The sequence below is a fragment of the Sus scrofa genome, chromosome 3, assembly GCF_054392235.1.
Source record: "Sus scrofa isolate SSC_HxYL_T2T_F1_AM1 chromosome 3, Sscrofa_HxYL_maternal_Yorkshire_Landrace_v2.0, whole genome shotgun sequence".
In the NCBI taxonomy this organism is placed as follows: Eukaryota; Metazoa; Chordata; class Mammalia; order Artiodactyla; family Suidae; genus Sus; species Sus scrofa.
In genome coordinates this window covers 35,823,019-36,955,507 of record NC_139385.1, presented here as the reverse complement: position 1 = coordinate 36,955,507, position 1,132,489 = coordinate 35,823,019, and the positions used below count along the sequence as shown (strand labels likewise).

The window sequence follows — 1,132,489 nt, the reverse complement described above, 5'->3', positions numbered from 1 at the left end:
TCTTATTAGCTGCAGACACTGACAATGGTCATTCTGATGCATTTCCATCCAGTATTTTTCCTATGCCTGTCTGTTAATATAATTGAGAGTTTACCAAATAGTTTTTTTTTTTAAAGAAGCTTGATCAAGATATAACTGACACACAATAAACTGCTCATATTTAATGTGTATAATTTCAAATGTTTTGACAGGTGTATAGGCTCATGAAACCACCACCACAAATCAGATAATAAACAGATCCATCACTGCTAAGTCAATTTTTTAAATGGAGTTATTAGTTAGGAATAATTTCAGATGTATAGGAAAGTTACTAAGAGTATAGCAAGTTCCGGCATAGCCTAGACCCAGTTCCCCCTAATATTAATATCCTACATACTGTAACCAAGCAGGGCCCTGTTGGGCTCCTGGGCACAAAAGTCTTTCTGTGTCTCCCATTGCTTGTTCTCAGGAAATGGGCCTCATTCCAGCCCCATGACCTTCTCTGAGTTCCAAGGGGCAGGTGCAGACAGTTGCCTGATGAGGGAGGGGAGGGGATGCAGAGACCAGGGAGGAACCCTCCAGAAACAACAGTAGAGCCTCGGGGCAGGATCCTGGTTCCTTCTCAAGGGACCCACATAATGACACAAGCATCTTATACCCCAAGAGCAAAATTAGACTCCTTATGCTTCTTTTAGAAATGAACACTTTAACACTGAACAGCTTAGAGCCCTTCCTTGTCCTTCTCCCTGGTTTAACGGCACCCTAAACATAATCACCTGTAAACTAAGTATGAGGCACTTTGAACATAAGTGCCTGTGGGTTAAAGATTATTAGCACATGAGGTTTTTTCAGGAACTTTCCTAGTTCGGTCTAATCTCTAGTCCATATGCCCTGTTATTCTAGGCAAGAACCCAGAAGATCACCATGAGGCTCATACCGAAATCTCCTGACTCCAGCTTTGAAGCCTAAGATCCCCCCAAAGAAAGAAGACTGCTTGTTTGCGCCAATCTGATTCCTATCCGAAAACCTGTTTTTCTCCTTTTAATTACAAAACGCCTCACAATTCTTTCCAATGGGGGCTGGAGGCGGGCGCACAGTCTTTGAGGCATGAGCCTGCTGCGAGCCTCCTTTGTCTGCTTTACCCAAAACCCTGTTCTCTGTGTTTCAATTCAGCACCCACCGGCAGACAGAGACCAACCTCCGGCAATGATACGGTGATGTATTTATTAAAACCAATCATTCATTATTGGTACTTTGCTGTTAACTCGACGCTTGTTTGAATTTCACCAGTTTTCCCACCAACATCTTTTTCCCCTTCTAGGAGCCAAGTCAGGATACCAAAGGGCATGTAGTCGAATGCCGTTTGATACCTTATCTTTTATTACTTAGCATTTGATGGTAAAACATCTCTTCAGAAAGTTGCTTTAAAGGACGGCCTCATATTTCTTGACATCAATTTACTGTAGTGTGCTTGACTTTCCAAGTTATGCTATTATGAATAATGTCATGAAAAAGCTTTGTACCCAAATCTTTGCTCACATCTCAACTGCTTCCTGGGGATATTTCCCCTGCCCCCCACCCCGCTTTATTGAAACATAATTGACACATTAACATGATTTCTCTTGAAATCCAACTCGTTGGTCAAGGTCCTTTGATACATACTTGCTTTTAACGCTCTCAAGAATGCTGTAAGATTCGGCAAGCATCGTAATCCTTGTTTCAGTGGAGAATCACCAATGGAAGCTAAAATTAAAGAGTGAAGTGTGATGAGAAACGGGATTGTCACCTTGTCTCAAAATAACTCTCCACAGATCCCTGGTTGATTACCAAGGAAGGAGTAGCCACTTACCGGTGGAGAAAACTGTCAGACACCACCTGAACTGAATGATCAAAATTGATCAGAATGAGACCAAACCACACCAAGAGCCTTCTCATCTGATGTGCAAAGAAAACCACAAGATCAGGGTTCGTTCGGGTAATGCCAAAGATGTCTTACCTGAAACTAATAAAGAGCAAACGTCTGGCAGACCCAAATCAAGGAACAGTCTACACAATAACTGGCTTGCACTCTGCAAAAATGTCAAGGTCATGAAAAGCAAATAAAGGCTGAGGGACATTCTAGAGGAAAGGAGACTGAAGAGACATGACCACCAAATGCAATATATAATCCTGGACTGGATCCTGAATGAGAAAATATAATTTAAAAACAATTTTATGTAAAAGCTATTACTGGGAAAATTGATCCATGGATTAGATAATAGTACCACATCAATGTTCATTTCCTGACTTTGATCAATAGTTTTTATGGCAGAAGGGGCATGGACTTCCATCTATAAGATATTCCAGAAAGACCCACTATTAGACTCTTTTTTAAGTTCTGAGAGGCATATGACGATGCTTTGGAATTCAAGCAACAGAAGAGCCTTATTATCTCACCAAGATGATGGTAAGATGCTTCCATCATGTCTTGGAGTTTTCAACTTACATAAAAATGGCATAATTGTAACCGAAACTCCCATACGCCTCTCATCCAGGGACTTTATTCAAGTCGTGATGATTGCTCAAATGATGCTCTTTGGGGCAGGCGCATCCAGTTCAGGATCAGGTGTTATAACCAAGCTTCACGCCTCTCTAGTCTCCTTCAATCTGGGCTGAATTCGGAAGGAAGGAGTGGAGGGAGGGCGGAAGGGTGGATATAGATTTTTAGAGCATCCTTTTTTTTTTCCTGAACATCCCAGTTTCTGAGTTGGAAAATTTGGAAAACACAGCAAAACTCTGAGAAGAAACCAACCTCAGACTCGCTCTGTAACCAAGCAGGACCCTATGGAGCCTCCCTGGGCCCTTCCCCCACATCCTCTGCGTTCACTCCTCTCTGAAGTACCTAGTTAATAGGATCTATGCACGTTTCCTGAGTTGTTTTACAAAGGCTAAAACCACCACCAAAAGGAAGAAATTAACTGCTTAACTCTGAGCACACAGCCCCCAGACCTACTGGCGCCTAAGGATTGATCCAGTGAACCTGCCCCCTGCCCTCACCAACAACCAATCAGAGAATTGTGCACAAGTTCCTGACATACCACCACCCCCAACCTTGGCTTTTTTTTTTTTTTTCCATTTTTAAAAATTTTATTGAAGAAGAGTTGATTGACAAGATTGTAATCATTTCTGCTGCACAACAAAGGGATTCAGTGATACATGTACACCCATCCATTCTCTTGCAGATTCTTTTCTCACTTGGCTTTTAAAAGCCTTTACAGGGAGTTCCCGTCGTGGCGCAGTGGTTAACGAATCCGACTAGGAACCATGAGGTTGCGGGTTCGGTCCCTGCCCTTGCTCAGTGGGTTAAGGATCCGGCGGTGCCGTGAGCTGTGGTGTAGGTTGCAGACGCGGCTCGGATCCCGCGTTGCTGTGGCTCTGGCGTAGGCCGGTGGCTACAGCTCTGATTCGACCCCTAGCCTGGGAACCTCCATATGCCGAGGGAGTGGCCCAAGAAATGGCAAAAAGACCAAAAAAAAAAAAAAAAAAAAACATTAAAAGCCTTTACAATGTGGGGTTCTGGGAGGTCGGGGTGTTTGGGGGGCACGAGCCACCTGTGCATGGCCCTGCAAAAAACCTTCCTCTGCTCCAAAATCTCACATTTTGGTTTGGCCTCCCTGTGCGTTGGGCAGGTGGACTTGCACTAACAATGTGGGGAGCCAGCCTAGGAGTCTGTGCCCCTGGCGGGTCGAACCCAGCCGGGGGTGGGGTGGGGGCAGCCCCTTCCCTGATCCCTCGGCAGCCACCAGAGCCCATTTCACTCTGGAGATCTTGGGAGGGACTGTCCTTGACAGGTGCTGGCCACCCATAGTATAAGGCTGTTTGGAGCTGAGAAACGTCCACAGCTCGTTCCACATTCAGTGGTGGGGGTTAGGTTGCTCCCACTTGAACAGGCTGATTCCCTTGCGGGAATGGAGCCGCTTTGGGCCTGTTCTCTTCTGAGAGCTGGGACAATCCGGCAGCTTCCTCCACTTGGGAATGGAAGTGGAATTTCATTTTATTTTATTTTGTCTCTTTAGGGCCAGACCTGTGGCATATGGAAGTTCCTAGGCTAGGGGTGGAATCAGAGCCACAGCCACTGGCCCACACCACAGCCACAGCAAGCCGGCTCCTTAACCCACTGAGCGAGGCCAGGGCTCGAACCTGCATCCTCATGGATACTATGTCAGGTTCTCAACCTGCTGAACCACAACAGGAATTCGTGGAAGTGGAATTTTAGCCTACGCCTGAAACCAAGCAGGGCCCTGTGGGATCCTGGACACACAAGGCTTTCTGTGTCCCCCATTTCTTGTTTTTAGGGAATAAACTTCAGCCTCCAAGAACTTCCCCGAGTTCCTCCGAAAGTACAGGTTCAAACTTCCCCGAGTTCCTCCGAAAGTACAGTTGTTAATCAGGGAAGGGAGGGGATACAGAGACCAGAGAGGAGCTGTCAAGGAACTATAGCGCAGCCTTGGGGCGGGATCCTGGTCACTCCTCAAGGAATATACATAAAAATATCTTTGTTCTTCTGCAGAACTAAACCCCCCAACAAACGGATGCTGTTAATGCAGTCTTTATTCCTGAAAGACCTCCAGTCCACCGAAGTCCAGCTTTGAAAACAATGCAAGCTGGCCTCTATCCTGATCCTTATCTGTGGCCCTATTTTTCCCTCCCCAAACTTTAAACCCCCCCCATCTCTCCTATGGGGCACAGAGTCTTTGAGGCATTAGCCTGCTGCGATCCTCCTTTGCCTGGCAAAGCAATAAAGCTATATTTTCTCCTTTGCCCAAAACTGTCTCCACGTTTGTATTCGGCACCAGTGATCAGGGGCCAAGTTCTGGCAACACACTTCTTCTGATCTTCCATCTGTAGCTTATTTGCTGTTTGTGTTTCTGCGTGTATCATTTGGGGGTGAGCCACTCATGGCCCATTCTCTTTCGGCAGCCAGGCCTCTCTGGAGGCCTCTGCTGGGAATGGAAGTGGAATTTCCAGGATACACCTCCTCTGGTCCTTGGTTTGTATGTGTGTTGGTACTTGTGCTAAGGCTGGAGTAGGCGCAGGTGGGTGTGGAAGTCCCTTTGAGGGCCAATAGATAGAGAGGGAAACCTGGGGGACTTTGGGAGACCACTGTCTGTCAAGAGGGCCATCAGAATGAGGCAGGCTTGCAAGACTGGTGGAGGCGTAAGAATTGCCTCAGGTCATTGGGGTTGGGAGGTGGGGGGTGGGGTGCATTCAGATTCAGACCAAGGGCAGGAGTTTGAGGACCAACATTCTGCTGATTTGAATAAGCACCTTGACCGGGTACCAAGGAGGAGCCACTACTGGAAGAATGAGGAAAAAGCGGTCTTTTCCCATCCTCACCCCTCTGGGATGATGCAGCTATAGCCCCTCTCATCCTAGGGCAGAGCCTCCTTGCCTGCCTGCTTGCCTCGCTCTCGTGCATCCTATCTGGATAAATCTATTTCTCTCTGGCTGAATTCTTTCTGTGCAGAGGCACAAAGAACCTGAACCTCAGTACGTCCAGACACCGGGGGGGGGGGGGGGAGTGATTCTAATTTAAAACTGTGGGTGTGTAGGAGAAAATGTCCCAATAAAAAGGTAGAAAGGAGAGACCCCGGCCATGATGACTAAGCGAAGTCCAGCCAACGGCCCCAACCACCCCTTCCCCACGCATCTGCTTCTGTCAATTTGTTTCCGCATCCACTACCTTGCCTAACGTCACTCCGGTCCAACGAGCCAAGCTTGGACCTGGAAGACGTAGCCCATAAAAGCTTTGCGAAACCCTTCTTCTGGGCTCGGACTCTGGAGAGCGATCTCCTCTGAGCCCGCCAGTGTCATAAACCTGAGTTTTCCACCTCGCCGAGTGCTCGCTTGGCTTTTCGCCGGGTGAAAGAGCTGATCCACTGCAGCCACAGAGCAGCTGGAGCTGGTACACTACAGCCACACGGCTGTCGCCAGAGCTGATACGCTGCAGCGCAGGGCTGCTGGGTAGCTGCCGTAACAGGTTCAAGTCCCAGTCTGGGTGTAGACTGGGTGCAGGCCATCAGTGCTGTCAGTTTGACTTGTGTGGTTCAGTTGAATCGTTGTTGGCCACGGGGCTTGTGTGTGACAACACCAGGTATCCTTCCTGTTTGCGGCTGGATTTCCGCCTTTGGCTGAGCGTTGGTTGGGATTTTCCCTCTGTGATGGATGGGAATCTCGATTTTTGGTTCCAGGGAGCTGTCATCCCGGGTGTTGCATTGCATTTGTTTGCTTGATGTTTGATAACATCTGCCGTGAATAATTAAGTGAGGGCAATCAGAGCTCTGTTCCCTCTTACAGCTTCCCCCAGGGTGTGTTTTGCAAAACTGGGAGGTCTTTACTATGCTCCTAGAAAGAGAGGAAAAATTTTCTATATTCTTTAAGACTCTGGAGAAAATTGGTTAAGATGAAACTCTTTTGAAATTCCAAAATTGGTTCTTTTCGCATAGGCAGAGAAAGCTGACCTCATGAAATGCTTTTCTTTTTTTTCTTTTTTCTTTTTTTTCAGAATTCTGGAAGTTCCCATTATGGCACAGCGGAAACGAATCCGACTAGGAACCAAGAGATTTTGGGTTTGATACCCGGCCTCGCTCAGTGTGTAAAGGATCCAGCTTTGCCATGAGCTGCAGTGTAGGTTGCAGACGCGGCTTGGATCCTGCGTGGCTGTGGCTGTGGTGCAGGCCAATAGCTGTAGCTCTGATTCAACCCCGAGCCTGGGAACCACCATATGCTGAGAGTACAGCCCTAAAAAGCAAAATAAATACATATTAATAAATATAAATAAATTAAAAAAGAAATGACCCCGTTCTCAAAAAAAAAAAAAAAAAAGAGAATTCTGACCCTGAGAAGAAAAAGAAGAAAGAGAAAGAAAAAGTCCTAGGAAAAAGCTTGGCTTTAACTAAGTAAATTTAACTTCAACTGTTATTTTTGGTTTTGCATTTGCCAGGTGAATTGCCACGATATGCCTGGTCATGATTCACCATCTCTCCATTTGCATGTTGTTTGTTATTAAAAAGATCCTTGTTTGAAAGCATTGAGGACATTGTTGGATTTCACCCTTTTGTTTTTGCTCTGCAGGAATTAGATTTTGTTCTTTGTATGTTTGCTTGTGACATGTGCAGCCCTAAAAAGCAAAAAAGAAGAAGAAAACTAAAATATATTAAACCATCAGGACTAATTCCTATCCATTCCAGCACAGATTTGGTCAGTGATTCAGCGACACCAAAGATCCAATTCTTGCTGTATTTGCCTCTTCCTTTTTTAGGGCTGCAAGAATTGGCATATGGAGGTTCCCAGGCAAGGGGTTGAATCTGAGCTACAACTGCAGGCCTACACCACAGCCACAGCAATGTAGGATCCTTAACCCACGGAGCGAGGCCAGGGATGGAACCTGCATCCTCATGGTTGCTAGTCGCACTCATTGCTGCTGTGCCCCATTGGGAACTCCATTGTCTCCGCCTTCCTCAGCATTCCAGTTGTGTCCTCAGATTTGTTCCCTCAGGACCTCAGGAGAGCAACACTGGCACCACTCCGCATACAACAAGGACCAGATTCAGGAACGTATGAACCATTTGTCGCCTTCACCTATATCAGATTAAAACACTGCCAATGAGATTAGGAGCTACACCAGGATTGCCCTGACCTAATTCTCATTCACTCACTGGGGCCAAGGAGGACAGATAAAAATCGTGGGCCTAAGAACTGAACAGTATTGGAAGTAGGAGGGGAACTGCCTGAGATGTTACTGGCTTTGGGTCTGTGTTTTTTTACCGGATGTGGGGAAATCTTTCTCCTTGGACTGGTTGTAACTTGTAGGGGTTTGACGGATTATGCCTTTGTGGGCAGAGTTGAAGCGTTTGTCCTTTCTCTCTATCCAACCCTTCCAGAGATCAGAAACACTTTGTTTTTGTGTTCTTTGGGTTTTTTTGTTTTGTTTTGTTTGTTTTGTTTTTGTCTTTTTGCCTTTTCTAGGGCCGTTTCCACGGCATGTGGAGGTTCCCAGGTTAGGGGTCTAATGGGAGCTGTAGCCTACACCACAGCCACAGCAACTCGGGATCCAAGCCACATCTGCGACCTATACCACAGCTCATGGCAACACTGGATCCTTAACCCACTGAGCAAGGCCAGGGATCGAACCTGCAACCTCATGGTTCCTAGTTGGATTCGTTAACCACTGCGCCACGACGGGAACTCCGAAACAGTTTTCCAACAGCTTTTTCAGATCAATTGGAAAGGCCACTTTTTTTTTCTTTCTTTCTTTCTTTCTTTTTTTTTTTTTTTTGCCTTTTTGCCTTTTTGCCTTTTTGCCTTTTCTAAAGCCGTTTCCGCAGCATATGGAAGTTCCTAGGCCAGGGATTTAATCAGAGCTGTAGCCACTGGCCTATGCCAGAGACACAGCAACACGGGATCTGAGCCACGTCTGCAACCTACACCACAGCTCATGGCAACACCAGATCCTTAACCCATTGAACAAGGCCTGGGATCGAACCCGAAACCTCATGGTTCCTAATTGGATTCATTAACCACTGAGCCACAACGGGAACTCCAAGGCTACCTTCTAATAGGTACAAAAACCTCAAGGTATTTTGTGGACCTCAAAAAGGGAGGAATTCACCCAAACCTGTGAAGTGAAGTCTGACAGTTCCTTGGCATTGTTTTCCCGGCCCTGAGAGCCCTTTGAAAATTTCAATCAGAGACTCCATATGAAAACAAGAAAAATTCCAACACAACTAATTTAAAAAAGCCAACATGATCCATTAACCAGACTCATTTCAAAAGCAAACTAATCTTAATTTGGCTGTATTTGATTTTAAAATGAGGCTGTTTTAAGAGAGAGGCTATGTTTCAATGGATATCAAATTGTGATTCTGTTAATTGAGGTCTGCATTTACTGTCTCAAGGCTCATCTCAAACCAAAAAAAAAAAAAAAGCACTTTTTGTGGTGTAGGCTGGCGGCAACAGCTCCAATTTGACCCCTAGCCTGGGAACCTCCATATATCGTGGGAGCGGCCCTAGAAAAGGCAAAAAGACAAAAAGACCAAAAAAAAAAAAAAAAAAAAAAGCTCACCTCCTAGATAGTTCCTTCATTATATCTGGAGAAGGGTGACTCATCTTACTCATTTAATCTTGTTCAATAGAACAGCATGGGAATCTAGTGTGGTTATGACACAATTAATAGGTAGGAACCAAAAGCCTACAAACTGGACAACAACAGGGCTAAGAGATTTCATCAGGCTCAAATAATTGTCGATAAAGAAGGAAAGGGAATTGTGCTATTTACTAAAGATTCTGTGGAGAAAGGGGAACCCTTCTTTGCTGTTGGTGGGAATGCAAACTGGTATAACCACTATGGAAAACATTATGGAGATTCCTCAGAAAACTAAATATAGAACTACCATAGCATCCAGAGGTCCCACTCCTGGGCATTTATCCAGACAAAACTACAAAAAGATAACATGTGCCCTATGTTCATTGCAGCACAGCCACATTGGATCCAAGCTGCAGTGGCCACCTAAACCACAGCTTGTGACAATGCCGGATCCTTAACCCAGTGAGTGAGACCAGGGAGTGAACCTGCATCCTCATCGCGACAACATTGGATCCTTAACCTGTTGAGTCACAAGGGGAACTCAATGTGTGTTTTAAAAATTAGAGATAATAGCATTTGCATATCTGTGTGTGCATAAGACATTTCCAGAAGGACAGATAAGAGATTGTTAAAATAACCATGGCTTAGAAGGAGGTGGCCTCAGAGGTCTGATGTGAAAAACAGCTGCATTTTGTTGTATATCTTCTTGTGTTGTTTGACAATTTTACCACACGGATATATTATCTGCTTAATTAAAAAAAAAAAAAAACTACAGGAGTTCCCATTGTGGCGCAGTGGTTAACGAATCCGATTAGGAACCATGAGGTTGCAGGTTTGGTCCCTGCCCTTGCTCAGTGGGTTAACGATCCAGCGTTGCCGTGAGCTGTGGTGTAGGTTGCAGACGCGGCTCGGATCCTGCGTTGCTGTGGCTCTGGCGTAGGCTGGCAACCACAGTTCTGATTAGACCCCTAGCCTGGGAACCTCCATATGCCGCGGGAGCGGCCCAAGAAAAGGCAAAAAAAAAACCCAAAAAACTACAGGGTGTTTCCTGGTGGCTCAGTGGGTTAAAGATGCAACATTGTCACTGTAGCAACTTGGGTCACTGATATGGTGCAGGTTCAATCCCTGGCCCCAGAACTTCTGCCTGCCACAGGTACAGCCAAAAAAAACACCCAAAACCAAAACCCTCAAAACAACAAAACTACTGGGAACTATATTCAATATCTTATAATAACTTATAATGGAAAATAACCTGAAAAAAATATATATATATTTGTATGTATGTATAACTGAATCACTTTGCTATACATCTGAAAATCAACTATACCTCAATAAAGAAATAGAAATGATTAATACTTTCCAAAAAATACTATAATAAATGAGCGAATGAATATAATGAAGCCTTAGCTGGGGTGGGAAGGCAGCAACCTGGAGTGAGAGCAGGTGCTGGTCCCAGCATGGAATTCCCAGGTGATCCTAATGGGTCTTGACACCTCCTCTAATTAAAGCGGGTGAGCAAGGGGCATCTGCTGGGTCTCGATGCATCTGTCACCAGCCCCACTGCAGGAGGAGGTCTGCATGCTGAGCATGAAGAACGCAGAGACCCTGCCCTGCTAGCTTAGAAAGTCAGGTCCAATCCAGAAGTTTCCAGATCATCTCCCAGATCTTTTGGCTTCTTCCCACTGCCTCTGTGCAGCCTAATTGTCCTTTCAAACTGTCGACTCTTCCTCCTGGGTTTATGAAGTAGCTCCTGTGCCTGGAAGCCCACCACCTGGCCATTCTAATGTGATTATAGGTGTCAGCGCAGAGGGCAGAAACAGCGGAGTTCAAGGCCTGCTTCTACCATTTACTGTGTGACCTTGGGAAAAAGAACCAACTTTTCTGAGCCTTCCTCTCATTTGTAAGACAGTATTAATACTCACCTATATTAAGGGGCTGTAAGAATTAAATGAGATAATCCATAAGAAGAACTCACCAAATATCAGCTCTTTATTTCATTAATGAACATTTATCAAGCAACCTAGCCTGTGCCAAATCCTCTGCTGGGAACTGGGGATAAAAATTTTTTTTAGAAGTTCCCGTCATGTCACGGTGGAAACTAATCCGACTAGGAACCATGAGGTTGCTGGTTCGATCCCTGGCCTTGCTCAGTGGGTTAAGAATCCGGCGTGGCCATGAGCTGTGGTGTAGGTTGCAGATGTGGCTCGGATCCCAAGTTGCTGTGGCTGTGGTATAGACTGGCAGCTGTAGTTTTGAGTAGACCCCTAGCCTGGGAACCTCCATGTGCCACAGGTGCAGCCTTGAAAAAAAGCAAAAAAAAAAAAAATTTTTTTTTAAAGGTGCAGTGGCCTCTACCCTTAAGTCACTCACAGTTTAACAGGAACAGGGTCATACATAATACATAATATATTTTTTCCTTTCTCATCCACACCCACAGCATATGAACGTCGACCTGCAGCTGTGACCTAAGCTATAGCCGCAGCAATGCCAGATCCTTAACGCCCTGTGCTGAGCCAGGGGATTGAACTGCACTGCCACAGAGACAATGCTGGATCCTTAATCTACTGCACCACACTGGGAACTCCTATATAATACTCAGTCATTTTCTTCAAAATGCTTCCATATTTCTTATATTCATAATGAATAATAGGTAGCTATGATTATTCACATTTTATATATGAGGAAATGATGAGAGCAGTGGGCTGGGCTGAAAAGGAGGCTTCTGGGAAAAACAGCCCTGTATTTCTCCTCTACTCCCTCACTGCCACCATACTTCGCTGCTGACCCCAGACGTGTGGGGTTTTCACCCATCAAGCAATTCCCTGTAACACTGGCGAGGTACCCTACAATCCACTTCTGATACTACTCAGAGTTAGTGCAGACCCCACAGACTAAAGGCCCCATCCCACGGGACTGCCCCCCCCACCGCCCCCACTTCACGAGATTAGGTCTTTAAGTTACCCGCCACGACTGTCCAACTTGGCTGCGAGTGGGAGGTTCCCATGACTCCTTCCTTGGGTTCCATCATTTGCTGGAACAGTTCACAGAACTCAAGAAATGGGTGAGAGGCGGCATCAGAGAAACAGCCCATCTGCAGGCTGAGAGATCCCGGCACGGTGGAGGGGGATACATGAGACCCTGTGATCCCCTCAAAGCCTCCTCTCTCCCTGGACCAAAGTCTGGGTCATGGGCTTTTCTGAACAGGAGAATTGCTGAGAGCCCTGGCTTGGCAGTCAGTCACTCCAGCAGACTTGGTTTCCACCTGGCCAATCCTCTAATTCTCTCCTGAAAAAGTGGTGCCACAGTTTTGGGCTACAAGTAACAGAATGCCAGGTTAAAATCTCCTCCCAGACAAGGACATTGATTCGGTCCTTGAGTGTGCAGCCTGGGGGAGGGTGTTTCAAAGTTGCTTCATTCCGCCCTTGATGGATTCTGGGACTGTTTCTCTCCACTTTGGTTTGATCTTCCTCCGAGGTTTGCACAAACGCCACAACCTCAGGATGCCCACAAGTGGGCCAGGAGGGAGGAATTCCTGGTAACACATCCTTCTCCTAACCAGGTTGGAAAGTCTTTCCCCAGAGCCCCAGCAGAATGCCCCCGACATCTCACTGGCCAGAACTGCGTCACCTGCCCTGTGTCTGGTTTTTTTTACTGTGAATTTCTTTGCCTCAAGCATCTTTGCCACAAACGTTTTTGCCACATAACTAATTGGCCAGAAGGCAATTTTGCCGTGAAAGCCAAAACAACTGGTTGACAATGTGTTTTGACAGGTTGGTTTTCAACGGGTTGAAATTTGTTAGCACATCTTCCAGTCGGTGACGTTATTGATGGCTTTCCCAGCTGACAGATGACGAGGATTTGCCCAAGAGTTGGTTTCTTATTTTGAAACACACTACATCAGAGGACAAGGAGACTGAGGGCCTTAAAGGCACAGTGCAGAACCCACATGTCCCATAGGACTTTGGAATGTCTATCTGTGGCTGTGCGACAATGTGCCAAGAATACAGTGTAGGAGGTTTCGGTGATGTGTTACAAAGCTGCTACAAATATGCATCCTAGGGTTCAGATACGTCTCCGTGAAGGAAGACATTTTAGCAGAAAAGTGCCATGCTGAGCAAGGAAACAAATCAACAAGCATGTACATACCTACACACAGGAGTTGCACTGCAGCTCAGAGAGTTAAAGACCTGACATAGTCTCTGTGATGGTACGGGTTCAATCCCTGACCTTGCTCAGTGGGTTAAGGATCTGGCATTGCCACAGACTGTGGCATAGGTTGCAGATGCAGCTCTGATTCCACCCCTAGTGTGGGAATATCCATATACTGTGCGGCTATAAAAAGAGAAAAAAAAATATATATACAATATTACAAACAAAAGACTCGGAAAGACAAGTGCTTTGGTATAACCCATAACATAAAATCAATTATTTGCACAGTATTGTCATGAATCTACACTTATTTTAAAAACATTCAAATATGTTGTAATTCACAATACCTTTTTAATTTTGTTAATCATTTCTCATGTTTCATTATGTCCTCTTTAATGTCTCTCTTTTATTTTTCATTCTTTATCCTTTATGGCAAAATTACCTTATTATTCACTGAAAATGTTCACAGAAAAATGGTTCGAAACAAAGTTGTCTATGGGAAAGATGCTTAGAGCAAAAGTACCCAGAACCCATATGTCCATGCCTGGACCAATCACTGGGTGCTGCCAGCCTCACTGAATGCCAGTGTCCCCACAGTGGCTCCTTTTGGTTCCTCGGATGACATGGTTCTCTCCTGCCATAGGATCTTAATACATAACAGTCCCTATGTCTGGAGTGGTCTCTCTGTTAGTACCAATGCACCTTTCATATCTCGGTTAAGTTTTTCAAGGAATTCACTGAACCTTTCTGTACCTCACTTTCCTGCTTTGTAAAATGCCTTTTTTTTTTTTTTTTGCTTCTTAGGGCCGCACCCACGGCATATGGAGGTTCCCAGGCTAGGGGTTGAATCAGAGCTACAGCTGCTGGCCTACACCACAGCCACAGCAACGTGGGATCCAAGCTGCATCTTCGACCTACACAACAGCTCATGGCAATGCCGGATCCCTAAGTCACCAAGCAAGGGGCCAGGGATGGAACCTGCGTCCTCATGATTACTAGTTCGGTTTGTTACCACTAAGCCACACAGGAACTCCTGTATTCGTATTATTTACTGATTATTTATCTTCCGCAGCTCTGGGGGGAGGCTGTGCTCAGCTGGGCGGCTCTTCAGCTGACCTCACTTGGTCTTGTGGGGTTGCTGTCGGATGGTGGCTACAGCAGTTGTGACAAACTGGCTTCATGCATGTCTCTGGTGTCCGGGAGGGGACAGCTGGTGGCGGGGGGGGGCTGGCACTTTTCTCTTTTCATGAGATCTTTTCATCTGACTTGAGCTTCTTTGCATGATGGCTGGATCCCCACAAGCACAAAAATACCAGGTTTTCTGGAGGCTTGGCTTCAAAACTGGCATGCTGTTACTTCTGTCATATTTCATGTGGTTAAAAAGAGCCACGGGACCACCCCCACCAGGAGTAAATGTCTGGCATGGGTGTGAGAGGAGCGGTGATGGCGAGAGTGCCTCTTATTAAGCTGTTGCTAGACTGGATTTTCTCACAGGGTCTTTCTAGCTCTGACAGTCCAGAATCATACATTCTTCCCTAAACCTTCAGGAGGACTCAGGACCCACTTGATGATCTAACCCAGGACATAGAGGAAATACTGTCTCCGGTTTCTGTGTGCTTTTTTTTTTTTTTTTCTCCCTTTTCCTTCTATGGCTGCACGCACAGCATATGGAAGGTCCTGGGCCAGGGATCGAATCCAAGCCACAGCTGTGAGCTACACCACAGCTGCGGCAACGACGGATCCTTAACCCAAGGCACTGGGCCAGGAATCGAAAGGGTGCCTCCACAGAGATGAGCCGGATCATTAACCCACTGCGCCACAGCAGTGCGCTTTTCAAACCTTACACCATCTGCTTCTTTCCTGACATATGTAGGCTCTTGAGTACAGGGATTAACTTTAAAGTATCTACCTGTGTCTACATGCGTCTGTCCCCAAACTAATGATCTCAGGCTTGTGAGATGTGAGTCACCTTCTCTTTCTCTCCAGAAAGACACTGAACAGCCACCCCTTTAGAGGCAGGGGGTCATTACTAATGGGAAAGGGAAGCGCCCCTTCTGTTACATGTGTGGATAAAAGTGGGGTGCTGGAAATAGCCTTTGAGCCTGTGACCGCAGGGGTGGGACGGGCTGTCAGAGGCGCTGGCTGTCTTGCAGAGGAAGCCACAGGTTCTGCTGTGGGGCAGGGAGGCAGGGCACGGAGCAGTACCCTCCCCGGTGGGTCAGGAAGGCTGACAGCTCTCCCCCAGCCCCCACCCCGCGTCCCTGCCGGGAACAGAGGGATGGGTCAGGGGGCTGACCCTGGCTGCCCTTTCTGACAGCTTCATAATTACACCATTTATTTGTCAAATTACCGGCAACCTTTCCATCTTCTCACTGGGGAGCTTGTGTGTTTTAGACATGGCTTTTGTCTTAGCCTGATGGTCTAATCACCATTTTCTTTTCTTCTCTGCTCTTCTTTATCCCTTAGAACCACAACCCTGGATTCTCAAGGCCAGTTTGGCTTCTCTTTCCTTCTGCTTCTTCCTATTACTCTATTACCTTGAATAAGCCCCATCACTTTTCTGATGCCAGTTTTTCATGAGAGAAAATGATTTTTTTTTTGTATTTTTAGGGACACACCCATGGTATAGAGAGGTTCCCAGGCTAGGGGTCTAATCAGAGCTACAGCTGCTGGCCACATCCACAGCCACAGCAACACCAGATCTGAGCCACACCTGCGACCTACACCACAGCTCATGGCAACGCTGGATCCTTTACCCACTGAGCAAGGCCAGGGATGGAACCTGCAACCTCATGGTTCCTATCAGATTCATTTCTGTTGTGCCACCATGGGAACTCCAAAAATGAAATATTTGATTGGACCATAAGAATGGGTGACATTGAGAAGTGGGACCCTGGTCCCTGCATCCCCAGTGGCACCCCATGGGCATTTAAGCTCCCCCTGCCCCCACCCCCACCAATCTAGTCTCCACCTGAGCCAGAGTGAGTTTTTCAAATTGTGCACTGGACCATTTTACCCTCCCCACCGTCCTCACACCTTCCAAGACCAACCTCCCTAACGTGTTCTCCAAGACCCCCACGTGGTCCAGCGTCTGCCCACCTCTCACCCTATTGCACGTCGCTTCCTCTTTGTCTTCCAGCTGTTCCATCCTTTCAGCTCCTCAAGCACGCCATCCTCCTTCTGGTCCCAGGACATTTGACAGATTGGTTCTCTAGCCTAGAACAGGGGTTCTCAAATCTGGCTGCACATTAGAATCACTTTGGTAATTAAAAAAAAAAAATCCTGATGCCCAGACTTTACCCCAGGCCTTTTAGAGTCTTTGGAGGTAGAGTCTAGGCATCAGTATTTTTTTAAATCTCCCCCAATGACTTCAATGAGCAGCCAACGTGGAGAACCAATGGTCTGGTTTGCCTTCCTCCATCTCTGTCACTCCTCCTCTCCTGCCATCCCAGAGGCCACATCAAAGTGCCATCCCTGATCCCCGCCCTGGTCTGAGTGCCACCTTTGGTCATTTCTTTCGCAGAAACTTGGTCTGTGCTTTCAGAGCACATACCTGAATTTGCAGCTGTATGTTCATGAGTGTGGTGTTCGGTCTTCCTCCCCTGCTGTGGTGGCCAACCTCCAGGATGGCGCCCTGTGCCCTCCACTTCCTCATATTCATACCCCGCGTGACCTCTTTCCACACTGTACCTGGATTGGTCTCTGTGACCAACAGCATATGGCAGAAGGGATGACAGGCCACAATCACAATTAGGTTTTAAAAGACTAAGCCTTCTGATGTACACATGGCCAAGAAGCACATGAAAAGATACTCAATGTTGCTAATTATTAAAGAAAAGCAAATCTAAACAACAGTGAGGTATCACCCCACACCACTCAGAATGGCCATCATCAAAAAGCCTATAATCAGCAGACACTAGAAAGGGTGCAGAGAAAAGGGAACCCTCCTTACACTGTTGGTGGGAATGTACATTGGTACAACCACCATGGAAAACCGTACGGAGGTTCCTCAAAACACTAAAAATACAACTACCATATGATCCAGCAATCCCACCCCTGGGCATCTATCCAGAGAAAACCATAATTCAAAAAGATACATGCACCCCAATGTTCGCTGCAGCACTATTTGTAACAGCCAACACACGGAAGCAACCTAAATATCCATGGACAGATGAATGCATATGAAAGATGTGGTACATACAGGCAATGGAATATTATTCAGCCACAAAAAAGAACAAAACAATGCCATCTGCAGCAACATGGATGGACCTAGAAGTCAATCAGAAAAAGACACACACCACATGATATCACTTATGTGTGGAATCAAAAAAAAAAAGATATAAATGAACTTATTTACAAAACAGAAAGAGAATCACAGATTTTGAAAACAAAATTTTGGTTGCCAAAGGGGAAGGGGAGAGGATGGATTGATGGCTTGAGACTGGCAAATGCACACTTTTGTACATGGAATGGATGATCAACGGGGACCTGCTGTACAGGGAACTCTACACATACGGGGATGGATATGTGTATACGTATAACTGAATCTCTTTACTGTACAGCAGAAATCAACACAACATTGTAAATCAACTATACTTTAAGAAATTTTCTTTTTCGTATTTTTAGGGCCACACCTGCATCACATGGAGCTTCCCAGGCCAGGGGTTGAATCGGAGCTGCAGCTGCCGGCTTACACCATAGCCACAGCAACACAGGATCCAAGCCACATCTTCAACCTACACCACAGCTCACAGCAATGCCACATCTTCAACCTACACCACAGCTCCCCTAGCCCACTGAGCGAGGCTGGGGATGGAACCCGCGGCCTCTTGGATGCTAGTCAGATTTGTTTCTGCTGAGCCATGATAGGAACTCCTACACTTCAATACAATTTTAACAAATCAAGAAAATAAATTTACTCCAATGTAGAAGTCAAAAATTAGTTTAAAAATAAAGACTAAGCCTTCAGTCTTGGGGACTCTCTTTCTCTTGGGTTACTTATTTTGGGGGAAGCCAGCCATGGTGTCACAAGGACACTGCAGGCAGCCTATGGATAGACTCGCGTGTTAAGAACATGGGCTTCTGACCAACAGCCAGCAGAGGGGAGACCTGCCGAGAACCACGTGAGAGCATGAATGAGGGATCTGCAGCTTGCAGATCATTGCATCCCAGCCCCAGCTTGACAACCACCTCATAACAGACAGAACCACCCAGCTGAGTGGCTCCTCTATCCCCAGGCTTCAGAAAATGGAAGATACTAAATGTTTATTTCTTTGGACTGTTAAGTTTGGGGTGATTTGTTACACAGCAGTAAGTCACTTTTGGTCAGACATATAAGCCAGAGGACCTCATGGAGCCCATGTCCCTTGTCCACTGCTGTATCCCTGCACCTGGAAGAGGGCCTGGCGAGTTGCAGATGCTCAATAAATATTTGTAGAACTAATTGAGAGTCACGAATGTGCATCTAGGAGGCACTGGCTCACTCCCCCGAAAAATATAGTCCTGACTTTCTGGTATCTTTTCTATGAGTCGGCTCCTGATAGGTCAGGGTGTATCACTCCCTTGCCATGCCCGTAATCCCCTTGGGCTCTAGCTTAAGCTGCAGAAGTAAAATGCGGAAGAGAATGGGAGTTGAGATCGACATGTGAAGTGGTATAATCATCAGGAAAGTTGTTGGCTTTTTTTTTTTTTTTTTTTTTTTTGGTCTTTTTAGGGCCACATCTTTGGCATATGGAAGTTCCTAGGCTCAGGGTTAAATTGGCGCTGTGGCTGCCAGCCTACGCCACAGCTCACAGTAATGCCACAGCTCAGTGCCAGATCTGCGCTGCGTCTGCAACCTACACCATAGCTCACAGCAACACTGGATCCTTAACCCACTGAGGGAGGCCAGGGATCAAACCGGCATCCTCACGGATACTAGTCAGTTACCTCTGAGTCACATCGGAACTCCTGTTGGCTCATTTAAATGAATAATGAGGCACTGGCTGGCTTCAAGCATGGCTGGATCCAGGGGTTCACTTTAGTTCTTACCTCTTCTTTTTAGTTCTCTCCCCTCCTTCCCCATGTCTCTGCTCTAGTTTTCCATGACGCTTCATCCCAGGTAGGTTTTCCCCTTGGTGGCATCCCCAGAAGAAAGACAGCCTTTCTTTCAATGTTTATAGCATTAATCCTGGGATTATACCTCCTTGGTATAAGCTTGTGGGTCACATGGCCCTCTCCGGCACCAGAATGTGGCACTCTGATATATCACAGGCACTTCTGTTCCTACCGTGGCAAAGCCTGGGAATGGCACCAACCCCACCAAAACAACTAATGTGTGGGGGGGGGAGCCCCCAAAGTAAAATCAGGAGCAATGGATGCAGCAGAGGCATAAAGCAAGCCATGTCAGTGCTATGCGGGTGGCTCAGATGGTCACTAAGTCACTCTGGATGAAGGTTAGATCTGTTATGGACAATGAGCTCCCAAAGCCTCCCATAAAAGAGGGACAGGTTGCCAGGAGCTGGGCAGATGATGTCAGTGAGAATGAGCCATGAGGTGCAGCCCCAGCACTGAGCTGGGGGCCAAGAATTTGGGGAATGGAGACACAAATTCGTGAAAGGCAGTGCAGGGGGCAGGGGGGGCATGGTTTGGAACTCGCATTGACTGGAAGCACAAAGGCCTCACTGATGGTAATGGCTTTGCTTGGAATTGGGGCAGAGGCCGGGGGTGGGGGGGAACAGCTTACACTCAGAAGGAGCCACAGGCAAAGCCAGGCTCCGGCCTGGTCAGCCGGAGTCAGACGGGGCAGGGGCCGTCAGAGCTCAGAGAAAATACAGGGGGGCTTGAGGACTGACTCACATTCAAGGGTCAAGAAGGCAATGTAAAACTTGGAATAAAGCTTGGAATGCACCTCCTTGACCTTCTGATGGCACTCGGCAGATTTCCTGGGTCTGAAAGAGGCAGGACGAGCAGACAGCACTGTTTCCAGACAGTAATTAACTTTGTTGAAAGTCTTTACCTCATCAAAGCTCCACGGAACCCAGCCACTGAGGAATCCAAATGAGTCCCCTGCTCTTTTTCCTTTTTAAACAAAAGCACATTGTGACATTTATCACTATCAATTAATTTTTGTATCTGTAGGTATTGAATGGTTTTTCTTTTTGCAGGGTTCAATTTCATGACAATAAATGGTACCCCGGGGTCCCATGACTGCATTGGTGTTTCGATTTGAATTTCCCATGCTTGGCAAAATGCATCCCACAGCAAACAATCGCCTTTAGGGCCCTCGAAGGACCCAACCCGAGCCAAGATTGGCGAGGTGTCCCAGACGGAAAAGCAGAGATGAATTCCTGATTTCCAGTTCTCCAGGATCTGGTGTTAGCACCCTCAGAAAAACCCATCACCCACAGAGAGGGTGTTCCAATTATCAGCCTTGCTGGGGAGATGTTGCTGAACTGTCTATACAACATCAAAAAGCGTTTTTTCTGAAATGATAATTAGAGCATCTCCACGGGAAAGCTAGTTCATGGACATTCTCTATGACATTGCTCCATGCACACAAACAAGCCAGACGGACCCGGGACCAGGAGGGCAGAGGTCACCACTCATTAGACATGACATCAGCATTTATACTCCCCCAGCCTATTATGTCAGGCGAAGTAAATAAAGCCGATAAAACTTTCCATCTGTGCTGGGAGCTACAGCGTCTCTGTAGGTGAGTAGGGATGGCCCAGAACCCCCTCTGCTGGAGATCTTTGGGGAAATGTGGGACTTCGTTGCTAGAATTCATTGGTGAAAGAAAAAAATACTTAACTGGATTGAATAATTAAATGGATACACTTGGTTCCACGTGTCAGAGGAAACATCATTTTAGGATGGAAAGTATTTGCTTTCTGGGCTGTGACTCCAGGACACTCCTCCCTGCGTAGCTGAAGGGGATATGGGCATTGTTCCACCCTTTTTCCGGCAGGAGGCTGGAGGCTTGCACCCCTGCCAGCCCCCAGAGGACCACTGGGAAGCTTGGTTCAGTGTTGGGGTCATGGGTTCCAGAACCCCATTGCTGGGTTCTGGTTCCCAGCTCTGCCACTTTTGAGCTGTGTGGTCTTGGGCAAGTTCCTTAACGTCTCTGTGGCTCCATTTCCTTATCTGTAAAATGGAGCTAATAAAAGCACTTACCTTCACAGAGTTGTTTTCAGCATGCAGTAAGTTCATACATAGGAATCGATCAGAAGTGTGATGGGCTGTTTAGCTGACTGCCCCCTGCTTTGGCTTCCTGTCTCTGACTGACTAGAGGGCAGTTTCCTTCTTCTTTTTTGAGGCTGAATTATAAACACGTGGCTGCTGCTCTGCTAACCATTGCACCTGCCTCCCCACTTTCCTGCTCCCCCGCCACGCCCATTCTTACCGCCTTTTTTGTAATGATCACCGAGGATGTTATCCTAGGAATTCAGGAATATAAATCTATGTTTAAGGAGCCAATCTAGGAGTCTCAACACAAGGGGGTGGGGACACTGTGGGCCCTTTGTGACCTGGCTCTGCGCTGGGGCAGGGGTGAGGGAACAAACGTGCCAAGTTCGAAGATGATTAGGGACATTATTATCTATTGCATGCATATTCTGCGTCTAAATGCTAGTGCATTAAAATAAACTCATTTTGGAATTCCCGTCGTGGCTCAGCAGAAATGAATCTGACTAGTATCCATGAGGATGTAGGTTCGATCCCTGGCCTCACTCAGTGGGTCAAGGATCCGGTGCTGCAGTGAACTGTGATAAAGTTTGCGGATGTGGCTTGTATCTGGCATTGCTGTGGTGTAGGCTGGCAGCTGTAGCTCCGATGTGACTCCTAGCCCGGGAACCTCCATATCCTGCAGGGGCGGCCCCCAAAAAGACCAATTAAAAAAAAAAGATCATTTAAACTTTATGGGGAAGGTACTATATTGTACCCATTTTAGAGAGAAAGAAACTGAGTCCCACAAACAGGATCTTACCTGCCCAAGGCCACAGAAGTACTGAATGGTTGGCAGAGCCAGGACTTAAACCCCAGTGGGCTTTAAGTTTTTCTCTCAGGCCTAGAAAGACATAGCAGAGGCAGGAACATGGGTTGGGAGGGCGCAGCAATAGTTCAAGGACCTTGATGGAAGCCGTGGCTCTGAGGATGCTGAGTGCCTACGGTGTGCCTGGTTAAGAGCGCGACACGTACCGTTTCACTTAATCCTCAGCCAGATACCATTATTATGCTCGTTCTACAGAAGAGGACCTGACGGTTTGCAGAGGCTAAAAATACCGCAAATCAGGCAACCATTAATGGCCCAAATGGGATTTGGGTTCAACCTACCTTAGGACCTCCCCAATCATTGTGCTGAGGATCTTGGGGGTGCCTTGGGGTGTTAGGAGTCAGGAGAGACTGGAAAGGGGGCAGAAGCGGAGGGAGAAGCCAGGTTTCTGACTTAAGGCAAATGGTGGTGGTGGTGGGGGTGTTGGCACTTGTCAAGACAGGGAATGACATTGTTCCTTTAGGTTTTATCTAAAGAAAAAAAGCCAATTTGTATATATTTGTGTGTGTGTGTGTGTGTCTGGTGTGTGTGTGTAGTCACTAATGTCTACAACAATAATGGAAACAAAACCCACTGAAGGAAAAAGAAAATTGTCAAAACATTTTCTGGAGGAGGCTAGAAGTCATTTATTATTCCAAGGAAAAAACCCATCCATTCTGTTTATATATAAATATACCTAAGAGCTCTCCAATGGCATAAGACAGTACTTTATGAAGTTATAAAAAAAATCAATAATACCTGTCAAGTACTATCTCTTGCATGTGCAACCCAAAGCTGCTAAGGTTATCTGAACAAGCAATCCCCGATGTCTATTAAAGGGAGCTTTTAATAGAACTTGCCTTGACAATTTATTCCCAAATCTTTTTCCCCTTAGCTCAATATAATATTGTTACTTAATTTCATGACTGCACAAAGCTGTTTTAGGCACTGTGCTTGGGGAATAAGTATTAAGAGTTCAAGTGAATGCAAATGATGTTTTTGCTACCCTTTCTCAAAAGATTTCACATTAGAAGACAGACTATAACATTAAACTGTATTTTGTATATCCAGATTCTGCGGTTATACAGACCTCAGGATCTTTTGCAGGTACATAAGGTAAATGGTTCTAGTGTTATTATTCAGGCTTAAAATTAATGTGGGTCTCAAAACCCTCTATCAGGGATTGACAATCTTGCAATGCGGAAAATCAAGATATTATGAAATGCTGTTTGTAGGTTCCATGAAGTTTAATTTATCCCCCTGTTCTCCAATCTGAGGGGAAACATGACTGAAGATTTAAGATAAACTTATTTATTCTCAAAAGCAGATGCAGTTAGATGATCAGCTCCCCACCCCCGTCCACTTTTATTTACATGTTTATTATAGTTGATTTACACTGTTCTGTCAGTTTCTGCTGTACAGCAAAGTGACTCAGTCATAGATATATACACACACACACAAATATGTACATTCTTTTGCTCATATTATCTTCCATCATGTTCTATCACAAGTGATTGGATATAGCTTCCTGTGCTGTACAGCAAGACCTCATTGCTTATCCATCCTAAATGTAACAGTTTGCATCTACTAACCCCAAACTCCCAGCCTATCCCACTCCCTTCCCCTCGGCAACCACAAGTCTGTTCTCCATGACTGACTCTTGACAGTTCAATTATTATTATTATTATTATTATTTTCTTTTTGGCTGCCACGAGACATATGGAGTTCTCAGGCCAGGGATCAGATCGGGGCTGTAGCTGCAACCTAAGCCACAGCTGCGGCAACACCAGATCCTCAACCCACTGTGCCGGCCGGGGATGGAACCTGCGTCCCAGTGCTCCCAAGACACCACCAATCCGGCTGAGCCACATTGGGAACTCTTTGACAGTCCACTTTTAGATCACTTTTTTAAAATTCATTTTTTAATTTTTTATTAGTTGATTTACAATGTTTTGTCAATTTCTGCTGTACAGCCAAGTGACCCAGTTATACATTTACCATTTACATACATGCTTTTTCCACATTATCCTCCATCATGTTCCACCACAAGTGACTAGACATAGCTCCCTGTGCTCTACTGCAGGATCTCATTGCTTATCCATTCCAAATGCAACAGCTTGTATCTACTAACCCCAGACTCCCAGTCCATCCATCCCACTCCCTCTCCCTCCCCCTCGGCAACCACAAGTCTGTTCTTCACATCCATGAACACGTTTCTTTTCTGTAGACAGGTTCACTTACGCCCAGGAGTGGGATTGTTGGGTCATATGGCAGTTCTATACTTATTTTTCCGAGGTACCTCCATACGGTTTTCCATAGTGGTTGTACCCATTTACATTCCCACCAACCGTGTAGGAGGGTTCCCTCTTCTCCACACCCTCTCCAGCATGTGTTATTTGCTGGCTTGTTATTGATGGCCATTCTGACCAGTGTGAGATGGTACCTCAGAGTGGTTTTGAACTGCACTTCTCTAATAATCAGTGATGTTGAGCACTTTTTCATGTGCTTGTTGGGCATCCATATGTCTTCTCTGGAGAAATGTCTATTCAGGTCCTCTGTCCATTTTTCAATTGGATTGTTTTTTTTTTGCTGTTGAGTTGTATGACTTGTTTGTATATTTTGAAGATTAAGCCCTTGTCACTGCATCATTTGAAACTATTTTCTCTCATTCCATAAAGTGTCTTTTTGTTTTTGTTTTTTTATGGTTTCCTTTGCTGCGCAAAAGCTTTTAAATTTGATTATGTGTCACTGGATTATTTTTGTTTTTATTTCTACTGCTTTGGGAGGCTGACCTAAGAAAACATTTGTACAACTAATGTCAGAAAATGTTTTGCCTATGCTCTCTTCTAGGAGTTTTATGGTGTTTTGTCTTATATTTAAGTCTTTAAGGCATTTGAGTTTATTTTTGTGCATGGTGTGAGGGTGTGTTTTGGTTTCATTGATTTACATGCAGCTGTCAAGTTTTCCCAGCACCACTTCTTGAAGAGACTGTCTTTTTCCCATTTTATATTCTTGCCTCCTTTGTGGAAGATTAATTGACTGTAGATGTCTGAGTTTGTTTCTGGATTCTCTATTCTGTTCCATTGGTCTGTATGTCTGTTTTTGTACCAGTACCAAAGTGTTTTGATGACTATAGCTTTGTAATATTGTCTGAAGTCTGAGAGAGCTATGCCTCCTGCTTGGTTTTTGTTTCAGGACTGCTTTGGCAATTCTGGATTTTTTATGATTTCCATATAAATTTTTGGATTGTTTATTCTAGTTTTGTGAAAAATGTCATGGGTAATTTGATAGGTATCACATTATGAAGCCACCATCACCCTAATACCAAAACCAGACAAAGATACTACCAAAAAAGAAAATTATAGGCCAGTATCTTTGATGAATATAGACACGAAAATTCTCAACAAAACTTTAGCCAATTGCTTCTGACAACATATAAAAAAGATCATACACCATGACCAAGTGGGATTCATCCTAAGTTCACAAGGATGGTTCAACATACGCTAAAAAAAAAAAAAAAAAAAAATCAATGTCATACACCACATTAACAAAAGAAAAGCCCAAAACCTTATGATCATCTCGATAGATGCAGAAAAAGCATTTGACAAAATCCAACATCCATTCAAGCTAAAAAGTCTTACCAAAGGGGGTATAGAGGGAACATACCTTAACATAATAAAAACTATTTATGACAAACCCACAGTCAATTTAATACTTAACGGATAGAAGCCAAAGGCCTTCCTGCTAAAATCTGGAACAAGACAAGGATGCCCACTCTCACCAATTTTATTCACCATAGTGTTGGAAGTCCTAGGCACAGCAATCAGACAAACAAAAGAAATACAAGGTAAAATTGTACTGGAAAAGAAGAGCTAAAATTGTCACTCTGTGCAGATGACATGACACTATATACAAAAAACCCTAAGAACACCACACAAAAACTACTCAAACTGATCAATGAATTCAGCAAAGTAGCGGGATACAAGATTAATAGTCAGGAATCGGTGGCACTTCTATATATTAACAAAGGAATATAAAAATACCTTTTAAATTCATACCCCAAAAAATGAAGTACCTAGGAATAAACCTGACCAAGGAGGTGAAAGACCTATATGCTGAGAACTAGAAAACATTAATCAAGGAAATGAAAGAGAATTCAAAGACTTGGAAAGATAGTCCATGCTCCTGGATTGGAAGAATTAATATCATTAAAATGACCATACTTCCCGAAGTATATATAGATAACTTTAAATAACCTTCCTCCTTTAGCATCCCCCCCCTTCCCTGCCCCTCAAGTAAAATGATTAATCGGAACAGGGAGCTTTAAAGGGCACTCCTTGCCCTGAGAGAGCTGCAGGTTTCCCACCCCTCAGGGTGAAAACTATGAACCGGAAGGAAGAGATGTCTGATGACCCACTTGCTGTTGTGTCCAGAGTTGGGTTCTTTTTTTTTTTGTCTTTCTGCTATTTCTTTGGGCTGCTCCCGTGGCATATGGAGGTTCCCAGGCTAGGGGTCTAATTGGAGCTGTAGCCACTGGCCTATGCCAGAGCCACAGCAACGAGGGATCCGAGCCGCGTCTGCAACCTATACCACAGCTCACAGCAACGCTGGATCCCTAACCCACTGCGCAAGGGCAGGGACTGAACCCGCAACCTCATGGTTCCTAGTCGGATTCGTTAACCACTGCGCCACGACGGGAACTCCCAGAGTTGGGTTCTGCAGTCCGCCTGTTGTTTCCCTTCAGTTTTTCAATCTTCTCCAGCGAAAATTCTGTCTGGCACGACCTATTCCTTGGACAGGCTTTGCTACCTTGAACCGCCTGGCAGAGAAGGGGCTTCAGAGCCGTCCTTAGCTTTGCAAACCCTGGGATGAAGTTCCAGTGCCTCCCGCTAAGATGAGGTGCTGAATATCGGACTGTGGCCAAAAACAGGTATAGAAAACGTGGAAAATGTTTTCCAGGGAAGAGGAGAGTGTTAGGAAGCATAGGCTCAACAGCTGGACTGCTTGTAACTCAGTCCTTCCTTCCCCACTGATGAGCTGTGTGACCTTGGCCAAGTGGCCCTACCTCTCTGAGCCAAAGGACTTGAAACAGTACTTAGCACATAACGAACATTCCAAACCACAGCACTTATGATCATGGTTTGTTATATTGTTTATCACACTGTAAGACACTTTTTAAAAAATATATCTTTTTTGGAGTACTCCTCGTGGTGCAGTGCATTAAAGGCTCTGGCATTGTCACTGCAGTGGCTCGGGTTGCTGCCATGGTGGGAGTTTGATCCCTGGCCCAGGAACTTCCACATACTGCAAAAGAAACCATAAGCCAATGCATTGGTAACTATTGATTATCAGGATGATATACACTCATTTCCAAACCCTTTTCTGAACCTACCACTGCTGGGGAATACAGCTGTTTGGCTGCTTTAAAAATGGTGAGAATTTCATGATTCTCTATTAACATATTCTGGCTGAGTTCTGAATTAATTATCTTACTAGGTTTCTGGTGCCGCGGTCTATTTTTAATTTTATTATTTTATTTAATTTTTTGCTTTTTTTTTTTTTTAAGGGCTGCACCTGCGGCACATGGAGGTTCCCAGGCTAGGGGTCCAATCGGAGGTGCAGCTGCCGGCCTAGGCCAGAGCCACAGCATCGCAGGATCTGAGCCTTGTCTGTGACCTACACCACAGCTCATGGCAACACCGGATCCTTAACCCACTGAGCAAGGTCAGGGATTGAACCCGCAACCTCATGGTTCCTAGTCGGATTCATTTCCGCTGAGCCCCGACGGGAACTCCAACGGCTGCATCTATGATCCTGGTTGTTGCTCCTGATGTCCTCGTCTGAAGGCCTCAGAGGCTTAGCTCACTGGTTATGCCTCTTACTGAATTTCTCCTCTTCACCTTTCATATCCATACCTGCTATAAAGAAAAGCAACTATGAAGCATGAATGCAGCCAACCTCTACAACGAGAGCATTCTCATTTTGAAAATTTTCAATTTTCTTGCCACATAACAATGAGCTATGGTGTGTCACCAATCCACAGTATAATTAACTTCTTGTCTTTGGGTCCTTATGAATTTACATATCCAATTATCTTTCTATTTAATTTCTCATGGTTTTGCTACATTGACTAAAACTTTTAAATAAGAAAATCTTTTGAATGTAATGGACTTTGCAGTGCACTCGTAACCAGTTTTTTTTTTGTTTCTTTGTTCATTTTTTTAGGATGACTGAATGCTACTGCATAATGCTGTGAAGTTTCCCTGGCAGGGTGGAGAGCACCCAGATTCCTTGTCCACCAGGATGACTGCTGAAAAGAGACAACGTGGATGAAATTACGCAGAAGCCAGGAGCTGTGGAGAAGCAGCAGCAACAGAGGTGACACAGAGGCAGGGCTGATTCATACTCATGCACACTCCTTGGTCCAGGGGATACTGCACTGGTGCATTTAATCAAGTCAGTGCCAATGCAGATAACCTGGCCCAAAGCACTGTTTTTGCCCCATAGGAATTTTTGTTTGTTTGCTTTTTAAATTTTTTTTTTTATTAAAGCATAGTTGACTTACAATGGTGTGTCAATTTCTGCTGTACAGCAAAGTGACTCAGTCATACATTTGTATACATTCTTTTTCTCATATTATTTTTCATCACGTTCTACTCCAAGGGACTGGATATAATGCCCCATGCTGTACAGCAGGACCTCACTGCTTATCCCTTCTAAAGGTCATAGTTTGCATCTTCCGCCTGGCTTCTTGAGAACTCTGCGGATCTATTCTAAATGTAATCGTTTGTATCTTCTGCTTGGCTTCTTGAGAACTCTGCAGATCTATTCTAAATGTAATCGTTTGTATCTTCTGCTTGGCTTCTTGAGAACTCTGCAGATCTATTCTAAATGTAATCGTTTGTATCTTCTGCCTGGCTTCTTGAGAACTCTGTAGCCATTCCCATGCTTTCTTTCAGAGCAAACGGAACTAAGAGCCTCATCAACGGAGCATCACTGTGATCACGCGGGAACATCCACGTGCAGACAGAGCCTCTGCACATCAGATGCGAGTGTGAATGAGCTCAGACACACGGCCTGTGGCTGCAGAGGTCAACCTTCAGGGCTTCGATTCTAATCTCTGGGATGAGGTTTTGAAATATGGACAATGTATGTGCACAGGTGACTTTTCTCACCGTCAAGAAGGTGAACTCAAGCTTTGACCTGTATCATCTGCGTCATCAGCAGTAACAGAAGACTTTGACAGCAAATGCTGGCTACTTAGCTCCTTGTTAAGATGAGTCTCTGGCTCTAGGAATGGGACACAATTAATTTTGTTAGGAAGGAAAGGAGATAACCTCCCACTTTGGGAGTTGTGGCCACAACTTACTATATAATCAGATGCAGTTTGCTCAAGGAATCCTCATCAGAGATGGCTCTTGTATAGCAAGTCGTGCTGGAAGCTGACATGGAGAGGTTTGCCACATGGGACCAGAAAACCATCTAATTCAGAGCAGATGTGAGAAACACTTCATTAGGAGAACATGTCCAATCACCCATGCAGAGACAGTCTACTAATATCATTTATTCTTTCCGGCCATGCCGCTTTTTAAAAGGGAGGGTAGTTTTGTTTCGAGTATCATTTAGGACAGGTCCCAGCCCTCTGATTTAAGCCAAAGGACATCAATTCACAAATTTTCCTGGTACACTTTATTTCAATAAGGGGTTGTGTGCAGCTGCTGTATCTGAAATGAACAGCAGAAGGGAAACGTGAGCAAGTCATAATCGGCAATCACTTCTCCTTCATCAAATCCAGCAGATCGTCATCTATTCCCTTCTCACTCAGCTCATCTAAACTGTAGTATCGGTGGACGATGTTCTCAGCAGTGACCACCACGACGCGGAGCCCGTGGCTATCTCTGCCCAGTTGGCATCCGATGGCTGATGACACCACCATGTCGAGGTTCTGGTAAGTGCCCCCAGCATTCCTATGGTAGTGGCCTGAGAACACGGCTTTGACCCCTGCAGGGAAGGGAGAAGAACATTAGGGTGTCAAGATTTCCATTTAGGTCACTTGGGGCTCCCAGGGTTTCTTCAGGGAACAACAGCCTGTTATTATAGAAAATGCATATTATTCAGTATGTAACAAATAAGGCAGCCTATGTGACATCCAAAATCCTTTCAAGGATAACTCATGATGCTTGATTAACCTGTTTGTCATAACTGGTACAGGGAACAAGGAGAAAGAGGATGATAAGGTGAATGACTTTGAGAGAGATGAAGGAAATATTTTGAAGCCAATATAAACCATTATAGGAGGGAGCTCCCTGGTGGTCTATGGGTTAGGATTCGGCACTTTTCACTGCTGTGGCCTGGGTTCAATCCCTGGTCTGGATACTAAGATCCCACATCAAGCCACAGTATGCTGTGGCCAAAACAAAACAAAAACAACCAAAAAACCAAAAACAACAACAACAATCATAGCAGAGAGGGCGTACGTCTACGAAAAATGCTTATGGAGTTCTAATCAAGATAGCACAGCATGTTCAACATTTAATGCATCCCCCTCTCTGTAAACTTAGACATGATGGATAAGATACAAACAAGAAAACCAAACGACAGAAGTAGCTACAAAACCAAAGTCAAGAGCTCTACCGACAAGAAACAAAAAACAAAACAAAAAAGCAGGAATGCAGAGTAATGAGTGGGGTTACAATGTTCCTGGAGTTCAGCTCTTATAACTGAGACTGAAAGCACTTTCTCTGAGACGAGGAAATAAAGCCCAGCTCCTGGGTTGAAACAGGAGTGGCGCTGAGACCTGCATTTATGGGAGGAGCTTGAAAGAAACTACTGTTGCCCGCTGCCCTGGAGCAGGGTGGTGGGCTGGGGTGGTTAACAAGCACCTCAGGGGAAAAAAAAAACAAAAAAACCAAACCTGATTTGTAATGTTTATAGTCCATGGCATGAACACTCTCAGGGTGGCTGATTTCAAATGACCAGTGCAATGTCACTGAAGCAGAAGTGGAAGCACCCCGACATGCAGTGTTTCCACCACACAGATACGAGAGCTGTATGCAACCACAGAGCAAGGGCGAGAGTGATACGGAGCAAGATAATGAGAAACTGCTAAGGGCTGAGTATGAGTCTTTGTTACTGTTGCTTCTGAATATAATTTATTTAATGGTGAGTTTGTATAACTAAACTGTAATAATGTCTCTTTATCAACATAATTCCTTAATGCTTCATCATTGGTTTTCATGTGCTGGTAGGATCTGTCTCCTGGGTGAAGGCATATAGCCACCCATGGGTCTAGGAAGGAAGGATGCACACAGGCTCAAGTCTAAAACCTGTAACAGGAGTTCCCGTCATGGTGCAGCAGAAATGAATCTGACTAGGAACGATGAGGTTGTGGGTTCAATCCCTGGCCTCGCTCAGTGGGTTAAGGATCTGGCGTTTCCATGAGCTATGGTGTAGGTCACAGATGCAGCTTGGATCTGGCATTGTTGTGGCTCTAGCATAGGCCAGCAGCAACAGCTCCGATTAGACCGCTAGCCTGAGAACCTCCGTATGCCATGAGTGTGGCCCTAAAAAAAAAAAAAAAAGACAATAAATAAATAAAACCTGTAACATCTTTTCCCAGGATGACTATGGGGCCAGGACTCTAAAGCACTATTATAAGGCCTGGCCCCAGATGGGGGCCATCTGGAAGTGACCAAAACCTCTAGACAGGGAGAAGTGCATCAAGAGAGAAAGTAAGGGAGGAGTTCCTATGGATACTCAGCAGCTTAAGAATCTGACTAGTATCCGTGTGAATGCGGGTTTGATCCCTGGCTTCACTCAGTGAGTTAAAGATCCAGCATTGCTGTGAGTTGTGGTGTAGGCTGCAGATACGGCTAGGATCCTGCATTGCCGTGACTCTCATGGAGGCTGGCAGCTGTAGCTCCAACTAGAGTCCTAGCCTGGGAATTTCCATGTGCCGCAGGTGTGGCCCTAAAAAGAAAAAGAAGAAAAAAAGAAAGAAAAAAGTGAGGGAAAAATGAAATTCAAAAAAATAACCTCTTATTCATTTTAAACCTGAAATAAAAAATTCTACCACTTGTGAAAACCTCATGCTAATAAGTAAGACAGTCTACAAACTCAGTAACATGAATTCACTTCAGGTGAAATCAGCGATATAAAACTGTATGAAAAATTTTTAAAATAAATGTTGAGGATATCAAGTATCCCCAATAAAGAACTAATATCCATAAAAAAGAATAAAACATTATGAAACAAAACAGGCATGAATGAAACAACAATAGTTGGTAATGAAAATTTAGAAATGGTGGACATAGAAGATGTAACAACAGTTAAAGTTTCAAAACAAACAAAAACCAAGCAGGAGGCATAACTCTCCCAGACTTCAAGAAATACTACAAAGCCACAGTCATCAAAACAGTGTGGTACTGGGATCAAAACAGACAGACAGACAAATGGAACAGAATAGAGAATCCGGAAATAAACCCTGACACCTATGGTCAATTAATCTTTGACAAGGGAGGCAAGAACATAAAATAGGAAAAAGAAAGTCTATTCAGCAAACATTGCTGGGAAACCTGGATAGCCGCATGCAAAGCAATGAAACTAGAACACACCCTCATACCATGCACAAAAATAAACTCCAAATGGCTGAAAGACTTAAATATACGACAGGACACCATCAAACTCCTAGAAGAAAACATAGGCAAAACACTCTCTGACATCAGCATCATGAATATTTTCTCAGGTCAGTCTCCCAAAGCAACAGAAATTAGAGCAAAAATAAACCCATGGGACCTCATCAAACTGAAAAGCTTTTGCACAGCAAAGGAAACCAAAAAGAAAACAAAAAGACAACTTTCAGAATGGAAGAAAATAGTTTCAAATGATGCAACCGACAAGGGCTTCATCTCTAGAATATATAAACAACTTACACAACCCAACAGCAAAAAAACCAATCAATCAATGGAAAAATGGGCAAAAGACCTGAATAGACATTTCTCCAAAGAAGATATACAGATGGACAGCAAACACATGAAAAAATGCTCAACATGGCTGATCATAAGAGAGATGCAAATCAAAACTACCATGAGATACCACCTCACACCAGTCAGAATGGCCATCATTCATAAATCCACAAATAACAAGTGCTGGAGGGGCTGTGGAGAAAAGGGAACCCTCCTGCACTGTTGGTGGGAATGTCAACTGGTACAGCCACTATGGAGAACAGTTTGGAGATACCTTAGAAATCTATACATAGAACTTCCACATGACCCAGCAATCCCACTCTTGGGCATCTATCCGGACAAAACTCTACTTAAAAGAGACACATGCACCTGCATGTTCTTTGCAGCACTATTCACAATAGCCAGGACACGGAAACAACCCCAATGTCCATCGACAGATGATTGGATTCGGAAGGTGTGGTATATATACACAATGGAATACTACTCAGCCATAAAAAAGAATGACATAATGCCATTTGCAGCAACATGGATGGAACTAGAGAATCTCATCCTGAGTGAAATGAGCCAGAAAGACAAAGACAAATACCATATGATATCACTTACAACTGGAATCTAATATCCAGCACAAATGAACATCTTCTCAGAAAAGAAAATCATGGACTTGGAGAAAAGACTTGTGGCTGCCTGATGGGAGGGGGAGAGAGTGGGAGGGATTGGGAGCTTGGGCTTATCAGACACAACTGAGAATAGATTTACAAGGAGATCCTGCTGAGTAGCATTGAGAACTTTGTCTAGATACTCATGTTGCAACAGAACAAAGGGTGGAGAAAAAAAAATGTAAATGTAATGTATACATGTAAGGATAACTTGATCCCCTTGCTGTACAGTGGGAAAAAAAAAGTTTCAAAACAAAATTCTCAATAAATAGAATAAACCCTCAACTAGACACTCATCAGACAGGGAGTTCATAGAAATAAAAGGTAGAATTGAGATGCTGAATCAGAAAACATCACAGAGACCCAGACATAATTATGCAAAACGAATAAGCATTTCAAAGAACCCAAAGAATGGGTTAAGAGATATCAATGGATGCTTAGGAGGAGACAGAAGAGGAGAAAGGAGGCAATAATAGTAAGAATAACTTGAAGAAATAATAGCTGGGAATTTTCCAAAAAAGAGGAACATATGGGTTTTCAAATGAAAAGTACTAAGTAAATAAATAAAAGTCCACTCATAATGCCATATATCATGGTAAAATTATGGAGCATCGAAAAGAAAAATCTCGAAAAGATATCATGGCAAAAATATGAAGGAATGACAGTTAGACAGGTAGCAAGCATGTCAGCAATAAAAGAATCAAAGGCAATATCTTCAAAATGCTGAGGGCGAGTAACTATGAACCTTAAATTTTATCTTTTATTTTTTTTTAGGGCTGCACCCATGGCATATGGAAGTCCCCAGGCTAGGAGTCAAATTGGAGCTTCAGCTGCTGGCCTACTCCATAGCTGCAGCATTGTAAGATCTGAGCTGCATCTGTGACCTACACCACAGCAATGCTGGATCCTTAACCCACTGAGTGAGGTGAGGGATCAAACTTGTTTCCTAATCCTCATGGATACTAGTTGGGTTTGTTACCACTAAACTACAACAAGAACTCTGAACCTTAAATTTTTGTTGTTGTTGTTTGTTTGATTTTCAGGGCTGTATCCATGGCATATGGAGGTTTCCAGGCTAGGGCTCTAATCAGAGCTATAGCTGCCGGCCACAGCCACAGTCACAGCAATGCCAGATCCAAGCCATGTGTGTGACCTACACCACAACTCACGGTAATGCCAGATCCTTAACCCACTGAGCAAGGCCAGGAATCAAACCCGCAACCTCATGGTTCCTAGTCAGATTTGTTTCTGCTGAGCCACAACAGGAATTACTGAACCTTAAATTTTATACTTAGCTAAACTATCATTCAAGTTTCAGGGTGAAAATAATAGATTTCTGGGCGAATAAAGACTAGGAGTTTACCACTTCTAAAAACATTATACTAAACATTATGCTAATAAGTTTAAAAAGATGCAAAATGCCACATATTATATGACTCCATTTATAAGAAATGTCCAGAATGGGCAGATCCATAGGGAAAGGAAGTATGTTAGTGGTTGCTGGAGGAGGAGTAGAAAGAAGGAGTGGGGAGTGACTGCTAGTGAGCACAGGATTCTTGGTGGAATGGTAAAAATGGTCTGGATATAGACAGTGGCAATGGTTGCACAACATTGTGAATGTATGAAGACCACTGAATTTTGGAGTAAATTGTATGGAATGTTAATTTTTTTAATGTAACCCCCCCCCCAAAAAAAAACCTGTATGGAAAAGGGAGGAGGCTAGAATGATCCATGTGGTAATGGATTAGATGTGGAGACATCAGGTTGAACTCGTGTTCAGCCTAACACTGAAACCCTCCTGACATCTGAAAACATTTACAGATGTATGTACACAGGCTAGTAGACAGACACATGCTTCCTAGCTCTGCCAGGTGTTCCTAAGAGCTTGGACACACATGAGCAGTGAGCACACCCAGCATCCACATCTTGGTTTCTAATTCTATTCTCCAACAAAAGGAACTACAGATCCTTGGAGAAATGGCTACTGTAACACTGAGGGCAGGAGACGTATTTTTTAAAAATCCATGGTTCCAGAATTCCCATCGTGGCTCAGTGGTTAATGAATCCGACTAGGAACCATGAGGTTGCGGGTTTGATCCCTGGTCTTGCTCAGTGGGTTAAGGATCTGGCGTTGCCATGAGCTGTGGTGTACATCATAGACGTGGCTCGGATCCTGCATTGCTGTGGCTCTGGCATAGGCCGGTGGCTATAGCTCCGATTAGACCCCTAGCCTGGGAACTTCCATATGCCACGGGAGTGGCTCTAGAAAAGGCAAAAAGACCAAAAAAAAAAAAAAATTCCATGGTTCCTTACTAATACAAATAAATGACTGAATAAATACATAAATGTGGGGGAAAGAGAAAAACACCCCATACAGAGTAACAAATAATTTATGGAGCTATGCCTCCTTCAAGGAGGTGGAGTGTAATTCCTCATCCCTTAGGTATGGGCTGTGCACGGTGACTTCCTTCCAAAGAGTAAACTATAAAGAGGGGTTTAAAAAAAAAAAAACTTTACCATGGAGAAACAGTGATGACAGGTTGATATGACTGTGATTCAAATGGCACTGGAGAGTTCCCTTGTGGCTCAGTGGGTTAAGGACCCCATGCTGTCACTGCTGTGGCTCTGTTACTGTAGTGGTGCAAGTTCAATCCTTGACCTGGGAATTTTTGGATGCTGTGGACACAGGACCCTACCATCCCCCAGCAAAAGACCCAACTGACCTGTGTGGTCTTCTTTCAAGCCCACAATTCCTTCATGAGAAAAACATAAGACAGATCCCAAGAGATAGTCTATAAAATACCGGACCAGTACTTCTCAAAACTGTCAATGTCATCGAAAACATGGCAAGTCTGAAAATGGTCAAAACCAAGAGGGGTCTTAGGAGATAGGGTAACTACATGTAATACGGTATACTGGATGAGAACCTGGAGCAGAAAAAGGACATTAGGTAAAAAGTAAGAGAATCTAATTACGGACTTTAGTTAATAAAAATGTATCAGCATTGCTTCATTAATTGGGAAGCTGGGTACCAGGCATAGGGAATTCTCTGTATTATCTTATTATTTTTTTTTTGTCTTTTTAGGGCATATGGAGGTTCCCAGGTTAGGCACTGAATTGGAGCTGTAGTTGCTGGCCTACACCACAGCGACAGCAATGATGGATACAAGGTGCAACTGTGACCTACAGCTTAGCTCACAGAAATGCCAGATCCTTAACCCACTGAGCAAGGCTAGGGATCAAACCTGCGCCCTCATGGATGCTAGTCAGATTGGTTTCCGCTGAGCCACAATGGGAACTCCTGTATTATCTTTAATTTTTTTTTTTTTTCTTTTTAGGGCCGCACCTGTGGCATATGGAGTCAAGTTGGAGCTACAGCTGTCAGCCTACACCACAGTCACAGCAACGCTGGATCCGAGCCTCGTCTGCAACCTACACCACAGCTCATGGCAACACTGGATCCCGAACCACTGAGTGGGGCCAAGGGTTCAAAGCCGCATCCTCATGAATACTATTTGGATTCGTTTCTGTGGCACCACAACAGGACCTCCTATCTTTGTAATTTTTATGTAAATCTAAAATTGTTCTGAAATTTAAGCCTTTCCCAAAAAATGCGGATAATTTCCAAAAGAACTGAAATGTAATATATAGATTTCAATCAGCAAAGAGGGGGAAAAAAATCACAACTACAACAAATTCTCAATGTTTCTAACACCAAATGCTGGTGCAGAGGAACTGGATGGCTCCTATGGTGCTGATGGGAATGTAAAGTCAGATGGCATTTCGGGAAAAAGTCTGGCAGTTGCTTACACAACTGATCATGCGCTTACCAGAGGACCTAGGAATGGAACTCTTGGATATGTATCCAGAGGAATGAAAATTTATATTCACTCTAAACTCTGTATGCAGAGTTCACAGCAGCTTTGTTTTGTGACTGCCAGAAACTGGACACAACCTTAACATCCTTCAGTGGGTGAATGACTAAACTCTGATATATCCGCACCATGGAATACTACTCACCAATAATAAGGCATCAATTAGTGATTCACGCAACATGCAATGCCTTGAATGGCTAACAGGGACATTATGCTAGTTTAAAAAAAAAAGCCAACTCAGAGGGTTCCACACTCTATGATTCCCTTGACATAACATTCTTCTGTTTTTTTGGTTTTTTTTTTTGCTTTTTTTAATGGCTGTACCCGCAGCATATGGAAGTTCCCAGGCTAGGGGTCAAATCAGAGCTACAGCTGCCAGTCTATACCACAGCCACAGAAATGTGGGATCCGAGCCTTGTCTGTGACCTACACCACAGCTCAAGGACAGGGATCGAACCTGCAACCTCATGGTTCCTAATCAGATTCACTAACCACTGAGCCACGACGGGCACTCCTCCCATAACATTCTGAAGTGACAAAATTAGAGACAGGGTTGCTAGCAGATAGGGACAGGCACGGGGGGGGGGGGGGGGGGCTCGGACTGGGTGTGGCCACAGAGGGCAGCAGGAGGGATCCCCATGGTGGAGGAACTGTTCTGCATTTGACAATGATTCCAAAAGCTGTGGAAGAAATATGCTCCAAGTGTTTACAGCAGTAGGGTTCCAGGAGACTTTGAACAGAGTTCTGGAGCTACAGCCACTCTCATGTGGCAGGACCTGAGACCCACCTGTGGGCAGATGTGGCTGTCAGCCAGCTGAGGTGCACAGGTAGGGGTGGGAAGGAAGTGACCCGGGCCTCCCTACCTCAAACAGCCAAGGGTGGGGAGAAACAGCTATTTCCATTTCCTGTTGCGAGGATGCAAACACACAACTCATTTCAGAGGGTAATCAGGTGTTACTAGGTTCTTGCATTTTACTGTGTGTTGACCCAACACCAACATTTTCATATAAACTTATCCTTCAGAAACACCCAGAGAAGAGTCTGCAGACGTAGGTGTGTTGTGTCTGTGGGCATAAATATACAGTGTTCACTGAGGCATGATCTGCAATGTTCATTTACAGGAGACTGGATAGATCAGAGTACACGTATTTTTATAAGAGAGAGGTTTTCATGTATTGCCATTGAAAGGCACCAAATATGAAGTATGAACAGCAAGATGTCAAAACAGTGTTGTGTGATCCTGTTTTTGTAAAATAAAGATAAACAATGTCTGAATAAAGATGGTGTGTGTGTTTGTGTTTTTATCCTTAACTGAATAGGAGAGAAACAGACACGAACTAGACACCGGTGATTTCAGGGCCTTGGTGGTGGAGGGGGGATTATGGGGAAGGGGGGGGAGGGCATTGGCTTTCTCTGTCCTGCCAGCCTACACCACAGCCACAGTAACTAAGGATCCCAGCTGCATCTGCGACCTACACCACTGCTCATGCCAACGCTGGATCCTTAACCCACTGAGGGGGGCCAGGGATTGAACCTGCGTCCTCATGGATAATGGTCGGGTTTGTTACTGCTGAGCCACAACGGGAACTCCTTTATGTTTTTATTACTGTCATGTCTGCAGTGATAATGAGTTGATTTCGTGATTATAAACATCAAGGTGACATGGACCAGGAAAGCATGACAGGAGGGACAAAGGCTGCCACACCAAGGTGTAAAGCTGCAGCTGCAACCACTGGGTTGGGTGTCTTGCTGTAAATTGGCGGGGGCGGGGGGGGGGCACGGAAATGACTGCTTCCTCCACCACCTTCCAGGTTTCACAGCCCTGTGGCCCGTGCCGTCGGAGGCCCAAACGGGAGCATGTTAGACCCACCTCGGGGAGCTTCTAACAGCCAGTCGGAAAGCATTTAGTATTATTTTATTATTTTGTTGCATGCTAAATTATGTTTATGAGATTTGGCTCTTTACGGCTAATTCATAGCTGCAAACTGTACTCTTCTGGAAGGAATGCTGGGCAATTTTGAAAGTTGCTCGCATTAGCCGTAATTAGCTGTAAAACCGCATTTACGTTTAAATTTCACGCCATATAATGTATATTCTCTTGAAACTTGACCATCCTGTAGAATGGTGCATAGTATCTCTGAAGATATTATCAGCACTTTGCCCCAATGTATTCTCTTCTCAACCGTGGCAACTTCCTAGAGTTTTTCTCGTAAATTAAAACGTACTTTTGCAAAATAAAAACAAATAAAATAAAAAAATAAATTTCACCCCATATTTACTGATATTAGCAGAGACGGGCACTGAAGGGGACCCTTCAAGTGACTGGCAGACCTTTCAGAGCAGGTCTTGGTGGCACAGCGGGGCTTCTTGGCAAATCAGCGTGTCCCATCCATTTCTGGTTCTGAGCCCCCTAGGGCTCAGTGTTTATTGCTAATGTCCAAAGTCACAGGGAATGTGACTGAATGAGGATTTTTAAATGAGCAAAGATCCCTAGAGAGGACTAGAAATAAGTGTGAAAGAAAGAGGCTATCGGGGAGCAGAGATGCTGTGTTCAGAACCTTGCTGCTTCTGGTAAGAGAGATCCCTGCTCCCTCCTCATTGCAATGAGTCCCAAGCAGGAAACCACATAATGACCACGTGATGATGGTCACGCAGGAGGCTACAGTCTGTCTCCAAGTGGGGACATATGAATGACTGTCCATTCTCCTGGGTTCTGTGCAGAGTTCAAGGCTCTGGGATATTCCTGGTTGGCCTTGGAACCACAGCCAGAAGCCTGGTATTTGATAGTGGGAATCTGAATCTATTTCCCATCTCCTAGGAAGTCCAGGAGTTCTGGACCCTGACAATGTCTCCTGGTCTTGTCCCAGGTAAGGGCAAACCCTAAGGCAGGGTGGGTCCCACGGTGGCTCGGAAGGAGGTCAGTGGCAGGACACTAGGGTCTCTTCATTCATCATCTCACTCAATCCTCCTGTCGGCCTTTGTCCAAGGGACATGCCCATTTCACAGATGAAAAAACTGAGGTGCAGAGAAGTTAAGAAACTAAGGCACCAAAAAAAACAAACAACCCCATCAAAAAATGGGCAGAAGATCTAAAGAGACAATTCTCCGAAGAAGACATACAAATGGCCAAAAAACACATGAAAAGATGTTCAACATCACTCAGTATTAGAGAAATGCAAATCAAAACCACTCTGAGGTACCACCTTACACCAGCCAGAATGGCCAGCATCCAAAAGCCTACAAACAGTAAATGCTGGAGAGGGTGTGGAGAAAAAAGGAACCCTATTACACTGTTGGTGGGATTGTAAATTGGTGCAACCACTGTGGAAAACTGTATGGCGATTCCTCAGAAAACTTAAAACAGAACTACCATTTGATCCAGCAATCCCACTCCTGGGCATCTATCCAGAGAAAACCATGACTCGAAAAGACACATGTACTCCAATGTTCATTGCAGCACTATTTGCAATAGCCAAGACATGGAAACAACCTAAATATCCATCAACAGAGGAGTGGATCAAGAAGATGTGGTACATATACATAATGGAATATTACTCAGCCCTTAAAAGGAACGAAATACTGGCATTTTTAGCAACATGGTTGGACGTAGAAATTATCATGCTAAGTGAAGTTAGTCAATGAGACACCAACATCAAATGTTATCACTGACATGTGCAATCTAAAAAAAAGGACACAATGAACTTCTCTGGGCAGAATAGATACTGACTCACAGACTGAAAAATTTATGGTTTCCAAATGAGATGGGCTGGAGGGTGGGGGGATGCGCTGGGGGTTTGGGATGGAAAAGCTATAAAATTGGGTTGTGATGATCACTGTACAACTATAAATGTAATAAAATTCATTGAGTGATAAAAAAAATAAAAAAGAAAGAAACTAAGGCAAAGTCACTCAGAAAACAGGGTGGCCCAGATGAGAACTCAGGCACTTGGAGGTCAGGGCCCAAGCTTGCAGGCTCGGGTTCTGTCCCTCGGGACCTTGGGCAGGTCACTGACCTTTGTACATCTCAACTTTCTCACCTGTATGACAGGTAATAACACCTGTCTCTCAGGTGGCAGAACGGTTTGCAGGAGAGGGCGGATGCCGGCAACATGCACCCAGGAAACAAGAGGTGTTCATCCCCCACCCCACCCCCGCTGCAGGGGACCCTTCCAGGGCAAGGCCAGCGGCTCTCTGCTGAGGGTGACACAGACGTGGCCAGCTGCTCCTACGACGTGTGGGCCCTTGTCTGAGTTACAATCCTGCCACAAGGACTGGCAAGAAATTTACCCGTCTCGGCTTTCTATTAGCTTTTGATGGGGACCCATTGATTCACAACTCAATGGAGGTAAGGGATGTATTAATAAATCATGGTTGCCTGACGGGGGATTGATTTTAGCAGTGTTTTCCAGAGTTGTGCAGGGTTTCCATTCGGGCTGCTCATCAGTCATCTGTGGCTGACATGCCTCTATGGGTCCTTAATTGAGTATTACATATAGATTGTTTCTGCATTATGAACTGCTGTAAGGAAACGACAAGCATCTTCTTAAATTACCACCAGAAAAAGAATTCCCAGCAAAGACGGCCCCTGCATCAACACAGGAAGTCAGTCTCCCATGGCATTAGCTTCCTATTTATTCCTCCATGATATCAAGTCATTAAGACGCTATAAAAGCTATTTTTAAGCTGTCCTGATTCAAATTCATTTCAAATCATCAGAGCACAGGAATGCAATCTCCATATAATTTAATATTCTAATATCAGAGACGCGCCTCAAATCAGCCAGAAACTGGGAGGTGCCCTGGTACAATTTTGGTATTAAATACTGGCTTCCTTAATGCCTTGGTGTTCCTTAGGCTTGGAAAGTGTAAACAGATTCTAATTGGACAGTTTTGACTTTTATCCCCTTGAATATACATTTATGAACATGCTTTGTGTCTTTGCCAGTGGTAAGACTGAAAACTGTGTCACAAATCATTAATCACTCTCAGTTTATTCTGCCTCAGTGCTGAGGAAAAAATGAGACTTGTAAAAAAAAAAAAAAAAAAAAAGGAGAAAAAAAAAAAGGAAGGTTGTGCTGTGAACATACAGAAGGCAGGTGTAAACAATCCTTCCTGCAGGTAAGGAATTTCCAGCAGGCCGCCAAGATGCAGACCTGGAGACCACAGTCCCTGCCAGTGGCCCCGGAGGGCTATGAGGCCAAGGGGAAAAGCCCATGCTTCCTAGGGCTGGGCGCTCAGCTGGTGATCCAGTGTCGGGCTGAAGGCCCACCTGACTCATTCAGAACGACATTCTTCATTATCAAGTTACGGCTTTGAGCTGCCCATGTGGGAGTTCCAGATTCCAGTATAATTGCTTTCAGGATTTCACTGGCAGGGATCTTTCCAGATGCCTAAGTGCCCATGGCCCAGGGCTGCCAGGGAACGTGGGGAAAGGAAACGGCTCTCGGACGAGGGAGGATGCCATTTCTTCAGCCAATTTGAAGCAATAAAGATTTGCAGAGCTCCCTCTTGATGCCAGGTGTTGGTGGAGCCCCCTGCGGCACCAGACTCACCATGCCTAGCAATCGAGAGCTGAAAGTCTACAGCTGGGTAGTCCTGTAAAGCACCTTCCTAATAAAATGCAGAAGGTGAAAATAACACGCTTTTGCAGTGTTTTCATTTGCTGAACTCTCGGTCTGAGCAGTGCGCTTTGCCTGTGCATCATCTCAGTTAAGCCTCGTAAGGACCCCCGTGAGGAAGCTATCATTCCCTTTTACAGATGATGGGGGAGGCACAGAGGCCAAGTGCCTCGCCGAGGGGCACACAGCTAGGACATGTACCTAGATCAGACTGACTCAGAAGCAGATGCTCTTCTGTCTACCACCCTAGAGGTATGAAGTGCCATGGACCATGGATGGCGCTGGAGCTCCGGAAGAAGGCTTCCTGGAAGGGATGGCTTTGACCAAACACACCTTCGACATCTAGTTCTTTGCCGGTGCCTGACCTGGGACTTGAAAGAGGGGTATGGTTATGGTGGTGAAAATAATAAGCATTATTAATGAGTTCTCACTATCTGCCAGACGCGCTTCTGAGCCCTTTCCATGTTTTGAAATCACCGAATCCTCATGATTTCCCTATTGAAAAAAAAAAAAAAAAAGTGCAGGTATGACCCTGGCTTTGCAGATGGGAAAACTGAGATAGAGAGAGACATTAGGGAGTTTGCCGAGCTCGGGCCCTGCTCAGTGGTTTTAAGGACAACACTTGGCAAGTGGAGCTTAAGGGCACGTCAGGGAGGGGTGACCACGAGCACATCGGGAGAAGCTGGAGCTAAACAACAACAGAAACTTCTGCAGACAGGCCCCCTCCAGGCACCGGATTTCCTCTCCAGGCTCTGGAATCCTCTCCAGACATCCAACATGGAAGAACTCACTTCCCTGGGCAGCACCGGGAGCTCCAGATTCTGGCTTAGCTGGAGGGCCCGGCAGCTGCAGCCTGAGGCTGGACCGAGTCTGGCTGAAATGGAAATAAATGGTCTCCTGACAGGAGCCAGTTGGGCCGGGGGCTGGCTTTCTCTCGGGGTGCTCAAAGCGTCCCCTCCCTTCCGGTTTCAGCCTTTCACTGACCCAAACCCTCCCATCCCCAAACTCCCATTAACTTTCCTTTTTTTGAGTATTGCTAGTTTATTGCACCAAATTACTCCCTTGTTATCTTTCTCATATTCAGAGACATCTCAATTATAGGAGGCATGGCTTTCTTTCTATACACTATTTAAAAATTTTTAGTAAAATATAGTTGATTTACAATGTTCCTTCAATTCCTGTTGTACAGCAAAGTGACCTGGTCATACATATACGTACAGTCTTTTTTCTTCCATTCCCATTAACATTTCATGGATATTTTCATGGACCTTCTTTTGAGGATCACCTGCAACTTAATTGACCTGAGGTCTGCAAACCTTTCCACGTAGGGCTAGACAGTAAATATTGTAAGCTATTCAGCTGCCATTGCAACTACTCAACTGCCTTCCTCTGTGACACAGAAGCAGCTACACCAAGTGTGTCAACACCTGGGCATGGCTGTGATCCAATAAAACTTTGGTTACAAAAATGAGAGGAGGGCAACTCCCAGCAATGAGGGAAAAGCATACCATCTAAAAAAGTACATTTGAGCAGTTCCCATCGTGGCTCGGCAGAAATGAAACTGACTAGTATCCATGAGGACGCAGGTTCGATCCCTGCCCTTGCTCAGTGGGTTAAGGATCCAGCGTCTGTGGTGTAGGTCACAGACGTGGCTCAGATCCCACGTTGCTGTGGCTGTGGTGTCGGCCAGCAGCTGTAGCTCTGATTAGACCCCTAGCCTGGGAACCTCCATATGCCTTAGGTGCGGCCCTAAAAAGACCAAAAAAAAAAAAAAAAAAAAAAAAAAAACATTTGAGTGATCGAAAGTCAGTCATGGTTTCTTGATCCTTCAAAAATTGGAAGCTTCTGTGCTTCTCACAAATACAGTGAGCAACAAAGGACAAAGTAAACTGTAGTTAGTTTGTAAAACTATGGATGCCATTCTGAGCAGGGGAGACAGGCATAGTTGCCCAACAAAGAATGCTGCCTTAAAGAACACAAAATCGGGGTGTTCCCATCATGGCACAGTGGTCACAAATCCAACCAGGAACCATGATGTTATGGGTTCGATCCCTGGCCTTGCTCAGTGGGTTAAGGATCTGGCGTTGCTGTGAGCTGTGGTGTAGGTTGCAGATGCAGCTCAGATCTGGTGTTGCTGTGGCGTAGGCCAGCAGCTAAAAGCTCTGATTAGACCCCTAGCCTGGGAACCTCCATATGCCGCAGGTGTGGCCCTAGAAAAGACAAAAAAAAAAAAAAAAAAAGTAAAACATAAGAGTTCCTGCTGTGGCACAGTGGGTTGATAATCTGGCCTATCTCTGTGGTGCTTCTGGTTTGGGCAGTGGGTTAGGATCTGGCATTGCCGCAGCTCCCTTTCCCTGGGAAACGTCCCTATGCCACAGGTGCAACTGAAAAAAGGGAAAAAATAACAGGTGAAATTAATTTTAGTTATATATTTTAACTCAGTGTGCCTGAAACACTACAATTTCAACACCTACATACAAAATATTACTATTTTATATTACTATTTTGGTAATAAGTTCTTGAAAATTCAGTGTGGGTTTTGTTTTGTCTTTTTGGGCCACACCCACGGCATATGGAAGTTCCCAGGCTAGGGGTCAAGTCAGAGCTACAGCTGCTGGCCTACAACACATCCAAAGTATGCCAGATTTGAGCCACATCTGCCATCTGCGACCTACACCACAGCTCACAGCAATGGTGGATCCTTAACCTGCTGAGCGAGGCCAGGGATCAAACCCAAGTCCTCATGGATACTACTCGGGTTACTGCTGAGCAACAATGGAACCTCACTCAGTGTGTATTTTATACATAGAGCCCACCTGGATCCGAACTGGCCACATGTGGCTAGTGGCCACTTGTATTGAACAGTGCAGATCTGGGGTGGAGCAGAAGTGGAAATCAAATTCCAGCCCTGATATTTCTTGACAGAATGGACTTAGTTTCATCACCTATAAAATGAGGATAATAACAGCTCCCTTGCAAAGCTGCTGTTGTGAGAAACTGCTCAACTGTGCCTGGCAAAGGAGGCACCAAATGAACAAAAGCCATTATCATACTAGTTAATTCAAGCAAGGACTGTTTCATTAGCAGAAGTTCTTTTTTTTTTTTTTGTCTTTTTGCTATTTCTTGGGCCACCCCTGCAGCATGTGGAGGTTCCCAGGCTAGGGGTCGAATGGGAGCCATAGCCACCGGCCTACACCAGAGCCACAGCAACGCGGGATCCGAGCCGCGTCTGCGACCTACACCACAGCTCACTGCAACGCTGGATCGTTAACCCACTGAGCAAGGGCGGGGACCGAACCCACAACCTCATGGTTCCTAGTCAGATTCGTTAACCACTGCGCCACAATGGGAACTCCCAGAAGTTCTTAATTATTAACACCATGCCAAATACAAGGCACGTTTGCAGAGTAAAAATGTTAACTACACCACATATACAAATACATTTTAAAAAAAAATGCTGGCTCCAGGGTGATCAGCTTCCAAATTTTGCAAGGAAGTGGAACCACTGGGTCAAAGCACACTCCCGCTGTGCGTACAGCTTAAGGTGTAGCTGAAGAACCATAAACTGCAATGGTTTTAACACGTGTGCACTCCTGGAAACACCACCACCCAGAACAAGGTCACGGACCCATCCATCACTCGCCGTTTCCTTTGTGGTCCTCTGCCATCCCTCCCCCCATTTCCACCCCAAGAAACCACTGACTTGCTTTTCTGCTCCTAGAGATTAATCTGGATTTTATATAAATAGAATCACACAACGTCCATTTTTTTTTTCCTGGGGGGGGTGAAGGTTTCTGGTTTCTTTCATCCAGCATAGTTTTGAAAGACTTTTGGAAAGATTTCAGGGAAGAATCAAGAACGCGTAATTTTAAAAGACTTGTCCATGGGTCAATCGTTCCTGTTATCATTGCTGAGAAACATTCCACGGTACAGATATGCCATAATGTGTGTATCCGCTCCTCTGCTGATGGACACTAGAGCTGCTTCCAGAACTGCCTCCACACTTGATGAGAACGGATGGACCATATGCGTTTGGGTCTATTTCTGAACTCTCTTTTCTGTTCTACGGATCTATTTGTTTATCTCTTAAAAACAAATACCAGTCCGGGAGTTCCCGTCATGGCTCAGTGGTTAACGAATCCGACTAGGAACCATGAGGTTGTGGGTTCGATCCCTGCCCTTGCTCAGTGGGTTAAGGATCCGGTGCTGCCCTGAGCTGTGGTGTAGGTTGCAGATGCGGCTCGGATCCATTGTTGCTGTGGCTCTGGCGTAGGCCGGTGGCTACAGCTCCGATTCGACCCCCCAGCCTGGGAACCTCCGTATGCTGCAGGAGTGGCCCAAGAAATTGCAAAAAGACAAAAAAACAAAACAAAACAAAAAACAAATACCAGTCCGGATCACTGTAGGCTTACAATTAGTCTTAAAAGCAGGTTGGAACAGTCTTTTAATTTTGTTCCTTTGAAAAGGAAAAGTGTTTTGCTCTTACAGGTACTTTGCATCTCCACAGAAATTTTATAATCGGCTTGTGGTTTCCTAGCCAAAATATAACCGCAGTTGTTTTGATTGGTATCATGCCGAGTCTGTAGTTCAGTTTGGGGAAATGCCATATTAACAAGTCTTCCAATCCAGGAATGTGGTCTACCTTTCCATTCACCTAGGTATTAATTACTCTCTGTAATGTTTTGTAATTTTTAGGTAGAAGTCTTAGATATCCCTTGTTCTTCCTTGGCATTTTATGGGTTTGGGTGCTATTCTAAATTGTTGTTTTTACAGTGTCACTTGACAATTATTTGCAGCTGGTATTTAAGAATTAACTTTTTTCTACTAGTCCTATATCTGGAGATTTTGTTAAATTCATTTTTTAGGTCTAGTGACTATTCTGTAGATTCCTGTGATTTTCTTTTATTTTTTTAATTTTATTTTTTGTCTTTTTGTCTTTTCTAGGGCCGTACCTGGGGCATACAGAGGCACCAAGCTAGGGGTCCAATTGGGGCTATAGCCACTGGCCTAGGCCACAGCCACAGCAACACGGGATCCAAGCCACGTCTGCAACATACACCACAGCTCTTGGCAATGCTGGATCCTTAACCCAGTGAGGCCAGGGATTGAACCCACAACCTCATGGTTCCTAGTTGGATTTGCTAACTACTGAGCCACGATGGGAACTCCAGATTCCTGTGATTTTCTAAGTAAACAATCATATCATCTGCAAACAGGGACAGCTTCACTCTTCTTTTGAGCCTTTATGCTTTTTCTTGCTTTTTATAATGGCTGGAACTTCCAATTAGATGTGAAACAGACATCCTGATTTCAGGGGAATCATTTAGTCTTTCACAGTCCCACAGTTTAGGCTTTTGATATGACTGCTAAATGATCCTTCAGAAAATGAACCAATTTAAATTCCCACCAAGGGTGTGACAGTTCGGTCACTGAAATTTCTTTCCCTGCTGGTCTTTCAAGGAGGAGGCTTGTAGGGACTGAAAGGGAATGGCCCAGGACAATGTCTAATATGTTTCTGTTTATCTAGAACTTCTGTATCACTGCTGTTGTTCTCTTACTATGCTGGATAATCCCTTTCATTTCACTTTTTTTTTAAGGGCTGCACATGCAGCAGATGAAAGTTCCCAGGCCAGGGGTTGAAACAGCTGCAGCTGCCAGCCTACACCACAGCTCACAGCAACATCAGAGCCTTAACCCACTAATCAGGGCCAGAGACCGAACCTGTGTCCTCATGAATACTAGTCAGGTTCGTTACTGCTGAGCCACAAAGGGAACTCCCCTTTCATTTCACTTTTTTTTTTTTTTTTTTTTTTTGTCCTTCTGCCTTTTCTAGGGCCACTTCCGTGGCCTATGGAGGTTCCCAGGTTAGGGGTCGAATCGGAGCTGTAGCCGCCAGCCTACACCAGAGCCATAGCAACGCCAGATTCGAGGCGTGTCTGCGACCTACAACACAGCTCACGGCAACGCCGGATCCTTAACCCACTGAGCAAGGCCGGGGATCGAACCCGCAATCTCATGGTTCCTAGTCGGATTGGTTAAAAACTGAGCACGATGGGAACGCCCTCATTTCACTCTTAAGGAGCCTTTCACACCATTTCCTCTGTTGGACTTTGATGGTGTCCCCGCTGGGCCCCTTTACAGGCTGGTGGGTCCATCCTCCAGGTGCAGGGCAGCTCGGCTGCTAATAGCTCACAGCTGTCCTTCTCTGGAGACCTCAATGACTGAACTGAAGCCACAGCGCTCAGGAGGGTAACTGGGTAGCAGGGGGCAGGGGCATCGGCCATGACCCAAGGGCCCCATGGGGCAAAAGGTCAGCCCCCCAAACCATACATCATATGATTCCATTTATATGCAATGTCCACAGCAGGCACATCTACAGAGACAGAAAGTAGGTTTCTAGGGCAGGGAGGGAGGGAGGGGGTGGGTAGGAAGTTGGGGGGGATGGCTGAAGGAAGCATTTATAGGGCTGTGAAAATGTTCTAAAAGTGACTGTGTCATAGATGCACAACTCTGTGAATATACTAAAACCTTGGAATCATACATTTTAAATGAGTGAATTGTATCCTAATGGTATGGTATGTCAATAAAGTTGTTATGAAAAAAAAAAAGGAAAAAAGGGAATAACCGTCAGGATAGTAAAAGCTCTCATTCGTTGAAGATTTAGCCTCATCCATGAATTGATCTGAACTCTTCAACATTCTCAAAACGTAGCATTGTATATGGGGGGGCAAGTTCCGAGCCCCCTGCCTTAAGGTGGGACCACTTCTGTGGAGCCGTTCGTGCTCTGGGGCACCCGCTGGATCAGGGGGAAGCCCGACTCCAGCTAAGCACACACCCTTCTCAGCTGTCACCTGCCTGCCCAGTCTGTCCTTCCCTCCCCGCTCCCTCAGACGTCCTGCAACCCTCTCACAGGCTCTGCTTCCAGAGACCCTGACCTAAGATGGTCCCTTTGGGTGGCTTCTCTGTCGCCTGTATTTTTGAGCCACAGGGATGCTCACCAGCCACCTGACACCTCCCACAGCCCCGTCCACTTTAAAAACAACAAAGACGTTCTGTTAGAGCCTCAGCTTGCTCTTTTCAGGGGTTTTAAATTTTCCATTCCATTATTTATCTCTGCTTTTCTGCCTTCAAAAGCAAGGCATGCCTTAGGAGAACCGCTGAGTAAACGATCGTAACACACGCAGCTGGTAAACAAACAAACAAAAAAATGGAGGGCCATCTCCATGACCCGATAGGGGATGACTGCAAAGAAAAATGTGAATAATGTGCAGAAAAGCATAATAATAACCATGTGCAAAGGAGCCTACCTTTTGTGTAAAGAAAGGAAAACACTACGATGCGTGCAATTTACTCTCAAATAGATCGGAACAACTGTATCTGCAATATCTCTTGCAAATAATAAGAGAGTAAGGCAACTGGGGAAAAATGCCAGATACATCTGGGTAAAGGGAACACAGGGTTCTTTTGACTTGCAGCTCTTTCATAAGCTTGAAGACATTTCTGAATAAAAATTTGTTTTTTTTGTTTTCTAAAAAACAATGCATGTTGCTAAAAATAAAATCAAATACTGTAAAAATACAAGGCATTTTGTTTTAAAGGAGGAGAGAAATGTCTTGAAATCTCTTTTCCATTTTAGGAGTTCAGCGTGTACTGTTCAGATAATTTAAATGTCTATAGTAATATATCAGATGTTAGATACAGGTCTATAGAAACACAGGTACACAAATACATGTGATTTCACAAAAAATGGGATATCTACGGATTTACAGCTTGCTTTTATTCCCTCAACAATCTATCTTTTAATTGTCCCCCTCAGGACGTGCAGCTCGATCTCAGAGCTACCTGAAAACTATTTGCCGTGTGTGAAATCTAGGCAGTCAGATGATCATTCTACGCTTTAAGCTGTGAGTCTGGTGCCTCCAGAGGCTTCCAGCCCTCCAGCGACTGCCCAGGTACTTGGGGACACTCAGTGTAGCTCCTCAGAGAGCCTTGGGGGGCCCAGGGGCCGCCACCCACCGGAGAGGAAGGCACCACCATGCCCAGCCCCCACAGCCAGCTCTCAGGGGACGGCCTGTCTGGGCCTGTTTGCTGCAGGGTCATCAGCACGGGAAGGACTCCCTCAGCTTGGAAAACTCCCAAGCCAGGCAGCCCTGCCTCTGTGACTCCGACCGGGTGGGGTTGGGGAAAGGCATTATCTGCTACAATAATTGGACCCCGATCTTCTGAAGGGAACCCCAAGGCTGGCGAAGACTTCACTACCAGGAGAAGCGGTGGGCTGGGCCACCGCTGGAAACCTGGGGATCGTGCCTCCCTTTTGTGGATGTGGCACAAGGGGCAGACACCTGGTCCCCTCGGGCATCTGCTCAGATATGCGGTCCGCGAGCCGCGAGGCATCTGGCTTGTCTTGAGGATTCACAGCCTCCTCTCTGGACTCTCTCTCTCTGTTTTGCTTGGGGAGGAAGTAATGGCCCAATTATTGAAATGACCTTCACCCAAGGTCAAGAGATTTCTTTTCTCTATAGAGGATGAGCTAGAGTTGGGCAAGGAGATTTCTCTAGTTTGAAATTTCCCAGCCAGTTTTGTCCCCTAAAAAAATAGCCTTGTAGGCGTTCCCTGTGGCACAGCAGGTTCCGGATCTGGCTTTATCACAGCTGTGGCTCTGGTTGAAGCTGTGGCACAGGTTCGATCCCTGGCCTAGGAACATGCTGCAGGTGTGCCCCCCACCCCCCACAAAGCCGTAAATGCCACTTTTGCTTCCCCTAAATAATCACCAACAAAAATGATATTCCTCCCTTCCCAAGGCTCCTCCTGGCTGAATATACAAGAAGGTGGGAGGAAGGGGCATGAAACTACCATTCCCAGGGGCAGAGAAGGGGCTGGGGCGCTGTGCTCAATCTGAATGGAAGTGGAATTTCAAAGAAGAGTGGGTGGAGACAGGTGCACCACACCCTCACCTGGAGGCAGTGGAGACCCAGCTCCTGTCTGGAACATCACCTCCCCCTCCACCCACTGCACCCCACTCTAGCCGTCACCCCGCCTTTGGAGCACATGTGTGCACAGTCCTGGGTCCAGAGCGGAGCTGCTGGGAGTCGATTCTTCTCCTGTCTGAAGCCCCCAAGGATGACTGCAGGGCAGCACTGCTTCCCCACCTGGACCTGAGGATCAAGTATGCCCCCACAGTTCCCTGGTGGCCTAGTGGTTAAATGATCTGGTGTTGTCACTGCTATGGCTCAGGTTTGATCCCTGGCCTAGGAACTACGGCCAAAAAATATATATATATAAAACGCTCCTACAACCTTCAGATTCACTTCCCTTGATTTTTTTTCTACATGGGAGGTATGTTCAACTTTTCAGTTTAATTTTCCTTTCTTTCTTTTTTTTTTTTTTTTTTTTAATGGCCGCACCTGCAGCACATGGGAGTTCCCAGGCCAGGGACTGATTCAGAGCCAAGCTGGATCCTTTAACCCACTGTGCTGGGCCAGGGATTAGACCTGCACCTCTGTAGTGACTCGAGCCGCTGCAGTTGGATTCTTAACTCCCTGCGCCACAGCAGGAACGCCTAATTTTTCCCTTTCCTGGTGACATGGAAAATTAAAACCTGTGTGGAATATGCAAGAAGATGGCTGTATTTTATTAATACTCATATTTGGTTGCCAGAAAAGTCGCGGCAGCTTGGGGTACAGGATCAGGGGATGAAGGCTTGAATCTCAGCCTGCAACCGCCAGGCTGTGTGAGTGTGGCATGTCCACCAACCTCTCTGAGCCTCAGTTTTCTCCTTTTGGAAGGTAGGACTAACATCAACCACCCCCAGGTTCAGAGCCCTGCCCAAGGTCACCCGGCAGGAAGCTGCACGTGACGTTCTCAGGCGATGTTCAATAATTATACCTTCCTCTCATGCTTCTCTAAGTATCTGATCAGAAGATCTTTTTTCCATTTGCACAAATTACATCTTTTTCGCTATTCATAATTTCCTCTTTATTTTTAAAAGAAGACACCAGGCTTGCGTGTGAGATGGAGCGTGGGGCACACATGAAGGTTCCAATCCAGAGTGAACAATTTTCTAGATTTCCATCACCCGGTTTCCATGGCCTATCTTAAACACAGCTGTCAGGACAAGAGGCTCATTAAAAAGGCTGTTTTGACTGACGGCATGCTCATGTATCGAATTGGAAATCCGTCCGAAAATACTCAGGGAGGTAGACAGAGGTGGCGGCAAGCCACGGAAGGGAGATGTTATGGGGTGCTGCAGTTGAAATGTACTGGGGAAGAAGTGCTCTGGCTCTGACCGGGTGGGTCCGGAAGGGGAGCACTGTGGCCGTGGGAACGTAAGGACCTTGGAAAGGCAGGTTTCTGGTTTAGTGACTGGGGAAAGAAAGAGTCCCATCAGGCAGAGATGCACCTGCTCATGAGCGTGCTTTTCCACGAGCCCTTTAGATGGCAGTTTTCCTGGGCTGTCCACGCCCTTCTCTGCTCCCCAGATGACCACAGCCTGTGAGGACCTCAGCCACCCCACCTGCTGATGATCCCCGAGTCATTTCCCAGCCCAGACTTAGTTCTCCTGCTGTGCAGAGGACCCTTCTTCCTGATGTCTCTGCAAGTACTGCCAACCCGCTCCTTCCAGCCCCAGTGCCTGCTCCTCCACGTGCGCCTCCCTGGGCCAGCACACAGCCACCTGCTTCAGGGATGCAGGCCATGCATCCCATTCATTTCTCCATCTAAACCACAGCCCTTTCTTCTCTTTATTCTCAGGGTGGTCTTTGCGGCCACCTGGTCTGCTCGCCTTTCGGCCCCTAGATGTGTCAGGATGACATTCAGGCTGTCAAAGCTTACACAAGCAAAGGGTAAGCTGTCCATCCCATATAAAGAAAGGAGGCGGAGCAGTCAGGGCAGGTGCAGCTGTTCAAGGATTTTGTTAAGAATCCAGGCTCCTTCGGTCCTGTTCTACCATCCTCAGCTTGTGGCTTGTCCTCAAGACTGCAAGACGGCTGCAGGGCTTCCAGGCATTAGGTCCAAGTTCCAAGCACAAGGAAGAGGGAAGGGCCAATGAAAAGCTTTCCAGGAAGCCCCACTTGCTAAATCCCAGGCCTGGAACATGTGGCCACACTAGGTGTAAGGGGGTGTGGAGAGGAGTGTTTCCAGCCTGTCATACGTATGTCCTGAACAAAATCAGGAAAGGGAGAAAAAGAAAAATGTACCCTGGACAGACTGGGCAAGGGCATCTTTCTAGAATGCAAACCCTGATTGCGTCATTTCATGTAAAACCTTCCATGCTTCTCCATCACCTTGGGGCTGGATCTGGCTCCTGTTCCTGGTCATCCAACACCTGAGCCCCAGTCTAGTCACCGAGCAGCTCCGGTGCAGAGCCCGACACGTGCCCGGCTGCTTTAAGGCTCTGGCCTCAGCCCACACTGCAGGGAAAATCTCCCTGGTCAAGCTGGACTGAGTTGATTCTCCTTCCTCCTGCTCCTGGCACATCTCTCAACTTCTGTCCTGCAATTTCTTACTTCTACCCTCGGGTCCCCTACTGGCCCATGAGGACAGTGAACCAAGTCTATTTAACTAAATATCCACCCCTGGAATGAATATAGCAGAGCTGCTGCTTTATAAATCATCTGGAGGATGGATAGTCAGGCAGTGAATGCATATGTGAATTTGTGGCAACTCAGAAGCCGTATTTTAGTGGGTGTGCTGGAGGAGAAACAAATCTCCCCTCTGCCAATACTGTCTAAGGAGGAACGGAGTGCCCGTGTTTTCTGATATTACGAAAAGAATTGCCATGTTCCTGATAAAAGGAGGCCTGATCTTATTACTAACAAGAGAGTGGAACGAGCACTGACTTTGGGTCTCATCTGTCACTTAAACGCCACAGGATAAGCTACGTCACCTCCCTGAACAGCCTCGATTTTAAAAGGGGGAGGGCAATAGCTCCCTTGTGGAGCTGTGCATTGCAGAGATGATGTGTTTAGTCCCCAAAGAGGGCTCACTAAGTTGCATTGGGGACGCGATACTTTTCAGTCCTGTTTTTGAAGTCAAGTGTGAACATGGGTTCTTTCTTCCTGGCCATGGGAAATACTGCTGGTTGCCTCCCCATATCTGGGCCCGTCTCTTTGCTAAAGGGATCCTGCTTTTGCTCGGCACGTAATGGGCTGCATGCCTGGAGCCAGCAATGATGCAGTTCTCTTCCCATGGCCACCCACGCGGCTGGGAGAGGGTCTATGGCCCAGGTTTGGGTACAGAGCTGCGGGGAGATGGCTGCTTGGGGTCCCAGGGAAGGTTTTGACTCCTTGCCAGTATCCCTTTTGCTGCCTTTTGGGATCATTAGGTCTGAACACAATGCCCAGAGCCACAGCAGCCACCTGAGATGGTCCAAACTAAAGAAAGGACCACATGGGGCAGGGGAGCAGCAGAATCAGAGCAAGATCCTGGTCCCCAGCTTAGCCTGAGAGCCGAACACCCCCCCTTCCCCACCCCCTGCCAGCCTTCTACAGGAGATAATAAGTTTCCTTATTCTCTGAGCTGGGCCAGTTGGAGTTTCCTGTTAAATACAGCCAAAAGGAAGGGACACTACCCTATCCTCTTTTTTTTTTTTTTGCTTTTTAGGGCTGCATCTGCGGCTTATGAAGGTTCCCACGCTAGGGGGTCCAATTGGAGTTGCAGCTGTCAGCCTATGCCACAACCACAGCAACACTGGATCTGAGCTGTGTCTGCGACCTACACAGCAGCTCACGACAACACCGGATCCTTAAGCCACTGAGCGAGGCCAGGGATCAAACCTGCGACCTCATGGATATTAGTTGGGTTTGTTACCGCTGAGCCACAACAGGAACTCCCTACCCCATTCTTTTTAGCACAGTAACTCTTCTGCGGTGACCGGTAACCTGCGTTTCAATTCGACATAAGTTGGCCTTTGGAAGCTCTTACAAGACACTGCAAGAGGTAGCAGGGCATTCCCGGGATGGGGTGGTCAGTGGGACTCCCGCAGATCTTGTGTGGTCAGCAATGTCTGACATCCTTTTGACGGCTTGGGAAACTGCTTTCTCCGGCATCAAGCATTCAAAGGACTGAAGCGCTAGCCTAAGGCTGTGCCTGGCACAGAGGGGAGGGTGGTGCAGGGAGCTGGGTAACCTTAAGCCAGGTCTGTAGACAACTCGAGGCAGTTTGGAAGTGAGAAACAAACAACACACACCAGAGGCAGAGGGTGCTATTAGCAGATGCAAACTGAGAACAAAGAAAGAAAATCTCCTCCACCCCTAGATTCTTCCGTCTCTCACTTGTGGGTAGAAGAGATTAGGTGTGGAAAATGCTAAGTGGCATAATCTTCTGAAAGTAATTGATGGCTCTGTAACCAGTAGCCTTAAATACAGGTGTCCATGGAGACTGAGCTTAAGTACCTGGATCAGGGGCTGGGAAACCACAGCTTTTAAGGTATGTGAACTAAGCATGCGTCTTACATTTTTTAAACAGCTACATTTAGGTTTATGGAAGCATCTATGTACTGTCTTCAATTTTGCCTCTTGTCCCAGAAAGCCTAGACTATTTATGACCTGGCCCTTTACAGAAACAATCTGCCACCATCAGACAACTACAGATGTGATACATTCATTTGAGTAATTAAAAAAAAAAAAAAAAAAACTGCCAACCCCTGACCTCGACTTCCTTCTAGGGACTTTTCTTCTTATTCCTTTTTCATTTTTTTGAGAATCTTAGAAGATTCAGATGGGTTAAAAAAAAAAATACGTGTATATAAAACATTTATATTTTTATCACTCACACATAATATTAACATCTTATAAGATCTCCTTTCACAGTTTTTAAGAAAGAAAAAATTATATAATTTTTATACCTTTTTGGCCTACATCCCCTTTGACCGCCTCCTGCTGTCCCAAAATCACTTGGCGTCACTTCTAAGGAATGGGCACCTCTGGCCAGAGGGTCAGAGGCCTCAACAAAGTTAAGAACTTTGATCAGAAGACAGGAAATATGTGCAGCACAGGGAACTATATCCAATCCCTTGTGATGTAACATGATGGAAGATGAGAAAAAAATGTTTACTTATATGGATGACTGGGTCACTCTGCCACACAGCAGACACTGGCACCACACTGTAAATCAACTCTAATAATAATAAAAAAAGAAGACAGGGACACTGGATCAATCACACAGGAAGATTTCTTTCCCTTTCCCATGAAAGCAGTCTTTGCCATGATAAGTGGGCTCAGCACAGAGGAGGCAAACCCCAATCTACTGGATTAATTGAATGGGTACCCGTCTGATGGAGAGAATTGCATGAAGCCATAGTCATGAAGTAAAGGCAACTCACCTTCTACCGGAAACCACGCCCCCATCGAACAGGTAACAAGCAAAGTACTTATCTATCTTCAAATGTGATTTAAGGACGGAGGAATTCAAATATTAAAAACAAATCTAGGCATTCCCGCTGTGGCACAACGGGATCTGCGATGTCTCTGCAGTGCTGGGATGCAGGTTTGATCCCCGGCCCGGCACAGTGGGTTAAAGGATCCAGTGTTGCTAAAGCTGTGGCCGTGTAAGTTGCAGGCCCGGAAACTCCATATGCCATGGGGTGGCAAAAAAAAAAAAAAAAAGAAAGAAAGAAAGAAAAAACAAATCTATGTGTCAGGAAGTCTCTGCTCCAAAACTCCCACATCGGCTGTAATTCAAAACTTGACTCCAGGCCAGGCCCGGCCTTGCCCACACCAATTTCAGGCATTTGCTTCATAAATAAAACCACGTAAGCATTTTTATTTTAAGATTTGGGCCTGTCTGTGCATAAAGAACCTCATAACAGTAGTATTTATCACAAAGAAAGAGCAGGAAGAGTTAAGTGTGTAATAATGGCAAAAGAGTGCAAGGAACATGGTGTGTCCACGTGGCAGAAAACATCTGCGGTCTGGGGAACGTTTTTATTTTTTTTTATTTTTATTTTTTTGTCTTTTTGCTATTTTTGGCGTGGCATATGGAGGTTCCCAGGCTAGGGGTTGAATCGGAGCTGCAGCCACCAGCCTACACCAGAGCCACAGCAACGCGGGATCCGAGCCTCGTCTACAACCTACACCACAGCTCACGGCAATGCCGGATGGTTAACCCACTGAACAAGGGCAGGGATCGAACCCACAACCTCATGGTTCCCAGTCAGATTCGTTAACCACTGCGCCACAACGGGAACTCCTGGGGAACATTTTTAATGCCATGAGATAATGCTTTGTTATCGCATCACCTTATGCTTCTAAAACTCTACGGTACCATCTGAGCTATGTGCAAAGAGAATAACAAGAAAACATTAATGAATGAATTACTTATAAACTCAGCCCCCTACTAAAAACCCCTCCCTCTGGCCTGTGCAACCAGGCAGACACACCTTTAAATCACAAATCAGGCGAAAGACACAGGACTTTGTGTAAAGCTGAAGAAAGTCACACCAAGGAACTGCCTGAATCATGGGGCAGTCATCAACAAACAAGGCTCTGGCAGAATAAACACACACACACATACACACAGAAGAGAAATAATCAGATTACTGACAGATTCAGAAAAAGATCCTTGAGAAAACTGATGAAATCTGCAAATACTTTTTTCTCTTACAATAATGACCCTCAATTATGCTGCTGCCAATGTCAAATGCAGGATGCTGTCAAACAACTCTTTTAGAAAATTTAAGCCAAGAAAACCCAAGTCAATACTTGGTTCTTTCTTCACCTTAAGAGTTGGTGCATATGTACAGCAACAACCAATGTTTAATCAAATTCAAATTGAAATAAACTGATTGCCATAATGTGATCCTTTGCTCAAGATAATGTCTCAAACCAACCTTTTTTTAATCACTATTTTCTACCAGCTGTAGTCACTTTTTTTTTCTTTTTTTTTTTTTTCCAGGCTGCAGGTGTGGTATATGGAAGTTCTCAGGCTAGGGGCAGAATCAGAGCTACAGCTGCTGGCCTACACCACAGCCACAGCAACACTGGATCTGAGCCATATCTATAACCTACACCACAGCTCAATGGCAATGCTAGATCCTTAACCCACTGAGCAAGGCCAGGGATCAAATCCGAATCTCATGGATACTAGTCAGGTTTGTTTCTACTGAGCCACGATGGGAACTCCCAGTCCCCATTTTTTCAGTGAGTTTTTTCTGGTGCCCTAATCCTCAGCTCAAAGCTCACCTGGACTTGTATGCCTGAGGTGGGGGGAGCAGAGTCTGCAGGGGTGGTACAGGTTCCTCGCTGTTCCAAGAGGCATCTTTATCTGCAGCAGGCACAGTCCACCCACTGAAGATGAAAGGAAAGGCTGAGGGGCTTACCCTGAAAAAAAAGACTGCTGCTTGCTGAGGCCGGAGGGAACTCCAGACCCTGAGTAGACTCCCTGGGCCCTCACCCAGCAGGACCCCCACCCAGCAGGGCCCCTTCTGACAGGGCTGGCTGGACCGGCTCCTCCCCCAGGGGCAGCCCTGAGGAAACGCAAGTGCAGCGCGGAGCAGGAGGTGACCCGGTGGCAACTGCCCCAACACACAAAGGTCCAGCCCCTCTTATTCTGCCCAACTCGCGTGATTAAGGGGCCAGGGCCAGAGCCTTGGGACTGGAGCCCAGTTCAGCTTCTTCCTCGTTACGTGAGGCTGAGTAAGCTGCCGCATCTCTCTGAGCCTCAGTTTCCTCGTCTGTACACGCAGAAGAGCACCTACAGTATAGTAGTCAACATGTGGGAATTATTTCATGTGAAAGTGATATTAATGGTGTTTCAAATGGCTTCTGCGGTAAAACTGGTATTTGGGGATGCTGGTTACCCTGTGGTCTTTAGCACCCACTGGTGGCATAGGGTGGGGCCATCTGGGGGACATGGGACCCGGGTGTGACAATAGAGGGGTAGCAGAAAGAACAGGGTCTGGAAAGCCTTGAGTTCCTACACTCCAGCCACTCAGCAATGGGTGAGAGGTGCGAACTTGTGCAAAGGAGAAGCTTTGCTCCTCATACATCAATTTCTCTGACACTGAGTCCCTTAAAAACATTTGCCTGAAAATAATGAACACGATGACAGCACGCTGGATAATACTAATAGTGCTATCATTATTGAGCACTTCCCAGGAACCTGATGCTGTGCCAAGGTACTGGGTTATCTTATCCGATCTCCACAAAAACCTGAGCTATTATATCCCCACTTCCCAGCTCTGTGACCTGAACAAGTGATTCCGCCTCCAGGTCTTTGCTTGTCGGGAAAAGGGTGAGCACGCCGATACCTTGAGGGCTGTTGGGGAGGCTCTCATGACAATCATGGGAGCAAGGAAGAACTGAACATGAGCCATGGCTCTAAGAAACTTGTTCATCTTCTGCCTTTTTCAGGAGAAAACCTGCTTTTAGCTGCCTTCGGTGGCATCATGGAGGAATAGAGGTTAAGCCCTTGGAGGGAGACAGACCACAGGGCCCCACCCAGGCAGGTGGTCCAGCAGGAGGCTCGTGGCTCAGGCAGCAGGACACCTGCCCTGGACTCAGCCCCTCCCCTCTGGGCAGCATTGCAGCAGGGACCCCTCACTTGGATTTCCCAAGGTGCTTAGGGGAGTGCCTTGTGCAAAGGAGACACTTAGGAGTTCTTTTCCTTCCTCCTGTGTGTCTATAATTTAAATCTGAAATGGACTCAGGTTCCTTACTGCTGTCAGCATGGGTTCTTCACTGTTTACTGCTGATACGATCACCGTTACCCAGGCTGTGATGATGGGGGACATTGGGGGCTTTACCCAAATAGGCACTGCTCTTTTACTTCCAAATGAATCACCAATATACAAACATTTCTGTTCTGTAAAATTATACAACAAAACAAAAGCAATTTCCAGCTCATTTTATGTAGCAATATTCTAAATATTCATCTATAGTGTTAGTCACAGTGGGAATAAATGCCTTTTTTGTTTTTTTTCTTTTCAGGGCCACACTGGTGGCATAGGGAAGTTCCTGGGCTAGGGATCAAATCGGAGCTGCAGCTGCCGGCCTACACCACAGTCAAAGAACTCGGGATCTGAGCCACGTCTGCCACCTATGCTGCACCTTGCAGTTACACTGGATTCTTAACTCACTGAGCGAGGCCAGGGATCAAACCTGCATCCTCACCAATATCATATTGGGTTCTCAACCCCCTGAGCCACAACGGGAACTCTGATAAGTACCTTTTAAATGAAAGCAAGTTCAGTAAATTGAAAACAAAAACAAAACTCAAACTAGTATAGGAGATAAGTATTTAGCTAAGCAAGAGATTTTTCAATTTTACAAAGGAATCCCACTGCTCATTTGAAAATGACATTGCTATTTAAAAAACATGACCTAAAAAGAAAAGACAGACATTTTGACTTCATAAACTTAAACAGACACTGCTGTTTCCAATGCACTTGTGGCTCCTTTTTGAAACGTCGCAATGGGATTTTTCAACGAGATTTGGAATTTTTTGTTGGAGGGAGGTATTACAGCACTCTGTTTTGTGAGTTCCCATCCTGGGCGCCCAACACAGTCCCCGTGCTCTTTCTTGAATGGATAAATGCTGACTTAACTTTGGGAACCAGCCGCACACATTTACACATGCCAGATTCTCAATTTATAAATATTTACCATCAGGACTTGATTTTAACTTTAATTAGCCCAACTGTTAAGGATACCTCCAAAGTGAGCAGTGTAATCCATCACTTCACACCAGATGTAGCTTCCGCAGTTGGTCTTTTATCTTGGTTTGTAGTGAATGAAACACAGACATCAGATGACTAAAGCATGATGTTTTATGGTGAATTGATAAAACATAAAACAGATCAAACCTTGAAGATGAATTAAAGACAATACGTACATTAAAGAGGGTAAAGTTTCCTCCAGCTGATAGGCCCCCAGAAACCCTGCATACTACAGATGCTTTAAAAAAGCCCAGGAAGACAGTTTTTGCATGTGTGCATTTTAAACAGAGGGCTTCATCGGACGAGATTTGCTGTGGACCCATTTGCTGGATTCAGAAAAATCTGACTATGGAGTTCCTGTTGTGGCGCAGTGGTTAACAAATCTGACTAGGAACCATGAGGTTGCAGGTTTGATCCCTGGCCTTGCTCGGTGGGTTAAGGATCCGGCGTTGCCGTGAGCTGTGGTGTGGGTTGCAGACTCGGCTCGGATCCCTTGCTGCTGTGGCTCCGGCGTAGGTTGGTGGCTACAGCTCTGATTAGACCCCTAGCCTGGAAACTTCCATATGCCATTGGAAGCAGCCCTAGAAAAGGCAAAAAGACAAAAAAAAAAAAAAAATCTGACTATGAAATTATGCATTCCAAGGCTAACACATTAATGCATGAGGTGGGTGCTTTCCAAAAACAAATGCAGAATCAAATTGTCTCACTAAATTCCACAGGCATTTTCCATCTAGTCTAGTGCTTCCCAACTTTTTAAATTAATATCCCCTTTTGATAAAACTGAAAAGACCCTGAATTCCTCATTCACCCTGAAGCTTTTCAGACTCCATGAGACACAGCCTACCTTCCTGCAGAGCCCACAGGCCAAGAGTTTTGTTTTGTTTTGTTTTGTTTTTTTGTCTACACTTCCTGTAGTTTGTAAATGAACTGAAAGAATTGGAGTTCCCTTGTGGCTCAGAGGTAATGAACCATAGTATCCATGAGGACATGGGTTCAATCCCTAGCCTTCCTCAGTGGGTTGAGGATCCGGCGCTACTGTGAGCTGTGCTGTAAGGTCACAGATGCCGCTTGGATCTGGAGTGGCTGTGGTGCAGGCCAGCAGCTGTAGCTCCCATTCAACCCTTAGCCCTAGAAACTTCCGTATGCTGTTGGATGTGGCCCTAAAAAGATAAATAAAAAAAAAAAAAAAGAATTGAAAAGAATTGCTAATTGCTCCTTTTTCAGTATATAAAGTTACATTAGCAAACTGCAAGCAGGTTCCCAAACTCCACGTGCCCCTCCCTGCCTTACACCCTCACAGACACTGCCCCCTCCTGCCAGCACCCAGGGGTGGGGAGTTTGGCTCTAAGGGAAGGAGGAAGCCCGGTTAAGCTCACTTGCCTCTGTGGGCTCACACCGTGGTCCAGGGTCAGATAACAACAAACCACCCTTTGTCAGGCACAGGCCCCGTCCCAGGCCCTGGTGCTAAGCTCCCTCCCTTCACAGGTGTCTCACACCAACCCTATGAAGTGGAGACCCCCACTTGACAAATGAGTGAACTAAGGCAGAAAGACATCCAGCAGATTATGTGAGGCCACGGTGCTGGGGAGGGGCACCAAAGGAACTGAATCCAGGTCTGTCTGAAGCCAAAGCCTGTCCACTGACCTGAGATGTTCTATGACCTGCCCTGCCCTGCCCTCGTGAACATGTCCCCCCAGGTACCGCATCACAAGCTCTGCTTCGCCTGCAAACCACCTGTGCTATTTGTCACTTACCACTTCTCTTTCACTTTTTGTTTTTTTCTTTTTAGGGCCACACCTGAGGCATATGGAAGTTTCCAGGCTAAGGGCTGAATCGGAGCTGCAGCTGTTGGCCTCCCCGACGGCTCACAGCAATGCAGGATTCAAGCCACACCCGCGACCTATGCTGCAGCTTGTGGCAATGCCGGATCCTTAACCCACTGAGCCAGGACAGGGATCGAACCTGCTTCCTCACAGATACCATGCCGGATTCTTAACTCGCTGAGCCACAACGGGAATGCCCCACTTTTCCTTCACTTGATGAACTAGTTATAGTTTTTTTCTAACACACATTAAACACCCACACATTTGATTTTAAGTGCCCCCCGGAACCCTCCCACCCTCACACCATGTCGTGGGCCTCCTGCGAGATGAGCCTCAGCCAGGCGTGCCCTCCACTGAGGAACCTGGGGTTCCTTCCAGGCAGAGTCGTGACAGTGGGGTCACCAGAGGCATGCTGGAGTTAGGCAAGGTCTTAGGGGAGAGAAAGCACATCACGCTGTATCAGGGACATTTCTTTTTGGTCTTTTTGCTATTTCTTTGGGCCGCTTCTGCGGCATATGGAGGTTCCCAGGCTAGGGGTTGAATCGGAGCTGTAGCCACTGGCCTACGCCAGAGCCACAGCAACGCGGGATCCGAGCCACGTCTGCAACCTACACCACAGCTCACGGCAACACCAGATCGTTAATCCACTGAGCAAGGGCAGGGACCGAACCCGCAACCTCATGGTTCCTAGTCGGATTCGTTAACCACTGCGCCACGACGGGAACTCCGGGGACATTTCTTGAAGCCAAGGAAGGGAAAACTATGGCCTGCAGGTACACTGCCTGTATTGTATAAAGTTTTTCTGAAACACAGTCGTGCCCAGTTTAGCATCTGTTTTCATGCTACGGAGACCAACGCAAACAGAATGTTTACTGTCCCACCCACTGCAGGGAAGGTTTGCGAACCCCTCTTGAGGCGGTGCATCCTCCAGAGGGGTCGGCAAGCCCATCCAAAAGTCAGCTGCTAAATACAAACCCAGAGGTATGAAGGATACTGCCTGTGATGCTGCTAAGCAGATGTGAATCAAGTTAATTCAATTCCACAGTCATTTACTGAGGGGCTACTATGTGAGAGTCCTGGCTAGGGGCTGGGCTTACAGGGGTGAACATAGCTGGGACTCCACTTCTGGGAAGAAACAGGTAATTTTACCACAAATCAGAATTCAATGTCAGAGGAGGAGTGGATACCTCATCTTCCCTGTTAAGCAGACCTTGGAAACCAGGCTCTTTTGTTCTTTAAAACTTTGAAACTCGGAGTTCCCATCGTGGCGCAGTGGTTAATGAATCTGACTAGGAACCATGAGGTTGTGGGTTCGGTCCCTGGCCTTGCTCAGTGGGTTAACGATCCGGCATTGCTGTGAGCTGTGGTGTAGGTTGCAGATGCAGCTCGGATCCCGCGTTGCTGTGGCTCTGGCGTAGGCCGGTGGCTAGAGCTCCGATTGGACCCCTAGCCTGGGAACCTCCACATGCCTTGGGAGCAGCCCAAGAAATGGCAAAAAGACAAAACAAACAAACAAAAAAAACACTTTGAAACTCTAAACCTATAAGGCTACCGGGGCTAACATCTCTTGCACACCTTTTTTTTTTTTTTTTTTTTTTTTAAGCATAAACACAGATGAAACTATAACTCTGTGAAATTACTCATTAGCTTTTACAGGAAAGATCAACTTATTGGAATTTTTCATAATTGCCAAACTCGCTCTGGGCTTTCGACTACACAGTTCTAATCTCTACGTTGAAGATGGAAAAAAGAAAAGCTATCGGGACATCAAGGGAAACAGGGTCAGTTAAAGAGCCAGACTTTTGAGTTTTAAAATTGAGCTTTTAAATTGGAATCGTATTAACTGGGTCACGTATTAACCTGCTGCTGAAAAAGGCATGAGGGACAGAGACAATGGCCAGGTTCGACCAACATTTCATTACCTACTGTCTTTGCAACTCCAACGGGGTATCAGGTGAATTAGGGAGAAAACCAATTTCTACCTCCCGTGGATGTGATGAAATTGATTATCCTCGGGCAGAGCCAAAGAAGATGGAAAATAACCGTGCCGCTTCGGATCTGTGCATCTGTCCCATCCCGATAACTGTTTATTTGTACTGGCTATTGACAGCGTTTCTGTATCCTACAAAGGAGGTAGGCTTTTTTTTTTTTTTTTTTTAAATTGAGCCTCAAAAGTAGACACCGAATGCCTCCGTTTCTAAGGAAACCTGAGCTCGCTGAAGCTGGAGGCTTTGCCTCACAGAATGCATCCCCACACACGGTGGCCCGTTGTATGGTAACATCCCTCCTCCTCCTTTACCTCATCCCATTTAACAAATTAATGCAACAATGTGAGATGATTGTTGACGCTCGTTATTAAATCATTTATTCATCCCACACAATGATTCAGAATTATTCATTCAGCTCGCTGGGAGGAAGCGGGGTGTTACCTCTACGGCGGCTTGAGGAGGGATGTGCTCTTTAAAAGGATATTTTATAACAACACAATTATCATAATTAAAAGCTACCCTGATATCCTGATGAGCTTTTGACATATTTCTGAGTACTGGCATTTTAGCACAAGGAGATAAATGAGACTGAAATAGTATTAGGGAATAATATTGCTGTGGGGGGGAAAAAAAAAGCTGGAGGCAGTATTAAATACCATCTGTCATCATTACCCCCAATTTGATCATGGTCTTTAAGTTAATGACTTTAACGAAATGTCACTTGAACTTCTGGCTTTCCCAAATGAGTTCAAGAATCACGTGGCTATGACCTGAGCAATCTCCAGCATCCCTGAGTTGTGGGGGCCTGCGTTCCCCCTGAGAGCCCACCTCCCTGTGCTTCCAAACCTAGCAGGTCACGTAGGCTCCTGTGACCACGTCTGACCCCCATCTTTTCCCAACGCTGCCCATGGTTTGTTCGGAGTTTGAAAGGTATTAAACAAAGGGCATCGGTTTGGTGAGCCACTCAAAGTGACAGGAGGCTGCAGGAAGGGCACCGCTCTCATTGCTTCTATCTGCTCAGCAGGGCTAGGTGAAGAGCCCAAGGCCAGCGGCCAAGAAGAGCAGGCCCACTCACAGGTGAGGTGGTGTCTGGTGGGGACAGTGGGGGCCATGTGGGGAGAGAGCAATCGGCTGCTGCGGGAACCTGGAAAGCTGGCATGTGATCAGAGAGAAGCAGCCTCACCCAAAACGGAAGGACCAGGAGGTCACGTGATGTGTGCCCGACACTCGGGACGCACCACGGAGCAGGGCCGCTAATTAGAGGAACGGAGCAGGGCCGCTAATTAGAGGAACGAGCTAGGCCGGTCAGCCACCCAGGGAGGGAGGGAGCAAGAGTCAGAGGGTCAATCCTTCACTCATTCCACAAACGCGGAGGAAGTGTTTATCATGAGCAAAGGCCTGAGCGAGGCCTCCCCTGTGCTCTGGGGGCTCAGAGTCTAGGGGGACTTTGGACAAGTCAACACTTACAAATGCTGGGATGGGGGGAGGGAAGCTGAGGAAGAAAGTGGGTGGCAGGGGGGCTGCGGGCACCTCATAGGTAAAGATGAGAGGCCACACTGGCCAGTGAAGAGGCAGAGACAATGGTGAAGGGTAACGAGCCGGCCTTACCTAGGGTAGAGGGGGCCTCAGAAGGGTGGATGCTGTGAGGCTTCATGCCCTCTGGCTATAGGTGGAGAACGGACCAGAAAGGAGCAAGAGGGGGAACCAACTGAGAGCTGCTATGACCCAGATGAAAGGGGAGGGTGACCCAAAGAAGTGGACAGGCTAAGGGGATAGGAAAGAGGCAGCATTAAAGGGACATGAAACATCCATCTTCCTGGGCAATGAGGAGATGAGACAAATGCCATTAAGAGCTGATAAGATTATTTACAGTTGCCAAGAAGGAAGCAACCCATCAACAGACAGCTGGACACACACAGTGGAGTATTACTCAGCCATAAAAAAGAACAAAATAATGCCATTTGTAGTAACATGAATGGACCTAGGGAATATTATGCTCAGTGAAATAAGACAGAGAAAGACATATAATATATGGTATCACTTATATGTGGCATCTAGAAAATTACACAAATGAATGGATATGCCAAATAGGAATAGACTCATAGACACAGAAAACAAATTTGTAGTTACCAAATGGGAGATAGAAGTGGGGAAGGATGGATTAGGGGTACTGGGATTAACAGATACAAACCACTATATATAGAATAGATAAGCAACAAGGATATACTATAAAGCACAGGGGATTACACTCAATATAATATAATGGAGTATAATCCGCAGAAATATTGAATCACTATGCCATACACCTGAAACAAACACAAGACTATAATTCCACAATACTTCAATTAAAAAAAAAAAAAAAAGGAGCAAAAAGAAAACTCGGGGCTAGGTGCCCTGCTCTGTCTCAGGCTCAGCAACCTCCTATTGTAATTCGGCCTCCATTCCAGGTGGCTCTGCCTCCGGGAAAAGACTGCACTGCTGGGGTTTAGGAGAGGGTTTCAATCTTGCTCTAAATTAATCAAATGACATTCTGGTGGCAGATATCGGTATCTGTGAGCTGGGTCCATAGGAGCCCAAGTCCAGGACACAGCCCAGCCCCAAGCGTGCCAACAATTTCTTCCTGAGCTCATGAGGCTGCAGGCTTAAGAGGGGATGTGGCTGGTGCCACCCAGATGGAATGCCACCTTCTGGGGTTCCTGATGGGTGGGTAGGCATCCCCTGTCCCACCCCACCCCCACCAGAGTCCCTCTTAGAGTTGAGGGCTCTCTCTTTATAAATGTCCCCAGGTCTCAATATTCAGGGGTGCTCATGGCAGCACGCACTCCATCCTACAACAGGAAGCCCAGAACCACCCGCCACTCCACGACGTGGTTGACAAGAACAGAGAACAAAGAGCAGCCACGGGGACGGCATGTGCACCATTTAACATCTGCTATGAAAGGAATCATTTCAGGGGCATTAAATGTTCTCTCCGGCATTATTCTCTGTTACAAAATAGTCTCTGCGGTGGTGCTGATGCCATCTTGACTCTTCATTTCCCTGTCATCCAAAACGGGTTTTCTGCATCAACTCAAGCCTGGCATATGATTTCAAAGGCCTTAATAGAAGTTTTCCAACTTCATCTCCATGGAACAGTTGGAAAATGTCTCCAATTATGCAAGCTCTTTGTAAAATGCCTCCAAAATACAGAAGGGCTTATTGTACTTCTCACAAGTAAATGTGAACACATTTAATGCTCAAGATGAAAAGAGTGTCAGGATTTTTTTTTTTTTTTTTTTTTTTTTAATGAATGCTTGCTACTTACTGGGTCAGGCCACCTCCTTCTCCCTGGCCCTAACACAGAATATATTTAAATTTTTGAAGAGTTTGATGAAGGACACTCTGGAAAGATCTTGAAAGGAGGCATTGGGACCAAGACCAGACACAGGATTTGTCAAAACTGGAATCCTGCCAAGTCGCGAGGGATGGAGGCAATCAGCTCAGAACACACATTTCTCCTGAGAGGGAGGCAACAGGTGCCAGGAGGAGAAATAAGGCAGGTGGCAGGTATTGCACATGACACCATCGAGAGTGGAGATCTCTACAAAGGGAGTGTCTTCTTTGTGTGTGTGTGCATGTGCAAATACGTGCGTGTGCATGTGTCACATGCATAATCAGCTTAAAATTCACAGCAGGGTAAGATCAAACGACATAGACCTCACCTCCTGATTCTGGAGGAGAACTCACTAAAGGAATACTGAGGAGGCTCCAGCACCTGCCCATGACAGCCACCCGCCAGGATTTCTCAGGTTACGTCCCAAACTGGTAGAAGTTTGGCTCTTAAGTATCACCTGCCCTTGGGCAAATTCCTGCTTCCCAGAGGTGAGAAAAGATATCCCTGGCATCTTCCTCCACCTGGGGCGCAAATAGCCACACTCAGACCCTGCCCCGCTCCCCCACAACCTCCTGGGTGCAGGGTCTCATCCTCAGTGGTGAGCAGCTACAACTTCAGGGCTCAGCTAGGGCCTGTTCTAACGCTTTCCAGGCTACTGCTCACTGGATCCCCAGAGAAGATGCTCGAATCCTTCCCACGAGCATCCTCTGTGTATTCCTCCCTTAGATGAGGACTCTCAGGCCACACAGCCAGGGAGTGGCAGAGCTGGGACTGGAACCCAGTTCCGCCCGAAGTCCCATCCTCGTTCCCCTTTGCTAGGCTGCAGAGGGGCAGGGGAAGGATCTGGCCACCTCTTCTCCAGAACCACCCTTCCACCTAGACACCTGGGGGTCCAGGCGCTACCTGCTCTGGCGAACTTGTCTGCCATCTCCTTCCGCACGGACGTGGTGAGGTTGAAGTAGTCGTCCTCCTCATCGATGCTCTGCAGGAAGAGCGGGATGTGCTGGAAGACGATGGCGTGCCGGCACGCGCGCCGGCGGGCGACGCTCAGCTGCTGGTCCAGCCACTGGTCCTGGGCCTGCTTCAGGGCGGGGCACCTGGAGGCGTCGAACAGGAACTGGGAGTTGAGCACGAGGAACAGGACGCCCCCCACCCAGAAGCTGAAATAGTCGTCCCCCCACGTCTGCTGGAACTCCGCGATGGTCTCGGGGGTGGGGATGTTGCCCACGTCGTGGTTGCCGCTGACGAAGACCAGCGGGATCTCGCCATCCACCGCCTTGAGCACGCGCTGCAGGTCCTTCGTCTGCTCCTTCCGCCAGGGTGTTCCTGGAAGAGTGAGAGTCATGTCCCTAAAATGACCGAGTCTGTTTATGCCCTCGTTAGCATCAAATAACACAGAATAACCTACAAATCCACTCAACATTGGAAACGGCAGAAAGTAGTCCTGCGTGAAAAGCAAATCAGGAGTTCCCCTTGGGACTCAGTGGGTTAAGAACACGTTGTTTTCTCCGTGGGGATGCAGGTTCAATCCCTGGCCTCACCCAGTGGGTGAAGGATCCCAGGTTGCTGTAGCTGTGGTGTAGGCTGGCAGCTGCAGCTCCGATTTAACCCTGGTCTGGGAACTTCCATATGCTGCAGCAGTGGCTGAAAAAGGAGGGGCGAGGGAGTTCCCGTAGTGGCGCAGTGGTTAACGAATCCGACTAGGAACCATGAGGTTGCGGGTTCGGTCCCTGCCCTTGCTCAGTGGGTTAACGATCCCGCGTTGCCGTGAGCTGTGATGTAGGTTGCAGACGCGGCTCGGATCCCGCGTTGCTGTGGCTCTGGCGTAGGCCGGTGGCTACAGCTCCGATTCAACCCCTAGCCTGGGAACCTCCATATGCCGTGGGAGCGGCCCAAGAAATAGCAACAATAACAACAACAACAACAACAACAACAACAAAGACAAAAAAAAAAAAAGACAAAAAAAAAAAAAAAAAGGAGGGGCGGGAAGAAAACAAATCAAGTGGGGTGGGAACCTCTCTCCCCCTTCCTGCGGAAATTCCGTGTGGAAGCAGCCATCTGACACAGTGCTTTGGATTGAATGATGGTGGAGGCTCATTCCGACTGAATATTAGTGAAGCTGAATTTCCTTCAGTTGAAAAACTTACGGTTTCCAAATGAGACAGGTTGGGGGGTGCGGGGATGTACTGAGGGTTTGGGATGGACATGCTGTAAAATTTGGTTGTAATGATTGTGGTACACCTATAAATGTAATAAAATTCATTAAGTAATAAAAAAACAGAAAGCTTTAAAAAAAAAAAGTCCTTTCATAATTGGCATTTCTTACAGTTGTGCTACTTGAGTTCTTTCCCTATTTTTGTCATAGGCTTAAAAGATGTGAATGCATTTTTATCCATTGATGTGAACTGGGCAGGAAGAGTGGGAAAAAATAAAAATACAAAAATAGCTCTGGAAATAGAACCTCTTTTGTGGTTTTGAGCTTTGTGATAAAAGTTAAAAAAAAAAAAGAAAAGAAAATGAGTATAAATAGCTGTGACTTTCCTGCCCTGTGTCAAGAGGTCATCAAGGGCACCCCTGAGGTGTGTCGACCGAGCTCTGAATGCTAGTCTCTGATGACAGCTATATAAGTGATTCTTAGCATACACATGACCCTGGAGACTATGTGACCACCTTTACCAGAAAACGTCTTAGAATCTGAGCGGCTACATCCACTGGGCACGAGCATCCTGCCAAACCCTGCCGATATGGGCAAGAGGCATGTTATGCCCCACTGACAGCATGTAAGTGTGCAGGGCCCAGTGTCTGCGTGGGAAGCACACTGCCCCCTGCACTCAACGTCCGTATGGAGATGATCACTCGGACAAAGAGCTGTGAACCATATGGGTTCCCTTCTCCTTCAGGTTCCTGGCCTCCATTTGTAATTTGGATACTTCCTGGAATAATGTATTAAAACTTTAATAAATGAGTTTTGAAATGATTAATTCTTTTTTTTGGGGGGGTGCTAATTTACTCAACAAACATTTACAGAGGACCGGCTATGGATAAGGTATTGATTTCTTTACTGGGGTGAACTGTGAGCCAGAGAGACTCAAATCCTTCCTTTCAAAGTGGTGAGTCAGATAATTTGTCAAGTAAATGACAGAAGCACACCCATCTGTATCAGATGTTATTAACATGGTTGAGAAAGGCAAAGCAGGGGAAGGATGTAATTCCTGTTAGCTTGGAGGAACACGCTGCAATCCCGCAAAGACAGCCTTAGAAAAATGACGAAGGAGTGCAGCCCAACTTGGCAGGGGGTGATAAAAACGCTCCTGAAAAATCCTGCCAGAAGCAGATGAAAAATATACCCAGCATTCCATCTTCGTCACGAATTAAAAGGACAGGGGGAAAGTCTTCACGAAGCAGTTATAGCTAAGAAAGGAGACCATCAAGCAGAAATCGAGGAATTTGGTCTCCATGGGCAGATGTGAAAGAGGAACTGAATCCCTACAACTCAGGAGAAGGTGAAAAAGACAAAGCCGTGTCAGAAATTACAACCCCAAGGAGACAGCAGTAGTGAGATTTCCTTTACAGCCAAGTATATGCCTGTGTTTCCAAACGTCCCGTGTGAGCATAGAAAGAACCTGTATTCTCTCACTTGTGGATGCAGAGTCCCTCATATTTCCACTCCACTCAGACTTGTTCAAGGGATGATCCAAGGCTCCTACATCCTTATTCTTTGCTTTTGGCCTATTGATCTGTATCAGTTTCTGAGACTGGGTCAGGTGTCACTGTAATTATGGATCGATCCACGTCTCCCTGGCATTCGGCCAAGCGTGGGGCTCCCTTACTCTCTTAGCTATGTTATTAGACAGATAAGAGTTCAGAAGTCCCATATCTCACGGAAATGTTTTTATATTTAATGCTAACAAGATACATACATAAAATGAAAAGAAAGAAGTAGGTCTATGCGGATGTTCTGGAAAAGTCTATGCATTACATTAAAAAGCTAAGACAAGGAGGAATAAAAATCACACATAAATTTTTAAAAGGCTCACACATGCTCGTGTATTATGGAGAGAGCGTCTTGAAAAATACAAAGGAAAAAGTTAACTCTGGTTAAATCTGGGAAACAGAAGTGGGGAGTGAAGGAGACTTTCACATTTGGTTAAAACCCTTTATACTACATTTTAAAGATTCCTTCTTTCCTTTCTTACTCATATTTTCCAAGCTTATGTATCATTTTCACTTAGAAAACGAATTTTTTTTTATGGCCACACCCACGGCATATGGACATTCCCAGGCTAGGGGTTGAATCAGAACTATAGCTGCCAGCCTACACCATAGCCATAGCCTTCATTTGGGATCCAAGCCACATCTGTGACCTACGCTGCGGCTTGTGGAGATGCCAGACCCTTAACCCAATGAATGGGACCAAAGATCGAACCAGCATCCTCATGGATATTAGTTGGGTTCTTAATCTGCTGAGCTACAATGTGAACTCCAAGAATTAAATTTTTACAAAAGGGAATTAATTTTTTTAAAGCTTGTGTATTATTTTCATTAAAAAAAAAAAAAAGAAAGAAAAAAGAAAAAAATCCTTAGCTCCAGGATCCTAAGGTCTAGAGAAGGTTCAGGGGATCCTGATCCCTTGGGTGGGTGCTGGGGAAAGGCTGGCTGACCCACAGGAGGAGCTCAGGTGAGAGGAGAAGCAGGTCCTGCCTGGCACTGGGGAGCAGGAAGCCTCCCCTCAGGGGTGCTGGGGATTTGGCTACAGCCCCCATCTGCCTCCTCACTGGTCCTGGTTTGAAGAGGCCATTAATCTAATGTTGCTTCCTGAGCAGACCTTGGACTGTGGGCATTTGTACCGACTCACGCATTCCCCTCTAAGACCCTACTGGTCAGTTCTTTTCCCATGTGAAGAGGTTGCCAGTGAGGACGGATCCTTTATGGCCCTGAACATGATAAACCATCTCAAAGGGACTCCACGAGCCAAGGCTGATTCATCACTACTTTCCTTAGCCAGTTTTCTAAAAGACCCCATGGATGTCTTCTTTCCTTCCATTCATGTTGACTTGGGGGTGGGGGGAGGTTTCTGAGAGGCACTGTTCTAAGAACTGTATGTGTACTAGCTCAGTTGACGACCAGTGGGGAACTTGAACTTGGTGCTCCAGCTCAGAGAGCTGCCTCTCATTACAGTGTCCTGGTCACAGTGTATTATAAAGTCCTGATCCACAGGACGAGGGCTTTATAATACACTGGGGTGAAGAGTGTCTTCCACTGTTTTGCCAAAGATTCATCACAATGCTTCACATACTGACTGAGGCAGACACAAAACGGTTCAAGGAGCTAATGACCATGCACTGAAAAGTGAAAAATGGGCACTTCAAAAGAAAGACTTATTCAGGAATTCCCATCATGGCTCAACGGTTAACGAATCTTGACTAGGAACCATGAGGTTGCGGGTTCGATCCCTGGCCTTGCTCAGTGGGTTAGGGATCTGGCATTGCCGTGAGCTGTGGTGTAGGCTAAAGACACTGCTTGGATCCCACATTGCTGTGGCTCTGGTGTAGGCTGGCAGCTACAGCTGCAATTAGACCCCTAGCCTGGGAACCTCCATATGCCGCAGGAGCGGCCCCAAGAAATGGCAAAAAGGCAAAAAAAAGAAAGACTTATTCAGAAGTTGGAAAGGAGACCTTGTCTACAAAGCAATCTATAGTGAGGAGCTGAGAATTATACATAATAACAGGATGTTTGAGAGTTCCCATTGTAGCTCAGCAGGTTAAGAACCCAACTAGTATCCATGAGGATGCGGGTTCAATCCCTGGCCTCTCTCAGTGGGTTAAGGTTCTAGTGTTGCTGTGAACTGTGATTGTAGGTTGCAGATACTGCTCAGATCCCGTGTTGCTGTGGCTGTGGTGTAGTCTGATGTGATCCCTAGCCTGGGAACTTGCATATGCCATAGGTGTGGCCCTAAACAAACAAAAAAAGCAAAAAGAAAAATAATAGGATTTTCCCCCCCAACTTTAGAGGATGCTGATGTTGGGGAAATCACAAATATTTCCCCAGTAACCTGTTAAAAAACATGATGTCTTGGGATTGGTAGATGTTCAAACTATTACATTTAGAATGGTTAAACAATGAGTCCTACTGCACAGAAGAGGGAATATATCCAGTCTCTTGGGACAGAACATGATGGAAGATAATATGAGAAAAAGAATGTGTATATATATACACACACACACATATGTATGGCTGGGTCACTTTGCTGTACAGAAGAAATTGTCACAACATTATAAACAGACTATACTTGAATAATAATTTAAAAAATGAAGTCCATCTTCCCTGGATCCCCTTAATCAAAGATAAACCTCTCTTGTGCAGCTTTCCCAGAACTTTCTATACCATCTTGGAGGCAAGATGTGGATGTGAGTTCTGTTACACCTGGGTTTGTACCTTGGCTCTTACCCCTTATAAGCTGTGTGGCTTGAGCAAGTCACTTGCATCCTCTGAGCTTTGGTCGCAAGGTGTGTGAAGGGGGAATAATTCCCCACCCCTCAGAATAAGGCAGCTGTAAGGAGTCACACCAAGATGATTTCCAGAGTTTTGTACAAACAGGTATGCAAAATGTGAATTGTTTTCCCTCCACCCCACACCGAAATACATCAATCCCTCCCTCTTTATCAGTGACCCAACCATGTACACAGAGCAATCAATATATGACTTTTGAAGGAACAAAAGCATTCTCCAGGGATATAAATAATTTTTAGGTGAGAGTTTCAAAGTGAAGGAGTACATTCGAGATGATAAGGAGTCAAGTTTAACAAAAACATTTGTATCATGTTCAACACACTCATTTGTGTATATCAGAATTTCCTTAGGGTCAGAATATCAGGAACCCTTTAGAATCAACAAGCTGATAGCATATCTCAGCACAGCTTCCTTAAAAAGTCTAATATTGTAGCAAAGCTCAAAGCCAAACCTCACTAGCACCAGGAGCAGAAAAAAAATGGAAACCTGGCCAAGGATACAGAGCTCCCATGAGTTTATTATTAAGCAAGGCTCTGTGCTTCACAGAAAAGATAGGGAGGCGAGCAGGAAATTAAGACCTGGCTACATTAAAAAAAAAAAAATGCAAGAAATGACTCAGAAGAGAAGGAAAAGGATTATTTTGGAAAGATCTTCAAACTGGATGAGAGGCATCTGCTGAGAAGTGGGTGCCGAGAGACCAAGGACCCCAAGGTCAGCACACACCTACCTGCTCATGCTGAGGACAACTCTGGATGGGACTGGTGGGGCAGGTTGGAAAGCTATGTATTTTTTTTTTCGTTTTAATGCAATGAATTACAATTAAACCAGTAGGTAAATAACACTGTAAAGATAGTAACAACATACTTATTTATACCGTTCACTGACCTCAAACTTTTAACATGATGTGGAACCATGAAATGCGTAACTGATTACTGTCAATATTCATTAAGGCAGAGATTATCATTTTATTGTTTTCAGAACAGCCTTAAAATACACTGGTAAAACCTCTTAGCAAACGTGGAAGAGAAATAAACATCCTTCACTTGATAAAAGACATCAACAAAAAACCTGTAGCTAATACAGACTTAATGGTGAAAGACTGAATGCTTTCCCCCTATGATTAGGAACAAAGCAAGAATGTCTGCTCTCACCACTTCTATTCAACATTACACTGGAAGTGCTAGCCCATGTAATAATGCAAGAAAAAAAGAAATGAAAGGATAGAGATTAGAAAGAAGAAATAAAACCTCCTATTCTCAGAAGACATGACTGTCTCCATGGAAAACTCCAAAACATCTACAAAGAAAAAGAACTCCTAGAACTAATAAGGGGAATTAGCTTGGTTATTGGATGAAAGGTCAATATATTAAAATCAACCATACTTCCATATACTGACAATGAAGAACAGGAGGTATAAATAGAAGGATCTGAGAGATATTTAGGAGGTAGAAAGAAGAAATATTTTTTTTTGGTATTGATTACAAGAATAAGAAAGACTTAAAAATAATTCCCAGACATCTGAATAATTGGATAGTTAGTCATGGCATTTACTGACATTTAAAAGACTGGGGAAGAAACAGATTACAGATAAAACCCAAGAGTTCCTTTTCAACATAAAGCTTGGTGTACTGGTACAGATAACATAAGAAAAAATAGACAAATGGACTTCATGATGATAAAAACTTGTATGCAACAAAAGACATTATCAGCAGAGTAAAAAGGCAATCTACAGAATGGGATAAAATACTTCTAAATCATTTATCAGATAAGGCATTGATATCCAGAATATATTGATAACTTCTAAAACTCAACAACAAACAACCTGACACAAGTGTACACAAAGGACTGAAGTGACTCTTCTCCAAAGAGGATAAAATAAGGATTGATAAACCCATGAAAAGATGCTCAACATTGCTAGTCACTAGGGAAATGGGAAATCAACTCACACCCATTAAGATGGCTACAATAAAAACAAACAAAAAACAGAAAATAACAGGTGTTGGTGAGAATGTAGAGAAACTGCAAATCTTGTTCATTGTTATTAGAAATATAAAGTGTACAGCTGCTAGGGAAAACAGTATGGTGGTTCCTCAAGAAATTAAAAATAGAATTACTATACAATCCAGCAATTCCACTTCTGGGTATATGCCCAAAATAACTGAAAGCAGAGTGTTAAAGAGGTTTCTGTGCAGCATTATTCACAATAGCTAAAATGTGGAAACCCAAGTGTCCATCTACTCTTGCACATGAGTATCCAGTTGTACCAGCACCGTTTGTTGGAAAGACTATCCTCTCCCCCAGTGAATTATATTGGCAACCTTGTCTGAAATCAACTGACCCTAATTTGAGGGCTTATGTCTGGAGTCTCAAGTCTATTCCATTGATCTATAGATCTATCTTTATGCCAGTGTCATGCTGTTTTGATTACTGTAGCTTTCTACTAAGTTTTAAATTAGGAAGTGTGAGTCTTCTGATATTTTTCTTCTTTTACAAGGCCATTCTGGCTATTCTTGGTCCCCTGAGTTTCCACGAGAATTTCAGGATCAGCCTGTGAGATCAAGGTCTACCACTTGAGAAATGTGGAGCTTTAAGGAGGGCTTGTGTTTGCATTTCTGTCACTGCAGACACACCCACAGCCCTGCTGGATGTTCTGGGATGGAATCGCAGGTTGGCCCATGCCTGAGATCGAAGGTGATGTGTGCTTCTGAAAATAATGCCCCAACCTTCCATGCACCTGCCCTACACAGGTGAGGAAGGCAGGGAGGGAGTGAGGTGCTGGCATGTTCTGAAAAGGGTGCACATGAGGAGGACTGTGTCCTCAAGCAGATCCATCTGCCAAAGGCAGGCAGGATGGCTTAGAGGGAGGTGAATGGAGAAAGAGGGGCTGACAGTGAGGTGATTTTATGTTTCTCAGCAAGAGATAATAAAGGCTGGAACAGGGCTGTGATACCAGCAGTGGGGAGAAAGACCACTGAAATACCTATTGTAAGTTCCACTGTATTTGAATAAGAAAACAGAGAGGAGAAAAACATGTAATTGTTCTGCCAATATCTGAACTTGGTGCTGCTGGCCAAGGTCTTCCATAAGTTATCTTTCCCTCCAAAGTGATCCTCTATCTGATATTTGTCATCATCATCATCTTCTTCTTTTTTTTTTTTTTTTCCTCCTCTTCTGGATAAATGCCCAGGAGTGGGATTGCTGGATCATATGGCAACTCTATTTGTAGTTTTTTAAGGACCCTATATACTGTTCTCCATAGTCATTGCACCTATTTACATTCCCACCAACGATGGAGGAGAGTTCCCTTTTCTCCATGTTCTCTCCAGCATTTATCATTTGTAAACTTTTTTCCCCTTTAAATGGCTGTATCTCTGGCATACGGAAATTCTACGGTCAGGGATTGAGTCTGAGCCAGAGCTGTGACCTATGCCACAGCTTGTGGCAATGCTGGATCCTTTAACTAGCTGTGCTGGCCTGGGAATTGAACCTGTGCCTCCAAAGCAACCTGAGGAGTCATATGCTTAACCCACTGTGCCATGGTGGGAACCTCTAGTTTTTGTCCTCTTTAGAGCCAATCTTAGTGCTACTGTAAGGTTTGTACATACATAATGATAAGACTTTCAATTTAATGAAATGCTACTGGACACTTGGTACATGCAAGACATGGCTGAAGCCTGATGCTATGAAAAGACAATGCCATGTCCAGACACAGAGAAGCTCCAGGGGCGCAGATTCACCTCTGGCACTCGCCTGTCCCCTTGGAAGAAGGCATGAGAACAATTCATTTCTGTTTGCAGCTCCTGGGATGTCAGATGCATGAAAAGGTCTTATTCAGAATGAGTGCCTCTTTTTACTTTAAGATTCCATTTTATAATCTGAACTTTGGCGCTGGCAGCTATGCCCCTCAATCTTTGGTTTCATTTGGGATTTTAAATACACAACCTAATGAAAAGTTAATAGGCGATTCACAGTTGAACTCCAAACACGGTCACTGCTCTTACAAAGCCAGGGGCAAAAAATCTAAAAAGCCCCAGTCATCGTAGGGATAGAAGAAGAGAACTTATTTGTCTTCAGCTAGGCGTCTGTGCAGGGCACACCTGCTGTCCTACTGTGTACCAGATCATGGCCACACCAGAATAAGGAGGAGGTCATCTTTATTCTCCTGGAGATCAAGTCTGAAGGGGGCCTAACATGGAAACAGACAATGGCCATGCAGTATCGTGTTAAGTTGTCAAGCTATGTGTTGGGAGCACTGGGCCCTGCAGAAGCACAGAGTAGGGGACACTGATTAGTTGAGAGGTATTCAAGAGCATCCCCAGAGGAAGCAACATTCCAACCAAATATCAAAAGGCTTAGGAAGAATTAGTGCCTACTGAGGGCATTGGTGGGGGGAGGGTGCAGTGCTTTCCTAGGCAAAAGAATAACGGGGTGAAGGCAGAGAGGTCAGAAAGAGAGCCTGGTGCCTTTTTGGAAGTCAGGAAGTGAAGACTGAACAAGCCAGAGTAGTAAAGAAAGCTTAGATTTTTTAAAGTGCCTACTATGTGCTCAGCACTGAGCTGAGTGCTTTACACAGATGCTCTTAGGAGAACCCCACAGGGTAGAATTAATGGTATAAACGAGGAAGTGGAGGCACAGGTGAGGAGGCCATTCAAGGGCACAGAGTTCATAGGTGGCATAGCTGGATAGTAAGCCAGGCAGGAGTGCCTGAGAAAATACAGGGTGCCCAGTCACATGTGAATTTCACACGGATGATTTTTTCAGTGTACAACTATGTCCCATGCAGTAGTTGTATTCTGTATTTTTACTTGCTAAATCTGGCAGCCCCAAACTTAGGTCCCACTTGGGTTAACCCAGCCTGACTCCAGTGCTCGTGTTCTGGGCTCAGAGTGGAGGAGGGTGTGTACACGGCCTCTGGGGCAGTGCCAAGAGCGGATACAGAGGAATACTGTCAGGGAAGGGAGAGGGAGTTAGCCCCATGCATTTCTCTGTTGAGATGCAGGGCTCTGATGGAAGGTCCAATCCCTTAAATAATTAGCTCAACCACGTTTTTCTCAGTGTGTTATCCATCCAACTGGCAACAATCAAAAAGTGTTAGTAATACAATTTGTGGTAAGGGCATGGGAAATAGGACCTCTCTTACAGTGCTGGCTGCAGTGTAAATGATTTTCTTTATTCAAATTTGAAAATCCACATACATTTTGACCCCAACATTTGAACACCTGGTATTTCCCAACAATATGTGCCAAAAAAAAAAAAAAAGATGGAGAGAGACACAAACAGAATTTTCACTGTGGCTTGTTTGTAAGAACAGAGCAAGACTGGGAATAAGAGGAAGAGATGGCAAAATTTAAGGAGGCGCTCACTCTCGTGTTTGTGCAAGTGCTGGACCTGCATTTGCACAACTCTGAGAGCAAGTGCCTCCTTAAATTCTGTTTCCTAGGAACAGAAAATTTGAACCCCCAGACCTCCAGCATATCATCATTGACAACCTAAGGGAACACAGATAGGAGACTGGGGAAATAAAATATACAGTCTATCCATACAATGAACTACCACGCAGACAAAAAAAAATGAGGTAGGGTGCCTACAATATGGGAATAAAACAAGATCAAGATATTGTGCATAATTTGCTACCCTTTTTATGTAAAAAAAAAAAAGAGAACTATATACACATATGTGTATATGCTACCTCTGGAAAGATGTCCTAAAAACTGGTACTAAGTGTTGCCTCTAGAGAGGGACAGTAGATTAGTAGGATTTTATACATTTTCTTTCTTTCTGTTTTTTTTTTTTTTGTCTTTTTCTAGGGCCGCATCTGCAGCATATGAAGGTTCCTAGGCTAGGAGTCCAATCAGAGCTGCAGCCACCGGCCTGCACCACAGCCACAGCAATGCCAGATCCGAGCTATGTCTGAGACCTACACCACAGCTCACAGCAACGCCGGATCCTTAACCCACTGAGCAAGGCCAGGGATCAAACCCACAACCTCATGGTTCTTAGTTGGATTCATTAACCACTGCGCCACAACGGGAACTCCGCCCCGCCCCTTTTTTCTGCTTTTTAGGGCGGAACCTGCAGCATATGTAAGTTCCCAGGCTAGGGGTCAAATCACATCTATAGCTGCCAGCCTAAGCTACAGCCACAGCAACTCAAGATCGGAGCCACATCTGTGATCTACGCCACAGCTCATGGCACTTAACCCACTGAGCAAGGCTAGGGATCAGACCTGTACCCTCTTGAGTACTAGTTGGATTCATTTTTGCTGCACGACGACAGGAACTCCAAGAATATTTTACATATTCTTTTTTTTTTTTGGTCTTTTTGCCATTTCTTGGGCCGCTCCCGCGGCATATGGAGGTTCCCAGGCTAGGGGTCGAATCGGAGGAGCCGTAGCCACTGGCCTACGCCAGAGCCACAGCAACTCGGGATCCGAGCCGTGTCTGCAACCTATACCACAGCTCACGGCAACGCCGGATCCTTAACCCACTGAGCAAAGCCAGGGACCGAACCTGAAACCTCATGGTTCCTAGTCGGATTCGTTAACCACTGCGCCACGATGGGAACTCCTATACATTCTTTTGTAACTTTTTTGTTTGTTTGGTCTTTTTAGGGCCATATCTGAAGCATATGGAAGCTCCCAGGCCAGGGGTCAAATCGGAGTTGTAGCTGCCAGCCTAAACCATAGCCACAGCAACGCCAGATCTGAGCTGTGTCTGCAACCTACACAACAGCTCACAGCAACACTGGATCCTTCACCCACTGAGTAAGGCCAGGGTTCAAATCCGCGTCCTCATGGATACCAGTCGGGTTCTTAACTCGATGAGCCACAAAAGGAACTTCCCATTCTTTTATAACTTTTGAATACTGGTCCAAATAAGTAGATTCTCTATTCAAAATATAAAATTATGAAAGTAAACCCTAAGTGCAAATACACTTAGAAATATATCTGGAAAAGATACACAAGAAATTGACAAGTGGAGTTTCCTCATGGCACAGCAGTTTAAGGATCTGGCGTTGTCACTGCTGTGCCTCTGCTTATAGCAGTGGTGCAGGTTTGATCCCTGGCCTAGGAACGTTCACATGCCACAGGTATGGCCAAAAAATAGAAATTAAAAAAGAAACTGACAGTGGTCTCTGAGAGCAAAACTGACATCTGGGGGGAGGGGAACAACCGATTTACCGCTGTTTACCCACAAACAGCATTTGCCTTTTTTTCCCTATATGCACATATTACCTTAAAATGTAAACACATAATTAACTGCACGTATGTTAGTTACACATACATTACACTGCATGTGTGCACACACACGTTATGTTTCTAATCAGAATGTCATCAGAACAGAACAAAGCTGGATGACCTTATAGAGATGCTGCACAAGCCCAGAGCAGAGCCCAGATGTCTTCGCACAGCTCATCATCTTCAGGGCACCTGCTGTAAGTGTGCTAAGTACCTGGCATCATTCTTCTCCCCAGGGATGGCTCCCCACAGACAGAGACAGATCAGAGCAATGTGGGACCATGCTTTTTTCATCTGTGGCTCTGTCCATGGTGGAGGAGGAAACCCCTGCCCTAAAACACAAGAATGCCTGATTTGCTTCCATATTCTTAGCTGTCCCTGAAATGGGACACCTGTTTGTGGCTTGGCTTCAGCGGCTAGCAAGCCTTTCTCAAAGAGGTGTCCTGTGTCCATATGCTCAGGGCTCTCTCCCACGGATCTGTGTTTCAGGTAAAGAAACTTCCTCTTTGCTGAGCCTTTGACCTCTACTTGTGTTTACAATTTTTTTTTTTTTTTTTTTTTTTGGCAGGGGGCGCACCTGCAGCAAATGGAAGTTCCCAGGCTAAGGGCTGAATAGGAGCTGTAGCTGCCGTCCCACCCCACAGCTACAGCAACGCCAAATCCGGGCTGCATCTGTGACCTATACCACAGCTCACGGCAGTGCCATATCCTTAACCCACTGAGCGAGGCCAGGGATCGAACCTGTGTCCTCATGGATACTAGTCAGGTTCATTACTGCTGAGCCACAATTGGAACTCTGTGTTTTCAGTTTTATACAAGTCTGTCAAAGCTTAGTTTACAGATCTACATGATTAAACAAAATTCTATGTTGTTATTAGGTCAAAAATCCCATGCCTGGTTCCTTTAATCCCACAGTTAAACCCTTCGGGGTGTGGCAGATTAAAAGTAAACTTCAGACTGTACCTACAGGATGGCCAGGCATGGGATAGTGCCCTAACATTTCAGAAGCAGTGGTAAAACTTGTAGAAGGACGGGAAGAAGTCTTGGCCTTGAAATGTCTTAGGATTTTAATGCACTACAATTTATTGTTTACTGAGAACCCAGGTGGTTACTTCATTTCCAAGAACACAGGGGTCCCCGCGATTGCCATTTCCCCCTGGACTAGGGCTCCATCTCCTGACGGGAAAATCACCACTAAGCATCACTTAAACTCTATCTCAACCCGACATGCAGGCAGATACTGCAGAAATGTTTGGGCTGACCTGCCAAGTACAAGACAGAACGATAAGACACGTTTGTTTTCCCCTTTGGGGGAAAAGGAAAATAGAAGCTGCTGCAAAGAGACGAGGAGCAAGAAACGAACATCGAACCCCGTGTGTGTCTGCTTCCCTTGAACCACGCAGCCCAGCCAGCGACACACACGAACGCAAAATCCCACGGCAGGGTCCTGATAAGAACCATCCACCTCTGACGCCTTCCAAACCCTTTCTCTCCTCTGTGGAGCTGGTCTGAATAAGAGACCGCAAAACAACCTCAACAGAGTTTATGAATCTATTTACTCTAAGTTTTTCTTTTTTTTTTTTTTCAACGAGAGTGAGCAAACCAATGTTCTCTGTGGCAAAGCAACAAGAAAGGATGTTGCTTAGGTAATGAAACTCAGACCTCTAGTCCCCAGTCCCCGTCACGCAAGAACTCAAAGGAAGAGATGATGCAGCTACACCCAACCACTGCCAGGAAAACTCAAATTAAATCGCGCAACAGCCGCAGTCGGTAGGGAAAGTCAGGTGACACAGCGGGCTCTTCATTCAAGGGGATCTAGAGAGGACTTCCTGGTTCAATACCAGGTAGCAGCAGAAAGAACAAAATCAATGTGGCCCTTGACGAGGCCCCTTCTGAGCAGTTTCTTGCAAAGCAAATGATTTCTCCAGTGGAGGCCGGTGCAGTGGAGGGGAAGGATTTCCTGCCCAACGACCTCTGCTGCGCTCTGTCAAATCCTTCCTCACCTGCCTGCCTGCCCCAGCTCCTAGGGGCTCCCTTCCACCTGGGACAACACAGACCCTGGCTCCCTCCACCCCCGTGGCCCTCCCAGGCTGGGCTATGCAGCGACGAGCGGTCTCCAGCAGTGTTTTCTCTGCACAGGGAAGATGCCTGGTGATATGTATGGATTTGATCTGACTTGGGACCAGCTGAGCATAGAAATGAATAGGAAGATACCAGCTCATGCACTGAAGGCCCCTCTCTCGTCCCTCCTCTTCCTAATTTCGGCAGCAGGTTATCAGCTGAGCAGCCTCAGAACTGTTCTTCCTCAATCCAGGCTTTCAGACAAGAACAGAAGCCCAGCAGCTTTTCTATCTGGCTCCAAACCAACCTCTACACACGTTCCTCCGTCTTCTGGAGTCCCTTTTCCTAATAGAGCTGTGGCCAATTTTCAGGCAGCTCAAGGCATAGCATGGCTTCCTGCAACCTGGGAAGCTGTAAAAGGTGCTAGCAGTGTTCCGGTTGTGGTGCAGTGAGATTGAATCTGACTAGTATTCATGAGGATGTGGGTATGATCCCTGGCCTCACTCAGTGGGTCAAGGATCTGGTATTGCCGTGAGCTGCAATGTTGGTCTCAGGTGTGGCTTGAATCCCAAGTTGCTGTGGCTGAGGTGAGGGTTGGCAGCTGCAGCTCTGCTTGGACCCCTAGCCTGGGAACTTCCATATAGCACAGATGCAGCCCCAAAAAGCAAGCCAAAAAAAAAAAAAAAAAAAAAAAAAAAAAGGTACTAGCATCTGGCCCTTAGGGATTGAACTATTTCCCTCTCAAACCTGTATATTGACTCCTAACCCCCTGCGACGGTACACGGTAACGGTACACACATGCAGGCCCTTTTCCAGGAGAGCTGACCCTCTGTCCTCTACTTAAACACCTCCTGAGCCATCCTTCCTGCATCACAGAACCGGCAAGGCCATGCCACTCCTCACCTGCCTACAGGGTGAGTTTTTTTCAGCCAGGCCACCAGCCTGTCAAATGGCTCACCTCTCCCAGCCCCCACTATACAAAGTTTCACAGAACTTGGTCTCATCTTCTGAGACTTTATCCCACTGGACCCTCACATCATCCTTCTGATGGTGCAGTGGACGGCCTTGTGGCATCTTACCCAAGAGCCATCTTCTGAAAACCTTGCTCAATTCAAAACATGCCTATTTCTGGACCGCTCTTGAAACTGAATGGTACGGCTCACCAGCCCACGTGTCCCTGCCACTTTGCAAAGGCATGAAGAGTTGAACATCTACTCATCAATAGCATCACCAGCCCTAAAATGACAGGATTCTTGATAAAGGTTTCATCTGAAGGGATTTGCGTTACTTCAAAGCTAAAGCATAAAGAGAGGCTTTTTTTTTTTTGTAATCACACTATTTTGGATTCACATAGCAACAATCTCATTGTTCTGTGACCACTGTTTACAAATGAGCAAATGAAGCCTCACTGCAGTCACAGGGGGAGGGGCTGAGCTGCACGGATGGAGCCCAGGGCTCGGCCATGGAGGACTAGACTGGGTACCGGCTCATCGGTGGGGTTCACTGGTGGGCAATGGGGGAGTGGGGAGACCTGGTGTTCTAAATCTCACTCTGTGACCCACAAGCTGTGCTGTTTTGGCAATGGTCAATCATAAACATGGCCCTCACTGTCATTAGGGAGGGTTTCTATCTGCCAGGGCACCAAGGAAAGCACTTGACACATGATATTTTATCATGACAACAGTCCTGTCACATGACACTGCTTCTTACTTAACTGTGTGCCGCCCTCATATCTTTGGGTATAAAGTAGCCATAGGAAACTGGGTGTACCTATTTTTTTTTTAATTTTTTAACTCATAGTTGATTTATACTATTGCGTCAATTTCTGCTGTATAGCCAAGTGACCCAGTCATAAATATACACATTCTTTTTCTCATATTATCTTCTATCATGTCCTGTCCCAAGACACTGGGTATAGCTTCCTGGGCTGTACAGAAGGAGCTCATTGCTTATCATTCTAAATGTAATAGTTCTTGTCTATGGCCATGCCACCCTGAATGTGCCCAAGCTCGTCTAAATGGAACAGTTCTTGATACAGGGAAAAGATGAAAGCCGTGACCCAAGGGTGCATGCAGCTAGGTGCCCAGGACAGCGTGAGGAATGGGAAGAGTGCATCCTTGTGCCGTGAAGCTCAGCGTGTGCACAGGGCTGTGCCAGAGCTGTCAGGAGGTCAGTCACTTCCTCCATTCGATGCTGAGGACCATTCTCGTAGCATCTGTTAAGGAAGCATCGATTCAGTTAACGATAAAGAACAAAGAGCCCTCACGGGCTTTTGAAAATAAATGACTTGACTCCTGGGTTTACGAAGTATGGTTAGTCTATCAAAATGCATGTTGAATATCAGGGAATTCTAGACATTCTTGAAATATATCCAGTTTGGTCATTTCAGACAGGCTCTCCAGGGAGTGGTAATGGGGACGAGAGAGAGCGCGGCAAACCCTTTGACCAAATCGTCAACTCTGCCAAAGGGAGGTGACTGGAATTACAGGGGAGATTCTGAATATCAAAGCCTATTTTGTAAGCATTCCATTCTGGTGGAAATGCCAATTCTACCCATGAAGATGAGGCTCTATAGTTTCTGAATTCATCATAATTCTGCACTTGTGGGCACTATAATATCGATTTACTAACTTGCAAAGTCTGTAAATTTATTCCCCTTGTAGCATTCAGCTGTATTGAAAGAAAAGGGAAAGGCACTAGAACTTAAAACTTTTTTAACCTCTTAGAGTCGTCTTCATTCTAAAAAAAAAAAGTATTGTAATTGACAGAACACTGTAAACCAACCACGTTGGAAAAAAAATCATTTACAAATTTAAAAAGATGTATTGGGCACAAAAGTTCATTCACGAACCGGCTGTTTGGAATGTGACCAGGGTGTGTTGCAGAAGTAACAATGTAATTGGTGATTAGATCACAGGCCAGCTCACAAAAGCCTTTTTTTTCCTTCCATCACGACGCAGATGAATGTACTAATTCAACTACATAAGAGTTACAATCAAGCTTTTCTCCCCAGTCACACTGTTCACTTTCCAGCAGGACACTGAAGATTTCTGTTTACTGTTGCCAGATTTCGTGACTTTGCTTCCTTTCAGAAATTCTCTCACCAGCTAGCAGAGGAACCTAACCACTGTTTATAGCCACAGGTAACAAGGATCATAAGGAAATTTAATACACCAAAGGAGAGAAATGTATTTTGTAAAGTAGTAAGTATACTAAATGCACCTGATTAGAGGATCAGAAAAGGTAGAATTATGTGGTCAGTTATACTGAGAAATATTATTTGTTACATTAATAGAAGTAAACTATATGAAATTAGTGGTCTGGGGATAACACATCTCTGATAGATGAAGAAGCAGGGAAGACAGAGATGAAGAAGAGTATTCAAGAGTATTCTTGAGACTCCAAAGAGTCAAGGTCACAGTTCTGAGTTTGACCAAGTAAAGCCTATAACTCTCCTGGTTAATCAGAAACTGTGTCTGTGTGAAGAAATAACAAACACATTATCAGCTATCATTCATGGAACTCTTACTGGCATGACTGCATCCTGGCAAGCCTGTTACTACACTGCAACATGCTACCTGTCTGGTTGGCCAGCTGACTGGGTCCCCTCCTCATGCTAAGCCTATTCTAATGAGTAAAACCACATCAGATGCAGTGATACAACCAGGGGAGGAGAGACAAGGTCTCCCCAGTTCTGTGATGCAGGCAAGATGGATGGATAAAGAGGAGTTTAAGTCAAGGACAAAGGGTTCGCTCTCTGGAGGAAGAGCCTGGCTGGCAAATGGATGCGGACATCCAGAATATAGGAGCTTGGGAGCATCTCGGGCACCGAGGGTGTCTTTCATCCTCTCTGCCACAGGGTCACCAACACTGTGAGCAAAGATGTCTCGGGCTCCTCGCTGCCATCTTTCCCTAACTGTCGCCAACTCTATACAGGAAGAAGGCCACAGAGGAGTCAGTGGGAGTCAACATACACCACTGGTTCTTTGGGGAAACACAATCTGACTCCTAATTCATGGATCTAGGAGTTTCACTGTGCCTTCTGGTCCTGGAGCACAAACCAAAATGATGAAGATGTTCCAGGAGTGATGGGAACACCTGGGACAAATGCTTGGGATGCTACAAGGTCAAATGCTGGGATATTACAGGTTAAATGCTGGGATGCTACAAAGTTGGATGTTGGGGTTGGACAAAGTTAAATGCTTGGAATGCTACAAGGTTACATGCTGGGATGCTACAAGGTTGAATTTTGGGATGCGACAAGGTTGAATGTGGGGCTATTACAAGGCTGAATATGGGGCTATTACAAGGCTGAATGTTGGGATGCTATATGGTTAAATGCTGGGATGCTACAAGGTTAAATGTTGGGATATTATAAAGTATGGTATTCAAATTTGCCTAGACCTAGACGTTATTTGATCAGCTTAAAAATCCTAAATAGTATACTCAGGGTTTTGCAAATTGAAGGAAAAAAATAACGGAATTAATCTGAACAAACTATACCTTCTGTCTGTGTTGTTAATTAACCATTATATCTGATAAAGACATAGAACCAAAATTATCTTATCACTGTGTTGGCAATGCAGAACAAAGAAAACAATGTTTGGAGTAACTTGTGAAAGGCTGAGAGCCATAAAACTTTGTTTTTATAAAACCATTAAGCAGAAATGACTCAGAAAACACAGGGATAATTATGTTTGGTGAGACCGAGAGAGCTAAAAGCCATCTTAAAATCTTAACAGAAGCTTCCGGTTAAAGATGGACTAAAAACACACACTTAGCTCTGTTCCTTCCACAAACGCAACTGCAGAGACAGTAAATTCCCCAGGACAAAGATAACAGGGGAGGAGAAAAGAGCCACAGATATTTGGAAACCAGAAAGCAGATGGACAAGTGGCAATGGGCTTAACCAATTTAGAAAGTTAAATATTCAGCCAGCAGTGGGAAAAGTCAAGAAGCAAGTGGCTTGGTACAACCACTTTGGAAAACTCTTTGGTGGTATTTATCAGAGTTAAACCTACATCTTCCCAATGGCCCAGCAAATCCACTCCCAGGAATACACTCAAAGAAATGAATGTACAGGTCTATTAAATGACATGAACAAGAATGTACCTAGCAGCTTTATAGTAGTCCCCAAAGAGAAATGACTCAGACAGCCATCAACAGTGGAATGAGTAAATAAGCTATGATATAATCCCTAGATGGATACTACGCAGCAACAACAAATGGATGCTATGTGCAAAAATATGGATGAATCTCAGACATTATGTACAGTAGAAGCCAAAAGAGTACACACTGTACTGTACAGTTCCATTTTTATGAAATTCAAGAATAGGAAAAAATGGGAGTTTCCACTGTGGCTCAGTGGTAATGAACCTGACGAGTATCCATGAGGACACAGATTCGATCCCTGGCCCCGATCAGTGGATTAAGGGTCCATCGTTGCTGTGAGCTGCAGTCAGTTGCAGATAAGGCTCAAATCCCGTGTTGCTGTGGCTGTGGGGCAGGCCGGCAGCTGCAGCTCCGATTGGACCCCTAGCCTGGGAACTATTATGTGCCACACATGCAGTCCTAAAAAGCAAAAAAAAAAAAAAAAAAAAACCCACAGAGTAGGCATAATCAACTGGTACTGAGAAAGGTTATTGATAGAAAAGAGACAGGAGGGAGGCTTCTGACCTGTGGCAAATGTTCTCCATTTCTATTTGCATGACAGTTAAGGGTGGATATACATTTTCAAACTCTTCACTTTATGTATTTACTTGGCCACACTAAGGGCATGCAGAAGTTCCTGGGCCAGGGATCAAACTGGTGCCACAGCAGTGACAAGCCTGGATCCTTAACCCACTGTGTCACCAGGGAACTCCTGAAGCTCTTCCCTTTAGATGAACTGCATTTCACTTTATTTATATTATCTCTAATTTTTTTTAAAAAAAGTAAAGAAAATGAATGAAGGGAAAAAATTTTGCTTTGTATTACAGATACCAGGAATTTGTGGTTCACAGGTATCCTTGGAAATGGGAATGAAACAGCAAAACAAAGAACGATGGCTTGAAATTCCCTAAAACTGGACTGCTGTCCTTCACACCTGGGCAGATGGAGACTTTAGTTTTTGTAAAGAGTAACCAGGGGGATTCAGAGAGCCAGCAGGTACTGTTGGGGGTGGAGGCACCAGAGTGAGGACAGAAAGACTAATAAGAAGCAAAGTTTCACCCTGACTTTGTGAACCCAGCTTTCTTCCTCCCTTTGCCCTCAGAAGGGAGGGGCCAGGTGGAGCTTCCAGCAGGAGGTGGGAAGAGTCCACTCCGGAGCATCGAAAGTCAAAAAGAAGAGACCTAAAGGCACTGGTACTGGGGATGGGAAGCTTCACTGTGGTGACCATGGAACCCAAGACCTCCCACAAAAAGGGTCCAATCAGCCTTCTTTCTTTCTTTTTTTTAGGGCTGCCCTCACAGCATATGGAAGCACCCAGGCAAGGGGTCAAATTAGAGCAGCATCTGTGACCTACACCACAGCTCATGGCAACACCAGATCCTTGACCCACTGAGCAAGGCCAGGGGTCAAACTTGCATCCTCATGGATACTAGATGGGTTTGCTACTGCTGAGCCACCACAGGAACTCCCGCCAATTAGCTTTCTAGGGCTGCTTGGTTTTGTGTGTGTGCTGGACTCTTCATTGGCGGCAGGCAGCCAGATCAAAGGACACCTGAGCAAAGCGTGCCCATGAAAGACACAGCAAAGAGAATCAGAACAGGAGGAAACAGACTATTTGGAGAAAAAAATAAAAACTACTGTTAATATGCTCAGAGAGGGAAAAGAAGATATTGCTGCTCTTAAACAATGGTGGGATGCTATTTTTAAAAGGAGGGATAACCAAAAAACTCTTGGAAAGAAAAGCTGTGGTAGCAGAAATGAAAATCTCAGTAGTAGGCTTAAAAGATAAAGTTGAGGAAAGGTCTCAGAACATAGAATAAGCAAGGAAATAGGAAAAAAAGGAAATAATATTTGAGCGCCAAAAGAGGAAGTGCAACATCTGAAGCATTCAAGTATTGGAGAGCACAGAAAAAAGTCACAGAAGGAAAATCATCAATGAAATAATTCAAGGAGATTTTAGAACCAAAGGCATGACCTTAAGCAGATGAAGCAGATTCACGCAAGGTACATCACGGCATTTTTTAAGAACGCTAGATACAAAAAGAAGCTTTTACATGTTGCCATTTCCATATAAAGGATCAAGAAGCAGAATGGAATCAAACCCCTTGCTATCCACACTGAACGAGCAAAGGCAGAGAAGCGAAGCTTTCAAAATTCTGAAAGACAACTCCTTACCCAACATTCTATACCCAAACTACCCATGAAGTTCGAGGGTAGACTGAAGATATTTTCAGACATACATTCTTCTCTAGAAGCTACAAGACGATATTGATATTGATTGATATTGAACCATCTATAAAGGATCCAACATGATAGAGGGGTAATCAGACCCCAGAACAGGGAAGGAAATCCTGGGGTGACAGGTATTAGGCTTATTATTTTTTTCTTCTTTTAGGGCCATACCTGCAGCTTAGAGAAGTTCCCAGGCTAGTGGTGGAAATGGCGCTGCAGCTGCAGCTGCAGGCCACAGCAATGCGGGATCCAAGCTGCATTGGACACCTACACCACAGCTTGTGTGGCAACGCTGGATCCTTAAACTACTGAGTGAGGCCAGGGATTGAATCCACATGCTCATGGATACTAATCGGGTTCTTAACCTGCTGAGCCACAATGGGAACTCCAGACTTAGAGAGTAATCACTCAGGAAATAGAGAACTCTAGGAAGAATTTCTTCAAGAAGAGGACACTGATAAAACGTCTAATATTCTTTAACACATATACTTTCCAAAGGTATATGCACTTGAACCTTTTGCAGAAGAGACTGAGATTGAACTAGTACACTTTTGAAAATTAAGAAGCTTTATTTCAAAAACACAAACAAAAGCAGTTCCCTTGTGGTGGAGCAGGTTAAGGATCCAATTTGTCATTACAGCATCCTGGGTCGATGCTGTGGTGTGGGTTTGATCCCTGGCCCAGGAACTTCCACATGCCTCAGGAGCAGCCAAACAAACAAATAAATAAAAAACAGAACAAAACAAAAGAACCCCCACAAAACCAAAAGGTAAAAACAATATTTGCAAGAGAAATAATCACAGCATACTTCAATGCTCAATGGGGAGCAGTATTTAAAATACTGTTTGTATAGATGAACTATTAGAATTACTGAATACCAGTATAACCAAAATTAAGATTTAATGAAGATGCAAATTCAATAGATAAGAAGAAGAAGATCTGGAAACAGTAGTATAGGCTTGTTATTTAGAACCATGGAAGGGCTTATGAACAAAATTTGCTAAAATCATGGTGGTGGTGGCCTCTGGGAAGTAACCTATGGGCAGGGGCTGAGTCGTGACCTGCTGCTTCTCATAACATTCTGTGTAGAATCTGGCTCATTAATCTGTGTCCATGTATAACATGGACAAAGATGAAAAACTAAATCAAAAAAGCAAAACTTGGGAGCTCCCGTCATAGCACAGTGGTTAACGAATCCGACTAGAAACCATGAGGTTGCAGGTTCGATCCCTGGCCTTGCTCAGTGGGATAAAGGATCCGGTGTTGCCATGAACTGTGGTGTAGGTTTCAGACGTGGCTTGGATCTTGCGTTGCTGTGCCTGTGGTATAGGCCAGTGGCTACAGCTCTGATTCGACCCCTAGCCTGGGAACCTCCACATGCTGAGGGAGTGGCCCAAGAAATGGCAAAAAGACAAAAAAAAAGCAAAACTTTTTGGGAACTCCCTGGTGGTTTAGTGGCTAGGACTTGGTACTGTCACAGCTGTGGCCTGGGTTTGATCCTTGTCTGGTCTGGGAACTAAAGTCCCACATCAAGCCACTGCATGCCAAGGCAAAAAAAAAAAAAAAAAAAAAAAAAACAGGCAGTGAAACTTTTGATCAGAACTCTGTTTTCTATAAAGTACCAAGTCCACAACCTATGTAAACCACTACAAAATAATTTATTCTTTTTTTGGTCTTTTTAGGGGTGCACCTATGACATATGGAAATTCCCAGGCTAGGGGTCAATTTGGAGCTGTAGGCACCAGCCTACACCACAGCCACAGCAACACAGGATCTGAGCTGTTTAATTTTTAGAATTAAACAAAAAGTCACTTTCCCATCCCCGAAGGTATTTACACGCCTGGCTCCAGAAGGCAGTTCGTTCCCCCAGAGGGTCTGCTGGGTTCCCACAGCCCCTCATCAGAGCAGAAGAGGAAAGTGGTGGAATCCGGAAACAGGGTCACGAGTCGCGGTGCGCACCCACGGAGTCCACCGGGCCAGCGAGCCTCCGTGCCAGCAGAGACCAGCCAGGGCCAGAGCTTGAAGGACTGCTCTGTCTTCCCCTGTGCTCCACGCCTCTCCCTCACCTGGCACTAGACTTCAGAGATGAGTCAAATGCAGGACAGGAAATGGGGTGAACCCTGTCGACAGGAGCCCTGACTGAAGGGTCAGCTGGAGAAACTTAAGCCACTGCTGTCAAAGTACACAGATGCCCGAGAGACCCCTGTCTGTGAGCCTGAAAATCTGCCCTTCGGACCCACTCCACAGAACAATAATTATTTTTCCCTTTTCATCTCTTGGGGAACCCAACGGGATGAGCAGCCTGTGACTATGAAGCAATTTGCACCAAGATCCCGGCGTCCCTTCCCCAAAGATCAATTATACATAGTGTCACAATATGTATAACTGGGAGTTCCTGTTGAGGCCCAGAGGAAACGAACCAACTAGCATCCAGAAGGATAAGAGGTGGATCCCTGGCCCTGCTCAGTGTGTTAAGGATCCAGTGTTGCCATGAGCTGTGGTGTAGGTTGCAGATGCAGCTCAGATCCCTCATTGCTGTGGCTGTGGTGCAGGCTGGCAGCTGTAGCTCTGATTCCACCCCTAGCCTGGGAATTTCCACATGCCTCGGCTGCAGCCCGAAAAAGAAAAAAACAAAAAAACCACCGTATGTATAATTGAACCGCCTGCTTTACAGAATTGTCAGGAAGATGAAGTGAGTTTATCTTTGCAAAACACTGAGAAAATGCCTGGCCCACGGCAAGCTGTAACAAATGTTAGTTACATAAACAAGACAGAACGAGGGGAGAGAATGCGGTGTGTCGGGGGTGCTGTGAGAAGTCCGAGAGAGGTGCTCAGGTGCTGATGAAGTGTTTCTCTAAGAGATCAAAAGGGGCCCGTCCCCTCTGTGCCCCAGAGAGGAGAGAAAGTGGTTTCTGGACCAAACCAAATGGTGGAAGAGAGGAAAGTCTGGACATGCTTCGGGGCCAGGGGAGGGGTAAGTACTTCAGACCACCCCCCATCTTGGAAACTAGAGCTCCCAGGCCCCTGGAGCTTGACTGAGCTCACCCCCCAGACTTGTGGGTTCTGACGGGGTTGCAGTGAGCTGGACGTGGGGGGTGCAGGTGCGGTCCCTACATCTAGGGCAGCTTCGATCTTCAGAGAACCATCTCCCTGGGCAGTGCGAATCCCAATACTGCTCAGTGCTGTCCACAGGGAAGGAGAGGTTTAAATATCTTTGGGTCTGGCTCTGGTCTAGAACATCCAGCTACTATGGAAAAAGGAAAGGAAATCCCCAGAGAGAAGATACAAAGAGAAGGAGGAGGGACCTAGGCTTAGTCATCGAATCTAAAATCTAATCCGCTTGACAAATGTTTACCAAACAAATACTCTGGACCCAGCACTAGGCTAGGTACAAAGAACACAGAGGAAGACGGAACAAAGAAAAAGTCTGGCCCTCTTGGAGCTGACATACTAGTGGACAGAGACAGACCACAAGGACAGTACATAAGTAAAATACACAGGCTGTTAGATGGTACTAAGTTGTTACGGAGAAAAATAAAGTAGGGTCGGTGTTAAGGAGGGCTGGTGGGGATGAGAACTGCAATTCTAAAATTGGAGACGGGAGTTCCTACTGCAGTTCAGCAGGGTAAGAACCCAACATACTGTCTGTGAGGAGGCAGGTTTGACCCCCGGCCCCGCCCAGTGGGTTAAGGATTCGGCATTGCCAGGAGCTGTGGTGTAGGCTGGCGGCTGCAGCTCTGATTTGACCTCTAGCCTGGGAACCTCCATATGCCGGCAGGTGGGGCCCTTGAAAAGGCAAAACGACAAAAATAATAATAATAATAATAATAATACAATAAAATCAGAGACGATCTCAATGAATAGGTGACATGTAAGACAACAAGTACCTGGAGGAGGAGCAGGAGCTCAGGCACAGGGAGGAGGGAGAGGAGAGAGACGGAGCAGCTTCCAGGAAGTGAGAACAGTATGTGAGAACAGAATGTCAAAGGGACGCAGCCCGCTGAGGAAGCAGAGAGCAACTGGCATGGCTGGAGGCCTGAGCACTTGGACGAGAGTGACAGGAGATGCAGCAGGCAGGACCAGGTCGGGCAGAGCCCTGCAGGCCACCACAGGGACCTGTATGGACTCCAAGAGCACCGGGAAGCCTCTGAAGGGTCATGTTTAGGACTGAGGGTTCAAACAACCTCTCTGGCTACAATGATTTTACCGCCCACACCTTTTCTAAAGCATAAGTTAGGAGTTCCCGTCGTGGCGCAGTGGTTAACGAATCCGACTAGGAACCATGAGGTTGCGGGTTCGGTCCCTGCCCTTGCTCAGTGGGTTAACGATCCGGCGTTGGTTGCCGTGAGCTGTGGTGTAGGTTGCAGACTCGGCTTGGATCCCGCATTGCTGTGGCTCTGGCGGAGGCCGGTGGCTACAGCTCCGATTCAACCCCTAGCCTGGGAACCTCCATATGCCGAGGGAGCAGCCCAAAGAAATAGCAAAAAGACAAAAAAATAAATAAATAAATAAATAAATAAATAAAAATTAAAAAATAAAAAATAAAGCATAAGTTAGCAGATGGCCAAAGTATACCCACGCCTTCCCAAAGAATCCATGAACCATGTGAGGATGCAGAGGCCAGAGGAGCCACCTGAGCCTTGAGAAGAAAAGGGACACGGGGAATGGGCAGCAATGGGGCTCGAGGCCACCAGAGGGTGGCCAGATGTGGAACAGAGGAAGGGAAGGGCTGGAGAGAACACACATGTGAGTAATCCCCTCTCTGTCTTCTTGGGATTCATCCTCCCGGTATCAGGGGACATCTGGCTGCAAGACTAAAGGATCTGATTGTTTTCTAAAATATAAAAATGGCCAGCATCTTGCTCTACCAAGGAAAAGTCATCATGGTGATAAGGATGCCTGACGCTCCTCCGTGATAAACTGTTAGCATGGCATTTGATGCAGCTGAGGGCCTGCTGACAGGTGTGTCAGGATGTGGGTTATTCTTTCTTTAGAAAAGGTTGTCTATTCAAGGCTCACACCATCACATCCATGAGATAACCCAAACATCCAACATTAAAGAAGGGTGGTTTCTTTCTTTTTTTTTTTTTTGGAGGTGGGGCAGAGGGGGTTCCCTAAGCCATGGATATGGAACGGCACCCTTACATTATAAATATTTTTCTATAAAAAGCCAGGTGTGGAGCTAAAGGCAGGAATAAAGGCATGCACAATTCAGAAGCTATGCTCACTTTGGGTATGGACAGCCTCAGACCACCCTATGCTCACCATTGAGCCATCCTCTGCAGCAACCACGCCTGCAAACCCACAATCCTGTCCACACCATGAGTGAGGAATGTACGGCTGGTTGGTGGTCGCAAGAAGACTAGCCTCTTGGAAAAGCCCAGGTGTGCCCACACCACAAGCCTCGCTGGAGCCAAGCAGGAGGGGTCTTGAAGTTCTTGTCAATGCTTGGTTAGGAACAGGCCCAGGAACTGGCCCCAAGGCACCCGGCCGCTCTAAGACTGGCAGGCCTTCTGTTAATGAACACGCCCGTTATCTGCAGAGAAATCATCAGGCTGAAGTCTCTATAAGGTAGCAATTATTTCTGTGTTGGGAATAACCACTTGCAAACTTACATGTTAGGCTATTTGATGACCGGCTCCTACAGACACAGAGAAAACAAGAGGTCATAGGCAAGAGCTCGCAACTGGAAGAAAAAGACAAGGCACCAGTTCTTAATTCTTCATAACACAGAGTTGGGATATGCTCTGCAGATGTGTTGCTAAAAAATCACTCAAGTGACACACTCAGAGTAGGAGGAAACTGTCTTTTGAAGGAAATATATGAATTAAAAAAAAATAAAAATCTAGGGGGAGGAAGTGGGGAGTGGAATGGACTGGGAGTGTGGGGTTAGGAGATGCAAACTACTTAGAATGGATAAGCACAGAGGTCCCACTTTACAGCACAGAGAACAATATCCAGTCTCCTGGAATAGAACATGATGGAAAATAATATAAGAAATGGAATGTGTATATATATGTATGACTGGGTCACTTTGCTGTACAGCAGAAATTGGCACAACATTGTCAATACACTGTACTTCAATTAAAAATATGTAAAAATTTCTCATCTGGCAGATTCTTGTATTTGTAGCATCTATCATATCACAGAGTAGAATTTGTAGCATCTATCATATCACAGAGGACTCTTTCAGTCCTTGAGCTGCAAAACCAAAACCAAACATAACCAAAAATATTTTCTCCCTAGTAACTTTAGTGAAGTCAGCCCCGGCCATGGGAATTATAGTAATCCCCACCCAAACACGAGTTGCAGTTACTCAGAATTCGAGTAGCTGACAGCTGGGTACTCTGCACCCTTGAGGGCCCTGGTCCAGGTGTTTGTGAGTCACTCTACTGGGAGGCAATGTGAACGCAAAGGCTGGGAAGAGGAAGGGAGGGGTGAGGATGCTCAGGCAGAAGATGCACTGTCCACCACTGTGATCTGGATAAACATGGACTTGAGGTCAGCGTTCCGGTGCCTGCTGGGCAGGACGAAATCAAGACACAGACAATGGGCCAGGGAGATAGGAAGCAATCACGGGGAACCGTAAAATGAGGAAGACACCAAACATTTAGAAAGAGAACAAACGCTGCTAGAGTAAAGGGGAGATCGGCAAAGAGGCATACACTTAGGGATACGCCACCCAAGAACACAATCATCAAATCTTTTTTGCGTTTTAGGGCCACACTCGTGGCATAAGGAAGTTCCCAGGCTAGGGGTCCAATTGGAGCTGCAGCTGCCAGCCTACACCACAGCCACAGCAACGCTGGATCCAAGCTGCTCCTGTGACCTACACCCACAGCTCACAGCAAGGCCGGATCCCCAACTCACTGAGCGAGGCCAGGGATCGAACCTGCATCCTCATGGATGCTAGTCGGATTCGTTTCTGCTGCACCACAATGGGAACTCCCACATTAATCAAATCTTAAAAGAAGAGGGAGATCCTGGCATATATCTATCAAAAAATGTTTTGGGAGTTCCTGCTGTGGCTCAGTAGGTTAAGGACCAAACGCTGTCTCTGTGAGGATGTGGGTTCGATCCTTGGCCTCGCTCAGTGGGTTAAGGATCTGGCATTACCTCAAACTACAGCACAGGTCACCCATGTGGCTTGGATCTGGTTTTGCTGTGGCTGTGGCACAGGCTGGCAGTTGTAGCTCCGATTCCACCCCTGGCTCGGAAACTTCCGTATACTCTGCAGGTGCGCCATAAAAAAACAAGAAAAAAAAAAGAAAATGTTTCTATCTTTAAGTATATAAAATAATATTTAAAATGTTTTTGGAGTTCCCTGGTGGCTCAGCACATTTAAGCTATGGCTTGGGTTGCTGCTGTGGTGCAGGTTCAACCCCATGGCCTCGGCAAAAAAAAAAAAAAAAAACAAAGAAAAAGGAAAAAATTTTTGCTTAAGGTGCTCTATCATTGTTTTATTTCAGTGAGCATTTAAACATTATGGAGGATGGTGTGTTCTTAAAGAAGGGACATTATGCAGCCGTTCACAATGATGCTTGTAACAAGGAGGCTTGTTTATGTGACATGAAAAATCACAGAGCACAAAATTGCAAATAACATGTGAGATCAACTATGCAAAAATAATTTCAGAAAGATGAGGAAGGACGTATGCCAAAAAATGTTAATAGCTATTGCCTCTGGGTGGTATAGAATTATGAGTGATTTTTCTCATTCATCGTCTTCGCAAATTTCCTTCAGTTGAGCATCTATTACTTTAATAATCACAAAAACCACATGCGTTAAAAAACGTTGCAGGAATGAAATGTCTCAAAATATTTTAGTTCACAAATACAGAAGTGTAGGCTGTGGACATCAATACAGACAATGATCAGGTTTCACTGGTTCTGAAATAAGAATGCTGGAATTTTCAGGAATAATAAAGGGCAAGGTGCCTTATGTGCTTAGAAAAAGATTATGCAAATTATTTAGTCTTAAGAGTATCGACCAACCATGGGGTAAATGCTCATTAACTAACCTGCCATCCAAGGCCTTGTACTAAAAACTAATGTCACCTCACTAGACCCCAAATATAAAAACCAACCCAAACCACAGTTGCAATGTTATTAGCAAACCATTTTTTCCAAAACATTTTTAATGTAGAAGCTAAGCTCTGTCAGGCTAATAATCACCATGTCCTGGTAGAAAAAAATCAAATGCAGAGGTTTTCACAAAATCAGTAGTAATCATTCTGGAAGGTGAGACCTGGAGGTGGGGGAGCGGAGGTGGGGGAGGTGAGGGTGAGGGGTTGGTTCTGCTCCTTACAGAGCTGCATAACCTTAGGCACATCATTTCTTCTTACCAAGATTCCATTTCTTTTTTTTTTCGAGCCGCACTTATGGTATATAGAAGTTCCCAGACCAGGGGTCAAATCCAGAGCTACAGCTGCTGGCCTGCACCACACCCACAGCAAAGCGGGATCCAAGCCACGTCTGAGACCTACACCACAGCTCATGGCAACGCCAGATCTCTGACCCACTGAGCAAGGCCCACTGCAAGCTCATGGATACTAGTTGGATTGGTTTCTACTGAGCCCCAGTGTGAACTCCCCCCAGATTCCCCATTTCTAATTGTAAAGTAAGTATAACAACATCTACGTTACAAGAAACTGTCATGAGAATAAGAAAAATGTTATCTGTTAAGTGACTAATGCCTGGCTCACATGAACAAGTGGATGAATGAATGAACAAATAACCAAAGCAGGTGGTTTTTTTTCCTATCCATCTTAATACCAAAGTACTTATTCTGGTAAATACTAGGGTAACAGGGGTGGGACAGACCACTCCTGGTTGGGCTAGCCTAAGTCCCATTTCTTTCCCTTTTACTCCCCTGCTCACTTCCAGGAGAGAGGCTAAAAAGCCTACACAATGGTTTCCAGACTCCTTTCCTGCTAGAAGTGGCCAAGTGACAAAGTGATATAAGCAGAAATTGGCTGGAGGGATTCTGGGAAACTTTCACTTGCTTTCCTGCTTTCTTTCTTCCTTCCATTTTTTTTCTTTTTTGCTTTTTAGGGCCACATATGGAAGTTCCCAGGCTAGGTAGGGGTGGAATAGCAGCTGCACCTGCCGGCTACTCCGCAGCCACAGTAACACCAGATCCAAGCTGCATCTGCGACCTATGCTGCAGCTTGTGGCAACACTGGATTCTTAACCCACTGAGCGAGGCCAGGGATAAAACCCTTGTCCTCATGAATACCAGCCGGCTTCGTTTCTACTGAGCCACAATGGGAATGCCAACTTTTGCTTTCTAAATGAAAAGGTCAGGTGTCAATGGTACCTTCCTTCTTCTCTATCTTTCCCTTTTTTTTGTCTTTTTGCCATTTCTTGGGCTGCCCCAACAGCATATGGAAGTTCCCAGGCTAGGGGTTGAATTGAAGCTGTAGCCACTGGACTACGCCAGAGCCACAGCAACACGGGATCCGAACCCATGTCTGCAACCTATACCAGAGCTCACAGCAACGCTGGATCCTTAACCCACTGAGCAAGGCCAGGGATCGAACCCACAACCTCATGGTTCCTAGTTGGATTTGTTAACCACTGAGCCACGATGGGAACTCTCCTTCCTTCTCTTAAATGTGGAGGAGGTGGTTGGGCTACAGCAGCCATATTGCAACCATGAGGAGGGTAACAAGAAAATGGCAGAGATACTGCTCCTGACAGTATTAAGCAACTTAATCATTGTCAGGAGCTGCCAACACTTAGATTTGTTAACTGTGTAAGAAAAATAAGCCCTGCTGTATTTAAGCTATGTTTTCCCCCCTTTTTAACCTGCAGTGGAAGCATTCTAAAGAACACAAATCATGAGTATAATGAGGTCTGGTGCTGCCCTCATGGAGCATATTCTCTACTGAGGATAAGGACCAAAAAAAAAAAGGCTCACAAATAAATGTACAATTAGAATGTACAGTCAGCCCTCCAAATCCACAGGTTCTGTATCTGTGGATTCAATCAACTGCAGATGGAAAATAGGTGGGAAAAAAAATTCTAGAATGTTCCAAAAATCAAAACTTGACTTAGCAGTTATTTACATAGCTTTTACATTATATTTACAACTATTTTCCTAGCATTTACATCATATTAGGTATTATCAGTAATCTAGAGATGACCCACATGGAGGACATTTGCAGGTTACACACAAATATGAAGCCATTTTACATAAGGAACTTGAGAACCCACAGATTTTAGCATAGGGAGTGTGTAGTGGGGAGGGTTCCTGGAACTAATCCCCTGTGGATAACGAGGGATGCCTATATTATCAGGGTTTGAAAAACGGGGTGCTTGGAATGTTCTCCTTCATAGAGGAGGAGGGCCTTTGAACCAGCTGAGGAGGTCAGGAGCAGCTTCCCTGACCGGGTCATGAGGACGCTGAGGAGAGTGGAGGTAAAGGAGAGAATCCTCAGGGGAGTGAATAGCAGGTGCCTGTGGCAGGAAGGCGGGTACAAAGGATGAGGATCTTAAAACGAACTGTGGGCTGGTGCACAGAGAGCACGGGGATATACAGTCCAAGACCAGACTATGGAGGGGGGGCAGGGTCAGACTGCTTTGAACCTTGAATTTTTCAGTATTTAGTGTTTGAGTTTTTTGGGGTTTTTTTTTGGGGGGGTTGGTATTTTTTTGTATTTTGTTTCCCCCTAAGAGCAAGGAAGCTATGTAAGTGAGCCTGGCAAAGGACTGATGCAGATTTGACTCTGCAGTTACATGCCATCTTCTGTGGGTGTGCTGTGCTGTATGAGAGGACAGAGACGGAGACTACATCTCTGTGGCCAACTACCACCTGTGTGCCCAGTATCCATCATCCTTTCTCTCTTGCCAGCAGAAACCCAATTTTGTTGAGGGCAACTATGTGCTGTGCCCAGCTGAAGAGCCCTGACGGGTCCACACCAAGAGGAATAATCCTCTTCCGGTTTTCCCAGACTCCCTGGGTCTGTGAATGGCCACATGACCCAGATCTGGCTGATGGGACCTCAGCAGGTCTCCTGAGCACTGGGAGTCAGAGTGAGGGTAGAGGAGGGTGCAAAGGGCATAGTCCTCAGGAAGCATTTGCTTTCCTGATAAAGGAGGACCATATGTGGAGAATACACCCACCTCGAGACCACAAGGCAACAAGCAGGACGACGAGAGCCACAATGGTGCTTCAAGCTAGAAATATTCTGGGGCCCTAAGGATTTGTTTAGGATGCTATTAACTGCAGCCAAACACTTTCCTTAGTGATGTACCGACTTTCAGCTAAGGGGTCACGCTTATTCAACATGCTTGGGAAGTAATTCGCTTACTAGCGCTCAGGAGCCAGCACTGCACTCGGGTAACATTCCCATTTCTAAACCCAGAAAACTGCCTGACACAGCAATCCAACGAGATCCAATTATGACAAAACACAACAATGAATTCAGGTCAACGAGCTGGGTGATAATTATAATACAGGGGGCAGGACAGCAAAGTAAAGCATCAGAAAGAGCTATTCTGCCTCCCAACTGGTGCCCGAGATGCTCTGAATGGTGTTTCTATCAGACGTTTAAAAATCGGACAGAAAAAATAAATGCTCCTTGGGATGCTGTTCTGCAGACTGAGTGATTTGAGACAGACCTGTTTATAGGGAGCTGCAGAGAATCACATGCGAACAGAGAGGGCAGTCGCTCCGGGTGATTAAAGGGACCTCCGCTCACCGTGGCTGTGAGTTGAGGCATGAAGTTCAATTCAGAGCAGTCTCTGAAATGGGTGTAATTATTCACATCCCCTCATTAGGGGAAGAAATTCATTGGACACTACTGATCTGTGCATAAAGCCACTGGGGAGAATCACAATCAAAAAGCAGGTTGGGCGTGTGAATTTCTATGAGACAAAACACTCTGAATGGACAAACAAGACATCTCTTAGAATAATTTTTTCCCCCCAGGGCCGCAATCGCAGTGTAGGAAGTCCCCAGGCTAGGGGTCGAATCAGAGGTGCAGCCATCAGCCTACACCACAGCCACAGCAACGAGGGATTTGAGCTGTATCTGCGACCTACACTGCAGCTTGCAGCCAACACTGGACCCTTAATCGACGGAATGGGGCTAGGGATCTAACCCGCATCCCCATGGAAACTAGTCATGTTTGTTATTGCTAAGCCACAATGGGAACTCCTGGCATCTCTTTGGATTTTATAAGACAGTTCATTTAACTGTGCTGCAACTTACTAGTATATAATGCCTATCACTGTATGGGTGCTTACATCTTATTGATGGTCAAGGTTGACAGAACTTAAAACATGACAAGATAGAGACATTCTTATAGACACATGAAGAGAGCAATACATAGAAATGACCATAATACTTGTAGAAAATACATTTTAAATAACTGTGGACCTGTCTTTCAAAATATTTTCATAAAACCGCTTACCTAGTAATGAACTCCTACCTGAAGAAACAGTCTATCAATAAAAGCAACTGTGTGGATGAGCTTGCTCGGCTGGAAATCACAGAGGGACAGATCTAAGTTGGGCTGCTAAACAAGCACCACAGATGGGGTGGCTCATAAACAGAAATTTGGAGGTCTCTGGTGACCTAGCAGTTAAGGATTTGGCGTTGTCACTGCTGTGGTGTGCGTTCGATTCCTGGCCTGGGAACTTCTGCATTGCTGAAGGTGTGGCCAAAAGAGTTTTTTTTTTTTTTTCCTTCAAAAGAACTAACTAAATAAACAAACAACAGACATCTCTCTTGGTTCTGGAAGCCATCATGGTCGGGTTCCAGGCTACCAAATCCTGGCAACATCCTCACGTGGCAGAAAGAGAAATAAGAGCTCTCTGAGGTCTTTCAGAGGAAGGCCGATCCCAGTCATGAAGGGTCCACACCAGTGACCTAATCACCCTCCAAAGGCCCATCTCCTAACACCATTACAAGGTGGGGGGAGGCTAGGATTTCAACATCGGGGTTTGAGGGGGAGGCAAACATTCAGTCCGTAGTAGGACACAAAGGCAGAAATGTGAAGCATGTTAAATAAGAACAGTTTTAAATTCTATGTCGAGATCAGGAAGGTAGAAAATTCCTAATTTAGGGATATTGAAGGAACTATACATGTTGAGACAATTTTATTTTATTTTATTTATTTTTGTCTTTTTAGGGCTGTACTCGTGGCGTATGGAGGTTCCCAGGCTAGGGGCTGAATTGGAGCTATAGCTGCCGGCCTACACCACAGCCACAGCAATGCCAGATCCGAGCCACATCTGCGACCTACACTGCAGCTCACAGAAACACCGAATCCTTAACCCACTGAGCGAGGCCAGTGATCGAACCTGTGTCCTCATGGATACTAGTCAGATTTGTTTTCGCTGAGCTATGATGGGAACTCCTAGAGATGATTTTTTAAAGTATGATTGCTAACTTTAAGTAGACATGGGAAAATTTATTCCAGTAATTGCAAAAATGTAAAACAGGCCCACCTGAAAGAATTACAGCTAAATATTTAGACTTGCTCCAAACCACCCCAGCACTTTATCCTTTCTTATAGTATTATCGTTTATTGAGGGACACAGCATATGCAAAAGGCATTGTCTAAAAGGCCAGAAAGGGAGGGGGGCTTAGATGAAGAAACTGATGATTACGAATAGTTCAGAACAACATCTACCTCTCAGGATCATGTTAACATCAGCAGGGAAAGGACAGTTCTGATTTGGACCCCTCGCCTGGGAACCTCCATATGCCGCAGATGTGGCCCTAAAAAAAAGCAATAAATAAATACATAAATAATAAAGAAAGAAAAAGAAAAAACAGGCTGAGATGAACAGGCTATCCAGAAGGAGGAAATCCATGTGGTCAGGACACAGGGGAAAAGATGCTTAAGCTCTACAGTAATTACAAAAAAGGAAATTAAAACCACAATGAGGACGCACTGCTGTTTCCAGCCCAAGAGGAGGAGTGCATGTTGGACTGACCCTCCTGCCTGGAACGACTGAAACACTGGAAAAACTGTATGAACGGATGGCCCTCGAGACGGTGAACTGGGCCATGGCCGTCAGGGACCATAAGAGACAGGGCCGGGAACAATTCCTAATCCCACCAGTCAGAGAGGAAAACCTTATAATGCTTGGGCAGTTGGGTAGAAGCCTCGAAGAGGTTTGCTTTAGCAGTGGGGAAAAATGTGTCCCAAACGAGACTCTGCTCTGGTCCTGCAGAACACATTTAAAAGCGAGACTGAAAGGATTACCTGTTTCTAAATGACTGCGTCCTGGAAGGCCTCAAAAAATATTTATAGGGAGATAAAAATACCTAGCATCCCACCCAGGTAAAATTCACTGTGTCTGCAATCCAACTAAAAATTACCAGAATTGCCAAGAAGTAGGAAAACAAGGGAGTTCCCGTGGTGGCGCAGTGGTTAACAAATCCGACTAGGAACCACGAGATTGCGGGTTTGATCCCTGGCCTCGCTCAGCGGATTAAGGATCCTTCGTTGCCCTGAGCTGTACTGTAGGTCACAGATGCGGCTTGGATCCTGTGTTGCTGTGGCTATGGTGTAGGATGGAGGCTACAGCTCCAATTCGACCCCTAGCCTGGGAACCTTCATATGCTGTGGATGTGGCCCTAAAAAGACAAAAAAAAAAAAAAAAAAAAAAAAAAAAAGAAGAAGAAGAAGTAGGAAAACAACACCCATCACGAGGAAAAACATAAGTCAATTAAGTGATTAATGGAACTGAAGAGAATAAATACAGTAGCAAAAAACAGAAAACATCTTACATGTCCAGAATAACGGATAATGGTAAATGATGGTACAGTCATATAATGGGATACTCAACAACTGTAAAAAATAAATGAACTAGAATGATTCATATGAATGTGGACGACAGAAAGCAAGTCGTGGAAGAACATATACAGGATACACCACTATTTACAGGAAGTTTAAAAACACGCAAAATAAGCCTATATATTTCTGAGGGGTATATACATATAGAATAAAAATATAAAGAAACAAAATTTTTAAAAAACCTCAACTTAGGGAGTTCCTATTGTGGCTCAGTGGTTAACAAATCTGACTAGGAACCATGAGGTTGCGGGTTCGATCCCTGGCCTTGCTCAGTGGGTTAAGGATCTGGCGTTGCCACGAGTTGTGGTATAACGTCACAGACGTAGCTCGGATCCCGAGTTGCTGTGGCTGTGGTGTAGGGTGGTGGCCACAGCTCCGATTAGACCTCTAGCCTGGGAACCTCCATATGCCAAGGGAGTGGCCCTGGAAATGGCAATAAATAAATAAATAAATAAAATAAAAAATAAAAACCTCAACTTAGGATAGCATTTACCTCTTAAGGAGAAGGTGCCAGCTGCCTAATAGGCCTGTTCTTCCTAGCACAACCCTCATTTTGATGGCAGCAAAAACAGTCTCTTCTAATAATCATATTTTCTAATACAATTCTGATCTCTGGGATGGGCCTTCCTGAAAAACTCTTTTGCCATTGGTGTTTCCTCCTGCATGGATCTCAGATGTGATGGCTGTGGCTCTAGCAGCCATTCTGTAAGCATAAAAACAAGGGTCACACCGTAAAGATGAAAGAGCACCAAGCTAGAACAGCCTGGGTCCCTGGAATGCCTACCTCCAAATTTCTCATTACCTGAGAGGAAAATATATTTGCCACTGTTATTTGGATTTTCTGTCACATGCCCTTAATCCCTAACTGAAACTGGGACACGGGGCAGCTTCAATAGTGTCGTTAATATTTTATTTCGTTAAGCTGGCTGGTAGAAAAGATACATGTGTATACATTATACTAATCTTTAGACTATTTTTGGTGTTCTTTATGCTTTTTAGTTTTTCAGGTTTTTTTTTTTTTAATGCTGAAACACTTAAAACTCTTAGCCCAATACTTAATCCTCAGTTAGATTTTGAAGACTCAATGATAAAATATATGAGAAATACTTACAGTTGGCAACTCAATAAATAAACTGAATTGGAAATAGAAAGAAAGCTTCCTAGCGTCACCAAGCTGGAAGACAGGAGTGCTAAACACAAACCCGGTTTGGTCTGACCTCCAGCTCCAGGCATGTCCCAATACACCCCTGAATTAATGAGTAGATAAACACGCTTTGCCTTGAAGATAAAAGTTTCTCGTAATAAACGAGCTCTGGTTTATAAAATCAAACACAACAGGAATAGAGCAGAGGTTAAAGCGCTATTTTAAAATGAAAAGGCTCGTTCTTTCTTTAAGAAAATCTATTAAAAGAACATCACAGGCTGTAACTGGGTTTTGGTGAAAAACATCCTTTGGATCTTAAAAAGCCTCCTTGATGTTAGTTTATAACATTCATTTGCACCTGAATAGCTGTTTGGGTTTTAATGAGTTGCCACGCTGGATACGAAACTCGCCTGTTATCCATTACGCTACCACACAAATAGGGAAGCTCTGTTTAATCCTGACAGCTCCCTCTTAATTCTCCCTAACTGCCTTCTGTTCCAGCACAGTTGTCTTCAGATTGGTGGGGATAAATCAATTTGTGTCAGTTTGAGTAGATCAAATGTATTAAACTCTGAAAATTGGATACTTGGGGGCTATTCCGGCATGTAAACAAATGAATAAACAGAGAGAGACTGTAGGTAAGGGTATGAAAAATTATCTGCTTATTTTATTCTGCCTGAGTGGCAATACCAACTCCAAACTCTCTCACCTTTCAGATTTATAAGCTGAAGATCGACAGCAAAATGAGGTTTTCTGAGCAAATTCAACCTAGTCTGAACTATGAGAAAGTCAGTACGGTGTGAATTTATCTTTAATTTAAAAAAAAATTATCCCATTGGAGTTCCCATTGTGGATCAGTGGAAACGAATCTGACTAGCATCCATGAGGACGCAGGTTCAACCCCTGGCCTCGCTCAGGGGGTTAAGGGTCTGGTGTTGCTGTGGCCGTGGTGTAGGCTGCTGGCTGATTTGAACCCCTAGCCTGGGAACCTCCATGTGCTGAGAGTGTGGCCCCAAAAGGACCAAAAAAATAAATAAATAAAAGGAGTTCCCGTCGTGGCGCAGTGGTTAACGAATCCGACTAGGAACCAAGAGGTTGCAGATTCGGTCCCTGCCCTTGCTCAGTGGGTTAACGATCCAGCATTGCCGTGAGCTGTGGTGTAGGTTGCAGATGAGGCTCAGATCCCGCATTGCTGTGGCTCTGGCGTAGGCCAGTAGCTACAGCTCCAATTGGACCCCTAGCCTGGGAACCTCCATATGCCGTGGGAGCAGCCCAAAGAAATAGCAAAAAGACCAAAAAAAAAAACAAAAAACAAAAAAAAAAACCCATTACTTTATCAACCACCAAAAATATTCCTCTGAAAAACTACTCAATTTCTTAACATGATGTAATGGACTGAATGTTTGTGTCTCCCACCAAATTCCTGTGCAGAAACCCTAATCTTCAATGTGAGGAACTGAGGGGGGGGGAGGTAATGCAATCAGAAGGGTGGAAGTCTCATTAATGGGATCAATGCCTTTATAAGAGCAGAAACAAGAGATCGTACTTTCTGTTCTCCACCGTGTGGGATACAATGAGAAGGTGGCTGTCTGCAAACCAGGAGGAGGAGGTTTCTCATCAGACCCCAGATCAGAAAAATGCAGAAGTAGCACCTGCACAGCAATAGCAGGAAAGATCTTCCATGAAGCTCTACCTCCCAACTCCCCAGAGCAACTTGCTTCCTTCTGCTTTCTTTCAGATGTCTGTTTTTCAGCTTTTCCTTCAATCTTGTGAACTTTTTTTTTTTTTTTTTGCTTTTTAGGGCCATATCTATGGCATGTGGAGGTTCCCAGGCTGGGGGTTGAATCGGAGCTATAGCTGCCAGCCTACACCACAGCCACATTCAGATCTGAGCCGTGTCCGCGACTATACCACAGCTCATGGCAACGCCAGATCCTTAACCCACTGAGCAAGGCCAGGGATCGAACCTGCAACCTCATGGTTCCTATTTGGATTCATTAACCACTGAGCCACGACGGGGAACTCCCTGATAAGTGAAATTTTAAACATTGTTGAATACCTCTGCCCTGGTCTCTTAAACAAAGAGAGGCGAGTCCCATGCCAGTCTCATCCTATTCACCTAGACCTGATCAGGCCAATGTGGCCCAGGGTAGGCAGGCGGCCTAGAGGCCACCCAACAGCACCTGCTGCTTCCATTTACAGAAACATGGCTTCACCCTTATGGTATACGCTGCATCTAGAATACAGGGACAGGCCAGATTGGGTTTTGTAGGTTTAGCTCCAAAAGGACGGCCAGAGCTGGCTGTCATCAAATTCGAGTCAGGAAGACTCGTCCCCGCCCCCAGCCCTGGTGTGGGGAAAATGGAGTAACTCAGGCTCCTTCCGCCTACAGTGCCTCGTTGGTCCGACGAGGAAGGATGCAGCAGCTATTACATGATAGTGACCCATGTGCATGCACAGGAGAGAAAGAGGACAGCCACCCCTTACGTAACGTTTTGGCAAATTGCCGGCTTTGTTCTATATCATCATAAAAGGTAGGCGGGACTTTCTGAATCCAATAAAGGAATGTCTGACCTACCCACGGCGCCTCGGCTGTTCTTCAGGTTGCCCAAATCCATATGGAACCTGCCTGGTCTCGAGAGACTGCAGAACACCTGGCCTGTCTTGGGGGCAGCTGATAAAGGAGTCACCTTAAGATGCTGTAACTCCAGGAGTCCAGACTCTGAGATACTGAGCAGGGCTTGGCCCAGCATCTCGTCCCCAGCAGGTGGTGCTGGGCAAGTCGTCTGACCTGACAGGTGGCTCTTCTGGAAAAAGGGATAAACGGAAGCCTTTCATCCTAAGACCTTGCTGGCTCTGCACTACACTTTAGAGGAACCAGCTCTTCCCACCTTGCAGCGAGTTGACCTAATGATGAGGAAGGAACCAGGGGAGACTACGATTACTTAAGAAATATCTGGTATTGCTGTGGCATTGGAGCTCTGATTGGACCCCTAGCCTGGGAACTTCCATATGCCTCGGGTATGGCCCTAAAAAGACAAACAACAACAAAACAAAACAAAATAAAACCAAAAACAGGGCTCTCTCTCAGAGTTCCCTTGTGGCTCAGCAGGTTAAGGATCTGGTGTTGTCACTGCTATGGCTTTGGTTACTGCAGGGCATGGGTTTGATCCCTGGCCCAAGGAACTTCCACACGCTGTGGTGCAGCCAAAAAAGCAAACAAACAAGCAAATAAAACCCCAAAACCATGAGAACAAGCTTTCAGCTATTTGAGATGGCAAACTCAAAGTCTGCCTGAAGGAAGGGAGATGGCCCCCTCCTCACGCCCTCCCTTCTACTTAGGGCCCTGGGGCTCTAATTCCCACCCTAAAAATACCCTCTCTTTTATTTATACCCTTTCTGGGGGTTGGGGGATACAAAAAATACAGTAAATTTGATCTCTTGGACCACTAGGGATATTATTTAGTGATGGAGTAAAAAGACTCAAATGTACTAGTTGTACCATCTATTAGGACAAAGGCCTCATTTCTACTTTCCATTAACATTTGGTTCAATAATCTATTTCTAAGAATTTACCTCACAGAATAATAACAAAATGTAAAAGCAGGTAAAGAAAATGTGGTCTATCCATACGATGGCGTATTGTTCAGACATAAAAGAGAATGAAGTACTGACCCCTGCAAAATACAGATGAACCCTGCTAACATCATGCTCAACAAAAGAAGCCAGTCACAGAGGATCACATATGAAACGATTCCATTTACACCAAATGTCCAGAACAAGCAAATCCGCAAAGACACAAAGTAGCTTGGTGGTTGCCTAGGACACAGGATGAGGACCAGAGTGGAGGGAGATGGAGAAGGGCCTAGAAGTCAGAACGAAAAGAGGCTTCTTTGGGGGGTTGAGGAAATGTTCTAAAATGGATGGTGATTGGAGTTCCCGTCGTGGCGCAGCAGAAACAAATCAGACTAGGAACCATGAGGTTGCAGGTTCGATCCCTGGCCTCGCTCAGTAGGTTGCAGACACAGCTTGGATCCAGTGCTGCTATAGCTGTGGTGGAGGCTGGCAGCTGTAGCTCTGACTAGACCCCTAGCCTGGGAACCTCATATGGCGAGGGTGCAGCCCTAAAAAAAAAAAACAAAAAACAAACAAACAAAAAAACAACAAAAAACCTAAAATGGATGGTGATGCTGTTTGCACATCTTTCACTATATGAAAAGTCACAGCACTGTACATTTTAAATGGGTAAATTACAATGATATGGGAATGAGAGCTCAATAAAGCTTTTATTTTAAAAAAAGCACGTGGAAGTAACTGTATTTATTCGATGGTATTTAATGCCAGACTGTGCTCTGAGCACTTTAAGTTTTATGAGAAGCCCACCACGTAGGACCATTATTAGCTGCATTTTACAGATAAGAAACTCAGCTCCACGGAGATAAGGTAAATGGTCCAAGGTTACCTGGCTCATAAACAGGGCATCCGGGATCTGAATTTGAGCAATCCGACTTCGCAGCCGTTGTCCTTAACAACTGTACTTGCACACAGAGGCGCAGGCTCAGGCTGGGCCCCCGAGGAACTGGTCACCACAGAACACAGGCCACTATGTAAACACCCCCCCACCCCCACCCCCGGCGGGACAATCCAAACACACGCCCAGGTCTCAGCCATTGAAAAGAGGGATGCAGCTCTGTACATCCTGCTCTGGAAAGACAAGAGAAATGATGCAAATAAGAGCTGTCTTTTTTCCTTTCACTTGTTCTTTTTATAAAACGCTCTACATGCAAGTAGATAATTTTCTAGCATTTTCCATGAAAAATTAATAATCATGGGTTTCTCTGAGGAGAAGTAGGGCAGTGGGGGCAGGAACATTGACTTTTTAAAAATTTCCCCTCTTTTGGCTGCCCCGTGGCATACAGAGTTCCCAGGCCAGGGATCAGATCTGAGCTGCAGTTGCAACCTATGCCACAGCTGTGACAACGCTGGATCCTTAACCCACTGTGCCAGACCAGGGGTTGAACCCGTGTTCCAGCACTGTGGAGATGCCGAGCCTGTTTCACCACAGTGAGAACTCTGACTTAGTCTTTTTAATGCCTTTTGGAAGTGTTTGATGTGATGTTTTGTACCAGCAGTGTGGCAGGGGCGACCCAATACTACTCCAGTTTCAAGACAGCCTTCTCTGACCCACCCAGTCAGGCTGGACCCTGCATCGGCTCACAGCGCCAGGCACCACGCCTGGCAGCACTCAGGCGGCCACCTTATTTCAGTTGTATGGCTTTTCCCTTCCCTCCTCGCTCCCTGGCAGTAAGCGTGCTGAGGACAGGGCTGGGCTTGATTCTTGCTAAGTCGGCCCTCCACACATAGTTGCTATTATTAATCAGACAAGCACATGAGAAAATGAATTGAGGTTGAATGATCTGATCTGAACCGCCCGAAGTCAAGGGCACAAGCAGTGAACAGGAGGACACTCGGCTGGAAGACACTAGGATTAGGGACACGTGGCCCCAGCGGCCTTGAGTGGAACTTAAGAAAAGGATTTACTCCTTCAATTAAAAACATTTACTTTCATCTCGTCCCAGAGAATTTATGGAGCCATAATCCTTTCCATCTCAAATCCTTTCCATTATCTTTTCCTAATTAATTGAGGTATGTAAATTCATTGATCTAAATCTTTGCAAGCATAAACATTAGTCACGTGGTGATTTAGCACCACAGGGCTAGCAGATCAAGTTTAATCAGGTTCTACTGGTTTTTAAATTATACATGATATTACACAAGATGCATTTAATTTTGCACCTAACAGCTACAACTCATTACACTGGTTCCCAGACATTTATAGCCAATCTCTGCTGAATCTGTACTATGAACCAACTTAGGAGATAATTAATCAAATAAACTGGCATAATAGGAGCCTTTGGTGGGATATAAAATATACTTTACGGTGCTTCTGAAAAAAAACAAAAAGAGATTAAGGAAAATGTATTATCCAAGTGAAATTTCTAAAGTTGCTACCTTACAGATCAATACAGAATCTCTTCACAAGAATATTTATGGATTATGACAGCAGTATTTCACCCAAATAATACATAAAGAAAAAGAGCAGTAAATTTTGTGTACAACACAAATAATATAGCTTGAAAAGAACCTACCATGGTTTTCAAATAAACTGGGAACTGGAAAGAGCAATACAGAATCCCAAACATGCGGGTGAGTTTCTAATGTCTGCAGGTTACCAAATAGGTGTCCGCAGCAGCTGTGGCACTGAAATCTGCTCTCTTTTCCAACCTCTCATTATGGTTTTTCATTTCATGATATGATCATTTGACCAATTACCTGGTAATTGAACGCCTTTGGGATCATGCTTTTTAGTATTTCATTTAGTTGCAGATAATAGGCCCATTAAAGAGGTGAAATGCCTCAATTTCAGAAAATGAGTAGGGCAAAAACAATAAAAGGAAAGATGTATGTATTCCCATAAGCTAAGCATGAGCTAGAAATACACTGGTTGTGTCTACACTGTGTCAGTTCACCAGGGACCCTGCACGCTTCTGTGGCGTTCGTCTACCACTTCCAGGAAACCCCCGGGATGGCCAGAGGGGGCAGGTGGGGTCTGAAGTTGTTCTCGGAGGGCTGGCCTGGTATCTCCAAGCAGACCTTCTGAGCAGACTGCCAGGGGTTCTCTGCCTAATGGCTTCAACAGTCCCACTCTGCTATAAGAGAGAGAATCGGAGCTCCAACATGAGAGAGAGGCAGTCAGACCCGGGACCAGGGATGGAAATCCCAAGACGACAGCTGTTAGGCTCAGAGAGGAACCACCAGGAAAGAGAGGGCTCTAGGAGAAATTTCTTCAGGAAGCTGACACTGAGAGAGTGCCTAATATGTTTAAATGCATTGACAGGAAATGAATGCACTTCTGCCTCTGGAAGAAGAGTCTGAAGTTGAACTAGTACATTAAAAAAATGAGGAGGGAGTTCTTGCTGTGGCTCAGCTGGTCAAGAACCTGACTAGTATCTATGAGGTTGTGGGTTTGATCCTTGGCCTTGTTCAGCGGGTTAAGGATCCAGCATTGCCAGCTGCAGCTCCAAATCAACCCCTAGTCTGGGAACTTCCATATGCCATGGGTACGGCCCTTAAAATTAAAAAAAAAAAAAAAATGAAGATAAAGTGTCCATAGATGGGAATTGACAACAAGAGTACTTAGATCATAAATGCCTTTTGTCCCCTGGTTCCTTATCCTCCTACTGAGCCACAGAACCCGCGAGGAAGGGGCTGTGCAGATCTTCTCCCCACCCCACTCCCTGAAGCATCTGTGCAAATCACTGGATTCGGCCCAGGCAGATGGGGATCATGGGCCAGATGAAGCCTATTCTTGGACCCTATACCCAGGTTAAGCATCCTACCTCCAGGTGTCCTGTTGGACATCATTCGACTCAGTGCTGTAGAAGGGAACCTCAAAAGTTTCTTTTCAATCTAAGGTTTTTCTTTTTTCCTTCCTTCCTTCTTTTTTTGTCTTTTTAGGGCCGCACCTGCGACATATGGAGGTTCCCAGGCTAGGGGTCTAATTGGAGCTACAGCTGCTGGCCTATACCACAGCCACAGCAACGCTAGATTCGGGCCACATCTGTGACCTACACCACAGCTGGAGTCAACACCAGATCCTTAACCCACTGAGCGAGGCCAGAGATAGAACCTGCTTCCTCATGGGTGTTAGATTCATTTCCGCTGAGCCACGATGGGAACTCCTCAATCTAAGATTTTCTAAGAAGTGCTGTTCCCCTTAGATGGCTGTGACTTTATTTCCTGGACAACACTCTCCTTTCTCTCTGGCCAACCCTCCACCTTACCAACCACAACAGCCCTCGAGACCTGCCTCTTTGTTTCTATTGCTCGCCCTCTGGTCCTAACTTCCCATATGGACTTATATTTCCTTTGGTCCTGATTGGTTATTTCTTCTATTTTCCCATTGTCCGTTTCTGTCCATCTTAAGCCGTCTCAAATGCTTCCCTGGAACAAACAAATGAGACAAGGCGCTCTCAACTGTCAGTTTTTGAGCCAAACACTGGACAGCAGGGAGAAACAGTTTGGGAAAGAAAAATTTTTTTTCTTCCCTTAATTAAAAGGTGATTGTTAACTAGCTCCTGTTTGTTATTGAGCTCATTTCTTTTTCAGGGAATAATCAAATGTCCACCCTTCCCCAGCTACAAGTAAGAAGCCTTTTTAGCCTTTAATTAAAGGAAGAGTTGCTGCCATTGAGTGTGTACTTTGGTCAATTATATTGTCCACACACTGACTAAATAAAGAGACAGTTCCAACCAGTCAAACAAGAATATGTTCACATGTGCGCACACAGAGCAGGGCTCTTAAACTGGAGTCCCTGGGGATCTGTGAACCTAGATGGGAAAAAACTATATTTTTGCTGACTTCTGATACTTAGCATTTCCTTCTACTATGACGTTAGGCAGAAAACCACAAAGTTATTCATGCTCCTGTGACTTTGTCACCACCAAGAAACCACGGGGCTTTTTCATACCCAGTTAGCACTGTTGCCAAAACCTGCAACAGTATTGCTCAAGCTGAGCTCTGCTTTGAAACTGTGGTAGTTATGAGCCTTGCTGTAGACTGTGTTATATAACAGATTCACAAGAGAGGTATGTATTTTACTCTATCATATTTTAAAATATTTTGATAACTCCACTTCAATATAAATGGTTTTCTGTGAAATCCTAAGCAGTTTATTTAATGCATTTGAAAACATTCTGCTGAGAGGTGGTCTGAAGGCTTCACCAAGCTGCCAAAGGGGTTGGGGCACAGGACCAGCTGAGATGTCCTGACCATGGACAGCACTGAGCACAGTCCCTCGGCCATGAGGCCATGGTGGTGGATGCTGGTGGATGCTGGTGGGGGGGGGAGAGGATGACCTCTGCCCCCAGCAACGCTGCTTCAGATGGCACGCATCATCAGAAACAACTTTGCAAGCAATGCTCTGAGTGTGCTCATTAGCAACTTTAGGTAGATTAGTTCAAACCACTTTCCATCAGCCCCGGCAAAAGGGAGGTGCTGCTGCTGATTGTCTGGATGCCTCGGCAGTGCTTATAATGCTGTGAAGGAGCTGGGGAGCCCTGGGCTGGCTGATTGCTCTCGGCCACCACTTCTCTGCATCCAGCCTGCACACAACCTACAAGAACAGCCAAGGTCCGCAGGCCGGTCCACTCCAGGGCCTGGTGACATTTCACCCGAGGAGCGATCACTTTGTTGCATCCATGGAACCCCCCCACCTCCATGTTTCTGTAGGTGAAGCTGTGTGGTAAAGTGTCTTTAAATTGTCACATTTCTTGGAGCCTGGAACAGGCACTGAAAAATAACAACTCAAGACTATACCAAGGAATTGAACATGAGTTTACTGAGCTTCTTTTAAAAACAATAGGAACAAATTCTGCTGTAATAGGGACCAAAGGGTTTCCATTCAACGAATCTTCCAAGTCCCTAGGGCGTGGTGGGCAGTGCAGGTGCCTGTCTGTGTACCACAGGGGCTGAGATGCTGTTGCACGGAAGAGGTGATACCAGTGTGGCCAGTCCCCAAGAGAGGTCCTCCTGGAAACTACAGAGTGAAGCGCCTAGTATTCACTCTGGGCCAGCACTAGAGCAGGTCCCCAATGGTCAACCCGCCTGACTTCAAGCCCAGAGAAAAGCTGACCTCGTACACAAGGAGCAGCTCTGGTGGCAGCACTGTTCGGGTCATCGTTCCCAGTGATGGCCAGGAGAGAGGACAGAGCAATTAGGAGACTTCAACCCCCAGAAAGTAATGCAGTTACCAAAAGCCTGACATCAGCCTCTATGCTGCAGCACAAAAGGATTCTCCAGATAGATTCGAGGGGGGAAAAGCAAGGCACAGAACGATGTACACAGAATGATGACATTTCTATAAGACCAGGCTGCTTATAAACACACGCCCTTCTAACTATGGTGACCCGCAGGGAAGGACCTGGGTAGAGGTGACACAGTTTATTCCAGATACAGATTTTAAAGATGTACAAAGAGAAGGTGTTCACCTATTACCTGTATAATTTTTGAAAAATCTAATAGTAAAATGGATCCATAGCTACCAAGTTTGAATCCTACAAAAGAAGCGAATGACAAAAAACAAATAATTTCATGTTTCCATGGGTCCACAGTTGTCCTTTCTAGGTCAAGCACGGATTTCTGTCTGTTTTAATCACTGACGTGGCACAAGCATCTGAAACCACGCCTGGCACAAAGTAAGCACCCAGAGAGATGTGTTAAATAACTGACTTGGTTGCTCACCTAATCCAGAAATTTGTACTGGGTGCCTACCCTGCGCCAGCTACTTGCTAAGGGCCATGGGAAACATACAGTGATTTATTTGACCTGCATTCAATCCTACTACAGACACACATACTCGCTGCCCTTGAGGAACTCAGTACTAAGCCCGGAGAAGGTGAACTGAACAAAGATTGCAGGAGGGAGATAAAGTCCCCCCCCCCCACACACACACAATACCAACAGCCTTAATCTCGGCTTTGGTTTTCAAAATTATGCCTCTGAGGCTTTGCTTATCATAGTCCCTCTTGTACCAGAATTACATTTCTCTTCCATGTTTGTGTCCGTCCAGCTGGGGGAAAATGAATACCACCAGCCTTCCTGGATTATGTGAATCACAGAAGGACAAATGGCTTGTTCTTCGCCTGAAGTCCAGCACACCAAAGTGTCTTGCTTTATTCCCCACTTCTACCCATTCATCACAGAATGAGAAATCTCCAGGCAGGGAAGGAGTCTTGTCAGTCATGGCCACAGCTCCTCTTAGGTGGACCTTGACCCTGTCCTTCACATCTAATTTAAGGTGAGGGGCTATCAAGCCAGATGAAATAGAACTTTTCAGGTCTCACTTGGGTCCTGTGGGAAACCGCACTTCCACATATCAGCAGGTCTTCACGGTCCCCCAGTGTCTCCATTCCTGAGCGCGTCCCCGCGGGTCCCTTTACACTTCAGCCTTGGGCAGTCATGTCTGCAGAAGCCCAGTCCTGCTCTACCTGGAATTCAGCCTTTTCCACCTAAGTGGATTATTGGGCACTATCTATAGCCAACAGCACCTTTGGCCACATACCCTCTCTTTCAATTTCTGAATTCAATTCCATTCTCATATTCAGTCACCTTGGTCCCAATGGGAATGGGCCCCAAAATTCAAATATAAGATGCCTGGGAACATATGAACTTTAAAATCAAAATGTGGTTACTGTGATACAGTGGGTGAGCAGAAGTGAACTCAGGGAAATGACAGTAAATGGGGGGGGGGGAAGAACCTTCTACTTCAGGTGATGAAAAGTTTCTTCATGTATAGATTGCAAGGTATCAATACGGCAGATCCAACATGTTTTTATTCAAAATGCTTTGGGCCAGATCTGGTTGAAAGTCTGGAGTTTTTCAAACTTTAAAATAGCAATACTGGACAGAGGGTGCCTATTAAACTATGCCTCGAGCTGGGTCTCGGGCAGCAGCCCACCCCGGAAGACAGTAATGTTTCACCAGCACAACGTGTGAATGTTCTCACTAAGTAGGATAAAGAGAGGCTACAAATAGCCTCATGTCAGTTCAGGTAAGTGTGGCTGCTGTAAACTGAAGTCTGGCACTTGCCATCAGCCTCTTCAGAGTAAAATGTGAGCCACTGCAGCTGCCGATGCCGACCCGCAGCATCCCCTGAGTGGAGCTCAGGGTGGAGACCACGCGAGAGGCGCCCTGTGCTCTGGGAAAGCTGGAAGAACAGGTCTTCAGACAATTAGCTATTTTTAGGAGAAGATTCTATGAGCCTAAGATTCTATGAGATTTCTTGCATCTCCTCATAGCTAGAAAAACACTAAGATCCTTCACGATGACTCATGTCTGTGACCAGTAGTAACCTTCACGTGACCAGTTGACCAGCAGCAGCTTCTATAAAATGTGCACATTGCTGCAGGCACCTCCCCCTTCACCTTCAGGACTTAGATCTTGATATTTCCCCCTTTCCTCTTTGGGGCAGTAAATCAGAGCTATCTGAAATACTGCCTCTTGGGCTGTGATTCAGAGCTATCTAAAATACTGCCTCCTGGGCTGTGGTTCAGGGGACAATACAAAAGACATCACAGGTCATCTGTGAGAACAGCCAGTCCCACGGGTGGGCCAATAAGCCTGGCCCGAGGGAACTCCAGAAAGAAACAAAGACTGGCCCACAGTGGAGGTGTGTCTCAAAGGAGTGATTCTTCTCACAGAAACTGGTTTTCTGTAAATCTTTTTCTGTAAATCTGGTTATCTGTAAACCTTTTGTTCCTACTACCTTCCCTGTGTTCCAAAACCTCACCTATCCTGGCTTCCCCCACGGCCTGCTTGGGGCGGTTTCTCAGGGCTACCTGAGATGCTGTTTCCTGGGCTTCGTCCTCATTTCACCCAAAATGAAATTTAACTTTCAACTTTTCAGGCTGTGCATGTTTTTAGTGGACACAGCCAACTGAGTTAGTTTCAACCTTAAACGAAAGATGCTTAGTGTGGAACCCTCGCTGAACTTTGGAATGGCAGACAAGGGATGAAGCACAGGGGCACAACCCAAATCAAAGACACAGCGCTAAAGGAATCCACACTCACGGGTGTGGTTGTTTTCCTGAACATTTTGGTCAGGTTCCATCTGGGAAGCCCTGCACAGCAGAGGTCACTCCGCTCTAGTTATTCCAACTGGAGTTCAAAAAGGAAAACGAAACCCACACACTTAAAGCACTTCCCCTTGAAGAGGTAAGCTGACCAGGGGTAAGTCTAGGTAATTACTGCTCTCTCTCTCTTTTTTTTTTTTTTTTTTTTTTTTTTTTTGGTCTTTTTAGGGCCGCACCCATGGCATATGGAGGTTCCCAGGCTAGGGGTCGAATCGGAGCTGCAGCTGCCAGCCTACACCACAGCCACAGCAATGCGGGATCTGAGCTGTGTCTACAACCTACACCACAGCTCATGGCAACGCCAGATCCTTAGCCCACTGAGCAAGGCCAGGGATCGAACCTGCGTCCTCATGGATACTAGTCAGGTTCGTTAACGATGGAGCCATGACGGAAACTCCCAATCAATGGTCTCTTGCCCAACACTCTTATCTTGAAGAGCTGAAGGGAATTTTCACAAATCACTTGTGTATACACAAAACTTGTGTAGCACATGATACACTGAAAAGAAAAACCCCGAGGGCACTATGTTTCAGCCTGGTAAGTGCTTTTCAGACATGACTGTCCATTAAGAGTCACCTGGGGGGATTTTGTTAAAACTCTGACTCTGCCTCATTAGGTCTGAGCGGGACAGAAAAGACTACATTTCAAACAAGCTCCTGGCTGCTGCTCTGAGTCTCATGTGACAAGGCTGCAGTAGAAGTGCGTACAAGTGCCTAGACGGACAGACTTGAGTGAGGTCCTGACTCCGAGGCAGAATAATAACTCAGGTAGTCAGTGTAGGAGCACGGGCTTTGCTGCAGTCTTTGATGTGGCTACTGGTTAACATTTGGGGCTTAAGGGCTCCAGGGAGGAACAACCCCACAGACCTTGTTTACTGCCTTGTTTACTACAGGGGGTATACCCACGTCCAGAAGGACTTTAATCTCTAACCCCTGAGACTCAATTTACGGGAAGAGAAGGGCAAAGAAACCATGAGACTTACGGGACATTTCCACCCCTAAGACCCCTATTGGACAAGGACTGATATAGATAACTGGGCAAGGCCAGTGGGAAAAAAACACATCTTCCTGGACCCCATGTTGGTACCCCCATCTTTAAGGGATAAAAACCCCTATAGGACAATAGAGTGGGGGACTCTTCTTCTCCTTCCCAGCTGTCCTGGGAGCTATTTGCTTTCCTGTAATAAAAACTTTGCTTGTTGGGAGTTCCCATGGTTAACGAATCTGACTAGGAACCATGAGGTTGAGGGTTCGATCCCTGGCCTTGCTCAGTGGGTTGGGGATCCGGTGTTGCCGTGAGCTGTGGTGTAGGTCGCAGACACGGCTCAGATCCTGTGTTGCTGAGGCTCTGGTGTCGGCCGGCGGCTATAGCTCCGATTGGACCCCTAGCCTGGGAACCTCCATATGCTGCGGGAAGCAGCCCTGGAAAAGGCAAAAAAAAGAAAAGAAAAAAAAAAAAAAAAAAAAAAAAGACTTTACTTGCTTGTTGCCTGCATGTTCTTGAAGTTCATTCTTTGGCTCCATGAACAAGAACCTGGATTCTGGTAACGTCTTTCTGGCATCAACTCTACCACTTACAGACTGAGGGACCCTGGGAAAAGTACTTAACTGCACTGAGCCAGTTTCCACCATCGGTCACAACAGAAAGAACAATGACACCTTTGTAGGACCTTAATGAGTGAGTAAGCATAGCTCCAGACAGATAACATACCCTGAATTCATCCTATGCCAATCTGTGGTTGGCTGAAAAGTGGTCCCCCAAAGCTGTCCACAACCTCATCCCTGGAATCTATGAATATGTTACTTTATATGGCAAATGTGATCGAGGTAAAGAACTGAGGTGAAGAGACCACCCTGGGCTACCTGAGTGGGCCAGTGTGATCCCAAGGATGTTATAAGAGGGAAACAAGAGGGCATGAGTAACAGAATATGAGAGAATGAATCAAAGGTCAGTGAGGAGAGAAGATGCTACATTGCTGGCTTTGAAGTTGTAGGAAGGGGCCTTGACCCAAGAAACGTGGGCAACCTCTAGAAGCGGGGACCTCCAGAAGGAGTATGGCCTAGTTTACGCATCCGTCCTCCAGAACTGTAAAAGAATAAATTTGTGGGGTTTTTTTCCTTTCTTTTTTTTTTTTTTTTTGTCTTTTTAGGGCCCCACCCGTGGCACATGGAGGTTCCCAGGCTAGGGATCTAATTGGAGCTATGGCTGCCGGCCTACACCACAGCCACAGCAACATGGGATCCCTAACCCACTGAGCGAGGCCAGGGATCAAACCCACAACCTCATGGTTCCTAGTTAAATTCGTTTCCACTGTGCCAAGATGGGAACTCCTAAATTTGTGTTTTTTTAAGCCACTAAGTTTACATAATTTTTTTAATAGCTGCCATAGGAAACTAATACACCATCAATTGAAATAATGCTATCTACAATGGAATACTACTCAGCCATAAAAAAGAATGAAATAAGGCCATCTGCAGCAACACAGATGGACTTTGAAATTACTATACTAAGTGAAGTCAGGCAGAGAAAGACAAATATCATACGATATCACTTATATGTTGAATCCTATAAACAAAAGATACAAGCAGAAATAGAATCAGACACTGAAAAGAAACCTATGGTTACCAAAGAGGAAAGGGAGAGGGAGGGATAAATTAGGAGTTTGGGATTAACATACACACACTACTATATATAAAATAGACAGATAAGCTACTGTATAGCACAAGGAATGTTATTCGATCTTTTGTAATAACCTATAAGGGAAAAGAATCTAAAAAAAATGAGTGTACACGTGTACGCACATATTATATATACACATATATGTGTGTATATATATTCATTATATACACACATAACTGTTGTGTATGTATATATTCATCATATACATACATAAATATATGTGTATGTATACACATAACTGAATCAATTTGCTGTACACCTGAAACCAACACAACATTGTAAATCAACTATACTTCAATTAACAATTAATTAAGAATGCTAATGCAGGCTTGCCTCACGTTACACACAACAGAGGACTTCCTGAGGCTGAACTGACAGAAACAACATCATGTAACAGTTGCCCACATGGAGGTCAGTAAACAAAGAACCCTTCAAGGAGACTTTGCATCAAGGGAAGAATTGTCCCACTTTGCCCGTTTTGTGCGGTTACAGCCCTTGTGACCAAACAGGGTGAGACGCAAGCAAATAACAAACTGTGGCAAAGGCTGAAGCTCCTGCACTGCCCTCTACCTGTATCACCACATTCCTATCCTCGGCCTCTCACATCATCCATGAAACCTCACGAGGCTGCTGGGGACAGCACCCGTGGGTCGATGACAGAAGCAAGCAACCCTGGGCTTAAGGGTGAAGGACTGAAAAGCAATGGTCTCAATATCTGTGCAAGTCTTCATCTGCTACGTATCATAGAGAAGCTTGATGGAAGACGAAAATACCAAGACAACCCAAAAGACGCCTGCGGAATGCAAACATATGTTTCAAAACTAAACAGGCTTGGCGCTGCATTTCTTAGGCCTTTTCCTGCAGGCCTTGGCGCTAACGGCGCTGCTTAAACATCCTCGCTTGGGCATGTCCCTCACCAGACTCGAAGCTCCATGGAAGGACTGGGCTCTTGTTTCCATTGTATCCACAGCATCGAGGGCTCCAAACAGCGCTTAGTTTGTACACAATAGGTGTTTGTAGATGAACGAAGATTATGATAGATACTTACATTGCAAAAGCACATTATGACTGTCATTAGAAAAGGCACTATTTATGAAGCTCTTTGTATTCGATTGGAACCTGGAACTGCTTGGCCCATATTATTTATGGTAGACTTAAAAGTATGCTCTCTGATTTCGTTTGCCTATTAATATATGCATTTGATAATTAACAATGCGCTAAGAAGTCAAAGCAAATAATTACTTTTCTAGTATCTGCCCCTGCGTATGAACTAAATGAGGGGGAAGCCACTAATTGCATATTAAAAAATGCAATTAAATGCAAAAAAAAATGGTAACTCATTTCAAAAATATTCCGTTTAAATCTCAGACCATGATATTCAAAACAGTTACAGTCCTTTCCCTGGCTCAGTTACAACGCCACAAAGCAGACCAGATCTTCAGAACAGAGAGGAATTTCGCTCAGGTCACAATGAATATAAAACAAGTATTCAAAATCTGCCAGTTCATGTTTTCAAGGTCTTCTGACCAACTGGTAGGGTTGATCCTAAAAACTCTATCTTTTAATTTACTTACGTTCAGTACACGTTTATTTAAGAAGCAATATAATCACAAGGAATGCTTTTTATTTTAAAAACCTTATTTTGAAATATGACTGAATACATTAACATAATTCAGAACAAGTCAGTAAACATCTACAAGAACATGTTATGTAATTATAGTGAGTCTCATAATATTCTATTTTCAAAGGGGGGAAAAAAACCACTGGACAGAAAAGCAGTAAATTTGGAATCTGCTTCAAGTGTCCAGTAAAAGCAGACATTTGCTCACTGTGTGGTCCAGAGGGAGGGCGCTGGCTGATGCTATGGTGCCTTTGGGGCCAAAGGACTCCAAAGAAACCAGCTAACTGCAAACCAGACCGCTTGGAAGTAGCGTTAATCTGTTACATCAACTAAGGCATTACCTTGGTTTACCCTATCAACCAAAACTCAGGAGCCCTGCTGTGACTCCTGATGCCTTTAGAAACTAGGGTACTACGTGGTCCCTTTAGCGCTGCACAATCTTAGCACTTGGGAGCCCTCTGCCAAGAATCGCCAAGGACAGCCAAGGTCACAGGCAGCTAAGATTTTGCCTCTCCACAAAATCAAACTCAGCACCATCCTGGGACTGTGTTTCTCTACCAAGCTGCTGAGATGCTCACCACCTGCACAGAGGGAGAGCACATCTGCCCTGTATTGCGTCACCCCAGACTGTGGAGGCTTCACATTCTCACCGCATCAAGGGGCTCCTGGCTCAGAAACTGAGGCTCTAAGAAGGTAAGGGAGCTGGCCAAGTGCACCCAGTGCATCCGTGGTGGTTGTGGAGCTGGCATCGCAGCCACCTGGGCCCTAGCTCCTGTCCACTGCTTTGTTTTCCCTCGTCCCCATGCTGCCACCTTGGAACAGGTCCAAGAGCAGGACAGCCTGCTTCTCCAGGGATGACATCACAGAGTTCTACCCAGGGGGAGTCAATGACGTGAGCATGTCCGCCTTTGCGACTCTGTGTAAAACATGAGTAGATGGAGAACGAGGCAAAGTCTGGGGGGTTCTGCCTCTTGGTCACTGCCTGGACTTCAGGGAGAGCAATTCTGGGCAGCCCCTTCCCCATCCTCACACATTCACTCTGGGAGCATCCTCGAGAGAGAGGCTACCCACCAAGCGAGCCCTTGTAGAAGGAATGAGTGTAGCCAGGCTTCCTGCAGGGTGCCTCGGCTTCTAAAGTCATCAGAAATCACAGCAGGACTAAAGAGTCTTGGTTTACAAGGTAACATTACCCAAAACTAAACATCCACAGCAATGCAGTGTTTTCTGCAATGGCCTTTGGGTCATCTCGGTTCCACTCAGCAGAAACCAGGACACAGGCAGAGTGGCCCTGGGCATCGGCTCTGCCTCCCTGATGGACATGGGTGGTTTCCACTTGCTCATACCTGCTCACTGGGCTTTATCCTTGTCTGGGAGAGAAGAATATCATTGTAGGAAAGGGAGGGAAAAAAAAGAAGTGAGTTCTAGAAGGCATCTGTTATTTTTATATTCCCATTACCTCACCTTTCTTTAGGGGAACCATTCTGTTCTTCTGACCACTCGGCTGCAATGGAACTGACCCCACACTCTAGCTTCATGGGACGTGTGAGCAGGAAGGATATTGGTCTGGAACTTTGACTGGGACACCAAGAATAAGGCATTTCTTTCTGTTGTAGTTTCAATAAGAAGGACATAAACCTAGAGCTCCCAGGAGTCACTACCTAGAGAGAGCCTGCATGAGCATGAATTCAACTCAGAGGAAAGCCAGGCTGAGCAATGAAGAGATCAAGTACTAATAACAACCTCTGAATACCTGGATCCAGCCATACCTAAAGCCCAGATCTGCCCCTGGACTTTACAGTCTCATAAGGTAAATGCAAACTTTTGAAAAAAAAAAAAAAATCATTAATCCAGCTCACAACAGACTATCAGTGGAAACTGAAAAGGCACTAACAAATACAGGAGAAATCAAAGTATGATAAGAAGGGAAATGAAAGATTACATTTATGGATCTGAAAGCAGTTCAAGTTTGTCCCCGGGAAATGAAGAAAGGTGACACACAGGGACCTGTTCCATTTTTCATAGTAAGCTCAGATCATCAGAACTGTAGCTCTGCCTAATTACTGCGATTAATCTTGCCAAACTCTAAATGTAAAGCGAGTGTGGACTGTCTGATGTTTGAAACTACAACAGCAGTGAAGAGAAGGGGTAAGCCATTATAGAATAGAGATGTCTTTTAAAAGAAATCTTTTTTTTCTTTTTTCCCCATGGGGGCAGAGAAGAAGAAGAGGTTCACAGAGACAACCCGAGTCTTACCTGGCATGGCGTGGATGAGGTCCCCACACAGAACAAAGAATTTGGGTTTGGGGTTCAGCTTGTTGATGGCCTGCACGGCTTGCTCAGTGAGGCGGATCTCCTGTCCCCACTCATCACCACCATTGTCACAGTCCCCGGTGGACCAGGCCTTCATCAGTCCAAACTGTGGATCTGCACCTTGGATGAAGTAGAATGGGCCCTTCCATTCCCTTTCCTTTTCTTAAAAAAAAAAAAAGAGAGAGAGAGAGAGAGCATGAGGGAGAATATTCTAACATCTGTCAAGGAAAGCATCCAGGTTAGTGGATACAATATTTTTCTTAAATTAAGTAGGTCATTTTAATAAGCTGCTGTTCAAACATACCATTTTCCTGTCATAGTCTAGAGGATTTTGATTTGTACTAATTATGCCTGGGACCTGGTGATTCCCCAAAGCCAGGCGAAACCACGTGGGCCGTAACAGCCGCGCAACCAAGCTGTTTGTTTAAAAGCTGGATGGCCGAGATGGAGCGCAGAGGCACCCCGGCCAGCCGTACATAGGATATTAATGTTCAATAGTTTTTTAATTAGAATTAAAAAAAAAAACCCAAATTGAAAGCTGCCAGAAGTATTATGTTTAAATGACGAGGTGAAGTGCTTTCAAATCTTTTACGCCAGGCTTAATGGCACGATTTGCACTGTTTCAGGGGATGTGACAAAATTTTAATTATAAAACTTGGAGCTCGGAAGCTCCGGTTATCTGGTGGGAAAGACAGTGCCAGAAATGAAATCTTAGTCAACGTGGGAAACAAACAAACAGAAAATGATGCTAACATCTCCAAAGCAGTACGATGTGGGCGCAGGTGAGGTGTGAGGCTGCAGGACGGGGTTAGGGGGATGTGACTGTTTATATTCTTGGAAAGCACTTAGGTCACCGGAACATGAATTATCCAGCTGCCCTTCCTAGTGGTTCTGCTGGCCCCAAGTGTCACAGGCCACGGATCTCCACCCCAACCTGTCAAAAGAACTGCAAACAGAGCTGCTATGGCCGAGCTGGAATGCCCATCAGTGGGCATGGAGGCCCACTGACTTTCAATCTTCTTTTGGGCCACAGAATCCTTTCTTCAGACAAAACCCTATGAAGCCGATCCATGTTGAAAACCAGGAGCCTCCTTTGTCCGAGTGGGCTCTGGGGACTCGCCCACCAGCCCCCGGAGTTTATCCTCAGCCTACAGAGGTGACATGACTTGCCTCACGGCAGCCCACAATCAACTTCGGGGGCAAGACTACCCCACAACCTTGAGACTGCTTTTTTTCTTTTTAACAAATGAATGTATTCTGAGGGTGAGCTGAATAAATGGCATGTCCTTTGGAAGTCATCAAGATCTTAGAATTTCCAAAAAGTTCCTTGGAATCATTTCATGTCTCTGTGTTTGAGTCATTCATTTTTTTAGTATTTACTGAGAGTCTGCTGTCTGCCAGGCCCTCTGTGAGGTGCTGATGACACACAGGTACCAAAGCAGGTAGGCCAAGACAGGTGAGGTCCCTGCTCTCCTGGGCTTGGTTCTCATGCGGGTCAGCAAACAAAGAAATGCACAGAGAACAGCCCAGAGGGTGCTAAAGACTCTACAGAGGATTAAGAGGGAAGCCACAGCTAATTCAAATCGGATGCACAGGGAAGGCCTCTCTGAGGCGGTGTCATTGAAGCTGAGATCTATAAGCTTTTAAAATTCCATGGCCACCCTCCATGCCTATCTTAGAGTCGATCTCAGGCTTTAGGCCTCCTTCCTTAGTTCCTTTTCCAGAACTTCAGACATGCATGTAAACAAATAAACCTACCTGTACCTACTTTCCAGACTAATTGTACAGGGGAGTGAATCCACCAGTTCCTGACCTACAGCTCAGAATGCCAGCTGTTCCGTCAAATCACAACTGACCTGAAGGGATCTGAATAAGGACTGCACTAAACCCTGTAGTGGGCATCTCACTGTCAAGGAGGTTCCCAAGCTAGGGGCTGAATTGGAGCTACAGCTGCTTCAATCGTCCAGCACCACAGCAGATTCAGCTCGTCTTCACTGAGCCCTTACTGTGTGGCAGAAAGACTCCAAGGTGCCCCCAAAAGTCCCTGGGTCGTGACATTCATATCCTTGTGCAATCCCCTCCCCTTGAGTGTGGGCTAGACCTGGTGACATGCGTCTGCTAAGCGGAACACAGGGACAGGATGTGGCTTCAGAGACTGGCTAGACCAAGATGTGTGTTCCTCAGTGGATGAATGGATAAAGAAAATGTGGTGTACACATACCATGGAATACTATTCGGCCTAAAAAAAAGGAAATCCCACCATTTGGGACAATCTGGATGGGATGGGGAAGCTAAGTGGAATAGGCCGGTCACAGAAAGATAAATACTGCATGATTTTCATTTATACATGGAATCCCAAAGAGTCCAATGCACAGAGGCAGAGAGCAGAATGGTGGTTTCCAGGGCACTGGGGCGGTGATGATCAAAGAGTACCAAGTGTGGAGTTCCCGGCATGGCTCAGTGGTTAAGGAACCTGACTAGGATCCATAAGCATGCAGGTTCGATCCCTGGCCTCAGTCAGTGGATTAAGGATCCTGTGTTGCCATGAGCTGTGGTGTAGGTCACAGGCGAGGCTCAGATCCCAAGTTGCTGTGGCTGTAGTACAGGCCAGCGGCTGCAGCTCCGATTCAACCCCTAGCCTGGGAACCTCCATAGGCCCTGATGAGCAGCCCTCTGGAGGGGAGGCCAGCGTGACAAGGAACTGAGGGAAGCCTCCGGCCAACAGCCTGTGAAGAGCAGAGGCCTTCCAGGCAGCAACCTGACAGGTACCAAACCCTGCCAACAAGCACGTGAGTGAACATGGAAGAGGGTCCTCCCTGGGCGAGCTTTCTGATGAGACCACATCCCAGATGAGATCTTGATGGAACCCTGGTGAGACCTTGCAGCAGGACTCAGCTAGGCTGCGCCCAGAATCCTGATGGAAACTTAGAAGTAATGCCAGTGAGTTGTCTCAAGTGGCCAAGCTTCCAGGTAATTTGTGATGCGGTACTAGATATGCAGGGATCAGGCGTTAAAGATAAAGGGTCAGGAAGGAGTCAGCAAAACTTCTTCAAGAGCTCAAGGTTGGTGTCACGAAAAAAAACTGAGATTCTGATTTGTGTTTTAAAGTTAATTGTTGGCACCATTTATTTATTTTACCCAAAGAATAACCTCTGTGCACTTCTGAAAGCTTTCAGCTATGTTTCTGTTTCTGAGGCAGTTTGCAGAGCTGTTTAAATGGGATAAATTCATCAGGGAGATGACTGTCACCCCAAGGTTGGCGCATAAATCAATCTGCTACAACAAACAGAATTTATAAATAGTTTCCTATAGCGAATGTTCTAATGAACACAGTTTCCTACGTCCAACGCTCGTCATCTAGAAAAGTCAATCGTCTTTGGAGGTATTAAAATAAATCTTTCATTATTACTCCTTTATTTAGTAAATTTTAGAAAGAATCTCAATCTTATGACCATAAAGCACCAAATAAACAGATTTGACCTAAAATGAGTGACAGCTCATACGTCATTATCCATCTACCTTACCTATCTGATAAAAGCAATTGGATGACTCAGGGTTCTGCATTCTCAGAAGCAGCGGGATCCTCTTAAAGTTCTTGCTACAGAAGTTTGCAGTCTTTGGTCTCATCCTAATTTTATTTATTTATTTATTTATTTGTCTTCTTGCTATTTCTTTGGGCCGCTCCCGCGGCATATGAAGATTCCCAGGCTAGGGGTCGAATCGGAGCTGTAGCCCCCAGCCTACGCCAGAGCCACAGCAACGTAGGATCTGAGCCTCGTCTGCAACCTACACCACAGCTCACGGCAACGCCAGATCGTTAACCCACTGAGCAAGGGCAGGGATGGAACCTGCAACCCCATGGTTCCTAGTCGGATTCGTTAACCACTGCGCCACGACGGGAACTCCCATCTTAATTTTAATCAAGGCTGAATTCAAGATATTTGAGGCTTGCAAGGCTTAGTACTAGATGGAAGAATCTTCTGTAAACACGTACTTCGCCACCCCTCAGAATGGCAGATTTTTATATTAGGAAAGTGAATTCTTTTTTTTTTTTTTGCTTTTTAGGGCTGCACCCGAGGCATATGGAGGTTCCCGGGCTAGAGGTCTAATTGAAGCTACAGCTGCTGGCCTACACCACAGCCACAACAACACAGGATTCAAGCCTCCACCTACACCACAGCTCATGGCAACTCCGGATCCTTAACCCACTGAGCAAGGCCAGGGATCAAACCTGCATCCTCATGGATGCTAGTAAGATTCGTTAACCACTGAGCCACGAGGGAAACTCCAGGAAAGTGAATTTTTATAAAGATTTGCACTAAGTTATTTCACCAAAGCCCAGAGTTACCCCCAGGGTAGGGCACAGGTATTAGCTGACCAACATCTACAAAAGCCTGGGAGAGTATGCGATGCCACCCTTTCCGGGAAGAGCCAGGTCTGCCCCCAGCACAGACCAACTTCCCTCTTTAGACACCCTGAAAGCCAAGTTCCAGCAGCCCGAACCACGGAAGTCTGGAAATACACAATCAGGGCGCTTTAAAAAAACACTTAGGGATCCAGTGATTTTTGTTTGTTGGGCTGCTTTGGTTTTAATTTCCATAGTCAAAGAACCTGGTGAGACAGGCTGGTAAACTCCTGACAACGCAAACGAGGAAGCCTAAGAAGCTGAAGTCCCTGGAAACAGCAGCTGAGGAAGAAGGTGAAGATGATGACAGTGTGGCAATGACACGGGCTGCAGACAGCCACGGAGTGGGGGTAGGGGGCAGGGCTGAGCCCCCACCTCAGCCCTCAAGGTGCAGCCCATGAGCGAGCAACAACGCCATCACCTGGGAACTTGCTGCACCAGCAGAGCCTCAAGCCCACCCCAGGCCTCCTAAGGCAGAGTCTGCACCTGAACCAATCCCCAGGTGATTTTATGCAAATCCAAGCTTGAGAAGCACTGGCTTGCAACTAATCAAGGAGCTGCTTAGACGTGTTTTATAATAGCAACAGTTTCCCTAAACTGAAATAATGTCTGGGGGAGGGGGTGGTTTATTGTTAGTGGTTGTGGTTGTTTTGCAAATTTTCGTATTCATTCTAATGCCCTGCCTGGGTCTAAATCAGGTGATTTGGTCCTAAACATTTCTTGGTATTACCCATTACTATCTAATCATGTCCCTTTAAATTGCCTTCCCAAACCAATTGAACATTCTTGGTAAAACTTCGAAGATTCAAAGTAAGAACTTAATCAGGAAATACATGACTAATTAGTGAGTTCTAACACTGCAGATTTTGACATGATATCACGGCATATGAGAGCACCCATTAGCAAGTGTGTGTGTGCAGCATACACAAAAGTGTGTTCTCAGGAGTTCCCATCGTGGCACAGTTCCCATCGTGGCACAGCCATTAACGAATCTGACTAGGAACCATGAGATTGCAGGTTCAATCCCTGGCCCTGCTCAGTGGGTTAAGGATCCAGTGTTGCCATGAGCTGTGGTGTAGGTTGCAGACGCAGCTCGGATCCCGAGTTGCTGTGGCTGTGGTGTAGGCCGGTGGCTACAGCTCCGATTACACCCCTAGCCTGGGAACCTCCATATGCCGAGGGAGTGGGCCTAGAAAAGGCAAAAAGACTAAAAAAAAAAGGTGTGTTTTCAAATGAACAAGAGAGGCATTCTTTTGTCCAAGTTCGATACAAGAATGCAGTCAGGGACTCTAATTGGCAACTGTGATAAAGCTAAGGTCAAATTCTGAGATAAACTAAGCACTTTAGAATGAATGAATTAAAGAATAAAATGAGTTGATTAAGAAATATTTCTAATCCTGATGGTCCCAAAAAAAGATTGTAATCTTTTGAAACATTTGACCCAAACCTCTGGATAATGGTTCTTTGTGTTAAGACACAGTAAAGCACACATTCATTTAACTAAAAACACCTCAATCTGCTAGGCGTAAGACTGTCTACAGTGAATTCAAATTTTTCAATGTTAATTTTTTTTGATTTGGTCTTTTACAGGGCCGTTTCCGAGACATATGGAGGTTCCCAGGCTAGAGGTCTAATCAGAGCTGTGGCAGCCAGCCTACCCTACAGCCACAGCAACTTGGGATCCGAGCCACATCTGCGACCTACACCATAGCTGACAGCAATGCCCGATCCTTAACCCACTGAGAGAGGCCAGGGATCAAACCTGTAACCTCATGGTTTCTAGTCGGGTTTGTTAACCACTGAGCCACGATGGAAACTCTTCGATGTTAACTTTTTGTCTTTGTCCTTTTTTTTTTTTAAGGGCCATGCTTGCGGCATATGGAAATTCCCAGGCTAGGGGTCAAATCAGAGCTGCAGCTGCCGGCTACACCACTGCCAAAGCAGCGCAGGATCTGAGCGCATCTGTGACCTACACCACAGCTCATGGCAATGCTGGATCCTTAAGCCACTGAGTGAGGCCAGGGATCAAACTCATGTCCTCATAGACGCTAGTTGGATTTGTTACTGCTAAGCCACTATGGGAATTCCCAATGTTAATTTTTTAAACAAATTCAGAAATAGTGTATTAGCTATCTACCTATGTAACAAATTACCAGGAATGCGGGACCCCAAAACAAGACACACAGTTCATCTCACAGTTTCTGTAGTTCGAGAATCCCCGCACTGCTAAGCTGGTTAAGCTGGTAGTCTCACTCAGCATCTCACAAACTGCAATCCAATCCAAGTGTCCGCCAAGGCTGGGGTCTCATCTAAAGACACAGGTCAGGCAGCACATGCTTCCCAGCTCACCATGGTGGTTGTGGGCTGGGGACTGAGGGCACCTGTTCTTGCAGGCTGTCAATCAGAGGCCACGGGCAGTGCCTTGCCACATGGGCCTCTCCAATGCGGCAGTTCCTAACACGGAAATTTGTTCATCAAAGCCAGCAGGAGAGAGGGTTTGCTAGCAAACAAGTGATGATCTTATGTAAGCACGATGATGGAACTGACCGCTCCTCACTTTTAACACGTTCAATTCATTATAATCCAGTTGCTGGGCCAGCCCATGCTCAAAAGCAGGGGCTCACACAGGGATCACCAGGAGGCAGGGACTGTCTGCCACAGATGATAATACTCACTAACATGCTTCATTAACTCATCTCAGGGAACCACAAGTTTACACCTGACCCTCCCGGACCGAGCTGAGTGAACTCATTTATTGCAGCCCATCTTATGAAGGCTGAAGCCTTGCCTCGTAAGAGCCCACCTCTTGTCCCTAGAGACCTGTCTGAGGGAGTCACCTTAACCAACCCTCTTTTAACCAATGCAGGTATACTGATGATCCCGGAAAGATGATACCGGAATCCGAGTTCTTGTTCACAGTAGTCGAAGAATGAACTCCATGAACACACAGGCAGCAAGCAAGTCTTTATTTAAGAAAAGCAGGAGTTCCCATCGTGGGGCAGCGGAAACGAATCTGACTAGGAACCATGAGGTTGTGGGTTTGATCCCTGGCCTCGCTCAGTGGGTTGAGGATCTGGCATCGTGTGGTGTAAGTTGCAGATGCGGCTTGGATCCTGTGTTGCTGTGGTTCTGGCATAGGCCGGCAGCAACAGCTCCAATTAGACCCCTAGCCTGGGAACCTCCATATGCTGCGGGGAAGCGGCCCTAGAAAAGGCAAAAAGACCAAAAAAAAAAAAAAAAATTATGCACCGAGCCCTGATTTTAGTGCAGGTGACTGCACAGGTGGGATCATAGAGGAGGTACATCCAGCTAGGAGCGCCGAGGTCTGTTCAAATGACCAGCCAGGGAAAAAAAAAAAAAACAAGCTCCAAGCTACCGAAATAAACTGCCCTAATTTGGTATGTTACCGTCAACTACATCAAATTTTAAAATTAATTTTTAAATACATTTTAAAGGAAAAATTGGCCTCAGGAAGAAGTCTGATTCATCTGTCATAGTCAGAGTAACAAGATTTGGCCACTTGCAATGTTCAGCTAATGGATAGAGACTGCCACAGAAACAGTCCTTCAAAACTGAGGGATAAAAAGGACAGTGGATTTGGGGTGGAATTACGCCAGGGTCAAGTAAGCCCTGGGAGTCTCCTTGAAGCGTCACTGGGTACGAAGCAACCGGATACAAAGAGTCTCTAAAACCTTTAAAAATTCACACAATTCCTTCCCGTTAATCCTTCCTGTGAGATTCTGTTTATGTGCCAATATCCGGCCTGAAAGACAGATACTCAAACTGCAATCGCTCTTTACAGCGTGCACTTTCAATATCACGATCCAAACATTTTCTTGGATTTGTCTCTGCCAATATATTTCCTCTCACTCATTGTTGTTATATCTTTTGGGATATCTGTCAATTCTTAATGAAAGGTGACTTTTCAATATGTACCAAGAATTAGAAAGTTCATTGATCCTTTCATTACTACCAGCTAATCAATGACCAACTGTTATAAATTCATCCCCAAAAGCCAGTGAATCACGCCTTCCATCGCCCAACCCAGAAAAGGCCTACAGGAGCCAGCCATGCCACTAATTAATACCTACTCCTCGAATCATTTATAGTCTCATGATGGGCGAAACCTCTTCCTTTAGAGGCAACCTCAAATAAGGTGGGAGGGGATACAATGATAAATAGCTTTCCTAATTAAATTTTCGTAAATAAAAGTCTCATTTTCTCAATCTGGTTTGACTTTTGGAAGACAGAGGTAATATCACAGGATACTGGGTTAGGAAGTCTGATGGCGGGTAGTCTGATTCAAGAGGTTCCTGTCATTATGATGCCAGATTTATAGAATAATAATTATATAATTAAAATAATAGTAAATTATAAAATAATTTATAGAAATACATCCTATTTAAAAATTCAAAGTTTTGACTCCTGTTAACGTCTCTCCCTCAAAGTGATAGAGGAGTTGGGACCTCAGAGGCCCTGTTTCTCCACTGGACTAGAAAGTTACAGAATTAACTTGGCATCATCACTCACACCTGAACACTTGGGTCAGGTGTTCATCAGTGCCCCCCTGGGGCATCACGACAGCTCCACGCAGCACTCCTGCTCCAGTTCACCCCGGACCATCACCGCCACCATGACTCTCCCTGAAGCACTTACTCTGGTCATCAAGCCCCCTAGCTAAAGGGCCACTGACTTCTCTCCATGAGGCAAGGCCCACGTTTGCTCTCCCTTTCCGTGCATCCCTTGGTCCCCAGCAAGCGGGAGGCATTCAGGAAACATTTGGAGAGGGGCTACATGAAGACGTCCACGGGTCCATGCTCATTCCAGCACTTGGCGCTAGAATGTGGCCCGAAACCTTCCCAGCTGTACTGACTACTGTTCCCACGAGACCAGGAGGGTCTAAGCTGGGCATGATTTTCATCCCCACAGCTGGGCATGATGTCTGGAGGTCCTATTTCTGGATGTCACAGTGGGAGAGGCATGGTACTTCTGGCACCCAGGGGAGAGAGGCCAGAGACGGTGCTAAAGATCCCATATTAGATATGGCAGCCGCACACAAAGAAGGATCCAGTCCATGTCAAGGCCAAGTTGAGGAACCCTGCACAAGACACACCATAGGATCCTTCCAAATAGACCTCAAACAACCCCCATGCTTTCCCACCTCTGCTCCAGAAGAGGCTCTCCATGCCACCAACCTGCTGAGATTCTATCCCTCCCTTCCAGGCCAGCTCGACTGTCACCTCCCCAACAATCTCTCTCCCTCCGCTGTCATTTGATGCGCCTCTGCCTCCTTCCCTCCTTCTCAAGTGTGTTTTTTTAAATTTATTCATTTATTTATTTATTTATTTTTATGACTCAAATGAATTTATCACATCTGTAGCTGTACAATGATCATCACAATCCAATTTCAGAGGATCTTCATCCCACAACCCAAGCACATCCCCCCACCCTCAAGTATGTTCTGAGGACAGGCACCCTGTTGTCACCAGACAGTTGACAGGGGGCAAGGCCACAGGTCCCATTCCTTAAGACCTTCCAGAATGGTGGTGAGAAGGGCAATGGACAGGTCAATAGCTAAGCTCATTACACACCTGCTCCTTGGTCCCACAGACGTAGTACAGAGAGGGAGACCACAGACGGAGCAACAGGTGGATGGGAGAGCAGTGAGGCAACACTGAGATGAGGTCTGAGGACGAGAAAGAGCCAGGCATGGGGGGGTGGGAGAGGGGCCTGTGGGGACACACCCCAAGCAGAGGGCACAGCAAGGGCCAGACCCTGAGACGAGGGACAAATATGAATACAGGGCAGGAACAAACACATCATACCTAGACACGGGTTTGGGGAAAGGCTTCAAGCCCTTGGACCACTTTGAGCCTCCGTTTCCCAAAGCCCTAACTTGGTCCTGGTACAGTGCAAAGCCTGAGGCTCAGATGCCAGGCTCAAACCCCATTTCCACCCTTTACCAACTTAGCTTTTTTGTTTTATGTTTTTAAAATATTAGATTTTTTTTTTTTTTTTTTTTAGGGCCGCACTCACAGCAAATGGAGGTTTCCAGGCTAGGGGTCTAAGTGGAGCTACAGCTGCCAGCCTACGCCACAGTCACAGCCACACCAGATCCGAGCCACGTCTGCGACCTACACCACAGCTCACGGCAATGCCGGATCCTTAACCCACTGAGTGAGGCTAGAGATCAAACCCGCAACCTCATGCTTCCTAGTTGGATTTGTTTCTGCCACACCAGGACAGGAACTCCATTTAAAAAAAAAAAAAAAAAGAGAGAGAGAGAATTTTTTTTCTTTACCAACTTTGTGACATAATGCAAGTTCCTTAACCTCTCTGGACCTCGGTGTCCTTATCTGCAAAGTGAAGAATAACCTCACCCACCTCAAAAGGGCTGTTGTGAAGAATCACTGAGTTAATACATGTAAAGCATTTGGACTTGGCACACAGGAAGCAGTCAAGTGTGAGCTCCTATAGCCGTGACTGTTTCTCACGGTTAATTCCTGCCCTGTCTTAGACAGAGCTTTCAAAATCTTAATCAGTTCTTTGTTTCCCATAGCACATAATGGGCCTCACAAAACATGTGATGTATGTGGATGTGTGTACACAACACACACTTAGATGCTTTGGGCTTAACGTCTTCTCCTTCACATCAAGTGGATATTGCTTTGGTTATCAAATGGCAAAGATGGGTACCTTTACAGCTGCCTGGAGGCTTTCTGGCTAAAGAGCAAATGCCAACGAAATGCAATTTTTGCAGTTTCTCGCAGTAGCCATCTGCACAGTGAATCACAATCTAAATGTCTTTAGCAATACCTCTCATTTTCTCTGGGGACGAATCTTATTTTTAGTGGCTTAAACCCCCCCCTCAAAACACAACAGTAGCAAAACAATCTTCACCATTTGGGGACTCTTTCTGGTTTAACAATCCAAATGTTCCAACGGATAAGGCTGCCAGAACTTAATGCAGCAGAGCTAACGGCGTCTTTCATTAGAGGCTGCCTAGAGCTGGTGGGGGGGAGGACAGGGGGTGGCAGCTGTGGGGTTTTTTTTGGGGGGGTGAAAACGTTCTAAAATTGACTGTGGTGATGTGGTACATCTCTGTGAATAGACTAAAAGCCACTGAACTGTTCCCATTAAAAGGGTGAATCACGTGGTACGAGAAACTCTTTAAAAAAAAAGTGTCTTTCAGGACTCTTTCCTCCCCCAAAATAATTAAGTGGGACAGCAAAATCCTCAGAGTCTCCAAATTACATTTCTAAGTACAAAGTGAATTTACCCAACCTCTCTTCTTGGCCTACACACATCCATAAGGTAGCTTCTGAGACACACAAAAGCTTCTGAGTCACAGCTTGGCTGCCACACTTGCCATTTGGGGATGAAGGACCTGCCAGCATCTTTATCTGCAACCCTTCAGAGATGGAAGGAGGCAGATGGGCCAGGACTACTTGGCCAAGCAGGCGCTCAGCATCGCTGGCTTTGGCCGATGCAGTTCTAGACAATGTCTGCAGCGGGGTGGGGAGGCATTTTCCAAACCTCTCTCACTTTTCTTTCTTTTTTTTTCTTTCTTGTCTTTTTAGGGCTACACCTTCAGCATATGGAGGTTCCCAGGCTAGGGGGTCTAATCGGAGCTGTAGCCACTGGCCTACACCATAGCCACAGCAATGTGGGATCTGAGCTGCATCTGCAACCTACACCACAGCTCGCGGCAAAGCTGGATCCTTAACCCACTGAGCGAGGCCCGGTATCAAACCCACATCCTCACAGATGCTAGTCGGGTTTGCTAACCACTGAGCCACAGGGAGAACTCCCACCTCTCTCACTTTTCAAAAGCAGAACTCCATGTGGGGTCTGTGGGATCTGTTTGCTGATTTGTTTTTGGCCACCCCTGAGGCATGCAGAAGTTCCCAGGCCAGGGATGGAACCTGCGCAGCTGTAATCAGAGCTACAGCAGTGTCAACACCAGACCCTTAACCCACTGCACCACCAGGGAACTTCAGGTTTGAGCATTTTGGGTGGGTTTGCTATGACCTTTCTGTGCCCTTCCCTGTGTTCCGCCACTAAGAGACCAGGTGGCTGCTGGCCCAGGTGGTGCTTCAGGGAGAAATGGAAGAAGGTGCTCCCTCTAGGCAAAGGCAGCACTGCAGGCACAGGCTGAGCAAACAGGCCCCGGAGGCAAAAAAAAAAAGGGGAACCTTTCCTGAGGCAGATGCACAACACTCCAGGAGGGCACCTGCCTAGGAACAAGCACTGGCCCCAACAGATGCCAACAGTAACACACCAACTGCACAGCCACAGGGTGGTTTGCCAGGGCCGTGCTGATTGGTTCAATATCTGGGTTTCTGTTGGTTTTGTCCAGCAAAAACATGGTGGTTAGGCAGATACACACACATGATCAGGGGGTGTTGTATTCATTTTTCACTCATTTATTCACATAACACAAGACCACTAAAGGTCTGCTGCCACCAGACACAGCCCTAGGCCCCAGGGTTCCTGCCCCCTAGGAACTTATCATCTACAGGCAGGAAAAGACATCAAAGTCACAGGAATAAAGCCACAACTCTAAGGTGTAAAGAGTATCATAAAAGAAAAGATCGGGTGAAGGCCAATGGCAGGGACCTCATTTAGATGGGAAATCAGCACCTTTTAAACCACGGCCTGGAGAAAGAGGAAGGGGCGGAGAGCAGAGGAGGGGGCAGAGAAAAGCCACAGCGAGGGCTGACAGACCCAGTTTTTGTTTCAAGGAAGTGATTCTAGATGCTGTCCGGGAAATGGACTGGAGGGACAAGAGGGGACGCAGAGGCTGTTGGGATTGTCCGGGTGAGAGGCGGGGGTGGCCTGGGAAGCAGAGGTGGACAAAACCAAGGTGTGCCCTGGGGGTGACTGGACAGGACCGTGGAGGCTGGGATACGGGGAGGAGGGGGAGGTCATGAAAGACTTCCAGGCTGCTGGTGAGGAGACGAACTGGGGGCGGGGGGGGTGCCTGGGGAGAAGATGAGGTGCTCTGTCTGATTCCAGTGTGTTCTGGGTGCAAGGACAGAGGGCCAGGAGCCAAGACCTGAGTTCTCCTCTGAACCCTCTACTAGTTTGGGACCTAAAATCACCAAAGTGTCACAGTGTCCTCACGGAGATGACAGCAACACACCCACCATCCTGGCTAACCCTTAGACAGATCCAGCCAGCACTCTGCCTCTGTCTTAGAAATGAGGACCTCCAGAGTTACCCCTGTGGTTCAGCGGGATGAGAACTCGTCATAGTGTCTTTGAGGATGTGGATTCACTCCCTGGCCTGCGATAGGTTGCAGATGTGGCTTGGATCTGGCGTTGCTGTGGCTGTGATGGAGGCTGGCAGCTGCAGCTCCAGTTCAACCCTTAGCCTGGAAACTGCCATATGTGGCAGGTGTGGCTGTAAAAAGAAAAAAAAATAAATAAATAAAGGGAAAAAAAAAAAAGAAAAAAGAAATAAGGACCTGCAGTATTAGGTAAACAAGGATTTTTCACCTTTTGGTTTAAACGAGGCTACATGGGGAGTCTGGATATTCTTTCATTCAATACATATTTCCTGGGTGTCAGGCCCCACATCAGACTTGGTCTTGAGAGTGGCTGGCAGCAGTTCCAGGGCTCCTGGAGTCCTTGGGTCACTGCCCCTTCCTTGTCTGGCAAAATTAAAAATCACACACTACCCAAATATAAAAATCTGTCATTCTTCTCTGTGAAGACAACATTCTCTTAACAGCTGTCCACTGGACCAACAAGCAGGGTCATCAATACTCCCCACGCCCTGTATGGAGGTACGGACCTCGGCCCGGGGGGCAAGCTGATGGCCCTCCCGGGCTCTATACAGAGGTACCTACGCCCCTACCCCTCAAGGAGGGCCCATGGGGACATTCCCAGATCTATTCATGCTACCCCTCCCCCATTTTTTATTTTATTTTATTTTATTTTTTTGCTTTTTAGGGCCACCCCTGAAGCATATGGAGATTCCCAGGCTAGGGGTCGAATGGGAGCTGCAGCTGCCAGCCCACACCACAGCCACAGCAATGCCAGATCCAAGCTGTGTCTGTAACCTACAGCACAGCTCATGGCAACGATGGATCTTTAACCTTCTGAGTCAGGCCAGGGATCAAACTAGTATCCTCATGGATACTAGTCAGATTTGTTTCTGCTGAGCCATGACAGGAACTCCTGTAATTTTCAAATAATCCCTCTCTTTAATTTTTTTCTCTTCATTGACCAACTATCAGGCTTCTACTATAATAAAAAAAAAATTTTCTAATTAGACTCCACCCACACCATACAGAAAAATTTACTCAGTATGGACCCAGACCTAAATGGAAGAGCTTAAATACTCTTTAAAGGAAAAGCTTCACAATTTTGGTTTAGGTAAAGATTTCCTAGATATGGCATCAGAAGTATAAGTAATAAAAGAAAAAGTTGATAATTGGAACTTTGGAATTAAAATCTTTGGTGTTGCAAATTATACAATCAAGAAAGTGAAAAGACAATCCACTGAATGTGCAAGTCATATATTTGACAAGAGACTTGTATCCAGATTGTACAAAGAACTCTTACAACTCAGTAATAGAAAGAGAAAAAACCTTATTAAAAACAAGACAAATGGAGTTCCTGTAGTGGCACAGCAAAATCGAATCTGACTAGCATCCATGAGGACGCAGGTTCAATCCCCAGCCTCGCTCAGTGGGTTAAGGATCCGGTGTTGCCACGAGCTGTGGCATAGGTCGCAAATGCAGCATAGCATTGCTATGGCTGTGGTGTAGGCCAGCAGCTACGGCTCCAATTTGACCCTGAGCCTGGGAACCTCCATATGCCACAGGGGCAGCCCTAAAAAGCCAAAAAAATAAAATAAAATAAAAAATAAAAAGTAAAAAAAATAAAAACAAGGCAAAGGATCTGAACAGACATTTCTTCAAGGATTCTTCAAACAGCCAATAAGCACATGAAAAGATGTTCAACATTATGAGGCATTAGGAAAATGCAAGTCAAAACCACGATGAGGTTCGACTTCACACCCATCTGCTTGGTTACAGTCAAAGATGGACAATAACGAATGTGGGTGAGGACACGGAGAAATGGGAACCCCTGTGTACTGCGGCTAGGAATGTAAATGGTGCAGCTGCTTTGGAGAACAGTTTGGCGGGTCCTCAAAATGTAAGACCCAGTTATGTGCCTAACCTAGCAGCTCCAACCCTAGGTATCTACCCAAGAGAAACGACACGTACGTCCAACAAAGACCTCTATGTGGATGTTCATAAGAGCTTTATTCACGAGAGCCAGTGTCCAAATGGGGGAGCGTCTGCCAAGGTCCAAAAAGGGTCCAAATGTCCACCAACGGGTGAATGGATAAACAGTGTGGTTGGGTGCACACCGGAACGCCGTTCAGTAAAAAAGGAACAAAGCACCGACACATGCTGCCACGTGGGTGAATCTTCAGAAGATTATGCTGAGGGAAAGAAGCTAGTCACAAGAGACCACAGATTACACGATTCCATTTATATGAAGTGCACAGGAAAGGCAAGGCTACCGACGTAAATCAGTAGCTGACTGTGCTGGGATTAGAAACATTAAAGTGACTGCAAATGGGCACAGAGTTTCCTTTTTGCGGGGGAGACTGAGATATTCGGAAATTCGGATGGTGCACCACTCTGCAGACTGCTTAAAAACCAAGGAAACTTAACATGAATGAATGTTATGGTAGCTCAATAAAGCTATTTTACTTTATTCTTATTTATTTATTTATTTAGTCTTTTCTAGGGCCCCACCCATGGCACATGGAGGCTTCCAGGCCAGGGGTCCAATCAGAGCTGCAGCTGCTGGTCCACGCCACAGCCACAGTCATGCCAGATCCAAGTCACGTCCGAGACCCACACCACAGCTCACGGCAACGCTGGATCCTTAACCCACTGAGTGAGGCCAGGGACGGAACTCACAACCCCATGGCTCCCAGTCGGATTCGTTAACCACGGCGCCATGACGGGAACTCCCTCAATAAAGCTATTTTTTTAAAAAAAGAATGAAAAAAAAGGCATTCAAAACTTAAAGTTCATTTGTCTCTTGGGCATGTTATAATAATGGGAAATTTTTGCACACTAATTTTTATGGATGATGATAATGAGGAGGGGATAAGTAATCGAAATTACGATTTTAGTCACAGGAACTCTTCTCAAATGGGTAACTGTCTAGCCCACATAATTCAAAAATTCACTTCCTTTCTTCATTGATTATTTTTGTTAGAACTAAGGTTGATACGTTAGTATTTTTTTAAAAGATTTATTTCACTTTTATCTTTGGCCACACTCATAGCATGTGGAAGTTCCCAGGCCAAGGACTGAACCTGTGCCATAGCAGTGACAATGCCAAATCCTTAACCACTAGGCCTCCAGGGAACTCTGATATGTTAGAATTTTTTACACCACAATATTTTCAACCCTGTTTAGACCTGAACCAACATTTCTAGGTCTGCTGTTTCTAGCAAAGTTCTTAGGTAAGACCTGGAAGGGATGGAGCAAGTTATTTCTCAGAGATTTCATCTATTCTTGGTTTCCAGACGGGACCAAGCAATACTCAGGAGCAGTGAATACAGTTGGCTCCTCTGAAACAGCTGCAGAAGTTTAAAATGTCCAGGGAAATCATCCTTTTACGTAAAACCACCGAAGAGCCATGTCTCAAAGGGGGAAACTACTCCAGTGGCAAAAGGAACTGGAAAAACTGATTAGGACCTGAAAATAATTAAATATAGGTAATTCTGAAAACACAGTTTACCTTGCTATTCCTCCCTTTGAGAATTTCTTCAAAACAGACGTCCTAAACTTTTCAGAGAGACAATCACTTGCTGGGAGAAAGTAGTCTTAATTAGGATACGTGTCAAGGAAATATAATTATCAATTTGCCTAATTAAAATGAATATTTGAACATGCCTGAGGATTGTGAACCTTCTCAGGTGAAACATGTACAATTCACTTCCTATAAACATCTGTGGCAGAGCCTAGCAGATTGTGTTAACATGGAATGGATGACTGAAGCCAGGCTTCGCATTCAACGCTCTTCGAAGAAGTGCATGGAATACGGTTACTTGACAATTGCCAGGGAGGCAATGGCCTTAAAGAGCTTGCTGTGGACAATGTCTGGTCCCTCCAAAATTCTTACGGTGAAACCTCACCCCACTCTGATGATATTTGGAGGTAGGATCCTTGGGAGGTTAAGTCAGTCCTGAGGGCTTAGTACTGGGACTACTGCCCTTATAAAAGAGCCCCTACAGCACTCACTTTGCTTTCTCCACGTGAGGACATAAAAAAAGACAGTCATCTATGAACCAGAAAAAAGACAGTCATCTATGAACCACCAGAGAGCAAATCTGCAGGTTCCTTGACCTTGGCCTGCCAGCCTCCAGAACTGGGAGCAGCAAATGTCTGTTGTTTATCAGGCATTCAGCCTATGGTGTGTGCCTATGGCAGCCCAAGCTGGCTAAGGCGGGGCTCTTTCATTTACTCGACAAGCTTCACTTGAGAAACAAATGGTTTCATTTTGGAGGGGGCTTCCGGTAGTGAGTGTGAGGGTTATCGGGGCTGTGATTTTAAGCACAGTTGCTTTAGTTCACACTCCTTGACAGGCAGCGTGTATTTTGGCAAGAGACAGAAAAGCCCAGTTCCTTTCCTTTCTCTTCCGATCCCGCCCTCGGGGCAGCTCTTACCAGCTCACCAGCTGGAGGCTTTACCTGCCCACAGAGCGGGGACTGGCAATGTGCCCTTCAAGAGCACTGCTCAAAGTCACCAGCAATGCTAATGGAGGACTGGGATCCAGGGAAAAGTCAGAGACAGCGGTAGAGGCAGTCTGGGGGTAGACAAGGTGCTCAACATCCAAAGAAGTGAGCCCACAAGACTAGGGGGTTCTCTTGGGGGTGGGGGTGGGGGGGCATGCCTGCAGCACACAGAAGTTCCCAGGCCAGGAATCAAACCTGCACCACAGCTGCGACCAGAACCCCAGCAGTGACAAAGCCAGATCCTTAACCCACGGCACCACTGGGAAACTCCAAGACGGGGGATTCTAAACCTAATCCTCCACGGCCAGGCTTCTAAAAACCCTGCACTAGATGACCCCCACTGAGCATGGCCACTGGGGAGGAGAGGACCAGGTGCAGGCCCCACATCTAGAGAAGAACAGGGTCGTTTCCCCTCGCCCAGTCTCACCAGTTTGCCTTCTAAGTCTCTCTGCATCACCACTATTCTTTGCCAGGTGAGTGCCTCTCTTGTGCTCTGGTCCCAAGGCAACCCTAGGGCAGTTCCAACGGGCTAGGAAGCTTCACACCTCAGTACCCCAATCTCCAGCGGAAGCCCCCACCTCTACCACATGTACCTCCAGCTCCCAGAAAATCTATAGATTCAAAGTTACAATGTGTGCCTTGCAAATGTTGCTTCCAGACCAGTGGCTGAGCTCCAGCTGCCAATCAGACTGCACTGCAAGTTCCTTGCAGGCAGAAACTCTGCTGTTATGCTGCAGCCAGACCATCCTTTCCAAAATGGAAATTGGATCGCCTGTCCCTGTGTCCTCACATATGCAGCTGAAAACTCTTAGTGCCTTTAGGTAAAGACAAAACTCCTCCGTGACCCCCTTCCCCACTCTCTGGCCTCATCCCACAACACCCTGATTCATACATATCCAGGGTCCCTTTCACCCCTCACCTTTCCCCTGCCTGTCCACCAAGCCAGACCCCCACATTGCTCTGTCTCCACTCCACCATGGCCCTCCCCCTTCACACCCGGGTACCTCCTACTCAGCCTTCAGCAATCAGGTGACGGCCCCCTTCCTCAGAGAAGCACCTCCTGCAGGTTCTTAGTAAAATCCCCCTCACCTCCTGACCAGGGGCATTCCTCCCTTCCCTGACTTTTGCCACAGCTGTGGTTTATGCCGGTTTGTGAACACTGACTGGCAGGTTAAGGCCGTGCTCTCCAAGGAGGTGCGGGCCAGAGCTGAGGAATCAGAGCTGGTTTCCACTGGTCACTGCACGCCAGCATCTACTCAATGCCTGGGACAAGGACGCCGCCAAGTACATTTGATGAGTGGGCAAGTGGATCAACCAACAGACAGAGGGACAGATGAAATGATGGACACATGATGGACAGACTGGTGAACTGATGGACAGAAAAACAGAAGGAGAGAGAGATGGTCAAAGAGGCCATTTGTTTCCCGGGCCAACCCCTCTTCCAAGCCCTCAATCCCATCTTTTCCCCTCTCTTCGGATATTGCTCTCCCAATAATTATTCTGCCTTTTGCATTTTTCAACCCCAGACCCAGTGCAAACCAATCACATGAGCTTGGGCAAGTTGCCTAGCCTTTCTCAGATTCCTCCCCCAACTATAAAAAGATAAGACTATCATGAAGACTACATGAGCTAATTCCCATACAGCATAGAGTACAGTGCCTGGCATGCCAAAAACCCCGGCTAAATGTTAGGTGCTCCTGTTGATTGTGTCATCATTATTACTACTGCAAACCCTCCAGCACCGCTCCTCCATCAAGCTGCTATTAATCCTCTGTCTACCCTGCACCACCAAACGGCTCCAAACAGAACCCTACCTTTGCTGATTTCACATTCTCTCTACCACTCCTCAGACCTCCAACATTCCAGGCCTGAGGCTCCTGCTAAACTCTACTGAAACTGTCCTCCCGTGGGTGACATAAAATCAAACCCACCACCCTCTACTGAGCTAACAGGCACCTACATGTCTGCAGCGTCTGACCTTATGGACCACCTGCCAGTAGCCTCCTCCCCAACCATGGTATCAAGGCCAGCTCCTGGTTTTCTCTTTCAAAATTTCTGGTTGTTTACTGCTCTGAGACCTTCAGGGTCTTTTCTTCCTTCCTACCCCCTAAACGTTGGCAGATTCTAAGATTTCACACACACACACACACACACACACACACACACACGCCCTCCATGACTACACACTTTCCTCCTTAGCAATGCCACTGACTCCTGCAGCAACGCTGGCTACCACCCTCTCTGTGGGTGGCATCCACACCTCCATCTCCAGCTGCGTGCGGGACCCTACACGCTGCCTCAGATTTTCTGACAGCATTTCAAAGCCACCACTGCCCAGATCAATCCCATCAAACCTAGCCCTACTCCTTACTCCCTGATTTCACTTAACAGTCTCCCCATCACCCAGGACCAATACTTAAAACTCCAATTCCCACTGCAGTGCCCTACAGAGCCCACCAGTTGCCAAGAATTATTTTTTGTGCCACAGCCCTGTGCCTAGATAATGAGCCTCTGAGGGTGTGCAGCTTGCCCTCCCCTCTCTTTTTCCAACCCCCCCCCCCCGCCAGATGCTCGAGAATACAGTAGGAACACAATCATCAATACTTCCTGAACTGAAAAGAGCTAGTGCAGAGTAACGAGGTACTTTCTTCTTTCCCTGCCAGTGGGAGTCTAGGTTGGTACAAGCACTCTGGGAGGCAGTTTGAAAGACCACACCTAAACCCAGAGCTCTGCTCTCCTGGGCACATGCCCTGGAGAAATGTACCCATGTACCCAGAAGGAGATATGTAAAAGAATGTTCACAACAGCCTTGTCACCAGGAGTGAAAAACAGAAATAATATGATGGATCCTGGCCATCATATCAGGGTCCCAGCAGGAAATAGCTGGCATACTCAAATTAGGAGAATTAAAAAAGTTTAAAAGAGGATTATTTGGGATGAATTGAGTGCCAAGAAACTGTCAAAGGACAGTTTAGTAGTCCAACACTGAAAAGCACGACGACAGGAGTTCCCTTGCAGTGCAGCGGGATAAGGAACCGGCGTTGTCCCTGCTGGAGCGTGCGTCCATGCTGTGGGCGCAGGTTGGATCCCTGGCCCAGGGAACTTCCACATGCTGCAGGTGTCGCCAAAAAAAAAGAAAAGAAAAGCAGAATTATGTCTGAAAGGAAGAAGAAAGGGGTTCCGAATCTGAAAAGAGAGTTTCAGCAGAAAGCCTATCTTGAAATGAGCAGGGAATTTCAGGTAAGGAACACAGTCAGCCTGAGGCAACCCCCCAGGAAATAAACCAGGGGAATAAACAGCCTGACTTTTGCTTCCCGCCCCCTCTGATCTCCAGTCAGGACTCCCCATTGGCTGAACCCAACAGGAAGCCAGGGAGCAAGGAGCCCACAGATGAAGCCCACAGAGGCGGGCCTCCTGGAGCATGGTGGGGGAGGGAGAGAGTGCTTTGGGAGAGGAAAAGGGAAGATCTTCAGAATACCCAGTAACGGAATCTATCATCAAGTATAGGCTTATACCATGGAATACTGCCCAGCAGGAAAATGAGCAAACTAGAGCTACTTATCTCAATATGGATAAATCTCAAAAACCTCACATTACAACGAAACTGCGCCAGACACTGTGGGCCCTCCAGAACACAAAAGCCTTTTCAAGTTCCCTATTTCTTTTTCTTTCCTTTCTTTCTTTTTTTTTTTTAAGGCTGCACCCGCTAGCCACAGCCACAGCAATGTGGGATGTGAGCTGCATCTGCGACCTACACCATAGCTCAAGGCAACACCAGATCCTTAACCCACTGAGCAAGGCCAGGGATAGAACCTGCGCCCTCATGGACACTAGTCAGGTTTGTTCCTGCTGAGCCATGACAGGAACTCCGAAGTTGCCTATTTCTTGTTCCAAGAAAAAGGTTTTAGTCTCCTAGACCTTCCTGGAGTCCCAAAGAGTAGATTCAAGGAGTTACTAATTAGGGAAGTGAGGAATGTAGAAACAAAGGAAAAGCAGTCAAGAAACAATAAGTCAGAGACAAAACAGAGTCCTGATTCTTCCTCAAGGGATATACACAACAATCTGATACGGTGTGATTATTGCAGGAAAGAAGGCCCTCACTCAGGTGGAGAATGGTAACTACATGCTGAGACCCCAGACAGATCAGAGCCTGAAGGCTGAGGACGGAGATTCCTGGAACACCAGCCTGTCACCTCAGGAGCAACGAAACAGAAGTCATGCACCCTGCAGCTGTCACCGTAAATGCTGCCCTTAAAAACCCTTCCCTGAAAACCACTGGGAGCTGGGGTCTTTCAAGAATGAGTTAACATTCTCCAAGCCTGGGGCATGAAATGAAACTTTCTCTGCTCCACACTCTGATATTTCCATTTGTTTGGCCTCAGTGTACGTTGGGCACACAAACTTGGGTTCGACAATAGGGTGAAAAGGGCCTATTAAAATATTTGGGGAATGCGCACACAGACTGTACTTTCTAAAACTACCTCAGCTAGATTTCTAGCCCGACGTGCTCTTCCAAAACCTTGCTGCCCCCCACCCCCCAACACACACCAACAGCTGGAAAGAAAGAAAAGAAAAAGGCTTTAGGACACAGAATTATAAGAGACACCTACTTTAGTAAAGACAGCCAGGGAAAATCTGAGAAAGTGACTGAACTTTAAATAAGGTGTTAAGGATGAGAAAGAGCCAGGCCCAGCAGTCCAGCTATTAGCTAGTCCAGCAGAGACTAGCTGGCCCTTAAGGATATAAAGACTTTGGCCCCTTCAAATGGAGTTCAAGAAAACCAGTGAGGCAGGAGAACTGGGCAAGGGGAAGAGCAGAGAGCATACAGCAAAAAAGGTGAGTACAAGCTAGATCACACAGGGCAGCTGGGGTGACTTCCTTGGGGTCACAAAAACTGGAGACTCTGACTCCATGCTGGGAGGACCAAGGAACCAGGAACAAGCCTCGCTCTTGACTTACAGCTCTAGGGCTAACATTAACATTCACTTAGCACCTAGCACTGGGTCACAGAAACCCTTTCCACCTGCTAACTCTCCCCTATGAGTTAAGTATTAACAAACCCACTTTTACAGTGAGGTGGGTTATCTAAATCCAAAGTGCAAGCACTTAACTCCAACACGACTTTTGACTGCCTCCCCTCGCTTCCATTCTGACGGGCATTGCTCACATTCTGGTGGATAACTCATATTACAGTGAGGAACCACGATCATGGAACACAAACTACATCATGGCCAAAGACCATAATAAAAATAACCGCATCTAACCGTCCACCCAGCGCTTATCCAGTGCCACACATAACCTCGCAGTTATTACACCCGTTTTACAGATGAAGAAACTGAGGCCAAGACGCGCTGAACAAATGTGTCCAAGGCAGGGCTTGGAAACCAAGTCTAACTGCAAAGCTCACGCTATTAACTATGCTCTGCAGCTTCATTCTATTTTCTCTCAGGGAACTTCGGTCAAGGCCAGCGAGGCTCCGAGACCCCTACCCCTCGCCCAGGCACTCCTCCCAACAGCGCTCCTGAAAGCCCAACTTGCCCACGGTGCGGCCGCTATTGCGGTCCCCGGCCCCAGGGTGCACTCTCCGCTGGGGTCCGGCTGGAGGTGCGTATCCCCACCGAACGTTCCCCGGCTGAAGGTTCCGCAGCCCCGAAACCATTCCCTCCCAGGGCGAAGGGCGGGCAGTACCTGAGGAAAACGCGTCCAGAGTTCTGCCACGGGCTCTATGGAAAACATCCCCCGCCTCCTCAGCGGACATGGCGAGCGAGTTTCTGGCCTTGACTGAGTGCACTGCGTGGGAGGGAGCAACGTAACGCCTCACACTTCAACCGCCGGGTGGGGCCTGCCCGGCTGGGGGCTGCGCCCTCTGCTCGGGGGCGGGGCAGGGCCGGCGGGCGCGCAGGGCTCGGTCACTCGGGGCTCCACTAGTGCTGCCTGGGCGGGGCGGAAGCGTGAGCGGCCCCTCTGGGATAGACTGGGGCTCCTGGCAAGTAGAGACTTCTTGCTTGGGGCTTGTTGCAGAGTGAGGGCCTTTGGACTCAGGCTTAGGGGGCAGTCCTTCCCTAAAGGTAGGGTTTCCAGGTTTAACAAATAAGAATACAGGATGCCCGTAAACTGAGGTTTCAGTTAAGCCACGAATGGTAAGTATGTCCTATGCAATTTGGGAGCTGCTTGTGCTAAAATTTTTGTTGTTTATCTGAAATAATTTAACTGGGGACCTTATGTTACTTGGGAATCCTGCCTTAGAGTCATAAAGACCCTGAAAGACCCCAGAAGGTTCCCCAAGCCACCAGTTGTGATCGCTGACACTGAATTCCCAGGCATCTTCACCTTTCCAGTCGTCAGCATCTTCACTGCATTAGAAACCAAACCCCCCTAAAACTTAGTTCCGTTATGGAGTTTACAATAAATTTATGCAAAACGTTATTCTCTTTCTTGTCCTGCCCCTGTTCCCCTCAAGACTGAGGGGTATCAAAAGGGATTAAAACCAAGCAAGCCTTTGTAGGGCCTTCCTGGGTGCAAAAACCCTGCCATGACTCCCATTTCTTGTTTGTTAAAAAAAAAAAAAAAAAAAAGAAGAAGAAGAAGAAGAAAAAAAGAAAAGAAAGAAAAAAGGCTCTAGCCTCCTAGGCGTTCCCTGAATTCCAAAGAGCAAGCTCAAGAAGTTAATGATTAGGACAACAGAGCCTTGGGTTCCTCCAGAAGGGATGTAGATAACAATCCGATGCATATCAAAACCCCCACCCAGGTGGAGGGTGGTAACCACAAGTCAGAAATTATCACAACATTGTAAATATGTCAGTTAAAAAAAAAATGTTTTGGGGAGTTCCCGTCGTGGCACAGCAGAAACAAATCTGACTAGAAACCATGAGGTTGCCAGTTCGATCCCTGGCCTCGATCAGTGGGTTAAGGATCCAGCATTGCTGCGAGCTGTGGTGTAAGGTCGCAGATGCAACTTGGATCTGGTGTTGCTGTGGCTCTGGCATAGGCTGGCGGAAACAGCTCAGATTAGACCCCTAGCCTGGGAACCTCCATATGCTGTGGGTACAGCCCTAAAAAAGACCAAAAAAAGACAAAAATTTTAAAAAAATGTATTGGAACTTCCCTTTGTGGCTCACCATTAACAAACCTGATTAGTATCCATGGGGATGTAGCCTTGCTCAGTGGATTAAAGGATCTGGCATTACCATGAGCTGTAATGTAGGTCACAGACGAGGCTTGGATCCCGTGTTGCTATGGCTGAGGCATAGGCCAGCAGGTGCAGCTCTGATTTGAAACCCCTTGCCAGGGCAGTGGTTAACGAATCCGACTAGGAACCATGAGGTTGCGGGTTCGGTCCCTGCCCTTGCTCAGTGGGTTAATAATCCGGTGTTGCCGTGAGCTGTGGTGTAGGTTGCAGACGTGGCTCGGATCCCGCGTTGCTGTGGCTCTGGCGTAGGCTGGCAGCTACAGCTCTGATTGGACCCCTAGCCTGGGAACCTCCATATGCCACTGGAGGGGCCCAAGAAATGGCAAAAAGACAAAAAAAAAAAAAAAAGAAAAAAAGAAACCCCTTGCCAGGGAACTTCCACATGCCACAGGGTCAGCCCTAAAAAGAAAAAAAAAAAAAAAAGAAAAAAAGAAAAAAAAATTTTAAATCCTTGCCTGGGAGTTCCCTGGTGGCTCAGTGGGTTAAGGATCTGATGTTGTTACGGCTGGGCTCTGGTTACTGCTGCAGGGTAGGTTGGATCCCTAGCTTGGGAAATTCCACATGCCACAGGTAAAGCTGAAAAAAAAAATCCTTGTTTTCCCTTGCTTGTAACATGTTGTTGTCATCATTGCTCAGTAAGCATCAGGCATTGATCTAAGCACTTTACAGGAAGCACATTTAATCTGCATGATAGCCCTAGGAGATAGTACTATTATTAGCTGCACTTATCAGAAAGGAGAACTGATGCCCAGGTGAAATGGTATGCGCAAGGTGACACATTCTGGAAAGTAGTGACCAGCCACCCAAACTAGGAAATGTTCAGCAAAAAGCCATTGAACCGAACTACTAAGCCAGCATTTATCAAACTTAGAAATACAAATTCCAGGGTGGACCGAAATCTCTAGAAGAAAGGTCCGTTTCTTACTTCACCAGGAGTTCTTATGATCTGCCATGTTTGGGAAATTCTCTTAACTAGCTGCCTACATCTAAAGCATTGTTTAGGTGGCTAAAATGACCAGGACAACTGTCCTCTAATCTTAGACAAAAGGCAATAAACCAAAGCAATTAAGAATAAGAATGCTCCCACGCACCTACAGCCAACTAATCTATGACAAAGGAGGTGCTGGGAAAACTGGACGGCCACATGGAAAAGAATGAAATTAGAACACTTCCTAGCACCATACACAAGAATAAACTCAAAATGGATTAAAGACCTAGATATAAGACCAGACACTGTAAAACTCTTAGAGCAAAACATTGGCCAAACACTCTCTGACATAAACCACAGCAACATCTTCTCAGATCCACCTCTTAGAATAACAACAGTAAAAACAAAAATAAACAAATGGGACCTAATCATACTTAAAAGTTTCTGCACAACAAAGGAAACCCTAAACAAAACCAAAAGACAACCCATAGAATGGGAGAAAATCTTTGCAAATGAATTGACTGATAAGGGATTAATCTCCAAAATTTATAAACACCTTCTGCAGCTCCATACCCAAAAAACAAACAACCCCATCAACAAATGGGCAGATCTAAACAGACAATTTTCCAAGGAAGACATATAGATGGCCAAAAAACACATGAAAAGATGTTCAACATCACTCATTATTAGAGAAGTGCAAATCAAAACCTCTCTGAGGTACCACCTTACACCAGCCAGAATGGCCATCATCAAAAAATCTACAAACAATAAGTGCTGGAGAGGGTGTGGAGAAAAAGGAACCCTAGTACACTGTTGGTGGGAATGTAAATTGGTGCAACCACTTTGGAAAACAGTATGGAGATTCCTCAGAAAACTAAAAACAGAACTACCATTTGATCTAGCAATCCAACTCCTGGGCATCTATCCAGAGAAAACCACGACTCAAAAAGACACATGTACTCCAATGTTCATTGCAGCACTATATACAATAGCCAAGACATGGAAACAACCTAAATGCCCATCGACAGAGGAGTGGATCAAGAAGATGTGGCACATATACACAGTGGAATATTACTCTGCCATTAAAAGGAAAGAAATACTGGCATTTGCAGCAACATAGATGGACGTAGAAATTACCGTGCTAAGTGAAGTCAGTCAGACAATGAGACACCAACATCAAATGCTTTCACTGACATGTGGAATCTGAAAAAGGACACAATGAACTTCTTTGCAGAACAGATACTGACTCACAGACTTTGGAAAACTTATGGTCTCCAAAGGAGACAGTTCAGGGGGTAAGGGGATGTGCTGGGGTGTATAAAATTGGATTGTGATGATCATTGTACAACTATAAATGTAATAAATTCATTGAGTAATTAAAAAATAGGGGAAAAAAAACAAGAATGCCAGAGCTCCTGCTGTGAAACAACAGGATCAGTGGCATCTCTGGAACACTGGGATGTGAGTTCGATCCCCGGCCCAGCACAGTGGGTTAAGGATCTGGTGGCAGGTCACAACATCAGTTCAGATCTGATTCCTGGCCCAGGAACTCCATATGCTGTGGGACGCCCCCAACCCCACCCCCACAAAAAAAGAATAAGAATGCCCAGAAGTTACCACTTGCTGGTTGTATGATTGTGAAAATTATTTTCTCCACATTGCAGTTTTCCCACCTGTCAAATGAGAACAATTGTAGTATCTTGGTCATAGAGTTGCTGGGATGTTTAAATGAATTAGTGCATCAAAGGGTTTAAAAAGCAAATGGTAAGTATTCAATGAGTATTGGCCATTATTAATTGCTACATTCCAATTTACTACATATGGCCTAGTTCAGAGAAAATTCTCAGGAAATGGTTAAGGAAGGAATGCATAAATGAGAATCAAAGTTCTAATGGTAGCGTCAAGGCGCTGCAAGATCTAGCCCTTGCCCACTTCCCACCGACTAACTTCGAAGCCACAGTCCTCTTTCAGTTCCTTAAACATGCCAATGAATTTCCCTCTTTGCATGTGTGGTTCTTTTGGTTTGCAATGCATCTGCTCATTTGAATCCCAAGGCTTCTGCTTACATCACACTTCCAAGCAGAGGCCTTACCCTCCACACCTGCACAGTCTCGAGATCTAAACTAGATCTGCCACCTGCAGCCAAATAAGCCCTGTGTGCAGTGGCTGTGAACGGCAGCCTCCTAGGTAGTGTCTGCAGCCTGTACCCAGTACAGGTTGCCTTAGGGACCGTGGAGACAGCCCTCTCCAGTGGACATTCATGACTGGCATGCTGTGCCCAATCTAGGCTCCAGACAGGTATGCCTGGTGCCTTCGGGAAGCCCCAGGGCACAGGGGTCAGGGTCCACACTGGCCACGTCATAATGTCCATCTGCACCAAACTGCAGAACAAGGAGCATGTGATTGAAGCCTTACACAGGGTCAAGTTCAAGATCCCTGGCCACCAGAAGATCCACATCTTTTTTTTTTAACTCAATGAATTTTATTATATTGATAGTTATACAACTCAGTTTTAAAAGATTTCCATCCCAAACCCACAGACCATCCTACCCCTCAACCTGTCTCCTTTAATAACCATAAGTTCTTCAAAGTCTGTCGGTTTCTGTTCTGCAAAGAAGTTCTTTGTATCCTCTTTTTATTTTTATTTATTTATTTATTTGCTTTGTTTTGCTTTTTAGGACCACACTGGTAGCATATGGAGGTTCCCAGGCTAGGGGTCGAATCAGAGCTGTAGCTGCCAGCCTACGCCAGAGCCACAGCAACGCAGGATCCGAGCCGCGTCTTTGACCTACACCACAGCTCACCGCAATGCAAGATCCTTAACCCACTGAGCAAGGCCAGGGTTCGAACCTGCATCCTCATGGCTGCTAGTCAGATTTGTTAACTGCTGAGCCACCACAGGAACTCCTGTATCCTCTTTTTAGATTCCACATATAAGTGACAGCATGACAGCACATGATATCTGCGTCTCATTGTCTGACTAACTTCACTCAGCATGACAATCTCTAGATCCATCCATGCTGCTGCAAATGCCATCATTTCATTCCTTTTTATGACTGGGTAATATTCCACTGTGTATATGCACCACGTCTTCTTTATCCACTCCTCTGTCAATGGACATTTAGGTTGCTTCCATGTCTTGGCTATTGCACATAGCGCTGCAAAGAACACTGGAGTACATGCATCTTTTCAAGTCATGGTTTTCTCTGGAGATATGCCCAAGAGTGGGATTGCTAGATCAAATGGTAGTTCTATTTTTAGTTCTTGAAGGAATCTCCATACTGTTTTTCATAGTGGTTGCACCAATTAACATTCCCACAAACAGCATAAGAGAGTTCCCTTTTCTCAACACCCTCTCCAGCATTTATTGTTTGTAGACTTTTTTTTCCCTTGCTTTTTAGGGCCACACTCACAGTACATGGAAATTCCCAGGCTAGGGGTCAAATTGGAGCAAGAGCTGCCAGCCTACACCACAGCCACAGCAGCACAGGATCTGAGCCACATTTGCGACCTACACCATAGCCCATGGCAACACCAGATTCCTGACTCACTGACCGAGGCCAAGGACTGAACCCAAGTCCTAATGGGTACTAGTCGGATTCATTTCGGCTACACCACAGCGGGAACTCCTATAGACTTTTTGATGCTGGCCATTCTGGCTGGTGTAAGGTGGTACCTAATAGTGGTTTTGATTTGCATTTCTCTAATAATGAGTGATGTTGAACATCTTTTCATGTATTTTTGGCCATCTGTATGAAGATGCACATTTTAAGAAAGTGGGATTTACTAAGTTGAATGCAGATGAATTTGAAAACACAGTAGCAGAAAAGTGGCTCCTCCCAGACGGCTGTGGGGTTAAACACATCCCTAATCAGGGCCCCCTAGATAAATGGTGGGCCCTGCACTCAAGAGAGCCTTGGTGGTGTCCCCTCCTTCCTTACTCATGCCCACATAAATCCTACTTTCCTGTCAAGCAAACAAAAAAATAATAGAATAAAATAAAATAAAATAAACCAAAAATAATAAAATGATAAAATAAAATAAAATAAACCACGTCTCCCTCATTCTATGATATTATTCATATTGTTGCTGGAATACACTTCATCTGATCTTTCTCTAGTCAGAATTCTCCTCTTTCAAGATTCTGTTCAAGTGTCACCTCTTACATCGGCCAGGTCTCATTTCATTGCAAATAACTAAAAATCATTTCCAGTTGGTTTGATCAAAAAAGGAATTCATTTGGCATGCAAAAATTTAAAACTCTGGATGAATGGCCAAGACGGCAGAGTAGGAAGACCCTGAGCTCGCCTCCTCCTGCACGGACACCTAAGTTATAACTGTTTACAGAGCAACTATTTACAAGACCAGAAGATTTGAAGAAAAACATCTTCTACAACTAAAGATATAAAGAAGAAGCAGGGAGTTCCCATCATGGCTCAGCGGTAACAAACTCGACTAGTGTCCATGAGGACGAGGGTTCGATCCCTGGCCTCACTCAGTGGGATAAGGATCCAGTGTTGCTGTGAGCTATGGTGTAGGTCACAGACGCAGCTCTGATTTGACTCCTAGCCTGGGGACTCCCATATGCCTCGGGTGGGGCCTTAAAATAAAATAAAAGTAAAGAAGGAACAGCAATGAGATGGGGAGGAGGGGCAGAGATGTGACATGGTGCAGACCTTCCACCCTTGGGAAGGCAACCTACCAGTGGGGGGATAACTATAATTGCAGAGATTTCCCCAAGGAGTGAGGGGTCTCAGCCCCACAACAGGCTCCCCAGTCTGGGGGCCCTTCCCTAGGAAAAAGAGCATCTGGCTTTAAAGGTCATGCCTGGGAACCTCCATATGCCGTGGGAGCAGCCCTAGAAAAGGCAAAAAGACAAAAAATAAAGAAAGAAATAAAGGCTAGTGGGGTTTTGCATACAGGAAATCTAGACGGCTGTAGGAAATGGAGACTCTGCTCTTAGCGGGTGCACACAAAATCTCACACGCTCTGAGTCCCAGCCCAGACAGTAATTTGGAAGGAGATCCACTTGCTGATCTTAGAGAGCCTCCCAGACAGGCAGGAGGCAAAGGGGACACCCCCTGGGGACACAGATACTGGTGACAGCCAGTTTGGGGAGCTCATTCTACCGTAAGGACAGTGGTGTTGGCTAGAGCCATTTTAGAATCCTCCTGACTCCTAGCCTATTAGTGACAGGGACTGACCTGCCCATCAGTGGGCCAGCATTAGTCCCAGAACACCATGGGCCCCACAACCAAGCTGGGACCCCGCCACTTCCACTGGCAGGCTAACACTACCCCTGGACCCTCCAGACCACACAGCCAGCACCCCTGGACCTGGCCTCTCTCACTGCCAAGCTGGCACCAGCCCCAGGACTCTCTGGGCTGTGCAGCTGGTCATGCCAGAGCTCAGTCCTGCCCACTAGTAGGCTGGCAGCCTCCACACAAGGCAGGGCCAGGGCCCAGCCCTGCCTATCAGCATCCCCACAGTAGCTGGCCCTGCCATAACAGAAGGGCCTATACAGCCCATATAGAAGACAGCCATAGATCATATACTGGTGACCAGAGGGGAGGGTGATGCTGGGCCCCTCAGGAGGTCTTTGACATAAAGCCACGTCTCCAAGACTGGGAAATGTAACCAACTTACCTAATACATAGAAACAACAACAGAGAATCATGCAAAATGAGACAATAGAGAAATATGTTCCAAATGAAGGAACAAGATAAAGCCACAGAAAAAGAACTAAGCAAAGTGAAGATAAGCAATATACCCAGGAAAGAGTTCAAGGTAAGGCTCATACAGATGCTCAATGAACCTAAGAGATGACTGGATGGGGAGTTCCTGTTGTGGTGCAGAGGAAAAGAATCCAACTAGGAACCATGAAGTTGCAGTTTCGATCCCTGGCCTCACTGAGTGGGTTAAGGATCTGGTGTTTCCATTAGCTGTGGTGCAGGTCGCAGACACAGCTTGGATCCTGCGTCGCTGTGGCTGTGGTGTAGGCCAGCAACTGTAGCTCTGATTTGACCCCTAGCCTGGGAACCTCCATATGCCACAGGTGTGTCCCTAAAAAGAAAAAAAAAAAAAACCCACCTCTCAACAGAGTATAAAGGGGACATACCTCAATGTAATATGAAAAGCCCACGGCCGACATCATACTCAACAGTGAAAAGCTGAAAGTATTTCCTCTAAGATCAGTAACAAGACAAGGATGACCCCTCTCACCACTTTTATTCAACATAGTATTGGAAGTCCTAGCCACAGCAACCAGACAAGAAAAAGAAATAAACAGAATCCAAATAGGAAAGAAAGCAGTAAAACTGTCAATTTGTGCAGATGATATGGTACTGCATATAGAAAATCCTACAGATAACACTATAAAACTCTTAGAACTAATAAATAGATTCAGTTATGCTGGATACAAAATTAATATACAGAAGTCTGTTATGTTTCTATACAGTAACAACAAACCAGCAGGAAGAAAAATTAAGAAAAGAATCCTACTTGCAATGGCATCAAAAAGAATAAAACCCCTCAGAATAAATCTAAAAAATGAAGCAGAAAACCCATACTTAGGAAGCTATAAGACATTGATGAAAGAAATATACCATGCTTATGGATTGGAAGAATTAATATTGTTAATATGATCATACTGCCAAAGACAATCTACAGATTTAATGCAATCCCTATCAAAATAACAATGGCATTTTTCACCTCTACAACAAATGATTCTAAAATTTCCATGGAAACACAAAAAAACCCTATATAGCCAAAACAACACTGAGAAAGAAGAACAAAGCTGGCAATATCACTCTCCCTAATTTCAAACTGTACTACAAAGCTATAGTAATCAAAACAGCATGGTACTGGCACAGAAACAGACATACAGCTGTGCAGAATAGAATACAGAGTCTAGAAATAAACCCATGCAATGTGGTCAATTAATCTACGACAAAGGAGGCAAGAATATGCAATGTGGAAAAGAATAGTCTCTCCAATAAATGGCTTTGGGAAAACTGGACAGCTAAATGCAAAAGAATCAAACTGGCTACTTTATCACATCATGCACAAAAATAAACTCAAAATGTATTAAAGACTTTTCAAGACGTTACAGAAATTTCTGAAATGTTCCAGGTATTTCTATGCTTTCCAACATTAAGGTTAAAGCACATCCTTGAGACCTTTTAGACATCGCTGCAACTCTCTTAAGTGAGTTATACAGCTTAGACACTTTTGTTTTCATTATTAGAAATAAAATATTATTCATGTTATCATATATAATTAATCTTTTGAGTGTCTACAAGACATTTCAAACACATTCTCTCCTTTTATCCTCTAAGCAAAATGAAGATCCATCTCATGTTAAAAACAAGATCATAGAGTCTCACGGAAGCTAAGTAACTTGTCTGGAGTCAGTCTATCATTTACCAAAAGTGGTAAAGCCAGGGTTCCTCTTTCACCCTCTCTGTGCCTCTTGTGGTTAATTTCCATACTGGGGACACTTTAGAGCTATATAAAGCCTCCTTGTTGGCTACCATTCGATTGTAAGAGTTTCTTCTTTTTTGGAGGGGGGTCTTTTTGCCTTTTCTGGGGCTGCTCCCACAGCATATGGAGGTCCCCAGGCTAGGGGTCTAATCAGAGCTGTAGCCACTGGCCCACACCAGAGGCACAGCAACGTGGGATTCGAGCCGCGTCTGCAACCCACACCACAGCTCAGGGCAACGCTGGATCCCTAACCCACTGAGCAAGGCCAGGGAATGAACCCACGACCTCATGGTTCCTAGTCGGATTTGTTAACCACTGAGCCCTGACAGGAATTCCGGGGAACTCCTCGATTTTAAGAGTTTCTTAAGCCTTAACTTTGAAAATTTGTGTCCTAAGGAGGTACTCATTTAGGGGGTAAGTCAGTCACATGACCTGAATTTAAATTTGCTTTTTTTTTTTGTCTTTTTGTCTCTTTAGGACTTCACCAGAGGCATATGGAGGTTCCCAGGCTAGGGGTCAAATCAGAGCGGCAGCTGCCGACCTACGCGACAGACACAGCAACGCCAGATCCGAGCCGCATCTGTGACCTACACCACAGCTCACAGCAATGCCAGATCCTTAACCTGCTGATAAAGGCCAGGGATGAAACCCACAACCCCATGGTTCCTAGTCGGTTTCGTTTCCTCTGTGCCACGACGGGAACTCCTAAATTTGCTTACTCTACTTACTAGCTCACATTCACCTACAGAGGCTTTGCAGATTCAGGAATATGGATTATTTGAAGTGTGTATCTCAGTTCTCATTGTGGAACAGCAGAAATGAAACTGACTAGTATCCATGAGGATGTGGGTTTGATCCTTCAGTGGGTTGGGGATCCGGCATTGCTATGAGCTGTGGTGTAGGTCGCAGATGCGGCTTGGATCCCACGTTGCTGTGGCTGGAGTGCAGGCCAGCAGCTGTAGCTCTGATTCAAAACCCTAGTCTGAGAACTTCCATTTGCCATGGTTGCGGGCTCAAAAACAAAGAAAGTGTGTATCATTACACCTACCACTGCTCAATGAATTATTTATTTTCATCATCGTTATTATTTCAGATGAGCAGCTGAAGACCTCCTGGCAGGACAGCACACGTGGGCTTCTTGTATACCAGGGCAGGGCTTCCTGGCATTCAGAATCTGGAATGGAGAACTGGAATTCATAAACCATCCCTAGAAAAAGGAACCCTCCTCCAAAGTTGGTGGGAATGTACATGGGTGTAGCCTCTATGAAAAAACAGTATTGAGGTTCCTTAAAAAACTCAAAATAGAGTTACCATTTAAACCAGCAATCCCACTCCAGGGCATGTATGTGGAAAAAATGAAAAATTTCAAAAAGATACATGTATCCGTATGTTCACAGCAGCACTATTTGCAACAGCCAAGACAAGGAAGCAACCTAAATGTCCATTGACAGATGACTGGATAGAGAAGACATCGTATGTAGGTACACACACACACACACACACACACACACACACACACACACACACAATGGAATATTACTCAGCCATAAAAAGAATGAAAGAATGCCATTTGCAGCAACATGGATGAACCTCTAGATTATCATACTGAGTGAAGTAAGTCAGACTGAGAAAGACAGATATACGATAACACTTATATGTGGAATCTAAAATTTGATACGAATGAACTAATTTACAAAATAGAAACAGACACACAGATTCAGAAAACCAACTGATGGGGAAAGGGGGTAGGGGAGAGATATATTAGGAATTTGGGATTAGCAGATACACACTATTACATATAAAAGAGATAAACAATAAGGGTCTACTACAATGTCAGGGAACTACACTCAATATCTTGTAATAACCTATAATGGAAATGAATTCGAAAAAGAATATATATATATAATATATGCGTATTATATACATATACTTTGTATATCACTTTGAATCACTTTGCTGTATACCAGAAACTAACACAGGAGTTCTCTTGTGGCATAGTAGGTTTAGGATTTGGTGTTAGGGAGTTCCCGTCGTGGCGCAGTGGTTAAGGAATCCGACTGGGAACCATGAGGTTGCGGGTTCGATCCCTGCCCTTGCTCAGTGGGTTAATGATCCGGCGTTGCCGTGAGCTGTGGTGTAGGTCACAGACAAGGCTCGGATCAGGCGTTGCTGTGGCTCTGGTGTAGGCTGGCAGCTACAGCTCTGATTGGATCCCTAGCCTGGGAACCTCCATATGCCACTGGAGGGGCCCAAGAAATGGCAAAAAGACAAAAAAAAAAAAAAAAAAAAAAAACCAAAACATTCCCTAATAAAGTCTCACGCTGGCAGTGTTTTCATTTATCCTTCAGTTTGACCTGACCAATCTGCAAGTTGTTACCTACAAGTGGCTACTTAAAATTAAGTGACAGTTTCTCAGTCACACTAAGCACATTTCAAGGGCTCAATAACAACACCTGGGTAGGGTGACCAAAAAAACAATACAGGACACTCAGTTCAATTTGCATTTCAGATGAAGCATGTCCCCACATCCTTAGATGAGAAAACTCATCTATTGTTTATCTAAAATAAAATGTAACGGGGTATTCACATTTTCACTGTGGGGGATGAAAAAAAAGGCTTGGGCTCTAGAGGAAATAGACCTGGGAGGCATCTCAACCCCACTGCTTACCAGCCATACGGCCTCAAACAAGTCCCCTGGTCTCCTTGAGCCACAGTGTCCCCATCTGTTTTGAAAACAGAGAACTTCACAGAGTTTTAGAAAGAATTACATGAGAAACAGTACGAAGAACACCTTGACTTGCTCTCAGAAATGGTACCTGTTAGGACTGTCATTATAATTAGCGTTAATAATCAATGCAGTTGGCCAGGATGTCCTTCAGAGGAGGAGGCATCAGAATTTACTTTTATAGGGAGTTCTTGAAGTGGCTCAGTGGTTAACGAATCCGACTAGTATCCATGAGGACTCGAGTTCGATCCCAGGCCTTGCTCAGTGGGTTAAGGACCCGGCATTGCCCCGTGAGCTGTAGTGCAGGTTGCAGATGCAGCTCGGATCTGGCATTGCAGTGGCTGTGGCATAGGCCGGCAGCTACAGCTTTTATTCGACCCCTTGCCTGGGAACCTCCATATGCAGCGGGTGCAGTCCTAAATAGACAAAAAACAGAATAATAATAATAATTTACTCCTCTATTTTGTGCTAAAAGTTTCACCCCTTCCTGGTGGCCCAATTGTCTTTGATTAGCAAAGTCAACGGAAGGAAAGGGAGGAGGGTCTTTAGCTCCCCCTAGAGGTGAGTGTGGGTAGCGGAGGGAAGAAATACATCTGTGAGAAGGATGGGAAGAGAGATGGGTTAGGTGGGACCAGTTTAGGAAGAATATTGAATGCTAGGCAGAGGAGTTATTTTAGAACAGACGGTCTATAGTTCTGGTTGGAAGGAACTAGACATAAAGAGGACAGCTGAAACCTGGACAGGCTAGGGCTAAGTTTCTGGCAGTGAGATTGGAAAAGAAAAAATGACAGATGGACATGCTATGAAACAGGGAGCCCAGTGATAGGACAGATGCAGGGATTCTAAGACAAAAAGAAATGGCTTGGGTCTCTAGCCTGAGATAACATAAGAAAAAAATGAACCTGCTCTCAGAAACAGCATGGCTGGAAGGGGAGCCAGTTTGATGAAGAAAAAAAAAATGGATGAGTTTGTTTTTGAACAAGCGAAATTTGAAGGAGTTTTGAGTGAGGAAATATAGATTCTGGTGATGGTTGAGCCACATGTTAACAATGACTCCAATGGTTAATGACTGGGGGCTCTAGTCACCTGATCTTTAAAAATTGAGGGCACTGCTTTCGACCAGAGTGGGCAAACTGGTGGCAGATGTGGTCTGTTTATTCTATACAGGGTTTTCCCTTTGAATTAGCTGCCAACATTTCAAAATGGGGAGTGTTTACACAAAAGCCCAGATTTCTGCCTCTAGCAGTTGGCTAACACTGTGTCAGCTGTCCCCTTTAGACTGGCTGTGGATATATTCCCTAGCTTCTCTCAAGCTTCCATGCCCTCTTGTCTTCTTGACAATGAAGTCAAGTATCAGTTGCCAGTTGTCACTTATACCTGGTCTGCTTTGCACACTGAAGTTACCTTCCTGGACCTTCAGAGGCGTGGAGTTTGAGATCCCTGGATTGGACACTCTCTAAGGTCCCTTTTACAGTTCCATAAAGTCTAAATTGTATCTCTATATCCAGTTGGAAAATACAAGCCTAACGGCAAGTCAGAGTTAGGGGTACAGATTTAGGAAGTACATGAGAGGTTATAGTTAAGCCCTTGAACTAGCCCAAGGGTACAGATTATTATTATTATTATTATTATTATTTTTGTCTTTTTCCCATTTCTTGGGCCGCTCCCGGGGCATATGGAGGTTCCCAGGCTAGGGGTGGAATCGGAGCTGCAGCCGCCGGCCTACACCACAGCCACAGCAATGCAGGATCCGAGCCACATCTTCGACCCACATCACAGCTCACAGCAACGCCGGATCGTTAACCCACTGAGCAAGGGCAGGGATCGAACCTGCAACCTCATGGTTCCTAGTTGGATTTGTTAACCACTGCACCACGACGGGAACTCCCTATAAATTATTTTTTTAAAAGGGTATAAAAATCAAAAAATCTGAAATAGAAAAAGGAGAGGAGAGGAGAGAACAAGGGAAGAGGGATTCATGCATGGTTAAGCATGGTCGAGATTCAGGACCAGAGGAAGATGAAAGGTAATGAAGATGACAGAAAAAAGAGTCTAGATGGATAGGAACAGGGCAAGGTGATGGAGACAAAAGAAGTCTCTAGAAGTAGATGTCAGAGAGATTTCAGAGTATTTGGGGACAATGCAAAACTATAGCAATGGCTGACATATCAAGCAAGCATCTGTGTATGTTCATTTTATCCTTGCAGCAACCCAAGGAAGTGGGTACTGTCATTTTTCCTACCTCACAAATAAGGGAACTGAGGTTCTGAAAGTGTAAATAACTGGCCCAAAGTCATTGAGAATGAGGCATGTACCATTGATTCTTGGGAATCTAGAACCAGCTTGTCCATCGAGGCTATGTGTTGTGTGAGAAAGTCATGCCTGGAGCATGACAAAGGAAACATCAACAGAAATTGCAGCGAGCCTTTCAAAGAAATAGATTTGGGAGTTCCCATCGTGGTGCAGTGGTTAATGAATCGACTAGGAACCATGAGGTTGCGGGTTCGGTCCCTGCCCTTGCTCAGTGGGTTAACGATCCGGCGTTGCTGTGAGCTGTGATGTGGGTCGAAGATGTGGCTCGGATCCTGCATTGCTGTGGCTGTGGTGTAGGCTGGTGGCTACACCTCCGATTCCACCCCTAGCCTGGGAACCTCCATATGCCGCAGGAGCGGCCCAAGAAATGGCAAAAAAAAAAAAAAGAAATAGATTTGTTGACCCTGAGAAATAAAATATCACCTTCCATGTACATAAACAAAAGATGTCACAGTCATCAAAGACTGCAGTCGCCTCCAAGGGTGAGCCCAGATTGAATGTGGGAAGGAAACAAAGAATAGCTGCCATCTAGCAGCCATGAGACAGCCACCACTCCCAACGATGAGCGCCGAGGAAGCTCAGGCTGTGAAAACACAGGCTACAGGCCCTGGATAACTGAGAGGCCTCCCAAAGGAATGATTTCAGGGAGCCCAGACCTTGCATCTTCCGAAGTATAGAAAAGCACTAAATTCCTTCACTTCAGATATCTGGTTTTCATTTATTAACAGTAATCTTTTGGAGTTCCAGTTGTAGCTCAGTGGGTTAAGAACCTGACACAGTGTCTGTGAGGATATGGGTTCGAACCCTGCCCTCACTCAGTGGGTTAAGGATCTGGCGTTGCTACAAGCTGTGGTGCAGGTCACAGATGTGGCATTGCTGTGGCTGTGGCGTAGGCTGGCAGCTGCAGCTCTGACTCAATCCCCAGCCTGAAAACTTCCATATGCTGTAAGTGCGGCCCTAAAAAAGAAAACCAAAAAATCAAAAAAACCCACCAATAATCTTTCGTTCCTGTGACCTACTCTTTGTTGGAAAACTCCTATACATCCTAGCTCCCCCCTTGCCTCCTCTGAGCAGTTTTCTCAGGGTTCCTTGAGATGCTGCCTCCCAGGCTTAAGTCGTCAGTTTTGTCCACCAAATAAAACTCTCAACTTTTAGGTTGTGCATAGGTTTTTTAGCTGACAATACTCACAGCAATTATTATAACAGCAGGTACTATGTATGGGGGCCTATTGTGTGCTCCCTAGGTTACATACACTATCTTCATATACTAGGCATTTTTAAAATTTAATTTTATTTATTTAATTTTTTTATTTTTGTCTTTTTGCCTTTTCTAGGGCCGCTCCCACGGCATATGGAGGTTCCCAGGCTAGGGGTCTAATTGGAGCTGTAGCTGCCAGCCTACGCCAGAGCCACAGCAACGTGGGATCCAAGCCGCGTCTGTGACCTACACCACAGCTCAGGGCAATGCTGGATCCTTAACCCACTGAGCGAGGCCAGGGATCGAACCCCAACCTCATCGTTCCTAGTCAGATTCATTAACAACTGAGCCACGACGGGAACTCCAGGCATGTTTTATAGAGTAGAGACAGAGTCAGAATCGGACTTGACAAGACCATTCAGAGGAGGCAAGTGTAGCTCCGTGTCTCTGACTAGAGAGGTTTTTGCACTTTACTAGTGTTTTCTTAAACTTCAGGCATTTGGGAACAGTCTCCACAATTTTTGTCATATTGGTATTCTTTCTGGACTATTTACTCATTAAATATACATTTAAAAATCAAGTCACTTTTTAAAAAAGATTTTTATTTTTTTCTATTAAAGTTGATTTACAATGTTGTCGATTGCTGCTATACAGCAATGTGACCCAGTCATATGTATATGTATATACGTTCTTTTTCCTCACATTATTCTCCATCATGTTCCATCATAAGTGACTAGATATAGTTCCCTGTGCTACACAGCAGGATTGCATTGCTTACCCACTCTCATTCCCAGGCCAGGGATCGAACCCCCACCTCAGCAGCAACTCCAGCTGCCACAGAGACAATACCGATACTTAACCCACTGCACCGTAGTGAGAACACCTATCTTTTTTTTTTTTTTTTTTGCTTTTGGGGCCGCACTTGTGGCACATGGAGGTTCCCAGCCTAGGGGTGGAATCCGCCAGCCTATGCCAGAGCCACATCCACGAGGGATCCGAGCTGTGTCGGTGACCTACACCACAGGTCACAGCAATGCCAGATCCTTAACCCACTGAGCGAGGCCAGGGATTGAATCCATGACCTCGTGGTTCCTAGTCGGGTTCATTTCTGCTGCACCATGACGGGAATTCAGAGAACACCTCATCTTGAATTCAAAAGTAATATTATAGTCACCACTGAAAATGACAGTCTTATCAACTCTTACAGTAGAAAGTAACTGCAAAAACAAATATAGTGAAAATATTATTGGAATCCAGGAAGACATATTGTTTGCTGAAAGTTCTGAGCCTTTAGCGGGTTCACCATCTGGGGTTGTCTCTGCAATGGCGTGGGTTCAATCCCTGGCCAGGAGACCTTATGCACGTCGTGGGTGTAGCCAGAAAAATTTTTGAAAAAAAAAAAAAAAAAAGTTCTGAGCCTGAAGTCTGCTCTGGGGTAAAGGGAGGGAAATGAGTGCTAGAAAAGTACTGAAGGCATGCTGGTAGCAACTGAGACTTTCCCCTTGATGTCATCAGAGTGACGGGGAGAGAACAGTGAGAGGGAAAAACATTCTATGTGATCTGACGTAGTTTGATGTTGGGGTATGTGTCACCTGAATTAGGCTATGCATCTGCGGGAATGAATAATGGCCTTCCAAACATGCCTGTGTCCCAATCCCCAGAACCAGTGAATGTGTCACCTTACAGGGTTACTGAGACTTGGCAGACATAAACAAGGCAGAAGGATCTTAAAACGGCGAGATTATCTAGACCATCAGGTTGGGTCCAAGGTCATCTCGAGGGAGCTTATCAAGTGGAAATAGAGAAAGAGAACGGGATGTGACCATGGAAGGAGAGAGAGAGGGACTGTGACTACAGAAGCCGAGGTCAGAGACCCAGGGAGAGCACAGAAGATGCTACGCTCTGGAGATGGTGGGGACAGTAGGTGACTTCCCGAGTTATAAAAGGCAAGGACACAGATTCTCCCCTAGAGCTTCCAGAAGGAATGTGACTCTGCTGACACCTTGATGTTAGCAAAGGGGAACCTCTTTTGGACTTCAGAGTTCCAGAACTGCAACATCATCAATTTGTATGAAGCCATTAAGTGTGGGATACTTTGTTGCCACAGCAGTTGGAAACTAAAACGGTTGCTCATTTCAGGAAGTGCTGGGACAGTGAACTGCCTCCTGCATGAGAGGAAGGGGTCCTGGCATCTCTTCCCACCTGATCCTTTTCCTTTTTTCCCACTAATCCCACTAACACCTGTCACGTAGACAATAAATCTACCTACGCCTGATGGCGTTTTATGAAAGGCTTTGGGTGGGACTGTCAACAGAACTGACCACAAACCAGTCACTCGGCCTGGGTTCAGCATTGCTGCTGGCCCCTGTGCCCAGCACCGTGCTGGACACCCTACAGTGCAGTTGTTAAGACTCTAGCAACTCATGCAAAACAGCCAGGAGCACAACACAGCAGGATGACATGTAGTCTCGCACTTCTTGACAGGGGCTATAAAGTTCAAAAACAGGAGAGCAGAGATTCATCCTCCTATTTTGTCCCTTAATACTTTTTTTTTTTTTTTTTTGACATTTCTTGGGCCACTCCCCCGGCATATGGAGGTTCCCAGGCTAGGGGTCCAATCGGAGCTGTAGCCGCAGGCCACGGCCACAGCCACAGCAACAGGGATCCGAGCCATGTCTGTGACCTACAACAACAGCTCACAGCAACGCCAGATCCTTAACCCACTGAGCAAGGCCAGGGATCACAACCTCATGGTTCCTAGTCGGATTCCTTAACCACTGAGCCATGACGGGAACTCCATTGTCCCTTAATACTTAATTAGAGGAGCTGCTCTTTGTTTCTTTTATTTATTTTCTCTTTCTTTTCTCTCCCCCACCCCACCTCCTTCCTTCCTTCCTATCTTTTTAGGGATGCAGGTGCAGCATATGGAAGTTCCCAGGCTACAGGTTCGAACCAGAGCTGCAGCTGCCAGCTTACACCACAGCCACAGCAAAGCAGGATCTGAGCCATGTCTGAGACCTACACCACAGCCACAGCAACTTGGGATCCAAGCTGCACCTGTGACCTATGTCGCAGTCTGTGGCAATGCCAGATCCTTAAGCTACTGATTGGAGTCAGGGATGGAACCTGCATCCTCATGGACACTAGTCAGGTTCTTAACCTGTTGAGCCACAACGGGAACTTCTTCTTTTCCTTTTTTATGACTGCACCTGTGGCATACGGAAGCTCTCAGGCCAGGGACTGAATCCAAGCCACAGCTGCAGCCATGCCCAGCTTTAACCCACTGAACTGAGCTGGGAATCGAACCTGTACCTCCCCAGCAACCCAAGTGCTGCAGTCAGATCCTTTATCCACTGCACCACAGTGGTAACTAGAGGAGTCACCCTTTGTAAACACTATTTCCTGGGGAGCTCAAATCTATGTCAAAATTCCATAAAGCTAGAGCTCGCTCAAGAAGTGTAGCAGTCAGCCTTCCCCGGCAGCCTAGCAGTTAAAGGATCCAGCTTTGTCATTGCTCTGGCTCAAGTTGATGCTCTGGTGTGAGTTCGACTCCTGGCCTGGGAACTTCCACATGCCATGGGTGTGACCAAAAAGAAAAAAAACAGAATTGTAAAAGCGTAAGACCTGAAGTCATAGCCCCTCCTTCTTTATAATTGAAAATAATGCCAAAATAAGGATGAGAAAGCCCAAAAAACTTCTTGACTTTTTCCCCACCATTAGCACTTAGATGCTTATATTTTTGAAACAGGATATATCAAACCCTTTCCCGTTTTCTCTCTTTTTATGACTCTTCTTTGCTGGTGTTCTATTCATGTGTTTTGTCTGCCACCAGGGTAGTGTGGTATTGCAAGAAATGTTAATGGTAGCATGTGTGAAATTTAAGGGACTTTTTCCATTTTCTGAGAAAGACCAATTACCTTATAAAGTTATAGTCTTTATACAATGTTAAATCAGTTAAGAGAAAATGATAGGGTTTTTTTTGGTAATTTCATTCTTCCCAGACATTACCACAGTGGTGTATATAGTACATCATAGCCTTGTAATACCTACAGAATGTGTGTGTGTGTGTGTGTGTGTGTGTGTGTGTGTGTGTGTGTGAGTATGCATAAAATTCCTTTGTTCCACCAGTCCATTTGGGTTCTGGACTTGTTTCAAATTCTCTTCTTTTCAGTACAGCCATACGAAGTTGCTGTTTTCATAGGTCAGAAATGGTCAAATATCAGCACTTTTGTATAGTTCAACCTCATATTGATAAGCAATAGCACAATGAAAAGCTTAACCGCATTGGTGTACTTTTCTGATACCGTTTTCAAGATAAGTTCCTAGGAATCCGGGAATTGGGTCAGTAGGCTAAGGAGTGTCAGCTGTGGAATGTTGCTGTGCTTTCCTCCCAGCACGCCCTCTATTCTCACCGGGCTTGTGTGCAAGTTCTCAGCAGCCCACCACACCTGACCTCTAAACACGAAGCCCTGGGTAGAACAGTTCGCTCTTATCATGTGTTCCCTGCTCTTTCTTTTAGATTGTTCTCTGGACCTTCTGTTTGCAGTTGCCTCCTTTGAGGTCATCTTCCCTTTGGCATGTAGATACACAGTTGACTCCCTTGATCTTTATTGAACAAGAACCAGGAAATAAAAACCTGAACTGTGCCTCCTCTCATGTCAACCATAACAGAATTCCCTGAAATGTCATTTCTTTTAAACACTGGCTTATATGGTTCGATCTCCTGTATTCTGTATTTATTAACTTCTGAGATGGGTGTGCACTGTGAATGCAGAATGCTATCAAGAAAATAAAAGTAAAGGCTGTATACATGTATGGGTAACTGGCTCACCTTGCTGTACGGTAGAAAATTGACAGAACACTGTAAACCAGTGTTTTTATGATGGAAAAAATAAAAATCATTATAAAAAACAAAAAAATGTTTTAATATTAAAAAAAAGAAAAGGAAATTTTAAAGTAAGCTAACAATTAGTACAGCCGCTGCAGATAATAGTACGGAGGTTCCTTAAAAGACTAAAAATAGAGTTACCATATATGATCCAATAATCCCACTCCTGGGCATATATCTGGAAATAATAATTCAAAAAGATACATGCACCCCAGTGTGCATGATGGCACAATAGCTAAGACGTGGACACAACCTAAATGTCCACCCATAGATGAATGGACAAAGATCTCACACACACACACACACAGACACACACACACACACACAGTTGAATATTACTCAGCCATAAAAAAGAATGAAATAATGCCATTTACAGCAACATGGATGGACCCAGAGAGTATCACGCTAAGTGAAGAAATCCAGACAGAGAAAGTTAAATATCATGGGATATCGCTTACATGTGGAATCTTAAAAAATGATACAGATGAAACGTATGTACAAAACAGAAATAGACTACGGTTACCAAAGGTGAAAAGGGGGGAGGGATAAAAAAGGAGATTGGGATTAACACGTGCATAATACTATATATAAAACAGATAACCAACAAGGACCTACTGTATAGCACAGGGAACTATACTCGATACTTTATAATAAGCTATAAAGGAAAAGAATCTGAAATAGAAGAGATATAGACAGATACAGATATAGAGAGAAGTGTGTATATATATACCCCAAACCAACACAACATTGTAAAGCAACTATACTTGAATTTTTTTTTTTTTTTTTTTTTTTTGTCTTTTCAAGGCCCCACTCATGGCATATGGAGATTCCCAGGCTAGGGGTCCAATCAGAGCTACAGCCACCAGCCTATGCCACAGCCACAGCAATGTGGGATCCAAGCCACCAGGGATCGAACCCGTGACCTCATGGTTCCTAGTCTGATTCGTTTCCACTGTGCCAAGCTTGCTTTCACTGTTGGTTGAGGGCAGGATTTAGTTCCTCAAGGGTGGTTGGTCTGAGAGCCTCAGTTCCCTGACGGCTGTTGGAGGCTGCCCTCAGTTCCTTGGCGCATGCCTTTTCTAATGTGGCGGCTTTTGCTCATCAATGTCAGTGAGGGAGAGAATCTTCTTGCAAGACAGAACTCACCTATGACATGGCCTCAGCCCATAAGCAGCATCCCATTGCTTTTGCCATGTTCTCCTGTAACCCTGTGGGGCTTCTGGTCACAAAAGCCTTTCTGTGTCCCCCATTTCTTGTTTTTAGGAAATGGGCCTCCTTCAGCCTCCATGACCTCCCCTGAGTTCCCAGGGACAGGTTCAGACAGTTGCGGATGAGGGAGGAGAGGGGATGTAGAGACCAGGGAGGAACAGTCCAGAAACAACAGTACAGCCTTGGGGCAGGATCCTCATTCCCCCTCAAGGGATGCACATAATGAGATAGGCATCTCATACACCTAAGAGCAAAGTGAGATTCCTTATGCTTCTTTTAGAAATGAACACTTTAACACTGAATAGGTTGGAGCCCTTCCTTGTGCTTCTCCCTTGCTGGACTGCACCCTAAACACACAATCACCTGTGAGCTGAAGCTGAGGCACCCTGAGCACACCTGCCTGTGGGTTAAAGATTATTAGCATATGTTTCTCAGGAACTTTCCTAGTGTGTGCCAATCTCTGATCAACATGCTCTGTTTGCAAGAACTGCTATTCTAGGTAATAACCCCAAAGAACACCATCACGATCATGCCAAGATCCCCTGATGCCAGCTTCCATGACTAAGATGCCCTGAAAAAAAAAAAAAAAAGAATGCATGTCTGCCTCAAGCCTGATTCTTATCTGAAATCCTGTTTCTCTCCTTTTAGACTATAAAACCCCCTGCAGCTCTTCCCCAAAGTGGGGCACAGTCTTTTTAAGGTATTAGCCTGCTGTGGCCTCCTTTGCCTGGCAAAGCAATGAAAGCTATTTTTTCCTCCTTCACCTCAAACTCTGTATTTCGATTCGGCACCAGTGGACATAGGCTGAGTTTTGGCAATGCGACTGGTCAGAAGCAAGACACCAAGAAAGAGTTATACACTCAAAGGGAGGGTTGTATGGGGGCACAGGTACCAGGAAATGAGACTCCTGGGAGAACGTTATGGTTTCTACCTGCCACAACAGTTAAAGAGCAGAACTGGGATTTGTAGGCAGTCATTTCGGACTCGGAAGCTCCCCCCAGTGCACTGAGATGCTACTCGCCTTCCCAGGCAAATTACCCGGATGACATCTCAGAAAGATTAATCTGGTTATTCTAATATCGACTCTAGTATTTTTCCAAGTGGACTATCCTTTTAAATTTAACCTCCCAACTGGGAAGCTGCAAGATCCATCCAGGGTGGGTAAATTAGTGAGCTCCACAGGTTTTACTTAGGAGTAATGCTAGGAAGTAAAACTTATGACCATATGGCTTCCAATGCTAAATCCTGACCCCCAGATATTAGATTTAGCCTCTGCATATGATTTTTTAGAGCATCTGACCAATTTGCCTAAGGGTAAATACACATTGGACTGATGATTAGATTCAAAGCCGATAAAGCAGTTTCCCTGGGAGAAAGAATTTATATTATTCATCCAATCTTTTTTCCCTCCCGTTTGGTGTCTTGAGTCTGTAACTAAATCCAGAATTGAATTGACTAGCCTGAATAAACATCTTCAGACTTAGCCATACATCTGTGTGTAATCTGGTTTGGGGAAGAACAGGAGAAATGGTTCATGGGGCCATCTTTGTGGGCAGAGAAATATCTTCATTTATTGAAATGTTCTTAGCAACAGAGGCTGTTTTCTTTTTTGCCCTCAAATCTTCAAAGTAGAAACAGGCAAAATGATGATAAGAAATCTAAAAAATTGTAGATGTGTTTTAATTTCTTTAGGGTGCGATTAGGTTGTAAGGATACCTCATTGCATTTGCTCAAATAAAGTCAGAGTCTAAGGAGTTCCCGTCGTGGCGCAGTGTTTAGCAAATCCGACTAGGAACCATGAGGTTGCGGGTTTGATCGTTGCCCTTACTCAGTGGTTTAATATCTGGCGTTGCCGTGAGCTCTGGCGTAGGTTGCAGACGCGGATCGGATCGGATCCCGTGTTGCTGTGGCCCTGGTGTAGGCTGGCAGCTACAGCTCTGATTAGACCCCTAGCCTGGGAACCTCCATATGCCGCATGCAGGAGCGGCCCAAGAAATGGCAAAAAAGACCGAAAAAAAAAAAAAAAAAGTCAGAGTCTCCTTTTTTAAAAAAATTAAGGAGAAATGTGGATAAATATGTATTCCCCCCCCCCCAAAAAAAACCCTAACTTATAGAATAGCAGGTAAATACTATCATATTCGACTGCTTTGGGATTGCTTTGGCATTTCAACTGCATTTCCCTTGCATGACGATTTTTCTTTGGCTGTTTTCACATTAGTCAACTCTGCAGGCATTCAGAACTTAGCCAGCTCAATTCCTCTGGGAAGCAACGACAACAACAATAACATTTATTTTAAAATTTTAGGGGAGTTTCCAACATGGCTCAGTGGTTAAGGAATCCGATTAAGAACCATGAGGTTGTGGGTTCGATCCCTGGCCTTGCTCAGTGGGTTAGGGATCTGGTGTTGCGATGAGCTGTGGTGTAGGTCGCAGACACAGCTTGGATCCCATGTTGCTGTGGCTCTGGCGTAGGCTGGTGGCTACAGCTCCAATTCGCCCCCTAGTCTGGGAACCTCCATATGCCGTGGGTGTGGCCCCCCAAACTACAAAAAGACCAAAAATAAATAAATAAATAAATACATAATAAAAATTTTATCCATCACTTAGAGTGTTTCAAAGTCTGCTCATTTCCCATGCATTATTTTATTCTCTGTTCACAATAACCCTAAAAAGTGGGCACTTATCTCAATCTTACAGATGATGGAAAGTGGCTTTGGGCTCAGAGACCTAAAACACTGTGTCCAGCCTCGTGGAGCAGGATTTGAGATCACGCTCTTTGTTGGTTTGTTGTGTTTTTATTTTTATTTTACGTTCATTTTTTTATTGAAGTATAGTTGGTTTCAGAATCCATGCCTTTATTTTATTGTATTTTTTTAATTTTATAGCTGCACTGTCAGCATATGAACATTCCTGGGGCAGGGACTGAATCCAAGCCATAGCTGAGAGCTACATCACAACTGTGGCAATGCTGGATCTTTAACCCCCTGTGCTGGGCCAGGGATCAAAACCACACCTCAGCAGTGACCTGAGCCACTGCAGTCACGTTCTTAACCCACTGTGTCACAGCGGGAGCTCGAACCATGCTCTCTTGACGATGCTGTCCTGTCACTTCAGTGTTTGGCCACAGGCAATGAGCGAATGAGTACATGAATGACCGGTGAGCTGAATTACAACAGACTTTACCTCTAAGTTAGGTGCAAATCACATTTTCTCCCACCCTCCCTTGGCAGCAAGTGCGATATAATAAATCCACAGGCTGAAGACAAAGAACATCAACTGTGAAGGCACACAGACCTTGATTCCAATGCAGGCTGGCAGCGTTTTAGCTCTGTGACCTGGGCCAAGTTAGACAACCGAGCTAAGCCTTGGTTTGCTCCTATTAAAAAAGCTGGAATAATGAGCACATCCACTTCTTATGGTTAATATGCAGCTTCTATGAGAGTGTCCAGGTAAAGGGTTTAGCATGATGCCCGATGCCATGGATAAAGGTGGCAGTTAACACTGTCATAACATGGAGTTATGGAGAGCTGGACTTGGGTTCTGGGTCTCTCCCAGACTGACTCTGTGACTGCAAACAAGGTACTTAACCTCTCTGTGAAATGGGCATTGTAGCATCTCCTTTGTCAAGAGGGATTTTTTTTAAAGGTTGTATGGCAGTGGTTCTCCAGGATCATCAAGCAAACATCTGGCAATGTCTGGAGACATTTTGGTTGTCACAACTGAGAAGGGGTGCTACTAGCAGCTGACATCCTATAAATACAGAGGATAGCCTCCCCCCCCAAAGAATTACCTGGCCTCAAGTATCAACAGGTCTAAAGCTGAGAGCTCTTGAAGTGTGGGCATTTTAGAAAGAGCCAGGGCTCTCTATGCTAATTATTATTTCCTGCCTTTTTTTTTTTTTTTTTCGTCTTTTTAGGGCCACACCCACGGCATATAGAGATTCCCAGGCTAGTGGTCAAGTTGGAGCTGTAGCTGCCAGCCTACAACACGGCTCACAGCAACACAGGATCCTTAACCCACTGAATGAGGCCAGGGATCAAACCTGCATCCTCATGGATACTAGTCAGATTCCTTTCTGCTGAGCCATGACAGGAACTCCTTTCCTGCCTCTGTGAGTGCCTATTTCAATCAATGTGTTATTTCTTTTGGGAGGCGGTGGGCTTCACCCATGGCAAGTAGAAGTTCCCAGGCCAGGGACTGAACCTGTGCTGTATCAGTGACCCAAGCCACTGCAGTGACAACATGGGATCCTTAACCTGCTGTACCATAAGAGATCTCCTTGGTGTATTAATTTTGAAAGCTGTTTCCAGCGTTAAAATTTTCTGATTCAACATAATGTAAAACTTATCAACAACTACACATATGAGACAAGCAGGATCTGAACGTTGTTTCTGAGTGTTCTCATTAAGACCACTGGAAAACACTCATCTATTTTGGCAAAATAGAAAATTTTGTTTTTGTTGTTATTTGAAGTTTTATATAAATTGTACTTTTCAACACCAGTGGAAATCATAAAAGCTTATAAAAGCTACTTTTCCCCTATTTTATATTAAAAGAACAACCCTAGAGAGGCACTATTTGTGCTGTAATCCCATCTCTATTTCTAGGGTTTTCATAAAACTCAAGGCTTTTTGAGACAAGAAATGTCCACTTATTACTGATTTTTTTTCTGAAGAGTTATAGCTATGGGCATATTTGTCCACTTATGTTTTAAGAGTTAAAGTTGACATATCAGGTCATCTTTTCCCTGGAGATGAGCCTTTTTTTAGATTATATTTTTTCTTTGTATAAGAGAAACACTTAATCATTGTGGAAAACTTGCAGAGTCAAAGAAATATTAAGGAGAAGAAAACGGGCATAATCTTATCGCCCAAATATACTCAAATAAAGTACTATTAATATTTTGGCATATTTCTTCCTAGTGTTCTTTCTCTAAGTATTTCTTTATGCAATCAAAATGATACTATATAAAGATGTTTTATCTTACCTTTCCTGCTTAAGATCACAGCATAAAATTTTCTCCATGTTATAAAAATACTTTCTAAACATTTCTAGAGCTGTAGAATATTTCATTATATTAATGACACTTTAAAAATGTATACTCACTTCTAAAAATATTTCATTACAGAATAAATTAGTTGCAAAATAGCAAGAAATACAGAAGCATATAAAATAAAAACCAAAAGTTAACCCCTACTCCTCCTCAAAATCTCTTTCTTCAGTTGTAACTTTTCTTTTTCTTTTTTTGGCTTTTTAGGGGCCACACCTGCATCATATGGAGGTTCCCAGGCTAGGGGTCAAATAGGAGCTGTACTACCGGCATATGCCACAGCCACAGCAGTGCTAGATCCAAGCTGCATCTGCGACCTACACCACAGCTCACAGCAAGACTGGATCCCCAACCCACCAAGCACTGAGCGAGGCTAGGGATCGAACCTGCAACCTCATGGTTCCTAGTTGGATTCGTCTCCCCATCTTATCCTTACTAATGGAGTAGTACATGTGCATGTTCAGTCAATTTGTGTATTTGTGTATTTATACATACACACACATACACAACTTGTCTGGAGTGTACAGTCTTTTGTAGCTTGAGTTTTTCCTTTTTGCTAAGAAATATATTTGTTATTCAAAAGTTGTTGACTGAGCATCCACTCTGTCTTGGTACTTTTCTAGATACTGATGCTCGATCAGAATGGATAAAGATGATGTGGTATGTATATACAATGGAATACAAGTCAGCCATAAAAAGGATGACATTATGCCATTCGCTGCAGAGATGATCATACTAAGTGAAGTAAGTTAAAGATATATATCATACAATAGTGCTTACATGTGGAATCTAAAAAGTGATACAAATGAACTTAGCTATAAAACAGAAAGAGACCCACAGACATAGAAAACAAACTCACGGTTACCAAAGGGGAAAGGAGAGGGGAGAGAAAAATTAGGAATTTGGGGCTAACATATATACCATATAGACACTACTATATATAAAATAGATAAACAACAAGGACCTACGGTGTCGCACAAGGAACCATATTCAATATCTTGTAGTAATCTATAATGGAAAAGAATCCAAAAAAGAATATATATGTGTATGTATAGATACATACATGTATGTATCTATACACACACACACACACACATATACATATATATGTTAAAAGCCTAAGTTCAATGGAATATATTTAGATGAATATATTTTTCCATGTTTATACATGTGTATTGACCTTCTTCTTCTTCTTTTTTTTTTTTTTTTTTTTTTTTTTTGTCTTTTAGGGCCCACCCACGGCATATGGAGATGCCCAGGTTAGGGGTCTAGTTGGAGCCATGGCCTACACCACAGCCACAGCAACGCCGGATCTGAGCACATCTGCGGCCTACACCACAGCTCACTGAGCGAGGCGGGGGATTGAACCCACATCCTCATGGATACTAGTCGGATTTGTTTCTGCTGTGCCACGAAGGGAACTCCTTGACCTTATTATTCTTAATAGCTGCCTAGTACTCTATCATATGGATGGACCACAATTTATTTAACCACACTTCTATTTATGGATATTTATGTTATCCCAATGTGTCTCTTGAAACACAAGGCTAGAGTTATCGACACACATATTTTGAGCCCTGTGTATCACAGATGTACTTGTGGATACATCCTAGTTTACTTAATCAGACACATGAGCCAATGTGTGTTCTACATTTGGGCACATTTTCCAATAATTGGATACAGGAACCATTTCTTTTTTTTTTTTTTTTTGCTATTATCCATGCAGTGGTTTTAGTTTGCATCTATTTGTTTGAAACTTTGGGGGTAAGTGGGGGTTATTTTTTTAAGATAGAGACTCCAACATGGTATCATTGGATCAAAGGGTTCAGGCATTTATTTTCAAGGCTGTTGGCACATGTTGGCCTGATTCTCTTTTATAGCCTCCTATTTCAGCAGGAATCGTCCTGGTGCCTATGTTTGTTTTACACACAAGGAATGAGGGGATCTGAACAGTCTACCATCAACTATTCTTCTTCAAGGTTATCTGAGGAACCAAGAAAAATCAATCCAGGCATGAAAAAGCTCTGTTAATACTGATAGACTACATTTTCTAGCAGTTATCATTTTGCTTTATTTTCTTTAGTTTTATTTTCTAGGAATCGATGTTATTTCTTTGTTTTTAAACAAAGTTGTTACCAGGGACATTTTGCACACGACTTCGCATCTGAATTGGCCTGAGTCCCGTCGGGCACGCCTACTTGTTTCCCCTGCTGAGTTAGTTCTCTTTCTTATTCTCGGAGACGATGGTGCATGTCTTCTCCCCTCAGCTTCCCACCACCACACCTATCACCTCCCTGCGTCTGGACCACTTTCCCCTTTCCCCCTCTCCAATGATGGTGATGGGACAGACTGTGATAGCCATGAAAGAGACCGCTTACCTTGTGCATTGCATCCTCTTGCCCCTTACCTGCTCAGCAGCTAGTCGCCCTCCCTCCTGTTACTCTGTCATTCATTTCAGCATGCAGTGGTGGAGAGATTTTCGTTGTAGCAGAAGTTAAGCCACAAATATGCCTGGTTTTCCTTTCTGGAAAAGGAATTAAAAAAAAAAAAAAGATGCAAAAGAACTACATCTTGTTAGGGTTTCTAACTGAATCAGAACTCCTCTGAAGTGATTGGAGGCTGCTGTTGTCCTATCCTGGAGAGTTTACCTGTAGGATAAACCAGCTGCTGCCTGCATTGCAGGATGCCCCACACAAGCTGTGAATTTTCTTCTCAGGTTCACCTGCAGCATGCTAAAATTCCCAGGGTAGAGGTTGAATTCATGCCACAGCTATAACCAGAGCTACAGCAGGACAATGCTGGGTCCTTAACCTACTGCACCACCAGGGAACTCCAAGCTGTGATTTTTTTTTTTTTTTGGTTTTTTTTAGGGTCGCACCCATGCCATATGGAGGTTCCCAGGCTAGGGGTCCAATTGGAGCTGTAGCCGCCAGCCTATACCACAGCTCATGGCAACGCCGGATCCTTAACCTGCTGAGTGAGGCCAGGGATCGAAACTGCAACCTCATTGTTCCTAGTCAGATTCGTTAACCACTGAGCCATGACGGGAAGTCCATAAGCTGTGAATTTTTAACTGCACATGGCTACTCTATTTCCAGTCCCCAGAGTTGTTGATGTCCCCAGCTAGCATGCAATCTACAGCAAACAGGAAAAATGAAATCCTATCATCTCCCTCTCCACACAGTATTGTAATAAGCTTCCTCAGTTAAGTGAATAAATATGCAGAACACCAGGTTAGAATAGGACAGGCAGCGGGAATGTTTCTCCTTTGGGACAGTCATTCACTTGGTCTACAAACATTTATTGCATGTCTACGTTGTTCCAGGCATTGCTTTGAGGACTTGGGATACACGCGTGAATAAAACCAAGACATTTGTCCTCATGGAGCTTATGTTCTGGCAGGGGGATTCAGACAATGCGTACAACAGGAAGGTGATGCAGTGTGAGAGAAGAGGATGTTCTGGAAAAAAAGGCAAAGTAGAACAAGGCAAAGGGGACCGAGCAGCCACAGCAGGGGAGAAGGGGCATTGTATTAAAAAATAGGGTGGTCATATGATATCACTTATAACTGGAATCTAATATCCAGCACAAATGAACATGTCCACAGAAAAGAAAATCATGGACTTGGAGAAGAGACTTGTGGCTGCCCGACGGGAGAGGGAGGGCGTGGGAGGGATCGGGAGCTTGGGCTTATCAGACACAACTTAGAATAGATTTACAAGGAGATCCTGCTGAGTAGCATTGAGAACTATGTCTAGATACTCATATTGCAACAGAACAGAAGGTGGGGGAGAAAAAGTATACATGTAAGAATAACTTGATCCCCATGCTGTACAGCAGGAAAAAAAAAAATAGGGTGGTCAGTGTAGCCCTCTGTCAAGAGAGTAAAATTTCAGCAAAGATCTGGAGGAGGCAAGAGAGTCAGCCAAGGACGGAGAGAGCGTCTCGGGAGAGAGAATAGCTGGAACAAAGGCTCCGAGGAGGTGGAAGGGAGTGCCAAGGGTGTGGAGGAGCAGCAAGGAGACCAGCACTCTTGGGGCCGATGAACAGGTGGGGAGCAGTAGGAGAAGCAGCCAGAAGGTGATGGGAACTCATCCCTTACAGCGCTTTCATGCCATTGGGAGAGGTTTCTTTTTTTTCTTTTTATGGCGACACCTGTGGCATATGGAGGTTCCCAGGCTAGGCATCAAATAGAGCTGCAGCTGCCAGCCTACGCCACCGCCATGGCAACACCAGATCCAAGCTGCATCTGTGACCTACACTGCAGCTTGAGGTAACACCCGATCCTTAACCCACTGAGCAGGGCCAGGGATCTCACCCACATCCGCATGGAGACAACGTTAGGCCCTTAACCCACTGAGCCACAGTGGGAACTCCTGAGCTACAGTTTTTGAGTGAAAGTGGGAGCCACTGCAAAATTTGCAGCAGAGGCATAACATGATCTAACATCCATGTTTAAGGGATCATTGTGTCTTCTGTGTTGAGAATTGACTAGAGGGAAGGAGAAAAGCTAGAAAGCCTGTTGAGAGGCAGGTGCTGTGATCCAGGTAAGAGTTAATGGTGTCTCAGAACAGGATGCTAAAGGTGGAGGCAGAGAACTACTATTAACTATGTGACTCTCGTTAATCATGTATTTTGTACAGTCGTGTGTATGTGTTGTCCCCACACTCCCAATTCCTCTCTCCCCCCAGAGGTTTCACCTCTGGTAACCATAAGACTGGTTTTGAAATCTCTGAGTTTGGTTCTGTTTCTGTGGGGGGTTTTTTTGGGCGGGGAGAACTATTATTTTCTACCATCTACAGTCATTATTATTATTATTATTATTTTTGTCTTTGGTCTTTTTAGGGCCACATCTGCAGCATATGGAGGTTCCCAGGCTGGGGGTCTAATCTGAGTTGTAGCGGCCCGCCACAGCCCTAAAAAGCCCCCATGTGTATCTATATATATATGTACAACTGACTGACTTTGCTGTACATCTGAAACTAATACAATATTGTAAATTAGCTCTACTTCAATAAAATTAAAAAAATTTTTTTTTCTGTCTTTTTGCCTTTTCTAGGGCCGGTCCTGAGGCACATGATGGTTCTCAGGCTAGGGGTCGAATAGGGCTGTAGCCGCCAGCCTACACCAGAGCCACAGCAAGGCAGGATCTGAACCATGTCTGCAACCTACACCACAGCTCACAGCAATGCCGGATCCTTTACCCACTGAGCAAGGCCAGGGATCGAACCCGCAACTTCATGGTTCCTAGTTGGATTCGCTAACCACTGAGCCACGATGGGAACTCCTAAAATTAAAATTTTTAGAAAAGCATTCTAACCACCTTTGGGGGGGCTTGCTGTTGGTCAGTACTTTCATATATCTCTCATCAGTAATAATGTTGAGAATGCCGAACACAAGAACTTCCTGACCCTGCAATACCTTCTGATTCATCAGGGAAATAAAATCAAGTGAGGAGGACTGTGTGCTTTAGTTTCTGTTGGACACCTCAGGACTTCCTCACAGCATGCGTGGTGGCGCCAGGAGTATTTCAGGCCCGGGTCCCTTCCTTTGCCAGTTCTGTCTGTACAGAGAAGGGAACATGGAGTGAATGAAACAGCTTTAGAAGCAAACAGCCCGTGCTAGCTTCTCAGTGCTGGAGCTTTTCTGCCGGGAAGAGCAAATAACATTTTCTGAATCCCCGAATCCTCACCGAAATGGGAATACCACCTATCTTAGAGGGATGCTGCAGAAAATGCTCTACCCCATCCTTTATTTTTATTTAATTATTTACTTGGGCTGCACCTGTGGCTTATGGATGTTCCCAGGCCAGGCATCGAATTGGAGCTGCAGCTGCTGCCTAGGCCATAGCCACGGCACTGACACCAGATCCAAGCCGCATCTGCCATCTATGTCATAGCTTGTGGCAATGCTGGATCCTTAACCCACTGAGCGAGACCAGGGATCGAACCCTCATCCTCATAGAGACAAATTCGGGTCCTTAACCTGCAGAGCCACAATGGGAACCCTTGCACTCGATCCTTTATAATGATTGTTTTTGTGATTTCTACCTTGCCCATAAGGTGGGTGCCCAATAAACCTTTTTATTGCCTCTACTCCTCTTCCCGCCACCCACACAATGCCTAGCATGTAGTGTTCAATAAAAACTGATGATGGATGGAGTTCCCATCGCGGCTCAGCATAAATGAATCTGACTAGTATCCATGAGGACACGGGTTCAAGGCTTGGCCTTGCTCTGTGGGTCAGGGATCCAGTGTTGTGGTGAGCTGTGGTGTAGGTTGCCGATGTGGCTCGGATCTGGCATTGCTGTGGCTGTGGTGTAGGTCTGCGGCTACAACTCTGATTTGACCCCTAGCCTGGGAACCTCCATATGCCGAGGGTGTGGTTCTAAAAAGACAAAAAATATATATATATTGATGATGCATGACGCAGAGGACACCCCCCTCGGAGGGGTCCTCATTCTCCCTTATTTCTCTTTTTTTTTTTTTTTTTTTTTTTTTGGTCTTTTTGCCATTTCTTGGGCCACTGCTGTGGCATATGGAGGTTCCCAGGCTAGGGGCTCATTGGAGCTGTAGCTGCTGGCCTACGCCAGAGCCACAGCAACGTCAGATCCAAGACGCGTCGGCAACCTACACCAGAGCTCATGGCAATGCCAGGTCCTTAACCCACTGAGCAAGGCCGGGGATCAAACCCACAACCTCATGGTTCCTAGTCGAATTCATTAACCACTGAGCCACGATGGGAACTCCCTTTATTTCTCTTGCTATCTGATTCCATGCCACAATGTGGCCTGACATCACACACTTATCTGTCTCCTCTCTGTCTCACCCGTGAAATGTCAGCTGCAAGAAGCTCGGAAATTGCATTTATCCAATCCCTATATCTCTACTGCCTAGGATTGTGTCTGGTGCATTGTTGGGGTTCCACACAAGTTTATGGAATCAATTAGGACATGAATGAATGATAGTGGTCAACAAACCAACTCTATCATTTCTGATCCCAAGTGAAATTTCAAGGACCATCAACCGAATCACCTTGAAAAATCTTCTGCCCAGACGTGCCATTATTTCCGGCAGTAAGGTTTTACAAATTAATTGATTTTTCTGACTCACTTCGTGTGGGTTTAAGCCATTTATCTGAAAGTGCCGTGATATATTCTTTGAATGACTCTAACAATAAGAGACATGGAAGCTGAGATAATGAGTTAACATTTAGGCCGTCGCTATTAGCCCCTTGCTTTTACTGCCTCTCAGTATCGCCTCGGCAGTGCCACCTTCAAGGCACGTTTGGTTCTTCTGGGGACAGATTCGAGGAGTTTTCTCCCCATGTCCCTCCGGGCTCGTTTGAGAAAACTGCAGGCCAGTCCTTTGGTGACGTCACCTCCTCTCAGATCAGGAGCCTTTGTCGGAGGCCAGCAGGCCTTCCTGAAGAAGCCTGCTGGCTCGCCCTAGCCCTGGTGTGCTACCCACCCCTGCGGCAGCAATATTTAATAACACCAGGAATGCAAAGCCCAGCTGGTGAGTCACTGTGGTGAGTGACCAGCCAAACTGAAATCTCCTTTAACAAAAAGGCCTTGAAACACAGGAATAAAAAACCCCACTCCTTTAATTTCCAGTTTTAATGGGGAGGCTATGCATGTCCAGGGACAATGCCTGCGTTTTCTTCTTCCTGTTGGATGTCCTAAAACATTTCTGAATCTGAGTTAGGTTTGGAGCTCCTCCTTCACCTGATGTTCTGCAAACTTCAAGCAAGTACACACCCGTCTTCTCTCTCTTTCTTTGTCCTGTCTGCACATGGCCTGCATGGTTATTTACTTGCTAGTTTTCTTTACTGTAACTTACTTTCTGTTACTTAGACATCTCTGTTTTGTTTTTTTCTTTTCTTTTTCTTTTTCTTTTTTTGGCTGCACCCATGGCATGCAGAAGTTCCTGGGCCAGGGATCTAACCTGAGCCACAGCAGTGACCCAAGCAACAACAGTGAAAACGCTGGATCCTTAACCCACTGAGCCACCAGAGAACTCCAAGTTGTATTTTTTGTTTCTTTTTAGGCATATGGAAGTTCCCAGGCTAGGGGTCAAATTGGAGCTGCAGCTGCCAGCCTACACTACAGCCACAGCCCCTTGAGATCCAAGCAACATCTGTGACCTATGCTGAAGCTGGAGGAAACGTCAGATCCTTAACCCATTGAGCAACACCAGGGATTGAACCCACATCCTCACAGTTACTAGTTAGGTTCATAACCTGCTGAACCGCAATAGGAACTCCAAAGCTGTATATTTTTAAAAGGAATACTGTCCCCTTATAGGGCCTGATCACTCCAAATCAACAAGTGTACTACTAGTGGTATTTGTCCCCTTGTAGGCAAAAATTGGTTTATCATTTTCTGGAGGTAAAAATTTAAGAAGAAAATGCATTTGTCAGACTTTGAAACCCTCAAGTATGTAAGAAGTAAGCTAACGTTGTGATCAGAAGCTTGAGCTCGGGGTCCCACCGGAACGTGGGTGTATCTTGGAGTGCCCATTGTGACTTAGTGGTAATGAACCTGACTAGTATCCATGGGGCAAAGGTTTGATCCCTGATCCCACTCAGTGGGTTAAGGATCTGGCATTGTGGCCATAAGCTTTGGTTGCAGATGCGGCTCTGATCCCGCGTTGCTGTGGCTGTGATATAGGCCGGCAGCTGCAGCTCTGATTCAATCCCTAGCCTGGGAACTTCCATATGCCATGGGTGCAGCCCTTAAAAAAAAAAAAAAAAAAAAAGGACCAGGGTGACTCTCACATCCACTCTTCCAGTAGAGAAACCTCAGGCCATACCTTAGCCTCTCAGAGCCTATTTTTCTTTGGTTAAAAATGAGGATAAACATGTGGTACTTTTATCAAAGGATTTCTAAGGGAAATGTATGAAATAATTCAGACCAAGCACTTAGGATACTGCAGAGCACTTAATAAATGTTCAATAATTATTTGTCTTATCCTGTCTTCTTTCTCTTATTCTCCTCCTTACCACCACCAGCATCAGTGTCATCACGACACAGCAAGAGGAGCCAGGATTTGGAAAATACTGACTTCACCTCATTTCACAATTAAGAAAACCAAGAGTCAGTGAGAGTAGTTGATTTGGTCTAAGTGAAAGAGTGAAAGAGTGAAAGTAGTATCATACCTGGAATTATAACTCTCTGCTATTTTGTCTTAAGAACAACAAAATAAAAAACATGGAACCATAGAATTTTAACTATCAGGGCCTCAGAGCTCATCTAGTCTAACTCCTTCCAGAGGAAACTAAGGCTCAAAGTGAAGAGATTTCCAAAAGTCACAAAGTCAGCTCCAGTGTTTTTCCTACACACACAAAACATATACCCAAATTACCCAGCAATCAAGGAAAATAATAGATGATGCTGCCCCTAGTGGCTGAGCTCTGCAACACAAACCATTATAGCACAGATAACACAGTAGAGATATACACACATATGTGTGTGTATTTCTGTGTGCTCTCTTCTTTTTCTTTTTTAAAAAATTGTATTGGTGCATGGGAGATCCTTTTGTGGCTTAGCAGGTTAGAAACCCAATACTGTTTTCTATGAGGATGAGGGGTTAAGGATCCAGCATTGCTGCAAGTTGCAGTGTAGGAAGCTGCAGCGTAGGTCAGAGATGCAGCTCGGATCCGGCGTTGCCTGTGGCTGTGGCATAGGCTTCAGCTGCAGCCAATTCAACCCCTAGCCTGGGAACTTCCATATGCCGTATGCGTGGCCATAAAAAGAAAAACAAATGTATTGAAGTATAGTTTATTTACAATGTTGTTAGTTTCAGGTGTCCAGTGTAGTGAATCAGTTATACGTATATATATCAATTATTTTTCCAATTCTTTTCTCATATAGGTGAAGATATTTTTAAAGGTAGCTTTCTTTTTTTTTTTTTTGCCTTTTCTGGGGCCGCTCCTGCAGCATATGGTATGGAGATTCCCAGGCTAGGGGTCTAATCGGAGCCGTAGCCACTGGCCTACGCCAGAGCCACAGCAACGCAGGATCCGAGCCATGTCTGCAACCTACACCACAGCTCACGGCAACGCCAGATCCTTAAACCACTGAGCAAGGCCAGGGATCAAACCCGCAACCTCATGGTTCCTAGTCGGATTCGTTAACCACTGAGCCACGACGGGAACTCCTAAAGGTAGCTTTCTTAACAAAAATAATAAGCCATGACCACACACCAGATTAGAGGGAAAGTAAGGTTAATTCCTTAGTATATTAGATTTAAATTTATGATTACTCAAACTTTGCTATGGAACATTAATCATTGGTGCCAAAATATTTCTTTTGGCTGATTTTATATCTTTTTCCCCCTGGGTTAGTACAATATTATTTCACATCCAGAGCTAATAATTTCCTATTATATATTAACACATAGTAAAATGTACTTAAATCAACAAAAATTAATGTTTTATTCTCAACAAAATCTACTTTAAAATCACTTTCAATACACATAATATATGTAATGCAGAATTAGAATATATTTTATATACCTACATGGCTTATAGGCCAACAAAAGAAAAATTGGTTTTTTAAAAAATGTGTCTCCTTATTTATAAAACAGAAACAAACTCACGGATCTCAAAACCAATCTTACGGTTGCCATAGGTGAAACCATCCGGGAGGAGGGAAGAATTGGGAGGGTAGGAGTAATATACACATACCACTGAATAAAATAAATGATTAATGAGAACAGTGTGTATAGCACAAGAAAATCCTCTCAACAGTTTGTAATAACCTATATGGGAAAAGAGGATGGATATATGTGTTTGTATAACTGATTCACTTTGCTGTACCCCTGAAACGAATACACCATTGTAAGTCAACTCTACTCTGATAAAATTTAATTTTTAAAAATGTGTCTCAAGGAGAAATCTTTTTTTTTTTCTTTCAAATCATCTTGTCTTTTAACTTCCTAACCCATGTGTATATGCATTCCAGAAGAAAAAAAAAACCTGGCAAACAAGGAACTTAACCCACCCAACCCCACTCAGATAAGCAGTTAATCCAGACATACAAACATGTGGCCTATTTTTTGAGGACTGCAGGAATTCAACGGGTCTGAGGAATGGCTTTTCTGGAAAGATCAGAAAGTACTCATTGCCCCAGGCTCCTTGACTACACACAGGGTTAACCAAGACTAGCTGGTCATCACTTGGCAAACAGCTTCAGAAATGAGCACAGCCGTCACTCAGGTTCCAACCTCTCAGAAACAGAATGATGATGCCATTAGGTCAAAGGGGGGAAAAGAACCAGTTCGTATTGACGCTACCTCGAGCATCTTTCTCTAAGACTAAGAAGGTGAAAGGAATCCAAGATTTTTGTGCTGGACAATACTTCATCTTTTGACACCCTAACAAACTGTACATGTGTGAAAGATGCCAAACCCATTTTAAAAATGGGGAGGCTGCAGCTCAAAGAGGCTCACCTGTCATTGGTGGTATGCTATCAACTAGTATTTGCGGAGGATTCGCTTTTGGGGGGGGGAGCAATACAATTTGTTCATGTGTATTCTTTCCTTTCCTCTTCAAAATCTGTGTGACATCATCTGTATTTCCCAGGGGAGGAAATGGAGACTAGAAAATATTCAAACTTTTACAGTCTTAAGGGAGCAATAGATAAGATTCCATGGAAAAAACTGAGAAGCAGGAGATGGGGTTAGAAACATGGAAATCAAAATACCACGTGGATACCCAGAGGCTGAGTGGATGCAAGTCCCCTCCCCACGTCACATAGCCAAGGTCACACAGCTTGTAAGCAGAGGAGATGGAATTTGAACTTTGATCTGCGTGGCTCCAAAGCTGAGGCTCTTCTCTGCGCTCTGCCCTGTCCTTATGTCTTATGTGCCTCTGCCATGTCTTTTCAGGATATGCTTCAGAGACATCGTGAAAAGACATGTTTCATCCATACAACTCTTGGCTACCTACAGGGGATTCTAACTACTCTCATCAACTGGTTAGCTCAGGGTGAATGAATACTTGAATTCTTTTAAAAATAATCCTTGGAAATGAAATATCTATTGAAAAATAGATATTGCCTGACTTCGCAAATATGATAAGGATTTTTATTTACTTATTTATTTTTTTACCATTTGAAGGTTGATAGCTTTTAATCAGGATGTAATGAAGTGAGAAATATGACTAATTGTACAGGGTCCGAATAAAAGGATCGCGATCACAGGGATGGCTATGGTGAGGAAATATTTCCACCAGGAGGAAGAGGAGGTCAACCAGTTTCAGAGGGCAGTTACAAAAGCAGGAGCTGGACTGGCCATCCCATGACTCTGCTGCTGGAGGTCACCTGAGTGCAGATGTATTGGATCAGAGCCTGGAAGAGCCCCCAAAAGATGATACCGGAATCTGTGTTCTTGTTCACGGCAGTCAAAGAATGAACTCCTCAAACACACAGGCAGCAAGCAAGCAAAGTCTTTATTAAAGAAAAGCAGAGAGCTCCCAGGGCTGCTGGGAATCGGGGGTGGAGGGGTGGAGAAGAGCCCCCAATCAGGATTTTTAATCGCAAGTAACAGGAGCACAACTCCAAAAAGTCTCAACTAGAGGATGTATTAATTAAAAGGACATTTGAAAAAAAAAAAGCAAAGGTCCTCAAATGGGAGAAAGCAGAGATGCTTCTGAGCTTCCATTTGCGGGTGACAAAAAAGAAGGCTCTTCCAGAAAGACTGGCTTCTCTGGTAGCAAAAGATATATCAGTGTTCTATTGCAGCTGTAACAAATGACCATGAACTTAAGGGCCTCATACCACACTAATTTATTATCTAATAGTTCTGGAGGTCAGAAGTCTAACACAGGTCTCACTGGGCTGAAATCAAGATGTTAACATGGCTGCGTTCCTTTCGGGAAGCTCTGGAGGTGGGGAATCTATCTTCCTGCCTTTCCCAGTTTCTTGGCTCATCCATCCCTCCATCTTCAAAGCCAAGCAAAGCCGTACCTCTCCTTGAATGTTCTTCTGTTTCTCACATCTCCCTCTAACTTTCTTCTTCTGCTTCCCTCTTCCATTCTTTCTTTTTTTTTTTTCCTTTAAGCTGAGCCTGTGGCATGCGGAAGTTTCTGGGCCAGGGGTTGAGCCTGTGCCACAGCAGTGACCTGAGCCACAGCAGTGACAATGCTAGGTCCTTAACCTGCTGAGCTGCCAGGGAACTCCCTCTCTTCCATTCCTTTCTTCTGATCTTCATTTGTTTAATAATGATTTTTATTTTTTCCATTATAGTTGGTTTACAGTGTTCTGTTAATTTCTACTGTACAGAAAAGTGACCCAGTCACACCCATATATATATATATATGTATATATATATATATATATATACACACACATTCATTTTCTCACATTATCCTTCATCATGTTCCATCACTAGTGACTAGATAATACTTCCCTATGCTATACAGCAGGATCTCATTGCTTATCCACTCCAAATGCAATAGTTTGCATCTATTAACCCCAGACTCCCCTCCCCTTCCCCCTCTCCATAGGCAACCACAAGTCTTATTTTTTGCTTTTTAGAGCCACACTCACAGCATATGGAAATCCAAGGCTAGGGGTCACATCAGACCTGCAGCTGCCAGCCTACACCACAGCCACAGCAACACAGGATCTGAGCCACATCTGTGACCTACACTGAAGCTCATGGCAATGCCAGAGCCTTAACCCACTGAGCGAGTCCAGGGATCTAACTTTCAACCTCACGGATACTAGGCAGGTTTGTTACTGCAGAGCCACCACGGGAACTCCCTCTCTTCCATTCTAAAGCACCCTTATGATTCCACAGACCCCGATCCCTGTTATCCAGGATAATCTCCCTAGTTTAAGGTTGGCTGATTAGCAACCTTAATTCCATCTGAAACTTTAATTCCCCCTTGCCATATACGGTAATATACTGTAATATGGGTTCTGAGGCTTGGGCATGGACATCTTTGAGGGCAGTCATTAGTCTGCCTACTATAAAAGGGTGTACGTCCGGATTTACCAATCAGGAGTTCGGAACACACTGGGGGAGGGGTAAACTTCCAAAAGGAAACGGGGGTGCTGGAAGAGGGGGAATACTTATCAGGGGCCCAAAGTGACAAAAGTCCTTGACCGATGGGGAGAGCAGTCATTTCAGAAGGTGGAAGGGCTGCTGAGTGAACACACCCACAGCATCTACTGCAGAGCAGAATCACAGTGAAATGTCTCTTGGATGATTCATGCTCTCTCAGTGTCTCAAGACCAGTCTTATGACTACCGCCAACCGGACAGAGTGCTCAACAGGAAATACAAGTGAAGGTGGTTGGTGCTGGCTGATAAAATACCCTGAATTAAAAAAAGAATTCCTTGGGTTTTTTTTTTTTTCTTGCTGTTTGTCCTTGTCTTATAAAAGTGGAATGTGCAGAATTCATAAAAATGATTATGTGAGGGCACCAAGGCCTTGAAATTTTATTCTGCTATGTTTAAGACAATAAAACATCTTAAAAATAAACGGTAGTAAGACTTTTTTTTTTTCCCTCAATTTAAGTTGTAAAGTTATTCTTATCTTTATTCACTCTAACTTGGTGGATTTTCATGGCCAGATAAAAGACTTTGTTTAAATTCTGGGCTGCTGTGCAATCCCCCATCTCACTCCATTGCCAATAAGTAACTATGATTTGTAGTTTGGTATGTGTATTCTTCTTAATCTTTTCTATGGAACTGTATATAGAAAGCTGCTGTAAAGAATGTTAGACTGGGGGTTCCCATTTTTAGGTGTGACCCTAAAAAAAGGCGAAAAAGTTTGACTAGAGTTTATGTAAAAGTGCTCTTTAGAAAATACTGTAGGTCAGAGCAGATATCTCTTGTTCTTTGATTTTTTCTTTTCTTTCTTTCTTTCTTTCTTTCTTTCTTTCTTTCTTTCTTTTTTTTTTTTTTTTTTTTTTGATTTTTAGGGCTGTACCCACAGCATATGGAGGTTCCCAGGCTAGGGGTTGAATTGGAGCTATAGTCCCTGGCCTAGGTCACAGACACAGAGACATCAGATCCAAGCCGTGTCTGTGACCTACACCACAGCTCACAGCAACACTGGATTCTTAACCCACTGAGCGAGGCCAGGGATTGTACCTGAAACCTCATGGTTCCTAGTTGGGTTCATTTCCACTGCGCCACGACGGGAACTCGGTGAAATCGAGGCATCTGTTGAGCTGCATCTTAATCTGAAGGTTTGACTAGGGCAAGTTCCACTTTGCAGCCCCGTGGGTCATTGGCAGAATTCATGTTCTCGTTAAGGACTGAGGGTCCCGCTGTTTTACTTCTCAGCTTTTAGAGGCTGATTTCAGATTCTTGCCATGTGGTCCCTTCTTTGACAACCAAGAATCTCCTTGAGATTGAATCTTTTTCATTCTTTGCATCTTCTTGACTTCCCTTCCTATGACCAGCCAGAGAAAACTCTCCTACTTTTTAAAGGCTTGTGTGATTAGATTAGTACAATTAGGATTATCTCTCTTTTTTTTTTGGCTTTAGTTTATTTTTAAAAATTTTATTGGAGTGTAGTTGACTTGCAATGTTGTATTAGTTTCAGGTGTACAGCAAAGTGAATCATACACACACACACACACACACACACACACACACACACACACACACTTCTGTTCTTTTTCAGATTTTTTTCCCATATAGGCTACCAAAGTATACTGAGTAGATGTCCACGTGCTGTACAGTAGGTCCTTGTTACTTGTTGATTCTGTATATAGCAGTAAATATGCCAATTCCAACCTCCCAACTTTTCCCTTCCCACCAATGTTTCCCCTTTGGTGACCTTTAATTTGGTTTGGAAATCTTTGAGTCTGTTCCTGTTTTGTGAATAAATTCTTTTGCAACATTTTAAAATTAGATTCCACATTTTGTGATCTCACATGATGTTTGTCTTTCTCTGTTGGACTTACTTCACTGAATATAATCTCTAGGTCCATCCATGTTGCTGCAAATGGTATTCTTTCATTCTATTTTTATGGCTGAGTAATAGTCCATTGTATAAATATACCACATTTTCTTTATCCATTCCTCTGTTGTTGGACATTTAGGTTGCTTCCATGGCTTGGCTGTTGTAAATAGTGTTGCAATGAACATTGGGGTGCATATATTTTTTCAAATTGTGGATTTCTCTGGATATATGCACAGGAGTGGGCTTGCTGGATCATATGGTATTTCTATATTTACTTTTTAAGGAATCTCCGTACTGTTCTCCACAGTGGTTGCACCAATTTACATTCCCACCAACAAGTGTAGGAGGGTTCCCTTTTCTCCATACCCTCTTTAGCATTTAATGTTTGTATACTCTTTGATGATAGCCCTTCTGACTGGTGTGAAGTGATGCGTAATAGTTTTGATTTACATTTTTCTTTCTTTTCTTTTCTTTTTTTTTTTTTTTGTCTTTTTGTCCTTTGTTGTTGTTGTTGTTGCTATTTCTTGGGCCGCTCCCGCGGCATATGGAGGTTCCCAAAAATATGGAACGCTTCACGAATTTGCGTGTCATCCTTGCGCAGGGGCCATGCTAATCTTCTCTGTATCATTCCAATTTTAGTATATGTGCTGCCGAAGCGAGCACTACATTTTTCTAATAATTAGTGATGTTGAGCATTTTTTTCAGATGTTTATTGGCTATCTGTATATCTTCTTTGGAGAAATATCTCTGTGCTTTTCTGATCATTTTTTGATTGGTTTTTTTTTTGACATAAAGCTATATGAGATTTTTGTATATTTTGGTGAAGTTATAGGATATGAAATTAATATACAGAAATTTCTTGCATTCCTATATGCTAACAACAAAAGATTAAAAAAGGAATTTAAGGAAACAATCCCATCTACCATTGCATCAAAGAGAATAAAATACTTATGAATAAACATACCTAAAGAGGCAAAAGACTTGTACTCTGAAAACTATAAGACACTGAAGAAGGAAGACGACACAAACAGATGGGAAGAAATACCATGCTCTTGGATTGGAGGAATCAACATTATCAAAATGACTCTACTACCCAAAGCAATCTATAGATTCAGTGCAGTCCTTATCAAATTGCCAATGGCATTTTTCACAGAACTAGAACAAAAAATTTTACAATTTTTATCGAAACACAAAAGACTCCGAGTAGCCAAAGTACTCTTGAGAAAGAAAAACAGACTGGAAAAATCAGGCTCCCTGACTTCAGACTGACCTGTAAAGCTACAGTTATCAAAATAGCATGGTACCAGCACAAAAAAAAGAAATATAGACCAGTGGAACAGGATAGAAAGCCCAGAAATAACCCCAGGCACCTACGGTCAATTAATCTATGACAAAGAAGGCAAGAATATACAATGGAGCAAAGACAGTCTCTTCAATAAGTGGTGCCAGGAAAACTGGAAAGCTACATGTAAAAGAAAAAAGTTAGAACATTCTTTTACACCATGCACAAAAATAAACTCAAAATGGAGTAAAGACCTAAATGTAAGGCCAGATACTATAAAACTCTTAGAAGATACAGGCAGAACACTCTTTGGCATCAATCACAGGAATATCTTTTTGGATGCACTTCCCAATGAGTAATGAAAATAAAATCAAAAAAAGCTTTTGCACAGCAAAGGAAACCAAAGAAAGAAAGAAAGAAAGAAAGAAAGAAAGAAAGAAAGAAAGAAAGAAAGAAAGAAAGAAAGAAAGAAAGAAAGGAAGGAAGGAAGGAAGGAAGGAAGGAAGGAAGGAAGGAAGGAAGGAAGGAAGGAAACACAATCCACAGAATGGGAGAAAATCTTTGCAAATGAAGAGACCGACAAGGGATTATTCTCTTTATTTAGAGTCAACAGTGCCATGTACCATAACCTAATCATGGGGATAAAATCCATCATCTTTATAGCTGTGGGGATTATGCAGAGCAATTTACACCAAGGGGGCAGAAAAATCTTGGGATCCATATTAAGATTCTGTTGAACACAAGGGGAGAAAGTAAGAATGAGGACAAGTGAGTGAGAAAGTATTTGTCGGTCTATTGCTGTCTGGGGAAGAGTCAATACGCCTATCTCTTTTTAAATGACTCCAATTCATTCCTGAAAACTCTGCTGCTAAGTGAAAAGCCAAAAATGGAGAAAATTTTTTTCCATTACTTTTAATGGGAATTTTTTTGAGCAGGGGGGCTCTTTTTCAGGGCCGCACCAGAGGCATATGGAGGTTCCCAGGCTAGGGGTCGAATCGGAGCTACAGCTGGCCTACACCACAGCCACAGCCACACCAAATTCGAGCTGACTCTGCAAACTACACCACAGCTCACGGCAACGCTGGATCCTCAACCCACTGAGTGAGACGAACCTGTGTCCTCCCGGACACCAGTCAGATTTGCTTCCACTGAGCCACGAGGAAAATCATGATGCATTCCATCACAATCCAAAATATCCTCACAATTTTCAAAGATAGAAAAATGTATCAATTGAACAGTAGAAACAAGTTTATATAAGTAACTATTTAAACATGGAGAGTCAATATATAAGATATAAGGCAAAAACGTTTTATGGAACTTGCCAAAGAGGAAGGTAAGACAGTTGAGAAGGAAATATGCACGGAAATCATTCTTTGAATGGTGCGTTTTTCTTTCTGCATCATTTTCTTCAGTAATTTCTGAACCATGTGGGAGTTGATGGGTTGGTTATCTTGTATTCGAACTGTACAAAAGAAATAACAGTGGCGCTCAGAGAAACACCTTCAGGACAAAAAAAGACTAAACATGAGAGAGCTCATGGAAAGAGCACGTGTGTAAAGCACACTGAAGGACAGTGGAAGACACTGCCTTTGTCTCTCTCTTTCTTGGTGTACACACACAGAGAAAGAAAGTCTTTTGGGTTTATCCAAACATGGCTTGCAATTCAAATTTGTTCCACTTGATATTGTCTGACTTGAAACTGCTGTACTAGGTAAACTGGAAAGTGTGTCTTTGCCTGAAACCATAATGTCAAACTATCACTTCTTACAGCATGTTTATTTCACGTGGTTTGGGGCAAAGGCATTGGTAATTTTTTTTTTTTAAGAGTGGTTGTCCAAAAAGTAGCATAGCTTTTCAAGAGCCATTAGGACAAAAATTGATTGAATGGCTCTGATGTGATGGAGTAATCGGATCTAGTCCAAGGGTATCTAGGTAAAGGACATTCTGAAATACATAGGTCCATAGGTGGTTCCTATTTGCTAGCTGTCATTGAAAAATAACTCTTCTTTTTCATAGTTACATTGAAAATTAACAAGTCAAGTATCATAAAGAGAAACATAAGATTAAATCAAGTCAAAATGATCCATTTGGAGGTCATAACTAATTAGGAATTGCTGGAAGGACCATGCTTCAGAAATGAATGTAGAGCTTAAAGTAGACAGTTATTGGCTTTTATAAATCTTTTAATTTAATATTGTAAAAAGGAAATTTCAAAGTTAAATGTTAATTTCATATTTCAGGGTGCTGTTTCCTATGGACAAAACCATGATAATGAAAATACAATTTTAAAAAGTCAGCACAAAAGCAATAATAATGGAATTCTGTATCTTCCTTTAAAACATTTTAGTAGGAACTGTCCACTTAACGTTACCGTATTATTACCCCTATTTCCAACTGCTAGGTAGGGTACTTTTTTAGAATTTTCAATGAGGTAGAAAAGCTGTAAACCTCAGCATTTCTCTTGCTATTTTTCCAAGTTAGCCTTTAAAAATTCTCAGAAGTTTATGTTTACCTAAAACAGACAAAAGAATATTTTTAGTAAAGTCCCTTGACTTTCTCAAAAGGAGAGAATACAGTTTTAAGGAGGTACTATATAAATATCATACATTTAAAATAATGTTTACAAAAGCCATTTTGTGTGTGCCCTCAATACATTTATAATCCCAAACTATTTACTTTGCTTCAATTCTGATCTTTCTTAATAGGTTTATTAAGAACTAGCTCAAACACTGTACTTATGGAGGAGCAGGTAAAGCACTTTCTCCTGACCTCTCTTCCCCACATTCCATCTTAGTTTATTGCTTTGAGGATGAATGCTGAGCAAAGCAAAAGGGAAGTCAATATTTGATTTTGGTGAGCACTGAATCTCAATGTTTACTGAAAGCAGGGATCAACACCAATTGTTCAAGGAAGATTTCCATTTGCATTCCTTTTGAATAAGCTATGTACTTGCGGGTATTTCCTTTTTTTGATCTGATTTCTCCAAGAGTTTTTGAGGTGAAATTGTTACTGATAGTAATTTTAGGATTTCTTCCCTGAGAGATGACAGATTTGAAGGCATAGCATTATAGTAATATGATAGGGTTAAGTTCAGCGACAATAAAACCCTAATGATAGTGACTTGAACATGAGAACAATGTATTTATTTTTCATGTAAATGAAGCCTCAAAGCAGGCAGTCTGAGGCTGGCATGGCAGGTCCATACTTCTTAGGGACTCATGCTCCTTTTAAACTGTACACATGAATTTTACCTCATTGCCCAAGATGGCTGCTGATGCTCCAGCCCACAGGAAGAAGAAAGGGAGGAAGAAGAGGCAAAATGTATGTGCTAGCTAGCTCTCAGAAAGGTTTTCTAGAAGCCACTGTACAGATTACATCCTCTCACACCTAGGATTTAGTTACATGGCCATACCTAATCCCGAGGAGGCTGAGATGGATAATCTTTGTTCTTGATGGCAATATAAAATGTGCCTAGGGGAGTTCCTGTCGTGGCGCAGTGGTTAACGAATCCCACTAGGAACCACGAGGTTGCGGGTTCGATCCCTGCCCTTGCTCAGTGGGTTAACGATCTGGCGTTGCCGTGAGCTGTGGTGTAGGTTGCAGACGAGGCTCAGATCCCGCGTTGCTGTGGCTCTGGCGTAGGCCGGCGGCTATAGCTCCGATTGGACCCCTAGCCTGGGAACCTCCATGTGCCGCGGGAGCGGCCCGAGAAATAGCAAAAAAAAAAAAAAAAAAAGACAAAAAAAAAAAAGTGCCTAGGTAAAAATTTGGGATTTAATTACCATGACAAAAAGGGGCAATGGGGTCTTGGTCTCTGCCACTGACAAAGAACATAGTCTTTGAAGTCAGACACATCTGGATTCAAATTCAGCACTTCCTAATTAGGTGACCTGGTGAAAGTGACACGATTAAGTCTCCGTTTTAATAGAAGGATGATACCATCTAGTTCTTATGGTTATTATGGCCTTCCTTCCTGACTTCCATGAAGTATGTCTATAAAATAATAGAAATCTGGATCCTGACATGTGCACCTTACACAGTCGGTTCCAGAACATTCAAACACCTTTGGAAAAAACTCTTTAAAAACTTCCTTCAAAGTCACATAAATCTCATTAAATTAGAATCCAATGCTTAACAGAGTGGTTTTTTTTAAATAATAAACGTGAACTGAAAGAATAAATACAGTTGAAGAATTCCCCCATGTACTCTATTATCCAATTGTGTAATATATACTGATGGAATTAAGACAATTAAAGAAAAAAAAAACTACTCAGATTCTTCAGTTCGATAAATAATTCTGAGCAAAATTATGCAAGCTCTGGGTTAGCCCTCCTTGACTTCATCCTTATTGTGAAGAGAGGGACTTTTTTTTTTTTTTTTTTTAAGGGCCACACCTGCAGTACATGGAGGTTCCCAGGCTAGGGGTCTAATCAGAGCTGTAGCCGCCGGCCTACACCACAGCCACAGCAACACCAGATCCAAGCTGCATTTGTGACCTATACCACAGCTCACGGCAACGCTAGATCCTTAACCCACTGAGTGGGGCCAGGGATTGAACCTGCATCTTTATGGATAATAGATTCGTTTCTGCTGAGCTACGACAGGAACTCCTCATTTCTTTTTCATTTTTTTCCTTTTTTATTTTTTATTTTTGCCACAACCGTGGCATGTGGAAGTTCCTGGGCCAGGAATCAAACCTGCACTGCAGTTGTGGCCTGCATCACAGCTGTAGTAGTGCCAGATCCTCAACCCACTGTGCCACACAGGAACTTTCAAGAGGGACTTTTTTAAAATTAATTTTTATTACAAAAATCAGAGTTTAGAAACAGAACCAATAGGAGATACATAGATCAACATAGATATCTCTCCATATATAGATATATGAATCTTATCTCTATCTATATCATCTAATCTATTTCTATGTCTGTATCTGTGACTGTATCTAATCTGTGTCTATATGTATCTGTGCATCTATATCTGGAATGAGATTTATGATAAGAAATTAGCTCTTGCAATTTTAGAGGCTGAGAGTTCCCACGATCTGTCGACTGCAAGCTGGAGACCCAGGAGGGCCGATGGTTTAGTTTAAATGGCTGAGAGCTAGAGAGTCGGTGGCATAGATTCCTTTCTGATTCTGAAGGCCTGAGAACCAAGCCCTGAGGACAGGCGTCGATGGACGTCCCAGCTCAATCTCTCAGGCAGAGAGCAAGTCCCCTCCCCCCTGCGTTTTGGATCTTCGACAGATTGTATGATGTCCACTCATGTCCACTTCACTCAGGCCCTCAAGTTCAGTGTTTTTTTTCCTTGGGGGAGTATTATTATTATTATTATCTTTTTTGCTTTTTAGGGCTGCACCCACAGCATTAGAAAGTTCCCAGACTAAGGGTCGAATTGGAGCTACAGCTGCCAGCCTACGCCACAGTCACAGTTGCAGCTTGTGGCAATGCCAGATCCTTAACCCACTAAGCGAGGCCAGGGATTGAACCTACATCCTCATGGATATTAGTCAGGTTCTTAACTTGCTGAGCCACAGTGGGAACTCCAAGTTCAGTGTTAACTTCCTCCGGAAACACCCTTACAGACACACCCAGAAATAATGTTTAACCATATCTCTGGATACCCTGTGTCCCAGTCAAGTTGACACATAACATTAACCATCACATGAAGTAATAACAACAAAATAAAATCAGTTGCAAAAAATCTGGAGTATAGAAATGTTTAAAACATGGAGTTTCCTGGTGGTTTAGCAAGTTAAGGACCTAGGGTTTTCACTGCTGTGGCTTGGGTCACTGCTGAGGCACAGGTTTGATGCCTGGCCTGGGAACGTCCTTCATGCCATGGGCAAGGCCAAAAAATAAATAAAATAAAATAAAATAAAATATCAAAGCCCACCATTGTCTTCATTCTTTAGCTTCATTCTCCAAATATAATTGCTGTTAATAATGTTGGCTTTTTCTTTCCTGACATTTTTTACTACATATTCAAATATATAAATATAGTGATAATAACAACCATACTATTCTGCAACTTTTTTTCCTTAACAATACAACATCTTGGACAGTGACCTACATCTGTGTATAAAGGCTGACCCCATTCTTTTTAACTGCTGCATACTACTCCATTGTATGGATTTTTCCATAAATTTATTTATTGTTTTGTTTTTTGTCTTTTTAAGGCTGCACCCACGGCATATGGAAGTTCCCAGGCTAGGGGTCCAATTGGAGCTGAAGCTGCCGGCCTATACCACAGCCACAGCAACACAGGATCTGAGTCGCACCTACAGCACAGCTCGTGGCAACGCTGGATCCTTAACACACTGAGCGAGGCCATGGATCAAACCTGCATCCTCATAGATGCTAGTCAGGTTCGTTAACTGCTGAGCCACAAAGGAACTCCCATAAATTTCTTAAGTAGTGCTTGAATATAGATGTTTAGCCTATGTCTGTTTTTTCTCTAGGACAAACAATGTTGCCAGGAATATTTTGTACAGATGTTTTTGCTTGCATCTGTGGGTAAAATTCCTAGAAGTGAGATCATTTGCACTTGGCAATGAAACATAGAATGACAAAATGTCAGGAGAAGACATTTAGACATCTTTTGTTTACCCTTATCTGATTGGTGTCTGGGCTGAAAAGAAATTTCCTGTTGGGCAGAGATGGAAATTCCTTCATATTTCTAATGCCTGCATCTCTTCCCACCTCTTTCCCGCAGCAGCCCAGTGGGTTAACCAATTAGTGAACACTAGCAATCATGTCAGCAAGAGAAAAACAAGCCTGTCCATGTGTCCCTAAAATACTAATAGCTTTTCTATATATAAATATTTATATGTTTTTTATGTGTATTACATCTATAATTCCAAAAGATACATGCACCCCAATATTCACTGCAGCACTATTTACAACAACCAAGACATGGAAGCAACCTAAATGTCCATTAACAGATGAATGGATACACACACACACACACACACATACACACACACACACACACACACACGCAATGGAATACTACTCAGCTGTAAAAAAGAATGAAATAATGTCATTCTCAGCAACACGGATGGACCTAGAGATTGACATACTCAGTGAAGTAAACCAGACAGACAAAGACAAATATCATATGATATCACTTATACATGGAATCTAAGAAAATGTCACAAACTCATTTATAAAATTGTAATAGATCTATAGACATAGAAAACAAACTTATGGTTACCAAAGAATAGTGGAGGGATAAATTAGGAGTTTGGGACTGTCAGATACACACTACAAAATGTAAACTAGGTAACCAACAAGGACCTACTGTATAGCACAGGGAACTATACTCAAAATCTCATAATAATCTATAAGGGAAAAGAATATGAAAAAGTATATATATATACACTCCACATGAGAATCCTCCACATGAGAATCACTTTGCTGTACACTTGAAACTAACACAACATTGTTAACCACCTATACGTCAATGGAAAAAAAAAAAAAAACTGTTGGTGTTTTTTTTTCTTTTTATGGCTGCACCTGTGACATATAGAAGTTCCCATGCTAGGGGTTGAATTGGAGCTGCAGCTGCCAGCTTATGCCACAGCTGCAGCAATGCGGGATCTGAATGCGCCATGCCTACAGCCTACACCACAGCTCAGGGCAACGCTGGATCTGTAACCCACTGCGCAAGGCCAGGGATGGAACCCACATCCTCACGGATACTAGCCAGGTTTGTAACCTGCTGAGCCACAATGGGAACTCCCGAAACACAGCATTTTTGAAAACAGAGATGATACTTCAATCGGACTGTTTTCTTCAGGTCAGGAGTCAGCAAACTACAACCTGTGGAACAGAGTTCAACTACCACTTCTTTTTATACAGTCCATGAGTTAAGAACTTTTTTACATTTTTAAGTAGTAGGGGAAAAAAGACAAATAACAGGAGTTCCCATTGTGGCTCAGCAGTAATGAACCCAACTAGTCTCCGTGAGGATACAGGTTGGATCCCTGGCCTCGCTCAGTGGGTTGAGGATCTGGCATTGCTATGGTTGTGCTGTAGGCCAGCACCTGCAGCTCCAATTCGATCCCCAGCCTGGGAAATTCCATATACCTCGGTGCAGCCCTAAAAAAAAAAAAAAAAAAAAAAAAAAAAAAAAAAAAAAAAAAGACAAAGATGATATATAAAAACGACATGAAATTCAAAGCTTTATAAGAAAGCTTTGTTGGAACACAATCCTAAACATTTGTTCACGTGTTGTCTGTGGGGCTTTCATGGGACAAAGACCGAGTTCAGTGGCTGCAATAGAAAATCTGTGGCCCAGGAGTTCCCGTCGTGGCGCAGTGGTTAATGAATCCGACTAGGAACCATAAGGTTGCGGGTTCGGTCCCTGCACTTGCTCAGTGGGTTAACGATCCGGCGTTGCCGTGAGCTGTGGTGTAGGTTGCAGACGTGGCTCGGATCAGACGTTGCTGTGGCTCTGGCATAGGCCGGAGACTACAGCTCCGATTGGACCCCTAGCCTGGGAACCTCCATATGCCGCGGGAGCGGCCCAAGAAATGGCAAAAAGACAAAAAAAAAAAAAAGAAAAAAAGAAAATCTGTGGCCCAAAAAAGCTGAAAATATTTACTATCTGGCTTTTTACAGAAAGCATTTCCCAACGGTTCTTGGTCTGCAGTGTTCTTTTTTTCTTTCGTATCTGCCTCGTTTTTTTCCCCTCCAAACTTTTCTCTATAATTCTGTTTTCTTTTTTTTTTTCCTCTGCACTTCTCCAGAGATGATACTGCAAATTAGCAAAGCCCATTTTAAGAGGGAATTGTACTTTCCTACTTGCCAAATTTCTCAAGGTAAAATATATTTTAGGGAAAATAAAGAATAATAGTTTTGACTTTGGTCTAAAATTAATTTTGGTCACAATATTAACATAATGGTAATGAAATTCAGAATGAAGCGAATGTTTTTAATGAGCAAAATAATATAGCACTGAATCCTTCCAGTTTTGCTTTTCTCTTGAGAGACTGATTAAATTTTAAGATAGCAATGAGAGGCACTGCCACCCCTTCATATCTGGGGTCTGCCGAAACAAAGAAATCATTAACTCTTTCTAAACCAGGACTGGTCAGAGGTTGAGGATGTCTAAAAACTCTACTTCTCAACTCAAGGATGCTGTCTGCTAATTGTATGTAAGGTAACAGGGTACAGCTGAGCATCAAAGAAGGAAATGTGAGGAGGAATTCTGGTGGTCCCTTTCCAGGTGAGCTGCCATGTTGAGAGGCCTGACTGCGGCAGTGAGATGGGGCCATGGTTGATGGTTGGCTAATGGAGCCAGAGCTTGGAAATGAGAATTAAACTATCAAATAGATGGTTCAAAGTGTGCTCCCAGACCTGCAGCACCAGCTTCTCCTGGGACTCACTATGAATGCAAGTCATCAGGCCCCTGTCCCAGACCGAGTCAGAAACTCTGAAGGTGAGCCCTAGCTTTCTGTGTTAAGGGGCCTCCTGGTGATTGTGATGCTTGCTCAAATGTGAAGAACAGTTGCATCCAATCCAGGCGTGATGGTTCAGAATGGCGGCAGCTCTCAAAAGACTGCATCTCCTACACTGTTGGTGGGAATGTAAACTGGTGCAGCCACTATAGAGAACAGTATGGCGTTGCCTTACAAAGCTAAACATACAGTTACCACATGATCCTGCAATTTCACTCCTGGGCATATATTCACATGAAACGCTAATTTGAAAAGATACCTGCACTTCAATAGTCACTGCAGCACTATTTACAATAGCCAAGATATGGAAGCAACCTAAATGTCCACCCAGACAGGATTGGATCAAGAAGATGTGATACATACACACAACGGAATACTACTCAGCCATAAAAAGAATGAAACAATGCCATTTGCAGCAACATAGAAGTTATCATACTAAGTGAAATAAGCCTGATAGAAAAAGACAAATATCATGATATTGCTTACATATGGCATCTAAAAAAAATGATATGAGTGAAGTTATTGCAAAACAGAAATAGACTCACAGACATAGACAACAAACATATGGTTACCAGAGGAGAAGGGAGGGATAAATTAGGAGTTTGGGATTAACAGATTCATACTACTATATATAAAACGAGTAACCAACAAAGACTTACTGTATAGCACAGGGAACAATACTCAATGTTTTGTAATCACCCATTATGGAAAAAAAGTCTGAAAAATTATGCGTGTGTGTATGTTTATCACTGAATCACTGTGTTGCACACCTAAACTAACACAACACGTAAATTAACTATACTTCAATATAAAAAGAGAGAGAGGAGTTCCCGTCATGGCGCAGGGGTTAACAAACCCAACAAGTATCCATGAGGATGCAGGTTCAATCCCTGGCCTCGCTCAGTGGGTTAAGGATCTGGTGTTGCCGTGAGCTGTGGTATAGGTTGCAGATGCGGCTCAGATCCCCCACTGCTGTGGCTGTGGTGTAGGCCAGCGGTGACAGATCTGATTCAATCCCTAGCCTGGGAACCTCCTATGCTGCAGGTGCAGCCCTAAAAAGACAAAAATAACAATAATAAGTAAATCAATAAATAAAATAAAAACAGAGAGAGAGAGAGAGAGACTGCATCTCTCCCAGGGCTGTTAAGTGCAACGTTTTCTGACTGTTGGTTGGTTATTTTTGCTAATGACACAGGAACTTTTTATCTAGAGCTCACCATGTCTCAGGTATTTGAGTGCATTGAAATAATCAGAGCTCACGCTTACTGAGTGTGTCACAAGTTCCGAACACTGGTCCAAATGCTTTCCTCTACCCTCTCACTCGATTTTTGAAAAACAATCTAATGAAGTAGGTGTTGTCATTGCCTCCAGGATACAGATGAGAAAACCGAGGTGCAGCGTTCTGCCCTTGGCGAGAGGTCATAAAAGATAGAGGTCTCCTCCAAGAGGAGACCCAGCATGTGAGCCAGGGGATCTGACTCCAGATCCCTCACGGGTGACCACCACGCATTGTCATCAGTGTTCTGAGATGCATTAATGAACTCATTTAATCCTCTTCATGATCCTTAGAATGTGAAAAACATTAAACAAATTTTATTTATTTATTTTTTGCTTTTTAGGGCTGCACCTGCGGCATATGGAGGTTCCCTGGCTAGGGGTCCAATCGGAGCTACAGCTGTCGGCCTACACCACAGTCACAGCAATGCAGGATCTGAGCCGTGTCTGCAACCTACACCACAGCTCATGGCAATGCCAGATCTTTAGCCCACTGAGCGAGGCCAGGGATCGAACCCTCCTCCTTGTGGATACTAGGTCATTACGGCTGAGCCATGATGGGAACTCCCCAGATACTTTTCCATTACAGGTTATTACAAGATATTGACTCTAGTTCCTTGTGCTATACAGTAGGTCCTTGTCATTGGACCAATTTTACAGGGGAGGAGTCAGAGGTTCTGAGAGGTCAACTAACTTTCCTCAAATCGAACAGCTCATTAAAGGTTCGGCCAGAAGTAGAACCTACCTGTCTTCTTCTGAGCATGCTCTGTCCTCACACCTGACATCACACTGGCACCCAGCAGGTCACCGACACTGCGTGCCGCCAGCTGCTGATTCAGAGGCCATGTCCCAACCCTGCTTGGGGGCATCCTGACCTGCTCTTTAGGTAGCACAAGGAACATGTCCTACATTGACTCCCAGACTGAGCACCACCAGAAAGAACATTCCCAGGAGACTTCTTGAAGCCTCGGGAAATCAGCAAAGGCAAGTCCTGGTTCAAGCATGACTCATTTGAACAGGTTTTGTTAGTAAACAAATCGGGTGTGTGGGGGGGAAGACATCAATCAGAGTATGTGGTTAAATCATCAGAAAGATGCAGACAGTCCTTGCGCCTGGAGGAAAATCAGCACGTTCCATTAACACTAATTAAGAAACCAGATGCAACTAGAGACTCTCATACTAAGTGAAGTAAGTCAGAAAGAGAAAGATAAATACCATATGATATCACTTATATGTGGACTCTACAATATGGCACAAATGAACCTATCTACAGAACAGAAACGGACGCAGAGACATAGAGAACAGGCCTGCGGTTGCCAAGGGGGAGGAGGATGGAGTGGGATAGGCTGGGAGTTTGGGGAGAGCGGATGCAAACTATTCCATTTAGAATGAGTAAGCAATGAGGTCCTGCTGTATAGCACAGGGAACTATATCCAGTCTGTTGTGATAGAAGATGATGGGGGATAATGTGAGAAAAAGAACGTGTATATATGTATGACGGGGTCACTTTGCTGTACAGCAAAAATTGACAGAACATTGTAAATCAACCATACTTTAATTTTTAAAAAAATTTAAAGTTTAAAGAAGCAGTTAAAACAAGAAAGAAAGGAAGGAAGAAACAGACTAGCCTTCCAGGCTAAATGAGACATTCAGGACCAGGGTAGTGGTGTAGGAAGTCTGGCTGCTTAGGAGTTGGAGCAATCTGGCCACTTTAGGCTTATCAGGCTCATATCCTGACCACCTGTGTGAGCTGGAGGTCATGAATCAGTCTTCAAAGTTCCCTGGGGGCTATTGTGAAGGCTGGTAATTGACACCAGCAGGACCCTGTGGGCTCTTCCTGGGTACAAGTTCTATGTCCTCAGTTTCTTATTTGTGGGAAACAGGCTTCCTTCAGCCTCCTGGACATTTCCTGGGTTCCAAAGGGCAGATTCGAACAGGTGTCAGTCAGGGAAGGGGGGGAATGTAGAGACGGGGAGGAGAAGTCAAGAAACAACAGTGCAGCAACGGGGCGGGGCCCTGGTTCCTCGGGAAGTAATATCCATAATGGTACCTTGGAGCTCTTCTGCAGAACTAAGGCCCCCTCCCAGGTAGAAGATGGTAACTTTAGGCTGAGCCCAAGATTCCTGGAGCACTGCCCTCTTATCACCAGCAACCATCAGAAGGAAGTCATCCACCCTACAGCCCTCACCCCACATGTTGCCTACAAAAACTTCTCTCGGGAAACCACTGGGGGGTTTGGGTTTTTGGAGCATGAGCCACCCATTCTCCTTGCTTGGCCCTGCAATAAACATTTCTCTGCTCCAAACTCAGGGTTTTTTGTTTGTTTGGGTTTTTTTTTTGGGGGGGGGGTTGTTGCTTTTTAGGGCCACACCTATGGTATATGGAAGTTCCCAGGCTAGGAGTATTTGAATTGGAGCTACAGCTGCCAGCCTACACCACAATCACATCAAGGCCAGATCCAAGATGCAGCTGTGACCTACACCACAGCTCACAGCAACGCTGGATCCTTAACCCACTGAGTAAGGCCAGAGATCAAAGCTTCATCCTCATGGATATTAGCCAGGTTCTTAAGCGGCTGAGCCACAACAGCAGCTCTCCAAACTCCAGTGTTTTGGTTTATTTGGCCTCACTGAGCATTGGGCACATGAACTTGCATTTCAGTAACACTACCGAATGAGCAGCTTCTCTGATTCTAATCCCAGGGAACCCATTCTGTCTGCTCTTCTGACCCTCTCCTGTTCTAATGTGCTGCACTGGTTTCAAAGGCAGGCCTTTTGCCAGCTTGTCCTTCCACTGGGATACCCTTCTCATGGGGATATGACAAAAATTGATAAGTCCCACGATGGCGGAAGGTTCAACTTCCAGTGGACCTTGAGCTTCATTATGCGCTCATTGTAATGTATTAGCATATGTTAAGTGACATGCCCACAGGCACCATGACAGTTTCAAGGCCAACTATAAATGGGCAAAAAGTGGGCAGTGGCCCAATTCCTGGAAATTCCACCCCTTCCTTGAAATACTTGGAATAATCCTCCCACTCACAGGCTATGAAATTATCCAGCTCATAAAAACTCACCACCCCATATTACAAGCCACTCTCTCACCTTCTGAGATGGCCCACAGTGTGTCTCTTTCAATAAATCTACTTCTTACCTATCACTTTGACTCTTGCTGAATTCCTTCTGTGCTGAGATACAAAGAACCTGCCCTTCAGTCCTGAGACCAGGTGTGGGATTTTAATTAAAAACATAGAGGGTTCAGGAGTTCCCGCTGTGGCTCAGCGGGTTAAGAACCTGACATCATGTCTGTGAGGATGCAGGTTTAATCCCTGGCCTCCCTATGTGGGTTAAGGATCTGGCATTGCTGCAAGCTGCAGCGTAGGTCACAGGTGTGGCCCAGATTTGGCGTTGCTGTGGCTGTGGTGCAGGGTGTCAGCTGCAGCTCCAATTTGACCCCTGGGCTGGGAACTTCCATAGGCCACAAATGTGGCCTCAAAAAGAAAAAGAAAACAAAATGACAACAACAAAAAATTAGTACATTCAAGCCCCAATATGGATTTTGGCCAGGTCCGAGTCCTGGCCCTTGGTTTGAGTCCCAATCTGAGTCTTGGCTGGGCTAGAGTCCCAGCATATGGGTTCAAGTCCCAACTTGAGTTATATGGTTTCAATAACATTCAAGTTTTGGCTCAAGACATCCTTAGAGAAGCATTTTCTACTCGCTCTAATACTGCTCTTTCTTGCGGCCTCCACTCCAGGTCAAAACACATCAGCCACTGTATTCTCTTGCCTCTGAAATCATTTCACGTACTCATTGGTTTACTTTGCCTCTGTCTTCCTGCTCCAGACCGCAGCATCCTGAAAGCAGGCCCTCCCCAGCAGGCTCACCACAGCGTCTCCAGCATCTGCAATGTGCCTGGTACATAGTAAGTAAAAGCGTCTTAGCCAGGAGCCTCCCTAGGAGGTAAAATTCCAGATTCCTCACATTTCCTCATCCCCTCTATCAGAAACCTGATCTGTAATCTGATCCTGGGTTGGCACTAGGCATTATTCGCAGTGCGACCAGGGATTCTGCATAGCCCCGCTGTCCCCCTGGGGAAGAAGGAAAGGCAGGAAGAGCCCGGGTTACCGGTTGAGGAGCTGCCTTGCTCCAGGCTTGCCTGAAACCACAGCCTGAGCTCACCTTTCCAGCCCATAGGGCTTTTTTTGTTTCTGATGGTGATCATTTGAATGAGGCACTTTTCACTGCACATTCCAACAGACAAGGGCTTCTCGGCAGGGGACCCATTAACACTGGCCTAAATGGAGTCACCTGGAGGGAGGGACGCCCCAGGGACCGCTCAGAAAGCTTTCGTGGCACTGCAGTCTCCCCCTTAACTGCTGCTTCCCCAGGCAATTAAATGGGCAGCGATCAGATTGCCCCTTTAGATCTCCAGCCTCAGAGGCTGCTGATGAAGGTTGGTCCTCACTGCCTGCAAATCAACCATCACCCTACCAGGCTCCCTTCCACCTGCCCCTTCTTCCTTCCCTTCTTCTCTCCCTTCCTCCTTCCCTTCCTTCTTTCCTTCCCTCCATCCTTTCTTCCTTCATCTAAGAGAGTTACAAAGATCTGTGAACTCTCCAGCGCTCCACCTCTTATCCCTCTGGCTATTGGTTCTACCCACTCCATCCCTTTCTCCTCCTATCTCGCCTGCCTCTAAAATCTGAAATATCTAGGTGACCTACTTTCGCTTTATAAGTGGGGGCCGTGGAACTGTGGGCCAGATGAGAAGTGGGCAGAGGCGTCCAGCTGGCTAGAACTGTGGGGCGCCACAGGTTATCCAGCTGGGCTGGTGGCGGCTGTTGGCAGGTACAGATTTTCAAAGCTTGGCAACTTAGGCAGTGTTCACGCACCTGGAGTTCATGACCTGGAGCGTTTCAGGGTAGCTCTCTTGGTAGCAAACTGAACAGAGGCTGGGATTTTTATAGCCAGAGTGCTACACTGGACCCAGCATTTACTGAGTGTTGCCACCACCGTGCTAAGCAATGTGACCCAATTAACAATAATCCTGAACACCTTTTTTTTTTTTTTTTTTGGTCTTTTTGTCTTTTTCTGCGGGGGGAGGGAGTGCACCCACAGCATATGGAGTTTCCCAGGCCAGGGGTCCAATCCGAGCTATGGCCACTGGCCTACATCACAGCCACAACACCAGATCACTAACCCACTAAGTGAGGCCAGGGATCAAAGCCACATCCTCATAGATGCTAGTCAGGCTCACTAACTGCTGAGCCACAATGGAGCTCCGCGAACACCTTTAAGGCAAGGGCTTTGCCCACACCATCTGGTCTGAATCCTCCCCAAAGCTGTGAGATGGGAATGATTTGCGCCCACTTTTTCAAATGAGGAAACTGAGGTATAGAGACGTTAAGCTGTACTTTTTGTCGAGTAACCACAACTCTGTGAGATGAGAATTCGAATTTCCATTTTATTCATGAAAACCCTGAGTCTCAGGGGTACCAATCACATAGCCAGTAAGTGGGAAATATAGCGCTTATCAGCAATCCCATGGCATGCTATGCTGAACTGCAGTGCTCAAATAAATTGCTACCATTTGCAAAATTTTAAAGCTCAGTTGCTAGGAGACATTTGCTCATTCAGTGAGTCTTTCCGGCACACCAGTTACATATTCGACACAGTGGTGGTGACAGAGAGTTCACACCTGGCCTCTCAAGTCTCCTTTCTCTTTAGCCATATCCCAGTGAAACTAGACCAAGTGCCAGCCTAGACTTCAGGAGGCCTTGCAACTTCCTTCTTGGAATTTGATGAGTTCCATGGGAACAGACCTGGGCTCTGCAGCCAAGGCAGGCGAGACATCTGGCCCAGTCACACATGTCATCTTAGTGGGAAGCCAGCCAGCCAATCCCCAGAAGCAGAGCTGTGTGGCTGACCAGCAGCTGACCACAGATGCACAAGTGAGCACAGCCCAGACCAGAAGAACCGCCCTGCTGAGCCCAGCCCAAATTGCCAACCCACATAGTCATGAGCTGACTCAGTGCTTCTCACAGTGTATCCTCAGCCCAGCAGCATCAGCATCAGCAGGGAAGCCGTTAAAACGCACATGTTCAGGATCACCTTAGCACTACTGAATCATAAACTCCAGGAGTGTTCCAAGTGACCTTTTTAAGCAAGTCACCTGGATGATTGTGACACATGCTAAAGTTTAAGAACCACTAAACATCTGGTGTTATTTTAGGCCACTGAGTTTTGGGGTGATTTGCTACCCAGCAGATGCTAACTAATACAGGTGTGGACGAGTAATTCACCAATGCCCTTGAGATGCCTAAAGTTCATTAAGAGAGACAACATATTCTTAAACCTAAAAGTCTGTAATGCATAAGGCCAGATATTAAGATGATAAACCACCATCAGACTGCATAACAGTAATGACAGTGTTCTCATTGTGGTTCAGTGGGTTAAGAGCCTGGCTGGTATCCATGAGGATGCGGATTTGGTCCCTGGCCTCGCTCAGTGGGTTAAAGATTGAGCATTGCCGCAAGCTGTGGTATAGGTCACAGATGTGGCTCACATCCAGTGTTGCCGTGGCTGTGGTACAGGCCGGCAGCTGCACCTCTGACTCGACCCCTAACCCAGGAACTTCCATATGCTGCAGATGAGGCCCTAGAAAGGAAAAAGAAAATATTAATGAAAACCAATTTAAATAAGTACTTACTATGTATCCAGCTGTGATGTACTTTGTATTCATTATTTCAGTTAGTCCTCCTAGGAAATCTTTGAGGTTGGTGATCTTTTGGGAGGGGGGCACATGTGTGGCAGGTGGAATTTCCCAGACTAGGGGTCAAATCAGAGCTACAGCTGCTGACCTACCACACAGCCACAGCAATGCCAGACCTGAGCCATGCCTACGACCTACACCACGGCTTACGGCAACACCAGATCCCCGACCCACTAAGCGAGGCCAGGGATTGAACCCACATCCTCATGGATACTAGTCGAGTTTGTTAATGCTGAGCCACAACGTGAACTCTGAGGTTGGTGCTCTTTTTATGTCCATTTAATAGATGTAGAAACTGAGGTCTAAAGAAGATAAGAGCTTTGCCTGAGGTCACTTAACCCGCCAAGATTCTGACGGACTCTGAAGCCCATGCCCTTGTGTGTGGTGGGACCTGACTACTAAGTGTGGTCCAGAAAGTGTGCTGTGCACCTCCAGAGGGAGAGCCTTGCCATCCCGCAGTGAGGTCGGGAGAGGTTTTATGGCAGAGGGAGTCCCTGGGTTGACCTTCAAGGCCAGGCAGGATTTGGACACATGGCAGCGGAAGAGAAAGTGAATTTCAGAGGGAGGAAACAACTTGAGCAAAGGTGAGGGGACAAGCAAGCCTAAGGAAGAGCAAGTAGCTGTACTGACAGAAGAGTGTTCCTGGGCAGGCCTGCAGCACAATTTTAAATTCAGAGCATCACAAAGATCCAGCATTAATAATCTTGTTGGACACGAGGTGTGGAAAGGTTATTTGAAATATTAAATTATTAAACTCAGCATTAACAGTATGCCTCCTGGATTTTGGGGAGTGTGGTCTCTGAATTGATTTTCCTCTGCCGTTTGACCAGAAATAGTTTGAAGATGTTAGGCTTGAAAGGGTAGGGGAAATATTTTGTTGTTTTAGTTTAATCTCTAGCTTGAATTTTTTTTACTTATTTTTTTTCCCCTCAAAACATGTGGAATGGGTAAGAGCCTTCTCTTTCTGCTCTTCTCTCTTTATACATCAGTAATCAAAAGAGGGGAGTTCCCATTGTTGGCTCAGCAGGTTAAGAACCCGACATAGTGTCTGTGAGGATGTGGGTTCGATCCCTGGTCTTGCTCAGTGGGTTAAGGATACAGCTTTGTGGCAAGTTGTGGCACAGGTCACAGACGAAGCTTGGATCTGGTGTTGCTGTGGTTGTGGTGTTCAACCCCTAGCCTGGAAATGTCCATATGCTGCTGGTACAACTGTAAAAAGAAAAAATATATATCAAAAGGGGGACTACTTAGGTAGCATCCAAGAATGGTAGATGTGCTTGGAAGTCTGCCATGTTAAGGTGCTGCCTCTGCTCCCAAGGAACTTAGCAATTTAGCTGGACACTAATCTACCTGGCACAAACTAAAGACCATTAACAATGAGAGAAGAGAAAAACCCATGTAGGCTGGCAAAACCAGGAAGAATTTCAGGGAGAAGTTAGTACCTGCAGGGGAGAATAACATGTCAGTTTCCCACTGAGATAGAATATGTGAGGACAGGTCATCCTCCTACCAACTAGGAAAAACACTTATCCAATTTAGAAAACCAGAGAGCTGACCCTTTGCCTAAAAATTTCTTGGAAACTTTTCCATCTGAAATAGCAAATGTGTTTCACATGTTGGGTCAGTTCTGCTTGGAGCACTCTCTTGCAAAGGATTTTGAGTCTCCGCCACTCTCAGCGGAAATGAGTACTGGAATCGATTAGTGATGTCTGCCACTGGTATGGAAGGAGCAAGGAAGAATATCCTACACATACCTCTCTTCTACATTTTTCTCTGCAAACTATAATAAAATTTTTGCTTTCTTATTTCCAACTAGCTGAAATCTTTAGCTGGACTGGAGGCCTTCCTTTTTTAGGACAGAGGCACATAAGAGAAAGTGTACCACAATTTGAAAGAGAAATAGAATCTTCCAGTACATTTCTGTTCCTCTAGTTACATTTCAAACAGATACCCTGCACTTTATGTATACAATTATAAGTTGATCCCTTTATATTCTGAAAGAGGGCTCTGAGGTACCAAAAAATCCCGAATGATAGAAAGGTAAACTATACATCTATGTCAACGCCCAGCCGTGTTCTCTTGAAAATACTTGTTCTTGGCTGAAAGTCTATTTGTATTCAGAAGGAAAACACTCGTTTAAGGACATAGTTACTTACCAGAGTGGTATTAGGTGGTTCTAAAGTGTTTGATTCTAATTAACTTGATAGCAACTCTAGGTGTAGGAGGATAGAAATCAGGAAGAGAAGTGGGTCACAGGAATAAGATTTTTTTCTTGATTAGATAACAACTATAGCAAAGAGGTAATGGAGGGGAGGTTAACAGGGCTGCCACACTACATAACTCTAGGATGGGCCACTTGTTAACACAGTCATTTGCAACATAGTCAATGGGACTCCCGAGCCTTGTGCTATGCAAGCATTCTTCCACTTAAGCCAAGTTCAAGTTTACATGCCAAGCTCAAGTTCACATGCCAATTTCATTTCAGCTCAATGAATATTTGTTGGGCCCTTATCAAGTGTATTAGGGTTCTTCATAGAAACAGAAACTGACTCCTTAGTAGGGAGGCTGAGAAGGGGGGACCCAAGAAAGCTGGTGATTTCATTCTAGGCTACGTTTGAAGGCCTGAGAAACAGGAGCAACAATGGCGTAAGTCCTGATCCAAGGGCAGGGGAAGACCAAGGTCTTGGCTCGAGGAGTCAGGCAGAGAGAGGGTGAATTCTCCCTCCTTCACCTTTCTGATCTATTAGCATCCTCAACAGATGGAATGAGGTCCACCACACTGGGAAGGGCTATATGATTTTCTCAGTCTATGGCGTTGAATGCTCAGTTCATGCAGAAACATTTGCAGAGACATACCCAGAAATAATGTGTAGCCAAATATCTGGGCATCCCATAATCCAGCCAAGGTGACACATACTATTAACTATCACACTAAGTGTCTGGCATCCTGCTTAATGCTAAGTATACAAAGATAAGTAATAAAGGGACCCACATCTCAGGATGCTCTCAGCTCTAATAAGAGATTCAGAAGAGTTGCTTTCATTCAACCTCAAACACAGATGCAGAATTAGATTCTCTAGAGATTTTTAAATTAAAATTTGGTGAGGACATCCCCTAGGGAATGCTGTGCTCAACATTCATTTTCTGGAATGTTCATAGCATGGTTCAAGATAGCCCAAAAAGTGGAAACAGCCTAAATATGCCTCATCAGTAGGCAGGATATAGACATTGTATATTCATGTCATACTACATCATCATATGGAAATAGTGGATGAAATTTTTACATGAATATAGTGTATTCATAGGATGCCATACGGCAGTGAAAATAAATAGAGTATATGAAACTCTGAGGATGAATCTAGAGAACATAATACTGAGCAAAAGCAGCAAGATACCAAAGAATACATACAGGGTGATTCCATTCATACCAGTCTTAAAAATAGGCAACATGAAACTATTATTTTTAAGGGATGTACCCATAGGCTGTAAAACTACAAAGGAAGGCAGGAAAGGCTTATCTCAAAATCCTGGAGGGGAGAGTTGGTTCCCAAACCATCCTTCTATACAGAGGGCAAGGAGAGACAGAAGAAAGAGGCTGACCTTCCAGACTGGTAGGTGGCAGGTGTCATGAGGAAAGGAAGGGACATTTGAGGCTTGTCCTCAGGGCCACAAAACAGGTAGATTTCCACACGTGTACCCTCCAGAATCTTAATCCTTTATCCAGAGGCCATAATGATGTTCCGTCACATATCCCATCCAGATGGTCTCATCAACACCTTACTCTCTCAAGGCTACATCCTCGGAAGGGCTCCTGGTATGGGAACGGTGGGTGGAACATACGTTCCAAGGACATGAGGGTGGGGAGACTTTGACTGCCTAGGTCTAGTTCAGGGGTCAACTCATGAACTCCTCCAGCAGGGAGGCAGGTGTCATGATGGGGAAACAAACTTGGTGGCTCCTAGGGTGCTGGGAATGTTCTATTTTTTTTTTTTTTTTTTTTTTTTAAGGCCACATCCACCGCATATGGAGGTTCCCAGGCTAGGAATTGCATCGGAGCTACAGCAGCTGGCCTACACCACAGCAACATCAGATCTGAGCCATGTCTGTGACAGCTCACAGCAACGCCAGATCCTTAATGCACTGAGCAAGGCCAGGGATCGAACCTGTGTCCTCACAGACACTAGTCAGATTTGTTTCTGCTGAGCCACGATGGGAACTCTGGATATTCTATTCTTGACCTTGGTGGTGGTCATATCAATAGTTGCTTAGTGTTTATTTTAGTTACATATTTAGTATTTTCATGGTTTTTGCTCTTTTAAGAACATATTCCCTAATAAAAAGGTGGAAAAAGTAAGAAAAAACATTTTGATCACCTTAAATGAAATAAAGTAGTAATAGGTTAAAAGTTTAGGAAAGGAAATTCAGCAATATACCAAGGCATTTTTTGCCATTTTATTGAGAGAAAATTGACACACATCACTGTGTAAATTAAGGTATACAGCATGATGGTTTGATTTATAGGCCGAAGTGTTGCTAAAAAATTTGTATCACATTTGTTTATAATCAGTGATTTATTTTGCTGTCACACTTCCTTCCTCAAGAAGGTTTTAAGGAGTTGCTATTGTAGCACAACAGAAATGAATCAGACTAGTATCCATGAGGATGTGGGTTCAATCCCTGGCTTCGCTCAGTGGGTCAGGGATCCAGCATTGCCATGAACTGTGCTGTAGGTCGCAGACGAGGCTCAGAGCCCTCATTGCTGTGGCTGTGATGTAGGCTATAGCCCTGATTGACCCCTAGCCTGGGAACTTTCATATGCCTCAAGAGTGGCCCTAAAAAAAGCAAAAATAAAAATAAAAAAGAGAAGGTTTTAAAACACACACACACAATTACACACATACAAAACAAAGCCAAAAACACACAACACACACATACACAGGGAGGGCGGGATAAATCAGGGGTTTGGGATTAGAAGATGTAAACTACTATATATAGAGTAAACAACCAGGTCCTACTGTTGAGCACAGGAAACTATATTCCCATGTACTCTATCTGAATTGCTGTGCTATATACCAGAAACTAACACCACACTGTAACTTAACTGTACTCATATTTTAAAAACTAAATTATATTAACACACACAGACACACACCCCAAAGAGAACTGTGAGCTCCAAAATGTGACTTAAGTCTAGGTGTATGGCAATCTCAGCTATTTAAACTATGCAAAGGAATCTAGACACCACAGGGGGAGGGGAAAGCAGCTCCGTGAATTCCAAGGCTTGGTGCCTAAAAATGTCTCAACGATTGGTCCTGCAAGTTCAGACTTCTACAGTGACGGCAGATTCAGGGCTGAAAGGAAACTGTGCTTATGTCTGCACAGTTATGGGAGAGGGTGGAAAATCCTTCCCATTTGGAAACCATTGCTCCGGAATAGCATCGTTCAACAGAAATGTAATGGGGGCCACGTGTGCGATTTTAAGCTTTCTCGTAGTTACACTAAAAAAGTAAAAAGAAACAAGTGAGATTACTTTTAATAACAGAGTTTACTTGACCCAATAATATCCAAAATATTTTTTTTGGTCTTTTATTTTTTTTGCTATTTCTTTGGGCCGCTCCCGCAGCATATGGAGGTTCCCAGGCTAGGGGTCGAATCGGAGCTGTAGCCACCAGCCTACGCCAGACCCACAGCAACGCGGGATCCGAGCCGCATCTGCAACCTACACCACAGCTCATGGCAATGCCAGATCCTTAACCCACTGAGCAAGGCCAGGGACCAAACCCTCAACCTCATGGTTCCTAGTCGGATTCGTTAACCACTGCGCCACGACGGGAACTCCAATATCCAAAATATTATCATTCAAATATATAATATGAAAGACTGACATACCTTACACCTCTTTTTTTTTTTTTTTTCTTTTTTTCTTTTTAGGGCTGCACCTATGGCATATGGAAATTCCCAGGCTAGGGGTCGAATTGGAGCTGCAACTGCCAGCCTCCACCACAGCCACAGCAGTGCCAGATCCTTAATCCACTGAGCGAGGCCAGGGATCAAACCCACCTCCTCATGGATACGAGCTGGGTTCTTAACCTGCTGAGCCACAATGGGAACACCCCTTTTATTTTTTTCTTAATACCAAGTCTTGGAAATCCTGTATTTTACACTCACACTACATCTCAATTTGGACTAGCTACTTTTCAAGTTCTCAATGGCCCAGGTGGCTTGTGGCTGCCATGTTGGATAGTATACTTCTAGAACATATAAGTGCCATGAGGGTGCTTTTTACATTGCTAAGCTAAATCTTTAGTGCCATGCATAACCCATAGGAGATCCTAAATAGCTATTTTAAAATAAATGACTAAATAAATATCCAATTCTATTTGTAAGGGAGAAGCAGGGCATTCTTATCTAGATTAGGGCACTTTAAAAGCCATAGTAAGGGCCAAGCCAAAGCAAGTCGGAGTAATAATCCCATCCAGTGAGGGTTTAAATCTTGCACAAGATGAAAACTCATAAAACTACCAATAAGGAGGCCAGTTGGCTGTTAGAAGGATGACGTTTGTGGGTGGAGTATGCACACACACACACACAGATTTCCTACTATCCCTCACACTTCCCCACAAGATACTGATGTGTCCTCTTTTATGCATCCTGCCCCATCATAAACCTCCTGGAAATGTGGTTTAAATATCCAAAACATCGTTGTCTTTCACTGCTTTTTTTTTCTTTTTTTTGGGGGGGGGCATCCCAAGGCATATGAAGTTTCCAGGCCAGGGATCAGATCTGAGCCATAGTCGCAACCTAAGCTGCAGCTGTGGCAATGCTGGTTCCTTAACCCACTGCGCCAGGCCGGGGATGGAACCCACGTTCCAGTACTTCCAAGATGCTGCCAATCCCATTGACCCACAGTGGGGACTCCTGTTGCAACACTTTTTTTTTTTTTTTTTTTTGTCTTTTTGCCATTTCTTGGGCTGCTCCTGTGGCATATGGAGGCTCCCGGCTAGGGGTTGAATCGGAGCTGTAGCTGCCAGCCTACGCCACAGCCAGAGCAACGCAGGATCTGAGTCGCATCTGTGACCTACACCACAGCTCATGTCAACACCAGATCGTTAACCCACTGAGCAAGGCCAGGGATCAAACCCGCAACCTCATGGTTCCTAGTCGGATTTGTTAACCACTGCGCCACTACGGGAACTCCCTGCAACACTTTTAATGCCTCAGACACTGTGTTAAGAACTACAGATTTCCTCCAGCTGTCTCATCTAAAAAATATTAGCTTGCTGTACCTGCATTTGAGATTAAATTTTTTTAATTGGCTAACACCATGATCTCCTGTGTATGTGCAGGCAGTTAAGTGTGTTATTAAAATGAGATGGTATTTTGCTCATTATGCATGACATGCTGATGCAAGCAAACTGACAACAAAAAGACACAACCAGGACCTTCTCTCAGCAACTTTTCCAACATCTCCCAATGTCTTAATGTACTTTTCAAATTAGACTCCCAAGTCCTTTTGGGTCTTGCTTTGATTTTTTTTTTTCCTCCAGGAATAAGGGCACTATGATTCTGGGCAAGCCAGTTGCAGAAGATGACAGTGGATTTACTTCATAGGCTTTTCTTTTTCTGCCCTCCTTGGCCTGGATATAAACAAGTACATACAAATGGACTAGATTTTTTCTCTTGGTCCAAGAAAAAGATTCTCCTCCGTTGACAAGTACCAAGGGAGAAATATAACAGCACAAACTGAAGTACAATATTTTTGCATCAAGAAATCATCTGTATTACATTGGATTTTCCCTTTTCAACTGTCTTCCAGGCGGCCCCTATTCCTTTTAGCACATCTGCGTGGTAGATGTTACACTAACCTGTTGTCTCCTTGGAGGATAAGCAGACAAGTATTTTTTCTGAGGCTGCTTCTAATGCCAACTTTTTTGCTATCTGTTAAGTGGTGACAGTCCAGGCTTGCATTCTCTGGCTAATACGGTTTACAGAAAATTAACCCCCAGCTGAACTAAAGAACTCTCCAGTGAGGGCATCAGTGCTTTTGAGATTTTTCTGAGTCATTTTATGGTAAATGCATCCCCGAGGTTTACCACAACCACCCTTGTTCATGACAGGAGGGAAAAGTCTACTGCCTTAAAACCAGATACTCACATAGACATGTTCACAAGTTTAGCTATATTAGCACTGGAAAACCAAAGAGACGTATGTGGCATTCCGTCACTATTGGTGAGAGACACTTTCCTGCAGATCCGTGACAACAGCCAGACTCTGACCCCCAAATGTGGGTGATCAGTAGAAGCATTTGGAGAGCTTTTAAAGAACATAGATTCTGGTGCTAGTGAACATGGGATCTGGGTGGGCCAACAATCCTGTCCACTTCTGGCAACAGGACACTGATTTATTGGGGGGAACTCATATGCCTTAGGTGGAGTCAACACTGACATTTCTACCGCAGGAATGGACATATGACTCAGGCTTCACCTATCAGAGTACTATCCTTGGAGTTCCCGTCACAGCTCAGTGGTTAATGAAGCCAACTAGCATGCATGAGGACGCAGGTTCAATTCCTGGCTTTGCTCAGTGGGTTAAGGATCTGGTGTTGCCGTGAGCTGTGGTGTAGGTTGCAGATATGGTTCAGATCCCATGTTGCTGTGGCTGTGGCCTAGGCCAGTGGCTACATCTTTGATTTGACCCCTAGCCTGGGAACATCCATATGTCTCAGGTGCAGCCCTAAAAAGACAAAGAAAAAAAAAAGAGAGAGAGAGCATTATATCCTTCTGGCTATTGATTGGTTAAGAGATGGGCACATGACCCAAGATAGACCAATCAGATAGCTCCCAGAGACTTTTGCTGAAACCACCAGAAAACAGATAATCTCTTGTCTTTGAGGATCATTAGCATAAAGTCAAGGTAAGATAGGGCAGCTGGTGGCTATAATTTTATCACATGGGGAACAAAAGAATGAAGCCAAATGAGAAGATAAGGGAGCCAGGAGATAGAGGAAAGAGATAATCTTGAAGGCAACTTTTGAGTCTTTGGATCTAGCCAGGCCTAAACCTAGCCTTGGACTTTTCAGTTTTTTTCTTTAGCTTTAGTTTCACTTGAGTTCTTGTCTTTTTTTTTTTTTTTTTTCTTTTTAGAGCCAAATCTGTGGCATATGGAAGTTCCCATGTGAGGGGTTGAATTGGAGCTGCAGCTGCTGGTAATGCCATTTCTGAGCTGTGTCTATGACCTATACCAAAGTTCTGGCAATGCCAGATCCTTAACCCACTGAGCTGGGCCAGGGATTGAACCAGAGTTCTCATGGTTCATGATCTCTGAGCCATGATGGGAACTCCCCATCATTTTCAAACAAAGTATACTTATTAATACATTTGTACTCTCATGATCACTCTACCTTGCGGGGGGGGGGGTCACTGAATCGGAGATGGTGATTTCTAAACTTTAGATTGCATGCAATTCAGACAGAGGGCTTTACAAAATGCTGATTTCTGGGTATTTCCTGGAGATTCTGATTCAAAAGGATGGAGCCCCAGAAATCTGCTTTTGGGAAGCACCCCAGGTGATGTTATATGGGACCACACTTTGGGAATCACAGAACTAGAATATCCTTAAGGGCTACAGCTTCAGAATATAGGAAGGTTCAACTATAATAATACTAAAAAAAAATAACAAGAAGAATGTAGGAAGGTGACTAATTGGGTGCTTACCCTGAGCTGTAACTTTGGACCAGGTTCTGCACGTAGCCTCATTTAATCCCCAGAACAGCTTAATGATGTCCCCAACAGAGAGGTAAGATCTCGCTTCTTAGATCTGCAAAATGATTTTGGATTCAAGTAGAATAGCAGTTCTATAGTTTATACGAAAACAGAGAGATGTAAGAAATAACTCACAAAGTTTTTATCGATGTTCCAGATGCTGGTAATTCCAAGGACACACATAATTAGGAGAATTTAGTGGATTTCTTCAATGAAATCTACTCATCTTATACATGTGGGCAAGAGAAGATAATACATCTTTCAATAGACAGAATCATTAGCAGGTTAGATTCAAAGTAGCAAATCCAAGAGCTGAAGCTGTGAGAAACTGTCATTTTATCAGCCATGATTTGAATCACCCGTTTTTTTTTTTTTGTCTCTTTGCTAATTCTTTGGGCCGCTCCCGCGGCATATGGAAGTTCCCAGGCTAGGGGTCAAATTGGAGCTGTAGCCGCCGGCCTACGCCAGAGCCACAGCAATGCAGGATCCAAGCCGCGTCTGCAACCTACACTACAGCTCACGGCAATGCCGGATCATTAACCCACTGAGCAAGGGCAGGGACAGAGCCCGCAACCTCATGGTTCCTAGTCGGATTCATTAACCACTGCACCACGACGGGAACTCCTGAATCATCCTATTTTGAGAAAACTTGGAACTGGATCTTTCTGAAGCTGGTCTTGTTTGTTTGTTTAGGGCCACACCTGTGCCATATGGAAGTCCCCAGGCTGGGGGTCCAACTGGGCTTCAGCTGCCAGCCTACGCCACAGCCACAGCCACATGGGATCCAAGCTGAGTCTGCAACCTGCACCGCAACTTGTGGCAATGCCAGATCCTTAACCCACTGAGCAGGGCCAGGGATTGAACCTGCATCCTCGTGGATACTAGTTCGGTTCATTACCGCTGACCCAGTCCTAAAGCTGGTCTTGGCATTTTGGGTTTTTGTGTTTTTGATTTCTGGCTTTGAGTTTAAACTTCTAAAAATGATCTTCTGAGACTGATTTCTACAGAGGAAGGCTTGGAGATGAGAATTCACATGTTGCTGATTTATTCAGGAAGCACTTCCCCCAGGGAAGGGCAAGAAGCCAGGCAAAAGTGTGACTGTCGGCAAAGTTCCGCAGAGGGTAACTCTAGCCTGACCCTGCAGGGGGCTCAGGAGTGTAAGGTATACCTCAGAGTCTGTTCTGACCCAAGGTGCGAGCTAGAATTTCACGCTCCCGCACTTGAAAGTCTTTGACCAAAGGCGCCTCCGAGGGAGGGAACCTCTGAGTACTTCTGGTTTGGAACATCCAAGCAAGTCTGCTCCAGTAGCTCGAGACAGTTTTCTTCCTCTAAAGACCTCCTTGTGCGGGCAACAGAAGCAAAAGCACATCAGGGCAGGCAAGGGTCAGAACAATCCAAGGCGACTTCGGTGGGGCACCAACTGTGTCTGGTCCAGTGACACTGATTCTGCTGCTGACTTGACAATTCTAGGAATGTTTATGCACATTATGAATTCACCAATGACAACTAGTGGATGACAGACATTGGTTTTATAACACAGCCCTGATCTAATTTAAGCACGTGAGATGAGGAAATATCCTTCAGGTTGCCATCTTTTTTTTTTTTTTTTTTTTTTTGTCTTTTTGCCTTTTCTAGGGCTGCTCCTGTGGCATATGGAGGTTCCCAGGCTAGGGGTCTAATCGGAGCCATAGCCACTGGCCTACACCACAGCCACAGCAATGCAGGATCCGAACCGCGTCTGCGACCTACACCACAGCTCACGGCAACGCCGGGTCCCCAACCCACTGGGCAAGGCCAGGGACTGAACCCGAAACCCCATGGTTCCTAGTCCGATTCGCTAAACACTGCACCACAAGGGGAACTCCCAGGTTGCCATCTTTAAAACATGCCCAGCTTTAAATATTTCTGTGCCCCAAATGTGCATTAAAAAAAAAAAAAAAGACTTTCTTTTTTTCAAAAACGTTGTTCCACTCAATAAAGTAGCAATCTATGTTGGAGAACACACATAGTTTCCAGGGGACTCAGGAAATGTATAGATTTATTAAAGTTACAAAAGTAAGGCATGCCATAAGAAATCAAGTAAGAAATGAAAAAATTAAATGGAAATGTTTCCCTCTTATGTGGTACTGCCTATAGGTAACCAAATTCTAGTGGTCTTGTGCTATTTATTTATTCTTCTATTTATTTAGTCAGTCTCCAATTGATGGACATTTAGGTTGTTTCCATTTTTATTTTTTTCACTAATACAATGTTGCAACAAATTTTGTTGTCAATAGTCTTGTATAGGGGGATACAATTATCTTGTGCACAAAGATAGACTCCTTAAAGGAGAAGTGCTGATCAAAAAGATACATGCACCCCAATGTTCACAGCAGCACTATTTATAACAGCCAAGACATGGAAGCAACCTAAATATCCATCAACAGATGAATGGATAAAGACAATGTGGTACCCATATATAATGGAATATTACTCAGCCATAAAAAGGACAAAATAATGTCATTTGCAACTTGGATGGACCCAGAAATTGTCATAACTAAGTGAAGTAAGTCAGACAGAGAAAGACAAACACAATATGATATCACTTATATGTGAAATTTAAAAATTGATGCAAATGAACTTATTTACAAACAGAAACAGACTCATAGTCATAAAAAACGACTATGATTACCAGAGGGGAGAGAAGAGGAGAGGGATAAATACAGAATTTAGGATTTAAAAATATACTCTACTATATATAAAATAGATAACATAAGGACCTATTGTATAGCACAGGGAACTATATTTAATATCTTGTAATAACCTATAATGGAAAAGAATCTGGAAAAGAATATATATAGACACACACATATATAGAGACGTGTGTGTGTATTAGAATCACTTTGCTATACACATGAAACACTGTAAATCAACTATATTTCAATAAAAAATTTAAAAAGAATTATTGATACTAAGATTCATAAGTATTTTAAAAGATGGAGTCAAATGATCATGACCACCACCCCCAATGCACACCCTGCAAATGGTGGTGCTATTGTATTCTCTCACCAACAGGGACTGAGTGCCCATTTCCCCAGTTATTTTACTTTTAATGAAAAAAAAGTTGTCCATATAGATCATCATATTTGTCAAATTGGCCCTGTATATAAAACAGCACTCACCTACCAATCCTCAGCCCTGTCAGTATAATGTCTTAGTTTTAACCACGTTTATATGGGACTGAGTGTGTATCCACTGCTTATTAGATGTTCTGGGGGAGGGATACCACACATTTGTGTAGAAAAAGCAACCATCACTGAGATTAGAGGACTGATCATCTTTCTTCTTCGATTTCAGTTTCTCAGATTGCAAGGGCTCCTCTCAGCACTTGGAGACTTGCCAGATGTGTTACTTTTTTTTTTTAAGAATACTTACTGGGGAGTTCCCTTGTGGCTCAGCAGGTTAAGGATCTAGCATTGACACTGCTGTGGCTCAGGCCACTGTTATGGACATAGGTTCAATCCCTGGCATTGGAAATTTTGCAGCTGAAGGTACAGGCAAAAAAACAAACAAACAAACAAACAAAAACCCCAAACCAAATCAAAAGAATCTTATCGGCCTGAATAATTCAAAACCCTCAAAACCCTGGGCTGGGATTTTGGTGAACACACGTGTGGTTCACTCTCATATTTTCCTTTACCCGGCTGCTCAGCCTTGCACTTCTTTCTACCATGTAGTCCCACGAACCGTCAGTGTTCCTTGGTTCCATACCTTTATTTGAAGTGTTTTCTCTGCCCAGAAGATCCTTTCCCTGGAACATCCTATTCTTTCTTCAAGGCCCATTTTCAGGGTCACCTCCTCTATGAAGTTTTCCTTGATTTCTTTCTCCCATGTAAACCTCCTCTTTCAGATGACCTGCTATTGGAATGACTTTGCCGTGTAGCTGGTCTCTCTCCATCTCTATACGAGCTTCCTGATGGGAAGGACATTGCCCTATTCATTTTTCAGTTCTCCTATATTTCCTTCTTTAATATGTTTGTGCTGAACTAAATTGGACCACAGAACACAGTACTGTGAATTTTGACAACACTTAACTTTAAAAAGTTCTATCAGGAAAAAAAATGATTCATATGTTTTGGAAAAAACATTACCTATATTAGGTTTCTCCTGGATGAAAGAAATGAAAATATGTTTAAAGGAGCTTAGGTGTAAGTGGGTTTTTACAGAAAGATAAAAATCCCACAAAATTAAAAAAAAACAACAACTGGAAATCTAGTTCTCAAAAGGAAAGGAGCTAGGGTGATACCAGGGGCCTAGAGCAATAAGAGTTTATGGACCTTTGGTCTAATGATTATTTTGTTTTCTTTCAACTGATATTTATTGAGCACCTACTGTGTGCCAGAATGGTGGCAGACACTAGGCATGTAGCAGTGAACAAGACAATCACAATCTCTGCCCTCATGCAACTATTGATCTGGTTCCTGAACATAAATATAAGGTGCCTCTTCATCTTCGTCCTCCCCCGATCTATGGTTTTTTGGGTTTTTTTGGTGGTGGTGGGTTGCCAAGACTGCAGCATGCATAAGTTTTGGACCAGAGATCCAACCCAAGCCATAGCAGTGACAACACCAGATCCTTAACCCACTGAGCCACCAGGGAACGCCTATGTTTTCAGTCCAACTTCTAGAGACGGAATCTAATTGGCTTTGGGGCAGCATGATAATTGATTGGATCCTTCTGGCTCAGCCATCTGGGGCTGTCTGACCAGGCTATAAGGGTGGGAGAGCAGAGATTTTCTCTGCAGAGGGTCAAGGGCTGGTCAGGCACTCACATGTGCCTCCTGTAAAAAATCAGCCTATTCCACCTGATTTGCAAAAAATATTATTTATGATTTATCTTCTACCCTTTAAGGCTCCAGATTCCAAAGATGACTCTCATAAAGAAAAAGCCATTTCATATGGTGATGGTTAGCATCCTGGGTGGCTGTGGGAAGCCAGCACAATTACAGCTTTAATTTGAAAGTTCTGCCTGAGCAATTAGCTCTGTGGGTGAATTTCTGGCATTGGGGCCTTAGAGAGCATCACATTTTGCTGACCTATTTTCCAGATGAAAAAATCAAGGCCCAAAGAAGGGAAACGGTTTGGTCAAGGTCAGGGGTCTCTCGTCATAGAGGCGATGGGACTGGAACTCAGGTGGTTGCTTTTGCTGAGCTGCTTGATGCTCTTTCTTTTCTTTCCTTTTCATCTACCCTCATCCATTCCTCCTTCTCTTTCTCTTTCCTTTTAAATGCATTTTAATTGACTACTTTTCTTTTTTTGTTTTTTATTTAGTTGTGGCCTCAGCATATGGAAGTTCCCAGACCAGGAATAGAATCCCAGCCACAGCTGCAATCTCCACAACAGCTCTGGCAATGCTGGATCCTTAACCCGCTGTGCCACAGTGGGAACTCCTGGCTTTTCTTGAATAAATTAAGTATATAGACAATTAAAACAACAGTACACAACAGTATTTGGAGGAAAGTAATTCTCCCTCTCCTCTAGTTCCTATCCTTAGAGGCCACCACGGTTTCCAGTATATCTTTCCAAAAATAGTCCATATATTCTAACAATAATTGTCTTGCCTTTTTTTTTTTTAAAGTGTATCTTGAAGATATGTGTGTGTGTGTGTGTGTGTGTGTGTTCCACAGCCTGGGGATCAGTAAGGCCTACCTGTACAAGCAGAAGCAGGAAAGCAGAGTCAGAAGAGATTAGGAGAATTACAAATCCCTACTGATCATGGGGTGGGTGGAGGTGGGGGTTAATGCTGGATTTTCCATTTTATGGAAATGGTATTTGAACTATTTTACTCAAATTATCAAGGGCACAGTGGCCCTGGTAAGCAATAGGATTTGGAGGGGTGCTCACAAAGGGGTGCTTCTGGATTTCCCAGACGACCTGTTTCCTCTCTGTCCTGAATAGGTGGCCAGGCTGGTTAAAGCCTCTGAAGATCTTCCTCCCTCCCTCCCTCCCTCCTTTCCTACCCTTAGCTTCAGAGTTGGTATGTTGATGGAGGGGATGTCCCTTTTGCCCTTGGTCAAAGACAAAAGGGACTTCCTTCCTTCCTCCCCCCCTCCCTTTCTTCTTTCCTCCCTCGACCTTCAGAGTTGGTACCGTGGATGCTGATGGAGGGGATGTCCTTTTTGCCCTTGGTCAACCGTTGGAGCCCAGGCATTTCTTCATCATCAAGTCCCATTGAGTCCACCTATGTGTTGCATTAGTCCTCTGCCATCACCCTGGATTATTGCCTTTCTACTTTCCTCTTGGAAAAAAGCAAGTGACTGCCTTCTACCCCAACACTGATTCCCCTGGTCTGTCTCTTGGTCAGGTCACACCTGCTTTAAGGTCACTCCAGGAGTTCCCGTTGTGGCTCAGTGGTTAATGAATCCGACTAGGAACCATGAGGTTGCGGGTTCGATCCCTGGCCTTGCTCAGTCAGTTAAGGATCCAGCATTGCCATGAGCTGTGGTGTAGGTTGCAGATGCGGCTGTGGCTCTGGTGTAGGCTGGCAGCTACAGCTCTGATTAGACCCATAGCCAGGGAGCCTCCAAATGCTGCGGGAGCGGCCCTAGAAAAGGCAAAAAGATTAAAAAAAAAAAAAAAAAAAAAAAGCTACTCCAGTGCCCTCAGGTTGAAATCCAACCCTCCCACCAAATCCTGTTAGATCCGGCCCTTGGCTGCTTCTCAGTCTTAACCTCCATCGCTCCCTGCCTTTTTGCCTCACTCACTAATGAGTGATCCTTATCTGGAACTCAGTGTTGGCATGATTGCTTGCTTTTGTTTCCTCTTACTGTTGTAACAAATTAGCACAAACTTAGTATCTTAACATAGGAAAAATGTATTCTACATCTCTGGAGGCCAGAAGTCCAAACAGTCTTAATGAGCTCAAATCAAGGTGTCAGCAGGACTGGTTCCTTCTGGAAGCTCTGGGGACATTCTTTGCCTTTTCAGCTTCAAGTGTCCTTTCTCAGCTTCCCAGGCTTGTGGCCTCTTCCTCCCTCTTCAAAGAGCATCACTCCAATCTCTCTTCCATCATCACCGTTCCTCTTCCTCTTCTGTATTCAAATCTTCCTCTGCCTCCCATTTGTAAGAACACTTGTGATTACTTTTAGGGCTCCCTTGAATAATCCAGGGTAATTTCTCCAGCTCAAGATCCTTACTTTAATTACACCCATAAAGTCTCTTTTGGTAAGGTATTGGATTTCAGGGTCCAGGGCTTAGGGCTTGGGTATCTTTGGGGGCCATTTTTCAGCCCACCAGCCTATCTTCTTGAATTCCAGGACACCGTAAATGTGTGCAACGCTTTCCTGGTTCCCATAGGATGCTACACTTTTCTAACCACAACATCTATTACACGCATCACAATCACATGTGGAGGCAAGGATGGGTTATCTGCTCACTGATTCTTTCTTCTTCTGAGCATCCAGGAAGACTACACTTCCCAGCCTCCTCTGTGAGTAAACTGGGACCATGTGATGGAGTTCAGCTAAGGGAATAGGGTGGGAATGATTTATGTACCCTCCAGGCCTAGCCATAAATGGTCTCACTCAATCCTTCTGCTCTTTCATCCACAGACATGGCTCCCCATGGTACCTCCATGGTTAGAAGTGAATGATTTCAGGATGGCAGTTATATGATGGGGGGGGGGACTTGGATTCCTGTGTCATCCTTAACTGTGTTAAGCCCTGAGATCTTGGGTTTGTGTATTAAAACAGATGACCTGTCCTGACTAATATGTTTTCTTCTTTTTGTTTTAAATGACTTTTTTATTTTTTAGTTTTATTAGACTATAGTTGACTTATGATGTGTTAGTTTCAGGTGTACAGTAACGTGAATCAATTATGCATATAAATATATCCATTCTTTTTTTCCCATATTGAGTAGATTTTTCTGAGTTTTTTTTGTTTTTTGATTTTTGTTTTTTAAATTAAAGGGCTAGCAGCTCCCATCGTGGCTCAGTGGTTAACAAACCCAGCTAGCATTCATGAGGATGCGGGTTTGATCCCTGGCCTTGATCAGTGGGTTAAGGATCCTCCACTGCCATGAGCTGTAGGTTGCAGACATGGCTTGGATCTCGCATTGCGATGGCTGTGTCATAGGCTGGTAGCTACAGTTCCAATTCGACCCCCAGCCTGGGAACCTCCGTATGCCTTGAGTGCAGCCCTAAGGAGACAAAAGACCAAAAAAAAAAAAAAAAAAAAAAAAAGTAAAGGGCTAGTATCTTATCTATCATGGTATCTTCCTAAAATATAGCAGTATTTGTAGCTATCTCTGTCTTTTTTTCTGGCATATGGAGTTCCCAGGCCAGGGATCAAACCTGTGTCCCAGCCCTCCAGAGACACCACTGATCCCATAGCGCCCCAGCAGGAACACCTTTTGTTTCTTTTCTTTACCAAACTATAGGCTCTATCTTATTTCCTCTTGTATCCCTCTGTCCCTGGCTTGGCACAAAATGAACATTCAATAATGACTGTTTAAGTGCACGAAAGGCAGTCTGACTCAGGATGAGGACATAGGGGTTGGGTGAAAAGAGGGGGAGTGTATTTGTCACTATGAGAAAAGATGAAGGTAGGGGCAGAAGTTGTGACAATGGGGATGAGAGGAGAGGAAGGACCTGATATTTATTTAGGAGGGTGACTGACAGGACATGGGAGTTGAAACAAAGGATGGTATCAAAGACCTTCCCGTTTACTGGCTTGGATACATGGCTGGACACTGATGCACTGAACTCTCAAATATCCAAGGGTTGTTCTGAATATGTAGGTGAAAACAAAGCCCTCTGTGACTGTTGCTTCTTTGACTGCAGCCCGATTCAGGTATATGAGTTTCTCCTTGAACACCGTTGGCTGGGCAGGCTTGGTGATGTGGAGATTTTTATGCTACTCTGGTTCGTAGTAATGGGATTTGAGTGGTGTGGTAGGTTGATGCTATCGACTGAATGTGTGTGTCCCTAACACATTCATATGTGGGGATCCTAATGCCCAATGTGAAGCATTAGAAGGTGGGGACTGTGGGAGGTGCTTAGGTCTGAGCATGGAGCCTTCATAATGGGATCGTGGTTTTTATAAAAGAGACTCCACAGAGATCTCCCATCCTCTTCACCGTGTGAGAATACAAGGAAAAGGTGCTGGCTTTGAACCAGGAAGAGGGCTTCCACCAAAATGCAACCACGATCCTGTTTTGATCTTAAGACTCCCCAGCCTCTTGATTGTGAGAATTAACTTCTGTTACAAACAAACCATGCAGTCTACAGTATTTTGTCATAACAGCCCAAACAGACCAAGGCAGATGATATATATATATATATATATATATATATTTTTTTTTTTTTTAAAGGCTGCAGTCATTCGCACATCCTTGTATGCATGTCCCTTTTCAAAGTGATTTTTTTTGCTGCCTTTCCATTCAAGAGGAGAAGTTGAAAATCAACTATAATAAAACAAAATTCAGATTAAAAGAGGAGTTGATTTCTTTACCCCTTGAATATGAACGGGCTTCATGGCTTGCTCTGCACCAATAGAAAGTGTCAGAAGTGATGGTGTGATTGCTCTGACCTGGGTCTCAGTAGGGCTTTTGTGCTTTCTCTCAATTTCTAGGAAGCCTCCCAGGCACCATGTGAAATATCCCAGGCTAGCCTGATGGCATATGAGAAATAGCTGTCTCAGCTGAAGGCTGCCCCAGACCAACTAGCATCCTGGTGACCAGGCAGATAACAGCAAACGCATGAGTGAGCCCAGCTGAAACCAGAGGAACCACCCCATTGAGGCCAATCTAAGCTGCCAATTCACAGAACTGCTAGTTAAATAAATAGGTATTATTTTAAGCCACTAAGTTTGGGGATGATTTGTCACATATTAAAAACTAACCGATATAACCTGTGTTTACAGACATTTGTCTGAGCAGAGAGACACAGGTATGGGGAGTAAACCACTGTTGGGTTTTCATCTAGTCTCAGGTGATTCCTGGGGGATACACCTATTTATTTTAACCAGTATAGCTAGCTGGAAAATGCATGACCCCAAAACCTATTTTGGTTTCACAGTACTGTTGGAGGGATTTAAATTATTCAGATAATTGCTTCAACCTGCCACTTTCCTTGTGGACAGAAGCTACTATGATGTTCTAAATTAGGTGTTCCAGACGCTGGGATTTCATCTATAGTAAAATGACCAAAAATTGGGAAGGATAGGTTTGCCAATTTTTTCCCTGGTAAGAAACTTTTTTTTTTTTTTTTTTTTGCCTTTTTCTTTTTAGGGCCATACCCACGGCATATAGAGGTTCCCAGGCTGGGGGTCGATTCAGAGCTGTAGCCACCAGCCTACACCAACACCAAATCCAAGACTCATCTGTGACCTATACCACAGCCCATGGCAACGCAGGATCCTTAACCCACTGAGCAAGGCCGGGGATTGAACCTGCAACCTCATGGTTCCTAGTCAGATTTGTTTCTGCTGTGCCACAGCGGGAACTCTAAGAAACATTTTGAAGATCTCTCTCTCTCTTTTACACACACATGATAAATAGGAGGCTAAGATCAAGTAACTTCAACATTAGAAAGTAAAGTGTAGGAGTTCCCGTCGTGGCGCAGTGGTTAACGAATCCGACTAGGAACCATGAGGTTGCGGGTTCGGTCCCTGCCCTTGCTCAGTGGGTTAACGATCCGGCGTTGCCGTGAGCTGTGGTGTAGGTTGCAGACGCGGCTCGGATCCCGCGTTGCTGTGGCTCTGGTGTAGGCCGGTGGCTACAGCTCCGATTCGACCCCTAGCCTGGGAACCTCCATATGCCGCGGGAGCGGCCCAAGAAATAGCAACAACAACAACAAAACAACAACAAAAAAGACAAAAGACAAAAAAAAAAAAAAAAAAAAAGTAAAGTGTAATAAAAACAGAATATACAACAATTAAAAAAGGCGCTTTTGAGAGTTCCAGGGCTAGCTCAGTGGTTAATGACGTGACTAGTATACATGAGGACTTGAGGATGCGGGTTCGATCCCTGGCCTTGCTCAGTGGGTTAAGTGATCCAGCATTTCCGTGAGCTGTGGTATAGGTTGCAGACACAGCTTGGCTCCTGCATTGCTGTGGCTGAGGCTGGCAGCTGCAGCTCCGATTTGACCCCTAGCCCGGGAACTTCCATATGCCACAGGTGTGGCCCTAAAAGGACAAAAAGACCAAAAAAAAAAAAAAAAAAAAGAGGTGCTTTTTGAATACTTATTTCATCAGGCTTACTTTTTTTCAATTTGGCCCAGTGAAAATCCTCAACACATATTGGTATTATTCTGCAGATTAGCTTTTCTTTTTTTTTTTTTTTTCTTTTTTTGTCTTTTTAGGGCCGCACCGTGGCACATGAAGGTTCCCTGGCTAGCGGTCTAACCCGAGGCACAGCTGCCGGCCTACACCACAGCCCCGCAGGATCCAAGCGGCGTCTGCGACCTACACCACTGGACCCTTAACCCACTGATCAAGGCCAGGGATCGAACCTGCAACCTCATGGTTCCTAGTTGGATTTGTTTCCGCTGCGCCAAGATGGGAACTCCTGTGGATTAGCTTTTGACATCTACTTTTAAAGAAAGTCTACCGAAGTTCTTCCTGCCTTTTTTTTTTTTTTTTTTTTTTTTTGGTTTTTAGGTCCGCACCCTCGGCATATGGAAGTTCCCAGGCTAGGGGTCAAATAGGAGCTACAGTTGCCGGCCTACACCACCGTCACAGCAATGTGAGATCTGAGCCTCTACACCGCAGCTCGCTCCTTACCCCACTGAGCAAGGCCAGGGATCAAACCTGCACCCTCATAGATACTATTCAGGTTGTAATCTGCTGAACAACAATGGCAACTCCCCGTGCTGTGTTAATCTGAATGCTTCCATACATTTATTTAATTTAAGACTGCTCAAATGTTACCACTTCTGGCTAAGTCCTCTTTTCCTGTGTTGGCAGAGCTAAACATCATCCTCTGAGTTTCATCCTCCTCTAGGTTTCCATAAGCTTGACCTCTATTTCTGCCGGAGTTACATCACCTATACACAGGACCGGCTAGATAACTGGTGAGACGCCTTGTTCAAAAATCATTTAGAATTTCAAGAAGGCAGCTGTAGAGCATTAAACCAAGCACGGGACTCCTGAGCATGGGGCCCTGCCAGACGGCACTGATTGCATTGCCCAGGAAGCCTGCCCTGCCTCTATATTCTTTCTCACCTTGGAGACTCGGAGGTCCTGGACAGAAAGAATCTTGTCTCAGTCGCCGTCTCCCCGGTATTCGACACATTGTAGGCGCCTCAGGTTTATTGTAATAATAGTGCCGTGGTTTCACTGCTAAGTGTGAAAGTGAATAAAGAAAACCTCGTTTAAAATGCAGCCTGGAGGTCAGAAGCGGGAACTCTTGGGCACTTCTATTCCATTTCAATTATAGACCCGCAACAGGAAGAAACTTACCTCGCATTCTTAGCTGGAGGGTGTCTCTACAATTTCAGGAGGAGGGTGATTTCTCCCCACCCAGCAACAACTCCAGCCAATGGGAACTGTCCAAACTCAGCCAATGGGAAGCCAGCACTACCCCGAAATCTCGCGATCTTTTAAGCGGACTTTGGTTCAAAGCGTCCACGCCTTGAGTTCCTCGTGTTTTTCTAAGGTAACACTTTTTTTGTTGTTTGCTGGGCTTACCTAGAGTTTTTGCTTGTCCCAAATTGCGATTCTGTGATATTCCTAATTAAACCCAATTTGCTGGTAAAATAACTGACTGTTTCACTACTAAGGTCAACGTAAGTTTCATTCACTGGGTGGATCACTCTATACAAGGTGTGGAGTGGCTGTAACATGCCTGGGGAGAGGTTTTTTTTTTTTCTTTTTTTTTTCCTTTTTTTTTTTTTAAGGGCTGCACCTGCGGCATATGGAAGTTCCCAGGCTAGGGGTCAAATCAGAGGTCCAGCTGCCAGCCTTCACCACAGCCACAGCAACACCGGGTTCGAACCATGTCTGCGACGTAAACTGAAGCTCCTGGCATTGCCAGAATCCTTAACCCACTGAGCAGAGGCCAGGGATAGAACCTGTGTCCTCGTGGATACCAGTCGAGTTCCCTGCTGAGCCACGTGGGGGATCTCTGAGAGGCACCCTTCTTATCCTCTTCTTATAGATGAGGAAACTGAGGCTTAGGTTAAATTACTTAAATGACTTATTTGAGGTCCTAAACCTCATTTGAGAAACAGCCAGGATTTAAACCTAGGCAAGATTCTGGTTCTCCATCAATTTTGCCCCCAGGGGATATTTTGTTAACAGATTTGGGTTGTCAGAACTGGGAGGTGCTGCTGGCATCTAGTGGGTAGAGACCAGAGATGCTGCTAAATAGCCTACAGTGCACAGGACAGTCCCTCAGAACAGAGAATTAAATAACCGCTCCAAAAAGTCAGCAGTGCTGAAGTTGGCAAACCCTGTTCTGGTGCCAAAGCCCAAGTTTCCTAATCTTTGGTTTTCAGTACCAGCCACTATATATTCTTTCCTTTATGTGTATTTCATTAATAAATACAATAACATTGGAGTTCCCAGTGTGGTACAAAGGGATTGGTTGCATCGCTGAAGCGCCAGGATGCAAGTTCAGTCTCCTCCGCCCAGCACAGTGGGTTAAAGGATCTGGCATTGCACTTGTGACTTGGATCTGATCCCTGGCCTAGGAACTCCATATTCTGTGGGATGGCCAAAAAAAGAAAAAAATATATATATTATAATGTATTTACTATTTTTCTTATGTACTTAAAAAGAATTAATTGCACTTTAAACATTTAAGCCATGTGTTTGACGTGTCGTCTTTTTTTAAATGATATATATTGAAGTAAATATAAAACTATTCAAAATTTTTTTGTTGGGATACTGCCCAAAATTATCTCACACATTACCTCCAGTCTGGGAGAACCTTACTGTAGACCCGCTTCACCTCTTTTATAAGGCTTCTCATCTTTTCAGAACAAAAGAATAGAATATATCAAGTGGGTGTGTTCCTTGAAACTGGCAAGGTGCTAGTAGCTACATTTTGGTTTCTGCTGGGGAAGGTCATGGAGAGGATGTGAACACTGGTTGACCTGAGCCCTAGAGCTGGGGAATCAGAAGCTCCTCACTCCCTCTTCTGCCCTTGAAATGTACATTTCACCTACCTTTTCCCCCTAGAAGCTATTCCAAGGATGCAAAAGCCTAAATAAACTGTTCAGATTCTGGCAGATGGGTGCAGAGATCTACTCCTCTTTAGCCACCCAAGATAAACTCATCTGTAAGTTCCACTGCTTATGGATCCAGCCAACCTGGAGGGGCTGCTTCTTTCATCTCTCTCCTGAGATGGGCCAGTTTCAAATTCCACCTGGAAAGCTCCCTGAGGTTATAAACCAACAGCTGTTTCAACTCTTTTTTTTTTTTTTTTCCCCCCTCAAGGCTAACAGTTGCTTAGAAACCATTTCGAAACCCTAAAGGCCACCTGATGAAGACAATTAACAAACAACTCCTTAGAGTGAGGGCCACAGCACAAATAGTCTAATTTGTGAGCTGCTTCTGGACGTTGGTTGCAAGTCCTGGTAAGAGAACATCCTTTGTTATATCGCTGCCTTCCCTGATTGTTGGGAAGTACAATTGCGTTCCCTTTGCTGCGTGCGCTGCAGTGTGACATAATTAAGGCTAGAGCAAATGAGATTCTTCTTTAGATATTAAAAGCCCCTGTGTTGTAAATAATAATGTCATCATCTCTTTCATAGAAAGCATTTTCATTAAGAGCTACATTTTAATTTCAACATATTTGCATGAATTCATTTGAGTAGTGGTTGGGGGTGGCATTTGATGATGATTTTCATCTTCCGTGAACTTGCCATGTGTTTTAATTAGGAAGTTTATAAATGTTCTACCCCTCACCCCCCAAAAACCCTAAAAGAAATACCTTCTCAATCACGTGTTCTTAATGGGGGCGTGTCCCCAGTAATCACACATCTCATGAGAAGCAGTGACTCTATTTACTGACTTTTTTTAACCCAGAAAGAAAATCCACTTCTTTCCTTTAAGGGGTCAAATGAACCAAGGATGATTCTTCTCTCTTCTAAGTTATTTTTCAAATTCTTGGGAAATAGGCTCGGGCAGTGTTCCAAGGGGCAGTGACCACCACAGCAGGGGCAGGAAGGGAATTTGGTTTGGGCAAAGCTTACGAGGCTTCAGGTTTGGAATCTGGCAAATAAGCCAACACAGAGTGGATTAGGTTTGCTTCTTTCCAAAGCAAGATCCCTGCACTCTCCTTGTCACAAACAGGGGGCAGTCTCTGTTAATTAAAGCCGGGAACAGCAGCCAGAGCCTGTCTCCTCTGCAGACCGGACTCAAATGTCCTGGTGACAGGCAATATTTTACAGGGATTGGAGGCAGATTCTGAAATGGGCTTTTCTGTCGTGATTTTGGTCTCTTTTTGCTAAGATTTTTTCTTTTTTGAAAATCAAATATTAGAAGTGCTTTCAAACCTCCAACTCTTGCAGAAGGGAAGGTGTCTGTGACCTCATCCTTCTATTGGGTCATTGCCCTCCACTCTCAGCCCTCATGCTTTGCTGGGATGTGTCACGTGGGCTGCAGTGGGGTAGGATGGCACCCCCTCCCCCCATTAGGAGTCTGGCAGTCTGCGTCCAGCCCTGCATTTCCCATTTGCCGGTCATGTGACCTTGGACAAGGCCCTTTACCTCTCTGAGCCTCAGCTTCCTGGTGTAGCCCTCCCTAGTTTTGAATTAGCCTGTGAAAATAAGCACCCAAACCCTCTGCACCTCTGTGTCAGCCCTAAGTGTCCCTTTCCTCTCTTAGTTTAAGACAGGGCCTTGCATAGAAGATCTTAATTAGTTCATTAAAAATAGCCCTTGCATATTTTTTGAATGCTTCTCGTATCCACATTGTTCTAGGTGCCAGGGACTCCGCAAGATTCAAGATTCTTTCTGCCATAGAGTTTACATTTTCAATGTGGGATGACAAAAAACAAATACATAATATCATGGCAGGTGGATGGACAGCCTGGACGCCTATTTTAGGCAGGCACTACCTGCAGTGGTTAGAACACAGGCTCCTGGGTCAAATTTCTTGGGTCTCGAGCCAACGGCAGCACTTCCTTGGGCACCTAGTTTAATTGCTTTGGGCCTCGGTCTCTCCCGCTGTTGTGTGGGCTTGGTAAGATTACCTAAGTGGTCGAGTTAAATGAGATCAGTCACTTAGTGGCTCAGCAAATATTACCAGCTTGTCTGCTAGATGCTCAGCACCTCTCTGAGCATCCGTGAAGAGGTGATTTTAGAGCAAGCAGGCTCAATGGCTATATTACAAGCACTGAATGAAGGTCAGCTGTGGTCACCTCTCACACACCAATGCTTGTATTTGTAGACTCACACAGTGGTGAGTGTGGGTGGACAGACAGACCACACTGTCCTGTTTGGGGGATCCCATTATGATGAATCTGATGAGTTTAGACTACACAACCTCACACCTCATTCTGGTGGGTTTGGACTTAATACAGCCTAGAAGTCAGTGGGTCTTCCAGGGTTAGTACACCCCTGGATACACTCTGTCAATGTTGCCTTAGTGTGTTTTTGTTGGAATAGGGTCCTTCTCTCAAGTCTCTGGGGGGGACACTAAAGCAACCATTTCTTAAAAGAGAAGCCACAGTTAGTCCAACTCCTTCTCACTCTGAGAAAACGTGAAGAGTCCCAATAAAACTTCCCATTATTTCTCCACTAAGGGAACTCCCCCCGCCCCCCAGTGTGTCATTTCAGATGTGACCCAACCTCTTGGTTCTTTGAAAATGCCCCCAGAAGCCCTCGGTTGCAGCCAAATGGAGAGGAGGGTGGTGGAAACATCATTTCCTTGCAGATCGCCCAGCCAACTGCAAAGTGTATACTTAGTTAATGCAATTAAAAAAACAAAACGCAGGGGCGTGTGGGGATCTAAATTTGGTGTAGCAGCTTTGGTACAAATCCTGTTTTGGGGGCTACTGGAGTCAAATTCAAAGCGAGGAGAGGAAGAAGTGGGAGAAATGGGAGCGAGCGGACGGATGGCTGGAATCGGCTGGTTTGAAAGAGGGCAGATTTGGAAATGCTGACGGCAGAGGATGGGAGGCTTCCCGAAGAAGCAAGGCCGGGGGCTCAGCGGCTCCGGGTGAGCATATCCCGGGGTGGGGGGTGGAGGGTGTTGGTGGGCACAAGGGCCAGCCGGTTCCTGAGACCGAGGTACGCGAGCTCCAGGTACCGGCGGGCGGCTGAGGCTGGGCGCCTAGGCCTTGCGCTGCACCAGATCTAGGAGCTCAGAGGCGGCGCCGCGGGCGGTGTGCCCTCCTGTGGAGCGCAGGGAAGGTGGCGACGGCAAAGAGTGACAAAGTGGCAGGTCAGGGGGCCTGCGAGAAGTCCCAAAGAATGACGTTCTGGGACAGGCCAGTGCCTCGGGCTTGGTCACTGCCTCTCCTTACCCCTGCATTTCTTTGACTTTAGTTCAGGCCGAGCCCCTCTCCAGGGTGCTTAACCCGGGCCCAGGCGCTTGCCACCCTGCCTTCTCAGCTCAACCTTGGTCCTCGCCTGGGCCCGGGAAGTTGAGCCAGCCGGGTGGCGCCTCTGGCAGGAGGGCACAGCTGGGGAAGGACAAGGCAGCCCCGCGCACCTGGGAGGGGCGATGCTGATCCGGCTGCACCCGAGTCTGTCTTGGAGTGGAAGCTACTTAGTCTGTCCCTAAACCTTTCGAGTCACCCTTACCCTGATGAGCCGACTCGAGCCGCAGCTCCTGCGCACGCACCCCGGGAAAAAGCCGCGGGCGGAGCCGCCTCTGCGCCCTGAACAGGTCTGAGCCACTGCTCCCGCCCAGAGAGGGCGCGGGAGGTCCCGCCGCCGTCCTCCACCTGCCGGGAAATCCGAGCTGTGCCTTCAGCCTCGGCGGCTGCGAGAGCTCGCTCCCCTCCACCCGCCAGCCCCGCTCAGCTTTGCACGCCCCCCAACTGGCTCCCGCCCGCCCGCCGGCCCGAGGCACCTCTCCTGCGCCCCCGCCCCCCTCGAGCTCGCGCCCGCCCCCTCCTCCCCCCTCCGCTCCCCCCGCGCCTCCTCTGCCCGCCCTCCTCCCCCTCCCCCTTCCCTCCTGCCCTCCCTTCATTCCACAAGTGTCGCTTCGCTCTCTCCGGCGCACTTGGCGAGCTGGAGAGGTGAGAGGGATCCTGTGAGCGGGCGCGGGGCGGCGAGTCCGGAGCCGCCCGCTGAGGGGAGGCGCGGAAGGAACGACTCGCCCTTGCTCTCCGGCCCCCGCCTCCCCCTGTAGCCAGCCGGACCTGCACCCCGTGCTTGCCCCCGCTCCTCCTCCCCCCGCCCGGCCCGGCGCGCTCCTCCCCGGCCGGCCCCTCGGCGCGCGGCGCGCTGGAGGCGAACGCGGGCTGAGCCGAGCGCAGTGGCCGCCGACCACCGAGCGCCCCGCGCCGCTCCCTGCATGTGCGGCCCGCGGCGGCTCGCAGCCCCCGGCAGCAGCCTCGGCAGCTTCGGCCGCGCCTCGAGAGGCGGCTGCAGCGGCTCCAGCAGCGGCCAAGTGGCCGAACCCGGGCTGGGAGACACGATGCGCCGCGTCCTCCGGCTGCTCCTCGGCTGCTTCCTCACCGAGCTGTGCGCCCGCGTGTGCCGGGCGCAGGAGCGAGCGGGGCACGGGCAGCTGGCGCAGCTGGGCGGCGTGGTGGTGCTGGCGGGGGGCAACCGCTCCGGGGCCGCCTCGGGAGAGGTCGGCGAGGGCGTGGGGGTCTCGGACGCGCCCCCGACCCGGGCGCCCACGCCGGACTTCTGCCGGGGCTACTTCGATGTCATGGGCCAGTGGGACCCGCCGTTCAACTGCAGCTCGGGCGACTTCATCTTCTGCTGCGGGACTTGTGGCTTCCGGTTCTGCTGCACGTTTAAGAAGCGGCGACTGAACCAGAGCACCTGCACCAACTACGACACTCCGCTCTGGCTCAACACTGGCAAGCCCCCCGCGCGCAAGGACGACCCCTTGCATGACCCTACCAAGGACAAGACCAATCTGATCGTTTACATCATCTGCGGGGTGGTGGCCGTCATGGTGCTCGTGGGCATCTTCACCAAGCTGGGGCTGGAGAAGGCGCACCGGCCCCAAAGGGAGCACATGTCCAGGTGGGCTGCCTCCCCCTCTCCCGCCTCCCCCCTTCGGGCGCCGTTCCCCTTCCACCTTCCGGGAGGCAATGGCGCTCCCCACCCCACCCTGGCCTCTCCGCAAGGGGATGTCTCCCGGGCAGCCAACTTGGGCTGAAAGCGCGGAGAGGGGGCGCTGGGCTCAGCACAGGTGTGGATAAGAGCGTGTGTGTGTGTGTGTGTGTGTGTGTGTGTGTGTGTTGTGGGGGTTGTCTCCAACCCCTTCGCCCTCTTGCCGCCCTCTCCCGCCGAGGATTGAAGCCGGCTTGAGACACAGACTGGGAGCCCCTGGCTCCGAAGTCTTAGGTTTTGGGCAGAGGGTCCAGCCTTCGGACTGCAGATACTAGCTCCTAGGTAAACAGAGGCCAGCAAGCCCGAAAGGGAAGGGGGGCGTGTGTGAGACCGCGCGCGCGTGTGTGCGGGAAGGAGGGAGGGAGGCAAGCAAGGAGTGTGTGCCGCCTGCAACTCATACGACTCGCGAAAATGTGGCGAGGGAGGTGGAGAGTGCGGGAGGGCGAGAACAAAAGCTTTGCTTGGAGCGGCCGCCTCGCTTTCCCCGAGCGCAATTCCCCTGGAATTGGGACCTTGCTGGTCCCCTCCCTCCCTTAACCCCCACGTCTCTCTCTCCCGTTGCCACCTCTTCTTGCCCGGGGCAGCTGCGTGCTGCGCCCAGTGCCCGGGCTAGCGCGGCCTTCCAGGTCTGGAGCCCCCCTCCCCGCGCGCCTTTACCCCCCAGCCGCCCTGATTCGTCAACTTTCCCTTTTGCCTTATTCATTATGCAAGTCCCAGCACGAGCAAGTCGCAGCAGATGGGAAAAGGCATTTGGGAATTAATGGAGCTATTTGCCTTTTTCTTTTTTTCCCCCAAGTGTCTAAATCGATTCATACAACCTAGTAACTTTGGAGGCGGAGGATGCGGTGGCGAGGACGCAGCCTCCGGCTGGGCAGAGGCCAGGGGTTGGTATGAGGTCCGGGCGGGGTTGAAGAGTGGCAGGCGGCTTGCGAACAGCTGGATGACTGGGGTGCAGGGTTTATTCTCTTTCAGAATATGGGCTACAGAGTCGCCATGTGTCGCCCCTACACATACACACACACATACCCGGCCTGTGCGCGCGCGTGTGTCTGCACGCGCTCCGTGTGCCTGCCTAAAAAATCTCAACAAAGAGACCCACCAAAAATAGGAGAAGGAACATCACCACCTCACTAGTAATTACTTTCTATTTATACGCAGAGTATCCGATGATTTTTCCCCCCCTAGACGGGAGGGATTTGGGGGACGAGGTGAGGAACTTCCTCTCGGCCTGGGTCCGCAGGGAGGTGTGGTTGGAGGGTGAGGTCTGGAAACCGCAGAAGTAAGCTCCCAGGGGATTCAAGAAAGCTCAAAAAGAGTAAAGCGCAGGCCCCGCCCACCTCCTGCAACCCCAGGGTGCCTGGTTGCCTACCCCACCTGCGCGGTGGTTTCACTCCCTTCTCCCACACCCGGCGCAGCCCTTGCCAGGGGTCTGTGTTAAGGTGAGAATGAGATATGGAAGCAAGCCTGCGGCGGCAGCGACTGTTCCTTGGTAGGGAGATTCACCCGGGGATGGGTAGGCTGTCTTGCAGATTTCGGTGAATTCCTCTGCTCAAATCTCCTTTGAGCCCTTTGCAACCCGGGGCTTAGAGGATCCCTTTTTGTTTTGGGGTGGGAAAGTGTGGAGGGGAGCAAACCTTTGGGCATCCATGGGAGAAAGTGTTGCGGTCTTCAGGCTGGCGGGGACTCCATTTCCTGGTCTTGCCCCCTTACAGCTCCGCTTACTCCAGCCCAGCAGGCTGCAGCCACATTCTTCTGCAGGTACCAGGAAAGGTCAGGAAAGGAATCTAGGGGTACCCAGTTCTGGGGAAATAGAGACTCAACACATTGTATACATTTCGGGAGTTCCAGAATGCAGCGGAAGTACATACTCCTGAAAGGATGATTGATTTTTACTGGCAACTCCCAAGCTATGGTTTTCAACCTTGGCTGATGTTTAGGGTCACCTGGAATGCTTTTTCACAAATTCTGTTGCCAGGGGCTGCACCCTAGATGGTTCAAATCAGAATTTCTAGGGTGGAGCCTCAGCAGCCATACTTTTGTAAAGCTCTCCAGGCTTTACAGTGTTCAGCCAATCACTGTCCAGGGAAAGGAAGTAACATTTGCTGAGCAAGTTCTGGGTGCCAGGCACTATACTAAGGGTGTGTGTGTGTGTGTGTGTGTGTGCACGCACACGTGTGTGTAAACATTGTCTCATTTACTTTGTACAGCTATGAGGCAGGTGCTATTTTAATTCTCACACAGGAGCAAATCATCGCTGAGGTTGGGTGGCTAGCTCAAGGTCACACAGAAAATTTTGCAATCCTTGGTCCCCTGGTTTCAGCTGTGTCTGGGGCAGACATTTTCAGCTTGAGCGAGTGGCAGAATTTGGGGAGCTTCTTAAAATGCACATCATCGAGTTTGGTCCAGAGAGATTCTGCATCCATCCATCTGGGCCTTAGAAATCATCATTCAACCACCTCCCTGAATGGTTCATGTGAGGTGGTCCACACTTGGAGAAACACTGGTCCAGATATGGGAATCTTTTACTGGGTTGAGAATGGATGAATTCATCCAGTGTGACTCTTAGTTACTTTGTGTTGTTAGTTACCCCCTGTGTGTGTAGCCTTTATATGTATTTCTGTGGTCCTAAGGGCTGCCTCAGTACTTGCTGAGTGCATTCTGCTTTGCTGATGCAGTTAATCATCTCAAGTCTTAGCCACAACAATGGTCTCATTTACTTTTGCCCGCACTGGGCCCTGGGATGCTTGGGTGAGACCAGCACACCAAGCTTGGCATCAGAGAGGCTAGAGTGTGGTTTCCAGGTGAGATTAACCTGCTGGCCAGAGCTTGAGCATTCTAGGGTCACTGGGATGGGGAGTTTATTCTTATCAAAGTACCTCCTCCTCAAAGACTTGCAACATGTGCTGCTCTCACATCACACACTGACCGCTCCTGGTCACCAGCGTGCTTGTGTTTGGTGATGTCAGTTTCCAAGTTCAGAGTCCTGGGCACATTGCCTGCTTCCTTCTGAGCCGATTAGGGCTAAAAAGGGGGAAAGATAGCAATGAAGCATACTCAGGCCTCACCTGGGAAGTTAGGAGAACTATACAGATGCTCATTCAGCATCTGTAACAGCAGCCACATTCTATCACCATTTATCAGAGAAGAGGTGATTGAAAAAGGTGGCTGGCTTTAGGTACCAAACCATGCAGACACATTTTCTTTGGTCTACAAGGTATTTCTTTTCTTTTCTTTTCTTTTTTCTTTTTTTTTTTTTTTTTGTCTTTTTTGTCTTTTTGCCCTTTATTGGGCCGCTCTCGCGGCATATGGAGGTTCCCAGGCTAGGGGTCTAATCGGAGCTGTAGCCACCGGCCTACACCAGAGCCACAGCAACGCAGGATCCGAGCCGCATCTGCGACCTACACCACAGCTCACGGCAATGCCGGATCATTAACCCACTGAGCAAGGGCAAGGACCGAACCCACAACCTCATGGTTCCTAGTCAGATTCGTTAACCACTGCGCTACGATGGGAACTCCAACAAGGTATCTCTATTTATGTATTTTTTTTTTTTTTTTGTCTTCTTTTTTTTAGGGCTGCATCTGTGCCATAGGGAGGTTCCCAGGTGAGGGGTCAAATCTGAGCTGTAGCTGCTGGTCTATGCCACAGCCACAGCAATGCCAGATCCGAGCCGTGTCTGTGACCTACGCCACAGCTCAGGGCAATACTGGATCCTTAACTCACTGGGTAAGGCCAGGGATTGAACCTGCGTCCTCATGGATACTAGTCAGATTCATTTCCTGTGCCACAGTGGGAACTCCTATTTATGTATTCTTATTTTGAAGTTTTCCCTCAGTGTTTTATTGTGACACATTTTAAATATACAAAACACTTGAAAGAAGAATAAACATAAACTCCATTTTATATATCATTTATCTAGGGCAGGTTTTCTTCCCTTTGGCACCCTTTTTTATTTTTATTTTTTATTTTTTTTGCTTTTTTTGGCCACCCCATGGCTTATGGAGTTCCCGGGTCAGAGATTGAATCCAAGCCAGAGCTGTGATCTGTGCCACAGCTGTGGCAACACCAGATCCTTAACCCTCTGTGCGGGGCCAGTGATTAAACCCACATCCCTGCTGCTGCAGAGACACCATCGACCCTGTTGTGCCAGAGTGAGAACTCCCTGACTGGGATTCTTGACACTGGGGGCTGGAGGATAATTTGCTGTGGGGGGCTATCTTATGCATTGCAGGAAGTCTGGCTGCATCCCTGGACTCTACTCTCTAGGTACCAGTAACATCTTCCCCACGGTGGGGACAGTAAAAAGTGTCCTCAGACATTGACAGGAGTCATCCAGGGGAAGAATCACCTGCGGTTGGGAACTACGACTTTAGATAAAAAATTATTAGTATTTTATCATGCTTGCTTTATGGCTCGCTCTCTCTCTCTGAATGGCCTTCCTTCTTCCCTTCCTTTTCCCCCTCCTCTCTCTTTCCCTCCTTTCCTCCCTTGTTTTCCTTTGTTTTTTGGCTGCAGCATTTGAAAATAAGTTGCAGACATGACACTCCATCCTTAAATCCTTCAGCGTGGATCTCCTAAGAACAAGGACATTCTCCCACATAATACAATTCCAGTATCATACCCAAGAAAAAGAACAAAAATTCCATATCATCATCAAATAGCCCATTATATTACTGTTTTCCCCAGGCGTGTACCAGAAATGGCTTTTCAAGCTTGGTTTTTCAAACCAGGATCCAGGCAAGGCTCACTGTGTTTGGCTGTGAAATCTCTTTAGTCTCTAGTGTTTTAAGACCAACTTAGAACCAAATGCCAACCACTAAAAACTGGGAGGTTGACGCAGAAATCCAGATTTCTGATTTCTCTTGAGACATTGATAGGTCTGGTAATCCTGGGCCTGCATTTAAAAATGGGAGCTGTGTGGAGGTGTGCACGTGTATGCCTTAGTCACTTTGTTATGCAGCAGGAATGATCGCAGTCTTGTAAATCAACTGTGCTTTAGTGAAACCTAAAAAGATGAATGGCAGCTGTTGGTTGCTACTGAGTGGGGATGGTTCTCTTTTGGACCCTCTCAGGTTCATCCCAGGTGCCATTCTCTCCCCCCACCCCTGGCCCCAGCCCATCTCTTAGTTATGTTGCCTGCAGTCCCCAGAGGGGCCACCAGGCAGATCTTAGCAGAAATGGACTCAAGTCTGATGGCTCCAGATGCAGTCTCAGTGCAGCCACTTAATAGCTGTGTGATTTGGGGCAGGTTTCTTCACCTCTCTGAGTCTCAGGTTCTTGTCTGTAAAATGGGATGATGACGGTCCCTATGTCATACATAGGCTTGTGTTGGGATTCGGGGGGAAAGTTCTTAGCACAGGCCCTGCCCTATGGTCACTGCTCAATGACTATCACCCTTTACCGTCATCCTTATTGTTGGAAATTTCTACTCGTTATCTCCTGAAGGGGATGATGGTGTGGTCTGAAACTCTGTGTATAGCCCTTGCTCTCCTATGTCTGTTTAGCTGTGTGACATTGGCCAAGTCTCGTACCTCTCTGGGCTTGCATTTAATCTTAGAAGAGGGGACGGCAGGTTCAGAAGAGGCGAGGTGACAGTGGACGATTACCCTAGATGCATTTCCAGTGTTAGCCTAGATGATGTTGAAGAATACTTGCTGGTTTGGTTATTTTACATAAACTTCTGTGTAAATTCTCCTGACTTTTCGTGCCCCTCCCAAGGAGGTCAGCCTTAAGATAGGCACAGATTGCTCTCCAAGAGCATGTGTAAGCCCCTGGCCACTGGAGTTGAACTTCAGGTCCAGACATTCTGTGGCCTTAGCCCTGGTGCCTGACCGCTAGGCTGCACTGCCTTGGAGCAAAACCATGCAGGACTGGAATCTCTGCAGCATCAGGGCCAGTTCAAGGAGCCGCTGTCAGATCAAGACTAAGAATGTTTTCTGCATCTGCCCCTGGCAGGGCCAGCCCTCTTGGCGGAGGCATTGGTGAGAAATGACCTTGGGGGCAGGGATGCATGTTTGAAGCTCTCTGCACTTGAAGTCAGTAGGGAACATATGTCATTATTTTGCCCACCTTCAACAGAATCACAAATCCAAGTGGCAAATTACATAGCACAATGGCCTGTGTGTTTTTCAAACATGCTTCATAGGAGCTGAAGCCTCTTGCGAAGAAATGGCATCAAGTGATAAATGTTCTTCCTTCCTTAGCCTTTTCTCTCTTGTTCCAATCTCCCTTTTACTTCCCCTTTTTCTTACCCATTGGTGGTTATCCTGTGGCTTCCACCAGCTCCCCAGGCTGGAGAAACCCATGAATGCATATATTATTGGCCATGGAAAAGTCTCTAAATGACTTTTCCTTGCAGAACATGTTTGCTTCATTTCGGGCACCAAGTGCTTGCATTTAAAAAATCAACTTCATTGGGGTCTAATTTACACAAGAAAATGCACACACATTTATGTGTACAGTTTGATGAGCTTGGGTGAATGTCTACACCTGTGTAAACCACTGCACCAGAAAGTTATTGCATGTCTATTGCCCTTAGATCCTTGAAAAATAAATGATGTTTCTGGTGCAAAAGGCAATTCTCAGGAATCCTATTCCATTGTTTGAAAGTCAGAATGTAGTTTAGACCTTGGAACCCCTAGAGACTTTGGAGTAAGATGCTGGACCTCTGAGCTCTGTTTGGAAATGTTGGGGTCTTTTATTTGCTCACTGTAATTGGGAAGAAAAGGGATGCAGCCTTTTCTTTTAGTTCCTCAAATATGCCAAGCTCATTGCTGCCTTAGAGTTGTGTTGGCTTTGCCTCAGCTTCTCTGACTGGCTCCTCCTCAACATTCAGGTCTCAGTTCAATGTCACCTTCTCTGAGAAGCTGTCCCTGACCAGCCAGCCTTACTTATCAGTGCCCCCCTGTCCCCTCCAGCCCATCACTCAATGTTATTTGCTTCATTTCACATTAGAGTCTGAAACGAACTTACTAATGGACTGGTTTACTAGTTTATTATCTGTCTCCATCCATTCTCTTTCACAGTAAGGCCTGCAAGGATGCTAACAGCTCCCCCACCCCGCCCTGGTATAACCTGATTGCCTAGGACAGTACTTGGCCCATAGGAATTCTTCTGATTTCTGATATCCTGGTTTACTTGACATAAGAACATATCTCCTTGTTCAGTCCTTTGTTTGCCCATTCGTATATTCATTCAATAGGTATTTATTGATTACCTACAATATATCTAGCACTGGGCTGAGAGCTATGAGAGGGCAGTGGATAGAGCAGGCACAGAGCTGACAGCCAGATGGCAGGGGGAAGGTGGCACACAAATAAATCATGTGAAGTGATACCAAGTTGCACCTTATGAAATTGCCAATATTCCATCATCTTCAACCTCAAAAATGGCAAATTTTTTTTGTGTCTTTTTAGGGCCACACCTGCAACATATGGAGGTTCCTAGGCTAGGGGGATAGGGGTCGAATCAGAGCTTAAGCTGCCGGCCTACGCCACGGCCACAGCAACACCACATTGGAGACGAGTCTGTGAGCTACACTGCAGCTTGCGGCAGTGCGGGATCCTTAAACCACTGAGTGGGGCCAGGGATTGAACCCACATCCTCATGGATACTAGGTGGGTTTTTTACTGCTGAGCCACAGCGGGAACTCCAAATATGGCAATGTTTCACATAATGATTGGAACTGGATTAAAGGATATCAAGAAAAAGTGTAGTTTCTTCAATATGGTGCCTATATTAGGGTTCTCCAGAGAAGGAGAACCTATAGGAGATCTATCTATCCATCTATCTATTGATTTATTGTGCAGAATTTCCTCTTTCTAATAGAGGCTAGGAGGTCCAAAATCTGCAGAGTCAATGTCCCAGTTTGAGTCTGAAACCTGGTAGGTTGCTATAGAACTGGGATGTGCTGACATCCCTGTTTGAGGGCCATCGGGCAGAAAAATTCTTTCTTACTTGGGGCGATGTTCAGCCTTTTGTTCTATTCATGCCTTCAACTTGTTGGATGAAGCCCACCCATATTTATGTGGGGCATTCTGCTTTCCTGAGTCTGTCAACCTCTAAGTGTTAATCTTATCCAAAAATGCCCTCTCTGGTACATTCAGAATAATGTTGGACCAAATCTTTGGGTACCTTGTGGCACCCAGTCAAGCTGACACAAAATTTACTGTCACAGAACCTTTAGGATCTTGGTCTTCAGAGTGTGGCCTGTGGACCAGCAGCCGAGAGGGAGCTGGTCATTTTGGGAGCTTGAGTAGAATCTCAGGCCCTGCCCTGAATCAGAATCTGTATCTAAACAAGATGGCCTAGGTAATCTGAACGCACATTTAACTTTGAGAAGCACCAAACTATGTGCCACACATAAACACCAATTCCTTGGGTATATATTTGGCTTGTAGCACATAGCTTGTCCTTTCCATTATCTAATTCACTAATTTTTAAAAACATGTCCCTCTTTAAAAAAGATTTATTGGCGTATAGTTGACTTACAATGTTGTATTCGTTTCAGGTGTGCAGCAAAGTGAATCCGTTATAAATATATATATGTATATATATATATATATATCTCCATCCTTTTTTTGGTCATATAGGTTGTTACAGAATATTGAGTAGATTTCCCTGTGCTATGCAGTAGGTCCTTGTTTGTTATCTATTTTAGGTGCAGTAGTGTGTATGTGTTAAGTCCATCCTTATAACTTGTCCCTCCCCCCACTCCCTACCATGGTTTCCCCTTTGGTAACCATAAGCTTGATTTCAAAGTCTGTGAATTTGTTTCTGTTTTATAAATAAGTTCTTTCGTATCATTTTTATTAGATTCCACGTATAAAAACATGTCCCTATTTGTAACATGTGTTGTAGTATGCACTCCAATGCATGCATGTTTGTTTTACTCCTAAGTATATGCACACACTAGCAAACAGTTATGAGGTACACTACAAAGGCTACATAAGAACGGAAATTTGAAACTGAGCTGAAGGTGAAATAAATATTTACATTTTGTTGCTAACGGTGATGACTTCATGCAATCATTTGCTCACATCTTAGAGCCTAACATGTAGTAAGGATGAAACTCAGCATTCATAAATAAATCCATAGTTTGAATATTCTTCACAAGAGCTTTGATTATATTCGGGTGACTTCATTTTGATCCAAATGGATCATCATTAAAAATTTTATTATTATGATTATTTTGGTCTTTTTAGGGCCACACCCATGGCATATGGAGGTTCCCAGGCTAGGGGTCGAATTAGAGATACAGCTGCTGACCTACACCACAGGCAGATCTGAGCCGTGTCTGCGACCTATGCCACAGGTCACAGCAACGCTGGATCCTTAACCCACTGAGCAAGGCCGGGGATCAAACCTGTATCTTCATGGATACAAGTCAGATTTGTTTACGCTGAGCCACAATGGGAACTTCAAAAAAAATTATTTTTATTAAAGTATAGTTGATTTATAGTGTTGTGTCAGTTTCTGCTGTACAGCATAGTGACCCAGTCGTACATATATATGCATTCTTTTTCTCATATTATCTTCCATCATGGGCTATCCCAAGAGACTGGATAGAGTTCCCTGCGCTATACGGTAGAACCTCATTGCTTCTCCATTTTAAATGTAGCAGTTTGTATCCACCAACCCCAAACTCCCAGTCCATCCCATTCTCTCCACCCCCTTGGCTTAACCTTGTGAGAAACTGTTGAAGAGGCGAGTCCAGTCTGTCATTTTCCTGTGCTTGTTTCATCAGTGTTGTCTCCAGGCTGTGGTTTTGTTATGGGGAACATTTTAAAGCCAGATATCCACATAGTCATGTTTAGCTTAGTGAAGTAGGTACCTTGCCTGCAGATCCCCTTTAGGGGTGCACAAACTGCAGTACAGATGATGGGCCAGAATGATGGTACCACTGTCAGCCACCCTTTGTGGTCCAGGATTCCCGATTCTCACCATCTGACCAGAGTATTCCAAGTGCACCAGCATGGATTCACATATTAAATTCCTTTTCATTTTTAATAGCTAAAGACATTACACAGAAGTTCTCATATTTCCTTCCCCCATGCAAAATTATCGTAGGCAGTCCCTGAGTGCGTGAACCACATCTTGAAGACTCCTTGTCCAAGATATAGAGGCTCAAAGAATCCCCTTCTCCTCCACCTGCTCTGGGGAGGGCTAGGTGGGGAAAAAGTACCCTTGGCTTTTGGGTGAATTCGGTGAATTTTGGCACTCAGAAGCAGCTCAGGGAATCTGCTGATGGCAGTGCTGACCAAGTTCATGGACAACCATTCTGATCACTTCCTCTGCTGTCCTCTTGCAAGTCTGAATATCTTGAAAATTTGGGGAGACTCCTAAGAGAATCTGGTGAAAGCTATGGCTTCTTGTTCAAGAAGAATGCAGAAAAAATTTCCATTCAGTTCCAGAAGGATTCGAAGATCCCCTGAAGCGCATATAAAGAACCTGTTCAGAAGAGGGAAAAAAGCATATATATATGTGTGTGTGTGTGTGTGTATATATATATATATATATATATTTATTTATTTATTCATTAATTTTTTTTGTCTTTTCTAGGGCCGCACCTGTGGCATATGGAGGTTCCCAGGCTGGGGTCGAATCAGAGCTGTAGCCACCGGCCTATGCCACAGCCACAGCAACGCGGGCTCCCAGCCACGTCTGCACCTACATCACAGCTCATGGCACCGCTGGATCCTTAACCCACTGAGCAAGGCCAGGGATTGAACCCTCAACCTAACCGTTCCTAGTCGGATTCGTTAACCGCTGAACCACGAGGGGAACTCCAAGGGATATTTGTTTTTAAGGCATCTGCCCATTGTTTAAAACACTTGGAGTTTCAGGCCCTCCTTTCTGCACAGAGTAGAAAGGAGCCTGAACTCTTATTTCAGAGACATTCAGGATTGTATTTCACTCTCTCCACTGATTACCTGGGTTAGCCTGGGCAGTTTTTCAGCCTGGAAAATGGGTTCCACACCTTGTAATGCTCTCCTTGTTTGCCATAGTCCATGTCCCTCAGACACTGGAACTGTTTCCTGCCTCATGGCCTTTGCACTTCCTTCCCTCTCTGCATGGAATATTCCTTCCCCATTTTCTTTTTCTTTTTCTTTTTCCCCCCTGTTTTGGCTGTCCTGAAGCATAGGGAGTTCCCCAGGCCAGGGGTCAGATCTGAGCCGCAGCTGCAACCTACCCCAATGCCAGATCCTTTAACCCACTGTGCTGGCCGGGGATCAAACCTGTATCCTGGTGCTGCAGAGACACTGCTGATCCCATTGTGCCACAGCAGGAACTCCTGGAATATTCTTTCATCCTCTTTATGTGACCAGCTCCATCTCATGGTTCAGGGCTCCACTCAAATGTCACCTCCTCAGGAAGGCTTTTCCTGATCACCTCGTCTCTCTGTTTATTTAGAATTTTTTTTTTTAAATTGTACAATTTAGTGGTTTTTTAGTATATTCAGAAATTTGAGCAACCATCACCACTGTGTAGTTCTAGAACATTTTCATCATCCTAAAAGTAACCCCCTCACTCATTCGCAGCCACTTCCCATTTCCCCCTCCCATGCTCCCAGCTCCTGGCAACCCATGACTACTTTCCGTCTCTGAGGATCTTTGTATTCTGAACATTTTATGTACATGGAATCATGTAGGATATGGCTTTGTGTGTGTGGCTTCTTTCACTGCACATCATGTTTCCAGGTTTCATTCATGTTGTAGGAGGGATCACAACTTCATTCCTTTTTGTGGCTGAATAATGTTCTATTCCCTGCAACATTTATTTTTATTTTATTTTTTTTAAATTTCCCCAATACATTCTTTTTTTTTTCCTTCTGTACAGCATGGTGACCAAGTTACACATACATGTATACATTTTTTTTTCTCACATTATCATGCTCCATCATAAGTGACCAGACATAGTTCCCAGTGCTACCCAGCAGGATCTCACCTTTTTTTTTTTTTTTGTCTTTTTAGGGCTACACCTGTGGCATATGGAAGTTCCCAGGCTAGGGGTCCAGTCAGAGCTGCAGCTGCCGGCCTACACCTGTGGCATATGGAAGTTCCCAGGCTAGGGGTCCAGTCAGAGCTGCAGCTGCCGGCCTACACCACAGCCACACCAATGCTAGATCCAGGCTGCATTTGTGACCTGCACTGCAGCTTGCAGCAACCCAGGGTCCTTAACCCACTGAATGAGGCCAGGGATTGAACCTGTATCCTCACAGACACTAGTCAGGTTCTTCACCTGCTGAGCCACAACAGGAACTCCTCATATAAGACATTTCATTGATCAGCTCATCAGTCGATTTGGGTTGTTTACACTCCCCGTGAACACATTTTGTTTATCAGCTCCTCAGTTGATTTGGGTTGTTTGCACTTTTTGGCTACTGTGAATACTGCTGCTATGTACCCGTTTGTCTTGATCATGTCATACTTTATTTTTGCAGCCCTTGTTTATTTAACACATATTTTAAATTTTTATTATTTATTTAATGCATATTTTAAAAATCCTCTGTCCTAGACCATAAGTTCCATGAAGGCAGTAACCTTGTCCATCTTGTCCTCTTCTGTACCCTTGGCTAGGGCCTGGCACCTAGTAAGCAGTAAATATTTGTTAAATGAATGAATGGGAGCTCTGATTCTTTTGTCTCTTAGCAGACTCAGTCTTTCCCCTAATTCATGTGGAATCTTTCTGTGTTGACCTGTGTCTCACATCTGTCTCTTCTTTTTTTTTTTAATTACTCAATGAATATTATTATGTTTATAGTTGTACAACAATCATCACAACCACATTTTATAGCATTTCCATCCCAAACCCTCAGTGCATCCCCCCACCCCCAAACCAGCTTCATTTGAAAACCATAAGTTTTTCAAAGTCTTTGAGTAAGTATCTGTTCTGCAAAGAAGTTCATTGTGTCCTGTTTTTAGATTCCACATGTAAGTGATAGCATTTGATGTTGATGTCTCATTGTCTGACTGACTTCACTTAGCATGGTAATTCTAGGTCCATCCATGTTGCTGCAAATGCCATTATTTCTTTCCTTTTAATGGCTGAGTAATATTCCATTGTGTATATGTACCATATCTTCTTTATACACTCCTCTGTCAATGGACATTTAGGTTGTTTCCACATCTTGGCTATTGTAAATACATCTGTCCCTTGTCATTACCTGTGTTTCTTGGCTATTTGCCCCATCCTCCTGTGAGCAACCATTCCCCCCAAGCTCAGGGCCTTTATTTCCTTAACACAGACTCACAGACTGCCTGTGAAAATGCAGAAGCTGGGCCCCACTCCTGGAGTTCCTGAGTCAGCAGGTCAGGTCGGGGTGGATCTGAAAATCTGCACTTTCACGAATTCCCGTGTGATGCTGCTGCAGCTGGTTGGCTGACGCCTGTTTGAGAATCATTACTGTAGTGGGGTAAATCTCAGCAGGCAGACTGGGTCCGCTGGTACATGGGGGCCTCACCTTCCTTCTCTGCCTCCCTTGATGTGGGCTTGGAGGGTTCCCATTAGTTGAGAACATCTGGATATACCCTAAAACATGGCAGGATCCCTTGTAGGTATGTGCCCTGGAGAATCTCTCCCTGGTCCAAGAGGAGGCCTGGATGAGGGTGTTTAGTGTAGTGTTGTTCATAGAAGCAGGCTGCTGGTGACCATCTAGGTGTCCCTAGTCAGGGATATAGATATGCTGGGCTGATCTGCTGGATCGCCATGGATGCTTCAGCAGGCATCCATTCTGATTGCGTAGTTCCTCCACCCCATGAAACAGCTGGATGCTTCAGCTGCCATCCTTTCTGATTGGACACTTCCTCTGCTGTACTAGTTGTTTCATATTGAGACAGTTATCTCTGCAGGTAAGTGAAATATAGGGGAATAATAAGCAGCAGTTGCAAGTGAGTGAAAGATACACATATATACAGCAATAGCTACCATGTTATACAGTTGACTCTTGAACAGCATGGATTTGAACTGCGTGGGTCCATTTATACACTTTTTTTTTTCAACAGTAAATTCTGCAGGAATTCCTGGTGGTTCATCTGGTTAAGGATCCTGCGTTGTCACTGATGTGGCATGGGTTGAATCCCCTGGCCTGGGAACTTTCACATGCCAAGGGCACAGACAAAAAACAAACAAACAAACAAACAAAAAAAACCCAAAAACATTAAATTCTGAAATATTATGTGATTTGTGGCTGATGGTCTCTGTGGATGTGGGATATGAAAGGACTGTGAATAAGGAAGAACTGAATATAAGGAGGGCTGATTATGAATCACAGGCACATTTTTGACTGTGCCCCTAACCCCTGCATTATTCAAGGTCCAGTGTATCTCTATTAAGAATATTTAGACCTCTAAAGAAACACATGGAGGTAGACAAAGAGGAAAAACAATGGCTTGGTGATAACCGACCTTAGGTGCATATCTGTTTGATAGTTATCTCTGCTCTGTTTTATGTGCGAACACCAAGCTTCTTTCCTAAGCTGATATTTGATTGTGAAGGTCACTTTTATAAGTTGAGTTGTGCTCCCTCCCAAAAGATATGTTGAAGTCCTAACTAGCCCCCTTCCCTGGAATGTGGCCTTATTTGGAAAAAAGAGGGTTGCAGATGTAGTTAGTTAAGATAACGTCATAATGGATGGGCCCCTAATCCAATATGTCTGGTGTCCTTATAAGAAGATATTCTGTGAAGACAGACACACAGAGAGAATGCTCTGGGGAGACGGAGGCAAAGACTGGAGCAAAGCAGCTGCAAACCAATGCAGACCAAAGATTTCCAGCCCAAGCTAGAAAGAGGCAAGAAAGGATTCCCCTATAGGCTTCTGAGGCAGCTTGGCCCAGCTAACACCTTGATTTTGGACTTGTAGCTTCTAGAGCCATGATTCAATACATTTCTGTTGTTTTCAGTCACCTAGTTTGTGGTCCTTTGTTATAACAACTCTCAGAAACTAATACAGTCACTTAAACATCCCTAGCTTTTTTCCTTATTTGTGAAAGAGTGATAGGAGTATTGACCCTTGGGTAAATGTCAAGGGGATTAAATACGGTGATAAAAAGAAAAGGGCCTGAAACACATCTGATCCCCCAGGTTCTATGCTTTCCCTCCATCCCCCTGCTGATTAAGAGGGACCCCAGCATGGCATGTGACGGTTCACACCAAATCTCCACAGCTGCAGGAAACCCAGTGCAGTGTGAAGGGCTGTGACTAGAGACTCTGGTTCAAATCCCTGTGCTACCAGTTACTGGCTATGTGACCTTGAGCAGATTAATTCACCTCTCTGAGCCTTTGTTTACTCATCTGCAAAGAAGGTATTGTAACCCACATAAGGTGTTAATATGCTGCTTGTTGAATTAAGGCATATAATGTGACTGGTGCTATAGCATCTCGCTTATGGTAGGTACTCAATAAATGGGTCATTGCTGGACATGATGTGTTGATACCTAGGGTTAGTTATAAAGGGAGACTAAACTTGTGGGGGTGCAGGCACGTTACATATATTAATCACTTAATCCTCTCAACCACTCTATCAGGTGTTATCCGATAGTTACCACTGCTATTACACAGCCATCGTGAGAAGCACATAGACTCTTTTTCATGAGGTCCTTATGTAATCTCTATTTGTCTTGATCTTATTTGCCTACTTATGTCTTTTTCTTCCCTCCAGCTCTAAGTAGAATGGCAGCTCCATGAAGGAAAGGCATCTTGTCTTTTGTTTATAAGCCCAGTGCTCAGAGCAAGCAGGTGCCAGTTATTGTTTTGAATGAGTAGATTTAAATTCTCTCTTCTTTCAGGGCCCTTGCGGATGTCATGAGGCCCCAGGGCCACTGCAACCCTGATCACATGGAGAGAGACCTCAACATCGTGGTCCACGTCCAGCATTATGAGAACATGGATACCAGAACCCCCATAAACAATCTCCGTGAGTACAGCTGTGCAATCCGTTTCCAGTCCCATGTGGTGGCCCATGTGGTGCTTCCACCTCCAGATTTCATGATGTGTGTTTTAGGCCATCAAGAGCTTCTCTTTGGTGACTAAGAAGTTTTCGTTTATCTCTCTTGGTTCAAACCATGTGTGGCATCATCAGATTTCACCTGGTTTGATGCTCTGTTAAAGAGTGATCTGCTTGGTTGCTTTCTCATGGTTGGTTCTTTTATTAACTAATAGCCTATTGGGGTGGTTCATCTTGGTTGATCTATTAACTAATGGTCCTCATGGTTGGTTCATCATGGTTGGGTACTTAGTTAACCAATGGATTACTTGGTTGATTCATCTTAGATGCTAAGTCTGCTGGCTAACCCAATTTGCTGGTTCATCCTGACTGGATGATCTCTTAACCAATGGTTCATTCATTTATCTGTCTGCCTCGTGAGTTAGATCAGTTGTGACTTTTAGGTTTCATGCTGCTTTCAGTTAACAGATACTGGTTCAGAAGAATTAGATTTATGTTTCATAAAGCTAGAGTTTCATAGCTATAGCCCACAAACTCTGTGTGTGTGCATGGACACGTGTGTGTATGCATATGTGTGTGTGGGGTGTCCAGTTATGTTAGTTTGGGGTGTGCATGTGTGATTCAACAGCATCAAATTGTTCCATTGTTCTTCCAGGAAGAAAAAAAGCTGCATTCTCTATTGTGTTTCAATAGGTATTCTTTAGCTGATAGAGCATACATGGGAACCTCAATATGGTCCCCCCAAGTTTCTTTCTTTTCAAAGGTCTGTATACATACATACATTACGGAGGTGATAACACTAATAGGAGTGGGGAAAAACAAGATTGTTTCATTTTTGACAGTACTGTACTACCATGGTTATTCCTAGCAATTATGTTTTCAAGTAACCCCCACATTAAAGTAATGTGGAGGGCTTGGTTTAAAAGAACAAAAGCCAGACACTTCAAAGGATGCATTCAGTTGTGGCTGGAGGTTCTTAAAAACAGAAACAGTTCTGGCATTGCACATTTTCTAGTCTGGGTCGCCTTTGCTAAAGTTCCACCAGAAGTTGCATTGGTGTTTTATTTGCCGAATCATAGTCTTGGACTGTTTGGTTGAAATGTTCATGCTCAACAGTTAGAGGAATAAACCTGTGGGATCTGACTTGGGTAATGCAAATTCTCTGATTCTGCATGGTGATCATTGTTCACGGCCTTGGAATGTTTCAGTATGTTTGCAAAGTCATTGTGTACATGGTTTGAAAATAGGTTTGAAATGAGTAAAATGTCTTAGGTTTCATTATATTAAATAATTTGATATTATTTATGGATTGGATCATAAGATGATAGGAGAAATTGTCATATTTTAAAGCAAAATACACCAGCTGTTGCAAGTTTTATGACTAAATCTCACAGCCCCAAAAGATATGATAAATTGCGCTCTGATGTGGCAATTGCTATACCCAGTTCTGGCTTTGATGGAAATGAGCACGTTCTCTTTCAGAATGCACTGGGAAATAAGTTGAACCTAGGTATAAGTGGGTTCCAAACCTCGTAAGCAAGTGATTGTGACCATGGAGTAGAGAAAGCTGAAATGGTGTTGAGTCCCTGACTGTAAAAGGCAGCTGTTAAAAGTTTCTTATTTGAAGTTTTAATCATTAGGATGATTTTGAATCAGCACTCAGATGAATCACAGACTCATTGAAGTCACCCAAGACTCACTGTTCCATCAAGTAAGAGGGCAGACGACATTGAAGAATCTTGCTTTAGTAGGGATTTTTTTTCCAAGTTGTATTGAAAATAAATTACTGTTCAGAGATAGGTGTCTAGGCACTGAGTGGTTCAGAAATCTCTTGGGACAGGATAACTTGGTTTATTTATGATTCTTGCTTTTAGTTTATATTTGTGCTTCAGTAATCCATACTTTATACCAAGAAAAAATGTGTCTTGTGATATTCTACTGGATGGAATTACACCAGGGCATTCCTGGTAAGCTACAGGGGAGAATTTCAGATGTAACATTACAAAGAATGCATTTTCATAAGAATTACCATAGTTTTTTTTTTCTTTATTTTGTTTGGCTGCACCCTTGGCATGTGGAAGTTCCTGGGCCAGGGGTCAAATCCTTGCCACAGGTGCAACCTGCACCACAGCTGTGGCATCACTGATCCTTAACCCACTGCTCCACAATGGAACATTCAGAATTACCATAGATGTTAATTTAATATACTCTGGCTAGATTGGTCCAATACCCATTTATTTGTGTTTTTGGGAATATCTAGAAAAGAAGCATATAGCTTTTCCACAGATTTATATTAATATGTTTAATTTATGTAACAAATTAATTTAGTAGTTCATAATGATAATATTTCCTTGTAATGATTTGTTTGTCTTTTTATTGATTTATAGGAGCTATTTATATATTGAAGACACATGGGGAAATTTTCTTGTTCAGAAGAAAAAATGATTTGGGGAGTTTACTGAGAAGATAGGACTAAATGACCAATATTTATCAGTTATTAAGGGTTCAAGAAGCCAGGCAGTTACCAGGCCCCGCTGTGGCCATTAGAGAACTAGGAGAGAAGGAATACAGTCTGATAAAAGTAGGACCAGCTTTTGATGCCAGAATTAGAATGCATGCATTGAATATAAAACCTTTTTCTGGACATTAGGGAGCTACAAAGACTCACCACTATAAAAATGGAAAGACGTATCTCTTTGTGATACAGTAAGAAGGGGCACATCTTGCCATTTTTAGGATGTTTTTCTTCACTAAACATTCAAGTTACCAGATTTGACTGGAAATTCTATAGTCCCAACTTAAATGCTATTTTCATCTCTGTTCAATGACCTGCTTGACTTTGCTTTAAGAGAATCATCATCTCCATCTACTTATCTCTCCTCCTCTTTCCTTTATGCTTTGTTCAAATGCTGAGAGAATCAACAGTCTAGAAATCTGGATATTTGGATGGAGGAGAGCAGATAAAGGCTAGGGTGAAGGCAGATAGGGAGGAGAAAGCTTCAAGAGGGGAAAATTTTGTCCCCCTTTCATCAGTCTCCTGTGGTTGAATTTGCCTGTGATATGCTGGAGTTGCCTTTCCATCTGAAGATGGATTTTTTCTGCAGCAGATGCCGTTCACGGTCTTTCCAGGCATTCAGTGATATTGCCTAAAAATATTTAGTCTGATAATCAAAGCGCTTCGACCTCTTTGATTAACAGGATGTAGATTTGGATGAGATAGTGATTTTCTGCAAATGCTCCTTGGCTTCTGTGTAATTACAGTTTGCTTTTGAAGGCACATTTTGTCTTCAAGTGCTGCGAACATACTCTGTCTACCTGACCCCAGACTCCCTGCTTGCCAACGATACCTCCATTACGTTTGGAAGTCCAGGGTAAACATAGGCTGCCTTTAGTATTACGAATGGGGGATGCTGGGGGTTTGGGATTGGCATATACCCACGGAGGTATATGGAATGATTGGCTAACAGGGACCTGCTGTGTAGCACAGAGAGCTCTACCCAATATTCTGTGATAATCTGTGTGGGAAAAGAATCTGAAAAAGAATGGATGTGGGTACATATATGACCGGGTTGCTTTGTTGTACAGCAGAAAGTCATAGCCTTGTAAATTAACTATACTTCAATAAATACATACATAAATAAATAGTCTAGAAAAGGTTAAAAAAACAACAACAACAAAGAACGGGGGATCTGACTGAGGGGCTGTGGAGAGAGGATACAACCTGAATCAACATTTCTCATCTTGTCTGTGTTAAAAGTGCACTTTTTTTTTGAAATACAATTTTAATTGAGAAATAATTTTATATTTATAGAGAAGTGGCAAAGATAGCACACAGAGTTCTCACCCACTTTCCCCTCATGTTAACATCTTCCATGACTATGGTACACCTGTCCACACTAAGACATCAACATAAATATGTTATTTTTAGCTAAGCTGTAGATATTCTTGGAATTTTCACTAGTTTCTTCACCAGTGTCCCTTTTGCTGCTCCAGGATCCAATCCTACAACATTATAGTTAGTACAGCCAACTTGATAGTAGAATTTTGGTTGGGTAGTATTGTTTAATGATGTGGCAAAGGCTGGAAACAACCCTAAACTAAGTCAGTCAGCAGCAATTACAAAGCCTTTATTGCCGCCTTATAAAAAGTGTCTCCCGGAGTTCCCATTGTGACTCACTGGAAATGAACCCAACTAGTATTCATGAGGATGCGGGCTTGATCCCTGGTCTAGCTCAGTGGGTTAAGGATCCGCTATTGCCACAAACTACATCGCAGTTACATCGAAGATGCAGCTAGGATCCTGAGTTGCTGTGGCTGTGGTATAGGATGATAGCTGCAGCTTTGATTCATCCCCTAGCCTGGGAACTTCCATATGCTGCAGGTGCAGCCCTAAAGAGAAAAACGAAGTATCTCCCAGTGCTTAGGAAAACATTCACGCTAAATTATTCACCTGGTCAGTGTTGGAATGGAACCAGTTGCTGTCCTGATGATGCTTTCAACATACTCATGGGACAAAGTACCCTCACGTTCCATACAAACATGCAACCCCCCTTTTGAAGTAGGGTTGATGTTACATGATTTATTTCACGGCATAAAACAAGCAAGTGAGATCTCAGCCCAAACTTAGAAGAAATGCCGACTCAAAGCTTCAGGACACAGGATCCATCAGAGAGACCAGATCCTTATTCCAGCCTCACCCCACCCTTAACCCCCCAAGACCATTCCTAAGTGGATTTACAAGGAGTCAGATGAAAAGCAAATCCATGATTTAGTGTCTGAAGAGGCTGTACAGCTCATATCTAGGGCTAAGTAGATTTTCATTCATTCATCCATATTTGCCAAGGCACCCAGATGTCCCATGCTGGAAGGGATATTCCAAATACTTTTTTTTCTTTGTCTTTTTACCATTTCTAGGGCCTCTCCCTCGGCATATGGAAGTTCCCTGGCTAGGGGTCTGATCGGAGTTACAGCCACCGGCCTACACCAGAGCCACAGCAACATGGGATCCGAGCCACATCTGCAACCTACACCACAGCTCACGGCAATGCTGGATCCTTAACCCACTGAGCAATGCCAGGGATCGAACCCACAACCTCATGGTTCCTAGTCGGATTCGTTAACCACTGAGCCATGATGGGAACTCCTCCAAATACTTTTTAAAAATTGAAGGAAATTACCAACAAGGACCTACTGTATAGCACAGGCAACAATACTCAATATGTTGTAATAATCTATAAGGGAAAACAATCTGAAAAAGAATGTGTGTGTATAACTGAATCACTCTGCTGTATACTTGAAACTGATACAACATTGTAAATTAATGATACTCCAATCAAAGAAATAAATAGGGAGTTCCTGTTGTGGTGCAGGGGAAACGAATCTGACTAGGAACCATGAGGTTGCAGGTTTGATCGCTGGCCTCACTCAGTGGGTTACGGATCTGGCATTGCCGTGAGCTGTGGTGTCGGCCAGTGGCTACAGTTCTGATTCGACCCCTAGCCTGGGAACCTCCATATGCCGCAGGTGCAGCCTAAAAAGACAAAACAACAACAACAACAACAAAAAACCAACCAAGAGATGTATCTGTCAATGAGCAAAAAAAATAAAAAAAATAAATAAAATAAATTAAAAAAAAATAAATAGGTTGAAAAATTGGGAATTTTCTAAGAAGGACAAGCAAAAAGGAAAATATAAATATAAGAGAGATATGTAAGATCATGGCATAGTAACAGTAACCTGAACAGACAGCATTTTAAAACTCACCACATTGAATCCTTAAGACCTTATTGGGTTCGTACTATTATTTTTACCATCCTAAGGACAGATAAGGCAAAGTCAGAGAGGTTAAGTGACTTGTCTGAAGTTCATACAGCTCCGAAGTGGTGGAGCTAGCATTTAAATGGCCAGGCAGACCCTGAGGTCTGTGTTTTTAAGCATCACGTGACACTACCTCTTCTTCTGGTATAGATGTTTGCTGGATGGGGAGAAAGGATGTGTTAAGTTGAACCAAAAAGCCAGTTGGCACTATGGAGTTTTTTGTTTTTTGTTTTTTTGGTAAGATTTTAATTTCTCCTATTATAGTTGATTTACAATGTTCTGTCAATTTCTGCTGTACAGCAAAGTGACCCAGTCATACATATATATGTATCTGCATCACTAATTATTAGAGAAATGGAAATCTACCTCACAGTGGTCAGAATGGCCATCATTAATGAGTCAATAAATAACAACTGCTGCAGAGAACCCTCCTTCTCTGTTGTGTATATATATGTATATACCTTCTTTTTCTCACGTTATCTTCCATCATGTTCCATCACAAGTGGCTAGATACAGTTCCCTGTGCTGTGTAGCAGGATTTCATTGCGTATCCTCTGCAAATGCAATAGTTTGCATCTACGAACCCCAAACTCCCCGTCCATCCCATTCCCTCTCCCTCCCTGTTGGCAACCACAAGTTTGTTCTCCCTGTCCCCATGAGTTTGTTTCTTTTCTGTAGGTAGGTCCACTTGTGCTGTTTATTAGATTCCAGATATAAGTGATATCATATGGTATTTGTCTTTCTCTTTTTGACTTACTTCACTTAGTATGAGGGCCTATAGTTCCATCCATGTTGCTGCAAATGGCATTTTTTTTTTTATGGCTGAGTAGTTTTCCGTCATGTATATATACCACATCTTCTTAATCCATTCATCTGTCAGTGGACATTTAGGTTGTTTCCATGTCTTGGCTATTGTGAATAGTGTTGCAGTGAACATGTGGGTGCATGTGTCTTTTTCAAGGAACGTTTTGTCTGGATATATGCCCAAGAGTGGGATTGCTGGGTCATATGATAGTTTTATACTTAGTTTTCTGAGGGACCTCCATCTGTTTTCCATAGTGGTTGTACCAGTTTACATTCCCACCAACAGTGAAGGAGGGTACCTTTTTCTCCATACCCTCTCCAGCACTTGTTATTTCTTGATTTGTTAATGATGGCCATTCTTACTGTATAAGGTGCTACCTCATTGTAGTTTTGATTTGCATTTCTGTAATAATTAGTGATGTTGACATTTTTTCCTGTGCCTCTTGGCTGTCTGTATATCTTCTTTGGAAGGTGTCAGGATGGCCGAGTGGTCTAAGGCACCAGAGCTGTTTCTAAAACACACTTCAGTGTACCATCTTGTGATGAGTCCTCTCTTAAAGGGATAATAACTAATATTTTTTGAGCTCTTGCTAGGCTTTGTGTTAAGTGCTTTGACTGTATTAGCTTATTTTATATGTAAAACACCTCTCAAATAGCCAAGCTCATTCCTGCCTCAGGGCCTTTGCACATGCTGTGCTCTCTGACTACAGCACACTGCTCCCAGACCTCTTCCATCTCACCTCTTACCCCTATTACCACCTTCTTAGAGAGGACTTCCTTGTCTAGCTTTGGCCTCCAAGTCACCCACTGTTAGCGTTTTCCCATTATTCTCTCCATAACTTTTGTGTTCTCTGAAGTTGTCCTGATCATTGTTTAATTTATGCCTCTTTCACTACAGTGTAATGCCATGAGAGCAAGTGCTTTGCATTGTCACAGCTGTATTCCCCATGGCAGGAATGGGGCTGGCTCATAGCAGCAACTCCATAAATTTTTGTCCAATAAATGAAAAAGCCTATGGAAGAGGTATCATTCCTCTTTTGTGAAGTAGAAAACTGAGATTCACGGAAATTAAAGAACTCATTTAACACGACGACTGAGGTTTTTTTTTTTTAAATTATCAGGAAAATATAAAATCGTCGGGGATGGTAGATGAAACAAAGCGGGGAAACTATTGTGATTGCAGCTGGGTGACCACATACATGGGGATTCATTATTCTTTTTTCTCTCTCTTTGTGTATATTTGAAAATATCAGGAGTTTCTGTTGTGGCACAGAGGAAACAAATCTGACTAGTATCCATGAGGATTCGGGTTTGATCCCTGGTCTCTCTTAGTGGATCGGGGATCCGACATTGCCGTGAGCTGTGGTGTAGATCACAGACGTGGCTTGGATTACATGTGGCTGTGTCTGTGTCTGGCAGCTGCAGCTCCAATGTTTTGACCCCTCTCCTGGGAACTTCCATATGCTGGGGGTGTGGCCCTAAAAAGCAAGGAAAAAAAAAAAAAAAAAGCTTGTCCACAATATCATGGCTAATGAACAGAAGAGCCAGAATTCAGACCCGGCTTTGTCTGACTCCATTGTCTGAACTTTAATGGATGCACTTGGGTTATCTTCTGGTGAACATCCAGGCTCAGGAAGGGTGAGAATCAGGACACCCCACGGACCTCAGGAGGTCGAGTGGGAAAAACATCACTACCATTTCTATCTTTAGTGCGCTCAATCATTGTGGTTTTTTTTTTGTTGTTGTTGTTGTTGTTGTTCTTTTAGGGCTGCACCTGCAGCATATGGAAGTTCCCAGGCTCGGGGTCAAATCAGAGCTACAGTTGCAGTCTACAGCACAGCCATGTTAACGCTGGATCCAAGCCACATCTGTGACTATGCCCGCAGATTTCAGCAATGCTGGATCCTTAACCGACCAAGCGAGGCCAGGGATTGAACCTGCATCCTCATAGAGACAATGTTGGGTCCTTAACTTGCTGAACAACCTTGAGAACTTTGAGGCTGCTGTTTTAAGCTTCCTTGGGGCAGGGGCAGGGATTGATTACATTTTTTTTCACTCTCCCCTGTACCTCCAGTGCCTAGAAATTCCAGTGTTCCATGTGTGTTTGTTGGATGATTGAATACTTGCATGCATGAATGAGTTCTTAGCACAGGTTCCATAAGAAGTTGGGGGAACCCATGAGAAGGGCCCTTGGGATTTTGAGTTTTGAGGGAATGTGACTAATTCCAACTCATATGATGCTTTAACTCTCCTAGAAGCGATAGTTGTCAACACTCTTGTTCCTGAAGCCTAAACCTCCTTTTCCATACTTGGACAGGCTAGTTGTTCCATCTGAAGATCTATAACTGTAATGGTTTTGGCACACAGGTCAGTAAATTATAGAGTTGATAATAGTTAGAGAGGGGATATATACCGGAGCAGCTTAAAAGCATTGTTAGGATCAGTGCTGTAGCCTGAGTTGACTTTGTGTGGTTTTAGATCGAGAGCTCTGGTTTTCCCTTGAAGTATTCAGTGTTATAGATGAGGTCTTGATAGGTGGCTTGTGCTCATTAAATCTCAGACGCATGGCTTTGAGCGTGTGGGTGATATGGGCTTGGGAGGTTGGACATGGCTGGATTGGGTGTCTGCTCTGTTACCTCTTAGTAGTGTGGTCTTGGAAAAATTACTTTAATTCTCTAAACTATAGTTTTCTATTCTATGAAAAGAATGAAATATTATCTATCTCATCAGATTGTTGTGGCAATTACATACATTAACGCGTATAAAGGACTTAGTGTGCATGGTAGCCTACATGTGGTTGTTACTATGATTATTTTGTGGATTGAGTGAGTGTTAGTGCTATGGTGATCTGTGCAGAGGGAACAATGATGCACATGGGCATGAATTCCTTGTGCAGTTGTCTTCTCAGTGAAAGTGTTTTCACTCTGTGTGCCTGTTGATAACCTCATTTGTATGTGTACACGTGTGCATGTGTTTGTTACGACTCATGTTTTTGGTGCAAATAAGAACTGAAAAAAACGTTAATTCCTTCCCAAGTAAATAGCTCGGATGGAGCAGCTGTCCCATTCTTGGCCATTTGTTCCTGTCTTCTGTTTTTCTTCGATTCCCATTAAAACACATGAGCTTTTGTTCTGTTAGGAGTGTTGATTTTAATGTTTTATTTACACTGACAGACCAGGCTGGTAGGAATCTGTCTGACCTCAAACATGTCTTGTATTTCCACCTAGAAAATGAGATATTGTGTGTGTGTGTGTGTGTGTGTGTGCACGCGCGCGCGCACACACACACGCACAGGCATGCACAAGCAAGAGAAACAGAGACCTTAAAAGAAAAAAAAAATCACCACTTTCTGTAAGTTATCTCCGGGGCTCGTTTCAAAAATTGCTGCTAATGCTGGGCACATGGCATTGCCTAATTGGATCTACACTGCCTTTCTAAAGTGCTTCCAACCAGCTGTAGGACTATTTGTAAAGAAAGCCTAAGTGCTTATCACAATGTCTGGTTTAGTTTAAAAGATGCCAAGTTCTGCTCCTTGCAAGCTAGGGAAAGCCAATCCAGTTCTTTTGTGAGAGCATTTCTATTTATACATCAGGATTAAAAGATGTGATATGCCTACTATGTGATTGATGCTTAGTGTGGACAAAAAAGAGGAATAAATAAAACAAAGTAACATTGGTTCTGCACATACCACATGCATGCACTTTTCTTCTCACAGCAATCCATGAAATAATTGAAATAGGTACTGCAGAAGTTCCCGTTGTGGCTCAGTGGTTAACAAACCTGGCTAGTATCCATGAGGACATGGCCTTGCTCAGTGGATTAAGGATCTGGAGTTGCCATGAGCTGTGGTGTAGGTTGCAAACACTGCTTGGATCCCATGTTGCTGTGGCTGTGGCTGTGGTGTAGGCCGGCAGCTACAGCTCTGATTTGACCCCTAGCCTGGGAACCTCCATGTGCCATGGGTGCGACCCTAAAGAGACAAAAAGATAAAAGAAAAAAAAAGGTGCTGCACCCACAATGGTACAGAGAGTTTAAGTAACCTGCCTGTGGCCACAGACATATTTGGTAAGGAGTTCAGATCCTAGCCATGGACTCTACTCGTAACTTTCCTCATGCCTTTCTCAAGGACTTGCACTGGGTGATGTACCAGACTGTGTCTTATCTTCTTCTTCCCTTTATTTATTGCTTTCACAAGAATCACTGTATTAGGAGTTCCCGTCATGGCTCAGTGGAAATGAATCTGACTAGTAGCCATGAAGATGTAAGTTCGATCCCTGGCCTTGCTCCAATTTGACTCCTAGCCTGGGAACCTCCATATGCCATGGGTGCGGCCCTAAAAAGACAAAAAAAAAAACGAATCACTGTATTAGAGGACACTCATCTCTGAGATAGGACCCCACTGGATAAAGCCATCGTTTCTAGCCTAGAAGACTCAGATATGAGCCAATCATTTGCTTTCTTGTCATTAATATGTCCACTTCATCAGTCAACATTGAACTGATATTTAGTAAAATTCTGCTATGGGTCTGCTAATGCGCTAGGAAAATTGGAGGTAGGAGGACGAATGAGACAAAAATAGGAAATATCCTCTTGGAGCATATGGTACAGTCAAGGGGATGGAATCGTAAACAGGTCATTGCAAAACAGCACAATAGGAATAAGTGCAGGATGCTATGGGAGCATCATGGGGGCCCCCTCAAATCACCTGAGGCTGATGGGGAGGGAATCGAGATTAGGACAGACTTTCCTGAGAAATAGGTATTTTGTCCTGAGAGAGAAATACTCCACAACAGCTTTCTAAGAATCAGAGTGAAAGAACATTTTTTGGTGCTGACTTTTCTTTCCTTTGATTGAGGGAAGAACTATCAGTCCTAGAATATAGATATAGATTGCTCTTGCAGGTCTGATTAGTTTTATACAAATTATATAAAGTGAGAAGAGGATTTTGTTTGTTTAGGGTCACACTTCTTTTGGTAGGAAAATTAAAATGCCGCATCTGACACAGGAGGACCAAGACTTCAGGATCAACTTTCAGGGGTTGAATACAGATTCTTTTCAGAACACTTTCAGTTCAAGTCAGCTGGCTGGCTGCTCTCTGAGATTAGCATTGAATATTTTCTTCTTTTAAAAATAACAGCCAATACAAAACTAAGCAACATAGTTTAATACCATAATACATAAATTAAAATAATTTATAATAAGGCTTTAGGAAACTGCCTGAAAAATCCCAATAAGAATTCTCAGTAAAGTTAATTACAAGCTGAAAAGGAAACCCCATCACATTAGTCTGAGAATGCAGTTAATGAAACTAAGTATAATCATAATCTGAATATTTCATTAAATGGAAACTTATACTCATTAATTTAGGTATTAGGCCTGGAGTTGTGTGCCTGCATGAAGACTGCCACATTGCAACAGGAGCGTGGATTTTACACATTGAAATCCAGTCCTTCATCCAGGGACACGGGCTTCTTCCCTGAGGTCTGTCCATGGTGCTGAAACACACCCTGGACGTAGTTATTCAAACAACCCCGCAAGAAAAGTCTATCCCATAGAATTTCAGAGCTGGAGGGAACTTGAGGAATCATTTTGCCATTGGTTTACCACATTTTTGGCTTCAAAAGGGACTGAAGATTTTTTAAAAAGTAGAAGAACTGGGGGACCAGCATCAGGTGCTAACTTTCAATTCTGCCAAGAAAGGAAATTATCTAAAAAGTAAGTACGAAGTACTATCAGCATCATTTCATAAATGATATGGGCATTTTAACACCAAACATGTAGGTAAGAAATAGATCCCAAAATAAGAGACAATTCCTAAGTCAAGTGAAAGTAGCCTCATGTAAAACACATTCCATTGTCCTTATATTTTCTCTTTATTGCTCTCTCTCTCTCTCTCTCTTTTTTTGTCTCTAATCAGTTGAAAATGAGAACATGGATGTGCATTTTGGGGAATTACTGATAAACGAATCCAATTTATTTATGACTGGATGAGTAGTTATTGAGTACTGACTAAGTGCTAGGCACTGGGGCTTGGTGCTAGGGATACAGAGATCAAGTGTGTGTGTGTGCATGTGCGTGTGTGCGCGCGCGCACGGGAACATGCACATATAGAATATGTACGTAGGTAAATGCATATACATATATGAGTATATATCACTTCATAGAGCTTAGAGTCAGTTCATGCTCTGTGTTTTACAAATAATTAAACTGAAGTCCAGGGAAATGTGTGGGTTTTATTAAAGTTACACGACCATGAAACTTGTTAGGTTAATACTGTGTAAAAAAAATTGAATATTTAGGACACAATTACTGATCACAAATACATGTTTCCGGAGTTCCTGTCATGGCGCAGTGGTTAACAAATCTGACTAGGAACCATGAGGTTGTGGATTCGATCCCTGGCCTTGTTCCATGAGTTAAGGATCTGGCATTGCCGTGAGCTGAGGTGTAGGTCGCAGTCGTGGTTCGGATCCCATGTTGCTGTGGCTCTGGCACAGGCCAGTGGCTACAGCTCCGATTTGACCCCTAGCCTGGGAACCTCCATATGCCGTGGGAGCTGCTCAAGAAAAGGCAAAAAGACAAAAAAACAAAAAAACCTCCATGTTTCCTCGGCAGCTCTCTGAAATGGACTTAAGGATGTGAAAAGAAGGGATAGATTTCATAGCTATTGATGCAGGCCCTCTTTAGTTTGATGTCTTACCTGTTATCCAAAAGAAGCCCTTTGAAGTATTCAGGTATTCTTGACATTTTAACAAAATATTGAATTGCTTAGAGCCCATACATTGGAAGTTGTGCAAAGGCAGCGTGTGATTTTTTAAAATGTGCCTTATTGGATAGTAACAGGTAATGGAGAAAACACCTCATTCTTAAGAGGTATTGTTTAAAAATACATAGCGCATACAGTCAAAGCCGAAGAAAATCATCAATAAAACAATTTTTGATAGTAGCTGACAAGGACATTGTATAGGCATGTTGTTTTTTTTTTAAAGAGAGAACTTGCAAGTTTAATATGTTAAGAATTATATCAGTGAGGACAAGAAAGTACACTCTGAGACATAGAATATTGTTTATATCTAAGGAAAATACAAATGAGGTAGTTTCCTCAAATCAAAAGACTAGAAAGATAATTCAAGTTAATTTCGAATCCTGTTCTTCTGTCATTGAAATGTAATTGACCCACAGCATCATGTTTGTTCCAGGTATACAACATATACACCTGGTGATTTGACATCCCCACATAGCACAAAATGATTTCCATATATTACAAAATGCTCACTGTGGAAATATATTTAAAAAATTTTTTTTTCTCATGAACATTTTTGTTCTGTTAGTAACCTTAGAGGTGTCCAGGTTCAGATCCTGGTATGGTTCTTTAAAACTGTGTTCATTATGATTTTATTTTCATGAGCATCATATATATGTAAAGTTTCACATAATATGGTACTGGAAATCTTGCTTCTGTCATTAATAATGGCCTCTTTATAGATAAAAAACAATCTTGTCATATAATTATTAATTCTTTGTAAACTAGGGTGTTTCATTTTATTTTAACACAAACTAGGTCTGTCACTTTTGTTGCTGTTGTTGTTGAACTATTGGAGAGAAAAACCACTTACTGCCAGGGTTGCTGGGTGCATAGGATTCATTCCTGTAACTGTTTGAAGCCACCTTCTCACCACAAGGGGTGAACCTGCCGTGTAATTAAACCACTGAGAAGAAAGGCAGAATAAAGAAGGGGAGAGAGTGAGTTTTGAATTGTTTGAGTTCCTGGATCCTGCCATATCTGAAGCCATTAGATTTTCAGAAATGTAAGAGAATGAACTTTTTTCCAGTTTAATCAGTTTGTGTTTCTATCACCTGCAATGGAAAGAATGCTGATTTCTATAAGCAAAATCTACCATTTATAGGTTCCCCACAGTTTTCAATACTCAGTGTATGTTATCTAATTAGAAAAATCACTTGGGACTATAGCTTACTTAGCTGGGAATACTCAGATCTCTCTAGAACAGTGCTAACTGTTGTGATTTTATCCAAGCAGCCTTGAGCTCTTTGAAGTCTGAGATCGTGTTCTTTTCGATGTTATCTCTATTCCCTGAACACACAGTAGGCAGCTCATAAATGCTTGGTGAATAAACTAATGAAGCCTTGCAGTGACCAGTCTAAGCCAGTACCGCTAGTTAAATGGCAGAGCAAGGACTAGAACCCCAGTCTCCAAACTCCGGGTCTAGTGCTCTTGCATTTGGCTTTGGACACCTGGGGCCACAGTGACCTTTGGGTGTTCCCCTGATCTTCATTACATCATTTCCTGCTTCACACTTTCCAGTTGAGCTCTCCATTGCCCATTTCTACTGCAAATAATAATAACAATTAGACTCCTCACTTGTGTACAAGATCCCACTTAACCTGGCCCAAGCACTTTCTCACTCCATCACAGCGAGTTCTCTTTTTTCTTATTTAAATCGCTTTCACCAGAGCTAGGGACTTTCCTTTTGCTTTTCCCTCTGCCTGAAATATTCTTCTGTCCATGTATGGCAGTGCAGGCTCCTTCCCATCCTTTAGATCTTGGCTAAACTGTTATTCCTTCAAGGAAGCCTTTCTAGTAGAAAGTAGCCCATCCTACATACAAAATCCCATCACCATCCCTCTCTATTAGGTCACTATATTCTTTTCATATCATTTTTCTTTTCTTACATCTCTACCTAAACATCATCTTGTTTACTTGATTCTTTTGTATCTTCCCCATCCAAAGGTCAGCTCCATGAGACCAGGGACCTTGTCTGCCTTGTTTCCAACTGTATTCCCAGTGGCTAGCACTGTGCCTGGCGTTCTCTCCCTATATAATAGGTACTCAGCAAAATCTTGCTGAGTGAATGCTGTCAAAATATAACACTGGGCACATTTTCTCAAGTAATTGCTACTCTTGTCAGTTCATTGGGGTTTTATTTCTTATGGACTAAACCTTCAGTGTCATTATCAAAGTTTAGCAAATGCCAAGCTACATGCCAAGAGAAATTACATACATTTATAAAATCATGAATACATATTCCAGCATTACTTGGAAATTATGAAATGTCACACAAAGGCAGTGTTTTCAAAGTCCTGGCCACTGAGTTGATCATAATTGATTTTTTTCAATAGCATTTCCCACCATTTCGTTCCTTTTGGATTTTCTGTATCTTAAATCATCTTATCATGTCCCTTCCCATGTTGGCTTAATTTCATTAGCATGAAAGCAAACTAAGGAGGGAATTGGGCATGTTTAATATTTATAAAATGGCTATGTTGTGTTGATTTGAACAATTAAAAAAAACGTAGCTCTGGTGATGCAAAGTAACCTTAATAATTGCCTGCTTAAGATTATAATATTGATTTTAAAGTATTTCCAAGCAGACTATTAAATCCCCAACAGCTACACTCCACATTTAATTATTTAAAAGGAAGTCTTAAGACCCATAGAGAGGAGGTGATGGGTATCAAATAAAAAAAAATACAACACAGCAGATCCATGGATTCATTTCATATTCTATAACCAGGCAGTCTTCCAATGGCAAGCTGTAAGCCCCAGCAAATCTATGGTTAAAATCAAGTACTTACCCTTCAACTCAGAATCCCAAAATGCCCCAAATATGCTACTGGATTTTTTTTTTTTTTTTGTCTGCGCCCATGGCATGCAGAAATTCGTGGGCCAGGGATTGAACTTGTGCCATAGCGGTGACAATGCCATATCTTAACCTGCTGTGCCACCAGGGAACTCCTGCCACTGGAACTTATAATCCTCATCCCTGGAGCAAAAGCAGGTCAAGCTAAGAAAAGCACTCAAGGACAAAAGATGCTGTCTCTGGATTTTTCATCATAAATGACCTGAGCACCCTTTGTCTCCCAGGATACTGTTTAGTCAAAGTATGAGAAAGATGGGATATGTCATGGTGGGTTAGAGGGCACAGAAGGAGGACATTTTTCTTGGTTCCCTTGGCCTGGTTTTCCATTTTTGTGGTTGCTTCAGCAGGTTACTCTTCATGCCAGCCCATTTTATAAAGCATCACTGTATGTGAAACATTCTATGAGGCTTATGTGGGGTAAAAGAATACCAATAGTTAGCATTTACTGGCTACCTGCTGTGTGCCAGGTGTTTCCAATATATCATCTCATTTAATTTTCTTAATGAGCCCACATTGTGGGTAGAGTCATCTATATCTGACAGAGTAAATGGGCACAGACTATCCATCCATGCATTCAGATGCAGTGTGGTCTGATTCCAAAGCCTGGGCTCTTTAGAAACCCGGAGTAGGCACAGAGGTCTCCTTTTGGGTGTTGTCACTGAAGACTGGAACTGGCTGCCTGAAGTAGAGTGTTGAAAGGGATTTTGAGGCTAGATTCAAGCTCAGTGGGCATAAGTGCTGTGATCGATAGTGCTGTGATTGACTAGTCATGTCTGCTGCGAGAGATGGCTAGGAGGGTAGTGTTTGCCAGATATTTATACTCCTATTTCTGCTACATATTTGATATAAGACTTTGTTTAATGAATAAGTGAATCCATGAGTGCACAGTTTGAGGTTTGTTCTCCAAGGTTCTCTAAGCTATTTACATGTATCAAGTCATACCACCATAAAACTACATAACAGGATTGTATTCCTTTGTTTCCTAGGGAATGATAACTCAGAGCTGAATTTGAATAGTATATCTTTGATTAAAAAAATCATAGTTGATGTAACAAAGGCCATTCTTACAAATCTGCTGTTGAAAATGGGGCATATTATGTTGTTCCATATCCTGTCTATAGAGAATGACGTCTGTATCACACAGTTATTCAACAAAACTTTTTCTTGTCTTATTTAGTTATATACACTGTTCTCATGGAGCAAAAAACAGCCAGGTCTCTGACCTCTGGAGTATACATTTGAGTGGGGGTAAGACTGTTCTCTAACCTAATAATTAAAAAAGGTGTAAGAGTTATTACTTGTGATAAATATGGGAGGAAACAAGGGAGGTGATGAGATCAAGGGTAACAAGGATAACATCCCTGAGGAAATGACAATTCGTGTGAGACACAAGGATGAAGGAGAAGGAACCATTCAAGTGAAGAGTAGGGGAAAGCAAAGGCAGAAAAAACAGAATGTGCAAAGGTCCTGAGGCAGGGAATTACTTTATCTATGGAAACAAAGGAAGCCCCATGGGGCTAGAGTCTGGTGAGGGAGGGGAAAATGTAATATATATAAATGTGGAGAAATGCTCTTCAGAAATGAGAACAAAGTGAGATACTAATTAAAGAAATGCCACATTCCATTGAGCTTTGCCTTAGTGTGCTTCACAGATACTGTTTTATTTTTGTTTTTTTGTGGGGTTTTTTTGTTTGTTTTTCGCAAATTGAAGGTTTGTGGCAATCCTGCATCAAACAAGTCTATTGGTGCCATTTTTCCAATAGCATTCGTGTCTCTCTGTCACATTTGGTAATTTCACAATATTTCAAATCCTTCACTGGCAAAAGATCAGGTTCCCTGAAGGCTCAGATGATGGTTAGCATTTTTAAGCAATAAAGCCATTTTTAAATTAGGGTATATACTTTTTTTTTAGACATAATGCTGTTGCACACTCAGCATGTGACAGGTTAGTGTAAACATAATTTTTATATGAACTGGAAAAATGAAAAATTTGTGTGACTTGTTTATTGCAATGTTCGCTTTATTGTAGCGGTCTGGAACTGAGCCTGCAGTATCTCTGAGGTGTGCCTGTATAGATTGTAGCTACAATTTTTGAGCACCTATTATGTGCGAGGCACTGAGTTAGGTACTTTACATCTCTTATGTTGTGTCCTAGTGATTGATCTATCCCTCTAATTGGGCTGCTTCCTAATGGGTATTCCACTGAACACTAGTCCCTTGGGATGTTTTGCAAAATTACTGCTTCTTGGCCAAATAAATTTGGGAATAGCTACCTGCTTTCTACACCTCTTGGAGATTTTCAGTGCATGTTATTAACACATTAAAGACTGAAAATAAAAATAATAAAGCCATTTACAGTTGTGTTCATTAAAATGTTTTTCAAACTTTACATCTATTAAACATCTTTTTTGCATTGCAATTATTGATATAGAGAGGAAACAATATTTTGGAAAGCTAACTTTGAAGAGTATTTCTGGATTAATGTTTACTTGGCCTTACTCTATCCCCTTCTATGGTGGTAAACTCATTATGTCCCAAGGCAATTCATTTTGCCTTCAGGCAGGCAAATTGGCACATTGATAGGGAGTGTGCCTTATGGCCAATCCAAAGTTATCAGCCAAGCCCTCTGGAACAGTCTAACAGAGGAAGTGGAGGCCAAAGCTACTAACACTTCCCTTTTCTCCCCTCTGTGCATGCTAGTTTCTGTCATCCTTCAAGGCTCAAGGTAAATAGTCCATATCAGGGTGTTTTGGTTACAAGTAACAGAAATCAGTGGTGTGTGACTTAAGCAAAAAGGGAGCTCTTTTGAAGAATATGAGATGGTTCATACAACTGAAGGTACATTTGAAGAACAAAGCTTGGCATAGTAAAAACCAGGGCAGCGCTAACCAGGGCTGGTGGCCAGAGCTAATATGTGGTCTTATCAAAGCTCCCCTGCAGATATCAATCATTGTAACCATTTTTCTTTCTTTGTGCCCACTCCACTTAAATATAAGGTCCTGGCTAGGGTCTGGCTGGCCCACATTGAGTCTCATGCTTGACTTTGGCGAAGCGGGGGTGGGTACCTCCATTGGCAGCAGTCTCACCAAGCTTGCATGTAGTAACGAAGGTGAACAGCTCCAAAATGAAACTGAGGGAATGGACGCTCAGTATTCAAAGAGAGAAACAAAGCCATGGTCAAACAAATCCCATCTTCTGCCTGATTTCTCTTCTGCTTTTTTTTTTTTTTCTTTCTTTGTCGGCTGCATCTGTGGCTCATGGAAGTTCTGGGGCCAGAGATTAAATGGCTGCAGCAACGCTGGATCCTTAACCTGCTGTGCCAGGCTGGGGATTGAACAGGTGCTTCTGCAAAGACAGGCTGGATCATTAACCCGCTGTGCCGCAGTGAGAACTCTCTGATCTCTTGTCTGGATTTATACATGTCCTGAGATCTGTCCAAGTCCCTTCCATACTGCTCAGTTCTAACAACATTCGGATGCTTCTTGGCCATCTTTCCAGCACTGTTTTCCTTGCCCGTGGCTTGGCTCTTGTCGGATGTGTTTGCCCTGTGTTTCTAACTAGGCGTAATAATGAGACATGTGTATTGTCTCCAGCACAAGTTGGCATTAGCGATCATGGGGAGATCTTTCATGGGTAAGGACATCAAGCGATTAGCAAGGTGGTTATGAGATGTGGCGTGGGTAGAGGGATGTGGTTGGTAAGGAAGGAGATGTGGGTAGAAAAATGGGCATATGGAGGAACACGTTCACAGATGGCTTTTAAGGTAGGTGGAAAGGAAGTAGCTTGCTGGGGCAGAGGAGCTGCCACTGAAAGTCAGGAGTGATGAAATTGACCAGTGAATGGAAGGCCTCCAGGTCCAGGTCAAGAGATTCATTTATTTATTTATTTTTTAATGGCCACCCTCACAGCCTATGGAAGTTCCTTGGCCGGGAATTGAATCCAAGCCATGCACCTTCGGTCATGCTGGATCCTTTAACCTACTGAGCTGGACCGGGGATTGAACCCAAACTTCCTCTGCTACCTAAGCTGCAGCCGTCAGATTATTTTTCTTTCTTTCTTTCTTTTTTTTGGCTTTTTAGGGCTGCACCTGGGACACATAGAAATTCCAAGGCCAGGGGTCAAACCAGAGCTGCAGCTGCTGGCCTACACCACAGCCACAGCAACGTGAGATTCCAGCCACATCTGCGACCTACACCACAGTTCCCGATAACGCCAGATCCTTAATCCACTGAGTGGGGCCAGGGATCAAACCTGCATCCTCATGGGCACTAGTCAGATTCTTAACCCACTGAGCCACAGTTGGGAACTCCTGCAGTTGGATTCTTAACCCGCTGTGCCACAACGGGAAGTCTGCAGGTCAAGGAACGTAGACCTGAGCCTTTGGGAGTTTTGTGGGGATGATGGATGAGAAAGTGCTTTAAGACAATGTTGGGGAGCTCCCTAGCCATCTCAGACACAGCTGCCACTACCTTAACCATGAAGTTTTTGTTCTAGCCCTTCACCAAAGCTTTTTGAGGGTTGCTAGGAAACTGGGGAAGCTTGAACAGTTGGGATCTGATTATAATCGTTCTCTAAGTTTCCATGGTTGGAGGAAGCGCCAGGTCAGTCTATTGCCATGTTTTGTTACCTTGCTGTGAAGGGGAGTGAAGCAGAAGCACCTTTAAGATATATGAATTCTATCCCGTGATCTCGGGTCAGGGGTGCCAAGAAGCGAGTGGGAGACAGGGCGGGGGGGAGGCGGGGAGAGCAGCATAAATAACGTGAGTATTTCTGCTCGCCCTTCCACACAATGAGCATATGCTCAGAGTGAGATGGGAGACATGCGTCTGCTTTTGCCGCAGACAGACTCACTTCCCACGAGCTTCTCCTGAGTGTGATTCTAGCATTTAAAGATATGCATTTTTCACATAACTTGGCCCCTAAACACAAGCTAGTTCCTTCATCTGGTGCTCAACCAGAGAAACAGCTCTTGTGGGCACTTTGGGCTGAACATGATTTTAGCTGCTCCCCTTGGCCTTGGATTCCTGTACAAGACAGGACTCCAATGAATAGTTTTGTGAAATTGCTGCTTGGTGCCCCCCTATAATCCCACAGAACTGGGTTCGCCTACTTGCCCGCCCCTTGGCATAGTGTGGACTGGCTGGAGGGTGGCAGGGCTTATTTATTTGTCCCTCTACTCCAACGATGTCTCCTCTGAGATCGCTGTTATAACTGGGAGCAGAGAAATACCACCAGGTACCCTTATATAAATAGCTGGTCCTCCCACAAACCACACAGCCCTGCCTCCTGGGTTGCACAAGCCCACCACTGCCCTAGCATCACATGTTTGTGGGAGTTTTAGGGTTTGACTCTGAGGTAGGAGGGGGAGCTGGGGAGTTCCCAGCAGGACAGCTTACCCAGGCCTCTGGGCAGTGTCTCTTGATGTTTTATTAGAGTAATTTTTTCTTCCACTGTTTTTGAGAAGTAATTGGCGTACAATTCCGTGTGAGTTTGTGTACAGTGTAATGATGGGACTTGCATGCATCATGAGATGGTTATGACAATAAGTACACTGAACAGCCTTCATCTCATGTAGATCTAAAACTAAAGAAAAAATATTTTTCCTTCAATGCGAACTCTTCGGATTTACTCCCTTAACAACTTCCATGTATAACAGATAGTGTTGATTCTGTTTATTATGTTGTACGTTACATTTCCAGTCCTTATTCTCTTGTAATTGGGAGTTTGTACCTTTTAACTGCCTTCATCTAATTCCCCTCCACCCCTGCCTCTGGTAACCACAAGTCTGATCTCTTTTCCTATGACTTTTTAAAAAAATATTTTTAGGGCCACACCTGTGGCATATGGACATTCCCAGGCTAGGTGTTGAATCAGAGTTGCAGCTCCTGGCTAACACCACAGCCACAGCAATGCAGGCTCTGAGGCGTATCTTCTACCTATACTACAGCTTGTGGCAACACCAGATCCTTAATCCACTGAGCAAGGCCAGGGATCGAACCCTCTTCCTCATGGATACTAGTTGGGTTCGTTACTTCTGAGCCACAGTGGGAACTCGGACTTTGTTTTTGAAGTGTAATTGACCTACAACACTCTGTTGGTTCCTGCGACACAGTGTCATGATGCGATATGTCCTTGCATTTCCAAATGACCCCCGTGATATGTCTGGTTTGGATCTGTCACCGTGCAAAGGTATTCCATAGTTATTGAGTATATTTCCTACACTGTACACGTCATACCCATGACTCATTCATTTTGCAACTGGGATTTTGTGCTTCTTATCTCCCTCACCTATTATTGGCTTTTTTATTGTTGTTGTCATTCTGTCTTCTTCCTTTATTAGAGGGTTTCTCAACCTTGACACTTTGGACGTCTTGGGCCAGAGAATTCTCTGTTGCCATGGTGGTCCTGTGCATTGCAGAATGTTTAGCAGCATCCTTGGCCTCTACCTACTAGATGCGAGTGGCCCCTCCCTCCAGTTGTCACAACCCAAAATGTCTCCAGATACTGTCAGATGGCTCCTGGGGGCAAAATCTTCCTGGCTGAAAATCATTGCTCTATGGAGTTCCTGTCGTGGCACAGTGGAAATGAATCTGACTAGGAACTGTGAGGTTTCGGGTTTGATCCCTGGCCTTAATCAGTGGGTTAAGGATCCGCCGTTGCTGTGTGCCATGGTGTAGGTCGCAGAGGCTTGGATCTGGAATTGCTGTGGCTGTGGCGTAGGCCAGCAGCTGCAGCTCCGATTAGACCCCCAGTCTGGGAACCTCTGTATGCCGGAGATGAGGCCCTAAAAAAAAAAAAAGAAAAGAAAATCACTGCTCTATTAGAATGTGGTTTCTAAGAGAAGAGAGACCTTATATAACTTGGTCCCTGTTCAATCCCTCTGCCTTGCACATTGACTGGAACCTAGTAGATGCTCAATAAATCTTTTTTTTTTTTTTTTAATATGTCTTTCTTGACTAAATGAACTGGCCCACTTTGAACTTATTTCTAAGTACTCCTGGCTTCCAAGGAGCCACATTTCTTCTTGTTAGGAGAACTATTAATATCAAATTACCCATGACATTTTTCACAGAACTAGAACAAACAATCCAAACATTTATATGGAACCACAAAAGACCCAGAATCACCAAAGCAATCCTGAGAAACAAAAACCAAGCAGGAGGCATAACTCTCCCAGACTTCAAGAAATACTACAAAGCCACAGTCATCAAAACAGTGTGGTACTGGTATCAAAACAGACAGACCAATGGAACAGAATAGAGAACCCAGAAATAAACCCTGACACCTATGGTCAATTAATCTTTGACAAGGGAGGCAAGAACATAAAATGGGAAAAAGAAAGTCTATTCAGCAAGCATTGCTGGGAAACCTGGATAGCCGCATGCAAAGCAATGAACCTAGAACACACCCTCACAAAAATAAACTCCAAATGGCTGAAAGACTTAAATATACGACAGGACACCATCAAACTCCTAGAAGAAAACATAGACAAAACACTCTCTGACATCAGCATCATGAATATTTTCTCAGGTCAGTCTCTCAAAGCAATAGAAGTTAGAGCAAAAATAAACCCATGGGACCTCATCAAACTGAAAAGCTTTTGCACAGCAAAGGAAACCAAAAAGAAAACAAAAAGACAACTTTCAGAATGGAAGAAAACAGTTTCAAATGATGCAACTGACAAGGGCTTAATCTCTAGAATATATAAACAACTTATACAATCCAACAGCAAAAAAGCCAATCAATCAATGGAAAAATGGGCAAAAGACCTGAATAGACATTTCTCCAAAGAAGATATACAGATGGACAGCAAACACATGAAAAAATGCTCAACATGGCTGATTATAAGAGAAATGCAAATCAAAACTACCATGAAATACCACCTCACACCAGTCAGAATGGCCATCATTAATAAATCCACAAATGACAAGTGCTGGAGGGGCTGTGGAGAAAAGGGAACCCTCCTGCACTGTTGGTGGGAATGTAAACTGGTACAGCCACTATGGAGAACAGTTTGGAGATACCTTAGAAATCTATGCATAGAACTTCCACATGACCCAGCAATCCCACTCTTGGGCATCTATCCGGACAAAGCTCTACTTAAAAGAGACACATGCACCCGCATGTTCATTGTGGCACTATTCACAATAGCCAGGACATGGAAACAACCCAAATGTCCATCGACAGATGATTGGATTCGCAAGGTGTGGTATATATACACAATGGAATACTACTCAGCCATAAAAAAGAATGACATCATGCCATTTGCAGCACCATGGATGGAACTAGAGACTCTCATCCTGAGTGAAAAGAGCCAGAAAGACAAAGACAAATGCCATATGATATCACTTATAACTGGAATCTAATATCCAGCACAAATGAACATCTCCTTAGAAAAGAAAATCATGGACTTGGAGAAAAGACTTGTGACTGCCTGATGGGAGGGGGAGGGAGTGGGAGGGATTGGGAGCTTGGGCTTATCAGACACAACTTAGAATAGATTTACAAGGAGATCCTGCTGAGTAGCATTGAGAACTTTGTCTAGATACTCATGCTGCAACAGAACAAAGGGTGGGGAAAAAATGTAAATGTAATGTATACATGTAAGGATAACTTGATCCCCTTGCTGTACAGTGGGAAAAAAAAAAAAAGAAGTACTAAATAAATAAATAAATAAATCGTTTGTGTAGAGTCTTACCTTCTTTCAGGTACAGGACGAGCATGCAAGAAATGTTCTCTCCTGGCATTACTATTATCATGGTTATTTCCTTCCCAGAATAGTGCTCAGCCCAAAACCAGGTGCTTATTTTGCCCTAAAAAGCGTTGCTGTTTCTTGAAGTGCAGGGACCGACTGGACCGAAATAGCTGGAGAGGGAGAGAGCAGAACAGACCCAGAGCATGCCTTTGAAGGACTTTTAGGGTGCTTCTCTCTGACCTCGCTGTGGGCTTTTCTTAGAGTCAGATCTCTAGCGAGAAAGCAGCTGGGGAACTGCAACCTTTTCTTGTGCAGGAATAGGAAGTACTCGCCCTCCCCCCTTCAGTATGGGTGTTTGTAAAGGTGTGGGAGCGTCCCCAGAGTCAAGGTGCCTGGGGAGCCGCTTTGGCTCGACTTCCCGCAGAAGCTGACCCTGAGACAATATTTGAGGGCAAGTTATGTTTTGGGGAGGTGATTCCAGATAAGGCTGTCCGGTGGGTGTAAGCAAGATAGCAGAGCCAGTAAAGGGTGTATTTTCAGACTAGTTACCACCTGGGAAGCTGGGAGACCAAGTATGTTTTCCAGCTGGAGCAAAAGTTATCAGACAGGGAGTCTGATAACTTGCAACTGGCAGCGCTGGATGTAGAGGTGAATGCCAGAAAGACGTTTAGTGGACACGGCAGTGATGCCAAACCTCCCACAGCACCCAAGGCGGGCCCTCACAAGGAAGAATTATTCCACCCCGAATGCCAATAGATACCCCTTGGAGAGACACAAATAATAAGATTGGATATTTTGTTTTCTCTTTTGGATTTCTAGACTGGAGAACACTTTTTGCTTCATTTTATTTTTATTTTTTTATTTTTAGGGCCGCATTCGGCACATATGGACATTCCCAGGCCAGGGGTTGAATCAGAGCTACAGCTGTCAGCCTACACCACAACCACAGCAACACAGGATCCAAGCTGCATCTGAGACCTACACCACAGCTCATGGCAATGCCAGATCCTTAACCCACTGAGCGAGGCCAGGGATTGAACCCACACCCTCATGGATCCTAGTTGGGTTCGTTAACCACTGAGCCACGAAGGGAACTCCCTGTTTTATTTATTAAAAACAATAACTGTTACTTATTTCCTAGTTATAAATGGAATTGATGCTCCTTGTAGAAAATGTGGAAAGTGCAAGAAAAAAATCCATGAAAAATACAATTTAGTGTATTTCCTTTTTATTTTGCCTATAGGCAAAGTCATGATTAGAAAAACTGAATTGAAACTCAAGAGAGTCCTGGCTTAGAATCAGACTTCACCCCTTACTAGCTATGTGACCATGAACAAGTGAGTTAACCTTTCTGAGCTTTAGTTTCCCCAACGGAAAAGTGAGAAGAAAAATAAATTCTAGGGTTGTTTTGAGAATTAAATGAGATAACGTCTGTTGAGTAAGCAGTCATCAAATGTGGTATATGCAAATTCATCTCCTTTAAAAAATGAGAATAAATATATATATATATATTTTTCTTTTTACAGCTGCACCTGCAGCATATGGAAGTTCCTGGGCTAGGGGTTGAATTGGAGCTGCAGCTGCCAGCCTATACCACAGCCACAGCAATGCCAGATTTGAGCTGCGTCTTCAACCACAGCTCACAGCAATGCTGGGTCTTTAACCCACTGAGCGGGGCCAGGGATTGAATCTACATCCTCTTGGACATGATGTCAGGTTTTTAACCCTCTGAGCCACAATGGATGGGAACTTCCCCATCTGACTTTCAAAGCTAAAGTATTTACTCTTCCCAGCATCCAGCCCAGGAGTTTGAGAGAAGAGAGAGGAATCCAGGGTGGCCCCAGAATGGAGGTCACTTTTCTCTGGACTTGGGTTAATGGCAAAGAATCCTTCAAGGATCAGCAGGTTAATGTGGGTACAGGGCAGAGCAGTTACACGCAGCAAAAGATGGAAGACCATGTACCATGGGAGCATAATATGGTACCGAAGCTTCTCTCCAAGGACCACATGGATATCTGGGACAGTAGCTTGTTTAAGGGAAGAATTCCATGTAAGGCTCATTTTCAGGGAAGATTTGCATTTAGAAACCCTTCATCAGAGGAGTGCTTGGTCTAGGGTGTGCTAAACGCAATGCATTCAGACATAATCATCTGGAGCAGCTCTAAACAAGTCTGGTCAGTTAAGATAAAGACGTAGAGCACGCACTTTGCCTTTGTAGGAACAGCCAAAGGAGAAAAGGGTATCTTGGTCCTTAATACTGGTGAACGCTTAATGGGAATTCATTCAGCACCGGCAGACATCACGTGCTCGCTCACAGGGACAAGGGGACAGCAGCGCTTGAAACTCCTGGACTATTTTTGTCAAAGGAGAATTCAGTTTTAAATATTCGATGCCTTTAGGATAACTCATCTATCACTGGGCCAATTTAAGTCTCATTAATCACAGACAGGAAAAGGGGAAAGAACTCCCGGCCCCTTGAAGCTATTAGTGTACAGCTGTGATATGGAGGCTGAGAAATGGAACTCAAGTGGCATAATTACGCAGATATGGGAATGAGAGAGATCCCTCTGCATAGAGACTATTCTTTGATGCAAAAATTGCCAATCATGGGTTCTGCTGCAGAGCAGGGGCAACCTGAATTGAGAGGATCTGGAAGATCATGATGGAGCTCTGGCGGTTATATTTGAGGACGCACAGAGGAGGGTGACGACTGGACCATGGCTTTTGGGGGCCAGGCAACCTTCATTGATGGAGCTTCCTTCTACTGAAAGCCTACTGTGTGCCAGACAATGTACTAAGCACGTTAAACACAAACCCTCATGTAACACTCACCACAACCCTATGAGACATATGTCATTGTCCTCCATTTACAGATGTGAAAATTGAGGTTTCTCAATGTTAACTCTTTGGCCCAAGATCATAAAACTTAAGACTGGTAGAGCCAAGATTTGAACCCGTTTGATTTTTTCGAAACCAAACCAAACTCTTTACTATGCTATGTTGCACTGAGGGCAAACCAAACCTCATCAGAAATGGAGCCCTTTCTCATCTTGGAAAAACTGGGAAATACAGAATGGGAGGAAGTGTTACTGAACCTTACTGGGGTCCCTTTGCCCAGCGTGCGGCAAAGCCAGTCAGCTGACACCAGGTGGTGGTGAAGGAGGAAGATGTTGATTGTAGATTCAGGTCTTTCGAGCACTGATCACCAAACAAGAAGCATAAGCTGTTAGTGCTCCAAAGACTCAAACTCCTCGATAGCTTTTAGGGAAGTATTTTTATTTTTTATTTTTTTGTCTCTTTGCCTTTTCTAGGGCTGCTCCCTCGGCATATGGAGGTTCCCAGGCTAGGGGTCTAATCAGAGCTGTAGCCGCCAGCCTACACCACAGCCACAGCAACACGGGATCCTTAACCCACTGAGCGAGGCCAAGGATCGAACCCACAACCTCATGGTTCCTAGTCAGATTTGTTTCTGCTGCGTCACAATGGGAATTCCAGGAAAGTATTTTTAAAGGCAACATTAGGGATGATAGTTACAGGGTACGTGATCAGCTCATGGACTTATTTTTCTGATTGGTTGGTGCTAAGGTAGCAGGTGATCTTTGGGGGGGTGTTAATTATCAATCTGGTTCTATCCAGTCTGGGGTGTTCTTAACTAGTAGGGCCCTGGTTTTTGAAAAATAGCTCAAGGACATGAGTTAGCCTGTTATCTCCATCCTTTGAGGAGGAACTTGGGGTCCTGTGACTCTTTTTATGGCTGACTTATTGTGTAAGTTATCCATACTGTTTTGGCTTGACTATTTTCTTTTTGAGTCTGTATTTCTACTTCTGCAATCATTAACTGCTTGAATCTGCTCTGGAACTTGGGGAAGGCCTAGGAGACTAAGCCTTTTTTTTTTTTCCCCCCACAAACAAGAAGTGGGGGACACAGACGGGTCTGTTATGGGGGAGCCCCCACAGGGTCCTATCCTATTAACAACCATTAATAAACGTAAATAGTCATTTCTTCTTTTTTTCCCCTCTTTTTGGCTGTACTCTCGGAATGTAGATGTTCCTGGGCCAGGGACTGAGCCCATGCCACAGCAGTGACCCAAGCCACTGCAGTGACAATGCTGGATCCTTAACCCACTGAGCTATAAGAGAATTCCAAACAACCGTTGATTCTAATGGCCCAGAGTAAGTTATTATTAATGTTGTGGTGTATATCCTTTAAGGCTTTAAAAAAATGTTCATGTTTTTTCAAACCTGTGTATTCACATGGTGCCTTTTTGTTTTTGTTTTTTGTGGTTGCACACATGGCATGTGGAAGTTTCCTGGCCAGGGATCGAACCTGTGCTTCAGGTGTGACCTGCGCCACACCTACAGCAATGCCTGATCCTTAACCTGCTGCACCACAAGGGAACTGCTGGGTTTTTTGTTTTATTTTTCCAAATCACACATTATACTGTAAGCATTTAGGTTTTTTTTTTTTTTTTTAAGAACTTTCTGGAATTTTTTTTTTTTTAATTGTTATTTCCCCAACACATCCCCTCCCCGCCCCCTCTGGACAGCATGGGGACCCAGTTACACACACATTTTTTTTTTAACTCAATGAATTTTATTACATGTAAATGTTTAAATGTTATTGCCTACTTTTGAAAGTATAATTTTTTGTAACTCCATAATACATTGTTGTATGGCTGCGTAGACATATCTATGTAAGTTTCTTTATCTTGGAAGCATGGCTAATGTTTCCCACCTCATAGCTTTGTGGTGAGATGAGATGACTGTTAAGTGTCTGACATGTGATAGATACAGAGTCAATAGTTGTATTCTTCTCTCCCTGCATTTGGACAAAGTTTCTAGACTCAGCCTGAGATGGGGATTCTTGTCCGGGTCACGTTTTGTGGGGTTGCTCTCAGGAAGGATCTGGAAGGGAGTGATGGTGGCAGGAGGGGGCTGGAGAGTGAGCAAGGTAAGAGCAGGGTCTGCTCTGGAGCCTGGATGTAGCCTGACCCACGGGGAGCTCGGGAGCGTGACTGGCAGTGCTGAGCTGTCCTGCCTTGGGGCTGTAGGGTTGGCCTTTTTGGTCTCCTTGTTAGCAGGTCGTTGGCTGTTTCATTGTGTAGGAAAAACCTACTCTTCCTCCCGCATTACAACCATATTCACACCATCTCTCACACCAGATGTGTGGTGGTTATTTAAGATCGAAGAAATTAACTATGGGGTTTCTTTATTTAATTTCACGTCGTCTTCCAAGTCAGAGGCCATGTGACTACAGGTTTATAGCTGAGTTCAAATTTGGCAGAACAGCAACCACAACATAGCTGATTTTCCCATGATGTGTTGGGTACAGGCACCAGGGGCCTAGCGTACGGTAACTTCTTCAGTCCTCACATTGATCCTATCGGGGGTTGGCACTCGTACTTCTGACCTGATGGGTTGTAAATCAGGCTTCCTGTGACCTGCTCCTTGTGTTGGACAATTGGAATGGCTTAGGGAACTCAGGGAAACACTTCCTTATATTTACTAATTTATTATAAAAAGACATGATGAGATGCAGGCGAACATCCAGATGGAAGAGACACACAGCGCAAAGTGTTCAGGAAGGGATATGGAACTTTCCAGGTCCTCCACATATTCAGTGATCTGGACCCCATACCACTGGAATTTTAGAAATTTTATTTTACTTTATTTTTAGTCTTTTTTTTTTTTTTTTTTTTTTTTTCTTTTTAGGGCCACACCCACAGCACATGGAAGTTCCCAGGCTAGGGGTCGAATTGGAGCTGTAGCTTCTGGCCTACACCACAGCCACAGCCACATGGTATCTGAGCCTCATCTGTGACCTACACCACAGCTCATGGCAACACTGGATCCTTAACCCACTGGGCTGGGCAAGGCCAGGGTTTGAACCTGCATCCTCATGGATAGTAGGTTCATTACCGCTGAGCCCTGATGGGAACTCCCCCCATTGGGATTTTTATGGAGGCTTCATCACATAAGCATGATGGATCATTAAGTCAGTTATCAGCTGTTTCTCCCTTCCTGAAGGATAGGGAATGGGTCTGACATTTCCAAGCTTCTAATCATTGCTTGGTCTTTGCAGTGATCAGCCCCCATCCAAGAGCCATCAAGTCTTGTCTCATTAGAACAAAAGACATTCTTCTCACCCAAAAAATTCCAAAGGATTTAGGAACTCTGTGTCAGGACCTGGGGTTGAAAACCAAATAGTTGAATAAAAGATGTGTCTAGTGCTCTTATCACTTGGAAATTACAAGAGTTTCAGAGGCCCTATGCTAGGATGCAGGGGCTGAGACCAATATGTATATTTTGTATTACTTCACAGGTGTAGAATCTCTGGGTAAAACCTCTCCTAGTCAAGCACAGGAGACTCTCTTGAATAGTCTTTTCCAATATGGTAGCCGCTTGTCACTACCATATGTGTCACTTGAAATGTGGCTAGTCTTAACCGTGATATGTTGTACGTACAAAATACATGTCAGATTTTGGAGATTTAGTATGAAGAAATAGATGTCTGTACCAGTAATAATTGTAAAATAGCTCACATAGTCAAATGATAACATTTTGAATAAATAAAATATACTGTTAAAAGTAATTTTACTTGTTTTTTATTTTTTTAAAAATCTTTTTAGGGCCACACCTGCAGCATACGGAGGTTCCCAGGTGAGGGGTCAAATCTGAGCTGTAGCCCCTGGCCTACACCACAGCCATAGCAATGCAGGATTCCAGCCGTGTTTGCGACCTACACCACAGCTCATGGCAATGCTGGATTCTTAATTCAGGCCAGGGATCAAACCTGCATCCTCATGGATGCTAGTCAGATTCACTTCTGCTGAGCCACAATGGGAACTCCTAATTTATTTTTTTAATGTGGCTGCTTGAAAATTTGAAATTATGTGTCTCACATATTTCTTACAAATTTTTAATGTATTTATATTTATTTATTTAAATTTATTGAAGTGCAGTTGCTTCACAATGTCATGTAAATTTCTGCTGTACAGCAGAGTGGTCCAGTTACATATATGCACAGTCTTTTTAATATTCTTTTCCTTTATGGTTAATCACAGGATCTTGAATATTGTTCCCTGTACTATACGGTGGGGCCTTGTTTTTGATTCGTTCTATAGATAATAGTTTGCATCTGCTTCACATTATATTTCTATTGGATGATTTGCTCTAGAGTCGGGGTTGGCAAATTTGTTTTCTGAGAAAGGTCAAAGAGTAAATATTTTATATGATTGATTGATTTTCTTTTTAGGGCCCCACCTGCGGCATGGGAAGTTCCCAGTCTAGGGATTGAATTGGAGCTGAAGCTGTCGGCGTACACCACAGCCACAGCAACACAGGATCTGGGCTGCATCTGTGATCTACACCACAGCTCATGGCAATGCCAGATCCTTAACCCATTGAGCAAGGCCAGGGATCTCAAATCTGCGTCCTCATGGATGCTAGTCAAATTTGTTAACCGCCGAGCCACAACGGGAACTCCAAAGAGTAAATATTTCAGACTTTGTGGGCCATCCAGTCTCCTGCGCAACTACTCAACTCTGCAGTTGAAGGGGAGGCAGCCATAGACAAAACCTAAATGATGAGAGGGCATGGCTGTGTCCCAGTAAAACATTATTGAGAAAAACAAGTGGTGGGCTGGACTTGGTCCCTAGGCTGTAGTTTTCTAATGGCTGGTCTAGAGAAGGAAGGCAGCTGTGAGCTGTTAGTAGCCAGGGCTTACATCAGCTGGGGAAGGTGGAGGGGGGTACCAGTTTGGTCAAATATGTCCTCTTTACTCTTATTTTTCCTCCTGGTTAGGAAATAATTCTTTTTCCAAGTTATTTACTCAAAGCTTTACTACTGACCTCTAGATAGTTTGTCTCCTGAAACTTTATTTCGGGGAGCTTGGACTGTGAAGTTCAAAACGGAGAAATATGCAGAAAGAAGGAAAACAAGATCAAACATTTATTTCCTTCTCAGAATTGGCAGAGAGGAACATATGCATGTCAATATGGCATTTGAAGATGCAACTTGGTATTCTGAAGGTCTGTGCAACTGGTCTACCCTGGAAGGTGGAAGCAGTGCCATCTTGGGAATTTAAGTGATTTAAAAAAAAAAAAAATGACATATCCCCCCCACCCCAGCTTTTTCCAACACAAACATAAACATGAAATTTTCCAATTGAGACCAATTAACATGGAATGCCTTAGGCCAGGAAATAAGTAATACAGTATTCTGGGGAAATGACAGCTCTGCAATTCATGCTTTCCCAAGGTGGAATTACTTAGTTAAAATGATCCTGTGGCCTCCAGAGAACTTTCTGTGACCTGTTTAGGCTAGACTCAAATGTCTCCACTGGCTCCATGTATTCCCTCTGGCCGCCCCATGGTCCTGCCCCTCCTGGTTAAGTGCTGAGAGTCTTCCAAAGACTCCGTCAGCTGGTTTGCAGTAGATTCTCGCCCAATTTTTTTTACCTGTTGATGCACTGGGGTGGTCTCCCCAATTTTCAGTCTCCTCCAATCAGAATCTTGTTCCTTCAGGGCAGAATTGACGTCTTCCTCTTTTCTGTCCTCTTTTCCTTTGATGAATATTTATTGAGAATTTACTATGCACTGAGTCTGTTTAGGCACCATGTATTGTCAGGCTTAGTATGCTGGTGGAAAGACTAATAATCAGTTTGTAAATAAGTGAATAATGCAATGTCACCAAGTGATAAGGGCAGTGAAAAAAAAAGGGCAAAAGAATAAAGAGTGGCGGTGTGTAGGGACTCTCAGATAGGGTAGGCAGGAGAGGTCTTTTTGAGAAGGTGGCTCTTGAAGGAAGGTCTAAAAATTAGAATAAAAACAGCCAGTGCTTATGTGGTGCCTACTCTGTGCTAGACACTGGAGTGCATCTCACATATCAGCTGATTAATTCTCAGGACAGTGCTGTGGGGTAGAACTAGGATGAAACCCACTTGGTAGATGAGAACCTGATATATAAAAAGATGAAGTCATTGGCCCAAGGATGCCAAGTTCATCAGTGCTGAGATGGGGGTTTGAATCCAGGCTCTGGACTCCAAGTGGCTTTTAACCATTAGGAGACATTGCTTTATTGCATATTTGATTCATTGATGATTCTAATCTCTCACTCATAGAGGACCTGATGTGGGCCAGGTAGATATAAATAAGACCTATTCCTCTCTTCCAGCCTCAGGGTAGAGACAGCCTTGGGGCTCAGGCAGGCTGAGAACTGTTACCGAAGTGATGAGTCTGTGATCTTGTCTCAGGCTGGGATAGTGGAGGAATGGTCACGGAGGACCGTTGAGAAGAAGTGACAAGATGAATTGAGACTTGAAGGATGGGTTTGCAGGAAGGTAACATTGGACTGGCAGTGTGGAAAGTGGGAAAACAGGAGTTGGGAAGGGCATGGCTGGCAGAGGGAACAGCCTGTGCAAAGGCATATAGAGTCAAGCCATGCTTAGTCCTTATGGAGTTCCCATAGAGTTCACACAGGCACATAACAGCTCCACGGACAGAGTTCACATGGCTTAAGGAACTTGGGTTTTATCCTGAGGGCAATGGGGAGCCGTGGAATGATTCTAAGGGGTAATGTGGATGGATTTGTATAGTTAGAAGATGGTGTGTGCATGCAGTGGTTTGACGGGGGACGTGCCACTCATTTGGTTCTTTTTTTTTTTTTTTGTCTTTTTGCTATTTCTTTGGGCCGCTCCCATGGCATATGGAGGTTCCCAGGCTAGGGGTCTAATCGGAGCTGTAGCCGCCGGCCTACGCCAGAGCCACAGCAACGCAGGATCCGAGCCGCGTCTGCAACCTACACCACAGCTCACGGCAACGCCGGATTGTTAACCCACTGAGCAAGGGCAGGGACCAAACCCGAAACCTCGTGGTTCCTAGTCGGATCCGTTAACCACTGCGCCACGATGGGAACTCCTTCATTTCGTTCTTTTTGATATCTTCCCAACAGCCTAGTAGAAATAGAACTTTCTCCTTAATCCTTATTTATGGTAATGAATAGTAATAGTATTAATAATAATTCTAGCTAAATCTTATTGGATACATGCTAGGGGCTAAGTAGATTCTATGCTGAGTACTTTACATTTTTTATCTTATTCTTTTTTTTTTTTTTTTTTTTTTTTTTTTTGTCTTTCTGCCTTTTCTGGGGCCGCTCCCACGGCATGTGGAGGTTCCCAGGCTAGGGGTCTAATTGGAGCTGTAGCCACCGGCCTACACCACAGCCACAGCAATGCGGGATCTGAGCCGCATCTGCAAACTACACCACAGCTCACAGCAACGCTGGATCCTTAACCCACTGAGCAATGCCACGGATTGAACCCGCAACCTCATGGTTCCTAGTTGGATTTGTTAACCACTGCGCCACGATGGGAACTCATATCTTATTTAATTCTTAAAAAACCCTCTGTGGAATAGCTATCACGATTGTTTCTATTTTACAGAGGAAGGGTCCTCGAGGGTAAATGGCATGTCTCAAATGACACAGCCATTCGCTGGTGAAACAGGGATTACAGCCCAGGGATTATAATTCCAGAGGCCGCAGAATAAAGCATGATGCTTTCGTGACTTATCTTGTCAGGTGCACTTTTCTTATTTCTGTACCTGGAGGGAGGGAATAAATGAAGGCACATATTGAGCATCTGCTATGTACCAGGTACAGGTGGTCAGCTCCTCTCATATTGTTGATGCTGTTTCCTTGCAATAGTCTGACAAAGTGCATCTCTCTCTCTCCTTTTTTTTTTTTTTTTTGGTCTTTTTAGGGCTGCACCTGCACATATGGAAGTTCCCAGGTAAGGGGTCAAATCAGAGCCCCAGCAGCTGGCCTACACCACAGCCACACTAGATTTGAGCCGAGTCTGTGACCTACACCACGGCTCATGGCAATGCCAGATCCTTAACCCACTGAGTGTGGCCAGGGATTGAACCCAAATCCTCATGGATACTAGTTGGGTTCATTACCAGTGAGCCAAAATGGGAACCCCCAGTGCATCTCCTTGTAATAGGTGAGAAAACTGAAGCTAGGAGATGTGGGTTGCTGGGTTTTTTCCTTGCTTAATGCTTCCCCTGGTTTCTCCCTAAAGGCTTTGTAAGCTGCCTTCTTGGCTTTCTGCATCCTGACCTACTCCTTTCTGTGGGATCTCCCACACTCTCCCTGACAAGCAGTGCAGCCGATGGCCATATTAGGATTGGTTCACTTAGTGGTCACTGCTTCCTGGTTTCCTTGCCAGGTGACCCCTTCCGTCAGCAGCCTTCTCTCCAGGCCATTGCTCTTCACCTCTAAGTATAACCAGCGCCTCCGGACTTTGGGCTGATGTGTGTGTCTGAGGGTCTGTTCCCACTGGGGTGCATGGAGGAAGGGTTGCATTCCCAGAGACGAACTCCCATATCCCAAGACCCCGATTTCCCTTTTCCTCATGATGGTGTGACTGATTTATCATAGACATGCGGAAAAGGTACAGCTGTGTATATTGCTTTTTGCTCCTAAAGTAATACGTATCCATCACTAAACATTTAGAATGTTTCAATAAACAAAGAGAAAGAATCCAAAGAAACCTTTAGTCTTATCACCTAGTGATAAGCACTGCTAACATTTTGGAGCATATTCGTCTTGTCTGTTTCTCCCTTTCTTCTTCATGTTGCAAAATGAAATCACACTGTATGTTCTGTTTTGTAATTGGTCGTTTCCCTTTCACAACTTAACAGAGGCACCTTGACATTCTTCACCAGTGATGGTTTCTCAGCCTCTTTTTCAGCAGCTTCTGAATTCCTTTTGCAAGCACTGTTATTGGAAATGAAATTTATTAGACAGACTGTCTTAATCAGCTTGGACTGCTATAATGAAAACCACAGACTGAGTGACTTAAACAGCAGATAAGTATTTCTCACAGTTCTGGAGCCGGGGAAGTCCAAAATCTAGGTGTAAGTCTGTTTGGCTCCTGATGGAGCTGGCTTCTCGGTTTGGAGATGGCCACCTTCGTGTTGTGTCCTCACATGGCAGGGAGAGAGAGGATGTGTTGTCTCTTCCTCTTTATATAAACATGAGGTCTCCGCCCCTCATTACTTTATCTAAACCAAATCCACTCCCAAAGCCCTCCTCCTCATATTATCACATTAGGGGTTAGGGCTTCAACATATGCATTTGGGAGGAGAGGCTTGGATATAAGCATTCTGTCCATAACATAAATAAAAGCAGAGCTTCTCTGATTGAAGCAGAAATAGAGCAACCAAAATTCTGCCCGGTTGCCTTGTTTTGCTGCTCAAATTGGCTCCTGAATCAACTCTGTGGATCTTCCAATGCCCCAAGGAGCATAGTTTGAAAAAAAAAAAATCCTCACCTGATATTATTTTATTTTTATTTTTAAAAGTTTTAAAAAATGTGTGCCTTTTTCGGGCCACACCCACAGCATATGGAGGTTTCCAGGCAAGGGGTCGAATTGGAGCTGTAGCCACCGGCCTACACCACAGCCACAGCAACGCCAGATCCAAGCCATGTCTGTGACCTACACCTCAGCTCATGGCAACGCCGGATCCTTAACCTTCGTCCTCATGGGTACTAGTCTGATTTGTTTCTGCTGAGCCATGATGGGAACTCCTCATCTGACATTATTTTAAATGGTTGTGTGGTGTTTCGTTGAACGGATGCATTCAGTTCTCAGGTCCCTGCTGTTGGACTTCTAGAGGTTGCTCTCCATTTTTCACCATATGAGCAGATTGTAATGGGTGTTTTTGTACTCCCATCCTGGCGTGTACCCACAATCATTTCCCTCAGGTAGTCTTAGAAGTAAAAATGTCCTTTGATGGCTGGCTTGTGGAAATTTCCCTCTGAAGCCCACATCTCTGTTTGGCAGGCCATACATGTGGGTCTTGGTTGAGTGTGTATGTACTGGATACAATATGTCTTCATAACAGACGGCTGGTGTTGGCCTGCTGAGTCACGCTCCGTTGTCAGGACAGCAGCAGACTTTCTCCTGTGTCTGAGCAGGCGAGACTGTTGCTGAGGATGCTATCTTAAATTTGCAACAGCGTTTCACAGTTTTCAAAGCCCTTCTCATCTGTTGTCCTGCAGTCACTCTGTTGTCCTACAGTCCCTGAGGTCAATGGAGAAGAGATAAACATATGTTTAAAAAATGTAAGGTTCATAGAGGTCAAGTGACTTTCCTAAGATTATGCACCTAGTAAATGGTGGCACTCTGTATTAGTCAGCTATTACTGCAATAATGCTGCATGACAAAAAAGCTCTCTTCCCTTGAAAAAAATCTCGGGACCTTACATCAGTAGTTATTTTTTCATCTTCCTGTGACAGTTGGGTCTGAGTGTTGGCTATGATTTGGCTGCTCGTGCTTGAGCTGGTGTAACTGGGCCTATGGGACAAAGGTGATAGTGACAATAGAGGAAGGGATAGTGACAATAAAAGGATAGTGACAGCAGAGGAAGGAATGCCATAGAGGAAGACACGGCCATGACCTTAAAGGCCACAGTGAGGGGCTTGAATCTTATATTTACTGCAGCAGGAAGCTATTGAAGGATTTTACGTAGGAGACTAATGTGATCTGATTTATGTTTTAAAAGATTATTTGGACTTGTTTGTTCTAGTCAGATTTTCCAGGCTGGGTTTGTAATAGATTCTCTATAAATTATGCATTGTTTTAACGATGAACCTGGTTCCCAGAGAAAGCAATGGAATGTAAGACCTGAGGAATGGGGTACAGTCGCATTCTGTGCAAGGAGCTGGTAAGCCGGTTGGCTTCTCTGGGCAAGATCCACTCATTAGTTTGTTCATTTATTCATTCATTCCACTAATTCAGAGAACACTTACTGGCCTTATCCTCTGGGGTGTCCACACCAGCAGAGAAAAGGCCGTGACTTTGCCAACTCTCTAGCGAACTTGGAGGAAATTGTGGCCTTGTCTTCTCCAGCATCCTTCTTTTCTTCTGAGGAGGAAAATCTCAGGGCAGCTGGTGATGAAGAAGGGCTTGGACTCTTGAAAAACAGGGTCCTTTCTTTGGGGGTTCAATAACCAGGATAGAGGGAGACAGTCATTGTTAGGGCGGAAACCTCTCTTGTTTATCACTCATTCAACATCTTGTGTGGGAGAAGAAACATCTCGTGTGGCAGAAGCCATCGGAGGAGGGGCAATGGAGTGATTGCTCAAGATGACCCAGCAAGTTAGCCCTCAGCCCCCCATGTCCCCAGACCTCGGGCTGCTGCTCCTGGGGCTCTGTTTCAGGCTGCTCCCCGCCCCCAGTGAATGCTCACCTTTAAGCCAGCCCTTCCAACACTCTAAGTCTGGGGGAAGAAAATAACGAAGTTTCTTTCAAACAAAGCTTGCTTTTCTGATTCAGAACCAACCCGGAATGATAGTTTACATTTAAAGGGAAATGTTAAAGTGCAGAGATTCCCTTCAGGAATAGACTTGAGGATTCCTAATTAGACGGCACTTGGGACTCCATGTGTATGAATCTTTGAAGAAATGCCTTATAAATAGGTCAAAACAGGCCTCACAGTCCTCCTGTGTTTATTTGCCTGGTGTGCTCATTTGGCTTCTGTAGCCTTGAACTCTAGTTACATTTTCTTGTGTAAATGAATCATCATCAGCTAGACTGCAGGCAGTTTTTTTTTTTTTTCTTCTTCTTTTCCCATTTATCATTCCCTTTCCCTCCCTCACCCTGTCTAGCATAGTGCCAGGTACAGGGAGCCTAATACATTCATTTCCTCCTCCTCCCCCTCCATCCCCCACCTCCCCTCCCCTCCTCCCAACCTCCTTCTTCCATCTTTCCCTCCCTTGCTCTCCCTGTTTCTTCCTTCTCTTTCATCCTAAGCCGTCAGAACCCCTGCTTTTTCCCTCCCTCCCTCCCTCTTTCTTCCCTCCTCTCTTTTTCATCACTCTCCTCCCTTCCTTCCACAAACATTTCTACTGTAAAGTGCTTTACAGGCATTTGGGGACACAGCGATGAATAAGGGGAATAAGTTTCCTCTCTTAAGGAGCTTTGAGTCTACTGAAAAGTGCAATCACTCATAAAATTGCCTTTGTACCACGTGTAGGAATGAACGGACACAGGAGAGCATGCTCTAGGGGCATTTGGTAGGAGACACTTTGCTGAGGAATTGTTGCTTGAGCTGAGACCTGGAGGATGAATAGCAGAGGACAGCCAAAGGAAGGGAGAGACTGGAACAGCAATCCGCTGTTGGGAACTGCATGGCTCTGGGAAAGCCTTGAGGAGAGGAGCGGCCTGGGTCTTTAGAGGAAGTTGTCAGGAGACCTGCGTGGGGGTGGGGGGGGGTGTGGAGAGGTAAGCATGCTGGTCAGGCAAGACCTTAGGGGCCATGGGGGAGGTTTTGGTGCTTTTCTTGAGAGTGATAGAAATCCATGGAAGAGGTTTAGCTGAAGAAAAATGCAGCTGGAATTCATTTCTGGAAGGTCACTTTAGGCCAGAGGAATAGGAGGCTCCGTGGATGGGAGTGGAGGAAGTCAACTGTGGAGTGCCCCCGACAATGGCTTGCTCTGTATCCTGATAAGAAGGTCCCCAGAATGACTTGTGAAATGGCAAAAACCAAGGTGCAGAACATTGTTGGAAAGAGAGAGTGATAGAACCATGCATTTGGATTTACATGTATTAGATTAAGGAAACGCTAGAAAGATGGAGAAAAAAAGTACCCCAAGTGGCTGTATATTTATCATGTGGTGGGGGGGGCAAGACGGACAGAAACAGGAGTGGGAGCTGCAGACTTCCCCAAATGTACCTTTTTAAAAAAATCTTATTTTATTGAAGTATAGTTGAGTTATAGTGGTGTTCTGGTGTACAGCAAAGTGTACACATACATATATATTCTTTTTCATATTCTTTTTCATTATGGTTTATTATGGGATAGTGAGTGTCATACCCTGTGCACTACAGTAGGTCCTTGTTGTTTATCTCTTTTATATGCAGTAGTGTGTATTTGTTAATCCCAAACTCCTAATTTATCCCTTCCCCATCCTCTTTTCCCTTCAGAAACCATAATTTTGTTTTCTATGTCTGTGAATCTGTTTCTGTTTTTTAAATAAGTTAATTTGTGTTGTGTTTTTGCTTCCAGATGTAAGTGATATCATGTGGTGTTTGTCTTTGCCTGTCTGACTTACTTCACTTAGTGTGGTATCTCTAGGTCCATCCATGTTGCTGCAAATGGCATTCTTTTTATGGCTGCGTAGTATTCCATTCTGTGTGTGTGTGTGTGTGTGTGTGTGTGTGTATACACATATATATATATAGATGATAGATAGATAGATGTGCCATGTCTTTATCCATTCATCTATGAATGGACATTTAAGTTGCTTTCATGTCTTGGCTATTGTAAATAGTGCTGCTGTGAACATTGGGGTGCATGTATCTTTCCTAATGAGAGTGTTTGCCTTTTGCAGATAGATGCCCAGGAGTGGGATTGCTGAATTATATGGTAGCTGAACACAGGGGTGTGTGTATCTTTTTGAATTATAGTTTTGCCTGGGTATATACCCAGGAGTGGGGTTGTTGGATCATATGGCAACTCTATTTTTAGTTTTTTGAGGAAACTCCATACTGTTTTCCATAGTGGCTGCACCAATTTACATTCCTGCTGACAGTGTAGGAGGGTTCCCTTTTCTCCACACCCTCTCCAGCATTTGGTATTTGTAGTATGTGTGCCTTTTTATACTGCTATGACTTTTGAGCCACGTGTTTGGCTTCTTACTGAAAAACTGAGTAAAAGTGAGCTGAACTTGGCTCTAACAGCAGTGGTTGTGTGTTCAGGGCTGGGGCGAGGGGAATGGGATGGAAGCTGTTGATTGATTCCTGATGGGAAATTTTCAATAAACTTTCATTCTCCTTTCAGAAGGTTTTCTTTTCTGTATCTGATATTTAATTATCTTTTGCCTAAATAGCCCTTTGATCTTATACTTCCTCCTCTAACCGGACTCTCATAGTAGGAATTTATCAACCTTGCAGCTTTAATGGTTGTTGAAGAGTTGCCCCAGCTGGAGGGTAATGTCGTCTAACTTGTATTGAGCACAGTTCAACATTCCAGACACAGAATGTTTGACGTGCGTTGTTGCCTTTAATGTTCACAACCACCTCTCACCACCATTTTGTGGACGTGCAAACCGAGGCATGGAAAGGTGAGGTGGCTTGTTCAAGATCACCCTTCAAGGTCACCCTTTGGAGGGTAAGCCTGTGGGTCACTAATTCATTTGCTGGCTGTTGGCAGGGTGCCTGCTATGCGCCAGCCACTGGGTTAGGTGCTAGAAATATCCTGATGACTAAGGGATGGGTTTTGCTCTCAGATCACACTCCCTCAAAGGCCTGACAGAACTTCCGCACGTAACCATTATATAGTGTGACAGAGGCTGTAAGCTGGTATGTGCAAGGCCTGAAGAAATGGAGATAGGGAATCAAGGAAGGCTTCCAGGAAGAGGAGATGCTTTAGTTGTACATAACTCCTGTGTTTGACAAGCAGGTGGAGGCTGGAGGGTGTTTTGAGGAGAGCGCACAGCCTGTGCAAAGGCCTGGAGGCAGGAGGCAGCGCACCATGAGGGTGGAGATGTTCGAGCTGTGGAACCACCGGGGTGGGGGAACCGGGGAGGTAAGTGGGGCCTTGATGCTGTGTGCGGGCTTCTTGCCATTTTCTTCCAGCCAGTCCACGTTTAAAAATTTTTGGGTCACACCCATGGCATGGAGACATTCCCAGGCCAGGGATCGAACCCTCACCACAGCAGTGACCTACCTGAGCCACAGTAGTGGCAATGCTGGATCCTTAACCGACTGAGCCACCAGGGAACTCTGGCCAACTCACTTCTTCTTCTTCTTCTTTTTTTTTTTGTCTTTTTGTCCTTTTAGGTCCGCACCTGTGGTACATGGAGGTTCCCAGGCCAGGGGTCCAGTCGGAGCTGTAGCCACCAGCCTGTGCCAGAGCCACAGCAATATCAGATCTGAGCTGCATATGTGACCTACCCCACAGCTCACAGCAACCCTGGATCCTCAACCTGCTAAGCGAGGCCAGGGATTGAACCCACAACCCAACCTGCAACCCCGTGGTTCCTAGCCAGATTTGCTTCCGCTGCACCATGACGGGAATTCCCCAACTCACTTCTGATGTGTGCCTTTCCCTGCTATCAGTGTGTCCCTTTGTCTTTATGATATGTTTGTTATCAGCTCCCAAAATTCATTCAGCTGAGCAGTTGCTTTGTGTCAGCCTTGGAGCTGGGGGTTCGGTGGTAAAAATGGTGTGGTGTCATGGGTGAATCAGGCCCAGAAATGGACCCGTTGAAATCCAGTGGACGTCGGATAAGTGGCATTGTACTAGGAAGCCCAGAAAGAGGGCATATAAATAGAGACAGGAGGTGGTCAGGGAGGGCTTCCTGGAGGAGGTGGCCCTTGAGTTATGTTTTGGTGGATGAGGAGGAGTTGGTTGGGGGGGGCATGGAGATGAGCTGGTGTGGCCTCAGAGTAGAGGGGACCTCAGGCACAAAGGCCCAGAGGTATGATGCGATTAAGTGTGTATGTGGGGCCAGCGGAATGACCAGAAGCAAAACTGAAGCATCATGGAGGCCCTGGGAACCAAGCTCAAAAGGCCCAGTCGGGGACTTTCTAGGTAAAGAGAGAGGAGGAAGGTGGAGAAAGAAGGGGCAGAATGGTGATATCCTCATATTCCAAATTGCTAATAACATCAGAGCAACCTGTAAATCAGTCTGGAGCACATGGCACTAGAACTTTCCCCCAGGGATCAGCAAGTGCACTGAACAAGTCAGGTTTTCGCCAAGCCCTGCATGTGGAGCCACTGTCAGGTGTGATCACAGGGACCTGCCGGAGCTGGCCTTTCGCTGCGGGAGAGTTCGTTATATCTTCCAGCGTGGCTGAGACCGAGAACTGTGGCCAGCACCTCAGGCCTGGTAAGAGTAATTAAAATGGGATCAGTGGCTCCTGTGGTGACGTTGACATCAGTGCTCCCAGCGTGGAGGCCTCTGGCCATGGCTGGACTGGCTTTCTGAGGACTGGTCCCCTGCCTGCCTTGCCAGGCTAACCCGACCAGACAGGAAGGAAGCGCCCTCTATTTCCCAGCCATCATGTGTCAGTGCTGGTACCCATGACCTTGGATTCTCAAGACGACAGTTCGAAGAGGCAGAAAGGGGAGACTGAGGCCCGGAGAGGTTCAAGGACATGCCTGTGCACAGTGGGAGCCAGAGTCAGGATGCAGCCGCAGATCCTGGAGCCATGAGGTTCAGGGGTTCCTGACCTCCCTCACTGTTACATTTCAGTCCCCCACTTGTGAAAATGATGCCTGCCCCGTTCACATTCTGGCACTATGACTGAATGTGTTTGTCCTCCCTGATGTTGAAGCCCTCACCCTGGTGTGATGGTATTAGGAAGTGGCGCCTTGGGGGAGGTGGTTAGGTTTCGATGAGGTCATGAGCATGGTGCCCCCATGGTGGGATTAGCACCCTTATAAGAAGAGACACCAGAACTCTCTCTGCCACGTGAGGTCACAGCAAGGAGGTGGCCATCTGAGAGCCAGGAAGCCCTCGTGGTGAACTGAACCACCTGGCACCTTGACCTTGGACTCCCAGCCTCCAGAACTGTGTCTGTTGTTTAAGCTCCTCAGTCTGTGGTATTTTGCTATGGCAGCTTGAGCTGAGACAACGTGCCTCCTTCTCCCTGCCTTAAAGCACCTTGATTTCCATTTGGAGAATTATGTTTCCCTCACCAGCTGCATCTTGTTGGGACTGACTGACAGTGGTTGTGTGACCCCACTGGGCCAATCAGAATTCTTCTCCCCAGGCCTGGGCTCTGCATGGATTCTTGCAGTCCAGCATCTGGGGTGCTTGGGCAGACAGGGAGGGAGCGTGGCTCCTGTCGTCTGATCCCAATCTACTTCCAAACCTGGCATTCAGCCTTCCTGTCCACTCTGTGAGCTACTAGGGGTCTAACCTATCCCCTCCCTTTCTGTTTAAGTTCCCCACCAGCATTTCTGTTGCTGGTAACCGGAGGTGCCTGAGGACAGTGGTTGGTTCTGGGCCTTTTCGGTACCATTTGTTTTTGTTTCTTTTCTTTTTTTTTTAAGCCTAATTCTTTTTTTTTCTCCTCTTTTTTTTTTTGGCTGCTCTTGTGATATATGGCAGTTCCCAGGCTGGTGATTGATTCCGAGCTACAGCTGAGACCTGTACCACTGTGGCAGCAATGTTGGATCTTTGAGTCACTGCACCAGGCCAAGGATTGAACCGGTGCCTTAGCAGTGACCCAAGTCACTGCAGAGATAATGCCAGATCCTTAACGCACTGTGCCACAGCAGGAACTCCTTGTTTTATTTTTTAAACAGTTTTATTGGTATATAATTTACATACCATAAAATTACACTTAGCTTTGGTATATTCACAGAGTTGTGTATACATCACCACTCTCACATGTTAAGACCTTTTCGTCACTTCAGAGACACTGAGGAGTTCCCTGGTGGCCTAGTGATTAAGGACTTGGCATTGTCAGTGTTGTGGCTGGGGTTACTGCTGTGGCCCACATTTGATTCCTGGCCTGGGAGCTTCCGCAGGCCATGGGCATGGCCAAAATAGAAAAAGAAACTCTTAGGCATGAGCAATCATTCCCCCCTTTCTACCTCCCCTCAGCCAATTACTAGTTCACTTTCTGTCCTATGGATTTGCTTACTGTGGACATTTCATATTAAAAAAATCACACAGTATGTCACAAAAATCACAGACCTTTGGGTCTGGTTTCTTAAACTTTTTTAAAATTAAAGTATAGTTGATTTACAACGTCGTGCCAATTTCTTCTGTACAGCAAGCGACCCAGTCCCTTTCTCATATTATCTTTCTTCATGTTCTATCCTGAGAGATTGGATATATACAGTTCCCTGTGCTACACAGTAGGACCTCATTGCCTATCCATTCTAAATGTAATAGTTTGCATCGACCAACCCCAAACTCCCCATCCATCCCACTCCCTCCCCCTTGGCAACCACAAGTCTGTTCTCTATGTCTATGAGTTTGTTTCTGTTTTGTTGGCTTCTTAAACTTACTGTGGTTTCAAGGCTCATCCACGTTGTAGCATGTATCAGTACTTCATTTTTAAAAACTGTGGTTAACGAAAACACAGAACCTGAAATCTACCCTCTTAACACCTTTTTAGGTGCACAGGACATGGTGTTGAGCCACAGGCGCCACGGTGTAGAGCAGATGGCCAGGCCTTTTTCTCCTTCCATGACAGAAACATCGCACTGTGCACTAAGTACCATTTGTTTTTAATTATCGGCTGCAAGTGTGACATGAGAAAATGTGTGCATGTGATGAGCAAGACGAGTGGGAAAGGTGAGGGATGTGGAGGACGTCCCTGCAGGATGCAGGATTGGGGGAGGAGGGGGACAGAAGCAAAGCAGCAGTCTGGACGCACGATCTGGGCGAGGGTCAAAGGTACATGCAACATGACCTCGGCCTTCTGGGACTCATGGTGCAGCAGGAGAGATGTTGACAGTGGTGTAAATAACCAGATCAGGGTGCATGTAATAAGAGCATGAAGAAAACTGGATGGGTGGCAGGGATTCCGAGGAGAGATTGTTTAGTGTGTGGGATAATTGAGAATAATAACAGTAGCAATGATGGGTAGCATTTATTGAACCCGTGGTATGTGCCAAGGTGCCTTTCTTAATGTTTATGTCATTTAACCTTTGTAATAACCCTAGGAGATCAGGAAGCAGCTACTATTATTTCTTCTGCTTTCCACATGGGGAGACTGAGGCACAAAGAGGTTTATGTAAGTGGCCCAAGGCTGTAGGGCTGCAAAATTTTCGGGTGGCATTTACAGCCTTTGCTTTCTGGCTCCCAGCCCCTGGTTCACAAGGTATCACAGGGTGGAGAGTTTGGAGTTGCCTTGTGAAAGGCAGGCTGAGAAAATCTGGCCCAGAGTCAGATAATACTCACCTCAGGCAGAAGGCATTAAAACAAGCTTCTTTAACATGTTCTGGATGTTTAGCTGAGAGCAAATCATTCATGTAATCCCTCCCTCTCGTCCTCACCGAGGGGGCTCCAGAGTCCTTCAAGTCACAGCCTCATAATTAACTAAATGAAAAGCTCCCTGCAAACAAGGGAACGTCAAAGGGCTGCTTCTTGCAGACTCACAACACTGACAAATCACAGTTTTCATTAGAACACATTCCTGCTGAAGTTGGGCCAGATCCCAGGTCTGCCCTGGGTATGTCAAGAATCACTCCATTTCCAGATCTGGTCTGAGATGCTGAGTTTGAAAAGAATTTGGAGCAGAGATACAGACAGAGCTGATTTTGAGGGAAGCGAGAATGTGTTTTTTTGACCTCAGGCCCAGGATCTAGGTGCCCAGCAGGAACTTAATAAATGTCTGTTGCCTGAACAAATGAAAAAATTTCAAAGGTAATTCATTCTATGGAGAACCATAGGTATGATATGAACCAAAGGGATGATGGCGTATCATTCAAGATCTTAGGGTTTTCTGCTTTTTTATGGAACAGAAATTCAAACTGACTTAAGTAATAGAATTTATTGGCTATGTGACTAAAATGTCCCAAGGTATACTGGCCTTCAGGAAGGATTTGATCCAGCAATGCTAGTATCACAGAATTATTGTTTTTATTGTGAAAGCCTGGCCCCTGGGAAGTCCAAGACAGGATGTGTTGTTTATACTGCACCTCTGAGTCTGATAATTGTGGTTTAGTCAAGGGTAATATTTTTTATCAATACGATCTGGCCTGAGATGGAAAGAATTCACCATATTGCCAAACTTTTGTGAAGTACAGAGGAGCAGATCAATAGAATTCAAGAACATGACAGAAAATGGAGGTGATTCCTAGTTGTGTTAACCTCAGAAAAGTTGCTTAAATCTCTCAAAGCCTTGTTTCCCTGGAATAAACATGAATAGTTATTTCTGCCCTGTTTAGTGCTTGAGGCTGTCAAAAGGCTCAATGAGAAAATATCCATTAGAATTCTGCACAAGTGAACAACTATAATTGGTGATCATGGAAGTTAACAGGTTATTGATAATGGTGATGGCAATTTCTTCTAGTAGGTGCTTAGGCTGATTCATTCACATGTATATTCCTATATCTATATCATCGATATCTGCACTCGTACACACAGCCTTTAGGAAAGGTTTGATCCAGAAATGCTACCAAATTTTTGTTTTTATCTTGAAAGTGCAGCCCCTCCCTAGGAAATTTCAGAGGTGATGCTCTTAAACTATAGCCCAGTTTGAAGTCTGTTTGACATGTATGTGTGCATATATATATTTGAGATATAATTTACAGGTTCTTGAGATAAAATTTCATGTTTTTAAGGTATACAATTTGGTGGTTGTCAGTAAATTCACAAAATTGTGAAAATTCACAGACTATTTTCACACCTCAAAAAGAAACCCCATACTCATTAGCAATCACTCCCATTATTCCTCACCCCAGCCACAGGCAGACAGTAATTTCCTTTCTCTCCTTTATTGAGCACCTACTGTGTGCAGGGCGCTCTACTAGGTGCTAGAGATAATGATAATAAGAAAACTCTCCTAACTGATTTGGAATCAGATGAACAAACCCTAAATTACTCAGGAAAAAAATAAATGGGACTGGCTGACTGTCATTGTCACAGAGCGGGTGATTGCTTTTGCAGAAAGGGGCAGTGTAGAGTGGAGAAGAGTTTACCTTCTCTGACACAGCCTGGCAGCCCTGTGGTCTTGGCCTCACTGAGCCTCAGTTTTTTCTCTCTAAAATGCTATCCATCTCTGGGGAATTCCCTGATGGTCTAGCGTTCAGGATTCAGTGCTTCCCTGCTGTGGCCTGGGTTTAGTCCCTGGTCTGGGAATTGAGATCCCACATCAAGCAGCAGCACGCTGCAGGAAAGAAAAAAAAAAAAAAAGGCCACCCACTTCTAAGGGTGGTTCTGAGGGTAAAATGAGATGATGTATTTCAAGGGCGCAGTCTGATGTCTGACATCTAGCACATAGGAAGTGGTAACTGCGAGAGATCCCGTGGTGGCTCAGCAGAAATAAATCTAACTAATATCCATGAGAATGCAGGTTTGGTCCCTGGCCTCGCTCAGTGGGTTAAGGATCTGGCATTGCAGTGGCTGTGGTATAGGCCAGGGGCTACAGCTCAGGTTCGACTCCTAGCCTGTGAAGCTCCATATACCAAGGACGTGGCCCGAAAAAGAAAACAGCAAAAAAATGGTAACAATATTATGCTTGAAATGGATGATGGAAAGAAATGGTATTTATGGAAAAAATTGTAGTGAAGGCAGATGAGCACTTATCTCTGGGATTCAAGGATGGGGAAAACTTTCCTACCAACCACTCCATTGAAACTGGGGTCTGACTTTGGCACTACTACCACCTTGGGCTTGATAATCCTCTCTTGTGGGGGCTTCTTGTCTATCACAGGATGTTTAGCAGCATCTCTGGCTCTATCTGCTGGATTCTATTAGCCTTTTCCAAGTTGTAACAACCAAAATTGCCTCCAAACGTTGCCAAATGTCCCCTGGAGGACAAAATAGCTCCTATTTGGGCATCATTGATCAAAACTAAATACTCAAATGTCCTCTGAAGAATGCTTTGCTTTCCTGCATCTATGATTCTGCTCACCTTGAGAACTTCCACTTCCCCAGCCCCATGATATCAAAATTCCACCTGGCCTTCAAGGCCAAGCTCCAATGCTACTTCCTTTCTGTCTTCCCTGTTGAAAGAGCTTCCTCCATCTCAAATCCCTAAAGCACTTTATCTTCTACATCTTGTATGATAACAAGTGCCAGCTATGTACCAGGTCTGTGCTTTACAACGCTCATAGTAATTTCATAAGGACATCATCATTACTCTCATGTACAGATTAGGGAGCCAAGGCTCAGAAAAACTCTGTTACTCATTCATGGTCACAGAGCTGGAGAGTGGCAGGTCCAGGACCTCTGTGCACCACAGAGTTTCTGCTGCTTCTCCCACTCCACCCAGTCTCTGGGACAACCCCTTTCTCCTTTGCACTGGAGCGATCTGTGTACATAGTTCCTTTGAAGATTGTGAATCCTCTGTCTCCTTCCTTTCCAGCAGAGTGCCTGATGCGTGGTAAGAGCTGAGAAATATTTGTTGAATGAATAAATGAAAAGAAGTCTTAGAGGAAGCTTCCAAGCACGGTTACTGAGCCTTTGAACTTGGAAAAGACTCAGACCTATCCAGGATGGTTAAATATTTGCCTTCTGGAAGGAAGGCTGTGGTCCAGATTCTCTCTTGAATTTTTGCCTGATTCTAGTCATTCAGAAGAAGTTTTCCAAGCCAGTCCTGTGTGCCAGGACTTGTGATCATCTCTGGCAATCTAGAAATGAAGGAGACATGGTCTTCTTGGTAGAAATATTTTTCAAGATGGGTTTGGAAACTTCTTGCAAAGTGGAGGATGTTTACAGCCTCTGAACTAGCAGTTCCTCTTCTGGGTAGAAATCCTAAAGTAACTGTTGGTCATGGGCACAGAAAGTCCTGCAAAGAATAGTTATTGTGGTGGTGTTGGTAATAGTGAAAAAATTGAAAACAACCAAATTCAGTGGTTCCCCAATAAGCCTGCATGTTAGAATCACCTGGAGAGCTTGTAAAACTTCAGGCTACCTCCCACATCAAGTCAGACACAGTATTTAGGTCTGAGACACAGCTGTCACTCTGTTTTGAAATTCTTAGATAATTCCAATATGCAGACTTGTTTGAGAACCACTGATCTAAACGACCATGATCAGCAGAATGCATAAATCAATTATGGCATACTTATAAAACAGATGACCTTGCTGTAATGGTAACAAATGAACTATCCTGAAAGACACGTGTAAGAATGTTTATAGCAGCAACACTATTTACAACAGACCAGACATGGAAGCCGCCTAAATGTCTACTGATGGAGGAATGGGTAAAGAAGAGGTGTATATATACAATGGACTGTTACTCAGCCATAAAAAGGAATGAAATAATGCCATTTGCAGCAACATGGATGAACCTAGAGATTATCATACGATGAAATGCACATCACATAAGACAGTTATGGATCGACCGAAGAATCCATTTTGGAGGTGCAGTGGGAATTTGGAGAGAAGGGGAACCAGAAGCTCTCCCTCAAAGACCCCCACCTGAGACCTGGGCAGTAAGACGAGCTCTGCCAGGCTCCCCTTTGGCCCAGCCTTCAAAGCTACTCATTTTCCCAGCCTAAATGGCACGAGCAAACCCTTGGTGCAGACAATTAAAGGATGGCACCTTCTGACCTTGTTCACTCCCACATCCCGAGTTTGTGCAGGAAGGTCTATGCGAACCCCTCAGCTTGCCTGCTTTGCAAGGCTGTCTAGTACATCCTGAAGCCTTTGTCAGGAACCGGGAAGCTCAGATCACTGATGAGGAAGGAGGTGATAGGGGAGACAGAGGCGGTGCCCGGCGGTGTCAGAGAGGCAGGCTGAAACCCGCTCGTCTCTTGGCTGGCTGCCCGGTCTTGAATGGGAAAAAGGTCTTCCCATGAAGCATGAGTCAGCCTCTGAAGCTTGGGGAGGAGGTAGGGGGTGGGGGGAATTGTGGCCTAATTTGGTGCATAACTGGGGAGGCAGGCATCTTCCCTGTGCTCTGGGGATGCTGTAGTTTAAAAAATTCATGCATCTCCTTACTCACCCTGTGCTGTTTTGTGGATCATCTCTGTTTAGGAGGACAAGCCCTAAGAGCTGTGCACTGTACCCGATTATTTTTATGATTGCCATTATTATTAATGCCATCATCGTTGTTCTTGGGGTGGTTCTGTGAAGCAATTCATCAAAGCCGCCAAAGTGAAGAAAATCCTGTGAAAATGGAGAAAGCCGGTATTTGGCAGAATTTCCTAGCTCCTCTTTCAGCTCAGTGTTCAGCTCAATTTTAGTGGTACCCATGGGGTTATTCGCATTGGCTCTCTCTTTACAGGATTGCCCCCTAGATCCCAGCCTGCCTTTGCATTATTTTTAGCCTATTAATTCTACATAATTTTCTCTTGCACTCTATGCTAGCACCTTCTAGACACCAGGGATGTGCTTGTAAATAAATCAGGCAAAAATCCTCACTCTCCTGTAGTTTATATTATAGTGTGTGTGTGTGAGAGAGAGAGAGAGAAGGAGGGAGGGAGAGAGAGAGAGAGAGAGAGAGAGAGAGAGAGAGAGAGGGAGGGAGAGAAAGAGAGGGAGAGAGAGGAAGGGAAGGAGAGGGAGAGAGAGACGGAGAGAAAGAGAGGGAGAGGGAGGGAGGAGAGGAGAGGTTATGGGAGAAACAAATGAACATGAACATTTACAATAGTCATGAGTACTAATATTAAAATCATAGGGGCATATATTAGCTAGGGTGGTCATGGAGGGCTCTCTAGAAAGGAAATAATCTGAAATAGGACCTGAAATATAGGAAGAAACAGTAGGACAGAGTAGAAGCTTCCAGACAAAGAGAGCCATAGGTGCAAAGGTCCTGAGGTAGGACGAAGTTTGACAAAAAGTCTAAAACCAAACAACAGCCCAGTGTCATTGGATGTGAGCAAGAACAGGGGTGATGCATGATGGGATTAGAGCTATTAGAAGGAGTGAAGTTGTATAGACTCTTTTAGACCCCAGAAAGCCTTTCTTCTCAGCTCTGTCCAGTAGAACTCTCCGTGATGATGGAAATGTCCCGTAACTGCTCTGTTCACTATGGCAGCCACTAACCACAGGTGACTCTTGGGCAGTTGACTTGTGGCCTGTGCAACTGAGGTGCGGAATCCTTAATTTTAGCTAATTTTAATTCTCACTCAAAGTTAAATTGGAATAGCTGTGTGTAGCTATTGGTTACCACATTGGTGATCCAAGAACCAGTGATTTTGCTCACTCGCATGGTATGCTTGGGTAATACTTTTCTGGAAGTGGATTTTTAGGGTAAGAGTAGAGGCAGGGGTGCATTTCAGAAACTGTTACATTCCATTCACTTTCTCTAGGAGCCTGGTAGCTGAGTCCAGTATTCAGAGAAAGCTTTCTTTTTGTCCTTCTTTTCCTTTTCAAATGCCATCAGCCTTTCTGGAATAGTATGGGATCAACCCCAAGGTGATTCTTTTGGAAAATAGAAAGTCACAGGGAGTGTGCATTGTGTTTTGACGGACAGCTCAGTTCTGGTGGAAGAGATTCTTGACTCCCATAAAGATATGGTTTACCGACCAAGCTAGTTAACCATTGGGAGCTCACTGAGCAAGTGGAACATCTAGATTTCAGAGCAGAGGGTTTTCAGGCCACTGGGCAAGATAAGACTCTTTCACCCTATCCCTTTTTTTCTCCTCTGTAGACAAAATGCCCTTAATAAAATCTGCAACCGTTAATGATAGTTGCCTTCTTTTAAAAAAATACATATGAGCCACACAACTTATGTATATATAACACTGAATTTTCATAATCACTCTACCTGTTAACTATTGGTCCTTAAGAAATCTTTCAAAAATCTTGTATTAAGGAGTTCCCGTAATGGCTCAGTGGTTAACGAACCCTACTAGTATTCCTGAGGACGCAGGTTCAATCCCTGGCCTTGCAAAGTGGGTTAGGGATCTGGCGTTGCTGAGGCTGTGGTGTAGGCCAGCAGTTACAGCTCTGATTCTACCCTTAGTCTGGGAACCTCCATATGCCATAGGTGCGGCCCTAAAAAGACAAAAAGACGAAAAAATTTTTTTCATATTAAGACACATGAAGGAAAGGATGCCATCATTGGTTTGGGTATAGTGGAAGGAACGGTGGATTTGGATTCCAGAGGCCTGTGTTCTAGTGCAAGTTTTGCCACCATTTGGCCACATGGCCATGAGAATAGCTCTTCTTGTGTCCAGATATTATTTGGGTGGGATTAATGGGTTATTTTCTAAACTCCCTTCTGGATTCTGTAGCCTAGGGCATAAAAATATGTTTGCTTTCTCTATATGCGTAAGTGGAATCAAGGTTATGTATTGAGAGTGGTGCTCAGTGAGGGATGATGACATAGAGGGGGGGGTCTCCAGCACTGGCCTGGCTTGGTCTGGATTACTGGATGGCAAGCAACAGAAGCCAATGCTGGCTCAAATACAAGGCTTCAGAAAGACAGGAACCAGAGTGTTCCAGGGTATCAAGGCAATGGCAACGAAGACGTATCTAGATCGAGTCCTCGTGTTCACATGCTCATGATTCAGATTCCTGGGAGGAAGCGTGTTTGGACAAACTTGGCACTCTCCTTAGCCAGGAGAGGGCAGGACATGCTTCTTTTTCTTTTTCTTTTTTTTTTTTTTTTCGTTTTTGGCCACCCCTCAGCATATGGAGTTCCCGGGCCAGGGATCAGATCCAAGCCACAGTAATTCGGGATCCTTAACCCGCTCTGCCAGGCTGGTGCTTGAACCTGCATCCTGGCACTGCAGAGATGCCATTGGTCCTGTTGTGCCATAGCAGGAATTCCTGGGATATCTTTATTGACAATTTTGCCAAAATGGTAATCCTTGGAGTTCCTGCTGTGGTGCAATGAGATCAGTGGCATCTGCAGCACTAGGATGCAAGTTTGGTCCCCAGACCAGCAGGGTGGCAACTGCAGCTCAGATCTGATCCCTGGCCCAGAACTCCATATACTGCAGGATGGCAAAAAAAAAAAAAAAAAGGTATCCAACGTGCGAGAAGATAGTTTCCTAAAGGAGCTTACCAAAAGATGGGGGTAGGGGAACCAGGCAGACGAAAATAATGACCAAGATTCCCTAAAAACACAGACTCTATTTTTGAAAGTTAAGCATGTAGTCTAACTGCCATGTATACATAGACTACGTGTGCTAACCAGTGATATCTAAATCTAAGTGACATCTCTTTTCATCAGAAGCCTCAGTTCCCTGGCATTTTTAGATTACTCTGTGAAAATTATTGTAAATCTGAAATTACCTCTATCTGTATCTTTATCTCTGTCTCTACCTCTGTCTCTGTCTCTACATCTACATTTATATCGTCAGTATCTGTATGTATCTCTCTGTATTTATATACACTTCTGGGGCTTTTGCTAAGTCAGCTAAGACTAAAACTCTTGGACATTGATAACCTACATGCACAATACTCCCACCCATCCATCCATCCATCCAGCAAATATCTGTTTAGCACTATTGTGGCCAAGCACTGTGTGAACACAAAGTTGCATAAGGTACATTCCCTGCTCTTGGGGAACTTTTGGTTAAGTGTGGGTTGTGGTTGGGGGATGGGTAGGGAAACAGACGAACTAACAAATGAATTTCCAGTTACTGTGGTCAAAGCCAGTATAATCACATGAGCCAAGTGTTGTGTGGGGTGCAGAGATTAGAGCTCTTAGCTCTATGAGAATAGTTGGAGTTTGTGGGAGTTGGGTGTTAAAGAATTATTAAAAAAATATTTAGGTAGTGCCTGGGGAAGGGCATTCAGGCAGTGGTAACTGAGGGACCCAGGCATGGCATTATGAATAGGCCAGGTCTAATCAGGAATTGGTGAGATTGGAGTTCCTAGGATTGGTGGCATCTCTGCAGCACCAGAATGCAGGTTCCATCCCTGGCCTGGCACATTGGGCTAAGGGATCCAGGTTGCTGCAGCTGCAGCATAGGTAACAACTGCATTTCAGATCTGATCCCTGGCCTAGGAACTCCATATGCCTCAGGGTAGCCAACAAGTAAATAAAATAAAATAAAATAAAATAAAATAAAATAAAATAAAATAAAATAAAATAAAATAAGGAACTGGTGATTTTAAGATAGAATTTGTGGTGAGGGGACTGGCAGGGGTTGGATGATGACCTGATACTTGACAAGACTCTTGGCTACCCTGAGGGACTTGAAGTCCTACCCAGCGGGCCTGCCTTATAAGGAGGGACAATGACTCCATTTATTTGAGCAGCATTTTTGGCCATGAACATTAAACCGATAAAAAATTCTAGTTAAACTTTAATTCACCAGAAAATCTGATGACCCAGAGCATCCTGACTATTCAGAGTTTTTCTGTGATTCTCAGTTAGTTTCACTTGTCAACGTGTACGAACCAGTCATGGGTGGCCTTCAAATCATGAGTTGCCTTCCCTGCTGATTACTCTAGGAAAGGAAACAATTTTTGAAGAGTGTGGCCCTTCGGATTTTCTTCTGTCCTTTTGTGGTCCTGGCCACGTGTGCGTCATCTCTTGGCTTGAAAGCTTTGGGATTCAGCATCCCCTGCTGAATAATTCTTATTCTGCTCCCGTCTCAACTGAATCACAGAGATTTGGAAGGATGCTTACTTCTTTCAAAATTCGGTCAGCCCGTATGCTTGAACCAGAGATCTTTTCCCTCTTCTTAGAATCTCTCTGAGTCATTGCAGGTGACACATAGGTGTGGCTGTGGCTTTCCATTGCAAAGTGCCTTTCAGGGGTTAAAGAACAAGTTGTTTCCAGGCAAATGGGTTTTACAGTGGGAGGCAGTAAAAACCTTGTGGCTGAGAGTCAGACTCCCCTGATTCCAGACTTGGCTTTGCCTAGAAAATCACTGCAGGCAGAGAAAATGAAATAGGATGGTAGAAATAGATGAATTAGGGACTTCAGAAGAGAATGGCTGAAGGTAAGACAGTGACGGCTTTTGGGAAGATTCGCACTTAAAATGAATCAAGAAACCATCTGGAGTTGCAGGGTTTCTCTGGAGGAGGAGTATGTCGTGAGCATGAGCGAGTGATATGGGGTCAGAGGGAGTCAGGTAAGTAGAGAGCAAATGGAACATACTTTGGGGGATCAGGGCTGTGGTAGGATGGCTGTGCATTAGTTACCACAGTCAGAGTTATGCTGCAGTAACAAATAACCCCTAGATCTCAGGCATTTAAAACTAAAAGGTTTATTACTCATGCTACAAGTTATTGGAGGTCGGCTGTACTCCAGGCTGTACCTACTCAGGAACCCAGATTATCTGGGTCTCCATGGTCTAGAATGTTAACAGTATTCAAGACAGGGTGATGAGAATGTGTCAAGTCATGCAGCGGCTCTTAAAGGTTTCTGCTCATTGGCAAAAACAAGTGACATGTTAACCCTAACTTGGCGGGGGGGTGGGGTGGGGTGTAAAGTCCTATTCTACCTGGAAGAGGGAGAATGGGAAATATCAGTGGACAGAGGGAATGACAACAAACTGTGTTATAACACTGGTTTAGAGTCATTCAGATTTGTGTCCTTATATGATATGAGTTTTGTGCTGAGGTTACATGATAATTATGATTACAGTTGCAAATCATGTTGCCCACAGTACATGCTAGGCACTGGTTAATGATATACATGCATTAGAAATTGAGTCTTCACCACTTACTTTGTATGGTAGGTCTTTGAAAATCATGCCCATTTAATGTATGAAGAAACCGAGGTCCCAAAAGACTAGTCTAAATTTGCCTGAGGCTATAGGTCTAGTAAATTTTAGATTCATGACTTGAACCCAGGTTCCTCTTTTTTAACAAAGTTTTGTTGAATTATAGTTCATTTACAAGGTTGTGATAATTTCTGCTACACAACAAAGTGATTCAGTTATACATGTACACATACCCATTTTTTTTAAAGATTCTTTTCCCATATAGGTTATCACAAAATATTGGGTAGCATTCCTGTGTCATATAGCAGGTCTGTGTTGACCGTCTATTCCATATACAATAGCGTGCATGCTAACCCCAAACCCCTAATCCACCCCCACAACCTGTCCCCTTTGGTGACCATATGTTTGTTTCTGAAGTCTGTGAGTCTGTTTCTGTTTTGTAAATAAGTTCATTTGTGTCATTTTTTACATATAAATGATATCATATAATATTTATCTTTATCTGACTTCACTTAGTATGGTAATCTCTTGGTCCATCCATGTTGTTGCAAATGGCATTATTTCATTCTTTTTTATGGCTGAGTAGTATTCCATAGTGTATATATACCACATCTTCTTTATTCACTCATCTGTTGATGGACATTTAGGTTGCTTCCATGTCTTGGCTATTTGTGGCTAGTGCTGCCATGAACACTGGGGTGCATGTATCTTTTGGAATTAAAGTTTTTGTCTTTTCCAGATATATGCCCAGGAGTGAGATTGCTGGATTGTATGGTAATTCTATTTTCGATTTTTTTTTTTGAGGAACTTCCGTACTGTTTTCCATAGTGGTTGCACCAATTTACATTCCCACCAACAGTGTAGGAGAGTTCCCTTTTCTCCACACCCTGTCTAGCATTTACTGTTTGTAGACTTTTTGATGATGGCCATTCTGACTGGTGAGGTGATACCTCATTGTAGTTTTGATTTGCATTCTCTAATTTGATTTGAAAAGTTGAGAATCTTTTCATGTGTATTTTGGCCATCTTTCTGTCTTCTTTGAGAAAGGTCTATTTAGATCTTCTGCCCATTTTTTTATTTTTTATTTTTTTTTGTACTGAGCTTGTATAATTCTTTATATTGACTTTGTATATTTTGCGTATTAATCTCTTGTTGATTATAAACCTAGGTTCCCCTTGCATCAAATCTCCAGCTCTATCTTTCCATTTGAAAGGGGGACAGACCCTTATAGGAACATGGTAGCTCCTGGTGTGTGTGTGTGTGTTTGTAAGATGTTTCTACTGGACTGTAAACTCCAGGAAGGCAGGAATTTTCCTATCTTGTTCGCCACTGTATCCCACATGCTTGGAAGAATTCTTTTATTTTTTGCTTTTTAGGGCCACACTTGTGGCATATGGAGTTTCCCAGGCTGGGGGTCGAATTGGAGCTGCAGCTGCCGGTCTACACCACAGCCACAGCAACGTGGGATCCAAGCTGTGTTTGTGACCTATACCACAGCTTAGGGCAACGCCGGATCCTTAACCCACTGAATGAGGCCAGGGATTGAACCTGTGTCCTCATGGATACTAGTCACCTCTGATCCATGATGGGAACTCCTGGAAGAATTCTTAGTAGATGTTCAACACATGTATGATGAATGCTTGAGAAGGGGGAGACCGTGGTGGATAATCCTAGGGCAGGCATAGGACCCATGAGTGAAGGATACGGCCCCTGTTCTTGGGCAGCTCTTGATGGAGGGAAGCATGTGGTGCCATGGAGAACAGAGTCCAACTTGAGGGAATCAAGGAAGGCTCCTTGGGAACTGACACCTGGGCAAAGTTGTGGAGAATGAGAGGGAGTTGTTCGCGTTACGTAAACATGGCTGGAGGGTCAGGAGGAGCCTTGCAGAGGGTCTAGGCGGTGTGGAGATGGAGAAGAGAGAGAGGGAAAAAAGAGTGCTTGGAAATGGGCAGGGGACACAGCGAGAGGACTCTATTCTCTGGAAAATAAATGGAAGCCTGAATTTGACCCTCATCTGGCTCCTGCCTTCATTAATTGAAATGGCACCACCTGCTTGATATAGGATAACTGAACTCCTCACTGTTTCTTCTGGAAAGAAACAGGAACGACTTCCTTCCCCCCCATGGGGAAGAATTTTTGTAAGTGCAGCTCTATTTCATTCAATTATGATTGCCGATTTATATCGAGAAAGAAGAGCACTGTGTAACCCAAGGAGTCACTTTTGATTGTAACTGACATCTGAGTATTATTCGAAGGGCTCAGAATTTAATTATGCTCCACATATATGGTAAGTAATTAGAAATGTTAGGCAATGAGTGTGTTTCCAAACCCCAGACCAAATGCCACTGACGCAAATTGCCACCTCCATAAAACTCCCATAAAGAACAATTAAGCATAAGAGTTTTTGTTTTCAGAGTAATCTGTTTAATAATTCAAATGACGTTATAAACAGCCCCAAAGGAGTGTTGCTACCTTGGGGGGTGGTGTTTGAGATCACTGCAGAACATTTAGTTTCTGTGTTTAAGGAGGTGAGACATTTTCTTGTACATTTGTGTGTTTGTTTTTTTTCCACTGCATCGTGACAGGAACTACCAAAACCATCTCCTGGAGGGAAAAAAAAATAGGTGGATGGGTGACTGAAGAGATAAAAGAATAAATGTATATGAAATAAAATATCCTCAAGTATTAATTGTAGAATCTAAGTGTGAGTAAATATGTAGGTGTAGGTATTCACCATTCAGTTCTTTCAAATGTTTTGTATATTTGACAAAAAATAAATTAAAAAAAAAGAACAAAGACTCTGTGTCTCACTGTTTCATTCCCTCAACATTTTATTATGTTTTATTAACTTTCTATTACGTAATAAAATGTTGAGGGAATGAAACAGTGAGACACACTGTCTTTGTTTTTTTAAAATTTTTTTTGTCAAAATACAGCTGATTTACAATTTTGTGTTAGTTTCAGGTATATAGTACAGTGATTCAGTTATAGATATAATTGAATATGTATATAACTGAATATATATATAACTATATATGTATATATATCTTTTTAAAAAATAATCTCTTTCATTATATGTTATTACAAAATGTTGAGTAGGGTGTCTTTGAATTATGGGATGGTTCGTGATCTATTTTGGGATCCCAGAACTTGGCCATCAACCTTGATTCCTCTGCCTTCTCAATCTCCTTATCTAATCAGTCACCAAGTCCTGTGGAGTCTACATTGCATTGAATCTTCAGATTCTACCCTCTCCTTACTTGTTCCCATGACTTCTGCCCCCATCAAATCTTGCCTGGGTTATATGCTCATCCCCTCTTCACTGGTCTTTATCTGATTCCTTTCTGCTCCATCCTTCCTGCTCCTGTCAAAGTGCTCTATTTGTTCATTAAGCATCCTTTGAGTATCTGCCATCTGCAAGATACTGTGTTGGGTGATGGGACCTTAGGTACACAAAACTGGATGGATGATAATCCTTAGTTTATAACATACTCCCATCATTCCACGCAGGATTTGCTTTTGTTTAGCTAATTATGGTTAATAGCTATAGTTAATTACTTTTAATAATGGAATGAACACCTCTGAATTCACGCCCTAAACCAAATCTTGACTGTTGGCGATAATGTGCGTCTAACCATATGGTTCTCCTATGGTCCCAGCTTCCTGCCTCCTACCTTCCTCTGTCCAAGTCAGCCACCATTCTGAGTCCTGCCTCATCATGTGCTTGCTTTCCTTTTGATATGTTTATTGCTTTTCTTTATATTTCTAATTGTTTGTAATTTTGTCTTGGTTGCTTTTAATCTTGTAAAATGTGTATCACACGCTATTTAATTCTTTTGGATTTCCATTTTTTTCCTCTACTTACTGAGATTCTCCATAAGGTTATGGGTTGTTCTAGTTCATTTGTTTTAATTTATTTCAGTCTGTTTCACTTTTGAATTTTTAAGCCTTGCTTCCTTTTCAAAAATGTACATCTGTATCTCCCCTCTAATAAGATGGGAACTTAACCTACTTTTCTACCCTTGGTCTCTTTCCTCTCTCCACTGCATCTACTACTTTGACATGATCTGGGCTAAAGCTTCTCAGTTTTAATGGGCATGTAGATCACTTGGGGAATCTTATTAAAATGCAGAGTCTGGTTCAGTAGGTTGTGGGTAGGTCTTCAGTTCCTGCGTTTTTAACAAGTCTAGATGATGCCCTTGCTGCTGATCCAGGGACCACAATTTAAGTCAGATCTAGAGACTTTTAATTCTCTGTTTTTCTGAATATAATTTCTCTTTTTATTTGATCATCATTACTTTTTTACAGACAGCGTCAAGGTATTTGATCATCCACATCTATATACTTGGTACCATCTCCTGGATACATCTTTCCTCTTATTTAGGACATTCATCCAGAATTGAGTTCAATATGGGGCATTGCATGGCAAATCTTTGAGGTCTTCAATGCCTGAAAATATTTCTATTATACCTTCCTATTTGAATGATGGCTTACGGATGTATAACATGTTGAGTTCTAGAACTTTTTTCATTTAATTCCTTGAAAATATTACTTCATGTATTCTTGCATTCAGTATTTCTGATGTTGATTGATTCTTTGTTTTTAAAAAAGTGTGATCTTCTCTTTCTCCTTGGGAGCTTTTAGAATTTCCTCTTTGCTTTTGATACTTTCTTAACTTCTACTATAATGTGTCTAGATGTGGGTTTTTCCTAATTTCTCCTCTTGGGAACATTATAGAACTTTTTAAAAAATTCTGAGAAATTTGTATCTAAAATTACCTCAAATGTTTATTTCTCTCTCTTTTTTAGAATCTTATTTTGATGTTTGTGATTCTCTAATATTCTCCATGTCACTTGGTTTAAAATTTTTTTTTCATCTCCTTGAAAAACTAAAAATAGAGTTATCATATGATTCAGCAATCCCACTCCTGATCATATATCCAGAAAAGATGAAAACTGTAATTCTAAAAGATACATGCACTCCAGTGTTCATTGCAGTGCTATTTACAATAGCCAAGACATGAAAGCAGTGTATATGTCCATTGACAGAAGACTGGATAAGGAAGATATGGTACATACATAACAATGGAATACTAGTTAGCTATAAAAAAGAATGAAATAATGCAATTTGTAGCAAAATGAATGGACCAAGAGATTATCATACTAAGTAAAGTAAGTCAAAGACAAATATCATATGATATCACTTATATGTGGAGTCTAAAAAATGATACAGATAAACTTATTAACAAAACAGAAATAGACTCACAAACATAGAAAACAAGTGTAGAGTTACCAAAGGGGAAAGGGGAGGGGAGGGATAAATTAGGAATTTGGGATGAACAGATACATGCTACTATATATAAAATAGATAAACAGTAAGGACCTATTGTATGGTCAGGGCACTATACTCAATATGTTGTAATAGCCTGTAATGGAAATGAATCTCAAAAAGAAAGCTATCTATCTATCTATCTATCTATCTATCTATCTATCTATCTATTATCTATGTAATCTCTGAATCACTTTGTGATACATCTGAACTAACACAACATTGTAAATCAACTATACCTCAATAATTTTTTGTCTCTTCCTCTTCCCTCCTGAAGATTTCCTCAGTCTTGTCTTCCAGTTGATTAATTCATTATTCAGTTGTATTCATTCTGCCTCCATCCATTGTGTTCTTTATTTCAACCATTACATTTTTTGTGTCTGATATTTCAGATTGATTTTTTAAAAAATATTTTCTCCTTGTTTTGATTTATAGTATTAATGTTATCTTTGATCTCTTTAGTCTATTTAATAAAAGGCTAATTTTATATTCAAAGTCCATCTGTTCTGATATTTTTAATTGGGATTTTTATGGGAATCTGAAGCCCAATGTGTGGTCTTCCTTTTGAGATGGTTGTAATCCTCAAATGTCTTGTTACCTTGGGTTGTGAGCTCATTTTACCCTGGAGACACTGGGCAGTTACTCTGACGGGCAATGTGTATGGACAAAGGCCAGAGCCTCAGAGGGTAGGGAGTAGATGAGCCCAGAGAGAAGCAGCCCTCAATCACTGCTCACCATTCAGAACGGCTTTTTGGGCATCACTTTTTGCCCCCAGGGAAGCTTCTCCTAATGTACTTTTCCCTACTCACACCTGCTACCACTTTGGGGGTATGAAGGGGAGAAGTCTTCACCTCTCTGGGAGAGAGCAAGTTCCTTGAGTTCATTTAGTCTCCTCTTCTCAGCACCTCATAACCACACAGCTTTTACCTTGCCCCAGTTTTATCCCTGACAGCATCTGGACTGGAAGTCCTAGTTGGGCTGTGGTGGCAGGCACTCTATGCGTCTAAGAAATGGCAGGGAACATCAAGGGCCAAACTCCTGTAACCCTCATTCCAGTCTATCCTCCTATAGCCATGCTGGGCAGCTTCTGCCTTGGATCCAAGTCGTCCACACCCATCCAAATCAGACCCCTGCCACTCCAGGAGCTCCTTACAGGTCCTCTGCCTTTCCCTTTGGTTCCTCCAAGGTGGATCATGGGGAAAGGAACCAGCAGTTGCGCTAACTCTGTATGCTGGTTAGAAATGAAATCAGCAATTTGATTTTCAGTCTGCAGTGTCTTTGCTATGAAATGAATTATGTCCCTGCCTTCTGCAAAGTCATGTTAAAATCCTAACCCCTAGAAATTTACAACATGACTATATTTGGAGATAGGGTCCTTAAAGAGCTCATTGTGTTAAAATAAAGCCACATGGGCTCTAATCCAGTATGACTGGTGTCCTTCTAAGAAGAGAAGATTAGGACACTGTCACACAGAGGGAAGACAGAGGGAGAGGATAACCATCAACAAACCAAGGAGCCTGACCTCAGAAGAAACCAGCTCTGCTGAAACCTTGATCGTGGACTTCCAGCATCCAGAATTGTAAGAAAGAAAAGAACTCTGCCGTTTAAGCCACCTAGTCTGTGATGCTTTGTTGTGGAAGTCCTGACAAATCAATACAGTCTTTCACTAAGGGAACTCTGCACAGACCACACTCCTCCTTCACACCTTTCAAAGCTTCCTGTCACCTTCCGATCTCTGCAAATGCTTGTTGAGTGATTACAGCATGCCAGGCACTGTTCCAACTTCTGTACCTGTATCAACACATTCTCACAGTGCTCCTAGCAGATATGTTATTATCATCATCTCCATTTTATGAATGGGAAAACCGAGGGACAGAGAGGTCAAGGAACTTTCTCAGAGTTACACAGCCAGTGTGACCTGGGGCCAACTTCAGACCTGCCTCGAGACCTCACAGCTTTATGTCTAGACGTGGTTGTTCAGTATGGCAGCCACTAGCCACATGTGGCCATTCACATTTAAAGTAATTAAAATTAAACAAAATAAAGAAGTGAGTTCCTCAGTTGCATTAGCCATATGCCAAGTGTGCAATCAGTGGCTGCCATGTTGGTCACTGTGGATGTAGTGACCATCATCATGAAAAGTTCTGTTGGACACTAGATGGTATTGCCTCTTGAGATAATGATTATGTTCCTTTTCTTAGCACAGAAAGTCAGTCATGGACTGGCCCTTGTCTACCTTTTAAACTTCATTTTCTGGTACTCCTTCACTCTCTCTACCTTCCCATTGTATCCAGGTCCCCAGAGCTTTCAGCAAGACTTTCATCACAATTATTCATCCATTCAGACTGGGCTCATGTGCTGCCATCTTCAGGACCTCTTCCCTGATTTGCAGGGCCAGACCAGGTGGTCATTGTCTGCAAGATGGCAGAGCTCCTTTGTTTTCCCGACCATAGCACCTCTTCTGCTGGATGGCACTGGTTTAGTTGTGTGTCTCTTCTAGACATTGTGAGCCTCCTAAGGGCAGTTATGATAACTTCTTAACCTTGGAAGCTCTGGTACCTAGTAGTACCTAGGAAGCAAGAGAACCTTACTCCAGAACTGTTGCAGGAATAAATGTGAGTATTATAAGTACTTGCCGTAAGCACTTTCCCTACACACACACATGCCCGCTTCATAGTGAAGTTGCTGCCCTCCCACTAGCTGCCTGATGATATTTTGCCCATCCTTCGATAATGGGGTTGGTGATATATATATATATTTTAAATCAGACTCTTTTCTTTGAGAATTTGAACCAGAAGACACAGACACTTTCCTCAGGTGGTTTGGGGTACCACTGAATGTAATTATTGATATGGGTGGACTCAAGTCTCCCATCCTGGTATTTTTCCCTGGGTGCCAGAACCAAATTTGGGGTGGACATTTTGCCATTTCACAAGCTTGTTGAAACGGGAAGAACCAGCCTGCCGAGAGAAGCATTCAGAATAAGGTAGAGCCAGAGAGAAAATGCCAAGACAGAGCTCACTTGGTTGGTGGTAGACAGAGGGCAGTTGTTTGGAGGACAGGGTGTGAATTCTTGTTCTGCCTCTTTCCAGCTGTGCAACCTTGGGGAATTCTTTACCCTCTTGGAGCTTCAGTTTCCCCCATCCGAAAAATGGGGATGCTCGTGTCTCAGAGAGTTTCTGTGTGCCTGCAAATTGAGCTAAGGCAGGCAAGACAGTCAGCACAGTGCCTGACAGAGAGCAGGACCTCAGTCAACATTATTTTTATTTATTATTTATTTTCAGCTTTGGCCACCCCGCAGCGTACAGAGTTCCCGAGCCAGGGATCAGATCCAAGCCACCTTTGCACCCTATGCCGCAGCTGTGGCAATATTGGATCCTGGACCCACTGTGCTGGGCTAGGGTTTGAACTTGCGTCCCAGCACTCCAGAGATGCCGCCAGTCCCATTGAGCCTCCGTGGGAAGTTCCAGTCAACATTATTTTTTCATGTGGTGTCAGAGAGGAGAGAGTGGTTTTGGTTTTGAATTCCCTGGTGTATTCATCCTTTTGAGCTTTGTCTTCTTCCCCTGATTCTTCAAATTAATGTCTCCTTCATCTCAAGCTAGTTTGAGTGGGTTTCTGTTTCTTATAACCAAATGGTACATGATGAGGATAATGAGTGCCTGTTGGCTTTTGGCATCCGTTCCTGTTCATGACTCCCATATTGGCACCCATTCCACTCTGCTTGTTGGCATTTTTAAATTTAAATACTTGGTATTTAACATTGATTTTGAAGCTCAAGTTCATCCCAGACGCCCGTATGAGACCTGATTCATGTAAGCCCAGCTTTTCCAGTCTGGGGCCCTTGGCCTCCCTCCCAACTTTCCCTTGTCACTCCTTGGCCAACACACTGATCCCCGTCTCTTTAAGCTTCTTCAGTATCAGAGCCTCCAGCGTCAGGGAAATGAGCAGAGCTACTGAGCAGCAGAAAGAAATGAAAGGCCCATTCAATATCTGCCATGGTAAAAATGGAAGCCCCTGTAATGTATTCAATCATCTCCCTTGTAGAAGAGTTCATATTAAATTCAGTGGCTTTTTATTTTGCCCCCAAATACGAGCTCAATTTGCTCAAGTTCTGTGAACAGTCAGATTTTCTTTTATTTACTGGTGTCTGTATGAATAAACCCAGGACAAGTTACTTGATTGTGTCCCTTTCTCTATAGAGATGGCAAATGGGATGCTTGCCTTAGGTTAGAGCCACACTCAGGTAATCAGCCCTTGAAAATGGTCTTCATGATAATCTTTAGATTATCAGGAAGGGAAACTTTTCCTCCAGGCAGTAGGGAAGTTTGTTCTTGGGGTGTAAAGACCAAGGGTCGGGGAAAGCACTCCTGGGCTTGGCTAAGAATGATGGAGGCCACGTGGTGTCCAGCTCCCCTCGCTTTCCATGGTCTGCTCCTGAGCCTCTCTTCGAAGGACTCCCTCGGGCTATTGGAGCCACCCTACCCGGGAGGTGACATACCCTGGGTGCCTAAGTGGCACAGGCATACGAAAGCCCACTTCTCTTTCTTCAAGTTGGAACCAACTGTGAAACCTGGGAATTCCTGTCACGGCCTGGTGGGATAAGAACCTGACTAGCATCGGTGAGGATGCGGGTTTGATCCCTGGGTTCACTCAGTGGGTTAAGGATCTGGCATTGCCCCAAGCTGTCGTGTAGGTCACAGATGCAGCTTGGGTCTGGCGTTGCTGTGGCTGTGGTGTAGGCTGGCAGCTCTGTAGCTCTGATTTGACCTCTAGCCTGGGAATTTCCATATGCAGTGGGTGAGGCTGTAAAAAAAAGGAGGAGACTGATGTACACTCCAGAGCTCCAGATGGAACTGGGCTGAGGCTGGGATGTTCCCTGAAATCATCTGTTCCCCCCTTCTTGCCCTTCCCTGACCTTCCCCTACTTACTCCCTTACCACTTTCTCTGCAAGCCCTTCCTGTGTGATGTGTTGCATTACCTGAGCTGCACATGAATCTTCATCTCAGGGTCTGCGTCTGGGTCATGTTTGCATCCGAAGGAGGTGGTGTTGAGTAGGGATGGGGGTTGGAAAGAGCAGAAGCTCTGGAGTCCTGCAGGCTTGACACTAATTGGAATTTCTCTGTTACCATTTATTTGTGGTTTGAACACCTGTAGAAGATTCTTCAACTCTCTGAGCCTCACTTTACTCATCTGTAAAGTGGGAAAGAACATGACCCACTTTGAGAAGTTGTTGGGAGGTTGGTCATATCATCTGCGGGGTCCCCTGTTGTATTACTTTAGCTCTTGTTAATATTTGGGATTGAAGTGGATGAGACTGGAGGCCAGGTGTTCATTCATAGGCAGATTACCTAATAAGAGAATTCTTGAGCATCTGAGCAGGTACCCCAGGCATTGTAGCCGTCATTTGCAGTCCTTCCTTTCTTGTCCAAGAGTTTGGGCTGACGTTTAGCTGGTGTTATGGTCCATGCTGGCACTCCAGGCAAATCCACCAAATCTTATTTTTTTATTTTTTATTTTTTTGTCATTTTCATGGTGTGCAGCCTTCAACTTTCCTGTGCTTTTACTTCCAGGCAGTCCCAGAGGCTCATGTTCAGAGGACTTCCTGGGCAGCTACTAGAGCTGCTTTGCTTTGCTCTGTAACCTGCTCCCAGGACAGCCCTTAACTCTTGACTTCTGGGTGCATGCATGTGAAAGCTGAACTCTCTTGCCTTAGATCAGGCTGACTGTGGGGCTGCTTTATACTCCAGACTCTCCCGTGGGATCAGGTTGAGATCACCCTCTGTGGGGCTTTGGTTCCCGTCCATGTCCTAGGCTTCTCCCCTTCTTGTTCTGCTTCGTTGGCTTTCTTACTGTTTTGTTTGTTTGTTTTTGTTTTTGTTTTCCCCGAGGAAGAGCTTCTTAATAAATCACTCACGTACAGTTCCCATCTCAGAGTTTAGCTTCTGTCTGGCTGGTATGGACCAGTGTGCCATGATGGGTATTAAAATACTGAAATACTTCTGTGCTAGTTGAGAAACAGCCACTGCCCTGATGCCACCCCAGCCCTTCCTTTGTATCCTCTAAACCTTCCCAAGATTTTTAAAAGAAAAGGGTAATAGGAGTTCACATCATGGCTCAGTGGAAATGAATCCGACTAATATGCATGAGAATGCAGGTTCGATCATTGGCCTCTCTCAGTAGGTTAAGGATCCTGGTCGTCTTGAGCTGGGGTGTAGGTCACAGACATGGCTTAGATAGTGCGTTGCTGTTGCTGTAGCCCGCAGCTATAGCCCCAATTCGCCCCTAGCCTGAGAACTTCCATATGCTGCCGCTGTGGCCCTGAAAGAAAAAAAAAAAAAAAAAAAAAAAAAAAAGAAAAAGGATAACAGCAGGGAACTTACAGAACCTTCTTCAAAGCTATGATCACTGTCCATTCTGATTGGTTAGTAGGTGCACTGCTGTCAGGGTTGTTAAATCTTATGTGTGTCATTCTGTTAAGTAGGTGTGCATTGGGTTACTCGGAAGTGTGTGTGTGTGTGTGTGTGTGTGTGTGTATGAATCTGTAATTGAGAATGGCAAGCAGACTGGCCAAAATTTATACTTTTGTGGTGACATTGCTCCCACAATGACTCCCTTGTCTAACAAAAAGCTCAAGCATTTCTGTCTGCCCCAGTGCCCAGACTCTGCCAGGGAAAGGGAAGAATTGGCTTCTGTTGGAAATCAGCATGAGACCAAGAGTCCATTCAGTCTGAGGATCACCCAGTGTGACTGAGGGGGCTGCCAGGCAAGCAGGTGTTCAGGTGGAAGAGTCACTGAAGAGACACCTGTCACCTGTTTGCTCTGTCATGTGAGGCAGGAGAGCGTGTGCCCAGGTGTCTGGTCCCTGTTCATCCCCAGACAATCCTGCCTTGCCCAGGGTTATCTCCTCATCACCCTTTCCTCTTCCTGTTAGGTGTTTTCATTCTCCTTTCGTCCTTCCTTCCTTACCTCCCTCCTCATTTTCTGGCTTCCCCCCACCCCATCTCTCCCACTCTTTGATGTATGTGTGGCAGGGGAGATGGAGAGAGTGGAATATTGCTTTTAGAAGTTATTTGGAATCTTTCCATTTAGGAAATGGGAATTATTCTACAGCCACAAGTCTTTTGTGGTTTGTGGGGAGGAGGTTAAAACAATAAAAGTCTACCTCTTGATTCCTGAGAAAATTTTCACTAGATCTGTGTAGTGATACTGAGGGGGAGTTCAGGTATGGTTTGATCATGGCCCCTGAGGTCCACCCAGTCTGGATATTGGAAGGGATGGGCTGAATCCAGGTGGGAGGATCTTACCTTTCTGAAAGTCAGAGAATCAGACTTTCTTTCCAGGATCTATACATCTAAGTCACCCAGATGTTCATAGTGGTAACTGTTAACATTATTTTTTTATTTGAAATTTTAGCAGACTACAGCCAGCATTTATTAAACCCTGAGATATTCACAGTGGTAACAGCTAACATTTATTTATTTATTTATTCGAAAATTTAATGGACCATAGCTAACATTTATTAAACCCTGGGTGCCAGGCACAGTTCTAAGAGCTTCTTCTTATTTGGTCCTGCCATAATCCTATGAGGAAGAAGCACCACTGTTATTATGCCCATTTTATAGGTGAAAATACTGAGGCTTGAAGAGGTAAAGGAACTCATCCAGGTTCAAATGGCTCTAAGATCTGGAGAAAACCAGGTAGCGTGGCCCCAGGGCCTGATGTCACTTCCTCTTCTCACTACCTGAACAAAGTGTGCCTGTGTCATCCGTGTCTGGCTTCTCTACTGGAATCCGAGCAACCTGAGGCCAGGGAACTGTTTCATTTTTTTCTTTTTTGTGTATATCTTTTTCATTCAGCATGTTTTGAGATTCATTCATGACAGTATAAGTATCAATAGTTCATTCCTTTTTCATTCCTGAGTAGTTTTGCCTTATGTGAATATTTCAGAATTTATTGATCCATTTTCTTGCTGGTGGACACTTGAATTGTGTTTTGCCCTTTTGTCATTTTGAATATATTTTTTAATTGAAGTATAGCTGATTTACAAATGTTGTGCCAGTTTCTGCGATACAGCAAAGTGACCCAGTTGTGTGTGTGTGTGTGTGTGTATGTGTCGTGTCCCTTTCTTATATTATCTATCACAAAAAACTGGACATAGTTCCCTGTGCTACACAGTAGGCCATCACAGTAGCCCCATTGCCTACCCAGGACCCAGCACAGATGGATCACTGCTGAAGGGAAGAGTGAAGTGCAGTCAGAAGCGTTGTGATAAACCCTGGAACCCCTGAGAAGTCTTGATGGGCTGGAGAGATGTTGCTGTTCCTCCTTAGCACATCTGCCCACTGATCTACCCCGTGTTCAAAATTTCAAAGGGAGAATTCCACTTTGAGGGAGGTTCCAGTTCTATGTTTGGAGTAACTTTTTTTTTTATGGCTACACCCGCAGCATATTGAAGTTCCCAGGCTAGGGAATGAATCTGAGCAGCGGCTGCGACCTACACTGTAGCTGCAGCAGTGCCAGGTCCTTTAACCCAGTGCGTAGGGCCAGGAATCAAACCCCGGCTTCTGCAGTGACTTGAGCTGCTGCAGCTGGATTCTTAACCCGCTGTGCCACAGTGGGAACTCCTGGAGTAACTTTTAAAAAAGCAGTGAGATATGCCACTTTATCAAGTACTTGCTGCCTGGTTCCATGCTAAGCCTGTCACACAGGATAGAGAGCACCATCCACTCGTATAGCTGCAGAAAGGAAGGCTTAGATCCAGGAAGTAAGCAACTTGCTCAGAGTTACAGTAGCTAGTATGTGGTGGTCCCGGTAGTCATCTCTAGGTGGTTGGTTTCCAGGTTTCTTATTCTTCTAAACTAAGCTAGTCTGCTTATCTAAATACATCAGTGGTCAGAGACTCCAAGAGGAACAGAAACTTGCAGGGCAAGGCATCAAGCTCTTGAAGCCAGGTCTCCGTATTCTTTTAGTCTGTCCCAACCGTGGTACCTACAGTTCTCTTAGGCTCTCCTCCAGTAACTCGGGACTCCTGGCTCTCCAGGCTCCAGTCAGAATGGACCATGACATGCAGAGGAACAAGTCCAGATCCAATCCTAACACTACTTTGTAAGACCCTTGACTGGTTGTCTCAACTGCTAGGCAGTTAAACTCTTCACGGCTCTTGACACTTTAGTACCCTTGACATGAAGCTGTCTCTTCATCCTGTCCAATTCAAATAATATGTCCCCCGGCCGTCTCCTCTGCCAGGTGGATTCTTCATCCCTGTTTTCATTCCACTGCTAACAGATTTCCGTTCAATGTCAGGTCCCCAACCATCAGCGATTGCTCATCCTCAAACAGTGTCTCTCCCCAGAGAAATTAGACAAACTCCTTCTGGCTTGGTGTTGTGTGTTTGTTTTCTTTTGCAGAAAAAGATTTTAATTAAAAAGATAGTACTTGTTAATGAGAGCTCATCTGTAACTGGATACTTGCAAGACTCACCAGGCACCTTGTGTAGCACTTTATATGCATTAACTTGTTTATTCTTTACCACTTTTTGCAGTAGCTACACAGTTGACTAGATGAAGTCACAGAGACTTGAAGGTTAAGAGTTAGTAAGAGCAATTAATAGCTAGACAGCGGCAGGGCTGGGATTTCAAGCCAGGTTATTCAGACTAGAAACCCGTTCTCTGAGCTTATGGAGCCAATAGATGTTTTGAAAAGGAAATAAACATTGCTTTTTCATCCTCTTACCTAAAGATAATTATAGTGGGCATTTGCTTTATTTCTATTCAGTCTGTTTTTCTAAGGAAAACACGACTAATTAAATGATTAGTAGCTAATTAATAGCTAATTAAGTTCTTTTCTTCTTGGCTTTTTTTCATATACCGTTTTAGTATGATTAGGTTTCCATGTCACTAAATACTCCTGGAAAGCAACATTTTAAGTGAATCCATAATATTCCCTTGTCTGAACAGACCATAACTCAATTGACCATTTTGTTATACTTGGGACATTTAGGTGATTTAAAAAGTTTTTATTCTTACATCAGTGGTTCTCAAAGGGGATTTTGCTACTGCAGGAAACACATGGCCATGTATGAAGATGATTTTTTAAAAATTTATTTTATCGAGGTATAATATAGTTGATGTACAGTGTTGTGTTAATTTCTGCTGTACAGTAAAGTATATATTCTTTTTCATATTCGTTTCCATTACGGTTTATCACAGGGTACTGAATCTAGTTCTCTGCAGTATGACCTTGTTATTTATCCCTTCTATATATACAGTAGTTTGCATCTTCTAATCCCAAACTCCCAGTCCATCCCTCCCTCCTCTGTCTTGGAGACAATTTTGATTGTCACAACTATGGGTCAGTGGGTTTGCTCTTGACCTTTAGTGCATAGAGTTCAGGGATGCTGCCAAACATCCTGCATTGCACAGGACAGCCCTTCCAGCAGAGAATTCAGTGTCCAACCCCAATGTCAACAGCACTGTGGTTGAGAAACCCTGATCTTACAAATACCATCTTGATAGACAGCCTTGTCCATTAAGCCAAATATATTTGACAGTCAGATCTATGGTTTTCCACAGTTGATTCCCAGAAGGGGAATCACTGAGTCAAAGATTAGAATCTCTTTAAAGGATCCTGAAACACAGCATCAAATTGCTTTCCAGCAATGCAGAAATATCATTCTTCTAACACTGGTACCCTATTAAACCCCACTCTAGCTAGCATGGAAAATTATTATGCTATAACCCTTTGGTAATTTGAAACCAAAAAAAGCACTCTCTTGTTGTTTTAATTTGCATTTGCTGTGATTATTACGGAGTTGAGTACCTTTTCATATGCTTATTAGTTGTTTGTATTTCTTCTCCGGTGAATTATCAGCTCATGTCCTTAGCCCACTTTTCTACTGAAGTTCTAGGAGTTTTCTTAATTGATTGGTGGGAAAGTTTTCCTTTTCAAACCTTTTTTGGATTTCAAAGGCAACTCAGAACACACATTTTGGACTCATTATGCAGAACTTATTAAATGTTATTTGGGAAGAGCTGTCTAGTAGGGTGATTATGGGATTTTCGGAGACGTTCCCATCTGTGTCAGATATAGAGACGTCATTGGAAGTTGAGACTATTCTTTGAAGATGAAGACACGGCTCCCGGCTCAAAACTAACGTCCTCTGTGACTGAAGGGAAGGAGATGAAAGGACCTGAAGTTTGGGGTGTGAATTGGAAACAGAGAACCAGGGAGTTCAAGCATGTTCTCAAACTGACAGAGTCCTCGTCTCTGGCTCAGGAAGAACGTTCCTGTAATTGCTGAATAATTACTTAATTAACGTCACTCTGTTCATTGCTCTGGCAGAGTGGGTTGGATGAGGGGAAGATAAACCTTGCCCATCTCTTCAGAGCAATGCAGAACAGTACAATTTTGAGAGTTACCGGGAATCTTAGCTATTATCCAAGCCCAGGTGTCCAAAAGCACCCACCTTGTATCAGCTGGAAGCCTAAGATTAAGGTGGCTATTAATGGACCCATTTCCTTTTGGAAATTTTTATGTCGGTTTTAATACATTAGAAAAAAAATAGCTTATCAGTCCCATAAGTTCATGGGTATTATTGCATAGGAATGGAGTAGCGTAGATATTATGTACCAAAAAAAGTCATCTAGAACAATGCTTCAGTACCTAGAGGATTGTCTGGCATGGGGTAGGTGCTCGGTGAGTATTTGTTGATGAAAAGGATATAAATACGATGTATTAAGTAAGTAATATTATGAGTGGTATGAAGATGCTTTCGATCCCGGCTTTTCTGTCTCAGAGACTAGTCCTCTTTTAGTCCCAATACAAGGTCGCTTCCAACAATTTTGCCATGGAATTCCCTGCTTCATTCTTGTAACTGTAGTATCTACAGGTGTCACTGAGTCCTTGGCTTGGGAAAACTGACAGGTGGTGGCTTGCATTTTGCAAAGGGGTAGTAACTGCTCACGATGCGCTTCAAAGGTCTGACTTCCTTCCCACACCTCTAGGAGGCAGGGATGAGCCTTATCACCCCATTTCGCAGCTGGGAAAACAGAGGCACAGAAAGATGACACCCCACTTCTAGTGTAGTCTTTTTTTTTTTAAATTACAGTTGATTTACAATGTTGTGTCAGTTTCTGCTGTACAGCATAGTGACCCAGTCACACATGTATGTACATTCTTTTTCTCACACGATCTTCCACCATCTAGTGTAGTCTTGTCTCTCCAATCCTTTTGGCCCTGATGCACATGTGGCCTGTGATGTACTCTTTGTCTCCATCTTGGATGCTTGAGAAATTCATCTTTTTTTTTTTTTTTGCTATTTCTTCGGCCACTTCCACGGCATATGGAGGTTCCCAGGCTAGGGGTTGAATCGGAGCTGTAGCTGCCAGCCTACACCAGAGCCACAGCAACGTGGGATCCGAGCCGCGTCTGCGACCTACACCACAGCTCACGGCAACGCCAGATCGTTAACCCACTGAGCAAGGGCAGGGATCGAACCCACACCTCATGGTTCCTAGTCGGATTCGTTAACCACTGAGCCATGACGGGAACTCCAGAAATTCATCTTTTCTCTCTCCTTCCCTAAAAGAGATTACTCATTTCATGTTGGAGGTTGCGGGAGGGGGGAAGGGAGCAGCTCAGTGCCACTGTGAGCCCCCATCGTGCCTACTTTCAGGTAGATTTTCTGCAGGCGGGAGGAATTGATCTTCTCCTGTCTTCGAGGCCAACTTAGATGGCAAAGTACGTGAGATTGCCACGCAGGGTCTTGTATTTCCTCCAGAGGAAGCAACGTGGCACAACCATTAATTGTGTGGACTCCAGAGCTAGACACAAGCAGATTGATGTCTGGGCTCTCAGTTTTCCTAACACTGAGTTTTGGCCCATTACCTTTCTGAGCTTCGTTTTCCTCGGATTAATATGCCTACATCAGGCATGAGGAGGAAATGAAACAATATAGAAAGGTCCTAGGTGCTCAGAAGGAGATCATTTGGTATTGATTCAACAACCAATCATCAGATGTCTACTATGTACACTGAGTCCAGCCCTGGTGACTTGGTGGCGGGCAAGGTAGATACAGCACCTGCCCTTGTGGAGGTTACCCTGCAGCAGAGAGGCAGAATCAAGCTGCTAATTGCCCATTTATAATTTCAATTTGTAATGAATATAAGTGACTTAAGAAGTTATATGGAGTCCATTTAGACCAGGCCATCCCTTGCCTTTCTGAGCGAGGGTACGATAACAAGCTGAGATCTGCAAGGTGAAAAGGAGGAAGCCCAGGTAGTGAGGAGAATGGGAAGGCCATTCCAGGTGGAGAGAATGGCATCGAGAATGGGATCCAGGTAGAGAGAGTGGCTGGGGGGACAGGAAAGAGGGTGGTGTGTTAAGGGAACTTGAAGGCAGGCCAGTGTGGCTGCAGCATGAGTGAGGGTGGAAAGTAGAGGCAATGAAGCTATATACCTGATGGGGGTCCAGGTACTGCAGGCTCCGTATCCCTGGGATAGAGAGATAATCAGAAGGCAGCTTTTGAAGGGCTTTCGAGGACGGGACACAGAATTTGGATTTTTTTTCCTGAGTGCATTGGAAGCCACTGGGGAGCCCAACACGAGCTGATCAACCCTGAATACAAATCATGCTGGCTTCTTTGTGGAGAAGAGATTGGAGGAGCCATGGGAAGGCAGGGGAATAGTTGGGAGGCTTAGTGGACATCCAGCCGAGAGAGGATGTTGACTCAGACCAGGGTGGGAGCCGTGGTGATGGAGAGAAGTGGGTGAATCTGGGATATATTTTGAACGTGACGGAGGACTGTATCAAAGCTCTGCAAATACTCACCTTCTGCTCTACCCTAGGAAGAGTGTACTTCCCCACTCCGCTGATTCTGGGCTTGGCCACGTGACATGTTTTGACAAATGGAATATGGGCAGAACCAATAGAGGACCATTTGAGAAGAGGCTTTAGGAGGATGTGGATGTGTCTACCAGCCTCTTGTGTTCCTGTCATTAGCCATGAGAAGGGCAAGCCCCAGATCAGTCATGGCGGTGGTTCTCCGCCACCCTGGTTCTGCGGTGAGGAGACATGTGGTGTAGACCTGAGCTTGACCTGCATCTTGAGAATAAGCTCAGCAGAGTTAGGCGGAGCCCTTGCTGACTCCCTGTGGCTTCTACCACGAAGATTTTGGAGTTCTTTGTGACTGCAGCAAAACTTGACCCTTTCAGAGATAGAACTGGTAATCAGTGGATCATGGTTGGTGATAATACGAGGTCATGGGGTGAGAAAAATAATGGTGTCAAGGATGATTCCTATATTTCTGGCATAAGCAGCTGGGATGAATAGAGGTACCTTTTATACAGAAGATCAAGAGGAATGTATGTCTGTGTATGACTGGGTCACTTTGCTGTACAGAAGAAATTGATACAACATTGTAAATCAACTATAGTTTTAAAAAAGAAAAAAAAAGGAGATCAAAAGTTCAGTTTTGGAGTTTCTGTTGTGGCTTTTAGCAGGTCGAGGACCCGATGTTGTCTCTGTGAGGATCTGGGTTTGATCCCTGGCCTGACGCAGTGGGTAAGGGTCCAGCATTGCTACAAGCTGTGGTGTGTGTCACAGATTTGGCTCTGATCTGTGTTGCCATGGCTGTGGTGTAGGCTGCAGCTGCATTTCCAATTTGATCTCTGGCCCGGGATCTTCCATCTGCCGCAGGTATGGCTGTAAAAGGAAAAAAAAAAAAGCGTTCAGTTTTGTTATTGCGGATTTGAGATACTTCTGAGGTGCCCATGTAGAGATATCAAGTCTATATAGATGGTCTTATGTATCTTGGGATACATATCTCACAAGACAGTTCTGGGATAAAGACAGACTTTTTTTTTTTTTAAACTGATGTGTCAACAATATTCAAAGCTACAAGAGTGGGTAAGATCTTCTGATCTTTTGTGCCATTGTTTCTTAAACAGTGGTGTGTCTGAATCTTTTGATGATGCTTGCTGAAAAAGTAGGTGCCTTGGCCGCACACATGGAAATTCTGACTCCGTAGACCTCAGGTAGGACCCAGGAATTTGAATTTTTAAGAAACTCCCCAGATGAATCTCTGAGGTTCATGGACCTCACTTGAGAAACACTGACCTGAAGAGGGATGTCTCAACCTCAAACAAGAGTGTCTTGTGAATGTCTGTCTGGACTTCAGCCCAACAAACATGATGGTTTGGTTTGGTTTCTGAATTTATCCCTGCTTTCTGCTGCTCCTTCATTTGGCTTCTACCCTCCTATCATTAGAGTTCTAAGCCTCAGAAGATTTCTCAACAGGATTGTATGGAAGAAGGGTTTGAAAGGAAGATGCCTGCATTTATTTCTCTGCATTTGTTTAGAAAATTCTGCCTTGAGATGCTCTAATGAGTATTTTAATCAAGCAATTCTATCTTGTTTTTCCATTAATTTTTAAAAATTCAAAAAAATTTTCCTTTCCTTTCCTTTAGCCACACCTGCAGCCTATGGAAGTTCCCAGGCTAGGGGTCAAATTGGAGCTGCAACTGCTGGCCTCCACCACAGCCACAGCAATGCTGGATCCAAGCCATATCTGCGACCTGTGCTATAGCTTGCGGCAATGCCAGATCTCTAACCTCCTGAGCAAGGCCAAGGATTGAACCCCACCTCCTCATGGGTTCTAGTCAGGTTCTTAACCCACTTAGCCACAATGGGAACTCCTTATTTATTCATTTAAATGATGCTTATACTGAGCTGCTTGAGGTTGGGATCTGGGTACCACAGTTCTGTAATCTCTGCCTTCACAATGGCAGCCACTCAGGTGCAATACTGGATAAGGGACGGATGGATATGCAGGAAGCAGTACGATAGCTCTTCCTGTGCTTCTGGAGTTGGGGTTTCTGCCTCTCTGGTAATGCCGATTACGTAATTCCTTGGAAAGTGCAAGGAGGTGTAACTAAAGTCTCCCGACTCTCAGAAGGCAGACAGCTCCAATTCCTGGATCTATCCAGGACATAGGGAGGAGGGTGATGCATACATGCCTTTTTTAATTTGTTGCCAAGAACTCAGCTACTTTTTGATAAAAGTCATAAACCAAAAGCTGCAAATTGGTGACCCAGAAAGCAGATTTGTCTTGGAGATACATTTGATTTGGGCTACATAATTCTTTTAAGGCAAATTTAAATCCCAGCATTTTAAAACTGGGAGGCATCATAGGAAATCCAGATTTTTGGCTTCTCTTGAGAAAAATTCAGATTTGGCAGGGCTGTGCTGGTTTTCCCCCATAGCAACAATCAGCTGGAGGTTAGTAGCAGCTCTCCTTACCTTTAACAGGGCTGTGTTCACCAGTTTGCTACAAGCCCTACCACGATCTCTTGAGCTTGGTGCCTTGCCTAAGTGCTAGTTACCATTTATCTCCTTTTCCAGCCCTATTTGACTTGCTTTTGTTACCAGCGTGACCCCTAGGGCTGCAGCATTGCACACCTCTAAGTGACACCATTCACATCATAGTCTAGAGTTGTTCAGTGCTCAGCTGTGCAACTGAACTCAGCAACCTGGTTAGCTGACTTGGATCAGTGGTTCTCAAACTTAGATCCATGATCTCTAAGGATCTTTGGATGTATCTCAGGGATCTTATAGGATGGAAGAGGGAGCCCTGAGGGTGTAGCTGATTTCCACTGTAGATAGAAAACTGCCTTCTGGTCTATTATTTTGGAATGCTGAATAATATTTTGGTTTTGAAAAAAAAATGTTAAGAAAATTGGAAAAATGACTGCCAAAATTAGTTTTATGTAAGTCACCCAGTGCCGAGTCTTCTGGGATAAAACCACTCAGTGTGTGTAATTGGCGTCTGCAGCCCCCAACTGCTGAATGCTTAGCCTTGAATTTTTTTTTTTAATCAGTAGCATTTACACGCACTGAACTGCACATAGCTTAAGTGGACAATTCAATGAGTTTTGACAGATGCATAGATTCATGTCACCCCCTCCTCTATCAAGATGAAAAACCTTTTCATCACCCCCCAGATTCCTTTATGCCCCTTCTCAGCCGGCCCCACTCATGCCCTGTTCTGATTTCTTTCACCATAAAGTAGCTTCACATGCTTCTGAGTAATATATAAATGGAACTGTAGCCTGTGCAGTCCTTGGTGTTTGCTTCTTTTCCTCCCCGTCTACCTGGGCGATCCCACGGGCCCACTGACTCAAGGTCAGGAGGCGTTTCTATTACTCCCTGGATCTCTTCCCCTTTCCTGAGACTCACTAGGGTAAATGCATTTACCTGAGCCTTTGGTTCGGAGTCTTTGTTTTCTTCCCTTTTTATTAGAGTCTCGTTGATTTATAGGGGTATGTCAATTTCTGCTACACAGCATAGTGACCCAGTCATACATATACATAGATTTTTTCCCCCATACACTCTTCCATCATGTTCTATCCCAAAAGAGTCTTGACATCACAAAAATCTCCTTTCGTTGCTTATCCATTCCAAAGGCATCCCATAGATTTTGAGTGGTTGTGTCTTCATTTTCATTTGTCTTGAAGTATTTTTTTAATTTCCTTCTTGATTTCCTCATTGACCTTTTTTTTTATTTATTTATTTATTTATTTATTTTTTTTATTTTAGTAGCATGTTTAGTTTCCACGTAGTAAATTTTTTCTCATTTCTTTTCCTGTGGTTGATTTCTAGTTTCATGCCATAGTGGTCAGAGAAGATACTTGAAATGATTTCTGTACTCTTAAATTTGCCGAGGTTAGTTTTGTGCCCCAGTATGTGATCAATCCTTGAGAGTGTTCCATGTGCACTTGAGAAGAATGTATATTCTGATTTTTTGGATGTAACTGTATCTAGTCACTTATGATGGAGCATGATAATGTGAGAAAAAAGAATCTATACGTGTATGTGTAACTGGGTCACCATGCTGTACAGTAGAAAATTGACAGAACACTGTAAACCAGCTATAATGAGAAAAATAAAAATCATCATATATATATATATATATGTACGCACACACACACATACATACATATATATAAACAAAGAATCTCCTCTCGAAGATTTAAACCTGCAGTGCCCCAAACTAATCCATAGTAGAAAAAAATCAGAGCAGTGACTGATTCTGGGGAGTAGAGGTATGGATTGACTGAGGAAGTGTATGATGGACTTTCTGAGGCGATGTTCTGTGCCTCAGTACAGATCGAGGTTACATGGGTATACGTAACATAATGTTGAACCCATAAAATGGTCTACTTCAGATTTGTGTGTTACATTCTACATCGATTTTATCTCCAAAGAGAAAAATATCAACAGATATCGAACTTTAGTTAATGACGTGACAGTCATGCAGAAGTATTTAGTGGAGAATGTGCTGCTGTCTGCAATTTACTTTGAAATGCAAAAAGAAAATGAGTATGAATTGATGGGTGGAAAGATGGATAAATATGTGATAAAGCAAGAATAGTAAAATGTTAAATGTATAAGTTAGGTTGTGGGTATGAGTAAAAATCCTTTGACTCTTCTGTGTGCTTGAAAGTGTTCATAGTAAAAATGTTGGGAAAAGCACCAATGCCTGGGACCCTCTCCCAGAGAAATAGATTAAAAGGGATGGATTAGCAATGGGATCCTGCTGTGCAGCACTGGGAACTCTTGTCTAGTCAATTATGATGGAACATGTAATGTGAGAAAAAAAGTGTATGCATGTATGTGTAACTGGGTCACCACGCTATACAGTAGAAAAAATATATGTACAAATAAATGATAAAAAAATAATTTTGGGGGAATTCCCGTCGTGGCGCAGTGGTTAACGAATCCGACTGGGAACCATGAGGTTGCGGGTTCGGTCCCTGCCCTTGCTCAGTGGGTTAATGATCCGGCGTTGCCGTGAGCTGTGGTGTAGGTTGCAGACGTGGCTTGGATCCCGCGTTGCTGCGGCTCTGGCGTAGGCCGGTGGCTACAGCTCCGATTCAACCCCTAGCCTGGGAGCCTCCATATGCCGCGGGAGTGGCCCAAGAAATAGCAACAACAACAATAACAAAAAAAAAAAAAAAAAGACAAAAAAAATTTTTTTTTTTTTTTTTGCTTTTTAGTGCCTCAATCTCAGCACATAGAAGTTCCTAGGCTAGGGGTCGAATCGGAGCTGCAGCTCTAGGCCTGTACCACAGCCACAGCATTGTAGGATCCAAGCCATTTTTGTGACCTACACTACAGCTCATGGCAACGCCAGATCCTTAACCCACTGAGCAAGGCCAGGGATCAAACCTGCAACCTCATGGATACTGGTTAGATTTGTTACTCCTGAGCCGCAATGGGAACTCCCCAGATAGATTTGATTGGTCTGGAATGGGGCCTGGCTATCCGTGCTTTATAAAGCTCCCTGTGGTGAAAAACACTGACCTGACTTAGAATAATAGCATTTGGGTTTTATAAAGTGCTTATTATATGCCAGGACCTTCATCAACAAGATCTCACTTAATCCCCTGCCACAGCTCTGAGTGATCAGAGAGGAGTCACATGTTCGTTGTCATGTGGCTACTAATCGGAAGAGCTGGGTTTGGAAACACTGAGCTCTGCATCCCTGAACCGTGACCTTTTATGAATCCCCTTAACATGTGCCATGTTTGATAACAGGCCTGTAGAAATACGCTGCTTCTCCCTGCAATCATCCCAAGAGTTAGTCCTGACCATTTTTCTTGTGCAAAAGCAGAGGCCACAAGGGGTTAAGTCACTTAACAGTCATTCGTTCATGTGCTAAAGATCTAGGTCACCATGCTGTACAGTAGAAACAAAAATAGTGTATTCAGGAAATAAAAAAATAAAAGAAAAACTTAAAAAAAAATCTAAATTCCAGGCACTGCCCTAGGAGCTGGCAATGCCCTGGGGGAGAGTCAGGGGTCCTTGTCTTCATTGGGCTTACGTTCTAGTAGGAGTAAGCTCAAAAATGCCTTCTCAACTAAGCAGTGAATAACAATCATGATATATGCGGAGAAATAGAACTGGAAGGAGTGCATCTAAGAAGGACATTAGATTGAGCCTTGGGGCTGAGGAGGCCATCAAAGAAATCCCTAAAAGAATAGCATTGGGCTGAAGTCTGAAGCGTTGGTATTGTCAAGGGTGGAACAGCATGTGTACAAACCTCCAAGTGGACGAGCTTTCAGGAGCCAGAAGGCCAGTGCGGCTGAAGCAGAGTGAGAGATGGGAGGGGCGTGGTGCAGAAGGAGATCAGAGCAGTAGGCAGTGGCCAGATCATGCAGGGTCTTATAAAGTCTTTAAAGACCTGGGACTTTAGCCCCACGTCACCAGGGAACCGTGGCAGGGCTTCAAACATGGGAAGAATGCGACCCATTTTGCTCCAAGTTACGTAAGTTCGAAAATGGCCAAATCCAGATTTAGACCTCAGATCTCTCTGCCCTCAAAGCCTTTGTCTCCCTGAGCTTGATGGATTCTGAACTTTTCAAATGCTGGTATATTTCCAAGAATTACTTGTTTTGGCCATGTGCAAAAACCCAACCTGCTCAGATGGCAAGAAAACTTCTTTCTGTTAGAAGGCAGAGGGCATCAAAGCAATCTGCAAATACTACTAACAACAGCAAATAGTAACCAGAAGTGACAACATCCGTAATATTCTGTGTGGCAAGACTAACGGATGTTGGATAAACCATGTGCTGCTGGGTATGTGTTCTTTTTTTTTTTTTTAAATTGTAGTATAGTTGATTTACAATGTTGTGTTAGTTTCATGTGTAAAGCAAAGCGATTCAGTTGCACATATGTATGTGTGTATGTGTACATATTTGCACACCCATATATATATCTATACCTTTTCAGATTCTTTTTCATTATAGGTTATTATAAGATATTGATTATAGTTCCCTGTGTTATACAATAGGTCCCTGTTGGTTATCTATTTTATATACAGTATATGTATATATTAATCCCCAGTTCCTAATTTATCCCTCCCCCCTTTCCCCTTTCATAACTAGAAGTTTGCTTTCTCTAGCTGTGAATCTATCTCTGTTCTGTAAGTAAGTTCTTTGGTATTATTTTTTTAGATTCCACATGTAAGTGATATCGTATGATATTTGTCTTTCTCTACTTTATTTCACTTAGTATGATAATCTCTAGGTCCACTCATGTTGCTGCAAGTGGTATTATTTTATTTCTTTTTACGTCTGAGTAATTTTCCATTCTACATGTATGTGAGTCTCTTAAGCTCACCTCAAAGGAGCTATAGGAGAAAGCTTAGCTTTTGACAGATCCAGAAGTGTCCCCAGTGACCAACTTGTCCATTTAAAATGGAACTACATCTTGTCCATTTTAAAGATGTTATACCATCAAGGCTCAACAAGGAGCCCATGGTCATTCAAGAACCAGAGCCAGACCTGTGTGTTAAATACCGCCAGAGTCAGGGCCAGAGGCATGGTGTGGTGAGGCCAGAAAGCTGGGCAGGACTAGTTCATGCTCTCTTTTTGATTTAAGGTAAGAATTATATTTTTATTCTAATCACTCCCCAGGAAGCCACTGGAAGGAATTAAGCAGCAGGGCTGACCTCAGCCAGATTTATATTTTACTAAGAGATGCTCTAGATGCTTCGTCTAGAGTGGACTGGTGCTGTCGTGCAGGCAGGAGATGATGGTGATTGGGCCTAGGGTGGGATGGGGGACATGTTGAAAAGGGGATAGATTCAAAAAATAAATGGGCGATACAATCAACTGAACCTGGTGATGGTTTAGTTTAGATGACGGGAGACAGAGGCCTCCTGGATGCCTCCTGGATTTCTGGGTTGGTCATTTGAGATCAGTGGAGGTACCATTTCTGAGCTGAAGGTGACTGAATGGTTCAGGGAGTTGGTGGGGGGAAGAGTGGCTCACTCAGTTGATTTGAAGCACTGGTAAATTTGGGACCTTTGGGAGACAGCCAGACAAAGTTGCCAAGTCAGCCCCTGAATAGATGAGTCTGGAGATCAGAAGAGAAATCAGTGCTGGATATTTGTTTTTGTGTTTGTTTGTTTATTTTTAGGGCTGCACCTGTGGCATATGGAGGTTCCCAGGCTAGGGGTCAAATTAGAGCTGCACCTGCTGGCCTACACCACAGCCACAGCAACACCAATCTGAGCTGTATCTGCAACCTACCCTGCAGCTTAGGTTAATGCCAGATCCTTATCCCACTGAGCGAGGTCAGGGATCCAATCTGCACCCTCACGCATACTATGTTGGGTTTGTAAGCTGCTGAGACACAACGGGAACTCCAGTGCTGGATGTTTAAATTTAGGAGTTTTGGAAGGTTTCAGGACAGATGAGATCAGCTGTTAAGAAGTGTACAGGGAGAAGAAGATGGAGTGAGGGTGAAGGCCAGCCAGTATTTATGAGGCACCTACCGTGTGTCATCCTGCTTCTCCAAGCACCATGTGGATGGGTCCCCATTTTGCCAGTGAGCAAAACGAGGCTCAGAGAAGTTCAGTCATTTGTCCAAAGGCACACAGCTAGCGAGTGGTGGCAGAGGTGGCATTTAACTCCAAATCTTTGCTTCTGGGAGAAAAATCTCCCATGAGGGTCTTGGGATTGACTCTCACTGGATGAATCTGAATGTTTTCTCATCCCTACTTCCATCACTCAGGACAGTGGGACCTTCTAATTGGCCAGGCCTGGGACAAGTGCCAGTCCCTGAAATTGGGCACTGGTGTCGGTCCCACTGCCCACCTGGTTGGTGAGTGGGAGAGGGGAGGAGCTGTGACCAGAGAAAGGAGAGTGGATACTGGTGGGGACAAGAAGCAGGTGCTCTTTGCAAACAGACATGTTGCCTTTTAGGCACCAGTGTCCCAGGGACTGCTGTCCATTTGGAAAAGCATTGTCGCCACATGGCCTCTCTTGGGTGACCTCAGCTTGTGAGCAGGGAAGGTCTGAAGCAGTAGGAGGCTCTTATTGCAGAGAGTCGAGCACAGAATGTTGGAGTCCTTTTCACTTGCAAAGTCACCCACAAAGGCATATGTCTCTCTGCAGCTCAGGCTACAGATGGGCAGTGAAGACACACACACACACACACACACACACACACACACACTCTCTCTCTCTCTCTCTCTCTCTCTCTCTCTCTCTCTCTCTCCAAGAGACTGATTTCAGACGAGCTTTTATTAGCTAGCATATCATCTGTGCAAAGAAGAGACTCACATTTGAGGATTTGCATCATTTGAAGGAAAGCAAAAAATAAGCTGCCAGACTCTTCCCTGCCTCCCCAAAGGAAGGGGCCAGAGTGACCTCAGCAATCTAGGTGGGTGTGTTTTCTCTGAACACCTGTCCCTTGGCTTGTTTCCTAAACCTGGGATGGGAGAGGTCAAACCCCAAGCCATCAGCAGTGAAATGGGGGAGGAGCGGGGTCCCCTCCCCTGCCACTATATCAACACACCAGTCAGCCCTTGACACTCGGTCAATATTTATTGAGCCCTTTCTTGGTCTCTCCAACTTGTGGCAGAGGGCAAAGAGGATGCCAGTGAAGCATGACTCAGAGCTCTGTCCTCAAGGACTTTGCAAGTCACTTGGGGACTTGATTCATTCATGTCTTCATTCATTTGTTCTTTCATTCATTCATCTGACATTTTTATCTGTCTTGTTTATTATTGCATTGCCAGTACCTTGCATGCTGCCTGGCTCACAATAGGTATCGAGTAAATATCTGTTGGGCGCACAAGTGAGGGAAGACATGAGGAAATGAAGTGTGTTAGACCTTGGGAACCTGTTCCCTACTCACTGGGGGACATAGGCATCCATCACCAAATCGAATGTGCTCTCTGCTCCAGCCTCCTCAGTTACATCTCATGTCTGACCCCATGGACCACTCACTGATCTTTGAAACTCACCCCTCCCTTGGTATCATGCTCGCCTTTCTCCTCTGCCTCCCTCCCACCTCTCAGACCATACAGCTCAGGCTACTCTTTTCCCGCCTGTTTCTAACTATAGGCATCTTCAGCAGTCTTTTCACCATGATCCATATTTTCTGCACACCCGCTGCCTCAGGGCTAGTTCAATGCTGATCAGCCCCAACCCCCAAACAGATATTCTCCTTCATTCTCTCAACAGGTATTTTCAGGGTACTATCTATGTGCATATTGAGGGTCTATTCTAGATGTTAGAGATAATACAGGGATAATACAGATAACACAGATAATAATACGGACCAAGTCCTTGCCCTCAAAGAATGTCTGTCTCCCATGCTCACCTCTCAGGTAGCCGCATGTATACATGACATTCTATTGGACGCCCCCAAAGACATTCATCATCTCTTCCATCAGACCAGCCCCTCCTCCTCTTTTAGGGATCTCAGCAGATGGTTCTTTCCACCACCTGGTTCCTCAAACCAGAGAATAGAGACTCTAGACGCCACCCTCCTTCCACACCCCCATACCCAATAGGTTCCCAGTCTTGTAGTTCCCACATCTCCTGTAGCGGCGTTCTCTTCTCTGTCCTCCTAGCACAGGGGCGCTTTATCTCATGCCTGTATGTATTGCAGTGGCCACCATGTTGCTCTCTCTGCCCTACTGTTTTCTTGCGTCCTTTCATTTTATCTCCCTAATGCAGTTACAGGGATGGACGATCCCAATAATCTCGCATTGCTCCATTACTTAAAAATTGGGGGGGCTTCCCTGGACCTAGGAAGAGAACCCAAGCTTTAAAACATGGCCTTCCAGGCCCATTGTGACCTGTCCCCACTCGGTACACTTTCCCAGCCTGAGCTCTTGCTTGACCTAGGCAGACTTACTCTCAGTTGCTTGATTGCGACCCCACAACCCTTCTCCTTCTTCTCTGCAGCTATTTCCCACCCCTCCTCCCCCCGCATAGCCTGGCCTCTCCCTCCCTCAGACTCCACTTGTGCTCTGTCATCCAGCTTGCCTCTACAATTGTCATTGCACATGTGTGTTTGCATGACTCTCTTTAAACATTTTTTATTATAGTTGATTTACAGTGTTGTGCCAGTTTCTGCTATGCAGCAGCATGACCCAGGCATATATATGCATTCTCTTTCTCATCCTGTCTTCCATCATGTTCTATCCCTACTGTGCTATACAGTAGGACCTCATTGCTTATCCATTCTAAAGGTAATAAAGTGAGGTAAGTCAGAAAGAGAAAGATAAATACCATATGATATCCCTTATATATGGAATCTAAAATATGGCACAAATGAACCTAGCTACAAAACAGAAACAGACTCACAGACATAGAGAACAGACTTGTGGTTGCCAAGTGGGAGGGGGAGGGAGTGGGATGCATGGGGAGCTTGGGGTCGGTAGATGTAGGACTCTCTTTTAAATCCCACAATGGAAGGAGCAGTGTCTTAGTATTGCTAGGGCCCGGCACTTGTAGGTGACTGTAACAGGTGTCATTGCTGCCCTGCTCTTACTCCTTCAGCTTTCACCTTTCCCATACCAGCTGCAGGTGTCTACTTGCAAGCACATGTGACTCTGCCCAAGGGCTTTCTCTGCTGGAGCATGCCTAGAATGTGAACAGAGCAGGATGGAAGTGTCAGGAAGTTAACATTTTAGGGCACATCAGTGGGTAAATTATAATGAAAATGTCTGTTTTTTAAATAGGATGGGCATTGGTGGATTCGTAGCCCAGCATCCTCAGTCCTTGCGTGCAACAAGTATGAGATAATTTTTACATGCTCTCCCAGAGGTCCCCGTGGTGCTCCAGTGGTGTCAGTGGACACACCCTCAACACACCCTCCCCTTATATCCTGTCCCCACTCCTCTCCTGGGACTTCCTGGGATTGTTGTCTCAAATAAACGGTTTCACCCACATCATTTTTTTTTTTTTTACAAACTTTATTGAAGTTGATTTAAAGGTCATGATCATTTCTGCTGCACAACAAAGTGATTCAGTTCTCAGTGTACACACATCCATCCACTTTCAGATTCTTTCCCCACACAGATGATTATAGAATAGTGGGTAGAGTTCTTTGGGCTACACAGCACGCTCAAATCTTTTTTTTTTTTGGTCAGCTCACCTTTTATTTTTTTATTTTTATTTTTTTAATGTTATTTCCCCAATACAGTTTTTTTCCTACTGTACAGCGTGGTGACCCAGTTATACATACATGTACACATTCTATTTTCGCACATTATCAGGCTCCATCATAAGGGACTAGACAGAGTTCCCAGTGCTACACAGCAGGATCGCATTGCTCATCTGTTCCAAAGGGAATAGTTTGCGTCTATTAACCCCAAGCTCCCAGTCCATGCCACTCCCTTCCCCTCCCCCTTGGCAACCACAAGTCTGTTCTCCATGTCCGTGATTTTCTTTTCTGTGGAAAGGTTCATTTGTGCCATACATTAGATCCCAGATATAAGTGATATCATATGGTATTTGTCTTTCTCTTTCTGACGTACTTCATTCAGTATGAGAGTCTTTAGTCAAATCTTTATCTCAATGTCTGCCTCTGCCCAACTAAGATAGTGCCTTAAAGAAAAGTTTGATGACTGGCTAAACGAATGTAATATAATGACTACAAAATATCCATAAAACAGTAAGTGAGCAACACAAGACCATTTTTAACTACCAATCAGCAGTTTTAAAGCCCTTGTAAATTGGAGAAGAACCCCGATGAGGACGGGGAATATTAAAAGTTAACAGTTAACGGGCGTTGAGTGGGCATTGACTGTGTCTCAGGCTCTGTTCTAAGGGGGTGTGTCTCTGTGTATGTTTTTTTTTTTTTCCTCATTTCAACATCGCAACAACTCATGGTCTTGCTGTTATAATAATCTCACTTGATGAATGTGGAAATAAGCTAGAGGGCAGAAAGGTTAAGCTCCAACTTCCCAGCTGTGGATGGAGGCGCTGGAAACTGGCTCCAGACAGTCTGGTTTTGAGCTGGATTCTGGACTTCTCTGCCTAGTAGAGGGTGTGAGACTTGCTCTGCATCTCACGTGGCTAGAAAGGGTTGGGGAGGACATTGCAGGAAGTGTCAGCAGGGGCAAAGTCAAGATAAGAGATCCAAGGCCAGGGAGTTCCCATTGTGGCATAGCGGAAAAGAATCTGACTGGTATCCATGAGGATTCATGTTCAATCCCTGGCCTCTCTCAATGGGTTAAGGATTTGGTATTGCTGTGAGCTGTGGTGTAGGTCACAGACATGGCTTGGATCTGGCATGGCTGTGGCTGTGGTATAGGCCAGCATCTGTAGCTCCGATTTGACCCCTAGCCTGGGAACTTCCATATGCCTTGGGGGCAGCCCTAAAAAGCAAAAAAAAAAAGTGAGGCCTTGCTCTGGGTCATATGTCAGGATGGGGGTGGGGGTCTTTATTTGCAGGAAGGTCTGTGTTCTGCAACAATCTCATTTCCTTTGTCCCTTCTCTCTGTCCTGCATATTATTTTCAGCACCAGGAGATATGGGGAAGGCTGAAGGGCCAAAAGCTGGAATCAGAAACCTCTGAAGAATCTGTCTACAGATGCTGCTGCAGCAGATTCTTTTCTGTAGCTTTACTTATTTTAGTCAGTTTGCAAGAGTCTCAAGTGCACACTAGAACTCAGATTCAAAATCACAGGATCCTGGGGCTTCATAGTCAGGGTTGCAAATTCAAGTGCCTGCAAGGGCCAGGCAGCCAAGATGAAGGCCCTGCTGTGAGATGGTAAATGGCAGCACCTGTGTCTTGCCTGGAGGAGGCCGGCAACACCCCGGTGCAGCCCGTCATTGCTTAGTGGGCGTGGAGGCTCAGCATGGCTGTTTTTTCCCTCCTATTAAAAAAAGAAGCCAGAAGTCTGTTTTTTTTAAAAAAAAGTATTAATGTTATGTTTTGCGCCTTTTTAAAAAATTATTGGAGTGTAGCTGATTACAATGTTGTGTTCATTTCTGCTGTATAGCAAAGTGACTCAGATCATCTATCTATGTATATCTATATATCTATTCTTTGTGTATTCTTTTCCATTATCACAGGATAGTGACTATAGTTCCCTAGCTATACAATAGGACCTTCTTGTTTTTCCTTTCTTTATATACTAGTTTGCATTGGATAATCCCAAACTCCCAATCCATCCTACTCCAAGCCAGTACCTCCCCTCAATTTTCAAAAGGTGAACATCCCACATTTTAAATATTGGCAATAAATTCAATTTTATTTTTTTGTCTTTTTGTCTCTTTAGGGCCACACCCACGGCATATGGAGGTTCCCAGGCTAGGGGTCCAATCGCAGCTGCAGCTGCCAGCCTGCGCCACAGCCACAGCAACACGGGATCCAAGTCTCATCTGTGACCTACACCACAGCTCACAGCAACGCTGGATCCTTACCCCACTGAGCAAGGCCAGGGATTGAACCCGCAACCCCATGGTTCCTAGTTGGATTCGTTTCCGCCGCGCCATGGCAGGAACTCCAATAAATTCAATTTTAAAAAAATACTTTCTAGGCTGACATTGAGGGGCTCAAACAAAAGGTATTAGTGGCTCAGATCTGGCTTATAAACCCCCATGTTAATCACTCACTTGGCTGTACAGCAGAAATTGACAGAACATTGTAAATCAACTATTATAAAAAATTAAAAAAATAACCCCCCATGTTAAGACCCTCTACTTGAGACAACAGAATACTGTGCTTAGCTCAAAATATTCCATTTTCAATAAATAATGAGAAGCAAAGAGGTTCTTAGTGTCAGAATCATCAGTGTTATAGATTCTTAAAATTATTTCTTAGATACTTGGCACGTTATTAGAATAACAGACATAGAATTTTAGCTGAAATCTTAGGTATGTAAAATCACATAACCAGAAAACCACAATTATCAGCATTATAGGTTTTTTTGAGTCTGGATTTCTATTCGTTAAGCTCTGAAATCTCATAATCAAGCATTTTTAAACCAGATACCTTCTACAGCAAGTATCTGGCCTTTAAGAGCTGGTTGAATGAATATATTCTGCTTGGATGAACTGCAGTCCCCTTCCCCTGATATTCTTGTTCATTTCTTCCAGAAGTATTTTTATTGAGCATCTAATTTAAAAAAGGGACTCTGCGGAGTTCTCTTGTGGTGCAGAAGGTTAAGGATCTGGTGTTGTCACTTCAGCAGCTCTGGTCACTGCTGTGTTGCAGGTTCTATCCCTGGTCCTGGAACTTACATATGCTGTGGGTGCAGCCAAAAAAAAAAAAAAAAAGGACATCAGCAAACCAGAGAGACATAGTGCCCACTGTAATGCAACTTATGTTCTTAGGCAGGTGGGCAAGCAGAAAACATATGCAAAAGATAATTTTAGACAGTGATCATTTCTACGGAGAAACAAAACAATAATATTATAGAAAACGACGTGGTGGGATGATCAGGGTGGCCTGCTTCTCCTTTGAGAAGAGACCCAAATGATGAGGTGGAGTCAGCCATGGAAGATGTGTGGGCAGGGAGTGCCAGGGGGAACAGCAAGTGCAAAGACCCTGGGGTGGGGACCAGCTTGTGTGATTGAGGTGTTGGAAGAATGCTGGTGTGGCCAAAGCCTAGGAAGTGGGAGGGGGAACAAGGTGGGGGAGATGAGGCCAGACTTCTAGGCAGGAGTGCACTCTCTTTTCATTTCGTGAGAAACAGCCAGTGCATCCATGTTTAACCTGCTGCCCACTACACATTGTACATAAGTGCTTACTAAGTGTTTTGGCCACAGAAACCAGGTCACAAGAGAATGCGGTGAGGGTTAGCATCGTTGTCAGCCAGTTTCATACAAGGGTCCATAGTTGCATTTCCTCAGTGCTTTGGTGAGCATCCTTTTCTGTACTTAAATCATCTGCCCATCACCACTGCCTTGCGACATTCCCTCTTCTCTGGTGCTGCAGTGCTGGGGTCCTGCATCTCCATCAGTGACGGCCAGACGGGAGGAGAGACAACTTTCAGAAGTGTGTGTGAGAGCTGTCACAGCCTCTGTGCTTGCCATCTCCATGGCACCCAGGCAAGGGGACAATCTAATTAGGCTATTTTCAGCATCCCGGAGGGAGGGGGAGTAGAGGGAGACAGGGAGAAGGGGGCCAGCCTTTCCCGCTGCCTGTCTCTCTCTTTTCGTTCCCTCTCTGAAGCTATTATCGATTAAGCAGTCAGGGGCCACGGAGGCAGGACCTTTCCACGCTCCGTGCTGGGATCAGAGGAGGCTTTATGGCAACGAGGTGGGTCTTGCCAACCAGATCAGGGACACCAGCATTGGCAGGCTTCCAAGCGCCTGGTGTTAATGAGCTCTGAAGCCTACAGCTTTGACCAGAAACACAGCCCCTGCAGGCTGTTTGTCCTGTGCCAGGGCTGGCTGCCACCGGCTTCCTCTGGAATGATGGGCCTGGAGACAAGAATGCTGGCAGCCTTTTATTTCTTAGCCTGGGGCCTTCAAGGCTTTTGCCTGTGATAGTCAGAGTCTTGCAAGGAAGCTGGGCTTTCATCTGCCTGGAACACACAGCCAGTGGCTTCTGGAAGTGACTCAGGGGCCATGGACTCTGTGGATACACACTTGAGTATGTTCCAAGGTGGCTAGGGGGTCACACCCAGTTTGCTCGCCCCATGCCCCAGCTTCCAGCCCTTAGAGGTTCCAGCCTTCCTGCGTTTATTCACCAGATATCCTGCCATGAACTTGTAAGAAGGCTGGGTCTAAAGGGCCATCTTCTTTAATGCACATGACATTGCTTTTCACATCTCTCCATTTGCCCCACCTTTTCCCAAAGCTTGCTGGATCTGGATGTCAGTGGGGTCAAATCAGCTTAGAAAATAATAGATACCTTTTTAAGCTCTTACTAGACCTAGAATCTGTGCCAGGCGAGCCACCTGCATCATCTTATTTCAATTTCATATGACTCAATGAAGTGGGTATTTTTATTATCCCCATTTCATAGACAAGGAACCAAGGCACCAGGCAGTTAAAGGGACACGCCCAAGCTAACACAGCTGGTGTCAGATTTGAGATTAACCTCTAAGTTTGCCTGACTCCAGAGCCTACCTCCCCAGATAACAGATTTAAATGGGATTCTCAGCTTTAGGCTTCAGAGGAGTTTAATAGGCTAATCGCAGTTGCGAATCTCAAGGTAGGGGCAGTTCTGACAATCCTTCAACCCTTCCCTTTTTATTTTCTGGGCACACTTGTTAACATCTTCTGACAGCAGTTTGGGAATGGCTGCTAGGAGGTAATTAAACAGTGCAAGTGATAATGTCCTTAATTAATCCAATTCAGGCTCTTTCATTTGTGCTTATTTCCTTACACTGGCAATAGCTCCACCAGGAGGGCTTTCGAAATCACATCCCGGGTTATTCCTTCTGACTCCAGAAAGAGCATGAGCACCAAAAGGGGCATTTTCAGAGAGCATCTCATCTTGCACCAGTCTGTGATGTGATGCTGTCTGTCACGGCACAGGGCTGGTGTGGTTTTTGAACCAGACTTAAGACTGCTTTGCACCAATCTGAGATGTGATGCTGTCTGTCCCAACACAGGGCTGGCATGGTTTTTGAATCAGAGTTAAAACTGTGAAACACACAAACACACACACACACACACACTCACACTCCCTGAGGAATCAGACCTCACCATGGGACTTTGTTCTTTTGTTTAAAATCTTACAGAGTCACAGGACTTCAAAGACATCCTTCTGATATCTTTCCATTGCTGTATTCCTTTTCACCCAGTATTTACCTATTTGAAGTGTGAAGATGCCTTGAAGGTGAGGCTCTGCTTGGTGCTTCTGTCCTTCAGTGTCTAGTAGAGGGTGGGACATGCAGAAGCACTCAACAGATGCCTGGTGGGTGGGTCTTCCACATTCATCAGCCTTGCTATCATCATCATAATCATTGTCACCATCATCACAACCATCAGCATCACCACCATCACCATCATCATCACCATCATCACCATCACCACCATCACCATCATCACCATCACCACCACCATCATCATCACCATCACCACCATCATCACCATCGCCATCATCATCACCATCACCACCATCACCATCATCATCACCATCACCACCACCATCATCATCACCACCATCACCATCATCACCATCACCACCATCATCACCATCGCCATCACCACCATCACCACCACCATCACCACCATCACCATCATCATCATCACCATCACCACCATCATCACCATCACCATCATCATCACCATCACCACCACCATCACCACCATCACCATCATCATCACCTTCATCATCACCACCATCACCATCATCACCATCACCACCATCATCATCACCATCACCACCATCATCACCATCGCCATCATCACCATCGCCATCATCACCATCATCATCATCATCACCCCCATCACCATCATCACCATCACCACCATCATCATCACCATCACCACCATCATCACCATCACCATCACCTTCATCATCACCACCATCATCATCACCATCACCATCATCATCACCATTGTCAACATCATCATCATTGCCATCATCATCAAAGCTGCCATTTTTGGTTGTCTTCCATGTGTAGACACTAGGCTCTATGCTCTTCAGCCAGGAGTTGGCACACTACAGCCTGTGAGCCAAATTCAGCTGACTGCCTGTATTTTGTAAATAAATTACTATCAGAACATAGTCGTGCCTGTTGAGGTATGTATTATCCGTGGCTGCTTTTGTGCTGCAGTGGCAGAGAGTTGAGTGGCTGGAATGGAGACTACAGGACACTGAAAAGCCTGAAATAGTTACCATCTGGCCCTGTACAGTAAAAGCTGGCCAACCTCCTACTTTCAACACATAGGCAATGTCTTTTAATTCTCTTAACAGACTTGAAAGGCAATGTTCCCACTTCACAGCAGAGAAAATCGAGGTTCAGGGAGGTTAGTCCATTTTCCCAACTTATAAGCGGTAGATGCAGAGTTCAGAGTCAGGTCTGAATCTCCAAAGGCAGTGCTCTTTACTCTGCTTTATGCTCCCCATTCCTCAATCCTGCAGAAAATTGAGAAGAGATTGCATTTTTTTCAACTTGATTTTTGAACCAAGCCTTCTGAGCATCTAGGGTTCATTCTCTTTGGGGCTGAGAGGACCCTGCCAGCCTAAAATCACTTGAGAAGGCAGGCAGGATGCCTGGGTAGTTCGTAGCTGGAGGGGACTGTTACTCTCAGTGTAGACACAGATTCCCTCCTGGAGATCAAAGGTGTCTGGAGCAGCTGATTCATCAACACCTTTGAAGTCTGGTGCCAATTTCACAAAGACAAATTAATTTCTTTAGCTTCTTAGCCTCTGATGGTTTTACCCCTCCTAGTGCTTTCAGCTGGAGAGTCTTCTCGGTCTTTCTCCACACCACGGATTCCTAAAATTGTCTATATCTTTGGTGGCTTAGATGCTGGCGGTGGGGTGGGGGGATGGGGAGTAAAATTGAATTCACAAACATAAGTCCTTGTGGTTGGCAGTGTAATGGGTGGTGATGAGGGCAGAGAATATTCTTGTCTCTGGAAGGAAGACGTAGGAAGCTAGTCTCCCAGTTGTTGGTGGAGTTTCCATCACATAGACACGTTTGTTTTGGGCACATCCTACAAGGCCAGTAACCAAATCCAAATTCAGATCATTCTCTTTATTGGTTGATTGACAGAGGGGACCTATGATGATCTTTACCATGAAAGTATCACAAAAGCATCATGTGTTAAAGGAAGGGGTTTTATAGGAAATCATGAAGGGACTTGACTTCAAAACCATCCTGGAAATCCAGAAACATGCTGATTTGGTACTTTCTATTTTTTCTTTTTGCCATTTTTTGGGCTGCTCCAGCGGCATATGGTGGTTCCCAGGCTAGAGGTCGAATCAGAGCTGTAGCCACCAGCCTACGCCAGAGCCACAGCAACGCGGGATCCGAGCCGCGTCTGCAACCGACACCACAGCTCACAGCAACACCAGATTGTTAACCCACTGAGCAAGGCCAGGGATCGAACCCGCAGCCTCATGGTTCTTAGTCGGATTCGTTAACCACTGCGCCACGACGGGAACTCCGACTTGGTACTTTTTAGACACTTCTGGAACATTTGAAAACATAGTCCCCAAGAAAGGCAGTTTTGACCTAGTGAGTGTTCTGTAGTATTAGGAATTTTTTAAAGTTTTATCGAAGTATGATTTCAAATGATGTGGTAATTTCTGCTCTACAGCAAAGTGATCAAGTTAAACACACATCCTTTCTTTTTCAGATTCTTTTCCCATATTAATTATTATAGAATATTGGGTGGAGTTCCCTGTGCCATGCAGTAGTTTTGCTTTGGCCAGTCATTCCGTATACCACAGTATGCATATGCCAATCCCAAACCCACAGTCCATTCCTCCTCCCACCTGTCCCCTTTGGGAATCATAAGTTTATTTTCAAAAACTATGAATCTGTTTCTGCTCTGCAAATAAATTCATTCTTATGCTTTTTTTTAGATTCCACATTTAAGTGATGTCATATGATATTTGTCTTTGACTTACTTCACTTCGTATGATAATCTCTAGGTCTGCTGATGTTGCTGCAAATGGCATTGTTACATTATTACATTTTGAGTTGATGAGCAGCAGTCTGTGAATGTTTATGTATGTGTTTAGGGTCTGTGGCCATGCCCATGGCGTATAGAGTTTTTCAGGCTAGGGATCCAACCTGCCCCAAGCAGTGACCTGAGCCATAGCAGTGACAATACTGGATCCTTAACCCACCGTGCCACCAGAGAGCTCCAAGGTCATATGATTTTAATGTGCTTAAGTATCACGTGGTGAGCTTATGGGAATGCAGATTCCCAGGCCTAGCTTTCAGAGCACCTGATCCAGTAGATGTGGGTTTTCTGTATTTTCCAGAGTCTCTGAAGATTTTGATGCAGAATGTCCAGGAACTTAGCTTTGGAAAGTTTTGTCCTACAGGACAAAGTCCAAACTCCTTAGAATGTGTCTTGGTCTGCTCAGGCAACCATAACAAAATGCCATAGACTCAGTAGCTTAAACAGCAGAAATATATTTTCTCACAGTTTTGGAGGCTGCAAAGGCCGAGACAAAGGTTCCAGCTGATTTAGTTTTTGATGAGGGCTCTCTTCCTGGCTTGTAGATTGTGACTTCACAAGACGTCCTTGCATGGCTTTTCCTAGGTATGTATGCATGAAGAGAGATGGAGACAGAGGGAGAGAGAGACAGAGACAGAGAGAAACCGAGACAGAGAGGACACTCTTTGGTGAATCTTCTTTTAAGGACACTAATCCTATCGGGTCAGGGCCCCAACCTTAAGACCTGAGTTAACTGAATTCTTTTAAAGGCCACATCTCCAATCACAGTCACATTGGGTTTTTAGGGCTTCAAAATGTGAGGTTTTTTTTTTTTTTTTTTCGAGTGGGGTGGGCACAAACATTCAGCCCATATCAGTATGGCATACAGGACTGGTACACAATATGGCACAAAACAATATGCTTTTGCATATTCTTTGAATATCCAGTATCCCTTCCTTTTTGTCTTTTATAGTCCAAATGTACCAAACTACAGTAGACTCTTGATACTTTATTTTTTTATTTTGATTTTTTGATTTTTAGGGCCACACTCATGGCATATGGAAGTTTCCAGACTAGGGGTCAAATCAGAGCTACAGCTGCTGGCCTACCCCACAGCCACAGCAACGCAGGATCCAAGTGGCATCTTCAACTTACACCTCAGCTCACAGCAATGCCTGATCCTTAACCCACTGAGTGAGGCCAGGGGTTCAACCCACATACTCATGGATACTAGTCAGGTTTGAAACCACAGAGCCATGATGAGCACTCTGACCTTTGATATTTTAGAGGGATAAGTTCCCAGACCTTGGCGGTTCTACTTTTTAGACATGCAGCATGAGTTTGATGCTTTCTCACTCACCTGCCTTTGAATGAATTATATGCAAGGACATAAGTCTTTATTCTTATCTGCAAACACCTAATATCTCCCCAGTACTGGGATTCTTGGGTGATTGCCACTGGGGCAAGGTCAGAAAACCTAACTTGAGATTTCTATTTCTGGTTCTCTTGACTCTGGAAGGGCTGGGCATGCCAGGCTGAGCTTGCTCATTCAACCTCATGGACAAAGATGGTGGTGTGTTTCTACCCTTCCTACAAGCCTCCCATGTGCCAGATTCTCCTGCAGAGAAGGAAAAAAATCATCTAGGAGTGAATTTGCCTCTCTCTCTGCTCCCCAGGGGTATTTTGCAGTGCCTGTAGTCATTCTTTTTCATTTTTATTTTATTTTTTGCTTTGTAGGGCTGCAGGTGCAGCACATGGAAGTTCCCAGGTTAGGGGTCGAATCGGAGCTGCAGCTGCCAGCCTACACTATAGCCACAACAATGCCAGATCTGAGCTGTGTCTGTGATCTATACCACAGCTCATGGCCACGGTGGATCCTTAACTCACTGAGCAAGTCCAGGGATCAAACTGGCAACCTCAGGGATACTAGTCAGGTTCATTACTGCTGAGCCACAAGGGGAACTCCTGCAGTCATTCTTGATCATCGCCACTGTGGAGAGGGGGTGGTTCTTGCTCTCTAGTGAGTATAAAGGCCAGGGATGCTGCCCACTATCCTAGAATACACAGGACCCCTCCTTTCCATGCACACATCATGAAAAATTATCCAGTCCAAACAGTAGTGATGACAATGAGAAATTGTCTTCTAGTGATCCTGCCAGGGGCATGTGTACCAAACAGTCTTCTAAGGATGAGGGCAGGAAGTGGAAAATAGGGGAGCTTGGCTTCTGATATTTCAGGCTTACTTACCGTGCCCACTAGTAAAATGTGGCTCAATCCACGTATTTAAATCCTAACATTCACATGAGCCGCTCCTCCTCTTAGGGGAAGTAGGAAGCCTGGGAGCTGGGATGAGGAGGAAGAAGATGGAGACTGCGTGACTGACCTTTCTTTTCTCTAAGAGTTGAGGTGGAAATGTTGGGCAAGAAGATGCATTAGGGTCATGTGATTTTTATTTATTGATTTTTTTTTTTTGGCCTTTTTTTAGAACCACACCTGTGGCATAAGGAAGTTCCCAGGCTAGGGGTCTAATTAGAGCTGCAGCTGCCAGCCTACACCACAGCCACAGCAACATAGGATCCGAGTCACATCTGCGACCTACACCACAGCTCATGGCAATGCCAGATCCTTAAGCCACTGAGTGAGGCCAGGGATTGAACCCATGTCCTTGTGGATATTTGCTGGGTTTGTAACCCACTGTGCAACGTTGGGAACTCCGGAGTCATGTGATTGTTTTTGATAACAAATTACTGCACACTGCATGGCTTTCAAGCACAACAAAATTATTTTCTTACATTTTTGGAGTCCAGAAGTCTGAAATCAGGGTGTTAGTAGGGCCAGGCTCTCACTAAAGTCTGTAAAGAGAACGCTTCCTTGCCTTCCTGACTCCACGTGTTCCTTAGCCTGTGGCTGCCTAACTTTAACCTCTGCCTCTGCTTCACACAGCCTTCTTCCCCCTGTGTCTGTATGTTTCAAATCTCCCTCTGCATTTCTCTTATCAGGACACCTGTTCTTAGATTTAGGGGCCGCCAGGGTAATTCAGCATGATCTCAATTAATCCTTAATTTGATTATATCTACCAAGACTCTCTTTCTGAATTAAGTCACCTTAGGAGTTCCTGTCGTGGCTCAGTGGTAAGGAACCTGAATAGTATCCATGAGGATGCAGGTTTGATCCCTGGCCTCGCTCAGTGGGTTAAGGATTGGGTGTTGCTGTGAGCTGAGGTGTAGGCTGCAGACGTGATTCAGATCCTGTGTAGCTGTGGCTGCGGCTGGCAGCTATAGCTTTGATTTGACCCCTAGCCTGGGCACTTCCATATGCCATGGGTACAGCCCTAAAAAAAGACAAAGAGAAATTAGGTCACGTTCACCAGTTGGGATGCTATCCACCCCAATTCAGAATGGGGTGAAACATGATGCTAGGAGGGATAAAAGAATATGATGAAATATGATTTACCCCCCTAAAATTCAGGGAAAGGAGAGAGTAACAGTAATACATACAGCATCTGCTAGATGCCAGGAACTGGACGAAAACTCTCCATTTTTTCATAACCATTGATCCTTGCCAACAATTGGTGGTTGGGTATTTCCATTTAAAAGATAGAAACAGAAGTTCAAGGAACTCAAGCACATATAGAAATTGAACCCAGCTCTGCTGATTTTAGAGCTTGTGCTCTTTCTAGGATGAAGAAGGAATTTGCATGGCTGCTTACTAGCAGCTGTAGGGACAGGCCAAGTCCAGAACATCTATTTTGCAACAGAGATGCTGCCATTGCTCATCCTGGGCCTCCCCCAGCCTGGCATTCACCTGCTTGCCTTTGGCAGCCAGAACTCAGGTGCTGGACAGCCCAATTGGCGGGGTACAGAGGCAGATTTTTGGCTGGTTCAGAGGCAACCCCCTTTTTGGCACCCTTGGCCACTTGGCACTGCAGAGGATCCAGTCTCACAGATAAATATTAAAGGGTTTGGATTCCCTACTCCCACCAGTGCTGGCATTGGAGCATACCAGGCAGGCTTTTCCGAGAGAGGCAGTGTAGGATGGTAGAAGAAGGTTGGAACAAGACACGCCCCAGTTCATATCCCATCTTGGCCACTTATGGGTTGTGTGACCTAGGTGAGTTCTTTCAGCTCTCTGAACCTCAGCATCCTCAGCATCCTTAGCATCGTGAACTATAAACTGGAGGGTGATAGCATCCATTTTTGCAGAACATGCACATAAAGCATCTTGAATGATGCCTGCCACACTCAAGACCCCTTGAGTTGGGTGAATCTCCTGGTTCCTGTGCTACTTACCTATGCCTGGTTAGCATCTGTCTGTAGGGTGAGGTTTCTGCTTGCCTGGAAGTGCCAGCGGTGGAGCTGGCATCTCATTGCTGGGCACCTTCTGTCAAATGCAAATGCATTGAGCAAAACCACTAATGAAAGGGGGCAGGAGTTCCCGTCGTGGCGCAGTGGTTAACGAATCTGACTAGGAACCATGAGGTTGCGGGTTCGGTCCCTGCCCTTGCTCAGTGGGTTAATGATCCGGCGTTGCCGTGACCTGTGGTGTAGGTTGCAGACGCGGCTCAGATCCTGCGTTGCTGTGGCTCTGGCGTAGGCCGGTGGCTACAGCTCCGATTCGACCCCTAGCCTGGGAACCTCCATATGCCGTGGGAGAGGCCCAAAGAAATAGAAAAAAGACAAAAAAAAAAAAAAAAAAAAGAAAAAAAGAAAGGGGGCAGATCTTGGAGAAGAGATGTCTGGGTGGAAGACTGTGGGATCCCATGGGACTTGGTCTGGAAGGCTTTTACCAAATACCTGCTAGGAGCCAGGCCTTGTGGTGGTGCCTTAATACCTTCTCTCATTTGTACTCATAGCCACCTTGTTGCTGTTTTTGTTTTATGAAAGTTTAGGTGATTTACAATGTTGCATTAATTTCTGCTGTACAGCATAGTGATACAGCTGTCCATATATGTAGTATACATATACATGTATATATGTGTGTGTGTGTGTGTGTGTACGCAGACACATAACACATACACACATTATTTTTTACATCCATTTCCATTATGGCTTATCACAAGATATTGAATATAGTTCCCTGTGCTATAGAATAGGGCCTTGTTGTTTATCCATTCTGTATGTAATAGTTTGCATCTGCTAATTCCAAACTCCCAGTTTCCCTGTGGCTCAGCAGGTTAAGGATCTGGTGTTGTCACTGCTGTGGCTCGGGTTTGATCCCTGGCCCGGGAACTTTTGAATGCTATGGACGTGGCAAAAAAGAAAAAATAAATAAAAGAGTAATGTCTGAATGTTGATCATTCATTATATAAAAGCACTTATACCCGTGCTAGCTGCACAAACATCTTTCCCAAACATCAACCTTAATATTAAAAAAAAAAAAGATGTAGGATCCCCCTTGGCAATCACAAATCTGTTTTCTATGTCTGAGTCTGTTTCTGTTTCATAAATATGTTCATTTGTGTCATTTTAGATGCCACATATAAGTCATAGTCACCTTGGGATTGATTACATCGTTCTAAGAGGATTCTTTAAAACTCAGCACAATGCCGTCTCCTCTTGGAATTTTCTCTGAACTTCTGGGCATATGTGATGCCTTCTTTCTCTGAGTTTCTAGCACACCATATACTTCAGTTATCATAATACTTATGATATTAGATTGTGGCCGTCTATTCTATATAGACAAGTTTAAAGGCAAAGGCTAAGTATTCTTTTTCTCTGTCTTCTTAAACCAGTGGTTTTCAACATTTGGTCCCCAGACCAGCAGTATCAGCATTGCTTGGAAACTTGTTAGAAATGCAGATTTTCAAGACCAACTCTAAACCCATTAAATCAGAGATTTGGGGCATGGGCCAAGACAGTCTGTTTTAGCAAGGTCTCCATGCGACCCTCATGCATGCTCAACTTGGAAAACCACTGCCCTGGACCACTGGTCCTCAAGTTTGGTGAGGCACTAGAAGTTCTAGGGAGCTTTAGACAATAGCGATGCCTTGGTTTCACTTCCAGAGATTCGGACTTGTTTGGGGGTATACCCTGGGCATTGGGATCCTTTAAAGTCTCCAGAGGATTCTGCTGTTCAGCCAGGGTGAGAACCGCCAACATGGAGCATCACTCCTAATGGGCGCTCAACGTGCATTTGTTCAGTAGTAGAACGTGGTGCTTCAGGGTCTGCTTTGGAGTGAGCCATAGATGACACCTTGATGTTCTTCCTAATTGTGGGCCACTTCTTTTTTTCAATATATTAAAAAATGTGGAGTTCCCGTCGTGGCTCAGTGGCTAATGAATCCGACTAGGAACCATGAGGTTGCGGGTTCGATCCCTGGCCTTGCTCAGTGGGTTAAGGATCCGGCGTTGCCGTGAGCTGTGGCGTAAGTTGCAGGTGTGGCTCGGATCTGGCGTTGTTGTGGTTCTGGCGTAGGCTGGTGGCTATAGCTCCATTTAGACCCCTAGCCTGGGAACCTCCACATGCCACAGATGTGGCCCTAGAAAAAGACAAAAAAAAAAAAAACAAAAAACAAAGTTTGGAATTCCCATTGTGGCTCAGCAGGTTATGAACTCAGCTAGTATCCACGAAGATGCGGGTTCGCTCCCTGGCCTTGCTCAGTGAGTTGAGATCTGGCATTGCTGTGGCTGTGGTGTACGGTGGCAACCGCACCTCCCATTTGACCACTAGCCTAGGAACTTCTGTACTGCAGATGCAGCCCTAAAAAGCAAAAAAAAAGTGGGAAGAATACTTAATATGAAATCTACCTTCTTATCAAAACTTTACAATTATTATTACAGTGTTTTAAACTACATGCATTAGTTGTCTTGAACAACTGAAACTTTATACTCTTTGGATAGCAACTCCCCATTTTCCCCTCCCCTCAGGCCGTGGGACCCACCGTTCTAATTTCTGCTTCCATGAATTTCACCGCTTTAGATTCCTTGTATAAGTGGGATCATGCAGTGTTTGTCCTTCTGTAACTGGCTTATTTCACCTAGCGTAATGTCCTCCAGCTTTATCCATGTTGTTGCACATGGCAGAACTTCTTTTCTTTCTTTCTTTTTAATACCAGGTCCTATTGTATAGCACAGGGAATAGAATAATATTCTGTTGTATGTCTATATGACATTTTCTTTATCTTTCACCTGTCAATGAATATTTAGATTGTTTTCCTATCTTGGTTACTGTGAATAATGATGCCATGAACACAGGAGGGGAAATATCTTTTTGAGATCCTGATTTCAACTCTTTCAGGTATTTACTTAGAAGTGGGGTTGCTGGATCCCATAGTAGCTTTATGTTTAGTTTTTTGAGAAAACTATGCTGTTTTTCACAGTGATTGCCCCATTTTACACTCACTGTGGGTCAGTTCTTAACCTCTGTAAGCTGCATTGTCCATATCTGTTAATAGGAATAGCAATGGGAATCTTCTTATAAGATTGTTTGGGGGATTACCTTTATAATGCATCTAAAGCACTTACTACAATGAAAAACTTCCAGTTAGCTATGGGAGATTAGTATTATCTCCATTTTATAGGAGAAGAATGTGAAGCTCAGAGACTTTGACTAAAGAAAGAGGAAATCAATGCCCCTCCTGGATAAAAGTCAAAGCTTCAGGTTCTATGGTTCAAAATCATTACCTCTGCCTCAAGGTACCATAACTTCCTGGAGTTATGTTCTCTAGAAGAGATTTGAAGAGACTCTCCACCCCCATATAAACTACTGCACCCAAGTCTTTGGGGCCATAGCTCATGACTGAACAGCAAAATATTTAGGGATCCCTAAGATTTCTGTTCGCAGTATTGAGTTGTACTATTGGTTATCATGTGCTGGGTGAAGAGTCCCCAGGTTTCCTTGGAAACTGGCCAACATTTATGGGTATTATTACCTGGAAGAAAGACTCTGTCAGTATTCCTTCAGTTATACATAGCAATAAAACCCATCTCACACTTTCTTAAAGAATTAATGTTTTAATTGGGTCATGTAACCAAAAGTCCAGGAACCCAACTAGAAAAACATGCTCAAAAGACCTTGTTAAAAGTCTACCTTTTGCTTCTTATAAAGTGAAGTATAAAGTTCAGCATACACTTAGCATGCTACTGAGAAATTCCATGCCTATGTATTTGCCCAAGGGAATTGAAAATCACACAAAGAGCTATGCGCTAATATTCATAGAAGCTTTATTCATAATATCCCAACCTGGAAACAACTCAAATGTCCATCAACCGGAGACTTAATAAACTGTGGAATATCCACACAATGGAGTAGTTCTCAACAATAAAAAGAATGAATACCGATACACACAAAAACAAGGTTGAATCTCAAAAGCATTATGAGTGAAAGAAGCCAGGCACATCTGTATGATTCTGTTTATATGAGATTCTAAAAAGGAAAACCTATGGTGACAGAGTAGACAAGTGGTTGCCTGGAGTTGGGTGGAGTAACTGACTACAAACAAACTAAGGTGATGACAATATTCCATCTCTTGATTGTCATGGAGGTTACCTGACCGACCACATGCATGTGTCAAAATGTATCAAAATGTACACTTAACATGGGAGCATGTTATTTTATGTAAATGATACCTCAATAAGTTTTATTTAAAAATCTGCCCCCCTCCCCTGGCTCTGTTTACCTGGATGTGGCTTCATTTGCAGGCAAGCTGTCCTCATGCTGTAGCAAAGCCAGTTCTCAGCAATCTGTGCTCCTCCATTCAGCAGCCTCAGGGGAAAGAAAGCTTCTTCTCACAGCACAGGTGTAACGTAGATTGTCATTGGACTAATTGGACTGGATGTGTTCTTCCTCGAACCAATCACTATCTGGAGATGGTAGTGGAATTCTCTGGTTGGTCAGATCTGGGTCATTTGCTAGAGCCAGGGGGTGGAGTCATTGCTTCAAAACTTAAGAGTGTGAGTACAGGGGGAGTCCCTTTCCAAAGGAAAGCAGAGGTGCTGTTACTAGAAGATGGAAAAATGGATGTCAGTGTCACAGAGATCTTTACATAGACCTTCCCTAGATAAAACCTTCCTGGGTAGGTACCCATCTGTCTCTTAGATCCCTCATCCTCCAGAATGAGACAGATCCACCTGTCTCGTTGCTTTTGTGATTTCTGTGGGCACGAGGTGGTAGAAAGGCAAAGGCATTGAAGTGTGTTTAAATCTCAGCTCTGCTGCTTGTTGGCTTCTTGATCCTTAGCAGTTTATTTAATTATAATCTATCTGTGACAGTGCCATGAGGATTCAGTGAGATAATTCATAGGAAGAGTTTATGCAGTGCTTGACACACAGTAAGCACTTCATCAATATCATCTATTATTACTCATTTTTTAAGGGCCGCATTTGAGGCATAGGGAAATTCCCAGCCTAGGGGTCAAATCAGAGCTGCAGCTGCCAGCCTACACCACAGCCACAGCAACTCTGGATCAGAGCTGCATATGTGGCCCACACTGCAGCTTTTGGCAATGCCAGATCCTTAACCCACTGGATAAGGCCAAGGATTGAAACCGCATCCTCAGGATACTGTGTTGGATTCATAATGCAGTAAGCCACAGTGGGAACTCCTTAATATTTCAAATGACTTTAAAAAACTGAGTAGTAGCAGGTGTACTGCTGCCCTGCCCATAAGTCCTTGGTACTTATACTCCCATAAACAGTGACATCCCTCTGTGGGAACCTCTGCTTGCTCTGTGTGAGGGCTTTCTCTGGCATGCTCTCCCACATATAGGAGGTGGCCTAGAAGTGTTGGGGAGTTGATGCCTCTGGGAATAGCTCTCAGCCGGTGATGGATTCCCCAGTTTTCTCATCTCTTGGATGAGATAACCTCAAGGTGAGTTCTACAGCATCTCCCACAGGCCTCCCTCTCCCCCAACCTCATCTTGGGATTGAGCCTTAGTTGCTCCCTGCCATTTAACACTGGATTGACTTATGTCCCTTCCCTGTCTAACTTCTCTGCTCTTTCCTACCTGCTAAATAGACTATCTGCATTCACACTTTATTTCAGAGCCTGCTTCTGAGGTTGGCCAACCTGAGATCCATGCCCCAGGAGTGAGTTGAAACCTCACATTTTTCTGCCCTTGGCTAGAGTCACACAACATTGTGTCATGTCGTAGCACAGGGTTGTTATCTCCTGCAGGCCGGAGACGTTGATGGGCAGCTCTTTAAGGCTTTGATGAATAAAATAGGGTAGAAAAGAATTAATTATTCCTTAATAAATGCAGTTTGTCAGGTAGGCAAACCCTATAAAAACATTATAGGAGAGGAATGCCATGGGGGCGGGGGTGTGAATCCTGAGTCACTGACCGGGGAGTTCTCAGTAAATATGGGTTGAGTGATTGATTAGCCTGGCTCCCAGCATAGGGCCGTTACTCAGTGTCGGAATAATAGGCCGTGGGTTTCTGTGCAGCCAAGTGACTTTGTGAAAGTACACACGCAACTTTGGGACGTTGAGCGCATACCTCCTGGCCATTCCTGTAGCTCTGCCGTGTTGACAAAGGGGCCAGGGTGAGTAAACAGTGGCTCAACCAGGTGGGCACCATGGTGAAAATGGGTCTTATTCCAGATGTATTGGAAATGACTTTGTGGGGGATCCACAATCCCTCTCCTTCCACTCTTCCTGTATGACCTTGGTGAGTCCTCTGCTCTCGTGGCTCCTGTTGCCTCCTCTGTCAGATGGAGTGGTTTGGATGAAGAGACCCCGGTTATACATGCTTCATGAGCTGTCTGAGGCTACTGCTTCTCCATGACGTGGGTGGGTAGCAAAGGGACACTGGCCCATTTTACAGATGGAATAACTGAGGTTGAGTGAGCCACATGATACCGTCACTACCTAAGGTGCCAGGTTTTTAAAATTTCAGTACCGGAGCTTATAACTCCTGAGATGTGATGAGAAGACAGTCAAGGGTAGGGTAACTTAGGCACGTAGCCTGGGAAACACTGGTGTTGAGATGGAGCATGCCAGTGTGGAAAGCATGGGAGCACCAGAGTCTGACAGACGTGGCTGTGAATCTATGCTCGGCCACTCCCCGGGTCTCTGAACCTCAGGGTCTTCATTTTTAAAATGAGAGAAATAATACCTCTGCTGTAGGCTTCAGGTTAGACTCCTATGAGATAGTTAGTTCTGCTACAACACCTGTCCCGGAAATAATTTGTTCCAATGCGATTGATATATTAGGAAGCCATTTGAACATAATGTGAATTTCACATTTGCTTATGTACAATTTCATCGGTGAGAAACAATAGGTGAATGAAGGAAATTGCACTCAGCTGAAATGAGCCATGTAAGACTCCAAAAGTGCACACAGGCACACTCCTCAGGCATCTACGAGATACCTCGATTATGAGCCATCCCCAACCATGTCTGATGTTAAAACTTCCCTTCTGATTTCAGGCAACTGCTATCAGTTCTACCACCTCACAAGTCACGAGCTGCAGTTTTTCCAACCCCCCACCTTCACAAGCCAAACTTCAGGTCTTTCCCAAGGTAAAGTGTCATATTTTATTGCAGGATGTATGTATTTAAAAACCATCTAGGAGTTCCCGTCGTGGCGCAGTGGTTAATGAATCCGACTAGGAACCATGAGGTTGCGGGTTTGGTCCCTGCCCTTGCTCAGTGGGTTAAGGATCCGGCGTTGCCGTGAGCTGTGGTATAGGTTGCAGACATGGCTCGGATCCTGCGTTGCTGTGGTTCTGGCGTAGGCTGGCGGCTACAGCTCCGATTGGACCCCTAGCCTGGGAACCTCCATATGCCGCCCAAGTGGCCCAAGAGTGGCCCAAGAAATAGCAAAAAGACAAAAAAATAAAAAAATAAAAACCATCTAACATGTCCTGCTGTGGTGCAGTGGTTAAAGAGTCCGACTGCAATGACTCAGGTCACTGAGGAGGGGCAGGTTCGATCCGTGGCCTGGCACAGGGAGTGAAAGGATTCAGTGTTGCCACAGCTGTGGCATAGGTCACAGTTGCAGCTCAGATTCATTCCCTAGCCTGAAAACTTCCATATGGTGCAAGTATGGGCATAAAACATTAAAAAAAAAAAAAAAAAGCCCAAACAAACAGAAACCCACTTAAAATGTGTAAAACTGAGCTACCATTTTCCTCAGTTCTCTGTGCGGTTTTTTTTTTTTTTTTAATGTGTCACTGAAGAAGTTTTTGAGTATTGTGTTCAACCTCGTTTTGCCATAAATTTTGTGGTTTCAATTGTACATTTTGCCAGGTGCAGTGAATTTTAGGGATGCATGTACTCTATTACAGCAGAACAGACTGTATAATAGGTCACGTGCCTGGCACAGTGCATAGTACAGAGTAAACACTAGAGTGCTCTTATCTCACTTTTCATCCTCATGATAAAGAGAAGAAAGAGCTGAATCGTGACTCTTGATAGTTAGAGAAATGACTTGAGCTTCATTGGTTGAAAAGAGGGAATTTTTAGAATTCTGTAGGGATCTCGCATGGACAGCCATGAAATTTGGCATCACAGAAGTCATAGCCATGACCTTTGAGTTGTAAGAAACAGAAAACCCAACTCATACTTGTTGAGACAAAAAAAAAAAAAGTTTATTGGCTTGTAACTAAAAGTTTCCCTAAAGGCTTACTTCAGTCATAGCTCGATCAAGGAACTCAAGCCCTGCTATGTCACTGGGACTTTGTTTTCATCTCTCAGCCCTGCCTTCTTCTGTGTTGGTTCTCTTTCCAAACAGCCTTTATCCTAGTCCTGGAAAGATGGTGGCCAGCAATTCCTGGCTCACATCATACAGCTTCAAGTGTAGGGGAAAAGAGGGCTTCTTTCTTCTTGTCTCATCTGCCTAAATCTGACATTTATTGGCTCTAATTGGGTCATATTCCCATCCCTGAAATTATAATGTGATGCTCTTATTGCCAGTCTTGGGGGTCATACCCTCTCCTGGAATTAGGGAATAGTCAGCACTTACGCAGATGGACCTGGATGGAGAGAGGGAAGAGGATGATTCCCCACAAGGAATTCAAAGTTCCTAAAAAGTAATGGAGTTCCCCTTGTGGCTCATCAGGTTACAAACTCAACTAGTACCCATGAGGATGTGAGTTTGGTCCTTGGCCTCATTCAGTGGGTTAAGGATCTGGTGTTGCTGCGAGCTGTGGTGTAGGTTGCAGATACCACTCTCATCTGGCGTGGCTGTGGCTGTGGTGTAGGCTGGCAGCTGCAGCTCTGATTCGACCCCTAGCCTGGGAACTTCCATATGCAACAGGTGTGGTCCTAAAAAGAAAAAAGAAAAAAAGGGACTTCATTGTATTAGTAGCTGAATAAGAAAGAGTGAATGTTGGACAGGCAAAAACAACAAAGTTCCACTATGGGAAGTTACCCAAACCAGGGATTTTAAAGCCTTTTAGATTTTCTTTGCTACTCTATGTTTTACTGTCTTTTTTTCCTGAAACCTTTCTTTCTCTGCTTTTTTGATTGACATGATTTTCATAATGGGCAGAACCTGCCAACCCCATACAACTCACACCATTACAGAGCCAGTCACCAGGAGTAAATATCTCCATTCAAAACTCTAAAGGAAGGTTCTGACCCAGCTTGGATCAAAGGCTCACTTGCATTCAAGTGACTTGATGCAGACATGGGAGTGTTGATACGTTTTGTTGTATAAATAGAAGGCTAGGAACCCACTGGTTTGTCTCTAGATAGGGAGACCAACAATAATGGCCACTGTGAGTTGGTCAGACTACCTAATAGGTGTCTATAACGAGGCATGTCTTCTCGAATTGCTCCAGTGTGCCTCCACCACCTTAGGATTCAAAAGATGGTCTAGCTTATGGTTGGTAAAGTGATGGTGGCTTGTTAAATACCTCTACCTGGGAGTTCCTGTTGTGGCTCAGCAGTAACGAACCCAACTAGTGTCCATGAGGATGCAAGTTCGTTCCCTGGCCCCACTCAGTGGCTTGAGGACCCAGCATTGCTGTGAGCTGTGGTGTAGATCTCAGACATGGCTTGGATCTGGCATTGCTGTGGTTGTGGCATAGGTTGGCAGCTGCAGCTCCCATTCGACCCTTAGTCTAGGAACTTCCATATGCCATAAGTGAGGCCCTAAAAAAACCAAACCAAACCAAACCAACAAAAAACCTCTATCTGAAGCCAGAGTCCTCACCTCCCCCAAGCAGAGAATCAGTCAGCTTGGTGTCTTGGAATCTAGCCCAGTTAGCAGGATGGAGGGGAACACGGAGGAATGGAGTTGGTGGGGGGTAGAGACAGTGAGTACCGTCAGCATCTCCTCACGAATGACCTAACTTCTCAGCTTCTGTTTCACCTCCTGGTCCTGCCAGACTTGCTAATGAACAGTGACACTGACTCACATCTAACAGAAGTCAGGTCATTGGGTTGTTCTTTTTTCTCGAGTGAGGGAAACTGGATCATAGTTCTTTAGCCTCAGTCCAGAATTAGTGAGACATGAGGGCAAGATGTTATTTAAGCTTATCTTTTTGGTCCACTTGGAGATGGCCTTGTGCGGCAGATTGTCATCACAGCCCCAGTTCTTCAGCCTCCTTGTATGCACACTCTTTTCCGTGTGACATTACAGTTTCTACCACCAAAGAGGTGGAGCTATTTTCCCACCTCTTGAATTTGGATTGGCCGGTGATTTGCTTTGACCAATAGAGTATGATAGAAGTGGCTCTGTACCAGTTCTGAGCCTAGAGTGGAAAAGTCCTTGTGTGTTTCTGCCTGCTCTGTTGTACCTCCTCCATTGCCTGGAGAATGTGCCCAGACGAGCCTGCTGGAGGAGGAGAGACATGTGAACCAGAGCTGGGACACCTAGTAGCCCCATCTGAGCTGGTCATCGATTAGTTAACAGTCAGCCAGTTCCAGATATGTGAACGAGCTAAGCTGAGATAGAAAGGGATGGCTAGATGATCTTAGCCAGGTTACTGGTCATAGACTTGGGAGCTAAGTATATATATTTGGAAAATAATCTACAGTATTTGGGGGGATGGGTTTTTTTTTTTTAAAGCGAAGTACACTTGATGTACAGTATTATATAAGTTAACAAGAATACAATATAGTGCTTCACTCAAGGGATGATTTTTAAAGCAGCATTACTGTGGCAACCTATAACTGATATGTTTAAGAGAAGTCTGTTAGCTTTGTATCTTGAGCATCTGCTGTGCAACAGACACCTTATGTATATTGACTTCAGTCTTCCCAACACTTTTATGTAGGTTGTGTTCTGAAGATAATCAAGATGAGAATCACAGAGGCTAAGGGGCTTACCTGGGGCCCAATGCTAACAAAGGGTTGGTTTGAGATAACAGGATAGATACTTCCTAGCTACCTCTCTGTGGTGCATCCACACTCAGAATCCAGTGTTAGCAATAGCTGTTAGATCAAAGAGCTCAATAATTCAGACGTGAAGGGGAACATTCTTGGGGACTGTGTTATCCTGAGGTTGATTATGTCTTCCTGTGCATCTCACTTATAATAATTTCTATGGTAAATATCTTGGATTTGTTGATAGTATTAAAATCATATTGAAAAGGGCAAACAAAGATTTGAACAATTTACCAAAGAAGATATACATACGAATGCTTGATACGTACACGAAGAGATGCTTACCATCATGAGTTATCAGGAAAATGTAAATTAAAACCATAATAAGATAGAGACCACCCATTAGAATGGCTAAATTAGAAAGAGTGACAATATCAAGTGGTGGTGAAAAAGCGGAGCAACTAGTAGAGCAAAACATTCTGCGTATAAAATGGTACAACAGAAAAGAGTTTGACAGTTTTAAAATAAAGTATATGCTTACAATATAACACATCAATTTTACTCCTCAGTATTTATACAAGATTCATATAAATATGACCATTCAAAGACTTTTAGATTAATATTTGTAGCAGTTTTATTCAAAATAGCTGTAGGAGTTCCCTGGTGGCCTAGCAGGTTAAAGATTTGGTGCTGTCAGTGCTCTGGCTCGGGTTTGATCCCTAGCCTGGAAACTTCTGCATGCTGCAAGTGCTGCCAAAACAAAAACAAAAGCAAAATAGCTCTATCCTGGAAACCACCCAAAAGTCCATAAATAAAGTACCCATGGGATGTTATGTAACAATAAAAAATGAATAAACTACTGATATATGCATTAATATGGATGAATTCCAAAGAAATTATGCTGAGAGAAAAAAAGAGACATAAATGAGTACGTACTATATACTTTTTATACTTTTTTATATGAATTCTAGGATCAATCTGTAGTGACTGAAGGCAAATAAATTTTTTTTCTGTGGTCAAAAGGTTTATTAAGATAGAATCCAAGAGGACTTTTTTTAAAAAGTAATGATTTTTATCTTTTCCATTATAGCTGGTTTATAGTGTTCTGTCAATTCTCTACTGTATAGTAAGGTGACCCAGTTACACATACATGTATACATTCTTTTTTCTCACATTATCATGCTCCATCATAAGTGACTAGATATAGTTCCCAGTGCTATACAGCAGGATTTCATTGTTTATCCACTCCAAAGTTTGCATCTATTAATCCCAAATTCCCCATCCATCCCACTCCCCTCCTCCTTGGCAACCTCAGGTCTGTTCTCCATGTCCATGATTTTCTTTTCTGTGGAAAGGTTCATTTGTGCTGTATATTAGACTCCAGATATAAGTGATATCATATGGTATTTGTCTTTTTCTTTCTAACTTACTTCACTTAGTATGAGAGTCTCTAGTTCCATCCATATTGCTGCAAATGGCATTATTTTGTTTTTTTATGGCTGAGTAGTATTCCATTGTGTATATATACCACATCTTCTTAATCCAATCGTCTGTTGATGGACATTTAGATTGTTTCCATGTCCAAGGAGACTCTTGAGGATGATGGAAATGTTGTGTATCTTCGTAGTTAAACTGGTAAACACGTTTGTCATAAGCCATCAAAATGTACAAGTAAGATGGGTGCTTAATTGTATGTAAATTATAACCCATTTAATTGATTTTTAAAAGGACTTAAAAGTGTGTCTTCTGAAAGTCATATGGTTAGTAATTCCAGGGAGATAGTGGATAGTGTGGTGCAATCAGCTTTCCAGAACTAGAAGAAAAAAAGCCCCAAGCTGACAAGGACCATGGACAGCATCTCAGGATTAAATGTTAAAATGCAGATAAAGCAGTTAGCCCACAGCCTAGCAACAGAGTAACCATTCACTTAAAAAGCAACTCAAAAATCCCTTTAATGAATGCCTACTCTCTTCCAGGTATCATGTTAGACCCTATTTATATGCATTATTTCATTTTATTCTCACCAACCACTGTTATTATTCTCACTTTGCCGTTGAGAAATCAAATGTTTTCCTCCATGCAATTTTATAAGGAAAAGGAAAGCAGAGAACAATGAAACACACACACACACACACACACACACACACACACACACACACACACACACACACTGAACTTCAATATGTTGGTTTCAGGTCCTGAAATGGGAAAGGACATTTTTGCCTCTCTTGTGTCACCATGTTCTGCTTTTAGGATGTCTGAAGGCAGAACCGTCATCAGGCAAGCAGGTGTATCTGCCAAAGTGTGCAGGAACCACAGGTACATTTTCCAAAGCCTCTGGCAGATTGTTTTTTACATACAAAATTACTTGTCAGGCAGACTTTTTCCCCCTTAGTTCTCATAAGGTAGAAGCAACAGTGTTACATAACAGGCATCAGCAGTGTTGGTTTTGCAAGCATCTGACCAAGACTGGGGGGTGGGCAGCAGCAAAGGAGGATGCATATTATAGCTAAGAGAACCTTGGAAGCTGAGGTTCTGGGAAGAATGCTAGTAAGTTAATGCGGTAGAGACGAACTTTTCTCATAGGAGATTGGACAAAGAATCAAGCTGGGAGCTCAAATACCAGGGTCCTTGCCTGCCGACATCTCCCCCCAGCTATGTCGTTGTTGCCCATGATTCCAGGGCCCCATCTCTTGTCTGAACTCCAGAAGTGACCTCCTCACTGGTCTTCTCACTCCCAGCCTTTTCCCCATATTGACCCTAGATCTTTTTAGACACATATATCTGTTTCTTTCAGAGACTTCTCTCAATTGTCTTAAACATTCCCCCCAAACTGAACTTCCTCATGTAGAGGCCTGCATAAGCATCAAGTGACATTTGAAATCTGGACCCTGCCTAGGTCACTGGACTCTTTCTTTGCTCAGGTGCCCCTCCTCCTCCTCCTACCAAACTGTATGTGGGTCCCCGAATGCATCGTGCATTGCTGTGTTTTGCCTCTACCTGAGGGCCTTTTCCTGCCTCACCTGTCTAACTCCCAAATGTCCTCCAGGTAAGAATGCAGCTGTCAGCCTTCCTAAGAGTCTTCCTTCTTCTACCCCCATTTATACTTGCAGCTGGATCAGAAACTCCTTCTCTGTGCTCCTAAACTATCCTTATTCCAACCCCTACCAAAGCTTCGACATGCTAATACTCTGGTGTGTTTAATCATTTGTAATTTGCCTTCTTTTCTTCATCTCTGTCCCTTTCTTCCATTTCCTTCAGAGGAACCAGGATGTTGTACTGAAGTCCACAAGGTCCTGCACCGGGAAGCCCCTGCCGCCACTCTAGCTTTATCTTGTTGTCTTCTCATTCTTGGTGACTCTTCCGCCTACCCTGGCTTTTTTTCAGGGCCTCCAAAGTATCCATACTCCTTCTTGCCACAGGACCTTTGTGCTTCCTACTGAGTTGTCCATTTCGTTGTTCTTTCTAATACATTCTTCAGAATTCAGCTCAGTCATTTTTCCTGGAACACCCCCTCTGAGCTTTAATATCACCTAACATGTTTCTTTAAACACATGTACTAACAGTGTGAAGTCATGCATTTGCAGATGAGATCATTTGTTAATTCCCTCCCGGATTAGCCTATAAGCTTTACGGAGTCAGAGATCGCATGTCATGTCTACTTTACCCACCATTGAATTATTAGTGTCTGGCATACAGTAGAGGCACAATAAATGTTTATTGGCTCTCTTTCTCTCTCATTTCCTTGTTTAATACGAAACAATTCATAATATCCATCAAAATGTTGGAAATGATATACAGTGATTTCTAAGTTTCTACTTGGAACTTAGAATCACCCTATTCTTCAGATGAGGAGCTTTAAGGCTCAGAGAGGCTAAGGGGCTTGCACAAGGTCATACACTATTCAGGAACCACCACCTTCAGTTCTTTCCACGCTTCCACCTCCAGCTTCCTTATCCAGGAAAATATATGCTGGGCCAATGTGTCAATGCCCTGGGTTTGTTTATTTCTATAACTCTTGGAGAGATTGTGAGACTAAGTAGGATGGCATCATATTCAGAGCCCAGAGAAAGCTACAGTATAATCCAGGCCCTTATTGCATTACCCTTTGGAAGATGAATCAGAACTGCCAAGCATTAACCTAAGTCAGTGAGCAATGTGGCGTTAACTAGTGTGAGGTTCATTTTTCCTCCCCAAATGAGGAGCAGTTGGCATACAGGGAAATGCACACACCTGTTCTTTGGCAGTGACCACAAGAACAAAAAGCTCCATCAAAAGAAGAGAGATTGGAAAGAACATGGGGACTCTGGAGCCACACAGACTTGGTTTCTGATCCTGACCCTGAGCATTTCCAGCTGTGTGACCTGGATCTCAGTTTCCTTATCTGAAAAATGGGGATGAGAAGCTATTCTTCGTCATCCCTTGTTGGTTGTTGGTCTGCTTACTTCCTTTCCAAAGTTCTGTCAATTCCACCTGCCTGAGGTGTCCTGACTCTCTCTGCTTCTCAGTACCTTCTTGGTCCAAGTCATCTCCCTGCTGGTGGACTGCCATAGCCTCCTACCCCGATTTACCATTCCATTCTGGCTCCTGTTACAGTCCATGTGCCATACAGCAGTCAGAATTGTCCTTCAAAACCGTGTCAGATCACACGGTCAAGTCCTCACTGTGCTTGTTCTGATCTCTGCCTTTTTTTCTTGCTCATCTACCTCTACCTTTGCTACCTGGTTCCAATCGTACTGGCCTCCTTTCTCTTCCGCAAACACCTGACGCTTGTCCCCACCCCAGGGCCTTTGCACTTGTCCTTACCCCTGCTGCCTGGTGTGCTCTTCTCTCTAATGTTTGCTTGGCCACCTTCTTGTCATTCTGATTCCAAGTCAAATGCCTTTTCTACAAATGATCTTCTTTTCTAAGAAGTTTCTTGCCCTGCTAGTCTCTTTCTTTTGCATATCCCTATTTAAGTGTTTTTTTTTAATAACATTGATCGCATTCCAAATGATCTCATTTATTTGCATGTTTTCATGTTTATGGCCTGACTCCCTCATTAGAATACAAACTTCAAGAGAGAGGAATCTGGCCTATTTTTCCCCCTACTCTATCACCAGTGTCTTACACAGTGTCTGATGCATAAAACATCCCAGTAGAATTTTTGAAATAAAAGTATGGACAAGTCAATCAGTAAAGAAAAGCTTCTTTTCCTTCTTCCCATCATGCTAAGGTTTGAGGACTCTTAGGTAGATTTTTTTGGTGCAAGTGAATAATAAATATGTGAATTTTTAAAGATTCATAAGCAAACTTTATATTAAGGTGCCCTACTGAGCTTCACAAGTCATTTTTTTTTTTCTAGAATAAGTCTGACCTTTCTGGCAAGTATGAGATCCTGGACTTAAACTCACTGACCCCTGATCTTCAGAGGCAAGTAATGGGGACCTGTTGCAGATCCATCCATCCATCCTTCCATCCGCCTGTCCATCCATCCCTCCATCCAATAAATGCCGTGTTATCAAGGGCAGACTCTATGCAAACATTGGGCTAGGTACCTAGGATGGAGCAATGAGCAAACTCACATCTTTTCTTCCCAGCAGCTCACAGCTGTGTGTGCTGTCTTGATGATGGTACTTTATCTGAGCTGTGTAGTCTACAGGAGCAGTGACTGCCCCCCCCCCCCCAAATAAGTTCCCTCTCCTCATCATTTCCTTCCTCCCTGGCCAAATAGAACCTGCTTATTTGGCCAACCTGTTCTGTTTGCTTTTCTCTGTCCCACACCTGATCTCCCTTTGTACCTTGGGTTCCAATTCTCCATCATGGCTGATCCAGTTTTAAGACCCTGAACTTGGCCCATCCCTGGCTTTCTGCTCTGCTGTTATCAGGCTTTACAACCTGCTGGGTTCCTCACCAGCCAGCGCCAGGCCTTGTCTGTTCTTTGGCTGTTCTAGTCCCTGTTGGAGCCAGGCAGCCCCAGGTATAGCTTCTGTGCTTCACACTCACCCTGGCCATCCATCCTGCAGCTCGGGCTTGCAAACCAGGGGCTTTATGCAACTCTACTCTGACTTGTGTTGTGTTTTGAAATCCTGATGAAGAATTTAAGGAGGGCTCTGATCAAGTTTCAAAATCACTGATGAGATCAAATGAAGGCACAAGCCAGTTTCTCATACTGGCACAATGTCAAAGCAGTGCCCAGACTCGCTCTTCTCACATTTTAGAGTGTATGAGTCTGGTTGAGGAAGCTTGATAAAATACCAGTTGCTGGGCTTCGGCTCCACAGATTTCAATTTGTTATGTGTTTGTTGGGACTCAGGAACCTGCAATTTGAACACACTCCCCGGGAATTCTGATGTAGGTCTGGGGTAATATCAAGAATATTTAGCACCATCCGCTCTCCAAGATGTTAGAGCTCTTTCTCAACCCTTCCCCACATACCTGGCTTGAACATTTGGTTTCTCGATTGGGAGAAGGTCTAGGGGACTCTGAGAGAGGGATTGTGGCATCTGGATTATCAGGTGGCTATTTAAGATTCTCAGGGCAGTGGCTTTTACTCACACATGTGGAAGTGTTTCTGTATTTTGATAATTGATACGACCACCAGCCTCTTCCATGAGATGCAGGGTAGAAGGCTTACAGGACACAGTTGGAACACAAGCCATAAGGAAAACCAGGACCAGTTCTCACATATACCTCATCCTATAACCATTTTCATATTGACTAGCATCTGGAAGGGGCTACCTGCTACTCAATATTCTTTTCCTTTTTTTTAAGGACACACCTGCAACATATGGAAGTTCCCAGGCTAGGGGTTGAAAAGAAGCTGCGCTGCTGACCTACACCACAGCCACAGCAGCGCCAGATCCAAGCTGCCTTTATGACTTGTATCATAGCTCACAGCAATGCTGGGTCCTTAAGCAACTGAGCAAAGCCAGGGATTGAACCTGCATCCTCATGGATACTAGTTGGGTTCCTAATCTCCTGAGCCATTACTTTACTGGGAAGAGACAGACTCTGACAAAGTTTTAACACCATGCTTGTGACTGCTTTCTGCTCATTGACAGAATTTGTTCTGTTGAGGGCTGGTATATAGGATTAGTGAAATGGCAGATTTGCTTTGACTGTAATTAATGGGAAATACAGTAGCAATTTATAGGACAAAGTATAGCTGAGTCCAGCTCCCAAGCCTAGACACTCTTTGTCAACATCTGACCAGGCTCTGAATGAATGCCTTAGTTTTCCTCATCAAAGTTTTCCCAAGACAAGGTCATTTGACTACCACTGAGCTGGACACTCAGTTTTTTGATGAGGGGAATCAAGAGTGGCCCCTTTTGAACAGTTCTATGGCCCTGTCATGTCTAGAATGTTTGTGGGTGCTGAAACAGGATTTTATTTTTAAAAAAAGCGGAAGGAAATGACTGCCTTATTTAGGATAAGTTACTCTTACCCTAAACAAGGTCTAGTTGTGTCATCTTGTTTTATTTCCTTTATAGCTGTTGTTGTGGTCTAAAATAATCGTATTTGCTTACTTATTTGCAGTCTGTCTCTTCCCAGTAAAGTTGTGTCAGAGCAGTGCCCTTCTCCTTGTCCACCACTGTATCACGAGTGCCTAGAAGCATCCCTGGCACAGGGCTGATGTTCAGAGAATACTTATGGAATAAACTAACCCAAGGGGGTATGTTGGTTAAGGTAATATTAACTTCCAGAACATGTGAACCCCAGACTGTCAGGAGCTTAATAAGACAGAAATTTACTTTGTATTCAAATGAAGTCCAATTATGTGTTCCTGGATGGCCTTTGGGAATTGGAGGTAGGAAGGGATGCTCTGCTCCATGCAGTTACTCAGGGACCCAGGATGAAGGAGGAAGTTCTAATTTTATCCTGTGGCTTTCGGTGTTGGCCTGGGCATCATTATCTAGACATTAGGGGGTGGGGGTGGTGTAGGCGGAAGAATGGAAGATGCCTTGGGAGGATTTAATGGGCTTGACCTGGAAGTGGGTCCATCAGGTGCATCCATGTTCTGTTGGCCATATCTCAGTCACATGGGCACATCTAAAATAGCCTGTTGTCTACCTGTGCACCCAGGAGGAAGGAGAAATGGGCTTGTAAACAGCTACCCACTCCTTATCATGGGGGCTTTTGTGGTTGTTCTATGACTCCTGAATTGGACTTTAAGATACCTCTGTTTCTCTGAGCACCCAAAATTACCGTCTCCCTTTTCGCAGAGGGAAGTTGAAACTCCTTAGCCTTCCATAGGCTGAACTCACCGTCTCAAAGCCTCACATTCCTTCTTGAATGGCTGCTCCATGGTTCAGAACCATGCACATTCTCCTTCATGGCTTTTACTGTTCTCTCTGCCAAGAAAGCCTTATTAGCTTAGGCTTATTCAAATTTTACTGATTGATCCTTCGCAGCCCAGTCCTGAATCTCTCTCCTTCAGGAAGGCTCCTTGGCATCCTTCTCAGCAGGACCCAGCTCTTTCCCTCTGAGATCCAGGAGCACATGGCTTGCTTCTGTGCTTCCTTTCATTGTCTCTTCCTCCATCCTTCTTGTTTACCTGGCTTGTTTCCTCCTAGACTAGAAAATATTTCTTTTTCTTTTTCTTTTTTTGTATCATGCTCCAGGACTTAGCCTGGCCAAAGCAATATGTGTTTATGGTCCCCACACTAGAGGAAAGGGCCCTATTGAAATTTTGCTTGGAAACTGGCCCTCGGGATTTTGTAGATTCCACCCGTGATCTGTTGCACGAGTTGCAATCTGAAGATCCCTTTGCGGGCAGGGGTCCTGGAGGAAGTCTAATTTAGTTGCCCGTTGTCTGACAGGCAGTAGTCAAATCCACATGGCACTTGTGGATATCTCTGCAGCAGGAAGAACTGGGATCCAGAAAGACGTGGGTGGAAATCCCAGCCCTGCTGTTGACTGGCTGGCTGACCTCGGGCAAGTTACTGAACCTCTCTGAACCTTGGTTTGGTTTTCTCATGCATAAAATAATTACTTTAACAAAGCAGACATTTACTGAGTGTCTATTTTTTTTTTTTTGGCTGTGCCCATGGCATGCAGAAATTCCTAGGCCAGGGATTGAACCCATGCTGCAGCAGTGACAACACTAGGTCCTTACCTGCTGAGCCAGACGGGAACTCCCCCAAGTGTCTATTAGGTGCTGGTGCTGAAGTAGGCGTATGGAGTGAATAGAAAGGATCTAGACTCAGGGACTAGGGGCAGGGGAACAGCGACTATAATAGAGGTCTGTGGTTTCAGTGCAGTTACAGACTTCAAAGGAAGGTGTCCTCAGGAAGCTATGGGGCTGAGGCCAGAAGGTAACCAAGAAACGGCAGAGGAGGGGCTTACAAAAGGATTCAAGACAGAGGTAACAGTGTGTATATAGGCAGGTCTGGAGGTGAGCAGGGTCTTTGGCATGTTGGTGAGGGGATTAAATGAACCTCAGCAACTTTCCAGCATGTGGTGAATGACCCACTGGTGATTCTCAGGCTGATTCTATGGTAGCAGCCTTGTTACCACTTAAAACCTTTTAAAAATCATATTCTCCCCACTTTTTGCATGTTTAATTTTTCCCACCATAAAGAGTCAGATGAAGGGTTCCCGTTGTGGCTCAGTGGTTAACGAATCCAACTAGAAACCGTGAGGTTGCGGGTTCAATCCCTGGCCTTGCTCAGTAGATTAAGGATCCTGCATTGCTGTGATCTGTGGTGTAGGTCGCAGACTCAGCTTGGATCCCGAGTTGCTGTGGCTCTGGCATAGGCCAGCGGCTATAGCTCCGATGAGACCCCTAGCCTGGGAGCCTCCATATACCATGGGAGCGGCCCAAGAAATGGCAAAAAGACCAAAAAAAAAAAAAAAAAGAGTCAGATGAAAATGAGTATTTACGGAGTTCCCATTGGGGCTCAATGGGTTAAGGACCTGACATAGTTTCCATGAGGATGCAAGTTCGATTCCCAGCCGTGCTCAGTGGGTTAAGGATCCTGCATTGCCGCAAGCTGTGGCGTAGGTCTTGGATGTGGCTCGGATCTGGTGTTGCTATGGCTGTGGTGTACACTTCAGCTGCAGCTTGGACTTGTCCCCAAGCCCAGTAACTTCCATATGCTGCATGTGCAGCCCTATGAAGAAAAAAAAAATGCTTACATTGATACTTAGACTCTCTATTTTAAAAGCCTTATGAGTATTCCACAGGGCACACCAGATGGCAGTTAAGTGCATAGATTCGAATGCCTGCTCTGTGGATTCTAACTCTGGGACCTCATACCAGTTCCCTGTGTCTCAGTTTCCTGATCTGTGAGATGGAGGTACTAATACTACCCACCTCATACGGTTGTTACAGAGGTTCAACATGTCTGTTGTTATTAGTGGGGGGGGGGATGTAAATTCTTACAGGGGTACTTAGGTCAAAATTGTGGGTCAATATAAGAAGAAGGTAATAGCCAGCTTGGGTTGGGTACTTACTGGGTGCTGTTCTAAGTATCTTCATGTATTATTTCACTGAATGCTCAGTCGGGGAGGGGAGTTTTTAATCCATTTTACAGGGCAAACAGATAAAGAGTTTGCCCAGGGATGGGGTTCATGGCAGAGCAAAGATTTTAAAGAAGATCCTATACTGCTCACTATTACACAATACTGTCTTTTTTTTTTTTTTTTGCTTTTCAGGGCCGCACCCACGGCATACGGAAGTTCCCAGGCTAAAGGTTGAACTGGAGCTACAGCTGCCAACCATAGCCACAGCCACAGCAACAGCAACAGTAATGCAGGATCCAAGCTGCATCTGCAAACTACCCACAGCAATGCCAGATCCTTAACCCACTGAGCGAGGCTAGGGATTGAACCCAAATCCTCATGGATCCTAGTCTGAGCCACAAAGGGAATTCTCTATTTTTTTTTCTTTCTTTTTTTTCTTTTTTAGGACTGCATCTGCAGCATATGGAGGTTCCCTGGCTAGAGGGCAAATCAGAGCTGAAGCTGCTGGCCTATACCACAGTCATGGCAGCTCAGGATCTGAGCCACATCTGTAACCTACACCATAGCTTGCAACAATGCCGGATCCTTAACCCACTGAGCGAGGCCAGGAATTGAACCAGCATCCTCATGGATACTAGTAGGGTTTGTAATACACTAAGCCACAACAGGAACTCCCTGTCTCGGTTTAAGTGGTTTAGGTGGTCCGTGGATATGACATGAGTAATGAAAGGCTGTTTGCTCACTTGTTCACTCAAGAAATATTTATTGAGCATCTACTATGTGCCCAGCACCATTGAAAATGCTGAGGTTACAATGGTGAGCAGTAAATCTCCTGCAGGGCTTTGGTCTCCAGATGATAAATCAGTAAACAAAGACATAGACTAGCTAACTTCAGACACAGATAACTCCTTGAAGAAAATAAAGCCAGATAATGGGATAGAGAGTGACTGGGGGAACTTCTGCACAGCTGCCCCCATGGGAGAGGTCACGTGGTGCCTGGAAAGGAAGGGTTTTGTCGTTTCCCAGCTGGGGCTTGTCTTCCTTGATAAGCCAGCCCACGTCACCGTTATGAATCCAATACAAATCTCAGGACGGTCAGGCCTGTTAAGTCCGACCTTCCGATGAGCATGCAGAGCACAGATTTATTCTCTGTCAATGTTTGTTTAAATTCGTAACTCTCTCACAGTGGAATTGAGGTGGCAAGCTCCAAATAACCATCAAAACCCATTAATTTTCTTCGAGTGCAATAGCATATTAATCAGACGTCAGCAAGAAGCTATGGTCTGGAGGTGATGCTGATGCAAGACAGATATCGACTGTCACCCCACCCCTTTCCTGGGAGCAGGCAAGCGTTCCTCTGTGGCTGCGTGTTGTGCAGAGCCTCCTGGTAGCCGCATGAATGGAGAAGCACAGTGTGTTTGACCTAGAGGAGATCTTACTGAGGGAGGCTGTGTTTTCTGAACCTAAATCCAGCTCCTATTGGGCTAACAAAGGATTTTTAAAAATTTTATGGAAATACAGTTGATTTACAATGTTGTGTTAGTTGCAGGTGTAAGTGATTCACACACACACATGCACACACACACACACACACACACACCCCGTATGTATTAGATTCTTTTCCATTATAGGTTATTACAAACTATTGACGACAGTTCCCTGTGCTATACAGTAAGTCCTTGTTGATTTGACAGAGGATTTTTGAGCTGCTTCTAACTGTGAGAGGCATTCTGGATAGGGGATCCAGATTCCTAGAGAGTAGACTTTCCAGATGGTTTAGGAGCTGTGTGACACAGACTGCTTCTTGGGCCTGCCCTGGTGGGGGCGGACCCAGGATGCATTCTTGCTTTGATTTCATCATCAGTCCTCTTTCCTCATCTTGCAGAAAAGAGCTTAGAGAAGGTGTGAATAACCCCCTAATCACATAGCAAGTTACCGAGAGAACCAGTATTCCCTACAAAGCAGCCAGGGCTCGCTTCATGGGACTCTGGGGTTAATAGATGCAAACTCTTGCCTTTGGAATGGATAAGCAATGCGATCCTGCTCTATAGCCCTTGCAACTATGTCTAGTCACTTATGATGGTGCATGATAGAGGATAATATGAGAAAAAGTATGTGTATATTTCATACATACTGGGTCTCTTTACTGTACTGTAGAGAACTGACAGAACACTGTAAACCAGCTATAATGGAAAAATTAAAAATCATTTAAATAAAAGGGAACTTAACTGAGCCTCCCCCTCCCTGAAGCCCTCCATGGCTCCCCATTGCTCTAATAATAAGCAAAGTTAAACTCCTTACTGTAGCCCACAGTGCCTAGCATGATGTGACCCTGGTCTGTTTTGACGTCTCATTTCCCTCCTCCCTCACACTTTGCGGTCCAGCCGTCATGAACTTCTTTCAGTTCCTTTAACAGTTTAGTCTTTCTTCTACCTCTGAGTCTTTGATAGCATCATTTCCTCTGCCTAAAACACACGCCTTGACTTCACCTAGCTGGCTCCCACTCATCCTTCATGTTTAGATAACAGCAGCATTTCTTCCAGGATGTGTTCCTAGAACTTATAGGGTAGAGTAACCACTCCTGTTCCGTGTTCTCATTATACCCTTTATATACCCTTTACGCCCCCACACACTGTGTCCGGAAAAAACATGATAAACAGCGTTAATGTTGGAAGATGATGGCGAGTGTGCAGTTCTCTTTCCAGCAGGCCTGGTTGGGTATTTTCTCATAAACTGAGGAAGGCTACAGGTTTAATCCATGAGGCGCTCCCCCAACTCCCAGCTCTTCATACTTACTTTGATTCAGTGCCTCTGGAACCGATGTTTTGACACTGACTCTGGCAATTTTCTCAGAGTTTTCATCAGTCCTTCTCTGTCCCTTCTGCCCATCATGGGAGGAAGGGAACCAGCTCATTCATTCCCTGCCACGGGCCAGCAAGCTGCCTGTCCCTCCATCAATCAGACCATCAGTCCGTGGCACCTCATCCGTCATGGGGACAATCAGAAAAACTTCTTGGAGCCTGTGGGGATAGGACCTGGGCCTCCAGCTGTGGCTTCCAGTGCTGGGACATATCTAGCCCATTTGTGGCAGATGTGCATTTTTTGTTTTCAAGAAAATTGCTTTGGAAACAGAAGTTTGACGTCTATCTGCTTGCCCAGGGAGTGACAATTAGCTTTGTGATAGTGGCTTTCTGGGGGGTGTTTATGGCATAATGGAAAAGAAGAAATGCAAAAAAAGAAAAAGAGAATAAATACAGAAGGGAGTTGCTGTTGTGGCTCAGCGGGTTAAGAACTGACCTAGCGTCCCTGAGGATGTGCATTCGATCCCTGTCCTTGCTCGGTGGGTTAAGATCCGGCATTGCTGCAAGCTGCGGTGTCAGTCGCAGATGTGGCTGTGGCTGTGGTGTAGGCCAGCGGCTTCGGCTCCTATTGGACCCCTAGTTCCATATGCCACAGGTGTAGCCCTATAAAGAAAAAAAAGAATAAATGCAGAAGCATCCCGATTGGGCCATCTGGAAAAAGTGACAAGAAATAAATCTAATCAAGTTCCTCCTGAGTGTCAGAATCTATGCTGCATTCTTTGTCCCCTTTATTTCACTTGAGGCTCACACAACCCCATGGGTTTAATCTTACTACTCATATTTAACAATAAAGTTGCTAAGGCCTACTGAGCAATTTCTATGTCCCAGACCTTGTATCGAGTGCTTAAAATGTGTCCCCTTGATGGATCATCACCTCCCTAAGGCAGAAGTGACTAACGTTCCTCTGTGTAGAGGGACTCAGGAACTCAGAGAAGCTGAAAAATGTGCATGAGTTCACACCATCAGGAAGTAGGATTCCAGTTCTGTCCAGCAGCTACCAAGGTGCATGTTATTTTCAGTGTCCAGCACTGAACCTTGCTGATAGCTGAGTTTATCACCGAAATGTGTGAGGCTTTCTGAAGGCTATCATTCCAGGCATAATCCCCCAAACCAGGAATTTCTTGAGGTGGATTCCGAAGGCTCAGCTTTGAGATAGCATGTCTCTACCATCTGCATGCAAAAGAACTCCTTTTTTTAAAATTTGTTTTCCCCATGCAAACACTGTTGTTTTGATAAATGGCATATCTCAAACAAAGTAGGATGATAAAGTAATGAGCAATTTCTTTGATTTTTTTTTCACTTTGTGTAACTCAAAATCAGATGGGATCCTCAGGACTCTGATCTGCATGATAAGGAGAGCAAGCATTTATGTAACCCAAAGTAAATCCAGGCATCTCCAGAGTGTGCAATTTCTGATAAGCTTTTTGAGCCATTGAACATGGCTTTTGGGCCTAAGACCATCTTTTTTTTTTTTCTTTTTCTTTTTAGGGCTGCACTCTTAGCATATGAAGGTTCCCAGGCTCGGGGTGAAATAGGAGCTACAGCTGCTGGCCTGTACCACAGCCACAGCAACTTGGGATCTGAGCCTCATCTGCGACCTACACCACAGCTCATGGCAACGCTGGATCCCTAACCCACTGAGCGAGGCCAGGGGTTGAACCTACAGCCTCATGGTTCCTAGTCAGATTAGTTTCCACTGTGCCATGACAGGAACTTCAAGAGCATCTTTTAAAATGTACTTTATGGGTCTAGGAGTCTAGAAAGGAAGCCCTGTTGTAAGATGGGCTTTGGATTTTAAGAGAACTTGCACTGGATTGAGGTCATGAGATTGGTCAAATATGTGTGGGTTTCATTGAGTAGAACAGTCAGACATGAATTAATTATTCAATTAAATACATTCACTCATTCATTTAATATTTTACTTCCCCTTTTATTGATTGATTGATTGATTCTGTCATTCAGTTCATTAAATCCTTTAGTCATTCAACAAGCATTTCTGGTCTAGTGTGTGAGGGTGCTGGAATCTTCAAAAGGAAAAGTAACCTTAAAGGAAATGTGCTTTTTGTCCTGGGCTCAGCAGGCACTCTCCAGGAATTATGGGCAAATCCAAAGCTTTGAGCAGCCATTCTAATTTCCAGTTAGGAGTGTGTGTGTGTGTGTGTGTGTGTGTGTGTGTGTGTGCGCGCGCGTGCGCGCGCGCGCGCACACGCACGCATGCATGTGTGTTGAGTTTGCAGGCTTACTTGGTATTTTACCAGGTCGCAGAAGTGTTTCATTGCTCAGAGGAAGAAACTAATGTTGATAAGTGGTCCCAGACTGCTCTGGGCTGGAAGATAAGTGGCCCTGGGCCCTGGGATGGCCCTGCTTCTTACTAATTGTGTTGTTTCTGGCAAGTTGAAGAACAACTTAAGTCTTATTTTCCTCATCTGTGGAAGAGGCTGGTTGACCAGATGACCTAGGACTGCTTGGTGTGCAGACAGCTCACAGTAGGTAATTGCTTCCTTTGCTTCTCTTGCTCCAGGTTTGAAATGAGGATTCATAGAGAAATGACCTAGTTCGGCTTTGCTCTTTACACACTGAGGAGGGAAATGTGTCCCCCGTGTCCCCCCACTGGATCGTTGATCGTGGTGAGGGTGCAGCAGACAGTGGAATGCGCTGCATGTGTTGGAACTAAAACAAGAACAGCTCTTGACAGCGTGAATTTCTTCTCTATCCAGAGCTTAAATCTTCCCTGTCAAGAGGGGGAAATTAGACAAAAGAAAGATTCTGAAAGGATAATGAGTCCTCTTTTCTTCCTGCTGCTTTCCTCCTGGGACAGCACAGTCAAAATGTCCTGGCTTCACCCTCCTAGCCCCCAACTCAGTTTATGCTGACAGGTAATGCTCACCTTGTGAAATACTCACATAGGAGAGGTGGTGACATGGGGGCAGGTCTGCCCTCGTTGTGGCTTCGTGCAGCATCCATATCCCCACTTGTGACTTTTTTTTTTCTTTGATATGTATTTTCTCATTTGTCCCTAGATGTGTACTCAGGGACAGAGGTTAGGCGTCTTCTTTTCTAAAGGAGAAACACCCTCTAGGAATGGACCCCAAGGAGATCAGCATGGAGATGTCAAGCTAAAGGTCCAGGCAAGTGGAGGCTCGATCAACGAAATATTAGGACCCTGTATCACGATGTGGTAGAATAGTTGTGGTTTTCTTTGTCTTTTGTCATTTTTTAGGGTTCCACCTGGGGTATATAGAGGTTCCCAGGCTAGGGTTTGAATCGGAGCTGTAACTACTTGCCTACGCCACAGCCGCAGCAACACGGGATCCAAGCCGCATCTGCAATCTACACCGCAGCTCACAGCAACACCGGATCCTTAACCCACTGAGCAAGGCCAGGGATCGAACATGCATCCTCATGGATACTAGTCAGGTTCATTAGTAACCACTGCACCACAATGGGAACTCCTAGAATAATTGTTAACATGGAAAGATGTCCAGGATGTGTTGGAAAGTTTTTAACAAGCGTGGTTGCAAAACTGTATGAATGATATGATCCTACCTATGAAATTAACTTGGGTATAGATATATTGATATGTAAAATGTAATTTAATTTTTGGTGGAGATGTTATGGATACACTTTATTTTTTTTTAAATATTTGTTCCTAGTTTTATAATTTTCTCTGGTGAATGTCTATTACGTTTGTAATAAAAAGTACAGTAAATATTATCATAGGACATAAATGGAGAAACTTGAACAGGGGGGCATCATCCTTCTTTCATCCCTTGACAAATTAGTAACAGATGAGGGTTAAGTCTTTCTGCGTCCGTGCCCAAGCTCTTTTCATGTGACATCCTCTCTCCTAAAGATTCATCAAGAAGGATCCACCAGGAAAATCCCCAGCATCTTGCTGTGTCTCTCCCATGAGTAAATCCCTGGAAGCAGTATGATTCAGTGTTCTCCGGGGTTCTGCTTTGCCACTCCTTAGCTGTGTGATGTGGGTCTCAGTCTTGTCATCTGAAAAATGGGGTGAATAATGACTCCTATTTCAGAGGGTGTTCGTAAGGATTCAGTGAGGTGGTGCTTCTAAATAATTTTTTAACACAGGGTATGTATCGAATACTCTGTATTAGCTGCTGCAGGGTGCCCAGCACACTCCAGTTGGACTTCAGAAAACATGCTCGCTGTCTGTGCCGTTAGTTCTTACTACCCATCTTCTTATCTGCTTGTGATTTTTTTCAATCTCTTCCCTTTTTCCTCCTCCCCTCTCCCCCTCCTTCTTCTCACCTTCCCCTCCTCCTCCTCCCCGCTCCCCCTTCCCCCTTCTGCTGACTCTTCCTCGTCATTTCCACTGGCAGGAGCATCAGCTGCGCTAAGGCAGCATAGTTGAAACAGACAAGTGAGCAAATAAAAGAGAACCTTAGACACTAGTCCCCATTTCCGGAAGAAGGACCTTTTTACCTTGCAGCTCTTTGCGCCCCTCCAACATGTCCCCATGTAGTTTTTGTGTTTTTAAATCATCTTTAGACTTGTAAGACTTCTCATTGTTAGCCTTAAATCTTTGAGGAAGGACCAATCAAGTCTCAATTACCCACAGATGCTAGAAATCCCCAGTCATTAAAAAATAATAGTAACGATAAACCAAGAAAAGAAAAGAAGGAACAGGCAATATTGTATAAAACTCCAAGTTAGAACCCAGTCTTCTAAGGGCTTGATGCTTTCATTCATGATTTAGAGATTTCTCCCCCTTTCTAAGTATACTTCTGGACTGTGGAAATGAAATAGTTTTTCTGTAATAACTCTTGATGAATGTGTCACCCCAGATGTTTGGCTCTAAGGATGATTAAAGGTTATGTGTGAGGGAGGGAAGAAATAAGGCCGGGGAGACCTTTGGTTGGGCTTTGTCTTCTGAGAATTTTGCAAACAGTCATTATTAAGAGAGTTTCCTCCACCCTGGTTGTGAAGGAATAAATCAACCAACTCTCATAAATACCTGAGCCTGCCGATTGCATGGAAATAATCAAGTCTTCCACCCAATCTCTGGCAAATACACAACTGGCTGACAGGCACTGTCTAAAAACCCTGTTCAGAGGAGTCCGCCCAACCAAGAAATCCATAGGGCTCCAAGGTGCTGGAGAATTGTTTCTGTTTTCCTGGATGAAGTTAAACTTCTTTTAACCATATGTTGTTCTTTTCCAGTGGCAGCCAAACTTCAGACACACTAATGGAAAAACATTTTTTTTTTTTTTTAAAGATGTTACCCGGGCTGAGTCCTGTGCTACTAAGCATGTATTAGGTCTTCCAAGCTACCTTCAGTGGGAACATGGTTATTTTTGTTTAAGGTTGGGGAAACCGAGGCTCAGAGGATTTAAATGAGTTGCTCAAGTTGACAACACTGTTAAAAATTGAGAAATCCCTTAAGATTCTCTTCTCTCTCTACTCCCTGCATCCAGTCCTTCCTCCTCCAAGGGCTGGCATCTCACCTCTGGCTGATCACATCCTTTCATCTCCTCTGCTTCCACCCTGGTCCCAGGCTCCACTGCTTGTTGCTTGAGCTACAACCAGAGTCTCCCTGCTCCCATCCTAGTCTCTTACAACCCATTGTCCACATAGGGGTCCAGGCGTTTGTTTTATTTTATTGATTCATTTTTTTATTTTTAATTTTTTTGGTCATACCCGTGGCATGCAGAAGTTCCCCAGGGCAGGGACTGAACCTGCCCCATACTACAGCAGTGACCCGAGCCACAGCAGTGAGAGTGATAGATCCTCAACCCACTGAGCCACCAGGGAGCTCCAAGTGTTCATTTTAAAAAGGTCAGTTGGGGAGTTCCCATTGTGGCTCAGAGGAAATGAACCTGACTAGTATCCATGAGGATGCGGGTTCGATCCCTGGCCTCTCTCAGTGTGTTTGGGATCCAGCGTTACAGCGAGCTGTGGTGTAGTTGCCTTGAGCTGTAGTGTAGGTCGCAGACACAGTTTGGATCTGGCGTTGCTGTGGCTGTGGCATAGAGACATCTGGCCTCGTCACCCACATCACTCTCTCACTCTTTCCCATCAGCTACTTTATCTTCTTTAAAGTCCATCAGCCCCAGATATTATTTTGCTTACCTAGAGGTTTGCTTAATTTGATGTTTCTTTTATGAGACTATAACTTCCACAAGGACAGAAGCTATAACTGCAGGTTCCTCCCCCATAAAACCATGCCTGGCACATAGTCCAACAGACATTTGATGACTGAATAAATGATGCCATTTTGGGGTTTGGAAAACATGGTCACTCTATATGCCATCAGCTCTTAAAATCCTTTATGCTCACCTACTTTTTTTTTTTTTTTCTTTTTAGGTCTGTACCGGCAGCATATAGAGGTTCCCAGGCTAGGGGTTGAATCAGAGCTACAGATGCTGGCCTACACCACAGCCACAGCAATGCCAGATCTGAGCTGCATCTGTGACCTACACTACAGTTCAAGGCAATGAAAGTTCCTTAACCCACTGAGCGAGGCTTGGGATTGAACCTGCATCCTCATGGATACTAGTTTGGCTCATTGCTGCTGAGCCACAATGGGAACTTCCTCACCTACTTTTATGTATTTTAATTTTCTAGGGGCTTAGGCGTGTTGGCAGCCTGGCATTAAACAAGGCATCTCCGTACCCAGTAATATTACTCAGCGCAAAATTTGCTCAAGATCCTGTCTCATGAGGCTTTCCCTGGTTGCTCTGGCACAGGACGTGGGATGAGCAGCCGTGCTGGTTTGCTTAGGACTAGGGGCTTTCCTGGCATACAGGGCTTCGGGTGTTAAAACCAGCAGGGCTGGCCACGCTAATGAGAGCAGAGCGCCTAACTGGACAGCCCATCCTTTAGCCATGGCTTTGTCTTTCTCCCTCACCTTGACCACTAATCAAGGGAAGTAGAAATACTGTAGATACTATAGAGTCAGGCTTTGGGTGTAAATCCTGGCCTTGGGCAAACCGTCTAAGGAGACGCAATTGTATCACATGTAAAAGCAGGGAGAGTAACGATTTTTACCTTACAGGATGGGTGTGGGGACCACGTAAGAACCCCTGTGTGGAGCCCACTATGGACTCAGGGAAGGTTACTGGCCCTCAATGAATGTTACTCCCTTACCCTTCCATCTTTCTGTGTAAAACTCAAGTTTCCTGAGCAGCAAATGATGACTGTTCTATTTTAAACTCCCCGATATTTCTGGGAACCAAGGAGCCTTGTAAGTCATTTGACTACACACACAACCATGGAAATTCTTATTGGCGAATCAAGGAGAATGCCTTTAACTTTCCATCATAACCTCCTTTTAAAAATAGCTGACAAATTTGACTTATTTTTTAGGGCAAGAGTAGGATTGTGTTAAGGGGGTTTGTGAAACTCCCCGGGAGATGGTTTTTAAAAAGGCAGCTGATGAGTTGCCTCGTATGGGGGAGGGTTGAGACTTGCCTCGAGAGAGATGCTTCGATTAGATAGGAAACATCCTGGGCCACCTCCCTCTGACCTCCTAGCTGCACCTGCAGCCCCATCTTGACCTATGTCCCCCTCTCTCTCTGCCTTCCCATTCTGCAGACCTCCTTTCAATACTTGGAAATTTCCATAATCCCTCCTGCCACAGGGCCTTTGCATATGCTGCTCCCGCTGTCTGGGTCATTATTCTCTCTAGTCTAACCTGAGTTAGCTGTTTATTCAAATAGTTCTTGGTTAGGAAGTCTTCCCTAACATCTCCAAATCAAATCTCTTTACCTTTTCCTCTCAGAGGGTCCCAGTGATCACAGATGCAAGTTTCACATTTGTGTGAACCATTGTTAAATTAAGAGTCCTCCTCCCAATCTGGCCATCTTCATCATCACCATAGCTCACTCTTTTAGAATCCGTTCTCTCTGCCAGACGCTGTTCTAAGCCTGGTATTCAGGCATCCGCCCAGCAACCTCATGCAGCAGGTATGATCTTGAAGCCCATTTTATAGGTGAGGACACTAAGCCATGTAGAAGGGAAGTGATTTACTTACCATCACGCTGCAAGTAAATAGAATTGGGATTAGACCTCGGGCACCCTTGTGCTCGAATCTGTGCTTATAAGCCCTGTGCTGTTCTGCTTCTTTGAAGCTCAGTGGAAACAATGACCACGTGGATTTTTGCTGATTTTTGCAGTTCCCTATTTCTCTGGATCTAGCACAGGACCTAACACACAGTAGGCTCTATCTAAGTATCGAGGGGTTGAATGAACGAATGGCTTTCTCTGTGATTCTGTGCCCTGTGGCTTCTGCTTCCTTAGTCTGGCTGGCGGTGACAGGAAGGTCCCTTGACTCCCAGCTTGCCTCTCAGTTTCATGGGACTTTGTTGGACCCATTGAAGAGTAAGGCGGCACTGCATTCCGAGGTACAATAGCTGAGCAGATTGTAAATGCACCCTCCATGTCCACCCACCTTCTTCCTTCATGGAAGGAACTCTGGAGGCCATGCACCACTCAGAGAGACACTGAAATACATTTTTGGGCAGGAGAGAAGTCACTAGAATACCTGAGGGTGCAGCCAAGTTGACGTTCTACTTTTTCTTTTTCTTTTTCTTTTTGCAGTTGCACCTGTGGCATGTGGAAATTCCCAGGCTAGGGGTCAAATTGGAGCTGCAGCCACTTTGAGCTACAGCCCCAGCAATGCCAGATTCGAGCTGCATCTGTGACCTGTGCTGCAGCTTGCAGCAATGCTGGCTCCTTAACCCACTGAGCGAGACCAGGGATTGATCCTCATGGACACTCTGTCAGATTCTTAACCCACTAAGCCACAGCAGGAACTCCCTGTTCTGCTCTTCATTACTCAGCCAAGGTGTTTTTGAGAAAAACCTTTCCTTTGGGCTCAGCTGAGAGGGGCCACAAAAAACTGCAACTGTCCTTTGTGATAACCCAAAGCCCTCGCTGAGTGGAGGCCTCTGGGGCTGCCACTGAGACTTGCAGGCTCTTGCTGATGACACAACATGATGTTTTCACGATGCTTGGGACACAGATGTCTTTATTGGGTTGCAGATCTGGCTCCCTCGGGAGATCACAGCTCTAGTAGCCTAGAAGGAGGGCACGGGCTTGGCATGGACTCCTCAGGGCACAGTTCAGGGTCAGCCCCATAGCAGAAGCTCAGGAAATACTAGCCACGTGGATGTGTGAGACCTAGAGGTCATATGCTTAAATGGGCTGAACTCTGGGATTCTTAATAACAGGGTGGCAGAGGAGCTGGGAAATCCTGTGTGCATCGCTTAGCACTAAATGGCAGGAAGTGCGCTGGGGATGCTCACTTTGTTCAAACAAGCGTTGGCAGGAGAAGGAGAGAAGTGCATTTTCCAGGATGGAGGCAAACCATTCTTCGTGTGCAGAAGGGTGCAATCACTTAATAGAGACCTGGACACAAGGACATAAAAGCCCACTGTCTAAATCCACTTCTCTTGGCCAGTGGGATCTGTGTTGGTCCGCTTATGTTGGAATCACCTATAGACGTCAAGGTCAGGCATGTTAAATCTGGAGAGGAATTCATACAACAGATAAGACTAGATCAAAATCAACTATGGGATGGCAGAATTGAATGGGTGACAAATGCATGGCTCTGCAAGCAGGTGGCCTGAGTTCATTGCCAAGGTCTGCTCCTGAAGGAGCTCTGTGGTCTTCACTAAGTTACCACACCTTTCTATGCCTGAGTTTAGCCTCTATGAAACGTGTCTCCTGCCTCATGGTGTTCTGGCTGCAGATCTAATGAATCAGGATACACGGTGTGCTTGGAAGACTGCGAAGCACAGCATGGGTGCTGCAGAGACATTAACTTATTTGGTGGGAAAGGGGTGGTAGAATGAATGAAACAAAGGGCTGGTTAACCCTGCAGTATTATCAGGAAGAAGTGGGAGAAAGTCGATTAGAGGAGGTTTGGGAGGTGGTGAGTCTGGAAGGTTAGTAAGTTTGGGTTGAAGATAGGCTCTGTGATAGGTTAGCTATGGGGCTAGCAAAGGGGAGTAGGGATTTTGGGGGGGGGGGGTGCGGGAAACAAGTTGGAAAGGAAAACACCAGCCTGAAGTCCAAGCAATTGGCCTTGGTGTCCTGGACCTGCCAGCAGAGGGAGCTACTGAGGGTGAGTCTCTGCTGCTTGTCCTGGCTGGGGGCATGCACTCAGCTAGGCTTGCAGAGGGTGAACCCACTGATTACCTGGGAGGCTTGTTAAAAACGCCAACTTTGGGGCCTCACCACAGACCCAAGAATCAGAGTTTGGGGAGTAAGGGCCCAGGAGTCTGCATTGTGAATACACTCCCAAGGGGATTTGGTACCTGACGTGGTTTATGAACCTATTCTAACAGGTGAGTGCACCTCAACATCTATGACTGTTTCTACATGTAAATGTGCAGGTCGAGCCCCTTGGAGATTCTGATTCAGTAGGGCTGGGCTGTGGAAGGGTGCATGCATGTGAATTATGAAAAAAATTGCTTTTCCAATGATTGGGTGAATACTGATTTGACTTGCTTATTGCCTGGTTAACGATACCAGAAAGCTTGTTAAAATGCAGGTCCCCAAGCCTGGTCCTAGAGTGACTGAATTTGTCTCTTAACATCCTCAAAGTTTGGGACATGTGCTCCTGCTATGTGCTTGTTGCTCAGGGGCTCCCTGGTGGTCACAGCAAAGGGAACTCATGCTGATAAACACCTGCTATGTTCAGCCTCAAGCCTTGAGACACTTTATGCTCCTTTTACTTATTCTCACAACTATCATAATGGGTAGTCATTATCTTCCCCACTGTACAGATGAGCAAAGTTGAGACCTAGGGAGGAAACTGTGATGTTGGGAGTGGCGAAGCCAAGAATAAAAGGCTAGAGCTGCCAAGATCCTTTTCCTAGCTTTCGCTCCAAGCCCACTGCAGCTGCAGGGATAAGCTCGTAGGGATGGGTCACTGACAGCTTTTCACATGCTTAAGACTGCCTGCTGTACACCATGCGGGCTCTGTGCCATTGGCCTGCGTTGGCCTGTGTGTGTGTGTGTGCACACGCATGTGTGTATGAGGGAGGTGTCTCCTGCTGTAGGGATCTAGGTCACACCAATACACACTACAACTATTATCAACGAACCAAGCAGCCCACTGAAGGACAATACACAACCCTAGACCATGTGGCCAAACTGTGTGATGGCTGTGTGCTTGGAAAGGGACATTTGGGAAGGGGTTTCCACATATATTTTTCTTATTAACCAATAAAACATTCTTATGAGGTTATCTAATGAGTTGAATTGTGTCCCCCCCACCTCAATTCATATCTCGAGGTCCTAGGACCTCAGAATGTGACCTTATTTGGAGATGGGGTCTTTACAGAGGCAAGCGAGTTACAGTGAGGCCATATGGGTGGGCCTTGATCCACTAGGACCCACATCCTTATAAAAAGGGGACATTCAAATATGGAGATGTGCAGAGGGGAGATGAGAAGAGACATGGGGAGGAGGCAGCCATCTCTCGGGGGAGAGGCCTGGAACGCATTCTTCCCCCTAGGCCCTCTGAAGGGACTGGCCCTGCCGACACCTGGATCGGGTGAGGGAGTGAACTTAAGGCCCCCAGTCTCTGGTACGTGCGTGGTTAGAGCCGCCTCAGCACACTCACGTGGGGAGTGATGATGATGCTCGGCCCCGTTTACAGGTGCGGTACCTGGGATTCAGAAAGATCATCCTCCCTGTAAAACCATGCAGATGTCTCACCCGGCCTTCCCCTGCCAGGTGCTGCTGGTCAGGGCTGTGATGACATGGACCACACTGTCCCTAGAGAGCACGTCTGCCTTTGGAAGGAGCAGACCCAGGCAGAGTCCCCCCCTCTGCGTCTTGGTAACCAGAGGTACAGGACAGGTGTTGTTGTTGTTTTGTTTGTTTTATTTTGTTTTTTGCTTTTTAGGGCCGTACCCGCAGCATAGGGAGATTGCCAAGCTAGGGGTTGAATTGGAGCTACAGTTGCTGACCTACGCCACAGCCACAGCAACACGGGATCCGAGCCGCATCTGCGACCTTCGCCACAGCTGAGGGCAACGCCGGATCCTTAAGCCACTGAACCCCCAGGGATTGAACCCCCACTCCCATGGAAACTAGTCGGGTTTATAACCCACTGAGCCACAATGGGAACTCCAGGTATTGTTATTTTTTAAAATTTTATTGAAGTATAGTTTATTTACAGTGTTGTCTTAATTTATGCTGTACACCAAAGTGATTCAGTTATACATGTACGTATGTATACATTCTTTTCGTATTCATTTTCATTATGGTTTACCATCAGATATTAAATACTGTTCCCTGTGATCTGCAGTAGGACCTGGTTGGTTATGCATCCTACAGGCAATAGTGTGCATCTGGAAGTTCCCATCATGGCTCAGTGGTAACGAACCCACTAGTATCCATGAGTATGCAGGTTTGATCATGGCTTTGCTTGGTGGGGTAAGGATCCAGTGTCGCTGTGAGCTGTGGTGTAGGTCTCAGATGCAGCTCAGAACTGGTGTTGCTGTGGCTGTGGTGGAAGCTGGCAGCTGCAGCTCCAATTCACCCCCTAGCCAGGGAACTTCCATATGCCGCAGGTGCAGCCCTAAAATTAAAAAAAATTTTTTTTTTCATCTGCAAGTTCCAAACTCCCAGCACATCCCTCCCCATCCATCCCACTCCCCCTTGTCTGTCCTCTATGTCTGTGAGTCTGCTTCTGTTTCATAGATAAGTTCATTTGTGTCATATTTTATCTTATTTTACCTTTATTTTGGTCTTTTTAGGACCGCATCCATGGCATATGGAAGTTCCCTGGCTAGGGGTCAAATTGGAGCTGTAGCTCCTGGCCTACGCCACAGCCACAGCAACACTGGATCTTTAACCCACTGAGCAAGGCCAGGGATCAAACCCATGTCCTCATGGACAATAGTTGGGTTCATTACTGCTGAGCCATTATGGGAAGTCCCAGTGTGTCATATTTTAGATTCCACATACAAGTGATATCATTATCGTATTTGTCTCTCTTTCTTTCTTCACTTAGTACGAGCATCTTTAGTTCCCCCTATGTTGCTGCAAATGGCATTATTTCATTCTTTTTCATGGCCATGTAGTATTCTATTGTATATACATACCACATCTTTATCCATTCATCCCAAGACAGGTTTTGTTTTTTTTAAACCTCTGTCTGGGCCTCAGTTTTCTTCTCTGAGAAGTGGGGAGAGTAGAACTGATCATAGAGGGTAATGATGAGGATTGAAATAATGCCTGGAAATAGTCTAGGGTAGCAATGGGCATGACAGGCTCCCCACCCTTGGTAGCTTCTGCTGCTCTTACTTGGAATCAGCAGGTGTCCTCATCCAGGCAAGATGCATGGGGATGGGGGCCTTTTGTTCCCAACATTCCCTCCTCCATAGGGACCAATGGAACTGGCATATAGGAAAAGCAGGGCTTGGCTACTCCCCTGCACTTAGAACCTCATCCCTTTAAACATAGTAAACAGCAAAGATGCTTTTTCAGGCCCTCCACACGGGGCCTGATACGGCTACAAGCAAGTCATACTAGATTAGGCTTCCGAAGCCTCTGCATATGCTCTGTGCTGAAGCCAGAGATATAAATATGCCTCACACACAGCGTTAAAAGAATCATTCTGCAGCCTACACAGATGTCAAAATAATAACAGGATGATGCTAGGCAAGGAAATATTTTTGATGACTATTCCCCCATCTAGAGTTATATAATACTTTTCGGTGGGTTGTTATTGTTGTTAAGGGAAGTAATCTGAAGGTTGTTAGAGTTCGAAGGTCTCAGCCTGTTCGATACCGGCAAAGCCTTTGAACTTGGCAGATTTATGCGCTGCCTGGGTTAAAGGGAACGTGAGTATGATGTCACTTTGGAGGATGCTTTGGGGACTGGCGAGAGGCTGCTGGACTGGGGGGTGCCCAATAGTTACATCAGCTCAGCTCATTTATTGAGCACTTACTGTGTGCTGGGTGTTGTGCTGGATGCTCTGGATGGAGACAGGGTGGAGGGGGGAGCGGGTGCAGCTGCCCTCTGGAGTTTGCAACCCATGGGGGAGAGGCAGCCTCCAACCAAGTAAACACGCATATAATGAAACTGTTGCAGGTTGCGATTCCTGCTGCAAAGGAAACAATCAGGAGACAGAGAGAGTGAAACAGGAGGTGATGGAAAGGCTTCTGAAAAGGAAGCATTGAAGCCAAGACCCAAAGGACGGAAAAGGTGGAGCCATGGAATAGTGGGGGAAGGAAGCTTTTGAACAGGCAGAAGGACCCCTGCATGGTCCTTCAGGTTGGAAAGAGCTCCATGTGCCTGAGGAAGGAAGAGAAGGAAAATGGGGCTGGGTTTGGGGACAGGGTAGGAGGAAAGGAAGGCAGGTAAATGCCCAGTTAAGTGATTATTTTTATTATCTGATTATTTTTGTTACCCCAAGTCTGTTGTAGCTAGGGTTGCCAAATAAAAAACAGTATGCCCAGACAAATTTGAATTTCATATAAGCAACGGATAATTTTTAGTGTTAAGTATGTCCCAAATCTTGCATGTAACTTATACTAAAAAAAAAAAAAATTATCCTTTGTTTGTCTGGAATTCACATTTAACTGGGCATCTTGGATTTTCATTTGCTAAATCTGGCAGCCCTTGCTGGAGTGATCCACTCACAGCATGCACACTGGGAAGATGGCAGAATGTTCGGATAAATTTTTTGGGCAAAGATGGTGGTTTCCAAAGACGGACATTCTATGGTGCAGAGCAAGGACTATACAGTGAGGTACAATGGACCCTGCTGTGTGATCCAGAGCAGGTTGCTTAACCTCTCTGTGTCTCATCTGCCACAGCTAAAAAAGAGAGATTCTAATTTGTCTTAAGTACCTCAACAGGTTTTATAGATGCTTCATTTGCAGAATGTTTGCTAAATTTTAACACAATAGTTTTTTTTTAAATAAATTTTTATAAGAGTAGAGTTGATTTACAGTACTGTGTCAATTTCTGCTGTACAGCACAGTGACCCAGTTATATGTGTGTATATATATTTTTTCTTTTTCCCAGACTATCTCCCATCACGCTCTATCCCAAGAGATTGGATATAGTTCCCTGTGCTGTAGAGTAGGACCACATTGCTTATCCATTCTAAATGTAATAGTTTTAAAAATAAAAATTAATCCCCAAAATCCATGATGAAAAAGTGTCAAAATTTAAAACCAAGACAGAATCGGTAACTAGGCTGTGCCAAGCCAAATTAGAGCCCATGGCCAACAGAATAATAATCAATAATACCCTCCTATTTATCTTGATGACTCATTTTTTTTCTCTTTTGGTGCCCACCCCTTCTATTTTGCACCCAAGCGAGGGGCTCATTCCCTTTTACCTTTGTCCTGGTTCCCGGTGGAGAGACTACAGTATCTGGAGCAAGACACATGTGCCAGTGAGGGCTTCTAGACCCATAGCTTATTAGCTGAGTGACTCTGTCTTCTGGTGCCTTAGTTTCCCTGTCTATAAAATGGGTTTAATAAAAGCACATTGCTGTTCCTGTCATGGCTCAGTAGTTAACAACCCTGACTAGTAGCCATGAGTTCGATCTCTGGCTTCACTCAGTGCATTAAGGATCCAGCATTGCCATGAGCTGTGGTTTAGGTTGCAGACATTGCTCAGATCCTGTGTGGCTGTGGCTGTGGCTGTGGCTGGCAGCTACAGCTCCAATTTGACCCCTAGCCTGGGGACCTCTGTATGCCACGTAGGTGCAGCCCTAAAAAGACAAAAGACCGAAACAAACAAACAAACAAACAACAACAAAAAAACACATTGCTCAAGATTGGTTGTGACCCTATTTGGGAAAAAATAATCCATGTCAAGTACTTAGGATCGTTCCTGGCCTTTACGAAGTGTTCGAAACATTATCACCAGGTGTATATTTGAACCTCAGTTCCACATGAGCTAATGTGAACTTCTACCTCAGTGATGTCGTGTGGAGCAGCAATGAGCTAATTAAGCAGAGTGTCTGAGTGCCGGATCCTTAGGCATCCTCTCCTGTCTTCACACCAGGAAAGTGGGTTATCTTTATATATTGGGCCGTTTTATTTCTATCTCGCCGCTTTCCAGCAAGGACCAGCGACGGCTTCCAATCAAGGACACAGAGGCCGTAGAGGCTAAAACAGAGACATAGACAGTGGGAACCCCGAAGCTGAGGTCAGTGGAAACTTGCCAATCAGAGATTGGGCATGCTGACCATGACTGGGAAAAATCGGGCCCAGGGTGTGCTGGCACCCACAAAATGCAGGTTTCCCTGGCACCCCTATTTGGGCAGCCCCCACCCATTTCTGGGCTTGGCTTGGCCCCCATTGCTGACCCCTACCTCCACCCCAGCTCCATCCAGTGCTTCTGAGACTTCCTGGCTGAGGCAGGCTCTGTGCCACTCTCCAGCATCTCTCCATTTGTGGATCCCTGTTTTGGCCTCTGCCTTTTATTTCCTGTGTTTTAACCTTGCACCCTCCCTTCCGCTGCTGAGAGCTGAGGTCAAAGAGGTGTAATGGTGGGTTCTCATCCTTCATTCCCTCAGCATCTCTGGTCAAGCACCTACTATGTCCTGGGCACTTCTGCAGATGCTGGGGATTCAGCAGTAACAGAGATAGGTCTTAGGGAGCTTACTTTTTTTGCTTTCCCATGGTGGCAGAGGGCAAGAAACAAGAGAACAAATGAATGAGCCGTGATGGGGAGGAAACCAACATGGGCCAGGGGAGCAGTGCGGTGGCGGTGCTGAGGGGCGGGGCAGCTGAGGCCTGAGGGACCGCTTCTTACATCCCTCCTTGAGCCCTGTATCTTCGTCTCTGTGATGGGGATAAGCCCACACTCTCAGGAAGATGGTGAGAAAGAGACACTGCACAGGACTTAGTCCCCTTCCCTTAATGCGGCCAGTCTGGCTTTAGATAAAAGATTTTGCCTTTTTCTCCTATGGGTTTCTGAGACCATGGACATTGTCAAACAAGGATGCCAGTCACGTCTGTGCCCCGCTCCTTTACCAGTTTTTTCTGGTTCTCTGCATTCTTGACAATGAGCACACTTTATTGGTGCTGGTCTTCTCTCCCTCTTTCTCTCTCCCTCCCTCTCCCTTCCTCAGCCTCTCTCTTTTTCTTCCCTTTTTCTTCCTCTTTTTCTCAAATCCATCCCCTCACCACCATGCCATTTTGGCTCCATTTAGGATACCAGCTCATCTTTAGGGTCAGGACTGGAGGTGCATAATAGCAAGAAGAGGACAGAATTCAAGGTCAAAGCCATGCCCAGGGCACCACCAATGGAAAGTAGGACTGTTCATAGGGAAAAGACACATTTATTCAGCCACCTGATGGAAACATGATAACTTTAGGCATCCAGGTGGCCTTTTACCTGTTTCTAGCTCTTGGGTGAGATTTTTCTCTCTTTTTAAATGCTTTTAATGTTCTTTACTTACTTTAACCATTCTGTTGCTATGGAAGGGTTCAAAGGCTTGCCATGTTTTCCACACTGGGGCTCTTCTGTAGAAATAGAGAAGGGAAAATAAGTTTCAGAACCAATGTGTAAGTCCTTTGAATTCTGCAAGAAAGGCAGAAGCAATGACTGTTGTCTGGAGCTCCTAGAATCTCTGCTTGTCAGATGACTTGGCAGGCCTTTCATCAGTCCAAACTAGACCTTGACAATGCACCGACTGCCACCACTCAATCTGCGTGGGGGCCTGGGCCTTGGGTACCTGTGGTGCATGAACTGTCTTTTGTGCCAGGGTCTGTTGATCATTTATCCTAGTAGCCTGCCCCAGTGAGAGGGTGGGGACGTGTGAAGGACCCAGGTTTAAGTCCCACTCATGCAATTTGCTATCCAAAGGGCCATCTCTGATTTATCTACTCAAAGCATTCCCTTCAGTTAGCCTCCATCTCTCTCTGACGGAGACACAAGGAGTGCTGATCATGATACACTATTTCCCCATCTCCAAGGGACAGGGTAGGATCACTCTTCTCCAACTACTTTCAGTTAGGAATACCTCTGTGACCTGCTTTAGCCAATGAAATGTGAGTAGAAGTGACACGAGTCACTTCTCAGGGGAGGCTTTAAGAGCCAGCACATGATTTTCCATGTCCTCTTCCCCTTGCTATGGAGATGGAACACACTGAGGTGAAGCCATCAGCTTGGGTCCCTGAGGGACCATAGTAAACACCTACCTGTATCTCACATGTAGTATGACTGAGAGATGGGCAGCCATGGAGACTTAGGGGATATTTGTCATTGCAGCACAACCTAACAGATCCTGACTCTTACAGTATCATCTTTAAATATTTTCTCTGTTAAAATAGCAGTTATCACTATCATCATGCTTATTTATTTTTTGCATATTTATTTATCTTTTGCCTCTTTTCTGTAGACTATAAATTCCATGAGAATCATTGTGTTGTTGGCGTTTGTTGGTGTTCAATGAAGTCACTCCAGTATCTTGAGGTGTGCTTAGTGCTCAATTAACATATATACTGGATGAATTGATTAATAGTTTTGAGAAATAGAGACACAGACATGGAAAACAAACGTATGGTGACCAAAGGGGAAGGTGGGGAGGGATAAATTAGAAGGAGGGATTAATATATACACACTGCTATATATAAAATAGATAACCAACAAGGACTTACTATAAGCACAGGGACCTGTATTCAATATTTTTTAATAACCTATAATGGAAAAGGATCTTAAAAAGAGTATGTATCTCTATATATGATATAGATGTATACATATAGATATCTGAATCACTGTCCTGTATACCTGAAACGAACATGACATTGTAAATCAACTATACTTCAATAAAGTTTTTTTTTTAAAGACAGAGATTTGACTTACAAAAAAAGAAAACAATAATTTGGTTAATGTGGGCAGGTCATTTCACTTTGATAACCTCACTTTCCTCATCTGTGAAATGGGCATATTAACCATTCCTGCCTAATAGGTTTGTTTTGAGAATTAAAGATTAATGAAGGTCAAACACCTTGCAGCATGCCTGGCACATAGTAGGTGTGCAATAAACATGCTCTTGTTTTTGTAATGATTGTTACTCTAGTGAACCCAAATCAGAGCCTCTATGGTCAGTTACCTATAGCAGATATGTTTACACTGCTCCTCAGACCTATCAGAGGTTCTGCAGGAAAGGAAGAGGCATCTTTATACTGGAATCCAGGGTCCTTACGAAGCCTCTAGAAGGCTTGCTCTGAGGGTCTGCTTTTGGATCACAGGCTAGACATGGAATCTGGGGAAAGTAACTCTTCTGTGTTGGACTGGAGCGCCATCAAGGTCCCCTCCAGCTTTAAATGCTTTGGGTCTTAAGATGCATGTTCAGATAGGAAGGAACAGCTAGTACCTATGAAGGATAGGGGTAGGTGACACTATATGGAGAATTAAACTTTTGACGTTGAAAACACCCAGAAGAGACAGACTGGTGCTTAGACTTATGCCCTTTTCAGTGCTGAGGGTAGAGTCTGGTTCTGATGCAGGAGGAATGGCCACAGCAGAATCTCTTACAGACTTTTGGTGGCCAAGAGACCAATAAGCCTGGAAGTAACACCCAGGTAGGCGGGGCTTGTGCAAGTGCTGCAGAACTGGGCTCTGGACTTGGATGAACTTGAGTTCGAATCTGGGCTCCACGACCTGCCGGATGAGTGACTTTGGGGGCCAATGGGCTTCTCCTCTCTGTGCATTGGTTTCCTCTTCTGCCACTCTGGCAGGACTCATCTCCTTCAATCTGTTCTCTTGGCTGAAGCCAACGTGTTCTTTCTAAGAGGCAAATCTGATCATGTGATTCCTCTCCTGAAAGGAAAATCTTCAGTGACTTGGCATTGTCTTCCGGGTGTGGTCCAAACTCTCCAATCCGGCTTTAGGTGCTGCCTGCCCTGATCTTCACCCGCCTTTCCATCTCCACCTACACCAGCTGCTCCTGCCACACTAGCTCCAACCAGGCCTTTGCTTTTTTGTTTGTTTTGTTTTCTAGGTTTTTTTTTTTTTTTTTTTAGGTTTTATTGAAGTATAGTTGGTTTGCAATGTGATCATTTCTGCTGTATAAGAAAGCGATTCTGTAATACATATACACACATCCATTCTTTTTTTTTTTTTTTTTGCCAAGAAAAAAAAAAGTTTATTGGAAGGATATAAATATCTTATAGACTAGAGGGAAGCGGCTTTAGGGAATCTGGGAACCAGGGCAACTGAGGGTCTTTGAAGCAAGGACACGTAAACCATCACTTTTACCTCTCCCCTTAGGTGCTACCATGGCCTCTTGTTGGCTCTCAATGCCCGGGAGAGAGAATCAGATGCCCAGCTTGGTCTGGGCCCTCTCCGGGGTAGGAAGAGTGGACGTCTGGGGTTGGCCTCCCCACCTAAGCTGTGAGAACAGCCCCTGGATGGAGAAAGTACCTGTTCTCCACACACCCTTGTCTGCACATCCATTCTGTTTCAGATTCTTTCCCCTTATAGGTTATCACAGAATACGGGGTAGAGTTCCCTGTACCCTACAGCAGGTCCCCATCCAGTCAGGCTTTGTCATGGGGCTTCACGCCCTTTCGTACCTGCTCCGTGTGCCCCACACTCCTGCCTACTCCCCCCCCCCCGACTTCTGTCCTCACATTAATTCCTCCTCACCCTTCAGATCTTGCTTTAGATGTCCCTTGTCAAATGCCCGGACACCAGCACTAACCAACTCTGCCCAGTCTCTAACCATCAGTTGTTTCCAGGCTGGCTTGGGTGGGGCCGTTATCCTGCGGGGCAGAATAGCTGGGTGGTTCAGCGCACAGGCCCTGAGATTGGGCTCCCTGGCCTTGAATCCTGGGTCTGTGGCTGACAAGTGCGAGCCCTCAGATGGCACCCTTCACCTTCCTGTTCCTCAGGGTCCCCATCTGTGGTGTGGATGCTTGATAGTTGTCTCCCCTTCTTGTGACTCAGTTTTCTCCTCCACAGCGGGGACGAACAGCCATCGCTGTCTTGTGGATGAAATGAGACAGTGCAGGGAAATGGTGCCTGGTCCAGAGGACATGCCTTATATATCGGGTTATTTTCACCACTTTCCTCTTGTTGCGTTGTGGACCTGAAAATAAAAAGGTTCATCAAAGGGAGCCACACACAGACATTCTTATGCTCCCTTTCCCTCTGCCTATCACCAAAGGACATTGGGGATAGTCCCTTCAAAGTGCTTAACCTTGTGTGACAGTCGAAGTGGCTTTGTGTTTAGACAGAGAGTAGGACTGTGTCTTTCCTGGCTCTTCTTCCTCCTGTCCCGGGAGCTCCGTAAATAAATTGGTTTTGAGCCAAGGCTTTGATAAGCTTCACAAAAGCCAAAAAATACTGCAGCTGGGCCTTTAGGGAGCCCAGCTTCCCCTGTGACTTGCAAATGAAAGAGGGTTCTAGGTGTGTACGTGTGAGTGTATGTATTTGTGCATAGGTGTGTATTTTGTTTTGCTGTGTGTCTGTGCAGGTGTATGTGAAAACAGCAAAAGCAGAGACAGGATCCCCCCCCCTTTTTTTTTCCTCCTCCCACCCTTTTCTGTTTCTCTCCCTGCCTATCCCCGCCCGTCTCACTTCCTTTCCACGACTGTCCCTGGCCTCTGTTCCCCTCTGTCGCTGTTGGGCTGCCACCCCTCCACTCCACCCAAGGCCTTCTCTGTATCTTCCCCTCAGCACCCCCTCGCCCAGCACCCAGTCTCTCTGGGCTGGCACAGGAGTGCTGGTTACCTAGGAAACCACTGCAGGGTGAGCACATGTGATTGGCCAGGCTGGGGCCCGACTCTGGGTTGGTGGGCAGATTTGGGGAGCGATTCTTGTCCTCGATCCCCTTTGGGGGAGGGACACTCTCTGAAACACAGGAAGAAAGAAAGAGGGTGCCGTGGTGAGCAGGGCTCCCAAGCTGGGGGTGGGGGAATTCCTGTCCTAAGGAGAACTTGAGTTGCAGAATGAGGCCACTTGAACAGATTTCCAAAAAGGCGCCTGGGTGGGTGGCTGGGGAAGGGGCTCTAATGATCCCAGCTATCACGTGCTTATCAGTCACTATCTGCTGAACTCTTTATATACATTAGTTCATGAGCAAACCTACGAGGTGGCTGGTCTTTTTCTCCCCATTTTACAGATTAGGAGAGGGAGGCTGAGAGGGAAATAACATGGCTAAGACCACCCGGCTAGTAGGGGCAGGGCAAGGTGTGTCTTGTCATTAAGAAGCCTGCACAGGCAGCGTGGATGCAAGTAGAGATTCTCATGCTAAATAAGTCAGACAGAGAAAGACAAATACCATATGATATCCCTCATATGTGGAAGCTGAAATAGGGCACAAATGAACCTATCTGCAGGACAGAAACAGACTCACAGGCATAGAGAACAGATTCATGGTTGCCAAGAGGGAGGGAGTGGGATGGACTGGGACTTTGGGGTTAGTGGATACAAACTATTCCATTTAGAATAGATAAGCAGTGAGGTCCTACTGCACAGCATAGGGAACCATATCCAGTCTCTTGGGATAGAACATGATGGAAGATAATATAAGAAAAGGGATATATATATATATGTGTGTGTGTGTGTGTGTGTGTGAGACTGGGTCACTTTGCTGTGCAGCAGAAACTGGCACAACATTGTAAATCAACTATAATTTAAAAAGGGGATGGGGGAGAAGCCTGTACAGCCACCTTCCCTGGGGACCCTGGACAAGGGGTGGAAGTCATGGAATCTGGGCTCCTAGAGGCAGGGGGATGCTTCACAGGACCCCTCCTGCCCACTCCACCCCCATCCTTTGATCTGATTCTTCTCTGGAGTAACTAGTGATAGGTTCGTGGAACCCTGCGAGTCTCAGAAACTAGCGTGTGACACTTGTTTCCTCATCTTTAAAGAACAACAAGGGGGAGGTTCCCATCATGGCTCAGCAGTAAAGAACCCAACTAGTATCCATGAGGATGCGGATTCAATCTCTGGCCTTGCTCAGTGGCTTAAGGATCTGGTGTTGCCATGAGCTATGGTGTAGGTTGCAGACAAGGCTCGGATCTGGTGTTGCTGTGGCTGTGGTGTAGGCCATTGGCTACAGCTCCGATTCGACCCTTAGCCTGGGAACTTCCATACTCTGCAGGTGCAGCCCTAAAAACACACACACACACACACACACACACACACACACACACACACACACACACACACACACACACACACACAAGACCAACAAGGACAGCAAGGGATTCATTGTGGAGATGGATAGTGGTGGTGTTTGTGCCACAATGTATATGTACTTACTGCTGCAGAACTTAAAAACCGCTAGGTTAGACCTATGTTTTATGTTATATGTATTTAAAAACAAGATTTAAATGCAAGGGTCCTGGGTACATCCTGTTGGGGCCTTGTGATCCTTTGATGCTGGCCCTGTGCTTTTCTCTCCACATGGGGGAGAAGAATCAGCCGAGAGGGTGCTTTTGAGCCCCTTCTCCAGGCTGGGTAAGCACCCTGACATACACTTACACTTGGATTATTGCGCTGAATCCTCCTGATGCCCCACAAGGCAGTTCCTCCTATTATGTCTGTTTTTCCAGATGAAGTACCCCAGGCTCCCGAGGTTGCTGCAGTGGACTCAGCTAGCTAGCGAGGCAGCGCTGGTTTGAACCCAGGCCTTTCAGGCTCCATTACGGTGAGGAGGACTCACAGGAGGCCTCCTCATTGCTTTACCATTGCAGTGGGATGCCCATGAGGGAGCCCTGCGTCTCTGCAGTCCCAGGAGCTTAGTCGATCCCTCGTCTCCGGTTCCAGCTCAGTTCCCTCCGAAGGCCTGAGTGCCCGTCTGTCTCCTAGCTGGCAGCTGGCTGGCCCGGGCCATCTCCCCAGTGTCCTCGAAGTGTCAAAGCCGCTTCAGTGATGTTGCCAAGTGGCGCCTGGAAATAAACCTGGGACCAAGGCGGGGAAGCCAGGCAGATCAAAGCTAACGAGGCACGTCCCCTGGAAACACAGTGGAGGTGGGCCCCAGCTGGGGTGATTACCTGCCCTCGTTGGTTCTGGTTCTGGGGATGGGGCTTGACAGGGGCTTGGTGGGAGAGGAAGAATTCAGGGCAGGACACGCTTTGGTCCAGTCATCATATGACAGCATTAGAGCCGCAGTCCCTCCTGCTCTCATGGGCCCTTCCCCATCAGCATCTGGGCCACTTACTGCGACTATGGGCTTGCTGAGGTTTTCAGCTGTAGCATGAGCTACATTTACATAGATGGTCCATCCAGGCTTTCACGAACTATGATTTCATCCGGGCAAGATACTTATTCTTTTTATTTTACTTTATGGTTTTATATAAATCAGTATGAAATATTCAATAATTTTTAAGCAAAGAATTTGAATTTGAAAATAAATTTTTTTTTTGAAAAATTCTTTTTGAATGAATGTTTTGTCCGGACTTGTGGTTGCCGGGGACAGGGGTGGGGGGAAAGGGGGAAGGAGTGGGAGGGATGGGGAGTTCGGGGTTGGTGGATGCAAACTGTTACATTTGGAAGGGATGGGCAGTGGGGTCCTAGGGTACAGCGCAGGGAACTGTGTGATTGGGTCACTTTGCTGTACAGCAGAAATTGAAGAAACACTGTAAATCAACTATGCTTAAAAATGTTTAAAAAAAGAATTTGAAAAATTCTATTGTAAGCATATATTTTCCAGCAATTACTATCAGAAGATGAAGCAACCTCCTGGTGACTTTGTGAAGAAATAAATGGACAGACTGGCTATATCAGTAGTGTTTCTGTATTTAACATGTGGTATTTCTATCATTAAAAAAGAGACAAAGCTCTCTAATCCCATTCCCCTTAGCAGCCCTAATCCCTTTTCTCTATTCCCTTTACGTTTGCTCCTTGAAGATGTTGTCTAGGATCTGTCTTTCCTCCCCTTCATTCTCTCTTAAAGCCATTCCAGGAGGGAATTTGCCCCCCCCCCCACCCCCCGCACTGAATTGCTTTTATCGAGGTCATTCATTACCTCCAAGTCATGAAACCCAATGATAATTTTCTGACCTCATCTTGTTTGAATTCTCTGTAAGATTCTTTTTGTTTGTTTTTTGAGGGCCACACCTGCAGCATATGTATGTTCCCAGGCTATGGGTCAAATCAGAGCTGCAGCTGCCGGCCTACACCACTGCCACAGCAACGCAGAGTCCGAGCTGCATTTGCAACCTAGACCACAGTTCATGGCAACTCCAGATCCTTAACCCACTGAGCTGGGCCAGGGATTGAACCCTCATCCTCATGGATACTAGTTGGGTTCATTACCACTGAGCCACGACGGGAACTCCAGATTCTTATTCTCATTTTGGAGGGGAGGAATCTAAGGCTCAAGGAGATGAAATGGTCTGTCCAAAGTCACGCAGTTGACAAGATGCAGAACCAGGTGTGGCTCTTCTCAGTGTCCCCTCATCTCCATTTTTTTGGTAGACTAGTTCTTACTGCTTCCTGAAGATTAATTGGGGTCCCTAGGGAGGCAGGGCAGGTGCTGATGAGGTGGGCAAGGATGAAAGATGGGGGCAGGTGTCTTTGCCATCTTTCATCATTCCATTCCTCTGATGTCATCAACATCTGACACTTGTTAAATGTCAGAACGGCAGATCCCTTGGATGTGGAGCTTTTGCCTAAGGCAGGGGGTCCTCAAAATGTGGTCCCTAAAAGAAGCCATCAGAATCACCTGGGAACTTGTTGGCTGTGCAAATTCTGGGGGTGGGGCCCAGTGATCTGTGTTAGTGAGTGGCCCCCCAAAAGATATGTCCAACTGGAACTTGTGAATGTGACCTGGTTTGGGATATAAGTTCTTGGCAGATGTATTGAAGGTAGGGATTATGAGAAGAAGTCTTCCTGAATTAGGATGAGCCTTAAATCCAGCGACAGGTGTCTTTGTAAGAGGAGAAAAGGGGAAAGGGCGCACAGAGGAGAATGTGAGTGCAGTCAGAGGTATAGGTTGGAATGATGCATCTGTAAACCAAGGATTGTCAAGGCTTGCTGGCAGCTCCCAGAAGCCGGGAGAGAGACACTAGAAGGAACCAAGCCTGAAGATGCCTCCATTTTGAACTTTTGTCCTCCAGAACAATCAGAGAATATATTCCTGTTTAAATTTTTTGTAAATTGAAAACATTTACAAATAATTTTAAAAGTTGAAGTATAATTCCTTTACAGTGTTTCAGGTGTACAGCAAAGTGATTCAGTTACATATATGTGTATGTATACACACATATATATTCTTTTTCAGATTCTTTTCCATTGTAGGTTAATGCAAGATGTTGAATATAGTTCTCTGGTCCTTGTTGTTTATCTGTTTGTTTGTTTGTTTGTTTGTTTTTTAGGGCCACAGCTACGACATATGGAAGTTCTTGGGCTAAGGCAGGGGGTCCTCCAACTGTGGACCCCCTGGGCTCCACAGGGCTAGGGGTCGAACTGGAGCTGCAGCTGCTGGCCTACACCACAGCCACAGCAACACCAGATCCTTTACCCACTGAGCGAGGCCAGGGATCGAATCTGTTTTATATAAACTAATGTGTATCTATTAGTCCCAAATTCCTGATTTAACCCTCCCCCCTTTCTCCATTGGTAATCATAAATTTGTTCTCTATGTCTGTGAGTCTGTTTTTGTTTTGTAAATAGGTTCATTTGTATCATATTTTAGATTCCACATTTAATTGATAATATGTGATGTTTGTCTTTGACTGACTGCACTTAGTATGATAATTTCTAGGTGCATCCAAGTTGCTGCAAATGGCATTATTTTACTCTTTGTCATGGCTGAGTAATATTCCATCATATAGATATACCACATCTTCTTTATCCATCCTCTGTTGATGGACATTTTGGTTGCTTCCACATCTTGGCTATTGTAAATAGCATTGCTGTTAACATTGGGGTGCATGTGTCTTTTTTGGAGGGTTCCCCTTTCTCCACACCCTCTCTAGAATTTATTATTTGTAGAAATTTTGATGATGGCCATTCCAACTGATGTGAGGTGATACCTCATTGTAGTTTTGACTTGCATTTCTCCATAATGTTGAGCATCTTTTTTTAATTAATGATTTTTATTTTTTCCATTATAGTTGGTTTACAGTGTTCTGTCAATTTCTACTGTACATCAAAGTGACCCAGTCATATATATATATGTTTGTATATATATATACATATATATATATACACACACACACATTCTTTTCTTCACATTATTCTTCATCATGTTCCATCACAGGTGACTAGATATAGTTCCCTGTGCTATACAGCAGGATCTCATTGCTTTTCCACTTTCAGTGCAATAGTGTGCATCTGTTAACCCCAGACTCCCAGGCCATCCCACTCCCTCTCCCTTCTCCTTAAGCACCTTATCCTGTTCCTGTTGGCCATCTATATGTCTTCTTTGGATAGATGTCTTGTTTTCATTTTTTTTTTTTTTTTGGCTGCATCCATGGCATGTGGAAGTTCCTGGGCCAGGGATAGAACCCAAGCTTCAGTTGTGACCTGTGCCACAGATCTGTCAATGCTGAATCCTTAACCTGCTGCACCACAAGGGAACTGTTTCTGTTTTAAACCTCCCAGTTTGTGGTCATTTTTTAAGGCAGTCATGGGAAGCGAAGACAAAGTCCTCCAGGTGAATCTGGGCCAAATTAAAGTTGAGGACCGCCCCCCCCACCCCAGCTCAGAGCAGAACTTTTCTGTGTGTGCAGATACAGAGGTCCCATCCCTGGTCCACCCAATCGAAATCAAAATCAACCTAAAACCTCTCCCTCCCGCCCGCCCTTCCTTCCTTCCTTCCTTCCTTTTTTCTTTTTCTCTTTTGCTTCTTAGGGCCGAACCTGTGGCCCTTAGTTCTCAGCCTTAGGGTCAAACTGGAGTTGTAGCTGCTGGTCTACACCACAGCCACAGCAACTTGGGATCTGAGCCTCATTAGATCATGCAAGCTACACCACAGCTCAGATCAATGCCAGATCCTTAACCCACTGAGCGAGGCCAGGGATTGAACCTGCATCCTCATGGCTACTAGTTGGACTCATTTCTGCTGTACCACAGTGGGAACTCCAGATATCTATTTCTTATAAACAAGCTTCTACAGTGACTTTTATGCACACTGACAACTGAGCATTTAGCCTTGAGGAGTGTGACATTGTGAGTCCCTCATTCCCTGCCAGGCCATGCCAGCCACATGACAGACATCCTTCTTTAGCTAGCTTTCTACGCTTCTAGGAGGATTGTAATTTTTATTGTTATCCTTATCAATAATATTTATTTTTTGTTTTAAAGAATTTTATTGAAGTGTAGTCGATTGACAGTGTGGTGTTAATTTCTGCCATACAGCAAGCGATTCGGTCATAACACACACACACATTCCTTTTCAGATTCTTTTCCCATGTAGGTAGTGACAAGATATTGAGGAGAATTCCCTGTGCTACATAGCAGGTGCCCATGACCATCCATTCCATGTACAGTAGCGTATCATGATAATTTTTTTTGCTAGCTTTTTCTGCCTCTCTACATTTGGCAGCAGAAGAAAGAGAACCTGGTTTATGGAAGAGACACACACACCCATTTAGGATCGTATGTCTACCCGGTTCTGTAAGTTCACTCTGCCTCACTGCACAAAGCATCAGGACCAGGATGAGAAGATGAGAGGCATAGGCATGACCCCCTGCTTCACATCTTGGGGGCAGGACCACCAAGGAAGCAGAGCAGGGAGGTGCAAGTTTCCTAGTCACGTGCTTGGATGGTGTAATGAAGTCAACATAATTACATACTGGAGAAGTTTCCATTATCTAGCATGTTCTGATCTCCAGCACCTGGCACCAGCCCCTCCAGAGACAGAGGGCACGTGGGCAAGAAATTCTTCTCTTCCCTTTGTGTCTTAAAGCCAGGGAGTCCTGAGCCCATCCTCATGGTTAGAGCCCTTAGGAAAGTCTTTTGAAGCCAAGGTGCTCTGCTGTGCCTGCTACCTGCAAGAGACAGGAAGATGGAGAACCCAGCCAGGCTGGGCTGGGAGACCTGTCTGCTCAGGCTCTGGGCTCCCCAAGGCATCCTTTTGGTTCTGAAAAATCAGCTTGGCGATTTCTAGAACTGCTGAGCCTGTTCAGTTAATAGCTATGGGAGATTTTGATGTCCCTTCCATGCAGCTCTTCATATATATTATCTTACTTAACCCTCATAAAGCTCTGAAGGTATGATTGATTCCCATTTTACAGAGGAGGAAATGAAGCCCAAGGAAAACGTAGTCTGCCAAAGGTCACAGAGCTGGGAGGGCAGAACCAGGGTTTATCAAACTCACTGTTTCTTCCTTCCTTCTTCCCTTCCTCCTGCCCTATTCCTTCTTCCCTTCCTTCCTCCCTCTCTTTATTTCCTCCTTTCTTGTTATTATTTTCCTTTTTAAGGGCTGCACTGGTGGCACATAGAAAGAAGTTCCTGGGCTAGGGGTCAAATCAGAGCTGCAGCAGCTGGCCTACACCGCAGCCACAGCAATACTGAGTGCGAGCCATATCTGTGACTTACACCTTTCTTTGCAGCAACACCAGATCCTTAACCCACTGAGTGAGGCCAGGGATTGAACCCGCATCCTCATGGATATTACTCTGGTTCTTAACCCACTGAGCCACAACGGGAACTCTGAACTCAGTATCTCTTAACCTGCACGCTGTTGATGTTTGGGGCTGGATAATTCTCTACGGAAGGGATGTCCTGGAAAGTGTGGGATGTTTAGCAGCATCCTGGCCTCTATCCACTGGATGCCAGGAGCACGCCCTTTCCAGTTGTGACAGCCAAAAATGTCCCCTTGGGGACAAAATCATGCTGTTGAGAAGAGGGGTCTAAGTTTGGATCCTGTATTTTTTCTAAGATGCTGCTCTGATTCAGCAAACATTCCAAATCTGAGCACCTCTGTTTGAGTCACCAGAGTATAAAGTTGTATATGATACAACTCATTAATCTCATCTCTTCCTAGCCAACCCCTCTTCTAAACACACACACACACACACACACACACACACACACACACACACACTGCCATTTTAGAGGTGTGGATCACGAGTTCCTGTTGTGGCTCAGTGGATTAAGAACCTGACATCGTGTCAGTGAGGATGTAGGTTCAATCCCTGGGCTCACCGGAAGGATCTGGTGTTGCTGAGGCTGTGGTGTAGTCTGGCAGCTGTGGCTCCATTTCAGTCCCTAGCCCAGGAACTTCCATATGCCACAGGGGCAGCCCTAAAAAAAGAAAAAAAAAAGTGTGCATCGACACAGAAGGGATGTTTTAAGGTCAAATAGTAAATTACTGGATCAGCTTCTTGAGACTTCATTATGTGGACTTGAAATAGCATCTTGGAAAAATTGGTTTCCTTTTATTCCCTCCATTCTCTTCTAAGAATCCACTTGCTTATCATCTGTGTAGATGAGTAGCTGTCTCTAGTGTGTTTGGCACAGTATCCCCAAATGCCTGTCATGGTTCCTGGCACATAGTAAGCCCTCAGTAAATAATTTGTTGAATGAGTGAGTAAATCACTTTTAGGGTCCTTTCCACAAGTTAAAAAAAGTCATAAGGTCATTCATGAGCTCTTGGTGTCAGTGACAATCTGCCTTGGATACGACTGGTTTTAAGGCAAGAAGCCTAAACCCACTCAAGTGAGATAAAACCAAAAAAAAAAAAAAAAAAAAGTTATTTCCTGGAAAGACCCACAGACATTGTCCAGACTCCAAGGGAAGAAGTCTAGCACAGCTTCATGAGGGACCAGGGCCAGGGACTGGAAATGCCTCAGGACTAAAGCCATTAGTTCACCTTTCTTTCTGCCCGAATAGCTTCTGACCTCAGGCTTGTCAGCAATTGCCTTCATCTCCCTCTGTCTCCTCTCTCTCTGCTTCCCTCCTTTTTTTAATCTCTTGTTTCCCTTTGTCCAGACCAGCTTCCTTTACTTTATCCACATGGCAAAAAATGATCTCCTTGAAATTGAAATCTTGATCCCCACATTGACCTGAGCTTTTAGTTCAAACACAAAACCCAGACCAAGGAAAGTCTGTAACCCCCAGTTTCAACTTTGCCAGAGAAAGACGCTGATTGGCCCAGTTTGCGTTAGGTGATTGTGTCTGGTCCAATCAGGGATAACCAGGAAGTAGGTAGGACGTGCTTAGTCACTTATGGTGGAGCATGATAATGGGAGAGGAAAAAAATGTATACATATATGTGTAACTGGGTCACCATGCTGTACGGGTGAAAATTGGCAGAATACTGTAAACCAGCTATAATGGAAAAAAAATTAAATTCATATTTTTTATATATAGATACATATATATATATATAAATGACCCCAGAAAGTGCATTTACTTGTGTGGGGAGCAGGGGATGGGGAAACACTCCCCCAAAAGACTCTACCCCCCCTTCTCTGCCCAGCTGAGAAACAGTAGCTCCTGCTAGCCTGGCAAAAGGTGTGTACTTGGTAAGAATCTTTAGAAAATGGGAGACTGGGTATTGGCATGCCAGCCTGGTGGGTACCAGACAGAAGGACTCAGAAGGAGGCGCTGGAGGGAGGTGTTGCCTGCTTCCCATCCTCACTGCTGCCACGTCTCATTAAAGCCGGTCTCAGTTCATTCGAATTAATTGGGGGCAGAAGTCCAGTTTACCTTAAAAAAAAAGAAAAAAGCTTGATATTATATCCCTCTGTTTTGGTTACTCTTAAGGGCACAAAACAAGTTATGCTATGATCGTAAAAATGTGGCAAAAACAAGTAAAAAGAAGCTAAGGAAGATGAATAGACGCCTAAGCGCTAGGATCCCAGGGGACCTGCTTTATTGAATAAAACCATAATGATTTTAATGAACACATCAACAGTTCAGATAAAAACAGGTACTTTTTTGATTCTCAGATGTAATAATAATGGTTAAAAAATAAAAAAATAACAAATGCATGTATCGCATTACGGTGTGTCAGGCACTAAGTGTTTGATAGATTCTATATCAACTCATTTAATCCTTCAGCAACTTGATGATGGAGATTCTCAAGGGTGTGAAATCTAGTACTACACACTGGAGGTGGGGGAGTGTTCAAACCCTTTAAAAATACCTTTGAGATTAATTAGGAGGATAAAGAGGGAGCATAACGGTGTGGTTAATAATTGGAATGCTGCAGCAGCTTAGGTGAGCCTAGGTTTGGATCTAGCTGAATCTTGACCTTGTGTAAGAATATCCCTGAACCTCAGCTTCCTCTTCTGTAAAATGGGGATAAGTCAAACGTACCTCAGATGATTGTGCTGAGGATTGAATGTGACATAGGACCCCTGACGTGCCTAGGACAGCCCCTAGCACATAGAAGACCCTTCGTAGAGGCCCTGATATAGTGGTTGATACCAGGTCTGGGTACCAGCTGTGTCCTTTATAGGCTTGGTGGAATTACTTCTTGTTAAGTTTCTATTTTCTTATCTGCAAAGCATGTCTGATAGTAGATCTGACCTCGTGGGGTCTGGCGAGGGAGAATTCAGGTAATAGAGGTAACGTCCTTTGTACTGTCACATAGCGTAATTGTGTTGTTGTTAGCGTTCTAGGATGAGGAACTCAGGTAACACAGAGAAAAGGGTGGGCCATTAAAAGTGACAACACGAAACCCACTCCACTCTTAAATTACTTGCACTGTGTAATTAGTGAATTATGCTTTTTTTTTTTTTTTTTTTTTGCAAAAATACTCTCAGAAGAGGAGGAGGCTTGTGCCAATCATGAGGCCTTATAAACAATCCATTTCTCTAGGAAGACCAATTTTCTCCTGACAATGCTCCTTCCTTTTGATGGCATCTGCATTTCCCTTGATTTACCTGGTTTTAATGAGACATAAGATCAACATCATGAAAGTAATTTCAGATGACTCTGGTTCCTTGACAAAAATGCTGTTGTCATGAAATTATTTGGGGGATACACAGAGAGCCTTTGCCATTGATTTCCTTATGCCACTACAAGAGTGAAATGGTTATTTTTCAAAAAATATATAATTAAGTTTTTAAAAATCTGGGAAACACCTTCTTGGAGTGTTAACATTAGCGTTCATTGATGCAAGCAGCAGAAACCAACCTTGGCTAATGTAAGAGAAATGAGAATATTAGAACACATTGAATGGATAAGAGTAGGGAAGGCTGGAGTTCCCATTGTGGCTCGGGGTAATGAACCTGACTAGTATCCATGAGGATGTGGGTTTGATCCCTGGTCTCACTCATTGGGTTAAGGATCTGGTGTTGCCATGAGCTCTGGTGTAGGGTGCAGATGCGGCTTGGATCTGGCATTGCTGTGGCTCTAGCTGTGGCTGGCAGCTACAGATCTGATTCAACCCCTAGCCTGGGAATTTCCATTTCTGTATGCTGCAGGTATGGCCCTAAAAAGCAAAAAAATAAAAAATAAAAAAATAATAAAAAGAGTAGGGAACTAGGAGCTAGGGAATCCAGGTATACAGGAAGCAGGGCAATGGTACGGTCTTGTCTAGACACCACCATTTGAGCAGCTCCAACCTTTATCTCATCCTCGCTTTGTTTCATTTGAGAGTTGAGGTTCTAGACAGAGTCTGATTGGTCTTGCTTGGATTGTATGTCTGCCCCTTGGCTGGGTAGAAGGTGAGGCACAGGGATTTACACTTTTAACAGGACCAAAGACATTGGGGGAGAGGAAAGCTCCTAAAAAGAAGAGCATGAGTGGGACTTCCTTTTCTTTAACTATCATTTGCTAGAATTGCAGTCAGTGCCTTGCAGTTATTGGTTAATATCTAACTTAAGCTGTGGATTGACTGTCACTGGAGATGTGAAATGGATGTGCTGTGGGAAAAGGGAGTTGATTAATGACAGAGAATTGGGGTTTTTAAAACCTTTCCTAGTCTCATTTAACTCAAGGTGTTTTGTTTTGTTGTTTTCATCAGTAGTTTATTTTATTTAAAATATTTTAACAAAGTATAGTTGATTTATAATGTTCTGTCAATTTCAGTTGAACAGCAAAGTGACCCAGTCATGCATACACACACACACACACACACACACACACACACACACACACACACACACACTCTTTTTCTCATATTTATGTTCTATCACAAGAGACTGAATATAATTCCCTGTGCTCTACAGTGGGATCTCATTGCTTATCCATTCTAAATGTAATAGTTTGTATGTAATAACCCCAAATTCCCAGTCCATCCCACCCCCTTCCTTTCCCTCTTGGAAAACACATGTTTCTGTTCTGTAGATAGGTTCATTTGCGGCATATTTTAGATTCCGCATACATGTGATATCATATGGCATTTGTCTTTTTTATTGTATTTTTTATTTTATAATGATTTTTATTTTTTCCATTATAGCTGGTTTACAGTGTTCTGTCAATTTTCTACTGTATAGCAAGGGGACCCAGTTACACATACATGTATACATTCTTTTTTCTCACGTTATCATGCTCCATCATAAGTGACCAGATATAGTTCCCAGTGCTACACAGCAGGATCTCATTGCTAATCTATTCCAAAGGCAATAGTGTCCATCTATTAATCCCAAATTCCAAGTCCATCCCACTCCCTTCCCCTCCTCCTTGGCAACCACAAGTCTATTCTCCAAGTCCATGGTTTTCTTTTCTGTGGGAAGATTCATTTGTGCCGTATATTAGATTCCAGTTATTAGTGATATCATATGGTATTTGTCTTTCTTTTTCTGACTTACTTCACTTAGTATGAGAGTCTCTAGTTCCATCCATGTTGCTGTAAATGGCATTATTTTGTTCTTTTTTATGGCTGAGTAGTATTCCATTGGGTATATATACCACATCTTCTTCATCCAATCATCTGTGGATGGACATTTAGGTTGTTTCCATGTCTTGGCTATTGTGAATGGTGCTGCAGTGAACAGGTGGGTGCAGGTGTCTTTTTCAAGGAAAGTTTTGTCCGGATATATGCCCAAGAATGGGATTGCTGGGTCATATTGCTTCTATGTATAATTTTCTAAGGTACCTCCATACTGTTTTCCATAGTGGTTGTACCAACTTACATTCCCACCAACAGTGCAGGAGGGTTCCCTTTTCTCCACACCCTCTCCAGCACTTGTTATTTGTGGACTTATTAATGATGGCCATTCTGACTGGTATGAGGTGGTACCTCATTGTAGTTTTGATTTGCATTTCTCTAATAATCAGTGATGTTGAGCATTTTTTCATGTGCTTGTTGTCCATCTATATATTTTCTTTGGAGAATATTTGTCTTTCTCTGTCTGAATTACTTCATTAGTGTGAGAATCTCTGGTTGCATCCATGTTGCTGCAGATGGTATAATTTCATTCTTTTTTTATAGCTGTAACTCAAGGTGTTTTTGCTGGACCCAAGAATGGATAGAAAATGTGATCCCCAGAGCTGGAGTCCCTTTAGTGATCTGGACTTTGGGGTCATTTTATATATAGAGGGGGCGCCTCACCTAGATTTAGACCCAAAACTGTGGGAAGGGATCACTTAGCACAGGGAAGAAGAAAAGATGGGAAAGACAACTTTTTCATGAATGTAATCAGGTCAGATGAGGCTGATAAGCCAGTTCTCACAGCTGCTCTGAATAGGCTAAGGAAAGCTGGACTGGAATTGCAATATGAATTATTTAGGCAGAATATGAGGAAGGGTGTTCTGGCAGCAAGGAAAGTCAGACATTGTAGCAAGGCTTCAAGTTATGGTTTTGATCTGAGGTGACTAATTAGTGCTGCTTCCACCCTTTGCCCCTCATTCCTGCATCTGGGACCCACATCCTCAGGTAATCACAGCATTCCTTTTTGGTAGGATTGGATTTCAGAATATTTCTCAACTTGAGATAGCCTCCACTAATCATCTAGACTGATGAATGGGGGATGGCACAATTTATTGCCCTAAATCTAGTTTCAGAATTGAGATTATGAACGGAAACAGGGTCCGCACTAAATATCTTTTCAATATTTTGCCATACTTTGGAGTTATTGCCACCTCATTAGATAATTGCCAAGGGAACAGCAATAACAGCAACCACAGAAAATCCCAAGGGAGAAAAAAAAGGACAGTGAAGTTTGTAGGGGGTGAATTCTTTGAAGCAGAAATGAGGTAGAGAAGTGTTTAACTCCCTTGAGAACATGCAGAGTAGATACATATCACTTAAGAGTTTTTTGTCTTGTCTACAGAAAAGAAATATAAATTGCTCAGGCTTAAACAATTTATGCAACTTATTAACTAAAGTCATAGGGAAGTCAAGAGATGATGCTTAATTCAGGCGAGGCTTGATCTAGCAGTTTAAAGACCTGATTTGCACTCATTCTGCCTTTCCACGGTAATAACATCATCCTCAGGCACTTCTTAGTGGGTCATCAATAGCTCCATGTGCTTTTCTCTCGGTCCAAACACAGCTGCAGCTCCACGTCCACTCCACTCCATTCAGAGAACAGAGAATGTCTCTCTGGGTACCTCCTTTCTCATTGGCCCAAATTGGGTCATGTGCTTTTCTCTGAACCAGTCACTGATCGATGGATGATAGGAAGTTAAGGAAAATATCAGCCCCACCCAAACTATGTGGCTGAGATTAGAGTGGAGGTAAAATCCTCAAATGAGAAACAGGATATGATTAAAGGGATGCTGAGGAGTCCATAAAAATGATTCTGTGCTGTGGTGGTTTGTGTAGATGTGAGTGGATGGAGGAGAGGCCAAAGTCCCTTTCCTAAAAGGACATTCTTTCAATAAAATGGGGATGGGGGGAAAATTGAAAGCTCATCTTGTTCAGAGATTACCAAGGTGCATGTTTTAGAGGAAATCGTCCCCTTCCTGAGAGAGAGGTCCTCATCTCCTTCTCCAGGTCTTAATGTGGGAATTGGCTGGGGCCAGCTTTTCCACTGGATTGCTCCACCAGCTTTGCCTGGAGTTTTGCCTCCTTAACAAACATGCCAGGTGTGTGTGTGTGTGTGTGTGTGTGTGTGTGTGTGTGTGTGTGTGTGTGTGTGTGTGTGTGTGTGTGTGTGTGTACTTGGCTCAGAACTGTTGCGCCCGATGTGCCTGAGCTTTCCCAGTACCCAAGGATTCATAGGCAAGCCTCCAACAGTGGGATCACCTGTTGGCTGGTAAAGGAGTAACCTGAGAAGTAGACCCAGTGTCTCCTTCTCTATCTCTCCTTGTCTCCATGGGCCTCGTGCTGGCTACTCCATGGGTCTGGGAAGGGAACAGGATAGGGACATGTTAAGACTCAGGCTTGGACAAATTGATCTGTGAACTTAGTTCCCACTTCTCCATTCTTTCTGTGAATAAAGCTTGTGCTGTGTTGGGAAGAAGACAACCCAGGCTCGGACAAGTTGCTCACCTGTCTTGGTTTCATGCCTCACCCTTCCAACGGTCATATGCATGGTTATTCTTTTTTTTTTTGTCTTTTTTTTGTCTGTTGTTGTTGTTGTTGTTGTTGCTATTTCTTGGGCCGCTCCCGCGGCATATGGAGGTTCCCAGGCTAGGGGTTGAATCGGAGCTGTAGCTGCCAACCTACGCCAGAGCCACAGCAACGCGGGATCCGAGCCGCGTCTGCAACCTACACCACAGCTCACGGCAACGCTGGATCGTTAACCCACTGAGCAAGGGCAGGGACCGAACCCGCAACCTCATGGTTCCTAGTCGGATTCGTTAACCACTGCGCCACGACGGGAACTCCTGCATGGTTATTCTAAGGATTATTGTAGGCATTACACAGAATGATGCAAACCAACCAAGAGTGCCTCCATGTGTGTCTTTGGTTGGGTTCCCTAAAAGCAGAGCCTCAAATAGAGATTCTTGTGCAAGTGATCTATTGGAGACCACTTTCTTGAAGAAGGTAGCAGCGAGAAGAGCAAATGCTTCAAGGAGAAGACCTCAGATGCAATGGTCTCAGCTCATCTGCAGCCTGATCCTATAGGGAGCATTGAGCATCGATGGTATCTCAGGGCTGGTCCCACCTTAAGGCAAGGGGTCTCACCTTCTGTGATCCTGGGTCATTCAGTCATTGACTCTGGGCTGCTCCAAGGGCATGGAATGTGAGTGTAACCTCAATGGTGAGGCAGCTCCCCTTCAGCTGGAGCCAGTTTTCCAGAGAGGAGGGTGTGGCTGGGGGGTCATTGGTGATCATTGTTCACAGAGGCTGGGAGAAGTGCCCCTTCCTGGTAAAGGGGACCTGGGAACCAGTGGCATCCACTGTTTCCATGCTGGAGTCTGGTGACAAAGGGGGAGGGAGACAGGGCTTGAACAGTATAGACCTGGACACTGACCTAGAGAGAGGAGGCCCCGAGAGCCTGCAGGCATTTGAGGAGGAATATGAATGCAGACTTCTTGCCTCTTGTTATTCCTGCTCATGGTTTTCTCCAAAAAAACAGAACCATTTCTTATAGATTATCTGGACCAGCTGCTTTATTTTCAAAAGGAGGAAACTGAGGCCCAGAAAAGACCAAGTAACCCCAGTTCCCACAGGGAATAGGGGAGACCCAAGACCAAACACACCTGAACATCCCTCTTCAAACCCAGCGAGCCTCATTCTGCTGTTCTCTATGAAAACAGGCAACTGAGGAAATAGATTTTACTTATAAAATATATTAATTAATTTGTGGAAAATATATTCCCATAAACTCAGTGACCCCTCCCCCACCCTCTGCTGCTTCGAAGCCAATGCTGATCCTGTGAGTAAGCCTCCCAGCCAACGGTGCTCTCGCGTCGGAAGGGGCTTGTGGGGAAACACAGCGAGGTCAGGTGCATGTTAGTGAGAGTGACATAGGGCCAGGGCCCTCACATTCATTTAACAAATACTTATTGTGCTAGATGGTGGGGGTGGCAGCAGTGTGCCATCCGGGTGGGTTCTTCCTTCTGGAGGTTACAGTCCAGTGGGAAAGACAGAAGTTAAACTCCTCTTTGTGCAATTAAAATGACAGTTGTGGTAAATGTTATGAAGATGTTTGGGGTATCGTGTGAACGAACCTATGACGAAGTGGCTTGACCTGGTTTGGGACCAGGAAGCTTTCCTCTGTGGGAGTGATGTGCAGAGGGAGCCTTAAAGATGGAGGAGAAATTAGGAGTGGGGGGCATGGAGGAAGGGGGTGGAGGAACCTTGCAGGGAGAAGGAACAGATGGGGTACAATCTCCCGGGCGCAGGTCTTTTTGAGACTCTGTTCCCGGTGTCTGAAGCGGAGGGTGAGAATACGTGAGCTGAGAGACGAGGATGAAGATGTGACTCTTTGGTCAAGAGGAAGACATTACATGAAAGTAAGCAAGAGTTGGTGTGAAGGTTGAGGGTGTGTGTGTGTGTGTGTGTGTGTGTGTGTAGCACAACAGGATAAGGTTTGTATTTTAGAAGTATCATTCCAGTAGTTACGTCATAGAGGGGAATATACTTAACAGTATGGCAGATTCCATTAGCATAGCCCTCTTCCTTCTTCAAAAGATACAGAATTAGAGGAAGATATATATATATATATAATATATCATGTATAAAATATATTAATTAATGCACTTATCATTGATTCATATAATATTAATGTGTAGTTGCAACTCACAACCCCATTTAAGGCTAGAAGCTGCTTCCTTTATTAAAGAGTTAGAAAAACTTTGGCCACATGTCCAAGGAAGGTTGTTGCCTGCCCCCACATTCAAGGTTGAGAAAAGAAAATGTCAAGGTCGAGAAAGTGAAAAGCCACATCTGGGGTATGTGTGGATGTACCCATTTCGGGGGGACAGTTTAACGTGAGAAATTAAAGTGTAAACTTATCCAGGGCCAGGGGGAAACACCTGGAGGATAAGATTCTTTGTAAGGTAACTTCAACATCCCTTGGCTCACAGAACTTTTACAGAATAAAGAACCTCTGTTGAAGATGAGCTCACAATTTACAAATTACAAGCCCCATGATTAGACACTTTACAGAACAGAAAGGTAACAGGCATAATAAGTAGACGTTGCATCTCAAGAACCATCTGAGAGAGACTGGAACAGACTATAAAGTTTGTTAAAAATGATCAGAGAGATAAAAGTAGTATGAAAGACAACCATGCAAGCACAGGTTACTGCAAAAAAAAGAGACAGGAAGATTTTTTTTTTTTTCATTTTAGCGCTGCACCTGTGGCATGTAGACATTCCCTGGCCAAGGGTCGAATCAGAGCTGCAGCTGTCTCACTGCAGCCATGGCAACACTAGATCTGAGCTGCATCTGCGACGTACACCACAGCTTGTGGCAATGCCGGATATTTAACCCACTGAACAAGGCCAGGGATTGAACCCGCATCCTCATGGATACTAGTCAAGTTCTTAACCTGCTGAGCCACATGGGAACTCCAGAAAAACTTTTTAAAAAGCCAACCAAAATTTATACAATTTCTGTTTCATAGATCTAAATTTGTTGACATGGAAAATGTTCATGGAAATCAAGTTTTTTCCATTGAAATTAATTAGTCTATTTCAGAGATAAACAGCCAATTAGACGTGGCTTCAGAGAGAACTAGTCAATTGAAGGACAGACTGAAAGAAATTATCCAGAGTGCAAAAAGATGGTGTTGGTGAATTGGAAGAAGTCAAGAGTAAATTCAGAGGATGTTTTAGTTGTGGTGTCCCAGGCAAAAGTGACATCATATCACTTACATGTGGAATCTAAAATGTGGCACAAGAAGTTCCTGTTGTGGCTCAGTGGTAACAAACTGACTAGTATCCATGAGAGTGCAGGTTCAATCCCTGGCCTCGCTCAGTGGGTTAAGGATTTAGCTTTGCTGTGGGCTGTGGTATAGGTCGCAGACACAGCTCAGATCCTGTGTTGTTGTGGCTGTGGCCTAGGCCGGCAACTGCAGCTCTGATTCGCCCCCTGGCCTGGGAACTTCCGTAGGCCACAGGCGCAGCCCTAAAAAGCACACACACACACACACAAAACAGATAAAATATGACACAAATGAACCCATCTACAGAACAGAAACAGACACACAGACACGAAGAACAGACTTGTAGTTGCCAAGGGGAAGAGGGGGAGGAGAGGGATGGACTAGGAGTTTGGGGTTAGTAGATGCAAACTATTCCATTTAGAATGGATGGGTAATGAGGTCCGATTGTATAGCACAGGGACCTGTGTCCAATCTCTTGGGATAGACCATGATGAGGGATGATAGGAGAAAAAGAATGTCTCTGTGTGTGTGTGTGTGTGTGTGTGTGTATATGACTGGGTCACTTTGCTATATAGCAGAAATTGGTACAACATTGTAAATAAATTATACTTTAATACAAAAAGTGGTATCAGTGAAAATGGAGAATGGAGGGTGGATGAAATTTTGGATACTTATTTTAGGATTGAGTTAAAAAAAAATACCAAGACAGAGGTTGGGGAGCTTGACCTCTGGAGGGAAAACAGTGACACTGGATGGAAGTTGCGAAGCGGCATTGTACGGAAGATTTCATTTTGCTACGAACAAGACACAGAGACGTTACGAATTATTCTTACGAATGCTAGAGATGGGGATAGAAACCCAGCTCGTTTTGGCACCATAGCCCCTTTGTGAGATACTGAGCTGGGATCTAAGAGCGGCACCCTTGAGGTTTTGCAGGGGACACGGAGTCCTGGATCTGGTTGGCAGCAGCAGGGTTGCAGGGGATAGGGAATATGGGCCAACAGCTTGGGGGGCTGGACCCCTCTTTTTTCTGGGACTTGACCCAGGACTTGACTTCAACTTCAGGTAACCAGATTCAGGAGAAACTTCTATTGTAGATTCTGCCTCTCCCTGTAACAAAGGGGTTAAGAAAGCCTCACTCTGCCACTAGCTGTGTGATCTTGGTCTAGTTGCTTTCTGCCTCTGGGTCTCTGTTCATCTGTAAAGGGGGGATGCTAATAAATCTCATCTTCTGGGGCTTTAGACAGGCTGAATCAAGTAATACAGAAAATGGCGAGTTGGTCGTAAAACTTATCATAGATGTTAGCAGAATGGTGGTTAGTCGTGACTATTTCTAGATGCAGTTGAGACCTTGGGTTGGGGGGTGGGTCCACATAGGAGGGACTCTGTAAGCATTAACTATCATGTGTTTCCAGATAGGGATCAAAAGAGTAACTTAACTAGTAAAATTCAAGGTAAGATGTGTACCTGTGAGTGACAGGGCCAGAGAGGTGGAGGTGGGGGAGCAGAGAGATTATAAATCAGAGGAAGCCAGGCCTCTGGGGGAAATCCTGTTTCCCTTTGAGTAGATGTTGCTGCACTTCAGCCCTGAAATTTTTTCCCCCGGTGCTCAGGTGTGCTTGGAGAATTTCCTTGGGAGTTGGTATTTTTCTTCTGTGGCCTCCCTGCCGGCAGCTTTTGTATCTCTTTGCCTCCTCATTGTGATAGGCCTCTCCAGGTACCCCACACAGTGTGGGAGGGGGCGGGGGGGGTGCACTAAATACGTAGTGTGAAGGCCAACTAGCTCAGATGAAATCCTAGCTGACTCAGATGCTCACTCCTCTAGCAGAAAAGGGGAGCCCCCAAAGACTTTTAAATAGGTGTGGCTTACTTTCCCCCTCTGTCTGCCTTTTCCCTCTTCTGCTTTTCTTGTCGCTGGCTCTGCCCAGCTCCAGGCCACACCCCGTAAAGGAAGGCCCCAACAGAAGGCCCATTCATGAGTCTCCTGCTTCAAGGAGGCTGCCCAGGTCTCCAGATTTCAGTACTTTTCCGTTCTCTCTTTGTCCTTTGCCAAGGCACCGGCAGAGGAAGGGATTCTGGGAAAGAAAAGATTGTCATTGTCACAAGAAAGGAGAAAAGGTAAGAAGTGATGAATTCCCCAGATGTGCTCCTCTGATTTGGGATGCGGCTAAGAAGATGACCCTCCCCGCCGCCGCCGCCGCCCAGAACTGCACCAAACAGTTGACAAAACACGCAACTGAACTTCCCATCCTCAGAAGATGACTTTAAAATAGGCCATTAGACAAAAGTAAGCTATGAGCCAATTTAGTGCTAAATATACCCATTCTTATAAAATCTGCTATTTTTGAGTTAAATGTTGCGGAAATTACCGAATTTGCATTTAATTATTTTAATAGATCTTGTTTACAGATGACTAGGCAAAAATGAAAAAAAAAAAATACCCCAAACTAATTCACTTTGACTGCTATGGTTGTAACTGTGCCTAAAATAGAAAAACATACTCAGAATATTTTTTCAAAGTCAGAAGGAAAGCCAACTTTAATTCCATTTGGTCTCAGTGTCAACACCACACATGCAGTTTTTCTTATTAAATGAAATTTCTACTCTTGAAATTCAGGACAAGATATATATTCCTGGGTGAAGGACTTTTCTGAACTTGTCTCCTAATTGGCCCAAAGACTTTGCTTTGGGTGTAACGAGGAGTAATGCGTTGTAAAATTGACAAGACCATTGTCTTTGTGGTCGAGCACGGCTGGGATTGAATCCAAGTTATGCTCTGTGCTAGCTGTGTGCCCTTGGGTAAGTCACTTAACTACTCTGAGTCCTGATTTCTTCTTCTAAGATAGAGATATTAATTTTACTGTGTACGAGTGTCAGAAAAATTAATGATAACATATACGTAAGGCCGCTCATATAGTGCCTGGCACATAGTAGGTGCTCAGTAAATAGATTTTCCTTCTTTTTCCTTGTATCTTACTTTTTTTACGTGTGGTCAACTTTTCCTCCTCCTTCCTGATAGAGCACACCTGCTGGATTCAATGTTTAGTTAAAACTTCCTGAGCCCTGGGGATAATGGTGAGAAAGAAAAGGAGAATTTTCCGAGCAACAATTATTTGTGATCATACTCGCTGGCATCTTGAGTTTAGAAACTGTTTCTTGGGAGACTGGCCAGCATCTCCTTGAAACACTTTTCTTTCCTCTCTCTGATATGGGGACAACCAGACCTATTAGCCCACAATACACAGTTTATCTTTGTACTCTCAAGCTAAGCTAAGGTGGGCAGCCTCAATGTTTCATTTCTGGATTGGCTGAGCCCCTGCATTCTGCATGTCTTAATTAAAAGAGGAAGATACAATGGGTGACATAGGAGAATTATAATTTCCCAAATATGAGTGTGGCTACCTCAGTGGGTCAGGAAAGAGAAACCAAAAAAGGAAGTGTTGCTTCTGTCATGTATGGAAACAGTGAGAAGACAACCAGCCACCTCTGAACCAGGAAGGGGAATCTTATCTAACACCTGGTCTGTGGTCGTTGCCTTAATCTTCGACTGTCCCGCCTCCAGAATTGCTATGACACTGAACTAATGGAAAGATATTTTTCTTCTGTCCTTGACATGATACAAATTCTACCTTTGTATCAGGATTTTATGTCTTTGGACCCAAAGGACCCATGTTCAAACACAATGAGAGACTACTGGCAGGAGACAAAGATATTACAGTTTGAACGGAATGCAGTAATCGTATGGGAATCTTGGGTTGTCTTCTCTGGGGAAGAAGGATTTAGAAAAAAGTGTTGGGAGGCTGCCAGCTTCCTCCTCCCACGTGTTCTAGCTCACGTGGACTTCAGGCCCAATATTCGCCATGTGTCAAGGAAAAAGGAGTGTGGTCCAAACAGTCCTTATTTTACAGATTCCCTACCTTGCCTTTCCAAATACGGTAGAATCTAAACCCTGGGCCATTAGCTGCACACTGGCAGGAGCTGGTGGTGGTCTTTTCTCATCTCTGTAGCCCCAGCCTTGAACACATTATCCAGCATTTCTTAAATGTGGCAACTTTGGTTGCAACTAGAGATTCTGATGCTAAGAGAAGTCAGTCAGAAAGAGAGAGACAAATACCGTATCGTATCATTTATATGTGGAATCTGAAATTTGGCACAGATGAACCTATCTACAGAACAGAAACAGACCCATAGATGTAAAGAACAGACTTTTGGTTGCCCAGGGGGAGGGGAGAGGGAGTGGGATGGACGGGGAGTTTGGGCTTATGCAAACTATTTCATTTAGGATGGATAAGCAGTGAGGTCCTGCTGTACATCACAGGAAACTACACCCAATCACTGTGATAGAACATGATGGAAGATAATATGAGGAAAAGAATATATATGTGTATGACTGTGTCACTTCGCTATACAGCAGAAATTGACAGAACATCGTATATCAGCCACAATAAAAACATTTTTTAAATATCATAATACACAGTGAATGGGTCTATCTTGCTTGACAATAAACTCAAGCTGGTGGTTCTCAGTCTTGAGCATGCACTAGGGTCACATGGAGGGTATGTGAAAATAGAGGTTGCTGGACCCTGCGGCTATAGTTTCCTATTCACTTCGTCTGGGGTGGGGCCTGAGGCTTGACATTTTGAGAGCCACAGCTCTGGTGGTCAGGAGGGAAAGCTTTGGGTCCAGGAATGCCTGAGTTCGAATACCTACTTTACGAGGTGTTAGCTGGGTAACTTTGATGCTGAAGAGTCACGAAAGCTTGGGCTCAAATCCTGACGGTGACCCTTAGGAGCTGTGTGATCTTGGGCAAATGGCAACCTCCTTGAACCTTACTCTCCTCATCTGTAGAAATGGAGTGAAAAATATACCGCCTTTCAGAGTCTTGCAAGATTTAGGCACAGTGTATATATAAAGTGCCAAATGACTCCCGGGTGCATAATTGGCATCCTTAAGCGGTAGCTATGATTGTTAACGGCTACTCTCTTTTTCTGTCACTAATTTAGGATTAGCTGTTCTGTGTTGCTGGAAACCCATTACAATCCCAGCAAGCCAAGGAGTCTCTGTTTCCCTCTCACTTGCTGGCCCTGTGCTCTGCCTTGTGCTCTCTGAGTTTCTGAATCCAGTTCTCTGCAAGTGAAGAGAGGGGTCTTCTTTGTGTGGAGCATGGGGGCCACTAGCAGGCTAGAGCAAGAAAAGAAGCGAGCTTCGAGAAAGTGACATCTGGAATTAACCCAAAATGTCTTGACTGGTTTCTGAAAGATGCACACAGAGTATCCAGAGAAGGTCCATATTCTCTTTAAGGACCAGCTCTGGGCTCCTGTCCTCTTGGTTCATGTTGCTGCCTGGAGAAGGGAGCTCAGCTCTGAGTAGGTTGGAATTCCAAGGAGCCTGGGTGGTTCTGGAGTCAGACAGACACCCAGCTCTCCTGGGCCCGACTCCGCCCCTTCAGGTTCCGTGTTGTTGGACAGCTCCCTTTACCTCGCTAAACCTCGGTTGCTTCATCTACAAAAAGGGGTGGCTGGGGAGTTCCTGTAGTGGCTCAGTGGCTAATGAACCTGACTAATATCCATGCCCTGGCCAAACTCAGTGGGTTAAGGACCCGGTGTTGCTGTGAGCTGTGGTGTAGGTCACACATGTGGCTCGGATCCCTCGTTGCTGTGGCTGTGGCGTAGGCCGACAGCTACAGCTCCGATTCAATCCCTAGTCTGGGAACCTCCATATGCTGTGGGTGCGGCCCTAAAAAGACCAAAAAAAAAAAGAAGGAGTGGCTGTGAAAAATAAAGAAGGAACAGTAGTTACAAGGAAATGTTATATTTATCTGTCTGTTTAGTTACAAGGAAATGTTTGTTCTATCTGTCTACCTACCTACCTATCTATCTGTCTATCTATCTGTAAGGGACTGATATTAAAGCTGCTAAGTTTATTCAACAAATATTTGTTGAGTGCAGAAGGCACTGTTCCAAGATCCTGGGTTGGCAAACAATGGCCTGCAGGTCAAATCCAGCTGCTGCCTATTACAGCGTTAATGAAACACATCTCCACCTCTTCACTGATGTATTACTGTCCACGGCTGATGTGGTGCTACGATGGCAGAGCTGAGCAGCTGTGACAGAGACCACATGGCCTGCCAAACGTAACCTATTTGCTCTCCAGACCTTCGCAGATAAAGTTTGTCCCCCTCTGATCTGGGTAACGACACAGAGAGAGTAAACGAAACACACATACATCTCTTCCCTAATACAGTGGAACATTCCAGGAGAGGGAAGATAGGCAGTAAATGACACACATAACTAAATTTTGTATGGTGTTAGAAGGTGGTAGGAACAATGGAGAAAAATAAAAACAGCGTGGGTGACAAGGCATGCTGGGAGGGATACTGTTGTGATTCTTTTTTTTTTTAATTGTTATTTCCCCAACACAATCTTTTTTTCCCACTGTACAGCATGGGAACTCAGTTACACATACATGTACACATACATTTTTTTTTCCCATTGTCATGCTCTGGTGTAAGTATCTAGACATAGTTCCCAGTGCTATACAGCAGGATCTCATTGTTAAGCCATTCCAAAAGCAATAGTTTGCATCCGTTAACCCCAAGCTCCTAATCCATTCCCCTCCCTCCCCCTCTGGGCAACCACAAGTCTATTCTCCAAGTCCATGATTTTCTTTTCTGTGGAAAGGTTCTTTTGTGCCATATATTAGATGCCAGATATGAGTGATATCATATGGGATTTGTCTTTCTCTTTCTGACTTACTTCACTCAGTATGAGAGTCTCTAGTTCAATCCATGTTGCTGCAAATGGCATTATTTCATTCTTTTTTATGGCTGCATAATGCGTTATGATTCTGAGTTGGGTACCCAGAGCTAGCTTCACGGAGAAGATGCCATTTCAGAGGAGGTGAGGGAATGGGCAGTGAGGTATCCAAGGGAGGCATGCCCAGGTGGAGGGGTGACAAGTGCAAAGGCGCTGAGGCAGGAGGGAGTGCAAGGTGCATCCTGAAAGCAGTGAGGAGTCCAGTGTGTGTGGGGGGGAAGAGAAGTAGGGAGTCCTCATCTGGGGGGGCTCTCAGACCTTATGGGTTCTTCTGAGGCCTCTGCCTTTTCCTCTGAGTGAGCTGGGAGCCCTGGGTGGTGCTGGGTGGTGTTGAGCTGAGAAGGGTCATGATCAGACTTATACTTTATAAGGGCGCCCCAGCTGCAGTGTATGAGCCTGGGCCAAATCCTGGAGGTTGAGGGCCTGAGGTCTCCACGTGGACCTCTCAGCCTTCCACGTCCCTTGACACCCGGAGACAGTGATGAAACCCCAGGCACTGATGAGGGCCAGGCTGGGTGTGACACAATGGGAAGTGGGGACTGTAGCCAAGTGAACAGTATGTCGTCTTTTTTGTCTTTTGGGCCACATGAGCGGCATATGGAAGTTCCCAGGCTGCAGCTTCCAGCCTACACCACAACAGCTACAGCAACGTGGGATCTGAGCCACATCTGTGATCTCTGCTGCAGATTGCAGCCAGGCCAGCCGCTTGACCCACTGAGCGAGGCCAGGAATCGATCCTTCATACTCATGGATACTAGTTAGGTTCTTAACCCACTGAGCCACAACGGGAACTCCATCTTTTAGTAGGACTCTGGCCTGCCCCATGGGTCCAAGAGGTACACTTTCTTCATCTTGGCCAGGTTCCTCAGGACCTGGTAGCCATTGTTGCCCCCCCTGAAATACTAGGGGCAAGAGAGAGGACCAACTTTCCCAGAACAGTCTTCTTGGGCAGATTGATCACGATGGAAAGTCAGGGTCACAGCTGGGCCTTGGGAAACATTTCGTCCATGATGTCTTAATTGGTTTTCCTTCTTCTCCCCTCCCTCCTGGCTCCACCCCTACCCTTTCCCATCTCTTGGCTGCTATGATGCTTCACTGAGTCCCCTTGACATTTGGGGAGAATTCACTCTCCACGACTTGTTTTGTCCCTGTTAATCCCCAATCAATATGTGACATCCAATGCAGTCACTGTTCAGGGAAAAATAATTATTATTCTGCCTGGGCCAGAAGTCATCTTAATTTAAAGGATAAATTGCCACATCAACTTCCAGACTTCATTCTTAAGGGAAACAGGTCATGGGTTGGCAGAGGGAGTGACAATTTCTGATAGTTTATTTATATGGCATACTCTCTTCTATCTTTTCCTCTTTCTATTTTTGTTGAGGGCCTATAATATATGAATCTTTTTGACTACATTATCTCCGATCCTCCCAATCGCCTAGGAGGTAGTTTTCTCATTTATAACATGAAGACACTGAGGCAAGAAGATTGCATAACTTACCTAACATTATATGGATAGCCAGCGGCAGAGCTGGGATTGGAACTCAGGTGTGTTAGACGCCAAAACTCACACCATTCATTGAGGAAGAGACTCCCCCAGGACCTCCGCCCTCCTGCCTTTCATCCTTAGCCATGTTCTGGGATAGGCTGACAGCTCCCTCCTTAAAGATATTCTTCTGGCCTGAGTTGGATGATTTATCTCCTTTGAGCCTGAGTTATAGAGTTTTGGTTATGTTTAGGGGATGTGATCAGTTTCTGGGATGAATTATTACAGATTTGGGGCCATGGAGTATCCATAATATCTTAGGAACAAGTGAGTGGGAGAAGCAGGGGCCAATGGGAGAGAAACTCGAGGAGCATCTACAGAGCTAGAAGTTTCAAGTGAGCATCAGCTCTACTCTTTGACACCCAGCCTTCCCAGGACTCTCAGCCTGTCGGGAAGATGGAGTCACAGCATTGGGGGCTGCCCACATTTTCTGGATCTTAGCATCATTCACACACATGCACATGACTTCTGCCCATGCCAACCTTCTCTCCGACTGAGAATTCCTGTGGCAGGCTTGCTGCGTCCTTGCCTTTGTTGGGTGGCATTCATTTCATGGTGTCCACCATGTTTTTCCTTCTACTTTGGCCTCATCGCCACCATCTATAGCTTAAGAAGCTCTTGAGTGTGCTCCATGGTGCTGGTGCCTGTGTATCACCATGCATGCCCATCTCTGGATCTTCACAAAGGTGCCAGCTCTAAAGGTTCCAGAGCAGTGCGAAGCCATCTCTCCCCAACGCTGAGACAGATTCTACTATCTGAGCTCCAAAGCCATCCTGCTTGGGCTTTACGCTCAAATATTTTGTGAAAACAGAGCCCCCAGTTTCTCCATTCACCCCCTCTTCAGAATGCTCCAGGGGCCATGCATCTGGGCCTTCCTTCATCCCCACCTCTCTCTCTCTTGTGTCATCAGAGCCTCTTGCTTTCATCTTTATCCTCAACCAATGAACTCATGTAAAAGCTTTGTTCCAGGGGGTTCAGCTAACCACTTCTCCACATTTTCAGGCATGTCTGAATTCCAGTTTGGCTTCAAAGTAGAACATGCTAATGTTGAATAGTATCGGCAAGTGTAGGAATGTACAATGGTGCAGTGGCTTTAGTAGACAGTTTGGCAGTTACTTAAAATATAAACTTACTATACAATCCAGCACCTTCACTCCTAGGAATCTACCCAAGAGAAATGAAAGCATGTGTTCAAAGACATATCCATGAATATTTATACAAGCATTTTTCATAATAGCCCCAAAGTGGAAACAGTCCAATGTCCATCAATCAATGAATGACTATATGAAATGTGGTATATCCTTACAGTGGAATACAATTCAGCAGTACAAAGGAATAAAGTATTATAACTGCTATGACATGGGTGATCCTCGAAAGCATTATGCTTAATGAAATAAACCAGATATATTGGCTATTTTTGTATGATTCCATTATGAGATATTGAGAAAAGGCAACTGTATAGAGACAGTTAAGTAGATTAGGTTGCCCACGGCTGAAGGTAGGAGCAAGAATTAAGAACCCAAATAGGCATGAGGAAACTTCTTGGGGTGCAGGAAATGTCTAAAGTTGGAAGAGGGTGGTAATGATTGCAATACTCTACTTTTTCTAGAGAAGTCATAGAATTGTATAATTACAATGGCTGAATTTTATGGTATGTAAATTATATTTCAACAAAATTGGTTTTTAAAAATACATGGTCTCTGATTCAGGGAGACCCTAATTTGAGTTCCCACTGCATTGCTCACTGGCTGTCCCATCAAGGATTACCTAATTTAATTGGGCCTCAGTTTCCTTTTCCATAAAATAGGCATAGAGACGACTTCACCTGGTTTTTTGTGAAGATAAAAATTGGTTCAAACATGAGAAATGCTTAGTATCAAGAAAATAAAAATAAAAATCTGTTTTAAAAAATGAACATTTATACATTACATGCTCAATGAAATTTCTTTTTTATGGCCACACCTGCAGCATATGGAAGTTTGGGGGCCATGGGTTGCATCAGAGCTGCAGCTGCAGCCTACGCCACAGCCACAGTAACTCGGGATCCGAGCTTCATCTGTAACCTATGCCACAGCTTGGGTCAACACTGGATCCTTAACCCACTGAGTGAGGCCAGGGGTCAAACCCACATCCTCAAAGAGACAACATCAGGTCCCCAACCCAAGGAGCCACAACGGGAACTCCAAAGTTAGTTTTTCATCATTGTTTTTCCTTGATGCTAAGTTTTTTAAAAAAATATTATTAACATGTTTGAAACGTACTCTAAGAGTGTTCAGCTAGCAGAATAATTGGGTTTCTTTTATCTTGGAAAGTGTTTCTGAATATACGGGGCACCCGTGGATTGAGGGTGTATAAGAGTGGAGAGGACACAGTATTTTTATTGCCAGCTTCCTTCAGTCCCAAGTGGGTCCTGTCTGAACTGCATTTCAGGCCACCATCCACCCTCCCCCTTGCTTACCACAATGGGTCTTCTGGTCTTCCCAGCTCCTGCTTCCTATTTTTGCAAAGATTCTTGTAGGGAAGCTTCAAAGGAGGATGGGCAGGGTGTCCCCACGGGGCTTCCCGCAGCATCCCAATTAAACGAGTTGTGGGGAGATTCTGGAGGAGGGAGGTCTGGGCTTGTGCCAGCAGGATGGCTGTGAGTCTGGGGAGAGAGAAAATAGAGCACAGAAAGGGAGCTGAACTTTCTAAGCAGCCAGTTTCATTTTGGGCATGGCAAGTGCTTGTGCTGTCAAGAGGAATCAAGCTCATCTGCTGAAGAGAGCTGCCAGAGGCTGAGAAACTCCATCCTTACAAGCTCCTCTTCGGTTTACTGAAAACTTGGCACTGCCTGGTGGGGAACACAGAGCTGGCTGGGAAACGTTGAACTCAACTTGAGAGCACCATCGTGGATCTTGGCATTCCAAGTCTTCATCATTTGGCTTCTGCCTTGGATGCCCTTCCCTCTTGCTTCTCACCAGAGTTTGTTTCTTCTGTTAACCTGCTCTCCCTGTTTCCACAGCTACTGCCCTCCCTCTGCTTCTTTGCCTTTGTCTCTGCAGCCCCACCTGCTATTCTTTGGTCTACGTGGAAATCAAACCTCATTCAAGGTCATCCAGCTTTCAGGCAGCAGAGCTGGAATTAGAACCCAGTCTTCAATGACTCAAGAGCCCCAGCTCTTGTCTCCTAAGCTTCGTTACTTCCCAAAATTTGGTGTGAATCACTGCACGTGTTATCACACGATATCATACTTGGATGCTGGGACATCTGCTTCCCCCTGTACACAGACTGTGTATTTTTCCTCATTGTATCTTCTGGGTCCAGCCCAGAGCCCAAGTACAGGAGTGAGTTTGGCATGAGTTAAGTTCCTGAGTCAAACCCCACTCCTATCACTTACCAGACCTATGGCCTTGGGTGACTTGTTGAGCCTCAATTTCCTCATTTGGGGATCATAATACCTACCCAGGGTGTTTGACATTTAGTGAGGTGTAGAGTATATGGTGCTTGATGTGAAGTGTGGTACAGTTTTGTTTTCCTTGTTTTATCTTCAGCCCACTCAGTTCAGATGGGGTTTACCTTGATCTCTAGCTCCAGGAACAGTGCCATGACTCTCGTCACATAGATTGGCTCAAAGAAAGACATGTGACCTGGATGGACCAGTCCATGCCTTCTCTGGGACTTTGGCTAGAAATACTAGCAAGAGGCACTTCTCATTTTTCTGAGTTGATGGGTGCCAAGGGCCATATAAACACTGAGCTGTTGTTGCCACCTGGTGGGAAAGCACTTTCCTGAGAATAAAACCAACCAGGGAGGAAACAGAACCAAGAAAAGGAGGGTCAAAGAGAAAATTCTGATCATATTGAATTTCCAGATCTTGTCATATCTCAGCTTTTCCAGCTACATGAACCAATAAATTCTCCCTCTCCCTCCCTCTCCCTCTCCGCCCTCCCTCACCCCCACCTCTTTCTCTCTCTGGCCTGAGCCAGCTTTAAATTGATTTTGTTGCTTGCAAGTGAAATTTCTGTTTCACATAGTAGGCATTTTAAAATGGCAAGTCTTTTTTTTTAAATTGAAGTATAGTCAATTTATACTACTGAATTACTTTGAGGTGTATACCAAGTGATTCAGTGTTTTTATAGATTTTACTCTATTTAAAGATATTATAAAACTTTGGCTATATTCTCTATGCTGTGCAATATATCCTTGTACCTTATTTCTTTCTTGCATAGTAGTTTGTACCCTTAATTCCCTACCCCTCTCTTGCCCCTTCCCTCTCCCCATGGGTAACCACTCCTTTGTTCTCTGTATCTGTGAGTCTGTTTCCATTTTGTTACATACATTTCCTAGTTTGATGGCAAGTCTTATTTTTATTTAAACGTTCGGCAAGTGACGGAGTGAATAAAAATAATATATGCTTGTAAAATGATCAGAGCTGAACTTCAGATTTAGCAAAGACCAAATAATTAGAAAGGCAGGAAAGGTGAAGACAGGTAATAGGGTCCAGAATTCACAGGGTGAAAGATTCTTCAGTAGGATGCAGGGCATTGAGGCTGCATTATTTCTTGTATGAAAGCTACAGTAGCATCCAGGAATAATGGTGGCAGGTGAGGCTGACTAGGTGTTGGGGTCATCGAGTCTTAAATGACATGATAATGCATTGGAGGATAAATGGTAGATGGTGAAACCAAGATTGGGAGGTCACTGGGGATCAATGAGAACTGTGGCAGTGTTTTGAGGCACATAGCTAAGTCTTGAATTTCAAGTCGTCATAAACCAGATTGGGGAGTGGAGAGGTGAGTAGGGGTCTATTCTGACATAATACAAGGCCTCCATGTAGTAAGTTCTATAGATTTAAGTTGGTTTGATTTGATTTACTTTTTTACTTTTTTTTTTTTTTTGTCTTTCGTCTTTTTAGGGCCACGCCTGCAGCATATGGAGGTTCCCAGGCGAGAGGTCGAATCAGAGCTACACCTGCCAGCCTACACCACAGCCACAGCAGCACCAGATCTGAGCTGCGTCTGCAACCTACACCACAGCTCAGGGCAATGCTGGATCCTTAACCCACTGAGCGAGGCCGAGGATCGAACCCTCAACCTTATGGTTCCATTTCCACTGCACCGCAATGGGAACTCCTATTTTTTTGAAACAACTCATTATAACTCAGGAGATTATTATGAGCCTGGACTGAAGAACATCTTCCTTTTCAGTGTTCCCTCTGAAATGTCATGTCCAGAATGGACGCAGACCTTCCTGGGTGATGCTCTGAGCAGCTAGTGTTGGGTCTCCAGACCTGTGACAGGTATGATGCCATGATTCAGGTGGCCCTTTTGACCTTGTGCCCTTGATTCCAGAGTCATGAGATATTAGGAGCTTTTCAGGAGTCTAAAAATCAAACCACTTTTTAAAAAATCTACCCAGGGAGGTCCCATTGTGTCTCAGTGGGTTAAGAGCCCAACAAAGTGTCCATGAGGATGTGAGTTTGACACCTGGCCTTGCTCAGTGGGTAAGGATCTGATGTTGCCAAAATCTGTGGTGTAGGTTGCAGATGTGGCTCTGATCTGATGTTGCCATGGCTGTGATTCAACACAGCTCAGATTCGACCCTGGGAACTTTCGTATGCTGCAGGTGCAGCTCTAAAAGAAAAATAAAATTTTTCAAAAAAATGTACCCAGTATTAGATTCCAGATGTAAGTGATAGCATATGGTATTTGTCTTCCTCTTTCTGACTTACTTCACTCAGTATGAGAGTCTCTAGTTCCATCCATATTGCTGCAAATGGCATTATTTTGTTCTTTTTTTTTTTTTAATAGTTTTCTTTTCTTTCTTTTCTTTTTTTTTTTTTTTTTTGTCTTTTTGCTATTTCTTTGGGCCGCTCCCGCGGCATATGAAGGTTTCCAGGCTAGGGGTCCAATCTGAGCTGTAGCCACTGGCCTATGCCAGAGCCACAGCAATGCGGGATCCGAGCCGCGTCTGCAACCTACACCACAGCTCACGGCAACACCGGATCATTAACCCACTGAGCAGGGGCAGGGACCAAACCCGCAACCTCATGGTTCCTAGCCGGATTTGTTAACCACTGTGCCACGACGGGAACTCCTATTTTGTTCTTTTTTATGGCTGAGTAGTATGCCATTGTATATATATACCACATCTTCACTGGGAACTATGTCTAGTCACTTATGATGGAGCATGATAATGTGAGAAAAAAGAATGTATACATGTACATGTAATTGGGTCACCATGCTGTACAGTAGAAAAAAATTGTATTGGGGAAATAACAGTTAAAAAAATAAATAAACTATGTCCAGTATTTTGGGCATCAGGCCCCATATCCCATTTTCAGCCTTCAGGAGTAGCCTCACACTCCCCTCATTCCTCATGCTGACTCTCTCTTTCTGCTCAGGGCTGGGTGATGGTGGCCACTTTCCAGGGTGTCTGATATACACATTATTGAGTTATTTAAAAAAATCTCAATGTCTGATGACTTCAAAAAAAAAAAGCTTATGAAGGTGTCATTTACATAGTATAACATTCACCCATTTTAAGTGTACAGTTCAGTTTTTTTTTTTAATTTATTTTTACAGCCACACCTGCAGCATATGGAAATTTCCAGGCTAGGGGTTGGTCGAATCAGAGCTGCAGTTGCCAGCCTCTCCATAGCCATGGCAACACCAGATCCGAGTTGCATTTGCAACCTGACACTGCAGCTTGTGGCAACACTGGAGCCTTAACCCACTGAGTGAGGCCAGGGATCAAACCCACATCCTCACAGACACTGTGTCAGGTTCTTTAACCCACTGAGTCACAAAGGGAACTCCATTTTTGTCTTTTTTGGGGAAGTAAATTTAACAAGTGTGCAACTATCCTCAGCATGCAGTTTTAGAACATGTTCACTGCCCCAGTAAAATCCTATTCTTGTTCCCATTCCAAGCCCCAGACAACCACTCATCTATTTTCTACTTCTATAAAATTGCCTATTCTGGCTCTTTAATATCAGTGGAATCATATGCCATGTGCTCTTGTGTGTTAGGCTGTTTTCGAGGTTCATGTGTGTTGCAGCAGGTGTCAATACCTCATTCCTTGTTACTGCTCGTATCCCGTTCTCTGGAGAGACCACTCCACTCACCGCTAGCGGGCCTCTGGGCTCTTTCCACTTTGGGGATATTATGAATAATGCTGCTCTGAATATTCTCATGCAAGTCTCTGTGTGAAGATAAGTTTTCATTGGTCTTGAGTAGATATCTAGAAGTGGAATTGTTGGGTCCTATAGTAAGCTTCTATTTAGGTTTTTCAAGAAACTCATAGCTTGGTTTTTAAGCCTTGTTAAAATGTCCTTTTCAGAGCCCATGAAAGAACTCCACTGGGTCAAGGCTCTGGTTTACCTTTGTGGAGGCCAAGGCAATCGACATTTTCCTTTTGAGTGAACCCTGTGCCACCTGAAGTGAAGGTCTCCTTTTTGTCTTTATCTTTGATGATGGAGCAACAAATTAGAACACATCTTGCTGATTTTCAAGTCTAAATTGACTTAAGTCATATCATTTTCACTAGCTGTAGTGATGGTGCTGGTGGTGCTCCTTAAGGGACCAATAATGTATGGACGTAACCTAAATGTCCATCGGCATAGGGCTGGGTGAGAAGATGTGGTGTATATATATATATATACATATATATATGATGGAATATTACACAGCCATAAAAAAGAACAAAACAATGCCATTGGCAGCAACAGGTATGGACCTAGATATTATCATACTAAGTGAAGTTAGGCAGTGAAAGAAACATATGCTATCATTTATAAATGAAATCTAAAAAAAAAGATACTAACAAATTTATTTGCAAAGCAGAAACAGGCTCAAAAACCTTGAAAAATATATGGTTACCAAAGGGGACAGGTGTGGGGGGCTGAGAGGGAAAGACTGGTATGGACTGGGGGTTTGGTATTGGCTTATGGACACTGTAATATATGGAATGACTGGCTGACTGGGACCTGCTGTATAGCACAGGGAGTTCAACTCAATATTCTGTGACAATCAATGTGGGAAAAGAATGCAAGAGAATGGATATGTGTACACGTATAACTGAATCACTTTGTGGTACAGCAGAAGTGATCACAACCTAGCGTATTGTCTATACTTCAATAAAACTTAAAAAAAAACATAGCATCTATTGTTTAGATAAAAGGGCTCTCACCATCTGTTAAGGGTAGGGTTAGGTTAGGGTGCAAGAGAGGAGACCTGTTTTTCCAGGCAGTACTCGTCCTGACCTAGCCTGGAGGTTGCCTGGCCTGAATTTCCCATCACCCATAGCAGACAGTGCACATCCTTGTTTGGTCAACATCTCTGAATTAACTGGCTGCCTTCAGGACTTGTGGATGTCACCCATTGGACAGGAATAGACCTTGAAACCTTGGGAAAATTGTATTGCCTGAGAGGCTCATTGTGGCATCCAAGACAAAGGAATTTGGGCAAGGGGGTCAGAGTTAATGTGCTTAATATTCAGTGGCTGCAGGGGACCCAGCCAAGGATTTGAAAATGTCCTGAAAAAGACTGGCTCATTTGTTTGCATTCTCAGGCTCTGTTCTTGGAACCCATCAAGGAGGGAGGGCTGAACACAATGGAAACCTGGAGAAGACCCAGGCCAGTATCTTTTGGAGGAAAAGGGTTTTGTGGCCATCGTCAAGTGGTCACTTAGTCTGATTCCCTGTCAATGGAGGCTTCTGCCCTAAACCACCTAGTAGTGATCAGTCCTTCCTTCTTTCCTCCCTTCCTTCCTTCCTATCCTTTCTTCCTTCTTCCCTTTCCCTCCCTCCCCCTCTCTTCTTTCAGCAAGTGCTTGCCTCGTACCTCTCGCAAGCCTGGCATTGTACCAGGAAAACTGTTAGCAATTAACCCGTGTTGGTTTAAATATTCCTAGAAATAAATGACTGTTGTTCCTAAAGCACAGAGATTTTAACAATTCAGCAAAATAATAATAGCGACGTCTCCCCCAATCCCAATTTTCTTCTTCAATATTTTGAGGAAATGCAAAGTGACACAGAAAAGCACAAAGAACTAGGTAACAAATCACCCAGGTTTCCACCACCCAGAATTAACAATTGTTAACTTTTGGTCATATTTCTTCCGGTGTTTTTGGATCTCAGGACCAGTAGGCTACAGATCCTGTTGAGATTGGTCCTTCCCTCGTGTCCTGACCCGGTGCCATATCCCACCCTCTCCCAGCAGTTAGAGTCATAAACTTTGGGTGTTTCCTTTTTGTACCTGATCCTAATAGCTTTTAACTTTTAATTTACATCACACAAATCTTACGACGAGATTTACCATTTTACCAGTTAAAATTTTTTTTCTGGGAGTTCCCACTGTGGCATAATAGGATCAGTGGTATCTCTGGAGCACTGGGACACAGGTTCAATCCTTGGCCCTGCACAGTAGGTTGCAGACCTGGTGCTGCCATGGTCGCTACATAGATCGGAGCTGTGTCTTGAATCTGATCCCTGGACTGGGAATGCCATATGGCACAGGGTGCCAAGAAAAAAAAAAAAAAAGAAATAACACCCAGAACTAAATATATATATATATATATTTTTTTTTCCCTCTGATTGCACCCATGGCATATGGAAATTCCTGGACCAGGCATTGAATCCAGACCACAGCTGTGACTTACATGGCAGCTGCAGCAATGCTGGATCCTTTAACCCAGGATGCCATGCCGGATCAAAGCTGCACCTCTGCAGTGACCTGAACCATTGCCTTCAGATTCCTGCCTGAGCCATGGCAGGAACTCCCATTTCACCATTTTTAAGTATTCAGTTCTGTGGCATTAATTGTACAGTCATCACCAGAATGCTTTACATCATGCACAACTTAAACTCTGTACCCATTAAATACTAACTCCCCATTTCCTCTCCCTCTAGCCCCTGGCATCCACCACTTTATTTTCTATCTCTATGAACTTCACTATGCTGGGTACCTCATATAAGTGGAATTATACAGTGTTGGTCCTTTTGAACTGACTTACTTCACTGACCATAATGTCCTCAGGGCTCCTCTGTGTTGTAGCCTGTGTCAACCTTTCCTTCCTTTTTAAGGCTGATTATTCCCTTGTAAGTATATATACCACACTGCTGCTCATTCTTTCATCCACTGATGGACACTCGGGTTGCTTCCACCTTTTGGCCATTGTGAATAATGCTGCTGGGAACATGGAGGTGCAACTGCTTTCAGTTCTTTTGCATATATACCTAGAAGTGGTATTGCTGGATCATATGCTAATTCTCTGTTGAATTTTTTTTGAGGAACCTCTGTACTGCTTTCCATAGTCGCTGCATCATTTTACATTCCCACCATCACAAGGGTTCCAATTTCCCCACATCTTTGCCAACACTTGTTATTTTTCTGTTTCATTTTCTATCCTTTTTTTTTTTTTGATGGTATCTGTCCTCATGGGTGTGAGAAGGTGTGGTCTTGATTTCATTTTGCTGATTAGAGATGTTGAGCATCTTTTCATGTGCTAATTAGCCATTTGTATGGGTTTTTTTGGAGAAATATGTATGCGAGTCTTTTGCCCATTTTTGAGTTTGGTTGTTTATTTTTTAGTGTTGAATTTTAGGAGTCCTTTATGTATTCTGGATGTCAACCCCTTATCAAATATATGCTTTGCAGATATTTTCTCCCATTCTCTGGGTTGCTTTTTCACTCCGTTGTTCATATCCTTTGATGCACGCAAGTTTTGTATTTTGATGTGGAGCAGTTTATCTAGTTTCTTTTGTTGCCCTCGCTTTCAGTGTTGTATCTGCGAGATCATTGACAGATTCAATGTCATGAAGCTTTTCTCTTATGTTGTTTCCTAAGAGTTTTATAGCTTTTACCCTTACAAGTGGATCCCCTTTTAACTTTTACATATAGATGTATGTTTTGGTAAATAATATACAGTATTTTTATGTTTTCATTTTTGTGCATTGTCTCATATTTTACATTTTATTCTGCATCTTACTTTTTTTCTCACTGAACATTATACTTTGGGAGTTTACATATATTGCTGTCTAAATAGGTATTATATTTAGCTCCATCCATCCGTCTGTCCGTCCATCCATCCATCTCTCCATCCTTTATCCATCCATCCATCCATCTATTATCCATCCATCCAACCATTCCTATTTTTCTTCCTTCCTCCCTCCCTTCCTTCCTTCTCTCTCTCCCTAACCTTCTCTCCCTCCTCCTCCTCTTCTTTTTCTTTCTCTCTTCTCTCTCTCTCATCATTGTCATCATCATCATCATCATCAATGCATCTACTTATTTATTCATACTTCTGGCTGGCGGTCTAGCTATTTTTATCTGCCCTATTTCACTCCCTTGCTCAAGCCATATGCTCCAGGCATCAAAAAATAAAAGCTTGTAATGGCTCAACAAGGCTACGTTTGACCATGAATAATTGGTAAATCTATCATACTGGTTCACACCAGCTGATCAATAGTCCTGTCTGCAGGCACTTGGGTTTGAAAAACGCTACACTAGCAAAACTTGCAATTCTTCCCAGTGCTGATGTTCTTATGAACAAAATCCTCTCATTTTCTTCCTCAGAAAGATCCTTCCCTCCTACTGCAGATCAAATGCCTTCCTCATCTCTGCTTATAGAAATCTAAGTAGCCTTTTAGGCCATGTTCAGATACCACTTTCTGCACGGGTAACTCTAGGATCTCCAAGACACTTTTTTATTTGTCTCCTCCACCCTGCTTTATAATTGGGGTTATACCTTTAGTGTTGCCCATAGGTTGAATGTTCCCGCGGATTGTATGTTCCTTGAACCTGGGGCTGTACCTTACTAGTCGATCTGACCTTATTTTGCATCCACTTCTCACTTAAACCTGCATGCCAGCGGTTCCTAGGGCACTCAGCCGTCTTTCATTAGGTTGGCAAGGAATCAGTGGTGGTGTCTGCTTGTCATGAGCTGTTAGGTGGGTGTGGGGGACAATATGATGTCAGGTCCGTGGGTTCTCATTCACGGGAACTTCCCAAGGTACTTCTGACTCTAAAGGTCCTTGGCTCTGAGAGAGCTTGTCAGAGCAATATGGGATGGCAGAGGGACATTGCTGAAGGTATCGGGAAGGAGCTGAAGTTTCAGATGTGAGCCAGGCTTTGGGAAGGTGAAGCGAGGGTGCTGCTGGAAAGCCAGGCATTGTGGAGCAGTGTGCACTGGCTTTGGAGGTAGATACTAACCTCTCTCAGCCTATGCTTAGAAACGAGTCTAGAAAAGTGTGCATCTTGAACCTGGTTATTCCTGGCATGTGGTTGGCATCTGGTAAATATTTGCTGAGTGTGTGAATGGAGCCAAAGAGCCATGCGTTCAAATCCTGGCTCTGATGCTTGCTGACACCTGTGAGGTTTTGGACCCACTCCTTATCTGCACAGAAGATCGGTTTCCCTGTCTGAAAAGTGGTGACAATAGTATCTCTCCATCAGGGCTCTTGGACAGAGGAGATTTCATAGATGCATAGTGCCTGGCACCATGACTGTCACACAGGGGGTTTGCAGTAAACACCTTGCACTTCATGTGGACTGGGACTCTTGTGTACATTATGGGCATACACCCAGGAGACAGACGTATGTATTTGTCCTCGTTGTTGCTTTGTTTTTAAATACTCCCAGCTTCAGTTTCTGTATCTGTCAGGTAGGTATGCATTAACACAGCAGACTTTTTCTGGATGCCTATTATGAGATGGCACAGTGGGTTGAACAGTGGCCTTCAAGAAAATATAGCCAAGCCCTGATCCTCAAAACCTGTGACTGTGAACCTATTTGGAAAAAAAGGGGTCTTTGGGGATGGAATAAAGTTAAAGTTCTTAAGAGAAGGAGATCATCTTTGGTTATGTTCGTGAGCCCTAAATCCAGGGGTGTGACCTTATAAGAGACACACAGAGGAGGCAGGGACCCTGGAGCCACCAGGAGCTTGAAGAAATGAGGAACAGGTCCTCCCCTGCAGCAGCCCTGCCTGGACCTTGACTTTGGATTTATGGCCTTCAGAACTGAGAGGATAACGTTGTGTTGTTGTTAAGTCATCAGGTTTGGCGACGATTTGTTACAGCAGCTGCAGGAAACGAATACACATGGTTTTTGCACCAAGTTCTGGTTATGCAAAAACCTTTTACACCCTGTAGGTGCTTCCTGAAATGCCCTTCAAACATTCACAGTATGCATCATCAAAAATCTACACACAGAAAATGCTGGAGAGGGAGTGGAGAAAAGGGAACCCTTCTAGAGGGTTGGTGGAGCCAACTCTGGAGAACGGTATGGAGGCTCTTTTAAAAACGCAAAATAGAGTTACCATATGATCCAACAATCCCACTCCCAGACATACATATAGAAAAGATGAAAACTCTAAATTGAAAAGATGCATGTCCCCCAGAGTTCATAGCAGCGTTATTTACAGTCGCCAAGACATGAAAGCAACCTAAACGTCCACTGACAGAGGAATGGATAAAGAAGATGTGAGATCTGTGTATCTCAGGGAACTATGTTCAATATCTTGTAAAGGAAATTCATCTAAGAAAGAATATATCTATATCTGAATCACTTTACTGTATACCTGAAACTAATACCTGGTATAAAAACAATACTTCAATACCACGTTGTTTGATTTGGAAATAAAAGTTCACAGTTGAGTGCTGGGAGATGATGCATAAACCAACAGTTACACCATACAGCAGGTGAAGGTTTTGTCAGAGGGAGGCACAGGGATGGCAGGTAACCCAGCTGGGAGGTATATGTGTGGGGTGTTTCTGGAAGTATTTCCTGGAGCTTATCTAAGCTGTGTCTGGAAGATCAAGGAGGAGTTAACATGACAAGGATGGGGGGCTGCTTTTCAGTAGAGGGAGCTGCATACAGAGGCAATGAGATAGCAAGAACAGGGAAATAAGTCTTGTCTCTCCAACGCTTGGAAAGGTCAGATCGTCATTTAGAGTGATGCTTCTCAAACATTAAGGTGTGCACAGATCCCCTGGAGGACCTTATTGCAATGAAGATTCTGATTCAGTGGGTCCAGATTCTGAGTGTGGGAGGGACCCAGAAGATCTTTCTTACATGCTCTTAGAAGATGCCAATGGGGCTGGTCTGTGGACCACAGGTGAAGTACAAGGCCTTGTTATTCTGAGGTTTATTGCACTTCTGCCCACATTTGAGCCTCTCCTGGAGATCAGCAGCTTTGAAAGTGGAAGCTTGTAGATGGCAAGTGCCTGGCCTGAGGTCAAACCGCTGCAGATAGCATTTTTTTTATTTTAAAACTCAGGTTTTTTTACTTTGAATACAGTGCTTTTTAGAATAACTCATCATGCAATTTATTTTGACTTGCCGGTGAAGGCTAGGTTTTGATTTTTTTTTTTTTGACTCAGCCTGAGAGTTTTTTCTTTTAATATATTACTTTATCGTATTTCCACTTACTGATATAACTTGCATGTTGCTGATTAATTCTGTCTTCATTTTTAGGTGATGTTCTTGTTCTTAATACCTCTTTGCTATTTTCTTTCCTTTCTCTCTTGTATCTTTTGCTCTAAATTGGTGCTTCCCAGTGTTAGCTGCATGCTGGAATCACCACCAGAGTTTTAACAAGTTTTGATGTCTGGCTCCCATCCGAGATTTGGATTTATCTGCTCTGGCATGTGGCGTAGGCATCAGGATTTTAAAAAATCTTCCGCAGGTATTCTAATGAGCAACCAAAGTTGGAAATCACTGATCTAGATCTTTTTTAGCCTTGTTTTTTCATTCCTTCCTGCTATTTCCATGATTTCTATGGTCATTTTTAAACGTTTTTCTGCTGGTCACCTTTATATTTTTCACGAATGCATTTCATTCTTTTTCCCCCCATTTGTAAACAATAAAATTGGAGCAGAATCTTTTCATTCATTATTTTGAAAAAGTTGGAAAAAAAGTGAATGTTTCTCCTCATCATCCTTCTGACCTCAGAGAATCTCACTTTCAATATAATTAGTAAGCTCTGCTGTGTGTGTCTTTCACTTTATTGGTGTTGTTTAGTTTTTTTTTTTTTTTTTTTTGTACCATTTGAGTTTCCTTTCAGGACTTGTAAGACTTAACATTTTTTCCCTAAGGTTGTTTAGTTTCATATTTCAGTGGTTTCCTTCCTTAAAACATTTTGAAGAGCTGAAAGTGCTAGAACAATGGAAACAAAATTATTTTCATAGTGATAATATGTCTTGACATCTTAGTGATTGGGGCTGATTATTGATTAGGTGCCAGGCATCTAAGACGCCTTAGTTCACTTAGGGTTTTCATTTTGTTTTCCATCTCTGTATATGATGGAGACAAGCTTTCTTGTGGGCTCTTTGCTCAGTAAGGGAGTTTGCATTGTTTCCATCTTTGTCCAATCTCGGTACCAAGATAATATTGCTGTCTTAACGAGGTGAAGGTAACCCCCAGCCTTTCCTATGGTCTAGAACAACCTGACCACATTGGAAATTATCTGCTTCTTGAAAGTTGGCTACAATTTGGCTAGAAAACAGTCTTGGACCAGTACCTTTGTCTAAGTGTATTTTTTACTCTGACTTTTTATTTTGAAAAATTTTTAAATGTTCAACTGAAGAGAAACATTGAAAGAGAAGCCCCATGGGAATGACTCCAATTTTTAAATGGCTCTTGGTCTGCTGTGGTTTTCTACCTTTTCTTGGAGCTGATGGGTCATGTAAATTTTGCTTGAAAAAAAAGACCATTTCAACTTGATTTCTAATTCACTGTAAACTTTTACACCATACTCTCTTACTTTTCTAATCTCAGCTGTATCGGCAGCGATAAGTTTTATCCTTTTATTATGGGCTTAATGTTATCTTATTTTTTATCCTCACAGTGACTTTAGGAGGCAGGTAGCCATATCGTTATTTTACAGGTAAGGACATTGAGATTGCTTCGGCGACTTGCCTGGGGCCAAACAGCTAGTGAAGGATGCAGCTAGGGTTCTAGCAGAAGCTTTCAGCGCTTATAGTCGAGCCTGTGTGAGTGGTCCCTTCATAGCCTGCTGGCCTGTGGAACACACCTAGAGGAGCAGGCCCTGTGTGTTCTGACGCTTATGTGCTTTTCCCCATTTCTTACCACATTCGAGCTTCTCCTGGAGGTGGCTGTGTCCTGGATTTGCAGTTTGTCGGGAGGAAGTGCCTTACTTGATGTCACTCAGCCTCAAATGCTGTCTTTGATGTTCGACCTCTGGTTTTCTGATCTTTTGAAAATAGCGCCCTTGAACTATATCCAGTTTCTTGTGATAGGCCATAGTGGAAGATAATATGAGAAAAAAGAATGTGTGTGTGTGTGTGTGTGTGTGTGTGTGTATAATATATATATATATGACGAGATCAATGCGCTGTATAGCAGAAATTGACTTAACACTGTAAATCATCTGTACCCTAAGAAAAAATAAATTAAAAAACTTCTATTCTTTTTAGGGCCACACATGCGTTATATGGAAGTTCCCAGGCTAGGGTTCAAATTAGAGCTGCATCTGAGGGCTATATCACAGCCATGGCAATGCCATATCTGAGCTGTATCTGAGACCTATACTGCAGCTTGAAGCAGTGCTGGATCCTTTAACCCACTGAACAAGGCCAGGGATCAAACCTGCATCCTCGCGGATACTAGTCAGGTTCTTAACCCACTGAACCACATGGGAACTCTGAAAAAGATGAGTTAAATAATAATTAAAAAATAAAACTATCATATGCAATCTTTTGCCTTTGATAAAATCAGAACAGCTTAGAGCATCTTTAATGCTATTTAAAGTAAGGACAAAATTGAATAATTTTTAAAAAGAAAAAAAAAATCCATCATGCAATTTCACTATGACCTACAAATAAGAGCTAAATTATATTTTTGAGCTAATCTGAGAGTCTTTTTCTGCTAATAGATTGTTTATATCATATTTCCATTTATTGATGTAACTATGCTGGCTTATTGCTAATTAATAATAGTAATTATTATTAAGTAATGGTTATTAATTGTCATTATTAATTACTAATAAATAAATGAACAGTAATTAACCTGCCTCTCTTCATAGCAGGTGTGGGCAGCAATCTCTGTATTTGCTGCTGCCTTCAGGGAAAGTGATCTAGTGGGGTTTAAGGGGTGAACTGCACTGCACCCAGAATAGCTTTCCCCCTGATCAGAGACTTAAAGGACTATGGCACAGGTCTTAGCTCAAGGCAAACATCCTATAGCTGAGTTGTTGGTCAACTAGTTATCCGAGATGAGTACTGTACATGAGGGCTCATGTTCTGTTGTTGCTGTTGTTTTTTGGGTTTTGTTTTGGATTGCATGAGATTTAAGGTACCATGCAACAACAAAGTCCATTTTCAATAGCAACAGTAACTAGGAAGTACATTTTTTGGAAGAAGGATGGTGGATGTCCTTGGAAAGAGGGGACTGGACCCCAGGGAGAATGAGAACATGACAGGGAGCTATAAACGGATGAAGACAGTGTAGTCTTAGAGGTCAAGTGGGAAGGGGGTGACTATAGCTGGCATGACCTTAAAAATGGCAAGATTGTAGTTGGCCACAGAAGGGAAGAAGTAGAATGTCTACAGGCAGCTCTGAGAATGAATTAAAGGAAAGAAGGATGCAGATAGACAAGCACACACACACATACACACACACACACACACACACAGCTCTGCAATCAAACTAGCTTCACCAAAGCTAAGAGAAACAATATATTTAGTTAATATATTGATTATATTATAATAAAAATAATATATCAATAATTTATTAATAATGTGTTTCTCTTAGCTTTGGCCAAGCTACTCTGAAATAATATATTTAATTAATATATTAATTATATTATAATACATAAATTATGTGTTAATAATTCATTATTAATATATTTCTCTTAGCTTTGGCCAAGCTAGTTTGATTGCTGAGTTACTCCCACGACTGAGGCATCTCCCATAGGATGGTCTAAAAGATGCAGTGAAAGCAGTAGAGCTTTGGAGCCCTTTGATGTATCAGTGAGGATCTGTTATCAGGACAGCTGTTACCAGGGTATCACACATCAAATATCTCTTCCTCCTGTGGGATGACGTTGGTTGCCCTGGCGCCCCAGCAGGCTGCATGGTGGCACTGTTAGCAGTGCCCCAGCGTAGTATGTAAGGGGATCAGAGGAACATATTTTTACATGAAAATATGCCAAATCAGCTCTGCAAAGAAGGTGGCAAAACCAGCGTGAAAACATGAGACAGAGTAGCGTGACTTTTTTGCAAATATTTATGAGAGAGAAAAATGCTGAGGGAGAGAGAAGTAAGTGTTGGAAGTTTGGGCAAAGAAGGGAAGAGAGACATCAAGTATTCCTCGGAGTGTGGGAAGCCTGCCTTCTTGAGGGAAGAAAGTCTAGAGGGTAAGACTCATCAAATAATAATGCCTTGAGAGAGGGAAGAGGATTAAAAGTTTTATTGGTGATTTTAGTACCTGCATGACAGTCACTTTGCTAAGCACCTGCAATTTTTGGAGGCAGGCATCAACCCATTTTACAGATAAGTAAACTGAGTCAAAGAGATTGAAAAAAGATTACAAATATGTATGTATGACTAAGTCATTTTGCTGTACAGCAGAAATGGGCACACCATTGTAAATCAACTATACTTTAATTAAAAAGAGAGATTAGGTATTTTTTTTTCAAGTTACTCAGCTGGTATATGGGGAGAGAGCTGAAATTCCCTGCATATTGACTTGTCTCCAAGCCCAGTGGTTGTTCCACCACTAAATGCCAGTTGCCTGACCCAGTTTAGGTCTGGGTGGTAACTGATGGAGATTGAGACAATCTGTCTCTGCATTCTGCACATTTCCTGCAATAACCATGTGTTACTTTTTGACCAGAAATATAAACATTAAAGATATTAGTACAGGAGTTCCTGTCGTGGCTTAGTGACAATGAACCCTACTAGGATCCATGAGGACACAGGTTTGATCCCTGTCCCTGCTCAGTGGGTTAAAGATCCTGTGTGGCCCTGAGCTGGGGTGTAGGTCATGGACAGGGTTTGGATTGCTGTGGCTGTGGCAGTGCACCCTCCCACCCCACCTCCCAAAAAGAAAAAAAGACAAAACAAAACAAAACAAAAAAGATATTAGTACATAAACTCTAATAGAAAAAAGCGCTAATAAATGAAGAATTATATTTAAGATCCGTTTTTTGGGGTGCTGGGCAATGCCTGGCAGGTGTCTGCACCAAATAATATCAGCATCATTCTTGTGGGCAAGGAGAAGAGTGGGTAGATTTAAGGTTTCATTTTGTTCATTTATATTCAAAATGTTTACAATGACTATTATGACGTATAATAGATCACTAAATCTCTCTCTCTCTCTCTCTCTCTCTCTCACACTCACTCACACACACACACACACACGTGTACAGGGCAGTTCTCTCTAACAGGCATATTCAGCATCCCTCTTTCTCACCGTCAGTTTTCTTTTTGGTAAAATGATGATAACGAAAGTCCTGTTTCCTGGGATTCTCTAAGGCCAGGGTGAGACCGTCCACATCAAGTACCACAGTTCCCAGCACATTAGAAGCTCTCGGTCCACATCTGAGGTTATTTTCATTTTTCGCAGTTGGTTGAGGAAGTGTCTGGAGTGGTGGTGGGTGGACCTAGCCCAAGCCTTGCCCATAGTAGGGGCTCAGTGCTTTTGTTGTTGTTGCTCTTGTTGAAGAAATAAATAGCTGGAACTGACCCTAGTTTTAAGAGAAGGAAACCCAGCTTCTCTGTGCAACTCAGCTCTAGGCATCCACTGGCTACTGCAGAATTTTGTCGTTGTTCAACCAGCGGTCCTTTTCGGCTGTCCCTTTAAGACTGGGCCATTTCTTGCCAAGCCATCAGTGATTGCTTCTGCCTCTGGCAAGTGGCTATCCTCAGGTTGACCTGAGACTCTTGTCCTTCCTAAATGCTGGAGGGGATGGAACAGAAAGATCTCTGTAACATAGAAAACCGGCCAGGCAATGGTGGTGGAGGAGGAGGAGGAGGAAGAAATGCCTCTAAGATGTTTGGGCATTTTTTCAAGAAGTTGGTAAAGAGATCTATAGTGTAAACTTGGGTTGTAGGTTTGCTGCATATGCTGTTCAGTACCAGTTTTCTATAAGGAGAAAATAGGCAAGTATAATGATTGGCGGTTGGGGGAGAAGGGAGAAGCATGTTGAATTAATGGGCTGTCTATTGTCCAGGCATTGGGTTTGGTGCCCTATGTGTGTTTGCTCATTAATTCTCAAACAATACTACAGGGACAATATTATCTTGCCGTTTTTAAGAACAATATGCCTAAGGTCATATAACACAAATAAATGTGATAAAACTAGTGTTTGAGAACTAGGATGTTTGTCTTGATCCAGATCTTTGGGAGGGTATGTGGAGATATAAAAATAAAAGAGATGTGATGGTAAATGTACACATTAATATGCGGTCAATTTGTTTTTCTGCTCTCTTGGGAAGTGAGGCAAGAAAGAAGAGATTTTATTAATTCAAAGGATAAATTCATTCATTTGTTTAGGAGCTGTTTGGCTTGGGTCAGGACTGGTGAATCTATTAAATCTTGAGTGCCCATTCTCATCCATTGGTAATGGCTGCTCAGTGGGAAATTGATTAATAATGCCTGTTTGTGGTGGCAGGATGGGGTGTACATGGCCCAGTTGCTATCTCTTTGATACGTGCTCATGAAGCAGAGACATGGCTGTTTTGAATAATATAGGAAGACTCTTTTATTGAATGGCACAAGTTAGGGTGGGTGGATTACATCTTTGTAAGAACAAAACGTATGAGGTAGTTGGTGAGCACAGCTGGCAGAAACTGAGAATCTAGCAAGAATGGGCAGAGGTCTCATTTTGTCTGATAACAGGAGATAATGAATTTATAATTCTTTAACTGCCTCCAAGAGAAGCAGTCCTATCTGGGCAACAAAAACATTAGGGAGAATCCAGGAAGCAAGACCTCTTTGGTTATTAGCTATGGGACTTTTGGAGCTAGACAGACCACATTTCAGATTCTGGATCCATCACTTAGGAGTTATGTGACTTGGGATTTTTAACTCTATATTCTCATTCTCATTCACAAACTATGAATACTACTCCCAACTTTTGGTGTTCTTCCAAAAATGAAACGAGATAACATTATTAATGGGCTTTGCATACAGCAGGTACTCAGTGTCTGAGTATTCCCTTTTCCACCCCATTGTGCCCTGCATTTGGAAATGCTCTCCTTGGTGAGGAGAGACATCACTGAGGGGCACCAAATCCTGGCTCAGAGTCTAGCCCTTGATGTCCCTAAAGCCCCCTCCCATGACCAAACTTGAAGATGCACTTGGCTTCCTGATTACTATTAATGGAAAACGTGCTCCTAATTCCCCTCCCGCTGCAGTCAATTTACCTCTTAATGCCTTGCAGAGGCAGCCCGCAGAAAGATTGCTAACATTGTTCACACTGTTTAAAGGTTCCGCTGTGTGTTGAAAATTGTCTAAATGGGGGGATAATAAACAGTCACCAAACTGGAGCTTTCTCAAGCTGAGAGGAAAGAAAGGCTTTGGAGAGAGGTTGCCGCATGGCCAACATTATTAGCTGGGGTGGGGATGGAGAGAAAGCTAGTGTCAGACCCCCAAACCTAAGAGAGATTGGACCTATTAAAGCTTGAAGCACTTGGAGCCTTTGACTACTTGCAGTTTGCGGTAATGTTCCAGGGAATTCTGGCATAAGAGGTGCAGGCGTGATTTGCTGTTGTATCAGTTCTAGACAGAATAACACAACTGAGAACCCACTGACATCCACCACAATCTGGATGGACTTGATATGTGGCTTCACCGTTGATTTCCTTCCTGACAGTAACTTCTCTGATGTGATGGGGTATCTCGTGTCTCAGATTCCGTCTCGCTCTTTTGTTAGTGGCATGTCTTTGTGTCTCCCTTCTCTCCTGAAATGAGTGTGTGATGATAGCTATCTCTTAGAACCATAATGAATTAGAGTCATAATATTTAGAAATCATAAGTATCATTTATTGCATTCTTATTTTATGATGGAGGAGTGACTGTATTCATCCCTTTTTTGATCAACAGTCTTTCAATATAGGTGTTATAATCTATGCTGTAAAAATGTAACATCAGGTCTCGTAGAGTTGAGGTTTCTCATCCAAGACCTCACAGTTGGGAACCAAAATCTCGTTGACTCCAAAGAGGATGTTTTAGCCCATCTGCACAAGATGACCTCAGCATGCTACAGTCTCTGTGGAACACTGGGTCTGGGGCAAGGCTATCAGACACTCAAGAAATATTTATGTGTTTGTTGTTCATTAATCTGTTCTTATGAATGCTGAACATTGATCCGCTCTGAGGCTAATGTTGAACATTGGCTGGCTGATGTCTGATGTTACCTGACTATTCGCCTTGCCGAGGGCAGAGACAGGCAGAGAGCAGACCACCTTATTTTTCTCTTAGCAATGGATATGGCTATCTCAGAAATGGCCAGCCCTATTTGAAACTGACAGGATATGAGAAAGGGTCCAGTTCCATGACATATCCCAGCTAGCAGCAAGCCCTTCAGGGTTTTATGGCACAAGGTGAGGATGCAGTGATCTATAGAGGCTGACAAAGCCTTGGCAGCCCCCTGTGTGCAGATGGTGACATCTTGAGCTTGGACAGCAGTGTGGACAGTGATGTAGAGGCTGCCTTGAAGAGCAAGCCTTCCCTGGGGCCATCTCGATGCTCCTGCAGCCCTACTCCCCCTATCACAATGCTCACCTCCTCCTGCTTTTGTCTGTATGACTCCTTATTTCCCTGCTTCACCTGAGCAAGGGTTCCTGAAGGACAGAGGCAACGTCTAATTGCTCTGCACCTCTCAATGGGGTGCATAAGACTGGGCAAAGAGTGGGTAGGTAATCAATACAGGGAGGGTAAGAGTACTTGAGCGTGAGGAAGTAGGAAAGAGGAACAGAGACAGAGAGATACAGAGACAGAGAGAGACAGAGAGACACAGAGAAAGAGAGAAATAAAGAAAGACACTGAGGGAGGGAGAGACAGAAGGGCTAAGGGAGATGAAGAAAAGAGGGGGAGAGAAGAGAAAACAAAGGAGGGATAGAGACCAAAGAGAGAAAAGGAAGTTAGGAAGGAAGGGAGAAGAAGGAAGAGAAGGGAGGGAGGGGTAAGAAGGAAAGGCATATTTTATAGGCTGGCTCTTGAAGAGTTTCTCTTTGGCTCTTTTCTAAGGCATAAATTCTTTTCTTTTTTTTTTTTTGCCTTTTCTAGGGCCATTCCTGTGGTATATGGAGGTTCCCAGGCTAGGGGTCAAATTAGAGCTGTAGCCACCAGCCTATGCCACAGCCACAGCAACATGGGATCCGAGCTGCGTCTGCAACCTACACCACAGCTCACAGCAACGTCAGATCCTTAACTCACTGAGCAAGGCCAGGGATTGAACCCGCAACCTCATGGTTCCTAGTCAGATTCATTAACCACTGTGCCATGATGGGAACTCCAAGGCATAAATTCTTTAAACAAAAAAAATTAGTGGATTTCCCTTGTGGTGCAATGGGTTAAGGATCTGGCAATATCACTGCAGCAACTTGTGTTGCTGCTGTGGCACAGGTTCAATCTCTGGCCCAGAAACTTTCATATGCTGTGGGCTTGGCCAAAAAGAAAAAAAAATAGTATTTACTTATGTATTTAAAAATTTATTTTATTGAAGTGTGGTTGACTTACAATGTTGTGATAATTTGTACTCTACAGCAAAGTGATTCAGTTATACATACATATATATGTTATATATAGATATATAGGTATATACACATTCTTTGTCATATTCTTTTCCATTATGGTTTAATCACTGGATGTTGAGTCTAGTTCCCTGTGCTCTAGAGGAGGACCTTGTTGTTTATCCATTCTATATATAATAGCTGCATCTACTAATCCCAAACTCCCAATCCATCCCTCCGCCTTGGCAACTACAGGTTTGTTCTCTGCCAAGACAATCTCTTAAGCTGTCGATGTGGACACCGGGCTTCAGGGTGAGCTTAGGAATTTTGTTCCAGACCAAACTCTCTAAGGTTCATCCCCCATCTATGAAATGGGCTTAACCATGTTGACCTCACACGATGGTTGTGTGAGAATTAAACCGCATAATCACAATGAAAGAGTCACAGCCCTGAAGCATGGCAGCTGAAGCCAAGACGAGGCACTTGGGAGGTGAAAGTGTCCTGAGAAACTCAGCTCAGAGGCAGGGATCTTGGAGAGAGCCCAGCTGCCAATGAAGACCTGTCCATCAGTCTTGCTGGTTTTAAGTGCTACAGTTGTTAAATTCTCTTATTAGATGTTTTTCTGTGGCTTAATAGGCCCATGTCTTTACATAGGATCTTTCTTGGGGTTCGCACAGACAGTGCTATTTTGAATTCTCCATCACTAAGATAATTAGGTGCCCAGACAAAGTTTAAATACAATTAAGGATTTGGCGCACACTGGCTGGCCCTGGTGGTGGGGTCATTTGGGGACACAGCCTCCCCTTGAGGCTGGTTTGTGGAGGCTAGACCCTCACCTAGGATGAAATAGCTCTCCTGGGCAAAGAAAGGGAAGGGAGGTGAAAGGAGGCAGCGTATTTCTGAGTTCCTTCTAAGTGCCAGGTGATCTGCCAGGAGTTCTGCATGCGTTGGCTAATTTAATTTCATTCCCCTACTAGATTATCAGGGGGGTGTCGTTGCTTCAGTTTTATAGATGAAGACACAGAGTGGTGGAGGGCTGATGTCACATGCCTGGGTCAAGTTGGCTAGGTTGCCTTGAACACTTCCCTTCAGGTTTCCAAGCCTGAATGTGCTGACTTGTAAGATGAAGATAACAATAATACTACCATGTAAGGTTGATAAGAGCATTAAGTCAGATGGGACATATGTAACACTCTTATCACAGTGCCAGGCAGTGCCAAAGAACTTGATAAGTGTGTGTTAATATTCTTGTTTATTCCCAGATTATCTGGGCCCAAAATCTACACTTGATCTATGAATCTATGAGCCCAGTTTATGTTCCCCTAGAAGGTGGGTGTGGGTCCCACATGGATATGGTTCCCATATGTATGTGAGGTCTGGAAGTCTCTCATTCTCTATAGGAAATGAATGCTTTGGGTTCCCATCATACTCAAAGAATCCATCTGTGCTGTGTCTGTCCCCGTGTCTTCATCACTATGCTGTAAGAACCTGAATACATGCTCTGTGCCTGTGCGTTTGCAAGCCCACCTCTGTGGTGATGGTAAAGATGTCTGCACAGAACTTTGCTGTTTACATAAGAGCAGTTTCATGTATATGCTTTTCTTTCATCTTTCCAAGGACTCTAGTCATTGATTGCCATTTATCTTGTCTTCAACTTGCTAATATTTTTGTTTACAGATGCTTTCTTGAGCATCATCTTTACATCAAGGTGTTCTAGACAGATGATAGTTCTTGTCTTCCTGAAGCTTCCATATAAATATATAAAGTGTTTAAATATATAGTATATATGTATAAAATGCATAAATGCAGTAAATATATAAAAGGAAAATAAGATCCTTATATGCATTAATTAGGGTTGTAAAGAAGAAGAATACCCCCAAATCCTTAATGCATTAATATAATCAATGTTTTTTTTTTTTTTTTTCTCATGCACGGCACAGTGATCTCTGCTCCATGCAGTCATTCTGGGGCCCAGGAGTCTTCTATCTTCTGGTTCCATCATTCCTTTAGGGCCTTGCACTTCCCCACTCTGGGTCCTCTGCATCTGAATAGCAGACTAGGAGAGATCTAGATGGGAGGTTTTACTAGGAAGGGTTTTGAGGGGGGCAGACATAACTTCTGCCTAGGTACCATTGGCCAGAACTGTTGTGTGGTTAAATATAATTACAAGAAATTCTGCTGGATATGGTGTAAATAGTTTCCTAGGTAGAAAAGGGAACCAGTTTACTAAAAATACACAATCCTCTGCTGCAGTATACACAGGTGTGGTTGTGCTCTCTTTTGTGCTTGCAGTTGCATGCTGTCTTTTGCAGGGGGTGAGGGTTAGAGGAGTTTCTTTCTGCTACAGGAGGAGGCATGCTTAATGGACATATAGTGTTCTCTATGGCTTCATGATGTCCAGCCTGGGAATTTGAACATTAGCCCTGCCTCTTTTGCATCCTGTTTTCTCTCTCTTTGCCATTTCTTCCTCTGTATCTTATCCAGTATCAGATATACACAGTGCTCTGCTATGAACCTTCTCTCCTCTTCCTACTCTGAGTTAAGCTTTTCTGCTTTTATGAATCCCTCATCACCGCTTAAAACCCTCTCACAACTGGGAGCCCAGATAATGTCTTGTATCTTTGAAAAATTCTTAGCCATTAGTAGCAGTCCTAGTAATGCTACCACTTAATTTGAATGGCTCTTAACAGTTTTCAGTGAATTTTCACGTGCCAAAATTTATTGCTCAAGGCTTTTCTATTCTATTAGACCTGAGGTGCCAGGATGGCAGGAAGGGACCATGGCTGAGCATAGCTCATGGTACATGGTTGGGTAGCCACACGACATATTAAATGAACAAATGCATAAATCATTGAATATATTTTTTTGAATCCTCTAAGCAACCTTAGGAGAAATAAGCATCATTATCCCCATTATACATTATTCCATCTCCTCAGTTTAATAGTATCCCTGGTTAAGAAAACTGAGACTCAGGGAATTTGATAACTATTCCCAAATCACAATGGTAATAACTGGCTGGACTTGGAGTCAGACTCAAGTGTGCTTTGAGACTCAAGTGTGTATTTGTTCGTTTATGTCACATTGCATCCCCATCCAGTGGTATTAATATTAATGCCATGATGCGTGTCTTTCTTAGTTCTTTTTCAAAGTACTTTAATATGGGTCATTTCATTAGAGCATCATGATTATTTAGTGTAGTGTGCAGCTCTTGTTTGAGTTTTTATTTTTCTACTGCACAGAGTTAGAAAGACAATCTACAAAGAATTACCTCTATACTAGGGCTTAGCAAACTTTTCTTGTGAAGGGCTAAATAGTAAATATTTTAAATATTTTTGGACCTTGTAATCTCCATTGCAGCTACTCAGCTCTGCCATGGTAGAGCACAAAAGCAGCCATAGATGATATGTAAAATATGGGAGTAGTCATGTCTCCATAAAACTTTATTAGCAAAGACATGTGACAGCCATATTTGGCCTCATGGGTCATCGTTTGTCAACCTGTGCTCTACACAACTGCTAGAACATGGAAAAATACCAGAAAAGAAAAACTAGGATGGAGAGTTTAAGAAACCTGCCCAAAGTCCCACGACATATTTGTGGCAGAGCTCTGCCCTGAATCCATGTTTCTTGCTTCCTGACATAATGTTCTTTCCACTACACCAACCTCCCTCATTAACCGCTATGGTGGAAATAGAAACCAATCTCAGGCTCATGGATTTGCCATTTGTTCTCCCCAACTGCGAACATTAGTCACTATTCAGTGTTCAGTCCTGATATCTTTCTTCCACAACACCCTACAGAAATACAAAACGCTGCTCGGTTGCATTGTCTCTTTCCTAAAGAAATGAATCTAGAAGCCAGAGTAGATACTGTCTCTGATTTCCAACATTTCAGGGTGGTTAAGAATACAGATATGGAGCCACACAGGTGAGAAGGGAAGAGTAGCTCTGATACTTACAGCTGGGTGACATTGGATGCTTTGGTTTACTCATTAGTAAAATAGGGATAGTTGCTGTCCCTGCCTCCAAGTGCTATTGGATGAGGGTTAAAACAGTTCAAGTGCAAAGTACTTAGAAGATTATCTGCCACTCAATAGGTATTTACGTCTGTTATCGTTATCATCATTATTTTTCCCATCTTGGTATTTGTGTCTTCATGTACTTACAGCTTCTAAGCTCCAGTGCCTATAATGCAGAAATTTTTACTCTCACACTGTTGGCATTTGGGGCTGGATAATTCTTTGCTGTGGGGGGCTCTCCTGTGAATTTTAGGATGTTTAGCAGCATCCCTGGCTTCTACTTTCTAGCTGCACTAGCATCTCCTTTCTCCATTATGACAACCAACAAAGGATCCAGACATTACCGAGTGTCCCCTTGGGTCCTGGGGGTAAAATCTCCCCCCACCCCAGTTGAGAACCACTGCTCTGAAGTCACCACCTCTTCCTTGTGACTGGCAAGTCCTGGTATGTGCCTTCCTCATGAAGAGAGAAATTCATAGGTGTTAAGAAAAATTATTGAAAGCAATTAACCTTTAATTAGGATCCTCTTATTGATATGATCCACTGAAGGTCACTGGAGAAAACTCTGGGGGGAAAGTGAGCAAATTATTGAAGCATTTCTGATGGAAATCAGACATTTTAGGATTTGTCCCCTGACCTGGGTCTCTAGGTTCTCTCCATGAATGAGGAGGACATTCTGTGTGTCCCTGTCAGTCACTTAAGGAAAGTGTACTAGGAAAGAGTCACCAGGTTAGACCATGAGAGAAAGAGGCATAGTCATCATTTATTCATTCACCAAACAAGAGCCACTTTATTAGTTCAGGAAGCAATGAGGAGGAAGATAGCAAACTCACAATCTAGTCAGAGAGACAAACAAGCAGACAAATAAGTGAGCAGTCTCCCAGATGAGGACTACAGGGCTAGGTGGGATCTTAGGCAAATCCTTCATTTTTCTGGACCTTGGTTTCACCAAATATTAGGGAATTATTAATTGATAGGGAATTGTATAAATATCGAATTTCCATCTTGTATTCTGATAAAATATCCATAAAATTATTATCAAAGCCCAGCCCAAAAAGCAGAATTTACTCATCAGGTATGTCGTGATTTTTTATTTCCTTTTTCCCGGTGGAATAACAGTTTGGTGAGCAATGGGCTGTGGAAACTTTGGTCATTGCCTAATGAAGCCCATGTAAATTTAGGTTTCTGATTCCTCTCTGAATCCTTCTTGTATCTCTACAGCTCTAGGCACTGACATAGGTGACATGAGGGCACCAGGTGAGATGTCTCTGTCCTCACACATCAGGTTACTGGGTGATGCAAGGCCCTTTGTATTTGCAGAATGAATTTTTTTTTAATCCTTTTTCGGAATGCCAGGCCCATCCAGCTGGGTTGGCTGATTTCCCCCCAATTTTGCCCACATTACCCAAGGGAGGCAACATGTCAAACTAGGCTATGGGCTTTGCTTTAATTGAAAGTCGTGGAAGTAATTGCTTGTTCTGTGTCAACTGCTACATCTTCATCATTCTCATTATCATCAACTCTATCAACCAGTTTATTCATTCATTCAGCAGCCATTCAGTGTGGTATCAAGGGGTGGGGGAGTGGAAATGATCCATCTTGGCACAGAGAATGTTTTATCACTGACATTTAGAATTGCTAGAATTATTTAGAATTGCTAGTGCATTGCAATATTATAAAGAAGCCCAGATTTTGGTCAATTTTCCTATTGTTTTAAATTTCCTGCAGTCAGTGTACTCCCTCTCTGCCTGCACTAGAAACAGACTTCTCCAAATACCCCAGCCTGAAATACCACTGCTACCATTTATTGAGTATCCAGTATGTATAAGAAACTTTTTTTTTTTTTTTTTTTGGAATCTGGGCACCCACAGGTTGCTACAAGATGGCACAGTGGTGAAGAAATGGGTAGTAATACAAGACTGCCTGATTTTGTCAATGCTAAGTACTAAGTCACGTAACTGTTTCTGGGCCTCAGTTTTCCTCTTTGTAAACTAGGCAACAGTAGAAATATCTACCTTAAGTTGTTAAATTAAATAATCTACATCAGGCTCTTAGTATAGTTCCTAGCACGCACTAACACATCAGTAGACACTATGATTTATTCCAAAAAATATTACTGACCCTTTGCTATATGCCCAACAGTATCTAGGCACTGGGAAGGAATGAACAAAATAGTTTCTATCCAGTCCAATGGGCAATATGGGAGGAGTTATTTGTCTAGGGAGAGGGTATGAGGGGAAATTGCATAGCTAATATTTGAATTACATCTTAGAGAAGGGGTAGGAGATTTTCAGGAAGATAAATGGGTCTGGTGGGATTGGAGCAAAGCAAGAAGGGAGGCAGGGTAGGAGATGAGACTGGAGAGATGGGCAGAGGCTGGGTTATCTAAAGATTTATGTGTTGTAAGTGATGGGAGGTGTTTCAGTCAGGCTAGGCTAAGTTATGCTGTAGTAACAAATATCCCACACCTCTGTGGCTTGAAACAACATTGGTCTGTCTCACTCACATTCATGTCCATTGTGGAGGGCCTATATCTTTTACTCCAATGTCTTTACTTATGAACTGAAGGAGCAGCTCCTCTGTGGGACATCCTGGACTCTTAGCAGAGGTGAAAAAAAAAGAGAAGATGACAGTACATGTAATGACTCTTAAAGCTTCTGCTCAGAAGTGCTACACATCACTTTTGCTCATATCTCATTTGCCAAACATTTATTTTGACTACTGTTATCAGTCAATGATGAATTAAGAGGTTCAAAGGATTTCCTCTAAGGTACAACCTTCTCTCCATCAGTAAATGATGCCTGGAGAGCTGGGTTGAGGTTTCTGAGACAGAGCCTTGGCCAAGCAGGAAAGAGAATAGGGATTGATTAGTGATGTCTGTTACAGGAACAGAATGAAGATATGGTGGCACACATGCCATGCCTGTGCCATTTTTGTGACATTTCAACAGGATGTAAACTTCTTTCCCCCTCCAGGAGTTTTCAAGTCTGTCAGGGCTTATGGGAAATCAAGTCATCTAGTTTGGCCTTGGCAATGATATTGATCTATTCTGGCCAAGTGAATGAGAAATATTTGTTGGAGCTGAAACGGGAGCCTATGATAGATGCTGTGTATGAGATTCTTAACATAACAATCTTCCTTCTTTTTTTTAGGAATCCATTTAAGCAGCAGCTTCTCAAATGTTAGCATATATAAGAATCAACTTCAGGGTTTGGTAAAACACAGATTTCTGGGATCCATCTCCAGATGCTGATTTAATAAAGTCCATGGACCATGTTTTCAGTGACTCTTTTCTAGGACCTTGCTCCTCCATGTGTGGTCTCTGAACAATAGCATCAGCATCATCTGGGCTGCTGTTAGATACGCAAGATCTGAGGCCCCATCCCAGGGATACAGAATCAGAATCTGCATTTTAATAAAATCCCCTGGTAATACATGTGCAGATTAAAGTTGAGAACTACTCTTAGGAACTCAGACTCTCCCAGGCTGGGGTGGGTGCTAGCACCTTCTTCCCACCATTCCTCTCCTATATCATTGATAGTCCTTATCACACATTATTATAATAAGAATGGTCTAATGTGAGACTTTGAACTCTTGAGAACAGGGGCCACATCTTTATTGCTGTATATCCATCTCCTAGAACAGTACCAGGACCTCAAAAAAATGCATGTTGAGTGAACAAATATGGCAGCCCTCAGACCTTAGACTCCACTAATTGTATCCCCAAGCCTTATTCAAGTTCTCTCTCTCTCTCTTTTTTTTTTTTTCTCTCTTTTGTCTTTTTGTCTTTTTGCCTTTTCTAGGGCTGCTCCCATGGCCTATGGAGGTTCCCAGGCTAGGGGTCTAATCAGAGCTGAAGCGGCCGACCTACACCACAGCCACAGCAACTCAGGATCCGAGCCATGTCTACAACCTACACCACAGCTCATGGCAACGCTGGATCGTTAATCCACTGAGCAAGGCCTGGGATCAAACCTGCAACCTCGTGGTTCCTAGTCGGATTTGTTAACCACTGAGCCACGATGATGGGAACTCCCAAGTTCTCTTTTGTACCATCTTTGAAGATAATTTTTTCTCAGTAATTCAAGTTTATGGATGCATCATAAGGGGAGTATTTGAGCCATTTAGGAGGACAAGGTTCTTTTCAAGCACACCAGCTCTTATTTACATGCAGACAATTGCTTCCCTAATTACGCACCATTTCCCCTTGTTCATGTGAGTGGGTCATGAGGATTCTCCATTTGGCAACCTCTTTCTGCAGGATTCATGCCTCATGAGATGGCCAGAGTGTCTGTTCTCCTTTCACAGTTTTTAGTCCCACGATACCCAACTTCACCTTTGTTTTTTCTTCGTTGTGTACCCTAGGCTTGTAGCATCTACAAGGGCACCCCATTGTTTTGTGGGGTGAAGGGGAGGAAGAAGGCGGTAATAGAACTCCTGTCCTCAAACATGGAGTCCTGAGTCTGGAATGAGATGTAACCATCCCGTTCCTTTGTGATCTCAGAAATATCATTTCTCTCCTGACTCTTCGTTTTCTCATGATTTGGGTTTGGGTATTATTGATAGTTATTTTTCCTTCCTTTGTATCTTTTCCTTAACCTGCCTTCCTGCCTGCCTGCCTGCCTTCCTTCCTGCCTTCCTCCCTCCCTCCCTCTCTCTCTCCCTCTCTCCCTCCCTTCCTCCATCTTTCCCTTCCTTCCCTCCTTTTCCCTTCTTCTTTTCTCCCTCCGTCTCACTTCCTCTCCCATCCCCTTTGTTTCCCTTCCATCCCTTCTCCTCCCTCTTTCTCCCTCCCTCCACACCTCCCTTTATTTCTTCAGTGGAACAATCTCCTGTGGTGTACCAAGATGCAAGCCAGTTACCAGCGGAGCTGCCCAAGTTGGAGTACTCATAACCTGGTCCACAGCACCAGACCTCTCCACATGCCCTGCCTTTGAAATGGTTCTGCAGAATCCCAGATTCTGTGAAACGCAGCTTACAAACCACTGGATTTGATGATCTCTGATGGGCATCTTGTTCCTCACAATGTAAATTACACATGAGCAAACAAGACAAGTCAGGTTGGAATCTATTCTTTGGCATCTCATGTCAAGGCAACTCAACTGTCACCCTGGGACCTCTGAAGAGACAGCCCTTCCTTCTCAGAGTCACTCACCTTGGCTCTGACTCAGATGAGGTTCCTGATCATCTGTAGCCCTGTCCCTTTGTCATGGTCCCACCCTCCTCTCACCTAATTTCCCAGCTGAGCTCTGTCTCTCTGCTTTGTTTCTTTGCTCTTGGTCAAGTCAACCCCACCCCATTTTTTTTTTTAACAAGCAGATAGTGCTCCCTTCTGGGAGAAGCAAAGCTACACTCAGTCTATTCGCTAACTCCCCCCAGCACTGACTTATTACACTGAGGTCCACGTGCCAGGCACTGGACTGGGGATGCAGTGACACATTAGGCTCTATTCTTCCCTCCATGATCTCAGAGTCAGGCTTAACGTACAGCCCGATCAATACCAATTGGTGTGTCAGGTGCGATGGCAGAAACCTATGTATGACAGTGAGAGGAGAAGAGTGAATTCTGCAGAGAAACAGCATGGAGCCAGGGAAGATTTGCCAAGAAAGATGACATCTTAGCTAGGTTTTGAAGGAAACATCTGAAAATTGGACTGGAAAGGAAGGAAGGCATCCGAAGCTGTAGGATTAGATGTACAAAGACTCAGAGCAAGTCTGGAACAACTGTGGGCATTTAAAATTATCCAGCAATACTGGCTTCTCAAGAAGGAGAGGGAGTGGTGAATGATGTAACTGGATCAGGAAGGTATATCACAGTAGGGAACTTTACCTTGTAGATGGTAGGGCAGCAGTCACGCTTTTTTACAAATCCCTTTTCCCCAAAAAGTAATGGTGAAAATTTTGAATGACAAAGAAAAAAGAAGTAGAGGAAAAAACAAAACCCATCCAGCTTTCTGTGGACAACCCCCCTCCAAAGGCAACTGTATTGTCATTCTTGCATATTTTCTCCCAGGCTTTTTTTTTCTATGTCATTTTTTTTTGTATAATTTTTATTTTTTTCGATTATAGCTGGTTTACAGTGATCTGTCAGTTTTCTACTGTACAGCAAAGTGACCTAGTCACACATACATGTGTACATTCTTTTTTCTCATATTATCATGCTCCAACATAAGTGACTAGACATAGCTCCCAGTGCTGCACAGCAGGATCTCATTGCTCCTCCATTCCAAAGGCAACAGTCTGCATCTGTTAACCCCAAGCTCCCTGTGCATCTCCATACAACTCCCCCCTTCGGCAACCACAAGTCTGTTCTCCAAGTCCATGATTTTCTTTTCTGTGGAAAGGTTCATTTGTGCCGTATATTAGAGTCCAGATATAAGTGAGATCACATGATGGATATGATACCAAAGGAGAGTTTTAAACAGGAAAGCAATCACTTTATGGAACCCTACACAACATCGCAATAAACTGGAAATGACCTAATGCTCTTAGGGTTTTGGTAATGTTTTATGTCAGCACAGTTTAGATTGACAGAAAAGTTGCAAAGATAGCACCAAGAGCTCCTATATACCCACTTAATATTGTTTTGTTTTGTTTTGCTTTTTAGGGCCACACTCTTGGCATATGGAAGTGCCCAGGTGAGGGGTCGAATCAGAACCACAGATGCTGGCCTACACCAAAGCCACAGCAACACGGGATGCAAGCTGTGTCTGTGACCTACCCCATAGCTCATGGCAATACCAGATCCTTAACACACGGAGCGAGGCCAGGGATCCAGTCCGCATCCTCATGGTTCCTACTTGGGTTCGTTAACGACTGAGCACCCACAGATGGAACTCCAATAGTCTTTTAATTAATTGAGATGTATTGCCACTACTTGTTATTAGTCATATAAGGAACTACTCAAGTCATGGGGACTTTTCTAAAAATGTAATGGCAGTTGCTGCTTCCTCATACCTGTCGTATCCTCTGTAGCTGTAACGCTGGATATTGAGAATGAGAGTTCACATTGATAACCCTGAAAGGGCACATCTGTAGATCTTCCATGCTAAGGCAGGAAATTAATTCAGGTGGTAGAAAGATTTCCTACCACATGAGCTGAAATAAACGTAGCTTTTCCATTCTACCTGAAATAAAGTCACAGCATCCCCGTCTAGGGACATTTCTGCAGCCTGTCTTTGAACCCATAGCCAGCTGGAGATGGTTCTGTTAGGTCTGACTCTGGGCCTTTCTTGTCTGGTGTGGAGTGGGTGACATGAGAGTCCAAGAATTGTTATAATTGTATTAGAAATGGGGTGTCTAGCATGACGAGGCTGAATGGTGTAGCCATAACTCCTTATTAGGACTTTCTCAATTCTAGATCAAGAATGGCCCATAGAGCCCTTTCTGTGGCTATACAGCTTGGTTCCCCCAAGCAATTACTGCCTGAGCCAGAGAGTAGAAATCTTTGCAGCTTCTGAATTCCTCCAGAATCCACTTGATTTTCACAAATGTGGCTACCTGCAGGTACACCTCTGGGGCCAGCTGCAGTGGGAACTTGGCAGGTAGGAACCAGTAGTCTATACAAGTCACACTCCAGTCTTGATATTAGATTTGCATATAATTATCTTGCTTGCTCCCTACCATGAAGTCTGCAGACAATGCATTACCAAATAGTCTTTTGGTTATCTATCATCTGGCTCAACGTATTTCTGCTTCTTGTTTACCCCAAGTTTATTATTTTTATTACCATCTCATTATATCAAGGAGGTATTTGGACGAGCATTTCCATGGTGATGCAGAGACTTCATCCCTTTGAACCAAGTTAAAGGACAGTAGCACACTGTTCTGGAATTTTTACTGTAACAGGGCCCATAAGGCCCATCCTAAATTTTCTTCTTAAGTGTTTTATGGGAGATGTAGTCAAGTTGGTGGGGATGACCTTGGGAGCGTGTAGAGGTGGGTAAATGTCCTCAGTAGATGTTTCTTTTATTCTAATTAGGCTGCTCACTGACAGTAATGAAGGTTTTCAGCCTAACCCCATAGTGTACCAAGGGTGAATATGTCCCCATACCTATCCTTCTGGAGTTCAGAGCCTATCTGAGGAGACTAATAAAGAAGGAAACAAACTGTTACAACAGAGGTTGATAAGGATTTCACGGGAGATGAAGGGAGGCCACTGGGCGGCTGCACTGGTCCCAGTGGGAAGTCCTGCTGTGCTCTGTTCACCATACTCCAGCTGTGCCACCCAGCTTTCTTGGCTCTCCCTCTGAGTATGGTCTGGCTCCTGTGACTGACTTCCATTAAACTGATGTGTCAACCATCATGACAATGTATCTCTTACCCTTGAAGGAAAGAGTCAGCTATTAAGCAGACAGTGTTGAGGTAGGTCGAGTTTCTTCCCAAGCCCCAAACCACCCAGGATGCTAAGTTACAGTCAAAGCATTTCTGAGGCCAAAGACAGCACTGGGAATGCCAGGGCCTACTGGTTTTGTTCTGCAAGAACCAGTTGTACATATCTCTTCCCAAGTCCATGTTCAGTGGATTCTGCACAGTTGCACACAGAGGAGTACACACCTGTCTTCCCAAATCCAACACTCATGCTGCTTGATTGCAGTGGACCATGGTGAAAACATTTACACTGTGATAACTGGCAACTGTTACAAATGAGAGCTTCCCTCCCCCCAAAAAAAATCTGGTTGCTAAACATTTATCATCATATCATTTAAACTATTACCTGTGCCATAAAATATGTTTAATAGGATGGTCCTGGACATGTCCTAGACATCCCTGGAGGCTCAGTGTCTTCTTTCTTTATTCTTCTTGTGTGTGTGGCTAGGCAAGAACCCTTCTGATGGATGGATCTACCCTCATGTGCTAGCCTGGGAGATTTTTGTTTTTCTTGTCGGTTCTTTAAGTTAATATTATTTATTTCTCCTTTGGCCCATCTAGTATTCGGTGATAACCTGATTTCTAGATTACAAGTTCTTTGGGGCCACCTCACTGTTGGCCTTGCATATGCTGTTTGGGAGAGAGTGGAGAGATAAAACAAACCAAAAAAAAGAGTGAGGAAAGAGCTGTGGTCATTTTTAGAGACTGTAACCGTCTGTCATTAAATATCTTTCCTAAAAGAATAAACATAAATTTTATGAAAGCCTAAATTTCATGCTAAGACTGGTCTTCTGCTGATTTGGGGTCTTCATTTGGACAAATGGAAGGCAGCAGAAGCCACCACTAAATTGATTTAGCTCTTCTTAATGAGGGATATAGTGCCAAAAAAATTAAGTTTCTTTCATTAGTGAAAATGAGGCTCCTTCATCAACTTTCACATTACACAAAGAAAGAAGGAAAAAATACAGGCAGAAGGGAAGGAGCCTAGACAAAGTAAACAATTATTTTTGATTTATTGATCTCTGCAAGAAGACAGAGCTTTTGGCAGAACAAGTAGCATCGTTCTTAATTAGTGTCATGATTTGCTGGCAGTTATTGACAATACAGCTTCTTCAGCCCTATTGTTTCCTTACTGCCAGCCTCTTTCCCTATGCCCTTAACCATCATAGGGTTAGGAGGGAAAGAATGGTCTCTGCTTATCCTTCAGAAACCATGGGAGTCCCCCGATTGCATCATAGGACAATGTTGGAACCAGCCTTGGATTCAAATCCCAATTCTATCACTTAGCCATTATGTGGCCTTAGGCAAAGTTGTTAACCCAACTGGGTCTTAGACTACCTAGCTTGATCACCTATAAAATAGAATAATCAGACCTGCCTTGTGATTTTTTTGAGAGATTTAAAGATGAGCTGTGGAATACTTTTCGCCATTAATGGGGAAAGTGGCAGCTGTGAATAATAGAAATAATTGGACAGATTAATTCCTGCAGTCCAATGGCAGGTGCAGTATTCGTTATCCTACCAAATACTTACCAAGAACCTACTTGGTGTCAGAAACTGTCCTAGACACTGAAGTTGTATCAGTGAACAAAACAGGCAAAAAAAAAAAAAAAAAAAAATCCTGACCTCACGGAGGTCATCATGATATACCATCCTAGTACCTTATTAAAAATTCACAATGAACATTATTCATTGTTGAGATATTGGATGATATTGTTGAGATGATATTGGAAGTCTCAGCCTGGTGGAAAAGTCTCTTAACTGAAACCCAAATTCCTGCATGCAGGAAATGAAAGGGGCATGATCCATGCCCATCAGGAGAAAGTTAGGTATATACTTAAGGCACTGTTTTTTGAGTCCTTACAATGAGGCAACATCTCATTCAACCCTTTGAGGTAGGTTTGCTCCATGAGGCGTTTGAGCAAACTTGCCCAAAACCATCCATCTTAACATTGGTAGAGTCAGGGTTTCAAACCCACATGCAGCTAATTCTGCACTCATGCTCTTAGCCATGACTAATGAGACACCAGTTGGATGGGTAGTCTTTCCTTCAAAATGCTCCTTCATTCCAGATTCAGACACAGGGTAAGGCAGTAGATTTCTGGGGGAAAAATGTTTGATTTCAGTTAATTTTAATATATTGGCTTTACAAGGGTGGGGAACATGTATTTTTGACTGGATACTGTTTTCTAGAAGCTAATTGATGTAATTATTAATTACCAACATTTTTTTTTGAAAGGATGAACAAATCAATCATGAGTGAGTATGGTAGGATGCATCCTTCTTGGTCCTTGTTAGTCTTTCTGCAGAAGGGGAGATAGGGGAAGTTTACTTATTCAGCACAAAGGACAGCGACACGTATTTCTTTGTTGAGATAACTTTGCTTTCGAGGAACGGTCAGTAGATTGGTGAGCCCAGAAGATCTGGTGGTGTAGAAGGATGGCAGGAAATGAGAAACTAGTAGGGTCAGGTCATGGAGGGTCTTGGGTGGCCTGCTAAGGAGACCGGACTCTGTCTCTGGGCAATAGGGAGACAATGAAGAGTTGTTAAACACGTACATATGGGCCTGGAGTGAATAAGAGTTAAGACAAAAATTCTAGAACCAGTAAGATGAAGGGTTTGCCCCCCCAAGGTCAGATCACAGAATAATAACAGCAGAGCCTAGAAACCCTCAAGCTGGAGAATTTCTTCTATGCTGTAATGTGTTAATTAATTCTTATGGGAAAATATGAAGGGAGCTTTAAATCTAGGCTAGTTCTGTTCAGGACAGGTCTTTACTATTTTATGTTTTGGTTTTTTGATTTTGACCATCTCCATCAAACCTCTGCCTATAGACCAGAGTTTGAGATAATCCCATATGTACCAAGAAATGTTGACTGCCCCACATAGTCTGTGCCTGGTCCAAAGAGTAATTACAGTTCCAGAGGGGCAAAGCAGAGCACTGGGTCAGCATCCTGGAGAACACCTTCAAAGACGTTTCTGGAAATATGTTGGAGAAGAACCTAGGATGTTCTAAATGTTGGGAAGGGATGCTCAGGACTCTATGACAATCTTTCTTGATGTCATCGGCCCTGACGTGTGTGTGTGTGTGTGTGTGTGTTCATGCGCACACTAACCCCTCATCCCCACATGTATGCACACACATACACAGGCACAGACAGACATACATCCCTTCCAGAGCATATCTGCATAATCACCTCATACTTGTGGCCTTACCTCCGCCCACACACATACTGTTGGCATACTTTTCCCACATATCCCCATACAGTCTAAACACACACACACACACACACACACACACACACACACACACACACTCTTCACCCTGAATGAAATGTATCCCACCACACACTCACATAAGCAAGAGCAGACGCAGTGCCTTGGGTTCAGGTCCCTTACACACCCCTACAAACACACTAACACTACACATGGCATGCCCAATTCCCACCACTCACCCATACAACTTAAGCTCTTAGCCACAGAAATATACCAACACATGTGTATCAAAACCTTCCACCCATGAAATTTACACACCTCATGCTCACCTACCCACCGAAGTCACCTCAATACTCAGTCTGCTGCTACTTCACTGCACCAAACACAGCCCACATCCTACATATCTATATCTATATTCTTATTCATATCTATATCTATACACATATACACACACACACACACTAACCCCTCATCCACACAGGTATGCACACACAAATGTGCCATGCCTATGTCATGCATATATACTATGTTTATTTCCTAGGGATCATAATTCAACAGTGAAAATACTTCCTGGGGCCAAACACAACTCTTGCCTACAATCACTTAAAAAAAATTATTTAAAGCTTAAAAATGTTATGGGGAAATAAAATTCTATTTGCCTATTTTTAGCTCCCTTAAGGTTAAATGTGGCCTTATTCCATGCTCAAGCAGCCTCTGGGATTATGTAACTCCAACAGTTCTGACTTCTGACGTCAGTACCTGCTCTGTCATTGGTGATAGTCTTGCGAGGCCCTTTCATCCACTACCAGCAGCAGCAGGTGTTCTAGGCAAAGAGATGTTTACCCCTCTGGGTAAGGGATGGAATATTTGAGGGGAAGTGATGCTCTCAGCCAGTTAGGTGAGCTTCCTGCCTCAGTAAACCCTGCTTGGTTAAGGCAGAGGCCCAGACCAACATATGAAAAATAGTCTATTCTTGCCACGAATCCCTTTCCAACCTCTCTTGATGTGAGACAAATGTCTAGAAAAGTGGGTACTCAGCTGATGAGGCTCAAGTTCTGCCTGGGTGTTGAAAGGCAGCTGGGAATAGAGACGCGAGGCCCACATAGAGGGACTGTAGTTTAATGCCTTGGGCTTTGAGGCTCAAGCTCCCTGGGCATCGATAAGAGGGTCTCTAGAAACCACCAGCTGGCAGGAATGGAGTAGCCACTCTATCACCAGGTGGCGGTCAGTATGGCAGAGTGGGGCCTGAGGTTGGGTGGCCTTGGGTCAAATTCCATCACTTCATCTATCAGCTCCTTGACCCTGGGCAAGCCTCCCTTTCCCCAACACTAAAATGGGAATTGTTGTGATGTCCAGTGCGATAATGGTGGAAAGAGTGTGACACAATGCCCAACCTACAGGAAACACTCAATAGTCATCATCCTCGTCATGTTTCAGAAAACAGCACCTGTTTTTCTGTGTTGACGCTGGCCAAGACTGAATTCTAAGGCAGCCCTGGCCTTTTCTTTCTCCTTTGAAGGCTGCCCTGTGCTCTTGACCCATCTTGACCTTTCAGTAGTTCCCCAAATGTATTTGCTCATACCTCTGTGTCTTTTCTTATGCTGTCTTATCTCCATGTGCTGCCACCCTCTCCCTTTTTAGCTTGGCAATTCACCTTTCAACTGTGGGCTCAAATGTGACAGGTCCTGAATAGCATCCGGGATACCCCAAGGTAGATAGAGGTTTCTTCTGCTCTCTCACTGCTCCTTCTGCATGGTAACTCCTGCCTCCCACCTGCCCCCATCCTTCTCTGTGGTGGCAGACTTGGCCCTCTTTGGCAGAAGCAAGATGCAGGGAGAGTAGCTAAGGAGGAGGGCTCACCACAGTCTCCAGGATAATGATGAGCTTAGCCTTGCTACTCAGCCTGTGTGCTAGGGTCCTCCTCATCGCCTGGAGCTTGTTTGAGATGCAGAATTTCAACGTTACCCCAGACCTTCTGTATCAGAATATACGTTTTAATAATGAGATGATTCGTTTGCATAATTAAGATTGAGAAGCACTGTCTAGGGCCCGCCCCCATACAGTGAAGTGAAACAGGTGAAGTCATGTGCACCTGGGAACATATGATTCATTTAGTTTGGCTTCGGCCGTGACCTTGGAAGAAACCCCAGTAGATACCATACGTGTGTAAGATATAACAAAGAATACAGTCTTGGTCTATCCCTTTTATTGAATCCCCAAATCCTTCTCCATATTATCTCCCCCCCATCTTAAACCTCGCCCAAACTATCCTCATATTTCCAAAGTGGAACCAGCAAACTATGGGTTACTCTGCCTCTGATTATTACAGATTGACTTGCATACAGATTTCCTTTTTACATTATCATGAACATAAGGAGGAATTTCTACAAATGGAACAGCTGAGAGTGGAACCCAATCTCTACGATTTTCAGTGGATTGTATCATCCCTTCACTTGGCTGAACAACAAAGAATTCAGCTTCCTCTTATGGTCCCAAGAATACAGGGACTCTGTGGCTGTATCCTTATATCTCACCCACCTAGAAGTGGTCTCTGAATTCTCCTCAATCAGTATCTCTCTCTACTGCTCCAGTGGAAAGAATGTTTCTAAATTTACACGACTGCATCATTAATCCTTTACAAACTCTTGAACTAAATGTGCTTTGTTTGCTTATTAATTAGGCAAGTGCACTTTCTCTCATTCAGGAAAAAGGTATTTCCCTCCTGGTCATTCTGCACATCAACACATGCCTCTATAACTTTATCTAAATATTCTTATGTCCATGAGGACAGAACTATGGATTAGCTGGCATCTAGTAGGTATGCTCAGGGAATTTTCTTAGATGAATGATAAAACAGCTCCCTTGGGCTCAAGGAATCTTTTTAATCTCCACATCACCAAGGTGCCCAGCACTGAGGAGGTATTATAATTTATTCTGAATGAACGACTGGACAGGAGTGGCAGTCAGTTCTGTAGGCTTTGCCTAGAGGAACCACTATGGCTTCCTCGATTAAATGATGTGAGAAAAAGATTAGGGAAGAAAACAAAGCAGAAACCTTATTTCACGCATATTGTCATACTACTTTTATCATTCAGTGTAAATAAATAAAAGGGGCTAGTTCCAACAATGGAACTGTGAAAATACCGAGGGATGCATATAACAAGTCTACCACTCCCTAGAAATAAATTCATCTGGCCGAGCTATTTATTTCAGACTGACTTTTTTTTTTTTTTTTCAAAATAAGTCTGCTGTCCTCCATGCAAGTCAGAGAGAGTTTGTATGCCTGCTTTATCTTTAGGTTCTGTGAGTTCCTCTGCTTAGCTCCGTGAGTCTGAATATCTCAGGGTGTCTGGGTTGCAAGCAACAGAAGTCACATCTGGATGACTTAAGCCAGTAAATGATCTATTGGAAGAAACATAAGAGAGCTCACAGAATCAGAGGAAATGCTAGAGACCCTCACTTTAGGAAGGAAAGGGACCAAGAAAGTTTCTGAGAACTGGAACTGCTGTGATCTCTTCAGCACACTCTATGATGGAGATGACTGAACTTCAGCCATCTTCTGTTACTGGGTCGTTCAACTCAAAATTCTCATCTCAGGGAGGGGTATCTGATTGGCTACCTTGGGTCACATGTTCAGTCCTTGGATGGATTGGATGGTTGGACTGATCAAAACTGAATTAGAAATAAAAATGAGGGGTTCCCATCATGGCTCAGTGGTTACCAAATCCAACTAGGAACCATGAGGTTGCAGGTTCGATCCCTGGCCTCACTCAGTGGGTTAAGGATCTGGCATTGCTGTGAGCTGTGGTGTAGGTCGCAGATGTGGCTCAGGTCCCGAGTTGCTATGTCTGTGGTGAAAGCCAGCGGCTAGAGCTCTGATTAGACTCCCTAGCCTGGGAACCTCCATATGCATGGGTGTGGCCCTAGAAAAGACAAAAAAAAAAAAAAAAGACACAAATGACCATATTTACAAACCAGAAATAGACTCACAAATGTAGAAAACAAACTTATGGTTACCTAAGGGGAAAGGGAAGGGGGAAGGGTAAATTAAGAGTTTGGGATTAACATATACACACAACTATATATAAAATAGATATAATATATCTATTTATAGATATATATATAATATAGATATTATATATATATATATAATAGATATATATAAAACAACAAGGACCAACTGTATAGCACAGGGAACTATATTCAATATCTCATAATAGCCTATAGTGGAAAATAATCTGAAGAATAATGCATGAACACACACACACATATAACTGAGTCATTTTTCTGTACACCTGACACTGACACAACATTGTAAATCAACTGAATCAGAAGAGGTGGCAGATCAAAAGGTAGGCAGAATAATGGTCCCTCAAAGAGGCCCACATTCTAATCCCAGAAACAGTGAACACGTTATGGACCGTGGCAAGGGGAGACTAAGGCTGCAGATGGAATTAAGGTTGCGGATCCATTTATTTTTTTTTTATTTTTATTTTTTTTGGTCTTTTTGTCTTTTTGTTGTTGTTGTTGTTGCTATTTCTTGGGCCGCTCCCACGGCATATGGAGGTTCCCAGGCTAGGGGTCGAATCGGAGCTGTAGCCACCGGCCTACGCCAGAGCCACAGCAACGCGGGATCCGAGCCACGTCTGCAACCTACACCACAGCTCACGGCAACGCCGGATCGTTAACCCACTGAGCAAGGGCAGGGACCGAACCCGCAACCTCATGGTTCTTAGTCGGATTCGTTAACCACTGCGCCACGACGGGAACTCCCGGATCCATTTATTTTAAGATAGGGAGATTATAATGGACTTTCCAGTGTAATTGCTTTAAAGATGGACAAGGTAGGCAAAAACGTGTCAGAATGATGCAGGATCAGAAAAACTCCACCAGCTGACTTTGAAGATGGAAGAGGGCCATGAGCCCAACCATGAGGGAATTCTCTAGAGGCTAAAAAAAGGTAAAAAGATGATTCTTCCCAGGAGTCTTCAGGAAGGAGTGTAGCTTTGCTGACATGTTGATTTTAGCTGTCTGAAACCAACTTGAACTTCTGACCTCCAGAAAAACAAGACTTGTGTGTGTGGTGTTTGTTTGTTTGTTTGTTTGTTTCCCAATGGCCACACCCAGGGCATATGGAAATTCCTGGGCCAGGGTCTGAATCTGAGCCACAGCTGTGGGAACACCAGATCCTTTAACCCACTGAGCCAGGCTGGGGATCCATCTATGCCTCTGCAGTGACCTGAGCCACTGTAGTTGGATTCTTAACCCACTATGTCACAGCAGGAACTCCAAGGTGTGTGTTGTTTTAAGCCACCAAGTTTATGGTAGTATGTCACAGCAGCATGGGAAATAGGTAGGGCTATCACCAGGAAAAGCAACACTTGTCTAAGACAGGGCGGGCCTGTAAATGTCTGTTTCCATATCGAGCTGCTGATGGAAAGCTTGCTGGTGCAGTCCACTCAAGAATGGAGAATCATAGTTTTGTTCCAAGACTAGAGCAAAGGAGGTGCTTGATGATGTTGGCTTATCCGTTGGTGGACAGTGGAACTTTCTTTCTCCTAGTTCTCCTAGTCGTGTGGTGTTTGGTGGATTGTAGAGCTGTTGCGTGCCTCCTGTTTTAGAACCTTGTGGTGGAACTCCAATGGGTGACTTCCCACAACAGCAGGGGGTCTGCAGACTCTGCTTCCCACAGGGCTGTTAGATCAGGCAAAAGTGTGCCCCAGAGTAGCAGTTCCACCCATTACGAGCTCCAGCAGGTGGTGGGAGGTGACTCTCTTGGGGGGAGGGGTGGCCAAACCTGCTGTTCCAGAATGTTTGCCAGTCTTCTCTGGAGCATGAGAAAATATTACACTCGATGAGTGTCATTTTGATTACACTTCTGCTCTAGGGAGTCTTGTACTTTTTTTTCTGCAATGTTTGGGAACAAAGCAGCTCTGGGTATTGGTCTGTGCCCATCAGAAATCAGTGTTGTGATATAATTACATTTGCGAAGCAGATGGATCATCACCGAGCACGTGGCTGAAGCTCCTGTTGCAAATAGAGGCGACAGATCTGAGGGCCGGGATGCGGGTGGGGGTGGGGCCGAGCTCTTCTCTATTCCCAGACCACAGCCATCCAGTTTGTGTCTCTGCTGTTTTTGCAAGGAGGTTGGCAGGGAGACGAGTGCAGAGACTTGGGGAAGGGAATTCTTATGACTGAAGCACCACCTGCTATGTGCTGGGTTCTTTCTGTACTTATCTCACTTAACATTTACAACAGACCTGAGAAGTAAGTTCTCATTATCCCCATTGCACAGGTGAGAAAACTGAGGCTAAAGAAAATTAAACTAGGGGCCTAGAGAAAGGTGTGGTAATCACTTAGCGTTGCCCATCAGATATTTCTAGTTCCTCTCCTAATAACATAAAGTTTTCCTCTGGCCTTTGCACTTCCCAAAGTGTGATTTCTCTTCCCTGACCTTTGAAGATAAGTGGAAGCATGTGACTATTTTTTTAGGACAGTGAAATGTGAGCAGAAGTGAAGTGCATCTCTTCTGGGTGGAAGCTGTAAGTGCCAATACATAAACTGCCGTGTGATCCTCCTCCCTGCCCCCACCATGGTGATGGCAATTCCAGATAGAGGCTTCTCTGTCACTGGGGTCTGGGCAATGAGGATGCTGTTGAGCAGAGCCCCCAGCCAGTGTCGGTGAGCCATGAGTCAGGAGTGATAAATAAAGCTTTGTTTTCAGCGACTGGGATTGTGAAGGCTGTTTGGTACATGGTCTTGTCTGTCACATCTTCTAAGAGGTGCATCTGGAATTTGACCACTTATTAGTCCGGCTTCAAAGTTTAAGCTCTTATCTGTATTCTGCATGGCACCAAAGCATGGGGATTTGTGTAGAGCATTAGGAGTTCAGGTATTTTGCCAACGATTTTTGATTCAACTGAGTCTGTAAAGAATAGGGTGACATTGTCCTCATTTTGTTTCCTAAGGATCCTTTCTGTCTCCCTAAGAAGAGTGCAGAGGTGGGGACTCAACTCCTCTCTCCTGATCTCTCACGGTGCCCAGGGCTGATCACATCATAGATGCTGCAGAAATAATTCTGGCAGGGATTATTGGAACAAATTGAATTGGTTGAGAAGACACTGTGGTGATGAAGTGGAATGAATTGGGACACAGGGGCTAGAAATGGAAGAGCTTGAGCTGCAATGGAATGAGATGAGGTGGAAGTAGACTAGGACTAGGACAGGTTGAACTGGGATAGAGTGGAATGGGTTGGAATTTGAATGGGATGGAAGAGCTGAGAAGGAAATGGCTTGGCATGGAAGGTGGTGAGTGAGATGGAGTGAAATATTTGGATCAGATGGAATCGAATGAATTGCATGGATCAGAATCAGCCACTGGATTAAGGGCATAGATCAGGCGGAAACGAGTTCTTTTCTCCTAGTCTTCCATCCCCAGCCCACTTCCAACCTCTACACTGGGGACTATTTTTATTACTGTAAGTAGTCAACACACTGTTGAGAAAAAGCCATTGTTAAAAAGATGTCTGCAGAACAGAAACAGACTCCCAGACATGAAGAACAGACTTGTGGTTGCCAAGGGAGAAGGGGGAGGGAGTGGATGGCCTGGAAATTTGGGGTTACATTTAGAACGGATAAGCAATGAGGTCCTGCTGTATAGCACAAAGAACGATATCCAGTGACTTGTGATAGAACATGATAGAAGATAATATGAGAAGAATGTGTGTATATGTATAGATGACTGGGTCACTTTGCTACAAAACATTGTAAATCAGGTATACTTATTAATTTTTTTTAAAAGATGCCCCCTCTCTGAGGGAAATAATTTCGTCTGCTTCAGGGATGGCTTCGAAGAACCTTTAATAGTATGCATGGGGGGTAAAGGATGATCCTAGTTGGGGTCCACAGACCACAGCCTTTGGAATAGCTAACAATTATCCAGCTCTAGGGAAGTATCGCTGGGTTGCTGGGGAGGGGGCATTTGGCCAATTCCATTTTGGGGAAATACATCTTACTATCCCATTGGCTTCTCAGCCTGTTCTGTGCTTCTCTCTCCCTGCCCCGATTCTGTGTTCCCAGTATAGTAACAAGAAGCTTTCTCTGCTTTTTCCTCCCCTCTCCCAGAATGAGGGAATGTGCTTGGAAACAGTTGCCGAGGGAGCAATCTTGTTTTTGAAAAAGAAACTGTAAAAAAAATGTGTTTGCGGGGTTGCCAAAGTGGAGTGAGCCTTATTTAAGTGAGTGGGGTGGTAGGAATGTGTTTACACAGCAAGAAAACGCAGGCTGGGTGTCTGCTGTTTCTTAAGTAGATGGTATTTTGAAAGGACTTTGTGATCTATCTTTTAATTCATTGTTACTCCTTCCAGCCCAGGAAAGTGTGCCTTCCTGGTGTTATTCATATAGCTTGGGTTAAGCAGCAGAAGATTGACAGCCAGTCTGAACCTGTGCTTACCCAGGAGAAATCTGTGCATATGCAGCTCAGACCAAGCCATGCACATGTGTTTAACTGGGTGCATCCATAGCCGCTGTGAGGTTACAGTGTGATGATACTTGCAACGTGTTTAAGACAGAGCCTGGCACACCGTGAGTCCATATTAGTGTTAGCCTATCATTAACTGTGTGCACACGTGCATATGCATCCACGTTTGGAGATGTTCATTGACAGGTCTGATGGTATGCAGTGTGAAATTACGTCTTGCACAGCTGCGCACACCAAAAGCTGGGCACACCTGTGGGACTCTGTCGGCACACTTCTGTCTGTGCTTGTGTACAACCAGATATGCACACGATTCCACACTGTCTACACCATCAAAACATGAAGGCATGAAAGAACTGAACACTTACAGAGATTTTTTTTTTTTAATACAGCAGATATAGAGAAGCGATTTGCAAGTTTCCTTTGGAAACTTGGCTGAGGGCTTTTCGTCAGAAAGAAGATCCCCATTTAGAGTCATGTTTCTATATTCTACTCTTTTTTTTGCTGTTTTTCCAAATGGTTCTTTCCTCTCATCTGAATCCTCATCTTATGTATTTGTTCATTCGTTCATTTGTTCATGCATTCATTCATTCATCCCGCTAATACTTTCTATGTCTGCTGTAGGCTAAACATGGTGCTGGGTCCTGGGTTACAAGACAGATACATATCTCCCTACTCAGAGACCTTAAACTATCCTGGCATCAAGTAAATTGTTTGCTAATATGTGCGAAATGATGTAAACAGTCGCAAAGCTCTACTGCATCCATTACACTTGATGAGCTCAGCACTGAAGAGCTTCGCTTTTGGAGCTAGAATACCTGGGTTCCAATCCCAGCTGTCCCAGTTACTTGCTGTAATTAGACAATTCACTTAACCTTTCTATGCTCCACTTTCTCATCAGGTCAACAGAGATCACAGAAATACCCATTTTATCATGTTTTGGTGAGGACTGAAAGAATTCACACAGGAAAAACCCTTAAGGCAGTGTATGTGGTTCATCTTAAGTGCTATAGATTGTTGCTAAAATTGCTATTGCCGATTCTCTCAGACAGACCTGCACGAGATAGTGGTGTTGTTCCTGTGACCAGAGCAGTTCACTGTCATCCCCCTGGATAAACTGTTGCTGCCTCTCAGCTGCCTTCCCTGCTTGCTCCCAGGAAGGAAACCACTCCCATCCCCCAGACAGTCATTCCCTCTCCCAGTTTCCCAGAACCTGGCAATGATCACAGATTCGAATCTTGCTCTGGAAAGAGAGCTCTCACCTCTCTGTTTGTCTGAGAAGCTTCTGCTTCTGTTCATGTTCAAGGTCGCATTCCCTGTAAGCTGGTACAACCACTGTGGAGAAGAGTATGGAGGTACCTTAGAAATCTATACATAAAACTACCATATGATCCAGCAATCCCACTCTTGGGCATATATCCGGACAAAACTTTCCTTAAAAAAGACACATGCACCTGCATGTTCATTGCAGCTCTATGCACAATAGCCAAGACATGGAAACACCCCAAATGTCCATCGACAGATGATTGGATTAGGAAGATGTGGTATAGATACACAATGGAATACTACTCAGCCGCAAAAAAGAATGAAATAATGCCATTTACAGCAACATGGATGGAACTAGAGACTCTCATACTGAGTGAAGTAAGTCAGAAAGAGAAAGACAAATACCATCCATATGATATCACTTTTCTGGTAGCTAATATACAGCACAAACAAACCTTTCCACAGGAAAAAAAATCATGGACTTGAAGAACAGACTTGTGGTTGCCTGGGGGGAGGGGAGGGGGAGGGAGTGGGAGGGATTGGGAGCTTGGGGTTAACGGATACAAACTATTGCTTTTAGAATGGATTAATAATGAGATCCTGCTGTGTAGCACTGAGAACTATGTCTAGATACTTACAATGGAGCATGACAATGGGAGAAAAAATTATGTATACATGTATGTGTAACTGGGTCCCCATGCTGTCCCCATGTTGGGGGAAATGACAATAAAAAATAAATAAATTACAAAAAAAAGGTCTCAGGGGTTCCCATCGTGGCTCAGTGGTTAACGAATCCGACTAGGAACCATGAGGTTGCGGGTTCGATCCCTGGCCTTGCTCAGTGGGTTAAGGATCTGGCATTGCCTTGAGCTGTGGTGTAGGTCGCAGACGTGGCTTGGATCCTGAGTTGCTGTGGCTCTGGCGTAGGCTGGCAGCTACGGCTCCGACTGGACCCTAGCCTGGGAATCTCCATATGCCGTGGGAGCGGCCCAAGAAATGGCAAAAAGACAACAACAACAACAAAGTGTCATTCCCTGTAATACGGACTTTTTTTTTTTTTTTTTTTTTTTTTTGCTTTTTAGGACCACATGTGTGGTGTATGGAAGTGCCCAGGCTAGGGGTTGCATCAGAGCTACAGCTATTGGCCACAGCCACAGCAACACAGGATCCATGCCACCTCTGCAACATACACCATAGCTCACTGCCATGTTGGATACTTAACCCACTAAATGAGGCCAGGTTTTGAACCTGTGTCCTCCTGAATAGTAGTCAGGTTCATTACTGCTGAGCCACAGTGGGAACTCCTAATATGGGCTTCTTAGTTCAAAAGACTTTTCTGTGGGGAAGTGGTAGTGAAGAGGGCTGGGGTGGAAGGTGGACTGTGGTACCTTTGAGAGAGCTGGAAGCTTGCAGTCCAGACCTGGCTCCCAGTCACTTCCAGGCTTGGTGGCTACCCCTCCTCTCTGTGCCTCTTCTGTGAAATGGGATCAGAGTTCTTCCAGTTTCCCCCTCTGAGCAGTGTCGATATATTCAAGAAATCATGGGCTCTCCCTTCAGATGGACCAGCCTCCAAATCCCACTTCTGCCTCTCCCCACCTGGCCTTGCTTCTCTTCTGCAAGGCTGAATCAAGCCTGAGATTTTAGTTGCAAGCAAAAGGATCCAGTTCTGAGTGATTTCAGCAGAAAACTAATCTGCGGAAAGGATATCGAGGAGCTCATAGGGTTTCCAGGGTTTCCGGAAAACTAGCTTGTAAAACAAGCAGAGACCAAAAGGAACCCACCAGCCAGAACCACCATCAAAACCATGTCACAGACGCTCCGTTTGCCCACAGGACTCTGGATGTTGCTGCCGTGGAATGGCTTCTCTGCTGTCCCTGTTTCTGCTACATCGGAAGGCCCAAACCCAAACATCAGGCCCCAGAGCTCTCTCCCTTCTGTGATCTTTCTTCCCTCCTGGAGCTCCCATGGCTTCCACTTCTTTTTCACTCTTGTTCTTCTTTTCACAGTGTTCACTGAGGGCCTGTTATGTTCCTGGCACTGGAGATGAAGTGGATAATGAGACAAACAAGCTATCTACACTCAGAGAAATTTCATTCTAGTGGAGGAGGGAGAAAGCAAACCAGAAATAAAGTAATATCATCTCATGATGGGGGAGGTCTAGGAAGACCTGAAATGATGACCTCAGAGGAGGTTGGGAAACTTGATGGCTGGATGTTAGTGAGGTCCTTTCTAAGGAAGACTGAGCCTTGGGAAGACTCAGGGGAGAGAGTTCCAGGTAGAGGGAACCAGGGTGCACTGGCCCTGAGGCTGGCGTGAGCTGATGTGCTGCTTTAGGTGCAGACATGGTTAGCAAACAGCAAGGGAAGGAAGGAGGATAGTATTTTGTGTGTTGGCTTATTAAGTTGGGTTTTCTGACAGCAAGCTTGTGTCTTTTACTTAACGTCTGCCTGCTATTAATTGCGCTTAGAGTGCACTGTTCACTGAAAAGGTACTTAAGGAGTTCCTGTGGTGGCACAGTGGTTAAGGAATCCGACTAGGAACCATGAGGTTTTGGGTTCGGTCCCTGGCCTTGCTCATTGGCTTAAGGATCTGTCATTGCCCTGAGCTGTGGTGTAGGTTGCAGACACAGCTCGGATCTGGTGTTTCTGTAGGTGTGGTGTAGGCTGGCGGCTACAGCTCTGATTGGACCCCTAGCCTGGGAACCTCCATATGCCGTGGGTGCGGCCCTAGAAAAGACCCCAAAAAAAAAAAAAAAAGTACTAAAGTGGACAGTCTTGGTCCCTTCAAATTGTTATTTCCACAAAATAGTGCAGCCCAAAGCAGAAAGCCATGAGGTCCTACATGGCTTAAGTGGAGCACATCTGCTGAAAGTTGGGTCAGGTTTTACCAGTGCAATTATATCAGGAGGCCCAAACCCAAACAGCAGATATAAGAACCATAATCTCATGAGAAAATTCTAGGATGTGCTCTTTGGGGATAATTTTTTTTTTTTTTTTACAGCACTTCTTAATCTTCTGGTCTTTTTAAATTTAGGGCCACACCTGTGGCATATGGAAGTTCCCAGGCTAGGGCCTGAATCAGAGCTGCAGCTGCCAGCCTATACCACAGCCACAGAAACACCAGATCCGAGCTGCGTTTGCGGTCTACACCACAGCTCATGGCAGTGTCAGATCCTTAAGCCGCTGAGCGAGGCCAGAGATCAAACTCTCATCCTCATGGATACTAGTCAGGTTTGTTACTACTGAGCCATGACAGGAACTCCCTACAGCACTTTTACAAAAATTAGAGTATACATGATTTGCAGTGTTGTGCCAATTTCTGCTGTGCTGCAAAGTGACCCCCAGTTGTACGTATAGATGTTCCTTTTCCTGTATGATCTTCCATCATGTTCTATCCCAAGAGGCTGGATATAGTTCCCTGTGCTCTACAGTAGGACCTCATTGCTTATCCATTCTAAATGTAATAATTTGCACCTCCTAACCCCAAACTCCCCATCCACCCCTCTCTCTCTCCCCCTACCCTTGGCAACCACAAGTCTGTTTTTATACCTTCTTGAGCTCCGTTGAAAGATACAACTCTCTGAACCTAACACTTAACAAGCTCCTTGTCACATATGTGCATAGATCTTTGAGAATGCTTCTTCTAGGAAATTCTGACAGGAGGGGAATGATGATGTCTCCCTGAAGTCTCCTAATTCCGCTGTCTCTGGCTGCCACAGGGTAGGTGAGAAAGCAACACTCTCCTTTCCAGACCGGATAGCTTCAAGGAAACAAGTAAATTCTCAGCCTCAGGGTAGATGGTGGTGTTAACATGCCTCTGGTTTCTCTCCCTCATCCCATTTCCCATGGAAAGAGAAGTTGAAAGGTTGGCTCTTGAGCCAAAGCTTTACAAATAATTGGCTGGAAAAGGCAAACCCTGACTAGAGACAAAGACATAGGTATTTCAAAGGAGCCATCGAAATACTCAAGAGTTCCTTGTCCTGGCTGGTACCAGGGAGTCGTAACCAGAGAGAATTAGAGGCTGTAGGGGAGCTCCGGGCTGTCCACGGCTTTTGGAGATGCCTTTGGAAAAGTAGAATCTCCCAGGATGGTCAAACGTCAAGGGAGGGGGCCCTCTGCTACTGTGATGGGTTACACTTTGTGACATCACTGAGAATATCTCTCCCAGCTCCCCAGGCCTTTGCGTCATCAGACTCAGCTGTCCATATGGGAAGCCCCATGACAGACCAGGACCCTTACACCCTCCCAATGTTTTGTCATTTCTAAACAACTACCCTTCATCTATTCAGCAATATATATTTTTTTCTGACCAGTTTCTGAACTAGTTACTCAGTCTCTTTCATGTGGTCTTGACTTTTGCTTTTCCCATCGCAGCCTCCTATAGCTAAGAGGTCCAAGAGGTCCACACATACTCAAGGGGACGTTTCTGTCCCCATCCTCCTGATTCTCCCATATTGGCACAGACCCAAGTCCAGGACACAGGCAGTGATGAACCTGTCTGTTTTCCTTTTCTCTGCATTCTTGTCTTCACCCTCTGACACCTGTATCTGCCAACCTCTTTTATAGACATTGCATTCTTTGGGTACCCACCACATGCAAGATAAAGTAATGGGTAGGCTGAGGTTGGAGAGGCTGGATGCTGCCCTGTAAGAAAAAAAAAATCCGTTTCTTATTATTTTTCCCTATCAATGCTAGAAATTATGAATTTCTCATGATTTGCTTCCTAGGAGACTTTATACCGGGAAGGGGAAAAGGTGATGGTAGAGCTGGACCTCAGATATGGCTGTCAATAGACGATAAATTGCCCATGGGGCCCCTGATATTCTCAAGTAAACATAAGGTTTAGTAAAAGAAGAGTGAGTGTTTGGAAGCAGGTGGAATAGAGCTTTTTCTTGGGGACAAGGCATATGTGTATCAAGTCTTGGGTTCTTTAGAGGTCTAGTTGGTATAGAAGAATAAGGAAAATACATGAGTTTTTAAAGTATTTATGAATAAGTGTAGAAGGGTGTAATTCTTTTTTGGGGGAGGGAACAGGAGATATTTGTTGGGATATAGGAGCCATGATGCAGCAAATTAAACAGGATTGTCAGGTGATGCTAATAGGACTGTCAAGAAGAAACACTTAGTGAGGTAAGGATGTTCTTTTTGTACTTTGCATCCATCACTGTGCTGGGTGCCGAGGGTATCTTTAATATGTGGTGCTGATTGCTAGAATGATAAACCAAATTCCATTAAAATAAACTCAAGGCTTGTCCAATTTTTTTTTTTTTTCGGTGATATTATTAGGGTATAGCAAATGGACTTGGAAATAAGTCGGCCCCTCCTGGGCCTGGATGGGGTGCTACACACAGGATTTTGTTGTAATGCCATTTGACATAGTAGGTGGCTGTTATCATGTAGGTAAATGATCCTTGTCATAAGGGACAATGGGAGAGAATCTCAGCAAAGTAGATATCAGAACCCTTGAAAACGAATTCAATAGCAAGTACTTTAGCAAGAAAAGCAAATTAAGTTATTTACATGACAAAAAAATCCTGATGTTAGAAGGGGAAGTGGTTTTGAGTACTTCCTATTGTATCACCTTGGAGTTGTTATCCTGTCAAAAGATGCCTTTTCTCGTCAGATCTTAAAGTCAATGCTTTATTTACAATTTTTTTTTAATGGCTAGAATGGGGGGGGAGGCTTCTAAGTGATCCCACATCCTTTTCTTTTTCTTAGAGACCATGTGACCTTGAGCAAGTCCCTTAGTTTACCTGGCCCTCAGTTTCCTTGTTTGTAAAGGAAGCTGATAAAATTCTAAGGTCATAGTAAAGAGGAAATGTGAAAATGTGTTGGGAAGTACCTACCTAGAACAGGTCCTGGGGAGAGGGGCAGAAAGTCCCAAACATCATTTAAGGGAGGAGAGAGGGGTGATCTTCATTTGACCTTGGGAACATTATTTAGCGTTTCCAAGCCAACTTGATTCTACTTTTCAAAGATGCTTTGGTTGTTACAGATCTTTTGAATTTCTGTGTGAATTTTAGACTCAGTATATCGCTTCCATTTAAAAAAAAAATCTACTTGGATTTTGATTGCAGTGAATTTATATATTAATTTGGGGATAATTGACATTTTAATAACATTGAGTCTTCTAACCACAGACACAACACATCATTCTATTTATTTAGGTCTTTATAAATTTATCTCAGTAAGGTTTTATAGTCTCAGTGTACAAGGCTTGCACATCTTTTGTCAGATTTATCTCTAAATATTTAATATTTTTAGTGTTATTGCAAATGGTATTTTTATTCACATCCCATTTCTAGTAGTCCATTACTATTCTATAGAAATACAGTTGAATTTTTATTTTTATCCTGTAGTCTTTCTAAAAATCTCTTGTTATAACATGTTTATTATTTTTTGTAGATTCCAAAAAAAAGAAATCCTGAAGATAAAGACAATTTTTGATATAGATTTGTTTTCTTTTCTTGCTTTACTGTGCTTACTAGCATGTCCAATAAAATGTTTAGTAAAAATGGTGAAAGTGGACATTCTTGCCTTATTTCTGCCCTTAGGGGAAAATATTGGGCATTTTACCGTAAGAGTGATGCCCAATGTCAATTTGAAGAATTCTCCTTTATCTCCAGTTTTCTGAAAGTTTTTTTTTTTTAATCAGTAATAGATGTTGAATTTTAGCAAAATGTTTTTTCTTCATCCATGGAGGTGATCATATGGATTTTCTTTTTTATACAACATTATGAATTACATTTAATGCTTCAAAGGGTCAACTAACCTTGGGTTCACGAGGTCATTGACACTTTGTCCTGATGTATTATTTTTACATATTGTTGAATTTGGTTTGCTAAGATTTTCCTGAGAAATTTTTCATCTGCATTAATGATGGACATTGGTCTATAGTTTTCTTACCATGTCTTTTTCTGGTTTTGCTCTTAGGATCATGCTGGCCTCATAGAATGAGTTGTAAAATACTCTCTTTTCTTTAGCTTTTTTTTTTTTGGAAAAGATTTTGTAGACTTGATATTTGCTTTTTTCCTTAAACATTTCTTAAGCTAGAATCTCAGATACTTTTGTGATCTAATGTGAGCATTTATGCTATAAGTTGTCCTTTAAATACTGATATAGCTAGCTGCATTCCATACATTTGGTTTATTGTGTTTTAATTTCTGTGTAATTAAATATACATTCTTATTTTCTCTCAATTTTTCTTTGTTCTATGGGTTATTTAAAAGCATATTTTAGTTTCCAAATATTTGAGTATTATGTAGACACTTGTGTCATTGGTTCCTATTTTAATTACATTGTGGTCATAAGATATACTTTGTATAATAACCCTTTAAAAATCACTGAAATTTGTTTTATGACCCAGGATATGGGCAATCTATGGATCATCTTCTGGGTTGCATTGTTCCTGGTAAGAAGTCTGTGGTTACTCTTTTCTTTGTTTCCTCTGTATATAATGTGTCCTTTCCCCCTCTGTTTTAAAGATTTCGATGTATTATTGGTTTCCAATAATTTGGTTATGATATGCCTTGGTACAGTTTTCTTCATGTTTCCTGTGCTTGTTATTTGTCATCTTGGATTTGTGGATGTATAGTTTTAAAAATATTTGGAAAATATTTAGCCATCGATCCTTCATACATTTTTTGCCGCCTCCTTTATCCTGTCTCTCAAGGACTTTGATTCCACATACATTCGACCACTTGATATCAGCCTCACTTATAGATGCTCTGTTCAGGTGTTGGCTATTATTTTTTACTTTTTAAATTTTTTTGTCTTTTTTTTTTTTTTTGCCATTTCTTGGGCTGCTCCCACAGCATATGGAGGTTCCCAGGCTAGGGGTTGAATTGGAGCTGTAGCCACTGGCCTACACCAGAGCCACAGCAACTCGGGATCTGAGCCGAGTCTGTGAGTCTGCAACCTACACCACAGCTCATGGCAACACTGGATCCTTAACCCACTGAGCAAGGCCAGGGATCGAACCCACAAAACCTCATGGTTCCTAGTCGGTTTCGTTAACCACTAAGCCATGACGGGAACTCCGTGTTGGCTATTATTTTTAAACAAGTCTCAATGTGTCTCATTTTAATTGATTCTATCACTGTGTCTCCCAGTTCATGGTTTTCTTCTTCACTGAGTAATCTACTTTTAATCCAATCTTTTATATTTATTTTTTTTATATATTGTCATTTTTACCCTTAAAAGTTTGATTTGCACCTTTTATATATCTTCCACTTTTACGCCTAACACTGTCAATATTTTGTCAAACTTCTTGAATATAGAGAATTCACTTATAATCAGTGGCTTTAATGTCTTTGTCTAATAATTCTATCATTTACAGTGTTTCAGTTAATTGATTTTTCTGCTCATGGTGGGTTATTTTTCCTGCTTATCTGAAGACCTGGTGATTTTTTATTGAATGCTAGACATTTTAAATTTGTTTGTTTGTTTCCATAAATGTTCTTGAAATTTTCTCTGCGATGCAGTTAAATTACTTGAAACAGCTTTATTATTTTGGCCATCGATTTTAAGTTTTGTGAATTAGAGTCTTAGAAACATGGATTCTACAGACATTCTACCCAGTGTACTGTGATTTATGAGGCTTTCCATTGTGACAGGGGTAACAGGAACTATTCCAGCTCTAAGTGAGCTGTGGGAATTTTTCTCTCTAGTCCTTTCAAGTGATTCTTTTCCCATCCTTATGCAATTTCTGCACAAGCATGCCTACACATGTGCTAGGATCTGTGATTAACTTTTCTTGAGAAAATATTAGTAGGAATAACAAGAATTTTAAAAACATTTTATTGACTACATACTATACGCTAGGTACTCTTCCAAGTTTTTTGAGCTTTATTTCCTTTTTTAATCCTTAAACTAAGCTATAAGGTAAATCCTTTATCTTAGGTATTACTGTCTACTTAAATGGTTAAATCTTATTATTTGTATATCATTCAAATGAATTAATTGAGTTTTGGAGAAGTTAAGTGGCATGCTCCAAATCTCTCAGAAAGCAGCAAAACCAGAATTCAGGCAGTTAGACTTCACAGCCTGGAGTCACAACCTCTGCAACTTATTGCCTCTCTAGTATGTCAGCTCAGTGTAGTACACACACCTGGAAGTACACATAAGACATTAGGGAAAGCATAAATGAATTTATATAATTTCAATAATTTATTAGGAAAAAAAAATAGCCAGCACATTGTATTTCCAATTTTATAGGTGTTACTGCTCAGAATGAAGCAAAATTAGTGACATTAGGCCTGAATTTAAGAACCGTTTAATGAACAATATGTAGTTAGTTAATTACTTAATAAATACACAGTGAGCAAATTAGGTAAAACCCATCAAAATGTCATGAGTTTCTACTACATCCTCTGTCTCATTGGATGGATGGGGAAGCTGAGGCTGGGGCGGGTTAAGAGTCCTTCCACTGCCGAGTGGAGAAAGCGTTTTACAGTCTTTCCTCTCTGTCTCCAGGAGGGTCACAGCCCTCCACACACCATCTCTTTCTGCAACAGACAGGAGAGCAGACACGCATCACAGGCTGATCGGCAGGCCAAGTTCTTTTCTGCTGTGAATTTATTAAGATTAATTTACTAGGGTGGTTGGAGGATTTATTGAGCACTTAAAAATCTTAATGGATCCCGTTCTCAATAAATCATGTCAAACAAATCTTTATAAACAGTTGGAGGTTTTAAATTAGGCCCAAGAAGCGATATTGGCCCCACAAGGTGGGCTCAGTACAGCCTTTAAGAAAATAGCAGATGTTATCAGCCACTCAGTGTCTGGAGCCTGTGATTCCCCAGCCACAAAATTCTCAATGGGAAGTCATTCTCCTCATAATAGCTATCATTTGTTAATGCCTACCCTTTACAGGAGATTGTACTTGGGATTTTATATATGCTCTCCTGGACCCTGCAAATGTTGGCTTTATTATCTCCCATTTCATAGGACATGATATAGTGAAGGGACTTGCCCAAGATTGTCGTTTTTCACCAAGTTCCTTGTTTTTTTTTTTTGTTTGTTTTGTTTTGTTTTGTTTTTTAGGGCTGCACCCACAGCATATGGAAATTCCCAGGCCATAGGTCAAATGGAGCACAGCAATGCCAGATCCTTAACCCACTGAGGGAGGCCAGGGATTGAACCTGCATCCTCATGGATCCTAGTCGGGTTCGTTAACCACTGAGCCATGAAGGGAACTCCCCTAAGTTCCTCGCTTAACTGCAGGTGTATCAGACCACTCACAGTCCTCACAATTATATGTTACTCTTTCATGCTCTTCTTCACCTCGCTGCTCTTTTGAGAAAACGGACTGGGTCGTGGGACTGCCCTGATTGCCAGACTGAGACTACCTCCTTTACCTGAGGATCGAGTACACACTTCTTGCCGTGGCTGACCAGACAAGACTGAAGGAGTCTCTTCTAATAAAAGTCCTCTCTCTCTCTCCATTCTTCTCTTTTTTCCTGCCTCACTTTGCTCCATGGCCTCACTATTACCTGACATACATTTTTCTAATGCATTGTCTTTCATCCCCACTAGAATGTCACCATCATGAAGGCAGATGTTTTTGTCTGTTACGGCTGTGTCTCTGCTACCTACCCCCTAAATCTGCAAAGATGCTGTCAAGATGAGGGCAAAGGAAAGGTCATTGGGGTGGGATCCAGGGTGAAGCCATTAATGACCTTCCAGAGGTGGTTCTAGGCAAAGAAGCCGGACCAGGATGGAGGAAGTAGAGCGGTCAAGCAGGCAGACCTGCTCATATTCTCTCATTAGGAGAATATGCTTTCATTCTTATTTTACTTCTGCTTCTTATTTTTCTTCTTTATTTTTAATTAGAGTGTAGTCGATTTACAGTGTTGTGTCAATTTCTGCTGTGCAGCCTAGAGACCCAGTCATATACATGTGTATATGTTCTTTTTCTCATACTCTCTTCCATCATGTTCTGTCCCAAGAGGCTGGATACGGTTCCTATGCTGTATAGTTTTACTCCACTTCTTAGCAGTGCAGCTGCCCACTCCCTTCTTCTTGGAATACCCTCCTCCTTTGAATGGATCTTCTCCCTATATTTCTGGCTATTCCTTCTCTGTCTCATGTCTTCCATTTTCTATGCTGTTCTATCAGCTTTGAACATGTCTTCTTGCTGTTCTCATGGTTAATGGCCAATGCTTCTCATTTTTCTCATTCAGGTCTCAGTGCATGTGCCTCTTAAGAACTACATCTATCTTTGTATTTGATGCTTTGACATCTTTTGGCCTTGCTGGCCCTGGTAGGTCTCCCCATCCCAGGGTTAGCTAATGCCTAGAGATAGTAAAGCACGCCCCTCATATGTGCCTTTCAGTTGCAAGTAAAACAATCCAGAGCCCCAGATCTCCAACCACCACCTTCACAGGGTTTTTGTACTTTAGGCCCCTCATTGTTCCTCTGCATTAATCACCCAGGTCTAGGTACTAGACAACTAGTGATAGCTCCTATGTCCCAGAGCCACGTAAAATTATTCAGAGCCACAATCCCTAAATTTGCTTACTCTGCCTCTCCTGTTCCTTCCTACAGAAACCACAATAAAGGCTCTTGTGCATGTTTCCCCTTTGCTCCTCCTTCTGCCTCTTGACTGACCCTGGTGCTTCTCCATGTGGCCCCCCAGTGATGTGGCATGTCCCCTTCTCTTGGGATCTCTGAGTGTAACAAGCTGTCTTTTCAGTGATAATCATTTCTAAATCATTTCTAAATCTGTTGGCCTTGACATAGCTGAATAATAATAAAACCTACATTTTAAAACAATATCACAGATTTCTCATCGTGGCTCAGTGGTAATGAACCTGACTAGTATCCATGAGGATGTGTGTTTGATCCCTGGCTTTGCTTGCTGGGTTAAGGATCTGGCATTGCCATGAGCTGTGGTATAGGTTGCAGACACGGCTCGGAGCCCATGTTGCTGTGGTTGTGGCATAGACCAGTGGTTGCAGCTCCGATGTGACCCCTAGCCTGAGAATTTCCACATGCCGCAGGTGCAGCCCTATAAAAAAATAATAAATAATAAATAAATATATAAAACAATATCATCTCCCTGGAGAGTCCTTTTTCCACCACCTGTAATTCTCAGGAGCTGAATACAATAAACCTTTATTTCTTATGTGGCAAACTCTGCTGCATATTGGCCACACACCTCCTTCTCATAGCCATCCCCTCCAAACATAGGGCCTCCAAAATTGCAACAGCGGTGGCCAGGAAGCGGTGTACATCATTTTTGCCAGTGCTCCATTGGCCAACATCTAATCACATGGTCCAAGTCTACCAACAAAGGAGGCTGGGAAATGTAGTCTTCCTATGTGCCCTGGTGTGGGGAACTGCAAAGCACTGTCTCTCCATACTATACCATGAGAGGAGGGAGCCTGGGAAGAGAGTTGGCCAGGAAGCAGTGAGAACTTAGGAGCAGCCATCGATGTCAGATGTCAGACTTGCTCTAATCTCATCAGCAGCTAGTTTTTCATTTTCCCACCATCCCCTGAGAGGTTCTGTGTGTAGGATGCAAGGTTAGATGGGCCTGAGTCAGATCCACTTCTGTCATGGACCAGCTCTATGGCTTCAGGCAAGGCACTTTACCTGTTCTAAGCCCCAGGTTCCTTATCAGTATGAGTGGGCTTCGATACCTGCCTCTTGGAGTTAATGTGAGACTCTGAGATTATGACGTGAGAGTTGGAGATTATGCATGCCTTGTGCCTGGCATCAACACTGTGCTCCATGAGTGGCTGTCATCATTCAAGTTGTTATTTTGATTATCTTGGTAATCATCGTGAAACCTCCTGAGGCATGGACCGTACTTAGCCACGTGGAATCATCTTCCAGCTCTTGGGTTTCCAACTCCTCCTATTCGGCAGCCCTGCAGAAGGCCTCATGCCTGTGTCGGAGAAGAGACGAGCATCCTGCCCTGGCTTTGGCCGATTCCTCTGTCTTCCAGTTGCTGTGTGATCCCCTCCCCTCCCCACTCCCGTTGGAAGGTCAGCTGCAGTGCAGCCCTTTTCCAGGGTAATAAGTTTTTAATGTAGATGCAATTAGTGAATAAGCAGTTGATTAGTTCATTATGAAAATACTGAAAACAACACCATTTGCGGTGGCAGAATCTCCGGGAAGACAGATGCGCCCCCTTTTCATTCTATCAGTTGGGTCAGAGTGCCAGACAAGTTAACATATTTTACCATAATATTAAGCCCTTTTAACACTGAAAGGCTATCATGTTAGGGAAAAACTCCCCCCTCTGGGGTATTAATTAGAGAGATGGAGCTTTAAAAAAATCATGATCGCATTAAGTCCCTCTCTCATATCCATTTTCATAAAGAATCCTTAATGCGAAATGTGGATGGAAAACGCAACTCTGGATGAAGAATTTATGAAAAACACCAAACAGCTGATCTATCATTTTTAAGAGAAATTAAAAAAAAAAAAACTTCTTGTCAGATTCCTGGCTTTGGATTTCTAATACAATTACGAGAAACCAGAGAGTCATGCAGTCTTCATAGTGCAATCTCTAGCCTCCCCCCAAAAAACTAACGATGATGGGTGATCATGCTGGGTGGAAACTTGGTCTCTGTGTCCCAGATCTGATTCGCTCTCTTCTCTTGGGGCTCTGCTGGGTTGCACTGGGTCTGTAGCTGGTGTGGCAATCAAATTCTGAATAGAGGCATTTAAAGCACATATTTGTTTGTTCATGTATTCACCCCTATGATAAATATTGGTGAGCCCTGTGCCTACCGCGCTAGGTGCAGGACCTACCATGCTGAATGGAGATGCTTGGATGAACTTAGATGCTTCTACTGTCCATGAGTCAATCAATAGTAAAGATGGGCGGGATGCTGCAAACGGGGCAGAGGTAATGGGTGAGGGAGGTACGCACTGCCGAGAGGATCAATAACTGAGGTCCTTGATGTTGTCAGGGAGGTTCAAGAAAGGCTCCCTCTGAAGCTGACGAGGAGGAGGGGACGGGGTTAGGTAGGTAGGGTATAGTGGATGCATGGGGCTGTTTCAGGCATCAGAAACAGTATCTGCGAAGTTCTTGCCCTGAGAAATTAAGAACAAAGGGCTGGGACATTCGAGAAACTTTCAGTTTCAGGGGGCCAGGTGGCGGAAAGGCTGAGCCAAGCGGGAGAGGTGTGAAGCTGCAGAGATGGCACGGGCGAGGTGGGGTCTGTTAAGGACTGTCATCTTTGTCCTAAGAGAAAAGAAAAGCACTGGAGCATTTTTAGGAGGTGACATGAGCATGTTTACAAATGTGTGGATGCACAGACACACATACACACAAAAAAGATGCAACGTTAACTATGTGATACTGAAAGGATTGCTTTCTCTTTCTGATCCTTTCTACAGATATTAAATACTAGTAATCAGATTTACCTCTAGTTTTACAGTAGCTAATATATGAAATAATCCAGGTGCAAGTTCTTCTCCTAGCACTTGGTATGCTGTGGATAAGACAATTCCCTCCCTCCCTCCCCCTTCCTTGCATCTTTCTCTCTCCCCCCACCCCTCCCTTCTTCCTCTCTTCTGCATCTATCAAGCTAATATCCTCAGTAAGATTAAAAAAGAAAACACACACAGAGTTCATGTCGTGGCTTAGTGGTTAACGAATCTGAATAGCATCCATGAGGATGCAAGTTCGATCCCTGGCCTCGATTAGTGGGTTAAGGAGCTGGCGTTGCTGTGAGCTGTGCTGTAGGTCACAGACGTGGCTCGGATCCCGTGTTGCTGTGGCTCTGGGGTAGGCCGGCAGCTGCAGGTCCAATTTGACCCCTAGCCTGGGAACCTCCATATGCCATGAGTGCAGCCCTAAAAAGCAAAAAAAAAAAACCAAAAAAAAAAAAAAAAAACCCACCAAAACAAACAACACACACAACCGAGGAATATATTTTTACTGTATAATTTTTAATTGAATTATCATGATTTACAGTGTTTCAAGTGAACAGCAAAGTGATTCCTTTATACATATATTCTTTTTCAGATTCTTTTCCATTATTGTTTGTTATAAGATATTGAATGTAGTTCCTTGTGCTATACAGTAGGTCCTTGTTTATTTTATAGATAGTCGGTATGTATCTGTTAATCTGAAACTCCTAATTTATTTCTCCCTCCTTTTCCCTTTGGTCACTATAAGTTTGTTTTCTATGTCTGTCAGTCTATTTCTTTTTAGTAAATAAATTTATTTGTGTCATTTTTTTAAGATTTTACATATAAGTGCTATCGTATGATATCTGTCTTTCTCTGCCTTACTTGCCTCGCTTAGTGTGATTGTGAAATATCCATCATGGAAAATGGTATAAAAGTTCCTTAAAAGACTAAAAATAGGGAGTTCCCTTTGCGGTTCAGTGGTTAATGAACTGACTAGGAACCATGAGGATGTGGTTGGATCCCTGGCCTCACTCAGTGGGTTAAGGATCTGGCATTGCCATGAGCTGTGGTGTAGGTTCCAGATGCGACTTGGATCCTGTGTTGCTGTGGCTGTGGTGTAGGCTGGCAGCTACAGCTCCAATTTGACCCCCAGCCTGGGAACTTCCACTTGCCAAGGGTGCGGCCCTAAAAAAAAAGCAAAAAAAAAAAACAAAACAAAACCTAAAAATAGAGCTACCATATGATCCAGCAATCACACTCTTGGGCAAATACCTGGAAATGATAAAAAGTCTAATTTGAAAAGATACATGCATCCCAATATTTATAGCAGCAAAATTTACAATAGTCAAGACATGGAAGCAGCCTAAATGCCCAGTGACAGATAAATAGATAAAGTATATCTATCCAATGGAATATTACTCTGCCATAAAAAGAAAGAAATAATGCCATTTGCAGCAACTTGATTAGACCTAGAGATGATCATACTGAACGAAGAATACATTTAAATTCTCTTAACTTTTAGAACTCAAGTCTATTAAAAACAAACAAACAAACTGGGGACTCTTCTTTGCCTATTGCTCTTATCAAATCAGTTGGTTATCCAATCGATCAGTCAGTGAGTATGAAATGGGCCCTAACTTTTTGCCTGGTTCTGCAGAGAGGGCCAGGGCATGGGAGAGTGTCCGCGTTACAGCACCTGTGCATCCCCCGGCACTAAGAGCGTAAGCAGCCCTTAAACGAGCAGGTGGCGTTAGGCGAGTGGGCTGCACAGAAACCAGGTGACTCGCCGATTGCTCTTCCCCTGGGAGAATCTGTTATTGTGTCCAGTCATTAGTCAAGGCATCAAATCAACGGGCAGAGCCTCTTTAAAGATGACAATCGTCTTGATTATGGTTTGTACTATTCTCCCTTCTTGTGGCACCATCCACGGCCCTCAGTTCCTTTTTTTTGTGAAATAATGATAACACCATTTCACCATCACCTTCATGCTGGCAAGAACAGCAATCACTGAGCCTGCCAGTGGCAATTTGAATCTGTTTATGCCTGTGTGTTAAGGCTCATTGAAAAGTTTTAAAAACAATCATATGACTTAATCATAATTCACATATCATGATGCTTTTTTTCTTTTTGTAAATAATAGTTTTTTTATTTTTATTTTTATTTTTATTTTTGCTTTTTAGGGCTGTATCTGCGACATATGGAGGTTCCCAGGCTAGGGTTCCAATAGGAGCTATAGCTGCTGGCCTACGCCAGAGCCACAAGCAACACCAGATCTGAGCCATGTCTGCGACCTACACCACAGCTCAGGGCAATGCTGGATCCTTAACCCACTGAGCAAGGCCAGAGGTCGAACCTGCAACCTCATGGTCCCTAGTCAGATTCGTTTCCACTGCACCACAAGAGGAACTCCTCTTTTTGTAAATAATCTTGATGTGAATTCCTGGTGGGCCAAGAGAGAGGAGGCAGGATCTTAATGAACTGGTGATGAAGTGGAAATATTTTGAAATGCCGAATAATGTATTTTGCTTGTCACCTAATTACTTATCTGCCACCTAATAGCACATTTCATAATATCTTACTTTCCGATCTGTTAATCTGGCAATAAAAATTCTTCCCTGTGATTGCCAAGTGCTCCCAAGCAAAGACCAGTGCATTAGGAGCTCAACATATAACCATGCTTTAATGACCTGATAATGTCTCTTTTATAGAATGCAGAAAGGGCCTTCTTGTTTCGCTGAAAATTCATTTTCTTCACCAAGTGAATGTTGTTTGAAAGGGAACTGTTATCAGTCAAAAGAGATGAACACACACACACACACACACACACACACACACACACAGAGTCATCAATCCAGAAACAAAGTGTTGTTAAATTCCAATTAACAGCAACTTTTTTGGTTACTTTTGTTTTAACAATGCAATATAAACACACAGAAGTATTGAATGCATCCCAGAAAAACAAAAAAATCTTGATTCCTTTAATAGTTTTTTTTCTGGAAACCACAATGTGGGAATAGCTTGTGTGTACATGTGTGTGCACACACATGCACATACAGACACACACCACATGTACAATTTCATAAGCATAGATTCCGTTTATTATATGTTCATCACATTCCAGGCTCTGTGCTGCATAATAGGAATATTTATATGCCTATATAAGAAAGACACCATTTCTGCCTGGGAGTGATTTTTCTCTCTTGTCCCTGCCCCCACCCCTGTCCCCAGGGGCATTTGGCAATGTCTGGAGATACTTTTGGTTGTCACAACTTGGGGGAGGGGGCGCTGCTACTGTCATTTAGTGAGGAGAGGCCACAGATGCCACTAAACATCCTACAGTGCCCAGGACAGCCTCCCACAGCAACGAATGTTTCAGCCCAAGATGTCAATTGTGCCGAGATTAAGAAACCATGGTCCATTAGAAAAGATAAATGAAAAAATTTCAGCAGTTGTGATAGATCTGATAAGTGGATTCTGTTCCAGAGGAAGCTGAGAAAGCTATCAGGGCAGTGGGAGTAGGGGACCTAACCCAGCTTAGGAGCTCAGGGAAGACATCCTAGAGGAGGTGGTGGCTATACTGAGTCTTAAGAGGTGAGTAGACGTTAAGTAGGAAAATTAATGGGAAAAAGGTGTTCTGGGAAACATCACACTAACTAAAGAGTCAGCGCCATGGCAGAGTCTCCTCTTTATCACGGACTATAACAGTGGCCCCCCACATCCCTTCACTCCCAAGGGGGTGTTGGGGGGCAGGTGGACAGGATCACTCTGGTTAGACCGTCACATACAAGGGGACCAGCCAAGAGAGAGCGACTCCCTGGGCTCGAAGCCATAGAGCTATTAAGTAACATAACAGGGATTTGAACTGAGGTTCATTTTCTCTCTCTGATAATGTAAATATATATACATAAACATAAATATGTATATAAAAAATGTAAAGCAGTGTATAAATATACTTATGTAATGTACGAATGACACATGCATATAAATATACTTTATATGACATATTTATTACATAATAATTCTATGAATTATATAAAACAAAGTGCTATGCAAGTATAATTATGTATTTATTATATACGTACACGTCTTTATTATTTATTTATATAATTGTATTTATATTATACTTTGTTTTACATATGCTTAATTTTTATATCTATATGTAAACATATAAAACAGATTAAGTTAAAATATATATTTTATGTACCTGTGTATATGTGTGTATAATATAATTACATATATATCTACATTTATATACTTACTGTTATATCTATAACGTAGCTTAATTCTGCTTTATGTTCTTATTCTGCCCGATGTTTAAAACTTACGTATGTCTATTAGATTTCCTTCCTCAGTGTAGTCTGCCCTCACCCTTGTCCCTAACATTGCACCTAAATTCGGAGTGGACTGACAGAGTGTCCAAGCAAATTTGGTGTATGGGTGTGGCCTTTGGTGATTATGTGTCCACAGCAGCGACTACTGATGAATACATCACCCAGTCTGGTTCTTTGGACCTCAGGCATCTGTCTGGACACCTGCAGACATGCCTGTTTTCACGTGGTCCATCTGCAATGCTGCTGTGCCTCTTTGTTCAGACTCTGAGTTCTGTCCAAAGTCCCGTGGCCTCCTTGCAGATCTCAGATCCTAAGCACTACCTCTCTGTGTCCAGTGGCCCCCACCAGCCAGGGCCAAGTGCTCCTAGGAGACCCGGTCCAGAGCAGCCAGGCAACCTAAGAACCCACAGTGTGTGTGTTGGGGGGGTGTCCTGAATTCAGCCCAAGATTTGGCCCTCTCCCACTTACATAACTTGGGGTGCCAATTACATCTGTGAGCTGGCTTTTGACTCACCACTATTTTTTTCATAAGTAAAATATAATTGCAGGCTTATTGTTGTATTATAACCTCACATGGCGGAGTGGGTGGTAGGGTGGGCCGAAGTCGAAGACAGATAATGGCCTTCCAGGGCTGTGGTTCTCCGAGCACCCACACCGCTTCTCTTTTTTTCTGCTTTTAATCTGTTGTTGAGACAATAAGTAAGCTGTGATGTTGACTCGGTGTTATTCATCCATTTGGTTACGCCAAGGCTGGGGAGGACACGTGATTCCAGTTATAAACTGCTTGCCAGCCTTTGATCTTGGAGGACCCAGGGCTGGGGAGCCTCCTCACTGGCTGACTGGGGAAAGCCCGATTCTCTCTGCATTGTCTTTTCCCTGCTCAGTGAGTTCATCAGCTGGGAATAACTTTGATCTAGGGCCAAACTCTCACATGTGCTTGGGGTTCTGAGAACTGGGAAGATCGGAATTTTGTTTCTACCTGTGTTTCTAGGGGCAGTGGACAGAACCTCATTTCAGAGACTACACACCAAGAGCTGGGCTCAGTTGCTCTCTTATCTAGCTTTTGCCTCTCCTGTAGCCCAGAAGTCCTCATATCTTCTGGGCCAGAAATAAAATACTCGCTTAGCCAATGTTTGTCCATATTAATGCTGTGGTTTGAAGCTCAAGAATCTGGAATCGGGCAGTTTGTGGTCTGACTCCCTTGTGCAAACTCTCCGTCAAGACTCTGGCTGCCCTGCGGCCATCTATCCAGTGAGGAAGAGTCACTGTGTTAGAAGAAGTGTGTGGTAGGTGGGGGGACACAGTGGGCAGTTCTTCACAATATCCCACAAAATGGGAATGAGGAACAGCTAGTGCCCAATAATTTTTTCTTTAAACAACTGACATAATTTGTAAGCATATATGCATAAATATATATTATCACATGGTTTTCTTTTTTGCCTAAAATCTATCTTGCCCCCTAGATTATGAGTTCCCAGAGGTAGGAATTAGGGTCATTTTTTTCATTGATGCGTTCTCAGTGATGCTTGGGATGTTGCCTTGTACATGGAAGCATGGCAGAAATATCGAATGAATGAATGAATGTGAGCAGGTCTATGCTGAGGTTCTGCAGAGAAGAAGAGGTACTTGAACTTGAACAAATGCAAGCATAGAAGGAGAACTGGGATCTTTTATCCTCACATTGCTCAGAGAATCTCCTCTGCCCATGGGTTCCATGTAAGTTGGGTCAGGTGTGTCTGTGTGGAGAGAGAAGTATTCTGAAATTCCGGGGACCTGACTCTCATCCTGCCAATCTTCATGCACATTTGCCAGCTGACTGTGGCCAAGCCTACCCCTTCCTTAGGTCTTTAGTTTGTTTTTGTGTCTATAAAACTGTAGAAGGGGCAGGGAGAATCTTCAAGGTCCACAGTCCTCTCCTTTCCCGGGGGGATGCTTCTGCCTCCCATCTTGGGCCTCCTGCTTTAGAAGTCGCTTCCTCCAATCCCTCTTTGGGCTCCTGTCACAGCAGATGGAGCTGGTGCTCGCCCACGACTGACAGATGAGCCTCATTTGCAGCCCTCAACATTTAACCACTTGGCTATTTGACAGAGTCCTCCAGCTCCAAGACGCCAGGAGAGCCCTCCCCATCCCCAGCAGCACAGATACCCTCCCACCCCCATGCTCTGTCTGCACCGGGGGCCTGGGGAAGGGGGAACAGAGAAGCCAGCTTCCAGCCACAGGTCTCTAAGGCCTTAGAGCAAAGCCACGTTGGGCTTAGCAATATTGCCCAGAGGCAGAAGATGATGAGGTAGTGTCCAGACAAACATTAGCTAGCTTAATCTATTTCCAGGTCCAATTCCTCAGAGGCTAACTGAATTATATTTTCTACTTTATTCAGTAATAGTATCAGTCATTCTAGAAAGGCCTGATATTAATTATAAGGTGGTCTGAGAATGGAAACAAATCCTTATTCCTATCTCATTTTTTGACATTGAAGGCTTTTGAGTGGCTGGGTATTTCCATGACCATAACAACAACTCCCTAGTATCTGCTGAGTGTCAACGATGAGCTGGGCATACACACCATAACAATATTTATCTTATTTTACCCTTCCAACCCTTTTATAAGATATGTGGAATGCTTACCACTCTTTATAGCAAGGAAACCGAATCAGAGATGCTAAGAACTTTACTCACTATTGTACAGGTACTAAAAGGCAGAACCAAGATTGACACCCAACAAACCACCTTCCTGCATCCTTCCTTCTAAAGTAATTGAAGGAAAATCCTCCCTTAAATAAGCAGGCCTCCCGGCCTTGGCCCCACTGATGAGTGTCCTCTGGGAAGGGGGCTGGGGCTAGGGAAAGTGACCGTTCTCTTCTACTTATTCTATGAATTAATAAGCTTTAGGTTCATGGTGGAAATCCATCCATAGTCCAGTTGGAAACTTCGAGGATGAGACAAGACCATTGGCTGGGAACAGAGCTCCCTTAATGTAAAGAGGAAGGTTCATGACTAAAACCTCCATCTGCTACATCTTCCTGGCAGAAGGACGAGGGCTTTAAAATGCTGTGTTGGAAACAGGATGGAATGGATGAAACAAGACTTGAAATGTTTGTTGAGGTCTCTTTCTCTGGGTTGATGCTAGCCCCGGGCGCTGACGGCTTTATAGTGTGAGAGAATTACCAGGCGATTAGGAAAAGTTCCCAAGAGTCTGAAAGACAAATGGCTTCCAGTTCACTTGGTTTCTTAACGTGGCTTGCCCAGGAACCCATGACAGAGTTCTAAGAGGCATTTAGGTCTGGACATCTATGACACACCATGAACGTTTAAGAGTTTCAGTTGCTCCGCATCCTCATCAGGATCTTCCACTGTCGAATTTTTTATTTTGTTTTGTTTTTACTACTCATTGCTATGTCATGATGGCTCATCGTGGTATCATTTTGCAATTCTGAAGTTTACTTTTTATGTTCGATCCTTGTTTTTAGGCATTTGGAGAGATTACTATAAGCTATGCCCCATCTCGAAACAGACGTTGACTCTGACTTTTGTATCAGCTTTTAATAGCACCTCTGTTATAGGGACGTTGTTTCCCTGTCTGTTCCCTTCATTAAGCTGTGAGCTTCTCAAAGGCTGGAGTGTGTCTTATTCAGTTCTCTCTCTGTGGTTCCCAGAAAGATGCATGGCCTAGGAATGGCACATGATGATTATTTCATAAGTGAATGAATTTCCTCAACCTGTAATTAGTAAGGATTTGGTTTATTCAACAATCACCACCTTGAGCATTCTCAGGGAAGAACGTGGTTAGGCAGTTTTTCTTGGGGCTTAATTTTTTAAAAAAATGGAAATGCTGTGGGGAAAGACCTACCATTACCGGCTCTTACATGTGCCGAGCACTCAGGTCAGTGTTTTCAGGACGTATCTTGTTTTATCCCATCCTAAACGTTGTCATAGATAAGCACTTAGTATAGAGGGAAAAGCGCTGGCTTAAGATAAAGCTGGACTTCATCTCTTTGCTTGTGACCTTGACCAAGTGGTGCAAAGCCTCCCTTGGCCTTGGGTTTCTCATCTACACAATGGGCATACTAATGCCTAACTTATGCCGTGAGTTCGGATCTATTGAAGGATGTGTGGGTAAAGGACTTGGCTTTTCTTTCAAACTGTGGTTAAAAAAAAAAAAAAGGCATAATATAAAATGTACTGCCTTAACCATTTCTAAGTGTATGTAGCTCAGTAGTGCAATGTGTATTTACATTGTTGTGCAACCATCTTCACCATCCATCTCTGAAAAATTTCAAAGAAAGTATTCAAAAAAAGTATTGATATGTGTTAATTTCCTCTGTACAGCAAAGTGACTCAGTTATACACATATATGTTCTTTTTTTTTGCTTTTTAGGGCTGCAGGTGTGGCATATGGAAGTTCCCAGGCTAGGGAACTTATGCATGTAATTGGAGCTACACCTGCCAGCCTACACCACAGCCATTGCAACACCAGATCCTTAATCCACCAAGCAAGGCCAGGGATTGAACCCACATCCTCATGGATACTAGTCAGGTTCATTTCCACTGAGCCACAGTGGGAACTCCCACATATTATATATTCTTTTCCATTATGATTTATCATAGGATACTGAATACACTTTCCTCTGCTCTACAGTAGGACCTTGTTGTCCATAAATTTTTCATCTCAAAAACTGAAACTCTGCTACCCATCAAACACTGACTTCCAATTGCCTCCTCCCTCTTCCCCTGGCAACCACTATTTGACTTTCTGTCTCCATGAATTTAATGGCTCTACGTGCCTCATAGAATATAATGTCTTGTTGTAACCAGCTGATTTCACTTAGCTTGATGTCCTCAAGGTTCATCCATCATGTAGCATAGGTCAGAAACCCCTTCCTTTTTAAAGCTGAATAATATTCCATTGTGTGAATAGACAACATTTAAACATCCATTCATCCTTTGATGGACACGTGGGTTGCTTCCACATCTGCTGTGAATGTGCTGCAAGGTACATGGGGGCACAGACACCTCTTTGAGGTCCTCCTTTTAATTCTTTGGTTGGCATGTATTGCATTCAATAATACTTTGTTTCCCATTTCCTCCACTTCATATGCAAGGAAACAGAAGTGCCAGAGGTCAGTTAATTTGGTGAAGGCCTCACGCTGAGACGTTGGAGCAGGATTGGAACCCAAGTCTTGTACCTCTAAATGATCTCTCTCTGTAAGCTCACTTTGCTTTCAAATACTTTTCAAGAGGAGGGATTGGCATCTTGAGTGAGAGGAGGCTATTTGTGGGGGTGGGGAGGACTTTAGAAGATCTGGGGAAGAGGGTGAGAGATGGTAGCATCCTCGCTATGAATTTCATCATCAGTCACTTATATTCTTTGTGACAGGGCTCTAAGTGGTGGATATAAAGCAGGCTCTTGGGTAGACAAAAGCATGGGTGATGGGGAAATCAAAGAGTAATTTCCCCCATGCATTGGCTTTGGGACGCTTCAACGGCAGCATGAGCTAAAGCCTTTTTGGGTGCAAATTCCCCCAACAACCCCTAAAGTAAGACTGGCTAGAGGGTCCTCCAACTCCTGGTGGAATCGTCTTTACTAGAGATGTGATGTGGACATACCTCATCCTCCATCCCTGGGACATGCATGCTGAGTTGTCACCTGAAGCGTGAACATCAGAGCAGTGGAGCATCCATAGTGTTTAGTTAAGCTGAGCCCAGTTTTCTCATTGGTTATATTGCTTTCCTTTTTCTTGCTGTCATTTGCTGTACTTGGCATCACATGGTCCATACACAAAACACTTACCCATTGCACATATATTCCAAGAAGAAGAAATGAATTTCAGGGCAACTAAAACGGCTATGGCCAAGCCAATACATTCGATGCATTTTTCTTAGAGAAAGAGTTAACTTTTAGGTCAAACCCCTATGCTGCCTGCACAGAGCGGACGCCTGGATATTGTTCTTTTTTTTTTTTTTTTTTCCTTGTTCTTTCCTGTATTAAAATTCAGTTCCATGCCAGGAGCACTGGAGGTTGTGGGGTAGAGGAGATGTGCTTAATCCCTGACCTCAGAGGTGTGGGAAAACAGGCACCAAAAATAAATCAGTGTATTCATGTGGATAAAGACAGGGGCTAAAGGGAGCGTTGCTAATCACATTATGCCCTCCCACCCCTAAATTGATACGTTGATGTCCCAGCCCTCTGTACCTCAGAATATGACCTTATTTAGGAATAGGATCATTGCAGATGTAATTAGTTCTAACGAGATCATATTGGAGTAGGGCGGTCATCCAGTATGACTGGTGTCCTTGTGAAAAAGGAGACTTTGGGCATAGACGTGCATACAGAGAGAACTCCACACAAAGATGAAAGCAGAGATTGAAGTGATGCATCTGGGAGCCAAGGAACACCAAAGATTGCCAGCACGCCTCCAGAAGCTGGGCAAGAGGCATGAGACAGTGCCTCCTTCATCATTCTCAGAAGGAACCAACTCTGCTAATACCTTGATCTTGGACCTCTAGCCCGCAAACTGGGAGATGATGCATTTCTGTTGTTCAAGCCCCCCACCTCCTCAGTCTATGGTGCTTTGTTATGGCAGCTCTAGCAAGTGAATACAGAGGGTCCAGAGGTGTCCAGGAGAGGATAGTGTTAGGAAGGTCCATTGGAGGACTTGACGTTTAAGCAGAGATGGGAAAGGTGATTCAGAGATAGCTTGGGGAGTATGTAGAAAAAAAGGAGAGCACTTTGCAGAAGTTTGTCTCTGAGTCTATTCTCTTTTGTAAATAAGTGCATTTGTATTATTTTTTAATATCCCACAAATGTGATATCATATGATATTTGTCTTTTTCTTTCTGGCTTACCTCACTTAGTATGATCATCCCTAGTTCCATCCATGTTGCTGCAAATGGCATTATTTCATTCTTTTTTTCTGGCTGAGTAATATTCCATTGTGTCTATATACCACATCTTCTTTAGCCATTCATCTGTAGATTGAGTGAAGGGAACAACATTGTTCCACTAGCTCATGAAATTGACTTCTGGGGAAATGGCTGCTTTAATGATGATACTGAGCCATCAATGGTGAGTTCAACCAGCTTTGAGATGTCCTATTTCTAAATCTGGGTTAGGTGTTTCTTACCTAGGCCTTCACAGATGTTTTGCGATATCATAGGGCCAACTAACCATTGATGATTTTAACATTCCTCCATCTCACCTGTGCTGTTCTCAGTCTGCCTTCTATCCTAGACCACCATCCCCTTAGAGCAGAGCCTGCAATTTAAGTGAATCTCTGTCCCCCAGCATTTGCATACAAAAAAAGGAATATTAAATATTTTAACAACCCCAGTTTCAAAATATTCACATCCTAAATGGTCAAAAAGTTGTTTTTTTTTCTTTAAATTGACTTCTTAGAGATATAAACCCTTGGATAACACAGATGCCTGATTTCCCAAAGATTTTACAAGGATATGTACTTTTTTTTTTTCTCCATTGCAAATCCCTGCTGATCCCCCTGCCACCAAAATTCAATGAGTATAATTCTTTTCTTACATCAACTTTTCTGGTGAAAGCCTAGCCTGTTATGTTCTCTTTTGACAAATTTTTATCTAATTTTGAGGTAGATCTGATTTTTTTTGTTTTTTTTTGCTTTCTTGTGGCCAGAGAAAAATCTTCATGGTGTTTCAAACTATAATTTTTAGGCTTTCTCTTAAAAAGAATACTGGGCATAAAGGTTTGGGAAGGATAGAAAGGAAAACAGAGCAAAGAGCCAGAGCTCCATCAGGATTTCTGAATGCCCCATTCTCATTTTGTGGCTGGTAGGCAAATTACTAGTGCAACTGGCTCTTGCAGGATGATCTCCTGCCTATTCCCTCTCATTTGTCCAGTTCCGGGACAACTGAATAATCTAGAATATGTCCAAGGAGCCCTTAAGGAAACTTAACAGTCTCTTCTTCCATTGGCTACACATCATGGTGTCTTGGTTTCCCTGACAGTTAGAAGCAATAAAGCTTTAAGCTAAAACATATCAGATGCTTACTATCGTGCAGTACTGAGCAAGGTAGGCGTCCAGTCTCTAAGCCTGGCAGAACCCCATGAAAAATCTCTTAAGCTCCTCATTTTAAAGCTGAGAACACTGAGGCTCAGAAGGGCTTTCTGATACACCCAAAAATGCTGTTGGGAAGTGGAAGCGCCAGAATTTGAATCCAGAACTGATTGACTCAAAACTCCATTCTTCTTTGATTGTTAGTTATTCTGGATGGTGTGGTCCATGCAGAAGGTCTGCTGAGGCTACATGGTGGGGCACATAGAGTGTGTTGGAAGGAGCAGGAGGGGCAAGACCAACACAGCCTTGTGGGCCAGGCAAAAATGTGTAAGAAAAAAAAGTGTAAGAAAAAAAGCTTTGGAAGAATGTTATGAGATCCTCTAGCTATTACATGGTGTAAGAGCTAGGACTGGTCCACCAAACACAATGTCGGATGTGCCGGAGACACTCACATATGTGAGAAGGAAGAGATGGATGAGCCAGATTGGAGAGGTCAGAGCACAGGTGGGTTCCACAAGGCAGTGGGGGAGCCCAGCTCGTTCCCTGGATATGACAGTAAGTTCTATTCTCTCAATAAAAGAGAAAACAAAAAGACGTAGATCTGGCCAGTGGTTTACTCATCGAAGTGAGAAAGTTTACAAGGGAAGATACTCAAGAGAGAAGAGTCTCTCTTCATTGGAGAGGCTTAACATCGATCCTGGCCCAAGCTTGGTGGAGGAAACACCAATTTTGCCATTAGACAAACCTGGGATTGCATCCTGATGGTTACTGGAATGCTGTGTGACTTTGGACAAGCACCTCAACCTCTCTGAACTTTGATTTCCTTATCTGTAAAGTAGGATTGTAATACTTAGAAAAACAGCAGTAAATTTTTCACATGGTTAATGTGCTTTTCTATTTGGCCTTTTTGAGTGTATGACTTTTGTCTGAATTGGCCTGTGCTAACCATCTACTTGGGAAAGAAAATGTAGAAGAAAGTAGAAAACTCACTCCATGCCACTGTGTGGGAACCATAGCCCCACAGTGAGAGGCTCTGTGGCAGGATCCCTGCTTTCAGGCCATCTGGTATATGAGGGTCATTGGAGAATGACAACTCAGCAATCTTATAGTTAATTAGACTGTACCACTTTCTTTTTTTGGTATTTTATTTATATTGAAGTATAGTTGATGTACAGCTTTTAAGGTATACAGCAAAGTGATTTGATTATATATATATTCTTTTTCAGATTGTTTTTATTAAATGTTATTACAAGATATTGAATATAGTTTCCTATACTATACAGTAGGTCCTTGTTGTTTATGTATTTTATATATAGTGATGTGTTTCTGTTAATCTCAAACTCAGTTTATCCCCTCCCCCCTTCCCCTTTGGCAACCATAAGTTTGTCTGTGAGTCAGCTTCTGTTTTGTAAATAAGTTAATTTTATCATTTCTTAAGATTCCATGTATAAGTGATATCACATGGTATTTGTCTTAATCTGTCTGATTTCACTCAGTAGGATAATCTCTAGGTCCACCCATGTTGCTAAAAGTAACATTATTTCTTTTCATGGTTAATATTCCATATTATGTATCTATCACATTTTCTTTATCCATCTCCATTGGACCTTTGGGTTGTTTCCATGTCTTGGCTGTAATATATATAATACTGCAATGAACATTGGGGTGCATGTATCTTTTCCAGATATATTTTCTGGAGTGGGATTGCTGAATCATATGGTAACTCTGTTACTCTTTTTTCTTTCTTTTTTTTTGTTTTTTTGCTTTTTTAGGGCCGCACCCACGGCAAATGGAGGTTCCCAGGCTACAGGTCTAGTTGGAGCTACAGCTGCCGGCCTACGCCAGAGCCACAGCAATGTGGAATCTGAGCCGCATCTGCAATCTACACCACAGCTCATGGCCATGCTGGATCCTTAACCCACTGAGCAAGGCCAGGGATTGAACCCACAACCTTATGGTTCCTAGTCAGATTCATTTCCACTGCGCCACAATGGGAATTCCTATTTTTAGTTTTTTTATACCACTTTATTTCTTAACCGACTCAGCTACCCCCGGACAGCTCAAAGCTTCTTCCCTGTGAGTTCCTTTTACAGTGGCGTGTGACAAGAGGTCTTTGCCCTCAGCATCTCCCTCAACTCATGCATCGTTCTTCCCCTTCACCAGGATCTGAAGGCCGAAGAGGGAAAGTTGAGCGGCATGATCTTAGTCCCCCTCATCCCCCTCTTTCTTTTCCTTGTCACAGCTGCCTACAATCCGAGGGGTCAGTCTTCCCAGCCCTTTCCTCGCTGGTCTACCCTTGCCAAAAACCTCTGTGGTCTTGCCAACCAAGTCTGGTCCTCAGTAGGCTAAAGAATGGGGAGTAATGAACTTAGTAAAAACAATCTTTCAAAGTCAGTAGTGTGACTTGAAATTTTATTCCTGTCTGGTTGCAAAGGCATTTTTGAATGTCATAATTCGCAAGTAACTCCCTTAGAAACAGCAAAGGATGTGCCTAAGATCACAGATTCTAGAGTGGGACCACCAGGCTCAAAGCAGGGCTCTGCCCTGTACAGGTGGTAACATTGGTAAATTACAAAACCTCTCTGTGCATAATGGGGTTAATAACAGTATCTCGCAGGGATTCTTGGAATAATATATTGGCTCATATACGAAATAGTGTCTGGCACCTCATAACACCTCCGAATTTATTCTGTATATAAATGTGTTTTTACCCTCTTTATCTTTCATCATCATCGTCATTTTTTTCGATGTTCTTTCTTTAAGAAATCCTAATTTCCTAGCCTTCTCCAGGTATAAGGATGCCATGGGCCACCCAAAGCAAAGCTCGTATAATCTGGAAGACAAACGAGACCAGCACATTAATAATCTGAAAAAGACGTTGTATTCTCGTCAGTACAGTTCCTTTCTCATAGAGCTATGGGTTAAAAATTCTGATATTGCTAGACATTGATCCTGGAATTAAGCAACTAGGTAAATGGGTAGTGGAGGCCAGGAGCCAGAAGTTACAAGTGAGCAAGGGGAGGAGGCTAGAATGGGTTGGACTAGGAAATGTTAGGATGAATTCATGTTTAGCTTCCTCGAGTTACAGATGCCACGTATGTCAATATTGATAGGCATGCATACATGTGTGAATTAGTATACACACATAGACTTCCTCACCCTGTCAGCTGAAAGGGTCTCCAAGCCATGAGCACACGCAATCCCTACATCTTGGTTTCTAACACCATTCTCCAAGAGAAAGACCAGGGTCCTTAGAGAAAGGGCTGATTCTAGGATGGGAGAAGAAATAAACAAGATAAACCCGGAGCATCTTACAGTGCCAGAAAGTAAGAACGTTCTTACGGGAAAAAAAGGTGAGGGGCGTAGGAGCTGAGAGAAGGAGATTCCAGTGGCCAAACCTGAGAGAATTTGAGCAAAAACCAAAATAAAATAGGGTTGGATTATAATTCACAGTATAAAATATATATCCATGTGTCCACACTAATATATTTGTCTCTTTAATTAGACAGGGAAGAAGAGACAAATCTCTTAGGAAGAAGAATTGAAATAATTTATATAGACACTCTGTACTCAAGGAGATGGAGCATTACTCCCCCCTCCTTCATCTGGGTTGTGTAGCGTGGCTTCCTTCCCAACAGTGTGGTGTGGCAAGAGAGAGAAATACAGTAACTTTATAGTCAAGATCCCTGACAAACACCACCTCAAGCAGTGATAAAGGTTACTATTGATAATGATGACATCATAGCACGTATCCTTAAGGTATTATGATGAGAATGTCACCTTATCTGTACCCCCCCCCCCAAACCCATAACCCCAGTCTAGTCATGAGAAGAACACCAGAAAAATTCCAATTGAGGGTCATTCTGCAAAATACCTTACCAGTACTCCTCAGAACTGTTAAAATCAGCAAAAATAAGGAAAGTCTGGAGTTCCTGGTGGCTTAGCAGTTAAGGACTCAGCCTGGTCACTGCTCTTTGATCCCTCACCCTGGAACTTCTGCATGCTGTGGGTGCAGCCAAAAAAAAAAAAAAAAAGAAAAGAAAAGAAAAAAAAGAAAAAGAAAGAGGAAAATTTGAGAAAATCACACCCAAGAGGCATGTAAAGAAACCTGATGACTAAATTTAACATGCTACTTGGATGATATTCTGGCACAGAAAAAGGATATAGAATGTGGACCTTAGTTAATCAGTACTGGTTCATTAATATAAACCAGTGTACCCTACTCATTTAAGATATTAACAATGGGGAAACTGGATCTGGGGTATATGGGAACTCTCTGTGCTATCTCTGCAGTATTTCTCCAAATCTAAAATTGTTCTACAGTAAAATTTTTTGGAAAGATATGTTGTCCCTGTATCATTGCCTCATAGGCTTGATATGAGGATTTAAAGAAATATTGCGTGAAAATTCCAAGTACCAAGTGACCAGCACATAATGTATGTTCCACACAACAACACTGTTTGACCCTGCTGTGCCCTTCTGTGCTCTTCTTCCTTGCCGTATGCCTTGGGCAACGTACTATTGTTGCCCTTCCTCCAACATGAGCCAAACTGGTCTAGTTTCCGATAGTTGTTATTTGTCCCTTTTGCACTGAGAAAGCTAGTCACAAACACTAGTTTGTGACTGAGTATTTTTTACCTTAACTGACCCCATCTGGATTGCATTCCTCAGTCTGTTTGGAGACTGAGATAAATTGCATGACAATGGGACATACATGGCCGTGGCTTTGGTGTAACCCTCCCCGACACTTCCATTTAGTGTAAAGTGTGTCTTACCTTTGAAAGTGATTGTCAAAGACGTGAGGCCCCTCTTCTCTCTTGGGAGAGAGGGCAGGGGGACATAATCCACTTCTCGTTTGCTGGCCGAGGGTCTTGGTGGAATGCAGCCCCCTAGAGCTGCAAGTCCTCGTTAGTCATTTCTAAGGATCAAAAGGAGCTGCAAAATTGTAATGCAGGAACGTTTCTTCACGGCATCGGGCAGGAAGACCCTCTCTGTGGATGTGAGGAGGGCAAGATATCTCTGGGGCCGAGTTGTGTCTAGAAGAGAAAACTTACTCTGTGGAGCAAGACATCGCCGGTCCTCCTAGATTCCCTCTACGGTCATGACTATGCAAAATAAAACAAACAAACAAACAAAACATATATATATATTTTTAATGTTGTATATATTTATATAAATGATTTCTTTTGCATAGCATATATACTATATATAGGAGTAATGCTCTACCTCCTTAGTACAGAGTGTCTATATAAATTATTTCAATTCTTCTTCCTAAGAGATTTGTCTCTTCTTCCCCATTGAATGAGAATATTAATTGTATATAATATGTATACTATATAAAATATATATTATCATAATATATGCATAGTATATAACTGTATATAACTATGTTACCATAACATGTAATTATAAAATACAGTATTGTATGTGTATATAAATTGAGTATATAAATATAAAGTATGTATACTAAGTATATGACTATATAAAAGTATATATACTGTGTCTATAAATATATATTTATGGTTTAATATACTATTTCATATATTGTGACATACTATATAATATATAATAATTTTCTATGTGTGTGCATTTATATAAATATATACACATACATAGACACATATACAAGCTAAATATATACGCAATTCAGATATTTATCTACCTATCTTATGGTTCTTCTCTCAATTGGCAGGATTTGCAGATTATAACCCAGCTCTCAGCCACTCTTCTCTCTTCACTCACCCTACTGTCCTGTTTTTTTTCGGATGCTGATCTGGGCTTACCTCCCATCTACTCTTCTGTATTTGTTCCCCTTATAACTGGATATATGTGTGAAAAACTCACCAGGACACTAGGTTGCCAGGCTTGGTCCATCTTCCTATTCAGTACAATGAAAATAAGCTTAAAAAAACCCCACTCGCCAATGTCTATTTAATAATTCTTGATTGCTGCCCGAGACTGGATTTCAATATTTCTGAATAATCCATGCCTGGAAGCTAGCACAAAATGGCTAAAACTGCCAGAAATTTGCTTCCTGCTGTTCTGAATATGAAAGCAGGAATGTGACTCTGGGCAGCCTGGGCTTCTTTTGTGAGGGCTCACTTGGGTGGGCCACCTCCGTCGTTCCCACTTCCATTAAGGGACTACTCACTGCCTCTGAGTGAGCTCAGGACTTGGGAGAAATCACCCCAAAGCAAATGCTTCATAATGGACTCCAAAGTGTGCTGTTTAATAATCTAAAAGGCTATCTATCCCAAGTGGTAAGGAACATCTCGACACATTTGTTTTTTTTTTTCTTTAATGAAGTGTTTAGCATTTCCCCTGGCAGGACTACAGGGTTTGAACATCGTGGGTGGAATTTGGGACTGAGGAAACAAGAGATGCCACTGGCCGATGTAGGTGGTGTCAGCTCTTTCACTAGACAGGCCAGTGCTTGGGATCTATTTCCAGGGGGGACAATACCTGCCCTTAAGATATTAGTTAATCAACTTATGCATGTCCTTGGGCATTCTCTATGCACTACCTCAGGCAATTTGCTATTTGAAATCACTACTGAAGCTCTGTTGAAAACTCAGGGCCAATGCCTGTTCCATTTTGATCCCTCTGCAGGCCCCATGGGTAACTTCCCATCTGGTCAGTTCCAGCTTCCTGGAGGGAATCCAGACAACAATTGCACTAATCAGAACGCCACACACAGTAACCCCAAAGCGTAAGATCTCCTCTGCTGCTCTCCATTGTCCTTATTCTTTCACAAAGAAGAAAGATTTTTGTCCATGTGGTAGGTTCAGACTCACTTTAATTCATGACTTCCTGGCTCCTTGACTCCAAAGATTCCAGATAGGGGGAAAAAAAAAAAAATCACAGAGGAGCTCTGATTGGACCAGCCTAGATCACATGCTCACTTCTGGCCCAATCACTGTGAGAAGGAGGTGTTGTGATTGGTCTGATTTGGATCATGTGTTCACTCTGTGGCCAGAGGTGTGAGTTACTAGCCTGATTGCCAACTGCTAGCATAGCTCTGAGTAAGAGTTTCTCTGGCCTCCAGAGCTCATGCCACCCATGACCATAGCAGAGTTACAAGTGCTGAGGAAGCAGCCCTCAAACAATGACTGATGGGAGATGGCATATAAATACTCAGGAGCTCCCTTGCCCCCAGGACCTCTGAATTCTGAGACATTACTCGGCACCATTTACCAGAATTCCAGAGTGGGGTTAGACCCCAGCTCTCCGCAGTTGCCCCTTGATCAGCATCGCAGTTTTTATCTGCCTCTTTCTCTTCCCTGTCTCACCCCCTCACCCTGACATCACTGCCCAAAGATGCTTGTACTCACGTCCTTAACTCAGTGACTTCTGGGAAAACCCCAAATGAGGGAGTTACTGTGATTGGTCGCTCATCCAACGACTCAAAGGGGAATGAAACATTGTGCCAAAGGAACTGGTAGTTCTGAATACATGAAATAGTAACTGTCCACCAAGTAAATGTCTCTATATATTTATATTTAAGATCTATATTTAAATATATTTAGATTATATATTTATATATAAAATGCACAAATAAAAAATATATAAAACCCACAGCTGGCAAAGGATGAGAACTTACAGAAAATCACTTCCTACTACACCAGCATTTGGGCACAGAACAAGTCTGGCCTGACATGCCCAAGTAAAGCAGAAAGACGTCCCTAGCAGCTTGTTCTGGAGAGGAAAACGTCAGACTCTTGGGGGGTCTAGTCTACAGGAAAAGCTGTACTTGCTGCGAGACAATATTTCTGCCATTACTTCGTTAATCTTAAGACTCTTCTGCCCAAGCTGAATTCCGGCCAAAAAGCTATCACGGCAGCCTCCTCAGATGCTGGCCGGAGGCTGGGTGACTTGGCTTCTGTTTGGCAATATTCCCACTAGAAGTCGAGCTTGTGGGATGGCCCATGCATGCGCCACGATAAAAATCCTCTCCTTATCTCTGTGTCTCCACTGTGGTGTCCCTGCCTCTTTCCATTCAAGTGTTGTGGTTTCTAAAGCTAGACTTACTCCACACATGTCATGGGTTGAATTGTCTAGAAGCAGTGCTTGAGAGAGGGGTTCAGTTGTATGAGACTCCAACACACACATACATATACCCACACACCCCTCTAAGGTTGTGAGGGAAACAAAATAGGAAAGATAAAGGGACCGCACAAGGATGGGGTCTCGGTTTCAGATAAAGTCTGAACTAGGAGCTGTCAAACTACGGCCATTGGGTCAAATTTGGCTGCCACCTGTTTTTGTAAATAAAGTTTTATTGGCACATGGCCATGCCCATTTGTGAGCATAATGTCTGTGTCTGCTTTCTAGTTATAAGGGCAGAGTGGGGCAGTTGTCACAGAGACTGGGTGGCTGGCAAAGCCTAAGCTACAGTCTGGTCCTTTACAGAAAAAGTTTGTTGACCCCTGCTCTTAACTTGTCCCAACCCATGGGAGCTCTGGAGCACCCACTGTACCACAGTTATCCCACCTTGAGGCAAGGAGCTGGTCTTGGTACCTTGATGTCGGCTGGCTATTGGTTGCTGCCCACCCTGGGTATTGAGGGTGAGGTGCACTAAGCAGAGTAAGCCCAGGATGGTGGCTCCCATCAGCCCAGAATAAATTTCTAGAAGTTGGGGCAGCTGTGAACTCTCAGCAGTTGACACCATGGCTGAGAAATGGGCACACATGCTGGGTTAAGGGGATCTTGCAAGGCACCACCAGCAACTACCACCATGTTGATCTGGACCTGCAGCGGGGCTTCCTACCTGAAGCTGAGTCATAATTATCTCACCTGGACTCCGTGGCTCCCATTTCCTTCTTGCCTCCAATCTGTCCATCTCATTGCTCTTGAGGTGAAGACAGAAACCCTTAGCAGCTCCAAGAATATTTCTTCAGAGAAAACTTCTTGAATCTCTCTCCTCATGAATCCCGGTCCCTCTAAGTAGCCAGTATTCACTTTGTGTGTCTTTACCTATTTTTTCAGCCTTTGCAAACCACAGCATAAAAAGGATATTCACAGCTTTTGTCTTTAAACCAAATGCTATGTTATTTGCATTACTTTCACATTTGCTTTTTTTTCCCCATAACAATACAAACCATAAGAAACCCTCTCCAGTTTACATGGATAGTTAATTGATTTTTAACTCATTTTTTTAATAGCTGCATGATATCCCATCATATGTGTGTATATATTATGTACATAATACAGATGTCCAATAATTTAAGAAATCCTATATTGTTTCTGTGTGGTTTTTTATTTTTCACTTTACAAGCAATGGTGCAGAGAACCTCTCTGAACAAATGTTCTCACATTCTGATGCTTATATTTCTGAAGTTGTGTGATTAGTTTGTTTAGACGTTGTATTATTTGGTCAACATACTCACACGCTTTACATTTCCATACACACTGCCAGACACCTTTCCGAAAACCTGGCACATCAGACATCCATCATGAGTTTATGAGACTGTCCAGTTTCCAACATCTTTGCCAGATTGGTGTTCTTCAGCCCTTTCGATAGTTTGCCAATCTCTTGGCAGAGAAGTCACCCCCTGTTGTCCTGACTTGCATTTCCTTGACCGCTGCAGAAGGTGTATTGCTTGGATAATGAACGTCTCATCGGCAGTGATAGGACCTTATATTAACTTGGGGATGATGGAAGCGTTCTAAGTGCATCCTTTGCTCTTTATTCATCCGTCCTCTGCTGCTCTCCAGTGAAGGCTATGGAGTTGGCTCTTGCCAATACACCTGCACATCCTTGGCTGCTCTCCCTTGTGTGTCCCCAAAGGACAGGGAATTTTGGTTGTTAGTGATGTGGCTGTGGTGGGGTGGGAGAAGCTCCTTTCCCTTTGGTGACCATCTCCCTTTATTCTCTTCGCTTCCAGACACCACCCAGATGAACAACGCGGTGCCCACCTCCCCTTTGCTCCAGCAGATGGGCCACCCACATTCCTACCCCAGCCTGGGCCAGATCTCCAACCCCTACGAACAGCAGCCGCCGGGGAAAGAGCTCAACAAATATGCGTCCTTGAAGGCAGTCGGTAAGGGCTGTTTTGTTCTCTCTTTCTCCCCTACTTTTCTCCATATCTCCAACCTTTTTTTTTCCAGTCCTTTTTCTGTCTTTCTGGTATCTATCTATCTATTTATCTATCAAGCATCTATCATCTCTCTCTCAAATCTCTCTATTGCTCTCTCTCCCTGTCTCTTTCTCTCTGTCTCATTCTCACCCTCTCTCTCTCATATGTATATTCTGGGTCTCTCTACTTGGGATACAGTTGACTAGGGACCAGAGCCCCCCAGCTGCTTTCCCTCTGCCCTGGTCAAGGTCAAGTCCTCCCTGGCTGTGAGGGGCAGGGTGTGGGGGAGGGCGCCTCTGGGGGCTCTCTCCTGGATGAGAAAGTGGATCCTCATTTGGTCTCATGGATGCCTCATCCCCTTCGCCACTGACCATCTGCCCTGGTGAATCTGCAGGGAACTGGGACATGGGACCCAGAGGAACGTCCTGCCCTTTAGTGGGTGACAGCTGCCATCCCCACGGTCTGTCCTCTTTTGGAGAAGTTGGTAAGGCTGCACATTCCTGTCTCAGGCAGCTTCTGCTCTTCCAGATGTAAATATGCCCAAGAGTGGGCAGCCTGGAGCTCCTATCAGCTGAATTCTTGTCAAGTGTGAGACATTGTGTTCACCCTTTTCTAAACACAGTGACCCAAAGAGGAAGATACAACTATTGCCCCAATTTTCAGATTAGGAAAACTGAGACTCAAGGAGGCTACTTTAACTTGCCCCAAATCAGGTAGCCTATGGGCAACCTCTGCTCCTGCTGCTACCCTCCCACAGCCCTGTGGGAGGGTTCACCCCATTCCCCTCTTAGTACATGAGGGAGTGTGACAGTGACCCTGACAGTGACCTACGCCCCTGAACTCATAGCCGCATTCTACAGGATGGAAGCAGCACCCACGGCAAAGCCACACTTTGGGACAGGCCAGACCGTGCTTTCTTTTCCTATCAGCTTCTCAGCCTGTTCTCTTCCCCCGCCGCCAATCTCCTCGTGGAGATGGGATGGGAGACACATGCTGATCAATTCCAGTATGAAATACCCAAATTCCATTACAAATGAAGGGCGGAAAAGACACAACCACCTGTCTAGGCTGCGGTAGGAACCATGGTCGACGATCGTCAGAGTCATGAAACAAGCACCTTGATCCCCAGCAGAGGGCCAGGCACACACTGGGAGCTTAGCATCTGAACCAGAAGGCTCTGGCTAGGAATTCATACTCCCTGGTCTCTCACGACTTCCAGTGGAATCGTTTGAAGAAGGAGTGAGAGATGTTTTTAATACTGAGGACACAGGTTGTGCTTCCTAAATCCCAAGCCTTGGAAGGCCTTACATACCAGTCACCCCTGTTTCCTGTTGAATTTCTCCACCCACCACACCCCCTGTCTGCACTCCTGACCACAGGCTCCCTCTATTCGGTATTATGTATCTGCAAAGCACATGCATCCTAAGCATGTTCAAATAGACTCAGGTATTGCTAGGAAGGGATGAGGGCCATTGCCTAGGAAAGAAAGAGTCAGGGCATCTGTGCTGATGTAACTGCAGAAGGCTTCATAGGCTATTTGGTGGTCCATCTCCCTTCCTGAGCCTTTTGCATTTAAGTGATGAAGAGTGTCTATTGTTGTATTTAATTCTTATTTGGGCATTAAAAAAATCCACCCAGATGTCTTTTTCTTTTTTGAACTGGTCCCATTACCCAAAACAATTGACTTCTTCCACTTAAGGCCCATGTCTTATTCCCCCTCCACACCCAGTGGCTCTCTGGGTGAACCATAAACGGCTTTTCCAACAGTGTTTCCTTATCCTGTTCAGGATTGACACAAGGCTCCTTTGTATAGCAAATATTTGCAACGGATTTGGAATTAAATTTGCAGTCTGAAAGTTCATTTGACACTCCTTGAGTAACCGTTGCTTCCACAAAGCGGGAACTCCTGACATGTTTGTTGAATGAATGAATGAATGAGCTTGTCTTTGACAAGCATCGAAGACCAGCTTACTTGGAAGGGAGCACCCCCATATCTCCTAAACCCCTGAAGGATCTCGCTTGGAGAACCCTCCCCAATCCTAGATATGGTTGATGTGCCCCTTTCTTCTCTGTCCTTCTTTTCTGACTGTTATGGGAGTTCAAGTTCACAGGCTTTATCTGAGTCACGGATGATCTTGTGATGCTCTTGTGAGGTCCAGCAAGGGGGAAGACTGGGGGACTGCCTGACCCAGTGGTTACCCAGGAGTCCAGATTCTGCCCGCGCAAATGAAATGCAAATCCCGTGATAAACGCTCTTTCAAGGATTCTTTATTCAGGCATCATGTGACCATGGTGTGAATGACGAAATGCATTTCGTTAATAAAGTCATTACCACCCAGGAGAGAAGTTGTTTAAAAAATGGTTTGCTGTTGAAAGCTCTGCAGTCTCTGATAACCAGAGTCATTTGCTAAAAATTTCAATTCAGTAAATAAGGGGAGTCTTGGACAGCCTTTAGGGTTAACTGCCAAGTTCAAAAATATTTCTGGAAAATAACAGTTCTCTTGGAGGCTTTAATATTCTGAACATCAAGTGGGTTTGAGCCAGCCACCAAAACCCTCTGACCTCGGCTTCCTCATGTGAAAACGAGGAAGCTGAACTCTAGTTTCCCAGCTCCACTCTAATTTTAAAATTATAAAATTAAACAATTCTACTAATTCTAGCTACCAGAATACCTGTGGGTCATTGATTATGTTCCATTCATTCACTGTCAACTCTGGGGAGACAAGGGTGGGAGTTGTTGATAGTTCCTGAGATAAATTCTTCCTTTCCCTTCTATTTCACTTCATTTCATCATTTCATTTCATTTCTATCTTATTTTATTTTCTCTTCTTTTATTGTTGTTTGCTTGTTGAAATCACATTCATTCATGTTTTTAAAAAATTTTTTATTACAGTTGATTTGCAATGTTCTGTCAATTTTTGTTGTACAGCAAAGTGACCCAGTCATACCTATATATACATGCTCTTTCAAACATTATCCTCCTTCGTGTTCCATCACAAGTAACTAGATAGAGTTCCCTCTGCTTATCCACTCCAAGTGCAATAGTTTGCATTTACTCACCCCAAGCCCCCATCATTTGTGTTTAAAGAGAGCTCTTTTCTCTCTATAATTCATAGATTTGGGACTGTAACTCCTGGCCCAATATAGCATGGGGCTACAGAACAGTCTCTGTTCCCAAGGGATTCACTGCCCAGTTATTGGTAAAAGATTAGCACACACTAGGGAAATGTAGGCAGTTACACCTCATTCTATTCTGGACAAGAAGGAGAGATGGAGTTGAATTATTTATTGTTTCATTCATTCATTCACTCATTCTCCAAACCTTTGATCTGGTGTCCCTTGATCGTAGGTCCCACGGAAGCATGAACCAAGTGTGTTCCATTCATTGCAGGCGTGGCTCGGATCCTGCATTGCTGTGGCTGTGGTGTAGGCTAGCAGCTGTAGCTCCAATTCGACCCTTAGCCTGGGAACCTCCATATGCCATGGGTGTGGCCCTAAAAAGACAAAAGATGAAAAAAAAAAATGATCGAGTTCATACATTTATTGCAAAAATGACTCAACCTCCTCAGGTCTCAGTTTCCCCATATGTAAAATGGAGATAATAAAAACACACGACTCAGGTTTATTGGGAAGATTCACTGATACAGTGCAGAGGAGGTGCTTAGCCTGGTACATCGCCAGCCCTCACCCAAAACTACCACATATGAAAGTCTCCAGACCAGAGTTGTGTGTTGGTCATGTTTTGCCTTGAATCTCCAAATACGCTGATACAGTGATGAACATGCCATTAGGAATATCCCAAGTCCACATGGAGAAATCAAATGTGAATACCCTAAGTGACGCATAAGCCCCTCAACTGTGAATTAACCTCTGATGGGTGTTTGTTTAGTTTTGCTTTTAAGTTAGGAAAGGGAGTTTGAATTCCCAAACAGTACACCTCTGAGGGAGGGTTCCGTTCCAAAAATGAGGAAGCTGAGGCTCAATAGAGTTAATTTTCCCAGTTACACCCGAAGAGCCTAGGGTCATATTTGCAATAGCCTGATTCAGCCCATCTTCTTCCCACGAAATGATGCTGCTGCCCACAGAGCAACTTCTAGCACCAGAAGGATATAACCAGCACCCCCTCCCCCACAAAAAAAATTAACTGAAGATGCCCATTCTCCTCTTTTGTAGGGAGAGGACTTAACTAGGGGATTTTTTGTTTGTTTGTTTGAAAGTAAAAATTTCCTCATGATGCTAAGTATAACTGAGGTATAACATGTTTAAGGTATGCTGTATTTGAAGTATAATTTAACATATATAGTATAATATGTAGATCATAATTTTACAATAGTGGGACTGTTGAAATAGGCACACAGTAGCATAATCCACATCCCAGGAAGGATAAGAAATCGTTCCATCTCCCAGAAGTTTCATTTTTCTTTCTTTCCGTGCCTCGGGGCCGGCCTCTTTAGATAAGCATTTACTTTTTCACTCAACACCTATTTTATCTAATGTCCGCTAGTGTCACCCGGCCCTTTAGGGGCCCTTAACCATGTATTTGGTATCTTGTGTACCCTCTTATTAAATGCCATTATCAGCACTGGGTTTATGAAACAAAACTGGTGACCGCCTTGCCCTGTCTTCGGGAGCAGGGATGGAGTGACCACCCAGTGTTTCCTGCCTTCAAGGCCACCGGTGGCGGTTGGACTTGGGGGCAAGACGGCTTCCTTGGGTCCAGTGATTCAGCGACTACGTCAGGCTCGTATCCACCCACACAGGAAGACCTGGGGCCGCATCACTGTTTCCAGCTGTCAATGACCCTGGCTCAGAGGGAGAAGAAACATCAAGGAGTCCCCGGCAGGGCCCACTTAATTTTAACTTCGTCACTCTTCGCCTGCCAGTCCAATTTTCCCTCTGCTGTGAGTGATGAGGGTCTAGAGTTCATATCTGCAGGGGAACGTGGCAATTTGAGCATCGTTTGGCACGGCCGGGAGGCCAACCGGAAATGTTTAAATGGGGCCGGATCTGTGCTCTGTAATCATTCCGATCACAGACTGTTCCCTGTGTCTCCTCCCAGCTGGCAGTCTGATAGATCTCTGGAAATTTGCGGAGATGTTGAGGACTTCGTTTTTCCAGGTAGATTCCTAAGAGAGGAAAAGCGGGCTCGTAGCGCATGCTGATTGGTCGGGCCACCAGCCAATGGGAAGAGGCTGCAGCCCAGGCACCTGGGCAGGTTTGCCCCGCTTTGAGTAAAACCCAGTCTTACAGAGAAGAACCGGGGTAGGGAGGAGCCCCAGTCATTCTCACCATCGTTTATGAAAGGGTCACTCTGGTGTTCTGCTCATAATAGGAGAGTCCCCCAGGGCTCATCCAGGACATCAGAAATGGAAACCGATTTATAGTCAAAACTCCAGGCGTTATGGGATGCTCAGATAACAGACTTGATCCCCTTAGCGTTGAAGAGAATTTCTTTCCTTTAGGAAAAGTGACTCCCTGGAGAACCTTGAATTCATTCATTCATTCAACGTTTGTCAAACAGACTGTTGTTAGGCACTGTGGTAGGGAGATCTCCACCCTAACTGGCCTGCCACCCAGCATTTAAAGTTGCAGTCAGCACAGCCTGCCCCGACCTTGCATTTGTAACTGATAATGCACACTCCCCCCCCCCCCCGCCACCCCGCCTTTAACGGAAGAATCACAGTAAAGGAGGATCAAAATGATCTCTTGTCAACAGAGCATTGTTACCAGCAAAGCAACCTCATGTAACTTAAAACTTTCCTTTCTTTCTTAGAGGGTTGAAATTCAGGGCCAGATCCACCACCTGAGAAATCTCTGTCTCCCTGAAAACATCTAGGCCTTTTTTGGGGAGAACTTCTTTTGATCCTGTGTTGGGCATTGCTGTGATCATGTTTCATGGCTTTGCAGAGAGACATGTTCATATAATCGCAGTTGTGCATTTAGTTCCTCGCCCTGTGCCCAGGTCTCCTGGGACCTGCCCCCCTTGGAGGCTGCAGCTGGGGCACCAGAAGCAGCACGTGGGTGAGAGGGCACAGCACACCTGAAAAGCCGGTGCACAGATCAGCATCTCTCCATTGTTATTTTTTAGGAAGTTCTGAGGGTGACTGGGCAGTGGCGACACTTAAGTCACCAAAAGGTACTGTATGGCTTTTTCTGGCTCTTTTGTCCAGGTGTTGTTGGATTTGACGTTAATCCATGAAGGCACAGAGAGTCCCAGTGTCCGTGTGTGACCCAGTGCACACGTGTGTCCGCGTTGAGTGGACCTGTAGGTCCCTCTGAGTTCTGGTGTGTAGGTGTTGTGTGTGTGTGTGTGTGTGTGTGTGTGTGTGTGTGTGTGTGTGTGCCCACGCACATGCATGCCTGGGATGGCGTGTCTGTGCTCCAGACTGTTGTTGAAAATTGTGCTACGCCTCGCTTCCTGATATCCGTTGCCTCGAGGAAAATGTCATGAACAGAAACCATCCCAGGTAAGACATCTGATGTTGTTTTTTTCTCAGAAAACTGCAGGCAAATGGCAAAACATAAGGTAAATTAATGCTGCCGTGTGTGTGAGTGAGTGGGGGGGGCACACAATGATCTGAAATATCTAGAGATAAACAGAATCAGATTGTTGGCCTGGGTCTTGGGAATGATTCGCCGTGGGGAAACAGAAAATGGTATTTGCAATTTTCCTGGCTACCATGGTAAGCATCAAAAGTTACGGAGTTGGTCCTCTTGAGACTGTGTATTGACAGGCGGGTGACTGGCCCAGGTCGTAGCTATAGTTTATTAACCCCCTACTATACGCCAGACAGAGGGCTGGGACCCTTATGTCATTTTATCATTGAACTCTCCCGTGACCAGCTGTGTATCTTGTCCTTCCCCTTTAGATATGAGGACACGGGTGTGTGATCGAGGCTAGGTCTTGCTTGTCTCAAGTCATATAGCTGCTAAATGATGGAGCTGCTGTGTGAACTCATATCTGCCCGACTCTCTAATACTGAAATTATTTCCCATGGGGGTGTGATGGGAACAGATTTTTTTTCTCCCCCCAGAACAGCCTGGAAACTCCGTTTTCTTCTTTGTTGAATTTGGTGGTCACAAAGCTATAGTTGATCCAAGCAGGTAGAAGTAAAACTCTTTAGTGACCTTGAACTAGAAGTTAGAAGGTACTGCAGGGATCTAGGTACGATACTGGTAGAGCCATTTTGCATTCTTAAAAGGCAGTTCTGGTTTCCAAGGGGAAACTGGATCAGGGGAGGGTGGGCTGGCATTGGGGTCCCCTACTTGGAGGCTCTTGCAGTCATCCGGGTGGGTGGGGACCCAAACTGGGGTGGGTGGAGGCTGAAGAGAAGACAATGTAGCAGAGGCATAATGAAGAGTCTGCAGAATGCAGGGGGTGCGTGTGACTGGGGACGAGGGAGCCGCGGGCCCACCATGGTGCTCACACGAGAGCCACTCGGGCCCTTGTATTAGCATCCTCTGGAGGGTCGTTAAAGCCCAATTCCTGGGCCCCACCCCAGAGCTTCCGATTCTCTAGACCTTGGGTGTGGCCTGGGGAGCTGAATGGCTAACAGATTCCAAGGTGATGTTGATGCGGCTGGTCTGGGGACCACACTTTAAAAACCACTGGACTGGGAATCTGGGTTAATAGATGCACACTATTGCATGTGGAATGGGTGAGCAATGAGATCCTGCTGTGTAGCACTGGGAACTGTATCTAGTCACTTGTGATGGAGCATGATGGAGGATAAATGTGAGAAAAAGAAGGTATATATATGTATGTATATATATGCATGTATATGACTGGGTCACTTTGCTATACAGTAGAAAATTGGCAGAACACTATAAGCCAACTATCATAGAAAAAATAAAAATCATTAAAAAAGTAAAAACCACTGCCATAGAGAAATCTTGCTAGGAAACTAAGACCCTTTTAAAAAATTTTAAATTTTATTTTATGGCCCCACCCATGGCATATAGAGGTTCCCAGGCTGGGGGTTGAATCTAAGCGGTAGCTTTGGTGTAGGCCTTTAACCCACTGTACCAGGCTGAAGGTCGAACCTGCACTTCTGTAATGTCTCCAGCCTCTGTACTCAGATTCTTGAGCCATTGCATCATGGCAGGAATTCCAACTAAGACCCTTTGATTGGGTGTCCAAGCATCTTTCTATGAGTTGAGGGTTCTGAAGAGGGCAGTTTGACCAGGGTCTCAGAGACTCAGAAGCAACCTCTGAGCTCTGGGGAGGGGAGCAGAGTTGGAGAGGGTCATCCTATATCCAGAATTGGGAGAGAGAGCTTTAGACCCATGTCTCAGGAGAATCCCTTGATTACCCTGTTGTTGCCTTGAGAGAGGCAGATGTTTTGGGTCTTGCATTAGATAATAACTATTCACATGTCAATGTCCATTTTTAGAAATGCAAGCAATTTGGAACATGACAGACCTACTAATTTGAGGCATAAACTTTTTTTTTCCCCTTCCCTTGTGAAAAACAAAGCTATTACGATTCCCGTGACAGCATTTAGAGGCAGTCAGCCTCCCTGTCCTTATATCAGTCTGTTGTTGTCTGATGCATTTGGAAAAATATTTCAGGATGGGTCAAAAGCAAGGGCTTAGAAGCTATTTTTCTACTCAGACTGGGCTAATTTCACCCGTCCTGCTTAATGTGCCTTCATTCATCCTGCTTTGTCTGGGGAGGAGAAAGGGGGTCCCAGAGAGGGCAGGCTCAGGTTGCTCTAGGGTCACTGATCTTCCGCTGTTGTTTTCTACTCAATCTCCAGACCTCGAATCTACGTGAGGCATCATAACAAGGTCAGGGGAACGTACATCCTGCCACTTTCTTGAAAGGAAGATGTATGTGGGGTGTGATGGGCTTAGCCTCAGCCACATCTGGGTTCTGACTGTGGCCCCGTCACTGTGTACTCTTGTTCCCTTCTCTGAGTCGTTCAGCCTCTCCGAGCCCCTCTTTTTTTTTGATCTGCAAAATGGAGGTGTTACTGCTACACCTCCCTCCTAGGTTGTTGTGAGGACGAGATGTGTGCAACATGTGTCACGGTGCCTGGTGTGTGGAAAGTGATAAATAACTGGTGTTATTATTACTGTTATTATCAAGTGAGCAAATTCAAGCTTTGGAAAATCTTGTGGTAACCCCAACTGTCAAACTCTGGATAACTCATTATTTCCCAAACGCTTTTGACATCTGATCTCTTATCTCTCGGGAAAACCAGTTCGTGTATTAACATCCGGAGTGCAGATGCTTCCAGGACCCAGGGCATCGGCAGAGGGGCGGGTGTCTCCTGGGGAGGCAAAGGAAGGGGTAGCTGGGAAAGAGAGAGAACTAGGTCCCTGAAAATACAGGTTTCCTGCTTCTACCTGCATTGACTATAACTCACTTTGGAGGGGAATTGGGGTGGGTTTTTTTTAGATTTTTGTTTTTTCTATTATAGTGGATTTATAATTGTATTGGCAGGGAGATGGCAAACAGAGTTTATTAGTTTGCAGGATTCATTTTTCAGTACCTGAGGTTCCCCAGACAAGTCGCCCCCTAGTGGTCACTACTCTGGCTCCACCCGTGCGCAGCCCTGGGGACTCCTGGCTTGTTTGTTTAATAGCCCAGGATGGAAGACACCACCACCTCAAGCCCAGTGGACTCCCCTAGTCAATATGAAGGCATGACTTGGAAATACAATTATTTTGCAGAATGAAGCTTTGAACCTTACCTGTCTCTTAGTCCAGCAGTCCACTGGAGCCCTGAACTTGGGGAAACTGCTGGCCTGGTGCTGTGATTTCATGACTCTGGCTCTGACTAGAATCAGGTTGGGTGGTCTTGCCCGCATGATCTGGACTTTCGTCTCTGGAGGTGATGCTGGTATCCACACTTCATCAGGTTTGGGGGAGTAATTTTATGAGACAGTGCAAATAATACTCTTCCATGAACTGATGAAGAAAATAGACTTTTTCACTGTGTATGCTTTTACACATGAGGGAACTGAGTCCTTTTGAGATAAATGAGGTTGTCCACAGTCACACAGCACATTATATTGCCCTCAGGACCAGGACCCAGGACTCAAAGAGTGGCCTCAGGACCTCACCCAGAATCACTGGAAATGCCTCTTCCTAACGGCCTGGAACCTCTGGATAGGGTGCCTCTACCTTGTTTCATTTTAGTTCTTTCTTTCTTCCTCTCTTTCTTTCTTTCCCTTTTATTTTCATTTTTACTGCCACACCAACGGCATATGGAAATTCCTGGGCCAGGGATTGAATCCGAGCTACACCTGCAGCAATGCCAGATTCTTTAACCTTCTGCCCTGGGCTGGGGATCAAACCTGCACCTCCACAGCAACCCAGGGCCCCTGCAGTCAGATTCTTATCCTGCTGCACCACAGTGGGAACTCCTCATTTTCCATTCTTATTTATTTATTTTTCTTTTTAGGGTGACACCCATGGCATATGGAGGTTCCCAGGCTAGGGGTCTAATCAGAGTTGTAGCTGTGAGCCTGTGCCACAGCCACAGCAACTCAGGATCTGAGCTGTGTCTGCCACCTACACCACAGCTCATGGCAACACCAGATCCTTAACCCACTGAGCATGGCCAGGGATCGAACCTGCAACCTCATGGTTCCTAGTTGGATTCATTTCCACTGTGCCACGGTGGGAACTCCCCGTTTTCCATTCGTTTTTATTTTATTTTATTATTTTATTGTCTTTTTAGGGCCAAACCCATGGCACATGGAGGCTCCCAGGCTAGGGGTCCAATCAGAGCTGTATCTTCCAGCCTACACCAGAGCCACAGTAACGCAGGATCCAAGCCGCGTCTGCGACCTACACCACAGCTCACAGCAACACTGGGTCCTTAACCCACTGAGCGAGGCCAAGGATCGAGCCCACAACCTCATGGTTCCCAGTCAGATTCCTTTCTGCTGCATCACAACAGGAACTCCTCCATTCATTTTTAAAATGGACCTCCTGAGTCACGCTATGTACTCTAAATTCTGGACGTACCTTTTTCTCTAGACCCAATCCTGGTTACAAACATGATTTATCCCAGGGCACCAATTTTCACAGGCCAGCCTTCCTCTAAGCATGAGTGCTTTCACTGTTTGCTGAAATAAAGCTTTTCTTAGCCTGGGTTTGAGCTGGGGGCGATAGCTGGAAGGTATACAGTCTTGGACTTGGTTCCCTGCTCTGCCACTTATTAGCTGTGGCAGAGTCATTTGGCAGACAAATTACTCAATATCTCTGGGCCTTAGTTCTTATCTGTCACATGGAAAAAAATGATATTGCCTCATCATCTACCTTTAAGAGGGTTTAAATGAGATAATGCAGGTGAAACGGCTAAAATGGTGTCTAGTACATGCTAGGCACTCAATAAATCCTAGTTCTTTCTTTTAAGAAACTTGATGTAGCTTGTGGATAAACCTTTACTCAAGAGATGTTACAGAAGCACAGGGAACTAGAAAATGTGTGATATAGGTTACAGTTCTGTTGGCGGGTACACAGCCTGGGAAAGGACTCACCTAAAAGTAGCCTTAAAACATTACTGTGTGGAATTAGGGCTTTTGCAATTTTCTGACTTGGGTTATTGGTTTGTGGGTGAGCAGTAGGGTACAGAGTAGGTGGAGGAGAGGGAGGTGATTTTTTTTTTTTTAAATAAAAATCAAATCCTACCAGCTCCTGAGTTCAGCCTCTTTGGAAAAGCACATGGCAAGCACAGGCATCCTGATGAGCTTCCTCGGGAACCCATAAGACATGAAGTGAGCCAGTGGAGGGAGTTCTCTGCTTTGCAGAAAAATGCCGCTGCAGCAAGATGGCAATACGTATTTTACTGGTTGGAGGGCATGCCCTCTGAGGCTAAACCAGCTAGATTCCATTCCTGCTAAATGTCCTCCACATCTTGCATGGGTGCCCTCATCACAGAATCAACACACAACATACGTTTTATTAATAAATACTAAATGGAGCTGGGCATGGCATTTGAAGGAAATCCTGTTGTCTTTTCTGGAGAGGTCCTGGGAAATAGAAAAATCAACTAGGTGGAAGCCAGGAGCCCCGTGCTTAGATCCAGCACTGCTTCTACTCCGTTGGGTGTGTTTGAACTCATAGCTCCAGTTGCCTTTCCTATAAAATGGAAGGCTGGCATCACTGACCTCGCTGACCTCTCTCCCTAAGTAAAAATCTCAGGCTTTGCTCTGATTGGCCTGCCTTGTCATGTGTTACAGCAAGGGCCATGAAACGGGTTATTTGTAGTCATTGGGGAATGGCTAGGGGATAAAGGGATGGAGAGGTATATCATCCATACCATGTGGATTAAGAGTAGGGAAGACAATGGATCCCTACCTGGAAATTGGGGCTTGTCCTGGGAGTAAGTGAATGATTGGTGTTTGTATCAGTCACCTATTGTCACAGTAATGCTGCGTAACAGACAACTTCAAATTTCCTGACTTAAAATTGTTTAGCTCAGCATTTATGGAGATCAGGGGTCTATGTGCTGATGCAAGAGGTTCTCCTCGTCTAAGCTGAGTTCACTCGTGTATCTTGAGGCTGGCTGGGTATTGGCTGATGTAGGCTGGTTTTAGTTAGAATGCCAGGGGTGACTTGGCTTTATGCCAAGTGTCTTTCGTCCTCAGAGAGGGTGGCCCAGACATGTTCTTATGAGGGGAGCAGAGGTGCAAGTGAGCAACCAGATGCTATCAAGCACTTTCCAAACTTCTGTTTGTGTCTTAACTGCTGACCTTCATTAATCACATGGGTGAACTCAGAACCCAGGGGTGGGGAAGCAAGATCCTCCTTTTGGGGGGAGGGGGGAGTTTCAAAGTCACATAAAAGGAGTGTGGATACAGGGAAGGGGGAAGCATAGAAGTAATTTGTGCATCAGTCTAACACAGGATCCCAAATCTTATCATCATCTACTTTGAGAGGATCTTTTGCTATAGCACATAGGAAGGAAGTGTGTAGGATTAAGAAGAGTTATTAACCTTTATTTCCTCCCTTTAAAATCAACTATACTTTAATTTTTAAAAAGTACAATTAAAAGCAACTGGGACAACAGCAAAAAACCCTCTACTTGCATAAAATTTCACCAGCTAGGAGACTGATCACAGCCATACACGGAATTTCTGACAAGAACTGTCCCCATGTATGGAGCGGCAATGCAGGAGGCATGGAAGGACAGTGAATGAGTTTGGTTTCTATCCAGGGCCCTTTTATCCAGGGGGCTCTGTGGCCAGCCATGGATGCAGCAAAAGTCCATCCATCTTTGTTTAATAGCCTTTCAGAATGTGGTGACTGCCCAGCAGGACTGCCTGAAGCAAGAGACATAAGGCTTAAGGTTTCATAGGTCCATTGGCAGCAAGACATTCATAGAGGGCTCCCTGCAGCCACAACAAAGGGGCAGCTGGACAGCTTTGGTGCAAAGCCCAGGCCAGGCATTGTTTCAGAACCCTCGCAGGCAAAGGCAGCAGCGCCTCCTCTTGGGAGCTCTCAGGGTGAAGACAAAAACAGACCAGGCTCCTGGATTCCCCTCTCCAGTTTTCTCTCTTAGAGAGAGGAGGCTTCGGGGAAGATATGCAGCCCTGTAGGAGCAGCCAGGAGTGCTGCGCTTCACTGGAACCCGGTTCAAATGTGATTTTTCCCTCCTTGGGTCTCTGCAGCGAGGCCCAGAACCAGACGATATGGGGCTAATTTGCTATCAAGACAAATCTCTCCATCTCCTCCCTGGCCCTCCCCTTCTGGGGAAGCTAGTCTTTTGCTCTGCCTTTCTTGTTTCTGCCTGCTGAGACAGCCCTAGGGGCCTGTGCAGCTTTTTAGGGAGTATTTCAAAAGAAAAGAGAAACCTGGGTATTTTTTTTTTAAACATGAACTGTTCCCCCTTTTACTTTTTAATTCAGATTGTGATGGAGAGAGAGAAGAAAGTAGAGATCCAGTAAACACTCCTGTGTCAATAAAAAGTAAATACCATCCTAGTGAACCAAAAGGCCCCACAAATCCAATGGATGAAGAGAAAGAGGTAGATTCTTCTCTCTCGTGTAGTAGTCCCAAAGGGTGTGGCCCAGGTTGGTGGGGCAGCTCAGTAGAGCCGTCACTGGGGGACCCAGATTCCTCCAACATTGTTGCTCTGCCACCACCTGCCATCTTGTCCTCATGTGCAGGGTTACAGCGAGCTGCTCTTAGGGCCTATGGGAAGCGGGGAGAGGCCACCCAGGGCCACCAGTTTTCTTTTAAGCACGTCAGGTGAAGTGGAAATTGATGCATCATTTTTGCTAACATTCCATTGGTGAGAGATCAGCCACATGGCCAACTTCTTTTCTACATTTTAATTTTATTAGAGTGTAGTTGATTTACAGTGCTGTAGCCATTTCTGCTATATAGCCTAGTGACCCAGTCATACCTATATATACATATTTTTCTCATACAGGTCTTTCATCATGTTCAATCCCAAGAGATTGAATAGAGTTTCCTGAGCTATGCAGTAGGAGCTCGTTGCTTATCCATTCTAAATGGAGTAGTTTGCATGTGCTAACTCCAAACTGGCAGGTCATGTGGGTGCAAGTCAGCAACACAGATGCAACTAGAGATTCTCAGATTAAGTGAAGTACATCAGAAAGAGAAAGACAAATACCCCATGATATCACCTATATGTGGAATCTAAAATATGGCACAAATGAGGAGTTCCCGTCGTGGCTCAGTGGTTGACGAATCTGACTAGGAACCATGAGGTTTTGGGTTCAATCTCTGGCCTCGCCTAGTGGGTTAAGGATCCAGCGTTGCCCTGAGCTGTGGTGTAGGTTGCAGAACGTGGCTTGGATCCTGCATTGCTGTGGCTGTGGTGTAGGCCGGCGGCTACAGCTCCCATTAGACCCTTAGCCTGGGAACCTCCATATGCCACAGGAGCAGCCCTAGAAAAGACAACAATAAAATAAAATATGGCAGAAATGATATGCATATTGAGATATATGGAATGATTGGCAGGTGGGGATGTGTGGTAGAGCCCAGAGAACTCTACCCAGTGTTCTGTGATCATCTCCATGGGAAAACAGTCTAGAAGAGCATGGATATGTGTGTGTGTCTAACTGAATCGCTTTGTGGTACAGCAGAAATGAGCACAGCCTTGTAATTCAACTATGCTATATAACTTTAAAATAAAAAGGGAAAAAAATAACCAAAAAGTGGCACAAATGAACCTATCCACATGGCCAAATTCAGCTTTTGAGAAGGCAGGGGACATCTAGCTCAGAGCTGGGCAGTCGTGTCCCCAAGAAAAAGCAGTAGAAGCAGTGTTGGAGACAAGGCTTTTACAGCATCATCTCAGGCGGGGTGTACATTTAAGGAGTCCTACTTGCATGTCTTGCTTTTACTTCTCCATTGCACTCTGCAAAGTCAATCTTCTTACCTTCATCGTATATTCTTTTCATTTTCTGACAATGCCATTGATAGAAGCTACTGTCTAATGAATACTTACCATGGAGCAAGGACATTGGTGCTTTACACCCTACAAGATATTTTACATGATTCTCTTGAATACCCTAACCCCCTACCACGTAGGCATTGCTATTTTACTTTCAATTTTATTGCTGAATCTTTAAGAACTTAGGCAACCTGCTCAAGGTCTCCAGCTTATAAGTGGAAGAGTTGGGATTTGAACCAGATCCATCTCCTTTCCAAGTTCATGCTTTTTCTCCCATATTGTAAAGAAGATTTCACAGTCCCCCAAAGCAGGTGTGCATTCTTCCAAACTCTGTCGCTTGTATAAACCCAGTCCCCTGAATCCTCCAAGCTCTCAACCTCACTATCGTGCTTTCTCTCACAGCATTCTTGGATCTTATTGCTGAAGTCTTGCCTTCCATGACTCTAGTGTGGATGTCAAGAGCTCAGTGTAGGATTCAGAAGCAACCCTTGGAATATTGTGTCATCATGAAACGTGATTGCTGCCCTCTGAGGGGTGGGGACAAGAGCGTGGAAGCCGAGGGAAAATAAATATTGGCGACTATCTCAAGAAGGGATCCCCCTGCATTGTCACGTGAATCAATGTGTCACAGCAGGGAGAGCCCAGGCAACCACATCTTCCTTATTAGCTCGGGGCGGGGCAGGGAGCCGACTAAATGAGACCATGATGGTGATGAATGCGGTGATTCGTGTAAAGCACCCGCTCAGTGCCTGGCTGGAGTGATGATGAAGCTTCAGGCTCCCCTCCGTTCTGTGGGGAGCGTTTAGGTCCTTATCCAGCCTAGCTCAGCGATGGTGACAGGAAGCCACATTTTATTGGTGGCTGGCCAGAACTCCGGTCCATGCCAGTGCATCTTGGAGGATGTGAGGTCCTCTTGTAAAGCAGTAGCCGACTGAGTGCCGAGGACCTGGCAGTCTCACAGCATCCCAGCTCCCTTCTCCTGCCCCACTTTAAGGAAGAAAAAGGTAGACCTCCTTCACCTTCCGGGGGGAATTTAGGGCTTCATGAAATTTCCAGCTGTGCTATTTCGATGTTTCCTCTTGTGGATAAGGTAGTTACATGTATGTCTCAATGCCTGATATTTAGAGAGGAAAACTCAAGAAACATGTTTTCTCTGGATAACGCTCACTCTGTCCTCCATTTTCTTTAGTTTGGGGGGAGTCTTTTCTTGCCGATAAAATCTTGTTAAGGAAATGAGAGTTTCTTCTATCAGCCTGGCAGATGGTTAAATAAACGGTGAGTGTGGTCACCACAGATTCATAAATTCCAGGTTACTTGGAATCAGCCAGGTGTCCTGGGTTCAGATCCAAGCCCCACCACTTGAGCAAGTGGCCAGAACTCTCTTGCATCTATCTCCCCGTCAGTAAGCACCTACCTCATTAGGATATGGAGCGTATTAAATGGGTAACAAGTGTCCATCTCTAGCCGGGTACCTGGAGCAGAGCACGCACTTAATGAAGGTGAGCTCTTACTCAGGTGACCCCTGAGGTTGCTGGGAGGGAGGCATGTCAGCAGAGCTTGCTGCTGCATCCAAGCAGTCTCTTTAACTAGCCCTTGCCTCCTGCACCCGGCTTCATTCTCCCTTCCCTGAGCTATAGCTGCTCGTCCTTCCATCCCTATAAAGCAGAGGCCACTGTGCTTTCTTTCTGTGGTGTGGACGATGTATTCATCAGAGAAACAGAGACAACTGAATATTTGTATCTCTCTGTATCCTTGGTTTACTTTGCTTCGTGTAGCTGCATCACTCCGGTCTCTGCCTCTGATTTCACATGGCCTTCTTCTGTGTGTATGATGAATTTCTTCACTTTTATAAGGACACAGTCATTGGACTCATGTGGATTAGGATTCACATTAATCCAGTATGGCTGCATTTTATCTCGATTATATCTTTGTGATAGGTGCATAGGATATATAGATATATATATAGGATACATATGTCATATATACATAGGATATGTAATATGCATATATAAGATAATTATATACATAGGCTGCATATGTAGGAATAAATATGTAGGATATAATATACATATATAGGATATATTATGTATAATATATATAGGATGTATTTGACATAGAGGATACATATGTAGGTGTGTATGCATATATAAAGGATATGTGTGTGGGATATAATATACTTACATAGAATATATTATATATAAAGCACATATGTAGGAATATATATATAGGATATATATGTAGGATATTTTATATATGTATATGTAGGATATAATATATATACACACACATCTGTGTGTATGTATATATGCATGTGTGTGTATATGTAAGGTATAAGATACATATGGAGGAATATATGGAGATTTGTTGCAGGAATTGATTTGCGTAATTATGGAGGATGAGAAGCCCCACAATCTAGTGTCTGCAGTGTAGAAACTCAGAAGGCCAGTGGTGTATTTCTTGGTTCCAACTCCGAAGGCATGAGAACCAAGGGAACCTATGTTGTAAATCCCAGTTCAAGGGCAGGAAGAGACCATTGTCCCAGCTCAAGCAGGCCACGCAGGAAGGGCACGGATCTCCTCTTTCTCTGCTTTTTCTTAAACTCAGTCCCTTAACAAATTAGGTTGATGCCCCCCCCCCGCCCCACATTCGAGAGGATGGTGTACTTTACTGATGCACAGATTCAAATGAAAGCCTCTGGGGTAGTGGGGGCTCTCTTTTCACTGGGTCATCAGTAGGGTTTTTCTGAGGAACTAACCTTTGATCAGAGAACCAAGTGATAAGAATGCCCCAAGAAGGGCATTTTGGCAGTGAGAACAACCGGGACAAGGTCCGATGGCCCTGAGATGGCGAAAAGTGGGGGTGTGTTTGGGAACAGAAAGGAATCCTGTGCATACTGCTTTGAATAGCATCGGGGTTAGGGTTCCCCCTAAATCTGCTTGGAACCTCAGAATGTGAACACACTTGGAAACAGGCTCTGTGCAGACATAACCAAGTTAAAATGAGGTCACACTGGATTAAGGTGGGTCCTCATGCAATGACTGGTGTCCTTCTAAGAAGAGGGATATTTGGACATAGATACACACAGAGAGGAGGACCATGTGAATTCAGAGGCAGAGACTGGAGATGCAGCTGCAGGCAGGGGATACCTGAATTAATATAAGCATCAGAAGCTGGGAGAAGCAAGGGAAGACACTCTATGAGAGCCCACAGAAGGAGTACAGACCTACTGATACCTTGATTTCAGACTTCTAGGCTCCAGAACTGTGAAAGCATAAATTGGTCATGGCAGCCCTAGGAAACTCGGGCTATGGGATGGGGTCACATGTGTGGGAGAGATGAGCGTGGACTAAAAGCCAGGGCCTGATCATGCGGACCTTGGGAGCCACTGCCAATAATTTGGATTTGATTCTTAAGCGTCATGGGAAGATGAATCACTCCATTCCAATATATTCTGGGACCAAAGGTAGGGACAATTTGAGGAACGGGAGAAAGTTTAGGTTGGGCACTGCCTACCCGGTGGAATCCAACACCTGAGACTCAAGATTATCACCAAGTGAGAAAGAGCCGTAAGAACCCCTCCTTAAGATATCTTTGGCCCACAGGAAAAAAGGTATGTGGGAGGCCACCTGCCAAGACCCTCAGATGTGGAGCTTGTTTTGAAAACTGGTTATTACTTTGACACGCTCCATTTCCACGGAGGCGAGGCTCCATCCCACCCTGCACCTGTACAGTGTCTGCTGCTAATTAGGAGAGAGACAGATGGAGGAAGGTACAGTTTAATTTTATAGCCTTGGTACCTTCAAGACAATTAGGCTTATTGGGAGGAAAGCACCTTTTTCATTCTTTCTTCTGCTTTTTAAATGAAGAAAAATCAAAACAGAGAGGACCAGTGTTGTTGAAAGCCTCACACATCTGTTTCCTGGTTGGCTTGTTAGCCATCTGCCCATGAGATACTCGGGCTGATTAGGTTAATGCATTTATTAATGGGGCTTACAAGGCTGTTCAATGAATCTGTGATTTCTTTCATGAGCAGCTTTTTAATATACTAAGACAGGGACCACAGTGCACAAAACAGAGTGGCGGGTAAGTGTTTCTTCCCCGTTCTCAGTATCTACGTTGGAGGGGACCAGAAAGAGGATTTCACGAATGTTGCATTTCCTGGATGTGGGAACAGTTCATCCACCTAACCACCAACTGCATCCCGCTGAAATAATCTTGAAAACCGCTCTTTGAAGGACAGTTTCTCACCCCAGGCAACCAGTCTGTATCTGCTCTGCACTTGTCTAAAACCCCTCAGTCTGACTGAGGGAGGGTGGCCAGACAAATAAATAGATGTGAGCGATACAGTCCTGCCTACAGGGCACTAGATGATGTGATGACCTCTTGTTTTCTCCACTTTACCAAGGAGATACTCCTTCAGTTTTTTTAAACTATCACGTGACTTTTCACCTCAGGGCTTTTGCAAATGTTCTCAGTTACCTACTGCTGCATAACCAATTACCCCCAAACTTAGTGGCTTTACACGGTAGCTGTTTATTGGGCTTGTGGTTCTGGGTCAGCTGGGAAGTTCTTCTGATTTGGGTTGGACTGACTGTTCTTGGCCAGGTTTACCATTATCCGTGTTCAGCTGGCTGATGGGCTGATGGCTGGACCATACAGTCTAGGATAGCCTTGCTTGGCATCTGGCAAGTAGCTGGCTGCCATTGGCTGGGGTGAGCATGGGAAACTGGACTGCAGGCTTCTCATCCTTTGGGAGGCTAACCTGCACTTCCTTCTTCCCCTGGAGGCAGGGTTCCAAAAGCCTGATGGCAGAAGCTGTCTGTAGAACTTCCAAAAGCCCAGGCTTGGAATGGGCAGGACATCACTTCTGCTACAGTCTACTGGTTAAAGCCAATGCCAAGGTCAGGCCTTATTCAAAGGGTAAGGAAACAGACTTCATCTCTTAATAGAAGGAACCGCAAAATATTATGCCATATTTGCAATACATCCTATATGCCCTCACCAGGCTGCTGTTTCTGCTACTTTTCACCTTCAGATTATAATGTAAGAGCATCCTCTGGGATGCCTTCCCTGACCAGCCCCTCATCCTCAACAGATCAAGGCCCCTTCTTAGGTTCTCTCTTAGGGGCAGCTAGACACTCAACACACGTGGCAGGTGGAGGGGAGTGAGAGGGAGGAAAGGAAGGAAGGAAAGAAGGATGGTTGGTTTAGATGAGTGCTTCCTTTGTGCTTGGCAGGATGACTGGCACAGAGTGTGTGCTCAGTAAATATCTGCTGGATTTAATCCAGTGCCTCTTTCATAAGCCAGGAGATAGACAAAATAGATGTACTGAAGAGTTATTCTCTTTCACATTGTGCTATACTGCTTCTATGTCTCGTATAATTTATTCCTCACAGTAAACCTGGCCGTAGTTACATTATCCCCGTTTCATACCAAAGGAAATAGAGGCAAAAGAAGTTAAGTGACATCCCTGAGGTCTCATTACAGAGCCCAAAGATTTTCCTGTCCCACCTTTGCCCCATATACTAAACCCCCCCTATGCCCAGGGGTACCCAGTGCCAAGTTCACCAAGAGAACAATTCAGGGATGTGTGTGGAGAAGGAGGTAGGCTCTCCATGTGGGACTCCATGACTTCTCTTCAGAGGGGCTGGTCCCCATTCCTGCATTGATATGCCAAGAGTTGAATGCCTCTGTGACTATTTTTCATCAGAACCTTTTGAGAACATGTCACCTAGCCCAGCTGTTAGGACACTTCCTTCATCATCAGTGTCCTCGGTTTGTCAGAAACAAGGACCCTCATGCATCCTTGCTTTGAGCTGACCTTAGACTAATCCATTGCCTGGAAAGAGGAATATAGGAATAAATGATTCTGGGTCATGCAGGGGGACATCACGAGGGTGAGTGAGTCAGTAAGAGACTCAAAGGGAGCCCTACTACTGTCCTGACAGTCTCTGTGCTTTGTATTTTGCTCCCAATTTATTCACTGAGTATTTATTGAGTGCCTCATATCTGCCAGGAACTAGGTTGGACATTGCTTATGCAATGGTGGGCAAACATCAGACCTGGCCTCACTTGCTTGGAACCCAAGTGGGAGAGAGAGACAATAATGAATGAGCTGCATAAACAAACGTAAAAAGGCAGCTACAGTATGTGCCCTGGAGAAGGGCCAGTCATGGGAGGATCTGACCTTTCTAACTTCCTAGAAGGGAGGGGTACCTGAGGATAAGAGTAGGATGAGAGATCACTTGTTTTTTAGTTCTCGCCAAAAAACTACAGGCGGTATGCTAGCTACCAGGGCTATACCTGTGGTTCTCAACTCTGGCTGTACATTAGGATGGGGCTTAAGCTTGGGCTTTAAAAAAAAATCAGTGTCTGGACCACATCCTCAGAGATGCTGAGGAAATTGTTTGAGGGAGGGATCCAGGAATGCAAATGCTGTAAAAATCATACACCATAATCAAGTGGGATTTATCCCAGGGATGCAAGCATTTTTCAGTATCCATGAATCAATCAATGTGATATACCCCATTAATAAATTGAAGAATAAAAACCATATGATCATCTCAATATATGCAGAAAAAGCTTTTGATAAAATGCAATATAAATTTATGATAAAAACCCTCCAGAAAGTGGGCATAGAGGGGCCATAGCTCAACATAGTGAAAGCCATATATGACACACCCACAGCAGACGTTGTACTCAGTGGTGAAAACCTGAAAGCATTTCCTTACTGAACAAGACAAAGATGCCTACTCTCACAACTTTTATTCAGCATAATATTGGAAGTTCTAGCCACAGCAATCAGAGATGAAAAAGAAGAAGTGACTGCTTCAGTGTAAATGAAAGGATGAGACATCTCAGCTCCAGCATCTGGTTCTCCAACCAACTCAGAGATTTTGTTTTAAGTACTCATAAGACCGGATAGTTGGTCATAGCACTTACTGTATTTCTATGTTTGTGTAATTAATGGGATTATTTGGTCACATTCTGTCCCTCCCTCATAGAAAGTCCATCCCACAAAGACAGGGACCTTTTCTGTTTCTTATGGTCCCTTATATTTCCAGTGTCTATCAGCTGGCCCATGCTGATTTGACAAATGACTAAATGACGGAACATTTTGGTAGATGGGTAATATGGTCAGTTTTCCATTTTAGAAATGCAGCTTTGGCTGCATTGTGGACAGTGGACTAAGGGAGGGGAGATTTGAGGCAGGGGAGCCAGTTTGGTGACAGAAGTGGAGCAGCGTTGAAAGCAAGGGGGAGGCATAAGCATAGGTTAGAGAAGCATTTGGTAGATAATGGCTGGAAAGACCTATGAGTTAGCAGTTGTGCTGGGGCGAATAGAAGGGAGTTGTCAGCAAGGACTCTGGTGTTTCTGGCTTGAGGAAACCAGAGCGTTGGTGTTCTCATGCAGGAGAAAAGGAAGAGCCTGGAGAATAGACATGAGTGATGTTGATGGGTTCAGGTTTGGCCACCTTGAGTGGGAGATGCCTGTGAATCTGTCCGGGAGTAACTGGATACATGTCGAAGTGCAAACAGGGATGTCAGAGCATGTTTCTGTTGAAACATCGTAACATTGGACACCCAGAACTTTCCTCTGGAAGGCAGAAGGATGCAGTTCTGCTATCACCTTGAATGTAACTCACACCACCTCAAGCAATGCCTGGTATTTTGGGAATGTGTGCTCTTCCCATGTCGGGAACTATGCCATAGTTCCTTTTGGCACTGATATTCTGCATCTTCAAACAGCTCTAGATTTCAAGGGAGGGGGTGACTTTCTCTTGAAAGATTGTGTTATTCAGGGCTGTTTACATTAATAGTGACGGAAACCCAACTTAAACTATATTCACCCTGGAAAGTTAACTGTGGCTTCCTAGGGTGTTGTGTTGAGGAATCTAAGCAGAGGCCACACGTGCTAGGAAAGAGCTCTGTGATCGCTGAGTGATGCCTGCCCTGGATGCAGAAGAGAGAAGGGGGGCATATCGTGCCCACTCACTCCTGAAAATAAAGCTTTTCCTCTATGGCCTTTCAAAAGCACCAAATGGGGTCTGCTGGAGTTGGGACCTCCCTTGGCTCAGGCACTAGCTGTGGGTAGCCTCAGTTAAATCATTTTGCATGCCTTAGCTCGACAGTTTCCTAACCTGCCAAGCAGAGATCATAATCCCCATCTTTCCTACCTTTCGTGCTTGTTGAAAGGATCGAAAGAGAAAAGAAGCATGGAAGGGCAGTGGCCTCCACGAATTTACGTAAATTCACACATTCAGCAGTATAGGATGTAGGAAGTGTGGATAAACGAGTAGCAAGTATTTCTGGACTCCTGAGAGACGTAAGTTTAAAATTGCAAAGACGTTAATTTTAAAAGTATAGAGGCTCTTCCAATAAAAGAATTGTGGGGAAGTTCCCATTGTGGCTTAGTGAAAACAAATCTGACGAGTATCCACAAGGACACAGGTTCAATCCCTGGCCTTGCTCAGTGGCTTAAGGATCCGGAGCTACCATGAGATGTGGCGTAGGTCGCAGATTTGTCTCAGATTTGGCATTGCTATGGCTGTGGTGTAAGCCAGTGGCTACAGTTCCGACTTGAGCCCTAGCCTGGGAACCTCCATATGCTGTGGGTGCAGCCCTAGAAAAGACAAAAGATAAAATAAAGTAAAATAAAAAATAAAAGAACTGTGAGAGAAAGTAAAATAAAAGGAAGTCTCAGAGAAAAAAATGTCAAATAGAGAAGGGAGGAAAGGAAAGGCAAAGAAGGAAGGAAGGAAGCGCTGAATGATCATTCACTGCTCTAGAGTGCAGAGGATGAAGTAGACATTATTATTATAATTCTGTATAATTATAAAAAATGCATAATTCTTTGGTAGCGTAGATGGCAGTATGTATAAAGGGCCTTAATAATGTTTGCAACCCTTTGGCCAAGTAATTCCACCTCCGCTCATTCATTCCAGGGCTGGATAGTAAATATTTCAGGCTGAGTCGGCCGCGCAGTCTCTGTCACAAGCACTCAGATCTACCCATGTGGAGCACAAGCAGCCACAGACAGTACGTGAAAGAAAGGGCATGGTAGCATACCTGCAGAACTTTATTTACTAAAACAAGTGGCAGCTACACTGACCCATGGGCTGTAGTTCTCCGCCCTCAGATATAGATTTAAAAATATTTTTAGAATGATTTTACATTCAAAATTCTAAGTACAAAGAGAGCTTCAGTCTTCTAGACTTCATCTCAGCTTCATTTATATTAGCAAAATATTGGCACCATTTGAATGCTCATCAGTAAGTCAACTGATTCGTTTTTGTAGTTCCCCTCACAGAGTTGGTATTAGAATGCTGTTTGTTAGTGATTTACACCGTGAAGAAATGCTTGCTACAATGTTACATGAGCAATTAAAGTTATTTATGATAATGACGATAATGGTGGTGGCTGATGTCTAATAAGCACATTCCTTACGTCATATCATTTAACCCTCTGAACAACCCCTTGAAATATACTTTTTTATGGTAACCACTTTCCTGATGCAGAAGTTGATGGTAATAAAAATTACGTTATTTACCAAAGCTACACAGCTAATAGGTGGCAGAAGTGGGATTTGAACAGAGGCCTGCTTAACTGCTAAAAGCAAAAACAGCAGTGAGCCAATACCCTGATGGAAATCCCCAGTGAAGCCCAGTTTGTTGAGAAACCTCGGAGAAAACACACCCAAGTGTTGATATTGGCTGTCTCTGGGAGGAGCCGAGGGATGCAAAATGTTTCTCAACATGTTTGGTATCTTCTCCAATGAGAATGTATCATTTTCATGACGGAAAAAAAATGCTTGCATCGTATAAGGAAGGCAAGGGTGGCAGAGGGTTAGATGTGGTCACGAGGGAAGAGGAAAGAAGGATTTAGAGGGGAGCTAGAGATTTCATCGGGGGTGCCCTCGCCCTCTTGGTCCTGCTCTTGTTTGTGCCGAGCCTCTGACCCTGTCTTCCTCTTTCCTTCTGTCTGCTCCAGATGGAGTTTCTAGTGTGTGTCTCGTTTGGACTGTTGGCCTGCGGAGGTGCTGTTCCTGGGTTGACCTGCCAATCCCTAACTGTCTCTCTCTCTTTCTCTCTCTCTCTCCTCTCTCTCCCTCTCTGCTTTCTCCTGCCCCTCTCCGTCCACCTGTCCCATTGTACAGCCGACAAGGTAAATGATGACTTCTACTCCAAGCGACGGCACCTGGCCGAGCTGGCTGCCAAGGGCAACTTACCTCTGCATCCCGTAAGAGTGGAGGACGAGCCACGGGCCTTCAGTCCCGAGCACGGCCCCGCCAAGCCGAATGGACAGAAGTCCCGCACCAACAAGATGCCCCCCCACCCCCTGGCCTACAACTCCACCGCCAACTTCAAGAGCTGGGACCCCAAGGATCAGTCTCTCCGGCGGCAGCAGCCTTATGGGAACAAGGGCAAGCTTGGCACTGCTGAGTCGGGCTCCAGCGACCCCTTGGGGACTCGCACCCAGCACTACCCACCCCCACAGCCATACTTCATCACCAACAGCAAAACAGAAGTGACTGTCTGAGCTGTCACCACAGGGGACATCCTGGAGACCACACTCAACTGAGAGAGGCAAAAAAATACCCCCGGCCCACACTGTTCCTGTTCCCTGCCCGCACACCCACCCACACGCACACTTTCCACACCAACCAACGGCAGACTTACCGGCGACGTGGAATCACGCTTTTCCTGGGTCCTGCCCAACACATGTCGGCGGGCAGCTGAGCAAGACCGGAGCCTGGACGGTCAGCAATACAGCAAAGGGGAAAGTGAGGCACCCTCCTTCGACCTCAGGGCCGAGGTGGCCAATTCACGTGCCCACATCTTGGGGCTGATTTTTCTCCTCCTCCCAACTTGAAACTGAAATCCATGATGAAGAAAATAAAAGTAGCACAATTTAGATAAATTGTCCATTTGAGCACATAGACCATTTACCACGCATTATCTAGTTCTGGGTGAAAGAGCCAGAAAGGGGAGAAGGGTAAATGGTGACACCCTCTGAGGGGTGTAGAAAAGAGGGGTTGTTTGGAGAGGAAACAGGGCATGTAATAAGCATTTTCTTATCCCTGGAAGTAGTGACGTGATGAGCGTGAGACAGTAACTGGACCCCCACCATGCTATTGATAGTACTTTTCACATCATCAATGTTGAAAAGCAAAAACAACACACACTCAAACTCACAAAAAAAAAAAAAAAAAAAAAAAGACTCCAAACCCACCGCCAGTGATGGGAAGGAAAGACCTTTCAGAGAACGCCCATACAGACCATGATCGTGGAAATGGGAAGGGAAGGCTTCTCTGGTGGGGAGAGGGTCCAGAAAGTCTTAAATAACTTTTTTTTAAGAAAAATAAAATATAACCCCACCACAAAACAGACAAGAACAGCAGAGAAATTTGTGTCCACCGTCTTCAAGACTTAGGAAATGAGCATCATCAAAGAACAAACAAAAAAGTCCACAGCTCAAGTGTCAACAAGAGGTGAGAAGGGGACCCCGAGCCTCCGATTTCTGGCGTTGCCCCCTCGCCTCTGAGACAGGAAACAGACACAGAAATCAGTTCTCTATTAACTGTCTCTCCCCAACTCCCTTCTCCTTCAGCCTGTTGCTGCCGCCGCCGCTGCCGAATTTCAACTGCTTTGGACTGAAAATGTCATGAGCGTGGGTGGTGCCTTCGATGTGTCACTGTTGAATGACAGTCTTGTTTCCCAAGTGCAACCTGTGTTCTCTCAGCCTTCCTCCCTTCTGTTTTCTGCAGTGGTAGATGTTTCCATCCTCCCTGTGTTGGTAAAAGCCCACCCCGTCACACCCTCTGAGGGGGCTGCCCCAATCTGCAAAGACCCAGACCTCCCACCCTCCCACACTGTCAGAGCCCCGCAAGCCCCACCGTTTTCTAGCTCCCTCAACCTGTGAAGCATCTCTGGGTCCCATCTTTCCCAGGGTCCCTCCAGTCCATCTCCCCGGACAGAGCAAGGCCGTCATCTCCCGTCCACAATTCCCTGGGGTAGGTGTTCAGATTGGTTCTCATCGTGAGTGGGTATCCCAAGAAAGTCAGGTGTCCTGCCAGTTCCGTTTGTTTGGTGGAAGCCCAAAGAGGGGAGTTGACAGAGAAGAGATTTTCATTTACAGCGGGACGTTTTCAGCCCGTCCCTAAAGGGCTTAGCTGATGAGCAGGAACCTGGGAGAGGCCCCGAGCTCTTCCGGTATCGGGAGCTGCACCTGGTCTAGTCCTGCAAGACTCTTCCTGGAATGCTGGACGGCATTCTGCCTTCCCTACTCTCTGCTCGCACATCGGGGCAGGGAAACCAGCCGGGAATGCTCTTTCTTACTCCCTGCTGATCTGGGGACGTTGACCGTGCATTTTCTCGCTCTGGGCTTTACTCTCCCATCTGAAACATGGGGAACTGGGGTGAGATCGAGCTTTTCAGGCTTTTTGGAATAGCAAAACCTCTGCCCATTTTTTTTTTTTTTTTTTAAAGCGAAAGACCCTCTGTAAGATCCCTGTGTATAGGAGGGTCTGTGCTGGATGAAGTAGGGGTGGGAGATTTAGTGCCCGCTTTCTCAGCTGCTTGGCTGAAACCCCACCTCTCCTCACTGTGGAGTAAACTCCCCTGGGTTTGGTCAGTGTTTCCTTGATGTTATCTGTGTACCTGCAGCACATGTCCAGCATCTCTGTGTGCCACTGTCACAGTATTTGTACCTAAATCAATTCATTTCTCACACATTTAACTTTGGAAAGGAAAACTTTCCACCATTATGGCAAATAGCAAACCAATATCAGTCCCTCTAAAAGGAAAGTAAGTATAAAATCAGTACCAAAGTAACAGTGCAGCCGTTGTTCTGTTCTAGCCTCAGGCTATTGACCATGGAAGGGTTTGAAGCTGAAGCCTGGCATTTGCTCCCTTCATTCTCTCCCCTTCTCTTCCTTCCCTGCCTTCCCTTTCTTTCCCTCTCCCCTTATCTTTATTAAAAACAGATTAGCAGATATTAAAGAGTTGTTAAAGACATACTGGCACTCCATGAAAACTTTCTCCTTGAAGTAATCAAATGGACGGATGAAAATGAAAAAAGAATCATTTCTTATGTGACTCCATATTCATCAGTGCTCTATCCGTGTATTTATGACTCAAAAATCTCCTCGCATCGGCAAGTGGTACACAGCGCAAACTTCAGGAAATACTGGGTGGGCTTGTCCGTGAGGTTCCATCCAGCACATAAGTTCTATAATTCTAGTCTCCCTTTTAGCTCCCTTCCGCTCCTAGCCCTCCATCCCCTTCGCCTGACCTTTATCCCAGCCCTGATTAAGGACCTTCTTGATCTCTGAATCTAGGGGATTTATTCTTCGTGTTCCGTCTCTTCTGAGTAAACTTCATGCAGTGGGTTTTATTAGCTGGAGCTCTGCAGCTAGAATTTGGGCAGCAGAGTTGCAGCGTGGTCCATAAGATGTAGCAGTGTTGAGAGTCCCAAGAAGAACAGTACTTCTCAGCCTCGTTACCTTTCTGTTGGCTATGGGAGCTGAACTGAGGTGGGGGAGGGCTTGGACACGGAAGTTGATTCTTTGGCTTCTTCTAGGGAGGGTGGACAGACATCGTGAGACTGAAAGTTGATCATGAAAGATGTCCTGGGGAACTGTGACTGCCGTGTATCAGCAAGGATTGTTTAGCTAGAATGGAGGGACTTAGAAGAGAGAAGTCAGAACAATGTAGGGAGACTTTCCCTTCCCCATCTCATGCCCTGGCAGTAGCCTCTTCGTCTTCTCTTTAGCTACCCGCCCAACTTCCAACCCAAAGGGCCCAGAGTCTGACTGCCCTTTGCCCTCCCAGAGCGTCTCAGCCTCCACCTGCCTTGGGCTCCGCCTGGCATCCCCCCACCCTCAAACTCCCCCCAGTTTTTTGTGTAAATGGAGCATATTTTATGTGCGAATATTTTAGTAACCATATGTTCTGCAAGTAAACCTGTGTTAATACTTGTCAACAACTGCAGAGTTTATGATACCAATAATACTTCCTACAATGAAGAGAAAAAAAAAAAAACATTTGTTTGTTTTCTAAGAATGTTTATTTGTAAACATATGTATTCACTATATTAATATGAATTTCTTACCTGGCAATAAAACTGATTATATGTGATGCTCTTGGGGTTGCTCTGTATCTTTCTAGGGCCCTACATCCTAACCTGAGTTTTCACCAGGGAACACCAGTGTTCATGTAGGGAGCTAAAACTTTAATACTCTGAATGTGCAGGAAATCATTACAAGTAAAGGAAATTTTTAGTTAACAGCAGCACATTTTCCAGGAGACCTCTTTGAAGGGTTTTTGTTAAGAGTCTGTGTTATGTCTCTTAATTCGCTTCCTGCCTTAAATTATATACCATGGTGAGGTCGCCCTCATCATGACTAAATTTATCCTTAATGGTCAAGAATTTTGCTGAGTTTTGCACTTTGGTTTTTACCGGTGACTAGGTTTGTGGAAGACACAAATAGTGAGAGTATGGGAGACTGGATTCCTCCCCTATTTATTAAATTTTATTTCCTGCCTGGCTTCTGTTAGCGTTAAGTTTGAATTTTCAGGTAAAAACTGCCTTAATGTGATTCTACCAGAGACAAGGAATTGAGCGCTAGGAGTTTATTTGAGAAGTGAAGGGAACGCTGGTAGGGGGTGGGAAGTTGAAACAGGGGAAGGAAACCAGCCAATAAAGGATGGTTTATCCTGTCAGCTACCGCTCTGAGTGACAAGAATTTAAGGCTGCAGGGAAACTGGGAGAATTATCCCCCATGGAGCTGGTGTTTACACACCAACTCCTATCGGACATCATTTGAGCACTGCTTTCAGGCTCTCTCAGAGTTAATCGTCATGATCCCAAGTCATCAGGTGCAAGGACAGAGGGATTCCAAGTACACGGGATTGCAGAATAAACCCTTTAGCTTGAAATACAGTGATGGAAATATTTTAAAATGCATGTGTGTAATATAGTAATGTATGCGATTTTTAACTCATGCATTAAATAACAGGACCTAATGACAGGTTTCGGTGTAGTGTTGAGCACAAGCAATTCTTTGAGCTCGCTGCTACAGCTGTAATTGGATGTGACAATATCTGTGCTTCTGTTGTCCCCAGTAGAGGGACATAATTCATTTCAGCAGAGGTGAGGGAAAATAAAGAAGTTATTTTCCACCATCCAAGTTCGCAAACCTGCTGAATTCCATCCGTGGATACGTCCGATGGTCTCTGGGTCTCGGTGAGGCGCTCATGGATTAGGAGGATTTAGAGTTACTTACCTATTTTCTCTACACTTCTGTTTTCTCATCTTGAAAACAGGGATAATAATGGTATCTTTTTTATCGGCTGTTGTGAGAAATAAGATAGTAGATTAAAAGGCATTAATTAACTCTTGGTAAACATTTGAGAGTTAGCTTTTGTTATCATAATTATTATTTCAGTGAATCCTTATGAGAACCCTATGACACAGCATTCGATTATGCCCTGCTCCCAGAAGAAACTGAAGCTCAGAGAGATTAAATTTGCACAAAGTGACACAGCAAGTCAACGAGCTGATTGAAACCCAGATCTTTGTCAGGCAAACTCAAGCCCTTGACCATGTACCACGTTGTATGATTGTTTTTCGCAATGATATTGAAGGTCCTCATTGCTCCCTGGAATAAGGCCAGACACTAGGGTAGATCCCAGTGATGCCTCCAGTTCTTTTCCCTCCCCAGGAAGAAAGACAGATGTCAGAGATTCAGGAAGATCTTGTCAGCCTTGTCTGGGGATCATTTCTTTAAAGGCACATTGGAGACAGTTAATAACAATGTCCTCCCATTCAAAATAAGCTCTCCCCAGCCCAGGGCTTAGAAACATCCCAATTACAAGGACCTCACCAACCCAGAAATGTTCAAGTTCTTTTTTTTTTTTTTTTAACCAATCCCATTAGAAATATATTCATCACCTAAAATGGAAATGTTTTTCTTATCAATTCAGATAGTCTCAGCCTTGAAAGATAATAATCATGATAATGATAATACTAGCAACATCTTCCAGTACCAATTATTGGGTCACAACCAAAATGTCCACCGACAGATGATTGGATTAGGAAGGTGTGCTATATATACACTATGGAATACTACTCAGCCATAAAAAGAACAAAATAACGCCATTTTCAGCAACATGGATGGAACTAGAGACTCATACTGAGTGGATTCAATTAAATTTTTTTGGCCTTACCCATGGCGGATGGAAGTTCCTGGGCCAGCGACTGAATCTGAGCTGCAGCTGAGGCAATGCCTCGTCCTTTAACCCACAGCACCAACCTGGGGATTGAATCCATGCCTCTGCAATCAGATGACCTGAGCCATTGCAATCAGATTCTTAACCCATTGTGCAACAGAAGGAACTCCTATTGAGTTTTTATTATGTGCCAGGCACTAGGGTAGGCACTATATGTACATTACTTCAGTTTCTCCTTTTAACAGTGCTCTGAGGAAGAGGCATCTTTCCCATTTTTGAGATGGGGAAAACTGAGGCCCAGAGAGGTAAAATGATTCAAACTTAAGGTCCTCCATGTAATGAATGGAAAAGCTGGAACTGAAACTCAGATTTGTATGATTCCAGAGCCAACCTCATCATGACAATCCACTTCATTCTTGCATGATCCGTACCTGTGCTTGCTCCCTTTGGGGTAAAACATTGGGAATGGTAATGCACACCAAACTTGTTCCAAGGAGATACAGTTAAGCTCAGGGAAAATTATACTCCTCTGGATCAGGTAGTCACTTCTACTGTGGTCAGTATCCACTTCTACTGTGTGTCACTGATCTGGAGACATTGAACTTGGCTTGATGTTGCCTCTGTGGAGTGGATGTTGTTTCTGTCCTTCATATCCTTCAAGTCTGCCCTCTAACAAAACAGCTTTGATCTTCAGGATGCTTTATTGTCTTCAAGGTGAGAAGAAAGCAGGACTAGAAGAGGCCCCTGGGGCAAGCAGACAGGAAACTAGGAATTTTAACTGTGTGCCTTCAATTGTATGACCTTGGGAAAGTCACTTCCCCTCTCTAGGAGGCTGTGCAATCTTTCAGATAAGAGTAGGCCCTTGAAGTTCAAGGATCCATGTCTGAATCCAAGTAGGCATAATAAAATAGCATCTATCAAAGCGTTGTTATGAGAATGAAATAAGACAATTTAGATAAAGCTCTGAGCACAGTCCCCAGGTAATATTATTCTAAATATTTTAAAACCTCATTTAGAAATCATCACACACCCAGACCCTGCAGAAAGGATCAGAAAAAAAGTCAAACTTCTTTGTTTGAGGCCAAATATATCTGAATTTGGTGTGGCGCCTTTTCTTCCAACTCTTTTGGCTCTTTGGGATGTTATGAGCATGATTTTACTGCAGACCCAATGAGATATAATTTTGATGAATTTTTAAAAACAGGAAAGACAATAAATCATTGCTCAGTGAATGTGGTTTGTTTGATAGAAGGGATTTTTCAGATCTTGAAATCTGCAGGGGACAAAGTCATAATTAATGAGATCCATGGTAGTAGAAATGGTGGTGAACTCCTGGTTTTAGATGGTTTCTTAGTTATCAATTGCAGCATAACTAGGTAATTACTCTAAAACTTAGCATCTTCGGAGAACACACTTTTATTGTCAGGGGTTACAAATCTTTTTTATTTTTAATTTTAAATTAATTTTATTTTTGGCCATCCCGGCAGCACACAGATGTCCCTGGGTCAGGGATCAAACCTGAGCCACAGCAGTGACAATGCTAGATCCTTAGCTGCTAGGCCACCAGGGGACTCCAGGGGTCTGCAATCTGAGCACGGCTTAGTGACGTCCCATGAGCCTGCACTCAAGGTGTCCGTCAGGGTTGCTGTTTCATCTGAAGTCTCAAGTGGGGAAAGATCAGCTTGTAAGTTCAGTTCCTCAAGGATTGTTGGCTAAGGGCCATGGTTCCTGCCTGGCTCTTGGTCAGAGCCTGTCCTAAGTTCCTTGACACGTGGACCTCTCCATGGTGGCCGTGGACCAAAGCAAAGGCAGTGAGAGAGCATCTGCTAGCAAGACAGATGTTACAGTCTCTTGTCACCTAATGATGGAAGTGACAACCCCTCCTCACTGCACTTGCCCCATTCGGTTGGTTAGAAGGTGGCTCTAGGGGTGTGAGGTCCATGAGGCTGTGAAGACTGGAAGATGAGGATCATTTGGGGTCATCTTAGAGGCTGCCTGTCACAGAGGCTATTGAAGGCCCCTCTAGTACAAAAGTCTGAGCTCTTAGGTCTTTTGTGTGAGTAGTGACTTTCTGAGCACAAGTATATAATTATGACATCACTGTCACTTTCAGAGAGAGATCCACCTAACCTGGGACTGAATCTTAGCCCCACCGTTTTCTGTGCCTCAGCTTCTCCTTCAACACTAGAGATAATAATGACACGCACTCGTCAGATTTATTGTGAGGCATCTTTCTTATGGAATGCCTGAGCCATGAAACACATGAGTTCCCAAGAAAGACCTAATAGAGCGTTAGGGCTGCCCAAACTGTGCTTCCCAGCCCTTTTCCCCTTTCATCTGGATGGGGGTCGTGTGACAGACAGTACAGGTGGAGGCAACGATGTAGGCTGCTACCAGACCTAGTCCATGAAAACCTCCAGCATCATCCTCCCACCTCTTTCCCCACGTGCTGGACAGATGCCAGCACCCAGAACAACCTTGGAAACCACATGTGGAAGGTGGCAGAGCTTTGGTCAGCCCGCCTCTGAATGATTTTGCGGAGCAAGAACTTCCCTCGCCACCATTCCCACTACTAACTGAACTTGATATGGGTGAGAACTAGTCTTATATTGTGCTAAGCCCTGTGATTTCAGGGTTGATCTGTTGGAGTAGCTAGAATTTCCTTAACAGACACAACAAATGACCCATCTAGAATAGTGTGTGGCACTTGAAAAGCACTCAGCAAATGTCCTCTGTTATGATCGTCATCATCTTAATTAACTAAACTTCTACTCTGTGCTAAGAAATTTACATGCCTCACCTTGAATCCTCCCAGCAACTCTGAAAGTGTTACTAGTCACTCCATTTCATAGATCAGGAAACTGAGAAGTTAAATGATTTACTTAAGGTCACAGAGCAGGTGGAGGAGTGGTATTCTAAACCCTGGTTTATAGATCTGGTTCCCCCATTTCCAGCACCCCCACTTCATCCTCTCAAAGCTTGCTGGTGTGATCTGTATGCGGTTACGGAGGTAAAACCTTGGTAGGGGAAGCCTGTATACATCGTCAGCTCAGCATCTCACTTATTTTCTTGTCAGATTCCACATCCCAACTCGCGCTGTGTTGTACAGTTCAAAGAAAGCATTTCACATCAAGAAATGTCATGGTTGCTAGAAATAATTTTGTCACATCCTCTTGAAATGCTCCTCTTTGCAAGTTCAGAGGTTTCAGTTAGATTCAAATCTTATAGGTCCTCTTTTTAAAACATTCTAAAAGGACATCTCGTTTTTAAAACTCTTGATGTCCAAATAGAGTAGTTCATTGTCTTCATCTTAAAAGGTACAAAATGGGAAGATTCTGAAGAGGCAATTTATGATGTGCAGGTGCCTGATTTTCTGGTAATTGGAAACTGTTTTTGATGCTATGAATTAGTTTTTGTGTCTTGCTATCCACTTATCAAAGGCAGTTGAGATGAATGTACAGGAATTCCACAGGTTGGGTGTTAGTGGAGTCCCCACATCCCGGGCACCAAAAGTTAACCCCATGTAGTTCTTAAAGCCTTTATCCTGGATCTCATTATTTGTTATGGGTATCTTCCTCATGGGTATTCAATACTCTCTCAAACTGAGTCAACAAAATTTTGGAGAATATTTAGAGACATTTCTGATTTGGTTCTTCTCAAAGCACCTCATTTAGTTATTCACTCAACAAACACAGAGCACCTACTATGTGCCCAGTGTTATACTAGACCTTGAGGACTTTCCACTAGCCCTCTCCCCCAACTCTTAAAAAATGGAGGTGGACAAAGGACCACACAGAGAGACATCATGGGTAGAAGAAAGCCTTGAGATCAGATAGTCTTAGGTTCAAATTTCCTCCTTAGTACTTCTCAGGGAAATAACTGAGTTTTGTTCAGAGCCTCGGTTTTCTCATCTCTAGAGTGGACACAGTCATACGTACCAGCAATATTGTTTGAGCATCTGAGATATGTGAAACATTCGATCATGGTGCATGTTAAAGAAACTGGATCTGTTATTAACAGGAAGCATTTGCTTGTCATCGATTGCTACTCACTGAAAACCAGCTTGGTTTTTGCCTTTCGTTTATGTTAGGATCCCCAGAAACAGATCCCAAGGCAAGGATTCATGTGCAAAGGGATCCTAGGAGGAACTGGAAGGGAACGGTCAAGTCAGACACAAGGGGAAGTAACCAAACAATTGCAAGGGCAATTTCAGGGAGTGTCCACAGAGGGTAGGTCTGGTAGGCACTGCTCCTCAGAATTTGCAACTACCCCAAGCACAAAAGCTGGGCTTTCACTCTTACAACCACCAATCATTAGCTAAAGGGGTGGCAACATCAGGAACCCTGGTTCACCACATGTGAGGGGAAAATGGTACCAGTAGCCCCCCAAAAGGCATCCATGGATGGTCTCCGGTGCTGGAAGTTAGAATCAGAGGCACACAGAACCTGGAAGAGAGGTGCATGGAAATAGGAAAGGGGTAGGGGTTATGAGAGCACCTGGGTGAAGCATGGACCCTGGTGGTCATAACTTTATTTTCTGACTTCTGGAGGACATTAGCCCTGGTCCAATTAGCCCCAATAAATAAGAAGAAGTTTAGAGAATTTACCCACCCAAATTTGGCTAATGGGAGGGCTTGGGGCCAAGCTTTGGGGTCAGCCTCGTTCAAGCAAAAATCTCAGCCTATCTTTTTACAGCCTGTGTCACTTTGGGCAACTGATTTAGCCTCTGTGACTTTAAAGCTTCTCGTTTATAAATTGGGAATAATGATATACTTTGTATAGGTTTGTTCTCGGCTGAGATGTCTTTATGTTTACTGGTTGATCTGATAATATACATGCTGAGCAGCTGCAGTATACACACTGTCAGCTCAGGGCTAAGCCTTGGTACCCTGAAATGAATCCAACACTATCCTGCCCCAAGATCTTGGCGCTGAGTGGAGGCGGCAGACATACACACACATCAAAGCCTCTGTCCTTCCTTGTACACTCTCCCTCTCTCTTCCCATCTCCCTCTCTGTGTTTTATTTTTTGATCTTGTCTCTTCTTCTCTCCTTCCTTTGGCCCCATTTCCTTCCTCCTTCATTTCTTCTCTATGTTTCTGTCTTGCATCTTCCTACAGACCTAGTTTTTTTGTTTTTTGGTTTTCTTCTATCAGCTGGACGATATCCAACCTTCCGCCCTGTGAACTTTCTGCCTCCTGCTGTTGTTTTCCAAGGGCCCTTCTGAAGGTTGCAGAGTCTGTGAAGTTCTGGGAAATTTAATTCAATCCGGACCCATAGGTGTGACAGAAGGTGACTTGGAGATAACAGAAAACCAGCCAGAGCTTCAGTTAAAGCTTGGGTCTGGGGAGGGTAGAAGGGGAGGGAGTGCAACTAGCACCTCCACGTGGGAAACCCTGGGGACTTACAAATAGAATATGTGGCTTATTACTTTGGGGCGCTGCGGTGGGAGTCAGGGGAGGGTCTGGACAAATGGTGATTTCCCTGCTTTTTTGCAGATGGGGAGTGTCTCCCAAGTGCCCTGCTTATCCCAGTTAGGCAATTCATAGCTTTAATTCTAGCTCTAACTAGCTGCATGATCTTTTTTGTTTTTAAAGTTTTTTTGAAGTATGGTTGATTTGCTAGGTTGTCATGATTTCTGCTGTAGCTGCATGGCCTTGAATGTTGTTTTCCTCATCCATGTGATATAGAAGCTCTGACCTTTTAGGACTGCTCTGGTCCTCTTGGCCGGATATTCTGCTTTCAAAAATCTCTGATCCTGATTTTCCTTCTGGCACAGTGAGTTAAGGCTCCAGTGTTGTCATTGCAGCGTGGGGAAAAAAAAAAAAATCTCTGATTTCTTCCCACATTGTGCCTCAGTCTTGGAATGTCACCCACGAGGTGTTCCTATAACAACTATTTTTTTTTTTTTTCATTCTAGGATTCTGGAGGTTGAATAACTTAGGTTTTGAGAAAGATCTCAACCCAGGGCCCTGGAGACAAGACTCTAGGGTGGAACTCAGATACCGTTGTACTGTGATGTTCAGGGCAGCTGCTCTAGGAGGAGAGGGCTTGTATAAGACAGTACTCAGCCTCAAATATCATAATTCAGTAGGTCTGGGGGGCCCTGGAAACAGTATTTTAAGAAACACATCAGGAATCCTCATGTGGTAGTCGATGGACCACAGTTTGAGAATCACTTCTAGGCATCTGGGCTTACCTCTGTCCCCAGTACTCCAGTGCAGTTATGAAAGGTCTCTGAGCATCTTTTCCTGTCTGCACTGTCTTCACCCCTGCCCTGTATTCTGCATGATTTCTATCAGGCACAGTTGAAATGGCAAATGAAAAAACTCTAAGAATCAAAGATGGTGGCTTTCCTGTGTGACATTACACCAGCCCCAAGGTCCTGCCTCTCAGTTCTCAGAGACAGAGACACTTCAGGCAGAGAATATTTGAATGACACTTCAGCCTCTCACCCACCTCCTACACCAGACATCGCTTAAGACCTGCTTCCCTTCCCTTTGGTCAGTTGTTTTTACTTTAGTCCTGGCTATGGCAAACAGCCAAGCAGGTAAACCTGGATGGCACCTGGTCCAGGTGTGCTGATAGCTCCTACTTTCTGTCTCAGCTCCTTTCTGCCTCCATCAGGTAGGATAATGTCAGGAACCAGCCCAGTCCTTCTAAAGCATGTGCTGTGGTTGGGTGTATAAGGGGTTAATGGTCCATGGGCCAAGGCTTGGCCAACGGGATGGGAGGTAGGGAGGCACATTCCCCACTCTGTCGCTTGAAAGACAATTCTGACCACCTTCTCTCAGCTCCTCAGAGGTCCTTGTGGGCTGGAGCCCACCTCCTCACAGTGGTTTTCAGGTCCGTAAAGCCCGCTGTGCTTGGCTTTGCTCCTTTCCTTCTCAGTCCCTACTCCTTTTCCTTGGGATCACCTCCTAAAATAACCATGTTTAAGCCTCTACTTCAGACTCATGTCACATGGCAAACTCATATAAGGGTTCTCTAGAGCCATTCTACCAATGACAACCTTAATCCCAAGCCTCTTATCCAAACCACTCAGAAAACCAAGAAGAAACGGATACGTTTCTAGGAACAGACAGCACCAAAACTGAATCAAGAAGAAACAGATAATCTGAACAGACCAATCACTAGATGTGAAATAAAATTCATAATTTAAAAAAAAAAAGCTACCAGCAAACAAAAGTCAAGGGCTGGATGGATCGCTTCACTATCACACATAACAAAGAAGAATTTCTACTGATCCGTTTTAAACTCTTCCAAAGGACTGAAGATGAAGGGACACTCCCAAAGCCATTCTATGAAGGCATCATCACCCTGATTCCAAAACCAAAAAAAGAAAGAAAGAAAATTATAAGCCAAACCCATCAGCTCACACCATGCTCCTTCCTATAATGTACTCAGGCATTTCAAGGGCCCATCAGTTCTTGAGCTGGAGGGAAATACATCCACTTGGGCAATAATTATCCTCAGACAAGACTTGTGAAACACTCCCATTCGGTCAAAAGGTGACCACAGAAGAAAGGTTTCATTTAATTTCTCCTAACACTCCCTAAGATTAAGAAGACAAAAATAAGATGCCATTGAAAGTTACTTTTCTTCACTTTTTAAAAAAATCCTCCACTTCCTGTTTTCTCTTGGGAGATTGAAAAGTGTCTTCTTGCATATTTCTCATTATCGGAACTTAATGAGAATTCTAATTAGGGCTACTGCACACTTTGGTGGTAGTTTTCAAATGTGGCTCTGGCTTCTTATTTGTCAGGCTGCCAGTCTTTTGCATCCTTGCCAACGATGTCCTCCATCATAATAATCCTAATAGCTAGCATTTATTGAAAATCTACTACGTGCCAGGCCATTTGCATACATTAGCATTATTCTTCACAAAAATCATCTGAGGTGGGAACTATTAACCCTAATTTTAGAGGAGGAAATTGAGGCTCAGGCTGGCAGAGGGACTGGCTGGAAGCCATGCAGCTAGGGACGGCCAGACCCAGGGTTCAAAGTCAAGTCTGTTTTCTGGTCAGGGACTTTTCAGTCCAGGCTTCACAGAGGATTGTGTGTGTGTGTGGGCGGGGGCGGGGAGGCAAAGAAAAGACAAGACAACAGGACAACTTGTCACCACTCCTGGAATGGCCACTAGTTCCATTCGGAATGTTGGTTATGAATTATTATGTCTTCAGCCTCGGTTTTTTGGTCCCTCCAGGAAGAGTGCTATAGTTTGGGAAACCCCAGGAGACTCTGAGACATCCAATTAGAAGGACAGTAATAGCAGACCCAGGAATAGACTGATTGCTGATTCATTATTCTGTTATTTCTGAACCCTTCTATCTATCGAACAGAGGACTGTCAGCAATTACCACAGTATTCTTTCCAGAAAGGGGCCTCTTGGTGGGGCTAATCACCTAGCCCAGAACTGAACAGTCTCGGGACAAATCATCCTGATGTGACATCAAACTTTGGCTGTCTCTGGGGCTCCCCCGTGAATCCTCAGTGGACACCTTGGGGGCAGAATGAGAGAAACAGACTTTTGCAAAGGAGGGAACAGTTCTTAACAGGATTTTTAAGTGCCAGTCGTCTTGTTGAGCAGGTGTGCCCAGAGGCAATGTGGTCTTATGATGGATCTGCAGATTAACACCAGGTAACGGAGGATAAGGTGTAAGCCGGATTGTCTGTGCCACAGGGGAGGAGTTGGGTCTGTTCCCTCTTCTCCCAGCAGGGGCCTCCTTTACTTTGCTTTTTCTCTTCTTTCTCTGTCCTCTACTCACCCTCTGAGTATCTACTTAATAATGCCCCCCCATACACCTGACTTTAATTTACCTGTTCAAGCACATCAGTGACACCTGTTATAACTCCCGACTCTCCCGCTGCCCTCTTCTGTCCAGGTTCCACACCTACCTGTATCTTTCTCCTCCATACTCTCTTTCATCTGTGTTCCTCTCTGTCAGCTTAATTCCTTCTTCCTTCCTTCTCACCTTCCCCTTCCCTCCTTCCTTCCAGCCTCTCTGTCTCTGTCTCTCCTTTCTCTCCTTAATATTCCCTTTCTGTCTGGTCTCTTTCTCCTCTCTGGCTTTCCATTTTCAGGACTCTCTCTCATCTCTGTCTCTCTCATTCTCTTTCTTTTTCATATACACACAAGGAATTCATTCCATCTCAAGGAAAGTCCACATTAAACTGTCTCCACCGTCTTCCCTTCCTACATGTGTTGTCTCAAACAAGCTCCATTCAAGCTCAGAAGGCAGAAGTTAAAACCACGTCTGGCTGACTCCCAAGCTTGTGCTGTTAGAAGCTGCCTCAATTCCCCTCTTCCTCATTTTCCATGTCCAGTCGATTTCCAGTTCCTACCAGTCTAATACTCTGTTTCTCAGACATGATGTCCACCTTCCCATCCTCACTATTAATTTATTCTTTCAACGTATGCTGCACGAGCACCTGGTATACATAAGTATCTGTGATAGGTCTGGGACAAGTGACAGAGAAGAAAGAAAAAGACATTATCCGAGTCTACTGTGGAAAGACATGGCCACTACTTTGTATAAGTTTTCATAACATCATAACTGGGCTAAAAAATCAATTTTTTCTCAACCCACTCTCCATACTGTGAGATTACCTACAATTTTATTTCAGTCCTTTAATAGGACCTCTTCCCTGTAGGATACAGATGGGTCATATAACAACTTCTATAGCTTGTCCTGCAACCTCCCCAGACTCATCTTTTACCATTCTCTATCTTTTCATGTTCTAGGAAAATTAGGTTGTTAAAATTTCCCCCGTGGATCCACCACCCTGTTTCCTACCAACCTGGCCTGGTTCTTTTCCTCTGCCCCAAATGATTTTTCTTCTACATCTGGTTACCTGTAGTCATTTTTAAGACTCAGAATCTTCCTAGCCTTCTCAACCTGGATTAGATGCTCAGGATGTTATTATTGAAATTAGAACATTGTTTTATAATCATCTGCTTAGGTATCTTTCTTTCTACTGGGCTAGGAGCTCCTTAAAAATGAATTTGTCGGAGTTCCCGTCATGGCTCAGTGGTTAATGAAGCCGACTAGGAACCATGAGGTTGCGGGTTCGATCCCTGCCCTTGCTCAGTGGGTTAAGGATCTGGTGTTGCCGTGAGCTGTGGTGTGGGTTGCAGATGTGGCTCGGATCCCGCATTGCTGTGGCTCTGGCGTAGGCCAGTGGCTACAGCTCCGATTCGACCCCTAGCCTGGGAATCTCCATATGCCACGGGAGCGGCCTAAGAAATGGCAAAAAGACAAAAAAAAAAAAAAAAATGAATTTGTCTCTGAAGAGCCATTGCCTAGAAAAAGTAAGTATATACTTACTTTGAAAAAGTAAGGCAATGGATAAATACCGGAATAAATGAGTGAGCGAGTAGATGAAAGAAGGCTACTGTTGGTACACCTTATTCTGAGCACGCAATAGTCCAGGACTCACTGAGCGCATGGGACAAATTGCAGTTTAAAAGTTGCAGGGACTAAAATCCTTGCTTTGCTGGTGGTAGGGGGCATGTCTTAGATCCCTCTGAATATCTGACTGAGCCTTTCTCCAGAACACTCGCACACACACAATGTCTGATATAGTTTTGGAGAACTCATGGATTCTTGATGTTCATATGTTGCCCTTTGGATCCCTTTAACCCACTATTAAGAACTCCAGCTCTAGAGATGAAGCCGGGTACAGATGATCTGCTAGTGAATCTCTATCTAGGAGGTTTTTTAGGAGCAGAGATTGGATGAGCACAGTGTGCTCTGTTTCCCATGAGACATCGCATTCTCTCTTCGCTGAAGACACTGGCCATTAATGTGGGAACCTTCTCAGGGTATTCTTTCTGCATTGCTGCTGATGTGAGCTGCTTTGTTATCACCCTGGGAAGTGACTTGATTGATTCTTGGAGTTATTGCATGGGATAACTGAACATAATTAAGCTGGTTGGTCTGAGTTGCATCTGGTCTACCTCTCCTTAATGACATGGCCAGTTACTTAATTTCTGGAACTCTCTTTCTCGTCACTGAGACCGGGCTGATAAAAACAGGCCCACAAGGTGTTAAATACATAACACTCAAGGATGGCGACTAGGGCAATATCTGGTGTGTGATGCATGTTCAGTAATCGTACCATCATCATCATCATCTTGTTACACCCAGGATTCAGGTCTCTCTGACTAGGTGATGTTTTACCTTTATGATCTGACCTATTTTGATCACTCCTTTTTGTAAAGCCAGAAGGATGCTAGCAAATATCATTCCCTTCAGGTGTCATGTCCTCCAGCTTAAATATTGTGCTTCTGAGGAACAATCCATATGTCTTTGCAGATGTCACCACCTCTTTAGGAGTGTCCACCTGGAATCAAACATTGCTGTAAAAGCCCTTCACTTGACCTTTAGAGTTGGAACGCTTCCTCTTGCCTTGATGTTTCAGACTCCCTTCTGTGCTCCTTGAAGCTGATGAAATCTAAAATCTGCCCATTATGTGCTTTTTGTGGGAAAACCCAGTTTAAACACTTAATTTTATTGGCGACTTAAACCTGTGTTTGCCATTTTCTTTGCAAAGAACTCTGAGACTGTGAAAGCAGTCCTCTGCAAATAAAAACATCATGACCAGACTGCTCAGCACACCCTGTGTTCATGAATAGCTTTGCAAATGGCAAAGAATAAGTGCACTTTCTTAATTCCAAGCGCCTGGAATTTGACTAGGAAATCTTAGCAGTCCTGAGGCCATGTAATTTAGTGTTCCTGACACCATCTGCCATCCACTTCCCCAACCTTAGTGCTCCTTCCCTACAGCCCCTTTGGAGACAGTAAAAATTTGATTACCTACAATAGTTGGAGTAAAGAAGACTGAATAAATAAGTTTTCTGGTTCATTAGGGAATCAATCATCCAGTAGAAGAAGACTGCTGGGTAGATTATTTTTCAGTACTCTCACTGTCACTTATTAACTCTGTGTCTGGGGTCAAGTCACTTAACTTTCCAGGATCTTTATTACGCCAGCCAAGAAATGGGAAGAGAAATGGAAATGTAAGCTCAAGCTTACTTTGTGGATTGGATATAAATTTGCAAAGCATATGGTATATAATGGGTTTTCAGTAAGAGCTGGTTCCCTTCTCTTTTACTTTTTCATGAACAAAACTGTATTTCCCATGCTCCTGAGGTGTCCAGTGGGAAAATGTGATATGGTCTAAGATGGGGGAGTTCAGGGCGCTTTGGGAGTCCACAGGAGAGAAATCTCACCCAGCCTGGACTCATTTACATATTATAGATGATCGAGATACTGACGATTATCACCACTGTGTGACGATGATGAGCTGATGTCATGAACTTGATGACAGTGATGGTAACGATAGCATTCGCGTTCTGGGCTGAGCACGAAGTGAACTGACCAAAGCCACACAGCTGATGTGTCAGAGTCCACTTCAAACTGAGGTTCTTCCTAAATCCAGAGCTCAAGACTCTCACCAGATCTCTTCCATCTCCTCATGGAGATTGAGAATTTACTTTAAAACAGGAATAAAATTTGGGGATCTGAATCCTTGCACTGTGATTGCATAAACTATATGCTTTGTTATAATCCAAATTCACTGTTTTCAATATTTTATAGCTTCATATAGGAAGAAGCTGGTGGGTTTAACGGTGCCACCTGTTTGCCATGTGCCACATGGTCATGAATACTTCCCATGATCTGAAATGGGTATGTGCTGGTGACCATGGCTTTCATGAATTTGAGACGACTTTGACCCAGACAGTTGTGAGATGGGGATTTGTGAGATTCAAACTCATCTATGGTTCACTCTTTTAGGATCAGATATGAACATCCTCCAGATCAAAGCATCTCTTGCTTTGCTTCTAGGTTCTGCAGCTGAGGATGGCAGTAGATGGGGGCTGGCTGGCAGGTGTAGCCCACAGAAGTGTTACTGTGCAGCTTTAACATCAACACCATGACAGCAGCGCCAGAGGTGGCAGACAGATAACAAAGACATTAATTACATCAGCCATGCCAGGTGGGCTCCCTCTACAGAAACTCAGAAAGTGGAGATAAGAGCCATAAGCTCCTCCTGAGGTTCAGAGTGAGAGGAAACCAACACCCCTACCACCCTCACATGCCCTCAGACAATCTGGCAAAACAGCAGGCTGTCCATCATCCAAGGAGGAAAACTGGTCCCGATGTGCTCAGGGCCATAAAAGAGTGGGGTTGATGCCAGCTATAAAATGACATGAGGCAGCTTAAGGGCCTACGCAGGTGATCACAGCTAGAAAGTATAGGTTTTCATGAAACATCCTGAAAAGTCCAAATTCCTGATTCTGGAATCCACAGCGCTCTGATGAATTCCAGCCTCATTTCTCAGCTGCCTCCTTCCCTAAACTCACTAGTCTCTTTTAGCTCCCAGGGTCCTCTGTCTGTATGATAGGCATTATCAGATTGTATCACATTGCTTACCTGCTGAATTTACACACCTGCCTGGAAGATCCTTAAAGGTAGAAACTATATCTCATTTATTTTTTAAATTTGGCACATGGTAGGACAAATAGAGCTTCCCTATTCTGGCCCATGGAGTAAGTTCTCGAAACTTTTTTGTTGTTGAAGGAAGGAAAGAGGAAGGAAGGAAGGGAGGGAGGAAGAAGGGAGGGAAGCAAGGAAAGAAGAGATTCCAGTCATTCTTCGTAGGTAATAGGCCACTCCAGCAAGAAGCATGGCTGTTGGGGTGGACACCATTCACCAGGATCCTCAGTTGACAGACGTAAAGCAAATCTTTGCTCATACAGCCTTCAGCTGCACAAGGGACCATTAACTGTCTCTCTTTCTGTTCCCTGTCAATCACTCCCCTAGGTGCACCCATGCCTTTCACCCATGCAGAGCCAGGGGAATGGCTTCTGCAGCCCTTATCTCAATCCAAGTACCAAAAAGCCTGTTTACCCACCTTAAGATGTCCTGCAGTGTGATTACTCTTTCCACGCATTCAGAATATGTCTCATATATATATATATTTTTTTTTTTTTTTTTTTTTTTTTTTTTTTTTTTTGCTTGTGGCATGAGGAAGCTCCTGGACCAGGGATTGAATCCACACCACAGCAGTAACCAGAGCCACTGCAGTGACAATGCCAGATCCTTAACCCACTGAGCCCCTAAGGAACTCATCGAATATGTCTCAGATCTTAAACGCCATTTCCAGGGCCTTCATTCGGCTCCTCTCATCTCAATCCACCTCATTCCCACCCTTTGTTGTGGATATCTCTCCCGGCTATTTCTTCTAGTGAGGGGAGTTGTTAAACACCAAGGCAAAGGCTTTTAACTGGGCAAGTCCATGGCCATGGGGTTTGTGAATAGCCTCCAGGGATCCACAATTCCTTTGACATTGTATATAAAATCTTGTGTGGGATTGTGCCTTTATCATTTTTCTGGTTCTGATAATGTACTATATTTATGTAAAATGCCACCATTAGGAGAAACTGGAGAAAAGGTACATGGGACTTGCCTGTACTATTTCAAAAACCTCTTGTGAGTGTAGAATGAAGTTAAAATTGAAAGTCTTAAAAAAAATCTAGTAAAGCAACAAAATATGTAAAATTAGAAAAAAAATCTTCATGTACCTGTTTAATCTTTAAGGAGAAGGTTCATATCTTTCCTCTATTTCTTTTTTAACCATTTTTATTGACGTATAGTTAATTTACAACATTGTGTTAGTTTCAGGTGTACAGCAAAGTAAGCAAAGTGATTCATTTATGTATATATGTATATATATATTTTTTAGGTTCGTTTCCATTATAGGCTGTAAGATATTATATAGGTTATAAGATAAAGAATATAGTTGTGTATCTACTTCATATATAGTAATATGTTTCTGTTAATCCCACACTCCTAATTTAGCCCTCTTCCCACCTTTCCCCTATGGTAACCTAAGTTTGTTTTCTTTTTTCTTTTTTTTTTTTTTTGTCTTTTTGCCCTTTCCAGGGCTGCTCCCACAGCATATGGAGATTCCCAGGCTAGGGGTTGGATCGGAGCTGTAGCCACCGGCCTACACCAGAGCCACAGCAACACGGGATCTGAGCCGCGTCTGCAACCTACACCACAGCTCACGGCAATGCAGGATCGTTAACCCACTGAGCAAGGCTAGGGATCAAACCCTCAACCTCATGGTTCCTCGTCGGATTTGTTAACCCCTGCGCCACATCGGGAACTCCCTTGGTTTGTTTTCTATGTCTGTGATTCAATTTATGTTTTGTAAATAAGTTCATTTGTATCATTTTTAAAGATTCCACATATAAGTGATATTGTATGGTATTTGTCTTTCTCTGCCTTACTTCATTTAATATGATAATCTCTGGGGCCCATCCATGATGCTACAAATGGCATTATTTCATTCTTTTTTATAGCTGAGTAGTATTCCCTTGTATACATGTACCACATCTTCTTTAGCCATTCTTCTGTCAACAAAGTGAAATTTGACCCACAAAGTTTTATAAACAGACATAACTACTTAGACAATTCTGAGCCTTAGTGTCATTGGTCCTGAACGTATTGTGTCCTCCCTGTGTGTTGTCATTTCCCATCACCTATGTCTGCATCCACAACTAAATGGGGTAAGAGGAAGAGAGGGATTGTTTTAAACCAGGAGAATGGAGAAAACCAGGGGAAGGGTTCCTCTTGGTTTTCTGACCTCAGGATGAAACATCTAAAATATAGGATAATCTTTTGAACTGCAAAGATCAATTCCATACTAAGTATTTCTCTAATACTTTATTATGCTAAATATAACCTTGAGTGTCTTGTTTCTAGCCTTGAGTTATGTTTCAGAAGTTCCTTCTTTTGATATCTTAGGTTTGAGTTGATAGTGAACCCTGGTTTAGTAGTAATAAAAGTTGAATGAAAGGAGTACATATTTTTGGAACCAGCCTTTCCATACCTCCAGTCCCGCAGGACCTGGACAAATATAAGCCAATCATGGTGTTCAGAGTCCTCAAGTCTTTTTTTCCAGTTAGAAAAATGGCCGCCATGGCTTGCACCCCATGAAAGAGGTGGTTTGGCAAGTATGTTGGACTCAGAAGTTGGCTGGACCTAGAAACAGGAGAACTGGGCTTGAGCTCTGAGTCCACAGCTATCAGCTTTGAGACTTTGGACAGGTCACATAGTCTGTCCAGGTCTTCTAACAGTTAAGTGTAACATTACTCTCATGGAAGAGTCATGAGAACTGCACAAAACAAGTATGTGAAAGAATTTTGAAAACTCCAAAGTCAGACACAAACCTGAGAGATTGTTATTGTCAAGAGAAAGATGGGGAAAGAAATGACCTGGATATGGCATCTAGATACGGGCCAAGCCTTGTGCTATGTGCTTTGCAAATATCATCTAAATGAAAAACAGGAGTTCCTGTCATGGCTCAGCAGTTAAAGAATCTGACTAGCATCCATGAGGACTCAGGTTCGATCCCTGGCCTTGTTCAGTGGGTTAAGGATCTGGCATTGCCATGAGCTGTGCTGTAGGTCACAGATGCAGCTCAGATCCCACATTGCTGTGGCCGTGGCGTAGGCCAGCAGCTACAGCTCCGATTTGACCCCTAGCCTAGGAATCTCCATATACTGCGGGCATGGCCCTAAAAAGCAACAACAACAAAAAAAAAAAAAAAAAAAAAAAAAAAGAAAGAAAAAGAAAAAGAAAAACACTGACTGCCAGAATTACAGACCCAAAGCAGAGATAAGCTATATCACTGTCAGGGAGGTTTTAATTCTCACGTGGAGGAAAAGGAAGGGGCACATTGATTTCCTGAGATCCAAGGAAATTCTATCCTATTCTATTTCATTCTATCCTATCCATTCATTCATTCAACAAATATCCATTGAGTATATAAGTAGCATCAAACAATGTGATATATGCCGAGGATATGGAAACAAAATATATTTGGTCCCTTTTCTCCAAGAAGGCAGTGTTTAGTATGGGAGACAGAAATTACTCCTTTCTAGGCAAAAAGAATCAAGCAAAAACAAGCAGCTTTAGAGGATTTTGCTTTTAAAAGAAAAATTGCCAACATTCAGAGTGTTTGGGCCACCAATTCACACTGCAATCAATCTTCTAAACTCTAATTCATCTCCATCTGCAGGCTTGAGCGGTGGGAATTTCTGTTCTTAAGATATGGGATCAGAAAAGAAGATCCAGTTCTGCTCATTAGACATCAGATGAGAAAGTAGGTGCATATTTTGTTTTGTGTTTGCATTGTCATGTTCAGTGGATGCTTTTTCAGATATGTTAATTTTATATCAAAGGAATTCCATGCGCAGAGTTAAAAATATCAAAAAGTTTTATAAAGGAAACCAGAGGTTCTCTTTCCCCATGCTTCCTGTTCTCCCCCTTGGGTACCTTCCCAAAGGCTAGGATTTTTTTTTTTTTTTTTGTCTTTTTAGGACCACACCTGCAGCATATGAAAGTTCCCAGCCTAGGAGTTCAAATCAGAGCTGTTGTTGCTGGCCTACACCACAGCCACAGCATTGCCATATCCTTAACCCACTGATCGAGGCCAGGGATCGAACCTGTGTGCTCAAGGATACAAGTTGGGTTTGTTACCACTGAGCCACAATGGGAACTCCCAAGGCCAGGATTTTTAAAGGTTAGCTCTGTATTTCGAAACATGCACAGATTGTGATTTCTTGACTAATTTCCCTCAGACATTATTTATTAATTTCTTTCTTGCAGAAGATAAGCACTTAGCTCTCTTCTGTGGGGATGAGTTATTTTCTTAATCCTGCACCAAAATGAGCATTCTCTGATTCTCAGAGCCTGTAGTGCTTCTCAGAATCCCATACAGGCTGTTCCCACCCTGCTGCTTGTCCAGGCTAGAGAGCGAGTGAGCTTTGATGGGGGCGATGTTGCTGGTCTCAAATACACAGGCAGCCTCCCCACAGGCACTGGCTGTTGCTATTTCCCAGTTGGAATTGCTCAGAGAGGTCTAGGCCTCCTGGAAAGTAGGCCAGCATTGCAAATATTTACCAAAAAAAAAAAAAAAAACCTTTGGGGAATGGAAAACTGTTTGGGTGGAAGTCCAAGGATGGCTCTGAGGACCCTGCTGGAGTGGGGGTCTGAGCAGGTGGGTGAGCGGAGCAGAGAGGGGAAATCATGTGTGTACAGAGATGGATGACAAGCGGTCACTCTCAGGAATAAGACCTTAAGATACGCAAACAAACCCGGTGGAAGTCAAGCTGCTGGGAGAAATGCTGGTTAGCAGGTTGGCGAAAACTCACGTTGATCCCTCATGTCAGATTTAACACCGAAAAAGACAGGGGGGAAAAAAACCCTTCTAGGCAGAGTAAAAGCCTTAACATTTTTAGTAAAAATAAACACCAGAAGACAATAAAATTGAACATGTATCGAGTTGTGGAAACTTGAAGGAGAAGGGTAGATAAAATCACACAATAGAAGATTGATGTAAAATTAATTATATATTTTGAAAGTCGTTGGCTTAAAAACTGTTAAAAGGAAGCAAAATGGGACACTATTCTAAGCAAGGATGACAAACGCGGGCTTGATATTCTTCACATAAAAGGGCTTATAAAATTATTATGAAAATCACTAAGATCCGGCAAACTAAAATAGACAGGAAAATACAAATCACAAAGAGGAAACAAAACGGCTTGAAAAACATATGGGAAAATGTTCAACCTTGCTAGTAATCAAAGAAATGCAAATTAAAATGGAGAGACTATTTTTAGCTAGAAAATGTGTAACCTTTCCCCAAAAACCAGAATCCCCATACTGATGGAGGTGTGGTGAAACTGAGACGCCCAGGCGCTGCTGGAGGCAATGTGAGTTCCTGTGGCCCTTTTGGAAGACGCGTTCGAACACCCATGCTCCCCTGCCCAGGGCACGTGGAAGTTTCAGGGCCAGGGATTGGACACGTGTGTCACAGTAGGGACCCAAGCCGCTGGAGAAACCTCACTGGATCCTTAACCTGCTGTCACTGCACCACAAGGTAACTCCTACCTAGGCTTCTTAGTTCAACAATTCTACCTCCAATGCGGCAATCTCAAATGCAGCCAAAGCTTTTTGTAGTAAAACAAAACTAAACCAAACAAAACTTCAATGCAGTGTTATTTACAGTGGTGAAAAGGAGAACGGAATCTATATGTGTAATGAGAGGGGGAAGAGTTAGGTCATTGATGGAATCCATTTGCTGGATTATTGTAAGCCCTGTTGTGAGTCTGGCCCACCTGGATCTGTATCTTGCTCTTATCTTCCCTGTGTCTTAGGGGATGGCGGTTCCATTTCGGATTCTGCCTCCCTGTCTGTAAGGCTGAACTGAGGGGACCCTGCAGAGTGGTTGTGGGAATTTTGACTTGAGATTTGGTACATTGACACAGGAGGGAGGGAGGGGCTTTTCTTGTTTCTCAGTCCTTCTTGACTTTGCACTGAGCACTGTTCTTCCAAGTGTTGGGATAGATATTCTTGTGACTCAAAGGGTCCATGTGCCCAAAGGATTTTACCAGGAAAACAACATTTGCTGAAGTTAAAAAAAAAAAAAAAAAAAAAATTACATGGAATTCCCATCATTCCACAGTGGAAACAAACCTGACTAGTATCCAGGCAGATGCGGGTTCTATCCCTGGCCTTGCTCAGTGGGTTAGGGATCCGGTGTTGCCATGAGCTGCCCTGTAGGTCACAGACACAGCTTGGCTCAGATTCTATGTTGCTGTGGCTGTGGCGTAGGCCAGCAGCTACAGCTCTGATTAGACCCTCTAGCCTGAGAAATTCCATATGCTGTGGGTGTAGCCCTAAAAAGCAAAAAAATAAAAATAAAAATGATTACATTACTTGGGGGCCAGAGGAGATGCAGCTGGATGGAACTGCTACATCAATCTGTGGGGGAGGCTTTCAAGGGCCCTACTTGACCCTCCTCCCACTTCCTGTTTCCCTCCTGAAACTCTCCCATTTCCATTGGGATTGAATTCATGTTTGGGTGCTAGACACTGAAGGGGGCCAGTAAGGGTTGGAGGTAGAATGCTGAGATGAATAAATCGTTGCTTATGTTCAGTGAAAAAATATCCCTTGGAAACACTCCTGTTTTACAAGATGCTTATCAGCACATAATATGCTCCACGTCCAGGGGAAAGGGAAGAAACCTCTCTGTCATGTGTATGGTCTGGTTTCCGTCTTTCATGTCATGTTTTTCCCTTTTCTACAGTGGGCACAATTCCTTGTGATATTTCTTTCTCAATGAGCTAAAATGTCTTCATATCAATCCTCATAACCTTTTGATAAAAACAAGTCAATTTGCAGAATTCCTTGATGACTTCGTGGGTTAGGGACCCAGCGTTATCACTGCTGTGGCTCAGATCACTGCTGTGGCACAGGTTTGATCCCTGGCCCAGGAACTTCTGCATGCCCTGGGTGTAGCCAAAAAATTCAGCCTGCAGCCAGAATAAATCATAATTCTTAAAGAAAACCGCCATTACTAACTTTGTGACATATTCAGTAGGTATTTGCCGAGTATCTATTACACACCCACCTGGACACTTAATGCCAGTTATACCTATATACCTATTATCCACTCTAGGTATAACTGTTCTGTGACTGTAATGGGCAGATGTGGAAGTTAATACATGGTCTCAGTCCTCAACATGCAACAATCAAGTGGTAGAAACATCCAGGTCAAGAAATGACTATGCCATGGAGTTAGGAGAGCTTCACAATCGAGGTGCAGTAGTGGCCGAGGGAAGACAGTCTGCTCAGGAAAAAGTACCAAGAAAGGTTTTCAGGAGGTAATGAATTCGAGCTGATCCTTGAGGGGGGCACAGAGCTTGTGAATGTCTGAAAGAAAAGAATGTAGGGTTGTTGCAGCTCACCTACACCTTCTAGCATGTATAAGGAGGGCTTCGAGAGCCCTGGATGAAATTCCAGCCCAGTTGCCAGCTGTGTCTACTGAAAATGCTAACCAATCTCTCTAAGCCTCACTTTTCTCATTTGTAAAATGGGAAAAGCAGCATTTGTCCTGTGGGGCATATACAGCAATGGATCTTTCTCCATGTATCCAGGAATGCTCAGACTCCTGGTGATCATAAATAGAAAGTATTTTTTATGAGATGAACATTTAAATTATCTCCTGGCTCCCTGCCTGCCTCTGTTTGTTCTCTCTCTCTCTCTTTTTGGCTATGTCCATGCCATGCAGAAGTTCCCAGGCCAGGAGTCAAACCCACATGACAGCAGTGACAATACCAGATCTTTATCCACTAGGCCACCAGGGAACTCCCTCTGTTCTCTTAACAGTGGGACTCTGCCAGTTGTATTCTTCTGTTACTGATTCACTATGTGATCTTGCAAAAGTCACTTCCCTTCCTCTGTACTACACTTTCCTCATCTATAACATGAGGGAGCTAGTCACAATGGCCTCTTTCAGCTCTAATGTTCCAGGTAGAGAAAACAGTATATGTAAAGGTCCTGGGGTGATACTGGAGACAGAATGGATGAAGAAGAATAAAAGAGGTCATGGCTGAACTAAATCCGTAGAGATAGATGGGAATCTTCGACTCAAAGCGGGGACAGAAGTTGTGCAAGGCCATGTGTGTTTTAAAGAGGGGATCTGAGATTTGATCCCAAGTCCAAGCTACCAAAATCCATGCCTCTGCAATCGCTATAGACAGACGAGACTTGACCTCTAGAATGCTCCCCTCACCCCACCTCAGCAGCAAGGCTGACATTTGCTGAAAGTTAGATATAGCTGGATGCAAGGGCATTGGCACTAGACCCTGAGCGTCATTGACCCAATTATCATCACTCTACCTGCCACCGAAAATTCAGAACCAGCTACATTGGGAGGAAATGTTTGCTGGGCTCTGATAAGGGCTTAAATGGAGCAATGCTCTGCCTTGCTCACTAGACTCCAACAAAATCCAACCATTTATTTGATGACAAATCCAGTTTGCCTTTAATTTACATGTCCCCTGATGGTGAGGGTCTGCAGGCTCACAGCCTGGCTGGGACAAGGAATGGGACTTTGTAGCGCCAGGCTGGCTAGAGGATTCTACAAACCTAACAGGGATGGTGTAAGGACATTGCTGCAACTCCACAGAGTTTTTGGGGGGGAGACCTTTTGTATAAGGCAAAGCAAGCTTAGAAACAGAATGTACCTTCCTAATGACTCTCTCTTAGGAGAGTGAGGAAGGAAAGGAGAAAATGAGGGAGATGGAATGAGCTTTTGCAAGAATGTATTTACAATTAAATTGCATTTTAAATGGAACGTGGAAATCCTTGCTCTGAAAAGAAGCAGGGTGGAGAGAAGCCAGCAAATTGTGGTGGGAAGTTAGAAAGTGACACAGGCTTGGGAGTCAAGAAGACTTGAGTTGAAGTGATGACCTGCAATTATTAGCTGTATAACCTTGGCCGCTTAACCCAGCTGGGTCAGTGTCCGAAAATAAGGATAGTAAGACACTTACATGATGGTGTGACTATGAGGGTTGGGACACAGCAGACACTGAGTGTGTTTTTTTCCCTCTGCATTATGAACCAAGAAACAGGTACAACCAACAGGAAGTGGGGAGGTGCAGAGCATCTCCGAGTCAAAATAGCCTCTAACGGGTGTAGCGTAGTCACTGGCAACTTGGAATCACCTGGGGTCTTCTGGAGAGAAATGGACTTCGAGCCACCCAGAGGAGCATCCTTAGAGAGGCGAGCAGGGTCTGAAGCTTCCCTTGGGAAGGACACCAAGAGGCCCCATTCTCTAGGAAAGGAGACGTGTGCAAGACATTTGGGTTCTCAGGGTTTAAGAGAAGGTGTGAACCAGCCACTGTCCTCAGATCCTGAGAGGGGAAATAAATGGGACTTCAGGGTTCTGTGGGGAGCAGGACTATGTCCGTCCCAAGTCTGACGCAAAGGACATGCTGCAACATGGAGCTCACATTTGGGCATCTTTTGCCAAACTGAATTCAGAAGGAATGAGAGCAAACGACCACCCTGGTGATCCAGGGACCGTAACATCCCTGTAGAGAAAGCATTCTCTGTTAGACTCAGTAAGAACCGTGGTTCTCCTGGCCTGTGGAATCATCTGGAAAGCTCTGAAAATCAGTACATGTCTCTACCTCAGGCCTCTTACATCAAAATTATCTTGTGGAGCCAAGCTTGAAAACCACAGGGGTAGACCAATTTTAAAAAGGGTTGAAGTCATTTTCGTTTTGGAGCTATTATGAGTAATACTGTTAGCCCACTGGTAAACAGATAGGAAAAAGGTAGTCTGGCTATGCAATGGAATGCCTTTCGACAATGAAAAGAGGAGTTCCTGTTGTGGGGCAGCGGAAATGAATCCAGCTAGTATTCATGAGCTCGCTCGGTGGGTTAAGGATCTGGCATTGCCCTGTGTTCTGTGGTGCAGGTCACAAATGTGATCCTGTGTTGCCGTGGCTGTGGTGTAGGCTGGCAGCTGCAGCTCCAACTCAACCCCTGGCCTGGGATCTTCCATATGCTGTAGGTGTGGCCCTAAAAAAAAAGGAATGAACTCTGGTCACACACTACATCCTGGATGAGCCTCAAATACTTAAATACGTTATGAAAAGTGGGAAAGACAGACGCAGAGCCTACAGATTGTATACTTTTATTTATATGAAATGTCCCTAAAAGATAGAAAAGAAAGTAGATTAGTGGTTGTCTGGAGCTGGGGGTGGGAATAATAATTATCTGTAAACGGACACAAAGGATCTTATAGAGTGTGTGTGTCTGTATGTGTGGGGGGGGTGTTTTCTCAAACTGATTTATGATAGTGATTGCACCACTTAGCAAAGTTGCTAAAATCATCAAAGTGTATAATTGAGATGGATGAATTCCATGATATGGAAGCTGTACCTCAATAAAGTCATTTATAAAAGCAATGCAGTGAGGCAGCAGCAATGGTGGGAGTGGGCTGTTTGAAAACCATGGATTTTCCTGCCTGAGGGTGGAAGCTGGACAACCATTCCCCTCCCCTCTCCCCACCGCTCCCCTGTGTAGATGGCATATTCTTTCTGTTGTATATGAAATTGATGGGGAGACCCATGAGAGGGCTATCAGAGTTTTTGTTTTGTTTTATTTTGCACCTATCTAGTAGGTGAGGACACTAATAAGGCTACTTGGGGAAAAAATTCACTGTATTTTTCACACTAAGTTTATAGAGCACCTGAGACCAGTTCTGTGAGGACTAAGGGAAATGATACATGTCCAGGTAGCGTGCCTTGGCAGGTGGAAGACGTGCAGTAAACAAGAGTGCTCTGCTCCTCTGCCTAGGAAAAGCTTCTGTCTGTCTCTCTTCTTTAAGATGTACTTCCGGCCCGTTGTGTACCTGTATCAAGTGGCATTTTCATTTTGCTCCACAGCCCTTAGAATCACCTATGTCCTTTGTCAGTACTGCAGAATTTTTTTTTTCTTTTTCTTTCTTTTTTTGCTTTTTAGGGCCACACCCTCAGCATGTGGAGGATACCAGGCGAGGGGTTGAATCGGAGCTGCAGCTGTTGGCCTACACCACAGCCACAGCAACGTGGGATCCGAGCCGAGTCTGCGACCCACACCACAGCCCACGGCAACGCCGGATCCTTAACTCACTGAGCAGGGACAGGGATTGAACCCGAGTCCTCATGCATCCTAGTTGAGTTTGTTACCGCTGAGCCACAACAGCAAGTCCTCTGAAGACTTTTCTAATAGGCTCACTGATAATTCTCTCCCATCCCCCCTCTCCCTCACTCTGTTTTTATCGGGGATTTAAAAATCTCAGGAGAACTAAAGCTGTTTACATCCTTTCTCATTTTCTGAACTGGGAGAGTCATGGAATCAGAGCAGGGGTGGTGATTCGGCCCACTCCTGAGTTGACCATCGGAATCAGTACTTTTCACTGCATTCCACTGACTCAACCCATCATCAGCTGGGAACAGTCTACAGAAGGACTTACTAGACACTCAGTTTCGGCCTATGCACCTTCTCATGCCAGTGCAAGCAAAGAGATCTCCTCCTGCTGAAGGGACAGACATCTCAGTGATATTACCTCATGGAGGCATTTTCAAATCTGAAGGGTGCAATTGAGCAACTTTGTGATTGTGGGCAAGTGGCTTAACTCTTCAGGCTTTTTCTTGGTCTGTTAATATAGGCTTGCATATTACACAAGGCATTTCTGAAAATTCAGTGAGATTATTTATACAAAGCGTCCAGGCACAGGGTAGAGGCTCAGTGAAGACTCATTCTCTTCCGTAAGCCTCAGAAAATCAAAAAAACTGCAGTATTGTCATCAATTGTCGAAGCCTGTGACTCTCTACGTCTCTGAGATCAGAAGGCCCTTGCAAATCTCAAAGTCCTAGCGTCATCCGTCAGAAGGTCAGTTCCGAATGGGTTAGATTTCACTATCAGTGTTGAAAGTGAGTCTGGGCTCTTCCAACAAGGTTGCCTTTAGGAAGGAATCACGTGCCGTGTGACCTTGAGAAAGTCACTGTAGTGACTTGAGAGATATACCTTAGTTTTCTCACCTAGGCAAAAGTTACCAGTTTGACTAGACAAATGTCTATAGAATATGTCATTAGCTTGCTTACTTCCCTTTTGAAGCCTCATAAAATCAACACGTAAAAACATATTTCTCTGAGTTATTGGACTAGTCCAAGAATTTGCAGGGTACCTCGTAAAAGGGAAAGATGGGCTGCTTGTCATTTTGAACTGTCAATTTTATTCATCCATGGTTTAAATTTATTTTTATTTTTTATTTTTTAGGGTAGCACCTGAGGCATATGTAGGTTCCCAGGCTAGGGGTGGAATCGGAGCTGCAGCTGCCGGCCTACGCCACAGCTACAGCAATGCCAGATCTGAGCCGCATCTGCGACCTATGCTGCAGCTTGCTGTGTGTGGATCCTTAACCCACTGAGCGAGGCCAGGGAGCAAACCCACATCCTCATGGATACTAGCTGGGTTCTTAACTCACTAAGCCACAATGAAAGCGCTTATGTTTTAAATTTAGTATCCTAGCTCTCACTTTCCCCACCTGAATCCATCTTGATCCTCTGGATAAAAATTCGAATTGTTATACACAATAAGATTGTTCAGCTTTAATGTCAGCTTTAATGGTTCGATTACTTATGTATATGCTTATGAAATACATTTATACTGCTAATATCCTTTTGAGAAAAAAGTTTTATCTCCTCTGCCAGTCAGTTGAAATGCCTTGAAGAGGTTGCCCACTCCTTTGTTTCGGATGCAAAGGCTTGTAAATGGTTTTATTTGAAATTTTCATTAATTATTCCAGCCTGTAGCAGCTGTGCAGCGAAGTGGTTGTTAATTCCCCATGGTAGAGATAATGTGGGCCCACAGAAGGGAGCCGAATTACTCTGGCTGACCCTGAAAGGAGGAGGCAGAGAGAGAGCCCCCCCCCGCCCCCGATTATGTCAAGTGGCCTGAATTCTGTGACAGGCCGACTCTGTGTGGAATCAGAATGCTTGAAAAAGTCACTCACACTGCCTTGAAGCTGGAAAAGCTCCTTCGAAATGAGAGCCATCCCACTGGAGGGAACCTAGTGGAATCAAACAGGTTTCAGGGAGATCTTGCTGATTCCCAACAGCAGAAAGACATCGGCTCTTGCTGAGAATGCAGTCACTTGTCATCTTGTCACTCACAAATTCCCAAGCTCCACTGGAAGTAATGGGCATCGGGTCCATTTTGAGTGGGGCCGTTGGTCATTGGAGGCACCAAGGATGTGTCACTCAAGGTCAAGTGCAAATTCCTCAGATCTGATGACAAGGCAGGCAGTGAACACCCTCATCTGCAGAAGGCATGGGTTTGAGTTCAGCTCTCTTCTCCACCAGCCGTGTGAAACTGGGCAATAAAGGAGAAAAAATCCCTGCCTCACAGGGACTGCTGTGAGCATCTAGTGTGATGGTATTTCTAAACCCTTAATACTGGAACTGGTTAGGTGTTCAACACACATTTCAGATGTTTTCGATGCATATTTTTACATAATTGAGACGGCACTGCATATACAATTTTGTCTGATAGAGAAATAAAACTTGGGAATCACAGTCTATCAGAACTGAAGACATTGTCCTACGATGCTGATGTCAGTAGAGTTCTGGTTTCTTTTTCTTATAAACCTTTTCCTTTTTTTTCACAGCATTTTCTATGCCACTTATTTCTGGAAATTTTTATTTATACATTTTTTCCTTCCAGTTCTACTGAGATATTGATATACAGCACTGTATACATTTAAGAGATAATGATCTGACTTATTAACATCCTGACATGATCACCACAGTTGGTTTAGTGAACATGCATTCACTCATATAAATACAAAATAAAAAGAAATTTTTTTTTCCTTACAATGAGAATTCAGGGTTTATTCTTTTCACAACTTTCATATATAAGGTTCTGAGCGAATCCTTTGGCTTAATATCCCAAGTCCAGATTTTTGTCATCATTAGTATTTGTCTTTCTATGCTGACCATTCATCTACTAGATTTTAGTTCAGCAATCATGTTTTTTTTTAATTGAAGTAGTATTGTTGGTTTATAATGTTGTGTTAGTTTCTGATGTATAGCAAAGTGAATCAGCTATATATTATATATATATATAATATATATACACACACACACATATATTCTTTTTTCATGTTATTGTCTATTAGGGTTTATTACAGGACATTGAATATAGTTCCCTGTGCAATACACTAGGGCCTTGTTGTTTACCTATTTTATATACTGTAGTATGTACCTGCTAATCCCAGACTCCTCATTATTTATCCCTTTCTCCTTCCCTCTTTGGTAATCATAAGTTTGTTTTCCATGTTTGTGAGTCTGTTTCTGTTTTGTAAATAAGTTTACTTGTATCATATTTTAGACTCCACATATAAGTGACGCCATATGGTATTTGTCTTTCTCTTTCTGACTTGCTTCATTTAGTTTGATAATCTCTAGGTCCATCCATGTTGCTGCAGATGGCATTATTTCACTCTTTTTTGTGGTTGAGTAATATTCCATTATATATATGTACTATGTCTTATTTATCCACTCCTCTGTTGATGGACATTTAGGTTGCTTCCATGTCTTGGCCATTGTAAATAGTGCCGCTATGAACAGTGGGAATTAGAGTTTTCTCTGGATCTATGCCCAGGAGTGAGATTTTGTTTTTGAGAGTTCTGGTTCTTTTCCTTTGCTGCCTGTTCTTTTCTATTGATGTGATAACTTGATAAATTTCCTTCAGCTTATTGTGGTAACTCTTCCCTCACACATTAATCTGTTATTTATTGTATTTTGAAGTTGCCTTTTCACAGTTAGGTTTCTTCAAATGTATGGTATTTATTGGTTGCTGTTCATAATTACTGGTGAAATTTAAATTGAGCAATGTTGGCAGCTGGGGAGTAATTCTTCAATCCAAGTGAAGTTCCATGTTCTCTTGGCAATGAATGCAGATTTAGATCATAAGTACCTTAGTGTCGGTGTTTTTAGAAGAGAAGGGAGTAGAGGAGGGAATGGGAGACTAAGTGGAATTTCCTTTAATGTCTAAGTGGAGGGTTTTTCACTTTGCATATGCGATCTTTCTGTCTTTCTTGGAAGCTGTAAGTTCTCTGAGGCACTGGCCATGAGTCTCACTCTGGGAGCCTTTGTCGGAATTTCCGGATCAAAGATGGTATGTAAAACATTATCCTAGGGACGAATTTCAGATAAAGACTCTGATATGCAGGGCCTGGCTTAACTGCTCTATGTTCTAATTACTCATTCTGCCAATAACCCTTGTCTTTTGTTTTTTATTCCTTTTATTCCCATTGTCAGTCTTTTTCAGCCCCTTTTCTCTTCCATCAGGTTGTATTGATGGTACACTTCCCATCTTTCCAGTGGATTTTTTAAAATGTGTATACTTTTATTCTGTCATTTTAGTGCTGCATATCAAACCACAAGTCTCCACTTAAAATTTTATATCTATTTTTCAGTAGCCACCTGTCCCCAAGCATTTTCTTTATTACTAAATTTATTCATGCCCATGTAAAATAAAACTCAAGAAGTCCAGAGAAAACAAGCAGTTTTCTCACTATTCTAGTGGCTGGAAGGCCAAGATCAATGTTCCTGAGTGGTTGGGTTGTGTTAAGAGCCCTCATCCTGCTTTTTGGTTTATAGATGGCCACCTTCATGCTATGTCTAGATGGGGGAGAGAGAGGGCGAGGGGGGGGGGAGACAGAGAGATAGACATGAATTGGTTTATTGATGGATTTATTTCTGGCAGCATTGTGTTGCAGTATGAACCTACAAGCCCCAAACTCCCAAATCTTTGCCTTTGATCACCATAAGCTACCCAACTTTCTTTCCAGATACACAATCCAAAAATGCCCTCTTTTGCTTAAGCTAGTTTGTGTTTGTGCTCATAATTTTTTTTTTTTTTTTTTTGAAGAATCCTGACTAATACTGAGATTGTCGATGTGGAGATAAAAGCAAGAACACTGTGATTTGAGGAATGACTAAAGGGTGAGAAAGTAGAGAAAGAGTAGTTGTTTTAAAGGCAATGTTCGTCCCTTCCTTCAAAAAACCTTTACTGTTCTACGTGCTGACTATCTAGTACTGAACAGAGATGCTAGATACCTCTATGTCTAGATATGCGTAGAGCTGAATGTAAACAGGTCTCTTTGGTTACAAAATTCTGTTGAAAATAAAAATTCGGAGCCTATTAATGGTGTGACCTAATTTTCACTTCTACAGTATTGCATGTGTAGCAATAATATTGAATTTTTACTTAACACTGCAAGGGCAAACATTTTCGTTCATGGAAGATAGCCAAAGCAGAACTTCTCCCTTAAAGAATACAGCACTGGTTTCAGGAATGAAGATGTAAACAGAAATACAGTTTCCCAAACTGAATCTTCCCCTTGTCATTCTTCCCTGTGGTGAGCATTCACTTATGCTTTTAGCCAAGATGAGCACACGGAAGATGAAGTGGCACACCATTGTTAGAACCTAGAAGGATGGAGGCTGATATAGAAACAGACCTTCTGCACCAGGGAACGTGGTATCTTGTGTTGCTGCCAATTAATTAGTGATGAGTTTGTCATGTTGCCTGTTGCCCAGGATGATTAATCTGAGCCTAAATCCAACTAAACCATTAAGGAAAGTTCACAGCAAGATAAGCTGTGAGTGACAATGTTACCCTTTAGAAGAAGGGGAGCTGACAGAATGAAATGCAACCCCCTGCCTCCCCCTCGCTGGCTTCCAGGCTGTCACAATAAAATCGCTGAGCTCCTGCTGTGACTAAAGAGCTGAGAAGGCATGCTTTAGAGTCACAGGCACAGGGACCATGAGAACTTAAAGGGGCCTTGGGGATTCCTTTCTCTAACCTGCTCATTCCACAGACAAGGGAGTAGAGGTCCAGAGAAGACACCCTATTTGCTTACTGACACACAGCAGGGTGTTGACCGGGCTGGGGCTTTTGACCCTCAGGTTTTCCCTTTCTTACTGTATCAGAGAGTTTGGCTCTCATAGCCTTTTCTTCTCCTACAGAGGAGAGGTGCAGTGTTGGACACAACCTTAAAGAACATGAGATTAAAGGCCTGGGATCTAAGTTCTAGTCCAGCCTCTGGTATCTGCTTGCTCTGTAAAGCTGCTATGGAAGGAGAAGCTGGCTGACAATGGGGTCCTTTGGTTGTTTTCCATGTGGCTTCTCATTCTTCAGCAGGCCAAGATCTACTTCCTTCTGTGATGATCTCAGAGAAGCATTCCAAGAGAGTGAAGATGGACACAGCAAGACCTCTTGATAGCTAGACGCCAAAACCTACACAGTATCAATTCCACCACTTTCAATTAGTCTAAGAAAGTTACTGGGCCAGCCTAGACTCAAGGTAGGGGAAGAGAAACTCCAGCTTTTGTTGAGAAGAGTGGGCAAATTTACATTGCCAAGAGTCCTATGGGATGTAACTTATTTTTTTAGTAATCTTTGCAAATTGTGTCTTCCACCTCTGATAGTCTAGAAATTTGAAGTTCCCACAAAATGGCAAAATAACCCCACTAACTCCATTACCCAAATACACTTTATGTATTTTCTCTAGATCATGTTACTTAGGAAGTACTCCCAATTGTTTTGTTGTGGGGTCGTGTAAGGGGTGGAACTGAGAGAAAATATAAGCATGTGTTTGTGGATCATGTGATCACATATATGCATGCGTGTCAGTTTATGTTTGTGTATGTTTGTTTGATGTTTAACTTACTTATTTTTCAGAAAGGATGTCATATGATACAAAGTATTGAATATCAAAAGAGAACGCCCAGATTCAAAAGATGCAAGGTAATTAAAACACAGAAGAGAAGAGCAATAAGATGGAGGCAAAAATGATTTAAATTGTATAGCCTTATATCCTTAACCACTTTTGACAGGCAAACTATAAATCTGACTCTGGGCTTCCCAGGAGACACCATGAGGAGCACAAAACACAGCTGCTGCAGATGGAGATTGGGAAAGCAGTGACTTTCCGTCTGTTGGTCATAGAGCCTCCCGTTAATATTGAGTTCCCTCCCTTGGATTTCATAACCTACTCATATAAGTTTCTCTGCCTTTTCTCTTTGTAGCTTGAATGCAGCTTCCCTATAATCGGTTCCTTTCTTGTTCTAAAATTTGATTTTTTTTTTTTTTTGCACCTTTTTAGGGCTGCACCTGTGGCATATGGGAGTTCCCAGGCTAGGGGTGGAATTGGAGCTGGAGCCTCCAGCCTATGCCAGAGCCACAGCAACACCAGACTGGAGCCAAGTCCCACACCAAGACGTACACCACAGCTTACGGGAACGCAGGATCCTTAACCCACTCAGCGAGGGCAGGTTTCGAACCTGCATCCTGATGGCTACTAGTCAGATTTATTTCCACTGAGCCACAATGGAACTCCCTGAAATGTGATCTTAAGGAAAAGCAGAGAGTGAACATGGAGCTGCCATGGTGCCGAAACAGAGAAAAGCCAAAAGTGGTCTGAGCCCCTGATTTCTAAGAGCCTCATCCCTAGACTGTGACTGACAGGAGTTCCGTGACAACTCAGAGTATGTGTGATTTTCTTTTTTCTGTGCTTTTTCATTTATTTATTTATTTATTTCTCAATGAATTTATCACATCTGTAGTTGTATAATGATCATAACAATCTGATTTAACAGGATTTCCATCCCACAGCCCAAGCACACCCCCCACCCCCCAAACTATCTCCTTTGGAGACCATAAGTGTTTCAAAGTCTGTGAGTCAGCATCTGTTCTGCAAAGAAGTTCAGTCTGTCTTTTTTTCAGATTCCACATGTCAGTGAAAGCATTTGATGTTGGTGTCTCATTGTATGACTGACTTCACTTAGCATGATAATTTCTAGGTCCATCCATGTTGCTAAAAATGCTGTTCTTTTGTTCCTTTTAATGGCTGAGTAATATTCCATTATGTGTATGTACCACATCTTCTTGATCCACTCCTCTGTCGATGGACATTTAGGTTGTTTCCATGTCTTGGCTATTGTACATAGTGCTGCAATGAACATTGGAGTACATGTGTCTTTGCGAGCCGTGGTTTTCTCTGGATAGATGCCCAGGAGTGGGATTGCTGGATCAAATGGTAGTTCTATGTTTAGTTTTCTGAGGAATCTCCATACTGTTTTCCACAGTGGTTTCACCAATTTACAATCCCACCAACAGTGTACTAGGGTTCCTTTTTCTCCACACCCTCTCCAGCACTTGTTTGTAGACTTCTGGATGATGGCCATTCTGGCTGGTGTAAGGTGGTACCTCAGAGTGGTTTTGATTTGCATTTCTCTAATACTGAGTGATGTTGAACATCTTTTCATGTGTTTTTTGGCCATCTGTATGTCTTCCTTGGAGAACTGTCTGTTTTGATCTTCTGCCCATTTGTTGATGGGGTTGTTTGTTTTTTAGGTATGGAGCTGCAGAAGGTGTTTATAAATTTTGAACATAAATCCCTTGTCAGTTGAATCACTTGCAAAGATTTTCTCCCATTCTGTGGGTTGTCTTTTCATTTTGTTTAGGGTTTCCTTTGCTGTGCAGAAACTTTTAAGTTTGATTAGGTCCCATTTGTTTATTTTTGTTTTTACTGTCATTATTCTAAGAGGTGGATCTGAGAAGATGTTGCTGTCATTTATGTCAGAGAGTGTTTGGCCTGTGTTTTCCTCCAAGAGTTTTATAGTGTCTGATCTTATATCTAGGTCTTTAATCCATTTTGAGTTTATTTTTGTGTATGGTGTTAGGGAGTGTTCTAATTTTCTTCTTTTCCATGTGGCTGTCAAGTTTTCTCATTACCACTTATTGGACAGGCTGTCTTTTTTCCATTGTATATTCTTGCCTCCTTTGTCATAGATTAGTTGGCTGTAGCTGTGTGGGTTTAATTCTGGGCTTATCCTGTTCCACTGATCTATATTTCTATCTTTGTGCAAGTACCATATCATTTTGAAGATTGTTGCTTTGTAGTATAATCTGAAGTATGGGAGCCTGATTCCTCCAGCTCCATTTTTCTTTTTCAGGATGTCTTTGGATATTCTGGGTCTTTTGTGCTTCCAAACAAACTTTAAAATATTTTGTTCCGGTTCTGTGAAAAATGTTCTTGGTAATTTGATAGGGATTGCATTGAATCTGTAGATTTCCTTGGGTAGTATAGTCATTTTGATAATATTGACTCTTCCAATCCAAGAGCATGGTATGTCTTTCCATCTATTTGTGTCATCTTTGATTTCTTTCATCACTGTCTTATACTTTTCAGAGTACAGGTCTTTTGTCTCTTCAGGTAGGTTTACCCCTAGGTATTTTATTCTTTTGGATGCAGTGGTAAATGGGATTGCTTCCCTAATTTCTCTTTCTGATGTTTCATTGTTAGTATATAGAGATGCTGTTGATTTCTGTGTATTAATTTTGTATCCTGCGACTTTGTCAAATTCATGGATGAACTCTAACAGTTTTCTGGTAGAGTCTTTAGGATTCTCTAGATATAGTATCATGTCATCTGCAAATAGCGATAGTTTTGCTTCTTCCTTTCCAATTTGGATTCCTTTTATTTCTTTTACTTCTCTGATTGCTGTGGCTAGGACTTCCAAAACTATGTTGAAGATTAGTGGTGAGAGCGGACATCCTAGTCTTGTTCCTGCTCTCAATAGGAATTCTGTCAGCTTTTCACCATTGAGAATGATGTTCACTGTGGGTTTGTCATATATGGCCTTTATTATGTTGAGGTAGGTTCCCTCTATGCCCACTTTCAGAAGGGTTTTTATCAGAAATGGGTGTTGGATTTTATCAAAGGCTTTTTCTGCATCTATTGAGAGGATCATGTGGTTTTCATTCTTCAGTTTGTTAATGTGGCATACCACACTGATTTGCAGATATTGAAGAACCCGTGCATCCCTGGGATAAATCCCACTTGATCGTGACGTACAATCCTTTTAGTTATTGTTGGATGTGGTTTGCTAGTATTTTGTTGAGGATTTTTGCATTGATGTTCATCAGTGAAATTGCCCTATAGTTTTCTTTTTTTGTGGAATCTTTATCTGGTTTTGGTACCAGGGTGATGGTGGCCTCATAGAATGAGTTTGGGAGTGTCCCTTCCTCTGCAATTTTTTGAAATAATTTCAGAAGGAGATGCGTTAGCTCTTCTCTAAATGTTTGATAGAATTCACCTGTGAAGCCCTCTGGTCCTGGACTTTTGTGTGTTAGAAGTTTTTTAATCACAGTTTCAATTTCAGTTGTTGTGATGGGTCTATTCATCTTTTCTATTTCATCTTGGCTTAATCTTGGAAGATTGTACTTTTCTAAGAATTTGTCCATTTCTTCTAGGTTTTTCATTTTATTGGCATATAGTTGCATATAGTAGTCCCTTATGATCCTTTGTATTTCTATGATATCCATTGTTACTTCTTCTTTTTCATTTGTAATTTTATTGATTTGAGTCCTCTCTCTTTTTTGCTTGGTAAGTCTGGCTAGGGGTTTATCAATTTTGTTGGTCTTTTTAAAGAACCAGCTTTTCGTTTCATTGATCTTTTCTATGGTTTTTGTTGTTTCTATTTCATTGATTTCTGCTCTGATCTTTATGATTTCTTTCCTTCTACTAACTTTAGGTCTTGTCCTTCTCTCTCGAGCTGCTTTAGATGTAAAGTTAGCTTGTTTATTTGAGCTTTTTTTTTTTTTTTTTTTTTTTTGCTATTTCTTTGGGCCGCTCCTGCGGCATATGGAGGTTCCCAGGCTAGGGGTCGAATCAGAGCTGTAGCCACTGGCCTACACCAGAGCCACAGCAATGCGGGATCCGAGCCATGTCTGCAATCTACACCACAGCTCATGGCAACGCCAGATCGTTAACCCACTGAGCAAGGGCAGGGACCGAACCCGCAACCTCATGGTTCCTAGTCGGATTCGTTAACCACTGCGCCACAACGGGAACTCCCCCACTGTGCCACGACGGGAACTCCCTGAGCTTTTCTTTGTTTCCTGAGGTGGGCTTGTATTGCTATAAACTTTCCTCTTAGAATGGCTTTTGCTGCATCCCATAAGTTTTGGAGTGTCATATCTTTGTTGTCATTTGCTGCCAGGTATTTTTTAATTTCCTCTTTGATTTCTGCAGTGATCCATTGGTTGTTTAGTAGCATGTTGTTTAGTCTCCACGTGTTTGTGTTTTTTGCAGATTTTTTCTTGTTGTTGATTTCTAGTCGTATATGTAGTCGGAAAAGATGCTTGATATGATTTCAATTTTCTTAAAGTTACTGAGGTTGGATTTGTAGCCCAGGATGTGATCAATCTTAGAGTGTTCCATGTGCACTTGAGAAGAATGTGTATTCTGTTGCTTTTGGATGAAATATCCTATAAATATCTATTAAGTCCATCTGGTTTAATGATTCATTCAGGGCCTGTGTTTCTTTTATTGATTTTCTGTCTGGATGATCTGTCCATTGCTGTGAGTGGGGTGTTAAAGTCCCCCACTATTATTGTGTTATTGTTGAGTTGTCCTTTTAAGGTTGTTAGCAGTTATCCTCTATATTGTGGTGAACCTATGTTGGGTGCATAGATATTTAAAATTGTTATATTTTCTTCTTGGATTGATCCTTTGATCATTACGTAATGACCTTCTCTGTCCCTTAAAATATTCTTCATTTTAAAGTCTATTTTGTCTGATATGAGTATTGCTACTCCAGCTTTCTTTTGATCCCCATTTACGTGAAATATTTTCTTCCATCCTCTCACTTTCAATTTGTATGTATCCCTAGAAGTGAAGTGGGTCTCTTGAAGACAGCATATATATGGGTCTTGTTTTTGTATCCATTCAGCCAGTCTATGTCTTTTGGTTGGGGCATTTAGTCCATTAACATTTAAGGTAATTATTGATATGTATGTTTATTGACATTTTATTAATTGCTTTGGATTTGTTTTTATTGCTCTTTTCTCTTCCTTTTTCTTGTTCTCTCCTCTTCTGGTTTGATGACTGTCTTTAGTGTTGTATTTGAGTTGATTTTTCTTTGTTTGTGTATCAATTGTAGATTTTTGGTTTGCATTTATTCTGAAGTTTTGATATAAGAGTCTATATGTATATGAGATTGTTTTAAGTTGTTGTTCTCTTAATTGCAAGTTCATCTCCAGTATCCTGCATTTGTACCCACCTCTTCTCATGATTTCTGATTTTGGTGGCATAATTGTACATGGATGATTTCGTGTCTTTACTGTATATATACCTTTACAGGTAAGCCTTGTCATTTGTGATATTTTTGTTTCCTGTTGCTGTCTTTTCTTTTCAGCCTAGAGAAGTTCCTTTAGTATTTGTTGTAAGGCTAGTTTAGTGTTGCTGAATTCTCTCAACTTTTGCTTATCTGTGAAGGTTTTGATTTCTCCTTCAAATCTGAATGAGAGCCTTGCTGGGTAAAGTAATCTTGGTTGGAGGTTTTTTCCTTTCATCACGTGAAGTATATCATGCCACTCCCTTTTGGCCTGCAGAGTTTCTGCTGAAAAATCTGCCGATAACCTTATTGGGGTTCCCTTGTATGTTACTGGTTTCTTTTCCCTAGCTGCTTTCACGATTTTCTCTTTGTCTTTAATTTTGGTCAGTTTGATTAATATGTGTCTTGGTGTATTCCTCCTTGGGTTTATTTTATATGGTACTCGTTGTGCTTCCTGGATTTGAGTGAGTGATTCCTTCCCCGTGTGAGGGAAGTTTTTGTCTATTATCTCTTGGAATATTTTTTCTGTCCCCTTCTCTCGCTCTTCTACTTCTGGCACCCCATAATACAGATGTTGGCACGTTTCACGTTGTCCCAGAGTTCTCTGAGACTCTCTTCATTTGTTTTCAATCTTTTTTCTCTTTTTTGTTCTGCATTCGTAGTTTCTACTAATCTGTCCTCCACCTTGCTTATTCGTTCTTCTGCTTCCTGTATTCTGCTGTTAGCTGCTTCTAGTGAATTTTTCATTTCAGTTATTTTATTTTGCATCTCTTCTTGTTTAAGTTTTATATCTTGTATCTCTTTGCTCAGTGTTTCCTCTAAGTTATCCATCTTTGCCTCCAGTTTATTTCCAATGTCTTGCATCATCTTTAGCATCAAAAATCTGAAGTCTTTTTCCTGGAGGCTGAGGATCTCCTCATCGCTTAGCTGATTTTCTGGGTTTTTTTCCTTCTACCTCATCTGAGTTATACTTCTCTGTCTTTTCATTTTTACAGGTTTTTGGTGTGGAGACCTTTTTGCAGATAATAGAGTTGTAGCCTCTCTTACTTCTGGTGTTTTCCTCCCTTGTGGCTGAAGTTGGTATGGGGGTTTGCTGTAGGCTTCCTGATGGGAGGAACTGATGCCTGCCCACTGGTAGGTGGGGCCGATTCTAATCCCTTTGGTGGGTGGGGCTTAGTCTCTGGATGGGATTAGAGGCAGTTGTGTGCCTGGGGGGGTCTTTAGGTAGCCTGTTTACTGAGGGGCAGGGCTGTGATCCCATCTGGATTGTTGTTTGCCCTGGGGCTTCTCAGTGCTGATAAGTGGGGCCAGATTTTCCCAAAATGGCCCCCTCCAGAGAAAGGCAGGGCTGCTGAATATTCCTGAGAGCTTTGCTTCCAATGACCTTCCCTCACAACAAGCCACATTCAGCCCTGTTTTCCCATGATGTCCTCCAAGAACTACAGTCAGGTTTGACCCAGATTCCTATGGAGACTTTGCTTTGCCCTGGGACCCAGTGCATGTTAAAGTCTGTGTGTGCCTTTGAAGAATGGGGTCTCTGTTTCCTTCAATGCCAGATGCTCCAGGGGCTCTTTCTCCCAGTGCCAGATCCCCACATGTGGGAGTTTGATGTGGGGCTCAGAACTCTCACTCCTGTAGGTGACTTTGTGAACCAGTTAGTTTCCAGTCCGTGGGACTTCCCACCCGTGAGGTATGGGATTGTTTATATCACGTAATTGCCCCTCTGACCTCTTGATGTGGCCTCTTTGTCTTCTGGAGTAGGATATCTTTTTTAAGGTTTCTAGTCCATTTGGTTGAAGATTGCCCAGGCTTTAGTTGTGAATTTTGTTGTTTTTAGGAGAGAAGCTGAGCTCCAGTCCTTCTATTCCACCATCTTAATCCCATCTGTCTATTTATCTTGACTGCTGCTTCTAAACCAGACTACTCCTAACACACTTTTTCATATCAATTAGTTGGAACCATGAAACAGAGGAGTTGGCTATCCCTGCTTGATGTGTTAAGAAAGGCTTGGGTTTCTTTCTTGGCTTCTGTCTTTACCTCACCTCTAAGAATGTCCCTATGTTTATATTTCTCTGATCTTCCTATTCAGACTCTACTACCTAACTTTGTGCTCCTACCAAATCTTGTGGCAGATTTCCCGAGTTTTTTTTCTCCCCATCTTTTGAATTCTACCTCAAATATCCAGGTTGCACTCACCTCTTTATTTATTCCTTGTAGCCTCTAGCATGGAGTCAAGTATGAGTTCCAGAGATCCACTCCTAGTCCTATAATTGGTTACTGGTCCCTACCAGATAGCAATAGCACCAGTCACTGTCTCTCAGACAAGGGGGTGCCATACAGAAACAAATCTTAACTTCAAGGTAAGGGCAGGAAGAAAGTGAAAGACTCTGAGCCTGAGGGGCTATCCACAAAGTGACCTCTTGCAAAGCACTTTTCAAATTTTTGTCCAAAAGCAAAAGTTCTAGGGCATCCAGTTGAATGAGGGCTTTCTGCTTCCCTGTTCCCAGTAGTGATCCCTTGGAAATAAAGAAAATATACATGCTAGCTCTAGCAGAAAAGCCATTATTGATCTCTGCTCTAGAGAGAAGCAATGCTGTTTCTCGTCAAACAAAGATCTCTATTTTTGAAAAGAACAAAAGAAAGCCAAGAATAAATACCCAGGTTTTCTCCCTGCAAATGACTGTTTATCTTATTGAGCCTTGGGCATGTATGAACTAGAAAAATCAAAGAAGCAAAGAACCTGTTTAGGTTTCAGATAGTCTCCACAAGACTGAGATGAGTACTCAGCTGTGATAGACAAATTCAGAAGTTTTCACAAAATGGTCCTGTGATTGTTTTGAAATGATTTATTCACTTCTCTCTCTCTCACACACACGCACACACACACACTACGGCTGGATTCTCCTATTCATTGTCCCTGGCAAGTGCTGTTGATTGCCTGCTTAGACAACTGCAGTGCCATGCCTCTTGGACCTCCGAAGCAGCTCATCCTATCCATTTCAAGGTTCAATGTTCAAGTTCTGCCCACTGGAAGTTATTCTTTACATTAAAATTAAACTCCTCTTTTCAGAAACTCCCACCTCTGTCTCCGTTCTAATTCCTTGATCTCCAGAGGACAAGTCAGAACCAAATGTGTGACCATCCACCAAATGTTTGTTGACAGTAACCATTGTCCCATGAATCTCTTCTTAGTTAACTTTTTCTTGTGATTCTAAGTTGGCACACACCCAGGACACACATGCTCTTGCCTAGAACAAATGAGAAGACTACATTGTTTTTGAACTGATTTGAATTCCCCATTCCTTACCCCATGGCTAATCAACCACAAAGTCCTGCTTATTCTACCGCCTGCAAGGTTCTTAAGTAAGGCAGTGGCGAATCACGCAGTTGTTAGGAGTCCAGACTCAGGATCTAGACTTCTTAGGTTTCCATCTATCATTTGCAGGCTGGATCCCTTTGGCCTCAATATCAATAAAATGGAGGGAGTGGCAATACTTAATCCATAAGATTGTTGAATAAATATATGTAATGCTCTTAAAACAGTGGTTGACACGTAAGCACCTGATAAGTGTTGTTACTGACATTGTTTTTTTTTTATCACTGAATCTCCTCTCTTCTTTTCTCAATCATAGTCTTTTTATTTTTTTTATTACTCAAGTGAATTTATCACATCTATAGTTGTATAATGATCATAACAATCTGATTTCACAGGATTTCTATCCCACAGCCCAATCATACAGTCTTCATTCAAGCTGACACTGGACATCTTCAGTAGCTTCTTAACTTTTCTTCATGACTCTGCCTCCAACAGTTCATTCTTTTTTTTTTTTTTTTTTTTTTGTCTTTTGTCTTTTTTGTTGTTGTTGTTGTTGCTATTTCTTGGGCCGCTCCCGCGGCATATGGAGGTTCCCAGGCTAGGGGTTGAATCGGAGCTGTAGCCACCGGCCTACGCCAGAGCCACAGCAACGCAGGATCCGAGCCGCGTCTGCAACCTACACCACAGCTCACGGCAACGCGGGATCGTTAACCCACTGAGCAAGGGCAGGGACCGAACCCGCAACCTCATGGTTCCTAGTCGGATTCGTTAACCACTGCGCCATGACGGGAACTCCCCAACAGTTCATTCTTACATTGTATAGCCAGAATACACAAATGGACAAAAATTTGGTGAAATTATGTATCTGAGGATGTGGAGATGACAGGAACCATGAGAGAATAAGAAACCACGGGAACTGAGAAAATCCATCAAACGCTTTTGGTGGTACTCTGCTGTGGCCTGGGGTTTTTGTCCAAGGTTGTGTGAAGGGACAGGGTATCCACCTAAGTATCAAACACTCCAACCCCTGAATGTTTGACTCTTGGTGTGAGTCAGAGGGCAGCCCAGTCCTTAGGGAGGTCCTAGTCATACCTAACCTGGGTGATATCATCACTGTATCTTGGAAAAATGGGCACTGTCCTCTTTTGGTCCCTTGGTGATGTTAAGGGGTTCCTTTGGATAGTTTCTCTGATAGGGTTTGCTGTGTCACAATCCACCACAAAACTCAGTGGCTTAAAACAACAACCATGTATTATTACATCTCATATGAGTGTGGGTTGGCTGATCTAGGTTGGTTTCAGCAGATCTCGGCTAGGTGTGCTAATACTTCTTCAGGTCAACTGGGACACTGTTCTTTGTTGGACTGGATAGGTCATCTTAACTGGGGAGTCCCTGCTTCAGGCATCATTCCTTTTCTTCCAGAGGCCAGCATCGAGCACAAACTTTTCCTTCTCAATAAAAATGGAGAAATTGCAAGAGGAAACATGTCAGGATTAGGCTCAGAGCTGACACATCGTCCATTCTGTTTCATGCGGTTGCTGAACCAAACTAAGTCACAGGGCTAAATCAGGATCCGGAAGTAATATTCATCTATTATGCCCATAAATTTCCTGCTGTGAGGAACTTGGCAAATATGGAATCTCCTGGTTGCTGCCAAGGGGTTTACAGAGGTCCTACACTGGCAAATACTATATCGTCATTTGAGACCAGGGATCTCAAACTCAAATACTTACAGAGGCCAGGAAGCCAATATAATGAGTGAATTGCGTGCGGTGGGAAGCACAATTAATGGAGAGGTTATGTCCTATCTTGAGCAAGGGAGGTAACTGTAGTCATTATGAATGCTATGCCCAGTATTAAGAGCAACTGTTTACAATACTTGTATATGGTGGGCACTGTTTTAAGAGCATCACTTATATTAGTTCATTCAATCTTTACCCTTGAGATAGGTATTTTTATTATTATTCCCATTTGATAGATGAGCAAATTGAGGCACAGACAGGTTTGATACCTTGTCCCCAATCACAGAGCCAGGATTCTAAGCCAGGAAATCAGGCTTAAGAGTTCACATTCTTAAACATCACACCTACAATCAAATCTTTTTTTAAAAAAAGTCAGAAATGCACATTTTCACATGGAATCATTCAAGTTTCACATCTTGTCAAGTAATTTAAATAAATAAAAATCCCTGTGCAGGCCAAGGAAAAAATAATATATAGGCTGAATTTGGCTGTGAGCCTCTGGTTTAAGACCACTATTTGACCTAGAGAGTTGGTCTGCTCAGGATAATTTTATCCTGGACAGTGGCAGCTGTCAAGCCACTCCAAGCCTCCTGTTCTTCTGGAAAAGTACTGAACTCAATCAAAGCTTCAAAAATCAATCCCGAGATCCCCAGTAGTGTCTTCACAAAAGTCTAACTGATTCTCCTGCCCTGGCATTGGCCCAGGGTATCAGGTAGGCACTGCCTGACATTGGCCAGTCCTTTAGAGGGCATTGGAAATTGAGCCCAAGGCACAAACTGGCCTTGGTTTGCAGATCAGGCTTGGGACTTACCGTGAGCCTTTTCACCTTGGCAGTTCATCTTCCTGTAGGACCCGGGGCAGGTGAGAGATGTCTCAGGGGCCAAGCAGGTGTGGTTTAACATCACTGTCAAGAATTGGCAGGGCAGGGAGAGGGGCTTGAAGAAGGAAAATCCCTAGGAAGGAAAGAGGGTGTGAAAGCCAGTGATGAAAAATTTATTGCACAATGCACAGAGAGATGAACAACACCCATGGTGTGCCAAAGAGAAAGTCTGAAAGTGAAGAAGAAGGAACTTTGATTCAGAAAAAACTTTGTTCTCCTTTTCCTAGAGCTTCTCTTGAATTGTCCCAAATGACAAGGTAAGTCCTGGTAGAAACAGCCTAACTCTCTTAAGCCTATAGTAGACTCTGTGTGTCTGTTGGTTAGAGAAGGGGAAGGGTTGTCCTTGCCTTCCTTGAAAATCTGAAAACTGTCCCCTGATCCCCAGTCCTTCTTAAAGTCTCACCTGTCACTCTCATGCTGCAAAATCCAGCTCACTTGTTTTTTCAGTAGTGATAACAGCCAAATCTCTTATTTTATGTAATACGGCATTTCCTCCACTATCAACCCCACCTCTTCCTCCTCTGTCAGTTTGAAAGCAAAGACTTAAGAATTTTTTTTTCTCTGCAAAATTCCCCACCCTCCATCTTTTTGGCAGGAACAGATGCTGGGATTTCTGAAGGTGGGAAAATAAGTGGTTATATCCTCAAGTTATATTTTTTAGCACTCATGTAACAAATCCTAGCAATATTTACCCCTTTGTATTATCTAGAGGGTTATTATTTGCTATGCCTGCTGTTTTCTCAAGAGCTCACAGGGGGGAAAAAAAAGCAGATTCCTGCTTCACTGTGACCAGGAATGATGGGAATGTAGTTAATTACATCCTTTTGGAGGGACCACACTCTGTTGATGGGGCCGACAGTTGTATTCATGGCAATGAAACCCATGAGGGACTTGTGAAAAAAAACAAAACCCATGTAGATTTACAGTATTATTTCCTTATTATAAGTTTAATGCATATTCATTGTAAACATAGCTTAGAAAATATAAAAGAGATGAATAAAATAATCACTAATATTTCTTTCCATCAGTGAGAAGTTTCACAGTTTGGAATACTGTTACCATGTTCCTGTTCAGAATTACACTGTAAATAAATATTAATATCTAGATTTATTTTTCACTGTAATAGCATCCCTACAGTATTAACAATGTCTGCATGGTGTTCCAACATGCTGATGTGCAATAATATTTTAATCCATGCTCTTAGGGTTCGATATTTAGGTGCTTTCCAAGGTTTCACTCCTGTAAATGTTACCTGGATGAATGTTCTTGCTTATCATCATTTTTTTTCCTGTTTATAGCAGCATCTGTGGCATATGGAAGTTCCCAGGCTAGAGGCTGAATTGGAGCTGCAGCTGCTGGCCTATGCCACAGCCACAGCAATGCCAGATCTGAGCCACACCGGTGACCTACTCCGCAGCTTGCAGCACCGCCGGATCCTTAACCCACTGAATGATGCCAGAGATTGAACTTGCATCCTCACAGAGACCACATCAGGTTCTTAATCCACTGAGCCTCAACAGGAACTCCTTGCTCATCATTCTTTGTATCTCACGTTATTACCTTAGGTTTATAGGAGTCAATTGGAATGGGTATTTTTAAGGCTCTAGATCATTTTGTACGAATTGGTACAGATTTATTCTGTGGGGTCTTATGAGATCAGGTCAATGTCATTCTGTACTGGGGGCTTCCCTCTATCCTGGGGGAAAGTAAAACACATGCACACACACACCCATCCCACAGAACTTCAGGGACTGGGGAGTGTCAGGCTAGAGTTGGGACTGGCAATAGGGCTGTCAGGGATGGGGGTCCCTATGTGATTACCATGGACTGAATGTTTGTGTCTCCCCAAATTCACATGTTGAAACCCTACCTTGCAACGTGATGGTATCACGAGGTGGGGCTTTCAAGAGGTCATTAGGCTCAGAGGAAGTCATGGAGGTGGAGCCCTCATGAATGGGATTGGTGCCCTTAGAAGAGTCACAGGAGCAAGCCTGCTTTCTCTCCCTGCTTCCTGCTCATGAGGATACAGCAGGAAGTCAGCAGGCTGCAACGTGAAGAGAGGGCTCTCAACAGAACCAGACCATGCTGGCACCCTCATCGCAGACTTACAGCCTCCAGAAATGTGGGAAATAAATGTGTGTGACTTATAAGCCACCGGATCTCTGATGTTCTGTCATAGCAGCATATGCTGACCAAGACAACAACAGACACCTGGAGGAGGTCAGAGAAAGCCATCCGAACATCTCAGGGAAGGGAGTTCCTGTCATGGCGCAGTGGAAACGAATCCGACTAGGAACCATGAGGTTGCAGGTTTGATCCCTGGCCTCGCTCTGTGGGTTTAGGATCCAGCGTTGCCGTGAGCTGTGGTGTAGGCCACAGACACGGCTCAGATCTGGCATTGCTGTGACTGGGGTGTAGGCTGGCGGCTGTAGCTCCGAAAAGACCCCAAGCTTGGGAACCTCCATATGCCACAAGTGTGGCAAACAAAACAAACAAAACCTCAGGGAAGGGAGTGCCCACAAGGATACAGCAGATGCAACATCCCCTAGGCAGTGAATATTTGACTTAACAGCAAGGAGGAGAAGCAAGGGTGGTCCAGCTGTTGGTTTCACGCTTCCTAACAGAGCAAGAAGGGGAAATTCCCTCACCAACTGTCTCTGCCGCTGGCACAGCTCTCAGTGCTTTCTGGAACTCCTACCTTCTGTGAACTTGCTGGAATTCCAGGGAATGTGCTCGGGTGACTGATCCAAATCATTGATGCCTGCCACTCAACTGAAAAAAAAGGAGATTTTTTATTCAAATATAGAAATACCTCATTCCTTACAGAAACTCTCAGCAGGTTTCCCAGCCGTGATCCTGCCATGCAGATGACTCAGAAGTTCAGGAAGGATGCAGACCTGCAGGGACCCCACGAAGCTGGAAGGAATTTATGATGATGCTCCTACTGGAAAAAGCCCCACTCCCCAAAACCCCTCTAATTTTCTATCAACATTATTTTTATTATTTATTAACATCAATGTATTATCAATAATGAAGATAATAACTCACAAAGATGATCTCTCAGGCATTGTGTTAAGAGCTTTACATGGATTATCTCATTTTAATCATAACAACCTTAAGAAGTCAGTAATAGGGAGGTCCCTTTGTGGCTCAGTGGGTTAAGAACCTGACGTAGTGTCCCTGAGGATGCAGATTTGATCACTGGCCTTGCTCGGTGGGTTAAGGATCTGGCATTGCTGCAAGTTGCAGCAAGTTGCAGCATAAGTCAGGGATGTGGCTCAGATCTGGTGTTACTGTGGCTGTGGCTCTGGCCGGCAGCTGCAGCTCCAATTGGGCCCCTAGCCTGGGAACTTACATATGCCATGGGTGTGGCCCTAAAAAAAAAAAAAGGCAGTAATATTACTATCCTGGTATTAGAGAGGAAGAGGACATCGGGGTCTAAGGCGCTTAAGTAATTTCTCCAGGATCACAGAACTGGAAATGGTGGAGCTAGGCTTTGAACCCACCTCTGCTGATGAACGGTGCCTTTCAGTTTGCTTCACAGTGGGAGCTCTATCCGGCAAAATGCTGGTATACAGCCTTTTGGAAGAGTTTCTTCAGTTAACTAGGCCCTGGGGAAGGAGGGCTGGAAATTCCCCCCTGGCACATCCTGGCCACCATGCTGAGATCTGGCCTCATTTTGGCTCTCAGAGCACTGGAGAGGGCTCAGTGTGTCAGAAGGGCACATGCAGCCTCCCTGTGGCATACCACTGCCTTCTGGACACAGAGTGGGAAGCTCCCTGGGCTGAGGGCCTGGAGGCCTGTCCCCAGATCCACTTGGCCATAATGAGCCATCTCACTGGCTCCCCTTGGAGCTGCAAGAATGAGGCAAAGACTGCTCTGGAGGGGACCTGCTGAAGGAGGCTCCGAAGGGCAGCCCGATGACTTTCTGCTCATGCAGTGAGGTCCAGCTGAGGCATCCCTCTCCTTTTATCTACGCACACCCTCCTACAGACAATCACTCAGGCTTCTATTGCACCGAATATCTCTTGGTGGCTAAGAATGTAAAAATTCATTTGCCAAACTCTCATGAGCACTTAACCTTGTAAGGCAGCCACTGCTCTAAATGCTTGCCCGTGTAAATTAGTTCCATTTTGATTATCATTCACGACCCTGTGAAGTGGGCAGACATTCATCTCTCTTACAGAAGGTGACCTGGGGCACAGAGACATTACGTAGTTTCCTCAAGTTCACACAACTGGGAGGAGGAAGAGTTAAGATTCAAATACAGATTGGCTGGCTCTAGAATCATACCCTTAAATGGTCTTAGAACTGGAGATGAGCAGCCCTATGGTCCCATCCTGGCTATACCTCATCCTTCTCCATGCTCATGGTCACATCCTCCTACTCTTCTGTGCCTCAGTTTCCTCATCTGTGAAATAAAGGTGCTAGTTCTGCCTACTGCTTAGGATTATTGTGAGGATTAAGTAAGTGTATGTAAAGCTCCAGGTAGGGGTGTGGTTTCCCCAAAAGACTTACTTTTGTGTTGTGTCCACTAACTTTTATGTTGGGTCCACTTCCATCTTGACATGTCTCTTTCAAAGCAGCCCAGCTATATCCATCCTCCAAGATGTGAAACTTCACCTTGACACAAGCAAAAGAAAAAATTCAAAGTGATGGAGGGAAGAGGAATGGAATCCAAAAGGAGCGGGTTCTTGCCCACCTTTTCCTTCAGTACTCCTACATGTCAAATGTGCTGACTTCCTAGACCCAGGCCACCCCCGGATTCCATTTCTGTGTGGGATGGCATGAGGGAGCAGGCTGCAAAGAGAAGCCAGCTCCCCTAGAGCAAGGACCTGGTTTGGGAGCTTCCCTGCAAACGTAACCATGCTGCCCCCTCCTTCCTTCCCCCAAACTAATTCATGCAGGTGAACCCCTGCCCCCAGGAGAAAAAAAGTCAGAGAGATGTGTGTCCCTACATTTCCCTAGACCTCTTCTGTCCTCCGGTCCTACCTGCCCCATTGGCAAAAACGTGGACTCAGATTACTCATGATCTCATTTATTAATTGGGAATCGGAGCCCCTTTAGGACACAACTGGGCGATTGTGTCGGAGCTGAGCTGCAATGAGAGAATTTAATTTAAAGAACGAATCAATTCAATTGACTCCTGAAAATCATTCTGATGTGCTCCCAGCAGAGTCTATTTGGAATCAATAAATGCGCCTGTGTCACTGTCTCCTGGCTCCACTGTCCCCAGCCTGGGGGAAATCATTCAAAGGGACCAGGTTTCATTTAGGAGAAATGTGAGTTCTGCCAACAGCACAAAAGGGGAGCACTTCTCAGCGCTGTGACAATCTCTCTCTCTCTCTTTCCTTGTCTGTGCATGCTCCCCCACCTTTCTCCTTTTTCTCCTCTCCCCACCTCCACACCTCTTTCATAGCTCAGCCTTCTTTTTTTTTTTTTAATTAGAGTATAGTTGACTGTGTTGTGTCACAGAATATATACATTCTTCTTCTTGTAGTATCTTCCATCATGTTCTACCCCAACTATATCCCCAAGAGACTGGCTGTAGTTCCTTGTGCTGTACAGTAGGACACACCTTGCTTTCTTTGTCTACATTCACTCTGTAACTCCTCCTCCCCTCTCCTCTTTTCTCTAACTCTTCCTCTGCTTCCTTCAAAAAATGCTATTAAAATAGCCCAACTCATAGAAGCAGAGAGCACAATGGTGGTTGCCAGGGGTTGGTGGGGGGGGGGGGATGGAATGCTGTTCAAAGGTTACAGAGTTTCAGGTACTCACGTTGAATAAGTTATAGAGAGAGAATATATAGCAGGGTGAGGGAACTCAAATACACAGGGCAGCAGAAGCATGGGTTTTGAAATTCTGCCAAGACTTGGGCTGAAACCCTGGTTCTGCCCAACTCACTCTCTTTGAATCTCTTTTCTCATTGTAAAATGAGGCTAATTTTGTGTACCTTGCAGAGTTAGGGTGCAGGCTAACGAAGATGGTTTGTGGAATGTGCCTGACACGAGGCCAGGGACTGAGCTGACCATGCTAATGGTGCCATTTTGCAGTTGCAGAGGGATTGGAGTGTCTGAAGCGAGGAGCACACGTTGCTGTTAAAAGAAGCTGGGTAGCCAGAAGGTTTCACTAGAGAGTGGGGCGGCAGGATTGAGGCTGTTCGTTTCTTTCCTCATCACACTGGAGAACCTAGATTTTCTTCTCTTGGTCTGGCTGAGTCATGATTGTTAATGGGGACCCAAGAGAGCCAACAATCTATCTGTGTAATCCCTCATGTCTGACCTCAAAGAACTGAGGTGTGCAGGCAGGAAATTAACCCATTTTTTTTTAAAAAAGAAATCAAAGCCCATAGCTTGTGTACATGTGTGAATGAGCTGGACAGAGGCCAAAGCCTATCCTGGAATAAATAGTTCTTATTAAAACTAAACACAACAGAGATTAGCTTCTCTGACTCTGAAAGGTAAATAGTGATAGCGGCAGCCACATACCCGGGGTGCGGGGTGGAGGGTGAACGGGGCAGCCTGAGTTCTTTCCAGTCAGGCCCTTCACTGCAACTAGATTAAGCTGCTTACCTCTGCCTCTGTCCATATCATCCAGGAATCTCCACCCTGAATGCTCTGCTCCATCCCACAAGAGCAACGTGCCTCCCTTAGATCATCTCACCTCCTCCAGGAAGTCTTCCACACACCCATACTCTACACTCAAAGTATTTTAAAGAATTCATGCTTTTCTCCACCTGTAAAAAAATGATATGAAGAAATTCCTCAAAAGGTCAAACAGAATTACTATATGACCCAGCAATTCTGCGCCTAGAAACACACCCCAAAGAACAGAAAAACAGACAAATTCCTGTATACAGGTTCACAGCAGCAATATTCACAATACCCAAAAGGTAGGAACAGCCCAAATGACCATCAAAAGATGACTGGGTAAACAAAGGAATATTATTCAGCCATAAATAGGAAGGCAGTATGAATATATGCAACGTGGACAGACCTCACAAAGACTATATGAACATATGAAGAGAAAGAAGCCAGACACAAAAAGTTACAAATGTATGATTCTGTTAATGTGAAGTATCCAGAAGAGGTAAACCTATAGAAACACTGTAGCTTGGTAATTGCCAGGGGCTAGGGAAGGGGGTATGGGAATAAATGCTTAATGGGTACAGGGTTTCCTTTTACGGTGATGAAAATGTAGAGATGATGGCTACACAACATTATGAATGTACATTGAATTGTTCACTTTAAAGTGGTTAATTTTATTATGTGGGTTTCCCCCAATTTTTTTTAACATGGGGGCTAGGAATAACTGCCCCTTTTATGGTTGGGTGGCAAGGATGAGATAATGCAGGTTGAATTGTACATGTACTCTGTGGCTTAACAATTTTGACTCAAGAAATGTTTTTTCCCTTCTGCTTCTCGGACTTAAATCTTTTTACAGACAGTACAGATCATGTCCTGGGGGTCCCTCAGCATAGATGGATTATCCTTAACTTTTAAAAAGATGGTATTAGGGAAACCAAGTGGAATTTTTCAAAAGAAGGCAAAGTACAAAAAGTCCCCCCCTCCAGCATGATTTCTACCCATATTACGGCACTGTGGGATCTTATTCTACATCCATTTCCAACCTCTGTCTTTGCACATTTACGCTGATGCACCAATGGGGTCCTATACGCTCTTCCTTGGATTTTTCAATTTCTAGTTCTGGGAAGAGCTGTATAGTAGTGTCTTCCTGTCATCCACAACACAGAAGCTGCCCTTCTTTTTTTTAAATTTTTTTAAATTACAGTGTGAAGAGACTGAACAAGTGTTAAAACTAGAGCCAAGTTTGGCAAGGAAGAAACTGCCCTTTTAGATATCTTGACATGCATGGATAAAATGATAATAATCATGATCATAATAATGACAGTAAAAAAGGTTGCTTTTGTTTATTGAGAAGTGACACTGCTTTGTGAACTATGTTAAAAGCTTCCATATGTGTTTTTAATCCTCACAACAAACTTAGGAGGTGAGTTCCATTATTAACCCCATTTTCTAGATGGGTAGCTAGAACATGAATGAGGTTAAGCAACATTTCCAGGGCTGAAACACAGACTACATAAGTGGATGAATGGAGTTTAGAGATGGACTGCTGTCCACTGGTTACCTGGGAGCAGAGGAGTCTGCTCCTCTTTTCCTGGAAGGGCACAGAGGAGGAGGAGATGAAGATGGTTCTTAGAGAGGTGATGGACCCCCAAGACCGGGCCTGTTTTGAGAGACAAGCTCAAGATGTTCAAGGCAGGCAGCTCCTAAGGTATCTCCCAGTGATCCTTGGCTCTGGGTATTCAGGCCCCTGTGTAATAACCTCTTGTGAAACTTATCTGGGCTGACCTGGTAACTCACTTCTAATAAATATTTGGCAGAAGTAAAGGAATATCCCTTCTGAGATTAGATTACACTCTGGTTCTGCCTGGCTGACCCTGTCTCACTCACTCTCCATACTGGCTCTTATGGAATCCACCTGCTGAGCAGTCCATGTGGCATTGAGAACCAGTGGCCTCTAACAGCTCCAGGAGTGAGTCTAGATGTGGCCTGTCCCCCATTTGAGCCTTGACATGAAGACTATGACTTTTTGAGGGACCTTGAGTCAAATGACCCAACAAAACCACGTGAGATTCTTGACCTACGAAAAGTGTGAAGTAATAAATGTTTGTTGTTTAAGCCACTAAGTGGAGATAATTTAATTTGTTATATATCAATTGAAAATCAGCATACTAATATTTTCAGAGCACCGTCTTTGCCAGGCCCTTGCTGGAGACAGAAGAGATTGAGAGGAATGAGACAAGTCTCTACACTCCAGGAACTCTTGGGCTAGAAAGATGAAAAGAAAAGCATTTTAAAATGGAATGTTAGACGTGTTTGCAAGGCACAGAGGTAGTGGAGGGGATCCAGCATCCATGAAATGTTCTAGGACCTTGATGTAGGAATTCACTATGAAGATGCTACAAAGATGCTACAGTTTTTTGATTAAACAAAGGAGATAGAATGGTAAAAGACGGGAAGCAATACCATTAGGATATAGGGAGTGGGATTATAATGATTTGGTGACCTATCTGTAGGAAGTGAGGAGTCAACGATGACCTAGGTTTTTATATTTGGTTGAACAAGTGTGTTATTATGATATCAGCTAAAATGGAGACTACAGGGAAAGAGATGAACCTTTGGAACAGGTACTTAATATGTTCCAGGCTGCTGTTATCTTTCTTTGATCACTGTTGATAACACACACATGCACGCACGTGCACACACGCACACACACACACTGTATTAGTCATCTATTGCTGTGCAACAAATCACCTCAAATATCAGTGATTTAAAACAAATATTTATTAAATTTCAGAAGGTCAGAGTTCTGAGAGTGGCTTAACTACTCAGAATTTCTCAAGAAACTGACTCAAGATGTTGGACATAGATGTAGTCATCTGAAAGCTTGGATGGGGCTGTTGGATACACTTCCAAGATGGCCCATCTATGTGGCTGGTGGCTCCAGGCCTCAGTTACTCTCCACATGAGTTTCTCCATATAGGAGCTAACTTCCTCCAGAGCAAAGTAAACCAAGAATGAGAATACAATCAGGAAGCCAGAGGGTTTTTTATGACCTGGTATCCTAAGTCATACACTGTCCCTTCTACTTTATTCTATTAGAAGTGAGGATCAAATAATATGCGAACGTATCTTAAAACTAATACACACACATACACATATATATGTATGTCTATATGCCAGTGCCTAGCTCATAGTAGGTACTCAGTATGTATTTCTGAATAAAATAATTATACTACATTGTCATAATTATACTACATGAAATACTAATTATACTACATGAAATTATCCTACTTCATTCAGTATATTACAGCATGGTATTAAGAAATAGATACATTTGTCTCTAAGTATCTTTTGATTTCCTCTTTGATTTCTTCAATGATCCATAGGTTCAACCTAAAACCTATGGGACACAGCAAAAGCAGTTCTTAGAGGAAAGTTTATAGCAATACAATCTACCTCAAGAAAAAAGAAAAATCTCAAATAAACAACCTAACTTTGCACCTAAAACAATTAGAGAAGAAAAAACAGGCGAAGCCAAAAATTAGCAGAAGGAAAGAAATCATAAAAATCAGAACAGATATAAATGAAAAAGAGACAAAGAAAATAAGAAGATCAATGAAACCAAAAGTTTTTTCTTTGAATAGATCAACAAAATTTATAAACCTCTAGCCAGACTCATCAGGAAAAAAAGGGAGAGGGCTCAAATCAATAAAATTATAAATGAAAAAGGACAAATTACAACTGACTCCACAGAAATACAAAGGATAAGAGACTACCAAAAGCAACTACACACCAATAAAATGGACAACCTAGATGAAATGGACAGATTCTTACAAAGGTACAACCTACCAAAACTAACCAGGGAGAAATTGAAAATATAAACAGACCAATCACAAGTACCAAAATTGAATATGTGATTGAAAACCTTCCAAAAGCCAAAAGTCCAGGACCCGATGGCTATGCGGGTGAATTCTATCAAACATTCAGAGAAAACTTAACACCTATTCTTCTGAAATTCCTTCCAAAAACAGCAGCAAAAGGAATACTCCCAAGCTCATTCTATGAGGCCACCATCACCCTGATACCAAAACCAGACAAAAATACTACAAAGAAAGAAAATTACAGACCAATATCGCTGATGAAAATAGATGCACAAATCCTCAACAAAATACTAGCAAACCAAATCCAATTATATATTAAAAGGATAGAACACCATGAACAAGTAGGATTTATCCCAGGGATGCAAGGATTCTTCAATATCTGCAAATCTATCAATGTGATGCACCACATCAACAAACGGAAGAATAAAAACCATATGATCATCTCAATAGATTCAGAAAAGGTTTTTGACAAAATTTAACACCTGTTTCTGATAAAAACTCTCCAGAGAGTGGGGCTAGAGGGAACGTACCTTAAAATAATAAAAAACATTTATGCAATGGTGAAAAATTGAAAACATTCCCACTAAGATCCAGAACAAGACAAGAATGTCCACTTTCACAACTATTATTCAACATAGTTTTGTTATTTCTAGCCACAGCAGTCAGAGAAGAAAAAGAAATAAAAGGAATCCAAATTGGAAAAGAAGTAAAACTATCACTGTTTGCAGATGATATAATACTATACTTAGAAAACCCTAAAGACAGCACCAGAAAACTGTTAGAACTCATCAATGAATTTGGCAAAGTTGTAGGCTACAAAATTAATATACAGAAATCAATTGCATTTCCTTATCTTAATAATGAAAGATCAGAAAGATAAATCAGAGATACAATTGCATCAAAATGAATAAAATACCTAGGAATAAACCTACCTAAAGAGACAAAAGACCTATACTCTGAAAACTATAAAATGTTGATAAGAGAAATCAAAAATGACACAAACAGATGGAAAGATATACCATGCTCTTGGATTGGGAAAGTTAATATTGTCAGAATGACTATAGTACCCAGGGCAATCTACAGATTCAGTTCAATCCCCATCAAATTACCAAAGACATTCTTCACAGAACTAGAACAGAATATTTTTTTTTATTTTTTTTTATTTTCCCACTGTACAGCAAGGGGGTCAGGTTATCCTTAGATGTATACATTGCAGTTACAGTTTTTTCCTCCACCCTTTCTTCTGTTGCGACATGAGTATCTAGACATAGTTCTCAATGCTATTCAGCAGGATCTCCTTGTAAATCTATTCTAGGTTGTGTCTGATAAGCCCAAGCTCCCGATCCCTCCCACTCCCTCCCCCTCCCATCAGGCAACCACAAGTCTCATCTCCAAGTCCATGATTTTCTTTTCTGAGGAGATGTAGAACAGAATATTTTAAAAGTTGTATGGAAACACATGAGACCCTGAATAGCCAAAGCATGTTGAAGAAGAAAAATGGAAATGGAGGAATCAAGTTTCCTGACTTTAGACAATACTTCAAAGCTACAGTCATCAAGACAATATGGTACTGGCACAAAAACAGAACTATAGACCAATGGAACAGGATAGAAAGCCCAGATATAAACCCAAGAACCTATAGGCAACTAATCTATGACAAAGGAGAAAAGAACATACAGTGTAAGAAAGATAGCCTCTTCAATAAATGCTGCTGGGAAAACTGAAAAGCTACATGTAAAAGAATGAAAGTAGAACACTATTTAACACCATACACAAAACTAAAATCAAAATGGATTAAATACCTAAATATAAGGCCAGACACTATAAAACTCCTAGAGGAAAACAGGGAGAATGCTCTTTGACATAAATCATAGAAACATCTTATTTGATCCATCTCCTAGAATAATGACAATAAAGACACAAACCAAAGGGACCTAATCAAACTCAAAAGCTTTTGCACAGCAAAGGAAACCATTTGAAAAAATGAAAAGACAACCCACAGAATGGTAGAAAATCCTTGCCAGTGATACAACATACAAGGGCCTAATCTCCATAATACATAAAAAACTCATGCAACTCAACAACAAAAAACCAAACAACCCAATTGAAAAATGAGAAGACCAAAATAGACATTTCTCCAAAGAAGACATATGGATGGCCAACAGATATATGAAAAAAATGCTCAATATCACTAGTTATTAGAGAAATGCAAATCAAAATTACAGTTCAGTACCACCTCATACCATTAACAAGTCAATAAATAACAAATGCTGGAGAATGGCCATCATTAACAAGTAAACAAAAAGTGCCAGAGAGGGTGTGGAGAAAAAGGTACCCTCCTCCACTGTTGGTGGGAATGTAAATTGGTACAACCACTTTGGAAAACAGTATGGAGGTACCTCGAAACTAAATATAGAGCTACCATATGATCCAGCAATGCCACTGCTGGGAATATATCTGGACAAAACTTTCACTGAAAAAAGATACAATCACCCCTATGTTCATAGCAGCACTATTCACAATAGCCAAAACATGGGAATAACCTAAATGTCTATCAGCAGTTGAATGGATTAAGATGTGGTACATATATACAATGGAATATTACTCAGCCATAAAAATACAAACTAATGCCATTTGCAGCAACATGGGTGGATCTAGAGACTCATACTAAGTGAAGTAACACAGAATGAAAAAGACAAATACCATATGATATCACTTATTTGTGGAATCTAAAACATGGTACCGATGATCCTACCTAAAAATAATAAACAAGGAAACAAAAAACAGAAACAGATCATGCAGCAGACTTGGGGTTCCAGGGTGGGGGGAGGTGAGGGAGTAGGATGGATGGGCATTCTGGGGATTTGGGAGATGCAGACAGTTCTATTTGGAATGAATGGGCAGTGGGATCCTACTGTACAGCACAGGGAAATGTGCGTGATTGGGTCACTTTGTTATACAACAGAAATTGATGGCACATTGTAAATTAACTATACTTTAATAATAATAAAGAAAAAAGAGAAATAGATAATATACTCTGCAGTCAGATTGGCTTGTGTTTGAATTCTGGCTCCATCTGTGTAAACTTAAATAAGACATCTAACTACACCACAGCTCAGTTTCATTGTCTGTGAAGAGAATCATAGCACCTATATAGGGGAGTTCTTAGAAGGATTAAATAATCTAATATATGCACAGGACTTAGGCTGCTGCCTGGCATATAGTAGTTATTTTTTAATGTCATTTAGTGTAAATATTATGCAGTCCTAAATGGAGTGCCTTTCATATACTTTCCCCGTATTTTCTGTTGTGGTTTCCTCTTGGTTGGTGGCTGAGACTGTAAAGATTCAGATACCTAGGGTTGAGCTATTACAGGGGCCTCAGTGCAGAAAGGAGATGTGCCTTCTGTCCCAGTAAAAGCAATGAATCGCTGCCTGTTTTGTACTTGCTGTATAAAAGTCTAAAAAGCATAGAAATTGATGCCAGTTATTATGCTGACTGTAGACATGATTAATTGGTTGTCTATTCCAAGCATTAACACTTATTCCCATAGATACCTGATTACAATGACTAATTAGACAAAAGTTCTTTCCAAAGCCTGTTTGAATTACAGCTCTAGTGTAATAAACCCCTAAGTCTTTATTCAATTTGTACATGATCTTTTCCCCGGCTCTTTCTCTTTTCTGGAATCGATACGTTTAGACACCTTTAATAGAGAGAAAATGAACAGAAAGCAGGTTTTGCCACTTTATGAAAGTGACATTTAAATGTTTTACCTTTTTAAAAAAGACCATCCCTTTTATCCACCCAATGAGTTGGAAATTTCAGGAAAATTTAGATGGGTTTATTTCCATGATTAGGTGAGGAGGATTAATGCTCTTGCCAGCAATTAAAATAGGATCTCCCTGTAAATAAAATGAACTTGATTTCATGAAGCTTCCTGTGTTTGCTCTGGGTGCCATACATCACCGGCCCGGACAATTCATTTTGTGTTCTTGCTTCATGGTGTATCTAATGCTCATGTTTCCTCTGCTCCTTCATGACATTCAAAGTGCATCTGGGATGCTAACATCCTCTCAGAAAGTAATTATTTTGAGGCACCACATGAATAATAGGACAGTGGCGGGAAAAAAAGGGGGAATAGAATGTTCTGGGACTTTTAAACCCCCAAAGCAACAGGTAGTATGAATTCTGTTATATTCAGCAAAGTAGACTGTGTTTGAGGCTCAACCTCCTGTGAGAGAATCTTGTTCTGGAGCCAATAAGTGAGGATGTGGGGGGAAAACAGCATATATGTTTCAGGGGTAATTGTTTGTTGAGGTGGAATGGCAGGACAAGAGATTTGCACCTATTGTCATGGCTGCCATTCCTTCTCCATTCCTTGTAAGTGTAGCACCAAGGGTCCTAAGGTGACATTATTCAAGGGAGACCATTTAGGTGGGAAAAAATGGTGGTGATAATATCAGCCACTTGTGTTGTCTTGAGCATGGGTCTCAGATAAACATCCTGGATGGACTGAGTCTCTCAAAGATAGTTAACTCCTTCAAATTCTCGCTTGCCCACCCTGCCCTACTCCCAGCATAATCCACAGCATAACCATACTAACCATATGGTGAAAGACAAGATGTATGGGAAGGGATGTCATTTTTTTAACATAAAAGAGGGTGTAGAGGGGAATTCCCTTGTGGCACAGCAAGTTAAGGATCAGGTGTTGTGGCTCTGGTTACAGCTGTGGTGCAGGTTCAATCCCTGGTCTGGGGAGATGCAGGTATGGCCAAAAAAAAAAAAAAAAAAAAAAAAAAGGAATGGTGGGATGTTGGAATGGGATCAGAACTCAGAAGACAAAGCCACTGCAGAAAAGAGGTGTACGGTGGTGATTTCAGTGTGTTTGTCATCCATTTAATCGATATACACTGAACACTTATTATTTGCCAGGCGTTGTTCTAGGTGCTAAAACCTTTATACTGAGAGAGCTAAAAATCCCAAATGGGTCATGATAATACTACTGAGAGTATTTTTGAGACATGGCGATAATACTCCAAATCTCAAAAAAAAAAAAAAACAAGTTTTTTTGTATTTTAAATATCAAATAGGTTGCAAAGAGATTTTAAGTCTTTTCTGTCCAACTCATGCATAGATAATTTTAACTGAGTTCAAGAACTGCAGTCAAGCTTAAAAGAAGTTTTATTTTTCTACTATGAAATATTTAGGATGTAAAACACGAATAAAGAAAAACATAGTGAGCTTCCACATGTTTATCACATTGTTTAGTAAATAAAACATTATAAATCTAATTAAAATCTTTGTGTGCCCAGTCTTATCCTGCCCTCTTAGCTTATAGGACTGGTATGTTGTTTTTTGTGTTATCATTCCTAGAGACATGTTTATTTAACAGAGAAATTCTTTGTTTTTTTTTTTGTTTTGTTTTTTGTCTTTCTGGGCCTCAGCCACAGCATATGGGGGTTCCCAGGCTAGGGGTCTAATCAGAGCTGCAGCCGTTGGCCTAGGCCACAGCCACAGCAACGCGGGATCCAAGCCACGTCTGTGACCTACACCACAGCTCATGGCAACACTGGATCCTTAACCCACTGAGCAAGGCCAGGGATCGAACCCACAACTTCATGGTTCCTAGTCGGATTTGTTAACCACTGAGCCATAATGGGAACTCCAACAGAGAAATTCTAAATCAGTAAGATGGAGATGGAAGAAAGAATATTTTTGTGGACATGTGTGTCCATGTAAACCAGACTATTTTGAAGAGTTCTAGAAAAAAATGGAGAGATGGATTTGAATATTGCGTCTAAACTCCACTGCAGTATCATTAATAACACTGACACTTGGACATGCACATTTTCTGCTGAAGGGTTATATTCTAAGGGTGTTCTGGTTGTAAGTGCAAGCCTAATGGAACCCAAGGCTGAGAATGTAGGAAGGAACTGAGCCAGGATCTGAGAGATACTGCCTCTCTTCTGTCACTTCTTCTCTGTATATCTGCTTAATCTCTCCTGTTCTGCATTCAAACTTCTCCAAAATAAGGGTTTTCATATGGCTACCAGATTTAGAAATATATATATATATATATTTATGCATAATATGTTATATATTTTATATTTTATATAGTATGTGTTATATAGATGTATATGTATATGTACTACACTCAGTTAAATTTGAATTTCAGATTAAAAATGAGGAATTGTTTTAGCATGTGTCCTATTCAATATTTATATACTTATGTAGAAAATTATTTATTTTTTTAATCAGAAATTGAAATTTCAGTGGGAATTCTCTATTTTATCTGACCATCCTAAGTAGGTTCTACGATACATATTTCAAGCCCAGCCCCATGAAGAGATTGGCTTTCTCATCCTTTCAGTTCCTAGGAAGGAAAGGACTCTGATTGGTTCATCTCAGGTCAGGTGACTTGGAGGAGGTTTAAATCAGCTCTAGGCTGAGTCATGTTGATTAAGCAGTGTTGCTAGACCACCTAGAGGAATTAGGGCAGTAAATAAAGAAGATGACTGAGCCAAGAGAACAGAAAGTTTGTATTTACAAGTGAACAGAGCTGGCTCTTTTTGATCCCTTCTGCTCTCATTTCTCTAAGAGGCGGTATAATAAAGCAGTTAGAAACACAGGCTCTGGAGTCTGCCTTCCAGGCAGGATTCCTCCCTCCACCACTTCCCAGAGTTATAATCCTGTGCAAGTCATTTGATGTCAGTTTCCTCATCTACCAAAAAAAGAGGTTTGGATAACAATAGCAACTACTTCATAGTTTGTCGTGAAAATTCAAGGAGTTAATAATATGTAAAGTCCTTTGTACCCTACTTGTAACGTATTAAAATTTTACAACTGTTTGTTATTTTCCTCCTGTAATAACAGTGGGTTTCAGAAAGAATGTCCAGGAAGAGGGATAAGAAACCAGCATACACCAGTTTTATTCTTCCATATCTCCTAGCCCAGAAATCTACTAATATTTCTCCACAGGTCCAGACTGTAAATATTTTAGGCTTCATGGGCCATTTGGTTTTTGTTACAGTGATTCACCTGAGCTGCTGTAGCAGCCACTGAATTTACAAACAAATGGTCATGACTGTATTCCAGTAAAACTTTATTTATGAAAACAATTGGTGGGCTAGATTTGGCCAGTGGGACATAATTTGCTGACCCTACTTGACCCCTTCCAATGTCACAACCTCCCACTTTTTTCTTTTTTCAAATGAGCTAATATCCTATTCCTCTTATCCCCACTCTCAATCATGGGTTTCATGGACATTCAGTGGTGAATATTTAGAGTACTTCCTGAAAGTAGTTTTGTGGTATTTCAAGAGTCTTGAAACTGTTCACAGCTGCCACACTTCATCTATTACTTTGACAAATACTGATTAAGAGTTTACAATACGTCAGGCACCCTACTGGCAACTACTGGGTATCTGTCTCTCCTAAAGAAACCATCAGAGAAGCTGATTCAGACATATGCACAAAAAAAATCAAAGACTTTCATCACAGCATAATTTATAATAGAAATAATGAGGATAAAGCCTCTTTGAATCCAATGTAAACATTTACTGGATGGGGAAATTGAGGGCCAACCATACTATGGAATATTATGCAGTCATAAGTGATTCTCATTCTTCAAAATAATGTAAAGGTTGCCTATTAGTTTTCAAGTTCAAGAATCAGCCTATAAAGAAAGCATTAGTGTCTTAATTATGGATTAAGGAGATAACATAAACATTATCACAACCGACAAAAGAAAAACTATAGTTAGCAAAAGTTGAGGAGGGTCAGAGAGGAAAACAAGATCTTTATCTTGCAAAATGTTAAAATCTAAACCCAAATAAAAACTCTATGTAATTAATAGAAATAAAAAGTGAGGTTACACTATGCTATTTATTATAATGGTAACTAAGGAGGGAATTAAAATATAAGTCATAATTATTGGGAGAAGATGCAGGGGAAAGGATGTATCTGGTAGTGTTTGTATAAATAAGCTCAGTTGCCATCCATCATAGCAGAAATTCAACAGACAATTCTCAAAGTAGAAAAATCTAGAAGCCACATATTATTGAGCTATATGGAGGTAACAGTCAGAGAAACTTTAAATACAGATGGTTTAAAGTGGTTCCCAAGGGGACCTCAATAGGTGCCAGTGTGTGGGAGAGTAGGGTGTAGGAATAGAGCAGGAAACTATAGCATTTCATTATTGAAAAGGAAAATTGTTGATGAAGAGTCTGTAATAACATGGGAAAATATTTATAATTTAAGTGGGAAGGCTGGTAACAAATTGCATACACAGTGCCTTCACAAGTATCTACAAACTAAAAACAAAACAAACAAAAAGCTATGCATAGGAAGAGGCCTAGAAGGAAACATGCCAAGTTATCTACAGCTCTCTGGGTGGTGGGAAACAGGATCATTTTATTTTTGTCACAACTTTCTCCATTTCTGTATTTTCCCAATTTTCTATAGCAAACATGTACAGCCTTTAGGATGCCAAAATAAACTGCATATTAAAAGACTTGAATGGAAGCCCTTTGGTGCAGCTTACCATCCTCTCTTTGTGTTGAGTGGTTGGCAAAAAAGGATGATTCGGCTGGGAACCCATGGGGTTTTGCTCTGGCTCTGCTGAGGAACTGCATCCCTTGGGCAGGTCTCCAATCTCCCTTCTTTTACTGCGAAGAGAAGCCTGGAACCAAGGAACTGCCAAGGTCCCTTCTTATACTGGCAATGTATGATCAATTCTAGGGCAGTTCATTATATGCTGGGAACAACTCCTATTTTTTGATTATCATGGTCCACAACAGAACCCCAGCCTTGCCTGGTCCCCTTGAAATGATCTTGGCACCCTTTCCAGATAGATAGAGCCTGTTGTTGGAGCCATGGGTTTAATGGAGAGAGAATGGGTCTTGAAATCAGGGAGACATACCCAGTCAATCCTTGTGTGCCCTGGGGCAAGTCACTCTCGCCCGGTACCTGCAAAGGTGACTGGTACGTAGTAATTTGTAAGGACAAAACCTCTATGAACCTAGTTCTTCATTGTTAAGAGGAGGATAATAATAATTCTTATTTCCTTGGGTCATTGTGAAGATGAGAGAGGCTGCGTGGTCAGGGACATAGAAGCGTGTGGCACATGATCAGTGTTTAGTAAATGAAAGCTGTCATAACAGCTGCCAAATTTTATTGGGTGTATAAAGCCTATCCCTGAGCTACATGCTTTGCATTGATTATCTCATTTAATTTTAACATACTCTTGCTATCAAGGAGGCATCAATCAGGTTTAGAATACAACATAGAGTTGTAGTCAAGAGGATGCACTCCAGGCAGCCGGTCTGCCACTGTCTAGCTGTGACACTGGGCAAGTGACAGGACCTCTTGAAGCATCCTTCTCTCCATCTGTTAAAGGAGGATGTTAATAGGATACCCATTTCAGAGATGATTGTGAGGATCAAATAAGCAGTCGTGTGTTCGCCACACAGAGTAGTGCCTGGTACACAATTTTGCTATTATTATTCTCATAGATGAAATCACTGAGGCTGAAAGAGTTGCGTAGATTTCTTATTTGGTCACGGATTTAGGAGTGACGATATGAACTCGGGCATTTACATGCTCTCTTAGTTATCATGCAGTACTTTTTCTCTCCCTGGTCAACTATTTTACATGAGTAAACATTGATAAAGATGCCCAGATGAACTGAATGCCCATATAGAATTGCACCTCTAGGTCCGAGACAATAAAATCTGATAAAAAGTGTTGTGATCTGGACAGTTACCTCAACGACAATCAGAGAGCTGCAGATGCCCAATTTTGTGGCCAAGCTGATGATTGATAGAATTTAGAAAGGGCTTATCATGGGTCCAGCAGAGCCTGGGAATGAAACAATCACTTACTGTCCACTTCCTGGTTGCTACCTTTGGTCTGGTTGACTCTTCGGTGGACCAGGAAGCAGTGGTGGAGGGGTCAGTGGTGTTATATTGCAAATGTGGAACCAAGGGGAAACATGTTTGCAGAATTCCCTGAAAACACAGACAACCTGTCCAGACTGATTTATTGCAGCCAGAGTTTCATAATTTCTTCCTCTTTGTAGGTTTGTAATGACCTCTCTCCCCAGAAAGAGAGCCCAAATGTGACCTCTCCCTGGCCTCTTCTGGGTTTAGATGTTCAAATGTACCTTCAGGTCAGGCTCAAGCTCATGAGGGATCTTCTCTGAGCCCACAATTACTGAGTGCTTATGATGTGCTACAAGCTGGTGATATAAATAAGAACAATAGTTCCTAACATTTTAAGCCATAAATCCAGGCATATTCTATCACTGAATCTAAGATGACAGCAATAACTTACTTTTATTTCATGCACCACCACTACCACCAACAAAAAAAACACTCCATCCAATCATCAATATTTTTTATCCATTGTAAGCCACCTTCCAATTTTTAGAGAAGATAAAACGCGGGAAATGTACACCATTGAAGTGATGAAATACCCTGTTAGTTCATTGGGTCCTCCCATCAACTCTGCAAAGCAGATATTAATATACACTCTGTTCAAGAAGAGGAAACTGGTTCAGAGGCATTAAATAGCTTGTCAAAGTTATGCAGCTGGTAAGAGAGCCACCGTTTAAATCCAGGCAGCGTGGTGCAAGCCTAGGCACTTCCGGGAACATGCAAGTCATGTCTTCTCCAAACATTTGGAGATAGAAGCCTCAGTGGCTTTTATTTCCTTCCCCTCATTCGTCAATTGAGTCTGAGGTCAGTCTTCATACCTTTTGGCCTTCCCTGCTCCACAGACTGACTCTCTAGCTGCTGTAAGAGGCCCATAGGGCCCAAGATGTCTGTAATTCCCTTCCTGGATCTTTTCTGTACTGGGATTCTCTGCTTGCAAGCCGGGAAACGAACAATGACTTACCTAAGCAGAAGCTTATCGAGTTTATTGGTGTGAAAAGAGGCAGCTGGTAGAATGGACAGGAAAGTGGGACCCAGGGCAATGTAAGGAGTCTGAATGCCTCTGCTTGAAGGAAAATTTGTCAACCATTTCTGCTTAACTTTCTTCTATTTGTGTCACAACATTTAGGAGTCAACATTCTAGGCCAGGAGGTCCAGTTGGCCTGGTGTGAGTTAGGAAAGGCGATGCTCATGGGTGGCTCCCCAATGCCATGCACAGTGGGAGTTCCCTGAAAGGAAATTTGGGTGAAGAGTGCAGGCTCTGGGGTCCAACTGCCTTCTCTCCCAGGCCAGCTCTGCCTGCTGGCTGGCTGGCCAGCCTAGGGCAAGTTACTTAACCGCTCTGTACTCCTGTTAGGGGATCACTGACTGAAACTGCCCACCTTGGCCAGGCACAATAATAGCCACTCGCATGATGCATGAATTGTCTCAAAACAGGAGGCCCTGATGAGGAACGTGGTGCTACCCTGAAGACTAACCAGGAGGAGGCCAATGGGAGGGCAGAGAGGACCAACCTCCCAGGATCCTTGGCACTGGAATCCATCTTGGCTGAGAGATGCACGCCCCATCAGGAAGGATCCTTAGCCAGACCAAGTATGGGCCCAGCAAGACGACTGGCCAGAGACAAAGTGGAAAATAAGCCCATTTTCATAAAACCAGAGACTTTGAGCCACATGACAGAGCAGTTCTCCTGGGTCCCCTTACCCTGCTGCTCTCTACCTGGGCATCCCTTCCCAATAAAGTCTCTTGCTTTGTCAGCACATGTGTTTCCTCAGTTCATTTCTGAGTATGAGACAAGAGCCCAGGCCCTGGAAGGGGTCCCCCTTCCTGCAACACTTTTGTTCCTTAATCTGTAAAATGGTCTCCATGGGGTTATTTGGTGTGTGTGCGCGGGGAAGCAGGAGGCAGTGCATTGTAGTCTGCATATATTAAGTGCTTCATAAAGGATAGCTATCACTTGTCCCCTTATGTGGCAGATGTCAAAGGCTATGGCTGTTTGCTGCAGGATATTCCTAATACTCAGAGTTTCATGCTTTTTTTTTTTTTCCCCCAAATGTACCTTGATTCCCTAAGGTTGAAAATGCCTCATGTTTGATTTTCTGGAGCTCCCACTTGGTTGCTCAGATTTTTCTGTCTGAAATACCTAATATCTGATGGTGGTATATACATGGGTAATTTCTAAAGCCATTTCATATATGCTCTATTTGATTTGACTCACTGTTGACATACTTGGTGTCTAGCACTGCACTAGCATCTGTGATTTACATGCAAGCAGAAAAGATTTTTATCATTCATGAGCTTCTGAGTTACTAGGTCAGGGCTTTCCAGCTTTTGTACAACTGATATTTTGTCAGTTTTCTGTTGTGGGGGCCGTCCTGTGCACTGTAGGATCCCTGGCCCCTATGCCAGTAGCAAATTCACCTCCTGCTAGTTATAAAAACCAAAAAAGCCTCCAGACATTTCCAAATGTCCCCAGGGAAAACAATATCACCCCTGGTTGAAAACTACTATTCGAAATGAACATAAGCTCCACAAGGACCTGCTTGTGTCTGTCTGGCTAATCCTTGAATTTCCAGGGCCTGGAAGAGTAGCTGGCACATACTAAGTGCTTAATATTTGCAAAATGATCAAATAAGCCTGAATCATGGCAATTGTCCATTAAAAGTAAAACAAAACAATGAAACCCACCTCTGCCTTTCCCTATCACTTCCTAAGTCCAGTTTCCTCGGTTCAACTCCAAAGCCCTGAAGGATAGGGGTCCAACCTTCATTCTCCGTCTTGTGCTCTTATTAGAACTAAGGCAGTCCTCATGGACTCATTTCACCGTATTTATTTTTGCAAAACGCACCCAACTGTTTGGTGAGAAAGCTATCCAGCCACCTGCATTTCTCTGGTCCTAAGAGATCTGTTTGGAGACCTCTCAAATATTTCAGTTGTCAACATGACGTGAAGAGGTAAACCCTACATGAATAAGAGATGATAATGCTTTATCGCACAAGAGTAATGCTGACTCTCCTTCTTGCCTGACACAGATTGGAAATGGGATCGCTGAGGCTGTGGTTGGAAGGAGCCCAATTTTAAGAGAGTTTTCTGACCTTTGTTTCTCCCTGTTTTCCAGGATGGGGATGGGAGAGAGAGAGAGAAAGAGAGAGTGTGTGCGTGCGTGTGCGTGTGCGTGTGCGTGTGTGTGTCTTGTGGGAGGGGTAGTTCCCCTGAGTCTGCATTTTAGCCTTTCATATTCATCCACAAGGTGCAGTCCTGAGTTCAGAGCAGGAGGCCTCCTCTCTTAGCTCTGGCTTTTTGGGTCCTTCCAGGTCCCATGAAAGGGTTTCTAGGGACTTCAGTGCAGAGATGTGCACAGAGCTGATAAAAACGGGGCAAGGAACAGAACACGTGTGGCTTTTCCAGCAGGGATGGTTCTTGTTTAAACTTTGGTTTTACATTTGTTTTGATATTTGAATTTGAAGGAAGGCCAGGAAAGAGGAAAATCTGCAATTATAACTGCTCCTTATTCTGTTAAAATGAAGCTCTAAGATGAAATGGTAGGTTAAAACAAAGGCAAAACAGCAATAGGCTCTGGGATCAAGAGACCTGGGTTCCAGTTCAGGTTCTGTAACTGAGCAGGACCCTCTTGGGACACGTCCCTTGCCCCCATCCCTTGCTTCAGCTCCTCTCTGAAGTACCTAGATAATAGTACCTGATGTAGATTTCCTGAGCTATTTTACAGATGCTAAAATGCCCCACCAAATGGAAGACTGTTAACTGCTTAGGACCATGAGCACATGGCCCCCAAGCTTCCTGGTACTTAAGGATGATAATATTAACCCCTGGGATACTGACCTGCCACCTCACCATCAACTAGAAAATTGTGCATGAGCTCATCACATAGCCTGGGACAGGCCTCCCTCACCTGGTCTTTAAAAATACTTTGCTGGCACCACTTATTGAAGGGACCGTCTTTTCTCCATTGTATATTCTGGCCTCCTTTATCATAGATTAGTTGACCACAGATGCTTGGGTTCAATTCTTGGCTTTCTATCCTGTTCCACTGATCTGTATTTCTGTTTTTGTATCAGTGCCATACTATTTTGATGACTGTAGGTTTATTGTACAGTCTGAAGCCAGGGACCCTGATTTTTCCAGTCTGTTTTTCTTTCTCAAGATTGCTTTGGCTATTCAGGGTCTTTTGTGTTTCCATTTGTACAATGAAGAGGGTAGAATTCATGCTTTTGCCCTCTAGTCTGGTGCTGTTCAATGAAGCTCCCCCCAGGGATGGAAACATTCTATAACTGTGCCACCCAAGATGGTAACCATTAGCCAGACAGAGGTGATGAAATGTGGCTAGCAAGACCAGGAATTGAATTTTAACCTTATTGAATTTTAATAAATTTGAATGCAAATTAGTAAATAGCCCCACATGGCTAGTGGCTACCATATTGAATAGCACACTCCCAGATTCTGGGAATCTACCATGAGGATTCCCAGACTAAAACTATCTGTGTCCATCTATAGGTGGCATTGGAAGGACATTGTTAAGAGCAATTATAACACCAGCAGATTCTAATACCTGTGAAGTCAAGGATCTTTTCTCTCTTGTTGTGTTTTCTCTCTAGAGCCTTGTGCACTATGCGGCACATAATTTATGATCAATAACATTTGAGTGAACGAATTAATAATCATTCCCTGGGATTCTTTCTTCTTTCTTCCTACCAGATGCCTGAAATTTCTCTAAAAGCAAATAAATCTGGAAGCTTTTGCATTGTGGTATCCACAATTCATCTTTTAAAATGCAGCTACCTTGGTAAAGGTATTGCAATAAAGCCATTATTAGCATCCTGCCTGCATTCATCTATCTGATTAGTGGAGCCCTGAAAGGGGTCATACAAAGGAGAAGGCCATTTTGAAAGTAGAGGGGGAAGGGAAATGCTACAATTCAAGGAGGTTATGTTTTGTGTAATGTTATGTATTTCCTTGTGTTGTCACGTGTGTCAGTCTAAGAACTTCTGGTTGTGTTTTGGCATAGATGTATGCAATATACAGATGGGATTTCTGCATCATTAGAGAGTTGGGCCTCATATGACAGAAATAATAGTGATAATAATAATAATAATGTAGAAGAGGCGAATTTCCCCTTCTTTTCCTTTTAGTTCTTTTGACTGGCAATTAAAATGACATAAGGCAGTGGTTTCCATGGTCCTTGCATCATTTCACTTAAGAGTCAAAGTCCTGGGAAAGAATCTGATTGGTTGATATTAGGTCATGTGCCTGTCCCTACCTTATTGGGGTTGTGAGAAAAAATGATCTGGCAGCAATACCTAGCACATAATAGCTGTTCCCTATATGAGCAGCTATTGTTATTATTTTTGCCTTTCTCCTCTCTGTGCCTTATTATCTGTAACTCAGTGAATCATCTTAGAATGTCTTTGCAACGTGGTTATCCTGAAAACACCCACCTCAACACCCACCAGCTAAATTTGCTTCTTCCCTAGCAACAATATATGCAATTTAGGTGTTAAACAGTGTGATAACAGTTATTTCAGTTCTTGCCATAGTGTTTACCAATTTTTAGAAGTCTTGCCCCCAGGTACTATCACTCTATGAAAATGCTGCTCTAAGTTACTCTTCCTAATACAACAAGCCAGAACCTTATCAGCTCTTCTGGCTGCTCACCCTATTGGAAGCACAGCCAGGTCTTAACCAGTGGGGAAAGGAGCCTGGGAACAGGGCCCGTCAGGGGTGGATCCTGAAGGGGTAGAGCCTGATGGGGCAAACTGTTGGTTGGCAGATCAGCCAGCTCATAAACAGGCCCTAGATCTTGCCTTCCTTTGGGCCTCAAAGTTGCACTTTGACACTTACTTTAAAATGATTCATCATTCTCATCAAAACATCATGTTCATGTATTATCTGAACTAATAACTGAAAAAATTCCACTACTGACAGTTATACAAAGAGTAGAGCACTGCCTCTCCAGTCCCTCTAAATAGTTTTGTCTTCTTCCCTCTAATTTCCATTTAAGGTCAGGCTGGAGCAGGTGCCCCTCACCATGACCACCCCCTCTAGCCCTTGCACACCTCTGCCAAATCTTGGACAGGTTGGATTAGCTTTGAAAGGGAAAGAGGTTTGGAGTTCCTGTAATGGTACAGTGGTTAACGAATCCGACTAGGAACCATGAGGTTGTGGGTTCGATCCCTGGCCTTGCTCAGTGGGTTAAGGATCCGGCAATGCTGTGAGCTGTGGTGTAGGTTGCAGAAGCGGTTCGGATTCCATGTTGCTGTGGCTCTGGTGTAGGCTGGCAGCTACAGCTCCAATTGGACCCCTAGCCTGGGAACCTCCATATGCTGTGGGAGCAGCCCTAGAAAAGGCAAAGACAAAAAAAAAAAAAAAAATAAGAAAGAAAGAAAGGGAAAGAGGTTTAACTCCCACACGCCAATTTCTACTAAGAATTTGTTCTCCTCCTTAACAATACCTTAATGATTTAAGATTACAAATGCATAGCCTGCAGGTCCCCCTAATCACTAGGGAATTTGGACTTCCCTGTATTAGCAACTACTTTTTTTTCCCTAAAAAGTAGCTACTGCATTGGGATTGGGACCAAAAGATATCAGTTAAAATTCATGTGGTATATTATATTGTTGACTCTAATTCTTCACCCTTCTCTCTAGCCATGCCTTATGCCTTTTATTTTATTCCACTAAAAGAGTAGAAAATAATTTCTCATTCCTCTAATTCAGGCTTCAGCCATGTGACTTTCTTTCTCTTGACTTTCAAGAGAATGAGGCAGAATTGACATCATGCCAGTTCTGAAACTACACCTTCTGAGGACTTGCATGTTTCTCTTGGCTTTCTTGCCTCTCCACCATGCCAGAAGAACATGCCCAGGATAGCCACAAGAAGAAAGATATATGGAGCAGAGAAGAATCACCCCAAATAACTCTTGGTCCATCCCTAGCCACCCACAGAACTTGAGCTACATAAATGCTCATTGTTGCATGCTAATGTGATTTTGGGGATGTTTGTTACACAGCAGAATTGAACATTTTTATTTAGCTCATACGCCCACTTCAGCCACTTTATCCTTGCGTGACCTTGGTCAGGTCTGCTTCTCAACTTTTTCAACAAGAAATGAACTAGAAGACTCCTAAGTTTTTTTGTTTTTTGTTTTTATCTCTGAAGTGATTCAGTATCTTCTCCAGATCTCCAATAATCCCATTAGTGAATCTACCCCCGGCATCTTTGGGATGAGATTTAATTACATTGTGCTCGTGACTTACTGAGGTGTTTGCCTCTTTCCACTGTGAGCTCTGGAGGGAGCAGCTGTGTCTTATTTATCTCTACAGCACAAGTGTCCATCTCGTAGTTGGAACATGAGTTCTCAGTTAATGTTTATTGTGGAGATAACTAAATGGCTGAGAGACCATCTAGAGGCAAGTTCATTTACCTTCCTTTCTCAGGGATAAACAAATATTTTTAGATTCACTGGACTACATCCATGCTGTCATCCCTTTATGCAGTGGTGACTTGATCAATAAGCAATTTTTTCATTTAGTTAACTTACAGAATACTTATTAAATGGATACAAGGTGTCAAACCACCTTGAAATTTTCATTTAGCTATTGGTTTTCCTAGCTCTCCAGTTAGCCAACTGTCAAAAGGCCATGAATATAAATCATAGAAAGTAAGTACTATAAAAGAATATCTAGTCAAAATTAAGTCTCTCTTTGTTCTTTAATCCTTCAGGTTACCTCTCTGTCATAGTTTCTTGAATATTGTAAAGATTATTAAAGATATTTTATGGACAAATAAGCAAATATGCATCTATTGTCTCACTTTTATGCTTTTTAATGTAAGTAAGGCATATTTCCACATTATTTCATATTTTACTTTTCTTGGTTAAATTTCCTTAAAGGTAGTTACCATATTTGGTAGACATAGTTCTGTCTTGATATTTTAGTAGACGCATATTATCCCATTTTATAGATATATCATAATTTAAGCAAATTTATTGTGGGCATCTCGGTTATATCCAGTCTTTGGACCAAACTCTTTTGAAAACCTTGGCTTGATCTGGGACCAGCAGGGATGGGCACTTGGCCAGGAGGCCAATGGGAGTGACATTCAAGCTCACATGCCAGTTATCTAACCAGGAACCCTAGTGTAGGACTGTATCCCCTAGATGTACATGCGTACATGTGTGATAAAGAGGAGCTCCCTGGCTTCACTCCTCTGACAGTCTTAGAGAGGCAGTCCTCTGAATCTAGAGCCCAGCTTATCCCAGAGATCATAAATCATCTGAGTGAGATGACCAGGAGCTGCCATGAAGTAGCACAGACACCAGCTACTCATAAGGAGTAGTTAATTATGAAGAGGCAGAACCAAGTAAGAGCTACTGAGTAGGCAGCTACATGAAAGGCTGGGGCTTGAGAAATGACCAGGAAAAAATCGAGGGTGCCAGAGTTGTGAAGTACCCCACAACTAGAGAGAAGGAGGGGGTGCAGAGGGGCAGGGACAGTGATGCTGAGCACTGGCCCCTGGGCAGGTGCGGGAACCTCTGAGGGTGAGTTTGAGGGTTCCTAGAGGTTAAGAGAAAAAGGGAAAAGTTAATAACTGCAAATGTAATTGTGAACATCTGGTGAAAAAATAGAAAACTTCTATTTAGCATGGGTTTTTTTTTTCCTTCAAAACCTTTTAACTTTTTTCAAAAAAGGAGGAAAGCTATTTCCCCAAAACTCTTCTCCTTCTTCCTATGTTCTCACATCTTTAAATACACCAAACATGATAATTTTATGAGCAAAGCACATTATACATAATACATTTTTATGTTTCAAAGCTTACAAAATGACTTAAGTTCTATAAAGAGTGTTAAAAATTAAAAAAAAAATAGAGAAATGCATATATTTCAGTTTTCCCACATTGCTGCTTCATCTGCTCTCTTCTATCACAGTGGATTTTTTCCCCTTGGCTTCAACATTTTGGGAAATTTTAGAACTGTAACCCCAAACTTCCCTTCTAGGATGAAGGCAACCTCACATCTTCCCCAGACTAGACCTGGACTCTGTTTCCAGTTCCACTATATGTTTGCAATGTGACGTCTTACTTAATCTTTCTAACTTTTATTTTCCTATTTGGAACATGGAAACAATAATACTACTTATCCCACGTTGTGATGATTACATGGTATACGCTAAGTAGATGGTACAGTTCTTGGCTGGTACAGCACATTAGGTTAGCTTCATTTTTTTTTTTTTTTTTTGTCTCTTTCCTAACGTCCTTCAGAAAATGCTCCCCATTATCTTGGGCCAGTTGTCCTTCTTGCTAACCTGGTTGGGGTAGAAATTAGATAGTAGTATTTAGAGAAAAAGAAAAAAAGAAAGAGAAATGACTGGAGGTAGATCTCAAGCAAAGAGGAAATACCAGAAAGAAAATAGAGACCCTCTGTAGTTACACGGGAGAAGACAGGCTTTTTGGAAGAAGAAGGACACATCTCTGGGATGACCGACTGTCTCAGTTAGCTTTGGCTGAGAAAGGTCTTTCGTTGATAGAACCAGGAAAGACCTAGACCAGCTGGGAAAAAGTTAGTTATCCCACATCTTAAGCTTTTGGTGTATCCTTCCCATGCCCATGACAGATTGAGTAGACTTACTGTAAATAGGATGGCTGAGTAATCTCCATTTCTTGCTGGAGAAATACTGAAACGGCAGGTGAGAGACAGTGGGCCACGAGAGGGAGATAATAACTGATAATGACTCAAATGCCCTATCTGGCCAGATGAGTCCCTCTCCTCCCTCACACATCTGTATGTTCCTAAAGAACTTCTTATTTGATTAAAAAGGACATCCTTCTCCCAAAGAAGGACAAAGACTCCTCCACCAGAGAAGTGAAGGGGCCATACAGCTCAGATGAGACCTCTGATGTCCTCAGAATCCCCAGAGATGCTAAGGTGGAGTTTCCCTGCAGAGGAGGAAGAGGAACTCGGGAATGAAAAAAATACATCAGAGGTGTGGCTCCAGGAGGACCCTCAGGTCCATGTGCGAGGATCATTAGAGGCACAACAAAGTGATTGGGCATTAGCCTTTGAGCATCCATGTGTTCCGTCCCAGCATTATTCATGCCTCTCCCATCCACTCCAGAAGAGATGCTGATTGGCCTGGTGTTTGGGCTGCCAGCAACTCCCAGGGTTGCCTGATGTGTGCTGATCTGCCTTGGGAGCTGCTCTGCCCTCTCCAAATCAATTCCTCTGTCAAAGTCTGTGTTTACCTTTTAAAGACATCCATCCCTTCATTCAGCTTCTTTTCTCAGCAAAAAGTCCTCTGCAGTGTCTGTCTTCACAAGTCAGAGGCCTGGAAGAGCTCCCCTTCCCTGGAGAAAGGAGAAAGGGACCAGTGTTCCCTAGTCCAGTTCTTGAACCTTGCAGATTCAGAGTCATCCGTGCACATGTGTGATAGGAATGTCCAACCAAATACCAAACTTCCCATCTTTCTCTCTTTTGAGGGAAGGGAGATAAAAACACAGCCAGGGGCAGGCAGGACCGCTTTGGTTCTGGAGCACTTCCAGCTGCAATCAAAGTTTCACCTGGTTCTTCAGGTAATCTGGGAATGAGGAAGCTGGTTCGAGTAATGTGGGAAATGCTATCACCCTGATGTATTATTGGTAAGTCTCAAGCTCATGTCAGATGTACATTTGACTAAGATGCATATAGATCACAAACACTGCTGTCCCGGATTCCAGGAGGGAGGGAGGTTTTCAAGTCTGCTTATTTTGGTACTGTGTATATTTCATGGAATTCAGGGTGAATGGAGCTTCTGGACATCTTCCAACAGTCTCAGACTTTCTGGAGCCAAGAGCCACATCTTGCATTTGAAGGGACACATTATCTAGCTTTGAGAGAGAATAACTCTCTCAGGTTTCCATTTACCCACTGAAAGGTTGGAGAGAGGGAGTTCCCATCATGGCTCAGTGGGTTAAGAACCCGACTAGTATCCATGAGGATGTGGGTTCGATTCCTGGCCTCACTCAGTGGGTTAATGATCTGGTGTTGTCATGAGCCATGGTGTAGATCACAGATGCAGCTTGGATTCTGCATTGCTGTGGCTGTGGTGTAGGCTGGCAGCTGTAGCTCCAATTAGACCCCTAGCCTGGAAACTTTCATATGCCACAGGTGCAGCTCTTAAAAAAAAATAAAAAATAAAAATAAAAAAACACTCTGAGAGAGATCAGTAGGTATGTCCTAAAACAGGAACAGAAGGAAAATCACTGTGTAAACATCTGATATGTAAAACTACCTTGCCTTAAGGTAACCATCCTGTCCTTAGCAGCAAAAAGATGTGGGAGTTGGAGGAGTTCTCCTGGGCCCCGGCTTGCTGACATAAGGTCTGCTTTCTGCTTCCCTGCTAAAACCCTGTAACCTTGTTACCACAAATGACAAAGGCCTCATCTCTCAGAGGAGGTCATTCTATCTAGCTCCAAACTGTCTCTGCTCTAACTACAACCATGGAGACTAAAATATCAACATTTTCATCATGTTTTCCTGTTTGTGAGCTCATCTTAATCCATTTGATTTCCCCAGCCAAGTTCATGTCCCCAGTTTTCAGACGATGATTTTGGACTTTCAGGCCAAGTTTTAAAGTTTAATGTCAAATGTGAACACGAAGAAGAGAAGTCCCATTGAGAATAGATGATTGTCCCTAGTCAGTGAACTCTGTGATCAGCTTCCTCTTTCTTGGGTTTTTCATGTTTTCACCACCCCTCAGGGGAAGTCTGCCTCTTGGTGGTCACTGGCCCAGTTGTCTGAAGTCTGAGCCACAGTTGGTCACCACCAATCCTCACAGACACTTATGACCAATGGTGATGGGGGCATGCAGTTCAATGCCCCTGATGGATGTGGAAATCCTGCTGGCTGGGGCATCTTTCCTTTTCTGGAATCCATGTTTCCCTTCTGTAAAATGGAGACAATAGAACGCCCTACCTCCTATGTTTGTTTTGAAGGATCAATGAACTGATATGAACAGTCATTTGCCCATTACTCATTGAGTCAGTAGGGTGCTGATTGTAAAGTGCTCAATAGGGAGCCTGTCACATAGAAGGTGCTCAGCAAATGTTACCTGTCCACCCCTCCTAGAGATGGATCGTCTACTCCAATTTTAGTTTTATGTGCTATGGACCTAAGTATCGTAAGAAGCTATATGAATCCCGCCTTTGGTTCTAGTAAATGTTCTTGCTTCCTTACGCTTATCTTTTGATTCTTTCCATGTGGAAAGCTAATCCCTAAATTCGGATTCCCTTACAGAGACCCAAGAGTTATAGATCACGTTACGTTACCATCCCGCCCCACCCCCAACCACACACTATACATCGAAGTCCTAACTCCCACTTTATTTGGAGGTAGAGACGTACATACGTAATCAAGGTAAAATGAGATCATTAAAGGGAGCCCTAATCCAATATGACTTATGACTGGTGTCCTTGTCAAAAGGGGAAATTGGATGTAGATATAGACACCCACAGAAGGAAGATGATGTGAAGACACAGAGGGAGAAGACGGTCATGTGACAAGAGTGATGCATCTATAAGAGAAGGGACACCTGAGGCTCAGAAGCTGGGAGAGAGGCATGGACCAGTTCTCTGCCCTAGTGTTTTCAGAGAGAGAGTATGGATCTGCCCACACCCTGATTTTGGATTTCTGCCCTTGAGAACTGTGAGATAATATATTTCTGATGGTTTAAGTCACGTAATTTGGGCTATTTTGTTATAGTAGCCCTACAAAAAAACAAAACAAAACAAAACAAAACAAAAACACAAGAGCTGGAGATGGGCTCATTTAGATCTTTCTGGCTTGGAGGCTGAGCTCCAATTCAACTCTCTCATGGCCTCTGTTCTATGACATAACTGATGCATGCCTCACAGCCTGGCCTTTTGAGCTGAAATCTTTTTTTTTTTTCCTTTTCTTTCTTTCTTTCTTTCTTTCTTTCTTTCTTTCTTTCTTTCTTTCTTTCTTTCTTTCTCTCTCTCTCTCTCTCTCTCTCTCTCTCTCTCTCTCTCTCTCTTTCTTCCTTCCTTCCTTCCTTCCTTCCTTCCTCCTTCCTTCCTTCCTTCCTCCCTCCCTCCCTCCCTTCCTTTTTAGGTCCACACCTGTGGGATATGGACGTTCTCAGGCTATGTGTCAAATCGGAACTGCAGATGCAGGCCTGTGCCACAGCCACGCAGGATCCAAACCGCATCTGTGACCTACACCACAGCTCATGGCACCATTAGATCCTTAATCCCCTGAGTGAGGCCAGGAATCAAACTCGCATCCTCATGGAGACAAGTCGGGCTCACTACCACTGAGCCACAATGGGAACTCCAAGACCAAATCTTCTAAATCTAATCTATTGCAGAAAGCCAGTCTGGTTGCAGAAACACACACACACACACACGCACGCACGCACGCACGCACGCACACAGAGTCTCTATCTCAAATGCCTACTAAACAGCAGACAAGGAAAGGGCATATTTAGGTCAGGGGGGGCTGACCTGTAGATAAGGTCTTCCAGAACCTTGCTCAGAAACATAATATTATGGAAAGAACTCAGATTTTGGCCACAGATAGCATCCAGGGCAAAATCCATCTCTACTACTCAACTGCAGTATGATTATAGACAAGTTCTTCACCTTTAAAATAAAAATATTAGTAGTATTGATCTCATAGGGTTGCTATAAAGTTAAATGAGAAGCCATAGCATCACTTTGATCACAGCACTAGCCAGATAGTAGTGGGGTCATTTAAAGAGTAGTTATTAATAACACAATTGCTATTGTGTCCTAAAGAATGAAACAGTCATACCTTGTTTTCAGAGAGATTTCTTTCCTAATTGCATGGCTCATTAAAAACATTGGGAAAAGATGGAGAGAGAACTTAATTCCTTCAGCTACCCAGGGAGGATGGTTCAATGGGTCTGTTTTTCTTACGAAATAATGAGTGAATCACACAATGTACATTTTTGCATGTGAAGATGGAGTTTCTGATAAATCAGGAGTGAAAGCATTTAAGTGGTTAGTTGAGTGGCAGTGGAGGCTTATGCATTTAGTGCTTGTACATGATGTCACCTGCTTCCTGACCAATAGCATGATGTAGCCACAATTCTAGGAGCAAATCAGTATAATAATCATAGAGGAGAGATGGAATATGGGTTGTCACTCTCCACACTATGCTCAGACAGACATTGCTAATCAATCATGGAACTCCTTCCCACTGAATCTATTCATGGACTTAGAATCTTTAGAAACTAGCCACTCTCACATCATCATAGCCTTCAGTTTGAAAGATATTTGCTAACTCTAGCTCAGTAAAAAAAAGAAGACCTGGGCGTTCCCGTCGTGGTGCAGCGGAAACGAATCTGACCAGGAACTATGAGGTTGCGGGTTCAATCCCTGGCCCTGCTCAGTGAGTTAAGGATCCAGTGTTGCCATGAGTTGTGGTGTAGGTCACAGGTGTGGCTCAGATCCCATGTTGCTCTGACTTTGGCATAGGCTGGCAGCTGTAGCTCTGATTAGACCCCTAACCTGGGAACCTCCATATGCTGCAGGTGTGGCCCTAAAAAGAAAAAAAAAAAGAGAAGACCCTACCTGATTTATGTCTCTTTGATGTGGTAAAGAAGGGGCAAGTCATGCATCCATAAAATCTGATAACTAGAGTGAGGAGAAAAAGTAGAGCTTTGAGCATGAAAGGCTAGTCGAGGTCCAAAATGGGAGACTATGTAAGTAGGATCAGATTCAGGGATAGTTAATTCCAACATCCCGGAGAAAGAACTCACAGCAAAGAATTCAGGACAAAGGAGAATGATGCATGACTGTTGAAGGTGCACAGAGATGGCATTTGGGTGATGCCTAGGGAATTATTGGAGCCAGGATATAAATAAATTGCTGAGCTAGTATCAAGTGCCAGACACCAGTACTAGGCACTCCCATGGGCATTTTTCTCATTCAACCCTCACAATAACTCTGTAAAGTAGGAGGTATTATTTTCAGTTTACAGATGAAGACACTGAGATTCAGAAAGATAAAAAAATATTTCCAAAGCCACAGATGTCTGGCCCCTGCATCCTGGATTTTCCCCTTTTTCTTTTGTATGATATCTGAAGTTCATGCTTTTAAATATGGAAGTTTTTCCAGACTACTAATTAAATGGAAAATAATAATAACAATGACAACTATAAGAAATAAAGATTCCATACACTTTGCCAAATCATGTTGGCTGAAACTTTTACTTGCTACCAGGAAGCTTCAAGGTTGGAGCTGGTAGATAACCTGACTGTAAAAGGAAGTGAGAGATACCAGAGACAACCCTTGAAAGGAGGAACTGAAGCCATTTATGGCAACTCTGTCTATGCCAAGGTTAGAGTCAACCCAGAGTAACAAGGTGGTGGTACCCTGTCCCTGAAGGGGTACTTGACAATGAATGAGATGGGGCAACATAACCATGTGTGTGGCTCCTGATGATAGGCTGCCTGGGTCTGAACCTTGGCTTCAACTCTTCCCAGCTATGTCAGTTTTTAACCATACTACCTTGAGTGAAGTATGGTATGGCCAGATGCAGACCAAGTGAGAGAGAAATAGGGAGGAGTTTTGGGGTCTGTTTCACTCACAGCTCCCTGGGGAGAAATGGTATGCTGGGCAGGCCATTCATGGAGGCACCTGGTCCATCACGGGGCAGAGGGAGAGGGGGACGGTGGCAGGCACCCTTATTATGGTTTCTTGGGGAAGGAAAGGAAGAAAAGGGTAAGCAGGTTTAGGATTGGCTCATTTGAATAATTTCAAAGGGCTCTGGGGCATAGTTGCTATCCCAGATTACCCGGCCTGGGGTGCATGGGGTGGATAATTCTGCCTGGAGTGTGAGCCCATCACAGAGGTGCTTGTGGTATGGAATTGCCTGCTCAGGAAGGAGAACTGACTAGCCTCTAGCTGGGGTCTCCAAACTGGGTCAAGATAGCATTTTAAAAGCTACATTAGAATTACATTAAGCAGATTATAGAATCTCTGGACCCCATTTCCTTGTCTGTAAAATGAGAATATACATGCCCCTTAGGATGGTGAAAGAATAAGAAAATAAACACCAGAAAAGCTGGTGCCAGAAAGTGCCCAATGAAAGTGTTATGATTTTAGTAAAGAGGGTTATTAATAAAGTCATTAATAAAATCCCAAGAAGGACTCTACTTTTTACAACCCAACATTCACCATGCCCAATACCCTCTTTTAGCTGCAATGGCCCCCCTCTCAGTTCCTACTCAGCTAGGAACATTTACTGATCCAGTCTGTGGTTTGTAGCTCATCCACTGGCTGGCCAGTGACCTCTGAGGTCACCGGAGACAAAGGCGGATGGTCAGTGGGTTTGATGGCTATCAGCAGAGCCAGTCGGACTAGCTTCCCTGGGAATGTAGCCCATGAAACATGAAGAAGATGAGTTAGGTGAGAAAGAGAGGGTAGTGGAGTTGAGAGATGAGGAGCCATCATCAAGGAGAAAGAGAGAGGTGGGTGGTAGAGGCTGCTTGGAGGACCACCTTGAATCCTGATGGCTTTTCTGGTTCCATATACACCACATATACACTGAAAATGTTTACCTCCCCTGCCTCCTTTTAAAGGGGACTGTACTCACTTAAAATAGGGCAACTATGTGATTTTTCATGTTTGCCTCGGCAAATGGAAAACGGGATGTCACCCCCACAGGAAGCCAGAAAGAGGTCATGTGACTCTTACTCTAGCCCCATCCTTAACTTGCTTTGGACCAGCTACACATCCTCTCTTGAGCATCCATCTCCTCATCTGTCAAACTGCCTGGACGAACCCTGAGGCTCCGACATCCCACAAGGTTCCAATGCTCTGTGCCTTTGAGGGTGGCCGAGGCCATCTGAGCATGGGTCTGTGGAGTCAAGTAGGAACCACAGAGTGAAGGCATCCTTGTTTCCTGCAGCTTTGGGCAGGATCATCTTGGTGCTTGTGCCCTGTGCCCCTGGATGCCTAGAGAAGAAATAGAGATGTGCTATCAACCGAAGAAATGGAGATAAATATAGCCCTTGTTGGATGAATACCCCAGGATTACTCATGTCTCCCTCAAAGTGAAGCAAAGATCATGTGCCGCCTGACAACCACCCATCTGGCCTGAGAAGAGTCTCCATATGGATGGTTCCCGCTAATTATAGTTAAACACTGAAGGGAGAGGTTCCAGTGGGGAGCCTCGTCAGATCAGAACCCCTTTTCCAGGAGTTTAGCGGAAAGACCGCCTGGTTACTCTGCTCAGGCTTGCCCAGCCACATTCAGGCATGTCCTCTAATCTTTCCAGAATCAACTTTCTCCAACTCAAATGTGGAGGAATAGTGCTGGTCCTTCTTTATTTTAAAAAAAGGCTGAACACAGTGGCCTCTATGCCAAATAAAGAGCTGATGCAAACTATTACATTTCGAATGGATAAGAAATGAAGTCCTACTGTACAGCACAGGGAACTACATCCAATATCTTGGGATAGAATATGATGGAAGATAGCATGAGAAAAAGAATGTGTGTGTGTGTGTGTGTGTGAGAGAGAGAGAGAGAGAGAGACTGGATCACTGTGCTGTACAGCAGAAATTGACAGAACAGTGTAAATCAACTATACTTTAATAATAACAATTTTTAAAAGCTGATCAAGATCCTGGATCATGATATAATTGAAGTAAATAGTCAATCATTTAATAAATACACACTTGGGGTTCCTATTATGAACCCAAGTCTGTTTAGGTATATTAGGTCCAAGATTCATATAAAAGATGCTTAAAGTTATTTTTTTCCTGCTAGTCCCAGACAAAAAGCACCCAGTGAATCATTCTGATCCCAGAAAGGAAGCTCCCTTGTTGAAAGCCTGTAGCAATCTATAGCATGGCTTTCTTAAAATAGTTGACAACTGCTTTTCTCCATCTCAAGAGGATGACCGACTTGGAAGATGAGGAATGCCTTTCCTATGTACATGCCCCTGGACAAGCACCAAGAGCCACCGATTTAGCTGCAGACCAAATTTTGGTCAGGGGACTCAGTTTGGGATGAGGGGGAGGTGAAATATTCAAATTGTGGATGAATATTCATCAGTGTCTTCATTCTGTCTGTACTGCTCTGTCCACTCTCGGAACCTGACTCTCTTATTATTTCTAACTCTCCTACATTCCCATGGAGACTCAAACTTCCATGCCCTTGGAAGCCAGGTAGGCAATCAACATAACTGTTGATTCAATGAAGTGTAATAGGTATAAGAAAACTCAGCTTGCTCTCTCAGTGTTCATTAATTGTCCCACTTTTCTTAAAGACGTGTCCACAAAGAAACACTTCTCTTCTAAAACAAAAGCAACAATGAAAGTATGGTAATAACTGACAACTGATGCCTGACTCTAGTGTCTGGGAGATTATAAGGTGTGGGAAGAATGATAATAAACTGGAGAGTTGGTGTCCTGTTTCTAGGGAGAACTTCCAAGGAGCCAGCCTATGGCTACCATTTGCCAATTGAGCTTATCTGACTTTTGCCAGCTCATCTGACTTTTCTAGAGAGACTCTCAACTAGGATATTCATATGCAAAATTCTGACTTTTTTCTTGACTCAAATTTTTAGCAAATACTTGACGTTTTTCTACTGGTGTTGAAAAAAAAAAGGCAGAGTCTTCGTTCCAGTTTGGCTGAAAGGATAGGATGTGAGCAATGTACTCTCAGGGGCTTTCTTGTCAACATAGGGAGGAAACTTATTCAAAATGACACTAATATTTTAGATAAGAAGAGGATGGCTGAGAGATGGTAAGAAGCTGAGTAATGGTGATGTCATTTGAACCCCTGGATCCAGCCACACCTGAAGCTTCTGACATTCCCGAACTTCCAATTTCATAGTCTAACAATTTCTTTATTTTACTTAAGTTTGAGGTTTTGTTTTTTTTTTTTTTTACTTACAACTATAAAAACCCCTCTTAATCAATACAATGACTCATGCATATATAGTTGATAACGAGGTTCAATATGGCATACCAAGGATCTGATGTATTTTGAAATGGCTAGAAATAAAGTGTTTTGGGGCCAGAGCAAGATTCACAAATAGACAGAAGCTACATCACAAAGACCTGGGATGCATTCCTTAAAAGTTTATTTCTATACTCATGGGCAATAGTAAGCCAGTGAAAGTCTTGGGATGTGGCCTTGGGATTTCAATTTGGAAGTTTAGCTCCTCCCTGGCAGTCCTATCTTTTTTGCTTGTTACTTCCAAGGCAGTAGACTGACTTTCTTCTGCATGATGGGGTGGAATGATTGAGCCTGTGTTTTCTGGATTTCTAACATCTCTAAGCCATGTTACAGACTCATTTGACAGGTTATAATCCCCAGTGAAAATATAGTAAGCAGAAGCTCCTGGCACTTTGAAAACATGATAGAATAAAGCAAAAGGCATAATCACAGAAGAACAAATGGCACAATATTTTCCTAAGAGTGTTTGGATTAGATTTATGTTAGATTTGGGAAACTGGCAATTTAATAGGTGGGAGAACTTTCATCAAACTTCAGAAAGTACATATATAATTCATGCCCACTTGGTACATGGAATTGCAGGAAAAGATTGTAACCAGAGAAAGACAGACAGTATGACAAAGAGCAAAATAATGTCACCTATTACCCTGCTGAACCTCCTTTTACAATTTATAGGGACTTTCAGCTACAAACAATTTAAAAGTTTAAATTTCTATGCCAGAAAACTGAAGCAGAAAATACTGGAGATTAATCCTGTGTTGTGACTTTTTTTTTTTTTTGTTTTGTTTTTTTTTTGAAAATGTAGACACAGCTTGGTATGGAATTCAGAGTGAAAACTGGCATAATTTCAGGGCTAATAAGCCCTATTTATCATATCTTTTTTGTCTTTTTGTCTTTTTAGGGCCGCACCCGCAGTATAAGAAGGTTCCCAGGCTAGGGCTCTAATCAGAGCTGTAGCTGCTGGCCTAAACCACAGCCACAACAATACAGGATCCGAGCCGTGTCTGCAACCTACAGCATAGCTCATGGCAATGCTGGATCCTTAACCCACTGAGCAAGGCCAGGTATCAAACCTGCCCTCATGGATGCTAGTCAGATTTGTTTCGACTGAGCCATGAGGGAAGCTCCTGGTCTTTTACTTTATTTTCTCACAAGAGTCCCGAAGCTCATTCAAGAAGGGCGTTGACGGCACCAATGGGGAGAGAATGATGGGGAAATTGTCTTCATGTTCTCATATCAGTAGAACTTTGGAGTAAAACAGTCCTGGATTTGAATGCTGCTTCTTTCAGCTACAATCTGTATTACCTTGAATAAGGAATTTATCTCTCTGAGCCTCAGTTTCTTTATCAGTAAAATGGAGACAATAATAATAGTATAAGAACATCACGCAGTTGTTGTGCAAAGTGTATATTCCCTTGTGCTTCCTATTTAGAAAGTATTAATAAGAAGTCATGAATAATAATAATGCCCCTAGTTGTTTTCCCCTCTTTGGGTGTGTGTGTGTGTGTGCGTGTGCGTGTGCATGTGCATGTGCATGTGTTTATTGAGGGGGAGGTGGTAAATAAGAGCAGAAAAAAACCTTATGTAACCACCTGGACTCTCAGGACAGCCTGCTGGGGTTCAAGTCATGGTTCCACTACTTATATAACCTGCACAAATTACTTAATTCCGCAGTGTCTCAGTTACCTATCTGTAAAGTGAAGATGATAATACTCATTTAATCTCATAGTCTGTTTTGAGAGTTAAATGAACAGTCATCCTAAATATGGAAATGTTTAGAACCATGCCCGGAACATGGTGTACTAAGCCATCCATAGTAATTGCATTATTAATTGAACACTGCTATTATTTCTGTTAAGAATAATAATGATAATTACTCATTGGATGTAGAAGGTTACGGGATCTGAGGAGGAAAATGATGAAGAGTATAGAGACTTTGAAGTTATTTCTGGTTTAAAATATGCTCAACTTCCATGTCTACTTTTATAAAATAGAGATTATAATTTCTACCCCTTAGGGTTAAAATGAGATCCTGGTGTACCAGCTTAGGACGTAGTGGGGGTTGTGATGATCTCTCATTTTACAGAGGAGGAAGTGAGAGTGGTTCCGCCATCTGCCTACAGACACACAAATGGTTTGGCCAAGTGTCTTTCCCCAAATCCCTTTCCCTCTTCACTCCCTGGAAGCTGGGAGCATTTAGGGAACAGTGGTGGAAGGTCCCCTTTCACCTTCCATATAATGGAAGGTGATGGTGCCATGTGGATTGATGTAGTTATTTGGGGGATTCTGTCCAGTACATCTTTGCTGAAAACTTCCCCCAAGATGGGTCCTCAGCAGTCAGGTTCTTGCCATGTGACCTTACCTCCTGTTATATGATTGAACTAGAGTTGGACACCTGATCCAAACTGCAACAACCAGATTCACTCTCTGAGGAGCTGGGCCTTGGAAGCTGAGTTCCTGGCAAGCCAACGCTACAATTCAGCTAGAGTGATCTTTCTGAGAATCAGTCATCTTCTCCCTGCTTCAAACGCATCTGTGGTTCACCATTATTCTTGGGATGAGGACCAGTATAGTCTGGCCTTAGACACCATGGACCCTCCAGGCCTCCTCTCACAACATCCTGCCTTTCTTTTTAGTGCTGCAACCTCACTGGCCTTCTCTGGCCCTTGAGCTCACCATGTACCCTCTTGCTAAAAAGCCTTTGCAGATGCTCTTCCCTCTGTCTGAAACACCAATCCCTCTACTCTCCTCTTCATCTTTCCTGTATCATTTCTGTGGGTACTTTCCCAAGGAAATCTTCCCTCACCTCCCTAACTGGGTCAGTTGTGTAAACTTCCATTGCACTATGTGCCTTTCCATCCTAACGCCAGCCACAGTTGTGATTACACATGTGCATGTGTGATGATTTGATTAATGATGGTATCTCCCAGAAGACTCCAAGCTCCAATGGGGCAAAGTCCTCTTTACTTTTGCCCACTTTTGTATCCCCAAGACTTGGCACAGTGCCTGGACCATAATATATGGTCAATAAATACTTTCTGAGTGAATGGATAAGTGCTGAGGATGAGTAAAGCTAGAGAGTGAAAGTCTGTGTACCTCTGCTGCTGAAATTTGGGACTTGTCCTGGTACCCACCCCCACTCTTCTTGAAGCCTGCTTTTCTTCATTTTTAAAAAAAAGTTCAATGAAAGGCCCTCAGCATCCTTCCACTGAATTCCTGTGTTTTGTTTAATCTCTCATGAGTGGAGTTCTCTTATCTGCAACCCAGTGAGAAACTTTAGGCTGCTGTGTGGACATGGAGATTAAGAAAATCCCCCAAATTTTCTTCTTCCAAGATGATTTAAAATGAGGATAGACAGAGGAGTTCCCATCATGGCTCAGTGGTTAACAAATCCGACTAGGAACCATGAGGTTTTGGGTTCGATCCCTGGCCTTGCTCAGTGGTTTAAGGATCCGGCGTTGCCGTGAGCTGTGGTATAGGTTGCAGATGCAGCTCAGATCCTGCATTGCTGTGGCTCTGGCGTAGGCCGGTGGCTACAGCTCCAATTCGACCCCTAGCCTGGGAACCTCATATGCTACAGGAGCGTCCCTAGAATATGGCAAAAGACAAAATAAATAAATGAATAAATAAATAAAGTAAAATGAGGATATACAGCACGGGCAACAATGATGACCACAGTCATCATTACCTGCTGATATTTTTCAGCATCATTTTATTTTTTTTTAGTAGAGTCTAGCTGATTTACAGCTTTGTGTCAATTTATGCTGTATAGTATAGTGACCCAGTATATGTATATATTCTTTTACTCATCCTATATTTGATTATATTCCACCCCCAGAGATTAGATATAGTTTCCTGTGCTGTACATTAGGACCTCATTGCTTTTCCATTCTAAATGTAATTGTTTCCACCTATCAACCCCAAACTCCCCGCAAAATGGGAGAAGACCTTCGCAAATGATGCAACTGACAAGAGCCTAATATCTAAAAATATATAATTCATACGATTCAACAACCAAAAACAAACAAACAACCGAATGGGCAGAAAACCTAAATAGACATTTCTCCAAAGAAGACATACCTCTGCTACTTGTTTCTGCCATTTATACTCCAGCTCCGCAGACTACCCAGCCTGACTAGGGAGAACCACTTTAGTTATTGCTAGTGCTGATGGGGTCCTACCTGAATCCTAAAAAAGCCTTCCCCAACTTCTGTATTCACGTTTCCATTTGCAACACTCTTTGCCACCACAGACCTTATTTGGGTTAACTAGTAACCTAGTCAAATGCAAATGATGAAACATTGAAAGCAACATATAAGGATCCTGCCTATATGTAGCAGAAAAGTCTTGGTTTATCTTTAAAGTATCTACAAATCTTCATGTCTACTCTGGATTCATTGCTTCTCTCCTTACCAGTCCTGCAAGCGTGTGTGTGTGTGTGTGTGTGTGTGTGTGTGTGTGTGTGTGTGTCCTCCACCTTCACTGCCACCATCCTAGTCAAGCTATTATGATCTTCTCCCTCTAGGATAACTGAAACTCTTTTTTCCAATTGTCCCCTTGCTCCCTGGCTTGCCCCTTCCATAATGCTTATCTTTCCAAACACAAATCTGATCATGCCTATTATTTCACCTCCTCTATATCACAGCTGCCACATCAGGGTCATGCCTTAGAACTCTTTATCACTGAACACTGCTCCACAAACATCACAACATCACAAATGCCACCTTCCTTCTTTGTGACTGCAAACTCCTTTTCTTCTAGCTTGCAGGCAACTAACTCTTAGATAATCATTCTTCAATTTCACTTTGACCCAAAGCCATTACACCTCATTCTCTATATTCCTTAGTCCTTCTTATTTTCACTCCCCTTCTTATTCTGATTTCATGGCCCATTGCTTGCAATTACTTGCTCCCAAATGCCCACTTATTTGATATCCTTGACTCTTTTTCTCTCTCCAACATATTTGCCCAGCAACATCCAACTCTAAATGTGGTAAGCCGTCTGCCTTCTCTATGCTATCCCTGAGTGACTAAAAGCAATAGAGAGAAAATAAAAGCAGGGTCCTAGCTTTACATCCTGTAATGTATTTCCACCGAGCTTACTTTGCTGCTCTCCAGGATCCAATCCAAACACATAAGGTTATTGTGAAGATTAAGAGTTAATGTATGCAAAAGAATTAAAATATTACTGGCACATGGGAAGGACTCAATGATTGTTGGCTATTGTTAATAGTGTTGCTGTTGTTGTTGTTAACCCACTCACCTTTCACCTATGACCTTACCTCATAGTCAGTTGAGGAACTTGAAAACTTCCAATGAGAACTGCCTAATCTTGCTATCACCAAATATGGAAACCTCCCAATAGCTCTGCTGATCTCATTTTTCTCTTCCCAAAGGCAATCCCTTAACATGTGATCTAGGTCTTACATATTTTTGCTTTCTTAAGACATTTACATTTTCCCATTTCCCCTTTCTCTCTTTTGTACCATAAAAAAAAAATGCTGATCATCATCTGAACTAAGGTATTAAGTCACCAGCTCCCATAACCCAGGCTTTGGGCAGTTGGTTGAGTAGAGAAGTCTACAAAATGCCACTGGGTGTCTGGCCTTTAGGTGGAGAAAGTCTAGTAGGAAAATAAGCATCAATTGCTAAAAATAAAGGAAGAAATCGTATTATTAAAGTCTTAGTTGAGTCTCATATTTGTACCCTTAAAGCTATTTCCTTCAGAAGTGCAACTCATTATCCAGAGTAATTTAACTCTGGTAGTTACATGTCTAAAAGTGTAAGAACTATCCAGACAGAAAGGCCAGCTGAGCTAATGATATTAGGCATCATGATCTTTAATTAGATCAATAGGAGAAGAGCATCAGTACACATCTTGGGAGGCTTTTACTGCAGTAGCTGTTCCATCCAAGGAAACACAAGCATCAATACCAATCCATAGGAAAGTTTTTTAGAAAAACATGATGGATTAACAATTAAACAAAGTATCATTTGGATGAGATTAATCATCCAGATCATCCCACTGTTGTCCTGGTACAAAGGCAAAAGTCAGGTATATCCTTATATCAGTGGTCTCTGTGACACAAGTCCTTGCCGAGTAGCTGTGGTCTAGAACACTATTGTTGAGAACATTTACACCTTGTCAGGTTTCCAGTTGTAAATACAGTTGGTGCTTGAACATTGTGAGAGTTAGGGGCACTGACCCTCTATCTCATGAAAACCTGTGTATAATTTATCTTTGGAGATGAGTAGCCCAAAGATAAATACTCCTATCCACGGCCTTCTATATCTGCAGTTCTGCATCTGTGGATTCAACCACTCGGGGATGTTGTAGTACTCTAGTATTTACAGTTGGAAAGAAGTTGTTCAAGAGTCAACATTATTAGCAACTCACTTAAGCTTTCTTGAGAAAAAATAGGGGGAGGAGGGGATAATTTGTTGTAGTGATCATGAGACGTCTCAGGGAAGCCATATGAAGGAATACAGATGGGCCTTGAGGACCACTAGACTGGGAAATTAATTAGGACAGCCCTAGAACTTTGCATGACTGGCCTGTCTGTCCTACAGAACTGCTGTCTAATTTTTCACCATATTTACCCTGTACTATTGCTTCCCAGGAGCTCCCATTATTTTTTTCATGACAATTGCAGTAGGCAGAATAATGTCCACCCAAAGATGTCTAAGTCTTCATCTCCAGAATCTAATGAGGGAGTTCTCATCAAGGCTCAGCAGAAATGAATCTGACTAGCATCCATGAGGACGCAGGTTCAATCCCGGCCTTGCTCAGTGGCTTATGGATCCAGCATTGCTGTGAGCTGTGGTGTAGGCCAGTGGCTACAGCTCTGATTCGACTCTTAGCCTGGGAACCTCCATATGCCATGGGGGTGGTCCTAAAAAGCAAAAAAAAATTGCTAATAAATTATGATGCTCATCAGCTGACCATAGATGATGGCCATCCATCAGTAGGGAGAGTATTCTGTATTATCTAAGTGGGCACAGTGTAGTCACATAATCACAGTGGTGGGACCTGTGTTGGATCCTTAAGTTACAGAATGAGAAGATAGTAAAATTGTGTTGTTTTAAGCTCCCAAGTTTATGATAAGTGGTTATAACAGTCACAGAAAACTAGCACAACAATAATGTTAGTATTTACAGAGCACTTTTTACATGCCAAAGACAATGTGCTAAGCATCTTAGAAAACCTGGGCTCTATTGCTGCCCTTAGTTTTCAAGGGAGGCAACCAAGGGGTCCAGTGGTTAAGTAACTTGCCTAAAGGCAGCTAGGAAGTGGTGGAGTTGACCCCAGGGGTCTGACTCCATAACTTGTTCTCTGAGCCAACCACAGATAGAGACTGAAAGGTCACTGCTTGGTTGGATTCTGAATTCTGTTAGAGGGAATATGATTGGCCCAGTTTAGTCAGGTGATTAGCTCTCTCTAATCAAGTAATGCTCATGGACGTTGGGATTATGGACAACTATCATAGAGACTGGATCTACCTCTGTAGATGCAACAAGACAGAGAAGAGAAAGACAAAGAATATTTTTCCAGCACACCAAAAGTTGTCTGTTATTTAGTTCTCTCATTTGTATACTTTGTGGGCCCATCAACTCTTCTCCTTTCCACTCTCTTTGACTATGGACACCCAAAGTGGGTAGGTTAATGGCCCACAAGGTTACTTTAAAACACCTTCCATCATGAGCACACTCTTGACATTTGTTCTTTGGAATTAACAAGCCACTGTATCCACTTTGTTATTTATTCTGGTAAGGTGGTCTTTGTAACCAAAGAAATAAATGTGGTTTGGGAGCCAAAGAGATTAATAAGAAGCACATAATTCCCATCTAGATTTTCATGTAGTAAATATCAAACCCCTTTGTCCTCCTAGTTTTTATCAGCAAAATGTCAATGAGGTTTGCAAAGCAGCCATCAGTTTAGAATTTCCTGTGGTCTGATATTCAGTGTGTCTTAATAACTCACCACATAAATATAAGGTGAAATAAAGGGGAAGGGCTCGCTTACAGTGGCAGTCTGATTTTCTATGAAAATACAAAATCTGTTGCTAGAGAGAGGTTGGAGTCACAAGGGACAGATACTACAGATGTGTATGTGACTTCACTGGTTAAGCACTAGCTCTCTGGAGGCCAAGTGCAAGGTTCCTGAGGACCACAGACTAAAGATAGAAAAGGTTGGGGGTAGGGGGACTGGGACTCCTAAAGCTCCTGCTCACTTTTTAATCTATTGGCAGTTGTAGCATTTCTGTTGCAACAGGTGCCCTATAGTTAATATGACTAGATTTTTCTGATTCTAAATTGCACATTTTTCTACATTTCAACAGTTCTAAAACCATGTTACCCCTGACAATTGATGTGTGCATTTATTTTTGTGTTTTTTCTTTTCCAGAAAAGTGTTATCAAATCAATGATATGTCTTACAGATAGGCCATCTTAGAATCTTGAAAACATGGTAATGAATCTCATGTTGGGATGGTTACTTTTGTTTAGGTGAGCATATTAAGGGGTCTGGTCTTTGTCTGGTCTGAAAGTGAGGGACTAGGTCACATAAAAAGATAGACCTGATTCCTCAGAAGTGCAGAAGTTACAGTGCCCTTGATTTTCACTAGAGATTTCTGTAAGGCTCCTAAACTGATAAATGTACATGTTATGTCCACCGAGATGAGCCCAGAACCAGCCCCAGGGCCTGGTCCTCTGGGAGCCATTCTTGGGAGCTTCAGGACTGGGCTTCTTCATAAAAAAAGAAGAGATGCATTTACAGAAATGGGTCCTTTCCAGGTGTGCCTTCAGGCCCCAGATGTACAAGTCATTCTGCAACTTGCCTAAATGTCATGCTCCTTTTTGCAGAGAGAGGGAGAGAAAAAGAGGCAATGAGGGAAATAGGCAAGCACTAGAGTATTAACTCTGAATGGCTTATTGAATGACTGGTTTTAAGGTGTTGTTCCTTGTTACACAGAATCGTTCTTTATTCTCCAAAGAGGCTTTGGCAAAGTCAGAGTGAGAAAGACTTAATTTTGCTTCAAAAAGAATAAAACATCTAGCAATAAACCTATCCAAAGAGACAAAAGACCTGTTCTCTGAAAACTATAAGATGCTGATGAAAGAAATCAAAGATGACACAAACAGATGGAAAGAGTGACCATCTCTTGGATTGGAAGAATCAATATTGTCAAAATGACTGTAGTACCCAAGGCAATCTACAGAGTCAGTGTAATCCCTATCAAGTTACTGATGACATTCTTCACAGAACTAGAAAAAATATTTTAAAATTTTTATGGAAACACAAAAGGCTCCAAATAGCCAAAGCAGTATTAAAAAGGTAAAAATGGAATTGCAAGAATCAGACTCCGTGACTTCAGTCTATACTACGAAGCTACAATAATCAAAACAGTATGGCACTGAAACAAAAATAGAAATATAGATCTGTGGCACAGGATAGAAAGCCCAGAAATAAACCCATGCACCTTTGGTCAACTAATCTATGACAAAAAAGGCAAGAACATACAGTGGAATAAAGATTATTTCTTCAATAAGTGATGCTGGGAAAACTGGACAGTTACATTTAAAAGAATGAAACTGGAACATTCTCCAACACCATAAACAAAAATAAACTGAAAGTGGATTAAAGACCTAAACATAAGGTCAGATACGATAAAACTCCTGGAGGAAAACAGGCAGAACACTCTTTGACATAAATCGCAGCTATATCTTGTTTGATCCACCTCCTAGAACAATGAAAATAAAAACAAAAATAAATCAATGGAACCTAATTAAATTTAAAAGCTTTTGCTCAGCAAAGGAAGCCATTTAAAAAACCTGAAAAGATGATTCATAGAATGGGAGAAAATCATTGCAAACGAAGCAAGAGATAAGGGCTTAATCTCCAAAATATACAAACATCTCATGGAGATTTATATTTTAAAAAATCCAAATAATGAGCAGAAGATATAAATAGACATTTCTCTGAAAGATAAAGACAAATGGCTAAAAAAAAAATCCATGAAAAGATCACTAATTATTAGAGAAAAGCATGTCAAAACTACAAGGTATCATCTTGCACCAGTCAGAATGGCCAACATCAAAAAGTCTACAAACAATAAATGCTGGAGAGGATATAGAGGAGAAGGAACCCTCCTACACTGTTGGTGAGAATGTAAATTGATGCAGCCACTATGGAGCACAGTATGGAGTGTCCTTAAATAACTAAACACAGAACTACCATATGATCTGGCAATCTCACTCCTGGAAACATATCTGCAGAACACCATAATTTGGAAATGTGCATGCACCCCAATGTTCACTGAAGCACTATTTACAATAGCCAAGACATGTAAGCAATCTAAATGTCCACCAACAGAGGAAGAGATAAAGAAAATGTGGGAATATATATACAGTGGAGTAATATTTAGCCATAAAAAGAATGAAATAATGCCATTTGCAGCAACAGGGATGGACTGCAAGATTATCCTACTAAGTGAAGTAAGCCAGACAAAGACAAGTACCATAAGATATCACTTATATGTGGAATTTAATAAAAATGATATAAAGGAACTTTTTTAAAAAACAGAAACAAACTCAGATTTCAAAGCCAATCTTATGGTTACCATAGGTGAAACCATTGGGGGAAGGGAGGAATTGGGAGGGTGGGAATAACATATACACACCTTTGTATAAAACAGATGATTAATAAGAACCTGCTGTATAGCCCAGGAAAATCTACTCAACAGTTTGTAATAAACTATATGGGGAAAAGAATGGATATGTGTATTTGTATAACTGATTCATTTTGCTGTACACCTGAAATTAATACATTGTAGGTCAACTATACACCAATAAATTTTTTTTTAAAAAGTCTTTTTTTAAAAAAAATCTCATGTGAAACCCAGCTGCTCCAGAGAATATGATGTCCTTGTATCTTCTACCAACTGTACTTCAGGGATCCATGAAAGGCTTGCAGGTCTTCTCAACAGTAACTATTACATATTAAGCTCTGATGTGCAGGCACTATACTAAATTCTTGATAGGAGTCAATTATTTTATATGAATTGTCTCAATCAATTTGGATAACAACCCCTATTACACTGATGAGAACATTGGGAATCAGAGAGATTAACTAAATTTTTCAAGATCACACAGCAAAAACCAGCAGAGCCATGACTCAAACTCAGGTGTACGTTACTCCAAAGATCAGTCTCTCAGCCACTTATCCATACTGCCTGCCACTGGTTGCTTATTTTTCTCTATCCCAAGGGAAGCTGCCCGGCAAGTGGACAAAAAAGACCTCTAGTCAGAAAATGTTAAAGCTACCATGGAAAGCAAATGGCAGCTACTTCTGTATAAACACATTTTTCTATGTAACTTAGTTTCCTGTCCGTCAGGACTTCATAGACTGGTGGGTGGCAAAGAAGAGAAAGGAGACAGAAAACAAGTAAAACACACTGTAATGAGCAGAAGTACCAACTAAGGACTGTTGATGTGCAAAGGAGGTTGAAAGAGCGAAAGAAGGAAGCCAGAACAGTTGTAAAGTCAGCCCCATGTCCTGATCTCCACCCACACCCACCCTTCTCTTTCAGGCTGTGATGGGTCTGGGGAGAGAAGACACTTTCCCAAATCGCTATTTATTTCCTGATGTTCAAGGTCGCTAGAGAAAACTGCATCTCCCCCCTCTTTCACTTGGAAAAACTGATGCACTGGGATAATTATAATTCATCCTTTGATCTGTCTCTATATCTGCAGAGCATAAATAGTGTCAGCTGGCGAGGTCTGATTGCTCCAATATTTCAGGTTTATATTTTGAATAACACAAGACTTGGTTGCTAGCACTGGTAAATAATTTACTCTAGTCTGAAATACAAGCTCCAGGCAAGAAACATAAGATCAAACATAGGGAACTGCGGTACCATAGCAAATATACTGCTACCCTGTGAAGAGTTTTTCTAAATTCACTACTGGAAGAAGAAGGAGGGAGAACAGGAATGACAACAGGTGGTGAATCAGCCTCGGTCCCTCTGGCTACTACCCAAATAAAATGGTTTGGCTGACATCAAAGGAGGCTGGAGAGATGAATATCAATTGTGATCATGGAGCAGGGAAGTGAAGGCTATAAGAAAACTTCTCCAAGTTTTAATATAAACAGCATCCACCCGCCCCCCCACCAAGCCTCCACTTTGCCAAAGCAGAATATAAATGCCCAGTTCTTAGGTCTCATTTTAAAAAGCATTCTAAGCCACAGGATGGAGAAGAGAGGGAGAAAGGAGTGCATGGTCTGATTTCTTTGTTTTCTTATATCTAGGGCAGAAATACAAATTTTAAAAATGGAGAGTATTATGATAGGAGAGTTCGCTTAATGCCTTTGTTATGGTGTTATACGAAAAAAGGAAGGATTGAAATGCAGCTATGGTGTGATAACAATTAAGTTCAAGTCCATAGAAGAATTTCTGGAGTGAGAAAAGACTGAAAATAAGTGTATTAATATGTTATCAGTAGTTGCTGTTGGGGGATGGGAAGATAGTTATATGCCAGCACTCTTTGCTGCTAAAACAGGGAGATTCTGGTGGGAATCTAGGGCACACTGTGTTGTCTTGAGATGACCTTTCAGATTGGTCTGGACAGTAATGGCATCTCTGTGATGGGCTAGCCTCCCCTGGGGAAGGAGAGTCTTCCTTCGGCCAGCGAATCTTTGATAAGTGGTGTGAAAATGAATACAGGGAAACCTCACTAAAATGTCAGGAGTCTGGAGGCCAGAAGGGGGCACTCTCACACACATCCAAGTAGTCAATCTAGATTCTAATGGAAAGAGACTACTTTGTGTATCTGGCAGAAAGTGACATTACTTTACTACTGCCAGCTGGAGAAGAAAAAAACATTTTTTCCCCTGACCTGGCAATAGCTTAGCGATTGAGAGACGGTTGTAACTCAGCCAATGAAGAGCCATTATACTTCAAATTCCCAGTTTTCTCCAACAGACTTTCATTTATAACAGCCCTTCCCAACGTCCCCTTCTCATTTATAAAAGCGTTTCCTCTATTTTGTTTTACCAGACTTGCATGTGGTCCCTCATTATTGCAAATCCTGAATTGCAATCCTCTGCTGTTCCTAAATAAACCCAATTTGCTGGTAAAATAACTAGCTGTTTTATCATTTTAGGTTAACAGTGAGAGGGTTATCAACTTGTTCTTCCTCATTTGGTAGTGACTATCTGGGACACTGGAGGTGAGAAGGATCTTGAAAGGGCTGACTGATTCATGATGTCTACCCAGGGGTAGGAGAAGAAGTGGCAGCGTGAGATGCTGTATTTGCCATCTGGGTTTGAAGTCAGCCACCTGAGTTCAAATCTTGGCTTCGATCATGAGGGTTTTTTTTGAAACTTAAAAAGTCAGCCTAATTTTCTTGGATTTGTTACCACCTTGTGAGAATTAGATGAAAAAATCTACGAGGATAAGTAAATGCTCCATAAATTTCTCTCTCCCCACCTTTCCCCTTTCCTTTCCTTTTTATCCTGCAGGACACAGTGATCATCAGAAAACTTTGTTCTATTTGCCAGACTCACAAATTCTGCACAAATTCTACATGCTTCCACCCAGTGGAAGGTCCCAAAGTTAGAGAAGGATTGGAACTCCCTCCTGCAACCTGTGCTTCACTTAGGTCAGACCATTGAGGGGTATGAGTTCCAGATGTCAACAGCAGATGCAACACCTGCAGTCTGTGGTGTTTTCTGCACAGTCCTAGGAAGAGGAATATGATGCTGTTGATAGGCCTAGAAGCCATGGTGCTTTTAGGGCCAAACGGTGTTATAAAGATCTGTCAGAATGAGGAAAACAGAGAAATGCCTCAATTCACTGGGCACAGTGCTGAGCTAAGCAGATTATAGATGGAATGTCTGGGATTCCTCTTCCAAGGCCAAAAGCCTGGTACTTTAATAGCTACATATTCCTGGTGGTAAAGGGTTTCTTTTTTTATAATGATTTTTATTTTTTCTATTACAGCTGGCTTACAGTGTTCTGTCAATTTTGATTTGGCTGAGAAAGGCAATTCCCATCCCTTGGACTTGAACTGGAGAAGCATTTCCAATTTTGGATTCACCATGGCTCTCATTGTCCTCTTTAGAATCTGTGATGTGTGTCCAGTCTCTCAAGAAATGGGTATTTTTAGGTCCTGGTGTGGAAAACAGTATGTCAGCAAAATTCCCATAATGAGTCCTGGGAGGAACTGGCCCGTTAATGCTGTTGCCATTTTCATTTTAATGGAATTCTTTGCTGAAAGCTGGCGGCATGGTGGTGAAAACAAGTGTGTGAGTTTTGGACTCCATCCGATATGGGTTTAAACCCCAACTACCACGCAGCAGATGCTACTGGAGCCCCATGTCACTCATCCTCAGCCCATCTCGGATTTTAGCTGAGCTGAATGGTCACTGCCAGTATCTGACTTCAGGTCCCTGCTCTGTCTCCCACTTTTCTGTCTCAGGGCTTTTTTTCAAAATGGTAGCAGCTCACTCAAGACCACTCATAGAAACAGGGGAGTTAATGCCAGCACGGTGACCTTCAGCCAATGAGATGTTCACCCCATCTTCTGCCTTAGTCTCAGCTCATCTCCCTGGTAACAGGGGCCTCTCTTTCTCAATCGCTTTCACTGGTCACTTTCCCCACTCCATTTCCCTTTGTTTGGTATACCTTTTCTTCCTTTCCCAAGAGCAAAGCCACCTCCCTTTCATCTTCTCGCACAGAGTCACGAGCCTTTTATTCCCTTGCCTTGATTTGTGTCCCCAAAGTCCAGGCACTCTGAGCTTTTCTTCAAGCCTGAAATGGCTTCTCAAGGGATTTCTCTCCACAAAAAGTCAAACACATATATAAAGTATTCTGATACCATGTTATAATATAATTAAAGTTTCCACATTTGCCGCACTGGTATTAGGACAAGATTGTTATCCCTTTGGGAAGAAGAGTGAGAGAAGAAAATGTTTAGAAAATACTCAGCCATTTGACCAACTCTCTATAGGAACTGAGTACACAGACATGAAAAGATGTGGATTTGGCCCTCTAAGAGCCCATAGTCTAAGGTGAGAAGCAGGCATAGAAAGCAACTCTTTCAGTGTTGGGTAATGAGCCTACCAGTGGGATATGTGTCAAGCAAAATTCAGAGGCAGTTTCACAATTTGAAAATTTTCATTTCCTGACCCTCCCTCCAGATGGTAATTTCCTTGAGGGAATGATTTTTCTTGAGGATGAACTTGTATCCTTAGGGGAGGGTGGTACTGAAGAATATATAAGGCATCTGAACTGAGCTTTGAAGGATGAAACAGAGAAGTGGGGGAGAGTATTCTGAACCGACACAAAGGCATGTGCAAAGATGTGAAGGTCAGAACACCTTTGGATTTGGAGAACTATAAATGGCTTGGTAGAGCTGGCACATAAATCAGGGCTGGGGCATCATAGAGGATGGACCTCCAGAGGCCAGAAGGGCCCAGCCTTTCCTGTAGCCTCTGTGCTGAGTCTAGCACAGAATAAGCATGCACTGTATCGAAGGTCTTAAACTTGAGAGTGCACAGTTCCACAGCAGGCGTGATACACTTGTGCATTCTCAAGTCTCAGAATATTCTGAAGCAGGACTTCTAGTGTCTCTCGGGAACCTGTTAGACATTCATTTCTGAGGCTCTCCCAGACCTTTTGGATCAGACATTCAGGGGATGGAGCCCAGTAATATGTATTTTAACAAACATCCCATGTGATTTCTGATGCATGCTCAAGCATGAAGACCCCTGATCTAAAGTGTGGGGCTAAACATCTATACTAAAAAATGAGGGGAAATAACTATTAAAAAATAAAAATAATTAAAAAATAAAAAATAAATGAAACAAACAAAAACACACCTATCTTTGATGATCTGCCCAGTTTGAGAACATCTATCACCTCTAGACTGATCTCTTATCTTTACTGCCATTGGCTAATGGATTTATTCTGCCTTTTAAAACTAGCTTGGACTTCCTCTGAAAGACCTGTGTCCACTAGGTCCTTAGTAAAAATATGAAATAGACTAGAATCTAGGGAAGGAGGAGAGGCTAGTCTCTGATGTTCGCATGATCCAAGGAACAGGGAAAAGCAATTGTCTCTTTGCCAAAGATATTGAATCACACAAAGACAAGAGACACCCTGAAAAAATAAAGAGAAGCAAATTTAGAACAAGCAACAAGAGATAGTTCCCCATTCAGCATTCACTCAACTTGCAGAATCTGGGTGGTTTATGTCTTTCAGTGAATATGCAAGATGATTCTTTTCACCCAAATATAATTATCACCATTCAGTATTTTATTCAACAGACAATATACCATATAGACAATATTAAACAGACAATACCCAATTATAATGAACACCAGGGAATATTTTAATTAAATAGACAATTTAATGATAAGAGGCTCCTGAAAGATTGTTTCATATTTCACTTATTCTCTGATCAACCTCTGGAAGAGGCTTGATTCTCAGTGTCTAACGAATTGTGCTCTCTAAATGTATTCCTTCCCTGGACATCAATCACTTTCTGAATAATGCAAGTGACAGTTATGTTAAAAGCTTCTATATCCGGTTAATTTCTATTTTTTGGCGCATCATGCTCATTTTAGCAGGTGGCTGATGATGTATGGGTGAGGGGTTTAATCCTTAGGTGGGCAGTAAGAATGAGGAAATGAGTTATTTAGGGTATGGAAGAATGAAGAGAGCAGAAATGGATGGATACAAGGACCTTGGGGCTTTGTAATTGTGTTCCAAAAAAGGATGTTGATGGTGATAATGTGGTGATGATGGTGATGAGTCAAGAATGATGCCCAGGTTTATATCTGTCTGTAGGACTCCATGGACAACCTATGGGTTTGAACCTCTGAAAAAATCAAGGACAACAGTGGAATGACTCCATAATTCAAGGCATTCCCCCCAGGGAAAGTTTTATCTCATAGAAAATGAGAGCTCCACTGAAGTCTTCTAGATTGCTTTGAATTGAAATGCATAGCGCCCATACTTTGGGGTTATCATCACATGGTGTAATATTGGTAATCTTGTCCTGCAGTAGATCAAGAAAATAATGGGTCATTCAAGGGCCACATGAAAAATGTGCATACAAAGTTGCCATCAGTTCAAAATAGCCAGCATCGTGTTAAGTGGCTCATGTTATTTGAAAAGATCTTGCTGATGACTCAACAGGTAGTGCTTTATTGCAACACTGAGTCTTGTCCACTCACTTCCCTATAGTGTTGGCTGTAGACAGAGTCCACATGAGCAAATAGGGGATACATCTATTTAAGGAGAGTGGAAGTGTGTTTTCACAGGTAGTATAAATATTAAGGTAAAGTCATCTCAAACTTAATTATGTATACAAATCCTCTGAGGATCTTGACAAAATATAGATTCTGATTTAGTAGGTCTGGGGGTGCTGAGATTCTGTATTTGTAACAAGCTCCCAGGTGATACCAGTGTTGCTGTTCCCCAGACTATACTACAAGTATCGAGGATCTAGATTGTAAAACTCTGAGTTAATATGTGCCAATAATTTGCTCCTCTCTCAAAGATCTTAATAGCATCCAAAATCAGCTATCAAACCAGTACAACAAGAGTTCCAATCAACAAAATTTAAACTCAGAGAATTAAACCAACTACCAGGGTGAACTTCTAAGTAAATGTCCAACAATAAGTGCCAACAACCACTCAGAAATCAAACTTTTTGCAACTACCATGTGTGGAGTGTTTATTGAATGCCAGGCGCCATGCAGAGTTTGCTCTGTGGTACCCAGTCATGCTGAGATCTGAATTCAGGCAAACTGGATACATAAAACAGAGGACGGGAAGATGTCACCCATGTGTACCATTTATTAAGCTCTTATGCCATGCCAGGCACTTTACAGACATTCTCCCATTTAGTCCTCACAAATAGTAAGAGGAAAATTTTATCATTGTCCCCATTTTTCAGAACAGGTGGCCAAGATGCAGAGAAGTCAAGCCCTTTGCTCAAATTCACATCATTCTTGGATGGGAAACCAAGAATTGAATCCTCAGTCTCTTGATTCATTATCAAGCTTCTATAGAATTTTTCATCACTTGAAGCAGAAATGCCACTCCCAATCCTAAAGCAAGATGAACAGTTAGCAAAAAAAAAAAAAAAAAAAAAGAAAGAAAGAAAGAAAGAAAGAAAACACAGATCTCTCTCAAGATAAGTAGTGCATACACAGACAGAGACAGACACACACACACAGACACACACACACACACAGACACACACACAACTGAACTGGTCTTGGTCTCCTTCCCTAAAATCTGGGCTCAGAGGAGAGATCTGCTAAGGAGCCCTTACTTATCCCTGGGAACCCCACAGTCTTTCAGGCCATTAACCTCCTAGTTACAATCCAGATCCATACTGTCAATGGCTTTAATCATCTATAATTCCAAAAAGCTCCTCCGAAATACCCACAGACTGGCAATTCCCCACTGTGCTTCAAGTGATTAATCAACCAAGTTAATCAACAAGTCCTTAAAATTGGGCTGAAATCTCCTACAAAGACATTTCTAATCAGCCGTATCTGAGCAGTGGGCACTAGTGGATGTAATCATGAGGATGATTTTGCAACCACTTTTCTAGCCCTCGGGGAGCCAGAGGTAGTTTCTGACACAGTAAGGTGGGAACAAGGGAACTTCAAGGAATTTTGGTAGTCTAGGTAGGCTTTTTCTTGCAACACCCAAGGAGTAGCAACAGCTCAAACTCACACTAAATTCAAATCAATCCTTTGTACAAAAACATGCTAATTAGAAGGAACATGACTTATAACCACCAGAAGAAAGACCCCCGGGAGCTTGGAACTTGTTTGAGTTCCACAGATTTTTAAAGCTGGAGGGGAGAGGAAGAGGCAGTATAGATGAGGAGAGAGAAAGTGTGTAATACAGCGTGGGTTTGTTTGAACATTGAGAAGAGACTCTTAAAAGACATATGCAGCTGGTGGGAAAATAATGGTTTGTATTGATCAGAAGTGAATTCCCTTATCTTAGAGGATACAGAAATATTCAGCTAAGTTATAAGATGCATTTGTTAGAGCAATGGCCTCCAAAGCAAGATGCATGCAAAAAATTCCCACTGGGATATGGGAAGAAAATGTTGGAACTTCTAATAATTTCTTTTACTTAAAATTAAGAAAGAAATTAAGCCTTACAGATATTTAATGTAATATCAACAATGAGCTAAGTGCACAATGTAGCAATGAAAATGCACACATTTGGGTGTGTAATCCAACATTTTTCCTGGTAGAGAGAAGACTCTTTAGCCACTAAGATCATTTATGTGTAAATATGTGTGTTTGGACATATTCTAAATGTTATGTTGGTAGAAAGAAAATGCATGAGAATGAATAAAGTGCTAGGTATTTACATAATGGAACACTACAGAGCTATTAAAATGAATAAACTGAATTTAGATAACTCTCAAACAAAATGTCACATGAAAAAAATTAGCTCGAGAATAATGTATTCAGTGTGATTCTATTAATGTATAGTTTTAAAAGATACAAAATAATATCCTATGTTGTTTATTAACATTTGCTTATATAAAAATCTGTAACATCATGGATAAGAGGGACACTCACTGGTTTAAGAGTAGTGATAACACCTGGGAGAAAATTAAGAGTACAGGATTAGAAAAGACCACAAAGGAAATCCGAATAAGCATTAGCATTTTTTCACCTGGGGAGATGGGAATGGCTGCTCGCTAGCTTATTAAATGAATCTAGCCTCTTCTGTATGTTCAAATTAGTTCATAGTAATCAAAGAAAGGAAGTGTGCTAAGCTGGTGGGTTGAGGAAACAATATCCTGGACAGCGAGACTCATAAGTCACGGTCTAGGGAGATTACTTTCTTGTGACCCCAAGTGAGATGAGCCAAAATGAGATGAACATGGTGTTCAGCCAAGAGAAGCAGAGGGCGCAGCTGAGACTAAGCTGTGCCGCTGCCACTTCTGGGTCGATCCTGTATGAGGCTTTGCTATTCATGCTTATTGCATCACAGCTAGCAGAGCCAAGAGCAAAGAAAATCACGTGATCTGGAGCAATGTGACCTGTGATACTGTGAGCCCTATCTTGGAGGATTTGGGGTGAATTTGAGAGGGATATGAGACAAGGATAAAAACTGACTTCACAGGGGCTAGTTAGGCCAGGATTCTCAGCCTTGGCTGCATATCAGCAGCACCTAGGCAGCTTAAGAGTGCATGCTCCCTCTCTGGACCAATTGGATCAGCATCTCTGGGAGTAGATGGGCATTTAATTTAAAAGTTCCCCAGTTTATTTCAGTGTGTAGCCTAGGCTGAGAACCTTGGACTATACTGTGTGCTTTAGGCCTCCATAACATGGGTTCTGTCTGTATTTACTCCTGGACTGGCAACAACCAATATAGCTTAGATTTGCAAATACACATTGCGTTTCCCACCTTGCCAGTCACCTTTTCTGCTCAGACCCAGACCTCAGTGGGAAATGGAGAGTGAAGTCAATGGTCCTTTAAAGGAGTCTCGGAGACTATGTGATACAGTGGATCTGTTGTCCAAGTGAGAAAATGCAAGTCCCAAAACACAAAATACCTTGACCCAAAGACACACAGCTAAGTAGGAGTGAATCCAGACTTCAAAGGCTGATTTTCTGACACCATCTTGCAAGAAAAATGAAAGGAAATTCTACCAATAAGACTTTATTTTCCAGAGGTGATACCACTAACCTAAACTGGCTTGAGAGGGTATCACTAAGTGGACCTTCTTTCAAGCACAAAATAATTTATAATTATCCTAATTGTATGGAAATGAGAGCTTCTCAAACATGTGAGGTTTCATAAAAAACATCTGGTTCAGTTAACAATTTTAAGTGTTCCTGCTATGATCTTGTTTTTAGCATAAATTTATTTTATTTTTGAGGGAGTGTTTACTTAGTAACGGGAAGCTCCAATCTACCCTCTGTTTGAATGGTTATGTATTAACATTATTGGAAACCAAATTACTAAGGTTCTGAAGAGCTCTTTACTTTGAGAAAAAGGCTTGGAATAGAGTGGGCTCAATAATAAAAAGAAAAAAATCATAAAAAACACTTATTAACACTTGCTGGGCACTCTTCTAGGTGTTTTAGTAATAAGGTTGTTCAGATCTAGCAAATAAAAAACATAAGGTACCTAGATAAACTTGAACTTCAGATAAACAATGGATAAGTTTTTAGTATCTGTTCTTGTATTTTTCTTTGCTGATTCTGTCAACCCGACTGAGTGAATTAACTCCATTTATTCCTTACAACCCTGTAATTCTATTATACTTCCCACGATACAGTTGCAAAAACAGGAGCGTAGTGTTAGGTGACTCACCCAAAGTAACGGAGGTAGTATGTGGCAGAATTGGGATTTGAACCAAGGAAGTCTGGCTCCAGAACCTGTTAAATTAACCACAAGAATACAGTGCCTCTCTTAAGAAATAAGGTGAAAGCCATTCAACAACTATTCAGTCAGCAAACAATTATTCTCTATCTGCTGTGGTTAAGTACTATGTCTTGTAAGAGGAACTGACATCTGAGAGACAGATTCAGAAAAGTCCTTTTTTTATTTGGCCAGTGGCTTCCTCCTGTGTACAGTGAGAAGAAAAATCCAGATCATTCATACTCTACTCACTTGGGCACCTGGGGGATTTGCTAAAATCCAGATGGCTCTCCTCACCTCCATAGATCCTGATACAATAAGCTTAGGGGTAGATTCTTAAAATCTAGATTTTTTTAAGCAAGCTCTCCAGTTGGAGGTAATGAACCTGAAGCTTGAGATTCTCCAAATACACTGTTGAGTCAAGTTAGAACTGGAAGGGACTGAAGCAGTGATTCTCTATCTTGGCTCCCACCAAGTGGAATCACTTGGTGGGCTTCACCCCACACCCAAGGAATCACAACCTTCTCAGGCGATTCTAATGTGCTGCCAGGGTTGAGAATCATGAAGTATAGTCATCCTAACCTGAGTAAGATAACTGATTATTTTTAATTTTTATTTATTTATCTATTTATTATTTTTCTAAATTGAAGTAGGGATGATTTACAATGCTATGTTAGTTTCAGATGTACAACATAGTGATTCAATAGTTTTATATATTATGCTTCATTTAAAGTTACTGTAGAAGTTCCTTTGTGGCTCAGTGAAAGCAAATCTGACTAGTTTGAGGGTGAGGGTATGGGTTCGATCTCTGGCCTTGCTCAGTGGGTTAAGGATCCATTGCCATGAGCTGTGGTGTAGGTTACAGATGCAGCTTAGATCTGGTGTTGCTATGGATATGCTGAAGGCAGGCAGCTGTAGCTCCTATTAGACCCATAAACTGGGAATTAGGAACTTCCATGTGCAACAGGAGCAGGCCTAAAAAAATAATAATAAAAAAATTTATTATAAAATATTGGTTATATTTTCTGGTGTATACATTACTCTTTATAGCTTATTTATTTTAGGCACAGTAGTTTATATCCTCCCACTTCTATCCCCTCTGGTAACCACCAGTTAGTTCTCTGTAAGTCTGTTATTGTTTTTTCATGTTTATTTGTTTTATTTTTTAGATTCCACCTATAAATGAAAATGTGTAATATTTGTCTATCTCTTTCTGACTTACTTCCCTAAGCATAATACCCTCCAGGTCCATCCATTTTTGTTGCAAACGGAAAATTTTTTTTTTCATTTTTGCATGGCTAAGTACTAGTCCATTGTATATATGTACCACATCTTTCTTATCCATTTATCTACTGATGGGCATTTAAGTTGCTTCCATAACTTGGCAATTGTAAATAATACTCCTATGGACATTTGGGTGTATGTATCTTTTCAAATTAGTGTTTTAATTTTATCTGGGTATATGCCCACAGGTACAATTGCTGGATCACATGGTAGCTTTATTTTTAGGGTTTTTTGTTTGTTTGTTTGTTTGTTTGTCTTTTTAGGGCCACAACTGGAGGTTATGGAGGTTCCCAGGCTAGGGGTCGAATTGGAGTTATAGCTGCAGGCCTACACCACAGCCATAGCAATGCCAGATCTGAGCCACATCTGTGACCTACACCATAGCTCGTGGCAATGCCGGATCCTTAATCCACCAAGTGAGGCCGGGAGTCTTACCTGCATCCTCATGGACACTAGTCAGGTTCATTAACAACTGAGCCATGACAAGAACTCCTATTTTTAGTTTTTTGAGAAACCTCTATACTGCTTTTCATAATAGCTGATATGTCTGATAAGGAGTTAATATCCAAAATATACAAAGAGCTCATACAACTCAAGATCAAAAACACCAAACAACCCAATTAAAAAATGGGCAGAAACTTAAATAGACATAAAGATGGCAAAGAGGTGCATTAAAACATGCTCAACATCACTAATCATTAGGGATATGCTAATCAAAACCCAATGAGGTATCACCTCACAACTATCAGAATGTCTATTACCAAAAACACAACAAATAATAAATGTTGTCAAGGATGTGGAGAAAAGGAACTCTACTTCACTGTTGGTGGGAATGTAAATAGATAATTGATTAGTTTTAAATTTTCATTTTTTTAAACTCTTGGTTAGCTATGGGGAACATGCATTCATGCACTTATTCATTCATTGCTTGACTCATCATATATGTAGTGAGTGCTTGCTACATTGTGTTGTACTATATAGAGGAATAGGATGGTAAACAAGAAAAACTGAATTACTGCCCTTGTGGAACTGTCAGTTTAATGAGAGAGACTTTTTTTAATGATTATAAAAGTAAAGTATTTACACTCAGATTTAACATACATCAGTGGAATGGCATTTCAAAGACCTCCAAAAAATCTATTCCCCCATATAAATGACACTAGTAAAAGCTGTCAAAACCCAACTTTTAAAGAGCCCTGGAAATTAATCAAGTGCTTGCAACAATCTAAGAAACATTCATTCAAGAAAAACAGATACATATCAGTAAGAACAGAGAACTTTGCAGCATTTTAACTTGCTCCATTCAAACCCCATGCCTCAGCTCAATAGCCTTGAAAAACAAAAGCATGCAACCACAATGAAAACCAGCAGCCTAGTGGCCTTTGGAATGGAAGGAACAAGTTTGGAGCTCCCCAGAAGTATTATTTTCAGGTAATTGTCATTATTGACCTGCCTGGCAGTTGCCCGGAAACACCCAGTAACAAGACTTGTATTTACTTAACCTGACTGGGAACCTTCTCTTTGTGAATAAGCTTTTCCCTCTAGGTATTTGTCAAAAACAATCAGTGGCAACTGTTTAACATAGCAATTGCCTAAGGCAGCAATAAAAATTTGAGTAAACCAAAAGCTGACCATAAAACTTAAAAGGAAAAGCTGAAAAATGAGATGTCCATTGAGGCTTTGAAAATTTCTGACATGTTCCTGAGAATCTAGAAGAGTACACATAAGCACAAGGTTGCACATGGTCAGGGAAGAGTTGAAAAAACCCTAAATTTTCACTGTTGACCTTAAGGCTTTGCACAAATAGGACGTTAAGGCTGAGGAAGAGCTGTAAACTGCTTATCAGAGGATTGAATTGGTGCCCTCACATTAAAGACAGAGACTCTGGGCAAAGGCTGGGTAACTTATTTGTTCCAAGAATTTAAGGAAATTTCTGTCCAATTATTAATTGACCATTAAGCTAAGCAAATGGGAACTTAAATGTCCATATGTAACAAGGAATACAAATTTTAAATAATTAGGAAACTCACTAAACAAACAGCAGCAGCAGCAACAACAACAAAATATGGTGGGAGAATCAGAAAGATATTAAGTCAATAATTTAGCCTTATACATTAAGAAACTGAAAATTGAAGGCAAATTAAACCCAAAGCAAATAGATGGAAGGAAATAATAAAGATTAGAGAGAAGTTAATTGTAGAGGAAAGAAAAGAAAAATAATAGAGAAAATTATTATTTTTATCTTTTATTAAAATATAGTTGATTTACAATGCTGTGCTAATTTCTCCTGTTCAGCAGTGACTCAGTCATACATGTATATACATTCTTTTTTATAGTATTTTAAATTTATTTTATTTTTTAAATTAAAAAAAATTAAAGAGAAAATTATTAATGAAACCAAAGTTTGGTTCTTGGAAAATATAAACAAAATTAATAAACCTTTATCAAGACAGATCAAAGAAAAAGAGAGAAGACCCAAGTTACTAAAAATCAGGAATGAAATTGTGGTCATAACTACTAATCTCATAGAAAAAAATTGAACTATAAGAAAATATTATGAACAATTTTCTGCCAAAAAATAGAAAATTTAGATGAAATGGACAAGTTCCTAGAAAAATAGAGCTTACCAACACTGATTCAAAAAGATCTGAATATCAAGTTAAGAAAAAAACTTACACAAAACAAGTTCCAGACCCAAATGGCCTCACTGGTAAATTCTACCAAATGTTTAAAGATGATATAACAACAATCTTTAACAAAATCTTTAAAAATAGAAAAGGAGGAAATAATTTCCAACTCATTCTACTAGGCTAACAGTACTCTGACACTGAAACCAGACAAAGGTATCACAAGAAAACTACAAGCCAATATCCCTTGTATATATAGTTACAAAATCTTCATTGTGATGCCTAAGCATATCCAGCAAAATGAAAATAGATATAGATATAGATATATCTAGCAAATAAAAAGGATTACACACCACGACCAAGTGGGATTTATACCAGGAATATAATGTTGGCTGTATACATGAAAAATTAGTCAATGTACTATGTCACACCAGTAGAATTAAGAACAGAAGTACACGATAATTTCAATAAATGCAGAAAAGGCATTTGAGAAACTCTAATCCTTTTTTCCCGATAAAAATACTCAATAAACTAGGACTAGAAAAGAACCTCCTCAACTTGATAAAGGACATCTATGAAAAATCCATAGCTAACATCATATTTAATGGTGAAAGAATGAAAGTTTCCCCTTAAGAATGGGAAAAGACAAGGATATCCACTTTTCCATTTTTATTCAACATTGTACCAGAGTTTCTAACGAGGGCAATTAGACAAGGAAAAGAAATAGAAGGCATCCGTATTGGAAAGAAAGAAGTAAAACTGACATCTTGGCATCTTTTTTGCAGATGACAAGATCTTGTATACAGGATATTCAAAGGAATAAAAAAAAAGACTGCTAAAACTAACAAATTATTTTCAGTAAGGTATATGATATGATATCAACATGCAAAAGCCAGTTGTATTTTTATACACCAGCAATGAACCAGCAATCCAAAAAGGAAATGAAGAAAACTGTTCCACTAACAGTAGCATCAGAAATAATAAAATACACAGAAAAATTTAAAAAAGAAATGGAAGACTTGTGCAGTGAAATCTGCAAAACATCATTGCAAAAAACTAAAGAATACTTTTTAAAAATGGAAAGATACAATGCATTCATGGATCAGAAAACTTAATATTGTTAAGGTGGCAACACACCCCGAACTGTTCTGCATACTCAATACAAGGCCTATTAAAATTCTACTCTTGACACACTGATCAGAAAAGTCATGTGCAAACAAGAGGGTTCCTAAATAGCCAAAACAATCTTGAAAAAGTGAGAAGTTGGAAGACTCACGTGTCCTGATTTCAGAAGTTACAGCAGCTGACACAAGTATCCAGGCTGATAGAAGAAGTCTCTCTGGAACATTGCTGATAGCATTGCAGAGAAAAAAGGGAGGGGTGGAATGATTTTTCAAACTCCTGCTCATGACTGGTCCATATCACTTGGGGTCACATTCCACTTGCCAAAAGAAGTCATATGGCCAAGCTTGCTAACAGTGGGAAAAACATATAATCCTCCCTTATGGAGGGGCTAGTGAATATTTTGAGCAGTTATAGAACATACCACAGGCAATATTACAGATAGGCTGATGGCACATTCATATGGAGTTTAGTCATAACATAAGGGTATATTTTGACAAACCTCTTTACCCCTCTCTTTGCAAGTTTATGAGGCATTAAAATAAAAAAAATAAATGTGATGTTTGAAATATAAATGAATGATTGATATTGGGCAGCACCATGCAAAAGAACTGAGTGCCAGCACCTGGGGAGCATATCTCCTCAGTATCTAGTTGCTTTCCATGCCCAGACTGCACCATAAAAAGTTCAGCGCATAGCTTTCCGTTCCCGAGCAGCCTGAGCAATAGTACATACGTGCTGCTCATGGCTATTGTCATCCATATTGGTAGAAGAGCTCTTCAGTCCTTAACTATTCAAGGCAAATTCAGGTCATGGGGCCTCACCCTGTTCACCACTGATAAGCACTGTGCTCTCACTGGGCGGTAAGATAACCCTTTCCTCTCCCCAGCCTCCTGAGATGATACAGGTGCCAAACAATTGTCTTCTGTTTTACTTTCCACTTGGGAATCAGCCTGCTTGATGTAAAGATCTCATCATTTACAGAACAAGAAATGTTCTTTCAGCTCTACTCCAGGGAACAGAAATTTTTAAACAGCCCACAGTGAATTAAACTGCTTATTCACAGACACAATCCTGCTTCTGGTTTTCTGAAGCTTTAATCTCTCTTGGAGTCTCTGGAAAACCCACCTCTGATCATAAAAATAAGGACTGGAATGGCCTCAGATACATGCGTGAGTGACCTGGGATTCCCCATCTGGTACTAAAATGCAGGTTTCTGAGAAGCATGTGGGCATGAGTGTGCTGACATCATCTTCACACTTTCTGAGGATCAGCCAGAGAATCAGTCAGGCTCTAGGAGCAGGGGAAAGAGGTGTTAAAATAAAGCCTCCTTTTGAAAGGGCATGTTTCCTGGTCCTGCAGCAACAAAGGACCATTTCTAGGAACTTCAGAATGTAGGCACCTCCTCAAGATGTTCAATCATGCTCACAATTAATGAAACACTATTTTTTTTAATATTTTTTGCTTTTTAGGGCTGCACCTGCGGCATATGGAGGTTCCCGGGCTAGGGGTCCAATCAGAGCTACAGCTGCTGGCCTACACCACAGCCACAACAAAGTCAGATCCAGGCTGCATCTGCAACCTACACCACAGCTCACGTCAATTCTGGATCTTTAACCCACTGAGCGAGGCCAGGGATGGAACCCGCAACCTCCCAGTTCCTAGTTGGATTCGTTTCCGCTGAGCCACTAGGGGAACTCCTGAAATGCTATTTTAAATAGCAGTGAGATCCAATGATTTATCTATCAAATTGACAAAAATTAAAATGTTTGGTAAAACCCAGTATGGGTGAAACCGTGAGAAGACAGGCACTCTCAGTCACTGATGTGGGTGTGTGACAGAGTGCAGCTTCTATGGAGAAATTTGGAAATACCTGTAAAAGCGAAGAAAATAAGTGTTTTTCTCTTTGGCTCAGTGATTGACCCTCTGTGAATATGTCTTACAGGTACATGAATCTGTGGGCAAAGACAGATCTAGACCAGCTTTCCCCTTGCTGCCTGGTATTGCACTATACCTGCCTGACACTGTAAATAAAACACAAAAATATCAGTGTAAGCTGGTATGGAAAGATAGTTAACACATTTTTCTAAGAGTTAAAAGCAAGTTAGAAAATGATTCTTTTGAACGAGGGATTTTTCAATTTCAGCACAACTGACAGCCTGGGTCAGGTAATTCTTTGTGGTAGGAGGCTAACCTGTGCCTTTTAGCATGTTTTGAAGCATCTACCAACCAGATGCCAATGATAATCCCTTCCCCTCTCAAGTCATGACAATAAAAACTTGTCTCCAGACATTGCCAGATATCCCCTGGGGAGAGGGGTTGCAGAAGCAGCCCTGGTTAAGAACCACTGTTGTAGATGCATGTAATTTAGGAGCTATGAGTGTTTGTGTACACACAGATTATGTTCAGAATAACCCTATGAAGCCTTGGTGGTGGCTGCCTACGTAGAATGGGGCTGGGATCTTAGTTGGGAGAGAGACCCGGGTTTCATTGTAAATACTTTTGTTCACTTGAGTTTTGGCATATGTACTATTTTTTTGTTTGATTCTCTTTTTAGGGATGCACCTACGACATATGGAAGTTCCCAGGCTGGGGTCGAATTGGACTTGTAGCTGCAGCCTACACCACAGCCACAGTAACTCCAGATCCAAGAGACACCTGTGACCTATGCCACAACTTGCAGCAATGCCAGATCTTTAACCCACTGAGTGAGGCCAGGGATTGGACCCGCATCCTCATGGTTACTAGCTGGGTTCTTTTTATATTTTTGCTTTTTAGCGCCGCACCCGTGGCACATGGAAGTTCCCAGGCTAGGGCTCCAATTGGAGCTGTAGCCCCTGGCCTATGCCACAACCACAGCAACGCCAGGCCTAAGCCACCTCTGCAACCTAAATCACAGCTCATAGCAGCGCCAAATCCTTAACCCACTGATCGAGGCCAGGGATTGAATCCACAACATCATGGTTCCTAGTCGGATTCGCTTCCACCGTGCCACGACGAGAACTCCACTAGCTGGGTTCTTAACCCACTGAGCTACAAGAGGAACTCCTACATGTGTGCTATTTTAAAAATCAGATTAAGAGTAAACTCCACAATGATATCTCTATGCATTTTGAAGGTGGAGGTAGATTTTTTTTTTTTTAATGCCATTTTGACCCAAAGAACTCAGCACCTTTTTGTCCCTTGGGGTTTGGCATGTAGGCAGGGTGAAGAGTTATGGCTCAGCATCAAGGTGGGATGGAGGTGTGCACCACAGAGAACACATTCTGGAGGTATAAACATATCCCCTGTAGTCACCACTGAATAAGTTTGGGCAACTGATTTTCTGGAGAAAGCATGAATGGGCCTTTGGAACTAGAGCATTTTAAGTTGAACCCAAGACTTGCCTCTTGTTGGTAGGTGATTTCTCCCACATTAACTCTCTGAGCCTTGGTTGTAAAGTGAACATAAAAATATCCAGCTCATTATCTATGAAACAGAAACAGACTTGTAGACATAGAGAACAGAATTGTGGTTGCCCAAGGGGAGGGGGTGTGGGGGAGGGAAGGATTAGGATTTGGGGATTAACAGATGCAAACTAGTAATATATAGGATGGATAAGCAGCAAGGTCCTACTGGGGACTGTGTTCCATATCCTGTAATAAATCCTAATGGAAAAGAATATGAAAAAGCATATCTATCTATACATATATATTTATATTTATGTAAGTGTATGTGTAACTGAATCACTTTACTGTACACCAGAAACTAACACAACATCGTGAATCAACTATACTTCAATAAAGTAAATTTTTAAAAACGATCCAGTTCATATTAAATTTTGGGAGCCTTAAATAACACAGACACAGAAACACACACACACAAAAGCACAGTTTCTGCATAGAGCTTCTGGTAACTGCCAGTTAAGAGTACTGTGTCTGAGTGGAAGTTCTACGGGGAGGCCACCATCATAATATTAAGAAATTTTTCTTTAAATCGGACTGACCTAAATCCAAATCTCAACTCTGCCATATGGTTGTGACTTTAGGAAAATTAATGTCTCTGAGCCTCATTTTGCTCGTTGTTTTTGTTTGTTTGTTTGTTTCATAAAAAAATCCCTGTCCTAGAAATTGGCCCTCTCTGACTCCAAAAAAGCTGAAGAGTTGGGATGTATGTCTCAGATCTTATATTACTTATGGACAGAACTCAAACTCAAGTGGGAGATTCAATGACCCGCATTCAGCCTATCTAGGAGATACTGTGGGCCCAGTGCCAGAACACTGCAATAAAGTGAGTCACACAAATTTTTGTGGTTTCCCAATGCTTGTAAGAGTTGTGTTTACACTTTACTGTAGCTCTGTTATGTAGATCATCATAACATAAAATAGTGATGAACAATTTTGAAATAGTATGAGAATTACCCAAGTGTGACACGGAAACACCAAGTGAACAAAGGCTATTGGAAAAATGATGCTGATAGTCTTGCTCCATATAGGGTTTGCATGCATCTTCAATTTGTTTTTTTTAAAAAATAGTATCAACAATAAAATGAAGCACTGTAAAACAAGGTCTGTCTGTACTGGAACCATTTAGGGATTATTCTCACATGGCTACTTCAGATGTGGCTGGTTCCAGACACTCAAATAATGTCACCAGGGCTTGACCTCTTTCCATCTCTTTGGTCTATTTTGCTCTGCGTTGGTTTTATTCTCAGGCAGGCTCGCTTCATGTGGTAGCAAGGTTACTGCACACACTGAGAATCCTACCATAAAGGCAGTGCCTGCTACCAAGTGGTCCTGGCAGAGTCCCTGCAGAGTGTTGTCTTATTAATCCTGACTGAGTCCTGCTCCCATCTCTGAAATAGTCACCATGTCCAGGAAGATGCAGTGCTCTACTTGGCCAGCCCTTGTTCACCTGCCCATCTCTGAACACAGAGTGGGGTTAGAGCTTCTGAACCACATGGAGAAGTTTCGAGATGGGAAAGTTGTGAGTTATTATCTATGGCATTTGCCATAATAGATACTGTGTTTTATAGATTTCTTTTCTTTTTCTAACTTTCTTCTCTTCTAGACCCTGAGTAGCACAAAGGCATGGACTCTATATGAGTCTATAAGCCCAGTGTCTCAATCAATACCTGAAATTGAGGTATTGAAATGGATAAATTCCACCACAGCAGGGATACCATTTCCTGTCTCTCAAGCATCTGAATAGGAAGAGAAGAGATAAAACTGTCACTGTATGCAGATGACATGATACTATATATGGAAAACCCTAAGATGTCAACCCCAAAATTAATCGAACCGATCAACAAATTCAGCAAAGTAGCAGGATATAAGATTAACATTCAGAAATCAGTCACATTTATGTATATGATTGATAACTGTTCCTATAAAGCTCTGAATTACAGGGACCATATGCGTTGCAGTGATCTTGCCCGGGGTCTGTCCAACAGATCAGAAATATTTGTTGAATGAATTAATGGTTCCTCTGGGTATAGAAATGATATCTGAGTTACTGTACTCTCAGTAAAATACGCATTAAGTGACCAATTAATACTTGTTAAATAAGCCATTGGTTCAGCGAATAATCTCTAAATTCCACCACAGCAAGGATACCATCTCCTTTGTCTCTCAAGTCCCAGTGATCTCCACCCTCTAGGGACCCAGATACTTCCAGCCATACTCTCCCTCCCCCCAGGTGGACAGCTGCTCTTCGCCTCTTCCCTAGAAGATGTCCAGAGGATTGGGACCACGGGAAGAAGGTAGTAGGTATGAATATAAAGAAGAGGCAAGAAGAAGGAGACAAATGAGGAGTTCATTCCAAGTTCATGTCTATCTTATTTTGGAAGGAACTGGGAAAGGAGAACAAAGTTTTCATGAATAATGCTGCTTATTAAAATGCCTGCTCTCTCCGATGGTGATTAAGATGGATGCAGCATCACACTGACTTTCAGAGAGAGTGGGAGTACAGCTGACAATTTTCCCATCAGAGTTTTTCACAAAGAAGGAGCAACTCCTGGGTCCCCTCCCTTCCCTCCTCTTGCTCCAGGCTGCCTTTCCTGCAGAGCTTCTGGCTGCTTCAAGGCACTGGGGGAGGAATTCATCAGGGGCTGACAAGTGGCAAATGCCATTAGTTTTCAACTATATTAAAGGATGTGAACACAGCAGGGCTGGTGCCTTATTCCCCTCTTCATATTCCCAGCCCCTGTGCCTACCATAGTGCTCAGGTCCTAGAAGGCATATAATACTCTGAATTATTCTGTCGTGGGCATCTGTCATTTTCGGCATTCCACTTTGTTCATTTCCTTTTCATTATCAATGCCTTTCTTTTGTTTCGGAGAACCGCTCCCTTGCCTCTATCCATGGTTCTGGGATTAAAGGAGCTAATTTTATAAAGTTCTTAAAATGCTCCCTAGCTCAATTAATATTAGCTTTATTATAGCTAATTCTGCGTTATAATTCATGAAATGTTCATGAAACAGGATACCATAAATACACTCTCAGAGTGTATCAAAGAGATCTTTGAAATTAAAACACCATAATCAAGCTTTTAAAAGAACTAAATAAGCAAAAGCGTTGGAAGACAAAATCAAGGACATCTCAGAGGAAGTAGGACCAAAAGATAAAGATACACAGACATATACATACATATTTTAAATGTGACCAATTCAAGAAGTCAATATTTCACTAAAAAGAGTTTTCAAAAACTACAACAGGAATTACAGAGGAAGGAAAATTATCAAAGAAGATACACAAGAAAATTTTCCATGTTTGAAATACACTCTTTTTCTAACCTAATGACCAAAACAAAAATAATAATAAATAAACAAATTAAGACATATCACCATTAAGTTTTAAAACGAGGGGGATAAAGAAAAAAAGTAAAATGCTTCAAAAGGGAAAAAATCAGATAATTTACAAATAATTGGAAGTCAGTATGGTATTAGATTTCTTAACAATGATATTTGAAACTAGGGGACAATAGAGCAATGATTTCAATACTCTGATTTATAATAATTTCCAGATAAGAATTCTATATCCATTCAAGAATTCTATACAGGTTGTGTAGAGATATAGTAAAAGGAGGACACTTTATTTCTTCAAATTTGTAAGTTCTTAGAAAGCTATTGGACAATGTGTTCCTCCAAAAAGAAGTAAGCCAAAAGATAGAAAAATAAGATTCCTAGGGAAGGAATTCAGCAGAGAGCAGAAGTAAAGGTAATTTCAAGAATGTTTTTGAAGGGAAGGCTCTAGATGACAATGGGAAGTAGAACTAGAGAGCAATTAAAACAGATGGAACAGGAAAACAGATGAACTTTACAGATATGAATAGAGTATCTCCAAGAAACCTGTTTATAAAGATATAACATTTCATTTGGCTGTGAGAAAAATAGGGTTAGAGGGATTTCTAGAGTTCTGTGAAGAGTGTGAAATGGAAAACTAAGCAGATGAAAATTTGAGGCAATTATAAATGCCAGGAAAATACAAAGTTACATAACTGAGAAAAGATAGTCGATGTATATTGCTTGACTCAGCAGTAAACGTGTATGTACTAACTAGACCATGACCTATCAAGGAACAAATAGTTATACTGTAAATACTGAATGTTTAATTATGTTTGAGATATAATTTTATTGGAAGGGTTGGCAAAGAATTACAAAGCAATCAGAAGATAATACACAAAATGAAGACAGTATTTACTTTTCCAAAGAAGACATACAGATGGCCAAAAAACACATGAAAAGATGTTCAACATCACCCATCATTAGAGAAATGCAGATCAAAACCACGATGAGGTACCACCTTACACCAGCCAGAATGGCCATCATCAAAAAGTCTACAAACAACAACAAGTGCTGGAGAGGGTGTGGAGAAAAAAGAACCCTATTACACTGTTGGTGGAAATGTAAATTGGCTCAACCACTGTGGAAAACAGTATGGAGATTCCTCAGAAAACTAAAAATACAATTACCATTTGATCCAGCAATCCCACTCCTGGGTATCTATCCAGAGAAAACCACGACTTGAAAAGACACATGTACTCCGATGTTCACTGCAGCACTATTTGCAATAGCCAAGACATGGAAACAACCTAAATGTCCATCAACAGAGGAGTGGATCAAGAAGATGTGGTACGTATACACAATGGGATATTATTCAGCCATTAAAAGGAATGAAATAACAGCATTTTTAGCAACATGGATGGACCTAGAAATTATCATGCTAAGTGAAGTCAGTCATACAATGAGACACCAACATCAAATGCTACCACTGACGTGTGGAATCTGAAAAAAAAGGACAGAATGAACTTCTTTGCAGAACAGATACTGATCCACAGACTTTGAAAAACTTATGGTTTCCAAAGGAGACAGTTTGGGGGGTGGAGGGATGCCCTGGGGGTGTGGGATGGAAATCCTACAAAATTGGATTGTGATGATCATTGTACAACTATAAATGTAATAAATTCATCGAGTAATTAAAAAAAATTAGAAAAAAAGAAAATAGCATTCACTTATCAGTAATTAATTTAAAGATAAATGGATTAAATACTCCAATCAAAAGACATAAAGTGACTGAATGGATACAAACACAACACTCAAATATGCCTTGTGTAAGAGACTCACTTTAGTTTTAAGAACACACGTAGGCTGAAAGTTAAAGGATGAAAAAGATGTTTCATGCAAATGGCAACCAAAAGAGTGCAGGGGCAGCCATACTTAGACAAAACAGACTTTATTAAATACTATAATGAGAAATAAATAAGATCATTATATAATGATAACAGGAAAATTTGTCAAGAGGATATAACAATTGACAGAATTCCCACTGTGGCTCAGAAATTAAGAACCCGACATAGTATCTCTGAAGATGTGGTTTGATCCATGGTGTTGTTAAGTGGGATAAGGATCCATCTTGCCACAAGCTGCAGTGTAGGTTGCAGCTCCAACCTGGTGTTGCTATGGCTGTGGTGTCGGCCTGCAGCTGCAGCTCTAATCCGATACCTGGCCTGGGAAATTCCACATGCCATGGGTGTAGCTGTAAAAAGAAAAGAAAAGAAGGATGTAACAATTGTCAACATATATGCACCCAATATCAGAGCACCTAAATGGATTAGACAAATACTAAATATATTAAGCAAATTTCTAAAGGTAATGATACCAATACAATAATAGTAGTGGATTTCAGTACTGCATTTTTAACAATGATCACCCAGATAGATAATCAATAAAGAAATATTCGACCTGAATTATACTTCAGAGTAAACAAAACCAACAGATATATACAACTTCCATCCAACAGCAGCAGAACACACGTTCCTCTTGTGTGCATATGGAACACTTTCCAAGGTATATGTGAAGTCACAAAATAGGTCTTAGATATGTAAGAAGATTGAAATCTGACCAAATATCTTTTCCAATGACAACAGTTTTATAATAGAAATCAACAGAAGGAAGATACTGAAAAATTCACAAGTGTGTGAAATTAAACAGCACATTCCTGAACAACCAGTGGGTCAAAGAAGAAATTGATAGGAAAATTTAAAAATATATATTGAGACAAATGAAAATGAAAACCCAACATACCAAAACTTATGGGAGATAGCCAAAACAGTTTTAAGAGGGAATTTTATAGCAATAAATGCCTACATTAAGAATAAAGATCTCAAACGACCTAAGTTTCCACCTCAAAGTAGAAAAATAAGAACAAAGTAAGCTTAGCATAAAGAACTATACCACGCCAGAAATAAATAAAATAGAAACAGAAAAATAGTAGTTTTTGATTGAAAAGATCGATGATATTAAGAGTTGAGTTGTTTTTGTTTTGTTTCGTTTTGTTTTGCTTTGTAGGGCCACACCCGCCACATATAGAGGTTCCTAGGCTAGGGATCGAATCAGAGCTACAGCTGCTGGCCTACAGCACAGCCACAGCCACTTCAGATCCAAGCCACATCTGCGACCTATACCACAGCTCACCGCAACACCAGATCCTTCACCCACTGAGCAAGGCCAGAGATTGGACCCGCAACCTCACGGTTCCTAGTTGGATTCGTTTTGGCTACACCATAATAAGGACTCCAAGAGTTGAGTTTTTGTAATGGTAAACAAAATCGGCAAATTAGCAAGTGAAGACAAAAAGAGAGATTTAAATAAATAAAATCTTAAAAGAGATATTATAACTGACACCACAGAAATACAAAGGATCATAAGAGACTAATGTGAAAAATTATACACCAACAAATTGGGCAACCTGTAAGAAATGCATAAATTCCTAGAAACATGCAAATCACCAAGTCTTAATCATGAAGAAATAGGGTATCTGAACAGATCATTATAAACAAGGAGATTAAGTCAATACTAAAAAACCTCCCAACAAATAAAAACCCAGGACCAGATGGCTTCGTGGGTAGATTCTACTAAACATTTAAAGAATAATATCAATCTTTCTAAAACTTTTACAAAAATTGAAGTGGATGGGAATGTTTCTAAACTCATGAGGCCAACAGTGCCCTGATATCCAGCCAGATAAGGATCTACAAGACAAGAAAATTAAAGGCCAATATCCCTGATAAATATAGATGCAAAAATCCTCAACAAAATACTAACAAACAAAATTCAACAACACATTAAGAGGATCATACACTACAATCAAGTGAAATTTATCCCCAGGATGCAAAGATGGTTCAACATATGCAAATTATTAATGTGATACACCACACTGACAGAATGAAAGAGAAAAATCATATGATTATCTTAATAGATGCTGAAAAAGCTTTTGACAAAATTCAACATCTACTCATGATAAAAAACCTCAACGGATTATTAGATAAACAAGGAATATACATCAACATAATAAAGACCATATATGACAAGTCCATGATTAACATCATACTTTAATGGGGAAAAATTGAAACCTTTTCCTCTAAGATCAGAAATAAGACAAAGATACCATTCTCAACACATCCATTTAACATAGTATTGAAAGTCCTAGCCAGAGTAATTAGGCAAAAGAAATAAATTAGCATCCATGTAGGAAATGAAGACGTGAAATTGTCTCTGTTTTCAGATGACATGATCTTACATATAGAAAATCCTAAAGGTGCTACCCAAAGAACTGTTAGAACTAATAAAGGAATTCAGTAAATTTGCAGGATACAAATTCAACATACAAAAAAAAATCAGTTATATTTCTACACACTAACAGCAAACTCTATGAAAAAGAAATTAAGAAAACAAACCCATTTAAAATGGCTTTAAAAATAATTGGAATACACTTAACCAAAGAGGTGAAAGACCTGATACTGGAAAATATAAAACATTGATGAAAGTAACTGAAAAAGATATAAATAAAGGGAAAGCTATCCCATGTTTGTAGATTGGAAAAATAGTTTTTCTTTAAAAAAAATTTTTTTTTTTGCCATGCCCATGGTATGTGGAAGTTCCTGGGCCAGGAATTGAACTCATGCCACAGCAGGGACCCAAGCCACAGCAATGACAATACCAGATCCTTAACCCACTGATCCATTAGGGAACTCCTGGTATATTTTTAAAATATCCATTTTATCCCTCCAAAATCTATAGATTCAGTGCAAATCTTATCAAAATTCCAATGACAGTTTTCACAGAAATAGTAAGATGATATAAAATTCATATGGAAAACAAACAACAAAACCTAAGATTCATATGGAAACCATAGAAGATGCTGAATATCCAAAACAATCTTGAGAAAGGAGAACAAAGCTGGAGGCATCATATGACCTTATTTAAAATATACAACAAAGCTACAGTAATCAAAACTGTATGTATGGTATTGGCTTAAAAACAGACATGGCAACCAATGAAACAGAATATAGACCCCAGAAATAATCCACAGGCAATTAATCTTTGATAAAGTTTCCAAGAATAGACAATGGGGAAAGGACAGTCTCTTCCATAAATGGTGTTTGGAAAACTGGAAAACCACATGTAGAAGAATGAAATTGGACCCTTATCTCAGAATATGTTAAAAAAATCAATTCAAAATAGGTTAAAGATTTAAACAAAATATTTGAAGCCAAAACTACAGAAGAAAACTATACAGAATTCTGGAAAAGACAGAACTATGGAAATAATAGAAATACCAGTGGTTACCAGGTATATGGTGGAGGAATGGGAGATGAATATGCACAACACAGGATTTTTAGGAAAGTGAAAATACTCTGTATGACTCTCAAATAGTAGATACAGTACATTATACACTGAACCAAGCCCATAGCAAGTACAACACCAAGATGAACCCTGATGTTAACTACGGACTTTGAGGGATAAAGATGTGTCAATGTGGCTTCATTGATTTTAACAAATGTACCACTCTGGTGGGGGATGTTGTTAATGAGGGAGGCTGTGAATATGTGGGGGAAAAGGAGATATGGGAAAATCTATACCTTCCTCTCAATTTTGCTGTGAACTTAAAATTGCTCAAAAAATAACCTTAAAATGTATACAGAGCCAAATACATATACACACAAATGACTAAAAATAGGTAAATATGAACAAGATCAGTGGATTGTACCAAAGTCAATATTCTGATTGTGATATTTTACTACAGTTTTACAAGATATTATCATTAGAAGAAACTAAGTGAAACTAAGATTACACAGATCTCTCTATATTATTTCCTACAATTGTCAAAAAATTAAAATCTCTTTGATTACTGACTAGAGTCATGGATTCCTCTCTGCCTCACTCCTGGAGGTGACCACTATTGCTTTTATATGTATATAAATACAGAATATACTTAAAATGGCAGGAGTGGAAAGAGCTCTGTGAATTAAGACAAGCCTGGATTCAAATTCTGATTCCACTACTCAGTAGCTTTGGAGGAGTAAGTTAAGCTCTTTGTATCTTAGCCTCCTCTTCATTAAATGGGCTGCAATAATAGTAGCTAACTTGTTCTGAGAAGGTAAGAAGTTAATATGTGTCAGTCTGTTAGAACAGTGCCGGGTATCTAGCGAATGTTCGATATTAATTTTATTATGCCTGTATCCTCAGAAAATATGGAGTATTGTTTTCTTCAATGTTTTTGTATTTTATATAAATAGTATCGTGCTCTCTTTGTCACTCTGCCATTTGCTTTTTTCTCTCTCCATGAAGTATGTCTTAGTTTGATATTTAGTGGCATGGAAAGAAATCTATCTTATTCTTTGTAATTGTTGCATATTATTCCATGGTTGGCTATACCTAAATTTATTTACTGTTTCCCTATTGATGGAGATTAAGATTGTAATTCTGCACTATCTAAACTCATGTGAGTGTGTCTCTGAACTATATATGAGAAATGGAAAAACACTTTCACTAAATATGGCTTTGACACTGGCAGATGAGGTGTTAAGATTCAGTGCGCTCTATATAAATTTCAGGATGCCTAGCAATGGTTTGAAAAAAATCTTGCAATTCTTTAAAAATTACTCAACTGAAAATGTTGACCTGAAACAAGCAAACTACTGTTATTTCTTCATGAAAGTTGGGTTTGTTCAGGATCAGCAGAGAATGGTAAGCCAAGGTCTGCAACCATGGGGAGTCACTGCAAGTTCCCCAAAGGCAAGATAAGGAGAAGACTTTTATAGAGAAAAAAAGGAAGTTGGGGGGATGAGGGCTGTAGTAAACACAGAGTCTGTGGTTTTTCATTGGCTGAGTCCTTGCTAGGAGAGAAAAGGCATCTTTCTTCTTCCTGATGGGCTGCCTGCCTTATCATCACAGGGCATGAGAGCTCCCCCTTCTGGTCTCCCAACTCCATTTAATTGAGGTCTGGTCATTATTTTTTTCTTTTACAAAGTATAACTTACATATTCTATAATTTATCTATCTCTGTAAATTTGCTCAGATTTTCAGGCAGCACTGTGTTTCACTTTGTTGTGTATTGAGTTGTATCCACCAAACAAGATACACTAAGGTCCTGACCCCATTCCCTCAGAGTGTGACTATTTGAAAACAGGATTGTTGTAGGTGTAATCAGTTAAGTATGACTTTCTATTATTTTAAAACTTTCTGTTGTGGTATTTTGCTACAAAAACTCTCAGAAACCAAGACACATTACTTTTTAGTGCTTTTTAATATAGTTTTTAAAAATAGAAACAAACACACACATACATATTTAGAACATCTCCATCACCTTAATAAGATCCCTTATGCCTGTTTACAGTTAATATTTCACCCTAACCCTACAAAAGCCCTGAATACTATGATAGATCATAGCAGGAGACCCAGGTCTTAGGTCTCTAGTATTATAACACCCACTGCATTGAGAAATTACAGAAACATAATTGATCAGCTAGGAATGCTGGGACAGGCTTGAAACTCGCAACGCAGTATCTCCTCCAACTGTAATTGCTGAGGAGTTCCATTCACTTCCAAAGGGCTTGACCCACTTCCCTAGCATGGATGCTCTTGGGAAATCAAACCCTGGAAATGCTGCCCCAACGATGCCTCATTATCCCCACTTACTTCCAAGGACAATACTGGGTTAGGCATTGATTTAACAGTCTTTGAAGGCTGGCAAGTGCAAATAAGACAAAAAAAAAAATCAGAATGTTTTGTTTTGGTTTCCTGAAGGCTGAATTAAACAGAACTTAAATACTATGTTTTACTTTTTATTTGTTTTTCTCTGTACTGAACCTAGAACCAAAGGGGTTTTCTTTTTCCTCTCCTTTTTCAAAAGATACCAGGTAAACCAGAAGCAAACATGTATTTTCTAAAACCTGTGAACCATGACACAAGAATTTTCTTCCAACTATGCCCAAGCCAAACTTAGATTTCATACAGTTGGAGTCTCTCATCTAAATTGGCCCCATACATGGAGTTGTTTTACCCAATTCAGAGCCAATATGAAGTATGTTCACCAGGTCACTCGCTCTCTTGGTTCTGTGGTTGTTATGGATGTGGTTTTTATGGTCCCGTTCTGTCTCTGGTTCTTTGCATCTTGATGGCTGCCTCTCTTCATCCTTCTCTTTCTTTTGTCACAATACCTTTTTCTTTCAGTCTCTCTCTACCCTTCTCTGCCTGTGATCCTTTTTTCTCTCCCAATGCTCCTTCTGAAATGCCTGTCATATAAAGACTCTGGAGCAGACATCATGAGCTGTTATCTGTCCAGGATGCTTAGAAGGATGTAATATCCTTCTAAGCATGTTACCTGGCATGTAATAAGCATGTTATAGGCAAGCACTATTATTATTTCCTGCATTTGTGCAGCCAACTTTCCCAGGTTGTTTCTAGGAGCAGCAAACAGGGTAACATAGCAGATTGGAGAGAGACTTGGGGAGAGAAAAACATCATGGGCTGAGGGAAACAGAGACACAGACCTAGCTTATTTCTCTTGGCTGTGCAGTTTCTCCTCACATCTCTTACAAGAAGCAATAGGAGATGGCCCAGAAGACTGTAGGTTTTGCACATAGAATATCGTGATTCTCACAGCATTTTGGCTATTGAATCTACCTTCCCTCTACCCCAACCATGACAAGCTGTGAAAGAAAGAGTTGTTATGAGAGAAAGGAGAAGGGAGAGACAACATAAGAGAGGAGAAATAGGGTGAGAATAAAAGAGAGGATGGAAAGAGGGCCAATGAGAAAGAGAGGAAAAGGAAGAGAACATGAGCAGAGGCGGAGAGATTTTGGAGGTCACAGGCCAATGTTTTCTGTGGAACAGAGTAAGCTAGAGCAACCAGCATCCTCGGGAAAAGAGATGCTGTGGCCCACACTATTGCTCCTTATCATAAATTGCACTAAACGCAAACCTACAGTCTGTTCGATTCTGTTTCTGTGTAATTCACTATGCTTCCCAAGCCTCAGTTTCCAGCTGAGGTACTGCCTTTGTAAGCAAATGTCAAACTCCATACAGCAAAGATATGGCTCCTCAGCAACAGAAAGAAGTTAGACTAAAGAAAATAGAGCCCATGGTGTTGCAGAGTTAAAGGATAGAGATTTTGATGCATTTCATTTGGAAGCAAACAAAATGTACCCCCAACAAACCCATACTATTCCATCTGCAATCAATATGCATCATTACCGTTATGCAGATGGCTGGGTTCTGGGAAAGTTCCAAGCCAGTAGTTCTCAACCTTTGCTGCACACTGTAAACACCTGACAGCTTTAAAAAGAAAAATTCTTAGTGCCCAGGTTACACCCCCAGACCAATGAAATGGTGAGACACAGGCATTAGCATTTTCAACCTCCACTCCATGTGACCCTCATGTAGAGCCAAGGTTGACAACCTCTGACCTTAAGTAACCCAATGAGCCAAGTCACAGTGTTTCAACTGCAGCAGGTAAGGTAGCTCGAGGTGACTGCACTTGTTGGGTAATTAAGGTTACAATTCAGGACTGTCAGAGGACTATGAAAAGCCCATCTGTTTTGGATAAGTGGTGTGGTTTAATCAAATGATATTCTTCATGAGCAACTATCTCATACCCTGATATTTGGTTTGCCCCAAGTGTTTGATGGCCCTGGTTTGCAGCTGTCTGCTTCCAGCCATCTGCTGCCTATGATATTTGGGAGTGGGGAGCAGCATGCTGCCAGGTGAGGTCTGTGGCATAGCAGCTTTGCTACCTGCTAGTCTCCTGAGAGTGAAGGAGTCTGTACCAGGGCATAGCCCTGCACCTCTGGCTCAAGCACCCATGGTATACTTGTTATGGGTTGAGTTGTGTCCCTGGTCACATTCATGTTAGATTCCTAGCCCCCAACACTTTAGAATGTGATCTTAGTTTTTCTGTTTTTAAAAATTAAAGTATAGAAGAATAGTTGATTTACAATGTTGTGTTAGTTTCAGGTGTACAGAAAAGTGATTCAGTTATGTGTGTGTGTGTGTGTGTGTGTGTGTGTGTGTGTGTGTGTTCTTTCTCAAATTCTTTTCCTTTACAGATTATTACAAAATATTGAGTAGAATGTGACCTCAGGAGTTCTCTTGTGGCACAGAGGGTTAAGAGTCCAGCATTGTCACAGCAGCAGCCCTGGTCACTGCTGTGGCGTGGTTCAATCCCTGGCCTGGGAACTTCCACAAGCCACAAGGGCAACTTAAAAAAAAAAAAAAAAAAAAGGAATGTGACCTTATTTAGAAATAGGGTCATTGCAGGAGTTCTCACGTTCCCACTGTGGCTCAGCAGGTTAAGACCCTGACACAGTCTCCGTGAGCATGTAGCTTCCATCCCTGGCCTCACTCAGTGGGTTAAGGATCAGGGGTTGCCATGGCTGTGGTGTAGGTTGCAGCAGCTCTGATTTGACCCTCAGCCTAGGAACTTACATATGCCCTAAAAAGAAAAAAAAAAAAATAGAGTCGTTGAGATAGAATTAGTTAAAATGAGGTCATACTGGAGTATGATGGGCTGTAATCCAGTAAGAGTGATATCTTATAAAAAGTGGAGATTTGGACACAGAGGCATACTCGGGGGGCAGTACATCATGTGAAGCTAAAGGCTGAGATTGGGGCAATGTGTCTACCAGCCAAGGAACACCAAAGATTTCCACCAAACCTCCAGAGGCATGGAACAGATTCGCTCATAAACTCCACAAGAAACCAACCCTGCTGACACCACGATTTCTGACTTCTTATCCTCAGAAATGTGAGACAGTATATTTCTGTTGTCTAAGCTCTCTGTTTGTGGTTCACTGTTACAGCAGCCTAGCCTGGAAGAACCATTTCTACCCACTGATAGCAACAAGTGGAGGGTTTCAGGCCTGGGAGACATGGGGCCCTAAACCAATCAGATGCCCTGGTTCCAAACCTGATTCTAAACCACTCCCCACAATTGTTGCTCCTGACACCCTCCTGCTCAAGGTATTTGCTGCCCCCAGCCAGCCGGCTTCATGAGCCCCTGATCTGTGCAATAGCATAGGACCCCACACTTAGCAGGGCTCTGGGCTTGTTTTAATTCTCTGGTGTCACCATCTTGAAATCCTGAATCTTTTTTTTTTTTTTTAACCTAAACCCAGCATTTTCACTTTGCACCTGGCCCTGAAAATTCTGTAGCCAATCCTGTCGCCAAGCCTCCCAGCAACTGTCCTTCCTTCAGTCACATCCCATCTATTTCCTTGTAGGGACTTCTCACTGTTTCTGGTCCACTAACTTCACTCTTTCTTTCTTCCAATGATGCTATCTATGAATGATACTTTAATAATATTGTTTTGGTCATTTGCAGGGATTTGGGGGAGGAGGGAATGGCAAAAGGGGACAGCCTTGGACATTCAAATCGAGTATTTATTGTTAAGTCTTATTAAGGACCATGGCTGAAGAAATGGACAGCGGTTTATTAATGACTGGGTGGCTTTTGGGGAATAGGCAGTCCAGCCTCAGGGCTCAGGTGACTGAGTATGACCAAGAATCATGGAGGGAGTGCTATACCCCTCAGGAGTCTTGAAAGGGGCAGCTGTTCATACTTGCTTAATGTTTTGCTTATTTTATTTACAACTCTCCTTGAAAGCCTGGTGTGGGTTTCCTTTATCATTAAGATGCTATGACAAGTCAGGCTATTGTTCCCACTTCTTTTCTCCCTCCCTGAATTAGAGAGTGTCCACACCAGCCTTTTACCATATGCCTCTAAGTATGTCCCTCGGTGGGCAAAGTGACCTTCCCTGCCCCACGGGTGTTGGGCTGGCCAGGTGACCTGCCTTGGCTAATGGAACCTGAATGGAACTGTCATTGTGCCAGTTCCCAGCTGAGACCTTAAGAAACATTTTATGTTTCCTCTCATCCTCTTGCCTATTTGCCATGAGAAAAACATGCCTCATGTAGCCACTGGTCCAAAGAGAATGAAGAGACAGGTGGAGTCCACCCTGAGTCCAGCCTAGATTCAAACTTAGTTCATTCTACTCAAGCCCAGAAACCCCACAGCCTCTTCAGAGACCCATCAGCAAAAGTGAAATGCTTGTTTCTATAACCCAGTGAGTTTGGGAGGTTTTTGTTCCATAGAATCAGGATAGCAAAAGCTGACTGATACAGAAATAATGAAATTTGTTGATTGGGTTTGCATGGCTTTCCCTGTCTGGCCCCTCCTTCATTACCCAGTCTTATTCTCCACCTCCATCCCCCTTTCTCCACCACATGCTCTGTTCTTTCATTCTTTAAATGTGCCATGTCTTGCTTGGCTTTGATTCTCTCAATGCTGTCCCTTCTTCCGCCCCCCTTCCAACTCCACTACCCTTTCACCTGATTAACTCCTTCTCATTCTCTGCCTCTCATTCTAAATTCGACTTCCACCAGCTTCAGACTTATTAGGAATTGTCAGTGGCCCCTGTTCTGTGCTCTTATTACACCATGTGCTTCTCCTATTACAGCCCCTGAAACAGTATATTGTCATCACCATTTGAGAGACAAATATATTGGGATGTTATTGGTGTTTTGTTGTCATTGCTGTAAAATGATCTCCAAGGGTCCCATAAGGACATAACCAGGTTCTCTGTTTGGAGTCCCACAGGCTGAAATCAAGGTCCTTTACAAAGCTTCACGTTAAGAGAGTGAGCCTCAGTAATGCCCAAGATGGAATTACCTGCCAGCCAGACATGATCCAGACTTGGAATGAAACTTAACTTGATTTACAGATGATAAATCTTTGCTATTTCTTGCATCTTCACATTTTGGTTTTACTTATTTATTTTATAATTTGCTTTTTATTGAAGTAGGGTTGATTTATGGTATTGTGTTAGTTTCAGGAGGTACAGCCAAGTGCTTCTCTGTCTGTATTCATATTCTTTTTTTCAGATTATTTTCTATTATAGATTATTACAAGATACTGAATATTGTTTCGTGTGCTATTCAGTAAATCCTTGTTGTTCATCTATTTTATACATTGTACCCCGTTTTGGGTTTTAAATTCACATCTGCTACACTTTAAGCCTGTCTTTCCTGGTAGACCATGAGCTCTTGGAAGTTGGGGTTTCTGTTTTACTTTATTGTTATCTCTCCTGAGCCTAACACAGTGCTCAGAACATACAGAGAGGAAATCAGCACATTTTTCAAATGAGTGATCAAGAAACACTTATTGCATGAAACTGAACCAATTCTTATAAGTACCATGGGGATCATTAAGACTGTCTTAGAGAGGAAGCAACTAGGTGTGGGAAGTTTAGGTAATGTGTTCAGGGTCACATAAATAGTAATGGCAGAGCTAGAACTTTCTCATTATATTCAGAAGAGAAAAAAATATTCCTTTTTATTTGGAACACGGCCCTGAAATGTGACACTATGACATATTCTAAAATGTATGACTCATACTTTCATCTTCCATGATCTCAAGAGTGGGGCAAAGCGTAACAAATTAGAAGCCTTCATCAGTTGAGCTTTTAGATTGAGCCTTTAGATGCTAACGTCTCCCAGAAACTCAAACCCTGCAGTACCTGGATTTTCCAATGGATGACTCTCCTCCTATGAGGAGTATGAATTAAATCAACCCTCAGTGCTCAGAGCAGAACCTGTTTTGTCTCAGACAGAATGGACTCCTCTTTTAGGGTTTTTGTTACTTAAATAGGATGGCTATTCAGCTAGCAGCAATCTAGGTGTGAATTCTACATCATGGACCACTCCATTAATTCTTGCTGCAGGACCTCTGCACATGCTGTGATGGCTTTTGGAAGGCTCATCCACTTCCCCATGTCTTGATCCTTCTTATTCTTCAGCTCTTGACTTAAATATTAGTCCTCAAAGGGGGTTTTCCTGGTAATTGCCCGAAGGCATCCCCCTTCTTCCCAGTTTATCCTTATCACTACATACTATATAGGGCACTTTCATAATTTGCAATTATATATTAATTTTATGTGCTTGTCCATCCCTTATTAGGTCACATGCTTCACAAGGGCAGCTAACAATGTGATCTATTCACCAATGTTAGCTCTAACACAGTGCCTGAACCATAGTTAATTAATGAAGGAATAAATTAATTAATGGACTTCACTGGGCCATTCAGCAGGTTATTAATTAAGCACGAATTTTGTGCACCAGATGCTGAGTTAAAAAGTCATCAAGACTTGGGTCCTTCCTTCTAGGTGCTCACAATGTAGTTCAGAAACTGGACAGATATATCTGAAACAACCCAGGTTTCACCTGGACTTAACTGCAAGTGGAGCCAAAGTAGCATAAACACTTAAGCTGCAATGGCTCTTTGTCTGCAGCAAAGGACTGCATAACCTTACCCTCCTCCCACAATCTCCCTCTGTTATCTCTGTGAGTCCCCAGCAATGCTTCACATGTGTGCCAAGATCATTTGGCTTATGTTCTCACCCCTCACCTTCTGGTCAAGCTGCCACATCACACCTGGCACTATTGCTCCTGGTTCGTCCCAGGAGTGTGGCTGGCCTGACACTGGCATTCCCAAATTCTTCAGTGCTACGCAACAAGCCAGGTAGGTGTGGCTGTGGTTTTCCATCACAGAAATGAGGAGGGCGCCTGTGTACACCTAAACTGCCTGGGGATCTGGTTAAAATTCAGGTTCTGTCTCAGCAAGTCTGGGCCCTGAGATTCTGCATTTCTAGAAAGCCTCCAGGTGATGCTAACTCTGCTAGTCCAATGGACCACCACACTTGGCGGTGCAAGCATGAGCAGGATATTTGCAATGAGCCCAGTAAATGCTCAATCCGAGGCATCATGTTCACATCTCTAAAGCAGGGGGATGTCATTTTGCCAGAGCTTCAAAGTTTAGCAGACACTGTCAGTTACCTGCCCACCCATGTCAGAACTCACTTATACATGCCCAACACTCCCAACTGGGAATGCAGGCTACTTTTTCAGCCCTTGAGAGCAAGATTGAGCCTTATGGGAGGCAGGTCAGAAATGCTGCAAAGGAAGTTCCCCTTGTGGCAGGAAATGAATCCAACTAGTAACCATGGGGTTGCAGATTTGATCCCTGGCCTCGCTCAATGGGTTAAGGATCTGGCATTGCTGTGAGTTGTAGTGTAGGTTGCAGACTTGCTGTGGCTGTGGCTTAGGCCAGCAGCTGTAGCTCTGATTGGACCCCTAGTCTGGGAACCTGCATAAGCAGCCATAAAAAGGAAAAAAAAAAATGCTGGAAAGTAAGTGCCCCCTGGATCAGTCTTCAACCAGTGGTGGGCAGAAAATAAATGCCTCATCTCCCTTGCTCCCAGGGTAGAATCTTTCCAAGGCATCTATTTATGTGGGTGCTAGAGTTTTTTAGAGAACAAAGGCCACAATTGCCCTTATTAGTAACTTGCTTGCTAACTCCTGTGAGGGGGCTTTCTTCTCTTCCCGCCTCACTCCCCTCTGCTCCACCTCCCCAACCTGGCATACCCAGCAACTACCTCCCAGCTCAACTCTTTTCACTCAAATCCTTGCTTCTGGGTTTGCTTCTGGAGGAACCCAAGGTGAGACCAAAGGCTCCTTTCCTTTGGGGGCTGTTAAAATTAAATACAAACCAGAGACTGGACTTGAAAATTCCCTACACAGACAACCATTTAAGGCCAAACCGAATGTGGCTTATATCACAAATAGAAATCAAATTTAGGTTGTTTCTCATAAATGCCTCTGATCATTGGAAGAAACTTAAGTCATCTCCCTAAAATTGGTATAAGATCATCACTTTTTAAAATTTTTCTTTTTTTTTAAATTTACTTTTTAAAAAAGTTGAGGTATACTTGGTTTACAATGCTGTGTTAGTTTCAGGTATACAGCAAAGTGATTCAGTTATAAATATATATATTTACATGTTAATATATATAAATATATTAATAAAATATATTTATATATAAATATGTTATATTTATATGTTTTATAAATATATTCTTTTTCAGAGTTACAGCTTCAGGTACATAGCAAAGGGGTCCAGTTTTATATATATATTTATATATAAAACATATATATTTATATATTTTATATATATATTCTTTTTCAGATTCTTTTCCATTATAGGTTATTATAAGGTATTGAGCACAGTTCCCTGTTCAATACCATAGGATGATGTGGTTTATCTATTTTATATACAGGAGTGTGTATCTGCTAATCCCAAACTCCTAATTTATCCCTCCCCTCGCCTTTCCCCTTTGGTAACCATAATATTGTTTTCTATGTGAGTTTATTAAATTTATTTCTCTATTGCAATATATTTGATTTATAACATTGTACATGTTTAAGGTGTAGGACATGTTAATTTGATGCATGTGTATATCCCAATCTGCTTGTCATTATAGAGTCAGCTAACGCCTTTATCACATCACACAATTATCACTTCCTTTTTACGGTGGGAATCGTTAAGTTCTGGTCTCTTAGGCACTTTGATGTTTATATTACAATATTGTTGTCTATAGTCACTGTATCTCCAGGACTTATTTATCTCCTAGTTTCAAGTTTTTACCCTTAAACCACATCTTCCCTTTAGGGAGGGAATAAGATAACCAATCTCCTGCCATCTGGAAACCCCCACTGTGATAACCAATTATGGTAAAGGTTAAACAACTTCTCATTTTCACTTTATAAGCCATCCCTGTAATGTCATGCCCATGAGCTTCAAATCAGTTTTAAATCTGAAAGCTCCCCATTCACGAACTGTTCCTGTAAGCACAGTGAACTCTCACTAAATACTGTCTATTGATTTGGTCATTCTAATTTTGCTATTTCTGGATTTTTGTCAGGGCCAAATCATTATAACATAAAGTCATTTTTTTTTTTCATAAAGACCAAATGCAATCATGGAGAGGCCACATCCAGACACCACCCACCAAGTCTTACGGGGCGGGGGGCTTCAGACACAGCTTTCCTCTCCTTCCCCCCTCCCAATGGTATCTGCTCCAGTAAGGGAGGCAGTTGCTGTCAGGGTTCCCGCAATGCTAACTGGATCAGTTGACAAATGAAAAATTCACCCCAACCATCCTTGCTCCATGTCTCAACACATCAGCCAGCCTGTCTGCATTTCATACAGGCAGCCAGGACTCAGACGGCATGACCTCAAATGAGTCAGCTGTTGAAGGACACAGCCTAGGAGGCACTGGATGTTTGCTATCCAGGGCAGCAAGGGGGTCCTCTCTTCTTGACACTGACTTCTTTCAACCCCGTGGAAGAAAGAAACGCTTTGAATTTGAGAGCCAAGTGAAGAAACTGCCTGTGAACTAGACAGATTTAACCAACCTCTCTTAGTAGGTAAGCCGATTCTCCAATGTAACCCTATCTTTGTCACTTTGGGAATGAGCTAAAATGCCTATGTCCAGGCCCACACCTGGAGCGTTTGATTACATTTTGAGAGACACCGCTATGAGCTGTCAGAGTAATGAACATCTTGAATCTTCCAAGGTTTAAAGAGAATTTATTGAGTGCTTATGCTCTAGTTACTACTCTGAGTTCTTTACCTGCACTCACTTATTTTATCTCCTTAATAACTTGATGAGTTAGATATAATTATCAGCTTCATTTTACAGATAAGAAAACCATGGCCCAGAGAGGTTAAGGAACTAGCCTGAGGTCATATAGCCAGACACAAAGGAGCCATGATTCAAACTCCCAGCCTGGCTCCAGAGCCGTACCTTTCCCCCATGCTGGAACTGCCAGACTGAGCAGGGCCTCACATGCTACCTCCAGACCCTATAAAGGCTGGGTTAGGGACTGAATGTCTATGCCCCCGCAAATTTATAGCTTGAGGCCCTTGGTCTAAATGCAACTATGTTTGGAGATAGAGACTGTGAAGAGGTGATAAAGGTTAAATGAGGTCCTAGAGGCGGGGTCTTCATTCAGTAGAGCTGATGCCCTTATAAGAAGAAAAGACACCAACGATCTCTCTCTCCCCCTCATGTGAGGGCAGGATAAGAAGGCTGCCAACTGCAAGTCAGGAAGAGAGCCCTCACCAGAAACCACATTAGCCAGTACCCTGATTTTGGACTTGTCAGTTTCCAGAACTATGAGGAAATAAGTGTCTGTTATTTAAGCCACGATATTTTGTTACATCCGTTCGAGCAGGCTCATACAGACGGACCCAGGGACTGCATGGGGATTTCTTTTTTCTCTTTTTTTGCCTTTTAAGGCCACATCTCTGGCATATGGAAATTCCCAGGCTAGGAGTCCAATTGGCGTTGTAGCGGCCGGTCTACACCACAGCTGCAGCGACGCTGTGGGATCTGAGCCATGTCTGTGGCCTACACCACGGCTCACAGCAATGCCAGATCCTTAACCCACTGAGTGAGGCCAGGGATGGAACCCGAATCCTCATGGATGCTAGTCAGACTCCCTTCCACTGAGCCACGATGGGAACTCCTTCATGGGGATTTCTTGATGCCACTCTCAAAACTCACCTGTCCTATGTCTGTTCTCTCACATTCCTGCTCTGTAGCCAGAAATAAGCTAGGAATAACCTTGAACTGCCTTTCAGGACCTTATTTTTAAAGATAATTTTTCCCTTTCTGATTACAATTATAAACTGAGTTTGGAGCAGCATATAGGTGCGTGTTAACATCTTGTAGAACAAATGAATGAATGAATGAATGCATAAGTGACTCCACATGACCAGAAACAAGAGGAACCCTGTGGCACCCTAGGTAGCAGTCATATGAATCCCGGGTGAAATATTATCCCTGATCACTGCTGGGTTTGGCGCTTCCCAAACACCTCATTGGAAATGGAGACAGTAATTCAAAAGCAGCACTTAATCATAGTGTTAGATGGTGCAGCTAAGCATCAACATCCACATGCTTCCACAAGGAAAGAAGCATGTTATTAACGTTAAATCATCAGAGTAGGTTGCAGAAAGAACTGAGCATGGAATGATGCCTTCCCAGTTCAGGGTCTAAAAGATGGATTGAGCAGTAAGTAACCCAAATTTGTAGATGAGGCCTTTGGTACCAACTGGCTGGGCATTTGGGGGCAAGTCACTTTAACTCTATGGGCCTCAGTTTCCTCCCTTGTAAAGGAAGGGGCATAAAGCTGGTGGTCCCTCTAGATTTATGATTCAAACCCAAGCTTCCCTTACCCTCAACTCATGCAGTTTCCACTATTTTATTTATGTCATCCTAATATATGCTTCCGGAGTTAAATATACATGGGTTTTCTAACTTAACACTTTCTAGGTCTGTGACTTGGCACAGAACACTTTATATCATGAAGTGATATACGTAATTTGTTACGTGAGATATGTAAAAATTTGTTTATGTAAGGGGACAATGATGCTATTGATTGATGGCCTAACCAACTGTTGACAACAGAGTGCTGTTTCAGTCAGGTATTCATGTCAATGTGTCTTATGCCAGGGGATTAATTTTTATTTCTAGATTGGTCATAGTAATCCTATTCCCATTTGTCAACGACTGCTTAAGTTAGGCCATATGACCATTTCTGGACCATGGATCCAAAGGGAAATCTGCTGAAGAATATTGGGAAAGATTTCCCTCCCTGACAACAAGAGAGACTTGAGAAAACAGCAAGCCCATCTTTCTTGCTTCATAATTTTAGACATTACTGTGTGATTCTATGATGGTTGGTGCCACAGCAGCCATCTTGCAATCATGAGGGGGAAAAAAAAGAAAACATCTAACTCTAGAAATAAATATCTCCACTGGTCAGCCATTTTTACATGTTGTAGGATCTGAAAATTACACTATGTTGTATACACTCTTTAAGTAAAAGAATACAGAATTTAAAATGTGAAAATTAGATATGAAAATAAATATTTATTTAGAATGAGAAGGGAAGCCACAGCAGTTTCCAAATTTTAAAACCTGATAAATGCCCACATCATAAAAATTTTAAAAATAATAGTTTTTGTTACAATCTGACTAATAAACCTCTATAATATTTCTATTCTACATGTTGAGGCTGTCCTCACATAGAAATGATTTTATAAAAATACTTGCCATAGAGAGAATAATTTTAACATTTTTCTACATGGCTAATGAAAAATTAATATGACCCTTGATGGTTTAGGAAATTTTATTTCAGCTCCACAACTCATTATTAATAATGCCATGAAAAACTTTAGGATTTTCACTAAATCTGGGAAAAGCTCTAAGTAGTTTGGGAGTTCCCTTTGTGGTGCAGCGGAAATGAATCTGACTAGGACCATGAGGTTGCAGATTCAATCCCTGGCCTCTCTCAGTGGGTTAAGGATCCAACTTAGCTGTGAGCTGTGGTGTAGGTCACAGACGTGGCTTGGATCCTGCATTGCTGTGACTGTGTGTAGCTCTGATTCGACCCCTAGCCTGGGAATGTCCATATGCCACCACCAGTGTGGCCCTAAAAAGACAAAAGACAAAGCTCTAGGTATTTTTTTTTTTCAGAAGTGCCTTTCAAAAATTTTCCACAGACTAGCTTCTGACTCCCTTTAAACCTATTTTCTCCTTTGTTACCTGCATTTCTTCTGTCCCCATTTAAATACCACCTCCGACCCTGGTGTTCTGGATCAATATACCAAGATGAGTCAGCACGGTGGTGGCAGGAGTACTCCTAGAAGCCATAAGGATAAGTTCTCCCAGGTAGCTTAGAGTAACTTTTCATGTAGAGTAACTTGGAGTAACTATACATGAAAATGAATGAGAATCACCTAAACATATCCCACTAAACCCCATCCTACAATATTACTGCAGCCAAATCCCAAATCCCCAGATGCTCCCAGCCCCTCCAGCAGCAACCACCACCAGGTGATGTGTAACAAAGGAGAACTTCCAGGAGAAAGAATCCCCACCCTTACCCCATTGCCGTTCATACATTTGAGTTTGACAGATTTTCCAAACAACTTCTGATGATAGGAACACATTGCTAGGGCTTTAGACATGCAAGTGAGAGGGTCCTAAAACTTATGCATTATTTGCTTGCCAGGAAACACATCTCCTGTAGATGACAGGCATATGCTGTGAGACTTGAATGAATCCATAATAGAAATAAAAGTGCCTAGCACAATGTCTGGCACACAATGGACTTTGGAATGTGACAGCAACTATTAAAGTAGTAATCAGTATTATTGAAGATGGTACCTCCCATAATACCTTCTTTTTTCCTCCTGAATGTGTTTTCATTGCTTGAATCAAAGGACCAAAACAAGTCTTTGATCTTTGACTCACACTTTTCTACTTCTGGGTGGACTTTTTTTTTTTTTAGGTCCACACCTGCAACATACAGAAGTTCCTGCGCCAAGGATCAAATTCAAGCCACAGCAGTGACAATGCCAAGTCCTTAACCACTAGGCAACCTGGGAACTCTGTACACACTTTAAAAAATTATTTTATTGAAGTACAGTTGACTTACAATGTTGTGTTAATTTCTGCTGTACAGCACAGTGATTCGGTTATACATAAATACATTCTTTTTCATATTCTTTTCCATCACGGTTTATCACAGGATAGTGAACAGAGTTCCCTGTGTTCTACAGTTGGGTCTTGTTGTTTATCCTTTCTATATATGAGTTTGCATCTGCTTAGCCCAAACTCCCAATCCCTCCTTCCCCCACCGCCCCTTGGTCAGATACAATTTTAAAGTTCGTTTTCCAATATGAAATTTGTTCCTGATAACCCTTTAGTTTTCAAGGGTTAACATTTCCTAAGCATGGTGAGGGTGAAGGTCTCTGTAATGGCAGTGAACAGGAAATCAAAATGACGTCTTTCCAATCAATAGTTTTATGATTACTTTTTAAAATTACATCTTTGCCCTAAAATTGGCATGCTATATTTAGTCACCATCACCAAGAGACATCTGCCCAATGAGGCAACGGCACTTTTTATAAGTGATACGTCATCTATTTATTTCGGCAGCTAAGTACCTTCTGGCACAACAAACAGCCACCTTTGGAAACAAAGATGGAATTTTGGGTGCCTTAACAGATATGGGTTGTCTAAAATTACAGACGGTGCTAATTAACTGGAACACGGAATTAGAACCTGCAGTTCAGAAAATATGCAGGAAAAATAGAGTGTTTCTCAGAAACTTTAGCACCGGGGAGCTAAGCTGACTGTTTCAAGGATGCGAAATTGATAAGAATTACGTACCATTGTTAAATCTCAATAAACAAAGCCTGACATCTTGTGACTGAATTAGATCATTTATCTGCTCAAAGAGAGGGTGTTTAAAGTAAATTCCCTTTCACTGATAAAAATTATGAATAAACCTAGTGAAAAAGATACTATCTGTGGGAGGGAAGCTGAAATTGACCATCACTTCATTGATGTTTAACAAATTAATTTTTTCTGTCAAATACATCTTAATTCAAAGAAAATAGCTGTTATTAGTGTTCTTTTTTTTCTTTTTTCTTCTTTTTAGGGCCGCACCCATGGCACATGGAGGTTCTCAGGCTAGGGGTCCAATCGGAGCTACAGCTGCACCACAGCCAGAGCATTGCAGGATCCGAGCTGCATCTGTGACCTACACCACAGCTCACGGCAATGTGGGATCCTTAACCCAGTGAGCAAGGCCAGGGCTCAAACTGCATCCTCATGGATACTAGTCAGATTCGTTTCCCTGAGCCACAAAGGGAACTCCTGTTATTAGTATTCTTAAATTTCGAACATGAATGAATTGCTTAGGATATTAAAAAAAAAAAAAATCAGGAGTTCCTGTCGTGGCTCAGTGGTTAATGAATCCGACTAGGAACCATGAGGTTGTGGGTTTGATCCCTGGCCTTGCTCAGTGGGTTAAGGATCCAACTTAGCTGTGAGCTGTGGTATACGACATGGCTTGGATCCTGCATTGCTGTGGCTCTGGTGTAGGGCAGCGGCTACAGCTCCTATTTCACCCCTAGGCTGGGAATCTCCATATGCCATGGGTGTGGCCCTAGAAAAGGCAAAAAGACAAAAAAAAAAAAAAAAAAAAATCAGGAGAGGCTTGTGGAATCTGGTCCTTCCAAGAGAAGCCTGATTGGTGGAATTAAGTGAAAAGGGCAAAAGTATAAAGTTGCAAAGACTAAGCTTTTATCCTAGATCCATCACTAATTCACAGGATGATTTTAGTCAAATTACCTGATATGGCTAATAAAGACAATAATTTCTGCTTCCTTAACTGAGTAATAATCATGGAATTCTGAAAGCTAGAAGACACACAGCAAATGCATTGCCTCATATAACTGGATTCAGAAAGAACCAGCTTTAGGCATAGCTGGACCCAGGGACTCAAATCACAACATCAGGGATCTATTAATATATCTGCTTCTATATGATTAAGTTTTATTTACTGGCAGATTCTTCCCCTCATGGTGACAAAACTGCTGCTGGCAGACCCAGATGCACTCCCTCAAAACCCATGGAAAGAGAGTTTCTCTCTTTGGAAGTTCTCATAAAGTTCCCCAAATTGAATTACACCAGTCTAACTTGGTCACACATGCCTGTCATTATGGTCAAAGGGTGGAAAATGCTAACTGAACGGCCTGTCCTCTGTGCTTATCTCTGGAGTGAGGTCAGCCTCACATGAGATCTATGCGCTGGGTGAGAGTAGAGAAGGCTGGTTTTCCAGATGAAAATATCAAGGCTAGGGAGTTCCCGTCATGGCTCAACGGGAACCCAACTAGTATCCATGAGGATTTGGGTTCGATCCCTGGCCTTGCTTGGTGGGTTAAGGATCCGGCGTTGCTGTGAACTGTGGTGTTGGTCATAGGTGGTCATAGGCCGTGGCTGTGGTGTAGGCTGGCAGTTGCAACTCCGATTTGACCCTTAGCTGGGACCGTCCATATGTCTCAAGTGAGGCCCTAAAAAGCAGGGAAAAAAAAAAAAAGGAAGAAAGAAAATATTGATGCTATAGACAGAATAAGGGAGTAAGGATGCTCATTAGGTAAAATCAACAGATGTCTGTAACATCTCCTAACTTCCCTCATCTCTCTTTTCTTTCCTTTCTCTTCCATCCCCTACCCTGCATTCTCTTTCTCCTTCCTCTCTTCTCTTTCTCTGTGTCCCTCTCTTTGTCCCAGTATTTTTCTCACTGTGATAGCCACTATGCAAGAAGCAAAGATGAGCCTCTGACTCAAGATGGTCCTTGACTTCAGGCAGCTCTCAGATTCAAAAGGATAACGGACAATTAGATAACAAACTAAAAAAAAATGTGATATGCTTGGGGAATGCAGTCCCACATACACAGATGAATAAACAATGAATGAAATGGTACAGTAGAGACATATGCGAAATTACCCTAGACACACAGAAAAAGGAGGGATTAATTTCATTCAGACCATGTGAAAGCTCAGGGAAATTTTCACAAAGGAGGCATTTAATCTGACTCTGAAGGATGTGGAGCAGTTGTTTTGTTCTGTATTTGGTCATGCCCGTCGCATGTGGAAGTTCCCAGGCCAGGAACTGAACCTGCCCAACAGCAGTGTCAACGCCAGATCATTGACCCACTGAACCGCTAGGGAACTCCAGAGGAGCAGTTTTCAATATTTTTCTTTAGCAGAGAGGGCCTCCCTCGCTGTCTCAATTAAGGTCTTTACTATCGGTTGCATGCCCACCAAATTTCCTCATGGAATTTGCAGAAAATCTCATGATTGAAAATGAGGAAGTTTGGACAAACACAGCCTGTCACTAAATTTAACCTTGTATAAGTCATTTATCCCTTCTTGTCATCAATTTTATCATTTGTAACAGAAGCAGATGGAACTGTTTCTGAAGCTCTTTACAGCTCTAGAGCCAAAAAATTTCTCCCTTGAAAATATTAAAGACTCTTGGCTTGTACAGTGAATGGAGGGGTCTTCAGTGATAAGGTCCTAGTTAAATGTGCATCGATGGCTGCTCTGGGGAGTCTGCAAGTGTACATTCAGGGAGAAATTGGTTTACCAGATGTCTGAATTAGCTAACTGATACTCTGGGAATCTATTAGTGTATACTTAATGGGATATTAAGGAAAAGAGAAAGCAAGACTTCCCTAAGCTGACCGTGGATCTTTTTATCACATTGGTTTAAGTCATCCTGGAAATGTAGCCACAATTTATAACAGAAAGCCACTGCAGAGCCACTGGGGGATTTCAGTGACCAGATTCATCTGTTCTCTCTGAGTCTCGCAATTTAAGGATCATCCTGGTAAATCCTTTCTGTGGCTTTTCCCCCAGGAGTTAAATTTAGTTTTCTCGCAGCTGAGATGGCCCACTTGGCCAACAAATGAGATAGAGTTAGGTGTCCTAAAATGTGTGTACAGTTTTAAACTGTCACCAGGTTCTGTTTTCACTTCTTAATTTAGTAAATAGGAGGAAAACAAACCCTCCACCACCTCTTTGTGTTGTAATCTTGTATTCAAAAGTCCCGTTGAGAAAGCAGCATGACCCATTAAGCCCTGGCTTTCCAACCACAGAAATTGCTACCTCGACTTAATGATTACAATTTGTTATTGGTTGTACAGCCCCAGCAGATGAGTAAGTTCTAGCATCCAGGGAGAAAATGGACTTGGAAACAGGATGGAGTAGGTGTTCACAAATGCCCACACAGCATTCCTTGAAACAAGGGCTTTGCATTCCCCAGGGACATTATTAGCCTCATTTTAAACACAAGGAAATAAGCTCAGAGAAGTAAAATGACTCACCACGTCACACATCTAGGAAGTAGGTTTCGTAAATTAGAGTTAGGGACTCAAATAAAAAAAAAAAATTTTTTTTTTAACCATAGAGTTCTTTTCATTGTTCTTTGCCTGACTGATTTTCAAAAGCAAAACCAATGCACCCTACCAAAACGGCTAAAATGGGAAAGAGAGAAAATTCTAGCAGCAGGAATGAGGAGTACTGGGAACTCTCACATACAACTGGTGGGCGTGTAAAGTGGCACAATGGCTTTGAAAAATCGCTTGGCACTGTCTCCTAAAACCACATTTATATATCCTCCATGGCCACTCCTTCCATTGCCAACAACAGTGTCTGCATATGTCCACCCAAGGAAATGTTCAAGAATGTTTGTTATGTGATTCACTGACATGGAAGAGAGATGTCTTGCTGCCAAGGGGGAGGGCAGGCGGGGGAGGGAGAGATTGAGAGTGTGGGGTTAGCAGATGCAAACTATTATATATAGAGTGGATATACAACAAGTTTTTGCTGTAGAACACAGGGAACTCTATTCACTACCCTGTGATAAGCCGTAATGGAAAAGAAGAAGAGAAAGAGTATCTAGATATAACTGGATCACTTTGCTGTACAGCAGAAACTAACACAACATTGTAAATCAACTATACATCAAAAAAATAAAACATTTTTAAAAGAGAATCATTGTGACACCATTCATACCATCCCCCAAACGGAAGCTAATCAAACTCCCTCCAGCAGTAGAACAGATAAATACACCCTGTTGTATTCACATGGTAGGATATTACATACACATGGAACAAGGAGTTCCTCTTGTGGCTCCACAGGTTAAGAACCTGACATAGTGTCTGTGAGGGTGCAGGTTTGATCTGTGGCCTTGCTCAGTGGGTTAAGGATCCAGTGTTGCCACAGCTGTGGTGTAGGTGTTGCTGTGGCTGAGGCGTAGGCTGGCAAATGCAGCTCTGATTCAACCCCTAGCCCAGGAACTTTCATGTGCCACTGGTGCGGCCATAAAAAGAAAAAAAAAAAAAAAAACAAAAAAAAAACATACAACAACATGGGTGAATCACACAAATTAAGCAAAATAAGCCAGACCCCAGGGTCCACACGGGAAGATTATATTGATATACAATTCAGAAATAGGCAAAACTAACTTCTGGCATTAGAAATCAGATATATTGCAGGAAATATGATAAGGCTGTTTCTTGGGTCCTGGTGATGTTCTCTGCTTCCTGATCTGGGGCTGCTTACGAGACTGCGATCAGTTTGTGAAAATTCATGGAGCTATGCTCTTAGGACCTTGGCACTTTTTAGTACATGTATTGTTTGTGAATAAAATCTCAAAAGGTTAAAAAAACAAAACAAAAGCAAATCCATGCAGAGTTAAAAACCAAGCTAGATGGTGTTCATCAGAAATATTTAGAAACAATAATTAGAGTAGCTAGCACTTTTATCATAGGCTTACTTACAATCTTGAATTTTATGCATTGGTTTATTTAATTCTTTCAACAACACAAAGTGAATATTGTTGTTACCCCATCCTTAGAAGGTAAACCAGGATGCATAAGCTTAAGTACCTTCCCCTAGACCATACAGCAGATAAGCAATAGAGCAGATACTCAAACCAAGCAGCCTGCCTCCAGGGGCCACATCTTAACCATCATGTAACATAACCTGTAGGAGGCTGGGTCCCCCAGGAACACTTTGATTCACACGTTGATTCCTGTGAAAACCACTCAGAAACCTGAGAAATTGGGACAAATTCCCTTCAGTTACCTCTGGAAGAAAAGAAAATGTTTAAATCAAAAACCCAGGGTTAACTGAGATGGGGAAAGGCTGTTTATCAAAAATTTAGGGGCAGCCACAGAGAAAATCACGAAGGCTCTAACTTTGTGCTGGCGCAAGCTCCTTTTGAATAAATCACTGTTTCTATCAGTGAGGGGCAACTGGAGAAGGCGTAGATGGATGCGTCAGGTCCAGCATGTTAGAGGACTGTCAGCATCAGAGCAGGACTTGTGACGACGTGCTGAAGGATGGTTGGCACCCGAAGGAGCGAGGGGTCTATGTTTCATGTTTTATGATATGTTTTGTCACTTGGGGGAATTCAGAGATGGAGGCACTTATAAAGTGAAAATGGAAGCCAACTGTCTCTTCTTGTCCCTTGTGTTCTTCCAAAGGTTTTATGTTGGAAAAAGGAAAATCAGAGACTAACTGTCCATGAAAGGACAGGGGAGTTACTCCTAAGAACTGGACTGGAACCAGAAAGTAGAAACAGCAGGAAGGCTGGGCGAAGAGCTACTTGCTTAGTTAATTTGCTTTCTCTCTCACCAGCAATTGGGTTCCTGTCATTGTGTTTTGGCTTATGCTGTTGATACCGCTCTCTCTCTTTCTTTTTTTTTTTTTTGCTTTTTAGGGCTGTACCCATGGGACATGAAGGTTCCCAGGCTAGGGGTCGAATTGGAGCTCCAGCTGCCAGCCTATGCCACAGCCACAGCAAAACAGGATCCAAGCTTCATCTTCGACCTACACACCACTCATGGCAACACTGGATCCTTAACCCACTGAGCAAGGCCAGGGATCGAACCTGTGTCCTCATGGATACTGGTCAGATTTGTGTCCGGTGCACCCCAACGGGAATTCCTGTTGACCTCTTTTGACCTACTAACCATCACTGTATTCCTTGATCCTAAATCAGAAGTGGCTTGCCCGAATGGCATGGTCATGGGCATCACACATGTGGGCAGACCTCACCATCACGGGGTACATCACGGGCTACTGCCTGTGCAGGTACCACCTACCAAGACAGCCTGTGCCTGGATAGGGGGCAGATGTGTGGCCACCCCACTTGAGGAACAGCCCCTTGAAGCTTCCCTGAGAGGAGACAATGGGCAGACTAACTCCAGTGAGCAGAGCAGCAACGGTGGGGTAGGCTGCCCCAACAACACAGTCATTATGACTTATCTACCGAACACTGGGGTCAAACAGAGGATGCTTGAAGTGCTGGTTTGGTGAAGCTGATAGAATTTGGAAAATCACTGTGAAAGATTTATGCCAAATGATACCCTACATAAGCCCCGTCTTGTATTTTTCTTCCTGAAACCATGAACCTCTTATTTTCTTCCTCCCTCCCTCCCTTCCTTCTTTTCTTCCTTTACTCCTTCATCCAACAGATACCTGACATGTTTTAGAGTGCAGACCCTCCCCTGAAATTAGCTTTCATTCATCTCTGAAATTATAGCTTGTCTAGGCATGTCTGTAAGAATGGCTGGCCCACATGGGTTTATTTGCAGAATATTTCAGGAAGGAAGTAGAAAGAGGTGTACTGGTTGTTTATTGCTGCCAAATAAAACAGCCCTAAGCTTAGTCACATAAGAGAATGACCATTTTAATATGCTCCTGATTCTGTTCTGTCCTTCCATGCCTGTCCATGTTCCACAATGTCTGGTGTCATTTGAATGGTTAGAGATGGCTGAAATGGCTCCACTGGGGCTGTCTATCTGGGGCATTTATTCTTACCATGGGATATCTGCTGAAATTGGAATGTCCAAGATGACTATCGCTTACATGTCCGGTGTCTGGGCTGAGAAGGCTGAAACATTTGGGAGTAGACTAGCATTGCTTTTTCTCCACACGACCAGGCTGGGCTTCCTCACAATATGGTGGCCTCAGAATCCTCAGCCTAGTTACAGGATAGCAGACTTCCCCAGACCTGAGAGACTAAGAAAGAGGCTGCAAAGATGGATGCCTCTTAGAACCTAGCTTTGGAAGTCACACTGCATCACTTCTGGAACGTTCTATTCATTGCACAGGGCTAGCCTCATTTCACTGTGGGATGACACAACTTAAGGGCAGAGATACTGGAAAGTGGGGTTCTTGGGAATGAGACATCTTCAGAGATTCATTATCACAGAAGAAATAAAGCGTATAATAAGGGGTCTGTCTGGATCCCTCAGTGAGACCCAGAGTCATGTGCCTGGATTCATGCAAAGAGCAGAAGCTGCAGGAGCTTTGCTGATGTGGGACCAAGCAGAGATGCTCTGTGGTCCAGGGTGCAAAGCAGCACATGGGTGAGGTGACTCTGTTTACTTTCTGCACTTCATAGCCATATGAAATGGCTGCAAGTCCTGCAAGTCCTGCAAGTCGTAACCTAGCCTTGGGAACACAGGTGACTGTATGCTTGGCATGGTCGCACTGAGAGATCACCAGCCAGCCCAAGGGGCAGAATAAACAGCAAGGGCAGAGCCGGAGAGAAAGGACATACTGCATATTACACAGTGGCCAAGCTAACAGCCTGAGTAATGAGCACAAATGAGACAACCCAAGGGACACTCTACGGAGAATTGGTGATTCTTTGTGAGTAGCTGAAGCAAAACTTGTGAAATGTAGATATGCAGTCTTATGTAAGCCATTTACACAAACTGGATTTTGAAGACACAAATTCAATTTGATAACATTTTTAGTTCAAGCTTTGTACTTAATGACCTCACCCTCAGGGATTTAGCATCGAACTGGGAAAATAAAATTAATATACATTAAATAATGGCATAAGACAATATAAGAGCTATCACCAGGGAGCTCCAAAGAAATGGCTCACACATTAAGTTTTATAGGAATAACCACAGAGAAAAAAGATACTCTGAGAGCTGGAAGGAACAGTGGGGCCTCCTGGAAGAGGGAAATTTGATCCGTGCTTCGGACATTGGTAAAATTTAATTAGGCAGAAAAGAAGCAGAGAATAGAAGAAATTTCAAAACTAGAAATGTTTTTTAATGACTTCTGGCCCAACACACACAATTATTTTCTCCTAAACATTTTAAATGTTTAAACCTTAGCCATTTTTAGTGTATAATGCATGGAACTCTGGGGTTTGAAGATTAACCGGGGGACTAATGGTTATAAGAGAAGGTTGAAAAATCAAAAGAAAAGAAGTGATTTTGAAGTGATCATTTACTTATATCTCTTCTTGGACTTGAAAGGAAAGAATCCAGACTAGGAGTTGGCCAGAGAGTAATTATTTTTGGTTTTGTGGTCCCATGCGTTCTTTATTGCCATTACTCAACTTTGCTGTTGTGGCACATGACCCACCAGAGACAATCCATAACCAAATGGAAATCACTGTGTTTCAGTAAAACCAATAAAACTAGTTTCAGTCAAACCAGGTGGTAGCTGGATTTGGCACATGAGCCAGAGCTTGATAAGCCCTGCTCTAGATAATCTATTTCATCCTGTAAATGTTTACTGAGATCTAAGCTAAGCTTACCAGTGTTGTTAAGAATGTGATGCAAAAGCTATGAAGAACAGTATGGAGGTTCCTTTTAAACTAAAAATAGAGTTACCCTATGATCCAGCAATCCCACTCCTGGACATATATCTGGAGAAAATTATACTTCCAAAGATAGATGCACCTCTATGTTCACTGCAGCACTATTTACAATAGCCAACACATGGAAGCCACCTAAATGTCCACCAGCAGATAAGTGGATAAAGAAGATGTGGGATATCTATACAATGGAATACTACTCAGCCATAAAAAGGATGAAGTAATGCCACTTGCAGCAACATGGATGGACCTAGAGATGATCATACTAAGTGAAATAAGTCATATAGAGAAAGACAAATATATGATATCATTTATATGTGGAATTTAAAAAATGATACAAATGAATTTATTTACAAAACAGAAATAGACTCACAGACATGAATAACAATCTTCTGGTTACTGAAGAGGAAAGGGTAGGGAGAGATAAATTAGGAGTTTGAGATTAACATCTACACACTACTGTATATGAAACAGATAACTAACAAGGACCTAACTGTGTAGTACAGGGAACTATACTCAATATCTTGCAACATAATGGAAAAGAATCAAAGACAACATATATATAACCGAATCACTTTGCTGTACAACACTACAAATCAACTATATTTCAGTGAAAATATTAAAAAGTTTCAAAAAAAGAAAAAAGTTATTCACTCAGCAAATATTTACTCTAGACTCACTGCATGCTTAGCACAGTGCTGGTTAAGGGGGATAAAAAGCTGAACAGGTGGATGTGACCTTCCTCTCCTAGAGCTTCCAATCTAAAGATATGCCTGGAGTTGGGAAGGAAAGATGTAATAGGACCTAACCTAATCTTAGGAGACGGGAGGAGCCAGAAATGCCTTCCCTGAGGAAGTGACGTTTCATCTGAGACTGGCGGAATCTTGTTCTTAGCACAGATGGAAGGGGGGAGGCTAAGGAGGGTAGATGCATTCCATCTAGAAGAAACAGCTGTTTCAAATGCCTCAAGGTGAGAGAGAGTGTCATTAGAGAAACAAACACAAGCTCAGGCTGGCTGCAGCAGAGAGCTTGAGGGAGGAATGGGGGAAAGAAGAAAGTGGATTGTCAAGAAATTAGCATCACCCCAAGAAATACCCAAGTGGTGAAGTGTCCCTGAGCCCCCAGCACACGCTCATAGCCTCTCGAGCCTCATGACACAAGATCAACAGCCTTGTTTGGAAACTGAGATTCTGCAAACAACAAACACCATGGGATCCACTCACCCAGACATCGATGCCACTTCATGAGAAGATTCCAGGATGGCTACTCCAAGCCCATAAGCTCAAATTTGCTTGAGGGGGAAAAGCAGTGATCCAACTTCTCTCCCCACACACCAGGCAAAGAGGGAGTTGATTTCCACATGGTTTTCTACCCTGATTAAACTGGCACAAATGAATGCAAACCTAGAGAGCATTTGGAAATGAGCCTTTCCCTTCAACAAGCATATGCAGTTGGCTGGAGCTCTCCACCCCTTCTCTGTGCCAGCTAACAGAGGGTCCACTGCCTCCGGAGGTCCTGGAGACCGTGCTGTTTCTAATCCGCGTCATTACCGACAACAGGCACTTGCTGCGTTCCGTGTAATTCCGATATACCATCCTGGGGCTCTCATGAACCAAGCGGTTAAGTTCATTCGGTGGAACTCAGCAAACACTCAGTAAATGTTAATTTATATCATTTTGCTGTAAGTTAAAGCACCTAGCACAACATGTGACTGGGAGGGGGTGTCAGCAAATATTTGTTCTCTTCCCTTTCTTCCAGGCCATTCTACTATATATAACTCTTGTTGGAAGTCTCATAAAACTTCTCCTTGGCCATGTTTCCCACTTCATAGGATGCCTTAGGTGCATCTGCATAAATAAATCCCAAGTTGGAGAAAATCCTTTCCAGGAACTCAGTAATCCTCTGGGGCCTCACAGGACAGACCCCACCCCCATATCCTCTGTGTTAGCTCCTCTCTGAAGTACCTCCCTCGGATGGGTATTTGATGTTCATCTCCTGAATTGTTTTACAGATGCTAAAACCCCCACCAAATGGAAGACGTTAACTACTTGAGGACCATTAGGAATGTAGAACCCAGGCCTCCTGGAGCCTAAGGATGTATAATGTTAACCCCTGTGACATCACCATCAACCAGTCAGAGAATGTGCACAAGCCGATCCTGGGACACCCCTCCCTCGCCTGGCCTGTAAAAATGCTTTGCAGGAGTTCCCATCATGGCTCAGTGGTAACGAACCCAACTAGTATCCATGAAGATGCAGGTTTGATTCCTGGCCCTACTTAGTGGGTTAAGGATCCAGCTTTACTGTGGCGGTGGTGTAGGCTGGCAGCTGCAGCTCCGATTCGACCGCTAGCCTGGGAACTTCCATTTGCTGCAGGTTTTGGCCCTAAAAAGATTTTTTTTTAAAATGCTTTGCAGATACAAACTATTACATTTAGACTGGATAAGCAGTGAGATCCTACTGGACAGCACAGAAAACTGTATCCAATCTCTTGGGGTAGAACATGATGGAATATGGTATAAGAAAAATGTATGTATGTATAACTGGGTCACTATGCTATGCAGCAGAAATTGACACAACACTGTAAATCAACAATATACTAATAAAAAACAAAGGCTCTGCTGAAACCCATGGTGCAGGTGTTTTGTGCATTAGCTGCGCTGCCTGGACTCCCGGCTTGGCACCCTGCAATAAACGCTGCACTTCCCTTCATCAGAACCCAGTGTCAGTAGATTGGCTTCCTTGTGCACAGGTGAACAGACCCAAGCTTGATTTGGTAACAACATTGAAAGAAAGGTGGGATTAGCAGGATGCAGAGGAAAAGCTAAATGCTTGGTGATAGGCACAGGGAACGCCTAGATTGGTCCCCAAACACTATGTGGGGCTTTTCCACGCCCTCTGTCCTCTCATATAGGACGGAGTTTGCAGAGTCAGCCGAGCTGGGGCTGCTCAGTTTTCCTTCCCTCTGTGGCTACAGGAAAAGAAGGAAGACCACAGACAGAGCACTCTCCAAAACCTCCCCCTAGTAAAATGTGGTCTTTGATGTTGCACTCTTGCATTCCACCAGTGTTCCCCTGGAGCCAGCACAGAGGCACATGGAGGGGTAGCTCCCCTCCCAGGCTAAAGAAGAAAGCAAGTGGCAAATTTCTTTCTTTCTCTGCTTTAAGTGTCATGTTAAAAAAAAAAAATTCTCAAAAAAAAAACCCACCAAATTCTCAATGCCACCAACTTTCAAAGAGACTAAAGGAAACTACATTGGAAATGGCTAAGAGAAGACAGCTGGGACAAGAGTGACATTGGAATTCTGGTTCTGTCATCGCCACTGTCTGGTGAGTGATCTTCGTTACAGCATTTCACCAATGCTGCGTCTCTACGTTCTTGTCTCTGTAATGAGGGTCTTCCTTCAGATGAGACTGAAGATTTCTCCCAGCTCTGTAACAGCATGTTCCCTTGGCAACTTTGGAGTGAGGAGGAGAGACGGCTGGATGGGAATGGGGGAGAGCTGGGATTCCTAGCTCAACTCTACCACCAATCATTTGCATGGCCCTGGATAAATAATTTAGTCTCTTTGAGAATCAGTTCCCTTGCCTACAAAAAGAGAGGGATGATCTGGGTCAGCTCCAGGTTTTATTAGTAATGCACAGGGCTTGCTCTGAGTATCCACATGCTCAGGGAGGTCAGGTGTCCAAACGCTTGCCTGAGAAGAAGGAAAACTTTGAGCTGCTGAGCAGGGCAGAAATGACTGCCCATTGATTTTGCAGTCTCTGGCCAATGGCATTTGCCTTGTGTCTACCTAGAAATAGTTTTCTTTATTTTTGTCTTATTCTAAAAGTGAGGCATGGGAGTTCCTGTTGTGGCACAGTGGAAATGAATCTGACTAGTATCCATGAGGATGTGGGTTTGATCCCTGGCCTTGCTCAGTGGGTCCGAGATCCAGCTTTGCCATGAGCTGTGATGTAGGTTGCAGACTCGGCTCAGATCCCGCACTGATGTGGCTGTGGTGTAGGCCAGCAGCTGTAGCTCCTGTTTGACCCCTAGCCTGGGAACTTCCATGTGCTGAGGGTACAGCCCTAAATTAATAAATAAATAAAAGTAAATAAAAGTGAGGCATGCTCCAATGAAGGGAAAAATCAAAAAGAAGAAAGAACACCTTATATTCTACCCTACCCCTCAAAGATACTCATAGTTAAATTTTTTTTATATCCTCCGGTCCTGTTTTCAACACCTCCAAGTGAAACTCATCGTTTACCCAAATCAACCCTAAGTTCTTCAGCTTTATGGGATCAGTCTTTCATTTACTAAGCAAATAAAATAATGCATATCCTCTGGGTTGGGTCTATATAACAGATTACCACAAATTTAGGAGGTGATAACAAAGACCAGGCACAGGGTGGCTGAGTCCCCTGCTCACAGTCTTACGAGGCTGAAACGATGGTGTTATCTGGGCCCAGTTCCGTCCTGGAGGCTCTGGGAATGAGGTCACTTGCAAGGTCATTCAGGTTATTGGCTGAATTCAAGCCTATTCAACTGGGGGCTGAGGGCCCTGCTTGCTTGTTGTCTTTCAACTGAGGGCTGCTCTCGGCTCCAAGAGGGTGTCTGCATCCCTCATGTCTGTCTCCTGTCAAGCAATGATTGGTATCAAGATTGTTCTGCAAGGAGCAAAGAGTTTTATTTTGTGTCTGAATTTCAATTCAGGAGATAAAAATTCCAGTAAAACTTAGAGAGTGTTCTGGGGGAAAAGAAGGGGTCAGGGGCTAATGAAGCCAAAAGCCACCAAGTCCCTTTGGTGCAGTGGGTTAAGGATCCAGTGTTATTTCTGTGGCTGCTTGAGTCAATCCCTGGGTTGAAGCATGGGTTCAATCCCTGGCCTGGTGAACTGGGTTAAGGATACGGTGTTGCTGCAGCTGTGGTTTAGGTTGTAGCTGTGGCTCAGATTTGATCCCTGGCCCAAGAATTATGGGCCAGGGATATACTGTCTGGCAAGAATTATGACTGACTCTGATACAAAAAAGGAAGTATTTGTCCTTAAGGGCTAGGTCGTCACAAGCTATTTAGTTATTTAGGATAAGGGCCCGATGCATATCTTGAGTTTCTGGAACATTGGGCAGATGTTACAGATGCCTGCATTGAAACAATAAATGGTCAAAGGGCCAGATTCCACTGGCCTGAGACCTGCATAGGTCACACTTCCTCAATGGCCTTCTGGCTCCTCTTTAGAGAATACTCTTAGCAATGCTGATTCCATTTTGGTTTTCCTTCCATGTCCCCCATCTTTAAACCAGCAAGGTTCACTTTGAATCCTTCTCCTTCTTTGACTCTTTTTATGGGAAGAGCCCTGTCCCATTTCAGGGCTCACCTGATGAGGGCAGGCCCACCTAGATGGTGTCCCATTTGATTAACCTGAAGTCAGATGATTAGTAAACTAGTCAAGGGAGTTGTAACCAGTCATAGTCACTGGTCCCACTCAATTTCAAGGTGAGAGGATTATATAAAGCACATATGGGGGGTCAAGAATTTGGGGGGCTACCGTAGAATTGTGCCCACCACACACCCCATTCTGTGTAACTCCAGGAATTCCATTGACCAAGATAGGATGACTCTGTTCTTTATCCCTCAAGGGTGAAGGAAATTCCTGTTCCAGGCCACCAGGGGAAAGTCAAACTTTATAACATCCATAGAAACTCTCCTTTCAAAGAGAACCATTCATATACATTAATGTGAAAAACAGTTATTGCTTCCCATCATCCTGATTTCCATTCTGGATTAACATTACTTTGGAAAAATCAGTTTGAGAGTTGTTGTTCTTTATTTACTCATCTGTTTCTGCCCAGAGAGGAATTCTTAAACAAGCCAAAGACCAGGAAAGCATTAGAAATTAGAGTTATTATTGTTTTGCTGATTCTGTAGATATGGCTGGAGTTCTTAGGCAGGGTTCAAGGTCAGGTTACCTGTGCTCCCCACCCTACAGCCACTCTATAAAGGGAAGTTAATAAGTAGGAATTAGACAACAGAAGTCTTAGCTCCCCTTTCCCATGCCAGCATCAAGGTCCCTGATTTCTTTCTTTTTCCTTCCTGTTATAATAAGAACTTCACAGTTCATTGGGTTCTGTAGCATATTTGGCAGAAAACATAGTTTGAGCTGCAACTTGCTGTAATAATAATAGCTACCATTTATTGGGAGCTTACACCACACCAGGAACCATGCCAGATGTTTTATATGTGTTATCTCATTTAATTCTCACAACAGTTCTATGAGATAGGCACTATTGCTCCTTCCATTTTACGCAAAGGAAACTGTCAAGAGGTTCATCAGTTCCCTTAGGTGCACAGAGCCAGAAAGTCGTGGAGTCAATTTCGAATGGTTTTGACTCCAAAACCATGACCCTAGCCTCCTCGCCAAGAAGCCTCTGCATCTGGGAGACCAGGACCTCCAGGGACACACTCTCTGTGTACATTTCCTCTGCCACCAAGGCAGTCGAAGGAAATAGCCCCTCTTTTAAAGGGCACCCAGAGATTCTTGACATTAAGACCAAGCCCTCTTAAGAAAGTACTTCTGTAGATGTTCTATGAGTTCAAGACAGGCTGAAGGGTTTCATTTCAGACAGAACAATATATTAGGAGGAAGCATGTGACACAGAGCTAACTTAATCATGTTTCTTGTGGCTCTTTCAGACCACATCAAACTATAGCACTGACATGGGAATGGCTGTGCATAGATAATTTAGGATTGACATCATCTCTGCAGCACCGTGTGTTTTATGGATGGTGGTAACAAGGACTGGCCACTTCCTGACTGCCCAGTATCATCACCCATTCTTCTTAGATGATGGTATTTAACTCTCATAATAAACCTCTGCATCAGTCTGGACAGTCTAGGCTACGCCATAGTAACAGGCAAGCCCCAAACCTCAGAGGCTATAAAAAGAGGTTTATTTCCTGCTCAGGCTGTACATCTATCATAGTCAGCTGGAGATCCTGCTACTGTGAGACCAGGCAGCAGAGCAGGAACTATGTGGAACATCGCCGGTCAACCTTACAGAGCGAAAGGGAGTTCTGGAGCATCTCACTTTGCCAATTCAATGCTCAAGCCTAGAAATGTCACATGTCCCTTTAGTACAAACTCATCAATCGGAGTCACATGGCACAAAGAAATAAATTAATTATTTGCTGTAAGGCAAGTGCTATTATTATCCTACCTTTTACAAAAGAGGAAAGAGAAGCTAAGGAGCCTATCCAGGGTTCTATAGTTAGATAAAGCCACTCTTCCCTATCTGAAAAAGAAATGTAACAAAAAGAAGCAGACCCACAGATAAAGAGAACAAACTAGCAGTTACCAGCAGGGAGAAGGAAGAGGGGAAGAGCAATATAGGGGTAGGGGATTAAGAGTTACAAACTATCACACATAACATGAGCTATCAGGAAATATTGTACAATGGGGGGGATATAGCCAATATTTTATAATAACTATAAATGGAATTTAACCTTTAAAAAATGTGAATCACTATAAAGTTCATCTGTAACATATAATATTGCATGTCAGCTTTACATCAATAAAAAGAACAAGTGTAAACAGGTTACTGTGATACAAAGTAGATTAAGAGGCAATTGCAGTTTAAATGAAAAACAAAACTCAAAGCATTCTAAAGGATGAATCATTCTAACTGGAAGGTGGGAAAACTAAAAAAGCATAGACAAAGCCTCGTGGAGGAGATATGGCTTGAGTTGGATCTTGAAAGATTGGCAGTGGCAATGCAGGTACAGAGTAGAGGGAAATAAATGCAGAGAGATGGCAGAGCACAGGATAAGTCAGGATATTGGATGTGGTGTGGACTGAGCATGAGGGGGTCCTTGAGAGGAGATAAGCAGAGAGGCAGCAGGATATGAGGGAAAAAGCAGACTGGTGAAAGATGACAGGTTTTGTTCTCCTAGCTTTCAGGATATAATTCTAGAACAATGCAGAATCACAACTAGAAAAAAAAAATTGAAGGTACAAACCCACGCAATAATGAGTCAAAAACCTCATCTTTTATAGAAGTATAGTGTTTCTGGAGTGCTATAGAATACTTGGCACATCACATGGTAGGTGTTTAATAAATATTTATTGGATATTAAATAATCTCCAGGAGAAGAAGTGTGTTTGAGGTTTAGAGTCTACCCTGAGGACAAAACAGAAAGAACTACCAGAAACCTAGGGATAAAGGGAAATTTCTGGGTTGAATTTGTCACTGAGGACACAGAACACCACAGGCTGGCAAAGAGCCAAGACAACAAGAAAGATGAAATGCTAGCGCACACTGTGTGGTCAAGGTTTGACTAGTCTTGCAGGGAATGGGCTGCCATATGGAATTGTTTTCATTTGCTGTGGGTAATTTTCTGTGGGAGAGCATCCTCCTAATCCAGCACAACAAAGCTGATTATTTGTACTTGGACTTACCAGCCACGGAGGGAGGAGAAAAAGATAGAAATGTAGCCATAAAACAATTTTATGACTGAGCTACACCCTTGGCTGGATTCTATCAGTGGGCCTCCTGTTGGATGGACCACCAAGGAGATGACATAGGCTGGACTGTCAAGTACACTGACCAAGAGCTCAAAACAATAGGGGGTTTCTTATCTCAAAATACACACACTTTGAGAGGAGAGAGATGTCTGCCTGGGAGACCCTGGTGATCTCCAATTCCAAAGACAGACATAGCCATTTCTCGTGGACAGCTTCCCAGAGGTCATTCTTTCCATTTCACGCCCAAGTGAGTTCTGACCCCTAAGAAGAAACTTATGAGATCTAAAAACCAGACAGATAATGCTCCAGGAAGAGATGTAGTTTTATTAATGGAGGACTTTGTACCTATATGTTGGGCTGATACTCTTGGCACATGTTCTAAGGATCACGATGAAGATTTCTTACAAGGTAACCCTTGAATTATAGAAAGGTCACCAGGCAGGTGGGTGGAGAATGAATGGAAGGAGAGGGTGTGAGTCTTGTGGTGTGAGTCCTTAGCTTCCCTAAAGCTGATTGCAATAGACTAGGTGAGAAATGATGAAGACCTCAATTTCAGCCGTAGTTCTGGGCTGTTGACCTGAAACAAATACACTGCCAAGGATTTCTTCAGCAAAGATGAGTTTATTCGGGATCAGCAAAGAATTGCAACTTGGGGGTCTGCAGTCATGGCAAGCCACATGGATATCCCTACCCAGTAAGGGAAGGAGAGCTCTTTTATAGAGGGGAAAGGGAAGTCAGGAGGGCTAGAGTAAACAAAGAGTTCGTGGCTTTTTATTGACTGAGTCTTTCAGAAAAGAAAAATCATACTTCTTCTAGATGGACTGTGCTGTCATGGCAGGACACAAAAGCTCCCCTTTCTGGTTTCCCAACATTACTCAACTGAGGTTTCTGTCCAATAACTTTTACTGGGAAAACAGGATCTGTATTAGTTTGTTAGGGCTGCTTTCAAAAAGTACAACAAACTGGGTTGCTTAAACAAAAGAAATGCATTTTGTTACAGTTCTGGAGGCTGGAAGTTTGAGATCAGGGTGTCAGCAGTGAGTTCTTTCTCAGGGCTATAATGGGGCGGGGGCAGGGGGGGCGCGGGGGAGGAGTCTATTCTGTGCCTTTCTCCTAGCTTGTGGTGGTTTGCTGGTAATCTTTGGCATTCTTGGCTTCTGCGGCAACATCCAAATTGCCACTTTCATCTTCACATGCTATTTCCCTGTGTGTTTCCCCATCATCTTCCCTCTGTGCGTGTCTGTCTCTATGTCCAAGTTTCATTTATTTTTCTGAGGACACCGGTCATATTGGGGGACACTTTACTCCTGTATCAGCTTAACCAATTTCACCTGGAAAGTCTCTATTTCCAAATAAGGTCACCTGAGATACTAAGGTTAGGACTTCAACATACGAATTTGGGGGGGCTGAGAGCACAACTTGACCCAAAGTGGGACCTATTTCAAAGGTATTTTGCAGTTTTTTTAGAGTTATAATTGAGGTGGTGACTAATCGAGTGTGTTTTTCTTATTTATGAATTAAGATAGTTTGCAGATGAAGGGGATATTAACATATAATCTGCAATTTAGCAAGGCATAAACATGAGTTGCAGTGACCTTGTCAGGGACTGAATTTTGTCTTCTCCACCCAAATTCATAAGTTTAAGCCCAGGATCTCAGAACACAACTATATTTGGAGATAATGAAGGTTAAATGAGATCATTAGGGTGGGCCCCAATCCAATGACTGATGTCCTTAAAAGAAGAGGGGATGGCTTGATTGGGGTAATATCTCACAGTGCAAAAATATATCAAAACATCACGTTGTATGCCGTACATATATACAATTTTCATTTAAGTATGCCTCAACAAATCTGGAAAAAATAAAAAATTCAAGAAAGATACAGAGAAAAGCACAGAAGAAAAGTGATGTGAGCCACTTTGATCTCAGGCATCCAGCATCTAGAACTGTGAGAAAATAAATTTCTGTTGTATAAGCCACCCAGTTCGTGGGACTTTGTTATGGCAGCCCTGGCAGACAACTACAGTCCTGAATCATCTAGTGATCATCCTTTAAGGTGTCTGATCAGTACAGGAGACAACACTTGGAAGTGGGGGATGTTGAGTCTTTCCAGGTAACTGGATTCTTATCTTCCAAAGACCAAGACTACTGCTGCTGCCTTTTGGTAATCTGATAATTTGCAAACCCCAGCAAGCGTAAAGCTTAGAAGCAGCAGCATTTGTACGGCACCCTCTTTAACAAGTCCTGGCATCCTAAATGCCACCATGTTGTTTATCTCTGGTACCTGTTACCATTTGGGTTCTGAGATGTAAACTCTGTTCCATGAAGAAAAGCTGTGTTTGACTTTATCTGTCACTGACAGGGGAAGGAAGTTGAACAGAGAAGAGGACTAGAGAGGAAAGGGAGAAAGGCAAAGTGGGAAAAGGAAAACAGAATGGAAGAATGGAAGAAAGTAAAGGGAAGAGGAAAAGGAAATGAAGAATGAGAGATGAGTGAGTGAACATAGGGTTTCTCAGCCTCAGCATTATTGCTATTTGAGGCAGGATCCTCCTCTGCTCTCTGGGGCTGTCCTGGACATTGCAGCATGTTTAACAGCAGCCCTGGCCTCCCCTCACTAGATGCCAGTAGCACCCCCTCACATCCCACACCCTCAGTTGTGACTACCCCAAACCTCTCTAGACATTGCCAAAAGTCCCCTGGGGTGGGTACTACTCACCCATGGTCCATGGTAGGATATGTCATAAAATATGTAAATGGTCAGTCACTTTGATTTTCTAGAATGAAGGGCAGAAGGTAAAGAAATACATGAAAACACAAAAATATAGGAAGACAGGGATGTAGGCGTGAGTCTTAAGGAGTCCCATGGTCTCAGAGTCTGAGGTTCATAGAGGTGGTTGGAGACTTGGAACAGGATGCACTGTTTTCATCAGACACAAATGCAACTGGGACTTGTCCTCACAATTTTGACAAAGGAGTCCATGTACTTGTGACAGTGACCCTACATGTCTTCGAACAGAGACACTGTCCTACCCATTCAGAATGTGGGGCGCCAAACCAAGTACAATTATGGCCAGGGGCTTTGCCTTTTTGCCTAGGTGGTTCCAGTGCATCCTACTCCATCGATATAAGGCTTTTCCTCAGCTAAAAGGGAAAAAAGGGTATCTCAAGCCTTTGTCTCTGATCATTTTAATGAAATATGTGGGAATCTGGGAGACACTATTATCCACTGCTGAAAGCTAGGGCTAGGTGTATTCCTTTGGGCAGGTAACTTTTCTGAGTCTTCAGTTTCTCATTTGTAAAAGAGGTAAAAAGAGTCTCGCAAAGGATCTGTGGTGAGGATGGAGTTAATAAATGAAAAGTACTTAGTAAGGCCTTGAAAAGGACTCGATAAATATTTAATTTTATTTTTATCAGCAAAGAGAGATGAAAAAGATGAAGGAACTTGATATTAAGTTATATAAGGAGTGATCATAAGATGTTTATTTTGATAAGAGGGAGTTACAGGGGGCATAAGGACTGTCCTCAAATGTCTGATGGGACCATGTAAAAAGAAAAGTTTGCCAAAAGAGAGAACTAGAGATAAGAAAGATGTCATAGGAAGGTGTATTTAGGCTCAAGAAATTTTCCAACAGCTGTACCCACACGGCTAACTACAGGAGAAGGAGGGCGCTTCTCCCTATGAGAAATGGTTGAGCAGAGGTGGTTTGGGAAACTGCTACTGCTAGTAAAGGGAAAACTCCTACACATCCATCACGACCCATCTCAGTTGTCCCTACCTGAGAAAGCCTGAGATCACCTTCATAGTCCAGCCTGAATTCAGCTACCTGAACTTGACCTCCCCAAGATTCTATAGTCATTATCTGTTAGCCTGACTCTTTCAGCATCTATGTGGTGAACTTCTTTGGGACAAGAACTCAATTGCTCACTTAATGCTTAGAACTGAGCAGATACTCAGAAGATGTCAAGGGGGAGAAAAGAACCGAATGGCCAGAAGAGATTTCTGATTTAGGGGAGGGGTTAGATGTTGATCACCTATAAACTTCCACCCAACTTGAAGAGGTGGTGATTTCTTGCTTATATTTTGTAGAATCAAACATTTTTACCAAGACGGTGTCAGGCTGAATATCCAGCAACAAAACAACAGCTTGAAGCAAGAAAGGATAAACAAACAAACAAACACACAAAAAAACCCAAAAATACATTTGGTTTAGCATTTCTGTTGCTTGTTTTGTTTTCCAACACCATGCCTAATAGCCCCTTTTGTAGTAGGCATGCTTTTTCCCACTGATTGGTCAATCTGAGAGTCAACTGGCTTCAACAACTGGTTTTGGATTGACTCAGCTGCCTGTGTTCCAACAGTGAGTTCACTGTCAAATACATGTTAAGAAATTCAGACTTGCAAGGAAATATGTACTCAGTTCCAAGAACAAAGTTAAAGTAACTTTTCTTTAGGTTGTACCCAGGCTTGTAAAGTCTCATGCTGTGAATTTCTTTCCTACAGTCCCTGAAAGACAAAAAGCTGCACAACCAGTTGAAAAAACTTTTCTGTATTTCTAAGTTAGGAAGATGTAGGACATTTGCATTCTCCTTAAACCTCTTAGCAAAAGATGCTGTTCTCCTGGGCCAGTGGGTAGATGACTATTTTCAAGGCTAAACAAACAAACAAACAAACAAAAACAAACAAAAAACCCCCCAAAAAACAAAAAACAGGAGCTGAAAATCTGGACTGGAAGGTGAGAATTGTTTTTGAAAAATGGCTTATAATGAGGGATTGAGAGGAGAAGAAAACTCCTGGAAGCTGATGAGCTGTAAAATGGTCGAAGTGGAGGGTGACAGTCTAAAATGTTCAAAAATTTGCATTTCTGCATTAGTCTCTAGGATCACAGAAAAACATTTATTCAAAAAATGGATAGAATTACAATTTAACATAGTGTATCCCTTAGATGTGTATTTGTTTGTTATCTCTTTCAGTGTTTCGTTTTTAGGAAAGGCATTTCAACTCAACAAATGTTGTGGACCTCCTATGTGCAAAGAACAAAACTAGGAAGACAGATGAATGAATACGACATGGTTTTTGTTTCAGGATGTTATTAACCTGGTGGCAAAAAAAGACGATTAAAGTTGTGTTTGTGATAAGGATAATAATAGCTACCACGTATTAATAACTATCATATTTTTCTCAAAAAAGTCAATAGAGCAGAGGAATAAGACCACGAGGGCTGGAGGCAATACACTTCAATTCAAAACCCTGATCCACCACTTAACTCACTGTGTCACATTGTCAGAGTTCCTGAACTTCTCTCTATCTCAGCTTCTCATCTAAAATAACCCAACACGCCTATGCTGAGAGGTTACTAATACACCTAAAGTACTCACAAAAAATTCAGTTAGTGCTCTAAAAGTTAGTTAGAATCGCTGTTGTTCCAGTGTGCATGACACACTGCCTTGATTATATCTTGTGGCAATATTTTATATCCCTGTTTCCCCAGTGAAGAAACTGAGAGGTGAGTGCCTACATCAGAGGTCACAGAGCGAGTTAGGGTTAAAGCCAGGAGGCAACTCTCACTCTGACTCTAAAATTCATATTCTGACCATTGAGTTTCACTGCCTCCAAAGGGAACAGGAACATACACAAAGGGAGAGAAGTGAAAATGGAGGTATTGGGTAAAAACGCTGGGGAACAGATGAATGGAATCACGGAGGAGGTAGCGTTTGACCACAGCTTGGAGGATTTGCCCACCTGAATTAACCTCGTATGTATCCTCAGGACAAGTCAGACTATGTGGACTGTGTGTGGTTTGGTTCTAGACCATTTATTGCCTGATTTTGTCAGCTTGGTGATATTTCTGTGTTAGATAAGCTATGCCTGGTACACAATAGGTACTCAATGATTCTGGTTGGAATGAAGAATTAATGAATTAATTAATTGATGGGGACTGGTCTTCCAGGTTTTTAGCAGAACTTTAAGTAACTCAATAACAGTGAATAGCCTATTAGCCCGTCTTTTTATTACAAAGTAGTTGGAGTCTCCTTGGATTAGAGAGAGATGCGTACTTCTAAGAATATACTGTGAACAGAGAATGCCTTTAGGCTTCATTAATAATACCTCTTTACAGTGAAAAATGCACTAACACTGCAAATGTGTTGGAGTGACAGGATTTCAGCCTGGTGGGTAATCTGTTCTTCAACATAATTTTCTTTCCCGATTACTTGAGCTAATTAGTGAAAATAACCACCTTTCAAATAATGTACCAAGGTGTTTTCACTTTTGTTTTGTGTAGGAAAACTTCTATTACTTTAACAATATGTATTGCTAGAAAGAATAGATACTGCAGTTCTTGGAATCATTTCTTCAGTAAATATAGTGATAACTGCATGAGTACTCAGAAGTGCAAAGAGGCTTGGCTCAGTGGTAATGAAGCGGACTAGTATACATGAGGACACAGGTTCGATCCCTGGCCCCACTCAGTGGGTTAAGGGTCCGTATTGCTGTGAGCTGTGGTATAGGTCACAGATGCAGCTTGGATCCCATATTATTGTGGCTGTGGTGTAGGCTGGCAGCTACAGCTCCGACTGGACCCCTAGCCTGGGAACTTCCAGGTGCTGCAAGTGCGGCCCTAAAAAGACCAAAAAAAAAAAAAAAAAAAGTGCAAAGACTTCAAGAGGTTCAGTTAGAACTCTCCCTAGAGGAATAAAGAGAAGATAAACATACACAACAGTGAAATTACACACACATACACAACAGTTAAATTACACACACATACACAAAAAAAAATCTGGGCAAATGATGGAAACAATGTCATGAGAAAGGGCAGAAAACTGCATGATTTGAGCCCAGCAAGGTGAAAAATGACATTTAGCCCAATGGGATTTTTTTTTTCTTAAACAATTTGATGTTCAGTAGCATATAAACTGGGAAAAGGTAGTTTTCAAAGAGGGACTAGTACACAAACTATCCAGATCCTTTCAAAAATTATTTCTGGTGGACTCAACCTTGGCCTAAATCTGCGAACGAAAATTAGTTCGTCCCATAGCTTCTGATAGTTCAAGCAAAATGGTTTATTTTTAAATACTGGAGTATGGTCATTCCTCATTAGAGCTGTGAGTATGAAGAAAAAAATCATGAAATAAGGTGGAAGAGGTTCTGGCCATGTTCTGTCCCCTATCTGAATGCTAGTTACACCCCATGTGTGCTCCCTTTGGAAAAGTCCACTTAAGATTTGTATCCTTGCCCATCTATTTTGCTATACTTCCATATTGATTTTATTTTAAGAAAACAGAAAGGGATAGACTACTCAAGTAAGCAAGGAGACACTTTAGAATTCCTTCCATTTCCTATTGCTGCCAAAACCACCACATTTACCTTAAAACAAAATGACCTTATATTTCAGATAGATTTTATTTTTGTCTCATCCAAGCGTGCAGTTAATTGCTTTAGGACATCCTGTCTAATCCTCCATATTCTTGTGTAAAGCATTTTACAGCTCTGATGGAAATTTAGATTCCTTCTGGCCTGGAAGAATGAAATAGCCTTGGTTTTCAAAAGAGATTTTCAAGTTTTTGCTTAAGGGGAAAAATGTCATGGAAACATCCAGAGGGGCCGTTTGCCATGGTTACCATAAAGGCAATAGGACTCCAGGAAGGATGGACATTAAAAGCTGCTACCTCTGGGGAGAAGCGATTTCTGTGATAGTAATGGTTACTAATTACTCAGCGCTTAATCGCTTTCAGGCTCAATTCTGTGCGCTTGAAACATATGAAGACGCCTGACAGCGCCAAGAGGTAAATGCTACCCATCTTCCTGTCATACAGTTGAGAAAATGGACAGAGGTGACACACTTTTCCCAAGGCTGCCCTTCTTTGAAGCGGAGAAGCTGCAAGGAAAGCATCCTGGTCTCAGGGACCATTGCCTTTGTCCTCCATTCTGCTCTGCCTCTGAAACCATGAGGACTAGGACCACACGATTCCAGTGGGAAGATCCTGATTGGTTTTACTCTCTCTCCTGTAAGGCTTCTTGGAGATAACAATATTTGTTATATGTAACAGTGACTGATACCAGCTTTGTTTTCAAGATGACCCTTGACTTGTCGAGGAAAGCCCCCAAGGTCATTAACCTGAATAAAGCAAAAGCCATCAAGCCCTGAAAAATCCCATGTATGGCTTTCAGGCAAGACAAGTCAGGGTTTATAACACTTTTCTACTGCTTAATTCACTTTGAGAACTTGTGCAAGCCATTTAAATTCGCTGAACCTTGGAGTTCCCGTCGTGGCGCAGCGGTTAACGAATCCGACGAGAAACCATGAAGTTGCGGGTTCGGTCCCTGCCCTTGCTCAGTGGGTTAACGATCCGGCGTTGCCGTGAGCTGTGGTGTAGGTTGCAGACGTGGCTCGGATCCCGCATTGCTGTGGCTCTGGTGTAGGCTGGCGGCTACAGCTCCGATTGGATCCCTAGCCTGGGAACCTCCATATGCCGAGGGAGCGGCCCAAAGAAATAGCAAAAAAAAAAAAAAAAAAAAAAAAGATAAATTCGCTGAACCTTAGTTCCTTCCTCTGGAAAGTAGCAATGACATCATCCATTCCGCAGGGATTCCAGGGGGATTAAGAGATTACGTATTGATCAATTATGTATGAGTTGGGCACATGTAGGTCCTCAAAGGCACATCCGTTTCCCTTGCTCATCACTGTGGTGCTTATCTTCACAAGGACCAAACAACTTCTATGTGTTTTCTATCTGTTCCACTATGTAGCACACTCTTAAAACACCCTGGAGGCCTCAGAACTATTTGAAAATATCTTCAATAATCATTTTATGTTGTAGATAACACATTTGGCTGCAAAAAAAGAGAAAGTCTAGCTGAAGTGTTTAGGAGGAATGTCATTGCAGGAACGTAGTGGAAAATTAGGCATACCATTGTGAGATATTTCTCAAAAATGGGAGTCTGCTATTACAACTAAGGAGAAAATAGTAATCATTTCATTATTACTACTGAAAAGCCCTGGCAAACTGTGAGGCATAGGTACCCTCTGGAGAAGGACCAGGGGTAAGCAGGGAGAATTCATTAGAAGGTCAGAAAAAAAGAGCCCCCGAGAAAAGGTTAAAAATAATTGGGATTAGTTAGTTCAGAGAGGAAAGGACGACACGGCAACTTAATTACTGTCTTCATTCCTTTGCACAATGAGGGGCCCGCCATCGCCTCCATCTCGGCTAATGAGAAAACTCAAGAAGCTGACTTCAAAAGAGAACCAGGGAAATGGAGGCACCATGCTCGCGACATTTTTATTTGATGACGTAAACATTTAAGAGGTTACTTGAAGGGATTCTAGAATCATCTACCCTGGAAAACCTCTCAGGGTTGACAAGCTTGGAATGTGGGGGCTCAGAGGAAGGATTTGCCACGTCTTAATAAAAAGAATGTTTGAAACTGAAGGCAAGAGACCGGACCCCTGGGTGCTCAAATTTTTAATGCCTTGCCTGTGAGCCTGAAACTCCACCTTCCTAAGCGCCTCGGCTGCAGTCCTCGTGTTAAACCCAATTACAGGGACCTTCTTGGGAAACTTGCTTCTGCTGCAGAGCCACGGAGGAAATAAAAGGTCAGCTCTCAAAAGCCCAGTTGGGAGCCAACTCTGCTTCTTTTGACCTTCCAAACTTTCCATTAGAGGGGCAGTGATCTCAGCGATTTACCAGCATGGGTAGCTGGGGCTATGATTAGATGAAATGCTATTACGGGGCTAAGCTGAAGCTTGGGCAGGCACCACGGAGGAGACTGTGTGTTCTGGGATGGTCTTGGTCTTCCTACACTGGCTGGAGGAAGACAGACCTGGTAAATTCTCCATCTTCCTCGTATGCCCTCAGATGACCGCACAGGATCTGTGAACTTGCAGATGGTGTCTTAATAGTGAATGTTATATGTGTAGGAGTTCATTGTAGACCCTTGGGGCTCCCTTTACTTAGAAGGAAACTCCCCCCCTTTCTACCTCCTCTACTTCCCATTCCTATGGCACTGCACCCCCTGAATGCCTTTGCTTTCCGAAGCAGTGCTCCTCTCCTCTTCGTGGCTGTAGGGGAGAGCTGTCGGTCATTGGATTTGATCTGTCAAGCTTCCTGCTGTGCTAGGGATCAGGGACAGAGTTTAAGCCCCTTTACTGGAGACCTAGAGGGCGCTTGCCTGGGGACAAGGGGCAGTCATTAGGAGCCATCAAGAATGCCCAGCAGGAGCTCATTCCCAGATCTTCCAAGTTTCCAAGAAAGACCAGAACTCTAGCTTTTATGTTAGATCGTCTAGTTTTGTTGCTAATATTTGCTTGTTTGTTTTGTTTTGGTTTTGGAAACTAATTCAGGGAAAAAAATGTTTTTTATTTTTAGGGCCACACCTGCAACATATGGGAAGTTCCCAGGCTAGGGGTTGAATTAGAACTGCAGCTGCCAGCCTACACCACAGCCATGTCAATGCTGGATCCTTAACCCACTGAGCGAGGCCAGGGATTGACCTCGCATCCTCATGGACACCATGGAAGGGTCTTTGGGAACTCTAGAAATAAAATTCTTTAAATGTCCTGCAGTGATATTGTACTATGGATTTATTAGATGTTACCACAGGAAACATGGTAGCTGGGGAAAGGTACATGGAATTCTCTGTACTGTTTTTGCACCTTCCAGTGAATCTATAATGATTTCAAAATCAAACGTTTAAAAGTGAAAGAAAAAAAATGGCTTGCAACAACAAGAACTTTGCAAACAAAAGTTGGGCGGCTGAATTTACCCCACTCTCCTCCCGTTTTAAGAGGCTGCTTTCCTTCTCCAAGGTTCTCACTCACCTAAAGGCAAGTGTCGATGGTACTAAGGCTGCCCACGAGAGGACTTTTTAATCACACTTTTCTTCTTCTGAGACAACAGGCCATTTCTTTGGGTTAAGTTGGCTGGAGAGCAGTAGAAAACCTAGTCACTGGAATTCAGCCTACTCCCAATCTGTAAACTTCATCTGGGCTGAAGAGGTTTTTTTTCTTTTGTTTTTTATCAGGGTTGATGGTTAAATGTGCTTTGGGGACGAGGGGGAAGAAGGAGTTCGGATTAACCTTCTTTAGAAAATGTTTGCTAGAAGGGGGCTTTGGCGGGAGGTGTTATACACACGAAATGAACTCAGTTTAGAGTCAGAGCACCCGAGTTTGAATTCCAGTTTGGTTCCCTCCTGGCTGAAATTACTTGAACTAGTTTCCTCCATCTCGTTTTCCATCTGTAAAATGGGATGCTGTAATTTCTACTTCCCAGAGCAGAGATAAAATTGTATGACTAATGTATTAGGAAAACACTTGATCATCTTCAAGGTAGCAAACAAACATAAATGGTGCTGGTTGTTTTGTTGGTACATGATGGGATATAGTTCTTATGATCAATTTTACACCCTGGTAATCAACTCCCCATGTCACCAAGCCCCTATATTTTTACTTAGTTCGTGGGCATTCATTGTTCACACAAGAAAATAAAACTTCCACCCATTGCCTTGTTCTGTGACTTATACAACACACCTGGGAAAGCTTAACATTAAAAAAATGCCATGCATCATAAACCACCCACTAATGCCCCTTCGTTATTCTTCTCATGCCTGTCTTTATTCATTTTTTCTCCCCCCTTGACATTATTTTCTATCACTTATGGAATAATCTGACCATCAATCTTGTTTAAGGGCAGTTTCCTTCTCAAAGTGGGAGTCCAGCCTGGAAGTCCAGTTACTTATTTGAAGTATTTCTTGGCTTGAAGAAGCAATGATCATTCATATCATAGCTATCTCCAAAAATCTGTTTTATGCAACTCATCTTAGAAGGAAGATCACCTCCTCTCTCCTTCATGAAGACCAGTTTGTTTCCTTTGCATTTCTCTTAAACATGATGTAGAATGTGCAAGTTCTCATCGGTCTTTGGAAACATTTTCTTTTAAAATTGTATTTTGTTTTTACTAAAGTATAGTTGACTTGCAGTATTGTGTCAATTTCTACTGGAGAGCATCATGACCCAGTCATACATATATATACATTCTTTTTCTCCTACTATCTTCCATCATGTTCTATCCCAAGAGACTGGATATAGTTCCCTGTGCTGTACAGTAGCTTATCCATTCTAAATGTAGTAGTTTGCATCTACCAATCCCAAACTCCCTGTCCATCCCACTTCCTCCTCCTTCCCCCTTGGCAACCACAAGTCTGCTCTCCATGTCTGTGGCTCTGTTTCTGTTTTGCAGATAGGTTCATCATGAGGTATCACCTCACACCAGTCAGAATGGCCATCATTATCAAGTATATGAATAATAAATGCTGGAGAGGGTGTGGAGAAAAAGGAACCCTCCTACACTGTTGGTGGGAATGTAAATTGGTACAACCACCATGGAAAACTGTACTGAGGTTCCTCAGAAAACTAAATATAGAGCTACCATATGATCTAGCAATCCCACTCCTAGGCATATGTCCAGACAAAACTTTCATTCAAAAAGATACATGTACCCCAACATTCACTGCAGCCCTATTCCCAATAGCCAAGACATGGAAACAACCTTAATATTCACTGACAGATGAATGGATTAAGAACATGTGATATATATATATATATATATATATATATATATATATATATCACACACACACACACATATATATACACACAATGGAATACTACTCAGGCATTAAAAAGAATGAAATAATGCCATTTGCAGCAACATGGATGCAATCAGAGATTCTCATACTAAGTAAAGTAAGTCAGAAAGAGAAATACAAATGCCATACAGTATCACTTATATGTGGAAACATTTTCTTTCTTTCTCCAGCATATTTTGTTGCCCACATTCCTATGTTCTTCAGCTTTATCTCCTGTCATTGCTTTTCACTTTCTCTAGCAACATGAAACTGCTTTTAGATAGAAACACAGATGCCTCTGCTGGAGCTGTCCCAACTTTCTCCACCTGGTTGATGCCTCAAGACCCAGGTGCAGTCACATCCTCTCCAAGAAGCCTTCCACAGGGTCCCAGGGTTGGACTCAGGACCCTTGTCACAGATGTCTATTCTTTTTCATCTTTTTCCATTTTACTTTTATCTATCTATCATCTGTCTATTTTTACTTTTGAAAATTGCTTTTAGGAAGGTTGCATCAATTTTCTAATTTGTTTTTCTTTCCATCCTTTTTAGGGCCACACCTGTGGCATATGGAAATTCCCAGACTAGGGGGTAGAACTGGAGCTACAGCTGCCTGCCTACACCACAGCCACAGCAACGCAGGATCCAAGACGTGTCTGCAACCTATACCAAAGGTCAAAGCAATGCTGGATCCTCAATCCACTGAGTGCGGCCGGGATCACACCTGCATCTTCGTGGACACTAGTCGGGTTCATAGCCTGCTGAGCCACAATGGCAACTCCATTTTCTTTCCATCTTAATTACATCTATTGTGTCTGTCTCCCCTACCAGTTAAGAATTCTTCAAGGACCTCAGACTCTTTCATTTTTGTATCTCTAGAACCCAGCATGATCTTGCCACAAAGGAGGTCCTCACAAGATGTTTGTTGAAATGAATTTAGATTCTAAGCCTTTTGAAGATAAAGGATGATGTCATTTTATGTTCATTACTAAAAGCCAATCCCTAGGACAGTCCATGGAACATGATGGTCAATAAATATTTATAGAAGGAACAAATGAATGAACATATATTGGCCTAAGAATTAGTGATGGTGGAAAAGGAATGTTATTCTTAAGCCAATCTGAAATAATTTTATTCACTGCCTTTTCCTGTGATTGAAAACTTTGGTCTTTGTTATTATTCAGGGAATATAAAGCAGTGGTAGGTTAAGCCCATGGATTCTACTTGCAATCAAGTGATTTGGATTCAAATCCTGAGTCTACCACCTACCAGCTGTGTCACTTTGAGCAAGTTGTTAATCCTCTCTGGGCCTCTATTTCCTCATCTGTAAAATGAGGGAAATATAATATTACCTCCCAATCCAGTAAGGATTTAGTGAATGCAAAAGACAGTTAGACTATTGCCCAGCACATAGTGTAAGTGCTCACTGTAAGTCTGATTATTATTTATATAAACTAGAGGGCAGGTTTATATTAAAAACATTTGCTGAGCACCTACTATGTTTTGAGTTAAAACCTATGGAGGCAAATATGGGGAAGCTAAATTGATCTTTGCCTGCAGGTCACTCATAGTCTATAAAAATCAAAAATTCCAATTTGGTGTTATGAGTTCAGTGAGGCAAATGAAACCACAATGAAATATTACCATCTACCTGAAAGAAAAACCATCATCAAAAAGACAAGTGATAAATGCTGGCATGGATGTGGGAAAAAAAGAACTTTTGTACACTGTTAGTAGGACTGTAAATTGGCATAGCCACTATGGAAAATGGTATAGAGGATCCTCAAAAAATTAAAAATAAAACTATTATATGAACCAGAAATTTCCCTTCTGGGAATATATCCAAAGGGAATGAAAATACTAACTTGAAAAGTTATCTGCAGCTCCCTGTTGATAGCAGCATTTATGTACAATAAGCAAGACATGGAAACAACCTACGTGTCTATCAATGTGTGAATGGATAAAGAAGTTGTGGCTTCTATATACAATAGAATGATATTCAGCCAGAAAAAATAAGAAGTCCTACTATTTGCAACAACATAGATGGAGCTTGAAGGCAATATACTAAGTGGAATAAGTCAGACAGAAAAACACCACTACTGCATGATCTCATTTATATGTGGAATCTAAAACAAATAAAACACAAAAAACAAAGGCAAAAGGTACAAACCTCCAGTTACAAGACAAATAAGTACTAGGGATGTAAAATACAGCATGGTGACTGTAGTTAACACTGTCATATGATATATACATTGCTGAGAGAGTAAACCCTATGAGTTCTCATCACAAGAAAATTGGTTTTTCTCTCTTTTTTCTTTCATATTCTTGTATCTCTATGAGAAGAGAGATGTTAGCTGGATGACTGCAGTAATCACAATTTATGTAAATCAAACCATTATGCACTATACCTTGAACATATACAGTGATGTTTGTCAATTATTTCTCAACAAAAATGGGGGGTGGGAAGGAGCTTCCTGGTGGCCTGGCAGTTAAAGGACCTGGCATTGTCACTGCTGTGGCATGGGTTCAATCCCTGGCCCGGGAACTTCCACATGCCACAGGTGCTGCCAAAAATTCTGGTCCTGGGTTGAGTACAGAAAGCAGTGTTAGTTGTTTGTCTTTTACTGCTTATCATTGCTTCGGTGTAATAAATATTGCATTAACCATGAAAAGAGAAGAAGGAGGAGGAGAAAGCATGGCATTTGTGTGCATTTGTCTTGAGCATATTTGGTCAAAGCTGAAGACTCCTCCACACCCCTTTCCAGTTTTTAGTTTCCAAAATCCATTAAAAGAGTATGTGAATTGGAGGAATAAGCAGCGGGGGCAGGGTGTGGGGGGGTGTTGAGTACATTTAATCAGAAGTTGCAGGAGCAAAAGAAGGATTCCAAACTCTGGAAGTGATGGTTTATGTTCCAAATGTACCAGGGACTTGCATCCTACACTTCACAGCATCCTGAGGAGGTGGCAAGAACTCTGGGAGGAAGGACAGGGATGTATAGGTGGGTTGGTCACTTGCTGCCTGGTCCCTAGCCTCATGGCACAGCTGCAGGTGGGGGAAGAAAGGGCACTTGCCAACCCCACTATAGACACTGCACCTGTGGGCAAATCAGGCCACCTGGAGTAACCAGCATCCAGACATTTGCCTTTCAGTCGTTCCAGGGAAACGACTCATTTGGCAGCGGGGGGAGGGGATGGGTGAGCATGCAGTATAAATGGCACATCGTGGAATGTACACAAAGGAACAATTCATGGGTCCAGGAGACTCAGAGAGCATAAATTCACTAGCTGCACAGTGTTTACACACGAGAAATTTTCCTTTTTTCTTTGTTTCTCAGGTAGTGAATGACTGCCACAGAAATGTCATAACTACTGTTATGGATAAATATTATAACACTTAGTAATGGACCCTGGAATACATGCACACATACACACACACATTCACAACAAAGATCATCGTGTGCCCATCGCTATAATACATGATGGACTTGAGGACAGCGGTGGAAAGTAAATGGGTGATAACCACCATCGTTGGGATTCAAAGGCACGTAGAAAAGAACCTCGGAGTTCCTGCTGTGGATCAATGGGTTAAGAATCTGACATAGGATCTGTGAGAATGTGGGTTTGATCCCTGGCCTCACTCAGTGGGTTAAGGATCCAGCACTGCTGCAAGCTGCAGCATAGGTCATAGATGTGACTTGGATCTGGCATGGCTGTGGCTGTGGTATAGGCCGGCAGCTGCAGCTCTGATTCTACCCCTAGCCTGGGAACCTCCATATGGTGCAGATGTGGGCCTAAAAGGAGAAAAAAAAAAAAAGAACCTGGAGAGGGGAAGCCACGTTTGATAAGCACAGGCTCCAGGGTATCTGACCTTAGACAAGGAAGCAGTGCTTCCAAGGTGGGCATGGAAGGAGACTACCTGTTCACATGAGCCTCTGGCTTCCAGAAACAACTGTCTTTGACTGACTCTCTGGGTCTTTTGGAAAGTCTCTAAGAAGTGACTTTTTCTGCTCATGGTGGAGAATTTTTGCTGGAGTGGTTCCTGGAAGCGAGTTTGGAAGTATCCTGTACTGAGAGCTTTACACACATATTCGGGCCTTTTATTCCAGTGCAAAAGGCCAGATTTCCTGGAGATGGGAGGGTACCGTTAAACAGCAGAACATGCCTTCAAAGGCCATTATGGAGCCTGACCTAAATGTTAGGTTGGCTCCAGTCATTAGGCCTCTGAGCTGCGCTCTCCGCTATAATTATCAGCTATCATGCGTCTCCCAACCTCACAAAGGCCCCCTTTGAAGCTGCCCAAGTCACAGACGGGGTCTGTCAACTTCTTCCTTCTCCACGCCCGTGATGAGATGAGAGGTGGGCAGAACATACTCTTCAGAAGGAGGTTATATAACAGGAGGCCATCTGTGACGCTGCTCCAAGGCGGCCCCCAAATGTCCTTTGTCTGTCCTCCCTACTCATGACTCCTTGATGGCTCCAGATGTTGAGCCAGACTGATGCCCCAGGTACCTGTTCAGAATATCTCAGCATCACAGAATATAAAGAAAAAATAAACCAGCAGCATTCTTCAGCATGGACACTAAACTGAGCTTCTAGGACTCTGAGCCTTCTGTTTTCTGAGCTTTCCTAGGCAGTCCTTCAAGTTTAACAAAGACACCACGTGGCTTAACACTGATGAGTATGAAGTTCAATGACACCCTTTGTAGACCCAGATGATAGGAATATAAGTTGATCTCTTCTGGAAAGCTGTTTGACCCTACGTGTCAAGGGTTTTGAAGACTATGTGTTATTTTAACCAATACTTCCACTTCCAATGTAATAAAACAGCCTACAATCCAAACAACTTTGTGGGAAATGGCATTCATTACTAGGAAATATTGGAAACAAACTCAAACAGCCATGCAGGAAATTGGTAAGTACTTTTTGCTGAATTCGTCAATGGAATATTTGAAGTCATGTAGAATTAAGTTTATGAAGAATTTGTAATTAACCTGGGAAAATGCTTCTGTTCTGGTGATTCATTTAAAAAACAGAATATACAATTGAATATACAGCATAGTTTCAAGTCAAAATTTTTAAAAATGTATAGTAAAGACAGCAAGGAATAATAAACCAAAATGGTCAAGGTTTCTTCTGAGCTACAGGACTATGGATGATTTAATATTTTCAATCTTTTTGTCATTGTATGAATTTTCTAAAAGTGTGTATTTTTTAATGTAGTAAAAAGATGCTACCTAGGGAGTTCCCATCGTGGCTCAGTGGTTAATGAACCCACTAGGATCCATGAGGATGCGGGTTTGATCCCTGGCCTTGTTCAGTTACCATGAACTATGGTGTAGGTCACAGATGCAGCTCGGATTTGGTGTTGCTGTGGCTGTGGTATAAGCACAGCTACAGTAACCCTGAGTCTGAGAAGAGTCTGTAACCTACACCACAGCTCACGGCAATACCAGATCCTTAACACACTGAGCAAGGCCAGGGATCAAACCCACGTCCTCATGGATACTAGTCAGGTTCAATTCTGCTGAGTCACAACAGAACTCCCCACTCATTCATTCATTCATTCAACAAATGTCAATGGAGCGCAGTAACAGAGGCTGTCCGCGTCCTCTCCATTTCCTCTTAGGCCTTATCTTTAACTCTCCGTTCTGATACCCACAAGTCTTTACTTGAAGATTTTTTTTTCTGGCCACCAGAGCTCTCTCTCGCCATGGACCAGGCAGGATGACAGGTGGAGACTTCCCACTCCTCGAGGACAGCCCTCAGTGATTGATGGGAGCTGGTGTGTAACTACCCCAGCTCTACCACTCAGGTGGGCAATGCTGAGTGTGTGTCTACACTGGCTCCTCGAGTCCCAAGGACCATTATACTGCAGTTGACCCAGTGGTAACTCACTTAATAACATACCTGCTATAGACTGAACGTTTGTGTCCCCCCAGACACGTATGTTAAAACGTAGCCTCCAATGCCATGGTATTTGGGGGTCTTGGAGAATGATTAGATCGTGTGGGTGGGGATTTTTTTTTTTTTTTTTTTTTTGTCTTTTTGCCATTTCTTGGGCCACTCCCACGGCATAGGGAGGTTCCCAGGCTAGGGGTCGAATCAGAGCTGTAGCCACTGGCCTACGCCAGAGCCACAGCAACGTGGGATCCGAGCCGCGTCTGCAACCTACACCACAGCTCACGGCAACGCCGGATCGTTAACCGACTGAGCAAGGGCAGGGACCGAACCTGCAACCTCATGGTTCCTAGTCGGATTAACCACTGCACCACGACGGGAACTCCCAGTGGGGATTTTATGAATGGGGTGAGTGCCCTTATAAAAGACACCCCAGAGAGCTCCCTTCCCCTTCTGCCGTGAAGGACACGAGGACAGCTTGGCCACCTACAACCTGGAAGAGGACTTCCACCTAACCATGCCGGCACCCTGATCTCAGACCTCCAGCCACCAGAACTGTGAGATATCAGTTTCCGGTACTTATAAGCCACTCAGAATGGTAACCTGTTATCCCAGACCTTTACTGGCTGCCTTCCTTTCCTTGTCTCCCTCCTACCCCCTTCCTGCATTCCCTTCACCTCCCAAATAAACAAGTTGCGCTTGCATCCTTCCTTGGCATCTGCTGTGGGAGGAAAGCTAGCAAAGAAGAGCAGCTACATCTATCAGGCACCTGCCTTTATGCAGCTTGCTCCCTGGTGGGGGAGACCAGCCATAAATAAGCAACAGTAAATAAAAGGTAATTAGAGATTGTGAAAATTACCAGGTGAGAACCAAGATGATGCGATGGAGAATAACAGGGGGTGGAGGAATTCTTTTAGACATAATAGTGGTCAGGCAGGGTCTCAGGGGAATGTAACCTTCAGACAGGACCTGGAGAACCAGGAGCCAGTTACACAAAGGGGCAAGAGCGAGAGAATTTAGGAAGAAGAGTCAGCTACGTGGGAAAACAGGTTACAAGTTCATGAACTCAAAGGAGAGTATGGGCAGAAGATCAGGGACTAAGGAATATGGAGATGCTGGCAGGTGACAGAGCTTCCAGGGCTTGAAGGTATGTCGGAAGTTTGGAACCATGGGAAACCACTGATGCGCTTTAAGGAAGGTCTTTGACTTTGAGCTAAGCATGGAGGTTACTGTCTCCATCCTTGGGATTCAAATTCATTCACCTGGCTTCAGGGAGGGGGGAGAAGGGGAAGAAGCACGGGGAGGCTGCTTCTGCAAAGAAGTATGTGAGGAGAAGCTGAAGGGACCCTTTGTTTCTTCAGGCTAGTTTTCGCTTTGATTCCCCAATACCTCTAATTCTGCATGTCACCAGGAAATAGGTATCTCGCAGCTCCGCGACAGCCTTCTCCAGTGTCTATGGCAACCTGGGGTTGGGGCCATTTTTCCTTCCTCAAAAGAATGGGCTGGCTTCCTGAAGATAAGTGAAGCCCCATTGTTGCTCTCAACTGTTACGGAGGTAGAGTGCACAGGAGTAATAAAGATACGGCCGAGTACTGCTAATGATCTTGCGTGAAACAGCATGAATTAAAGAAATCATTTCTCCCCAGTCTAATTATAGATGCTTCAGGAGGAGAATGCAAGAAAGAGCCTCAACCTGGGGCTTTGTTTCTTAGCCCAGCCGTTTTTTCTGGTGTTCTTTTGTGTGTGTGTGTGTGTGTGTGTGTGTGTGGCCAGAATCCGGATCTGTTATTGTCTGACTACAAAAGGAGTTGGCTTCCAGGTTTGTGAATTAGAACCACTTAGCTGTGTTCCTGGGAGGAATGAAAGGACTAAACAAAGCAGGTGGGTGGATAAAGGAGCATTATTTGACAACAAAAGTTTCTTGACTTACAGATCAGGTGGGTGTAGAGCTCTTCCTCCTCTTCCTAACCCCAGGACAAGGTTATCTTCCCAAAGGAAGGCAGATCGCATCATTCAACAATACAGAAACCCTCAGTGATTTCCGGCAGACTGTACGATTTAAAAAAAACAAAGCTCTTTAGCTCAACCTTTCAACCTCAGCTTTCACAACGCAATTTCAACTTACTCTGTTGAGCTACTGTCAGTTCTTCCAAAGCACCAAGCTCTGTCAGGTGTCTGAGCTTTCTTAGAAAATACATTCTCACCTTCTAAAACTTGACTCAGGGATCCCCTCCATCATAAAGCCATCCCAGCCTCTCCAGATAAGGCTGTTTGTTCTCACCCTTGCAATCTGTGACATCTCAAATCCCATACTACAGATTTGGGGACTGGGTAGAGACTGATTGCAATAACAGCCCCAGTAAATAATCTGCCTGCATCCACATCCTTGGCCCATCATTCAGTGGTTCCCTGGGTCAGAAGTGTGACTAGTTTTAAATGATAAGATTATAGCAAACTCACGCCATTCAGAGACTTGCAAAGATGGGTGGGTCTCTTCTTGTCCTCACATACAACTAGGATTACTTCCTCTTGGATCCCTACCACCACCACTAGAACACGCCCAGGCTAGCCTGTTGGAGGACAAGAGACATGTGGAGCAGAGCCAGGCCACCATGGACCAGCCAGCTCCTGGCCAGCTCTCCAGCTGCTTGAAGATGCATGAAGGCGTCTCCCGTCTCTAAACTGGCAAACCTACCCAGACTGCCCACAGACTTATAAACAATAATAAATCATTGTGTTAAGCCACTAAGTTTTAAGGTACTCTGTTTCATGCCAATTGCTAAATGATAGAAGGCCCACAAAAGGGGAAGATTTCCTTCTGATTGGTCATTGTCCAGAAGCATGAAAAACCCTAGAGGGGTCCACTGCCTTTAGCACATTAACACTTTCCAATAGAGAAAGTTGGTCCAATTTCTGTTATAATCCCCTCATCTCCTAAATCAAATAAAGAATTCCTCCTCCTTGATGGGGTGCCAGTGAGAGGTAATGAGATGGCAACCATCCTTTTGAGAGGACAGAACTTTCTCTTCCAAGAACTGATTGCAAGAAGCAGAGAGGGAAAGGGAATGGCTCCCCCTACAGGTCATATTTGACCAACCATGCTCAGTCGATGTTTCCAGAACATCCTCTTCCCCTGTGTGTGTGTGTGTGTGTGTGTGTGTGTGTGTGCTTGCTTGTTTGTTTTTGGAACTGAAGGAGAAACTACAGCAATTAAGCTACTAAGGAGAGAATGGAGGGGAAAGATTCAGGCAGAGGAAAAAAAGACTGAGAGAGGCTTGGCGGAGTATGATGAGAGGTACTGTAGGAAGGGATTTCGCCTTCACTGACACTATTCCACTTTCCACCCAGACGCACACTCATGCATCTTCTATTTAAATTATTCAATACCCTAATAGAAAATGTTTGATCACTACATGCCAGGCATTGTACAAACTCATTTAACTTTCATAATAACTCTAGATGTAGGTTGTCCATCCCCATTTTACAGATAAGGAAGAAAAGAGTCAGAGGTACCCCAAATCACACAGGTAGTGAGGGATGGAAGTGGGGTTCAAATCCAGGCAGACTTGCTCTGATGTCTGTGTCGGCATAATCTTGAGGAAAGAAGCCACACTGTGCCTTGTAGCCCATGGTGTAGCCTTAGCCACCTTGGACGTGGATTGATAGGGACAATCAGAAGGAAGGGATATTGCTTTCTCTCTACCGCACTTTGGACCTTTTTCCAAATGAGAGCTGATAGAACCAGACAGGGAGTTCTCTTCCTTAAAAAAAGGCTCTGGGAGTTCCCATCATGGCGTAGCAGAAACGAATCCTACTAGGAACCATGAGGTTGAGGGTTCGATCCCTGGCCTCATTCAGTGGGTTAAGGATCCAGTGTTGCCATGAGTGTGGTGTAGGTTGCAGATGGAGCTCAGATCTGGCATTGCTGTGGCTGTGGTGTAGGCCAGCAGCTATAGCTCCAATTAGACTCCTAGCCTGGGAACCTCCATATGCTGTGTGTGTGGCCCTAAAAAGCAAAAATAAAATAAAATGAAATAAAATAGCCTCTGGGGGAAGGTGTCTCAGAGCCAGGCAATTTGGAATTTTACCTATTTTTTTGCTTGTAATTTTTTTTTTTTTTTTTTTTGGTCTTTTTAGGGCTGCACCTATGGCATCCACGGCATATGGAAATTCCCAGGCTAGGGGTCGAATCAGAGCTGTAGCCGATGACCTCCACCACAGCCACAACAACGTCAGATTCGAGCTGCATCTGCAACATCCACCACAGCTCATGGCAATGCTGGGTCCTTAACCCACTGAGTGAGGCCAGGGATCGAACCCATGTTCTCATGGATACCAGTCGGGTTCCTCAACCACTGAGCCACAACAGGAACTCCCAGTTTGTAATTTTTTTTTTAGGAGTACACCTGTAGCACATGGAAGTTCCCAGCCTAGGGACTGAATTGGAGTTACACAGCTGCCAGCCTACGACACAGCCACAGCAACTTGGGATCCCAGCTACGTTTGTGGCCTATACCACAGCTCATGGAAACGCCAGATCCCTAACCCACTGAGCAAGGCCAGGGATTGAACCTACATCCTCATGGATACTAGTTGGGTTTGTTTCCACTACGCCACAATGGGATCGCCTGGAATTTTGCCTATTTTTTTCACCCTTAGAGGGACACACCATTTTACTTGGTTGAATTCCACTTGTGTTCTTGGCTCACCTCATTATTACTATCACAGAGACATAATCAACCACTTTTTTTTTTTTAATCTTACTGCTCAAGTCATAACTCTACTATTTTAGTCCATTCAATTTCTACACCAGATTATCTACAATGCACATAACCACATAATTATGCCTTTATAAACCATTTATCCAGATTCATTTTATATACATAATTGAGTACACATTCCCTCTCCAAAACAAAAGATTCCCCTTCTATTCAATATTTTGCATCATCCTCCACCCCAGTCTTATCTGCCAGTAAATGAAAGAAGCCCATCTCTGTACTGCCCCCAAGTCATTCCCTGCCCAGTTTAGACAACCCCCCCAAATCAGGGTGTATCTCTAATTTCCTCTACAGAAAGCAAAGTCCATTCTTGTTCCCTATTGGATTGATTTCAAGAGCAGCTTCAGTGTTTTACATGCACCAGAGATTTATGTGGAAATCGATAAAACAGAGTCAAAAGAAAGTGACACAAATTTGCATGTGGTGGATGAGAACAGTGAGTAGAAGTGCTCATTGCCATTGTCAACAGCCTGTGTTTAGGAAGCATTTGCCTGATCCCAGCTGAATCATAATATGCATGTGGAAATTGATAATTATGTTCATTCAACCCTTTGAGAAATGGCTTCATGTGTTAAGATGCAAAACCATCAAGCTAAGTGCCCAATTCTTTATTAACTCAGTGTGGAGTTTTTACAGTTAAAGGCAGCAGTTTTGCATCTACAATTACCCCTCAGCTTTTAAGTGGATCTAAATGGACAAATGAACCACAGCCTCCCGCTCCCCCTGATACAATGCATCACTCTCCTGGTGGAAAAAAAGTGAACAGGAGTTGACCTAGAGCTAGACACTCTGTTGGTGGCTGTGAGTTCGTCTTTGATTTAGCTGGAGAAACCTGAGTCCTGTAGGCAGGAAGTCCAGAGATCCTTCTTATGGCATGAGTCTGGAATAAAATTCATTTAATGAATGAATAATGACTGTCTACCTTGTGCTAGGCACTCTTCTGGGAATTGGGAATAAACTGGTGGGAAAGACGGGAAACATTTTTTCTTAGCCTACTGGGAGAGACAAACACTAAAGAAACAAATAAGAGAAGCAGACCATTTCAGATACAGTAAATTCTAGAAAGAAAATAAAATGGGGTAGAGAGTGTTGGTGACTCTTCTTAGCCTGTTTCCTATGGATCCGAAAGACTTATTACCATGTCCTGGCCACATGGTTGGACTGCCTCATCATTCTCACCCTTCTAGAATAAGAACTGGGAATCCAGTGTCACCTTAGATTGTGCATTTGAACTTGTCTGGTTACATCTCTAGTGCTAGCCTCTCTAGCTAGCCACGTCCCTTTTCTATCCTCTTCTTCCTTCATGTCGCCCATTACTGCTCACATTTGAGTCAACTCAAGAATCATGTCTTCATCACCATTTCCCCTGGAGTGTCTAGTGCTATATGCACACAGAGAAATGAGTGAATGGATGGATGGATGAAAGAATGAATGAGGAGTTCCCGTCGTGGCGCAGTGGTTAACGAATCCGACTAGGAACCCTGAGGTTGCGGGTTCGGTCCCTGCCCTTGCTCAGTGGGTTAAGGATCTGGCGTTGCCGTGAGCTGTGGTGTAGATTGCAGACGCGGCTCGGATCCTGTGTTGCTGTGGCTCTGGTGTAGGCCAGTGGCTACAGCTCTGATTCGACCCCTAGCCTGGGAACCTCCATATGCCATGGGAGCGGCACAAAGAAATAGCCAAAAAAAAAAAAGAATGAATGATTCAATGGAACAATTCTAGGATACCAATGTCTATTCTTTAAGGTCCTGGGGCAGTGAAGGTTTAACCTTACCCAAACAGGGGTCTGGCCTTTGCTTTTGGCTACTGGGATGCAACCCCTTGACCCTTGGAATGTCATGCCTGATAGGGTGTCTTTGTTCACCTGGGTCCCTGGCCACCAGACAGGCTAAAAATGTGATTTATAAGGGAGGCTTTGGGCCCTGCAGTATCAGTTCTAACTATGAAGGAGCTGAAGACTACTGGTTAGCCTCAAGTTATCAGTTCCAACACCAGATGGGCTGCCAAGTATGTGCACAAGTCTCAACGAAATCCCTAGAATTTCAGGTGAGTGTCCCTGGTTGGCAATCTCTGTGCATTTTGTGCTGATACTGAGAAGCTCACACTATCCACAGCTCCACAGAGAAAGGATGACTGAAGCTCCAAATCTGAAACCTCTCTTGGGCTCTGCCCATGAGCTTCCTCCCTTGACTAACTCTAACCTGTATCCTTTCCTGGCAATAAACGATAATCATGAGTATAATACCTTTCAGTGAATTCTATGACCCTTTTCAGCTAATTCCCAAAACTAAAAATGTTTGGGGGACCCTCTGAACCTACAATAGGTACAATCAGTGTCAGAAGTGAGGGTAGGAGTTCCTGTTGTGGCACAGTGCAAACGAACCCGACTAGTATGATGAGGATGTGGGTTTGATTCCTGGTCTTGCTCAGTGTGTCAGGGATCTGGAGTTTGCCATGAGCTGTGGAGTAGGTCACAGACACGGCTCAGAGCCTACATTGCTGCGGCTGTGGTGTTGGCTGGCAGCTGTAGATCCAATTTGACCCCTCGCCTGGGAACTTTCATATGCAGTGGGTGTGGCCCTAAAAAAGCAAAAAAAAAAAGTGAGGGTATCCTTAGGTGGATTTTTTTTCCCTTTCTACTCTATAATTGTTTAATTCTCATGGCCATGTGCCTGCCCCATGTCACCACATAAAAATAAAGACCCTGCACATCCTTCAAGTTCACAGCTTAATTTCTGAATGCCTTCCTTCGGCTAGCTCTCTGTATAGTACCAGCTCTCCAGCTCTGTATGGCCTTTCATTATTTTCTTTGTTCTCCCTTGTCTTTTTCATTTGACCTAGGACCACATATCTATATCATTTACAACCTTAAATCCTCTTGAACAAGTTTCTTTATATGGTCTATTCAACCACCAAGAATCACAGTCCCCCGCACTCCCTATTGCCACCCTGTAAGCTTGGGACAGTTCCCAAACGGGAACGGAAGGTGCAGGTAATCTATCTGAGAAACAAAAAGAAAACTGAATGAAGGAATGGTTCTAGACGAGGAATAAGAAATAAGAGTAGAGCCACTCTAGGCAAAATCGAAGAGAGAATTTTTCACTTGGCACCTTCCTCCCTTCTTTCCTTCATTTATGTCAAGGACAATGTCTGTCATGTCACTGGAAGTGCAATAAACATTTGAAATGTTTGTTCAACATGTGGATGAACTAATCTCTCCTGAGTACATCCCATATTTTGTGCACAGTGCTAGGCACTGGAGATAAGAGTGATGGATAATAAAAAAGTGTTCCAACTTTGATGTACTCATTCTACGAGTCAACCCAGTGAACCAGTGGACATCTGAAGGAAACACACGGGATAATAAGAATAACCTCCTGGGGACACATTTTATTATGGCTCACCCTTCTCTTTTTACCAACTGTGGCTCTTTGGGGACCATCAGATATCATAAAAGAGATGGAGACTCTTTGACTGGAAGGATCTTAGATGTTCTTAGCAGGTACACATGCCTTAGGAGTCAAGCAGAGTCCTGGTCTAGGCATACCTCAGGGAGAAAAGATTTATACACTTTATAAAGCAAACCTCCACTCTCTCTCTCTCAATGCTACCCCCTTCTCCCATGTCACCACACCTAGGACAAGGAGAGTGGGACAAAAAGAGAGCATTATCTAGAGAAACAAGATAAATTAGTGTATAACCTTCACCTTTGCCTGCAGATGTTCTAGCCTATTGATTTTTTATTCTATTTTTTTTCAAGGGGTCTTGCCTCTTTTGTTTCTCCAAATAAGCCATAACCAGATTATTTAGAGCCCAAAGCCATACATCAAAACCTGAAATCACTGGAGTTCATATAAGAGATAGAGAAAGTTTACATTTTAGAAGAGCGGGAAATGTGCATTTTTCTTTAGCTTTTCCAGCCAGATGTTTGCTAATGTTCAACTGTTATCGACCCCATATACCATGTCTAGAGACCTTAATAAAGGTGTTCTGACATAATTGACTTAGGAACAAAGGGGCAAAATAAAGGCATTGCACTGGTCTCTGAGAATTAGAAGCCACCCTTCCTTAAAATTAATGGAAAAAAAATAAGTTTGCATGAATCCTGAGATATCTTTAGAGTCAGTATAAAGTTCCATATGTTTATTAATATGATCCCCAAAATATATATTTGCATATTCATTGGGCAGTAATTGAGTGTCCACTGCAAACTTAGCAACACTGGATTCATAGAACATGCCGAAGGGAGATGGATTCCATTGATACCTAAGCAGAACACATATAAACAACCTCGAAATGAATCTGTTTTATGACTGCCTTGAAGTGAGTTCCCAGGTATGACAACAAGCCAGGTGGTTCATCTGAGTTTTTCATCATCATATTTCAGCACTTCCCATGTTGAGTAAATGCTCAACACTTGTTTAGTGAACAAATAATCATAAATATGAAAAATAGAAATGAGGTCTATATCCGCCACACCTCCCCTCCAACCCCCCGGCACCTGGGTGGATTTTGTCACTGTCTAGGATGAGTCTGGTGACTATAAAACTAGGTGACCTCCACCGCTGCACAGTGGGAAATTCTTCTCTGCCTGGCTCCCTCTGTTGAGAGAATCACTTCTGAACCCACCCATTATGCTATGAGAAACCGAGGATATATGAAGATGCCCCCATGGGAAAAGGCCAAGGTCCCCAGAGTTCTCTGCTGAACTCCCAGCCAGCAGCCAGCACTGACCTAGAAACCCTAAGGGTGATCCATCTCGGAAGCAGATTCTCAGCTCACAGGGGAGCAGCCACAGCTGATGCCGAGGGGAAAAAAGAGGAGATTTTCCTCCTGAACTCTGCCCGCACTTGGATGCACAAGCAAAATGTGGTTTTGTCTGGAGTCTCTTGTGATGGTTAATTTTTTGTGTCGACCTGATTAGGATTTCCAGATAGCTGGTAAAACATCATGTCTGGGTATGTCTGTGTTTCTGGAAGAGATTAGCGTTGACTTGGCATTGATGGAATAAAGCCAATCACTCTCACCCATGAGAGTGGGTATCATCCAATGTGTTGAGGGCCCAAAACAGAGCAAAAAGGCAGAGAAAAGGTGTTCTTTCTGCCTGGGCTGGGACATCCATCTCTTCCTGTTTTTAGGCCTTGGTGTTTTTTGGTTCTCAGGCCTTCAGACTCAGATTGAATTATTCCACTGGCTTTCCTGGGACTCCAGCTTCCAGACTATAGATTGTAAGACTTCTCAGCTTCTATAACTGTGCGAGAAAAATCCCTCAAAATCCCTCCCCCCCTCCATCCCTCTCTTTCTCTCTCTCCCCCTCTCTTCTTTCTCTCTCCACATATATGTTTATTCTATTGGTTCTCTTTCTCTGGAGAACCCTGAAAAACATGCCTCTGTATTGGCATAGTTTGTCATGCAGCAGTTGGTAACCAGAATGAATGCTGAGACTAGTGTTAATTTAATCCTCATTTTACAGGTGAGCAACAGGAACCTTAGCAAAGTTAAATACCTCACCTAAGATGACACAGCTGTAAGTGGTAACCCCATGTCCCTGGAACCCAGGACTAAATTTAGATTCCAAATTCTGAGCCGCATTGCTCTACAGGTTCCTGATTCCAGAAGAAATTTGAAAGATAGGCATTCAATTAACACCATTCATGTAGTAAACAGGTGCCATGTACCAGGCTAGGTTAGGTAGAAGGTAATAAAAAAGAATGGGATTTAGACATTGCCTTCAAGAAGCCTGCAGTCCAGTGGCAGAGACATCTCAACCGCAATTACAATATGATGTGACAATGCCATCACTGGAGCAAACATCTACAAAGCATTTGTGCATGGAACTCTGCTAAGCAGTTCACATGCATTGTCTCACTTAATCCTCATAAGAACCCTAGGAAATAGGTACTATGGTGACCCTCTTTAACAGTTAGGGAAACTGAGGCACAAAGAAACGAAGTAACTAGTTAAAAGTCACAGGGCTAGTTAGGGACAGCACCAGGATTGAATCCAGACAGCTGAGCTCTAACGGTGGACTAGTTATTTATGGCCTCAAAGCTTAGTGACTTAAAACCACAATGTAGTATGCCTAAAATTTCTGCGAGCCAGGACTTCAGGGGTGGCTGTGCTCAGGGTCTCTGAGGAAGTGTTGGTTGGGGATGCCATGGTCTAAAACCCTGACTGGCATTGGAATGTCCAGTTCTGAGATGGCACATTCACATCTTGCTGTTGCTGTCAATCACTCCTCACAGGCTGCTTGAGTGTCCTCACAAGATGGCAGCTGGCCTCCTCCAGAGTGGATGAGCCAAGAAGGAGAAAGGGGAGGTGGGGGTAGCAAAGTCTTTCACGATCGAGGTCATACTCCATCAATTTTGCCTTACGGTATTTGTTGGAAGCAAGTCAACAAATTCGGTCTGCATTCACGGGATAGGGAATTACTCTACTTTTTGAAGGGAGGCAGGTCAAAGAATTTGTGAACATAGCTTTAAACCGCCCTAAGAGGTCAGAAGCACAGGTCAGAGAACTGCAGAGAGACAAGTGCCTGACTCAATTCAGGGGATTTTTTTTAAACTTTTAATTTCAATCTTTTAAAGATGGATAAAATTATTATTTTTTAATCTTTCTTATTATTTTTGGCCATAGCATGCAGGCAGTTGATATGGGTTGGACGGGGAGTTTGGGGTTAGTTGCAAACTATTACATTTAGAATGGGTAAACAACACGGTCCTACCGTATAGCCCAGGGAACTATATTTAGTCTCCTGGGATAAACCATAATGGAAAAGAATATAAAAAAAGAATATGTGTTATATATATATATAAAATAACTGAGTCATATATAGATAACTGAATCATCTGCTGTATCACAGAAATTAGCACAACATTGTAAATCAACTATACTTTAATTGCAAGTGAATAAAATTAAACCATTTGTTTAATCCAATTAAGCTTAAAGGAAAACAGTAAATCAACTATAATAAATTTTTTTTAAAAAAAAGCTTAAAGCAGGGAGTTCCCGTTGTGGCACAGTGGAAACGAATCTGACTAGGAACCATGAGTGGCGGGTTCGATCCCTAGCCTCGCTCAGTGGGTTAAGGATCTGGTGTTGCTGTGAGCTGTGGTGTAGGTAGAAGACTTGGCATGGATCCTGCATTACTGTGGCTGTGGTGTAGGCTGGCAGCTGTAGCTCTGATTCGAACCCTAGCCTTGGAACCTCCATATGTCACGTGTGCAGCCTTAACAAGCAAAAAAAAAAAAAAAAAAAAAAAAAGTTAAAGGAGAACAGAAAAGGTAATCCAGACAGAAGAAATAGCATCTCTATAAGCAAAGTCTGGGGAACTGAATATCATTCAATATGATGGGGGACTGGACAGAGTGGAGGTGAGTGATGAGGCTAGATTTTAGAGGATATTATGTCATCTGGGAGCTTAGTTTTATCTTATTGCATTGGGACCATCTAAACAGGGTAATGGCACAATCAAAACTGCAGTGTAGAAAGTTCATGGTGGATTTCATGTAAAGGATAAATAGAATGGGAAGTCTGAGCATGAGGTTGGGTGACCAGTCAGAAAGCTGTTGCAACAGTTGTAGGGAATCGTTGATGGGAACTAACACTGCTGGCATCAGAAGGGAGAGGACCAGGTAGGCAGCGGAAGGAAAGCAGAGGCAGAGCTATTAGTACTTGGAAACCAACTGCCTATAGGTCGTGGGACAGAAAGAAGAATCTAGAAAGATTTCCAAGTCTGTTCTGACTGGAGGGCTTGACCCGCTCTCTAAAGAACTGCCCTTGAGCTTCATGACCTTTTCCAGTTGGAGAAAATGAAGCAATTTAATGTCAACTACATTGACGTAGGAGGTGCTGTTCTAGGCTTTGTGCTTTAGGTAGCCAAGGTCGAGAAGTAGGAGAAACATTCTTTGCAAATTGTGTTTATGAGGGCAGGGTGCTCTGCTTCCTGAAAAAAAAAAAAAAACAAAACAAAACAAAAAAAAACAACCCCCAAAAAACACCTTCTTTAGCAGATTCTGTATTTAACTGGTTACTGTCTGCAGCATCTTCATGGTTCTGATGGAGCCATTGGCTTGCTTGGGAAATATCCAGCAACTAATCAGCTGGCAAAGAATTGATTCTTGTGTCACATCCCTTCTTTTTAGGCCACAAGTCTAGAAAATTGCTAAGTGGCAGACACTTCTGAATCCTTGCCTTTGGGTCCCTGGAATCACAGAAGCTTGTTAGTATTGAATTTCAACTAATTGCTTCACTATTTAGTTGACAGGGTTGTTCTTTTTTCTGTTTCTCTTCCTTTTTCTGGTTACCTTATGCCCCAAGAGAATGCTAATTAATAGAAAGGTCCAGCCTCTCCCAGGCTCAAAGTATATACTCCTTTCTCCTTAAACCACCGCTTGTGTGTGAGAATCATATAGCAGTTTCATCACTTAAATTTTCTATGCCTCAGTTACTTTATCTCTGCAATGGGCATACCTCTATTAATTCTACTACATCCTTTAGAAGAGAGTAATTGTGAGGACTAGAGGAAGCTTTCCAGCTGAGTGTACTGCCTGGCATTTAATGAGGGTTCAGTAAAAGGTAGCTAAAAATAATAATCACTGCATTTGCAAAGACTTCCTGATCAATAGAGGACTTCAAATTATAGAATTGCACTTGATGGATTATACTATTCTTGCACTGGCCTATCTCAGGACAGCTTTCTCATAGATGGCTGCAAAGCCTCACCTAAGATTAGTCCAAAACTCACAACCCCATGGAACCAAAGCAGGTTGTATCTTCCCCACTCTGGTCTATCCATCTTGGCCTAAGTGCCCCAATGTTTTAGCTATGTAGTTCAACTTTGAACTAAAGTCTGAACCAGACTCCCTGGTCTGCAAAGCTAAAGTCTCCTTCTTGGCACTTTATTTATATTTTGTTTGGGCTAAAGCTGAAATCACCTCCTTCATCCCCCAAACCACTGATCCATTTCCCCTGAGTAGGTAAGACAACCCCCCCAAATCCCACCAAAACTGTTGTTATCTCAAAAAGGAATAGAGGGTGCTAGGCAGGAAATGCAACAAATGTCCACCACAGAGCCTCTGAAAGATAAATCATTTATGTCAAGGTCATGAGCCTGTGAAGATAGAACCGATTTCAAGGCTACATATGGACTCCACAGTCCTCTCTCTCTCCCCTTTGCCTCTTGAGAAAAAAGCAGCTGCCAAGAGATGTAAAGTAGGACTCAGCAAAATGCAGGCCATGAGTCAAGTGTGGCCCCCTGCCTTTTATTAGAAGTAGCTTTAACCGAGACAGACATACCCATTTACATAGGAAGTATCTAGGACGGCTCTCATGCTACAACCACAGAGATGACTAGGAGTAACAGAGACTGCACTGCCTGAAAGCCCGAACGATTTACAGTCTGATCCTTCACCAAAAGAGTTTACCATCCGCTTATGCAGAGAATGGTTCTCTACTGATACTTTCCAGGGGGCACCCTGTGGGGTGGAGCCAAGGAGACGGCCAGATGCTGTCATTGAACGCCTCCTTCCTCTCCCACCTGGAATCTTGGGCACCAGCTGTATTTCTTGCTTCCTCCTCTGTTCCTCCAACACCAGGTTCATCTGTCTCCACTAGAAAAATCCCTCAACTGAAAAGTGAGAACAATGCAGGAACGACTTGCAAAACAAACTGCCTGTGTGAATGCTCCTGAAATCCGCCTGTTCCACACATAGCGATTCTTGATGGTATTTTATCTCCCTTCAGAAGAATGGAGAAACCTATTGGCAACCAAAAATCACAACAAAACCCAGCTCAGTCCCACCACTAGACTAAGAGAGTTCTATCTTCCTGTTCCTGTCAGCTCTTAAATGGATGTGGTTTTATTCCCTTTCTCATCTCATATTGGAACATATCAATCTACAGCAAGATCTCATTTTTAAATGATAGCCTTGTATTTCAAGAGGCCTTTTTAAAAGGGGGAAAAAAATAGCTCCACTCCAGAGAAAACTCATGGCTGGAAAGCAAGTATATTTATCTCCAGTGATTCAATAAATACTTACTGAGTGCTGAGCCCAGATTCTTGGTAGCTGGAAGAGGACATCCAGTTCAGAAGGGGGAGGTGACTTGCTCAGTAAGGACACCTATGCACTTTTCCCTTCCTATAGTGTTGGATACTTTCCATGCCCTTGAGGGGAGGCACAGACTCTGGTGGGAATACGAATTCTGGTCCTATGTTCTGCTGAGACGTTGCACCCCAGAGGATGAAAATGTGTCAGGTCTTGCCATTCTCTGGTGTAAATCTCTCAATATTCACCCATTTCTCTTGGAAGAAAGTCACTCACTGGACCGTGGCTGCAAGCCCCCATGTGGTCTAAGCCATCATAAAACCTTTGGTTTCTCCTCTCAGGGGACTTCTCTGCAGACATACTGATGGCCGTACCTACATCACAAGGTTTATCCATTTACGCATTCCCTACCCCAACAGCCCTCCACTTTTTTTTTGCCTATGTAACCCTGCCTGGTTCTTTAGGTCTCAGTTTAAATGTCATGTCCTCATCCCAACCACTGACTTCTCAGACTAGATGAAGTTCCTGGTGAAATTCTCATTATCTTGTATTATTATTATTTTTTGTCTTTTTTGTCTTTTCAGGGCCACACCCATGGCATATGGAGGTTGCCAGGCTAGGGGTCAAATTGGAGCTATAGTCGCTGGCCTATACCACAGCCACAGCAACCCGGGACCCGAGCTGCATCTACAACCTACACCACAGTTCACAGCAATGCTGGATCCTTAACCACTGAGCAAGTCCAGGGACCCAACCCGCATCCTCATGGGATAAGCCATGATGGGAATTCCATCATTTACTTGTATTATGTATTCATCATGATGATTTCCATGTATAATTATTTACCTAATGAAGGTTTCTCCTATTTCTCTGTAAATTTCATGAAGGTGAGAACTGAGCGTAGCTCTGTTCACTGCTGTATAACCAGTGCCTAACAGTGAACATGGTCAGTATTTATACTAATTAGCTAATATACTCTTCAGGCTCTGGGCAGAGGAGAAAAGCAGATGCATTTATTATAATGGACAATGGGGCTGGTGGGAATTTGTCTTTCCTTTATAATATGCCTTTCAAAAGTCTTGTTTAATCCCACTGGACTCCTTAGAGCCCCTGGCTTTTAATAAGGCAGGTCTCCCATGGCTTCACATTATTTACAAGCTTACTCCAGAACCTCTTCTCCTAGACTCCCCTTATAGTCCAGACCAGCTTATCTCTCAGATTCTCCTTCTGATTTAATTGCTCCCACATATAAACCTGCATCAGATAGTTTTGCTTCCCCCATGCCCAAACCATGACTGGGGCTCCAATCTTCTTAGCTGGAGATATTCTTTTGTCCAATTGACCAGACCATATTTTAATTCCCAAGAAGTGCAGCTCCAAGGATATTCCAGCCTAATTCACATACTCTCAGTTTTTCAAGCCCTTTACTCTCTGGATTCCCAGAGTTTTGCACATTTTTTCCCCAGTATCTAAAGCACTCCTGTGCTTTCCCTATTTATTTCATTAACTCATACTCATACTTAAGATGCCAACTCAAATAGGGGTCTCCTTTCATGACTCTCAAGGCCAGGTCAGGGGCTCTGTTAAATCTTAACACCACAGGAGTTCCCATCATGGCTCACCGGTAACAAACCTGGCCTAGTATCCATGAGGACTCAGGTTCAATCCTTGGCTTCGCTCAGTGGGTTAAAGATCTGGCATTGCTGTGAGCTGCGGTGTAGGTCACAGACATGGCTTGGATCCCAGGTTGCTGTGGCTGTGCTGTAGGCTGGCAACTATGGCTCTGATTCGACTCCTAGCCTGGGAACTTCCATATGCCACAGGTGTAGCCCTAAAAGACCAAAAAAAAAAAAAAAAAATCCTAACACCACATGCACTGTATTTGTGAAAAAATATTTAGAGCAATTTATAAGATTATATTTATGAGACTCTGCTTATTTATATCTATTTACTCCAGACTATAAAGTCTAAAAAGTTTGGACTTTTCGTTCATTATTACAATCTCAGTGTCTGGTGTGGAGCTTAAGATATTGGTTGAATGAATGAAAGAAGAAATTATTCAGATTGGATACATCCTTCCTGGAACTTCTGCCTCTTTTTTCTGCTCTAAGGAAATGGGCCGGAGATCATCAAGGATTTCTTTCATAACCTTCGCTAAATGTGGCCTACAGTAGCGAGAGCAAATATGAGGAATATATACCCTCAGTTACAACCTGTGAGAGCTTGAACAAGCTACTCACCTGCCATTCTCTCGATTGCTACCTTTCTAAAATGGTTATCAGAATAACTGCCTTGAAGGACACGTTCATTCATTCATTCATTCAGTAAAAAGCATTTCTCAAAGTGGGGTCCTAGGCCCAATCAGATATGGGAACCACCTGGGCCACTGAATGATGTAGCTCCTATTTGAAGATCATAGAACTAAAATCTCCTTGGTGCAACTCATTAATAAGCATTTTAATAAGTATCATTAATGATTCTTTTGTACCTTTGAGTTGAGAACAAATCGCAGAAGTAGACTGTTATGACGATTAAACAAGATGCTATACAGAGAGTAGTTTGGGGGCTGTTTTATTGCAAAGACCCTGGCATGTGGTCAATGCTACACAAGAGTCTACCTTTCCACCTACTGACTCATCCATCTTCCTAAAACCATCTACCTTCCTCTACCTTTTCTAACGTAGTACTTTCATTTCTTCCTCCAATTCCATCTATTTCTTTATTTTCCTCATCTTATCCCAAAAATCTTACTCTACCTGTTCCTTTAAGGAAGGTCCAGTACTTTAGAAAATGATGAATGAACTCTATACAGTGCAGAAGACAAGTGCCTGGTCCTCTAGGAACACTTGGCAGAGAAAGGAGACCTGGAATTCTGCAAATATATAGAGATGGGTGGGCCCATCCTGGCTGGTGAGTCTTGACTTGTGCCAGCTTCCTCTCCCCTGCTCTTTTCTCCCATCCGATGAAGCCCTGTGCCATGTTCACCCAAATTGACTCGAGCTGCGGTCCTCAAACCTTCTCCAGCTCATGTTTCTTTGTCCCTTGGAGATAGGTACTGCCACTCAGTCGCCAATCCCACCTGTGCAGTCAGAACTTCTTCCTCCTCAGGGTAATCACAGGGTAAGATTAATTCTGCTAATCAGCCTCTACAGGCTGACACAATTAACCAAAGCATAGATAGCTCCAGAAATCTATATAGGAGCTGCATACCTGCTGGGTTTAATTTCACCACCCCACACAGAGATTAAGTGAGGGAGAGGAAGCGTGTGCTCTTTTTCCACTAAAGAGCTCATGGCTCCATCCTCCCATGGAAGTAGCAGGAAGGTTTCTAGGGAATGTCTGGCCACTTAATGCCCACCCTTGGGCCCCTGGACCTCTTCTTGGGCTATGTACCAGGATTGTAGCCAGTTTTGTTCTTGCTGGTGGTCCAAACAAGGTACACATATTTCAATACATTTACAAATCCTTTTTCTTCCCCTCTCTATTCCTCCACATTTTTAAAAAATGCTAATATTTTCCCTTATTCAAAAATAAGAATAGCTGTAAAAACTTTAGATCAAGCATCCCTAACATGTGTTAAATGGAGTTGCCTTGGGGATAAAACTTTACGATCCAAGTTCAGGAAGCTCAAATGTATATATTCCCTTCATGAAGAGTCGGAAAGCACATCAGCATATTAAAGCTCTAGAACATCTATAAGAGAAAGCATGTTTAACTAGAGTTAACTCAATATTTTCTAAGCTTATTTTACTGCATAGTTTAATTTTGTCCCCACCCACCCCAGAAAAGTGACCCTAAGATCAGGACTTGAGTACAGTAGTTTATTGAGAGGAGATTTCGTAAAACCAAAGTAAGGGGTGAGGAGATTGAATCAGGGTAGAGAAGAAAGCCAATCAAATGCATAGTAATAAACTCACTACAGGTGTAGACAATTGGGGTTAAATTTTACTGAGGAACGCCCTAAAGATTCATAGAGAAGGCATCACAGAATTGCCCTGCTGAGGGATAGGAGAGCTTAGACATGTCTCCACTAATGAATATCCCTCATTTTTTATTTGGGGGTTACCCTAAAGGACTTTAACCTTCCTGTACTTCTGAGATGATCAGTTGATAATCCTTCTTCAGCTTTGGGAAATGCATAATGGAGAGACTTCATGGCTGTTAGTTTGGGAGGCTGACAATGGGGCATAGAACTGTCTACCCCAGCATTGTTGAAATCAGTGAGCTGATTGACTTACAGTGGACTTTAAGGGAATAATAAATCAGCTTTTATGTGTCAATCCATTGGAGTTTAGGACTTTGCTTTTTTATCACAGTAGACTTTGCTTTTTTATCACAGCAGAGACTAGCTTACCCTGAATAATGCCATTATTACTGTCCTGGGGATTACAGCCACAAAGAAGCAAAAGATCTTTGTAACTTCTAGAATATTCTTTACACAAGATATATGATATGGGCCAGCTGCACTATTGTCTAGTTATTACTGTAACTTATAGAGAACCATAGAGAGAAGTGAGGAAAAGATCAGGGGAGTGGCCCAAGCACTGCATGGAAATGTCCTATTTCCACAGAATGAGATGGTCCAGAAGAAGGTGTTCAATTTGATGGGAACAGCTCCAGATCAAACTCTTCCTGAAAAGTAAACAGATCTGAGAGCTGTGCTTGTGTGCCCTGCTTTTGACTCTTTAAACAGGCTCATTGGTCTATAAAACATATACTTGCTGGCCTATAGATATGTATGATGAATCGATGTCTCTTATTCCTGCTAATTCTCATTTGCTTTCCTTATATTTTCTTTTTTTTTTTTTTTGGTCTTTTTTGCCATTTCTAGGGCCACTCCTGTGGCATGTGGAGGTTCCCAGGCTAGGGGTCTAATCGGTGCTGTAGCCACTGGCCTACACCAGAGCCACAGCAACGTGGGATCTGAGCCGCATCTGCAACCTACACCACAGCTCACGGCAACGCCGGATCCTTAACCCACTGAGCAAGGCCAGGGATTGAACCCGCAACCTCATGGTTCCTAGTCGGATTCGTTAACCACTGAGCCACGACAGGAACTCCTCCTTATGTTTTCTTATGTAAGCTGGCTCTGAAATCTTGGCTCTGTAACCCTTACTCAAGTACTTTTCTGCCCCCCTCCAATTACATACTTATTTGTTTGAATTCACCTCACAGCTTACTGATGCTCTGTTAATATTTTTAAAATCCTTTTCTCTCTTCATTTAACTTTGGATGCTTTCTATTGCCATGTTTGCAAATCCCCTATTATTTTCTTCTGCTTCCTCTAATATCCTATTAACCCCACCTAGTATTTTTAATCTCATACATTGCAGTTTTCATCTCAACAGTCAATGTTAGTTTTTTTAAACTTCCATATATGTACTTAAATTCTGAATACTTTGAGTGCAGCTACTGCAACAATTTTAATGTTCCTGTATCCTCTTTTTAATATCTGTGTCTGTTCTGGGTTAATCTTGATGGATTAATTAGCCTCCTTATTATGGGTCATATTTTTCTGCTTGTTAATTTTTGACTGGGTGCCAAACATTGTGAATTATGCCTTGCTGAGGGTCAATTAGCTTTGTATTCCTATAAATATTCTTGAGTTTTGTGGTAGGACACAGATAAATTCCTTGAGAAAGTCTCACTCTTTCAGATCTTGCTTTTAATATTTGTTAGTCAGAACCAGAGAATTTACCTTGGGCTATTTATCTCCCATTATGAGGCAGGATCCTTCTGTGTCCTCACCCCAATGCCTCATAAATCAGAGGCTTTCTAGTTTGGCTAGGGTAAGAGGCACCATTCCTAGCCCTGTTTCCTCTAATCTTATTGGGCACTAAGCACCAAGCACTGCTTGCTCTGAGCACTAAGCACTGCTTCCTCTAATCTTATTGGGCACTAAGCACTGCTTGCTCTGAGCACTAAGCACTGTTTCTCTAATCGTATCAGCTCGTTCTTTCCCTCACACCAAGTAGTTTTCTCACATACAGGTGCTAAACTATATTCAGCCAAATACTCAAGAGGTATTCTCTTTAAATATTGCTATGTGAGGGGGAACACCCTTTACCCACTTAAATCAGCATTTTTCTTGACTTCTGTTACTTGCAGCCCAGCATAATCTTGATTATACACCTCTGTTCCTTTCCTTCGTGGGTAACAGCTTTGGTCTGTACCATTATCCAAACATAGTAGACAGAAATAAGTCAGTTCTGTTCAGAGGGCCTTCCCCACCCTAATTCCCAATGAGTTGGATAGAATTGATGTGAATATAGAAACTTAGTGGTGGGAATTTTCTTTTCAAAGCAAGCTAATAGATGATTCAAAAAACTACATTTATTTCATCTTATGTGTCAAACACTGGGCTACTTTATATAAATTATTTAATCTTTAAAATTAAACTAAGATGTAGGGATTTATTTGCTTAACAAATATTTCTGAGTTATTAGACAACTCTAGGTAACTATGGACATTGCTGTGAATTATATGAGGTACTTTTTTCCATCCAAGGAGATTATATTCTGGTAAGGGAAACATGACAACATTGAAGAAATAAATCAAATAAAATTACAAGGTTGGAGTTCCCTGGTGGCCTAGTGGGTTAAGGATCTGGCATTGCCACTGATGTGGCTTGAGTCACTGATGCAGCACATGTTCAGTCCCTGATCTGGTAACTTCTGTATGCCATGGACGCAGCCAAAAAAATGACAAGACGTTGAGGAGATCTCTGAAAATCATTAAAACATGGGATAAATATAGAACATGTGTTACTTTAGATCATGTTGTGAAAGGCAGCTCTGAGTGCCCCTGGAGGTAAAACCTGAATGACAAGAGAGAACAAAGTGAAAATCAGGACATTTCCAGAGATTAAAGCTACTCCAAAAGTCTTAAGTTGAGAACAAGTAATCTTGGATTCAAGGAAGAGAGAGAGAGAAAAACGAAAGAAACCAAAGTAGCTGGAGAGTGATGAGTAAGAAGAGATAGAACATGACAGTCATGAAGGACTTAGTAAACCAAGGTCAGGAGTGTTTGTGCCATGCCCAATGCCATGGGAGGTCATCAGAGGATTTTAAGCAAGGTAGTGCTGTGATGTGACTTGGATTTTACAAAATCGATCTGACTGCTCTTAAGTGAATAGATTATGAGAGGCTAGAATGGAAGTAGGAAATGAGTTAGGAAGCTTTGCAGCTGTCAGCTTGGATATGGTGATAGTGAAATTGGAGGGATGGAGAATGGAATTAGAATACGTTTTTGAGGTGGAGTTTTCAGCACTTACTCATGGATTGGCTGTGAGCTATGAGAGGAGAATCAGGAATTGCTCTTCGGATTTTGCCTAAGAAATTATCACCCTCATTTTATATGTTAGGATTATCTGTCTGTCCGTCTGTCTGTCTGTCTGTCTATCTATCTATCTATCATATACCTACATCTATCAACCATCTATTTATCTATATGCTATCATCCATCTATATCTATGTATATCTATGTATCTGTGTATGTATATATGTATCTTTCCATCTATTTATAGAGATTATAAGAAAGATATTATAAATAAGTGAGAGTATATAACTTGCCAAAAGTCGCATAGCTAACCCATGACATTCATTATAACATCTTTATTTATTCATTCAAAAACATGTGTGAGGTGCAGCAGACATAAAAGTGGTCAAGACAGTCATGGTCCCTCACGGAATTCACAGGTGTAGAGAAGAAAAGGGCACAGAATAATTACACACACATGCCCAGATGTGTAGAGAATATTTTACAGCAGTATCAAAGTGCTTAAAAGAATGTGAAATTCAAATTCAGCCTTTATAACCCAAAGCTCATGCTATTCCTCATGCCACAGTTGACTGAATTTCCCAGGATTTGAAGAGAGAAACCCAGACACCTGGATCCTTCCTGCCATCCCACTTAATGCACCTTGTTCTTTGCTTGGGTTTGCATCACTCAGCCACAAGCACCTCTGGGTTTTTTCTTTCACCCTTTCTCCTCATGTGCTCCACTAGGTTTTATGGAAAGAATGTCAACACATAGTTACTAAAGACCTACTATGTGTCAGGCACTGGGCTGGACACTGGAGAATCAAAAATGAGTAAGAGATCTTCCTGTCTTCAAGGAGCCCACGGTTGAATTGGAAACAGAGTCAGAATGATTATTTGAATCCAGTATAATTGGTGTCATGATAGAGATAAGGACAGGATGCCACTGAATCACAGGGGAGGGTAGCTTACATGGCCTGGGAAAAAGTAATTAGAAAGGCTCTCTTAAGAGGATGTGATGGAGGAGGATTTTGTCATAGAAAAAGGAGAGCAAAGAATTGTAAGGCAGACAGAGCAGTCCAAGTAGAATCATAGAGGTCTGAAATAACACACCAGTGTGCTGGGACTATGACATGCTGGGATGATAAGTGAAAGGGAGGTTGGGGAGACACGAGGTGGGAGAAGGGGGTCCTAGCCTGTCCCCACACGAATTCATTACAAAGCCTTTTCCCCACGCGCTTTCCTCCCTCTTTTCCCTCTTCCTCCCACCCCAAAAAAGGGGAGGGGGACAAGATGTAAAGACTTCCCCAACACAAACTGGAATTTTCATATAAAAGACTAGACTTTGTTGGTTTTCTCCCCATTTGATTTCTGGGACCTGCCCTATTCTGCTCCTGGATCCTCTTTTGTTTGGAAGGCATCTCAGGGTTTTCAGGGGGAATTCTTTCTCTTTTCATCTGGCCATTTCTTTAACTAAAAAGAGAGCCTGCCAGGGGGAACATGGCAGGATCTTGACGGACTCTCCTGTCTGTGTATATTTTAAAACACTTAAAAGGCTTCCTGAGTCACTTAGGGACATTCCCCTGGTCCTTGTGTTTCTGTTCCAGAGGCTGTCATCAAAGTTCACCTCTCAAAGCCGAGAGTGTGGGGGTTTCTTCATGGGGTTAAAGAGTAATGTTTAGGGAACTCTCCTGGGTTAGCATCTTGAAAGGTTTTACCTTTTGGGGACAAATATAGTTAATTCTTCTCGTGAATCCTCTCATTATCTTTTTTAAAAAAGTTTTATTGAAGTATAGTTGATGTACAATGCTGTGTTAGTTTTAGGTGTACAGGAAAATGACTCAGTTATATGTATGTGTTCTTTTTCAGATTCTTTTCCTATACAGGTTATTACACAGTATTGAGTAAATTTCCCTGTTCTATACTGTAGGTTGTTGTTGGACACTGGAGAATCAAAAATGATACACACACACACACACACACACACACATATATATATATACACACACACACACATATATATACCAGTTAATACAAAGCTCCTAAAAATTTCTAATTTATCAGTCCTCCCCTTTCCTCTTTGGTAACCATAAGTTTGTTCTCTATGTCTCTAAGTCTATTTCTGTTTTGTAAATAAGTTCATTTGTATCATTTTTTTAGATTCCACATATAAGTGAAAGCACATAAACATATGATACTTGTCTTTCTCTCTCTGACTTACTTCACTTAGTATGACAATGTCTAATGATCTTTTTAACACACCAAGACACACATGCACTCACAGACACACATGAACAGCACACATGTACATCTATGCATGCATACTGACACATAGACGCTGAAGAACTTGTAGTAATCTCTGAGAACAATGCCCCACTTTAGGGTTCTGGTTTACCAGGTTTTGAGCTGTGACTTGTATGAGAATTCTACTTGATCCTACAGCAGAGCAGTTCAGAGGAAACTCCTTACCATTATTTTACATTCACAATTCATTTTAATATCTTTTATCTCCATTTTTTAAGAGAAACTGCCAGATGAATTTTAAAAATACATCTTTTTTTTTCATTCCACTAGCAACCCAAGATGACCTATAAGAATTTATAAAATCCCACAAATAGAAAACATTTTTAAATCCAGGGAAATGATAGATAGATAGATAGATAGATAGATAGATAGATAGATAGATAGATAGATAAAGGGAGAATAGAAAGAGGGAAAATGTAATATGTAAATATGCAATCCAGGAAATTACATATGAGCATGAAGATGAGGTCTTTGATTCGACCTCTCTGTAGACCTAAGAAAAAACACACTTTCAAACTGATAACATCTTCCCAAAGCAAAAGATCACACTCTAGGAAGAACCAATGTTGAGCTTTTTGCTTTGCTCTAACAGAATTATCCTGCAGCACTGGATTCTGATGCAGACTCAGACTTGATAGATTACTCCCCAAAAATACTGGTCCTCTTGTTGCATCCATTCCTAGGTCTGAAAAATGTAGCCATTGACCTAGAGCATTCCTCCAAGGTCCATTAATAGTCTAGGAGTTTATGAATAACTTAATTTACAGTTTAGCGATTCTGCCAAACATATTAGAAGAAGCATCACCCATTTTCCTAAAACCAACCTTCTAGGTCCTTTCAGTCTTTGCTGCTTCGCTGCTTAAATATTTCTCAATCCCCCTGAATCAGAAGGACCTGGGGCTTGCCAAGGGGAGAGTATTAAGAATGCACTCGCTGGCTGCACTCAGATCCAATGAACTCTAATGTCTAGGATGGGACCTGGGGAGATGCATTTTATAAGCTGCCAAGGTGATCCTGATGTACCACTGGGGCATCTGATGTTTCTATAAGTAATGCTTTGTATTAGTTTCTTCTTGCTGCCATGACAAATTACTATAAACTCACTGGCATAAAACAACACAGATTTATTATTTTACAGTTCTGGAGGCTTAGAAGTCTTAAATTAGTTTCACTGGGCTAACATCAAGGTGCTGGCAGGGCCTCCTTCTGGAAAGATTCAGTTCCTTTCTTTTTCTAGCATCTAGCAGCTGCTCAAATTCCTTGATTCCTGTCCCTGGATCATGGCTACCTTTTCCTTTGTCACATCTCCTTGGACTTGGATTCTGATCTTCATTCCTCCTCTTTTAAAGGACTCTTGTGATTTCCCTGGATCCAGCTGGATAATCTGAGATCACCTTCCCATCTCAAGGTCCTTGACAGAATCACATCTGCAAAGTCTGTTGTGCCATGTAAGGTAACACAGTCACAAGTTCAGGACCTGAGGACCAGGACACGTTGGGGGCCATTATTCATCTAATTACACATGCCCTTGGTTTTGCTGGGGCTGATATAAGGGTCTCAGAATTTGTTGCTGCAAGTTTTCTCTTGTAAAAGTCAATGAACAGAGTCTAGGAGATGCCACTGGAACACTTGCTAATAATGACCTATAATCCCCCTAGATAATTGGCAATTGCCTGCATCCTATCACCTAGAACCTTACATTTTATGAATGCAAATATATTCTTCTTAAAGAACAGAGTCGTGTCTATTAAACAAGATGGGTTGGGGGGGCAGATAGGCATGAATCTGCATCCTGCCTCAGTCACATGTTAATTGACTTTTCTGTCCCTCAGTTTCCTCATCAGCAAAATGGGTTTTCACAGCTATTAATGAGCAGTTAGCATTAGACCTCTACAGCCCAGTGTTCCGACACCTGGACCTGTGCTTTGGTTGGAGTATGTGAAGCAGAGGGGGATGATGGCAAAATAGGAAACTTTCTTTCTTTTTTATAATACATCTTAATTTTTGTTTTGAGCCTCAATTTCACCACCAGAGAAAACTAAATCTTGGACCCTCAGGGATCCTCTTCTCTCCTTTTTCAACATGTTGTGGCTTAATTCTGGGGCTCCTAGGGTGACACTGTGCTAAGGGAGAAAGTGCTCAATTTTTCTGTCGTTATCAGTCTATGCTAGCTCCCTCTGAGCTTTACTCTATCCTTCCAGTCAAAGCCATGGCCATTCCAGGCTTCAGTCACTCTCAGCCTGTCTTAAGCATGGGAAATATTTGGTTGCTCTTTCTCAGGCATGGGTAGCAGACAGATGCCCTGGGCCCTCCCCACCTATCAGCATTCCCCTACTCTCTGCACCGTGAGCATCACTTAGAACCTTGGGAATCTCAGTGCGTCTATTTAGGCCAACTGGCCACTTCTCTTTATCCTCTGCTGCTTCCAGATGACGGGGGTCGGGGTGGGGGGGCCTTCTAGAGCCTTGCCATTTCTGAGGTATGCTTTTTCTACCACAACTTGCTAAGCATCTTCTGAGGACAAACAGAGTCAGACTCTCAACGCAGTTGCTGTCTTGTGTAGGCAGTCCAACATAAGAGGCTGAGAATGGTGCAAGGCAGTCCTCAACCAGAGCTCCCCAAACCACTGTGATTCCTTTGCTAGAAAGGGATTCCTTTGCATATATCCCTTGCACATCCTTCCTTGGCAGCAGGAATTCAGAAGGTGGTGAAGGGTTGTAGACAGTAGGAAACACTTATGTTTAATTGCCTAGGGAGGGTCAAAAATGACTTTTGGTTCGGCTTTGTTGAGCTAATTACTTGGAAAAGAATGTGCTCAGCACAGAAACAAGAGTCTTTTTTCTATAAGCAATTAGAAACGACCCTCGGCTTATTCATTTACACACACACCCCACCGCAAAGTTGGAAAGACACCAAAGCTGGGGCTGGCAACTACTTTTGCTAATCCTCAAACCTTTGCTTTCGAAGACTGATCTTCCTTTGTGAAGAACCTTTCCTCTTTGCTAATCCTCGGAGTGTTCATTTTCAAAGGTTTAGCGGCACCAGCATCAGGCTAGAGCCCCGCATGTGGAGGTGCGTTCTCCATATGCTTCCACGCAGCTGACTGTCCCTCCCCCACCTCACACACCGTTTCATAATTAGTAGCTTATGTGCCCCTGCCCTCTTCTGGTCTGCAGATGTGGAGACAGGTGTGTGTCCACTACCATGGACTCTGCGTCCTGTACCGGGCCTGGCACACAGAAGGAGCTGAGTCAACCATTGTTGAGTAACCCATGAATGAATGAATGCCTCTCCTAAGACGAAATGTAGAAAGTGCCAGAGGTCATTGCTGGGGTGAAGAGGATCTGCATAGCTGCAGAGCAAATAACACTGAGGATGGTAACTATCTTCCCCTGATTTCTCCATAATATCGAAAGTCAAAATTGAAGTAGAAAAGAAGCCCCAAATGGTAGATCCCGAGTTCTACACACTTTAAATAATCGGCGCCAACATTTACTAAATACCTATCACACACCACACACTGAAGAAGCACTGTATGTGCCACTCTCCCTCTGTTTGGTGCCTGAGTAGGATGTCTTCCATTGGTCCCTCCAGGCTCACTTTCCTCCCACTCCTTCCTGCTCTGGGTGCTGGGATGCTACCTTACATAGCCTGCATGGATCCTCCATTCCTCCAGCTTATGGATGGAGTCAAAGGGAGGCTCCAGCAGATGTCAGAAGGGAGGAGTAGCGTATGGTCAAGGCATTTGGTCCCCTGGCTCCCTCCCTTCCAGGTCACTCTGTGCATCGCCCTGATGTAGACTACAGTTCCTGTCTTGCATCCTTTTGCATTCAGCTGCCTTCCCCCAGCACCAGTAACCTCCTCCTCCTCTTGCCCTTCCAGGCGTTGGGTGGTATCAGGTGCCTTCTATTACCACCCCAGGGGCATTCACTATGCCTTGTGGGTTTCCTAAAAGCCTGTCCCACACTGCTAAGGACAGCAACATCTCCCATGGTACAGGTTATTAATAGCTCCGTTGTCAATAAGGGACATTAAATCTCCAAAGGGTTAAGAGATATGCCCAAGGTCAGAGTCCGCAGATGGAGATCCTCAAACCTAGATCTGTCCAACCCTCATGCCAATGCTGCCCTCCCCCCGCCACGATCTCCAAGGGAACTCACAGAAAAAAGGACCAGAAGAACCTTTCCTGGGGACCAAGGGCAGAATTCTCATTTTGGAATTCCACTTCCACAGATGGGCACTTAGAGTTTGGCTCTGCGAGTTGGTGGTGGTTCACTGAGAGTTCAAACCCCATCACAGACACGTGCGAGTGAATAAGTGGCAGGGTCTTTGGTTCTTCCAAGTGCCTGATGTGGGCGTGCAGATGCGTGGGGGTGTGAACAAGAGAGCCTCAAGTGGATTTCACCCTTGCATGTAGCCTATAAATATGGATGCTGGGTGTCATGAATCATTTAGGGCTGGGTTGCTTGCATTTTTTTTCCTTTTTTAAAAGGGATAGTTAGACTGATTCAGAGATGTTGGCAAGCAGCATCCTGAGGCCAGAGTGGAACCAACGGCTTTACAGAAATTGCAAGGAAAATAGGTATTTCCTGCTTAGCTTTATTCTTTAAAGTTCAAACTTGTTCTAAGTTTGAAAAGACACCAGGATTTAAAATGGATAAGCAATGAGGTCCTACTGTACAGCACAGGGAACTATATCCAATCTCATGGGATAGAACAGGATGGAAGACAGTATGAGAAAAAGAATATATACATATGAATACACATATATATGAGTGGGTCACTATGTTCTACAGCAGATGTAATCAAATATACTTTAATAAAAAATTGCTTTGGAAAAAAAAAAAAGAAAAAATACAAGGAAAGAGGAGTTCCCGTCGTGGTGCAGCGGAAATGAATCCGACTAGGAACCATGAGGTTGAGGGTTCAATCCCTGGCCTCGCTCAATGGCTTAAGGATCCGGCATTGCCATGAGCTGTGGTGTAGGTCGCAGACTTGGCCTGGATCTGGCATTGCTGTGGCCGTGGCGAAGGCCGGCCGCTACAGCTCCAATTAGACCCCTTGCCTGGGAACCTCCATGTACCATGGGTGCAGCCCTAGAAAATACAAAAAGGACCAAAAAAAACAAAACAAAACAAAACAAGAGAAAAATCAGCAGTCAAAAAAGAGCTTGATTTCAGCGTGATAGAGATTTGGAAATTGCACCACTTTTAGAAGTTGTTTTGACCACTCACTACAATCGTGACTTTGAGCAAGTCACCTCATCTCTCGGAGTGTCCGTTTGCATGCCAGCAAAAGGGGGATAAGAGATGTTTGAACGTAAAGCACCAGAACAAGACACAGATGATCCATACGTCACTGCTGATCACCCTCCTTCTCCCTCTCATACTGTTCCAGTTCACAGCCAGATCTGAGTGCCCAGCACACTTACAGCCAGGCGTCAGACACAACTGCTAAATTGTTAATTGGTAAGTGTTGCTTCTTTGAGTGTAAAGTAAGCTCCTGAATGGCAGGTATTTCTATGCTGCCAGAACAACACTTAACCCCTTCTTCTTGCATCATTATGGCCTCTCCACCCCCATGCGGAGTATCTTCCCAACATCCTTGGTTTCCTCTCTCCACTCCATCCAGAGAGTTATTCTAGATGCCGCTTTGATAGAAAAGTGTTATCCCACTCCTGGGCAAGGTTGATCCCAGATGGCTCGTGGATGGGGATCTACCACAATCAGATTCCTTCCCTGAGAACTGGGGATCTGGAACCGGCACAACCCTATCTGTCTTTAGGACTGGAAAGATGTAAAGACTGAGAGGTTTTGGTCTGCACTGGAAGAAAGCCAGTCTGGGGAAAGAAAAGGAAAATGGAATAACCACTCAGAAAGCAGGTGGACTGAGAGACGAGATTATTTTGGGAGTGTCCCAATCCCTGTTTCCCGGTCACATTGCTCTTGTGGCTTTCATGGGTCACCTCAATATTCCACTTTTCTGGAGTTCCCACTGTGGCACAGTGTTTTAAATATCTGACTGCATCTGACTGCAGTGGCTCAGGTTGCTGCAGAGGTGTGGGTTCAATTCCCTGCCAAGCTCAGTGGGTTAATATATATGGTGTTGCTGCAGCTGCAGCTCAGATTCAATCCCTGGCCTGGGAACTTCCATATACTGTGGATGCAGCTACCAAAACAAACAAACAAACAAACAAAATTCCCCTTTTCTGAGACTGATTTCATTTCTTTCATTTCTTTCACTTGTAATCCAGAGTCCACATCCAGGTAACTGGTTAGTATCTATCATTTTTTTTAAATTTCAATTTTGAGAGATTTTTAGACTTATTGCCAACTCATTTTCACTCATCATTTCTGATTTGACTTTCCCATTTATAACATGGGAAGAATGTTTTTATGGAACAATCCTTTTTTAGCAGGATGTATGTAAATCATCCACTCCAGTGTCATGCGCCTAGTAGGCACTCAGTGGAGGCCCACGATAATTCTCCCCATCCCCCCTCTCCTGAGGATGTTTGCTTCTTGGTTTTGCACCAAGCTGAAGGGTTACTTGCCCATCTTCCTGGTCCCTGTTCTGAATGAATGAGTCCCACCTCCTTCCCTTTGCTTGTATATGCCTTTAGGCTGGGATGGTTTGGGTTGGGACAAGGGAGCTATTCTTGGGACTCTGGGATGGTGAGGATAATCTGGAATTTGGGAAGGAAATCCCTTTTAAAGCAACTGATCACACTCGATGAGGCCAAAGAGAGCTTCTTAGAAGGCTAGTCCTTGAACTTGGCTCACATCCCAAATAATGTCAAGTCCAATCATTTCCTCTGATGTTTTAGAAAGATGATGGGCCACCGGGGAGGCTCGTTAGCCAGTGACCCTGACCCCAACAGCCATCTCTCCCTTCCTTCCCATCTAAGGTTTTATCACGCTACCCTTCCTCCCTCTTCATTAAATATCCACAGCCTAAGGATACTAAACTTCCTTAAACCATAGAAGAAGGAATTATTTCTAATTTTATGTCAAATGTGTATTTGAGGAAAATTTTTAAAAATCTAATTATGGACTCTTATTGACCTACTGTCAGACCTTAGGTCTCAGAATCAGTATAAATGCTTAATTTTTCATTATCATCTGGGAAGCTTTCAAATTAAGACGTCTTTTTTTTTTTCTCATGCACAATGACTGTTTCTTTCTATATGTAACCCCTTACGTATGATTAGAGTTTTGCAGATGACAAGGCATCTTCACCTCCAAAATGTTTTGGCAGTATGCATACTCCTAAGGACTAAAAATATTTGTACAATTAATAAATTCCGTGTGTTAGCTATAGAAATACTAGGAGGTAGAAGAGGCATTTTGAAATTATTATTTTCACTTTACATATTTGAAAAAAGAGAAATTCAGAGAGGCTTACCCCAGATCACACAGCTGCTGTATGCCTGAGCTGGAAATCACATATAGCTCTCTATTCAGTAAACCTGTATTAGTCACTTATCATTGTTGCTTTTCTTAGAAAAAGGGTAATAAGGTCAAATAATATTCAGTCATACCCTCGATGAGCTTATAGTGTCAATGAGGAGTCCAGTAAAATAAATCAGCAATTATAAGTTAATACCTACTTATTGTTATTTAAAATTAATTAGATGTCTGGGATTCTGTTAAATTTTACACAGTTTCATTCAATCTCCCCATGAATAGCGTGAGATAGGTTATACTATTTCCGCTTTACAAATGGGGAGACTGAGGCACAGACAGTTAAGTGACTCTCCCAAGGTCACAGTGCAATTAAGCTGGAGGGGTGGAGTTAAGAGTGGCGCATGGAGTCATACGCAGAAGACTAGGGGATTTGGTCTAACCAAAGGAAATTGACAATATTCAAACCACTTTTAACTTACAAAATGGCAATTTCATACCACTGAACAGAAAATAGATACAAATATGGCAAACTCACAAGATGGTAAGTCAAAGAGAGCACCCTTGGGGGATGTTGGGCTTCACTGAGTTTGCAAAGATGAAGAGGCATGAAAGGTTGTGAACAGGGCGATGTAGGCAGAGGCCATAGCAGGAGTGAAGTTCCGTTCCTGGATCACACTAACTGGGACTCTGGGTGTTTGTGAAGAGTGGTAGGAAATAAGGCTAGGAAGACAGAGAGAGGTCAAAACCTGGAAGTTGTTGGGGTAAACTGAGTCTGCGCCTTTTATCTGGGAACTACAGGGTTTCTGATGCCTTGCCTAATTATCCTCCTAGTGCAACACATGTACTGACTTACTCGAGTTCTTGGGGGCCTTCTGTGTCTTCTTTCCTTCGGTAGAGTGCCAGGAACAACACTTAACACACAGCAGGTGCTCCACAGTCATCTGTTAATCAGTCAATTGACTGCCCAACACTATACTGCAGTGATAATATCAGACTATTGGAGACGTTAACACAGGGTTAACTTCTTTCAAATAGGTTGTAAGATATTCTCTGGTGTTCACTATCTGGGGGAGGGGAATGTTGGATTTTACTTTTTCTTTCATCACTAAGCCCCTTCCAAGTTTTGGCAGTGAAAGCCATCCTAAAACCAAAGGCTCTTTTGCTGCAAGAGCATTATTCAAATTCAGCTTCAGCAAATTTGTGTTAAGCATTCATTATGTGTGGGCTACTTTCACTTAACTAAGTTTCATTGAATCCTTAAAATAACTTTGAAACAATAGATTTCCTTGTCTCTATTTCGTAAGACAATTATATTAAGAGATCTGCTCATAAATGATGGAGTCAGGATTTGAACTGGGTTCTCTTTGATCTTTGCTGTGACTCTCTCCTCTACAAAGATACTATGGGGAATCACTTGGTGGAGATGAGGAGGTTGAGGATGACGACAACAACAGTGATGACGTTGGTGGCAGTAGTCATAAAGTAATCAGCGCAAACGCTGAAATTGTAAAATTTACAAAAGCAATAATGTGCCTGGTACTGACCCAAGTACTGAAAGGAACAGCATCCCTTATTTTTCAGAAACCTTCTAAAACTAAGCTCTCTATCACTCAAGTGCCTGGCAAGGAAACTGAGGCTAACAAGAGTCAGGCAACCTGCTGGGACTAGACAGTTTACGTGTGGCAGGGCTGTGATTTTGAACCAGCGCTAGTAGCCTCTGAAATTGAGGTTTTTGCCTGTTTCGGATTTCAGACTCCCCACCTGGCCCTACCCATCTCACCTCTTCTCCACTAAGAGGGAGGAACAAAGAAAATGTTCTCTCAGAGTGAGGTGCTCAGCATCCTGTGTCACCATGACAACGAGTCCTAGTCAATTTCTTTCCAAGGAGGGGAAAAGCAAAAGTCAAACAGAGCTTCGATGGGAACATTCTGTGGGCAAACACCATGGCCAGTGTGCCCGGGCCTCTGTGTTCTCACTGGGTGAATCACTCCTGGAATTGGAGCTGGGAGGCGGGCCAGGTTCCTAAACAGATAACGTGAATGGTGCTCTTGGAGAACCTTTGGATCACTTTGAAAATGAATCCTTTTTCCTTCAAATTCTGAGATCCTAAGTGAGCAGATTAGAAATCAAAGGGGAGAAAGAGATGAAGGTTCCTGGCTAGGGGGCTTAGAGCATCCCAGCTTTCTTCTTAGGCTGACATCATCTCGTTTCACCTCTCCTGCCCATTCTCTGCCAAAGTCTGGTCTGTTTGAAGACTGTCAAATCCCTAAAGAATGTAGACTCCAAAGAGTCAGGGGCCAAGGTAAACTATCCCCCACTGTATAGACAGTGCCAAAGACGGCCTGACTCATAGTGCACACTTATGAATTATTGATCAATTAGTCAATTGATTGCAGACAACACAGTGCCAAAGAAGGTCTGACTCACAGTGCACACTCAACGAATTATTGATCAATTAGTCAATTGATAGCAGATAACACAAGCAACGATCTGGTTTGGGTTGAATACGTGTGTTTCCAATCCAATATTTGATCATTTGAAGCAGAATTTTTTTTTCTCTTTTTTTGCTTTTCAGGGCTGCACTTATGGCATATGAAGTTCCCAGGCTAGGGGTTGAACTGGAGCTGCAGCTGCCAGCCCATACCACAGCCACATCAACATGGGATGTGAGTTACTTCTGCAAACCTACACCACAGCACACGGCAATGCCAGATTCTTAGCAAGGCCAGGGATTGAACCCACAGCCTCATGGACACCAGTCAGGTTTGTTACCACGGAGCCACAACAGGAACCCCTGAAGCAGAATATTTTGACGCCTCTAGGAGGTGACATTCAAGCTGAGATTTAAATGACAAAAAAAGCAGTAAGTTAATAATGAAAAACAATTTCAGACAAAAGAAATAACAGATTTGAGGGTGGGAAACAGAGTATCTAAGAAAGAGCTAGAGGCATCTGTGGCTACAAAGAAATGGAAAATGGAGAGAGTATAAGATTGGAGGGACAGAAGGTGCCAGCTCCTGTAGTGATGAGATGGAATCAAAATTTTATTCAAAGTATCATTCAAAGCCATTGAAAGATTTTAAGGGCTCCCCTAAGATCTGCCTTTTCTACTTCTCCCAACCAAATGCTCCTAAAGACTCTTTGCTACTTAGTCTTATAGACAAGCATGCATCTTGTAGAAACAAGGCATGCTGGCAGATTGCAGGGTTGAGATATGTTTTATCTTTGTTTTATATTAAAAAGGATTCTGTTGGAAAATAAAAAAAAAGAGATTTTAAGGAAAAAGAAAAAGGAAATAAAAAAAGATACGTCATTCACTTGGTGTCCCCAATGCTTGGCACATAACAGGTGCTCAGAAATGGGAGGAATGAGCTGAGATAATGCATATAAAGTGCTTCTGAAACAATGGAGTGTTTCAGAATTGACAGTCATCATCATTTGGAGGAGAATTAGACCCTGCCTCCAATATCATTCTCTTAGATCACAAAGCTATTACAGACTTCTGGATCATGGGGTTGACAATCTAGAGGCACCTGAATCTTTTCTGTTAAAATAATTTCAAGCCATGTCAAGATGCATGGTTGCAACAGTGCCGGCCAGACTCCAGGAGAAATTTCCATGAAGAATTCTCTCCTGGCCACCCCAGGAGAGTGCGGAACAGCGAGATCAAGAAGGGAGATGGTAATAGATTTGCCCTGACCCCTGATACATTCTGATGAGGTCATGATTCCTTCACTGACTCCCATTCCTCCAATAGCTCACCCTTATTATATTCACTGGGAGATGTCACCTGGGATGCAAGATGTGACAACCAAAGTGGGAGGAGTCAGGGAGCCATAGGGAGCAGTGGAAACAGCGTACTCTACATAGCACTTAATGTGCTGCTTCTGACAAGGGAACGACTACACACCCTGTTAGAGAATCCATGAATAAATACCCTCTGCAGCATTAGTGGAATCGCTCTTCTGCCCACATGCTATAGATCGCCACCAGGCTTCAGAAATATGACTGGAATCAGGGTATGTTAATCAGGCATCCATCAAAAAGTCTGAAGGAGGGAGGTCTAACTGCACCTAGGTGGACAATTAGGGAGATAGAAAATCCACCCAGCCTATCAGCAAATACCAAGCCTGTCTAAGCCTTTGTTTATTTTTGAGAAAATGGAAGAAGAATTTTAAAAATCAACAACAACCTGAGGTCTAGGAAACAATTTCCTACCATAAAAAAGCATGGAACAATGCACAGGAAGTGCACACATTTTAAAAAGATTTACTGAGAAAAAGAAGAAAGTTTTAAAGAGCATCTGGTGTGCTCTCAAATTCAAGGAAACATGAACTTATAGGGAAATGGTTAAATAAATGGAGGTATGGCCATATGGTAGAATATTATGCAGCCAATAAAAACCATGTTTTCAAAGACTAAATAATGATATGGAGAAATGCTAACAATAGAATGTTATATTTTCAAAGTGGAATTTAAAAACAATGAATGCCAAAGAATCCCAATCTGTGCATGAATGTTCATAGCAGCTTTATTCATAATAGCAAAAAAAAAAAAAAAAACAAAAACAAAAACAAACAAACCTGGAAGCAGCTCAAATATTCTCCAGTGGGTGAATGTTTATATAAACTCTGGTCCACCCATGCACTGATACATACAGCATCCTGGATGTGTCTCAAGGGCATTATGAATAGTAAAATAAGGCATTATGAACAGTAAAATAAGTTAAGCCCAAGAGGTTATATTCTGCATGATTCGTTTATGTAACATTTTTTAAATGACAACACTTTAGAAACAGAAATAGATTAGTGGTTGCCAAGGTACAAGGATGGAGGTGTGAATGTAAGAGGTAGCATGAGAGAGTGTCTTCCTTTGTTGTGATGGAACAGTTGTGTATCTTGATTGTAGTAGTGGTTCCATAAGATCATCTTATTCCACGGGATAGGACTGCATAGAAGTATATACATACACACACAGATAAATGCATGTTAAAAATGGTGAAAACTTAGTAAAATCTGTGTCTAGAAAACAGTATTTTGGAGTTCCCATTATGGCTCAGCAGGTTAAGAACCCAATGCAGTATCTGTGAGGATGCAGGTTCAAATCCTGGCCTTGTTCAGTGGGTTAAGATTCAGCGTTGCCACAAGGTGTGGCATAGGTCTCAGATGTGGCTCAGATCTGGCGTTGCTGTGGCTGTGGCATAGGCCGGCAGCTGCAGCTCTGATTCGACCCCTAGCCAAGGAACTTCCACATGCGCAGGTGCAGCCACAAAAAGAAAAAGAAAATAGTATTTTACAAATGTCAATTTCTTGGTCTGCTATTATGTTAAAGTTCTATGAGGTGGCACCACTGGCAGAAACAAAGTGAAGGGTCCATAGGACTCTATGTGCTATTTTTGCAACTTTGTGAGTCTACAATTATTTCAAAATAAAAATTTAAAAAATGTATACCAAAGAAATTCAAAATTTTTGACTAAAATACTCAATTAAAGTAGCAGTGATTTTTTTTCTGGTTAATGGGATAGTCGTAATTTTATATTCTTCTATATGCTTTTCTGTATGCCTTAAAACTTCTGAAGTAAATATACATTACTTTTTTTTTTTTTTTGGCTGCACCTTCAGCACACAAAAGTTCACAGGCCAGGGATGGAACTCGTGCCACAGCAGTGACAATGTCCAGATCTTTAACTGCTAGACCACTAGGGAACTCACAATATATGTTATTTTTAGATTCTGAAAAGAACTTATCAATTCAAAGTGTAGTGGCTGAAATAAAATATTTGATCAATGAATAGTATTCAAGGTAAAATACACATGACAGTGTTATAAAAAGGTAATTGGGAGAAAGAAGGGCAGAGAAGAAAATGTCCTGAGGAAACATAGAAATACTGGGAGCCACACGGCACTATGGTGCAGGGGAAATGGGCCCAACTAGTATCCATAAGGATGCGGGTTCAATCCCTGGCCTCGATGGGTGGGTTAAGGATGCAGCGTTGCTGTGAACTGCAGTGTAAGTCACAGATGCAGCTCAGATCCTGCATTGCTATGACTGTGGTATAGGCTGCAGCTCCAATTTGACCCCTAGCCTGGGAACTTTCATGTGCCTTGGGTATGGCCCTAAAAAGCAAACAATACAAAACAAAACAAAACAAAAGATATGGAAATATTGCAAAGAAATACAAAATGCAACAGCAAAATTAAATCGTACATTGAAAACATACGGAATGCTAGAGACACTAAGCACTGATGTGTAGCACAAACAAATCTAGTCCAGAATGCAATATCAAAGACTAAAGATATGAAATGCTAAGAGATATAACAGACTGTAAGACCAAACATGGAGAGTCAACCTACCACTGATGTTTCTTAAAAAAGCAATCATAAAAAATATGACGAAACAGTAATCAGAGAGAGAAAACAGCCAAACACCTTCCAGATTTATGACCTGAATTTGCAATTCTAATAGATACATTGAATGACACCATCCAGAAACAACCTAATAATGTTTTAGAATTTTAGGGAGAAAATTTTAAAATCCTATATGCAGCCAGGCAGAAAACAAAATATCTTTAAAAATGGTTTACTGGAGTTCTCTTGTGGCGCAGCAGGTTAAGGATCCAGTGATGTGACTGCAGGGGCTTGGGGCACTGCTATGGCAAGGGTTCAATCCCTGGCCCAGGAATGTCCACATGCCATGAGCGTGGCCCCCCAAAACGGTTTATCTAGGAAGATTAAACCAACAAACTGATCCCAAATTTTCTTCTGCATCATCAAGATTTGAAGAAGAAAGATTATGACCAAAGAACTGCAATCTCCCAAAGCAATGCTACAATCATCCTAAATAAGGGACAACAGGCACTTGATAAAAATCAACTCACTCCATTACTCACAAAAGCTTAGTGCAGAGAATAAAATGAACATTGAACGTGCCTCCATACAATGTTCTAATTCCCTTAAGCCAATGGTTAACATAACACATGGAGATATTTCCATTAACATTCCATTAACATTAAAAATAAGACAAGGAAGCCCGCAACTATTTATTAATGTGCCGGATATTCTAATCTAGCCAATGGGTCATGAGAAATAAAGCAGTAGGAAAATTCACTACTTCTTCCATAAGCAATGATTACTTACTTAGAGAAAAAAATGAGCTGGACAAAATGGAAATAATAAGTATGTTTTGAGGATGGATGAGTTGCAAAATTAATACATCTATATTTTCCTAAATATCTGAAATAAAGGAATAAGAAAATGCAAAAAGTTGATTTACAGCAGCAATAATAAAATGAAATAAAAACATCCAGAACTAATGGGCAACACACACATACACCCCATCTAATGGCATGTGAAGTGTTTTTCTAAACAATTTTTTTCTAATTTATTTATTTTTATTTTACTTTTTAGGGCCACACCTGTAGCATAAGGAAGTTCCCAGGCTAGGGGTCAAATCAGAGCTGCAGCTTCCAGCCTACACCACAGCCACAGCACTGTGGGATCTGAGCCGCGACTATAACCTGCACCACAGGTCACCATAATGCCAGATCCTTAACCCACTGAGTGAAGCCAGGGATTGAACCTGTGGCCTCATGGATACTAGTTGGGTTTGTTACCCCTGAGCCACAACAGGAAGTCCAATTTTTTCCTAATTTAAATACAACAAACATAAAAATCAAATGTGTTTACTTAGGGGTAGTTGATAAAAATTTCTGTAAATTGTATTTTATATTGCAAATATTATATCACTGTTCACGAAAACATGGGTCTTCATAGCTTTGTTATTTGAAATACAATATACATCTACAAAAGGTTTTTTAAAAAAGAAGTCATGGCTGGGGTATATACATAAAGATTTAAAGACCTCAACATGCCATTTTTCCTGAATAAGAAAACTTAATATTATTAAAATATCACTTCTTCTAAAATTAATGTCTTTAATTTAACACAAACCAGAATTCTAAAAAGGATTGTGCAGAACTTAATAAAATTATTCTAAAGTTCATGTGAAAATATGAGATGAGACTGACCAAGATTTTTGGAGGTATATAAGAGGTGTAAAATGAGGGGTATCATTACCTGCTAGATACTAAATTTCTTTTTTTCTTTTTTTGTCTTTTGACCTTTTTGGGCCACACCCACGGCACATGGAGGTTCCCAGGCTAGGGCTCTAATCGGAGCTATTTCTGCCAGCACACACCAGAGCCACAGCAACGCCAGATCCGAGCTGCGTCTGTGACCTACAACACAGCTCATGGCAACGCCAGATCCTTAACCCACTGAGCGAGGCCAGGGATCGAACTCACAACCTCATGGTTCCTAGTCGAATTCGTTTCTGCCACACTACGACAGGAACTCCTAGATATTAAATTTCTAATAAAATACTACATAAAATAGCAATACAAGATACAATAAATTATCTATTTGTTACAGAAGAAAAGAAGTCTTGGCCTGAAAACACACACCAAAATAGATTACAATCAGATTAAAATATTAGGTGCAAATATATAAATAAAACCATAGGAGTTCCCATCGTGGCGCAGTGGTTAACGAATCCGACTAGGAACCATGAGGTCGCGGGTTCAGTCCCTGCCCTTGCTCAGTGGGTTAACGATCCGGCGTTGCCGTGAGCTGTGGTGTAGGTTGCAGATGCGGCTCGGATCCCGCATTGCTGTGGCTCTGGCGTAGGCCGGTGGCTACAGCTCCGATTCAACCCCTAGCCTGAGAACCTCCATATGCCACGGAAGCAGCCCAAGAGATAGCAGCAACAACAACAACAAAAGACAAAAGACAAAAAGACCAAAAAAAAAAAAAAAAAAAAACCATAAAAATGTGTAGACAAATATTTATTTTCTATCTGAAAAAACCTATAAGCAACAGAAGAATCACAAAGCAAACATTCAACAAATCCAATAATCCAATGCTTATTTAAATTATAAACAGCATAAAAGTAAAAAGGCAAATTAAAGATAAAGCAGATAAATGTGTTATACTTTGTATATAAATCCATTTCAAAATTAAAATTCAGTAGAAAAAAATGGCCAAATGACATTAATGGATTGTTCAGAGCAAAAACTCAAATGACAAACTGATGGACAAAACCAGGTTTCTTACTATAAAGATAAACAAATGAAAAAATAAGCTGCCTCTTTTTTCTACCAAATACAGAGAAAAGCTTTAAGGTGGCGTCTGGTCAAATCTGATGTAGATGAAGTGACAAGGTCCGCTCTACACACTGAGGGTGGCGAGGTAAATTAGAACAAAGTTTGCAATAAACAAGTTGGAAATATATTTCACAAGTCTTAAAAATATTCAATCTCCCAGTAACACTTCCAAAAATCTTCCTTAAGAAAGTACTCATGGATGGAGCTCCCTGGTGGCTCAGCAGGGTAAGGACCTGTCATTGTCACTGCTGTGGCACAGTTTCAATCCCTGGCCTGGGGATTTTTGCATGCTGCAGGTACAGCAGAGAGAAAGAAAGGAAGAAAGAGGAAAGGAAAGAAAAAAGAAAGAAAGACAGACAGACAGACAGACTACTCAAAATACTCATGGACTTGTGCTTCAATGTCCAACACAAATCTACAAATTGTGATACATGGGGAGAAAAAAGCCCATAAAAAGTATTTTAAAATGCCGGCTTTTATCTCTGGGTGCTGGGGTTATGGGTGATTCTTATTTTCTCCTTTCTGTCTTTTTGGTATTATATAAATTCTCTACACTATGTTTGTACTGCTTTTATAATCAGAAAAATCCATGCTATTTTTGAAGAAAGCACAATCTTAAGAGGTCATAGTGACTTTGCACTATTTGTCCTCTGCTCATCAAGAGGAATAAACTCTTTGATTTTGGCCCAGGGCACTTTGAACATATGAGTACAAACCCACTAAAGGTTTCTTCTGAGACAATTTCAGTGCAGTTGCTCTCAGTCAGGGCATCTGACAACTTTCAGACCTTCTGTCCCTTCACAGGGTCAGTGCATTCATCCATCCACCAACACATGCCTGGAACAATGACTGAGCAGGGACCCTGTGTGTGGCACTGTGCTCAGTGTCACACATGTAGCCTTCAGAAGTTTCTCATCCCAAAGGAGTGCTTCGGGCAGAAAGGCGGGCATGCAAACAAAGCGTGACGTATGATGTGATGTGATGCCGTGTGATGGAACAGATGCCACCCAGAGGCATGAACACTGTCGGGGGGTGGGGGATGGAGGACCCAACACCCAGCACCAGGATTTTCAGGGAAGGAAATAACATTTGATCTGGGTCTTAAAGGATGAAGAACCCATGTGGATGCATGAGGCAGGCAGGGTATTCCAAGCACAGCAATGGCGGGGAGCAGGGGAGGGGGGCGGAGAGGGAGGGAGGGAGAAGAAGAAGAGAAATGGATATTAGGTCACCACTGGGTATCCTAAAAATTGTAAAATGTGTGGGAGGGATTAGGGTTCTTTGCTCCTAGGTCACAGAAACTGACTCTAACCAACCAAGGGAGAAAGAGAGCTTGCTGGAAGAATGTAGGGTAGCTCTAAGAATCACCAAGAAGTTTAAACAACTAGGGAGAGAAAGAACAGCTTCAGAGATAGACTGGTCCCCTCTGGAAGCTGCAGCAGGATCTGTGCTCAATTGAGTCTCACTCAAGACTCAATTCCATGAAGGAAAGCTTTGAAGGGTCTAACATAAATGATATAGCCACCCCCTGCTCCTGGAGGTCTTTTTTTTTTTAATTGTTGTATAGTTGATAACATTATGTTAGTTTATGATGTACAGCAAAGTGATTCAGTTATACATACGTACGTACGTGTGTGTGTGTGTTTCCATTATGGTTTTTTATACAATACTGACAATAGTTCTCTGTGCTCTGTAGTTAAGATCTTGTTGTTTATCTCTTTTATATATAGTAGTGTGTATCTGCTAATCCCAAGCTCCTAATTATTAATCCCTCTCCTCCTCCCCACAGATTTGTTTTCTATATGTGTGTATCTGTCTTTTTTTCAGAGATAAGTTCATTTGTGTCATGTTTTAATTCCACCCCTGGCATTTTTATGACAAGGCACACAATTCACATAAAGCAATGTAATGCTCAGACACACAATAAATTTTTTCTTTCCTTCCCTTACAGTACGCAAACTGTGGTAAGACCCACACCTGTTTCATTGGGATGTACAAGAGGAAAATGACAATCGGAAAGCACACACCATTTATGTGCCATGCGGCTGAAAGGACCACAACTATGGATTCCTTTCCTGAAATTTCCAGCACCCTGCAGTCCCTGGGCAGAAAGTGGCCCCACATGGAAAGCTCAGGCTTGCTCTTCAAGCTGCTGGGAACACTGCTCTAAGCCAAACCCGAAAATAATTGCATTAGTCACAATCCAAAGCACTGAGCAGAAACAAAAAGAAATCAAAATTAACTTCAGTGCCTACAGTGACAGCAGCAATTAAGGTGACAAGATTATGGAAATCATTGCCATCAATGGAGATATTTGCCTAAGGGGGAAAATAACTGGTGATACAGAGGACTGAGAAATGAAGGTATTTTGGTTGTGGCATGAGGAAACCCATCGCTCACAACATATGGACCACCAGCCCTCGGGGGATTCAAAATGGGCATTTCTCCACATGTTCTGTCCCCGATATGTGCCAAGATCTTTAAGTAATCACCTCTGGTTCTCACAACAACTCTACAAAAGGTATTATTGTTTCCGTCTTACGGATGAAGAAACTGAGTCACCGAAAGTTTCAATAAATTACCCAAGTTCACGTTGATGGAAAGCAACAGAACCAAGATTAGAATTAAGTAGAATCAAGGTCTTTCTTAACTGAGACCCATACCACTGCCCTGTGCTTTTAGATAACACTTCAGATAATCAGATAAGGTCAGTCTCATTCTCCCACCCCCCGCCCCGGCCCGCTGCTTTTTGATCTGTGCCCATGTGCTAGGAACTATACAAAGGGTGTTGGATGGAGTTTGGAATGTTCCATGACCTGCCCATTTTTTTCCTCTCTTTCTGCTTTCTGGGGTGTGCCATTGCGAGTGATGGCTAAAGAACTCGCGATTATGCCAAACAGACCCAAGCACAAGAGAAGAGCATCCTGTTCTGAAATCTCAGGAAAGATAAACTGCAGCTTGCTGTGCACAATGACAAAAACAATCATTAAAGTCCAAGGGCTTGGCATAAGGGAGCCTAAACAGCCCTGAGAAGCTCTTTGTCTTTCTGCGCCCCCCCTCCCTGGCCCCCTCTCCCCAGAATGGTGCCCTTCTGGGGGCTTTATATATCCTTATTGATCCCGGCCATGGAGGCCTGGGGTAATGGAGACACAAGCTGGCCTGGAGAAAACTTGCTTTTATCAGGATAACAATGAGGAAGTGTTCTGGGCTAATTATATCACTCAGGCCAATTTGGGGCAAATGTGAATGCTCTGAGAACAAGGAAGCAGGAACAGTTACCAAGTCTTCCTGTGTGTGGCAGAGGGCAAACCAATAACAACAATGGCAATAACAATAATCTTCATCGCTAAAACGCGGTGTGTTTTACAGTCTGTAATCTCTCTCCACTAAACATATTTTGACTTCTGAGCCAGTCATCCTGTTTTCTGTGGGACTCCAGAGAAATGCAGAGAAGGCAGAGTCAGACCTGCGTTTAGTAACTGGGGAAATTGTATCAGATTCATGTCAAGAGGCTCCTCTAACGATATCAATATAAGAGCACAATCTCGTCTTAAAGGAACACACTGCGGTCTGGGCCTGTCCAGGGCAGAAAGCATTGTTCCCATGTCTGTGGCAAGAGACATATGACCCATCTTTTTCAGAGACTTTTTTTTAAAAAAATGATGCCCATGGCCAAGTTATTGGTACGTAGGTCTAGGTACTCTGAGAGACAGAAAAGCTTTGGCAAAAAAGATGGTAGATTAGCAGCGACTTCCAAAGACTTAGCTAAAACAAGAAGTAAATAAGTAAATACTAGGACACGAAAGCCATTCTGCCTTAAGTAAGTATCCACCTCCCCTGGTGAAGGAGAGAGTGGAGATTCATCAAGTTCTTTTTTTTCAGGGCCGTACCCGCAGCATATGGAAATTCCCAGGCTAGGGGTCTAATCAGAGCTGTACCTGCTGGCCTATGCCACACCCACACCAACACAGGATCCAAGCCACGTCTGTGACCTACACCACAACTCATAGCAACGCCGGATCTTTAACCCACTGAGCAAGGTCAGGGATCGAACCTGCATCCTCATGGATGGTAGTCAGATTTATTAACCACTGAGCCACAACAGGAACTCCCGTCAAGTTCTTTTTTTATTCATTCATTCATTCACCCATGCATTCACTCATCAACTACTATGTTCTAGGCACTGTTTAAGGTGCTTGGAAACATCAATAAACAACAATAAAAAGACAATGATCCCTGATTGGGGTGTTTTGCATTTCCACAGATATTTAGGGGGAGAGGGTGTGCAAAAAAATAATAAGAGTAATACAAAGCCCATCATACAGTGTGTTCACAAGTGACAAGTACAGTGCAAAACCAAAAGGAAATCATGGGAGAGGAGATAGATTGGGGGTGTCATGAGGAGGAATGGGTTGAAATTTTAAATAGGATGGATTCAGAGAAAATGTAACTTTGAGCAAAAGAGTCCATGGAGGAGTTCCCGTCGTGGCGCAGTGGTTAACGAATCCAACTAGGAACCATGAGGTTACGGGTTCGATCCCTGGCCTTGCTCAGTGGGTGAAGGACCCGGCATTGCTGTGAGCTGTGGTGAAGGTTGCAGATGCAGCTCGGATCACGCGTTGCTATGGCTCTGGCGTAGGCTGGTGGCTACGGCTCCGATTCGACCCCTAGCCTGGGAACCTCCATATGCCGCGGAAGCAGCCCTAGAAAAGGCAAAAAGACAAAAAAGAAAAAAAAAAAAAAAAAAAAAAAAAGAGTCCATGGAATGACATGTGGATGACCAGTCTGAATAGCAAATGGAAGAGTTTTATAGTGGGAGCGTGCTTGGCTTGATTAAACAAAAAATAAAGAACACAGTGGGGTTAGAGAGCTTATGATTCAGGAAGTCTGAAAGACCCAGGAATCTATGTTTTTAATAAGTAGCCTAGGTGATTCCCATGTCAGGGGTTCCAGAACCAGAACCAGGTGTTTTGAGAAACACCACTCAGGGCCAAACACCTGCGTGTCGGCGGGTTTACCAGAAGTCTCCTTCTGGGATAGGAACTCACACATAATGACAGGAGACAGCTGTAGGGAGACGCCAGACCCTATACCAGGCTGGGCCGATTCCCATGTCTGAATCACCCCTAACCAGGGGCCAGAGCAGCAAAGCAATATTGTGGTCAAGTCTGGGTGTTTGCAGGCTAGAACTCAAGTTTGCTTCCTGCTACCCACAGCCTAGTCCAAAAAAAATTCTTTTCCAAAGCTGTTTCTTAGGTGCTCAGAGAATTTTAATGATATTTATTATTTTCTGATTACAAATATAATGCATGCTTATGGTAGAAATTACCACCAAGCATAATAAAAAAAACAAATTGTTTTTGGTTCCCACTCCTCCAGGGTAACTACCAATAATTGTTTCTCTTCATATCACACTCCCCGCCCCTTCCCAATCTCTCTTAACCTTTGTTTCCTTTTCTGTTGTGTGGGGATAAAAATAACCTACCCTTCAGGGTCATATAATGGATGCTTAATAAACCACATTACGCCTACTGTTATTCAACTTTGATTGCGTTTATTTTTTCCACTTGACATTCTATAATGAGTATTTTCCAAGTGTCATTAACCACTCTTCAAAAACATGATTTTTAATGGCTGCATATTATGCCATCATTTAATGAACTATAATTTACTTAACTATCCTGATATTGAGCATTGAAGTGTTTTCTAATACTTTTTCTATTAGAAATAACACTGAGTGTTTAAATCTTTTCCTACCTTGCTGCTTCCCTTAGGATAGACTTTCAGAAAAGGTATGGAAGGACAGAAAGTATAAACATTTTCAGGCTTTAATATATGCTGCCAAATTATTTTCCCGGGGGGTGGGGTGGAGGAGAGAAGTATGTATCCCATTATCATCACCAACATTAAAGATTACCTATAATTTAACGCCTATATCAGAAATGAATATGTGTCAGCATAATAACTGTGAGAGTCGTGAAAAGATACAATCCACAACAGATCTTTAAAATTATCGAGCCTTCTGGGTTTATACAGTGCATTCAAATCTGTAAGGAAGAGACTTGAAATCCTGATCATTTTCTAACCACTGCTCACTTTCTAAGAGACCTCCATTAGTGGAAAGACATCATTTCTCATGGGCAAGTTTCTAATATTAGTCCATATCTTGAAAAATCTTCCACTCTTTTGGTCCCTATTGCTAAATTCCAATCATCCTGAAGGGGATTGATAATTGTGGCAAATACACAAAATGATTGCTACCTGCAGAGGCAATCACTTCCAACATCAGCAGAACTGATGAGCAATTCATTATCAAGGATTTAATTGCTATAAACCTGGGAGGAAAGGGGATTTCTCGTATGATTTCCCGGATTTCATGTGTCCAACCCTGCTTGGCTCCAAATTGGTTTTCATAAAGGGGAATTTGAAATCAGGCATGAGGGTAATTACACAATGGAAAGTGCAGTTGAAATATTTGCATAACCTGTCTTGAACCTGAGATGTTAACTTTAAATGGGATGTTGCATCCATGAGTGGGATAGAATCTTCTTTGGTGATTATAGCAATACTGGCACAGGCCTATAGTTGAATGCAAAATACAATGCAGAAATGCAAAAACACTGGTTAAAAATACTGTGTAATCTATGAAGAGGCAGTGTGGTTTAATGGCTAGAATTGGAACTATGGATTTGGATTATCTGGACCCAAAGACTGCCTTTGTTCCCCAGTTCTTACTGAGTGAACTTAAATACAGTAGGCATATCTTCCACAAGTCTCAACAGAAATGATGAAGATGGGAGGTCCCATTGTGGCTCGGCGGTAATGAACCAGACTAGGATCCAGGAGGATGCGGGTTCAATTCTTGGCCTTGCTCAGTGAGTTAAAGTTCCCGCATAGCCGTGAGCTGTAGAGTAGGTCATAGATGCGGCTCAGATCCTGTGTTTCTGTGGCTGTGGCACAGACCAGTGGCTACAGCTCCCCACCCCCCCAGCCTGGAAACTTCCACATGGCACAAGTGCGACTTTAAAAAGACAAAAAAAAAATAATAATAATAATCATACTAAAAAAAAGAGAGACAGAGAGAGAAGAGAAAAAAAAGAAATGATGAAGATCGTGCCTACCTTATATGGTTACTGTGAAGATGATCGGAGAATATCCTCAGGCTTGGGGCCCACCTAAAGTAAATTAATATTATTCCTAAGATACCCTGAAGGTTTTCTTCACTATCTACATTTGACTTTGTCCATTGACCTCAGGTATTCTCTCCACCAAGAACTATTTTTCAAAATTGTTAGATCTTCAAGTTTAAGAAATTACCATGAGGAAAAGTGAACCATGTGTTAAATTTTGCTTTCTCTAGGTATCCATGCCTGGAGAAAATCTAATTGTCTGTGCAGGCAGAGACACCACTTACAGGTGTCATTTTGCCTTATTTTTGCATGACACTATTGTGAGTTAGGGTTCGAATCCTAGATCTTCATTTGTTAGCCATGTGATTTAGGGCACATGAGCTCTCTAAGCTTCATTTTTCCTCACCCTGTAAAATGAGGCTAGTAGTAATCCTGACTTCACCTTACTATGATGGCTGCACATATTAAGTGCTCAAATCATGCTGAATCTTATTATTATTTACTAATTATTTACTTTACTAATAGGAAAGAAGCTGAGACTCATTCAGATAAGTTAATGTCCTAGGATCACAAAATTAATTCGCCTAATTCCAAAGACCATATCCACTGTATTTGTGTGATAATAATTCATTCATTCTCATAATCTCATCAATTAAACAAAATTATAACTTCTAAACAGCTTTCTTACCAAGCAGACAAGTACAATGTAACAAGTGCATTGTGTTGAAAATAATGCCTTTGTTTACTCATTTTTGCTTTTATTGTACAGCTGTTTTAGCCTAGGAATGATGGCTTTAACATAATATATCTTCGTTAAGTAGTAGTCATCATTTTTATATTTTATCATTTCAGCCCAAAGAAGCAAAAATGATGAATGACAGTTTTGCTGTATGGGTTCCTCATCAAGAAATGTTAAGTTTTCTGTTGAGGTTTTACAATATAAAAAATTAGTTTAGAGGTTACCTTCTCTGCAATCAAGGACCTTTGTCTACTTTAACCTGGGAACTAAATATTGTAGTAGAACTCATTAACACATGGGTTCATAACACTATGCTTGCAATTTGTGCAGCAAACACTAGGGGGCATTAATCTCTGCCTGCACAGACAATTAGATTTTCTCCAGGCATGGATACCTAGAGAAAGCAAAATTTAACACATGGTTCACTTTTGAGGCACATCACTACATTAGTCATGTTTCTTGGTTAAAGACAAAACTTTAGTTAATGTTCATAAATTAAGACTACTAATAAATCAACTAATGATAGTCCAGATTGTAGTTATAGCCAAATAAAGTCTCTTATAAGCTGAAATCCGACCCTTGTCAGATTTCCCTTTTAGGGAAATTGGCCTTTGATATGAGACCCTATTGCTAACATGTGGAATCCTCACATAGTTGTGAAAGGCAAAACATTATTTTGAACAAAGAAGCAGAAATGCATAGAATAAATGAAGGAGACCTCAAGTTTAAGATCACAAATTATAATATAAGGAGAATTAAATGGATACTACTTATCTATGGTCTGCCTGCATTCAGCATTTTTCATATATAGAATTTTTTGCTTGCAATGAAGGTGAGGTAACAGGGAACAGACTTATATTCCTACTTAAAACACCTAAGAAACTTGATGTAATAAGGGAAACATCTGTTTTCAGATACTGGACATCAGGCAGTGCAATACAGTGATCCCTGAAATTAAAAAAAAAAAAAAATCAAATAAGTCCCCAAAATTGTCCCAATTTCCTACTGGAGAGAGATTTCAGGCCACAGTGTTGGGAAATTCAGGTGAAGCCTAGTGACGTGAGTTGAAATGGAGCTGTAAATTCAGAGACCAAGGTGATTAAGGAGTTAACAGGACAGAGTAGTGGAGAGTTGCCAGAGAGAGAGAGATGGGGGGGGCTAAAGATCACTCTTAAGTCCTATGATCACTATTGATCAACACATTAGGTGAGAAAACTACCAAAGCCTAGAGGCAGAATCACCTGAAAGTAGCATAAGGAATCATTCTGAGTTCACAAAAAGCCTGAACAAGTTCCTTTATCTGCCAACCAGAGCAGAAACCCTCAGTTTTTTTGCAGTATTGGGTAAAGTACTCAGAAAGATATTGCCTTGGAAGTGGGGTACAATGAGCCCTAAAGCCTGCTCTAGTCACCCCTAACAAAACTGAAAAGCCTCAAAAGGATCTAAATATTCCCAAGTATCTTAATTACATCCTAGAACAAAGCTCAAGAATATTTATGGAAATACAAAATTACCTAAAACTCAAGAAGCTAAAATCACAATGTCTAGCATCCAAACAAAAATTACCAGGCATTCAAATATACAGGAAAATATGACCCATAATGAGAAGAAAAGCATAATCAAAACATACTTGGAAAAGATACATATGATAGAAGCACTAAACAAGTATATTAAAACAGTCATAACTGTATCCCATAGGTTCAGGAATGTAGAAGAAAAATTGAGCATATTAGGTAGAGACTTGGAAGACACATAAAAGACCTAAACTGAACTTCTAGAGATGAAAATTACACTGGAGGAAATTGACATAGAATTAGACATTGCAAAAGAAGGTTTGTGAAATTGAAGACATAGCAATAGATATCTTCCAAACTGGCAGGTAAAGAAAAATGAACAAAATTAAAATAAAGCATGTGAGTTGCAATCATTTTCCATTGGCTTAATTTATATATGTGTAGTTAGAGACCCCAAAGGGTGGGGAAGAGAAAAATATACTTGCAGAAATAATGACAAAAATTATATATATAAAGGAAAACTATAAACCCAGTGAGCCAAGAAGCTCAACAAAACTAATTACATGACATATGAAGAAAATGGTTCCAAGATGTATCATAGTTAGCTTGTTTAAAACCAGTGATAAATAGAAAATCATAAAAGTAGCTAGAGAGATAAGACACATTACATACAAAGGAACAAAGATGTGAATGTCAGTAACCTTCTAGTAAGTAGCAATGTATCCAAGAAAACAGTGGAGCAACATCTTTAAAGTATTTTGGGGTGGGGGGACTGTCAGCCTAGAGATTCTATACCCAGTGAGAAAACCTTTCAAAAATGAAAATGAAATCATTTCTTAGAAATGCAAAATCCAAATAATTCAGCAGAAGCAGATTGGCACTAGGAGAAATGTTTAAAAGAATTCCTTCAAGCAGAAGAAAAATGATTTCTGATGGAAATCTGGGATGAATGAAGAGAACTAGAAATGGTAATTTCTTGAACAAAAAATGTGATTTTTCCTTGTATTTTAAATTTCTCTGACATAACTGCCTGTCTTAAAACAAATCTAATAATACTCACAAAGATCTGTTATGTGGAAATCAGTGTCCTCGTTTTAGAGATAAAGAAAACAGACTCATAGAAAAGTACTCATCCAGGGTCACAGGTATGTATGAGGAAGAGAAAAATACCACTTCCCAGAAATTGTATATGGTTCTGACTACAGAATTGGCTAATATTTTTTCCATTTACTGAGAATGTGTTCATAAATTTGGAGAGGCTTTAAAAGGCATTCAGTCAATTAGAATTGATCTGGACTAATTGAGTACCCTCTTACAGGACAGAAGTGCAATGGATTTCAAGTTTATCTTGGCACAATTTCCTCTCCACATTTTTTTCTCTGCATTTCTAACAGTTAGTTTTATGCCTCCTGACCCTGTTCCTCCCTTTCTTTCCTAGAGCAGAATTTCTCTAACTGTGCTCTATGAGAGATTACTGCATCCACTCAGTGTGTTCTGCAGTGAAACAGAGGGAACAGTAAATTAAGCAGTCTTCTTTCCTATAGGATACCATAGAATCTCAAATATGTTAGCATACATTATAAATCTCTAAGAAAGGAAAGAAAATATATGAAATTTACCACAATAATTTTACCCCAGGAAACTTAATTATGCAACACTTAGTAATAAGCATAACTTAAATATTCTCTGTTGGCAAACAAGCTATCATGCAATCAGAGCACACGATTCTTGAGATTTATGTACCCATAGTCTCTTTTGCTGGACTTCGGAAATTGCACTTATGCCTTTGAAAGAGTTCACTGGTGGCAAGAATGCCCAGATCTACTAATGACTTTTCCAGAATTAATAAGTAACTGTTGTATGTTAAAACATGAAGAGTACTCAAAAGAAGAAATCGGTATTACCACAAGAGACCCCTGAAAAACAAAACATTTCTAAATTGGAGGTAAAGGTTATGTTTGCTGATTTGCTCCTTTCGGCTAACATCCTTATTGACTATTATGGGATACAAGCTGTTGTGGTGAAGGGAGAAATGTTCAACTAGGAGAAGACTGGGAAAGATGATGCCAAGAGAAGAGGCTAGCCCAATGCTTCTCATATATTAATGTGCATATCAATCATTGGGGGTCTTGTTAAGATTCAGATTGACTTAATAGGTTTGGGATAGGATCCAAGATTGCGTTTTTCTAATGAACCACCAGGCGATGCTGATGTTTCTGGACAATGGATCACTTTTTTTTTTTTGTCTTTTTAAGGCCACTTCTGCAGCATACAGAAGATGCCAGGCTAGGGGTATAATCAGAGCTGCAGCTACTGGCCTACACCACAGCCATAGCAACTCAGGATCCAAGCCGCATCTGTGACCTACACCACAGCTCGCAGCAATGCTGGATCCTTGACCCGCTGAGCAAGGCCAGGGGTCAAACCTGCATCCTCATGGATCCTAGTTGGGTTCGTTATAGCTGAGCCATGTTGGGAACTCCCAATGGACCACATTTTGATCAGTAGTTATCCTGTACATTTTGGGGAAAAAAAATTTGGGAGGCCATACCCACAGCATGTGGACATTCCCAGGACAGAGATCAAAGCTGAGCAACAGTACTGCCAATGCCATATGCTTAACCACCAGGCCACCAGGGTACTCCAGGGAAATATATACTCTTTTGACTAGGCTTGGTGCTAAAGGACCTTAAGTGATTGGGTCCTCATGGAATGCTGCAAACAGGACTGTTCTTGATTTGCACAACTCAACCCCAAGTAGCAAGAAGATCATATCAACAGCCTGTGCATTCAAATAATAAAACAGACAAAAAAGTCCAAACCCTTTACCTTAGATTTCCAAGCCTCTAACTTCCTATGTGCTTTTTTATTTTTCTACCATTGTGGTCCCACCCAGAATGCACTCTTGAGACATGAACTGCTTGCATTTCTGGGGAAAAAAAATTCAATGTTCTCTGTCTCCTTTGTAAGAGTTGTTCTCTTTGCACCTTCTTTGCCTGGCATGGAGATGTCCATCTCAGACTTATTTATTCCACAAAGCCCAGTTAGTTAAGGCTCTGCTTTCGCTGAGAAGGCTTTCAAATACCCTGACCAGAATAAATGGCCCTCCCCTCCAATGCACATCCTGGGTACTTGCATTGAGAGCTGATCATGGAATGCACTTTGGATTAGAACCCTGTGCATGACGTCACATTTTCCCATTACACGTTGAGCTCTTGGAGGTAAGACGACTTGTCTCAACTATTTTTAAATCCTCTTCACTATAGCACTTAATACAGAGATGTACAATAATAAATACTTGTTAACTTAAGTATTTAAGAAAGAAATGTAACAGTCTCTAGGGAAGAACTTACCATCTTATTTTGGAAATAAGACATGAGAAATGATTGGAGAAAAATATGAGACTGAAAATAATGAAAACAGCTATCATATATTCAGAGATTACTAACTCAGGCACTGTATGAAGCATATTTCACTCACTGTCATTTAATCTTCACAAAAACTCTAAGAGAGTAAGGATTACCTCTGTTTGCGGAAGAGCAAATTGAGACTTAGAAAGACAAGTGATTTGTCTGAGGTCCCTGGTTCTGGAATGTCGATGTACATTGTCATTGGCTGCAGAGTTTCAAAAAATCTTGCTACCTGGGTCCTACCCCCAAAGACTGTGATTTCCTGACTGTTGGGTGGGGCTGTTTAAGGATTTTTAAGTTCCCCAGGTAATTCTAACATGCAGCCACGGCTGAGAACGCTGATTGAAAATATAACTAAGGGGGAGTTCCTGTCGTAGCACAGCAGAAACGAATCTGATTAGGATCCATGAGGTCACAGGTTCGATTTCTGGCCTCACTCAGTGGGTTAAAGATCCGGTATTGCCTGCGAGCTATGGTGTAGGTCACAGACGTGGCTCAGATCCCATGTTGCTGTGGCTGTGGTGTAGGCCAGCAGCTACAGCTCCGATTCAACCCCTAGCCTGGGAACCTCCATGTGCTGTGGGTGTGGTCCTAAAAATGCCAAAAAAAAAATAATAATAATAATAATAATTAACTGAGGGTATAGCTGTTTCTGTCTGACTCCAAGACCTGGGTTTTAACCTTGAGTTTCATTGCCAAGAAGAGCATTTTAGAGAGAGATGGATCAGAGGAAGCTGGCAGAGTTGAAGATGGGAAGAGGGATCCAATTTTAACCATACTTAGATCTGCCTTTGGAACGAAAATGCAACAGGGGAAATGCAGGTTTGCAGGGCTTTGAGAGATTTTGGCACCTGGTCATTGCATTGACTTTGGTCTGTAGGTGCCGAATATTTGACTAAGCCTGCCTAGGTAACCTCTTTTGTTGTAAGCGTATAGCAAAATAAGGCACAAGAATTAAGAGGTATTATACCATAGATGAGGCACAAGGCCCATAGCTGACTGGATAGCTTACTTTCTTTCCTCCATTTTTCATCAGTTGCCTATGTCCTATTTAATCTCCTAATTACATCAAAAGTCTTCCAAGAGGAAGACATTCCCTCTCGCAGGGGAGGTGTCTTGCCCAGGCTAATCCTCAACTCAGATAAAGAGCAGAGCTAATGGAGGGTCAGGAAGGGTTCAGAGGGCTTTGGTCTCTCCCAGCCTTGCAAGGCACGAAGTAAATGTGCTCTGTGTTTGCAGAGAGGCAGGACTCCTCTCTTGTTCAACCAACCCTACTGGAGGCGGAATCCAGCCTCAGTTCAGTAGTCACTCTCTACTGAGACGCTGAGGGGAGTAATCTTTGGGGACTTGTTCATCGCTTGAAGCCACATTGTTAGAGAAGCTTCCTAGAGGGGCTAGAAAAAGGTGGGGATGCAGGTCCTAGGTAAGGGGACCGAAGACTAGTTTGACCCACGATGGTCTCAAAATGGTCCGGGATGGCTGGAAGGACTGTAGGGAAGGTGTGGAAGTTGTAACCGATAGAGGCCATCCCTTCTTTCATTTACTCAATAGATAAAAGCTGAGAACATGTAGTGCATGAGGTGCCAAATATGTGAATCAAACCCCTCTGGTCACCACTCTCCTAGAGCTGACAAGATAGAGAGGAAGAAATAAACATTGTTGGTAGACTGGGTCGAATGGTGTCCCTAAATATTCATGCTAGCCCAGAACCTCAGAATGTTTGGAAAGATAGTCTTTGCAAATGTGGTCAGCTAAGAGGAGGTTGTATCAGATGAGGGTGGGCTCTCAATCCCATAACTGGCATCTTCATAAGAAAAGAAGAAGAGGAGTTCCCGTCGTGGCGCAGTGGTTGACGAATCCAATTAGGAACCATGAGGTTGCGGGTTCAGTCCCTGCCCTTGCTCAGTGGGTTAACGATCCGGCGTTGCCGTGAGCTGTGGTGTAGGTTGCAGACGCGGCTCGGATCCGGTGTTGCTGTGGCTCTGGCATAGGCCAATGGCTACAGCTCCGACTGGACCCCTAGCCTGGGAACCTCCATGTGCCGCAGGAGCAGCCCAAGAAATGGCAAAAAGACAAAAAAAAAAAAAAAAAAGAAAAGAAAAGAAACAAAGCAAAACAAAACAAAAACTAAAAAAAAAAAAAAGAAAAGAAGAGGACGCACAGAAACACATGGAGCAGAAGGCCATGTGAACATGGAGGCAGGGTTCTGAGTGACAAATCTACATGTCAGGGGGTACCCAGGACTGCCAGCAACCACCAGAAGTTCCTTCGGAGGCTTCATAAGGCATCCAAACTGCTGACACCTTGATTTCAGATTTCTAGCCTCCTGGACTATGAGAGTATACATTTCTGGTATTTCAAGCCACCTAGTTTATGGTGATTTGTTGGGGCAGTCCTGCAAACTAGTATAGTTGGATTACGAATCTGTACATTATACTCAGATTTCCAAAACAATGTAGCATTTATATTTCCTGAATTCACCTGATAATCCTCACAAATCCTCACCCCAAGGGGTCATGGGGAAAACATAAAGTTAGTTCAATTAAGTTAATGCTGCCCCATGCAATATTTCAAACAATCTTTGTTTTTTTGTTTTTTTGATTTTCAGGGCTGCACCCGAGGCATAAAGAAGTTCCCAGGCTAGGGGTCAAATTGGAGCTGTAACGGCCGGCCTACACCACAGCCACAGCAATGCTGGATCCAAGATGTGTCTTCAACCCACACCACAGCTCACAGCAATACCGGATCCTCAACCCACTGAGCGAGGCCAGGGATCAAACCCACACCCTCATGGATCCCAGTTGGGTTTGTTAGCCACTGAGCCATGATGGGAACTCCCTTCAAACAGTCTCTTAAGGTGAGTTAGCTTCTTCCCGGCACTTTCCATTTCCATTTCCCCTTCTTACACTTATTCTTCAGTGGGGCATCAGATGGGGATCAGGAGGCAGGAGTGGTGGCAGGGACAGAGGGGCCGCAGATCCACTCAGTCAAGCCCATCCATTGAATCCAGGCACCTCCGGTCTCCATGGTGATATCCCTTGCTGACTGGTTTCTGGGTACCCTGCTTGGCAGTGGACCACGTGGAAGCCCATGATAGGCAAACTTAAGATCTCTATTCTCTCCATCCAGTCAGGGCCTGTGACAGGTCCCTCCACAATCCTCCTCCAGCTGCACAGCCCTCAGATATCGACCACTCCCTTTCAGCCCCCAGGGCAGGTGGCCCACCCTACCGCACCCTACCATAGATCACTTTGCTTCTGGAGCTCCCAAAGCAAGCTTCCTAGGCATTCTTAGCTAACATCCAGGTCCTTCAGTAACTCAGAAAAAAAAATCTGGCTTTGTTTAGTCCCCACAAGGGAGGCTAAAGATGCTGTCTCAGGCTAACTCTTCCCTAACTGCAGCATGATCTGCTTTTGAAATAGCCACCTTATGTTAACACAGGGGGCATCTTATAAATCCTTCTCCTCTCAGAACCCAGATAGGAAACAGGAAAAGAAAAAAATCCTCTCTGCTTTCATCTCCCCATCAATCTCTCTAGCTGGTTTCTCCTCCCTACATGTCATCACAGAGAGTTTGATGAAGACACATGTGTTTCACCACCTACTTCGCTGAGCCAGTAACTCATTTCTTCCTGCTCCACTTGAAACAGCAGGAATGAACCTTCAGCCACTTCTTCCCCTTTCACCAGGATGTTCTCTATTCTACCTTCTGCTCTTCCCCAAGGTAGCATCACTCTTCCTTCTTATTCTAAAGATGTATTAGAAGAACCTGATTTACCACAAAAAGAAGAAAGAGCATCTCTTTAAATTTTTTAAAATATTACCCCTTGTTATGAGTAAACAAATATGCAAATAAGACATTTTAAAAACTGCAAGTAAAACATTTGATGAGCATTAAGAATAAAGTAAATAGAGGAGTTCCCGTCGTGGCTCAGTGGTTAACGAATCTGACTCAAACCATGAAGTTGCAGGTTCGATCCCTGCCCTTGCCCAGTGGGTTAAGGACCCGGCATTGCCATCAGCTGTGGTGTAGGTCACAGACACGGCTTGGATCCTGCGTTGCTGTGGCTCTGGCATAGGCCGGTGGCTACAGCTCTGATTAGACCCCTAGCCTGGGAACCTCCATGTGCAGCCCTAGAAAAGGCAAAAAGACAAAAAAAAAAAAAGAATAAAATAAATAGAATAAAATTATAAGTGGAAAAACATAATCAAAGTTTTCATAAAAATAGATAACACACTTAGGGCATATTAAGACTTTAAAATATTTTTTAAGTTGTCATTGTAACTTTTGTGGCAGCATGGTTATGGGCAATGCCACTATTAACTGTCATTAACGACAAGACGTCACATGACAAATCAGCCTATTCACAATGCAACAGGCGATAGTATATGGTTTGAACAGTGCAGTATTCCAAACAGGAATGCCATTGCCGAAATTTGCACCATGTCTTTGAAATTTGTACCAAGTGCCAAGATTTCATAAATTGTATCTCTGTAATCACCATTGTCTTTGTTTCTATATGCTACAGCCTCCACTCAGGAAAATGCTGTCACTTCAAAAATATTAACATCACCTTTGTCTCAGTCACTGACATACCATCAGATGAAGGAAGAACCATCAACTTCAGGACCATGGAAGCCCTGGGGACAGCCACATCAGCAAGAACCAGAAGCATGGGGGAAGCAGAGTCATGCTAGCGGCGAGCATGACCAAAGGATCAACTTAGACAAGTACTACCCAGCCTACTTTGACAAGGTTCCTATGAGACCTTACCACTCCAAGAGGAACCACAACTTCTGCCCAACTGCCAACCTTGATAAATTACGGACCTTGGTCGGCGAGCAGACATGGGCAAATGCTACCAGAACCAAGGCTGGAGATGCCCCCATCATTTAAGTGATACAATTGTGCTACTAAAACATTCTGGAGAAGAGATGTTCTCAAAGCCACCTGTCATCATGAAAGCCAAATGCTTTGGCAGAAAAGGTGAGAGAAAGATGAAGGGCAAGAAGAGGGGTCTGGTATCCTGGTGGCTTGAAGCCACATGGATTTCATTAAATGCTTTTAAAATGTGTTAAAAATATTAATAGCACAAAAGGTTTGGCTGTCATTCAATGTCTTCCCTGTCACCCCTGCATCCAGGAAGGAAGTCATTATGTGTGTACTGCCTTCCAGCTCACAGCTCTCACACTATAATCTCCACTGAAGAGAAAGAAGGATTTTTTTTTTCCCCAGCCACAGATTTCTCATCAGTCAAGAGCAGCATCGGGGTTGGGTGTTGAGACCATTATGCACAAATTGTTCCATACCCGATAATTATGGGTCAGACATCTCCAGCATCTTTGTGACTTTTCTCTACCTGCATGCATGGCATGTAAGCTTCCTTCCCCCACTCCAATCTCCTTCCCTGCTTGCCAACTTGGTAAAAAATCTTTTGTTATCCTCAAAATTATTCTGACATCATCTCTTCCTTGAAGTATCCCCTGATCCTTCCAAAGAAGATTTGTCTATTCATTCTCTCCAAAAACCCCATCCCTTGTGGCCATTACTATTAATGCGTCTAATGTCTTCTACATGTATATTTATTTCCATGATTGTCTGTTTACTTTCTCAAGGGAGAAAATTATACCCTATTCAACTCTGACAATTTAGGTCAGGGATTCTCCACCCTGACTTCACATTGAAATCACCTGGGGAACTTTAAAAACGGTGGCTTCCTGGGAGAATCCCCAGAGGTTCTGGTTTAATTAGCCTGGGGTTTGGCATTGGATTGTGTTTTTTTTTTTATGAATGTTTTTGAGTGCCAAGGATGATGCTGATGCACAGCCAAGGCTGAGAGCTGTTGCCCTTGCATCCAGCATGGGGCTTGGTAAGCTATACTCTGTCATTTAACTGTTTCATCTTCCTGATGTTTAAATGCTCTTAACCTTTAGCAGATTTCCCCCTACAACTGTTGTTAGGATGAGTCACCAAAATATCACTTCTCCCTGAAAAACTAAACAAACCTTTGAAATAGACGTCTCCATCCATCAGTGCTCTCCTCCTAGGGCAGCTCATAAAAAACACTCAAGAAATAACTCCTTCTGAAGGAGGAAGGCTGGCTGTTGACTTTATTATTTTTGCATAAAGCCCACACATACCCTGGGAGCTACTCTGTGGCCCAGAAACAGAACTCTGGAACAACAACGGCAAATCAGATAGGAGCCCCCATCATGTTTGAACCCCCGGGCTTCTCTCCTCCCTCAGCCTTGAACTCCAAATCCTGTTCAAACTGCTTTCCAATAATTCCATATAAGATGAAGATACTGCTATCAAGAGGACTGCAGAGCCATCTGTGCAAGATTCCCCCCCCTTTTTTTTTCCTGTTTTTACTTGGAGGAGGCTTCCCACAGTGATGCTCAGATGCAAAGACAGAAAGAAGCTTTTGCAGTAGGTCAACAGTGGTTTAAGCTGGGAGCCCCTTCTTTCAGAGGTTACATAGAAGAAAAAGAAGCTTGAACAGCTCTGATCCTAATGACATGTTCAGGGCTTCCCCCACTGTCCCTCCCTCAGTACTTCAATCATCTGAAGATGAATTAGGGATGCTCTGGTATTAATGATGTTGACCCCATTTGCTTCCTGGACCATTAATGAGGAGCCCCAGTCTTCTCCTTGGTACCAAGCTTGACCTGGAGGCCAGCCATCCTTTTACATGATGCTGAGTTATACATATTCTAATATGCAGGCAAGGGTGAAACTTAATGAAAGCAGACAGATTCTGATTCTTCCTTCCCCTTTATTATTTTGAAAGCCATATTAACCTGGGCAAGGCTGACCTTATGAAAACTGCAGTGAGAGCCTGCCCAGGTGGGGCGAAGCTATCCCTCATCTGAAAATATCTTCCCTGAGGCCGATAACCCATCATTCAAAATGTATTATTTGAAACTGGGAGCAGCTTGTATAATGTCAGACACCTGTCCCATCCCCACTAATAACAATAACACCAACCTTCCAGGGCCAGGGTGAAGTCCAAGAAGCTGAGGGCATAGCATGCTCTTCATCAGCTGGCATAGCAGAAATGAGGCAAGAGAAAAGGTTGGTCCTGGACAAAGCAGCCTCCACTGTCAGATCTGAGATAGACTGAGGAGATGGGGGCTGGATGAGTCCAAACATGAAGGTATCAGATATTCTCAATGAGCACGAAGGGGACAGACTTGCTGCTTTAAAGATGTAAGACCTAAAGAGACAATACAGAAAATTCATCATTATTATAGTTAGTATGTGGCAGGCATGTCCTATGGGTCTGGCATTTGTTCTAAGTGTTTTGCCTGCATTGGGCATACAGTCCTCGTCAGTACTACAATTATGATCACCCTTATTTTGTAAGTAGGGAAGCTGAGGCTCAGGAAGGTGACACATTTGCCAGAGTCACACAGCCAAGAAAGAATAAAACTGGGGTTGATTCCCTACAGAGTGCTGTTGACTTTTACAGGGTCCTGCCTTGTTATCGAGGAACTGGCCGTGCGTTCTATTCTGGCAGGGGTGGAATCCTAGCATCCAGGGGACAGTTCAAAGTTCTGGGTGCAGAGAAGGCAAGGGTGGAGTTTGCCAGACAGCAGCCCTGTACATTTTCCTTGGGCTGCTCTGTTTCTTGGGCTTGACTCCATCATCAACTCTGACTATCCATTTCAGATATGACGAACATGGCTATGGGTAGCTTGGAGAAGATTCTTGCCCACTGGCCGTGAATCTCTGAACACTGGCAAATGGAAATCCTGTTACTCTGTCAACCAGAGGCCAAAGTATGCTACAATGTTCAGATGATGTTTGGCCTCTTAAGTGTACCCTAAGCACCGTGCTCATCAAGCCAAGGTCAGTCAGTGGGATGCAGGGTTTCTCGGTCTCAGCACATGTGACATCTTGGGATGGGTAAATCTTTGCTGTGGGAGGCTGTCCTGTGTAGGATGTTTAGCAGCATCTGTAGCCTCTACTCACTAAATGTCTTCAGCACCATCTACCCCAGACGGGATAATGGAAAATGTACAGCTAAACATCTCTTAGGGGGGGCAAGATCGCCCTGAGCTGAGAACCACAGGATAGTCCCCAAACTTTAGAGTGCCTTGGATTCACACTATGGGCCTGATAAAACACAGCTGTCTGTGCTCTCAGAGTTTCTGACCCAGCCGTTCTCAAATGGGTCCAAGGATGTGCACATATCGTAGGTGATGCTTCTGCTATTGGCCCAGAAACCACCCTTAGAGAACTACTGAATTAGTCCATTCCATTATGCATCTAGAATCATGCATACTGTTAATCCTGAGTGTGGATGACTCTATGAAGACCTTCCTCACGTGCTAGAAAAATAAAGGTTCTGGTTTAGACAATGACTCTCAGTTGAAGAGTCAAGTAGGAGAAAGGAACCTAGAATTAGAATTAGAAAATGTGAATTTGAGCCCATTAAAAAATCAAAACAAAACCCAAAGCCAATGAGTTATCAGAATTTTAAGGCCCCAATTCCCCAATCCACAGAATAAAGAAAAGAACAAGTGACAGCAAACTGACTCTGGATTGTTGGTGACTCGGTGAAAAAAACCCAGGGACCCCCAAACTTTGATCATCCTCAAAGCACATCACAAGATCTTTCACAACATGAAATGAACACTTCTCTTCACATCAACTCGCAAAATAGGGGAGGAAAAAACCTTAATTATCCATTATATCATAAGAAATCACATCTGTGTAATCTCTTTTCACTTGGTAATTATGCTTTCCCCAATAGGCATTAAGATAACTATTAAAAATCTCCGTGTACCACTTAAAATCATCTTCTACACCTCCCATGGTCCATGTTATCACACTTTGGGGAACCCTGGAGTGTTTGTGAGGGAGCTTTATAGGTTACAAAGTGTCATACAGATTCAAGGTGCTGTTATTAACTTTGTGTGGCCAGAGAGGTGGTTGTTAACTGTCTAGAGAGGGAACAAATGTTGGGACTGGGAGGCCTTCCCTGACATGAGCTACTGCAGCGAGTGTACATTCCTCTGTTCTTAAAGTCTGGCTGTATATCAGGAATGGCCACGTGAAGCTGTTATCCCAGCCCCTTTGGTCTCTGAGAGCCCTTCCTAATATTCCCTAATGCCATTTCAGGTGGGAGATGATGAATTCAAAGGGAAGAGCCAGTTGAAAGCTGTAGGAATACACTTGACACTAACAAGATCCACCTGCACTTATTTCCCTTGTAACTCCCCAAAACAGGTCTTGTTCCAGAAGAGACCCATCATGGCTTTAGCACAGCCTCTCCTGGGGAGGACATCACTTCAGAGCCTGGCCCACGTGAACCTGGAGCAAAAGACCCTTCCCTTACCTGCCTAGGATCATGGGGCTTTAGGGATTTAGCATCTTCTTGGAATAGGCGCAAACCCTCAGGCAACTGCTTCTCCCTTTATTTTTTATTTATTTATTTTTTTGTCTTTTTGCCATTTCTTGGGCCGCTCCCGCGGCATATGGAGGTTCCCAGGCTAGGGGTCGAATCGGAGCTGTAGCCACCGGCCTACGCCAGAGCCACAGCAACGCAGGACCCGAGCCACGTCTGCAACCTACACCACAGCTCACGGCAACGCTGGATCGTTAACCCACTGGGCAAGGGCAGGGACTGAACCCGCAACCTCATGGTTCCTAGTCGGATTCGTTAACCACTGCGCCACGACGGGAACTTGCTTCTCCCTTTAAACTAGTAGCTCTCCCTTCTGTGTGTATTAGGTGCACCTCAGAAGAATTTTTTTTTTTTTTTGGAAAATTAATGCACGTGCCCCACCCCAGGCCAAATGAATCAGCATTCCTAGAGGTGTTACTCAAGTATCAGTATTTTTACTGCTTTAAAAATACACATGTGCATCCATGGTTAAGAACAGGGTGTTAAGTGAAAGGCAAAAAAAAAAAAAAAAAAAAAAAAAAAGAAAAAGAAAAACCCTGCAAACACTTTGAGTCTCCCTGTAACCAAAGGACCTCTGCCTTAAAGAAAAGCACACACCAATTGTGATTCTAAAAATTCGATGACCTTTTATCCATGTCCCCTTGAGTTCGTGCACTGATTTCTTCTCTCCAAATGACAACTCATTCTGTTTTCCACTTCAAAACTCAAAGAAAAACCTTCTGTACTTTTGGTGCAGCCACTATGGAGAAGAGTATGGAATTTCCTTAAACTAAAAACAGAGTTACCATATGATCCAACGTATCTCACTCTCACTCCTGGGCTTATATCAGAAACAGACAAAAAAATCTAACTTGAAAAGATACATGCACCCAAATGTTCATAGCAGCACTATTTACAATAGCCAACACACGGAAGCAACCTAAGTGTCCATTGATAGATGAATGGATAAAGGTGTGGTATGTAATATTGTATAAAAAAGAATGAAATAATGCTATCTGCAGCAATATGGGTGGACCTAGATATTATCATATTAAGTGAAGTAAGTCAGACAAAGACAAATGGCATATGATGTCATTTATGTATGGAATCTAAAAAAATGAACTTATTTACAAAACAGAAACAGACTCACATAGAAACAAATTTATGGTTACCGAAGGGAAAGGGGGAGGCTAAATTATGAGTTTGGGATTAACAGATATATACTACTGTATATAAAATATAAAATATAAATATAAATACTGTATATAAAATAGATAACCAATAAAGACCTCCTGTATAGCATAGGGAATTATATTCAATATCTTCTAATAACCTAAAATGAGAAAAAATCTTTAAAATGATGTATTTTTTTTTAACGGCTACACCTACAGCATTTGGAAATTTCCTTGCTAGGGATCGAATCAGAGCTGCTGCTGCAGGCTTACGCCACAGCCACACCAATGCCATATCCAAGATGCAACTTCGACCTACACAACAGCTTGCAGCACAGCAATGCCAGATCCTTAACACACTGACCAAGGCCAGGGATGGAACCCACATCCTCAGGACACTGTGTAGGGTTCTTAACCCACTGAGCCACAATGGGAACTCCAGTATGTGTGTGTGTGTGTGTGTGTGTGTGTGTGTGTGTGTGTGTGTGTGTGTGTGTGTGTGTGTGTGTGTGTTATATATTTATATCATTAGGAAGCTGATGTAAATACTCAATGAATTAAAACAAAAACGTTCTGTATTTATTGAATATTTACATCAATACCCTGTTCTACATGTTTTGCATGTAATTCACTGGATCTGCTTAATGAGGCAGTACAGTGGCAATATTTGTTATAAAGGAGAACTATTAGGTATTCTATCCTGTACGACCACAAACTTCCGGAATTTCCCACTCACATTTCTGAGATCACTTCCTCCTCCCTTTACCCATGAAGTTGCAAGAGAAGTCACCATTTTGGTCCAACGTTAATCCCAGCCTTTAAACACAGATGAGTGGGCTAGTGTTGGATACAAGCCGTACCCAAGCCAATTCATCCCTAAGAACATAGAAGGTAGAGGGGGTTGAGAAGAAGGGAGAAAAAAATAAGGTCTTCTCCATTCACATAATATAATCATACATAAACTAGAGGTGCCAGCAATCATTTATTTATAATTTGTTTGAGTAAACGAATATAAGTTAATAAGACTAAGACTGAAGAAAACACACAGAATCTCATATAACAGAAGGAGAGTCTACATGGCATTCAAGGCCCTGATTAGTCCCCTATGCTCCCGCTTGTGTACTCTGTGAGACACCAGTATTCTTATGATAAATTCCTCCATTTGCTTAAGCTAATCTGAGTAGGCTTCTGTGAGTTGCAATCAAGATGAATTAATATGAATATGCATAGGATACAGAGGAGGGGTGCAAAGAAGCATAAGACTTTGGCAGATCCCCTATAGGAATATGCAGTGTGGGAAACAAAAATCAAAGATGTGAGGTCAGACACAGTTCAGCTCCAAATGCTCACACGCCAGCTGTGTGACCTTGGGAGGTTATTTTCCCTCTGTGAACTAGGTTTTTCCCCTTCACAAAGGATACCAATATTTCATGTGGACACTGTGCAAATGAAATATCAGTATATTGCCTGGCACCTTGTGGAGGCTGCAACTAATCAGAATTCCTTTCCCCATCTTAGCACTAGAAGGGGTCTGAGGGAACAAAGAGGAGAAAGTTAAGAGGGCGGCCGCCCAAGATCTGAGCATGACCTGGGTTTCATGAGGTTGTAATCCTCTCAGCTCTCTGTTTGCTCCTGGCTGAGGCAGAAGAGCAGACAAGCCAGCATGGAACCCAAGGAGGCCCTTTACACATTCTGGATCCCACACAGCCCAGAGGGTATCCGAGCTGCCGATTAAGATGTTTTATCTTAGGAGTTCCCATTGTGGCTCAGGGGTTAACGAACCTGACTAGGAACCATGAAGTTGCAGGTTCAATCCCTGGCCTCGTCAGTGGGTTCAGGATCTGGTGCTGCCGTGAGCTGTGGTGTAGGTCGCAGATGCGGCTTGGATCTCGTGTTACTGTGGCTGTGGTGTAGGCCAGCGGCTACAGCTCCAATAAGACCCCTAGCCTGGGAACATCCACATGCCGTAGGGGCAGCCCTAAAAAGACAAAAAGACAAAAAATAAAAATAAAAGATGTTTTATCCTAAAGGGTCTCAGGGAAGGCAGGTGGAAAGAGGAGGTCACAGAGCTTGGAGTGCAAAAAAAAAAAAAAAAAAAAAAAAAAAGAAAGAAAAAAGAAAAATTCACAGCTGTATGTGCTTTTTGAAAGTCTTATTCTGAAATAAAAATTATGAAAAAAAGAACTAGGTCACTGAATTGAAACGCATCAGGATCTTCATTAAAAGTTTGATTTTTCTCATATGAATTCCAAATAATAGAGGGATATGAGAATGACATTTGCTTATTTTAGGGTCATAGGATAAGTTTGGCCTTTCAAGCCAGAGAGATTTCTGGCCTGCAGCAAGCCACACTTGCTGTTTCAACCCCACTGAATGGAACTAAAATGCCTAATTTATTGGATTAAAGAAATTAAATAAGATTCTTATAAAGTGCCCAGCGTATGGTATGTGCTTAATTAATAAAATTGTCACATCTCTTCTCCACACCCTATAAAGCTTTAATGTGGCCCTAAAGGGCATGAATTTTAGGACTGACACAGTTGAGTTTGAATTTCACTTTTGACGACTGTATGAAATGACTTAATTTTTCATACCCTCATTTTCCTTCTCTATTAAAAAGGAGTAACAACGTCTACCTGATTTTGCTGACCCAGATCCATTTCCCTTTCTCCATTACAGGGTTTGCTTTTTTTCAGTTACCATGGTTTTTCTAGGTAGCTATAAGGCTTCTGGAAGGCTGACCTCACCCTCGGGCCCCACGGTAGCTTCATTGGTCTGGAGAAAATCCTATTTTCTCCGTGGATTTGGAATGAGCATATGACATAGCTTTAGTCAATGAGACAAGGGAAGAAAATGACTGAGGACTTTTCAGAAAAGATCTGTCTTTCCAAAGGTCTCTTCCATTTCTGGATGTTGTCTGGTCCAGACGTGATGCCTGGAGTTTCTTTAACCCATTTTGAGGTCAGCCTGTGAGTGAAACTAACACTGAAAAAAAAAACAGAGGATGAAAAGAGCCTGGACCTGTGCATCCCTGTTGATCCTTTGAATCAGCCTACTTAGAAACCTGTCTTACCTCCAAGTTTCCTGATACTGTTGATCATGAGTGACATTGAAGCCAAGTGGATGCACAAATTCTGTCACTTGCATCTGAAAGTATCCGGACCGATGAGAGCTCTTTGAGATAACACAGGCAAATCACTAGTCACAGTCAACCCTGGCCACCCAGGAAGGGTACAACAGATGATTAGCTCTTGTCGTTGATGCCATCATAACCATTATCATCGTTACTAGCTAACAATTATAAAAACAACAGCAGCAACTATAAGAGTAACAGCAAACACTGCCTATGTGCCAGGCACACTTTTAAGTGCTTAATATACTTAAATTAATTAATTTTCACAAAACCCCATGAGGAAGATGCATAATTATACCAAATGGATGGAGACAATGAGGTTCAGAGAGGTTAAGTAACTTCCCTAAGGTTACACAGCTGGTAGATGATAGAGGCACTATTTAACCCATGTAGCCAAGCACTAGAGTCTATGACACAGGAGTTCCTGTCATGGCTCAGTGGGTTAAGAACCCAACATGGTGTCCATGAGGATGAGGGTTCAATCCCTGCCCTTGCTCAGTGGGTTTAAGGAAACTACATAGCCGCAGGCTCGTGTAGGTCTCAGATGCAGCATGGATCCCACGTTGCTGTGGCTGTGGCGCAGGCTGACAGCTGCAGCTCTGATTCAAACCCTGGCCCTGGAACTTCCATAGGCCACAGGTATGGCCCTAGAAAGAAAAACAAAACAAAACTATGACACAGAGAGGAAGACCACAGGGAAATCTGATTTTATCTCCTGATGTGCTCTCCCTTCTTCTTCCAGCTTCTAAGCAAAGCCAAGACAAATGAATAGAGTCCCCAGGGAGAGACCACTATGGGGTGGAAAGGGGGCTGATTTGTATGTGTGACCTCAAGTAAGATAAATGCGACTCAATTGCCTACCTGTAAAAGGGGCAGGGGGTGCTCCTACCTCGTGGGATTGCTGAGGGGAGGGACGAAGCTCCCTGTTCAGTGTGTGGCTCAGAGCCTACACGAGAGCTATTAAAGATCAACTATCACAGCCTCGCAGCATTTTCCTACCTTTCTCCCATTTACCAGTTGCCTGCTCTGTCTCTTTGAATGATGACATGAAGAGGAAAAAAGACTTAAGGAGATGGTCTGAATGCCAACCATGTCGGCAGTTACTGCTTTAATTTAAAGCCCTTTCTCTGCTCTTCTCACTAAGGAGTCTGATGATAATTCCCTCCCAGTGCTTCATTTCATAACCAAGGCCAATTTGACTCATTATCTCCCTGTCAGCACCAAGAGAATGAAAACCTGCTGTCAGTAACAACTTGTCCCCGCTCAGCATCTCAGAATAGAATCTGGGGTAGAGGAGGAGTCAAGGGTGAATTCCCCCATGTGGGTCATTAACCCTGAGGAACACATCCAAGGATGCTCGGCCAAGCCCAGCCCAGGATAAGGCTACACGTGCCAGCAACCTTCTGAGTCACCTCAGGGGATGACCTTTGAAGGAGGAAACTACAGGGTCAGGGCAGAAAGGCTCACTCATGGCAGAAATGAACATAGCATGATGTTCAGATTTGTGAACTGTATCAAACCAGAATATAGGTTCCAGAATCAGGCAGATGTGGGTTTGAATCCAAGCTGTGCTGTGACATTGGGCAGGTTCCCTAGTTGTTCTGAGCCTCATTTTTCTTGCCTATGTAATGGAGTGATACTATCTATACAGGCAGGCCTCAGAGATACTGTGGCTTTGATTCCACACCACCGTAATAAAGTGAACATTGCAATGAAGTGATTCACACGAATTATTTGGTTTTCCAGTGCATATAAAAGTTATATATACACTGTACTGTGGTCTATTAAGTAAGCAATAGCATTACATCTTTAAAAATAATGGGCATACCTTGATTTAAAAATACTTTATTGCTAGAGTTCCCATTGTGGCTCAGTGATAACGAACCTGACTAGTATTCATGAGGATGCATGTTTGATCCCTGGCCTCGATCAGTGGATTAAGGATCTGGCGTTGCCATGAGCTGTGGTGTAGGTCACAGACTTGGCTCAGATCCCACATTGCTGTGGCTGTGGCATCAGTAGCTCTGATTCGACCCCTAGCCTGGGAACTTCCAAATGCGGTGGGTGTGGCCCTAAAAAGACGAAAAAAAAAACTTTATTGCTAAAAAACACTATTACCTTGAACTTTTGGCAAATCGAAGTGAAATACCAAAGATCACTGATTCCAGATCACTGTAACAAATATAATAATACTGAAAAAGTTTGAAATATTGCAAGAATGACCAAAATATGACACAAAGTGGGCAAATGCTGTTTGGAAAAGTGGCACCAGTAGATGTACTTGACACAGTATTGTCACAAACATTTATTTCTTTAAAGGATAGTTGATTTACAATGGTATATTAACTTTAGGTGTGCAATGTAGTGATTTAATATTTTATAGATTATGTTCTATTAAAGTTAGCATAAAATACTGGCTATATTCCCTGGGAAATACAATATATCCTTAACTATTTATTTCTTACATAGTAGTTAGTTCCTCTTAATCCTCCAGCCTTATTTTGCCCCTCCCCCACCTTTCTTACCACTGACGGCACTAGTTTGTTCTCTCTGTGAATCTGTCTCTTTTCTGTTATATTTATTTGTAAAAAGTGCAATATCTGGAGTTTCCATTGTGGCTCAGTGGGTTACAAACCCAACTAGTAACCATGCGGATGCAGGTTCAATCCCTGGCCTCACTCAGTGGGTCAAGGATCTGGCATTGCCATGAGCTGTGGTATAGGTTGCAGACAGGGCTCCGATCTGGCCTTGCTGTTGCTGTGGTATAGGTTGCAGACAGGGCTCCGATCTGGCCTTGCTGTTGCTGTGGTGTGGGTTGGCAGCTGCTGTTCCAATTCAACTCCTAGCCTGGGAACTTTCACCTGCCGCAGGTACGGCACTAAAAAGAAAAAAAAAAGTGCAATATCCATGAAGATCAATAAAGTGAAGCACACTAAAATGACATATGCCTCTCCACAGAGATGCTAACCAAAGCACGACCCTCCCTCAAGAGCAAGAATTCTTTTCTTAGGTTCCAAAATGTGGGAAAGCACCCTTGCTTCAACATGGCTGCTTCCCAGCCATTTCTTTTCCTTCCTGCTTCCAAAGTTTCAGCTCCTTTGAAGTTCATGTTGAGCCTTCACTTCAGCCACTCACTCTCATTCACTGAAGAGTCTAGCACCTAGACCACTGTCTTTCTTTCCACCGTTATTCCTGTCATCCTTCCTTGTGACCCCAGTACCCATGTGAATTATCCAAGTGTCCATCCAAGGACCCAGCTGCCCATATCCTCGACCACTGTATCTCTGCAAATCTGTCCTCTTGATTCATCTCAACCACACATGGGCATGATTACAACTTTGAGAGCACCATGTCTAAGAAATTTAAGTATCCCATCCTTGTATCTTTCCAGCTCATCTGCTGCAGGACCCTCTAATCCAATTATTCTCCCCACCATTGAAGCCCCTACGCCATGGTCCCCCATCACTACCTCCGTATTGATCATCTCGTGTCCACCCTTTCTTTCTTCTTCCCACAGTTTAGGTTCATGGTCAAACACTTGGGGACACCATTAACTCTTTCACTTCCCCCTTCCTCTATTTTGTTTCTCCATCCAAATCAAACCCAGGTTAAACCTTATGCTTACCTCTTCTGTGCCTGCAGCCCAACAGCTCAACATGGTTGGAGAAACACACACCCAGGTGACTGACCTCACTTTACCCTTACGACGATAGTCCTACCAGAAAAACTTACTGTGGGAGTTCCTGTCATGGCTCATCAGTAATGAATCCAACTAGTATCCATAAGGACACGGGTTCGATCCCTGACCTCAGAGTGGGTTAAGGATCCGGCATTGCCATGAGCTGTGTTGTAGTTTGCAGACCTGGCTCAGATCCCACATTGCTGAGGCTGTGACGCAGGCCAGCAGCTACAGCTCCAATGCAACCCCTAGCCTGGGAACTCCCATATGATGTGGGTATGGCCCTGAAAAGACACACACACACCAAAAAAAAAAAAAAAAAAGGAAAAGAAAAAAAGAAAGAGAGAGAGAAAAGAAAATTTTACTGTGTTTCTCCAGAAACTTGGTCTTTCTGTTTTTTTTCAGAATGACTATTTAATATCTTCTTCCCCAACCTCCAATGCCTCTTTTCTCATCCTTGGAAAACTGATGACCTTTCTCTTATTTCACTGAAAATGAGAAACTTCAAAAGAACTCAATCATCCCACGGCCACCACCAAATTTGCAAACACCTGTACAGACTGCTTCTGACTTCCCTGTTATGCTGGATGGACCATCAGCCTCTCCACCATGACTCTTTCCTCCTCAAAGACTTTACAATGTCAATTCTCTTTTTTCTCCTGCATCAGTTCTCCCCTCTCTGTGGATCATTTCCATAAGCATGTGGACAAGCTATGGCAATGCTCTTTTGTTATCTTGTTACTCTTTATTTTCACTTATTTATTTATTTATTGCTTTTTTTAGAACCACACTCATGGGATATGAAAGTCCCCAGACTAGGAGTAAAATCAGAACTGCAGCTGCCACAGCCACAGCAATGAGGGATCTGAGCAATGTCTGCGACCTACACCACAGCACATAGGCAAAGCCAGATCCTTTACCCACTGAGCGGGGCCAGAGATTGAACCCAAGTGCTGATAGATACTAGTTGGGTTTGTTTCCAGTGAGCCATAAAGGTAACTCTAGGGCTCATTTTTTAAAAAGAACACTTCCCTTGATATTACATTTCCTTCCATCCAATATCCTGTTTTTCTTTCCAGCCTACCACAAACTACCCCACATTCCAGGCTTGCTCTAACTGAATCCGTATGTCTTACCTACACCATGACCCGTATGTTACCCAAACTAACTGTCAACTCTCAGCCTTCCTCCTACAAGAATTCTCAGCAAACTTTGACACATCTGGCCACTCTTCCTTCTTAAAAATATGACACAGATGGGAGTTCCCGTCGTGGCTCAGTGTTTAACAAATTTGACTAGGAACCATGAGGTTGTGGATTCGATCCCTGGCCTCACTCAGTGGGTTAAGGATCCGGCATTGCCGTGAACTGTGGTGTAGGTCACAGATGTGGCTTGGATCCCAAGGTGCTGTGGCTCTGGCGAAGGCCAGCAGCTACAGCTCTGATTAGACCCCTAGCCTGGGAACCACCATATGCTGATGGAGCGGCCCTAGAAAATACAAAGAAGATATATATATATATATATATTTGACACAGATGAATGAATATAGCAAAACAGGAACAGAGAGAGAGAACAAACTGGTGGTTACTAGTGGGAAGAGTGGTAACCACCAGGGGTTACCTAAACCTTTAGTGGTTACCTAAAGAGGAAGGACAACATAGAGGAAGAGATTTAAGAGGTATAAACTATGAGGAATAAAATAATAAGATACAAGGATTAAATGTACATCACAGGCAATATAACCAATATTTTATCACAACTTTTCTGTTTTGTCTTTTTAGGGCCACACCCCCAGAATATGGAAGTTCTCAGGCTGAGGGATCAAATCGGAGCTGAAGATGCTGGCCTATGCCACAGCCATAACAATGCCAGATCCGAGCCTCATCTGCAACCTACACCACAGCAACACCAGATCCTTAACCCACGGAGCAAGGCCAGGGATCAAACCCAAATCTTCATGGATACTAGTCAGGTTCATCACCACTGAGCCATGACGGGAACATGCCTATCATAACGTTAAACGGAGTATAATCTATAAAAATATCTAATCACTATTCTGTAATCTGAAACTAATATAACATTGTAAATCAACTATACTTCAGTTTAAAAAAAAAAACTCAGGAGCATTCTCTCTGCTCCTGAATTTGGAGGTACCCTTCTCCTCTTCACTGAAAGCTCATCCTCCATCTTTTTTGCTGGATCTTCCTTGTATATCAACTTCCCAATGCTGAAATGATCCAAGACTCAACTCTTACCCTCATCTTCCCCTCTCCTCTCCTCTGCTCTTCTCCACCTAAGCTCTTTCTCTAGAAGGCCACATCCCTTCTTACTTAACAGCTGCATGTTGATAATCCCAGAATTAATATTGCTAGCCAATCTTTCCACAATACTCAACTCTTCGGTCAGCAAACTTTGATACAACTGGCCACTTGATGATTCAAAATCTGCACATAGACATCTCATGAGTTTGTAAATACCTTAGGTCAAAAACAGAACTTTTGACTTCTCAGAGAAAATCTACTCCCTATCCAAAAATGTATGTTGAAGCTAATCCTTCATCACAACTCTTAGTGTAAGACAGAGCTCAGCAATCTGCAATCCTTGGGCCCAAATCCAGCCCACAATGTGTTTTCATAAATAACATTTCATTGGCAAACAGCCATCCTCATTCATTGTCTGTGGCTGCTTTCATGCTACAATGGCAGAACTGCGTGGCTGTGACAGAAACCATTTGGCCCACGAAATCTAAAACATTTACTATCTGGTCCATTACAAAAAAAGTTTGTTGATTGCTGACCTAAGCCACCATTGTTTCATGCCTACCTAACTGTCATGACCTTCTGCTTCTGTAGATTTTCTTCCATTATTTTTCCTCATTATCACCCAGAAGTCGGAATGATGTTCTTAAAACACAAATCATATCCTGTCACTCTCCCAATTACAAAGCTCTAATTGTTCAATCATATTCGTAATAAAAGCCACACTCTGTGTTATGACTTACAGGGCTATAAATGATCAGAACCTATTCTCCTCTTCAACTTTATTTCCTACAACCTTTTTTCTAACTCACTAGATACCAGCCATGCAGCCTTTTCACTCTTCCTCAAAGAAAGTACTTTCACTTTGCAGGGGCTTTGCACTGATTTTGCCATCTGCCTAAAGCACTTGGGGTCCACATATCCCTAAGGCTCCTTCTTTTCATGATTCGGGTGTCTGCTCCAGTATCATCTCCTCTGCTGAAAGAATGTCATTTTCCATTTCACAGGGATTTTGTCTCTTTCAGTCACTGCCATGCCCACAGTGGCCTCATATTGGAGACTCTCGATATATAACTGTTGAAGGTATAAATGGATGTGTCCTAACAGAGAGATAAGCAGAAGGGACTGTGGGAACATAAAGCGAAGATGCCTATCACTAAAGGATGCTTATGAAGGCTAGAAAAGAAGGGACTCTAGATGGGGAAGGAGTTTTTTTCAGAAAGGGGGGCAAATATGTCCAAAGATAAAAATGATGAGGGAAGGTGACACACTTTGAAGCACAAATAGAGGCACATATAAGATGAACCATAGATATACATATAGATCAGGATGGGGGTGGAGTGAAACAGACATAAAGCAGCTGATAAAAGACTTTGAATATCAGGCTAGGATGTTTATACTTTTCTGAGGTCATTGAGAAAATTACTGAAAACTAAATAGAATTATAGCATGATCAGAAATACTGATATCTGGAGTTACTGTCGTGGCTCAGCAGTAATGAACCTGACTAGCATCCATGAGGACGCAGGTATGAGCCTTGGCCTCACTCAGTGGGTTAAGGATCCAGCAATGCCATGAGCTGTGTTGTGGGTCAGATGTGGTTCGGATCCCACGTTGCTCTGGCTCTGGCAATTGGACCCCTACCTGGAAACCTCCATATGCTGTGGGTGTGGCCCTAAAAAGATAAAATGACAAAAAAAAAAAAAAAAGAAAATAGAAATGCTGGTATCCAAGCCTAGTGTTGTCCTATGGCACATTCCAAATTCTCTCCCCTCTATTATGAAGTTTTCATACATAATTACTCTGGATTTTAAGTATCAAGGGTATTAATTTAGTGTCTGGTTCTAGAGTCAAGCTTTAAAATTTTCATCATCTCTCATGAATCAGTTTCATTCCTGGAATTCCATAACATGGTAATTATCTAAAATCCTGGAAGAGCTGTCGGCACAAAAGTGTTCATAACAGTATTATTTATAATAGGAAAGAGAATAAACTCGGTACTTTACAGAAATAAGATTGTTAAGAAAAATATGGTCTATCTACTTATTGTAGTATTATGCAGTCATTAAAATAATATTTTTCTAGAGAGAAAAAAAGATCAGTGGTTTCCAGGGACTAGGGGAGGGGAGAAAGAATGATTTAGAAGGTTTATGAGGAAATTTTTGGTGACAATGTGGCTGTTCTATATCTTGACTGGTGGTGGTACACATTTGTCAAAATTCAGAGATCTGTGCACTACAATTGGTGAATTTTACCATGTGCAAACTATACCACAAAAACCCTGCCAAAAAATCTTAAATCACATTTTGAAATTATTTCGAATGCTGCAAAGAAGTTACATACAGAATATGAAACAATATCAAGTAACACAGAAACCATGCAGAGGGGGAAAAATAGAAGAAACCATGTCAAAATACTAACGTTAGATTACTTTTGCCATGGTGGGAGGGCAAATGCTGTTTTCTCATTTTTTTCTTCTGTGCTTAATTCTGGTGATGAAACAAATAAAGCTTGCTTTAAAATATGCTAAATTATGAACTTTTCTTTCCATGGTCTTTGATTTTAGTATCCTTCAACAGCACACACAACGTGGCTTGATATCTGTGATATGCTGGAGAGGAAACTGAGCACCAGGGACAGCTCCCTGGCATGTGCTTAGAGTGGCTTGGAATGGGGTTTCAACAGCTTGCCCTGCCCATTGCCCCATGGCAATTCCTCAGGTCAGAAGACACAGCTTCTCCTTCAGAAGGCTCTAGGATTCAATGTCCTCTATCAGCAAACCCCACACCCCAGTCCCTGCCTCCATCTCCAAGCTTTGGCAGACAAACACGAGACACACTCAGAATACTTGGTGACCGCAAGAGAAAAATTGTATTCTCTAGACTCTTGAAGCAGACAATCTCTTCAAAACCATTTCATAAATCACACCCTAGAATCTGTCAGCAAATACATATTGCAAACAACAATAACAACTGTGTCCTTTAGAAAATGGATTTTAAACTTCCATCAAAGTCCATCAGAACGTTTCTCTCAAATGCAATGTACATTTTTGTCTCTTCATCTAAACAGTTGTGATGGACTGAAGTGGTGGTAAGGGAACAACATCCTAATGAGGACAAGAGGAGAAACCAAGAAATGAGATGGAAAGGCTGTAATAAATTATAGATTTTGATAAATTATCGCACACTGTCAAGTTTCAATTACAGAAACACACAGTTTACACAAGTAATTACTGAAGAAATTACCACAGAAGCACATCCATTCATTGAATTATCAGGCATCAATTCTGTCCCCTGATTGCATCTTCAGTTCCAAGAATGGCAATCACAGCTTCACACAAAACTTTAATAACACAATCTTTTTGGATTAAAAAAAAAGTGCCATTGGATGTAAAATATGTACAGGGATGATAAGAAAAGGCTGCTGACTCATACTGAGAACGAAAGCGGCTTCAATAAGTTAATTGAAAAGGCAGAACTTTGACAGCTAGAAGTAGATCATTCAAGAAGCCTGCTCTGAATGTGAGTTCTGATGCTCTTTGAGGGTCTTTGACATTACCTTGGGGATCAAGAGACATGACCCATTGAGGATAACGCCCAGCTACCAACATACCCTGTTGATGTTGGGGTGTCCTTTAATATTAAGGCTCCATGGATCTTTAAGGGTTTTTAGTCTAAATTTCAAGCCAATGTTTACATCCTTTCCTCAACTCAATGTCTGGTTAAATGTAGAGAAACATAGATGTATAATCACATGTTAAGCCCCTTACAGAAGATACTCTTAATGTTCCCCCCACCATGTTCCTGTACTCTTTTTGAAAAATTATTATTATTATTATTATTATTTTGCTTTTTAGGGCTGCACATGCAGCATATGCAAGTTCCCAGGCTAAGGGTTGAATCAGAGCTGCAGCTGCTGGCCTATGCCACAGAAACACAGGATCCGAGCTGTGTCTGCGACCTACACCACAGTTCACAGTAGTGCTGGACCCTTAACCCACTGAATGAGACCAGGGATTGAACCCACCTCCGCATGGATACTAGCTGTATTCATTATTGCTAAGCCACAATGGGAACTCCCTGAAAAATTATCTGTAAATCAATTTTATTGAAGTTACAATTTATATGCAGTAATATGCAATCATTTACATGAAGTCTGTTGAGTGTGGATACATTCACCAGAGTAACCATCATTATGTGAAACCTATAAAATATATCCATCACCCCCAGAAAGTTCTTCCATAACTTTTTACAGTCAATACCTCTCCCAAACAACCCCAGGAGCAATTACTTTCAGTTTTCTGTCACTAGATTTAGCTTTGCTTTTTCTAAATTTTCATGTGAATGAAATCTTACAGCCTGTCCCTCTTTTGTGTCTGTGTTCTTAATGTCACATAATGCTTTTGAGATTCATCAGGGTGTTTCATATAATAATTGTTTGATCCTTTTTATTGCTGAGGAGTATTCCATTGAATGGACAGGTCATAGCTTGCTTGTGCATTCTGTCGACGGACACTTGGGTAGTTTCCAGTTTGGATCTTCGGGAACAGCATCTCCTTCACAAGGTTGTTTTTTTGTTTGTTTTGTTTTTGTTTTTTAGAGTATAGTTGATTTACAGCATTGTGTCAATTTCTGCTGTACAACAGAGTGACCTAGTCATACATATACATACATTCTTTTTCTCGTATTATCTTCTATCATAATTTACCCCAAGAAATGATTTAGTTCCCTGTGCTGTACAGTAGGACCTCACCGATTATCCATTCTAAATGAAATAGTTTGAGTCTACTAAACCCAAATCCTGCTCCCATCCCACTTCCCCCCCCCTCCCCCTTGGCAACCACAAGCCTGTTCTCCATGTCTGTGACTCTGTTTTGTAGATATCATCATTCGTGCCATATTTTAGATTCCACGTTATCAGTGATATCATAAAGAGCACAACCACTACTGATTGAAAGGGGGCCGCCCAAGAGCGTGAGGATGATTATTGGGAACTGTATTGGTGAGTGTATCCATTCTAAGAAAAGCCAGTGGACTTACAGAATGAAGGACAAGAAAGCATCCGACATGAATTGTAGTATTTTCAGGCTTCGAGGAACAGCAGATAAAATAATGTGTCCGCGCACAAATTCACCTCTGCTTAGAACCTCAGAATGTAGCCTTACTTAGAAATAGAGTCTTTGCAAATACAATTAAGGTAAGAATTGAGATGAGCTCATACTAGATTAGAGTGGACCCTAAATGCAATGAATGTCCTTATAAGAGATAAAAAAAGGACTTAGAGAGACAGAGACATGGTGAGGAAGGGCATCTGAAGATCATATGAAATCAGGCAGAGATTAGAATGATGCGGCCACAGCCAAGGAATGCCCAGGGCCACCAGAAGCTGAAAGAGTTTAGGAATGAGTCTCCTCCACAACCCTCAGAGGGAACATGGACCTGTTAACACCTTAATTTCAGACTTTGGGGTTCCAGAACCACAAGAGAATAGATTCTATTGTTTTAAGCCACCAAGTTTGCAGTGATCTGTTTCAGCAGCCCTAGGAAGCTCTTGGGTGGAGTGATGGCCCAGAAACAAGGGAAGAACTTTCATAACTATCCTGTCATTTAATCATCCCCAAGCACCTACAAGATAGATAATAGTACCTGCACTGCATAGGTGAGGCAACTAGGTCTCAGAGAGGGTAAGTGACTCAACAAAGATCACACAGCACCTCGCTGGCAGAGCAGAGATCAGATCTCAGGCAGTCTTTCCACAGCCTCTGAGCCCAAACTGAGATGAAGTGTGGTAGTAGGACCCACAAAAATATGTCTACCCCCACTCTGTGCAGAATGGTCTATCCTTTCTACTCTGTTCCCTCAACCAAGGGTAGCAAGATGCACAGGTGCATTGGGCAGACCTCTTTGGACTGTAAGCAGTGTCAGTTGACTTATTTAAAGCAAGATAAACAAGTGAACTCAAAAGGGGGATTCACTGACTGACACAATGAAAGTTCAAGGAGTAGCCCAGCTTTAGTTTCACGGTAGATTGGAGGTTCAGGTGACATCATCAGTAACACCTCTGTCTTCTGATCCCATATATTCCCCCCAGTGTTGGCTTGTCTTGGGCAGGTTCTGATAAGCAATGGCCACCAGCAGTAGGGGTTTGCACTCCACAAGCTTAGCAATTCCAATGGCAATTTGAACCTAGGTTATCTGATGCCAAAACTTTTGCTTTTGCTGTCTCACCGCAGCCTTTGACTTCAACCTTTGCCCATTCATTTATTTCACACACATTTATCGAGCACTTCCCCTAGACCTCTACTATACCAGTACTTCCCCAGATTTGTGAGGTGCTGGGGATATAGCAGTGAACAAGCCAGGTGAGATCTCTGCCCTCAGTGAGGGCATTATTTCCCAGGAGTGGGTGGGGTGGGAGATTCAGACGAAAGACAATGAAAAGAAGACAATACAATAAGCAATACAATAGGTTAGATGATGACAAGTGCTAGCTAGAAAATGAAACCACAAACTGCAGTAGATAGGAGAATGTTTATTTTCAATGTAGTGGATGCTTAATCAATGAGATGGAATGGATGAGTATCCTAGGGGTCTAATGAATAGGAAAGGCAGATGAACCCAAGGAGTATGAACTAAGGAACTTCTGAAGACAATCCAAGCACAGTCCAGAATTGGTGGGGCAAAATCCAAAGAGGTTGGAATGCAGGAAGAAAATGGAACCAGGGCCATGACTCAAGAACTAGAGTTGATTCCTTTTCTTTCTTTCTTTCTTTCTTTCTTTCTTTCTTTCTTTCTTTCTTTCTTTCTTTCTTTCTTTCTTTCTTTCTTTCTTTCTTTCTTTCTCTTTCTTTTCTTTCTCTTTCTTTCTCTCTTTCTTCCTTTCTTCCTTCCTTCCTTCCTTCTTTCCCCTTCCTTCCTCCTTCCTTCTTTCCTTCCCTTTCTTTTTTTTTGTTTTGTTTTTAGGGTTGCAGGTATGGCAGATGGAAGTTCCCAAGCTAGGGGTCAAATCAGAGCTGCAGGAGTTCCCAACATGGCTCAGTGGTTAACGAATCTGACTAGGAACCACGAGGTTTTGGGTTTGATCTCTGGCCTTGTTCAGTGAGTTAAGGATTTGGCGCTGCTGGGAGCTGTGGTGTAGGTCACAAACACAGCTCAGATCCCACGTTGCTGTAGGCCGGTGGCTACAGCTCTGAATGGACCCCTAGCCTGGGAACCTCCATATGCTGCAGGAGCGGCCCTAGAAAAGGCAGAAAAGAAAGAGAGAGAGAGAGAGAGAGAGGAAGGAAGGAAGGAAGGAAGAAAAAATCAGAGCCACAGCTGACGGCCTACACCACACCACAGCAACATGGCATCCAAACTGCATCTTCAACTTATACCACACCTCAGGGAAATGCTACTGAGCTGAGCCAGGGATGTAACCCACATCCTCATGGATACTATTCAGGTTCATTACTGCTGAGCCATGATGGGAACTCCTAGAGAGTTGATTTGATTTAGGGAAGAGAAAGCTGAGAAAGGTGAGAAAGTCTGGGTGAATCACTACACAACAAGGCTCCTGAAGTTTCCCCTCATGGGATGAAGTGTATGAGTGTCAGACTCAATCCCAAGCTACAGTACTGAGTCAGTGACCAGCAGCAAACATGGCTTACGACTTTCTGAGGCCATTTCTAACCTCAGAGTGCAACAACATAATGATGGGCAATGATTTAGAGCAGCAATTTTGGGAAAAACACTATTACCAGGTAATTTCGGGGAGTTTGACTGGGGTGGATTTCAGAAATAAAGTCTGCAGTTCAAGAAAAGAAGGTAAGAACTGAAATTTGGGGTAATTGACAACACCCGCAATGCAGGAGCCTGCCAGGTACTTTGCTCAGTCCAGTGGGGACAGAGAAATACATGGACTTGGCCTTGACCTTCAAGATATTTCTCTGCCCAGAAGATGTTGAATAGAAGATTTCCTGATGCCTTGAGGATGAAATGTAAACACCTGCCCAGAGCCTCTTGTGCCTTACATCAGAGATCTGCCAACTGGGGCCCTGGGGTCAAACAAAGCCAGCCTAAAGTTTGTTTTTGTCAAGATTGTTTTAGGGGAATATGGACACACCCATTCATTTTTGTATCAGCTGTGGCTGCTTCTTCCATAAATGGCAGAGTTGAGTGATTATAACCGAAACCATACAGTCTGCAAACCCTGAACAATTTACCGCGTGACACTTTACTGGAAGCATTTGCTGTTCCCTGCCTGACATCATCTGGCTCTTGTCTCTGGCTCACCCCATGAAATTCTCCACCTTGCTGCTCTGCCACAGCCACCCCAGCCTGTACAAATTTCTTCCTTGCCCCGGGCCCATGTCCTCCCCTTCCGTCTTCTCAGGGCTGACTCTTCATCACCAAACTCCTACCTTCAATGCCTCTGAGAGACCATCACACTGTTTTATTTTCTCCATAATACTCATGACTTGGGAGATTCTACATTTATCCCTTTACTTAAATCATTAATTCATTCAGCAAACACTTAGGGAGTGTTGACTATGTGAAAGCAATTGGTATAGGCCAGTGGACAAGACAATGATTCTGGTCATTTTAGAGCTCACATTCCAGTTGAAGGAAAGCAAAAAATAATCACATTAGCACACATGTTTGAAATCATTCCATTTAGTGAAAGGGATAACAAAGACAACAGTGGGTGGGAAGTATTTTCAATAGAATACATGGAGCTGAGACCTGAATGACAAGAAGGGGCGAACCGGGTAAAGTGTGGAAGGAAAAGGGGGAACAGCAAGTGCAAAGGCCCTGGGGCAGGATTGAGCTCAGAGGAACCAAAAGAAAGCAATGCGGCTAAGTGAGCATGGGTGAGGTGTTCAGCTTGCTCTTTCTTGCTAGGTTTTAAGAGGCTCTTTCTACACAGAGCCCTCTCTTATCACATACACTGCTCTCTCTCCAGCTCCTAGAAACAAATCCGCCTACCTTGGGTCTCAGTTTTCTCATCCCTGCAGCAAGAAAGTTAAACTAGATCATGCATAAGTGCCTCACCAGCTCAAACCTCCATAGCATTTAAATTTTCTGAGATCACAGAGTTAAAAAGCTTCCCCTTTTAAGCATCCGCAAAATATGCTCCTCATCATTTTTAAAACCGTCGAAGTGGCAACTCTTAAACATGGATCAGCAAACACATAACTAAGCAGGGGATTTCCAGCACATTCTCTCGGATGTGCAGTTCATCAGAACATAAACAAAGCAAGATTCCTGGATCAGACTCTGGCCCTTCCGACTCCAGGCCTTTCTGAGAATATCAGAAACACAACGAAGCTTTTTAAAAACAGCTTCTTCCCTACATTTTAATACACTGTCTCTAAAAAAAAAATCTGCATTTTCACTGTGGAAGGAGAAGGAGGAACTAATCAGGACTAATAACTTTCTTCCTGCTGTTTGCATGGTCTCTGCTGCTATTTCTTCCCTAAAACAACTGAGTGGAGAGAACGTTCCTTCCTCGTAGTGATGGACACAAAGATAAAAATCCACCAACTGTCTTTGCTTCTTTTTTCTTTATAACACACACACATACCCCAACATATCAGATGGACAGTCACTGGTAACATCCACTAAAATACACACAAGCAAAAACATATACTTCAAGTCACAGCCTCTGGTGTGTACACAAATATTCATGTGCATGTGTGCCTACATGTAAGGAATGTCACAGGCACCTGAGCAACATAAGCAAGTCACATAAGCAAACACATCTGTCCACTTATGAACTTACAAACATAAAACCAAGGCATCTGCAATAGAGAAGCCACAGGCTTACACAGGTACACACAGCACAGACATGCAGGTACATGTACAGCCTCAGACAGGAGGCTGAGACTCTCACACATAATTAGATTCTGAGATTCTCACGCATAATTAGAAAGACATAGGCACTCAGGGCCACACAGGCTGATAACATAATGCAACACTGGGCACATGTGTGGGCACGCACTTAGGTACACAAGTTCTTAGAAGCACTCAAATGACAAGCATGTCATCACTCCCCCACTCCATGCAGACACACAAGCACCTGTGTATACACACACTGAGGAGCTTTATACGGTTTTCCCAAATGATCAGGTCCAAAGAAATATAATTGGTAAAGGACAGAGAATGCATTTTGGCTTCTGCTTTGTGGGTTGTTTTTTTTTCTTTGTCTTGTTATGAAATGGAAAATCAATTGGAATGAAATGAGTGAAGCAGTCAGAAAATAAGATGCTGACTTCTGGGGAACCAGAAGAACTGGTATTCATCTCTGCAAAGACAAGGAAGATGAGGAGCTTTGGCTCTGCAGGGAGCCAGATCTCTGCTCTTGAAATTCATGAAATCCTCACCAGAGGGAGTCTCCCAGAATATTCCTCATCATCCTGCAATTTAATTTTAACAACAGCCTTATGTTTATGATTCCTTTTGACTTTGAGGGGAAATACGATTTCACATCCATGTTCTCTTGTATTTATAAGTTTCAGCAAAAGGTGGGAAAGGCAGATGTCATGATTGCACGTGAGAGTTAACAACCACCAGGAGTGCAAGAGTGATCTCAGACACCCTGTGGTGCCTGGTTTTGTGCTAAGTGCCTCTGCTACCTTCACTCATGGAATCTCTGCAACAACCCCAAGGGAAAAGTGAATTATTAGTGCCATTTTGCATTTGAGTAAAATGAGCATAAAAGAGGTAACAACTTGCTCCGGGTCACAACTGATGAAGGGGCTCTGTGAACCCAGGTTGGATTTAGACAGCCAGAAACAGGGGGTGGTCAAGCCTGGGGTGTTTTACAGTAACAAAGGTTTTTTTTGTTTGTTTTGTTTTTTAAGCTTTATTTTTAAACAGACGTTTAAAAGAAAAGCATTACCAAAACCCACTTCACAAGGCCAATCTGGCTCTTTTCTGAGAGATGGCCTCGGTCTCATGGGAACGGCTTTCCATGGGAAGGCAAAGTCACAAAAGCCACCAAAAGAACAAAAGATGACCTCGTTCAGGCTTTTGACTATGCTCTAGCAGAGTTTCTCAGCTTTGGGCACTACTGATATTTTGAACCAGATTACTTTTTGTTTGGAGGAGACTGTCCTGCACAGTGTGAGATTTTCAGCCACATCCCTGGCCTCTACACACTAGAGGCCAGTAGCCCCTCTCCATCAGCCGTGACCAAAAATGCCTCCATCCACTGCCAAATGGCCCCTAGTGGGACAAAATCATCCCTGACTGAGATTCACAGGACTACATCCTTCCTCAACACCTGCTTTTAACTCACTTATCTTCCCAACAACTCTATAAGGGAGGTACTCTCAATGCCCTCGTCCCATAGGTGGGGAAACTGAAGCACAAAATGGGTAAATTATAATTGGCCAAAGTTACCGTTATCCCTCTATTCTTAGTTTTCTATTGCTACTGCCAATAATAGTGACTGCTAGCAAGCCTTCACTGTGCCAGGCATTGTGTTGTAGGTTTCACCACAACTCTTGGCAGACAGCACAAGCATCCCCATTCTACAGGTGAGGAAGCAGAGGCCCATCCAACAAAAAGTGGCGCAGGGATTCCAACCCATGACATGCGACTGGCAGTTTTGGTGCTCACCAGGTCTAGAATTTTAGAATACCCCTGCCCTAGCAGACAGGAAAGGTCAGACTGAAACTTTCATGGACCAGAACACAAGCTTTTATTTTAAGATTTCCTGCCTAGTGAGCTGGCATAGAGATTTTGAGTATCTGAGCCACTATTTCCAAAAAAAAAAAAAAAAAAAAAAAAAAAAAAAAAAAAAAAAAAAAATTGTGTAACTGAATTATAAAGCAAATTTCTTGCGGCATCGTTGAGAAGCCTTAACCATCATTTCCCTCTGAATCACCACCAAGTCAGAGCACCATGCTTTAGTTAGTACCAATTAACTCCCTTACAACAGAGCACATTTTCCCCTATTACAGGGGCTGTGCGAAATCTTCCAGCTGGGAAGGTCCAGCGACCTTCAAATCTAACCCAGATGATGATCTTCATGTCTTTGTGACACAAAATATATGAGTCAGGACTGTGAAAGATTAAAAATAACATCCTATTAAAATCTAGCATCCTGTGAGGTCCTCTAAAATGACACAAGACCACGACTATGAGGGTCCTGGGGCAACTCTCTTATTCTGTTCTGAAGGACAGCAAAAAGTAAAAAAGCAACTCACATCCACCTCCCTTTTCTCTCCGTAACGAAACTGCAGTGTTTGGCAGGGTAACATCCCCTTCTTACACAGGCAAAGTCCCGCCCTCGCTCCAGGGACGTGCTCTGATTGGCTTAAAACGGTCCACAACTTCAGGAAGCCACTCTGATTGGTTCCGTGCATCTGCTACATTTTGAGCCAATGAGATAAGAGATACTATTTGCTAGAGGGAAAAAAAATATCTTTCTTCTCTATTTAAAAGGGACATAGGGGCAGGCATACTTGGTTCCTGCTGCTGCGGGGAGGGGTAGTGGGAAGCACAGGGCTGCTGCAAAGTCCAGGCAGCCGTTTTGCATCACAAGGAGATTTACTCTTAGGTTGAAGTGGAAATGAGGAATTTGTAGAAGAAAGATGGAAAGTATCTGTGTAAGATGGGTCAAATCCTGCTTGATGCCAGATCTTCTTCTGAGATGTTCCTTTACCCCAGTCAATAAGTCCCCTTGCTGTTCAAGACAACTTGAGTTGGATCTTCTATTAACAGTCAAGCCTCAGATTCCTGAAATACAATTCGTATTAGCTAAAAATAGGGTTTATATTTTTTTTTTTTTTTTTTTTTTTTTTCCCCGGCTGCACCCATGACATGTGAAAGTCCCAGATCAGGGAATGAACCTGTGCCACAGAAGTGACTCAAGCCCCAGCAGTGAAACACCTGATCTTTAACCCACTGAGTCACCAGGGAACTACAAAGTAGGGCTTATTTTTATGTATTGGGAGCACATAAGAGGAACATGGAAAACAAATGATATTAAAAACCATGTCTATGCCAGGAAATGTACACCTGCTATTGTGTTAGTCCTCAAACAATCCTGAAGGGTTAATTAAATACACTCACTGCCATTTTACAGATGAGGAAACTGAGACTTGAGATGGTCAAGAGACTGGCCTAAGGACTCACAGCTTGTAAGTGGTAGAACCAGGATTTGAACCCCAGTTTGATCGATTTTTAAAAAGCTAGTTATTTTTATTAAACCACCTTGCCTCACTGAGATAACACACAGACTGACATCCCCACTGACAAGGAATTCAAACAATTTAGAAGGAGTGGAGCTGAGACTCGAAGATGCCCTAACTTCAAAACACTGTATCCTCCTTCTTCTGGAAACCTACTTTTGGGGACTTCTTCAGCTCACAGTACAACTATTTCAAACAAACTCTTTAAATGGGATTGATAACTTGTGAATTCAGCCATTAAAGAGCTCATCCTCTTCACTTTATCACTGTTTCAGGATGTAGTCCCAGGGGACATTGCTAATGATGAGCAGATACTTCCAAGTTCCAGCTGTATCTTACCCCAGACTTCCCATCTCTGAACCACCGGATCCCAGGAATACATTAGTTTGGAGCATGAAATGGCAGTTACTCCCTATTTGCTTCTAGGGAAATTAATGCCACCCCTTCATTTTATTCGATAGCTGGGTCAATGAATAAATGAATGGGCTACATGAATATGCAAATAATCCACAGCTCATTGGTTCCTATAAGCGTCCTATTTATAATAAATTCATAAAAAACAAATAGCAATAAAATCTCTTTGACACTGGAGCTTTCATGTTTGTTTTCTTAATATCCTGAGTTTGACCTAAAGAATTGCCCAGGTTAAGCCCATCTGCATAGGGGAGGAGAGACTGCAAGTTTCTGGGTTCCCAAAATTGGTTCCAATTCCCCAAAGCCAAGGCTGTTACCAGGATGCTTCCAAAACTCCAGTTCCAAGAAATTAGACTTTTTGTATTCAATATTAACCTTGACAGTCACCTTGTTAAAGCAAGTTAAAAGGCCATGCAGAGACTGCACTAATCCTGTGAGTGAAGTCATTCATTCATTCATCCATGTTTACTGAGTACTTCCTATATTCCAAGTATGCGACTTGGTACAGAGTCAAACTACTAGTCTTGCAGCCTCATAGCTTCCAGTATACATGGTATCTTATACGACATCATTAGAACTTTTCTGAACCAGGGAGGTTGTGATCTGGTGGCTAAGAAAGTAGACTCTGGGGTCAGATGACATGGGTTCAAAAAGTAACTCCATTACTTATTACATTTGACAAGCGACTGAGTTCTCTGAGCCTCAATTTCCCCATCTCCTAAACAGCCTGATAAAAATCTCAGAGGGTTGTGGTGAGGATTTAATGAGCAAACAAGCCACATACAATGTTAGCATAGTGCTTGGTCATAATAAGCACTTAATAAAAATTATATATTCTTATCTCTAGAATATTCTACCAGTACAATAGTTGTGTCATCAACCCTACAGCCTAATTGGGGCTTAGAAAACATTAATCTGATCACCCTAATAGAGGCCTCTTTTATGTGGTTTTTTTTGTTTGTTTGTTTTTTTGGTTTTTTTTTGGTCTTTTTGTCCTTTTTTCAGGCCAGTACCTGGGGCATATGGAGGTTCCCAGGCTAGGGGTCTAATCAAAGTTGTAGCTGCCGGCCTATGCCAGAGCTATAGCAAAACCAGATCCAAGCCACATCTGTGACCTATACCACAGCTCACGGCAACACCTGATCCTTAACCCACTGTGCGAGGCAAGGGATCGAACCTGCAACCTCATGGTTCCTGGTCAGATTCATTTCCACCACGCCACAATGGGAACTCCCTCTTTTATGTTGAATAAAGAGGTTTAACCACATTCAGAATGCTTTTAAAAATTGCTGTGGGGAAAAATAGGTTGTTTTTTTTTTTTCACCTAAACCCAAGAAGGTTTGGTAGCTCCTTCAAATGATGGGCGGGGGGAGAGAAAGGGCATATGTGAGCTGCATGAGAATACACCATTTTAGAAGGGACAAGAAGTCCAGCTGTTTAAAAAATGAGTAAGAGAGAGAATGTATTAACTTGTACAACAGGAGTCTCAAACAAACCAACAGATCTGTGAGTAAGATGCCTGGGGAGGTACTGAGTTCCCTACCCCCAAAGAAGGTCAAGAGAACATACCACCATGTCCATTTGTTGTGATATAGTACAAAGGCGGTGTTGGAGCAGCATAGCTTTAAGGCTGCCTGCTACACTGATGTTCCATGACATCTTCCTGGAGTCCCTGATGCTGCTAAGTGGAGGGAAGGGGCAGGGTGTTTTATAGTTAGAGGCAAAACAGCTTTCCAGCTCTCAGCCCCAGAGGGAAATTCAGCCTGGGGAAGTCGGACTCTGGAATCAAATCGTACTTAGTCTCAATTCCTCATTCCGCTGTGTAGACCTCATTCTGTGTGCTTAGCAACAAAACATCCCAGTCCTGGTTTTCTCTTTCCTCGTTTGTGAAAAAGAGGAAGTATGGCTGATCTCTTGAGACTATATAGGATTCTAGGTGAGATGAGAAAAACATTGAACACGGTGCCTAACAGGATGAGCCAGGCCCCCTTGCACTCAGATGTCCCTAAATTCTTCCTTCAGGACGGGTGTGCATTTCACATCACTTGACAAGCCCCCAACCAGCCTGATACGAAATATATGGAATGTGAGCTCATGTCAGACAATGAGTTGTGATCCAGGCATCTATATTATCTCCTGTTTTAAAGATGATGCAATGGAGGCACAGGGGAGGCAAAGTACTAGCCTAGGTCACATGACTGGGGTTGGGGTATGAGCTCAGTCTGGCTCTGGAATTCATGTTCTTCATCAGTGCATTTTTCTGCTCTGGAATTCATTTTCTTTATCAGTGCATTTTTCTGTTCTACTTCTCACCTCATTGACTGATATGAGTCTTGGCTCTCTGCTCTGTTCCTAGCACCTAGAACAATGCCTAGCATGTAGTAGGAGTTCAATAAATATTGAATGAAGGAATGAATAAATGGGCAGAGTACATGCTCACCAAATGTCAGTTCTGTCTTCCTTCCTCCCCCACCCCTGCTGTCTTTGAAGAATATGGGAAGGTGGAATTCAAATCTCTTCTTTCTCCTTGAATCTTGAATTTTTGCCTCAAATTTGCTCCAAATTACATGTCGTCATAAAGCAGCCATAAAGATGGATGCAGTTAATTCAATCACAATTATAATTTCTCGATCACAATGCAATGGATTTGTCTGGAAAAGCTACCTGGCTGGAAATTCAACAGAACCCAGTGCTCCTCTGAAGCCACTAAGGGGAAGCACAGTCTGGTGCATAACAGGATGGCTGAGTGCTGGGATTAAATGGTGATTAGGAGATAACCGTGGCAAAGTTGCCTCATAACAAGATTAATTTGGGGGTGAGGAGAGGGCAGTTATTAATGCGTTGGGAAAGCGACTCCAGGTCCTGTTTCCCTGATGAGAGCAGAATCACAGATTATTTATAGCCACTTCTCAAGAAGAACATGGCACAGGGTGTCCGAGGAGAGAACCATGCCAAGGTGCTCTAATGAAACTTTGAGGATAATTTACTGCTCAGGTTCAAGGACTTTTGCAATAAGATTGAGCCTCTCAAATTCCCAGCCACCTCTGCTCCCTTAGAAGGTGAACAGTGATGGTGCAGGTCTGTCATTCAAGATTCGCAGTCCCCCGCTCTCACCCAAGTCACAGTGACAGCATCCTGACTTGTTGGTTGCCCTCTTTCTTGTCTTGCTTCAGAATGTTCTCAATGCCACAGACAGGGGGACCCCATTAAAATGAACTTGGATCATATCCCTCCTCTGTCAAATTCCCCAACAGTTTCACATGTGCCTCAGAATGCAGTCAAAGTCCTTGCAGTAGGGAGTTCCCCTTGTGACTCAACGGAAATGAACCTGACTAGCATCCATGAGGAAGCAGGTTCGATCCCTGGCTTTGTTCAGTGAGTTAAGGATCTGGCATTGCCATGAGCTGTGGGGTAGGTAGAAAATGTGGCTCGGATCTGGTGTTGCTGTGGCTGTGGTGTAGGCCAGCAGCTACAGTTCTGGGAACGTCCGTATGCTGTGGGTGCGGCCCTAAAAAGACAAAAAAAGAAGTAAAAAAAAAAAAAGGACTTTGCATTAGCCCTCAAACCCTATGGGGCATGGCCTCAGATCCTCCTGCTGTCTTTGGCCTCAGTCCCCTCTAGACCTATAGCTACCAGGCTGCCCGTTCCATATGTAAAGCACACTCCTATTGCAGGGTTTTCATTCTTGCTTTTTTGTTGTTGTTGTTGTTCTTCTTTTTTGCCTGAAACATGCTTTTGTGGCAGTCTTTAAAAATATGGACTCCTTTTCCTGCTTTCCCACTTTGCTTTCCTTCATAGCTCTTACCCCAATCTGATGTAGTAGAAAACTTGGCACCAGAATTTTTGTGCTAAAATGATGTTTCTTTAGAACATGAGAACTGCAAGGAGAAGGCATCACTTTGTTTGACCTCAGTTGAGAACTGCATGCATTAAGTGACTTAGATTTTCTTCCAATGTCACACATGTCGGCCAATGACTGTGAAAGTGGCTCAACTATTGATTTGGGGGTTGCAAAGAAATTTTAGCAAGTAGGCAAATTCACAGATACTCACTCCATGAATAAGGAAGACCTACTGTATATCCCACTTAGATATTTTCTATTATCTGCTTCCCCCACCAGAATGTAAACTCCACGAAAACATTTGCTTTTGTCTCTTATGTTCATTGCTGTGTCTCTACCACCTAAAACATAATAGACTCTTAACCAATATTGGCTGGGTAAATAAGCCTGAAGCTTTATTTTGATCAGACTCAATATCAAGTATATTTACATTATTTGTACACAGAGAGTGACAAGTTAATGCTGGAAGGAATTTTGGAGAATTATCAACTAATACCCTCAGATGAGAAGCTCAAGCCGAGGGAAGGGTGGTGATCAGCCCGAGATTACAGAGTTAATTGGGGGGGGAAGCAATGTACCTTTATGCTTTGGTTTCAGTATAGTGCCAGCACCTTGCAGCCTCTTTGTATTACTGAGATGTCACAGAGCATCTGGTCCAGTACTTGAAATAGACCAGTGCCCCGTAAACAGCGGCAGGGTGGATTACAGAAAATGTGGAGGGTATTCCCAGTAGATCCAAATGTAGCCTATACCTTCAGCTACAGTCTACCTCATCAATTGGAATGACTGATTTAATTTTAAGCAATGGTTCTCATTGGATAAAATTCATCAGGAAGGAAGAAGGGCTATGAGTACAACTGAAGACTTGGTGTTGCAAATAATGAACTCATGCTGTCTTTAAAATGAGCAAGACAGAGAATTTATCGACTTGTGCAACAGACAAGTCCAGAGTTAGGGTAGATTTCCAATATGGGTTGCTCCAGGGATTAAAAATATCATTATGTTTTCAGTTTTACAGCTTAGTTTCTCTACAATTCTCTTAGCTGTGCCCTCAGGACAGTTTCCTTCATGGTAGCAGGAATGTCTGCAGGAAGCCAAGACTTACCATCTACTCAAAACAGCTTCCTGAAGAAAAGAGTTTCTGTGGTCCAGACTTTGTAGCCAAAGATCTGAGATTCACTCTGACTGGATTGGCTTAGGTCACATGGTGGGCCCTGAACCAACCTCCGCAGCCAGAGAGATGGACACTGCTGATTGGTGTCCCAGATATTGGTATCAGCTTTCCCAGTACCTAAAGAATCTACCAAAATTCAAAGCATGGTGGGCCCTGAACCAACCTCCACAGCCAGAGAGATGGACACTGCTGATTGGTGACCCAGATATTGGTATCAGCTTTTCCAGTACCTAAAGAATCTACCAAAATTCAAAGCTGATAGAAATATGGGAAAGGGGAAGGGATACCAGGAAAGCAATACTTTTCTGTTACACTATGACACACATATGAGGCCAAACGCCCTCAAGAAACTCCCCAAAGTAAGAATAGAGGTTTTAGAAATTGCTATTTAAAAAAATTAATTGATCCACAGATATTATTGTTCAGGTCCCTTGCTAGGTTCTGGGTATATAGAGATTAAAAACACCCAAAGAAACTCACAACCTAGAGATAAAGTGAAGAAATAGACCAATACTGATAATAGATGTGAAATGTTCACTGATAGAGGTAAATTCAGGATAAGGTGGAATCACAGAAGTGAAGCATCACCTGAAGGCTAAAAAGAACTCGAAGGAAAAGATAATGACTGAGTCAGATGTTCAACGAGGGCTAGGAGCTACCCAGATGGATTTCACAGTAAGAATCAGGATAGAAAAGTATTCCAATTAGAGGGAACCATGTATGCCAAGACACAGGGTTGGCAAGACATGAACCACCCAAAGAATTTCTGGTGATTCAAAACAGCAGGATCATAAGCTCTACACATAAAGGGGAGAGGAAGTTAGAGAAATGACAGGGCCATCTCAGTCCTTGAACAACAACAAATTCTTCCCATGTTATTTACTGTTTGAACATCATTTAAAATACAACGAATACATGAGGGTCATCACTTTGCAATGCTAAGTGACATCTTTGACAACCATATTTGTCCCCAAATAGTAGAAGAGCACAAGTCACATCCAAATGAATGTCTTTGGGAACCAGCACCCTTGTCCCACTAGTCGCTGCATTCTTTATGCAACTCACGGGCTTGAAGGAGGAGGGTTCGGCCTCACATTCCTTACAACACACTCGCTCTACTGGGAATCCATAGTCCCAAGACTTCACTCTCAAGCTGATGTTGAACAGCTGCTCCGCTGCTAAGCATTCTAAGTGAGAAGGAAACTGGGGACAGGAACCTTGTTCCACTGACAGCTCTCAGGAGGCAGAAGGTCTGCAGCCAAAATGCATCTGATACTTTTGCTTAGGTTCTGTGCTGAGGTGCCCCGAGCCTTTAGGACTCTGTGCACATTTAGATTCTAACATCTAATAAAAATGATACAACATAACTTACAAAACAGATACAGAATCAAAGATTTTGAAACCAAATTTATGTTTTCCAAAGGGGAAATGTTGTGGAAGGGATAAATTAGGGGTTTGGGATTGATACACACACACACACACACACACACACACACACACACACACACTACTATATATAAAATAGATGGGCGACAAGGACCTATTGTAGAGTATGGGGAAATTTACTGCATACTGTGTAATAACCTATACAGGGAAAGAATCTGAAAAAGAATGGATACATATATAAATATGTATAACTGATTTACTTTGCTGTTGAGCTGAAATTAACCCAACTTTGTAAGTCAAATATACTCCAATAACATTTTTTTAAAAATTAGATTCTAGCAACACTGGTCAGGTGTGGGAAGCTGGAGGTGGGAGAAAGATCCCACCTAGAGGAAACGCTGGCTTGGGGACTCTGATTGTGCAACACAGATCAAGACAGTGACCTGAGTGGCCCTTAATGCCAGGCGGTGGGGAAAGGGAGTCATCTAGTGTAAGCCCTGGCATACAGTAGATGTTAAATAAATGTTAAATAATATATAGGACTATGACAGCAGAAAAGAAGCACTACGTATACTTCTGTATTGGTTGCCATCAAATTAGCAAAAGACAACAACAAAGCAAAAGATAAATATGTATTGGCTTGTGTACCTGGGGAGCTAAAGATGGGACTGCTTCCCATGAAGAGTGGATCCGGGGACATCGCTGAAGCTGGAGGAGCTCCATTTCTCTGCATCTCTTGGCTGGTTTCTCTGGAGGAGGTAGTTTCATTCTGGGCTTCCACAGAGAGCCTTTCCCCCTGTGGAGGGGGAGATGGTTGAGCCAGTCATTGACTGACTTTCTCTCAGTTCTGTGACATGAATCACATCTTTTTCCTCCAGCACTAAATCAAGAACCGCAGGGGATGTTCTCCGGTTATCCTGCTTGATGGAATACCATCCCTGGAACAGGCGTTATGAACCAGAAGAAAGGAGGTCCAAGGCTGGCCAGCCTTGGGGTGCCCAGCCACCCTAATGACAGTGTTGCCAGATTCAGCAGGTAAAAAAGACAGTGTAAGCATGTACTAAAAAATTATTCATTGTTGATCTGAAATTCAAATTCAACTGGGTGTCTTATATTTTATCTGGCAACTCTGTGGTTGCCAGGGGGAGGATAAGAATTCTGTGATTAGAAACTCCCCAGAGCCACCAGCTAGAGGGGAGGAAAGATAAATCCACAGACTGTTGGATGGACAAAAACAAAATTACCCTCTGCAACTCAGTTTCTTATTAATACACTCTTAGAGATACATAAGAATTCAAAACTTGATAGGAAAACCAAAGAGGAAAGACTATAAACCAATGTTTCTTCAACACTAGAACACTAGATCAGTGGGATGTTAATAGTTCCTGCATATAAAAGGAGTCCTGTGGCCAAATAGGTTTAGAAAAGACTAGGTAAACCCAGTTAATCAGGTTTCTCTGCTGTAGGACTCTCACTGCAGAAATATGTCAATTTCCGTTGCAAATTTCCCAGGAGGGAAACGTAGTATACAGTTTTCCTGGAACCCATTAGGCCATGAAAAGCTTTTAGAGCAGAACAGCCTCTGAAGCTTGCATTTTATGGAAATCACAATGTCCAGGGGGGCATTCGGCTGGCTATATTGTCAATGGGATAGCTAACACAAACTTCCTTCTCTGGATTACCACAGGGTATACCTGAAGAACAAAATTAGAAAACATATTGATCCCACTTCACCATTTCTGACTAAAACTAGGATGCAGGAACTGCAAATGCTCCCAAATAAACGTGCCCATCCTTCAAATGCATGGAAGCTATGTCCTGAGCCAGCCAGGTCAAGCTCTGATGCTTCTCAACTGCTTTCTTATTGACTCCTTGCTTTAGGCATCTGCTCTTGAGGGATACAGCATGCAATGCAACAGGAAATGAAGGGACAGAAGTGCAGAGTTCTAAGATGCCCCCTTATACCTGGTCCACCTTTCTTATTATAAGTTCACAGAAATCAAAAATTAAAGAGAATTTTTTTGTGTGTTTTTTAGGATTGCACCCATGGCATATGGAAGTTCCCAGGCTGGGGGTCAAATTGGAGTTGCAGCTGCTGGCCTACACTACAGCCACAGCAACGCTGGATCTGAGCTACCTCTCCAACCTACTCTGCAGCTCACGGCAACGCCAGATCCTTTAACCCACTGAGAAAAGCCAGAGATCAAACCTGCATCTTTATGGATACCAGTCAGATTTTTAACTGGCTGAGCCACAACAGCCACTCCAAAGAGAACTTTAAAGGAGAAATACAAGAAGGAATCACATCTTGGTCTCCAGGCCATTCCCTTTTTATCCATTTTCTCAGTTACTTCCCTCTAACATTACAAACAAACAAACAAACAAACTTCCCCTCATATTTAAAAAAAAAAAAAGAGTTCTGGGGCCAAATAATTTTTAGGTTTTCTGGTGACCATGCAACAGATGCAAAGTGGGCTCAGAGACAAGAGCTTGATGGAGCTAACTTCACTCCATGGAAAGGCTTTTGGGAGAGGAGATTTTTATCCCCCTACCTTGTTGCTATTTTATAGTTCTCTCAGCAACGCAATGCTCCACAACCCCAAGAAACTCTGCTTCTCATTGTAATGCTTGTCAACCTCTGCCCCCTCCACCTCGTTTCTTCTAAACAGCAGCATCCAGGGAGCACCCATCCCCTTTGTGTGTGCCCCCACGGTCCTCTGCATTATGTTTGATCTCAACATCCCATTGAAAATTGGATATTGGTAGTTGCCTGCTATGATAATGAACCATTCATGTCTCAATTTGAAAGGCATTGAAGACACCTGTTTTCATTAGTAATTGCAGATAATTGCTACAGTGGAATTTTTTTTTTAATATTGCATATGAAAAGTCTTTGAGAAATGGAGCAATTAATTTCCTGATATTTTACCAAGAGCAAAGTATAATGTTAGCCCTCACTTTGGGAAACATTTGTAGGTAATTGGGCTTGGCTGCTTGTGAAGAGGAAAGGCAAATTATATTCTAAAGTGAGCCTTCTGACATATGCCACCCATGGATAACTATTTTTAAATGTTTTATAGTTTTGTACAGAGTTTACTCATTCATTCATTCTAGGAACACTGCTGAATGACTCCTGGGGACCAGGTGCCCTGTTAAATGCTGGAGATGCAGTGACTCATTTTATTCATTTACTCATTCATTAGGTAATTAGATGATTACTGTATGCAAGGCACTGGACATTTAAAAAATGAACTAGAACTCTGTTGCCCTAATTTGACAGTATGAATCCATTCTCCTAAAGAAATAGAACTACCCTATGACCCATCAATTCTAATTCTGGGCACAAATCCAGAGAAAACCATAATTCAAAAAGATTATGTGCACCCTAATGTTCACTACAGCACTATTTACAATAGCCAAGACATGGAAGCAACCTAAATGTCCATCGGCAGAGGACTGGAAAAAGATAATATGGTACATATATGCAATGGAATATTACTCAGCCATAAAAAAGAATGAGAATGAAATAATGCCATTTGGAGCAACGTGGATGGACCTAGAAATTATCATACTTAGTGAAGTAAGTCAGACAGAGAAAAACAAATATATGAGGTCCTGCATATGTGGAAACTAATAAAAAATGATAAAAAGAATTTAAAAAATATAAACTGGCTCAAAGTTTTCAAAACCAAACTTATGGTTACCAAAGGAGAAATATGGGTAGAGGGAGATAAGCTGGTAGGTTGGAACTGACACATACACACTATAAAATAGATAGGTAACAAGCACAGGGAAATCTACTCAATACTGTGTAATACCGTATATGGGAAAAAATCTGAAAAGGAATGGATATATGTATACGTATGACTGATTAAATTTGCATACACCTGAAACTAAACACAATTTTATGTCAACTATACTCTGATAGAGTTTTTAATAAATGAAAAAAAGGAGATATTCCTGCTCTTTGAGCCCACAATTTCATACTTAAGACGTTTTCCTAAAGAAATTATATTTAAGTTAGGAGCAATCTAAGTATCTCTCAAGAGTAGAATAATGGTTAAATGAATCGTGATCATCTGCAGTCATTAAGAAAGGTCTGATAGAAAAAGATATGATATAGGGAAGTGATATTTTAAAAAGAGGGGAAATGTGGCCATGAAACAACTCCAAATTTGCAAAATGAAAAAAGACTAGAAGAACATACATCAAAAAATAGAACTACTAGATGATCTAGCCATTCTATGACTGGGTATTCAACTAAAATGATTGAAATCAGGGAGTTCCCATTGTGGTATGGTGGGTTAAGAATTCAACTGCAGCAGATTGGATTGCTGTGTAGGTGTGGGTTTGGTCCTCAGCCCAGTGCAGTGGGTTAAAGGATCCAGTATTGTCACAGATTCAATCCCTGGCCCAGGAACTTACATATGCTGTGGGTGTGGCCGTAAAATAAAATTTTTTTAATTTGAAAAAAGAATTGAAATCAAGGTCTCTAAGAGATATTAGCACTTACATGTCTATTGCAGCACTGTTCACAGCAACCAAGATGTGGGAATAACCTAAATATCCATCAACAGATGAATCAATAGAGAAAATGTGGTGTATATATACGGTGGAATACTATGCAGCCCTGATAAATGAGATTCTGCAATATACTACAAGATGGATGAACCCTGAGGATGACATTGGCTAAGTGAAATAACCCAGTCACAGAAGGACAACTATTGCATGATTCCACTTATTTGAGGTATCTAAAATAGTAAAATTCATAGAAGCAAAGGGTGGAATAATGACCGCCAGGAGAAGGAGGGAGCGGGAGCAGGGGGAATTACAAATCACTGGGCATAAAGTTTCAATTAAGCAAGATGAATAAACCCTAGCAATCCACTGTACAACAATGTACCTAGAGTCACCTTAGCAGTTATAAATCTGAGTTCAAAAGTGATAACAACATCCCTGATGATAGTAGTAGCAAAAGGAATTCTCAAGGTCTCAGGATTGGAGAGAACCACAGAGGCTGATTCCTTCTACATCTCTAATTACCAAACTTGACTGTAGATAATCAGCTCTGAAGCTCTTAAAACATAGGATGCTCAGGCTTATCCCCACCGTACACACCTCATAAGAGAGTCAGCCTGGGATGGGGCTGGGCATCGGTATTTGTAGATTCCCCAGGGGAGTGTAATGTGCAGTAGTCAGGGTTATGAACCACTACACCATTGGTTCTCAAACCTGGCTGCATGTGGGAATGAACCGGGAGACTTTATAAAATTATTGATTCCTGGGTGCTATCTCGAGATTCTGATCTAACTGGTCTGGGGTGTGATCCTGCATCCTGATTTTTTTTTTTTTTTTTTTTTTTGGCCATGCCCATAGCATACGGAAGTTCTCAGGCCAGGGATCAAACCTGTGTCACAGTAGCAAGCCAAGCCAGGACAGTGACAATACCAGATTAACTCACTGCACCACAAGAGAACTCCAGGCATCCTGCTTTTAAAAGCTCTGCAAGCAATTGTAATACACAAATTTGGGAATAACTGCTTTACATTCTTACACTTAAAGAGTGACTCATGGACAAGCATCACTGGCACCCTCTGGGAGCTGGCCCCATCCTAGGCCTACCAAAACAGAATCTGCACTACAAACAAAAGACTCAGGGGTTTTGTGTGTCTATGAATAAAATTTGAGGAGTTTCCATTGTGGCTCAGTGGTAATGAACCCCACAAGTATTCATGAGATTGCAAGTCTGATCCCTGGCCCTGCTCAGTGGGTTAAGAATCCGCCCTGCTCAGTGGGTTAAGGATCCGGTGTTGCTATGAGCTGCAGTGTAGGTCGTAGATGCAGCTCGGATCTGGCATTGCTGTGGCTGCGATGTAGGCTGGCAGCTGAAGCTCTGATTTTACCCCTAGCCTGGGAACCTCTATATGCCATGAGTGCAGCTCTAAATTAAAAATAAAAATAAATCAAGTTTGAGAAGCACTGCTCTAGACCATCCCAGGCAGGAACCACTGAGCCTCCAGCACTCTTCCAAAAAATTCCCACAGACCACCCCATTCCTCTATTCCACCCCATTCCTATCCTTTAAAAAAAAAAGGAGGGGGATCATTTAGGACAGCTCTGCTAAGTAAATTGAGGGTCTGTCCTTCCAAGTTTATATCTAGGCTTTCAACCAAATCCAACCCCAACACAACCCAGCTAGAAAGCAAGCATTTGCTCCCAGAAGCTGAAAGATCCAGATTATTTACTATTCCAAAGGAACACACTGAGTGGGAACAGAAAAATCCCTGAAGAGGACATTTCACCAACAATCAGCTTCAAGAGGTCTCCCCAGAGTCCCCAAATCCCCCCACAACAAAGTGAGCCATTTTAATCAGCAGCTGGCATCTCACTGCCTGTGAGTCCCATGAATATGCAAGCCGGGTAGATGGGGTCTCAAGGAGCAGGAATAATTGGCCCCTTACACTTGATATTCCAGACCGCTGTTTTCTTTTGGTGCAGTTTTCCTCTCCAGCAATCTTGTGAGGGATTTAGGTCACAGCAAATGCCATGGGCATTATCCATTAGAACAAGATCAAAGGGGAGAAAGAGTGCATTTTAAAGAGTCCAGTGTGCAGTGTGATTACTTGATGATACTATTAAATTTCTTCTGTGTTTTGCAACCTCTCTGGAGAGGGCTTTGCAAATACCCCAGGCCTCATTAGCCTTGGGCCAAAACAGCCCTGGGTTTACAACATGGTGGGAGGTAGGCAGCTGGTACCTACCTGTAGCCCGTTCCCTCTTTGGGAATGGAGAGGTGCGGGGCTGTCCAAAGGCAAAATTAGATGGGGCATGTGCAGACCCACATCACCCAAATGGAGCCTCTGGAGCACACACTGTTTTGCCCAGCAGCTTATATTCTCTTTTCTTCCTCTAGGGAACCACTCTCCCCAGCTCTTATTTTGTATGGTTTGGAGATGACTGACCAGATCAAGGATGGGTGTGTGTTCAGGTCCAGTCAGTCAGAGCATCTCATTGTCCTGGCCACAGGGAATGGATGAAGAATGCACTGATGACCCAATCAGAGTGAAGGAGATTAGCTGGGACTCTTGCAAAGACAAGCAAGAGTGTTTACACCTGGGAAGACCTAAAACCAGGTAGGTAGACAGCAGCCATTTTATCACCAGGTAGGAGGAGCTGGTCCCAGACTAGAACCAACACAGAGGTAAGTGGAGCCAAAAGATGGAAAGACACAATTTTGTGTCCCTGGATCTGATCACACCTGAAGCCTTGAGCTTTATGGAAACATGAGCCAATGGAGTTGCTAGTTTTGTCTAAACTATTGGATTCAGCTTTCTATTATTTGCAAGCAAATGAGTGCTGATATTGACTATTTTGATCAAATCACATCATGATACCCCCTGGGGTTCTACCTATCACATCACCTGCATTATAGATGGGAGAGCATAACATGCACTCTTTGAAATAATACCATTGACCCCTACTATGTGTCAGGCACTGTCCTAGGTACTCAGGACAGCTCAAGAAACTAAATGCTTCTCGTGTTGAACTTTCATGGGCATGACTGGATTCAGAAGGCTTATGGTGAGGTCCCATCTTAAAAATGAGGAAGCTATCACTCTGAAATATCTGCAATGTCACCCAGGAAACATGTATTGATAGAATGGGAATTCAAACCCACATCAGTTTGACTGCTTAAGCCTGTCTGAAAATCCAAGCCAGAGGTGGGAAACTGGCAAAATTAAGCCAGATCATGCCAAAATATGGGTTGTGTTTGGACCACGAAGACTTTCTTTTAAGAATGATTAGCCATCAACAAAATTCAGATTTTATATAAACATCCAGACTTCAAAGTAGTTTTGAAAAGTTGAAATTTCTGACAGCAGTTCAAATAGAATTCCCACATGGCAACAGTTGGCTGGAGTGAGATGCTGCCCCCTAGAAACACAGCTCAGTTTGCCAATTTGTCCCAGTCTCCACTTGGACTGCCTCCCTCACTTAAGTTTCTTCCTTGGTGCCCCTGGGCATTTGAGTTTGTGAGCCCTGTTCCAGGCTTTGTGAGGGCATCCTCCTACTCATACTTATCATCGCCATATTACCAGTACTCAGCACCTATTCCAGAATCTACGTGGGGATCCCACTTCTTTCTCCCACATGAGAAGTGAGTTGAAGAAGATGATGCTGATGAAAGCCATTCATTCATACTTTTATTTATTTAGTTAGTTTTGTTTGTTTTTGTTTGTTTGTTTGTTTGTTTTTGCCTTTTCTAGGGCCACTTCCCATGGCATATGGAACTTCCCAGGCTAGGGGTCTAATTGCAGCTGTAGCCGCCGGCCTACACCAGAGCCACAGCATCATGGGATCCGAGCCGCATCTGCGACCTACATCACAGCTCACGGCAACTCTGGATCCTTAACCCACTGAGCAAGGCCAGGGATGGAATCCGCAACACCACGGTTCCTAGTCGGATTCGTCAACCACTGCGCCACGGCAGGAACTCCCATTCATACTTTTAAAATTAGAATTGTGTATACTTAAGGTGTATAACATGATGTTTTAATGATAGATAGATAGATAGGGAAATGGCTACTATAACTAAGCTAATCAACATTTCATCTCCTTACATGGTTATCTTTGTGTATGTGTGTGTGTTCCTCACATAGTTACATTTGTGCGTGTATGTGTGTGGTGAGAGCACCTAAAATCTATTCTTACAGCAAACTTCCAGTCTTCAATATCATTAGCTAGAATTATCGTGCAGGTCATTAAATCTCTAGATGCGTTCACCTTGACGTAAGCATATGATAAAATCTCATGGAAGAGAGCATTCAGAATTGGCTCCGGGAAACATATACTCAGCTTGTCTCCCTAATTTCTTGAGAGGAATCCTAAGTGGTTCCAAGCCCTTGCAGGTGCTATAGACAATCCAGTGTTCAAGGCCAACAACCAATAAAGGGAAAGCAATAAAGTGATGACAGAAACAAACGTGCCTGTTAATCAACTGAAGAGGAATGAAATGACAGATCAAAGCACTTGATTTTTTTTCCTAGTGGGGAGAAAAAAGATTGGTGGGAGAGGGCATCCAATTTAATTTTGGGAACCTGCTGTGTGCCAGGCAAAGTGCTAAGTGATCAGATACTTAAGAGAGACACAGTCCCCACCCTCAGAGAGCTCACACTGTTGTAAAGTACCGGAGAGCTGTGATAGGCTCCTGCATGGAGTCCAGCAGTCACTCCCGCTCAGTGGGACCCGTGTGAGCAAAGACAGAGGGAAAAGACCATAATGTGCATTAGGGGAACTCTGGGTATGGCTGGAGCGTGGGTGGGGAGGGGGGTCAGGGGGCCAGATAAGACCAGAGAGGTGGTCAGGACCTAATCATGATGGGTCTTTAATACTATAGTGAATCAGGTTATCCTAGGCAGTAAAGGCATTACTCTGGCACCACGCAGACTTGGGGTCAAATCTGTACTCTTTGCCTAACTTGCTGGAGGATCATGAGCAAGTGACATCACTTTTCCGAGTCTCGGTTTTCTCATCCGAAGAATGGGAAACTAGCAGTGGTGGTGATAATTAAAGAAGATAATCTGTTGGGGCATTTACCAAATATGTGTTTAATAAATGTTACTGTGTTTGTGTTTAATAAATATTACTGTGGATAGCTGCTGAAAGGTGAGGCAGGGAGTTGTAAGTCCCCACAATGCCTAATCTGCTGCTGAGGAGATGAGAGAAAGAGATTGTGGAGAAACATTGATCTTTCAGTTCCCATAGGAAACTACTGCCTCTCCCCATCCTGGATGATGAGATGTGTCAGTACGTAGGGAATATATAGAGTTTTTAGAGCTCAAGACATGGAAATGAAGTCACTGGTTTACTTTTCAATTTGCACCTTTATAAATGCATCGGGGCTGTGGGTCACTGAATTATTCAGGTGCTTTCAGAACAATGCCTAGGACGAATGGGTGCTTTGGAGTTGTGCTTTCAGGGGTAATATCATTTGGAAGCTATCAGCAACACTTCCTCAGAGATACCAGGTGAAGCTGCATTGTTTAGACAAGTGCTAATAATTTAAGACTCTTGAAAATTAGAAGGAAAAAGTGATAAAATTAAGAAAGAAACAGTTTACACTGGAAAGTTACATTTGCAGTAAGAAATGCCTTAACTGACAACTGCTCACCCAAGAAATGAGAAAACTGGAGAGGGGTGGGGTAAAGATGGGACAGTCATCCTGCTGATCTATCGGGTTGGCATGGTGCCTGAAATGCCCCCATATGCCCAATAATTTGAGGCTTGAAGAATTTACTTTAAGTCTTTTCAGATTCTTATTTAAAACTTTAATATCCTTAAAAAAAAAAAAGGCAGAGACATTCAGCTAAGAATTTTTTGGTTGCTGAATTCCAGCTATATGATATTTATGCCTAAAACAAGTGACAAGAAAAGTTTGTGAATAAATCTACAGGTAAAGCTACAGTAGGCAAACGCAAAATCAACCATTGAAAGCATGAGTGGTACTAGTCCAATCAGATAGAATCCAGTTCAAGACCGAAAGCATAAATTTGTCCAGATGACAGATTATAAAATGATAAAAAGCATAACCCATAGAGAAAATAAGTAAAGAGGCTTTCTGCATCCAACAACAGAGAACAGGGAAAGAAATTAGAAACAACCTAATGAGCATGAGCAAAAAACCAGATGAATAGATTTTGATGCCCCTATGCTATGAAACAGTATGTAGCTATTACAATGGATGAGCTACATTTGTATGTATTGAAATATATCAGGGACTCTTGACCCTAGCTGCATATTAGAATCCTCTAGAGAGTTTTTAAAAATGCCAGTGTCCAAAGGGATTCAGTTGGTCTTGGATGAGCCCAATCTTTGGAATTATTTGAAACTCCCATAGTGATTTTAATGTGCAATTAGAATTGAGACCCACAAAATTAAAGGAACATCACTGTTATAATAAATAAAAAAGCAAGAAAGGAAGAGGGAAAAGGAAGAGAAAAAAAGATGGGAAATAAGAGAATAAACAATATAAATGTGTATAATCTTTCATATTTCTGTCTGAGGGTTGTGAAAAATGAAAAAAGATATATAATATGAAAGTAAACATTGGTAATCTAATATGTGGGGAGAGGGATTTGGAGTGCAGGGATCATTGAATTTCTTTATATGTTTCTTCATGTAATTTGACTTGCATTGACAAGCAAAAACTATTGTGTTAACTTTTAAAATGCAGCCACTCTGGGAGTTCCCATCATGGCACAGTGGTTAACTAATCCAACTAGGAACCATGAGGTTGAGGGTTTGCTCCCTGGCCTTGCTCAGTGGGTTAAGGATCCAGTGTTGCCGTGAGTTGTGGTGTAGGTCGCAGATGCGGCTCGGATCTGGAGTTGCTGTGGCTCTGGTGTAGGCCAGCATCTACAGCTCCAATTAGACCCCTAGCCTGGGGACCTCCATATGCTGTGGGAAGTGGTCCTAGAAAAGGCAAAAAGACAAAATAAATAAATAAATAAATAAAATGCAGCCACTCAATAAAAATTAATTAAGAATTTACTATGTGCCAGGTACTACCCTAGCTTCTGAGGGTATAGCACTAGGACAAGAGACAAAATTCTTGCCTTTGTGGAGCTTACATTCTAGTGGAATCAAATATACTTTAATAGGAGTTCCCGTCGTGGCGCAGTGGTTAACGAATCCAACTAAGAACCATGAGGTTGCGGGTTCGGTCCTTGCCCTTGCTCAGTGGGTTAACGATCCGGCGTTGCCGTGAGCTGTGGTGTAGGTTGCAGACGTGGCTCGGATCCCGCATTGCTGTGGCTCTGGCGTAGGCCGGTGGCTACAGCTCCGATTAGACCCCTAGCCTGGGAACCTCCATATGCCGCGGGAGCGGCCCAAGAAATAGCAACAATAACAACAACAACAACAACAAAAAGACAAAAGACAAAAAAAGAAAAAAATATATATATATACTTTAATAAACTGCAAGTAAGATTCCAATAAATTGTTCAATGCTACTATTCAATGTTGACATGATATAATGCCTTAACAGCTGTTGTTTCTGTACAGATTGTTTTGTACCTACGGAAACAGTTGGGTAATGGGAACAGAATGTCTTTTTGGAACGACTTCTGAGTTTGATGGCTAAATGGGAGACTAGAAGTGATTCCCTGGCCTGGTTGACATGTGGTTCAATTTCAAATTAAGCAAGCATAAGCCATTACCTGGAGGTTGGCCTCAATGTCTACTAGATAATCAGGACTGTTTCTGTGTGTCAGCTGGATATCTGATACATTAATAACGGCATTTCTGAGACTAGAACCTTCCCATTGGCTTCTGAGTATCTAGTAAATCCAGACTCCCAAAGTATCTAAACATAGGCTCTTAGGAGCTTAACAGAAAGGACTGAAGGCTTGACCAATAAGAACAGTTTACTCCAGCCTTATTTAGACCACCTTACCTTATGTGTTTATTTGCGAAGCTTATATAATCCCCAAGCTTAAAACAGAAGCCTATTGGGAACAACGTGGCATATAATCCCTTTCCCTCTTCAGCCTTATGATTAAAGGATGAAAAAATTTTCTCGAAAACTGCCACAGACTTGAGGTCTCTCAGATCAGAAAAATAGCCATGAATTTGTAGATACACTTTTCCTGACTAATCCTGTGGTCCCAGTCACTGCTGGTTTCTATCAGAATCCTCAAACTGCCTAGGACAAAATTCACAACTTAGATATACCTAAAAGTACCCTGCGGACTTATCAAAAATTTAACCCCAGAACAATTCCCAAGGCTGACAAAAGTCCAAGAATAGTTTGTGCTTCTACTAGCTGGAGAGGAAAAAAGCATGATTCATGGAATCTGAGATAAAGTACTGAAAATGTGTCATCTTATTACTGTGGAAATGTCAGCCCTGAACTAAAGGTCCTACTTCACAAAGCTTAAAAAGCAAGCCTAGAAAGCATCAAACTTAACCATGTCCCAGAACAAAGTTACAAAATATTTATAGAATTACAAAAAAGAAAGAAAGAAAAGGAAGAGAAGAGGAAAAACAAAACTACTCAGTAACCATAAAGGTAAAATTCAAAATGGCTGATAATAATAAAAACTTCCAGGCATGCAAGGGAGTAGAAAAAACTCACCCATAATGAGGAGAACAATTAGTGAGTAGAAAGAGACCCAGAAATGACATAGTTTAGAAAATAAGTAGACAAGGAAAATAAGAGCTATTATTGCACTATTCCATATGATAAAGAGGTAGAGAAAAGCTTGAGTGTGTTAAGTAGAAAAGATTTTGTTGTTGTTGTTGTTTGTTTGTACCTGCAGCATGTGGAAGTTCTCAGGCCAGGGAATGAACCTGGGCCACATCAGTGATGCAGGATGCTATAGTGGTAACACTGGATTCTTAACCTACTGTGTCATAAGAGAACTCCAGAAAAATATTTTAAAAGACATATATCATACTTCTAGAAAAGAAAAATACCATCTCTAAGATGAAAAATACACTGATGAGATTAACAGCAGATTAGGCACTACAGTGGAAAAGTTTAGTGAACTTGAAGATAGAAGCATAAGAGGGGAAAAAAAAAAAAAAGAGAGAAAGACAAAACCCAGAAGATAAATATGCTATGGGAAAATTTTAAATGGCTTAAAATACATATAATTGTAATTCTAAGGGGAAAGTAGGGGTTAATCTTGGACACTGTACACACTGAAAATACATTTCAAAAGTAAAGATAAAACATTTTTAAATAAAATATTTTTTTCATACACAGACTGAGAGAATTTATTACCAAATTTATACTCCACGAAATATTAAAGAAACTCCTTCAGGTAAAATGAAAGTAATACCAGAAAATTTGGGGTCCATATAAAAGAATGAAGAGTGTCAGAACTAGTGAACATGTAGGTAAATATGTAAGACTATTTTCTTTTTAAAAAAAAAAAAACTCCTTAAAACATAATTGACCATTTACAGCTAAAATAATAAGGATATATCCTAAGAGCTATAACATATGTAGAAGTATAATATATGACAAAAATAGCACAAAGGCAGTTACCAGGGAAATGAAAACATAGTTAGATCCATGTATGATATGGAAGTGGCACATAATATTCCTTGAAGGTAAGGAGTAATAAGCTAATGATATATGTTATAAACAGAAGGCAACCATTAAAAAGAAAACTCAAAGCCAACAAAGAGATAAAATGGAACCATAAAGAAAATTCAACTAAATCAAAAGAAGACAGAACAAAAAGAACAAGAGGAAGTAAAGAGAAGTGAATATTGTCAATTGATTTTTGGCAGATACCAAAGGAAATCTATGACGATGAAAAGGAAGCCACAGATTGGGAGAAAATACTTGCAAACACATATGTAACAAAGGGCATCTATCTAGAATACACGAAGAACTCCTACAACAACCCAATATAAATATTTGAAAAAAAATACTTCAGCAAAGAATATGTAGAGAAAGTAAATAAGTACATTAAAAACTCGTTGATAGTATTAGTAACTGGGGAAATGTAAAACAAACCACACTGAAATACCACTTCAGTCATACTAGAATGGCCACAATGTAAAGACAGACTTCAAGTTTTTGTGAAGATGTGGAGGAACTAGAATGCTCATTCATTGCTGCTGAGAATGTAAAACATTGCAAGCACTTTGGGACACAATCTCGCAATTTATTAGAATTTAAACATCCCATTAATGTATTATCCAACCATTCTACTCTGAGGAATGTACCAAGGAGAACGTGAGGCATATGTTTATACAAAGACTTGTTGACAAAAATGGTAAAAGCAGCCTTATGCCCTAAGAGGCAAAAAATAGAAGCATCTGAACAGTCTCTCATCAGATGGATAGATAAACAAATGAAAGGGACCAAACAAAAACAGCATGAAATCTATGAATCCACTTACATGAAATTCTAGAAAATTACAAACTAATCTACAGAGACAGTGGATTCGTGGTCCCTGGGGGATGGGAGGAAGGGGAAGGTGTGGAGATGAAGGCATTACAAAAGGGCATGAGCAAACATTGGGAGGTGATGGGTATGTTCATGATCCTGATTGTAGTGATGACTTTATAGATGCATTGTAAACTCCAAACTCATCAAACTGTATATTTTAATATGTGAAGTTATTGTAAGTCGATCATAATGCAATAAATAAAATGCAGTCCCTTCCCCTTCTGTCTCATGCCCAGAAATAGTTAAGTAGCGTAGGTGAAAAAAAAGAATCAGCTGTTTAACAGGCTTCCCAGGATAAGCTAGTGTAGGTAGTCCCTGAACTGCATGTTGAAAAATGCTGCTCAAGAAAAATATATCTCTTGGCTACACCAACTCAGCCAGGGATACTACCATATGCCAAGCTCAGTTGGCCAACTTTCCCCAATCAGTGGGGCAGGCAGTATTAATGGAACTTAGAGCCACACTTTTTTCTTCCCATCCTTTCTCTCTATCCCGGCTCATTTGCAAGTTCATTTTTCTTTCCCGTTACTTCTTCTCTTGTCATCATCCTTATGCGTCACTCCACTGGTACTAGATGGTCATTCTCCTAAGTTTTCCCCTTATAATTTCAGACTTCTCATTCTCTTAAACACCCTCCAAACTGCCAGAGCCCTCCCCAGTCTTAAGCTAGAAGAATCCTCCAATGAAAAAGCATTACAAAGTTCCTAAAATTGAGTCATAGAAAAGATGTTCTTTTTGTCCAGAAAGCCTTGAAACCAAGCTCAATCTAATGGAAATGTATGGAAGTCTCCACCGCTCCCCCCACCCTCCCCCGCCACAAATTTTTCTGAGTGTTCTTTTGCTGACTGCTCCTAGTTTAGAGATCTTGTGATTTGAGGTCAGTGGGCAATACAAGTGCATATTGTATTAGGACCAAAAAAGTTTTCTTTTTTAAAAAAAGAGAGTAAAAAATGAAAATTAAAACACAGTAAACTTTTTGAAAATGCTAAAAACCACGAGTAAGGTTAATGTATTTTGCTTTATCAGTAGGTGTCTTTGTGTGGATTAAAAGGGTTCTTTGTTGTTGTTAGTGAACAGCTTCTGTCCGTATTTTTAAATTAATTAAACAAGGAGGTCAACAGACTGAGGTGGCCTTAATGCCTTAGCAGTCAACATAAGCAAATCAAAACCTAAGCCTGAAATCTCCCGAGGTGAAGAAATTGAAATCTAAGGACAACCAATCACAAGCAGCCAACTAGGCTTTTCCCAATAAAACAACCCCTTAAGCTAAAGCCAATCAAATCATTTCCTTGCATTACCTCCAGTTCTGCTCTCTAAGTCTTTCCCCCTAGCTCCTCTTGTGGAGCACGCCTAAGCATTTTCTGTTTGGCCCTAGTAGATTCAAATAAATTTTGTTCAAAAATTATTAATACACCTCAGTTTATCTTTTAACAATAACAAGATGTTGCCCATTTGCTCACCCCATTCTACTTTTGCCTACCTCTCCTTCCTAAGTGATTCTAGCCCTTCCTCTCATTTGGTTTGGGTTGTCAGCTTTGCAAGGGCCACTTAGTTTGAAGGTCACTCTTCCAGCACCCGGTCCTTGGCTGTCAGGGAAAGCTGGCAGGAAAAATCTCTTTTCTTGCAGAGGTAGGGGCGGCTCTGGTGCCCTCTGAGTTGTCTAAGGTGCCTCTTCTCCAGCTGAGACAATGCAAATCTAATTTGGAAAGCTGCCCTGGCTTGGAAGGCTCTGCTCACTCAGTCAAAAGAGAACTTTATTTACATAACAACAATAATCCTATAAATTGACTGACTCCTTCTAATTTACATAGTGCTCCTGGGTTCATTTCCACAAGGATATCAGTCAGGATTCTGTGTTGTAGGTAGCCAGAACTCCAGCTCACAGAACTAAGCAAAAACAGAAAAACCAGGCTCACATAGCTTGAAAACTCAAGGTGAGAGCAATGTCATGATTTAAGCATGTCTTGATACAAAGACTTAGTTGGGTAGTTCCTTGTTTCTCTCTGTAACTTGACTCTTCCATCTCCTGGGTTATCTTCATTCTCAGACCCCAAGCTTGGTCCCTGCTTGGTCTAGCTTATGACCCTATAACCCTTAGCACTATTTGCAGAAAAGACCACGTAGCTCCTTCCCAGCGTTCCTGGTAAAACTTTCCTCATGTTTTATTGGCTCCCATGAGATCCATGATCACCCCTGAACCAATCCCTATGGGCAGGCAAATCGCATACTCTCTTTGGCCAGGTTCCATGTCCCAAGCCTCCCAACTTAGAGTTGAGGTCAGACTAACAGTAGGGGAAGAAGCTCCCAGAAGAAATTCAAAGTGCATTAGAGAGGTGCAGTGGATGCTCTTGGTTTCCCAACCATATCCTCAATACAAGGCCTGTGCATCCATCCCCCAGCTGCTGTGACACTGGCTGCTAACAGCTCATCCTGCATCCTTCTCTGGAGGGTTGCCTTGCTATTGATAGGAGCCTTCTCACCAGGCATGCCTGGGAAATTAGGTCCTTCTCCTCAGTGGCCAGCAACCAATGACTGAACGCTATGGGGATATAAAGCACAGCTCCCTGGCCTTTGGATAGGATGAACTCTGCGACAATGCACCAGAACTGCTTGCAGGCTCTGGCTAGGACTAGATATCCCCTGGAACCACTTCTTTGCATCTTTCCCTCTCCCACCTTCTCCTGATTCCTGATACTCCTGGAATCACTCTGGGATTGACTTCCACTCCTGACCTTTGTCCCGAGACAAAGCTTAGTCTGAGAGCAGCCACTCAATAAACCCTTTGCACAAGAAACCCTACTGCAATTTCTGCTTCTAGGCAACACAGCTTAAAGCAGATGGAAATGGAAAAAGCGTGCTAAGCAGCAAAAACAACTGACCCTAATAATGGTGATGACGATGAGGTTGTGGTGGTGGTGATCCTTACCATCTGCTAAGGATTGTGATATGTGCTAGCCTCCACATTTCTTTTTTTAATATTGTATCACAATTTCTATTAAAGTTTAGTTGATTTATAGTGCTGTGCCAACTTCTGCCTTACAGCATAGTGACCCAGTCATATTTATATCTATATTTTTTTCTCATACTAAATTCATGTACTATCCCAAGAAACCGGATATAGTTCCCTGTGCTGTATAGTAGGACCTCACTGCTTATCCATTCTAAATGTAACAGTTTGCATCTACCAACCCCAAACTCCCTGTCCATCTCATTCCCTCTTCTCTCCCCCTTGGCAACCACAAGTCTGTTCTCTATGTCTGTGAGTCTATTCCTGTTTGGTAGATAGGTTCGTTTGTGCCATATTTTAGATTCCACATGTAAGTGATATCATACATCCTTACTACAACCTCAGAAGGTGATCATCATATTTTATGGCTGCACCTGTAGCATATGGAAGTTTCCAGGCCAGGGACTGAACCTAGCAACACTGGATCCTTTAACCCACTGCACTGGGCCAGGGATCAAACCTGCACCTCCACAGTGGCCTGAGCCCCTGCAGCCAAATTCTTAACCTACTGTGCCACAGTGGGAACTGCCAGAGATGACCATTACTATCCCTAGTAGTAGTAGTATGGGGTTGAGAGAGGGGAACTGAATTGTCCATGCTCATATTGCTAGGAGCTAGCAAAGCTGCATTTAAACCTGCTCTTCCTTGCTGCTGGTTGTTGCTCCTCAGAAACCAGTTCAGTAATGTCCATCCCAGCTGCCAATATAACCCATCTCCTTTCTCTGCTATATTATTTTTTTAATATGTGATATGTGTCAGGCAATTTCTAGGCCTTCATATGCATCATTTCATTCAATTCTTACAATAGCTCTAAGAAGTAGGTTATCCCATTTTACAAACTGAGACATGTTAAGGTGAACAAGCCCGCTAAAGTCATGCAGCTAGTAAGTGGTAGGGCCCAGATTTGGACCCAGGCACCTGACTTCAGGGCCCATCCTCCTAACTCCCACTTTCTTTTTTAAATTAATTAATTAATTAAGTTTATTTTTTGCTTTTAAAGGCCACACCCACAGAATATGGAAGTTCCCAGGCTAAGGGTCGAATTGGAGCTGCCAGCCTACACCACAGCCACAGAAACACAAGATCCAAGACTTGCCTGTGACCTACACCACAGCTCATGGCAATGCTGGATCCTTAACCCACTGAGCAAGGCCCCTCATGGATGCTAGTCAGATTCATTTCTGCTGAGCCGCCATGGGAACTCCCCTAATGCCCACTTTCATGTTGTTACTCACCTTCATCCAAAATGTCTGAAGATAGCAAACTTCATCTCACTACGGAAAAACTAAAACAAACAACTTCTCTCTTTTTTCCCCCTGAATCCTGATTTCCTAGACATGTAAGAAAGTGATAATAACTTCGGATTATTAAGCCATGACTCAATTGGTTTAAGTCAATTCCAAAAATTGCCAGAGGTGGATATGAAATTGTCTACCTGCTTCATAACATTTACGATCTGAAAGAAAAAAAATACTGAGCATCGTGTTTAAAATTAGGATCCATTTCCTTCAGCTACATAAAGAGCAGTTGGCTCATGTCCTTTTTTAGTAATTGCCACTTTTTTTTTTTTTTTTTTTTTTTTTTTAGTAGTTCTCTCTTTATTGTCTAGTTCTCCTTGAAAGCAAGCGCCACAAGAACAAAGGCCTGGTTGGTCTAGTTTATCACTGTTTTCCCAATACCCGACACTGTCATGGCACACAGCTTGTTTTTTTGGTTTTTTGGTTTTTTGTTTTTTTTAATATCTTTGAATACATTTTGAAAATGAAAGGAAATAGAAATCACATCAGGCTCTGTGTTATTGATACAGAAATTTCCCTTTAGAAGAGAGAACTAAATGATAAGGTTAGAGGTCTACCAACTCCTCCTGATTCTACCAGTGATTAAAAGCCAGCAGTTTCATTATTTTGTTCTATTCTGAGGTTTCCAGAACTTAATTCTGCCTTTTAAATTGAGGTCAGAAAACTGGTAGAGACTCGAAATCCTCTGGGCTCCTTGCTCTTTCTCCACTCCGAAAGCTACTGTCGCCGTCAGCACTGTCTGAATGAATCTCCACTCTATTAAACTGTTATTTGGTCCTGAAGCAGGTCATTTGTAGCCCATCTCCCTGCTGCAGAAAAGATCAGGAAAACACAGAGGAGGCAGGATGAGATGACGATCTACACTCTCACAGTGGATCCTCATTGAATTAACTCTCTCTCAGATGACAGGTTCACATTGTCAGGGAAGGGGGAGGTGATGGAAACTTTCTGCAGGGAACTGTCCAGAGCTGGACCTGGTAGGAACCCTAAGGATGGTGCATCTGTTTGGAGAATTGGATGTCTTACTGCTGGGACCCTGGAGAATGTTAACTTCTTGAGTCAACTAAGTTCAGGTGGAAGCTACGTCATCTCTCCATCACCCAGTCACTGGGCTGGCTCATGACCCCATCATGTTTCATTGCCTCCTCCAAACTTGTCTCCCTGCCTTCAGCCTCAACCCCTGTGCTGCCTGGCAATCTAAAAAGAATAAGTATTTAATGAGCTTCAACACTATCCAGATACATTAAGCGCATTACATGGATTAACTTGTTTAATCCTCGCAACAACCCAGTGGGGTAGGTAGGATTATCACCTTCATTTTGCAGAGGAGGAGACAAGGAAAGAAAGTGGTTTGCCCAAGGTCTCACATGCTACTCAGTGCTAAAGCATCGTCCCAACCCAGGGCAACATAATTCCAAAGACAATGCCATTTACATCGATGTCACTAACACCCATGTGACTGCTCTCAAGCCCAGATTTGGCCATATCCCTTTTATTAATCTTCTGTGATTCCCTGGTGCCTAGTTCATGAAGTCCAGATCCACATCCTAGCGAGTTTACAAACTGGACTTAAATCTAGGGCCCCATCCTCTCCGTGAATCCCTGACTGTCTCCCCAGCGTACCCATCACTCCATTCCAACTTCTTACTCTGTTTCAAATATGCTATTCTCCTCCATACCCCAATCCTATTGCGGGTGCTATTCCTCTCCTTGGAATATCCTTCCCTTCTCTCCCACCTGGCAAATACTGAACGATCTCTTGAAGTTCCAAGGTACATCCTTGGAAAAGCTCTCTCTGACTGTCAAAGAAGAAACTCACCTCTCCACCTCTCCCCCCCCCCCGCCAGTTCGGCTCCCAGAGCACTTTGGCTAAAGTCTTAACACAGCACTTAGAGTTTTGTAAATGTACTTGCTCATAGGACTTGCTCAAGACCAGAAAGAGTAATTTATTTGTCTTGACATCTGGAGTGCCTACTCCAGTATTTCTCAACAGGCAGCAATTTGGCTTCACCTCCAGGGGACGTTTGGCATTGTCTGGAAAAATTTCTGTTTTCAGAATCAGGAGAAAGAGAGTGCTACTACTATCAAGTGGGTAGAGCCAGGGATGCTGCTAAATACCCCAAAATGCACAGACAATGAACCAAAAATTATCCAACCCAAACTGTTAATTTGCTGACATTGAGAAATCTGGTTTCTTTCAAAGCAAGATTATGGAAAGCAAATTGACTGGTAGGTCCATGAGACTAAATACATCTAGGAAACTCAGTTAAGGTGGGTGGGTGTGTTTTGGGACCTGTTCTGCCCTTGGAAAACCAACTAGAAAATCCAGACAGAATCAAAGATTTTAAACTCCCAGGAATCTGCTGTGGAAAAATCTGAGAGAGATATGTGCTTCAGAGATTTGCTGATCTGGGCTTTCGGCGATCAATACTATTTGACAAAGACAGGATACTTGGTGTGGAAGGAAATACAAAGGCACTCCATTCAAAAGAGAGATTTTTTTTTTTTTTTCCCTCCCAGGAGCTATTCTGGGGAGGAAGAAGGGGAGAATTATCAGAGATACAGGAGGGGCTGAGGAGTGTGATCTCATGGCTGTGTTCCAGAACATACCAGAGAGTGCTTTAGATAGAAAGTGTGGAATCATGCTTGTGTCTGAAGAAATAGATTGTGTTGTGTTGAGATATTTTAAGCAGAATATTGAGAAAATCTTAGCCCCCCAAAGAAGGGTGGGGAATAATAATAAGTGATCTGGGCCCAAAAGAAGAGATTTTGAGTATTTCTTTAATAAGCAAATGAGGAGTTCCCGTCGTGGCGCAGTGGTTAACGAATCCAACTAGGAACCATGAGGTTGCAGGTTCAATCCCTGGCCTTGCTCAGTGGGTTAAGGATCCAGCGTTGCCGTGAGCTGTGGTGTAGGTTGCAGACGTGGCTCGGATCCTGCATTGCTGTGGCTCTGGCGTAGGCCAGTGGCTACAGCTCCGATTAGACCCCTAGCCTGGGAACCTCCATATGCCGTGGGAGCGGCCCAAGAAATGGCAAAAAGACAAAAAAAAAAAAAAAAAAAGCATATGAACTAAAAACAATTATACAAGAATCTTTCTTGGGTCGCTGTAGATAACGGACTATCCAGATTAGGACACTCTTGAAAATAAAGAGAGGTACTGTGCATAGCAACAGGAATTAACTGATTAATGACAGGTGTAAACTGAGACTGTCCCAGGCAAATTAGAACTTGTGATAATCCTATATACATATTCAGTTTTATTTATCCTAGTTTGGCCATAGGTAGCACAGACATGTATACTGCCATTTCTTCTTCCTACACCTGTAGCAGACATTACTAATCAATTACAGCATGCATTCCTCTAAATTAGTGTGTGGTATTGAAATCATTCTCAATACTGTATCCCCACCCTTCACTACAAATTTTCAGGTATTGGATAAAAGATCAGATCCCTGCCATGGGAAGGAATTCTACCTTTTTTAACCTCACTTATGGCCCTGTCTTTACTCTCCCCCAACCCATCTCCTGACAGGAGTTATCATTCTCAAGAACCTAGAATTCTATCTTTCCAGATTCTCATAGGGAGGCAATGTCCTAGATACAGTGGTTCTTTTAGGTATTACCTCTAGACTTATTTGAATATCTAGCTGTGCTCTTTTAAAAATGCTATACAATGCTTTATCAATTTGGTGTCTAGGGTCAATTAGGCATGAATATTAAATATGTTTTTCAATTAGTGGTTCATAAAAGGAAACCCTCAGATGGATTTCTGCTTGTTGGAAGCTGTAGGGTTTGATTAACATGGATGTTTTTCCCAGGGAGAAATTCTGGTTTTTATCCTGGCAAATGCTTAAGAGAATATTGACATGCTTGACTAGTTACTAAACTGAGTGGGATGAACCAAGAACAATAACTGATGGGCTGAAAGCTAGAAGCAGTTAAGATATCCATCTCTCTCTATGAATATTAATGTATAACCATTGAGAACATGATGGGGCAAGCTCAGGGGGTTTGATAGGGAACTTTTCAAGGGTGACAAAACCTCCACTATTTCAACCATAATGGAGATCAGTTTCTCAGAAACAACGGACTCAAAGTATTTTGTTTAGTAAAATAGTGGTACAGATTGCTAAAGATTGATCTTTAATTCCACAATCTTTCCTGTAAATTGCTACCTGGTGAACCCTTTGTGATGTGTGCCCACTAAAATCTAACCTCAGACCTCACAGGCAGGCCTTAATTGAATCTATATCAATTTTATAGAGTTTATATCATTCAGTAATAAACATAGTCTTTGATATTACCCAAGGTTTGTTCATTATAAATTAAATATTCATTGCAAACTAAAATACCAATATACATGTAAAATGTTTAACTCCCTTTCTCAGATTGATAGCCTCTGAGTTGGATCTAGGCTGCAGATATATTTTCTATGACCCATGTCATATTTTAGAAGTTATGTTTTAGCATTTCTGAATATTAAAAAATTTTTAAATCAGGAGTTTTTACATTTATTAAAAGCATGTTTTAAAATTAAAATCCTACTCTGAAACAAACAGAGTATCTAGAAATGCTAGACATCCATTCCTATGAAGATACTGGATATTCTACACTTGTACCTAACCATACTTGTTTATTATGTTTCCTTTTTGTCCCCTCAAGGTATTTGAGTTTTCAACTCCTGGTTTAGCTTAATAAGTCAATCACAAAGGAATCAACCATGAAATTGAAGATGTAGTCACCCAAGAGTATATTTTAATTTAAATTTAGCATTAGCCAATGCTTCAGGCTAATAATGAACATTATCCAGCTGTTCCAACACAAACACACAGACATACACAGACACAAACACACACACACTCAGAACTTCAGACCAAGTTCTATTCATTCAAACAAACAAATATTTACTGAGGGCCCATTCTGTGCTAGAAACAATGTCAGGTATTTTGATAACAAGATCAACTTGATTCTTTCTTTCAAAAAGCCCAGAGATAAGCAAGACAAATACACAAGCTAATGGAAAATTACAGCACAGTGAATCACTGGATCCAGGGCTGCCCTACAGAAACTCTGATGGGAAGCATACTCCCCAGATTTTTAACCCTAAACTTATACCTAGTCTGGGGGTAGAGGTAGGTTTGAATAAGTTTATATAAGTTTATAACTGCCTTGGTCTTTTGGACTTTAAAAGGTCTTTATAAATTCTATCCAGGTTATGGTAACAGAAAACCAGAGGCAAGCTATAACTGACTCACTCAAGGTCAGTGGTCTTATACCATGGGAAAGACAAGAACTCAAGAGCTGGGCAATCTTATTTTTTTCAGGAGAGATACAAATTCCAACCCACTGACTTGCAAGTGTGTCACTCCATTGCTGATAGACTTGGAAAATTTTATCTGGGAAGACTTTGCTTCAAGCCATTGCTACATAAAATCTCCCGATTTCAACTCTTCTGGGATCAATTCTGTCCTGTGGGCATTCATCTAGAATACCTGGCCTAAATAATGATTATTTTGTTTGTGTGATTTGGGGTCAATGGAGAGGTCAGTTTTTAGTGCAGCACTGTGAGATTATTACGGAGACATCAAGAGCTTGGAGGAGGCTCTCATGCCCATGCTGATCCAGTTTGTGTTTGACAAAATGCTGAATGGGATAGCTAAGACCCAGAATGAAAGAATCAAATTGAGAAAGATCTCACTAGACTGGAACATTGGACGCAAGCCAAGAGACAAGCATTATCAGGGATAAATACTGCTTTCAAAAAAATTCAGTTACTCAAGTAGAGAATGGAGGAGATCAGGTTTAGCTGTGGTTTCCATGCGAAAGACCCAGGGTGCTACCAAGGTTCGTGTGAGTCAAAAGTGACTCAACACCATAAAAAGACAGTAAAGGGGAAAACTCTTCTGGTTAACAACAATACTTCAACTCAAATGGATTAAAGCAATATGGGGAATCTATTGGATCATATATTTAAATGGGCAGGGGTGAACTCTGAATGTTCATCATTTTTTTTTTTTTAATCTTTTTAGGGCCTCACCCACAGCATATGGAGGTAGCCAGGCTAGGGGTTGAATTGGAGCTGTAGCTGCCAGCTTATACCATAGCCATGGCAACACAGGATCTGAACCGCATCTGCAACCAGCTCACACCACAGCTCACAGCAACACCGGATCCTTAACCCACTGAGCAAGGCCAGGGATCAAACCTATGTCCTCAGTGGATGCTAGTCAGATTCATTTCCGCTGAGCCACAATGGGAACTCCTGAATGTTAGTCATTTTTTTAACGTGTAACAAACAACTTCCATTTTTTCAGTGGCTTTCAACAACAAATCTTTGTTGTTGTTTTTTTCCTCATAGATTCATGGGGTAGCTTTTTGCTAAGTACAGTTTGGGCTTGGTTGGGCCAGGCTGGACTCAAGTTGATTAGTTTTGACGATGGAAACTTGGACAGCATTAGCTCAAGGCTGATCATAGGAGCTTAAAAAGGGTTGCAGAAATACCAATGCTCTACAGTCTCTGCCTGGAACTGGCGACCATCCCTCCTGCCCACATGCTGTTGTCCAAAACCAGTCATGGGACTAGCCCAACATCAGTGGGGCTGGGAAACAGAATCCACGTTGTTTATTAGGAGGTGTTGCAGTTGCATGACAAAGAACGTGAATGCATAATTCTAATGCAAAGAGACAGTGATTCAGTAGCCCGTATCTTGACGTCAGGATTTCTGGATTCAGAAATTAATTTTGGAGTTCCTGTCGTGGCGCAGTGGTTAACGAATCCGACTAGGAACCATGAGGTTGCGGGTTCAGTCCCTGCCCTTGCTCAGTGGGTTAACGATCTGGCGTTGCTGCCATGAGCTGTGGTGTAGGTTGCAGATGCAGCTTGGATCCCGTGTTGCTGTGGCTCTGGCGTAGGCCAGTGGCTACAGCTCCGATTCGACCCCTAGCCTGGGAACCTCCATATGCCGCAAGAGTGGCCCAAAGAAATAGCAAAAAGACAAAAAAAAAAAAAAAAGAAATTAATTTTATTTTTTTAATTGACATACAGTTGATTTACAATGTTGTGTTAATTTCAGGTGTACAGCAAAGTGATTCAGGTTATAACCTCCCCTTATAGGTTATTACACAATATTGAATATAGTTCCCAGTGCTCCTGTGCTATCCAGTAGGTGCTTGTTGTCTATCTATTTTATATATAGTAGTGTGTATATGTTAATCCCCAAACCCTAATTTATCCCTCCCCACTCCAGAAATTTAAATGATGCCAACAGAAATCATTTCTTTCGTCCCTCTTCCCTCCACGATGTTGACTGAATACTGAAGCCACCTACATGCACAGCCTACTGTCTACCTTGTCATGATTTCACTATTTTACTGTCTTCATCAAAATAATTTTGCTGTTCCAGAAAACTCTTACCCAACAAGATAAAAGTTGCAAGTAACTTTATTATTCATCCAAGGAACTTCATGAAAGACTCATCGATTCTTCAAGAGAAAGCATTAAACAACAGTTTACACTGAAGACTCTTTGAACCACTCATCTGAAGGTTTTCATCTTGTTGTGTCTACCAATTCCAAACTTTTGTATCATAATCCTAACCAAGTCTCCACACTAGAGACACACCTTAAATTGACTTTGAAATCTCAATAGCTATCTCAATTTTGTCCTTGCTCCTCTGGGAAGCTACTAAGATTGAGCAAGGTAAGCTCCCCCTTACAGTGATAAAAATCAACTCAACTTTGTCTTATCAGCAACTTCTTTTGGTGGTATTTGGGGGAGCCAGCATTCGATAGCCTCATTCTCAGAATATCATCACAAGGCTGTAGAAATGGCCACCATCCCCTTCAGGATTATGTTATAAAAGCTGAGCATCCATAAAAGAAAAAGGAAAAGGCTGTTCAGAAAAAGCCCTAGTTAAGACCTGGCTTGTCCCCGGTCAAATCACATGCTCAACCATAAACCAATCTGGTTTAGGAGTTGATGTGCTCTGATTGGCTATGCCTGAATCTCTTGGCTACTGCTGGAAGTGTGAATGGAGTTAACCTCTTCTGAATCCCATGGACTGAGAGTAGGGAAGGTGTGGTCCCCCAGATGATAATCAAGCATTTGATAGTAGAAGAAAAGAGAATGGATGATGAGTAGACAAAATAGATATTTGCTACACTATCTTAGCCAATAGATATTACTGGCTTCCAAAAGGAAAAAAACTTTATTGCACTGTTAAATATTGATCTGTACAAACTTTTGAAGAAAGAGTGATAATAGTCATGGGCTAGTTACCAAGTGAATGATGAAACTTGCATAGTTTATCCAGAACAAAGAGAAGCCTTGAAGGGCCGACTTGCATTAAAGTGAACAAAGCTGATTTACACCTGATTCCATACTCTTCAACCCACAAAAATGGGGCTTTGTTATGGACTGAATGTATGTATCCTCCCAAAATTCATAGGTTGAAACTCTAACTCCCAGTGTGGCTATTTTTGGAGTAAGGAAGTTAATTTAGGTTAAATGAGGTCATAGAGGTAGAGCCCTGATACAACAGGACTAGTTCCTTCTAAGAAGAGACACCAGAAAGCTCTCTCCCTCTCTCTGTATGTATGTGTACTGAGGAAAGGCCATGTGAGGATATAGCAAAAAGGCAGCTTTCTGCAGGAAAAGATCTCTCACAAGAATCAAATCACAAGAACCTTGATCTTGGACTTCTTACCTCCAGAACTGTGAGAAAAGAAATGTCTGTTGTTTAAGTCACCCATCCTAGCAGCCTGAGCTGACTAATATGGGCTTCAAGTTAATTCACTACATGGTATTCTTTGATTTCAGTAACTAGTTGACAAGTCTCCACTAGATCCTGAGGGCAGCAAAAATCCTATGCCAAGTACTGGGTTAGATGCTACAGCAATATCACAAAAGGGGCCCTGACCATACGAGCTGTTAAGACTAATTATCTAAAATTTAGAAATAGGAGTTCCCGTCATGGCTCAGTGGTGAACGAATCTGACTAGGAACCATGAGGTTGCGGGTTCGGTCCCTGCCCTTGCTCAGTGGGTTAACGATCCGGCGTTGCCGTGAGCTGTGGTATAGGTCACAGATACAGGTCAGATCCCGAGTAGCTGTGATTCTGGTGTAAGCCTGTGGCTACAGCTCCGATTAGACTCCTAGCCCTGGGAACCTCCATATGCCACGGGAGCGACCCTAGAAAAAGGCAAAAAGACAAATAAATAAATAAATAAATTAATTAATTAATTAATTAAATTTAGAAATAAGGTCAAAAAACATAGCCTGGGCTCTCAATTATCATGTCATAGTACTTTTAACAGTTCTGCTCACTCAATATTTATTTAATTCTCTTAGAAAAATGTATCTCTATTGGTTTTGCTATTTATTCTTTGATTAGGGACCAAATCCTCTGAAGTTACATGTCGCCGTGTAGATTTCTGTGAGGGAGAAAAGACAACCCTAGAGGTTACAGTTTTCTTGTCCCATAGGACATGACTCAGTTTTTTGTATCTAACCTAGCAATCTTATTCTAATGTTCTTTCCAAAATATCTATAAATACCCAGTTTTTCAAAATGCTCTTAGCATCAGTTTTACCTTTTTACTGATTCCTTTCTTAAAGAGGGAAATAAAATCTTGATGTGTGTTTAATCTCTATTTGCATTAAAGTCATGTTTTTAACTTTTTGAAAATTATTCTTGAAGAGAGATTTCTAGACTAGGAGGGAAATTACATTTGGGAGGGTATTAAGGGAAGAAAACTCCAGCATGCCATGGGGCCATGCAACAGGAGGGGTTTAGAAAGGTAGAAAGGGTTGGAAATGGTACCCCTGGAAAAGTGATGTTTCCTGACACATGAGTGGGAATGAGTCACTCATGCTCAAAAGCGGAGGAAAGAAAGTTGGGGGCTGGGGGCGCCCTGCTGTAAAGGCCCAAGGTGATGGGTAAAGAGAGGAGGTAACAATTCAATGGGTTGAAGCTGTAAGGAAGATACTTTCTGTCTGAGGGGTCTGATCGAGTTCCTGGCCTTCCAAGGATGTCAGAATCCCCAAAAGGAGCGTGGAAGGGGCTCTCAGGCCCCGGTTATCTCTGACTAGGCTTGCACATGACTTTGGCTTCTACGTGAGTTGTCAAATGGCTCTCATAAAGGAAGAGCTTAGAGGCTCCTCCTTGAGACTCACAGTTCAACTTCAGAGAATAGGAAAGAGTTGCCTTCTCCCTACCCGCTGTGGAACCCAGGAGGGGAGAAAGGAAGTTAACTTCGCTAAGCCCAACAGAAAAGACAGCTCTCCCAAGCCTGAGGGACACAGAAGCCTAATTAAATCCACATCCATGAAAGGAAGCAGCTGCCACGTGGGCTAGCTCTGATCCCATCTCTGCTTTGCAGATGAGGGGGTTTAGATAATGAGCCCAAACTGCTCTCATTTGTTGCAAATTTCAGAAAACAGGGGGGAAATGAAATGCCAGGGCTTGTGTTGCCAGGATATTAAGCCACTTGGCATAAAACAAGATAACTAGAATGCAGTAGGAGGTAGCTTTTCATTGAGGCTCCCTGGGCCCCGACTTCTGAAGCACAAGGAGGACTTTGGTGGGGGGGCGGGGGGTCTGAACCTGGAGGATTGTGGGGAGAGGTGCTTTGTTCAGCATGCAAACAATCCAGACAATGCCAGCCACCCAAAGAAGTCTGGATTTTTGACACTGATCAACATGATTCAGACTTCAGAGATACACAGACCCAGGTTTGTTTCCTGGCTCTGTCATTTACTAGCTCTGTGACCTGACACAACCAGACTTGACTTCTCCATCTGCACTGTGGGAAAACAGTCCTTACCTCCTGGGGCTTCTCCTAGTTTAAACTGAGTGAATGCCTGCAAAATGCTTAGTCTAGGGTCTGGCATGTAAGAAGTGTTGTCTATTGTTATTATAACCATAGCAATTATGATAACAATGAGCGTCATCATCGCCAAGGCCTGCCTGTGAGTTCTCACTGTGATAAAAAATTTGGTTTCAAATGCACCCGTGGCATATGGAGGTTCCCAGGCTAGGGGTCTAATCGGGGCTGTAGCTGCCATCCTATACCACAGCCACAGCAACGCCAGATCCAAGCCAAGTCTATGACCTCCACCATAGCTCACAGCAATGCCGGATCCTTAACCCACTGCATGAGGCCAGGGATCGAACCCAAAACCTCATGGTTGCTAGTCAGATTTGTTTCCACTGAGCCACAACAGGCACTCCGCAAATGCTAGTCCTTTTTTCTTTTCTTTTTTTTTTTTTTAAATGGACTTTATTTATTTATTTATTTATTTTGTCTTTTGTTGTTGTTGCTATTTCTTGGGCTGCTCCCGCAGCATATGGAGGTTCCCAGGCTAGGGGTTGAATCGGAGCTGTAGCCACCGGCCTACGCCAGAGCCACAGCAACGTGGGATCCGAGCCGCGTCTGCAACCTACACCGTAGCTCACAGCAACGCTGGATCATTAATCCACTGAGCAAGGGCAGGGACCAAACCCGCAACCTCGTGGTTCTAGTCGGATTCGTTAACCACTGCACCACGACGGGAACTCCTAGTCCTTTTTTCTATTGCATGTTTCATCTTTAACCAGTTTTAAAGAGCACGTTAGTGTCTTAGGGAAAAACATGAGTTTTGAGGCCTGCCACTCCACTTGGAGGACCAGGTGGATTTAGAGGATGGGGCCCAGCTCGTCCTGGTTTGCTGGGGTCCTTCCTGGTTTTAGCACAGAAAGTCCCATATCCTGGGAAACTCTGCAGCTCTGGGCCAACCTAGACAGTCTGTCACCTTAACAGTAGTTCTGAATCAGATTGCATAGTGAGTCACAGAACCAGGATGTAACCCCAGGCCTCCTGACACGCAACCTGGAGGTGACCCCCAAAAGAAGTCACCACATCTAGTCCTGAGGCGGGGTGAGGAGGAGCACAGACTGAAAGAAAAGTTCCAGTGTAGAAGCTTAAGGACATGGCTTTTTGCCCATGGAACAAAAATGAACGAGATGGGGGTAGGGGGAACCCCTGCAGCAAAACATACAATGCTTCCTAAGGGACCAGCAGCTACTTAGCAATGGCCAGTTCTTGCTCTGGGGGAACATGAGCCAGTGCTGTGAAATACACGGATTATTCAAGAGATGGCAGGTATCCGAATTTTTGTTTAATGTGAAATTTCTCTATTTTCAAATGTTGGTAACTAATTCCACTAAGACAAACAAACAAACAAACAAAAAACTGAATGAGCCAAACAAAAGACATGAATGGGCCAAAGGAGGTCTGCCAGCCCTCAGGTCAGGATCCTGATACAGACCACACTTTTCCTCACTCTTGGCTTTGGCACATGCTGGTCCTTCTGCCTGGTACACAATTTCCTACCATTGTCTCCTCAGACAGTGAACTCTCATTCACTCAAAGTATCAGAGATCATGGCCCATGACACCACAGAGTCCTGGTTTTCTTGCTTTTTGGAGAGTCTTAGGACTTTGCTCTTGGACCTCTATGCTCTATCTTCATTTTCTAGTTCTTCCATCCTCATGTCTTTAAACAGTATCTGTAAGGCAACAATTCCCACATTTTATTACCAGCTTAGAACTTTCTCCTGAACTTCAGACCCATATATTCAGGTGCTTGCTCAACATCTGTTCTGGACATAATAAAACTTAACATGCCCATATAGATGGCCAACAGACACATGAAAAGATCCACAATATCACTAATCATTAGAGAAATGCAAAGCAAAACTACAATGAGATACCCCTCATACCAGTCACAATGGTCATCACCAAAAAGTCTACAATTAAATGCTAGAGAGGGTGTGGAGAAAAGGGAACCCTCCTATTCTGGGCGAGGGTGTGTGTGTGTAATTGATCCAGCCACTATGGAAAACAGTATGGAGGTTCTTCAAAAAACTAAAAATAGAGTTGCCATATGATCCAGAAATCCCACCCCTGGGCATATATCCAGAAGAAACCATAATTCAAAAGGTTACCCACACCCCAATGTTCTTGGCAGTACCGTTTGCAATAGCCAAGACATGGAAACAACCTGAATGGATAAAGATGTGGTATATGAACAATGGAATACAACTTAGCCATAAAAAAGGATGAAATAACACCATTTGTAGCAACACGGATAGACTTAGAGATTATCCTACTTAGTAAAGTAAGTCATACAAAGAAAGACAAATATCATAAGATATCACTTATATGTGGAATCTAAAATACAAATTTATGTACAGAAGAGAAAAAGACACACAGACATAGAGAATAGACTTGTGGTTCTCAGTGGGGAGGGGGAGAGACAGATGGACTGGGAGTTTGGGGTTAGTAGATGCAAACTACTATATGTAGAACAGGTAAACAACAAAAGGTCTTAATGTATAGCACCAAGAACTATATTCAATATTCTGTGGGGATGAACAATAATGGGAAATAATATGAAAAAGAATATATGTGTATTCATAACCAAATCACTTTGCTATATAGCAGAAATTAATACATTAGAAGTCAACTATATATTAATAAATTTTAAAATAAAAATAAAACTTAATGTGTTCAAAACTGGACTTTTGATCATGTACCCCTAAATCTGTCCCTTCCCAGTCTCGGTAAAAGCTGACACCATCCTTTCATTTCTCAGACCAAAACTGACTCTTCTCTGTCTGTCATATCCCATATAAATCCTTCAGTACAGCCCACTGGTTCCTTTTAAAAATACATCCAGAATCCCATCTCTTCTCAATCCTCCCCTGCTACCACCTTGGTCCAAGCAACCATCATTTGTTACCTGGATTGGAACCAGAGCCTCCACACTGGTCTCCCAGCTTCTATCATTCTCAAGGACAATGACTAACAATCTGCCCTCCTCCCCAGAACATCTCAGACCTCACTTCCTACTTGTTACTTTGCTATTCCTGCCATGTTCCCTTTGCACTTGCTGTTTTCTTAGCCAAATGCTTTTCTCCCAGATAGTCATGTGGCTCCTTTCCTTGCCCTCTTCACACCTTTAATCTAATGTCACTTTCACAATAAGATAAGCCTTTGAAAGTTCAACATTTGTAATTGCCACTCTACCCACCCCCAACCTCAAGAGACCTCAATTCTTTTTACTAGCTTTAATTTCTCCTTAGCAGTTATCATCATCTAACATTTAATATTATTTTACTTGTCTTGCTTTTTGACTCTCTCTCCTCACTAGCCTCTAGAGGACAATATTTGTGACTTTTTTTTTTTTTTAAATTTCTGTCATTCCAGAACTTAAAACAATGCTTGACACATAGTAAGAGCTCAATAAATATTTGCTGAATGAATCAAAGAACTAAGAAGATACTAGGGGAAAGATGCAAAGGACTAGCTGCCCTTTAGGAGCAATTATGGAAATTAGAATAAATTGGAATAAAAAGATTCTGCCCAGCCATAATAAACAAAGACAAAAGAAAAATCATAAGCTGAAGGAAAAATACTTTTGTACCACCAATGACAAAGGAAGGATCAATGTTTTTCTTTGAATCAGTGCTCTTTCAAAGAAATAAAAAATGGCCTATGTCCGAGTAGGAAAACCAGCAAAGAGCACAAATAATCAGTTCATAAAAGAGAAAAAAAAAAAATCAAATGGCTCATTAACACGTGAAAAGGTGTCTAACCTTTCTCATAATTAAAGAAATGCAAATTAAAACGAGACCATAATTTTCGCCTCACAGGCTGGAAAACACAAAGGTATTTATAACAGACAATGTTACTGAGAACTTGACCAAAGTGTGGAAAGCAGGGCAGCCTCTGGGAAGGCAAGTTAGCCTCAACTATACAGACCATAAGATACAAACCCTGTGGTCTACCAGGAACTCACCTAACCCAAGTATCCTTGCAGAAATGCATTAACATATATGCACAAGGAAGTTCATAGCAATATTGTTCATAAAAGAGAAAGACTAGAAACAACCTAAAAAGTCATCAATAGGAGTGTTGTTAAATTTTTAAAGTCGGAGTTCCCGTCGTGGCGCAGTGGTTAACGAATCCGACTAGGAACCATGAGGTTGCGGGCTCGGTCCCTGCCCTTGCTCAGTGGGTTAATGATCCGGCGTTGCCGTGAGCTGTGGTGTAGGTTGCAGACGCGGCTCGGATCCCACGTTGCTGTGGCTCTGGCGTAGGCCAGTGGCTACAGCTCCGATTAGACCCCTAGCCTGGGAACCTCCATATGCCGCGGGAGCGGCCCAAAGAAATAGCAAAAAGACAAAAAAAAAAAAAAAAAATTTTTAAAGTGGATCAAAACTGTCCCATTTCATAGATGACAGTATAAACATAGAAGTTAACATTCAAAAAGAGATTAAAGTAGTTCTGCATTTTTTTTTAAGACATGTGCTTTCTCATAATGTCCTTATTTGGTTTTTTGTTGTTTGTTTGGTTTTTGTTTGTTTTGGGAGGGGTTGTTGGTTGGTTGGTTGGGTTTTTTGTTTTTTTTTGCTTTTTAGGGCCACACAGCAGCATATGGCAGTTCCCAGGCTAGGGTCAAATCAGAGCTTCAGCTGCGGGTCTATGCCACAGCTACAGCAACGCAGGATCCAAGCTGTGTCTCTGACCTACACCACAGCTCACAGCAATGCTAGATCCCTGACCCGCTGAGCAAGGTCAAGGATCAAACCCCGAGTCTTCACAGATACTAGTCGGGTTTGTTACCACTGAGCCTTGATGGGAACTCCAGATATGCATTATTTTTATGGAAAGAGTAGGTGAAAAATGCAATATACAAAACAGTGTGCTTAGTTTTATCCCTTCTGTGTTAAAAAAAGACATACTGACATACATATGCTTGTGCATGTATATAAAACATACATTAGAAATCATGAACACTGTTTGTAGAAAGAATAATGGGGGATAGGAGGTGAGAGAAGACTTCAATTTCATTACTAGGTTTTCAAAATATTTTAATGTTTTTGTATTTATATTTTTAAGAAAATTGTCTTATTCCCCCAAATATACAATGAGTATTTTCAGTCCTGCATCTTAGGACCAATAGGGGATGGTTAGATCACATTCTCCCCACTCCCTCACCCCAAATGGGAGTCTTGCTGCTTCTTAATATCCTAACCAAATGTACACATCAGAGTGAGAGCATTCCTCTTACATCATTCAATCTGGGCAATGGTGCCTTTTGGCCCGCCACCTACAAATATAATTGCATTACTCTGGCATTTTCCCTTTCCCCAGGCTCTGTTCTCTGCATAGGCTTTTGGAGAAAGAAAAATCATGGAGAACTTTTATCCTTGACTTTGAAATGAGGTTTAAAAACCCTGTTACCACCCAGAAAAATGAAGTGTAAGGCAGGCAGAAACTTCAGGTCCAAGAACATCCTGCTCTTTGGACTTGGGAATAAGGTGCTTTGCACAATAACAGCTTCTAATTAGGATGTGTTGAGAATAAGCACAAGGCCATGTAAAACAAAATAAAGTCATCCTTCTCGCTGCAGCACTGAAGATCCAAGATTATATGTTAAGATAACGCCTTTTATTTTGCTTACTTATGTTTAGGCTAATGCATGTCAATTTAAGAATACTTTATGTCTCATTTAGAGCTTTTTTGCAAAAGCCATGTTTATATCCATAGCCAGTGACTAAAATTTCAACTCTTGGAAGTAAGGAGGGGAAAGTATGATTATGGTAAATAGACTTAGAAATAAAAGTGATAGAAATAGTAGAAGTGAAAGTAGTGGACATAGAGAAATAGTAATGATGTAGGTGATAGATGGGTTCCAGGCTGAGCAACTGTTCCCTGTGGACAGATACTTCAACATAAAGATGATGGCAGGAGCAAGGAGGAGCTGTGTCCTGCTTGGTTAAAGCTGGAGACCACCTCTTTCTCATTCTTGAGGTCAAGGAGACCTCCAGAACTACACACTCACAGAAAGGTGCCTCAGGGGTCAGAGAAGGGAGGGGCACCAGACCACAGTACATCCTGTCAACTTCCTAGAGACCCTGGTGGTAGAATCCACCCTGGCTAAAAGATGCACACACACACAGGGGAGGAGACTGAGTCAGGTCAAAGGTGGGCTGTAGGCCAGACGAAGCACGATGATTGGCCAGAGGAAGCTCAGAAGGACAGGTGATCTGAACCACCCCCAAAGCACATGTCCTTTCTTTCTCTCTTGCTTCTACTCTCTGTCTCTATCTTTGTCTCTTTCCCTCTCACCTCCCACACCCACCGGAGACTCCCTGTGCTTTTTCCATATCTATTTTCCCTCTCTTATCTCTTAATAAATACTTTTTGCCCATTACCCTCAGTCTCTTTGTTGAAGTCTTTCCCCAAAGGGACAAGTTCTGGGGACCTACATTAAGTGGTTAGGGTTCAGCGTTCTCACCCCATGGCCACCCAAGAACAGTAGTAGTAAATGTACTAGAAATAATTCTTTTTATTTAATGATTTTTATTTTTTTTCCATTATAGCTGGTTTATAGCATTCTCTCAATTTTCTATTGCACAGAAAGGTGACCCAGTCACACATACATGTATACATTCTTGTTTCTCACATTATCATGCTCCATCACAGGTGACTAGATATAGCTTACTGTATGTACTGTTAAAGAAGAAATGATTCATGATGTTGTTGAAGACAGTAAGGCAGACTTTATTCAGGAAGGGCCATTGGATTAGATATAGGGATCCCTGTGATGGCGTCCTGCAGTGGGGGAGAGAAGGATCTCATCGTTTCTTTTTTTATTTTAATAGAAATAATTTAAAAACAGATTTGAAAGAGGTTAATATAGCAGTGACAAAGATTCTCTCACTGACTCTACTCAGACTCTGTTCAACTCCTTTTCAGCTAGGCCTGACTTTGGGACTTCCATGTTTGCCTTTGCATTGTCAGATTTGAGCAAGAATCTTACTAAGCTGGTTTAGTGGGAATTCTCCATCTGTTATACCTGATCACCCTCTATCAACCCCCAGGTGATGTCTTAAGCAAGAATCCTATTAGGCTGGTTTAGCCAGAATCCTCCTTAACCTTGATGTTTCCACTTAGTGATTTTCCAGCCATTGAACTCCACCCCGCTCCTTGCTAATAAATTCCTACTTACCCCACTGAATTCAGGGTTGAGTCTAATCTCTCTCCCCCACTGCAGGACGCCATCACAGGGATCCCTATATCTAATCCAATGGCCCTTCCTGAATAAAGTCTGCCTTACTGTCTTCAACAACATCATGAATCATTTCTTCTTTAACAGTACATACAGTAAAAGTAATAGTAGAAATAAAATTAGTAGTAGAAGCAGTAGTACCAGTAATAACAGGAGATAGTAGGAGGGCTGGAGGAGGAAGAAAATATTTAGAAGGAACAGTAATATAAAGAGGAGTGAAAATAGTAGAGACTCTTCCTTATATGGGAGGCAGTATAAATACAATCATCCCTTGGTATCTGCAGGGAATTTGTTCTGAGAGCACCTATGGTTACCGAAATTCATGGATGCTCAAGTCTCTTACGTCAAATGGCACAATCCATGACTACAGTTACCTCTCTATCCACTGTCGGTTGACTCTGCAGATGCAAAACCCATGGATATGGAGGGCTGACTATGGTGGTAAAAAGCTTAAGTATGAAGCTACAGAGACCCGAGTTCAAGTGCCTGCTCCCAAACCAACCAGTAGCATAATCGTGAAGTTTCTAAATCTGCAAAGTTATATTCCTATCTATACAATCAGAATAACAGAAGTGCCCATCTCACTAATAACTACGTAAGATTATATGTGTAAAGTTCTTAGAAGCCTATGACATAGTAAACACGTGATAAAAGTTAACCATCACTGTTGTCATGAATGTTATTGCTCTTGCAATTAGGTTAAAAAGAAAGCCCTAGAGTCAGGCTCAGATTCTGTATCCATCTGACTTTATCCACAACTGGAGCTTGTTTCATACTGTGTCCCTTGTCTGCCCCCACTCCCACTCAGCCTCACAGATCCAGCCACATTGGCCACTTCTGGCTTCTCAACCACAGCAAGGTCCTCCTGGCCATTCAAGGCTGATGCTTCTTCAGTGTGTTTGTGTCGGGGTGGGGGAGTGCTTCAGGAACCTTGTCACTTGGCCAACTCTTGCTCATTTTCTGGATCCCAGGAAAAATGTCACCTCTTCAAATGCCCTATGTGCTTTCGTACTTCACCATACTCTTCTTCTGTTGATATTTATGAAGTAACATACACCTTCGGCCAAATACTTTGCGAGGCAAAGAGGCAGGGATTCAAGACTGATTTTAAATGTCTTAACATGTCTGAGTTTATTGGGAAGATTAAATTAGAAAGTAAGTACAAGGGCTTAGCTCAAGGTGAGAGGCTAGAAACAGTAACCATCATTGTTAATGTCAATTTTAAGTTACTACTAACACTGTGTTGAAGAAAGAAAGTCACATGATCCTCTAGCAGCATTTGAAATTTATGATGTGATTAAAAGAAATGGATGGATGGATGGAGAAAGACTATTAGTCTGCTCAAGCTTCCATAAAAAAGCACCACAGACTGGGTGGCTTAAACCACAGAAATTTATTTTCTTACAATTCTATAAACTAGAAACCTGAGCTCAAGGTATCAGCAGGGTTGGTTTCTTCTGAGGCCCCTCTCCTTGGCTTGCGGATGGCTGTCTTCTCCCTGTGTCTTTACATGATCTCCCTTCCCTCTGTGCATGTCTGCCTTCTAATCTCTTATAAGAACAGCAGTCATACTGAATTAGGGCCTCATTTTAAGTCAATTATCTCCTCAAAGACCCTGTCTCCTCATAAGTTCACCTTCCGAGGTATCCAGTGTTAGGACTTCAACATATGAAGTTTAGGGGTACAAAACCAGTCCAGTTCTGTTCTTTGTTTGCCTGACTCACATTTCAAGGGCTCAATAGCTGCAGGCGGCTAGTGGCAAATGGATCAGGCAGCATACATACACATCTCCATCATCACAGACGGTTCTATGGGACAGCCCAGAACAGACCACCTTAGTCAGTACACTCTTAAGTTTGCTGATACTCAAGTCCTAATTTGAGAAACTGCCAACACTGATCCCAAGATGAACTTGGATGTAGTGCTTCATCCAGCAAGTTCCATTTGAGCTAAAGGAAGGCTTAAAGGCATTGCTCAAGGACCACGAAGTCTCATTTCTATACACACAATGGGTGGTTTTGAATGGTCACACAGTGGAATTGCTACATGGTTCCTGGAATCCCCAAAGCTCAGCCTCTGCCTCCACAGTCATTCTCCTCTCCATGGATCCTCTCTATGGGCGGGATCTTCCATCCATGTGGGGGTAGGGGAACTGAGAGTAGGAAGTGAGAGGAAAAGGGGCTGTGTAGCGGTGCTTTTGCTAAAGCCTCTCAATGTCCCCCTGCCTCCCCAAATGTAGCAGGTGCCGAGTGAGCAGCGACAAAACATCTTTTTTGAAGCCAGCTATCCCCAGTTTAATTATTTAATCAAGCAGAGTGCAGTGATTTGACTGGCTTAACTTCAGGGTCTTTCTAGAGAGCCAACACTCAATTAGTTGAGGCTAACTACTCTTAAGTTACAGACAGACTCTGAAATTCCAACCATATTTGGTTTGAAATCTCCAATTGTCAGGATTGAGAAATCAAAAGCAAAAAAAAAAAAAAAAAAAGGAAGAGGAACAAGTGGGAGGAAAAGTAGATGCAGAAGAGAAATGGAAAATACAAGCTAGAATCCACTTAGTCAGAAGAAATGGCCCATAAAAGTAGTCCTTGGGGATTAATACACAGGATTTGCTGCTTCAACGAGCAGTTATTAAGGAGTATGAGATGTTCTGTGTTAAGTGCTCTGAAGAATATAGAATAGGGAGTGCCTGTGTTGTGATCAGACAGATCTGACTTAAAATCACAGTGCTTCTACCTTCCACGTGTGTGACACTTGTGAAGTCATGCAGCCTCATTATGCTTCAAAGTTTGATGGTCCCTGCCTCCGAGAATCAATGAGAGAAGGGATGGATGTAGAGCATGGAGCATGAACCTGGAAGGTCTTAATTGATGATAAAGATGAGGACGGACTTGCCCAGGAAGTGTATAAAGATAGAAGGTGCAAGGACCTAACTCAAGGTCAACCTGAGAAATGTCAACCTCCCTTGTAGAGGAAGGTGGAAATGAGAAGGCAAGAGGACACTGGAATAGCCAGAGAGATCACAGAAAAACCAGAAAAGGGTAGAATTCCTGACGCCAATGAAGGAAAATGTTTCAAGATGCTCCCAAGAGGTGATGAGAAAAAGAGCTGAAAATGTCCATTTATAACCATGCACAGCCATTAAAAATGAGTCATGGATGTCGTAAATGCTTGTGATAGTTTGCTTCAAGGGAAGAATTGGGTTATAAAATGTTTATATATTTATAGATAAAAGCTGCTGATTGAGCTGGTACTTATTTAGCTTCTTCATTCAATACATAGTCACTGAGTGTCCGCTTCACACCAAACATATGGTGGAGGGGTGTGGAGAGGCAGATGAGGGAATGAAAGCAGCACTTCATGGTGCTTGTATCCACACACATACACACCCACATATATGTACATATATATACATATATGTACATATATGTATACATATATACATATCTATATATATACACGGATATATACATATCTGTGCCTTTGGTTCAAAATGAGATATATATGTGATGGATGATACAATTGGACATGCGTATTACTTATATACTAAAATATGGCAGGCTATGTACCAAACAGTAATGTTGTTTCATACAAGTGATGTGATAGTGTCTGAATGGTTAAGAGCTCAAATTTGGGAGTCAGGTAACCTGAGTTCAACCTGTTTTTGCCACCTTCTATCTACCTAGCTGAGCAAGCTACCTGACTCCACTCAAATTGTTTTCTGTTCTCTAAAACAGAGATAATAATAGTCCCCACCTCCTGGAGTTATGGTGAGAATAAAATGAGATAATGTAAGTATATATCACACTCAGTGTCTGGCATATAGCAAGTGCCCAATTAATCTCAGCCATTATTTTTAATAATGGTTGAGCTTGCTGGATTTTATAATATTTTCTATAATATGATTGTGTTTCTTCTGTAACTAGAAAACACAGTTGAAGGTTTTTAAATAAAAATTTTTAGCAGAGAGCAAGGAGGGGCCAGTTGCCTGGAGACTAAATACCTAAAGAGAAGAAAAGGAAAGTCCTACTGCATCACAATCTGATGAGGTCTAATATTGCCGCTTTGAAAAGTGTGTCTCATCTTTCTATATTTAAAAGTCAATAAAAGAGAAAAAAGTCAATAAAAGAATCTGGAAACGATATACTTGAACCTATGTTTTCTCAGTTTTTCCAATAAATGAAATACAATAAAACAAAAAGTCTTAACAGACAAGACAGACAAGTCCTGCGGCCCCAGGTGGCCGCTAGCATAAGAGCTCAATGAATTATACTTTATTTCAAGTAGCCTTTGGAGGGTAAGCCACGCCAATTTTCCTCCAAATGCAGAAATCTTCCCTAAGACACCTCTGAAGGATGGGAATGGAGCAACTATTTATTTAGCAACTATTATCTCCAGGCACTGAGTTATCATCTATTCCTCAGAGAGCATCCTGAGTGATCTTTATGAACCCTGAATCAAGTCTCGCCACCACACCCCACACCTTCCCACCCCCGCCTCCACCCCCACCTCCAGTGTCCTCCCATCACATTGGAATACAATCCAACTCCTTTCCCTAATTTACAAAGAAAGGCACTGTGGCTGCTTCTCAGGCCTCAAGTCCCCTCAGGCTGTCTTCCTGGCTTCAGTTCATTTCCTCCCGAGGTCCATATACCAGCTTCACCGCTGGGTCAGTGAGCAGGCATTCTCCCTTACAATTGGGGTTGCATTTCAAGATGTCGCCTCCACTCCCTTCCTTGAAACCTGATCTAAAACAAGTCCCTCTCCCCTGATCACTGTCTGGGGACACTTCTTCTGTCCTTCATCTTCCTAGCCTTCATCACTACTGTGAATTATCTTGGATTTCAGGTCAGGTTCCCTAGAAACAGAGCCTGGGGATTCTTGTACAATGGACTGGCTTCCTAAGGTAAGGCTCTTAGGAGAAACTTGTAAGGGAGTGTTGGGATGCAGGCCAGGATGTGAAAAGGCTGAGCAAAGACATAGGTCAGGTGATATATAGACTTGACCCACTGGAAGCTCTGGAGGAGGAACTGAACCACTGAGTTTGTCCTGCCTTGAGGCAAAGGGAGTCAGTCTTTTGTAGACCCAATCAGTCAGTGAGAGACAGAGGGCTGCCTGGGGGTGGGAGCACTACTTTGAGGCAATCCCAATTCCACAATGGCAAGCCTTCTCTGCAGATGGTAGGTGTAAACTGTCAGGCAGGCAACAGAGGCTCTGAGCAGCATAACAGTGGCATCTGCAACACAGTGTCCACTTATTACTGTAACTGAATTGTGTCTGTCTACTCTACTAGACTTTAAGTTCCATGAGGGTAAGGATAGTGTCTGCTTTATTCACTTTGTCTTGTTACTTGTTCAGGCATAATAGGCACTCAGTAAATACGGGTTAAATATTCAAAAGAATTAATAAGCTAAGACTTATTCTATGTAGCTGCTGATCCTTACAATCACTCTGGAAGGCAGGATCTTTAAGATCAAGCTCTTTTCAGGCTCAGATCCAAGCTTGTCCACCTGAGAGCCAATTAACCAGACAGCCTGCATAGAAATAAATCATAAGGGCAAACTTTACCATGGCTTTGACCTTGAGCCTTTCTCTCTAATTGCCACTACTTCCCACCTCCCACACACATGGACATTCCTTTGTTTTTCAAAGTATTGATTCCCAACATCCCTAAACATGAGACCAAAGAATCGCAAAGAATCAGTGTACAATCCCTGCACTGTTTTTCTACATGTTTCACTTTGTCTTCACGAATGTTAAGGATTTTTTTTCAATAGAAACACTAGCCATTGTTAGTACAACTGATGATGGCTTATGTATAGATTCTAACAGTCTGAGTTAGCATGGATTAAGGTCACAGAGTGTTTTCCTGTTTAAAGCTAAATGGAATAAATTATCCAGCCAATGCGAATATTTGAGAGGGCAATCTCCATTCACTGCTAGGGACTTGCCAGGTATGTTAGGGCAGAAGCTTTAAGACCTCACTCCTGCCTGAGTGACTTGTGCACCAGCCCCAGCAGCATCAACTGGGAGCCTGTTAGAGATGCAGAATCCTAGGCCTCAGCCCAGGAGTAAGAGTAAGAGTCTACATTTTAACCAGACCTCCAGATGATCTGCGGGCCCATCAAGGTTAGAACAGTGTCGCCTTAAGACAATTGCCTACAGCCTTTTCTGTCCTTCCTTTGGTGAAGTTAATTACTTCAGAACATTCCCTGTTAATTCCTTAGATTCCTCCTGCTGAGTCATGGAAGACCACCACCGGTCCCTCCTCTGATCTGTAAAATTAAAAAAGAAAAAGCTTGGAATCTTTAAAGTGAGATACTTGTCTTGGATCCTGATTTTTAAGAAAGGGGTAGCAAAAAGAACATCTGCTTCCCAAGGACTTATTGTAGAGCACAGAGAAGTATACTCAATATTTTGTAATAACCTATAAGGAAAAAGAACCTGTAAAAGATTCATATATGAATCACTTTGCTGTACATCTGAAACTAACACAACATTGTAAATCAACGACACTTTAATTAAAAAATAAAAATAAGGAGTTCCTGTGGTGGCTCGGTGGTTAACGAATCCGACTAGGAATCATGAGGTTGCGGGTTCGATCCGTGGCCTTGCTCAGTTGGTTAAGGATCCTGCATTGCCGTGAGCTGTGGTGTAGACTGTAGATGCGGATCGGATCCCGAGTTGCTGTGGCTCTGGTGCAGGCCAGTGGCTACAGCTCTGATTCGACCCCTAGCCTGGGAACCTCCATATGCTGCGGGAGCAGCCCAAAAAAATTGCAAAAAAAGACAATAAATAAATAAATAAATATTTTAAAAATAAAATAAAAATAGGAAAGTTTATGATTTTAAAAAAGCAAACGTTTACCTATTAAGAGAATTTTTTCAACAAACAATTAAAAAAAAAATTTAAAAAAGAACACATCCACTTCTGGAAGGATGAATATCAGCAGAGTAACTGCCTCCACCTGATTTCCTTTCTTGAACTTCAGGGACAGAAAATTCTCAAACAAGAGGACTGATTCTGACTTTGCTTTGTCAAGTAACCCAGAAGCCCTGCAGCAGCCAGTTGGCTAGGGGCAAACTGTAGGTCTCCAAGATCAGACAGAAAGGGATGGATGGCTGTCATTGAGTGACATAATATCTTCAAGGTCAGTACTTTCCAACCCAGGAAGAGCATCTAAGTTTCCCCTATGGCAAAAGGATGGTGATTCAGCATCTTGGAGCAAAGTCTTGGAATCTTATTTATTACCATTTTAACCATTTAATTTAATGGCACTGATTAGATTTACAGTTGTATAACCATCACCAGCTATTTCCAAAATTTTTCATCACTGAAAGCTGAAATGGTAACCATTAAGCAATAACTGCCCATTTCCTCCTTTCCCAGCCCCGGGTAACTACTTCTGTTTTTTTTTGTCTCTTCTCATATTTATAGGTGGAATATGATTTTTTAAATACATTCTACAGTCAGGTTGGGAACCAGCTAACTTGACAATTACCATAAAAAAGATTTTTCCAAGCTTGATATTTTTTTCCAATTACATAGAACACATTATTATTATTATTTGTCTTTTTATGGCTGCACCTGAGGCATATGGAAGTTCCCATGCTAGGGGCTGAATAAGAGCTGCAGCTGCCGGCTACATCACAGCCATAGCAATGCTGGATCCCAGCCACATCTGCAGCCCACACCACAGCTCAAGGCAATGCCAGATCCTTAACCCACTGAGCGAGGCCAGGGATCAAACCCACAACCTCATGGTTTCTAGTCGGATTCGTTTCCACTGGGCCATGACGGGAACTCCAAGAACACTTATTTTTAAATGCTAATTCCCAAGTTGCTCTCCAGGAAAACCTAATTTAGGGGAAACCCAAGAATCTGTAGAACACTCAACCAACTATTCTTTCCCGTAGCAGAAAAGGCTCTGAGTTTCACCCCAGCTGCTTTGTGCTCCTTGAACACGTTACTGAAGTATTCTGTGTTCTGATGGACTAGCCAGCTCAGCTCTCTTCCAATTGGCTGGGCTCCATATTACCTTGTTCATCAGCTCTCTATTCTCTGCAAGGCTATCTCCTCCTTTCTTTGCTTTCTCAGCTTCCCTCACCCTCAGACTCTCCCATGTATGCAGAGCAATTTAGCCTTGGACCTATCTTCATATTCATAAACATAAAATTATCTCTGTTAAAATCAAGGGTCTGATATTCTGAAATTCAGCCTATACAGCGCAAAGGATGGAGAAGAAGCTTTAACACATTCTATTCCTCCCTTTCTCTTCCACACTGGCCTATCTAAATGAAAGAGATTTCTTTTATCCTTCCTTTGACATATATAGCCACCCACCCTCATCCCCCAGGAGGCTAACTGGCGACAGTTTATTTGGATTTGTAGGGTTCCAAACACTGTTTTCACCTGCTACACCTAGTTATCTCATGGAATAGTCATTGCACTCCCATGAGGTAGGTATTATTATCCCATTTTTCAGAAGAGGAAACTGAAGTCCAGGATCACTTGGTACATAAATGGCAGAGCTGGAACCCAAGCCCAGGGCTATATGAGTCCAAGGATAAAACAGCTCTTACCCAACATCAATGAGAAATGGGACAGGTCAAAGTCTAGCTCATAATCAAGAGATTAAAGGCTGATATTTCAAGGAGATTGAAGATACAAAGATGCAACAGAGAAAGGATCACTACCCTCTCCTTTTGCTGTGCCCATATTAAATATTAATTCCCTTTGTCTTTGCAAATATAGAAGTTGACTAAGACACACATCATTAAAAATGCAAGGTAAAGTTTCATTCTAGTTTCAGCTTTTGTTTTGGAAATGCATTCAGATGACACTCCTCCCTGCTGCTAGGGTTGCTCTTCTTTGCCCTTGGTCAGTGCCGTCCTGAAGATCATGGCTGTCCATGGAAGAGCAAGGGGTTGAGGACACAGTCCCATCAGGAGCCTGACAACCCAGCTTCAGGCATCAACAAACATTGACCTTTAAATCACTTTAGGAAGCAAAAGGACCTGAGAAGGAGTCCTCCCTGGCCAACAATTATCTAGATCTCAGGAGAGCGGTCAGGAGGGACAGCTGGGGCAGGAAGGTTCAAAGGACCCACCACGATGAAGGCAGGCCATGGACTGCAGGTTCCTGAAGGAACTGTTTTTCTCAGGCCTGACTTCCATCATCTCCACTGAGTTTTAAAAATTACATTTTACTGGAATTCTTTTTTTTTTTTCCTTGAAAGGATATGTGTTCACTGCAGGAAATTTCAAAGATATGGGCATGCAAAATGGAGATAAAAATTAACCGTAATCCAAGGAATGCCAGAGAATGATAAACACTCAAGTTATAATAGCATTTACCCCTAAAGGGAAGGGATGGAAGGTGATGGGAGGAATAATAGACAGAGACCTTCCATTTTATCAGTAATATTTTATTTCTTTGGCTAAGTATTGGATACATGAATGTTAGTTATACCTTTTCTTTGATACCTTTTCAGTATGTCTGAAATCATGCAGAATGCATTTTTAAAGTCTTCTGCTATATTCATCATTGAAAAGCCAGTGCCAAGCAAATCCTTGCTGCAGAGTAAATACCCAATAAATATTTCTTGAATGAATAAATGAATAATTGGGAGACTTTAGTTTCTCCTCATCTAGAAATTAGGACTGGCAGCCTCTACTCTCAAAGCTGTGATGAGAGCTAAATGTACCTAGAATCCCAGCACTCAGAAGCCCCATTTTGATAAATATTTGTCCAGGATTTTCATTTTCCTACAACACAGATTTTCTTTTTTTAAACAGCATGTAAAAAAATAGGATCATGGGAGTTCCTGTTGTGGTGCAGCAGAAATGAATCTGACTGGCATCCATGAGGATGTGGGTTCAATCCCTAGCCTCGATCAGTGGGTTAAGGGATCTGGCGTTGCCGTGAGCTGTGGTATAAGTCACAGATGCGGCTCAGATCTGGTGTTGCTGTGGCTGTGGTGTAGACCGGCAGCTGCAGTTCCAACTAGACCCCTAGCCTGGGAACTTCCATCTTCCATGGGTGCGGCCCTAAAAAAAAAAAAAAAAAAAAAAAAAAAATTGGATTATGCCCCATATACTACAGCATATGGAAATTCCCGGGCTAATAGTCAAATTGGAGCTGCAGCTGCAGCTGCAGGCCTATGCCACAGCCATAGCAACACCAGATCTGAGCCACATCTGCCACCTACACCGCAGCTTGTGGCAATACGGGATCCTTGATTCACTGAGCAAGGCCAGGGATTGAACCTGCATCCTCATGGATACCATGTTGGGTTCTTAACTTGCTGAGCCACAACAGGAACTCTGACATATACTACTTTGTAATCATATACTATCATGGTATCTTTGCTCATCCTTTAAATTCCTTTCTTCATTATTTCAGTGGCTGTCTATTATTCCACCATGAGTGAATCTGCTTTCAGTTTAATAAGTCAACATCCTTAGCCACTGAGAATGACTGTGAGGTGGTGGCATTGTAAGAATTACCCCAGGAGTCCAGAAGGCATTGTCCTCTACAAAGAAGAGGATTAATTATATTGCTCCAAGGTCACCCCAGTTAAAACTCATTTGTGTTAGGGGAACACTCTGAGAGGCTTGGGGACCTAGCTGTTTTTAGCATTCTAGAGAAGCACAGTCTTAGACATCCCCTCTTTTGGCTTCGAGTAACCTATGGAATAAAATCCACATTCCCATACACCCCTCATGATCAGGCCTCCCACTGGTCACTGCTTCTTTGCCCCTCAACTCACCCTCATCCAGCCTCGTGGCCTTGACCAACTCTGGAGCACACCAAGCTCCTTCCTGGCATGGGCTGATCACATATACCATCCCACACACCCAGAGCACTTCTTCCCTAGCTTCTCCTCATTCTTGGATCTAAGTTGAAAGTCCTTAGAAAGGCTCTCCTAAGCCCCAAATTTGAAAAAGGTTCCCTCTTATCTCCTCTCCTAACACCCTGTCCTTTCCCTCCACAGCCTTTGCTCCATTGTAATAATTAAGTATTTATCTGCACATTGGTTTGCTGAATGCCTGTCCTCCTTACCAAGGACTTTAAGCTCCATGAAGATAGGGAGGAGCTGCTTCTTCTCTGCTCATTGAATATATGAATATATGCATCTAAAACAGCCTGTGCTGCATGTGGATGCCTAATAAACCTTGAGTGAATGAACAAATGAATGAATGAAAATATACTGTGTATTACCAACCTCTAGGCTTCAGTTTCCCCTCATCTGGGCCAGCAATATCCACCCCTCCCCCAAATTATCATGAAAGTAAGTGCACCAGTTTTCTGTAGAATGTCTCACTGGACGTAGTTAACAGTGAGAAATGGTTTTCAGTAGCATGGTCGTTTTGCTTCTCAAACGTCCCTGGCCTGTTTGAAGAGGGGTACCTGCCGCCTGCTTTACTGGAAAGCTTTTTCTTTGCTCCTTTGAAGGCAAGTACATAGCAGAAGGCTAGGCTATATTCATTTTAACATAATCCCTTTGAACTTTAAAATGCATATGATAAACAATAGGATGACACCTGCAATTTTACCTTTTCTTCTCACTAACTACTGTTTATAAAGGTCTGTTGCTCTAGGTTAGCTCAGAAAACCTTTTCAAGGCTCAGGCAGTTAATTACAGCTGCTACTGGGCCCCTGGAACCTGAGACACACTCAGAGATCAATAGCTTTGGCTTCACTGGGAGGCATTAAGTGTCACTCAGGCATGACAGCCTGAATGCCAGTCACCCCAGGAACCAATGTTTCTATAGTTGGTGCTCCTAGCCTTGCATCCCATTTGCAATAGTTTATACAAACAACAGTCAAGGCAAAAACACCCTTTATTTCCCAAAGAAAATCTAGCTCCCCATTTGGAGTGGAGGGGATGTTATGTAATTCATCCATTCAATCCACAAATACCTATTGACCAGCCACCACATGCTAAGTTAAGTACTAGATGCTAAGCAAGGATACAGCCATGAGCAAGACAGGTAAGATCTCTGCCTCAAGGAGCTTGCATCTTCATGGGGGGAATAGGACACAAACAGAAGAAGAAAATGAAAAAAAGGATCATACAGAGATGAGTGCTTTTTCAGATAAAGTGGAATGAAGTAAGAGAGAATGAGACAGGGGCTATTTGATATTGGATAAGGAGGTAACACTTAATCTGAGATCTCAAAAGCAAGAAAAAATCATCTATAGGAAAGTCCTCAAGAAGAGCACTCTAGGAAGACAGATGAGGTAGTGCAAAGGCCCTGGGGTGGCAACCTCAGATTTGCAGAACCTTGGTAAGTGAACGGAAGAGGACAAAGAGTCAGGGGTGTAAAGATTGACCTTGTAAATCATGGTAAAGTTTCCATTTTTTTCTAAGGGGCATGAGAACCAGGTTGTTTTAGCAAGGGAGAGCTATGACATGACCTCTGCTTTTTTAAAAAAATCACTCTGCTGTGTGAAGAATATATTACAGGGGCAGGTGCTCAAGTAGTAAGACCATTCAGGAGGCTGTTGCAATAATCTAAATAAGAAGTAATGGTGGTATAACCAAGAAGGACCCTCTGGGGTCTTCTGGGGGCAGACCCCTCCCCCATATCCTCTGCTTTAGCTCCTCTCTCAAGTACTGAGATAACAGCAACTGATGCATATTTCCATTGTTTTACAGATGCAAACTCCTCTTCCCAAAGGAAGATGTTAACTATTTGATGACCCTGAGCCCATGGCCCCCAGACCTGCAGGAGCCTGAGGTCTGAGGATGGATGATGTTAACTGCTATGACTCCGCCCTGTTACCATCAGCCAGTCAGAGAATTGTGATGAGCTGATCACAAACCCTGTGCGTTCTCCCCCCACACATCTTACCTGGCCTTTAAAAATGCCTTACAATATTGTTCTGGGAGGCACAGGAATCCCCTGTCTCCTTGCATGACCTGCAATAAACTTTGCTCCCAACTCTGATGTTTCAGCTTGTTTGGCCTCACTGTGCATTGGGCAGTTCCCTTCCACAATGGGCGTACAGTCAACAAAGGTAAACTTTTAAACCCTCAGAGGGGGACACTAATCCTACGAGAAGTTTGGCAATAAAATTAAATTTTCAGTTAATTTGGTCGGGAAATTTCAAACCTCCCATCTTTATGTCGAAAAAGGTGATGAACAAATAATCTTCCTTTTCTTCCTTTCCTAAATCGTCAGTTAAGATTGACCTCTTTAGAAGTTCCTGCTCTGGGCTCAGTGGATTAAGAATTTGACTAGTATACATGAGGATGAGGGTTTGATACCTGGACTCACTCAGTAGGTTAAGGATCTGACGTTGCTACAAACTGCAGCATAGGTGGCAGATGCTGCTCAGATCCAGTGTTGCCATGGCTTTGGTGTAGGCCTGCAGCTGCAGCTCCTATTCAACCCCCTAGCCTGGAAACTTCCATAGGGTGCACGTGTGGACATTAAAAAAAGAAAAAAAAAAGATTTACATGTTTATAATCTGCCTGCAGATCGTAGATACTGTCGTAGCCTTCAAAAAACAAGGTCAAAAGTGGGAAAAATGAAAGACAGGTATTTTTCTAGGATGGACCTAGAGAGTATTGCGCCAAGTGAAATAAGTCAGACAGAGAAAAACAAATACCATAAGATTTTACTTATATGTGGAAGCTAAAAAACAAAACAAATGAACATGCGTAAAAGAGAAACACACACATAGATACAGAGAGCAAACAGGTCTCCAAAGGGGAAGAGGGCAGGGGGATGGGTGAAATAGGTGAAAATGATTAAGAGGCATACATTTCTAGTTATAAAATAAATAAGTCAAGGGGATGTCATGTATAGCATTAGGAATATAGTGAATAAGAACTGTAATAACTTTAAACCATGACAAACGGTAACGAGAACTATGGTAAAGATCATCTCCTAATACATACAAACATTGAATCACTATGTGGTACACCTGAAACTAATGTAACAGTGTATGTCAATTATGGTTCAATTAAACATACACACATTACAGTGAGTAAAGACATGCTCTGAGATGAATGCAGCATCTCTCAAATGCTTGCCCTTGGTAAGCCCTTTTACATATTTTTCAGATGCCTGGATTGAGACATTGTTCTATTTGCCACCAGGACGAAGCATTCTGAAACCTCAGAATCACAAAGGACAGAGGCGGGGGGGGGGGGGGGGGGGGGGCGCTTAACAGATGACACACACTTGTCTCTAACCATATGAAAAGGCCATTATCATGTATTACAAAACTACGGATCTCATGCCCCAATTCATAGAAAGAAGCAACACATGAATTTGCCCCACAGGAAACATTATAACTCGATATTAAGCTATGACTTGAAATCAATCAGATGCAAGCCCTTCGGACAGTCTCACCTTCTTCCCCCATCTTAGAGCATCCTTCCTGTGTGAGAGCTAGTCTAAACCTTAAACACATACACACACACACACTCCATCTCTAAAATACGTGCTCTCAGTTAAGTTTCTCAAATCTAATAAAAGCTTTCCAGTTTGAGGAACTTTAATTTTTTTTTTTTTTTTTTTGAGGGCTGCACCTGTGGCATATGGACGTTCCCAGGCTAGGGGTTGAATTGGAGCTACAGCTGCCAGCCTATGCCACAGTCACTGCAAAGCAGGATCTGAGCTGCATCTGCAACCTACTCCACAGCTCACAGCAACACCTGCAGATACAGGTCGGGTTTGTTACTGCTGAGCATCAATGTGAACAGAACTCCCAAAGAACCTTTAATTTTAAATGGAACATTCTGACAAGAAAAGAAAGCTACCAAGTCTGGATGCCTGTAAACTGTGATTTCTCCCCAAATATGTTCAGAGTGCCTGAGGGAGCATCACCTTTTCAAGGGGAAAATGTCAAACTTAGTTGCCTTGTCTCCCTACCTTGTCCTCTGCCACTCTTTCTTCTCTCTTTTCACATATCAGTTGTCTCCTGTCAACTAAGGACAGATCGAAGGGGGATTCAAGTTTCCTGCACTTTGGGAATGCTTTTCTTGTTTGCAACTCTACAGAAAGAAAAATCACTCTTACTCTGTGCTCCCCAGAGAGGATGTTTAAGTTGAAAGCCTGACTGTGAGGAGTTTCCGTTGTGGCTCAGTGGGTTAAGAACCCGACTAGTATCCATAAGGATGTGGGGTTCAATCCTTGGCCTCACTCAAGTGGGTTAAGGATCCAGTGTTGCCTCAAACTGTGCATAGGTTGTGGATGCCTCTCAGATCCGGCATTGCTGTGGCTGTGGTGTAGGCTGGCAGCTATGGGTCTGATTTGACTACTAGCCTGGGAATTTTCATATGCCACAGGTGCAGCCCTAAAAGGACCAAAAAAAAAAAATTCTAACTCTGAGTCTCAGAGGCATGGAGAAGTAGCAGAGCCATTGACCTTTGGGGGTGACCAACTTTCATTTCATATCCTGGTCATAGCATGTTGTGGGGTGGAAGAGAGCCGGGCCTTAGAGTTGAGAGTCGGATGCTGATTCAAATTCTGTACTGATGCATTTGAACCTAGGCTGTTAATAATGCATATGCGACAAAATTAATTTTATTAACTCACATCTCGATGCACAGAAAATAGTCATTGAGACGCATCCACGTGCTCTTTGTTGACTGGGATCTTCTTATTCATTTCTGTGTCTATTTTTTCTCCCTTCCCACCCACTTAGAATGTCATCTCCAAAAGGGTAGGGAGCTTGTCTGTTTTCTTCAGTGCAATAGCTGCAGGACCAGGCACACAGTTAATACTTAGTAAATCAAGAGATGCAGAGAAAAAATTAGAAGGAAAAAAAACCAAGAATGTGCAATGATTACTCTTGGAAGAGGAGACTATGGGATGGTTACAATTTATTCTTGATCCTTCCCCTTTTCTGATTTTTCTAAGAAAATAATATTTTTCCTAATTAGAATAAAATGGAATGAATATGTCTTGGATAAAACCCAAGTTATCACCAAGCTTAACATTAGTGGGCAAATTCAATCTTGTTAATAATTCACACACTTAAACTAATGCTATATCAATAGTAATGAGGTTAGACATTCCTGTTCTTTCTTTTCATTGATTCATTCATTCTACAAACATTTATTGCGGGGATCACCCATCAGTCCTTGACCGAGGCAATAAGGAAATTGCTAAAAGATTATTTTCAAAATTTCAGGAGAGGTAGAATCGGAACTCTCACACAGAAGTAAAGTGAAAATGTGTTAGAGAATTTAGTTAAGTCATTAATAAGGGAAATAGGTAGCGTTCACAGGAGAATGCAAAGATTAGACACGTGTAGGTCTGCAATATTGGAAATGAATATACAAGTGGGGGCAAAATGCCTCTTGCATTTGGGAGTTTCCACTGCACATATATGAACCTTCATTATACAGAATTTTTGCATGTGTACTGGCAGGGATTATTTTGCATTGTTAGTGGTTATCCACAATTTAGAGTCGTCAAAAACTCAGTGGCAGTGAGATCCCAGCATTCGATAACCAGGAACAATATGCCTAGGGAACGGGTAATTGCCCACTGAAGCCCTTCTTTTCCTTACACCACCAAGATGATTAAGATGCAGCCTCTAACTTCTCATGTGGTATCTGGGAAAACTGATACAAACAAAGGACTCACTTTGCCCTAGACAGGAAGAAAATAAATCTTTCTGTAGCTCCTCTTGTGTTTACAAGGCCTTTGTGAAAGAAGCTTTCACAGAAGAATTGAATGCTGTCCCAAGAATTGGAAAAAGGCCATAATTTGTTTTCAAAGTGCATTTTAAATTTTATGCATTAACAATTGCATGAAAAATACATCAATAAACCAATATGCACTCATTGTAAAAATAAAATGGAAGCCAAAAAGGAATACATATTTTTTTGTTGTGCCTTTTCAGGGCTGCAACCGAGGCATATGGAGGTTCCCAGGCTAGGGGTCTAATCGGAGCTACAGCTGCTGGCCTACACCACAGCCACAGCAACACCAGATCTGAGCCACGTCTGCAACCTACACCACAGCTCACGGCAATGCCAGATTCATGACCCACTGAGAAAGGCCAAATTGAACCTGCGTACTCTTGGATGCTAGTCATATTCGTTTGCACTGAGCCACCACAGGAACTCCCAGGAGTACATATTTTTTTAAAAAAAGAAAATAACTTTCATGACTGCCTCCCTTCCAGCAATTCCATTTTCTTACCCACGAGAAACACAACTAGTTAAAGACAATAATGTCCACAAGTTAGATGCATCGTGATCTAAATGGAGAGGCTAGGAGTAAAAATGCCTTATTCAGTGGGGCTACCTTAAGGAAATTTTTGAATATTTAATGTTGGCTGGAATTTAGTTTAGAGTAAGGGAGGGAAGATCACTAGAAGGCACCGCCTTTAAGTCACAAGAATGTTAAGGGTTCAAAGTTGGCAAAGGTAGAGGGGAGGGGACATCCCAGGAGGCAGGGCAAAAAGGGGTGGAAAGTGACAGCCTCAGCTAAGACACAGCAGGGAGAAGTTCCCAGTGCCAGGAAAGGTCGGATGAGTTCTTGGGATCAGGACACCTAATATTTCATCACAAGTTATTGCCTGTTCTGTTCTATGATGTAATCTCCTGCTCTGAGAAGAAAAAAAAAATCTTCTGTTAAATAAATATCTGCTAGACAGGACAGCCTATGTCAGCAGTGCTTTGAAGACTATGTCAGTACAGGTCAGGGGGAACGGAGAGAAGAGGGAAGTTGTGGGAAATGGTAAGAAACAAATAATCAGGGGATTTCCCGCCATGGCACAGCAGTAAGGAACCCTACAAGGATCCATGATGATGCAGGTTCGATCCTTGGCCCCACTCAGTGGGTTAAGGATCTGGTGTTGCCATGAGCTGCCGTGTAGTTTGTAGATGTGGCTTGGATCTGGCGTTGCTGTGGCTATGGTGTAGGCCAGCAGCTGTAGCTCCTATTCAACCCCTAGCCTGGGAACTTCCATATATCATGAGTGCTGCCTTAAAAAGATCAGGAAAAGAGGAGTTCCTGTCATGGCGCAGTGGTTAACGAATCCGACTAGGAACCATTAGGTTGCAGGTTCGGTCCCCGCCCTTGCTCAGTGGGTTAATGATCCGGCGTTGCCGTGAGCTGTGGTATAGGTTGCAGACGTGGCTCAGATCCTGCGTTGCTGTGGCTCTGGTGTAGGCTGGTGGCTACAGCTCCGATTGGACCCCTAGCCTGGGAACCTCCATATGCCGCGGGAGCGGCCCAAGAAATAGCAAAAAGCCAAAAAGCCAAAAAAAAAAAAAAAAAAAAAAAAAAAGATCAGGAAAAGAAAAGAAAAGAAAGAGGAAGTCAGAAATTCAACAGAGACAGAAACTCAGGGCAAGAGATGACCACAAGGGGGTAAGTCTCCCCGCTCCCAACGCTGCCAGGACTCCCTGGAGTCATGGGGGAGAGATGGTCGATTTTCTGCCTTCTCTTAGCTTGGAGCTCTATACATTTGAGATGAAGAGTAAGGCAAAGGGTCATCTCAAAAAGCTGGAGCAAAAGGAAGAGCCTGGAGGGCTTCCCAGAGGAAGTGACATTTGAACTGAGTCTAGAAGGAAGTGGAGGATCTCATCACACATAAGGGGCTAAGCAGGAAGAGAGGTGAGAACCATGCATACAAAAGCAGAAAGGCAGAAAAGGCAAAGGAATATTTGGGGGAACAAAGAGCTGCCTTGGTATTATTAGAGCTCAGACTATGTAGAACTGGTGGTATATGATTTTGAATAGGAGCCAGGCCTCTCGGGCTAATGTTGATATTAATCTTAAAAGATCTACCCAGCACAGAAAAGAAAAGCATTGTGTTGGAAAACTGGTGATTGGACAAAGGTTTGAAGTCCTGTAATCTAATACTCACCCTACCACAGACATCAGCAATCAGCTCTCCTTCATCTGTGAAATAGAGACAGTGTAACCTTACAAGGCTGTGTTTATCCCCTCAAGACACTGCCTGAATACCAAGCACTATTCAGGATCTGGGAAGACCTCCTCCTTTTCTGAGCAAGGATGTAGGACAAGCCTGTGATTGGAAGAGGATTTCGCTAAAAATGCCCAGAACAGGTAATGGACTAAGTTTAATCCCAGTGTTGGAACTGAATCAAGGCAAAATGAACAACAACAACAGCAAAATACATTATAAAAAAAAAACATACCAATGGTACCTGCCTGGCGTGTAAACCAGCAAGGCCTAATTTTAACAAATTTGGCCCAGTGGGTTGGTTTTTTACTTTGTTTTTTTGGTCCTCGGGTGCCATATGTTGTGGAACATACAACTCTGAACCACTAGCTCAACTGTTCCCACTTTCTTTTCTTTTTTTCTTTTTTCTTTTTTCTTTTTATGGCAGCACCCATGGCATATGGAAGTTCCCAGGCTAGGGGTCCGAATCAGAGCTGTAGCCACTGGCCTATATCACAGCCACAGCAACGCCAGATCTGAGCTGCATCTGGGACCTATACCGTAGCTCACAGCAACACCAGATCCTTAACCCACTGAGTGAGGCCAGGGATCAAACCGACATCCTCACAGATTCTAGATGGGTTCGTTACCACTGAGCCACAACAGGAACGCCTGTTTCCACTTTTTAATTGTTATTATTTTATCTGCTTCTCTCCGATCCTCTTCCCAATCTCTGTTATCATGTAAAAGAGAGAATAAAAGCACATCCCTTGGTATTTTCCACCTGGTATGTTACACAGTAGGATAATCTTCTAAGCAATGCATGGGAAAGCTATTTCCAAATGTTTTTACTTCCACTAGGTCATATGAGGGTATTGGATATTAGATGTGGGTACCAGAGGCATTAGTTTAACAGAAACTGTCTTACAGAAGATAAAATGGACAGGCATATAGCTTTTCTGATAAACAGGCATTCTTTTAACATTTGTCTCCCTTAGCGTGAGATGCTCGAGGCCTAAGAGCCAGGACTGGCCCCTCACACTTCTCTAAGCCCCAGATGCTCCCCAAAGCACAGCAGTTCAGCTCCCAGGATTCATCACTCTACTCTGAAAGAAACTGAGGCCTTAGACGAGGTCCTTCAGATGATCTTTAGACACTGAAGTCCTGCTTCCTCAGTGGGGACATTGAAGTCCCAACAAGTGGGTTTCAGCAGTTTGTCGAGTGGTTCTCTCTGGACCTCAAGGTGGGAGGTGGACTTTTTAAAAGCAAGTCTTACAATTTACCTGGCACAGCATCTCAAATACTTTTGTAGGTAAGACTTAAACAACCTATATGGAACACCATTTATTACAGCATCATTGTCGATAAATGCTAATTAAGCAAGTTTGATCTGCTAAGTGTTAAGAGAGATGCCCAACAGCAAAAATACAACTAATTCCCTAAAAGAGATATAGGATGCAGAACACATCCATAAAAAGATAAATGGTAGTGTGCCATTCATCTGAAGGTCAGGTTTATTAGCTTGACAAGTTCAGGACATAGGCTACACAGTTTTGTTGACCAATATTTCCCTGGAAACTAGCATAGAATGTGAACATGGACATGAACTCAAAAATGTTGGTTGAAGAGGAAAATAAATGTACAGGTCTGGGGTGATGGTCAAGGAAGTCTTAAAGGAAGCGGTGGCACATGATTTATAAGAGAGGATGCATGGATAAGGGGCTAGGGGCATTGCCTCTGGAGCTGGACTGCCTGCCTGGACTTGAATCCTGACCATGGACATGCCAACTGACTTTGTAAAAATTATTTAACCTTGTTGGGTCTTAGTTGCTTTCTCTTTAAAATGAGGAAAATTATTATTATTATTATTATTTTGTCTTTTTATGGCCACACCCACAGCATATGGAAGTTCCCAGGCTAGGGGTCAAACTGGAGTTGCAGCTGCCAGCCTACATCACAGCCTCAGCAATGCCAGCTCCAAGCCGTGTCTGCTACCCACACCACACCTTACAGCAACGCTGGATCCTTAACCCACTGAGCGAGGCCAGAGATCGAACCTTCATCCTCATGGATACTAGTCGAATTCTTAACCCATTAAGCCATAATGGGAACTCCAAAATGAGTTATGATGCCTCAATCACAGGGTAAGGGGATAGATCAGACACATGTAAAGTACTTGGAAAATGGGGAACGATTAGACAGGTGTGAAGTACTTAGGAAATGACTAGAATATAATAAGCACTAAACATGGTTAAGTGGTGATGTGATGATGATGACAATGAAGACGATGACGATGCTGATGGTGGCAATGATCATGAACATGATAAAAAAAAAATCAATCTTGTGTTGAATGCGCCAAAGCACAAGAGTGTTTAGGGAATGTAAAGACCAGCTTGGCAGTAGACACATGGGAGGGGAGCAGTGAGAATTAAAATATAAAAAGAGGATGAGGACCAGACTAGGAACCTCCCCAAATGGCATCTGGACTTTCTGGTGTGGGCACCTGAAAGGTTTATAAAGGAGTGTTCACTGAGAGGTGTTTTGAAAGATGAAGAGATAAATCTCACTGCTTTTAATAATGAAAATATGAAAATATCCATAGGAAAATTGCCAGGTAAGCTATGGCATATTTATACTAGGGAACCCTATGCAGTAGTTGAAAGGAAGTTAGTCTCGATGTAAGAACTTGAAGAGATCTCCGAGTCATATTGTTGAATGCAAAAAAGCACATTGCCAAATAATAAAAAGTTGATATACTACTAATATATACACATATTTCTATGTATTTTCTATGGGCACATATGTTGGCAAATACAAAGGATGATGTCTGGAAGTTCACATGCATGGGTATGAGGAGTCTGGAGAGAGGGATACAACTTGGGAGAGAAGAAGGTTGTCCAAGAGATTTCACCCACATACATCCTCCATGGTTTTTTAATAAGAGGAATTGATTCACATATTATCTACGTCAATCAAAAGTGATTTTTTAAAGATGCTTGTTTGTATGGAGGAGATAATAGAAGATGGAGGAATGACTGGAGGGCACTGCAGTTGTCTGAGTTTGAGGGATTGGCAGTAATGTCAATGGAAAGAATGAAGAGGAAAATTACACAGTACAAATCAGCAGAAATAAGCAGAGCACCAGAAAAAGGGTGAAGGAGCCCTCTGGGAGGGAAGCCACAAACTTGGAGCAGAAAGAAGGCAAGGGGAAGAGGGGGAGAGAGAGAGAGTTCAGTTTTACACTCACACATCCTGACACCGAAGCGCTGAGAACAGCTCTCACCCAAAACTCTGCTGCTTGCATGTAGAACATATCCTCCATCATAATAATGACCCTAATAACAGTTACTTGGCTCACAGCTGTTTGAGCAGCTTTGTAGAACAACCACAAAGAACCTCTCAAACAGGTCATTTGATATTGAATAGCTACAGCTTCAGTCCTGCTTAGTAAGAAATAGCCCCATTGAGAGCAGAGGGATATACTTTTTTTTTTTTTTTTTTTTTTTTTTGTCTTTTTTCTATTTCTTGGGCCGCTCCCGCGGCATATGGAGGTTCCCAGGCTAGGGGTCCAATCGGAGCTGTAGCCACCAGCCTACGCCAGAGCCACAGCAACACAGGATCCGAGCCGTGTCTGCAACCTCCACCACAGCTCACGGCAACGCCGGATCGTTAACCCACTGAGCAAGGTCAGGGACCGAACCCGCAACCTCATGGTTCCTAGTCGGATTCGTTAACCACTGCGCCACGACGGGAACTCCGGGATATACTTTTATCAGTGAATTGAATCCGATGCACTAAATGGTTTGTTACTGATCTGGGGAAATTATTTTTATGCCACAAAGAGGGTAGTCCGAGCCCTTGGCAACTTGCATTTAAGCATTTCTGATCAGTACAGAGACAAAATGTATATTTCACTTACATCTAAGCAAAGAGCATTTACAATGTCGTAAACATATCAAGGCCTACATATAGTCTCTTTTCTTATCATTCTCACAGTAGACCCATAAAAATACAGCTACTGAATCAAATTTAATATTAAACTTGTAGGAAGGTGTCCACTGGCAATACCAAATACAGTTCCTTTGTGCTTCAGCTAATACACAATGAGAGAGATTAATATATTGAAGAAAAATTTCTTTCTTTCTTTCTTTTTTTTTTTTGGTTTTTAGGGCCATACCCATGGCATATGGAAGTTCCAAGGGTAGGGGTTGAATTGGAGCTGCAGCTTTCAGCCTACACCACAGCTATAGCAATGAGGGAATCTTAACCCACTAAGCGAGGCCAGAGATCAAACCTGCATCCTCATGGGTCCTAGTCAGGTTTGTTAACCACTGAGCCATGAATGGAATTCCTTAAGAACAATGTTTTAATCTTGACAAGTGAGGGTATGGTGGTTCATGGATCAACTTCAAGGGCTCTTAGAACATTCTGAAATGTTATGCAAAATTCTCTGGAATTTTGCCTTGTTAACTCTTTGGGGAGCAAGATCCCATGGTTTAAATAGTTCTTTAAAAATGCTAAGGAAATAGTACAGCATTTTCTTTACAAAATATGTTATCCTAACTAACTGAATCATTCTAAGTGGACAGGGATGGCTAACTTGGACAATACTAAATTGACATTCTTCTTAGTAAGTCAAGCCTTGAAGAGAATTATGACATGAACTATAAACTTTTTTTTTTTAAATCATAGTTGGTAATGAGACCAAATGTTTCTCAGAAACAATATCTAAGAAGGAGAGTTTGCAGAAACATTGTCTAAGAGGAAAAACTGCAAAGAGAAAAGGTTTCACCTGCTTGAGAAAATACTGGCATGCTTTTGGAAGCAGAAAGCACTGAAACTATCACATGTAGAATAGACAAGGATTTGTAGAAAAAGGATGAGAGAGCAAATTCTATGCTGAAATAAGTGTTGACAAAAGTCATGGGTGCAAGAAAAGGCAATGTCTTCAGTAGCTGAAACTTTCGGGGAAAAGTGGGAGATGAGGCAAGAAGTGTAGCCTTGGACCTGACCAAGAAGGCTGGACTCTATTCAATAGGAAACATACAAAATGGAGAGCTGTTTGATGTTTCTGACCAATAACATGCAAAAGCAGATCTATCGAAATTGAAGGTAGAGGAAAGTTGGAGGAAGGAGAACCACTTTTATAGATGGTGAGGAAGGAGAGGATTAGCCACGAAGGTGAACTAGAACAAATGAACAACCACCTAGGGTTATAACGTAGCTGGTAGTTGCCAAGGGCAACTATTCTGAGGTCAAAAATTCTGTCCAAAATGATTGTTTTTTTTCAAATGCCTAATTGTTGCCATGTACATACAAAGACACAAAGCCTTAACACCTGCTAAACTAAGTCCTAGGATGATGTGTCTGAAAGAATCCTTTCCCTAGTCCATTGGTCTTTGTAGGAGGAGAATAGTCTCGGTACATAAAGATATGGTCTCAGCAAATGCCAGAGGGCAGGAAAGAACTCCCCCTGAATGCTCTGGTCCTTGGTTATAATCTTAACTCCCTGGCTCCTTCACCAACACAGGGTACCAATGAATGCTGCTACTGGAGGCATCAACATCACGTTTCTTGACTGGGAAAATTATTACTCTGTCTGATTTCACCACCCACTCTTCTGGTTATCCACTGAAAGACTGATTACATCACATGCTCAGGCTGATCAATGAATAAGTGGCCAGAGAAGCAGAGGCCACTTTGAATAGAAAATTTTCACTTTCTTGGAAATTACAACACTGAAGCATTGAAAGAAGCTCAGGTCTCCCCATCACGCCTCCAACAGAACACAGGCTTCTGAGATCATTATCTTACATACAACTATTACAACAACCTCAACAGGAGAAAAGGAACCACAAGATGGGATTCTGATAGTGTGCAGCGATGAACACAAACTGCGGTGGACACACATGGTCCTCTGTTATTACAGCTGCTCTTTGGTAGAAAATAGTAAATCTTTTTTTTTAAGTCACCAGTGGCTGGAATTGTTTCTTTTTGCTTTTGGCAAACCCAAGGGAGAAAAATGCCCCCCCACTAGGGCTAGAAGAGGAAAAATGGGCCAAATATTAAGATCACAACCTAATAGTATCAATTAAAAGTTGAGCAGAAGCTCCCTAATCTTTGAGCAGATACCTCATTTTGGACCCAGTGAGGCTGGCAGTGATTGAAGTCCTGATACAACTTGAGGCTTCCACATAATAAGATTTCCTCCTGGAAAGAATATTACTTTTGAACAAGGTGCTCCAGAATCCAAGTGTCATTTCTAAAATTATCTTGTTCCTCTGCAGTGATGAAATTTTTTTCATTTTCTGAAGGTTCTCTGCTTAACATGCATTTTGTTTGATAATTATTCCAGGTAAAAAAGTCCCTCATTATTTAAGAATTATGATCAGTGAAATGGGTAAGGATGCAAGTAAGTAGATAGATTATATATGATAGATAGATGATAGGTGGATAGGTGGATGGAAGGATAGATAGATAGATAGACAGACAGACAGACAGACAGACAGACAGATAGACAGACAGACAGACAGACAGGCAGAAAGAGAGAGAGAGCTTTTCATCAATGCCATAATTAAGATAAAAGAAACCTTGCAACTGACTACATAATGACCTATTCAAAAAATTCCTGTGCCCTAATCCCCAGCACAGATGAATATGTTGCAGGTAACATATGGAAAAGAGACTTTATAGATGTGATTAAACTAAGGACTCTGAGATGGGGAGATTATCCTGGATTATCTGGCTGAGTCCAATATAACTACAATGGGTCTTATAAGAGGGAGGCAGGAAGCAAGACCAAGAAGGAAAAAATGGGGGAATTATACTTGGAACAATGTACTTAGAAGATGAAAGGAAAAAGTCACAAGAAAAGGAACACAGGGACCTCATGAAGCTGGAAAAGGCAAGGAAATGGGTTCTCCTTTAAAGTCTCTAAAACGAATGCAGCCCTGCCAACACCTTGGTTTTAGGGTTTCTGACTTCCAGAACTATAAGGTAAGAAATTTATGTTGTTTCGAGCCAATAGTTTGTGGTAATTTGTTTCAGCAGCAACAGGAAACTAATACAACACTATAACTGGAGTCACTAAAGGCTCTTGATTTATTTCTGCTCAAAGGAAACAGTAAAGAGTTGGAAATGACACCCCACTTTTCTGCTGCAGTTCCCCAGATGCACTGTAAGGATGTGACAAGGAAGACCTAAACCTGCTATTCAGAGCAATCCCTGGCATTTAACAACCATGACATTAATGCCTGATGGACCCCTTCAACAGCTTTGGTCTCCTCATATTTCATATTTTTATTTCATTATGATTAGAAAAATAACAACATGGCCAGGCCCAGAGGGTAAGTGGTCCCAAAGCAAAGAGGGAAGTGATTTGCACAAGATGAGTTTAGCTTGAGGTTGTAGGGAACGTAGATCTGACAGAGAAGGAACTGTGGGGAAGGAAGAACACCACCTTTGCCTGTCTTGCAAGAGCAGTAACCATGACGAGGGCCCCCACAGGTCATTTCTTTGGGAAGTGATTATAGGGGGCTGGAGGGAGTCCAGGGAGGAGGAACCAGGGGAAGGAGAAAGAAAAGTAAAGAGGCAGAATGGGGTGGCCCCTGCTGAGGGTGCTCAGTCTACAGATGCTAATGAAATGCATCTAGACCTCTCTGCTTTGGAGCATTCGTCTGCTCAGCCACATTGTTCAAGGTGGTCTCATGGGCATTACACACATACACACACACAAACACACACACACACACACACACACACATTCATGACTACCATGTCCCAACTAAAGGCTAATCAGTGCTTGTAGGCCACCATGGTGTGAGAGAAGCCAGAGATACACCCTGAGGGTCCAGGGTGGAGACTGACCAGCTGAAAACTCTTGATCTCTGCTCTCAACTAGTTGTTACGGCAGCATCTGGAGTAAGAGGTAGGGCTGAGAGAGTTTGAAGTGCTGCTCTCATTCCTTCATCTCTCCCCCCTCCCCGCCCCCCGCCACGACCATATCCCTAACATCTAGAATAGTGCTTGGAATGAAGCAGACACTCAGTGACTATGTATTGAGTGAACAAGCTAAATAAATACTAACTCAATCAGCAGCTTTTATCTATAAACATTGGGAGGACCCAATACAATGATAAAACCCAAACCAGGTACTGAATAGGAAGATCCTGTAAATCAACTATACATGAATGAAACTTTAAAAAATGCAAAAAAAAAGGGGGGGGATTCCCATTGCGGCACAGCAGAAATACAGAAATGAACCCAACCAGGAACCATGAGGATGAGGTTTGATCCCTGGCCTCGCTCAGTGGGTTAAGGATCTGATGGTGCCAAGAGCTATGGTGTAGGTCACAGACACAGCTCAGACCTGGCATTGCTGTGGCTGTGGCATAGGCTGGCAGCTGTAACTCTGATTAGACCCCTAGCCTGAGAACTTCCTACATGCAGCAGGTGCAGCCCTTTAAAAAAAAAAAAGTTACTGAGGAAAGAGAAAAGAAAAGGAAGGTCCATGTGGAAGTAGAAAGAAGAAGGATGAGGATGTGGAAGAAGAGGGGGCAGGGAGGAGGAGAGGAAGAAGAGGAGGAAGAGAAAGATGAAGAAGAGTCACAGAAGGAGGCCAAAAGCCCATGTTGTGTGGCCACTACCGTGTGTTATCAAAGATGATCAGAGCCCTGGTCAGCAGTTTCCAAATGCCCCGTGCCTGGTCCAAATCTGGAAGCCACAGAGTAGGTCCTCAGCAAAAGTTAGTAAAATTGAATTATTTCCCACTGCCCTCTCCCCTTGTACTAGATTCCAAGGGCTGACAAAATAAATTCCCTCAAACACAGTGGCTGAAAACAACAGAAATGTATTGCCTTGCAGTTGTGGAGGCCAGAAGTCTAAAATCAATCTCACTGAGCCAAAATTAAGGTGTTGGCAGGACCATCCAGAGGCTCTAGGAGAGAGTCCTTCTTGATTTCTTCTACCATCTGGTGGCTCCTGGCCTCACTTGGTTTGTGGCAGCATGACTACAATCTCTGCCTCCATCTTCATCCCAGTGTGCCTGTGTGTCTTTCTTTGTCCTTTCCTCCTCTTACAAGGATGCAAGTCACTAGATTTAGGCTCACCTGAAATCCTGGAAGACTTCATCTCAAGATCCTTAACCAGTTCCATCCTTTAAATGCCTGTGTGAGTCTGTTTTAAAATTTCTGTCATTGGAAATAAGGCACCAGTCATTGGATTTAGGACCTACCCTGTATAACCTCATCTTAATTTGATTACATCTTTATCCCCAAATAAGGTCACATGCAGAGAGATGAATAGGGGGATGCTATTCAACCTAGTATACATGTGTTTACTTTATATCAGTATGGACACATGATTTTATCTCTTTTGGAAAATTATCCTGTTATAGTGGTGATGACATTAAAAGTTAGCAGAAGGTAGTGGATTGGGATGGGAGATGTAAGAGAGAATGAATCGACTATGTTGAATTGGCATAAATGTGGGGCTGGAGGTCAGAGGAGAAGGAATGACTAGACAGGGAGAAGGACTAGGACACTCAATGGCAAAAGCTCTGATTCACCTAATGTGTTCATTTTACAGATGGGAAAACTGAGGCCCAGAGAGGGGAAACTCTCCCAGGACACAGAATACACAATAGGAAGAAGCATAATGCAACCCAGATTTTTTTTACTTCCAGCCCAAGCATCTTGCATCCACTGGTTGGAAAAGGGTTTGAAAATTTCAGTATTTGGACAGAGGCCTTCAGACCACTCATCTTCCCTGGACAGCTTTCCACATGTTGCATCTTTAACACTCCCATGTATGCACACACATTTATATGCATACAAGAAAAAGTTCTACCACTATCCATAATAGCACAAAACTTAATTGAGAAATCTCTTATTAGGAAAGCTGAATCTGAATCAAAATACAACCATAGATAATTAGCTTACATGACTCTCTGATTACACCATTGTGTAATCTTTTGGCTGGAAGGAAATGTCTAAACTGTAGAAAACTCTATAGCTTTGAATACAATGAAATAGGTTTTGAGAAAACAGTTTCAGTACTTGATAATGGCACAGGTACAGAAGATCTCTGAATTCTTAGAATTTACAAAGGCAGGAGAAATTGTGAAAATGGAAAGCATCACAGTCCCAAACTTGAGTCTTTTAAATTATGGTACTGACACTATGAGCCTGGAAATATCATAATCAAGCATCATTTTCTTGTCTAACCTTACAGTGATATTCCAGCTCCCAAGACTTTATAATTGCTAAATCATAAAATGTAGTTTAGTTCCCACTTTCTTTTACTTTGTACCCTTGAAAGTATTCGTCACATAACCGTATTTGTTAGTCACATAACTGTATTTCAAAAAAGAGACAAGAAAATTTAGCCATTTGTTTTATGAACTTTCTCAAAACTTTAGTACTTCAGAGAGATACCTCTCCTATTTTGCAGGAAAACTCAAATTTGTACTTGGGAGAAGAGGAGATCAAGATGGTGGAGTAGGAGGATGCTGAGCTCACCTCCCACCATGAGCATATCAAAAATACATCTACGTGAGGAGCAATTCTCACCAAAAACAAGTGAGACTGTCAGAAAAACTTGTCTACAAACCAAGGCTGTAAAGAAAGATCCACACAGAGTCACTTAGGAAGGGAAGAGAAGTGATAAGGTTGGAATCTGTGCCTGATATGAGGTTTGAGTCACTCAATCCCCAGGGAGGACCTCCAAGCCTTTGATGTTACCATCCTATTTTTGAGTCAGCTAGGTTACATTATATGGGTCCCAGAAGAAGAGAGAAAGAAGGGGAATAAAAGTTTATTTGATGAAATTATGGCTAAAAACTTTCCAAGCCTGAAGAAAGAAACAGATATGCAGGTACTGGAACCACAGAGAGTCCCAAACAAGATGAACCCAAAAAGATTCACACTAAGGCATATCATGATTAAAATGGCAAAAATTTAAAGAGAGAATTCTAAAGACAGCAATATTAATATATAGAAACCTGTTGCATTTCCTTGCACTAATAATGAAATATTAGAAAGAAAAAGTAAAAAAAAATCTGTAATATTACATCAAAAAATAAAATATCTAGGAATAAACCTAACCAAGGAGATGAAAGACCCATACACTGAGAACTATAAACATTAATAAAAGAAATTCAAATTATTCAAAAAAAAAATGGAAGGATATCCCATACCCCTTGGATTGGAAGAATTAATATTGTTAAAGTGGCCATACTACCCAAAGCAACCTACAGATTTAACATGATTCCTATCAAATTATCCATAACATTGTTCAAAGAACTAGAACAAACAAACCTAAAATTTATATGGAACCACAAAAGACCCAGAATTGACAAAGTAATCTTAAAAAAAAAAGGAACAAAGCTAGAAGCATGACCCTTCCAGACCTTAGACAATACTACAAAGCTACAGTAATTAAAACAGTATGGTACTGGCACAAAAAAGAGACAGATGAATTAACAGAACTGAAGAGAGACCACAGAAATGAATCCATATGCTAATGTTAACTAATCCTCAAAAAGGGAGGCAAAAATATACAATGGAGAAAAGACAGTCCCTTCAGCAAGTAGTGTTGTGAAAGCTGGATAGCCTCATATAAGTCAATGAAGTTAGAACATGCCCTCACACCATATACAAAATTAAACTCAAAAGGTCCTAAAGATCTAAATATAGCAAATGACACCATAAAACTCCTAGAAGAGAACACAGGCAAAACATAGACTCTGTCATAAAGTGTAGCAATATATTCTTAGATCAGTCTCCCAAGTCAAAAGTATAAGAAAAAATAAACAAATGGAACTTAGTCAAACTTAAAAGCTTTTGCATAGCAAAGGAAACCATAACAAAATAAAAAGAAAATCTACAGACCAGGAAAAAATATTTGCAAATGATGTGACTGACAATGGGTTATTAACCAAAATATGCAAACAGCTCATTCAACTCAATATTAAAAAAACAACAAATCAATCAAAAATAGGCAGAAGACCCAAATAGACATTTCTTCAAAGAAGACATTCAGTGGAGTTCCTGTGGTGGCAAAGAGGAAACGAATTTGACTAGGAACCATGAGGTTGTGGGTTCAATCCCTGGCCTTGCTCAGTGGGTTAAGGATCCAGTGTTGCCGTGAGCTGTGGTGTAGGTTGCAGAAATGGCTCGGATCTGGCATTGCTGTGGCTCTGGTGTAGGCCGGAAGCTATAGCTCCGATTAGACCCTTAGACTGGGAACCTCCATATGCCACGGGTGTGGTCCTAAAAAGGACAAAAGACAAAAAAAAAAAAAAAGACATACAGATGGCCAACAGGTACATGAAAAGATACTCAAAATGACTAATTATTAAAGAAATTAAAATTAAAACAATGATCAGCATGGCTATCAACAAAAAGTTTATCCCCCTCCCCACAAAAAAAATGCTGGAAAGGGTGTGGAGAAAAGGGATCGCTCCTACACTGCTACTAGGGAAAAACAGTATGGAGGTTTCTTGAAAAACTAAAAATAGAGCTACCATATGATCCAGCAATCCCACTCCTGGGCATATATCCAGAAAAGATGAAAACTAATTCAAAAAGATTCATACACCCCAATGTTCATAGCTGAGGTATTTACAATAGCCAAGACATGGAAGCAACTTAAGTGTCCATCAACAGATGAGTGAATAAAGATGTGGTATAAGTATTCCACAATTTTCCTTTGCTTTTACTCTGCTTTTCTTTTACTGTATCTTCCATTCAGCCCATGAGTGCCTTTTATATAGATATCATCGGATTTTCCTTTCAAGTTACAAAATGCATGCTTCTGAAAACAAGTCAAAATCAGAAAGATTTACAGAGAAAATGACAACTATTGTTCTCTTCTCACTTAATCCCTGTCACCCTTCCACCAGAGACACGACTAAGTTTGGTGTGAGCTTCCACACTTTTCTCTATGTTCATACAACCATATGTAGGCATAGATGGTCACATGCAACAAGTTTCTTAATATATTCTTAAAATAACTGGATCATACCACTCTCATTGCAGCATGCAGTGTGCTCAGGTTAAGATGTATATGTATAATTAATTCCTCTAAAAGCTGTATAACATTCTGTAAAATGAGCGGTCTGTCCATTAAACTCAACTATGACACTGAATTTGCTTCTACTTTTATTAGCCATCCTTAGTAATAAGCATTTAAAATGCAATAAACATGCTAATACTTTGATCTTCATGTACTAGTACATTTATAGCTCAAATCCTCAAAGTTAAATTTGTGGGTAAATGGGGGTATTCATATAGCTAATTTTAACAGATACTGTCAGATTAATTTCCTAAAAGATTATAGAATTATATGTAGTATTGCAGCATTATATCCATTTTTCAAATGAGGAATCAACCAGAAGATACCATTTTTCAGTCATCAGATTGGTAAGTACTGGACAGGGTAAGGGGAAAGAGTTAATGCATTTGAGAATCTTGGAAGAACAGCCAAACTAACTGAATGGTGACGCCTCACTTGGTCTTTCCTGTGGCCTGATGCTTAAGAGAACCTAGTTTGAAACAACTCACCTGGCTACACTAGAAGCCCGTTTCTTTTTTTCTTTTCTTTTTTTTAGGGCCCCAGGTGCAGCACATGGAAGTTTCCAGGCTAGGGGTCAAATCAGATCTACAGCTGCTGGCCTATGCCACAGCAACAGCAATGCCAAATCCAAGCCGAATCTGCGACCTACACCGTAGCTAATGTCAATGACAGATCCTTAACCCACTGAACAAAGCCAGGATTCGAACCCACATCCTAGTGGATACTAATCAGGTTCATTTCCTCTGAGCCACAATGGGAACTCCCTAGATGCCCTTTCTTATGTATGATGAATTACAAAGAAAGTGGTCCTGAAGCTATTAAAACTCAAGGCTGTTCTCTGTTCCCTGCCCCTTTTCTTATTCCTTGAACAGGACATAAACTCTCCCATCTTCACATCTTGTTCAAGTATTCTCCTCTTTCTAGGTTGCCATTCTTCTCCCAACCTACATGCTCATGTCAAGCCCTCACTCTTAGTTTAAGATGAATCTCAACTTCCACCTCTTCCAAGGAGCCTCCAAATGTCTCTAAAGCAATTAATCTCCTCCTCCACCATTTGCTTGAACAAGATCAACTACTAATGGCATCATTTATGATGTGCCAGGCATCATGCTATGTCCTTTATATGAATTAGCTTACTTACTCCCAGTAACTTTTATTAGGTATTTCATAGTAATATCTATATTTTGAAGGTAAGGAAACTAAGGCTCAGAAAAGTGAAGTCACCAGCCTGAGAACACACAGCCAATAAGTGTTGGAACTGGGCTTCATATTCAACTCCATCTGACTTCCAATCCCAGACCCCAGTCATCATCCAGTACCACATAAGAAAGGAAGAATCTCACTGAGCAAGGTTCTACGTTAACGTCAGACTGGTGGTGTCATTGCTTTATAAACACTGCTTGCTACAGAAGAATTTGTTTTCTGCATCTTCTAAGTCATCTTACCTCACCAATGAATCTTATGAATGGAGCAAAACTGTCAAGTCCTACAGTAAATGGCGTGCACTGTGATGTTACCAGAATTCAAGCTTTCTGCTGCTAATTTTTCACTAGGTTGCAAGCTTTAATTTAACTGTCAGACCCTGGGTCTTTTGCCAGCACTAATGGAGGACTGTGGCAGTGATGGTAATTATTTCCAGATCTAATACCTCCTTCGTTTACCTTCTGGTCGCAAACACTCAGCAGCTTCAAGCTAATTTCCTTTCTTAGTTTCCTCATTGGTTTGCAAACTCCCACTGTCAATGAAAACAACCAACCCATCTGATAAAAACATCAACATGGAGTGTTCAAAATATTAAAACTGTCAAACAAAAATTGTGTTTTTACTAGGCAGTCTAAATATGTCATGCATGTGGAAACCACTTTCTGAAGACAGATTATATAGGTCAAAAGTTGTTGCGATATTTTTTAACCCACAAAAACAAATTCCACCGTGACAGGTTCTTCTAGATATTATTTTGACATCTTGAAAATCAACTTCCAATCTACTCCAGACAAATCTGTTTAAAATGCTAGTGTCAAATGTCCTTGCTGCAAATGAAGACCACAGATTTTCTGCTCACACTGAAATTAATAGGAGAATTACCCGAAAGAAGATACAAGGATTTGACTTTCTATTTATATTTCATTCTTCCTATCACTTAACAAGGCAGACAGAAAATGGGGCTTGTCAACCAACACTTACTATCAGGGGGGCTAGTCATTCACGAATCTCAGAGGCTGAACACCCTGATTCAAATTGCTAGGTAGCAACTAAAGTTGTGCATGGGAATAAAAGCACCAAAGATAATTGAAAAGCAGAGAAGAGAGGTGATTGACCTTGGGTGGGGCTGAGTTGCAAAACAGAGACAAAGACTGAACCACAAATGGATAATTTTAAATGGGATGTCAAGGGGGAAAAAAATCCTCCCAAAAGGAACACTTTCCAAATAGACACTGGCATGTGTGCAATGCTGATTTAAAGAAAAGGAGCCATTAAGAGGAGCCTTTATCTTCCACTCAACCCAACTCAAAAGGCTCAAGTTAAGAGAACTTGATATGTCTTATGGAAGACCAGTGCCTCATCACAGAGAAAGAGAAGAGTTGGGATAACATGAAAGATGAATTAGAATCATGTCTGGGGAAATACACATGCACAGAAAACCAGACACACCATGTACATTGTTTTTGTATGTGTATAAGAAATATAAAAAGAGACAAAGAAAGATATAAAGGCAGGCAGAAGCAGAGATAATGAAAAAGACAAACAGACAAATACAAATTAGGATAGAAACAGGCTGAGATAAAGACAGAGTTACAAAAATAACAAATCCTGGAGAGGGTGTAGAGAAAAGAGAGGTCTCCTGCAGTGTTGGTGGGATGTCAATTGGTGCAGCCACTATGGAGAAGAGTATGGAGATTCCTCTAAAAACAAAAAACAGAGTTTCCATATAATCTAGCAATCCCACTCTTGGGCATATATCTGGAGAAAACTCTAATTTGAAAAAACACCTGCACCCTCAATGATCATAGCAGCATTATTTACAATAGCCAGGACTTGAAAGCAACTCAAATTTCATTGACAGATGACAGATGAATGTGTAAAGAAGATATGGTATACACATACACATATATGTATATATGTATATGCACATACACACACAATGGAATACTATGCAGCCATAAAAAAGAAGGAAATAATGCCATTTGGAAAAACATGGATGAACCTAGAGATTATCATACTAAGTAAAGTAAGTCAGGAAGAGAAAGACAAATACTGTGTGCTATCTCTTACACATGGAATCTATAATATGAAATAAATGAACTTATTTGTGAAACAGAAACAGACCCACAGACATAGAAAACAAATTTATGATCACCAAAGGGGTAAGGGGGTAGAGGAAGAATAAGTTTGGAGTTTGGGATTAGCAGATACATACTATATATAAAATTGATTAAGAGCAAGGTCCTACTGTATAGCACAGGGAACTGTATTGAATTTCCTGTAATAAGCCATAATGGAAAAAATATTTAAAAATATGTATATAGGGAGTTCCCATTGTGGCACAACAGAAACGAATCCAACTAGGAACCATGAGTTTGCAGGTTCAATCCCTGGCCTTGCTCAGTGGGTTAGGGATCCAGAGTTGCCGTGAGCTGTGGTGTAAGTGGCAGATGTGGCTCGGTCCTGGCACTGCTGTGGCTCTGGCATGGGCCGGCAGCAACAGCTCTGATTAGACCCTTAGCCTGGGAACTTCCGTATGTCATGGGCGAGGCCCTAAAAAAGACCCCCCCAAAAATGTATGTATGTAAATATATAAGTATATATTTAAATGAATCACCTTGTTGTACATCAGAAACTAACAAATACTGTAAACCAACTTCAGTTAAAAAAAAAGAGAGAGACAGACAGACAAGAGACTGAAATAAAGACCGACAGACAGAGGCCAGAGACATAAGCAGAGAAAGAGGGAACAATTATTTGTGAAAGACAATCGCATATCTGTATGGTCGGAACATCATATTATTTTTTTTTTTTTTGAGCTTGAGTACAGTTTAACAGTGAGAAACAAAATATTAAGAGGTCATATGAGATTATGAAATTTTCAGTGAAATGGGCAAGAGAGGTCAAACAGCCTAAGAGCAATTCCTGGAAAGGAGGTCACTACCAAGAGACTGAAAGCCCTTTGCTTTTTAAAACTGCCAGGGTCTAAAAGAGTTTGAAAACTAACAATGTGTTGGCACTTATTTTTACTGAAAAACATGAGCATGTAATGAGCGAAGAGCTAGAAGGTATGTACTATGAGTCAGATATTTAAACACCAAATGGATTGGCCCATTTTATCTTCATTTCAACTAAAGACGTAGGTCCCAGTACTATCACCTTCATTTTGCACTCAAGAAACTGAGTCACAGAAGGATTAAATAACCTGTTCAGAGTTACACAGCTGGCAGCCTTGGAGCCAGGATATAATCAAAGCAGACCTGGACTTAGAGTCTACACTACACTCTTAATTACTGCAGCGCACTGACCTTCCCCACTATACTGTACCATGCACTTAGGGTTGGTTGGTTGGTTGGTTGGTTTTGGCTTTTTAGGACCACATCCATGGCATACAGAAGTTCCCAGAGTAGGGGTCGAATCAGAGCTACAGCTGCCGGCCTACTTCACAGCCACAGTAACGCAGAATCTGAGCCATGTCTGTGAACTACACCATGGCTCATTGCAAAGCGGGATCCTTAACCCACTGAGCAAGGCCAGTGATTGAACCTGCATCCTCATGGATATTAGTCGGTTCTAGTATTCATTACCATTGAGCCACAATGGGAACTCCACTTATGCATTTCTTATATTCCACAAAAATAGAGTGCCATAAAAATTTCCAAAGAAATAAAATATGTTATGATCAAAAAAATACCTTTTAGGCAAATTGTCCCATTTGTGCTGGGTTAAACTTTATGATAGAACATCTCAACTACTCTACATTAATGTGCACTGTGATCCTCCAAGAAGCTACTTTGTACCAAGAACCTGTTCACCATACTGGCTAATACATGAAGATTACTTTTGGGTGTGGGAAGAGTGGTAGAGAACCAGTTGATAAACAAATACCAAATAAACAATAAAATCAGAGGGAGATAAATACTACGAAAAATATAGTAACTAAGAAGAAGAGGTAGAGAGAAACAAGAGTTGCTCTTTGAGGTAGGCATGTTAGAGAAGGTGACATTTGGGCAGAGTTCCAAATGGCATTAGGGATGACGGGGGAAAGTGGTGAGAGAGGTTTAGAGAGGGGTCAGGAGCTAGGTGGTCATGTGACCATTAGGTCATGTGACCTATAGACCATAAGAAGTTATTGGGTTTTTGCTCTTACTGTATGGTCAGCTAAGGGGGATTGAAGGAAGAAGGAAAAAAAAAAAAAAGGGACAACTTGCTCTACCATGCAATGAGGTCTTGGAAGCCAGTTTCTCCTAGGAAATATGGTGGATGTATCGGCCTGAAAATAGTATCTCAGAAAGAGAGTAGCAAAGAAATCTAATCATGAAGGCATATGAAAAGAAAAAGTCATAAAAGAGTGGTACTTTGGACAGAGCTGTAACATGGTACAGTAGAAAGGCGGGACAGGCCAGGCTGGGGTTAGCATTGAGATCGTATGGACCTGAGTTCATGCTCCACGTCAACCATTACATGAAATGCAAGGAGCACTGTATGCACATGTGTAGGTGAATATAGTTTTTGATACTGGCTTTAGAAATGCCTCCTGGAGAAAACTATAATTTGAAAGGATAAATGCACCCAAATGTTTATTGCAGCACTATTTAAAATAGCTAATCACAAATGAACCTTTCCACAGAAAAGAAAATCATGGACTTGGAGAACAGACTTGTGGTTGCCAAGGGGGAGGGGGAGGGAGTGGGGAGGATGGGGAGTTTGGGGTTAATAGATGCCAACTATTGCCTTTGGTATGGATTGGCAATGAGATCCTGCTGTATAGCACTGGGAACTATGTCTATTCACTTATGATGGAGCATGATAATGTGAGAAAATAGAAGGTATCTATGTATGTGTAAGTGGGTCACCAAGTGGTATAGCAGGAAAAAAACTGTATTGGGGAAATAATTAAAAATAAACAAATAAAATAATGCTAATATGAAAAAATAAATAAATAAATAAAATAGCCAAGACCTGGAAGCAAACTAGATGTCCATCAACAGATGAATGGGTAAAGAAGATGCAGTATATTTATATATTCCATATACATATGTATGGAATTTACTCAGCCATAAAAAGAGTGAAATAATGCCATTTGCAGCAATGTGATGGACCTAGAGAGTATATTACTTAGTGAAGTCAGACAGAGAAAGGCAAATATCATATAATATCACTAACATGTGGAATCTTAAAAAAAATACAAATGAACTTATTTATAAAACAGAAATTGACCCTCATACATAGAAAACTTATGGTTCCCAAAGGGAAAAGGGGATAGGGGAGGGATAAATTATGAATTTGGGATTAACATATACACAATACTATATATAAAATAGATAAGATTAACAGATACACAATACTGTATATAAAATAGATAACCTTCAAGGAGCTATTGTATCTCACAGGGAACTATACTCAGTATTTCATAATAACTTATAAGGGAAAAGAATCCAGAAAAGAATGGGTATAACTGAGTCACTTTTTTGTGTACCTGAAACTAACACAACATTGTAAATCAACTATACTTCAATAAAAAAGAAATGGTTTATTTTACGGAATTTATTTATTTTTTTAAACACAAAGAAAGGTATGGGTTTCCCCCACACTTTTACCTCCCATTCACTTCTCCACCTTAGCTCTCCCACCCTTCTCCCTCCACGGAAATTGCTATTTCTAATGATCTCTATGCTGTCAACCCATGTGTTGGTCTTTATTTCACTGTCTCCCAAGAGCCCTTGTCAAGCCTGCAAGGGCATCTGGGCTCTGCTTCTAAAACTTTCAGGTATCCTCCTATCCCCTTAACCAGGCCTTTACTTTACACCTACCTGCTACTCTTCTTCCTCTACTTGACTCCAAAAGGCAGCATTGCTCAGGCTTCAGCCCTGGGTTCCCTTCAAGTTCTTTCCCTTCCCTTCATTTTCCATGCTAGATTCCCAGTTAATCTAAAAGCTCTCAGAGTTGGACTCAACCAAAATTTGACCATTATGTCTGCCTATTTACCAGCTGGAATATGAGAGGAAAGTGAGTCTGTATGGCCTGAGGGAGGAAGCAGTGTGTGGTCTTGAGCAGGTGCTAGTGAAGAGTAGGATAACAGGAATAAGAGAGGATATTTAACCACCGTGTTGCTTATCACAGTGTGACCATAAAGGTTTTGAATTGTTATTGATGACCTGCTTGCAAGGGTCCTGCAATATGGACAGTTGCATTGAAAAATAAAAGAAGGGAATTCCTGTTGTGGCTCAACGGTAATAAACCCAACTACCATCCATGAGGACACAGGTTCCGTCTCTGACCACTCTCAGTGTTAAGGATCCAGCGTTGACATGAGCTGTGGTGTAGGTTGCAGAAGCGACTCAGATTCTGCATGGCTGTGGCTGTGGCATAGGCCTGCGGCTACAGCTCCTACTCGACCCCTAGCCTGGAAACTTCCATATGTCACAGGTGTGGCCCTAAAAAGCAAAAGAAAGAAAGAGAGAGAGAGAAAAGAAGAGAAGAGAAGAGAAAAAAGAAAAGAAAAAGAAGAGAAGTATTATTGGCTTCAGGCTTCAAAGCATCCAGAATTATGCATAATTTCTCAGCCAGCCTCAGTGCCAGCAGCAAGAAAACATCAACAATTTTTTAATTAGGAGTAAGTAGAGGCAGCCTCCCCTGGCCTTAGTTTTATTTTATACTCTAAATTCAAGGCACTGGGAATGTAATACACCCACAGTTTTGATATCATTCAAAACCAACAGTTTTTTCTTAAATTATCACAGGTTAAGGCTTTCTTCATTTATATGCATTATTTGAGAATTTTATACAGAACACATGAATATCAAAGAAAGCTTTTGAGTTTTTTTCAAAACTCATTCCTTTCCACTGTTAAAAACAATTACAAGTTCTTGTACTGAAAACTTTCTAGCTGTTTTGTTAACTCTGTCTGTTTAAATGTTAAAGGCAGATGGATAGATATGAAGACAAATGAAGAGATTAAATAGGTAGGTAGGTAGGTAAATAGAAATAAATACAAACAACTGTGTTATAGCATAAGAAAAAAACAAATAAAACCATTACTTCATTTAATTTTCATAGCCCTTCTATATGGAATATATAGTTCTTATTGCCATTTTACACAAGCAACTGAAGCTGAGGGATGTTGAATGATTCACTCCAGGTTACTTAGCTTCAGAATGGAGGAGCCACTGATAATGATCACGATGGTGATGATGATAGCAACACATTATCATCTTTTTTTTTTTTTTTTTTTTTTTTTTTTGGCTTTTGTCTTTTTAGGGCTGCAGTTATATGGTCGTTCCCAGGCTGGGAATCTAATCGGAGCTACAGCTGCTGGCCTACGCCATAGCCCACAGCAACGCCAGATCCTTAACCCACTGAACAAGGCCAGGATTGAACCTGCAACCTCATGGCTGGTTCCTAGTGGGATTCATTTCCACTGCGCCACGACGGGAACTCCAACACATTATCATCTTTGTTGTCTCCTATGTGCTAGGCATCGTATGTGGCATTAAAAAAATTTTTTTTTTTGCTTTACAGGGCCGCACTTGCGGCATATGGAAATTCCCAGGCTAGGGGTTGAATCAGAGGTATAGCTGCAGGCCTAAGCCACAGCCACAGCAACATGGGATCCAAGCCATGGCTGTGACCTACACCACAGCTCAGGGCAATACTGGATCCCAACCCACTGAGCAAGGCCAGGGATCAAACCCACATCCTCAAGGATGCTAGTAGGAGTCACTTCTGCTGCACCATAACAGGAACTTCCTATATGTAGCATTTTATAGGCATTATGTGACTTAGGCATAATAAATCTTTATCCCTATTTCAAGGATGGAAACTGAGATGCAGAGCAATCCCACAGCATGGCCAAGGTCATAAAGTTATCATGATTAGAATCCAGGTCCACCTGATATCAGTGGCCAGAATCTTTCCATTGCACCATGCTTTGTCTCTACTGGTTTGGCCCTTTGAAATTTTAGTTCAGATTTGTGTCAGAAGTTATCAACTTTGTCTTCTTTGACTTCAGAAATCTGTCAAAGTTTATGAATCTATTTCTGTGTTGTTCTTTGTGAGGATTGCTTATAGAAGTTACAGATATAGAGCATCAAATAGGCTCAGCTCAGAAATACCTCCTGGGTTTTATATTTTGAGATTTGAGTAAATAAGGGCCTCTTTTAAAGTGTAAATACCACCTGAAAGTGTTAAGCCTATTAGAAAGTCACATCTTAGTTTTAACTAAGATAATCCAATTTATACTTGAGTGGCATACTGAATGAGTATTGTAACTGCGGCAGAATAGATCAATTTCTCCTTTTCCTTTAGTCTGGGACATTGCAAAGGAAAAGAAGGAAGAAATAGCCAGGTGTTTTTTTGGTTTTTTTTTTTTTTTTTTTTTTTTTTTTTAGATAAGCCTTTTCATTTTAGCATAGTCTGGGATTTACAGAAATACTTTGAAAATAAAATAGCCCAGAGTCATCATTTACCCCACATCCAGAGGCTCCTATCATTAATGTCTGATGTTAATATGGTGCTTTTGTCACAGTTAGTGAACCAATAGTGATACATTATCATTAAATTGATCTCATAATTTATTCTTATTTCTTTAGTTTTTACCTCAAGTCCAGTCTCTGTTCCAGGATTCCCACCCAGAGTACCACATGACATGCCATCGTGTTCTCCTTAAGCTCTCTGGGCTGTGACAGTTTCTTAGACTCACCTGGTTTGTGATGACCTTGACAGTTTGAAGAAGGCTGGTCGAGTATTTTGTAGAGGGTCCCTCTCTTCAGATTTGTTTTATGCTTCTACTGGGGTTATGAGTTTAGAGGAGATAAGAACACAGAGGTAAAATGCCATAATACCGAGGGTACATGCTTTCAACAACTTGTCACTGTTGATATGAATCTGGATCACTGGGCTGAGGAGTGTTTTACAGGTTTCTCCTCTTAAACCTCCTTTGATGCTGGACTCTTTGGAAGGAAGTCTTTATGTGGAGCCCATACTGCTCTGCCTGGGAGATGTGTCTATTTCCCCCATTTCTTTAATTATGTATTTATGTCAGCATGGACTGGCATCTATTTATTTTTTACCTCGAGTTATAACTTACTATTACTTTATTGTTTCATTGTTCCGACTGTTCTAGTTTTGGCCATTGGGAGCTCTTTCAATTGACTCCTGCATGTCTTTAACAAATCCCCATCAGTGTGGGCAGTTTTACTTATCTATTTATCATTAATTTATTTATTTACTTATCTGTAATTTCTGGTACCACAAGCTACTCCAGGGTTATTTTGTATATTTTTTGCCCAGTCTTACAGTAAGCCATTTCTCCAAGGAGTGCTGAAATGTTTTATTGGAGCTAAGAGAAACCAAACTTCTTGGAAAATGTATGAGAAATTAAGATATGGGCTCTAGGACTGCTTGTTGCTACTGGGGAGCTGCTTTTAGGTATTTTCAACTAAGAAGGGATTTCATGTATTCAGACTAAATATATACACACACACACATAGTTATCTACGATTATTTCTATATGTAAACATCTGAATCTATATTAAGTTAAATATGCATTCATACTAATGCCTGGGTGTATTTTTTAAAATACCAATGTCCAAAGTTCAGCCCAGGTGAACTAAACGAGAATCAGGTAAATCTTTATCAAGGTAGACGGGGAGAGGCGTCTTCCCCAGCTTGGGTAACTTCTTGAAAGCTCCCCTTCAGGGGACTGAATGATGCCATGAGCCTTAAGAATCACTGGTAGAAACAAAACAGTGGACATAAAGGAAATGTGGATTTTTTTTTTCTGGGACACAGCATATTTAAATTAATAGTGGATGGAAGAGTCAGAGTATTTTCCTAACACCTCCTACCTTTCTGTTCTCAGAGGTGTTTTTTTTTTTTTTAACTTTTGAATTTGATTCAATATTCATTTATCAAACCCAGTAACAGCAACACTGATATATTATATACAAGCAGAAATGGCGTTGTCCTAATCTTAGAAAAAAATCAAGATGGGAGAAAAGACCCACATATGTGAAAACTGCATACAAAGAACATTAGCATCATTTTATTCACAAACCCAAGGAGACTGAGAACCACCTGAACACATACAGATAGTGGAGTACCTTTGATATACAAAATTCTGTGTAAGGCACCTATATTAGGACAGTATCATAATAATAATATTCACCATTAAGGAGCTCCCATTGTGGCTCAGTGGGTTAAGGATCTGCCTAGTATCCATGAGGATATGGGTTTGATCCCTGGCCTTGCTCAGTGGATTAAAGGATCTGGCATGGTCACAAGTTGCAGTGTAAGTTGCAGACATGGCTCGGATCTGGTGTTGCTGCGGCTATGGCAAAGTCTGGCAGCTATAGCTCCTATTCGACCCTTAGCCTGGGAACCTCCTTATGCCACAGGGGCAGCCCTAAAAAGAAAACAACAACAACAACAACAACAAAAACCTAAAAAACCAATATTCACCATTCAAAATAACAATAAATTGAAAACAAACTGTGTGTTATAATGAGAAAAAAAAATTTCTGGTCTTTGTCCTGGCACAGAAATTCAAAACCCTTTAAATTTTATGAGTGATGGGCATGTCACTGTATGATAATGAGGAGACTTATGCCAGAGTCAGGAGCTGGTCACTAGAAAAATCAACCACATGATTAGAGGGGTGAAACTTTCAGCTGCCTGACCTCTGGGCAGAAAAGTCCTGGAATCTGAATGTAATCACAGTCAGGTAATGAAACCTTGGTAAAATCTCCGAACACCAAGGTTGAGGACGTTTCCTGGTTCATTAATGGAACCTCTCAGTTCAAACCCAGGTTGTTCAAAAGTCAACTGTATCTGAGTAATTATATTGTTTCTTATATGAGAATTCTCATTAATAAATATAGGGGAAATTATATAATTTAAAAATTTTTATTTTTCAATCACTAAAAGTGGTACAACCAATGCTTCCAGATATGACTAAGGAAGAAAACAGTATTTTCCAAGAAGCTTTTTTTTTTTCCCAGAAAAAGAATGAATGTGAAAATAATAATGCTTCTAACTCTAACTACCAGTTTATAGGAAATAAAGGAAATGGAGGAAGTTTTTAAAGAGCCACAAGAATATATTCAGCTGAACTTGGGATATAAGAAATTCTATAAGACAGTGATTCACGTCCTTTAACCACAAATAAATGGTATGAACAAAAAAAAAAAAAAAAGAAGGGGGAAAAGACTAATTATCAAGGTTGTATTCTAATATACAACAATTATAGTTAAAAATGTAAGGATTGTTTGGATTCTGATCTCAAAAAATATAACTATAAAAAGACATATTAGGACAAATGTAGAATTGTGAATATAAATCAAATAGTAGGTGATACATAAGAAATAGTTTCATAAACTATTTTTTTAATAGTTATGAGCATCCACATAAATGTTATCTAAAGTTTAAAATTTTGCATAAGAGATTATAGCTGGTAATATTCAGTTCTATTTAAAGTGCTCTAACTTATTGCAATATGAAAATCACTTCAGGTGTATAAAAACAGTTAAAACATTTTGATCAAAAGAATCTATGTATTTGAAACCTACCTAAGGAGGCAAAATACCTGCACTCCAAAAACTATAAGATGTTGATGAAAGAAATTGAAGCTGACACAAACAGATGGAAAGATATACATGCTATTGAATTGGAAGAATCAATATTGTCAAAATGACTATATTACCCAAGGCAATCTACAGATCCAATACAATCCCCATCAAATTATCCAAGGTGTTTTTCACAAGATTAGACCAAATTTTTTTAAATTTTAATAAAAACACAAAAGACCCCTAATAGCCAAAGCAAACTTGAGAGAGAAAAATGGACCTAGAGGAATCAGGCTTTCTAACTTCAGAGTATACTATAAAGCTACTGATAACAGAGCAATATGGTACTGGAACAGAAACAGAAATAAAGAACAATAAAACAGGAGAGAAGGCACATAAATAAACCTATACATCTGTGGCCAATTAATCTACAAGAAAGGAGGCAAGAATTTACAAAGAAGAAAAGAGATTCTCTTTGATAAGTGGTGCTGGGAAACTGGACAGCTACATGTAAAAGAATGAAATTAGAACTTTTTATAATACCACACACAAAAATAAACTCAAAATGTATTAAGACTTAAATATAAGACTAAATACCATAAAACTCCTAGAGATAAACATGGGTAGAACATGCTTTAACAGATTCAAAAAGATATTGCTTCTTATTTCCATTTTTCTAGGAAACTAGAATAAACAAATGGGCCCTAATTAAACTTAAAAGCTTTTGCAAAGAAATAAAACCATAAACAAACCATAAACAAAAAGAACCTACAGAAATGGAAGAAAATATTTGCAAATGATGTGACTGACAAGGTATTAATCTCCAAAATATACAAACAATTGATACAGCTCAATATCAAAACAACAAAAACCTAATCAAAAAACGAGCAGAAGGTGGCTCAGTGGTAATGAACCTGACTGGTATCCATGAGGATGTGAGTTCAATCCCTGGCCTCACTCAGTAGGTTATGTATCTGGCATTGCCATGAGCTGTGGTGTAGGTTGCAGGTCCTGCATTGCTGTGGCTATGGTGTAGGCCAGCAGCTGTAGCTCTGATTCAACCCCTAGCCTGGGAACTTCCATATGCCACTTGTGTGGCCCTAAAAAGCAAGAAAAAAAAAAAAAGAGCAGAATGTCTAAGTAGACATTCATCTAAGAAGATAGACACATGGCCAAAGGCACATGAAAAAAAATGATCAACATCACTAATTATTAGATAAAAGCAAACAAAAACTACAATGATGTATCACTTCACATGTGTCAGAATGGCCATCATCAAAAATTTTACAAACCCCGCAGAGGGTGTGGAGAAAAAGGAACACTCCTACACTGTTGGTGGGAAGATTAACTGGTACAATCATTATGGAAAACAGTATGGATGTTCTTTAAAAAATTAAGGAGTTACCATATGATCCTGCAATCCCACTCCTGGGCACATATCTACAGAAAACCAGAATTTAAAAAGATAACATGCATCTTAATGTTCATAGCAGACTATTTATAATAGCCAAGACATAGAATCAACCTAAATGTTCATTAACATATGAGTGGATTAAGAAGGTGTCGTACATATATACAATTGAATATTGTTCAACCATAAAAAGAATGAAATAATGCCATTTGCAGCAACATGGATAGACCTAGAGGTTATCATACAAAGTGAAGCTCTCAAACACAAATATCCTATGATATTCCATAGATCTTAAAAAAAATGATACAAATGAACTTATCTACAAAACAGGAATAGACTCACAGACATAAGAAACAAACTTATGATTACCAAAAGGGAGGGAAGGGGAGGGATAAATTAGAAGTTTGGGATCAACATATACACTACTATATATAACATAGATAACCAGTAAGTGCCTACTATATAGCACAGGGAATTACACTCAATACTTTTTAATAACCTATAAGGGAAAAGAATCTGAAAAGGTGTGTCTGTGTGTGTATAGCTGAATCACTTTGCTGTACACTTGAAACTAACACAACATTGTAAATCAACTATATTTGAAAGAAAGAAAAAATAAAAAGAAATATCAAGATTTACCCAGAAAAATCAGTTAACTTGAAAAGTATATTTTAGTCCTTTTTCTTTTAATCTGAATAAAGCCAAAATTTTCTTGTGCAAGCAGATTTGTTTTTCATTTCAAGTTTAGGTTATGGTGCGTATATGTGTGCATGCACAGGCCCGTGTATTTATCGCAGAAATTTCTAAGTAGACTTTTTGATTCATAGAAGCACACAAGCTTTTATTCACTAACACATATCTCCTGTAAACTGTGATGAAATCTTTGAGTTCCTGAAATATCCCAAATCAGATGTACAGAACAAAGACAACATATATCTGAGTCAAAACCAACTCTGAAAGTAAATAAGCAAAATATCCTCAAATGAAGCTGAACAACATTCGAAGCTGAACAACATTCAAAGCTGCTAAGCCCCCAAAAGAGACATTTTAAGCCAAATGTAGAATTTTGAATATAAACCAAACAGTAGATAATATATAAGAAATTATTGTGAAATTTGTCAGGTATAAGAGTATTACAGTTATGCTTTTAAAAGATTCCTTATATGTTAGTGATGTTATTTACAGGTGAAATGCTCTATCTTATTTGCTTTAAAGTAAGACTGAGAAAAAAAATAACTCCTTAGTGGGAGCAGTGGGTTAAGGATCCAGCATTGCTGCAGCTGTGACTTGGGCCACAGCTGGCCCAGGAACTTCCACATACCGCAGGTGCAGCCAAGGGAAAAAAGAAGCAAACAAACAAAGAAACCTGGTCCCTTCATCTGTCAATGGACATTTAGGTTGTTTCCATGTCTTGGCTATTGTGAAAAATAATATATATATATATAATATTCACATATATATGTATATATATGACTGGGTTACTATGCTGTATAGCAGAAATTGGCACAACACTGTAAATCAACTATACTTTAATACAACAAATTAAGCAAGGGGAAAAAAAGAAACTAGGAAGAGTAGCTGAACCAAGAGTGGCAAATGTCAATAATGGTTGTATCTGGGTGATTAGTACATGGAGGTTCATTATACAGTGGCTCTATTTTGGTATATGCTCAAAATTTTCCATAGAGAAATTTTCAAAAGGAAAAAATAACAATTATTCACAGACCCATTTGACTAAACACCCCTGTGCCAGGTCCTGTACTAGAATTAGGGATACAAAGATGAGTTATCCATGGATTCTAACTTCAAGGACTTTACACGGGAGTACAGGAGCCCAAGGAGTGAAGGCATAATTACCATACAGGTGCATGTTCCCACTGGGAGGACTTTGGCAAGCTGTGCACTCCTTCTGATGACCTACTTATGGTTGCCCTTCCTCCCTCAAAAAATTTCAGCCTTGGGGCACCTGCCCTTCTTGGAAATACTGTCTGAAATCCAAAGGGTGGCAAACCTAGGAGGCCAACTATGGACCAAGGCAGTGAGTGGTGGACAAGCCAACCTTCCCAATGTGAGTTATCATAGGTCTGGGCTGTCACTCAAAGAAGGAGCAGCTTCTCCAAATGATATTTGGAGAACATCAAGCCTTCATGACAGCTGGTGGCTGGGCACACTGGACTGGTACTTGACCATTAGCTGGATCAGATAAGCCATCAACAATGCTAATCATCTGATCAAATTGGAAAATGATTCATTGTGAAAAATAATATACATATATTCATATATATATGTATATACGACTGGGTTACTATGGTGTATAGCATAAACTGGCACAACACTATAAATCAACTATCATTTTAAAAATTAAGCATATACACAAGGGAAGAAAAAAGAAACAAGTGAAAGGCTCTGGTGCCATCCATGGTGGAAAACACACATTCATTAGCACACTTAATATGTTCATCAACAGAAACTATTTCCTAAACAGCTAGGATGTGCCCTGCTTTGTGCCATGTGCTTTGTATATGTGATATCTGTAATGCTCATTAAAAACTTGCAAGTATTTTAACACATTAGAAAACTGAGATTCAGAGAATTAAACTAAATTTCCCATGGAAAAACAGCATTTAGAGTTTGTTCTGTTTTGTTTTCAATCAATCAAAAAGTTTTAAAGAACAATGTGTAGACCAAGCAAAGCACACATCTGTGGGCTAGTTCAGCCCCCTGGATGCCAGTTTGAGATCTATGTTCTACTTTATGCTTCTACCAAATGCAACCTCTTCCTAAAAGGTACATTTTTAAAATTTCTTTATTCTCCAGCTACAAAGTTAAAAGAATTCTAGAGCCCTGAGTTCTAGGGCATGAAACTCAAGCCAGTTCCACTCTTTTCTTCAGATGTTATGGAATGACCAACTTATACTTGGAAATACTCATTTCTTGGGCAATGTATATTCTCTTTCCCTTCCTCTAGGGACACTCATCCTTTGTAATGGGTGAGGGCCCCCCGCTTATGACTTCATATGGCTTTATTTATTTCCTTGGAGGCCCCATCGCCAAATGCCATCATATTGAGTTAAGACTATTTAACATATGAATCTGGGAGGGACACAAACACTCAGTTTATAGGACACTATAAATGTGAGTTGTCACAGCTGAGTCTGGCAGGTATGCAAACCTACTGGCATCAATGTGAAACACTGGGACACGAAAAAATGTCCACACAATACGCAAATTCTGCATCTGGACACAGATAGGGATACAAAGAAGCCAAGCCATCACCAGTTTCAGGCCCAGGAAATAAATCAAACATTTGCATCTGGGAAAGAAATTCTGCTTCTTGATTTGATTGTAAAAATTGCCTCTCACAAATAAGAGATCAAACTAGAAATGCATATCAAACCTGATGCAGCCTGACCTGGGCCAGCCAGGAAGGGAATAGGTAAATTATATATCCTCCAAGAGAAAAGTCTGCACAACTCTCTTGACCAAAACCATGACAACAAAAAAAGAAACTTTATCCAAGAGCCTAAAGGATGTGCTACCCAGAGGCCGTTCTATGAACAGGAACATTACCCCATTAAGTTCAACAACATGATCATCCCATTAAGTTCAACAACAATTTTATCAAACAATTTCTGAATTGGCCAATTATCTGACTAAATCAGGACTGGCTCACCACTCAGCTGTGGCAGGTTAGAAAATGATACCAACAAAGGAATGGAAGTTTTAGGGTCAGTGTAGACCTAGGTTCGAATTTCTCCTGCATCATTTACAAATTATCTGCAAAATCCATTATGGTGACGGATGTGACCCACTTGAATTTACTTTTCAGTGGAGGTAATAGTATATTTCTCCTAGGATTCATTGGAACAAAATATGTTGCATGCTTCCTACATGCCAGGTACTGTGCTAAACTTCTATAACCTTCACAACAACCAGTGGAGTAGGCATTATTTTCACCCCACATTACAGACAAAGCAACTGAGTCATGGGGAAATTAAGTAATTTCCCTGACCAAGTGCACACAGCCAAGTGAGAGCTCAGTGAGAGAGTAGGTGACACTTAGCTGTTTCCATGCACCCGAGGCTCTCTCAGGAAATGCTTCCTCAACATGGAAGCAACGTAAATGCCCATCGACAGAGGAATGGATAGAGAAGATGTGGCACATATATGCAATGGAATATTACTCTGCCATAAAAAAGAATGAAATAATGGCATTTACAGCAACATGGATGGACCTAGAAATTATCATAATAAGTGAAGTTGGTCAGATGGTGAGAAATAAATATCATGTGATATCATTTACATGTGGAATGTGAAAAGAAGGATACAAATGAACTTATTTAGAGAACAGAAATAGACACACAGCCTTTGAAAAACATAGTTACCAAAGGGGACAGGTGGAGGGGGAGGGAGGACTGGACTGGGGATTTGGGATTGGCATATGCACACTGAAGTATGTGTAATGACTGGCCAGTGGGGACCTGCTGTGTAGCACAGAGAATTCTACCCGATATTCTGTGATGATCTATGTGGGAAAAGAATCTGAAAGAGAATGGATGTGTGTGTATATGTATAACTGAATCACTTTGTTACAGAGCAGAAATTATCACAACCTTGTAAATCAACTATACTTCAATAAAATGATAAAAAATTTTTTAAAAAAGAAATGCTTCCTCCTCACCCTCCGTTGTTCTAACTGACACTAACAAACTTTGGGTTTAGGCAGTTGAGATGCCTTTAAAATGTAAATATTTTAACCAGGACAAATACCACATCAAACCATATCAGCCATAAAATCCAATTAGCTTAGAGTCTTTTTTTCTAAACTTCTCCCAAGATAAAAAGTCACTTGAGATTCTTGATGTCTTTCCCCTCTTCCTAGGACCCTGCCCTAGAGACTGTGAAGCAGTGTACTGAGCTAGGAGACAAGCCATTTTTATTCTTAACAAGCATTTCAAGTGATGCTGATGCTCGAGGAAGCTAGGGAAACTGGCATACCTGACACACCCCCACGCCCAGGGAGAAGAGACCTGTATGAATTATATGGCCATTCAAACTGCACCATAGAATCATACAGCAAGAAAGGATAGTAAACATTTAATCCCATCCTTTCATCTTATTCATGGAGAAACTGAGTCCCAATGAGGGGAAGTGACTTACCCAAGGTCATACAGCCTAGATACGGCATATTTGGAATTTGAACCAACATTTCCTGACCCACTTTCCTTTATTCTAACATCTTTGGGACCAGCAGGTATAGGTTGGGGTAAGAGGTACAGAGGTAGAAGTGGTAGGGATAGATTAGGATAATAAAGCAATTAGTTTAGAAATCCCGCTAGGGGATTAAAGACAGAAAGGGAATTCTAAGGGTGTTTGGGAGACTGTTGAAAGCTAATGACCACACAAGAAAAGAACCTAGTAATCTAACAATCTATTCTACCTTGAAGGAAGACCAGGTTCACTCAAGCCGCAAGTCCTGAGTGTTAAAACACAAGACGATAGATATGAGGTCTTAATTGTGTTACATGAAGTCAGGAAGTTGAGGACTCTTTGAAGAAGACTCTTGAAAGAGCATTTCTGCATGTAGCCTAGATAGGAATAGAGGTGAAAAGGGAAAGAAACTAGGCAAAAGGGGACATTATACTGAAACCTGAGATGAATTACCATATTTTAGTATATATCACCACCCTTTTGCTAATGTACATATGATTTAAATAGTGCCATGAAAGCCCTGGCTAGACCATAGAGAGTTAAAAGAGGAAATAATGATGCACGCCTTGATGTCTATCAAAAATGAGGAAGAAGGTGGTCTTCTCCTCTCCCTATTTGTCTTTGATTATAAAAATGAGGCACTCTATGTTTTCAGGGCTACACTTCCTTGCATGCAGGCTTGTATTTCTCATAAGCGCCCTATGCTAATAAACTCATTCTTTGCCTACCACTTAGCCTCACACTGAATTCTTTCTGCATAGAGACAAAAGAACCTGAGCTTCAGTAAGTCCTGACACCAGGTGAGCAGAATAGACATTTCTCTAAAGAAGACATATGGATGGCCAAGAGGCACAAGAATAAATGCTTAATATCACTAATTATTAGAGAAATACAAATCAAAACCACAATGAGGTCTCACTTCACACAGTCAGAATGGCCAGCATGAGTAAGTCTACAAATAACAAATGCTGGAGAGGGTGCAGAGGAAAGGGAACCCTCCTACACTGTTGGTGGGAATGTAAATTGGTACAACCACTATGGAAAACAGTATGGAGGTATCTCAGAAAATGATTCATAGAACTACCATATGATCCAGCAATCCCACTCCTGGGCACATATCCAGACAAAACATTCATTAAAAATGATAGCACCCCTATGCTCATTGCAGCACTATTCACAATAGCCAAGATATGGAAACAACCTAAGTGTCCACTGACAGATGAATGGATTAAGAAGATGTGGTACATCTACACAATGGAATACTACCCACCATAAAAAAGAACAAAATAATGCCATTTGCAGCAACATGGATGGAGCTAGAGACTCTCATACTAAGTGAAGTAAATCAGGAAGAGATAAATACCATATGATATCACTTGTATCTGGAATCTAATACATGGCACAAATGAACTTATCTACAGAAAAGAAGCAAACTCATGGACATGAAGAATAGACTTGTGGTTGCCAAGGGGAAGGAGGAGGAGCAGGATGGACTGAGAGTCTGGGGTTAGTAGATACAAACTCTTGCACTTGGAATGGATAAGCAGTGAGATCCTGCTGTAGAGCACAGGGAACTATATCTAGTCACTTGTGATGGAATATGATGAAGGATAATGTGAGAAAAAGAATATATGTATATGTGTAACTGGGTCACTTTGCTATAGAGCAGAAATTGACAGAACACTGTAAATAAACTATAATTAAAAAAAATTTTTTTAAGACAGTTTCAAAGACAGTGTTTGAGTCCCCTCCTGAGTCAGGGATTGTGGGTTCAGTTCCCAATCTGAAGTGCAACTGGATTTGAGCCCCAATGGAGAAGGAGTGTGGTTTCAGAAGGAATTGAAAACACTGGGAGGTATCAAAGTAGGAGAAGTTTGGGTGGAACACTTGTGTCCTGAGCAGCCCAGGGGGAAACAGGAGAGGCAGAAATAGGGGAAATAAAATCGTTTTTTCTGATATGTTTTGTAAGACCCAATTTTCTGGTATTCATTCATATTTATAGTCTCTCTCCCTCTGTCTCTTCTCCTTCCCTCTCCTCCATTTCAGTCTTTCATCTTTTTCTTTCTCTTTTTGTTCTCTTGTACCTTCTGCACCTTTTTACAGATACATTCCCAACAAACTATAAAGATATCTTTATTTTTGTCCACCAAACCTCAGATTTCTTATTCTGAAATGGTCAAGAGTTTCTTTCTCTCAGTGACACTTCTGTTTGGAATAAAAGCTTCTCTCCTTTCCAGCAGTGGTTCCCCTCATTCTTTGCTTAGTCTACATTCATTTTCTTTCTTTTCTCTTCTTTCCTTCCCCCCCCCCTTTTTTAAAGCCACGCCTGCAACATATGCAAGTACAGAAATTCCCAGGCTAGGGGTTGAATCAGAGCCACAGCTGCCAGCTGCCGGTCTAAACCACAACCACCACAATGAAGGATCGGAGACTCTTCTGCAACCTACACCATGGCTCAAGGCAATGCCAGATCCTTAACCTGCTGATTGAGGCCATGGATTGAATCTGCATCCTCATGGATACTAGACAAGTTTGTTACCATTGAGCCACAAATGGACATTCCTAGATTCATTTTCTTAATTTCTCTCCAGAAAACATTCGAGAACAGCCAGGCCCTAGCTAGAGCAAATCTGAAACACCTGATTGGAAGCCTGTGTGTAAGGCTTTGATGTCTGTCAAAGAGACCCCCATGGGGGTTCCCTGGATCTGGGGCATAGCTTGGAATCAACATGGGAAATATATGTTGGGGGAGGGTTAAGTTGAAGTGAAATACCTTAGATTCTTTGACCTGTTCAGGGCATATGGGGAAAATCATTTCTGGACTTAGGAAGAAGAACAGAAAAACCAATGGATTCTACCAGCCGGGGGAGGAGCAGTGAGCAAGAATCCCACCTGTTGCTTTGGATGGCAGCCAATGGCACAGGATAGAGCCAAGATGTCCTTCTCGAGAAGCTACAGCTCTGCTGACCCTGAAGGCAAGTATCTAATCAACTGCCACCCCACAGCGAGCCCTCTAATCCCTAGACTGGAGGTTTCCCAAGGATGACTAGATCATGATCTTGGTTCCCACTGAGGTGCTCCAATCTCAAGATGTAAATAATAGGACCAGAGAGAAATTGATCTTTTATAAAAAATCTACTTCCCAGAACAGCCTTCTGAAAATACTATTTTATTCCTGATGAGCATAAATAGAGCAAAGCCAGAGGACTTTTCCTCTCTGTTGGAGGAAGTTAGAAGAATATACACTAAGCTCTAGTATTTAAAAAAAAAAAAATCCTTAGGTTCAAATCTTGGTTCTGTCATTCATGAGCGGTGTGGTCTCGAGGAAGTTACTTAATTTCTCTGAGCCAGTATGCCTGATCTGTAAGATGAGAATGATGCTACTAAGACACACTGCAGACAAATGTTGAGAGGTTTAAATGTAAAGCATTTATAATAGTGGCTGAGACTTAATATGTGAGTTATATCCATTTGTATAGATATGTCTGACTTGATTGAATTATTAAAATCCATTCCAGTACTTTGCAGTCAAGGAAAAAAATTGCATCTATTAACCATAAATTCCCAGTTCAGCCCACTCCTTTCCCCCTCCCCCTTGGCAAACTGTTACATTTAGAATGGATAAGCAATGAGGTCCTACTGTACAACACAGGGAACTATATCTGGTCTCTTGGGATAGAACATGATGGAAGATAATATGAGAAAAAAAATGTGTATATATGTATGTATACTGTGCTCTACAGCAGAAACTGGCACAACATTGTAAATTAACTATACTTTAATAAAAAATACATAATAAAAATAAACTAAATAGTGCAGAAAGAAAGAAGAAGAAAAATCCAAAGATCCAAATTACAGACTGTGAGTAGTAAAGATTCTCAGCTAGTCATTTGCCAACTCCAAAGCCATGGCCATAAAATGCATCCAAATTAAATTACCAGGAGTAAAACCCAAACATTTCTAATGCCATTTGTAAGGTTTTTATATGTAGTGGCAGATTTACCCTTTTAATGCTATTCACTATAAATATTAAAATGAGTTTTTCTTCTCCAAGAATGTTCATGTGGCTTATGTTTGTGCTGAACTTCTGAGGGAAGCCAGCCCAGGATAGACCCTTCCTGGAAATAAATGCAGAAATGATACATGACATTCATCTAAACACCAATTACTTAAGCAATGGAGTCAGACTGACCCAGGTTAGAGTTCTGTTTCCCTTTCTTACTACTTAGCAAAAAATTTGGGGTAATTACCTAAACTTTCTGAGCACTGGTCTCCCTCTCTACAATGGAGACAATGATAATGACAATATCTTTCACAGTTTTCACGAGGATTAATTAAGAGAACCGTAGGTGCTCAAAACAATGCCCTCTTTCTTTCCCTTTTCCTGCAAACTCGCAGGCTCCCTCTGGACTATTTCATATTCTGCCTGTTGATGAGATCTGGAGGGGCAGGGACCATATTTGTGTTTTTCATCATTGTATCCCCAGCCACAGTGGCACACGATAGGTACTCAGTAAACATCCTCAATAAATAACTGCATAATGAATGAATGATTTAATAAGCATCAGCTTCCTGGAGGACATGAGGAAATATGGGTTTTCCCCCAATGCTTCTTTCTACCTTCCTCCTGACTCCATTTTCCTGACTTCCTGAGGTTATAGCCATCTGAACAATATCTTGACAGTAGATACTCTGGGATGAAGATGCTGGATATTGAGCCCTTTCTTTTCATCTGCCTTCATTTCTGTGCTACTAGTAGCTTTGTGGGTTTTTCCCCCATAGGATGAATGACAGTTCTTGTCTGAGAACATCTTCTGAAGTGACCCAGGTGGCACAAAGTTATTTTAAATCTGTTAACATCTCATCTATGTTGCAGGCAAAGACAAGCTCCATGGGCCCTCCTAGAAAATTATTACAAAATAAGCTGGCTGTTCAAGGAACACTAAATAATGAGTCTCTCTTCCTTCCCAAAATGTGTTGGACACACTCAAAGAGAAAAGATGACATTCCCCAGGTAGAATGGGAAAGGTCAGTTCACACTTGACACTGGAAGCCATGTAAGTGGCTCCAAATGCTGAGGCAAAAGTAGGAAGGAAGCAATTTATCTTTATCAACTACCCTATTCCACTTTGTATTACAGCTTCAACATTTATCAGTTCACCAAATACCCAGCATTTCCCAACTTTGAAATGTTTGCCTTTTATCTCACTCCAACAGTGAGCTTTTATTTTGCTAATATGCTTTTTAAAATCTGCTTTAATATGTTATTTCATGAAATAATGACCTATCTTGAGTAACAAATTGTTCTTTCTTTGATATTTCCCAATGGGTGTTCCACTGAATTTTTGTTTATTATTCCTCATTAATCTATCCCCAGATGTCAGGCATCTGTTAGGTTCTCAATGAATATGCATTTATAAAGTAAAATAATACTCTGTGAATAAAAGGGCTTAAATTAGTTTTGACTTAAGTTAGGTTTGACTGCAATTAAAACTCAAAATATCAGTGGTTTAAACTAAATCATATTTATTTCTCTCTCATATGAATGTCTGGAGGTTGATGGTTCAAGGTTGACTTGGCAGCTCTGCTTCATAGAAAACAGAGCCAATAAAGGAACAATGGAGGGGCAAGTACTCGTAGAAGTTGTAAGTAATATACAATGACATACTGCAGTAAGCAAAGCACAGGCCAGTCTATGCCCCCAAGTGTACCACTTGTATGAGTTTTGGCAAGTTATTGTATTTTATGGATCTATTTTTCTTTAGCTCTATGGAGAAGAGGAAGAAGAAGAAGAGGAAGAAGAAGGAGGAGGGGGGGAAGGAGAAGGGGGAGGAAAAGGAAAAGGAGAAGAAGGAAAAGAAGAATTAAAAGAAGAAGGAGAATAGGAAGAAGAATTAGGAGAAGGAGAAGAAGAAGGAAGAGGAGGAGGAAGTGGTGGAGGAGGAGAAGGAGAGGAGGAAGAGGAAGGAAGAGGAAGAGAAAGGAAGAGGAGGAGGAGAATAAGGAGGAAGAGGAGAAGGAGGGGAAGGTGGGGGAGGAGGAGGAAAAGAAGAAGAGAAGGAAAAGGGGGAGGAGAGGAGAGGGGGAGGAGGTGGAAGAGGAGAGGAAAAGGAAGAAGGGAAGAGGGAGGAGGAAAAATTCCTGATGAACATAGAAACACCATGTGTGAAGAAACATCATCCCACAACTTCCCAGGGGATATTACAGTCTCTTTGGCTGGCCGTTTCTCAGATTTGTGTCTCCCCTTCAACCACATTCCTACTCTCTTACCACTGCCTTTTCCCGCCATGGTTCAGAACACCTAACAAAGAGAGAATCAGTATCCCTAGAGCTGTGAAAACCAACCAAATAATGTAAGGGTTTGACGATTGTTTGTTAGTTTGTGGGGGGTGGGGGTGGGGGTGGGGGTTCTCAATCTTTTCATTACTTCTACAAAAATATCCTTATAAGGTTGTGTAGAGTTAACATGACAAGCACAAGACTTGCCACATAGTAGGTGGCCAACATATTTGAGTTTTCTTCTCAATATTGGTAGTGTTTATTAGATTAAAAAAAACAACAACTCTGTTATATCTTCAGATTCAAATCCAGCATAATCCAAAATCTGCTTATCTTATTCTCGAGAGTATGATTTCTTGATCTTCCATAATACCTTTAAATGAAAATGGGATGTTTCTAATTCCTGTGCATTTAGCATTGAAGAGTTATTTTAATATCATGTTTTAATTATAGATCTTGGGAGTAGGCAGTTCACATGGAGTCCATGGATGCAGACGCCTGAAACAGTTAAGATTTTTGGTCTCGAACACCTGAATTTTCTAATCTATAATATAGGGGAAAATATGTCAACCAGATTCGGAATTCCTGAACTACATGAATTTAGTCATCCTCAGTAGGGAAGAGGAGTGGGAGGACAAAGGTATAAATCAGAAACATTTAGAGAGGTTTTGTTTTTGTTTGTTTGTTTGTTTTTTGTCTTTTTGCCATTTCTTGGGCCGCTCCTGAGGCATATGGAGGTTCCCAGGCTAGGGGTTGAATCGGAGCTGTAGCCACCGGCCTACACCAGAGCCACAGCAATGCGGGATCCGAGCCGCGTCTGCAACCTACACCACAAGCTCACAGCAACGCAGGATGGTTAACCCACTGAGCAAGGGCAGGGACCGAACCCGCAACCTCATGGTTCCTAGAAGGATTCGTTAACCACTGCGCCACGACGGGAACTCCCTAGAGAGATTTTTTCATTGTATTATTTTTATTGAAGACAACCTTGTATGGGTTTTTCTTTCTCCAATTATAATCTGGAGATTATGATCTGCTCATAGATATTCGGCATCCTGGAAATTCTTTCATTAATCCGGAAATTCCTTTTTTCTCTCTCCTAAATTACATCCTCTGTTTTCTGAATTCCACATATTCCTGTTTTTATTGAGGGATAACTGACATATTAAAAACTATACCGCTGGGAGGACAAGATGGTGGAGGAGTAGGGGGACACGCTCGCCCTCTCCCACAAACACAGCAAAAAAAGCACATCTACAGAATAAATGACTCGCACAGAACAGCAACCAATCTCTGGCAGAGGAACCTAAACTCCAATAACGGCAAGAAGTTCGTGACATTACTGGGCAGAACGGGAGAAAAGAGGAGAGTGAGAGAAGGTGAATCTGAGCGGGATGGGCGCTCCCAAAAGAGAACTGAGGAGGAGAAAGGGATCCCGCACCCTGGAAAGTCACCTACACGGGGGAAAGATCATACAAACTGGAGGAATCTCCAGATGCAGAGAAGAGTGTAGCAGTAAGTTGGAGTACGGAAAAGCCGATCAAGAACTGAATGGACCATCTGAACTACGGGCACAGTCACCAAAAATTGAGACGCCTGGGTGGGGGCTGGGCACTGAGACCTCGCCTCCGAAGGTTAGTGCCCGAGAAAGGGCCCTCGCCTCCGAAGGTTAGTGCCCGAGAAAGGGCTGGGGGACGCCTGGGTGGGGGCTGGGCACCGAGACCTCGGCTCCAGAGGTTAGTTCCCTGGGCTGGGGGGGGCGGGGTGGAGCGGAAACTGCTTGGGAGGTCTAGAAACCATTTGACCGGGCAGAGACTGCCTGGGAGACTAGAAAACAAAGCTGACGCAGAGGAAGGGAGCAATACTCTAGGGGCGGGGAAGTGGAAAGCCGCATCAGAGGGAACCTGGGAGAAGAGCCTGGTCTGCGCCCGTGCTGGGGAGGGGAGAGAAGAAGGGGTGTGTCCCCGTAGAATACCCCCACGCCACAGTAAGCTTACAGGCCCACTAGCTAGCTGAAAGCTGTGCTTCCCAGTGCATCCCCTCCCCCTACCCCTGCCACCCCCTACGCTCTCGCTGAACCTGGGGCTACCTGCCATCCAGGAGGGCTGGCCTCAACAATTGCCTGAAGCCTACCACCACAGGGGCTGTCCCTGCACAGGCCTGCTTGCCCTCTGGAGGGGCTACACTTCCGCAGAGCAGCACCAAACACCACCAGCCCCTGAGAAAAGGCCTGCAGCCCAGAAAAGCTAGAACAAGCCTAGCCAGGCTGTGAATAGATCTGCCTAATTCTCGGATGGTTTTTCTGAGTCGGGCTGCCCCAGGGAGGAGCCTCTTGGATGTCCAGCGGCCCTGCTACCCGCCCAAGCCCCCAGGGGATGCTCTAGTGGACCAGCTGCATAGGACTGCCAACTCCAGGCAGGACCCCCTGCAGCCCAGAAAAGCTGTAACAAGCCTGGCCGAGTCGGGAAAAGATCTCAGACGGTCTTTCTGAGTCGGACTGCCATGGGGAGGAGCCTCTTGGGTTTCCAGTGGCCCTGCTACCCACCCAAGCCCCCAGGGGGTGCCGAGACCTACTGGATCAGCTGCATAGGACTGCCAACTCCAGGCAGGACCCCCTGTAGCCCAGAAAACCTGCAACAAGCTTGGCCGAGCCGGGAAAAGATCTCAGACGGTCTTTCTGAGTTGGGCTGCCCTGGGGAGGAGCCTCTTGGGTTTCCAGAGGCCCTGCTACCCGCCCAAACCCCCAGAGGGTGCCCCACTCCCACGGAATAGCTGCTCAGCACCACCAGCCCCCTGGAAGAGCCCCTGCAGCCCAGAAAAGCTGCAACAAGCTCGGCCAGACTGTGAAAAGATCCACCTACATTCTCAGGCCGTCCTTCTGAGTAGGGCTGCCCTAGGGAAGAGCCTCTTAGGTTCTCAGTGACCCAGATAGCAGCTCCAGCCCCCAGGGAGTGCTGCACCCCTGAGGAACAGCTGCCCAACACCACCAACCCCCTGCAAGAACACCACAGTCTAAAAACACCAGAGCAAGCTCTGCATGACCAAGTGAAATCTGCTACCATCGTGGTGTGGACCTCCCAGTCCTGTCTGCCCTCAGGAAGTCCTCCTTTGCTTCAAAGAAACACTGTTAGCCCCATCAACACTCCAGAAAAGCCACACTGCCTCAAAAAAGATTGACCAACAACGCCAGCCCTCAGGAAATATTCCACGGCAGTGACAAGGCAAACACTGCCCGATAACGGAGAGTACAACTCCCTCAGGAGAAAGAAAACAACAAGCAAGACAAAGAAGCTGAGAAACCACCCCCAGTCAAACCAACAGGAGAACTCACCTAAAACAGTCAGCAATGAAAGAGATCTCTGCAGTCAGACAGACCTGGAGTTCAGAAGAGAAATAGTGAAAATACTGAAGGAATTAAGAGAAGATATGAACAGTAATGCAGATACCCTCAGAAATGAACTAGGAAATATAAGGAGGAGCCAAGAAAAACTACAACATTCATTTGCAGAGATGCAAACTGAACTAAGGGCAGTAAAAACTAGAATGAATAATGCAGAAGAACGAATCAGTGATATGGAAGATAGAATAATGGAAATCACTCAATCCGGTCAACAGACAGAAAACTGAATCAAAAAACTGGAAAGCAATATAAGAGACATATGGGATAATATAAAGCGGGCCAATCTACGCATAATAGGAATTCCAGAAGGAGTAGAAAAAGATAAGGGGATGGAAAATATATTTGAAGACATTATCGCTGGAAACTTCCCAAATCTAAAGGATACTGGATTAAAGATACAAGAAGCACAGAGGGCCCCAAACAAACTGAACCCAAACAGACCCACACCAAGACACATCATAATAAAAATGGCAAAAGTTAGTGATAAAGAGAGGACCCACACCAAGACACATCATAATAAAAATGGCAAAAGTTAGTGATAAAGAGAAAAACAGAATGTTACCTACAAGGGAACCCCCATAAGGTTATCAGCTGATTTCTCCACAGAAACACTACAGGCCAGTAGGGAATGGCAACAGATATTTAAAGTGTTAAAAGCAACCTAGAATACTCTATCCAGCAAGAATATCATTTAAAATAGAAGGGGAAATAAAATTTTTCCCAACAAACAAAAACTTAAAGAATACAGCAACACAAAACCCAGGTTAAAGGAAATATTGAAGGGGCTTCTCTAAACCAAAAAGAAAGGAAGGAAAGGGAAGAAAAAAGAAAAGAAAAAAAAAGAAGAAGAAGAAGAAGAGGAAGAACTAGGACTGAGGAAACCGCAATCAGAGAGCAGTCACTCAAATAAGCCAGCACACAGATTTAATCATGAACATGCTTCAAACAAAATAAAATTAAAAAGAAAAAAAGAAAAAAGAGTCATCAAAACCATAAAATGTGGGCAAGGGATGTTAGGAAGTAAATAACCCTTTTTGTTTGTTTGTTTGTACGTTTCTCTTCTTAATTTTAATATAGTAATGAAGTGTTTGAACTTACATGACCATCAGGCTAAAACACACAATTATGGGAAGGGGTTAGCATACTTAAAAAACAGGGCAACCACAAGCCAAAAGCAAATATTCCATTTGCAAAAAATGAAAAAAAAAATACACTCAAGCAGATAATAACAGTAGACCATCCAACCAAAAAAAAAAAAACAAAGAAAGGAAGAATGGAGAACCATAGAATCAACTGGACACGAGGTTCAAATGGCAATAAATAATCATCTATCAATTATCACCTTAAATGTCAATGGACTGAATGCCCCAATCAAAAGACACAGAGTGGCTGAGTGGATAAAAAGGCAAAAACCTTCAATATGCTGCCTACAAGAAACTCACCTTAGGAGAAAAGATACATATAGATTGAAAGTGAAAGGGTGGGGAAAAATATTTCACGCCGATAGACATGACAGAAAAGCAGGAGTTGCAATGCTCATATCAGACAAAATAGACTTTAAAACAAAAGACATAAAGAAAGACAAAGAAGGACACTACTTAATGATTAAGGGATCCATCCAAGGAGAGGATGTTACTATCGTCAACATATATGCCCCAAATATAGGAGCACCCAGATACATACAACAAATATTAACAGACATAAAGGGAGATATTGATGAGAATACAATCATAGTAGGAGACCTTAATACCCCCCTCACATCAATGGACAGATCCTCTAGACAGAAAACCAATAAAGCAACAGAGACCCTAAAGGAAACAATAGAAAAGTTAGACTTAATTGATATCTTCAGGACACTACATCCAAAAAAATCAGAATACACATTCTTCTCAAATGCTCATGGAACATTCTCAAGAATCAACCACATATTGGGACACAAAGCGAATCTCAATAAATTTAGGAGCGTAGAAATTATCTCTAGTAACTTCTCTGACCACAATGCCATGAAATTAGAAATCAACCATGGGAAAAGGAAAGAGAAAAAACCTATTCCATGGAGACTAAACAACATGCTACTAAAAAACCAATGGGTCAATGAGGAAATCAAGAAGGAAATTAAAATCTACCTTGAAACAAATGATAATGAAGACACAACCTCTCAAAATCTATGGGATGCTGCAAAAGCAGTGCTCAGAGGGAAATTTATAGCAATACAGGCCTTTCTCAAAAAAGAAGAAAGATCCCAAATCGACAACTTAACCCTCCACCTAAATGAACTAGAAAAAGAAGAACAAAAAAGTCCTAAAGTCAGCAGAAGGAAGGAAATTATAAAGATCAAAGAAGAAATCAATAAAATAGAGATTCAAAAAACAATAGAGAAAATTAATAAAACCAAGAGCTGGTTCTTTGAAAAGGTGAACAAAATTGATAAACCCCTGGCCAGACTCACTAAAAAGAGGAGAGAAAGAACCCAAATCACCAAAATTATAAATGAAAAAGGAGAAATCACAACGGATACAGCAGAAATACAAAAAACCATAAGCGAATACTATGAACAACTATACGGCAACAAGTTTGACAATCTGGAAGAAATGGACAATTTTCTAGAATCTTACAGCCTGCCAAAACTGAATCAAGCAGAAACAGACCAACTGAACAGACCGATCACTAGAAATGAAATTGAAGAGGTCATAAAATCACTCCCTACAAATAAAAGTCCAGGACCAGATGGCTTCACAGGTGAATTCTATCAAACATATAAAGAGGAATTGGTGCCCATCCTCCTTAAACTCTTTCAAAAGGTTGAAGAAGAAGGAATACTCCCAAAGACATTCTATGAGGCCACCGTCACCCTCATTCCAAAACCAGACAGAGATACCACCAAAAAAGAAAACTATCGCCCAATATCATTGATGAATATAGATGCAAAAATTCTCAACAAAATCTTAGCCAACCGAATCCAACAACATACCAAAAAAATTATACACCATGACCAGGTTGGGTTCATCCCAGGTTCACAAGGATGGTTCAACATACGCAAATCAATCAGCATCATACACCACATTAACAAAAGAAAAGTCAAAAATCATATGATCATCTCAATAGACGCAGAAAAAGCATTTGACAAAGTCCAACATCCATTCATGATCAAGACCCTCGCCAAAGTGGGTATAGAGGGAACATTCCTGAATATGATCAAAGCCATTTATGATAAACCCACAGCAAATATAATCCTCAATGGGGAAAAACTGGAAGCCTTCTCACTCAAATCTGGAACAAGACAGGGATGCCCACTCTCACCATTGCTCTTCAACATAGTTTTGGAAGTCCTAGCCACAGCAATTAGACAAACAAAAGAAATAAAAGGCATCCATATAGGAAGAGAAGAGATCAAACTGTCACTGTATGCAGATGACATGATACTATACATAGAAAACCCTAAGGACTCAACCCCAAAACTACTTGATCTGATTAATAAATTCAGCAAAGTAGCAGGATATAAGATTAACATTCAGAAGTCAGTTGCATTTCTGTATATCAGCAATGAAACATTAGAAAAGGAATACAAAAATACGATACCTTTTAAAATTGTACCTCACAGAATCAAATACCTCGGAATACACCTGACCAAGGAGGTAAAGGACCTATATGCCGAGAACTATAAAACTTTAATCAAAGAAATCAAAGAAGAGGTAAAGAAATGGAAAGATATTCCATGTTCCTGGATTGGGAAAATCAATATTGTAAAAATGGCCATACTACCCAAAGCAATCTACAGATTCAATGCAATCCCTATCAAATTACCCATGACACTGTTCACAGAACTAGAACAAACAATCCAAACATTTATATGGAACCACAAAAGACCCAGAATCGCCAAAGCAATCCTGAGAAACAAAAACCAAGCAGGAGGCATAACTCTCCCAGACTTCAAGAAATACTACAAAGCCACAGTCATCAAAACAGTGTGGTACTGGTATCAAAACAGACACACAGACCAATGGAACAGAATAGAGAGTCCGGAAATAAACCCTGACACCTATGGTCAATTAATCTTTGACAAGGGAGGCAAGAACATACAATGGGAACAAGAAAGTCTATTCAGCAAGCATTGCTGGGAAACCTGGACAGCTGCATGCAAAGCAATGAAACTAGAACACACCCTCACACCATGCACAAAAATAAACTCCAAATGGCTGAAAGACTTAAATATACGACAGGACACCATCAAACTCCTAGAAGAAAACATAGGCAAAACACTCTCTGACATCAACATCATGAATATTTTCTCAGGTCAGTCTCCCAAAGCAATAGAAATTAGAGCAAAAATAAACCCATGGGACCTCATCAAACTGAAAAGCTTTTGCACAGCAAAGGAAACCAAAAAGAAAACAGAAAGACAACTTACAGAATGGGAGAAAATAGTTTCAAATGATGCAACTGACAAGGGCTTAATCTCTAGAATATACAAGCAACTTATACAACTCAACAGCAAAAAAACCAATCAATCAATGGAAAAATGGGCAAAAGACCTGAATAGACATTTCTCCAAGGAAGATATACAGATGGCCAACAAACACATGAAAAAATGCTCAACATCACTGATTATAAGAGAAATGCAAATCAAGACTACCATGAGATACCACCTCACACCAGTCAGAATGGCCATCATTCATAAATCCACAAATAACAAGTGCTGGAGGGGCTGTGGAGAAAAGGGAACCCTCCTGCACTGCTGGTGGGAATGTAAACTGGTATAGCCACTATGGAGAACAGTTTGGAGATACCTTAGAAATCTATACATAGAACTTCCATATGACCCTGCAATCCCACTCTTGGGCATCTATCCGGACAAAGCTCTACTTAAAAGAGACACATGCACCCGCATGTTCATTGCAGCACTATTCACAATAGCCAGGACATGGAAACAACCCAAATGTCCATCGACAGATGATTGGATTCGGAAGAGGTGGTATATATACACAATGGAATACTACTCAGCCATAAAAAAGGATGACATCATGCCATTTGCAGCAACATGGATGGAACTAGAGAATCTCATACTGAGTGAAATGAGCCAGAAAGACAAAGACAAATACCATATGATATCACTTATAACTGGAATCTAATATCCAGCACAAATGAACATCTCCTCGGAAAAGAATATCATGGACTTGGAGAAGAGACTTGTGGCTGCCTGATGGGAGGGGGAGGGAGTGGGAGGGATCAGGAGCTTGGGCTTATCAGACACAACCTAGAATAGATTTACAAGGAGATCCTGCTGAATAGCATTGAGAACTATGTCTAGATACTCATGTTGCAACAGAAGAAAGGGTGTGGGAAAAAATGTAATTGTAATGTATACATGTAGGGATAACCTGACCCCCTTGCTGTACAGTGGAAAAATAAAAAAAAAAAAAAAGAAATAGCTCAGTTGAAAATATTGGCATTGGAAATATAATTTTATTAAATGGGGTTTTATTTTTTCCAAAAAAAAAAAAAAAAACTACACCTATCTACTGTATGTGACGCAATGAATTTGTAGATAAGCTATACTCTTGTGAAACCACCACCATCATCAAGGTCATAAATGTATCTATTACCTCCCAAAGTTTCCTCTCACCCTTTTGTATTATTATTATTATTATTATTATTATCATTATTATTATTAGATGAATGCTTAACATAGATCTATCCTCTTGGAAAATTTTAAGTGTAAAATACAGTATTGTTAGCTATAGCATATGCAGTATATTAGTGTACTAATAGCTCCAGAACGTATCTTGCGCAATTGAAAATTTGAACCCCTTCATTTCCTTATTTTCCCTCTCCCAAGACCTTGGCAACTACCACTTTACTCTGTTTCTCTGAGTTTGACCATTTTAGATTCCACATATAAGTGAAAGCATGCAGTATTTGTCTTTTCTAGATTTGGGATACGTCTTTAAACTTTATCCATGTTGCTGCAAATGGCAGGATGTCCTTCTTTTTTAAGGTTGAATACTATTCCATTGCAACCATCCATCAGTGGACATTTAGGTTATTTCCATGTCTTGGTTGTTATGAATAATGATGCAATGAACATGGAAGTATAGATATCTTTTCCTGTGGATAAACGTCCAGAAGTTGAATTCCATGTCTTCTTTTTACTCAGGTTACTCCCTTATAGGAGAGAATGCTCTCAGGACTTTTCAAGAAAGGAGGCTTCAAAGATCAATTTAATGAGATTAGTGAGACCTTGTCTGTCTGAAGATTTCTTTCTTCCATCATCAAATTTGATGGGTCATTGGGCTGAGTGTAAAATTTTAGATTGGAAACCACATTTCTCTCAAAATTCTAAAGACACCTTTCTATTGCCTTCTGGACTCCAGTATTCAGGCTGCAATGTTACTCTTGAAAAGCCCAAAGCCATTCCAATGCCACACTCTTTAAGGTACTTTTTAAATCTTGGGAAGCTTTTGTGTCCATGTCTTTATCATTATGCTCTGAAAAATTATAGTAAGGTGTTTTAGTGAATAGAATTGTCCTTCATATTTTGTGGACACCCAATAACCTTTTTTTTTTGAAAATTTACATTATGGAAGTCTTGTAGCTTAGTAATTTCCTTCTCTCCATTTTCTCTGTTCCCTTTTTTGAGTCTGCAATATTTCTATCTTCTTTTCTTCTAACAATATACCAGGAACTTTGATACTCAGTAGAAAATAAGACAGAACTCTATAAAATTTATAATATATATACAGTAATAGAAAGGAAGGGTTTTATTGTCTTTGCCTTGGGCATTTTGAACTATCAAAATTTATTTGGTGATTCTGACTCCTAATAATCTTGGACAAAAAATAATCCTTACCACTTCTGGGTTTCTTCCTTTAATTTGTGATAAATACCTGTTGATGACCTCAAAGGGTGTCGTTACATATAGAATAAGATGTGCATGACTTCTTTGATACTTAATTCATTATTGTAATGGCAACTCAATTATTTAAGTGGTAGATACACACATACTTGTGCCTGGAAGAAACTTCAGAAGTTATTTAACAAAATTCCATCTACCACCTGGTATGTTTTTGGTGCCCAACTAGTATAATAACTCTCTAATATATACTATTAATACCTAATATCACTGTGTAGACATTTTTTTCCAAGTTTACCTCTCACATTATCTGTAATTTGCTCAAGGAGAGTCTGTACTGATAGTTGTATAAACTGAATGCCTAACATATTAGCTGCTACATTACAGGTGTTTTGTAAATGTTTGCTAGTATAATATATGGAGTGATGCATTAATTTTCCTAGAGTTAATCACCATTCTTCATGATGCTAACATTTTGTACCCAAAATGTGAAGTACAAAATGCCCTGAACATGGCAAGGTAATGGATCTCTTTAGGAAGTATTCAGTATCTGTCTTGTACAACCTATAACCCATCACTTCCCTAAAAACATGCAGGGAAAAAAAAAAGCTGTGCTTAATTAAAACACAAGTGCCAATTACTTTTGCTAATACAGTGGACCCTGGACATTTATCTTTCCTAATTTTAACAATTTATGAGTGGCCCAGAACATTTATCATTTGAAATGATCCATTTGTAATTTCAAGGAACAACTATAAGAATATTACGTCTTTGTGAGTTATAGCTGGTGAGTGGACCTGGTTGACCACCAAATACTGCTGTCTAATAGTCATCAAATATACATTTGCTCCTGTGAGTTAAAAAAAAGATACAAGTTACTTTGCCATCCCTCCCAAAAAAATCCCTTCTCTCAAGAAATTCAACTGCTAACACCTGTCTAGAAGCAAACAATGAAAAGAAGACTAAGGAAATAATAACATAGATTTGATGGGAAAAAAATGACACAGTAGAACTTTAAATCTGGGTTATTTATAAATTAACATCTCAGGTGATGTTTCCTGGAGGGTAATTAGATTTTAAAATAATATAGAATGATAAACTTCTAGGTATAACTAGGCAATTCTTTAAAAAAATCATTTACTACTAATTTTAAATTACTGCTTCTTTTAACCTTTTTTTCCCCCTCATATTTCAGCAGGATATTTTCTTCAACTGAACCATGTCAAGACTAAAGTCATCTCATAAACAAACATAGCTACAGTCCTTCTACATCTTTCTCAGGTGTTTAAAAACTCTTCTGCCGGAGGCTTTCATTGTCCTATCAAGAACATCTCTAGAATTCCAGTGATGTTCAAAAACTCTTCTTAACAAAAAAAGCCTCTCCTGGACTTCTCGCTCATTAAACATTTACACAATTAAATGACCTTGGCCAAGTCACTCCATGTCTCTAAGATACAATTCTTCATCCATAAAATTGGGAAGAAGGGGAGAAGAGATGGACTAGATTAACTTGACAGTTTCTAAGGTGCAGCATCTAAAGCACTCATTTTATATTTAAACGCACTAAAACCAGAGTGAAATACCTCTGGATTCTAATACTAGCTCTGCCATTCACCATCTAGGAATCCTTAGTAAATTCTTTAATCTCTCTAATCCTCGTTTCCTTTAGATGAGATAATACTGCAAGACAAGATAATTTTAAGAATTGAGTTAATTCACATAAAACAATCAACATAACATCTCTCCCATCTATCCCATGACTAGTCTTCAATAACTATTAGCCTTTACATATGATGATGATGATGATGAACCATACTAGTAATAAAGGTAGTAACAGAGGTAGTAGTAAGCTGCTGAGAGTTTAGTTATTCCATAGTATTTCTGCCTCTGCATTCTTTTGTTTTTGCTTTTGTTTTTTGTTTTGTTTTGGCAAAGTGGTCTGCAAGGACCTTAAACTGACACCAGCCATCTCATGCAAATAGATACCCCAAATAACGACCTGCAGACAACAACTTACACAACCTTCTCGAGCAAGTGTAAGTCGCTGGTAAGACTTCCTTGACATCCCTTGTGATCAAAAGTTTCCCTTTGTTCACCCCTTAGATAACACACCCATGGTATTTACCAAAATCCTGCTCTTTTGGCTTAAATTGACCGATCTAGCCTTACCCCAAAAGCACTCCCCCTCTAGACCCTAATAAAGACATGTGCCCAGGTCCTATCTCTCTGTATGTATCTGTACTTGGCCTTGACCTCCCCATGTGACCCTTTGAGGCATCCCAGGTACTTCCTCCAAGACCTGTGAGTAATAAACTTCTGTATCCCAGTTTCTCTTGTGGTCTGTTGTTGAACCACAGCTTATCATTCTGCATCCTGTGCTCCACTTAATAAGCATGGATTTGACAGATTCTTAACATAAGCTCTAGAACATTGATGACTTTCCTGGGCATAGATGGTTTTTTGTGTGTTTGCCTGCTTGCTTGGCTCCTCTAGGAAGCTGGAAGACTCTGAAACACATTCTTGAGTCACTTATACTGCATAGCCTCTTCCCAGCTGTTGCTTGGAAGAAAAGCAGGTCTTCTCTTTGTGTACCTCATCTTTACAGGGGCATCTCACTGTTTTCCATTGGAAACAAAGAGGAGATTCTGAGATTTAAATTGTAGTGCAAGTACTCATTTAAGTTTGTTGACTTAGCTTCAGCAGTATAAGATTCTTAATTTCTCACTAGTTCTGTCTGTGCTAATACAATTTACAGCCATTTTCAAAACAAAACTATTATCTCTAGCAGGTAGATTAATAGACACCAAATCATTTAGTCTGGCACTTATGCAAATGCTTTTGTCTTCCTCTGGACAGACAGGGTGGTCAGGAGGGCAGGCGGTGAGAGAGAGCTTGTTTTTATAATTCAAGTGACTCCGTAGGTCATCAGAGTCCCCAAACCTGCCTCACAAATTAAAACATTGAAATCATATATCACCCAAGTCCAGGGCAATCATTCCCTCTTTGCCTTCTTTCTTTGCTCATTATGCAAAGGCATTTTTACAGTACAATAACCACCTAGTTTCCAGAGCCCTGTGCTGGTGTTCCTTTGGAAAACTTCCAGGAAAAGATCATCTCCTTGCTGTCAAAAAACCATCTGACAATTCCACTCTGGCTGACTGTGGCTTCCAGCACGATCATACTCTGGTTTGCAAGAAAGATATGGATGTGCTGACTTCACTGAGCAACAACCCACCCTCCCCCACACCTTCCCCAACACACTATCTTTACCTTCATTATTAAGAGGGGGAAAGATAACGGATTTGCAGCATATTTTCAGAAATCTCAGTTAATGATATCAACTGCCTGGTTTGCATTGTTCTTTCACTAAAGAACTGAAAGGATGGAGAGAGAACAGATTTGGAGCTAGACTACCTGCATCCATAAACTGCCAGCAGATGCTTATTAACTGGGTGACCTTAAGCAAAATGATTAACCTTTTAAAATTGAAAGGCCCCTGCCAGGTGCCATATCCCATACATACATCAGCAACCCCTGTCCTCCTTGATGTCTCCAAAATGTGCCTCAACTCCATTTCCTTTTTTTCATCTCCACAACCACCAGTCTGGTCCAGCCCTCCATCATCTCTACTGGATTCTCTTAGTAGTTTCCAATATAGTCTCCTGGCTTCCTCTCCTGAACTTCTATGATCCAATTTCCACATAGAGTGATTTTATAATTCTGCACCCAATTCCAACATGCAGCAATTCTCCCATACCAGCTGGGCATTCGACAATTCAACTCAATTCTAACATTGTCTACATGAATACAATGTCAGACCCCACAGGTTAAGGGCTCAGTCTTACAAGACTGACTGCCCAGCCACAGAGGCCAATCACAAGTCCAGATTGTTACCTGGGCTTCTGACCAACTGTCTCTAGATTGGAAGTTCCAATGACTCTCTCCTTGAGTTTGATTAATTTGCTAAAGCAGCTCATAGAACTCAGAGAAATATTTTACTTACTAAATCACTTATTTATTACAAAAGGCTATTAAAGAAGAAGCAGATGGAAGAGATGCGTAGAGATGCATAGGGATGTATGTGGGAAGGAGAGCAAAGCTTCCATGCCCTCTCCCAGGGCACCACTCTCTGCAGAATGTTTCCCAATCTATAAGCTCTCCAAACTTTATCCTTTCGGTTTTTAATGAGGGTTTCATTTCATAGGCACAGTTGATTAAATCATTAGCCATTGGTAATTGAATTCAATCTCTAGTCCCTCTTTACTCCCAGAGGTCTGAGAGGTGGAATGGAAATTTCCAACCCTCTAATCATTTTGGTTGGCTCCAACTACCACCCCTAGGTGCAATCCAAGAGCCATCTCATTAACATAACAAAAGAAAGCTTTCTCTCTCTCATCCCTTAGGAAATTCCAAGGGTTTTACGTCTGTGCCCCAAAATGGGATGAAGACTAAATAAATATTTCCTATTACAAATCACAATATGACAGACAGTAAAACAAATCAGATCATATATTAAAATTACTTTTAGCTTCCCATCTCCAAAATTTCTTACCATAGTTTGAGTCCCTGTTTAATCTGGCTCATGACTACCTCTCAGACTTTATTTCCTCCGTCCTTCTGCTTCCACCACACTAGCCTCTTCTCTGTTCTTCGAAAACAGAAACATCCATCTTTCTGACCTCCATGATTGTGTTTTTGTATTTAATCAATTTTTTTGCAATATAGTTGACTTACAATGTTGTGTTAGTTTCAGGTGTACAGCAAAGTGCACAAGTTATAAGTATTCATATAGCTCTTGGTTTTCATATTCTTTTCCCACATAGGTTATTACAGAGTATTGAGCTGATTCCCCTGTGCTATACAATTGATCTCCACGCTATTGAACTTGTTGGTGGGTCTGTATGGAATGCCCTTTCTCCTGATCTTATGTAACTGTTGCTTTTCAACCTTCATACTACTCTGTATAAATATTGCCCCATCTAGGAGTTCCTGTCATGGATCAGCAGAAATGAATCTGACTGGTATCCATGAGGACGCGGGTTCTATCCCTGGCCTTACTCGGTGGGTCAGAATCCGGCATTGCCATGAGCTGTGGTATAGGTGACAAACATGGCTCAGGGCTGGCGTTGCTATGACTGTGGTGTAGGAAAGCACGTACAGCTCCAATTTGACCCCTAGCCTGGGAACCTCCATATGCAGTGGGTGCGGCCTTAAAAAGACTATATATATATATATATAGCCCCATCTAAATGTCACATGTGCAATATTTTTCATATCAATCTGTTTATTTCTTTCACAGAATTTAATTATCCATTTGTTATTTATGGCGCTCCCACTAAATATACTTATTATTAAGACAAGAGAGAAGGGTGCAGGGCACAACCATTAAAAGAATGACACAAGGACTTCCCATTGTGGCTCAGCGGGTTAAGGACCTCATGTTGTCTGAGGAGGCAGGTTTGATCCTGGGCCTCGCTCAGTGGGTTAAGGATCCAATGTGGCCCCAAGCTGCCACATAATTTGCAGATGCGGCTCAGATCAGGTGTTGCTATGGCTGTTGTATAGGCCTGAAGCTGTAGCTCTGATTCAACCCCTAGCACAGGTACAGCTGTAAAAAGAAAAACAAATTAAAAAACAAAAAACAAAAGATGACACAGTGTTCCCACTATGGCACAGAGGGTTAAGAATCCAGCTGTATCAGCTAAGGTCACTGCAGAGGTGTGAGATTGATCCCTGGCCTGTTCCAGTGGGTTAAAGGATCTGGCATTGCCACAGCTGCAGCACAGTTCACAAGTGAAGCTCAGATTCAATCCCTGGCCCAGGAACTTCCCTATGCCATGGGTGCAGATAACACAAAAATTTAAAACCACCTAAGCCTAAGGTGGTGGAATATTAGACTTCCAGTGGACCTTGGGCCTCATTATACACCCATAGTAATGCATTAGCATGCTAAGTGACACACCCACAGGCACCTTGACAGTTTTGAGGCTAACCATAAAAGGCAAAAAAGTGGGCAGTGGCCCAATTCCTAGAAATCCCCACCCCTTCCTCAAAATAGTTGGACTAATCCTCCCACTCTTTAGACTATCAAATCACCCAGCCCATAAAAACTTACCACCCCACACCTTGGGGCTCCCTTTCTGAGATAGACCACCTTCTGTTTATAGAATATATACCTCTACGTTTCTCTCTAAATGAACTTGCTTTCACTTTACTCTGGCTCGCTCTTGAGATCTTTCTTGCACGAAGCCAAGGACCCCTCACTTGGTAGCTCGTCCCAGGGCCTCACCTGAGACCTGGGAAGTGACAATTTTCTAGCTCCTGATTCTTTGGCAAAATTACCAGAGCAGGGATCAGGATGTTTTATTTACAGTTATATCTACTGCATAACTTACTAGGTAGAATTGTAAGATGGCCTCAGGATTCTTGTCCCCTGGGACACACGCTGTGTATAATCTCTTCCCCCTGAGTGTAGACAGAATTTAGGAGTATAATGGGACACCACTCCCATGAGAAGGCTATATATATGGGAAAGATGAGACACTCTGTAGAGACAATTAAAGCCCCTAATCAGTAGGCTCTGAGTTAATCAAAAGGGAGATTATCCCAGGTAAACTGACCTTTAATCAAGTGAGACCTTAAATGATGTCAGAGAGATGAGAAGCAGCAGCAGATACTTGTCCAGTGTCTAAGTTAGCTTCCATGTTGTGAGAGGAGGAGGCCACATGGCAAGGACTTGAGGGTGGCCTCTGGGAGCTGAGAGTGGTCCCCAGCTAACAGCTAACCAATGGGACCTCAGTCACACAACCACAGAGAAATGAGTTCTGCCACCAACCAGTGAACTTGGAAGAGCACACGAAGCATCAAATGAGCTTGTAGCCCCAGTGGACACCTAGATTTCAGATGAGACACTGAGCAGAGGACAGAGCTAAACCTGGATCCCTGACCCACAGAAACCGTAAGATAACGAATGTGTTTAAGTCACTAAGTTTGTGGTAATTTATTACACAGCTCTAGAAAACTATGATACCAATAGCAAAGTGCCTGAAACATAGCAGGCCTGCAATAATTACCATTGAATTAATGAATATCCACTTTTGTTTTTAAATGCTTCATGGAGTTAGAGGGTATATTTAGATGTAGCAAAGAAGGAACTAGGAGGGAAAGGAGCAAGGGGAGGGGAAGATGAAAAGGAAAGTAAGAAAACAAATATCGACAAATACTTCATGATTATTCCAAGGATGAGCCCTACCCCGACATCTCAGCATACAGAATCCATGATTTATTTGCCCATATGTCTGGAACTGTTCAGAGAAGGAAATGATGGGGAAGTAGACATGGAAAGATGGATTTTACTCACTGTAAATTAAAGAGGCCCTGTATTCAGAAGAACAAAACAAAAGACCTTCAACAATTCTCATCAAGGGTAGGGAGGAAAAAAAAAAAAAAAAAAAAGCAAATTTCATCCCTGGTAGTTCCAGAAACTTAAACAAGGCAGAAACTTTATCTCAGGCAGGCCTCAGTATATTCTGAAACCCTTAAGTCAATACACAAAGCAGAATACCTTTTTGTTAGCTTGTTTGTTTTGCTTTGTTTTTTCTTTTTTCCCAGAGGAATAGAAACCTATTATTCATGCCTTTATTACAGCAGCAAGCAGTACCTCCTAAGACTTAACCAAGCTGCTCACAGAGGTCTCACAGTGTCCCAGCCTGTGTGAGTAGAAAGAGAACTTCATCAAAGTTAGGAGACATTGATTTTCTTTTTTTTTTTTTTTTCCAGGCTCTGAAATCCTAGGCTGTGCGATCAACAAGTCCCTTCACTTCTGAATCCCAGCAGTTGCAAAAGCGGAATAATAATTCCAGCTATCCATCATCAGTCCAGAATTAGTGTGAGGGTCACATAAATACCGAAATAAGTGTCTGGAGCTATGCAAATGTGCAGCTTATTAAAAGCCAATCACAGAGAGGCATCAGTAAACTGTTTACTGGCAGAGATCTTGTCTCCTTTCTTTGTCTTCTACTCAGCAGTCAATAAAGAGCTCTGGACTCAAGAAATAATCAATCTTCCGAGGCTATTGCTGAAGGGCTTATTCCACTAGCACTCCCAGGGACCCGGCACATGAAGAAGATGCAGAACAGCTATTGTTTTCCCAGCAGGGCACTGGGATCCATAAGCTGTTTTTCAGACTAGCGTAATTTCTATCACTGACGCTAATTTTGACTTGTTATCTACACAACAATATTACTGAGCCCTGTCTCAATGCCTGACTGTAGACATGAGGTAAGGCATGGCCAATAAAACAAATCCCTCATCTTCATGGAGGCTGCAGTGTCTGCTAAAGACAACCTTTGCTTACCACACCCTCCTCAGCTTCAACTGACCTCCACACACACACCCTCTTTTAATCAGACCACGTTGTTGAGATGCCTTCTTCATGAGACCCTTCCTCGATCTCCCAGCTGGAAGGTGCCTTCAGGATATCTGTGCATTCAAATCCAGGCAGGAATTCATCATGGGGTATCTTGTGATACATACTTCCCTTCTCTACTTCAAGCAGCTTTAAAGTAAAGATGAGATTTTGATCTTCTTGGTCTCACACAAAACTTTGCAAATCATCTCACCCAAAACCACCCATCAATCTTAGTGGTTCTGAACAATATGTGCCTCATATAATTTGCTTTTGAGATAGACAGATACATAGATAGATAGACCTATATCTATACATTTAACGTTTATGAGTACCTTTACTTTTATGAGTAAACTACAACATATTTAAGGTCACTGTGGTATCCTGACTCAAGTCATTTTGAGTGCCCTCTTGAATGGGAAAGGAAGAGATGAAGCTAACACTTGGGGACTAGTAAACATGTGTGACTGAAGATATCCTTGCGCAACTGCCACAGACATGATTTTCACTCATGATTTCAATTGTATAAACAAACTAAATAAATATGGGGAATTTATTTACCAAGACATTTAAAATATTTTATAAGTAATATATAATAAATAAATAATATATAAAAATTATATATTACATACACATATAATAAAGTATATGGGGAGTAAAAAAGTCTCCCTCTAAACTGACCATAGCTAATGACTGTTAATAAGTTTGTGCACAGCCTTCTCGATTTTTTTTTCTATACCTCTATGTTAATGGCTATGTTCCAATGTGAAGTCACACTTGAAAGTTCTGCCCCTAATCTGCAGAAGACAGACAGTATTCCGCTTTAGCCAATCCTCTTTTATTGGACACTTAGTTTAGTAACACAAGCAATGCTGCAGGGAATGTTCTTATAACCACAGCCTTGTGCAATAATGTGACAATTTGGGGAAGACAAATTCCTTAAGTTGTTATCTGACAAAATATGAATTGGAAATGCACCTCCCCTGTGACCTGACAAGGCTACTTTGGGGCTAATCTTGAACAGACTGTCAACCCCTTGGCACTATGTAGTGCTTCCTCCCTACAACTCCTGTTCTACAACAGCTTTAAAAGCTTTGGAGAAGAATAAAAAAGCTGTCAATAGGCATGATGATTCCTATCATGTCATATGACCAAGGAGGGTAGCAGGTCACTGAATCTACCAAAAAGAGAGAATCAAAGCTCAGCAATCATATTTATCAGAGAAATATATGCAGCTTTTCTGGAGATTCTGATCTAGGGGCTCTTCAGTGGTTTGAAAGATTTGAAACTTGCTTGCCTGAAAGTCAGAAATTAGCCTACAGTCTCTTATTGGTCCTCCTTCACTCTCTATCATCTTTATCTCAGACCCAGTCAGTGAGACTTTTGGACCCACTCCACGATATTCTTCAAGCCTTTTGGATTACATCCTCCTTACAGATTCCAAGTGGGCAGTAAAAATGGGGAAAGGATGCAGGCAGACAAAATTCTCATTTCTTTTTCTGCCAAGGCCTCTAAGTTGGGCAAAGTATTCAAAGAGCCTTCCCAGTTTCTCCATCCCTGCTGCAAATGCAGGAAACTTAGCACTTTAGAACACATCTGTGTTCATTAAACTAGTCTCTAAAAGGGAACCTATAAAATACAGTGGAGGGCTTCTGTGAAGCTGGGATATTCTTGGAACAGCACTTGGTTGAGTCCATGAGAAGGAAGGATCAACCACCAAAAAAAAGTCATCAATTTTCAGCATGAAGTGACAGATAAAGCAGGCTCCTAGAGCATCAAAAGCAACTGACCTGCAGAGAGAATGGAGACAGGGATTTGAAAGTTGAACTCCTTGCTGTATTGTAAGGCCACCAAGGAGGTCTGGCTCAATGGTTATAGGTTAAAGTGCCTTCAAATCTGCCCAAATGATGATAAATCAGCTCAAGGAAGACTCTTTAGTTCCCATGCTTGGATGATCCAAATCAAAATAGAGAAGCAGAAAAATCTCATCCTCAACTCTTAATTACTCTCTGGAGTGACTCTGAGTGGCAGTTCATATGGGAAAATAACATGACACATCAAACTACTGGAGGGGGGAAAAAAAAACCAACCTGGGAGTCTATATTGTAAAATTAACCCAAAATGTAAAAATGACTCATAATCATCTTTTCCACCACTGCCACCAAGACGGTAGTCTGTTTTATTGTGAGTATGAAATAGATAAAAAAAAAAATTAACTGTCATTCACTGCATCAAAGTGTGGGGGGGTTAATAGTGTTACACAGGAAATGATACTGTGGGGGATCCTTTTCAGTGTGGACACATTGAAAATTATCTATCCTGCCTACAAGGAATAGAAATTATCTATCCTGCCTGCCTCCTTGTACCAAAGCTCAAGCCGAATAGAGAGGCAGCAGTAGGTGAAACAGAATATTCCATAGAAATAGAGAAGTTATTTCTGGATAATTGGCAGCAGACATGTTGCAGAGCACATGGGAAGAAGGATCTCCATAGCAACACAGTTGATGATGGCTCCATATTTAAACTAAATGTTGAGCCTTTATACTTTCAGAGACTGAGGATTTCCTGTAATTTTTGGTAATAAGTTTTCTAATTCAGGGATGCAAGCATTCCAGCTGAGGTGCACAGAAAGCAAGAAGAACATGAGATATGCAGAAAACAATGCACAGATCTTAGAGGTCTTACAGAAGACAGAAAAATCCAGACCAAGTGGGAATAGGAGCAGTGACTAAAGCTTTCATAAATTCCTAGTGAGGAATAACTAGATATTAATTACAAGCCCTATTGTACAGCGTTTTTAGTTTTTTATACACAATTGTATTTGGATTGAGTGTACCATAAAATATACATTTTATTCCCTAATACCTTTTACTTACTCTCAATGAATACTTTTTTGCCTTTATAGAGTTTTGTACTATAGAGGGATAGGATCTCATCTCATTCAAGATTCAGTGTCCAGGGTAGGCTCAGTTTGACAGCACCCTAATGGAATTCTTTGTTGGACAAAGCTTAAATCATCGGTGGGAGTGAACAACACTCTTCTTCCATCACAAAAGTACATCAGGGACATCCTTGTTCTTGGTGTTGACTTTACATTGATCTACTCTCCTCTGTTTGGAAATAGGATCATGGAATTGAGGCATAATAGTTATCCTGATGTCCCATATAGTTCACTCTACTCTTTATTTTCCTTTAAAGACTGGAAGACTGAAGATTGGAAGATTGAATGCTGGCTACTGGTACCCCCAGGAACCCATTCTAATGTTACATGTGACACCCAGTGGCACTCCTGCCCCCTTGTCTCACTGGCCACGCCATCTCCACTAACTAATGCTTGGTTAAAGCTCCAATAAAATGAAGTCTATCTTTTAATACATAGTTTTAAACTTTTACTATTCCCCAAAATGCTAACAGTTTAACAATAGAAGACAGCCATTGGCCAAAGAAAGTCAGACATCAATAAGCTGGTCAGGATATTTTCACTCAACATAAATGGATATTACAGGCATCCAGACAGTTAAATGGCAATGATTTTGAAAATCTGGTCCTATTCTTATACTTCATTCTCTACCACCTGATAAAGCAATGCAAGCTAACACAAGAAAGAAAACTTTAAAAGCATTTATTATTTTTTGTATTATTTGACCCAGAATTTCCACTTCTGGTAATTCATCCTAAGTCATCCAAAACATGAAAGGATTTTTTAGCAATGTTAATCACAGTGTCATTTTAATAGCTAAAAATTGGAAATAATCTAAATGTCCAGCAATAGGAGAATGATTAAGTAAATTATGATACATTCATTTATGATGAGATAATATCTTAAAATATTAATCTTTGTGCTTTCTTTTCGGTACTCCATTATACATGACCCTTCTCCTAGTTAATCAGAGCCATTCAAAGGAAATGGGGATTGTTATGGTAATGATAGAAAGAAAGAAAGTGGCCATATCCAGCCTTTCTAACTTCCAAAATTAGTCTCAAGAATCACAAAGAATGGCTTTTGGGGAAAGCTGGCTGATGAAGTTGATGCAACAAGAACTGGCTGGAAAGAAAAATGGTAGGCAATTATACCTCCCATCTCTGTTTCTGGTTGGGCAAAGAGATAGGGCCCAACCTTGGAGGGTGGATGCTGCCTAAGACTAAGGAAAGGAGGAACGGACCTAAGAAGACCAGATGAAGAGAAGTCAGTATCATGAAACAGGTCTAGCATCCCCATTAGAGGAAGCTGACATCAGGGCTGATGGTGAGAACCCAGTTATCAGTTCTCTCTGCTCTCAATTGAGGGTCTTCCTGCAATGGCTACCTGCACTCTCCAATGGAATTCTGGCCAAAGAATTCTGCCCTGAGTCTTTGAAGATTTCCAAACTACCCCATGTGGACTGATGCCTTTCAGGACACTCATGAGCCCTGAACTGTAGGGCTCGCTATTTACAGAGATCAATGATAAGATGCCAAGGAAAGCTCTAGCTCTAATACTTGAGTGGACCTGAAGAGTGCTGAAACCCATCACCCCTTTACACATACAATAACAATAACGACCACTAGGAGTTCCTGTGCGGCTCAGCGGAAACATATCCAACTAGTATCTACGAGGATGTGGGCTTGATCTCTGGCCTTGCTCAGTAGGTTAACAATCTAGTGTTGCTGTGAGCTGTGGTGTAGGTTGCAGAGGAGGCTTGGATCTGGTGTTTCTGTGGCTATGATGTAGACTGGCAGCTGCAGCTCCAACTCAATCCCTGGCCTGGGATCTTCCATATGCTGTAGGTGCAGCCCTGAAGAAAAAAGCAAAAACATAATAATAATAAAAATAATAACAACTACCTATTACTATCTGCCAAGCGCCATTTAAAAGTATCAAATTTCATCTTCACAATAGTCCTTCTGTGAGTTAGATACCAGTATTGGCCTATTTTACAGATGGGAAAACTGAGGCAAGAGATGGTCAGTCCCTTGCCTATTACTACACAGCTAATAAGTGGTGGATTGAGGATTCAAACCTAGATAGTATGGCCATGGAGCTTAGGATCCTAATGAAGATAGTGGGCTGCTTCCCATGGGTTGCCATTAAAAATAATATTTCTAGAAGTATGTAAACCAAATTATTATGCTGTATACATTAAACATATACAGTGTGGAATGTCAATTATATCTCAATAAAATTGGGGGGAAAAAGTTTAAAAAATGATGTTTCTACCAAGTTTGTAACAACACAGAGGAAGCTTGTGTTATTAAGTCATCTGATCAGAATTCAATAATGTATCTGCAATGTGATACACATAGAAAAAAAAATCAATGTTAATAAATGGGAGAATCCTCTGTGATGCAACGGGGTCAGCGGCATTTCTGGAGCCTTGGGACACAGGTTCAATCCCTGGCCTAGCACAATGGGTTAAGGCTCTGGCGTTGCTGCCCCTGTGCTGCTCACAACTGTGGCTTGGATCTGATCCCTGGCCTAGGAACTCTGTATGCTGCAGGGCGGTCATGCAAAAAAAAAAAAGTAAATAAATGAGTATGGATGATAGGAGGACTATGAATGATTTTTTTCTTTTTTAAACTTTTTCAGTATTGCAGATTTTCTCTATAATGAGCATGCATTATATTTAAACTAGGAGAGACTCACTTTTAGTACTTCTTGAATTTCTCAAGGAGGCATACACACACACACACAAACACACACACGTTTTTGAATTATAAGCTCCAGTTCTTTGAAGAAATTGTATATTTTGTCAACAGTGAGAGAAGCCACAGAGCATATTTCTAACTATAGTAGTTCAAAAGTACTTTGACACTCTGCAGAAGAATCAAGGAAGAGCAATGATGCTAAATTTATCCTCACCATTACTTTGATAGGATGGACAAGGTCACAAATAATGGAGATGAGGTCAGCAAGAGTTGTCACATCTGAGCAGCCCTGACATCTTTCTATATTCCTATAGCTTTGGATGGTCTGGATATACCAACAATCCCCAAGAGAACTGAAGGAATTCAGCATCAACTTTCCATGTTCACTCTTTATGTGATGTCTTTGGGTAAATGCATATGCTTGCATTTCACTTGGTTAAATTTGCCAATAAGGTTCTTGATGAATTGTACTTCTTGGGTCTTGTTTAAGAAATCCTGGAGTTCCCGTCATGGCTCAGGGGAAACGAATCTGACTAAATCCATGAGGACACAGGTTCGATCCCCGGTCTCGCTCAGTGGTTAAGGATCTGGCATTGCCGTGAACTGCGGTGTAGGTCACACACAGACATGGCTCAGATCTGGCATTACTGTGGCTGTGGTGTAAGCCAGTGGCTACAGCTCCAATTTGACCCCTAGTCTAAGAACCTCCGTATGCCGTGGGTGCAGCCCTAAAAAGACAAAAAAAAAAGAAAAAGAAAGTATTTCTCTATCTTGAGCTCATGACAATATCCACATATGTATCTTCTTCTTAAAAGCTTTCTAGATTTCCCTTGTACAGTTAGGAGTTTAATATACTTGGACTACATGTTTGTGCAGAGTGTGAGGTAGGGCTCCAATTACATGTCTTTCCATATAGATAACAAATGTCTCAGCAACATTAACTAAAACATACACTGTTTCTCCACTGATATGCAATTTCAACTCTATCATGTGGCCTCTCTATTCTGTTCCATTATTCTCTTTGTGTATAGGTATGCCATTACCACACCAATTTTGTTACTATAGATTTATAGCAAGTCTTGAGTTAATAAAGCAGAATTAAAACTTTTTTTCTTTTTCTTTTTTTAGGGCTACAGCATAGTATATGGAAGTTCCCAGGCTAGGGATCACATTGGAGCTGCAGCTGCTGGCCTACGCCACAGCCACAGCCATACCAGATCCTAGCTGCTTCTGTGACCTACACTTCAGCCTGAGGCAACACCAGATCTTAACCCACTGAGCGAGGCCAGGGATAAAACCGCATCCTCATGAATACGAGTCAGGTTCTTCACCCACGAAGCCACAATGGGAACTCCGAGCAGCATTAAAACTTGAAAAGAAGTGCCATGCTTAGTACTGGATAGAGAATTCAATTTGGAACCTCCAATATTCAAAGAATAAACAAATAAACAAAATACTCACAAAACAAAAACAAAACTGGTAGGTACTTGTGTCCCATTGTTAGAGTTGGTTTGCCTTCCGTTTGTTTACTTGTGGTCTTTCCTGCCATCCTATCGCCGCCACACGAATATGCAACTCACATGGATTCATGGATGTTTCATGTACCACATTCAATGGGATAAAAATAGGGGAGAAAATGAGAGAACTGAAGATAAACAGCACTCATGGGTAAAATAACAGAATTAAGTTACTATTAGGGCTTCTATCTGACGCTGTCCAAGGCAGAAGAGAATTCCTGGCAGCATGACTATCTCGATGTTCAGAATTCGGAGAGGTTTGATTAGACTAATTTAGGCATGTGGAAAATTGAGTTTATCGTCAGTATTACGGAGACTGCCAAGCCACCCTCCAGGCTGGCAAGCTCTGAATTTGGCACTGGAGAGGATAAAATATCACCCTGGATCATCTTCTTGTTGCTACTCATCAGCCAGCACTACATGCCTCTGCGTCTAATTGACAGAGCCAAGGATGGTCTATGAGTTTAAGAAATGGACAGCTGAAGAAGTTATTTTTTTTTTCAAGTATGTATACACACCTCTAAGTTGCATTAAAATAAGGCTTGGGTGAACAGTGAACAAACAACATCTTGTCGACCCTGCTGTTGGTGCTATTCTTGGGTATGCTTGACTTCCATATGGTAACCCAAGGTCACTCCTAATTCCATCTTCTATGAATATTCAAAACATTTCCTCTTATCAAAGTTTTCCTTACATGCCTAAGAGGGCTTGCATAACCACAACAGCAGGTAAATTAAGCTCCTGGAGACTCACCAGGCAGTGACCTAAGAATAAAGAGGTCACATATGAGCTCGCTGTGCCTTTCTTAACTCTTTTGCTTTGAAGTATGTATTTCCTTAGTTTTAGTCTGGAGAATTTTCTGGAAATTGCTGGTTCGACCTTAAAAACAATTGTTTCCAATTTCCTTTTTAAAATCAAATAGGTTAAGGCCTTATCTATTTGTACTTTTACAAATGTACTCATTATAACTTGTCTTATTCTTGACAAAATATTCATAGAGGAGGGAATTTAGGATGGATTATTCAATTATTCATACCAAGTGTGAATACAAAGTAGATTTATTTGCTACTGTATAAGGAACTGGCCTGGGCCTCTCTCCAGAAAACTTGCCCATGCAAGTGCTGTTCCAAGCCCCAGACCATCCATCACACTTACTACACTTATCCAGCTAGCCATCTGGTCCACAGAGGAAAACACAAGACCATTCTAACAAACATCTAGGCAATTGGTCCTTTGCCTGCCCACTATACTCATTTCTCTCCTTACCTTCTATCAACTTAGCAAGTCTCAAGCTTTGCTGAAAGTTTTAATTTTGAGGAAGTCTGAAACCTTGCTATAAGAACAGTAATAACAGCAACAACAGTAGCACAAAACAACAATGGCAATAATAATAATGTTTACTACATATCTATTTTTTTTTCCTGCCAATTATCCAACCCATGGATTTATGTCATTGACTTCCACATCTATACTTTTTTTTTTCTGCCTTTTTTTTTGAGGAGGGGGGCTGCACCTGCAGCATATGGAAGTTCCCAGGCTAGGGATCAAATTGGAGCTGCAGCTTCCAGCCTAACCCACAGCCACAGCAACGCCAGATCTGAGACACATCTTTGACCTACACCACAGCTCATGCCAACACCAGATCCTTAACCCATTGAGTGAGGCCAGGGATCAAACCCACAACCTAATGGATCCTAGTCGGGTTCATTTCTGCTGAGCCACAGCAGGAATTCCCACATCTATACTTCTAACCAAAGCTCCAGACATGATCCACAGCCCTCTACATGATATCTCTATTTTGATGTCAAACAAGCATCTCTGCTCTAAAATATTCAAAATCAAATATTTTCTTTCCCCTGAAAAACTGCGACTCCCTTAGTCTTCATTTGGGTAAATTACGCTATCAACAACATCTTCAAAGTCAAAAGTCATACTCAATTCATCTTTTTTCCTCACTCCTCTCATCAGTAAGCTTGTATACTCTTCCTCCAAAACATATTAGGAATCATCCCATTTCTCCCTATTTCCTTTCCTTCCATTGAAGTCCAAGTTGGCATCTTTTCTAGCTTGGATTATTAGCAATAAGTATTTAACTGGTTTTTGTCCCACTCTTTTTTTTTTTTTTTTTTTGCAGCACTCAGCACGTGGAAGTTCCCAGGCCAGGATAGAACCTGCACCACAGCAGTGATCTGAGCCACTGCAGTGACAATGCCAGATCCTTAACTTGCTGTGCCACAAGGGAACTCCCCTTTTCTGCCTTTTTTTTTTTTTTTTTTTTGGCTATACCGCAGGATGTGGAAGTTCCCTAGCCAGGGATCAAACCCACACCACAGCAGTAACCCAAGACACAGCCATGACAATGCTAGATCCTTAACTGCCTGGCCACCAGGGAAATCTGTCCTACTCTTATGACCCTATCACTTTGCCGTACAGCAGAAACTGTACAACACTGTAAATCAACTACAATTTTTTTTAAAAATGGAAAAAAAAAATTCCAAAAGTTTTCAGTCACAATTAGAATAAAATCCCAAACCCCTAGTCTGCCTTATAAGATCTTCCATCAAGAAATTCCCACTTCCCTCTCTGTATTTATCCCCTTCCTGCCCACTCAACACGCTCCAACCACACTTGCTTTCTCTATTTTTCTCAAATATTCTAAGCTCAGGCTCATCTCAATGGTTTTGACCTTGCTCTTCCCTCTGCCTGGAATATTACTCTGCCAGATCACTTCTGTCCTCCAAGTTTCATCTCAAATGGTATCTTCTGAGAAAGACTTTGTCTAAGTTCTTGTACAAGACAGGATCCAACCAGGAAAGCAGAAAGCTTTCTATGTACATAAAACAGAAAGAATTTAATACAGCCAACTAGTGATGTAGGTGATGGATAGCATTTGAAGCCAAACAAGGAAAGGCAACCCAAGTAAGGATTTGCAACAATAGGAAAACTTAGTCCACCCAAGCTTGGAAAGCCAACGGAAGGAACTGGCATCACTAGATCCCATGAGCTAGGGTCACCAAGTGGAAGGTGGAAGAAGCTTTATATATGCCCAGCAGAAGCTAGAGTCACAAAAGAAATGCCACCACTGCTAGGACCCAGTCACCAGAGAGAGGTGGGGAGAAACACCCCAGTTTCTCCTTTCCTCCACCCTTCCAATCTCCTGTGAGAGGCTCCACTGACTGAGCCTATCTGGAAACCAGTGGACACAGGGGCTTGGGGAATACATCCTACAACCACCTGGCCATACAGATCACAACAGGGGAGTGGAAGATGGAGCTGAGATCAAACAGCCCAAGACCAATGTACCGCCCCCCCCCCCCCATTTCATGTTACCTTCTCTCCTCTCCCATTCAATTTTGACCACCTTATCTTTTTTTGTTTTGATGGGCGCACATATAGCATATGGAAGTTCCCTGGCCAAGGACTGAATCCAAGCCGCAGCTGCAACCTACATCACAGTTGCAGCAACACCAGATACTTTAACCCATGAGGCAGGGATAGGGTGAAACCTATGCCTTCACAGTGACTCAAGCTGCTGTAGCAGGAATCTTAACCCACTGTGACAGGGTGGGAACTCCATGACCACCTTACCTTGTTTAGTTATTTTCATAATACTCATGACTCTCTAAACATATCTTGATTATGGGTTTATTAGTTTTCCCAAACTGGAATGTAAGTATCATGGTCCATGTCTGCATATGTCCCTGGTACCTTGAATAGTGTTTCACTCATATGAATCATTCACTATTTATTGGAAATATAGTGAATAAGAGATTACTATGTCCCATGCATTGTGCTAAGAGCTTTACATAAACTATCTCACAGAATCCTTACAAAAATCTCACAATTGCTTTTTATATGAGAAATCTGGGGCTTAGTGCAGGATCATGAAGCATTACCTCTTGGATGGATTTCAGCACCCAATAGGCTGTCAATAATACAAAGTGCAAAGAAGAAATGATTATCTACATACATAATCCATCAATGGGACACAGTGCCAAGGTAAAAATTCAGTTTTACTAATAATTAATCTCTTATTCAGTACCTTCACTGAGCAGTTTTGGATGAAGTGGTTGGCGTTGCTCATCACTTTCATCTCTTCCAAAGAGAAAATGAAGGAAAACAAACCTGAGTCATTGTCAATTTGGTACCTAACACCTGGCCTCAACCTACTGATCCTTTGACAATGAAGGACTTATTCAAGACTCACAATAGTACCTTTGTTTTAAACTGGACACTGGAGAATATAAAATACTGTGTCTGCAAATACACTGAACTACCAAACAGAAATAGACACACAGACATAGAGAACAGACTTAGGGCTGCCAAGTGGGGGAGGAGGCAAGGGATGGATTGGGAATTTGGGATTAGCAGATGCAAATGATTCCATGTAGAATATATAAACAAGATCCTACTGTATAGCATAGGAAACTATATTCAGTACCCTGTGTTAACACCATAATAAAAAAATGCATATATATATATATATACATATAACTGAATCCCTTAACTGTAGAGTGGAAATTAACACAATATTCTAAATCAACTACATTTCAATAAAGCAAATTTAAAAATACATAAAATACTATGTGATTGCTACCTTTTCAATACAACACTGGGTAATTGTTATCTTTTGGTGAAATACACTTATCTGAGTTAAAAAAAAAAAACAGACAACTATTCTCTATCTGCATGACTTCATAAAGAAAAAAACAGGAATCTCAGAGCTGCATTAAATTTAGGGCCAAGTGTTTTACTCATGGCATTTGGCCACAGAGCATCTGTCCTTTGGAAATGACTAGAAAAAGATCGCAGGGAGGCTCCGCTTGGGGAACCACCAGCAACCCTATCCCAATCCAGCTCCATGTTGGTCTCTGCAGTGTGTGACTCATGAATACACAGGCAGTCTCAGGGGAGAAGCCAAGATTCTGTCTTTAGTTTTCAAAACAGCCATCTTGTAAGAATGTCAGCTGTTCACTTTGCAAACACAACTAGGCAGGAACAATTCCAGACCTTTGGCTCCATTAAACCATGACTAAGATAAGATAATTGAATCTCCAAAGACAAAGATATAGAGGAAAAGTACCATCATTTTGGCCTTGAGCTAAATCTAGATAAGGCTGGTTTATTTTTAAGCTGTAGAATTTGATTAGGCTTTACATTAAATCAATAACGAAAGTCCGTACAAAAGTTTGGAGAGCTTCAGCTAAAGTCATAATGGATTCTTTGGAAACATATGAAATAGACTCTGAAACTGGCTTGGGACTTCTGCCATATTCTGATGAAATGACAAGAGTTTCAGCCAAGGACCTACAGCATAATGAACTGACTGAATACCCATAACTGATTAGACTCCACAGGGTCATACAGGAAAAAAATACGGTCCCTCTTTGAATATGGATATTTCCAGGTCCTATATTGGTCTTTCAGATTAACTGCCATAGGACATGAGATCTCATATGGTAGTTTTAGTCATTTAGCTTCTACTCTATTCCACGTATTTGAGGTGGCTTAGAGACATATACACAGGACTTAATATAGGAATATTAAGTGAAACAAATCAAGGTAAAATATACTATGGTACAATACAATAGTCTATAGCCATTAAGAACGATGATGCAGCTCTGATGATGTTTTGATATACGGTGCTAAGTTTCATTATTAAGAGAACAAGGTATGAAAGAACAAGCATACTGTGCTATAGGTTGGTTTATAGAAAGGGAGAGCAAATACATGAAACAGAAAACAAATGTATGGTTACCAAAGAGGGAAGGGTCAGGAAGGGATAAATTAGGAGTTTGGGATTAGCACATACATACTACTACATATAAAATAGCTAAAAACAAGGACCTACTGTACAGCACAGGGTAAACCATAATGGAAAAAGAATATAAAAAAGAATATGTGTATATATATATAGAATCACTTTGCTCTACACCAGAAACAAACAACATTGTAAATCAACTCTGCTTCAATTCATATGTGTGTGTGTGTGTGTGTGTGTGTGCGCGCGTGCGCGTGCGTGTGTGTGTGTGTGTGTGTATATAGAGAGAGCGAGATTATTTTTGAAAGATATACAAGAAATTCTTAATAAGGGTTGCCTCTGGGGGAAAAAACTGGAGACAGGTTGCACATCTTTTTAGTTATTGTCAATCACATGCATTTGGACTAATGAAATAAATAATTTTTAAATCTCCTCCCAATCAAGAAAAAGAAAATAAAGTGCTTGTGGTAGACACTGTTTTGTTCCCCATTCCGATCTCTCTCATAGGCCAGCCCACCCACAGCTGCTAGGTGATTCCAGCTGGTTCCCTTACCTCAAGGTGGGATCAACTCTGCGATACACTGCATGCCCCAGAGTTTCCCTCGGAATCAGGCTGAAGCTAGACTCCAGTTAGGACCCAGTTGCTGATAAGCCATTTCCCCTAAGCTTTTACTCTCTGCCTCCTGAGAGCGCTCTTTCAATAAATCACTTGCTCAAGAATCTCTTGATTTGGCCTTATTTCTAGGGAATTTAGCAAAAGACAGTACTACAGAAGTAAAAATTAGGTTATACAAAATATCGAGACTATAAAATCATGTATATGGTGTCTCCCCATTAAAGTCAACGATTTTTGTTTCTTTGAGAGTAGAAAGGCCCCGCTCTTAAAGCTTTCCTGATTTTCCATTGTTCTTCCAGATAAAGACAAAATTCTTCAGCAAGTTTTACAAGAAATCCTGCACAGTCTGGCCTCTGCATGCCCCTCCAACTCATCTTCCACACAGTCCTCCTTGCTCTTTTCACAGCAGGCACACTGGCCGAATTTTGAATGTTTTCTAGGCACCACGCTCCCTTCTGCTGGAGAACATTACCTCAAGCCTTTCCCTAGAATGTTCTTCCCTCCACTCTTTATCCCGTTAACTTTTATCCCTTCTTCTGATAACCTCTCTGACATTACTTTGACCAGAACAAAGCCTCCTGTTCCAAGTTTTCAAAATCCCCCAGACTTATTTTCTATAGCATATCTCCAAACTGCAACTGTGAGACTTATTTGAGTAATTCTTTCATTACCAGCTACCTGCATATTATAAGCCCCTTTAGGATAAGATCTTGCCTAGCTCTGCTCAGTCCTGTATCTCTAGCGCCTGGGACAGTGTTTCCCACATGGCAAATGCTCAATAAATGTTAGCTGAATAAACAGATCTTGGTTAATGAACATAACCAGCTGGAATTCAATGCTAAATTTCACTCTGGCCTGCTTAAAAGCCAAACAAAAAGGGAAAAATAAACAGTTCTTTAATTTTCAGAATCTATAGACAAAATAAAACAAATCAATTATTCATGAGACAGCTCATCTCTGGTACTAAAACCAGAGAAAATGCTTTAAACTATGTGCTCACTGAACAACAATTTTCATGGAAATATCTTCAAAACCATCCCCACAACAGATGAAATAATGAATTTAAGCTAATTATTTCCTTCATTCACTCAGAACATATTTCTTAAGCACTTATTACGTTTCAGGCACTGTGCTGGACTCTGGGGAGCAAAAACAATGTTAAATGGAAAGAGATAAAATTCCTGCTCTCATGGAGCTTAGCTTCCTAATGAGAGATTCAGACAAAAGTTGCAAAACACAGGAATAAATGCAAATGCAATGAAGCAGAAACCCACACAGTCATAAAAGATGATGATAGATGATTTAATCTAGACTGGGGGTTGACTGACTTTAGACAGGAGAAAAGAAGAGGGAGTTCCAGTCAGAAGGTATAGCACATGAAACTGCCCCACTGAAGAAAAGTGTTAGCATGAGTTTGAGTCACTGCCGCTAAAATGGGAGTGGGGGGAGTCTGGTGGAAGAAGAGGCTGAGGATATAGACAAGGGTCAGACAATGGAGCAATTTGTCCTAAGACCAATGAGGAGCTACTGAAGGATTTTCAGCAACTGGGTAATACAATCATAATTTCATTTTGAAAAGATCACTTGGCATCTAAGGGAGAACAGATTGTATGGGACCCACAAAAATATGGGAAGACCATGGAGTTCCTGACCATGGAGTTCCAGTCAACCCCCAGCTCAGTGGTTAACGAATCCGAGTAGGAACCATGAGGTCGTGGGTTTGATCCCTGCCCTTGCTCAGTGGGTTAAGGATCTGGCATTGCCATGTGGTGTAGGTCGCAGATATGGCTCGGATCCCGCATTGCTGTGGCTCTGGCATAGGCCGGTGGCTACAGCTCAGATTCGACCCCTAGTCTGGGAACCTCCATATGCCGTGGGAGCGGCCCAAGAAAAATGGCCAAAAAAAAAAAAAAGACAAAAAAAAAAAAGAGAAATATATATATATGAAGACCAACCTGGAAGTTGAGGTTAGGTTTTGTAGTAATCCAGATGATAAATAATAGAATTTTTCCCTATGGTATTGATGAGACTATGGGAGGAAGGGAACATATTTGATGTAATTGGGTATCACAGAACCAAAATAATTCTCCCCCCCCCAGGGCAAAAGAGTGTGTGCCATGTACCCAGTTCTAGGATAATTGGTTTTGATAAAGTCTAAATTTCAGAAAATCTAAAAGCTAGATTGGTAATACCTCACAAAAGTATCTCATAATTGAGCCTTGGAGGAGTTCTTAAGTTCAAATTTAAACTATCCATCAAGAACCGAGATCTAGGAGTCCGCTGGTGGCTTAGTGGGTTAAGGATCTGATGTTGTCACTTCCTGTGGCTCTGGTTGCTTCTGTGGTATTGATTTGATCCCTGGGTACTTAAAAAAAAAAAAAAAGCACTGAGAGATTCCGCTTGAGGAGACGCTGCCGCTGCCGCAGGGTCTCTGAGCCGGCCACCCAGGAGTGCGGCGGTGGATGTATATATTTTTGCATGCCATAAAAGGAACACCTTTTGAAACTCCTGACCAGTGTAAAGCAAGGCTCCTTACTCATTGGGAACAACTGGACTATGGAGTACAGTTTACATCTTCACAGAAGTTTTTCACAATTTCTCCAATTATTCTATACTTCCTGGCAAGTTTCTATACGAAGTTATGATCCAACTCACTTCATCCTAAACACAGCTTCTCTCCTGAGTGTGCTGATTCCCAAAATGCCACAGCTACATGGTGTTCAGGTCTTTGGAATTAATAAGTATTTTTTTCTTCATTTTTTTATTACTCAAATGAATTTATCACATCTGTAGATGTATAATGATCATAACAATCTGATTTCACAGGATTTCCATCCCACAGCCCAAGCACATCCCCCCACCCCCCAAACTGTCTCCTCCAGAGACCATAAGTTTTTCAATGTCTGTGAGTCAGCATCTGTTCTGCAAGGAAGTTCCATCTGTCCTTTTTTCAGATTCCACATGTCAGTGATAGCATTTGATGTTGGTGTCTCATTGTATGGCTGACTTCACTTAGCATGATAGTTTCTAGGTCCATCCATGTTGCAAAAAATGCTGGTATTTCGTTCTTTTTAATGGCTGAGTAATATTCCATTGTGTATATGTACCACATCTTCTTGATCCACTCCTCTCTCAATGGACATTTAGGTTGTTTCCATGTCTTGGCTATTGTAAATAGTGCTGCAATGAACATTGGAGTACATGTGTCTTTGCGAGCCGTGGTTTTCTCTGGATAGATGCCCAGGAGTGGGATTGCTGGATCAAATGGTAGTTCTATGTTTAGTTTTCTGAGGAATCTCCATACTGTTTTCCACAGTGGTTGCACCAATTGACAATCCCACCAACAGTGTACTAGTGTTCCTTTTTATCCACACCCTCTCCAGCACTTATTGTTTGTAGACGTTTGGATGATGGCCATTCTGCCTGGTGTAAGGTGGTATCTCATTAGTGGTTTTGATTTGCATCTCTCCAATAATGAGCGACGTTGAACATCTTTTCATGTGTTTCTTGGCCATCTGTATGTCTTCTTTGGAGAATTGTCTGTTTAGATCTTCTGCCCATTTTTGGATGGGGTTGTTTGTTTTTTTGGTATGGAGCTGCAGAAGTTGTTTATAAATTTTGGAGATTAATTCCTTGTCAGTCGATTCATTTGCAAAGATTTTCTCCCATTCTGTGGGTTGTCTTTTTGTGTTGGAATTAGTAAGTATTGAAAAGTTTTGAAACTGAACACAAATTTTTACAGCCACTGAGTTTTCTGTAAGGAAGGAGTGATTAGTAAACTGCACTGTTTCTGTAATAATATGAAATGAAAGGTATTTACATTGGAGGGCCAATTGCTGGTTCTTCATGTGTGGTTTGAAGTGCAGATTTTTACAAGAAGATGCCTCTGTTTAATGCATCTAGTATCTCTCTGAAGAGAGGCTTCATAGGCAGGCTGGGCAGGCCCAGGTTCTAAGTTAAATGACTATAAAGTAAGGGTGTAGTAGATAAATACAAAGAAATAAGAGATTTGTAAGCAACTAGGTCCAGCTTAGCTTATAATGAAAGGGCACTATATCAGGAGCAGAAAATTTTCAATCATTCAGTCATGATCATTTAGGCAAACTTATGTGTAAACCAGAATCATCTTTTTACAAGTTTATTATAGATTGTTTTTATTACCATACATATTCCTCTTGTGTTAATATTAAAAAGGTATATACCCTCTTGTTTTATACAAACCAATTTCTACCTTATTAGTGTGTTTTTTCGGTTTTGAACATTGTGTTGAGAGATGATTCATTTTTACATTTATTAGGTTACTGAGTTCGTGAAGGTCCTTCATGACATGACTGATTGATAATAGAAGATAGGCATCTTAGAAGCAGCCTCTTGAGTTGGCCTCCTAATTTTGGAACAGAGTGGGTTTTGCTGCCTTTCCAGATACAAGGCTGCTAAATCAATTAAGAAAACAATTTATTTCTCAGTTGAAGTATATGGTAACTCAAAGGTCTCTGCTTATGTGGTTGAGCAATCTTATTGTTGAAGTCTGTCATTTAGAAAACGAAACATAAAATGGACAACCACATAGCCAAAATGTGGTCTGGCGGAAACTGCTTTTCTAGCAATAGTATCAAAGTAAATAATGGAGTCTTTTTTTAAAAAAAACAGGTCTGTAGTAAAAGATCACATCAGTTTTTCTTAGTCCTTCTGTTCTCAGCCCCATATTTTGCCCGTCAATATATGAGTCAGTGTAGATAACCCAAAATGGTAACTATTTCCAAAGCAGCAACCATATTAAATTCTCGTGACTTAGAGAAGCTTCCCGTAGTTGCTGACATTAATTGCAAGAAATAACTATATACTACTTTGAGAAGTAAATGTCCAGAAAAGTTCTGATGTGGGATGAAACCGAAAAACCTAGTAACATTTGTATGTACAATTGAGTGAAAAGAATTATAAAGCCAACTTAATCAGTTTGTTTCCAACTGACTTTTGGGGGTAATGACCATTGTTTTGTATTTCAAAAGTATTGAGTTTAGAAATCAGTTGTATAATAATGCCTTTGTCTTTTCTTATGTATTTTTAAATAACGAGTAATCTATACTTTAATAAAATTTTTCTTCGGTGTAAGAAAAAAAAAAAAAGGCACTGAGATACTGACATCCACAAAGCCAATGGTGATGTCCATAGGTCTTCAGTGAGTTGGAAGTAAACAACCAACATCCTCCCATAAAAGTCAAAGATCTGGCTGTATATATTGCACATATTTACATAAGCATGAAGTTATGGATATGTATATGCAGAAATAAGATATATGGCTATTCCAAAATGTGAATATGATCTCCCAGCTAATTTTTGGTACCTTCGTAAATTGCTCAGTTTAAAAGAACATCTTGAGGTGTTGTTACAGAGTGACATAAGTCAAGGAGAACCACTGACACTCACTGTCAAAGTGACCTTTCCAAATAAGTCTATCCGGTCACAAAACTAACCAAACAACTATTATTCCTGTTCAAATGTGCCTCACTGTACATAGTACACAGGCAGGAAGTTTTATAGCTAGTTTTTTTTTTATAATAAAGAACAATGTATGTGAAATATTAGCCTAATCAATGGGTAAGATAAAGGGTAAGGGCAAGTGTGTGTATTCAATTCTTGCATGAGGCAATTAGCTCCCAATCAGAAGATAGGATTTTCAGCTTGAAGGAATTTCAGAGGTAATTTTATACAAACATAAAATTTTACACATGAGAAAACTGAGACCCAAGGGGATGAATGCTTCAAAGTCACCAAGCAGTCTAGTGACAGAATTGCTTTTAAACCCTAGCAAAACCAGGCCACTTGGTTCCCTATCCTACCCAAAATCATTGCACAACTTTGCTCTTGCATGAATACAAATTAGTCCTCTTATTCTGAGTAGCCAACAAACAAATGAGTTTTATGTTTATGGTTTATTTGAAAATACAGATATTCACACTAGGTTAAGAAGAGGAGAGTTTTTACTTGGAAATATAGTAGGTGAGTAATATACTCAAATGAAAGAAGGAGAAACCAATCTCGGGGAAATGTCATAGCTAGCACATCACAAGATAACTCACCAGCCAAGTTCCCGGAATTGGTTCCCTAGAAATTACCACAGGCTTTCCCATCCCATTTCAGATCAAAATGAAAATTTTCAGCAGAGGATGCTCCTTCCAAATCAGATGGTCTAATTGGTATCAGACCAAAAGTTTCAAAAAGAGTATCTTGAAAAGCTAGAATTATTTTAAAATGTTTGAAGTCACTGAAAATCTACCAAGGTGGCCAGGATATGAGGAAAGTCCCATATTTTATGCCAAGTTTCCCCAAAACACATTTGCGAATTTTGAAGCAAAGGTGAGATACTAGAGAGAAAGAGATGACTAAAGCCTTAAAAAGATGACCAGCTTTTCCAGAAGTGTCAGGGGTCTAGGTGAAAGTAAAAAGTCACAGCTACTGAAGTAGCCTTAGCTCAAGGGGCCAAGGACATTGAGAAGGTATAAGTAAGCTTTATATTTGTCCTGTACATTTCCCTTTTAAGCACTTATGAATTTGTAACCAGTGGCTAGGAGGCTGAGGAGCCAAAGAGAAAGCATAAACTAAAATCCTGGGAAGCTAAACAGAGTTTATTGTAGTCGCACAAAGATGGTGAGACAAAAATTAGAGTTCAGAGCTAGCCAAAATAAAAGGCTCTGGTAAACATCAAAAGGTTTTGACTAGGGGCCCTGAAGTGTTCCACCCTAGAATTAAGGTCAAAATGAATATATACAATTCTCAGAGATAAATCCAGCTTCCTATCAGATCAATCTCATGTCATACTTTAACTGCCTTCCAAAATCAAAAGTAGGCCCCTTCTAGAAAATTAACAACATCATTCAGAGTTTCAAAAATGTTTCATACATTTATCTGTAATTTAATAAAAAGTTACCAGGCACATCAAGAGATGAGACAAAGAGAGGGAGAACAGGATGTTAACTCATCATATAGAGAATTTAAGGAGTTCCCACTGTGGTGCAGCAGAAACGAATCTGACCATTCAGATGAACCATGTTCATGAGGACCATGAGGTTGCAGGTTCAATTCCTGGCCTCACTGAGTAGGTTAAGGATCTGGCATTGCCGTGAGCTGTGGTGTAGGTCGCAGATGTGGCTCAGATCCTGTGTTGCTGTGGCTGTGGTGTAAGCTAGCAGCTGCAGCTCTGAGTAGACCCAACAGCCTGGGAATCTCTATATGCCACAGGTGCAGCCCTATAAAAAAGAGAGAGAGAGAGAATTTAAAACAACCTTAATATATACAATAAGATAACAAAATGGACAATTTTGCCAGAGAATTGTAATCTACACAAAATAAGTAAGTAAATTGAAGTTCTAGAGCTGAAAAAAGACAAAAACTGAAATTAAGAATTGAACATATCAGACACAACTTAGAATAGATTTACAAGGAGATCCTGCTGAGTAGCATTGAGAGCTATGTCTGGATACTCATATTGCAACAGAACAAAGGGTGGGGGGGTGGAATATATACATGTTAGGATAACTTGATCCCCTTGCTGTACAGTGGGAAAAAAAAATTATGAACTCATTTTGAAATAACCAACTTGATAATTGATTCAGATAAGGTTTATCAATGGCTGCTAAAATGGATATGCACAAAGTCTCAAAGTAACATCTTGGCCTAACTTATTAGTCACAGTACCTTTTCACCGGAGAAAAGCAGCAGGCAGACAACACCATGTCCAGGCAATCAAATTTAGCATCACCAATAACTGGACATTCTGATATTATCATCCATGTTATGATGCAATAGACTATATACAACACCTATGTTATATTCTTGCAAAAAGATGTTTTACTGTGTCTAATCATGAGAAAACAGTGAGAAAATCCAGATTGTGGGGTGCTTTATAAGAAAGCTGTTCTTAACTCTTCAAGAGCCAATGTCATAAAAGCTAAAAAAAGCAAAGGAAATACAAAAATAAAAAAATCACAAAAGCAGAACAGATCAAGAGTCTCTGTTCTAAATTAAAGGAGACTAAAAAGATTACTTATAATGTGAGATCCTTCACTGGATCCTGGATCCCCCTTGCCAAAAAATGTAGGGAGGGATAAAAGACTTAATTGGATAAAAGACTTAATTGAAACAAGTGGGGAAATTTGGATATGAACAGTATATCAGGGAATTCTATTAATTTTAAACTTTTTCGATGTGATACCAAAAAACTGCCCTTGTTCTTAGAAGCTATGTAATGAAGTATTTAAAGTATTTATGAGTGAAACATCACATACTTATTTTCAACTGGCTCAAAAAATATGAATGTGTATGTACACGTACACTTATATATACAAAGAGAGATAAGGCAAATGTGGCAAAACATTAATAATTGCTTAATCTAACAAAAGATATTTGTACATTGTTTTGTTTTATTTAATTTTTCTACATTTAAAAATTTTTCAAAATTAAAGTTGGTAACAACAAAAATCAAACAAAGAATTGAACACATACTTTAATATTAAACACAACACAACACAGAATTAGTCTATCCAAAGGAATATCTGTAGAAAATATTAAGAATGGAACACAGAGAAAAATAAAATGATGGGAAATACATTTTTAAAAAGCATAAAATGCATATGAGACTTCTTGTAAAGCTCTAACATTTATGTAATTAGATGCTCAATAGGGGAGGTGAGAGAGACTTACTGGAGGTAGGAGAAGCAGTTTTTTGTTTCGTTTTGTTTTTGCTTTTTAGGGCCACACCCACAGGATGTAGAGGTTCCCAGGCTAGGATGCCAGAGCTACAGATGCCAGCCTACACCACAGCCACAGCAATGCAGGATCTGAGCTGCTTCTGTGACCTACACCTCAGCTCACAGCAACACCAGATCCTTAACCCACTGAGCAAGGCCAGGGATTGAACCCACCACTTCATGCTTACTAGTCAGATTCATATCCACTGTGCCATAATGGGAATTCTAAGAAGCAATTTTTGAAGAGAATTTTTAAAAAATGACTTGAGGAAATACAGTATCAAGAAATTATATGACCCCCAAGCAGGGATAATAATTATATATGTGTGTACTTAAACCTAGACATGTCAAAGCTAAACATCTAAAGTCCAATGTTAATGAAAAAATTGCCTCTCAAGCAGAGAGAGGAAAAAGAAGCATTAAGCTTCAAAAGAGCAGTAAGAATTATAGATGACTTCTCAGTAGTAACAATGGAAGTCAGAAGACAATGGAATTATATGTCTCGGGTACTAAAAACAAATTTCCATTGATAAAATTCTGTTCCTACTTTCTTTGATTAAATGATCAGATCTGTGAAAGACTGGGAATTTTGGAATTACATTTCCTAAAGAAAACAGAGCTGTTACCACTAGAAGGAATAAGGAAGAGACATGCAAGGCAAATAGAAACAAGAATTATCTATGCACTGATTTTATCCTCATGATAGCTTTCTGTGGAGACAGAGAAATAGTTTGCTCAAGTTCATAGAGTGAGCTGTCAAAAATGGAATTCAAATACAGATCTAACTTTCAGTCTCATACCCTTAACCTATATTCCCTGCAGAATGCTTTATAAAGAAGGAAGGAAGCAGGCAGTCAGATCAGCAGAGTCAAACCTGGTAGTCCTGGAATGGCAGATGCTACAGCCTAGTCACATGTATATTTGAACGGAGATCTTTTTAGCACTCCAGGGAAAAAAAGAAATATTTCTTAGAGATAGAAATCAACATTTCATTAAAGAGCTGGAAATACTTCACATATATGTAAATTGCATAGTTTATTTTTTAGTTAATGTACAAAATTAGGCTTTCACCAGGGATCTAACTCAAGGCAAAGGACTCGTGACTTCCTGTCTATAAATAAAATAAAGAGAACACACACATCAGAAGAATAACCCGAGTAAATTAAATTTACTCCCATGAGATAATAATGGTAATAAATAGTGCAGCTATAATGAGCCCATGCATCCAACTTGGTGGATATTATGTCTTAACATACAAAGAAATGAGTAGAGCTATATAGCTGATGAAGTTGCTTAAACTCTTGGTATTTTGGTGAATTATACCCATGGTGAGATAAAATAAATATCCAGCTAAGGGCCTCTCCTGGAACTTTGCCAATTTTCACTCTTCTATAATGATTAGCAAGTCACAGGGGGGGTTATTTTCCCAACCTTCCAAATCAGATTTAATGAACAAACATTAAGAGAGGATAACACTTCAGAAAAATTATACAGGCCCTTCAGAATAAACTCAGATCCTACTTGTCTGGCAGAAGTGACTCATTTAGTTTCTGAGTGGTGTTTTCTTATTTTGAGCATCCATTTCACCATCCAAAAACACCCTGTCAGATCAGTCTTAGACACTGCCTATTAAAATGTTAAGCTTCACCTGATAAAAAATAATTATAGCATTCCTGACATTTTTACATAGCACACACATGCTTCAAGCCAATTTTGCTGGAGTTAAGATTTTTCCTTTAGATGTGTGAATGCATGATGAAGCTGTAAGGAAATATCATTATGTCAAACTCTAATATAGTTGAGAATATGGATCCAAAATAAATAAGAACACCAAACCTGAACATACATAAAATGAATACAAATGGGTAAAAATGGTGACAAAGGCCAACAAAAGACTTGTAGAGCTCATCAAATCATGTAATTAAATAAAGATTAAAATAGTGTCCAAAAGCTAGTTTCTGAAAGATCTATTAATAGATGATTTTTTCTATTAAAGTTGATTTACAATATTCTATCAATTTCTGCTATACAGCAAAGTGAGTGAGTCATAATTATATATATACATATAAATGTTCTTTTTCCCACATTATCCTCCATCATGTTCCATCACAAGTGACTAGATACAGTTCTCTGTGCTATACAGCAGGATCTCATTGTTTATCCAGTCCAAATGCAATAGTTTGCATCTACTAACCACAAACTCCCAGTCCATCCCACTCCCTCCCTAATCAATGATTTTTAGGCAGTGATTTGTCACTTCAAAGTTACTAATATGCAGATCCCATTCCAGACCATTTGAGTCAGAATTTCCAGAAGTGGAACCCAGGTAACATAATTTTTGAAAAGCTATTCCCCCCAGTTATTTTAATATGTGACCAGTTAAGAACTGCATACTTGGTACTTGAGAGTTGTTTATGGTTCAGTCAGCTTGTTTGTACATTACCATTAAGTCTACACTTGAACCTAGCCATAACACAGGTAACAAAGCCCTTTAGATAAAGTAGCATGTGGTATAAAAATATGTCCACAAATTCTTTGATACCCCTCCATTAAAAGGATAGGGCCTAATCCCTTCCCCTGTCTTGAGTGTGGACTAGACTTAGTGACTCATTTCTAAGAAACAGGATGTAGCAGAAGTTATAATATGTAATTCCAAGATGAGGTCATAAAAGACAATTCAGCTTCCTCCAAAGGAAAGCCAGCTGCCATGTTGTAAGGACACTCAAGCTACACTATAAAGAAGCACATATGGCAAGTCACTGAGATCCTCTGCCAACAGCCGTGCATAAGCCATCCTGAAAATGGATTCCCTCAACCCAGTTAAGCCTTCACTCACCACATCTTCAGCCAACATCTTGCCTTTGATCTCCTAAAAGACTTTTTTGAGTCAGAACCCTTCGGCTAAGATGATACTGAATTCCTGACTCACAGAAATTGTGAGATAATGTCCAGTGTTTTAAGCTAAGTTTGAGGTTAATTTGTTACACAAAAATAGATAACTGATACAAGAAGCCAGGCTTCAAATACAGACACCAAATAATTGGGATTGTCCAATATTCTGTCCCTAAGTCATATCTTTACACCTACCATGTAGGAGACATTCAATAAATATTTGTGGGATAAATGAGTGAAAGACTGATTGATTAATCACCTCTCACTTTTGAACAACAGGAATGTGCAAAGAAATATAGATCAGTGGAACAGGATAGAAAGCCCAGAATTAAACCCATGCACCTACAGCCAACTAATCTATGGCAAAGGAGGCAAGAATATACAATGGAGAAAAGACAGCCTATTCAATAAGTGGTGCTGGGAAAACTGGACAGCCACATGGAAAAGAGTGAAATTAGAACACTTCCTAACACCATACACAAAAATAAACTTGAAATGGATTGAAGACGTAGATATAAGACCAGATACTATAAAACTCTTAGAGGAAAACATAGGCCAAACACACTCCAATATAAACAACAGCAACATCTTCTCAGATCCACCTCTTAGAGTAATGACAATAAAAACAAAAATAAACAAATGGGACCTAATCAAACTTAAAAGTTTCTGCACAGCAAAGGAAACCCTAAACAAAGCAAAAAGACAACCCACAGAATGGGAGAAAGTCTTTGCAAATGAATCGACTGACAAGGGATTAATCTCCAAAATTTATAAACCCCTCCTACAGCTCAATACCAAGAAAACAAACAACCCCATCAAAAAATGGGCAGAAGATCTAAGTAGACAGTTCTCCAGAGAAGACATATGGATGGCAAAAAAACACATGAAAAAATACTCGACATCACTCATTATTAGAGAAATGCAAATCAAACTCCTTACACCAACCAGAATGGCCAACATCAAAAAGTCTACAAACAACAAGTGCTGGAGAGGGTGTGGAGAAAAAGGAACACTAGTACACTGTTGGTGGGATTGTAAATTGGTGCAACCCACTGTGGAAAACAGTATGGAGATTCCCCAGAAAACTAAAAATAGAACTACCATTTGAAGTGGCAATCCCACTCCTGAGCCATCTATCCAGAGAAAACCATGACTTGAAAAGATACATGTACTCCAATATTCATTGCAGCACTATTTGCAATAGCCAAAACATGGAAACAACCTAAATGTCCATTGAGAGAGGAGTGGATAAAGAAGATGTGGTACATATACACAATGGAATATTACTCAGCCATTAAAAGTTAAGAAATGATGGCATTTGTAGCAACATGAATGGACCTAGAAATTATCACGCTAAGTGAAGTCAGCCATACAATGAGACACCAACATCAAATGCTATCACTGACATGTGGAATCTAAAAAAAGGACAAAATGAACTTCTTTGCAGAAGAGGTACTGACTCACAGACTGCAAAACTTATAGGGGGGTTGGGGGATGCACTGAGGGTTTGGGATGGACATGCTGTAAACTTTGGTTGTGATGATTGTTGTATGCCTATAAATGCAATAAAATTCATTAAGTAATAAAAATAAACAGGGCAGAGGACCTAAAAATAAATAAATAAATCAAATATTTGCAGAATAAATGAAAGATTGATTGATCACTTATCACTTTTGAATAGGAATGTTTTCCCTTCTTTAGTGTGCTACAGACTATGAGGAGTCATTATCTACCTTGCAATAATCACCAGGATTTCAATCTGCACAGAGCCTAAAGTTTGAAAGTATTAAGGTAACAAATGAACAGAAATGTGCCCCATTACAACAAAGAGTGTGTATTATGTCTTGCTTCAGCTCACCAGAAAATGCCTACTTGTTATTTTTGCCCCTTTGGGAAATCATCAGTGCTGTGTATATGGTTGCTGGGCTTTTCATTTTGTAAATCAATGTAACTTTTCTTGCCTCTAAAAATTCTTGATCCAACATTAAGCAATCCAATTTCCCTAAATAACTAATTAGTTATCCACATTGTCAGTAATGCTATATTCCTCTCTTCACCCTTGTTAATCAGCTTCCCTCTTCCCATTGAGTCTTTGGGGGCTATTAGTACTCTCATCCAATGCTCATGAGGCACGTGCCTTCTTACTTTCCCATTCCTTGGTTGGAGCTGTTTGTTTTCCTCTTTCCCCTGTGGGATGCTGAGTTCTCTAAAGCTGTGGTTCATGAATCCTTTGAGAATCACCTAGTAAACTCACTATAGATGTAGTACCTGGGACTTGCTTCCAGAGGTCCTCATGTTGTAGAATCAGAGAGAGGACCCAAAATCCATATTTTTAAAAGTCTCAAAGTTATTGCAGAAAATATTACATTTAAACATCCTTGTGTTTCCTTATTTTTTTTAATTTTATTGAAATATAGTTGATTTCCAATGTTGTGTTAGTCTCAAGTATACAGCAAAGTTATTCAGTCACATGTATGACTGATACATATACATGTTATATATGTCAAGAATATATACATATTCTTTTTTAGATTATTTCCCATTATAGGTTATTATAAGATGTTGAGGATAGTTCCCTGTGCTCCCACAGTAGGTCCTTGTTGTTTACCTCTTTTATATATAGTAGTTTGTATATGTTAGTCTCAAACTCCTAATTTATCCCTCTCTTCCCTCTTCCCCTTTGGTAACCATATTTGTTCTCTATGTCTTTAAGTCTTTCTGTTGTGCAAATAAGTTCATTTTTATCTGTATTTTAGATTCCACATATGAGTGATATCATACAGTATTTGCCCTTATCTGGCTTACTTGATTTAGCGTGATCATCTCTAGGTCCATCCGTGTTGCTCCAAATGGCATTATTTCATTCTGTTTTGTGGCTGAGTAATATTCCATTGTGCATATAGGTACCACACCTTCTTTATCTGTCTATGGACACTTGGGTTGCTTCCATGTTTTGGCTATTGTAAGTGAACACGGGGGTGCGTGTATCTTTTCTAATTATGGTTTTCTCCAAATAGATGGCCTGTAGTGAAACTGAAGGATCATGTAGTTGTTCTTTTGTTATTTTCAGAGAGATGCATTTGCCAAACATTTATTTCCTATGTTTGGCTCATGTTAACATAGCTTGCATGGGTTTTTCTCTCCTTACCTCCTTTCCTGGGGCCTGAACATTTCAAAGATAATTTAACAAATGGGGAACAGAGCACATTTGCTAATGTAACTCAAGGTATGTTTAAAAAAAAAAAGATAGAAATTATTTTAACTTCAGAGTGTTAAGAACTCAAGCCAGGAGTAAGACCATTATGGCAGTTTAATTGTCTAGGACTATCATTGCTCTACCCACATGGTCCAAAGTCACCATCGACCTTTCAGCCCAGACTCGCATCCCTGTTCTTATTTGGTGGAACCAAATGTGACTGAATGACTAACATCCTATTTTTAAATACAAAATAGAAGCAGGATGATGAGGGGGGCAGAGGGAGGGTGTAAGATCCTAAAGAAGAAAGAGCTAAAAGTGAGGAGTTAAGTTCTACAGTAACCATGAAGATAAAGCACTTAAACCAATATGAGAAGATTCATCCCTGTTGAGATGCTGTTGACAGGCTGGGTAAAAAGGAAAAGCCATTTCCCATGCAGACCAGGTGTCAGTGGCCTCTGTATATTTTGAAATAGGACTTGACCTGGAAAAGCATTTTATGGGTTTTTTTGTTTTTGTTTTTTTCTTTTTAGGGTCGCACTCCAGGCACATGGAGGTTCCCAGGCTAGGGGTCCAATCAGAGCTATGACTGCCAGCCTACGCCACAGCCCCAGCAACGCGGGATCTGAGCCATGTCTGCAACCTACCCCACATCTCAAGGCAGTGCCGGATCTCTGATCCACTGAGCAAAGCCAGGGATCAAACCCACATCCTCACGGATACTAGTCAGATTCGTTTCTGCTGCAGCCACGATGGGAACTCCATGTGTTTGTTCGTTTTACATTCTCCTGGACTATGTATGTATAACTGGTAAATACTGAGACTGTTTAATAGTAGACTGTACATACCACCTCTCCCTTCCACTCTTAAAGGGTTTTAGTTACAAGGTTTGATTAACACCCTCTAGTACTTAGAGCCGTGAATTAGCTGCCATTATTAAAGGCAAGTAACAGTTTCCATAAACTCAAATGTGAAAAAGGACTGAGGATATTCATAACTTACTATTTTCAATCTGATATCTGTTTCCAGGGGCAACAATTTGCTTCCCAACTGGCCAAGAGACATGAGATCAGTTTTGCATCTCGAAGATCTACCAGCCCACAAACATGTGTTCCCAACCTGCCCACACCTAAGAGAAGTCAGACCCATAGAAAAGTGAATGGTGCCAAGAGCATGTTCCTCTAAATTCACATTTGTCCCGGGCAAGGAAGAGAGGGGTAGGTTTCAAGGAGGATTCGGGCTGTGTGCACTCGCAGTAGGGGACCACGCTTTTGCCTTGTCATGGCAGCAGGTAGGGCATGGTCGTAGCCCACATGGGCTGCTCACTCCACCAACACATGGCAGGAAATTGACTGCTCTGATAGGACTGGTGCACAGACCCGAAGCCTCCCCTCCAGAAAGTAGATCAAGCTGGCTTTTAAGAAACATGCTTGCCATCTCTGACTGCGTTTATTTTGCTGGCAGGTTCATGGAACACCAAGGTTCCTGGGAAATTGCCATCTGGATGACTGGCCAGCAGTGTTCTGCCAGAAGGCCTGCCTGGCCCAGTGAAGAGATGCACATGCCCTGCCCCCCCACCCCCTCAAAGGGCTGTTCTCTTGACTTCTCACCTCCTCTGCCCTCCACCCAGAGTCTGGGCTCTCTGGCTTCTGGTGTGGAGTTGAGGAATTGGGAAAAGAGAGGAGCTTTTACTCTTCTTCAAAACTCAATAGCAAAAGGATCATGGATTAGGAAAAAAAAATGCTATAAAGGACATTAATGAGACAGTAGGCAAAATGTTAATAGGGACTGAATAATATATAATCATTCTATATTGATGTTAAATTTTCTGGTTTCAATCACTGCGTTGTAGTCATGTCAGAGAATGCCCTTGTTATTAAGAAATACACACACTATATTATGGGCCTGAGGGTCTTGAGGTCAGCAGCTTGCTCTGAAATATTCAGAAGAATTATCATAATTCAGAGAGAGAGAGAGAGAGAGGAGAAGCAATAAAGCATTGCATACTCTAAAGTATCAACAGCAAATACCTTCAATACCAGAAGTATTGGTGCTTTTTTTTTGCTTTTTCCCTCTGGGGGCTCCTGACATTTTATTTTAATTTTTATGGCACATGGAAGCTCCAGGGCCAGTGGTCAGATTGGAGCTGCAGCCACCAGCCTACACCACAGCCATGGCAACACTGAATCCAAGATGCATCTGTGACCTACACCACTGCTTGGGGCAATGCCGGAATCTTAACTCACTGAGTAAGGCCAACAATTGCAGAAGTTTTCAAGTTTTTTTCTTTTTTTTTTTTCTTTTCTAATCAGCAGGGTTATGAAGGAATCTTCTAAGGTGAGGGAAACGGTCCGTATCTTAGTTGAGGTGATTATGTATCTATGGGTATGCAGATTTGTCAGAATCCACTGAATGGACATTTACTCTGTGTGTACTTGATTGTGTGTAACTCATGCTTCAATAAAACTGACTTTCAGAAATGTAGAACTCAAGTCCAAGAAATAAAATCAATTTTTTAAAAAATGAATTGTTCAGCTTCCGGTTTTGGGTAAGGTGGAGGAAGCTTACCTGTTTCTCCCACACAAGACAACTAAAAACCTTGCAAAGAATGCACGGGACAGTATCTGAGGACTCTGAAAAGGAAGCTGACCTACTGGTGAACAATTTGACTCCTCTGTTAGGGTCCTAGGTCAAGTGATAGCCATGGTGAAGGGGTAGGATCTTCCTAACTGGGAGCAGAGGGATTTCCTGAGCCAAATTAACCATTTGAATAACAGTAGAGCCATTTCAGTTTAGATTATCCCGTTGCTACTCGGAGAACCCACTTAAGAAATGAAACTCATTTGCCATCCTGCTCCACTTCGGTTAAGTCCCATGGCATTGAAATACCTCAACATTCCACATCAGAGGCAATCATGGAGAATTTCTGGAGTCAGCTGCCTTTCCTCAGTGCACATTTTAAGCTTCTCTTTCATTAGTATCAGGCACAGCATGGTGGCCTGTCATGGTCGCTGACACCAACACCCTCAGGGGAACTGGGGCCAGTTTTTCCTAGATACCATAATTCTCTCATGCTTACTGTAGCTTTCTTCTTCAATTAGCAATGTAAATGTGATTCCCTGGGCTTGGTAATGAGCTTTTGATGGCAACAAGGGGAGGCCACCATCCCCTGGGGGGCAAATCTGTCTGCTGAGTCCAGATGGGGTGCAGAGGATATTCATTAGAACAATGTCACAGGGTGATCGATGGGAACTTCAAAGAGGGTGCTCGTGTGAAGAATCTTATTCAATGAGTGAACTACAGCACCCCTATTCTATGCCTGAAGTCTATGAAGATGGATTAGAAATTGTCTCTGCCTTCTATTCCCCCAACCTTCCCTCTAGAGTCAGAAGGACAAGGAATAACTTGTTTCACTAGGCTTTAAGAAGGAGCTGCTTGTATAAACATAAAGTTCTAAGTTGGTGCTTTAAGAAACACATCAGGAGTTCCTGTTGTGGCTCAGTGTGGGTTAAAAACCCAACATAGTGTCTGTGAGGATTTAGGTTCAATCCCTGCCCTCACTCAGTGGGTTAACAATCTGGCATTGCTGCAAGGTGTGGCGTAGGTCGCAGATGCAGCTCAGATATGATCCTTAGTCCAGGAACCTCCATATGCCTCACATGTGGCCATAAAAAGAAAAAAAAAAAAAAGGGCCACACTTTTAGAGAAAATATTGTAAATGATCCAGGGGAAGCACAACCAGAGTTGTTCATCGCTATCATCTTCTTTTGTTCTGTGATTTCTTTTGGTTGGTTCTGTGACATCAAGGCACCAGCATCATATGTTAAGGCACCCACAGCTCTAGCAAAGTGATTTCCTACCTAATCTCTTCCCTGCCTGCCTTTCCACCCTCATGATTTAACTCCCAGCCTTGTTTCATCCCTCCTCCAGATCTTAGCACATGCTGTTCCACCCACGGGGGACACTGTTCCCTCCTTCCATCTGGCTAACTCCCAGCCATCCTCCTATCTCTGCATAGATGTCTGCAGGTAGAGCTCTCTGACCCTTCAGTCTAATTTAGTCTCCCTGTCATATCTTCAGATATTTTCCCCTCCTGGAATGTAGCATAGTGGTAATCACATAGTCAAGTATGTAATCTTTTTTTTCCCCCCAGACCTCTCTTCATCAGCTTGTAAGCTACTTATGGGCAGAAGCCACATCTGTCTTGTTCCCTGCTAGAGACTCAGTGCCTAGCACATCATAAATGTTTAATAAATTACTGCTGAATGAATTTGATGGAAGTGGGAAGGAGAAAAAAGCATAGGGCAACAGATATAGAAGAAAAGGCATTTCAACACAATGATACATGATGAGAAGGACTTCAAACAAAACATGCAGTGAGCCTGATAATTTAAATGATTTATTATATATTCTCCCACTCTTTGCTCCCTCTCACTGCTACTAAAAATATAAGAACTTTCTCATGTATGATCTCCTTGGGTTCCTAAAGTTCACCAGATTGGTTGCACAGGCATTGATCTCCCTCTCATCCTACTGATAAGGTGACTGAGGCTCAGTGAGGTTCCATGACCTCGTCAAGGTCATTCAGCTCATGAAAGGCAGCAGCCACACTTGAACCCAGAGTGTGGGGGGCACCTCCTGTCATAGCATAAATTGACTCCCTTCTCCTGGCCTGGTCTCCACCATCCTATTCCCAGAGGGAAAAGGACAGTAACCATTCCTTATCATTTCTCCACCTGTACCTTTGGAAAAGAAATTTCTGCCACTGAAGAAGCTGTTAAAATTAGGAGGAGTGGCTTGATTTGCAGATGCTGTAAATAAAGATGAGACTGTTCTGGTTCCAAAGGCGATTTAACTTTAATTGCATCCAGAACAGATCAGTGAGTGAGAGATGACTCAGACATGATGCTTCGGGGGTTGGGAGGGCAGGGGGCGGTGACAAAGTATAATAAAATAAAAGTTTATTTTTTTCCTTCTCTGCAAACAATGTCATTAAAAGCTGGTTTGCCCTGATGACGTAAAATGGTAGCGTTTTGCAGTGCAAAGGGGCTGTCATACCAGGACACTCAAAGTGGTCATCAAAGAAAAATGCAGCTGTTTACAAGGTAACCCAAAACACACTTGAGCCTGCACTGAGTCACCTGCCTCTGAGTGTTTCCAAGGACAGAGGAGATGGAAGCCACCATATCACTCATGAGAAACATTTCAGTTGAGCATCTGCTCTGTGCCATATATGTGTTCAAGCATCAGGGAGAGAGCATGGAACAAAGTTAAATCCCTGCCTTCATGAAATCCACCTACTTCTTCCAGGACTACTGCATAACACAGGTGTGCCCTGCAGAACTCTAGGGGTGCTATTCCCATGATAGCCATGGGAATGGGTCCCCTGGATGGGTAGTGTCCAACTCACTCAGTGGTAGTACACACTGGCCCTAAGTGATGTCCACTGCTCCATCCTTGCCAAGCCACCATCATTTCCCTGTGGGAATGATTCCAGTACTTTCCTAACTGGTCTCCCTCATTCTACCTTGCCCCCCAGTCTTCTTTTCTCAACACAGCACATCCACTCTGTTAAAAATGTAAATCAGAACAATACAATCTGGAGTTCCTGTCATGGCTCAGTGGTTAATGAATCCAACTAGGAACCGTGAGGTTGCAGGTTCGATCCCTGGCCTTGGTCAGTGGGTCAGGATCTGGCATTGCTGTGAGCTGTAGTGTAGGTTGCAGACGTGCCTCGGATCCTGCATTGCTATGGCTCTGGTGTAGGCCGGCGGCTACAGCTCCAATTAGACCTCTAGCCTGGGAACCTCCATATGCCACGGGAGTGGCCCAAGAAATGGCCAAAAGACAAAACAAACAAACAAACAAACAATACAATCCAAAAAATGGGCAGAAGACCCCTAAATAGACCAAAGAAGACATAAAGATGTCCAAGAGGCACATGAAAAGATGCTCATCATCGCTAATAATTAGAGAAATGCAAATCCAAACTACAATGAGGTTGCCACCTCCCATCAGTCAGAATGGCCAACATCAAAATGTCTACAAATAATAAATGCTGGAAAAGGTGTGGAGAAAAGGGAACCCTCCTACACTATCAATGGAAATGTAAACTGATTCAGCAATTGTGGAGAACAGCATGGAGGTTCCTTAAATAACTAAAAGTACAGTTGCCATATGATCCAGCAATCCCACTCCTGGGAGTGTATATACAGAGAAAACTCTAATTCAAAAAGATACACACACCCCAATATTCACAGCAGCACTATTTGTGAAAACCAAGACATCGAAGCAACATAAATGTCTATCCACAGATGAATGGATAAAGAAGATGTGGTACATATGTATATAATAGAATACTACTCAGCCATAAAAAAGAATGAAACAATGGCATTTGCAGCAACATGAATGGACTTATATATGACCATAGTGAATGAAGTTAAGTTGGAGAAAGACAAATACCATATATCACTTATATGTGGAATCTAAAATACTGCACATATGAACTTATTTACAAAACAGTAACAGACTCACAAACATAGAAAACAAATTTATGGGTACCAAAGGGGAAAGGGGGTGGGGGAGGAATAAATTAGGAGTTTGGGATTAAGAGATATACACTACTATATATAAAATACATAGACAACAAGAACCTACTATCAAGCACAGGGAACAATACTCAGTATCTTGTAATAATTTATAATGGAAATGAAGCTGAAAATTAATATATATATGAATCATGTTGCTGTACACTTGAAACTAATACAACTTTGTAAATTAACATTTCAGTTTTTAAAAATTGTGGGGTTTTTTTTTGTTTGGTTTGGGTTTTTTTTTTTGCTTTTTAGGGCTGCATCCACTGTATATGGAAGTTCCCAGGTGAGGGGTTGAATTGGAGATGCAGCTGCCAACCTACACCACAGCCACAGAAACCCCAGATCCCAGCCACATCTTCCACCTACACCACAGCTCATGGCAATGCTGGATCCTTAACCCACTGAGCAAGGCCAGGGATTGAACCACATCCTCAAGGATGCTAGCTAGTCCAGTTTGTTTCCACTGAGCCACAACAGGAACTCCAAGAAAAAAATTTTTAAGTAAGTCAGATCTGGTCACACCTTTGCTCACACTCTCTAGCTGCTCCAGCTCACTCTGAGAAAAGCCAGCCCTCTCATCACCTATCACTGCTCTGTCATCTTCTGCTCTGCCCAGCCCAGCCCATTCTCTTCCTCCAGCCACCCCCCAATCCCCGTTTCTAGTCCATGAATAGGCCAGCATTCTCCTGCCTCCCAGACAAGGGGGTTCTTTTTCTACTTCTCTCTGCCTAGAGTGCTTCTTCCCCAGATATCAGCACCTCGTCCAAGTCTCTGCCCAAATGTCATTTTCCAGTGAGGCCATCAGGAATCATCCTACTTAAAACTGCATACACATCTCCCCATCCCCCCCCTTGGTGCACTATTGCTTTTTTCTTAGCAGGTGTCAACTTCTTACATAGCATACAACTTTCACATGATTTTATTATGACAGTATTTGTTTACTATCTGCCCTACTAGAATGTCAGCTCCAGGAAGACAGGGAATTTTGTCTGTTTTGTTCGCTCATGTGTTTGTTCCCAGGGCTTAAGGAAGTACCTGATATATAGTAGGTGCTCAGCAAAGATTAGCTGAATTAATGAATGAATTGTAACTGGGGAGACAGACAACAGGTAAATATATAAATATGCATGTTTATATATTTATAAATATGGATATAATATCATACACATAGGAAAACATACATACCCAAACACATATAGAGACACACATATACATCTATGTGTGTGCATGTGTCATTCATAGGTAGGGAGACAGACAACAAATAAGCAAATAAGTACATACATACACATGTATATTACAATACATTATATATGATAAATATATGTGTATAAATTCATTCATAGCTTGGCAGATAGAAAACAGGTAAATATATATATATTTGTTGGTTTTCTCTTTTCTAGGCTGCACCCATGGCATATGGAGGTTCCAAGGCCAGGGGTCTAATGGGAGCTGTAACCACCAGCCTACGCCAGAGCCACAACAAGGCAAGATCCAAGCCACATCTGCGACCTACACCACAGCTCACGGAAACGCCGGATGCTTAACCCACTGACCAAGGCCAGGAATCGAACCCGCAACCTCATGGTTCCTAGTCGGATTCGTTAACCACTGAGCCACAATGGGAATTCCAATATTATATTTATATGCGTATGTATTCACACACATAGGCAAACATATATGCACACATACACATATGTTTGCCTGTTTGCTGTCCCCAGCAAACCCACTAATTTAACACATCTGAGTACCTGCTATATATATATGTATATATATGTATAAACATATTTGTGTGTACATACACACACAAAATAATGACAGGTGCAAAGAAGTCCAGCATCAAGGGCTTCTGTCCTGAGAATTCGCAGCTGGTCTTCTACTCTTTTCAGTTCCCAGCAGAGTTGGTCAAAGTGTCCACTTTAGCCTTAGTGCTGTCCTCTGCGGCCCTCACTATACTTCCTTCTACACTCAAGGCCCATGAGTTGTGCTGACCCTCCATGAGGCCTCTTAAAGAGGCAGGGAAGAAGCAGAGGAAATGCTAGATGCTGCACCCACTCTTAACACCCTTTGGGAGCTCCCCAGCATAGCAGGAAACACATGGACCTCAGTCTTTACTGAAAGCTTGCTCTCAGCCTGACATTGTGGCAGAAAGTTACCTGGTTTGAGTCCCTTGATCCTCACAACCACCCCAGGATGTGGGGATTGCTTTTATCGCCCCCATTTTATAGATAAATAAACTGAGGCTCAGCATGATTCAGTCCTTGCCCCGGTAACACAGCATTTAGGGTCAGAGCTGAGACTTGAAGTCTTGCCTGATTCCAAAGGCTCTAAACCTTCGCTATTCCAAGTGCAGTCCATGGACCACCAGTATCTGCATCACCTGTGAACCTAGGCAAAATGCAGAATCTCAGGCCCATTCGGTCCCCATTAAATCAGAATCTGCATTTAAGTAGGATCCTCAGGTAATCCAACTGCATTACAGTTTAAGAAGCCCTCATCTCAACTGGGCTTAATATTGAAATCACTTGGAGAGCTTTAAAATATCTGGGCGCCCAAGCTGCACCGCCCCCTTCCCAAGACCCTTAAATCAGATGCTCTGTGATAGAATCTAGACATAAGTTATTTTTAAAGCTCCCCTGGTGATTCTAATGCAAAAAAAAAAAAAAAAAACTTGCTCTAAATCAATTTTTCAAAAATTCCCTTACCAAAACAATCACAATTGGCTCTACACCTATGAGAATCACCAGGCACTTAGGAACTCGCACATTTCACAACAGCCCTGGGTCATTTTTAAAATTTTGCGTGTTTGAGAAGCACTGGCCTAAACATTACGATAAATTATAGCTCAAATCGATAGGCTAGAGTTTTAAAGTATATTTTACTGCCAGGTATAACCTGTAGACAGAAAATTGCGCACAGGCCCAGCTTAGCAAATACTTATAAAGTGAGTATCTTTGTAACAACCACATGGCTAGAGAAAAAGAATATGGACAATATCAAAAGCACCCTTGGGTCCCTCCCCCATCTTAACTTTAAAAAAATTTTTTATTAATTTTAATTTTTTAATTAACCCCCCCCCCCTTTTTAGGGTTGCATCTGTGGCATATGGAAGTTTCCAGGCTAGGGGTTGAATCGGAGCTGCAGCAGCCAGCCTAGGGAATAGCCACAGCAATGCCAGATCCAAGCCTCGCCTGCAACCTACACCATAGCTCAGGGCAACTCCAAATCCTTAACCCACTGAGTGAGACCAGGGGTTGAAACTGTATCCTCATGCATACTAGTTGGGTTCATTTCCACTGAGATACAGTGGGCACTCCTAAACCCTATCTTAACTTTTAGCTACTATCTTAACTTTTATGGTGATCATTTATTTACTTGTCTCTATAGCTTTTCTTCCTTTGCATGCAGATCTAAACAATATATTTCTTTTTGTCTGTGTCCAATTCTATATGAATGGGCTCATGGCATATGTTCTCTCTTACATATTGTTTCTTTACTGGACATCATTATGTAAGAATCATTCATGCTGAGGTTCATTCATTTTAATTTCTGTGTAATATTCTAATGTATACATATACCACATTATAAAAACATGCTCTTCTGTGGATGGATATTTAACCTTGTTCATAATATGGCTGCTACAAGCAATGCTGTCCTGACCTTTCCTCCCACACACATCAGTTAACTCTCCAGGGTAAACACTTAGGATTCCTCTTGCTGGGTTGTTGGTATTGCCCGTTTGGCTGGGTCACACCAACCGAAAGAAGGCTCTCACCAAAGTGTTATAAAGTTCCAGTGGTTCCAAATACCTGTTCATTTGATGGCAATCCTTCTTATCCACTTCCTCACAACAGTGTACAGATGACAAAAAGAGCAATTAGGTAGCAGTTTTCTCTGTCTTGAAGTCAAAACCCTCTTTTTCCCCAGCCCTGCGAGCGGTGAGAAGATGAATGCTGAGCAGTGGAAATTATGGGAGTTGTTTAATGATGAACCTGCGCCAGGTTAGGCCTGGATGGCAATCATTTCCTCCAGGTTTCCACCAATGGCTCCGTAAATGGAGAACATTTATCACAGGCAGAAGCATGTGGAATGACAAGGCGCTGGTGCTATAATGATTTTCCTTCCTGTTTATCACAAAGAAGATGATCAATCCAGGCAGGTGTACTGGAGTGAGGCCTCTTACCGAGTATTTGCCAACAAAGAGAGCAGATCAGACCAGCTGCTCACAGGTCTGGCCTGCGGCTGGTGCCCCCTTTGTGTGGGTCTGGTTACCTGCTCACATCCTGTTCAAACACTGAAAAGAAAAAGCATCCTTTTGTCTCATTCATTCATTCAACCCATAGCTACTGAGAGCCTACCAAGCACTAGGGATTCAACACTGAACAGGCAGACACAGTCCTGCCTTTAAGCACCTTATATTCTAGTAAGAAAACAGGTGAAACCACAGGGCATCAGTCAACTATGTTTATTAAGCACCTGTATTGTCCCGGGCATTCCAGCTTTAGAGATCAGCAAGATATGGTCCCTATATCCAAGAAGCTTATTGTTTAACTGACTTCTCTCTCGATGCCATGGGTGCTGTGACAGATGTAAGTACAAAGTATCTAGCAGAGCTCAAACAGAAACAACTAGATGAGATTTCAGACTCAGGCCTGCTATTCCACTCACAAGGATTCATACGTAACTCTCTCTAGCAGTAGGGCAGAGGCCTGAAGTGTTGAGACACATAACCCACAAGTTTTGATCATAAATTTAGGAGAATATTGGCAGCATAACGTGTACAAGAAACATTCACGGCAGCAAAGCCTAATCAGCCAAGGAAAGGTCATCATGCTTGATTCCCGAAGAGTTAAGGCAAAGGTAGATGCTATACTATCTTGAAGGTCTGTCTCAGATCATCAACATAATAGAAAGCATCCATTAAACCTGTCAGAGTTCCCATCATTCAGTGGCTTAAGGATCCGGCGTTGCTGTGGCTGTGGTGCAGGCCAGCAGCTGTAGCTCCAATTGGACCCCTAGCCTGGGGACCTCCAGATGCTGCAGGTGTGTTCCTAGAAAGACAAAAGACAAAAGACAAAAGACAAAAAAAAAAAAAAAAAAAAAAAAAAAAAAAAACCAGAGAAAACAAAACAAAACAAAAAACCTGTTCATAAGTGTTACCTCATATAATCTGCATAGTGACTCAGACAGGGAGGGGTTAGAACCCCGATTTCACAACTGAGGAAAATGAGGCCATGACAGGTCATTTGCCCAATGTCGCGCAGCCATGAATGTGCAACATCACAATTTGAACCCCATTCTATTTGTCTCTAAAATCCTATTAGCACCATCTCTAATATCTCTGGCTGGATGGTATACAACATGGAAGTTTCTTCAAGCATCGCTTTGACCTTTTCCCTGATAATTGAAGTTGTCTCTGCTCTGGTTTTGCTTGGCCAGTCCCTATCTAGATCCCCAAAACTCTACCCCCAATGACCCAGACACACCGTGTTCTATGTACGACCTGGACTCCAAGGTCAAAGAATACATGCCCTTGCTCATCCACATGCCTGTGTCTGTGTGTCCTGGGGAGGTCAGTATGAAGCTGAGTGTGGGACCCACAGGAGAGGACCAACCTGGGACAGGACTTGCAGCCATGCCCAAGTTCCTCCTGCACCATTAATATCTTAACTTTTTTTTTTTATTTCAGACGACTCACTTTTTAGATTTTAATAATTTATGAAAAGAGTAAATCACGACCAGAAATACTACTAGTCTCGCCAGCCATCCATTCTACTAACAGTAAAAATTAAAAAACAACGAAGGCAAAACAACATTGAATTATTTCTAGATTCTGTCGCCTTCCCAAGACTAAGAGCCTGTGTCTTGTTCTCACTTTATTAAAAAGGAAGATTAGCAAGTGTTGGAGAGGTGTTAAATCAGACTAACACCATGCTAAGATTTTTCCTTTGATGTTATTGGGATTAAAGAAAATTGGAATAGAAATAAATTTTCACTGTGTGATTCAGTACTTCATAATGCTGTGAATAGGTAATACTTAGAGTAAAATAAATGTCAAGTGCCACCATACTGCACATCTTGGAAAATGTTGCCTTAAAATAGCTGGATGAGATGAGAATATGGAAATAATAATGAGTGTAGCAGTTACTATATATTGGGGTATTTACTATAGCAGTTTAATATGCAGTCTCGGATCTTCCAAATACTAGTCTTCACAAACACTGCAAAAGGTTGTTATTATCCACATTTTGTAGATTAGAAAACTGGAGTAAAAAATGTAGTAACTGTCTCAAGATAATAAGGCTACTAAGTGGAAGATCCTTAATCTAAACCAAGGTCTCTCTAGCTTCCGAGAGTATCAGATATTCTGAGAAAGAGGAGCTCAGATTCACACCTACTGTTGGTGGTGACATAAAGCAGAATGTCAACTTTGGATAACAGTCTATTTGCTAAGACTACACAAATGTACACCCCAGGACCCAGCAACTGAACACCCAAATGAGAAAATGAGTGCAGATGTCCACACAAAGACGTGTATGCAAATGTTCCCAGTAGCTAAATTCATAATAAACAAAAACTGCAAACAGTTCAAATGCCCATCTAAAGGTAAATGGGCAAACAAATGGAATCTTACTCAGTAACAAAAAAGGCCTCAACTACTGACACAGGCACCACAATGGCTGAATTTCAAAAACATGATGCTGAATGAAAAAAAAAAAATTCTCACACAGAAGAGTATGTGCTCTAGCATTTCATTTATATGAAGTTCAAGAATAATCTGAACTAGCATAGAGAACAGACTTGTGGCTGCTAAGGGGGATGGGGGTGGAGGGATGGATTGGGAGTTTGGGGTTAGCAGACGCAAACTATTATATTTAGAATGGATAAACAACAAGGTCCTACTGTATAGCAAGGGAACTCTATTCAATATCCTGTGATAAACCATAATGGAAAAGAATATGAAAAAGGATATTCAGACATATCTGAATATATCTGATCAGCTGAATATATCCAGCTATTTTAAGGCAACATTTTCCAAGATGTGCATAATTGAATCTCTTTATGATACAGTAGATATTAACACAACATTATAAATCAATTGTATTTCATAAGCAATGATGAGGTCCTACTGTACAGCACAGGGAACTATAGCCAATCGCTTGGGATAGAACATGATGCAAGATAGTATGAGAAAAAGAATGTGTTTATATACGTGCGTGTGAGAGAAAGAGACTGGGTTACTATGCTATACGGCAAAAACTGGCACAATATTGTAAACCAACTATAATTTTTTAAAAAAGCAAAACAAAAAAAAAAAGATTGTCTGAACTAATCTAAGGTGACTGAAGTCAGAAAAGGAGTTACCTCCGGGGAGGGGAACTGACAGGAAAGGGGTACAGAGGAAGTTTCTGGAGTAAATATAGTCTACCTTGATCAAAAAATATAGATTATACCTGTAAGGTGATGATACAGGTGTGTGTGGGCATGGGGGTGTGTGTGTCTGTGTGTGTGTGTGTGTACACCAAGTTACACATTTAAGATTTGTGCATTTTATTCTCTGTAAATTATAACTCAATAAAGTACCAGGGGAAAAGTCTGTAGCTCTGTACATAAGCCAACCTGCCTCCAGTTAGGACGCATAAGCAAGTTGACAAGCTCTTTCAGAATTCCACTGCATATTAGAATCAAAGAATGCCCAGCTATGCCTGGGTGGTTTTCCTCATTTTAAATCATACTCTTGGGCCTCTTAATCACACTTCTCTTCCCAAGACATTTGAACACACTTGAGGTCAGATTCTGCCTCATCTTTCTATCTTCAACCTCTCTTCCATTGAGCCTTACACATAGAAGTTCTCAACAAAGAGTTGCTAATTGAATTTTCATGTTTTCATGTGCTATTTTAATTTTGTTTAATAAAGAATTAAAATCAGATTTAAAATGAACAAGTGTTGCTGTTCTCATTCATTTTCAAAGTCCACCTCCCACCCCCAGCACTACACTTCAGCCGTGACAGCTGGAGGGGAAGGAAAGGAGCCTTTCCAAGGAGGACAAGTCAAGCTTCATCTAAACAGTCCTCTAGCTCTGAGTGAAGAACTCTTAAAGAAGGAGTTACTTAAAGTTCAGTTTGTAATTACTGTACCATAGAAAATGCAGATTGAAGAGCAAAAGTCAAGTTTTATTAATAATTACAAGCCCTGTGGCCATAAAGATAAAAGTAACAATGCTATACTGGCCACTGCCTTTTAGCTTTAGTTCCAGATGCTAATGAATTTTGTCCCTGAACCAGAAAAAAACAACTGAGCCAATTCAACATTGGACATTGACTTGTAACGAGTGGTCTCAGCAGTGATTAAGCTTATACAACATAACCCCTATTTCTTCAGTAATGACCTTGGGGGACATATGCAGGTGAGAAGAATGGATCCTGATGGGAAGAGTCTGGGAAGGATGCTTTTGATTGAGCCATAGCCTTGCATGGAACTACAGGGTAGTTCCTCCAACTTTTACAGATGATCCATTCAAATTCAAGTTGGTCCTTAATGACTTCGTTCTCCCTTTGGGGGAAGACATCTGAAGATGGGAGTCTTGCAGTCATCAAAGCCATAGTCCAATATGGTCCTCATTCATCTCAAGGTAGAATACTTGGACCACTGTAGTACCATGACCTAGGACCAAAGCTGAAAATTGAAGTGAGGATGGAATGTATGTGCCACAGCATCCTTCTTTGGCTATGCCTTCTTTAACCCTTACCTTCATCATATATGACTAGTTTCCTTTTTAATGAGCCTGATGTTAGAGTCAAGTTAATATAGCTCTCATTTATTGAGTGTGTACACTATGCCATGTCCCATACCAGGCAATTAACATTGTCCTATATAACCCTTATAAGGTAGATGCCCCCATTGCATACGTAGGAAAACTGGAGGTCAGATAAGTTTATTGACAAAGGTTACATGGCCAATAAGTGAGTGATAGAGCTGAAACAGGGACCCAGCTTGTCTGATTCCAAAGCCCAAATAAGTTTGGAAAGAGTGATTTCCCTCAGATTACTGCCAGAAACAATAGGTATTCCTATTACATAGAAATCCATGGAAAGCCTGGCCAAACCATGACTTTTCCTTAACCACTAAAAATAAAAGATGACATGGATAACATCTTTTTTTAAGGTGGTTCCTTAAAAAATGAAATATCATACTATCATATAACCCAGAAATCCTACTCCTGGGCATATATCCAGAGAGAGCCATGGTTCGAAAACACACATGCACCCCAGTGTTCACTGCAGCACTATTTACAATATCCAAGACATGGAAGCAACCTAAATGTTCATCAACAGATGAATGGATAAAGAAGATATGGTACATATGTACAATGGAATATTACTAAGCCTTAAAAAAGGATGAAATAGTTCCATTTGCAGCAATATGATGGCCTGAAAATTACTGTACTGGGTGGGAAGAGTTAGACAAAGAAAGACAAATTCATACGATATCACTAATATGTGGAATCTAATTAAAAATGATACAAAAGAACTTACAAAACAATAACAGACTCAAAGATTTCAAAACAAAGCTTACAGTTACCAAACTGGATATGTTGGGGGATAGGAATAAATTGGAAGGTTGAGATTAACATATATACACTACCGTATATAAAGTAGATAAGTAAAAAGGACCTACTGTATAGCGCAGGGAAATCTACTCAATACTATGTGATAACCTATGGGAAAAGAATCTGAAAAGGGATAGATATATGTATAACTGATTTGCATTGCTGTATACCTGAAATGAACACAACTTTGTAAGTCAACTATACTCTAATAAATTTTTTAAAAATAAAAGATGACAATAATTCTTGGGTTGAGTTGGAGAACTAAAGGGATCCACCCAATGGACTTACCACACCAGTTTCAAAAGTTGACTTCTGAGAGTCTGCTGGACATCCAAAGGAAGACAATGCTTCGAACATCTTTAGAGTTCACCTTTCCATTTTTAAAGCACTCATGGCAGATCGTTATAACATCTTCCCCCCTGGATTTTTATAAAGAATAGGAATTGTTCAGATTTCCTGATCTGTATTCTGAGCACTGTCCTATATGAGGCAGAAAAAAAATCACAAAGTGAACTTATGTCATCTCCCCTTAGACAGAAATAAATGAAAATCTCTCTGCTACTAAGATTTTCCTTCCACTCTTCCTGGGGAATTTGACAGTATCTGCAACACTCATTTCATTACATGCCTTGCAAAGGTTCCACAAGGATAATCATTCAGGACACCTCAGGTTAACACAATGGTGATCTTTCTCTATTCCCAAGTACCTCTGGACACCTAAGCAAAGGTGATTCTGCTCTTGTCAGGACCTCTTTGGCCGCCACCTAATCTCTCCATCTTGCAATTGACTAAGAACTACCCAGGATGAAAGCTCACACCTAAAAAGTGAAGTTAAAAACACATGTCAAATGTCCTCACTGCCTACAAGATCAGAATTTGCACTTGTTCTTAGTAGAAGATTCAGTCAAAGAGAAGACAAAGCAAAGGGCAAAAAAGCCATCTGCATGGACTGAATGTTTATGTCCCCAAATTCATCTGTTGAGGCCTAATCCCCAATGTGAACGGTATTTGGAGGTGAGGCCTCTGAGAGGTAATTAGGTTTCAATGAGGTCATCAGCCCCGAGATGGGATTTGTGACCTAACAGAAGGATGCAGAGGCCTGAGATCCCTCTACAGGTGAGGGCACGGGGAGAAGGTTGTCTGGGTACCAGACATTGTACCTGCTAGCACCTTGATCTTGCACTTCCAGCCTCCAGAAGTATGAGAATAAATGTTTGTTATTTAAGCCTCTTAATCTATGGTATCCTTGTTACAAAAGCCGGAGCCGACCAAGACATCAACATATAAGCAGAACAGTGAGCAGTGTAGGATATGAAATTTCAGAAATTCCCGTTGTGGCTCTGCAGGTAAAGAACCTGACATAGTGTCCATGAGGATATGAGTTTGATCTCTGGCCTCACTCAGTGGGTTAAGGATCCAGCATTGCTGCAAGCTGTTGCATACTTTACAGAGGAGGCAAGGATCCAGTATTGCCATGGCTATAGTGTACACTTGCAGCTGCAGCTCTGATTCGAACCCTAACCCAGGAACTTCCATATGCCATGGGTGTGGTCATAAAAAGAAGGAAAAGAAAATATATAAAATTTCGGAGCCAGCAGTCAGGTCTCAAAACTACTACCTTCTTCACCCACCTCCCCTTCCGAAGGCCTACCACTAAGAATGTTATTCAACTTAAGAAAAATAAAAATGAATACTAATTGAGCTTTTACTCATGCCAGGTGTTCCTCCAATTCTCAAAACAGCTCAGCACAGGGTAATTTTAATGCCCATTTTGCCTGTGAGGAAGTTATGGTGATCAAATTTGCTCCAAGTTACACACTTATAAACAGTTGAACCAGGATTTGAACGAATAATCTAAATTCCTGCAGGGTCACTGAAAACATGCAGTTTTCACTAGGATGTGTACTATTGGTGTTATTAGTAATGTTTACCCTGGTATAAATGGGTAAGCATCCAAATTTTTTTTTTTTTTTTTTTGCTTTTTAGGGCCACGTCCGTGGCATATGGAAGTTCCCAGAGTAGGGGTCAAATCAGAGCTGCAGCTGCTGGCCTATGCCATAGCCACTGTAACTTGGGATCTGAGCTGCAACATACACCCCAGCTCAGGGCAACTCTGGATACTTAACCCACTGAGCAGGGCCAGGGATTGAACCTTCATCCTCATGGGTACTAGTTGGATTTGTTTCCACTGAGCCACGATGGGAACTCCTCGAATCTTTAAAAAAAAAAAAAAAAAAAAAGCTAAATCCCATGTGGTGCCACAGGAGAACTGAAGATGGAAATAAAGTCATTCCCATAATAACTTCCCAGGGACCCTGAATGAATGGCCTCATAGTACCATAGGGTGAAATGTAGACATCTAAAAATTGGTCTTAACATCATACCCATTAGGATGACTACTATAGGAAAGAAAGAGAGAGAGAGAGGGGGAAAGAAAGAACCGAGGGAGGGAGGGAAGGAGGAATGAAAGGAAAGGAAAGGAAAGGAAAGGAAAGGAAAGGAAAGGAAGAGAGACAGAAAGAGAAAGAAAGAGAGAGAAAGAGAAAGAAAGAGAGAGAGAAAGAGAAAGAAAGAGAGAGAGAGAAGAAAGAAAGAAAGAAAGAAAGAAAGAAAGAAAGAAAGAAAGAAAGAAAGAAAGAAAGAAAGAAAGAAAGAGAGTAGTTCCTGTTGTGGCTCATCAGGTTAAGAATCTGGCATAGTGTCCATGAGGATGTGGATACTATCCCTGGCCTCGCTCAGTGGGTTAAGGATCCAGTGTTGCCATAAGCTGCAACGTGGGTCACAGAGGTGGCTTGGATCTGGCATTGCTTGGGCTATGGTGCAGGCCAGCAGCTGCAGCTTCAATTTGACCCCCAGCCCAGGAACTTCCATATGCTGCAGGCCTGGTCATAAAAAGAAAAAAAAAAAATAGAAAATAAAAAGTACAGGCCGGAATGTAAAGAAATTGGAACCCTTATGCACTGTTAGTGGTTATATGGAAAATAGTATGGTGATTCCTCAAAAATTAAAAAAAAAAAAAAGAATTACCATATAATGCAGCATTTCTACTTCTGAGTATATATCCAAAAGAATTGAAAGCACAATCTCAAAGAGATATTTGTACACCATGTTCATGGCAAAGTTGTTCACAAGAGCTAAAACACAGAAGCAAGCCAAGTGTCCATCTACCAATAAATGGATAAGCAAAATGTGGTCTATATAAGCAATGGAATTAGTCTTAAAAAGGAAGGAAATTCTGGAGTTTCCTTGCAGTGCAGTAGGTTAAGGATCCGGCATTGTCACTGCAGCAGCCATAGTCACTACAGCAGCTGTAGTTGTTGCTGTGATGCAGGTTTGATCTCTGGCCCAGGAACTTCCACATGCCATGGGTGCAGCCGAAAAATAAAGGAAGAAAATTCTGACACATGCTAAAACTTGAGGACATTATGCTAAGTGAGACACGCCAGTTCCAAAAAGATAAATAATGCATGATTCCACTTATATCAGGTCCTTAGAGTAATCAAAATCATAGAGGCAAAATACTTTCTGTATTGTGATTGCTGGGAGCTGGAGGAGGGGAGGATGGGAAGTTATTATTCAACAGGTATAGTGTTTCAGTTTTACAAGACGAAAAGAGGTCTAGAGATGGATGGAGGTGACAGTTGTATAATAGTGCAACAAGATGAATACACTTAATACCAATGTACACCTACAAGTATTATAATAAGTTTTGCTTTTCTGTGTATTTTGCCACAATTAAAGAAATTCAGAAAAAGAATTGGTTTTGATTTCAACCAAAGAAGTCTAAGTAGTAGAAATTGGTACCTGGTATTACAGTCTACTTTTGGCTCCAGCCCTTTGCACTAAGGCTGTCACCTAATAAATAAAACATGAAGCCAACCACGACTCTTTCCTCTCCTCAGTCCTCGCATCCAATTAGCCACCATGTCATCAATTCTACTTCTCACAGATTTTTCAAATCCTTTTCCACTCTACGTTATCACATCTACTTAATGCAGACCCTTGTTGACTCATGTGTGTGCCTCCAATCTCATGTCTCATTTCCTCCAACCATCTTCCCAGCTGTAGCCGAAAGAACTTTACAAAGACCCAGATCAATCGTTTCTCTCCTTGACTTATATATCCCATTACTGACACCCTCTATAAGATAAAATCCAAGTTCCTCGTCCTAGCAGAAAAAGTACAATGTCACTCTGCCTGTTTTCAAATTCGTTTCACACCAGCTCTGCCCCCTCAACATGTTTTAGAGATCCCAAGATGCTCACAGTTCTCACCAATACAGCTGGTGTTTCAGGCCCAGGTCATTCCACACAGACACTGTTTCACTTGACCCAAGTGCTCTCCACTTCCTTTCCACCTAGAAGGAGAATTCCTGTCCCTTCTTACACTGCAACCTAAATGTCACCTCCTCCAAAAGTTCTGTCCTGCCAAAGCTAATCATTCCCTTTGCTATGCTACCTCCATAAGTCGTATAAACTTATAAAATACTTGCCATAGTGCCCGATGCTTCACAAGCACTCCATAAATTGGTATTTATTATTATTATTATTATTATTATTTTGTAGTATGGTAACTCATTTGCTTACAAGTCCACCTCTATTGCAAGACTGTGAGCATTTTTTAAATGGCAACTGACTAGTATTGCTTTCCTGTGTTATGTCCATCATCTTGGAACAAAACCCAGCACAGAGTAGCTATAGCAAGAACAGAAGGTGTAGAACAGCTCTTCTTAATTATTATGTATTTTTACTAAAGTACAGTTGATTTACAATGTTGTGCCAATGTCTGCTGTAAAGCATAATGATCCAGTCATACCTATACATACGTTCTTTTTCTCATACTATCTTCTATCATGTTCTATCACAGGATAGTGAATATAGTTCTCTGTGCTGTACAGTAGGACCTCATTGCTCATCCATTTTAAATGTAATAATTTACATCTACTAAGCCCCAAATTCCAGTCTATCCCCCTCCCTCCCCCTTGGTAACCACAAGTCTGTTCTCTTTGTCTGTGAGTTTGTTTTTATTTTATAGATAGGTTCATTTGTGTCATATTTTAGATTCCACATGTAAGTGATATTATATGGTATTTATCTTTCTCTTTCTGACTTACTTCACTTAGTATAAGAATCTCTAGTTGCATCCATGTTGCTGCAAATGCCATTATTTCATTCTTTTTATGGCTGAGTAGTATTCCATTGTAAATATATGTACATCTTCTTAATCCATTCATCTATCAATGGACCTTAAATTGCTTCCATGTTCACTACTGTGAATATAGAATAGCTCTTCTACTCAAACCTTCTTCTTCATCCTCAAAAGAATAGACTACTAAGGAGTTCCTGGTGACACAGTGGGTTAAGGATCTGGCATTGTCAATGCTGTGGCTCGGTTCAATCTCTGGCCTGAAAACATCATGACTCAGGTGTGGCAAAAAAAAAAAAAAAAAAAGGAGTTCCTGTCGTGGCGCAGTGGTTTACGAATCTGACTAGGAACCATGAGGTTGCGGGTTCGGTCCCTGCCCTTGCTCAGTGGGTTAAGGATCTGGCATTGCCGTGAGCTGTGGTGTAGGTTGCAGACGCGGCTCGGATCCCGAGTTGCTGTGGCTCTGGCGTAGGCCGGTGGCTATAGCTCCAATTGGACCCCTAGCCTGGGAACCTCCATATGCCGTGGGAGCGGCCCAAGAAATAGCAAAAAGACCAAAAAAAAAAAAAAAAAAAAGACAGAAGGAACTACTAATCTCATAATTGTCCAGGTTCCAGTACAATGATTGAGCCAAAGTTACCGACAGGGTCACTCTTCTTCTGCTTGGTCCATCCAAGCAAACAAATCCTACAGAGCAGCCAGTCAGGTCATTTGAGCCCTTTTCTTTTACCCTCATACACTTCCTAGAATTTGGTCAGCACTTGTCTGATTGCTGATCTGGGAGTTTAGACATTAATAGAGATCCCAACAGATTCTTATGGAAGGCTACATACTTCAGCCCATTTTACCAATGAATTTTAAAATAGTGGCTCTCAACAGAGCCTTAGTCAAACAATGAAATGGGTGCCTTGTTCCCTGCCTGCTATAATTTTATGTGACTGCTTCACTCAAGAAATCTTTTGAAGAGGGACTTTTCTGGTGTAAGGAAGAGCTTCCCAGAATGCCTTAAAAAGCATTTGTGTGTACTAACAGTACCTTGGTCCCATTGTTGGTCCAAAGAAGCTCGATGAAAGTCTATTAATTTGCACTTACTGGGAAGCAGACCATTAATGGACCCTGGCCAGTGGTAAACCACTCCCATGAGGACTGCACATTTTGAAGACTCCATTCAAGCAAACGTTACTGCCTAGCTCTGAAGCTTTCCACTCTTCTATCTAAAGCAGATTTCAGAGGTTTCATTCTTAAGAAAGATTAATAATATATTAGGAACATAAAGGCAACAGGAGCATAAACTTAATGGCAAACATATAATCAATGTTTCATAATGTTTTTAGAATAGGAGACTGTAAGGTGTGCTCTCTATAATTTCTTTCCCAGACCTCATAAATAAACCATGACTCTTTTTTCCCCCATGTTCAACTGATTTATAGGCAGATATTTAAGTAAAGTGCTCCCATTCATTACTAATACATGGCATAATACACAATAATAAGTGACAATAGCTCAACTATGATCATTTAACATATTAATAAAGCACCAATGTAATTTAAAACAACAACCCTCTCACTTTACACAATCTCTGGCTAAGAAGCCAGGAGAAGCAAGCAGGAGAGACCAACAGCCAAAGGATAGAAATCCCAGAAATCCTCATTCTTCACAAGGGAATCGTCAAAAAATAACAAAGCACCAGTCACTAGAGGCGGAGTCTCAAAGCCACTGCTGCACATGCTGGAAACAACCACCATGCCCCCCATCCTCCCAGTGGCAGGAGGAGCTTTTTTTTCCCATTGCAAAATCTAGATTCATCAGTACACCCTGGGTACAGAAGCCTCCCGAGGAAGGCTAGCGCAGGCTCTGATTTCAAGCCTGATACAATGACCCATTGTACACTCTTATGGGAAATGAGATGGGAGCACTTCGCTGAGAACAGAATTAACCCTTGTCATTTAATATTTCATGCCATCCTGGAAGCTCCGTAACATGAACAAATGGCTACTGCTGAAATGAGCCTTGTTTATCCTGAGTGGGATTTAATGATAAGGATGGCAGAGCCGTGTGTATCCTGAAACATATCAGACCTGTGGTTGATAATGAGGTATCACTGGATTTGTCGTGCACTGGAAAAAAATTAATGTCCTTACTTTCGGGGTTGGAAACACAGGAAGAACAGCTATTGTCCTAGCTTAAAATGGGACATAATTGAACAGGGGAAATGACTTTTTTTTCCCTAGAGGGCAGGGTCTAGTAAGAAGGAGAAAGTAAATTACTTTAGGGATGATGTGCTTTTTTAAGGTAGAAGGGCTAGTTGCCTGGGTTTTTGATTTTCAGAGCTTAGATTCCTTTGCTCTTCTCCACCAAAAGAACATCTGTTTTATAAGCTGGGCTCTGCCAGCCCTTCTTCCTCATTTTTCAGATGATGAACTGCCTCTACACTGTGATTTATGAACCTCAGAGATCCCATGGCGAGCTTGTCTGGCTGGAGAACTCAGCACTTCAGTTTCAGTTGGCAAATTTTCTAGGAATGCAAGACTCAAGATAAAGCACAATGAAAGGAGATCCAAAAGAAGGAAGATGGGGCAGAGAGGGATATGCTCACTGAAAGATGTGAATTGTGACACAAATGGCTAGCATACCACCAAAGACTGGTTCTTCCCATGCCAAGTGCAGAATTATTGCAGGGAACTATCTGTCCATCCAAAGACTGCTTATCCCAGCATCCTTTGCATCTAGATGGTGTCATGTGACTTGTTTTCACCAACTGAATGAGAGTAGAAGTGGTGTGCATTTCCTCCAATACAAAGTGAGTAAGAAGCAGGTGTGCCTTCTCCATCCTCTTTTTCCTCATCAGCCAATAGAAGAGAGGATTCTAGGGACCAAGAAGAGGGCAGAGCTACAAGATGGAAGGAGCCTAGGTACCTAAGTGACTTCATAGACTGCTGTCCGCTTACAAAATAAATGAAAAATGAGCAAGAAATAAATTTTTGGTTAGTGGAGCCACTGAGATTTCAGGGACTAACAATTACGGCTGCTTGATCAGTACACAAATCAAAGCACTTTAGTAAAAAGGAAATAAAAACTGTGCCATGTTTTAGATTACACATATAAATAACATCACATTGTACTTGTCTTTCTGAATTATTTCACTTAGTATGAGAATCTCTGGCTGCATCCATGTTGCTACAAATGGCATTATTTCATTCTTTTTTATGGCTAAGTAATATTCCATTGTATACATGTACCACATCTTTATAATCCATTCATCTGTTGATGGACATTTAGGTTGTTTCCATGTCTTGGCCATTGTGAATACAGAAGAGCTCTTTTATTCAATCCTTCTTCCTCATCCTCAAGAGAAGTACTCTTTGCTTGGTGCCCTGCAATAAACACTGAACTTTCCCTCAGCACAACCCAGTGTCAATAGATTGGTTTTATTGAACACAGGTGAGCAGACCAAAATTTGGTTCAATAATGGAGGGAAAGTTGTTTTTTTTAGCAAGCAACTCCACAGGAATCTCCAGTGACCTTCCACCAAACTGGGATCTGGGTCAGATTCAAAGTTCTAAGTTCCAGTATTACACCCTGGTCTCACCAAGAAACTCTTTTTATGCTGGACAGAAATAGAAAGCTCCCTAGTTCTACCTGAATGCCAGAAGCAGTGGTGTGATACCTAAGGGCATGCCAGATGGATAAAGAGAACACCCATGTCTTTGAGGCAAAAGCATCCCAATTAATAGAGACACACAAAACAGACGGAAGGTGTTATTACCCACCCCAGCCCCCCACACCAGGAAAAGATGATTTCCAAAGTGGGCAGAGACATCAGCATCTAGAGACAAAATTCCTTGATGGTCCAGTGGTGCATCCCAGGACAAGGAATTCTAACATGATGTCTAGTAAGATATCAGCAATCTCCATGTGTAAACTCTAGGTCTGATGGTTCCTTAAGTTTCTTAACCACCATGCTCAGCCTGTACTGAAATGACACCATCATCCAGTTAGGAGAGGAATCCTCAGCTGTCAGATGCTTTTAATTCTCCCATGAAACTCAAAAGTACCATCTTGCCTAAAAGGAAGCAAATTGTGAATGCTTAGCCATTTGAAGGCTCAATTACCACATTTGCCCCCACAGTTAGTAAATGACACACCCTAATTGGGTAATTGTGTACCTAAATGCCTGATAAGTGTGCAAATTTCTGGGCAAATTGAAGGCATGATATATGTAAATCAACCTGCAATCCTATTAAACCTAGCTGTCACTGCATGTCAATCACAAGGACAGACAATCATATCTACCTCATTCTGTGAATCCTTTGAGCCAAAGCATTTCTTGATATTTATGTTTTACTAGTGATATAATAATGTATAGCTTATATGACACCTAGTAGTAAATATGAATCGTCATTTTCCTGGCAAAAATGAGAGTCATCTGACCTGTGAATTCTTACAAATGCAATTTAATTCTGCCTTACTCAAAAGGGATGTCAGTTCTTATAGCTGAAGAAAGAGGAATCAATCCCCAAGAAAAGGATGCTACTATCTAAAAATGTTCAAAGGTTTTGTTTATATGTGCTAATGTATGAATGCCAATAGTATATATATATTCCCAACACCAGGCCCTATGCTAAGCATCTCATTTAATCCTGGAACAGCTTTATGAAGTAGATACTATTGTTAGCCTCATTTTACAGATAAGGAAAATGAAGTACAAGAGATATTAGGAGGCTTGCTCAAGGTCATGGAGCAACCAGGTGGCAAGTCAGGATTTGAACCTGCCTCCTCTCCCACCTCCCATCTCCAATCCATTCTCAAGTTGTAATGGGTTCCATCTCCTTAATTTCTTTCCAGTAAGGTTACATTCTCCATCTCCACTGTCACTAGCTTGGCTCTGGCCACCATCATCCACCAGCTGTTTTCAAGTTGACCCCCTCTCTCCCTGCAGCCAGGGTGGTCTTTCTGCAACGCAAATGTGATCACATCACATCTCTTGCTAAAATGCTATTGCCACCATGATGGAGTTCGAACTCTTTTTACATGGCAAGCAAATCGTGTCATAAATCTTCCCATAGAAACTTGAAGAAATCATGGAACTCTATTCATCCATGAGGATGTCACCCCCTGCACACCGCTAGAACAGGTCCTGTCCATGTCCCCAGGGACTCTACAATGCCAATGCAGTTATCATCCTTACCACCACAACATTTCAGCCCTTGCTGGGCTTTTCCTCCACTTTGATTCCTAGAAACCCCATTCTCACTGGGTGCTGCTTCTCACTATCCAGAGATTCAGTTCTTGAATCATTTATTTTTTTCTCTGCACACTTACTCCCTCCATGAGCCCATCCAGCACCATGGCTTTAAATCCCATCGACACAATAAGGGCTTTAAAATGGGATACTCTAGGCTTAACTTCAATTCTGAACTACAGACTCAAATTTCCAATTAACTCATTTAGTCTCTATTTGGGTGTCTAACAGACATCTCAAACTTAACATGGCCAAAAACTACTAACCCATCACTTGCCCCAAACCTGTTCCTCCTGCAGATGTCCCCATCTCAGGAGATGGCAACTCCATCACACCAGAGTCATCTTTGCCTCCACTCCTCCTCTTGAGTACCACCTATCAGTCCTGTGGGTTCTACCTTGAAAATATACATCCTAAATCTGACCACTCTTCATCACTTCCACTACAGGCACTGTGGTCCAAGCCACCATCACGTCTCACCTTCAGTACCAACCCAACCTCAGTCTCTCCGCTTCCAGCCTTCCTCCCTCTGTCAGTACTACAGAAACTCCTCCGAAACAGAAATCTGGTCACTCTGCCTACTCAACACCTTCTCCCTTCACCCCAAGTTTTCTCTTCACACTTAATAGAAGGCTAAATCCCTTTCCAACCTCAGTTCTTTCTTTCCATGCTCTCTACTTGCACATAAAATTATAATTATACATTAGCCAACCTCCTCGCCATGCATATTTTATGTCTTTCTTAGTTACTCTAATGTAACTTCATCCTACAATGCATCCGATTTCTCTTTGGGTCAATATTACCCATTAAATGATAATAACCACAGTTACCATTTACTGAGCTTTGTGTGTGCACATCATTTCTTTCACTTGGTTGGCGGCATTGTAGAACTTAGAGAAATTCAGCCGTGTCTGGAATTGCTCCCTTGGGCTCAGCATGACACTCAGGTCTATCTTTCTTTGGCCAAGTGTGATGTTAGTGGTAAGAACTGGGTTCACAGGGAACAAAAGCAGCCTCACAGTTGCATTCAATTTTTCTCTCAGCACTGCTATCTCCCAGACTCCTGAGGACTTACTGGCCCTACCACGTGACCTTTAGCAGAGACCAAACCCGGCGGTGGTAAACAAATACAGTTTTACTGAAGTTCCATGATGCTCTGCATCCTGATTTCAAGCCAAGCCATTCGGACTGGAATGGTGCTTCCAAGTTGACTCAAATTCACTTAGAAAGGACCAATCAACTTCATTCTCTTCAACTGTGGAATGAGAGATGTGTTTTAAGTGCCACTTTACTAACAAACCCTCTTCTTTACAAATAGAATTCCTATTTTGTCCAGGGTGACTGACAAACATTTCTTCCCAGACCCCACTGCAGTTAGGAATGATCATGTGACCTAGTTCTGGCCAATGGGGCAGAAATAGAAGTTTAGTGGGTGGGGCTTCTGGAAAAACCATTGCTTTCCTGATAAAAATGGAACTGACTCAACAACTTTTGCCCTTCCCTTTTCTTACTGGCTGGAAGGAGGGCATAGATCATGCATGGACGTAAAACAGTCATCTTGTGTCCATTTTGACAAAGACAAAAGAAAAGAGGAAGTTCCCTGGTAGCTCAGTGTGTTAGGCATCTGGCATTGTCACTTCTGTGGCACAAGTTTGATTCCTGGCCTGGGAACCTCCTCAGGCCATAGGTGTGCCCGGGGGGTGGGGGAGGGGGTCGGTGGTAGGGTGAAAGACAAATGTAGAGAATGGCTGGTGAAGAATAAAAACCAGAAGAAGCCCAGGTTCCCAATAGCATCTCTGGGTCCCCACACTAGCCAGACCTCCTAAACATCTCCAAGCTTTCTTTATACGATGAAAATACACTTTTTCTCCATCCAAGCCACTAGTTATTACGCAGTCTGTTTCATGAAGCTGAACATAAAATATCTGATATTATTACTGTCCTTCTTAACCATCTGTTTCTCTGAAGCATCCTATCAAAGAATAAAAAAGTGAAGGCTGTCTTCCTTCATGAGCCTGCCAACTCCACAGTCAGTCTTGCCTGTGAGCTGACTTCCTGGTCTCACTCATTCAACAAATTTACCGAGTTCCTATTATGGGCAGGCACTGCTGAAGGGCCAAGTCTTCAATGATGAACACAATTCCCCAGTGCCCCTTATCTCAATGCTTATGTGAATCTAAATGCTAACATGGCCTTTAATCCTCCACTCTGGAGCCTACTGTATGTCACACATTCTTCCTCTTCCTCCTTCCACTACAGTAAACACCTATCCAATCTGGAAACTTCAGGCCACTTTTCTTTATATAACGCTGTTCAGTTCTTCATGCAATCTCTTCTGCTTTTCCAAGGTTGAGGAAGGACAGGATGAGGTCAATTGTGATTCTCTCAAAACTGAAAGTTGCTGGTTGTACAAAGGTGAGATTAGAAGATTCCTAAAGTTCCTTAAGGATCTAAAATTCTGAGTTCTGAAGTTCCCGTCATGGCTCAACAGTTAGCGAACCCAACTAGCATCCATGAGGATTCAGGTTAGATCCCTGGCCTCACTCAGTGGGTTAAGGATAGGGCATTGCCGTGAGCTGTGGTGTAGGTCGAAGATGCGGCTCAGATCTGGCGTTGCCCTGGCTGTGGTATAGGCCAGCAGCTGCTGTTCTGATTGGACCCCTAGCCTGGGAACCTCCACATGCCATGGGTGCCACCCTGAAAGACAAAAAGACCAAAAAAATTAAAAAAATAAAATTCAGAATTCTACATAATTCTTTCTATTCTCCAACTGCTTTTCACCTTTCATCCATAGGCACACTTCCCATTATGGAAAAATCTTGGGTAATATAGAAATGTCACTTTGCCTTTGAATCCAAGGGTAAGACCAAGATTTGTTTGGTCATTTTATTTGCCTTCAGGTGCCAAGTGCTTTTTTTACATAAGTAAAGGAAGAATTCAATCAATTCTCAAGAGAATGGAAGGTAAATGCCATTTTTGAGAGAGGATAACAGGATGAGGAATCCTGAATAACTGAAACAAAATGCAACATTGGTGCTTTTGTCTTTTAAAGACAAAGATATTCCCCCTCTTACCCCTTCTATTCTCTTCTCTCCTCCTCTCTCCCCTCTCCCTCTCCTGAAAATAAAATAAAAATAAAAATAAAAAATAAATAAAAAAGCATATCCAAGCCACAGAAAATATTCTATGAATTACATCTCTGACAGCCTAGACATGCCTAAGTGTAAAACATCAGCCAAGAAATCATTTCAATCAAGTCCCTGTGTCAAGCATAGACACTCCTAGAAAATGGAAACAGATACACTTTTGGTTTAGCAGGTCCCTCTCTTCCTCCAAGGAGGTCTTTCGGAAAGAAATGATGGAATCTCTAAAGTAACTGCATTCACTACAACAGGATTTCTCACCCTTGGCCCAACTGTTTATTTGGGGGGCGGGGGGACATCCTGTGCTACGTAGGCTCTTTAGCAGTGTCCCTGGCCTCTACCCCACCAGGGGCCAGTAGCAACCTCACCACCACCACCACCACCCAATTGTAATAAATGAAAATGTCTCCAGACATTGCCAAATGCCCCCAAGGAACAAAATTGCCCCTCTAAGAACCACTGTCCTACAACAGTCAGACTTCAGCTTTACTGATTTTACTTGAGAGTGAAACTAGAGTGTGCCAACTTGAAGAAAAACATACAACATAAGAGTAGTGATGGTGGAGTTCCCATCATGGCTTAGCAGAAATGAATCTGACTAGCATCCACGAGGACGCAGGTTCGATCCCTGGCCTCACACAATGGCTTAAGGATCCTGCATTGCTATGGCTGTGGTGTAGGCCAGCAGCTACAGCTCCAATTTGACCCCTGGCCTGGGAACCTCCTTATGTTACGGATGCAACCCTAAAACAACAACAGCAACAAAAAAGAGTTGTGGGTGTTTTATTCAAGGTTTTGCTGAGGACTATAGACCAGGACACTGACTCAGGTAGCTCTGAGGAAACTGCTCCAAAGAGACAGAAGAGAAGCCAGCTTCTATGAGGTTTTTGCCTAAGGAGCACATGCAGTCAAGCATACATCTTGTTAAATGATTACTGCGAAAATACTGACTAGTATCCATGAGTTTCAGGTTCGATCAGGGGGTTAACAATTTGGCATTGCCATGAGCTGTGGTGTGGGTTGCAGGGGTGGCTCAGATCCCACTTTGCTGTGGCTAGGGTGTAGGTCACAGATGTGGCTCAGATCTAGTGTTGCTGTGGCTGTGGCATAGGCCAGCACTTGTGGCTCTGATTGGACCCCTAGCCTGGGAACTTCCATATGCCGAGAGTGTGGCCCTAAAATTATAAAAATTACTGCTAATTGCAAAGAACAGACATCACAGGTTAATGGTTTTAGTGCTTTCCCATGTATGAGAAGATGCAAGAATTAGGGGTCTTTGAAATTCTTCCTGAGGGAATCATCCAACCATTTCAGGGTCTGTTTATCCAAAGCATAGACTGCCCCATCCTATTTTTCATCCTTAATTCCTCTCAAGGTGCACTCTAGGTGGGCAACTGCAGTGGGTTACAACTTGCCCTCATAGAGCTGGGTGGTAAGCCATGCTCTGCCTGAGCCATACTAATTTTCCTATGTCCAACAGTGTCAGGTCCCATTTATTTCTGAATCACATCTCATTTATAGCCACCACTGCTCACCACTGGTCACCTTGCAGAGCAAAATCAGTTCCACCCTTGCCACTCACAGAAAAATAAAGTACATCCAATTGCATCATTGAGAGACAAAAATGCTTGCATTTGCATTTATCATTTTAATGAAAAACAAACCCTTAGGACAGAAACCATTCATGTTCCTTCTCTGATACTGTGCTTTTCTGATTTCTTCCTGGTTCATGGTGGCTCCCCCTCCATCTTCTTGGCCAAACTTCCTCCTCTTCTTACCCCTACCTATCAAATTCCTCAAGTCACAGGTCTAGGATCTCATCTTTTTTCTCTTTACACCAATGGATTTAAATGCCACCTTTATCCTGATAACTTGAAAGTTCTGTATCTGGCCTTGACTTCCGCTCTGAATTTCAGACCAACTCTCTACTTGACATCTTCCCTTGGATGCCTCCCAAAATCTCACACTTAAACCTAAGAAAAGTTTTACTGTTTCTTCCTAAAATGTTTTGTATCCAGTCTTCCCCCATTTAAGGAAACACCACCAACAGCCTCAAAGTTATCCAACTCAGAAACCTAGGAATCATCCTTATGTGTCCTCTCTCTCCTTTCCCTCCGTCCAATCTAATCCTAAATTGAACCCCTTCTCTATCTCTCTCTGCTGCTACTACTGCCCCAGACTTGGGGCAACCCCAGTGCTTAACTCCAGAAAGCATTGTTTACATTATTGTATAGGTAAAAAGTACCCCCTGGAGTTGTGCAATGATCCAATTATAGGATCATAAACATCACTTACGATTCCCTTGTCCAAATTACCATCATCTCTCACCAGAATAAATGCAACAATTCCTAACATGTCTCTATGGCTCCCACTCTGTCCCTAAGAATCCATTATGCACCCAACAACCAAGAGGGATCGCTTTTAAAATATATGTGCAATCACGTCATTCTCTAGCTCAAAACCCCTCAAGAGTTTCTCATTGCTCTTTATAAAGTCCATACTCCTCTCTATAAATCCAGAGGTTGCCTAATATGGATCCTGAAAATCCTTTCAGTTTTAATTCTTAATCCCTCTGTTCCATCCTAACACATTTTCTTTTTAGTTCCCCAAATATAACAAATTCCATCCTTCCCCAGGGCCTTTGCACATGCTGCCCTCATTACCAGAAATGCTCCTCCAAATCTTCAATATTCTTCACATGACTGAATCCTTCTCATTTCTCAGTCTCAGTTGACCAGACCCTCACTTACAAACTAAGTGTTTCTCTTTTTTATCCTTTGCCATAGCACACTATTTCCCTCAGAATGCTCGTACATTTTAACCACATGATACTGTCTGTTTGTTCATGACTATGTTCCTAGTACTTATTATAGTACCAGGGTCATATTGGTACTTAATAAATGCTTCTTAAGTTAAATGAATACATGATTCCCACCATTAAGAGATAACCATTGTTAATGCTTCAGTGTATGCCATTTCTAAACCTTAATCATATTTAACTTTAATGGTCTTGTTTCTCTATTAACTCTAGGACTAAGTATTTAGTATAACAATAATAATAATAATAATACATGGACACTTAAAAAGTATATATGATTCATGTATTGGCTCAAATGTTATTTCCTTAAAAAGGACCCCTCAGTCACACCAATCAGAGGACACTGTAACCTCAATCACTACGACATCACCTTGTTTTAGTTTCTTCATGACATCATCACCAGCCAAATCATCTTTTATCTGTTTGTTTACTTGCATTCCTTGACTAGAATCAGCTTCATAAAGGCAGGGACCAAGTTTATTTTGTTTAATGCTGAATGTCCAATTCCTTATCAATATCCAGATAACAGCACAAATACAATAAATGTTTGTTGAATGATGAACGAATGTCTGAAGTTTCTCTGCCCAGAAAGTGCTCTGAGCCAGATGGACTTAAGGAGGAGCCTGTTAATTGCACTTGCAATCAAGGCCATTAACCAGCCCTACAGGGGCACTGACACGTTAAAGATGGGCTCAGTCCATAGCTGTCTTGGACACTTGGCTCCAGTCCTGACAGAATGCACAGTGACATTTTTACTGACACAGGATGAAGGCTTGGCCTTTCCGGTCTCAAAATGGGGCTCCATGTCTCATCTGTCAAAAAGAGCAGCTTCTGCTTCCTCCATTTGCTAATCAGAATGACAGCAAACTTTAGCCAGAGTCAGTGTGTTTGAGGCTGTGGGGCCAGAACCACATGACTTACAAATGAAGAAGCTGCTGAGGGAAGCAGCAGAGCAAGAGAAAGAGGCCAGGACAGTCTGTCTTGGGTCAGAGGTAGATATCGAGACAGAAGAGAGTCCAGGAAATACAAGTATTGATAATACAGTGTATGTTCAGGATATTCCTTGTTCTTATTCTAATCCTTTGTGGTATGGCTCATTTCACCAGCCTAACCAGAGGGTTTTTTTTTAAAAAAAAAAAAAAAAAAAAAGATGTTTCATTGTCTCAGCTGATGATGCTGCAAACCAGACAATGTCATAGACTGGTGACTCCTGGGCCAAGTCCAGCACATAGATATGTTCTGTTTGGCCTTCAGACCATCTTTTAAAAAGTTGAATAACTTGCCAAAATTTCTAAACTGTAAAATTATATATATCAGAAAAAAGCATTCCTGGCTTCTCTTGAAAAATTAGGTCTGGCAACTCTGAACCCATGTTCTCTTATGCCAACATTCATTGGACCTGAATGGGCACCATGAGCTTTGGATGAGGTATGTGTCTCCATGTCCCTCATTTCCTACCTGGCCCCCTTCCCTTATTCCTAACACCTTCCAGCTCTTGAAAGTATTTGAATTCATGATCCTTGCTTCCCAAAAAGGAAGATTCTTTATTCCCCTGTCCTCAGATTTCCAAAGAAGAAAGTGTCTACCAAGATTGTCTCCCCCTTAAGGAGACCCCCAAAGAGATAGTTTTAACCTCTGTTTCTGCCCTTTCCTGGCTCCTCCCTACAGAGTGAGAGTAACTAATCTGACTGGTGAGCTTCCTAGGGACTGGCCTTCCATTGGGTGGACTTAGTTTGCCCCAGAAGCAAAGAAGGAGGCAACACCCACTCTCTTGTTCAGCCGATCTCTGAGAGAAGAAAGCCAGGACTCCTCCCTGCTTCTTAGCAGTCAGCCCCCACCGAAGTCCTCTCTGGCCCCCTCCAGTGAAAATCTTAAGATGTTAAAGCAGACAGTGACCCTGCACTGAGCTGACTGGGTGAGGATATTCAAAATTGACTTGGCTACCCAATGCTATCAGTGGATGGTTCAAGACCTAGACACTGGGGAAGGTGGCAAAAGACATCACCTCCACTCTGTGTTCTCCAGTCTGCTTTCCCAGAGAACTCCATGCTTTGGAACTTGAAGGCCCTTAATAATAAATAATATATTTCATTTCTCCGTCAAGCTCCTTGTTAGTGTTTCCTTCTCATTAGAACCAGGACAGTAGCAGGAGACAGTGATCAGAAGTCCTAACCGCTAATAGGTCTCAAAATAGAGTCCTTAGTGAGGCTTGGAGGCTTCTGAAAGCCACAAATAAATATGATGTATCTTCCTGAAGCATGCATTTTACTCAAAGATTTGGGAAGTGTGTTTTTTAATTTTCAAAGCTCTAAAAAGATTTTATCATAAGCATATCCAAGCACAGTTATCAAACTATCATTTTTCCAGGTTGACCAATTTCATGGAATTTTTCACATTTGAAATTATGAAGCATACAACTTCTATGTGCAGGAAAGTAGTTGGATAATTAGATGCTTTCAGCTATTAAAGTATAATCTAAAGATGCATTAAAGTCAGCAGGGTTATAGGGGGAGTAAAGATTATGATACGTCACTGGGTTTCAACATAGCTGGTGGTGATCCAAAGAAGGCAATGAACTTGAGCAAGATATCCCTGACTGAATCTGGAAATTTCTACACACGTAGTTTGTTTTTTGCTTTTGTTTTTTTGTTTTTTTTGGAGGTTTTCACTATGTGCACCAGTTTAACCACCCTTTAACCATATAGAAAATCAATACCTCTTTCACAATTCAGGGTTTTGCCACAAATTTGCTTGATGTTTGATTTCCTCAACTTACATCTATTTCCAATGATAATGAGCAACTGGTAACACAAATTTACCAAAACTTATTAATTGTATGTTTGATTGATTTTAGTGTCACTCTTCATGTATCTTTTTAAAGAATAGTAACTTACAAATTAAACTGTCATCTTGGGGTATACCTTAGGGTTTAAATGCCAGAAGCTTGAAGACTAAGCATGAAATCAGTGAACACAAGCACAATGATGAGGGAAATTCAAAATAACTGGAATTTGTCTTTCCACAAGGGACCAAAGCAAAATAAAAATAATCCTCCCCATGAAAACTCCTGAACTGGTGGTAGGATACAACTATATTCTTAAACAATGGATACAGTGGCCAAAGGCTGACTTAAAATGAGGGTTTTAGATGAACACCCAAGATGCCCAGATTTTGGTCTCTAAATACCACTCCCTACTAAAAGGAACCCGGGGTTTGTTTGTTTGTTTTGTTTTGAAGAAACAGCTAACTTGAGATCTGGGGCATAAAATGTACAAGATGAGCCTGGAATATTTTGTGCCAGAAAGAAAGGAAGCTTTCAGAATTTAATGGGGTCAAGTCAAGATGATCTAGCCTAGCCTGAAAGGGCTCCTATTGATCCAAGATGCTTTATTCACACAAAAGGATACTACCATGCCAGTTATTTATCTATTGCCTCTCAGCTCTTTGTCCACCTTTCTGCACTTGTGTGTGATCCTAAATGGAAATCTGCACACCAAATTTCACAGACTCCCTTGAGGGGATGGCCTCTGCTGTTGGGAGATTCTAGAGGAGGAAGGGATAAAACAGTGCCTCTTTGTTTTACTTTGATCTCTTTGTTTTACTTCTCCTAACCTTAGCATTCCAGCAACATCGGTTGGCTCCAATACCTAGCTTCCTTCAGTGCTCCCAACACCAGCTCTGCAGTCCTTTCTCTGAGCTCCTATCTTCTTGTCGTCCACATCTGCCTTTTCATCAACCCCTCATTCAGGTCTCACAGATGAATGAAAAAACTGCCCACTAATGATTTGGCCATTTTATTTCTCTTTGCTTTCTCTAATGGTAATGATATTGTCTTATGTCATTAATTAGATTAACTATTAATTTATATCATTCTTGATTATAAAAATAACTGAAAGAAAATTTCCCATACTGTCATATATAATTCATGGGGGGAAAGTTTTGCATTGGGGCATTTAAGGCTTAATTTTTATAATTATATACCTTGAGGATATCAGCTATTACTGCATGATTCACCAATAACAATTCACCCTCAGCAGCTTGCCCCTCGGTTTTCTTGCTGTTTAGTGGGATGATAAAAAGCAACATCCTTTTAAGTGGTTTGAATACCAGCTTTTTAATACAACTGGGAGACACCTTGAAAGCTTATTCGATTACAGAGCTATCTACTGAGGAAAGATGTTGGTTAGAGTTTCCAAACTCAGGACTAAATTGTTATGTTTCTTCTAAGAGATTAGAAAGACATTAAGATAAGGTAGAATGTCAAAAAGGTGAATTAATTCCTTGCTCAAAGTCAGGAGGGGTTGTGTCCTTGTTTTGCTGTTTATTTTTTTAAGCCTGAACACTTTTAGCAACAACTGTAAGGCCAAACAAGGGATGTCATCAGCACCTGTGAGAGGTTGCCACAATGAAAACAGTACTTAAGAGTTGAAGGAAAAGGGTTTGACATGGAGATTATGAGTTGTCTGTGACTCAGTTCAGTTACATTTGATAAAAATGACAGCTTTAGGAGTTCCGTGTGGCTCACTGATAACAAACCTGACTAGTATCCATGAGGACTCGGGTTTGATACCTGGCCTTGCTCAGTACCTCAAGGATACAGCATTGCCGTGAGCTGCAGTGTAAGTCACAGATGCAGCTTGGATCTGGTGTTTCTGTGGCTATGGTATAGGTTGGCAGCTGCAGTTCCAATTTGACCCCTAGCCTCGGAACTTCCATATGCCACAGGTGTGGCCCTAAAAAGACAGAAGAAAAATTACAGCCTTAATAATAATTTAAAAAAGCGTCAGCCACTTTCTTCACTGCAAAAGTCCTATGATGAGTATTTCCTGGGACAGTTCCATGGTTCAGACCTTTCCATGGGCCATGTGACCCAAGCAATGTGACTTGTCCCCTAGCAGGTACACTTGTCAAAATTGTCACCGGGCTGCACTGCTTCACTTCTATGCCCAGCCTGACATGCCTTGCCTATCAGCTAACTAAACAGGACAGAGCAGTCTTTCAGTTTTATAACACTGATCATAAAAACATCCAAAGTCTTCACTTTGTACTTTCAACAAAACCCAGGTCTCTGATCTCAAATGAGTCCTGTCTCACCCTTCATGGTCCAGCTCTGCTGGGTCCCTCTTCATTTCTGGAAGAGAGAGCTCTCTCCCAACATGGAATTTTTTTTTCTTTTTTTGTCTTTCTAGGGTCACACTGCAGCACATGGAAGTTCCCAGGCTAGGGATCCAACTGGAGCTGCAGCTGCCAGCCTATACCACAGCCACAGCAACACCAGATTCGAGCTGTGTCTGTGACCTACACTGCAGCTCCTGGCAATGTCAGGTCCTTAACCCACTGAGTGAGGCCACAGCCCGAACCTGCATCCTCATGGATCCTAGTCAGATTCGTTTCTGGTGAGCCACAATGGGAACTCCTCCAACATGGATTCTTAACAAATCCTCTTCCATCTGTTCAGAAATCTCTCCTCTGATTCTTTGCAGGCTGCCTCCTTCTCATGCATCCAATCCATGTCCTCAGTAAGTATCAAAGGTGACCAGCCTATCAAGTGTCCCATGCTACGTTCTGTCATAGTATCACATAATTGTCCAGAACACTACTTACAACTTAAAGTCATAAATCTAGGAAATTATTTGATGAATGTCCATCTTTCCTGCCAGATGGTAAGCCCCATGAACGTAGGAACCATGACTGCCTACCTAGGGGGTGGCAAACCTTTTCTTTTTATTCCCCCCAGTTTTTAAAGTTTTATTGAAGTAGTTAATTGACAATGCTGCAATAATTTCTGCTGGACAACAAAGGGATTCAGTTATACACGTATGCAAACTTTTTCCGCAAAAGACAAATAGTAAATATTTTAGGCTTCATGAACCACACAGTCTCTGTCACACCTACTCAAGTCCACCATCATGGTGTGAAAAGAGTTATGATTTTTGCAAATTTGTAAATTGATAAGTGTGGCTGTATTCTAATAAAACTTACTTAAGAGGTTTGCAGGATTTGGCCAACTGGCCATAGTTTTCTGACCCCTAGTCTAGCCCATTGTTATACCCTCCATGTCTTATACAACACCTACTGCATAGAAAGTGAACCAAATAGTTACTGGGTGAATAAAGAAATAAATGCTTAGGCTAAGCTTTGGATGAGCTTGGGCTTCAGACCTGGAACTGGTCTCCATATTGGACTCCAAGTCCTTTCTCTAGTCAATTTTATTCCCTTCAACATCTCCCAACCTGATTTTCATTTACTCTTTGACAAGTCATTCTCCCACCTTGAGCTTCACTAAATCTAATCTCAGAACTATTCTTCTGCTGTTCAGTACCGTCTATGATTCATCTTTCATTGACTTGGACTGAACATGAACATTTGTCTTTTATCACTTCTATTCCACTGTACTCAGCAGTTAACCACAGAATGTGTTTCTGGGAAAAAGAAAGAAAATAAGAAAAGACTGTGAATTCTGCAAATGCAAATTGGTACATCCTTTTTTGGTTAGCAATTTGCCAATATCTATTAAAACTGCAAATGTACTTCCCCTTCAGCCCAGCCATTCTTGGGACTCTCTCCATAACTCCCTTGTATCTGCATCACGATTCTAGGATCTGATGCAGTGTTTAGATAGAAGGTAGACCTCCTCTGTGATAGGCCAACTATCCATACAGACTCAAGGTGATACCCCCACTATTTTACTCTCAGTCAACCTCCATTATCTGCTACCTCCAAGGCAGGCTTATAAGAACTCTTTTAAGAATGGTTGTAGTCCTTCATGATAGGCAGCTTCTGCCATGGCCCCCAAAAGTCCTCACCCCCTAGACCCCCACCTCCTGGTATTCATGCCCTTGTATAATCCCCCTCTCCTTTCGAGTACACTGGACCTAGTGACTTGCTCTAATGAATAGAATATGGCCCACGTGATGGATGTCACATCCAAGGTTCTATTACAAAAGACTGATTTCTGTCTCGTTGGCCCTCTCTCTCTGGCGTTTCTGATACACCCCAAGAAAGCCAGCTGCCAAGTTGTGAGCTACCCTATGGAAGGGCCCATCTAGCAAGGAACTGAGGGTGGCTTCTGGCCAACAGCCAGTAAAAAACTAAAGCCCTCGGTCCAGCAGCATAAAGAAACTCAATACTGCCAACAGCCCCACAGGTGATTTTGGAAATGGTTATTCTCCCAGTTGAGTCCTGAGATGACCCCAGCCCCCGCCAACACCTCAACTCTAGTCTTGTCAGAGAACTCTAGCCAAAGGACCCTGACAAGCCATACTCAAGTTCCTGCCCCATAGAAACAAGGATGTAATAAACGCTTTGTGGTTTTTAAAAAACTTTTCCAAGCTATTTATTCGTCTCCTGCTTTTGCATCAAATCTCCAGTCATTCGTTTGTTCTTGCATTCAAACGTATGGATCATGTTTACTGGATCCATAAAGTGCAAAACGTAGTAACCAGCGCATCTCACTCAATCTATGTACATTTGCCCTTGATGCTGCTTTTTCTCTGATGGAAACAATTCTCTTATAGTCACATGCTATGCTAAATGTTTGTTGTTTAAAGCTACTTTGTGTTGTGTGAGGAATTCTGTTGTACAGATAATTAATACAACCTCTCTACTGAGATGCCAGCCAGGCATACTTGTCTGGGGTCTTGATGCCTCCTGCGTGCATTGCAAAGAAGTAGACCTGGTTTCTTCCCATTGACCTCTGAGGAATTCTCTTGAGAGGGAACCCACTCCCTCCTTGCATGGCTAAGACATTTCCCCTACACCTATGAAGCTCCTCCTCCCTGCCTTGAACCTCTTCCATAACACCTCTAAATTCTATGAGGGTTTGAAAAAAAGAGCCCAGAAGACTGCAGTGACTTCTGTTTTGTGCTCTGCCACAGTCCTTCCCCAGAAGGCAGTGGAGTCCAGGGCTGCTTACCTACCCTAACTGGATAGGGGAAACTTAATATGCTTAGTGTTATCCAGAGGTAGTGATACTTTTTGTCTTAGATTCCTATTGCTATTGTAACATTGCTTTCAAGTGAGTAAATAATCCACCCACAGTCATCTCAGCTCCATTCCTCTTTCTTGAGGTCAGCATTTCACAAAATGTTCTTTTTTGCAATTTACTTGTTATTTGTCAGGGGAAGAAGAGAATACCAGATTTGCAAAATCCTCTTCTAAAAAGTTCTGTGGTCAAATAAATTTGGAAGATACTGTGTCCTGTATGTCTCTCCTGGAGATTCACTGTATAGATAATCAGGTTTAAGACTTAGAAGTCTTCCAAAAAAGAATGTGGTGTTTAGGGAGTTCCCCAGTGGTCTAATGGTTAGGATTTGGCGCTTTCAGTGCTACAGCCTGGGTTCAATCCCTGGTCTGGGAATTGAGATTCCACAAGATTCCATAACAAGCTGTTGCGTCCCACAGCCAAAAAAATAACAACTCTTAATTAAATTTTCCAATAAAGAAACCAGTTTGTTTGTTTAGCCATAAATCTCTAAAATTCATGAAAACATGGAGTCTTATCATTCCTTTATACCCATTAACCTCCTGTGAAATGCACTTTGAGGAAAAAAAGCAATGTCTGGGTTCCTGAACCTGCCAGCCCGGGTCACTAGTCCATGCCTTTTGTTCTAATGCTCCCTGAGCCTGAAATGTTCTTCTCCTACCAGTAAACTCCAGATTACTAGTTATAAACCAGGAAACCCTGGGTTACAAAGCAAAAGCTCCTCCATGGCCCCAATTACACCCTGAAACAGTAAAACACAACCCTCCTCCAGGCCATCTCTAGGCCTTGGGTAAGACTCCATGGTTCTATTCCATATATTTTACTGGGGCGTATGCTAACATGCCTGCCTCACTTCACATCCTAGAGGCCACATGGAGCTGGACTGCGCCTCATTCCACACCCCAGCCTCTAGCTCAGCCTTGCCACAGTACTGAGAACTCAGCACATTTCATGTGGTCCCCACAGCCAGCCTATGATCAACTCCATCCTATTTGAGAAATCTGAGGCCAGTAAGTAGTGAAGCCAAGGTCTTAACCTGGTGTATTGATAGCCAAGATTTACATACCTATCCATCAGTGAGCTTGTTTTTATCAAAAACCAAACAAACAATGACTTAAAACAAAAGGCACAGACTTTGGGGGAAAAGTTCCATAGACTTTGATGTTAGAACAGAGGGCCCCCTCCCTTTCAGTAAGTTTGGATATTCACATTGACATCTGAGACTTTGCAGCTGCTTTCTAGATTTTTCCATCTTAGTGTTAATCCCAAGCAGAAAAGGAACCAGCATCATTGGTTCTGAATGTGCCCTCATGGGCGTCCCTGAGCGGAGATGGTCACGGCCCACAAAGCAAATCCCTCTAATGCTATGTGACTCTGGGCTGGGGGGATTTGTCCGTCAGATCAGCCCCTCATTGTCCCCCTTCGCCTCCCTTGTCAAAGCCATTTGACAGCCATAGCAGCCGAGAGATCCTCTTTCTCTTTGGATTTGTCTCTTTCATGCTGCACATCCCTGCTGCAGCCCGCCACCCCCTCACTGGCTGTTCATTCCATTCGGCCCATCAGCCTTGCTCTAAAATGGGGTTTTACTTCTTGTCTGTCTTATCTGAGATTCTCATTACTCGAGTCTCTGTCGCTGGCACTTAAGAGTTTATCATATTTCCCATTCGGCCGCCTTCACTGCCATCATCCATCTTCTTCCAGCAAATAGCTCCCTCTGCCGCCTTCCCCACTCCTGGTCTCTCTCGTCCTGTTTACCCTTCATGGCTGTCTTGTTTCTAATACATGTCATTTACTTTGGGTCTTTTGAGCAAGGCACAATTTTTCCTTTTTTTTATCTTTATTTTATTTTTTATTAAATGATTTTTATTTTTTCCATTATAGTTGGTTTACAGTGTTCTGTCAATGTTCTACTGTATGGCAAAGTGACCCAGTCACACACACATATATACATTCTTTTTCTCACACTGTCCTCCGTCATGCTCCATCAAAAGTGACTAGATATGGACAATTTTTCTTCTCGTTCTATTTAGGAGTTTTTTACCCTGCCCTTCAACAATTTGCTTCATTCTTTTCCTTTCTCCCCTATCTTCCCAAAGATATCATTCCCAGGGTTCATGGCAATGGGTTTATTCAATGTCTTTTCTACTCCCTGTGTCTCTGTGGTTTTCCCTGAATCCCAAAGCACCTAATTAGGAAGGCTAACCATGCCCTTAAAAGTGCAGGGGCAGCTGTCTCAGAAAGAAGACTGCCTCCAGTTCAGCCTCGAAAACCTCCCATTTTGGGGCAACAAAGGGGGTGCAGCCTTCCAGGAAGCATCTTCATGCACAATGGGGTCATCAGTGCCTCTACTCAGTGGGACATGTGTTTACAAGACAGAAAGGAAAAGTACCCAAGATCTATTTTGCCAAAAGCCCTCAGAATGTCTCCAACCCTTCTACCTGGTCATTTTCCTTCAGGGAGAGGTCTACAGCTAATTAAGGATGAAGACTGCAGACATGAGCCCTAAGGAAGTAGGAGGCAGGCAGAAGGGGCCCTTTCATTCCCACACCTAAAAGCAGAGCTCTGCACCTGGAGGCCAGAATGGGCTGGGGCAGAAAGATAGGTTCTCCACCCTGAGGGGGTACCAATCTCTTACCCTAGGCTGCTGGCCTCTGCTCATGAGAGGAGCTTAAAAGAATAGAAACAGCATCTGGGTTAGGGTCTCAGCATTCTGGTTAAACTGCTGGCTCTACCAGTAACTGCTTCTTCATGCTGAGGACCCCTAAGACTCTCACCTGAAAAACGGGAATGATGATAAATTATGGGAGGAAATGAGATCATGGTTACCAAGCAGAGTGCCTAGGACATTTAGGTATAATAACATGAAAAAACTAGCTTGCTTCACCAGGAATGAGTCAAAAATTAAAAATAAAAATAAGAAGCTGTCCATCATCAGTAGCTCCTGCTCTGGCTCAGTGGGTTAAGGACCCCACTAGTATACATGAGGACATGGGTTCAATCCCTGATCTTGCTCAGTGGGTTAAGGATCCATCTTTGCAGGAGCTGTGGTGTAGGTTGCAGATGCAGCTGGGATCCAGCAGCTGCAGCTTTGATTCATCTACTAAGCCTGGGAACTTCCGTATGCCACAGGTATTGGCCCTAAAAAAAAAAAAATAATAATAATAATAATAAGCACTTGACATGGATCAACTCATTTGATCTTCAGAACAATCTTATTAGGTAGATACTTTGCATAGCTCCCTTTTGTAGATGAAGAAGCTGAGGCACAGAGCAAGTGTAATAACTTGCCAATGCTGCTATGTGACTGAGTTAGGATGCAAGAAAACGTATGAGTCAAGAGCCATCACTCTTGGTCACTCTGCTATGTCCCTTCATCCACCTTCCAGCCAGAGGTGGCCCTCACTTTGGCAAAGCCCCAGGCAAACATTGGCCACCTGCCTCTTTTCTCTTTTCACACAACTCAATCACGATGTTCCGCCATTGTCAGATTTCTCATCTCAGACGCATTGGCAACAATTATAAGGCTATTATTAATTCTTATGAACTCATTATGAGTTTTTTTAAAAGCACTTTGCTTAAATTAACCACATCAACCATTACTCCTTCTTGGTCCTAGAGTTCCATTTCCTGGATGAAAAAAAATATGTCATGGGATCAGGACAATAAAATAATGCTACTTACTGGATGGAGTTTCTGTCTAAGGGATCAGTATCATTCAGTCAGGCTGTGCATGTGCTTTGTTTGTTTGTTTGTTTCTTTGCTTTTTAGGGCCACACCCACTGCATATATGGAGATTCCCAAGCTAGGGGTCGAATTGGAGCTACAGCTGCCAACCTACACCACAGCCACAGCAATGTGGGATCCAAGCCTCATCTGCAACCTACACCACAGCTCACAGCAATGCCAATCCCCAACCCACTGAGCAAGGCCAGAGATCAAACCCGCATCCTCATGGACACCAGTAGGATTCGTTTCTGCTGCGCCATGATGGGAACGCCCCTGCCATGCAGTTTTAAGCTTTTACATAGATTCTACTGAGTGTTATTTGTTCTCAATAAGTATTTTTCAACATCCAAATTCACAAGCCTTATAAAGTTCTCTAAAACAGAGTATCTCTCCCCATGTTGGAATCATGATTCTTTGGTTACAAGTAACAGAAACTGAAACGGAACTAACTTAAGCCAAAAGTTGAGGAGTGAAAAGCCTGACCAAATACTGGCAAGGATGTAGAGCCACTGGAACTCTCATAAATGATACACTGCCATGGACAGCAAGTAAGTTGCTTGGCAGTTTCTTAAAAAGTTAAGCATACACTTACCATGCAACCCAGGTTTTTCACTTCTAGGTATTTACCTAAGAGAAATGAAAGCACATGTCCATGCAAAGATTTGTACCCAAATATCCAGAGCATGATCATTCATCACAGTCAAAACCTGAAGAAAATATATTCATCAACAAGATAAATAATGGGATACTTACTTAATAAGAAAAAAAGAATGAGCTCTTGATACACGTAACAACCTGAACATATCTCCCCTAACAAATGTGCTGAGTAAAAGAAGCTGAACCAAAAATAAGAGCACACTCTGAATGATTCCATTAACATAAAATTCTAGAAAATCAGAACGAATGTGTAGTGACAAAACATAAATCAGTGGTTGTCAGGGGTAGCAGTTAAAATAAAGAATCACAAACAGGCTTGAGGAAACTCTGGGGTGTGATGAGTATGTTCATTATCCTGATTATGATGATGAATTGGTGAATATATTTTTTCATCAAATAGTACAATTTAAACATGCACAGGTTATTATATGTCGATTATACTTCATTAAAGCTGGGGAGGAAAGGAAAGAAGAGAGCATTGGCTCAAAGAACCATACGCTTTATGAAGAGCTGATAACATAAGTTGACATGGATCACCGGATCCATCTTCTGTTTCCCTCCTTTGTCATCTCTGACATAGGGTCTCACATAGGAAAGAGCCTCCTTTCATGTCTGGGCATCCCTGCAAGGTGGCCTCGCTCCAACCTACTGCTCACAATAAGAGCCTTGGTGGCCAGCAGCCCTGGAATAAGAGCTGAAGTTATCAAAGAAGCACCTTCTCGTTCTCGGCTCCAGTTTGAAAAAGCCCAAAGGACTCTGAAAAGCCAGCTTTTGTATGTGCTCATCCTTCAGACCAATCACTGGGGCCAAGTAAAGGAGCAGTATGATTGGTTGGCCCATTTGAGACACTACTCACCCATGGGGTCGAAGTTGGGTCTGTTCCAGAATGAATCAAGGCTTGGACACAGCCACGAAAGGGGATCATTGTGAGCCAAGAAGATACTCCAATTTTTAACTATTCCACAATTATTTAAAGAGCTAACATATATGTATTTAAAGTCATGCAATTTTTTATGGTTTCATTTGCACAAATCTACATGAATAAAGTGGAAGTGTCTTCACGAGTGGTCCAAATATTTGTGTCAGGCTGGGAGGATGATTTTATATTATCACTTAAGAATGATCTTGAGGAGTCCCCGTCATGGCTTGGTGGTTAACAAATCTGACTAGGAACCATGAGGTTGCAGGTTCGATCCCTGGCCTTGCTCAGTGGGTTAAGGATCTGGGTTGCCGTGAGCTGTGGTATAGGTCACAGATGCAGCTCGGATCCTGAGTTGCTGTGGCTGTGGTGTAGGCTGACGGCTCCAGCTCTGATTCGACCCCTAGCCTGGGAACCTCCATATGCCGTAGAAGCAGCCCTAGAAATGGCAAAAAGACCAAAAAAAAAAAAAGAATGATCTTGAGAGGCTCTTTCCCATGTGAGGTACTACATCAAAGATGACAAGTCAAGAGTTCCCGTCGTGGCACAGTGGTTAAGGAATCCGACTAAGAACCATGAGGTTGCAGTTTCGATCCCTGGCCTTGCTCAGTGGGTTAAGGATCCGGTGTTGCCATGAGCTGTGGTGTAGGTCACAGATGCGGCTCGGATCCCACGTTGCTGTGGCTCTGACGTAGGCCAGTGGCTACAGCTCTGATTCGACCCCTAGCCTGGGAACCTCCACATGCTGTGGGAGCGGCCCAAGAAATGGCAAAAAGACAAATAAATAAAAAAATAAATAAATAAAAGATAAGTCAATAGTACATGTATCTACTCCCTCCTAAGCCCAATGAATCATCAGCACCATCATCACCACTGTCATCATCCTCATCACCATCATCCTCACCATCATCACTATCACCATCGCCATCATCAGATCACTCTTTCCCAGTGAAGCTGGATATGCTCTCAGAGTCATTCTCAAGCAAGTCCTTCAGGCATTCTTTACCAGTAAACCTAGCTGTCACCAGTTTCATAAAAAAGCCCCTCGGTTTGCCTTCAGATGGAGCTGCCTTGGATTCCATATCTCTTTAGAGAAGCTTCCTCTTCCTCAAGACCCCTTCCCATTCCTTGCATACCCACAGTCATTCTCCAATCCTCTGGCTCTTCAAGGATCCCCATGCTTGGTCCCTGCCAGACATACCACTGAATAGCTGTGTGACTCCAAGCAAGTGAAAGAAACTTTCTGTGCCATTATTTATTTGTATACTGGAGATAGTCAAAGTACCTACCCCATAGAGTTGATATGATGACTAAATAAGATATAAAGCATTCAAGATAATCTCTGAAACATTAGCAAATTTTCCATAGATGTTAAATGCAATTCTTTTACTTGATTGCTCCTGGTCCTCCCTTTTGCCTTAATCAAAATTTACCTATCCTGGGGACTATTCTCTACAGTATCAAGTACTGAGTTGATCAAATACTTGAATTAATCTAAGTTTAAAACTAATGATCATTCCATGCTCTGCTCCTCCTTGATAATACTTTTTATTTTAACTATGTCTTTGATGTTTTCAATTTTACAGTCACAAGGATAGGCACGGTGGGTACTTAGAGAGGAAGGAAATCCTTATGAAAGTGAAAGGCTGGAGGTAGCCCCAAACCACACTTCTTCAATAGTCATTTACTCCACTTAGTTCAGAATATATTTCATCGTCAGTGATTGTATTTATTTTCTATTGCTGAGTAACAAATTACTACAAACTTAGCAAATGAAAAGATATCCATTTATTACCTCACCGTGTTTACGGATCAGGTATTCAGGTCCCATAACTAGGTCTTTTCCTGTAGGTCTCATAAGGCTGCAGTTAGGGTGTCAGTGGAGGGGGAAGGGCTATGTGCTCATCTTGAATGTTGATGGGGGAAGGATTTGCTTAAACGGTCATGTTGGTTATTGACAAATTCATTTTCATGTTGCCGAATGACTAAGGGTCCTGGTTTCTTACTGGCTCTAGGGGTTGCCCTGGAATCCTAGAGACAAGTGGCAGTTCCCTGACACATGCTGCTCTCTACACACAGTTTACAACCTGATTATTTGCATAAGAAAGAATCCCATTTGCAGCAATCTGAGAACTAGAGATTCTCATACTAAGTGAAGTCAGTCAGAAAGAGAAAGACAAATACCATATGATATCACTTATATGCAGAATCTAAAACATCGCACAATGAATCTATCTACAGAGCAGAAATAGACTCACAGACGTGGAGAACAGATGGGTGTTTGCTGAGGGGGAGAGGGAGAGAGTGGGAAGGCCTGGAAATTTGGAGTTAGCAGATGCAAACTATTAATTTAGAATGGATAATCAATGAGGTCCTCCTGTACAGCACAGGGAACTATATCCAATCACTCTTTTTTTTTTTTTTTTTTTTTTTTTTTTGTCCTTTTGCCTTTTCTAGGGCCACTCCTGAGGCACATGGAGGTTCCCAGGCTAGGGGTCTAATTGGAGCTGTAGGCACCGGACTACACCAGAGCCACAGCAATGCGGGATCCGAGTTGCGTCTGCAACCTACACCATAGCTCACGGCAACGCCAGATCCTTAATCCACTGAGCAAGGCCAGGGATCAAAACTGCAACCTCATGGTTCCAGGTCGGATTCGTTAACCACTGAGGCAAGATGGAAACTCCCTATTCAATCACTTTTTTTTTGTCTTTTTAGGGCCGCATCTGCAGCATATGGAGGTTCCCAGGTTAGGGGTCAAAACAGAGCTGGAGCCATTGGCCTATGCCACAGCAACACCAGATCAGAGCCACGTCTGTGACCTATACTACAGCTCATGGCAACGCCTGATCCTTGACCCACTGAGCAAGGCCAGGAATAGAACCTGTGTCCTCATGGATGCTAGTCAGATTCATTCCTGCTGAGCCATGATGGGAACTCCCTCCAATCACTTGTGACAGACCACGATGGAAGATAATATGAGAAAAAGACTGAGTCACTCTGCTGTAGAGCAGAAACTGACACAACATTGTGTATCAACTATACTTTAATGAATAAACAAAAAAACCCAAACAAACAAAAACCATGGCTGTTTGATTCTGCCAATGGGAGAATCTCTCTAGCCTAAGACCGAAACAACATCACCCCTGCTGTATTCCCTTGGTTAGAGGTAAGTCACAGGTCCCAGCAGGGTGTGATGTCAAGGGGTAAAGATTATGGGGGTTATCTTAGTACATGGCCTGCCACAGTGATACATGGAAATGAAGAGCTGGGGAAGACCCCAAGCCATCCAGGTTTTTTCTCATTCTCCCCTTTGTCCCTATTCCATTCAAGGCTTTCCACATTGACTGACCCTTTACTAATTTTCTCTCTGGTGAGAGGCTTAGTTTGCAAGCACACTGCTGATTCTCCTTGGGATCCATGGATTACTTACCAATGTAAGGCAAGTGTACTGCTTTCCTATGGCTGCTGTCACAACAATGACACAGATGTGGCGGCTTTAAATGACACACACTTATCCTTTTATACTTGAGAAGTCAAAAGCCCAAAAGCAGTTGCACTGGAGTGAAATTAAAATATCTGTCAACAGGGCTGCGCTCCCTCGAGAGGCCCTACAGAGTGCAGGATCCTTTCATTTGCCTTTTCCAGCTTCTAGAGCTGCATTTGAAACTGTGTACAGGCCCCTAAGTCCTTGCATTTTAAAGTAAAATTCTTTTCCTTTAGTCTCCCAGGCCTCCCCTCAGTCTCAAAGGCTGTATCAAGAGTTAATGATTAGGCAATATTGTTACAGCTAAAAGCTAGTTAAAACAGTCTCCATGATGTTATGCCCTGCCTTGGCCCATGAACTTATTCTAACAGCTTTGCACCAGTGATTTCTTCCTTGCTTAAATGATTTCTTTTACTAATGGTTACTTTCTAGAGTTACATCGCACCTAGTGTTTTCTCTTGTAATTGGAACACTCCCTAACACCCTCTTCTTTTTGTGAGCAGTCTTCACTGCAGAGAAGGTCAAGACCACCAGAAACCATCATCAGACCCTCTGACTCCAGCCTTGATGACTCTGAAATGACCTATGGAAGGAGAAGGATGCAGGCACCCTAATCCTTATCAACGGCCCTGTTTTTTCAAGCTAAACCTATAAAACCCCTTGTTATCCCCTCTCAAGGGAGGACAGTTTTCAAGCATTAGCCTGCTGTGACCTCCTTTGCCTGGCAAAGCAATAAAGCTGTTCTTTCTGCTTCACCCAAAACTCTGTCTCCAAGACTTAATCGATGCCTGTGTACAGAGGCTTCCTTTTGGCTACACATTCTTTGCATTCCTTGGCTCCTGGCCCCTTCCCCCACCTTCAAAGCCAGCAGCTTAGCATCTTTAAAACTCTCTCAGCTGAGGTTGGCATATTGCCTTCCCTGCAGTAGAATCTCCCTCTGCCTCTTATAAGGGCACACGACTGCACTGAGAGCACCCTAGGTAACTCAGGATGATCCCCATTTCAAGATTCTTAATTTAATCACATCTGCAAAGTCTCCTTTGCTGTATAAGGTAACATTCACAGGTTCCAGGGATTGTGACATGGATATCTTTGTGGGTCATTATTCATCCTACACAGAGGTGTTTTTAAACCTTTCTCTGAACCTCTGGGGAAAGAAGAGTGGCTGTGATGCAGAATTGTGTTGATTTACTCATTTGCTCTAAGACATGTGTAGTGTGGAGGAAAGCAAGGCTGATGCTTCACCAAGCCCAAGTTCAAAGGTCTCCTGGGCTAAGTCCCATAGAGTAGATCTGTGCTATAAGAAGGCCACAGGAGTTCCCACTGCAGCTCAGTGGTAATGAACCCAACTAGTATCCATGAGGATGTGGGTTTGATCCCTGGCCCTGCTCAGTGGGTTAAGGATCTGAAGTTGCTGTGAGCTGTGGTGTAGGTCACAGACTTGGCTCGGATCCTGCATTGCTGTGGCTGTGGCTGTGGCTGTGGCCAGCAGCTGGAGCTCCGATTCAACCCCTAGCCTGGGAACTTCCATGTGCCAAGGTTGGTGCTCTAAAAAGACAAAAAAAAAAAAAAAAAAGAGTGCTACGTAATGCCAGGGGTGGAATCAGAAAATTCTACAGCTGAAAGAACCTGTAGGCATCACCTAGCCCCACACTTCTAGATTAGAAATGAAGAAACTGAGGCTCAGAGGGTTAAAAAAAAAAAAAAAAAAGCAGGTTATTTAAGGTCAAATTATGATTTGGGGAGGATTTGAGGAGACCAGCCTCAGACTGCCTCCATGATACCACACTGTGTCTCTACTGGAATATATGGGAGATATTTAAGGTGTCTCCTACAACTATACTGGGAACTCCATGAGGACATAAATGAGGTTTATGTTACAGGCTTATGTTGTGTTGTTAAGTCACAGTAAACTTTTCCTGCAAAGGTTCAGAGTAAATGTTTGAGACTTTGGGGGCCATGTGGTCTCTTATCACAATTATTCAACTGTGAATTGAAGTTTGGCACTTGCCATCAGCCTCTACATGGAGTAAAACATGAGCCACTGCAGCTACCAATCTGCAGCAGCCCCTGAGTGGAGCTCAGGGTGGAGACCAGGAAAACTGGAAGAATAGGCCTTCAGAGAGTCATATATTTTTAGGAGATGATTTTATGTGCCCAATTCTTGCATCTTCTCATATCTAGAAAAACATTAAAATCCTTCATGGTGATGTCTGCTCCTTGTGACTGGTAGTAACCTTCCGATCCACAACAAACTTTTGTAAAATGTGTGTGTGCTGCATGCACCTCCCCCTCACCTTTATCATATCCTGATATTCCCCCTTTTCCTCCTTGGGGAGTATTTCAGCCCCTTCTGTAGTTAAGGAGAAAGAATGTCATGGTCATCTGTGGATGCAGTCACCTCCAAGGGTGAGAGCCAGTGAGTCCTGCAGGCTGTGAAAACTCAGGATACTGGCCCTGATAGCAGAGGTGCATATCAAAGGAATGATTTCCCTGAGCCCAGGCCTTTTTTGTTCCTGCTCCCTGCCCTTTGTTGCAAAAATCCTATATAAACTAGCTCCACCCCTCACTGCCTTTGGAGTGGTTTCTCAGGGCTACCTGAGTTGCTGTCTCCCCAGCTTAAGTCCTAATTTTGCCCCAAATAGAACTTAACTCTCAACTTTCAGGTTGTGTATTTTTTCAGTCAACACAACTCTGCCATAATCATCCTCATCTTGTGGATGAGGAAACTGAGCCTCAGGGAGGTGGTGACTGCCCAGAAGACACATCATAGGTGGGATGAGAATCCAGACCCCCTCACTTCAGACTATTTTTGACCTCTAGGCTGGTGGTCCTCCATCCTGGCTGCAATTAGACTCACTTGATGGTACCCACCTTGATAAGTCAGAATCTCTGGGACTGTGCCCTGAGCATCCATGTTTTAATTATCCCTGCAATATGAAAATAGAGCCAGGGCTGAAGACCAGGACTGCTCTGAACTGTAATGATTAATTGTGAGTTCAACCCCAAACTGATGATGAGGATGATGGGAAGAAAGGAAGTATGAGGAACAGAGGTCAGAACATGCAATAGCATATAAGGAACATCTGCTTTTTAAAAAGTCAATATAAAAATAATAAAATAAAAAATCAATATACAAAGGCCTCTACACTTGCAAAACCCATAAAATAGAGAAGACAGGTATTTTGCATCACAAAAGGAATTTTCACTTGTGTGTAAAGATTCACCGCAGGGCTCTTATTTTTATGATCAAGTGCATATCTAGACACCATAAACAGCTTGCCTGTGGGGGTAGGAGGCACAGGTTTTCAACACTAAAATGTTTGGTGCCACTGCTAGTTCATGATTAGCAGAAATGAAAAATCAAGACCATCTCAAATTATAGTGTGGAAATGAGAAAACAAACATGTCTTAATCACCCAGATTAGGAACATGTCTCTCCTTCTGCCTTGCTAGTGACACCTGTTTGCTCATGACTATTAAAGAAATTAGCAGCACAGTACAAGGAAAGAGGAATTAACACTCACCCAAAAGGTCTCTGACATCTACCTTTACACGTTAAATCTTCACCCTCTTCATAGGAAGACATTTTCCCTCAAACACCCCAAGAATGGAATTAATTACTTCTCAATCCATCCTGGTTCTTGAGGGGGTAGGGGGTAGAATGAGGATGGAAAATATGAAAATGTGCCATTTCAAATCACTGAACCTAAATAGATTGGCTATGTCTCCTGCCAAGGATGAATTAATGCCTTAGGCCATTAAAATTCTTGTCATTTTGTCAAGGCTTTTATGACTTCTGATTTCACATTTAAGCAGGCAGGGGGGAGAAAGAAGCTAATATAAGGCCAGGAAAAGCTAGAGACAAAGCAAAACTCTCAGGAAGGCAAGATTTAGCACATAAAAGTACAGAATGCCCAGTTAAATTTGAATTTCAAATAAATAATGAATAATTTTTAGTATAAGTATGTTGCAAATATTGCATGAGACATACTTATATTAAAAAGTTATTCGTTGTCTATATAAAATTCAAATTTAACAGGTGATCTTATCTGGCATCTTATATCTTAATTCCTCTCCAACACACACCTGATTAATTCCTTGGCCCCAGAATAAAGGCACATTTTGAGTTTATGTTCATTTGATGGCAGGAATTGCACTAGTGTGGAGAAGTCAACTGTAGTTCCATTAGCACCATGTCATGACAGGAAATAATGCTGCATGTTCCCCAAATCCCCTGTGTTAAGGACAATAACAGCCAGCATTCAAGGTGCTGCCTTCATGGTGATGAAGCACGTGGTCAGAACAGAAAGCAGGTGGTGAATCTCAATAGCTTTATTCCAAAACCCATGAGTAAATGCAGTGAAAGAGTCTCTTTATAGGGCAGTCATGGGCAGTTCTAGAGTCTTCTTAGCACTTATGCCCAAACACGTGCTCTCCTTCCATACATGTCATTCTTGCCTGACCTCATGCCATCAAACACAGTAGCTCACTGGACCAAATCTCTATCCACACAACCTCCTGAGGGTAACTGGGAGCTGGGTATAATGGGGGGCTCTCAGGTAAGGACCTTCCTCTCTTGTTTTTAAATTTTTGTTATTTTATTGACATATAATTGATTTACAATACTGTGTTAATTTCTGCTGTACAGCTAGTTGATTCAGGTATGCATATATGGATTCTTTTTCATATTCTTTTCCACCATGGTTCATCACTGGATATTGAATAGAGTTCCCTGGGCTATACAGTCGGACCTTGTTGTTTATCTACCTGCATGTGCTAAGTTTGCTTCTGCTAATCCCAAATGCTTAATCCTTCTGTCCTCCACCCTCTCCTCCTTGGCAACCACACGTCTGTTCTCTATGTCTGTGAGTCTAGACATAGATAAGTTCATTTGTGTGGAATTTTAGATTCCACATATAAGTGATATCGTACAGATATTGTCTTTTTCTTGCTAATTTACTTCATTTAGTATGATCATCTCTAGGTCCACCCATGTTGCTCCAATTGGCGTTATTTCACTGCTTTTTAAGGCTGAGTAGTATTCCGTTGTGTATATGTAGCATGTCTTCTTTATCCACTCATCTATTGATGGACATTTAGGTTATTTCCAGGTCTTGGCTATTGTAAATAGTGCTGCTATGAATAGAGGGGTGCAAGCATTTTTTTCAAATTAGAGTTTTCTCCAGATAGATGCCCAGGATTGGGACTGCTGGGTCACATGGTGACTCTGTTTTAAGTTTTTTTGAGGAACCTCCATACTGTTTCCCATAGTATGGCTGCACCTTCCTCTCTTGTCCTCGGATGAGGACAGCTTGGCTTGGCGATGCATCCAGGTCCTTCCATGACTCTGAAAGGGGGAAAGTCCTCATGCAACTTGCCATAGCTCACACAGACCTCAAGTGTTTCCCAGTTTCCAATTACAATATGGCAGTAACAGCACAGTGAGTTAACGTATCAGAGTGTATAGCAATCTTGAAAGAGTGCCTGGCACATAGTAGATGCTCCATAAATATTGGTCCTTAAGCATGTGATCAGGATGAGAGAGCTTAAACAACTAGGTCTACATTTTTTCCCCCACAAACCCACCTCTCTGAATGTCCCATGCCAAGTGGTACCATTTCCCCAAATGGTCCTTTTTAGAAGAGAAAATAGACTCTCCCTTTAATCTCTGCCTAAAGTATGAGAGATGGGCCTGCCCGTAACTCTATCATGTTCCAGGATCCTTGCTAAGGTATCTACAACTCAATTTGCAGACACAGGCCAGTGGACACTGGCTATAAATGTCACCTTTGCATAGAAGAAAATCTGAGAGAAAAATGTCACCGTGCAGCATTTTTCTCTGCAGTGCATGAGTTGTTCAGTCTTGTCTTGCTAAAAACAAAGAGTCAACTTCTGAAAGTGATTGTTCCTTTTATCAAGAACTATTTCTTGCAACATACATTTATCCTTTAGAGGAGCCCAGCATCTAAACAATCCCTCCCATTTCAATGATTCATTCATTCAAACTTACATTGATTAAGTGTCAGGCAATGTTCTAGGATTTAGCAATGAACAAGGGAATCCAAGATCTCTGCTCTCAAGAAACTTAGATTCTAGTGGGAAACTGCAGAACATAAACCCAATGGATGCGTAAATTATATTTTGGATGGTACAAGAGCAATGGAAGAAAATCAGGGGGAAGAGGAGGACGAAGTTGTGGGAGGGAGGAAAATGGGTGGGTGAAGCAAAAGGCTGCCCTTTGGAAGACTCCCCTTACAGGAGTGGAAGGGGTGGGGTGCCTGTCCCTGGTACCTGGATGCTAGGTTGCTGACCATGACTAAAGTTCAGCTAGTAGGTGCCTCTCTCCAGGATACTCATGTAGCTGAAGCTGGCTTTGTGGTACAGCTGCAGAATGACAAGCATCCAGGGGCAACCATACCAATAGGAATGCCCCAGACTGGCTGGTCCTAAGGCCAAGTCCTGGCCAGGTCTTCCTTCTTTTTCCAAACCATACATCCCTTTCTGCTTCATGTCACTATCATCCATTCTGCCATCTTATTTGCAACCAGAAATTCAGACCAGTATACTTCTTCTGGGGGAAAAAAAGCATCTACATGATATGCATTGGAGTTTTAGGGATATATCTATATTCAAAACTTCAGACCTATGGTAAAACAGTCCAAAGGAACATTATCAACCCATAGAGGTGACACAGATAGTGAAACAAGTGTCATCAATTAGTATTTGTACTGGGCAAGGGGTAGAGAAGAGAAAGGAAAAATATATTGCCTGACTACAAGAGTCTGGGCACAAAGAGAAATCAGGCAGATAACCAAGACAACTGCTTGGATATTTTAAGCTCCTGCCCCCAGCAATGGATTATCTTATATAGACTGATGACGATGTAACAGTTTCATGGAGATTTTTTTCCCCCCAAAGAACCAATATTATGCTTTTCCCCTCTGCCAAGTACACAAAGAAAGCAGGACATCAACATGGGATATATGCAGTGGGGAACAGAGTCAATTTCCTTCCCATCATGGGACCTCTCAGCAGGTAAATATTGATTACATTTTCTTTGTGCCTCGAGCCATTATTTCTGATACCACAGCCCACTGCCAGATATGAAATTCCTCCCCTCGTCTCCATGGGAATATCAGACGGAGTGAGGAGGAAATTTTCCCTAAAGAAGCCTGGCAGAAAGGCATCTTCTAATTACGAGTATTTAATTCACATCCCTGGTACTGGTGTCCTTGGGAAATGACAGCCCTGAAGTTAATTCTTCACCTGATGCCACCTGCAGTTCAGGAAAACAGAGCACCAAGCCTGACCCAGAAGGTAGGGAAAAAAGCCAGAATCAGACTGACTGTTGGAATGCATGCTAGGGTCCTGATGCTGTTGGTTCTCCTATGAATTACTGGTGCAGCCTTGGGGATCCACTGGGTAGCAGAGGTGTCAGAGGTGAGATGATGGCAGGCGTGTTACTCTGGACTTGGCAGGGGCTGGTGATTAATTCTTCAGCCCCATGCATGGTGTCAACATGGTTGCTGGCATGCTGGCAGGTACCCACTGTCAAAACCTGCCTTAAGCAGAAATGCATCACAGGAGAGATTTACACATACTGCCCACAGAGGTCCTTCCCTGACACCGGCTCTGTGGTCAGGAGTGGGAGAGAGAGAAACAAATGTTGAGAGTCTTGGCCCCAGGCTCATCACTAAAACCTCCAGCTGCAGAGCCCAAGTGCGTGCCCAGATCCCAGTGCTTGCAGCAAAACTACACAAAAAAGGAATGTCCTGGAAGGAGGGTCCCCCTGCCTTTAGCTGGGTTTCCCCAGAAGTAGATCTTGAGATAAAACCTAACTGTAAATTATTTATTGCAGAAGTGGTCTCAGAAAACCCCAACAGGGTAATGGAGAGGTGAAGAGGCACCAGCACAGACTGTATTATCAAGAACTAGGGGGAGTTCCCGTCATGGCGCAGTGGTTAATGAATCTGACTAGGAACCACGAGGTTGCAGGTTCGATCCCTGGCCTTGCTCAGGAGGTTAAGAATCCGGCGTTGCTGTGGGCTGTGGTGTAGGTCACAGATGCGGCTCGGATCCCTCATTGCTGTGGCTCTGGCGTAGGCCAGTGGCTACAGCTCCGATTGGACCCCTAGCCTGGGAACCTCCATATGCTGTGGGAGTGGCCCTAGAAAAGACAAAAAGACAAAAAAAAAAAAAAGGAACTAGGGAGTTTCCTCGTGGCTCAATGGTAACAAACCTGGCTAGTGTCCATGAGGATGCGGATTTGATTCCTGGCCTCACTTGGTGGGTTAAGGATCCAGCATTGCCATGAGCTGTGGTGTAGGTCACAGACATGCTTGGATCCCACATTGCTGTGGCTGTGGTGTAGGCCAGCAGCTGTAGCTCCAATTCAACCCCTAGCCTGGGAATGACCATATGCTGTGGATACAGCCCTAAAAAGAAAAAAGAAAAAAAAAATGTACTACATTTAGAATGGATAAGCAGTAACATACTACTGTACAGCATAAGGAGCTATATCCAGTCTCTTGGAATAGAATATGATGGAAGATAGTATGAGAAAAAGAACATATATAAACATATGACTGGGTCACCAAGTTGTACAGCAGAAATTGACACAATGTAAATCAACTATACTCCAACTAAAAAATAAAATAAATAAATTAAAAAAAAAAAAGAAGATAATTGCTCTGGGCAATGGGAACCCCATCACACTGGGAGCTCTGGGGAGAACACAACTCAGCATGATTCTGTGGCCTGGGACAGCCAGGCTGCAGTATTTACCCACCAGCTCCCATCTGCCATGGGGTGACTCCTAAGTTGAAGTGAGGGATCAGGGTACTTGGGGGATGCCTTGCACAAAGTCTCTACGCATATGTAGACCCATAAGTAGCAGTTCAGTGTGGCCAAAAGAACCCTAATTTGTCCTGTGGAATAAGATTGAGCCTCTGGGAGCTACTTAAATGTTCTGGCCAGTCTTTTCAGTGATTATCTGGGTAAGTGCTGGCTTCCCTTCACACTTCATAGGGATATCATAAACGTGATTATGTCATCGTACCTCCAGCCTTGCTAATATCTCTCACGATGAAGATCAAAATCCCTTAGGTGATCCACAAGGCCTTATATGGTCCTGCTCCCCCTCCATCTACATCCCTTCCCCTACTGTCCACTTCCTGAGCATCCTCTCATGCTCCCCCAATGATAGTTAATTTGGGGGTCAATTTGCTTGGGCCACAGGATGCCCAGACATTTGGACAAATATTATTCTAGATGTGTCCATGCAAGTATTTGGGGATGAGATAAATTTTTCAATCAGTAGACTGGGTAAAGCAGATTGCTCTCCCCAGTGTGGGTGGGCCTTATCTAATCAGTTGAAGACTCGAATAGAACAAAAGGATGACCCACTCACAAATAAAATCAAACTCTTCCTGTCTGACTGCCTTGAACTAAGACATTGGTGTTGCGTTTTGTGTGTTTTTTCCCCCAGTTTTTGGACTCATAATGAAACATTGGCTCTCCTGGGTCTTCAGCTTGTTGACTGACTGCAATCTTGGGTCTTTGCCAGCCTCTGAAATCTTATGTGCTGATTGCTTATAACCTCAAGAATCCTGAATAGTACACCCCCCCTTATTCTTTGTGCTCAATCTGCCTCTTTGAAGGTCCTTTAGTGTCTCTTACCAAATGTTTCTTACATTTGCAGGTTCCTCTGCCAAAATGCTTACCATCACCATCATGACTATTACCAGCATTTCTTGCCCTTGCCTTGTTAACTTACACCCATCCTAGAGTTCTCAGCACAAACACTACATCTTCAGAGAAGCCTTACTGGATAGTGTAATTCTGGAGTTAAAATTGCCATATTTCCTGTATGCTTACAATCTTCTCAGAGGACAGAGTAGCAAATGCTTCAGAAACCTAAAAATAGGCACACTCTTTGACCCATCAGTCTGCACCTAAGCAAATGCTTCAGACTAATAAAAAAAAGGTCAAGGTTGTTTATTTCAAAAGGGTTTTTTTATAAGAAGAAAGGAAGAAAGGAGGCAGGGAGGAAAGAAGATCGTAAAAGTAAAAGAGGCCAGGAAGGAAAAGAAAAGAAGCAAATTAAATATCCAACACTAGGTGGCTGGTTAAATACATTATATACATTCATCCAACAAAAACCCATTAAAAATGATGACATGGAGGTGTAAGTATTGACATGTAAATGGGTTCATGATACATCACTAATTTGAAAAATGGCTCAAATAAGAGTTTATTATGTTCAGTAGGCATGTTCAGTGTGATCTCAACTGAATCACATGTGTGTGTCTGCATGTTGGGAGTGGGTAGAACATATCTGCATTTGGACCATAACGTTTTTGGAAATATTTAAAACTAGCTTTCTCATCACCTGCCCCTCCTTTGCCTCTCTGTCATCTAAGTTTTCTACATCAAACTTAAAGAGCTCAATTCGGGGGCGGGGCGGAGTAATAATCTGACAGACCTAGCCACCCAAACAAATTATGCTTACATCACTCTGCATTTTTCCCTCGATTAAGGGAAAAAAATAGGATCACTGGGCTGGATCCCAGAGAAGCAGAGATAGCTGACTCAAGGGAACTTTAGCAACTGGTTCTTCCTCTTCCATTTTTCTCCTCTTTGACTGGAAGTCTCCCCATCTATCCTCCTTTCCTCTCCCTACACAAAACTCCATGTAGCTCCAAATTCTGCTTAAATCAAATCAGACTGAAAATACAGAAATCAAACCCCAAAACTAAGAGGTGCTCCATCCTTCCCTCTCACTGATAACCCTTCAAGGTTACAGTTAATTTGAGGCGCCTTATCCACTCCCCTGTTGGAGCTGTCCTGAGGAATTACAGTCTTTAAAAACAGAGCCCAGAATGGTCGGAAGCAAAAGGAGATAAGCATATGTTTGTGTGAGCCGAAAAATTGTCCTATATGGAACAGAGTCAAAATAAATCAATAAAAGCAGTTTCACACATGCGCTGCAGAGAGAAACTGTTAATTACTGGTATTACCATTGATATCTATTCATTTGAGACTTTTGTTCAGCAAAGGCAATTGCCTAGCCTGGTTACATAACCAAAATCAAGAAAATTTACAAAGAAAAAGGGGGGGGAAATGTTTTCAACTCAATCTCAGACAAAAGGATTGAAGGAAAATGAGACAAGTGATATTTTCTGGGGATTTACTGCGACAAATCAGCTCAGAGAAGAATATAAACCTGCCCAGTTTCATCCCAATATCATCCATCCTCACATGGCTGTATTCTCTGCATATAAATTTCAAGTTTGAAAGAGCCCAGCTAAAGACCCTTTTAAGAGAGTCCTCCACAATCAAAAGGTTTCTTCCTTATCAAAAGGGATTTTTGTTCTTAGTTGAGTCCTTTGAAAATCTGTATAATAAAACCACAGAACTTCATGGTTAAGAGTGAGGATTCTGGAGTCCCAAAGACCTGGGTTCAAGGTCTGTTTCTGTCCCATCATAGCTTCAGTGACCCTGGCAGGTTACTGAAGGTTTCTGAACATTCTCCTTCATGTGTAAAATGGATATCACACTAATCCAACCTCACAGAGACGTGCAAATCCAAATCTATGTGAGGCACTCTATCTGTCAATGTCTAAACCAGAAGGAGAAATCACATAACTATTTTAAACAGGAGAATTTTGGAGTTTCCATCATGGCTCAGTAGTTAACAAACCCAACTAGTATCCATGAGGACAGAGGTTCGATCACTGGCATCGCTCAGTGGGTTAAGCATCCGGTGTTGCCCTGAGCTGTGGTGTAGGTCACAGATGTGGCTCAGATCCTGTAGCTCTGATTCAACCCCTTACCTGGGAACTTCCATATACCACTGGTGTGGCCCTAAAAAGACAAGAAAAAAAAAAGCAAGCAGGATTTTAATGCTGAGAATTAGCTGTTTGGGTGACAAACACCAAGTTTCCAATAGGGACAGTGTGGCAATCCTACTTTAAGGCAATACAGACAGTCTCTGTCTTAGAATGATTCCAATGAAGATTTTTTGACTTTATGGTGGTGCGAAAGCGATATGCATTCAGTCAAAATCGAAATTCAGATTTTGAATTCTGATCTTTTCCCTCTGCAGTGTGATCCCTCTGATGCTGTCATGGCTCTCAGTCAATCACGTGATCAGGAGCATCAACAACTGATCCCCTTATAGCCATTCTGTACTCAGACCACCATTCTGGTTTTCACTTTTATACACAAGATATGCAATACTTTGTTATAAAATAGGCTTGGGTTAGATGATTTTGCCCAGCTGTAGCCTAATGTAAATGTTCTGAGCACACTTAAGGTAGGCTAGGCTCAGCTATGATGTTCAGTAGGTTAGGTGTACATTAAATATATTTTTAACTTACAATATTTTCAACTTACAGTGGGTTTATCGGGACTCCATCATAAGTCGAGGAAGGTTTGTATTTTAAAAGTGTCGATTGATGCAGAAGAAAAATCCATGATAACAAAAAAATGTCAAAATTTTAAATAAAGACAGAATCTGACCCCACACTTACATAATTCAGCATCACTTATTTTATCCTAGTACTGGTCCTGCTCAAGATGAATAAATAGCAAGGATCTACCATAACCCCTAGGACAAGGGACTGAGGGAGGTTGTGTGTTACTGGAGCCCAGGACAAAAACAGGGTCCTTCCCACAGGACCTGAAGCCACAGAGGAGACACTGCTGCTGCAGAGATGCCACAAGTGACAAAGGAAGGAAGAAATTCCATGGCTTATCCTTCCCTCCTGCTCGCTAGTCTCCCATCAGCGTCTCCCAATGGCCAAACTCTGCTGTAACTCCGCTGATATGGGAGCCTGGGAACCATGGGCTGCAGGAGGGCAAAGGATGGATCTGAGGTCAAATAGGTCCACGATGGTCCAGGTGCTTTACCCAGTTCCTCTCCCACCTAAGGGATCAGAAATGTAAAGACAACTTCTCCCTGAGCCTGATTTCAAGAGGAAAACAAGCTTATGTATTTGAGACTGCCACCAAGATGATGACAGATCATGGTACCCAGCAAAGGACTCTGAAGGATTTGTCACATCTATGTCATCTCCCATGCCACTTTCCATGCACTGGGGGTATGGTGAGGGGTCCTGCATGCACATCTCCAGACATGGGGGGTAGTGACAAGGACAAGAACATATACAACCACTCCTGCCATCTGAGCGTTCATGAAGTGACCCAATCAGAACTGCCCCAAATTAAGCCCCTTTCAGAACTACAGGAAACTGGAGAGACACACACATAAAGGGAGGGTGCATGGGAAGGATGCAGACTCCTCAGATGCTGGATTCTGACCCTTTGGCTCTCAGAGGGAGGTGGGGAGAAGCAGGAGGTAGGAAGGAAAGGGAATTTTCCAACTAAAGAAGAATTCCCCATTTGGCAGTTGAGCTGGTCAGGAACATGGGGTTGGAGGTCAAACAGGTTTGAATCCTGGCTCTGGCCTCATATGGGATGTGTGACCTTGGACAAGTGGCTGAACCTCTCTCAGACTCAGTGTATCCATAGAATGAAGATAATCACAGAACTAGACACAAATGGCTGTTGTATGCAATGAAGAAAATTATGTGGGTGAAGAATTCAGAGATCCCAGCTGAAAGCAAATACTCAATAACTGGCCACTGGCAACAATCTTCATTATTATGATTACTTTGAGGTGAAGACAGGGACAGAGGTTCTAGTACAGGAGGTAGTACAACAGTTCAATGACCTCTGGGACATGCAGGATAGTATGTGCTCAGTGATTTTTGAACTTGTGGCCTGAGTTCAATGGTGTAGTGAGTTTCACAGATAGAAAAGGATTTCAGTTTCTCTCAGACAGAGATGTAGAGGTAGGTGTGGGTGTGGGTGAAGATACAGGTATAGGTGTAGATGTCAAGTAGGTATAGGTATAGGTAGATACACACATAGCTATACTTTATATAAAATGCATATTTAAGGAACCGTGCTAAGTGCTAAACAAACCTAGACCCAAAAACAGCTACGTGTTACTCTCTCACACAATTGTGACCAACTCTCTCTTCCAGTTAAGGGATCATTGAGCAAAGCACCACAACAGCCACCACAGGTAAGGGATATAAATTAGCACAAGACATGTTTCTACCCCCAGAAACTCCCTAATCTATGAGGAAAACAGACATTTCAAAAAATAAAAATATTCCTCCCTAAGGCAGGGACTATGTTCAGCTTTGAGGTCTCCTGGAAAAAGCAGCATTTGAGCTGGTCTTGCTCAAGGAGCCCCTGAAAAGAGACCAATGGAGGCTAAGATTCAGAGAGTATCCCACCTTCCTTTTTGGCGGGAGAGTGGCGCTGTCTGGCCCTGGAAATATCTTCCTTCCACTGGTGTTAAGAGTTATTATCATCAGTCTTTTTCTCTCAGCAAAAGGTAGGTGCCTAAAGCTGTCATTAAATAATATCTTCAAGGTTCAGCCACAGTGTAGCATGTATTGGTACCTATTCCTTTATGTGGTTGAATAATATTCCATTATGTGAATATTTTCATCCATTTTGTTTATCCAGTCATCTGTTGATGGACATTTGAGTTGTTTTCCCTTTTGGCTATTATGAATAATGCTGCTATGAACATTCACGTAAAAGCTTTTGTTTGAACACTTGTTTTTCATTGTTTTGGTATGTAACTGGGAATAGAATTGATGAGTGATGTTGTCATTCCATGTTTAACTTTCTGAACAACCATCTGATACAATCTTAACAACCACCAGAAGAATAGAGTTTCTCCTTCCAGAAAGATCTATAAAAGTACTGGGATCAATACATACACCCCTTTGTTCTTAGTAGCCCTATTCACAATAGCCAAAACATGGAAACAACCTAAATATCCACTGACAGATGAATGGATAAAGAAGATGTGAGGTATATAGATATACATAGATGCGTAGGTATACACACACACGCAAACACATACATATAATGGAATGCTACTCAGCCATAAAAAGAATGAAATAATGCCATTTGCAGCAACATGGATGGACTTAGAGATTATCATACTAAGTAAGTTAGAAAGAGATAGACAAATACCATACAAAATCACCCATGTGTAGAATCTAACACTAATGAATTTATCTATGAAACAAAAACAGACTCATAGACATAGAGAACAGACTTGTGATAGCCAAGGGAGGGAGGCAGAGGGGGAAAAGTGGAGTGGGAGTTTGGGGTTAGCAGAAGTAAACTATTACATATAGGATGGATAAACAGCTAGGTCCTACTGTATAGCAGAGGAAATTTTATCCAATATCCCGTGATAAACCGTAATGGAAAGAAGATGAAGAAGAATGTATATATGTGTGTATATGTGTGTGTGTGTGTGTGTGGGTGTGGGTGTGTGTGTGTGTGTGTGTGTGTGTGTGTATCTGAATTACTTTGCTGTACAGCAGGAATTAACATTGCAAGTCAACTATACCTCAAAATAAATTAAAAAAAAAAAGAAAAGGGGGAAGGTACTTATTTTTTAAAAAGTACGAGTATCAAGTCTCATTGGCCTATCCTGGGTCACATGTCCACCTCTGAACCAAGCATTGTGGGCAAGAACATGGAAAACCATGACTGATGAAGATTTACCTACCTCTGCAGTAAAGAAAGCTCTCTATCCAAATCACATGGATGGAGAATGAGGAATAGGTGTTTTCTTTTTTTTTTTCAAAGGAAAATCGAAGTGGTGTTAACTGAAAAGGAGGGGAAAGATGCTGGAAGACCAAAAGAGGCGTCCTCCACCTCACAAAGGAAGCAACTAAAATAACTGGTTTTGACTGTAATGTGGGAACATGCAATGGCTATTTCTTATGCATTTTATATCAGGCACTATCCCAAATATTTTGCACAGTGGATAAGTATCTTCATTGCACAGATGAGAAAAATGAGCCTCAGAAAAATTAAGTAACTTGCCCACGTTCACATGGTTAGAAAGAGATTGAGCGGGGACTTGAACCCAAATCTCTCTAATATCAAAAGATTCCATCCTTGGAGTACAGTGGGTTAAGGATCCAGCACTGTCTCTGTAGTGACATGGGTTTGATTCCCAGCCAGGCACAGTGGGTTAAGGATCTGGCATTGACGCATTTTTTTGGTATAGGTCAGGTTTGATCCCTGGCCCAGGAACTGCCAAAAGCCGAGGGTGTGGCCATTGGGGAAAAAAAAAATCTCCCATCCTTTCCTATGTACCATGCTAATACTTTACTGAGTAGAAGACATTGGGTGTGAAATAGTCTGGATGATGGCTTGGTGAAGGATGAATATCTTAATATTCATCATGCTGGGTACAAAACCCCACATCTCCCTGTGCACGGATACACTTATACACATTTCCCAATGGTTTGAGTTGAATGGACATAACCCTCCTTCTGCCATCACACAGTACATAAAGGCAAAGTAAAACACATTCTTCTTTTCCCAGATTAAAATTAAGAACAATGTCCCTTCCCAGCCAGTGTATCTGTTAAAGGTAGTCAGAACTCCAGAATTCCACTTGGGAACCCTCTTCCCCAAACAATGGCATTTGTGATCTCTTCAAAGAATGTGAAATTAAATTTCCTCACCAAGGCTTCTCAGGTCCATCAGAAGTGGAACTTTAGTTGTTAAGCCATATTCTTTCTCTTATGCAGCAAAACATTTTTCCCCCTAAAGCATTTAATTTGATTCAACCCCAAAGGACTGCTTTTCCGAAACAGCAGAAATCTGCTGATCTTTCCATACTCTGGGTAAAAATCTCCATTTCTATTGTTAACATGGTACCTTGTCTCCCTCCTCTGTCTGAGCTGGGAACAAGAAGAAACACTTACAATGACAGTCTCATAATAGGACTGCATTTTTTCTGCACATTACATCTCATGGGATTATTGTCATATGTCTCCTGCAAATGACATTCCAGCTTCTCTGGGCCCCCTGGTTGCCTGGGGAGAAATGCTACAGCACAGCATGTCTCCAATGATGTTTTATAATTGTAGCAGAGCTGTCTGGCTAAAGAAGTGCATGAGCCCTTCTGTATCCACATCAGTACCGCCGTGACTTGAAAGTATAGCTGATGGTTCTTCATTCTGGTGACATTTTGTGTATATACATAAAAATTAGAATCAAATTTGATCACAAACAAATAGGAGTCTCCAGAAAAAAAAAAAATAGCCTGTTTATTCTCCACTAGTCATTTTATAGCTCCCTACCTCTGTATGTTTTATGTGCTCTTTACTTTTTTCTGAAACAACCCCTCTTTATCCGTACTTAGCCAAATATATCCTTCAGTTGTCTCCTGAGACCACTGCAGCTTACAATGATTTCTCCCTCAGATGGCATTTGATTGTACCTTCTACTTGGCAATTAAGTCTTCTTGTGACACTGCCTGTATTCTTCAACTGAACAGTTTTAAACTTCACATTTATCGTCAGGGCCCTGACCTTAGTTTTAATCTCACCATGAATTAAAGGAAAATGGGTGGTTAGAGGACAAACTAATTGATTAAGAGGGCTACGAATTCTCCTTCCTTTCATGCTACTCCCTCCAAACCCTACTCCTCCATAACCACCCTGCTGAATGTTCTGTATATCAACGGAAGCTCAAAACAATTGCTCACAGCAACTACAGACATCAAGAGTTCTTGAGGGTATTGAAAAGAGTCCAGGAATTCTAAGGAGCTAAGCCAAGCAAGAGGAGAATGAAGGTCAGTTAATAATAAAGACAGTGGATAGGCAACATTAACCTTGTTTGAAGATAACAGCTTTACCTAAATGCCTCTCTGGGTGGCTGTCCATGGTTCTGAAAGTTCTGCTGCCATGGACAACTTATCACTATCATTGTCTTGACCCTTAACTCCGTAAACTGCAGCTACCACTGATTCTAATCACAGGGTATGACCCCTCACTTAGCCTGACTTCAACTAAAATGTCTTCAGAAAAACTAAAATGCCCCAGATCAACAGTCCTGAGAAGCAATGGTAGCTTAAAGAATAGGCTCTGGAGTCAGACTGCCTGGGTTTGAAGCTCAGATTCAATCCACCATATAAAATTAGCTGCTTAATATCACTTGTCATTGTGGGATAGTAGTACTATGTACTTCATGGGGTTCCTGATATAATTAAATGAGAAAATCTATATAAAGCATTGAGCAGAATCCCTGATACATAGTGAGTTCTCAGTGAGTTCAGCCTATTATTGTGATGGTTGCATCTCAGAGCCTGAACTACACATAATGCATTAAAAGAATGGAACAGAGGAGTTCTTGAGGTGGGGCAAAGCAGCATCTTGGGAGTGTTGAGACGCAGGTTCGACCCCCAGCCCAGGACAGTGGGTTAAGGATCCGGGGTTGCTGCAGTTATGGCTTAGGTCATGACTGTGGCTTGGATCTGATCCCTGGCCTGGGGAACTTCCATAGGCCGCAGGGTGGACAAAAATGAAAAAAAGAAAAGAAAAGAAAGAAACTGAATCTTTCCCATCATGATACCCTCTAGTGGCTACAGAGTAACAGGATAACAGAAGCTTTTAAGTAATTCAGACTGAGTCCACAATGTACTAGCTGCATGATATTAAGAAATTAACTCTTCTGAGCCTCCTTTTCCTAATTTAAAGTAGAGTAAATAATATATATTTTTTCAGAGTTGCAAATATTCTAGAGGATGTACATAGCTAACTAGACTAAAATATACGTGAAATAAACAGTGATAATTCTGTTTATGAACACAGATTTGAGAGGACTGCAAGAAGATTTTATTATTTCTGCTCATCTATCATCAATACTCTGTGAGCATCAAGAGTGTATACTAAGGACAAGCAGTAAGGATTCGATGTCTTCTCCTGGGAGGCCTATTTCTCTGACAGGGTCCTATGTCGTTCCTGTGTATCAATTATTTAAGACAGTTAAGGCCTTGGTCAGCAACTCAGGGTTTTTTTTAATTTTTTTATTATAGTTGATTTGCAATGTTCTATCAATTTCCGCTGAACAGCAAAGTGACATACACACACAGACACACACATACACACACACACACATATTCTTTTTTTCACATTATCTTCCATCATGTTCCATCACAAGTGATCAGATATAGTTACCTGTTCTATATAGTAGAATCTCATTGCTTATCCATTCCAAATGCAATAGTTTGTATCTACTAACCCCAAATCCCAGGCCCTCCCTCTCCCTCTCCCTCCCTCTTGGCAACAACAAGTCTGTTCTCCATGTCTATGAGTTTATTTCTTTGCTATAGATAGGTTCATTTGTGCTGTATATTAGATTCCAGATATAAATGATATATGGTATTTGTCTTTCTCTTTCTGACTTACTTCACTTAGTATGAGAGTCTCAGGTTCCCTCCATGTTGCTGCAAATGGCATTATTTTGTTCTTTTTTATGATTGAGTAGCATTCCATTGTGTAGATGTATCACATTTTCTTAATCCATTCATCTGTCCTTGGACATTTAGGTTGTTTCCATGTCTTGGTTACTGTAAATAGTGCTGCAGTGAACAGAGGGGTGCATGTTTCTTTTCCAACAAAAGCTTTGTCTGAATATATGGGATTGCTGGATCTATTTTTTTTTTTTTACAAAGAAGGGAATTTTGTGTAGAGAACCTCTGGTGTTACCTCTGCATCATTCATCTGCCTGTGTAACATGGGGAACACAGGTCCAAATGAGACTCACAAAAGACAGAAAATTGTAAAGCAACTATAATTTAAAAATTCATAAAAAATAAAAAAGTCTACAGATGATTCTGTCTGGGAAAACATTACCTTTCTGATTGTGGATTGGGTGCTATCATTGTATTCAATGCCCTGTATGTTGAATCTAAGTGCTCCTGTTCATTAACATGGTTTGGAGGAAATAGGAAGACCAGCAAAAATGCATCTGTAAATAACATCTCCTGGAATCATCCTCATACAGAGAAACCTTCCCCAAGGTGCCTTCTCTAGGTGACAGTCCTTTGGAGGTTGAAGGAACAATTGGCCATTGCACTTTACAGTACCAGCTGTGTGTTAATTAGGACCTAATGGAAAATTGTAAGAAAAACTAGGACAACACATCATTTCTTCTTTGTAAACTACATGCCAAGTGCAGAAGCTTCTGATTCAACACACGGTGTTATTTTACCATTGAGGGAACATCCCTCCATTTATCAAGCTTGATCTAAAGAATAAACTTCAGACATGTTTTTAAAGAGGTAAGGCCTCAGACAGAGTTTCTGCTGGTCATTCTGCTCCCCTGGAAAGTCAATCTTCTCGCTGGTCTATGGGAAGCACGACACCATTGTCTGCCCACAGTTGGCTCAGCCCCCAGAGTCCTTGCCCCATTCATGAGTAGACCTAACCAACTTAAGGCTTAAAATGCCTGACAGATCAGGGGATTAAGCATGACCAACTGGGAGGCTGACCTTCAAAATATCTTCTGCTTTCACTACTCTGAGAGTAGCAGAAAATCTCCAAAACATGTTTTCAAAAGGTGATATTAGGTATGCAATCTACTAACGTGTCACCAAATACCAGAACGTATTTCTAAACTCCCTCATGGTCTGGGGAGAAGAAGAAACCTAATAAAATGGGAGCCCAGCAATGGGGTTAAAAGCCTGGACCTGGGTTTACATCCCACCACCACCCTACGTGGGCTATGCAGAGTTACTTACTGCTCCAAATCTCAGCCTCCTCACCTATAAAATGGGAATACTAATATTACCATGTAATGGGCATTAAACTATATAATCCATATAAAGTGCTTATCCCAAAGAGAGTAAATGGTAAATATTCAATAAATTGTTTCTAAAACATTTTTGAGTGCACGATATTCATGATCTCATTGATCATCACAACACTATGAAGTCTTGCAACCCTCTCCCATTTTGTCCCCAAGAAAACTGAGGTTTAGAAAGGAAAAGGAATTTGCTTTGTATCCTGCCCCTGGGAATTGGCAAAGCCATGATTCAAACCTAGATCAGTGTAACCCAGACGACCTTAGCTAATCATCTATTTATGCAGAAGATCCCCACCCTTTGCAATCGCTGACCCCAGTTACACAAGGCTCACTGAGGGACAGATTCAGCCCCACCAATGAGCCAAGGGGAGAACTGCTCTGATTTCCAAGTTGCAAAATGGAACAATTACTTAAAATGTCTAACATCACATCCCATACAACTAAATCACCTTAGGGGAAAAGTGCAAAATTCAGATCTTTCAGCAAAAAATGCCTGTAGGTTCCTAAAACTGAAAATGTGAAGTTGTGTATTTTCATAAAATCAAGATCCTAGAGCACAGGATTTGTGGACAGACAACTTCTCACCCTCTTCTTTGTGCAACTCTCGAGAACGGGAAAGGAGACCTGAACTCATCATGACTGAGCCTTAAACGAGGTGTCAGGCCTTATGTCAAGTGTTGTACAGATCTCAATACCTCATCCACCTAATAATACTAAGACATTTCATTGAGGAGTAAATTTAGAGTCAGAGAGACTACGTGACTTACCCAAGGTCACTCAGAAGAAAAACCAGGGTGTTCCCATCGTGGCTCGGAAGATTAAGAACCCAACTAGTATCCAGGAGGACATGGGTTCTATTCCTGGCCTTGCTCAGTGGGTTAAGTATCTGGCATTGCCATGAGCTGCAATGTAGTTCAAAGACACGGCTCAGATCCTGTGTTGCTGAGGCTATGGCATAGGACAGCAGCTGCAGCTCTGTTTTGACCCCTAGCCCTGAAACTTCCACATGCCACAGGTTTAAAAAAAAAAAATGGTATTCAAATATAGGTTCATCCAAACCACATACTATCTCAAGGATACCATCTACATGGTCTGTGATGGGACTGCTGCCCTTGCCCATATGTCCCAAAAGCTCCTTCCAGTATATTCCACTGGACTTTCCCAGAGCCTGCAGAATTTAAGAAAACTTAAATTAACTAATCAATGTCTTGGGTGCCATCACTGCGACATGGGTGGGCATGTAATCTGAGAAATTCAAAGAAATTCAAACGAGACTCAGAAAGTCTCTTTCCTAGAAACACTGCCTTTGCTCTGTGTCTCCTGACTCCAGTTAACAATTCTGAATAAAGTAAAAGCTTTTATTTTTAATCCTTATTAAGCAATACACTCCTCTCTGTAACTCCTATGTTTTCACTCTTTCTGAGCCTTGCTCACGTCTTAATCCTTTTTTCCTGGGATCTTTATACCCTTAGAAAGCACAGCACACTGAACATGAGGTTTAATTATGGGAAGGATGTATGCTATGTAAAAAGTTATACCTGAGGCTTTGCCCTACAAAGGACAGAGGGATACCTCTTAGCAGGACAATAGTTTTTTGCTAGAGATATGGGCTTATGGCATAATTGCAGTTGAACAAAGTATACCATGCCATGGAAAGATATATTAGAACTTTTTGAATAAGCCTGCATTCCAATTATTTATTAAGTTACCTCTAAAAATGTTCTCTGGGATAAAGTCTGGCTTGTAAAATATTGTTTTGAAATTATGTATGATTTAAGAGCATGAATCAGTCCTTCCTAGCATTTCCCAAACTAAAATCCTTTCCTTTTTTAATTAAAGTGATCTTATATAATGCTAAGGTGACCTCTTCTATATTGGGAGTTTGCAAGGACACTTTCAGGAAAAAAAGACATTAAGTTTTCAACCACGCAGAGTTTTACTTCCACCTAGGATGGAGAAAGCTGGGAGGAGCTTCACTTCCACCCTAATCACAAGAAAAAGGCAGATAAACTTCAGAACTATAAATTCTCTTCAATGCATCTAAAAGCTGAGGTCACAGGGAAACCAAGGAGCTTGAACTCCACAGAAAGGTGCCTCCAAGGAGCATCTGTGGCAAAGCATGAGATGAAGAGGCACCAGGCATACAAGTGAGTAAGAAAAACTCAACTAAAATTTTTAAAAATTTGCTTGACACCAAGTGTAGGCCACCATGAGATTACTGAATCCCTGAGAGTCACAGGCATGCAGGAAGCTTGTACACATATATTCTGAAGCTCTCCTCCATAGACTCTCAATGGATGCTTGGCAGAAAATTGAGAAACAGGGTAGGATACTGGAAAGATCTTTCTGCACTGCTGGGGTAAATGCAAAGGCCCTCATCCAGATGCTTCTCCTCAAGAGAACTCAAACCCCAAGAGGTTGGAAGCAGGGCAGCAAATCCAGGGCCCAGGTGGAGACCCACTGGAGCAGGAGAAAAGGCAAAAGAAAAGAATCTTCTACCCCTGGGCAGAAGCATGGAACAGTAACATAACAATAAATCTGTTAACCAATGGGACAAGCAGCCCAAATGTATATATACATAACAGAAGAGTTTGAAAACATCAGAAGGAAAAACTGCTAAGACTAAAAGAAGAAATAGACAAATGCACAACTGCAGCCAGAGACAAAACCACTCCTCTCTCAGTGCTACTTGATAGGACAGTAGGAAGTAAACAAGCAGGGATACAGAAGACCTGGACAATACTGTCCACAACCTGACCTCATTGACATTCATAAAACACTCTACCCAATGCCAGAGTACACACTTTTTTCCAGTGCACAATGCACATAGAACATTCCCCAAGATAAACCATATTTCTGTTTGTTTTTCTGGGGGTTTTTTTTTGGTTTTTTGTCTTTTCTAGGGCCACACCCATGGCATATGGAGGTTCCCAGGCTAGGGGTCTAATCAGAGCTGCAGCTGCCAGCCTACACCACAGCCACAGAAATGCCAGATCTGAACCAAGACCTACACCACAGCTCATGGCAACATCGAATCCTCAACCCACTGAGCAACGCCAGAGACTGAACCTGCAACCTCAAGGTTTCTAGTTGGATTCACTTCCACTGTGCCACAACAGGAACTCCGATCATATTGCTTCTACACATGGGGCTATACATTCTCTTCCAGAAAACAGGAAAGACTGTTCAACTCATTCTTTGGGAAAGCATCATACTAATACCAAACCAGACAAAGACATTATAAAAGAGAAAGAAGAAAGCTATAGAACTGCACTGTGCAACAGAACTTACTGCTTTGGTGGAAATATTTGCACTGTCCAGCAGGGTCAGCCTCTAGCTACATGTGGCTATTGAGCACTGGAAATATAACTAGTGTAACTGAGGAGATAAAAATTTTAATTGTATATAAGAACTTTATTTATATTTAAATTTATATAGCCCATGCTTCTATGAAGTATTGTATAGTGCAGCTATGGACAAATGTCTCTCATGAATATAGGGGCAATATCCTCAAGTATATTAGCAAATGAGACCTAGTAGTGGTAAAAGAATGATAAACTATCAGGAAAGAATGAGGTAGAGAATATTACCCTAAGAATGCAAAGTTAGTTCAGTCTTCAAAAACCAATCAATGCACTTCACTATAATAACTGACTGAGGGAAAACCATATGATCCTATCAAGAGGCTCAGGAAAAAGAGTCCACGACTTCAGTGTCCATGCATAGGTAAGACCTGTCAGCAAGGTAGGAATTCTTCTTTCCTATCTTCCTAATTTCTTCAACTTGATAAAGAGCATTTGCCAAAAAAACTGCAGGCAATAGCATGCTCAATGGTGGAAGTCTGAACACTTTCCCCGCTAAGTCAGGAACAAGGCAAGGGTGTTCGTCCATTCACATGAATCCTAGTTAACACTGTCCTAGAGGTCCTGGCCAAAACAATACAGCAAGAAAAATAAACAGAAAGCATACAGATCAGAAAGAAAGAGGGGAAAGGATAGAGAGTGCCCCTGGAAGGGCAAATCAAAGATTACAGCATGAAACTAGCTTAAGGGTGAATGAGATCTGGGACCCAGAAAGCCTGTGCCACAGTAGTGACAATGCCAGATCCTTAACTTGCTGAGCCACTGTAAGGGAATTCCTACAATCAACTGATTTTTGATGATGGTACAAAGGCAGTTCAATGGAAAATGAATATCCTTCACAACAAATTCTTCTGAAACAATTGGATGATCATATGTAAAGTAATAATAATAATAGTAATAATAATAAACCAACTGAACTTTGACCCACACCTCATGCTATATTTAAAAATTCACTCAAAATTAATCACAGAATGTAATCTAAAATCTAGAATTAACTTTCAGTAGAAAAATTTTAATAGGAAAAAAAACCTTCGTAAGCTCAAGACAGGCAGATTTCCTGGGCAGAAACAACCCCCCATCAAAAAAAAAAAAAATTACAATCAATAAAAGAAAAAAAATTTTAACGTCTGCTCTTTAAAAGTTGTTAAGAAATGAAGATAAGGCTACAGACTGGGAGAAATTATTTGCAAAACAAGTGTCTGAGCAGACTTACATCCAGAATGTATAAAGAATTCTCAGAGTCAGTAATAAGAAAACAAACGATATTATTCAGCTACGAGAAAGAAGGAAATCCTACCATTTTTGACCATATGGATGGACAATGAGGGCCTTATGCTAAGTGACATAAGCCAGATAGTGGAAGGCTAATACTATATGGTATCACTTATAAAGGCAAATACTGCATGGTATCAAATAACTACATGGAATCTTAAAAAAAAAAAAATCAAATACATAGAAACAGAGTAGGAAAGTGGTTCCCAGAGGCTGAGGGTGGAAGTATAGCAAATAGGGAGAGGCTGGCAAAAGGGTACAAACTTTCAGCTACAAGATAAATAAAGTCTTTAGATCTAAGATATAACATACTGACCATAGTCAATAACATTGTATTCTATAATTGAAATCTGCCAAAAGAGTAGAACTTAAATGTTTTTATATATATATATATATATATATAGAGAGAGAGAGAGAGAGAGAGAGAGAGAGAGTGAGTCATGGGTATTTCGATTAACTAGATGGGAAGAATCCTTTCGTAATGTAGACATCTATCAAATCATTATAAAGAATTCTTATAAATTTATTTTTCAATTATACTTCAGTAGTGCTGAATAAAAAGGAAATTTTTAAAAAACTAATTTGTAAATGGTAAAAGATTTGAAAATTCCCCTACTCAGAGTAGTTATGGAGGTGGCAAGTAAGCTTATGAAAAGATACTCAACATCATTTTTTTCACAAGGGAAATTCAAAGGAAAGACACAATGAAATGCCAAAACAAATATATTAGAATGGCTTAAAAAAAAAAAAAAACCTTAACATTAGGTGTTCCCACTTGTTTCTGGTAAAAACGCCAAATGGTACAACGACTTTGGAAAACAACTTTCAATTTCTTATAAAGTTAAGTATAAACCTATAAAACTCAACAGTCCCTCTCCTAGATATTTATCCAAAATAAATAAAAGCTTATGTTCAAGCAAAACCTATACTTAAATTTTTAGAGTGGCTTTACTCATGATTTGCAAAAACTGAAAACAACCCAAGGTAAAGAAGCCAGATTCAAAAGGCTACATCCATTTTAATGACAAATTGGAAAAGGCAAAACTATACTGATAGAAAGTACATCTTGTTTGTCAAGGGCTGGGTGGGCAAGGGGTGGAGGGGGTATAAGTGAGGATTTGATTATAAAGGGGCACTAAGGAAATGTGGGGGTGAAGAAAGTGTATGTTGTATGACTGTTACTACATGATAGACGTATTTATCAATGCATATAGAACTGTTCACCAAATATAAAGCCTCAATAAACCTGAAAGTATTTTTTAAAAAACCAGCACTATGCCCAAGTGCCCAGGCCATACCCCACATCCTCATCAGAATCTCCGAGATGGCCGCATGCATCAAATTTTTTTTTTATTAAAGTGTAGTTACTTTACAGCATTATGCCAATTTCTGCTGTACAGCAAAGTGACCCAGATATATATATATATATATATATATATATATATATATATATACACACACACACATTCTTTTTCTCATATTATCTTCCATCATGGTCTATCTCAAGAGACTGGACATGGTTCCCTGTGCTGTACAGTAGGACCTCATTGCTTATCTATTCTAAATGTAACAGTTTGCATTTACTAACCCCAATCAGTATCTTTTAAAGCTTCCTGTACAGCCAAGGTTTGCAACTACTCACCTAAAAAGTAGTGGGATTTAATCCAGATACAGAACAGGTTATACGGTTGTTCTACACTTATTGGCTTATAAATGTCTGTTCAATAAATGTTTCCATGTGTGGAAGAGAAAAAGTAAACCAATTACGTAGACAGCACATAAATATATGGTGATTCTGTTTTTCCTTTCCCATGGAAAATTTCTCTGAGACCATAACCTCATAACTGGTAACCTGAACTGCTACACACACACACACACACACACACACACACACACACACACACACACACAAACAATGTGATGAGCAGGAAGGCAGCTCTGCCCCTCTCTTATGTATCTCCTCTTTCCACATAGTAAATAAAATCCAAATGCCCCTTGGAATGCCATAAACCTTTTTTTATTAAATTTATTTTTTATTAGGTTATAGTTGATTTACAATGTTGAGTCAATTTCTGCTGTACAGCATAGTGACCCAGTTAAACATACACACACACACACACACACACACACACACACACACACATATTCTTTTTCTCATATTTTCTTTCATCATGGTCTATCCCAAGAGACTGGACATAGTTCCCTGTGCTGTACAGTAGGACTTCATTGCTTATACATTCTAAGTGTAATAGTTTGCATCTACCAAACCCAAACTCCCTGTCCTTCCCACTTCTTCCCCCCTCCCCCTTGGCAACCATAAACTGGTTCTCTATGTCTGTGATTCTGTTTCTGTTTTGCAGATAGGTTCATTTGTGCCACATTTTAGATTCCTTTCAATGAAAACTTCAGGAGAAGTCTTCTGGCTCTGGTTTTAAAAGCCAAATAGAACTTTGATCTTGTCTCTCTCTCAAATGATTTTTTTTTAAATTTTCTTTGTCTTCCACTTAGAGATCTTAGCTAAAGTATATAGCGGTCTTTATCTCTTATGCAAAAAGGACTTCAGTGTGGTTCTCTTGTTGGTTGATTTCTTGACTTCCAGAGGCCTCAGACTCAGACCAGAATATAGCATGAAGAGGGTTGCGGTTCTTAGAATGAATTGCCCAGACACAGAGTTTATGTGTGCAAGGGGTTCCTTAAAGAAATTTTCCCAGGAGAGACCAGTAAGAGAGAGGGAAAGCTGGAAAGGGTAGGAGAAAGATTTAAGCCAGTGTGCAAAGCCAGGCGAAATCCCACAGACGGGGCTTGAGCCTGATGTCACGGGGAAGTGATGTTTAAGTCACACAACAGAATCATCTCCAGTCAGGGCAAGAGAAGTTGGGCCCCCAGTCTTTGGTTTAAGGCTGCCTTCTGAAAACATTCATAGCCCTAACCTATGAGTCTCCCTAACCTAAATGCATGAGTCTCTCCAAAAGAGAGCTGGAGGCATGAGCAGCAGGAAGTGAGAGCAAACCCAAAGCCAAGGATCATGCAAAAACAGGATCCAAGTGGATCTGGGCAGAGCATCAACCTAATCCCCACCCCCATTTACTGAGTACCTGTTTTGAACCAGGTGTCCTGCTAGGCTCTTTCCAGCCCGTAAAGATCCCTGTCATTACTCCCATATTCTTGTTTAACCCTGACAACTCTATGAGCTAATCAATTCCACTTTAAATTAGAACACTAATGCTCAGAGAGGTTAAGATAACTTCCTCAAGATCACACAGCCACTAAGTGGCAGGGGTGGGATTCGAACCAAGATCTATTGGCCCCTGGCAAGTTTATTGCTGCTTTTCTCCCTTTACATGCCTCTCTTCCCCTTCTCTGACACATTCCCCCCATTAGGTACTGAAGTCCTTCCTGCTGCTGAAGCCTATGGCCATAATTCCTTAAGTGATTTCCTCTGTTTCGACAGTTGTCCACACTTTGGACCCCGACTGAAACTTACTGTCCTGGGTCCCTCCTTGCTGGTTGTCCAGTCAGAAAAGATTTCATTGATAGAATTCCAGGTAGGAATTCACTACTGGGGATGGGAGGGCAGAATTTCATCTTAACCCAAATGAATGGATTTCTATCTAGCCTCAAGAATCCAAACTGGGGAGTTCCCTTCATGGATCAGTGGTTAACAAACCCAACTAGTATCCATGAGGATACGGGTTAAATCCCTGGCCTTGCTCAGTGGGTTAAGAATCTGGCACTGCCATGAGCTGTGGTGTAGGTTGCAGATGTGGCTCAGATCTGGTGCTACTGTGGTTGTGGCCAGCAGCTGTAGCTCTGATTCAACCCCTAGCCTGGGAATTTCTAAATGATGTGAGTGCAGCCCTAAAAAGCAAAAAAAAAAAAAAAAGAATCCAAATTGGAACTTCAGTGGGAATCAGAATATTCAATGACCTTGATTAGACCATAAACAACAAACCAAGGAGTAAAAGAAAATGCTTCCTAAAAAGATCTTTTTCGAAACATCCAAGAGTTCTCCCTGTAACTGTGGCCTCCCCATCCCAATTCGTCAAAGCCTCTCTCACTCCTTCAGGCCCCTCTAGACACAGCCAGAAGGAAGATCTCTACATTCTCCATTTAAGTCCCCCCACATCCTCTCCAGACAATACACTCAAAGCAATGAACAGAACAGATCAGATTGTTACTGAGCAGAAACCTTTGAGGGGTACCCGGAACAGACCCCCACTCATATCCTCCACCTGTCTTTTTTTTGTTTGTTTTAAATCTGTAGAAAATCTTTAAAGAACCAATTTAATCAAAGAAGTGAGAAAAGAGAAAAAGGAAAACAGTCAAGCAAGACAGAATAATAATAGTTTAGCCATTCAATAACGTCAAGGACCTTTAGTTCTTCCTCAAGGGCTACAGATAATATTCTGAGCCATGTCCACAGAGCCATTTTGCATGTGCTGAAGCCCCCACCAGGTGGAAGAAGTCAACCATATGCTCACTACAAGCACTCGACCCCAGACCGGTTGGACGCAGGTTGATGAAGCTGACTTCCAGTGACCTGGCCTCCCACCCATGAAAGTGTCCATGAACTGATCACGCCTTTCTCTTTGACAGTGAAGGCTCCTCACTACCCCCTCCAAGGGGGCACAGTACTTGAGGCCCTAGCCTGCTGTGTTCCCCTCTTTGCCTGGCAATGAAAGCTACTTTTTCTGTTTCCTTCAACTTTGACTCCGCATTGCTATTTGGCATCGTTGCACAAAGGCAGCCAATATTTGGACAATAAAATAAGCTATCACTTTTCTCCATACCTCACCCATGAGCAGCAGAGAACCTTCTACTAGGCATGGCCCAGGTGCTAGAAACTTCAGGAGCTTCCGGTATAAAATCCAAAAGCTGCTGTGCACACGGAGGGCACAGAGAGAGTAAGAAAAGAGGCAGCCACTCCAGACTGGTAGGTGGCAGGTTTAACATCAGGGAAACTTACCTGTGAGGCTTGTTTTGGGTGCCACAAGACAAGCAGATCTCAGCATCCACCAGCCCGCCTGTATTTTAGCCGTTTCTAGAGGTCTTGATGGGGTTCAGTGCTGTATCATGTCCAGATGGTCTCAGCAACACCTTACTCTCTCAAGGCTGCATCCTTGAATCAGCTCCTGGTGTGAGAAAAGTGGGTGGGATGTACATTTCAAGGACATGGGGAGGGGCGTGGAGCCTCCAATTGCCCAGGTCCAGCTCCAGAGTCAACCAGAGGACACATCTCCTCAATGACCTCCTCCAACAGAATCATCAGGAACCAAAAAATTAATATAATTAGTTAAGATGAGGTCCTTAGGGAGATCCTAATCCCATATGATGAGTGTCCTTGTATGTATAAGGGCAAACAGAGAGTGTCAAGCCTGCCTTATATGGTGCTGGGGACAGGAGCGACAGGGTCAGAAGAGCTTCTAAGAGCCCCATCTGGAGAGTGACTACAAAAATGGCATCTTGAGAGACTGAAAACGTAATAAAATAGTCCAAGAAATGTCACAAATAACAAAAATGATTAGCAGCAACAGAGCAACTCCTATGGGCCATGGGCTTCTTTATTACTATTTTTTTTGGGGGGCGGGGGGTTGGCTTTTTTAGGGCTGCACATTCAGCATATGGAAGTTCCCAGGCTAGGGGTCCAATTGGAGCTGTAGCTGCTGGCCTAAGTCACAGCCACAGCAGCTGGGATCTGAGCCACATCTGCGACCTACACCACACCTCACAGCAACACAGGATTCTTTAACCCACTGAGCAAGGCCAAGGATCCAACCTGTGTCCTCATGGATACTAGTTGGGTTCTTAACCCCCTGAGCCACAATGGGAACTCCATCATCTTTTATTTGTATAACATCCTCATTCTCCCATATCCTTATCAAATGGGTATCTTGTAATTTCCACTTTATCAATGAGGGAAGCAAGGCTCAGAGAGATTGCGTAACTCACCCAAGATCACACAGTGTCTACAAGTGGTAGCCAGGAGTTGGACCTGCTTCTATCGGGCTCTAAAGTCACACTTGATTTACTTTTCATTACAAAGTTAAGGTCAGAATGGATAGAACAGTGGTTACGTACCTAACCTCTGAAAGCAAACTGTCTTTAAACCTCAGCCATGCCACTTATTGGCTATGTAACTGCATTAGTTCGCAATGCACACGGGTTGATTAAACAGGAGAAAAGGATCATCTCACAGCTCCAAAGTTCTAAAATCAACATGTGATGAACAAGATGGTTCCCTCTAGTGGCTGCAGGGGAGAAATCTGTTCTACCTAATTTCTAGTGGTACCCTGGCAATCTTTGGCATTCCTTGGATTATTGAAATTTCATCCTTCATCTTCACATGGAGTTCTCCCTGCATGCATCTCTAGGTCCAAATTTCCTCTTTTTGTAAGAATACCAGTCATACTGAATTAGGACCCACTCTAATGACCTCATCCTAACTAATTACATCTGCAACAACAGTATTTCCAAATAAAGTCACATTCTGAGGTGTCGGCTGTTAGGATTTCAACATATGAATGGATGGGGGCACAATTCAACCCACCGTAAGAGCAACTGTTGGCAATTGCTTTTTCTCTCTGTGCTCACTCATCTGTCTAAGTGGCTATTACAAGATTTTGACAGTTGAAAAGAGTTAACATATACAAAGTGTCTAGCAGAGGGGTCTGGAAACTGTCACCCAAGAGCCAAATACAGTCTGCCACCTGCTTTTGCAGAGCCAGCAAGCTAAGAATGTTTCCTATATTTTTACGAAGTTGGGAAAATGAAAAGAAGACGACTATTTCATGACACATGAAAAATGAAATTCAAATTTCAGTGTCCAGAAATAAAGTTTTATTGGCACTCAGCCACGCCCATTCATTTCCATACTGTCCTTGGTTATTTTTACACTACAGGACCAGAGTTGAGTAGTTGCTGTTCCTACAGAGACCATATGGGCACAAAGCCTAAAATATCAACTGCCTGGTCCTTTACAGAAAACACCTGCCAGCTACCAATCTAGAAGGTTACTTTGGATATAGGAAGAACTATATGAACACTGCTTATTACTATTTTTTTTCCCCTTTTCTCTTGCCATGGTAGGAGTCATCTGCCTCTGCCATTCTTTTTGTAGCAAGAAGAATTTTCAACCCATGTGATGAAGGGGGTCCCCATTCACAGCCCACTCCAAGTGCCAGACGGGTCCCAGTCCTCATGGAATCTTCCCCACCAACGGCTTCCTCTACCAGGGCACATCAGCTGCTCTCTTGGCTGAACCAAGTCCAGTAAGCTCACCTCTCTCTCTCCTGTCTCAGCAGTTTTGCTTTCCCCACGGCCCAAGTTCCCAACAGCTAGAGCAGGTCCAAAGGTGAGCACTCCTCAATCTTAAATTATTTACATCTTAGAAACACAAGGGCTTTTTCTCCCTTTCAGTCCTATCAGCCACTGGCATCTCGTCCTTCCTGACGCAAGTGCCTGCCTCCTTCTGACAAATTGTGGGAATTTGCATCTTTAAAAAAGTGTGGGAGTTCCTGTTGTGGCTCAGCAGTAATGAACCCAACTAGTATCCATGAGGATGAGGGTTCAATCTCTGGCTCCACTCAGTGGGTTAAGGATCCAGCATTTGCTGTGAGCTGTGGTGTAGGTTACAGAGATGGCTCAGATCCTGCATTGCTGTGACTGTGGCGTAGGCTGGCAGCTGTAGCTATGATTCAACCCCTAGCAGGGGAAACTCCATATGCCACAGATGAGGCCCTAAAAAGCAAAAAATAAAAAAATAATAATAAATAAAATTTTAAAAAGACACATGTGCACACTTTTTTTCCATTTTTCCAGTGGCCAAAAAAAAAGAAGTAAAATGAGAGAAGGAATACTTTCTGGGCCGAGTTAGCATAACCGGCAAGCTGGGAAAAAATTTTTGATGGGGAGGAGAAACACGTTTTCTTGCCACCATCTTTAGAGCGAAGAGTTTAATTGCCCCAGGGACCGCCATTGTTTGGGCGCAACATGTTCCTGGCTCTGTCCTGGAAGGCATTTTGTGTTCTCTCAATTGCTTTTTCTTTTAAAAATTGTAGGATTTAGGAGTAAAACTGAGTTATAGGCAGATTAAAGTCTTTAACTCTTAATTAAAGGTTTTTATTCAGCCATTCCCATCCAGCCTCAGAATTTTTCATGCCAGTTGCCATTGAGGAGAAATGAGAAATTCTAAAAATAAGTCAGTGGCAGGCACAGCCCCTCTGAGGTCAGACCATTGTCCCCAAGGAGGACACAGCTGTTGTTGCTGCAGTTGTTAGGTTTTCAGGCTAGAATCAGACTGGGGTGGGGACAGGGCCCTGCTGGAAACCTAAGTGGGGGAAACTCTCCCCAAAGAGGACCCCAAGGAGTTTCCATTGTGGCTCAGTGTTAACGAATCCCACTAGCATCCATGAGGATGCAGGTTCAATCCCTGGCCTCACTCAGTGGGTTGAGGATCTGGTGTGGGCTGCAGTGAAGGTTGAAGACACATCTCGGATCTGGCATTGCTGTGGCTGTGGCATAGGCTGATCGGCAGCTGCAGCTCCAATTTGACCCCTAACCTGGAAACTTCCATATACTGAGGTTGTAGCCCTAAAAAGACCAAAAACAAAAAGAGGACCCCCAAATCATTCCCAAGTGACCTCATGTCCTAGAAAAGTCCCCCCCCCCCTCCAGGGTCTCACATCCCCCCTGGTCCTGGCCATCCCGCAGTATTCCCATCTCACTCCCTGGCAACTTCCACTTGAATGGATGAGATCAAAACTTTGGCGTGAACTGACACCTCTCTTTCTCTCCAACCGCACTTCCAATCTGTTGACAAATCCTGTCAGTTCTCTCCAGGACTAGATCCATAATATGTGGAGCCCAGTGTCAAATGAAAATGGGGATGCTATCCAAAGGTTATTAAGAACTACAAGATGGTGAGAGCAGAGCATGAAACTGATCTCAGAGAGACAGCAGTGAGCGATGGCTTAAAGCGAGATCTTAATTCTCTGCTCAGGAACTGAACCTGGGCAGCCTGAGTGAAAACCAGGAATCCTGGCCACTAGACTAGCTAAAGGCTAAAAGCAGAATTGCCCTGATTCTTGCCCCTTGTTGAAAGCAAGAATATTTCAAGGAGGCAAAGGCTAGGAAAACAGGTACAGAATTTATTGTTAGAAACACAGTACAACATGTGGGAGAGCACACAGAGCAGTAGTCTGTTTATCTAAGGCAGAAGCAAAGCAGAACACACACCCAAAGGAGGAGCTCGGGGGCGGGCATCCCCTGAATGAGTGTGCCAGCAAGGTGATTTAAACCACTTACATAGGGAAGTTCTTCCTGCTTTCCTTTGGCCAACTATCTTGTTTTATTTCTCACACCTAACAGGACCCAGGGCCCTCCCCGATATGCGTGCACATGTTCTGGCCAAAACGGATCTCAGAGCAAAGGGTTATGGGGCAGTATCAGGACTTATTATGGCCTGGCATCCCCTCCGTTTTGACCCCGAGGAGTATTTCTGTCCATGTGTAGTTGGGGAGGTTTCCTTGACCCCAGGAGTGATTGATGTGGTCATCTCATCTTTTTACTCTGGCTACTCCTTGATGTATCAAAGAGAAGCCAGGCCCAATTTACTCAGCCTAACAAGTCCCCACTCTTCTCAGCCCAGGGGTCCATCTCCCTCCCACCTCAAAGCCAATCACGAAGTTCTTCTGAGCAAGGGAACTTGTGGGATACCACAAGTCATGCGGCCGTGAAGCTGGCCCTGGTTCTACCTTCAAAACATATCTCAAATCTGACAAATGTATACTAGAAAATTAAATACAGCAATGCATTCATAAAAGAATAGCCCATGACCAAATGGAGTTTGGAATGCTATACTGCTTCAATATTCAAAAATCAGTCTATGTCATCCATCATATTAACAAACCAAAGAAGAAAGTCCACATGATCATTAAATTGAGATATAGATGTATACTGTTTAAAACTGGAAAACCTGGGAGTTCCTGCAGTGGCTCAGTGGTCAACGAATCCAACTAGGAACCATGAGGTTGCACATTCGACCCCTGGCCTCGCTCAGTGGGTTAAGGATCTGGCGTTGCCATGAGCTGTGGTGTAAGTCACAGACACAGCTCAGATCTAGCATTGCTGTGGCTCTGGCATAGGCCAGTGGCTGCAGCTCCAATTAGACCCAAAATAGAATGTCAATTCATTAAAAAATAAAAATAAAAAATAACAATGAAAAATCTGACCCTTGTCACCATCTCCATGGCTGACCACCTGGCCTGAGTCATCCCTTTCCCCATTAGGTGATTCAGAGCACAGCAGTCAGAGGATGTCGCTCCTCTGCCCAAAACCTGCCACTGACTCCTCGCTTGGTCCAGCAGAAAAGCCAATGTCCTTACAATGAACGAGTCCGTTCACATCCCAGGACCTGCCTTGGCCCCTTCCCGGTCCTCCCCCTTGCTCATTTTCCTCCAGCCACACAGCACTCCTGACTGTCCTCAAACAAGCCAGGCCTGTTCTTGCCCTGTGATGTTCACCTGGCCCTCCCCTCTGTCTACATCTCTTCGACCACATCCGCACGCTGTACACACTCTCCCTCACATCTGATTCATTCATTCCTTCACTCGTGTCTGATTCATTCAATAAATATTTGCTGAGCATTGACAATGTGCTAGACACTATCCTCAGCACAGGTGACTGGACTTATTTCTCTGCTCTTTGCAGAAGTAGAGCAACTTTCTTAAACTTATCAACTATTTTATAACTATTTTTTGAGTCTTGGAGGTTTTTTCTTTTCTTTTTTTTTTCTTTTGTCTAACAGACCAACGAGATCTTGTGCTCTCTCTCTTTTTTTAGGTGAAGATAGGTGTAAAGCTTTATTTTTTTAAGACTTTTATTTTTTATTATAGTTGATTTACAATGTTCTATCAATTTCTGCTGTGCAGCAAAGTGACCCAGTTATATATTTATACACATTCTTTTTCTCACATTTTCCTCTATCATGTTCTATCACAAGTGACTAGATATAGTCCCTGTGCTATACAGCAGCATCTCATTGCGATGTGATCTTTTTTTAAACAGCTTCACTGAGATATCCTTTATATATAAAATTGTATGTATTTAAAATGTACAACTTGAGGGGTTCCCTTCGTGGCTCAGCAGTTAATGAACCTGGCTAGGATCCGTGAGGATGCAGGTTCGATTCCTGGCCTCGATCAGTGTGCTAAGAATTTGGCGTTGCCGTGAGCTATGGTATAGGTCGAAGACACGGCTCAGATCCTGCATTACGTGGCTGTGGTGTAGGCCGACAGTTGTAGCTGGTACGACCCTTAGCCTAGGAACCTCCATGTGCTGGAGGTGAGGCCCTAAAAGAAGCAAAATAAATTAATTAATTAATTAAAATAAAATATACAACTTAATGTTCTGACATACACAGTTGACCCTTGCACAAGAGGGGTTTGAACTGTGTGGGTCCACTCACACTAGCGGTTTTTTTCAATAAATATATTAGGAAAATTTTGGAGATTTGTGATCATTTTTTAAAACTTGCAGACAAACTGGGTAGCCTCAAAATATTGAAAAAAGTTAAGATACAGTTAGGTATGTTATGAATGCATAAAATCTATGTGGATACTAGTCCATTTTATCACTCACTGCCACAAAATATATGCAAAGCTATTATAAAAGGTTAAAATTTATCAAAATGTATGCACACACTTACAGACTATGCATGGCACCATCAGTTACGTTAGGCCTACATTGCTGTTTCTTTGTTATCAATGCATGAATTGTTAGACTTGAAAATAAATATAATTTTGTTCACATTATCTTTTCATTATTGATGTTTATTGGTAGCAGTACATATAGCCTCTACAGTGTTTTGTATCATAGCAGACAATGTTGAGGTAAGTTCTGCCAGACCATTCAATGTGTGTGTAAACACACAACATAAACTTGCAGTATCAACAAATACAGTACAGTACTGTTCATGTATTTTCTCTTCCTTAGACTTTTCTTAACATTTTCTTTTCTCCTTCTTTATTGTAAGAATGTAGTATGTAATACATGAAACTTACAAAATATGTATTAGTAAATTGTTCAGTTATTGGTAAGGCTTCCAGTCAAGTAGACGGTTAGTAGCTACCTATAGGGAGAGTCAAAAGATAATTGTAGATTTTCTACTGGGCAGGGGGTGGGTGCCCCTAACCTCCACTAACCCCATTATTCAAGAGTATATACATTGTGAATATACACATACACATTGTATACATATACATCGCAATCAAGCTAATTAACATACCCATTATCTCTAATAGTTACGTGTGTGTGTGTAAAGATCTACCCTCTTTGCAAATTTCAAGTATACAGTACAGTATTGTTCCCTATTGTCGCCATGCTGTGGGAATAGACCTCCAGAACTTATTCATTCCACATAACTAAAACTCTGTACCCTTTGACCCACATCTCCCCATTTACCTCACATCCCCCATCTCCACCTCATTACCCCCATCTCGATTTATTTTTGAATTTAACTATTTTCAGATTCCACATTTAAATGAAATCATGTTGTTTTTCTCTATGGAAATTACCTGTTTTATGTACATTTACATCGTACTTTGCTCCGTGCCAGGCATGACTTTAATAAATCTGTGAAAGTGGCACTTGATTATCCCAATTTTATAAATAAGGAAACTGATTAAGTGACTTACTCATGGTCATACACTCATTTTTCTATGGGGTAGTTTATCATACTGATTCATAGGAACTCTTTATATATAATGGCTATTATCCATTTGTATTCTACTGTCTGTATACTAGAAGAAAGGCACACCATGTTGCCTCCAACTACTCTTGTATCATACTTTCTGTCCACTGAGCTACCAGCAAGAACATTTTATTTAATCTTGTGTCTTGGTTATTTATTACGTGTTTAATAGCTTTAAAAAGCTAATAGCTTTAAAAAGTTTAATAGCTTAAATTCGCAAATATTTATTAGCTCACCCATTTTCTAAGGGTCAGAGATTTAGGGGCAGTTTGGCTGGGTGGTTCTGGCTGAGGGTCTCTCACAAGGTTGCAGTCCAGCTGTGAGCTAGGGCTGCAGTCATCACTAGACTCAATTTGTGTGGAAAATCCACTTCCAAGCTCATTCACATGTTTGTTGGCAGGCCTCAGTTTTTCACTGGCTTTTGGCCAGAGGCATCATATTCTCACCATGTGGGCTGCTCCGTAGGGCTGCTCACAGTGTGGAAGCTGGCTTTCCCTCGAGTGAGGAATCCAAAAGCACATGAAAGAGCATCAAAATGGAAGCCACAGCCTTTCATAACCTAGTCTCAGAAATGACATCCATTGCTTCTGCTATGTGCTCTACAGACCAACCCTGGAATAATGTGGGAGGGAATTACCCTCAGGTGTGACGACCAGGGAGCAAGGAACACTGGATGCCGTTATGGAGAATGGCTACCACATTGTGGGTCTTGCCCTTATTATTTGGAAGTATTCACTTGCTGTGGAAATACACACATACCAAATAGCACTTTCAAAACGGAGAGAGAAACAGGAGTCCTAAACCTTAGAGATGGATTCCCAAAACTATAGGGGGTTTGTCTTCGAAAACCCACCCCCCCAGGCCCAGGATTCATATGACAAGCAACAGAAACTGTTTTGATTTTTTAAGAAAGAAGAAGGTTTGTTTAAAGGATTTGGGGTAGTTATAGAATCTCCAATAGGCAATAAAGACTTCATGGCTTCTATGCCCAGCACCACCAATGCTGGGCATTAATGTTACCACTAGACCTATAACTACCAGTGCCTCTAAAATGAGGATGTGGCTGCTTCTCTTTACCAGAATAAATTCTGTTTGGCCCTCTGTCTTCATCAGTTTCTGACTGAAAAGTCTGGGGCTGGTACAGTTGACTGACAGAGTCATCTGATGGGTCTATGCTCCAGCTGCAGAGGGAATCAGCAGAGTGGGTGCCTATCATTTCAGCCTCTGTGCAAGGAGGCAGGTTATGCATCATTTGGAAGACTCCCCCAAATATAAGGACCTCAGATTCCAAGAAGCCAAAAGTATAGCAAGTATCTTCTATACTTAGAAACCTTGGTCAGAAAATCCAAGGGGGCTCTTAATCTCTTTAGTGGTATGGGTCACTTCAGCAATTTGGTGAAGCTTGTGGACTCTTTCTTGGTATAATTTTAAATGAGTAAAATAGAATGCACGTATTCCAAAGGAATAGAATTACACTGAAATACAGTTATGGCAATGATCAAACTTTTGATATAGCAATATATATGCAATACACATTGCTCTTTATTAAACACATTAAGGAAAAAAATCTAGCAGTGGATCTGACAATGACTGTAATTTCAAAGAAGCAAGGAGCATGAAGGATATTTGAAGACTCTGTAACAATTATAAGAAAATAGCTGTGATTTCCAGTGGTGACCAAGTCACAGGAAGTGTTAATTCTGCTGTGGTTTGTTGCCTATAGTCATCACTGAAGAAATGCTAACAAATCAGGGAGAGGTCCATGAAAAAAATTTTGCCTTTCCAAGTTGACTAATCCTTTACATTTTATCCACAGACCTGCAGGGGTTACCGTCTTTGGCTAAGAACTCCTGAAGCATATAATGAATATTCCACCTTGCCCTGTCCTCTGGATATAGGATAGAAAAGCAGGGGTGCCCCAAATGACCAATAAAAGAGGTTGAAATAGATCATGATGATGTGTTGCTAAATGAGTCCTCTGGTTTGTAAATAGTTATTGTATGTATATAAGTGTTTTCCCATTATAATATAGTCCTACATTTACAGACATGGAAAGATGGTGTGATAAATTATTAAATGGAAAAAGCACATTGTAGAGACCATATAATAATAATGGCTAACATTTATTAAAGCACTTGCTACAGGCCAGAAACTAAGGTATTCACTGCACATGTATCATCTTACTGAATCCATTCCCCAAAACTTTGACATTGCTATTTTTATTACCTCAGTTTATAGATGAATGAAGTAAAATACGGAGAGATGAAGTATTTTACCAAAGGTCACAGAGCATCTAAGTGAAGGTGCTGCCATTCAGATCCAAAGCTTGGGCTCATATCTATTTTGAGGATTCAATGTTTATAACTGTTTAAAACTCTGCATGTGTATACATGTGCATATGGATATATATGCACAGAGAGAGCTGGAGAATTACTGGTACCAAACCCCTATCTGCCTTTCCCTTTGATGACAGATTGGGAAAAGGAAGAGACGGCAGATGTTTTCTCTTTCTTTGCAAAAATTCAAAGAGGGAGTTCCCGTCGTGGCTCAGTGGTTAACGAATCCAACTAGGAACCATGAGGTTGTGGGTTCAATTCCTGGCCTCGCTCAGTGGGATAAGGATCCGGCGTTGCTGTGAGCTGTGGTATAGGTTACAGACACAGCTCAGATCTGGTGTTGCTGTGGCTGTGGTGTAGGCCGGCAGCTACAGCTCTGATTAGACCCCTAGCCTGGGAACCTCCATACGCCATGGGTGCAGTCCTAGAAAACACAAAAAGACAAAAATAAATAAATAAAAATGCAAAGAGGCTGAAAACACTTTTTTTTACACCCATACCTATGGTATGTGGAAGTTCCCAGGCTAGTGGTTGAATATGAGCTGCAGCTGAGGCCTACACCACTTGCAGAAACACTGGATCCTTAACCCACTGAGCAAGGTCATAGATCAAACCTATATCCTCATACAGTATGTCAGATTCTTAACCGATAGAGCCACAATAAGAATTGCATGAAGACATTTTAAAACAGATGAGCAAGAGCTCCACGCATCAACCTAGGTGAATCTCACAAATAGTATTGAGCAAAAAAAAAAAAAAAATGTGCACAGTATGGTATGGTATGAAAATATGCAAAATAAAATGATATATTATTTAGGTACACAAATGTAGTCAGTGGAAATATAACAAAATGTCTGGAGTTAATAAATACCACATTTGAGGGAGGGAGGGAGGGAGGGATCAGGAAAAAGAACATATGAGGCTTCAATAGTACTGATTATGTTTTATTTCTTAAGGAGTGTGAGGGGCACCAGCTGTTGCTTATATTTTGCACACTATTTCATAATAATTTTAATAGAGAAAAGAATTACTTATTAGAAATGCTTGCTTACACATGATCAATCATTCTTTAGCTTTGACATTGTTTGAATTTTTACAATTATTTTTTTTAATGCACAAAAGAAAAAAGAGTCTTGAGAGGGTAGGACAGTGGTTGTTTGGGAAGGGGGAATGGAATAGCTACAGAGAAGGGGCAAAAGAGGGCTTCCAGATACCAGAAATATTCTGTTTCATTAGCCAGGGTGATGCTCTAACACATGTTTGCTTTGTGCTATTTCACTGAGCTGTATATGTGTGGTTATTTTCACTTTTCTGATTGTGTTATACATCACAATATAAATGTATTAAAATCTCCCTTTATGAATAAACAAAAAGCAAGAGGGACACTCAGGCATTTGAAAAAGAATTTCAGCCTCTTGCTTTCCAGCTGGTACCATGCCATAGCCAGTCCCATTCAGCAGCTTACATGCCCCTTCCATAGGCTGCAGGCACCAAGCAAAAGTATGGTGCTGTAGTTCAAGACCTTTTAAATCAGGTCTCTCAGCACACTCCAGCCTCCAGCATCCTCAATGGGGCGGCTTTTGTCAAACGGCTGCCTGCATCACAGGAGCCCAGAAACACACTGCCATATGGCAAGGTTCTTAAGTGGGGGAGCCTGAGGCACTAAGAGAGAAAATGAGATTCAAAGTACCACTTAAGAGCGCATCCATTTTTTGTTTTTTGGGGTTTGGGGGGAGGGTTGTATTTTAGAAGCCACAGCAAAGTTTGCTCCTGGTATCCTTAAGCGATGCATCTCCCCAGGAATGGAGAAGATGTTTAAAGACCCCAGGACACTTGCTCCTACAAACAGAAAAACAAAGAGAAAACTAAAATAAAGGGACTTCCATTGTGGCTCAGCGGAAACAAACCTGACTAGTATCCATGAGGATGCATATTCGATCCCTGGCCTCACTCAGTGGGTTAAGAATCTGGCGTTGCCGTGAGCTATGCTGTAGGTCGCAGATGTGGCTTGGATCTCACATTGCTGTGGCTGTGGTGTAGCTGGCAGCTACAGCTCCAATTCAGTCCCTACCCCAGGAGATTCCCTATGTCAGAGGTATGGCCCTAAAGAAAAGAAAAAGAAAAAAGAAAAAAAAAAACACTAAAATGCAGATGGAAGAGCTATTATCTGTATTAGTTTCCTATGAGCACTGTAACAAATGGCCACACACTTTGTGACTTAAACCACACAAGTTAATTATCTTACAGTTCTGAAAGTCAGAAGTTCAAAATGTGTCTCACTGGTCTAAGATCAAAGTGTTAGCAGGCTCAGCTCATTTCTGGAGGCTTTAGAGGAGAATCCGTTTTCTTGCCTTTCCCAGCATTTAGAGGCTTCCTACGTTTCCTGGTTTGTGACTCTTTTCATTCTCAAAGCCAGCAATGGCCAGTGAGCAATTTCTCGTTATGCTTGTTGTCTCCCTGAGTCAGAATTCTGCCTCCCTCTTCCCCAAAGTCAAGGTCCTTAGAATTACAATGGGCCAACTTGCATAATCCAGGATAATCTCCTTGATTTAAATCAGTTAATTAGCCACCTTCATTCCATCTGCTACTTTAATTCCCATTTTTGATATAACATAAAGTAGTCACAGGTTCTGGTGATGCGGATGTAGGCATCTTGGAGGATGGGATATTATTCTGCCAACCACCCCCACTGCTATTCCACGTCTTTTCTGTCTGCCTCCCCATTGGCTCTGTGAGGACAGGACACTTTTGCCCCCTCATTGCTGGTTTCCCAGCATCTAGAGCAACACTAGTCTCAAAATAAATACCTGACAAGTATTTGTTTGAAGCTGTTGAACATCTTCTTCATATTCAATGCAGGGACTAAGCAGTCAATCTCAAGAACTCCTTTTCACATAACATAAACGTCCATATATATATATATATATATATATATATATATATATTTTTGGCTTTTTTCTTTTTAGGACCTCACCCGTGGCACATCCCAGGCTAGGGATCAAATCAGCTGGAGCTGCCAGCCTACACCACAGCCACAGCAACACTGGATCCAAGAAGCATCTGTGGCCTACACCACAGCTCACGGCAACACCGGATCCTTAACCCACTGAGCAAGGCCAGGGATTGAACCCACATCCTCATGGATACTAGTTGGTTTCATTAACCACTGAGCCAAGACAGGAACTCCAATGTCCTTGTATTTTAATGTACGTGGACCTAAGATCAGACAGAAGTCAGAGGAGCAAAGATGGAGGGAGGGAAATGAGAAATTTCCTGTGGAAACTTTAGAACCTTCCAACAACCAACTTCCAAGAGCCATCAATCTCAAGAAATCCTTTTCACATAACATAAATATCCCTGTATTTTAATGCACGTGGACTTAGGATCAGATTGAAGCCAAAGGAGCAAAGGTGGATAGGAGGGAAAAGAGATGTTTCCCGTGGAATCTGTAGACTCCTCCCACAACCAATGTCCACACTGATTTCACACTTGTTGGGGCATTGGCCTGGGACAGGCTCAGCACCCAGCAAAATAAGGGGGATTTAAATGATGGAGAAGACGTATGGACACAGACATTAAATAATTACAGATGTTTAGAACTTAAACAGGCCTTATAGGATCTCTATCCCAGGTTCCCCTAGGTCCCTACAAGGCTCATCCTTCTTTATTTTTAATTTGGTAGTAATTTCTTTCTTTTTTAAATGTATTTCACTAACATATAATTGATTTACAATGTCATACTAATTCTTCCATAAAGCAAAATGATTCGGTTATTCACATATACACATGACTTTTTCATATTCTATTCCGCTTTGGTTTATCAGAGCATATTGAAAATGGTTCCCTGGGCTATACAGTAGGGCTGCACCTGAGGCATATGGGAGTTCCTGGGCTAGGGGTCAAGTCAGAGCAGCAGCTCCCAGCCTACACCACAGCCACAGCAATGCCAGAACCAAGCCACATCCACAACCTACACCACAGCTTGCAGCAACACCAGATCCTTAACCCACTGAGTGAGGTCAGAGATCAAACCCACATCCTCATGGATACTACATTGGTTTCTTAACCTCCTGAGCCACAATGGGAACTCCCTTTGCAGTCTTTCTCATTAGGGAAAACAAGTCTCAGTTTGGGGTTCCGCTGTCTTCAACATCCTAACACTTTCTCACCTTTTTTTTTTTTTAATTGAAATATAGTTGATTTATGATATTGCATTACATTCGGGTGTGATTCAGTATTTTTGCAAATCTCCTTTTTAACAAAGAAAGAGCAGGCCACAGGCTAGACCTTGGACAGCCTTCATCTAGCCCTGGCATTTGTGGCCAGAAAGTGGAGTTGGCTCCAGTTGGCGGCTGAGGGGATCCCTGGGGTCAAGTCCCTCTCTTCACAGTTGACGAAACAGAGCTGGTCTCCTGAACTCAGCCTCCTGATTCCTCATCCCCTGTCCACCTCTTGTGTGCGAAGGCCTCCGAGAGGTAAACAGGAGCCAAAACAGTCACTCAAAGGATGGGAGAAGAGAGAGAAGGGGCAGAAGGGTGGCTGTTTCCTCTCTGGCCAGGTTGCTGAGCACCAGGCCTTGGAGAGGAGACAGAAGAATGTGAGGGAGCAGAAGGGAAAATGAAGCCATCAAACCCCACTGTCAAGGAAGCCTGCTCCGTTCTGGCTGCTGCCACTGGCAGTTGGGATATTCTGGGTATGCAGAGGGAGGAGAGAAGAAGCTTTGCCAGGAAGCAGCTGAGGGTGGGGCAGGAGCTGGGGCTCAGGACTTGAACTTGAGGAGGGGGCCCTGGAGTGACTATGACCCAGTCACAGCCCTCCTGCTTTGTCCTGCACCCTCCACTCCATCCAGGCCTCCAGAAAGCCAGCCCTTGCCCCTCCTCCAGCCAGGGCCGCCTCCTGGCAGACATGCAGACAGCTCTGACTTAACGACAGCCAAAATTACCTTTCCAGGAAAATGCTTCCACCTTCTGAAAAGGATTCTGAGAAAATACTGTACACAGCAGAGGATTTCAAACTTTTTTTTAAAGCAGATGAATCTTTCTGACAGTGAACAAACAGACTTATCAGTTAACGGTCTGGCAAGCAGGATTCCTAAAAAATATAGGACTGGAACAGAGTGAGCACACAAAAATGTATTCTTTAAATAAATGCGTATGTAAACAAATAAAAGTAGAGCTGCTCTGATTAAAGTTGGGGGTAGGGGTGTAGGTTCTAAGAACGCCGGCTCCATGCCCCAACTCTGTCACCTCTTGTAAGCAGCTAATTATAGATTGAAAAACACTGAAACCATCCACCCTGCTCCCTTTCCTGACATGCTGAAGAGGTTGGGGTCCAGGAAGGCTTGGGGATCTAAAAAGTCCCATATTTGAAGAATTAATAGAGGATAAGAGAATAAGAGAATACAATAAAAGTGGTCCCTATACAAAAAAATCTTGACTAAATGTCAGATACAAAATTAAAATTTTGAAAACAAAACCCTGGATTCTCCTGGCTGTTTTGACTGCTTGAGCTTTGGCGTCCATCCCTGCATGCTCAATGTAGTAGTTACCTACTTCTATGTAACAAGTCACCCCAAAACTTAGCAGTGCAAAAACAGCATTTATTTCCATCACCATTCTAGGAGTCAGCAACTTGAACCGGGCTCAGCTGGGAGGTTCTTCTGGCCTCAGCTTGCTTAGCTGAGGTTCTTGTGTGTGTCTATGATCAGCTGATGGTTTACTGGGGCTGTTTGTGGACGGCTTCACTCATGTGGCTGGTGGGGTAGCTGGCTGACTCAGAGGCAACAGGAGTCTCTGACCACATCTCTCATCATCCACGATGCTATCCTGGCCTTGTCCACATGGTGGTGAAGGGCTCCAAAAATATGAAGACGCTGCAAAGAGGCTACTTTCTATTGGTTAAAAAAAACAAAAACAAAAACATGGATGTCCCTGATTCAAAGGATAGATAAGCAGGCTTCGCCACTTAGTGAAAGAAGCATATGACCAGTTTTGCAACATACTACAGAGACACAGAGAAGCTTGCCAGAAGTGGAGGGAAGGAGAAGAGCTTATTTTGGAAGTCTCAGTTGCCAGATGGGTGAACGGTTCACTTGTTATCCATGGACCTATAACAAGGTCTGGGAGATACGGGAACTGGGTTCCCAAGCATCCTTTTCCTCCCTCCCAGCACACCCCATATGAAACACAGTACAGCACTCTGTCTCATCTGCTTCCACCACCATCCCCAAGAATCAGAAGCAACCCTATTCTTTCACCAAAGCCGGGGCCAGGTCCCCCAGTCCCATCTTCAACATCCCCCACTCACAACATATCCCCTCTTCCAACTCGACATTCTGACTTTTCTGGCAGTGCCCACGGCATGCACAAGTTCCTGGGCCAGAGATCAAATCTGTACCACATCAGTGACAACACCAGGTCCTTAACCTGACAGGCCACCAGGGAACTCCCCGTTATTTATTTTTAAACCAAATAGAATGAATTTCAAATGAAGAATGACTCTCCTCTTGTTTCTGATTTCCCACCCACTCTACCCCTCAGTCTTCTCCAGAAGGCAACCAAGAGTATTAGATTCCTATAAAGATTGCCAGAAATATTCTATTCATATAAAAGCAACAAAATAGACATAAATATTGTTTTGTGATACATATAGGTGTAGGTATAGATATAGACAAAGACAGAGATACAAATATATATATACTCATTTTCATACTAATGGAAGCATACTATATGCAGATTTCTTCATAATATTCCCTAAAGATTATGTCATTTCAGTGTGCATGGATCCGTTTGATCCTTTTAATAGCTGTATTGCTATTATATATATTATTATTCCATTATCTGGCTGAACCATAGTTTTTTTCACCAGTTTTCTACTGATGGACAAATAGGTTGTATTTAATATATTCCCATTACAACATCAATATACCTGCATATGGGTCTTTGTGCATTTTTTACAGTTCAGATTTTTTTTTTTTGCACTTCATATTTACAGTATAGGAAGATTTGTATTGCCCCATGTGTTGACATATCCAGTAAGAGTTCAGTAGAGCAAAAACACCCTCCTACTGTACAGTTCTTCTGCATTGTACTTTCCTGGCAGTGGTCCTGGTTTAAACAGCACAGTGTGTTGGTACATTCCACAACTTTGATGAGTGCAAAAGTTACCTAGAGAAATACCTCTGTCACTGGTGGCTGAAAATGAAATAACCTCTCCCAGTCTTCTCCTCACTACCCCTAATGGAGCCAAACTGGATTTTGTGCCAACATGCCTATTGCTATTTGTGACAAGAAAAATTAGCTTGCTAGCTTGGAGCATCTTAATTTTTTTGAGCCCATAACCTGTTAGAGAACCTTAAAGAGCTAGGGACTCTCATTGTTCCCTAGCTTCTCTGGAAAAAAAAAATGAACATACAACTGATTTGGTCTCGCTTTTACACCCATTACCTCTCAGATAATAATGTAGTTTATTACAGAGAGTGACTTTATCATGAGCCCTCGCCTACAGGCAAAATTCATGAAGAATGAAAATAACACAAAATAAATTTAAAATATTTTAAATCATTTCTTCAGGTAATACACAGTCTCTCAGATTACTCATTGTCCACACAGAAGAGCCTCTGAGTCCGTGCCTGGGCTGGCCACCTCCTGCTTCACCTGGAGGTGATCTCAACCCTGGCCATGACAGTGGGGTCAGGTGGAGCTAGCCCCGGCTACGTAGCACTGGTCCTGAGTCATGGAAAACCCATGCAATGTGGGTCACAAGATATTTCCCCAAAAATAGCATTATCTCATTTATGCAAATGTGGAATCTTAAAAAATGGAAAAAGGGACCCCCTCCCTCGTTTCCTTCAGGTCCCTATCAAATATCACTTTTTAAAAAAAAAAAATCCTTCTCTGATGACCCTTTTTCTATTATGGGGGTAAAATTCACATAACAGAAAATTACCTATTTTGTATGTACAATTCATTGTCTTTTAGTAGATTCAGTGTTATACAACCATCATTTCCATCAAGTTCTAAAACATTTTTATTGCCCCAAAAGGAGACTCCATAATCATTAAGCAATCACTCCTCATTCCTCAGTGATGACCCTTTTTAAAACTAAAATAAACCACAGCATTGTTATCCCCTTCCCTGCTCTATTTTTCTCCACATGACCTACTGTCATCTCACAACTAGCTGGTTTTACTTATTTACCTTGGTTTTTGTCTGCTACTCCTCCTATCCTCTCTAGAATATAAATACCATGAGAGAAGAAAAAAAAAATATTTTAACTGTTTTATTCATTGCTCAATTCCCAGTGCCTAAAACGGTACCTAGAACATATACATAAAATATGCTTCAAAAAATATGCTTCTGGAATTAATCAGTGAATGGCTTTTGCTTTGTGAATCCATGTTGAATCACCCTTTCTCCTAACATTTACTTGAAAACTGTGCTTCCAAACCCAATCTGAAATTTGACTAGAAACTTACCAGTAAGTTGTATAGCTGCTAGTTCTAAGAACACATCTTTATTTCTCTCTTTCTTTCCTTTCTTTTTTTTTTCTTTTTTTTTTTTTTCTTTTTTGAGGGCAGCACCTGCAGCATATGGAGGTTCCCAGGCGGGGGTAAAATCAGAGCTGTAGCTGCCAGTTTATGCCACAGCAATAGCAATGCCAAACCCAAGCCACGTCTGCTACCTACACCACAGGTCATGGCAATGCCAGATCCTTAATCCACCAGGAGAGGCCAGGGACTGAACCCACATCCTCATGGACACTATGTCAGGTTCTTAACCTGCTGAGCCACAACAGGAACTCCAACCATGTAAGATTTTACTGACTCTCATTCCCTGTCTCTGTAGCATGGATTTTCCTGCTCCAGTCAAGCAGCCCCGTTTGGACTGCAAAGACCCCACCAGTCACTTAGTTGGATCCCATCAATTTGTGGATGTGAAAACCTAGTCCCAGAGATAAGCCCAAAGCCAAACAACAGGTAACAACAAAAGCAATGATTCAAGTGCCCAAAAGACAATGAGCTCTGTCAGAGCAATAGTAAGTCTTACTCATCCTTCTACTCCCATTACCCAGAAGATCACCTAGCACACAGTAGGTGCTAAACAATGCCAGCTAAATGAATAAGTGCCTCTGCAGTCTATTTCTAGGTAACTAACCACAACATCTCATCAGGCCCAGGGGTTTGGACCCTCTCTGGGATGATCCTGCAGAATGTTTAACACTTTTCTTCTCTTTGTCTTCCAGTTTTCCTGACATAGAGCGATGTTTAAGTTTAAAGTGTACAGCACAATGAGTTGACTTAGATACATCATGAAATGCTGACCACAGTAAGTTTAGTGAACATCCATCACCTCCTATAGATACACAATGAAAGAAACAGAAAAAAAGATTTATGTGTGATGAGGACTCAGGATTTCCTCTCTTAACTTTCATATATAACATACAGCAGTGTTCATTATTCTTATCATGTTATACATGATAGATATACACCCCTAGTCCTCATTCATTTCACAACTGGAAGTTTCTAATATCTTTTGTCTGCCTTCATCCAATCCCCTCTCACCATCACCCTGGCCCCCAACCCTAACCACCCCCCCACCTCTGGTAACCACAAATCTGATCTCTTTTTCTGTGAGTTTCTGAGGTCAAATCAACCAGTGATTTAACAGATTTCTTATCTCACCTGCTGGAAGCCAGTAGCTCCCAGACCTATCTGTGCTCACACAGTTCTGGGATGGTTTCTGAGGAAGAAACTAGGCTCTGGTGTTCAGCTGAAGCCCATCAAGGGTTTAGGAATTTTCCAAAATTGAACAGCCATCCAAACAGCATTCATTAATTATCAAGGTCAACATGCTATTCATCTCCAAGTTAGATTTGCTCCCAAGTTTCTGATTAGAACTTGAATGTCCCTAGACTGACCTGATCTAGAGTATTGTGCTGTTAGGCAACCTCTAATAAACAGGTTGCTGTTCAACAGAGAGGGAAAATATGGATCAGAAGTTAATGGGAAATTTGGGCAGAAAAATTACTTAAAATTTGCACCTACTATTCCTTCTGTTCTCATATTCCAAACTTTTCCCTGGCTGGCTGCTTTTCATCACTCTCAACTCAAAAGACACCCCTCATAGGCCTCGTTCCTGGTTACCTTGCTAATATGGCCCTCCTCTCCCTGCCTCCTATCACTGTCATGGCACTCTGTTGATTTTCTTCATAATATTAATTTCTATCCAAATATATCTACTTGCTTTCTTCCTTGTTTGATTGTTTATTGTTATGCTCTTCCTAACTGGGATATAAGTTCTCAGTTATTTCCACAGGGCCTACAACATAAGCAGCCACACTGTAGACATTCCATAAGCATTTATGGAAAGATTAGTTGACCATATGTTTTTCACAGTTGGCAGAGTGGGCTGGCAAACCCCTCTGGGTAGTGAAAGGTTTTCATTCCAGTCCAGGGCCTGACAGAATGACCTTTTATTCCACCCTCAAAAACACGTCCATAATAAAGCTTCTATTATCACCCCCCATTTCTCAGGTGAGGAAACTAAGAATCAGAAAATAACATGCCCAAGCGAGCTCATCTTATAAATAAAAGACAGAGCTGAGATGCAAATGCAAGGCTCTTCAAGGCCAAAGCAGATCCTCGTGTAAGAACTCTGCTGCTCCCACAGCCCTGCTGAGTACAGGAACAAAAATAGCAACAAGAATAATGATGGCTAACAATTATTTAGTACTTATTTTTGTACCAGGCATGGTTTTAAGAGCTTTAGAAGAGAGGGAGGCAGGAGGGAGAAAATGTGGTCTTTGTTAACAAAAAGAGTCTGTCCCAATCCATAAAATAGAGATGCTCCACCTACCAACAGCATTGTTGGGTGGAATAAATCAGAGCAAGAACAGAGAGCACCAGGTCCATGATGGGCACTTCACCCCTCCCCGCTGTCTTCTCATGTGCTCATCCCTCCTAGTGTGGGAGGGAGGCCCCCAGATTGAGCATCCAACCACTCAAAGGGGACATGATACTGTGCATTTGGCAAAGGACCATCATAGAATTTTAAAGGGAACAGAGGATGTTTGGAGGGTACAAGGTGGAATTCTCTGCAGTCATTATCAAAAACATAGAGCCTGGGTGGACACATATCGAACATGCCACCTGCATATGATGGGGCCACCTCCCTTCCTGCCAAGCCAAATACCCATAATTTAAAACTTTTAAAATGTAAAGGCTTGCTGCTGATTTTCCATTCCCAAATTTGGGAAGGGGTGGTCATCACTGGTCTGGCAGCTTTGGGGTTTTCTGAGTGCTAGATGCTTCTCCAACATCCTTTAGAATTGTTTTAGATGATCATGTGCTTTCTGGCTTCTAAGAGTGAGCGATACAGGGCACAGGATGTGTGTGCAGGGACAGGGCAGTGGTGGGAGGGGATGGGGTAAGAAGGGTAAAAGACTATGCAAGGCAACAGAGGCTACATAATCATAAATATCAGACCAGGGCAGGTCAAACACCCTCAAAGATGCGCAGGGATGGGGTGTGCGTATGTGTGTGTGTACCAATGGAGGGGAACTGGAATATTACTGCTCTCTGTGTCATAGAAATTAAAAAATCCCTGATGGTTCTCTCTCATACCAACTTATTAATCCTTTGGCTCAACATTCATCACAGCCCTTCTTGTTCATGTTAGGACAACACAGTCTCAAAATATCTGGGCAATAATAATAACGGCAATTGCAAGGGTCCAAAACTAGGCAGGAAGTGCCACATTTGGTTAAATGAGTTACCTCCCCTGTCCCCTGACCATACAAGCAAAATAGAACTCAATGCTGAAATTCTACTGAGATTTTTAATTAAATCTTCCCTTGGGATCCAAAAAGCTCTTTAAGATTTTTCAGAACCTGAAGTCACAGACAGAAAAGTGACCTGGGATGTAAAGGGACACAGGTGATCAAGCAAGCTTGGGAGTGATCTTTCATTACCTTAAACAGAAGACTTAGTCCTTTTGATACAGTCCTAAAGAAAGCTGGCATCATCTGTCACCTTCCAGAAAAATAGAGCAAATACATATTGTAATATTTTAAAATTCTAGTTGTTTACCCATTTAAAAAAAAAAAACTTCATAAGAAAATGACAAAAAGGAAATAATTATTCGCCAAATTATTATTAACTTGGTTATCTTTTGGTCATGATTTTTATTTTAAATGTACTTTTTTGTAATTTTCCAAAAATTGTACAATAAGAGTTTACTGTTATAAACATTTTACAAAGATTGGTTTTGCATTTTAAATGCCATTTGTTTGAACTTTCTACTTTAGAGGGTTTTTTTTTCAACAAATATTTCTGAATCACCTACTATATGCTGTATATGGGTTAGCAAACTATAGTCCTGAGGCCACTACACCTTTTATAAATAAAGTTTTATTGAAACACAGCCACCACCCTCCCTTTATCTACTTATTGCCCTGTGGCTGCTTTTGCGTTATAAGAGCAGAGTTGAATAATTGCAACTATCAACAATAACGACAAAAAAGCAGAAGCCTGCAAATAAGAAAAGAGTTTATTTAGGGCAAGGATTTAAAAAAAAAAAAAAAAGGATAGCGATTGGGACATTGCTATTCAGGTAAAATAGAAAGAGCGCTCTGATGAAGAGAAAGAGTCAAGGTCTCATAAAAGCAAAAGCCATGAGGCAGTACTCTTACACAAGAAAGGAAATACTTGTCCTTAAGGGATGGCTGTTGAGTTGTTTTAGGGTAAGGGTCTGATGTCTGACAAGTATCTTTAGTTTTTGGAACACTGTGCAAATGTTCTGGATGGCTGTGTTAAGATGATAAGCGGTCAAAATCTCAGATCCCGTCCAGGCAGAAACGTGCATAAGTCACACCTTCTCAGTGGCCTCCCAGCTCCATTTCAGCAATACTGACTCTGTTTTGATTTTTCCTTTCACACCACAGAGACCACAGGGCCCACAAAGTCTAAAACATTTGATCTCTTCCTTCCAGAAAAAGCATGCTGACTCCCGTGCTAATATGAGAAGTTTAAGTTAGGGAACAGAAATCAACAGCGAGCAAAACCAAAAAATATACATCCCCAGATTGATGCAATTTGCCAGGTTTTTGCCTATGATTTCAGAGGTTCCTATATTCCTAAAAAAGCTGCCCTGTAGATGCAGGAAGTATAACCCAGGCCGTGATATTCACAGCCTCATTCTCTGTGCTTGAAATAGATTCCTGATGGTCCCTGGTTGGACAGACCCCAAGTTTTATTTTCCCTGTTAACAATGGAGACACAGTGTTCACCTGGGCTCAACCCCGCCCCAGAGCAGAGTGCCTGGCATATGGTTAAGTACTCCATAGACTTCAGCTTTTATTATCAGCATCACCCAGGGGCTCCCAAATATATATCCCATCCCATGCCTGGGACTCAAACTTCAATCCAGCTTTAAGCAACCAGCATTTCCTACATCAAGCCAGCAGGACTCACGTCTAGAGATGTTAACGTGCTTCTCTTTATATATCTGAAATAGGTTGCTTGAGAGAGTTTTAGATTCGTGGTGGTGGAAAGCACACAATTGGCTTCTAGACGCAAGCATCACCTGCTTGGAGATGTGGAGATGAATAATAAAGTAATGAGTTTCCAAACCCAGCTGGGTAAACAAGCTCCTGACAAAACACAACAACCCCCCTTTGCCTTCTGCTGGACTCCATCTCCTTGGAAACATCATAATAGGCTTAACAAAACCTCGGAAGATTCTTCCAAGATCTGTGGTTTGCTCCACAACAAGAATGAGCTTAAGTATTCTATTAAAAAAGCGCACATCGGGCTGGCCTTGGCGTTAACCTCCCAAACAGGCAGAAACACATCAGAAACAGGTGGGGAAGAGAAGCAGGGCTCAGCGCCACCCCTGCAAAGCAAACTCTGCAGGTAAATGCTCTAATTAGGTGCTTGAAGTCTGTTCAGCATTCAGCACGACACTTCCAAGTCTGTCTCCTTTATTCAATTAAGGAAATGATAGGAACCTTCCATTTTCCCTATTATTTAAAATAATCATGAATGATCAGGTAGAGGTTGGACCTTTTTATAGGCATGTTTCTAAAAGAAACTTCTGCTGAATTGGATCACGTCTGCTTCTGGGAAACAGTCATCAAACAGGCTCCCGGCAGAGTTCCCCTTGTGGCTCAGTGGGTTACCAACCCGACCAGTATCCATGCCCCTTCAATCCCTGGCCTCGCCTAGTGGCTTAAGGATCCGTCGTTGCCATGAGCTGTGGTGTAGGTCAAAGGCGCAGCTTGGATCCAGAGTTTCTGTGGCCGTGGCATAGGCCAGCAACAGCAACTCCAATTCAACCCCTAGCCTGGGAACTTCCATATACTGCAGATGCAAACCCACAAAACAAAACTAGAGCATTGTTTCTGGATTCCCACAGCCTGAATTTAAAATTGGGCTCATTGGATGAATGACCTTGTGCCAGTTACTTAACTTCTGGAGGCTCAGCTTCCTCATTTGCCATATGGTTGTGGTAACAATACTTCTTCATGGAGTTATTGTGAGGATTAAATGAAGCAATGCATGCTAAACACTTATCATGTACCCAGGTAAGGGTACAAAACTGTTAGCTGCTACCACCACCACCCTCATCGTCATCACTATCATCATTAACCAGGCTAATCTTGGAGTGAAGGCTTGAATTCTCTGATAATATTACATCTAAGTGGTTGACCAGTCTCACTGGAAAACCTCCAAGGATATGAAGCTCACCACCTGAGTCTATGCATCTCTCTGGTCCTTAGAACATTCTTGCATGTATTCAACTGAAATTTTTCCCACTGTGGCTTCTGCTCCTTGGTCTTAATTCTATGCTGTGGGAGTCCTCAAGGACAAGGATGATCCCTCTTGTAGTCTGTACTAAGGAAGGTTTGGCTTTATTCTAAGTAATGGAAATCAGCTTTAGGAAGCTTTAGCATTAAAGGAAATTAACTGGAAAGATCTTGTGGCATCTGGTTAGATCAAGAAGGAGAAGGGGAAGGAGAGGAGGAGCTGGGGAGAAGAAAAGGAGAAGGAGAATCAGCCTCCAGGAATGGAGGGATCAGGGCAGGTTCAAGACTGACCACATCAGGAGTCACCAAACCTTCATCTCTAGCACTGCCATTAACAAGCCTTAGTGACAGCTCCAAGAACGTGATTGGCTCAGCCTGAGCCAGGTGTCCCTCCCTGGATGCATCAACTTGGACCAGAGAGCTGTCTGTCATCTGCAGGTACTGCAGGTACTGATGCTAGGAGCCCACCTGTGTACTGGGGAGTAGAAAATCATCCCACAGAAGGCACTGTTTTGAGCAGCCTCCCAGCCACCACACTAGGAGGAAGCCCAAGCCGTGTGAGTGAGCCACAGCATAATCCTTAGATATTTGAAGAAGCTACTCTCTTGGATAAATATCCTTCAGTTCTTTCCACCACTGACACTGAATTAATTCTTAGTTTAAAATAATTGTGTAGGAGTTCCCGTTGAGGCACAGGGGAAATGAATCTGACTAGTACCCATGAAGACGTGAGTTCGATTCCTGGCTCCACTCAGTGGGTTAAGAATCCAGCATTGCTGTGAGCTATGGTGCAGGTCGCAGACATGGCTCAGATCCTGCATTGCTGTGGCTGTGTTGTAGGCTGGCTGCTACAGCTCCGATTCAACCCCTAGCTGGGAACTTCTCTATGCCACAAGAGTGGCCCTAAAAAGCAAAAATAATAATAATAATAATAATAGTAAAATAATTAACTGTGGAATTATTTATTTGGTTTTCTCAGTAAAATGTTAATCTTCATTAAACAAAGGATCACATCTAGGCGTTTCAGTGTTACATCCCACCATTCAGCCAGGGGTTTGGACCACATTGGGTACTCAAACAGTTGCTAAATTTGTTAATTGATTTATAAATGCATTAATTAAGTTATCATTTTGAGACCCTTGTGGTTACTCACTTCCAAATGTGGCTGTATCCCTCTCAATCAATTTCCACTCATGGTTAAAAAAAAAAAAAAATCCCAGCATCAGAAAGCTTTTTGCATGAAATACAAAGGAAAGTAAAACAAATCACAAGTCTTATTTTCAATCAGCTAGGATCTTATTTACCCACAGGATCTGGGTAACCCTCCATAACACTCCAAAACAGAGTGGCTTACAATAACAATTGTCATTGACTTGGCTCATGAATCTGCAAATTGGACAGGACAAGATGAGAGAGCTGATCTCTGTTCCACATGCCATCAGCTATAACAGCTTGGCTGGGGGCTGGAAAATACACTTCCCAAGATGGCTGGCAGGTTGATGCTGGCTCTCAGCTGGAAGTTCTGTTGAGGATATGGACCAGGACCTCAGTTGCTCTCAAAGGCTATATCCTCATACCCCTGTTTGGCATTCTCACAGCATGGTGGCGGGGTTTCAAGAGTGAGCGACTCAAGAGAGAAAGAGAAGTTCGTGGAGTTTTTATGATGCAACTGCCAAAGTCACAATGTACTACTTCTGCCATACGCTATTGGTTAAGACAGTTACAAAGGTCAACTCCTTTCAAGGGGAAAGAACACAGATCTCGAGATGCTATTAGAGAAAAGTGAAGGTCAGGTTGACAAAAGACAAAGTAGGATGGGAGATACTGCTGTGGCCATCTTTGGAAAATATCATCTCTCCCATCATCTTCTTTTGGCACAGACAATCAAACTGAGTTTTGGCATTGCAAGTTTAAACACTGCTGCCCAGTCCTCCACTCAATCACCAGTTTTTGAGTCATCTCTGCTGAGCATAAGATTAAGTCCTGAAAGTACAAAGATAAATGAGATAACACTCTTCCATTGGGGAATTCACAGATGGGTAGAGATGAATAATGAAAATCCAATGTGATGAGTGATTCAGCCATGGTATGTACAAGGCGGTGCTGACAGAGAAAGAAAATTGATTTTGCCTGGAATGAAAGCTAGTTTACCTAAACACTTTTCTTTAGTGGACAAAGGTTCTTTCATGCTGCTAGGTTTACATTTTCAGAGTTAATACATATTCCCCTAGAAGAGCATAATGGACACCCAGATCACCCAAATTCTACCATGTGGGAACCACACCAACCATAATCAAAAAGAACAGGGCTTCTTGGCTAACAAAAGCAGTAGCAACTGGGATGGATGTCTTAGACTTAGCGGGTCCTGCTGAGAGCCTTGAAATTTACACAGGAGAGAAACTTCAGAAAATGATGTTGATGATGATGATAAGAACTTTTTTAAAATAGACTATCTTTCAGAACATTTAGATTTAAAGACAATTTGAGAAGAAAACACAAAGAATTCCTACACAGCCTGAGCCCAGTGTCACCTATTATTAACATCTTAGATTCATTTGGTAATTTATAGCAGTTAATGAACCAATATGGATACATTGTTATTAGCTAAAGTCCACGGTTTATTCATATTTTCTTAGTGTCCTTTTTCTGTTCCAAGATTCCAACCAGGACCACATCACACTTAGCTGATGTCCCCTTAGTCTCCTCTTGGCTATGACAGTTTATCAGACTTTACTTGTTTCTGATAACCTTGATAGTTTTGAGGAATACTGGTCGCATATTTTGTATGATTTCCCCTCTATTTGGATTGTCTGCTGTTGTTCTCATGATTAGGCTGGGGTTATGAGGTTTGTGGGGACAGACCATAGCGATAAATTGCCATTTTTATCACATCATGTCAAAGGTACGTAGTATCAAGATGATTCATCACTGTTGATTTTAACCTTGATCACCTGGCTGAGATCATTTGACATTTGTCAACTGTCTCCACTGTAAATTACTCTTGATTTTCTCCCCTTTTACACTGTCCTCTTTGGAAAAAAGTCACTGTATGCACCCTGCACTTAGGGCAACTATGTAACTCCCCCTTAAAGACATGATGTCTACATGAATTATATGGAATTCTTCTCTTCAGGAGATTTGTGTTTTTCCCCATTTGTATACTTGTTCAAACATTTTTTTATGACTCAGGGATTTTTATTTGACGGTAATTTTTTTCATTGCTCAAAATGTTCCAGCTTTGCTATTAGGAGCTCTTTCTGTTAGCCCCTTTGACATAACCCTATCCAATGGGATTTAATAAGGACTTTTTTTTTGCATGTGTGTGTAAGCACTAGGATAGAAATTATATGTTATTCTAAATCATTCAAATAAGCCTATAGTCAGAGTTCCCATTGTGGCTCAGCAGTTAACAAACCTGACTGACATCCATAAGGATGCAGGTTCGATCCCTGGCCTTGCTCAGTGGATTAAGGATCCAGCATTGCCGTGAGCTGTGGTGTTGGTCACAGACATGGCTTGGATTCCATGTTGATGTGGCCCTGGCAAAGGATGGCGGCTACAGCTCCAATTGGACCCCTAGCCTGGGAACCTCCATATGCCACAGGTGTGGCCCTAAAAAAGAGAGAAAGACAAAAAAAAAAAAAAATATATATATATATATATGTATATATAATATATATAGTATAAGTACTCCCATTTACAGAAAAGAGATTGAGATGCAAAACGACTAAGTCAGTTATCCAAGACCACAGAGCTCTTAAATGGTACAGCTAGGATGTGAATCCATGCTGGCCAGCTCCAGATCTCCCCTTTTAAAAAGCTGAGGGTTGGAGTTCCCACTGTGGCTCAGCAGTAACAAACCCAACTAGTGTCCATGAGGACACTGGTGTAATTCCTGGCCTTGGTCAGTGGGTTAAGGATACAGCATTGCTGCAAGCTGTGGAGTAGGTCACAGGTATAGCTCAGATCCTGCATTGCTGTGGCTGTGGTGTAGGCCAGCAGCTGCAGCTCTGATTTGACCCCTAGCCTGGGACCTTCTATATGCCATAGGTATGGCCCTAAAAAGCAAAAATAAATAAATAAATATTAAAAGGAATACAAATTTGTGTTATTCTTCAACTTGCTGAAACAAACACTGGTATACACACACATACACACACACATAATCAACATGTTAAAAGAGAAACAGAGCCAGCTGAAAGACTTTCCAATGACCACAGCAGTAGCAGCCACTTTTCTGGGTCTTTTGGCTTCATTCCTCATGCCACCACCCCCTATACATAGTCAAGAGGAAAAGCTGGCCAGAGAAAACCACCCACGTGGAAGTGTTATAGACTGAATGTGCTGCTGCCTCACACAGGAAGTTGTGGAAAGACATGATGGACACGGAGTGATGGATGCTGTAGCTGACATTTCCGAAATCTGAAGGGGTGATATTTCGGGGTTTGAGTGGGTCTTCTTAAATTAGATTTCAGGAGCCTACTCCACCCACTTAGGAGCAAGCCCTTAGCTCAACACTCCCTTCCAAACCTTGGTGCTAAACTCCATCTTCTCCTCCAATCCAATAAGATGCCAGAAAACAGCTTCCCAGCGGTCTGCTAAGAACTGTCAATCATTCTTATATTGGGTTGGAAAAAGCCTAGAGCAGGAAAAAAAAAAAAAAAACATAGACCGAGATCCCCTTGGGAATGCCCCACAGTCACCAGAGACAAAAATCTGTGTCCCGGTGCCCTGTGCCCAGGACACAGGAAGCTCAGCCCAGCTTGGCTGATTTCTGCCTCCCCAGCCAGTGCGGGCTGGAATTAGAATGAAGAATGTTGATTCCTCACCCCCTCTTCCCCAGGTTCGGCATCAGTGGTCTTGCCTCCCAGAAATCGTGCTCCATTCTTCCAGAGCTCACACCTTACTTTCTCTTGGTGAAAATATAGTCACGTCTTGCACCATAAAATTCAATTTTAGCAATGTCTCTGCTGCCTCTGAGAAAGGGGGAAAACTCTCAGTATGAGGGCAGCCTTTCTTTATCAGTTTCTCTTTTGGAAGATGACAACGCCATCCTTTAGATTTCTTAAGGAAATAGAGCAGAGCCAAAGTCGTCATGGCTCCCAGCTGGAGTTGAAGACCTTGTTCATAATGCCTAGAGAACTTCAAAAACTTTCAAGGACAATACCTGGTGTAATATGCTCATTGACATCTAAAGAGCCCAAGAAAACTAGGCCATGGGTATAATGAGAAGCAAAAATACTGATAAATGGAAGGGGAGATGCACCGGAGTGTCCCTGCGAGCTTTTGCTTCCTACTTTAAGAATAAAATTGGATGGGAGAAGTGGCTTTCAGAAGACGTCAAAACTGCCTCGCAGCTCTGGCAGGAGCTAACTTTGTTTTCTAAATTTAAAGACATTGCAGCTTCTATAATTTGTCTCCAATGAAGCTCTGCTTTTTTTTTTTTTTTTTTTTTTTTTTTTGAGTCCTGGTTTGGTTTGGTTCCTAACTCACTGTATGGACACATATTCTTTGAGAATATTCAGTTTACTCATTTGTAAAATGGGGACACGGTACATCCATTACTGAAAGATTTTTACCTGAAAGCTTTCTTTAATCAGGCATTTTGGCAAGACATACATTAAGATGTCCTTCAGAAGCAAAGAATGTTTCTATCTCCAAAAGCTTAATTCCATAGCAGAGAATGTGAAATTCCAATGGACACACAATAAAAAAAATAGTCTGGAATATGCAAACTCACATACATGCTCGCACGCGCACACACACATCCCAGAGCTACCGGCAACTTATTAAGTTCTCATCTTTTCCTGATTAATATATTTTCCAGAAAATAGCAGTTAATTCAGTCTAAAGACAAAGATGATTATTTTCAAGCAAGAACCCTTCCCTCTAGATTACATCAAGGCCACTGGTTGAGATTAAAGCCTCTCTTGACCCCCCTGTGCTCTTCTCAGCAACCTTCTCCTTTGGACCATCACCCATTAGCTTGACCCTAACGGTGACCAAAGGAAAAAGAAGGAAGACAAATCAAAATGGGGTATTTTCTGATGGTAACAGGTATTTTCAAAGATCTCATTCATTCATCCATTCAATAAATGTTTACTGAACTGTCCTAGCTGATCAAATATTTTCCTAGGCATTGAGACTACAACAGTGAGCAAGGTACTCACAGCCTAGAGAAGATGGAATTTTTTGTTTGTTTTTTTGCCTCACTTGAGGCATGTGGAAACTCCTGGGCCAGGGACGGAAACTGTGCCACAGCAGTGACTTGTGCCATTGCAGTGACAACACTGGATCCTTAACCCATTGTGCCACAAGGGAATGCCAAGCTGGAATTTTTTTTTTGGTCTTTTTAGAGCCTCAACCACAGCATATGGAAATTTCCAGGCTAGGGGACGAATCAAAGCTACAACTTCTGGCCAACACCACAGCCACAGCAATGCAGGATCCAAGCCACGTCTGCAACCTACACCACAGCTCATGGCAACGCCAGATCCTTAACCCACTGAGTGAGGCCAGGGATTGAACCCTTGTCCTCATGAATACTAGTTGGGTTCGTTACCACTGAGCCACAATGGGAACTCCCAAGATGGACTATTTTATTTTTTTTTTTTTTTTTTTTTTTTTTTTAATTTTATTTTCCCACTGTACAGCAAGGGGGTCAGGTTATCCTTACATGTATACATTACAATTACAGTTTTACCCCCACCATTTCTTCTGTTGCAACATGAGTATCTAGACATAGTTCTCAATGCTATTCAGCGGGATCTCCTTGTAAATCTATTCTACGTTGTGACTGATAAGCCCAAGCTCCCGATCCCTCCCACTCCCTCCCCCTCCCATCAGGCAACCACAAGTCTCTTCTCCAAGTCCATGATTGATTTTCTTTTCTGAGGAGATGTTCATTTGTGCTGGATATTAGATTCCAGTTATAAGTGATGTCATATGGTATTTGTCTTTGTCTTTCTGGCTCATTTCACTCAGTATGAGATTCTCTAGTAAGATGGACTATTTTAAAAGGCAATTGTGACAGCATTACAAGCTGTGGCATGGGGTAAACATGAGGCACTTTGGGAACTCAGATGATAGGCACCTTCTCTACCTGGGGCAATAAGGGAAGACTTCCAGGAGGTGATACGGAAGCTAAGGCCATCAAGAACAAGTAGGGGCTGACTAGGTGAAACTGGAGGGAGTGTGATAAGAGGGCTCAGAAAAGGACACAGCAGGTGCAAAGGCACGGAGGTGAGAGAGAGCATATTATACTACATTCCTGATGGGAGCACAAGGGAGCAGGGGGGCTGAAAAACAAGGCCGCAAAGATCAGGTTGGTTTTAAGGAGAGAAATAATAGGGTCAGATTTGCGGTTTAGGAAGAGGTCTGTGGCAATGATAGATTAGATAGAGAAATAAAATATGGGGATGCCCTAGATATCGCTAGAATCAATGAAGACAGCTGCTACTTGTAGAAAGCATTCTCCCATGTGCTACCATCTTTAATGCTTAGAACAACCAAGTGAAAGAGGCATAGGAGCTACTCTCATTTTAACAGATGAAGGAATTGAAGCTCCGTTCATACTTTAAACCAGTCAAGTCTTCAATGTGGAGGGCTGTCCTGCACCTCATAGGATGCTTCACAGCATCCCTCGTTGTTACTCAGGAGATGCCAGCAGAACCGAATGCTTGCTAGCCAAAAATGCTGTCAAACGTCCCCTGGGAGGGCACAATCACCCCTGTCTGAGAACCACTCTTCTAAAAGTGCAAACCCCACTGTCCACACAAACGAGGATGCTAACCAGGGCTTCCGTCTCCAAGGTCTGTCCTTTTTAGACTCCATTACATACATCCCGCATGGCCTTGGCCAATATACCCCATGCACCAATGTGCCTCTAAATGACTGGAGTTTTCACTGGGAATCTTAAGAACAGAAGTCGTTTTCCCCTGTCATTTCGGTTTTCTCGTACATTACAGTGAGAATTTTTTTTTTCCTCGTGAGCTAAAAAATGTTAGGACACTGGAAGCAAAAGAGACTTCTCTCATTACATGCGCCTTTCTATACATATCCTTCCAAACCAGGAGAGCGCCAACGCCAAAAGTGAGGATGATTTGCATGACGGCATGACGTCAGAGTCCCCTTCTGCCCAATTCTGAGAGTGTTTGCCCCTGACTTGGCACTGCCATTCATGTGATGATTTGAAGTTTCCTCTTATAAATGTGCATTTAAAAATAAAACCCAAATTATTGTTCTCGTGGATCTACATCAGAAAGTTTGCCTTGTGACTAAATCTGCAGATGTAAAAAAAAAAAAAAAAAAAAAGCAAAAAATCATGAAATTTCACAGAGTGGTACATGCAGCAAGAACGCAGTCTGAGCCAATTTCCTCTGTTCCCTCTTTATGTGAAAGTGTGGTGGCTGGGAGACTGTCTTTCCCACACTCAAATTACCCTGCCAGACAAAGGGAGTTTTTTAGAAGAGTCCTGAGCATGTAATTTTATTACCTTAGCACCGTTTTAATGTAATTCATGTAATTTCTTCTGCAGGAGAAAAGTTATTTTCCTAAATGCCTGGGAAAACGAGAACTGATGGATTTTTGACTCCCGCCAACTCCCTCTGTAGAATTTTCTACTAAAAGAAGAAACATTGAAAGGTGTTCAGTTCAAATAGCCTAGGAGCAGGAACAGAGAGGGTTTGCAAGCCCTTTGGAACTTGCTTTTTTTTTTTTTTTTTTTTTTGCATTTTAAAAACCAAATCAGAGAATGTCATGTCTCTTCACTCTGTATCTCAGCAGAGACCAGATCTATCTCAGAAACTGCCATCTTTTTATTTATTTATTATTTTTGGCACATGGAAGTTCCCAGGCCAAAGGTTGAATCTGTATCAGATCCTGTAACCCATGAGGCTGCAGATGGAACCCACACCTCTGCAGCAACCTCAGGCCACTGCAGTCAGATTCTTAACCCACTGTGCCATGGTGGGAACTCCAGAAACTGCCATCTTATCATCCATCAACGGCAAAACAAGGTCAAATTTGGTTAAGATTCTCGACTTCTGCACCCTTGCCATTTGGGGTTGGAGAACTCTTTGTTGGGTGGGTCCTTGCATTGTCCCATGTTTAGCAGCATCCCTGGTCTCTACCCACTGGATGTCGGCTTTGCACCACACCAGTTGCAACAAGTGGAAGTATCTCCCATTCACCGTCACAGCTGGGAATCAGTAAATTTTGCCTCTTTGTTCTAGGACCTCTCTGGTCTATTCCTGGGACCCACTTAAGTAGTGGAGAGAAGGAAGCTGCATGCAGTGCTCAAAATAAATTTGTGAGAAATCAAGAGCTGCCAATGGGCAACCCAAGAGTGTCTCAAAAGTAGAGTTACCAGGTGTCCAACACAATTATACTCTGAGATTTCCCTCCAATACCTAAGAGTCCACTTGCACAGCAGGATGCTAGAGTTAGACATCACTTTTCTTTCTGCTATTTTCTTAGCAAATGTTTATATACTCTACTGTGTGCCAGGTAATATTCTAAGTGCTTCAAAGAAGCAACTCACTTGATCATTTTACAACCCTATGAGGGAGGTACAGATCGGAAAAATGAGGCAGAGAGGCATTAAGTTAGCGAGCAGCAAACCAGAAGTCAGACTAATTTGATTCCATAGCCTGGGCTCTGATCAGTAGGCTGTGGTGACTGTACTATGTATTGAGGAAAGGCAATTGAATCTGAACTCAGATTCACCTAGGCTCTATCCTGGCTCCATCACTTATGAGCTGATGAACTTGGTCAAGTTCCCTGAAGTGTCTAAACCTAATCGCCTCCCATCTCTAATACTGTCACATCAGGGGTTAGGGCTTCCATACACAAATGAGAGGAGGGGGACATACGTTCAGTCCACAGTTCAAGCCACAGGAAATTCCTTCTCCAGATAGTTGCCAGCATCGTCATTTTAAAACCTAAATGGGAGAATGTCACTTTCCTTATTATAATTCTTCAGTGGGTAGGTATCGCACTTAAAATGGCATTTGGATCCCAAACCATGACCATGACCTACAACTTTCTGCATGATCTAGAGCCTGCCTGTCCCTCTGACCTCAGTGCCCACAGCTCTCCCCATCGCTCCCCCCCAGGCCATGCTGGCATTTCTTCTGTCTCTGGCATGCACCTCATGCACCTACTCCTGCCTCAGGCACTTTGCACTTACAGTTCTCTCTGCCTGGAACACCCTTCCCAAATATGTTCAAATGGCTGGTTTCTTCTTGCCACTGAGGTCTCAGCTCTGATACAGCTCTTCAGAGGGGGCCCTTTCAGGACACACAAAAGTCATCCCCTGCTCACGGTCACCCTTTGCATTCTGTCTGCTTTGTGGTCTCAGAAACACGTATGGGTGTCTGAAATGATGCTTCCTCCTCTGAGCAGAGCAGCTGAGAACAGAGCCCTTGCCTGACATGTCCATCATCACGTCCCCAGAACCTGTCACCAAGCCCCACACATTACAGGAGCCCATTGAATAACCAGTAAGTGAGGTGAGGAAGGCAGAGAGGCCCTTTATTTTAGGCATAGATCTCTCCCTCTATCACCTCTCTCTAACCCTCCCTCCAAGCGAAGTGGCTCAAGAAAAATATAGAATTATGTCCTACAATCACCAGATGTGCAGCTCAAAAACGAAGAGGAATTTGACTTGAAAATTACATCACAGGCAAACCCATGCTGTGAGGTCCTATTAAAATTAAAAAGAGCTGAGTGGAGTGTTCCTTGCCTCCCATCTCCAGATCATGAAAGCAACGTGCAAATCAAGGCCCCACCTTTCTTCCTGGCTTATAATGGGGGTGGGGCTGGGATGCTGATTCTCCCCCTTGCTCCATGAATCTCTTCAATATTTCAGGCTTATGTGTTACTTCCCTAAATCACAAGATGAAATACACAAAAGAGGAGAAACCCAAATCATGCCTGTGCAAAGGGGCTACGACACAAGCAGCGATGAATCTTTTAGGGCCCAGGGGTCCATAGTGGTTCCTCTGCTCTCTCTCCCACCCCTGACAGAGAAAGAAATGAATTTCCTCACCTTCATCCAGCTGCAGTGCTCATCCTAGCAGCTTCAAGCCAGCCAGGCATATAGACCTCAGAGTTCCCCCTATTCACATTATGTATGTCAGAGGTCCCTAAATGCCAGCTCCTGGGCCCACCCAGAGCTCACACCTGTGTCTGGTTTGACCTGCAGTGTTATTTGTATTTGGATTAGCTGCCAACATGTAAAAGGAGATTTTAATATTTTTTAAAAAATATGTATTTCCAACATCTCTAGAAAATCTATCTGACATCCGCCTCACATTTCCACAACGCAAAAATCTGCTGGGAAGTGACTGCCCACTGTGGCATTCTGGAACTTTCCATTTCATCACAGTATACACTCAGGCCATTTCATTTATGGATAGTATCTGTCTGGACCTCGGCGGTATTGAGTTTGCCACCCCTGTTACACGCACACACTCAGTAGTGGTACTGAAGTTAACAGCCTCAGAACTTTTTTGGCTGTTCAGTGACATCGCATTGCCTTGAATGGAGGGGTTCGCTACAAGACAGCTTTCTTGAGTCACATAGGATGACCCAGAATTCTCAATTTCTCCTTTGTCATTATCTCTGCCGCCTACTTGGAGGGAATCAAGAAGGGCCATAAATCCTAATCTGTCTTCTCCCTACAGGGGCAGCATTTGCTGTGACGAACAGGAAAATATTATGATGTAAACAGGACACAGGAGGGCAGGAATCTATTTGGGTTTTTGTTTTTGTTTTTTTTTTTTTCATTTTATGGCTGCACCTGCAGCATATGGAAGTTCCTGGGCTAGGGGTCAATTCAGAGCTGCAGCTGCCACCCTACACCATAGCCACAGCTATGGTGGATCTGAGCCGCATCTGTGACATACGCTGCAGTTTGCAACAATGACGGACCCTTAACCCACCGAGCAAGGCCAGGGATTGAACCCACATCCTCCCAGACACTATGTCAGGTTCTTAACACACTGAGCCTCAACAGGAACTCCCAGGAATCTGATTTTAAAGATAGTGTGGCAGAGATAGCTAATCATTCACCAAAATTCATTTCTCCTTCCCACCCTCTCTTGTGGTTCTGTGTGGCTGTGTGATTGGTTCTCAGGAACAGATGCAGCTAGATACTGATGATGAAGGGGATAATGCAAAGGCACAAGATGGAAGGATCGTGGGTCCCTGAATCACCACAAGGAAGCAAGCCATCCAACATGGCCTGGCACGTAAGAAGAAATAATCTTGTGGTGGAGCCACCCCTTCTGAGGACTATTTGTTACCTCAGCTTTATCTATCCTGATATACCCTGTAAGCTTCCCAAAAAAAAATGCAAATAAAAAGTAAAACTCAATGTGCATAGGAAGCCACTTTAGTAGCTGCTACTATTAAGAGTCAGTGATGTTCCAGGTGCTTTATGTGTTACATATATTGTAACAATGAGGAAATGGAGACATAGGATCTAAGTAATTTGCTCCTAGACAACTAGGTGGGTACATCTGGAATTGGAACCCAGATCTCATTCTGAAGTCCATGCTTTTCCCTTTTGATATACAGATGCTAGTTTCTGGGCTCCCATGATGGACCAGACCCTCTACAGGTTGTTTTACCCACTTTCCACTGAATCCACCCTGTAAACCAAGGAGATAAGCGGCATTCTTGTCTCCATTTTATAGGAGAAATGGGGGCTGAGAGAGGAGGGGTACCTTTCCTGAGGCCCCCACTTCTAAGTCTGAAATTCAGACCTACAACTTTCTAATCCTTTCCACTATTTCCCCATGGGATGGCAGGAGGGTTTGGCAAGATTGAGGACTGTTGACACATTTTGTCATTTTTGATAAATGAATTACGGTGTTACTCCTTCACAATTTAGAGATGTAAATTTTTGCTTTATAAAAAATTGCATTATCATTATGTTACTTATAATATCATTACAAGTAATTTTCATTTATATTCTTGAAAGGCCAAGTATAACCAACCTATATTATGGGGTCTTTGTACAGGGTCATCGTAGACACTATATTGTGTCATTTACCTATGCAACATTCTAATGTCATGTTATAGACACTCAAATACTGGATACATTAATGTGAACCATGAACCTGGAGCTCCTTGATGTGTTATTTCAAATTTCCATGACTTTGTCTTTCTGTTTTTGTTGCCAGGATACCTCCCACCTTTATTACCTGACTAATTTCTGTCTGTCTCTTGAGATGCAGTTCAAGCATCTCTTCCTCCAAGAAAGCCCCCATGAACAGCCAGGCAAGCCTAAGTCCCTTTCCTATTTTTGTCCTTGTGTCTACCACATTAAATTGAAGTTACATATTCTGTCTGTGTCTCCCCACTAATCCATAAATTCCTTAAAAATAAGAACTACTATTCACATTTTTATAGAGAAAATAGTAGTACACAGTAGTTAGGAAACAATTTCCTGATCTAAATAGAGTCAACATGGGCTAGAAGCACAAAGAATTTCCAAGGAGGTTTAGGCAAATCTTGGATTGACTCTTCCCTGAGGGAACAGAGCTAACCATTCCCCCTGCCCTTCTGTTGAGCATGCAGAATGATAGACCACCTGGACTAAAATGTACCAGACACAGGAAGTTCCCATTATGGCTCAGTGGATTAAGAACCCAACATAGTGTCCATAAGGATGCGGATTCGATCCCTGGCCTCGCTTAGTGGGTTAAGGATCTGACTTTGCCACAGATGTGGCTCAGATCCGGTGTTGCTATGGCTGTGGCATAGGTCTCCAAGTTCAGCTCCAATTTGACCCCTATCCTTGGAATTTCCCTATGCCACAGGTGCAGCCCTAAGAAGAGAAACAATGCACCAATACATGTCAGGTAATCAATAAATATTTGTTTAATGGATGAATGAAGGAATGAGTGACTGATGAATGCCAGTCACTAAGGGAACCTTTCCTATGGATTGGATGATGAAATGCACCAATAACAACCAAAACCCTTTTCTATCTATGAACCATCTGACTGAGTATCTTTGAGCCCTTGCACTTGTAACCCAAATAAATTCTGAGGACCCATGTTGCTCAGGCCCTACATGGAATCAAATTTAGTAAAGCATCATCTGGTAGGCAAAGCAAATAAAAAGAAACTGCATTCTTTACTTGGGTCTCTCAGAGAACGTTAAAGGGGAGCCAAGTCATAAAACTCAGCCAGATTTCTGCAAACACCATTTCTTCTTCTAAAACTGCTCTCACCTCAAAACATCTCCAGATCCTCACTCTTGCCAACCTCCCAGAAAACTGTCCCCAACATCCATACTACAAAAATTATCTCTTCTTCCCACCTCACCCCATTTTCTTTCTCCTCATTATGCCAACCTCTCTGATTTCCTTTCCCCCTGCCAACTCTCTGCTTCAAGCAAGAATCCTTTCTGGCCAACTACAACCCTGTTTTTCTCTTTATCCATCCTCCCATTTTTTACCCTCAGGAGCCTGGAGGTAACCTGGACTGAGAAAGACTCAACTCTATTTAACAAGGAGATGGAGGAGGGAGGTGAGACAATTTGAGAACAGTCACACCTTAAAACTTCTTGTTCCCATCACACACATGCCCTTCCCTCTACCTGTAATGCCTACTTTTTTTTGCCCACCCATCATTTCACCCTTAAAGATTCACTTCTAATGTCCTTTTCTCCAGGACTATCCTTTTCACACCGATCAGTGTTTGTCATCAGCTTCCAGCCTTGCTTCCATAGCATCCTGACAGCTCTGCCATTGAGGCATTCCTACAGAGTGCATGATAGTGTACACACCTGTCTCACCCCACCTTGGGAGCTCCTTGAGGAATTCAGCAACATCCTCTGCACCTCTGTACCCTCAGAGCCATGTGAAGTGCCTGGGACAGGGTAAGCCCTCAGGGAACACTTGTGGAATGAATGAGTAGAAAATTCTCAAAAGCCCACAATCAGAGCTTTGCCTCTTTAATTGAGGTTTGGAATTTAGTTGAAATGTGAATACATCTATAAAACAATATTTTAAAGCCTCATTCATTTTTACCCCAGTAGCAGGAAAAGGAGAGACCAGGAGGCCACTAAACAAGTTGAATGAATTAGAGGAAGAGGACGAGGACGATCCTGCAGACAAATTTACCGTCCTCACAATTTTGTCCAGAGCCCAAAACTTTTGACTTATTCATTAATGACTCAAGAGTTCCAGAGTCCCAGGACTTCATTAGGTGAAGAAAGCCATGAAAGATACACGAAAGTATCTGACGACTACCACCCATACCATCAAGTCAAAGTGGTAAGTGTCATTCTAGAATCAGACAGGCATGGATCCAAATTCTGGCTTCACTCTCTTTTTGGTCTTTAGCAAGCCTCTTGGTCTAACTTGCCTCATCTGTGAAATGGGAATAATAATCCACTTACCTGAAATGGTTTGAGGACAGAATAAATTAGTTAATGAATGCAACATGCTTAGTTAGCACAATGGGTGGGACGCAGTGGGACTCCATAAATGTTACCGTGACTGTCTTTTAAATATGACCTCAATTCCCCCAAAAGCTCCTGGGGTCTCTGTCACAGGCAGATCGATATAGAATTCCTTTAATAGATGTCATAATAGCAGTCAGTGCTGGCCCATGTAAGAGAAGAGCTGAAAGGACAGTAAACACCAGAAGGCAATAGTCCTGGAGGGGAAGTCGAAGAGGGACCTACAGACACACAGAGATCAGCATCCCCTGCCTTCTCCTTCATACACCAACCCCAGCCATTACCAGCTGCGGAGATAAGCCACATGCTAGGAATCATCAGGAGAGAAATGCCACATCACAGTTCCAGAATTTGAGCACACAATACTACAGACCCAAAGGAAAAACACATAGTACCACAGAGGAAAGCAATGGTCTTGCATGTCTCCAAGAAGCAGGACTAATCAGATGAAAGAGACACACTTACCACCACAAAGCAATCTGAGAAACAGCAATCTCCTCTAAATGAAGACACATTAAGCAACTAGCTCCCAGTGTTCCAGGAGCCCTGAAAAGCCCTCACACAGAGAGAGCATGGACGCCAAACCAAGAGTCCATGAGTAGGGGCCACCTGGTTGATTTCTGTTCTCCTTCCAAACTTTTGGGTGGGCATGACCTTCCTTGGAGGAAATAATAGGCAGGAAAAACAATCAAAGTACCGAGTCATCACAAAAGATAACAGCTTGAATTTACCTTGTCTCTCTGTCTTTTTTTTTTTTTTTAGCTGCATCCACAGCATATGGAGGTTCCCCAGGATAAGGGTCAAATAGGAGCTGTGGTCACTGGCCTATACCACAGCTACAGCAACACCAGATCTGAACTGGGTCTGCAACCTACACCACAGTTCACAGCAACACTGGATCCTTAACCCACTGAGTGAGACCAGGGATTGGAATCTGTGTCCTCATGGATCCTAGTCAGATTCATTTCCGCTGAGGCATGGCGGGAACTCTTAACCATGTCTTTTTATTTTCTGAATTTTGATGAACATATGGGGCCTTGCTGAACTGAAGGGACCACCCCTCCCAAAGTCAACCAATTCCAGGAGTTTCCATTGTGGCTCAGTGGGTTAAGAACCCAACATAGTGTCCAGGAGGATGTGAGTTTGATCCCTGGCCTCGCTCAGTGGGTTAAGGATCTGGTGTTGCCATAAGCTGCCATGTGGGTCACAGATGAAGCTCAGATCCTATGTAGCTGTGGTTGTGGCAAAGGCTAGCAGCTGCAGCTCCAATTCGATCCCTAGCCTGGGAACTTCCATATGCTGTAGGTGTAGCTGTCCAAAGAAAAAGAAAAAAAAAAAAAAAGTCAGCCAATTCCTAGAGAGAGTGAACAATTCTGAGAGAAGTCTAACCTTGGTGCTATTTTTCTTTATCTGTGTTCTCCTTCCATCACCTGAGACCCATGTTTAAGTGTGAATAACTCTCTCTCACCCAAAAGACCAAACCAAAAGGTTGAGTTGCCAGACCTTCCACGAAAGAGAACCTGTGTTCAAAGAGGGTCCCAAGAGGGAGAGCAGAATGGATGTCTTGTGCCCTGCAGACCCCTATCTGAAAGCACAACAGATACATCATTTCCTCCACTCCCTACCTCTGTCTCTCCTTTCTGCCCCCTGAGAAATGTTCATTGTTAAGAAACTCAGACTACCTTGTGCATACTTTTTTGTTTCTTCCATTACTTCTCTAGACCTTTGATCGGAAGAGTCTCTTTTCTGCTTCCCTCTCTTCTGCACTTAGATCCTTCATGCTTGGGTCAGAAGAATTTTTCACAGAACAATTTATCTGCTCTGAAACATGAGATGGCTCCCCACCACTAATACAATAAAGTTCAAATTCAAATAGGAGGTGCCATTGCAAGATGACACCAACCCCATCTTTCTGGCTCCAGCCCCGTTCCTAATGGTACGCTGTCAGCAAGCATTCTTTCGAGTTTTTGTTTCACTGACCCTCCCTCTTCCAGAAATATCTGTTCATTTGTCCCTCTCCTGACTGTAAAATCTGTCTCATTCTTCCAGGCCCACACTTGTCACCCATCTGGGGACATCTTTGCTCTCTTGCTTAGAGGAAACCTCCCCCTTCTCTTTTCAATAGCATTCATTGGGCTGATGTGTTCATGGTAAGAACATCTCTCAGGCAGACTAGGAATGCCTTGAAGGTGAAGACTTTGCCTTGGTTAGTTCTGTGTCTCCATCCCTACTCCAATGACAGGTACACATGCACCAAGACATCAGTTTGTTGAAACCAACTGGTTTGAAAATCCTCAAGGACACCAAAAGGATTTTCAGCAATGTGTCCTGAGCCTTCCAACTTCCCTGAGCTTTCTAACTTCCATAAAAATGAGATCTGCCCCAGAGTCCTTGGGAACTAATTAAGTATTAGGACATTTCTATGCTCAGACACAGGCATCCGTGCACTTCGGCAACACTCCCCCAGAACAGCACCATCAGCCCAAGTTCTCCTTTCTTAACTCATTAATATTTGACTTCTCTGGCTCTCAGATATCTAGAATATTTTAATTACAGAATCTTATTACATGCTCTGGGATTTTAAAAGAAACAGACACACTTTTCATAAAAGTTTTATGAATCTGACTCAATATGTGAATCCAGTAAGTATTAATAGTAATTAAAAGTTACAGCACACTTATTTAGTGCCAAGTATTATCTCATTTAATCCTCACCACAGTCTTTTTTTTTCTGGATAAATATTCCCTCCTCAGACTTTTATCTTCTGTGTGTAATCACAGCTTCATTGCTATTAATGCTTTTCCAGATAATACTGGTTTTTTTTTTTTATTCTTTTGCTTGACCATAGGATGAATAAAGATTTTTTCTTTTTTTTGTCTTTTTGCTATTTCTTCGGCCGCTCCTACGGCATATGGAGGTTCCCAGGCTAGGGGTCAAATCGGAGCTGTAGCCACTGGCCCACGCCAAAGCCACAGCAATGTGGGATCCAAGCCTCATCTGCAACCTACATGACAGCTCATGGCAATGCCGGATCGTTAATCCACTGAGCAAGGGCAGGGACCGACAAACCCGCAACCTCATGGTTCCTAGTTAGATTCGTTAACCACTGCGCCACAACAGGAACTCCTCACCACAGTCTTAAGGAGGTTCAGAGAAGTGTAGTGCTTGCCCAAGGTCACAGAGTCTGACTCAACAAACACACTTTGCCAATTTTCAAAGTTGACCATATTGATATTTTTTATTAGTAACTACTACTTGTGGAGACTTTACTATATTTAAGATGGCATGCTTTTTCTCATAAATGCCAGGAAATCAACACTTCCTTCCTTCCCTAGAGCAGCCCTCAACCACTGTGTGGTTCTACTCCTTGGGTAGAATTATCTCAAAGGCTGTATTTTACACTGATTCCCAGAGCTTCCCAATGGGATTAAGCTCTAACAACCTAGCTGGATAATACACCCTTTACTGGCTACCTAACTTTTCCTTGTTTACACTCTCCAATCTTGTTACACAGGATCACCCCAAGATATAAAAGTAAAACTTGTATTTAAATCCTTGTCTCAAGGCTTGCCTCTGGGGGAACCCAAGCCAACATAAGGCTCTACATCAGGGTCAGCCAACTTTTCCTGTAAGAAGTCAGAGTCAATATTGCAAGCTGAGCCATCCTGTCTTAGCTGCTCAACTTTGCTGTTGTAGCACAACATGCCAGAGACAAAATATAAAGGAATAAATGTGATTTTGTTTCCATAAAACTTTATTTGTGGCCATTGACATTTGAGTTTCATATAACTTGCATGTGTTGTGAAATATTATTTTCCATTTGAATTCTTTTCAACCATTTAAAAGCATAAAATCCTTCTTAGCTTGTAGGCAGTAGTTTGCCAACCCCTGTTTTACAATATTCCTTGTAATGCTACCATTAACCATGTGAGACAAGAATCACTGTTACTGAGTCTAAGCTCTCACTGCTCACTGCAGAACAGGCCAATAAACTGAGACAAGTTGTTGAGGAAACGAATAGTGACTTCTCAGCAGACTGAGAAGATGGTGGACTCATGTCCCAAAGAACCATCTTGCCCAGATTTGGATACTGGTTTCATTATAGAACAAACAGGGGGAGGAGAGGAGGTAAAGTAAAAAAGGTGATAAGTTATTGCAAATATTTCCTGGTACCAGGCATACTCCAGGAGGGGATGTGTTAATTTTTTCTTCCCTGCAGCCATTTATATCTGGGCTGGGTCAGGATGTTCCCTGTGAGTTTAAACAAAGGCATTTTAGCCAAACACTCCAGCACCATGGGAGGTAGGGTTGCCAGAGGTGGGCCATTATGTATTGTTTAAGCTTTAGGCAACATCCTTTTAGTAATCAATTTGTAAAGAATGCAAAAGAATACAAAGGTTAAAGTAAAAGAAACGGATCCAAATGGAGTCAGATTTGTTCTTCCCTATTGCACCACCATTGTGGCCACTTTCTGATGAGGAAAATGGAATTTTAGGAAGGTTAAGTAGCTTTAAGATAGCACAATTAAATTCCAATGAATAAGCATGGCCACAAGGTCTCAGCATGGTCCTCCAGAACACCTACTCAAAGGTTTCCAATACCTCATCACTTGGGAGAATCAAGTGATGAGTTCTCTGGTGGGTCTGAGTTGGTAGCTTCCTCTCTGCACACCTAGGCTTTGACAGAGCGGCGTGGTGACTCAACATGAAGTGGCGGCAGCAGCTGCTCCCAGATGCCAGCCAAAAACAGCTTGCTGGAACACTTCTTGGAAACAGCTGCTCTTTCTTGCTTTGCTAAGAAACCATGTGGTGTCACAGCAGGACAGGAGAGCCTGAGAAGATCTGAGGGTCGGCTGAGTGACACCTTGGAGACAGAACAGCTGGAAGAAGTTTCCATTTACCTGCCGTTCTGTTGGCATGAGGCCAACCTGCATTTCTCTACAGAGTTTGTGTATGTATAAAGATATACCTGTAAGTGTGATTAAGAACACAATATATCACACACCTGGGGCCAAACAGGGCTTGGTTTAGACAAACTCAAAGCTCAAAGTATGCATGCCAAATCCTATGTTTACTCACTATAGCATAACAGACGCTATTCCTCAGTCCATTCAGTCTGCCCAAGGCCCCTATGGAATAATACTACTCAGTAGGACCTACGTGGTCCTTACCATGTGCCAGGCACTGAGCTAAGACTTTACACGCAAGAGTTCATTTAATCCTCACAGCACTTCTGTGAGGTAGGTCTTACTAGATACCCCATTTTATAGACAAGGAACTGAGTGGTCAAGTAATTTTCTCAAGGTCAACAACCAGACAGACTCTGGAGTCCAGTCTCTAAACCAGAGGCTGGCAACCATTTTCAGCAAAGGGCCAGATGGTGAATATTTTAGGTTTTGCAGGATATATATAGTCTCTATCACAAATGATTATCATGATTTTCATTATCATTTTTATTATTATTTTATAATTCTTCTATAACATAAAACTCATTTTTAGAGCAAGGATTGTTCAAAAACAGCCTTCTCTAAGCCATTATCCCTTGGTGTGATATTTGAAAAACTGGCCCCACCTCTCCACACCCACCCACGTCTACTTACACACTTTGCCACATGACTGCTGAGCCCACCCACTCTGGCCTTGACTTGCTTTGGCCAATGTACTAGAAGCAAATATGACACACACACACAGAGACTTGTAAAGCACTTGCATGTCTCTCACTTTTGCATCTTTTCCACCATCACCACAAGGACATGCCCACATTGGTCAGCCAGAGGATAAGAATCACATGGGAAAAGAACTAAGTAGCCAATCTTCCCCAGAAGCCAGCCTAAGCCAACCAACCCCCAGCGAGCCCCCCATCTTGCTTGTAAAAGATCTCAGCCAAGTTCAGCAACCACAGACCTTCAGCTGCCTTCTCAATCTGCCAGCAACCACAGACCATGAGCAATCCAGCTGAGATCAGCCAACCCTGAACCCTAAGAAGCCATGAGCTAAATAAATGTGCATTATTATATGTCATTGAGTTTGGGGATTGTTCCTTATGCAGCATTGGAGAGTTAATAAATAACTGATCCATACACTATTAATGAATCTTTTGGTTTGCAGGTAATGAAGTCCAAGTCAAGTAGGAGAAGAAAGAGGCAGCATTCTGGCAAGTTTCCTAGAATGACCCATGGAAGTCAAGGGCTAAAACAATCCCTCCTCTTCCTTCCTGTCTCTAGTCCCACAGCCACCAGCAGTTCTTGAGTTTTGCATTTGGGGAAGAAAGACAACAGACTCCCCTCCTTCTGGTTGAAGTAAAGATTCCCAGGGGAAAGTAGTCATTGGTTCTGGAAGCTGGGGTACCAAGATTTACTTAACTGGAGTCAGGAGACCACATGGGCTCATAGTGAAAGATGGATGCTCCTGCTACAACCTGTATATACAAGACAGAAAGGAAGAGTCCTGGAAAAATGTGCTAAGTGTCCCCGCCCCACGCACCTGCAATGGACACACCACAGCCTTGTAGAGATGCCTTCAGAAAGGTTGAGAGTGTGAATTCTGAAGCCAGAGTCCTATGGTTCAAATCTGTCTCTACCATTTACTCACCTACAAGTTGTTTAACATCTCTGCACCTCAGTTATCCCATCTAAAAAGTGGTGCTACTAACAGTACCTACATCATGGGATACTGCTGTTATCCTATGAAAATAAAATGAGTTCGTATTTGTAAAATTGCTTAGAACAATGCTTGCCATAGCATGAGGAACATCCTTTTTGACAGGGAACTACTGCACACCAAGGAAATACATATAAGAAATAACTAATGTGACAAGATTTTGCACAGCAAAGGAAACCAAAAAGACAACTTACATAATGGGAGAAAATAGTTTCAAATGACACAACTGACAAGGGCTTAATCTCTAAAATATACAAGCAACTTATACAATTCACTAGCAAAAAAGCCAACAACCCAATTGAAAAATGGGCAGAAGACCTGAATAGACATTTCTCCAAGGAAAATACACAGATAGCCAACACGCACATGAAAAAATGCTCAACATCCCTGATTGTTACAGAAATGCAAATCAAAACTACCATGAGATACCACCTCACACCAGTCAGAATGGCCATCATTAATAAGTCCACAAATAACAAATGCTGGAGGGGTTGTGGAGAAAAGGGAACCCTCCTGCACTGTCGGTGGGAATGTAAGCTGGTACAACCACTATGGAGAACAGTATGGAGGTACTTTAGAAAACTATATAGAACTACCATATGACCCAGCAATCCCACCCTTGGGCACATATCCAGACAAAACTTTCCTTTAAAAAGACACATGCACCCGTATGTTCATTTGCAGCACTATTCACAATAGCCAAGATATGGAAATAACCCAAATGTCCATCAACAGATGACTGGATTAGGAAGATGTGGTATATACACACAATGGAATACTACTCAGCCATAAAAAAGAATGAAATAATGCCATTTGCAGCAACATGGATAGAACTAGAGACGCTCATACTGAGTGAAATAAGTCAGAAAGAGAAAGACAAATCCCATTTGATATCACTTATATCCGAAATCTAATATCCAGCACAAATGAGCCTTTCCACAGAGAAGAAAATCATGGACTTGGAGAATAGATTAGTGGTTGCCAAGGAGGAGGGGGAATGAGTGGGATGGAGTGGGAGCCTGGAGTTAATAGATACAAACTATTGCTTTTGGAATGGATTAGTAATGAGATCCTGCTGTGCAGCACTGGGAACTATGTCTAGTCACTTATGATGGAGCATGATAAAGTGAGAAAAAAGAATGTATACATGTATGTGTAACTGGGTCACCATGCTATACAGTAGAAAAAAAACAATATTGGGGCAATAACAATAAAAATTTTTTAAAAAATAACTAATGGATAAATTTAAATACACCTGTGAGAAGGAAAAGCATAAAAGACTGACTGGCAGCAGGGAAGAATGGTGAAATCATTCAAAGCCAGGCCAGGGCAAGAGCAAGTTAGAGTATTAACCAAGAGTAAAAATGATCATCTGCCTTAAATGCTTATATTCTGCCTGGGGCCATAATTTTTATATATCACACATTTGCCTTAGGAGAGAAACTCAAGTATTCAAGGCTAACCAACAGAGAGAAAGGCTGTTGGCTTACTGATGCTTGCATTCATTTCTCTGAGCCTCAGGAAACTTTCAAACAGCTCATAAATGTCTACCTAAGTGCAGAGGTCCTATAGGCACAAAAGACTCTGTTATTTGGCCACTTATTACTCTCTCCTTCCTTTTTCCATGAAAACAGAACCTCAGTTTAGATAGAGCTCTGTGTTCAACCTCAAACAATGGATTGGGGTTGGTTTAAGCCAATCCCACCAATTTTGTTTCCAAATTCTCCAGCCCTAGCACAATTTTGACCATTGAGACCTACTCTGCTGTAAGGATTTTTAGGATCTGGGCAAGCTTTAACCTTATTGGCAAAAAGTTTAAAATGCAACTGACATGACCTTTTCTTTCATTATCTATCTAGCTTTGTATGAAGAAAGAATGGCTAGAGAAGCAGCAGCTGCTTTGTGACCATAAGGAAAAGACCAAGAAGAATAGAGAGTATCAACCACATAGTATCAAAACCACTAAACCAGTGCCAGCATTACCTACATTTGTAATTCTCAGTACAGGAAAAAAATATGGTGAAACTCATGAGGATGTAGTACAAGTGAAACAGTGGAGCACAGTCCTAAATGATGCTTCTCCATAAAAGGCTAATGCACCTAAGTTTAGAAGAAGCTGCATCCTCAGTTCCCATCTTGAAATTTACCCTGTACTACCTGCTTAGTACAATGCACTAAAAACTCCTGCATGTTACGTATCATGGGGAGAGACTTCCTCTCTTTGCTCCAGGTTCCAAGCACAGGTTCCAGGAGAAGGACCGTTTTAGTTCAAGGGGATGGCATATTGTGATTGTCCCATCTGATTCCGGCAGTCATTCTTTGAGGCCATGGGAGCAGTGTGACTTAGTTACATAGAGGCTCCTGCTACCAATATATGGCTAAAGATGGGCATTTCCTAGCAAGGGATACTGGGTGTCCCAGACTGCAGTGTGTTCCAATATTAGCCCTCTATAGTGAGGAAATCATAGGAAAGATCATAAGATACTGAAGATTGAAAATCCTGCAGTAAAGACATCTATACAATTTTGCTTAACTCAATGTTTCCCAAACTCATGGAATTATATTCTTTTCCTTTTTGTTTTTAATTTTCCTTTTCCTAAAAATTAGCTTAACATCCCATAATATCAAACCATGGATTTTATATTTTTCAAAATTCATTTTGGGGAATGAACTAAGAACAAACCCAGCTTCTTTACTCTCATTAGAGGTGCATTTTCATGCTTAAATTGATGCTAATTTACTAAAGCACAGTCTTCTCCAGAGGGCAAGATAAAGATGAAAATAGAAGATGGCCTGAGATAAGACTTTACAAATGAGTCAGTTCAAATGTTCACTGCACACCTGAGAAAACAGAAGACCCAGCCAGAGAGTGTCTTGCTGAAGGGCCAATGGCCCTGGCTGGCTATTGGCAGAACACAGAGCAACCTCTTCACCATGGTGTGGGCTCCAATCCTTGGGGGTGTCCTCATTAGAGGACAATCCTAAAGAATCAGCTTTCACACATGGAGGCTGCCCCACTATGGAGGAGCACCCCAACTGAACACATGGTAAGGAAGGTCTCTGAATGTGGCTCAGGATTATCCAAGTTTTCACATTTCCTCAGTGCTAGTCAGTATAGGTTAAGAATGTTTTGGGGAGTTCCCGTCGTGGCGCAGTGGTTAACGAATCCGACTAGGAACCATGAGGTCGCGGGTTCGGTCCCTGCCCTTGCTCAGTGGGTTAACGATCCGGCATTGCCGTGAGCTGTCGTGTAGGTTGCAGACGCGGCTCGGATCCCACGTTGCTGTGGCTCTGGCGTAGGCCGGTGGCTACAGCTCCGATTGGACCCCTAGCCTGGGAATCTCCATATGCCGCAGGAGCTGCCCAAGAAATAGCAAAAAAAAAAAAAAAAATGTTCTGGGGTCGGGTGTTCCCGTCGTGGCGCAGTGGTTAACGAATCCAACTAGGAACCAAGACGTTGTGGGTTCGATCCCTGGCCTTGCTCAGTGGGTTAAGGATCTGGCACTGCCATGAGCTGTGGTGTAGGCTGCAGACGAGGCTCAGATCCCGCGTTGCTGTGGCGCTGGTGTAGGCTGGTGGCTACAGCTCTGATTCGACCCCTAGCCTGGGAACCTCCATATGCTGCGAGAGCGGCCCAAGAAATGGCAAAAAGACAAAAAGACAAAAAAAAAAAAAAAGAATATTTTGGGGTCAGATTGCCTGGCAACAAATTCAAGCTCTGCCACTTACTAGCTATGTGTCCTTGGAGAAGCTACTTAACCTCTCTGGGCCTCAGTCTTCTCACCTGATATATGAGTGTGGTGGGTCTCCTCTTGGTGGGCTAGTTGTAAGGGATGAATTCAGATAATACTGTTCAAGTGCTTAGTATATATAGTAAGGGAACAAAAAATGTTTGCTTTGGGAATTCCTGTCTTGGTTCAGCAGAAACACATCTGACTAGCATCCATGAGGACACAGATTCAATCCCTGGCCTCGCTCAGTGGGTTAAGGATGCAGCGTTGCTGTAAACTGTGGTGTAGGTTGAAGATGTGGCTCAGATCTGGTGTTGCTGTGACTGTGGCGTAGGCTAGCGGCTACAGCTCCATTTGGACCCTTAGCCTGGGAACCCCCATATGCCACAGGTGCGGCCCTGAAAAGATTAAAAAAAAAAAAAAGTTTGCTTTTATTATATGATTCAGTTTATAATGTAACAGAATTATAGAATAGGTAAATCAGAATTACAGAATAGGTAAATGTTTAGAGATAGAACATAGATAAGTGGTAAAGAGCCAGGAGTTGGGTGAGGAGAGACTGGAGAGGACATTTTTAAAAAGGAATTGTGGTCTCCAAACACCATTTCTTAAGGAGGAACTTTTGGATGTTGGTGAAAGAAATCCCCACTCAAAAGTACAAGGAAAAGGAGGAAATGAGCTCATGAAAATGTAAATCACAGGAGTAGTTCTGGCTTCAGGTCTTACTGGATCCAGGAGCTCAAATAATGTCATCAGGACCATATGTCTCTCCATCTCTCATGTCTGCATCCCCTGCAGTGGCTCCATCTGCATGCAGGCAGTCCCCTCCAGCAACAAAATGTTTCTAGAAAAACTAGGTTTACATGCTCAGAGCTCCAGTTTCAACAGGAAAGAGAAAGCATGCTTCTTTTCTGACTATGCAAGCCAAAAAGTCTCAGAACCAGATCACAGTGATCAGATTAGCTTGGTTTGGGTCATGTGACAACACTCCCAGTGGCCTGAAGGATCAGACTGGTCAGGCCTGGGTCCCATGTTCACCTTGGGAAGAAGGGAGGGGGTGGAGAACTTGATGAAATCAACTCCACCAGAAGCACATGGACTGAAAATTGGGGAGAGATGGTAACTGAGAGGAAATTTAGGACACACTTAACCAGAGAAAGTGTGCATGGATTCTGAGCAGGAAATGACTAATGCTCCATAACATCCAATTAAAGTCAACTATCCCTTCATATTCTGTTTTTATGTTAGGGGTGAGGAGGGTCAACCTAAATAAATCCAATCACTCAAGTAAATTCAGTTTATATTTAAAAAATAAAAATTCTTGGAGTTCCCGTTGTGGCTCAGCAGTAACGAAAAAGCAAACCAGTATCCATGAGGACGCAAGTTCGGTCCCTGTCCTCGCTCAGTAGGTTAAAGTCCAGCGTTGCTGTGAGCTGTGATGTAGGTCGCAAACACAGCTCAGATCTGGTGTTGCCATGGCTGAGGTGAAGGTCAGCAGCTGTAACTCCAATTTGAACCCTAGCCTGGGAAATTTCATACGCCACAGGTATGGCCCTAAACAAACAAACAAATGTTGTTTTCCAGACCATCCAAAATCATAGTTATGAATCAGATATCAGGAAACGGATTTTTCATGGAGACAGAGATCATATTCCTTCTGCAAAAAAATAAGTGTAGCTAAAATGATAGCTTATTAAAAGAGATTTAGGTATTTCCAGGCTTGACTGGGCAATAAACCTCAAACAACAGTGAGTTTCATTCCTGAACACCTCCAAAGACACATAAAAAGAGCCATCATATTTTGCAAACTGGAATCAGCTTGTTAGATTCAGCTGCCAGACAAGCAATAGGCAGGCAGTGTGCTAAATCTCCGAGCTATTCATGTCCACCCAGCCAGACCTTCTCCCACCAAAACAAAAGTTTAAAAAAAAAAAAAAAAAAAAAAAAAAAAAAAAAAAAAAAAAAAAAAAGCCGAGGAGAAAGATCTCCCTCAGCTTCCAGCAGTTAAATTTTTGAGTTTCTTTGGTTGAAAGCTCTCAGACATCTCTCCCAATACACCCAACCATTTGATATATCTTGCCTGCAACAGGAAGGTATATGCAGAACCGTTACTAAATTCATAGCTGCATTCTCAGGATATAGCCATTATCCATGGCTAAAATAATGCTGCATTACAAACTCCCCCCAAAATTCAGTCTTGACATAATAGTTATTTTAGCTCATAAGTCTACTTGGCTGGGTGGTTCTTCAGGTCTTGGCTAGATGTCAACTGGGAGGACTGGGAGATTCAGTTCTGCTTCATGCCTTTCTCATCCTCCCCCGGAACCAGTGGGTGAGCCTGGGAATGTCCTTCTTATGGCGGTGGCCAAGGGCAAGGGCAGACAGGACCAATCACGAAGCATTTGCATGCCTCTTTTGCCTTGGCCAAATCAAGTCATGTGGCTGTCCAGAGTCAGGGTGGGAGAGCTCTATAAAGTCACATGGCATGGCTTTTGGGGAAGGTACCATTTTCAACACTACCAAAGGAGACAGCCATTGACTTGATAATAAAAGCCTTGAGTTTAATTAACTGGTATTTGGGCAATAGAGAGTAGCAAGATTTATTTGCCCAATGTAGTTACTTTTTTTTTTTTTTTTTAACTTTTCCTTAAATGGCTTTTATTTAGAGGGAGGATGGAAACAGATGCCTCCTGTGGGCTTGATGTCAAGCAAGAAAGATCCAGATACCCAAGGAAATAAAGGAAGAAAGGGAGACTTCAACATTAAATAAAGAAAATCACAGCTTCTGCTGCCACCCCAGGAGAGAAGAGCCTCCAGGAGGTGGCTCCTGCCTATGTAACTGTCAATAAGGGTCTCCCAAACATCAGTTTTTTACCAAGAAATCTTCAAGGTGACCCCAGGAAGGAACTTCAGCATTTGGGGAGGAGGAAAGAGCCATCCTGAGAGGCATTCAAAAGGAAAGGGAGCCGTTTACTTTCACAAGTGGTTAAAAAACCCAGAGCAGAACCTAAAATTAGGAAATTAAAACTAAATAAGGGAATTCAAGCAGAACCATTTCCATCAAAAGCACCAAGCATATGGGCCACACTGTCAAGTGAAGACCATCAAACTGAAAAGTGTAAATGAATCTGGGAGATTAGACAGATAAGTTGGAAAAGAAAAGTGCCTTTTGAAAGCCCAAATCGGAGATCTGATTTGTCACTGCCAGGAAAGCCGCCCTCTGCTTCTGTCCGGCCCTTTGAGACAGCCGCCTGCCTTAGAACATTTGGTGCTGCCCCTGGAAGACTTTCTACAAAGAAAAAAAAAAAAAAAGTTCCCCCAGGATCTAACTCAATAGAAAGCTCTTTTTGAAAGTGTCTGTAACAGCCTGTTGTGTGTTTTAATGAGTTGAAACGTGTGTGTCCATTGGCTGGGATTTTAAAGAGAGCCTCTTTCTGCCTGCTCCCTCTGGCTCCTGCTAGTTCCTATTTGATTCTGCATATTCATAAAATGCTCGGCAGGACACATCACAGTTCAAATAGGCTTTCAGCTTTGCCGACTTCAATAAGCCCGTTCCTCTCCACTCCGCAGTTAATTCACTGAGCTCATAAGACACACCTACTGGGCGTTTTGGAGCTGCAAGTTGGCAGAACAAGGTGCATATTTCAAAGGCTGGGAACAGCCTTTGTTGGGGGACCAGAGGAGAGGGGTTCACCAGATGGGCTCTGCCCACTTCGGATTAGCACGAGGATTAGAGGTCTTCCCCCTCCTCTTCCAACCTTAATTTGCAAAGTAGTTTATATTTTACTTTGCTGCTGCTGTTTCTCCTTTGGGAATTTCTATTAAGCAAGAAGGCAGTTGTCATCTTCAAAGAAGAAAAGAGGAATGAAGATGACTGCCTGCCAATCATTTACTGAGACAAAGTTTCCATTCTTTGCTCTTTCCACTCATCCACTTTCCTCCAAGGGCATCTGAGTTCAAGGTCATCTTGACTTTTCATTTGGTTTGGAGCAACAGCCTCCTCCCTGGTCTCCCTGCCTCCACTGAGGCTCAGTGTCCTCTCCTCCATGTGATCAGAGCCACGTTTCTAGAGCACAGCACTGATCTATGTTCCTTCACTTATTCAGCAAATGATGTATCACGCAATGTGTGAGATGCTGGGGAGACAGAGCTTACAGGCTGGTAGACAAGATCAGCTTCGTCATATAACTACACAAATAAAGGTGAAACTACAAGTTGGGGGATGTTATGAGGTTAAGGACATGGACCCCTGGGAGCATATAACCCAAGGGGATGGGAGATCAGATCACCTTCCCTAAGGAAGTGTTGGTTGAGAGCCATCTAAGGCTTTCGAAAATAAACTAAAAGCAGGATGGATGTGAAACAGGAGACAAGAAAAGAGTTTTCTAGCAAAGAGGAAAGGCTTGAACAAAAGGTGGGAGGGACTATGGCAAATTTGAGAATCCAAACGTGTTTATGCTCCATTTGATCTTAAGAAAAAGACGAAAGGAGAAATTGGCACACTGTAAATCAACTATATTTAATAAAAAAAAAATTAAAAAAAAAAGAAAAAAACGGAAGTCCCTCCCCTGTCTTTAAGGTCCTGAAAGGTCTAGTCCCTACCTGTTCCATCTCCTTCCACGTCTATCCTCTAACTGATGCCTAAACCCATCCCCCAAACTCATCTATGGGACTTTATAGAGGGAAAAGAAGAGAACCTCATTTGTGGAGCATCTAAGCAGACACAGGGCTAGACACATGCTGTCTGCATACACACACATGCCCACACACACACACACACACACACGCACCACCACCATAATCACAGCACTTCTATGAGGTAGATACTGGTATTGCCCTGTTTCACAGGAGAGGAAGTTGGGGGTAGGAGTGAGCAGGCATCAAGACAAAGACCACAGACTAGGAGGTGGAGCTGGAATTCCAAGCCCAGTCGTCTGGTGCCAGAACCCTAACTAACAGGTTATATTACTTCCCTCCAATGTGCTGGAAGTGAGGCCGAGAAGAAGGTCAAGATTTTGCGAAAGGAAACGAAGAGGTCCAATTTGCTCCCCCTCTCAAGCCAAGTCCCTTCAACTGCTAGTGGCTGTTTAGAAAAGTGTTGAAGGGGCTGTGAAGCCACCTCCAGGCTCCCAGGACAGCCCCCTTGTGATTGATTAGCAATGTCTGCCATGAGTATGGGACAAAAAAGGGGCAGTACATGTGCCAGGTAGTTTTCATCTCTGGATCAGCTGAATGCACTACTCTGGATTCTTCCCTCCAGCCCAGATGTGGGATGGGCTTCTCCATAAGACGTCCATGGGCCTTTTCGAGCCACTCCAGGGCTCTCTTTCAGAGACCCCAACTCAACTGCAGATGGAGTCAGAGATGCAGCTGAAACCAAGTCCACTGACTCTCCCCTCAACTTCTTCCCACCAGGCCTTTCCTCCCAGGACTCCCATGGCCCTGGGAGAACTAAACCTGCCGTGCATGAAAACCCATTAACTAGCTGGCTTTATTGTCTTTTCCACCAAAAGAAATCAAACACAGAAAAGCAAGAACTTGATGAGCTCAGGCTACGTGACCAGCCTTCAACCACTTGAGAGCCTCCCAATTTTGAGACCGCCTAGCTGATTTCCCAGTGACCCTGCAGGAACTTCATTTGCACTTGGAAAGCCCAGGGTTGTTTCCCTATGCATCTATGACAGTAGCAGCTACAGGTCTGGTAGGGTCCGGAGCCAGGCAAATCTGCTAGTAGAGTTTTGGCAATTTGGACCGTGCCATCCGTGCTAAAGAGAGCAGAGAGAAGTGCTGATCCTCTTCACCACCCCCAAACTTGGCGCTTTCCTGATGAAACCTAAATATGCATGCCCCTCTCATCTGCTGCCCCTCCTCTGCTCTGATGCTCATTTTACAAAGAACACTTTTGATGACTGGAAATGCATTCAGCTGTGTCTGCCCTTTTTTTAGAGGCAGCTTTTAAAACCATCTCTCTGGGTCTAATTATCTTTTATAGGGAGACTAATATTTCACCTCATTTCTGTGTCTTTCAGGTTTAGTAGCCATCTTCCCTCCCTGCTGATGAGCTAGCCACATTATGAAACACAAAAAGATAGGGGGGCATCACGGGACCCTGGGGTGCTTTCCATGATGGAGACAGAGAAGGAAATGGCTAGTCCTTACCAAGCTTTCCTGAAGCTTTAAATGCCAACAGAGTCAGATCAGTCTGGCTCATTTGCATTCTCTTTTCTCAACTCCTTCACTTTAAAGAAGACTCTACACTAAATAGAAAGCAAAGGTTGCCTTTTTTCCTGCTTTGTTTTGAAAGACTGTTGGAATAGAGGTTTAGGGCACAGACTCTGGAGTCAGACTTCCTAGGTCTGAATCCAGGCTGCATCCCTTAGTAGCTGCCCGACTGCAAGTTCCACAACCTCTCTGCCTTCAGTTTACTCATCTTTAATATGGGATTAAGAGCAGTAGCTCCCTATGGGGTTGTTATGAGGGGGAAACAAGGTGATACTTGTGCCTAGAACAGGAGTGGAACATGATAAGCAGTACATACATGTTGAGTTAATGGTTTAATCAAAAATTTCTGTCCCTATCACTTCCTTCCAGCTGACAGTGTCTCAGAATGGTATGTGGATTAGTGAAAACAGACGAATACTAGAAAGGTGTGGGACTTCAAGGCTTCTCCAAGGAGATAAAACTCAAAATGTCTCTCTCGCACGGAGATAAGAATTGCCAGACCCTTATCATCCCGCCTGACTAATTGTTATTATCATCCCACCTGTCTTATTCCAATGTTCCTAAGGACCTCTCTACCCCAGAAACCTGGCCAACTCCTTCCTACCCCCCACTAGGAAAGGTATGTAGCCCACTCCTTACCCTGCCCCAGTAGGGGCAACATACGTCCCCAACCAACCAGCAAGTGTATCCAAAGACCCCATCCTTCCCCAGCCAACCAGTAAGTATATCAGAAGACCCCATCCTTCCTCAACCAATCAGTAAGTGTATCAGAAGACCCCATTCTTCCTCAACCAACCAGCAGGTCAACAAGTATATGGCAAGACCACTCCTCGCACTCCTTTGTCTTTGGGCTATAAAAACAGACATGACCCTGTGCCCAGAGTCGGCTCTCCCTGATTATCAGGACGTTGGCCCACTGTGTTAACAGTGTTTCTTGCCTCCATAAACTTGTCTTTTCTACATTTTGGTTTAAATCCAGAAAATTCTTTTTCCACCCACGTGCAGAGACCACAACAAAAGGCAGTTGCCACGAATTTTCCAAAGGAGGTAGATGCACTTGTCATAGCTCAGCAAACAAAGAGGATCTCAGGAAGCCCTCAAATTTTTCTTTTCCTTTCCTTTTTATCCCCCACGAATCTAAAAAGTTTTAGCTGGAGTTCCCATCGTGGTGCAGTGATTAACAATCCGACTAGGAACCATGAGGTTGTGGGTTCGGTCCCTGCCCTTGCTCAGTGGGTTAACGATCCGGCGTTGCCGTGAGCTGTGGTGTAGGTTGCAGGCGCGGCTCGGATCCAGCGTTGCTGTGGCTCCAGTGTAGGCTGGTGGCTGCGGCTCCGATCCGACCCCTAGCCTGGGAACCTCCATATGCCGCGGGAGCGGCCCAAGAAATAGCAAAAAGACCAAAAAAAAAAAAAAAGTTTTAGCTGTCAGTATTTAAAAAGGGGGGTGTTTTGGGTTTCTTTTTTGGGGGGTTAAGGGTTTTTGGTTTTGTCTTTTTATGGCCATACCTGCCACATCTGCAAATTACCCCACAGCTTGCGGCAATGCCGGATTCCTGACCCACTGAAGCCAGGGATCAAATCCAAATCCTCACAGAAATTATATCAGGTCCTTAACCCGCTGAGCCCCAACTGGAACTCCAAGGGGGTTGTTTCAAATGACAATATAATTATATGACTTCCCTTATATATATGACAATTATATGAGGAAAAGTTGGCCTCACTGGGCTCACTCCCCACACAGCAGCACACAGTGGCCCTGCAGCACCTCTCTCACTGCATCATTCATTTTCCTGACCTGTGAGCCCTGGTAGATATTTGAGATTATCACCCCCATCCTAGATCCTGGGTGTGATTCTACAGAAAGGAGGCACCCAGAGTCCACACACATGTGGATGGAAATGAGCAAGTCACTTCCTGGTTTTGGCCTGGGCACCTGGACAAATATCCCCTGGGGAACAAATCACCCCTTGTGTGAACCAGTGGCCTGGAGGTCATCAGGCAGGGTCTATTTTTGCAGAAAGAAGGGTGTTGATATCCCTATATAATGAACGTTTTAAAAGGAAACACTGCCTCGCACCCACACTTTGCATCTCCCCAACCCCTCCCCCTCCCTGCCAGTGTATGGGTCCCCAGGGAAAAGAGGGACAGTGGTCAAATGCTTCTAAGGGGTAGGTGCCCAGATCATTTGTGCCACCCATTACCAGTGCAGCTCCCTTTGAGACTGAGTGTACTAAATGCCAAGCCTCGATGTCCTCAGTCAGATTTGGCACTAACCCATCATCTAAGGAAGATATCCATGTGGACCAGCCTTGTCCATTGGGCTGTGGCCTGGTGCTCCACAGCGCCACCATGTGGCAGTGGGAGGTAATGGCAGTAGCAGACAGCTAGGGCTTCAAAGTCTCCCTGCTTGAATGACTCTCTTAGGCGGTATAAATCCCCGATTTTCTGAGCCAATACATGGAGGGGTGGGGTGTAGCCCCTAAAATACATATTGAATGTCCTGCTAATCTCTCATATGGGGGCTCTCACCCGTTTTGATTTTAAGTTAAAAAATAAAACAATATAGGAGTTCCTGTTGTGGCACAGCAGAAACGAATCCGACTAGGAACCATGAGGTTTTGGGTTTGATCCCTGGCCTCGCTCAGTGGGTTAAGCATCTGGCATTGCCATGAGCTGTGGTGTAGGTCGCAGATGCGGCTCGGATCTGGTGTTGCTGTGGCTCTGGCCTAGGCCAGCAACTACAGCTGTGATTAGACTCCAAGCCTGGGAACCTCCATATGCCTTGGGTGCCACCCTAAAAGGATAAAAAGACAAAAATAAAATAAAATAAAAATAAAACAATATATCCATATTTGTACCCCATATTGGTGACAAAGATTATCCCAGTTACTAGAACTTTTGGGGTAAATTGGCAGGCACTGAATGGTATAGGAGAAACAGCCCTCTCTCCTGGAAGTCAAGAGCGCCAGATCTGTCCCTTATTAGCCATGGCGTCTTGGGAAAATTATTTCACCTCCTAGGGTCTCAGTGACTGACCCCTGCATCACACTCTTTTCTTATAATTAACTCTATGCATCATCTGGAACTTCTGGTTTGGTTTTCCTTATCACTTCACCTTTATCACCTTAAGTTCTCTTTTTTTTCCAGGTACCTGCAAGCTCACAAAGATGCAGAAGAAACATCCCTATGATTGTCATGTTAAGAATTATTACTTTTAAACATAGTCAGTCTTCCTTATCCATGGTTGTGGAATTCACAGATATGACTGTACTTTACTGTTTTATATAAAGAACATGAGCACCTGTGGATTTTGGTATCTGATGGGTGTCCAATCCCCTCACAGATACCAAGGGACAGCACTAACTAAAAGGAAGGAAGGAAGAGTGAGACCATCTTGTCAAAGGCCAAAAGATGCCTATATAGCAAAAAAAAAACAAAAAAACAAAAAAAAAAAAACAAAAAAAACAAAAAAACAATGAACCCCAAATGTCAAAACCCATCTACAGTTCACTGCTCCACACTGTGATGGCTGAATGAAGATTGCAATTTGTTTTAGGTTTAAATTGGCAAACACCACATTAGAGATAGCTTAACGGGGTGCCTGAGCTTTCATTATTTTTAAGGAAGAGCAGCAAGACTTTTATATGCTGAAAAAGCAACTTAAAGATCATATGGGAAAGACACAAAATGCATGGCACTCGTCCCACTTCTCCCAATGCTGCAATCATGACAAACATGACTAATTTTTTTTTTTTTTTTGTCTTTTTGCTATTTCTTCGGCCGCTCCCGCGGCATATGGAGGTTCCCAGGCTAGGGGTCGAATCGGAGCTGTAGCCACTGGCCTACGCCAGAGCCACAGCAACGCAGGATCCGAGCCACATCTGCAACCTACACCATAGCTCACGGCAACGCCGGATCGTTAACCCACTGAGCAAGGGCAGGGACCGAACCCACAACCTCATGGTTCCTAGTTGGATTCGTTAACCACTGCGCCACGATGGGAATTCCAAACATGACTAATTGATCACAGTGTTCAGTCTCAGAATTCTTCTCAACCCAGAACATCAGGCAGCCATTAGTAGAGGACTTGAGTTGAAATTTATTGATGTCCCTCATTCTAGGAACACTCTCCTATTTTACAGATCAAAACCTTGAATCTTTTCAGACTAGACACATAGCCCAAGCTCACAGAACACAGCAAAATCGAAAACAGAAACTTGACCCTCTTATTTTCTATTACTCTTAATACCATGCCACCCTAAACCTTAATGAAACATGATTTAAAGTTTGCCTTATTAGAACTACAATTCAAGTTTATCTTGTTGCTCTAAAATAAAGTTGAAGAAACTGTTATAAGTGAAATATAAGACTAGCTGACCATATTGAAAACTCAATTTCCTTTGCCCTTCACCAGAAAGTGTTTCTCAAATGCCTTTCTTGCTTAGTTATAGCAGCTGTTGAGAAGGGACTTGAGCATTATGAGAAAAAAATTGACAAAAATGAGGTGGTTTCAGGTACCCTAGTTGGACATTTTCAAGAACTAGAAAATCCATGATGTGCTGTTATCAATTTAAAAAATAGTATTAAGTTCCACAAAAAGTTATCATCTAGTACTACAAGCCTCTTTGAGCAAGAGCTGCCTAACCCATCTTTCCACAGAAATTGTCCTGGTGCTCAACAGAGAGAAGGTCTCAAAAATAAACCTCAAATGGAAATTAGTACCTGGGTCCATATTAATATGAGTTAATATCAAGCTATAAAAAATTATTAAAATTTGCCAAGGTTACTATCCATTATTGCTCATCTCATTGCCCCTAGAATCTAGACTTGGAATCTGGTATAAAAAGCTCTTATCATGGAGGTGTTTATAATAGAAAAGTGAGTGACAGAAACCAGGGGACAAAAGGAGAGACAGATTTAGTCAAAGCTAAAGGGTGTTCGTTATGACCCTAGAGCCAAGGGAAGCCCTAAAAGAGACAATTAAAGAACTCTTGGTGGGTGGGAAGGACAGAGACAAATAAAGAGTTAGGGACTAACATATATGCTACTGTACATAAAATAGATAAACAACAGAGATCTACTGTACAGCACAGGGAACTATAGTCAGTACCTTGCAATAACCTACCATAAATATATATTCTTTTACAGATTATTTTCCGTATAATTTCAGGTATATAGCAAATTGAATCATTTTGCTATACTCATGAAATTAACAAAACACTGTAAGTCAACTACACTTCAAATTTTTTTAAAAAAGGATCCTGGGGAGTTCCCATTGTGGCTCAGCAGTAACATACCTGACTAGTATCCATGAGGATGCAGATTCGATCCCTGGCCTCGCTCAGTGGGTTAAGGATCCAGTGTTGCTGTGAGCTATGGTGTGGGTTGCAGATGCAGCTCAGATCTGGCATTGCTGTGAAGGGGGCATAGTTCTGCAGCTCAACTCTGATTCAACCCCTAGCCTGGGAACTTCCATATGCCACAGATATGGCCCTAAAAAGCAAAAAGAAAAAAAAAAGTCTGAGGGACAGTTACAGAATGCAGAACCTTTAGGAATAGGAGCCCTGGAGACCAGCTAAGGACTTATGGCAGTAATCCCTATGGAAGATGCTAAAGTCTGAACTAATAAGCAAGTGCAAAGGAGAAGAGCTATCAGCAGGGATGCTAATATGAAAGTTATTGCCAAGGTAGGATCAAAAGAAGCAGAAGGAGAGTGAATAAAACTGTAGGAGAGATCGGCTTCACTCACACAATTGTTTGGCCATTTGATCCGCAGCCAGTTGTGTTCTTGTCGTCGTAGAGCTGCCCCCATCACGTCAGTGCAGCCCAGGAGCTTCAGCTGGCCGGGTCTGTTGATGAAAAAAATGTTGCCCACCATATCTGCAAACAAAGGATGTTGCAGCATCACATTACAGCCGCCCCAACAGTGAGCCCTGAGGGAGCTCAGCATAGAAACAGAAAGCCTACCATCAAGCAGTCAGCTGCTGCATCCTCTCTTCTCCAGCTTCTCTGCCCCTCACAGTGCACCCTGAGGAAACTCAAGGTAAGAAAGCACAGGAAAGTGGCCCGAGACGAGGTGCCTATCAAAAGAATGATTCCGGTGAGCCCAGACTCTTGCATCTTCCCATACCTAGAAAAGCACTAAATTCCTTAACTTGAGATGTCTGGTTTTGTTTAATTAACAGGAATCTTTTGATGTTCTATCTGGTCTTTGTCTCAAAAACTCCTATATATCCTGGCTCTCCCCTTACCTCTTCAGAGCAGTCCCTCGGAGCCATCTGAGAAGCTATGTCCTGGGCTTAAGTTCTCAGTTTTGTCCATCAAACACAACATAATTCTCAACTTACTGGTTATGCTTTTTTTTTCATTCAACAAGTCACATCTGTGGCCTCTTAGCAACTATGCCTTCATTACTGCTGCACCACGTCCTTTTAGATTCCAGAGGAAGCCTAAGTGGGAGGAAGCCACTTCCAGTCTCATAGGAGAGTTTCTTTGGGTCTGTTGGTCCCAAAGACCCACCTGCAAAAGGTAATGCTTGTTGCCCAAGAAAGCCAATTTACAGCCCTCGTAAGTGCATATTGACATCATAAAATTCCTTCCCCTTCTAGGTTCCTCCTTGACTTGAAAACATCAGCCAATCAGGAGTCGAAAAAACTGGGTGGTGACAAGGGCCTGATCAGATGTCTTCAAAAGGAGACTAATTAAATTAGCAGCCTCCTGGTTTTCTGCAACTACTTTAGTTACCCTTTCATATCCCAAATCAAATCTCATCACCCCTTTCCCTAATGGAGCGCTGGGGAACCAAGCTGCAAAATGTTGGAGCAGAAGGGAGAGACCCAGCTGGGAAGCAATTAAGATGGCAGGAAGGTGGGGAAACCTCTCAGAGCCTTAGCTTTCACATCTGAAAATGTGTTTAAGAACTAACCTATCTCTCAGGGTTACTGAAAGGATGATGTGGGTTAATGGACCCATAAGACCCTCTGAAAATCACTCACCATGTTACACAAATGCCAGCCCCTTGGCATTCTGGTTTGTCCTTCTCTGCAATAGTCATACATAATGGCTCAAACCCTCATCCCACTTTTGTGTCAAACTTGATGACCATTCCCTGGTAGTTCAGAGGAGTCTCCAGAGCAGGTACTTAAGTTCACTCAGTCACACTTTGTGATGTTTCTCTGCTTCTGTAGAGTGGGCAGTATCTGGAAATCTCTTGGAATGCCCATGTTCTTCCTACACAGTGAACTCATCTCAACAGCTTCATTATCCCCAAAGCATCCAACACACAAGAACAGGAAGTGTGTGGCAGACTTGCACTGAAGTTTGGGGGGGGGGGGGTTACAGCAAAAAACTAGTCATATACTTCTTCTCCCAGTTACCTTCTCATAATCTCAGCTCCATGATGAACTATAAAACTGTTTCCTACTCCTCACTTAAAACCAGGAGTCATCACCAAACTATTACTTTTAGAATAGACAAGTAATGAGGTCCTACTGTATAGCACAGGGAACTATATCCAGTCTCTTAGGATAGACCAAGATGGAAGACACCGTGAGAAAGGAAATGTATACATATTTATAACTGGATCACTTTGCTGTACAGCAGAAAATTGGCACATTGTAAATCAACTGTACTTTAATTTTTAAAAATTTTTTTAAAAGGAGTCATCACAAAACAATTCAGCCTTTGTTCACTTGCCCAAGTTCTGCTTCCCATCTTGTACTTTAGTTATTATTTTGACCACAAGAAAATGAAGACCCTTAGTGACTGACAGTGACAGTGGCTCCAGAACCAAACACCAGGGTATTGTTTTCTGAGTTACAGGAGAAACTCTTCTCATTCCCCAAGGCCAAGAGGGAAGAAATACCCTCCAGGAGAATATAAGGTTTCTGTAAGTTATTAGATCCCAAGCGTCTTCTCGCCTGGGTCACAGTCCCTATTTTTTTTTTTTTTAAGTACATTTAACACTATTTATTTATTTATTTATTATTTTTGTTTTTTTAGGGCTACACCCACAGCATATGGAAGTTCCCCAGCTAGAGGTCAAATCAGAGCTGTAGCCACCGGCCTACACCACAGCCACAGCAACACGGAATCTGAGCTGCGGCTGCGACCTACACCACAGCTCATGGCAACACCGGATCCTTAACCCATTGAGCAAGGCCAGGGATGGAACCTGCAACCTCATGGTTCCTAGTTGAATTCATTTCCACTGGGCCATAGCAGGAACTCCTTTTTTTCTCCCCCCCTAACCTTAATAACAACTTTGTTCTCTTCCCAAGATGCTCTGCCTGAACCCCCTACCTGTATTTCCATCACCTAACCATTTTCAAAACACTGAGAGCACCTGTGTGGAGTTGACTTCCACCAGGAAGCCTTCCTGGACTTCCAAAGACTGGTGAGCTTTTTTGGTGCTTCCAACATATCTTGTACTTCGCACTTACCTTACTCTACTGTAATTTCCTGCCTCCCTCTGCCCCCCTTCCAAGCATTTAAATTGAGTCCAAGCCTCAATATACAGTGATAATTTCTGTGATAATATCTCCTCCAGCTTCTTTTTGCCCCAGGTCCCCACCTATGCCCAGTGCCTGTGTTTTAGCTCCTGAGGAGACTGATGCAATATGCCACAGAGAGTCCTGGAAGTGGGACATGTAGCATGTGCCCTCAGGATCCCTAAAATCAGGGAAATCCAGGCAGCACTGACTTGGGCCTTACTTCCATGCTGAGAACTCTCCTAGGGAGATTCAGAAGTCTCCGGAAATGCCACATTATTTTCTCATCTTGAACCCCCCCAAAAGACTATTATGTACAGTGCTTTAAAAAAAAAAGAGAGATGCTTAAATGACCGATAAATTATATATATGGATCAAGATATAACCACAGGGATTTTCGCAGCAAACATTCTCTACAATAAACATGGAAATCAACCTAAATGTCCAGCAATAGGGAACTAGTTAAACATTGCATATTTTAACCACTCAGTGGAATTTCAAGCAGCTATTAAAATTGATGAGATATTTCTAGATTTGTTGACCCAGAAAGAGGACCATGGCATAACGTTGAGTAAAAAAGTAGGTTACAGAATAAGAGAACAAGCATGATGTGATCTTGTTTGCATAGAACTATGTGGGTGTGCATGCACGTGCGTGTGTGTGTGTGTGTATGAGAGAGAGAGAATATGCATTTAGAAATATCTGGAAGAATATTTATCAAAATGTTAGCAATGCTTATCTCTCTAGGTAGTAGGATTTTGGAAGGTTTTTATCTTTTCCTCTTTCATTTATGTGTGTGTGTGTGTTGTACACACACATGTCTGTACTGTGTGCATTTTGTAATGAGCATATACAGTTTCTACAATGGAGGAGACCTCTTCCCTGCTATTTTTGACCCTCAAGAAAAGCCTTGAGGAACCCTCCTGCACTGTTGGTGGGAATGTAAACTGGTACAGCCACTATAGAGAACAGTTTGGAGATACCTTAGAAATCTATACATAGAACTTCCATATGACCCTGCAATCCCACTCTTGGGCATCTATCCGGACAAAACTCTACTTAAAAGAGACACATGCACCCACATGTTCATTGCAGCACTATTCACAATAGCCAGGACATGGAAACAACCCAAATGTCCATCGACAGATGATTGGATTCGGAAGAGGTGGTATATATACACAATGGAATACTACTCAGCCATAAAAAAGAACGACCTAATGCCATTTGCAGCAACATGGATGGAACTAGAGAATCTCATCCTGAGTGAAATGAGCCAGAAAGACAAAGACAAATACCATATGATATCACTTATAACTGGAATCTAATATCCAGCACAAATGAACATCTCCTCAGAAAAGAAAATCATGGACTTGGAGAAAAGACTTGTGGCTGCCTGATGGGAGGGGGACGGAGTGGGAGGGATCGGGAGCTTGGGCTTATCAGACACAACTTAGAATAGATTTACAAGGAGATCCTGCTGAATAGCATTGAGAACTATGTCTAGATACTCATGTTGCAACAGAAGAAAGGGTGGGGGGAAAATGTAATTTTTTTGTTTTGTTTTTGTTTTTGTTTTTTTGTCTTTTGTTGTTGTTGTTGTTGTTGTTGTTGTTGTTGCTATTTCTTGGGCCGCTCCCGCGGCATATGGAGGTTCCCAGGCTAGGGGTTGAATCGGAGCCGTAGCCACCGGCCTACGCCAGAGCCGCAGCAACGCGGGATCCGAGCCGCGTCTGCAACCTACACCACAGCTTACGGCAACGCCGGATCGTTAACCCACTGAGCAAGGGCAGGGACTGAACCCACAACCTCATGGTTCCTAGTCGGATTCGTTAACCACTGCGCCACGACGGGAACTCTGGAAAAATGTAATTGTAATGTATACATGTAAGGATAACCTGACCCCCTTGCTGTACAGTGGGAAAATAAAAAAATTATTAAAAAAAAAAAAAAAGAAAAGCCTTGAATAGGGGCAAGAGCCATAGGGAAAGGCCTCCCCTTTTAGCCTCCATAGTAGGAAAAGAGAACCGGATCATGAGCCGACTCTAAATGAGCTTGGCTCCTTTTTTTAAACTTTTTTGTGTCTGCAGTCTAGAATCACTCTCTGCTCAAAAGAATCTGAAACCACAGACCCTCTCCTGGGTCCCAGTGGGGGCATTCGCCCCAATTTTCCACTCCCCTGATGCCTCTTTGCCCACACAGAGCAGGGATTTTTTCAATCACATCTAGAAATTTCAGGGAAGATCTGTGGTTAGCTGAGCAGTCTCCCCATGAATCGTGCACAAGCAGGAAAGGTCCTTCCCCTGAGATCAACGATGCGGCTGCCATACACCTTTGAAAGGCTTCCAAGAAGATCTCTCATTCCTCCATCCATATGGAAATTCTGATTCAGAACCATCAGTCTCTCGCAACCGGGGCGGCTCTTCTGAACACAGCTCAGAGCCCACCCTCCACCACCCTCAGCCCTTTAAGCACAAGAGGAAGATGATGGACGCAAGTGAAAGGAATGAAAAATGTCCTTCAGAGATACTTGGGAGCTGGAATCCTCAGCAGTGAATACGTTCACTTTCTAATTTCCGGGAGTTCTGCAAAGGGTTCCAGCAGGTTTTGCGCTGAAAATGCTGCTAATGAAGCCTGGCCAGGGAATCAGGGAAGTTCTGTAAGGAACATCAGTACAGGAGGTCTGAGGAGGTGAATTCTGTTCTGGGGAAGAATGTCAAAGGCACAGGATGAGACCACTTAGAAGCGGGCAAGGTGCGCTGCCCAAGCCTGACTTTGGCAAAAGCTTCGCTCTTTCAAGTTGGAAGAGCATGATCGGGGCATCATTGTGTGGGCCAAAGGTTAACTGGCACCCCTTCATTCAGACCATCAGCAGCACCTCTTGGCCCAAACTTTGAAATAGATTTCAAATCTGTTGTATTAGGCACAGTTCAACGGAGAGGATGAACCAGCAGGACAGATAGATAGTGGGTTGTTAAAACGATTTAAACTTTTTGTTCATAGGATGGCGGGGCTGGGAGATGTTGGGAGAGAAACAGGTGATGCTGGTAGGAGAACAAAGCTTATTATACACTCCGACTTCTGAAACCCTATCTCTGCATCTGCAGATTCAGCCAACCCTAGTGGAACCAGAACGCATTTGGTTGAATCCACGGATGAGGGACCCTCGAATAGGGAGGGTCATTTTATACAAGGAACTTGAGCATCCTTAGATTCTGACATCCTTGGGAGTCCTGGAACCCTGATATGCAGATACTGAGGGATGATTATATGCACATGTTTGGGGGGGGGGGGTCAATGTACATGACACAGGGTCACAGGGAAAACATTGGGTTGGGGTCAGGAGGTAAAAGACAGGAGAGCCAGGACTGCTTAGGCCACAGCCATTACTGGAGTTTCCGAGGAAAAGCAAGGCAGGAAAGGGTAAAAAGCTTACTCTGAAAAATTCCTGTGGGCTTCAGTGTGGTCTGGTGGCCCAGTACCTGGCCCTTGGATGATTGTCTCCTGGGATGTTAGAGCCAAATAGAGGGGGTGTGGCTCTGGATTGCTTAGTTTGCACATCAGAGGCATGCTTTCTACTTCGCCCTTTGTCACCTCTAAAAATTAGTTAGCCCAGGAGAGGCAGTGCCCTGTCAGAAAGAAAGATGTCAAAACAAAATATGCAGAAAAAATTTTAAGTATACATAATACAGAGATATCTATCTATCAATATAAACACATACAGATACATCTATATCTATATATCTGTACATAGATATACATCACTAGTTCAATGTCACTTGTGCCAATATTGAGAAATCCTGGTCTGTGTCACTCAGAGCCACGTCTGGAAGCTGACTGTGAAGGCAGAGCAAATGTCAGCAGTCAAGAGTCAGAGGTCAAATGCGTCCAGTGTCTGAGGCTCAAAAGCATATTAAACACTAGGTTAAGAGATACATTAAAAAGGGGGGAAAAAAAAAGAAAACTTCAAAGTTATGTAAAATCAAGCCAAGTGAAACAAAGACCCACTTTTAGCCTGTGGCATTAACAAAGATATCCGAGATGCTTCTATGGTGACCAGGGTCCAGTGAGGCCACGGTGAGCCATGATGCCAGCCCATTGCTGGAGGAAATGGGATTGGCCTGAATTTTGCAGGAAATTATTTGGCAACTGTTATCAAGTTCTTTCCAGCTCTACCTTTGGCCAAGTAACTCTAGGAATGTATCCTAAAGAAAAAAATATATATATCAAGGAGGCCAAAAAAAGCAAATAAATGCCCCCAAATTAGGCAATGGTAACCAACTAGAATATAAATCCATTTTAAATGATGCTTTACATTAAGTATTTCATGACGTGGAGAGATGCTTACAAATCATGTTAAGAAGAAAAAAAAAGCAGGATTAAATTAAATATGCAGCACGATTTCAACTGTGTAAAAACTACTAAAATGTCTTCTGTGAAAACACTGAAAAATTATGGAGCGTCACCTTCATGCTTTTGCCAGACTTAACTGGTACACAACCAAATGGTCCATACTGGTTAGTACCTTTTCCATCACAATAAAGAACCCAAATGAAACTGCCTTAACAGTAATGGGAATTAATTGGCTAACATAACTGAGAGTTTAAGAAATAGAGTAAGCTGCAGGTAAGGCATAGTACAGCCTCAAGAATAACATCACCAACAAAGACAAATAATTAAAAAACAGAATATAAAAAGGAAAGCTTTCACCCTGTGACTTCCTAGCTGGGGACTGTGATCTCGGCAAAACTTTTTTCCATTCCCTCTCCTGTTTCTCCCCACCCAGCCCCTTCCCACTCCTTGCCAGTATGACCACGTGTTCTTCTCTATAGATGCTAACAGTTCAAGTCCCTTTTCCCAGGGCATTTAACCAGCCAATCAGAACAGCACATCCTTTAGGAGAGGTAACCTGGCTGAGAGTGGTATCCATCCCATCAGTTCTGCTAGAGGGAATGGGCCCAGGTCCTGCTGCTGCTGCCCTTGGCCTGCCCCCTGATCCCATATCTATTACTGTGTCCACAGGAATACTAGGTAGGGGCTCCATCTCTGTCAGCCATGTAACAAAGGACACTGTGGAAAAATGTCTGGCATCAAAGGGAGCGTGTGGAGAGCAACTTGGGAGGAACAAGTTTATTGTGCATTGAATGATTTTTAATGGATGCAGTATTAATCTTTGCAGATGAGCAATAATCATTAAAGTCAATTAAAATGCAAAGACCTTACTGAGGGGAAAAAAAAAAAAAAGATTAAGATCACCAAGAATCTGATTTCTGTATGTTTTAGAGGGTCTGCTTTCCAAATGCTGGCTTCAAGCTCTGGCTCCACACAGTGGTCCTGATCCTCCTTCCCACCCTCTCCTCACATTTACTCACACACCTTCACACCTGTGAGTTGGCTTTCTCATGGTAGCAAAATGACAGGAGCTGTTCCTGACTTCACAAATTCACACAAAAATAAAAGCAGGGTGGGGGGTGTCTGACAACATTAGCCCAAGTCTGAGGATCCACTTTCCTGATGCTCTGAATTATGTGATGTGCCCACCTCTAACCCCCTCACTGTGGCCAGTGGTATGTGACTGGCTCGTTGGCTTACATGGAGCCACGCTAGAAATTGAGAGGACCTCATTTGAAATCACATGGCTGAAAAAGGCAGAAGGTGAAGTCCACCAAGGAGAGTCAAAGTACTTTCTGTTGGGGTGACAAACTGCTGCTGAAGAGGCAGCCTCACAAACATCCCTGGACCTTTATTTATTTTATTTTCCTTTATTTTGTCTTTTGTCCTTTTAGGGCCACACCTGCAGCATATGGAGGGTCCCAGGCTAGAGGTCTAATCAGAGCTACAGCTGCCGGCCTATACCACAGCCACAGCAACACCAGATCTGAGCTGTGTCTGGAAGCTACACCACAGCTCACGGCAACGCTGGATCCTTAACCCTCCGAGCAAGGCCAGGGATGGAACCCACAACCTCATGGTTCCTAGTCAGACTCCTTTCAAGTGCACCAGTAGGGGAACTCCATCATCCCTGGACCTTTTGTTGCTAGGGAGGAGCTGTCTGGCCATGGACTACATTTCCCAGCCTGCGTTGGGTCTAGGTTGGCCTCTATAGCTAGTTCTTGCTAAGGGAATGAAAACCAAAGCGGAGGAGTGTCCGTTGTGGCTCAGAAGTAACGAACTGGACTAGTATCTATGAGGACGCAGGTTCGTTCCCTGGCCTCCTTCAGTGGGTCAGGGATCTGGCATTGCCATGAACTATGGTGCAAATTCCGCGTTGCTGTGGCTGTGGCGTAGGCCGGCGGCTGCAGCTCTGATTCGTCCCCTACCCTGGGAACTACCAAATAAGCTGCAGGTGTGGCCCTTCAATTAAAAAAAAAAAAAATTATAAAGACAAAAAAAAGTGGACGGGGGGGCCCGAAGCCCTAGGAAAGGGAGGAACACAAGACAGGAGGAGGCTGCTCCCCAATTCACCACCAGGAAGGCCACCGGACCCCCTGCAAACCCCTGCCATGTCAGCTAGAAATTATTTTTAATAAGGCACCAACATTTATGTTTTTCTTTTGTGATAGCAGCAAGCATCACCATAACCAGTTCCTAAAAGTGTGTACTACTCTCTTGGGTCCCTGGACCCCATTTCGTGGGGGGGCTTCCCCACAACAGCAAGCAATTCTCAGACACCAACAAGGTGTCCCAGAACTCGGCTCCAGTCACCTCAGTCCTGACACAGGGATGCGCTCCGTCCCACCAGACCCACCTCTACCTCAGACGCCCGTCTCAAGCCCACCTGTGCTTCCGACGACCAGCCCAATTAATTTGCTAGAGCGACTCAAAGAACTGAGAAACAGTTTACTTACTCGATTGTTGGGGAGCTGTGGGCTGAAGGGGCTGCCCGGCCAGATAATAACCGCTTCCAGGGGTTGTCTCACCACAGGAGGTCCGGGTAAGGAACCTGGCGCGGACAGGCTGGCGCCCGAGCGGGACCGAGGGGGCAGAGCGGGGAAGAAGCGCCAGCCCATAATAATCCCGCTGGCCTCCCAGAAGCCCCTGCGCTGGAAACCCCCAGGACTGAGAGAAGCACCTGCAGCGAGAAAGGTCGCTTGTGGGACCATATATGGGCAGGAGCAAGATGATTGGCCGAAAACAACCCGGAAACCAACCTTATTACCATAAAACCTGAGACTGCCAGCCTCCTGGCAGAGCCGCCTTCCTGGGCTCCCTCTTGCAACAGAGCTGGGCTCTGTGGGGCTCTTGGGCACCAGCCTTTTTATGGCCCCTGTTTCTTATTTGGGGGGAATAAGCTTCAGCTTCCATGAACTTCCCAGAGCTCCAAAGGCCAGGTTCAAATGGTTGCTGATCAGGGAAGGGATGCAGAGACCAAGGAGGAATGGTCAATAAACAGCACTGCAGCCATGGGGCAGGGTCCTGATTCCTCTGGAAGGAATATATGTAACAATATCTCTGAGTTTTTCTGCAGCAAACCCCCAACAAACGAAAACCTGAGAGGAAGACCATCAGAACCAATCCTGGGGCTGCTAAACACCGAATTTGAAGAAGAATGCAAGCTTACATCTACCCTGAGCCTTATCTTTCCACTCCTAAACTATAAAACCACTTCCTAATCTCTCCCAAGGGAGGGCACAGTCTTGAGGGCATTAGCCTGCTGTGGCCTCCTTTGTCTGGCAAAGCAATAAAGCTATTTTTTTATCCTTCACCCAAAACTCTGTCTTTGCATTTCTATTTGGCAGCAGTGGACAGAGGCTGAGTTTTGGCAGCACTTAGCCTGCTGCTCTTGGCTTGAGCCCCCATTTCAATAAAATCTTTTGCTTTGTCAGCCTGTGTGTCTCCTCGAACAATGCATTTCAGAGTGGTCGACAAGGGCCCACTCTCAGACCCTGGAAGGAGGCCCATCCCTCTCCCAGTAAGATTATCAGCTTGATAAGGATGGATGGTTACATAGATAGTTGTAAAAGTCCCAGAAAGGGACCACAGATAAAGAGGGGAGCCTAAAGCACTTTGGGAGACTGCTATCACTTGATAATCACTTAAGCTGTCAAAATGAAGCATGCTTGCTTAACTATAACCATAAATAAAAGCATGAGATATGCCTCAGGTCATTAAGTGAAAGATAAAATTAGGTCTGCATTCAGGTTCACCAAGATAATGATCCTGAGGACCAAGCACAAGAATGTCTGAGAAAGATGACATTCCAAAGTAGGAGATCCTCATTATATGGAAACCTGAGATAATTGAACATATTTTAGCATCTGTTACTGATTTGAATAAGCACCATGACAGTCCTAGTTTGACCTCGTAGGGTCAAATACTCTCTTACTGGATATGAAGAAGGAGCTAATGATGCGAGCCTGATGTCTACTGGAAGAATGAGGAAAAAAGTGGTCTTTTCCCCTTCCCTACACTCCTTGGATTATAAAAATGTAGCCCACCTAATACTCAGGGCAGAGCTTCTTTGCCCGCCTGCTTGTATCTCTCACAAGTGTCCTATCTTAACCAATCTATTTCTTGCCTATCACTTTTGTCTCTCACTTTATTCCTTCTGTGCTGAAACTAAACAAAACAACAACAGCAAAAACCTGGACCTCATCAAATCAGACACCAGGTGAGTGATTATGAAAGACATTTGCCTGGGCCTCATTAACATTCCACAGCGCCGGTGTAATGTAATCAACCCGGCACCTAAGTCCCCAGCTGCAGCCCCCTTCCTTAGAAGAACAAAGTTAGCTGATAAGGAGGACTGCAGATGCTACAAGGTTACCCATCTAATTACCTCTTTGGTGCTGGCAGAAGATGCCTGCTTGAAAGTCAGAAAATACGGCCCTTACTATAAATCATTATTGTTAACCGAAACACTATTCCTAGTTAAGGGTTGAAGTAATTTGACCACCAATTCGCTTTCGCACCCCTGCTTATGCATGCACACCCCCTCCCAACCTGGATGTAAGTTTGCCTTTATAAACGTGGTCTGTTTCTTTGTTCGGGGCTTCACATGCATGCCACTTTTAGGCAGTGTGTGGCCCTTGCCAGTAATAAAGACTCCTAATTTGTTTTTTCCTGTGTTGTGGTGGTCTCTGTTCTTTTATGGCACAATAATTCTAACTTAAAAAACCATGGGTCCGGAGTTCCCGTCGTGGCTCAGCAGAAATGAATCTGACTAGTATCCACGAGGATGCAGGTTTGATCCCTGGCCTGGCTCCGTGGGTTAAGAATCCAGTGTTGTCGTGAGCTATGATGTAGGTCAAAGTCGTGGCTCAGATCTGGCATTGCTGTGGCTGTGGTGTAGGCCAGCAGTTACAGCTCAGATTAGGCCCCTAGGCTGGGAACCTCCATATGCCACAGGTGCAGCCGTAAAAAGACCCCCCCCCCAAAAAAAAATGAGTTCAAGTCCCAGTCTGGGTTCTGGCTAGGTTCAAGTCATAAGTGCTGTCAGTTTCAGATTTATTATAAAAGGATATGAAACTGACAGCACTTATGGCTTGAACTCAGCCTAAACCCAAATTGGGACTTGAACCCATGGTTCTTAAATTAGAATCACTCACCTGATGTCTGGACTTACAGAGGTTCAGGTTCTTTGTGACTCAGCACAGAAGGAATTCAGTGAGAGACAAAGTGATAAGCAAGAAATTAATTAAGATAAAGTGTTTGTGAGAGAGGCAAGCGGGCAGGCAAGCAGGCACTGCCCTAAGGATGAGGTGGGCTACAATTTTATAATCCAAGGGGAGTGAGGGTAGGAAAAGGCCACCTCTTCCTCTTTCTTAGTAGCTCCTCCTTTTCTTTTCTTTTTTTTTTTTTCCTTTTCAGGGCCACACCCATGGCATACGGAGGTTCCCAGGCTAGGGGTAGAGTTGGAGCTATAGCTATAGCTGCTGGCCTACACCACAGCTCACAGCACTGCCAGATCCTTAACCCACTGAGCAAGGCCAGGGATTGACCTTTGTCCTTATGGATCTGCTGTGCCAGAGCGGGAACTCCAGTAGCTCCTCCTTTTCTAGTAGCACCTCCTTGGTATCTGGTAAGAGTATACTTGACCCTATAAGGTCAAACTAGGTCAAATCAGCAGAAGGTTGGTCCTCAAACTCATCCCTTTGGTCTGAACCTGAATCCAGGCCTCACCCCCATCTCCCGCCCAATGACCTGAGGCATATCTCGTGCCTCCACTAGTCAAGCAAGCCTGCCTCACTCTGATGGCTTTCTTGAGCAATTATTAATGTGCAGTGGTCTGCCAAAGTCCCCTCGGTTTCCCTCTCCATCTATTGTCCCTTATTGGGACTTCCACAACTAGTGTGTGACTATCCCACTCCATCCCTGTCAGATGTAACTCAGGAACAGCCAGATGGAGTGGATGTGTAGGGCAAAGCATGGGCAAAGGATGCAATTTCCCTGCCCTCTCCAGCCACACCATCCTCCCAGCCTCTCCATGTGTGCACTAAAACCCCAAACCTCTGCAAACACGTTGGGAGTTTTATGAAGGCTTCATTACAAGACCTGATTAAAACACTGTCCTTGGTGATTGATTGAACCTCCTCAGACCACACCGCCCCTCCCAGGAAGTAGGGACTGAAAGTTCCAACCCTCTTGTCCCTTGGTTGTCTCCCTTGGCAACCAGCCCCAAGGTGGGATCCCGAAGTCACTTCATTAACATATCAAAGGAGACCTTAATCCCTCTCCATCTTTGGGAAATTCTAAGGGCTTGGGGAGTTATGTGCCAGGAAGGTTGGAAGAAAACCAAACATATATGAGATGTATATTTTGGTCTTCTGAATGACCAAACATGTAATTCTTATACATCACAATATCGAGATTATTTTATTTTATTTTTTGGTCTTTTTGCCTTTTCTAGGGCCGCTCCCATGGCATATGGAGGTTCCCAGGCTAGGGGTCAAATCTGAGCCGTGGTTGCCAGCCTACACCAGAGCCACAGCAGTGCGGGATCCAAGCCGAGTCTGCGACCTACACCAGAGCTCACGGCAACGCTGGATCCTTAACCCACTGAGCAAGGCCAGGGATTGAACCCACAAGCTCATGGTTCTTAGTCAGATTCATTAACCACTGAGCCATGACAGGAACTCCTTGAGATTATTTTTTACGTAAATAATATTTTTAAAATATGGGCCATGTTTAGGAGATAAAAAGTCTTGCAGTTTTTCTCCTTAATGTGTGTAGGCATAAGAAACCACAGAACAAGTCATGATCAATAGGGAAGCTAGAATAAAGTCACAAAGCTTTGAATAGAGCCTAGGATTAAATACATCCCATATACAAGTTTAGGGAGGGGAGATTTCCAATGCCCCTGTCTGAAGATTCTCAGATCAAGGAATCTGGTGGACATCCAAGATTAAATAATTTGATCCACAGATAAAATATTCAACCTCCTGGGTAAGAGATTTACAAAAGAACAATTATGCCTCCATTAAAAAAAAAAAAAAAAAAAAAAAGGCTATATTCCTGGGTCCTTTATTCCTTATTTTTCACTACTTATTCAATATTTAATTAGTTAACTCCCACCATGGGCTCTGTTGGGTTGTGTATAAGGACTGAAATAGAGAATGAGTTCTAGTTCTTTCTCTCAGAGTATATAGGTTTGAGATTTGGGGGTGCTAACAAACTGGCAATTACCAAAAGAGAGAGAGAGAGGGCTAAGATCAGGTTTTTGTTTTTGGTTTTTAAGTAAAACCATTATTTATTTATTTATTTATTTATTTGTGTCTTTTTAGGGCCACGCCCAACGCATATGGAAGTTCCCACACTAGGCGTTGAATCCAAGCTGCAGCTCCCGGCCTACGCCACAGCCACAGTGTTGAGGAAACTGCAAAAACCGTGGCAACAGAAGGAGACAAACAGCACTCGGAGATATGGAAAAGCAAGGTTTATTCAGCACCGGTGCGGGCTCAGAGGAGTCACCTCCAGAGTCTGAGCACCAGGTCTTTGTTCTCAGTAACTTTTATACACTACAAGGTCTTGATTTTCCCATGTAAGCATCCCGGACCTCCCCCATCCCCAAGCAGACAGTGTTCCTCCCTAAGAAACTGAGCAAGCAAGGTTACAGAAGCAGAACTGATAAGCAATGCTGGGTACCTGATTAGCAGGGCTGCTGGCTTGGACAGAGAGCACACAGTTGTTACATTATTACAAGAAGGGTGGCATAGTGATGAGCACAGCTGGAAAGGCTTGCAGCTGCCTTCTTACCCAAGGAGGGGGGTCTTTAGTTAAAACTCCATGTCAACAGCAATGCCAGATGTGAATCACATCTGTGGCCTACACTGAAGATCACTGCAAGACTGGATCCCTAACCCACTGAGCAAGGCCAGGGATGGAACCTACATCCTCATGGACACTAGTCAGATTCACATCCATTGAGCCACAATGGGAATACCCAGGATTGGGTGATTTGAAAACACAGAGGAAGAAAATTTGAGCTAGTCTTTGGAATGTACCAGAAACTGTTATAATCCTCAACAAATAGTCTGTGCCCTCCCCTACATTTTCCAGCCTCCTCTGCAGGGAGGATGGAGCCATGTGCTAGTGCTGACCAACAGAGTGAGAGTAATACATGACACTTCTGGGTTGAGGCCATTAAGAGGTTGTGTGTCTCAGAGAGCTTGGAGGTCACGCGTTCCAGGTGCCCTGGCAGCAAAACCCAAGACTGACTAGGATCAGGCAGGCAGCGATATGGCTGCCAAGACTGGTCCAAGCACGGTAACTTTCAGCCAAATTTTGGAAAAGGTTGCTTATAACTTGACTTGGCCCATTTAAAAAAAAAAAATGATTCATTTACCTTGGAGTTTTTGAAATTTCTTCATATCCATTTCTTCACATTCTAAGACATTTCTAACTTTTTATTTGAAGCTTCTCAGCTTAGTGTTCCCCATCTTCTCCTTCAAGCAGCTAACAACAACCAGTAAATAAATCCACAAGGGTCCAGCCTAGCTGCTGTCTAAACAAATCTTTGATGGAAACACTCTACAAAGAGATCTGGCCGCAGAGCTCTCCCGAAAGTCTGCAGTTTTGTGTATTGGCATTCCTAAACTTCCACTTTTGCAGCATAAGCCTTTTTCTTTACTTTCCACTGTGCTGGAAATGGTCTGCTTTTAACTGTTGAGTGAGCGGGGCTGCTTCAGCCTACCCACTCCAACTCTCAGAGCTCGCTTCCCGCAAAGCATTATAGCAAAGCCCTCTCTAGCAACACACCAGGATTCTCCCAGAGCCCTTCCTGCAGGAAGGCCATGGCTTCTTGGCCCACAAACCCACAGTTGGGGTACCCAGTGGGTGGGTAGCTTTAGCCTGGGCTAGGGCTAATTCAATTTCCAATGTTATTATTCTTTTTTTAACTCAGAGAAGCTTTCCAAAAGAAGCAATTCCAAACAGTGATAAATGAAAGGAGATGGAAGATCCATTTACAGCAGGTACACAGGCAGAAATTCAAGTCCCAGGTCTCAAGAAAAATATTTTGAAGCCCAATTGCTGGAGCAAGGGGATCCATCCCATCAGCTACGACACTAATAAAAAAGGGAAGCCGAGGCTCTGGGTTGTCATTTGGAATCCAAATGATACACAGAATCAGGCAGCAGAGAAGCAGGGATAGTCTGCAGTTCTGGAGGAAGCTGTAGATGGAGGAATCTAGTTAGCACTGTGATATAAGGGAGCAGGCACAGATAATAGCATGAAATGAATCTGAGTTCAAATCCTGGGTCCCCCTTTTCCCTCCGTTTCCTTTTCTGTAAAAGGGGGGTGACACCATCTATCTTACACTGTTGTGATGAGGGGTATAAGAGACCACATTGGGATGCTGATGTTGCTACTAGGCGGCTTCTAGAAGCTGTGCATATATCAGCTCATTTAACCCTCACTCAACGCTAGGAACCTGGTTCGCATCAATACCCCCATTTTGCAGAGATGAAAATTTATCCAAGGCATCAAGTGTCTAGTCCAAAGCCATGAGAGTGCAGATGAGATTTAAATTCATTCAGCCATGCTCTCACGTCCATGCTCTCAGCTATCCAGGATGTAAGCGTTCATTAACAGGAGCGCCTTGTGATGTCGAGTATCGGGAGGTTAATAGTGAACCATAGGTAAAGCTCTCTGTTAAAGGCTTTGCAACCAGCTCATCTTGGTCCCATGGTAACCTGGTCACAGGAGGATCATTACTTTGTTTCATAGGTGAGGAAACAGAGGGGATTAAGGCTAAGCACTAACCACCATGAAATACTGCCTCCCCAGGATAAGAACAAAAGGCTAAACCAAAAGCTCTCAGAATGCACTCATTACCACTTTCTTCTGGTCCATTAGAAGCAGAGATTCTTGGAGTTCCCATCATGGCTCAACAGTAAGGAACCCAACTAGTGTCCATTGGGATGCAGGTTCGATCCCTGGACTCACTCAGTGGGTTAAGGATTCTCTGTTGCCACAAGTTATGGCGCAGGTCAAAGTTGTGGCTTGGATCCCATGTTGCTGTGGCTGTGATGAAGGCTGGCAGCTACAGCTCTGATTCACCCCTAGCCTGAGAACTTCGTATGCCACAGGTGAGGCCAAAAAAGACAAAAAAAAAAAAAAGGGAAGAAGAAGCTGAGACTCTCTCTTCCCTTGAGTATGAGTGTTCTGGGGTCAGATAATCCTGCAGGCAAATCCCAGCTGTCTGCTTCACAGCTGGGCCATGGCAGGGCTTTGGGGCAAACTTCGCTTCCATGAGCCAATGTGTAACATGAAGACCTCAAACCCACCACTTGGAACTGTTGTTAAGGAGTAAGGGTAGCCATATGCCTGGCACACAAGGAACAAGTAATCACAGACAGCCAACACTGGTAATTCCAGGTCAGATTTTGGAGCAAGCAAATAAATCTCATTTTTTTCTAACCTCCTCTGGCTTGGGATCAAAAATGACCCCAGCCTGCCCAACCTTGTCTTCCTCTCTAGACCTGACTGCAGTGTCTCTTGATACGGTCTCTTTGCAAACACAAAATTCTTCCTCCAGGAATAAAAACATTTGCTAGATCCCAGCACTTGGAAGTAAATGAGCTGGAGATTCTTGTGATGATTCTGAAAGTCTCTTTCAAGTGATGATAGTAATGGGATAATACATAGAATGCCTAAGTGAGGCTTTAAAGAAGCCAATGCTTATAGGATTCTTTGTCTCTATTTTTTAAGTAATACCCCAAAAGTTCCACTAAGTTGTAGATCTATGTATAAGTCAGGACCGGCTAGCTGCAGTGACAAGCAACCTCCTCAAGTCTCATTGACTTAACAAAGATTTCTTTCTCGACCAAGCTGCATATACAATGCACGCCAGCGATTATCGGGGGTGGGGGAAGGAGTCTGCTCATCATAGTGACCAAAGGACTCAGGCCAAAGGAGGCTTTATCTTGACATGATCACCAAGGCTGTGGGAGGGATGTGGTCAGGACAGCCCTGGCTTAGAAGCCTGCCATTCTGACTCGTTTCCCTTTTGCTTGCACCTTATTGGCCAAAGCAAGTCGTGCTAAACATCAGGGAGGGAGGGACGTGGGAGGCTATCATGGAAATATTTGGTGAATGGTGCCAATGACTGCTACACTCCACTTTCACTTACTCATTCTTCTACTTGACAATTATGTAGAGAGCATCTCAGCCTGGGAGATACAACAGAGAATAAGACAGATAGGATTCCTGCCACCCCAAAGGTCTCATTGTCTTGTCTTGATTGATTATTATATTGATTATTGTGTTTCCCAGATAAAAGGGAGAATCCTGCTGCTTACATAATTGACATAATATGGGTGAGAAGTGAGCTTCTGAGGCATCAAGTCACCTCTATTTGGTTTTGGAATAACAGTAATAGCAAACATTAGCTGAGCTCTTCCTGGGGACGAAGCACTGACTGTGGAAGAGGCGCTGTGCTATATACTTTTCACATTGTCTATCCCAGTCCTCAAAATCTTCCTGTGAGGGAGGTACGAATCATCCTTATCTTGCATGAAAGGCAATGGAGGCTCAGAGAGGTTAAGTGACTCAAGAAAAACTGCATGGCTAGTTAGTGAGGAGCTGAGGTTTTCAGGCAGCCAACCAACCCAGCATAGGCAAATCCACAGAGACAGGAAGTAGAACGGTGGTTGCTAGGGGCTGAGGAAAAGGAGGGGAGGGGAAGACACTGATTAATAGGTACAGGGTTTTATTTGGGGGTAATGGAATTGTTGGTAATAGCCAAATATGGGGAAAGCATAAACGCTCATCACGAGGGGTTTGGCCACATAAAATGTGCTTTAGCCATGCAAGAGTTAAAATTACAAACCGTAGTTGAACATAATGAACCAGATCGCTATTATCACATGGAGCCATCTCAAAATTGTATCGAGTGAGAAAATCTGCAGAGCCACACATACACAATGATTCCATTCATAAAGTCATTCAAATCCATTCAAGTATATCTTATACACTAGCCACCAGTTTTTCAAGTGTAGATCACCAAAGCTTTCTACCAGCTTCATGAAGGTGACTTCCTCCAATGAGGAAAGAGGGGGATAAGGAGGAAAGCCCATGTCCTAATTTGCATTCTTCTGAAAACAGAGCCTGAAACAAGTGGTTTTTGGGGGGTGGCAAGTGCAGGAAGCATAGAGACACAGGACACTGGAGGGAAGAAAAGCCAAGTCAGTGTGTATCAGTCAGAGGGGAACCCCTGTTGGCAATTGGGGCTAAGCCTCACTCAGGACCCTCTGAAGAGCCACAGAGAACATGCCTCAGAATGGATTTGCCACGGGTCCAGAAATCCGGGATACTCATTCCTCTACCTCTATTTCTTGTTGACAGGTGTTGGCCTCCAGGAATCGCGTCTCTGAGCCCTTTATGGGGTGCCCTCTGGGAAGGCTGATCAAGCCCCTTACCACTAGGGGGAGCTCTGCTCCACAAAAGATGAAAGATGTGGGCTCCTGGGTCAAGCAGTTGGGATGCGTGGGGACTGCCCACCATAGTTGCAAGAGACTGGCCACGGGGACGTGGCAGGGGGCATTAACCAGGTATGCTACAAGGGAGTAGCTCATAACAATAATTCAGCAACATTTTTAATACCTAAGGTAAATATGATAAATTATTAATATTCGTTAATTCTACCCAATGGACATGTGATTATTACGTATTCTGTTGGTGTTGCTTAATTTTTCTGTATTTTTTACTTTTTCTTTTTTTTTTCTTTTATTTTTGGTTTTTTAGGGCCGCACCCAGGACATATGGAAGTTCCAAGACTAGGGGTCAAATTGGAGATACAGCTGCCGACCTATACTGCAGCCACAGCAATGTGTATCTTTTTCTGCTTTTATCTTTTTCTGTATTTTTTCTTTAAATTTTATTATTACATTCACCGTGTTGTGCAACCATCACCGCTATTTATTTCTGAAACTTTCTGATCACACTAAAGAGAAGCTGTACCCATTAACCAATAAACCCCTAGTCATACTCCCCCAGCCCTTGGTAACCAATATACTTTCTAGCTCTATGAATTTGCCTGTTGCAGATATTTCATAGAAGTGGAATCGTAGGAGTTCCCAGTCATGACGCAGTGGAAACAAGTCCGAGGAGGAACCATGAGGTTGCAGGTTCCATCCCTGGCCTCGTTTAGTGGGTTAAGGATCTGGCGTTGCCGGTGAGCTGTGGTGTAGGTTGCAGACATGGCTCAGATCCCATTGCCGTGGCTGTGGCGTAGGCCAGCAGCTGTGCCTCTGATTGGATTCTACCCCTAGCCCGGGAATCTCCATATGCCGCCTGTGCGGCCCTAGAAAGCAAAAAAAAAGAAGTGGAATCATATAACATTTGTCCTTTTGTGTTGGCTTATTTCACTTCACACGTTTTCATCCATGTTGTAGCATATATCACACCTTCATTCCTTTTTATGTCCAAATAATATTCCTTTGTGTGTATATACCACATTTCGTTTATCCGTTCCTCTGTTGATAGACACTTGGGTGATTTCCATGTTTTGACTACTGTGACTGATGCGGCCATAAAACATTGGCATACAACTAGCTACTTGAATTCCTGTTTTCTATTATTTGGAGTATATACCAAAAATGGAATTGCTGGATTATGATAAATATACTTAACTGGTTAAGAAACCACTGTGCCATTTTCCATAAGCAGCTGCACCATTTCACAACCCTGCCAGCAAGGTGCAAAGGTTCCAATTTCTCTACATCTTTGCCAACACTTTTTATTTTCCTTTTTAAAATTATAGCCACCCTGGGGGGTGGGGGGATGCACCTGGGGTTTGGGAAAGAAATGCTGTAAAATTGGGTTGTGATGATTGTTAAACAACTATAAATGTAATAAAATTCATTGAGTAATTTTAAAAAGTTACAGCCACCCTAATAGTTGTGAAGTTGTATTTCATTGTTGTTTTGATCGGCATTTGCCTAATGATGACACTGAGCATCTTTTCACACACTATTTGCATACCTTCTTTGGAGAAATATGTATGCATGTTTTCTGTATTTTTTAAACTTTTCAAAATAAAAAATTAAAGCCTGGAAGCAGTCAATGGAGCCTATTGCTTGAAGAAAATTCTACATATTTCAGAAAAGTTACTTTCTTGATATTTCTGCCAATCAAAGTTTCACTCTACGTCACCTCTCAGTAAATTTTATCTTCAGTTTCATCATTCGTTCCCTTGGTCAGCACGTTCCCCAAGAGCACTTTTGCAAAGCTTCTTTGCAACATCTGAAGTGACAGGCAAATCCAACTTTGGGCAAAGGTCCAAGAAGTCACACTCCAGGAGGCAAGAGCCAAGGTAAAATCAAGTTGTCATCAGTTGTCAGCTTGTCATTCATTCTGGACTAAAGAGAGATTGGGGGTTTGGATGTTTTCCTTTGGTTTTAAATAGGAAAATAAATCATCTCTTCCTATGCCCTAATCGCAGAACGGGAAATAGAGAGGTCAAAGGAAAAAGGGAGATGTTCCCTCCAGACATACACAGAAGCATCACTTTGGTTTATATCTTATTTGGAGTCCTCTTGAGCTTATCAAAATTAATAGTGTGAACTGTTCATCTCTACTAGAGTTTGGACCTAAAAATTTTTCCCTCTGGTAGCATATCTGTCGTCCCATGGTCTATGAAAATAAGGAGCCTCAGAGTTCCCACTGTGGCTCAGAGGGTTAAGAATCTGATTAGGATCCATGAGGATGTGGGTTTGATCCCTGGCCTTGCTCAGCTGGTTAAAGGATCCAGCATTGCTGCAAGCTGCAGCATAGATCGCAGATGCAGCTGGGAATTCATCGTTGCTGTGGCTGTAGTGTAGGCTGGCAGCTGTGGCTCCAGTTTGACACCCTAGCCTGGGAAACTCCATATGCCACAGGTGAGACCCTAAAAAACAAACAAGCAAAAAAATAATAAGGAACCATAGTCAACATTCTCTAATATTTTCCTTCCTTCCTTGTGAGTTCTTTCTGTATCCCTTCTCCCAACCCCCAGTAAACTCCTAAACACTTTGTACCTTGTCTTCACTGGGAGGCGACACCATGGATTCAGAGTCAGGTCTTGGAACATAGACTGGAGAGTCAGATTGCCAAGGGTTACCATCCTGGCTTTGTCACTTAATATTACTTTGTTATTGTTCACCTCTCTGACCTTTAGTTTCTTTTTTATCTATTAAAAAGGCAACAGTGTAACTAAAAATAGCCTAAATGCCAAAAAATTAAAATATGCTAATAGAGCTCATGTAACAGGAATTTCAGAGGTGGAATGAGTTTCAGGGCTGGTTGATTCCGCCACTCAGTGATGTCATTAAGGACCTAGATTCTTCCATCTCAAAGCATTGTCATCCTAAGGCCCGTTTCCTTCTAGATGTAATACAGCCTACAGCTGCAGGCTGCTCTGTCCAGACCCCAGGGAGAGGAGCAAGCTTTTCCCCCAGGTGGGTGAAGGGGTCGGTGGAGGTGTTCTTCCCTCAGACTGATGGCACCAACTTGGGTCGCATACTCATCCCTGAATCCACCACAGCATCCCGAGGAGCGCCAAGCATTCATTGGGAAGCCTGGTTCTGGAAGCAAACACTGGCAAGAGGGTTGCATCTATCATACATGGCTTTGCGGAAACAGGACCCACTCACAGAGCCAGGAAGGAAGGGATCTGCTGTGTAGGGGGTAGGGAGTAACTGAGCAAAAGCAGAAGTTTATTGGGAGAGAGGAAGGGAACAATGAAAGGCCACAGAGGTAACCAGTTCATTAACATCAGGAAATTTCATCCTCAGCTTCATCATTATATATAAGAACATGTAAGTATAAAAAAAGAAAAAAGTGTATGTAAATATATATAACTTCTACAAGTTTATGTGTTACATATAAGCATATAACATAATATGTCATATATGCATTTATATATTCTTAAAAGAAGTTTGAAAGATATTATAAATACATATATGTTATATAACTATAAATATAAACCTCAACAGATGGTAGTTTTGACAATCATTTAATAATTACGGGCATATCTTAAATTCCTCTAAGGCTCTAAGTGTCTTACGGCTTTTTTTTTTTTTCTTTTTTCAGCCACCCCCACAGCATATGGAATCACAGCCTGAGCTGTGACCTACGCCACAGCTGTGGCAATACCGGATCCTTAACCCACTTCACAGGGCCAGGAATCAAACTGGCACCTCCACAGAGAGAAGATAGATCATTAACCCACTATGCCACTATGCCGTGCTTTTTCTATCTTATAATAACCCATAATGAAAAAAAATCTGAAAAAGAATGTGTGTGTTTGTGCATGTATATATATATATATATATACACACAACTGAATCACTTTGTTGTTCATTTGAAACACAACATATAAATTAACTATACTTCAATAAAATAATGAATTAATTCTTTTTAAAAAGATTAAGCTTCTTAAGGACAGAAAGGGTTAAACATGATCTTTAATTTCCACAGCAATAGGTCAACATTCTGTCTACTACTCTGGTCCTGCAAAACCATTTCAGCCAGCAGTAGAGAGATTTGCTTATTCATCCATCCATCCATCTACTCAACCTCCACTCATTCAATCAAATATTCAAAGCGCTCTTACTACAAACTAGGCCTCCAGGCTCCTAAGAAAACACTGAGCAGAGAACGAGGCAAACCGCAAGGAAACCGGAAATCCTCTGGGCTTTCCTGGCACCTGAGAAACTCATCTCAGTGACAGATAAGGAGACTGGCTCAAGGGGAAGAGTAGTTCCTCCAGCATCTCCTCTTCTCAGCAACTTGGATAAGACGCAAGATTCCCTGGCTGAACTTGGGGGAGAGGTTGACTTAGGTGGAGACAGTCTGTATCCCCCATTCACCAAAACGGTGAAGGCTTGGAGTTCCCGTTGTGGCTCAGCGGGTAAGAACCCAACTAGTATCCACAACGATGCTGTGTCCTCCCTCAGTGAGTTAAGGATCCAGCAATGCCTTAAGCTGTGGCGTAGGTCATAGATGCAGCTCAGATCCCGCATTGCTGTGGCTGTTGCCTAGGCTCCAGCTGCAGCTTGGATTCGACCCCTAGCCTGGGAACTTCCAAATACCGCAGGTGCAGCCCTAAAAAGAAAAGAAAAAAAATGGTAAAGCTTTGAGGTACCACTTTCAAGGGCAGTTGGACCCTCAGTGAAACAAAGTATCAGATAATAGAAGAAAAGAAGAGTCCATCAAAGGATTGGAAACCAGAAAGAAGGCACACCACAGCCTGGGCAACTGGTTCTGGGCTTCTGGACTCCCTCACTCCTGTCTTAGCACAAACAGTGGAATAGCCTCCCACCTCTGGGGTCAGAGAATGAGCCATGGTCCCAGAGAGACCCACACTGTCCCATGTTAATACAAAAAGCCTAAGGAAAGGCAACCAATGGCAGAAGCAAGCCGGGTGGGCAAGCTTCTCTGTTGCTCCCCCACGCTGCTTCTCTCTGCCCTCCCTTCTTGGTCCTGAACATCAGTCCTCTGTCCCAGATTCAGGCAACAGCCTTGCCAAACTCAATAATATTTACACATTTGGAGTAAAATTACCGTACCTTGTTAGCATAGAAATATAAAGCAGACGTGGATGGGAGTGCTGGCTGGCTGCTCCTGTGGTTGCCCAAGGAACCAGCAGACCCAGTTCACAACGCAGGCATCAGAGTGCCATCTTATGGCAAGGAATACAAAGGACATTGCTTTCCAAGCCAGGCGCATCCTGGAGGGTTCCAAAGCTACTGCCTGGGCACATCTTTCTGCCATCCAGGAGGAGGAGAAAGAAAGCACTTCAGTCCATCTTTTCTCTCTGAAGTTGAGCCATGTCTCAAAAAATCCCACTGCAGCTTTCTGACTTGGAGTTTCAGTGGCTCCTCCTTTTTGTTTTCAACTGCAGGAAAGGTTGGACATCTTGGAAAATCCTCCTTTTTTGTGCCTTCGGCAAAATTGTGTTCAGGGAGAGTAGTGAGTTATTTGGCCAAGAAGTCAAGGGATTTTCTTTTTCCAAATTGAGCTTTATTGGCTTTACCAGTGCCCAAATCCTTCTCTGCTCCCACCCCCAAAATTTTGGCTCCCTCTGTAATAGAGAGAATGCCATGAATAAGGAGACAAGTTTGGTGTGCAGAATATCAGGGAAATTTCCTGGTTTTATCGAGCCTGCCACATTATGGCATATGTACTTCCAGGCTGCAGGAGCAAGTTTCTACAAAATCCTGCAGAGCCCAACATCCTTATGCCTTTGCAACATGACCCCAAATCTGCCCCAGGTCCAAGGCTTTCTCATCAATGTATCAACAAATATATTTTATTATTTTACACATGTTATCTCTGTGAATGTTCGCAACACTCCTATAAGGAAGGTATTTATTATGTTACCCCATTCTACAGATGAAGAAACTGTGGCATAGAGAAGTTCCATAACTCACTCAAGGCCCCGTTGTTGGGAAGCAGAGATGGGATTTCTGACCACAGAGCCTCTTTTTTGTTTTGTTTTGTTTTTTCTCTCTTTTTTTGGAGGGGGGTTGCTTGTTTGTTTTGTCTTTTTTAGGGCTGCACCTGCAGCATATGGAAGTTCCCAGGGTAGGGGTCAAATCAGAGCTGTAGCTGCACTCATAGCAATGCCAGATCTGAGTTGCATTGGTGATCTACGCCACAGCTTGTGGAAATGCCAGATCTTTAACCCACTGAGTAAGGCCAGGGATTGAACCCTCATCCTCATGAGTACTAGTCAGGTTCTTAACCTGCTGAGCCACAAGAACTCCCAGAGCCTGGATTTTTAATCTCCCCCGCTAGGACACATCTATCTTCCTGGCATTGGAGGCGCACTCAGAATTCTCCCAAAAAAAGATCTGTTAGCAAATTCCCTATTACATGTATTCAACACAGAAAATGTGAGGAGTGGAAAATTCAAACTCACATTCTACTCAAGTGCTACAGAAGACCTTAAAGTGTTTTGAAACAATACGAAATGCAGCTGCCTGTCTGCAGCCCTTAACTTCATCACCAGCCTCTGAAGACTCTAGAACAGAGGTTACCACAATACAGCCCAGAGGCCACATCTGGCCCCCTACTTGTTTTTATAAATAAAGTTCTATTGGGACACAGCCACGTCCATTTATTTACATATTGTCTATGATTGCTTTTGTGTAGCATTAAATAGTTGTGACAGAGACTCTCTGCTCTATAAAGGCTAAGTATTTATTGTTTAGTCATTTGTAGAAAGCATTTTCAAACTCTGCTGTAGAAGACCATAGAAGACTGGATAAATAGGTCAGAGACACTCATTGCCAATATTTATTTGCTCTTTGCTTATATCCCTGGATAATGTTAAGCCCGTTCCTAATTGAGCATCCCTCTGCCCCCCTTGGAACTTCTTCCACACAAACAAATCCAGGCTAGAGATCAGGAGACCTTGTTCAGTCTAAATTACCTGTGTTCGGACCTTTCTGCCCATAAGTAACACTGTCTATCAGCAGACGGAGGGAAGACTCTGAGCCATTCTGTCTTCTACATGCTTCACCTTCTTGTGTCCCAGACAGTGACGTCACCAACACCAAAGTCATCAATAATCAATGTATTAACCCTTGAATGGTTTGTCAAGTGCTTTGCTAATGAAGCCTGAGCATTTTTAATGCTCATAACAAGCCACATGGTATTATTATTATCCCATTTTACAGATGGAGATCTTGCCTTTCCAGATCGCCTGAGCAGGGTTAGAAAAGCAATCTGCCTCCATCAAAGGCAATCTTTGTCTCCATCTGTCCATTTGGCCCCTAATGTGTAATCTTCCTCAACAATCATATGCAGTAAGCCAGACCCAGGCATTAGCGACCATATTTAAGACACAAGCTCTGGCTTCATAGAACTCAACCCCCTGTAGGGGAGATACATTGTAAGCAGATAATGAGAGAATGGAATCTTAAAGAGTTCTACTAGGGATAAGCTTGATACTGTAGGAGCCAGAGAGGGCATCTAACCTACCACGGGGCTGCCTTGAAGAAAGGACACCTCAAATGATTCTCAAAGTAGAAGCAGACAGTGGTCACAACCCAAGAAAAGACAGAGGGGCGGGAAAAATTCAAAAGAGCAGGTCTAGGGCCCTAAGACCCTCTAACCAGTGAACACGTTATCTGCTCCAAATCTTGCCTCTGTGTCACTCTCCTGGTGATCCTCCAGCAGGTCACCATTACTGCCCACCAGAGTGTTCCCCTAAATTGGTGGACCCCAGGTTGACTTCAACCTACAACATATTTTGTTCAGTCTACACAATATTGACCAACATAGCATATTTTTTTTTTAATTTGAAAGAGTTGCCAATGTCTCTGCATTAGCAGTTTTACATAAAAATCTAGATGTTCAGCTTCTGTTGAACAACCCTAAGGTCTGGCATCATGAACCTAGGTTTCCATGGTGTGGCCATTGCATTTCCCCCACACCATGGCTGGTATTCTTGCCATTGATCATTACATTTGTGCCAAACTTTTCTCATTATCCAAGCAGCTTCATTCATTCACTTTATCTCCCTGGCTCATGCAGGCTTTCGTGTATCCAATTCCTGATCTTCTCAGTAAAATCTAAACTTGCAGGCCTGGCTCTTCACCCACTGATCTCTGTTTCTCTTTCCAGATTTATCTGCCATGGCTGGATGTGTACACACACACACACACACACACACACACACGTGCACACATACTCGATTACTGCAAACTTCTTAATGTTGCCTGATTGTTCTTCTTCAGCTCATTGACATTGTACATTCTGTTCCATCTGCTTGATTCCTCCTTTCTGGTCCTTGCTTACTTGGAAAACTCATACTCATCTTTCCAAATTTAGTTAAAATATTATCTCCTCTGTGACAATTTCCCTGAGCCCTGTCAACCCTCAAAAGTCACCTTTCTTCAAAAGGATACATGCACCCCTATGTTCATCACCGCACAATTCACAATAGCCAAGACATGGAAACAACCTAAATGTCCATGGACAGATAAATGGACTAAGAAGATGTGGTGTATATACACAATGGGATATTACTCAGCCATAAAAAAGAGTGCAGTAACATGGCTGCATCTAGAGATTCTCGTACTAAGTGAAGTAACTCAGACAGAGAAAGACAGATATCATATGATATCACTTATATGTGGAATCTAAAATACGGCACAAGTGAACCTATCTATAGAACAGAAACAGACTCACAGACATGGACAGCAGACTTATGGTTGCCATAAGTGGGAGGGAGTGGGATGGACTGGGAGTTTGGGGTTAGTAGATGCAAAGTATTACATTTAGAATGGATAAGCAACGAGGTCCTACTGCCCAGCACAGGGAACTATGTCTAGTCTCTCTATGTAGAACATGATGGAAGATAACATGAGAAAAAGAATATATAAATACACACACACATACACACACACACACACACACACACAGATATGACTGGGTCACTGTTGTACAGCAGAAATTGACACAACATTATAATCAACTATATGTTAATTAAAAAATTAAAAATGTGTATAAATTTTTTAAAAGGCACCTTTCTTCTGGGTTCTATGACACCTTATGCCTTCTTTCATGTTATTTAAACTTTGTTAATCACAATCCATACTGGATACTATATTTTATATTGTGACTGAGCACAGACGAGTTTTATAAATGTTCTTAGGTCCCCTTGATTTCTGCCTCTGTTATCCCAATTAACATAGCCTTATGTACACAATGCTAAGACTCTCCCCCCTGACTGGGTGTTCCTTAAGAACTCTTGTCATCTTCTCTCTCGTGAGCTCTCAGCACTTGCCTAGCGAATTTTCAGTGCTCAGTGAAAGTCTCTGGTGATTGGACTGGCCACCCCCAGAGAGATTTACATTCTGGTGGGAGAGGGGCTCTCAAATGCAAAAGGACTGGACATCCAGGTCCTAAGGAACGGAAGGCCCGGTTTCTTCATTCTTCCCGTCCATTCACATAGGAGGCCTCTCATTTTATTTTTGCAATGAAATGCTCAAAAACTATGTGCAAGGTATAATAATTTTGTAATATATGCAGATACACATTCAGAGAATACTGAGAGAGAAAATAAACCCAAGTAACAATAGTAGTTATTCTTAGCAGTAGATTATTGATGCTTTGGACTGTCTTTTTAACACTCTTCTATTTCCCAATTTTGGAACAACAAGCCCTTATTACTTTGATAATCAGGAGCAAGAGAGGTATTTGAGAAAAAAAAAAGATCATCCGAGAAGAACATTCAATGGCCCTTATTCTCTTGTTTGGGATTTAAAAGCTGGGAACATCTCTGAAAATAATACATTGTAAAGAACAGAAGATCCCACTGAGGCTTCCTCCTGGGCTCTGACCCTCTCAGGCAGTTGGAGGAAAAGTAAACTGGAACATTTTTCTGGAGCAGAGCCCTGGGACCCGTCTGCAGCTTGGACTTGGGCAAGGGGGAGAATTTTCCCACAGGAGACACTCTGGGAAAGGGTCTGAGAATCCAGTGGGGTGGCAGTTATGAAGGTTCCTTGAGTCTGTTGTGACAATAAAGCTGAGTTGAAGGCTGTGAGCTCAGATGTACATCCTGTTATCTCTCTCCCAGACATAAAAGAGCAGCATTTCTGAGAGCATCTTTCATCCTGGGCCAGGAGAAGAGATAGAAGATTCTGTGTGAGAGAGACTCTGTCCCCAAAATCCCAGGACGCTAGTCCATCTCTGTCCTGGGAACAGAGTTCTTCACCCTAACATGCCATTCTGAGCCACCACCCAGTTTCTGACCATACACCATCTCACAAGGCCAAAGGCAGTCACTTTTAAGTTCAAAACTATGCTTAGAGTTCACATAGTTACTGATAACAAGAGCCTACAGGAAATCGATGATTTTTTTTAAGCCTATGTCACTGAAAATGTTCAGTGATTGTGATATTTGCTGTTTCTTTTTAGGTGTTGATTTTCCCTGTTCAAAAGTTTCTAGTGATGCTGTACAGCAGAAACTGTAATAAAAAAATGTAAAAAGAAAAAACAGTTCTAGTTATAAATTGACGTGTTTTTTTTTTTTCCTTTTTCAGGGCTGCACCTGTACCAGATGGAAATTCCCAGGCCAGGGGTCGAATCGCAGCTGCAGATGCCAGCCTACACCACAGCCGTAGCAATGCAGGATTGGAGGCTCGCCTTCAACCGACGCCACAGCTCACAGCAACACCAGATCCTTAACCCACTGAGCAAGGCCAGAAATCAAATCCACATCCTCTTGGGTATCAGTGGGGTTCATAATCCCCTGAGCCAAAATGGGAACTCCCAGAACTCTGTGATTTATGCCAGTCATTTACGGGGGCACCTTACACATCACGTCTACATACCCCCTATAGCTTTACTGGTAAGTGAAGGATTAACCAAGACATCTTCATTGTTTGAGGGGTTTTTGTTTTTGTTTTGGTTTTTGTTTTTGGTCTTTTTTAGGGCCGCAACCATGGCATATGGAGATTCCCAGGCTAGGGATTTAATCAGAGCTGTAGCTGCTGCCCTACACCACAGCCACAGCAATGCCAAATTCAAGCCACATCTGCAACCTACAACTGCGTCTATGACCTACACCACAGCTCATGGCAATGCTAGATCCTTAATCCACTGAGCAAGGCCGAGGCCAGGGAGCAAACCTTCATTCCCAAGGATACTAGTTGGGTTCATTACTGCTGAGCCACAGAAGGAACTCCAGCCAAGACATCTTTGACTGGCAGATAGAAGATACATCACACAGTTCTTGGGGCAACGACAAGCGGCAAAAACATTCATTCATTCATTCACTTACAACCAATAACTATTGCACCCCTACCATATGCTGAGCATTGTCTAGTCACCAGAGCAATGTGGTAAAAAAACAGGCTATAAACGTGGCCCTCTGGGTGTTTATATCCTACAGTGAGGATAAAGACAAATACAAGATGGATCAGTAAATACATAAGGGATAGAAGGTGTAATAGGTTGAACGGTGACCCCCTAAAAGACATGTCCACTGGAACCTGGGAATGTGATGTTATTTGGAAAAGGGGTCTTTGCAGATGTAACTGAGTAAAGGAGCTGGAGATAAGATTATCCTGGATTACAGTAATCCCACTCC

The 1,132,489-nt window shown here is 42.9% G+C and overlaps 3 protein-coding genes, 4 long non-coding RNA genes, 1 other non-coding gene and 1 pseudogene across 25 annotated transcripts; 4 read left to right on the top strand and 5 right to left on the bottom strand.

Moving 5' to 3' along the window:
- Nucleotides 1–29,806: 29,806 nt before the first annotated feature.
- Nucleotides 29,807–151,625, bottom strand: CPPED1 (calcineurin like phosphoesterase domain containing 1). The gene is given in 4 exon segments (NM_001243581.1): nucleotides 29,807–30,263; nucleotides 70,114–70,536; nucleotides 127,606–127,824; nucleotides 151,532–151,625. Coding segments are annotated over 4 exon segments (942 nt in total). The 5' UTR covers nucleotides 151,602–151,625; the 3' UTR covers nucleotides 29,807–30,033.
- A 4,471-nt stretch (nucleotides 151,626–156,096) lies between these two features.
- LOC146404540 (small nucleolar RNA SNORA70) lies at nucleotides 156,097–156,203 on the top strand (annotated as a pseudogene).
- A 39,104-nt stretch (nucleotides 156,204–195,307) lies between these two features.
- Nucleotides 195,308–195,414, bottom strand: LOC146404539 (U6 spliceosomal RNA). Its single transcript, XR_014842675.1, has one exon. It is a non-coding gene; the product is annotated as a U6 spliceosomal RNA (small nuclear RNA).
- Nucleotides 195,415–240,288: 44,874 nt separating this feature from the next.
- SHISA9 (shisa family member 9) lies at nucleotides 240,289–785,504 on the top strand. Of its 9 annotated transcripts, XR_014840775.1 has the most exons (6): nucleotides 241,674–242,435; nucleotides 258,311–258,438; nucleotides 518,489–518,644; nucleotides 524,769–524,816; nucleotides 766,317–768,048; nucleotides 781,687–785,504. XR_014840775.1 is itself a non-coding variant. In XM_085017604.1 (5 exons), the coding sequence occupies exons 1-5, from the start codon at nucleotides 240,398–240,400 to the stop codon at nucleotides 544,599–544,601; spliced, it is 762 nt and encodes a 253-aa protein (XP_084873730.1). In that variant the 5' UTR covers nucleotides 240,289–240,397; the 3' UTR covers nucleotides 544,602–544,738. The 9 variants fall into 9 exon arrangements, 6 of the variants coding, with proteins under 6 accessions (XP_084873730.1, XP_020942246.1, XP_084873727.1 ...); XM_085017604.1 differs by lacking the exons at nucleotides 241,674–242,435; nucleotides 766,317–768,048; nucleotides 781,687–785,504 and adding exons at nucleotides 240,289–240,444; nucleotides 544,219–544,738; XR_014840776.1 differs by lacking the exons at nucleotides 524,769–524,816; nucleotides 781,687–785,504 and adding an exon at nucleotides 769,037–769,116 and having other exon boundaries at nucleotides 766,317–768,260.
- Nucleotides 351,987–357,932, bottom strand: LOC146404538 (uncharacterized). Of its 2 annotated transcripts, none has more exons than XM_085017606.1 (2): nucleotides 352,821–354,708; nucleotides 351,987–352,762 (listed from the first exon to the last, which is right to left on the bottom strand). In XM_085017606.1, the coding sequence occupies exons 1-2, from the start codon at nucleotides 353,418–353,420 to the stop codon at nucleotides 352,754–352,756; spliced, it is 609 nt and encodes a 202-aa protein (XP_084873732.1). In that variant the 5' UTR covers nucleotides 353,421–354,708; the 3' UTR covers nucleotides 351,987–352,753. The 2 variants fall into 2 exon arrangements, with proteins under 2 accessions (XP_084873732.1, XP_084873731.1); XM_085017605.1 differs by adding an exon at nucleotides 356,631–357,932 and having other exon boundaries at nucleotides 352,653–354,855.
- Nucleotides 375,997–384,341, top strand: LOC146404537 (uncharacterized). Its single transcript, XR_014840805.1, has 2 exons — nucleotides 375,997–377,442; nucleotides 381,458–384,341. It is a non-coding gene; the product is annotated as an uncharacterized LOC146404537 (long non-coding RNA).
- LOC146404536 (uncharacterized) lies at nucleotides 390,709–402,787 on the top strand. The gene is made up of 2 exons (XR_014842595.1): nucleotides 390,709–392,529; nucleotides 399,638–402,787. It is a non-coding gene; the product is annotated as an uncharacterized LOC146404536 (long non-coding RNA).
- Nucleotides 471,020–486,002, bottom strand: LOC146404535 (uncharacterized). Its single transcript, XR_014839622.1, has 4 exons — nucleotides 485,427–486,002; nucleotides 483,267–483,915; nucleotides 481,875–481,947; nucleotides 471,020–471,438 (listed from the first exon to the last, which is right to left on the bottom strand). It is a non-coding gene; the product is annotated as an uncharacterized LOC146404535 (long non-coding RNA).
- Nucleotides 548,107–1,111,477, bottom strand: LOC110259931 (uncharacterized). 9 transcript variants are annotated; one of them, XR_014840784.1, is made up of 13 exons: nucleotides 1,110,813–1,110,977; nucleotides 1,101,446–1,101,558; nucleotides 1,101,228–1,101,327; nucleotides 1,038,462–1,038,627; nucleotides 817,435–817,582; nucleotides 784,146–784,374; nucleotides 771,487–771,540; nucleotides 725,346–725,464; nucleotides 599,410–599,573; nucleotides 597,356–597,460; nucleotides 595,536–595,609; nucleotides 592,769–592,910; nucleotides 548,107–549,415 (listed from the first exon to the last, which is right to left on the bottom strand). It is a non-coding gene; the product is annotated as an uncharacterized LOC110259931 (long non-coding RNA). The 9 variants fall into 9 exon arrangements; XR_014840783.1 differs by lacking the exon at nucleotides 771,487–771,540 and adding an exon at nucleotides 623,495–623,596; XR_014840782.1 differs by lacking the exons at nucleotides 548,107–549,415; nucleotides 771,487–771,540 and adding an exon at nucleotides 1,111,124–1,111,477 and having other exon boundaries at nucleotides 590,718–592,910; nucleotides 1,110,813–1,111,036.
- Between the last annotated feature and the right edge of the window lie 21,012 nt (nucleotides 1,111,478–1,132,489).

Coding starts and splice junctions, on each gene's coding strand:
- SHISA9 (XM_021086587.2), top strand. CDS start 241,750: ATGTGCGGCCCGCGGCGGCTCGCAGCCCCCGGCAGCAGCCTCGGCAGC. Junction 242,436..258,310: donor CAAAGGGAGCACATGTCCAG/GTGGGCTGCCTC, acceptor CTCTTCTTTCAG/GGCCCTTGCGGATGTCATGA. Junction 518,645..524,768: donor TGCGTCCTTGAAGGCAGTCG/GTAAGGGCTGTT, acceptor GTTATTTTTTAG/GAAGTTCTGAGGGTGACTGG.
- LOC146404538 (XM_085017605.1), bottom strand. CDS start 353,420: ATGGCAGCTTTGATGATGATGGCAATGATGATGATGTTGACAATGGTG.